The 1,153,433-nt window shown below is 33.8% G+C and overlaps 7 protein-coding genes, 1 long non-coding RNA gene and 2 pseudogenes across 34 annotated transcripts; 5 read left to right on the top strand and 5 right to left on the bottom strand.

The window, feature by feature from the left end:
• Positions 1 to 20,463: 20,463 nt before the first annotated feature.
• Positions 20,464 to 264,129, top strand: MEF2A (myocyte enhancer factor 2A). 15 transcript variants are annotated; one of them, XM_051981008.1, is made up of 12 exons: positions 20,464 to 20,561; positions 74,592 to 74,713; positions 134,479 to 134,678; positions 166,499 to 166,702; positions 201,086 to 201,223; positions 203,540 to 203,759; positions 205,242 to 205,301; positions 249,790 to 249,977; positions 251,960 to 251,983; positions 255,944 to 256,070; positions 261,482 to 261,608; positions 263,661 to 264,129. In XM_051981008.1, exons 3-12 carry the CDS (start codon positions 134,625 to 134,627, stop codon positions 264,019 to 264,021), a joined length of 1,503 nt encoding a protein of 500 aa, XP_051836968.1. In that variant the 5' UTR covers positions 20,464 to 20,561; positions 74,592 to 74,713; positions 134,479 to 134,624; the 3' UTR covers positions 264,022 to 264,129. The 15 variants fall into 15 exon arrangements, with proteins under 15 accessions (XP_051836968.1, XP_051836981.1, XP_051836971.1 ...); XM_051981021.1 differs by lacking the exon at positions 251,960 to 251,983 and adding an exon at positions 200,890 to 201,021; XM_051981007.1 differs by lacking the exon at positions 20,464 to 20,561 and adding an exon at positions 20,568 to 20,671.
• Positions 264,130 to 280,368: 16,239 nt separating this feature from the next.
• Positions 280,369 to 290,506, bottom strand: LYSMD4 (LysM domain containing 4). 7 transcript variants are annotated; one of them, XM_051980998.1, is made up of 4 exons: positions 289,697 to 290,179; positions 289,023 to 289,097; positions 287,262 to 287,537; positions 280,369 to 284,216 (listed from the first exon to the last, which is right to left on the bottom strand). In XM_051980998.1, the coding sequence occupies exons 2-4, from the start codon at positions 289,038 to 289,040 to the stop codon at positions 283,617 to 283,619; spliced, it is 894 nt and encodes a 297-aa protein (XP_051836958.1). In that variant the 5' UTR covers positions 289,041 to 289,097; positions 289,697 to 290,179; the 3' UTR covers positions 280,369 to 283,616. The 7 variants fall into 7 exon arrangements, with proteins under 7 accessions (XP_051836958.1, XP_051836959.1, XP_051836962.1 ...); XM_051980999.1 differs by having other exon boundaries at positions 289,792 to 290,179; XM_051981003.1 differs by lacking the exon at positions 289,023 to 289,097 and adding an exon at positions 286,661 to 286,686 and having other exon boundaries at positions 284,153 to 284,216.
• An 86,143-nt stretch (positions 290,507 to 376,649) lies between these two features.
• Positions 376,650 to 409,962, top strand: LOC127551339 (uncharacterized). The gene is made up of 3 exons (XR_007951059.1): positions 376,650 to 376,718; positions 404,305 to 404,457; positions 409,704 to 409,962. It is a non-coding gene; the product is annotated as an uncharacterized LOC127551339 (long non-coding RNA).
• Positions 409,963 to 416,470: 6,508 nt separating this feature from the next.
• On the bottom strand, positions 416,471 to 924,314 carry ADAMTS17 (ADAM metallopeptidase with thrombospondin type 1 motif 17). Its single transcript, XM_051980996.1, has 22 exons — positions 924,161 to 924,314; positions 922,723 to 923,117; positions 899,147 to 899,312; positions 842,308 to 842,480; positions 811,677 to 811,760; positions 810,894 to 811,051; positions 793,610 to 793,653; positions 701,978 to 702,083; positions 660,661 to 660,801; positions 655,895 to 656,045; positions 636,395 to 636,496; positions 635,281 to 635,426; positions 620,950 to 621,116; positions 609,980 to 610,107; positions 581,507 to 581,627; positions 549,062 to 549,219; positions 545,302 to 545,461; positions 539,446 to 539,581; positions 454,764 to 454,968; positions 442,174 to 442,326; positions 422,905 to 423,082; positions 416,471 to 421,020 (listed from the first exon to the last, which is right to left on the bottom strand). The coding sequence occupies exons 1-22, from the start codon at positions 924,237 to 924,239 to the stop codon at positions 420,869 to 420,871; spliced, it is 3,303 nt and encodes a 1,100-aa protein (XP_051836956.1). The 5' UTR covers positions 924,240 to 924,314; the 3' UTR covers positions 416,471 to 420,868.
• Positions 490,928 to 502,463, top strand: LOC127552294 (replication termination factor 2-like; annotated as a pseudogene).
• Positions 790,174 to 790,848, top strand: LOC127552293 (nucleosome assembly protein 1-like 1; the record flags this gene model as incomplete). The annotated part of the gene is made up of 1 exon (XM_051982876.1): positions 790,174 to 790,848. A coding segment is annotated over one exon (675 nt), but the record flags the coding sequence as incomplete, so codon positions are not given.
• Positions 924,315 to 962,440: 38,126 nt separating the features above from the next.
• Positions 962,441 to 1,038,765, bottom strand: CERS3 (ceramide synthase 3). Its single transcript, XM_051980993.1, has 10 exons — positions 1,038,574 to 1,038,765; positions 1,033,955 to 1,034,072; positions 1,026,462 to 1,026,580; positions 1,019,250 to 1,019,307; positions 1,018,511 to 1,018,561; positions 1,017,289 to 1,017,381; positions 1,015,108 to 1,015,236; positions 1,010,203 to 1,010,309; positions 1,005,561 to 1,005,714; positions 962,441 to 965,294 (listed from the first exon to the last, which is right to left on the bottom strand). The coding sequence occupies exons 1-10, from the start codon at positions 1,038,744 to 1,038,746 to the stop codon at positions 965,172 to 965,174; spliced, it is 1,125 nt and encodes a 374-aa protein (XP_051836953.1). The 5' UTR covers positions 1,038,747 to 1,038,765; the 3' UTR covers positions 962,441 to 965,171.
• Positions 1,038,766 to 1,086,137: 47,372 nt separating this feature from the next.
• LINS1 (lines homolog 1) lies at positions 1,086,138 to 1,112,019 on the bottom strand. 6 transcript variants are annotated; one of them, XM_051980988.1, is made up of 10 exons: positions 1,111,927 to 1,112,019; positions 1,106,964 to 1,108,225; positions 1,098,632 to 1,098,748; positions 1,096,573 to 1,096,744; positions 1,094,781 to 1,095,268; positions 1,094,602 to 1,094,691; positions 1,091,081 to 1,091,222; positions 1,089,714 to 1,090,316; positions 1,088,260 to 1,088,431; positions 1,086,138 to 1,087,042 (listed from the first exon to the last, which is right to left on the bottom strand). In XM_051980988.1, exons 5-10 carry the CDS (start codon positions 1,095,174 to 1,095,176, stop codon positions 1,086,142 to 1,086,144), a joined length of 2,304 nt encoding a protein of 767 aa, XP_051836948.1. In that variant the 5' UTR covers positions 1,095,177 to 1,095,268; positions 1,096,573 to 1,096,744; positions 1,098,632 to 1,098,748; positions 1,106,964 to 1,108,225; positions 1,111,927 to 1,112,019; the 3' UTR covers positions 1,086,138 to 1,086,141. The 6 variants fall into 6 exon arrangements, with proteins under 6 accessions (XP_051836948.1, XP_051836946.1, XP_051836947.1 ...); XM_051980986.1 differs by having other exon boundaries at positions 1,106,964 to 1,107,087; positions 1,111,927 to 1,112,015; XM_051980987.1 differs by lacking the exon at positions 1,111,927 to 1,112,019 and adding an exon at positions 1,109,708 to 1,109,790 and having other exon boundaries at positions 1,106,964 to 1,107,087.
• On the bottom strand, positions 1,097,125 to 1,098,072 carry LOC127551336 (60S ribosomal protein L15-like; annotated as a pseudogene).
• A 65-nt stretch (positions 1,112,020 to 1,112,084) lies between the features above and the next one.
• ASB7 (ankyrin repeat and SOCS box containing 7) lies at positions 1,112,085 to 1,149,498 on the top strand. Of its 2 annotated transcripts, XM_051980991.1 has the most exons (6): positions 1,112,085 to 1,112,893; positions 1,113,085 to 1,113,172; positions 1,120,266 to 1,120,388; positions 1,123,515 to 1,123,776; positions 1,134,343 to 1,134,948; positions 1,146,015 to 1,149,498. In XM_051980991.1, exons 4-6 carry the CDS (start codon positions 1,123,566 to 1,123,568, stop codon positions 1,146,152 to 1,146,154), a joined length of 957 nt encoding a protein of 318 aa, XP_051836951.1. In that variant the 5' UTR covers positions 1,112,085 to 1,112,893; positions 1,113,085 to 1,113,172; positions 1,120,266 to 1,120,388; positions 1,123,515 to 1,123,565; the 3' UTR covers positions 1,146,155 to 1,149,498. The 2 variants fall into 2 exon arrangements, with proteins under 2 accessions (XP_051836951.1, XP_051836952.1); XM_051980992.1 differs by lacking the exons at positions 1,112,085 to 1,112,893; positions 1,113,085 to 1,113,172 and having other exon boundaries at positions 1,120,201 to 1,120,388.
• Positions 1,149,499 to 1,153,433: the final 3,935 nt, after the last annotated feature.

Below are 1,153,433 nucleotides of genomic sequence, written 5' to 3'. Positions count from 1 at the left end.
GGTTGTCTAATCTAACCTTTTCATTTTATGGGTGAGAAAACTGAGGCTGAGAGAAGTTCAAAGACTTGTACAAAATCAAACAAGGAATACATGGCACATCCAGGATTCAAAATCTGGTCTTTTTATTCCAATCTAAATCTTCCACCACTGTAATATTTGGGACACTGTTTGTGAAAGGCCTATAATGGAGAGATCTATTTTTTCCCCTAAATCATTAAGAAAAATAAACTTGGAAATTGTAATGGATGAGCATTGCCAAAATTTGAAACAACAGTAGTTTAAATGTGTGGTCAGTGGAGATAGGGCTGGTGATGGTGTGGTTGAGGATGGGATAAAGGGGTATGCTAAGGGCTATCACTTACACCAGAATGGTCAATTATTTCACTTCAGTAATACAACTTTTTTATGGAAGTATTTTACCTTTTAAGTAGCTGGAGAATTTAAATGAAAATTTTCAAACTTTTTAGGGTAAAGGGGACAGGCAAATAGATTTGTATTCAAATCTACTATGACAATCTTTGCTGCACATATTTAGTATGGAGATATGCATCTACAAAGAAAAATGACAATTGAGAATAACCAATCTAAACAAATTTCTTTTCTGTGAAACACTAAGGGTTTCATGGACCACATAAATAAAAACCTGCTTCATAAGATGACATGTTCAAAAACCACTGAAATAAATTTATCAGTGCAGTAAAATATCATTTACTTTAGATTAAAGGCATCAGGAAAAAATAAGATTTTCTAATTAATCATATTTGGATTATCCAATATTTTATTAAAAAACAATAAAACAATTATATGGTCACCAGCAGATTCTTTAAATTACATACTATTTTGACTAAACAACATATAAATTGACTAAACTATAAATTTAGCTGATATAGCTAAAATGAGGTTTTATTGTATAAACATTAGCTTATTTTTGAACAGTGATTTTCTAAGGAATTTCAGATGAAGTTATCAGATAATAAACCCACATAAAAACTATCTTAGGCAAAAAAAAAAAAAAAAGTGCATTAGTTTCAAATAGATGAAATTCTTTAAAGAACAAGGAAGAAATATGAATGCAAAAATTGGAGGAAGAGGCTAGGTGATAGATAAGGTGAGTGTAGTTGGTTTGTTGATCAGAGAACTCCTTATAATTCACTTGATGAAATTTCAGGATGTAGACATAGTTAACAGAGAAAATGAAGTTACTTGGTCTTTTCAGAGTTAAAAGTGGTCATATTTACAGGTTGTAAAGAGCATCAAAATTTGAGTAGAATTTAATGATGTAAAAACTCATAATGGCCCATTTGTACCTTGTAATGGATTCAGAACTTTGATATTTTGATGAGCCAGTATAAAGGAAATATAGTCAATAATTATACAAAGTATTTATTAAGCCTTTACAATGTTACTAAGAATGTTCTAAGTAATACTTCTTTGTTCCTAAGAGGTATGAAGAAATTCTTCAACCAATTTGATGGAAATTTTGAGTGGCTGGCTACTGTTGGGGGTAGCTAGCTTAAATCTTTAACAGGTCTCAGTTTAACTGAAGTCACACCCATTCGGTTAGGACTAGGCAGCAATTGCATACACGGCCAAATCCAGTCATCCTGATCTATATCTGGCTACTCGACCCAGATGACTCTGAAGGAGAAAGTGAGGTGGATGACCTTGCCCAGCCCTCCTTTATTTAAATCCAGTTCACTTGCATATCACCACCTCACCTCCTCATGTCATAGTCCTCTTCAAAAATAAAGAACAAATAACAACAATAAGCCATTTCCTTCCTCCACACTTCCCTCTCTCCTCCCCAATAGTATGTTGCTTTGGAGCAACTTACCTAGTAGAAAGAGGAATCACTGTACATAGTAGAAAGCAAATCCAAATCCAAGAAACACTGTGGTAGCAGCCCTGTTTGTAGTGGCTAGAAACTGGAAAATGAATGGATGCCCATCAATTGGAGAATGGCTGGGTAAATTGTGGTATATGAATGTTATGGAATATTATTGTTCTGTAAGAAATGACCAGCAAGATGAATACAGAGAGGACTGGCGAGACTTACATGAACTGATGCTAAGTGAAATGAGCAGAACCAGGAGATCATTATACACTTCGACAACGATATTGTATGAGGACATATTTTGATGGAAGTGGATTTCTTTGACAAAGAGACCTGAATTTCAATTGATAAATGACGGACAAAAGCAGCTACACCCAAAGAAAGAACACTGGGAAACGAATGTAAACTATCTGCATTTTTGTTTTTCTTCCCGGGTTATTTATACCTTCTGAATCCAATTCTCCCTAAGCAACAAGAGAACTGTTCGGTTCTGCAAACATATATTGTATCTAGGATATACTGCAACATATTCAACATATAAAGGACTGCTTGCCATCTAGGGGAGGGGGTGGAGGGAGGGAGGGGAAAAAAAAATTGGAACAGAAACGAGTGTCAATATAAAGTAATTATTAAATAAAAAATTAAAAAAAAAAAAAAAAGAAACACTGTGACATCCATTTAAGTTGTGGAGGGATTCCAGTAAAGCAAACTTCAAAGGGCCACATAAGAAGGAAAAAAAACTTCAGGGTCCTGTAATGCTGGAAATATGAATTGTCTTGGCTGTTTAAGTTCTTTAAGCATGTATACCTCTGCATTTGTGGACTCTCAGGGCCCACTTTTCCCACTGATGCTTATATATTTGTGGGAAAGCAGATAAAAGTTTGGTGAGGAAGATGTATTGCTAATCTTTTAGCATGGCACTTCAGGAAATGCCTTTGTTTTCATCTAATTGTATCAACCAGTTGATTATTAAAAATGAATTTATCAGTCGTGATTGAGAGCTACAGTTTTAAAAGTGTAGACCTACCATGTACCTGAAGTAGTGGTTGCCCAAAGAATACATTGAAGAATTATAAATAGGGGATAGAAGAAGTTAATCTAGAAAAGAGTACTAGAACAGAGTAAAAAGAAGGGGACAGGAAATGGGACTTGTTATTTATTTATATACTTATTAAAAATTGTATACTTTATATCTTTTAGATGATATTTTGGTTTTGGTGCTCTATTTGGGGTTGATTTCAGAAATAAGTCCTATGTAATATACTCTTCCCCTTAAAATAAGCTGGTTTTACATTTAAAATATTAATTGAAAGTTAGGTTATCTTAATAACAACATGTCTCCCTTGTCATTGCTGTATTTAATAGGATAGAACCTCTAGAAATAAAGAAATTCTGTATATGGATGGCTCAATGGCAGCAAAGAAGTATTTCCATACAGGGTGTTTTGTGTACATGCAAAACATTCATCAAATATAAATAATTCCTGGGGTTACAGCCCAGCTAAATGCTGGTCTAAAAACTCTAGGGCTAGTATCATTAACCACAATTACTCACAACACTTGTTAAGCCTTATGTTTAGCAGCTGAAAGACCAAGATGTCAATTTTTGGTGTTTAGAGTAGCTTGTATGTGACAACTGTTATCTACTGCTGGCCTTTGTGCTTTGATTCAGTAGCAGCTGTGACCTGCAGGTGAGACTCCTGTGGGTTAACTGATCAACCTCCCTGCCTTTTTAGATGCCATAGTCTTTAGACTTTTTTTTTTTTTTGCATAAAGCATATTAGAATTTATAACAGGTATTTTGACAATGCAGCACCTGCTTAGGTTCCCCACACACAAAATCATCAGGCAACACAGGGCACCTGTTGGAAGCCAAGGGCTGTCTTGTGGGGAGTCTACAGTCATTAGTTAGAAATTGCCACCTATGAACTATTTATTCTTCAGGCATCTACCACTACTTCATGACAAATTTTATTAAAAATTGTTTTGCTCCTATTGCTGCTACCAATTTCAAATTCATTAGAAGTAATTCAGAGGATAATGGGGCAAATGGCAACAAAAGAGTCATATTTGTTTATTCAAATAAATAATGCTTTGTTTTTCTATATGAAAGACTATTCTAGGCACAATGGTGGATATCACAATGTATAAAACAATTTCTGGTCAAATTTAAAAGAGAGACATGTATGCAAATAACTTTAAGTATATATCAGCATGTTTCTTTTAAATTACAGATAATGCTCTAAGAAAGGAATGATTTCTAAATGCTCTCTTGTACATAGTTTCTTAAATGTTATGTTTTCCTTGTTTAATTCTTATTCTTCTATTAGTTGTAACAAAAAGGAGGGGTTTCATAAATGCCCATTCCTAGAATTGTAAAATTTAAGAAATGAAATGGGGTTTCAGTGGCCATCTGGTATAAATCAGACCTACTAGAACATCCTAGCCTCTGCTTGAAGACCTTCAGTGAAAGAGAACTCACTGCTTTTAGGGGCAGCCCAATACATTTATGGATAGCTCTAATTGTTTGAAAGTATTTCCCTACATAATTCCTGAATTTTCCTCCTCGACACATTTGTTGATTTGAATGAGTTGCCATAGAAGCAACTGCTACAGTCAGTTTTCTCAACATCTTTCTGGATTTAGCTTCAGAAGAACTAGCAGTAAGATACCCAGAAAAGCCATTTCCTTATTCTCTCTTTTACCTATTCCTTTTCCTTTATCTTTTATGGTGCCAGTAAGACATGCCTTAGATAAAATTATAAATTGTTAGTTTTCAAAGCTCTGATTAATTTTCCCCCCTCTCCTCGGGGTTTGGTTTCCTCCCAGCTGTGTCTAAGGCCATCACTATGGTAAGCCTTACCAAAGTGTACTCATCTCAAGCATCACTACTTTTTATTTTACTATTTCCTTGTTCTCTTCCTTTCTAGGGAGAAGTTTAACTGTCTTATACTCTATCCACTAGGTGGCACAGTGCATAGAGTACTAGAGCTGGAATCAGGAAGACCTGAATTCAAATTGAACCTCACTACTGTCCAAGTAACTAGCAAATCACTTTATTTCTATTTGCCCAAGTTTCCTTGCTGAAAAACGGGGGATAATAATAGCACCTGAACTCTCAGGGTTGTTATGAGGATAAAATGAGATAATTATAAAGCATTTAGTGTGGGACCTAGCACAGAGTAAACATTATATAGATGTTAGCTTTTTATTATTATCATCATTATTTTTATGCTTTATAAGGTGATAAATGATCTCATACATAGATTTATATACATGATAATACTGATTAATAAGAAAAAGCAATACTTTATCTTCCCCTGTAACATGTGTAAAAGGAAGATGAGGATTTTGTTTGAGGAAAGGAATAATAGCAGAGTACTCGCTCTATGTGCTTCTCCCCACCCACCCAACAAGTATTTTTGTGCTTCCTTAAGTTTTTTCAAATCATCAAAATATTTATTCTTGGCAGTTCATTATGAGAATAAAAAGGATTAACAAAAAGCAGTTTGCTTATTTATCCCTAGTCACAAAAAGCCCTGGTACCATATTCCTTCTGTAGAGAAGAATAAATACCTCACACCAGGTGTCTAAGTGGTCTCTTTGGCACCTTATATGTAGAATTGGGATAAAAGTGCAAAAGGTGGATCAAAGAACTTAATAAATATCCTCAGGGCACATGCTCTGGAGGACTAACACTACGAAAATAACATTTGTCTGAGGATTGACGTCCAAGTAGTTTGAAGCTAAAAGAATATTAAACCACAATTCCCAGGCAGATAGCACCAAGAGAAATGACCAGAAACAAAAAAAAAAAAAAGTAGAAAAAAGAAGTTGAAGAATTTTGGGGAACTGATGATAAAGTTAAGGCTTCCAGGAGAGTGAAGAATGGAGGTGGAGCTGTAGATGTCTTATGGATCAGCAGAGGTGGAATTGCATCCAGTGAACTTCCAGATATGTTCATGTAGTAACAAAAGGCAGCTTTCCTTCTAAGGAAGTACAGATATACTATCATTTCTTAACTGATACAGGAGTTTTAGGGGAGAGTGGAAAAAGGAATTGTTTTCCATAGGTTTATGAGGAATTAAGAAAAACTGTGTGGTTAGTTTTCTATTAATTGCATTTTGTTGCTATTATTCAACTAAAAACTTATTGTTTATCTTCTGTTCATTTGCCTGGTCTGTATTCTATGGTATCTCCACAGCAATTATTTCAAATTTTTTTTCTCCTCTCCAAAAACAACTTTTAGCACCTTTTCCTGCCACTTTTCCTCTTAACAGAGAATCTCACCTTAGATTTTATTGAGAAAAGAGGTTATGCAAAGCTACCTTTTCTGCCCTACTCTATACCTCCAAATCCCTCTTTAAAATCTCTCATTTTTTATTCCTTTGCTCCAGTCTGTGATGAAAAATGACCTTTCTCCATGACAAGACTTATCCTTTCACTTTTGATCCTCTCCTGACTCCTCTGGGAGATTATCTCTTTGATCATTCTCTCTTTTTATCTCATATATTTAATTTTTCCTTAACCATTGGTTATCTTGCCTCATACAAACAAAGCTAAATCTTCTTAACTTTAGAAAATTTTCACTTGTCCCTACTATTCCTGTAAACTATCATCTTATAATTCTCTTTTCTTTTGATCAACCTCTCCTAATCTAGTTTGTGATTCCACAATTTAACATAAAGGTTACTGACAATCTCTTAATTGCCAAATCCAATGGTCTTTTCCAAGTCATTTAACTTGGCTGCACTTTTTGATACTATTTATTAACCCTTCCTCTAGAGATTATCACTTTTTATTGCTTACATGACACTATTCTTTCTTTGTTTTCTATTACTTATTGGAATCTACATTGTTAAATTATTTTCTTCCTACTTATTAATAATTAAAATCCCCTAAAATTCTGTCTTAAGCCCTCTTCTTCTCCTCTCTATACTCTCTACATTAATGATCCCATTAGCTTTCATGGGCTTAATTATCTTCTTCATGCAGATATGTTTTAAATTTCTGTGTCCATTCCTGATTGATCCCCTAATTTCCAGTTCTACATTACCAATTTCAGTCAGCTTTACCTAAATGTCCCACAAATATCTCAGACTCAATATATTATTAAAAAGAATTTATAATTTCTCCCAAATTCATATCTTCTCCAAATTTCCTTATTTCTGTTGAGAGTATTGTCATTATTCCAATTACTTAGATCATAATTTTGAATTCATCTTTGGATTCTTTATATCCTCCAACATATATTCTCACTTTTAATACTCCCAAAGATCTAATCAATTATCAATTCTTTATGATTCTACCTCAATAATTTATCTTATATTTGTTTTCTTCTATCCACTCACTTAGTTCAGTTCTTCATCATATTTTGTATAGGGTTACTGCAACAGTCTTAATTGGTCTTCTAGTCTTTCTCCTCTTTAGTTCATCTCTCATACAGTTGCCAAATTTAAAATTTTAAAACATAACATGTAAGCTGAAGAATATACCTATTTTTTTATTCCTAGTCAAATATCTCTAGAGATTTAATTAGTATATCTAACTTCTCTAAATTCTATTCAAGTTCTTAACTTTTTTCATATTTATATTTTGTTAGATTTATTTAGGCCTGAAAGGGGAATATTGAATTCCAAATCATTGTGTTTTTGTTATCTATTTCATTCTATAATTTTATTCACTTTTCTTCTAGTATCAAGATTCTATCTTATTGGGCATGCATAATTAAATATTAATAGTAATTCATTACCTAGAATGTCTTAGAAGCATGTTATTTCCCTGCTTATCTCTTTTAACTATGTCTGTTTTATTGTCGCCTTTTCTGGAAACATAACTGCTACTTCTGCTTTTTGAAATCCACTGAAGCATAACAATTTTTGCTCTAGTTCCTCATTTTAATTCTGTATGAATGTTTCAAATTTATTTTTTGTAAACAATATAGTCTTGGATTCTGCTTCTTAAACCTTTCAGCTATCCTACTTCATTTTATAGGTGAATTTATCCCATTCAAATTCACTATTATGATTGTTAATGGTGTATTTCTCTCCATCATAATCTCTTAAACTTTTTACTATTTTCTTCCCATCTCCAACTTTACAAAAAAATGGGAAGGGAAAGAAAAAAGATGAAATCTGATAAACATTAGTAATCTATGATCGCAGTGCCTTATTTCTACTTTTCTGTTTCTCTACTTTTTACTAAACTGATATTCTGGATTCTAGTTCTTTTACTTTCTTTTTCTCTCTTTAATTAGTCTTTATGATCATACCTGCAAAGTTAAAGTTTATTTTTCTCTCACAAGATTTATTCTTCCTCATTTATCCCTTTCCATTCAAATTCTTACTAATTTTAATGAATTTCTATACTAACTCTATGTATTTGTTCAACTCTCCTTTGTCTCCTTCACATAAGATTATTGATTGCTCACTTTTGCCACTTTTTATATATTCTTCTCATGAACCCTATTTATGTGATATAGTAAATTCCTCTCTTGATAATTTCTTCTCTAATATATTCCTTTCCCCGCCTTTCTTTTTACTGTTAAAGCCAACAAAACAGAAAAGCACAATAAAACCTCCAATCAGAGTTCTCTATTGGTCTTATTTAACTTCTATGAACATTAGTATTTGATATTCATATTCTGAAAGAATACTTACCTTCACTATGTCCCTACCTCCTCTTTCTTCCAGAACTACCATTCCACAAATAATTTCATATTAAAAAAAAAAAAATCACTTGCTTTGTTGATCACAGCCATGCAGAGTAGTTCTATTTAAACCATTTTTCTATTTATAATTATTGTGAGTTTACTTTCTTTGGCCATCTTTTGACTCATTATACATCTTTATTGTGATTTTATTGTATACCATTATTTTGTTTTCTTATGTTTACTATTATGTCCAACCTTAGTTTCTGGTTGTAACCTTGTACCAAAGTCAGGCTTTTCCCCTTCTTGTTCTCTTTGATTGGCTAGTTAGGTCCTGTTTGATCTTGTTGCTGATTTCCTGCATCTTTGCTGCTTATTTCCATCTCTCCCGTTATATGTGGTCCCAGATTATTGTAAGGCTTCAGGTCTACATAGTCTTCTAACTCCCTAGAGATTCCTGACCTGATCTAGATTCCTCTAGTTCCCTAGAGATTCCTGCTATGATTTTCTGGCCTCCTGGAGGTGTCTCTAGTTGGAATGCTGACGTCTTCTTAGTCAAGAGTGCTTATAATCTTTTGGTCACTCTATGGCTTTCCTGAGTAGCACTTTGAGTTTCTAGGCTCCACATTACAGTATTGCTGTAGGCTGCAGGTCTCTTTACCTGCACTTATTCAGGCTTTCCAAATATGATTATCTCTCCTTCCACTTTCAGCACAAAAGGCTTCTGGTTGTTCTAGGCTAGATGAAGGAACTTGTTACAATTTATCTTTAGATATTTTATTTAGTATTTAATCTAACGCTCTTTTTAGGTCTTTGCTGGCATAAATATGGAAGAGGTAGACTCTTTCGTGACTTTTCACATTATCATATTTACTGGATGAAGTTCCATTTTCCTTTCCAGTCTTATTTCATATTATTAACTTTCATGCATTCTACCTTTTATTCATATTCCAGCTACTTGTTCTCCACATAGAATATTGCATTTCCTGACTTTGTGACTTTATATAATTGGTGCTCTTAAGCTTGTAATTTATTCTTTTCACTTCTAACTCATTGAACAGTCACTTCTTTCAAAGCCCAGCATTTGTGTCCCTTGTTACATGAGATTTGTCTTCCCCAGTTCTTAATGCTTGTACTCTTGAAATTAATTGTTATTACTTTTTATATATTTTGTATTTACTTTTCATCTGTGTAACTCTTGTATTTTCCCAGGAAAATAAAAGTTCCTTGAGAGTAGAGATTGTTTTGTTCTTGTTTCTATACCTATAATATTCTGAATGTAGTCATTGCTCAATAAATAGAAGTTGAAATTTTATTCTTGTTGGGGGCTTAAGTTACATTTATGTTTCTTTTCCACCATGTCAAAGTTAACCATAGTATGGAGATATTTAGGATGGTATGGGAGATTCCCAATTCTTAATATAAGCATTTTAAAAATGATCTGAAGGAGATAACCTTTGTTGTCAAATTGTGGAGCATAAGTTTAGTGGTGGAAATTCCAAGATATTTTTAGATATGTTTTAGAATTGTCAAAATCCTGAATTATACTATCTAGCTTGGCCCTGGTCACAGACTTTATTCTATCTTGATCCTTCCTAGTTGCTAGTGCCTCTCTCAAACACCACACACACACACACATACATGTGCGAGCTCACGCAGATGCACAGGAACAATATTGTATTTGTATATGTAACATTATGTACATATACACATTATATATTATAAGAATTTTATATTTTATCACATATAATATATGAAATATATATGTAATATCATGTACATATATGCATATATGTGTTTGTTTTGTCTCTTCAAATGGATATAAATTCCTTGGGAGAAGGAAGTTTCCATTTTGTTTGTTTGTATCTTTGTTACCTAACACAATGCTTAACTCATAGTAGATGAATAATGAAATGCTTATTGATTAATTATGGTGGCCAATTAATTTTACTAAGATAGATTGAATCTTTCTCTGACCAGCCATTTTGCAATTATAAATCATTGCAAACCCATCACAACCAAAGAAAAATAATATTATGATTACAAGAAACAACAATAACAGATGGTCAACTAATAATAAATCAATAGTATATATATTTCCTACATATAAATGGGATAATTTTTAAACATGTTGATGTGGTGTGGTTATAATTTTATTGACAATTTTCTTGTTTTCCATTTAGTTCTATAAATTGTCTTGCTCTCTTTTTCATGATTTTGTTTTACACTTATTTCTAATTTAGATTTAAACCATTAAAACATTACAAGATATCCTGAAACTAGTAAATTAAAATCACGGGAAAGCCCAAGGCAAAAGAGATGCTATATATTCCGAATTAGTTCAAATTAATTTTACTTCAGGCTTAATAAGTACATTGGTGACTGAAGTAGGAGAAAAGCATTTTGTCTTTACTTACCCCAGAGCATCTGGAGTTAATATCAACAAAGCCAGCATAATTTTAAAAACTCTCCTTTTTTTATAAAGTTTTAAAAGTCAACATGTAAATGCTATTTCTGACTCTGGGTAACCACAAATGACACGTAAACTTATGAATCCTAAACTATTTTGCCCTGCCTTAAGTTTACTCTGTACAACATTTGAAACCTTCATAATTGTGCAGAGTGGCTAGAAAGCAATGAAAGTAAAAACCAAATGTCACATTTCAAACTCATTGGTGATTCCACTAGATTGTGATGGTAAAAGCCATCTGTATCCAGAGAGAGAACTGTGGAGACTGTGTATTAAAGCATTGTATTTTTACCTTTTCTTTTTTTTTTTTTAACCACCTTTGACTAAGTTTTTCTTGCAAACAACACGGCAAATATGGAAATATGTTTAAAAGAATTGCACGTTTAACCTATATTGGATAGTTTGCTATCAAGAGGAGAGGGGAAAAAGGAGAGAGGGAGAAAAATTTAGACATGAATGTTGCATGTATCTGGTAAAATAAAAAGCTTTATTACAAAATGAAAAAAATAAAAAACACATTGCTGCTTGATATGTGTATCTTCAGATTTTATCATTTACAAATGATTTTTTTCTTCAGATTAATGTGTAGTCCAGAAATTAGAAACTGTTTCCTTTATTAATTCTTGGAGGATTAAATACCTTTCAGTTGTGACACTATCAGTCTTCATTCCTAAAATAGGTTGTCTAAAGAGGACTTATTGATAACTCAGTTTTTCAGAGTTTTAGAGACTGGCAAAGGGAGTTATAATGGATGGAGTCAGATTCTGACGAATCCACTGCTTCCTGGCTGTCTGAATTCAACTTATTTAAGTTGTGGCAATTTCATAGGTATATAAGCCCTCTGTATAAATATATGTTGTATATCACTACACAACAAAACATAGGTAGAATTGCTGCTATCATAGAAACTGCTATAAGGGAGAATTTACAGAAAATTTTATATTTTGCTTAATTGTTTAATATATGTATAAGAATGAGGACTCAGATATGACACAATTATGTTTTAAGAATTTGTAAATAAGACTTTGTATTTCCTTCAATCAGTTCTTTCATGAGGTTTTAAACTCTTTCAGTCAAGAAAGGAAAAATGGTAATTGGTTAGCTAAATAAGGTAACCAAGCCAATGGGAGCTTTAAGTAAGTAACTGGAAGAATGTCAGTAGTTAGATCATCATTAGGCCAGTCAAACAGCGAACAACTAACTTTAAGCTTAAGAATGCTTTGAGAAGGCGAACCCTCATACCTGTGTCATAGAGCAGGAAAGGAGTTAAGAGAGTAAATCCAAAGGGGCGGAGATGGTATTCTTTACAACTACAAGGGCAGTAGACCATGCTATTCAAGGGATTGTACCAGAGAGAGAAAAATACATATGTCCAGGAGCAGATATTTTGAGGACAAATTGAACAGACACAAATACATGTGTGTGTAGAAAAAGTCATTCAAGGCAGGAAATAGCTTTTTGGGGTATGACCTCTTGTATCAGAGAAGAATGCCTGCTATGGACTTTTATTTATGAAATAAAAGATTTTCCAGTAACCAGGAGTTGTATTATCCCTTTACACAATATTTTTTACCCATGTATGTTACTACCATTGTATTTTAAGTTTGTGTCTATTGTCCTCACAGGTTCTATATGTATTTGTGGGAAAGTGTGTCTCAGACTTAGGAGGAGCAATATTTTTGTAACTACAATTCTTGCTATTTGATCTTAGTGAATCCCTTTTCTATCACCCAGTGATCTGACTATTAATGGAAGCACACTCTTAGGATTTACATGAGCAATAGTACTAGAAAGCTAGCTCCTCAGAGAAGTTAAGCTACAAGGGCATTTAAAACTATGATCACCAATGTTTCACACCATCATATATCTATATTGCAAAGACAGTAACATGTTTTTCTCTCAATTTTTTTCTGAAATTTTGATCTAATCTCAGCTTAAGCATAGATTTTACACTACTGTTTCAGGCAAAAGAATTACATAGTGTCCATGATACTAGGTGATCCCTAATTTTTTTCTAATTCTGAATCTATGATTCTATGATTTAGTACTAGATCCAGTTCATTATTCAACTGTAGTGTTTGTCCAAAATAATCATGTTAATGGATTAATTTAATATTTGTCCATCTAGTTACATGTCATAATTGGTCAGTATGTTTACATATACACACATACACACATATTTGTTTTGTAGATTTCTTTCCTATTATCATATATTTAAGGAGGTTTTGTAATATTTTGAAGGGAAGAAGCATGGTGTTTTGGAAAGAACTGTGTATTTGAAACAAGAGAACCTGTATCAGTTCTAGCTCTGTTACTTCTTTATTACGTGGGAGCAAATCAGTTAATTTCCCTAGATGCCAGTTTCCTTACCTATAAAATGAAGGAATTGGAGTATATGTTCTCTAAGGTCTCTTCCAATTTAGAATTGGTGCATTTACCAAAAACAATAATTTTAGTACATAAATGGATCACTTATCTACTTTAACAACTTGGATATGCCCTCCAACAATGCAGATCAAAACTCATCCATACCTGCCCATCCTCATGAGAAATTCATATCCATTTCTTCCTTAAGTTTGACACAAGGAGTACATTCAGCAGGCTAGGTTCCTTTTTCTATTCCTTCTTAAATCACAAGGACACCAAAGAAATGAAGTCTTACAGTTATAAGACTAATTTCTACTGTGATGTTTATAACTTGATGTACTACCTCTCCTAATATGTGCATTTTAAACAAGACTGAAAATAGATTGGTTTAACAGAAAAGAATCACTCAATAATACTGAAATATCAATCATCAGACAATGGAGGGAAGGGCTAAATAGGACATTTCCTGAGTCAGTGCAAAATATGGATGTTGGGATATTTATTTTACCTTCAAATAAGGGGAGACCTATAAAGCAAGCTTAGATACTGAGAGATTCTAATTGGAAAGTTTCATAGACTTGGGTTTTTTTTATTTATTTGGGGGAGGATGGGTTGTGGTGGGGGGAGTTTGCAGTATTTGGCCTGGCTGTTTAAAAAAAAAATTATGAAACAGGAGCAAAAGTCATTGCTAAGTGACAAAGAAGGAAAAGTCCAAACCAAAAAAAAAAAAAAAAAAATAGACAAAAAGCCAGAATTTAAATAAGAAATAATGGTGACAAATTTGTGAAATCCGAAAGTTTAAATGCTATCAGTCACAATTTATATGGACAGGAAGTTTAAAGAAAAAAAGTAGGAAGTCTCAGTACTTTATGTGGGGTGAATGCAACTTGTAAATATGGCTTTTAGCAAAAGGAAATATGTATAACAGTGAAATGAGAATTATGGTAGCATAAAAGGAATTTGAAGACCCATTTAAAGTTTATGTAAAAATACCAGATGTCAAAAGATTCGATTTTTTATAGTTTTGAAATTATTTTAGTTATTTTTTTATTGATTTTTCACATCTATGAATATATACTGAATATGGAAAATCTTTCTTTTATTGTCTTCTCTTAGAACTTGATTTTAGCCTATTCATCATCAGACATTCAAGAATAAAAATCTATGTGATATTCAAATAAGAAATAGAAAACATTATTTACAATGTCTGAAAAGAATATGATAGTCAATGTTAGGTATTTTACATGCGTACAAATTACTTTTGCTGATTACAAAACAGCAGTTCAACAGACATAGAACATTAGCATAAAGTAATTAGTTATATTTTGGTATTTCATGCAGTCTCCTCAACTTTTTCATTAATCAATTAATTTCATTTATTTATTCAATTCAGTCAATTTATTCATCTTGTCTTTTCTAATTCTTATTTTCTTATGTTATGTTTTAACTTTGAACAAGTTGGTCAAAGTTTTAATTTTAAAGTTTTCATTTAACTTTACAAAAAATCTCCCATATATATCAAAATCATTTAAGATACCTTGCAAGATAGTATAACAGAAATGACCTTGTTCAATGACCTTCAGTTTATGGGATGATAGACAGGAGGAAAGGAAGGGAAGAGAACAAGCACACACACACACACACACACACACACACACACACACATACACGCCAGGTACTTTGTAATATCCCAACAACAACCCTGCAGTGAAGATGCTGCTATTATTTCCCTTTACAGGTGAGGAAACCAAGACAAACAGAGATCAAATGACTTGTCCAGGATGATATTACAGAAAAGAAATGTGTCGTGCCAGATTTGAATTCATGTAAGTACTCTAAACATTACTTTGGTGTCCTTGTGATTTAAGAAGGAATAGAAAAAGGAACCTAGCCTGCTGAATGTACTCCTTGTGTCAAATTTAAGGAAGAAATGGATATGAATTTCTCATGAGGATGGGCAGGTATGGATGAGTTTTGATCTGCATTGTTGGAGGGCATATCCAAGTTGTTAAAGTAGATGTGATCCATTTATGTACTAAAATTATTGTTTTTAGTAAATGCACTTGGTTGCAAATCAGGATAACATCATGACCTCAGAAGAATCAAAACGGCAGTGTATTCAAAGGGCTATAAAAAAAGATTCATAATGGTCAAAGCCAGATACAGCATTACTTTTGTTTGAGAAGTGACAAAAAAATCAAAGGATATATTGGGAGAGATAATATAGATGAACAACTTAAATAGAATAGTAATACCTTTAAAATATTGAAAGAACCAGACAGAGAAAGGCATCCAATATATTTGAAGAATTCTCTTTAGAGAATTTGGTGGAAGACATAGATGAAAACTATAATTCACAGTTTCTTATATAATCCTCTTTCTTGTTCTTCTTTGAATATTGAAATGGTTGTATTTGTAAGTTAAACAATTTTTTAAAAAATGCTTGGAAGGAAAAAGAATTATACAGCATGATAAGGTAGGGAGGGATTTGAATTTGCACTGGATGAGGGAGTTCCCACACTGAGATGATAGACTTAAGAAGCATCAAAATGTAATTGTGATCTACCTTGGTGGAGGGAATACTCACCCTGATGAATCCTTTCATCAAATAGTAACAATATTATATACTAATCATTTTAATTATTGTAAGATTCTCATTTGCATTGTATCATTCAATGGTTTAATAAATTCTAAAATACTAAAATGCCTAATTCTAGTACTTGTAATAGGCACAAGTGCATATACACACATACTAATGTAGTTAAAATTTTAGTTCAGAGGACAATACTTTCTAATATATTTTAGCTGTATATAAACTGGAAATATATAATTCAAAATGTGCATTTTTGATTTTCTAAAATATTTACAACTGGTTAATTACTGTTAGAACTGCCCATTTAGGAATGGGACTTTGGGACTAAATAGAAGGCATTGTATCTAGTTCATAGCAATTGTATTTAGTGCCACTTCTTTGTTATTTTCATATTACATTTACCAAACTTTGGCTATATTCTTTTTCCTCAAATGGGAACATGGACTCTCACTTTTTTGACTCTTGGCTGTAATAAGTCAGACTTGCCTTTTCTTCCCTGGAATCAGGCCATTACACTATTACCTTTTTAATTCAAAATTTCTGGATAAAGGTGGTTACCTTTTACCCTGTACCTACTTTACAACTCTGAAGTCTTTCCCCCAATAATTTAAGCTCCTTGTGAATAGGGCTGTGTAGCTAGCTTGTACTTTCTCTCCAAATCCTCAGTGCAGTGCCTGCCATATAATAAATACTTAATATTTATTCATTCATTTCTATTTTTCTTTACCATATTGAATTCTACATTGCCCACAATAATAGTAGCATTGTGTGATGAAAGTTTTGATAGATAGCTTTCCTCATTAATGCAATGATAAGACAATTCCAAAAGATCCATGACGGAAAAAGCTGTTCACATCCAGAGAAAAAAATATGGAGTCTGAATGCAGAGTAAAGAGTATTATTTCCCCTCTTTTTTCTTTCTTCCTTTCTTGCGGATTCTCCCTTTTGTTCTCATTCTTCTTTGATAACATTACTAATGTGGAAATATGTTTAATATTATTGTTCACTTATAATCTATATCAGATTGCTTACTGTCTTGGGGGAGAGAAGAGAGAAAGGGAGGGAAAAGATATGAAACTCAAAACTTATAAAAGTAAACATTGAAAATTATCTTTATATATATTTGAAAAAATTAAAATACTATTAAAAATAAGTAAAATTGAGGACAAAAAAGATAATGAGTTCTAAACCAGGGTCATAAGATCATAGATTTAAAACTTGAAGGGACCTCAGATTCCATTTATCTAGTGCAATCCCCTCATTCTACAAATGAGGAAAGTGAAGTTAAAAAAAGTCAAGTCATTTTCCCCAAAGTTATATAAGCTGTAACTGTCAGATGTGAGATTTGAAACCAGGTCATTCTTTCTACTATCTCATCTTGATTTAAGATTTTCTTCATGTCATGAAATTGATTTAAAATCTTAATATTTTTTACAGCTGTTTTCACATTTGGAGAAACAACATGGAATCATGATTAGGACACAGGACTTAGTGTCAGAAAGACAGTCTCCATAGTTCTCTTTCTGGATGCAGATGACTTTTTCCATCCCAAGTTATTGGAATTGTTTTGAATTTGCTGAGAAGAGCCAAGTCCATTACAGTTGATCATCACATAATCTTTCTATTAGTGTATACAATCTTCTCTTGATTCTGCTCACTTCAGTTAGCATCTGTTCATGTAAATCTTTCTAAGCTTTCTAGCTTGCTCATCATTTCTTTTTTTCCTTTTTAAAAAAACAGTATTTTATTTCTCTAATTACATAAAGAGATAATTCTCAACACTGGCCTCTAAGATTTTTTAAATTATAGTGAGTTTATTTTTAGTACACATTGCTTTATGAATCATGTTGGGAGAGAAAAATCAGAGCAAAAGGGAAAAACCATGGGAGAGATTAAAAAAAAGAAAAACAGAAAAAAAGAAGTGAACATAGCATATGTTGATTTACATTCAGTCTCCTTAGATCTTTTCTGGATTCTGGATTTCACTTGTATGACAATTTTACAATTTTCTTAACCTCTTTGCACATTCCTTTTCTCATTTATAAAACATGGGACTTGGACCAATCTTCTCTTCAGTCTTTCTTGACCTATAAATGAATTCCCCAAAGTCACAAAATAAGTCACAGTACTAGTCTTAAACTCAGGTGTTCCCATTGGAAATTCAGTGAATCTGATGCCCGGTGTATGGTGTGTGGATTTGAAGTAAGAAGCAGAGGTTCCTCCAGGACAATGCAAAGGTCCTCTTAAATTTTTGCTTGAATTCATTGCAATGCTTCTCAGAGTTCCCTCCTTGCCCTTTGTGGCTCAAGCAATCCAAATGCCGAATCTTTTCAGCTGCTGGGCAGGTTTTGGCAGGATTTGAGAGATGGGGTGGAACAAAAAAGGAACAGCGTTCCAGTTTTTTTGGAGGGCTTTAATTTCACTCCTCTACTTCTGAGTTAAAGAAAACTACTTTGGAACATCTTGTTTTATTTCTCTCAGTTCTTTGTTTTACTCATTTCCATCTTCTGGGGGTTTAGCGAATCACCTCTGTATCACCCCTCCCTTCTCCAGCCAAATTCCTACTTTTTTGATTAAAAATGTCGTTTCCTACATTATAGTGGAGGCACAGAATTATGTCCAAAGCGGTCTGGAAAAGAGAGAAAAATATTTTCACATTAATTTCTGATTTATTTTAAATGTTGTTAAAGTATACTATTTTAAGCACTTGTTTTTAACTAAGGAATTATTTTATTCAGCACTATATACAACTCCTTTAAGTTAAAGGTTTATTTTTCCATTACATGTGTTTATATGTATATTTGTCTCCCCGTTGTTTTCCCCATTACATTAGCAGTATATATGAGGAAGGAATCATGTCTTCTACAACATTCACTTTGTGATTCTCCAGTATCAGGTGTTCAGCTCATTGTAGAGGCTCAATAAATGTAGACTGAATGAAGTTAATTCTCTCTCCCCGCCCCCCCTTTCTTCCTCCTCAAAGAAAACCCTTTAGAGAGCTTTAGAATTTAGTTTCACACCTACATATGAAATTAACAATTTAGCTTATTGTGTTCGAACAGCATATATGTTATTCCATATCCAGAGGTGGTGCTCTCATAAACAGAAATAGGCCTTGATAGTAAATGGATTTCTTGGCTGAAGAAATAAGATAAGAACAAGATTAATTATATTAAGGAATAGGTCCAAGATCCTCTGATTTTTTTCTTTTTTGGGATGGGGAAAGAGATAAAAAGACAGCTTTTGTAGTTGTCAAGACATCTTCCTAATGGAAAGCTATTCTATAGATTGTTCCATTCTCCAGCGCAGTTAGCCAGGTTGGCCTCAGTTAAAGCCAGGTAAAGACATTTTTAACCATTTTTCCATCCTGTACTGAAGGGCTTTCTCTTCACACAAGAAGTGAACAGAGCCAGCACAGAATGCACTTTTCCAGAAGTGGCGGCTCATTTTTTTTTCTTCCGCCGCTAGTGTGGATTTGATGAGGCAGGGATTTCCATTGTGTTTGTTTAGAGCGTCGGACCTGCGGTCAGGCACGTCCTGTGATTACAGGTGCGGTGCAAATAACAATAAACTAGCGCCCGGGAAGTGCAGCGAGATCCTGAGCGAGATAGAAAAAGTGTGCTAGCGGGCTGGGGTGGCTACTGGGCGAGGCGGGGCCGGGGGTGGAGCTGTGGGGAGGGAAAAGCCGGGAGAGAAGTGTGGCTGGACTGGCCTAAGACGACGGAGAAGGAGAACGAGTCTCCAGAGTAAGGGCAGGAGGAAGCAAAAAGGAGATGATATTAAGTGCTCCGAAAGGCACGGTGAGGTACACACGCCATAGACACTACTCGATACGCGGCTTCCTGACGCATGCGTTCCAGGTCCGTCCCTACCCCCATCCCCATCCCCATGCCCTCCTGCCAGGCACCCCACCAGCCTCGGTCCGGATCCGGGGTCGCTTTGACTGGAGCATCTCCAGCTTCCCTAGGGAGCCCCGCCCTCCCTCGGCCTTTATTGGTTGATGACTCCGCTTGCGCGCAGTGATTTGAGATTTTTTTTTTTTGTCCCTGCTGTCGCCGGTTTTGCTCCGGGTGATTTGGTCCGAGCAAGGGGGTGGGAGAAGCTGAAGGCAGAGGTGGGGAGAAAGGAGGCGGGGGAGGAGGGTGTGCCTCTAAGGGCCGCTGAGACTGCCCGTGGGCCCCACCCCTGGAGGCGTCCGAACGAGCATCAAGTGACCAATATCCCTTCCAGGGGAACACCATCCTTCAGAGGAAAGCCAAGCTCCAGACCATTCCCCCGGCGCCAAACCGCCGTCATCTCCTTCCTGTGCGGGGTGATCCGTCTTTTCTCCCACCCGGAAAAACATAGTCCGTGGTTCACGTTCCAGTGAAACACCCCTTGGTCTTAAATACACTGATTAAGCTTCTGTCTAACTTCATTATCTTCAACTCCGGCTCCACTAGGTTCGAACGCAAGGGGAAGAGAGCCGCGGAAAGGAAGCTTATCCACTGGGGGGCGAGAGGGAAGGGAGAAGAGAAAAAAGAGGCGTAGGGACACTGAGGTAGAAGATCAGACAGCGCACGCGCGCGGAGAGGAAGAAGTTCCGGTCTGGCTGGGGCCCTGTCTCCTAAAAATAGCCTCCGTGTTGGGATTCATCCGCTGATGTCCCAGTGAGTCCCAGGCTGAAGGAGGAGGCGGCTTCGGGCAGTGCTGTGTATGTGTGTGTGAGTGTGTGAGAGTGTGTGCATATGTGTGCATACCAGCCCCGCGGGGGGATACGGTGAGTTCTGACCTGGCTCATATCCAGACTTGGGTAACGGAGTGGAAGGGGGATAAGGGGTTAGAGGGGACGAGGGGACGGCGTCTCCGTCTCAGTGAAGTGGCCGGGGTAGGAGACTGGGAGGCTGGGTGTGGGTATATTGGGGTCGCGAGGTGGCGGGCCGTGTGATAAAGCGTAATCGGGCAGCTATGTGTTCAGTTGAAGGGAGTGATCTGAGACGGCTGACTATGCACTGGACTGATGTGGCATTGACCTGGTGGGAGGGGGTCGGTTGGCTGCGGGGTCACGCTAATGAGATCTTTGTGGGAGTGGGGGGGGTGTACTGGGGAGGTGTTAGGGATGGGGAGGAGAACGATGGGGACTCGGGGCTCACAGTCTCGAAGGTGAGGGTCGTCGAGAGGAAGTACCTTGAGGAGATGGGGTGGGAGGTGAGTGGTGTCACGATGCTGGGAGGCTTGGAAAAGCGTGAGCCTGAATGTACTGTTAGTAGAAGGTGTAGGGTTTTGTGTGTGTGCGTTCTTTGGGGTTTTTATTTGGGATAAAGTTAGGTTGTTTGTGTGTGTACACATACATACACGCATACATACATACATATATGCATATATGTGTATGTATGTATGCGTGTATGTATGTATACACACGCATATGAAAGGTGGAATCTTTGAAATAAAGGGATTGTCACTTTTGGCTATGTTGTAAAGAATACCGTAAAATTTCTGATGAACCCGTGGTATCTGTGCTCCTACCCAATTTTTAGGGCAGGGGATTGTTGGGAGGCCAAGCAGTATCAGTTTGGCTTTGAAAGTCAAGGTAGTTTTGAGTTTAGCGAAATTCTGAGGTTGAGGTTCCTAGAAGATGCCATTGTGTTAATTGGGCCACTGGAAGTTTTAGCTACTTCTCATCCTGCCACTAAGGTTAGGATACGCTTTGGATATGTTGACCTGTAGTTTGTTAACGATTCTCTTAATGGGATCTCTAGTTTGGATCTCCTAAGGTTTTCTTTGTGAAAAGGGCTGAATTAAATTTATATGTTAGTCATGTTACTTTTTGGTTTAGGAAGTTCTTGTGTGTTTATGGAGAGGGGAAGTAGAATAGGACTATATGTTAACAATGCGACTTTGTAAGTAATCTTTAAAATGCTCTGTGGCAGTAAACAGTAAATGTAAAATAAGAGAAATGTTTGGGAATGGGGGAAGGGGAAGAAATGTAGTGAGAGACACCTGCTAATGTGAAGCAGTGCTGTGTTTAACTGAGAGAGTTTAGTAATGAAGGAGTAAGCTTGCATGGAGACTGCTTTCTCTACTTTTTTGGTTCAGTAAATTTCAGTCCTATGGATGTGTTATGGATTATAGAAGCTTTTGAAATTGTGGTATTTTCAACAGCAAATAAGATGATTAGCGTTTTCAAAATTAAGCAGTTTTACCTTTAATTGTTGAAGTGGAAAGTCCAGAGATTTAAATTGAGTTTTCTCTTATTGTATAGTAGTGGCCGATAAGCTTCTGAAAAGTTCTAGATATTTACCTTTATATCAGGATAAGGAAATGACATATAATAAGAAATAAGAATTAGAGATATGTTAGAAAAAGACCTTGCTATTATATATATTTTTTCATTTTCTGTGTAATGCCTCTAAAACTTTTAGGTTTTTATCAGTTTTTTTTTTTTTTAATGTAACATTACTATGTAGTTGGAAAGTTTTCTGACTGCATTTAGGTATATCTTGAATAAAGATACTTTTTCTTTAAGAGTCCAGCTCTTTTTGTTTTGTCATTTTAGTACTTAGCATTGTCAGTTTTAAAATCAGTTTTCATCATGACAGGTATATGAACAATGTAGGAAAAGGGAAGGGGACATTTTTTGAAGACATACAAAATGCCATTTATCTTAATAAGAATTTAATTTAGGACATACAAGGTTAAAATTGCTATGACAATACCTTATTTTAAATAATAGCTATCTTTAAGTCAAGAGGCGGCAATTTTGCTTTCAACATTGTGACAAATGAAATTCATGTTCATAGATCATAGTTTTAATATTGGAATTGGTTTTATATGTTATTGTACTCATAATTAGCTTAGATATTGCTTTTATCACTAAGCGATAAAACAGAATACTTTCACAAAGGTTATGATAGTGGTAATCATACATACTCATATTCCATAAGCTAATGATTTAAAAATATTCCATTTTATTTAAATCTTAGGCTAATTTAATGCTTTCTACAAGATACTTGTGCTTTAGGAATTGTAAATACTGCAGTTTTTTTGAAATCACTATATTTTTTTGGTAAATGTACATTTACCAAATAAAAGTACATTTACAAAAATCTGTGATTTTCCTTTTGTTTTTATTTTCATATTATATTCATGTTTAACTTTTAGGGTTTTATTCATAATGCTGAGGAAAGTTTAAACCATTTTCTAGTCCGTATTTCATAAAATTAAATTATGAACCTGAAGAATAATGCCACACGACTTGAAAGTTGTAATTTGAACAATTTTATGATGATAACAGTAGTATAGGGTGAGAAATTTTAATCTAAATTTTAATTGTCTTATATTGTCTATAATTTAGAATGGGGGATTGTCGTATGATCCATAGAGGTTTTAAAACTAATTTGTTTATATTGGTGGAGGTCAAGGTATATTTAAGGAAAGTTTAGATGCTTTTTAGTGTTTGAATTTTTTTCCAAGCAGTTTTTTTTTTTTGCATAAGAAATTGAATTACTACTCCAAAGAACAAAAATGTACTAACATATAATAAATGCTGAGAATCTATTAAATACTTATGAGTAAGGTGCTGTGCTAGGTGCTGAAAATGTCTTCATAGATAACATAGTTTCAAAGATGTTAAATAACAATTCCCATCTTTGAGCAGCCTACATATTATATAGGGCAGAATCAAACACATATATATGATACAGAGTATAATGTGATATAGCTAGGAGAGTTTCAGACAAAAATGTATGAAAATTTAAGGAGGAAAATTTAAAATTTTCAGTTGTGAGAGAGAAGAATAAAAGACTATTCTCTGGAGAACATAGTACTGAAACTAGTACCATGAAGAAAGGAATTGACTAAGTGTAGATGTGCAAACCTCAAAGCACCATATGAAGAAGTTGTTATTAGTATTATATGGAATTAAGGCATTCTAACTTAAAGGTACGTGGAAGTAGAAAAATGGCAAGAAAGGAAAAATAAAATTTGTTGTACAGTTGGGCTGAAATGTAGCCTGTATGAAAGGGAATTTTGTGAAACTTTAGAAGGTAGATTGGAGATTTTTCACTTCTCAAATACCAACCTAAAATAAATGCCCTTTATCCTATAGGAATTGGGAGACCAATGAATATTTTTGAGCTTGAGAATTAAATGATTAGACTTGTGCATTATGAAGATGATTTTGGTATGTGAAAGATGCTGATGAGATCGGAGGTAAAGAAAACAGGATGACATTGTTTTAAAGGGCTCAAAGAGGAAACACAGGATTGTGGAAGTATAATTGATTAATTTGGTAATTGATTGGCTATTTAGAGTTATGGTGATGGAGAAATTAATAGTCAAAGATGAGTGGAAGCTTTCAAATTTGGAAAGTAGAGAGATCAACAAATAAGGAAATACAAAGAAAGATAAGAGGCTACAACTTTTGAACACATTGAGTCTGAGGCATCTATGAAAATCCAGGTAGAGATATTCACCAGGCATTTGGAAATATGACTTGATAGATGTAGAAGAAATCTGTATAAGATATTTCAAACTATGTGAATGGATGATTGTCATATACTTTCAACAGAGATGTTGATATTTCCTCCTACATGATGGCATTCTAGTTCTTCAATTTCTCCAGTTTTATAACTTATTTTTTTTACTCCACCTTGGACACACATAATGATGTGGCTTCAAATCTTTGATCCTATCCTCAGTCACAAAAGCTCCACTTCTCTGATCACAAATGTTTAAATTCCTCTGGCCAACTATACACTGCTATTTAGATGGAATCATCTTTTCCCCTACTTCTTATCTAGTTAAACCTATTCATTATCCTCCCAATAATTTCATCTTTCTACTCCTCAGTATTTAACCTGACTTTCACCTCTAATTTGGCCTAATTTTCCTCCCTTTTTGTGTAAATACTATAGTTAGCTTAATGTATAGATATTATACTTAACTATTAACATTTCATATTGTCTTTAGTTCTTGAATTTCTTGTTCCCTATTATCCTATTCTTTGGCAAATATCAACCCTGTATTACTTCCACCATTTACTTTCCCTCTTCTTTATATGCTCCTTATGGTAGAAGAAACCCCTGAAGTGTACTAATCCCACTACAAATTAATAATATCTAATATTTTCCAAAGCATCTTTTCCAAAACTTCTCTTTTCAAATCTCCCATCTCTAGTACTTCATACTTTACTGAGAAAATAGGGATCTTTGTTAGCAAGTTTCTCTCTTGTTTTTGTTTTTCTACGTTTCAAAACTTATAATAACTCCATAATTCTTCATAATCTCAGTTCTTTTACTGTAGTCTCTGATGGAAGTGCCCCTTCTACTCACCAAAGCTAACCTTCCCACTTGTGTTTTTGATGATGTTTTTTCTCTAGTGGATTTCTTTCCAGATTATCCTTTTTCTCTTTGTCTTCTTATCTACTGGCTTTTCCTGCTTCCTATACTTAGGCCTTGGTCTTTCCCTATCCTTAAAAAAAAAAAAAAAAAAAAGAATCTTTGCTCAGTTAACATTCATTTAAGCTGTCATTTTATTTCTCTTCTCTTTTTCACAACTAAGCTAGAAAAAAGAAATTCTACTTTTGTTGCCTCTATTTACTTTCTTCTCACTTCTCAACACTTTGTAATACTATTCCTGATCTCATCATTCAACTGAAACTGTTGTCTCCAAAGATACTAGCTAACATTTGACCTGATTAACCACTCTTTCTTCCAGGATATCTTTATTCCCCCTCTGTTTTCATGGTACTGTTCTATTTTGGCTCTCCTTTTATTTAGTACCATACCTAGTACCCCATAACTGCTTAATAAGGGCTATTCATCCTTAAGTGTCCTTTCATGGATGATTCATTCCTGATCCTTAATTGTGGGTTTGCCATGGTTCTCTATCCTGGATCTCTATCTGAGGTCTTTTTCTTTATAGTCTCTTTTTTTGTACCTCATCGGCTTCCCTATGCTCAATTATAATATTTAGGCAGATCTAGCTATATGCCAGTTTTTTCTTGAGTTCCAATTTCACTTCACCAACCGCCTATGGAACATTTCAGATTGTTTGACCTATAGGTACATCAAACTCAACAGATTTTGAAACAGAACACAATATATATTTTTCTTCCATATATACCCTTCCATACTTCCCTGTTCAGGGCACTGCTGTCCTTCCAAATTACCTGTGTTTACAGACTATAAATGATACTTGATCCTATACTCTTTCCTCACCTCACATAGCCAGGCAGTTTCCATATCTTGTCAATTTTACTTTAATATTTTTTGCATCTATTCACTTCTTTTCATGGCTACCACCACAGTTCAATTCTGCCTTATTGGATCTTTACTAATTGGTTCATTTTATCTCCAATTTATCTTCTTGATTCATTTGCTTGTATAGCACAAATGTAACTGGCCTCTTCTCAGTGATCTCCTCTGGCTCTCTATTGCCTCTAGGATCAAATACACATTCTTTTGTTTTGCATTTAAAGTCCTGGAGATCTTGATTTCAACTTTCCTTTCTGGGCTTATTATACATTAATTCACCTTCATGGCCACTATAATCTAGCCAAATTGGCCAATTTGCTGTTCCTTACAGAGAACACTTAAAAAATATGTATATTTTATTTTTCCCCACAATTACATGGTTAAACAATTTTAAAACTTAAAAAAAAAGTTTTGAGTTCTAAATTCTATCCTTTTCTCCTCTTTCTTCCTTCTGAAGACAGTTAATCAAATATAGGCTATATGTGTACAATAAAATATTTTCATATTAGTCATTTTGTATAAGAAGACTAATGAAAGAAGAAAAATTAGAGAAAGAAAGTGAAAACTATTATACTTCAGTCTGTATTCAATCAATATTAGTTCTTTCCCTGGAGGTAAATAGTATGCTTCATTATTAGTCCTTTGGGATTGTCTTGGATTGTCATATTGTTGAAAATAGCAAGTCATTCACAGTACTTCATTGAACAATATTGTTTTTACTCTGTACAGTGTTCTCCCAGTTCTGTTTACTATGCATCAGTGTATGTACATCTTTCCAGGTTTTTCTGAAATCATCCTTCTTATCATTTTATATACACATTAATATTCTCTTTCAATCCAATTCCTAGCCATCACAAAAAGAGCTGCTATAAATTTTTTTTTTACAGATAGGTCCTTTTTCCTTTTTTGGATATCTTTGGGATATAGTTCTAGCTGTGGTATTACCAAATCAAAGAATATATAGCCCTTTGGGCATAGTTCCAAATTATACCCAAAGGGGACATTTTACCACCTGTCTCTTTGCATTTGCACAGGATGTTCCTCATCCTTGTAATGTACTCACTGCTTTTTAGTTTTTATTGATATTTGTTTATATATACCTACATTTTCCAGTATATCTCTGATCTCTCCCTAGAGAGCTATCCTTTACCATGAGAGTAAAAAAGGAGAAAACTAGTAATAGTTTTACTATTACTAATTACACAATTAATAAACAATCAACTAGTCATTCATCATTAGTCCCCTGTCTCTTCAAAAATGTAGAGGTAGATACCTTCTCATGTATCTCTTCTTTGGGGCCAACTGTGGTCATTTTAATTTCATAGCATTCATTTTTGAGTTTTCTTTTTTTTTTTTTTTCTTTTTTTTCTTTTAAGATTGTGTATATTATTTTTCTGGTTCTGCTTACTTCACTCTTCATCAGTCCATATAAGTATCCCCCTGCTTCTGTATATTCATCATATTTATTATTTCTCAAAATATAGTACTGTTTTTTAATATTCTTGTACCACAGTGTGTTTAACCAGTCCACATTCGATGGATCTGTACTTTGTTTAAATATTTGTTGCCACAAAAAAAATATTGTCATAAATGTTTTGATGTAGATGAGATCATTTTAAAAATAATTTCCTTTGCAGTGGGATCTGTGTGTCAAAGACAAAAAGCATTTTAGTGACCTTTCCTTTTTTTAAGCATACTTAGAAATGGTTGATCAATTCACAGTTTTACCAATAGTATATTACTGAATTCATATTTCTATAGTTCCTCTATAGTTAAGCATTCCCATCTTTTCCAGTTTGTGAGGTGTGAAATGAAACTTCAGTGGTTTAATTTATATTTCTCATTATTAGTGATTTGCCATCTTGTCACCTAAAATTTAAGAAGCCCTTTCTCCATGCCAAGCACTATAGTAAAGGCCTGGGGATACAAAGAAAAGCAAAAGACAGCTCTCTTTTCTCAAGAAATTAATTCACATTCAAATGCATAAACAACTATGCATAAGCAATATTAAAAACAAGATCTCATAATACATTATATAGGGGAATGGGATATATGAAGACTGGAAAAGTAGTAAGGAAGCAGATTATAAAGGGCTTTGAAAGCTGAACAGAATTTTATGCTATGATGGTAGAATCATCAGGTCTTAACAACAAATTGGTTATGGAGGAGGATGAGAGTGAAGAATTAAGGATGACATCTAGATTGTAACTAGGTACTGGGAAGATGGTATTTTTGAAGTTTGGAAGAAGTCTGGATTTTTTTTTTTTTTTTGAGGAGATAATGAATTTAATTTTGGACATGTTGAGAGTACAGTGTCTTATGAGACATTGAGTTGAAGATATTCCTATTTTAAGACTGGAGATCAGCAGAAAGTTTAAGGCTGGAGAAATAGACTTAAGAATCTTTTTAGAAATGGTAATTTACTCTGGGAGATATTGATATTCTATTTATTAAATAAAATAGAATAGAAAAAGAAGACACAAGGGTCCAGGGCAAGAGCTCTGTGAGACATCAATAGTTAATGGGTATGATTAGGATTGAGAACTTCCAAAGGAGACTGAGAAGTGGTCAGACAGGAAGGAGAACCAAGAGAAAGCAGTGTTGTGAAAACCTAGAGAAAAAAAAATGTCAAGAGGAGGGTGATGAACAATGTGAAAGCTTGCAGAGAGATCAAGAAGAATGAAGTTTGAGAAAAGGTCATTAGATTTGGCAATTAAGAGATAATGAGTAATTTTGGAGAGAACAGTCTGGATTGAATAATGAGGATGCAATCCAAACTGAACATGAGAGGAAAGGAAATGGACGAATTGATTGTATATACCCTTCCCAGAAGTTAGGTACAAAAGGCAGAAAAGAGATATGGAATGCTGGTAAATGAGTGTTCTTTGAGGGGACTAGACATTTTGATAGGATGAAGAATAGAGTGAATTCTAATGACCTCTTTTAAGCGCCTTAATTTTTCAGTGAAATTTGAGAACAATCTTTCAAATAGTTGTTGATAGTTTGTAATTCTCCTTTTTTGAGGACTGTCCATATATTTTGACATTTTTCTACTATCTTTTGGTCTTGAAGAATTTGTGTGGTATAGTGGGTACAGTGCTTGACATGGCGTCAAGAGGATCTGAATCTAAATTCTGCCTTATATACTTATAAGCAATGTGATCCTAAGTAAATCACCCAACTACTCTGTACCTCAGTTTACTCTTTATAAAACAAAATAACACTATTTAGATAATAGTATCTAATAGTAACACCCAAGATAACATATGAAATATATGTGAATGTACTTTGCAAATCTTAAAATGCATATAAATGTTACTTATTATTACATTTGTGTTACTTCTCAAATTTTAGCTACTAGGCCATTATCAGAGAGATAACGTAAAGGTTGCATTGTTCATCTTTACTTTTTAGAATCCTAAGTTTCCTTTAGCTTAGTTTCAAGTACTACCTCCTATGTTAGGCCTTTACGGATTCCTAGTCCATCTTGTCTTCTCCAGCAGATCACTCTTTCTCTCATCCCTGTTTCTCTTGAATTTTTTTCTGTCTACCAGATTTTTCTCTATTACCTGTATACACATGTTCCTATCTTCCCATTCTCAGCACGCCCCTCCCCCCAAAACAAAACAAAACAAAACAAAAAAACAACCCTCTCATTTGATCCTAATAGCTGGCATCCCATATCTTTTTTCTTTGTGGCTATTCTTTATTGAGAAGGAAATCTATAACAGATGACTTTACTTCCTTTCTTCTTATATTGTATTTGCCGTTTGGCTTTCAATGTAAACTGCTCTCTCCAAAATTAATAATGATCTCTTAATTGCCAAATCTCTAATGACCCTTTCTCAAAGGGTCTTTGCACCTCTTGCACCACTGTGGCCTTCCACATTGTCCGTCAGCCTTTCCTCCTGGTAGTCTTTAGATTTTAATGACACTGTTCTTTGCTAGTTCTCCTTTTAACTTTCTTCTTAAGTTTCTTTTGCTGGCTCTTGATCCTTTCAATTACTTATCAGGGGTGTGACACAGGCCTTTCTCCTGGATGTACTTCTACCTCAATACTATATTAGTTTGTCATTCCATCAGATCCCCTGATTTCAGAAATTATCTCTATGTAGATGTCTCTCAAATTGATTTGATTGATTCTAACCTTTTCTCCAGTCTCAGGCCTTCAATTGATTTTTTAAAAGTAAAAGTTTTTATTTGATTTTTTAAAAAATCACCATAGTTTCCCCCAGTTATCCCTCTTTCTTCTCCCAGTGTCATCCCATATAATAAATAGTATTTTTAAAGACAACCAAAAAAAAAAAAAAAAAGAAAGAAAGAAAAAAAGTAGGGAAAAAATTAGTATAACTTATCAGCACATTGAAAAAGTCTGAAAATATGTATACAATGCTTGTGGATGTCTCACCTCTGCAAAGAGGTGGATTTGGGATGTTTTCTCTTATCTCTTCTGTGGAGCCATTTAAAATTTTTCCGTAATTTTATAACATTCACATATTTATGTGTATGTATATGATTATGTGACTTTTTTCCATTTACATTGTTGTAGTTGTGTATGTTTTTCTTGGTTCTATTTACTTCTCTATCAGTTCATATAGATCTTTCCGTGCTTCTTTGTATTTATCACATTTATCAGTTCTTACATGAATTCATGGACTTCAGTTTGTTTAGCCATTCACCAGTCTATGGGGAGCTACTTTGTTTCTGATTCTTTGCTATTTAAAAAAATGCTGGAATATATATTTTAGTGTTTAAAGTTCTTTCTTCTTATGGAGCATGGAGATTGTGCTGATCTCATTAGTGTGTGCCTGTGAAACCTGGACAATATACCAGCACCTTACCAGGAAATTGAATTGCTTCCATTTGAATTGTCTTAGGAAGATTCTGAAGATCACCTGGCAGGATAAGATACTGGACTCTCAGATCCTTTCTCAGACTAAATTGCCATTCAAATTCTACAAAGAGTGCAACTTCATTGAGTTGTCCACATTATTTAAGAAGCTCAAGATGTGCAAAGTTCATCCTAAATATTCATAGGAACTGTGCCCAATCTGAGGCAGAGCATTCCAAGTTCTTGTTGGTCTGATCAGCCACAATTGGACATACTAATTTGAATCTAATATAACAATGCCATTTTGGACCTCTTTGAATATGAAGAACAACAACTAATCTTATTAGGAATTTGGGCTAGCAGTGGAATCTCTGGGACAAGTAAATCTACGTTTTGGTCACTTTTTTGATACCATTCCAAATTGCTTTCACTGTTGCACAGCCTTACCAATTGACATTTTTGCATTGTATAACAATACCTCAGGGTTATTTTGATTTGCATTTTTCTTCTAATTAATGATTTGGGATAGTCTTTTATATGGTTGTTAATTATTTGCAATTCTTTTCCTTTCACCACTTGTCTGTTTAGAAATGGCTTTGGGTATTTAGTCTATGCCACTTGTGCCAGTTTGCATGTTTGCATGTGTGCTTGGGAATGTGTGTGTATGTGTGTGTGTGTGTGTGTGTGTGTGTGTGTGTGTGTGGGTATGTATTTGTTTTCCTGTTAATTGTTTATAAATCTTGGATACCAAAATCTCACAAGAGAAAATTAATGCAATTTTTTTTACTGTTTCCCTTCTTATTCTAGGTATATCAATTTTATCTGTGCAAAACCTTTTTAATTTCATGTAATCAATTTTTTTTTTGTTATTTGTAATTATCTCCATTCCTTGTTTAGTTAAAACTACATCTCCTTCTTATAGCTGTGAAAAGTATGTAATTTGCTTCTTGCAATCTTATCCTATTTCTGTCATTGAAATAACTTTTTTTTTTCCAAGAAGAGGGCCATAGTTTTCACCAGATGCACAAAAATAGTTAAGATCCTATCAATTATTAGATCACTAAGGTAACAAGATCATAGTTTTAGAGTTGGAAGTGACTTTAAAGGTTCTTTGAATTCAGCCTTCTTCATTTTAGAGATAAAGAAACTGAGGCACAGAGATAATGGGTTTGCCATGTATCTAGTAAATGTTTGAGGTGAGATTTGAACTGAGATCTTTCCAACTAAGTCTTTTCCCAATCTAAATCCCATGATTTCTGAGACCCTTTCAAGCTCCAACATTATATATATAGAATCAGGTCACCCTCACTTAAGATCCCAGTGAAAGGATTTGTATTCCTTTAGTAGGTACACAAGCACATTTATCCTGGTTTGTCATCTTCCTTTCTATTGATCTGGCAGTTGGATTTTCCAAGCCTTGCTTGGAGAGTATTTATTTTTTATTGTTAGCAATCTACTTTGCTTCTTTTTACATAAGGAATCTATTTCCCTTTCGTCATTTAAAAACATCCCTTCCCCCAAAAAACTCCAATAAAATACAACAAAAACAAGGACAGCAACAGCAAACCTAGATTATGCTGAAATAGTTTTTTAAAAATTAGGGAAAATTCAACCATTTTCCAGTTATGTTGTGAATAATTTCATTTTACTTTAATCTGTACCTTTGTCTTCTTGTGTTCAATTCATAAACTGTGAAGTAGAGGTTTAAAAAGTTATATATTTAATTCTTAATGTGATGATTTAAGTTCTTACAATGAATAATTATGCAAGAAAACTAAAAAATTCTTAAGTTTGAGTAATACAGGATCTTGAAGTTAGGAGTATTTGAAAAAATGTTCTGTAGTACTAATTTTATTATCAGATTGTGTATGAAATGTTTAGTTATTTTCTAAAGCAGTTTTTGACTGTTTAAGACTATTTATAAAAAAAATCAAAACCCCCTATTATCTATGTAGGAAATAATTCTTAAATAAAAGCATTTTTACTAACTTATGAGTAAAATCAACCATTTAGGGAGTAATTTAGAAAGTTGTAGGCAGTGTGTAGAATTTAAGGCGGCATTTGCAACCTAGTATTTATGTACTAGGAATAAATTAAATTTTAAAAAGTTTTCTGAAGCTAGCTTCTGATTTTGAAATTTTCATTTTACTTTAGGTATGAAACAGAATGACTTAGTTCAGCAGCCTCAAATCAATCTTGCAATTTGGATAACAATTATAAAGATAAAGACAGAAATCTTAAGTATTGTGTGTTGTATTTGTTGACACCCCGGTTCAATAAACTTTTTACAAACTGATTTCTTTTGGTTATTTACATGTGATGTAATCTGAATCATGATTGTAATGAAAGTTTGACTTATTAGTGTGTAAATCACAGAGATTAAAATTAGTGAGAAAATGTGACAGGTGGTAAGTTAGACATTTGAAGGAGGTTGTATAATTATAATCATTTCATTTCTGGTAGAAATAAAACTATTACTTTGACATTATATACCAAATTAAATGATTCTTGTGAAAGACAAAAGAAATGTTTGTTGATTTTGATAATAGACAAGTCATTTAATCTCTTCAGGGCTCAGGATCCTTATCTGTAAAATGAGTGGTGTTGGTCTTCATTATATCTTAAAGTCCTTTCTACTATGAAAGTCTGTGAAATGATATGGATTTAGAATAGCTTTTACCTATGAATGAATGCTAACCAATGCCATGTTGAGGAGGTAATTGTGGGAGGGTGGGGACATTGAATACTGGAGAGTAGGAAACATTTCCAGACCTCCTGAATCCTTTTCCCTAGCTGACTAGTGGCTATGGAATTTGGGAGAATGATATACATTTTTTCCCTCTAAAACCCAGTGACTATGGTTGGGAAATTGAATCAAAGGGTAATCTTCTTAAACTTTATTGAAATGAATTTTCTTTATAGGTATAATATCTTGCAATTTAGTTCCTACACTAGCCCATGAATGTGTGTTTTACTCAGAACTTGATGTGAAGTACAGCATTAATTGTGAGAACCATGGATTTTTGTGAATTAGTCTGGAAACTTAAATCATTATGATACTATTAGTTCTATAGGAAAATGAATTATAAAATAAAAGAAAAAAATTCTATTAAAATGACCTTTGGAATCTTATCCATTTGTAAATTTATTGCTATTGGCATTTAGGTGATATTTATCATTTATTATTCACTTGACATGAACGGGACATTAATGGAGTTTTTAGGAGTTTGGCCAAATACTTGGGTCATGAAATGAAAAAAAGAGGTGGATTTAGATTCTGCTGATTTGAGTTCAAATTCTGCCTTTTATGTATCTCTTGTAGACTTGGGCCAGTTACTTCTTTGAGTTTCACTTTTCTATCTGTAAAACTACTGGGTTGATTGAGAAAATTTCTTAAGATCCCAGCTGTCACTCTGGGGATTATGAGGAAGTTGAAACAATAGTCATTATGCAAAAACAACTTTATGCTATTGTGACTGGAAGAGAGAGGGTCAAGATAGAAGTAAGCTTCTTATGCAGACTTTGTTTCTTTAATTTCCTAAAAAGTAAAACTTACAATTAGGTAAAGATTTTGCTTTTTTGTTTTGTTTTGTTTTTTTTGTTAGGAAGATATCACTTTTACATAAAACTGCTAAAGAAAGGTGTTTTTTTTTTTTTCCCTTTTAGAAATGCAGATAATGTGTAACATACTGTTTCTATTTTTCTTTCATTTGAATACTGTTTAATTTCAACAACTATTTATTAAATATTTATATTTGAGATGAAATGTGCATGACCAGATAAGGATAAGGAAAACCTGAGTTCAAGTTCTAATTAATATATAAATAAAACATTTAACTTTTCAGACCTCGGGCAAGTCTAAAACTGAGTCACAGAACAATTGTTAACCATAATTGATAGAGGGAGTTCTGACTATTACTAAGATCACACAGCATTCAAAAACATGAAGGAAATAGTGCTGCCAACACTGATGATAACATAGATTTTTATACTATTTAATGTTTGTAGAATGCTTTATATCAATTTATATTTCAGTCCAACAGTGTTATGCAGTAAAGTTACCATTATCCCCATTTTGAGGATGAGACCGTTAATATGAGAGGTTAGACCTACCCAAGTTCACCCAGCTAAGTGAGGTGGAATTTAGGTCTTCCTGACTGAAAGTCCATTCTTTTCGGTGTCTATCTCCTTACTAGGTGATTAAATCCTCCTTCTTAGGCATTGAGTATAGTGCTTTGAATACAACATATGTATAATAAATATTTGTAATATGTATTTGTGGAAAAGGGTATAAGTTATGTTTTTAGTCCTGTGTTTTCTTATGTATAGGATCTGATGGTTGTATATGATTTAAAACCTCTTAAAAATTGGGGAAAATCTACTTTTAAAATCAAAGCTGTATGTAACATTTAACTATTTAGTTAAAATGCATCAAAATGTTCAAGTTCTGACGTTTTCATATTGTCAATCTTTGACTTCAAATATGTCCTCTCTGGGCCTGTCCTCATCTTTTATAAATTTTGATGTTAAACTAGGTACCTTGAAGGATGTTTCTAACTTTGTGACTCAATGATTTTTACTTGTGATTTTTTAAAAATTTTGAGTAAAAGCACCATAAAGTATAGTAGAAAAAGCACTCTAGATTACGAGAGATGAGATTTTGAGATCTAGTAGTCATGTCATAATTACAGGGTAACTTTGGACAATTTCTTTTTAACTTCCTTCAGATGTAGTTGCTTTTGCAGAATGTAAATACCTTCCATAAACATTGGACTAGACCAGATGATGAGGTTTTGCTACTCTGAGTATTATAAAATATAAATGAAAAGTTTGAAACAAAACAGCAAAACTTTTGACTTAATTTGAAAAATCTATTTCCCAAGATGAGGAGGAGGATGGGAGAGAAATTAGGCTTTTTAAAAATTTTTTAGTTAATCTTTAATAGAACATTGAAATTTTGTTTCTGTGTTAAAAGGAACAGTTCAACAGCTAGAAAGTTATATTAACTATATACTAGATAATTTATTTAAATAGTTCCAGTACTTAAAGTATAAATAAAATATAGTAATAAATTATGTTATATTCTTTAAATATGAGCCAGTTTAAAACATGTTAATTTTTTTCAGAACTCTAACAAGGTATGCCTTTCAGTTAGAAGTGAAGAAACTGTGCTTCCCAGTTAAGAAATCTGTCCTATTGAATTTGATTTTTGTATTGTATGTTTTAATAAATTTAGTAAAAACATCTTTGCTCACTTTCCTGATATCTTAAATTTTACTTACATTTTTTTTTCAGAAAAACTAAGCATGCCATATCTCAAATTTTAAGATGTACTTCTGACACATGAGCATAATTTTGCTGATCCACCATAATTACATAATGAGATTTTCCATGTGATGTTGACAGGTTTATATAGATCCTTTTACTTTTATTTTCTTACCTAGTCTTTTTTGTGACTAATGGTACAGGCAGACAGGACAGACCTTGGAGCTATGGGTAAGATAGGCTTGTGGAACATGTTGAATATTGTTGTTATAGGCAGTAAGTTTCAATTTTGGCCAAATTAGTACAATACTATAACATTTTCAGAATAAACATATATACACATATATCCATAATTCATCATTTAAAACTAAACATTATCTGCATACATATATTGTATCTAGGATACACCGTGACATATTTAACTTGTATAGGATTGCTTGCCATCTGGGGCAGGGAGTGAAAGGAGGGAGGGGAAAAGTTGGAACAGAAGTGAGTGCAAGGGATAATGTTGTAAAAAAAATTACCCAGGCATGGGTTCTGTCAATAAAAAGTTATAATAATAAAAAAAAAACCCTAAACATTACACATATTGTGCATCTGTATCAATCTGTAGTTGATAAAGTACCTACTAAGTGTCAGGCACTGTGAGGCACTGGGGATCTCCCCACTCTCCTAAGATTGTCCTTTTAATCTCTTGGGAAAAGACTATATACCTAGAAAAGCTGAAAGTCGAAAAAAGACACCTGACACTTTGTTGGAAAAGTCAGAGAAGTTCCAAAGCCATTCTGTCAGATAGGAAATGAGATTTCTACTGAGTCCTCTTCTTAAATGGAGGTTTTGGAATTCAAGACTTCTTCCTACAATAAGAATGGCAGATGTCCCATTAGCTGAAATTTCTACCTCCACAACATCTCTTCCATCTTACTCCTTTTCTTCACTCACATGACTACTAATTTAATTCAGACCCTCTTGCCTCTGCAAACTGACCCCAAAATAATTTTTTAAATTTAATTTTTATTTTTCAATTCTCTACTCAATGAGTAGGCAAAAACAATATGCCACCCATTATCCACAAGAAGTCATGCAAAACATTTCCACATTAGCCATGCTCTCCCTCCTCTCCTGACCAAAGTAAAAAAAATAAGGAAAGGGAAAAAATTCTGCATTGTTGAGTCATCAGTTCATTTTATAGATTAGTCTTTTGGAGTTGTGGTGGACTATTATATTGATCAGAGTTGCTACTCTTTTATAGATGATTGTAAAAGTTTGCCATATTGTTATTAATGTGTGGTTTGTTCTCCTAGTTCTTCCTTGACTCTGTACCATCAATTTATCCATCTTCCCACATTTTTCTAAAACATCCTTTTTTATCATTTGTCACAGTACAATGTATTCCATCATGTTTGTATACCATAACTTACTAAGCTATTCCCCAATTTATGAGCATCTCCTTCAGTTGCCAATTCAAAAAAAAATTGCTGTACATCTTTTTGTACATATGATTCCTTTTCTTTCTTTTTTAATCTTTTTGGAATGTAGACTTAATGTTAATATTGATAGATTAAAGGATATGAACAATTTTATAGCCCTTTGGGCATAGGTGTAAATATTTCTAAACAACTATTTCCTATACTCTTCCATATGTGAACTTTTAAAGTAAAACTTTAAATTTTATCTTTTACTATAAATATATTATAATTTTTTCTTTTAAATGATATATTTAGTAGCTTTTTTTAAAAACACAACAAATAACACATTTTGGAAGCCATAAATCATTATTTTAAAAATTAACAAAATCAAATTTCTATTCAGTCAAAAATATTCATTTTTCAATTTCAATAATCTGTTTAAACTTGGCCCTCTTGAGAGCCACCTTATCTCTGCATGTAATAATCAGCTTTTTCAATTGGAGTCCATATCTTTGCAAAGGTTTGGCAACAAACAACTATTAAAGATTTGACTTTTAATGAAGTTAATGATTTTGATAATGATTTTAATGGGTGATTTTTTTTTTTTATTGGCTACAAGTATTTGCCGATGGATCATGCAATGAGTACAAGTGATGTATTCATTGCCGTGCTTTGATTTTTGCTACAAATCCAACATTCTTACTTTAGCATGTCTGCTTAGACTGCAGTACAATTTTTCTATCTTAATCCTTCACTTAAAAAAAATTCTTTAGTTAGGTATAAAGCTTCCCCTTTTTTGGACACTCTTCTAAGGGCCAACAAAACAGCAATTTATCTTATATACATTCTTCATAAACTTAGCTTACATAAAATACTAAATGTGCCATGTTAAAAATATTAGTTGTTTCATCTAACTAAATTGCAAACTGAGTTGCCTAACAATAAGATGCTGGAATTGGTCATTGCTAATTACAGAAATTTTTTTGGAAACAGTATTTCTCCATATTTTTTCTTATGAACTATTTCTGACATTTTAATTGCAGTAGGTAACACAAGATCTTTTATTGCATAGGGCTTTTTAGCTTTTGCAATTAAATAAGAAGTTTCATGTAATAGAAATAAATATTTTGTTGACAGGAACAAATTTCTCAAAACATTGTTTTTCTTTATTTAAAGATTTAAAAAGGTGTTCAAAATATTTGTTTTGTTTTTTTGCAATACGATGCTTGGATTAAGATGTTGCTCTGGCTGGTTTCATGCTCTCCATAGCCAAAACTTCATTACAAAGAGATTTTTCCACACCTTCATCTTTACTAAAAGTAAATCCATGTTGCAAAAATGATTCTACATATTTCTTTTTCTTATCAGTATTATAACCTGGTAGTGAAGACTCTGCTGTCTTGTCGTTAGTATTTTTACCTCTTCTACCTAAATTTATTTAGTTGCTCACAACCACAATCAAAAAATATTTTTGTGTAAAAATGGAAACAAATATTGCTAATACTTTGTTAAATAAATAGTAGCATTAATTTATGAAATTACATTTGTGCTTAATTTAAAATATTGATGTTTACACTTACATAGACATAAATTGTGATGAGAAATATTAAAGAGCTTTTGTCTTAACTTGTAAATAAACACGTTTCTGTAAAAGAAGGAACAATTTTAAAACTCAAACATTCTAACACAATACAATCCAAAGATATACTAATTTGATACTTATATGTTAAGAAATGATGATAGGAAATATTAAAAATCTTTATTTTCTGTAATCAAACTGTTATATTTTTATAAGAGCAGAAAATTTTGTATGTAAATAAAAACACTGTTATTCATAACAAACAATAGTCTCAAATCTGAACTGAGGTATTTCTGGCAGTATTCATTGATGTTGTATTGTGTGATGACATGCATAGTATGAAATATGCATGTTGAATGTTCAAAAACAAGGCTGCTGTGAAATTGTGGAATGTAACATGGGCAAACCTTTTCAGAAACAACTCAGATTTATTACACATTTGATTTTGAATTAGTTTTTGATGTTCAGAAACCTTTTATTGTTGCCATAACTTTTTTTGCGAATTACGTTATGGGGTCACAACTCATAGTTTAAGAAGTTTTGGTATGGAGAAGAGTACCAGGCCTGGAGTCAAGAAGATTAATCTTCCTGAGTTCAAATCCGGTGTCATACATTTATTACCAGTATGATCGTGAGCAAATCACTTACCCCTGTTTACCTCAGTTCCTTGGAATGAGTTGGACAAGGAAATGGTAAACCATTCCAGTATCTTTGCCAAGAAAAGTCCAAATGGGGTCACAAAGAGTGGGACATATCTGAAACAATTCAGCAACAATACTAATTGGATGTGTTCTTTCTCACTGATTGCTTGTGGTTGTCCTTTCTTCTCAAAGAGACTGAAATGACATCACTGTATTAAGAGTTGAATCACAATGTGTCTATGATGACCGCGCTAGCACCCCAGACACCCCAGAATCAGCCGGAATCAGGATAAGCAAAAGTCCTTAGTCTTTATTCTTGGTTTTAGATGCAGGATTGAACAGGATGGAAGAAGAATCTCTGCAACTGCCTTCTCCCTTGTCTACTACCAAAGGGTGACCCTGGCTCATCTTCCTCCACCCCCTAGTCCCTTTATAGTCATGTGTATACACCAATCATTGAGCCAGCCCAGGATAGTGGGAAGGACCATTTTCTAAGCATATGTCCATGGAGTATTGTCCAATCAGTAGTTAGCCTCAAGTGCTCGGCAGTCCTGACCTCAGTGCATCAACTCAATAGTTTCAGCCCTCCACATGTGTCCAACTGTAGTTGATCAGACCAATATAAGCTTGGAATGCTCTTTCACAGGTCAGACCTGTGTCTCTATGAATTTTTGAGGTGGATTCTCTTAACTTTGTTCATCTTATGTTTTTTCTTATCTAATTCAATTCTGCTTTGCTCATAAAGCACAGCACCTTCTCTTATGAAAGAATGCCACACAGAGCAGTCCTATGCTAGTGTTTCCCGTATCATAAAGTTCTTAAGAAACACCTTGATTTATCCCTTTTTCTAATCACCTTGTGAGCCCTTGCCCTATGTGAGTTGTCTAGAAAACAGTCTTTTTGGCAAATGTATATTTGGCATTAGAATAGTGTGGCCAGCCCAGAAGAATATTGCTCTCTGCAATAGAGTTTGAATGTTTGGCAGTTTGATCCAAAAAAGGACCTAACCTGCCAGGTGATCTTCAGAATCTTTCTAAAACAATTCAAATGGATACAGTTCAGTTTCCTGGCAAGAGGGCTGGTATACTGTCCAGTTTCATAAGCATACAACAGTGCAGTCGGCACAATGACTCTATAAACCTTCAGTTTGTAGGTCTAATACCTCTCCTCCCCCACAATTTGCTTTGGAGCCTCTCAGACACTGAGCTGGCTCTGGCAATGCATATGTCAACTTTGTTATCAATGTGTATATCCCTGGAAAGTGTATTTCCAAAGTAAATCGTTTTTTTGGAATCTTTACAAACTGTTAATTCATTAGAGTTGATAGATTATTGATCTGATCTTACAAGAAGATGTTTTGGGCCAGAACCTGAAACAAGGTACTAAGTTGACTGTGTAACTTTGTGAATTCACACCTCCCTTGAAGCTCTTAGGGCCAGAGAGCACTATGGGAGAAAACCCATAAGGCTACAGGAACTGCCCAACAGGACCCCAATGCCACTTCCCTTTTGGATATCTATAGTTTCTGGCTCAATAGGTCTTCCAAAACTCAAAAGTGGAAGTTGCAGGCTAACAGACCAGTGGCAAAGAAGGCTAAGAAATCCACTGCTTCTGGTGACAGCAGTCATAAAGGAGAGGCCAAATGATCTCCAATCAAGAAACTAGCCATCAAGCCACCTGGTACATCTCAGGCTGGGAAGTCAGCCGTTCCTGTCAAAGCAGCAGAGAGTAATAGTAGCAGTGAGAACTCCAATGAGTAAAAGTGTGAACACAAGCATTGTATCAATTAGTTCTACTTAGTATCTTGTTTCAGGTTCTGGCCCAAAACATCTTCTTGTAAGATCAGATCAATAATCTATCAACTCTAATAAGTTAGCAGTTTGTAAAGATTCCAACAAACGACCTTATCCACAGTATTCAAAATTTCTCCATTTGCTGTAACTGATGTTTCACATGTGGATGGTGTGGTGCTGGCTGATTGAATGTCTGTTTTCTTAGTGTTAATTAGAGTTAATCCTCAAAGAGGATGCTTGTTTTGGTTATGGTTGGACAAGATGGCTTTCTACATCCTTTCTGATTCCAAGATTGTATAAGTATATAATGTAGTACTAGAATTTGAAGAACCTTAAGTTATTTTGCTTTTTAATTCAAGAAACTGATTTATTTATTTTCTCAATTCTCACAAACAAGTGTGAGCTGAAATGGGGAAAAGGAGTAACTTTGGGATGAAACTGTATTTCTTTGAGTTGTCCAGACTAGCAGTGCAGTATCCACTTCACAGTCCTTGATCCTGATGCTGCTTAGCAGGGAAGCTTCAATCTGATTTCTTTCCCACCTGATCCATTTTTTTTTTAGGCAGCCTTTAGGTTTGGTGTTCCAGACTCACCATATTGATGCTGGATTAGAGAAGATACCTGGTTGACTTTTAGCCAGACTGCAGCCCAGAACTCTAGAGTACAAGAGATCCATAAGCCATATTCTCTCCCAGTAATAGAGATTACTAATATTTAGTTCCCTGCGCCTGGCTTTGAGCAGAAATTTGAACTGAGTTTTTCTCTCCAGAGCTTTCTAGTTTTTCTTCCATTATACTTCATAGCTTGTGTAGCTGCCTTGAAATATTTGTTGAAAGTATCTTGCAGAAGAGGGATTACTCTTATGCTTAATGTAAGGAGGAATTTCCTAATAATTCGGTCTGTACAGAAATGGATGATTTGAGGAGGGGTAATGAATTCCCCTTTACAGATTAATGAAGTCTTTAAATGGGAATGGGATGACAATTTGTTGAAGATGTTATAGATTTGATTTGGACCAAATGATCTTTGAGGTTTCTTTCAACTCTGATGCTGTGAAAAACATTATTAATGCATCTCTATCATCTTTCTTACATCATTATTTGACTTCAAAGCTGATTCTCTACCCAGTGAGAAGAGGTGTGGTATAAACATTATTTCCTACTATTCAGTGTAACGTACTAACATTTTGAAAAAGAAGGATTAAGGGCTCGTGTGTAAGTGGATTCGGGCTCTCAGGCTCCTACATTTTTCTAGTCATCTACTTTAGCCATAAAGTTTTTCAACTTTTTAAATGAAATGGTCTTTTGTCTCTCCTGATTTCTTTTTTCATTTCTTTTTACTTTACTATTGACTGCCCCTTCCTGTGATTGTCTTTCTCCTTTGCTTTCCTCATAACAGCTACATGATCCTAGCATTCTAACAATTAAGCCAGCAGCATTAAACTCCTTTTTCTTGTTCTGTGCCAGTGCAAAAAACTCTAGTTATGAGGAAAATAGGGTGCCACCTTAATCCACCAATGAGCAAAAGACATTTAGAAAGTTGATTAAAGGAGAACTTGACCAACTAAAGTGATATCACTTCATTCTGTTGGTGTGTTTATGTGGCTTCTGAGAAATCAGAGAAGTCTGAGTAATGTTCTTTAAAGCAAGTTTATTAGCACAAACGCTTAAAAAAAGCCAAAATCTAAAATGCACACTAATGTCTCTTAAGAATCTCTCAATAATTACGGGGGTTTTTGAAGGCACAGTTTGTTTTGTGTCGGGCAGATCAAGGTCTCTCTCATACCTTCTAATTCTGTACTTATGATAATGAGATAATAATTAGAATATATGATAATAAAATATGTAATTTATAAACCAGGGATTCAATTGGGTGTATGTGTTAGGATAATGACATTCTGTGGAAAAGAAGCCTGTGTTTGGAGCTAGATAAGCAGCTTACTCTGGTATTTATTACTTTTGTGACCTCAGTCAAGTCATTCAACCTCTCTGGCTTCAGTTTCTTCTTTTGTAAAATGAGGGTATTGGAATAGATGGCTTTTGAGGTTCTTTCAATATATAAGATTATGAAAATTTAAAAGTATGAAGTTAATGCTTATTTAATCTTGAAGCTGCATCTTTTTTGGGGGGGGGACTGCCTCTATTAATTTATGGGTTTAAAAAAAATTTAGATTATATATTATTGTTATGTCTTCTTGTGATGACCGCATAATTAAAATCAGTCAGAGTCAGGAATTCAGGTTAAGGGAAAAATCTTCAATCTTTATTCTCAGTAGAGGTGAAGAAGGATTGCGATAGCAATATGGGCAGCTGCGACAGGAAGCCAGCTAGCAGAGGGGGATCAGAGGTGAAGGGCGGTCACAATAGTAATGCAAGCAGCTGTGACACGATGCCGGCCAGCAGTCTCTCTTTCTGCTTCCCTTTTCCGCCCCCCTGCCTCCACCCACCAAAATCATCATTTCCTATACGACACATCAGGACTTGCACAAAGAGTGGGCGGGGGCCATTCTTTCTCCAAGCATATATATTAATAGAGTATGGCCCAATTACTATTTAGCCTCATGTTCTTGGGACCTCAGTGCATCAACTCAAGCCTCAGCCCATTACATCTTCTCTAGATTCTTTACTTTTGATTGTATAAATTGTAAGAAACCAAGCCATTCTCCAGTTGATAAATGATCAAAGAATATGAACAGACCATTTTCAGAGAAAGAAATTAAAGCCATTTTTAGTCATATGAAAAAGTGTTCTAAATCACTATTGATTAGAGAAATGCAAATTAAGACAACTCTGAAGTACTACTACACACCTCTTAGATTGGCTAAGATGATAGCAAAAGATAATGATAAATGTTGGAAGGGATGTGGGAAAACTGGGACATTAATTAATACATTGTTGGTGGAGTTGTGAACTGATCCAGCCATTCTGGAGAGCAGTTTGGAACTATGTCCAAAAGGCTATCAAACTGCATGTACCCTTTGATTCAGTGGTGTATCTCCTGGGCCTGTATCCCAAAGAGATCATAAAAAAGGGAGAAGGATCTACATGTGCAAAAATGTTTGTAGCAGCCTTTTTTGTAGTGGCAAGGAACTGGAAACAGTGAATGCTCATCAATTGGGGAATGGCTGAATAAATTATGGTTTATGAATGTTATGGAATATTATTGTCCAATAAGAAACAATCAGCAGAATGATTTCAGAAAGAGCTGGAGAGACTTAGATTAACTGATGCTAAGTGAAGTGAATAGAATCAAGAGAACATTGTACCCAGCACAACAAGATTATGTGATGATCAATTCTGATGAACATGACTCTTTTCAACAATGAAGTTATTCAGGCCATGGTGTTCCAATGGACTAATGATGGAGAGAGCCATCTGCATCCAGGAAGAGGACTATGGGGACTAATAGTGGATCACAAGATAATATTTTCACCTTTGTTGTTTACTTGTTTTTTTCTGTCTCATTTTTTTCCTTTTTGATCTGATTTTTCTTGTGCAGCATGATAAATGCAGAAATATGCTTAGAAGAATTGCATATGTTTAATCTATATGGATTGCTTGCTATCTAGAGGAGGAGAGAGGGAAGGAAGAAGGAAGAAAAATGTGGAACACAAGGTTTTGCAGGGGTGAATATTGAAAACTATCTTTGAATGTATTTTGAAAAATAAAAAGGTATAAAAATAATAAATAACAAAAAATAAACTGTAAGAAACCAAGGAAGCAGTCAGTAACTGATACAAGGTTCCAAAGCATGGTACTAAGAATATAATCAATAGAGATTATTGTGAAGAGTGATCACCAAACTTTTTGATCACACACCCATATTAGGTAAAAAAATAGTAAATACCTCAATAGTTTTTAATTTATTATATACATATATTAATGTTCTCATAATTGTATATATTATTAAAACTTAGAAAATAGAAATTGAAAGAAAAAATAAATGAAATTATATTTGATGTCAGACTCAGTAAGGAGTCACTGGAATGAAGAGGTCAGAATTGCATTTTGAGCTATTTTGGCAACAGTTTGGAGGATAGATTAGAGAGGAAAAGAATTTGAGGCAGGCAGGTAAATTTGAAGACTCAGAGATGTTATGAGAGCATGAATTAGATATTGATTTCATCAGCAGTCAGTGTTGTAGAAGTAAAAAAAAAAAAAGGACACAATTTGGACATTGCATATATGGAGTGAGGGGATAGGAAGATATTGAATATGATTCTGAGGTTGTGAATGTGAGGTCACCTAGGGTGACTGGCAGTATGGAATCCTTGACAGTAATAGAAAAGTGTTAAGATCTTTGATGAAGATGATGAGGCATCTATGAATGTTCTTCTAATGTGACTTTCTTGAGACTTCTGTGTATTATTGAAATTTATGATATGACATCATTTATACTTTTTGGTTTTGATAGGAATTAATTTACAATATCATTCACAATGTTTTTATTCACAATTGTTTTATTCACAATGGTGCTATATTTTGTTGTATTAAAGATTTTCTGATTGACAAATATAATTGGATAAAATGAGCGGTGACAAGGGATTTTTATTTGCTGAAGTAATCTCTGAAGGCAAAAAGTTTGAGAGCTACCACTTTGAAGAGTTATGAGGTATTTCAAAGCATTAAACTGAGTCTTAGTTACTGATCTGACTTATCATTATTTCCATATAGGTTAGATTCAATTACCTGATTTCAGAAGCTGGGTAAAGCAGTAAAAGTGAGAGCTAAAGACATATTTTAATTGGGGTTGACTGAAAAGCAGGGTGAGTGCATCTGGACTGGGGTGTAAAAGTTGATACATTTATAAAACATGTATAAAATGTAAAAAAAAACATACTTTATCATCTACAGTATGTATAATATATAGTACACTTAATAATTATATATATGTATATAGAGTTAATTAGAAAAACATTCAGCATTTTGGAATTTGTTAGGAAACAATATTGATATATTAATATTAATAATATTATTAGTAGGCTTCTTTCAAACTTGGACAATTTTGCTGATCAAAAGGATCAAAAGACAAAAATGAATTTGAGACTTGTTTATAAACGAGGGCAACAACAATAAAATACTAAGAAAACAGCCTGCAGTGGCATTGTATATATCCAGAGCAGAAAATAAGACGCCTTATTTTCCAATACTCCTTTGTATAGGAACAACATGAAAACTTCAGAATTATGTGGAACTCTAATTTCCAAACTGTTTTATGATTATCTGTCAACTGTTGCTTGGTTATGGTCTAGCCGGCAGAAATGAGGATTTGGTTGCTCATCAAATAAGCAAAAACAGGGATTCTTAACTTTTTTTTTGGTGTGTGTGTCATGGGCCAACCAAAAAAGCAGTCTGATAAAGCCTCTTCACCCATTCTCAGAATGTTTCAAATTCATAAAATAAAATGCACAAAGTTACAAAGGAAACCAATTATATTGAATAGTTATCTCAAAATGTTTTGAAAATTTCACAGCCTCCAAGTTAGTAACCGTTGAGCAAGAATGATGGTCCTTCTTGGGAGGATTCAGCCCAGAACCAAGAAGGGTTGATTCAAGAAAATAATTTTTTGTTATGTAGAAGAGAGGCTTTCTTTTCTGCCACCTATTACTTATAAGAGTTGGTTGGTAAAAGAGTAATACTTATTTGTACTGTAGCCTGCTGCCTGAAAGGTAGCAACACTTGGAGCCCAGCCAAAGAAGCAGAATTTGAGAAGTTTTTGCAATCACAGACTTTCTGCTCTTTCTAAAAAAGAATATCATTACCCTGGTGGAAAAGCAGCCTGGCCCAGCAAATCCATATCAGCCTTGTAGCAGAGTAGCTAATCATAGCCAAAGAACAGTCTAATTTAGCAGCAGAACTGCTAGCCCAATAAAGACACTTCACTATCAGTGAACTTTGTAAGAATAGTTCCCAAGAAAGAGAATTGAGTCTTTTCAATTTTATAGTTATGAGTTGCTCTGGCTACCTAGTTTTCTAACATGAAGGCTTCAGTATTGTGATGCTTTAAATTTGTAACCATTCTTGACCCATAGGCATTATGTATGTTGGTTTGGAAAGTGCACTTTGATTTATGTGTAGAAGATTGGGAATTTATTCTTGTTTTTGTTCTATAAAGTCTTTTGTTAAGAATTAATTTAGTCAGATGGTTGACTTATTAAGAGAGATACACTTGGTGGATGCTCAGGAACTACAATAATTGTAGTAGTTCTTTGGGGAACCTCAACCAGACAGCATGGGTGTAGGTCAGGAGAAATAAATCCAGAGAGAATGTCAGAAGGTTTGACCAATTGGCTAACTGTTGTTTTTCCAGTTCTATTAATTCACAATATTAAAGAATAGCAGTATTTGTATGTGCTGCTGCCCAAATACCAACATTGTATATGTATTCATTAATTTTAGTGAAAAGTTTCTGGGTAACAATCCCAGATGATATTAAATTAATCCAGATTTTTTGGACAGAGAAAATAATTTGACTTAAAATTTATTTTATCTTTGATATTTTAACCATCCTAGCTTTATTTCAGTCTTTTGTCCTGGATATTTTTAAAGGTTGAATTTGATTTGGTTAAGAGATCATAGTGAGGGATAATGGAAGTTACCATGAGAATATATATTTTAGGGAAGTAACCTTTGACAATTCACTCTTTCGAGGTATAATTCTGCTTCAGAGTTCTGATATTTGCATATGACAGTGCAATAACTTTTAAATATGAAGTGCTGATAAGAAAAAGAATGAAGGGAATGTACTTTACTCTATTGCAATAAAGACAGAAGAAATATTGTCACCTGTTGCTGAGAATGGAGAAGAGTTGGATTGGCTTTTGCCAGTTTTGAATAAGGCTGTTGATTTTTCCTAAATAGGAATGCCTTGTTATTCCTTTGTTTTATTATATGCTATTACATATTATATATTTTGTATATGTATTATATTTAATATACATTATTCCTTTATTATTCCTACATTAAAGCCTTGTATCAGCTAAGCCTAAAATTGGAAGCAGTGGATACAGTTGCTGTCAAGGAGCAAGCCCAACTGAGCAGAGAAACATCACAGAATTAGAGTATTAGAGAACCAGATCAGTAGATTGACTTGTTCAGCTGAATTGTCATAATGAATGAAGTGTTAGTGCCACAAAGAATGGATAAGTTTAGCAGTGGAAACCATTGTTCACATAGTAGTTAATACTCTTCAAGGAACATTTATGGACAGATCCTGATAAAGAAAGGGCATACTAGGTTTTAAAAGCTGTGAGTTGTTCTGGCCTCATATATTTCCTATATTGGTAATTTGCTACCCTACGACTTAAAGGATGTTCAACATGGGTATATGGAATGCTTTGTAAATATTATGTGTTTTATATTTTTGCATGAAACCTGATGATCTTAAGAGAATAATGTAAAGGGAGAGGAAGAGAAGTGGAGTGGATGGAAGAAGAAAAGTTGGGGAAAATTCTGTCATATAGCAAGGGTGTGTAAATAGAAATCTCTATAAATGAAAAGAGGTGATGGGGAGCTGCTAACAACCATTGAACTTCACTCTTACCTGGATTGGTCAAAAGAGGGAAGAATATACACAAACTATTGGATACAAGAATACATTTCATTCAGCAGAGAAATAAGAAAAGGGGAGAAAAACAAAAGAGGGAGTTAAAAGGAAGGTAGATTTGAGGAGGAATTAGTTCTCAGCAAAACAAACTATAAAAATGTACAAGAATATTTATACTTCTTCTTGAGATGGCAGAGAATGGGAATTTGAGAGAGAATCCATAAATTGGGCAATTATTGAACAAGTTAGAGAATATAAACGTGATGAAATATTGTGCTGTAAGAAATTATGAGGGAAGATGATTTCTAAGAAACTTGCAAGATTTGTATGAATTGATACAGAGTGAAGTGAACATAAGGAGAACAATTTATTCATTGACAACAATATAGTAAAAACAAAAAACCTTTGAAAGAATTTGGAACTCTGACCAACAATGAATACAGAGGATTAATGATGGAATCTGCTACACACCTCCTGATAGAAAGGGAAAGACTCAAGAGTGTAGAATGAGGCATGCATGGTTTGTGTCATGTTACCTCTTGGTACTGTATAACTCAATTCTCATAAACATATATTCCATCCTGTTTACATACATATTCCATTATCACATATTAAATGAAAGTTCTGGATCCTGAACACAGTCGGTGCATATCCTTCATTGGCACAAAGTCCTAATGATTGCCAAACAAATGGTTTTCCTTGTAGTCTTACACCTGTAAACCAGACCTGAGTCACATTGTATTCTTTCTCATGTTTGATTTCTCTGCCACCAGATTGATACTTCAGTAGATGCTCTGACTTTGCTCTCTTCTTATTCCAAGGAGTAAAGTCACTCTGGATCCTGTGATTTCTGACTTGTGTGAAGAGCTTTGTTAGCAATTTGAAGTACTCAAGATTCAGGGTGGATACGTGACATAAAAATGGGGAAAAACTGAAGTAGAAATGGATTTTATCTCTGATGCTTGTGGAAGGAGAAATTTTTGAGTTTAGTAGGAGGAAGTAGACATGGTTTTAGAATGGTAAAAGATAGGAGGAAAAAAGTAAAAGGTAACTATCCAAATTTAAATCAAGATGGGCTGAAGGCAGCTTGTGACCCTTTTATTTTTTCAGCAGCAATTTAACATTCTTGTATAGAAGTCATACCTAGGGCAAGCTGTGCCATTCTGTCTTGTGCAAACCCCCTTTTCTGCACTACACTACAGTGCTATTCTTTCCAGCTTTCCTTCCTCCACTGTACATATGTAAGGATGACTTATTAAGTCCTCTTAACTGCTTCCTTGAAGTATAATCAGGAAGTGTAAATGATTGATGTAAGGTTTTTTTTCTTGTTAGAATTTGAGGAAGAAAGCTGGTACATCCTAGGTGCCTAGAAAATTAGAGGCAGCATAGAAAAACATTGTCATTTTCATAGTTAAACTATGTTTACTTTCAGTTATTGGAGATCAAACAGAAGCAATGTGAAAACTTTTTTTCCCTGTGTGGGAATCTTGTTTGGGATCTGTAATATTCTTCTCTAAAATATCACCTTGTAAGAATCCTAACAGGATCTACCAGTGGGTTACATAAGATTTATTATACTTTATTCTCTGGTAGAAAAATGTGAAATAAATAAGTAGCTTGATACATATTCTTCTTAAATGATAACTTTCTTTTTAATCTCTTTTTTCAGGAGATTGGCTTTTTTTTTTTCCTGCAGAAATTAGGGTGCTTGATAAGATGGAAAAGTATAGTCTTTCTAAGGTAAAACTTCTTAAACTTCTTTCTCATTGGGAGTCTAAATTATGCTGTAATCCATTTATTCAATTATCAGAATTTAAAGGCTTTTTGTTTACTTTCATGTTAAATTCAAGCATTGGGCCCTTTTTTTAAAGACTGACTACACACTGTGTTTTGCCCACTTGACTTCACTTCATCCTATATCCTACTTTAACCTTTGTTCCCCTCCCCCTCCCCACTCAAATTTGTGACATCTTTCTAGTTAAGGAATAGAAAGTTGGAGCTTACAATTAAAAAATGGGAAAAGGCTTTGTTTAAGGCTGGAGTAAGGAAAGGTAGTGAAGGAGGGAGTCAAACTATGTGGAAAAATTATTACATGTATGGAATAGTTGCTAGACTGAACCATTTATTCGGTCCTTGCAAGGAGAGGTCCAAACATATCAGCTGAGCAGATAGGAAGCTTTTCAGCTCTCATCTCCCAGCATGTAATGCTTGACCTGGTGAACCGGAAATAGTGAATTAGTTAAATAGCAAAAGACTTCAAGCAGTCCAGATCCAGATTCATTTGGGACAAAGGGACAAAGGTCTCATCTTGTGGAGCTGCTTCAGGCTGATAGGGAGCATATAGTTGGCCCTGCCTAGTGGGATCCAGACTGAAGAGGAAGACAAATGACTTGTAGGTTGTGTCAGCAGCATCCAATGCTGAATGTCAGAATCAAGTATCAGGTAATTTTAGGTGGACCAAACAGTGGGAATTTCATGACTTGGAGTCTGGAAGAAAAATCTCTCACAAGTATATTAAAAATGCAAGGACTAAATATGAGCAAAAGAAAAATAAACAAAAGTGGAATTAATAAGGAGGTTCTTAAGGACAGTAACTAGGAACCTCACCCAGAGGAAGACTAGGGGGGAAGATGAGGCTATCATGAATGCCTTTCTTCCAAACAGCTTTTTCTGTGATAAATATCAAAGAGTATTTTCCCTAAATTCCTGCTTTTGTTTCCTCAAAGGAGTAGGGTTAATGGGTGGAACATTGTGGTCTTAAGTGAGTGTAATCTCCTTTAGCAAAAACTTTCCTTACAAGGGAAGGCTTTTAGTTTCATTTGGTACAGGTGTTAACAAAACCAAAAATAGTTTGAAACCTCTGCATGGGGGCATATGTGTAGATATTTTAAAGGATCCTTTTAGAATTTACTTGCCTAAGAGATATATGAAGGAATTCAGGAGTCATGGAGTTGGAGAATTAAAGGTGCCACGGTCAGGGGGAAACAGGCAACAGCATGGGCAGCTAAATCTACAAGCCTTGTTTCTTTGGCTTGAATCCGCCTTCCTTTACGAAACAACAGAAACCTCTTGAGATCCATGGACAGCTTGCAGTAATTTTTCCCTTACGTACTTAATGGGGGAATGTTTGACTGTCAAAAATTCCCTTTCTTTCCACATAGCCCTCATGATCATGAAAAACATGAAAAATGTATTTAAAGTCATTATACATATTCATTCTCATTTCCTCCCTCCCCTCCTCCCCCAATTTAAAAGTTCTGATATAGGAAAAAGTGCTTTGAAGCATTTGTGGGGAAGCCAGAATTTCCAGTGATTGGCTCAGGATGAGTTTAAGAGCTTCCTCAATTAGAAGGGCTGTGGCAGTTAACTGTAAGGCAGGAGGATCACCCAAGACGTCCTTGAGAAGTAGGCAAGGGGTTTAGGATAGGGTTCCAGAGATGACTTGAAACCCCTAGGAGCCTAGCAAAGTAGCTAGAAAAGCAAAAGCCTTCTATCTATGTACAGTATAAAAAGTAGGGCTAAGGTGAAGGTGGAGAGTGGGAGGGGAGAGGTCAGTTTAGTTTTCAAGGTCTTAAAAATCTTGGTCTGATTGGGTTTGTGATAAGATTGTCTGCTTTCTCTCCCAAAGAGCAAAAAGGAGGTGGAGATAGTCCAAAGATTTAGGCAAAGTGGGCCTTCTGACAAAGAAACTTTCACCCCAGGAAGCAAGAAAGTTAAGGTTATATGGCTGCAGCCAGAGAAGCCTCCAGGGCTGGGCTACAGATCAAGACATCATCTACATACTATCATCTGCATACTTGTATTGTGCCTTATATTGTCAACTACTTCCTTTGATTACAGAAATTTGCTTTAAGAGGAAAAAAGCAGGAACATGGTTACAATATAATTAGTCAAAACTGATTCTTTGGGACTTCAATCTGAGAGCACATACATGACAGGATAAAGCATCTGTAGCTCCGACAACCAATCATGCAGTAACAATTACACCTCATAGCCAGACTCAGGAATAATCAGGTGGAAGCAAAGAAACAGAACTGGGAAACTGAGCCAGGAGAATCCCACCTTAAGTAGAAATTAAGGTTGTCCTCCCAGCTCTTGCCCAGATAAGACATCCACTTATAATAGTTCAGGAAGGTATCCCTCTGAGTAAGTTATGACATTTCTCTGGAATGGTGGGTTACTGACTTAATGATCCATCAGACAATCATATTCATATTTGACATTCAAAACAATATTAATTACATGCCCCAAGAGATTTCATCTCAATAGCAAGTTTCACCAAGCAGGAGCTTCAGAAAAATAAAAAATGTTACAAACCATTGGGCATCACCTATCAAATGTGCCTACAAGACAGTCAAAACTGGTGTAGGGATATCAGGTTAAAATTCTGTTCTGGGTACTTCAAGCATGTGTGTTATCATGTTCATTAAACAAGGAGACCATTATGCACGTAAATAAATATTATATAATTTGCTAAATGGGTATTGAAATAACACTTTCAGAGAATTTGCGGTTAACCAGAAATTTAACAAATTTCTTTTAGAAGTTCCTTGCATGGTTAAGTGGCAGGACTTTTGACATAACATCACAAATGACTTGCCTTAAAACAGCCACAGACTTGAAAAATAAAAACAAACATTCAGTTATTAACATAAATGTAAGCTATTCCTTTAAACAATAAAAGCAATTACTGTTAAAGTAACTTAATTTAACCAGTAAAGTGGGATGGGGAGGAGTGAGCTCCAGTGAGTGTGCTTGTTCTATCACTTCTAAGAAGCCATACCTAGTGGAAGAAGCATGGGTTAAATCTTCACCTTTCTTCCAAGTTGACAGATCTTTCTCTTTCCCCTTCCCCCACTCTACATAGTGTCTCTCCTAACTCCACTATGATTCCCACTTCTCCTTATACTAACTTTTTTAGTGTGTCGAGGTTGCCCCTCTCTTCCCTTCCTCTCCTCCCTCTCCCCCTCCAATCTCCCTTCAGACCCAACGCACCAGCCAAGGTCAAGCCCCAGCCTCACAGGGTATTTCCTTTCCCCTGGCAAATGGCAAGTTCCATTAGGAGCTTGCCCTTTTCATAATAAATCTACTTTTTGCCAAAGACAATGGCCAATGTGAATTCCCTATATGACGGAACCCCAACTTTGGTGCTTCTCATCATCTGGGGTCTACATAACCCACATAATAGCTAATAATTTTAGGTCTCAATATTACCAACCCCAAATAATTTAATTAGCAATTTTATAATTGTCATAAGTGATAGCCAAATAAACACAACATAATCTATCACAAAAATGAATAGGAATCTCATGTAATTTACAGTCATTTTTAACACATATACCAATTAAAAAGTTATTTTAAAAATCAATACTTTACCTTATGATAGTCTAACTAGATGTTCCATTCAAACAATCAATTGCTTTTGCAAATCAATCTTGTTTTTAATCTTGTCCCTTGTTTTTAAAATCAGCTTTTTTTTTTTAACTTTAAGATTCACAATATACTAATATTGGACCAAATTTCATAAAACTTATACATATGTCCAGCAGAGCGGACAAAATTTTAAAGCACGCTTCATCATTTTTTACAAAATACACATTTTAGAAAGCAACATACTTCATCTAATTAGGGGATTCAAACATGTGACCCCCTAAGGTAAGCTACCAGAATTTTAACAACCTAATTTTTTAAACTTAAAATCAAATAAAATACAAATTTTAATTTCCAATAGTGTTTCAATATTTGCACACAAATTTCTAAGATCAAGTGCTTAAAGTAAATAAACTCACAATTCTAACACATACCATTTAATAGTGATTGTCTCACATAATTTTAATAGTAAGAGATTCATCTTATAAACATCTAAAACATTTAAGTGGCCTTAAGCTCAACATTGCTGCTCTAAAAGCTAATCCTTATAAAAATTGTTCTTAACAAAGTTGTAGATTATTAGTAAAGTCGTTCCTTTTTTTTTTTTAAGAGATTACAATTTATATAAAACTTTTTATTATCATATCTCAAATACCAAATTTCACTGAACTCATCCACCCCATCATGTGTCCCTTTATCCTATGCACTATCCTCATGGAGGCCTTAACTTAGTTGGATTTGCTTCCAAATTACTTTACACACACAAAATTCATTTATCTCAACATTGGTATTATATGTTTGTCACATCTAAAAACCATATAAAGTTTCCAAATATGAAGCAATTAAATTTAATAAAATAGTTAACACTCACAGCATTTGTTTTATAATAATAAGCACTTTTGCAATCTTGAAATGACCAATTGCCAAATTCCCCAATCATTGCTCTCAAAAATTAACTAACTTTTTGTCTTCCCCAACTTGACCAGAGCTAAAGTCCACAGGAAAAAGTCAAGCCTTTTAAAAAAAAAAAAAAAATTTTTTTAACAAAATCTAATTCACAGAACAGACATGACACAGATATTTTGCATAAAGACATAGCCACAGATGAAAATTACATGGAAGAGGACCATCCCTTCCTCATACAAAACAGCAATATCTCATCGAGTGCACTTTTGCTCCAAAGATTTGGTTTGGACAGCTCCTTCCCTTTCCCTCTGCAGAGTACCTCCAGTCGCAAGGCTTGAGATCCTGTAATACACAGAACTGACCTCTAGAGTTGGATCCCCAAGCCTGGAGATGTCTTCTCCATCCAGCAGTCATTCAGAGCACCCCTGCTCTGTGCCATTTATCAGGACTTCCTTCTGGCTTACTAGGTGGCACCTTTTAACCTTGAATCACCAAGCCTGATCCCAGGGTCCCTTTCCATGTAAGGGCAGCCCAAGGACACAGGCAGTGTCCTAGGGAAAGCAGCTTCATTCTCTGGACTGCTCCTTTCCCTTTATCCCTGAATTATGCATGCATAAATTATCTAACTGGTAACTTACTCTTGGGCTTCTTCTGCTTTGGAGACTGGTGCTCCTGTTTGTATTTGGATGCTCCACTTCATTCTTACACTCCACAGAGAGGAAGGCTGAGGGTCTGATCTCAAGGAAGGTCAGAGAAAACCCAAGCTGTATTTGTCTTGAATTGTAACCCCAATCATCTCTCTGGGAAGTCACAGATCCCAGAATGAGTGAATCCCCATAAATTATGTGAAACAGATGCTAGATTCCCTTACCCAAATTGACTACTCAGAGGCATCTTCAATTATAAACAGGCAGTGTTTATTTGGTCCTTGCAAGGAGAGGTTCAAACACACCAGCTAAGCAGACACAGAGCCTTTCAGCTCCCATCTCCCAGCTTCATTGAAAGGTCTAGTTCCAAGGTAAAAAGAGTGACAATGCAACCATATTCTGCTTTCATCAGAATTAATCTCAAAACTGTATTTAATTCTGGGTATCAGTTTAAAAAGTACAATGGTAAACTAGAGAATAATCAGAGGAGAGTAATCAAGATGATGAAGAACAATGAGTCTATCAAGAAAATCATTAAATAAAAGGGTGCTTAAACTAAAGAAAAGAATATTGGGGGGAGGGGAACTCACAGCTGTTTTTTTCAAAAGGCTACTATGCTGAAGAGTGTTTAGAATGTTCTGTTAATTGTAATTGTTAACCTCTAAGAAATGGCAAAAATTAAACAAAAGAAGAATGTTAGAAAACATTCAAGTTATCCAGGTATACTGGTCATCTCTACTACCAAGGTGACTAAGAGTAGATCTTATTCTCTTGAGTTTTAGTTCTGAATTGCAGAGGTTCTAAGGTGATTTGGAAGTCCAAAGTAAAGTTTGGCATTAATGGAGATTGAGGTGAGGGGGAATGACACCAAGTTGCCAAAGGAAAGGGCAACTTATTTATACTTATATGCCTGAATCAACTGATAATACAGATCACAATCACATCCAGATTCAATGGTCAAGGGCTTATTTACATGATTTATTTGCTGAATTATATTATCTATCACTTGGAAGAGGTTCACTTTCTTAGTCTAGCTTTTTTTGACTTGAATTTGATCTTTTGTTCTTATTGAAAAAATTCAATGTATTTATGCAGAGGAATACTTTTTAATATCCAGTGAATGGGGTCAGGTGAAGATTTCTCAAAAGTCTATGAGATGATGAAGGTGGCCTAGCTGTACCGGATCTAAAATTATATTATAAAGCAGCAGTTACTAAAACCATCTGGTATTGGCTAAGAAATAGACTAGTTGATCAATGGAATAGGTTAGGTTCAAAGGACAAAATAGCCAATAACTTTAATAATATAGTGTTTGACAAACCCAAAGACACCAGTTTCTGGGATAAGAATGCATTATTTGACAAAAATTGCTGGGAAAATTGGAAATTAGTATGGCAGAAACTAGGTATTGACCCATACTTAACACCGTACAGCAAGATAAGATCAAAATGGGTTTATGACCTAGGCATAAAGAATGAGATTATAAATAAATCGGAAGAGCATAGGATAGTTTACCTCGTAGACTTGTGGAAGAGGGAGGAATTTATGACCAAAGAAGAACTAGAGATCACTATTGACCACAAAATAGAAAATTTTGATTATATCAAATTGAAAAGTTTTTGTACAAACAAAACAAATGCAGACAAGATTAGAAGGGAAACAATAAACTGGGAAAACATTTTTACAATCAAAGGTTCTGATAAAGGCCTCATTTCCAAAATATATAGAGAATTGACTCTAATTTATAAGAAATCAAACCATTCTCCATTGATAAATGGTCAAAGGATATGAACAGACAATTCTCAGACAAAGAAATTGAAACTATTTATAGACATATGAAAATATGCTCCAAATTAGTATTGATCAGAGAAATGCAAATTAAGACAACTCTGAGATACCACTACACACCTGTCAGATTGGCTAGAATGACTGGGAAAGATAATGTGGAATGTTGGAGGGGATGTGGGAAAACAGGGACACTGATACATTGTTGGTGGAATTGTGAACACATCCAGCCATTCTGGAGAGCAATTTGGAACTATGCTCAAAAAGTTATCAAACTGTGCATACCCTTTGATCCAGCAGTGTTTCTACTGGGCTTATGCCCCAAGGAGATACTAAAGAAAGGAAGGGGACCTGTATGTGCCAAAATATTTGTGGCAGTCCTGTTTGTAGTGGCTAGAAGCTGGAAAATGAAAGGATGCCCATCAATTGGAGAATGGTTGCGTAAATTGTAGTATATGAATGTTATGGAATATTATTGTTCTGTAAGGAATGACCAGCAGGATGAATACAGAGAGAACTGGTGAGACTTATGTGAACTGATGCTAAGTGAAACGAGCAGAACCAGGAGATCATTATATACCTCAACAACGATACTGTTTGAGGATGCATCCTGATGGAAGTGGATCTCTTCGACAAAGAGAGCTTTAATTGATCAAAGATGGACAGAAGCAGCTACACCCAAAGAAAGAACACTGGGAAATGAATATAAACTGCTTGCATTTTTGTTTTTCTTCCCGGATTATTTCTACCTTCTGAATTCAATTCTCCCTGTGCAACAAGAAAATTGTTCAGTTCTGCACACATATATTGTATCTAGGACATACTGTAACCTATTCAATGTGTAAAGGACTGCTTGCCATGGGTGAAGGGAGGGAGGGGAAAAATCGGAACAGAAGTGAATGCAAGGGATAATGCTGTAAAAAATTACCCTGGCATAGGTTCTATCAATAAAAAGTTATTTAAAAAAAAAAATTCTATGAGATGGTGTGGGTCAGATCTTAGGCCTAAGTTTCAGGAAGTCATGTGATCTCTATTCTCAGAGGGCTATAGGGAAGAAAAGGTCAGACTATTTCTATCCATATGAAAAGGTGTTCCAAATCATTATTGATCAGAGAAATGCAAATTAAGACAACTCTGAGATACCATTACACACCTGTCATACTAGCTAAGATGACAAGAAAAGATAATGACGAATGTTGGAGAGGATGTGAGGAATACTGATGCATTGTTGGTGGAGTTGTGAATGGATCCAAGCATTCTGGAGAGCAATTTGGAACTGTACTCAAAAAGTTGTCAAACTGTGCAGACCCTTTGATCCAGCAGTGTTACTACTGGGCTTATATCCCAAAGAAATATTAAAGAAGGAAAGGGAGCCACATGTGCAAAAATGTTTGTAGCAGCCCTTTTTGTAGTGGCTAGAAACTGGAAATTGAATGGATGCCCATCAATTGGAAAATGGCTGAGTAAATTGTGCTATATGAATGTTATGGAATATTATTGTTCTGTAAGAAATGACCAGCAGGATGATTTCAGAGAGGCCCGGAGAGACTTACATGAACTGATGGTAAGTTAAATGAGCAGAACCAGGAGATCATATACACTTCAACAACAATACTGTTATGAGGATCAATTATGATGGATCTAAATCAGTTCTAATTGATTAGTTATGAACTGAACCAGCTACACCCAGCGAAAGAACATTGGGAAATGAGTGTGGACCACAGCATAGCATTTACACGCTTTCTGTTATTATTTGCTTGCATTTTTGTTTTTCTTCCCAGGTTATTTTTACCTTTTTTCTAAATGTAGCGAGACAACTGTATACATATGCATACATATATTGTATTTAACATATACTTTAACATATTTAACTGTATGGGACTACCTGCCATCTAGGGGAGGGGATGGAAGGAAGGAGGGGAAAAGTTGGAAAAGAAGTTTTTGCAAGGGTCAATGTTGAAAAATTACCCATGCATATGTTTTGTCAATAAAAAGCTGTAATAAAAAATACTCAAAGAAAGTAATTTGAGTATTTGTCAGGTTATGCAAGAAAAATCAGACCAAAGAAGAAAAAAACAAAAAAGGTAAAAATACTATGCTTCAATCCATATTCAGTCTCCATAGTTCTGTCTCTGTATGTTGATGGCATTTTCCTTTTCAACTGGAATTGCCTTGAATCACCACATTGTTGAAGAGCCAAGTCCATTATAGTTGATCTTCACATAATCTTCTTGTTCATATGTACAGTGTTCTCTTGGTTCTTTTCACTTCATTCAGCATCAGTAAGTCTATGTAGGCTTTTCTGAAATCAACCTGCTTATCCTTTCTTATAAAATAATATGTTACATTCATATACCATAACTTATCTAGCCATTCCCCAACTGATGGTTATCTACTCAATTTCCGTTTCTTTGCTGTAACAAAAAGGGCACAAGTAGGACCTTTTCCCTCTTTTTTTATGATCTCTGCTGGATCAAAGGGTGTGTACACACATTCCTTTGGGCATAGTTTCAGATTATCTTTTTCCTTTATTCCTGGGGTAAGTTGTATTTGTATTTCTGTTGTCTGGAGTGTTTGCAAAGCATATAATATGTTCAGGTGTGTTTACCTTATTTGAAATACTTCAAATATCTATTTTACTAAACATCTCTTTTCATTGATGATTAGGCTTGTGTCTTAGCTTGTTTGCTTTTCAGAACACTTTATCACCATCTCCCTGAAATTTTTCTTGGGTTCAGAATATCTTGTGTTCCCAAAATTTCCATTATTTTATATTTAATCTTTCTTTTTTATCTCTTGCAGTATTTGTTTATCATTGAAGTTGTGAAATTTAATTTCTATGCATCCTTAGAGTTTGTAGCATAGAGTGACGACTCCTACTTATGATCTCCCAGATACTCAGTGGTACTTAGGCATTTTGTTTTCTGTGTTCAGAAGTTCTAAGATGCTTTCTTACACTTCTTGCATTATGGTGTTAATATTTTTTGACTTGTGTTCTAAGAGATCTTTAACTTGTCTATGCATCCTGTCTAAGAGATTAGTATGTTTTCTTCTCTGTAAAGAGTGAGTGAATGTGTGTGTGTGTGTGTTTAAGTTTGTGTGTGTGTGTGTAATATTTAACATTTTTGCTTTTTCTTCTTTTTTTCTTTTTTAGTTTGTTTTTCACTATTTTGTGTCTTCCCAAATCCCAGTCAATCCTCTCAATTGTTTTTGTGGTGAAGTTTCAAGTTTTAATATTCTGTCAGTTATTTTTGCTTTGGTTGTCTAATTTCAGTACTATTAGGTGTGAAGTTTTTGTGTTCTAATTTCACCTTTTGCTATTCCCCTTCCCCCAATTTTAAGAGACCTTATTAGTCAAGCCCTCAATGTCTTCACATTTGCATTGTTTTTAGTGTATCTTTTATGTTCACTTCACCCAATCTAGATTCTTTTCCTGTCTTTGTTCTTTTTAATACTATTTCTTCCTTTGCTATAAGCACATCTGGGACTGTTTGTATGTGGTGACTGCACTGTCCTTGAAAGTGATGTTTGTGTAAAATTGTTTTTATGATTATTTCTCAATTTATTCCTTTAGTACTCTCAGGATGACTTTGCTTAGTTGGATCTCTCATCATAAGCTTATTGTAAAATGTTTTAAACCTGAACTCTTATTTTATTTTGATGCTGTTCATCTTCTAGTATCCTTATTCATAAGTCTTTTGTGAAGGAGTTTATGTTCTAAACTGGTGGTGTCCTTGGCTGATATTTCTTTCCTCTTGACAAATGTAGACACTTTTAGTCTTTGTTGTAAGTGGTTGATTTATATCGATTAAATGTCTGTATAAAGTTAATGTAGTTGAGGTTTGCCTTTTTTCGACATCCACAATCTATTTTTCTTGTTTAAACTTGTTTAAACAGGTCAGGATTGAGTTGTTTTAACTGCATACCTTATCTTTTCCTCAATTTTAATTTTATTAGCTTTGTATTAAATTTGAACTGTGTCCTAAAATTTTGGTAGTCTGATATTTAGGAGTAAACCCTACAAACTAGTAGTTCTTGTCAAAATAGAATCAATTTTGGTTTTTTTTTTTTTTGGTGGTCTTGTAGATTGCTATGCCTACTGCCTTACCTTTGTCCAATGCCATATTCTACTCATATTCTATCACAATTTTCTTGAGTTATTTCTTGCATAATTGTGGCAAGGTCCTTTTTTTGTTCACAACTTTTAGGTAATCTAATTATTCTTACATTTTCTCTTCTTGTCTGTTCTCTAGTTCTGTTGTTTTTCTTATAAGATGTTTAGTATTCTGTTCTGTTTTTTCTTTCTTTATATTATTTTGTTATTTCTTGCTCACTTATAGCTTGACTGGCTTCCCGAACTTGGCCAATTTTAATTTTCAAAGAGTTGCTTTTTTGTCTTTAAGACTCTGTATCTCCTTTTTAAATTTAGTTAGTTAATAATTTTTTTTTCATAGTCTTGTTTTTATTAGATTTTTTTTGTTGTTGTTTTTCCTCAATGTTTTTCATTTGATTTTTAAATTCTTTTTTGTTATATAAATTCTCTCTGGGCAGGGAGCCATTTAATGTTATTCTTTGAGGTAGAAGAAAGAAGTCTTTTTTATTTCATTGTCCTCCTTAGAAAATTAAAATAGGTTTTCCCTGTCTCATAATAAGTTTGTATGGTTTACTAAAGCTTTCCCCTTTGAACTGGAATCTGCTTCATATTTCTGTGTGCTACCTCATTCTTGCCTTGGGCCTTGGCTGGGTCTGGCATTTTTCTTCTTCTTCTTCTTCTTCTTCTTCTTTTTTTTTTTTTTTTTAATTTATATAGCTTTTATTTACAAAATAAATACATAGTTAATTTTTTTCAGCAGTGATAATTGCCAAACCTTTTGTCCAGTTTTTTCTCTCCTTCCCACCACCTAATTCCCCCAGATAGCAGGTATACCAATACATGTTAAATATGTTAAAGTATATTTAAATACAATATATCCATACAGTTATTTTGCTGCACAAGAAGAATTGGATTTTGAAATAGTGTACAATTAACCTGTGAAGGAAATCAAAAATGCAAGTGGGCAAAAACACAGGGATTGGAAATGCTATGTAGCAGTTCACACTCATTTCCCAGAGTTTTTTCGCTGGGTATTGCTGGTTCTATTCATTATTGAACAAATGGAACTGATTTTTTTTTTTTTATTTATTGTTGAAGAAAGCCACATGCATCAGAATTGATCATCATATAGTATATAATGATCTCCTGGTCCTGCTCATTTCATTCATCATCAGTTCACTTAAGTCTCTCCTTTCTGGGCCTTTCTGAAATCCTCCTGCTGGTCATTTCTTACAGAACAATAATATTCCATAACATTCATATGCCACAATTTATTCAGCCATTCTCCAATTGATGGGCATCCACTCAGTTTCCAGTTTTGGACCATTACAAAGAGTGCTGCCACAAACATTTTTGCACATGTGGGTCCCTTTCCCTCCTTTAATATATTTTGGGATATAAGCCCAGTAGTTTGCTGGATCAAAAGGTAAGCAGAGTTTGATAGCTTTTTGAGCATAGTTCCAAATTGCTCTCCAGAATGGCTGGATGTATTCACAATTCCACCAACAATTTATCAGTGTCCCTGTTTTCCCACATCCCCTCCAACATTCTGCATTATCTTTCCCTGTCATTCTAGCCAATCTGACAGGTGTGTAGTGGTATCTCAGAGTTGTCTTAATTTGCATTTGATTAATAATTATTTGGAGCATATTTTCATATGGCTATAAATAATTTTAATTTCTTCGTCTGAGAATTGTCTGTTCATATCCTTTGACCATTTATCAATTAGAGAATGGCTTGATTTCTTATAAATTAGAGCCAATTCTCTATATATTTTGGAAATGAGGCCTTTATCAGAACCTTTGACTATAAAAATGTTTTCCCAGTTTATTGCTTTCCTTCTAATCTTGTCTGCATTAGTTTTGTTTGTACAAAAACTTTAAATTTGATATAATTAAAATTTTCTATTTTATGATCAATAATGATCTCTAGTTCTTCTCTGGTCACAAATTCCTTCCTCCTCCACAGGTCTAAGAGGTAAACTATCCTATGTTCTAATTAATTTATAATCTCATTCTTTATGCCTTGGTCACGAATCCATTTTGACCTTATCTTGATGTATGATGTTAAGTGTGGGTCAATGCCTAGTTTCTATCATACTAATTTCCAATTTTACCAGCAGTTTTTGTCAGTGAGTTCTTATCCCAAAAGCTGGGGTCTTCGGGTTTGTCAAACACTAGATTATTAAAGTTATTGACTATTTTGTCCTTTGAACCTAACCTATTCCACTGGGTCAACTAGTCTATTTATTAGCCAATACCAAATGGTTTTGGTAACCGCAGCTTTATAATATAATTTTAGATCTGGTACAGCTAGGCCACCTTCATTTGATTTTTTTTCCATTAGTTCCCTTGAAATTCTTGACCTTTTGTTTTTCCGTATGAATTTTGTTGTTATTTTTTCTAGGTCATTAAAATAGTTTTTTGGGAGTCTGATTGGTATAACGCTAAATAAATACATTAGTTTATGTAGTATTATCATCTTTATTATATTTGCTCACCCTATCCAAGAGCATTTAATATATTAATATTTTTCCAATTGTTAGATCTGACTTTGTTTGGAAAGTGTTGTAGTTTTGCTCATATAATTCCTGATTTTCCCTTGGCAGACAGATTTCTAAATATTTATACTACAGGTAGTTACTTTAAATGGAACTTCTCTTTGTAACTCTAACTGTTGGATTTTGTTAGTGATATATAAGAATGCTGATGATTTATGTGGGTTTATTTTGTATCCTGCAACTTTGCTAAAGGTGTGGATTATTTCTAATAGCTTTTTAGTAGAATCTCTGGGATTCTCTAATATACCATTATATCATCTGCAAAGAGTGATAATTTGGTTTCCTCTACTCTACTCTACTCTACTCTACTCTACTCTACTCTACCCTAATCTAATTCCTTTAATCTCTTCCTCATCTCTTATTGCCACAGCTAGCATTTCTAATACAATATTAAATAGTAATGGTGATAATGGGCAACCTTGTTTCACTCCTGATCTCATTGGGAATGGTTCCAGTTTATTCCCAATTACATATGATGCTTATTGATGTTTTTAAATAGATGCTACTAATTATTTTAAGGGAAAGTCCATTGCTATACTCTCAAATGTTTTCAATAGGAATGAATGTTTGATTTTATCAAATGCTTTTCTGCATCTATTGAGATGATTATGTGTTTTTTTTTTAAATTTGGTTATTGATATGGTCAATTATGCTAATAGTTTTCCTACTATTTAATCAGCCCTGCATTCCTGGTATAAATCCTACTTGGTTATAGTGTATTATTCTGGGGATGATTTTCTGTAATCTTTTTGCCAATATTTTATTTAAGATTTTAGCATCAATATTCATTAGGGAGATTGGGCTATAATTTTCTTTCTCTGTTTTCAACCTACCTGGTTTAGGTATCAGTACCATGTCTGTGCCATAAAAGAAATTTAGTAGGAGTCCTTCATGCCCTATTTTTTTCAAATAGTTTATATAACATTGGAGTTAATTGTCCTTTAAATGTTTGTTAGAATTCACATGTAAAACCATCTGGTCCTGGGGATTTTTTCTTAGGGAGTTGATTAATAGCTTGTTCTATTTCTTTTTCTAAAATGGGACTATTTAAGCAATTTACTTCTTCTGTTAACCTGGGAAGCTTATATTTTTGAAGGTAGTCATCCATTTCACTTAAGTTGTCAAATTTATTGGCATAAAGTTGAGCAAAGTAACTTCTAATTATTGCTCTGATTTCCTCTTCATTGGTGAAAAGTTCTTCCTTTTCATTTTTAAGACTAACAATTTGATTTTCCTCTTTCCTTTTTTAAATCAGATTTACCAAAAATTTTATCTATTTTATTGGTTTTTTCACAAAACCAACTCTTAATTTTATTTATTAATTCAAGTTTTTTTACTTTCAATTTTATCCATTTCTCCTTTTAATTTTAGAATTTCAAGTTTAATATTTGATTGGGGATTTAAAAAAAAACTTTTTTTTTTTTTTTTTTTTTAGCTTTTTAAGTTGCAAACCCAATTCATTGATCTTCTCTTTCTCTATTTTATTGAAGTGACATAAGATTTCCCCTTATTATCGCTTTGGTTGCATCCCACAAATTTTGGTATGTTGTCTCATTGTTGTCATTCTCTGGGGTGAAATTATTGTGTCTATGGTTTGCTATTTCACCCATGGCTCTGGCAATCTTAATTAGTCAAGTTTCCTTCAGTCTTCCCAAGCCCAGATCCCAAACTCCATAACTTGTCCAGGAGGTGAAAATTTTTGTGGTTCCTGCAGAGGCTCCAGCCAAACCCAGGTGGCTCCCAGAGTCCCTACTTGGTATTTCTATGGAGCTATCCTGGAGGTATTTGCACTTCATACGGCTTAATTTCCAATGCCTTTCTTTGGATCTTTTTGGATTTTTCTAGGAGGATTGTTCTATATTTACCATCTGGGACAAATTTGTTCTGTTTGTGGGGACAATCTGGAGAGCTTGAAATTTATTGATCTCTACCATCTTCCCAGAATCCTTCTCCCCAAGTCTAAGTTTTAAGGAATTGTTTTCCTTAGTTAGCTTCTGTACTTCCTTTTCCGTTTGACCAGTTATTTTTCCCCTGAATGTCTTTTGGTATTCATGCCAAGCAGTGATACTGTCATAAGACATACATGAATCTACAGATGTTTGGGCACAAGTCACATCATCCGATCATTCATCAATTGGGACATGGCTCTTATTTTTTATAAATTTGACTCCGCTCCCTCATGTTTGAGAAATGAGGCCCTGTCAGAGAAACTTGCTTCAAAATTCTTTCCACAATAACCACTGCTAACTTTATTTTCCCCCATTTATTCTCTCCTTTCACCTGTCCTCTCAAAAATGCCTTAGTATTGACCACTCTCTCCTCCAATATGCCCTCTCTCCATCACTCCCCCTCCCATACCCTATTCACCTCTTACTTTCTTATAGGGTAAAACAGGCCCCACCCTCATACTCTTATTGAATATGTATGTTATTTCCTTTTTGAGCCAGTTCTAATGAGTTTAAGGTTGGTTCCAAGACAGAGTTCAAGTCCAAGTTTCCAAAGGGAGCAGTAAAATGAAGATAATGGTTAAAGTGTGGGCAGAATGGTTTGAAAATAGGGATGAGGAAGTGCCAGGAAGTCACTTTTTTGCTGACATTTATGTCAACAATATGACATCAAATTTGAAATTTTAAGACTCCCTTTTGCAAAATTAACAGTGAGTTTTAATCTTTCCTTGCTGGAATGAGTTGATTTACTTTCCTAAAATGTGGGGAGAAGTTGCTATTTAATTTTCATTTATTTTGAAAACCAGCAATATAAAAAAGAAACTAATTTTCATGAACACTAAATCCTATTCAAATTGTGTAAACTTAAAAAATCAATTTGAAGATCAACTTCTAGTATATGGCAGGATGAGTTCTTAAGTTTTAGTATTATGGGTGGTAGAACATAAAATAAAAATAAACTAGGTTCCCATTTGTGTATTTACAACTTAGTTCCATAAATGCTTTGTCATTTATGATTTGCATATTTATACCCTCAATTTTATGAAGCAAATAAATGGATGTATCTTTATAATTAAATTAGAATATAGTATACTTATCTACTAATCTCATACTCTCTGAAGAACTAAATTATGATAAACAAGATAGTAAAAGGCAGTATTACATGGCATATGAACCCTAACCAGAGGTGAAAAGATTTGAGTTCAATTCCTACTTCTCAATACAAAAGGCTGTATCTCTAAGACTACAAAGTGAAAACCAGTTGATGTTTGGAGCTTCTTCAGTGAACATGTCTAAAATAAATCATAGGTCAAGACCAAAAACAAAAAGCCCAAGTCTGCAAAAGAAAAAATAGCCTTAAAGGACTGTAATATAATAAAGATTTCCAATCACCTCAATTCAGAGACAATATTGCTATGTAGCAGTAAGTGGATGCAGATACCCCCCCCATTTTTTAAATAAACCACATTCAAAGAAACTATGAAGTCAACCAACCACCACCCCATACATCTTAGAAGCATTTTATCTAAGAGTATGTATTAATTTCTTTGACACTTTTGAACTTTCCATCTTCTGCTTATGGCAGAGAAGAATAGTAATTGAAGCTAAAGAAAAGGGACTAAAGTAAAAGTAAAATATGCTCTTTCTTGAAATTTTAAAATAAATGTTGAAAATATATCAAGGGCCCTTTTTTAAGGTTGCTAAGCATTTATGAGATGACAGAACTTACTGCGGCCTAGGGATTCAAATACAAGCAAATTTACATTCCAATAAGTGGAGGAAGATATCACATAAAAGGGAAAGAGGGTAAGAAGGCAGAAACAGCATGAGAATGAATGCCTGAATATACAATTATGAAAGCAACACAGTTTGGAAATGACTAGGAAATGAGGTAGAAGCCTAGTTCTATGCTTAAAGATATGGTTATATAATCAGGGGTCCTCAAACTTTTTAAATAGGGGGCCAGTTCACTGTCCCTCAGACTGTTGGAGGGCCGGACTATAGTAAACACAAAAACTTTGTTTTGTGGTCCTTTTATATAAAGAAACTTCATAGCCTTGGGTGAGGGGGATAAACATCCTCAGCTGCCACATTTGGCCCGTGGGCCATAGTTTGAGGACCCCTGAATAGGGTATCAGCTCATCTATCAAATATTTTCTTTTTTTCTAATTACATGTAAAATGTTTACAACTTTTTAAAAGTTTGTGATATTTAATGTTTTTATTTTTCCCAGTTACATGTAAAATAATTTTTAGATTTGTTTTTAAAACTTTTGAGTTCCAGATTCTCTCCTTTCTTTCCTGCCCTCACCCCATGTAAAGTTATACAAAACATTTCTATAAAAGTCATGTTACAAAAGAAAACATAAATCTTCTCCCCCCAAAAAAATCTTCAAGAAAAAAAATTTAAGTTTGCTTTAATCAAAAACAATTATTTTTCTGTGTATGAATAGCATTTTTTTCATTATAAATCCTTTAGAAGTAGTTATGGATCTTTTTACTACTGAAAATAGCAAAGTCATTCATAGCTGATCATCTTACAATATTGCTACTACCTTGTACCCAGTACATTTTACTTTGTATTAGTTCATGAAGGACTTTTCTGTTTTTTTCTGAGAGCATCCTGCTTATCATTTTTCATGGAAGGTTAATATTCCACATGATACAGTTTATTCAGCCATTTCCCATTTGATGGGCGTTCCCTCAATTTTTAATTCTTTACCCTGAGAAAAGAGCTGCTATAAATATGTTTGTACATATAATTCCTTTTCCTTTTAAAAAATCTCTTTTGGGATTCATGTTGAGTAGTGGTATTATTAGGTCAAAGAATATGAGTGATTTTATAGCCCTTTAGGCATAGTTCATATCTTTTTATCATTTATTAATTGGGGAATAATTTAAAAAATATATTTGACTTAGTTTTCTATATTTTTGCGAAAGGAGGCTTTCATCAGAGAAATTTGTTTCAAAATTCTTTTCCCAATTACTATTGCTAACTGCATTTCCCTAACCTTTGTTTATTCTTTTCTTTCCTAAAAAGTGTTTTTCTACTGACCATTTCTCCTCCAATATGCCTTCTCTTCCATCACCTTCCCTCTTTCCTGTATCCATTTCCCTTCTTACTTTTCAGCAGGGTAAGATGGATTTCTGTATCCATAGTTTTGTAAACTTAAATCCTTGCCCTATTTGTTTTTATCTCTTTGGGATATAGTCCTAGTAATGGTATTGTTTGGTTAGAGGATTTGCATGGTTTTATAGCTCTTTGGGCATTGTTCCAGATTGTTTTCTAAAATGGTTGCATCAGTATATTTCACCAATAGTACATTAGTGTTTTAATTTTTCTATATCCCCTTCAACATTTGTCTTCTTTCTTATCTTTCACATTAGCTAATCAGACAGATGTGAGGTAATAACCCATTGTTTTAATTTATATTTATCTCATTGATAGTGATATGGAAAACTTTTAATATACTATTGATAGCTTTGATTACTTTGTCTGAAAATTGTCTCTTCTTATCCTTTGACTATTTATCAGCTGAGGAATGGTTCTTATTTCTATAAATTTGATTCAGTTTTTATGTTTGAAAAATGAAGTCTTTTATCAGAAAAACTCACTGTAAAATTATTTTCAAGTAATATTAGTTATGTATTTCCCTCCATCCTATTTTCCTTGTGTTTATCCTATCTGTCCTTTTACAGTGTCCATTCTCAAAAGTGTTTTGCTTCTGACTTTTACATCTCCCAAATAGCCCTCCATTCTGTAGGCTCTCTTCCTCTCTCCCTTTTTCTTATTCATTTCCCTTCCTACTTTCCTGTATGGTATGATAGATTCTGTATCCAACTGAGTTTGACTATTATTCCCCCTGAGCCAATTCTGATGAGAGTAAAATTAATGTGTTCTCCTCCCCACTTCACTCATTTTCCCCTCCATTGTAAAACTTCACTCAGTCCTCTTTTACTTCAGATCATTTGTCTCTTTCTACCTCTTTCTCCTTTTTTCTTATGTATTCTTCATTCTCATCCCTTAATTTAATTTTTTTTAGATAAACATGTCATCCCATTCAAGACCGATCTCTGCTTTCTGCCTATGCATATTCCATCTAATGGCCTTAATAATGAGAAAGTTTTTAGGAATTATAAATATCCCATGTAGGAATATAAAGTGTAACCATATCAAATCCCTTATGATTTCTCCTTCCTGCTTACCTTTTTATGCTTCTTTTAGATCTTGTATTTGAAAATCATATTTTCTATTCAGCTCTGATCTTTTCATCAGGTATGCTTCAAAGTCCTCTATTTCATTGAATATCTGATTTTTCTCCTGAAGGATTATATTCAATTTTGCTGAGTTGATTTTGATGTGTGACTCTTGGTTCTGACTGATCCTAGCTCTTGTGTTGTCCAGAATATTATGTTTCAATCTTTAATATAGAAGCTCCTAAGTCTTGTATTTTCCTGTGACTCCATGATATTTGAATTGTTTCTTTTTGGCTGCTTGCAGTATTTTATTCTTGATCCTGGGACATTTGGAATTTGGCTATAATATTCTTGGAAATTTTCATTTTGGGATCTCTTTTCAGGAAGTGATTAATTGATTTTTTCAATTTCTCATTTTATTTTCTGGTTCTAGAATATCAGGGCAGTTTTCCTTGATAATTTCTTGAAAGATAATGTCTTGACTCTTTTGGTCTTGACTTTGATGTAGTCTTAAATTATCAGGTCAGTTATTTTCCCAATGAGGTATTTCACATTTTCTTCTATTTAAAAAAATTTTTTTTGATTGTTTCCTGATGTCTCATAAAGTCATTAGCTTCCACTTGTCCAGTTCTGTTTTTTTAAAAATTATTTTCTTCAATGAGCTTTTATACCTCCTTTTTCATTTGACCTATTCTGATTTTTAAAGTGTTATTTTCTTTAGTATTTTTTGTGCCTCCTTTGCCAAACTCTTGAATCTTTTTCTCATGATTTTCTTGCATCCCTTTCATTTTCCTTTCCAATTTTTCTTCTACCTCTCTTACTTGATTTTCAAAATCCTTTTTGAACTCTTTCCTGTCCTAAGACCAATTCATATTTTTCTTGGAGGCTTTGGATGTAGGAGCTTTGACATTCTTTATCTTTTTCTGAGTGTGTTCTTCCTTGTCACCATAGTAACTTTCTATGGTAAGAATTTTTTCTGTTGTTTGCTCATTTTCCAATCTATTTCTTGATTTTTACCTCTATAATAAAGTGGGGCTCTGCTTCTCAAGTGGAGAGGGCACTGTCTCAAGCTTTAGATTTTTTTGTGTAGCTGCTTTTAGAGGTAATTCTTAGAGCCTGTTAAGTTTTTGACTCTTTCAAAATACTGTGTGATTTAAGGCAGATTTTTTTCCCCAAGAAATTTTTTATGTGGCTCTGGATATAGATATATAAAAAATATGTGCAAATCAAATATTTACTGATAAGAAATCGTAATTTTAAACTGACACATTCTTATGAGGCACCACATAGGATCATGGACCACAGTTTAAGAAGCTGGCATCCCAAAAAGTTATCAAACTGTGCATACTCTTTGACTCAGCAGTGTTACTACTGGGCTTATACCCCAAAAAGATACTAAAGAAGGAAAAGGGACCTGTATGTGCCAAAATGTTTGTGGCAGCCTTGTTTGTAGTGGCTAGAAACTGGAAATTGAATGGATGCCCATCAATTGGAGAATGGCTGAATAAATTGTGATATATGAATGTTATGGAATATTATTGTTCTGTAAGAAATGACCAGCAGGATGAATACAGAGAGGCTTGGAGAGACTTATATGAATTGATGCTAAGTGAAATGAGCAAAACCAGGAGATCATTATACACTTCAACAACGATATTGTATGAGGATGTATTCTGATGGAAGTGGATTTCTTTGACAAAAAGATCTAATTCAGTTTCAGTTGATCAATGCTGGACAGAAACAACTACACCCAAATTAAAAGCACTGGGAAATTAATGTAAACTGTTTGCATTTTTGTTTTTCTTCCCGGGTTATTTTTACCTTTTGAATCCAACTCTTCCTGTGCAACAAGAGAACTATTCGGTTCTGCATACATATATTGTATCTAGTATATACTGTGGCATATTTAACATGTATAGGATTGCCTGCCATCTAGGGGAGGGGGTGGAGGGAGGGAGGGGAAAAGTTGGAACAGAAGTGAGTGCAAGGGATAATGTTATTAAAAAAAAAACTACCCAGGCATGGGTTCTGTCAATAAAAAGTTATAATTTAAAAAAAAGAAGCTGGTATCTAGGGAGAGAAGTGTGTTTACTACTCTCTTGTATTGTGCACTGGTTTGTGATCGACTACAAGCACTCTTTTCAGCCCTTGAACTGTGACTTGGGTAAGCTTTGCTATGGTAGTGCTCCTTCTTGCACTATTATTAAGACCCAGGACTTTTACCTGATCCGAGTATAGGCAGTAAAAAAGAGTTGTGCCCTTGGTGCCATCAAAGGAATGTATGTATGTACATGTAGGTACATCTCCCTCTGACCATTGTCCCATCCCTTTACCATCTATGGGCTGAAAGGTCTGGAAACTGCCACTGTTGCCACTGGTAAAGTCACCTGGTGGCCTGCTCCTGATTTGCTTGGGCCTGGTCGTGGCTGGCACGCATACACTGGACAGCATTCCTTTTTTTCCCTGGTGTAACAGATCTCTCCTGTAGACCTGAGTTGTCTTGGGCTGGAAAAAACATTTCAGTTTTTTGGTGTATTCTGCTGCAATAGAATTTGTTTAGAGTCATTATTTAAAGATATTTGGAGGGATTTGGAGGGGAGCTCAGGCAATACTCTGACATCTTGGTTCACCCTTATAAGATACAGTCTTAATACAGGTAAATTTATTATTATTATTATTATTTATTTTTTTTACCTCCCTGTCTCCCTCCTTGTACAACTGAAAGAGAAAAAGTCCTTGTCACAAATATATGTAGTTAAGTCAAGCAAATTCTTACTTTGGCCAGGTATATGTATGTATGTGTGCGTGCATGCATGCATATACATACATACATGTATATATGTATGTGTACTTGTCTTATTTTGTTTTTTGGGTCCATTGTCTTTCAGGAAGTCTGTGTTGTGTTTCAAGTTGAATACTAGGGAATTATGTTTGGTCATTGTGTTGATTAGAGTCCTTAAGTTGTTCAAAAATCTTTTAAACAATATTTTCCCCATTTTGTTCACTTTATTCTATAATAGTTCTTTATATAGGTCTTTCCAAATTTCTCTCAAACTGTTCCCCCTTCATTTCTCACAGTATATAATAGTATTCTATAACATTTATACACTAGAACCAATTCAACCATTCTTTTAATTAATTAATGGACAGTCCCTCAATTTCCATTTTTATATAAATATAGTATAAATACTATAAATATTTTCCTTTTTTAAAATTTCCTCCATTTGATTTCTTTGGGTATAGGAATTTCAACATAGTGCTATTATTAATAGCACAATATAACTACTATAAATTTATATAGTATAAATACTATAAATATTTTCCTTTTTTTTTATTTCCTCCATTTGATTTCTTTGGGTATAGGAATTTCAACATAGTGCTATTATTAATAGTTCAAATCTTGACTGTTTTATGTTCTCTATTTGAAAATTCCATGTGTATCAAGATAAAAAAAATTGTTATAATAATGTAGTGATGCAAATCATAGAGCAGCTTGAAAGTTTGCTTTTAAAAACACAAAAAGAAGAGAGTGAGTTCTTAAAATGTGAACTGTGGAAAAGAAAGGACTTTATAGAGCTTTCACTGACAGAATTCTAATAGTATTCTAGTATTCAACTGACATGTTCATTTAAATAATTTGGTTAAACTATGAAGTTCAGGAAATATTTCAGATCTCACTTACAAAGTTACAATACATTTTTCCTGGAATGAAACTTTCAAATGTTGTATATATTACATTCAGTTGGCTCAAATTTTTGTTTTTAATATTACTTAAACAGGCCTTATTTTGAAAAGTAGAAAGTTAAGTTGACAATCTTATATATGTAAAACAAGGAGAAATAAATATTAACTTTTAATTTCCCTCCCCTTTTTTTAAGGTGTTGCATTTTAAGAAAGAGTAACCAACAAGAACTTGCTGCAAGGGCTGAACTGTCTATACTTAATTGCTTATCTTTTTGCTGAGTTTTGTTTATACAAAAGATTCAACACATCAATTCTGGTAAGAATTTTTTTGATTTAGTACTATATAACAAACAGCAGTAAACTCTTATAATATATTTTAATTGGAAGATTCTGTAAATATGTCTCTGTTATGTTGGGTGGTGTTTTATTTGAATTGGCTTTCAGAAAAAGAAAGCCTAACTCTATTAATTCCAAAAGACTCGTAGTAACTTTTGGTGGCGGCTTTTATTTTTTTATATATTCTGTACCTTTTGTTTAAAGCAATTTTTTGTTTTTTAAAAATTTTTATTCATTTTAAATTTAAATACAAAGTGGGAAAAGAGAAAAAATGTTTATACACACAGCAGAACATGAGAGGATTTAATATAAAACAATAAATTTCCATTTCACAAAAAACTATGTAATAAATCCTACACATTGTTTTCAAGGCAACCCAGCTTTTCTGTGCTTCCTTGTAGGTTTTATTTTTTTCTCTGCTGTGTACTTTAAATTTAATTTTATTATTATTTTTTCTACGTCAGTGAAATAATTTTATTTACTAATTTAATTGTAATGGCATTGAATATATAGATAAGTTAGATAAAATTATTGGCTTTATCTATCCATAAATGATAAATATTTCTCCAGTTATTTAAATCAGACTTTATTTGCATGAAGAGTATTTTATTCTTATGTTTATGGAGGTTGCTATATCTGTTTTGGCTAGTATATTTTAAGGTATTAACATTGTTTAGTAATTTTAAGTAGTCTAAAACAGTGTTAAATAATATTGGTGATATGTAGTATAGTTTCCCTATTTTTCTCTTTTAATTTATTTTAGCTTTAATTTTGACGTTATGATTATCCTCCCTGCAACATAGTAAATTCTATTTTAGTCTTTTATTTTATCTCTTTATCTTTAAAATAAATAAATTTTATTTATTATCTGTGTATTTCTCTTTTGTATCCTGTTTCCTAAAAGCACAAGATGTTGAATTCATATTTTTTAATCCATTCTGTTTTTGTTTATGTTTTATAGGTAAATTCATATAGTGAATTGTAATTACTTGTTATGTATTTTCCTCCATCCTATATTTTCTCCTTGTCCTTATGCTAGCTCTTTTCACTTGTCTAATTTATACCTGCGACCTTGCCCTCTTTTTTTCCTTAATCTGCATCTCTCTTAAGAGTTTATCCCTTGCCTTTCTAAGTATTTCTCCCTTATTCCCTTCCCTTCCTAATTCTTAATCTACACATCATTCTAAAAGTTATTTTCCTATCCCCTAAACTCTTATTTCTTTCTAAATTTAGAAGACATTTATAGCCTTCTAGATGTATATATTGTTCCCTCTTTGACTTATATCTGATAAGAGTAAGGTTCCAACCTCCCAGCCCTCCTCTTTCTCTTGCTTTTTCTATATCAATTTTTCCTTTCATGCCTCATTTGTAAAAGATAATTACTCCTTTTCATCTATCTCTCCCTGTGCAATTATATATTTTTTAGAAGCATCCCATTTTACAGAGTACAGCCCAAACCTTTCAAATTACCAAAATAATGAGTCATAAGATTATCAATAGTCTTATATTTCACATATAAGAAGTAAACATTTTGACCTTATTATGTTCCTTATAATTGTTCTTTAATGTTTACCTTATATTTCATCTAGATCTTACATATTGAATTTTCCATTAAGTTCTCTTTTTGTCACAAAATTTTTCAGTTTATTAAAGGTCCACTTTTCCTCATTTACTTAACTTTGTTAGGTAAATTACACTTGGTAACTCCAGCTCTCTTGCTCTGTGAAATATCGTGGTTTAATACCTGTGGTCTTCAAACTGCTAGATCTTGTGTAATTCTGATCATAGTTCCATGGTAGTTTTTTTTGTCTTTCTGTTATTGATACTGAGTTTCTTCATAACCTAGGAGCTTTGAAACTTGGCTATGACATGTCTGAAATTTTTCCTTTAGGGATCTCTTTCATTTGGTGATTGGTGGATTTGTTTTTGTTTTTGTTTTTTTTGTGTTTCTGCTTTAGCTTCTTGTTGTAGAACTTCAAGGCAATTTTCCTTGATAATTTCTTGCAATACTGCATTGTATGTATGTATATAATATATATATATTATATTATATGCAGTATTCTTTTTCTTAATTGAAAATTTCAAGTAGTCTGAAAATTTTTATATTGTCTCCAGTTTGTTCTCAAGATGAATTATTTTTCTGATGAGATGTTTCACATTATGTTCTTTTATTTTCATTCTTTTGATTTTATTTTATTGTTTCTTGATGCTTGATACTATCATTAGTTTTCTCTTGCCAATTCTAGTTTTCTGGGCATTATTTTCTTCCTTAAATTTTAAAATCTCTTTGAAGTTGGTTGACTTTCTTTTCATAAATTTTCTTGATCTTGGATGGCTCTTTCCCCCCCTTAATTGTGATGACTTCGTTTAGCACCCAGGATATTTTAAAATTAGCCGGAGTCAGGATTAGGGAAAATCCTTGATCTTTATTCTTTGCGGAGGTGAAGGGGAATGGCTATATGAAGTAAGGGCAATTGGACACGAATCCGGAGAGCAGTGCCTCTGGCAAATCTTCTAAGCAATCTCCTATACAGCTCATCAAAGTTGCACAGAGAGTAGGTGGGGCCGTTCTTTCTCCAAGCATGTATTAATAAATATTGTCCAGTTGCCAATTAATAAGGCTAATTAGCCTTAAGTGCTGGAACTCAGTGCATTTGCTCAGCTTCAGCCCATTACACCTAATTTTTCCTTCATTTCCCTTATTTTATCTTTAAAGTTCTTACAAGAAGGCAAAACTTTTTTAGCTCCACTATCATTCTCTTAATATGAACCCAGATCTTCTCTTTCCCCATAATAGTAGCTATCTATGATTGGGTTCTTTCTCCTTTGCTAACTCATTTTTTTTTTTTTTTTGGTTTTATTTTATTTTTAGCAGATTATTATATAATCAAATACAAAACCTGAAGTATGAGGAATGGTGCCTCAAGTCTAAGATCCTTCTTATGATTACTTTCTAAACTCTATCCAGGGTCAAACTTTGGGCATTCCTATCCATTTCTCATTCAGGGCTAGTGCTTTCAGCATATTTTCCTTTAAATGCTCATGCTTCCTGTGAATGCAAACATCCTTTACTCTTGCTGCTCTAGAATTGAAACCAGGGACTCTGTTCTCTGTCAAGTGTCCATAACCAGCAAGATCTCTGCCCTCTGCTACCACATTCACCAGGTGTATGTCTGCTCCTTTTCCTCTGCAGGAATCATGTCTGGTCATCATCCTAATTGAAGATGATATCTGTGTATGCATGGGAGAAATGGATAAGTTTAGTTATATTCTTGATATCCAGAGTTTGTAAGTTTGATTATCTGTTTCTTATTTCTTTTTTTTAATTGATGTTTATTTTCCTTCTCTGATATGGATTAACATTAGCTTTTGGTATATCATTGTCTCAAATTTAAACTTAAGAATTAAAGGAAAGTCTTAGCATCTAACTTATCTGAATCTTAGGAATATGGTATAAATCCCATCTTCTGCCTCTGTTTTCTTTCATAGGCATTTGGAGGGTCTTATAATTATAAGGAACTTGTACAATCATCTTATTTTTTCTGTTGATTTTTTTCAAATGAAGAAACTATGGCATATAAATTGAGCTACTCATTGTCACAAGATACATAGTTGATATTTGTATTTAAATCATATATATGCATATATAGACATAATACATGTGTGTGTGTATATGTATATATATATTAAAGATATGGGTATATATTTATATTTGAATGTAAAATTCAAATAGACAAGCAGCTGTTGTCAAATAGACAAGTAGTTGCAAAGTACTATAGACATAGCTATATATATGACTAGATATATTGTTGCTTCAAAAACTGTTAAAAATTTAAAGCTGATTTAAGACTTAAAGAGGCATTTTGTATATGTGTATACTACACACACACACACACACACACACACATACACACACACATATCATCAGTTAATTGATATAAGAATTCATATGTTTTTATATTTGAAAGGAAGATTAGAGGGGTTCCAAATTCCTTGATGACATGTAGGACTTAAAAATTTGCCTATACTTTGTGCTAATTCCTCATGTTTTATTGTTGGGAAATCTCTGTATCTTCCCTGCCTTTCTTTGTGTGTGTTTGGCTACTTCTCTTTCATTCTGAATACTTCAAAGGACTTTTAAGTTGCAATTTTCCAAAGCCTTAGAAAAGATTCCTTTGAAATCTTAGGATGTTTGTTTTTTGGGAGTATGTAAGAGAATTAGTTATCTTTTCTTTAAAAAATTTTTATCCTTCTTGAGTGCTCTATTTGAATCTTTTTTACTAACAGGAAATCTTACTTGGGGCTATAGATAAGTACTTTGGATCTACTGTGTCCATATTATTTTTTTAAATTATTATTATAGCTTTTTATTTACAAGATATATGCATGGGTAACTTTTCAGCATTGACAATTGCAAAACCTTTTGTTCCAATTTTTCCCCTCCTTCCCTTCCCCTCCTCCCCCAGATGACAGGTTGACCAATACATGATAAATATGTTAAAATATAAGTTAAATACAATATATGTATACGTGTCCATACAGTTACTTTGCCGTACAAAAAGAATTGGACTTTGAAATAGTACAATTAACCTGTGAAGGAAATAAAAAATGCAGGTGTTGTCCATATGTATTTAAGTTGTGGATTTTTTTTTTTTTTGATGTACATCTGAGGAATTATAAGAGGTCCATTTATCTGAACTATAGAGTACTGGATTTCTTTCTGAGAAGAGATTAAAAATTATTTGAACTATTCTAGTTCTAGTCACTTTGCCTTAGAGATGCAAATACATTTTGGGGGGATAGGCTTGTGCCTAAAACATAGAATATTGAATTTTTTTCTCCAAGACAGGTGGGAGCCAGAGTGTAAAAGACTGAAAATGTTAGTGTTTATATTTGATTCTAGAGGCAATAGGGAGCTATTGAAATTTTTTGAATAGGGAAGTGACATGACCCATATCTGTGCCTTAGGAAAACATTTTGATAGGGATTTGTGCATGTGTGTGGAGTTGGATTAAATTAGGGAAAGACTTGACTGACACAGACCAATATGGAATCAAGTACAATATTTCAGGTAAGAGATGATAAAAGTCTAGTTAAAGGAGGGTGGTAGCCATTTGAGTAGCGAGAAGGGGAAAATTATGAGATGTCGCATTAGTAGAAATAATAGTACTTGACTATTGCTTGTTGTATCTAGTGTCTGGTAAATGAAAATGGAAGGTGTGGGACACCAATGTCATAAGCCTGAATGAGTAGAAAAATGGTGGTATTCCGTAGGGAAACTGGAAAATTTGAAAGAGGGAGTGTTTTTGCATGGGTGGGAAGATAATGAAGTCTGTGATACAGGTTGTAGCCTTTTTATGCTGTTCATATTGTGTTACCGTTCTCTTCCAAAATAAAGGAAAATAGAATTTTGATTTACTAATTACTAGCTGGAAGTAATTATACTGCTTACTGCTTAACTGCTGCTATTAGTGACTGAGTTGGTGTCTACTGTAGAAGCAGCAGAAAGAAGAAAGGAATTCAGGGCTGGATGCTTGCGCAACAAGCATCAGAACAATGAAGAAAAAAGTAAGGCCAGAGCAAAAAGAGTTAGTAAAAGATAGTGGTTAAAGTAAGAATAAATAATAGGTTTATGGGAGAGCTAGGTGGTACAGTGGTCCTGGCTTCAGGAAGACCTGATTTCACATTTGGCTTTAGAAACTTATTAGCAGTGTGACCCTGGAAAAATCATTTATCCTCATCCCACCAAACAGAATAAAGTATATCTTTGTCACATTTTTAAAAAATGGCAGGACAGTAGATTATTATCAAAGTATTAGTTTTTCAATTTTCAGGATGACAACAGTGGTATAGTTAATAAATGATATTGACCACCCTTGTAGTTGGCTTAGGTGGAATGAAGTAGATAACAGGAATTGAGAAAGGTGATAAACTTGAGAGAGTATTTGAAAGAACATCAACATATATATTGTGATCTCTGAGTATGAGATTGCATTGTTTTTTTTTTTATGTTAAACATGTGCAATTCCTCCATACATGTTTCCACAAGTATCATATTGTATAAGAAAAATCAGATCCAAAAGGAAAAAAAAAATGAGAAAGAAAACAAAATGTAAGCAATCAGCAACAAAGAGTGAAAATATTATGTTGTGGTTCACATTGAGTTCCCACTGTCCTCTCTCTGGGTGCAGATGGCTTTCTTCATCCCAAGACAATTGGAACTGGTCTAAATCATCTCATTGTTGATGAGAGCCATGTCCATCAGAATTTATCATTGTGTAATTTTGCTGTTGCCATATTTAATGATCTCCTGGTTCTGCTCATTTCACTTAGCATCAGTTCATATAAGTCTCTCCAGGACACTCTGAAATCATCCTGCTAATTATTTCTTTTCTTTTTTTTTTAATAACTTTTTATTGATAGAACACATGCCAGGGTAATTTTTTACAACATTATCCCTTGCATTCACTGCTGTTCCGGTTTTTCCCCTCCCTCCTTCCACCCCCTCCCCCAGATGGCAAGCAGCCCTTTACATGTTGAATAGGTTACAGTATATCCTAGATACAATATATGTGTGCAGAACCGAACAGTTTTCTTGTTGCACAGGGAGAATTGAATTCAGAAGGTAGAAATAACCCGGGAAGAAAAACAAAAATGCAAGTAGTTTATATTCATTTCCCAATGTTCTTTCTTTGGGTGCCTGCTAATTATTTCTTAGAGAATAATAATATTCCATAATATTCATATGCCATGACTTGTTCAGTCATTCTCCAATTGATAGGCATCCACTCAGTTTCCAGTTTTCTTGCCACAACAAAAAGGGTTGCCACAAACATTTTTGCACCCGTGGGTCCCTTTCCCATCATATGATCATATAATAAAAGCCCAGTGGAAACACTGTGGATCAAAGGGTATGCATAGTTTGATAGTCCTTTGGGCATAGTTCTAAATTGCTCTCCAGAGTGGTTGAATCAGTTAACTCCTCCATCAGCAATGTATTAGTATCCCAGTTTTCCCACATCCCTTCCAACATTTATTATCTTTTCCTGTCATCTTAGCCAATCTGAGAGGTGTATAGCGATATCTCAAGAGTTGTCTTAATTTGCATTTCTCTGAACAATAATAATTCAGAGCACCTTTTCATATGACTAGAAATGGTTTTAATTTCTTCATCTGAAAATTGCCTGTTCATATCCTTTGACCATTTATCAATTGGAGAGTGGCTTGAATTCTTATAAATTTGAATCAATTCTCTATATATTTTAGAAATGAGGCATTTATCAGAACCCTTTAAAGTAAAAAAATTTTTTCCCCCAGTTTATTGCTTTCCTTTTAATTTTGTCTGCATTGGTTTTGTTTGTACAAAACCTTTTTAACTTAATGTAATCAAAATTATCAATTTTGCATTCAGTAATGTATTCAAGTTCTTCTTTGGCTACAAATTCCTTCCTTCTCCACAGATCTGAGAGGTAAATTATCATTTGTTCTTCTAATTTGCTTATAATATCACTTTTTATTTCTAAATCATGAACCCATTTCTATCTTATCTTGGTATAGGATGTTAAGTGTGGGTCAATTGAATTGATTTTTGAAATTGATGCTTTAAAAAAAAATAGCTTCAGAAACTCATGCCATGAAGTAAATTAGCGGATGCCTTATATCTGTCATTAATCTTTACTAATCAGTTTATGGAGATAATGAAATATTAGGTTTATAAGAGAAAAAACTTTTTAGGGATATTAAGGAGAAATGAATCATAGTATCACAGATTAGGAGCTGTAAAAAGGTGTGGTTACTATTCTTTTACTCCAGGGGTTCTTAATTTGGGGTCATTTTGGTACTCAAGGGTTCAGTGGGTTAACTTTGGTGAGGGTGAGACATGAATTTTTATGGGGAGAAAATACATCTTTATCTTCCAACTGGATTTAGCATTTCCTTTAAAGCATGAATGGCAAAAATGATTAATTGTGAAGGGGTTTATCCATAGGCTTCACCAAGTTGTATCCATGACTCAAAAAAGTTAAAAAACAAGCAAACAAACAAACAAACAAACAAACCCTGTCTCATTTTACAAATCATGAAATAGGTACAGAAAGGTTGTGACTTGCCTAAGATCACACCAAACTAATAAGTGTAGATGGTGTATAAATTCAGGTGAGGTATAAGACTAGGACTCTTTGTATTTCACCCTATAGTATATTGTTTCTTTTCCTTTAAAATACATTTTATTGTTATCTGTTGCTTGTTTCACACATCACCCACATGTGATCCTTTTTATTCACACTGCCACCATTCTCAAATAGAGTCTTGATCTTCATCCCACCACCTGCTTGTTTTGTTTCAAATATTTGTCATATTTGAATATCTTTCTAACAAGTCTTCCTCCTGTATCTCTTCTCATCTAATTCATCCTTCATATTGTTGCCATATTAATTTGTCTTTTGCATATGTGAATCTGGCCATATCTTTTCAGAAATCTTCAGTGGCTCCTTATTACCCGATTAGTAAAGTTCATCATCCTTTACTTATTGGTGATGGTCAAGATATTACTCTGAATTTATGTGCTAGTTCCAGTTTCCTCATTTGCAGTTCAGTGCAGCTAAATTTCATTAAGGTACTATCCCTTCCCTGAAATATACATGAAACCGGGACAGTTAGATGGCACAGTGGGTGGTCTTGTGTGAGGAGTACCTGAGTTCAAATTGGGCCCTAGACACTTAATAGTTCCTAGTTGTGTAACCCTGGGCAAGTGATTTAACCCCAAATACCTCACACAAAAAAAAAAAAAGATAAAAAATTTTTCTTTTAAAAGAAAGAAATATACATAAGCCAAAATATGTAGTAAATACTGGCTGTACTTGTCTCCTTTTCAGTCTGCATTTGTACCAGGCTTGACATTGAATTCAGACATTAGAATCCTCATTATTATTTTTTTTCCTGTAAGAGAGATGAAGTGGTTCAAGTGATTGTCTTAATTTAAAAAAAAACCCAGTTATTCCTTTTGAAATTTAACTGCCTCATCTGTATGATCCTAACTTATTTTAATGTTGATTATTTTATAGAAATATTATATAAATATGTAAATATTATTTAATTATTATTATTGTTTATAGTGTACCACTAAATATTAAAAATATTCTTATTTTTGCCAGTAATAAAAAGAAATTTTCCTTACTAGTATGGTCAGAGTCCTTGATGCTATATGTACTTTATAGTGATCTGCTAAAAACTTAGTTACTGTTATAAACATTCCTCTTCTGAAAAGTTTTATTGACACTGTTTTATTTTTACATTCTTTTAATTCCTAATGACTATCTCTCCCCCAAAACCATTCTTCATTTTTAATAAATTGTTCTTATTAAGTTGTTTTATCTATATCCAACTCTTTGTTCTTCCATTTGGGATTTTCTTGGCAAAGTTACTAGAGCAATTTGTCATTTCCTTCTCCAATTCATTTTACAAATAAGGAAACTGAGGCAAATAAGGTTAAAGGACTTGTCCAGGGTTATATAACTAGTAAGTGTCTGAAGCTAGATTGGAATTCAGAGTATCCTGACTACAGGCTAGACGCTGTTTCACTTAGCTGGTTCAAATATAGTTAAACAAAATACCATGTTTTGAAAAATGTATGCCTCATTCTTTTCTCTCCCTCAATAGTATTTTATGTTTCCTAATACTTATAAGAGGTATTTCTCAAAATTCATTTTTATAAGATTGTGTTCCAAATTTTTTCTTTCTCCTCTTTCTCCTTTCCCTTCCCCAAGACAGTAAGCAATCTGTTATAGATTAAATGTGTACAATCCTTCTAAGTGTATTTTCATATTTATCATGTCATGTAAGAAAAAACAGACCAAAGGGGGGGGGAATCTACAAGAAAAAAAAGCAAACAAACAAAAAAAAGGTGAAAAAACAAACAAACAAAAAGATCCATGTTGATCTTTCTGGGTGCAGAATGGCAATTTTATTCTGAGTCTGTTGAAATTGCTTAGGATCACCACGTTGCTGAGAAGAGCTAAGTATATCATGTTTGACCATAGGAAGTGTTACTGTTACTCTGTACAAAGTTCTCCTGGTTCTGTTCACTTCACTCATTAATCAATTCATGTAAGTCCTTCTTGATCATTTTCCAAATGATGAGCACCCAGCATGCTCATCATTTCTTATAGAATAATAATATTCTATTACATTTATTCTATGCCTCATTCAGCAATCTGTCATCCATTACTGTTTTATCAAAAAGCAAGCGTCATAATTCACTATCTTTACCCTGATGTCACAGTTGGCCACAGGATTGATAGTTTTGAAGCCTTTTCAATACTATTTTCCTTTAGTCATTATGTAAATTGTGCTGTTTTATGCTTGCTTTGGTTTGAAGTAGTTTGTCAGACATTTTCCAAAGTTTCTCTGAATGTTACTTATTTCATATTTCTTATGTACAGTAATATTCCATTATATTCATATATCACAATTTTTTTCAGCCATTCCTCAAACAGTGGGTCTCTTCTAGTTCCTTGTGGCTGTAAAAGTACTCAATAAATATTTGTAATATGGGACCTTTTCTTCTGTCTTTGATCTCCTAGGATTATATGCTTTATAGCATATTTCTATACCGCTTTGTAGCGGTATTTCTATAATGCTTATGGGCAATTTAGTGACTTGTTTGATATGTTTATAAAATGCTTTCTGAAAGAGTTGAAACACTCATAAGCTACATCAAAAGTTTATTAGTATTATGTTTGTTGTTCAGATTAAGACATCACAATATTATATTACAACAATGTCTTAAATCCCCTTTCATTAAAAATTTCATCATGATGTCTTTGACTTTGAACACATTTCAAACTTTGAATTTACAAATTACAGGAATATAACTGGTAAAATCCCATTTTAATGAGGTCATAGAGACAATACACATTGCTATTTTGCATGTAAACTTCCTTACAGTGGAAGACTATTACTATGACAAATAGACAAATAGTAGAGTGTATTATATCTTTTAAAAGTTGATTACAAATATGATACTCTACCTCATTGATTGGTCTTGTTGATCTTTGCCAGACTTTATGTTTAAAAGTGATAAAATTTAGAAAAAGTAGAAAACAAATAGCCATCAGATTATAGGTTGAGATTGGAAGGGAACTCAAACATCATCTAGTCTGGTTCCTTAATTTTATTTTTAAAATATTATTCCTTTTCCTTTTGTCCTAGTTACTGAAGATAACAGTGTTTCCTGTTTGGGGAGGCATTGCACTACTTGTTAAAGTCAACCAACCACTTATTAAATATCACTATGTGACCAGCTTTGTGTTAGATTGGAGATTGGAGATGGCAAGATAAAAACAAATTAGCTTTCATTCTAGATCATTACCTTTTTGCAGTTGTTTTATAGAAACATTTAATATATAGTGGTGTTATTTTTTTAATATAATATTTGATATCTACTATATCTTTTACACAGATAGAATCTTAAAGTACTCTTGATTTTAGTTTATTTTTATATTCTGTTTTTGAAGTTACATATGAAAATTAATTTTTAAAAAAAGTATGGCTATAAACATGTATTTTCTAGTAGTTTCTAATGAAGGTTCATTGCCTGTCTTTGAACAGAAGTGTTCTCTAATATTTTGGATTTAGTTTACTATTCCTTTGTTGTCTAATATGAATATAGTTGTACTTCGAACATTTAAGATTTTTAGATAATTAGTTATTCTTATTAGTTCATTTGGGAACTGCTATTTGTTATGTATTTTAAAATAAGAAAAAGAAATGAGAATTTTTGTATTTGTTTTAGATGGAAGGGTACTTTAATTGTGTGGGCACAAGTTTTTCCAGTGTTTGTTACTTATCCTGCCCAGAGGTGGAAGAATAGATAATTTTGGTACCATTGGTTCAGATTAATTAACTATAATTTCTCATTTTTCTTTGAAATGACATTACCAGATTCATTGGAATGTCTTAAGGTAAATGAAATCCTTTCAGACTTTTGGCCACACAGGATTTAGGCCACGTGTATGCTGAAGTCAGCTCTGATCTAATGAAAACCTGATTATTAAATTTTTTTAAAAATTATTTTTAACATTCTTTTCTTTTAAAATTTTGAGTTCCACATTCTTTCTCATCCCTTTCATGCTCAATGAAAAGGTAAACAATATGATATTAGTTATACATGGGAAATCCTGCAAAACAAATTTCTGTGATTAGCCAACTCTCTCTTCCTCCCTCCCTCCCCCCCAAAAGCAAGAAAATTATATTTCAGTTTGTAATCAGAGGTCATCTCTTTTCTCTCTGGAGGTAGATAGCAGTTTTATTATTATTTTTTTTTATCATGAATCTTTCGGAATTATTTTCAATCTGTATTTTCCAGAGTAACTAAGTATTTCACTGTTAAGTTCATTATCACAGTGCTGAACTATGAACGTTGACATCCCAGTTCTTCTCATTTAACTTTGCATCCATTCATGGAGATCTTGCCATGTTTTCTTTTCTGAAACTACTTCCCTCATCATTTCTCAAAATATAGTGATAAACTCTGTCTTAATCATATGCCATAGTTTGCTCAGCCATGAGCTAATTGATGGGCATTTCCTCAATTTCTGATTCTTTGCCATGACAGAAAAGATCTGCTAAAAATAAAATATAAATATTTTTGTAAATATAAGTCCTTCCCCATTTTTTTTTCTTTGGAGGTCTCTTAGAGTTATTGCTAAAGTTATACAGTTTTGTAACCCTTTGGAAATTGTTCTTTAGAATTGTTTGATTACTTCACTACTCCAGCACTTAACTAATGTACCTATTTTCCCATATCCCCTTCAGGATTTTTCATTTCTGATAGTTGTGTGGTGGTATCTCAGAGTTGTTTAAATTTGACTTTCTCTAATCAGCACTGATTTAAAGCACTTTTTAAAAGCTATCTTTTTTCTCCCTTATTGTATTTTTTTCTCAATTGTAAAAAATATTTTAAGTAAAAAAAAATGGGAGTTCTGTATTTTCTTCCTTCCTTCCATACAAAATGAGGCAAAAGATAGTTTCTGCTCTCAAAGAGCTTATAGTCTAATGGGAGAGTTAAGATGCAAGCAAAAATATACAAAGCAAGCGATATACAAGATAAATAAGAAATCATTAAAAGAGGAAAAACAGTGGAGGGAACTGAAGAGGGATTAGGCAAGGCTTCCTTTAGAAGGTAGGATTATAGTTGGGAATTAAAGGAAGCCAAGTGAATCAGTATCTGGAGTGGAAGAGGGGAGAGTGTTCCAGGAATGGTGTACAGTCAAAAAATGTGATTATATATGTGATACCATGTAAAGAGTATTTCTATGGTAGTTATTGTGAAAGAAAATACAGACCAAAAAGAAAAAGGATACATGTATTAAGATTATTATTAAGCTTATTATGATGAATAAGATATCATTACTAAGACTTAGAGTCTACACAAACAGTGTACATGTATGAACCAATTATGTTAAGATATCGAAAAAAGAATGTAGGAGTGAGAAAGAGGGATATAGGGAAGAAGGGAAAAGTAAAATGGGGCACTTTTCCTCATACAAGTCTCAAAAATGACAATGGTGAAGGGGATGTGAGAAAATAGGTACATTAATTAAGTGTTGGAATAGTGAAGTGGATGAACAATTCTGGAAAATAATCTCTAAAGGGCTACAAGACTATATATCTCTAGTATTACCTCTAACAGATCCTTCTCTATTTCCTTAAATGCCCATTTTTCACTCTGAAGAATTGTACTATGGTATCTTGGTACTTGTCATTTATTGATTCCAGAAGGCATGACAAGTAGTGAATATGATGAGTACCGAATAGATTTTTTCCATAAGGAGTAATATCTCCAGTCCACAATCTAACTAACCATCTCTCTCCTTCTAGTCCCTCAAAGCAGGACGTGGGGCTTTCAGCTATAGAGAATCAAGTCAGCCCAGCTTGCTTCTTCTCTTCTTGATCCAATTCACTTTTTTTTTTTGGATCCAATTCACTTTCTAAGAGGAACAGGGACCTTTATCCTTTCCTCCCACCCCATCTAGTGCAAGCTTCCTTGAAGAGGTGGAAGAGGAGCTTGAATGTGGAAACTGAAACTATGGCCTGCTGCTGCTCAGGAATTATGGCTGTCAGGAGTCCTGACTCCTGCTGTTGTTGTTTATGCCACCAGTGTTGCTCCTGATTCTGAGCATGCTAGCCTCTCTGTGTCCCTTCCAGTGCTTCTTTTAGGAGATAGGATATTATATGCTGCAGCCACATCATCTTGTAAGAGCTGCTTTATGACCTGCATGCTGATGCACACAGCCTTGGCATTGTGGGCTCCAACTTGACAGTCTTCAGTCTTTTTTTTTTTTTTAAAGCTTTTTATTTTCAAAACAGATGCATGGATAATTTTTCAACATTAACACTTGCAAAACTTATGTTCTAATTTTCCCCCTTCCTCCCATCCACTCCCCTAGATGGCAAGTAATCCAATATATGTTAAATATGGTAAAAAATATATCTTAAATCCAATATATATATATACATATTTATGCAATTGTGATGCACAAGAAAAACATCATTTCAAAAAAGAAAAAATGAGAAAGAAAATAAAATGCAAGCAAACTACAACAAAAAGATCTACAATCAGTTCCCACAGTCTTCTCTCTGGGTGTAGATGGCTCTCTTTATGAGATCAATGGAATTGGCCTGAATCATCTCATTGTTGAAAAGAGCCATGTCCATCATAATTGATCTTATAATTTTGTTGCCATGTACAATAATCTCCTGATTCTGTTCATTTCTCTTAGCATCATTTCATGTAAGTCTCTCCAGACCTCTCTGAAATCATCCTGCTGATCATTTCTTGTAGAACAATAATATTCCATAACATTCATATACAGTAACATATTCAGCCATTCTCCAACTGATGGGCATTACCTCCACCTTGACAGTCTTGAGTGCACTGCCACCTTTGCTGAGGGACTTGACCCAGTGCTGAGAGCAATAGACATGGCAGTAGGGGGTTGGCCAGGTGTTGTGAGTCTGAAGCTTTTTTTTCCTCATTCAGTTCTATGACTTTTGAAGCAAATGAATGCCAAGATACCACTGTATTCACTTTTCCTGGCAGATTCTCCTTGGTTGTAATTCTATCCATTTTGCTTTTCAAATATCATATTCTAAGCCCCTGCTTATTAATGTGAAAGCTTCTAAATTTTGTGGATCCTGACTGTAACTCCATGAAATTTGAATTGTTTCTTTCTGGCTTCTAGTAGTATTTTCTCCTTGACCTGGGGGCTCTTCCTGGGATTTTTCTTTTTGGAATCTCTTTTAGAAAGTAATTGTTGCTTTCATTAAATTTTTATTTTACCCTCTGGATCTAAGATATTGGGGAAGTTTTCCTTGATAATTTTTTGAAATATCACGTCTAGAAACTTTTTTGAGTCTTGCTTTCAGAATTTACTACAAAATTATAAAATGAGCTTTCCTTGATCTATTTTCCAGATCAGTTCTTCCAGTAATATTTTCTTAAGTTTTTTCATTCTTTTGACTTTTGTTTCATTGTTTCTTTTTTTTTAAATTTTGATTTTTAAATAACTTTTTATTGACAGAACCCATGCCAGGGTAATTTTTTTACAACATTATCCCTTGCATTCACTTCTGTTCTGATTTTTCCCTTCCCTCCCTCCACCCCTTCCCCCAGATGGCAAGCAGTCCTATGCATGTTAAATAGGTTACAGTATATCCTAGATACAATAGATAATAGATACAACAGTTTTCTTGTTGCACAGGGAGAATTGGATTCAGAAGGTAAAAATAACCCGGGAAGAAAAACAAAAATGCAAGCAGTTTATATTCATTTCTCAGTTTCTTTCTTTGGGTGTAGCTGCTTCTGTCCATCCTTGATCAATTGAAACTGAATTAGATCTCTTTATCGAAGAGATCCACTTCCATCAGAATACATCCTCATACAGTATCGTTGTTGAGGTATATAATGATCTCCTGGTTCTGCTCATTTCACTTAGCATCAGTTCATGTAAGTCTCGCCAGTCCTCTCTGTATTCATCCTGCTGGTCATTTCTTGTTTCATTGTTTCTTAAAGACTCATGGAATCATTAGCTTCTACATGCTCAATTTCTTATTTTCAAGAAATTGTGCCCCTTTTTTCATTTGGTCAATTCTGCTTTTTAAGGCAGTTTTTCTTTAGCCAATTTTTGTACTTTCTCTCACTTAGCTTATTCCTTTTTGTTTTTTTCCCTGAGGCAATTGGGGTTAAGTGATTTGCCCAGAATCACTGTCAGAGCTAAGAAGTGTTAAGTGTCTGAGATCAAATTTGAACTCAGGTCCTTCTGACTTCAGGACTGGTGCTCTATCTCCTGAGCCACCTAGCTTGCTCCTAACTTATTATTATTATTTTTTAAGATTTTTTAGGTTATATATGTACATTTTTTTCTTTTTTCTTTTTTCTTTTCTTTTCTTTTTTTTTTTTTTTACATATTTCCATATGATTTATGTGAGAGAAAAATCAGAATAAAAGGAAAAAAAAAAACAAGAGAAAAGAAAGCCAAAAAAAAAAAAAAAGGTAAAAAGTCAGAAGGCATAATTTTTTCTATGGATGAGAATGCTATTTTCCATCCAAAGTTTATTGGAATTGCCTTGGATCATTGAATTGCTGAGAAAAGAGCTAAGTCTATCATAGTTAATTATCACATAATATTACTGTTATTGTATACAATGTTTTCTTGATTCTGCTCACTTTACCTTAAAATACAGTGTGATATTTGGTATTTCAGCCCTTAATGTTTATACTTTTTTTCCCCTTGAGTTTTTAAGCCTTTTATTTCTCCAAATTAATTTTTGTTATTTCCCTTTTTTCCCCCACAGAATTTTGCTACTTTTCACAGGTTTATAAACAAAGGTCTAATTCCTTTAAAAATAAGATTGTTTGTTCCTCAATCCAACATTAGCATATGTAGAAGTATATATATATACTATAAAAAATAAAATATTATATAAATATATTACATTACATTTTTCCTTTAGTTGAAAAGAATTTTATGATCAGTGAGTTATATTAAAGTTCAATGTGATTGAAATTGGCAGCATTTTTAATTATATTTTACTTTTTTCTAAGTTAAGGTAAACAGATAAATTCTTAGGTAAAACTGGAATAGAATTATAGTTATTTGGTATGATTAACTACTTTGTTCACAGTTTTAGTGTGAAGATAATTATATTATTGTTTGTCATTCAGATTGAACACTTGAATTGCATGAAAGCTAATTAAAGAATAGCAGTCTCATTTAAATAGCGAATAGTAATTTTAAAGACACAAATCATCCCAAATAATCCTAGGGAATAAATTAATCCCTTGTTGATAGTGCATCCCTAAAAGAAGCAAATTTAATTCTCAGGTTTGTAGTTATTACTGCACAGAATTAGTCTTTTTAAATGCTGGTCATTGACAGATTTGTACAAGAGTATAAATAGGATAATCATTCAATCAGTAAACATTTGTTAAATGTCTACTGTTTGTCAAGGACTGTGCTAAGCACTGGAGTTAAAAAAAAAAAAAAAAGGAAAAAGTAATCCTTAACCTTAAGGAGCTTATAATTTATTGGGTTAAACAATATCCAGACATATAAAACAATCAATAGAGAGGATAAATAGAAAATAATTAATAGAGGAAAGGCTCTAGAATTAAAGGGGATGAGGAAAGATTGATTGTTCTTATTGTTCCAGAATTTTAATTAGATCCTAAAAGGAATCCAGGAAGGTTGGTATTTGGAGCATAGAGAGAGAGAACATTCCAGCTATGTGGGACAAAAAGAGAATATATCTTAGATTGAGAGAGGGAGTGTCTTATTTAAGGAACAATCATGAGACTAATGTTATTGAATCAAAGTATGTAAAAATCAGGTGTTAGAAGACTGGAAAGACTGAAGACGCTGGGTTATGAAAGACTGAGCATTTTGTATTTGATTCTGGAGGCAGTAGGGAACCACTGGAGTTTATTTGGTAGGGAAGGGACATGATCAGATCTGTATTTTAGGAAAATTACATTGGTGGTTTGGAGTGGGGAGAAACTTGAGGCAGGCAGACCCAATAACAGGCTGTATAATAGTCCAGATGTGATGTGATAAGTCATGATCTTTTACATATAGCAATATATAGTTGTGAAAGTTAAACTATGAGGAAAGCTGAACATCACAAGAGTTGACGCTTTCAGATTGTGGTATTGGAGACTTTTGAGAGTCCCTTGGACAGTGACAAAATCAGACTATATTTAAAGAAATTTGTTCAAAGTATTCACTGAAAGTCAAATACTAAAGCTGAAGCTTATATCCTTTAGCAACATAATGAAAGGATAGAACTCATTAGAAAAGTTCCTGATGGTAGGAAAGATTGAAGGCAAAAAGAAAAAGAAGATGGCAAAGGTTGAGAAATATAGATAGTATCTTGGATATAAGGAACGTGAACAAGTACAGACTTTGAGAGATAGTAGAAGATAGAGGGGCCTGACATGCTATGATCCCTGGGATCATAAAAAATTATTACATGACTAATGACTAAACAACAGTAATGTGATGATGACTTGTGTTAGAGTGGTAACAGTGTCAGAGAAAAGGATGAGATGTACTCATTGAGTAAAATGAATAGATGATGTAAGCTTAAAAAAAGATTTCAGATATCCTTGGTTCAGCTTGTGGTTTTTGTAATTTTCCATAGGAAATATATGCCTCAAATATCTTCCTATTCCAATTCAACCTCCCTTAGGTACCAAAGTCCTTTTCCTAAATTGCAGATCTGACCTTTTTAAACTTCAAGAGGCTTTCTCTTACCTTCAGGATCAAATACAAAGTCATCTGTTAAATCTGAGGATTTAAAGTGTTTGATAACTGTCTCCTTTACATCTTTCCACCTTTCTAATAATTTACTCTCTTACACTGTAATCCAACTTCTCTGGAATACTCTCTGTTCTTCAAAACAGGACACTCTTCTTTCAACTCTGTTCATTTGTATTGGCATCTCATTCAAACAAGATGAGTAGTCAAGGAGCCCAGATGAGTTCTGGATATTCAGAATGTAAGGGAGGGATGGAGGGTAAGGGAGGGTCAAATAATCTGACATTAATAGAGTTCAAAATTTACTATCTTTAGATTTTCATTTATTATAAATTGCTAAATAACTGCTTTATTCAAAATTTTGCTTTATTAAGAGAAACTTTCTCCTTAGAGTGGTGAACATGGAATGAGTAGTCTTTTCTGTATCTTAATCTCATGCAGTATTTAGGAATTTGGTAATCTGAGATACTTTTGCAAAAGAGCTAGTTCTTTAAATAAATAAAGGTTTGTTGATTGATAGGACTCACCTGGAGTCCATTGTTAGGAAAATCTTGGGTTGAAAAGCATGATATTAAAAAACAGAAAAGTGTACAGATGGGAAATAAAGTTAGAGTTTAGCTGAAAGGAGAGAAATGTTTATCTGGGTTGGAGAAAAAGAAAACATAAGTCAGGGGTGAGTGAAAGGTATTTGTGTGCCCAATGAGAGGTAGAGTTTAAAAAGGTGACTCAAGAAGGGTGGGAATATGGTGAGATAAAGTCCTGATTTATGCCAGCCTTGTATTTTCTTATTTTATTGCTTTCAGTTTTACTTGCCAACACAGTAGTATTCTGTACATCTTAACATATCATTACACATAATCATTACCTCTGAAATTTTAAGATCTGAAATTTTTTCTCTGATTATATAGTTTTATAATCTTTTATCTGTCCCTCCTTCTGACTCCTCCTAAATCTATTCTTTGTATTTCTCTAATACTTCCTTTCTTTTTCTTCTTGTTCGGCAACCTTGATTTGATCTTATTTTCCTTCTGTTTTCTCTTGACCCTATGGATAATTAATATAATTACACACTGTTCCCCACCCTTGAGTCTCTTATTCTCTCAATCATTGCTGCTAGTTATATTCCCATTTTTGGGTTATTCCCTTAATCTGCCTTCTCTGTTTTTACTTCTTTGATACTGAATGATATTAGAAAAAATGATAACAACATGGATTGAATTCATTATAAATTTGTTATTTAAAAAATAGATGTCATTGAGACTGTTTATATAATTTATATAATTATCTTAATACCAACTGGACCCATGCTGCTGCCTTGGAAATCTCTTTATTCATCATGGACTGACTCCCTAGTGCATCTCTGCCATGGACTGTTGCCCTAAAGTTCTTTGCATCAGCTTTCTTTGACCCTCACCTTTCTTCTCAGTAAATGAACTCACTTTCTTAACTGAGAAATAACTCCTGATATTTATATTTTCCATTTCCCTTCTCACTTCTCTGTCTTCAGTTTCTTGTTATCTGCTGGCTTCTTTCCTATTACCTACAAATATTTAGGTCTTTTTTAGCCTTTACTAAACAGATTAAAACAACCCTCCACTTGATCTTGCCACCCCTTCAAATATTGTCTCATTTTATCATCAGTTAAATTTCCTTTTTAAAAATATATTTTAATTCTCTCCTTTCATATGTATGTGTATATACCAACACACATATATGTACATATAGATTTCAGCATTCATCTTTGCAAAACTATGTTCTGAATTTTTCTCCCTCTTTTCTCCTCTCTCCTCTAGACAGAAAGAAATATTATGTAGGCTTAACTTGTATAATTATTCTAAACATATTTCCATATTTGTCATGCTGTACAAAAAAATATCAGATCAAAAGGAAAAAAAAGAGAATAGAAAAACAAACAAAAAAAAGGTTAAAATACTATTCACATTCAGTCTCCATACTTTTTTCTCTCTCTGCAGGCAGATGGTACTTTCCATCACAAATCTATTGGAATTGTTTGAACCATTTCATTTTTGAAAAGAGCTAAGTTTTAAAAAGATCAAAGTTGATCATTGCACAATGTCAGACTTCTTAACAAGTTCATTGTCTTACCTGCTGCTGTTTATTTTTCCACTCTTGATAGTCTACTTGTTGACTGTATCACTTTACTGAAACTCCTTTTTCCAGTTTTATTAATTTTCTTTTAGCTGCTAATTCCAATGATTTTTCTCAGTCTACATCATCTTCTCTTTAGCTCTTGGTATTATTTTGTCCCTCTACCTGTCTCCAGGATATGTTCTTTTCACTTGACTTCGATTTTCTTATGTACCTGCTGCATTTGATATGTTTGACAACCTCTTCTTGGACAGTCTTTTCTCTTTGGATTGCTAGGACAGTCTTCTTTTTTTTTTTTTTTTTTTCGCCTCCATCCTGTCTGATTGATCCATCTCAGTCTCTTTAGTTGGCTTATCTGCCACGTTCTTTGTTTCCCCTTCTCCCAACTGTGGATGTTCTCCAACCTTTCCTTTTTTTCCTCTGTGCTGTCTCAGTCAGAACCTCCCATGGCTTTAATTATTTCTGTGTAAATAATTCCAGATCTATACATCTATTCCATTTTTGAGCTTCATGCCTGTTAGATATGTCACTAAATTTTTTTGAGACATCATAAACTCAAAATACTTTAAAACTGAATTCTCTAAATCTTCTCTTCTTTCAGACTTTCCTATTTCACTTTAAGGCATCATTATCATTCCAGTATTGCTCAGGATTGCAACCTCATCATTTTTGAGTTTTTCACTTGCCGGATCTTGCCAATTTTACCTTTATAACATCTCTTGCAACTTCTCTCCACTCATGCAGCTACCACATTAATTCAAGTCCTCTTTACATCTGACGTGGATAAATGTAAAAGCCTTCTAATTGTTCTCTGTTCCTTAAGTGTCTCCCTGCTCTTAAGTCATCCTAGGCACTACTACCAAAGTGATTTTTTCCATAAGCAAATAGCTTGCTCCCCTACTTAACTCCAGTGGTTTCCTATTGCCCTTAGGACCAAACATAAACTCGTTTTAGCATTTAAAACTCTGGACATCTTGGGTCCATCTTATCTTTGTAGTATCATTGGATATTTGCAATGTCCAGGCAAGCTTTCTAGAGGATTTCTGGATGGGCCTTGGTCTTTAGGTGGAGAAGTGATGAAGGCAAGAGGGCCACCACGAGGCTAGTCAAAGATGGAGTCTGGAGTTTAGAATCTGGAGTCTTCCCTGTCTGTGACTGTGATTCTTCTGATGTGTCTCTCTCTGAGGGACTCTTCTGTGTCTGTGGCTGAGAGACCTTTCCCAGTCCTCCTAGCTCTTAAATACAGTATGTCAGTATGATTATATCACTGCAGCAACTGAGCATGTGCAACCATTACATCACCATATCACATTAAGTATATGTTTAGAGAACCATTATCTCACACTGAATATGTACTTAACTATAAGCACCCTGTTGTCCTTGATTCAAGTATACCTTTTCAGAATTCTGACCCTCTACAGGTATTATCTTTCCTCCTGCACATTCCTCAACTCACTCAGATACTGGATCTGCTTAAACTAGACTTAGTTCTAATACTCTGTCTCTGGTTTTAGTACCTTTATACTTGCTATGTGCTATCCCTGGAACTCATTTCTTCCTACTTTGTATATTTGTATTTATCTTATACTTGTGTTGTATATATCTTTACATTACATTATCTTTTCTACAGAAAGTGTTTTAATTGTGATCAGTAATTGTTTCCTTCTTTCTACTTGTATTCTCATTGCCTAATTCCTGAAACATAGGAGGCACTTAATAAACGCTTATTATTTGATTAACTGGCTCTCCATCTACCTGCCTGACTACTTCTCAGCCTTTTTTTTTTTTTTTTTTTTTTTTTTTTTTTTAATGTGCTGGATCATTATTTATCTCCCATCTGCTAAGTGTAGGTTTCTCCTAAGATTCTGTCCTAGCCCCCTTTCTCTTATTTCTTTATACATTTTCTTTTATAGTGGGTACTTAATAAGTACTTGTTGATAGATTGATGATCATATCAGCTTCTATGAGTTAACTCCCAGATTCCCAGATATGAATATCTTAGCCAGATCTCTAATCAATGTTCCATTTTGATATTGCTATCTGCTAGTCAATGTGGCATATAGAGAGTTAGATCAATTTTGGAAATTAAGTTCAAACCTGTCATGACATTTACTAGTTGTGAGATCATTGACAAGTCACTTAACTTTTTTTGATAGTTTACTCATCTATAGGAGGTGAATAATAAAACCTATAGTACTTACCTCAAAGTATAGTTCTTAGACTCTAATGCAAGGCTTCTTAAAATTTTTCTATTTGCATTCCCTTTTAATCCAAGAAATTTTGGGGGTCCAGGTTATAAGTATATAAAATAGCTATTCAAATTAAACATTTACTCATAATAAATCATAGTTTTGCGATCCCCACATTCAATTAGTAAATCCCATATGGCATCATGAACCATAATTTAAGAAGCTAGACTCTAATGAGATAACCTATGTGAAGTGTTCTGCCAAAATTTTAAGTACTACATGTCAGTTATTATAATTTTATTTTACTCTTGTTATCACTTGCTTTTTATCTTTCCTTTGCCTCCCCCTCACTCACTCTCAATCTCTCTCTCTCTTTCTCTTTCTCTCTCTCTCTCTCTCTCCTAGGCCCCTATCACCTAGAATCAGTATTTCCATTCTCCAATTTGGTACTACCCAGCCACTAAATCAATCTTTCTTAGATTCAGGTCTGATTGTGCTCCTGTCCTGCTCACACCTTTAGTATTACCTTTAGGATAAAGTATAAACAATTTCCATACCAAGTCATCTGTACTTCTGCCATCATCCTCAGCTCTCCTACAAACAGAACACTGCTTGAATTAGTCTGGGCTCAGTTAAAAGGGCTTTCACTTGATCTTGTTTAGAAATTAGGGTTCCATATCACTTGTTGAATTTCACTTAAAATCTCCCCCCTTTTCTCTCTGACTGCAAACCCATTTTCTTACTTTCTAGTTCCCCCCATGTATTGTTGTCTTCTGCCTCTTTGACTTTAAATTCCTTGAGAGCAAGAACTATCATGTTTGTGCATGATTGTATTGTCTGCAATTAACACAGTACTTCATGCATAATAAGTACTTAATAAATTTTTGTCTCTAATGAAAAGTTCTCCATTGTTTTCCTTCTATTTACATGTTGCCCCCCAAATTACAAATATGGATTTTTAAAAAAAAAGTTCACTTGGCAGAGTTACTAGGTAAATCACACTGAGTATTTCAATCATACTATGTTAAGAGTTCAAATGTTGGAGTTTGTTCTCAGAGGACAGCCGGTTTAGAGGCTTAGAGCCCTTCGGATGTCTCCAAATCCAAAGGTTCTGCCTTCAGCCTCTGCCTCTGCCTTCTTCTGCCTCCAACAGAGATGGAAGATCTCTCTTATCTCCTTCTGGGGAGCCCAGCCACACTTTTGCCGCGGAGAGAGGGCTTCTGGCGTAGCTCCACTGAAGTCCGTCAAAAGTGTTCTCTGCAGCAGAGTCGTTTCTCTCGAGTCTAGCGCGATCAGCCAGCCAAGAGGAAAAAAAATGTATTCTGGAATGGCTGTCTCGCCTTATCTCTGAACCTTCTGAGAGAATGGGATTATGGGTTTTCTCCCATAGTGCTCTCTGGCCCAAAGAGCTTTAAGGTGTGGACTTTGAGTAAAGGTGGGAACACAAGCCTTGTCTTGATTAGTTCTACTTAGTACCTTGTTTCAGGTTCTGGCCAAAACAACTTCTTGTAAGATTAGATCAACTCTAATTACTTAGCAGTTAGTAAGGATTCCAACATCTCCCCCCTTTCTTTTGTTTTAAAACATAGGGGGTTTCTGAGGGGGTACACATAAATCCATCAATATGGGCCAGAACTTTGTAACAGATATACATGGTATACATAAATCCATCAATATGGGAGGCATTATACATAATTTACATGAGCACATAGCAATATAACACAGGCTAGTAGTAATGTAACAAATAACAAGAATCAATCTGAAAATTTACACATGTCCATAAGTCCTAGAAATAGTCCAATAGGATTCCACTGTCCATTAGTTCATGTGCCAGGAATCTAATAATTCTTATGAGCACAATCAGCAACAGAACCACCCGATATTTCTTGGGTCTTCTCCTTTGTTTCAAGGGTCTGCTCCATCTTTCTGCGATGGACAAGGCAAATGCGGCTCGTAGGCACCCATCTGATTCCTTCTCCACCTGTAGAGATGCAAGCAAATCCTCTCCCCCAAGCAGTTAGTCTATCTGGTCCCTTCCATTCACCACTTTCTGGGTCTCTCCACATCACCTGGCGATTATCTAAAGATAGTGGAGCTGCTCGCACTGGACACTGCTCTTCTGGTGGGTTATAAAACCTGTCTGCTGGAGCCAGTGCATCTTTACCAAAGATTAAAAAATTAATGGTATAGAGAACTAAATTTAGAAGCTCTCTAGGGTTACCCGTGGCTCCTCCTTTCTTTTGTTTTTGGAGGAGTGTCTTAATGTCTCTGTTTCTTCTTTCTACTATTGCTTGACCTTGAGGATTGAAGGGTATGCCAGTAGTGTGTAGAATCTTATACTGTGCACAAAAGTGTTCAAAATGTTTGGAGGTATATGCCGGTCCATTATCTGTTTTTATTTCTTGTGGCACACCCATAATTGCGAATGCTTGAATGAGGAATTCAGTGACCACTCGGGCTGTCTCTTTTGCTGCTGGTATGGCAAAAGTGAATCCTGAAAAGGTGTCTACCACAACGTGGATAAAAGACAGACGACCAAAAGATTTATAATGAGTCACATCCATTTGCCAGATTTCATTGGGTCTCAAACCACGAGGGTTCTTCCCTGGAGGCAGTGTAGGAGCGTGGAAGGGAAGGCAAGCTGTACAGCTTTTCACTATGCTCCTAGCTTCTTCTTTTGTAATCCCAAACTGTAAACGCAAAGCTCGAGCAGCCTGATGGTATTTAGAATGGGATTCCTGGGCCTCCTGAAATAAAGGCGTACTGGCCAACATAGTTAAAAGGCTATCTGCCTTTGAATTTCCATCAAAAATAGGACCTGGAAGTCCACTATGTGAATGGACATGCAGGATATAAATCTTTCCTGGATGCTTTCTCACTTGCTCTTGAAGTTCCTTAAAGAGCTGATATATATTAGAAGCTGCAAATTTTATTTGGGCTGTGGCAATTCTTTGTACCACACCTACTGAATAGGCTGAATCAGATATTATATTTATGTCGCCTGGGTAATAAGTGAGAGCTAGCATGATCGCATATAATTCGTTCTGCTGAGTGGACTGAAAAGGAGTTCTGACTACTCTTTTTACAGTTAGATCATGAGAGTATACAGCACAAATATTTTGTTTGGCTGCGTCTGTAAAAATGGTTGGTCCTTCAAGAGGAACCTTAGAAACCTTCTCCTCAAAAATCCATTGCCAATTATGCAGTAGTCTGGTTATCTTTAATGGAGATCCATGTGCAAAATTTGGAGCCATGGCCAATAAAATCTGCCACTCTGGGATGGTTTCACAGCATACATTAATTTGTGCATTTGTATAGAAGGTATATATCTTGTCAGGTCTTGTCCCAGATAATTGTACTGCTCGCTTAATGGCCTTTAATAGAATTCTAGCCACAAGCACTGGGTAAGGCGTAAGGCTTTGTTCTGGTTGTGCTGGGAGGTTCACCCACTCTATCACACTGTCTCCTTGATGAAGGACTGCTGTGGGTGCTTCTTTTGTAGCAAAAACTGATATTTCCAAGCGTTTTTGAGTTACTCTCTCAACTACATTGGATAAAGCCAGTTCAACTTCTCTCAAGGTCTCTTGAGCTTCTTTTGTAAGCCGCCGTGGTGAATTTAAAGCAGTGTCTCCCCTTAAAATGTCATATAGGGGTTGCAATTGATTGGTAGTTAAACCTAATACTGGACGCATCCATTGGATATCTCCTATTAATTTTTGGAAATCATTTAAGGTGTTCAACCTCTCTGTTCTTAAAGACAGTTTTTGTAGTGTAAGTGCCTTAGGATATATTTCATATCCTAAATATTGAAAAGGAGCATGCTTTTGAATTTTTTCTGTAGCGATATGAAGTTTGTAGTATCTTAGTGTTTCTATGGTTTTTTGTAGACATGCTTCTAGAATTTGTTCCTCAGGTGCACAACCCAATATATCATCCATATAATGTAATAGCATAACTTTTGGAAATGCTTTTCTTATTGGAGCAAGAGCAGCAGCAACATACATTTGACACATAGTGGGGCTGTTCTTCATACCCTGTGGCAAAACCGTCCATTCATATCTTTTATAAGGCTCAGCTAAATTGACACTGGGCACCGAAAAGGCAAATCTCTTCATATCCTCCTTATCCAGAGGAATGGAATAGAAACAATCCTTGATGTCTATAACCCAAAGAGGCCATTCTCTAGGAAGCTGAGTAGGAGATGGAAGTCCAGGCTGAAGAGTTCCCATAGTTTCCATCTGTTCGTTCACTTTTCTTAAATCAGTGAGCATCCTCCATTTTCCTGATTTCTTTTTTACAACGAACACTGGTGAATTCCAAGGACTTAGAGAAGGTTGTAAATGCCCTTGTTCAAGCTGCTCCTGTACTATATCTAATAAGGCCTGAATTTTATCGCTACTTAAGGGCCACTGTTCTATCCACACTGGTGTATCAGTTTTCCATTGGATAGGAATAGGTGAAAGTGTTGGCAGGCCTTCAACAGCAGCCCTGCTTAAAAAACCGAAGTACTCATTTTTAACCCCAATTGTTGTAAAACGTCTCTTCCCCACAGATTGATGGGGATTTTTTCAACTATAAAAGGAGTAAAAACTCCTGTTTTGCCTTCAAAAGTCCATCTCATAGGGGCAGCACTAACTTCAGCTGCTATTGATCCTCCTACTCCAGACATATAGGTATCTGCTTTAATCTTTGGCCAGTGACTGGGCCAACTGGCACCTCTAATAACTGTACGATCCGCACCTGTGTCTACCAATCCTTCCAATGGTAGGCCATTTATATAGATTGTGAGCATAGGTCGGTCAGCCGTTACTGCTGCTGTCCAGTATATTTCTGATTTTTGTGGTCTGGAGTCAGAACCTGGGTGACTATCACGAGGCTGCTTATTAGGATTCTGTATGAGTAACCCTGATGCTACTACGTCTCCTGGGTGATAAGTCACACATTGACTACCTGTATTAGTGACTGGGATATTATCTACACATTCCCCAGTTTCCCACATCAGTGTGTGGATGGACACTGTTTTGTACATACAAGAAGGTGAAATGGTCAAGCCTACTGTGCCTGGAGGTAAGGGATCCATAGGCTGGAGAGGAACAGATTTCACCTCTCCAGGGGGTATCTCAGTTGTCCCAGCTGCATACAGCTCTATTCTCCCCAATTGTAATTCCCTTCTGCCATCAGGTTGCTTCCTGGCTGGTTGACTGTGTAATCCCCTTCTCCCATCATATGGCTTTCTGGTTGATTGGTCATGTCTGGGTACTGGACTTCTAGGCACTCTCTGGGTGCACCATTGGCTGCCATCATGCCCCAAGTGTTTTTTGCCTTGGGCCCTGGGGCTGGGCCCCTCATCCCGTTTCCCTGAATCTGTCTGCATTCTGAGGCCCAATGGAAGCCTCTGTTGCATTTTGGACATGGGGTTTGGGGTCTTGTTCTCCCACCTTGTCTTCCCATTCTATCTCTATACCGACATTGAGCTTTCAGATGTCCTACTTTTCCACACTGAAAGCATCTACGAGTCTCTCTGGAAGTCCCTTGCCAAGAGGGATTCTGTCTTCTCATGTTTGGATTTTGGGAAGTCTGCATCATAGCCTGGCTATAAAAGGCACCTGTGTCCACTGTGGCACAGCGTCTTATGAGTTCCTCTAAAGGAGCATCCTTGCGCAGTCCTAGTATAATTCTTCTGCAAACCTCATTAGCATTTTCCTTAGCAAGTTGCCTTATCAAGATGTCTGTTATTGCATTTTCTCCATTTGTTCTTATGATAGCTGTCTGCAAGCGTCCCACAAAGTCAGCGAAGGGTTCATTTGGCCCTTGTGTTATTTTTGTGAAGGCCCCCCCTTTGTCGTCTTTATTGTGAAGAGAAGCCCACGCTTTGATAGCATTATCAGCAATTTGCTGATATGCTGCTACAGAATAACCAATTTGTGCTGCGACATCTGCATAAGGACCTGTACCTGTTAGTAGGTCACAGGTGATTGCAGTATGAACTCCACTTTGAATATTTTGTTGGGCTTGTATCCTACAGAGCTCACTATATTCAGAAAGCCACAAGTAGTTCTGTCCAGGTTCTAGGCATATTTTTGCTATCGATTTCCAGTCATTAGGGGTCAAGATTTCAAAAGACAAATTTTGCAATAGCATCTTAACATAAGCTGATGTAGCCCCATAAAGAGTGCAAGCTTTTTTCAGGTCTTTGAGGATTTCTATATCAAAAGGTGAGTATCTTCTACTTTCTTGACCTGAAGAATTAAACTGTTGAATTACAGGAAAAATGTGGTGTTGAAATTCTAATACATTTTTCCCTTCTTCTCTGGCCTTAATTAGTCCCTTTTGCAATCTACTCAAAGGAGCAGCTAGATGCTGGGGGGGAGGTGCTGGATGCCGGGGGGGAGGTGCTGGATGCTGGGGAGGAGGTGCTGGATGCTGGGGGGGAGGTGCTGGTGCTGTCACTGCCCCCCCCACTACCCCTCCTCCCTCCATCCCGGAGGGTGGAGTTGATGAAGGAGAGTCAATTACCTGCTCCTCAGGTGGGGCTGAGGCTGCCTCAGATTCACCCCACCCTTGAGCCTCTCTTAAGTCTCCCTGCCCTGTGGGGATATGGCCATTAATCTGTTCTTTGTCTTCCTCCTTTATCTCAGGCTTCCCCCTTTGGATATCCTGGTATTTTAAGGCCATCTGTATTGTATTGTATAAATAGAACACTGCAATGGAAACTGAATGAGGACCGTTTTCATTGTTATATGCAGACATCTGTTGACCAACCAATGCCCAGTTTTTTAGAGAGATTTGCTTTTCCTCTAAGAACCAAGGGGAGGTGCGTTTTAATGTAGCCAGAAGTCTAGCTGTCTGTCCCCAAGTTACAAGTAGCCCTTGATCTTCTATCAGCTTAAGCAGGCTTTCTATAGCACCACTCTTGGGTGGGTCTGGGGTTGGGGTGGGGGATGGAGAATCTTTACCTAGGATCTGTCCCATTTCAGCCAAAAAAGGTTGTACTCACTCAGTTCCTGGTCACTGGAGACTTCTTCAGTGAAAGTAGGGTCCTTGGTTCCCACGCTTGGGCGCCAAATGTTAAGAGTTCAAATGTTGGAGTTTGTTCTCAGAGGACAGCCGGTTTAGAGGCTTAGAGCCCTTCGGATGTCTCCAAATCCAAAGGTTCTGCCTTCAGCCTCTGCCTCTGCCTTCTTCTGCCTCCAACAGAGATGGAAGATCTCTCTTATCTCCTTCTGGGGAGCCCAGCCACACTTTTGCCGCGGAGAGAGGGCTTCTGGCGTAGCTCCACTGAAGTCCGTCAAAAGTGTTCTCTGCAGCAGAGTCGTTTCTCTCGAGTCTAGCGCGATCAGCCAGCCAAGAGGAAAAAAAATGTATTCTGGAATGGCTGTCTCGCCTTATCTCTGAACCTTCTGAGAGAATGGGATTATGGGTTTTCTCCCATAGTGCTCTCTGGCCCAAAGAGCTTTAAGGTGTGGACTTTGAGTAAAGGTGGGAACACAAGCCTTGTCTTGATTAGTTCTACTTAGTACCTTGTTTCAGGTTCTGGCCAAAACAACTTCTTGTAAGATTAGATCAACTCTAATTACTTAGCAGTTAGTAAGGATTCCAACAATACTAGATTTGAAATCCTAATCTTAAGTGGCAAATAGGATTATATATACCCACATATGTAAATTCTAATGAATTTGCAGAATAGAGAAGATTAATATAAAATAATTATAAGCTATCAATATCTTTTTAAAAATATATATTTTATTTTATTTTATGATAACTTTATATTGACAGAATCCATGCCAGGGTAATTTTTTTACAACATTATCCCTTGCACTCGCTTCTGTTCTGATTTTTCCCCTCCCTCCCTCCACCTCCTCCCCTAGATGGCAAGCAGTCCTATATATGTTAGATATGTAGCAGTATATCCTAGTTACAATATATGTTTGCAGAACCAAACAGTTCTCTTGTTGCACAGGGAGAATTGGATTCAGAAGGTAAAAATAACCCGGGAAGAAAAACAAAAATGCAAATAGTTCACATTGATTTCCCAGTGTTCTTTCTTTGGATGTAGCTGCTTTTGTCCATCATTTATCAAATGAAACTGAGTTAGGTCTCTTTGTTAAAGAAATCCACTTCCATCAGAATACATCCTCATACAATACCGTTGTTGAAGTGTATAATGATCTCCTGGTTTTGCTCATTTCACTTAGCATCAGTTCATGTAAGTCTCTCCAAGCCTCTCTGTATTCATCCTGCTGGTCATTTCTTACAGAACAATAATATTCCATAACATTCATATACCACAATTTACCCAGCCATTCTCCAATTGATGGGCATCCATTCATTTTCCAGTTAATAGCCACTACAAACAGGGCTGCCACAAACATTTTGGCACATACCGGTCCCTTTCCCTTCTTTAGTATTTCTTTGGTTTATAAGCCCAGAAGTAACACTGCTGGATCAAAGGGTATGCACAGTTTGATAACTTTTTGGGCATAATTCCAGATAAGCTATCAGTATCTTGCAAAGCACAAACACTAGTAGTGTTTCGTTTTCTATGAGCATTTAAAAGAAACTGAATACCTATGGAAATTAATAAAGTTGTGTGTTTATACACACACACACACACACACACACACACACACACAGCACTTTATAATGTGGAAGGCATTTTATATGCATGATTTCATTTTGACCACACAATATCAAGACAAACTAAGTAGGATTCTACATAAATTTTTATCATTTAGTGATAGACATGGATCATAACTCTGAAGGAACAAAAGAGCACATGAGTCACTGAAGTGAGACTAAAGCCAAGATCTCTCTTTCTTCAGGGATTCCTTTCTCTATACCAAATTACTCAACTATTTGCACTGGAAAAGGAGCTTGAAAACTAAATGGAGTAAGCTATCAGCCAAGATCAGAGACAGAATCAACAGAATCCTCAACTACCCCTTCTCTTCCCCTTTTCAGTCCAATAACACTTATCTTCTAGTTACACCACCAAGAAACTCAGTCTCTGACAGGCATTTTCTCTCACTAATTTCCAAGTTTACAAGATGTTCCTTCTTCTTCTCTACCTACTAGCTTCCCCAAGTTCCAACTAAAACTCCTCTTAATTTTAGTGCCTTCCTTCCTTAATTAAAAACTATTTATCCTGTATTTAGTTTATTTGTATGTATTTGTATGTTTATCTCCCTATTAAATTGTGAGCTCTTTGAGAGTTTATGGATATGCCTGTGTTTAGCACATAGTACCTAACTTATAATAGTTTCTTAATAAATGTATAGTGACTGATTGGTGATTGATTGGTTCATTTTTATTTTTTATCCCCTCCTCAGCCTCTCCTTCCAGAAAAACTTACAGTATTGCCTCAGGAATCATTGGATTCTCTGAGAAATGATATGACTGTTACAGGACTTCAAAATCTGCTGGAATCATTGGATTCCCTAAGACATAAAAAGACTTTTGCTGGACTTCAAAAACTTGGGGGAATCATTGGATTCCCAGATATGTGAAGCAATGGACAATAGATTGGTTTTGGACTATCTCTTGGCTGCTGAAGAAGGTGTATGTGTGACTGCTGTTTACATACTCTCCTTCTAGGACTTCTGGCAATCTTTTACAACACCTTGTTGATTTATATTGTTTGTTATACCGTTACTTGCATATACAATTCATGTTTGTTACACCACATCAAGCCTGCACTGACTGTGGGGAGAGTCATCACTAATAGCCTCTGCATTGTTGCTATGTGCTTGTGTAATACTTCCCATGCTGATCGGTTTGTGCATAATAAGACCCTTTAGCCCAGAAACCTGCTAGCAACCCCCACTTCCCTTTGGTGCTTTTCATCTCCCTTCCTGAGATGTCAGGGAGGGTGTGATAATCTCCTTTTTAGTGCTTTCACCTCCCTTCCTGAGAAGTCAGGGGGGTCGTGATCACCTCCTTTTTGGTGCTTTCACCTCCTTTCCTGAGAAGTCAGGGAGGGTGTGATCACCTCCCCTTGGGGGCTCTGACCTCCCTGAGGAGTCAGGAATGGCATGACCACCTGTGTTCTAAAACAAAAGAAAGCAGGAGATGTAATGGACTGAGGCTTGAGTTGATGCACTGAGGTCCCAAGCACATGAGGCTAAATAGTAATTGGACCATATATAATTATTATATAATATATAATTATATTATATATGATGATATATAATATGATTAATTATTATTATATAAGCTTGGAGAAAGAATGGCCCCACCCACTCTTTATGCAAGTCCTGATGTGTTGTATAGGAAATGATGATTCTGGTGGGTGGAGGCAGGGGAGTGAAAAAGGAAGGGGAGGAGAGCTCAGACCTCTCTCTCTGCTAGCTGGCTTCCTGTCGCAGCTGCCCATATTGCTATCGTAATCCTTCTTGCCCATATTGCTATCGCAATCTTTTTTCACCTCTTCACTTCAATAAAGACTGAAGATTTTCCCCTTAGCCTGAGTTCCTGACTCCGGCTGATTTTAAATACGCGGTCATTACAGTATTGAATATATTTTTACTCTCTCATTCACCTTTTATATATCCAATCAGTTGCTAATTCTTATTAGTTCTACCTCAGAAACACAGCTTCTAACTTTTATATTCTCTTGACTCATAGGGCCTCATTACCTCTTACCTGGTATTTTCGTAGCCTCTAGATTGACTTCCCAATATCTAATCTCTCCAGTCTGTTCTCCACAACAGCACTGAATATTCATAAAACACAAGTCTGACCATAATACTTTCCTTGTTCTCAGTGCTTCTGGGATTAAATACAAGTTCCTCTACTGTTCATTTAAATCTGGCCTCCATTCACCTTTCTAATCTTAATACATATGCTTCTCCTTTATGCTATGTTTCAAAAAACTGACCTATATCAATAATTAGATGGCTACAGGATCTGGAGTCAGGAAGACCTGAGTTCAAAGATGGTTTCATTCATTAACTATGGGATCATAGGCAAATCACTTTATCTCTGTTTTATATTCCTTCAAGGTTAAAAAACAAAAGCCAAAGACCCATAGTAGGAAGTGTTAAGGAGGTGGAAGCAATATTTCTGGGCTTCCCTTAATTGTCCTAAGATCCTAACTTCTATGGTTTCTTTTCCAGACCCTTTAAATTCTAGTGCCTTTCCTCTCTTAATTAGAATTGTAATGTTGCCTTCCAAAATTCGGAGGGGGGTAGGAAGTTAGACTACAGTATCACAGTGAATGTTTTCCTCTCAATTAGGTAATACAGTGAGTAAGCCACAACACAAAGACTTTTTAAAATAGAGATTATCAATACCACTCTTGCTCCTACCCCATTTCAGAAATCTCATATTGTCACTATCAGTATTGGGCTATAATGCTGGATGAATAACAAAAAATACAGTGCTAACAAAATGGCACAGCTGAACTTGGCGTTCCTAATCAGCCGAGGTTCACTCTTACTTCCCTGACTCACACCCCTACTAAATTAACAGTTGAGGAGATGAAAGTTTCTGTGGCTGAGGCTCCAGCCATAACCAGCTAGCCCAAGGAATCCCCACTTGACATTTCTGCAGAGCTAACCCTGAGATATTTGTACTTCAGAGAGATTAATTTGCCCAGGTCTTTTCTTCAGATCTTATGGAGTTATATCTGAAGGACCTCTATACTGCCCCAAGTCTGCTTGATTTTTCACCAGTCTATATTAACCCTAATGACACAAATTTGTTCTGTTTATGGGAGAAATCAGGGGAGCTTGAAATTTATTTACTCCAAAATCTTCCTAGCATTCTTCCTCCAGAAATTAAAACATCTGATTCTTAAATTTCTATTTTGATTTTAGGCATTTTCCATATGCTTTTTTGGCCTATTTACATATTTCCCCCCATATTTATAAAGTCTTTTTTTCATGAAGATTTTTACATTGTCTTCAGCTTACTTTTAATGTTTGTGGTTCAGGTAAACTTTTAATTATATTATTATTCCATTATGTGTGGTTTGGAGCATTTGGACTTTTTTAGTGACGTAATGCCATTCTTTAGGCTATACTTAATGCTCCCTGGTTTCCTTTAGTGGCACAATAGTTATCTTTCAAACACCATTACAAATAGTTATTGCTGTTTGCTTTTGAAAAGCTAAGATATTGTCATGTATTATACCCCTTGATCAGATTTTTATTTTTTATTATATCAAAGCTAAGTCTCAATAGTATCTTTTGGAATATGTTTGGAAAGAAAAGAAGTTTATTTTACAACCTTTAGAGTGATAGTAATAATAATAATAATATCTATCACTTATATAATACCTACTGTGTTTCAGGCACTGTGCTAAGCACATTACAAACATTATTTTGAGCTTCACAACAATTCTATGAAGTAAATGCTATTATTTTACAGATTAGGAAATTGAGGCAAACAAGTTAAGTGACTTGTCCAGGGTCATATAGCTGGTAATTGTCTGAGGCTGGATTTGAACTCAGGTGGTCCTGAATAGAAGTTTTGTGTTCTTTTGATTGTACTCCCTACCTGCCTCTAGATTTAGATGATATTTTTACTTTTTATTTTTATGTCATCTTCAATTTTGATTTTATCCCTCTATTCTCTCTTATAAAGTAAACTATCTCTTTTAACAATGAGATGAGAGAATAAAAAGGGTTCTTGTCATAATATCCAGTTATTCTCTGCTTGATGATTTTAGCTGAAATACACCTTTTATGGAAATGAAATATTTTATTATGATTTGTGTTCTCTGATAAATTTTTACATATCATCTTTGTTCACTTAGCATAAATCTCTAATGTTGAATTTGTGCTTCTGTAACCTTGTGATGGCTTTATTTAGGGGGACTGTTCGGTGACAGTCATATCCATACATCCCCATTATCTTTAAGATAGGTGGATAATATTGTATAGGGAAATTAGACATGAACTATTGTGTGACTGTTATGAAAAGGCTAATCCTAAGTATAAAATACAGTAAAAATAAAGTAGCATTAGTAAAATTTATCTGGGCAGAAGGCCATCTTATTCTATTTTGGCTTCCTATCCTTTGGTGTTATCCTCTGCCTTTCTACTATGAGTATCCATCTACAAGGCAATACATATAATTGACCAGCTCTGGTAATTAATGTATAGTAAGCATTAATAAATGCTTGTTGATTGTTAATCAATAATTACCTCTATCAGCTCTTAGCTAAAGTTAAATAAACTTTTCAATTAAGTTACTATTCCCTATATTTTGAAAAATTAGTAGTATTTGAATTGAGAACATAGGCTCCCATTTAGTATTAGATTTACTTACACTGAACATCAATACAAGTAACTATTAATATTTAAAAATTTTAATTTGTTTAGTTCATAAATTACTGACTTTTTAGTCACTTCTCAGGCTTTGTTAAAATTTCATTCATTTCTTACTCTCTTCTTTTTATGATAAAGAATCTTATTCTGGTTCCATTTTTTTGGGGGGGAGGCTTCATTTCATCAAGATCTTTATATTTTGGAATATTCTTAGTTGTCAATCTCATTTAATTTATACCATTTCATTACCTCATTGTTGTGCATTTAGATTTTTCCTGTTTATTTTTGTCATTATTTATAATCTTGCTATTAAAATCTTCAGATAAATATTTTTTTAAATTGTTGTTGACAAAAAATTTTGTATATTATTCCCCATAATGGAATTATTGGAATGGTTATACCAGTTAATATTAGAACTACTATTGTATTGTTTTATTACTTTATTTTGCCCAGTTTGATAGATATTTGAAGAAATATTTCAAAGATATTTTAATAATTATCTCTTTAAATACTAATGACCTTGTAGATTTTTTTCATTTGGCAATTTGCATTTCCTTTTCCCAGAAATTGACTTTTTGATTTCCTTTGACCATTGTGAATAAGGGATTACTTTAAGTAATTTAATAGTTTCTTTTATATCTTATATTTGTATGGCAGGTTTAGTCAGTCAGAAGTTACAGACAAGTAATTTTCTCCATTCATTTATTTTTAAATCCTGACCCTCTCCATTTTTAGTATAGTCAAACAAAACTATCTTTTCTCTAATAGTCTTTCATTTGTTGAATAGGACTAAGCATTTCTCTAACAGTTGAGCTAAAAGTACATTGTTTATTCTTTCATTTTTTAAAATTGTATTTTAAAAATGTTTAACATCGGGTATTCATTGAGGTAAATAGTGTAAGTTGTGAATCTCAATCTATTTCTAAAGAAATTTGACATCCAATTTTCTCAGGTATATAGTTTAAAATTATTTTCCTTTTTATTTTCTCTGAATCTTCTAATCTTTACTCCTTTCCTTTCTTTTTTAGATCTTAGCTCTCCTTATAATCTTATGCCTAGACTGTTGAAATAGCCTAGTTGTTGGTCTTCCTGTCTCAAATTCCTCCCCTTTTAAATTCATTTTTCCACTCAACTTTCACATTGATCTTAAGAGTGTAGGTCTGAATATTACCTTCCTGCTCAAGGAGCTCCATTGGTTCTACATTAACTCTGATATCTAATATAATACTGCTGTTACCACTAGTGCAACTATCACCACCACATTGTGAATGTGAATCGTTAAGTATTTAAATTAATAAATACTTATTGGTTAAATGATAAACATATCAGTCTTAACTTTAATATTCTAAGTGATTACTGATTTCCCTTGATTTATGTGATTTATTGTTATTAATGATATTAGTAATTTATTAATGATTGACTCGGAAAATGCCAATGGTAGATGAAAACATTGTATATGGTTTATGATTAAATTTCAGCATTTAGCTGACTAATTTTTTTTAATGTTTTAAATGTAGCACTACAATTGAGTCTTTTCCAGTTTTATGTTACTGTGTGTGTGTGTGTGTGTGTGTGTGTGTGTGTGTGTGTGTGTGTGTGTATTTCAGAAATTATTTATAAACTGGTTTTTACACACTGCTCAATTTTTCTAATTGTCTCTTCTCTTACCCCTCTCAGAAAAAAGGGGAAAAAGTTCAACAAAACTAACCAACACATTGATGAAGCCTAACACTGTATACAATGTGGTTTGTATGCTTAAACTCCTATGTATACAAAGAGGATGGGTTGGTGCCTTTTCCTTTTTCTTCTTTGCATCCAAGCTTGTTCTTTATATAAGCTACACTAAAATTTTGGCACACTCTTTAGCTCTGCAGTTTAGGTATGTCATTCTTGACTCCTCATCATTTCTCATCTCTGTTAGATTTTAAGCTTTTTGAGAATAAAAAATTTCTTTGGCCCCTTTTTGTATGCCCAGTGATTAGCATAGTGCCTAGTCCACAGTAGATACTTAATAAAAATGTATTGATTGACTGACTGATCCTCTATTTCCATAGCAGTTCAATTATCTTGTTCTTTATGTTCACATTGTTCTAGTTATGTCTCTTGTTTTCCTGGTCCTGCTCAATTCACTTATCATCTCTTCATATCATCTTGCAGTTCTTCTCTGTGATCTTTATATTAAATCAGTTTTTATCTTATAGTAATAATCTATTTACATTCACATGATACAACATTTTTAGCCATCCCCCAATCTCTGGACATTTATTTTTGTTATCTTTCTTTTTTTTTTTTTTCTTTTCTATTGCAAAACGTATTGCTGTGCCTATGATTGTTTACATACAGCCTTGGATATGTAACAAGCAGTGGAACCAGTCTCAAAGCATTTTTATGATTTTCTTATCACAACTTCATATTACTTTTCAGTATGTTTGTAACACTTTAAAGCTCCACCAGCAGAGCATTACTTTTTGTTAAAGAATTCCTCCATTATTGACTATTCCCACTTTTATTATGAGGGGTTTAAGCAGTCTTTTGTGAAGCTGTTAATAATTCCCAATTCTTATAGAATTCGTGTGTGTGTGTGTGTGTGTGTGTGTGTGTGTGTGTGTGTGTGTGTGTGTGTGTGTGTGTATGGCTTTTGATCTTAAGTATTTTTGATAGTTGTTTCTGGGTCTTGGATTGACCTTTATCATAGATATTCAATGCAAGGTTTCCCCCCCCCCCCACTGATCATTTCTCTTCTAATCCTAATTGTATTGATTTTATTTCTTTAAAAGTGAAAAAATTTTTGTGTGATGCAGTCTTACTGTTTGCTCTTACCTAGTTGCTTTCCCAGAGGCTATGACATTTTATCCATGACTTGTATATTCCCTTCCATTCTGGATGCCAGTTGTATCAGGAATTCACATTTCCCTTCTTCTGAGACTGGAACCAGTCAGAATATAATAATTTCTAAGAGAAGAAGGCCTTTCAATATTGGCAAAGACATCTATAGAATAAATAATCGTAAAGCCTCTTTCCAAAACCAGGCACCAGTCTTCAGTGAAATCCTCTCCCCTAGGCTGAGATCCACTCTTCCAACTCCTCTATTTCTCCTATTCTGTCTCCACTTGTGCCTCTCTCCTTCCTCTGCAGTCTCCTTTCTTACTTAAAGAGTAGAATTGCCATCTCATCCCTTCATTCTTCTATCACAAAATTCCTTTTTCCATCTGTCCCCTAGGCTTTCCTCATGTTGCTTTTGATCCTGCAACTGTATCCCCCAAAAGACATTGATTCATTTTTATAAGGATCACACAATTCACCATGCTTTATTTAACTCTACTCTTCTACCTTTGCTTCTTGTCATTCTCAGTTGTTCTTAGATTTATTTTCTTATGTTTTTTAGAAGCCTTTTGATGATGCTTCTTTGTTCTTTAATCTCATAAGTCAATCACTTATGTTTTATCTTGCTTCTTATCCCTGTCACTTCTCTCCCCCTTTCTTCTGCCTTTCTTTTTCTCTATCTCTAACCTTGAGGTAGTGTTTTTCATTGTTTTATATACTCATTTTACCTGTCTTTTTTTTTTTTTTGTCCTGTTAAATTTTAGGAATTTAGGACTTTAGTACTTAAGAATTAGGTAATTAAGTAATTAAGTAAATAAGTAATTAAGAATTAGTTTTGTAAGCAGTAATTCTCAAAGTGTTTTCCAGGAAAATCCTCTTGGCAGAACTTGATTACTTGATTATGATCTAGTTATATATAAGGTTATGACAGTTATGCAATTAACTGATATGCAAAGGAAGAAAGGAAACAAGTATTTATTGGGTGATTGTTATGTACATTACTAATATTATTTCATTTGATCCTAACAATAACATTTGATCTGGGAGGTAGATGCTATTATTATCTCCATTTTGTTGTTGAGGAAATTGAGGGAGACAAAGATTAAAGGACTTGCCTAAAGTCACATAATAGTAAATGAGTCCATCTTTGAACTTAGGTCTTCTTAGCCTTAGAGCCTGTGCTGTATCCACTGTGCCACCTAGCTGCTTCAAACAAATAGATAATTTCAGTCAAGAAATTATTACCTTCTACTATATGTCAGGCACTGTGTTAGACTCTGGAAATTATAGCTACTCCTTGCCCTCAAAAAAGCTTCCATTCTTTTGGGAAAGAAATGTACATATATGACAAGTCTGTCAAACAAGCATTTATTAAGTGTCTTCTTTATTCTAATCACTGGAGAGACAAAAAGTAATCCTTACTCTCAGGGAACATTCACACACAAAAGAGAAAGACAATGTGCAAACAAATGCTTACAAACAAGATATAATCAGAATTAATTGGAAATCACCTACAAGGGGAAGTCACTAGCATTAAGAAGAGTTCAGGAAACATTCTTGTATAAGGTACAATTTTAACTGGAACTTGAAGGAAGGACGCTGAGATAAAGAGGGAGAAAATTCCAGTATGGGGAATAACCACTGAAAAAACATGGAGTTCTGGAGATGGATTTCTTTTTGTGTGAAAGTCTGCAAGAAGGTTATATTCATTAGATCAAAGAATACATGGAAAGAAATGAGAAATCTTGAAAGGTAGGGAGGACCAAGTTATGAAGGACCCTTAAAAGTTAAACCAACGTTTTTTTATTTGATGATAGAGATTATAGGAACGGAGTTTACTGATTGTAAAATTGGTGTGGTCAGACCTGTGAATTAAGATTAATTTATTTTTTAAATTAAATTTTATTTTCCTTTCCAAATTCTCTCCTGTCTTGCTTTGAAAGTAAGATAAAGTACATTACAAATTTGTGTAGTTATAAAAATAAATTCCCAAGATAGCCATTTTCCTCCCCGCCAAAAAAAGAAGAAAAGAAAACATGTTTCAATCTATATTTGAAAAGGAAATATATTTCAGTCTATTTGTATTCAGAGTCCAGATGCTTTGTATCAAGAGGTGGGTAGTGTGCTTTATCCTAAATCCTTTGGAATTATGATTAGGCATTGTTCCTACGTAGGATTATCTTTACATTATTGTTATTGTATAAAGTTTTCCTGTTTCTGTTCATTTCAATTTGCATCAGTTTCATACAAGTTTTTACAGGTTTTTCTGAAACCATGCCATTCATCATTTCTTGTAGTACAAAAGTACTACATTCCATTATATTCATATAACATAAGTTATTTTGACATTTTCCAATTGTTGAATTTCCCTTTGGCATTAACTTTTTTGTTACTGCAAAAAAGAATTGCTATAAATAATTGTACGTATATATGTGTAACTAGTAATGGTATCATTGAGTTAGAGAACGTGTACAGTATAATAGCTTTTTAGGAATAGTTTTAAATTTATTTCCAGGATGAGTAGACAATCTACAAATAGTGGATTGAAATATTTGTTTTCTCATAGCCCATCCAGCATTTGTTGTTGTTATTTTTTGTTCTGGGTTACCAGAAGGTTGTTAATGCTTCTCTGACAGTCATAGGAGATTAAGGAAGATGGGAAGTCCTGGAGGGAAATTTAATGAATTCAGATTTGAACATGTCAAGTTTAAGATGTCCAAAAAGACATGCAGTTCAAGATGTCTAATAGGCAGTTGAAAATAAGAGAAGAGGTCATGAGAGAGTTTAGGCCTACATAAGTAGACCAGAATTATCAGCATAAAAATGGTAGTTAAATCTATAGGCACTGGTGAAATCATTAAATGAAGATGAAGAAGAAAAGAATACTGGGAATAGAGCCTTGGGCAGGGGGGGGGAAGGGGGGGATTTATGATTAATAGGCGTGACCTGCATGAAGATAATAAAAAAAAAAAAAAAAAAGACTCAGGAGTCATTAGACAAACAGGAGAACCAGGGAAGAAAAGTATCATGAAAGCTAGAGAAGAAGAGGAACAAAGAGAAAAGAATAATTGATAACATCAGAAATTATAGAAAGATCAAGAAGGATGAGGACTGAAAAAAGGCAATTAGGTTTAGTGATTAAGAGATCATTGGTAACTTTGGAGAGAGTATTTTTAGTGAAATAATAAAGTTGCAATCCAGACTGAAAGGAAAATAGAAGAGTGAAAGGAAATAGAAGCACTGGTTATTATATATGATTTTCTCAAGGAGTTTAGCAACAAAAGTGAGGAAAGATATACTAACATGTCTGTGCTGATAAGAAAAATTGGTAGCAGGGGTGGATAGGGCAAACCATGGTTTTGAGCAGGAAGGAGATATTGACATGATTGTGACATCAATGAAGCAACCTGTAGACAGCAATTGAGATTTTGTGTGGTTATGGCAGGTGGTGAAGTCTGCTGGAGAAGTTGTAAAATGGCATCACTTGCTCATAAAGAAATATTTGTCTTGGCAAAGAGAAGGACTATCTCTTCATGTGAGACAGGAAAGATAGAGGAAGGCATCTGTGTGATACAAAATGAGAAGAATAACAGGGAATCCTCAGTGAATGACTTCAATTTTTTTTTCCCCCGTAAAATATAAGATGAAGATCTCAGCTGAGAATGTGGGGGCAGGAAGTTTTGTGAGAGTTGTGAATAAGGATGAAAAACTTTAGAAAAGATGCTATGTTGAGTGGAAGATAAGGGACTTGCAAGAAGAGGACATTGTAGATTTGATATCAAATTATCAAGAAAGGGAAGAAGCCAGTGCAAGGGAGATGGCTTGGGGAAAAACTGAAAAATCAAGAAATTATAGAGCACATTGAAGAAGAAGAGCTGGGTTTGAAGTTGCAAGGCAAAGAGAGAAGTGTAATGATAATAGATTTTGAGCAGATTAGGAAATATCAGGGTTTATGAACATGGAAATGGAATACTTGTGGATAATTGGCAAGATCCAGGGTACAGTCATCTCAGAATACTTGTTGGAGTGGAAGGAGGATGTCATGGGGAAAAAAAACACAATTTGAAGAAGTAGGAGGTTAGGATGTAGAGGGCCGGAACTTTGGAGAAGTATCCTTGAAACAAGGACATTCAAACAAGGTTAACTCAATGGAATGATGATTCTATAGAATACATATACTTAGTACTTAGCATGGTGCATGGCTCTCTAGTTCACACATAATCAGTGTGCTGTAATGATGTAATTGTAAATACGATATTGAAGGGCTGAGAAGGACTGGAAATGAGACATTCCATCTTTGACCATCCGTCTGGTGGCTCTCCTGCCTCCTGCACTCCTCCATTAAGATCAAGAGTGAGTCAGTCGGAGTGAACAGACTGTGAAGTAGACAGACTGTGGAGGAGAGACTGAGTGAAGGAGAGGGTGAGAGTGAATGCGCTCTAGCTTGATCTCAGACTCAAGATTTAAGAATAAAGACTTTAGACTCTATTCCTGACCAATCTTGTGGTAGCTATCCTGATGAGACCAAGAAAGCTAGCCCAAACATCACATCAGGGTATTTGAGGAAGAATCTCTATATATCTATATCTATATTTAATCTATATATCTATGTCTTTATCTCTAGCTCTCTCTGTCACAGTCCCCTAGAATGAGAACAAGAATTGGGAAGAAAAGAGAAACTCCCAAAATCTTATTTGGCTGGTAAATATGGCTTGAGTAAACCTGAAAGAAAGAGAGATTACTGAGTGATAGAGTTGGAGGGAAAACCTGGAAATAGCAATGGAAATAATGAAATATTCTAACTTCTCCACCCTGACCAGTGAATTGGGTATGAGTAAAAGGACAACTAGCACTTTAATGACTAGTCAAGAAAGCTGGGAGACCAGGTTTCAGTGAGTTTAAGAAGACTGAAGGAATAGAAAAGGTTTAATCTAAAAGCACATTTGTTGTCTTTATAATAGGCATTCCAAAGAGCACAATGAAAGGGATCGATAATTTTAAGAGTAAGGTGTTTGTGGGGAGGATGCATTGAAAAAGGTAGAAAGAAGGAAATGAAGTAGGCAGTGGATGATAAAGAATAAAGTGGTTATTACACTCTAGAGGACAAAAATCACTTAGAGATAGCTTAACGAGGCACAAACATACAGATATAAATATAATAAATACAAGGTAATTTTTGAGGGACAAGATACTAGCCTGGGAGTGAGGTGACATCAGCAAATGAGTCATATAGTAGTGGTTCTTAAGTCTTTAAAGGAAAATAGACATTCTCAGATATAGCAGTGAGAAGGGAATACATCCCAAGAGGCAGCCAGTAAGGAAACTCATGGAGTTGTACATGAAGACAAATAATGTATGATAAAGCTGGAAGGATAGATTAGGGACAGTTTATAAAATGCTTTAAAAGATAGAGTTTATATTTAATTTCAGAGCTGAAGTTTTTTCCCTCCCTCCTTCCTTATTCCCATCTCTTATACTTGTGCCCCTAATTATGGTATGTCTCCCTCACCTGTTTTTCCATTTTTCTTTCCTAATTAATTCTTCTAATTAATTCTTTCTCTTTTTTCCTTTTACTTTCTCCTTTTAAAATAATCAAGTCATAACAAAAATCACTCTCTACAAACTTTGATGATGACATTATTCCTAAGGAGTACTTATATCATCCATCTTATCTCTTGCCATTAGAATCCAAGTGCTTTATTATTCTAAAGCCTTTTTCAGTTGCTTGCTTGTTTTTATCTTTTCCACCCTTTTCTTTATTTTGTATTTTTAAATTTCTACTAAGTTATCTTAAAACATCAGAAATTGGAATTTTTTTTTTCATGAAAAGTTTATTTTTTCCCTAGGTATTCTACTACTATATTAACTAGATAAATTATTATTAGTTCTTAATCTTTTTCTTTTGCCTTTTGAGAGATCATATTCCACATTTTTTTCTCCTTTATAGTAATAGTACAAAATTTTATGTGATTTTCACTGTGGTTTCTTTATATTCTTTATCCTCTTTCAGATTGCCTGAAATTTTCAACTTGTATTGAAGTTCTGAATTTTGACTCTGTGCTTTTTGGGAGTTTTCATTTTGGGATTTCTTTCAGGAGGAGGCTGATGGATTTGAATTCCATTTCCCCCTATTTTCTAAAAGATCTAGGTAGTAGATATATATAATCAAGTTTCTTTGGTCATGCTTTTAGGGTAGTCCAGTGATTTTTAAGTTATTTTCCCTCAATTCCAAAATATTTGGTGTTTTTATATTGGATACCATAGACTTTCTTCTATTTTTTTCATTCTTTGATTTTGTTTTGGTATTATTGGTTTCATAGAATTACCTCTTTGTTCCATTCTAATTTTCAAGAAGTATATTACTTGACTAAAGTTTTGTATTTGTTGTGATTTTTCTTTCCTTATAATTCTTTCCTCTATTCTTATTTTATTTATAATTATATTTTAAACTCTTTTTTTTAGAAACTCTTGTGTTCTTTTTTTCTAGAAGTTCTAATTGATCTTGTGGATGGTCTATGATATTCCCTTTCTACTCGCCTATCTTGGAACTCTATGTACTGAATGTTATGATCAGGCTACAAGCCACTGGCCTGAGCTAAAGATAAGTTCTCGATCAGTTTTAAGAGTTCCTATTTTATAGGCTTAATCCACAGTTCTGGGTTTTGAGTCCAGGCCTCTGTTTTTGATGGGAGACACCACACTATTTATTCTGGGATCCTTGACTGAGTTGGGGATTCTAGGTAATGAATACTACTTCCCTGAGCTGTTGGCCTAGGTCACAGGCTAAGTATGTGATCCACTCTGATGTAGCTTGAGCTTCTGAGTACTCTTTTGTTAAATCCTTTGTTTGGCAATGAATTTAGGATCCTGATCCACTAATAAGTTTCTACCTGGTCATTTACCAATAGTTTGAGTTTGTGATTTTTAGCTAAAAAGATATTCCACTGAAATTAATTCTTCATTTTCCTGTGTACTATTCAGTTTTGCATTCTTTTTAGATTGTTATTGGAGCAGTTATGCGAGGAGCTGGGCTGTCACTATTTCCTCCTCTCCTGCTCTTAATTGTCTCTTTCCTAGAATTTTTAAAAATGTAATTTACTCATTTTTCTCTAATTCAGTTCTGAATCCATTTTCCATCTGCATTATTTGTTCAGAGTATTTTGGTGATGATACTAATACCATGGGGTATCTATCCCCTTGAATATATTCTAGAAAACAGGTATTTATCATCCACTTCATTTTTACTATGTGAATAATTATACTGAGCTCATTTGAATGGTTATGGATCTCATTTTTGAGGTTTTTCAGTATTCTAAGGTTTTATGCAGTCACTTGTAAATATGGAAGCTTATTAAGAACTTGACCATCTAAGAAATTCTTCTTTCATTTAGGCTCTTTGCCGACATCCTACATAATGACAGAAAACACCTTTGTTGAACATGTATTTCCTTATCATGTGCCTCATTTGATTTTTTGGAACAAATTATTTGCAACATGTGGTATATTTTAACAAGTTTTGTATATTCTACATATACATGAAAAATAGCTTGTTGGAAAAATAGCTTTTAGGTTAACATTTTTATCAGTTATTTCATAGTCAGCAAGCAATATGAAAAGTGAGATTTTACGTTTTCTTCATTTGGTTATTTAGCTAACTTGGTAAGGGGCAACAAGATGTAGTCTGTCAAAGGAACTCTGATATAGAATATTTTAAAAATCATGTCTACAGTTTTAAATAAGATTGTACTAAAAATATTTAGGTGCTAGCATCAATTTGTTATGTGTCCTTTTATACCTGGAAATTGTTAGGTTCAGCTGAAATAGATGAGGGGAAAAAAAAATAATTCCAATATTGAACTATGATAATCTGTATGCAATTATCTTTATGGGATAATTTTCATTAGCTTACTGAGGCCCTTCAGGCACATTGAAAAAGGCAAATGCCAGCCCCATAAATCAGGCAACAAAAGGCAGCACTACGTTGGGCTACTGCAGCTCCCAAAGCCAAAGTTCAAAACTGCACAAAAAACTTGAAATAACGCCCTTATACTCCAGGAGCTCAACTTTAAAAGTCATGAAATAGGTAAAAAGAAAGAAAGAGAAAATGAGCAAAAAAGGAAAAGAACCTTGATCATAGAAAGCTGTGATGGTGACACAGAGGATCAAAAAACACCAATTTAGGAGACAAAATGCATATGTGTAAAACATTAAAGGGGATATGTATTAGTGTCAAGCCCAAAGAACCTTCTTAGAAGAGCTTATAAAAGAAAGAGAGCTCAAAATTCAAATAAGAGGTAGAAGAAAAATTGGAAAAAAGCAATGAGGGGAATGCAAGAAATATACAACAGCTTTGGAAAAACAACAAAAATTGATCGAAGAATACAATTCATTAAAAAGTACAATTGGCCAAATACAAATACAAATCCACTGAAGAAAACAAATGGGAAAGGAAGTACAAAAGCTAACTGAAGAAAATTATATGTCAAAAACTAAAATTGGGCAAATGGAAGATAGTGAATATGAAACATCAAGATTCAGTTAAAGTAAAAAGAATGAAAAAAATAGAACAAAATGTAGAATACTTCACTGGAAAAGCAATCACTCTAGAAAATAGATTGAGGAGAGATAATTTAAGAAAATTAGACTGGTAAAAGCCATGTTCAAAAAAAAGAATCTGGCCAGCATCTTCCAAGAAATCATCAAGGAAAACTATCCTGATATTCTAAAACCAGAGTGCAAAATAGTCATTGAAAGAATCCCTTGATTACCTCCTGAAAGAGCTCCCACAAGGAAAAACTCCCAAGAAATATTGTAGCTAAATTTCAGAATTATAAAGTCAAGGAGAAAATACTACAGGCTACCAGAAAGAAATAATTCAAGTATTGAGGAGCCAAAGTCAGTATTACTCAGGATTTAGCAACTTCTACATTAAAGAATTGGTAGACCTAAAATATGATACTCTGGAAGGCTTGGATTACAGCCAAGCATCAACTACCTAACTATATTGAGTATAATCTTCCTGGGGAAGAGATGGACATTTAATGAAATAGGGAACTTTCAAATATTTTTGATGAAAAAAAAACAGAACTAAACATAAAATTCAACCTTTAAATTATAAGACTCAAAAAAAGAATAAAAAGGTAAACAGGAAAGGGGGAAAATGTTATTTAAAGGTTAGACTGTTTACATTTCTACATGGGAGCATAATATTTCTAATTCTTGGAATTTGTGTCTTTATCCCGCCATTTGGAAGTGGTATACATAAAGAAGTATGGATATAAGTTGACTTTGATGTGATGATATTTTAAAAAGACTTTAAGGGTTGGGAAAAGAATTGTATTAGGAGAAAAGAAAAGGGGAAGTAAAATCGGGTTGGGTAAATCCCCATAAAGAGGAACACAAGATCTATTACAGTATAGGGAAAGAAGGGAGGGGGAATGAGCATTGTGTGAAGCTTAATCTCATCAGTTTTGTCTCAAGATGGAATAACATACACACTCTTCTTACTCTATAGAGAAGTGGGAGGAGAAAAGGGAAAGAAAAGGGTGGAGTGAATAGAAGGAAGGGCATAGAGAGAGAGGGTGTGGTCAGAAGTTTAATTGGCCTACTGAATTATACTGTATATATAATTGTCTCATCTCAAGTCTCACTTTTTGCTAGAAGCCTTTTCTGATGGCCCTTAATGCTAATATTTTCATCTATATAATCAGCAAGCATCATATGTAATGGTTATGGATAAACTGGAACCATTCCCAATAAGATCAGGAGTGGAACAACTTTGCCCACTATCACCATTGTTACTCAATATTGTACTAGAAATGCTAGCTTTGGCAATAAGAGAAGAAAAAGAGATTAAAAAATTAGAGTTGGTAATGAGGAAAATAAATTATCACTCTTTGCAGATGATATGATGGCATAATTAAGAGAACCCCAGAGAATCAACTAAAAATCTATTAGAAATAATCCACAACTTTAGCAGAGTTGCAAGATACAAAATAAATTTACATAAATCATCAGCATTTTTATACATCATTAACAAAATCCAACAACAAGAGATACAAAGAGAAATTCCATTTAAAATAACTGTCGACAGGATAAAATATTTGGGAATTTATCTGCCAAGGGAAAGTCAGGAACTACCGTATATACCCGAGTATAAAACATGTATAAATATCCCTTTGAATGCTCCCCTGCTGTGTAGTATACAGCGCTAGTGCTGACTGTGATACTACAGGGCCGGCCGTTGCTATGGTGATGCAGCTGTTCCTGTAGTATCACAGTCGGTAACCGAACTGTATACTAATGCTGGCAACCACTCTACATATGTATACCGGCACCCGCTCTCCTCCTCTGCAGGCACTGGTGTGCTACCTAAACATACTGATATAATAAGTTTTCCCAGATTTTTGGGTTAAAATTAGGGGCCTCGGCTTATATTAGGGTCAGCTTATACTCGAGTATATACGGTATGTGAGCAAACTACAAAACACTTTCCACACAAATAGATCTAAACAATTGCAAAAATATCAAGTGCCCTTGGCTAGGTCAAGCGAATATAATAAAGATGACAATACTATCTAAACTAATCTATTTAGTGTTATACCAATCAAACTCCCAAGAAACTACTGACCTAGAAAAAAATAACAAAATTCATTTGAAACAATAAAAGGTCAAGAATTCCAAGGGAACTAATTGAAAAAAAGAAATCAAATGAAGGTAGCTTAGCTGTATCAGATCTAACACTAAAGCAGTGGTCATCAAAACTGTTTTGTATTGGTTAAGAAATAGACTAGTTGATCAGTGGAATAGGTTGGGTTCACAGGACAAAATAGTCAATAGCTATAGCAATCTAGTGTTTGCCAAACTCAAAGACCTCAGCTTTTGGGATAAGAATTCACTACTTGGCAAAAACTGCTGGGAAAATTGGAAACTAATATGGCAGAAACTAGTCATTGACCCACACTTAACATCATATACCAAGATAAAGTCAAAATGAGTTCATGATCTAAACATAAAGAATGAGATTATAAATAGATTAGAAGAGCATAGAATATTTTACCTCTCAGACCTGTGGAGGAGGAAGGAATTTGTGACCAAAGAAGAACTAGAGATCATTATTGATCACAAAATAGATAATTTTGATTATATTAAGTTAAAAAGTTTTTGTACAAACAAAATTAATGCAGAATGCAGAAACAAAATTTCTAATTCTAAAGATTAGAAAGAAAGCAATAACTGGGAAAACATTTTTACATTCAAAGGTTCTGGATAAAGGCCTCATTTCCAAAATACATAGAGAATTGACTCAAATTTATAAGAAATCAAGCCATTCTCCAACTGATAAATGGTCAAAAGATATGAACAATTTTCAGATGAAGAAATTGAAACTATTTCTAGCCACATGAAAAGATGCTCCAAGTCATTATTAATCAGAGAAATGCAAATTAAGACAACTCTGAGATACCACTATACACTTGTCATATTGGTTAAGATGACAGGAAAAGATAATGATGAATGTTGGAGGAGACGCAGGAAATCTGGGACACTGATACGTTGTTGGTGGAACTGTGAACAGATCCAACTATTCTGGAGAGAAATTTGGAACTATCCTCAAAAAGTTATCAAGCTGTGCATACTCTTTGACTCAGCAGTGTTACTACTGGGATTATATCCCAAAGAGATCTTAAAGGAGGGAAAGGGACCCACATGTGCAAAAATGTTTGTGGCAACCCTTTTTTTAGTGGCTAGAATCTAGAAACTAAATGGATGCCCATCAATTGGAGAGTGGCTGAATAAATTTTGGTATATGAATGTTATGGAATATTATTGTTCTGTAAGAAATGACCCAACAGGATAATTCAGAGAAGCCTAGAGAGACTTATATGAACTGATGCTGAATGAAATAAGCAGAACCAGGAGATCATTATACACAGCAACAAGAAGATTATATGATGATCAATTCTGATGGACATGACTCTCTTCAACAATGAAATGATTCAAACCAATTCCAGTTGTTCAGTAATAAGAGGGTCATCTACACCCAGAGAGAGAACCGTGGGAACAGAGTGTGGAACACAACATAACATTTTCACTTTCTGTTATTGTTTGCTTGCATTTTTGTTTTCTTTCTCAGGTTTTTTTCTTTCTTTTTAGATCTGATTTTTCTTGTGCAGCAAGATAATTGCATAAATGTGTGTGTGTGTGTGTGTGTGTGTGTAGGATTTAACATACTTTAACATATTTAACATGTATTGGACTTCCTGCCATCTAGAGGGGGGGAGGAAGGAGAGGAAATTTTGGAACAAAAGATTTTGTAAGGGTCAGTGTTGAAAATTACCCATACAGCTGGGAAAATATTTTTACAGTCAAAGGTTCTGATAAAGGCCTCATTTCTAAAATATATAGAGAATTGACTCTAATTTATAAGAAATCAAGCCATTCTCCAATTGATAAATGGTCAAAGGATATAAACAGACAATTCTCAGATGAAGAAATTGAAATTATTCTAGCCATATGAAAAGATGCTCTAAGTCATTATTAATCAGAGAAATGCAAATTAAGACAACTCTGAGATACTACTACACACCTGTCAGATTGGCTAGAATGATAGGAAAAGATAATGCGGAATGTTGGAGGGGAAAACTGGGACACTGATACATTGTTGGTGGAATTGTGAATACATCCAGCTATTCTGAAGAACTTTTTGCAACTATGCTCAAAAAGTTATCAAACTGTGCATACTCTTTGATTCAGCAGTGTTACTACTGGGCTTATATCTTAAAGAGATTTTAAAGAAGGGAAAGAGACTTGTATGTACAGAAATGTGGCAGCTCTCTTTGTAGTGTCCAGAAACTGGAAACTGAGTGGATGCCCATCAGGTGGACAATAGTTAAGTAAATTGTGGTATAGGAATATTATGGAATATTATTGTTCTGTAAGAAATGACCAGCAGGATGATTTAAGAAAGGCCTGGAGAGACTTAGATGAACTGATGCTGAGTGAAATGAATAGGACCAGGAGATCATTATATACTTCAACAACAATATTATATGAGGATCAATTCTGATCGACATGGTTCTCTTCAACAATGAGATGAACCAAATCAGTTCCAGGGGAGTAATGAACTGAACCAGCTACACCCAGTGAAAGAACTCTGGGAGATGACTATGAACCACTACATAGAATTCCCAATCCCTCTATTTTTGTCCATCTGCATTTTTGATTTCCTTCACAGGCTAATTGTACACTATTTCAAAGTCCGATTCTTTTTGTACAGCAAAATAACTGTATGGACATGTATATGTATATTGTATTTAACTTATACTTTAACATATTTAACATATATTGGTCAACCTGCCATCTAGGGGAGGGGGTGGGGGGGGGAAGGAAGGGAAAAGTTGGAACAAAAAGTTTTGCAGTTGTCAATGCTAAAAAATTACCCATGCATATAGCTTGTAAATAAAAAGGTATAATAAAAATACTAATGCCTGCACTATAAGGCATTGTATGCCTATATTTCCAGTTTTTCCTTTCTTCATATTATTTGTACATAATTATTTTTTGTCTTCTCCATTAGATTGTGAGCTCTTTGAAAGCAATTGTCTTTTTTTGCCTTTCATATTATTCTTAATGCTTAGCATAGTGCTTGGCACATAAGTTTGTAATAAATGTTTGTTGACTTAAGTTGTAATAAGATTTTATAAGTAAATAATATACATGTGTCCCACCAAAGCCAGATCACTTTATTCTCCTTGAGTTCTTTGAATAATTCCCAGTGTCTTTTGTACCACTTAAATTGCTTATCATCACTTTTATAAAGTTTTCTTTATTGTCTTGTTATGTATTCTCTAACAAGGGATATCTGATGGCCACTCTGGTCTTTTTATTCTTTCAAGAATGTTATGTTTATTTCTGCCTCTGTGCTTTGGCTCATTTTATTTCTTCTGCTTATGCCATTGTCCCTTCTCAGATTATGCTATCTGTCCTTTGAAAACTTTCCAGTTCAAATCTTGTTTCTTCCATGACATCATTCCCAACTAATTTAACCCTTATGAACTCAGAACATTAGAGCTGGAAGGAAACTTGGACATTCCCTAAATCAATTTTTTCTTTCAGAAAACTTCCCTTGTACTAATTTGCATTTTATCAACATATATTTTTATCTCATTTTTTATTTTATATTTTTTCCTTCCCAAATTAGATTGTAAACTTGGAGAAATAAAAGTAAATTTTCTTTTGGAAAGATGGGAGACGTAAATGCTAGGAGATAATTCAGTAAAGATGATGTGGAACTGATTGAATACCTAGACTTTAAGTATTCAATGATTTGGTGTCATCAGTAAAGATTTTTAGTGAAGTTGCTCAGAGATCTGTACTTAGCCCTATAGTTATTTTTTTTATCAGTTATTTATAAGGAAAAATTGATAGTTAAGCAAATATGCATAGGACAAAGCTGGGAGGTATCAGTGACATGCTGCTTGACAGAAGCAAAATGCAAATAGACTTTATTTAATAGGTTAGAAAACTGAGCTAAATCTAATAACAAATATAAAAGGAATATTTGCAGTTAATACACAAGTTTAAAAAATTGGGTTTCAAATATAAGATGGGGGATGCACAGTTAGATAATATGTCTAAAAGAGATCTTGGTGTTTTAATGTGTTGGGAACTCATTATGAAACAGTAGTATTACTTACATGGAAGGCATAATGATAACTAATGTGATGTTGGGCTGTATTTTAGAAACATGCTTGTCAGAGATTGGGATCACATGTGAAATATTGTGCTTGTTTCTTGGCACTAAATTTTAGGAAGAATTTTGAATAGAGAATAGAAATTTTAAGGAGGACAGTCACAGTTGTGAGAAGGGTTTTGAATTCCAGCCACATGAGGATCTGTTGAGGATTTGGGCTTGTTTAGCTTAGAGAAGGAAAGAATTGGGGTACACAATAACTGCCTTTAATTATTTGGAGGATTTTTTCATGAAAAAAGAAATAACAACTAAAAATATCCAAGAGGCAAATTTAAGTTTGAAAAAGGAAAATCTTTCTAAAAATTAGAACTGTCTATAAGAACAAGGGACTGCTGAAGGAAATAATGGATTCCTCATTAGAAGTCTTCAGACAAACAGTAGAGAAACTTTTATTGGACATTTTTAGTGGACTCAGTATAGATAATATTTTGTCTCTAAAATTTATAATTCCATATCTTTCTTTTCTTCATTCCATTCTGTGTCATTTAGTTGACCTGGAACAAATAATAATTTTCCATGTTTTCTAACTACTTCTCTATTTGAGATTTATGTGAGTGTTGTCTTTTGAATTATTTTGTGCAATTTACTAAGCAGAATCTTCATTATCTTGGTTTTGAAGTGGTGCATGTTAACTGGTGTTCAATAAAATATATGATATTGAAATCTTATTAGGTCTTCTTTAAATAAGAGACAGTTGTACACAATATGGCTTCACCTTCTTTAAATTCTTATGATGTCTTTAGAAGTTTTATTTTCCTTTAACAATATAGAAGAATAATACTTTCAAAGATCCTTGTGCTAATTTTTTTTACTAGAATTTATTAATCTTTGAGCTATACTTTTTGTCTTGTGTGAGTTTTAATATTAGAAGTTAAAGTGATTTAAAATCTTTATATATCAGGTATTGAACCACTAATTCTTTGTTTGCTTTGATTTAGTATCATACTTGACTCTTTACATATAGTTAGTTGTCAGATGCAGGGAGTTCCAAAAGTCTTAGTGCAGTCTATCCCTTCTTAAAACTAAACCTGCATGAAGACTTTTGGAACTCTTTTATTATTTCTATCTCTATAATATCTCTCCCTATGTTCCTTTTTCTGTACTCACAGTCACAACCCTAGTTCAGGCTCTCATTCCCTTTTCCTAAACTATTGGAATAGTCTCATATTTTACCATCCTGCCTTTGTCAATCAACTGAGTATAGATTTAATCATATCTATACCTCTTCATTCTTAACATTATCCAAGGGTATCTTATTTTTGCATATGAAAAATAACCTTCCCAGTTAGGCATTCATATCTTTTTACAACTAAACCCTTTCTTATCTTTGTAGTCTTCTAGCATTTTATTCTCCTCCTTGGATTCTGAGATTCACTTCTGGTGGTTTGTTCATTTTTCATAATTTTTCCACAACGGTCCATCTCTCATCCTACATCTTTATGCTGCCTTAGTAACTGGAAAGTATTGGATGCCCTCCTTCCATGGTTTTTTGAAAAATTCATCTGAAGCACCTTTTCTTTTTTACATAAAATCCTTCTTGGTTACCGAAGTGCTAGTACATGCCTCAAAACTATACAGCATCCATTTTGTATATGTTAACTATTCTCCACATTGGAATATAAATTCCTGTGGTCATGACTTCTGTCTTCATATCCTCAGAGCTTGCTTAGCATGGTATGTGCTTATTGATGAGTTGAATAATTATGTGATTATATTTCCTTAAATATCCAGTGTGATTTTGAGACTTATGAAAATTATAATTCTTTTTTGTCATTTAAAATTCTTAATAAGGAAGATAACTTTGATTATAAAAAATAAATAATTAAAATTTTGGTGAGATTTTACTTTCTCTTTTTAAACTGCATCAGCATCAGAATGATATGACTATATCTTTAGTATGGGGTAAATAGATTATGAAATATATTCTCTATGAGGTATGATACAGTTTCACTGTTTTCCACATGTGGCTCAAAGATTGTTGTAGTCAGCTCAGGATATTTCAGAGTTAATTTCAGTCTATTAAGTCTCTCTTTTAAGAAAATTTATAAACCTTAATGCTTTTTTAAAGCAGTTTTGTGTGATGGTAATACTTTTGGTTTTGCTAGTTGAGTGATTTTCTAGTTTTAGTATTTGTTACCTCATTCACATTCAGAGGTAATAAGTGCACTAATCTGTTTATTATAATAGATTAAACATTAAGTTTAAAATTTATTGTCTATTTTTTTTACATTGAGATTTGGTATTTGAATGTTTTGAAAAACTTGCATAGGTAATTTTGTAAAAGAGCATCTCTGATTTTTTATAAGTATATAGGTGTTTAAAATTTTTTTTTCCATTCCTTTCTTTGAGCAAATAGAACATTCTTGAGTATATAGATTTACCAAACCGAGAGGGAAAGAGCAATTGTTATAATTAGCTTGTTAGTAGATGTGGGAAAACTTGTAAGTGATTTGTAGGGAGTAAATCTTTGATAATTTTTCAATATTTCATTGGATAAGTGTACTTGTGAATTGAAGCTCTTCTGGGAATATATTAAATTACTTTATAGTAAGGGGATATTGAAAACAGAATACTTTGATAAAAATACTGAAAGTATTCTGTAATTATATCAAAGTTTTATTGCTTAAGAAATATTAATATAATAATTTTGAGAGAATCTCAGCTGACATCTCATATGACATGAAATGTGCAATTTTTTTGATCTACAAAATTGAAATGTATGGTTCATAATGTACATAAGTACTGCAGAAGTATTAAAAACAAATAAAATATAAAAGTACTCCTTTTCTTCTGAAAACATGTATTTATCATTATACTCCAGGGATTATTTTTGCAAATATGTATTTACAATATATTTTTCCTTTTTGATATAAAAAAGTTTAATAAATTAGCTTAATATCTAGTTTGCAGAATGTTTGCAGAAGGGATGGGATGGAATTTTTGCTTCTTTGTCACTTTCGGATTGTATTTGTTTCATGAAATATACCAGAGACCAATTGTTGTTATAATTTTTTACAAGGAAAAATTTCCTAAGAATTAGGATTATTAAACAAAAGAGTGGTAAACTCTGGGGATCCAAAGAAATGCTGAAGTGATTCTTGCCCTTAAGAAGCTCACATTCTAACGAAGGAAAAAGCATGCAAACAGTTATGTATGTACAAGACACACACACACACACAGTGTAAATTGAAGGTAATCTTAGAAGGAAAAAATAAGGTACATGGGGAAAGAGGAGCTTACTTCCTATAAAAGAAGGTGGTTTTTGAGCTGAGTCTTGAAGGAAGCCAGAGAAGGCTAGGATATGGAAATGAGGAGTGACATCATTAAGATATAGGAGCAGGCAGGACAAGTGCATGAAGTCTGGAAATTGAATATCATATGGGAGGAATGTCAAGTTGGCCTGTGTAATTGGATTGTAGGGTTTGTGGATGCAGAGAGTAAAACATAAAAAGTCTAGAAAAGAAGGAAGGGGCCAAGTTGTGAAGCACTCCACATAGCAGGAAAAAAAGCTTTATATTTGATTCTAAAAGTGATTGGGATTCATTGGAGAACTCACTGAATAGTGTGGCATGGTCAAACCATTGTTTTAGGAAAGTCACATTGGCAGTTGAATGCTGGATAGATTGGAATGGGGGAGACACTTGAGGCAGGGAGACTAATTTAGAAGGCTTTTGGACTAGAGATGGTCAAGATGTGATCTAGCATTGCACCTGTTTGGAATGGAGAATGGAATGAAAAGAAAGAAGTTGTGAAGGCAAAAATGACAAAATTTGGCAGTGGATTGGATATGTGAGTTGAGTATGAATAACAGATCAAGAATGACAGCCTGAGTGACTGAATCCATAAATCTAGAAATCTGCATAAAGGTGATCTTTGAATCCATGGTAACTGATGCAATCACCAACAGAATTGTAAAGCGGGGGAAAAAGAAGACTTAAGTTATAGCTCAATTCCTTTGAAAACATTTTCTGCTATATACTTAATGCAAAAAAGGGAGTAAAGTTAAGAAGATATAACTTTATTTTCATCGTATAAGTTTTTAGAGTAATGAATGTACTGCTCTTGCATCATTCATTTCTATGAAATGGAAAAAAGGTATTCTTTCTTCCCCTTGTCCATTTAACAGACAGTATGAACACATCTGATGATTTATTTTTTGTAATAGTTGCTCATTACTTCTCTACAGTGAGGAAGAAGGTATATTTAATTATCTCTTTTTAAAGGACCTTCCTTGATTTTTTGTTTAAATTCAAAGTTTGATTTTCTTTTAGTACTCTTTCTTTATTTGCTGTAAACTTGTGTATTTGTTGTGTTTTTGTTATTTGTTTCATTATTGTGTTTTTTTTTTTTGTTCTGCTTATTTTGTTTTTTATCAACTCATACAAATCAAATCTTTCCATGTTTGAGTTTTTCATATAATTTCCAATGGTACAATAATATTCCCATTCCCATTCAATTCAAATACCATAGTATTTTCATCCATTTCCCCTGTTAATGAGCACTTTATCCTTACCTCCCCCCCTCTTTTTTTTTTTTACTACCATAAAAAGTGGTACCACAAATATATTTTAGTGAATAGTAGATTTTTTGTTTTTATTGATGTTGGTGGTGCTATAAGTCCATTTTTGTGATACGGGAGCCACCTGCCAATGGCTGCTGGCGGTCTAACTCACCTGCAAAAAAGGGAGTAAAGTTAAGAAGATATAACTTTATTTTCATCGTATAAGTTTTTAGAGTAATGTACTGCTCTTGCATCATTCATTTCTACGAAATGGAAAAAAGGTATTCTTTCTTCCCCTTGTCCATTTAACAGACAGTATGAACACATCTGATGATTTATTTTTTGTAATAGTTGCTGTAGAATGCCTGTAGAATGGATCTCTTCATCTCAGAGGATGATGATGATACAAGGAGACTGAGAGGCAGCTGCGTTCTCTGTCCTCTCTCCTCTTCTCTCTTGCATCCCATTTATTTCATTTACAACCCACAAGGAACATCTGTGTTAGTAAAGGCTGCTTTGCAACTCTTTCAAGTGTTATGATACACAGTTGTGGAGACTCTCGGAGAATTGACCTGCCCCTTCACTTAGGCATGGTTCCTTAATAGCCCACTAGTGGAATTGATAGGCTAAAGAATATGGACAACTTAATAAATAATTTACAAATTGGTATCTAGTATGATTGGACCAACTGCTATATTATGTTAGTATATCTGTTTTCCTACAACAATTCTGTCTTAATAAAATCTTGGTAGATCTTCTTTTATTCAATTTTTACTTCTTGTGTATTGACAAAATACAAAATATATATGTTGTTTGTATGTTTAAGTTATATTAAGGTAGAAAATGAAATATAAACAGTGTCAGTAAATATAAACAGTGTCAGTAAAATTTGAGGGAAGAAATAATAATTTTCTTTGGAAACTTAGGTCCAGTGAACACTTAGGATTTGTCATATTTTAAGGATAAACTTATTTTCTATTTCCTTTAAAGGTAGAACAAGAGGGAATGAATTTCTATATTGATAGGAGAGAATTAAGCTTGACAGGAAAAATTTTCCTAGACTACAATCAACTGGGAAGCCAAGAATCTCTGTTTCATAATGTTTACTGTTACATTGTAGTAGTTATTCTATAGGGACAACTTTTGAAGAGCCAGTTGTACTTACTGATAATATATGATTATATATTACATAAAAAGAGTTTTGGAATTCCTAGAGACAGAATTTTATCTCGAAGTATCATCTACTTTGCATAATTTATGTCACAAATTCTATTGTTTCTTTTAGATCTTAAAAAAATAGTTTCAGAAGCAGCCTTTGGACTGGAAGCTGAGACAGGAGAAGCTGTGTACCATGCATTAGGATATTGAAGAGAAATAATTCTAAAATTAAATAGTTATTTGGATTGTAAAGAAGAAAAGGAGAACGCAAAAATGGGGCGGAAGAAAATACAGATTACTCGGATTATGGATGAAAGGAACAGACAGGTAAATAAGAGAGTTGCTTAATTATTTAATTAAAGGCTTATATTATAACATAATTATTATATCTTTTATTGAAATTTTATTTTATCTGTGAATCCCCTGGGATTTTTTTTACCCAGGTGTAAATTTAAAATTTCCCAACTATTATGAATTTTTGAAAATGAGATTGAATGTGTTTTTGTTTAACAATTTAAAAAATTTTCTTATGGTATATTGGATGTTTTTAATTTGAAGGTATAACAGAGCCCAGTTTTATTTTGTTTTTTAAAAGTATTGACATTACTAGGTAAATCCTTGCTCTGCAGCCTCTAATGACTTTGCCCAATGACTGTGTATTTATGTATTTATTTTATATATACGTATATAATATGTATATCTATACATCTTTCCCAATAGAAGGTAAGCTCCCTGAAGGCAATTACTGACCCATTCTCCATTCCTAGAGCATAGTAGATACTTAAAAACACTTTTTAATGATTGATTGGAAGAACTCAGTTTTCAGTGGGAAAATGAGTATATCTTTTTATGCTTGCTCACTTTAAGTATGATGATGTTTGATTTTTGTTCTATTATTATGGAGTGAGATTTTATTACTTGCAAAGCAACACTTTCTAGATATTGTAAGTGTATCTACTTTAAGTACCAAAACCATGAATAATTTGGTTAACTATCTTTATAAAAACATTTACTCTTATCTGTGGGAAAAAAAGATGTTGAAATTAATTTTCCTTTTTTTTTGATTACTGTCACCATTACAAACATTGGTTATTATGTTCTGTATATTCTCAAGGATTATATAAAAATGTATATCTGATTGCCTTTATAAAGTTTTTGGCTTTTTAAAGCCCACTTTTAAATTTCTTATTTTTATATATTTTTTTATTACTGATCGCAATAAAGTATAATTTTTTTTTTTTTTTGCTACAGTTGTTGGTATTCTACCTTTCAATTTTGAGACAGCAATCTGCTATGGGCTGTGAACACATCAAATTAATTAGTATTGTATCTAAATTTAATAGGCCATAGGTAAGGATTTGAGTAAGTCAGATCTTTATTATTAATATCTATGAACTTTATACATTTGTACCTTATAGTCTTCTTTTAGATGTGGGCTTGTGTTTTGGCTTTTTGACATTTAAAAAAAATATTGCAGGTTACAAAATAAAGGACTTCTAAATAAATAAAATGCTTTACTGCATTAAAATTACTGAAAAAGAAATCTCTGTTTCTTGAGTCACAACAGAGCTGGTACAATAGTCAATTTATTTTTTTTAAATAATTGTACTTTGGATCAAGAAGAACAAATTCCAAAATTTTGCAGAAGAGATACAGAAGGTCTTGGTGATGCAGTGGATAGAGTGCCCAGCCTGGACATAGGAAGAACTCCTTTTCTTAAGTTCAAATCCAGCTTCAGATACTTCGCAGTTGTGTGATCCTGGGCAAGTCATTTAATCTTATTTGCCTCAGTTTACTCATTTCTAACATGAGATAGAGAAGGAAATGGCAAACCACTCCAGTATCTTTGCCAAGAAAACCTCAACAGAGATCATGAAGAGTTAGATACAGCAGATATTATTGTTGATTAATAGTTTCTGAGAATTAATATCATCCTATCCTGTATTCTCCTTGATATTAATAATTTCTAAGGATTTAATTGTTATAGAAGACAAAGAAGTAATTTTAGAGATTATAGGTATCTTATTTAAATTCCTTGGGGTTTTTTCCACCAAGTGTAAGTTAAAAACTTCCCAATTATTATGAAATTTTGAAAGTTAGCCTGAATGCGTTAACAATTAAAAGGAGGAGGGGCCTAAGACAAGATGAACCAAGACAGGCAAAAAAGCACAGAAGTCATTCAATAATAATAAAAAAATAATTTTTTGAAGTCTTATAACTTTTAAAGCACTTTTTTTAACACTAGCCCTTTGAGATAGTTTTATGTATTAACTTCATTTACAAAAAAGAAAATAGACACAGTCAAAGCAATCTACTTGCTTATTTATTTTTTTTGGAAGTGGGGGGGGGGGGGCTTGAAATTGAACCTAGGTGCAGAGAAAAGGCAGCATGCCTTAATGAATAATGTACTGGACTTAGAATCTAGAAATCCTGGATTCAAATCTTGCTATCAGATACATAATAATTCTGTGCTCCTAAACAAGTAGTGTAATCTCTCACTTCAAATTATATATATCTATTAAATGAGAGGTATTTACCCTATGGCTTTTAGGGATCCTTTCAAGTTTTAAATTTATGATTCCATTCCACCTCCAAATATTATAATCTTTCCTCTACACCATTCTTATATATGGTCAAAATTTTTGAATGGGGTACTGGGTGAATATAAAATGTTATCTGATTTATTTTTTAAGGAAGATTTATCAGAAAGCAGAATGTAAGAGTTGATTGGAGTTAGGAAAAATCTGAGGCCACTCAGGAAGCAATTTTAATAGTCTGTCTTAAAAATATGATTTCATTTTCAATTTTCCTTTTTAATACCTTGCAAGTGAAAACCTATGCTACATTGTAGAGAAATTACTTTCAAGCTTCCAGAGCTAACTGAAGGTTGTTGTTTGTTTTCTGAGGATTAATAAGGCAGTTTTGCAGGACAATTTGTATTTCTCACAGCTGTTCACCAGTAGAATATTGGTATTAAAAAGATGGCCTTTGGTTTCTGAAATTTGAGGGTAATTAAAGAAGTTTCAATTTTCTGAAGGTAATCCATACTTTTTTCCTACTTAATCTCGCATAGGTTGTTGTCCATATGTATCATCTCTCTTGGATATAAATATTGTGTGTGTGTGTGTATGTGTACATGTGTATTCATGTATATGTTCAGATCTGTGTGTATATATATGTGTATATATATATATATATATATATATATATATATATATATATATATATATATATAATATATATATACACCTTGGATATTATGTATACATGTATGTATAAATATATATCCAGATCTGTGTATATGTATATATGTATATCTTTGTGTCTATCAATATCTAATATCTACATCTTTCTCTCTCTCTCTCTCCATACACACACACACACACACATACACACACACACACACACACACACACACATAGATCTGTCCATGCACAAAGCATGAGTCCAGCTGCTTGTCACAATCTAGACAATAAATATTCTTCATTCATTTGGGCTTTTTTGATGGGGCCAAATGCAGATTTCTTCTAAGGACCTTAACAATGTTTGATAATGTGTGATAATGTTTGCTATATGGTTACAAAACGTGAAAAATAAGTCTTTTGAACTGACGCTAGAATGATAGTTTTTTTCAAGTAGATTCACTGCTATGAGAAATTAGTTGATACAAGCAATAACTTTGATAAAATTGCATTTTGTGATAGCAGTGGTCATACTTGTGTGCTTTTTCTGACACTTGGCTAACTCAGAATGCTTGACCTTTACTGGGTGAAACTGAATTGAAGTGGTTTTCCACTTTTTTATATCTTTTAATTAGTTCTTTATCAGTTAAGTGCTGGATTTCATGCCATGCACATATTTTATTAAAGAATGTGTATGTCTTCCAGAAAAACATGTAAAATTTATAGTTCTGAAAGCGTACTTTTCAGTCACTTTGATAAAGATATTGCAGCAGCTGTTGGTGTGGGGAGTTCAAGCATTTCAAAGATCTTTTTAAATCCAAAGCAAAACATCTGTTGAACCACACTGCAGAGGAAAGCGTGGTTCACCACCAAAAACTGACAAACTATGTCCTGCAAAACAGCTTTATTAATCCTCAGAAAACAAACAACAACCTTCAGTTAGCTCTGGAAGCTTGAAAGGTTGTTAGGAATTTCTCTACAATGTAGCATAGGTTTGCACTTGCCAAGGTATTAAAAAGACTTAATAAATAAATAATTTTTAATTTGCTGTGACAAAAAAAATGCTCATCGTGAGCAAAACGAGACCAAAGACTACAGTAGTGATCATGGGAAAAAAAAGTAATTTGTTTTCTGAAGAAGCTTAATTTACACTTCAAGATTTAGCCATCTTCATGAGACTATAAAACATTACACCCCCAAAATATTTTGAGAGATATTTTTATTTCTCTTGGACCTAGAAAGCCTATCTCCATTAAATAAGGATAGCATCTGATAGATGTATTGATATATTGAGGCACAGAATTGATCCATATGAACAAGATGAGGTGAGATCTTTCAAGACAGTTGTGAAAATCGAGTAAGGCTTCATCTACTTCAGAGTTTGAGTAGGCCTGAAGGACTTTGAAGCTTTAGTCAAGGGCATACCTAAGTCCCCTTTCTGCTATCCTCCCATGACATCATTTTCTTCCTTTTTCAGTCAAAAATGGGCAACTATGTACTTATTGGTCAAGTTTAATTTCTTGGGTAGTTCCCGTGTTTAGAATGTAAGATCCTCGGCCAATGAGGATGAGAGTCAGTGGTGGGAGGGGGTATTTGCATAAGGGATTAAAAGTGTTAACCTTGCTGCAGAAGGTGTTTCCTCCCTTCCATTGCCGCCCTTCTCAAGAATGTGTAATAAACTTTGCTTTGCTTCTAGAGATCTCTCCAGCTTTTTTTATTAAATGGTGACCCCTCACCATTTCTGAACCACACACATAATTGTAGAAATCTTTAAATATAGATAAAATATTGTATTATCATAAAATATTTAAAATGTATCTAAGAAATACATTATAGATTAATTAGTTCAAATTCTTATTTTACATATGAAGAAACTGAGAACCCAGAAAAGTCACAGTACAAATTTTCCCTAGAGAATAAATGGCAGAGCCAGGATTCATTGGCACCTTGGATTACTGATTCAGAGCTCTTTCCATTTTAGCAAATAAATCAAAAGCTTGTCTGTACATTGTAATTAGATATCTGGATCCTAGGAATGCAATTTTTATTTTTAATTTTTAAAATTACATTTTAAATTCTAAACTTTTCCCCTCTTGTCCTCTTCACCCCACACTAGAGAAGTTCAGCATTTAACACAAATTTATAAATATATGTAATACCTTACTATGGCTACATAGTATGCATAGCATACATATATGATATGCATGTATCATATATGTATGCTATGCATATATCAGTTCTTTTTCTAGAGGAGGACAGCATCTTCCTTCGTATGTCCTTTGTAGTTGATTTGAGTATTTATAATAAGCAGAATCATTTGGCTGTTCATAATTATTCTTCAAGCAGTATTGCTGTTACTTTATATGACATTCTGTTTTACTCATTTCACTTTTCATTATTTCATACAAGTCTTTGTGTTTTTCTAAAATCAATCAGTTTAGGGCGACTAGGTTGTCTTTTGGATAGAGGACCAGTATTGGAGTCAGGAGGACCTGAGTTCAAATCTGATCTCAGACACTAGTCATTTACTACCTGAACAAGTCACTTAATAACTCTGATTGCCCTGCAAAAAATTAAATAAAATCAACCAACTCATTATTTCTTATAACACAGTACTGTTCCATCACAGAGCATAATTTGTTTATTCGTTTCCCAATTTATGGCATCCTCTCAACTTCTAATTCACTACAAAGAGAACTCTTATAAGTGTTTTAAAGTATATAGGTTTTTTTTTTTTTCCCTTTTCCGCAATCATCTTGGGTTCAGACCTAATAATGGTATTGCTGGGTTGAATGTTATATACAGTTTCATAACTTTTGGGACATGATTCTGAATTAGAAATGGTTAGCAATGTGTTAATGTCAAAGTTTTTTCACAGGTCCTCCAACATTTGCATTTTCCCCTTTTATCAAATTTTAGCCAATTTAATAGGTATGAGATGATATCTCAAAGTTGTTTTAAATTTCTGTAATCAATATTTATTCTGAAAAGGAAAATTATTTCAACTAGCTTTTCAGCTCAATTTCTAGGATTTTCTAAATATATCTTCATATCATCTGCAAAGGGAAAGGTTTTTTTTTTTTAACCTCATTACTCATTCTAATTCTTTCAATTTCTTTTTCTTATTGCTATTGTTAGCATTTCTAATATGATACTGAATAACATTGGCAATAATGGGCATTCTTATTTCACTCCTGATCTTATTGAGACTTTTAGTTTAGTTCCTTACAAATGATGTTTACTTATGGTTTTAGGCAGATGCTTCTTATCATTTTAAAGAAAAATTCATTTACATTTATACTTTGCTTTCAAGGGTTAAGAGTTTGGTAAGACTCCTTCAATTTACTTATAATGTCATCTAATTTTGATGCTTTTTTCTTAGAAAGTTCATTTATGACTTGTTCAGTTTTTCTTTCTAAAATAGGTTTAGATATTCTGTTCCTTCTGTTATGTAACCATTTCATATTTTTTATAAATACTATTTCATTTCACTTAAAATTTATTGCTATATAATTGGGCAGAATAACTTCTAACAATTACTTTGGTTTCATCATCATTAGTTTTGATACCAGTAACTTGGTTTTATTTAATGTATAATCTTTTTAAAAATCATATTAATTTTAGCAATTTTAGTCATTTTTCACAAAACCAGCTTTTCATTTTATTTGTTGATTCAAATTTTTTTTACATTAAGTTTTATTAATGTCACCTTTAATTTTTAGGATTTCCAATTTGATGTTAAATTAGTTTTAAAGTTTGTTCTTTTTTAGTTTTTTTTACTTGCATACCCAGTTCATTGGTCTGCTCCTTTTCTATTTTTGTTGTTGTAAGTATTTAGAAATAGAAATTTTCTTCTGAATATAGCTTTTGCTTTTTTCCCATATATTTCTATATGTTATTTCATTATCATTTTCTTTAATAAGATTATTTTTTTCTATGACTTGTTTACACCCACTCATTCTTTAAGATCAAGCTATTTAATCTCAAATTATTTTTTAATCTGTTTCTATGGTCCCTTATTTAATATAACTTATTGCATTATAATTTGAAAGAGACACATTTAATATTTTTGTTTTTATCTAGTTAGCTATAAAATTAATTATGTTTTAATATATACTCAATTTTTTGCAGTACTTTTCTTTCTTTTTTTTTTTTTATTTAATAATAACTTTGTATTGACAGAATCCATGCCAGGATAATTTTTACACAGCATTATCCCTTGCAATCACTTATGTTTCGTTTTTTCCCCTCCCTCCCTCCTCCCCCCCCCCCCAAGATGGCAAGCAGTCCTATATATGTTAAATATGTAGCAGTATATCCTAGATACAATACATATTTGCAGAACCGAACAGTTCTCCCACTTTGCAGTACTTTTCTATTCCTTCTCCCTTTTTTCATTTATCTCATATTATAACTTTCAGCTACTCTTAAGAATTCTTTTATTGTCTCACTTCAATCTATTTTCTATATCTGTTGCTTTAATTGTTTCACATTCTCTTATTTATTTATTTTTTGTTTGTTTTATAATTTCTTAGTGCCTTATGAAGTCATTAGCCATCCTTTGCCCAGTTTTAATTTTTAAGAAGTTATTTTCTTCTGTGAGGTTTTGGATTTCTTTTCCCATGTGGTTGATTTTCTTTTCATAATTTTCTTGATTTTTTTGCATTACTCTTATTTTTTCCTCATTTTTCCTTCATCCTCTCTTTTTTTGATTTTTTAAAGTTCATCTTAAAGTCTTACTAAAACTCTTTTTAAGCTTGGGACCATTTTGCTTTTTTTTCTCTTTAAAACTGAAGTAGCTGTTTTAACTTCACTGTTTTCTTCTGAGTTTAAATATAGATTTTTCTCTATCAATATAGTAGTTAGCTATGATTGGGTGTTCTCATTCTCTCTCTCCCCCACTCTCCTCCTTTCCCCCACTCTCCTCTTCTCCCCCTCTCTTCCCCACCCCACCTTCTTTCTATCCCCTTCCCTTTCTCTCCTCCTCCCCGCCATTGCTTCTCTATTAACTTTGTGTTAAAGTAGAACTCCCCCTGAGTTGTGGGGGATAATATCTTAGGATTCAGGGTTTTTGTGTTGTTATTTTCTGACCAGGAGGGCTGACCTCAGATACTCATCTCAAGCCATGATCAGGATACCCAGTAAAGGTCATGGAAACTTTCTTGTTCCCTGCAGTATCTCTGATATAGCTACAGTCTCTAGCTCTCCCTTCTACACTGAAACCAAAACCCCTGACTCTCCTCTCCAGTGAGTGCCCACAATCGGCAGGTTCCCTGCTTTTCTGCTACCATACTTAGTAACTTGTATTCACTTCTTCTCACCCAAAGCCATAGCCAAGAAATACATCTGGTTGGTACATTTGAGCCCAGCTTCTGAAGCCATCCAAGAACTCTGTAGTCTTCCCTTGAGCTGTTGTCTGACGCCCATATTGTGCTTTAAATGAAAGTCCCTGAAGCTGCCTCTAGAGCTGCCCTTGGGGCTTGTTGTTTGTTCCTTCTGGTGGTATCTGCCTGGAGGTTTGTATTATAGTCAGGCCAAGCTACCACCTAGAGAGGATAGGTTTTTTTTCCTAATTTATTCCTTAATTGTTTTAGAAGATAATGTATTTACCTTGCTTTAATTATTTCTGCAATTCAGAGTTCATTTTGAGGCACTATTTTATATTGTTTCTGGAAGACTGGAGAGAGTGTTAGGAGAGTCAGGTAATTTCCTGTCTTATTTTCCACCATCTTTTCTAGGAATATATTGTGCCATTCTCAAATGGCTTCAAATAAAATTTCATGCTAAATCAGAGATAAACAAGCCTCTATGGGAAAATAAATAAATGTTTTTCTCTGTCACTAGTTGTATTTTTTATAATGTAAACATGGAAGAAAAGATGCTTTTTGTTTTTTAAACTTAGTGAAGTACAGTGTAAATTGATTATCATCCTTATGGAATTTTTTTTCCTTTTATTACCATTTACTCATTTTTTCCAATGTCTTTTAAGAATAATTTTGTTATTCTTTATGTGTGAATATTGATTTAAAATTCTCCTAAAAATGATAAGTATGATGAATTAAGATAAAAATATTGGTATTTAAGAAAGGCTGTGAAGGGAGAGAAGGTATCATTGAAAGTTCTCTATCTGAAAAGATCAGGAATATCTGAGCTACATTGGAATATTGGGAGTAGGGAAGAAGTAGAACATGAGTTGTGGCAAATTTAAACATAAATGTTTGCCTGATAATATAATTAAGCAAGACTCCCTAAGTAAAGCAACCACTGAAAAAATGAATGGGAGAAGTCAGACTTGGTGAATAAGGAAACAGATTTTGAATATAATTTCAAATTCAAAGTCTTTTGGTGTGTGACAGTATAAGAGAAGAGGTGATAGAAATTATTCCAGCCTCTTCCATCTTTCTTCTTATAGAGTTAACAAAGATTATAAATTATGTGTGACAATCTAAATATCATTTCTCTTATTTATAAAATATGTTCCCATACTTGAAAGAAATAGTGATATTTCTTTATCAGTTTATTTCAGAATTTCTTCTCAGTACTTGACATGTGAAAGAAGAGTGTGTTAAAGGGGCAGCCCATATTTATCTTAACAAAGTCAATATAATACTAAGATAAAGTTGAAAACACATGGAAATTGATCATAAAATAATGAGAGGGAGAAGGAGTATCAACAGTTTACCATTCATTATGTCAGCAGTGTACATCTAAAAAGGACCCTTTTATAAAATCTGTAAGTATAAATATTAGGGCTTAATGAAAACTCCAAGTTATTATATATAAACAGAATGATTCCATTTGAAAGGATTTCCTTATATTTATGAGGAATTGAAATCAGATCGCTCATTATGGAAAAAATTAATTATTTACATGCATCAGCCTTGTTTTTTCTACCACAAAAGGGGTTGCTACAAATATATTTTTTGTGTATATCTATATATGTCCTTTTTCTTTTCAAAAAATCTCTTTGGGATATAAACCTAGTAGTGATATTGTTGTGTTAAAGGGCATGCACAGTTTTATAGCCCTTTTGGCATAGTTCCAGTTGTTCTTTAGAATGGTTGGGATCATTTCAAAATTGTACCAGCTCCCATGTTTCTTACAACATTTATCTTTTTTTCTTTTCTGAAACATCAGCCAGTTGGATAGGTGTACCTCAATCTGAAGTGGTACTTCAGAGTTGTTTTAATTTGCATTTATCTAAACAATGATGGAAGATTTTTTTCCCCCATATTACTATAGTTAGCTTTAATTTCTTCATCTGAAAACTGCCTCTTCGTATCCTTTAACCACTTATCATTTTATCTGTTCTCAACTTTCCCTGGCATTCTTTCTCTCATCTTCTGATCTTCAACTTTTACTTTCACAAGAAAAATCTATATCATTCCCTGAAAATATGAGCTTTAGCCCTGACAGTGAGGGGTAACAGACAAATTTAATTCATAGCATGGCTTCATAACCAAAACATGGATATAGCAGGCATTTGTCCGAACTCAGAGAATACCTGTTACTGGTCAAAAACAAAACAATAATTCCATGAAACAGTTCTGGATTTTGCTGTGGCTGAGATCATCCAGAGAGTTAGTACAAAGGATTGTTGTTATAATAAACTCTGAGCGCAGCTTGCTTGCTGGGCCTTAGCTCTGGAAAACAGGGTCTCCTAATCTTTTCTTGGTAAATATTCTTTAAAATTTTTTTATTTTAGTTTTTTGGTTTTCATTTATTTGTTTAATATTTACCCCCAGTTACAATTAAAACTTTTTGCATTTGTTTTTAAAACTTTTGAGTTCCAGATTCTTTTCCTTAGTCCTATACCCAGCCCCATTAAGAAATCCCATGTGAAGTTATGCAAAATATTTCAATTTCCATAAAAGACCATGTGAAAAAAAAACATAGATCTCCCATTCCCCCAAAAAATAACTCCTTAAAAGAAATACAGTTTTAAAAAAGCGAAAGGGAGAGGGAGAAGTAAAAGGAGAAGAGGACGGGGAGGAGGTTTGGATAGGATTTTTCATCCTAAATCTTTCAGAGTAGTCATGGATCATTGTACTGCTGAGAATATCAAAGTTATTTATAGCTGGTCACCCCAGAATATTGCTATTACATTGTTTGCAGTACATTTTCACTTTCCTTGAGTTCCTGGAGACTTTGCAGGTATTTTTTTCTTTTCTGAGAGCATCCTACTCATCATTTCCCATAGAACAGTAATATTTCATGACAATCATGTACACAATTTATTCAGCCATTCCCCAATTGATGGATATCACCTCAATTTTCAATTTTTTGTCCTGGGAAGAGAGCTGCTACAAATATTTTTGTACATATAGGTCTTTTTCTTTAAAAAAAAAATCCCTTTTGTATTCATACCTAGTAATGGTATTGTTAGATGAAAGGATATACGTGAATTTATAGCTCTTTGGGCATAGATCATCTACTTTAATCAATTATCAGTTGGGGCATGGCCCTTTTTTTTTTTTTTAATTAATTTCACTTAGGTTCCTCAGTGTTTGAGAAATAAGACTTCATCAGAGAAACTTGCTTCAAAATTCTTTTTACAATTGTTATTAATAAAAACATTCTCTCCCACCCCCACTCTCCCACCCCCCACCCCTTTTCATCCTAAGCCTCCTGAAAAATGTTTTGGCACTCAGCACTCCTTTGCCATCACCCTCCCTCATTTCCATATCCCATTCCCCCTCTCTTGTACTGCAGGGTAAGATATATTTCTATATGTATATTAAGTGTCTATGTTATTTCCTCTTTGAGCCAATTCTGATAAGAGTAAAATTCACTCATTCTCTCTCTTCTTCTTCTATTTCCGTATAAAAAAAAGCTTTTTCTTGCCTCTTTTTTTTATGGTAAATGATTTACACCATTCCACTTCTCCCTTTCTCTTTCCTAGTAAATTCCTCTCACCTCTTAATTTCATCAATTTTTAAAGATACTGTCCCTTCATATTCAACTCACACCTGTATTCTCTGTCTATATATGCTTCTTAAAACTGACATAATGATGAAAAAGTTCTAATGTATCCTCTTCCCATGTAAAAATGTAAACAGATAAGCCTGAAGTACCTTATGATATCACTTTACTGATTACCTCCTTATGTATCTCCTGAGTCCTATCTTTGAAAATCAAATTTTCCATTCAGCTTTGGTTTTTCATAAGGAATGTTAAAAATTCTCTATTTTATTGAATCTTCTCCTTTTCCTCTGAGGATTATACTCAGTTTTTGCTAGGTAAGTGATTCTTGGTTATTATCCTATCTTCAATGCTCTCCAGAATATTATATTCCAAACCTTCTGACCCTTTAATGTAAAAACTGCTAAATCTTGTTATAGTGGCACCACTATACTTAAATTTTTTCTTTATGGATGCTTGAAACATTTTCTCCTTGACTTGAAAGTTCTGGAATTTGACTGTAATACACCTGGGAGTTTTCATTTTGGAATATCTGTCAGGATGAATTCTTTCAATTTCTATTTTACCCTGTGATTCTAGAATATAGGACAATTTTCTTTGATAATTTCTTGAAAAATGATGTCCAGACTCACTCTCTCTCTCTTTCTCTCTCTCTTTCTTTTATTTTTTTTGATCCTGACTTTCAGGTAGATCAATAATTTTTAAATTTTCTCTCCTAGATATATTTTCCATTAAATATATTTCCAATTAAATAGTTCACTATTTATTTATTTTTTTATTTTTTCATTCTTTTAGTTTTGCTTAATTGTATCTTGATTTCTCATAAAGTCATTACCTTCTGTTCAATTCTAATTTTTAAGGAATTATTTTCCTCAGTGACCTTTTTTAACCTCCTTTCCCAAATGGACAATTTTGCTTTTTATGCCATTCTTCTTCTCATTAGCTTTTTGCAGTTCCTCTTATACTACTCTTAATTCTTTTCTTATTTTTTCCTCTATCTCTTTTACTTGATTTTCAAAATCCCTTAGCCTGAGCTTAATTTTCTTGAAGGCTTTGGATGTAGGAACTTTGACTTTGTTATCATCTTCTGAGTGTGTTTTGATCTTCCTTGTCACCATAGTAACTTTCTGTGGTCAGAAATATTTTCTATTTTCTGCTCATTTTCCAAGCCTATTACTTGGCTTTTCAAAAAAACCCTTTATTAAAGCAGGGTTTTGTTTCCAGGGTGGAGAAAATACACTGTCTCAAGTTCACAAACCTTCTTTTCTGTCCTGGAGCTGTTATAAGTGTCCCCATCTCACTGTCTGATGCTGGGCTGGAGCTGGTACCAAAGTTGCACTAATACATCTTATGCTGGGATTGTGCTCTGGACTCCCACCCTTTGCCACAGACCTTCTCTGTTAACCTTCCAAGTCTTTCCTGGTGTCTTTGTGCTGAGAGATATAGAAACTGCCTCTGCCCCTGAATCAGAGATCCTTAGACCCATTTCTGCCCTAGTGGAATCAGACTGGAGTGCAGCAGTCCTGCACCAGGTGCACACTGGACTTATACCCTGGTGTCACAGGCCTTTTTTGCTGACCTGCTAAGTTGGTTTCAGCTGGAAAATGTTCTCCTTCATCTTTTTGGGTGTTCTGACATTCTAAAATGTGCTTAGAGTTATGATTTAAAGGAATTTGGAGTGATTTGAGGGGAAGAGATTGAGCGAGTTCCTGTCTTTATTCCACCATTTTGGGCTCTGCCTCTCAGCTCCTAATATCTTGGCACCACTTGTTGAACATTTTAAACTGGTTATGTGATCGACATTTCTAATTCATTTATTCTCAAAATATAATTCTGTTTCCTGCCAAACATACTCTTCTTCCAAATATTTTATTAATATCAAAAGTACCCACCATCCTTCTAGTAACTTATATTTGCAGCCTTTGTATCTTCTTTGATTCTGCTCCTTCCTTTACTCTATGTAATTAAATTTTTTTTGTTACAATTGATATTGTTTCAATTTTTAGCCAGTCCTACATTCTTGAGACAGCATTCTGTGATGAGCTGCAGAAACACAACTAAATTTTTTAGTATTGTGTCTAAAGTAAATAGACCATAGATAAGAATTTGAGTGAGTTAAACTTTTATTATTAACATTCATGAGCTTTATACCTTATATTCTTTTTCTGGACTTATGCTTACATTTTGGTTCTTCAACATTTCTTTGATATTTGAGATTAGAAAGTAAGCAGTTAAATGTTTTACTATATTAAAATGAACAAAAAGGAAATCTCTGCTTATTGAATCACAATAGGGGTGCTACAGTAGTCATTACTTTTAAGTATATAGCAGCAATACTTGGGTAAATAAGAACAGGAGATCAAATTTTGCAATAGAGGCACAGAAGATATTGGCAATGCAGTGGATACAGTGCCAAGCATGGATACAGAAAGACTTTTTTTCCTGAATTCACATATAGCCTCAGATATTTCTTAACTGTGTGATGCTGGACAAGCCATTTAATCCTATTTGTCTCAGTTTCTTTTTCTGTAAAATGAGTTGGAGAAGAAAATGATAAACCACTCCATTATCTTGGCAAAAAACTCTTAAGAGGAGTCACATAATCTCTTGTGTAAGTCTCCTCTTACTCAGTCATTATTCTAATTCAGTTTCTTTTTACCACTTTCTCACATATTGAAATACCTTTTTGAATTGATCTCCCTCTCTGAAATCTTTCCCTATTCTAATTCCTATTTTCATATAGTTCCCAAAGTTATTTTCCTAAAGGACAAGTCTGATCATATCACTTTTTATTCAATAAGCCCTATTAGTTCCATATTAACTCTTATAAGAAATAGAAATTTCTCTTGATCATTTAAAACACGTCACAGTATGACCCTTTTCTGTCTTTGCAGTCTTCTTACACATTAGTCCTCTGTATGCACTCTGTAGTCAAGCCTTATGGCATTCTTGTTGTTCCTTACATATTTCTCTTTGTTTCTTGTCACCATGTTTTTGTTTTATTTATACTCCAAGATGAAACACTTTCCCTTCTTCCCTCTTGGCATCTTTCAAGACTCAGTTCAAAGTCCTCCTTCTGCAAGAGGCTTTTCCTGGTTTCTAACAACTGTCTAGGCAGGGGTTCTCAAATTGTGGCCCACTGGTCAGATGCGGCAGCTGAGGACCTTTATCCCCTTTACCCAGAGCTATGAAGTTTCTTTTCTTAAAGGCCCACAAAACAAAGTTTTTGTTTTTACTATTATCCGGCCCTCCAACAGTCTGAGGGACAATGAACTGGCCCCCTATTTTAAGTTTGAGGACCCCTGCTCTGGTGCCTTCCCTATAAGTTTGTTTTGCATGTAGCTTATTGTTCTGGGTCAAATGTACATTGGTCCCCAGGCAAGGTAAGGATTTTGTTATGGTTTCTTTTCTTTTTTTTCTTTTATTTATTTTTTCCCAATTACATTCAGAACAAATTTATTTTTATATTTGTTTTAAAATTTTTTAAGTTCTAGATTCTCTCCCTTATCCTCATACACAATTAAGAAACCACATCTGAAGTTATGCAAAAAAATTTATGTAAAAGTCAAGATGTGAAAGAAAACATAGATCTCCTACCCTAATAAAAATAAAAACCCTCAAAAAATTTAAATTAAAAAAGGGAGCAATAGGAAAAAAAAAGAGCGAATGCTTCCATTTGTATTCAGACACAATCAGTTCCTTCTCTGGGTATGGATACAACTTTTCATTGTATGCTTGCAGAGTAACTGTGGATGATTGCACTACTGAGAATAGCAAAATTATTTACAGTTAGTCATCCTAGAACATTGCTATTACTGTATATGTCATTTCACTTTGCTTGAGTTCATGGAGAACTTTCCAGATTTTTCTGAGAGCATCCTGCTCATCATTTCTCATAGAACAATAATATTCCATTATAATCACATAATCACATGCCATAATTTATTTTGCAATTCCTCAATTGATGGATATCCCCTCAGTTTCCAATTTTCTTTTTGTCCTGAGAAGATAGCTTCTATAAATATTTGTGTACATATAGGTCCTTTTTTTTTTTTTAAATCATTTTTGGGATTCATGCCTAGTAGTGGTATTATTAGATCAAAGGATATGCATGGTTCTATAGCTCTTTGGATATAATATCTTTTGATCATTTGTCAATTGGGGCATGACTTTTATTTTTTATAAATTTGATTCCATTCCCTATATATTTGAGAAATAAGGCCTTATCAGAGAAACTTGCTTCAAAATTATTTTTATTGTTACAATTGCTAACTGTATTTCCCCCCTTTTATTCTATTCTCCTTTCACTCTGTCTCTCTCAAAAATGTCCAACCTCCAATATGTAAATGAAAGCTAATGACTTTGTGTGAACTCAAGATATATAAAGCAAAACCAAAAGAATGAAAAATAAGGGGGAAATGTGAAATGTCTCATTGTAAAAACAGATAGATAATTTAAAATTAAAAATTGCTACAGGAACATGGTAAATGGCAAGAGAAATAGTGCTGAGTGATTTCTTAAAAAACTGAGAGAATGCTTAGTGCAATGCTACTTACTTCCCTCTCTCTTCTATAACCCTCCTCTCTTCCTGTATCCCTTTCACCTCCTACTTTCCTGCAGTACAAGACAGATTTCTATACTCATATTGAGTTTGTATATTATTTCCTCTTTGACTCAATTCTGATGAAAAATAAGATTCACTTATTCACTCTTTCTTCTCCCTCTTCCCCATCCATTGTAAAGGCTTCTTCTTTCTACTTTTATGTCAGATAATATATGCCATTCCACCTGTCCCTTTTCTTTTTTCCCCAGTACATTTCTCTTACCCCTTAATTTAAGCTTTCAAATCTTGTATTCTGAGATTATTATTTAGTCTCTTCTTAAATTAGGATCACTTATACAGAGATTTGAATGAAAGTTTTCTTTGTAAGTTTTAAGAGTTTTAAAACAAGGGGACTCAATCATTTTCTAGAGAAATGTCAAAACTCTCTATATATGTGCATTTGTGATGATGTATTTTCTGAATTAAGGAAAAGAAAAGAAAGCACTGTTCGTGATTGAAAGGTCTAAGTGAGATTTAAAACAAATATGTATAATTGACCTCAGGAAATTGAGGTTAGGAAGAATACTTTCTGATCCCATCTACTTTTGTTTCCAGATTGAGGTGGTGGCATGGTAGCTGCTGAGAGGCAAGAAGAGTTTTTTATTTTTCCTTTTAGTACAGGGAAAATAAAATCTCTTGATATGTTTGGAATTCTCCATTCTTTTTGATTCCCAGATGATTATTGGCAAAAAAGAAAAAAATATTATCTATTATGTTCACTTTAAGAAGTAATTCTTTGAAGGAGTTGGAAACCATAGGATTAGAATATTGTTTCTCATTCTACATAATGTCAAAAGGGAGAGATGAGAAATCTTATTTATGGCTTTAGGTGCTATGACACCATTTGGACCAACATTGAATTTATATTTTGGGAGACAAAGATTCCTTCTTGGAAGGTTTTAAGGATAAAAATAAAAGAAATTGCAAAGTAATTAAAATTGAAATACATGGAATATTATCTAATTATTATAGATAAAAATTATTCCAGGGAACTTTTGCCTCTAACTTGCTTAGGCTTTGGCCATGAGGATGATCCAAGATTGTTCTTCCAAGTGAGGGTTAAAAAATTTATGAATCATATGATCAATAAGATAAGAGGACTGGACTGTTTAATCTCTTCAATCTTTCAGAACTCTCCAGAACAGAAATTAGGAATCAAAGATAAAGCATCTTCAGTTGTCTGTGTAGACTAGAATCCAAAAGAAGATAACTGCCTACAAGAAAACCAGGGCAGCCAGGAAGCAGAAATAAGGAAGAAAGGAAGAAAGTCCTAGGAAGAAAGAGTCTGGAAATGCAATGTCATATTCAAAGAACAGTAAGGGTTACTAGATCTTAGAGTACATGGATAGTAATGAGATATAAGGACACTGGAAAGGTCAGAGAGGTTCAGGCTTTAAAGTTATTGAGTATGTTGCAGCATGCCTAGTACATGGTTAAAGAATATTGGTCTTGTCAGATCTGTAGTGTGAGTAAAATTGAAGCCTCAATTTATATCTAGATTATACCCTTCCAACAGTATTTAAATGCCAGGGGAAAGTAGACCAAAAAATAATTGGAAACTAAATAATCTCATACTAAAAAATGATTGGGTGAAACAGCAAATCATAGACATAATTAATAACTTCACCCAAGAAAACAACAATATTAAGATGCCATAGCAAAATATATGGGATGCAGTCAAAGCAGTAATAAGGGGAATTTTCATGTCTCTAGAGGGCTATTTGCATAAAATAGAGAAAGAGAAGGAAAATGAATTGGGTTTGCAACTAAAAATGCTAAAAAAGGAACACATTAAAAAGCCCCAATCAAACACTAAATTTGAAATTCTAAAAATACAAGGAGAGATCAATAAAATTGAAAGTAAAAAAAACTATTGAATTTTAATTAATAAAACTAAGAATTTGTTCTTTGAAAAAAAAACAACAAAATAGACAAACCCTTAGTAAATCTGATTTAAAAAAGGAAAGAGGAAAATCAAATTGTTAGTCTCAAAAATGAAAAGGGCAAACTCGCCACTAACGAAGAGGAAATTAGAGCAATAATTAGGAGTTACTTTGCCCAACTTTATGCCAATAAATTCGACAACTTAAATGAAATGGAAGAATACCTTCAAAAATATAGCTTGCCCAGATTAACAGAGGAAGAAGTAAAGATCCTAAATAGTCCTATCTTAGAAAAAGAAATAGAACAAGCTATTAACCAACTCCCTAAGAAAAAATCCCCAGGACCAGATGGATTTACATGTGAATTCTACCAAACATTTAAAGAACAATTAACTCCAATGCTATATAAACTATTTGAAAAAATAGGGATTGAAGGAGTCCTACCAAACTCTTTTTACAACACAGACATGGCATTGATACCTAAACCAGGTAGTCTGAAAACAGAGAAAGAAAATTATAGACCAATCTCCCTAATGAATATTGATGCTAAAATCTTAAATAAAATATTAGCAAAAAGATTACAGAAAATCATCCCCAGGATAATACACTATGACCAAGTAGGATTTATACCAGGAATGCAGGGCTGGTTCAATATTAGGAAAACTATTAGCATAATTGACTATATCAATAATCAAACTAACAAAAACCATATGATCATCTCAATAGATGCAGAAAAAGCATTTGATAAAATCCAACATCCATTCCTAATAAAAACACTTGAGAGTATAAGAATAAATGGACTTTTTCTTAAATTAATCAGGAGCATATATTTAAAACTATCAGTAAGCATCATATGCAATGGGGAAAAACTGGAACCTTTCCCAGTAAGATCTGGAGTGAAACAAGATTGCCCACTATCACCATTGTTATTCAATATTTTATTGGAAATGCTAGTTGGCAATAAGAGTTGAGAAAGAGATTAAAGGAATTAGAGTAGGCAATGAGGAAACCAAACTATCACTCTTTGCAGATGATATGATGGTATACTTAGAGAACCCCAGAGATTCTACTAAAAAACTATTAGAAATAATTCATAGCTTTAGCAAAGTTGCAGGATACAAAATAAATCCCCATAAATCCTCAACATTTTTATAAATCACCAACAAAATCCAACAGCAAGAGATACAAAGAGAAATTCCATTCAAAATAACTGTTGACAGCATAAAATATTTTGGAATCTATCTACCAAAGGAAAGTCAGGAATTACATGAGCATTACAAAAAAACTTTCCACACAGATAAAATCAGACTTAAATAATTGAAAAAATATTAAGTGCTCTTGGATAGGCCGAGCAAATATAATAAAGATGACAATACTCCCTAAACTAATCTATTTATTTAGTGCTATACCAATCAGACTTCCAAGAAAATATTTTAATGATCTAGAAAAAATAACAACAAAATTCATATGGAAGAACAAAAGATCCAGCATCTCAAGGGAATTAATGAAAAAAAAATCAAATTAAGGTGGCCTAGCTGTACCTGATCTAAAACTATATTATAAAGCAGCAGTCACCAAAACCATTTGGTATTGGCTAAGAAATAGATTAGTTGATCAGTGGAATAGGTTAGGTTCACAAGACAGAATAGTCAACTATAGCAATCTAGTGTTTGACAAACCCAAAGATCCTAAGTTTTGGGATAAGAATTCATTATTTGACAAAAACTGCTGAGATAACTGGAAATTAGTATGGCAGAAATTAGGCATGGACCCACACTTAACACCATATACTAAGATAAGATCAAAATAGGTCCATGATTAGGCATAAAGAACGAGATTATAAACTATCCTATGTTCCTCTAATTTATTTATCTCTCAGACTTGTGGAGGAGGAAGAAATTTGTGACCAAAGATGAACTAGGGACCATTACTAATCACAAAATAGAAAATTTTGATTACATCAAATTAAAAAGCCTCTGTACAAACAAAACTAATGCAAACAAGATTAGAAGGGAAGCAACAAACTGGGAAAACATCTTCACAGTTAAAGGTTCTGATAAAGGCCTAATTTCCAAAATATATAGAGACTTGACTTTATAAGAAATAAAGCCATTCTCCAATTGATAAATGATCAAAGGATACGAACAGACAATTTTCAGATGATGAAATTGAAATTATTTCCACTCATATGAAAGTATTCCAAATCACTACTGATTAGAGAAATGCAAATTAAGACAACTCTGAGATACCATTATACACCTGTCAGGTGTGTGAGGTGTAAGATGACAGGAAAAAATAATGATGAATGTTGGAAGGCATGCAGGAAAGCTGGGACACTGATGCATTGTTGGTGGAGTTGTGACCGAATCAAACCATTCTGGAGAGCAATCTGGAATTATGCCCAAAAAGTTAATCAAACTGTGCATACCCTTTGATCCAGCAGTGCTACTACTGGGCTTATACCCCAAAGAGATACAAAAGAAGGGAAAGGGACCTGTATGTGCCAAAATGTTTGTGGCAGCCCTGTTTGTAGTGGCTAGAAACTGGAAATTGAATGGATGCTCATCAATTGGAGAATGGTTGGGTAAATTGTGGTATATGACTGTTATGGAATATTATTGTTCTGTAAGAAATGACCAGCAGGATGAATACAGAGAGGCTTGGAGAGACTTACATGAACTGATGCTAAGTGAAATGAGCAGAACCAGGAGGTCATTATATACTTCAACAACAATATGTATGAGGATGTATTCTGATGGAAGTGGATTTCTTTGACAAAGAGACCTAACTCAGTTCTAACTCATCAATGATGGACAGAAACAGCTACACCCAAAGAAAGCACACTGGGAAATGAATGTAAATTGCATTTTTGTTTTTCTTCCTGGGTTATTTACACCTTCTGAATCCAATTCTCCCTGTGTAACAAGAGAACTGTTCGGTTCTGCATACATATATTGTATCTAGCATATATTGTGCCATATATAAGATGTATAGGACTGCTTGCCGTCTGAGGAGGGGGGTGGAGGGAGGAAGGGGAAAAATTGGAACAGAAGTGAGTGCAAGGGATAATGTTGTAAAAAATTACCCTGGCATGGGTTCTGTCAATAAAAAGTTATTTAAAAAAAAATAAAAAAGGCATTAATGATTCCATAGTTATTATTTTCTAGGTTAAGTAATATTTAAGAGCCAGGAGGCTATTTTTGTATTGTTTCTCTTTCAGTAGAAATTTCAGGATTGGAAAAGGAATAGCAAAGTTAATTTGGTGTCAGACAATTTTTTTAGAAAATTGTTTGGTTCAAATGAGTGTTGATAGATTGAATCCCATGCCTACTATTTCCTTTATTTTATGAAAAAATAATGTGGTGATGTACAAAGATTAAATAATGAGACTGATTCTACTACCATAGAAGGAAAACATAGTGTCATTACTTTAGAATTGTTTCTTAGATTTTTAAGACTACAACTAGTAACCAAAGAGCTCAAGATTGTAAATAATTGTTCTTGAACTAATATTAAGACTTTTTTTTAAAGGAAAACTATAGATTGAATCAGAAATTACCTAATTTTAGCTGAATTCCACACAAATTAAGCTTATTTCCTGTATACAGTACCAAATTGGGGCTTATGAATTCTTGAGTGCTTTTGTTTTTTTGTTGTTTTTATTTTTACTTGTTTAGTTTTTTTTGATTATACATGTATATTAATTTTTTAAAATATGCATATCTTTATGCATCATATTGGGTAAGAAAAATTAAAACAAAAGAAAAAACCATGAAAGAAAAAAAAAAACAGAAGAAAAAGAAAAAAAAAAAGTGAACATCGCATGTGTTGATTTACATTCATTCTCCATAGTACTCTTTCTGGATGTAGATGGCATTTTCTATCTAAAGTTAATTGAGATTTCCTTGGAGCCTTGAACTGCTGAGAAGAACCAAGTCTTTCATAGTTGATCGTTGTACAGTCTTGCTGTTACTATATATATTTTATTCCTAGTTCTACTTGTTTTGCTCAGCATCATTTCGTGTAAAACTTTCTAGGCTCTTCTAAAGTCAGTTTGTTCATTTTTATAGAACAATAATATTCCCTGTCATATATCAACTGATGGACAGCTATTCATTTTCCAATTCTTTGCCAAGTGCTTTTATTTTTTAATAATTATGTAGAATAAAATCACTCTTACTACTAGTAAGCAGATATTTCAAAGTTTAATATTAAATTTTGCAGAAAACATTTCTTTGTATGCAGGCATTCTTATTCAATAAAGAGAAAAATTAGTATTGTCTTAAAAGATAAGTAAAATTAATTTCTGCTCCATCTTAGATTAATCCCTATTTTAGAGGGAATAAAAAGGAAGGGAAGAGAAATAGGGAAAAGGTATCAAATGTGATTCTTTTTGTGATTTCCTTAAAGGCATAATGAATGTAACAATATTTCCTATTTCCTCTAGCAATACAGACTTGTATTTGTCCTTTTTTTGTCTTAGCCTGTCTGAACTTCCTATCTGTGTCCTACTAGGAAATCTTTGTAAAATGTCTAGATAACCAGTGTACTAAAGGACTTCTTTTAGATATTTTGACATTCCATGAGGACAAAATTTGAGCTGTCAATTTATTATCCTCTTCCCTAATAACAGGACCAGCCCCTTTCTTTTTCTAGTTATACATTTCCTAAATTATCTTACTTTTTGTATGTGAGTCATTGTTAATAGTACATAGGAATTTACTCATGCCCACTCTGAATTTTTTTATTGCCTTTTGGGTTACTTGCAGTTTTGAGTAATTGGTATCCTATATTTTGAAGACATATGGCAGTACAGGAAGAATATCAGTGTTAAAAAGGCAAAGTTTTGTGTTAGGGAGCTATCAAGATTATTGAAGGCACAATTGTTTACAAAATGCAATCTAATCTTCTACAACCCCCTCTATTCTGGACTCAGCTAACTTGCTATCCATTCAGTGGCATGTCATGGTTTGTTCAAAAAACATCTTTACTCCCTTTCTTTTTTTCATGAGGGAGTTAAGTTTGTCTCTTTTGAATGTTTCTCTAATTAAGAAATCGTTTCACATCCTGGGACTTAATAGAATTAATGGGATCCTATTATTAAATAGGATTACATAGAGGATCTCAGTTATTATGACAGAAAAATGCTTATTAATGTATAATATCATTATAATAAACAACAATGAACTGATGCTGAGTATCACTCCAATTATTATCATTATATTAATAATAATTGGAGTGATACTCAGCATCAGTTCATGTAATTCTTTCCAAATTTTTCTCAAATCATTCTTTTTGTCATTTTTTACAGCACAATAATATCCCATTACAATCATATATCACAGCTTGTTTGGTCTTTTCTCAGTTGACAGGTCTCACTTTGATTTCCAATTTGTAACCACCACAAAAAGAGCTGTAATAAATATTCTTGTACAAATAAGTCTCCTATCCATGATGTTGGTGGATCAAAGGGTATGCACAATTCTGTAGCCCTTTGGGCATAGTTCCAAATTGTTCTCTAGAATGATTGGATCATTTTACAACTCTATCAGTAATACATTAGTGTCCCAGTTTTCTCCTGGAGATAGGTTCTAACAAGAAGCAGCAAAGAATTTCTGTGGAGTCAGAATCATATCATATGGTAGGACCTAAGTTCATGTGAGAATAATTGGATGGTAAATTGGAAAAGAGAACCTAAGTCAAGAAGACCTGAGTTCAAAATCTACTTCAGACTTTTCTCATCTGTGTGACCCTGGACAAATCACTAGTTTAATAGCAATCCCCTTCACTGGATTGTGGGGATCAAATGAAATGAAACATAGTATCTTAAAGTGATATAGAAAACTATTACTATTACTATTTTATGCTTAACTCTTGATATATTTACAATCAATTAAGGGAAATTTGATATCTGGAAAAAAAAAAGCTGTGTTTTTTTTGTTTTTTTTTTGATTGGCATTAGTTTCTTTATGGCATTTGGTATGTAGTTTAAAAATATATACTTAGTTGTTCTTTTTCTGTACTTTATTCCAAAAGTTCACTAATAAAACTAATAAAATAGGTTCTGTGATAATGATTTTGCATTATTTTTTTAAATTTTTTTTCATTATAGCTTTTTATTTACAAGATATATGCATGGATAATTTTTCAGCATTGATAATTGCAAAATCTTTTGTTTCAATTTTTTCCCTCCTTCCCTTCACCCCCTCCCCCCAGATGGCAGGTTGACCAATACATGTAAAATATGTTAAAGTATAAGTTAAATACAATATATGTATAGATGTCCATACAGTTATTTTGCTGTACAAAAAGAATCGGACTTTGAAATAGTATCCAATTAACCTGTGAAGGAAATAAAAAATGATTTTGCATTATTTTAAAAATAAACTTTAGATGAAGTATTCAATCTTTATTTTACCTTTAGACCAAGGTGATTTATTTGTCCCCTTAATTAGGGAATATTTAAATAGAGGCAACTTGGTTTGATGTATGGAAACACTGCATTCAGGGTCTACCCCAAGCATTCAGTAATTGAGTACATGCAAATTATTTAATTTTTGTGTTTGAGCTCCCAGCTTGAGAGTTGCCAAAGTGATGAAATCATGAATTCTTCAGGTAGTTTATATAACTAAGGGATATTTAAAGAATCAATCACATCTAAATTAAGTGAGACAGAACAAAATGAATATCTTTTTTTTCCTCCCAAAAGTTTCTGGTGTGTACATATTAGAATACCAGTCAGCAAATATACACATACATACATACATACATGCATACTACAGTAAGTCTGTTTTAATTGTCTTACCCTCAGCATTCTCTGTCAAGTATTCATACATTTATTATGGAAATTACTTTTTATATGTCTTATATTTAAATTTCCATTGTACCTGTATAATGCCCTCTATATATAACAGGAGCAGGGGCCATTTCATTTTTGTGTTTTTACACCTCGTGCCTCACAGTGTTAGTCACATGATGCTACCTAAATTCTTGTTATATTGAATTTTTTTCTGTTACTGACCAATCAGATGATCTTGGACAGATTATAGCCTCAACTTCCTGAATTGTAATTATATGAATTCCAGGGTCCTATCTAGCTTTCCAATTCTATGATTGTACTTTTCATATAGCAATGAGTAATTTTCCATGTTTAATGCTAACTATAGAAGAATTTGGCCCTAGCATTTTATTTTATTGTTTTTGTATTATGTTTCAAGGGAAAGAATAATTAAAAAGTTTTCAGACCTTTAGGGAAAACTGAAGCTACTGGATCTTTCTGAAACATAATTGTTAGACTGATTTTCCTTTTATACTTCATAGGCATTCTGCTCTTCCAGATATAAAGAACATAGTGATAACCCAAAACAGAACTATCCATTGAAGCCATGGTCAAATCCATCTGACATTAGGTTAGAACTTAGAGTAGACAATCCTTTCTATTTTGAAGATTTTGAGATTCTTCAGTGAAGAAACTTTCCTTGATATCTTTTTTTTTGGTAATCCTTTTGTTTTGCCCTTCCTATATGTCTTATGTATGAGTTATTTCACATAACTTTTGTCTCCCTATGATCATGAAAGGCAGCATAGCTGCCAGATTACAGTTTTAGGACAAAAAAATCTGATATCAAGTTCTGTCTCTGATAAATATTAATTGCTTGATTTTGGACAAATAGCTTTATCTCTTTATCTCTTAGTGCTCAGTGCTTAAAGTTTAGGTAAACTTCAAAGTTGGTGCTGACCCATAGTGGAAAAGTACTTATTTTCACGTGGTGGTTACCAGTATCTAGTAGGTCTTATCCCAAGTCAGGTGATTTAAAACCAGAAGTAAGGGACCTTAATGATCATCTAATCCAATGGCCTGTTTGTTTTGTTGTTGTTGTTGTTGTTGTTGTTGTTTTTGTTGTTTTTGTTTATTGTTTTGTTTTTTACAGGTGAGGACATTGAAGAGAAGTTAAGTAACTTATCTAAGATCACATATGTAGTGATTAGCACATTCTTTGACCAGAAATTTAGCTTCTTTCTATTGTATCGCACAATTTCCCTAGGAATTAAACAGCAGGAATTACAAAACTGTTTATATTGTTGAACCTGGTAGTACTCCTGCTAGAAGTGTTACATAAAGATATTCGTTTATAGGAGGAAAGCACCTACTCACACAAAATTATTTATAGTAGCATTTTTCATAATAGCAAAAAGTTTGAGGACATGCATGTATAAATATATCTCATAAAATTATAAATAGAAAAAAAGTAAATGTGGAAAGACTTGTTCAGTGAAGTGATTCAGATTAAAGAAATAAGAAATTAAAAAAAATGCAACCATATAAGAGTAGCAAAAGCAACAAAATCTATATATATATATTTGTTCCCAAAGGTTCGGGAGGAAAGTCAGGAAAAACTAGAATGGTTTTCATTCTACCATGTTGAAATTTATAATAGCCATTAAAAGAGCAAGGAATAAAACTCCTAAATAATGGAAGTCTTAGGTTTTTTTTAAATACAGTTTTGGAGAGGTTCTGTTGATTTTTATTATATTTCCAATAAGAATACAAGATTACAAAAAGCAACTTTATTCTATTTTTGTTCCATGCAAAATATTAAGAAATGAAGTTTAAATGACAATATAAAGGAATATGTTGAACATAAAGAAAAATTTCCTGAAAGCACGAATGGTTAGATATTAGAATAGTTACAATATGTAGTTATCTTTTTCCAAATGCCTTTAAAATAAAAATATATCAATTCTATACTTTAGGTATGTTATTATCTATAAGTAGAAGAATAGGCAAGTTAACCTATGCAGTGTTACTCTGTGATGACCGTGTATTTAAAATCAGCCAGAGTCAGGAATTCAGATTAAGGGAAAAATCTTCAATCTTGATTGAAGTGAAGAGGTGAAAAAGAATTGCGATAGCAATATGGGCAAGAAAAATTGCAATAGCAATATGGGCAGCTGTGACAGGAAGCCAGCTAGCAGAGGGGGATCAATCGTAGGTGAAGGGCGGTGGTGATAGCAATGCGGGCAGCTGTGTCAAGACGCCAGCCAGCAGTCTCTCCTTCCACTTCCCTTTCCACTCCCTTTCCTCCACCCACCAAAAACGTCATTTCTATACAACACATCGGGACTTGCACAAAGAGTGGGCAGGGGCCATTCTTTCTCCAAGCATATATATATTAATAGAGTATAGTCCAATTACTATTTATTTAGCCTCATGTGCTTGGGACCTCAGTGCATCAACTCGAGCCTCAGCCCATTACATTACTCTGTTCTTTGGATGTTATAATTTGGAAAGAAATTTTAGGCTTTACTTTCTACTTTTATTTCAGAAAGGAAACCAAAATAGTCTTTTTATTATTTCAGCATTCAAAGGATAAATATGTTCGGCTCCAAAGTGTTATCCATTCATGAAATTGATTGTTTTAATGAGATATTAAAATGATATTACATAGATCCTTCAGTTGTGGAAAGGATTGAGAATTTGATTTTGGTAAGGTAAACTGTATAATTGATCCACGTCTTAAATGTTTATCTGTTAACTATGCTATTTCATTCTGAAGCTATCCATTTTCTCTTCTCTAGCCTGGGTTTTCTTTCCATTTCTCTTTTCTTCTTGCATCATTCCCACTGCAATTTATCTATGTCCCAGGGACTGAGAAGAGATGAGTTATTTATTATCTCTTTGAAGTATGGAGATTTATCTAGTTTTTTGCCTTGTGACTGAAAAACAAAACATTTCTATTTTCAATGTTTGTGTAGTAGAACTTCTTTTCTTTGGCTTCATTAAAATGCAGGAACCTGGGCTGGCACATTTGAGGTGTGGAAAATAAAAAGTCAGTGAGGAGAAATGCCTGTTTAGAGTTTTAAGTGACCAGTTTATAAGTAGAAACTTCTCTGTTTTTTAACTCCCTTAATCAAGTATATAACTTTGACCTTTCTTTCCCTGAATCTTTCATTTAAGGGGGAGAATTTCCAGTTTGGTTTAAGCCCTGAATCAAGGGTTGTTTATACTTAAAAATGCTTTTGATTACATTGATATTGCACTGTTGTTTTGTTCCTTAGTCCAAAGAGAAAAGATAAGGAATCAAGATTTTGGTGGAGTGTGGCTAGAAGGTTTTTGGGTTATTGTTGCTTTTTTTTTTTTAAGTTGTTGGATTTTATATTCACAAAAAAAAAAAAATATAAGTGAGATATTAAAGTGACTTTTACCTTGCTTCTCACCTATTTTGAAAGAGCCTGGGTAATTTACCCATATTAAAGTTTAAGTTTAAGTGAGTGAAGTTGCTTTTTTCTTTTTTCTTCTCTTTTTCTTCTTTTAAAGGCTAGTGAAATGAAAAATGGCTAGAGCTTAGATTTGTATGAACCTGCAGGTCTTTGAACAGAAAAAAAAAAAAAAAAGAGAGAAATGTCTTACTGTCTCCTCACTCAATATTGGGTATTAATTTTCATTTAACTATTTTTTATTCTGTCTTTTGCCACTGAAGATAGCCAACAAACAGTTATTGCCAGGTACTATGCTGAGCAGTCTGTCCCCAACAAGCTTGTACATTAACATATCTAAAAACATATAACATTTATAAGACACATTCAAAACACATACATACAAGTCACCTTTAATGGAAAGGAATTAATATCTGGGATCAGGATGAGGGGTATGAAGGAAAAAGAAAATACAGTGGTATTTAGTAAAGTCTTTTTTAAAAAACCAAGAATTCTGAAAGGTGGAAACAAGGAAGAGAATGTGTTTAACCCTGGGGAACAAATAGTACAAAGGCATAGGAATGAGAGATGGGGAGCTATATGTAAGGAATTCCAAATAGGCTAGTATTGGGAGTGGGAGAAATGTGTAAGAAAACTGGAATGACAGGAAGGGATCATGTTGTGAAAGCAATCTCTTTTTCTGTAGCACAATGGTATTGATTACATATAGATATCATAATGTGTTTAGCTAGTCCTCAGTTGATAAATAGCCCCTTGGTTTCCAATTTTTTTGCCACAATAAAAAGAATTGCTATACACATTTTTGTACATATGGGTCTTTTTCTTCTTTTAATTCTCATCCATTACTTTCTATTATGTCTCTCCCCTTCGGGTTTTTGAGTTTTTAAAGGTGAATATCTTCTAGATGTAAAATACTGCCCTAACATCCACTTTACTCTAAGCTTTTCCATTTTGAGCAGAGTGGCTTACTGCTGGGCGTTCCTGAAAGGTAGCTATGGGAGAGTGGAAGAAACACTTTATTCAGCTCCCTTTTTTAGGGCTTTAGTTTTTTTTTTTTTTTTTTTTTTTTGATTTGTGACATAAAAGGATCATACTAAATTATCCCTAAATTTCATTTCCAAATTTCAGTAAACCCAGAGTCTGTGGATAGAGTTTTCTGTTGACTGTTAATTAGCCATCTTTAATATGGAAGGTGGTTGTTTATTATTATTATGTAATATAATTCATTTTTAGTTTTGCTTTTGGTAATTTTAGTCAAGAGATTCATCTAAGTTTTTTTGGTATAAGTCATTTATGTTTATATTAAAACTATAGTTCACTTTGATTTTCACTTTTTACATAACACCTCCATTGAGTACATAAATTATTATCCTACTTTTATAGAGGAGAGAACTAAGATTGAGAATTTGTAACTTGTTCAAGATTCTTTTGACTAATAAATGGTGAAGCTAAGACTTGAATCTAGGTTTCTGACCTAATAAGACCTCTACTGTTATTCTTCCTATGCCATAACTTAACTATGCTACTATCATATCTGTTGTAGCAGCTACATCTAAGATTTCCTCTACTCCACTTCCTTTTCCCCCCACATTTCGTTTCTCTTTTTTATATCATAGTGTTTAAAGTCAAATTGAAGTTTTTAGAATCATTTTTTAGCCAGTTATTTATAGCTAGTATCAGTCTACTGTCTTTTCTAAAAATCTATGTTTAATCAATAATGATGAAAACATCACCTGTGCCTCTAAAGTCCTTCAATTTCCTGCTCTAGACTTAATCATTCTTTAGAGTTTTTAAAGGTTTTTTCTGAGAGTATCTTCTATTACCCACATGAAACACTAATATAATAGTTCTTAAGTTTTGACAAATCTCTTGTCTCATCTGGTAGGCTTTAGACATGGTAAACTTCACGATAATGCTAAGTTTACATAAGTACCTTTATACATGTTTCATCACCTTTGCCACTACAACACACCTCTTCTTTCTGGGGCTAATAATAGATGTTCTTTTTCTTAGTGGCATTTGTGAATCCTCTTACCATTCTGCTAAATAGAAGAAGCTATTTCCAATTCAAAAGATTTAGTCCTTCCTCTGTGACAAGAACTGCTTAATATTTACTTGGAAAAACACAGGTTCATCCTTTTATTTTCCTCATAGTCTTCCATCTTCCAACTTCTTTATTCCTTACTTTATTCCCAAGTCTTTTCTTTCTTGCTAAAAAAGTACCATCTTCCCTCATATGTACCAGAGAACAGAATTCTCCAGACATTTTGCTTTCTCCTCTGATAGACTGATTTTCATTCAGTGCATCATACTTGTTGGCTTCCTGTGACAAACATCAGATCTCACACAATCTGTGTAGGTTTCAAAAACAATTATTTTCCCTCTCTATCTGCTGAGATTAATTACTTATCATTTTCCCTCAACTACTTTGATTCTTAAAGTCACAAAACCAATAAGGCATTGGTTATACCTGTTGCTGCAGATTCTCTTCTCTTGGTCACATTTGGGGTTTGTGAACTTGTGTTTTTATGGACATTTTGTTTCAGTAGAAAGCCCTTGGTGCAGAGTTATTTAAGTTTGAATTCTGCCTCTTTTACTTATTTTGTAATTTTATGCCTCATTTCATCTCTCTCACTAGATGGTAGCTAAGGGACTGTCTGACTCTCTTCTAGTTTCTTCTAGGTAATTACCACATCCTTGCCAATGCTGTAATTGCCTGAAGTATAAATAGTATCATTAAGCAGAGGAAATCCTTGGGAAGCTTTGCCAATCCAATTGTCCATTCTCTCAAAATCATGGAATCTCTGTGTATAAGGAACATCAGAGTCTATGGAGTCCAACTTACAGAAATGGTATGCTTACCATACAGCATCTCCAATAAGTGACCATTTAACTATATTAAAAATGATGAATCTTTTTTTGTGTTCAAGGAAAGAGAAATATCACATCTCTTCTGATATATTGAGATTTGAGAACAAGATATCTTTGCTTTCCTTACCTGGTTTCTTAATTTCATAGTCATTTGCAAAAATTATACCTGCTTTTTGAAGTTGTTGAAAACTGATACTTTATAGATAAATTACAAAAGCATTAGTGTTTATTGTTGAAAATGCTGATCACTTTGGATTTTTCTTTTAACAGTGCTGTAAAAGGTAAAACTTGGATCTCTTGGAACTTTTGAGTGTTGGAAATTTGTGTTGTCATTATGATTTTAAAATGAGAACTGGAAATTTAGTTATCTTAGACGAGCCTTCATGTGTATGGAAGACCTAAGATATACTTTAAAAATATGCTTAAAACTATTGATAACTTTTAAAACATTTTTTTTCTTTTTTTCAGGTGACTTTTACAAAGAGAAAATTTGGCTTGATGAAGAAAGCCTATGAACTTAGTGTGCTTTGTGACTGTGAAATAGCACTCATCATTTTTAACAGCTCTAACAAACTATTTCAATATGCCAGCACTGACATGGACAAAGTCCTCCTCAAGTATACAGAATATAATGAACCTCATGAGAGCAGAACCAATTCGGATATTGTTGAGGTAACACATATATCTAGAAATGACTAATTTAAAGATAATCAATATTTTACATTTTAATTATAATTTGAGTAATTAAATTAAGTTTTGTGTTTGAAATTGAAAGACTAAAAAGTGAACATTTGTATTCTGGTTTCTCAACTGCAAAGTGATATGATTTGGTTACAGGGAGAATTGGTTTTCTCTTTAAATATAATGCCTACCTTCTAAAAATAATTTCTTGTTGATTTAGTAACTTAAACATTATAAATCCCTCTGAGAAAATTTTGAAAGTATACGAAAAATATATTAAGCTAACCTAACTATTTATCTACAGCTTTTTAGCTTGTTTTATGTTAAAAAGTTAGAATTGTATCAAAATTATGTTGTGCAGTTTTAATTGTTTTATTTTCATTAATAAATATCCTTAACTTCAAAAATTTAATGACATAGAAAAAAGATAGAAATCATATTTTTATATTGGAACAGAGCTTAATGTTGGAGGGCCATAGTAACAGGGTATATATATAGTTCCTCCTTCTTGATTGTTCTCCTAGACATTTCCTCACTCTCATCAGTAGACCTATTGTTTTATCAGAGAAAAAAAGGCAAAGGTTTCCTACTTAAAAACAATATACCAAACCAAACCTTCCCAGCAAAAGGAATAAAACCTAATTTCTGGTTTTATCTTACTCTGCCTCAGAACCACAAAATGTATTTATTTTTCTTTAGTCCATAGAAATACTAAGTACTCTTTTAAAATAAATAGTATAGGGTTTTTTTCCCCACCTTAAACATGTAAAAATATTCTTTCATTTATAAAATCTGGCTTCTGCCTTACCTAGGAAATAACAGAATTTAGTAGACTTTTGTAGTATTTTTTAATATTATGTGACCATTCAGGTACATTACATTTTCCATTACCAAAAATGTTGTGGAATGCAAGACAAAATTAATTTTACAAGAATTGAATAAAACCAAAGTATAATTTTTTTCTCTAAAAATTGATGGAAAGAGAATTTTTAATGATTTCATTGTCTAGGAGTTTTAATTTATTTGGCTTTGCCGAGATCATTTGTGTTACGTTATAGTGCTAAGATGATTACATAATATATTTTAAGTGTATTTTATGATATTTCTTTATACAGAATTCTTTTGGCTTCATGATATATATGTTATATACATACATATACATACACATGTTTAAAATGACTAAACTATTTGAATTTTTCTAAGTGTTTTTGCTAATTTTAAGCAATAGTTAAATTTTTAAATGAGATGAGGTAGCAAAATATAGCATAATTGGTGGAAATCATCTTCTTGTTCATTTTTTGGCCACAGTTTGTTGAATGCTGTCTGAGTTTATCTTTTGAAATGCATGTCAGTTCATTTTATATTACATAAAGATTCTGTTAGTTGAACTATATACTATATAACTATGACTTTCCTCCCCATGTTTAATCTATAAACCTTATTTTAAAATCATGTAAATGACTATATCATTTAATACTTGAAGTAATACTTGGAAAATATTAGCTAACCTTGTTTGTTATATCCTGAAAACCCTTCACCTGCATGTGATATCACACACTTAACCTTCAGCCTTTGTTACTTATTATAAATTCTATATATAATTTATAGTTAACTAAGATTTCAATTTAAGATTGATCCTTGTATTAAAAATGCTGGCCCACGAGTATTTATTTTACTTCCAATATTTCATTGTTCCAGATGTTCTTATCTCTATTGGGAAGTTCTGAATACTTCTCAGATATGAAGATCTATCTCTTTAAAAAATGAAATATATATTCTGATTTTTATATATAGCTTTTCTTACTCCATCTCATTTGTGTCAGTGTCAAAATAAAAGGGATATTTTATATTCTTCTTAAAAAATATCTGCTTTAGTTATGTGTAAATTAGAACCCAGAATTGTGAATTATTGAGATTTTGATATGTGCTTTTTAAAATTACAAGTATATGAATGGTAAAATTATTCATATCACTTTTATGAAGCTCTAAGGAGCTAAATATAAAGAAGAGGGAGCATATTGGATTATTGAAAGAGTAAAGAATTAGTGAGTGTGTTTTGTTATTAAGGATTGAAAAAAACAGCTTTATTTTTTTGCCTGTTAAATTTCTGCTTGACTAAACCATGCTTTCTATTGGAAGACAGTGGATTACATACTTTATAGCTATAAATATCTTCTGTCTTTTTCATATAACAATGACACTACCAGCCTAGCATTAGTGTACACACTTTTTCTTCCAATAGTAGAAATGAATGATACTGAGACAGGTATAAAATTATTCATAAATTTATTTATAAATTCTTAAAAATATATATTTTATAAGTTAATATCTTATTCCTATTCTTCTACATAAATTCTTGAACAGATTCAAGCCTCAGGCTTTTTTATGGAATTCTGGCATAATCTTCATTTGACCTTGTATTATAAGTGTTGTCTTATTTCCCAAAACTTTGCACACAGTCATTTCTAATACAAATTGTTAGATGGGGAAAAAAAGTTCTCTATAAATTACAGCTAGTTGGCAATGAATTTCTGCACTGACCCATTAGAATTTAAAAATGGAAAAAAAACCCTGTAGTTTACCTAAGTACTATATTTGGACAAGTAGCAATCTTTAAATTGAGTGTACCAGTTAAATTACAGCTAACTCCATCACATTAAAGATGTCACCCTTACTTAAAAAGTATTGTACTTATGAAAGATGTTAATTAGGCTTATAGACTAATTTTAAAAATAACTCATACATTCTCTCACTTGGTTTTCTTCTGTGAGTAGAAGCGCATGTTTATGACTTTTTTTTTTATTGGTTGGTTTTGGTTTTATTTTCTCTCTCTCATGATGAGATCTTTTTGTACATCGTTTTGAACATTTATATTAGAATTACCTTAATTAAATTAAATTAAAATAAATAATTAGAATTACCTTAAAAAATGAAGGTCTAATAACTACCATTATGATAGCCAATGGAAATATTTTACTACTACTACTATAGTTACCTGCTAAGAATAATTTAAGATTTTTTGGTAGACATACTTTATTAATTAAAGCCAGTGTTTTGGCTGTGTTCAGTGTGTATGTGTATGTGTGTATATATATATATATATATATATATATATATATATATATATATATATATATACACATACATACATATATACATATATATATATATATGAACGCTGCTACATAAAGATCCTCATGTGTTTCATCCACAGCACCAAATAAAGTTTGTTTTTGGAGAATAGTATTCTAAGGAGAACATCAACAACAAGTTGTTCTTAACACTTAAATGATGTGAGATGTAGTGCTCACATTTATCTTTCAGTATCTTTTTTTTTTTTTGAATACAGAAAAATCAGTGTTGCATTTTCTTTTTCTGTATCACTTAAATTAGGTACTTGAAATGTAATTTCTTTTAAATGACATTAACTTTACAAATTCTGACCATTTAAGGCTTTTTAAAGGTTTTTTAAAAAAGGTTTTTAAGTTTCTAAAGGTTTTAAAAGTTTTTAAGGTTTTAAGTTTTTTTTTTAAACCAGTACTATTTTCTCCCCAATTCAATTAAAAGTTTTAAAATATTTTAAATATAGAACAAAATATTATATATGTGACTGGTCATTTTTTTAAAGCAAAGCTCATATTTTGAAAATTAAAGATTTTGCAAGAGATAAATGGAGAAAAGGGAAAAAACTGCTTCGTTATAAAAGTATTTATGAAACTTTACAGAGACAGCACAGTTGCTCTTTTTTAAATGACTTATTTTAAAAATTGATTTACATAATAATTTTAGCATAAGATTAAAAAGTTGAAAAAAATTTACAAATCATCTAGTCCTATCCTCTTGTCCCATTTTATAACATTATTATTGTATATTTTAATTACAAAAATTATTGTTTTTTATAAGCATAAAATGTTTTGAGGTTTCTTATACATTTTAATATTTCAATCTATGTTTTAATTGTCAGATTATAATTAAATTAAAAACAAATGAATAACAAAATTGTTTATTAGAGTCCTAAACTTTTTTGAATCCTATACTAAATAAGAGATTAAAATTCAGGAAAACGTAGGAATTATAGTGTGAACTAAAAAAAAAAATTCTAAAAACTTGCTAGATGAGAATTTTTGTTTATGGCAAGAAATGAAGACTTTGACCATAGATATCTCAAGGCCCACATCATCTTCTTTCCAATTTAATAGACACAATTGAAATAGTAAATTATATTGCTTTTTTTTTTTTTAGAAACTCACATTGCAGTAATATATTATATGATGATCATTTATAACTATTCAGCAGTTTAATCTTTCTTGTTATGAGGTTTTTACTTGAGGACTTTTCTCCATCTTCAAAAGGGAGACTATAGTAATATTTGTGGATTTTTGCTATTCAGAGAAATCTATAGAATATATTACTCTCATCCCTTTTATCATTTAATTTGTATGCCTAAGTGTCTCCACCCACAGATATAGATTATAATCTTTAGCAAACTTAAAAAAAAATTGCTGGTACAAAAACCCCCTGTTGGCCAACCTTTTGGTAATAAATTTTTTCAAATTTGATCTGGCTAAAGGGGAAAGTCTTATCCTAAGTAGCTATAAACAGGAAAAAAAAAAAAAAATGGAAAATTACAACATGTCCAACATTGAATAAAATACATAATCTGAAAAATTTGCAAAAACAACAAAATTATGCTTTTAAAAGTTAGCTGAAAGAAAGATTTAGTGGTACTTAGTATAAATAAGATTTGAAAGAAAGAAAAATTGGCTTTTTGTTAGACTATAATCTTCCCTCTTTCATGTTAGAACAGGGCTTTGTAGATTTCAGAGAATGGGAACTTGAAGGATTAAAAGTTACATGTTTATTCTTATTGACTTTTAAGTAAAATGAGCATTTCCTTCAGTTATTTAGAAATACACACACACTCACACGCTTCATATGGCACACACAAAAAAATATTAAGAACAATGACTATAAGAAGGAATTTCTATTTTCAGAAAAGAAAGAGCCCTCCTTAGCAAAAAATACATTGAGCTTTAGATAATAAAATGATATAATTGGAAATAGTGTGATTTAATTTTTTTCCCCACAGACTCTCATGAGAAAATTTGTTTTGTTGACTTGTTTCTTGCTTGGTTGTTTTGTATTAATTTGTTGATTGTAATAAATATAGTAGACAAAATTGGAAATGACACCTTTAATGAGGTAGTGGTGATAATAAGGTAGCTGTTGTCTCTAACAATGGTATTAGAAATAACAGGCAGTAAGTTAAAAATTAATGAAAAAAAAGGAAAAGTGCAGCTATTGATTTGTAAGGTAATTCAAAATGGCATGTCAGTTTGGTTATACATGAATTGTAAAGCAGAGAATGAATTTCTAAGACATTTTTACTTAATTTGCTTAACATAATTTTTGGTCCCTTATAGATTCATGGTGGGAAAGAGGGTAGTGGGGAGGAGGGAGTGCGTTTGCCACAACAATAAGCCAGGAAGAAAACAAAACTTTTCTCCTCTGCGGTCTGATGCTGATTTGTCCAAACTAAGGACATTGTTATGTTTTAGGCTTACAATATTGTAATAACTTTTTTAAAAGGCTTTTCAGCCAATAAACATTTTTTTCCCCATTTTACAGATAAGAAATGGAACAGACAGGGAACGGTTAAGAGGCTTGCCTAATGTTTTACAGGGCTGCAATGGAGCGGCAGGGAAAGGGGAAAAAAAATATTGTGACACCTGGAGACAAGACAAAGCTTCCCTCCACCTCCAGCCCCCTGCCCTGCTCCTTTATTGATAACAGAACCTGAAGCAGCAAGATGATGATTCACAGGGTGAGGCATACAATCCTCATGGCCCTCCTTCTCCTTCCCACATTTTGCTGCACCACCACTTCACACAATAATCACCATAGTTTCTTGCAATTTCAGTTTTAGTATTTTTATTTTGCAATATATTTTGAGTATTATTCATCATATGATTATCAGTTTTCTTTTATGTGCTTATTAAGAAAGTATGCTGCATTTCCAAATGTGATTTTGATTATTTTCAGGCCACAGTTTTTTTTTTTTTTTTTTTTTTTTTTTTTTAAAGGAATGTATCTTTTATTTTTTTAATGGGAATCAATGGGAACAGATAAGAGTTAATTCATACAACATCGCTTCACAGCCTACTTTTCAGCAATAAATCTCTTGTGTTTTAAAGAAAACTTCTACTGCATTCTGTATTGGTTCTCTTCAAGGTACAGATGCAGTGTTCGTTTTCTTTTTTTTAATTAAAGTGATTGGTAATACTAAAAAGCATTGGTGAAATATATTTGTGGAAGGCTAAACAGTTTCACGGGCTAATGTTTTTTAAGGCTATCTAGTTACTTATTTTATATTTGAACAAATTTGGCTACTTATTTTATATTTGAATAAATTTAGTTTTAGAGTGTTTTGTTTTACAAAAGAATTCTAATGAAATTATGATGGAAGGATGAGCTGTCATTCTAAAATCTTGCTTTAAGGTGGTAGGAAAGAATTGTCTCAGGTACTATGTTGGGGCATGTACTTTATCAGTAACTAACATATTTGTCTATATTTGATGAGCTGGGCAAATACAAGGAAAAAGATCGAGTTGTTTTGAAATTTATTTTTGTTGACTTGGGACTTGCAAATAGTTTATTAACAATTTGTCTTTCATGATACCATATTGCATTTCTTTCGAGGATAAATACACACTTTGCTTTTTGGAATGAGCAATAATGTAGAGGCAAAAGTGTCTTATTTTTAAGAAAGAAACAACTTTTAATTTCCCCTCTATTCTTCTCAGTTTTCAATCAAAATAATCATATCTTTTCAGGGTCACTTTTACTTCAAGAGTTTTCATCTTTTGTTATTCACCTTTACTTTAAGACAAAATGCTTGGTAAAAAGCTTTACTGTTTAGTCTTTAGAGTGATGATTTCCTTTAGTGGTTTCATAAACAATGAAAGGAGAAAAAATGAATTTAACTGCTTTTAAACAACCTAATAAGAATGAAAAGAAATTTCTAGTAAACAGTTTACTTTGAAAAATACCCAATGATTAGTATTTCTTTAATGTCATTTACAAATTCATGGTGCATTGATTCTGTTTAAGAAGATGAAAATAGTGAAAAATAAAATAAACTTAATACTTTCTTGTGCTAAGGGCTGATTTGGGAAGCATCCTAAAGCATTGATTTGTTCCCAATATAGCTCAATTCCATTCTTGTCTTTTTTTCCAAAGGAGGTAAATAATGTCCAAGTGATTACTTAAACTTGCAGTAAATTAATTATTTTCTTAATAACAAACAAACAAAAAAACCCAAACAGCAGTATTATGGATACTGTGAAAATATATCAAATTGTTTTGGAAAAGTGAAATAGTTAAAACTGGGTAAAACAGTAAATCTATATTTTACAAGGTAGTTTTGGTTATGTGTTATCTTACAGTTAATGATGTTCACTTGCCAGCCAAGAAGTGTCATGGAAGATTTTAAATGATAATCTTGACAAATTATTTAAATACAATAACTGTTTTGGAAAACACAAGGAAATAGCTGCAAAATATAACACAAGAGTTACCTTTCAGTATCCAGCACTTTCTCAAACCAATGTACCTTACAAAGTGAGAAGAATTTAAAAGACATACATTAATTTTGATAAGTTTAATTTTAATAAACACATGATTTTGGAGGTAAATCTGAGACAACTATTATATGTTGGGGTATATGCATATATACATATCTACATAATATATGCATTATTTTTTTCTAAAATTGACTAGAAATGGGTTGATAGTTGCTCAGTTTTTCTTTTTGTTTACTCCAAAGTTGAAAGTATTTATAAATATTATCAATTTTCAACTTGTGAGGTAGTTTAACCTTTAAAGTTGCAATAAAATTAATAGGAAAAGTTAGAGGCTAAAGTAAAAAACAAATTAGAGAACATAAACATTTAGCTTTATGCCCAAGCCAAAATGAACTTTTATTTCAAATTAGTTTATGGTATTAGAATGGAGAAAGACCTTCAGAATCATACAGTTCAACCCTTCATTTTTTATAGGAAACTGACATCCAAGGTAGAGTGTAGGATCACATAGCTAGTTGGGGGCAATCTCCCGACTCTCTTGCTGATTCTCATTTTACTACATCATCCTTATTTCATTGATCTTTATAAATGCTGTAGTTAAATGGACTATGGCAAGTTCTACCTCCAAGATCTACATGATAACTGATTATATGACCAAGGGCAAAGGACAGTTTCTCAGTGTCTCTGGCAACTGACTTTGAGTATAAGTTGCTAATAAGTATTGATCTTTATAAGTATATAGAAATTTTATATTACATTGATCTTTTTGAATGCTTGGGTTTATTGTCCACCCAAGCTGTGCGGAGCTCTGTAGCATCCTGTTCAACTTTAAAAATTTCTTAAATTGCAAAAGTACAGAAAGCTTATCCCTTTCCATCTATATTCTTTATGTTGTATAAAACAAACCCCTAACAATAAAAAGCTATTAAATTATCTTGCTGGAAGAAGTCTTTTCTTAGATATAGATGCACACTTGGTCTCAAAATATTTTAGGCAGAGCTTACACAATTGTTAAAAAATGGTTACCATGTAAGTATTAGAAAAATAATTGGAAGCTTTCTGCTTATTGTAATTTTTAATTGCAACTAATTATATTTAATATTAATTATTAATCTGTGTGGATCTATACAGGGCTATTGTTAAGTGATAATACTCAACACTTTTTTCTGTTCCTTAAACTTTTTCCAATCACGACCCCTTTTCACCTGAGAAATATTTTTATGCAATCCTGTCGCAAATTTGAGCTGATGCATTTCTGGTAGCATTCATGCATTCACAGTGTCCAAAGTGTGCATGTTGTGTGTTCAGAAGCAGAGCTGCAATGAAATTGCATGACCCAGCACAGACAAGTACTGCCAGAAACACCTCAGACTTACTACATATTTGATTTTGAATTGATTATTGATTGTTGTATTCAGAAATCTTTTGCTGTTGCTACATTTTTTGTAACCTCCACATTTAGTTATGGGTCATGACTCACAGTTTAAGAAACTTTACTCTGATATACACTTTAGTAAAGTTAAAGTTGAGTTTTTGCATTTTTCATTTAGTGAAATTTCAACTTTGTTATATTGTATTCACAAATGTAGATTCAGAAGTTCTTCAGAACCTGGCAATCATACTTATGTATGATTCTAGTAATTTTTCAATTTTAATAGAGAAGCAACATTACAGATATCTTGGATTTTTAAAAAATTCTTCTGAAATGGAAAAGATTTAAGAAAAAAACCTGAGGTGCAAAATTCATCTATTGTGCCCTTTCTCCTTTATGTGATAATTTATTTTACTGTTTAGACTTTTATTAACTTCTGTCCTCAAAGAGAGGAATATAGGATTTAGAGTAAAAGAATAATTTTCTTGGCATAAAATTTTTTTTAATTGAGGGAAAAATTTTGCTGTGGAGAATTGCCGGTGTGTCAACACTTAGATAAATAACTTGTCAGCAACTCATATTCACAATCAGTTATTATATGTTGGAGATAAAATTTGAACCCTTATCTTCTTGATTCCAAAGTTGTCCTGGTCTGTTTTGCTAGTGTGTCTTGTGTCTCATTCAAAACTTCACTTAATTATTTGTTTGCGCTTAAGCTATTCTAATCAGTAGAGAAAATCAAAATGTAATATGAACATTTTTTATATTTGGGGAAATACTTACTTTTAAATTTTCTAGTAATAACTTTTGAAATATTAAATATACTTTAATGAGTTTTTGCTTTTACTAGCATTTATTTGCTTTAAAGTAATTTTAATCAAGTAAAGTTTCTTTAGGTCTCACTATAATCCACTGACACACCAATATTAGAAAGTTTGAGAGACATGTAAACTTTTTAATTATTATTAATTGTGTAAAAGTAAGAAACTTATTTTTGTAAATGAACCTTCATAGCAGTTGCCAGCAAACCAGTTTGTTCCAAATTAATACATAAATACTTGGCTCATCTTGAATTAAAGACAATTTTTTTGTCTGTCTGAAATTTTTAAAAGAATATTTTTCTTCTTTTAACTGGTTTCTTATTTTCTAGAAATCGTTCAACTTAACTAATTCTTTGGGACTTAGGAAGTTTGTATTATAAAACAGATTTTTGTGTATATACAGAAAGTTGTTTTCATTCAATAGCTTTTGAATTCCTCTTTTGTGTAGCACTTTACTATAAAGTATTAATTTTTTTCATATCACTTTTATTTATATAAATATTTAGTTGTATAAATATTCAGCAGTACTTCATAAAATGGCACTACCACAGTATAAATTCATATAGGATGACAAAGAAGTAATTCTTTGTCAGATAATTAGCTGCAGGTGATTGTTATCTGATAATAGAATATTTATCATTGGTATTTGATATGTGTGTCTCATTAATAAAATAGAGTTAATTTTATTTTACTTTGTCTCATTTTTCTAGATTCCTTAAGTATATGTGTCTATTATGTTTGTAACAGCTAGATTGTTCAAGTGATACAAAAGTGTCAGCTTTAATATAGGATTATTCAGAGAATTAAATGAGATGATTCATATGAAAGAATTGATAGCATGACATGGGAGACGTTGGCACAGGAACATCCAGCATGGTGTGCTCTTATCAGACAAGGTGCTGTGCTCTATGAGCAAAGCAAAATTGAATCAACTCAAAAGAAACTTGAGATGTGCAGTTAGAGAATCTATCCCAAATGTTCATAGGGACTTTTGATGCCCAACCTCTGGCAAAGCATTCTGAACTCGTATTGGTCTAATCGGGCACAGTTTGGCACATTATGATATAGTGATATCATTTTGGTCCTCTTTGAGAACAAAAAATGACAACCAACCATTTTTAAAATGCATAAAACGCAATATAGACCAAAAATATTACATTTCTAATTTCCTAAGAGGAAATACTTGTTGAGATATGCAGAAACCTTTATTTTGTAGTTTAGGATATGTAGTCAATTCTTTAATGCTCTTCATGTACCATTTCTTGGATTATTAAATATATCTAATCAGATTATATTTTTTAAAAGTTGATTTTATTTGTAGAAGCCAGATAAGACAGTAGAGATAAGACAGTAGTAAAATCAATGGATCTATACTCCCAAGAGTCCTGGTATTTTATTTACTTCCTACTTTTATACCAGCCATGTGACTACTAGTGAGTTGCTTAATTCCTTGTTTGAAGGTGCCAGCCAGGGTACTAAAAATGGAAAGTCAAATACAAGCAAAAATAAGGACAATCCTTACTCCTAGTATAATGGAAGAAGACTACACATAAAAGAAAATTAAACAGGGGACAGAGAGGAAGATATATCTCTGTGTCCTAGTGGAAAAAATCTGGAGAGTCAGGAATGGAATCTGGAGAGGAATGAATACATGGATTTCTTAAAATGAGGTTTCTGGGAGAAACCAGACATCTTTACAAGCAATAAAAGTCATTTAGCAGAGATTTTTTTTTTTAATGTATATACCCACTGTATCCCAGATTCATCATCTATAAAATAGACTTCAGACGGTTCTAAGGATCAAATGACATAGTATATATAAGTATCTTGCAATTATGAAGTGTCCTTGTTATCATAATGATCATTTTATTAGTGCCAAGAGAGTAGTGGTAGAATAGATCGGGTACAGGACAGAAGGAAGGATTATTTTTTCATAACTATTTGTTCAGTGTTCAATGAATAGCCATAATAGAAAATCAAAGTAAAAGTTAGGAGTCCTATTTTGTTTGTTTCATTCTTATCTTGCCATTGACCTTGAGCAAGCTTACCCTCTGTGATGACAACTTTATTTGTAAAAGGAAGGATGGGACTAATTATCCTTAAAACAATTTTGTTCAAAAATTTTCTTTGTTACTGTACAGACTGTAAGTGCAGTTGAAATTCAGTTTTATTGAATAAACATTTATTAATCACATATTATGTGCTAGGCAATACACTAAGTGCAGAGAGGTACAAATAAGAAAAAGATAGCCCTGGACTTCAAGAATCTTACCATCTAATTGGAGAATTAGAAGAATTCTCCACATAAGAGAAAACTGGAAGGTGGGAGGAAGGGACACAACACTAGGATGGTACTGTGGAATTGAAACCAAGCAGAGCTGCAAATGCAGAATCTAGTAAATTGGAAGCCCAACTTCTGCCCTTTTTTAAGAAAGGTTTTGGATGGAGTATATACTTTACTTTCCAGCCTTCAGATCTAAGAGGAGAGGAAGCTGAGGGAGTTGGGAAGGTTGAGTTAAATAGTATTATAAGATGATTTCTGATGATTAGCTCATATAAGAAAGAATATGTCCTCTTGTTATGAGAAAGATAATTAAACTTCCTTTTATTGTCTGTTATGTATATGGAATTAAAAGTGAGAATTGGCTGGTTATATTTGTTGTGACTGAGCAGTTTGAAGCTTAATTCCATCATTATCCAAACAGTTACTCCACCACTTATCTACTGCATTCCCATTTCCAGGACTTTGTTCATTTTAATTTTGTGCGTAAAGTACAACCAACCAGTAATTGGAAAGTAGTTATTCTCTACTTTCTCTTACCAGGTTATGTATTTCTTTTGTAGACACATTATCATTGTTGTGATTATAATTTATTAAAATGCTTTTATATCTCTGATTTTGGATGGAGTGAAGATTCAGATAGAGGAAATAATATTCTTTTACTTGTGAAAAATGCCATGTCTTTTATTTCAATCTTAGATACTTCCAGATGAACATTCCAAAAGGTGGTAATGATCTTGATGCTTTTATATATCGGTCCCAATACTTATGTCTTAGATAAGCATAATTAATTTACATTATATAGATGGAGAAAGTAAAGAGGAAGGAGACCCATGATTTGCTAAAGTGTTTCACAATAAACACATAGAATAGCTGAGATTAAAAAATTAAAGAACCCCAAACTGTTTTTTAGTTCCTTAAATCGTATAATCTATCAGACAAGCACATTTAGAATATAAATTTATCAACATGTAAATTCTTTATATAATCACTTTGTATAGATGATCTCCAATTTGGTGCTATTAAATTGAAAATATTGCCATGTGGTACAAAAAGGTACTATGACATTTTTCTTTCTGCTTGAATAACACTTCAATAAAACATTCTAATGTCAAGTGGATTAACTAAGTAAATATATATCCTTTAAAATGTAGGTGAAAAAGCATGTCATCCATCTGCCATCTATCCGTCTATCTGTTCATCTTTCTGACATCTCTCCCAAAGCATTCACATCATAGATTTTGAATGAGTAAATAAATGTTGAATATTCTACTAAAACACTCAATAAGACTGATGCAGCTCTTAATCCATCTATGTCTACTTGTCATATATGAATCTTATCTATGTTTACTTAATAGGCTGGAGGCCTTCATTACTTTCTTCTGACAGTGTAGAGGTAGGTTCCCATGAAGCACTTTGGCTGTCTCTCATTCTTAATATGTGACCTGGCCTTTGTTTCTTCCTATTGTATGTTTTCTTCATGACTTCTTTTTACTATTATTCTTAAAATTTCCCATTAGTGATGCAGCTTGTTCACATTTCCTATACATTTCTTCATTGCTTTCTCTGTAATGTTTATTTTTTAATTTTTCATAGGCTTTTATGTACTTTGTTTCATTGCCAAAGAGCAACATCAATAAAATATCTCCCTTTGGGAGAAATTGAGGTCTTTAAAAGTATTTATAAATTTCCTAATTTCTTATCCATCTGTATTTTCTGTCTTGGGTATACATAATGATGGATGAGCTCTGTAGGATGTCTTTCCCAACTAATCTGGATTGTAAAATTCTTCATCCACTTGGTCTTTCCTATATGAATGGTAAAGCCAAACTATCTAATGGTTACAAACCTTTTCCAGGAGACTGTAGAGTCTCCTGTGGCCTAATGCAACCAGATGAGTGTCATGTAAGCAAAAGCATCTGGAAGACTTTACCACCCTTAGAGAGTCCCTTTTCAGCTTGAATTATGTTTTCAGTGTCCCCCATTACAGTGGGTAACACCTTTGGCAAACGTTTCTCTGTTTTATAGTTTACCTCATATTTATGATCAGAAGGTTGTTGGTCAGAGTTATTTTTCTTGTTATACCTTTTGAGGAATCTTGAATGTTTTTGTTATACAGATCTGAGATATTTTACTTTATTGAAATAAATGTTTTCTTTTTATAATGGAGAAACAAGCACAGTGGATTTCTCTAGATCTTTTGTTAATGGTGAATGGTAAAGATGCTATGTTAATTGAAAATGTCCACTTATTCCTTTTTAATATTATCATCAAAAAATGTCTTTGATATGTATATAGATGAATCTCCTAAAGATTTTGTGTAACTGGGAGAGTAAGCATATATATTAGTAATAGTTGATACTTTCTTGATTGTTTTATTTTGATAACTAATTAAGGTCTCAGTATTTTTTCTCCACACCTTTGGTACATTTTCCTCAAGATGCCTTGCATTTTGTTCCTCACATTTGTATTTCCTCCAACATCTACTCAATATCCATTTGATCCATCCGGCTGTACATCTGGAATTGTGTAGGTCTGAAGTGTAGTAATTCTATTGTAAAAAACAATCTGTTTTAATAATTTTTACAGATTTCTTTTGTTTTTCTTAAGTTTTTTGTCCTTTCATTTTCACTCTTCAGTGTCCTTGGGAGGAGTTTGCCTAATGGAATCTCTTGCTAAACTTTTAAAAAATTTGGCTTTTCTTTCACTGCTTCTTTCTGCTATATGAGATAGTACTGCTTTCTCTTTATCTATTTTCCTAAAAGTTTGCAAAAAACAGCTTTTATTATAAACCAGTTCCCTTTGGCCTCTTTATCTCTATATAAGAAGAAAACCTTTCTTCAGTTGGTGCTATGAATTGGGCAACATTTTATTCCCACAAGAAAGTGGAGATTTCATATTCAGATTGTATTAATACTTGTTTATATATACATGGATCATTTTAAAATTGAATGTAAAGTGTGATATGTTCAGTTATGGCACAAAATTCCCCCCATGAGTCTCTGATGTACATTTGCTAACAGTTTCTAATTCTGAAATTTAAAAAGCATGATATGTGATATTTTCAGTAAAAACTCATCTAAAATTCCCTTTGCATTCTAACAAGTTTCATTTCAAACTATATCAAGGAGAGTGGTTTTTTTTAATTATAACTTTTTATTTACAAGTTATATGCATGGATAATTTTATGGAATTGACAATTGCCCAACCTTTTGTTCCAATTTTTCCCCTCCTTTCCCCCACTCTCTTCCCCAGATGGCAGGTTGATCAATACATGTTAAATATGTTAAAGTATAAGGTAAATACAATATATGTATACATGTCCCAACAGTTATTTTGCTGTACAAAAAGAATCGGGCTTTGAAATAGTGTACAATCAATCTGTGAAGGAAATCAAAAATGCAGGTGGACAAAAATAGAGGGATTGGGAATTCTGTGTAGTGGTTCATCTCCCAGAGTTCTTTTACTGGGTGTAGCTGATTCAATTCATTACTGCTCTATTGAAACTGATTTGGTTCATGTCATTGTTGAAGATGGCCACATCCATTTCACCCAGTATCAGTTCATGTAAATCTCTGCAAGCCTTAAGGAGAGTGGTTTTTTAAATAGGTTTCTTGTTTTACCTAAATATTAGGACAACTATGGTTTAACTAAACTTCTAGATTTGAAATCTGAAACCTGTGTTCAAATTATAATTCTGTCATCAGTCCTCAGCTATTTTATCTATAAAAAATTGGAAAAAAATTTTGGCACCAACAGATTTTGAATACCCATTAATTATAAATATTAACACTTTATATTTGCAAGAAAGTTTTAGAGGAAACTATACCTCAAGGAGGTCTCTGCCCTCAGGGAGTTTATATTTTAATAGAGATGATTTAAACACAGACAAGAAAAGACTTCCCAGAGAACATAGCATCTTTGCTAATCCTTAAAAGAAGAAAAACATGTTTAAAGAGTAGATAAAGGAGGAAGGATAGTTTGTTCATCAAATGGTCAAATAGTGAAGTGCAGTTGTAATACAAAGGATTTAAAAGAATAACATGAAATAAGCTTGTAAAGTTAGATTGAAATCAATTTATGTTCAATTAATTTGCTTTTTAGCTCATAGGTTTAGAGAGTCTCTGGGAATTTTTGAGCAGGGGACATGGGAAGATTTGTAAGATTATTTTGGTAGCTTTGCAAAGGATAGATTGAGGTTTGGAAAAAGCAAAGTAATGGCAAAGAGATAAGTTGATAGTCTTTTTGTCTATAAAATTTCAAGTTATTTATTACTATTCATTGTTGATTTTTTTTTTAATGTAGAAAATTCCCCTAAGTCACATTCTGCCCTTTAGTAAGTAAATACACAGGCTTTTGCACCTTCCCAATCATATCTTCTGTATTATTTGATGTTCTTATCAGCTTCCATGGATTTATTTAACATTTCTAAGTGATGATTCTCAGATCTACCTATCTTCCCTCAGTTTCTTTGCTGACTCCAACCTTACATCTCCAACTGCCTTTCAGATATCTACAACAGGATGTCCAGTAAACATCTTAAACTCAGTTATGTTCAGAACAGAGCTCATTATATTTTCTCTAAACTTTGCCTTCCCTATTAATGTAGAGAGCTATGCTATTCTCTCAATTCCTCAGATTGATGAACTAGAAGTCATTCTGGATTCCTCACAGTCTTTCTCTCAATATCCAATCTGTTGCCAAGGCCTCCTGATTTTATCTTTTCAGCATCTCTCAAATATACCTCTTTCTCTCTTTTGATGTTGCCATTACTCTAATATAGGCACTTACCACCTCATACCTGGATTACTGCAGGAACCTGTGGATGATTCTGCCTGCCTCAAGTCTCTCCCCACTTCAGTGCATTCTCTCTTCAACCATTTAAGTGATTTTCCTAAAGTATGGGTTTGATCATGTCACTCCCATTCTCTCTAGGTACAAATCCAAAATGCTTTGTTTGGCATTTAAAGCTCTTCATAATCTAATCCCCTTCTTCTTATACATTACTCCATTTCTCATCTTCATCAACCTAATGACTAGTGCCACCTTTTTCATTGATCCAGTGACCATGGTCTCTTGGGTTGTTCCATGAACAATATAGTCCATGTCTCAGCATTCTCTCTGGCTGTCTCCTCTTTCTCTTCTCCCTCCCTTGCTTCAACTACTGATTTCCCTTGCTTCTTTTAAGTCCCTCCTGAAATACCATCCTCTACAGGAAGTTTCCCCTTTTATTCCATTGCCTGCCTTCTGTTAATTATTTTCTATTTATCATGTTTATAGCTTTCTTTGTATGTACTTGTTTGCATTTTCCTCCCCCTTGCAACTTATATTGTCAGTTTCTTGAGTTTAGGGACTGTCTTTTGCCTCTTTTTGCATCTCCAGTGCTTAGTATAGTGCTTGACACCACAGTAGGTAATTTAAAAATATTAATGATTGATTGAGTAGCTTTTCACATAGGAAAATTATAATTAAAAAGCATTGAGATAGAAAGATTGCTTGAATAGGTGAAAATGGGGAGAGGGGTGTTCTAAATGAAAAAAAGATTTATTCCAATATCTCATGTATTCTCTTCATAACCACAGTTAAAAGCCCTTATCATCTAGCATTCCCTCTGGTCTCCTTTCCTCAAGTCTCTCCTCACTCTAATCTATCTTTCATTCAACTGCCAAAGTGATCTTTGGCACAAGTCTGACCATATTCTTCTCCTAAACTAGTAAACTGGTGAGTCTCTGCCATCTTTAGGCTCAAATATAAAATTCTCTGATTTTTAAAGCCCTTCACAACATGGTCCTGTGCAAGTCTTTCTATACAAGGTAAGCACTTGTGTGGAGGTCACAAAAAACAATACAAGAACATTCTCAAGGTCTCTCTGCAAACTTTAGTATCTTTTTGATACATGAGAGATGCTGATACAAGGCTGGTAAGCATGGCATGCTGAAATCAAAGGAACCATACTTTGTGAACAAGACAGAATTTCAGTAGCTCAAAAGAAATGTGAGATATGCAAGTTTAGAGTTATCTCTCTCCCAAATGATCAAATGGACTATTTGTGCCTAATCTATGGTAGAGCCTTCTAAAGTTATATTGGTCCGAACAGACACAGTTGAACATGCTGTACCTTGACCCCAATATCATGATGTCATTTTGGTGGTCTTTGTATATGAAGGACAAACAATAACCATTCATCCATGTACTCTCTGATCCAGCAACAACTGACCTTATTCTTACTTTCATGTGACTCTTTTATCTCCCAGTATTGTGTCTGAAATTCTCTTTTTGTTCCTTACCTCTGTCTTCTAGCTTCCCTGGCTTCTTTTAAGTCTAGTTGAGATTCTACTTTCTGCAATCTGCATTTTCCTGACCACTTTGCTACTAGTGCCTTCTCTCTGAGCTTATTTGCTCTTACAATCTTAATATTTTATATGTGCATAATTGTTTGCATATAAACTGGTTTATTTCAGGGAATATATTTTTGCCTTTCTTGTATCTCCAATACTGAATATGCCTAGCATATAAGTAAGCACTTAATAAATGATTGTTTACTATTGACTGACTTAAAACTAAAATTTTCTAGTAGTACAGAATTGTCTCTTTTTACTATTCTTATTGCCTTGGAACTTGTGTAACTTTTCTGGTACTATAGAGTGAATAGTTTTACAAGTTTATAAATATGTGATAAAAATGGGATTTTTTTTTAAACTAAGAAAATAGGCCACCATTAAATTTGATCTTTTTTTGAAGGGATGATAACCAAATTGCCAAAAAAGAAAATTCACAATAAATAATATGGTAAAATAATTGTTAAGCTACTTTACCCAATTATCTATCATCAACACCCAAAACTTAATTTTCCCTTAAGATAAATAAATAAATCTAGGGCCCAAATGGACTTGTGAATTCCATTAACAGAACAATTTAGTCCCAGTGTTACATAAATTATAAACAAGAAAATAGGAGTAACTTTCACTTTCTTTCTTTGAGAAATGTTTGGTCCTGACACCAAAACATGAATAAATAGATGACAAAATTATAGGCCTATATTGCTATTGAATATTGATGCAAAAGTATTGGATAAAATATCAGCAGAAAGGCCAAATATTCAGAAGTTGACCAGGTTAGATTTATATCAGAAATCTAAGAATAAAACATGAAGAAAATTGTAAGTGTAATATTCCATATTAGTAGCAAAAAAACCAAATGATTGTCAATAGATACATAGAAAGTCTTCTTAAGAGTATGAAACTAATTCTGCTTTGTTTTTTTCTAGCAAATTTATTTTTAAGATATTTATGAAACATTTTGGTAGAGAAAATCTTTTTTTAATAGACTATCTCTTAATATGATGAATAGTATTTAAATCCTCAGGCTACATCCAGTTTTAATTTTCTTTTTATTGTGGTCATTGTACATATTGTTTTCTTTATTGTAGTTACTTTGTTCTGTATCAATTCATGGTTATCTGTATTCTTCACATTTATTATTTCTTGTAGCACAATTATATTTACAATTATTGAACATTTGCTTTGTTTCCAGTTCTATGCTGTTTTATGTTTGTATCTAGTTCTATGAAAAGAATTTGGTAAGGTTACTCATTTTGGAGACAAATTCAAAGCTAACAAGTTTAAGAGTAAAGTGAGGATATCCATTATTACCACTCTTATTTGACATTGTTCTAGAACTACTAATTATAACAAAAAAGGAAAATAAATTAAGATAATTATAGGCAAAAAGGAGAACATTTTCTCACTTTTAAGATACAATATTTTACTTAGAGAATCATAGACATAGTAAAATCTTACAAATGCGTCATGCTTTAGAGCTTTTCTAGTGATCTGTGTTCATTCTTTCAACAAGGCAACCAGTTGACGTCTGTTGGGCAATGCTGTATGTATAGTTTATTTGCCAAATATTTCATTGCTTTATCAGATCTCTCTCATTTCATAGATATATATCTCAATCACATCATAACTCTTCTCTTAACATTTTTTTTGTGTTCTCCATAAATCCATGAGAAAGCATGCTTAAAAAAACTCTTTCAATATACCTTTTTTATGTTTGATTACTTATTGTACATGGGCTATCAAATGTTGGAAATATGATTTGGCCTACTTTTGCCTATCAAACATCTCTGTTGCTCCCATGGTTGCTAGCAGTTTTGTTCCTTAGCACAGTGTCTATCACATAGTGGGTGATTAATAAATGTTTATTGATTAGTTGGTTGATTCTTGAGGGAGTGTGGTCTTCAATATTTGAATCCTATGACATAATTAAGGAACAATTATGTTAAATAGATTGATTTTTATACCAGAGGCCAGCTTGTGATATCGAAAGGGCTGCATAATTTCAAAAAATATAGTTTAGTCACATTTCTTATTCCTATTCAGTAATAGAACCAAATTATTATCCATAGGTAATTCTTTATTTGCTAACTCAATAGATATATTATCTGGGTAATAATTATTTTATCATCTATTTGAATTTTCATGGATCTTATTGAGGAAGCCTAATAACTTAGATTTTAAAATTCTCTTACAATGCATCTTTCATGGTTATATTTATTATACAAGATTATTTGAAAAAAACAGCCATCAAGACCTCTTCAAAAGATCTCTGATAGCTAAATTTAAGCAAGACATTACAAGAAAACATAGTCACTCAAGACATTCATCATTATAAAGAATACCTTATACAAGATCCCAGTAAAAAGGTTCCATGTGATTGATGTGACCCTGCAACGTAAATGATTACAGATAACAGTATTTCACCAAAGTAATGGTGATACCTGAAAATGCTAATAATTAACCTATCTACCTGGAGAGAAAAAAACTTGATAGTTTGGCCCATAACTGTAGAAATTCTTTTTTTTTTTAATTCTTTTTTTTATTATAGCTTTTTATTTACAAGATATATGCATAGGTAATTTTTCAGCATTGGCAGTTACAAATCCTTTTGTTCCAATTTTTCCCCTCCTTCCCACCACCACCTCCCCCAGATGGCAGGTTGACCAACACATGTTAAATATGTTAAAATATAAATTAAAAACAATATATGTATACATGTCTAAACAGTTATTTTGCTGTACAAAAAAGAATTGGACTTTGAAATAGTGTACAATTAGCCTGTGAAGGAAATCAAAAATGCAGGCAGAAAAATAATAGAGGGATTGGGAATTCTATGTAGTGGTTCATAGTCATCTCCCAGAGTTCTTTCCTTGGGTATAGCTAGTTCAGTTCATTACTGCTCTATTGGAACTGATTTAGTTCATCTCATTGTTGAAGAGGGCCACGTCCATCAGAATTGATTATCATATAGTATTGTTGTTGAAGTATATAATGATCTTCTGGTCCTGCTCATTTCACTCATCATCAGTTCATGTAAGTCTCTCCAGGTCTTTCTGAAATCATCCTGCTGGTTATTTCTTACAGAACAATAATATTCCATAATATTCATATACCCTAATTTATTCAGCCGTTCTCCAATTGATGGGCATCCACTCAGTTTCCATTTTATGGCCACTACAAAGAGGGCTGCCACAAACATTCTTGCACATACAGGTCCCTTTCCCTTCTTTAAAATCTCATTGGGATATATGCCCCATAGTAACACTGCTGGGTGAAAGGGTATGAACAATAACTATAGAAATTCTTAATGTGTTTTAATGGAACCTGGGCTATCTTTAGTTCTGAAACAGAGATTCAGTAAACAGCTATTGGAAACATTGCATTTTATTCCAGGTCTTTTGTTAAATAGTGGTTTATATAGCAAATACTCCTAATAAACATTCAGACTTTCTTTCTTGTGTTTTATCTATAACTAAATAATTATATCTAAATTTAAGATAAACAGAACATTGTAGTCCCTTGGATTTGTAAACATTTCACTTTGTTTACATATTTTTAAAATAATTAAATGAACAAAAGAAACTTTAAGATTAGTTGGTGTTAGTATACAATAAAATGGAATCTTGAGATATAGTAATTATAGTAACATGTATTATATTCCCTTTTGCCTAATTTTTCTTCTCCAAATTAGAAATGTCCATTTTTTTTTTCGGATTTTGAACTGTGTGCTTAGGTGGAAAGGAAAGAATAGAAGCAAAAGAATAGGGGAAATTTTTTTTAAAAAGGAAAAATTAATAATTTAGAGAATTTAACATAGAGAGGACAACTAAGAGTATGATTAGAGACAAGAATATACTAGCATCAAAATAATATAAACAAAAGTAATTACAGGAACAAAGTACTGAATTAAAAGAAGGGCATAAAATTATCACAAAAGAAATAAAAAAGAAAACATAAGTAACAATCATAACTTTAAGCTTGAGTGGATTTAACAATCCTATAAAATGCAAAAGAGTGTGGCAAAAAGGATAAGAAATGTATCTTTAAGATACAAAAAAAAAAAATTAAAGGAATAAAATAAATGAGAGACTGGCAGAAGTTACATATTAAGTGATTGCCCAGAAGCAAGAATTGCATTCATGCAAAAGATGAAAAAAAAAAAAAAATCCCACACACAATGCCAAGAGAAAATGTCAGAGAATGTATTTTACACTTAAAGATAGTGAAATATTATTAATATAAAATGTCTGAGCTTTAATTAGATAAATCAATGATTAGTTGTTATGGTATATGTGTCAGGCACAGAGCTGGGCACTGGGATTACAAAAACAAGAAAACAGAAATACATTCTCTGACAACACTAAAGAGGAGTGGAGCTTCAAAGTGTTATGAAAAATTGAGTCAAGTTGGGAATGAGTGGGACTAGAGTAGGCATTTCCTAAAATGGAAGTCAGAGAAGAAGGTGGTAGAAGTGGAAGTAGAATTTAGCAAGTAGTCTAGGAATTTATTAAATCAACTAGTTTTAAAGAAATAGTGTGTCTAAATTCACAAAGAAGTATAACTAGAATTATAAGACATAGATATTAACATTGTAATAGTAAAAGACTTCAATATTACTCTGTACACTTACGAAATAAACAGAGCAGGAAACATATAACTCAATAAGCTTTTGGAAAAATTACATCTGAAAAAATTTAAGGCATCTTTAAACAAAGTTTTGTTTTTACCTTGCAAACTTTTAAAGATTACTCCCACTATGTGAGAGGTTCCTTGTAACAAAGTAAAACAGTTAATAAAGTAAAACTTGTAACAAAGTAAAAAGTGCATGCAACATTTTACATCCCCCCCTTTTCCAATCACTCTTTTTAAATGAACACTTAATTTTTTTTTTCTTTTCACTTTCCCATCCCAGAGAGGGAGAAAAATTTTTGCAACATGTCATATTCAAGCAAAATTTCCCTTAAATGATAACATATATATATATGATATAAATGATAACATATATATGTATATATATAATTCTGCACCCTAAATCCATAGCCTTGCTTTAATGGATATATTTTTCATCATAGAATCAGGAATGCTCACTACCTTTATCATTGTTCTGATAGCTTTCAAAATTGTTTTTATGAAAATCCTTGTTCATTTAAAAAATGCTGATGTTCTGATTCTTTTTGACACTTCACCAGTTCATGCATTTTTTCTGTGTCTTTTTGAATCATGTTTCCTTATTTCTTCTTAGACAATAGTATTCTGAGACATATCTTATTCAGACATTCCTCAATTGATGGTATACCCTTGTTTCCATTCTCCCCCTCTCCCCCGACACACACACAGCAGAAAGCAGTTTTTTTTTTTTTGTTTTTTGTTTTTTTTTTTTGGCTTTTCTCTTCATTTGTTGTTGTTGTTGTTTTTTAATAGCTTTTTATTTACAAGTTATATGTATTGGTAATTTTACAGCATTGACAATTGCCAAACCTTTTGTTCCAATTTTTCCCCTCCTTCCTCTTACCTCTTCCCCTAAATGGCAGGATGACCAGTAGATATTAAATATATTAAAGTATAAATTAGATACACAATAAGTATATATGACCAAACCATTATTTTGCTGTACAAAAAGAATCGGACTCTGAAATATTGTACAATTAGCCTTGAAGGAAATCCAAAATGCAGGCAGGCAAAAATATAGGGATTGGGAATTCAATATAATGGTTCTTAGTCATCTCCCAGAGTTCTTTCGCTGGGTATAACTGGTTCAGTTCATTACTGCTCCATTGGAACTGATTTGGTTCATCTCATTGCTGAAGATGGCGAGGTCCATCAGAATTGATCATCATATTAATCATCATATAGTACAGAAAGCTGTTCTTAAGAATTTTTGTACATAATGGATCTTTTCTTCTTTCTTTGATCTCTTGGGTAAAGTTTTATCAGTGGTATAGATGAATCAAAGGATAACTTTTTTTGTGGATACTTCCAAATTGCTTTCCGTTATAATTATATCTATTCACAAAACTCCAAACTGTTCATCAGTGTGCCTATTTTCCTACAGTTCTTTCAACTTATTATTTTCCATTTTTGTCATCTTTTCCATTCTAATGAATGTGAGGTAGAATTTCAAAATTGCTTTAATAAGGATTTCTCTTTTAGTAATAATTTGAAGAATTTTTTCATGTAGAGTGATAGAAGAGCACATGAGGGCATGTACATCTTCCCTTAAGACTTATTTATTCATGCCCAATTGGCATATATGGGGAATTGATTGGCTTTTTGTAGATTCGAATCAGTTCCAAATATCTTGGAAATGAGACTTGTGAGAGCAACTAGCTTTATAAAGACTTTCCCAGTACTTTGCTTTATTAAATTTGTATTTGAATATTTGTATAAAACCTTTTTATGTTTTATGTATTTTATGTTCTGTAATCCTATTTTTATTTGTGTTGTTAGTCATAGTAGACCTCTCTTTTAAAGAGAGAGTTGCTAAATCTCTCTTTATGCAAGTGCATAATTGTGCAAGTATAATTGTAGTTCATCACTATGTGATTTCTTTTTGGTTGCTTATGATATTTTTTCCTTTGTTTGGACACTGAATTTTTTTAGTGATGAGATTACTAGGCATTTTCATTTTGGAGTGCTTTTTTAGGATGTGATTAGTGAATATTTTTTATTGTTATCGTGGCCTCTCACTCCAGTATGTTTAGACATTTTTCTTTAGATGTGTTAAAATCTGGTATGTAGGCTCTTTTTATTATTTCAGATAATCTATTTATCTTATAAGTATTAAGTTATTTCTTTTTTAATTTGTTTTTCTAGCCTGGTTGTTTCTGATATGTCTTAAATTTTCTATTAAAGCAATTGATCTTTTTTACTTTGTTTTAGTATTGTCTTCTAGACTCATTAGTTTTCATCTGCTCCATTTTTGCTTTTTAGGTAGCTTATTACTACAAGATTAAGATTTTAAAACTTATCTGTTAAGTTTTAGTTAAGTTCCCTTTTCCATTTTTGGATGTAGCTTTCATTTTTTTATAATTCTTCTTTTTGTTTTCTTCAAATAATTCTATTTTTTGTAAGCCATCTGCTTTTTTCCTCGAGATCTTGATTTTAGATGTTTTTGAATTATATTCTTCTAGATTTGTCTCTTAGTCATCATTGTCATCATTAAAGTCCTTTAGTTTTTTAATTTATTCTTATTGAAATTTCAGGCGCTGCCTTCTAGGTCTTCCTTAGGGATCCAATCAAGTTGAAGACCTTTCTTTCCCCCTTTCCTTTGGACTGTTTCTTTCACTATGTACAGTGAAAGTCTCAGCTAGATGGAAAAAAAACTAGGGTAAAGTCCAAAAGCTTAGAGGGAAGAGACAGTCAAGAACAAGAGAGTGATCAGCCGTGTCAAAGGTTTCAGAATGGTTAAGGAGGACAAGGATTGAAAAGAAATGATTGGTTTTGTCTACTAAGAGATAATTAGTAATTTAGGAGAGAACAGTTTTGATAGAATAATAGGGTTTGAAGCCAGATTATAAAAGAGTGAAAGGAAAAAAGCAAAGGCATCTTTTGTAGATGGCCTTTTCTAGGAATCTTTCAAGGGATCTCTTCTGCTGAAACAATTGAAAATTAAAATAAAAAAAGCTGTCAGAGCAGAGACTTTTTTTCCTTGTACATATCTTCTTATTAGGAACATTAAAATACCTCTCAGTACCACATGGAACTATTTTTTTTTAAATAGATGATGTAATAAGGCATAAAGAAATTATAAATAAATGTAAAAAAAGAAATATGAAACATCTTTTACAATCATAATTTAATAAAATACTAATGAAGAGAATATAAGCACAAGATACAGACCTAATTGAAGAAATAATATTGATTGAATGTTAAAGAATATTAAGAATTTTAATGATGAGACAACATTCCAGAATTTCCAGAACTCTTAGAAGTATATTAGCAAAATAGAAAACAAAAAAACTAAAGGACTGAGTATGCCGTTTTGAAAATAAGAGCAGAAATCCAAATAAGCAAATTAGAACTCCTATTAAAGAATTAAGTAAAATAGAAAACTAAATATTCAAATGTATTGATGATGTAATTAATCAAGAGGTTTATTATTTTTCTAAGTATATAGATTGTAACATCCATATTTATCCGTTGTACACAACTCTTGTCCATGTCTTTACATAAGTCCTAATGAGGGATCCACCAGACGTGCTTTCATTGCTTAATCTTGACATATTTCTAGCCCATCCTTTTTCTGTTACTGAATTCCCTTATGACATTCATTACTTCTGTATTTCTTTGATGTTCATATTTGTTATAAGTTATTCTGTTAATGTCTACCATTCTCCCATTGCTTATTGAGCAATACTTATCTTTAATTTTTCAGACTGTAGTTCTCCCTGAATCACAAGATGTCATTTCTTCAACCAAATATTAACTTTGTTTTAAAACCCATATAATTTGGTTTATTTAGGTGAACTCACTCCCCAAAGATTTGATATGTCTTTCATTTGTTTCCAAATGATAATAATTTCTTTAGCAAAGATTTGTTTACAACTCCCAGTCAGATGTATGTAAAAATGCATATTTGTGTATATATACTCATCTATTACTGGTATGTTATTAGAAATTTATTCCTTTGAGTTTTGTGAAATTACCCCCAAACGTAGAGGTATAAACCTTTTTGCTCCTGAACGAGGATATCATGATTTTCTATCCCATGAGGAAATTCCCTTTGCCAAAGCATTTTAACAATTGTATTTATCTTAAAAGGTCCATATTCAGAAATGTTGGCAATTAACTTGTCATAAATGTTCATTGTGAAAAGAGGATTAGCCCTCTATATCATTCTTGCCATATACTGCAGGAAGTGACATCTGTATAGTTTTCAAAATGTCAGTCATTTAAGGAATAAACAAGTGCAGTAATTCAGGTTGGTTTATTATTCAAATTCACTGCTTTTCAACAAAAAGATAAACTTGTTGCTTTGAATTTTGAAAAAATCTGAAAATTCAGCCACAATATTATGACTTAATATCTTTTGCTCCTGCATTTTGTAGTATGACATAATATACTCATACCGTCATTGATTGATGTCTGCTTTGCATTTGTAGGGCATTTCACTAGACTGAGAGTATGCAAATCAGTCAATAAATAGTTATTAATCACTTCCTAGTATCAGACATTATGCTAAATGCTGGGATACTAAAAGTAAAAAAACAGCCTCAAGTAATTCACAATGTATTGTGTATGGGGACATACATGATAAATATGGAATAATTTAAGACACTCAAGTTAATGGGGGTTGGGAAAGGCTTTCTATAAAAGACAGGATTTTAGTTGGGACTTAAAGCCAGTAGGCAGAGATGAGCAACAGGAGCATTCTGGTCATATGGTTTGGCCAGAGAAAAATCCCAGAATTTGAGAGAGGAAGTGTCTTGTTCATTCAGCAAGGAGGCACCAGTGGCTGTGGATTGAAAAGTATGTAAGAAGACTGGGAAGATAGAAAGAGGCTACATTTTGAAGGACTTTGAATATCAAACAAAAGGATCTTATATTTGATCTGGAGGCACTAGAGTTTATTGAGTAAGAAGAGAGGGTGGTGCCATGTTTGGGCTTGTACTTCAGAAGGTAAATCACTTTAATTTCTGAATGGAGGATGGATTGGAGTGGGGAGAGGCTTTTGAGACAAGCAGACCCAATAGTAGATTATTGCAGTACTTGGATTGTAAAGTGATAAGGGCCTGCACCACAATGGTGGTTTAAAATAGGAATTTTTCATCTAGATGCAAACATACAGAGATCAATCAATGCACTAATTTTTTTATGCTGATTATGTATCAATAAAATAAAGAATAATAAAAAAAAGCAATGATTAGAATGAAGACTTCATAAAGCATATATAGAACTAGCACTGAATATCAAATAAAGGGTAGATTTTAGCCACTTATAGATGAAGAGGGAAGACATTCCATAGGAAGAACATTTGGGGGAACAATTAATTGACCAATTTGACGGGATCAGAGGGAAAGATTGAGTTGGTAAATAAATCTAGAGAGATGATATTACCATAGTAATACATAAAGTACTTTATGTCCAGAGAAGATAATGAATAAGAGGAAAAGGAAGAAATCACAAGAATAGAAAGATGTAGTTGGACTTGGAGGATCAGAATGTCATGTAGGACTTCAAATGTTAGGCTCAAGAATTTGGATATGCTTCTTAAGTAGCAATAATGATGATCTTATCATTTTATCAAGAATCTTACTACTCCATTCTGTATATTGTTGCAAAAATAATTTTCCTTAAGTATAGATGTGACCATATAATTCTGCTACTTGATAAATTCCCCTCTGACTGTTAAAGCCCTTTACACCTTTTCTTTCCTCAGTATACATTTTGTTCTCTTCCTCTGTGATCAGCCAAACTAATCTTTCTCTTATTTATACTGACTCTGCATCCTGTCTATAATTGGCTCCTTTCCCTGTGTCTCATAGTATCCCTCGCTTGCTTTCAGAAATAGTTCAAGAATTATCTTCTACAGGAAGCCTTCCTAATTGCACCCCTCCCCCTATTTCTAATATCTGTGCAGACCACCTTGTATTTAACCATTTTTATATATACTTATTTGTTTTGTCTCTGTCTCTGTCTCGTCTCTGTCTTTCCTCCCTCTTCCTTTTCCTTTCTCCCTCTCTCCTTTCTCTTTATAAAAATTTTTGTATATGTATATAATTACATTGTTGCTTCTCCCATGAGAGTATAAACTCCTTGTTAACAGAGATTGTTTCATTTTCTGTATTTACATCGCCCATTCCAGACATCTTCTTCTTTGATTGTAGAAAGCTCTTTTAGAAGCTCTTCTTTTAGAAAGCTCTTCCTCACAACTCTGTATTATAAATAAGGAAAATTTTCATTTTACAGGTGAAGAAACATTTCCAGGAAGGCCAAATACCACTAAGCCACTTAATGGCAGAGTACAGCAAATATACAACTTTTTTTTTTTTACTCTTAAACTGAGATTTCAAGTGAACTAAAAGGTAATTTCCCAAGAAGTATATTGGATCCCTCAAAAAAGGGCTTGTGAGAGAATTATTGCCTTTTTAAAAGAGAAAGAGATGGGAGAAGAAAGGAATATTGTTGTACATAATTGTTTCATATGACTTCTTTTAGGCAATGTCTCACTATTTGGAAAGACAACATATTTTTGTACAGTTAAAATACCTGGGCAATAGACCTGGCACTACTATTTTGGATAAATCACTTAACCTCTATAGGTTTTGACTTTCTCATTTGTAAAATGAGAGAATTCAATGAGCTATATAGGATTCTCTCAGGTTTAGTAGTGTCTAATTCTGTTCTAGTGTCCTTTGGCAGACTCATTCTGTCCTGTGTTGCCTTGAAAGACAAAACACCTCAGAAACAGATAGTACTTGATTTGGAGTCGATGGCTGGATTTCCATCTCAGCTCTGCCATTTAATACCTTCCACAAGTCACCTAACTTCTCTAGGACTTAGTTTCCTCAGTTATAAAATGATGGAGTTGGAAGTTGACCTTCCATTTCCCTCCTATCTCTAAAGTTATGACTCTGATATATATGTTATAATAATCATATTTACTTAATCTTAAATACATTAGATCACTGCTCTAATATTTTATTATTGAAAATAAACTTAACATTTTTCTTGCATTTATCAAAATTTTCTGTTATCTCAACAGTTATCACTTTTTTTTTTACTCATGCCAATGCTATTACTAATAAAGTGGCTAGAATAATAATATGTCTTTATAAATAAAAGACATGTATTCTCTAACTTATTTGAAAGTCAGTTTTTCTTTTATAAACTATAGTACATAAATTACTTATATTGTCCAAAGACTTATGTCTCAGTAAGAGGAAAAGGAAGAAATCACAAGGATAGAAAGATACAGTTGGACTTGGAGGATCAGAATATCATATATAAGTCTTACTAACTCTGTGAATTTTGGTAAGTGCATTTTTCTCTGTGGCTAGCAGTTTCTTTATCTGTAAAATTAGAAGTTTGAAGTGGCTGCTTTAAAATGGATTCTCAGAAATGGGAACTTTAACTATAGACGTTTAAGTTTTTTGTGTGAAAACTAAAAATTTCTCTTTGACAGTGCTTCAGTAACCATTAGGAAATTTTAAAAAAAAGTCTGATGTTTTTGTTGTTCAATGAAACATTGAATTACATTGATTAAGACTTTAGAAACAAAGTTACAGATGAGAACATTCAAGTGATCTATACATTGTGATACCTTTTTAACAAAAATGTTTAAAATAATTTTCAATTTGACCTTCATTGATTAGTCATTCAATTGCTCATCAAAGTATATCCCTTCAGCAATTTGTGTACTATGTTTTGTACTATATGTTTTGTAATAGTTATAATTAAGAAAGATTGAAGAAATAGATTATTCTAAAATGTGGAAGTCCTCAGTGTTTAAATTATTTTGACCTATTATGTGGCTTTTTCCCAACTGTTGTCAAACTTCATGGAACATTTTAAAATATCATCTGTTAGCACAGATGTATTTTAGAAACAATATTTCCTGCATAATGAAAAACAGATCAGTATTATTAGCCACAGAGAAAGCATAGGTTGATCTTGGTTTGTTTTAATGGATATTTTTACTGTTAAAAATCATCTATATCTTCAGTGATTATGTACATTCTCTGCCCTTGGTCTTCATGAAGCAAGAGCTGCTTATGCTTAACTTTCTAGCCAGGGAAAAAACTAAAACTGTCCTGTGTCCCTTGGGCCTCGCCTGGCCTTGTCAACAGATTACAGCATTCCACTGGTTAGGACCAGCCACACAGTAGAAACTTTTTACTATTATGCTATTGGGTAATGATAAAGAAGACAGAAAAGGTCTTTTTATGGTGGTTGGGTTCTCAAAGCAATAGTCAGTGTTTTAGTGATAAGGAAACAAGTTGGATATCAGACAATTGGACATTAACTTGTTATCTCCAATAGTGAACCAACCTCTTAAGTTCTCTGGCAATGACGGGAATCCCATCTGCAGTGAAAATTTCCAGAAACTTGAGCTGTAGATACTACAGTATTTTTCTTCCTCCTAAGTAAATGCAGAGTTAACCCTACCTATGTTAAAATAAAAATCATGTATATTCATTGAAGAAATGCTATAATACTACTTATTATAGTAGTGTAATATCATGTGTAGGATTTTTTGTAAATTCAAAGATACTTTCTCAGTTGTTAAGATTTTTAACTTTTAACTTATATGATGTGAGATGTAGGATTCAGCTTCCTTATTTTTTATTTTCTTGTAATTTTTTTTTTTTTTAGTATTCTCAAAAAGAGCAATAAATATAATTAAGGTCAGTGAAGAAAGAGCAGCTAACAAATTTAGACTAAAATAAAAAAGCAATTTTTTTTTTACTGACATAAAATGGATAAATTAGAAAATGCAGTATAATTTAAGCAAATGTTTTCTCCAGATTTAGATTTTTAACAATTTATTATTTTTATGAGAAGATATATTTTGAGATAGAATCCATATCAAGTTGTTGCTGACTTTTTGTGTTTTGTTTATAGGTCTATGTAAGTTAAAAGGTTTAATTATGTACCAGTATATAAAGTGTTAACATTTTTCTTGCTGATATCAGTATACAGAGAACTGGCAAGCAGAACTTGCTGAGAGGAGTAGAGAGGATAACTGTCTCCGACCTTCAGTGTCCTAAACAACAGGTCCTTTTATGGCAAAGACCAAATAAATGTTCACATGATTGGTTAGACCAGAAGAGCTTAGAGTAATGACAGGTGTTTGAGAAACAGGTGTAACATTTGCCATGTGCTGATTTAATGATAACATTTAAGCTCTGTGTGTGGGATAGTACATAGCATATGCCAAGTAATTTGAGAAGGAATTATATCTATATTGATGAAGACCAATGGTCTTTGAAGATTTTTATCTTATAGCTAATGTTGTCATTATGAAATCAAATAAACACTTCATCTTTATAGTAGAACTATTAGGTAAAAATTTGTGGAATTTAGAACTCATGTTCCTGCCTCTCTCAAAAATTATCAAGGAAAGCATTATGATAATATATTTAGGGATGAATTCAACTTTCATTATTATGAACTGTTAAAAATCATGAGGAAAATAAATAATAATTTATTAAAAAGCTAAACTCAAACAAAACTTTATTCAGTGATGAAACAAATTTTACTAGACTTTCTTGAAAAACTATGTACTTCTGAATCTATCCTCCCTATATTTAGGACAAGTAAATTACAGAATTATGTAAATTTTTGAACCAAGTAATTTACCAAAAAATAGACTCAACTAGATTAGAAAATCAGAAAGATCTTCTAGAAGAAGTTTTAAGAATAAAGTATGAGAAAAATCTCTACTTTTTCTCTCCCTTTAAAAAAATTGAATAAGTTATTTAAAAATATTTTGAAGCCAATATTTATTCCTCCACAATGACAGTACTTCACTAGGTTTACTGAGTTACATTCAGTAAACAGGAAGTAAAATCCACTAGGCAAGCCAATAGCACTATCAAAAACGTGAAGAAGATAAGTTTAAAAAGCTACAAAAACAAATAGTTATGTGAGTAATTGTTTTATTTACAAATGTTCTGTGCAGTATTTTTCATCACTTAAATATGAAGTTAATTGTATATTCATATATTTTTATTCAGTGTCATTTTAAAAATAAAATTTTTACAATTTAAAATTAAGAATGGGATTAATGGACTGTCATGGTTTTTTTTTGTTGTTGTTGTTGGAGTAGAGAAGAGGTTGAGTAATTCATGTATTTTCAAAGTCAAGTCATTGAATCAATAAACATATAATGAATGCTTGCTATATGTAAAGTGCTATGCTAAATGCACAAAGTACCAAGAAAAATAGAAATATGGCCTCAAATATCACCCTTAAATTACATTCTAATGAGAAAGACAATCTACAAATAACACAATGCAAAAGAAAAATTACATAATATATTTGTAAACACACTGTAAATAAGTGTATGTGCATATACAGATATAATATGCATCTTTCCATTTCTATTGTGTCTTGTCTGTAAATAAACACAGACACAATGTAAATGGAAAATAATTGGAATAAAATAAGGAAGGAGGACAATTTGAAAAGATCCCATGAAATTGGTAGGATTTAAATTAAGTCTTTAGGGAAGCAGTAGAAGTTAGGAGAAAAGGGATTCCAGGCCTGAGAGACAGCAAGTTAAAAAGTAAGATACAAGAGATGAAGTATCTAGTATAGAAATGCAAATAGGCGGATATAGCTTGATGTTGGAGTATGTTTAGGGAAGTAAATTATAAGAAGATTGGAAAGGTAGGATAATATATCACTGAAATGGTTATTTTAGTATAGAAGTGAAATGGTTTAAAAAACAAATTTTTTCAAAGGACCATTTTTTACATTTCCATTTTTGCTCTATAAATTCCTGTTCATCCAACTATCATGATAAGAAAGTTGATTAGGGCCCATCATATAGTAGTAGTAACTACCAAAGTCATATGCGATTTTAGTGTTCATTAAAAAAAGGAAAAACTAATTTAACCATGAATATTCTTTCTACTTTGTTTCAAGTATTCACTGTGATACGTTATCTTGAGTATTCTTAATGAATTTGTTCTTTTTTTTAAAATTAGAGTATATTTAAAGTCATTTCAGCGGCTCAATATAGTTCAGTTCAGTCTGTGCTCTCTTAATAAACAACAAAAAAAAAAAATGGAAAGTTAGTATTATTTGTGTGTGAATTCTTCAATTGTATTTCAGACATTAAGAAAGAAAGGCCTTAATGGTTGTGAGAGCCCTGATGCTGACGATTACTTTGAGCACAGTCCACTCTCGGAGGACAGATTCAGCAAACTAAATGAAGATAGTGATTTTATTTTCAAGCGAGGCCCTGTAAGTACTTTCATTTACCTTTACTTTTTATTTGTTGATCCTTTTTATTAACTTCATTATTTAGGCTCTGAACAAGAAGGAACACAGAGGGTGCGACAGCCCAGACCCTGATACTTCATATGTGCTAACTCCACATACAGAAGAAAAGTATAAAAAAATAAATGAGGAATTTGATAATATGATGCGGAATCATAAAATCGCAGTGAGTACTAAAGTATGGTTTGTGTTTTTATCTTGTGCATGAAGATGTTCACAAATATAGATTATTTTAGATTTCAGTGCTACATTCCAGAAACAATAGTAGTATAAAATCATTCATTAAGGAGCAAAGATTCGCTTTCGATTTGTTAGTCCAGTCCAGATCAGTGGGGCACTGGAGAATAAAAAGATAAATGACAGTCTCAATCTCTTGGAAGTCTCTGTTGAAAAACAGGATAGGGAAAGAATAGTAAAGTTCATGGGCATTTTTTCTGTGATAGTGATTTCTAATCTTTTTTTTCCAAGAAAGAAGGGACTAATTTTCATTTTAATGTATTAATTTTTTAAAATAAAAATTTTCATTATTTTAAAATATTCTTTTGAACAGTATTTATCTAATATCTTAAAGTAGAAAAAGCAAAGTGAAATTCTTCCCTTGTCTATTTCCTTACTGACTTCCTTCTTTTTCTTTTCTGCCCTTAAATGGAAGTTGGTAACTTCAAATCTAGTGTCTAGATTTAGCCTACCATGAAACTTCCTTTCATTTTTAAAAGGTGGTTTAATTAAATAATATTTAATAATAAATATTATTATATTTAATAATAAATATACTTTCCTTCTGGGAGTTTTGTAAAAAATTATCTGATCTTTATATTACCATATTTGGTATATTTCCCTACAATTTTTTTCAATACTCTCCAATGCTGAATCTATAATCCTATGATACTGTGTTGATGTGTTTAGAGCCTTATTTTAACTTGTAAGAAATAATTTTTTCTAGATTTTGAAGAACACATTTTTATTCTTTGGATTGCCCAAATAAATGACTTCTGAGACTCCTAAATCTAAACCTATAGTTTTATGATTTTATTAAAACTATTTGTATACAAGTATCCAGTAATAATGAGAAGATTATTTTCTCTAGATTCATGCTTTTGGAAAACTCTTCCTTCTGCTCCAGTATTGCGATTTTGTTGGTATAGTTTTTCTAAGCCCAGTGGCAGTGCTTTTTCTCTAAGATGCTTTCCATAGGCTTACTATTTAATTTCACTTAAATACACACAAACACATAAATAGGTATCATGAATAGCATAAGTAGGTTAAACCTAAACTAACACCATTGCAAGAAGATATCGCTTCATTAAAACAGCAAATAAAAACTACCTACCTCACAGGGTTGTTGTGAGGATTAGTAAAATGATGTTGAGCTTCTGTAGTATTGCAAAAATAAAGTTTTATTTGTGATAAAATTCATTCTCCATATTGTTCAGTTAATATAATTCTGTAGTAAATTGATTTACATTGTGTCGGTAAATTATTTGCATTCAGTCATCTTTCTTTTGGATTGACAATGATTTGCTGATAAGAAAAAACAAAGTAGTTTCCTCTACTTTGAGGGATAGGTAACTCTTACTTTGTAATAATTTAAAAGAATTTTTATAGGCTCTTTAGGGATAAAATTAAAGAAATAAAGAGAAAAGACCTTTTAAAATGCAAGAATATCTCTTATAGACCAGTAATTGATATGACTAAATATGACATATTTTAGAAAATACCATTTATGTATTGTACATAAATTTTCATAGTCATTTTCTTAAAGCTTTCTCCAAACAAACTTCTTTGTACAAATATATTTATTTTAAAGATAAGAGTACTAAAGTGAATTCTTCATTGATGATATCTGCCAGTGGTTACCTGTTTTTAAAGTATATTTTCTGTATGTTATTTTTGTCAGGATGATATAATATTAAGTATGTAATTAATATGCTGATATTTTGATAGATTTTTCTAAAAGAATTAAATAAATTGTTAATTGGTGCTTTCTTTTTCTCATGATTGTTGAAAATAACATGCACACTTTTACATTTTGTCATACTTTGAATCACTAACAAATATGACTCATGAATTAATTCATGAATTAAATATAGAATAAAGAGTTAAATCTAGGCTGACTTTTATTTTTAAGGTAATTTTTAGCAAATAGTTCTTTTTCTTGTTATTTTATTTGTATTGTTACACAAAATTGCTTTTAGCCTAAAGGTATTCTGGCTTCTGATTTTCAGTTGTTAATATTTGTTATAAAAAGTAATATTGTAATTAATATCAATTTTCAAGGTGAACTTTAAAAAAACTTAAATTATTTGTGTATTAGGCTTTTGCAAGACTATTGAATAGGGATAACATCTATCTTCTATATTTAAAAGTTATAAATACATCATGAAACAAACTATATTAAATATAAAGTATGCTAAGTTTTTTTATTCTAAAGTATAGGTAAAAACTAAAATTTTCCTTTTTTTTTTCCTTTTTTTACTTGCAGCCTGGTTTGCCACCTCAGAATTTCTCAATGTCAGTTACGGTACCAGTTACCAATCACAATGCTTTAACCTATACTAATCCAGGAAGTTCACTTGTATCCCCATCATTGGCAGCCAGTTCATCGTTAACAGACACAAGCATGCTCTCTCCACCTCAGGCTACCATGCATAGAAATGTATCACCTGGAGCTCCTCAGAGACCACCAAGTACTGGCAACACAGGTAGTCTCTTTTCTTTTCATTTTTCCATTTCTTGGTATTATAATAATAAAGCTGATTGACATGATGAGTCAAATCATGTTTGACCATCTTAGTGGCTCAGACTAAGTTAGAATCATTGCTTTCAGTTTTTTTTTTTTTTTGACTAATTCAAGAACTATTCTTTGAGAAGTATTAATGTGTCTAATACTATGAAGGATAAAGCATAGACTACTTTTTTTATTTCATTTATTATATTCATCATCATATTAATATTGGAATGATGACATTTACAATTAGTTAATAACAACCTAAGGTAAAATTTAGTTGTATGAGAAAAATGGAGATGATAAGAAAGAGCTAAAAAATGAAAAGATCAGGGTGGACTTGCTAAGTAAGAAAAACAGCTCTTAATTTGAATTTATACTAGAGTAGCTAGGATTTTAAAGGACCTTACAGGTAGTTGATGATGTTGTTGTTCATTAGTTTCAGATTATTATGACCCCAATTCAGATACTATAGTGGTTTGCCATTTTCTTTTTTAACTCATTTTACAGATGAAGAAACTGAGGCAAATAGGGTTAAATGATTTGCCCAGTGTCTGAGGCTATATTTGAACTCAGGAAGATATATCTTATTGACCCTATGCCCAGGACTCTTATCATTGCATCACCTAGATGCCCCAAGTGGATAGAAAACTACTAACAAAAGCTTGACATTAGGTATTTAAAAAACTGCATTTGGGAAACAGTAATGAGACTTGCTTAACTAGATAGGTAGGGTCACATTGATGTTAAATTGTGTTCATTTTGGAAGAGAATTTACTCATAGATGAACATTATTGGATTTTTCCTTATATTTCAGTTCATTCATGTTAGTCCCACTACCTAGATTAAATCTCTTTACTTCCCTCTTTTCCTCTAATCTCTCTACTTGTCTAAATCCTGCTCATTCATCAAACTCCAGCCTAAATTCATCTTTTCCAATAAATGCCATGTCACAGATAACTTGACTTTCTCTAAAATCTACATTTATTTGATTGGATTATATCTAATAATTCAGAAATACATGTCTTTCCCTTCCCCCCAATTTAGTGATCCTTTTGAGGAGAGAAACCATGTTGGTTTTTTTAATCTCCCTTAGCACCTAAAACAGTGCCCTGCACAACAAAGTAGACATTCAAAAATTGGTGATCCATTTAAGAAAATTATGGATCTGCATGATGGGACAAAAATATGTAGCTTTTCAGTGGCAAGATATAAAATATGGAATTGAACTTATTATAAGTTTTTGTACAGGACATTGATAAATGAAATAAAAATCTCATGTTATCTGGTGTCATTTATCAGGACCATATAAGGAGTTATGTCCAATGGCCAAGTAAGCATATTCTCCAAAAAAGTTCATCTTGAAACATTTTGCTATTGATTCCTTATTGTTCTTAATGGTCATGTGATGCTTAATACAACTAGAGCTAATCTTTATGTCTTCATTTTTAACATTTAGGTGGAATGTTGAGCACTGCAGACCTCACAGTGCCAAATGGATCTGGAAATAGTCCAGTGGGTAAGTAGGTGTTATTATTCTTTAGTTCATGTAAGTAGGCATTCATTGCCATGTTTAAGACATAAGAAACTTGATCTTAGATCATTGCCTCCTGTTAAAACTAACATTTAGAGAAGAAAAAAATAGAAATATTACTAGGCTAATAGGTTCTGATTATTGTTTTTCAAAGGAAAAAAACATTCACTTGCCTCTTTAGAAACTTCTTTGCACTTATTTTCACAAATTTCTTTTTTTTAATTTTAAAACTGTTAACATTGTAAAAAAAAAGGGGGGGTGGGGGGATACACATTTGCATCAAGGTATAATAACTTAAATAGAAGCTTCGTAAATTTTCCATCATATTATTTGGCATTTGACTTTATATAGGGTATTCAACCTTATGTTTAGATTTTTATCTTCAGAAGATCAGTATTTCATTTGGAGAAAATTTTAAGTGATTGCCAATAGAGCTTTTTCTTTCTTTTTTTCATTTCTCTTTTCCCTTTAAGCTTTTTGTGTACTGTTTTTTGTTTCCATTTATTTAAGATGCCTTGACTTTGATTCTGTTATTCACATCCTTTGGGTCATTCTTTTTAGTGATTTTTCTTTATCTTTATATAGCAGCAGTAGGGAAAAAAAAATGCTGAACTTTTAGTTAGAAGACCCAAGTTTAGATTCTGGTTAAGGTGCTTTCTGACATGTTTCACTGTGGATGTAAGCTTTTAATCTCAGAGCCATGGTTTCCTCATATGTAAGGTAAAGATAATGTGTGTAAATACCTACATCATAGGGTTATTGTGAAGAAAACTTTTTTTTTTAAAGCCTTAAAATCGTGGGCTTTAGATCCATAAGGATTTCCTCTGTCCCACAACTCATATTCTTCTTTTTCTCCTTTGTTATGCTTAAATATGTTGTTGCAATCTTAGAAAGCAGTGGATTTATTATTTTTATCTTGAAATCTTATTCATTATCCTTTTTCACAGAAAATAGTGACATCTCCTAAATTTCTCATGCATGAGAATTATCTTGAACTCCTTTTTGTATCTAACCAGATACAAATCAGACAACAAGATGAGTCCCTATAACCATTGTCTTGTGCTTTTTGTTGTTGTTTTATCCAGCTGACATCATTGAGTTTCAAGAAGTTGATATATGGAATCAGTTGGTTTTGATTACAGTATTTAATTAATATAATAAGTATTTAATTTCCAAAACTAGGACTGCTGTATAATGGAAATTTTAAAAGGCTGTCTTTGAGCCCCTTTACTATTCTTTTAAGGAAAAGGGTATGGCTGGGACCAATTATTTCATTATAATAGAGAGCTGCCAGTTGAGGAACTACCCATTCAAATTGACACTTTTTCTGTAATTTATACTCTTTAGAGAATAGCCTAGAACTTTTAGAGGTCAGTGACTTGGCCAAGGTCACATAGTCATTATGTATTAGAAGCAGGTCTTAAACCAAGTTTTGCTGGTTCCAAAGTCATCTCTGATCATTCTGCTGATCTTTTCAGTCCTTCTGCTCCATCCAAAAAAGGAGTGTTAACATTTATTAAAAACCTACTGTGAATATAACATTACACTAAGATTTGGTTTTATTAAGAATTACTGTTATTGGTTTTTCTCCACTACAAATGTGGTAAATAAGATAATCAAATATTTGTAATGAGCTTATCAATTGATAATAGTAATAGTACAGTAATTTTATATTATTGTAAGTGTAAATATGAAGTTTCCTTACTAGATGAACAGTTTAAATGCCTAAGAGACTTTCCTTGAACATTAATCTAAGTTTTTCTCCTTAATTGAAAAAAAAATTATAATACATTAGCAAAACAGATTTTTTTTAAATTTTGTGGAAGATAATCCCTGAGTACTTTTTATTTATTATAATCATAACTAGAGCTATTGTATATTCCTTCTCTCCTGTAGGGAAATTTGCAAAATATTTTATTACAATGTAAAAACATTTAGATAATCCTAATCTCTAAACTCTCAATACTTATTACTCTGTCAAGATGCTATGATTTACTCTATATTTTTTTGAAAGGGACTGGTAGTTGTGAATTAATCTTTTCCATTTCAGAGTTTTTAATTGCAACCCAGCAATTTATATATCAAATAGACATTTCATAGACAGCTCCAGTCTTGGTAATCTGCCAGTTAAAACTCAAGCATCACTATACCTGAAATTTAAATGTCATTCGTAAGTGAATAATCCTGAATTAATATAATTTTTCCTTTTTAATTGATTGCCAGTAATTAAAGAATCAATTCTCTAACAACATGTTGGTGAATTATTTTAGCCTTTAGAATACTGAGTCAATGGAATTTTTTTTATGTCTAAAATATTTTCAATTACATTTGATTTATTGACATTATCTGTGCTTTTTCATGCCAAACTGAAACATAGGTTCAGAAGTTACCTAATTAATTAATACATACATTTTCTTTTTGGATGTCATCTCTCAATAAGATGAATTCACCCAATCCCTATATTTTTGCCTGCCTGCATTTTTAAAAATTTTCTTCACAGGCTAATTGTATAATATTTCAGAGTCCGATTCTTTTTGTACAACAAAATAATGGTTTGGACATTATTTTGTATTTAATTTATACTTTAATATGTTTAATATGTATTGGTCATCCTGCCATCTAGGGGAGGGGATGGGAGGAAGGAGGGGAAAAATTGGAACAAAAGGTTTGCCAATTGTCAATGCTGTAAAATTACCCATGCTTATAACTTGTAAATAAAAAGCTTATTAAAAAAAATAAAATAAAATGATGCTATTTCAAAAAAAATAATATGAATTCAGTAATACCTATGAAATTTCTTATTAAGTAGTATTCCTGACATAATTCATAATTTAGAGAAATTAATAAATTCTTTAACTCCAGATCAAAAGGGATGAGTTGATAGACTACTGTAAATCATAGAAAAGAGAGTTATTGCAAATTTATGCTACATATTTTGTTAATTTCAGCAGCAAATTCAAGAAACTTGCAAATTTATAGGAATTAGCTACAGAATTCAATTAATCTACCTTAATCTGTGTGTGTGTGTGTGTGTGAGTGTGCGCGCGCGCGCATATGTGTCTTATTTGAATTACTTTGAGAGCTTGTCTTCCTAAATATATATATATACAGATAGATAGATAATAGATATAGATATATAGATAGATATGTTAGTTAAATAGTGTCATTATGAGGTGTTCCTAATGTAGCTACTCCCAAAAGTGACTTTAATTTTTGAGGTGTGAAATTAATATTTCAGTTCATTTGAGAATAAAAATGCTAACTTAATATGGTGGCCTAATCTTTATATCTCTTCCCTTTTATGTGTAAATAAAATCCTTTCATTTTATTTACCTGAAAATTTGTGAGTCTTCTCATCCCAGTTCTTCTATAACATGACTTATACATCCCAGAAAATACCAACTTATCATGTAATTAACAACCACAGTTTATCGGGAAAATGAGGTTGGGACATAGTGCTAAAAAAAATTTCATAATTGACACATAAAAAAGAGTAAGGAACCCATTTTAAAAAGTAGTACAATTTTTAGATAATAAATGGTTAAGACATGCATAATACACATATTAAGAAATACAAACAGAATACAATAAATAGTGACTGAAGCTGGGTGACTTTGCCTACATGAATAAATTGGGCATCCCTGAACTCCAAACCTTAGAAATAAAAGCCTTGCTGGAAGAGGTGGGAGTATTTGGGACCAACTTTTCTCTTTTTACAGCTACTGCTCTATGAGAAGATACACAATAAATATGATACTTTACCTTAACAAGGAACTGAAATTTGTTTATGGAATTAGGCATTAGAAATGTTGCAGCTAGTGAGTTATTATGCATTTTCTGCATTCTCACTTAGAAGAAATCACACAAAAGCAAATTCAGAATTTGCATTTATACTCAAAATGTCCCCTAATATATCAGTTGTGTTAGAACTAATTAATATTTCCACATGTTATAGCAGAAATGATTATAGGCTTATTTGGGGATAATCTGCTTTATACTTATTCAGGAAAAAGTTAAGAGCAATAAATTTAGTACCTTGTCTTTAATGTATTATTGGAAGACCTTTGGAAAGCCCACCAATTTAAGACCTAGGTTTGATGTGATGTTATGAAAATAACTTAAAATAGATGTCACAAACTATATGAGAAGCTTTAAGTTTTTTTTTTTTAAGAGATATCTCTGAGCCTCATAACCTATTTATGAGTTTAACAAATTAGGTTATTTAGTACTCAGACCCAAAAAGAATTGATGTGATGTTAGGAAGGAGGAAGAGGCTATTAAAAGCAGACAAAATAAAATGAGAAGCAACAGTCTAACTGCAAAAGAACAAATAGAAAATCTATGAGAGCATAGAACTCAAAAAGTACAGCAGTCTAAGATCCTAAAAGCATCACTTTGTTGCTCTCATTCATCACTTTGTTGCTGCTCTTGTTAATGGATAATATAGTTCCTAACATTGTAAAAAAAAATTTTTATTAGTTAACAAGCACTTATTAAATGACTAGTTCTGGATTAAGCACTAAGGATCCAGGAAAAAAAAAAAAAAAGCAAAAGATAGCCCCTACTTTCAAAGAATCTAGAGATATGGTTTCACATGCAAAAATCAAAGTACAAACAAGTTATATACAGGATAAATTGGAGATAATCAACAGAGGAAAGGCATAATATTAAGAGATCAGGGAAAGTCTTGTAGAAAATAGAATTTTATCTAGGAATTGAAGGTGTCTAGGAAGATGAAATGAGGGGGGAAAAAGCATTCTCGGTTTAGGGGCAACCTATAAAAACTTATGGAAGTGAGAAATGTATTGTCTTGTTTGAAGAGTAGCAAGATTAGTGTCACTGGATTGCACATCATATGTGGGTGATTAAGGTATAAATAAGACTGGAAAGGGGAGGAAGAAAACCTAGTTATGAATTTCTTTGAATGCCATAAAAGAATTTGATCTTGGAGGTAATATGGAGCCACTGATAGCATTTTTTAAAAATATCCACTATATTACAATACCTTTATGTGGTATCAAATCTATCTTCATTTCTCTATGATATAAAATAAAGAGCAGCTCTCAACCCATATCCCTGAATCTTTGTATAGCCTAAAAAAAGATAAATTAAGACAAGAGGGAGTCAGGAGAGCTTAAGCTGCTAGACGTGTTCAGTTTTGTGCCTAGACCAAGGTCAGAACTGAAGATGTTCAATTTTGTGCCTAGATCAGGGTCAGAACCTTGTCTTCAAGTGTAATCAGGAAGCATTTGTTAAGTGCTTACCAGGTACTAGACCCTATACTAAGCAGTGATACAAATAGAGGCAAAATCTCTCAAGGAGTTCACAGTGTACAAACAAGCTACAGATAGGATAAATTAGAGATAATTAACAGAAGGACATTAAAGAGGATTGAAAAATATTCCTTTAGAAAGCAAGATTTTGGTTAGTTTTTGCTCTTTAGTGTTCAAAAGGGACCAAAGTAACATTATGTCATGGTCAAGGTACAGTGTATCTATCTGTGATTACTGTGGATAGTGTGTCAAGATAAGCTCAGAAGGCTCTACCACAGGTCAGTTGCACATGAACATTTGGAGTGAGGTGTTTCTGACTTGATGCATCTCATGTTTCCTTTGAGCTACTTCAATTTTGCTTTGCTCATAGAGCCCAGCTCCTTCTTTGATGAAGACACACCATGTTGGGCAGTCCTGTGCCAATGTCTTCCCATGTCTCACAGCCAGTTCCAAAATTCTTCAAGAGGTCTTGAGAGTGTCCTTGTTTTGATTCTTCTGACCTTAATGTGAATGCTTGCTTTGCATGTGTTCACAAGAGCTGCTGAATTTTATTGAGTAGAATAACATGATTAGATTTAGACTTTAGAAATATCAGATAACTAAGTAAAATATTATAGAAAAAAAGAGTCCTGAAGGATACTTATCATTAATAGGTGTGAGCTAAATGAAAATCTAGCAAAGCAGTCTGTGAAGGAGGTTTCAGACAGGTCAACTAAGAGAGAATACTGTCTTGAAAACCTAGAGAGTAGAGGATGGTTGACAGTATCAGAGGCTGCAAAAATCAAGGAGAATGAAAACTTAAGAAAAGATCATAGATTTCACAATTAAGAAATGATTAATAACTTTGAAGATAACAATTTTGGATGAATGGTTAGGTCAGAAGCCTTCTTAAAAAGAAGTGAGTGAGAGGAAAGGAAGTAGAGGCACCAATTGCAAATAGTCTTCTCAAGTTTAACTATAAATGAGAAGAGATATTTTTATTGGTTATCGATAGATCAAATAAAGGATATTTTTAAGATTTAGAGAAACATGGGGTGTTTACAGGTAGTAAGGAAACAGCCAGTAGACAGGGAGATGAGTGAAAGAATGGGAATTATAGAAGAGCCAATCTACTGAGGAAGGTAAGATGGAATGGAATCATTTGTGTATATAAACTGATTAGTCTTAGCAAGAAGGGTCTCTTCATGTGAGACAAAGATGAAGGACAAAACAATGCGGGTAGGCACATGGGAGATGTGAAATAAGTAAAAAGACATAACAGAATTCTCAGTGAATTGCCTAAGTTTTTTTCAGTAAAACATTAAACAAGATTCTGGGCTGAGAGGATAAAACATAGGAAGCCACTGGAGGCATAAGGAAGCAGTAAAAGGTATGGAAAAGCTACTGTGGAGAGTTGCATAGTGAGTTTCTCTATCAGGGGACTATATGCAAAAGAATTGACTTGTCACAGTGAAGGCCCATTTGAAATTGTGTGACATATATTTGTTGGAGGCAATTAGATGGTTCATTATATAGAATGCTATATTCTGGAGTCCAGAAGACCTGAATCCAAACCTGGCTTCAGATACTCACTAACTGTGTGACCCTGAAAAAGCCACTTAATCTACTAGAGAAGGAAATGACAAATCACAATATTTTTACCGAGAGTACCCCATGTGAGGTTACAAAGACTTGGGCATGACTAAAGAACTCAACAAGAACAACAACCATAAGTTTATAGATAATCCAATCGGCCCAGCTTCACGATTTTCTTCAGCTTCATTCAGCAGCATATGAGTTAGGAGTGAAGACAGAAGATCCTGAGAGTAATCTAGAGTTGAAGCTTTGAAGAATAAAATCAGAACTAGGATAAAGGAACAAGGAACTCAAGGGAAGGATGCTTAGCACAGTGCTTAGCACATAGTAAGCGTTTAATAAATATTTATTGATGGATTGTTTAATTGAGAAGATGGCAGTATAGAATTTGAGATCAAGATCAGGCTAGAAGAAGAATGTATCCAGTACAGAGGTAATGGCCCAGTTATGCAAAGGAAATCTTTTGTGTCATTAAAAAATTTTGATTTCATCTAACATATATAGGACTGCTTGCCATCTAGGGGAGGGGGCGGAAGGAGGGAGCGGAAAAATCGGAACAGTAGCGAGTGCAAGGGATAATGTTGTAAAAAAAATTACCCTGACATGGATTCTGTCAATATAAAGTTATTATAAAATAAAATTAAATTAAAAAAAATTTTTTTTTGATTTCCAGTATACTTTATTTAAGAATTATATCACTATGAAGTTAGGGAAAAAAAAACAAAACACCCAACTGACATGACATGATATAACACAGAATCCTGTGGATTTCCAAGAGAGCATAGAACTACAACAGTATATTCCAGAACAGTCCAAGAACAATTCCAAATCTTGAGATGAAACAAGAAGGGAATAAATGACAGAATTTGTAGCTTGCATAGTAGAAATAATTTTCAGAATAGAAAAACTTGAATCCACAGAGATGAGTTTCTCAAAAGATGTTTAAGAGAGAAAAACAGATTAGGAATAAATTCTGAAGTAAAGAACAACTTGCAGAAAGAGAGGCAGAAAGCAGCAACACTAAAACACATGATCTTTCTACAAGCAAAAAACATTTATCTGTAAAACAGGATATTGAGAAAAAACTTAAGAATGACAGCTCTCCCAGAATAACATGACAAGTCAGAAAATCTCAACACTGTTTTGCAAGAAATAATGAGTAAATAGGGCAGCTAGGTGGTGCAATGAATGGAGCACCAGCCCTGGAGTCAGGAGGACCTCAGTTCAAATTTGGCCTTAAACACTTAATACTTCCTAGCTGTGTGATCCTGGGCAAGTCACTTGATTCCAATTGTCTCAGCAAAAAGAAAAAAAGAAATAATGAGTAGAAAAGTACTCATAACTTCTAAACATAGAAAACAAAGTACCAATCAAATGAATCCAGATGGCCACTAGTGGGGGTTGGGGGGCACACATGTTGCAAAGTGTGAGAGACATAGTGTTTAAATTTAACAATTGTTTTGGCAGGCAATAAATTCTGCAAATGATCAGGAGAAAGATCTTCACGTATAGGAAGAAAAAATTTGAATAGCAGAAGACTTAGTGTACTCATCAGAAACTACAGAAGGAAATGGAATAATATATTCCAAAGAGAGAAGCTCAAAGTGGAAACCACCACAATATACCCTGAAAACCTAAGCTTTTTAATCAATGAAAAAAAAATGGACTTCACTATAAAAACCAAGGCATTTGAAGGGAAAAAATTGGAAAAATAAGGGGGAGGGAGGAAATAAGGGGAAAAAATAAGATCAGACTTTTTGTCGTCTAGTCATCTCAAACAACAAAAACATAAGAAATAGCAATAAATGCAACTACTAAGGAGAATATAAATATTGAAATAACTTACCCCATCTGTACAGATTATTAGAAGGAAAAAAAATTATAGAAAGATACTTGGTTTCATAAAAGCAAGTATCATTAAGAGATTTCTTTTTTTTTTTTTTAAGTGATTTGGTTTTATTTTATTTTATTTAATAATAACTTTAGATTGACAGAACCCATGCCAGGGTAATTTTTTTACAACATTATCCCTTGCACTCATTTCTGTTCCGATTTTTCCCCTCCCTTCCTCCATCTCCTCCCCGGGATGGCAAGCAGTCCTATATATGTTAGATATGTTGCAGTATATCTTAGATACAATATATGTTTGCAGTACTGAACAGTTCTCTTGTTGCACAGGGAGAATTGGATTCAGAAGGTACATTAAGAGATTTCTTAAAGTACATGAGAGTTAAGATTAAAGTGTGACTTAAAGAAAGAGGAAAAGGTGATAATGGAAGAATAGACCTGAAACATTATTTACTGAACTCCTTAAACTTTTCTTCTCCATAGCTAAACCAATGTTTTGTGGAATTGAAGAAAAAAAATGAAAGGGTGCAAAAAAGGGGAAGTAGAATAAAGAAAGGAATTTTTGATGTATCCCAATCAAGCCTTAAGTAAACAAAAAATGATATTCAACTATAGTCTCTCAGGAAGTAAAGGGATTACAGTAAATTTACTTAGATGACACTAAGAGGTGTTGAAATAGGAAAAAAAAGTGGTGATTTTGACTCAATTGGAAGAAAGGATTCCACTGAAGAACAGTTCTGTGGGAGAGAGATATGAGGGTTTACAAGGATCTACACAGATGCAACTTTGTAAATATTGTCTGACTAGTGACCTTTTAAATAGAATGCTGTGCCTGAAATTAGGAGACTTGAGTTGAATATTGAGATTAGACACTACCATTTTGATCTTGGACAAGTGACTTTATCTACCTCAGTTTTCTCAACTATAAAATGAAAACAACAGTACCTACATCCCAGGGTTATTGTTAGAATTAGAGATGATACTATAATATATTTAACATGTATCGGTCATCCTGCCATCTAGGGGAGGAAGGAGGGGAAAAATTGGAGCAAAAGGTTTGGCAATTGTCAATGCTGTAATATTATCCATACATATAACTTGTAAATAAAAAGCTATTAAAAAAAAAAAAAGAATAACATATGAGATAGTTTCTATAATGTGCTTAGTGCAATGGAGGCTTGTTCCCTTCTCAGCCTTCTCTTAAATTTTTCTGGGTTTTGTTTGTTTTTTTAAGAAAAATCTTTATTAAAGAGATAAGTCTCTGGGAAAGTGTGGAAGAGGAATAGTAAGCAGTAAAAAAAAAACAAAAAAAACCCTATACTGAAATTTTATTTTCATAAAGGGTAAATATTGAATTTCTTACTCAAGAAGTAAAAATAAGCTCTACCTCATGTAGGTGAACGGTAGTCATTCTTTTTTTTTTTCTACATGTAGAAATACCCATTTTATCGACATTTCTTAAGTTCAGAATGAGAATAAAAATAAATAGGGAAAAATTATTTTAGAATCTTAATAATCTTGTAAATGTGATCAATTCACAACCTCTTTATCTTTTTTTATATAAAAAATAATAGTTAGATTTGATAACTGAGTTTTCTCTAGTAGGTGCTTATAAGCTTTTTTTTTTCCATTTCAATTACTGTAGCCAGATGTTATATCAGTCGCTCCTATTTTTTTCAATGTTCATTTTATTTTTCTTTATGTTCTTTCTCATTCTATGGGACCTTCACTTTTTATAAAATTAGGCTTTGTTGAATTACAAAGGATATAAAAATGTATAGGTTAAACTCAGATTCTGCCTATTGTGCTGAATTTCTGACCCTAATGGGCCATATGTATCTCTGCTTGCCACATTAATTTGTGTCTAATTAAAGTTACTTAGACTGGGAGCATTTTTATTCTATATAAATGATCATGTTAACCTTTAAATAAAGGAGCTTTTAAAATGCATGAAAATGATTTCTTTTAAACTTGTTACATGTGCTAGTTTTAAGAAATTCTAGAAATGAATTGTTTAAATGAAAAGGAATTATAAACATTTTTTCTAAATAAAAATCTTTGTAATTTTATAAATAAAAAAATTTGCATGTGAATTCTTATTAAGGAATTTTACTTTTGGCCATTTTAGCAACCCTTGTTTGTGTTGGTCATTTAAGATCTTTTTTTTTATAACTTTGATTAGGAAATTGCAAAGAAATTTCATTCCTAATTTTAAAATTTTGTTGTTCAGGTTGTGGTTAAACAAAATTGTTTTGTTACCATAGACAACTTTTAGGATTTTCTTTACATTTGTATTTTTAGGAATACTGAATTTTGCAAAGAACATTTTTACTGTGCATATAAATGCTTTGGTATTTAAAAAAAAATTTTTTTTTACTAAAACTTGCCAAGCACAGAGTGACTCAGTTGCTGGGTTTGCAATAAAAAATCATATTTTCTCTACAAAAAAAGAAATACACACACAAACGTATGAACTAATCCATTGCCAAATTCTATTTAACGAACACTGAGCAATAATCAGGTACCAATGCATGATGTGAGGTGCAAAAAGTGAATGAAAACCTCTCACATATGGGATTTTATAGTGTAGTGGGAAGTTAAGCAGTGTACCCTTGGCATAACATTAAAAAAATAAAAGCTGGCATTTCCCAAGCTTGGAAACAAAAGACAAAATATATCTTCTTATAGAAGTGGCACACCATGAATATTAAACCATGCATATAAGATTATCTAAGTGTTTTTTATTTAAATTCTTTTAAACTGTCTGAGGCAGGAAGAGTACAGGAATACATTGGGAAATGTAGCTAATGTAAGATTTCCATAGAAAAATTTAAATAAAAATTTGTTTTAGTGATTGACATTTGTAAAATGCTTCAATTTTTTTTTAAACCACTTAAAACATTCTCTTAATTGTTCTTCATAACAACCCTATGTATTGGACTAATATTATCATCTCTTTTCTCATTTTACAGATAGGAAAAACAAATTCATTATATGAGATTGTTTACCAAAGGCCATTGAGGTGGTTAAAAGTCAGAGCTAGGATTTGAACCTTGGTCTTCTTGTTCTAAGTATCTTTCCACTAAACCATAACTTTTGAAAGAAATATGAACTTTAAGCGAGACAGAAATAAATAAGAAAAATCACATCTGGAGGGCAGGATTCAGGGAATGTTCCACAGAGGAAAAAATATTTGATCTATGTCTAAAAGGAAGAATTGGAAGAATCTTTGTCAGGCAGAAATGAGGAATATTTTAGATGTTCCATAAGCAAGGATACAAAATAGAAAAAGTTAGGGAACTGATTACTTGGATGGAAGTATAGGGTGTTATGAGAAAGATTTCTGGGAAATAAGACTAAGAAAGTAGATTGGATCAGGCTGACAAATATGTGCTTAATTCTGTTATCAGTGAGCAGCCAATGATGTGTTTTATTGATAAAAGAAGTTTAATTATAGGGATTGGGGAGGAAGGTTAGAAATCCTGACAGAGAGGCATAAAGTCTGGTTAGGGAAATAGGTGAGGGTAAAGAGAAGGTGACACTGGAAAAGAATATTCCAGTGGACAGAGGCTCCTTGGCATACCAAGCATGGCATAGCTGTCATGTTTGGAACCTCTGCAAAGAGAACATTTTAGTTTGCCTCTTTTTTATTGAGTGTGGGGGCTGGGACAGCCCGAGTTGGCTCATCAGCTTGGGCTGGGATTTAAATAGAATTCAATGAGTTTCAGGACTGAATCCTACGACCCTACCTAGATAACAAGAAAGAAATTGTTTGTCCTTCGGCGGGTCCCTCATTGAGGCAAAGTTGAAGATTTTTTCCTTCAAGGATTTTTAGAGTTTCGGGGTCCTCTCTTCATTTATCCTCATGCAGTCATCTCCAAATGCATTTGGGATAAAAGGGCAACGATCTCTTCTTCATATAACTGCTTCAAGCTGGCAAGGGTTGTAGAGATTTTGGAGGGTTCATGCCAGGAGATGAGGCGTGAGGTGTGGGTCTGAAAACAGCAGCAGGGCATCTAAAGGGTGTTTGTCCCAGTCAGTTGTCCCATGTTCTCCCAAATAAAGGACAGTTGAAAATCCAAAGTTTGAAGCTTAGAGAAAACAGATCTCAGGAGCAGATTAAAAGTGGGATGTCCTCCAGGGTGGAAATGAACCTTTAGAATGCAAATTTCCGTTTTGCAGGAAATGCATCAGGTCCCTTCTGTGGGCTGTCTTTAAGAATGCTGATGGCCCATCTAATAATACTAAACGCCAAAGAAAAGTAGAAAATTCCAGGAGTAAAAAGTTCTTTGTTTATAGTAAAAAGTGTTAAGTATCTTAGAGTTTAGCCCTTTCACTCCAATTTCCAGGAGAGCTAATTTCTTCTGGGATAGGGTTAGGGTGGCAGAGATTACTCAGGCCTTGTTACCTAGTAGGTTTAATAAGTCACAGATGTCCGTTGGCTTTTTTTTTTTTTTTTTTTTTTAATGCTCTGAATCTCGGGGGTTAACAGCTATCCCAGAGTTAAATTTCATGAGACTTTTGGTTAAAAACAGCCACTGATCTTTTTGTGAGGCAGGGTCTAGGGATGGGTGTGTCCCTTCTTGTCAGAGCTGCAGATCAAGATAAAAATGCAGTTTAAGCTTTTAGAAATCTCTAAATTGTGCTGCTTTTTTTTTTTTATTTTAAATAGAGAGGTGGTTCCTCAGTCTCACCAGAAAAATCACCAAGATCCAGAGCCTTTCCCCCTACTATTCTCACTCCTATGGGGGAAGGGTAGAGGAGACCACAGGGCCAGAGAGCAGTCCTTCCCAGCTTATTGGCCACGAGGTGTTCAGCTGACTGGTAGAAGGGGAAACAGGACCAAACCCCAATTGCCTACCAGAGAGCAAGATACTGGGGGGATAGGAGGGAGGCAGTTCAACCCCTGTGGTGTTCGCTGTTATGGTGGAAAGGCAGTTTCTCCAGGGCTCCTCTTGCTCGAGCTCTGGGCGGGGACTTGGGTCTCCTCAGACAGTTTCTGTGACACCTACAGAACCAACCTTTGGGGTTCCTGGCCTAAGTCTGGGAGGAATTTGCATTAAAAAGGCACCTCTGCTCTGAGTGTGTTTCCCAGGAGGCAAAAGTTGCCCTGAGAAGAAAAGAGCTGAGAGTCTCAGGTTTTAGTTCAGGTGAGAGAGTTTAAAAAAAAAAACCAACAGCTGTTTGTAACAGTAGAATGGGAGAAACATCGAGAGCTCAAAATGAGCTCCTCCAGTTTTGGCCTTAGTATATTGGCCTTGGATCCCTAAAAAAGTTTGGGGGTGGGTCCCAAGTTTCTCCCTAGGTGGGTGTTTTTTCAGCTTTGAAAGAGACACTTCTACTGGGCATGTTGGCTAGCTGCTTCTGCCTGAGGGCAGAAGTCAGAATCAGTCCCAAGATTTGAAAGAAAAAAAGAAGGCACTTTTAAGAGCAAACTGAGATATTGATGGGTAGAGGGAGATTAGATCCCTTTCAGCCTAATCTAATCAGTGTTCAAATTGTGAGGTAGAGGTATTTTTCAAGCTGAGAGTCTCTGCATTAAAAGACAGCCTAAAAGTGAGTAGGGGAACAGTTCTCAAGTTTTTTCCATTTCTCTATAAGCATCCCTAAGAGAGAGAAAGGTATGACAAAAACTTGAGTTTTTATCAATTCACAGGCGCTTTAGACTGTAAGCATCCTTGTGGAAAAACTGCTGAGCATAGAAGCTATAGAAACTCCAGACAGCGTTGACCATGCCCCAAGATGTCAAGCTGTCCCACCTTGCTATAGAAAGGGTGAGGTGGTGGCTAAGGGGAGGGGGGGGGGAGACACCTCGTGAACAATCACCAAATGGGAAATCAGCCGTCACTAGAAAGACTGAAAAAAGCTTTAGTGTTTTCCATTCAATAGCTCCTCACCTGACTCTAGACAGTGTAGATTCTGGATATATCTACCCTATAGCCCCTCCTCCTTCTCTAGAGAAGAAGAGCAACAAAATGCTCCTTGAGCTGTAATACCAGAGAAACTGAGGCAAGCTTAGGGAAACTGAAACAGTAAAAGAGAACTGTGGCACAACAGAGCCAGGGAGAATTTGTCAGGGACTAGCTATAGAATAGAGAACAAGTCTAGAGAGAGACACCAGAGGAATCCCCACAAGGGAATTTTGCAAGCTAGAGAAAAGGCCTTTTTCCTTTAAAGGTGTTAATCAAATTGAAAGTAGTTAAGGAGTTTTCAAATAGTTTTAGTCTCTCCTTGTAACTCCTAATTCCCTTCTGCAGTCAGAGAATTGGAAGAGAAAAGAAAGAAAGAAACTTATATTCACTTTCTTAATATAATTAGATTTGCTTTGGAATTTTATTCCCCACTCGTCATTCCAAAGGTCTTTCTTGAAGCTACAACCTGGCCAAGGTTGGAGCTTAGAAAAGACACCTTTAATTGTTGGCAGGGGCATAGAATGCCAATCAAAAGTTCTTGGGACTGAGAAAATTAAGAGTGAAAAGTTCCCACCTGTAAAAGAGAGAGAGAGAGAGAGAGAGAGAGAGAGAGAGAGAGAGAGAGAGAGAGAGAGAGAGAGAGAGAGAGAAAAGAAGGAAGATTTAAGTATGAGTCCCCAATTCCAAGCCATATAGGAGAGGTCTGAAACAGGCCTTCTGAGTTCCTCTGCGATCCCCACTCTATGGGGGAGGAAAGAGCAGAGGTGTCGATGGAGAATGAGGGAGAAAGAAATGCTTACCCGGCTGTTTCCCAAAAAGCGAAGGTTCCTCTGTCGACTCCATGATGGAACTTGTGGGAGGGAGAGCTACCAAACCCCAAACTCCTGTTGGAGGACAGAGCATTAGGGAAGATGGCTCAACCCTTGTAATTCCCGGGAGTAGCAGCCAAGGGTAGAGAGATGTTCTCCAAAGAATGGTTTCTCTAGTTATCTCCCCAAGACAAACCAAAGAGAGTGCTGGCCTTGGACCCCGAGAAGGGTGGAGTCCCCAGAATGGCCATGTGTCTCCTTGGTCTGGAGGCGGGGGAGGATGTTCAGCTTTCTTAAAGACACACTTCCTCTCATGTCTTGGAGTTCCTGCCTAAGGGCAGGGCTTTCTGGTGAGAGAAAAAAGAGTTTAGGAGTGCCTTGAGCTTCAAAGGAAGGTCCTTTGTTTTTGGAAGGCTGGGCAGAGGGAGTTTGATTCCCTTCCTGCAAAACCTAAGCATTTTAAGCTTTCCAGTTAGGGGATTTTTATGCTAAGAGTAATGCAAGTATTCTCTCTGGGAGAATACTGCTCCAACAGCTCAAAACCCAAGTGATTCTGAGTGTGGAGAGTTTCGGGGTTGCCTTCGGTCGCCAAACAATGTCTAATTTTTTGAGGTTCCGTTCTGTCAGGGAACCAAATGATAAGGGTTTTAGGGAACCAAAATGAGATTAAGATTTTTGGTTGTCAGGGAGTTAAATGATAAGGCCTAGTGGCAGGTTCGCTGTTCAGGGAACCAAATGGAGAGGTTTAGCTTCCCTGTATCCCCTTGGGATTTGGCACAATGGTAGGGAGTTTTGAGGGAGTTTCTGGCAGCGCAGAATTTACAGACCCAAAAATATAGATTGATAAAAGAAGTTTAATTATAGGGATTGGGGAGTAAGGTTAGAAATCCTGACAGAGAGGCATAAAGTCTGGTTAGGGAAATAGGTGAGGGTAAAGAGAGGGTGGCAATGGAAAAGAATATTGCAGTGGACAGAGGCTCCTTGGCATACCAAGCATGGCATAGCTGGCATATTTGGAACTTCTGCTCACTGATGTTTTTTAAGCAGGATAATGAAATATCAGAGCTAGACTTTGGACAATTATTCTACACAATATATTGGATTAATTAGGAGAAAGAGAAACTAGGAGGGGAACTAGTTATAAATCTTAGAGTAGCCCAGGAGAAAGTTACAGAAAGGCTTGATCAGGGTGGTGCTTGTGAAAAATAAAGAAAATGATACATAAGAAAGACTTTATATAAGAAGCATCTCCAGGACTTGACAACTGATAATATTGAGGGATAAGGGAAGAGTCAAAGATAATACCAAAGTTCCAAGCCTAAATGTTTGGGAGCATAGCTATATGAAAACCATAAATATTGATGTCAGGAGGAAGAGATAGAAAAGATTATGAGTTCATTATATATGTTGAATTGCTTTCGCAAGGATTACTTTTTGCCAAATGCTAATAACTAATATGTCATTTGTAGTACAATTATAACATGTTTAAGTTAAAAGTAAAACTTGTTTCTATGCAAATTTAATAATAGAATTTATAACAGAATTTGAATTAAAAACAATTAAGATTAATGTTAAGCCTTAAGGAAGAGAAATATAATAAATGCAGAGTTAAAGTTAAAATAATAAAGGTAAAATAAACTAATATTTAGAAATCCTTTAATTCAAATCTTGTCTTCCATAGACCAGCTGTGTAATTACTTAGCTTCTCTCTACTTACCTTTCCATCCCTGAAATGGAAATCTATTGGAATGTTACTTTCTAATATTAATATTATTCCACAAATAAACTGGATCATTAGCACTTTTAAACCATTTTAGATTTCATTGAAACTAAAATTTATGATATATATAGTAATACCTAGCAAAATTTGTTGTGTCTCCTATTTGTAAAATATTTTAAGCAAACCTGCCTAAGGGTATCCTAAGAGACAAGAGGCAATACTCCCTAGGTGTATCAGACCAGTGAGTGCTACCATCTTCATTCTTATCCTAAAGGGAGACAGCCCAGGACATTGAGACCAGGAACCCTGAAAATGGTATTGTCCTCCTTTGCTGTCATCACTTCTGGAAATAGCCCCTTTGGATCTGTGACCTAGCAACTGTTTTTGTAATTACTAAAGCTAGCAGCTTTTTCAGCAACCTAGGCTATTGAAGATTCAAAAAATTCTGGATGCCAGGGACCTTGGCACTATTAGTTGGCACAGCACCAAAAATGGTTATGATTTTATCACTGGAAATGACAGTAAAGAAACATGATTATCTGTTTTGCTGCTGCAGCCTTAGAAGCATTAGGTTTTCCATTTGACTTGGTCCTGAATCCTATATATGTGGCCTATCCCATTAGAATATAGCTCTTTGAAAGGAATATCTCCACTTTTATGTTTGTATCTACAACACATTAGCACAGTGCTTTGCACATAGCCAAGTGCTTATTAATTTTTTCATTCATATTAGCCACTGGTTATACAAAAATAAGAAAGAGCCCCTACTCTCAAGGAATACACTTCCTACTGAGGGAATCCAAGTTATACAAATACAATAAAAGGTATATGAAGGAGTAGAAGTGAACTAGGCACCAAGGGGCAGGGTGGGTGGTGTTAATAGAAGACTTCATGAAGGAAATGGTACTTAAGATAAATTTTGAGGATGGACAGAAATTTTGAGAAAAATAGGGAGAGCCTGTGCAAATGAGCCAATATAAATGCCCATTAATCAATAAGCATTCATTAAACATTTCCCAATTGGTTGGCCTGCAAAAAAGAAAAATAAAACTACCTTTATATGCTTATGATGATTACATTCAGTTGAGGAAACAACATGTATATGTTTAATATGTACATACAAATTAAATACCAGGTACTGGCAGCTGAAAAGATTATTAAAGGCTTCATATGAAGCAAGTGATACTTGAGGTGAACTTTATAGAAATCAAGAGTTTCTAAGAAGCAAGTGTGGGAAAGATCAAAGATTTTCCAGGCATGAAAAACAAAGATAATGCTATGTGTGAAGGAAGCAAAGCCAATTCAGTCGGATCAAAGAATGGATGGTTGGAAAGTAATGTATAGTATACTTTCAAAATTAAGTTCGATCCAACTTGTGAGTTTTCTGAATGTCAAACTATAAAATTTATATTTGAATCTGGAGGTATTGGAGATCTAATAGACTTTATTGGGCCAAAAGAGTGACATTGGCAGACTTGTGTTTTAGAAAAATCACATTGGTAGTTGTATGACAGAGATTAAAGGGCAAGAGACTTGAGGAAAGGCAGCAATAAGGAGAGTATTATCTGGGAGAGAAGTTATGACAGCCTAAAGTATGAGGTGATCATGGAAGTAGAGAATTAAATGGATGTCAGAGATGTGGAGGTAGATGTGTTATTAAATGAATAGTGTGAGGGCGGGTGAGGTGGCAAGTAGTATTACCCTGAGCTTATGAAAACTTTAAATGCCACACAGACCATTTTGTATTTGTTCCTGGAGGCAATGGGAAGCCACTAGAGTTTATTGAGAAGAGGGCAGGGAAGGGTTAGGGTGACATGATTTAGGAAAAATTGCTTAGTGGCTGAATAGAGGATGGATTGGAGTAGGAAGAGACTTGAGGCAAGCAGACCTCAATGCAGGCTATTGAGGCAATCAGGTTGTGATTGAGGTCCTATACCAGAGTAGTGATAGTAGTGGTAGAGGAGAGAAGGAGCCATATTCAGAGTTGTTGCAAAAGTGAGATCATCATGCCTTGACAACATATTGCATTGGAGTGAAGGGAAGGTGAGATAGTGAAGATTCCAGATGACTCTTAGGTTTGTGATCCTGAGGGTCTGATAGAATGGTATTGACCTCTATAAAATAGGAAAGATTGCCCAGTAATAGGAAAGGTAATAAGCTCTGGTTTGGACATTTAAGATGTCTACTAGATATCTAGTTTAAGATGTCTGAAAAGCAATTGGAGATGCAAGATTGGAGCTCAGCAGAAAGATTGGGTAGGAAAGGTAGATTTGAGAATTATCAGCTTAGAGGATGTAAAATACAGACTAACTCCTTGGAGGGTTTTAGGGTCAGCCAAAGTCAGGATAAATCAAAAGTCCTTGGTCTTTAGGGGGAGAAGTGAAGGAGGCAGGCAAGCTGCAGCGTGGCTTGCCAAAGATGTATCTTGGATCCTGGAATCCAGAGTCTCCAGCCTCTCTCCGCCTCATCCTGCCGTCAGTGACTCTGGCTTCTTCATCCCCACCTGCAATCCTTGCCAACAATTATCTCAACACCAAACATTCAGCAAACACCAATGGTGAGGAGAGCCATCACATCACCATCTCATCTAAATATGTATATAGAGTCAATTGTCTCACAGCCTATAGGTAATTAACCTTAAATGCTCAATTGTCTAATTCAAGCATACCTTTTTGGAGTTCCAGCCCTCTACAAGAGGAAGCAATTACATCCATGGGAGCTGATGAGATCATTAAGTAAAATAGTATGAAGGGAGAATAGGGTCCAGGATAGAATCCTGAGGAACATGCTTAGAGGACATGTTCTAGAGAAAGTACCAAAAAAAGAGAGAGAAAACAAGCAGATGGGTAATAAGAGAACTAACTAGGAGAGAAGGGTAACCAAGATGGTATCAAGAAAGAGTAATCAACAGTATCAGAAGCTGCAAAAAGGTCAAGGAGAATGGGGAATTGAGTAAAGGCCATTGGCTTTGACAACTAAGAGATCATTAGTAACTTTGAGATAGCAGTTTCTTTGGTCTTAAAGAATTCACATTATTTATGGGTTGAGAAGAGATTTTTAAACAAAATAATTATTATTAATGATAGTCATTAAAAGTAACAGAAATAGAGAAGCCAGGAGAAAACTCTGTAGGTATTTTTTGGGGGCACAAATAATGAGTTTCTTTTTAGATCCATTGAGTTGTGAAACAATCAACAAGTATCTGAGAATGTAGGAGGAAAGTTCAAAAAAGAGGTCAAAGGTGGAGATATATGTTAGATTTGAAGCCATGGAAACCTCTAGAACTCTCAGAGCAAAATAATGCTGATGCTGATGCTGTCAGCTAACGATTATGTGGCACTTTAAATGTTGCAAAACAGTTTAAATATATTATTTTATCTTTACAATAGTCCTGTGAGAAGAATATCATATCACCATTTTATAGATGAGGAAGCTTGAAAGATGCTGATTTATTTTCTTGCATCAGGAGAGACTCCATGTATTATTCTTTGCTTTCTCTTTGAGGAACTACCTGAGAAACTTGAAGTCTAGTGATGAATTTTTAAGGGATATCCAGAGAAAGAATGTTCATAACAGACATAGGTTAAGAGTTCTCAATTTAAGAGGGGAAAGTTTCAAGGACAATTTTCTTATATGTTATTTGAAAACCCGTGGCCTGCCTAAATTTTGTATTCTGATGGCTGTTTTAGATTCCACTAATCTGTATTATAATTATGAACATATTCCTGCTTTCTTCTGCAAATTGATTTATCCCTGACGTCTATTTGATGTTAATGCTTTACAATCTTAATCAAGTATTGTTTTGTTGGTGTTGAGTAGAGAATCTTTTATTTTTTATATTGGAATCCACAGTAACTAGAAGAGTAAATTCCTAATAAATACTTGTTAATTGATTATATGCCATATTTTTGCTTAGTTGTTAAAAGTATTTTTGTTTTATATTGAATTTTTATGCTAATGAAAGATAATCCAAATAGTCATTTTAATGTTTTTGTTATCGAGTATGACCATGCCTATATTAATTTATTTCAAAATTCCCAGATTATTAAGTTTTACTTCAAAAGCATAAATTACAATTTTGTTAGACATATGGATATACTTTATGCTTTTTTAATGTATTTTTGCTTTTTTAAAAAACCACATAGCAGATAGATTTATTGGTTTAAAAAACTTTATATATGAATGACAAAATGATTCTTTAACTTTACACTGAATGAATTGCTTTTCAGAGTATCATTTAAAATCTGTACATCCATTCTGTTTTTAAAATGAAATCACAGAAAAGATTAATGACATCATTGGCAACAAATTATTCCTAGAATAGTAGTAATAACAACATAGAGTCTTTCCAGTCACAGAAATGTATTGCTTCAGTTGATCTGATTTATATGCCTAAATATGAGCTAGTATGAATTGAATGTGTTGTCTTTTATAGGCAATAAATAAACAATAAATGAAATTAGCTGCATTAATTTTCTGGAGGCATCCATATGTCATTTGTTAAACATGATTGTTGTCATTTTTATTAATATAATAAATTATCACAACTAAAAAACAATTTTAACAACAAAAAGTTGTTTATTTTGAAAATACGCTATATTTTCCAAACATGTAAGATATGAAAATATTAGACATCTTTTCTTATATATATTTGAAAATCTACTATATTATATATATACTCATATTAATATAAAATCAAACACATTAGCAATCTATACAAATCATATGCATTTTATTATTTTTGTCTTTTGAAGAAATTGGTTAAAAGTGAAGAAGTTTGCCAAAAGAATCATTGTTCTCTGCTACACAAAATCACAAATGGTATTTTGAAGATGATTATAACTTGAGTATGGCAAGTTGCCAGACAATTACATCACTCTGTAATCATTATCTAGTTCTAGTTCCTGACTTTACATTAAATATATGTATATATAATGCTTTTAGCTCCTCTTTCATTCTCTTTGTAATCTGATTTACTTGAGTCTATCTATCTGAGAAACATGTAGAAGTGCAAAAGCCTCTTGAAACAGCAATACTCTAAACGTAAATGTATTTCTTTGCATTATCTTGAAATTCTTTTAGGTTTTAGAAAATGACAAGCAGATATATTGCATTGTCCTTTTGATTTGAAACCAAATTAAGTAAATAATTTCTTATAGCAAATAGAATTATATAATTGTTGTCATGAGAAAGTATGTATTAAGTATGGATAGTCCTTGATATTTAATATTAAGAGGAACAGTTATTGTTTGGAAGATTCTGATATAATTATATAGGCGTGGTACTGAAATTTTTAGTTCTTTTTTTTCCTTTTGCGAGAAGGGGAAGTTGATAGGGGAGAAGACTTTCAAGGATGGGTAAACATAATTAAAAAATGTTTTTGTGTGCTAAACACACTGTAGCATAATCTCGTGGCATGCAAATTATTTTGAATCTCTCTATCTCACTGTTAGATGAGAATATTTTCCCAGGAGATGCAATCATGAGCAGGTTATTGTTTTAAAAGCATTATAAAAAACATGAAGTGTTTTCTGAAGGTCATCAGTAGGATCCAATAAGGGGTATAAGAAATGATTGTATATGTAGTTGTAGAGGAAAGAGAATCATGCCAGACTTTTTTTTGTTTCTAACATTTATTCTTCTACAATTGTTTCCATTTTTTCTCCCTCTTCTTCCTCCTCCCAAAGATGTTAAGCAATATAAGTTATACATGTTCAAGCATATTTAACTTATTTCCACATTAGTCATTTTGTGAAATAAGAATCAGAAAGGGGGAAATCATGAGAAATAAACAAAAAAAAGTGAAAATAATATGCCTCAATCTGCATTCAGAATCTATAGTTCTTTCTCTGAATGTGAATAACATTTTCCATCTTGAGTCTTTTGGAATTGTCTGGCTGAGAAGATCTAAAACTATCAAAGTTGATCATTGAATAGTGTTGCTATTACTGTGTACTGTGTTTTCCTATTTCTGCTTATTTCATTAAGTAAATCTTTCCTGGTATATCCTCTTGTTCATTGTTTCTTTTTTTTTTTGTTTTTTTTTTTTTCATATTTCTTTTTTATTTCATTTTATTTTTTTAAAATAGTATTTTACTTTTCCAAATACATGTAAACATAGCTTTCAGCATTCATCTTTGCAAAACCTTTCCAAATTTTTCTCCCTCCTCTCTTTCCACTCCCCTAGTAGCAAGCAATCCAAGGTTAAACATTTGCAATTCTTTTAAACATATTTGTCATGCTGCATAAAAAAATCAGATCAAAAGGAAAAAAACACAACTCTGCTTATAATTTCTTATGGAAGAGTAATATTCCATTATATTGATATACCATTATTTTTTCTGCCATCCCTCAGTTGAAAGGCAGCTCCTTGATTTCCAGTTCTTGGTCACTACAAAAAGAGCTGCTATGCATATTTTTGTACATGTCAGTCCTTTTTCCTTTTTTTAATGATCTTTCTGGGGTACAGATAGAGTTTTATTGCCTTTGGAAAAACACTGGCTGTAAAAATGTTTCCCATCTTTCTACCTTCCTTCTAATCATAGTTGCATTGGATTTGGTTGTGCAAAATTTTTCAATTTATTGTAATCAAAATTGTTATTTTGTATTTCATAATATTCTCTAGCTCCTGTTTGGTCATAAATTCTTTTCTTCTCCATAGATCTAATTTGCAAACTATTCCTTAATCTCTTCATTTGCTTATGTATCACTTTGTATATCTAAGTCAATTACCCATTTTGCCCTTTTCTTGTATCTAGTATGAGATGCTGGTGGTACAGAATTTTTACTATATTATTTTCCAATTTTCCCAGCGGTTTTTATCAAATACTGAGTTCTTTTCCCAGAAGCTAGAGTCTTGGATTTATCAAACAGTCAGTTGCTGTATTCATTGACTAGTGTGTTGTGTATTTAATCTATTTCATATTATTATCATGATCTTTTTCTTTGCCAGTGCCAGACAGTTTTAATGATTGGTGCTTTATAATAGAGTTGTCGATCTAGTATAGCTAGACCACCTTTAATTTTTTTTTTTATTACTTCCCTTGATATTCTTGACCTTTTGTTCTTCCAGATGAATTTTGTCATTACTTTTTCTAGATTTATAAAATAATTTTTGATAGGTAATTGGTATGTCACTGAATAAGTAAATTAAGTAGAATTGTCATTTTTATTATATTGACTTGGCTTACCCATTAGCAATTGCTATTTTAACACTTATTTAAATTGATTTTATTTGTAATTATTTTGTTTTGTAATTATGTTTCTATAGTTGCTGGGTTTGTCTTGGTAGGATCTCTAAACATTTGATATTGTCTTGTCACTTTAAATGGAATTTCTCTTTCTATCTGTTGCTGCTGAGCTTTGTTAGTAATATATAGAAATGCTGGTGATTTATGTGGGTTTATTTTATATCCTGTAATGTTGCTAAAAATTGTTAATTATTTCAAGTAATTTTTTAATTGATTCTCTTAGGTTCTTTAAGTATACCATCATATTATTTGCAAAGAGTTATAGTTTTATTGTTCTTTGACTATTATAATTTCTTCAGTTTCTTTTTCTTTTCTTATTGCTAAAGCTAACATTTCTAGTATTATATTAAATGATAATCACCATACATGGAAATATGTTTATAAGAGTTGTGCATATTTAAACTATATTGGATTGTTCTCTTGGAGTGGGAGGAGGTAAGGAAGGGAGGAAGAAAAGTTTAGAACAGAAGGTCTTACAGAGATGAGTTTTAGGGGGCTCTATTTACATGTATTTGGAAAAAAAATTATTGAAAATAATAATAATAGTGATAATGGATGTCCTTGCTTCATCTCTAATATTACTGGGAAGACCTCTAACTAATCCCTATTACAAATAATGTCTTAGGATTGTTTTATATAGATAGTGCTTATCATTTTAAGGAAAATTCCCTTTATTTTTAATAGGAATGAGTGTTGTCTGTTGTTGAAAGTTTCTTCTGCAGCTATTGAGATAATCATGATTTCTGCTGGTTTTGATATGGAGGTGGTTCATTATGCTGATAGTTTTCCTAATATTGAATCAGTCCTGCATTCCTAATATAAATCCCACCTCGTCATATGTATTATCGTGTTGATAAATTGCTGTAATCTCTTTGCTAGTATTTTATTTGAAATTTTTGTATTAATATTCATTAGGGAAATTGGTCTGCAATTTTCTTTCTCCGTTTTGATTCCTCCTGGTGTAATTATCAGCATCATATTTGTGTCATGAAAAGAACTGGATAGAACTCCTTCTTCACCTGTTTTTTCAAATACTTTATATAGCATTCATTATTCTTTATATATTTTATTGGATTTATTTGTAAATTCATCTGGCCTTAGACATTTTTTCTTAGGGATTCACTGATGGCTTGTTTAATTTCTTTTTTCTAAAATGGAGTTGTCTTTTATTTCCTCTTTTGTTAATCAGGGCAATTTATAGTTTTGCAAATATTCATCCATTTTGCTTGGATTGTCAGCTTTGTTGGCATACAGTTATGCAAAATCGCTCCTACTTATTACTTTAATTTTTTTCTTCACTGGTGGCAAATTCACCTATTTCATTTTTGATACTGTAAATTTGGCTTTCTTTTTTAATCAAATTAACCAAAGGTTTGTCAGTTTTATTAGTTTTTCATAAAACGAGCTCTTAGATTTATTTATTAGTTCAATAGTTTACTTTCAGGTTTATTAATCTCTCTTTTTTTCAGAATTTCCAATTTGTTATTATTTGGGGATTTTCAATTTGTGCTTTTTTTTTTTAGCTTTTTTAGTTACATGCCCAATATATTGATCTCTTTTTTCTGTATTTTATTCATGTAAGCATTTAGAGATATAAAATTTCCCCTCAGAACTGCTTTATCTGTATCTCATAAATTTTAGTCAATCATTTCATTATTGTCATTCTCTTTGGTGAAATTATTGATTAATTCTATGATTTGTTGTTTGACTCACTCTGTTTTTTAGGGGTCAATAGTTTACTTTCCTTTTTTTTTTGAGTTTATATTTTTCTTAGCCTTTTATTACATATAATTTTTATTGTGTTGCCATTTGAAAAAGATGCATTTACTATTTCTGCCTTTTAGCATTTGTGAGGTTTTTATGCCCTAATATATGATTAGTTTTTGTGGAGGTTCCATGTACTGCTGAGAAAAAAGTATATCCCATTCTATTCCCTATGAAGACCCCATCTTCCGAGGTCTATCATATCTAACTTTTCTAAAATTTGATTCACCTTCTTAATTTCTTCAATGACTTTTATCCTCTGATTCTAGGATATCAGGACAGTTTTCCTTGATAATTTTTGAAAGATGCTGTCCAGGCTCTTTTTTGAACATGGCTTTTCAGTAATTCTTAAGTTATATCTTCTGGATCTCTTTTCTAGGTCACTTGTCTTTTCCATGAGATATTTTACATTTTCTTCAACTTTTTTTCATTCTTTTGATTTTTTGTGCCTGGTTCTTGATGTTTCATAAAGTTATTAGCTTCTATTTTCTCAGTTCTCATTTTTTGAGGGAATGATTTTCTTCAGTTAGCTTTTGTACTTCCTTTTCAATTTGGCTAATTCTACTTTTAAAGCAGTTGTTTCTTCAGTGGATTCTCCCCTTCCCTTCTCCCCTCCCCCTCCCCCCCCAAATTTGGCCATTTGTATTTCTTAAGGAATTGTTTTTTTCAATTAATTTTTGTCCTTTTCCCAAGTTATTGAGTCTTTCCCCCCTGCCTCTCATTTCTTTCCTGAATTTTTCTTCTACCTCTCTTTTTGACCTCCAGAAGCAGAGGTTCTGGCCTGAGTGAAGTATCAGCACAGTTAGGCTGATTCTGCATAATCAACAAGCAAGCCCTGGGGACAGTTGGTTGAGAGGCAGCCTCAGCCTTAGAAACTTTCATTTGGCAGACAGGGTGGAAGTCTGATAGCTGAATAGAAAACTAAAGGACCTTCCACTTTCAAGGGATGCCAAGCCCAACTGTGCTGGCCAGAAAAGATCCAGCCTGCCACTTTGGAGAGAAAGAGCTAGCAGACACACTTAGTGAGTGTAATAACTAAGTGGAGGGATCCTGTTGCCTGTGGGCATTTGCAAGAGCAGGACCATCTGTGGTTTGCAGCCACTGTAGAGACTGCTAGTAGCAAGGTCATTTGCAGGACAATGTGGCTGAGGACTAAAGAAGAGAGCCTATGGTTGGGGCCTGAGACATCATTCCACATAACCTTTGGACTACAGTTTGATTACACTAATAATTTACTGTTAAAAAACAAAATAAAACAATAAATAAATAAATATAAATAATCAAAGGAGAAAGAACCCAACCATGGAGAGCTACTATGAGGATAGAGAAAATCTGGGTTCATCTTCAGAGGAAGATAACACAGAACTAAAAAAACTCTTTTTTTTCCCCTCTGATTTTTCCTCAGTCTCTATTTTTAAAGTTCTTTTTAAGTTCTTCCAAGAATTTTTTGTTCTTGGGCTTTTTTGAGATTTCAAAAAGAAAATAAAGATTAAAATAAATTCAAAAGAATGAAAAAATAAAGAAAGTGAAACATCTCATCAGAAAAATTAGTGATCTGGAGAACAGATCGAGAAGAAATAACCTAAGAATAAGCAGACTGTTACAAGAAATTATCAAGGAAAATAACCCTGAAGTTCTAGAATAACACATCTACCAATCACCACCTGAAAGAGATCACAGAGGAAAAATTACAGGAATATAATAGCCAAGTTTCAAAATTCTAGGGTTAAGTAGAAAATATTGGAAGCAATAAGAAAAAAAACAATTTAAATATCATGGTGTTACAATAAGGATTATACAAAACCTAGCAGCTACTATGTTGAAGAACTGTAAGTCTTGGAATTCTGTAGCAAAAGAGCTAGGGTTACAACCAAGGGTAATTTACCTAGAAGAGTTAAATATATTGCTGAATAGGGAAGGGGATAGGGGTGGGGAGGGGGAAGAAGGACTTAATGAACTGAAAGACTTTCAGGTTTTTGTTACAGAGTCCCCAGAACTTAAGGGAAAATTCCAATAACATTTAGAAGAAATATAAAGTAGTTATTAAAGAGTAATTATAAGGGACTCAATAAGGTCAAATTGTTTACTTCATATATGTGACAATATTAGCAGTACTCTTATGATTTTCATTCTTTACGCAGTTTGAGAGAAAGGCTTGGGCTTAGCTAATTATGATGGGGCCATTTCAAAATATAAAATTCCTTGGGAAAATATAAAAAGGAGTAATTATCACATATCCATGAGGCATGAAAAGGAGAAATTGATACAGAAGGAGCTATTAGGAGGGAGGGCAAACAATATACATATATACATGATACATATCTAGAAGGCCTAAAAATCTTCAAAATTCAGGAAAAAAATAAGAGGGCAAGGGGCTAGGGTGGAAGGAGAGAATAAGGAATGGATTTTTTGAAGGGTGAGTAGAATAAGGAATAAGAAGGCAAGATAGCAGATAGAAGTAAAGCAGAGTGAGGAGAGATAGGGTAAATAAGATAAGAAGGATAATTGGGGAAAATAGGAAGGAGGAAAATTCACAAGTAATTATAGCTTAAAATATGAATAGGATGAATTTACCCATAAGATGGAAATAAATAGTATATTAAAAATTTAAATTCAACAGTATGTTGTTTTCAGTAAACATTATAAAAATGAGAGATGCACACAAAGATAAAGGGCAAGAATAGAATTTAGTATGTTAGAAAAGAAAGCAGGGATAATCATGATTTCAGGCAGATAAAATTAAAATAAATTTAATCAAAAGAGAAAAATGGATAAACTATACTATCAACAATATTATTCAATAATGTTTTAGACCAATTAAAATTCCTAGACATTATAAAATACCTGAGCATATAACTGCCAAAACAGATGGAAGTATATAAACGTAAACATAAAACACTTCAGACAAATAAACTCAGATCCAAATAATTGCAGTGACATTTATTCTCATGGCTTAGGTAAAGCCAGTATAATTTTTTAAATGATGGTTTTATCTAACTAATTTATTCAAATAATACCAATTAAATTACTACAAACTTATTTAACTGAGTTTGAAAAAAATAAAGTTCATTTGAAAAAGTGAAAGGTTAGGAACTTCAAAGAAATCAGGAAAAAAGTTGTAAAGGAAGTAGATTCAGCAGTATCAGACCTTAAACTATATTAAAAGAGAGAGCATTGTTGAAGTATAAACAGGATAATTTTGATTATCCTAAATAAAACTTTTCTTGTATAAATGAAACCTATGTAGCTAGTAATAGAAGGAATATAGAAAATTGGGGGAAAATGTCATAGATAGTCTCTCAGGCTATCATTGGATTGAAATGTTGCTGTGCTATAGGGAATGATGAGTTGGTTGATTTAGAAAAACATGGAAGACTTAGACCTATGAAGGAAGATGCTATCTACCTTCAGAGAAACAGATGACAGGTGGAAATAAGCATAGTATGATTTCACACGTATGTGTTTGAATATATATGTGCATACATATATATGTATGCTTTTAGATATTTGTGTGTGTGCCTCCATGTTTAGTTATAGCTTTCTGGGGAAAGAGGGGGGAGTTGGGGAATAAAAAATGCACAGCACAGAAGGAAAAAAAATGAGAAAAGCTGGGCAACTTTGAAAACAAAACAATAGTATTTATTATATAGGTTTTCTTGAAATAGAAATTTATTGGGTTATATTTAATCTTCTCTTATGATCTACTGTATACATGGCAGTTGTTTTTCTCTTTTTCTCAATTTGTGTTTAAATTTAAAATTAACAAATTTTACAAAAATAAATTTACCTACTGTTTATTAGAGTACCTGTTTTTCCACATATCCCCTCCAGCATTTATCATCTTCCTTTTCTATCATGTTTGCCACTCTGATAAGTATAAGCCCATAACACTTCCCTCCCCGCTTAGCTGAGGGCTTTACCTTACACTTAACTGAAAAAATTAAGGAAATTTTCCAAGGATTTCCTCTTCTTCCCACATCATATAGATATTGTCCATTATTATCTTCTCTTCCACTCCTGTCTCTGGAGAAGAAGTGCCTCTTTTTCTTGTCAAGGCCAACCTCTTACACATGTACTCAGCTTGATCCCATCACACATCCCACAGGTTGCCCCAACTGTTGTCCTAACTCTCTCATCAATATTTCTCTCTCTTCTATCTTGTTTCCTGTTACCTACAAACATAGCTTATGTATCTAATAATATTAAAAAACCTTTCTTTGACCTAGCCATTTCTGGCAGCTGTTGCCCATCTTTCTCCTCACCTCCAAGACCAAATAATAGTTTTCAGCTTTAAATTTTAGAAGCTTAAAATTTCATAAAAATTTTTGAGCATCCTGTATTAATAAAGCCCAAAGATTTAACTTCATACTTGACTGACTTATTTCAGTATGGGAAGTAAAATAGTATTTATTAAAAAAAATACTATTAAATCTTAAAGCAGTGTTTAAATGGAAGCCATTAAAATGAATTTTTTGTGTGTGTCTGCTGTACTATTGATAATATATCTGTCTGTTCTGTCCTGCATCAAGAAAGCAGGAAAAAGTAGACTGATGTAACATACTGAACATACTAACCTCTTCCAATCTTCTTTTACTAATTTCATTGCTTATCTCTTCATCACCTCTCAACATGAACTCTCTGTCCCAACTAACCTAATCTGTTTACCACTCATGATTTGTTCATTTCTGCCTTCTTCCTTTTTGTCGGTTACCAACTTATCCCTGCTTTCTCTTAGGACTTTACACAAAAGTCATTTCCAAGAAAGATTTCACGTTTAACCGTATTAGGCATTATGTTTACTTTCTCGTTTATATGTTGCTTTATAAATATGTAATTTATTTTTATATCTCTATCCTTTTTTCAAATAGATGATAAACTTCTAGAGAAAATGCCTATTTGTCTTATATATTCTCTCTTCTCTCTCTAATAATGTTCTCCATATGGTATTTACTGTTTACTGATATTTTTGACACTAAATGTTTACTGACTAATGAGTATCCAATTTTTCACTGCTAATTAAATAGTAACTTCTTACTTAGTTAATATTTGTATGCTAAGCACTATTACTGGGAATTCAAGAAAGTCCATGCAAAGCTTACTATTTATTAAGCATGTTCATGCTTAATAAAGTTTGTTTTTAAGCACCAAGCTTTTGCTTATGCAAAATGGTTTTTTTGGTTGTAATTTTCAGTGATTTTGAATTAACCTTTACTTACTGCAATAGAATTGGATACAAGGGACTATTCAAAATATGTTAATGGTATAATATGCATAATACCAAGGCTCTGTAAGCTATTAAAAGGAAATTACAAATAGTAAATTTTGAAGTAATAGTAGTATTACTACTATTACTCCTCCTCCACCACCTCCTCTTCTTGCTCCTCCTTCTCCTCCTCCTACTACTAATACCACCACCACTATAATTACTACTACTACTTTCTAACATTTATATAATACCTAACATATGCCAAGGATTGGCTAAGAACCTTACAATCATTATTTCATTTGAACCTTACAACAACAACCCTGGAAGATAAGTGCTATCATTATTATTATTATTATTATTATTCTCATTTATAGAGAAGGAAACTGAGGCTAACAAAAGATAATTAACACTTGCTCAGGTCATATAGCTAGTGAATGTCTGAGGCTGAATTTGAATTCAGATCTTTAAAAATATGAATATTTCATTATGTGAAGAAAATTTAAAAAGTATTATATTTGATATTCTAATCATCTATTAAGTATAAAGGTTATTTTCTCTTCTGTACATTTGTAAATGCATGCCCTTCAATTAAAATTTTTTTTATCCTATTGCTACCTACCAACTCTTTATTCTATTTCCAAATAAGAGCCCTCTTGTGACAGATGTAGCCAAGCAAAACAAAACTCATTGACTGAAAATTTATGTCAAATTCCACAGCTTTAGTTTGTGCTAAAAAATAGGTTACAAAATTGATCAGTTATGGCATCTTTCAAAGTTATTTGCCTTTATATTGTTGTGATCACTATGTAAATTGTTTTCTTATTTCTGCTAACTTAGTTTTAGTCAGTTCATGTCTTCCCACATTCCTCTGAATCTGTCAGTTGACATTTCTTATACTGCGGTATTAATGTATTATGTTCATATACCATATTATAATTTATGTATTGTTGAAGTGATGAATCTGCACTTTGTTTCCCCCCTTTTATTTTTTTCTTCTCTTTTTCTGGTTATACATGTATATTAACTATTTAAGTACACATTTCTTTATGAATCATGGTAGAAGAAAAAAATCAGAACAAAAGGAAAAACCACGAGAGAGAAAAAACAACAAAAAAGAAGTAAACATAGCATGTGTTGATTTACATTCAATTAAATTTACATAGTTCACTTTCTAGATGCAGATGACGTTTTCTCTCCAAAGTTTATTGGGATTGCCTTGGATCATTTTACCACTGAGAAGAACCAAGTCTTTCATAGATGATCATTGCACAATCTTACTATTACTGTATACAATGTATTCCTGATTCTGTTAGCATTACTTCATGTAAATCTTTTTAGGCCTCTCTAAAATCAGCTTGTTCACCATTTTTTATAGAACAAGATACCATCATCTGCCACAACTTATTCAGCCATTCCTCAATTGATGGACATCTATTAATTTTCCAATTTTTTGCTACCACAAAAAGAGCTGCTATAAACATTTTTGCACATATGGGGCCTTTTCCCTCTTTTATGATTTCCTCGGGATACAGACCCAGTAGTGACACTGCTGGCTCAAAGGGTCTTGCACAGTTTGATAGTCCTTTAGGCATAGTTCCAAATTGTTGTCCAGAATGGTTGAATCATTTCACAACTGCACCAATAATGCATTATTTGTCCCATTTTTCTCTTATCCCCTCCAGTATTTAGCATTATCTTTTCATGTCATCTTAGCCAATCTGAGAGGTATGAGATTGTACCACAGAGTTGTTTTAATTTGCATATCTCTAATCAATAGTGATTTAGAGCATCTTTTCATATAATTGTAGATTATTTTAATTTTTTTCATCTGAAAATTATCTGTCCTTATCCTTTGACCATTTACCAACTGCGGATGAGACCTTTATCAGAAACCCTGACAGTAAAAAAAAAAAAAAAAAATCCCCAGTTTTGTATTTTTCTTTTAATATTATTTATATTGGTTTTGTTTGTGCAAAAACTTTTTAATTTAACGTAATCAAAGTCATCAATTTTGCATTTTATAATGTTCTCTGTCTTCTTTGGTCATAAATTCCTCCCCTTCCCAAATATCTGATAAATAAATTATCCCTTGTTCTTCTAATTTGCTTATGGTATTATGCTTTCATGTACCCATTTTGACCTTATTTTGGTATGAGGTGTGAGATGTACTTTCTGATATATTGTTTTCCTAGCAATTTTTGTAAAATAGTGAATTCTTATCCCTAAAGCTGGAGTTTGGCATTTTATCAAATACTAGATTATTATAGTCCTTGATTATGTTATGTGTATTTAATCTATTCCACTGATCCACCACTCTGTTTTTTAGCCAGTACCTATGATTTAGATGACTGTTACTTTTTAACACAGTTTTAGATCTGGTATTGCTAGTTCACCATCCTTTGTATTTTTTTTTTCATTAATTTCCTTGGTATTCTTGCCCTTTTGTTTCTCCAGATAAATTTTATTGTTATTTTTTCTAACTCTATAAAAAAAATTTTGGCAGTTTGACTGGTATGGCAGTGAACAAGTTAGATCAATTTAGGCAGAATTGTTATTTTTATCATTTTTGCTCAGCTTATCCACGAGCAATTGATATCTTTCCATTTGTTTAGATATAACTTGATTTGTATGAGAAATGTTTTGTAATTGAGTTCATTTAGTTCCTGGGTTTGTCTTGGCAGATAGACACCCAAATACTCTTTTTTTGTCTACAGATATTTTAAATGGAATTTTTCTTTCTATCTCTTGCTGCTAGACTTTATCAGTAATATATAGAAATGCTGATGATTTGTGTGCGTTTATTTTAAATACCCTGCAACTTTGCTAAGCCTGTTAATTGTTTCCAGTAGGTTTTTGGATGATTTGGTAGGATTCTCTACATATATCATCATATCATCACAAAGAGTAATAGTTTTATTTCCTCATTCCCTATTCTAACTCCTTTAATTTCTTTTTCTTTTCTTATTGCTAAAACCAACATTTCTAGTACAGTGTTGAATAATAGTGGTGATAATGAGCATCCTTGTTTTACCCCTGATCCCTTTGGGAATGAATCCAGTTTCTCTCCATTATAAATCATGCTTGCTGTTGGTTTTAGATAGATACTGCTTATTATTTTAAGGAAAGCTCCCTTTATCCCCATGCTCTTTAGTGTTTTTTCATAGGGATGGGTACTATATTTTGTCAAAAGCTTTTTCTGCATCTATTGGGCTTATCATATGATTTTTGTTGGTTTTGCTATTTTTATAGTCGATTATGACAATTTCCTGCTATTGAACCAGCCTGCATTCCTGGTATAAATCCCACTTGGTCATAGTGTATTATCCTGCTGATAAGTTGTTGTAATCTCTTTGCTAATATTTTATTTAAAATTTTTGCATCAATGTTCATTAGAGAGATTGATCTGTAATTTTCTTTCTCTGTTTTGGCTCTTCCTGGTTTAGGTATTAATATTTGTATCATGAAAGAAATTTGGCAAGCCTCCTTCTTTACCTATTTTTTCAAATAGTTTACATATTAAAATTAATTGCTCTTTAAATGTTTGGTAGAATTCCCTTGTGAATCCATCTAGCCCTAAAGATCTTTTTTTAGGGAATTCATTGATGGCTTGTCAAATTCATTTTCGAAACTGAGACTATTTAAGTAATTTATTTTCTTTCTGTTAATTTGTGCCATTTATAGTTTTATAAATATTCACCCATTTCAGTTAGATTGCCATACTTGCTGGCAATTAGCCAAAATACCTCCTAATTATTGCTTTAATTTCTTTTTCATTGGGAGTAAGTTTACCCTTTTCATTTTTGATACTGGTAATTTCTTTTTTTCTTTTTTTTTTCCTAATCAAATTTACCAAATGCTTATCTATGTTGTTGTTTTTTTTCTTCAAACCAACTCTTAGTTTTATTAATTGGGTCAATAGTTTTCTTAGTTTCAATTTTACTAATCTCTCCTTGGACTATCTAATTTGGCATTTAATTCAGGGTTTTTAATTTGTTCTTTTCCTAGCTTTTTAAAGTTACATTCAATTCATTGATCTCCTTTTTTCTCTATTTTATTCATGTAACTATTTAGAAATATAAAATTTGCCCTAATAACTGCTTTAGCTGTATCTCATAGGTTTTGGTATATTGCCTCATTATTATCATTCTCTTAAATAAAATTACTGACTGTTTCTCTGTTTTGTTTGACCCAGTCAATATTTAGAATTAAATCATTTAATTTCCAATTGGTTTTTAATTTATCTTTCCTTGACCTTTTATTGAATATAATTTTTATTGCATCATGATCTGAAAAGAAAGCACTAACTATTTTTGACTTTCTGCATATGATGATGAGGTTTTTATGCCCTCATACATGGTCAGTTTTTGTATAGGTGCTAAGTATTGCTGAGAAAAAAAAATGGTCTATTCCTTTCTGTCCCCATTTAATTTTCTACAGAGATCTATCATATCTAATTTTTCTAGGATTCTATTAGCCTGCCTAATTTCTTTCTAGTTTATTTTGTGGTTAGATTTGTCTGACTCTGAAATAGGAAGGTTGAGGTCCCCCACTAAGATAGTTTTGATATTTTTTCCTGTAACTGGCTTGATATCCTTCTTCTTCTTTTTTTTTTTATTAACTTTTTTTAATAACTTTTTATTGACAGAACCCATGCCAGGGTAATTTTTTACAGCATTATCCCTTGCACTCACTTCTGTTCCGTTTTTTCACCTCCCTCCGTCCACCCCCTTCCCCAGATGGTGAGCAATCCTTTACATATTAAATAGGTTACAGTATATCCTAGATACAATATATGTGTGCAGAACCGAACAGTTCTCTTGTTACACAGGGAGAATTGGATTCAGAAGGTAGAAATAACTCGGGAAGAAAAACAAAAATGCAAGCAGTTTATATTCATTTCCCAGTATTCTTTCTTTGGGTGTAGCTGCTTCTGTCCATCCTTGATCAATTGAAACTGAATTAGATCTCTTTATCTGTAATGACAGCATATTTAAAATCAGCCGGAGTCAGGAATTCAGGTTAAGGGAAAAATCTTCAATCTTTATTGAAGTGAAGAGGTTAATAAGGATTGTGATAGCAAATATAGGCAAGAAAGATTGCGATAGCAATATGGGTAACAGAGGGGGAATCTGAGCTTCAATGGCAAAAGCAAGCAGTCTCTCCTCCCCTTCCTTTTCCACTCCCCTGTCTCCACCCACCAAAATCGTCATTTCCTATACAACACATCAGGACTTGCACAAAGAGTGGGCGGGGGCCATTCTTTCTCCAAGCTTATATATTAATAGAGTATGGTCCAATTACTATTTAGCCTCATGTGCTTGGGACCTCAGTGCATCATCTCAAGCCTCAGCCCATTACATTTATCGAAGAGATCCACTTCCATCAGAATACATCCTCAAACAGTATCGTTATTGAGGTATATAATGATCTCCTGGTTCTGCTCATTTCACTTAGCATCAGTTCATGTAAGTCTCGCCAGTCCTGTCTGTGTTCATCCTGCTGGTAATTCCTTACAGAACAATAATATTCCATAACATCCATATACCACAATTTACCCAACCATTCTCCAATTGATGGGCATCCATTTTCCAGCTTCTAGACACTACAAACAGGGCTGCCACAAACATTTTGGCACATACAGATCCCTTTCCCTTTAGTATCTTTTTGGGGTATAAGCCCAGTAGAAACACTGCTGGATCAAAGGGTATACACAGTTTGATAACTTTTTGAGCATAATTCCAAATTGCTCTCCAGAATGGCTGGATGTGTTCCACCAACAATGTGCTTGGGACCTCAGTGCATCATCTCAAGCCTCAGCCCATTACATCTCCCACCAACAATGTATCAGTGTCCCTGCTTTCCCACATCCCCTCCAACATTCTGCATTATCTTTCCCTGTCATTCTAGCCAGTCTGACAGGTATGTAGTGGTATCTCAGAGTTGTCTTAATTTGCATTTCTCTGATTAATAATGATTTGGAGCGTATTTTCATATGTCTATAAATAATTTAATTTCTTCATCTGAGAATTGTCTGTTCATATTCTTTGACCATTTATGGCTTGATATCTTCTTTAAGGATTTGGATGCTCTACTACTTGGTGCATACACATTTAGTATCAATATTATTTTATTGTTTATGGTATCCCTTAATAAGATATTGTTTCCTTCCTTATCTCTTTTATTTAGATCTATTTTAACTTTTGCTTTATATGAGATCAGAATTACTACCTCTTCCTTTTTTTTTTCAGCTTAATCATAATTTATTCTGCTCCAACCTGTATGTTTCTCTTTTTTCATATGCGTTTCTTGTAAACAACGTGTTGTAGGATTCTGTTTTTTCATCCATTCTGCTATTTGCTTTTGTTTTATGGGAGAGATCATCCCATTTACATTCAAAGTTATGATGACTAGCTTTGTATTTCCCTCCATCCTATTTTCTCCTCTGTATATACTTTTGTTCTCTTTCCACTCTGTACTTCCTTAGTATTGTTTTGTTCTTAATCCACTCTGCCCTGTACCTGCCCTAATTTTTAGCACCCTCCTCCCCTCTCTTACCCTTTTCACATAGTGTTTCTGCCCTTTCTTCTATCCCTTCTCTCCCTTTTCTTTTCCCTTTCTCCTCCTATTTCTTTATAGGGTAAGATAAAATTCTGTACCCAACTGAATGATTAAGTTATTCCCTCTTTGAGCCAAAACTGAGATTAAGCTTCAGACAGTGCTCCTCTTCCTCCCTTCTTCCCCTATATTATAATAGTTCTTTTGTGCCTTTTCTATGTGATCTAATTTGTCCATTATAACTCCTTTTTCCTCTTCTCCCAGTACAATCCTTTTTCCACCCTTTAAGGTCTTTTTCTTTGATATCACATCAGAGCCCACCCCTCTGTTCATGTGATGCCCCCCTCCCAATTGCCCCAATAACAGATACAGTTCTCAAGAATTATAGATACCATTCTCCCACCTGGGCATGTAAACAGTTTTAACGTTTAAATTATATGTGTGTATGTATATATATATAATTCCTCCCCCCAGTTTACCTTTCTATGCTTCTCTCGAGTTCTGTGTTTGAAGATCAAATATTCTGTTTAGTTCTAGTTTTTGCAGTAGAAAGGACTGGCTTTCTCTTACTTCATTGTAGATCTGTCTCCTCCCATGAAAGATGATGCTGAGTCTTGCTCAGCAGTTAATTCTGAATTGTAACCCCATGTCCTTTGCCTTCCAGAATATGGTATTCTAGGCCCTCGGATCTTAATTGCTGCCAGATCCTGGGTAATCCTAACTATTGCTCCTCAATATTTGAATTGCTTTGCTGGCAGCTTGCAGTATTTTTTTCTTGAGATTATAGTCTGGAGTTTTGCAACAATGTTTTGGGGGGTTTTCCTTGTGGGTTCTCTTTCTGGAGGTGATCAGTGTATTCTTTCAATGACTATTTCCTCTTCTGGTGCTAGTATATCGGGACAGTTTTTCTTCATGATCTTTTGAAGAATGCTGTTCAGATAATTTTTTTTATCATGACCTTTAGATAGACTAATAATTTTTAAATTCTCCCTCCTAGATATGTTTTCCAAGTCAGTTGTTTTTCCAAGAGGTAGTTTACATTGCTTTCCATTTTTCCATTCTTTTTATTTTGTTTGACTGATGCATCGTGTCTCATAGAGTCATTAGCTTCCATTTGCTCCACTCTAGTCTTTAATATTCAATTTTCTTCAGTTAGCTTTTGTATCTCTTTTCCCATTTGATTACTTCTGCTTTTCAAGTTATTGTTTTCTTCAGTGGATTTTTTTATTTTTGCATTTGGCCTATTGTATTTTTTAAGCAATTGCCTTCCTCTTTTAAGCTGTTGACTCTCTTTTTGCATTCTTCTCATTTATTTTCTCTCTCTCTTTTTTTTTTCTTCTACCTTTCTTATTTGCCTTTTAAAATCTAATGAACACTTCCAAGAAGCCTCTTTAGGCTTGAGAACAATTCATATCACACTAAGATTTCCTCTGTGGACATTTTGTCCTTATCTGAGGTGGTGTTTTAATTTTTTCTGTCACCATAGTAGCTTTCTATGGTCAAGGTACTTTTCTGTTTCTTGCTCATTTTTTTCCTTTCTCCTTTCATATTTCCTCTTTTGTGAGTTTTACAATCAAACTCTGCTCCTGAGGTAAAGGAAGCACTGTCTCAAGCTTCTTATGCAGCTCTGATCCTTGCTTTGAGTACAGGAATCTTTGTGTGTTTGACTGTTTTTGCTCAAGGCAGAGGGTAGCTTTACCTGTTCTTTCCAGAAAACAAACTGGTTTCCCAGAATTTGTCTTCTGAGCTGGTACTGGAGGCTATCCCATTGGTCTTCTCCACTACTGAGCCAGGACCTACAGTCTTAGTTACTGATCTGCTATGTTTAAGACCTTCTTTACTGGCTTTCCCAGACTTTGTCTGAACTGGGCTGTACACCTTTTCACCCTTTTCTTGAAGTCCAATCTTATCTTGAGCTAGAAAGTGGTTTCGTTCCATCAGATTCTGTTCAAAGGCTTGGTTTCATGTGGTTTTTGAGGGAAACTGGGAGAGCTTGAGCAGCTTTCTGGCCTTACTCCACCACCTTGGCTCCATTCCCTCCTTTTCTACAACAAAAAGTGGTACAATAAATATTTTTGTAGATATGCATCCCCTTTTTTTCCTTCTTCTGTGGAAGAATAAAAAAGCAATTTCTCAAAAATATAAGGATCTGTGTATAAATTTCAGTTTTAATACTTAGTGGCTAAGTCACTTAGCATCTTAATATTTTAAGCCAGTGATATCAAACTCAAATTAAACCAGATCCCTGATGGCCATATATTGATTTAAAATCATAAACCTAACATTAATGGTATATTGTATTTTGATTTATTTTGTTAAAATTTTCCCAGTTACATTTTAATCTAATGGAGTCCTCCGCCTCTGCTCTAGGCAACTCCCTAACACTCTAGATCACAGATAAAATGCTAACCTGCTTTGGTACAAGGCATTTTCTCACACCAAGGAAATCACAGATCCAATCTCTATCTCTGTCTTGGCAGCCATCCATCCCATTCCAGGTTCAATTGGCCTATAGAGTAAGGATAAATAGTGTTTGCATAAGAATGTATATAGATGTAGTAATGAAGCATGTTTCTTGGAAAATGCATGTTTTTAGAGTTGAAAAATTCTTCTGAAATATTTACAGAAAGTAGTATATGGGCAAGTCTTAAAATTGAGCTTTTCAAAAAAGATCTTTCATATTATTAATGTTTACATGGTTTATTTTCACACTAAATCTCATAGTCTATTTCTTTGTTATCATGTAATTGTTTAATGTCTATATTCAGGGTATTCCAGAAGTCATAGTGCAGTTAAACAGCACTAAGATTTTTTGAAACACTGTATACTATCTGAACTAGGCTATAAGCCTATTGCCCTACACACCTACACACACACACACACACACACACACACACACACACACACACACAAAGTTATACATATAAATGGCCCAATACAATGTGAACATCCATGTGAAAGAAAATTGCAACCATATTTCTATGTAGTTGAGATGGTATGAGTAATAGAAATTACTGTTTTTTTGTTTCGTTTCTGTTAAAAAAAAAAAATACAAGGCGAACATAAGCAGTGAGAAAAAGCAGGATTGTAAATAATAGCGCTTAGTGGACTTGATACATAGAAAAATAGGTCAGGGCAGGCCAGGAAGAGGAGAAAGAGAACAAGCATTTATTAATCATCTGCTCTGGGCCAGGCAGTGTGAATAGCACTTTACAAATACTATTTCATATGATCCTCACAACAACCTATGATGCTATTGTTATCCCTGTTTTACAGAAGAGGAAACTGAAATAGGCAGAGTTTAATTTAACCAGTATTCCATAGCTGAGTTGTGATTTGAATTTAAATTTTACTAACTTGGCACTGTACTCTATCTACATGCCACCTATCTGCCTAGAAATAATACAAATTCTCTCTACAGTGAGTGATAGGAGAAATTCTGGACAAATGAGCCAGGCTTTTATAAGAATTGAGCTAGGTATCTTTCAGGAAAGAGTCTTAAGCATGAGAGAACAGTGAGAGAACACTTAGCTGCCATTGCTAAATTTTGGTTGCCAGGATCAGATAAACTGTATTCCAATATATTGAAAAATTGTGGTTTCCAAGGAGTATCATTTTTTTTTTTTAAATAATGATGAATAGTATACCATGGAGCAATTTGCAACTATGCCCAAAGGGCTGAAAATCATTCATACCCTTTGACCCAGGGATATCACTTATAGTTCTGTATCCCAAATAAATAAAAAGCAAAAAGAAAAATGATTTATATGTGTACAAAAAATATTTATAGGATCTCTTTTCTGGTGGTGAAGAATTGGAAATTGAAGGGATGCCCATTGGTTGGAAAATGGCTGAACGAGTTGAGTTGATGTAATGAAATATTATTGTGTTGTAAGAAATGATGAGCAGGAAAACTGTGAAAAGATTTACATGAATTGATGCAAAGTAAAATAAGCAGAGCTAGGAGAACATTGTACACCCCAACAGTGATATTGTACAATGAAGAACTGTGAATAACTAAGCTGTTCTCAGCAATACAATGATACAAGACAATCCCAAATGACTTGTGATGAAAAATGCTATCCATCCCCAGAGAAGGAACTCATGGAGTATGAAGAAGCATACTTATTTTTACTTTATTTTTATTGAGAGGGAGAGGAAGTTAGGTCTGTTTTTTTCTCATAAAATAATTAAGATGGAAATATGTTTTGCATGAGTACATATGTATAACCTGTATCAAATTTCTTGCCTTTTCAGTGAGGAAGGAGAGAATTTGGAACTCAAAAATGTTAACAGTGAATGTTACAAAATAAAATAATAAATTTCAAAAAATTATGATGAGTAGGAAATGGACAGACAAAATTTATTTAAATAAATTATTTAAATTATGGAACAGTGAGAGTCTTATTATGATATTTATTATGTGTATATTATGATATGATAATATTATGATATTATGATAGGATTTTAGAGATTTGAAATATGGGAGGCTGTTGTGGAAAGATTTGTCTCGTTTTACTTTTTCCAATGACTGACTTAGAACAAATGAATTAAAGTTGTAGAAAAGTGGGTTTTAACTAGTTAAAGGAAAACCTTCCCATTAGGAAGTACTGTATAAAATAAGAAAAAGATTGTGGAGGAATGAGCTTCTCTCACTGGAAATCAGGCAAAGGAATTGATTGTAGGATCTACCTACAATACCTACATGAGAAGTCATCTAGAACAATCCTTTGTAAACTAGGTATAGATCAGGATTTCTTTATCATGAGGTGCATGGACAAATTTCAGAAGGGTCTCTATTTCACTACAATGACTTCCTATGTATTTTATTTTGGACATTGAAAATATCCTGAGAAGTGATCCACAGACTTTATCAAACTGTCAGAGAGATTCATGGCCAAAAAAAGGTTAAGAATGCTTTATCTAGAAAAATAAAAGGGGTTGTACACAAAGTTACAAAGTAACAAGTGGCAAACATGTTCACTGGGTTGTGGCTGGGCTTAAAATTTTGTAAAAGAATTATTTTAGACTGACTTCACTGAAGATAAAAGCCCCTTTTAAATACATTGATCTTTTGACTAAACAAGGCTGTTTTCTGTTTATTAAGGATTCTAGAGAGGATTCTAAAATGATAAAATTATCGTGGATTTATACTCTATGTGTTTTGTGGTTTCTTTAAATTCTCATCCTTTGCTTCTCTAAGATGGTCTTGCAGATTTTAGCGTTCAGGGTGTGTAATATTCTCTTTAAAATGTAATGTTCTCTTGTTAGGGTTTTCTTGGGGTTCTCTGGGATCAGCCTTCGTTTCAGTTTAGTAATCACCACAAGTAAAGTCCAAATCTTTATTGTCTCTTTCTAAGTCTTGTCTCCTTTCCTCCGGCCTGGTTAGCTTTCTTATAGTCCAGATCCTTTATTATCTCCTTCCTGAGGCTGGGCAGCTTTCTGGAGAGCCTTTCAGTCTGGCCTTGGTTCCGAGAGCTTGAGCTCCCAAATACCTTCTCTGGTTTCTGAATTTCCTCCCAAATACCTTCTCTGGTTTCTGAATTTCCCTGACTAAATCTTGGCTGAGGCTCCTAGCTTATATATACTCTCTTAAATGTGTGAATCTTGTAGAATTATAGTAAGTACTAAGTACATGTACTGAACTAGAGAACTGTTAAGCACCATGCTAAATTAGATAACTATTGTCTCTATCAATTCCACCGACTTAGCACCTTGTTTCAAGTTCTGTCCCATAACAAGGGTGGAACCAGTGAGCAAAATAGGATCTTTTTTACCAGAATCACAGTAGTGATTGTGGCTCTCTTTTTTTCCTTTCTATGATAATAGTGAATACTATTATTTTCAACTAGTCTTGGAACTTCTGAAAATCTTGAAGTTTTTGGATCTATCTTTTCAATACAAGAAAAAATTTCACTCATAAATGAAATGCTTCTGCCATTTGTTTTGTTTTGTTTTGAAGCTTTTTAGTTTAACCTCAGGTTCCAGAGCTTCCCTTTCTTCTTCTTCTTCTGCGATATCTGCAGCTAGCAGCTCAATCAGATCTTTGTTCAGTATCCTAATTCACATTTCTTTCAGAATTCTTTACATAAAATAAAATTTATGTAATGTGAATTTCTATAAAATAAAAATAGTATTTTACCCTATACACTGTTATGAATGAATATCAGTTAAGAACACAAATGAAATACACTGTAACTATTTTCATTATTTGATAAAAAGAAATATTGTCTATTAGTACCCTTCAAAGAGATTTTTAATGCTGAAGAATCTCAGATCTAAACTCATTCACCCCTTTAGAACTTTTCCAAGATTTTGAGCCTCACTATGATAAATTTTGTTCAGTACATACTATATAAAACTGTTTTGTGATACTAGGTGATAACAAGTCTTAAGTAAACATAAACATATTAAAGTTACAAGAGCTCTTTTTTCTTTTTAAAAATTCATTTTTAGTTCTTCTAAAAATCAAAATGTTTTTTCTTTTATGAATGGGTTTTTGTATATTTTCTATTTTAATATCTACTGCTTATTATAATGATTAATATTTTTATTTTCTAGGGAATGGCTTTGTAAACTCAAGAGCATCTCCAAATCTATTAGTATCTACTGGAGGGAGTAGTTTAGGCAAAGTAATGCCTACAAAATCTCCCCCTCCTCCTGGAGGTGGAAACCTTGGAATGAACAATCGAAAACCAGACCTTCGAGTAGTGATCCCCCCTTCTAGCAAGGGTATGATGCCTCCGTTGGTAAGTTTAACCATTCTTTAAAAAACATATATTTTACATAGATGAAATTATTTCACATGGTTCACAACTTTCTTTGGAGATAAAGTTACCCCTCCTACTTATTTAATGAAGTGTCGCTATAAGGAAAACATTTTCATACAAATCTTTTAAATTTAATACAGATTTATATAACTTTCATCAACAAGTTAAGCCAATAGGTTAGGCAGAATATAATTGAAGTAAAAATGGTTTGCCTCATAAAGAAGAAGAATAGGCAATAATCTTATTTGGCAATGATACAAAAAGTGCCAGCTAAACTTGTGAGAAATTTGTAGAGTAAACCACCAGATTGGTTTTTTTATTCTATACTTTTTCAGGTAATTGAAGAGTGCTTAAAAACTAGAATGAAGAGTATCTAGCACCTTCAGTGTTTTCTCTCATCTATAGACAGCTTAGTTATCACTGTGATGATTAGAAGAACTAAACTACACCTTCTTCTTTTCTTAGCCCAAGTTTCCATTATTTTTCAGGCCCTGATTTTATTTGTGGGGGGAAGGTAAATCCAGGAATGTACTCTCATAATTGATTTGACTTTTTGTAGTGGATGAAAATATGGTTATTAGGGGCAACTTAACACATTTTAAGATTATACCCTAATAATTTAATTTTTTTTTTTACCTTTATTACCTGACACCCTGTTTGCTCCTCCTGGCTAACTGAAAGAAGTGCTGGCCGATTTTAAAAAGCATATCCCATTAAAATGCTCTATATATTGAAATTAGTATCAGAGTAGTTTTAGCTGAGGGGTGGGGTGGGGAAACCTAGAAATAACTAACTCCTCCTTATTTTAAAAGTGGAAAAACTTCAAAGCAGAGAAATTAGTGATTTGCCTAGAGACTCATAGGCCAGGCTATTGTTAGCCATCACCAAAGGTAGCATTTAGAATTAGGTCTTCTAACTATATTCTGTGTTGAGGGAATTTGGCCCAAATAGTAAATTAAAATGCTAAGAAACAAATTTGAAGTAGAATTAAATATATCTGTGAGTGAAGCTATTTTAACCTGATGCAAAGTCCTTTTATAAAATGATATTTTGCAGAGTTAAATAATCGCCCATTTTGTTCATGTGAGAGGAAGTGTGGGGGAATGGATAGAGAACTTGCCTTAGAGCCAGAAAGACTTGTATTCAAATGTTGCTTTTGACAAGTACTATCTGTGTGAATTCTGATAAATCACTTAACCTCCTAAAAAAGAAGGCTCTAACCTACTTTGATAAAGGAAGTTTTCTCATCCTTGAGTTCCCTCTGTTTATGACATCATAGGTCAAGTCTTTATCTCTAACTTATCTTTTTTCATGGATATGAAAAAACAGAACAGTAATTATTTTTTAAGTCCAGACTTGTGATTTCATCCTTATGGGGGCAAGTGGAGATACTCCCACTGATACAGATCAGTAACTGATCTGTAAGTTAGTTTTAGTTTTCTGGAGAATAAGGTACAGGTAATATATATCAGAGGCAGCTTCCTTAAGCTGCTTTGATTATACTGGAATACTTTACAAACAGTAATTGATATAAACATTATATTATTCAATTAAAAAAGGAACCATTTTAGTACAGAGTAAAATAGCATTGATAGTTCCTTCACAAAATTAGCTAAACATTTTCATCTGTGCAAATAGTACTTAGGAAAAAAGAACAAATGTGTTCAATTGTACCCAATCTTTTAATTTAATTTTTTAGTATTCTTCCCATTTAATTTATGGCCTTGCTTGTTTTTACACACTTAAATTATTTTATATATACAAACTTATATACAAGTGAGAAACCTGTGATAGAATTATGTGGCACAGTCTTTGTGAATAAGTTTCAGGCATGTGTACAGTATATAGCAGGTTAAGTATGTAACATTGTTAAAACCTAAATGTGTTTTTTAAAAAAAATAATAGCATAGAGCAATGACAGTCTTAGTAACTCTGTTATCCCTCTTGTTTGCTGAGTACAGTCGGAGGAGGATGAATTGGAGTTGGTGAGTGTGGGTTTCTGCTTGATAAGATAAAAGGGGTTCAGAAAGTCCTTGTTTCTATCAAATATTTTAAATATAAACAGTGTTCCCTTTAGCAAATTTTTACATATTTTGGGGGAATTATTTAATAAAATATAGTCTTATAAATTAGATTCTGATATTTCTACTTTAAATCATTTTATGCAGTTTTATTTGCTAGAGGGAATATTGTAATAGAGCCTAAAAAACAGTAGCTGTCCATGAGCAGAAGACACTAAGGATTTTGCTTTAAAAAAAAAAAAAAACCAGAAAAACTGAAAGATACAGAATATCTTATATAGTTCCCCAAATTATTAAAATGTTTTTAGAAAGTGACTTCACTTTTAAAGTTCCTTAAATTGTAATACAAGGTCTTGTGTTGTTTCTTCTTGTTTCAAAAAGATTACATCATTTTTGGTGAGGTCACCTTTTCACAGAGCTGGAATTATTTCATCCTGTATGAGAAGATCAGAACCACAAGGGGGTTCCCTGCTTACTAAAAAGGATATATATGTTTATAAATAAATTCTTCTACATTTCCCCACTTTATTGGAAAATATTCTATTTTAAAAGGAACTACCTTTTTTCCCCTAACTGAGTGATTTTTTTTATTGGCTTTCATTATGGAAAAATAAATGTGATAAAAATAACTTGCAGTTGGTAAGAAATATTACTTGCCTGAAAAAAAAATAAATCTTTTCTCTGCTGCACAAGAAAGACTTTTTATCATTTAAATCCAAACCATCAATTTGTAGTTTGCTTAGTAATTCAAAAGGGAAAAGCTAATTTGTCATCAGCATGGACCTATTGCTGGTAAGAGGCTCAGATTGCATGAAAGCATGGGAGGAAAATGCAATGTTTGAGTTTCCACTTGATAGTTACATGCTTATGCATGCTGGTATTTTTTGCACAGTTCTTGTTCTTTCTAGATATATTTTTCTGCACATTATAGCAGTGCTTTGTCTTTAAAATAAAAAATCATCCCTCATTCACCTTTGTGGTTTCCTTTCTTATTCCCACTACAGTTTATGGTTTTCCTTCCATCTATTTGATACCAGATTATGATATATTACAGCCTTGCGCTTTCATTTTGGTTGCTATTAAATGATCTGCTTCAATTATATATGGTTTACAAATTAAAGTTTACACTTAATCGTAGTCTAATTCACTAAAAGATAATTTATTTTAAATTTGTGTGTATTGTTATTCCTTTTATTATATGACTTTCTTATACTATAGAAAATTTCAGATATCCTTTATTACTAACTTAGAAAAATGTTGCCCTCTAGTGGTTTTCAAAATTACTTACTTGTCAAGTAGTCATTATTAACCAGAAGTTTTGGTGAGTGCAATAATAAATAATACGTAGAACTCTTCCTTTAACTTGGGGTCTTGATTAAGTTGAGACTTGAATGAAAAACCGAAAAGATCTGCTTTATATAATATATTCTCCATATGTTCCATAATAATTAGCATCAAAGGTGTATTAGAGTATTTAAACAGTTCAAATGGAAAAAGTTGTTAAACTCCAAAGAATTACCTGAATCAAAAATGTTATAGAATAATTTAACAAATTGAGCATGTTGAGACAGAAATTCATACTTATATTGCTTTATTTTCTAATATTCTTTAAATTCGACATCTTTTTATAAATTGGAAAAAATTTCCAAGTATATAATGATTTTGTAGATTATGATAATCAAAATATATTATATTTAACTAAAAATATTGTACTTGCATAAAATTATAAAATTGTGAGGTCATCTTCAGAGCTACCAATGACATATTATTACACTTTGCAGTTATTTTAAAGCTTCAGAGAGTATAACCAGAACCTTTAATTCAATTCAATGTTATATACTAAACATCTGATTTGTGTAGGGCATAACAGATAGAGGGGCAGAAGTGAATAATAGCTCCTGACATTATCTATAGAAACTTGGATATTTTCCAAATGAGTAATATTTAAGAGTGGAATTACACTCACAGGTGGACTTATATTAAATTCTAAGAAAAGATGAGTAACTGCCCTGAAACCTACATCTGCATTCTTTTCTCATGGGGCTTCAGGATTTCTCTAGCAGCTTTGCAGTTTTATAAAATTCCCAACTTCTTTATGAACAGCAGAACATAGTCAGAAGACATAACTGTTTATCCTTTTATCTTCTGTAATTTTGGATCAGATTGTCACAAGGAATAATTTTCACATTGCTTTTCAAAATAACTTTTATGTTAAGATCCCATTTTATTGTCACAGAACTCTATTTGACAGGCAAAAAATTGATATTATCACTATTTTAACAGATAAGAAGAATGAAGCCCAGAGAGGCTGAACTGAGTCAAAATAATAGATTTCACGTCATCTGCTTCCTAATCCATTATTCTTTCCACTATGCCATAAATCTTTTCAATGTTCATCCAGCTTACAAAGAAGACAAAAACAATACCATAATTTTCCTTTGCAATATTAATATTCTATATCCTGGGCTTTTTGCACAGTAGCAGAAGCCCTATTAAATATAATGTAGAATTATCAGCAATTATAGTCTGCCCAATACTCATACATTCTGAAAATGGTGATGGGGAAAATTGAATCACTCTACAACTCTCTGAAAAGATTGTTAGTACTGATGAATTATAATTACTTGCATTATTATAGTCTTAGAGGCATAAATGTCAGTTGCCATTCTTTATTATCTTCATGTATAAAAATGTCTGGATTTAAAATCTAGCTATTTTTGCATTTGCAAGGGATGTGTTTCCCATTACTGATTTATTGTAAACAGAAAAAGATAGCCTAAATCACTGAAAAATAGATATGGGTTCCACAATATTATTATGTGGAAATAATATAATTGTTATGCTACTAGTTCTATTTTAAGGAAATAATCACATGAATATAGGCATTATTTGTTATGTAAATCATTAAACATAATTTCTTCTCTTCAGATCAAAAAAAGTAATGAAGTTCACTATAATAGTAAATATATTAGGTCAGTGTCTAAGTATTTTAATTAGTATAACCAATTTAATTTTGAGACAAAGTATAAATGTCATTGAACAAGAACTATAGAATTCAAATAAGACAGTTGAAGGGTATTTATTGAAAATTTAATATTGTGATTAAGAGGTGATGAAGTAGAAGACAATTTCTTGAGCCAATAATCTTAATATTGACAAAGAATGTATATATGAAACAGATACAAAACAAAATATAAAAATAATTTGATAAGAAGTTATCTTAAATTTTAATGCAAACTAAATTAAAATTGACTTTTCCTCATATAACATATAAAATTCAAATGTTTGTAGCTAATAAGCATTGTTCAATTTTGTGATTATGCGATTGATTCCCAAATGACTTACTCTCTATAGAAAGCATATTTAAAATATAAACATGTGTCCATTGAGGATATATTTCAGTAGTTGCAGTGTTATCAACTTTTTATTCTACTAGATATCACATACCTAGAAGTGTTATCATATGCAATAGACTCTCTTATATATAATGTTATCTCCATAATATTAATCAGGTTGCATCAAGAATATACATAGGTTTCCTAGGATCTCAGAGCTCTTATTTTACAGATAAAAAACAGGGGCCTCCCACCTCCTGCCAGAGAGCTTAAGGGACTTGCTTAAAGTCACTAAAAGTGAAGTAAAAAACATGGTATTTGAGCCCAACTCCAACTTAATTCCAGTCTAATGTCCATTCCCCTACATCACTTTAGTGGAAATATTTTCCCCTTAAAAATCAGCTAGATGAAACATTCTGGTGGTATTTTCTTTAGTAGTTACTTAAAAGTTTTCACATAATTCCTACTATGTGAAATAACATTTTCAACATATGAAAAGCATAAAAACTTTCATGTTTTAATTGAAACTATAGATTGTTCATTATTATATCTACATGATACAGCTTTCTTTGTTACTAATCACTTACAGAATTCCCAAAGGATAAGCAGTTCTCAATCTACTCAACCTCTTGCTACCCCAGTGGTATCTGTGACAACTCCAAGCTTGCCTCCACAGGGACTTGTGTATTCAGCCATGCCTACTGCTTACAACACTGGTAAGCCTTTCCTTGTCTGTTTTTTATACTGTAAATATTTTACAATTCTTTCTATTCAGTAGTCAGTAAGTGCTTTACAAAAGCTTATGAAATCATGAATATTGAAATTAAGAAGAGTATCAAAATATTTGAACTCATATTTGACTTTTAAGTAATTTATAGTAACTTTGTCTTTATTCTCCTAACCTCACTTGTCATTAGCCAGAACTTAGTAGGCCCTTAGTATATGTCTTGTTGATTGGTTGATTACCCACAACAAATAAACAAGCCGCCATTTCCTGTTATTAAAGGTCATTTCACATATTTTATATAAAAAGTAACATATACTTTAATCCTCTGTCTTTTCTTAGGTAGCCCTCCACTATTATGGTACCATTGTTAAGTTTTTAAATAATTCCATAGTTTTTTAATATTTAACCTACTTTAGAAAATAAATCCCCCCTATTCATACTCATATAGTTTTAAGATGTGGTCATCACAGCCATGTGGATTTTTTTTTTTTTTTTGCTTCTATATCCAGCAGTTTGATTGACTAGTATCTGAAAAATAAGATAAACACTGCACCTATCCTTTTCTCAGAACATTATACAAATATTGCTTTTGTGATTAAGGCAAAGTCAAAATTGTTAAATTAATTTTCATTAGCTTATCTTTAATTAAGATCCTCCCCCTTTATGTCATCTTGGCATAGAAGTAGCCCAGAGTTCTCAAATGCAGTGGTAGTTGAGCATATTATATCAGTAGAAGAAGCTTAAATTAAGGGCCCCAAAATAGAATAACATTTAGGTTAAAATGTTGGACAAGTTCAGAAAGTCCCATCATTAAAAGTTTAAAGTCAGTAATTCTCACCACTTAGGCATGGAAAGGGGTTCCTTTTATGTTGGAGCAAATACATGTTCCAGTGGAATTTCTGTATTTTGAAGCATGTTTTTAACTTTTTTTTCATTGTAATGTTATTTGCATAATTAATCTAAGTATACATTTTTAATACATGTGAAAATCTCAAGTAGTAATTTAACAGCTTTATAACAAGTTATCATACATAACATAGCAAGCGGTAACTTGAATACAACTAATTTTCATTTCATTTCATTTCAACTAATTTGCCTCTATTATTTGGTATACTTTTTTAATTTAGAGAAACTAAGGTTTTCTTTTAAGATTTCTGTCCAGGCCACCATCTTATGGTATGTTTTCTCAGATATACTGAAACTAACTGCTAAGCACTTGATGCTTCAGATGAAGAAAGATAATTAAAATTTATCTAGATTTTTATTAAGATATGTTATTAACTCTTGGTTAAAAAAAAAAAAAAGTAAGCATTTATTAAACCCCTGCTATGTACCACAAACTGTATTAAGTATTGGAGATGCAAAAAATAGTCCCTGCCCTCAGGGAACTCACATTCTAGTTAATTCAAGAAATTAACAAATATGTACAAACAAGTTCTATAAGTAAGGTAATTACCAGAGAGAAGGCATGCAAATTGAGAGAAATTGGCAATGACTTTCCATGAAAGGTGGGAAACAGAACTATGGAGAGAGAGCTTGTAGGATAGCTAGAGAAAATTCCCACAGATTATGTGATGAATTTTTCATAGAATGGCTCCTAAATCAAGGAGTTTTCAGAGGGCTGTAAGGTATAAGAAAACTGGAACAATTTGGAGATAGGAGGAAAAGATATAGATTATGATGGGCCATGTGAGGGATTTTGTATTTGATCATGGAGGAGATAAGGTAGACAGTAGGGTTTATTAAATATGGCAGTTACATAATTGGATCGAATTTTTAAAAAAAATCAACTTAGTAGCTGAATGGAGGTTAAAGTGGGGAAAGCCCTGAGGCAGGCAATTTGTTTTTGGTAGAATTGGTTGTCTCATTTGTTGTGTGAGTGAAGCTTTTAAAAAGGCTGGGAAGAGGAAAAAAAATAGAAAAAAATATTTGATATTTTTGATTTTTTTTTATTTTCAGTTCCTCATATCTATGGGCAAAAGGAAATATGCATGTATTTACATCTTAATGAAAAGTGGATAATCTAATTTAAATATATTCATAATATAAATATAGATATACATGCATGCATATTTATGTGTGTACATATATTTATACTTACATGTATATAATGTTAAAGTAGTTACTACCACAAAGGAACTCTGTCATTGAAAACATTCAACAATTCAACAATACATCACAATTCAACAAACAGCTGTTAAGTACCTACTGTAGTTAAGATAGGTTCTGGGACATGCAAAATAAAAAATGAAACAGCTCCTGCCTTCAAGAAACTTGGGAAGAAAGAGACCTAACTAAGTTTCAATTGATAAATGATGGACAAAAGCAGCTACACCCAAAGAACGAACACTGGGAAACGAATGTGAACTATCTGCATTTTTGTTTTTCTTCCTGGGTTATTTATACCTTCTGAATCCAATTCTCCCTATGCAACAAGAGAACTGTTCGGTTCTGCAAACATATATTGTATCTAGGATATACTGCAACATATCCAACATATAAAGGACTGCTTGCCATTTAGGGGAGGGGGTGGAAGGAGGGAGGGAAAAAAATCGGAACAGAAACAAGTGTCAATATAAAGTAATTATTAAATAAAAATTAAAAAAAAAAAAAAGAAACTTGGGAAGGAAGAAGGGAGTACCCCAAAAAAGACAAAGTACTTATGTCTTATACATAGCTAAGTAAATATAAGGTAATGTAAGGAAAGAGAAAACATTAACATCTGGTGGAAGGAATCAGGGAAGGCTTTAGAGAGATTTGGCCTCTTGAGCTGAATCTTAAAGAAATATAAGAATTCTCAAAGGCAGACTTGAGCAGGAAAGTACATTGTAGGCATGAGGAAAAGGCTTGTGAAAATTCACTGAGCTGCCCAGAACATGGGAAACAGATGGAATGTTGGATTTGGGGAACAACTTGTGGTGGAATGTAGAGTGTGTGAGGGGCAGTCATGTGAAATAAGACAGGAAAAGTGGATTGAAACCAAATTATGAAAGCCTTAAAAACCATTCTGAAGAATTTTTATTTCATCCTAGGGAAACTGAGTGCTCTGACATGTCCTTGGGTCTTCAGATTATTTTGACATTTATGGGAAGGAGTGAAGATGAGAGATTAGAAAAAAGAAGACCAATTAGGATGCTACTGATTGACTTGGGTTTAATCTTTTTCTAACCCTGCCCTCTCTACCTGCAAGGATTTAAAGAACATATATGTATACTAAAGAACATAAATGATGAATTAATACAAAAAAAACCTTTTAGAAAATACATCTGATTTAGATCCAATGAGTCAACTACATTTATTCATATCTTCTCTTATAGCTTTTCAATCTGTGAAATGAGTTGTTACAGTTGAAGGGTTTTTTATCTCATAATGGAGATAATTCTCTAATACTTTAGTAATCTATCTTAATTAAGACTGTGAGGTAGTGGTCAAAGGGCAAAGTGAGTTAGTTAAAGTTAGCCTTAGAATTTGGAAGACCTGAATTTGTGTTCTCTCTGACACATTCTTTTTAAATGACCTTGACCTCTCAAAGTCCCAGACAGCTCTCTGACAGGAAGTTCTAGAACAAGTGCCATTATGCTTTAGTAGAAGAAGTTCCTTACCTGGTACGCACCAGGTGGTTCCTTACCTGGTAAAAGTTAAGAGATAGTCAGAAATAGTGTGGCAGTAAAATTTTCATCAAGCCTTTGGCAACAGCCAACATTGTTAAACTCCTAAATGCCAGACATTATATGTGCTAAACACCGAAGTTTACAGAGAAAGTCAAGAGACAGTCCCTGCTCCAGAGGAGTTCGCACACTAATGGGGGAAAGAAACAAACAAGGCTATTGCATAATTGTAAGAAAGTGTTTGCCTGTTCACCCTAGAATGAAATGAAATAGAACAGATGATCTTAATGGTGAACTGATGGCAATTTTGAGTAAGAACTATATAAACAGCACTGAGACAAAATTCATACTAAACTCTCATACATTTAGCAGGTGTAGCTTTTTCCACAAGCATGAAGTTATTTTACAAAACCCCCTAAAACTTCTTTGGTTGAAGCATTCTACATCACATGTAAGACTATTAGTATTATAAATTTTCTTTTCTTTTCTTTTTTTAAATAATTTTTTAATTGACAGAACCCATGCCAGGGTAATTTTTTACAACATTATCCCTTGCACTCACTTCTGTTCCAATTTTTCCCCTTCCTCCCTCCACCCCCCTCCCCAGATGGCAAGCAGTTCTATACATCTTAGATATGGCACAATATATGCTAGATACAATATATGTGTGCAGAACCGAACAGTTCTCTTGTTACTTGTTGTCAGGGAGAATTGGATTCAGAAGGTGTAAATAACCCAGGAAGAAAAGCAAAAATGCAATTTACACTCATTTCCCAGTGTGCTTTCTTTGGGTGTAGCTGCTTCTGTCCATCATTGATGAGTTAGAACTGAGTTAGGTCTCTTTGTCAAAGAAATCCACTTCCATCAGAATACATCCTCATACAGTATTGTTGTTGAAGTATATAATGACCTCCTGGTTCTGCTCATTTCACTTAGCATCAGTTCATGTAAGTCTCTCCAAGCCTCTCTGTATTCATCCTGCTGGTCATTTCTTACAGAACAATAATATTCCATAACATTCATATACCACAATTTACCCAACCGTTCTCTCATTGATGGGCATCCATTCATTTTCCAATTTCTAGCCACTGTAAACAGGGCTACTACAAACATTTTGGCACATACAGGTCCCTTTCCCTTCTTTTGTATCTCTTTGGGGTATAAGCCCAGTAGTAGCACTGCTGGATCAAAGGGTATGCACAGTTTGATAACTTTTTGGGCATAATTCCAGATTGCTCTCCAGAATGGTTGGATTCATTCATAACTCCACCAACAATGGATCAGCGTCCCAGTTTTCCCGCATCCCCTCCAACAGTCATCATTATTTTTTCCTGTCATCTTAGCTAATCTGACAAATGTGTAGTGATATCTCAGAGTTGTCTTAATTTGCATTTCTCTGATCAATAGTGAAGTATTATAAATTTTCTAAATAGACTCAGCAAATAGGGACTACAAGTTTCACATTCACATAAATTTGTCTTTGTGCTACAAAAAATGTAGTCTTAAAAACCTTAATTCTACACAAGTCTTATATTTGCCTAAGTATGTTGTTTTTCCCCAGAAAGAATTAAACAAAAAATCTAAAGCCCCATAAAAGAAAAGTCCTTGAATTTTAATTTTATAATTATGTCAAAAATTTGTTGTTGTATTATGTTTTATTTCATCATCTTTGTCCCCAAGTAACTCTAAGGAGTTGTGATTTGAAAATACTTTATTTCACACAGACTTGTTCAGAGAATTTAGTATGTCCTTTATTTTCTGTATGAGGAAAATTTTTTCCCTTCTTTTTCAGATTACTCACTTACTAGTGCAGACCTGTCAGCCCTGCAGGGATTTAACTCCCCAGGAATGCTGTCTTTAGGACAAGTATCTGCCTGGCAACAGCACCATTTAGGACAAGCAGCCCTCAGTTCTCTTGTGTAAGTAATTACTAAACTGTGATTCTGTTATGGTATATTTATAGTGATATATTGGTTAAAATTTATGTTTCTAAGACTGCACAGCAAAATCAAATAAGAATTTTTAAAATTAGGACATTGATGTTTTCCATATCATTATATTTTTCACAATTTTGAAGTTCCCTATCTACTATAATAAGGTACATATGATGACCACTGAACTAGTATTCCTCTAAGAAATTTGAAGGACAAGTGATTTGTTGTTGTTGTTTGTTATGGAGACAAAATAAGTTGATTAAGGTTTCTCAAAAAAGTTTCTGGTGATAATAAGTCCTAGAATCCAGTTTTCCTGACTCTTAGACTAAGACTCTCCAGTTTAGATCATATTAAAATTTTTATGTGATTTTAACTTTTTCCCAATTTGTACTATGATGGTTCCTAGCGACCACTAGAAACAAAATTCACATTTGAAAGTTCTAAACTAACTCACATTAAGATTCATAAAAGGATCTACAATAACATAGGTAGTCTTAAATACAAAAATTGCTTTGAAGGAAAATAAGTTTCTTATACCAGATGCTTAAAAAAAAAGTCAGCATAAGGCAATCATTTTAATCTTTCTCCCTTGCTCTCTTCTTTCCATCCTCCTAGAGTTAATTAACCCACTGGAACTTTTGTTCCAAACCATTTTGCTCTATTGCTTCTTCCCTAACCAATTCCCTAACCAATCCAATTTTCATTTCTTTTCTGACCAGCTATATACTGTTTTCCTATTTCCTCTTGAGAGGAAAAGGGTGTCAGTTGATTTTACTCATGTTAACCTTCCTCACCTAAATGAAGGAATAGAAGAGATGCAAGTTCCCCAGACTGGTATATGTCTGCATACTCGCGCCAGATCTGGGAAGTGTACTAAGAAATTAAGATAACTGACAACCTTTCTTCTAACCTCTCTGACTCCTCAGAAGCTGAGTTTTCTAAACTATCATCTCATTAAGTCTTCCTCTTTATCTTATCTCCCTGACAAGGAGGAATTCGAGAAGAGCACAGGTGGAACCTCTGAGTATCAGGACAGTATCTTGTGACAGAGAAAGTCTGGGATGTGGGAGGGAAAATACAGGTTAAAGGAAAGAGAATCTTAAAAGGAACATGCAGTAGAGCCAAAAGGATGAAGCATGCAACTCCCCACCTGACAGAGGAGTTGTATCAATATGCAGAATCATACTTTTACAATAGTTTTATCTTTATTCTTTTCCTCCCCCACTCAAGGTAATCAAGGTTAAATGATTTGCCTAGGGTCACATAGCTAATAAGTGTCAAGTACCTGAAGTCAAATGGGAACTCAGGTTCTCTGCTCTATCCACTGCACCACCCTAGGGGAGGAGTGGGGGGGGGGGGGGAAAGGGGGGGGGGACTTTTTTTTTTTCTTTTTAATGGGAAGAGGGGAAAAATAAATTCTTGTTAACTGGAAATTATTCATTGATTCCAAAAATGTATAACATTCAAATGTTTTAAGAATTAATTTTAAGAATATATAAGCACTATTAAATGCTGAGATAATTTACCTAAACAAATTACCAAGAGCTGCTTTAAATAATATTTGACTACAGATACCACATAAATTAGTTTTTCTTTAAATGGAGTTTCCAGATGTAATTTCCAGGCCAAAGCAAAGAGGAGGTAAAGAAACATCTGATGCTGGCAACAATAAAATGACCCCTTTGCCATCATTTTCTTAATCAGTTGACCAAATTGAAACACTGGACACTGGCTTTGTTCTATTTTGTCTGCAGACTTACAGCGATTTACCTATTAATGCCATTTTGGAGGTGTCAGATAGGCTCAAATATGAAGCGAGTATTATTTCATCTTTTTGGGGAGTTTGTGACCTAAAAACAACATGGGATCCCATTTCTATATAGACTTTGATTTGGGGAACTGACCCCAAAATGTCTTTTGGAATGTAGATTTTATTTCAGATACATGCAACTGTCAGTAAGTTTCTGGAATCTCTCTTCAATTAATACAGATGCACTCAGAGATTTGCTAACATATGCAACTTCTTTTCTCCTTTAGTGCTGGAGGGCAGTTATCTCAGGGTTCAAATTTATCCATCAATACCAACCAAAACATCAACATCAAGTCAGAACCAATTTCACCTCCTAGGGATAGGATGACCCCTTCAGGCTTCTCTCAACAACAACAGCAGCAACAGCAGCAGCAGCAACAGCAACAGCAACAACAACAGGCTCGTCAGGAAATGGGTCGATCCCCTGTTGACAGTCTGAGTAGTTCCAGTAGTTCATATGATGGTAGTGATCGAGAAGATCCCAGAAGCGACTTCCATTCACCCATTGGGCTTGGCAGACCCCCAAACACTGAAGACAGAGAAAGCCCTTCAGTAAAGCGAATGAGGATGGACACATGGGTGACATAAAGCTATTGATGTTGCTATTTTTATTTTATGTTACTGCAATGAACTGCCCTATATATCTAAGTTTATAAATAAGGACGTGAGTTAAATATATTTATATCTATATACATACATATATCTCTTTACGTATATATGTATGTGTGTGTATGTTTGTGTGTGTGTGTATGTGTGTGTGTGTGTGTGTGTGTGTGTGTGTGTGTGTGTATTGCATACACCGAATTAGGCACTTACTGCAAATTCCTTGTATATCTGCAAATGTCCAATGATAAACAGAAGAAACCCTGTAGGCAGGGGTCTGGTCTGGCACTTTCTTAGGCTTTTTGTTTAATGATATAATCCAGTTTTTGAAGAGAAACATTGTATCCATATAATCTTACCACACTGGCTTGCAGGAACCTAGAGGGCTCACCCATAGTAATGTCCCCTATGTGTTTTATTCAGACTGTGTGGTTACTTGTAGTTTGTTAAGGAAAAAAATGCTTTGTAGCAACAGGGCAGTAGAAAAGCAGGAAAAAAAGAAAGCAATACTGTACATAAAATGACATTTATATTACCCAACCCAGCATGGGTCTCTTGCAAAGGGGTGCATGGGAAAGGGCTGATGCTATTTAAACAAAACAAGAAAACACCACACATACTGTTTTGCACGTGCAAAATATATTGGGTCAAAGAAGTGATCTTTAGTTAATAAAGAGAGAGAATAGAGAAAAAAACGCATGAGATATTCAGAAAAATATTAGGCTAGAAAAATAGAGCATTAACAAAATAAAATTAATATATTAAGTTATAATTGGAATATGTCAGAAGTTTCTTTTTACATTCACGACTATACAAAAGAAAAGAACTGATTTTAGCTCATGTATATTTTATATTAAAAATACCCTTATGAATTGATGGCTATATATAAAGTTATATATAGTACTTTTGAACACATTCTGCTATGAATTATTTATATAAGCCAAAGCTGTATGTTGTAGCTTTTTTTTTGTAGAGTATAGTTTTATCTTGTTTTGACTTTTGAGTTTTACTTTCAGAGGGAAAAAAAAAAAAAAACTTGCAGGCAGAACCTTGGAAACAAAAAGCCATGAACACTTATTATCTATATGTAAATTAAAATTTGAGCCAAACTCTTTTTTGTGTATATAGCATCTTAAATATATTATCACCTTTGGTGTAAGTACCTATGTATTGTACGGTCACCAGATTAAAAAGTATATTTTTGTGGATTGCCGCCAACTTGAAAAAAAAAAGGCGAGGTCCTTATTAAGTAGAGTATTCACTGTTTAATATTTACTATTTTGTTAAATATACTGTACTTTCTTTGGATTTTAATTATTATTAATATCCCAGTTTTTTAGAGGGTTGTATAAAGGGGATTTTCCCCTCACTGGTGGTGAATGTGTGATGTTAAATTGTAATCTTTGTGCTGTATGGTTAAGCTTCATTATACATTATACATTTTATACATATGTATATAAATAGCAAAGTGGAAAAAAATCTGGTGTTAAAGTTCATTCTGCATAAATATAAAATGTGTTGTAACAGATTTTAAAAGGCATTAGTTAAAACTTTGCCTTTTGTGAGAAAAAATACAGTGGAAAAAGTTGACCTAATTTAATTCATGTTAAGAAAATGGTAACATATCAGGTGAGCACAAAAGGTTTTATAAGTGGTAGAAGCTAAGGGAAAAACACTTATTTTGGAAATTTCCTTTTCTTCTAACCCTTCAGAAATAGAGGGATACAGCTGGCCACAGTTTAGCTTTTTTATTACTATTTTTAAAATATTTCATACTCAAATGATAGTCATTCCACTTTGGGGGGGGGTTAAATTGATTATAATGCAGCTTCCACTTTAAGTGCTTAATATTTTAATTGAGCAATGGCAGCCCTCAGCTTGATTTTTTTAAACTCCCTTACCTGAAGACTAATCTGTGATAGCAGTTTCCTTTCCTGAGTTAATCAGTTTTTAATAAGCTCGTGCCATATGAGCCAAAATTCAGCATCTTGCTATATTTTGTATTTTCAGAGTTAAAACTGCACCTCTCACCAGAAACTCAAAGTAGAGCTTTTAAAAATTGTTCCTTTTGTACTGAATTTAAATTAACTTATTATAGCGGCCATCTGTCATCTTTTACCTAAATTGCATTTTATCTCCTAAGTTAAGGGTCATTTTCTTATCTACAGTGTTTTGGCAAAGTTTTTTTTTTTTTTTTTTTTTTTTTTTTTTTTGTTTTGAAGGTTTTGTTTTATTTTGTTTCTGCCTTTTCACAACAAGCCATTCAAAACACAGACAGCCAAATATTCTGACACAGGTATTAAGAACACTCACTTGTTGGAAGATGGAAATTTTTGGAGAAGGCTTGGATATGACTAATAAAGTCTATTACCATAGCCAAAAATAGGAGGATTATCACATTCTCTCAATTAAATATGAGTATTTGGGTCTTATTCAAAAAAGTAGTTTTTAAAATTTAAAATGAATTTGTTTATTAAAGTATCCATGTTTTTTGCATGGTCATACACAATCTAAGCAGCAAATTTTAATTTTTTTATTTGAAATTAATTTAGGTTTATTAAGCTATCTACATGTTTTTCATAGGGTCATATACAATCTAAGCAGCAAAATATTCTACCAACACCGAATTTCCAAGATAATTCCACTTCCTTACCACTTTATAGACCATTTATAGCTTTGAAAGTGTTAGTGATTCTTTCATTATTATTTATGCATGTTCATGAATTTTTGCTGTATATGTGAATAGGAGTTATGCATTCACATTTACTGTCTATTTTCTTGTGTGCCTTATGAGATGGCTTTGCTGACTGTATCTCAATAGTCTTTATTTCTATGCAGGTTTATATGCAGTACAATTACTGTTTTCTAAAATAATGTTACCCAAGGCTCAGAGTTTGTATTTAAATTGCTTTGACAGAGTAAAAATTTGTTCATTTTGCAGGAAGTGAGTATCTGACTGTTAACCTCTTTCCCATAAGCCCTATTTGTGAATTTACACAAGTAGATTTTATAAAAATATCCCTTTACACATACACACATGCACATATAAATATACGAATATTCATATAATGGAAAGTGATTTTTAATGAGGATAACATGTGTAATTTTAGACCCTACTTTAAAAAAATTAGACTAGTGTTACGTGACACCGTGAAAGAAATAATCAAATCTATTCAAGTGTAGCATTTCTTTTTTCTTAAAAAAAAATAAAAAATAAAAAAGAGCAATTCTATGGTTAAATTACAGGTTAAAATAAGTTTTCCAATAGAAAATATCCTGTCTGTACTCTTTAGCCAATCCATTTACAAATGAAACTCACCTATTGTATACATATGATCCCAATGAAAACTCCATTTTTGCGCTCCAATTAAAAATGTAATGTTGCAGAGTAAATCAGGGGTTTGTTATAGAAAAATAAAATGTTTTAGTATTTCCTTTTATTGTAAAGGACACTAATGCATCACATACTTTCTGGATTAACTGTCATGCGCACAAGAAATACATAGTAAATAAGGAACCTAAAAACTCCTGGCATTTGATCATGAAAAGAAGTTAGATGATTAGAATGTGAAAGAAAGATTTGCAAATGTAAAATGTTTATTTCTCTGTAGAAACTTTCTTCACTTTGCTGTGCAAGAGGACACTGCTTTGCTATATTTAAAATGGCTTTTTTAAAAAGAGATTTATGTATTTGGTAAATGTTTGTAGTCAACAGTTCACACAAGAAGCTGTTCACGGTTTGATAATGTAAAACCGTTTGGCGGCACAAGCTGGACTTTGTTGCCATCTTTGAGATGAACCTTTTAAGAAAAAAATAAGTTAATCTCAATTTTTCCCTGAATGTGTTGTTTTTTTCTTCATTATACAATAAATATTCTAGTGAACTTTTTATCAAATGGTTAAGAAAATGCTAGAGGTTGTTGTAAAATATTTGTATCCTGCATTCACTAAAGTAAAGATATACTGGCTTTTACTGTGTATTCCAGACTCTGTCATATTTGCCTAGAATTAAGTAATTCCTCTTGAGAGAAAGTTCATCAACAATTCTTTCTGACATCTGCAATCCTCTTTTCTAAACAGCCTTCTTGTTTCCTCTTAGCTCTGCAAGTCTCCTTTATTTTGACATAGCAACTTTGAAAATGTTTGAGAAGGAAAACAGGCTTTTTCCCAGGCTGACTACCAGAAGACTTGCAGACTCAGTTCTTCATCCCCCTTTTTCTTTTGCAAACTTCCAGTAATTTCATTCACTACCAAATATAGGAAAGCCACTTTTTTCTTTATTTACCTTTTCCTTCTATGAATTTTCTAGAAAGTTTGCTTTTTTCCCCCCTTATGTTTTTACTGCTACAAGATTTGATTTTTACATACACATTTAAAGAGATGAATGCCTTTGTAATATTTAACATCCTAAATGAGAACCAGGCCTGCGAATTTTTGTACCAAAGGGAGTTGGTCTGAGTGGGGGGGGAAACAACAGAATACCTCCAAACAAGTGTGCTTTCTGGTAATGTCATAACTAGACTTGATAACTAGATACCAACTTCAATTTTTTTAACATTTAGTATCCACTAGTTTACTTACTAGTAGGTTAAAAGGCGGTTTGGGGATAGGAAGCAGTTGGAGGAAAACTTGAAGCCAATTCCCCCACTCCCAGAAAAGAAAACTTTCAGAATATGACTTGGAAAAAACAAAAATTGGAACAAATTCCACTCCATTTCATAATGAAAGAAATCAAGGTCTCAGAGAAATGAAGCTCTACATCACAGAAATATGTTTATTAAACTCTTAACTGAATTTTGAAGTTAAATCAGAGAGAACCCAGATCTCATAGTTTCACAAATGGTACATCATCCAACCATCTTTCTTTACAGAGAAGGAAACAGAAACCTAGAATTAGTGTCAGATCAAGCCCTGAACCCAGATTCTCCAGACTGCCAGTACAAGTATGTTTTGAAGCCAAGTTGCTGAATTTTGGCCTTGTAACATGCCTTATGAAGGATTGTTAAGGCACATTTAAGGGTCTTAGCCTTCCTGAGAAGGGGCACCCTGATCTCAAGATTTCAACTGATCAAGAAAGAGGAGTTTTCAATCCTTTTGATGCTCCTTGGTTCCAAGTTTACCCATCGAGATTGCACTTGAGGGCCTGGTCCTTACACACACATGGCCAGGGTCTCCCTTCCCATCTTCAGGTGGCAGATACATAGGGCCAGCTCCCTTCATCCCCTAGCAAACAACCTGTGGAAATCTCCCACACAACATACACTACTGCTTCACAGTTACTGCTTTCTAAAATGAAAGCACAACATCCTCTGACCTGTTTATCTACCCTAGTCACAATTCTGTCCCCCAACTCATGGAAAAATACAATTTGATTAAACTTTTAAATTGACCTAGGAGATTTTTTTTTTTATTGTTTGCTCCTTGAAAATAGCATTTTTGTCTCTTCAGTGTCTGGAAGAATTTTATTTTTTATTTGTATTGATAACTTTTTTTTTATATTGCCTTTATTTCAAAATAACCTTTACCTCTAACTAGAGACTTGTTCATCCATTATGGCAAAGAATAAAAAAAGAAAGAAAAACTCAAATTAGACAAAATTAGCCACCATCCATCAAGTCTATATTGCATATAATTCTGTATTATATATCCAATCCTGCACAGTATATAAGATATCCCATATCCATATTCCTTTCTTCACAGAAATGAAGACTAATGTAGAGATTGAGGATGAGAGAGGTAAGTGGGGTCAGGTTTAGTCATCATAATCCCAGCATTTAGTTTGATTTGTTATTTCCATTTCCATTGCTATAATTATTGTGTACATTACATTCTTTGTTCTACTAAGGAAATGTTTATGTTTTAATCACCAAGCCATATACATGAAACAGATACCCAAGAGTTATTAGGAAACTTTTCATGTTTCTGACAATATGCTTTTGCTTATAAAGTTGGTTGTTATATTGTTTATAATAATTTTTAAACCAGAAGATTCTTTCGTATTCACTTTTCATTTTCTAGCTGAATCTCCCTGAAAAGTCTCTTACTTTTCTATCTGCTTAGCCAATGTCTTCTATAATGTCAAGTGCAATTCAAAGTCAGATATTCCATGCTAATTTTACTTTCTGGCTTCAAAAAGGTTTTCATTAGCAATTTTTATAAGTTGCTTGAATCTCACAGCTAAGCATTAAAATCACAACTACAACTACTTAAAATCTATTCATTGTTATTTCCTAGTTCTCATTAATATTTGTCTAGGCCTTAATGTGTTTTTTATATTCTGTGTCTGACTAGCATCAACTAGTAGTAACCTATGTCAATTGTATGGTTGTGTAAGAGCCTTCTGGACAATTTAGTCTTTGGAGAAAATGATGAAATATAGAGTGCATGTAATGAAGTAATAAGCAATAAAGTCAGATTAAGACAAGCATGTTGATGGATTTGATTGTAGAATAAGTATAGGCAATAAGGAACCTCTAATATTGCTGAAGATTATTAAACAGTGAAAAGAGGAAAATAGTGGTTATTAGACTACTCAGGGTCTGACTCCAAATCATGCAAGTCAAAAATGGCTACTTTACTGCCTACTAAGTAATGGCCTAAGCACTCAGCCTGCAAAGAATGAATGGTAAACACAGTCCTTGTCCTCAAGGAGCTTACATTATAATGGAGGAGGCAACGTGCAAACAATTCTGTATATATGGGACATACACAGGGTAAATTAGAAATAACCTCGGAGGGAAGGTTCTAACAATGAGGGCACCAGAAGAGGTCTCTTAGGAAGGTAAGTAGGTAGGATTTGAACTGAATCTTGAAAACAGTTAAGAAACAGATTATAACGAAGAGAATTAGTGACATGAGAAAAAACCAGTGGCAAGGCAAAAAAAAAAAAAGGGAAGAAATAGTATCGTTTTAGAACATCAGTAAGGCTAGTGCTGCTGAGTCAGAGTCCAGGGTGATAACTAAAAAGGTATGGAGGTCCAGGTTGTGAAGGCTTGAAAAAAGAAACATTTGTATTCAGTCCTGGAAAAAATAGGGAGACACTAGAGTTTTTTGAAAGTATGCTTAAGGAAGATCACTTGAACAACTGAGTGGAGAATGGATCAGGGCAAGGAGAGATTTGAAGCAGGGAAATATCCTTTTAGGATTCAGAGGGGTCCTATGCCAGAAGGGTGTAAGGAAATCTATTTTTAATAAATCAGAGGAATACATTCAAGGCAAAATGGTATACATGAACATTTTATTCTTTTCCTTTAATACAATAAAAAGATCTTAATTTGTGTGGTAGCTTACATTTGGGACAAACACTGGATTTCTCTGCTATACAAACTACAGATATTCTATGTCCTATTTTCCTCAGGTGAAGTGCTGCCAGGTAAGTAAAAACTTTGTCAAAGCAAAATAAAACAAAAAACATACCAACAACACATTTCACTAGCATTGCATTTGCTCATTTTTCTCACAGTTCAAGCTGTTTTGGATTTAGTTTTTGAAGACTTACTTATAAAGTTCTCTTACCCTTAATGAATATTTACTAAATTACAAAAAATATATATATATATTTTTCTCTCTCTCTCTCTCTCTTTTAGTTGTGTTAGCAATCCCAGAAAAAAAAAAAAAAAAAAGGTGGGTTTCCTGGAATCCATAGTATTGAAAATCTTACGTTAGTTTTTATTTGGGAAGAATATGACACATGGAAATTTTTCTTCAAGTCTCCCTTAGCCATTTGAATGCTTCAAAATCAAAGATAACCTCCAATTAATTCCTGGAAAGGTCATAATTAATTCACCACCACAATGGGAAAAGTTGCTTGCCTGTTGCTGAACAGCCCAGGCCTTTGGATTGAAGAGAACTGTTCGGTTCTGCAAACATATATTGTATCTAGGATATACTGCAACATATCCAACATATAAAGGACTGCTTGCCATCTAGGGGAGGGGGTGGAGGGAGGGAGGGGGAAAAAATCGGAACAGAAACGAGTGTCAATATAATGTAATTATTAAATAAAAAATTTAAAAAAAAAAAAAAAGAAAATCCAGAAGGAAGCCATGATAGCACTAGAGATCTGCGACTTCCCAAAGATGAAATTACTAAGGGTTGGTTGGTATCAACAAGTGAAAAAATAACCCTTACCATCTTGTGCTCTCTCTGTGATGTGGGGAACTAAGGAAGACTGACAAGCTTCTGTCTTAAAAGAATAGATAGGAAAATCATTTTTAAAGCCCATATACAGATAAGCTAAAACCTTATGTATAGTGTTGATAGCTAAATTAACAAAAATAAAGATTTGTAGCACAGGAAGTAAATTTAACGATGCATTGGTGGAAAATTAATCCTAGAGCATAGTTTCCTTACACTTGTCCTTATGCTAATCCCTTTTCCCAGTTAATACAGATAAAAGATCTGAAGCTATAGTTAGTGGGAATGGTTTGTATTGTCAAAGATTACAGTGCTACATGTGCAAGAATGTTTGTGGCAGCCCTTTGTCAAGAAACTGGAAATTGAGTGGATGCCCATTGGTTGGAGAATAACTAAAGTTATGGTACATGAATGTTATGGAATATTATCATTCTATAAGAAATGATCAACATGATGATTTTGGAAAGGCCTGGAGAAACTTACATAAATTGATGCTAAGTGAAGTGAGCAGAACCATGGCAACAACAATATTAACAAGACAATCAATTCTGATGTATGTGGCTCTTTACAATAGACAATTCAGGCCAGTTCCAATGATTTTATGATGATGAGAGTCAAATACACTGTGGTCTGTGAGAACGGAGTGTGGATCATAACAGCATTTTCACTTATTTTGTTGTTTGCTTAAATTTTATTATTTAAGAAAGGAAAAGATTACAGTGCTAGTTCTTGGAAGAAAAATGGAAGAGAAAATTATTTACATAGTATCAACACTTGACTTAAAAGTCAGGAAAGCTGGGTTCAAGTCTTAATACTATTATTTGCCATGGGCAACTCACAAAGTCTTCAAGGTTATTTACTACTCTGTTCAAAAAAAATTATAAGCCAGCATACCATCCATAGACTTAAACTGCAGTATGTCAGAAAGACTGACATACTGGCTTTGTGGTGATGGGCAAGTAACTTAACCTCTCAGTGCTTCAGGCAACTCCCAAACTGTATCTTACAGATATGACAATCTGAATTTATAGAATAGGTTTCCATTGAGAGGAATTCCTTACACACACAAAATCACAGGTCTAGAATAAAAGAAAAAATTTTAGTTGGGTCAGTCTTAGATACTCTCAAAGGTCTTTTTAAGATATAATATATAAAGGGAAAACAGGAGATGAAAGTTTGAAACTGAAGTTTTTCCTGTTATTCATCATCATCTGTACTGATATTTAACAAACACTCCTTCTATGGTAGGGATTTAGTACTTAGAAAAGCCAAATCCCTAGTAATATTAGCTCACATTTACAAACCAATTTAAGACTTATAGGGTTGCATTTTTCACCTGAGGCAGATAGGACAAAAAGAAACACATTGTTTGCTTATTCCACTGATCCACCACTCTATTTCTTAGCCAATATCAGATGGTTTTGATGACTGCTGCTTTATAATAGAATTTCAGGTCTGGTACTACTAGACTGGGCCCTATATTTTCAGATTGCTGCTCTCCATTGTAAAATGGATAGGATTTTTTCACTGAATAAGATAAATACAGCAATTTCCTTTCCTAGTGGATTCCAAAACATTCTACTTGTCAGTAAACAGACATTCCAACTCCCAACTTCTCAAAACCTATAGGAAAATCTTCCTATCCCAGGGTTTAAACACTTGGAAAACATAATTTATGGAACACCAAACAAATATTGTTGCTCATGAGTGAAGTCACACGTTGCTCTAGGAGCTAAATAAAACCTATTCTGCACCATCAACAAAACTGGCAGTTAAGTGTTAATTTTAAAATAAGCATTTAGAAATTTGTGTTTGCCCCTGCAGAACCATCATATTGGTCACTAGAAATGGTAAAGCCTCACTTGTCTGATGGGATAATATGCCATTTCTTTGCTTTATAACAGTAAGTATACAATTTTCTAGGCAATCACTAGGATCCAATGCATAATTCATGTATGCCAAATTGCTTATTCCTATTTTGTTTTTTAAGTGTTCTGAAATCTACCAGCCAAATTTCTTTTTTTTTTTAATTTTTATTTAATAATTACTTTATATTGACACTCGTTTCTGTTCCGATTTTTTTCCCTCCCTCCCTCCACCCCCTCCCCTAGATGGCAAGCAGTCCTTTATATGTTGGATATGTTGCAGTATATCTTAGATACAATATATGTTTGCAGAACCGAACAGTTCTCTTGTTGCATAGGGAGAATTGGATTCAGAAGGTATAAATAACCAGGGAAGAAAAACAAAAATGCAGAGAGTTCACATTCGTTTCCCAGTGTTCTTTCTTTGGGTGTAGCTGCTTTTGTCCGTCATTTATCAATTGAAACTCAGGTCTCTTTGTCAAAGAAATCCACTTCCATCAAAATATGTCCTCATACAATAGCGTTGTCGAAGTGTATAATGATCTCCTGGTTCTGCTCATTTCACTTAGCATCAGTTCATGTAAGTCTCGCCAGTCCTCTCTGTATTCATCCTGCTGGTCATTTCTTACAGAACAATAATATTCCATAACATTCACATACCACAATTTACCCAGCCATTCTCCAATTGATGGGCATCCATTCATTTTCCAGTTTCTAGCCACTACAAACAGGGCTGCTACAAACATTTTGGCACATACAGGTCCCTTTCCCTTCTTTAGTATTTCTTTGGGATACCAGCCAAATTTCATAACTGTCTTACTGGTTTGTTTTTTTTTAACTCTTGTAACTTTTTCTCTTTAATCTCTTATTTCTATTACTATTCCTTCTTAGCAGGTGATCTGACATTGTAGAGGGAATAAAAGAGTGCTATATTTAAAGTCAAGCAGACCTAAGTCTTTTTTTTATTATTATTATTTTGGCAGGATTTATTTTTTAAAGGCAATAGGGGTTAAGTGACTTGCCCAGCAAGTAAGTAGCTGAGACTGGATTTGAACTAAAGTCTTCCTGATTCCAGAGATCATGCTCTATCTTACTGTGCTACCTTGGACTAGATAGTCCGTGGAGTTCTTGTTGTTCTTTATAATAATAATGGTTCTCTCTGGGAGAAAACAGGTTTCTTGGAGAGGTTTTCTGGAGGCAGTCTTAGAGTTTCAGTTGAAAGTAATAATCACCCAAAATGCAGCCAGGTGTTAAAAGTTCAGATCCAATATAGCCCGGTTAGCTTAGAGACCTTTCTCTTTGCTTGGTTCCAAGAACTCCCTCCGAATGTCTCCAAATCCAAAGGTTTGTCCTTCAGCCTCCAGCCCACCAAGTGGAAAATGGAATGGATCTCTCTTGTCTCTGAGTGAGGGCTTCTGGCTCTCAACCTCCCAGAGTGCTCTGTGTCTGTCCCAGAGTGCTCCTCTCCAATCTAATTCAGCTGAACTCTCTTGACTGGGCCTCTGTCTGCTTTTTATATCTGAGAAAGTGGGATTGTGGGATATCTCCCAGCATGCTCTCTGGTCCTAAGAGCTTCAAGGAAGGTGTGAATTCGGATATCTCATACTAAATCCTGAAATCTCCCAAACATGTGAACTCCAATGAGTAAAGGTGTGAACACAAGCATTTCATCAATTAGTTCTACTTAGTACCTTGTTTCAGGTTCTGGCCCAAACCATCTCCTTGTAAGATCAGATCAGTGATACTGAACCATGCTAAATTAGATAATTATCGTCTCTATCAACTCTAATGAGTTAACAGTTTGTAAAGATTCCAACAATAGTCTACCCCAGGTCTAGTTTTTAATCCCACTTCAGACATTGGCTATGGGCAAGTCACATAATGTCTCATAGTCTCATCTTCATCAGTAAAATGTAGTGGTAAAGAGAGAAAATGTATTATTGCAAGCCTTAAAAAATTCTATATGTTGTGTATATACGTAGAAATAGAGACAAATATATACATATTAGCTATTAGTGCATCCCACTTTACTGAGAAGACTCCCCTCATCTCCCTTATATTCTCATTTCCCCTTACTTCAAAAGATGAATTTGAGTCTCTTTAGAAAACTTAGTTCATTACCAATGCTTTGATACCATTCCTTGACAATCATTTTCTCACACACTTTCAATCTTTTTCTTTCTACCTGGTTCCTTTATCTGATCTGCCTAGAATATCTACCCCTTTTCACCAAACTTCTAAAAAATAATTTAAACTCACTTGCTTCTACTACTGTTTCTGCATTCTTGAGTTCCTAAGTATGGTTTGTGTCTACAACTCTATTGAAAATGGTCTCTCAGTGGTTACTAATGATTTCCTTTTCTTTAAATTCACAGTCTTTTTAACCTGTCTGCCAAATCTAACAGTCCTGACCATTATTTTCTAGATTTATTCTGCAAGGACTTTCTCTCTCCATGCTCCCCCTCTCCCAAAGCATCAGTCATAATCCTCCTATCTCTAAATCAACTCCTTTTATTCATTAACTCTACATCCTCCAAATGCAAACATCTCCTAAATCTGTCTTCTCTCTACACTCTTTCCCTTCTCATCCACTTTCATGACTCTACTCTCCATTTCCAATCCAATCTTTCTCCAGTTTCATATATCCATTTCTATCTGGATCTCCCCTCAACATCTCAAACTGAACACTTTCCCCAAACCTGCCTTTCTCCATAACTCCTTTATTTTTACTGTTGCTCCCAAAAGATCTTTCCTTTTGCATTGCAATACATCCTACTAGCCACTAGTGGACAGGTATTCCAACTCCAACTTCTTGAAAGGTATAGTAAATTTTTCAAACTTGAAAATAATCTAATTTTTCACTCTCTTTACCTTTTGCATTAGTTGCCAAGACTTGTGGATCTATCTTAATTCTATCACTCCATTTATCTTTTTTTCCACTTTATCACAACTTGTATAGTTCAACAGCCTCCCTGATTTTCCTACTTTTTTCTCTCTCCAATTCATCCTTCACACTGCCTTCAGAATAATCATTCTGCAATACCACTCCTTTCTTCAAAAATCTTCATTGATTTGCTGTTGTTTGATTTAGTTCTTTATCCTGACATTCAAGATGTCTGAAATCTAACTTCAAATTTATTTTTTTCTTTTTGTCCTTTACCTTCTCATCAAATTATTCACTGTTCTCCCATTTTGTTCTGTCCTCTCCTTGTTACTTCATGTTACTTACTTGAACACCTCCCAAACCCCTCCAAACTACTCCCAATTGATCCACTGTCCCCTGACCTCAAACAAATGGGGCCATTATATATGGATCAGCCACTATAAAGGATATAAATGATCTCAAAAGTTGTAACAGGAATCTAGATAAAAATTTATTGTGCATCTGGAAATATTGAGTCTACAGGAATAGAAAAATCAGATAGGTAAAGAAGCCTGACTAGAGATACCATTTAAGTTTTAAGAGTAGACTCACATTTTCCACTTTGGGTTATTCTCAGGACTCACTGATAGCTAGAGAAAGGTAAGTTTGAGGATCCTTAGTGATTAAGGTCTTTCTTTCCTTTCTATTTTCATTTTTACCTCCCCTATACTTGGTGTGAAACATTGCCTATGTATTCAAATCTGGTTGGAATTTTTTTTTTTAATTTTTATTGTGACAAGGAATGGGGATCTAGATTGGGGGATAGAAATATGTTATGATATTCAGAATGGGGAGAAATAAATACAAATTTTAAAATCTGAGATTAATCTAGATTAAAATAGGCATTCTTGATGAGGGCATAAAAAAATAGGAAGATTTTCACACAGAATATCATTACAGTCCCCAAGTTGACTGAAAAGTAAAAATTTTAAGATTGTTGACTTTTATGTAGAGTAAAACACTTAACTCAATCTTCCAAGTAGTCTTTCATCTTAATCTTAAAATCATACAAGATTCCTCAATAGAATATTTAATCCAACTCCCTCGTTTTAGAAAGGAGAAAACTGAGTTTTGGGAGATTAACTGATTTGTCCAATATGACACGAGTAGTAAACATCAGAGATGAAATTTGAATTCAGGTTCTCCAACTCTAAAAGCAATGCTTTTCCCACTATATCCTGCTGCCTTTGTGTAGTGTAGAATACAACTGAAACCAGAAATGCCTTAAGGTTACTTCAGATGTTCTTGTTTATAAATGAAATTGTACTGATCACATTGAATCCCAGACCACCAGTCTCCTAAATAAGATGCATTGTTACTCAGATTGATTTAACTGCATAGGAAAAATCTAGATAACAAATGTCTTCTTATGCAGACAATTTTATGCAGTTGAACAGAAAGCCAATTATATAAGTATTTAAATGTTAGACATTGTGGATGGTAAAAATTGGAGTAAGGGCCTTTAATTGTTGTTAAGACAAAAATGTTCCTTAAAAAAAAAACAAAAAAAAAAAACAACTCCTCCAAGTTGTTATGAGCCAGAACTCTGAACTTGAAACAAAGGATTCTTGCAAGGTACAAAGTCAGTGGAATTGATAAGAGATAATAGTTATCTAATTTAGCATGGTTCAGTATGATTGATTTCATCCTACAAGCAGATGTTATGGACCAGAACTTGAAACAAGGTACTAAGTGGAGTTGAGGAGACAATGGTTAAATCTAGTTTAGCACTGATTTAATCCTACAACAAATAATGGTTTCCTAGTGATATGATGATTGGTTTGTACTCAACATGGAGCATATAGGCTAGAAGCCTCAGCCAGGGAGATTCAGAGATTCAGAGACAAGCGGACAAAAGGCTGGAGGTTGGAGCACAAACCCTTGGACTCCCGCAGATTCATCCCATCTCACACTATCTTGGTGGCAGGCTCTCCTCCTTCACTTCTCCACTGAAACCAAGACTCCAGAAAGCCTCCAGAAAACTAGTCGAACCCCAAGTGAAGGAGACAATAAAGGATTTGGATTTTTACCTCTGGCTGTACTTGTGATTACTGAACTGAAATGAAGGCTGCCTTCAGAGACCCCAAGAAAACCTCAGCAAAGAACATTACATTTTAGAGAGAACATTACACCAAGTGACTTTTCTGACTCCTCCAAACTTGTCTCTCAGAAACAAAGGTGTTATCTACACACACACACACAGTTATTAAATACGAATACTCATTTTTGAAGAATTAAAGTTACAAGTCACTCAAAGGATAATGAAGAGATTCATGATGCATAGTGGTATATTACCAAGAAAGAATTATGTATTTGAATCGGCATTTAAAGATATCAGAAAAACAAATAAAGTATGAGAAATCAAGGTAGACTGCTAACATTGTGAGCATATAGGATAACAGCCAGGCAAGTTTGTTTCCCTCACTGATATACAGATAGGTTTACAAATCCAGAGTAGGGTAAAGTGGACTTAAAGGATATGTGGAAAGATGTGATGGGGATAGGTATACAAATTTAAGTGGGAAAAAGATTTCAATAGGTTAGTTTTCTATCTTTAACTTATGCATTAAAAAATCCTGAAAAGCAGTCCAGAGGCTTCACCAAACTCCCATAGGTCCAGGGCACACACACAAACAAGAATTCCTGAGAATAATAACTAGCAAACTAGGATGAATCCCCTGTAAAAGATTTTGGGGGAAAAATATAAATAAAAATCTGCAGTTAGAGGAAATATTTGTTTCAATCAGATTAAAGATGACTCAAAGCAAATTGCTTTAATTTTATGCAAATAATTTTAGGCCAGATCTGTATAATCAAAGCAAAGGTGGTTGATGCAATTGCCCTTGTAATTGGAACACATAACTCTGTGGTTACCAATTTGATAGAGGGAAATACGTTTAGAGATTCCCCCTGCCTTTACATTACTCAAATAATATAACTTGCCATACAGTATATGCAGGATTCCTTGACAAAGTTTTATCACCTATTTATGCAACTGTTTGTTCTATTCCTTACCTCCTGAAAATGGATGAATGCTTAAAATAGAATTTGCGATCTCTCTCAAGCAAATCCCCAAATTTCTGAACTCAATTTAGGATTCAGTGTAATGTGGAATCATTTTGTCTTTGTTAGACTCTAATTATGTTTACCACTAGAACTGGGGAAAAATGTGAGGATTCATATTTCTTAATGCCAGAAAGAGCAATTAAAGACTTTAGGTTACTAATTCAAGTGTAGAAGTTATCCTGACATTTATGTAAAAAAAGGTTTATGATCACAGCATTTACAAACAAAATACTATTAATACTAGTCATTAATCAACATATTCATGTTAACACAACTTGAAAAGTAAAGAAAAATAAGATAGCAAAATAAATAAAATATTAAAACATCCTTAAAAATCAGCCATTTTGTTTCAACTTTTGTTTTATTCAACCAGGAGCAATCTTTACAATAAAGTGCAAATTTCAGAAAAATACCTTTCTCTGAGGTAGTATGGTTTCTGGATTGGGTGGTAATAGACATAATGGTCAAGTCTTGATCCTCAGCTTTGCTGCACAGTGTCAATAACTTAGGTTTGTGCTATTTTTCTCCATTTATTAAAGAGGAATAATATTTTCCTGACAGGGTTGGTGATTAATTAGATTTACATAAAGCAGAGCACTGGAACTCCTTAATCATGGATACTATGAAAATTTTTTTAAAAAGTTATTACCCTAAAATAGTTTCTGAAGGCACTGAAAATTTGATATCACTAACACAAATATATTTTCTTAGGTAATGTATTTCATACATTACTGGTACCTAATAAGAGAATGTTATACATATTATACAAGGTGTTAAAACAGCCACTATAAGCCACAACCAACTCAAAAAAGAAAACCACGGTCCTGAAGGTTATCCCATTAACTGCATTTAACATGCCAGCACCTCACATTCGGAGACATTCAGAAATTTAAAGACAGGTTCATGAGATATATTTCCACAATTGTGTGTGTGTGTGTGTGTGTTCTTTTGGTGACTTTTTCAATTTGAAATTTTAACCTTTTTAAAAAAACCAGTGGGGAAGAGTATGGTAAAGAGATACAACCAACTTTCCCTCATAGAAAAAGTCATGGTATATCATTTGTGAAAATCAAAGCAAAGATCAATCTTTACTTGGCAAAATGAATTCCTTGGAGGACTCCAAACCCTTCCTAATGTGCTTCATAAGGACAAGTATTATAGAAACCTTAAAAAAAAAATTATATCTTATTGGTACAGCATGCTAAAATATTTGGCTATATAATTAAATAAAATAAAAAACATTTATTATAGCAGTTTTATGTTTTCATTTTACCTTGAAGACAATTTCACCAAATGACAGTGCCATTTAATTTCTTAATACAATTTTAACCTGCTATAGGAAAAAGGGTTATCACTATATTCCCACAGAAATCCACCAAAAAAAAAAGGATAACAAGAATCTCAATCATTCTTATATTGAGTATATCTCATAAAAGATAATAGACTTTTCAAAATATCAAAAGAACTATAATCTTTCTAAGGCTAGTAAACTAAAAAAGGATAAACCAATATGCTCAAAGATGTCAAATATATAAATGGTCAATATTTTAGGGTGTTTTGCTTTTTTCTCTACAAAGATTTTTTTTCAAGTTATACCAAATAGGATCAATACATGTTGAGCATAGCAGTCATGATACTAATCACATCTCTACCTTTGAAGTTCTCTTCTATATTCTCCACTGCAGCTCCAAATCTCTAGAGCCCTGATTCAAAGCAATTAATCTACTGTATTCAGTACCACCCACCCACAGCACAAAACAGGAAAAGTGAGACAGGGCCTGTTATATTATTGGCAGCCTTACCCCAAGCCTTACCCTAACATTAACAATAAGGATGGATACTATACAAAAAAAGCAAAAAGGAAGGTATTATGAGTACAATTCAAAATGTTAAGTTTTATAGGGATAGAATAGAGATTGACTTTATCCATAGATATACCTTAAATGACACTTTCTTTCAATGTCCTTTTAACAGTGGTAGTTATAGTAAAGGTCTGAATTCTTAATATTTACTTAGGATTGTACTAGCATCATTTATTCGAAAATGTATTAGTCCAACTCAACATCTGCAGGACTGAACAATGTATTCCCTATACGAATGCATGTTAAAAAGGGATTAATGAAAGGAATTGAATTCTCTTCCTTTCCCCTATCTGTATGGACAGCTGCCCCAAACATGGCTAAAAGACCTTAGTATATGATTCACTACTTATCAAAAGCCACAGTAGAAGGACAGCACCAACTGTATCCTTGCTGAAACTTTATAAGGGAGATTTTTTTTTTAATACTCCCTATCCCCCAATCATCTAGAGAGCAAAATAGTTTTCAAACTTAATTATGTAACTTTACATAAAGAATGAAAACATATATAATCAGAATTTACCTGAAATTCTAGAACCAACTCTCAGATGAAATGAACAGTAGTTAACAGAGAAATAATCCAGTGCTATTTAACACTATCAATAAGATAATTTAAGATTTCTAACATTGTAGTGGAAGTAGTAAAATACTATTTTAAGTACATTTGAATATACAATATACAAAAAAAATCTTCAAATATGAAAAAAGATTTAAAGCAGTTTAAGATTTATAATTTTAAAACACAGATTTAAATAAGAACTGCCAGGACATGTGTCAAAAAACAAGTAATTAAGCAAGTGTAAAGTGAATGCCACAATTAAGTGGATCAAATAATGGAGATCTTGTAACCTCTGTCAAAGTATTAATATTATTAATAATATTCCTCCAAATGCTTGGCTCTTTACACTTGCTAAATTTACCATTATAAATCATTGGATACCACAGCTACAAATCCAAAGATTTGATATACTATGGACCATACTATCATCAGACCCCCAAAGATCAAATTGCCATCAGTTCTCAAAGACACTGATCAATTAGATGGAATTTTTACAATGAAATCAGCCATGGTTCTCAAAAGCTAACTAAATCTGAAATGAGGAGTCACTCAATAAAACATTAGCTATTGCCACAAACACTTCCATATTACTTTTACCCACATAGATGGTTTTTTGTTCTAGCAACATGCTGTTAAGTCACTCAGAATGCCCAGCATAAAAGGGACTTTTTAATATTATCCAAGATTAATAATTACTAGCATTTAACACTAAAAAACACAAAGAATATTCAAAAATGCCATTTTGAATAGAGGCATAGAAGTTGCAGCTAGTTCTACTTTACTATATAATCTCCTTTAGTGTTTACCAATTTTGTTTGCAATTAAGGAGGAAAAACTTTCAGAATACAGGATACACTCAAAAAGCATTTAAATACTATATACCAAAATGGTACTCCATGTAGGAAATTTAGCTTCAACCACATTTCTAAAAGAATTTCTAGGGAATAAGGTGCCTTAAAAAAGTGGTTTCATATGTATGACTGGTACCTGAGACAAAGATAAATGTGGCCAAGATAATTTGTCCTGGCTTCTTTTCACAAAATCCAAGTAAATGGCTAAAGATCATCATTATGAATTGTTCACCTATAGGAAGTTACCAACACATACCCAAAGAGAACCCAGTTACTAGAGTTGAGACCCAGACTTCATTGCTTTCTAAAGAAGAGATATGCTTAACTTTCTATTGGTCCAAAATTGTCTGAAGAAATTGTAGTTTTCAGTGGAATCTCCAATTCTAGGGCTTTGCCTGGAATTGTATTGGTTGATATTGAGCCATTGGGACCTACAGTTCCATTCAAGCTACTAGTGGTTTCTCCGGTGCTCTGTATTTTAAAATAGACCACATAAAACACTGGTAAAATAATTCCAATCAGAAGCATGATAAAAACAGCATTCCACCATTGAATTCCACAGTCTGCACCATTCATCAGAGTCTTCTGACTAATTGGAAGCAAAGGCTGGTTTGGGGTTTCTATGCAATAATCTTGATTTAAATAGATTTCTGATTGTATTGCACTTTCAATATCTTGATCAATCCCCTTAAAAAAATCTGTCAGTTGGTTGGATTGTGCACAATTAGTCTCTGTAGCTGCATTATCTGAGTCTGGAAATTCAACGAACGTCAACCTAGACTCAGATGTAGTTTGGAGGGGTTTTAATTCCTTGCTTGTCTCTGTTAAGATGCCATAATTCTTTACTGGAATCTTTATAGATTTTAAAGCATATAAGTCTTGTTCTCTGATAAAGTTGTTTACTTTCTTGATGTCGGCAACCTAAGGGAAAAAAGAGAAATAATACATATTAAAATAAGTACTTTAAAATTTCCTTCAAAAATTCCACAAGTGCCTAAAATACTATAAGACACAGCAAATATTCTTTTTAATTGAATAAACCCTTACTTTAGTGGACTTCTTAATAGTTCTAATATAATATGCATTATCAAATGAGGTAACTAAAGCACTAAATGAAATAAAAATATTAGCTATTATTTGCTAGAAGTCAGAATAAGATGAAACTGTGAAAACAAAAATATTTAGCTATTTAATATCTAGTAAAATAAAACAAAATAAAATTCCTAAAATCCCTAAACTTAAAATGAACGGTTTTCCATGTGTACTTTTCTTTATTTTTAGAGACAACACTGCCCTCTACTGACACATTAAGCTCATGATAAATGCACCCCAAAGATATTACTAACACAATTTATTGACCTAACAAATGTTCATTAACTAAAAACCAAAAGGAATGACTTGAGTACTGTACTTAAGGTATTATCTTCACCTAGAATGTTTCATTTTGCCCCAAAACACAAAAGTCAATGATTCTCAAATTTGTAGACAGTAACTCTACATTTTTACTTAATTTCATAGTGTTATCCTATTTGCTTATACCCCTTCTCCCAAACATGCTATGGAGTATATGTAGGTTTTAAATGTAAAAGAACTAAAAAATTCATATGCTTTGGGAATTTTGAACTATTACTTGTGAGAATTGGAGACATAGGATTATCATTCAACCAACCAAAAGACGGTCTGTTAGGGTGGTTTTATTACATAGCCAAAATATACTACAAATTAACCAGTAAAAACTACTTTCATCTTATTACTGAACAAACTTACTTCAATTTAAGATTTAAGATAAAGATGTTTTTAACTCTAAACATACTTCCCCCAAGCTAATTCCTATTATAAAGTTCACTCAAAGGATCACGTTCATTCAAATTCAGAAAGCTAATATACATTTTCTTCTATATTTTGAAAAACAAAAAGACTATCTAGAATATCACATTACACAATTCCTTTAAATTAAATTTTTAAATAAATTCAATAGATGTTTGAATTGGGGTTTTATTTAATTCAGCTGTCCTATAGTTTTAATTGTTTCTAAACTACTTGGTCATTTAATTTAATAGACTGGGGTGATAGAGAGGAAAAGAAATTCAGTATAACTCAATCATAAATACTAACTTATATGTTAAATAAGATGCTTGAGATCACTTAGTCAAAAAATTTGTTTTCTAATAACCAGAAGCAATTTTTCCAATCTATTTTAGGAAATTTGACCTATTTAGGCACAGTCTAAGTTAGTTTAACATCTTTATTTTGACAAAGCTAATTTAAGTGGTAGTATGGTACAATCAAAAGAACATTGGATTAAAAGTCAAAAGACCTAAACTGTATAACACTAGCCCTCCTATTCATTTATTAGCTATGCAACTCCTTACTCAAGTTATTTCTGTTCTTTAAGCCTCAGATTTTTTTGGATTAAATAAAATTAGTTATTTGGTCTACTTATCTCACAAGATTGTTGTGAGAACATATGTGAAAGCTCTATGTAAACTATAGAATTTATCTAAGATACTTCTATTTTTTTTTATGGCTTTGGTAGTACAGAATATAGAAAATGTTTACTCTCAGTCACTTTCTTTCCCACAAAGAAAAAAAGAGGTATAGATGGTAATTATGAAGTGAAAAGCAAATTATGTCAGAATATTAAATCTTGAAAGGGCCCTTAAAAGTCATCTAGAAACTAAGGGTTCTTAGACTGGGATCCATGAGCTTTCAGAGAAAAATTAATTAATATTCTGAAAAAAAATGTAATAATTGTATTCCACAGAATTAATTTCCTTAGTAATCCTCTATTTTGATAAGTACTTTGAGGTCTATAGCCTTCACTAGACCTAAAGGAGTCTGTGATACAAAAAAAAAGCTAAAAACCCTGATCTAGACTAACCCTTTCATCTTATAGATAAGAAAATAACATATATAGAAAACTAAAATTAAAATTCCCAAAAGAATTAAAATCTTAATATTTGTATCCTTGTTACCAGACCACAGTTTCATTTATTCAGAGAAACATAAAAATCCCCCACACTGAGAGAGGTACAGTGGTAAATGCACTGGCTGCAGAGAACCTACATTCAAATCCTACCTTTGATTTTTACTATTTGTATGAACTTGAGAAAGATATATAACCTTTTAAGGCTGAAGTCACCTGTAAAATGAAAGGACTGGACTAGATGACTGTTTTCCTCAGATATTTTTCATTATAATAAGCACTCCAAGTGTGTAGAATAAGTTTACATAATTAGCTTTTGTGAATGCCACACAACCAAATTTGACAAAATCTGAAACATAGTACTAACAAAGTTAAATTAATAAGTAGTTTTGATTTGTGGAGAACATGCAAGGAATTCTATGAATGCTTTCCTACTTACTTCCCCACTGTTAATCGTTCTGTATGCTATAAAAAAATACAATTAAAAAGAAAAACAGTATTACAAAGATGTCATAGAATTTAAAAAAACCCCAAAAAACAAAACAAAACAAAACCAAAAAACCCAAGTTATAATAGACAGAAGCTATAATTCTACCTGTTGAGAACAACTACAAATCAACAACGGAAGTTGAGAAAGTAAGAACAAAAACAAATCAAGAACATAATCAAATGCAGGAAAGCTTCTCTCCCTAGCCCTATCATATGAAATACTATTTATCTAAAGAAATGTCATAATTACAATTTCAGAATAGGGAAAATGTAGAAGCAGTTTCTAGGGGGGAAAAATGTCACAACATGATCCTTGATCAAAATTTCTTCTCCCCCAATCCCTAAGGGAATAAAACTAGAGGTTATAATCTATATTAAGGGTAGTAGCAGAGTTCTTCATTGCTATGCTACTGGATCTGTTGCTTTAAATGATAAAATTTAGGAAAACAAGTGTCCAGAATATTTAGTAAACTTTATTAAATTTAACTGAAACAACTGATAAAATAAAGAAGCCAAGTCATTTCTATGACCAAAGTAGAATAGAGTCTTACTTTACAACCATACTGAAGAGCAAGTTTGTTAAGGTTATCATCTTCTGTGAGTTCTCGTTCTAGCAATACCACATCCCCTACTCTCTCTTTTCCAGCATTCTTTTGTCGCTCCTTTCCCCTTGGTCTCAATTCCACATTTAGTTCTTCTTCAGACAGTTCATCTGAGTCTGAATTGTCATTTTTAAACATGTAAATGTGACTATTTGAAGAACTACAAACAACAGCAGGGGCTTGGAAGGTTTTGGTCAACACTTCTTTCTGTCTCATCTTTAGTACCTGAAACCAAAATGGAAAGAGATGAACAGTTGTGATTCTAACAAGTCACACACTTATCAATCCTAAAGAACCTAGAAGAAATCCTACATTAAATGTATTATCCATTTCCTTATTAAATGAGGTCATCTATATCCTTTTCCCTAATAACTATAAGCCCTAAGAAACAAACACAGTTGTTACAATAAAAATTTAAACTGGAAGAAACTTTGTGGAAGGAATAAAAAAGGAGTATATACTTGTGTATTTTCAACTGCTGGCTTTTTGCTCAACTGATAAAAGAAACCCGTCTTCTCTTCCTGCATTTCACCCTAATGCTGGCCAATGAAAACCCAACCAATCCTTCCACAGGACAAAATATTTTATTGACAAAAGAAGCAGTGCAAAACAAGATCCTTGATTATGGAATTTATTGGTTACATATACACTACACAATCCTTTTAAGACTGGCTTGGTTAAGAGAATGATTAGCAAATGATTGCATATTCAATTACTAAACTGTGAGGCAGGTACTTCTAGAATCATCTTATGATGAAATAAACTAGCCATCTGCCGCATGACATGCAGAATTATTATCTTGCAGAAGAATTATCCAGAGTTCCTTTTTAAAGAACTACATTCCCATTCAATAATTTTACTGTACTAAACAATATCTTTTACTAGTAAAGAGGTTTATTAAGTGACAAACAGAAACATGTTACTGTTTTGATAAGACTGAAATTTCATAAAATGTATGCCAATTTGATAGAAATTTACAACTTTTTTTTCAGCTTCTGTTCATTTCATTTAACCATAATTTGTTTTAGTGTTTCTCCCTTTCAGCCAAAAACAAAAATATTCTATAATTTTGAAATACTGTCCCAGAATTAAGATTCCTAATTAGAAAATGTTATTAGAACCTGATATTTAAGAACTCCAAAATCAACTTTGAAATATCCCCAATGATGAGTACTAAGATGATGCCTTCAGAATTAAGCAAACACTACTTTTAAGAAGCTATTACCAAAGGCATGAATGGATTAGGACCTGCTCAAGAATCCTAGATGAGATCCTAGATCCTAGGATCCTAGATGAGACCACAGATCTAACAAAGTACTTAAGTAGAATTATTAAACAAGCAGTAATAAAGCTGTATGCTGCTACTGAGATTTTCTGATATGCAAATTTGTAGAAATTTGGCTCACTTTATTTACTACTGCTGGAGTTTCAGTTATAATACTGAATATGTTCTTGAATTATCCTTATGGGAAATTAATTTTTTTGAAAAAGCAAGTAACTTTCAAAATAGTATTAGGCAATTATGTAACCTAGGAGAGGGAAAAGATATCATCCATGCCATAATTATGATAACTCCTGTTTCATTTTAATTATAACAAAAACTGGCTTTCTAGAAAGCTTTCTGGTAACTGTAATACAAATCATGATTTTGTAACTGCTTTGCTGCAATACAGGCAACAGGGTGAGGCCAATTATTATATTCTGACTCACATGTTCTTTGTGACTCATATGTTACAACATATCTCCTATTGGATTTTAGTCTTCAAACTCATGCAATCAAATTACCTGGGAGAAAGAAGTAAAAGTCAGGCTAACTTTAATCCAGACTGAATGCATTAAACTTTCCAGTTCCCGATTAAAAACAAACCCTACTACTTGCTATTGCCAAATAGACCATTTGTTTGAAGAGCCTACCAGTGTAAGAGTCAGGCAAGTCATAAAAAGCCAACTAACTACCAACGCTTGCTTTTCCCTTCCCCCTATTCCCCCAATCCCCACTCCTGTTTGGCCTCGAGGCCAATCTTCTGTCTCCTAATGGTTGAAGGGGCAGCACCTGGAGCACAATGGAAGACAGGAGACCTGGGAACTAAACCTCTCACCAAGGCACCGCCAATGCTAAAATTCGCACGGGATTCCGACGCCCTGAGCCGGCGTTCGTGGCACAAGGGCGGTTCTTTCGAAATGCAATTAACTTCGGGGCACTTGGGGCCACACTTTCTGTGCCCGGACTTGTAACCTGGGGTCCTCCAAGTTGACACTCGAGAGGGAGGATGGGAGTAAGGGGAACGGGGGGAGGCGGCCCTTTGGCGTGCACCCTGTAGTCAGAGGTGAAGCTAAAATACAGCTCAATCCCCGACTACAGGACGTGGGCTCCGTGTCCGTACCAAAGCGTACTTTCCGTTGAGGGTCCGCATTTACCCAGCAGCATGCTTGAACAGCCTCGGTGGAAAGGGGGGGGGGGGAAAGCACCCCAGCTCACTTTGGGGGATGCCATATTTCGTTTTCACACATCTTCGTTTTCTTTATTAGTTATGATGGTTCTAGGCAAGGACCTTCAGGGCCGGCAGGCGCCGGCCGCCCGCGCCGGGGCCAGCACTCCCCTGCGGGCCCGCGCCCCGCATTCGCGTCCCCTACCCGGATTTCGCCAACTGTGCCAGTGGCCGCCCCCTACCCCCGCCCGGGGCGGCACCGAGGGTCTCCTAGGAGACCCGACGGGGCGGAAGAGGCCGAATTCGGACGCACGCACCACCTCTTCCTCCTCTCCCGATGATGCCCAGGCCCGCGGGGGACCCAGAAGGAGCCGCTTCTGCGCCCCTAGTCGAGGGACCGGCTGCGGAGGAGATAGAGGGGGGGCGACTCCCCAGATAACTCACCCTTTCAACGCCCCAGTACCGAGGCAAGTCCCGCGGAGGCCTCTCACCCAATCGCGCTGGCGCCACCACACCATCCCATTGGTTCAGCCGGTCAGCAGGTCCCGGGGAAGGAAAAGGAAATGGCCAATCACGGGGCGGGCGGTGGGAGGGCGTTTGGGTTGGCTGGGTATAGGGTGAGAGGTCAGCGCAGGAGGTAGGGGCGGTCACTGCTAGGGAGCCCTAGCGGGTCGCTGCGTGTAGCGAGGGTCTGGGTTGAAGGAGAGGGAAGCTCTCCCCCTTGATCTAGTTCTCCCCAAGGAGAGCTGGGGTGGGGGGTGGGGGGTGGGGTTGCTGCTTCGCTGCCTACCCTCTGGCAGTCCCTTCAGCCACTACTCTTCTCTGTCCCCTTTCCTCTGAACTTTGATCAGATGAGCTCTTCTTGGTGGAAGCGGGCCAGTCTTCTCAGGGCTTCTCCCTAGCTACCCCTGCCTTTTGGGCGTTGTCTCACTCGTTAGAATCTAGGCTCTTTAGGACAGGGCTTCGCTTTTGTATTTGTCACTCCTGTCATTAGGAAAGGCTTAAAAGTGCTTATTTGTTCTTTCTTTTTTTCTTTATTCTGATTCTTTGAAGCCTCCCACATAACAAAAGGAAACCAATTTACAAAGCAACCACAACTAACCACAAATGCACCATTCCATCCCTGCTGTATCCCGTTTCTCCCTAGAGAGGAGATATCTTCCCTTAATTGGGGGGAAAAATCAGGATCATTCCCGGGACCTAGTATTAACTTTTAATATTGGTTTCATTTACAATTGTTAAGTCATCATGGATGTTCCTTTGGTTTTGCTGTCTTTTCCTAAATCGGGAGCTTCCCTTGCTTCTCTAAATTCCCCGTATTTGATGTTTCTTGTGGCTCAATGATATTCCATATGGCACAATTTATTTTTCTTTTCACCAGTGTAGTGGTTCTTAAACTATAGCCTTGGGAAATCCTGAGACCTTTTCAGAAGGTTCCCAGGTCAAAATTATTTTCATAAAAATACTAAAAATGTTTTAATTTACAACAGGTAAATATCAATAGATATAATCTATATAAAACAGAAGTCCTTTGAGACAGTCCTCAATTTTTAAATGTATAAAGGGATCTTGAGACAAGAAAATTTGAGAACCAGTGATGCGGGTTGTGGTCCCTTTAAGAAACTAGTCCTTTCAGATTGATTTATTCCTTTCTGAGTCCCAACCCCTCCTAGCTGATGCATTATCACTTCAGGAAACTAGGACCTTTGATCCACAAATCCTGGTCAAAAGCATCCCTTTGAATTCCAATAGATACGGGCTTGACCCAGCCCCCATCAGATCTGAGCCAACTTGGGCTGTCCCAGCCCCCCTTATAATGATCTGCCCCACCACCACTAAGCAAATTCTAGCCCTCACTGAAACCCAGGGAGGAGCCAATTGGAACTCCACCCATGGGTCCCTTTAGCTAAAATCTCTCATTATAAAAAAGCCAAGCTGGAGTCCTCGCTTTGCAGAGGGTCTAAACATGCCAGCACCATGCCTGGCACCAAGGACTCTCTGCTCAATGGAATCCTCTTTCCGGTGCCCTTTTTTCTACCTTCACCTATTTCCTTAACTAGACTTTAACCTTACTTCCAAACCGTATAATAAACTTCTTTCATCCATCTAAGTTTTTGGGTCTGTAAATTCCTTTACAGGGGACTCTTTCGCTGCTACTAAACCTCATTTAACTCCGTATCCTTGCACCAAATCCAAAGGGGTTGTAGGGGAGCTCTATTTGACTCCCTGTACCCCGAACCTTCCACTATATCTCATTTTCATTTGGGTACCCCAAATCTAGACCTCATCACCAGTACTTTGGGATAAGTTGTTTCCAGTTTTTTTTCCTCTACTCTTCTTAAGTTCACTTATATTCTTCCCCTCTTCCAAATAATTATAAGTGGAAGAAGAATGCCCTAGAATTTTATTTAGATTGAGGCTGAGGGAGGTAGGGGAAAATCAATACTTTTTATAAAAATTGATCCCCTTCTTTGACCTCCCCTTCTTCAGTATTAAAATAATAAAACACTAATAATAAGAAGAAAGAAACATGCTTTTATTGGTGTGAGATGGATACTTCTTCCCAATATGAACATTCAATCACTCCATGCTTTAGGTTCATTTCCTGGTGGATAAATTTCTAGTAGTGCACCTTTCTCAGAATTTAGCTAGTCTAAATCCTTGAAAGATAGATGTTGGATTTTACTAGTTTAGAACGACAGCTGGAGTTTATCAGAGGCACAGCCTCTCATACCAAAGCTTCTTGCCATGAAGCATCTGAATATAGGACTGGGACAGGGTCCCTCATCTTAAAGTAAGGAAAATAAATTCTGTGGAGGACCAATAACCCTTCAGTTAAACCTAGTGCCTACTTAATGTAAAAGGTATATAAGAGGCTCTCTTTTTCTCAAAGATTCTCTATTTGGCTAGGGAGCTAATTGAATTTTGAATTCCTTCTGTAACATTACCTGTAAATGTGGCCTCCTACAGAGGCAGTGCTGCATACAGGATAGAGAACACTCCTCAAAGCAAGAAGACCAGCATTCAAGTCTTGTCTTTGAATGAATAAATGCAGCTACTTTCTCTGAACATTTCAACTCACTAGAGACTTATCTAATAAATCTTGATAGATATACAGCTATCTTTGCTCTTCATGTAGAAATGTGTCTTAATATCTAATATTTTTAGATAGGAAAGGAAGATTCTAGTCTAGACCTTTAAGAGGTATCAGGAATGTTACTGTCTTTTTGTGGGAAATCATTCCAGAAAATAGACCCCTTTTTCTGTTGTCCCAAAGAAGCCTTAATTTTTTATGATTTCTTTAGCTATGCTTAGACTCTTCTCATGTGAATAGGCTGAACTGACTCCCCCATCACCACTTCCTTTTGGATCCCCCCTTTTCCAGTCTTAAAGATTTATGGTTGTAGTAATAGGCTCTGAGCTCACACTCTTAAACTTTGCTCCCACCTCTCATTTCTGCAAAGATGGATTAGGTTTCCAGAACTCAGCTATTTTTTCCCCTGATGATTCTAGAGGTAACATCAAGGGTTTGGGGCAGGAGTATAGAGAATTTTTTATTATTATTGCACACAAACTTCTCTCCAATGTGTTTCCCTCTGTTGCATTCAACCAGAGAGTACTACTCCAGTACAATTTTGACCCCATGATCTCTCTTCAATGTCAATTAACATCACTCAGCATTTTTCCCCCAGATGAGATATTTATTGAAAAAGTATAGCAAGGACAAATCTCTCTAACCTAGGTATATTGTCTCCTCTATATACTCATATTGTCCTTGGATGAATGAACTCAAACTTAAGGTATTCACCCCAAATATTCCTCCATCTCCTTCTAAAGTTCACTTTTGGGGATTGTGGTATAACTGATGGATGAGTTGTTTTATTAGTTGTAGGACAGTGAGACCTATAGATTGCTGGATCAGTCCACTGTTGAGCTGGATCAAGTAGATCCCTTCTTGACAGATTCCTCCACTGAGGTTACCAACAATCTCTGAAAAGGACTCCAATTGCCAAACTTCGAATGGCTTTTCAACATTTTGAAACTCTCAAGATCATAACATGGTTTGTTTCATCTTTGATATAAATTCATGTAAGAGGAAAAAAAGAACACACATAACAGAGAAATAGGTGACACTATACCTTCATGGTCATATGGTAAACAGATGGGGAGAAAGGGCCATAGCAACAAATAGGAAGCCATTGTCACTTCAGTTACTTTCAATTCTCCACTCCACAATTCAATTCAAAACCTCCACCTGGAGGTTTACTTCATTTCTACTTCCTCCTCACTCAAAAGTCTATTGAAGCTTTTGGGCTGCAAATTCATTTCTAGCTCAGCCAATTTAAAAGCTTTTGTAAACTTGAAAGAGCCAGTTTGAGGATATCTGTACATGCTTTGAAATAAGGTTCCTCAATAACACATTTCTGAAAGCAGACTCACCAAGCTTCCATGTGGGTTCACACAAGAAAGAACATTTTGTGCATGCTGTAAGGACTAGACCCTCATTGGCCAGTGACAAACTCTCAGAGGGAGGAGCGATATTGTTGGATATATGGAAAGGGGGGATGAGAGTGAAGGCATAGAATCAGTCATTAAGCATTATTAAGCATATAAGATGTGGTAGGTATTGTGATAAATAGTAATGATATAGGCAAAAAGAGTCTCTACTCTTAAGAAGCTTACATTTTAATACAGAAAAGATCTTGAGACTTCAAACATTTCCTTCCTGTCTCTCCCTTCCCCTCCAACTTTTCATTAGCATTTAAGTACCTAATACAGTAAAGAGTATGTTATTGACTACTATTCTTTGTTTCTGGGCTTTGGGTAAATTAGAACTCCCCAGCCAATGTGAGAAAAGGTCAGAAAGGGGTTGGGGATTTCTGGTTAGGGTCTATATAATTTTGTTTTTTGTAGTTTGCATTTTGTCCTCCTCTAATGACACCTTGTCTGTTGGGAGTCACCCTTTCTAGTGAGATCATAAAGCCTTTTTTCCCTTTTTATCTTAAGATTCTCTAATTTTAATTTGGGTAAGGGCTACTGCCCCACACAGTTTGGGGGGGGGGGGCGCTCATTTGTGAGGAGTCTCTCCTATACTGAATTCTCAGGTAGGTGCCCTCTGGATAAATTCTTCAATGATCCCTTAGACTCACTTTGGGAACTCCTCCAATCTGGTAAATTCCGAAAGCAAAAACAGAAGTGGGCGAGTAAAGATAGAGGATTAATTTGGATCAGGTGATAAATCAGCTGAGAAATGTTGGAATACATGAGATTGCTGCTGAAACACAGAGGAGCCACCTGACAGTGGCTGCTGGAGATCCAACCCAGAATGGATCTCCTCTTGTGAGAGGATGATACAAGGAGACCTCTCTGACTAAGAGGCCTTTGCATCGTTTGACCTCTCTCCTCTTGTCTCTGCCTCCAATTTATCTCGTTCCCAATCCACAACACCTGAGTCAGCAAAGGCTGCTCTGAAACTCCTTCAGATGTTATGATCCACAGCTGTGGAGGTTCTCAGAGAATTGACCTGTCCCTTAACAATTCCCCATTTTTTGTTTTATTGCTGTTGTTTTCTCCCCAAGCATGGTCCACACACTGAGGAATTGCAAGTAGCACTATCACTTCTGGATGGTTGTAGCAGGTGTTGATCAAGGCAAACTTTCAAACAGAGAAGAGGACTGCAGTCAGAACAGGCATTTAAGTCTCTTATCAGTCTCCTGCCTCTGCTCTTTTATGTGTTGCCCATTTAAGAGAAAAGTTTGAAATCAATTAAGTTGTGCATGACCCAGGTAGGGCAAAAAACTGATGAGAAGGGGAGAGACTCTTAAGTGGTTAGTCTGTAAGAAGACTTTCCCTTTGACAAGAACTGGTGTTCTTGGTCATGGGTACTGGAAATGGGATTGGAAGACTTTAAGCAGCTGGAGTCTAAAAAAGTTGTATGAGATAATTACTATTATTATAATTACAATTAATTGTGTGCTAAAATTGTGGATTTGTTTATTCTATATAGAGAGCCACAGATAGTGGGAGAATTCTGGGTGAGGTAAAAGACTCTTCAACCCAGAGGGAACTTGCAGCCTTCCTGAGAAGTCAGGGGGCAGTGACAACCTGTGTTGTAATTAAGGCAGAGTGATACCAAATGGCAAAGATTCATCTATATACAATAGCAAGTTGTTTATGTGGTCCCGCATGTGCAGTACATAGTTAGTGCATGTGTTACTATAGTTACATAAGGATTTGAGGCTATATAAGGCTGAGAGAATTTGGAATAAATGGGCTCTGTGTTTGACCATCCATGTGAATTCCATCTCTTCACTCTTCTAAGACGAAGGACTCTAGCTGATATCAAGATCCTTCAGAAAGTTAGTCCAGATGCAACATTTGGCGTTCAAATGTGGGGCCTTAGAAAGTAAGGTACACAGCAGCTTGACACTATTGGTGAGTTCAGTGGAGGAGTCTCGGTGACCTTAGGAATAAGGCAAGTATAAAAATAGGCAAGAGGGAAGATTTGGTAAGAGCTAATCTAGTTACTTTTGTTTTTCAGCCAAAGTGAGGCAAATATTAAAACAGAGCCTCCCTCCTTCCTGAGGGAAGTATGAAGCATACTTACTTAGTTAGGTTGGTAGAAAAGTAAGATTTGTTAATAATGCAGAAGCAGATCACTGAGTTCTCAGATGCTCTGGAGTGCACATTTCTGTGACTCTCTAAGGAAGAGAGTTTAGAACCAGAAATGTGGAAGGCAATAGAAGAACAACTAATTGAATACAATAGGATAAAATTGCCTTTAAGAAATTCCACATGTAAGAAAAAGAAAAAGAGAGTTTTTAGCATAGGATATCAAACAAGGAAGCATGTGGAGAAAAACAAGCAAGAGGGTTGGAGCCTGTAGCCTTTGAGAGTACAGCACATGGGACAGAGCTTAGAAAGTCTTTTAAAGTATTTTGTTTATTTATATTGTTTGTTGCTATGCTAGGAGGGCAGGAAGGGAGATAAGGATTGCCCTAAAAGGTTTGATGGGCATGGCGCTTCTCAATTTCTCAACCATCTTCACTTCTGCCTAAGCCCTGCATGTGCCTTGGGGGATCCTCTGCTTCTAGATCCTCCTCCCTCAACTCCATCTTCACCAGCAGGAGGAGAGGAGTGGGAGGGGCAGTGACACCATGGGCTTAACTAGCACGGTTTTGTTCTCTTTTGTCTTGAGGCAAGGCAAAAAAGAGACACTTTCCAACAGTTAGGATTACTATTGAGTACTTTGGCTGTGGAAGTTCTGTGGGCACTCTCATCTGTTCCTATTCAATGGAAAATAAGTTATTCAGTGTGGGTGGAAGAGTGATCCTTAACCAGTGAAAAAATTCAGGCCTTATTAGTTATAGTACAGGAGCAACTCGATCAAGGACACCTGCAACCTTCTTTAAATCCTTGGAATTCCCCTGTATTTGTTGTAAAAAAAGAAATCTGGAAAATGGAGGATGTTGACTGATTTGAGAAAAGTAAATGAACAGATGGAAACTATGTTTTAGCAGCCGGTATTACAATACTCTTAACTGATCGCAATCTAAACACAACATTCTTTGACCCTGCTGGAGCCCTAATGCTTATGTCCCTAATCCTATTTATTGGCAACCAATAACCTTTTTGGTCTCCTTACTTGGGAACCCTTCAGCCTGGACTTCCATCTGCTACTTAATTGCCTAGAGAATGGCCTCTTTGGGTTATAGACATTAAGGATTGTTTCTATTCTATCACTCTGGATAAGGAAGATATAAAAAGATTTGCCTTTTCAGTATACAACATTAGTTTAGTTGAGCCTTATAAAAGATATAAATGGACAGTTTTGCCACAGGGAATGAAAAATAGCCCTACCATATATCAAATGTATATGGCTGCTACTCTTACTCCAGTAAGAAAAGTATTTCCAAAAGTTATGTTATTAAACTATATGGATGATATGTTGGGGTGTGCATCTGAGGAGCAAATGTTAGAAGCATGTCTATAAAAGACCATGGAAACACTAAGGAACTACCAATTATATATAGCCTCAAAAAAATTCAAAGGCACACTCCTTTTCAATATTTAGGATATGAAGTATATCCTAAGTTATTTACAGTATAAAAACTTTCCTTAAGAACAGAGAACACCTTACATTACTTTCAAAAATTGATAGGAGATATCCAATGGATGAGTCCAGTATTAGGCTTAACTACCTATCCATTACAACCATTATATGACATTTTAAGGGGAGATCTGCTTTAGGTTTACCCTGCCAGTTTACAAAAGGAGCCCAAGAGGCTCTGAGAGAGATTGAACTGGCTTTATCCAATGTGGTTGAAAGAGTCTCTCAAAAAACCCCTGGAAATATCAAGTTTTTGCTACACCAGAGGCACCCACAGCAGTCCTTCCTCAAGGAGACAGTGTGATAAAGTAGGTGAACCTCCCAGCACAACCAGAACAAAGCTTTACTCTTTACCTAGTGTGTGCATCTAGAATATTATTAAAGGCCATTAAGTAAATAATACAATTATCTGGGATAGGACCTGACAAGATATATACCTTTTATACCAATGCACAAATTAATGTATGCTGTGAAACCATCCCAGAGTGGCAAATTTTTTTGGCCACACCTCCAAATTTTATACACGGGTTTCCCTTAAAGATAACCAGACTATTACATAATTGGCCATGGATTTTTGAAGAAAAAGTTTCTAAGGTTCCTCTTAAAGGACCAACCATCTTTACAGATGCTTCCAAAGATAAATTTGTGCTATATATTCTCCTGACTTAGCTTAGAATAGTCAGAACTTTCTTTCAGTTCATTCAACAGAATGAGTTATATGAAATTATGCTAGGTCTTATTTATTATCCAGGAGATATAAATATAATATTTGATTTGGTTTATTCAGTAAAAGTGGTACAAAGAATTGCCACAGGGACTTCCGGGGGCGGAGCCAAGATAGCGGAGCAGGCACACACGAGTCTCTAAGCTCCTCTCCTTCCCCTCATAGCCAACTATTTAATCCAGCCTCAAAAATAGCTCTTCACTGCTTAAATTCATGAAGATGAGAAGCTACAACTTACCAGCCAAAGTCAATTTGGAAGTTCGCCAGGAAAGGTTTGTCCTGAGGGGCCAGGAACAGACTAGCACAGGCAGGGAGAGACTAGCTTCCTGAGCAGACCAGGGGCTGGGGGGGGGGGGGGGAGGGGGCGGGGAGGGGTGATCTCTGTGGCTAGAGAAGATATAGAGACGACTCTGCTATAGGCTAACTGCTCTGCCTTGATTACAAAGCAGTAAACTGGCAGAGAGATTAAAGCCTGAAACAGAGGGTCCTCTAAAAAACACCAGAACCTAATGAGATTTGGCTGTAACCCCTCAAACCTGGAAGTGACTCAGGCAGACTGTAAGGCAGCCTGCAGCCACATCCTGCAGTACGGGGCTTTTGCTGGGGCAGTTACAAATCTGCACGGCAGGGGGGCACAGCCTGGGCAGCCTCTAATTGGCAGAGTGGGGGGCTCGGCCTGGGGCAATAGAATCTCCCCTGCTGACTGCGATTCCTCGGCAGACACTTCTGGTCCCTGCAAATCCATTCACTGCTCAGCTGCAAATACCCACAGCCCCAAGGAGAGATTTGGCTTGGGGTAGTGAAACTCTCCCTGCTCAGCTTCTAGCCCCAGGGCAGTCGTTATCTCACACAGCGGGGGTTCTTTGAAGGGCACTTTCCCAGCCCAGCCCTGCAGGCCTGAGTTACTCCTGGGTGGGGAACTCTTTACCAGAGCACTCCAGTACCTCGCTGCTTTTTGTAGCCCCTTGGCAAGACAGCTACCCGTCCATATACCTTTCACTGCTCTGCAGAGGAAGCTGGTAACCTCCTGGCTCTGAAGGCAGACCTTACAGGCTTTAACAAAATGAGTAAAAAAATCAAAAGAACGATTGATAGTTTCTATACAGAAAGAGAATAGCTTTTCAACCCTGAAGAGACTAATTGCAGACAGTCTCCAGACAATTGTTGCTCTCCAATACAAAAGGCTTTCCTAGAAGAGACTATTAAAAACCTTAAAAGAGAACTAGAAGAGAAATGGGGAAAGGAAAGAGAAGCTATGCAAGAGAGCAACAACTTCCTAAAATGTGAATTGGAAAAGATAAAAAACTCCCAAGAATTGCAGGGAAACAGAATTTGCGAATTGGAAAAAGAAAATAACTCACTTAAAATAAAAAAATTAGTGAAATGGAAAAAAATTTCATAGAGCAAAACAACTCAATTGGACATATACAAAAAGAAGTAAAAAAAGCTAATGAAGAAAATAACTCACTAAAAATCAGAACTGAACAAATAGAAATGACTGAGTCATTGAGACATCAAGAATCAGTCAAGCAAAACCAAAAAAATGAAATACTGGGAAAAAAATGTCAAATATTTAGTTGGAAAAACAACAGACCTGGAAAACAGATCTAGGAGAGATAACCTGAGGATCATTGGACTACCAGAAAATTATGATGAAAAAAAGAGCCTAGATACTATTTTACAGGAAATCATCAAAGAGAACTGCCCAGAAGTAATAGAACCGGAAGGGAAAATAGGCATTGAAAGAATTCATCGAACACCTTCTGAAAAAGACCCTAAAATAAAGACTCCAAGGAATATTGTGGCCAAACTTCAGAATTTTCAGACTAAAGAAAAAATTTTACAAGCAGCCAGGAAAAAACAGTTCAAATACCAATTTGCCACAATAAGGGTCACACAAGATCTGGCTGCCTCAACATTAAAGGATCGAAGGGCCTGAAATCAGATATTCCGAAAAGCAAAAGAACTTGGAATGCAGCCAAGAATAAACTACCCAGCTAAACTGAGTATTTTTTTCCACGGAAGAAGATGGACATTTAATGAAATAGAGGAATTCCGTCTGTTTCTAAGGAAAAAACCAGACTTAAACAAAAAATTTGATCTCCAACAACAGGAGTCAAGAGAAGTAGAAAAAGGAGAAACTAGACAACATAGTAAAGTAAGAGAATACAGTTCAACCCAACTCCTCCTACAACTACTTCAACAAAGATGAGAAATTGAAGGATACACTGCAAGACTCAAGTGTTTCATTCAAGTCCTCTATCTTCAAAGTCAATGTTCTTTTCACTTGCCATTGTACTTCCCCTGGTCAGGCACACTGTAACATGCCCTTGACTCCTGTGCCTCCAAATCCTGTATTTGGAGTGACCAAATAAATGTCTCCTCCCCAATCCACTCACAAAAGAGAGAGAGAGAGAGAGAGAGAGAGAGAGAGAGAGAGAGAGAGAGAGAGATGGCGCACAGGACCTGGAGTCAAGAAGAACTGAATTCAAATCTAGCCTTACATCCTGCCTAGCCCTGGACAAGTCATTTTACCTCTGACTATCTGACAAAATGGATCCACTGGATCCACTAGGGAAGATCTCTGCCAAGAAAAGGCCAAATGGGGACAACAAGGGCTGGACATGGCTGTCACAACTGAGCAACAACCAGAGAGTTTTCCTGAGGCCAGGCCCAGCCTTCTAGCCACTGTGCCACCCAAAATGCCCTTATTAATATGCCTATTAGCAACCTTTGTATTATATATTTATTTTAATATGTGCCTATTAACACTTTTGTGTTATATATTATGTGTTAATTTTAATATGTGCCCATTAACAATCTTTGTGTTATATGTTATATATTAATTTTAATGTGTGCCTATTAACAATTTTGTATTATCTTAATTTTTAACATACGCCTATTAAAATTTTTGTTTTATAGGAAAAAAATACATGTAAAGTTGGTTTTTAACATTCACCCTGACAAAACCTTGTGTTCCAAATTTTTCTCCCTCCTCTGCTCTCCCCTCCCCTAGACAACAAGTAATCCAATAAAGGTTACTCATGTGCGATTCTTCTAAAAAAAAAAAAAAAAGAATTGCCACAGCCCAAATAAAATATGTAGTTTCTAACATATATCAGCTTTTTAAGGAATTTCAGGAGAGAGAGAAAATGTCCAGGTAAATATTACCTCTTGCATGTCTACTCTTATAATGGTATTCTAGGTATTTTTCATAGAAACTCAGAGGCAGATCGCCTTCTCACTATGTTAGCCAACACTCAGGCAGCACAAGAATCTCATTCTAAATATCACAGGCTCAAGCTTTACGTCTACAGTTTGGGATAACAAAAGAGGAAGCTATGGACATAGTAAAAGCCTGTATAGCTTGCCTTCCTTTCCACACTCCTACACTGCCTCCAGGGAAGAACCCTTGTGGTTTGAGACCCAATGACATTTGACAGATGGATGTGACCCATTATAAATCTTTTGGTCGTCTGTCTTATATCCATGTTGTAGTGGACACCTTTTCAGGATTCACTTTTGCAATATCAGCAGCAAAAGAGACTGCCTGAGTGGTGACTGAATTCCTTATCCAAGCATTTGCAATTATGGGTGCCACAAGCAATAAAAACAGATAATGGAGCTGCATATACTTCTAAACATTTTGTACACTTTTGTGCACAGTGTAAGATTTTACACACCACTGGCATACCCTTTAATCCTCAAGGACAGGCAATAGTAGAGAAGAGAAACAGACATCAAGATGCTCCTCCAAAAACAAAAGAAAGGAGGAGTCACAGGTAACCCTAGAGAACTTCTAAACTTAACTCTTTATACTGTTAATTTCTTGATTTTTGATGGAGATGCACTGGCTCTGGCAGACAGGTTTTATAACTCACTGGAAGGGCAGTGTCCAGTGCAAGCAGCTCACTATCTTTAGATAACCACCAAGTGATGTGGAGAGATCCAGAAAGTGGTGAATGGAAGAGACCAGATAGGTTAACTGCTTGGGGAAGAGGGTTTGCTTGTGTCTGTCCAGATGGAGAAGGAATCAGATGGATGTCAATGAGCCGTATTCGCCTTGTCCATTGGAGAGAGATGGGAAAAGAGAAGATCCTCGAAATGAAGGAGAAGACATAGGAAACATCAGATGACTCCATCTCTGACTATATCCACCTCTGAAAGAGCATGGCAGTTAACCTTATGTGTATGGCACTTAACTCATGGAAATTACCATGACTATAAAAATAATTGTTAATATGACTGATGCAGGACTTCAAAATCTGCAGGAATCATTGGATTCCCTTACACATGAAATGATAGACAATAGATTGCTTTGAACTATCTCTTTGACTGCTGAAGGAGGTGTATGTATGAGTATGAATTGATAGTTATTTTCTATACCTTCTTTCTGGGACTCATGGAAGTCTTTTATAATATCTTGTTTATTCATATTGTTTGTTATGTTACAGCTTGTTTGTATGATATTACAACTTGCCTGTGTGATTCCTCCTATGTTGATGGATTTAATCACTGGTATATCCCTGCTTCAATTAAAACAACAAAAAAAAAGTGAGAGATGTAGAGGGCCACAGATAGTGGGGGAACTCTTAAGTGAGGAATAAGATTCTTCAGCCCAGAAGGAACCTGCTGACAATGTCTGGTTCAGTTCCCCATCTCCCCTAAGGAATCTCAGTCTCCCTGAGAAGTCAGGGGGTGGTGACAATCTGTGTTGTAATTAAAGCAGAGTGATACCAAGTGGCAAAGAGTCATCTACATACAATAGCAAGTTGTTTATATGGTCTCACATGTGCAGTATATAGTTAGTGCATGCACAGTATTGCTGTGGTTATATAGGGTATTAGGGTATATAAGATTGAGAGAATTTGGAATAAACAGACTCCATGTTTGACCATTCACATGAGTCCCACCTCATCACTCTCGTCTAAGACCCAGGACTCAGGATTGTACTGATATCTATCAGAGAGCTAATCCAGACACAACAATTCTGGTATAAGATTTTAGAAATATTGAAGTGTTGTTCCTAGAAGTTTAAATCTGTATTTTATTTGATTTTAAATTTTAAAAATTGGGGTATTAAAATAAAGTTTTCTGGTAACTTACCTAAAGAGATCATATGTTTGTATCTCCTAATTAGACAATGTTGCTTTCTAAATTGTGTATTGGGTAATTTGTACAAATTATATGAGCTGTGCTTTAACATTTTTTCAGCCCTACTGGATATATGCTATAAATTTTGTGAAATTTGGTCCAACATTAATGAACAGCAAGAAAATTTGGTATATAGGAATATGTGTAATTGCAAAACAAATTGTATCTGAAAAGTATGTAAAGATAAATAAGAAGGTATTGAGGAGAGAGGAACCTGGCTCCAGAATATTCAAGTTAGGTTTTACTGAAATGACACCAGTTGGAAAACTGAGGAATTGATTATTGTAGATCATTTTTGATAAAATGGATGGAAGCTTTCTCTTGAGGTCTGCTGCCTTAGGGGAGTTAGTGGAATAACATTGGAGCAAATTGTACCTAAGTATGGATTCTGTTAATGGAACATATTTTACTTCTAAGGTTTTATAGGAAATAATGGGGAGGTTTTTCAAATTGAGTAGCAATTCCACATACTTGGGCATCTGCCCTCATCAGGGAAAGTGGAAAAAATGAATCAGATTCTTAAGATTGATGTTAGAGACTAAATTGCCTTGGACCAAATGTTTGCCTATTGCTTTGTTAAATAATTAGAATTGTCCCTATAAGTGATCTGGGATTTTCCCTATATGAGATGCTATCTGGTTTATTTTATTTGGGGGAAGAAAGGGAAAGACCTTCTTTTGAAAAAAAGATAAGTTTTTAAGGAATTATATAATGTCAGTGTTCTCATCCCTTTTAGCTCTTAGTATCAAGAATTGCTGGCTCAGACAACATCTTTGGAGGTTGCAGTTCCAAGAGAGTGGGTGCTTATTAAGTCTTGGAAGAAGTAGAGTAGAAAGGACTTTACCAGTTGTTACAGATAACTGAGACTACAATCTGAAGCCTGAGAACAACAAGATTAAAGGACCTGTGGAAGGATCTGTGGAGGACAATTTATAACTTCTAAAATTGACTTTGCATCAAGGCAATTAGGAATATTTTGGTTAGAGGGAGATTAATTGTGCTTAGAGGAATTTGAACAATATTGATGTTGTACCTGTTATTTATATTTCCAGAAAAATTTTATAGGGAGATTCCTTGATTGGAAGAAGTTGAATTAACAGTTTTTTGGATGAAGAAATCATTAATGTTAATTCTGATAGGGTTCTTTAATATGAAATTAGGACAGTATATTCTACATTCTATGTGAGTTTTTATTGGTTGTATTGAGTTATCTTAAAGTTGTTCCCATTGGTTAAGGAGATTCTAGAACAGTGGTCTATATCTTTGTCCCTTTGAATATGGTTAATATCTGAACATGTTTCGCTATAGATTGATTATTGAGCATTTTAAAGTAAAATAATTTGTGTAATGTTGAATTTAAAACCATCTACTTAGATATGAAGATAAGTGTGAACTTTCTAGGATGAATTGCTTACTGTTATGAATGTAAAATTATAGTCAATACTTATTTAGGATATATGTTTCTTGAGAGCTAAATTCACCCAAAGCTTTAAGTAATGAGACTTTCTATTTGAGATAAAGTCTTTTGGGACTATAGCTGATAATATCATCTGAAAGGAATATGCCATAAACTACTCAGGGGAATGTGATTCTGAATTGTTACAGTGGAGATTAAAATCTTGGCAAGAATCGGGAGGACAATGCTGGCCTTCACCTAAAGTGGTATTCTTCTGATTCAGTTTTCCAGTGGTGTTCCTTTGAATAAGAACCCAGCTGATTATTCCTGAGTCTCCACCATTCTGCAATGTGGAACTTTAAGGTGGAATTGTTATTGCATACAATAACCTGAAGTTAAACTGAGGTAAAGATGCTTTATCCTATCATATATGTGCTCTCAGGATGAAGCCTAAAGGGCCAAGTTTTTGAATATAAAATCGGGACAAGTGGTAAACAGAAGCTATGATATATAAGATCTTGTAGTTTCCTATCTGAAAATATGTGGTCATTATATCCTAAATAAGTAGATAAGTGAGTTTCTGGCCTAGTCATCTATCTGCTGCTAGATGCATATGTTTATTTGTTTCTTTTAGTGTTTCTGGTAGTGAAGGAAATTGTCAGACATCAGAAAATTGTCCTATGTCCCATTCCAGACCTGGTCCTCATCACTTAATACCTCACCATAATAATACCTGTCTGGAGGCAGCTGGGAAACAGGTTGCTACTAATCGCTTTAAGTGGAGTCTTAGTACTCCCTGTCTGCCTCCCCTGTGTGATACAGCTTATCACAAAGGTAGTACAGACATCACTGGTCAGAATGGTAAAGATTGAACAATCTGGAGGGGGAGGTCCAGTTAGACTTGGAGTATTAAAAGGATGAGGATAGTTCCCAGTAGAGAAAAAGGACAAACCAGTCCTGTGGGATTGGAGACTGAGGAAAAAATGGTTGAAGAAATGTATCAAGAATGGTGTGAGAGGTCTTCAAAAGTTAATAAAGAGGTGGGTTTGTATGGGATAAATTGAGTGAAGACCTCTCATTAGAATGTGACCTTTATCCATGTCTAATTGTGACTTGGGACTTGGCAATAACAAGTTGAGCTATAGCTTAAAGGCTGCAGTGTTCTTAGGAAGGTTATCTTAGATAGACATTTCCTTCCTGTTCCACCCCCCCCCCCCCCTTTTCTTTAGCATTAAGTACCTAATGGTAAAGAGTATGATACTGACTAATATTCTTTGTTTTTGGTCTCTGGCCCCACCTTTTTTTTAGCATTAAGTACTTAATGGTAAAGAGTGTGATATACTGACTAATATTCTTTGTTTTTGGTCTCTGGGTAAATTAGAACTCTCCAGCCAAAGGACAAAAGGTGGGGGCAGGGGGAGGGGAGATTAGCCTCTCTCCTCCATATAATCTTGTGTTTTTAAGTTTGCATTTTGCTCTCCTCTACTGTCACCTTGTCTGCTGGGAGTTGCCCTTTCTTGTGAGATCCTGATAAATCCCTTTTTGCTTTTTACCTTGAGAGTCTCTGATTTTAATTTGGTTAAGGGTCACTGTCTCACATTTTCCTAGTGAGAGATGATTTATTAATAACCCCCCTCTCCCAACCTATTAGTAAATGGGTGATTGATCTGCCTCCATTTGTGCCAAAAGCCTAAAGTGAGAGCAGACAGTCTTTTAAATCCTGAGTGTGTCTTCCTTCTGATTGCTTGTCCCTTCCCCAACAAAGGCAAGGCAATTTAGATCGGTAGACCTTTAAATGAGAAGATGAGCTAAGAGCTCTCAACATACTATTATTTATTTGTTAGGGGCAGGGTAGAACTAATCTGCATCTGGTGAAAGTCATTTGGGCCTTAGATGTGGCTGATAACACCCCAATTTTAAACTTAAGGAATGTTAGCAGTTTTATGAGACCCCCAGACACCCCTAGCAATATTGGATTGAAAAACAAAAATCATCTTGATCAGATTTTCTTTATTTTTGACTATTTCAGGGAAGAACTAGTCACTCCAAACTTTGATTAGGAAAAGTAAGAACACAAGAGTCATCCCCAGGGGAGGCCCAGCTCCGGATGGCTTCTGTGCTTACAGCAAATCCTTGGGACCATACCTTTGATCACACCCTTTGGAAACTTGTCCTTCAGAAGTGAAATCTGTAAAGATGAGGAAAAGGTTGAATCACATGGAAACATTAGTTATTAAATAATAGAGCACAATATTAATTTTTCTCTAGGGGGATGTGGAGGGGTTTAGTAGATGACTAAAGGTAGATAGATCCATATAGGTGCACTTGATTGCTTTTCTTCATTTTATACCTTTTTTTCTGGAGTCCTATCTCACACCAGTTCACTAATAATTCAGGTTCAATACTGGAACACAGACAGGGGTGGGTCTTCCATCAGTTAATAAAAAGAGATTTACTTGGTCATAGAAAGAGAAGGATATTGAACAAGGTCAAGACCTCTTAATGCATCCCAGGCCACAGCCAGTCATCTTAACTTTTGTCTTGCCACTGGACTTTGATGATGGATGACTAGAAAGAAGAGAGAGTCTGATGACTTTAAACAACTTTGCTTCATTTAAATCCAATTCCTGAGCAAGTCAAGACATCATCCACTCTGGTGATGTCATTAGTCCCCTTCCAGAGATTGAAAGGACAACAACAACAATAAGAGTTCTGCATGAAGTTTGTACACAGAAAAAAGATTTTCTTATCACACAAATTTCTTACACATGTGCTTTAGAACTATTATGGTCTATGTTTAAGCTTACTGCTTCCATGGATGTTGTATGAATTTGTGGGAGGGAGTGGACCAGGTTTTCAGCAGAATATTTTGTAATAACTTGATCTTTCGTGTTTTCTGAGCAAATTATTTGATAAAAACAAAACAAAGCAAAACAAAAAAAAAAAAACCCTGAGACTATTGCATTTGATACTCTGGACCTACAGTAGGAGAAGCATAGTCTTTGAGAGTTATTTCTAGAACTCTGAGAGAAGCAGTCACTATCTTCTGGGGACTCAGCCTGCTAATTAGAGAAATTGGAGAATGCTGCTATTTTTCATCCTCTTTCCCCTCCTCACTATCTCCTTCCTACCACCTTCTTCCCCAATTCGTTTGCCTCTCCTTTTCTTTTGGTTTTATCTCTCCCATCCCTTATATCCCCTGATAGTCTAGGCCTTAATTTTAAGGAGAAAGGAAGGAGAAATTTATGCGTAGAGGGATTAGGATATTACTTCTACAAAGGTTATATTTGATAAGCTATGTGATCATAGAAGCTAAAACTTAATCCATGAGGGGAATGGGGGAAAGAGAAAGAGAGAGAGAGAGAGAGAGAGAGAGAGAGAGAGAAGAGAGAGAGAGAGAGAGAGAGAGAGAGAGAATGAATGAGTATGTATATGTGTATGTATCTGTGTCTTATGTCTAAATCATGGGTTTAGACAGAGAAGCCTAGATAGATAAGACAAGGGTTTATGTATAACACCTTAATATTTCAAGTAATACTTCATTTCTTTCCCTAGATTAAATATATCCTTCTTCCCTCATCCCCAAAGTTATATCAGACTTTTTGATACTACCACTGAAAATTTGGATTTGATAGTAAAAGCAGAGAAGTAGATGCCTGAAAAATGATTACCCTTTGATGGCCAGTACAAATTCATTGACCATTTAGGAAGACTATCCCAATATGATCCAGAGAAAAACTGAGGAATACCCCTGACTGATAACTTAAGGACCCCTTCTGAGAACTCATGTTTACTTTAATTGAAAAAAAGTAAAACACTAACTCTTTTCCTTTTAAAGGAAAGCATTACTCAAGCACAGAAACAGATTTGCACTACTCGCTATACATGGAATCATAAAATGTTGAAGTTGGATAACATTACCTAAGAAGCTCTTAGGTTTAGATAACTTCATATAGATATGAAGTATGAAATTCCTCTGCAACATCCCTAATATATGATCATCTAACTTCCACTTGACTACAATGACAAGTAATCTCCTTCCTTTTAAAGCAATCCATTATATTTTTGGATAGCTATAATTGTTGGAAAAATTTTCCTTACATTGAGCTAAAACTAATCTCCCTATAACTTTAACTTATTAAACGCACAACTGTCTTATCATCTGAGACCAAGCAAATCAAATATAATCTTTCTTCCACATGGAACTCTTCAGGTGCTTAAAGACCAATTCAGCTTCAACTTTAGATGTACCATATACATATAGATACATATATATACATATATATAAACTGAGACTTAAGACAAGTTAAGCAACGTGGGTAACAAAACTGGTAACCTTGAACTCTGGATATCTTCATTCTTTCTGACTCCTAGTTCAGGCCTCTGAATTAGGTAGCTAATATAGCTACACTTGTTTTGGGAAAGACTTATCTTTTCTATTTACACATACCGGTAGTATTAAAATGGTAATAAATGACACATTCCCCCATAGGCAGAGGTAACCTTTATAAACAGTATTGTCTTAATGTCTTAACATAATTTATGTTCCAAAGATCTGGGAGTTTGTCTTTGAAAAGAATTATTTTATATACATTGGAATTTTGAGGACCTATACATGCAATTTACTCCCTAAGCCCTAGAGATAATATCTGACAAAAATATTTTACAAATCTGCATGAAAATATCAGATCCCTTTATCAGTAACAAAAACACACTGGCTCTCAGTAGAGCTTTAAGCAAGTTTTCTACAAAGACTTTTTCAAAAGTACAATGCTTAGAAATAAAGGGATTGAAGGAGGAAGGAAAAAGCTAAATTCTAATGATTCTTTTAAAAACCTTGCATAATAAAGTCTTTACCAACCAATGGAACAGAGCAATTCTTAATCTTTTAAAAATTATAAACTCTGTTGAGAATCTGAAGCTTTTGGATACCTTGGAATGTTTATTGCTTACATTTATAATTGAAGGAAATGCTAAATTTAAGTTACATATGACTGAAAATTTAAAATTTGTGAGATAGTTATTACTGCTAAATAAATCTATCACAATGCAGAAATTATAAAAGGAAAAACCCAGGTTTTATTATGCTTAAACACAGGTTCTACAGGTAGAAAATAACCCTACACCAAGATTAAATTTGTAAGGAAGCTTTTTATAGATAAAAATTATGTCAAAGACAAAGAAATAAAAACATCACAATCTACATTCCATAAAAACTGAACAAATTTAAACAGAATTATAATCTCATACATCTGCTAAAAAATCTAGTTAAACAGATTTTATAGCTAAACTAAATCATGCTACAGATGGACATTTAGATTGAAAGAAGTGTTATACCTCAAAGATAACTAAAGAGAGCCAGTACAATTTCTGTATAAATAGTTAACAAATCACTTTGGAGAGTGGAAAATTCTCTTTGGTACCTTATCTGAGAAATGTCAAAAGGTCTTTCCTTAGTATTATTATTCCATGAGTTAGGTTTTAGCCACATGATGTTAATATTAACTCAAGACAGGCTTCAGTTAGTCAAACTAATCCAGGAGAAATGGTATAATTAAAAAAATCAAAAATGAAAAATTATTTTGCAAGTTCATAGACCTTCTGGAATATATTCTTAGATCCCTTGGGGACTGTAGACTCTAGCCTGAGAACCTGTGAAATATATGATCCCCAAATTCAATAAGATCCCAGTTCATCAGAACATGCATGTCCAAGATTGTCCGATTCTGCATCTGGAACAATAAATTCCTTAAAGCCTAAAGACTCAATTTCTTTTTTTTTTTTTTTTTTTTTTCATTTTATACAAGATATATGTATGGGTAATGCAAAACCTTCTGTTCCAACTTTCCCCCTCATTCCTCCTCCTCTCCCTCCCCTAGATGGCAGACAGACCCAATACATGTTAAAAAAACAATTTCTTTAATAAATACATTATTCTAATATCTTATCCTTCCCCTTAAGCAGTTTCTAAGGCAGTTAAAAGAAATCCAGGAAAATAAAAACAGATAAAGTCTTTAATAAAAATAGTGAAAATACATAGCTAAGAAATTCTGTGGTATCTCAGGAGCTCTCCACTAAAGTGTTAAAAACTTTGTGTATATTTTTCTTGCCCAAGGGGCTTACAACAGGTCCCAGATCAAACTACCTCTGATCTGCACCTTGGCTTTCATTGGCTGAAATAAGTCTCAGCTGGTATTATGAAAATGTTGGGAGTTTATTGCCCCAGTTTCATCAGTATTCTATACCACAATAATACACAATCTACTCTGCCTATTATCAGCCCACTTGGAAATTTGGTGAGCCTGCTTTTTTGTAGATTCTGCCTCTGATTTCAGTTTAGTATGTGATGATGGAAAGTCTTTAAAATGACTCCTGAGTGGGAACTGAGTGTGCATTCTGAAGACACTGCTCTTATGTCTCAGTTTTTGAGTGAAAAGGATTTCAATTGTGGAGAGAAATAGCATTAGTGGCTGTGGTGGGTGCTTCTGTGACTGCCACATCTCCATGCCTGGGTGACCATACTGAAGCATCTATATTTCTTCTGTTTCGTGTCTTTTCTTTTGCTCCCTTTGATGAATCACCATCAGTGACAGAATGTTTCAAATCATGATCTTGTAAGCTGGTAAAGTGTTAGGAGAGCCATAAGAGGTAAGGCTAAATAATAGTCCATAGCCGTGTTTGCCCAAAGCCACAGCAGTTCAGTCTAGTGAGGGGTCATTGACCCAGCAGTTGAGACACTTTGTCCCACAAACAAGGGAGCAACTCATTTATGGACTATGCCACACCAGAAGTGAACTTGGTATGAACAAGGCTTTATAGAATGAATGGACTTGAAATTAAAACTATTGTGTTCACCCAATTGCTTCTTGCATGATAAGCTAGCTGCATCTGAGGGAGGTCAGAGATCTGTTCCAAGGACAGGATAGCTAAGACAAAGAAAGGTTTCAGTCTTCTGAGTCCATGGAGATATTGAATCTATTTCCTGTGCCACAAATCTCAGGTCCAGACTATCTACAGAAACCTCTGATCTCTGATGGATTTGTGAGTCTTAACATTGAGTATGTCTTTACAATTTTCTGCCCATTCAAAGAAAGGCTGAATTATTTATTTCCTTGGATACCTAGGTGAAAAACAGTTCCTATTTAGAATTTCTAAGGGCTAAGAGAATAGAAAACTGGTAGTTGCTTTGAGGATATTATTATTCATTGTTTAATTATTATGAACTATTTGCTGATCATTTAAATCATCAAGTCTATGTTAAGAATATGCTAAGTTTATGCTAAAAATCAGAATGACTATGTACAATATCTACATGTGTTTTTCTATTTCTGTGAGGAATCATCTCTGTTAGGCTAAGGTTCTGTGACTAGATCTCACTAAAATATATAGTGAGATCAGAGAACAGGTGGGGTTTGCCAGTGTATGGTAGCTCAAAAGTTCAGTGATTTCTCATTGGATAAATCCACAATCCCCTTGATAATGAGCTGGCACCTACCCATAGAGAAAGGCAGAACCAAGACATAGAAAGTCATTGTTTCTCAATGAGAATTTTTCCTAGCCAAAGGTATTGCCAGAGAAACAATGCCTCTTTCCTGCATAGAATTAGGTGAAACTAATCATTGCTGCCTGATAGTTAAAGTGATAGTTAGAAAATAGGGAGACAAATGGTGTGGGAAGATTACATTTACCACAACTAACTCTCTTGTAGGGTTAGATGTTACTGCATTTATAATGTTGAATGTTAGGCTAGGTGAAGAAAGGAACTTAAAATGCAGTAATACCCTAGTTTGAGGAAGAAATGCAGACAGTGCTCATATTTTCCTCCATGAATGAATAGGACACAAGCTGAAATTAAAGGTAAAAGTGTAGAACAGGAACAAAAGTAACAAAGTAATTATAAGGACCTTGAAGTCAGGGATTTAGTCTTCATGTTTTGTTTGGATCCCGTAATAGTGAACATAGTATCCAACTTAATTTTCCACTGTTCTGTCACAGAAGTTCCCTGACAAGTTAGCTAGTGTCTTTATTATTCCAAATATCATGCTGCTTCTTGCCTATTTTGATTTAACATTATTCTCCTTGCTTAGAATTAGTTTGGACCACTCTTCTGTGCATTTAAAATTTCTACCATCTCTCAAGACAGTTCACAATTCCTCCTCTTTTCCCTAAGCTTTTCCTAACTAGGGCAAGCCCACCCTCATTTCTCCTGTCTTTAAACTTTTGGCACTTACAATGAGAACCATAGAATTGAGCCCTTATGATTGATTCAAGTGTCTCGTATACCCAGCCAGACATTCAACACCATAAATTCAGGAACATCTAACCCTACAGGAAGATTAGCTGTGGTGGATCTAATCTTTCCACACTATCTGCCTTTCTCTTTTATTACTATTATTTTAACTTCCAGGAAGCAATGATTACCTTCACCTGATTCTGTCCTGCAAGGAGACATAAAGATTGGTAATATCTTTCACTTCTTTTCACTTCACAGATGTAAAAGATCTTAAGAGATGTAAGATCTAGGTACATTACAAGTGAAAGTCAGGAAATCTGAAACTTTAGTCCTCTACTATTAGCTGTGTCACCTTAAGGAAATTATTTAACCTTTCTGAGTTTCAGATCCCTTACTTGGACCTTGAAGTAGCCAGAACAGATGATCCCTAAGGTGCTTCCCAGCTCTAAATTTCTTATGTGTTCCCTTAATATTCTTATTCTTTTTCTGTCCCCCCTATAACCTTTTGGTAAAGATCTCCAAGCTTTAAATTTAAGCAGTAACCCAATGTCTTAGTTACCTTTCTGCCTTGGGCTTCTTGCCAGGGACAGTTGCTGTAAAACAGTACCGTACAGTACAGTAGAGTACAGCATAGCACAGTTTAGCTCAACTGGCCCAGTTGACAGGCAGTGAGGGGCCACTGGAAATAGGCAGTCACTGAGTGCATAATAGGCCTGATTGTGAATTAACAGGGCTGGTGTTGTCCGGCAAGTGAACTGGGCAGCTACCCAGGTGCGGAAGGCTGGAAAGGAAGGAGTGAGGAAGGGGAGACAGAGGGACCATTCCCAAAATGGCATTCAGTCGCCACAGGGCCTTCTTTGTTCCTGAAAAAGGTTTGACAGTCAAGGATTTTAACCAGATATCCCAGCAGATTGATGTGTGTCACAATTGTTTTATTATATGTCAAAACAGATGGCTATGAACTTGGGGTCCAGTAGGAAAGCAATCCAACAAGAAAACATGAATTTGTGAATGGAGATGATGTAATCAAGTGACTCCATTTTCATCTGGATGATCATGCAACAAAAAGGGAAATTGGAAAATTTGTTTCCAAACACGCCAGCATCTCAGTTTTATTTCAATAATAAGAAAACACACACACACACACACACACACACACACAAACACACACAATATACCCCAGTAAGTAGGGATTTGAAGTCTCCTTTGCTTCCTTAAGTGTTTGTTTCCAAGAAAAGCTTGTGTCTAATAAGTAGGTTTATTGAATCTCAGAATCTTACAGCTGGAAAAAACTGGTTCTACTGCACCTCACCACACTTTTACTAGTGGAGAACTTTGTTCAATGGCTGGAGTTCTTCATCTGGAGGGAGAGGACACAGATTTCACTGCAGGCTCTCCGACTTTGCTATCTGCACGACCTTGACTCAGCTCCTCATCTGTAAATGAGAGAGACTAATTATCATTGAGGTTTCTTCCAGCTCTAGCTTTGTCATCCCACATGGTCCCTATGAATTGACAAAAACTGCTTTCTTCAGAATTTAGAGGGAGAAGCAACTGTAAAAGTAAATGTCACATCCCTCTGTTTTATAGATGAGGACTCTGAAGTATGGAAAGGGCATACAGTTGCAATTTAAAATTGTTTCCATTAAAAAAAAATGGTCTTGAAGTGGTTGCAAGTTATGTGTGCAGCGTGTTGTTGAGCCAGGATTTGAACCCAAATTTTTTATTTTTAGATTCACCACACACTTCATACTACATCACATTATGATCTCCTTCCTTTTGGGTTCTCCATGGTTCTCTGTATTCTAGGCTGTCCTGGGGACAAAGGAACACAAGGAGTATCAGGTAGTAAAGGGGAGGAGAACAAACATTTATTAAATGTATTCATTTGATCTTTACAACAAACCTATAAGGTCCCAGTAGTGAGGAGTCAAAGGCAAGTGACTTTCCCAGAGCCACTTGGCTAGTAAGAGTCTGCAGCAAGATTTGAATTCAAGTCTTCATGACTATCCTGAGGTCTCACTAAGGTGCTTCTTTGTCCTTTTTTTTTCTTTTTAAGCTATTTGACCCCTGATTCTACCTCCTGCCACAGGCTCATACCTTCTTCCATCCCCTTAAAACCTGCCTCCTAACTAGAGAGAGTTGCTGAGCTGAGCTAATAGAATAATGTGTGGTATAAGAATTAGTTATATTAATGGATTTTGTGATATACATATGGTTTTAGAGAGCACTGAGAGCATATGCAGCATCATTTTTGTTGGGAAACATTAACTTAATCTAGTATCCTCATCTGACAGAACTTCTTAGGTACAAGTAGATGAGGTAGTCAACTTCAAAGGGAGATTTGAAAGGGACTGGGTGGAACTCCTTTCCCTCAAATACTTTCTTTATGTCTAGTTATAATACATGGTTTTTCACCCTTTGAGAGTTCCTTTGGATCTTGAAGATTTTTCTGATCCTTAAATATATAGTATTCAATTATAAATAGCTCAAGGAGGGATGATTCCTAAAGACTAGAGAGCATAATGGAATAGAGCATCCAATTGGGAATTTGAACACCTATGTTTAAATATTGGCTCTATTGCTTTAGAGTATTGAATTTAAAGTACGAAGGTGTAAATTTGAATCCCATCTCTGCTGCTTAGCATCTGTGATAGTAGTCAAGTCATAACCTCTCTGCCTCATAGTTTCTTATTTAAATTGAGTAAGTCTGATGAGAGTCTTGAAGTCTCTTCAAATTATATGTCAAGAACTATGCTAGATGCTTTATAAATAGGATCCCATTTGATCATCACAACTACTCTGAGAAGTAAATACTCCTTTAGTACCATTTTACATTTTTGGAAATTGAGATATATAGAAGTTAAATGATTTGCTCCGAATCACATCATCACAGTCTTTGGTTAGATTGGGTCTTCCTGACTCCAAGACTAGCACTTAATATAATTCACTATTAGAAGATTTAATTTTATCATGAGAGATAATAAAGTGCTGTAAAATTGAGATCTGGGTTTGAGTCCTACCTTTGGCATGTTCTAGTCCTGTGACCTTGGGAAAGTTTTTTAATATCTCAGTGCTCTCTAAAACCATAATTGGGGAGAAGGTTCCAATCTGCATTTCTGGGAAGATTTTCTTCATCTAGGAGTTCCTTATTTAGTGAAATCATTGGTCCAATCTCAAAATAATAATTCACATGGATTTATCTCTTTTTTTGACCTTATGGCTACCTTTCTGTTTCTCAAAAAAAAAAAAAAAACTTAGAAAGGAGAAAAGTCTGTGATTTATGAAGGTTAGGAATTCTGTTGGATGAGGCCTGATGGAATGTGAACAGAGATGTAAGCGCCATGACTGGTTTGCCAATCCAGCTCTCAGCAAACTGTGTATAAAGCATCTGCTTAGCAGCTTTGTGTGGACTGTGAAGAAAGCATCTTTCTCTTGCCCTCACAAGGACTCAGCTCTCTCTGCAGCCAACTCTTAGAAACTAGTGTCAGGGTTGAAAAAGCTATGATAATCTTAATAGGAAACAACTGTTCATGGTCAGGGGTTGTAGCAGGTTTCAGACCAACACACAGAGGAGAGATCAGATTTTCAAGCTACTTGGATTTGGCTGGCCTTGATTCAAGATGGGCCCCAGGCTTTGGGCTGGTCTAAGTCATTGTCTATTGCCAAGCACAATGATTTTTTTTTTTTTGGTTACCTTTTCTCTGACTCATTTTGTACTCCAAAGTTCAAGCTAATAGTCAGAGAAGTAGCAGGTAATGGAGTAAAGGGCAATTAAAGGAGGAGAGGAAAAACTTTCTCTTTTGTCCTTAACTCTCTGAATCTGGAGAATTGAGGAGCTGACATCACTAGCTCAAGTCTTTGGTCTTTAGCTCAACATCCCTGAATGAGGCAGATACCTGGAAACCTTCTACCTTTCCAAATAATTGTTTCTCTGCTTACTGAATGACAGCTCTGCTTACTGAAATAGAATTATGTTGTCAAGAGGATGATCTTGATTATGGCCACTTCCTTTTTTCACCCCTTCAAAAAGATATAGTATTTATATTATTTTTACATAATTACTCTCTCAATAGAATCACCTCTTGTAACAAAAAAGTAAAGATAAATAAACATTGATAATTTCTAAAAATGTGGCCCTTATTTTCTGTCTGCCTTTGCCAAAAGGTAGAAAGCCTATTTCAACATCAATCCTTTGGGAGGAGTTCTAGTCTTTTTATGCTGTTTTCATTTAACTTATCATGATTATTACATAATTTATTTTTAGTTTTTCTTATTTGTTTTTCTTCAGTTCATACAATTCTTCCTGAGTTTCTCTGAATTTAAAAAAATTTTTTTTAAATGTGTAATATTCCATTACATTCATATGACAGTTTGTTCACTCCTAACTTGATGGGCATCCATTTACCTTTTATACTTTGTGGTTACAAAAAGTACTGGTACATATTTTTTATTTCAGTTATTTCCCAAGAAAGGGACAAAGGAGTAACAAATCCAAGTTTCTTTTCTTTCTAATGTTTTTTTCCCTTACTTTCCTTAACTCTTATACTCTCTTTTTGCCTCAAGTAGTATTTTTTTCACAGTTCTTTCTCAGTGCCTGAATTTCTATACTTTCATTCATGATATAAATGGATGAGAGTATATGACCCATCCTTTTTTTTCTCTTGAACTTTTCAGAGCAGGGTTGTCTAGTATAGTCACAGTAAGATAACTGTAACATGCATGGGGCTTATTAGGTTTCCTGTGTCTAGCTAATAAAATTAGTTAATTCTAAAAAGGATAAAGCTAGGGGATCTGTTTTCCCAAATATGTCACAGTGAAACATGAAAGGCATCGTTTGACCTGAATTCAAATCCAGTCCTAAATATATAATAGCAATATGACCCTGGACAAATGTTTCTCAACTATAAAAATGGGATAATTATAGTATGTGATGACTGTATATTTTAAAATCAGCTGGAGTCAGGAATTCAGGTTAAGGGAAAATCCTCAATCTTTATTCTTTGTGGAGATGAAGAGGGATGGTGATAGGAACGCGTGCAGCTGGGACATGAACCCAGACAGCCATCTCTCTGCCTCTCTCTCCGCTTCCCTCTCTCCACCCACCAAAATCTTCTCTACGTCATTTCCTATACAATGCATCAAAACTTGCACAAAGAGTGGGCGGGGGCCATTCTTTTTCTAAGCACATATTAATAGATTATAGTCCAATTACTATTTAGCCTCATGTGCTTGGGACCTCAGAGCATCAACTCGAGCTTCAGCCCATTACAATAGTACCTACCTTCCATGGTTGTTATGAGGGTCAAATGAAATAATATTTGTAAAGCACTTAGCGCAATGGTTGACACATAGTAGGTGCTATATAAATTCTTGCTGCTATTATCATTATTATTATATGAATCTATATTCAGAAAATCCTAAATGATTACCTTAAAGTATAGTTATAATAACATCAAAATTTATTTATCCAAGTTTTATAATAAAATTTTGTGGTAGCAAATAAAAGTAGGTAGGTTAGGTAGTTCTTGGGATCTTTCCCTTGCTGAAGTGGTTCCAGACTGGGAAGTTCAATTTAATACAACAATTATTTATCAAGTATTTTATATACATTGTTCTAAGTATTGAGAATACAAAGAATGGTGAGTAGTATTTGCCTTCAGAGAATTTACATTATACTGGATTGTTTGAGAACCAATGGACTATAGTGCAGTATGAATTAAGCCAACGTTTAGATTTAATCCCTGTAAAGACCCATTTTTTAAAATCTCCCCTAGTTGGTACCTTTGAACTTTTCCAGCTGTAATTTTTCATGTGTTTATTATCTTTCTACAATCTGCATACCAAATACAATTGGTGTTTTTTTTTTCATGAGGCTCTTTTAATGATGGTGACAATGCTGATCCCTTCTCCAGGAATGTAAGCTGGAAATCAAGGATATGCTGAAAAATGGACTCTCCCTCACAAGTCCATCTCCTCTCCATGTCTTTCCTGGAAGGGATGAAATAAGGCAGGAAGAAAAGAAGGAAAGAAGGAAGGAAAGAAGAAAGGAAGAGCCAAGTATAATGTTGAGAACTTTACAAATATTGTCTCATAACAACCTTAGGGGATAGGTGCTATTTTTACAGATGAGGCCACTGAGGCAGACAGAGATTGTGTCTTGTGTGATCTGAGGATGAATTTGAACTTGGGTCTTCCCAACTCCAGGCCTAATTATTGATTATTTTGGAGGGGAACAGCTAGGTGGCACAGTGGATTGGGCAGCAGCCCTGAAGTCAGGAGGACCTGAGTTCAAATCTACTCTCAGACACTTAACACTTCCTAACTGTATGACCTTGGGCAAGTCATTTAACCCCAATTGCCTCAGCAAAATCAAATAACAAAACACACACACACACACACACACACGCACAAATTTTTTCCCTTTCTGAAGCTATCTGACCAGCTCTTCCCTTTAAGCAAGGACAGTGTCATATTAGCATTCTCTCCATCAGTTAGGGGAGTCTGCTGCAAAATGCTTCAGACATGATTAGAAATTTACATTGTACTCTTTAAACAGAAAAATCCTTAATAGAAGAACTGTGTATAATATACTACTTTGTGTTTTTCATGGCATCTATTGCATAATGCTGTCAGGCATAATTGGTTCTTGAAAAATATTTTTGTATATTAATTCCATATAAGAAATTGATTTTAAGGGCAAGAGAATAGGAATGGATGAACACAAATTTCTATCTTCTATGCACTAGAATTATATCCACCAAGGACCTATTTTAGTGATAATGGGTTAGACTACCCATAATCACCCTTGATAAAAGTAAAAGGGATAACATTGTCTATTGTGTATCCAGATCATTTGTTACTTTTCTCTTCAAATACATTGGTTGTTTGGGATAAGTCTTGGATATCCCCAAATATCTTTTGTTCTTTTGACTTGTCAAATTCTATTTCTTCCAATTCTACTCTGCTCACCTTATTACAGTTCTTTTTAGTTTCCCTGTTTAGTCTTTTAGACTTTTTAATAAAAATTTGTCATTTGGCTCATAAATCATCTGGTCACATCCTGGTACTGCTTTTGGGAAACCTAATGACTCACCTACAATTTACCAAATCTGCATCCATCTTCAGTGTCCAACTAATCAAGTAAAGTGGTCTAACATGAAGTCATACTAAGACACCTTACATTTCCACATGGAGTTGGTTCAGAGATCCCTGAGTTAACTTTTAGGCTACAGCTGTTTTCTCTGGCACATGAAATAATACCCTTAGCCAGTCTGAGTGGAATTAAATATTGCAATACCTAAATCATTCAGATTACAATGACTTTAGACTTGATCTGTGAGTTGGGATTAATAAAAGAGGAAGGCACAATAAAAAGGGTGACTTGTTTCCTGGTCTCAGTTGGCCAGATGGGTTATTAACAAGGCAAACTATAGAAGGTGAGCCGTTGATAGAAAACAGAGCAAAAATCGACTCATAAAATTTGAATACTTCAAGTATTTTTCTCAGAGAGATTAGATGGCAGGTTAGTGAATTATTCTTTGGCTTGAACTATACAATGCTAAATATCCAGAAAATCAGTTGACTTTTTCCATTTTTTATTTAGATTTGGAGTGTCAAAACAGATACAGATTTCATTTTCTTTGTAATATGAAAACCTAATCAACATCATATGGTCAGCTGTTAGAGGGTTATAAAAATTAGGACTTCCCATTTGGACTCAGATTTAAAAAAAAAAAGAATAACTTAAATCCAAACTTTTAAATTTTTCCTTCTGACTATATTTCAATCACAAATTCTAAGAAGGATACATCACAGCACTCAATTCTTTTGTTAGAATCAGATCCAGAATGGATGTCCTCCATGGTGATTCCTCATTTCTTTTGAAAGGTAGAGTTATTACTAAGACAATTCAAGAAGTTATCAAAGAAAACTCAGTTTATGTCTACTTAAATTTCACCATAGTATTTTATATTCTCTGTGCCATGATTGTGATGTTTTGCAAACCCCTTATCAACTTCCTTTCTCTCCATGCTTCAAAGTCCTTACCTCAACATTCCTTGCTCTTGTTTCTAAATTTCCTCACATGAGTATATCTCCTTAGTATAAAATACTCTTCCTCGTATCCTATTCCCACTTTTCACCTTCCTTCTCTGACTACCTTTCCAAGTCTGGTTCTTTTGAATAAAATATAGTCAATCAGAATCAGAGTCCAATCATATCCCATACTCCAGGGCTTTATCTTGCCAATCCTCAGTGATACCTAAGAAGTCATTTTTCTTCCTCATTTTAAGACATCCAGTTTCATTTGTTTGTTGCCTAAAGTTTGGGCATATATGTGTATTTATTCAAAGCAATGACTTTTACTACTGACTCCTTTCTTGGATTTTTGTCTCCTGTGAACTTCTAAGCACTCCAATTGCCACCCAGGCATGTGGATAACGTACTGGATAGACTACTGGTCCTACAGTCAGAAGTCTTGAATTCAAATCCTGCTTCAGATACTAAGTGTGTGATTCTGGGCAAGTTACTTAATCTCCATCTGCCTCATTTTCTCCCTCTTTAAAATGGGGATAATACTATCACTATTCTTCAGTTCTTGACCTGACATTTACTGTATTATCTCTCATGTTATAGCTGTTTTGTGACTGTACTACATTTTTTGGAGGGCAAGCAGCTTTCTCCTCCATAGAGAGCTTTCTTCCCCCAATAATTTTCCTTAATGCCAGTACCGTTCCTCTCTTTATTATATATTTTGTTGGTATGTAATTGTTTCCATGTTGTTTACTCCATGAAAATTCTTGGGAAGAGAATCTTTTCCTTTCTTTGTATACAGCACTTCGCACAGTTTCAGTCACATAGTAGGTGCTTAACAAACATTAATTGACTGATTTACAGGAATACCTTAATTCTTTTTCATTTAGAAACACTTTATTTTCCCTAACTACCCAGTGTGGATAGGCATTCTTTGAATCCTTTTACCCTCTCCTCTAAGAACCAAAAGTAGGGATTCTTAGAGTCCATTTACAAATTCCAGGGAGTCCATGAAGAAAAAAAACCCCACAACTTTATTTTCACTAAACTCTAACTGAAACTTAACATTACCTTCAGAGAGAGACACCCAGACACCCAGACACCCAGACACCCAGACACACACACACACACACACACACATACACACATACACACACACAGATACATACACACATAGAGTGCAAAGTTAACATAGGTGATTTTTTTGGAATGTGATTTTTTTCTTGGAATTCTTTATAGAAAATCTAATTTGCATAATGTAAATTTACCCAAACAAGAACTGTCATATACATGGACTATGATTTTAAAGAGCAGGAACAATCAGGAAAAACTTGGTGTAGAAGGTGTTGCATAAGAGTTTTGATTGAAACAAGGGATTTAAGAGGTGGAGGTGATGTCAGAATGTAAAAGTAAGAAGATAGGAAGTGAAGTGTTGTAAGACATAGCAGGAACAGACAAGCATAATACTTGACTGGACTATTAAGTAAAGAGGAATAAAACATCATAAAGCCAGTGAACTAGGTTGGAACCAGGAAATTGAAGGACTTTTAAAAGTCCAACAAAGTAGTTTATATTTAGTTCTAGAAATGAAAGGGGTGTCACTGAAATTTATTGAGTAGATAAGTGACTTGATTTGATCAAATTTATGCTTTAGGAAAATCACTGGCAGCCATGTAGAGTAGTACTCATATAGGAATAAGGAGCCTCTTGAGCCAAGGAAACCAAATAAAAGGCCATTGCAATATTTCATTTGAGATGTGATAATGTGATAAGGTACTGGATTAGGGCATTGCCCATATAAGAAGGCAACAGATAGCAAGAATTCTTGTGGCTGTGGAAATAACAAATTTCAAGAACTGAGTAGATATGTGAAGTGAAGGAAAATGGATAACCAGAGATCATATTAAGGTTGTAAACCTGGGGCAGTGGAAGAATAGTGATACTCTCAATAGAACTAGAGACTTTTCAATGGCATTTGGGGGTAGGTTGGCTTGGGGGTTCCTATTGACTATGTGCTTCTAGTTGATTTTTTGTTCAGTTCTGTGATGAAAGAAGTAACACTGTCATACCAAAGTTTTGACTTCTAGTCCACTAGAACCCCCAGATCTTTTTCAGGTGAAGAACTACTTATCCATGCTTCCCTCTTCTTTTCAAGTTAAATTTTGGGACCCAGGTATAAGGCTTTACATTCCTTCCTATTAAATTTCATCATATTAGATTTGGTCCAATGTTCCAAGCCCAGTGATGTCAAACTGAAATAAAAAATGGAGCCACTGAACTGTACTTAAGGATCCTTGTGGGTTGAATACTGACTTAGTTTTCAAATGTAATATTATCTGGCTTTCTTGTATTTTCATTAATCCCTAAATTATGCTTTCTAGGTTAAGAACACCTTGTTTCCTTAGCATCAGCAAAACTATTGACCTATAGTGCTTATATGCAGCCATGTAGAGTAGTACTCATATAGAAATAAGGAGCCTCTTGAGCCAAGGAAACCAAATAAAAGGCCATTGCAATATTTCATTTGAGATGTGATAATGTGATAAAGTACTGGATTATTTCTTCAGAGTTTATTTCTATAGCTTTTTGCAAATTTATGTTTTTTAAATTCCTGATATTTAATCCTTGATATATTCAAACATGTCCTACCTAAAAATTTTCAATCTGAATGCCAGTTTTATTTCCAGATTCTTCCCCAGAAAGCCTTGAAAAAAATGTTCACAATGACATTTTAAACTGAAAGAGAAAAATGTTACCTACAAAATATTTGGCTAGTATTCATAATTTAATTATAGTATTTTGTACATAGTATGTACTCAACAGAGGTTATTGATTGATAAATAATAATGCCATAGGATTAAGACCTACTTGACTAATATAAATTACACCTTTCTTTCTTCAAAGGGATTCAAAGGAGGTGGTTACTTCAAACATTACTTCACTTACTCTCCCCACTTACCAGGGAGTGCTATCATTTTCCGAAAGGCACAGAAGCTATAATAACTAATTTAAATGACTTGCTTGAGGCCATTTTATGTCTCTGAAGATTTGTGAATACAGTGGTCTCCAACATATGTCCCTATGCAACACATAACTGTAAAAATGTTATGTTAGCTTTTAAATAAAACATGAAGAAAAAAAGTAACTTTATAAGGTCTATTGATACTGTGTTTAAAAAAAAATGCCCTTTGAAAGACCTAAGTGATATTGTAATGCAGTGACACAGGAGGGTGCTCTAATGATAAAATCATGGAATTTCAGAATTGGATAGAACTTTTGAAATCATGTTGTGTTCCTACTGCTCTTTATTTTACCAGTGAGAAAATGGAGGCCCATAGAAAAAACCCCAAACAACAATGAAAGAAGCATTGCATTTATATATATATATATATATATATATATGTATTTAGATATAGATACATAGATATGGATATAGTTGGTTCATCAAGAAGTCAAGATTGGAAAGGGAGGTGAGAGTAGCCTTTGGAGATGTTAAAGCCTGGAAATATACTGAGAGGTATAAGGATAGGAGATCTTGGTGAGGATTAAAAAGAGTGTTAGACATTGAAAGACATGGGAAAGATGGAATAATAAAAGATTATGATTGAATAAAGGAATTTCAGCCTTCTTAATAACTGAAATAGAACATTTATGGGTGATGGTAAGATCAAAGGTATGACCATCCCTTTGTGTGGAGGTGAGCTGAAGTAGTGGAATTGATCATAGGAATTGGACTGGTTTAGGAACTAGGTGGTTGGATATTTTAGGGAACATTAATATATATGTTGAAGCCCTCTACAATGATAATAGGAATTGGGTTGGAGAGGGGGACTGTGACCCAGGCACTAGCTTCACTGAAGAAGTAGAGATTGTTTTGAGAATTAGTAAGTCATAGCTATCAAAATCTGATTTGGGTGATAATTTTAGTGTGAATTGCAAAGGAAGAGAGTTTGCTGAATGATGATAGTAGAGGGTCATCATACCTGATGGAAATGGGGAACCTGGAGTATTCTAACTCCCTCACTGTGACCATTAATTTAAGAGGTATGAAAGTTCATTAGGAGGGAACCAGATGTCAATGGATGCTAGAAGATGAAAGGCTCCAGAGAGCTGGAGGTTTAAGATGAGATGGTCAGTTATGAAGCAGGTATTCCACAAAGCATTGCTTTTGCCTTGCTCTGTGGCAGAAAAAGAGGGGAGTCCTTAGGTCATCAGAACTAAGAAGATCTCAACAACTATTATCTAAAATACCTACCTTCTCAAATGTATAATACTATTGTAGGAACACTCAATGTGTTCATTAATGATATCTTTGATGAAAATGTAAGAGAATATCACATTCTTGCAGATGTTTTCTGCCACTGGCCACATTTTAACTGTTATACAAATAATTGAAAGATTCAGGAAACATAATAAGATCTTTCTGTGTCTATTATTGACTTCAAAAAAATTACAAAAAAGCCATTTTACTTGTGAGAACAAAACTCCAACCTTAAATCTTTGCATGAGGTGTTTACTTTGCATATGGTAAGATCATATAGAAGCCCATTATTGCTATGGGCACAGATAACCTTGTCTAACAATTCAGTGAGTTGCAACATCAAGAGAACTATAAAACAGGAATGGATATATATGCTCCCAACAGGTGTTTGCCTGTTGTCAGGTATGATATCCTCAAACTTGAATAGAAAGTGAATTCTTTATCATTTCTGAGGCTTACCAGTTGCTCCTCTTTGCAGATGACGTGTACTGTCTACATGAAGAACTAGGTCCAATAAGGAAGGTGGAGTGACCAGGACTTTGCTCTAGGATGTTGAACTTTAAAGGATACTGATTGTACTTTTCCTCATCTGGTAGAAAGAACTAAGTTGAGTACCTAGTTAGCAAGAATAATTCATTAAAATAGGAGCCTATCAAATAGAACTTGATATCCTAGTGGCTCACCCTACCTTGCTCCCTCCTCCAGTGGAGAACTCCCCTGAGGTAGATCCATAGTGTTCTGCTCATAACTCTGTGTCTTGAAATCTCTATTTCCCCATCACTGGCAATGTTTCACTGTTTTCAGTGTTTCTCTGCCCATAAGACATGTCATGGCATCACCTACCTGATGTCATGGTCTTCTTCAAGAAAGAAGGACAAAGAACAACCTCTGTGAGTAGTAGTGGGAGCTGCCCAATGGACACTCAGTTGGAACTGACTAATTGGACAACACAACTCCCTTTCTTTCCCTTCCTTTGTGTCCTCTCCCCTTTCCTCCTTTTTCTTCCTTCTTTTTTCCATCCCTTCTCTTTTTTTTTTCTCTTTCCAGTCCCTTCCCTTCTCTCTCTCCACTCAGAGCATCATACCCTACTTGTGGATGGTGTGCTCAAAGGAGTGTAAATTTTAATCATCGAAATTTCCCAAGATATCTTGGGGTCTATTGGCTAGATTTCTTTCTTAAGGATTATACCTTGAATCTAAATCACTCTAGCTCTCATAGACTGGCCAACAATAGGTCCCAGCTCATTTGATCATTGTTTGGGCCCTGAAGGCAAAGAGTAAATGTAAACAGCAATTATTTCTGTTTTGACCTCTGAGAATCTTGACCTCCCAGGTTGATTTTTTTTTTTTTGGACTGGGTGAGAGGGTGTCTTAATCACTGAATGGGTGTTGCCTCAGTCAAACTGAGACCTGTTAAAGACCTGGCTTAAAAAGGGCAAGATCTCCCATTGCATTCAAGGCTACCTCTAATCATTCAGATCTATATCTTACCACTGAACAGACATGGTTGTGGAGGAGAAAATGAGGCTAGTGACTTTGTACAGCTCTCTCTTGCTTAAATCCAATTCACTTGTATATCATGGCATCACCTCCCTGATGTCATGGTTCTTTTTGAGAACAAAATACAAACAATAGCACATAAGAACCATCTTCTCCTCCCCCAACTCCATTCCCTCCCTTCCTTTTTCCTTCCCCCTCCCCTGTTTCTTTGAGCTCTCTATCATTTCCAGAATCGAATATAAAATCTTGTGTTTGGCATTAAAAATCCTTCACAATTTATCTCAACTTTTCCAGGCTAATTATATGTTACTCTCTTTCTGCCATGTATTTTTTGTTCCAGTGACAATAGTTTTGCTGTTCCACAAAAAAAGGCATTCCATATTTCAGCTCCAGGCATTTTTTCTTGATCTGCCATGTCTGGAATGCTCTCCTTCCTCATATACACTTACTGGTTTCCTGTGTTACTTTAAGTTCCAACTAAAATCCCATCTTCTATTGGAAACCTTTTACAATCCATCTTAATTCTAATTCTCTCCCTTTTAAAATTATATCCCTCTCTTAGTTATGCTGCATATAGCTTGTTTATACATATGTTGCTTATTGTCTCCTCCATTAGATTGTGAGCTCCTTGAGTGAAGGGACTATCTTTTGTATCCCCAACACAGGGCCTGGCACATAGTAGACACTTAAATGTTGATAGACTGATTAACTGCCTTCTTAACTCAAAAGACCAGAATTCTTAAAGCTCCTTTAGGGATGATACAAGGCCTCCTCAATGAAACTCATGTTTCCACAGAAGATACAGTTTTAGCCCTCTACACTAGAAATACCAAATGGCTGAAAAATGCATATTACAGAGTATGACATCTCATTGAGATAGTCTGACATTCCATATATATCTTGGATAGACATTATAGATAGACAATAAGTTGGGCTGAGAAATAAATTAGATCAGACAAGATCACATTTGAAAAATTGTATAGTTTTCCAAAACTACTCTTTGCTTCAAAAGTTTACCTTTTTAGGACTAAATTCTCTCAGCAATGTTATCTGACTGAAAATCTTATACCATCACAATTCAATTTATTCAAAAGAATAAAACTTTCAGATGATCTAGAAGGCAATGAAAAGGTATAAGGTAGGTGTAAGTGAGCTACAGCATGTTACCATCAATGACTTGGATATGGGAAGAAGTGTAAAAGAAGTGAAGACCTTTGTGATTGGAAAAGAATGTGGCCCAATCATGTAATAAGAAGGACCATTAGAATAGACACTGGTAACCATGAAATATTAAAACAAAATAAAACAGAAGGCTTCCAACATGCTGGAGAGAAGCCCTATAAGGATTTACAGAAAAAAGATAATTGATATGTAAGATGACAAGCTATGGATAGGTGATCATCTGTATCATTCAGTGGAATAGCCCAACCAATGAGGTCACAGACTCACTAACGTATTTATGTTTTAGAATCTGATTCTGTTATGATTTTAGATCATATATCAAATCATGTCTCTGGAAATGTGACAAGTATAAAATGTAAAATATAAGAAAACATTGTTGGTGCTGCTTATGATTCCAGGATTTTAAATAAGCTTCATTTGCTACTTAGACAAGACCCCACGCTATTCATTCGAATGGCAGTTTTTTAAACATTAGCCTAGTACAACCATTTTTAAAAATTCAGGTAGCTCTGCCAAGATATAAGCATTTTCAGCTCAGTGGAAATGCTAAAAATCATTATTTTTTGCTTGAAACTTTAAGCTTTGAAATTAAAATAGTTATTCCTTAATTAGTTTATGTGCACCCTTATCATCTCTCCATTATTTTCTACTAGCCAAAGAAGTCCTTTGGTAAGAAAGAGCCCTATAATTCTAAGCCTTTAATGTTTAAAAGAAACAACAAAAGATTCTGTTAACAAATTCTTATCACAGGGTTTGTATATAGTTGGCATTTAATAAATGTTTGTTGAATTAAAACATTTTCAGTAGCTCCCTAGGATAAAATTTCTTATTTTATTAAATTTTATCAATTTAAATCCCTCTGTAATTTGGTTTCTAATTATCTTTGCAATCTTATTTCATATTTCTCCCTTTTCTATAGTCTCTTTACCAAGCAAATTAGATTACTATTCCCAGTATATAACTTTCCCGTTCTCATTTTTTTGTCTTTATCCTATCCCTTATAACTGAAGGCAAATGCCTCATATCTCTGAGTCTTACAATCCTGAGCTTCCTCCAAAGTCCATTTCAATTGCTACCACCAACTGGAAGTCTTTTGTGGCCTCTCCCCCTATTCAGTTATTAAGCCTTTTACTTCTCTAAATTACTTTGTATTATTGTGTATTTTCTTGTTTGTGCACATAATAACATTTCCTTCTCTTCCCTTCCCTCTCCCCAGCCGAATATAATCTCCTTGAGAGGAAAGGCTATTTCATTTTTTGTCAATGTGTATCCTCAGTATCTAGCATAGTATCTGGCATATGGTAGATGCTTAATAAATGCTTGTTTAATTGAATTCAACAATAGCCATGTTCAAATGGCCTACTTCCAGCTCTGGTCAGTTACCCCAATAGCAACATTTATGCACTTTCCCTAATAACAATAAATATGATGAAGATACTTCTTATACTATGTTACTCTGAAAAAAAAGATACTTTTTGAAAAACATATCTGCTCCAAATATGTAATGAACTAGTATGATCCAAAGATAGGATGCTAATCTTTTCATAATGAATGGTAATGCAGACATACTTAATACAGAGATATTAATAAAACATCTGTGAGCCAAAAGGCTCATACGGTTTTGCTTTAAAATAAGTGTTATAATAGTACAATTTTTCTCAGTTCCTGACATGAGGAATTAATATAGAAAAAATAAAAAATGGGCCCCTTTCACAAATGTTTGCCCAGGATCCCTGTAAGTAGTTGAACCAACCCAGATCCTCATCACTGTCAGCAAGCCCACCAACAAATGTAGTCTAAAACCAGGAATATTTTTTTAAATGTTTGATACTCCCTTAAAAAAAAAAAAAAGATCACTATTCACTTCTAAATGACCACCCTACCCTAAACCCTGAATAGAACCCAACCTTATAACAAAGAAGTACAGTTAAGTCAAACAAATGAACATGTTTGCCATGACTGGCAATGTTTGCCTCATTCCATACTTGTGCGTATAATCTACCTTTTCACTGAGAGGTGGGAGGTATGCTTTACATCAATATGGTGATCAGCAATGCCGGAGGCCTGGTATCCTGATTGGTTCCTTCTTTAGGGGGTGGTAGTTGTGAAAACACATCTAAAATCCTATTATTATCCTTTGATCCAGCAGTGTTTCTATTGGGCTTATATCCCAAAGAAATACTAAAGAAGGGAAAGGGACCTGTATGTGCCAAAATGTTTGTAGCAGCCCTGTTTGTAGTGGCTAGAAACTGGAAAATGAATGGATGCCCATCAATTGGAGAATGGCTGGGTAAATTGTGGTATATGAATGTTATGGAATATTATTGTTCTGTAAGAAATGACCAGCAGGATGAATACAGAGAGGCTTGGAGAGACCTACATGAACTGATGCTAAGTGAAATGAGCAGAACCAGGAGATCATTATACACTTCGACAACGATATTGTATGAGGACATATTTTGATGGAAGTGGATTTCTTTGACAAAGAGACCTGAGTTTCAATTGATAAATGATGGTCAAAAGCAGCTACACCCAAAGAAAGAACACTGGGAAACGAATGTGAACTATCTGCATTTTTGTTTTTCTTCCCGGATTATTTATACCTTCTGAATCCAATTCTCCCTAAGCAACAAGAGAACTGTTCGGTTCTGCAAACATATATTGTATCTAGGATATACTGCAACATATCCAACATATAAAGGACTGCTTGCCATCTAGGGGAGGGGGTGGAGGGAGGGAGGGGAAAAAAAAATCGGAACAGAAATGAGTGTCAATATAATGTAATTATTAAATAAAAAATTTAAAAAAAAAAAAAGAAAAAAAAATAAAATGGGGAGACTTCTACTTGTTAATTTCTCAAGGAAATTTTAGAAATTAATGAAGCCATGTTTTCCAACTCTTTGAAAATCTTAAGTGAATACATTTCTCTTTAATGGGGTTTACTTTAAATAGCACACATATATCATATAGTTACTTTTGAAATATAATTCTTTAAAGAAAAACCACCCCCAAAAAGAAGAAAAAAAGATTGGTATGAATTTCTCCCACTTGTAAACAGCAGAGTTGCTATCATTAAATATGTCAAAATTACTTTAAGAGTTTCTTTCCTTAACCCTGTGAATTTACCAATAACTCAAAGTCTTTTGAAATAAAATATAATTTTCTTAGAAAAAAAAATCCTATTATTAAGACTTTCACAAAAATCATTGACGCCAGGAGTGGTAGTAAATTAAACTAGGATTAGAAATATACTGAGGTTTCTCCACATACGTGCTTATTTTAGAGACTGTAGATCGCAATCTGCAAAAACAAATGCTAGATCTGGAGACAAAGGACCTGGCTTCAAATTCTACTTTCAATACCCAAAGTCAGATCACTTATTCTCTCCAGACCTTAGGGCCTTAGTTCCTTCATGATAAATTGAGGGAATTAGGCTAAATGACCTCTAAAGTCTATTATAGCTCTAGATTTATGATCTTGTGAGCCTCTGACTCTGGCTTTACACTACAACAGAGGAGCCAAATATCTGAGAGGAGGCCAGTCAAATGCCATAACAACCTCACAAGTTGTTTTTTTCTTCTCCTGTCTTCACTGGCATCTATAAATAAACTTCAGAGAGCCCTCGATCTGCCAGCTACCAAATAGTGCATTCTGCAGACAAACATCAACAAGACATGGAGAAGAGTTTGAGAAGACATATACAAGCCATTAAGATATGCTAGATGGGAGCTGTTCTGCAGGTGAGAATATGCCCCCAAAGAATCATAACAGCCACATTCAAATTTGGCATCCTCTGACTCAGTGAAATATGCTTGCTTTGATGGCTCACCTATTAATTTGAAAGCAGTTTTCTTTCAGCATTCTTTAATCAAAACCAAACCAAACCAAACCAAACCAAAACAAAACAAAAAAAGATCAGCTTGTATGTTGCTTGGTGCTCTCACTGGATCTTTCACCTCTGCTTGAGGTTCACATCCAGTTGAAGATTCCAGCTGGAACAGAGATGTGGGTGGGAATGTAGGGTCTGCTGAAGCAAAGGTTTCCACTGGGAGGTCCTTCAGGCCCACGTTGATCTTGGGCTGGTATTTTGACATTGGGCAATTTTAGGAATAGAACCTGGTCTTATGGACATGCCTGTTGGTGAAACATTAGTTCATCTGTCCAAACATTTTCTATTTATGGGGCACAAGCTATGGCAGATCTGGTACCTCGCAAGATTGCCTTTTCACACATGTATTACAGACTTACAGTATGCTTCTGTAAACTAAGATGGTATGATGAAATGATACCTAAATTCTTTCTAGTTACAACATTTTATGAGTCTGTTCCTTTATTCTCACCACTCCCTGCCTCCTACCAACTCTGAATCCAAACACAACTATTACAGACCCTTGGGACCATTCTAAAACTTAGGTCCTTTGAGAATCTCTTATATACACTTGAGACCCACAAGATAATAGACAACAGAAGATCCACCAAGTTGAAAAAAGGGAGAGATGATGTGTTGCATCAATTCTGCTGAGAAAGATCTTCCTCTAAATAGGCGAAATAGCTGCTTACCTAGTATAATTTCAAGAATATAAAGGATGATCCCTTCACTTACCAAAATTTCCCATACCTATTTGATTATGCCTAAAATTTCCTTCCCTACATAGAGAAAAAAAATAACATTTAAATATCATTAGTTGAGGCAACACAGTGATGAATTCACAATAAGGTATAAATAGAGCACAGGATTGCAGAAGGTAACTTGGTGCTTGACAGTAATTGGGAGAGACTCTTAAAAAAAGGAAGGCAGAAGCAAAGAGAAATATCACTATTTCCTTTTCCCCTTAACCTTCTGGGCTTCATAGCTTACCTAACAGAGAGTTTAAATATTAGAGAATGAATAAACAATGCCAAGGCCATAGATCTTCATCTTTTGAGTGGAGCAGGACCCTGACTCTCTCCTCGTATATTTTTAACTCAATAGTGATGGACTTTTTGCTCATTATGAAGATATTTTGTTTCAATTGTGCTAATATAAATTTGACTTTTTATGAAAAGTTTTGCTAGTCCAAGGCAAAAAAACCTTAAGATTCTCCCATTGTAGCCTATTTAGGCTGGCAGTACACTAATTCAGAATCTCTATCCTCATCCCCTTGTTCACCTCCTACCTCTTGTGACTCTTATTTTGCCAAAGACAATCTTTGCCCCACATGTGAAGTTGGAAAATGTCTAATAAATTATTAAGATTTAGGAAGACTTAAAAGATGGTAGCATAATGGGGAATTTGCCTCAAAGTCAGGATGACCAGCTCTGATACTATTTGACCCTGATGTGGTAGAAGTAGTATCTATCTTTTGTAGGCTCAGTTGGTCCTTTAAGGAACCACATGAAACTCCAAATGGAGCCAAACAGCTTTCTTACTCCCTAAAGGACAAAGGGCCCGGCCTAGAGAGAGTTGAAGTCCAAAGTTTTATTGGGAGCACCAGCTGTTCTGGGGGATATGTTTTTTGACTTAGGTTGGATGATTGCCATGGTGACTGTGTAAGCGGAAAGGAGCAACATTTTATCTAAATCAGAATCTTTTTTTAATTTCAGAAATTATGTTATTTTAATTATCATTAAATTTGTTCTTGTTGCATTTTATGGTTCACGTGTCTTTTTGCATTCTAATTCTTATCCTGAATCACTTGACTCTTCTAGTTTAGGCCTGACCCAGAATAATGAGCAAATCATTTAATGATTCAGTTTCCTAGTCATTTCTCTCAATTTAAGACTATAACTTGCTGAACAATTGTTGATCTATATGGGCAGAAACAGTTTTTTTCATTGGAAGTTTCTTATACTAATAGAAAAAAAGATTTAGCTCTTCCTTCAGCCTTCCCAGAAAGTCCTATCCTTCACAAGAATAGCTAGGTGGTGCAGTGAATAGAGTGCTGGGCATGGAGTCAGAAAGATCTGAGTTCAAATCTAGCCTCAGATACTTACTAGCTAAGTGAAGTTGGACAAGTCACTTAATAAAATAAGTAAGAGAAGGAAATGGCAAATCACTCTAGTATCTTTGCTAAGAAAACCCAAAAGTAGTCACAAAGAGTTAGACATGATTTAACAAAAATAATAAAAATCTTTCACAAAGATCTATGAATTTTTGTGAAGATAATTCCTTAAAACACAAAGGAACAAATTTTATAGTAGTATTTCACCTTTGGGGGGATAGTAGGTAGATTTTTCCTGGTATTCCTTAAATAATATCTGCTGTAAGAAATTTCAAAAACCTTTCTTTGGGAATCATCATCATCATTAATTTCCTCTTAATAACAATAATAGTGATTTTAACTAAAGCTAGTATTTATGTAGCACTTTAACATGTTCAAAACTCTTTGCATGTTATTTTAATTGATGTTTTTGCAGATTTTAAAGCAAAGTTGATATTTAGTTAAAGGAATGGCCCATTGTGGCAAAATTCCATTTTTACTTAATAGAATTTTAAAGAAAACTAGTGACCGCATACAAGGAAACTTCCATTGCTAATTTATGTTTGACATTTGTCTGATGTCCCAGAAAAAAAAAAAAAAGCAACTTAGAATCAAAGACTTAGAGATTTTCAACAATAGGAGGGATGTCCAGGATCATCTGGGGAATGATCCTTGAGATGGGAAAACCCTTGAGTTTCAAATCAGAAGTCTCTGGTTCAACTCCTAGCTACTTTCTAGCTGTGTAACCCAGAGCAAGACAGTCTCTCTGGACTTGAGTTTCCTTATCCAGAAAAAAGAGATTTCTGAACTAAATGATCACTAACAGCCCAGCTGTAAGTCCATAATCTTGTGAAATAGTCCCTATGGAGAAATATCCTAGACAAGTTGTCGTTTTACATTTAATTGAAGACCTCCCAGTGAAGGGGTGCTCTCTATCTTCTGATTTCTGGACAGCTCTAAGTGTTGAGAGATATTTCTTCATATTAACTACAATTCCCAAATCTTTGAAATTTAAGAACATAGGGCTTCAGAAATCATTTTGGCTAATTCTTTACTTTGTAAATAAGGAAACAGGGTCCTAAACAGGTTAAGCAGCTTGTTCAAGATTACATCGGTAGGTATTCAAATCTGATTCTTTGGTTCCTAACCAGGTGTGTGCTGGCAAGTGTATAATAATTGGCTTTCTGGGGGAAAGCATACTTTTAAGTTTAAACATTTTCTCTATCACTTAAGTATAGAAATCAGTAAAACAAAAAATCAAGCCCTGTTTTGTAGCATCTGCCAATTTCTAGGGTGTAAATACTTACACTGAAAATTCAACTGAATTGGTTTGAACTGGTTTTAGCAGCCCCCTGCTCCTTTAACATACTCCTTCAATAAGCATCTATCTGTTAACATTCCTTGGTAGAAAGCAGAGCACACTGTTCATGTGTACTGAGCACACAGTTTCTCATGACATGTAAAATGAAGATGTTGAACTTTATCTTCTAAGGTCCCTTCCACTTCTAAATTTATGATCCTATGTTCCTTGCTATCTTTTTTATCTTAAAAAAATTTACTGATCCTCCCAGGACATGATCTGGAGGTTTCTTACCAACTGGAACCTCTCCAATTTATCGATGTCTTTCCTACCAAATAAATTTGCTAATCCAGAGGTTGTCTCACCAAGATTAAATACAAAAGATTAAATCATTTTGTACACTATATCTCTTAATTCAGTCCAATGCAACAGTCATCTGTTAAGCAACTATTATGTAAAAGACAGGTGCTCTAGAGAACTTATTGTTTTATTGATTGCATAGATTCTATAAGAGGTGATGGAGAGGGGCAGCTAGATGACAGTCACTTAGTTCCAACTGCCTCAAGAAAAAAAAAGAGGTGATGGAGAATGCAGATTAAACTTAATTGTTATTCATATATCCCTCTCACTCAGTTGTTAAACATTTACCATCATATCACTGTATGTAAAGCACCGTATTAAGTTGTGTAGTTAAAGTTTTCTTAGGGTAATATAATTTCTACACAAATAAGTAGGAGGAAGGTTGTGGGGGGCTGAAGGAAGATGGGTAAGGGAAGGCTATCTATTGGATATGTCCCATGAATAAAACCTTGAAATAAGGATTCTGAGAAGCAGGGATGAAGAGGGAATGCATTCCAGCTACAGGACTGACTTAGGTAGAATAGCAGATACAACATAGAGTTCCAAGGATGCCTAGCAGTTCCTTTTGACCAAATGTGGTTTGTAGAAGATACTAGAATGAAATAAATCTCAAAAGGTACTTGAGAATTAAATCCTCAAATACCAGATACAGGAGTTGATATTTTATTCTATAGGCAAAGGGGAGTTACAAAAAGTGTATGAGCAGGGGAGTCATGTGTTGAGACTTATGAAGAAATCATAGGATCACAGATTTAGAGTTGGGTGGGATTTTCAAGAGTGGCTAGCCCAATCCCCCTTTTATAGATGAGGAATATAAGTCCCAGAAAAGTTAAAGGACTTTTTTGATTTTATTTATAATAATTTTATATGTGTGTGTATATATATATATATATATGTGTATGTATATATATATGTATGTATGTATATATGTAATAATAAGTGGAAAGGGCAGAATTTTAACTCAGGTCTTTTGATTTCCAAATTGAATGCTCTTTCTTTTTTTTTATTTTTTTATTTTTATTTTTTTAAATTTAAATTTTATTTTATTTAATAATAACTTTGTATTGACAGAATCCATGCCAGGGTAATTTTTTACAACATTATCCCTTGCACTCGCTTATGTTTCGTTTTTTCCCCTCCCTCCCTCCACCCCCCCCCCCCAGATGGCAAGCAGTCCTATATATGTTAAATATGTTGCAGTATATCCTAGATACAATACATATTTGCAGAACCGAACAGTTCTCCTGTTGCACAGGGAGAATTGGATTCAGAAAGTAAAAATAACTCGGGAAGAAAATCAAAAATGCAAATAGTTCACATTCGTTTCCCAGTGTTCCTTCTTTGGGTGTAGCTGTTTCTGTCCATCATTTATCCATTGAAACTCAGTTTTGTCTCTTTGTCATAGAAATCCACTTCCATCAGAATACATCTTCATATAATATCGTTGTCGAAGTGTATAATGATCTCCTGGTTCTGCTCATCTCACTTAGCATCAGTCCATGTAGGTCTCTCCAAGCTTCTCTGTATTCATCCTGCTGGTCATTCCTTATAGAGCAATAATATTCCATAACATTCATATACCACAATTTACCCAGCCATTCTCCAATTGATGGGCATCCATTCATTTTCCAGTTTCTAGCCACTACAAACAGGGCTGCTACAAACATTTTGGCACATACAGGTCCCTTTCCCTTTTTTAGTATCTCTTTGGGGTATAAGCCCAATAGAAACACTACTGGATCAAAGGGTATGCACAGTTTGATAACTTTTTGGGCATAATTCCAGATTGCTCTCCAGAATGGTTGGATTTGTTCACAACTCCACCAACAATGCATCAGTGTCCCCGTTTTCCCGCATCCCCTCCAACATTCATCATTATTTTTTCCTGTCATCTTAGCCAATCTGACAGGTGTGTAGTGATATCTCAGAGTTGTCTTAATTTGCATTTCTCTGATCAATAGTGATTTGGAACACTTTTTCATGTGAATGGTAATAGTTTCAATTTCATCATCTAAAAATTGTCTGTTCATATCCTTTAACCATTTATCAATTGGAGAATGGCTTGATTTTTTATAAATTTGAGTCAGTTCTCTATATATTTTGGAAATGAGGCCTTTATCAGAACCTTTAATTGTAAAGATGTTTTCCCAGTTTGTTGCTTCCCTACTAATCTTGTTTGCATTCGTTCTGTTTGTACAAAGGCTTTTTAATTTGATATAATCAAAATTTTCTGTTTTGTGATCAGTAATGGTCTCTAGTTCATCTTTGGTCTTGAATGCTCTTTCAATTATATATCAACAGATACATATGGGTTAGCTTGGAAATAGGCAAATTAGGAACTGTTGTTATAATTCAGATGAGGGTGATGAGAATTGAACTAGAGTGAAATGGGCTGAAACCGAGTTGATGCACTGAAATCCGAGCACTTAAGGCTAATTACCAATCAGATAATACTCTATTAGCATGTGCTTGGAGAAAGAATGGCCCTGCCCACTACTCTGTGTAGGCTTGATCTGTTGGTGTATAGAGAGATTGGATGGAGGATTTAGAGGGTGGAGTAGGACTAGTGAGGTGGCTCCAGGCAGCAAAAGAAAGAGGAGATTCTTGTGTCCACGAGCTCTCCTCTCCCTTCAATAAAGGATAAAAATCAAGGACGTTTGCTGATCCTGACTCCGGCTGATTTTTAAAGTATCCAGGGTGCTAATATGGTCATTGCATAGAGTCGTGATTATGAGGGTGGAGAGAAAGTGATAGATTTGAGAGATGTTATAAAAGTAGAATGGATGACTTGGCAATTGACTAGACTTGGAGTATGGGGTGAGGGAAGGGAAAAGGTCAAGGATGATGTTGAGACTATAAACCTGGGTAACTGAGAAAACAGTGGTATCCTTAGTAGAAACAAGGGCACATTTGGAATGAGGAAGAATAATGAGTTATATTTTTCAGATATTCAGTTTGAGTTATCTATGGAGCATGCAGGAAGAAAAATCTAAAAGAAAATTGATGCTACATGGCCAGAGTTCAAGAAAGTGATTAGGGTTTAATGCATACTCTAATAACTATCTGTATTAAAGATGATGACTTGATTATGGTGCATGTAGAGAAAAAGAGAAGAAGACTAGGATAGAACCCACAGGAAACATTTATGCTAAAGATTAGAAACAAAGAACAAAGAGAGCATTGTCATGGGAGCCAAGGAGAAAGAGTACTCCAAAGGAGGTCTTGGTATCTAAAGCTATGGAGAGGTCAAGGAGAATGAAGACAGAAAAGGCTATCAAATGTAGTGTTTGAGAAAACATCAGTAAACCTTGGAGAGGTCAATTTTACTGCAGTGCAAATTAAGAATACAAATCAGATTGAGAGGGAAATAGTAAGGAAGAGTGGATACAGATGATATTTCCTAAGAATTTGGGAATAAAAAGGGTTGAGAGATTATAGTCCGAAGAAATAGCAGAACCAACTGCAGAGTTTTGTTTTCTTTTGTTTTAGAGAATAGGATAGAGCTGAGTATGATTATAGGTAGCAGGGAAAGAATTGGTAAAGTAACAGACTGATGAGAGAAAGGGTAGGAGAGGGTGATTGATGGGGCAAGTTTCTGAAGAAGACAGGGGAAATGGGATTGAGGGGACAGCTAGAGGGGATAACCTTGGCAAAGAGAAAGGTTTGTCTATTCTTTAGAGACAGGACAAAAGAATGATAAGTTACAGAGGGGTATAGAAATGGAAGAAAGGGACTCTTCATAGCAGATGGTCCTTATTTTCTTAGTAAAATATGAATTGATGATATATCACAGATATGGGAAGAGAAGGCTTTTAGGACTTAGAAAGGAAAGAAAAAATTGGATGGCCTTAGTTTTTCGGGGTTGCCATTTCACACAACTGATTCATATTGAGTTTACATTCCACTAAAACCCCAGGGTCTTTTTTCACATGAAAATACAGTCCAGCCATATTTCCCCCATTCTGAATTTGTACAGTTGAAACTTTGAACTCAAGTATAGAACTTGATATTTATCCCTATTAAATTTCATCTTATTAGATTTGGCCAACTCTTTTAGCTTGCTGAGATATTTTTGGATCCAGATTCTGTTACTTAATGTCATTCCTCCCAGATTTGTGTCATCTGAAAATTTGATAAGTATGCTTTTTAATGCTTTTATCCAATTATTGGATAAAAATGTAGAATAGAATAGACATAAGTATAAATCCCTGAGGCATTCCACAGGGATATGAGAACAAAAAGATTTAGAGCTAGAAGCATTATAGGATCACCAAGTTATAATTTGAAGGGATCTTAGTGATCATCAAAGTCCAATTCCCTTATTTTCCAGATGAGAAAATTGAGGTCCAGAAAGGTTAAGGACTTAACCAGAGTGACACAGTTATACAACTGGAATTTAAATTCAAGTTCTTGTACTTATATGTCCTTCTTTTCCCATTGCATTAAATGTGATGTTGATATCACTCTATCCAATATTCAAAATATTCATAACAGCAATTTCTAAGGTAGCAAAAACCTGAAAGTAAAGGAGTTATATCATGTAAATATAATGGAATATGTAGTAATTTAGATAATGTAGAAGACATCTATATGCAAAAAGAAAAAACAGAACCAGAGCAATATGTACAATTACCATAATAATATAATGGAAACAACATTAAAAGACATCTGAGCTAAGACTAAATGTGATGATGAGCAGTCCCGGTTCTGGAGGACAGATCATAGATTGTTAGTGTGCAATGTTGCATGCATTGAACCACTCTGCTAAAAGGTGCTTCCTCACTATTTCCATACTTATGTTTGGTTTCATCCCCCAGTTAACTATTTTCCTTACCATACTTCTTTGTTTGGAGATCATTCATCTTGATAGAGAAAATAAAAAAAAAATTAAAGTAGTTCTTTCTTCTCTTCTTTCCCTGTTATTATCCCATCCAGGAACTGTACCCTTTAAATATCAGTCTCTCCCTCTGTAATATTAGGAGGTTGGATTTGCAATCTCTCACATCATTTTCAGTTCTAAAATTACATACATACAAACTGTAAATTTTGTCAGATTTAATCTATTTTTAGAATGCTCCATACAAGGGATATTGGAATATTATATATTTATTCTTTTTGCATAATCAGCTTGTGAAAATGGGAGTTATAATATTTGTATTATCTATCTCATAGGGTGTTGGTGAAAAAATGTTGTATTTATTTTCATTTAGCTTGTTTCCCTTTTTTGAACATGACTTTTAAAAATATAAGTTGGGCCATGATTTCAATGCATCAGTCTTTTTATACATCTTTCCTTCCCCTGCAGCTAAGTGGCACAGTGAATAGAGTGCCAAGTGTAAAGTCAGGAAGACTCATCTTTGTGAGTTCAAATGTGGCTAGAAATACTTACTACTCTGAGCAAGTCACTTAACTCTATTTACCTCAGTTCTTCATCTGTAAAATGAGCTGGAGAAGGAAATGGCAAACTGCTCTAGTCTCTTTGCCAAGAAAACCTAAGTGAGACTATGAAGAATCATATAAAACTGAAACAACTGAACAAGAATAACAACAGCCCTCTCTTCCAACTAGAGTCACATGTTGGAATTTTAGTCCAGCATCTTCACCAACTTATCTTTTCTCTGAACTCTTTGAAATCAGCTTTCTCTATTTAGGGTGTATATTAGCCTATCCCTGACTTTGTCTTCCTTATTATTTTTTGTAAAGGGCTGAAATTCTGAAAAAGGGGTGCTTGATTCAGACAACTGAGCACTTAAGGCTAATTACCTATTCAACATAATGCAATGACTCTATTAGCATATGTTTAGAAAAATGGTTCTTCTCATCATTGGTGCTGGCTCAATGTTTGGGGTTAAGATACTCATAGGCAAGGATTAGAGGGTGGGGGGAGAGGCCAGAGACTCACTTTGTGCAGAATGAGAAGGAGAAAGGTGGAGATTCTGGACTCCAGAATTGAGAAGAGATCTTTGGCAAAACTCCTGGCAGTTCACCTGCTTCTCCCCCTAAAGACCAAGGACTTTTATTTATCCTGACTCTGGCTGATCCTCAGATCTCCAGGGAGCTAGCCCGGACATTATAATTTATGTACCTACCTAATGTGGTCTGGTTTTTTTTTTTTTTTTTTTTCTGATTATGTCAGATCATTTTCAGTAATCAGTTCCTCTATATGTATGAGAATCAGGTCCAGGAGATTAGTGCCAAACCCTTCAGTGTTTCCCCTCCACACATAGCTATCATTTATATTCCCTTTGGAAGAATGAAATTATACTACTAACTGATATTTATAAATTCCTTGTAAAATTAGGAGAGAATTAAATGTATGTAATCTTATTTGATATATATATACACACTCAAACATATATACATGTATGCGTGGATGTGCATGTTTGTGTGATCTCATTTGATCCTCATAACAACTTTGACAGGTAGGTGCTACATTTATCAGTCCTGGTCACAGACTAAGTGCTAGAGACAAGACTCAAACTGTCTTCCTTAACTCCAAGTCTGACAGAAAGGGAAGGCTTCTGAATTGCCCCTCACTCTTCGATTGTGTCTATAGAAGGCTTGTGATTTGCTTCTGGAATTTATCTTTCCTTTCTTTCTTCTATTTGGGTAGTAAGGAAATGTAGACAGAGGATAGTCCATTTTCTCCAAGAAATGTACAGTGAAAAGAAGAAAAATAGGAAAACAGCTTGAATAGGGCTCATTTTTTTTAAGAATGAGGAAGGAAGGAAAAGGAAAAAAAAAACATTTTTTAAGTGACTACTATGTTCCAAGCACCATCCTAAGTGCCTGGAATATCATGTCTTTTGATCCTCACAACAATCCTTGGAGACAGGTAGGTGCTATTAGTGCCTTGATTTTACAGTTGACATAACTGAGGTAGAGGAAAAATGACTTTCCCAGGATCACACAGCTAGAAGCTGAAATTTGAAGTCTTTCCAATTCCTCATGCAGTGTTCCATCTGCTATGCCTCTTAGCTTGGGGAGAAATGAAAGTGTAGGTTGCAGGAGTCAGTAATCCAAAATGTCTAGTACATAATTGGTGATATGGTACTGAAGCTCAGAGGAGCGTCTGAGGCTGGGTGTGTAGATGTGGATTATCGGCATAGAAATGATCACTATAGACATAGGGAGTGATGAAGTCACTAAGACTATGGAGCAAGAAGATAAGAGAACCTAGAAAAGAGCTTTGGGGAACACTAAAGCTTTTGGGGAGTAAGATGGATGGTGAGCCAGCAAGGGAGACAGGCTGGATAAGAAAGGGAGGAGAAGAAGGAGAGAGAAGAGACACAAAGACACAAAGATAGAAGCAGCTTCTATCACAAACTAATGTAGTGTCTTAGAACGTATTTCACAAGTTTTTTTTTTTTTTTCTTTTTTTTCTTTTCCTCTTTTATGTCATTTGTTTGACTTCATAGAATTACAAACATTAGGCCCGGTGAAGACCTTAGAAATTGTGATTACCAACATTGTCTTACCAACGAAGAACCTTTTTCCAGAGAGAAAATGACTTGCCTAGATACAAACAACTGTTAAGCTTCAGTTACAATTTGTATTGAGATCTTCTGATCCTCAATGTTACCATGTCACAAATTTTTCTCTAGAATGGGTTCTCTTCTGATCACTCTCCTTTATTACTTTGTGGCCAGTATTTATTTACTCCCCCTCCTCTATTTATACTCTCCCCCACCAATGGCTAAAATTTGTTCCCTAGTAGAAATTTAGACATCTTTGAGTTTCTTCCTGGCTCCTGAAACCTTTCTATAGTAGCTTGCCAATTTCCATTTTTAATGGAAAACTTTTTTTTTTTTTTTTTAGCCCTAACCCATTCTATAAAAGTAGGATTCTGATGTATTAAAACCAGATACTGTGAGAGTTGGAAGGGATCTGAAACATCATCTACTCTAATTCCCATATTTTACAAATGATGACATTGAGGCTCACAGTGACTATAATGAATACAGCTGAATCACCAAATTCTACATACATTCTAGTTGTCATTATTATTCATAAATCTCAATGATTAAAAGACACAGCAAGTAGCAAAGGCTGCATATGTAATATAATGAAGCACTGTTTGGGGAAGAATTAACTGGTGCCTATGATCAGGATTTGAAGGATCAGGTCCTAGGTCTTAGACTTCAATGAATACATTCAAACCCCTGGAGTGTCTGTTCTACTATTTAGAGCTAATGTAGGAGAAGAGACTTTTATTTACCTTTGGCCCCAGGCTATCGCCTTCCACTATTTTCTAAACCTTCACAGATCATAGAAACCTTATTAAATCTGCCTACCATGACTCCTAATCTTTTGTGTTTCATGAACCAGTTGGTTCCTTGAATTCAAATACATGTTGTATTTTGATCCTAATTACCTATCCCCCCTTTTTAGTTACTGTCACAATAATTGGATGCCATAGGCTATTATCTGCTTCCTCTTTCCTTTCTATTCCCTATCTTTACACACTCCAGACCACAAAGGTGCATTTTCCAAAATTTGTTTGTCAGAATCTAATAAAACAGAATAAAATCATTAGAAATGTAGGTTAAAAAAAAAGAAGTCCTTTGCTGCATATGAGATACTACTTAATTTCAAAGCTATTTTATCTGGCTATACTTTGTCAAATCTAGCTTTGTTCATCTTGATTATTATCTACAGACCAGTTTTCTTTGGGGAAATTTACTTACTTGGACACAGGTAATTGCAAACTCTTCTGTCAATTTCACAGTTCTTTAGGCAGTCAAGAAATCTCTTCCTTTAAGGATAGATCCTTTGTATTCCTTTCATGTAACTAAGTTGCTACAAGGCAAATTATATACCTCTCCCTTGGATCAAAGTGCAAACAAAGAATTATAAATGATATTCTCATTTCTACGGAAGGATTTCAATCATTTCAAAAATCAGAAAGGATTCAACCTAACACAAATTGCCCACCAAATGAAAAGAAAATAATTCATATAGATAGGTGTGTGCATACATACATGCATATATATGTGCATGTATGTATATATAATTTGATTTTAGCATATAAATATATGTATATACATATGATTTGTTTTAATATGTAAAATGTCATACAAAACACCCCATAAGAATATTTATTTCAGAATGTTTGCTTCAGTATCAGATAATTTTCCATAGAAAAGAGACCTCTATCAATTATTAATGGTCCACACATAGTTAGGATTTCACTTGGTCTTACTTTAACTTTTTTTTTTAACCCTTCAAAGCAGAAAGTAGCAAGAAGGTTCATATATCTGAACAAATACCGAAGTTTTATGGAAAAACATTATCCCTGAACTCTGTTCTGACTCTAAAATGCTGCTATTACCCCTGGATAAAATTTGGACCTCAAGGAGAGTTGTCAGGATCTCCCCCAGGATGCTGATCCTGATAGACTCCATAAACCATAGTTTCTACTGGAACTGGGGGCAAAAAAAATGCTATCACTTGGGGAGATGTTGACAAGCGTTCAAAGTGTGTTATTAGCTCTGTGTTTGCTCTGGCTCCAGCTTTTCCCCTTTCTTTTTCCCCAAAACAAACGTTGGCTGGACTCCTGGGCTCATTAAGCAGCCTTCACAGAATAACTTAGCATATAAATGCTCTGATATCTGTTAAGTGCACTGTTTATTTTACCTTAGGGTCCTTGTGTCAAATTAATTACACTTAGAAAATTTCCAGACCATTCTCTTTCCAAGCTCATGTACATGCCGCCTTGATATGTGCTGCAACCCCTCTCCTGGAAACTCTCTATATGAAACCCAAGATATATTATAGTCCCCCATACTATTCGGAACACATGGAATCTTTGGGAATGCTGTTGATTTCAAGATTTAATGCTTTTCCACACTCTTTGAGAGCCAATCCTAATTTAAAGTAGCCTCAATAAATAAAGAAATCAGAAGTCCACATAAGAACTAATCATAAGAACCAAATAACTTATTTCAGCCTTAGTATGCTGGAGAGTCTAAACAGGCACATCCTAGACATCAATGCACATAAAGCTCCTTTTCCACACTTCTAATTCTATAAAATTCTCTTTCCTAAGTGATGGCAATTTAGATCTCTCTTCCCTCCTGAGTATAAATGATTTTAGGAATATTATGAAGATTTTCAATTCTGTCAAATACTACACAATCCAGGTTAAACTTGAAGTTGAGACCATGATCCAAAAAAGCATGCAGTCTTAGATTATATTTGGTGAACAATATATGTTCTTTCATCATCTACTTAGAGAAAGCAAGACCTGACCTGCAAAATAAATAAATAAATAAATAGAAATATAAAAACAAAACAAAACGAAACAACACAACAACAAACGACCAGATGTTCAGGCTTGCAATGTTTGGCAAGGTATCAGCAAAAAGTCACCGTTGAATTTCAAAATTCCAAAACAACTGGAATAAAAATATTGTTGTAGGCTCCATTTAATAATAGCTCTCAGCCAGGTGGCAGAGAGCACTGGGCCTGAAATCAGGAATATGTGAGTTCAAATCCAGCTTCAGATACTAGTTGTACAACTCTGGACAATTCACTTAATATTGTTTGCTCATCTGTAAAATCTGAATAGGTAAATGGTAAAAAAGACTCCTGTATCTTTGCCAAGAAAACCCCAATTGGGGGCAGTTAGTGCAGTGGCTAGAGCACTAGCCCTGAAGTCAGAAGAAACTGAGTTCTTATGTGGCCTCAGTCACTTAACACTTCCTAGTTGTGTAACCCTGGGTAAGCCACTTAACCCCTATTGCCTCCTCCTTCCTCCCCTCCCTCCCCCCCCAGCCATGAATAAAAAAAGTAATAAAAAAGGAAACTGCAAATGTCACAAAGATATGGACACCACTGAAAGGCTGAACAATAGTAGCATTTATATAATGCTTTAAGGCTTGCAAAGCATTTTCTAAATATCTCATCTGATTCTTAAAACTCTGTGAGGTAGGTGCTGCTATTATCTCCACTTTACAGATAAGAAAAAGACTGAGTGAGCTTCAATGGCTTGCCCAGCCTCAGATTCATCTGGCTAGTGTCTGAGACTAGATTGGAAACTAGGTCTTTTTGACTCTAACTCCAGTGCTCTTCCCCACTATGACATTTAGTCATTAAATTCACCTCTTCGGGACACAATAAAATTCAATTCAATTAAACAAACATTTAACATTTATGCTATGAATAGATCAGCAAAAAGGCACTGGAGGATACAAAGAGAGAAACACAAGAGTTTCTCCCATTAAAATACTATATTCTACTCGGGGAAAGTCAGGGAAAGATATAACATGAGCAGAGATGAGTAAATAAAAGATAATTTGAGGAGAAAGGGAACACTAATCACTGGGGACATCAGAAAAGACTTCACATAGAAGGCAGTTAGTTACCTGATCTAAAACTTAAAAGAAGTTAGAGATTCTAAGAAGTACAGGTGAGGGAGAGAAAATATTCCAGGGATAGGGACTACTACTGTAAAGAAATGGAGAGGGAAGGTGACTTGTGGAATTTGGACTGTGAGAAGGGGAATAAGATGAATATAGAAAGATAGATTGGGTCTAGAATTTCAAGGACTTTAAATTCCTGGAGTTTTATGTTAGAGCCAATAAGGACACTGAGATTTTAAAGGCATGGTAAGATCTATCTGAGGAATGTAAATTTGGCAGATTTGTGAAGGTAAGATTGTAGAGTGAAAAAGTGGAGGCAGGGAGACTAATTTACAGCAATAAGGCAAGAAGGGTTGATTGGACTCAGAGCAATGGCTCTGCAAATCAAGAGAAGGGAATGGATGTGAGAGCTGTTGTGCAGGTAGAATTGGGAAAACTTGACATTTGATTGAATGTTAAGAGTGAGGGAGAGTGAAAAATTAGTTGTTCTCTGGGATGACTTCTTTAGACATGAGGAATATTCCCCAAACCTACTGGTATTCCATAATGTCATTATCCCTGTCATTATATACAAGAGGTATAATGACCTCTTGCTCAATCAATAGCCATTGATTGAGAAATTTTGCTAAAGTACATTACTGAATTCTTTGGGGCATACAAAGAAATATAAACTATGTGACTGTTATCAAGAAGCTTCTGATTAGGATAGCTAGATGACATAGTAGATAGCGCACCTGTCCTGAAGTCAGCAAGATCCGAGTTCAAATCCAGCTTCAGACACTTAACACGTAGTAGTTGTATGACCCTTGGCAAGTCATTTAACTCCAATTGTCTAGCACCCAGAAAAAATATTTTAAAAAGAGCTTCTTATCTAATTGAGGAGACAAGATATATGTGTGCATATATATATATATATATATGAAATTGCAAATTTATAATAAAAAGTTTTTTTTTAACTATAGGTATTTTAAATTACTGTCATTCTTTGGGGTAAACAGTTGATTAGGTTCACTACCTACTCAATAAAATAGCATTTCTTGTGTTTTCCAAAGTTTTTCAAACTTTTAGTGAATATCTGCCATTGAACTTTTCTCTTTGCTGCTTTTTCTTTATCAGATGGTTGATTGCATGATGATGAAAGAAGAGGAATAGAATTTTGTTTGTGGTCAGGATTAGGGGGAATTCAGATCATAGAATTATAGCATTATATTATTGAAGTCTTTAAGAGATCTTAGAGATCATATATAACTCATCTAGGATAGCTGGTCTGTGAGCATGACTCAAGAGATTTAGATAACAGAAATGTCTAATAACCAGAGGCTGTAAGAGACCCAGAAAGGTGAAGGAGTTGCTCAGAAGTACAAATAGGTTAGTCTCATTATTCCTAGTTCAGATCTCCATACCATAACATGGGACCTCTTTCCTTCACTCTTCCCTCATTTTCAGCTTGTCACTCTTATAGAATGTAACAATATTTTTTAATCATGGAGATGAAAGTTTCCCCTGTGCCCCTGTTACTGAGTCCTTTGAGGAGTCAGGGCTGTGTCTCCTACAAACTCTAGGTAGCCAACATTTCATTTCTGTGTTCTCCGCAATGTAATGATTGAAATGACTTAGAAGCTGGAAATTTGGGTTGAAAAGATAGCTTGGTGGAGGTGATATGTCCAATCACTAGAGCAATTGAAGAGTAATTTAGTCTCTGACTCTACTTATTCCTGCCCCTTCCCAGCCCTAGGATGTGCCCTCAGACTGAGCTAGGTGGCCTGGGAAACAAACATGGGATGACCACACACAGAGTTGTTCCCCACATTGTGGGGGGGAGGTGGGGAAGAAGGGAGGGTTGGTGGGAGCAAGGAAGGAGGAGAGGGTAGGGAGGAGCAGCTATTTTCCCCGCTCTATGAACTCACATAGGGACTCCCTCTTTAAGTTTATGACTGCTCACTTTCCCCCTCCCCCTGCCCCTGCCACCTCTCCCACATCCCCTGACCTCCCACCTTTGAGAAAGATTTGGGCTCATTCATTTAGAATGTGGTCCAAACTCTCCTGAATGTCCAAATGTGAACCAAAGCATGTGTTTGTAATCTCTGGCCCTGCATCTTTAAAGTGTCGCCAACACATACCATTCCCTCTTCTGATGTACTCTTTAAAGCTGAATAGGTGTCTAGTGCATCCTGTGAAAACTAAGACATTTTCCATTTGCTTCTGGCACATGAAGTTGAGCTGGATTCCCAGAAATCCCTTTCCCCTGCCCTAACCGCCATTGTTCCACTAGATACTTTTTCCATTTGCTTTTTCCTTAAGATGCAGACCACCTATTGATGCATGAATGCCATCACCATCATGGAGAACCAGGAAAATCTGAGTATTTCTCAGGAATATTTGCAAATTGATGACCACATAGGGCATTCAGCTGATCATTCAAAAAGCCATTCTGAATGGAGTAGTAAGGTGAGGATGAAAAATCAATGTTATAGAAAATTATACTTGTCTTTACCAAATCTTTCTCAAGTATATGATTTGTTCAACTTGAAAGATGGTTTATATCTTAATATCTTTCTCCTCTTGAGTTCTTTTTAAAATAGGTGACTTAGAGTGCTAATGATGCCTTTCAATATTATTATTGACCACAATGAGGAAGGCAAAGAATTTAAGCTGTTTCCCAGAGTAAGAATAAATTTGTAATTCTGAAGGTGAGGATATGGATCATGTTTTGGAAGAAAGCCTGGATTTGGCTCCAGGAGGATAAGAATTGGAGTTCTTGGTTTGATGCAATACTGCCTGTAAATTAAGAGTCTCACAGGCCACCTAACTGATAGCCTGATCATCAGTTTCTGATACTCAGTTTCCTCATTTATGAATTAAAAACTATGTCTCACAAGGATATTGTCAAAATCCAGTGAGATACCACACATACTATACTTTTCAAGGCTTATATAAATACTAACTCTTGCAGCTAGATGGTCCAGCACATGGAATGCTAGTCCAAGAGTCAGGATGACCTAAGTCCAGATCCATCCTCAAATGCTTACTGACTGTGTGACCTTGCCAGGTCATTTAATCAGTATTTGCTTCAATTTCCTCAGCTATAAAATGGGGATAATAATATTACCTACTTAATAGGGTTTTTATGAGGATTAAAAGTTTGCAATGTTCTTTGCAAGACTTGTAGTGTTAAGAAAATATTAGCGATGATTATCAATATCCTTTAGTCAGATGATTAAGGGACCATAAAAATATGATCATCTTTGGTCCAGCCTGACAGTCCACTCTGCTTTTATTGAGAACATGAGAAAAGGTGTGTTTGGAGATCTTTAGTCATACTACTGACAGATTACTTCTGATAGAAGTACACCTCAGGAGCCTAAAGGGGTACAATACAAGTATACAGATTATATTTTCTGGATTTCTTCTTGCCTCAGCCTAACTTCTCCTAAGCTTCAGACTTGTGGACCTGTTATTATTCATACAACTTATTTTTTTTTGTCCTTGATGAATGTGTTGGTTATAATAAATGTCCTTTCTTTATTCTTCCCTCTTTATAGCTTGCAGATGTTGGTAGGTAAGATTATTGGGAGCTACTATAAAGTATTTTCTTGGGAATGTCAATCCCATTTGTAAAAGGTTGAATTCCCACTTTGATTAAAAAGTGATCCAAAGAAAACATTAAGCCCAAGCAGCATTGCTCCAGTGTTTCAGGCTGTCATTCTAGAAGGGAAAACACTACATTTAAGAAATATTTCTCACCTGGCCACTTTTACTGAAAGAAATCTTGAGAATGTGGTCTTTTTTAAATTTTTTTTAGTGGATTTATGAGAAAAAAGGAGGAACTCTGTGATCTTGACTGACACTGTAAATAATGAGGGGAATATAGAATTTTCCCATTTTGATCAATGGGTGTCTCATTTCCCTCTTTCCCTCTCCAATACCACGGGGCAGCTAAGGGATATTCTGGAAAGCACCTAGGTATTGTAGTGAACTTAGCATCAAGAAGACCTGGGTTCAAATGCTGCTTCAGACATTCACTCACTGCATTAACTTGGGCATATCACTTATTCTTTCAGTCCAGTTTCTTCTGCTATAAAATGAAGATGATAATAATAGCATCTCCTTAATGAGGATAATAATAGCACTTACATAATAATAATGTAGGACTGCTCTGAGAAGCAAATGAAATGATATATGCATCAATATGCATTGTATTTTGCAAACTTCAAATGCTATGCATTTTGAATATCCTTCTGTTTATTTTCCTAACAAAGTATATTCATTATAGGATAACTCATTTTCTGCATGAAGAGTTTGATGTTTCTTATATGTTTTGTCCTAGAGTATTAGAACATACACAAAAAGAGATATATACAACAAGGTACCATTTGCTGAAGAGGCTGACTTTATATCAATTTCTAAAGTTTCTTCTGAGATTGAAGCAATGAAGCTTCATGCACCTAAATGTAGGAACCTGAAGCCAAAGTCAGACTGTCTGAAATGAATAGTGAGATTTTGCCAGATGGGGTCACTCTTACAATGCAATGCAGCCTTGTCAGCTCTACTGAATGTTGACCTCACATGCTCCTTTCTCTCTTTTCCTTTTATTCCCTTCCTGGTACCACCTTTCTATTTCACATAATTCTGTCTCCTCATCTCATTGTATACTACTAGGTTCCCAAATTCTGGGCCAAGAAAAGTCAGGTTGAAAAGGTTTTATTTAAGTAGGGTCCTGTGATAGAAGGAGTCAGCTTTCTGAGAATCAGCTCAGCTAAGTGCAGGACAGACCCAGGACCAGTAGGCTAGACACTAGGTCACAGGTGTTTGGGGAATAGTAACTCACTAAAGATAGCAAAACACACAATGTCCATTAATCTGGTTTGGTCCCTTATGTTCCCTTATGTTAAGGTCACTAGGATTCTTAACATTTTTTGTTTTTTGTACCTCTTTAGTAGTTCACTAAAATCTATGGAGCCTTTTTCAATATAGTCTGTTGCCTATATTCCTAATTGAAGGAAATACCAAATTTTAATTAAAAGTTACTAAAATTAAAGATGTAATTTGTTTTCCATCCAAATTCACAGCCTCCCTGAAATCTTCCCATCCATGGATCAGAGGATAAACATCCCTGCCAGAGAAGAAAGTAGAAGAGGGCACACACACACACACACACACACACACACATTGAGACATCTCTAAATTCCAACTTAGCTACTGGTAATACATATAAATCCTTGTCCAATTATCAGTTGGTGGAAAAGCTCCCAGAAGTTTTGAATCCTATCAATCTTGACATTCTTACTATAAATGAAATCAGGAAATTAAGATAATGACCTTTCAGTGAAACAAACAGTACATTATAAATGAGGTATAAAGAAGGAGAACGGTATAAAAGATATCATTAGAGAAATATGACCTGGAAAAAACAATAACAATTAATGGACAGCCATGGGGCCCCAAGGTTATTTTTGCAATTTCAAGAGAGATTGAAAAAAATTTCTTCTTCCTCCCTCTACCTTGGGTGAATCTGTGGTAACACATCATGGAAGGATATGAATGGGCTTTACCTGGGATGCCTCAGTTAGGTTGCAATGTACATATTTAGAGGAAGTATCCATATTGATGAGATCTCCCTTTCCATCCACTTTTGCAAAACCAGAGGGGAGAAATTTAACTCAAATTTGGGAAGTATTTTATGTCTAGATTTCTTAAAATTGCATTTTTTATTCCCCATCCGGTGTTCTTTTTTGTTGGTAAAGCATTTGGCTAATCAACAACCTTGCAAGAAGGGAGCTCAGATTGAAGGGAGGTCAGCTTTAATTTCTCTTTAATTTAGCAAGAATAAAGTCTAAAGGGAAGAACAAGGTAAAAAACAAATTGAATTTAGTTTATTGATTATCTCTTCAGAGTTGTATCTCAGTTGCTCCAGAGTACAGAATGCTTTTTCTGTGTTCTTCTGAAAATTTATTAAGGTATCAGTTCTTTAGAATTTAATTTATAAAATTGTGGCATACATTATCTCTTTATGCCAGAAGAAAGGAATCAATAGACAACTCCCACACTCAGCAGCCTTACCTCCAGCATTTAAAGTCCTACTGCCACCTTCAGGATAATGGAGGCTCTCTCAGAGTTTGCTATTCCCATAGGCTAACATATATCCTAAGGAATCCCATCTTAGAACATAGCTAAAATTTCCTCACTGCATGATAAAGCCATTTTTATCTAGTCATACTTTGCTCTGATGACATCTTTTACATGACTTCTCTTGCCTGAATCTCTGTTGGTAATGTGTTGTAGCCCACTTATGGCTACCATGCCTATTACAGCATTATTGTGAAAATTTGATGAAACATAGATGCTCCACCAGTACCCATCTACTGTATTATTTACATGAGACCCTGTGAATTGAACTCAATGGCATTGTTTTATCTGGCATCGTTTTGCTAGAACAGTAGTGATGATGGGGTGGAGTGATGTCTATAAAACATGGATATTTAGTCTTAGTATATCATATCATGCATTAGGGGGGATGAGAAGGGTCAAGAATGAAAAGAAACACAGAGCTAAGGATTTTCCTTCTGTTTTCAGGACTATTGAGTTAGCTCTTTAAAAAACAAAGTTTACTGCAGAATCCCCCTACTCTCTGTTATTCTCCTTTGGGACTACATATGTAAGAAATATTTTATATATACACACATATATATATAATATACGTGTCTACGTAATACATAAAAAATATGTCATGAGTAGCATGAATTGACATGAACTGAGATATAGTCCACCTTTACAGAGAGCCATGCCAGAACTTTCCAGTATTCTAGCTGAAGAGAGGGAACATTAGCATCCAGGATAGCTAAATCTAGGTGATCTTTCCAGTCTCCAAGAAGGATATATCCATCTGCCACCCTTCCAATTTCTCTAATCTAGTTTACAATTCTAAGGAGCTCAGGAAATTCTAAGGAGCTGATTTCCTGATTATGCTCATAGAGGACAAGTCTTTTTTTTTTTTTTTAATAACTTTTTACTTACAAATATATGCATAGGTAAATTTTCAGCATTGACAGTTGCAAATCCTTTTGTTCCAATTTTTTTCCTCCTTCCTCCCACCCTTTCTCCCAGACGGCAGGTTGATCAATACATGTTAAATATGTTAAAGTATAAGTTAAATGCAATATATGTATACATGTCCAAACAGTTATTTTGTTGTATAAAAAGAGTCAGACTTTGAAATAGTGTACAATTAGTCTGTAAAGGAAATCAAAAATGCAGGTGGACAAAAATAGAAGGATTGGGAATTCTATGTAGTAGTTCATAGTCATCTCCAAGAGTTCTTTCCCTGGATGTAGTTGGTTCAGTTCATTACTGCTCTATTGGAACTGATTTGGTTCATCTCGTTGCTGAGGATGGCCACGTCCATCAGAATTGATCATCATATAGTATTGTTGTTGAAGTAAATAATGATCTTCTGGTCCTGATCATTTTACTCAGCATTAGATCATGTAAGTCTCTCCAGGCCTTTCTGATATCATCCTGCTGGTCATTTTTTATAGAACAATAATATGAGGACAGTAGTCTTTAATTCACATGCCCTTTGTACCAAAAGCTAATTATCCAAAAGACCATCATAAACTGTTAGTAAATCCCTTTATTATAAACAAAAGTAGCAAACAGAATCAGAAAAATTATACATATTAGAATTCACCAAAGAATGCAAAAGAATAAACAAGATTTTTAGTTAAGAATGAGATAAAATTTTAGCTTATATCAACAGGAAAAATGTTTTCTCTAAGGAATTTGGTTTTAGTAGTTTCTGGGGTTGTAGATTTTAAAGGTCAAGGGATATGATGAGTTTATTTTTTTATATATATCGTCAGCTTTAGGACTCTAGTGTATCATTAAAAGTCTGTTCTTTGCTTTTCTTTCAACCCATTTCTTGTGAGGTTCTCTCTTGATGTGTCCTCCAGCAATTTCTCTTATGCAAGTATATAGTATTGTGTTCAGCATTCTCTCAGGCAACTATGATTCATATTCTTGTCTACCAAAAGGGAAAAGATGCTGAAAAAATGGATCTAGCAGATAAAGAGAAAGTTTTAAGAAGATAAAATCAAAACTATATATAGTCATATGAAAAATCTCTATGTCAGGGCTTCTTTTTACATGACTTTGGTAAATAGGTATATAAAAGACATATACAGATCAAACATTTACTAGTGATAAATCATAAAGAAATTTTTAAAAATAATTTTTTGGCATGCATGTAATTTTACCATTTATGGTATGCAAATATGCATACTGATGAGATGGGTGTGCTTATTTATTTTTATGTAAAGAATTTGTTGCATCTCACCTTCAGAAGCTACACTGAGTGCACAATCATCTGAAAACAAACAAAAAAAAAATCATGCACCCTCACTCCCTCCACTTTAGTTTTGTCTTGTAGTCTTTTCAAGTTGAAGAATTTACCATCAATGTGGTAGCTGACTTTGATTTCATGTTTGTCCTTACTAAAGGCATTTGACAACATAGCATCATGCTAAAAAGCATAGGAGCAAAGATGCAATCTTATTTCACTCCATTGGTGACTAGGAAAGCTCGAGAGCATTGTCCACTGTCCAGAACCTGGGCAAGCAGGTTATCATGAAATTGACATACTATACTGATGAACTTATTGGGGCAACCAAATTTTGACACAATTTTTCATAAGCTCTCATGACTAACAATATCAAAAGTCTGAAGGTTATCTGGCAGGATAAGATACCATACAACAATGTCCTTTCTCAAACTAAATTGCAAAGTATTCCAATTCCACAGCAATAGAGCACAACTCCATTGGGCTGGCCACATTGATTAAATGACAAATGTATGCTTGCCAAAAAAGATTATTTTATGGAAAACTCACACTTGGCAAGTACTCACAAGGTGGTCAGAAAAAGCAATAGAAGGATACCTTCAAGGTCTCTTTTATGGACTTTAGAATTGCTTATATGACATAAGAGACACTGGCACAGGACTGCCCAGCATGGAGTACCCTTATCAGAGAAGGTGTTGTGCTCTATGAGCAAAGCAGAATCGATTTAGCACAGAGGAAATGTGAGATATGCAAAATTAGAAAAGTCATTCCACATGTTCATAGGAATTATTTGTGTCTGATGTGTGACAGCATTCCAAACTTGGACACACTGTGACTCGACTTTAACATGGTGATATCATTTTGGTCCTCTTCAAGAATGAAGGACAACAACCCACCAACTAACATAAAGAATTAAATCTTGGTGGTTTCAGAAACCTTTTACTATTGCTAAATTTTTCACAACCCCCATATCCAGTTATATGACCCCATGTGGGACTGCAAACTACAGCTTAAGAATTTTGCTCTAAAACATTCCTGATTAGGGAAATGCAGCTTAAAACTATTCTGAGGTACCACCTCCCACTTATCAGGTTGGCTAACATGATAGAACAGGAAAATGACAAATATTGGGATTGTAGAAAAATAGGTACATTAATGCATACTGGAGAAATTGTGAATTGCTCCAATCATTTTGGGAACAATTTGGAACTATGCACAAAAAGTCATCTGACTTTACATATTCTTAGACCCAGCAATACTACTACTAGGTCTATATTCTAAAAAAAATCAAAGGAAAAGAAATATGTATTCTATATATCGTCAGCTTTAGGACTCTAGTGTATCAATTAAAAGTCTGTTCTTTGCTTTTTTTTCAACCCCTTTCTTGTGAGGTTCTCTCTCTTGATGTGTCCTCCAGCAATTTCTCTTATGCAAGCATATAGTATTGTGTTCAGCATTCTCTCAGGCAACTATGATTCATATTCTTGTCTACTAAAAGGGAAAAGATGCTGAAAAAATGGATATTTAAAACAGCTCTTTTTGTGGTGACAAAGAATTAGAAATTGAAGGCATGTCCATCAATTGGGGAATGGCTGAACAAGTTGTAGAATATGATCGTGATGGAATACTATTGTTCTATAGTGCATTTCTACACTACAAGTCTTCTATAAGCCAAAACTAAAGTGGAGAAAGTGTTGGCTCATTTCTATAAGAAATGATAAAAAATCTGGAAAGACCTATGCAAATTGGTGCAAAATAAAATGAGCAAAATAGCAATATTATATTGATGATTGGTGATCATTTAAAAAAATGATCTGACTTATACTCTGATTACAATGATCCAAGACAGTTCCAAAGGACTCAAATGATGAAAAATGTTATCTACCTTCAGAGAAAGAACTGATGAACTTTGAGTTCGTACTTTCTTTTTCTTTGTTTCTTTTGCAACGCTGCTAATATGAAAACATATTTTGCATGGTCTCACATGTACAATTTATATCATATTGTTTGCTTTTCAATAGGTGGGAGGGGGCTGGAGGGAAAGAGAGGATTTGGAACTCAAAATTTAAAAAAATAAATGTTATAAATGTATATTTTTTTAAATCATAGAAAAGCAACTTTGGCTCTGAAAAAAGAGTCTGAATATATTCTCTTTAGTGGATTTTATTTTCCATTGGGAAGATGGTCACTTGAAGTTAAGATTTCTAATTCTTTTCAATTCAGTTTTCTGATTCTTTTAGTTAGTGATATGATTGTAAAGATGTAGTCAGCTATAGAATATTGCTTGTGAAAGCCCCATTACTCCTGTTTTTACATTTTTATTAGTTTCTCTAAATACTCATATAGCTTATTCTTCTAAAGATTTTATGGAGATAAGAAAGTAGACATATGGTTGTTAGTTCTTTATATTCTCTTAAGGATTAATGCTAATGTTCTGTCACCTTCTGTATGGATCTCCTTTGCCTTATTTGCTTCTTTTGCCTACTCTTGTTTTTGTTTTCTTTAGTACTAGTTTTCTTTCTTCATGTACTTTTTCAGACACTGCGATATTGGAATCCAAATTTGGTGAATCTACTGATACTAGTGGAGTAAGTAGTTGATTATGGAAATTTTGATAGATTATCAATTTTCTTCCTAAATGTGGTGTTCAGAATTGATCACATTTCTCCAAATGTATCCAACAAGTGAATAGGACAATGGGACTAGTACCTTGCTACCCTTGGGCATTCTGTCATTCTTAATAAAGCCCAAGATACTATTGGATTTTTTTTTTTTTTTAGTTAACTGTATCACATTGTTGACACAATTCAGTAGAATTCCCAGATTTATTCCACACAGATTGTTGCTTAGTAATACTCCCTTCCTTCGGGATAGTGGGATCATAAATTTCTAGCTTTAGAAGCCATTTAATCTAATCTTTAATTTTATACATAAGAAAATTGAAGTCCACAGCAAGTAAATGACTTAGCAAAGGTGGCCCAGGTTATAAGTGTCACATCTAGGATATGAACCCAAGTTTCCTGACTCCAATACCAGTGCTATTACCAGTGTTAAATACCATTGTATCACATGGTTTTATGTAAAGTTAATTTTCCAACCCAAGCATAAGATTTTGGAGTTATCTTTATTAATTTCATCTTGCTAGATTTGGTTTAGTAGTCTAGCTTGTTAAAACCTTTTTGGATTCTGCTTTTATTGAACATTTGATAACCATTTTATCTTGTGGCTCTAGTCAGTGGATAGGGTGTTGGGCCTGGAATAAGGAAGATCTAAGTTCAAATTCATGCTCAAACATTTATTAGTAGGGTGACTCTGAGCAAATTATTTAGTCTCTATTTGCCTCATTTTCCTCAATAAAATGGAGATAATAGTATCCCTCTTCTGGAATTGTGAAGGTCAAATGAGATGATATTTGTAAAATGCTTAGCATAGTGTATATAATACAAATTTGTTTTCTTCTTAGATCCAAATTATTCATAAAAATATTAAATTTAAGAAAGGTTCAAGAAAGGATCCCTGAACTACTCTGCCATAAACTTCTTTTCAAGTAGAAATCAAAGCATTAATTATTCAGTCCAGCATTTAACTAGATCCAACTTCACCTAATCATATTGTTAGCTAGTCCACATTTTCAGAAGAGGCTTTGTCTTTTGTAGGTTGGAAGTTGTGGACTCAGAATTCCTGGCCCTGTTCTTGCTGACATCACTGATATGTAAAAAGTTTGGTGGTGAAGGCTTCCTACTCCAAACTAAAGTTCAAAAAGTTATGCTGCTGAGAGGTGTTTGAATGGTGCTAAATTCTAATCCAGTCAGTAGAAGTGATAGATAAACATTTAATTAGGAGGTAAAACACTCAAGGGACTTTCCCTAAATTAATGGCATTTTAAAAAAAGCATTAAAAACTCAGACTTTAAAAAAATTCTACTAAAACAATACCCCTCTTACTCCCTTCAAGCTACAAGAATGATTTCCCTTCCCAGTGTACAAGAGGTAACAAACGACCATGATTAATTAGTCAGCCCGGGAGTCTGGGCTCCAAACATCCCTTGGCAGTTTCTACATATTTGTACACAAACAGCTGAACTGCCTCTTTCCACTTGGATCCAAAATGCTCAAGCCAAAAGCCTGGATTTAAATTTGAAACCTCTGTTGTGGCTCAGGCAAAATTGGGCTAAGAGCCAGGGAAACTGCTGCCTTATGACATTCTGATTCTCCATGTAAGGGGAAGGAAAGACCTTGGGGAGTAATTTAAGCCTTGCTAGTGGTGTACAGTGATTGCAGATTCTGCCTTTGGTTTTTTCTCTCTTTTAAATGTTGGGAGGGGGAGGGCAGGAGTTGGAAGACTGGGAATGAACTGCAATGACTGGCTTTTGTCCTCCTTGAGCCTTACAGATGGGCTGGCCCCACATGGAACTTTAAGGGGGAGGGGACAGGACATTGGATTGGAGTCAGAAGACTTGGATTTGAATCTTGTCTCTTCTGCTTGATGTCTGTGTGACCTCCGGCTGCCACTTAATTTCCCTGGCCTTCATTTTTCTCATCTATAAAACTAGGAGAGAAGACAAGTTGATTTTTAACATGTTTTTCTAAAAGATGAAATGTAAATGCATTCTGCCTAGGGTGTATTCAAGTAGGGGATTGTTAAACCACAACTAGAGTATCTCACAGAAACTTCCCATACAGCTCAGCCAAAGAAATGTTCCTTTTTACCTCAACTGTGCATGTTGTTGCTGCTGGAGAGAGGTCTCATTTGTAAAGATCATAGACTGATGGGGTGAGACTATGTATGGTATGGATACCTGTCCTGTGCTCATGCTCCAGGAGGATAGGATTAAATTCTAACACTTAATCCTATCCAACAAGCACGTTATTAAGCACCACTATGTGTTCAACCCTGTGTTAGGTACAAGGGATATACAATGGAAAACAGTCTCTGTCCTCAGGGAGCTTACATTCCAAAATAATAGGTGTTTCCTTGCTTGAAAAGGGGTATTACATCAATTTGGCAGGCGCTCAGACTAAATGCTGAGAATTAATAGCTTTTCCAGTAACAATAACAAAACTCAGTCATCATCCTCTTATACAGAAAGACAATCTTAAATATAGTATTCATCATAGGTGGCAAGTGGAAATATGGCAATTAAAATCTATCAATTTTATAGAATTGAATTTCAAAATGTGACTAAATGATAACTATAAAGAAGAGACAAATACTATTTATATGTTGTTTGTCACTCTAAGGATAACAATGACTTTGTAGAAAAACTGTTTTTTGTTTTTTAATAGCTAAATAGCTCAGTGAATAAAACATTGGGTTTAGAGTCAAGAAGACTTGAGTTCAAATGCTCTCTCAGACACTGACTAGTTGTGTGTCTAACCTCTGTTTGTTTAACATTGTCTGAACATTGGGTTTAGAGTCAAGAAGATTTGAATTCAAATGCTCTCTCAGACACTGACTAGTTGTGTGTTTAACCTCTCTTTACCTTAGTTTTCTCAACTTTTAAATGGGGAGACAACACCTGCCTCTCAGAGTTGTTGTGAAGATCAAATGAGATATTAATGGTAAGGCATTTAGCACAGTCTCTGTCACATAAGTGAGCCATTATTATTATTGCCTTCCTTTCTTTCCTAATTTGATTATAATATGAAGATTCTGCAAACGCTTGAGTAGCATTAGAACTTAAATTTAGAGCTGAAAGGGACCTTACAAATTATCTAGTTTGATTTCCCTGATTTTACAGATGAAAAAATGAGACCCAGAGAATTTATTACAACTAACATTTATGTAATGCTTTAAAGTTTACAATCTTTAAAATATATATATATATATATATATATATATATATATATATATATATATATACATATAATCTAAATTTGTCTTTACATCAATCCTGTGAGACAGGTGTTATTAATTATTTCAATATTACAGGTAAAGAAACTGACATTGAGAAATGTAAAGAGACTTGCCCAGGATCATGGAGATAGTAATTGTTTGCATAGATATTGGGATTTAGCCCTTTCTCATTCTAAATTTGGGACTCTTGATCAGGGCTTCTTTTTCACTTTTCCACTTATCACCCCTTTTTGACTAATAAATTTATATGATCCTGGGGATATAAGCATATAAAATAGGCATAGAAATCACACATTTGCTGATAATACATCATAATTTTGTAACCTCCCCCCACATTAAGAAGTTTAAGAAGCTTTGCTCTAGATAGGATGGGTGTGAATGGGGGTGAAGTATTTCTCAGTTTGAGACTAAATCACATAATCCCTATTCCCAGAAGGGGAAGATCAGGTTTTAAGCCCTGGGTTGCAGGAAGTCAGTGGTCTCTAAAGGTCAGACCCTCAGGAAGTTATAGGAAGTTATGTGACCTGTGGGAAACAGACAACATTGTGACCATCGGTGAAGGATGGTTATGACTTTTTAGGCTATTCGATGAAAAGGCTTGGGTCTTTTCCTATTTAACTGGCAGTTCTACTTTCTACTAGCCAGGTTCAGGAACACATGATGGTAGCTGGGATGGCTCCAACGTGTGCTTGGACCTCTCCCTGCAAGGACTAAGTAAATGCTTTTTCTTTGGACCTGAAAATATCTCTGATGAGTTAATTTGGGAAAAGGTATCTAGCACCTCTCCCACACAGGAGTGAATGGGGAAAGAGTCAGGATTTGCTGCTATTACTGCCTCTGATATGGTTCTGATCCATGTACCAAAAACACCTTTATTTTTCCCAAGGCAGAACTTGGAACCTCTACTCAAGAATGGACAGAGTCAGGACTTCAATATATCATTCTGCTTATGAGTTTCATTATTTTCCTTCTGGCACATTCTTTTGAATATCTTCTACTGAGTATAGATTTGACATTAGAAACAGACAGAAATTTGTAAGAACAGAACAGTGAATTAGGTGGAATGATCAAAATGGGCATAAAATTTTATTTAAAAAAACAACAACAAAAGAAAAAAGGAGGGACGACTACCAAAAAATGAGACTGAGGGTGTGTTTGTGTATGTAGCTCATAAAACTTGAATTGACTCTGCTGGTAACTTCCAAAAAGATGTCTCAAGAGTATTGAGAATAAAAGTAGCCCTGTTGGAAAAAGACTGACCAGGTTATAGCCTCATTTGGATTAATTTCAAGGATATAAGTGGGTCTAAGAGTGGGAAGGGGAGCTCTTTAGGTTTACCATTCCACTGTGGTATAATCTTATACTTTATAGAACTGGGAGAGTCCGTGGAGTCCTTCTGATCTCACCCCTTTATTTTACAGATGAGAAAACAGACCGAAAAAAGTGAACTGACCTATATAAGGTGATGCATGTAGTGTAAGAGACAGTTCTGCTGATTCCAGAACCAATGCTCTTTCCACCATCGTAGTCTGGCTTGTATACAGTCAGGGCAAATCTATAAGATAGTTGGTGACTAGGGAAGCTTTCTCTCCTAGCTCAGGTTTTCTAATAACTGAGGCTGCCTGTTCCTGTGATGGACTGGTCATAACAATTCTAAGAGCCTGTGGGAATTTCAACTGCATTCATTTAAATAATTTTTTTTTCCCCAAAGAAAACATTCCCTTCCCCCATTTCCCAGACCTATCTCCCCTAGCTGTAAAATTGGGGCTCGTTTTGCTTTCATCTAAACCTTTGTTGAGAGCATCCTACATTTACTGTGTAGGTTCAGAGCTCAGCCCAGGGGCACTGGTGATGATCACTGGCATTTTGGTGTCTGTATCCCTTCATGTCAGTCCCTGGGGCCTGTCGCCTTGTAGGCAGCAGGTGTCCTGTGCTGCAATAAGAGATCAGCCCAGAGCAGAACTGAATTTTCTAATGAAAAGAAAGCTGCAGAAACTTGTAGTTAACAAGATTGAGAGAAAGAAAATGGAATGGGAAGGGGATTGATCTCATTAAACTGACTCTGCCTTGTGTGTTCTAAGCTAGGAGAAATGTAATTAACCAGAAACCAGGAGAGCAAAATTCTCAGTTCTTATATATAAAAGTTTAGATAATAAAACTTCAGCCCTGGGGCACTCCAACCAGGAGAGTAAGATTTGACAGGGAGCTCAGCAATTGAAGGAGTTCCAAATGATAGCACTGATAAGAAGTTAGAACAAAGGGACTGTGTCAAGGTCACAGAATCTAAGTTAAGCCCTTTGAAGCAAGGGGAAAAAAAGACTCATTTATGGATCCAGAGGGTACTGCTTTATTTATGAAGTGATCTGCACCTGAAACAGCAGATTAATTGGAGGGAGTTCAGTTTTAAGGGGTCAAAAATTTGGAAACCTGGATTTTCTTTGGGGAAAAAAAAGTATCTCTTAAATCACAAGACTTCAGGATAAGAAAGAAGACAAATTATGAGAAGTTGAAACTTGTCCTTGGACACAAATGAGGCAATAGAAAGTAGTGGAAAGTTTATAGGACTGGGAGTCGGAATACGGTGCTAATACTATTTACCCTAACTAGATCTGTGATTTCCAGCAAATTTCTTTACCTCTCTGGGCTTCAGTTTCCTTTTCTTTCCAAAGAGGTGTTAGAAGAAATACTTCTCTATCTTGATGACATCTTAATTTGAGTCATCTTGACTTGTTATGTCCAAAATGGAATTATTTTCCTTCCTATACCCATCTATCCTCCCAGTTTCCTTATTTCTATTGAGGATATGGCTCTCCTTAAAGTCACAATCTCAGACTCATCTTTGACTTTTCCTTCTCCCCTTCCCATATCCAATAATTTGCTAAATCTTTTGTAATGGTGTACTAGACAATGGAATCCCCACCCTCAGAGAATGTGTATCATGCTTTGCTTTCTTTCAAGAAAGGGTGTTGGTTTGGTGAGCCTGAATAATGGAAAAGCTATATTCTATACCTCAGAACTTGCAAAAGTATTTCATTGCTGTTTACTGTTCACTTACTGACTGGCAGAAGAAAAAACTTTTTCATTAATTGTTGAACTAAAATTGTATACCAAAAGCTTTCACTACCTTTTAATGAAAAGCAAAACAAAACAAAACAAAACAAAACTCTTATATGGGCTTTTGAGTAGGGGAGGGCCCTTTGTCATCCCATGAACAACCATGAAGCAAGTAAGCACATGGCTTCTTAAGCAAGATTGTTCACTGAGTGGAGTCATTTCTTATTGGTATTTTCTTTCCTATAATACAAGTCTTTGTGAGATCATAGAAAGTCCAAGAATTGGAGTCCAGACTAGAGTTTGCTGACAGCTAAGCCCTCAGAGGAGAGAATTATGGGATCTAGCTAAGTATTGAGCAGACCTGGTAAATTAAGACTTTGTGTCTTGTAGAAGGAAGCAACTTATTTAGTATCCACACCACATTTTGAAGTTAATTTAGTAGTATAAATGCTATGTAACAATCACTTTGTGAGTCCACTCTTCCCACACAGCTGGTAAAGGGGCAAGTATGTTCATAGAACTGAAATAAAAGCTTTGTAACTTCTGTACTTGCTTTATCTTTTTAGTGAACATTCTTTTGTAAAAGCTAATTGATAATAGTTAAATCATATTGGCTATTAATTACTGAGACTATCAATGATAATAGGGAAATGCTGACTATAACCAATAATTGATATTGGGAGAATAAATTAAAATGGAACACTTGAGCTCCTAGCATTAGAATGATCAGTTTAGGAATGATTGAACAAATTATGGTATATGATTGTATTGGAATACTATTGTGCTAAAAGAAATGAGCAGAATGATTTCAGAAAAACCTGGAAAGACAGTATGAACTGATGCAAAGTGAAAAGAACAGAATCAAGAAAGCACTATACACAATAACAGCAATATTATGTCATAATCAACTGCAAATAACTTGGCAATTCTCAAAAATACTTAGAAAATTCCAAAAGATTTAGGATGAAAAAATGCTATTCATCTACGGAGAAAGAACTGATGGAGTCTGAAAACAGATTGAAGCATACTATTTTTTATTTTCTGCATTTTTTTCCTTTTTTCTCTTTTGTTCTTTGTGTTTCACAATATAATTAACATGGAAATAAAAGAAAAAGAAAGCTATCCCTGGAATTTTGAGGACCAATATACCTAGTTGCCCTCTTTGGACCTAACTTAATACTGTAAGTTTGAGTTGAGAATAACATTTTTCACTTCTGTGTCTATCATATTTACATGATTACAATCCTAGTTCAGGCCCTTATCTTCTTTTATCTGGGCAATTGCTGTAGTCCCCAATTAGTTTCTTTGCTTCTATTCTGTTCTGTCACTAATTTATCCTTTGAACAGCGGCCAAGTGAAAAAGCAACAAGACACAGTTCTGACTCTATCTCTGTCTTGAATAAAATCTCCACTGGCTTCTTATTGACTTCTAGGATAAAAAACAACTTTCTCAGAAAGACTTTCACAATCTGGCTCTGATCCACCTTTCCAGACTTGTTTCATATTATTCTCCTTCACATATTCAGCATTTCTGGCAATCTGACCTATTAGATGTTTACTGAAGTTGACATTCTATCTTCAGTCTCTATGTCTAGTTTATAAGCTGTGTCCCATATCTGAAATGCCCTACTTTTTCATTTCTGCCACTTAGAATCCTTGATTTCCTTTAAGGTTCAACTTAGGCATAATCTATTATGGGACTTTTTCCTTATTCCCTCCAATAATTAGTATTGTTCCCTCTAGAAATCATTTTTGGTATTTTTATTTATTTATTTAGCTATTAAATATAAACTCCTGGAGGACATTTTTTTTTTTTTTTGTCTTTTCATTCCCTGGCACTAGGTAGTGCCTGCCACAAATTAGGCATTTGATAAAAGTAGATCAAATTGAACTAATTTGGATCTCTTCTTTCATCTTGTTTCATGACTAGAGATCAAAATGAGTGAAATACTATTAGGAACCCAGGACCAAATACCTGATTTTTAGTGAAATTGGGAAAGCTTAATGACATTGTGGTTGAGAGGAATGATTAACATTTATTCTTGGAACAGCAAGGAAAAACAGGGAAATTGAGTGACTCCTGGGTCTTTGACTGTATCCAATCCTAAATTTTGTTTGAAAAATGAAAGATCTCTAATATTGCATTTGTTACTTTTTCCCCAGTAGAGGGCACAATATCTTTAAAAAGACTGGAATGAAATTACTCAAAAATCAAATTTAAAAAATCAGAAGATCTGCCAAGGTTCTTACTATGTAAGGGCAAAGTTGGAAGGGTTTAAGGTTAGCTATTCAGAGAGATTTGGTTCCCCCTAATTCCTGGAATAAGTTTAGTTGATAAGTTTAAAGCATTTTCAAGGAGATGGCAGACTTTGCAGGACTGTTTATACTTGAATAGCTATAATTTGGGGAAGTTGGGTATATAGTTTGTGAGGAAAGAGATAGAAGGAAGTGGAGATGAGAACTGAATAATCATAGCTGGTATTTATGGATCATTTTAAGGTTTGTAGAGCACTTTAGATACATTATCTCATTTGAGCTTCATAATAATGCTTTGAAATAATTTTTTTTATTTAAAAATTTTTATTTTTCAATTAACATTTTCTTTTTTTCTCTTTCCCACCTCCCTTCTCCCACTAGGAAAAAAGAAAGAAAGAAAAACAAAACCCTTGTAACAAGTATTCATAGTCTAGGAAAATAAATCCCTGTATTGTCTGGATTTAAAAATGTATGTCCTCATTCTGCATTTTTGAGTCTGTCATCTCTCTGTCAGTAGGTGAGTAGATTATGTGAAGTAGTTTCCATGTGTATCTCTTATTTTCATTTTCCAGCTAATATCAGAGGTGGGTTTGAATCCAAGTTTATCCAAAGTTCAAGTCTAAAATTTGTCCTATTATGCTATATTACCTCTTCCAAATCAAAGAAAGCACTAAAATGTTAGTAAAATACTTAAAGCTGCCATTTTGTGTAGGGATACAACTAGATTCTCTTCTCCTATGGAAGAATAAAACATTATATAACAGTTTGAAGAATGTTCAAATATATATATATATATATATATATATATATATATATATATATATATATATATATATATATACATATATATATATATATATATATATATATATAAAATAACATCTGAATGAACAAAGGCCAAGATTGTGAGAAAAGCAGACTCTGTTTAGGACCAATACTATTCTCATTCTTTTCTAAATGTAATCTGGTTTCTGAATTTACCACTCAATTGAAATTGCTCTCTCAAGTGTTACCAATCATCTCCTAGTTGCCAAATTTGATGACTTTTTCCCTCAATCTTCTTATAGTTTGACTATTCTGTAGCATCTGACATCCTCTCCTACTAGATGCTCTTTTCTATTTAAATTTTTGTGACTTTTGTTTCTTGGTTTTGTTCCATTAGAGACCACTTCTTCTCAATCTCCTCTGCTAGCTATTCATCAATATCATACCCCACTAAATGCTAGTGTCCCTCAAGAATCTGCCCTACCTCCCCTTTTTTTTTCTCTCTACTCTCTCACACGGTGATTTTTATCAATTCTTATGCATTCAGTTATAATTTGAGATGATAATTGTAAAGTGCTGTTCACATTTTAAATCTCTATGTAAATGCTCCTTATTTTTATTGTTGCTATTAATAACAATATTATTTCAGGTAAGATAAATAACAGATTGCTATACCTAGCCCCTGTTTCTCCCCCGAGCTTCAGTCTAACATCAACTGTTTATCAAATATTTTGAACTGGATTTCCTATAGGTATCTCAAATTAATCATGTCTAAAAGAAAATATACATTTTTAAAATTTCCCTAATACTCAAGGGTACCATTATCCTTCCAGTCACCTACATTAGTAACCTACTCACCTCTTAATTCTTACTAACTTCACATATCTAATCTCTTGCTAAATCTGTGTTGTTTCTACCTCTATAACATCTCTCATTTGTTCCTTTCCCTCCACTCACAGAGCCATTTACCACAGTTCAGGCCTTTAACATCTCTTACCTGCATACTTACAATAATTTTCAATGAGGTCTCCTTGCCTCAGATCTCCCCTCACTTCAAATGATCCTACATAAATCTGCCAAAGAGATTTCCTAAAGTTCAGGTATGAACATGTTACTTTCCCTACTCAATAAGCTCTAATAGCACCTTATTACTTCTAAGATAAAATATAAAGTCCTCATTTTTGGAAGAGTGCCATTTGGAGTTCTCTACAACTTGGCCTTTTTCCGTCTTTCTCATCTCATACATAACTTCCCTTCCAAAGTCCAGTCATACTGGTCTGCTAGCTGTTCCTTCCACATGATAATCCATGTCCTGTCTCTTTGCTTTTCATTGGCTATCCTCCATTCCCAGAATGCTCTTGCTGCCCATTGCTGCTTCTTAGAATCCCTAGAATTCTTTCAGACATAGCTCAAGTACTATTTCATGCAGGAGGCCCTTCAAAGTTCCCTTTACTGCTAGTGCCTTCCTCTCTAAAGCAAAGTTTTTTAACTATTCTGGTTATTTTGTATGAGTATGTGACATGCTCACCTGTCTTTGCTGTTGTGCACTAGCACACTGTCTAGCAATAGTAAATGGTTGTTGATTGTTTGATGAGTGGTTCAGGATTCAGGAGATTCAGGTCTGTTGCTGGAGGTTGCAGGTCCATGTGGGGTTCTGTAGGGCAGCAAAGGAAAGTGCTTGCAATTATTCTTCACTGTCAAAGTATGGGAGTGTTAAAATAGAACCCAGGTTTCTTTGAATGATAAAAGAAAGGCTAAGAGCCATTCTTGAAATATGGATCAAAAATATCATATAATCATATTACATATTAATATAATTATATTAAAAACAAATCGAATGAGTAAAGGTGAGGGAGAATGATACCTAAGTAGCATTTGTATATTGAGAAAAAATACTGATGTGAAGGAATTGAGGAGCTGTAACATAGAAGCATGGCATATAACATTTCTGTAAGATAAATGAAAGCAGAAGCAAGAGAAATATTGTTATAGGGACCACATACCACCTTGATAGAAATAAAAAAAAAGATAAGAGGCTTATAGCAATTCTGGTAAAAAGGAATGCAAGAGTAGAAAAAAGTAAGTCCATTTACCCAGATATCTATTAGCTCTTTCTACCCAAAGCAGAGAAATCAATGTTTTCGTGGCTCATCTTCATCTTTAAAAAGTTAGAGAAACTCATAAGGGAAAATGTTATCCTGGATCCAGGATTCTCATCAACAAAGAGAAACTAGTTGGTGATGATCTAGAAATAGGGCAACATGGCAAAGAAGCATTCATCTGACCTTAGAATTTGTGATAAAAGAGAGACATGTCAGAAGTACCTTGACTTATAACTGAGATATTATAAGAGCAGATTTCTTTTTTAAAAAATTATTATAGCTTTTTAATTACAAAACATATGCAAGGGTAATTTTTCAACATTGATCCTTGCAAAACCTTCTGTTCCAATTTTTCCCTTCCTTCCCCCCCGCCTCCTCCCTTAGATGGCAGGTAGTCCAATACATGTTAGATATGTTAAAATATATGTTAAATACAATATATGTATACATATTTATACAGTTAACTTGCTGCACAAGAAAAATTGGATTTAGAAAGAAGGTAAAAATAACCTGAGAAGAAAAACAAAACTGCGAGCAGACAATAACAGAAGGAATGGAAATGCTATCTTGTAGTCCACATTCATTTCCCATAGTTCTTTTGTTGAGTGTACTGGTTCTCTTCATTACTGAACAATTGGAACTGGTTTGAATCATCTCATTCTTGAAGAGAGCCACGTTCATCGGAATTGATCATCATATAGTGTTATTGTTGAAGTATATAATGATCTCCTGGTCCTGCTCATTTCACTCAGCATCAGTTCATGTAAGTCTCTCCAGGCCTTTCTGAAATCATCCTGCTGGTCATTTCTTACAGAACAATAATATTCCATAACATTCATATACCACAATTTATTCAACCATTCTCCAATTGATGGGGATCCATTTAATTTCCAATTTCTAGCCATTACAAAAATGCTGCCACAAACATTTTTTGCACATCTGGGTCCCTTTCCCTTCTTTAAGATCTCTTTGGGATATAAGCCTAGCAGAAACACTATTAAATCAAAAGGGTATGCACAGTTTGATAACGTTTTGAACATAGTTCCAAATTGCTATGAGAGCAGATTTCAATGAACTTAAAAAAGAGATAGGTAGGATCCCAACTACTACTAAAATTATAAAGGAGAAGATAACACAGGAGAAATGGAAAACTCCTAAGAATGGAATTCTGCAGACAAAAAGAAATAATTCCAAGGTAAATAAAAAGAGAACTTGCTTAAGAGAGAATGATGAAGATGCATAGAGAACTCACTAACCAATTTAGAATTTAAAAAGACATGTATAAAAGATACAAAAAGTATGGCATGGTCAAGTAAGAAAAGTGTCAATAGTATTACAGTTTAGATAAGCTGAGGCTGTCAAGGAAGGTTCAAGATAATTAAAACTTTTTTTGTTTTTGTTTTTGTTTTAGCACCATGAGGTAAAAGAAGAGAATCAAAGAATAAATGGGACCATAACTAAGGATGAATAAGAGAGCTGATGTCATCAAGAAACTAGAGTTGCTTAATATTTATATCCAGAATAATATGATGATAGATAGGAAAAGAGTATCTAATTACTCTTAATGAATTCAAGTTACTTAGCCCATTCAATTGATGAGCTAGACTACTGAAATAAGGGGAGGAGTTTCTTCTCTTCCCAGGCTGGAAAGAAGTACAAGTTTCCGCGTCTTTAGCAAATAGCCCCACCTCCTTTCAAGGCATCAATGTTCAAATCTTGCCAAAAGAAATGTTACAATCTAAAGTCAAATTTAGATTTGATACCAATAGAAATTTCCCAAGAATTAGAGACTTAGGAAGAAGTCATATTCTAATAATGACAAATATTAATTATCTATGTTTATATATGTTTTGTTGTTTCTATATATTTTTCTGATTAAAAGAGTATAATGAGTAGCTAGTATATATACTTTTAAATTTCTCTTTGTCATTCACAACTGAGATAAATCTAACTATTTTTCTTATGCTACCATACATAGTCATGACTCCCCTGATGATAGTTGCTAAGACTGCAGATATAATGCCTTATATTGAAGCCTATATAAATCTGCCTTTGCATATATTTGCAAATTTACAATAATAATTAACACTTAGAAATATATGTGTATATATTCACACACATATTATTCTTCACAATAATCATATGAAATAGGTGCTATTATCATCCTCAATTTACAAATGAGGTAACTGAGAATGAAAGAGGTTATTTTGTGCCCAGAGCCACACAGCCAGTAAGTGTCTGAGTCAGAATTTGAATTCAAGCTTGTCCAATTCCTAGACCAGCATTTTATCAACCATATAGTCTAGTTAATTAGTGATGGAAAATGCCATCATGTCATTCTGGAGGTTCTATAATGGACCATCAGTTTAGGCAAGTAGTCAATAGGACCCCAGGGGAATAGGGTAGAGGGTGAGTTTTGAGTGGACAAGCAGAGAAAGGAAAACTTCAGAAAAAGAAGTTCAGGTATATGTAGTGGAAAGGGTGTTCCCAAAAGGAGATTTAGGTAGAAGGGTATACAACATGAAGGCGGGATTAGGACTTTATACTAAAGGGAAGAAAAAAGATGTTGAAAGAAAATTGAATGATCCATAAATCAATTGCATTCATATTGTCTTTTGGCCTGACATATGGCTTACCTAGTAGGAACCTCCCAAGAAATAGTTTCTCCTAGAGATCTCAAATGGATGGAAGTATTGGGTAGGACCTCCATAAATCAGGGCTATGATTTTTCTCTTGTTTTTTTGAAGGAAGAAAAATGTTTTGTGTCAGATCCCAAATACTATTTTGATAGAAACAAGAAAGTATTGAGATCTTTAGGAGTCATACAACAATTCTGGCAGAAACGAATGAAAAAAATATTGAGAAGTGAATTCAATTATACACATATCAGATCTTTCCACCAAAAGCAGATCAACTAATGTTTTCTTGGCTCATCTTCATCTTCCAAAAATTAAAGAACCTACAAGGGAAAATTTTATTCTGTCTCTGATTTTCATCAACAAGAAGAAACTGGCAGGGGGGTGATATGGAAATGGCAAAAACACTGTGGAAGTATTCATCCTGCTTTAGAATTTGTGATAAAGTAGAAGCAGGTCAGAAGTAGTATGGCATATAATAGATATGGTGACACCAGTTTGGAAATATCAGTTATTTCCAAAGACCTTGGTGCTCAGAAATTTTCTTCAGTCTTCTTCTTCTACTTGTTGCATGCAGGAATATGTGAAATTCTTGTAAAAAGTAGTGTGTCAGTGAAACTTATATGGGGTGGGGAAGTGAAAGAAAAGAAACTAAAGAATGTTCTTAACACAGGGGTATTCTCAAATGTCTTTCTAACAGTTTTTATGAGTATGTGATCTAATATGGTTTCCACCTTCCTTTCCTTTCACTCCTCCACCTTAGGGTAGTTTTAATTGGAGAGGAAAGGGAAGGGAAAAGGTGTTAAAGTAAAATAAGAGGTAACATTGGATTATTTCCCCAAGAGAAAGATCATGAGGGGATAGAGAAAAATGTGAAAACTATATCTCTGCTCTAGTGGGAAGTTGTAATGATGCACTTATTCCCCTGTACTATTTTAAGCCTCCACATTGGTCTCCTTGCCTCTATTCTTTCCTATATCCAATCCATTTTCTTCCATACAACTGCCAAAGAAGTATTCCTAAAGCACAAATCTGGCTAACTCAGTAAACTCCATTGATTCCTTATTACCTTTAAGATCCAATATAAACTCTTCTATTAGTCATTTAAAGCTCTTCACAACTTGGTTCCAATCTTCCTTTCAAATTTATTATACATTATGCCCTTTTCTTTAATCCAGCCAAATTAGTCCATTTGCTCTCGTTGGCACAGGACATTCCATCTCTAAAGAATACACAGACTATAAATTCCCTGAGGACAAGAACCATATTTTACTCATTTTTGTTTCTCAGCAAAGGAGACTTTCTCCAATACTTCAAAGACCTAAAATGTTGTAGTCTATCTGATACCTCTCTGATATCACTTAATTGTTCTTATTTGCTGTTGTTTAAAATTTCATTAGTCTGAAGGAATCTAGGGTTCAGCCTATCCATATTTAGGCTGTTTTTTATATGATAGATATGCAGTTCATCCTTAGGTTCTTCCTTCAAACTTTTCCAGCTTGGTGGATATACCAGAGGCTGTGTTCTGTTGGCATGGTCTTTGAGAAAATGGAGTCCTCTCTATACCACAGTGAAGCAGCCTTTTAGAACTTTAGTTGAAGTCTTGTACAAAGTAAATATTTAATCAATGTTTTATGTAGAAAGACAACTTTGTATTTAAGTGTATCCATATACAGCTAGCTTCTAATGTTTTGCTAATTTTAAAAAAATTAACTAAATAATCTGATATAGACTTTACAAAAGGATTTTTCTGTGTTGAAATAGAGTGGAAAGGACATTGGCTTTCTTGAATTCAAATCCTGCCTCTGAACTTGTGATCCTGAATAGATCACTTCACCCAAGTCTCATTTTCCTCATCTGTAAAATGGATCTAACTAGATATGGCCATTGAGGCTCCCATCAGTTCCAAATTTATTATCCTTTTCTCATTAGATTATAAAAAGGGTCTTGAGAAAGGTTAGGCAATTCTGCTAGAATCTATGGTGTGCCACATAGAAAGATTATTTTGTGACATGATGTGACAAAATTAATAGTGAGATAGAACTGAAATTTGGCAAAAATTGAAAAGTGTACCATGTGGAAAGAGTGCCAAATTTGGGGTTGGAGGATTTGGGTTGGATGCTACATACTGCTTGTAGGACCTTAAACAACTCCCCTAATCTCTAGTTCTTCATCTATAGAAAGAGGGATTGGACTATGTGTCTGCAATACTTTTGTTCATGGTATTCCTCCAGTTTAACTCTTTGTTCCTTACCCGCCATTAATCAAATCTCACTATTCTTCAAGGTTCAGCTTACCTTTATGAAACTTTCTTAACTTTCCTGTTATTCTTTTTGACCTAATTTGTGAACTCATCAAGGCAGAGACTTCCCTTATACTTGTTTTGTTTCTATTATTTTTGTTTCTATTATTATATTATATTTTATTATTATATTTTGTTTCTATTATTCTGACACTTAGAAATTACTTGCAGATTAAACAACCAGAGTGTTAAAATCATAGAGTAGAGTGTTAAAATCATAGAGTAGTGTGATATATATATATATAATATCTAATTATATATATATAATATCTAATTTTATATATATATATATATATATATGCATATCACATGTAACTGAGAGACTGTTCAATTATTCTGGAAAGGTTAAGAAATGAATGGGAATTTCATTGAACCCTAATGAATCAAATAAAGGTTTTAAGTCAAATTGGCTTTAGCTTTTGAGGGGAACTCAAGAAATGCGTGGGAGAATAAAAAGAAACCTGGAGTACCTGGTTTCAAATCTTCTGCTACTTAGTATCAGTGAGCAAGTTAGTTTGCCTTTTTGGGAGTCAGTTTTCTCATCTAAAAATGCCTTTTTTATTTTTTAAATCTAAGTTATCATGATAAATAAGTCTTCTAATAGAGCTCAGTCTTTAAATTATCATACATTATTTATTTTTCCTTATATGTTGCATCCTCTTGTATTTCAAATTCTGAGGAAAAAAGGGGAAAAAAAATTTCTCTCCATAATTACTTTGGTAATCATTTAAAATTTTTTCTTCTTTTTTCCATGATTATTAAACTAAAAGGAAAAAATAAAGCTAGCAACCGAAGATTTCAAGCAAAAAAGTCCTAGGAGATTGTTGTTTTTATCATGACTAGTTGGAGAATAGTTGTGGCTCTGGATCAATGTTTACCAAAGGTTTTGCTGCTCTTTTATACTCTGCTGAACATTTATTCTCATTTTAAGTCCCTGACTCTAATGAATAACAATCACTTATGTTTTTTTCACAATTTTTTTTCACAGAATCATAAGCTTAAAGGTCCATAGAGTCCATCCCTCTCATTTTACAGAGAAGAAATTGAGGTACAGAGATGACCTGTCTACAGTAGAATCTGGATCTTACCAATTCCAACTTCTATCCCTTACATAAATTTGTCCTCTCCCTCTCCTTTCCATTGGACTACTTTTTATCCATATGAACTGATTCCTTCAAAAACCAGGTCACATAGATTTACTTAAGTCAACTACCCAGGCTGGGCTACTTGCTAATTGGTACAGCTGATATCCTTCACTTAAGCCTGGAGTTAACTTTGATTGTTATTTTATCTTTTTATTTTTTCCTCCATAAACAGACTGAAGTGGGGTCAAAATTTAAAAAAAAAAAAAGATGAAAAGTCTAATTTATGGTCTAGTGGAATTGGTGTTAAAACCCCAGGAAAGAAAATCTGTATCTTTTGAGTATGTGAAACTATAAAATTAGACCCAGTAATGCAAGAGGTTCAGAAAAGCAAAGTCTGTCTCAAGCCTTTTTAGAGGCATGGCCTTTACCTTTTATCTTCATAAAATAATCAATGAAAGTAGCTGTTACTAAGTAGAAGAGACAGATAAGACCAGTCTTTTGGGGTCCGACAATAAGAATTAGTCCTTGTGTCTGCCAAAAGAAATAACATAAAAAGCTCATCCTCATAAGGTTTCCAAGGAGAGCTTTACTCTAATCCTTAGGTGACCTACACCTGGCCCTCCTTCTTGTCTCCTACTGCTAAGTAAGGGGTCCAAAGAAAGTCATCCAAGTGCTTAGATCTCACGTTATTTGTGGAATCTTCACATAGCCTTTCCTTCTGGGCAGCAAGCAGACTCACTCCTCTATCTTTTCACTTCTGTCAGAGACCATCTCCGTGCACTAAGTGCTTTTAAGTAACTAGTTGTTTCAATGTTTGATTTTATTTGTGAATTTGTGAAGTTTGGGTAACCAAGGGATGAACCTGGTGGGAAGAATTCCAAGACTGAAATTTTCCCCCTTGAAATTTATAGAAACAGGATTTTTTTGTGTTTTGTTTTTACAGGGCAATTTTTGAGAACTTGTTTTTCCTGGCTGTTCCATGAATAAGCACTTCCATCTCTTCTCTCCAGGTATTTTTTTCTGTTTGTCCCCCAAGACATACCATGATGCTGTCTCTTTTCTGCTTCTGACTACTGACCTTTCTGGCTTTTTGAAATGTCCAATTACTGCCTTCCCCATATCCTTTTAATTACAATGCCTTTTCTTTATGAATTCTTTCCTTTTTATCCTGTATGCATCTTGCTTTATATATATTTATATGTTATTTCTTCCATTAGATTATTAGTTCCTTTATCATAAGGATGTTCTGACCTCCTTTTGTATTCCCAGAACTTGAATGTAGTAGGTACTTAATGAATATTTATTGACTGAGGTATATTGTGTATGAGGCCATCAGATGGATAAGGGTATTTTTACATTTTTAGTCCATCAAGATGCCATGAAATGATTGTCTCCTGTTTTTTCCCTCAGAGTCAATATCTTTGTTTATTATTATTATTATTATTGATTTCACATTTTTATAATGAACAACTTGTTTAAATAGCTCAGCTTGACACTATTATAATTTCTTGTAATATCAACTCACCTTTAACTCTTCCCCCCCCTCAATTTTTTTTATTATTTTGAGCTTTGTTTTAACAAGTTGATAGTCTATACACAGAAATATAATTCAGAAATAATTTCAGTGTCACAAATGATCACTTTCTGCCTGATTAGAGTTTACCAATTTCATTGTTTTTGTGACCTTCAAATTTTCTTTTTGAATAATGTTTGCATAATATACAGATGTAAAATTTGGAATTGTCTATAAACAGTTTTCCTCTTTCATTTCTTAGCATTAAGTCATATTTTCCAACATTTTTCATTTCCCTTTTGCACAGAAGTGATCAATTATCAATGTATATGTTGACTTGGTTTTCAAGAACTTGTTGACTTCTGTATGGGATTACTCTACCTTTCCATCCTCTGCAACAGATGCTGGCACATAAGCTGCAATTATTTTCATGGTGGTCTGTTTGTTTTTGTTCATTATGAAAACTGTAAGATTATATGATTGTGTACCCCAGGAAACATTTCTTATTGCCTTGAGGTAGATACTTGATGAAAAAATTCTGCCAATTTCTTTTTTGCCTTTCCAAGGAGAATCTGTAAATCATTCTTGCATTTAGCTGTTATTTTCTTATGTTTTCTGGTTTCATTTATAGCAACATCCATATTGATATAGTTGAATTTCTCCACTGGTATGTCTACTCATTAGTCATTGGACAAAGGTTCATATTTAGAGTATAAACAGTTCTCTAGACATTCTTTAAAATAGTGACATTTAGTACTTTCTGTCTCTTTTTGTAGCACTTTGCTACCATCACTGAAGAATGAAAAGCATTGCAAAAGAAACTCAGGGATACTTTGTATTTTTGTGGGCCTTCATGATCAAGGTAATTCCTCACCTGGTGGCTAGACTACTGGTGAGGAACCTCTTAGTATTTAGCTAAGCTGGATCTTGCATAGCAAACATATATCCTGTTGCCAGCAATGTACTTGAAATATTTCTAGCTCCATAGATTTTGCTGGAGCTTGTGCTTCTTTATTGTTATTCTCAAAAACATGGGGTCACTTTATATAGAATGTCATGGAAAGAAAGGGACAGTTTCTTGTATTTTCTGTTCTTCTCTTGCCAAAATTATTGAATGTATATTGAGCCAGCAATTGTCTTTCTAATATTTGATATGGTGAAGAAAATTACATTGAAAAATTTTAAGTCGACATTACTCTCAAGTTTCTGTATGAAAATGAATCACCAGAAATGCCTCACAGCATCATTTAATACAATCATCATCCAGTCTTTAAATCAGGAGTTATTAATATGGTATCCATAAACTTTAAAAAATAATTTATTTTTAATTTAGGGAATAAAGCAATCATTTTTACAACATAGTATGATAAAAGATGATTGCACATGAAACTACAAATCTACTTTTTATTTCATTCAAACATACAATAAAATTATCACATAATTTTTTTTCTTTGCACCCTCTCCCCTCTGCCCTAGAAATGGTCACTATTAGACATAAATGTGTATGTGTAATTATTCTATACATGTTTCTATTTATCAGTTCTTTCTTTGGATGCAGGTAGTGGCTTTCTTCATGTGTCTTTTATAATTAATTTGGTTATTTATAATAGTCAAAAGAACTTATACACTCAAAGTTCTTAAAACAATGTTATTACTATATACAATGTCTTCTTGGTTCTGCTCATTTTGTTCTTTGTTATTTTGTGCAAGTTTTTCCATGTTTTTCTAAAATCTTTGAACTCATCAGTTCTTTATAGCACAATATTATTCTATCATAATCATATACTACAATTTGTTTAGCCTTTCCTCAATTGATGGACATTTCTGCACTTTCTAGTTCTTTGACACCAGCAGTAAGTATTGTATAAACATTTTAGAACACATAGGTTATTTTCTTTTTTCTTTTTGATCTTTGGAAATAGACCAAATAGTAATATTGTTGGGCTAAAATTTTGGGGCCCAATTCCAGATTACTCTCCAAAATGGTTGGATTGATTCACAATTCCTCCAGCAATGAATTAGTGTTCCAATTTTTCCACATCCCCTCCAACATCTATCACTTTTCCCTTCTATCATTTTGGCCAATCTTGTAAGTGTACAATGATATCTCAGGCTTGTTTTAATTTGCAGTTCTCTAGTCAATAATGATTTAGAATATTTTTTCATATGACTATAAATTGTTTTGATTTCTTCATTGGAAAACTGCCTAAAATTTTAAAAATATTTATTTATTTTTAATACACATTGCTTTATAATCATGTTGGATGAGAAAAATCAAAACAAAAGGGAAAATCATGAGTGAAGAAAAAATAGAAAAAAGAGGTGAACCTAGCATATATTGATTTACATTCAATCTCCATAGTTCTTATTCTGGATTCGGATGGCATTTTCTGTCCAAAGTCTATTGGGATTTCTTTGGATCACTGAACCGCTGGGAAGAACCAAATTTTTCATGATTGATAATCCCATATTCTTGCTGTTACAGTGTATAATGTATTCCTTATTCAGCTTGTTTTGTTCAGCGTTGAGTCATATAAATCTTTCCAAAATCAGCTTGTTTATTATTTTTTATAGAACAATAATATTCTATCACCTTCATATAACACAGCTTATTCAGTTATTCCCCAATTGATGAGCATAACTCATTTTCTAGTTCTTTGTTACCAGAAAAAGAGCTTCTTAAATACATTTTTGCACATGTGGTTCCTTTTCCCTTCTTTATGATTTCTTTGGTTTAGAGATCCAGCGGTGGCATTGATGGGTCAAAGGAATGCACAATTCGATAGCCTTTAGGCAAGTTGCTAATTGCTCTCCAGAGTGTCCCAGTTTCCCCAAATTCTCTCTATTATTTATCATTATCTTTTCCTGTCATCTTAGCCAATTTGAGAGGCATTAAGTGGTCTTCAGACTTGTTTTAATTTTCATTTGTCTAATCAATAGGGATTTAGAGCATTTTTAATATGACTATAGGTGGCTTTACTTTCATCATCTGAAAATTGTGCATATCCTTTAATTACTTATCAATTGGGGAATGACTTGTATTCTTATAAATTCGACATAGTTCTTTATATATTTTAGAAATGAGACCTATATAGAAAAACTATATACAGAAAGATTTTTCTGTAGCTTTATGTTTCTCTTTTAATCTTTTTTCTATTGATTTTGTTTGTGCAAATTTTTCATTTAATGTAATCAAAGTTGTTCATTTTGCCTTTCATAATGTTCTCTAGTTCTTCTTTGGTCATAAATTCCTCCCTTCTCCAAAGACCTGATAAGTAAATTATCCCTTGCTCTCCTAATTTGCTTATGGTATCATTGTTTTTGCCCAAACCATGTACTCATTTTGATCTTATTTTGACATAGGGTATGAGATTTAGATGAGATGTAGATGTATGCCAAGTTCCAGTTTTCCCAGCAATTTTTTGTCAAATTGTGAATTCTTATTCCAGAAGCTGTAATTTGGGGGGTTATCAAATATTAGATTACTGTAGGCCTAGACTATTGTGTGACTCTATTTCTTGGCCAGTACCAAATAGTTTTGATGACTATTGCTTTAAATATATCATCATATTATCTGCAAAGAGTGATAGTTTTATTTTCTTATTATCTATTCTAATTTATTTAATTTCTTTTACTTATTGCTAAAGCCAACATTTAATGTTGAATAATGGTGGTGATAATGTGCATCCTTGTTTAACCCCTGATCTTATTGTGAATGTGTCTAGCTTCTCTCTATTACAAATACCGATAGTTGATTTTAGGTAGATACTGCTTATTATCTTAAGGAAAACTCCTTTTTCCCATGCTCGTTTTTTTAAAATAGGGATGGGTGCTATATTTTATCAAAAGCTTTTTCTGAATCTATTGAAATTATCATCTGATTTCTGTTGGTTGTGTTATTGATAAAGTTCTTTATAGTAATAGTTTTCCTGATATTGAACCAGTCATGCATTCCTGGTAGAAAACCAGTGTGTGTGTGTGTGTGTATGTATGTATGTATGTGTGTGTGTATATATATATATATATATATATATATATATATATATATATATATATGTAATATTTACATATTTATTTATCATAGTGTATTACCCTGCTGATAAGTTACTATAATCTATTTGCTAATGTTTAATTTTTTTGAAAAAAAATTTTTTTGTATCAATATTCATTAGAGAGATTGGTCTGTAATTTTCTTTTTCTTTTTTGGCTCTTCCTGGTTTAAGTATCAGTAACATATTTGTGTCATAGGAAGAATTTGGCAGAACTCCTTCTTTACCTTTTTTTTCCAAATTGTTTACATAGTATTGGAATTAATTGCTCTTTAAATGTTTGGTAGAAGTCATTTGTGAATCCATCTGACCTTAGAGATTTTTTTCTTAGGGAGTTCATTGATGGCTTGTTCAATTTCTTTTTCTAAAATGGGACTATTTAAAAAATTTGTTTCCTCTTCTGTTAATCTGGGCAATTTATATTTTTGTAAATATTCATTAATTTCAGTTTGTCAGATTTGCTGCCCTATAGTTGGGAAAAATGATTCTTAATGGTTGTTTTAATTTCTTTTTATTGGTGCTAAGTTCACTCTTTTCATTTTTGATGCTGGTGATTTGGTTTTTTTTTTTTTTCTTTCCTTTTTCTCCTCAAATTAACCAAAGATTTATCTATTTTTTTGTTTTTGTATTTTTCATAAAATCCAACTTTTAGATTAGTTTTATTAAGTAGTTCAACAGTTTTCTTAGTTTCAATTTTATTAATCTCTCCTTTGACTTTCAGACTTTCTAATTTGGTATTTAATTGGGAGTTTTTAATTTGTTCTTTTTCTAGCTTTTTTAGTTGCATGCCCAATTCAGTGAGTTCCTCTTTCTCTATTTTGAGAAATAAAATTTCCCCTAAGAACTGCTTTGGCTGTGTTTTATAAGTTTTGGTATGTTGTCCTATATTGTCATTTTTTTGGATGAAATTATGAATTGTTTCTGTGATTTGTTGTTTATCCCATTCATTCTTTAGAATTAGATGATCTAATTTCCAATTAGTTTTTAGTCTATTTCCCCCTGGCCCTTTATTGAATATAATTTTTATTGCATTGTCATCTAAAAAGGAAGAATTTGCTATTTCTGCCTTTCTGCATTTGATTGTGAGGTTTTTATGCTCTAATATATGGTCACTTTTTGTATAGGTGCCTTGTATTGCCGAGAAAAAGGTGTATTCCTTTTTATCTCTAATCAACTTTCTCCAGTAGTTTATTGTTTAGCTATTTCTTCCTGTAACTGGCTTAATATGTTTTCAAAGAATTTTTATGCTCCTGAATTCTTAAAAAATTTTTTTATTAACATCTCATTGAATTAATTCCCTTTGTAATAGTTGATGTTTTATTTTTGGCATTTAAAAACATTATTCTTAGAAGGGGTATCTATACTTGAACATATTACCAAAAGGGTCCAGACACAAGAAAAGTTAAGAACCTCTGCTTTAAATAGCAAATTAAAATTTTAAGTCACATGGTGTATTTTTGGTTTAGTGTCACAATTAATTGGATTCCAAAGAGTGGAGAAAGGATTGAAGTGAGCTGGGAGGTAAAGGTTTAAAGTTTCTTTTAAACAAATCTGATTTAATGATATTCACAAGAAGATGTTATATTGGTGGTAAGCAGTCCTTGGTATTAGTCCAATTCAAATCATGATCCAAGGGTCTAAATGTTCCCATCGATGCTATGTTTTCTGAAACAAAGATGATTAGTATTCAGCACATGTAATAAGAATACTTTTTTGCAGTGCATTTTGTATCTTTCAGGACTCCAAATAGAGTTCAAGTGTAAGAAAAGGTTTAAGATGTCATATGATATTTAAAGGATATATTTTAGAAATGAAAAACAAAATTTCCTTATAGGAAAAAAGATGGCAGAGTGTAGGAAAGGAGAGATTTCCATAGTACAATAAAGAATTGGGTTACAAGATTAAAAAATGTTAAAAAATAAAAAAAATACAATAAAAAGAATTAGACTCCAACATAATAACATGATAATCAAATCTAAGATTTATACCTAATCTTGGAGTGATATTTGGATGCTTAAAATAATCCTTCTCCTCCCTTTTGTTCCTCTCTGTTCTCCTTTTTCTTCCCTGTAATGTCCAGACAAGCTTTCTGGAGGATCTCTGGATGGGCCTTGGTCTTGGGTAGAGAAGTGATGAAGGCGGGAGGGTCACCACGAGGCTGGTCAAGGATAGAGTCTGGAGTCTGAGTTCAAGCTCAAGCTTGAGCTCTCCAGTCCTCTCAGCCCTTAAATACTTTAGTATGATTACATCACTGCAGCACACTGAGCATATGCCAACTGTAGAACCATTACATCACCATATCACACTAAGTAAATGCCAACTAAAGTGATTACATCATTATATCACACTAAATATATGTGAACTAGAGAACCATTATATCATCAATCACACTGAGTAAATACCCTGCTGTAAGTATCCCTAGTTCAAGTATACCTTTCCCAGAGTTCCCCACTATCTGCGGTCCTCTACATCTCCCACTTACTTTTGTTTTAGGACACAGGTGGTCACATCCTCCCTGACTTCTCAGGAAGGGAGAACACTAAAGGGAAATGGGGAGACAAACCAGATATTATTAGCGGGATTTCTCTGAGCTGAAGGGTCTTAATTGAAACAAGTATACATAAATCCATCAGCATGGGAGGTATTACACAAGCACATAGTAATATAACACAGACTAGTAGTGATGTCACCTATAAAGAGTGCAAGCCTTTTTCAGATCTTTTATAATTTCCAGATCAAAAGGAAGGTATCTTCTCCTGGCTTGACATGAAGAGTCAAACTCTTTAATCACAGGGTATATTTCTATTTTCAAATCAGATGTATCCTGTTCTTCCTCTTTAGCTTTAACTAATGCCTTTTGTAATCGTGTCTTACAGTGTGGAAAAAGCTGCTGCATGGGTGGTGCTGATGTTGTCACTACCCTTCCCACTCGTTCTCCTCCTCCCTCTTCCCATGAGGGTGAAATTGAGGGAGAACGGTCAGGAGATGGAGAATGCTCTAAGGGCGCCTGCTCAGGTATAACTGAGCTGTGAAAGTGAGAAGCACTATACTCTTTAAGCTCATCAGCACTGTACTTATCTCCTTCTTCGCCCAACTCTCCATGCCTTTCAGCTACTTTATCAGTACCATCCCCCTGCTGCTCTTTCTACTCACACTTCCTTGTCTGGCTGTCCACATTAAAATTTTTCCTTTTTCTAGAACTTGTGGGATTCTTTAAAGCCAATTGTATTATATTATACATAAGGAATGTTCCCTCAAGAATGGAATCAGGACCTATAACTTTATAATATTCAATTAGTTCGCTCCACTATTTTTCCACATCTCTGTCTCTAATTTTTCTTCCTTAGAGAGCCAAGGAGACATGCACTCAAATATATTTGAGTCTGGTGATCTGCTTCCATGTCACCAACAAACCTTGATTCTCTATTAACCTAATTATGCATGCTACATACTCTCCTCAGGATGGGGGAGGCTCTTTTCTTAGTATTTGCCCCATTTCAGCTGAAAAACAAAAGTAACTAGTTCAGCCCTTACCAAGATTTCCCACTTGTCTATTTTTGTACTCATTCTATTTCCAGATCACAGGGACTTCTCCACTGAGCTTATGATGGTATCAGTCAAACTGCTGAATGTAGGTCCTTACATCCAGAGCCTCATGTCTAGAGCCCAATTTTTAGGGTCTTACACTTAGTGTCCCACGCTTGATTGCCAAAATGTAATGTCCGAACTATTCTTCTGGAGGATCTCTGGATGGGCCTTGGTCTTAGTGAGAAGTGATGAAGGCAGGAGGGCCACCACAAGGGTGGTCAAAAATGGAGCCTCGAGTGTGAGTCTGAGCTAGAGCTTTATCTCCAGTCCTCTCAGCCCTTAAATACCCTAGTATGATTACATCACTATAGCACACTGAGCATGTGTCAACTGCAGAACTATTATATCACCATATCACACTAAGTATATGCCAACTAGAGAACCATTATCTCATCAATCTCACTGAGTAAACACCCTGATGTAAGTATCCTTGTTTCAAGTATATCATTCCCAGAGTTTCCCATTATCTGCAGTCCTCTACACTCCCCCTCCACTCTCTTGGAGGGATTGGACCTTCCTGCAAAGGTTGCTGAGAAGTGTATGTTGAGGAAGGAGAACTGTAGCAACAGGATCCTGTTAGTGGAGCCCAAAATGATTTTGCCTTACAGCAGCTTAGACCTAAAAGTTTCTGTGAAGTAGGAGTTTCTTCCCTTTCTTCTCCTTATGGGACAAAGCCTTGTTTGCTCTTTGTTAATTATGGTCCTTATGGGAATTACTTGATAATCTAAGTAGTCCTCAAATCATGACTTTATGTTTTGTCCATTTTTAAGGCTGATCTTTCTGTAGGCATCATAAGTACTTCTCTCACCTTGAATGGCCAGACTGTTTGAAGGCATTTTGCACAAGAGACGAGAAAGGCTTGTTGTTGTTGTTGTTATTGTTTTGGCTTAATACAGTTGAATCCAATGAGCATTTATTAAGTACCTGCTGTATGTACAAGACACTTTGCTAGGGAAAAATGTTTATTCCCTCTCCCTCAAATTATCACATATACAGCTTGTATATGTGCAAGCTGTATATGCATGCTAATTCCTCATGCCTCCCTTTAGAATGCAAACTCCTGGCCATTAGTTTTCTCTTGTACATACAACAGGTACTTAATAAAAGCTACTTTCTAGTACTTTCACCTTTGAGGTTATTTTACTTTAACTCTTTAATATATCTAGTTTTTGCATCTTAGAAAGTATGTTCCTGGAGGCCAGGGACTGCTTCTACCTTTCTTTCTATCCTCAAAACAGCAAAGTACCTGGCACATAGTAATGGTTTAATAAATACTTGCTTGTTGATTGGGAAGGTGAGTAAAGATCTGGAGTTAACTTGTGAAGGGCTTTGAAAGCCAAGCTGAGGAATTAGTATTTTATGTTAGGCAGTTAGAGTGGTTCAGTGCTTAGAGTATAGGTCTTTGCCTCAAGAAAACTTGAGCTCACATCTGGTTTAGATGTGAAGTTTTTAGTTTGACACTGGTCAATTCCTGAATTTCTATTTGCCTCAGTTTTCTAATCTGTAAAATAGAAGCAATAATAGCACTTACTTTCCAGGGTGGTTGTAAGGATAAATTGAGATGATATTTTGTAAATCATAAAGTTTGCAAATCTTAAAAGTACTATCTAAATATGAGCATTACCCTAGAAGCAGTATGGAGCTATTGAGATTTTCTGAGTGACAGAATTAATGTTCAGATGGTGTGTTAAGTCCTTACAAGTATACATTATTCATGTCCTTTTACACCCCAAGAAGAAAATGAGATTGTAGTATTGAATCTCTGATCTAAACAAGTGCTACAGACTTTTAGTAACAAGCTAAATGTTACCAGGAAAGAAAGGGAGTTTATTGTTTTCTTCAAATGAAATTTTTTCATTTCCACAAATTTTTTCATTGCCTATTCAGTTGACCAGTGGCAACAAAGGTAAAAAAAAGATTGTTTATTATATTGGACTGTAGTAAAGAAGGTGAAACAATAATTATGCATTAAATCTAACCTTTTAAGGCAGAGAAGCAAGAGGCTACAAGTAAAGATAAATATTTCTTTAAGCTTGTTGTAAATTAGTTTGGGCAAGCTGGTCTCCGAATTAGTTTGGAGAGAAGGGACCTAGGTCAGACGATGAGGTGTTTCAGCTGTGGTATTTTGCAAGACTCTTTTGCGCTGGGTCCAGATGTTAGATTGGGAACTCAGCTAATTGGTTAAATCTGTTCCATTGATTGGCAAGTTATACTAGATTTAGTAGATCTGGGGACTAACGTTTTTCAGCTCTCATGTATTTAGTTGACTTGCTGTATGACCTTGGGGGGTAGGATAGGCTGGGATGGGGAATCTTTAATTTCCCTGGGTCTCAATTTCTCCGTCTTAAAAAAAGAACACTTTATAATGTTTTTCATATGTACACATCACAAGCTATAATGAAACAATCTCCATAAAATATACTTATTGTTGGGGTGGGGGAAGGTTATATTATTGGGAGAGTCAGTATAACCAATTTAACAAATGAGGGCCTAAAGCTATTTTGGCAAGTTATCTGCAGAAGCAACATTCTGATTAATTAGGTGTTTGTTTTTTAAAATACATAGTGGAACCTTACAGAAACACTATTGCTATAGAACACAATTCTATAAAAGATTGACTTATTTTGGTCTTCATTCAAGGGGGTTTATTATCGAAAGACCTCATTTAAAAGTGCCTTTAACTATAAAGTTTCAGGATATACTAAAGATGGCATTACAGAAAGGCTCAAAGGCAATATAGATTTGGTTAACACTATGTAATTCCTATACTATATATTCTTAGAGTGTTGATATATAAAAGAAAGATCTGTCTTCCATAAGGAGGGGAATCTGGGATTCCAAGAACTTTTGGAATTTAAAAACTTCTTAAAGATATAATCATAGCTTGTGCTTATATAGTACTTCATAATATTCAAAACTTTTTTTACACAACAAACTTAACAGATATGTAAGGCATTTATTCAGAATTTAGGTTAAATAATACAACACTACACAGGATGCCTAAACTCCACAGTATGCCTTAGACAGTTTCAAATCACAGCATTTTTGAACTAAAAGGGATATTAGAGATATTTGGTTGAGCTCTGTTATTTCACAAATAGGGTAAATCACAAATGAGGTTGTGAGTTACCCAAAGTCACATAGATAATGATGGAAAGTAGGTAACTCAGAAATCCCATCCCTGATTCCCTGTCTAACCTTTTTTCCAGTTTGTTTTGTTGGCACTCATTTTAAATCTATGCTTTTTGCACATATTTTCTTTAATAACAATGGCCTCTTTACTATGGGATATATGGATGCTTAAGGAGGACCAGCATATCTGGCATGAGGGCTTGCCAAATCCTTTTCAGGGTTACTCATCCACCTTTGGTTATCTGGCACTTTTCACTTTTGGCTCTAAGGAGCTGTAGCATAATGGCCACATCCTGGCAAACTATTTTGGCAGAAACTAAAGCAGATTGAGTGTAATTGTTGAGCCACAAACCCATTGGTGAGTTAAGGGTACCCCAGTATGTGGTGACTTCCCCTGTGAAATGGGCGAATAACAATTTGTTTCAATATCCATGACGGTGGCTGAAGCAAGCATGGTGGAATGTTTAGCGCTTAGTGGACGTTGAAGATGCTATGGACCTTCATTGGATGCCAGGGCCATCCCACTGTATCTTGGTCTTCCTGATTTTTGCCAGTCTTTCTGACTTTTGTTTTGCTCTTGGACTTTGATGAGCCTGGAAGAGAAAATGAAGCTGAGGACTTTGTGCAATTCTGCTTCTCTTTAATCCAATTCATATACAAGTGAAGACATCGCCATATGATGTCATTGGTCTTCTTTGAAAACAGGACAAAACAGTAATATTATACAATGATAAGGAAATTGGAAGTGGAATATCTAAAGAGATGGACCATTTAAAAATTATCCATCTAATACATCTATAGCATGTTTGCTTTTTAGGTGTTACCAGTCCAGAAGCTGTGGATGCCCTCTTGTCTGAGATGTTGTAGAACAGAATTGTCAAATTCTGGGGCAAAACTCCCTGAGTCTGAAGCAGATTAAAATATAATTTGGAAATGTTTAACAAATTAAAAAAACAATACAATATAGATAATGCTGATTTATGGTTTCTAAATCAATGTGAGAGCCAGGACATCTTTTTCCTATTTGAATGTGATATCACTGTTATAGAAAGAATTTTAATGAGTTCTTCTTGGTCCTTATCCTTCTTGATTATTTTTATCTGTTGGTTCTCTTCCTGTTTGATTCCTCCTTCTTAGTTTTCTTTGCTGTATGTACATCCATGTCACCCTCTCCAACAATTGGTTTACACTAAGGTGTCCTCTTTCTCTCTTCCCCTAGTAACTTCATCAACTTATTAATTTATCTACTCTCTCTGTACATATGATCTCATATCTGTAGATCCAACCCTAATCTCTCTCCTGATTTACAATCTCAAAACACTAGCTGCCTGTTGGAAATTGCTAGCTGGATGTTCCAAAGGCATCTCATTAGGTTTTTATTTTCAAAATATATGCATAGATAGTTTTTAGCATTCACCCTTGCAAAATCTGATATTCCAAATGATTTTTTCTCTCTTCTTTCTCTTACCCTTTTCCCTAGATGGCAAGTAATCCAATATATGTTAAACATGTGAAGTTCTTCTATACATATTTTTACAATTATCATATTGCACAAGAAAAATCAGATCAAAAAGGAAAAAATGAGAAAACAAAATGCAAGCAAACAATAACCAAAAAAAATGGAAATACTATGTTGTTATCCACACTCAGTCTCCATAGTCCTTTTTCTGGATACAGCTGGCTCTCTCCATCACAAGACCATTGGAACTGGCCTGAATCACCTTGCTATTTGAAAAGAGCCATGTCCATCAGAATTGATCATCACATAATCTTGTTATTGTTGTATAACATGTCCACTTGGTTCCACTCATTTCACTCAGCATCAGTTCAGGAATGTTTCTCCAATCCTTTCTGAAATTACTCTGATGATCATTTCTTACAGAACATTAATATTATGTTACATTCATATACCATAATTTACTCAGTCATTCTCCAAGTGATGAACATCCACTCAGTTTCCAGTTCCTTGCTGCTACAAACATTTTTGTACAGGTGAATTCTTTTCCCTTTTTTATGATCTCTTTGGAATACAGGCCCAGTAGAGACACTGATGGATCAAAGGATATGCACAGTTAGCCCTTTGGGCATAATTCCATATTGTGCTCCAGAATGGTTGGATCAGTTCACAACTCTACCAACAATGTATTAGTGCCCCAGTTTTCCCATATCCCCTTCAATACTCATCATTATAATTTCTTGTCAACTTAGCCAATCTAAGGGGTATGTAGTGGTATCCCAGAATTGTCTTAATTTGCATTTCTTTGATCAATAGTGATTTAGAACATTTTTCATATGATTAGAAATGGTTTTAATTTTTTATCTGAAAATTAGAGAATGTCTTGTATTCTTATAAATCTGACTCACTTCTCTATATATTTTAGAATATAGATCAGAAACCTTTATCAGAAACCTTAGATGTGAATTCCCGCCCGCCCCCCAGTTTACTGCTTTCCTTTTAATTTTGTCTTGTTTTATTTGTACAAAAACTTTTTAACTCAGTTAATGGAAATTATCCATTTTGCATTCCATAATGTAGTTTAGTTCTTCTTTGGCCACACATTCCTTCCTTCTCCACAGATCTGAAAGGCAGAGTATCCTTTGTTTTTCTAATTTGCTTATCTTTATGTCTGAATAGTGAGCCTATTCTCATTTGAACTCAAAATATCCAAAGAAGACCCTTCCTTCCCTAATACTTGAAGGATCATTATCCTTCAAGTTTTCTAGAACACAGTCTTGATATCATTTTCAATTTCTCACTCTCATTCACCCCACATATATAATCATCTGCCAAATCTTTTATTCATTCCTTCTACTTCTGCTATATTTATCTTGAGTCTTTTATCTGAAAATCAAATTTTCCACTAAGCTTTCATGTTTTTATCAAAAATACCTGAAAGTTCTCTAATTCCCTTCTCTTGTGTGAAGGATTATACTGGGTATGGGGATTCTTGGTTGTAATTCTATCTCCTTTGCTCTCTAGAATATCATATTCCAAGCCTTCCAATCCTTTAATGTAGAAGCTACTAAATCTTATATTATCCTGACTGTGTTATCTGATAGTCATGATTTTGAAATTATTTCTTTCTGATTGCTTGCAATTTACTCTGTAACTTGGAAGCTCTGGAATTTGGCTATAATATTCCTGGGAGTTTTTATTTTGGGAATCTCTGTTAGAGGTATTTAATGGCTTCCTTCAATTTTTATTTTAACCTTCTGGTTCTAGAATATTAGGGCAGTTTCCTTAATAAATTCGTGAGAAATGATATCTAGACTATTTTTTGATCATGGTTTTTATGTAGTCTAATAATTCTTAAATTATGTGTTCTCAATCCATTTTCCAGGTCAGTCTTTGTTCCAATAAGATATTTCACATTTTAGTCTATTTTTTTGATTTTCTTTGATCATTTCTTGATGTCTCCTGGAGTAAATAACTTCCATTTGCCTTTTAAAATAATGCTTTTAAAGGAGTTTTTCTCTTCAGTGAATTTTTGCATATCTTTTCCCATCTGGTTGATTGTACTTTCAAAGGAGATTTTCTCTTCAGTGGATTTTTGTGCTGCTTTTACCTTTGTGTTTTTTTTTTTTTTTTTTTTTTTTTTGAGGCATTATTTTCTTCACTATCTTTTGTCCTTCTTTTACCAAGCTATTGACTCTTTCACCCCACAATTTTCTTGTATCACTCTCATTTCCCCCCCTCTATCCTATTCAATTTTGGAAATTTTTTAATGATCGCTTCAGGAATTCTTTTTGGGCCTGAAACCAATTTACATTTTTCTTTGAGGCTTTGCACAAAGCAGTTTGGACTTTGTTGTCTCCTTCTGAGTTTGTATTTTAATTTTCCCTGTCACCACAGTAACTTTCTATGATTAGGTTCTTTTTTTCTGTTGTTGTTTGTTCATTTTTTCCAGCCCATTTCTTGACTTTTAACTTCATGTTAAAGTAGTATTTTGCACTTAGAGTGGAGGGGTCTCTGTTCTAAGTTTTTGGTTTTTCATGCTATTGTTCAAAGCTAGTTCTGGCATCCTGTAAGTTTTCAGTGCTTCTAAGATGATATGGTTCAAGGAGAGGTTGGGGCACTGTTCTTCTGACTTATGCTCTGATCTGTGAGTAACCACAAATACCCATCACAATGCAACAAAATCCTGTACCCAGTGCCAGAAAAGGGATCCTTATACTTTCCTTCTGACAAATTGTCTAATTACCTTATGATCTGTGGAGTGGAGCTCTAGAAGTCACTACTTCTGATTTAGTTGTCCCAAAAGCCTAAATATCAATGCTCAATATTGCTGGCTTGCTGAGGAATTTAAAAACAAAATAGACCAAATGGTAAAAGAAGCACAAAAATCCATTGAAGAAAACTCCTTAAAAAAGGAGAATTGGCCACATGGAAGAATATGTTCAAAAATTCATTGAAGACAACAACTCATTAAAAATCAGAATTGACTAACTAGAAATGTGCCTGTGCTAGACTGTACTCCATACTTAGGCTAGTGTGACAGTCTTTTCCTGCCAACCTCCTCAGTTTTGGTCTGGAAAAATTCTTTCATTCTATCTTTTTTTGGGTTCTGACACTACAGAATTCATTTTTAGGCATTATTTTAAATTGTTTTGAGAGGGATTTGAGAGAGTTCAGGTGATTCTCTGACTTAATTCCACTAACTTGGCTTCAATCTCCTCTCCCATTTGTGGTTTTATAAGTCAATACATGGCCCTGCTGGAACCATCTCTATTTGAATAGAATTTGCCCATGTCAAGGTGGCCAGATCTCATGGATCCAAATCTAGACACTGCCATTGTTCATACTGAAGTTTCATGGATTCATGAACATTTGATCTTGAGGAATTGTACTCACAATCTTCTTTTTAATCTCTCCTATCATATGGGAATTAAGCATTTTAAAATTTATTTTTGTACCTTCCATTAAGCCTTGCTTAAGACTTCATAGATTTTCATGGAGAGAGGGAATGAATAAATGACATATGAAACTTAGTTTTGAGGGGATTGGATGGGAGAGTTTTATACTTAGTCACTTGTGTATTCTTTGTCAAACACTGAAAGATAATCATGGCTATGAAATAGGAAGTGGCAGAAGTAAGTGTAGGATAAAATAAGAAAACTTTTAAGTTCATATTAAATTAAATTTTGTATTTATGGACTTAAGTCAGCAAGCACCAGCTGCTACTGGGAGGGAGGGAACAAAAGATGAGCCAGAAAAGCAATTAGTGATACTAAAATATATGCTTCCATGCAGAGAAAGTGTGCCTATATGGCATTGAGAAATCCCAAGACTGATTTCAGGCCTTCCTAAAAGGAAAGGAATCCACTGAGCCGTGGAAAAGGAAGGTAAAGAATATCCAATGTTTTAACCAAGTGTCCTATTAAGAGTATTTCCATTGCTCAGCTCTTAGATCTCATAACTAATAATGATAAACAGAGATTTCAGCATCTCTCTGTATGCATGTATGGGAAAAGCAGAAAGTATTTGGTATCACATCTGTAGGCACTCACAGAATATGACAAACCAGTCTTGTAAGTTACTACAAACTCTGCAGAAAGAGAAAATTAAGCCTCCACATGGGACCCATCCTTACTGCTTCAGATATAAGGTGCTACCAACATGGATAACTTTAAATCTTTCCAATTTTAGATCCAACTTGGAAACTAGTGCTAAATATATTAAATTTGACTTGATGTAAATGGAAAAACTTCCTTACAATTAGTAAATTCCAAATTGGAATGGGTTACCTTGGGAGTTAGTGAGTCTTCCTTTTTCAGAGGTCTTAAAACAAAGGTTGGATGGCCACCAGTCAGGTGTTAGAATATGTTCTTGTTTAATGTACAGATTGAACTGAGTAGCTTCTGAGCAGTTTTCCAACTCTGAGATTCTGTTTACCAAGACCTATCATTTGTCTTCAAAATGTAAATGTCTCATCCTCGCCATTACTTTTATTACCAACCTGATCCTAAACCTTTTTATTTCTTGCCTTGATTACTGAAAAATGCCCATTTTTTTCTACCTTTATTATGTCCTGCACACAAATTAGATCATTCTTTCTGACATGCAAAGCTTTTCAATCTTTAATCAAAAGTTTCCAAGGTCCTTCTGTGCCTGCAGTATAAAGATGGTTTTTTTTTTCCCTCTGGCAATGAATTTGAAATTCAAATCCAGCTTTGATTACCTATCAACTTTGGCTTTGGGCAATTCATCTAACTTCTTTCTGCCTTAGTTTCCTAAACTATAAACTAATGATAACAATAGTCTCTATCTCCCAGGTTGTATGAGGAACAAATGAGACAATGTTTGTAAAGTACAACGTCTGGCACATAGAAGGCATTTAACAAATACTTGTTTGTTTCTTTCCTTCCATCTCTTTTCATTATTTCCCTAAGATACACAAAGGGAGGATAAACAAAGCTTGGGGCTAGGGCTTGTCCCTAGAATAGAGATAAAATATCTATACACCTCCTCTACATGTATCTCTTTCCAAGCATTGCAGATAGAATCTTCTTGCCCTTTCTGATTCTCATTGTGACTTTCAGAGAAAACCCTTAACAAATAACAAAAGCCCATTCTATCATCTCATATTGTTATTCAGAGAACATTGTCATGTATACCATATCAAGAAAGTATATATTTTTAACAAAAGAAATTATATTCATGAATGTCCATTGTTTTTAAAATTTTTTTTTCTTGTAAATTATTTTTTGGTTCTCTGCTGCCACCTTATTTATTTTATTCTCCCCTCCCTCTTTTTATCCCTCTCCCACTCAAGCTATAATTAAGTATTCCTATATGGCATTTGAGAAAGCCCAAGACTGATTCCTGCATTTGTAGACAGAAGACAAGACTGAACTCTACATATGTATACATAATGTAGCTATATCCATACATATACACATTCACACACACCCCTCCCCTTACATATATACACGTCTTTCCTATCCTTGTTTACTCTTTAATTAAATTCTGCTCCATACCTTGTCTTATTATTACTTAACTTCCCTCCACCCAAGCATCCCTCTCTTGTTTTCTTCCCTCAGCCCTTTGCTTCCCCATCTACCCATCTCTTCCCCTTATTTCCTTATAGCTTTTGGAGGGTGCTATACCCTTTATAGTATATATGTAGTGTTGCCTGTTAGAACTCATTTTTACAAGATTTTGAGTTCTAAGTTTCTTTCCTTCCTCCCTCCCACTCTTCCCATCTTCCTAAAATGGTAGGCAATTTTATATAGGTTATTTCCATATACTATTTCCATATTACAGTTGTGAAAGAAGAAACATCCAAAGAAAAGAAAATGAAAAACAATAAAATGAAAAAGTATGCTTTGATTTGCATTCAGAGTCCATCAGTTCTGTATCTGAATGTGGATAACATTTTCCTTCATAAGTCCTTTGTTCTTGTCTTCGATTATTGTTTTGCTGAGAAAAGCTGAGTCATTCATAATTGATCATCATATAGTGGTGAGGTTCTGCTCATTTCACTTTGCATCAGTTTATACAAGTTTATATGAGTCTTTCCAGATTTTTCCGAAATCTGCCTTTTCATTTCTTATTGCAGTTATTTAGCCATTGATGGGCATCCCCTCAATTTCCAATAATTTGCCACCATGTCAAGGGTTACTATAGATATTTTTGCACAAGTAAGTCCTTTTTTCTTTTTTAATGAACTCTTTCTAGTTATGGTATTATTGAATCAAAGAATATGCACAATTTGGTTGTTATCTGGGCATAGTTCGAAATTTCTCACCAGAATGGTTGCATCAATTCAAAACTCCACCAACAGTGTATTAGCTTCCCAATTTTCCCATATTCTCTTCAATGTATATCATTTTCCTTTTTTTTTTTTTTTTGGTTCATATTATATTAGCCAATATGATAGATGTGAGGTGTTTCCTCAGAGTTGTTTTATTTCCATTTCTCTAATCAAAACTGATTTAGAATGCTTCTGTATATGTATATAGATAGCTTTGATTTCTTCATCTGAAAATTTCATGTTCATATCCTTTGACCATTTATCAATTGAGGAATGGCTTATATTCTTATGAATTTGGCTCATTTCTCTACATATTTGAGAAACAAGGCCTTTATCAAAGACAAATGTAAAGATTGTTTCCCAGCTTTCCTTCTGATATTGGTTGCATTGGTTTTGTTTATGTAAAACCTTTTTAATTTTATATAATCAAAATTATCTATTTTATATTTTTTAATGCTCTCTATTTCTTGTTTGGTCATGAACTTATAAATCACTTGACTTCTTTAAGAATTTGGATGCTATGCCACTTGGTGCATATAAGTTTAGTATTGAAACTAAACTTATTTTGTTATCTCTGGTACCTTTTAGCAAGGTGTATTTTCTGTCTTTATCTCATTTAATAAGATCTACTTTTGCTTTTGCTCAAACAAAGCAAAAGTAGGATTGCTATCCCTGCCTTTTCTTTTTCTTTCTTTTTTTTTTTTTTTTTACTTCAGTGAAGCACAATAGGTTTTGCTCTAGCTGCCTACTTTTAATCTATGTATCTCTCTGCTTCAAATATGTCTCTTGAAAACAGCATATTGTAGGATGCTGATTTTTTTATCTTCTTTGCTATGTTTCTGTTTTATGGGAGAGTTCATCCCATTCATTTTCATAGTTATGATTACTTACTATGTATTTTCCTTATTTTTCCTCTCTTTCCTTTCACCTTTTCCCTCCTTAATAGTGTTTTGCTTCTATCTATTGCCTCCCTTGTCTGCCCTCTCTTCTCTGTCAGTTCCTCCACCCCCAATTTTATTTAATCTCCTTTCTTGTCGGGTAAGATAGATTTTTATATTCAATTGATTGTATATATTGTAATGCCGGAGAAACTGAGGCAGGAGAGAGATTAGAGAGTTTTAATATTTTTATTAATGGGAGAGTAAGATTGACTGGACAGGACTCTCGTCTCAGATTATCCAGTCAGACAGAGATAAGTATACTGGGACCAAGGAATCCATATTGGTCCCAGGGCTGGAGGACCCAAAGAATCCAGCGTCCAGCATACAGCTGCCAGACGCCATTCTCCAGCAATGAATGGAGGAACCCCAACTTCTTAAATACCTTTTTGGAGACAAAGAAGAGAAAGGGAGGGAAAGTTTTTATCAGGGAGGGGAAGCCATAAAACCCTAAAAAATCCGGAGACAAAGAAGTAAAGATATCGTGGGTTATCTTGGAATATTCTAAAGGAATATTGTAAATCCTTGAGAACACAAAACACTCAGGAATCTACTCTCTTATCTTGCTAATTTATAAGAGATTGAGACAGAACAGTTAAGGAAACTGAGACAAGGGAAACTTTTACAGGGAAACTGAGTCAGGACAGTTAAAGAGAACTGTGGCATAACAATATTTTTCCCTTTTTAAATAGATATGATGAGTTCAAGCAATGTCCATCACTCATCCTTCCATCTCTCCCTCCAGTGTAATAGGTTTTTCAAGCCTCTTCATATGAAATAATTTATCTGTTTCTACTTCTCCTTTCTTTCTGCACCTAGTGTATTCCCCTTTCTCACCCCTTAATTTTTTTGTAATTCCTTCAAAATATATGAGATATATTTCCATTTTGAGAAAACATATATAACAATAGAAGAAATTATATTCATGAGTGTCCATCTTTGTTTCCTTACTCTTTTGTTCTCTGCTGAGTACTTTTTACTTTATTCTTTTTTCCCTTCCATCCTCTCTACTTCCCCCAAGTATCCTAGAGTTAAGCCCAGATATATTTATATATACAAAAACACACACATTTTATATATCTATATATCTATATTTGTATCTATATCTCTATAAACACACACACACACACACAGGCCTACATGCAAATATACTCAGTTTGATTTTGTTTAAGATCAATGATTACTAGCTCTATTTTTTCCTAGTAAGTTCTAATCCTGATCCTTGTAGTGTTTTGTATGTCTCTTATTTCCTATCCCTAATAATGTTTCTATTTTAAATTCTGCTCCTTGCCTTGCCTTGTTCCCTCCATCAATGCATCCCTTTCTTATCTTCTTTCTCCTCCTTCTCCTTTCCTCTTTATCCCATCCCTATCCTATCTATATACCTTATTCCACTCCAATTAGTCTAAACACCATTCTATACTCCCATCTTATCTTATGCTACCTTTTCCCCCTCTTTATCCCTTTCCCATTAATCTATACACTTTGACCCACTACCAATACTCTATATACACTTCTGTACCTCACCCTATTCTTTGTCCCTTGCTCATTATTCTACATACCTTGTTGCACTGCCATAAATATCCCCACCTTATCCTATTTCCTACCCCAATTTCCCCAATTTCTTTATATATCCTATTTAATACTGGAGCTCTTTTAGTACTTAAATTCTATTCTTGTTTTTTTTTTTTTTAAACTGCATTGTGGAAGATCATTTTTTAAAAGATCATTTGTATAACATAATTACAATTTTTTATTTTTTCCTAGACAATTTTGCTTTTTAGTCAGATCATACTCAGCTCTGCCCAAATCTTTCTTTTGAACTACCCAATTCCTGATATCAATCTACAACATACATTTCCATGTAAAAAACATAAACTGTTTGTCCTTAAGTTTCTTGAAATTAATCTTTGATATTGTTTCTTATATATTAAATTTTCCATTAAGTTTGAGTTTGGTTGAGAAAAAGTCTTGAAAAATCTGAAAGTTCATGGAATGTCATTTTTTTTTAAATTTATGATTATGGATAGTTTTGCTGGATATAATATTTTTGGTCACAGTCCTAGTGATATCTATGATTCCAAGACCTGTGGTTTTTTTATTGTGGTTGCTGATAAGCTCAGTTCAATTGTACTTCTAATATATTTGAATTTTTTTCCTTGTTTATTGCAAAATTTTCTCTTTTAATTGGAATTTTTGAAACTTGGCAATAATATTCCTATGTATTTCCCACAAAGGATCTCTTTGAGACTCCTTCCTTCCTTCCTTCCTTCTTCTTTCCTTCCTTCCTTCCTTCCTTTCTTCCTTCCTTTTCTTTCTTTCCTTCCTTTTCTTTCTTTCCTTCCTTTCTTTCTTCTTTCTCTTCTAGTTCTATCATCCAGGACAATTTTCTTAGGTTATTTCTTGCATTGTTGTATCAAGGTTATTTTTTTGGTTACAACTTTCAGGTAGTTCAATTATTGGTTTTTCTTTTTGATCTGTTCTCCAGATGTATTATTTTTCTTAGAAGATGTTTCATATTCTGTTCAATTTTTTTCGATCTTTATCATTTGTTTTGTTATTTGTCTCATGGCTTCACTGACTTCCCCTTGCCTAATTCTAATTATCAAAGAGTTATTTTTTTCTTTAAGACTCTATCTTCTTTTCTAATTGGCTTTTTATAATCTTCTTGTTTTTCTTGCTTTTTAAATTTTTTTAAATTTTAATTTAATTTTTATTTTTCCCTCATATCTAATTTCATTTTTAAAGTCTTTTTTTTGTCCTTCTATAAATAAATTCACATTCCTGACTTTCTTATTTTTATTATGGTTAGATTTATTTAGCTCTGAGAGTTCTCCAGAAAATATTGAAGTCCTCTAGTAGTATGGTTTTACAGTCTATTTCCTCTTGTAATTCATTTAACTTTAAGAATTTGGCACTATGCCATTTGTTATATATGTGTTTAGTGTTGATATCACTTCATTGTCTATGGTGACTTTTAGCAAGGTGCAGTTTTTTTGCTTATCTCTTTTAATTAATTCTGTTTTTGTTTTGGCTTTCTCATGATTTTACTATCCCTGCTTTTTTGCTTCAGTATAATAGATTCTGCTCCAGCTTCTTATTTTAACACTGTGTCTTTCTGTTTCACGTGTTTCTTGTAAACAGCATGTTGTTGGATTTTAGTTTCTATTTCATTCTGCTGTGTGCTTCCATTTTATGTGTGAGTTTATCACATTTATGTTCCACCTTTATTATTACTAATTGTGCATTTCTATCCATCCTATTTCCTTCTGTTCAGAGAATGCAGCTTAGAAAATTGCATGTGTGTGCATGTGTGTGTATGTATGTGTGTGTGTGTGTGTGTATATATATATATATACATATACATATATATATGTGTATATATATATATATATATATATATATATATATATATATATATATTATATATATTTTCTGCCTGACAATTCAGTCATTGCACATTACACTAATGGAACTCCTTTGTGGAGTTCAAAGCCTGTTTCAAAGCCTAGAGCACAATTCTTTTGCATTTTCTTGATGAGAGAAAATCTTTGAACTTGGAGAGCAACCCTTTAGAAGCAGCTAAAAATCTTTGACTTCCAGTCTGTTAAATAAGATGGGTTATCCTGTGTAACCCTATCTTCCCCTAACTAAGTATACCCTCAATCTAGCCCTTTATTATTGTTTAAAAAAATAAACTGCATTATAACTAAAAAATAGGGAGGATAATTTTCTTCCATACTTTGTACTATAGTAATATTGCTGAAATTTCAGGTGACTAAGTTGAAATAAAACACTTATTTAATTGCATAATTTTGATTATACTTATTCCAAAAATGTATTTTAACTATATAGTGTCATATATATTCATATCACACATCTATCAATTTATGTATTTTATATGCATATTATATAGACCTGTACATATATTTGAAACTTTTGTGGAGGATATTGGCAAAATCCATTAGCACACCAAGCCAAAACCATTACAACATGTGCAATACTTCCCACTTTTTGCTATATCCCAATTTAATAAAATGTCTTTTGGCTTCCTTTTGGGTTTCCACAACTTTTTAGTATTTAACAGGTCAACAATTATAATCATATGTTGACTTTGCAATATACAACTTTAATGATGTGTTACTATGTAGCAACCCTTGGATAAGTCTTCCAAAGGTGTTGTTTCATAATTGTCAACTAGAATGTTCAAACTAACCTCAAAGGTTCAGAGATAGTATTAACAAAGGAATTGTTAAGGACACAATTATCATATGTATGGTGAAGAAGAAGGATAGTATCCAGAACTCTTTAAAACTTTTCATGAGAAATAAGTTTAGACATATTGGCACAACAGTTTTAAAGTGATTTTAAAAAATATGTGTGTTGGGATGAATACAGAGAGGCTTGGAGAGACCTACATGGACTGATGCTAAGTGAGATGAGCAGAACCAGGAGATCATTATACACTTTAACAACGATACTGTATGAGGATGTATTCTGATGGAAGTGGATTTCTATGACAAAGAGACCTAACTGAGTTCCAGTGGGTAAATGTTGGACAGAAACAGTTACACCCAAAGAAGGAACACTGGGAAACGAATGTGAACTATTTGCATTTTTGATTTTCTTCCTGAGTTATTTTTACCTTCTGAATCCAATTCTCCCTGTGCAACAGGAGAACTGTTTGGTTCTGCAAATATGTATTATATCTAGGATATACTGCAACATATTTAACATATATAGGACTGCTTGCCATCTTAGGGGGGGGTGGAGGAAGGGAGGGGAAAAAACGAAACATAAGCGAGTGCAAGGGATAATGTTGTAAAAAATTACCCTGGCATGGATTCTGTCAATACAAAGTTATTATTAAATAAAATAAAATTTTAAAAAAAATATGTGTGTTGATTTGTAAACTCAGAAGAAGCCTAATCTTATAGAGAAGTTCACATAATGGAAATATATGGGATACAGGTGTTAAAAAAAAATACTCTAAAGACCTAGGGATCAATGAAATGAAAACTGTTTTACATCTTTACCTACAGAAGTGTTTATCTTGATAAGTGTCCAAAAATAAAGTGAAGATATGAATAAAAAAAGGATACTTCAGAAAAGGTGAGGGAGAATTTCGAAAAAAAAAAATAAGGTTGGACTTTATGTAACTTTAAAATTACATGAAACAACCAGCAGGATGAATACAGAGAGGACTGGCGAGACTTACATGAACTGATGCTAAGTGAAATGAGCAGAACCAGGAGATCATTATACACTTCGACAACGATATTGTATGAGGACATATTTTGATGGAAGTGGATTTCTTTGATAAAGAGACCTAAGTTTCAATTGATAAATGACGGACAAAAGCAGCTACACCCAAAGAAAGAACACTGGGAAACGAATGTGAACTCTCTGCATTTTTGTTTTTCTTCCCGGGTTATTTATACCTTCTGAATCCAATTCTCCCTATGCAACAAGAGAACTGTTCGGTTCTGCAAACATATATTGTATCTAGGATATACTGCAACATATCCAACATATAAAGGACTGCTTGCCATCTAGGGGAAGGGGTGGAAGGAGGGAGGGGGAAAAAAAATCGGAACAGAAACGAGTGTCAATATAAAGTAATTATTAAATAAAAAATTAAAAAAAAATAAAAATTAATATTTTCCCCAATTACATATGAAAACAATTTTTTTTTAGCATTCTTTTTAGAAATTTTGAGTTCTAAATTCCCTTTTTAGTTCCCCCTGCCCTTCCCTATAATGGTAAACAATTAGACATAGTTTATACCTATGCAATCATTCAAAACAAAATTCCTTTCCATAATAGTCATGTTGTGAAAAAAACATAGACACCCCCCCCCAAAAAAAAAAAAAAAAAAAGAAGAGAAAAAGTGAAAAACAGTGTACTTTTATTCACGTCCAGAAGTTGTCAATTCTTTCTCTGAGGATAGATAGTATTTTTTGTCATGGATCCTTTTCAAATTATTTTGGATAATTGTATTGCTGGGAATCTTAAGTCATTCACAGTAGATCATCGTACAATATTGCTGTGTACAATGTTCTCTTGGTTCTGCTTACTTCACTTTGCATCAGCTCATGTAAGTCTTTCTGGGTTTCAGAGAAAGGTTTTTGGTAAACTATAACACTCATTTCTGCTAAAGACATTAGAAAGCTTTGAAATAAATGATCATTTCCTTTAAAATGATTAATAGTCTATGTCTAAATTTGGTTGTCAGATTTTTATTTATGATCACTTTTGTAAAGGTGTGATATACAGCCATAAAATGGGCCCATGCCTTTATTTCCATTCAATAATTTCCTTTATTTATAGCAGAAATAAAGTATAATTCTAATATAAAAAAAAATTACATGAAACATGGGAGCAGTCTGGTGGTTATTTTTGATTTTTGACTTAGGGGGACTGGTCATGGTCCAATTTAGTTACCTTTCTCTAAAAGTTCTGGCATAAATAAAATAAAAACAAATTTTAGTAATTTTTTGACCCTTTAGATCATTTTAACTTTACTCTCAGAACACTATCAATGGAAGCAAGTTTTTTTTTCTTAGACAAACATTTTTCTAAGAGAATCTCCATTGCTTTTTGACTACTTTAAGTGGTATCCTCATGATATTTTTTTTTGAAGTGTTTTTTTCAAAACTCAGGCTGTTGTCAAATTCTTAATTCATTGGGGGTGTTTTGAGAGCGATTTATGGTAAACCTAAGTCCTATAATTGCCACTTTCTTGGAAAACAGGAATGAAGCATCATTTGTAAAAGATGTACCAAGCTAGAACATGCATTCTCATCTTTTTTTTTCTTTTGCTTTAACATCTTTACTTTTTTTTTTTTTTAAGAGAGAAATATTTCAGAAAGGATGGTGTCTTATAGATAGAATTTTTATTCTGGAAACGTATTCCTAAGAGCAAATCCCATGGGCACCATGATAGGTTTTAAGAGTCTCCTTAAACCACAAATATTTCTCCATCTCCTACATCAGGCATTCCCTTATATTAGAAATGAAAGCAGATGATGAGTGAACAGACAATAAGTTCTTGTGGTAACTCTTCCAGAAACACCTGTTTCTATTAGCATGGGTCCACTTTATTTAGGAGTTTGGATAGCTATAAACAGATGTATTTTTCATTATAATAAAGTGGGCCTCAAAAGCTAGTTGACCAAATATGTCAAGTAAAGGTGAATAAAATTGCTGAATAAAGAATGCTTTTTATATACAGTGCAAACATTTTAACAGAATCTTTAACAACTCTGAAAAATAATTTAAATAATATAGATTTAGACTAACAAACTAATCATAGTTTAAATATATTTAAAGCAAACTAATTTTTTTGAATCTTGTATTTGTAATTCACTAATGTAACCCACTCCTGGAACTTTACCATAAGGTTTGGAATGGAGTGGGGATTGTTATTGGCAGATTATCTTCCCAGATCTCAGATGATTTTCCCTAAATTTTGAGAGGTTTGGGGATCTTGACCTGGAAGCAAACTGTCAGGGCCACTGACATTGAATTCCAAGCTTCCTCTCACTATTGAAAAAAAAGGGGGGCTAGGAGTAAGAGAAGAGGAGACCAGTTATTAACATATAGCCATCTTTTACTTGTAGTTTTCTCGGAAATCTTGACTTTATTGAGAGAATGATGAATGCTGACAAATAATATGATGCTTTGAGAAGCAAAAATTTCCTGGAATTAAAGGAATTTTCAAGTGTAAATGGAATACCACACTAACCCATACACCATGCAGCACATTATGAAAGGTAAGAAATTTATCCTTAACGTTGTGATAGATATGCTTCCAAAACCTGGGAATTTGCCTGGTTTTCCATTAAACACCAAGGTCTTGAAAGCAAATCTGTGGATTATAATAAAAGTTTAGCTTTGAAAAAATGACTGCTTATCAAAATATCTAATGAAGTAAAAGTGTGATTTTTGTAACGAATTAAAGAGTGTGCTAAAATCTTGTGAACTCAGTGACAAGTCATGTAAATTAAGTGAACACAAGAAAAGGGTGATATGTGCTTATTAGAATTTTAAAATAAGTTAAAAGTTTTAAGATTAATTTTTAAATCAGCAAATTTACTTATTTTACTTTGTTCTAGTTAATTTTCATAGCACTGCATCTGCTTCATTTACTTTGTTGCTTGCCCCAATGCTTAATGGAGATATAGACAGAAGGAAAGTAGGTCCTACTGTACCTCAACTAAGAAGAGAGATCTTAGAAGTATAATAGAAGATAAGACTGGGAGTCAGGTCACCCAGGCTCATCTCTTGGCTCTGATATGTGAACTTAGGATTGGTCTAACCTTTTCTTTTCTATAGTTTTCTCATTTGTCAGATTGAGGGGCTTGGACCAGATTCAATTTAGCTAAATTTGTTTAGCTCTGCCCTGCTGGGGTTTACCTTTTATTGCAGGATGTGATACTTAAACAGTTGAGTACAATACAATTTCAGGGTAGTTTGAAAGCACTTGCAACTTTGAGAAATTAGGAAAGATTTCCCATAGGAGGTGGTATGTGAGTTGAATTGAGTCCCAAAGGAAGCTAAAGATTCCAAAAGTTGGAGATAAGGAGAGAAAGCATTTAAGTATAGCTGGTACAAAGGTAGGAATTTGGGGAAAGAGCAAATAAATAAGGATGGCTGGAATGTAGAGAGGTAGTTGGGGAGTAATGTGAAACAAATCTGAAAAGATAAGAATAGAGCCATATTGTGAAGGGTTTTATATATGAAATGGAGGAATAATATATATTTTATCCCAGAGGCAACAGAGAAAAACTGAAGGTTCCTGAAGAAGGACGTAATGTGACCAGAACTATACTTTAGGAATATAAATTTAGCAGTTGGAAGATAGATGAGAGAAAGGAGATACTATAAGCAAAAAGTCCAGTTAGGAGACTACTATAATAACATAGGTGGGAGATTAATGAACTTGGGGTACTTGTGAGGGGTGAGAGGGAGAAATTGTAAAAGATGAAGCTGAACTGACAAGACTAGGTGACTGAATATGATGGGAGATTGAAGAAATAAAGGATGATTTAGAGGCTGTGAATAAACATGAGTGACAAAGTATGGCCATAGGCCAAATGGACAATGAAGTGTCCAATTGGATTTATGGGCAAATGAAAGCCTACCTGAACTTATTCCACAATGATTAACATACTAGCCCTACTCCCCATATACCTCCCATATCAGTGATTTAGAACACCTGGTTGTTATTCAAGCCACATTCCCTGTCTCTCCTCCTCCCCATGTCATTCTCATTCCCCTCAACTGAACTTCTTCCCGTACTGTTTCTGCTCCTGCTTCTGCCTATACTCTGAAGCCATCAGTTCCTTTGATCATGGTCTATGAAATGTTTACTTCATAGACAAAAAAATTTTGCTTTAATCTTAAATCTTTTAAAAATAATTTATTTATTTTTAACTTACAGAAAAAAATAAGCATTTCCATAATATAGTATAATAAAAAAGATAATTGGACACAAAACTGCAAATCAGTTATATACAACTTGATATTCCTTTTAAATATATAATAAAGTTATCCTGTACGTTTCTTCCCCCTCCTTTACCCTAGAAATGGCTACCATTACACACGTACATATATACATATATGCATTCAAATATATGTTTATATATGTGTGTATAATACATATACATAGTTATCATATATGTGTGTAATACATATATGGGGGGTGTATAAGCATGTGAAATCATTCTGTAATCTATTTTTCAGTTTTTTTCCTCTGGATGCAGAGAAATCCTTTTCTCTTCCGTTCTTCCATTTTCTGATTCTCATTGAAACCTGGCTCCTCTCTTATTGACAGTCTCTTGTGCCTCCCATTCTAGTGTGGGCTATACTTTTACTCATTCTCCCCAGACTCACAGATTCCAACTAGCAGAGTTGGAATACTCCTTGATCTGCGCTATTGCTTCCAGATTCTGCCATCATCATTTAGTCATTTTTCCTCCTCTGAGGTCCATTCATTCCATATTCACTCTCCATTCTAGAGCCATTGTTTACTGATGTTGAGAAGGCTCCCTTTCTTACCTCAGTGAATTCAGGGCCTAGCTCTTAGATTTCCCTCCTCAACTCTTGTTCACATACTAGGAGTTTTCAATAAATACTAATGCTTCCTTAAAAACCTCACAGTCCTGAGCTGATTCATTTCCCATGAGCTACTCCTCCATCATGCTTTAGCCACTCACATGGATGGTCATACTGCGAATTTTCCCATGACCCAAAATACATGACCTGTATGTTCATGAACTTTGAAATTCCCTTATCCAATCACAATCTTTTGTCATTTCACTTCTCCCTCTACTTTGCAACCTTGTTCTTCATCTAAGAATTACTTCTAATCCCTCTACCACTCAGTTCTTTCGCAGACCATCACCCCTAAACTAATCACACCTCTTTCTTTCCTCATATTTATTCCCATGGTAAAGTGGTTCAGTTCTATACTGTAGTCTGCTCTGGAGACCCTTGCCCCCTTATCTTCTTACTATTTCTCTCTGGCCATCAACTACCTTTGTGTCTACATAGGTGCTACTGGTGAAACTGGTGAGGTGTGCAACTGCTTGGATGGGGTCCAAAATCATTTTATGTTACATACCTTTAACTGGGCCTTCACTGATACAAGACAATCTTTTTACACCGCCAAATTAACTCATACAACTCAACACAATGACTCTCAAACTTCTAATGGCTTCCTTTGCTTCTACTCCCTCATCTGAAAGCTTTATTATTAGGAAAAAATGAGACCATTTTCCAAGAATTTAATTTATTTAATGATATCTATAATCCTTCTGACATTATTTCCTCCTTTACCTGTCTCATAAAATGAAGTGACCTATTTTCTTGTGAAGATAAATCCTACATGCATAAATGATCTGATTTTATTCCATCTTCTCCAGCAAATTACTGTCCTTATCATCGCTAATCAATAATTTATGTTCAATATCTTCCTTTCTATTGGATGCTTCCATATTTCCTACAAATATGCCTATATTCTCAAAAAATCCTTCCTGGATTAATCTATCCTGGAAATCATCCTATGTTTCTCTTCTCTTTTGTGGCTAAATTCTTTGAAAAAGCTATCTATATAATTTTTGGGATACCTTGTATAGTTTTGGGAGTTATTCACAGAGATGATAATTGAACTTAAAAGACCTGATGAGGTAATCAAGAGAAGTAAAGCTCCAGTTTAGAATATTAGGGCACAATCAAGCATTGTAATGAGGAGATAGATGAGAATCCATTAAAGGAGATTAAGGAATAATCAGAGGAAGAATGAGGAAAGAGCAGTGTCATGAAAGTCTAAGGAGGAAAGAATATTCAGGAGAAAGGAGTGGTAAATCAATGAATGAACAGAAAAGCATTTTTAAATGTCTAAATCTTGAAGAAATGATTACAAAATCAATATAATTCTTACCCTTAAGAGGTTATGTTCTAATAAGGAGAGACATATAGATATCAAGGGTGGCCAAGAAATCAAGGATGAAAACCAAGAAATCATCAGTAACTTTAAAGAGAAGTGCTTCCATTGAATGATAGATTTGAAGCCAATGGATTAAGAAGTGTGTTATAGGCAAAGTGGAAGCAGTTATTGTAAATTGCTACAGAAGATTTTTTTTTTTTATTAAAGATAATCTTTAGGCTTTCTTCAAGTTCTGCTATTATATGAATCTAATGTGAATCATTTAATTTGTGAAAAAAATTATGATGGTAACAGTGGATGCTGATGCCTTACAGTTTTACAAAATGAGAAAGGGACTGCAAATGTCATTACATTAATTTTATACATGAAGAAATAATTTCAAACAAGTTGAGTGATTTGCTCAAAGTCACAAAACTTGAAAGTGGAAAGGTTAGTGCTCAGTCCCAGGTTTTTGATTCCAAATTCTGTGATCTTGATATTATAACATGCCATGTCTTCACTTGTGATGCCAGGGATTTTCTAAAAATTATAATAATCAAAAGCAAACTGAGATAGGGTCATTTCTATGCAATTGTAGTTTCTGTTATTCTATAAGTGATGTTTTATTGATAGTTTAAAAATGCTATTATTATTTACCAATATCCCCCTCTCCCTGACCCATCTTGCAATAAAAAGACAGTTAAGCAAAACAGACAATTCCAGATGACCACTCCTGACAATATATGTAATGTTAAGTCTCTATAATCTGCTACCCTCTTAAGATAGGAAAGTGTGTTTCATCATTACCTCTGAAACTAAGATCAGTCATTTAATTTAATTCTGATGTCTTTTAGTCTTGTTTTAATTTATTGTGGATGTTGTGCATATTGATTCTAATGTCTTTTTTTTTTTTTAACACATGCAATTAAGGCTTCTTTTTAGGAACTGTTGAAAGCAAGAGATGACTTTATGAATCTCTGGTCAGAACCTGAAATCAATCAGAAAGATAATGGTATACTTAAAAACAAACAATCTGATACAGAAAACTCACTTTATTTCTAGTAATACCTTCCAGTACATATATAATAAATTAGAACCAGTCACTGATTTTTATTTTCTTTGAATTTTTATTGGCTTAAAGATAACACAGATCAACAACAATTGTTTGCTTCATATCTAATAATTTTCTTAATCTTTATAAATATTTTTAAGTTAATTTTTTTTCAAATTACTAAAAAAAATGCTTTCTTTCCTTATCAATTGAAGAAGTAAAAGAAAATTCTGTTACAATCTTGGATAGTCAAATTAAGAAATTTCCTCATTGGCTATGTCTGTTTCCTTCTCTCTCTCCCCCAATGTCTCATTCATTATGAGAATCAAGGAGATGTGTAGGATGTAACATGTTTCATCAATAGTTTTCTGAAATGAGATTGGTCATTATATTCATCAAAGAATCTAAGTCTTTCTAAGTTGTCTTTTTAAATATAATTTTATTTTTGTTAAATTTTTCCCAATTGCATACAAATGTTTAACATTCATTTTTTAAAAATGTGTTCCAAATTCTCTTCCTTTCTCCTGTCCCTTCTCCAGCACTTGAGAAGGCAAATGAAATGATGTTCATTATACATATGAAGCTATGCAAAACACATTTCCATAGTCACCATGTGAAAGAAGAAAAGAAGAAAAAAAAAGAAGAAAAGAAACCACCAAAGAAAATACACATATTCAAAACCCCCAAGAAAAAGAAAGTGAAAAAAATGTATGCTTTAATTTGCATTCAGAATTCATCAGTCTCTTTCTGGAGATGGATAGCAGAGAGAACAATTTCTTCCAACAGCCATGAAGGTAACTGAATCAGGTGCTTTGGAGTACTTGGAGCTTGGTCTGGCATTTAAGATGCCAAGGCCATTCATTGCATGCTGGGTCATTGCACTTTTGTCCTGCTACTGGACTCCACTGACTCAGGAAGAGAGAATGAAGCTGACAATTTTTCACAAGTCTACTTCACTTAAATCCAATTCATGAGTAAATCTGGCCATAATAACCCTGTCATGTTACTAGTCCTTTTTGAAAAGAAAGGATGAACAATAACATTCCATTCCATCACAGTAGTTTTTTTTTTTTTTTTTTTTTTTTTATGGTCAGGTTCTTTTTGTTGTTTGCTCATTTTCCTAGCTTATTTCTTGACTTTGAACTTTATGTTAAAGTTGGGCTCTGTTTCTGTCACTTGGTTGGAAGGAAGGACACTGTTCTAAGCTTCTGACTTTTTTCTGCACTGCTGATCCAGAGCTAATCTGGGATTTTGGAAGTTTTCAGTGTTTCCAAAGTGGTGTGATCTGGGGAGAAGTGTGTTTACTATCTCCTGCTCTATGCTCTGGTCTGTGAGTGCTCTCCTGATCTGTACTCTGGTTTCTGCCCAGTAAAAGCCACTGATCACTTGGGAGTGAAATTAGTATTGTTTGCTAGGATCCCTGCTGTCTTGGAACAGGAAGGGATATTGTCTTCAAGGCCAATGATGCCCTGTGACTGAAATTACTGCTTTCTGCCTTTGAATAGTGACCCTGATGTATTTTTAAAAAATTTTAAATAACTTTTTATTTACAAGTTATATGCATGAGTAATTTTACAGCATTGACAATTGCCAAACCTTTTGTTCAAATTTTTCCCCTCATTCCTCCCACCCTCTCCCCTATATAGTAGGATGACCAATACTTGTTAAATATGTTAAAGTAAAAATTAAATACAAAATAAGTATATATGTCCAAACCGTTATTTTGCTGTACAAAAAGAATCGGACTCTGAAATATTGCACAATTAGCCTGTGAAGGAAATCAAAAATGCAGGCAGGCAAAAATATAGGGATAGGAATTAATGTAATGGTTCATAGTCATCTCCCAGAGGTCTTTTACTGGCTGTAGCTGGTTCAGTTCATTACTGCTCCATTGGAACTGATTTGGTTCATCTCATTGCTGAGGATGGCCAGGTCCATCAGAATTGATCATCATATAGTATTGTTGTTGAAGTATATAATAATCTCCTGATCTTGCTCATTTCACTCAGCATCAGTTCATGCAAATCTCTCCAGGCCTCTCTGAAATCATCCTGTTGATGACCCTGATGTATTAGAGATGAAGTTGCCAAACAAGATCCAGTCCTGTGTCCAGTGCTAGCACTCAGACCCCTTGTAATCTCTTTCTAATAATTGTATAGTCCACTTACTGTCTCTGGCTTGAGAGGTCCTTAAGGTACTGCTTCTGTTGCCACCACCTTATCTCACCACTGATATTGTATTCTAGCATTCACCCCTGATACACAAATCTCTCTTTCTGATCTCCTTAGTTGTCTTGGGCTGGATGACTGTCTTTCCTCAACCTTCTTTCTTCTACAATACTCCAGAATTCAACTTGAGGCATTCTTTTAAAGTTGTTTGGAGGAGAATTTTGGGAGCGCTCCAGTACATGCTTCCTCAACTCTGCCATTTTGGCTCAACCTTGGAGGTCCTTAAAAGCTTTATCTTTGCTTTGTCTTCACACTGTTGTTGGTATACATATTCTCCTTGTTCCCTTTAACTATTCCCTTTATCATCTTTATCACTTCTTACTGAACAATAGGTTTCCATAGTTTCCTTTCCATTTACATAGTCTCACTTGTTTACTATACTTCTGCCTTTCCCTTTTCCCAGTTTCCAGTTTTCTGCTACTTCAAAAAGAATTATAAATATTTTTGGACAACCTTAATCTGTCCTTTTTCTAATATCCTCTTCTCCTCCTTCCCTTTCCTCTCTTGTTTCCCTGTTTAGAGAAATGTATTTCTATACCAAATGTGTGTCTATATTACCTCTTTTAATGATTTCAAGTGGGAGTATCAGCTATTTTCTCTATACCTTCATTCTTGTTTTGTATAGGTTTGTGATTTATAATTTTTCCTAACCCTCCTTATCTTTCCTTACTCCCTCTCCTTTTTCTGTTCTTCTTTTAAAGACATAAAAGAACCACTTCCAGTCCTGTCTGATTATTCTCCCTTTGTCATCTGTGATGATAAGAGGATTGAGAGGGGGAAAATGCATCGTCTCTCCGTGTTAAAATATAAGTTATCATTATTTAGTCTGTTATGAGCATGTTTGCCCTTTTATTTTTCTCTCGACTAATATGTTTGGACTTCAAAATTTCTGTTCAGCTCTGATATTTTCATTAGGAATGTTGGAAAGTTCTATGTTTCACTTAAGATGCATTTTTTTTTTCTGTAGCATTATCATCAGTTTTGCTGAAGAAGTTTATTTTTGCTTCTAAGTCTGTATCCTTTGACTTCTCTACTCTTTGGTCTTGGCTGTTAAATCATGGGTGATTCTAACTTGTGACTCTTTTTTTTCTTAGATCTTGGAAGCTCTGGATTTTGTCTGTTCTGGGAGTGTTTGTTTTGGAATTTCTTTCAGGAAGTGTCCAGTGAATTCCTGCTATTTCCACTTTGCCTGCTGGTTCTCAGAGATCTGGATAGTTGTTTTTTTTTTTTTTTTATTTTTATTTTTTTTAAGATTTCTTGAAATAGTATGACTATACTTTTTTTGGGGGGGGTTTCTTTTTTCTTTTTCTTTTTTTTCCTTTTTTTTTTGGTTTTGACATTCAGGTAATTTAATGATTCTTAAGCTTTTTCTCCAAGATCTGTTTTCCAGATCTCCCTCTCTCTCTCCCTTCCTTCCTCCCTCCCTCCCTTTCTTTCCTCCCTTCCTCTCTCCCTCTCTCCCTCCCTTTCTCTCTTCTTTCCTTCTTTCCCTCCCTCCCTTCTTCTCTCTCTTCCTTCTTCCTTCCTCAAGACAATTTGCGTGTCTTAGTTGATCTTGCTATTGCTTTGGGTATTGAATATTGTGAATTGAATTGAATATTGTCAACATTATTCCAAAATCTCTGGGATAGCTTAGGCTTGGGACCTGAAAGATTTCAATGCTCCCAAAGTGATCCAAGCCAGGGCAAAGTCTGATGGTCTGAGCACTTCAAACTTCTCAGCTGTGTTTGATTCTGAGCAATAGTCTGTAGGCTTGCTCCTTTTGAAGTTTCTGTAGATGCTACTGGACTCATCCATTGTCAGTTAGCTATAAATTTCTGGTGAACAAGAACAATAGAGCTGTATGGTTTCCTCTGGTTTGGGATTCTTGCCTTTGTCCTTCTAGATTGGACTAGATTGAGGCTCTGAGTCACACAACTACTGCTTGTGCTTGAAATTTTTTCTCAATCAATACATAGCCTAGGGCTTCTGCCTGCTCCTTACCCTGGAATGCTACTCTTCCTCATTCTGCTCTGAATTACTGAAGAGAGAGTGATAGACATGCCAATTGGCCTCTGTCTTTCTATCCTCTCCAAATTTAGTTCCCTCTGTATATAGCTGGGATCTCTTTTTTGCCCTGATACATAGCCTCTTCCTATGCTGAATTATTTTGTGTAGTGCATTCCTGGCCAGATCCGAACCCCATGATCCATATACTTCTGTTTCCCTCTGACAGCCTGCACTAGAAAAAAATGACTCACTGTGATACTTTTCTTGGATTTCCTAATCAGGACCTATACATATTTGTAGAACTTTTTGGTGGTGGTAAACAGGGGAGGGGCTCACTATACTTCTTACTGCAATTTTGCCATCTTGGGTCTCCCTTCTTAGATTATTGATTTTGATGGGCAGGCCATGTTTTATATTTATTTTATAGTTGATACATTATAGTGGTTGGTGATTTATAAATAACCTATGAAGTTACCCCCTAACACTTTCACTAAAATCATTTTCCAATGATACTATTGATCAAATGAAATAATATTTGTAAAAGAGTTTAGTACAGTGCCAAGCACATGATAGGCACTTCTTTTTCTGTTCTATTAAGGTGACTATGCCAGTGAAACAAAAGCTCTGTAAATTTCTGTGAAACTGGGAAGGCTTTAAGTAGGGACCTAGTAATAAATATGTGTTTTCTTCTGAAAAAGTAGATTAAGGTTATAATTTCTTTTCTGGGTGATTTTTTTCTTTTGTATTAAAAATGTACTCCTGAGTCTTGTCTGGCCCTCTTTCATTTCCTCATATTGGTGCAGGTGTTTAAGAATCAAAGTTTTAAGACTGTCTACTAATATTGAATTATTTGTATTCTAAATGTATGAAAGATATCTGACAATTAACACACTAACACATAAGTTAAAAAAAAAATCAATCATTTCAATTAAAGGTTTAACCTAAGTAAGAGGGTCATTATAAAGGAACTGAAAAAGACCATCAACAATACTTAATCTTTTTGATTAGTAGTCATATAGTAGCTAAGAATGACAAATTTAGAGTAAAAGCTCATTTACAAAACATTTTTTAAATTATTTTCAACTCTGTGACCCATTTGGGTTTTTTGGTGTATGTATGTGTGTGTGTGTGTGTGTGTGTGTGTGTGTGTGTGTGTGTGTGTTCACAAAGATACTAGAGTGATTTGCTATTTCTTCCAGCTCATTTTACAAATGAGTAATGAGGCAAATGGGGTTAAATTATTTGCTTAGGGTCACACGGCAATGAGTGTCTGAGATCGAATTTGAACTCAGGTTCTCCTTATTCCAGCACATTTATCCACTTTGCAATCTGTCTCAACAAAACCTAATAATAGATGAAAAAACAACCAAGATCACATAAACCAGCAAAAAATATCTGAGGAGAAAATGAGCTTATGGAGAGTTGGTCTTAAATTATACAGTTAACTAAAGTCATTTGGGGAGTGCCTATAGACAAAATTAGGGGCAGGATTACAAACAAATATGAAATGAAACATAACATTTTTTAAAAAATAGTGATCTATTCTTACGGGCAGCAAGCATAGGAACTACCATATTTGGGGCTTATTCTCTATCAGGATATCAAGAAATAGTATTTAAAATCATAAAGTCAGGAACAAAGATTAATAGAAGAAAATGGATTTTGAGTTTGGATAAGAGAGACTCTTGGGGTGCAGCATATTAACAGTTTTCAAGTATTTGTCATATAAAAGAGAGCTTAGACTTGGAGACCAAGAGAAAGCAAAAATGAGTAGAAATTGTAGAGAGGGAGAATTAGGTACAGAGTAAAGGAAAAGTTAGAGTTGTATAAAAGTGGAATTAGTTGCTTATCAAGTAGCAAATGTGAGAGCTAGAAATCAAAGTCAGATCAAGTGAGTTGATAAGTGAGGTATGCTTAATACAAAAGCAGGATACTTTTATACACAGGCCTATTTTTCATTTCTATATATCTTTTTTCTTTTGCTAAGGTCAGTGTATCTATATAAGAATAGGAATTTGAGTCAGTAGCATTAGAAGAGAACTACACTCCTCTTGAGAGATACACCTCCAGAATACAGAAGGGATGATATGTCTAGGTTTGCTTGTCAGAATGAGTGGGAATTGGGATAACGTTTTCTAATGTTTATGTATGTTACATGTGGGGTTCTGTCTGGAATGAAAATAAGCCCTTCATATTTGTGGGGACTCACAAAAGTTTCCTCCCACATTTTCATGATTGGATTCCCTAGTTCCAGGAACCATTAGAAAGAAACTATTTTTTCTCCTTTTCTTTCTCCTTCCCTCTCCCTTTCTTTCTCCCTCCTCTTCTCTCTCTTCCTCCCTTCTCTAATTATTTTCTCTATGTTTTCTTATACATCAATTTTTTTCAGGTAATTTTTGCAAAGTTGATTGTTTAAAACAAATACTATCTCTTTTTACCAAATCCTTTATTGGTATTTGTAGTATTCCTGGAATGTTAGTACCTCGTTGATAAATATTCATATTTATTTACTGCTTTAAACAGACCAAAACTACTTGCCTTATTGTGAGATCTTCTGGACCACAGATCCTTAGGATAAAGGACTACTGATCTAGAATCTGAATCATGATGATATGAAATGGGAGGGGGAGGGGACTCTACCACTTGAGAACATGCATAGTTATTCTATGTTTCCAAAGTTTATATGGACTCCCATGTATATTGCCCAGTTTGTGACATATATTTGGATGGGAAATCTCCAGAAGAAATTCATCAGTATGTGTATTTTTGCCAAGCATTTCAGATGGCTATCCCCATAATTGAGTATGAAGAAGTGGTTAGGCTGGATTGTATTTGGGAAACTTCAGAGTTCTTTTAGTGATTCCAGTCTTGAAACTAAAAAGTCCAATTTTTAACATCAACATTCTTCCAAAGTTTCCCTGTCACTGCACATTAAAATCCCAGAAAAAATAAAAATTACAAATATAGCAAGGCAATTAAAAGATGAATGATGGGTATGATTGGGCTGTAGCATACTACCAATGATGATTAATCTTCAATTATCAATTTTCCTAAGTTTTACCTAGGAAAAAATGAAAATAGCTCATGTGTAACAATGAGAGAAAGAGTTTATTGATACTTTCGAGATATTAATAGAACAAGAAGGTGGCTTCATCTTTTAAGGACTTTAGGGAAAACCTCGGCAAGGACTATAATCTATAAAAATGGAGGCAGTACTCACACCATTGAAATGATGATTTTCAAAGTGACCAAATACAATAAAAAACCATTCACAAAAAACCACAAAAAATTCCCATTCACTATGGTATACTGAACATTAAATTAAAAGGAATAAACAAATTATGCCTTTATTGCAGTGTTTATTCTGTAATATTACTTCTAAGTTTATATTTTTAAAGAATCTTAACACTGGAAGGTAAGATGTTCTCTGAACTCCATGTACAATAGGACTTCATATTATTACACATATACTAGAGTAATGGCAGGTCAAGGTTATATAGTCCAAAGTGGAAATAGTACAATTATAATAATTTATCTTCTGAATTAGCTCTGACTCTCCCTCTTTGAGTAGGGGTCATTGGGGGAGGAAATTGCTTTGGCTGTTGTTGAGTTGGAAGGAGCCCAGGGTATGATTATAATATGAAATGACTGACCTGGAATTGGGGAAACCTTGTTCTGATGGTGTACCGATCATTGCTGATAACATCACTTTGTTCTGAAGAGGTCTTTGTTGGGAATGGTCTGTTCTCTTCAACTTTACCAAGGAGAGTTTCATCAACTTGGTTTCTGCTGTTGTGTGTCAAACACAGAACCTCGCTTGGCAGCTGTCAGATATTAACATTCCCTGTACTATTTTGCAACCACATAGGGATGAGACCCAGGATTTAATGATTTGTTAGCACTTGGGGAACTATAGCTTGCCAGGATTTCATTTACCAATGACCTTTTACACCTACCACAGCTGTCATCAACAAGCTGTGGACTTATTTCAGGCCAAGTCCAAGTCAAGTATCAGACCAAGGGATAATGGATTATAGCCTTCTTGTGCTTTTTCATAGAGAGTTGTTGGGATTTTTTTTTTTTTTTTTTTTGGCTTTCAAATTCACAAACCTTGTTAAAAGTGTTATGGAAAAAACATTTTATTGAACATTCAGTCTGCTTCAAAATGGAATGATTTTTTTTTTTTCATTTACAACTGTTTCCAATCTGTTTGACTTCTGTGTTTTCAAAACCAGCACCAAAAAAGCAAAGTAAAAATACCACTGATACAGTACATAATGTAAGTTAACTAATGAAAAAAATATACATTTGACTCTGTAATGAAAAATTAAATGATATTGCCATTGAGGTTATATTCCCTGTATTATAATAAAATATCAAGCAATAACCAACTGCTAGGATTTTTTTCACCAATAAAAATAGCACCATATGTAAGATAGTGAGACTTTATACTCAGAACACATCTGTGCAACTAAAAATGTACAGTACTTTAGTAACAGTATGGAGTATTGTTTACAATATGGAAATAGCACTGTTGTAATCACAGAACATCAGTTTCTAAGGAAGAAAGCAAACCCCCAAAGTATCAGAATAGCTACAATGAAATGATTTTTTTCTGAATTGCTATGAAGTAAATGAAGAGAGGGCAAATTAGGAAAGTTCATGGTGGCATTTTCCGGTTTAATTAAAACTCCTAGGAAACAATAAGGCAAAAATAATGGAGAATTTAATAAAATCAGACATTTGCATTCATCGTTTGTTGGTATTTTGTAGAGTGGCATGAAATTGGCTTTGGCAGGGCAGCTATGAAAAAAATTAGAAGCCAATTTTCAGAGTGTTGCTTAAGTGGTTTTCCTGCTTTTCTACATGGGCACATCAGTGGCACTGCCTTGCTTTTATTGGCCAAAGCTGAATGTGTAGGCCAACCAGAAATGCTTCTGGGTTTAGCTTTTAGTAACTCTCTTAGAAAACTTGGCTTCATACAGTAAGATTTCTGCCCCTTACCTTCAAGTAGTTAATTTAGTATTATTGCTTAGTTGTGAAATAAAACAAAGTTTCTATATTTATTTTATGTGAACAAATGGAACACCAGAGAAGAGCAAGGGATAAAAATCAAGACCCGACTTTTTCCAGAATTTAATTGGGTATTTTGTGGAAATAAGGACCTGGAAGTAGGGGTAGGGAGAAGGCAATAAAAATATTATAGCTTTACCTTGAACAGTGAAAGAACAAAATGTTTTTCAAAGAGGTGTCAAGGCAAATGTTGGTGTTTTATACTAATGATTATCATGTCTTGACATATTTTCTAATTTATTTTTTTTCCATAAAGCAACTATAATGGATGCAAAATATTTTCTTGTTTATAAAAGTGGAAATGAATTCATTCTCAGACTCTTCCCTAGTACTTCTTCATATCTATGGTATCAAAAACAAACCAAACCAAACCAAAACAAAAAAAATCCCCCAACCCCTGCAAAACAAACCCCCCACCCTCAACACACTCATTCACACACAAAACAAAAATATCCCACAAGAGGTGGGGGAAGATAGAGAGGTTTTCCCCCTTCTGAAGTACAATAGCACATTTATAAAAAAAAATGAAGTTGTTACATCAGAAAGAAAAAAAAAACACAACAAATGGAGCACCATTAAATCAGTAATAATTCTTGTGGCAAAATCACTGTGATGACTACTTAGTAATTAGACCTAAGTGAGATCATCTGTCTTATATAAGGTAGGAAAAGGTAACATTTTCAAATATAAGCACCAATGAAATGCTCATGAATCTGTGAGTAAAATATGCGTTGTTTCTGGGATAGCTACAGATACCAAGGACCACCTGCATTGCAACTTGTAACTAGCATTGCCTTACTGAGGCAGGGTTGGAAAATGGTTTCCAGTTTGTATGTACAAGCTGGTTTCACAGATGCCCTTAAAGTGTTAACTAATCATTTCCCTGTGCTTCTGGATATTGGTAGGCTCTCACTCAGAAAAAGATAAAAGTCTTGATTTTTTTTTTTTTTTTTTGCAATTAAGAGCCTTTCACCAATGTCACATATAAATAGCAGATAATAATAATAATAACAATAATATAATAACATAGGGCCCAGACTAGAGTGAAGGTTTGAAACCACTCTAAAAACTAGCTTTGCTATGTGTCATAAATGATTTAATTCTGCTTATTGCTTTGTGCAAGTAGATCATATGCAAAGGCCATTAGCAAAATCCATAGTGAAAACAGCCAGAATTCTGTATCTGGGCTTATGTTGCAAGTCCTATAGATTCAGTTTCAGTTTCTATTTTTAGACATACGAAGGTATAATATTATTTAAAAAGCACTTTTTGGTGGCTCTGAAAATAGATGTATTCTGTCACTACTGAGTAATATGAACTATTCAAATATAGTGTAAATGTGATATGATGTATATGCATTAGAAAAAATTTTTTATGAAGGACAAGCTTGCAGAAATCAGAGAACAGAAAAACTGATGGATCAATAATTCATTTTTACACCTCTGCCAAAGTTGTTCTGAGCTCACTTGCATGATATGTACCAATTACATTAATTTCACAGTACCCTGAAGAAATATCGTTCTGTTTTTACTACAGTATTTTTTCCCCTAAGAAGTGGCAAGTAGAGATCAGAACAACTCAAAATGCTCAGAATTCATCACTTCTCAGGGTATTTTTCCCTAAAGAAAGTGATTTTACTGAATGAATGTCCTCCTGCTATTATTTACCAGGTTATAGGAACTTAAGCACTTGCAGAGGCAAGACAGCAAAAATGAAATAAAAAATTTTTAAAGAGATTATATTCTTAGATGTGGGCAGTACAGCAAAGTCCTGAATCTTCTGTATTTAAAAATTTAAATTATAAGGAAGCCTAAGATTCTGTTGCACTACTTTTTCACTCACATATCCTCTGCCATTGATTTTCACAGGTTTTTTTTTTTTTAAACAGCAAGATTCCTTTTTAAATTAAGCATTTTCATTTACATGATTCCCTCTTCTTTCACCTCTCCTCTGCACATTAACCACTGGGAATTCATAATACCAGAGGAAGCCAAGACTCGAGTGCTAAATAATGTCTCTACCTTTATAAAATTGTTGGCCAGAGGTTTTTTTCCCTTAGAGGTACATAAAACCTTAGAGACTATAATTACTTTGTGACTTTTTGTCTTTTTTTCCCCTACTATAGAAAGCCATCCAGTGGCTATTAATAATATATTAAGTAAAAATCATTAATGACAAATATGAAGCCAAATCCACAATTAAATTTTGTGTGATAACTGTTGAGATGACTATGTCATGTGTATGAGGGATGGATAGATAGCTTTGGTACATCCAATCTATGAAATTTCACCTTAATTGTATATGCTTTGGAATCCACCACTCCCTCTGTCATTAAGTTCCAGTACTCAGACCTACAAGTCCGTGAATTCCATAACTGGCTGGCAATGTTCAGTCTAGGCAGGAGAGCAGTGTCATTAACTCTTCTGCTGCATCTTGTTGGCATAAAAGTCCCTGCACGTTTGGCAGCAGCGCTGATACCACCTCATGTCCTGGCATAGATTCTTCTCCCGGATCACCCTGCAGTACACTGTCCATTGGTCCCCGGTGCACTTGTATGTCAGAGCAGCTTTGGATAAGAACCAAAAAAGAGAAATTCAGAGCTTTTAGAAAGGCATGGAAAGTAAGAAAACTTGCATGGCAGTTAATTCAAATATTCTAGCCATGATTTGAGGGATCATTCCTTCCCCACCTCTCTCTGCTCTATTTGGAAGTTTAGCCACCTTCATTCATTTGGTTTTGGGTTTATCCCTCATCAGGGGAGATAACATTATCACTGTTCATTATACATTTGAACACTCTTCAAAATCTTTAGGGGACAGACAGCCTGGAGATTCTGTTTCATTTTACTGACAGCCTATTGCAAACATAATAATGTGAAGCCTCGAGAAAGAATCAGTTCATCAACATCATTACACACATTTAGCACCACAGGATTTAGAGCTCAACAAAATCTTAGTAATCGGCAGTTGACAAATAAGAAAACCAAGATCCAGACATTTTAAAAGACTTGCCTAAGATCAGATAAGTAATAAGAGTCAGAAAAGAAGGCTAATTCGTTAGCTTTCAAAGCCACTTGTCTCTACACCAAACTACCTTCTTTCTTGAGCCCCTAAAGAATTAACTGGCAACTACTGCAACTTTATGCCCAAGAATATCACCACCATTATTTTTAGAATTTATTAAATTTAGGACATAGTTGTTTTATGCAGAATATTTGAAAAAAAAAATCTAGACTTTATTTAAGGGACTGAAATCCTGATTCAAGTCACCTTTGTATGGTAGAAAGAAGATACATGATCAGTCATAATGAATTAAGCAAATCAGATCCTATCTGGATTACCTAGTTTAATTTTGAATATTAACTTTTAAGATGGAAATTGACAAGTTAGAATTTATCTTATATTAAAGAAGGTCAATTGGTACCTTGTAGCCAATAATAAGAGAACTAGGGAGAAGTAACTAGGTGATGTATTTTGATTCAATATAAGGAAGAACTTGAAAGTTGTCTGAAAATGGAATGGTTGGCTTCATGAGGTAGTAAGTTCTTTCATTACTTGAAATATTCTGTTAGAAGCTGGAAAATCATTTTGTTGGGTATATGTTGTTGAGGAAACTCATGTTTCAGGTGAGGATTGGATCAGATGATCTTTGAGGTAACTTTCAACTCTAGGTTCAGAGATATAAAATTTACTCACAGCTAAAAGCCTTTGTGGCTGAGGCTTAAAAAACACTTGGAATCAGTGTTTTAATGGAAAGGGACTTTGACCAGAAATATCTTTATGAAGGGTTGGTATTTTGGAAAGCAGAAACTTTAAAAAAGAGCAGTAATAAGATGAATTCAACTTCTCTCCCCTTCTCTTCTCACACATGGGACCATGTTTACTACACAATAATGGTTGTGCTGGCATGGAGTGTAAAGGGATAGATTTAAAAAATAGTCAAATTACTTACAGAAAAAACTCCCTGATGAATTTAAATGTTCCATTCTACTAAACATTTCTTACCCTTTTCTTCTAGAAGATCATTGTGAAATGAATTCCATGCACATTTTAATAGTTTAATGAATGATGTCCAAAAAAAGCCTTATTCTCCAAATGAAGCATTTCCCATCTCCCTTTTTCCCATTTAGAGGAATACTAACATGCTAGAGAGACATTTTCATATGTTCTTCATTTGTTAACAAAGTTTGCTAGCATGCAGATGCTGAAAGTATTGTGTTTGAGTCTGCAGTTATTAAATATCTTTTCCAGTGTGTGAAATGGGAATCTCATCTTTTAAATTACTAACCAGTTCTGTACAGATCTCTAGAGGTAGATAAGATGAGCTGAGGTTGAACCTCTTAGGGCATAATCAGTAGTTTTCAGACCTTCAAAATTTATTCTCAGTGACCAAACACCAACGGCAGTACAAAATGACTTTTTCTTCTGCTCCACAGACCAAATCTACTCACCCAGTCGTGGGGATGTGATGGTGTTGACATTGATCTTCTCATTACAGACTTCTTGGTGACACTGTCTGTAGGCTGCTGGCTTAGAGAGGATGGGACACTCGTTGCCATGGCGTCCAGTAACTTTGTGCATACATTGCACTACCCGAGACTGTAGACCTTTTCCGCATGTGGAGGAGCACTGCCAGAGATAGAGACGACCCAGTGAGATTTAACATTGTACATTGGGGCCAAGAACAGTAATGTCCGCTAGGTTTTTCTCCTGCAATTCATGTCAAGGTGTATGAGATAACTAGAGACTAAGGTTGGATAGTTAGTACCCGGGTGTATTTGCACAACACTGACCCAACATGAATGGGGTCAATTTTTAGGCAAATTTTCTTTAATAAGGATTTTTTCCCCTTAAGAATAACCCAATCAAACCACTTCCTCTTTACTCTGTATTAAGTAATGGAGATTTCCTGACAGCATATATAATGTATAATGTTCTGTGCTTGTGCTCTCCTACTTCTAGGCTAGGAGAAGGAGATAGGTTTAATGATCTGTGACTTCTCAGTTATTCAGTTAGATTTCTTTTTACTAATCTTTGCATTTACATTGTTGGAGTCGTCATGTATTTTGTTCTTTTGGTTCTTTCTCTCTTGACATCAATTTTCCCACATTTGTTTTTCTTATTTGCTCTTTTTTTACAGAACAATAAATTTGTTATATTTATAGATCATAGGATCAGAGATTCAAGCCCTAAGAGACTCAGATGTCTCTAGTCTATTCTCTTCCTTTTACAGAAGAGGACAATGAGACTCAGACAGATGAGGTAACTTGCTTAAGGTTATAGAGAAAGGGTCAGAATAAGGATTTGAACCCAGATGTCAAACTCAACATTATTTCCATTATGGTTTTTTTTGGGAAAATTAAGTGATGCTCAGCCTATAGTCAGGAAGATCTGAATTCAAATTCAGTCTGAGATACTTACTAGTTGTATGAACCCAGGAAAGTCACTTAACCTAATTTGCCTCAGTTTCCTCATCTGTAAAATGAACTGGAGAAAGAAATGGCAAACAACTTCAATATCTTTGCCAACAAAATTTCAAGAGGTCAAAAGTTTCAGATTCAACTGAAATGGCTTATCAAGATTTTTTCCCAGACAGTCTTTAATTGTCTGATACTTGTGCTGCTTAGAGTTTTTACTGTCACAAAAAATCCTGCTCTGAATACTTTTGTATTCATTAGATCTTTTTGCTGTCTTTTATTTCTTTTTTGTATATACCTAGTAGTGATATTGCTAGGTCTAAGGTAATAGATATTTAGGTATTTATGTAATTACATCTTCAAATGTAGAATGGTTGGACCATCTCATAGTCCCATTAATGTACATTAATGTCCTTTTCTCATAGTTCTTCTAACACTGATGATTCCCATATTTTGTCATCTTTGCCAATTTGAATGATGTAGAGAAAAACCTCAGAGTTGTTTTAATTTGCATTTCTTTTATAATATGAAGCATGTATTTATTTGCCAGCGGTAGTTTGTAATTCTTCTTTTGAAATTAAAAAAAAAATATCACTGGGGAATGGTCCTTGGTGTGTTATACATTTATTTCAATTACTTGCTTATTTTGGGTAAGACAGTGATTTTTAATGCACATTTTTGATGTTTTCTCTGTTTTCTCTTAACTTTGTCTATAGAATTTTATTTATACAAAACCTTTTAAATTTTATCTAGTAAAATTTTTTTTTATCTTTTATGATTTTCTGTATCCCTTGTTTGAGTAGGAATTCTTCCACTATTATATCTGTGCAAAGTACCTGCTTTTGCTCAACTAACAAAAACATTTTAATGCTATAAATTTTTATATTCAGGTAATATTTGTAAGTTGAGTTTAGTATGGCATATGGTATAAGATGTTGGTCTATATTTAATTTCAGCCAAACTGTTTTCTAGTTCTTCTCACAGTTCTTTTTTTAGAAAGGGAAGCCTTCCCCCAGTAATAAGTAATATATGTTCTAGGATTTTGCAAGTGTTATGGATGATATCTATTGTTTGGTTTATCTACATTTTTGTTTTTAACAAATATTGAATATTTTTTGGCTATTGGATTACACTAGAATAATTTTTGACTATTGGATTTCACTAGAATTAGACGTCTAGTAATCATGTATTCCCATACTTTTCTTCCCTTCATTATTTTCCTTGAGATTCTAGATACAATTTATGTTATTCTTTTGTCTAAAAAGTCTTAGGCAGTTTGAGTGGTGTTGAGATAAAGGTATTGTCCTTTTTTTGATTGTATTTTAAGCCAAACAGTAACTACATTTAAGTCTTCCTTTCTTTCTGTAAAGATTTCTTGTTGTTCAGTTGCATCTAACTCTTCATGATCCTGTGGACCATATTATGTGGTCCTTGGATTTTTTGTTGTGTTTTGTTTGTTTGTTTGTTTTAACAAGAATACTGAAGATGTTTGCTTTTTTCTGTTTCAGTAAAGACAAACACAAGTTAAATGACTTGCCCATGATCACACAGATAGAATGTGTCTAAGGCTCAATTTGACCTCAGATCTTCCTGAATCCAGGTCTGACACTCTCTTCACTGAGTCACCTAACTGCCTCTTTTTTATATAGCTTTTTATTTACAAGATATATGCATGGGTAATTTTTCAGCACTGACAATTGCAAAACCTTTTGTTCCAATTTTTCCCCTCCTTCCCCCCAGGTATGGCTGGTGGACCAAAAGAAGTTAAATATACTAAAGTATATGTAAAATACAATATATGTATACATATCCAAATAGTTTATTTTGCTGCACAAGAAGAATCGGACTTTGAAATAATGTACAATTAACCTGTGAAAGAAATAAAAAATGCAAGCAGATACAAATAGAGGGATTGGGAATGCTATGTAATGGTTCACATTCATTTCCCAGAGTTCTTTTGCTGGGTGTAGCTGGTTCTATTCATTATTGAACAATTGGAACTGATTTGGTTCATCTCATTGTTGAAGAGAACCACGTCCATCAGAAATGATCATCATATAGTATTGTTGTTGAGGTATATAATGATCTCCTGGTCCTGCTCTTTTCATCAGCGTCAGTTCATGTAAGTCTCTCCAGGCCTTTCTGAAATCCTCTTGCTGGTCATTTCTTACAGAACAACAATATTCCATAATATTCATATACCACAATTTATTCAACCATTCTCCAATTGATGGGCATCCACTCAGTTTCCAGTTTCTGGCCACTACAAACAGGGCTGCCACAAACATTCTTGCACATACAGGTTTCTTTCCCTTCTTTAAGATTTCTTGGGGATATAAGCGCAGTAATATCAGTGCTGAGTCAAAGGGTTTGCACAGTTTGATAACTTTATGAGCCTGGTTCCAAATTGCTCTCCAGAATGGCTGGATGTGTTCACAATTCCACCAATGATGTATCAGTGTCTCAGTTTTCCCACATCCCCTTCAACATTCAGCATTATTTTTCCTGTCATCCTAGCCTATCTCCTTCCTCCTAGTCTAGAAGTAGGAGAGCACACCTCATAGTGGTATCTCAGAGCTGTCTTAATTTGCATTTCTCTGATTAATAATGACTTGGAACATCTTTTCATATGGCTAGAAATAGTTTCAATTTCGTTGTCTGAAAACTGTTCATATCCTTTGACCATTTATCAATTGGAGAATGGCCACCTAACTGCCTCTTAATGATTTTATTGTTGTATTTATAGGAATCTTGTGTATGAATTGGTAGGTTAATGATCAGAAATATTTTCAATTTCATTTATTTCAATGGAATTTTTATTACTATATACTTTCTAGTTTTAAGATTGTATTGAAATGTTGATTTTTATGAATTTATTTTGTATTTAACTACTTTATGGATTATCTGACATTTTTTAAGCATAACATCTTGACAATTGCATGCAAAGAACAATTCCATCTCCTGTTTTATTTTATATCTTATTTATGTCATAGCTATGGATAGCATTTCTAGAACACTATGAAGTAATGGGAAGGAAATATACTAGCTTTACCTTGTTTAACCTGGAAAAATTTCTAGTGTGCTTCCATTGTAAACAATGTTATATCTTAATTTTAATTATGTTTTTGACTATATTAAAGAAGTATCCTTGTATAGTTATGCTATTTATTTTAAAAAGTGTTTTATTTCTAAACAGAGAAACTATATTTTCTCTAAGGCTTTTTTCTGCCTCTATTAAAATAATCATACTGTTTTTGTTAATTTTGTTGTTTGTATGATTAATGTATTTTAATGTTCAATGTTCTTTGTATTCCTAGTATGAATCTGTCATAGTAATTTTTTTTTTAAGTGAATAGAGCAATGGCCTTGGATTCAGGAAGACTTGAATTAAAATCCAACTGCAGAACCTACAGATGTTATAACCCTGAACAAGTCATGCAGTGTTCTGCACTTCAATTTCTTCATCTTAAATATGAGGATAATAATTGCCTATGTCACATGGTAGTTATAAGGATCAAGTTAAATAGTAAATATAAAGCACTCTGCAAACCTTAAAGTGCTATAAATGTTAGCCATTTTATTGAAAATGTCACCATCAATACTCTTCATCAGGAATGGTGTAAAAGTTCTTTTTTCAGCATTATCTCTTCCTGGTTTGGGATTAGAGATATATTTGTCTCATAAAGTATGGTTGAGTGTCTTCTTTATATTTTGAGAATAATATTTGTAGCATGTGTTTTGATTATTCTTTGAGCTTTTGATAGAATTCAAAATCCAACTAGTCTTGGTGTTTTTTTTTTCCTTCAGATCTTTATTATTTTGTTAATTTTGACATTTTATGTCCTTATAAATATTTAGTCATTATAAAATTAAACATTAAAATTGCATCATCTTTTTGGGGGGCTGTTTTTAATAACTTAGATAGTATGTCATTTATTTTTTTCATTGATCACATAGCCTTTAAATATATTTTTTTCAACTGTCTCTTGAAATTCCTCAATTTTAACTGATGTTTTTCAAATATTATGATGTTAATTCTTGCTTTTATTGTCATGTGAAGCAATGTAGATTTTAATTCCCTAATTATAAAATTTAATCTATTCACATTCATATTTAGAATTAAAGATGTGTAATCTTCTAATAACTATATTTACATATGTGTACATTTCCCTAAATCTCTGCTATTTATTTGGCTTACGTTAGTCTGAAATCATTCTATTTCCCTCTCTTTCTTTTTTTTTTCCCAGCTACACTGGTTCATTTCTAAGCTACTTGGGTTTACTTGTATTATTATGCTTTCTCTTCTCTTTCCTTCCCCATTCCCAGCTTAAGTAACCTAATACTTTTTGCCTCATTTTGCTCTTTTACACTCTCATCATCCATTCTCCTGTTTCACTGACATTAATTATTCATGCCCCTTTCTGAGAAATTTCAAGAAGATTTCAAATGAAAAATTTTGTTATTTTTGTCTTCAAAGTTGTCTTTTAAAAATCTTTTCCTTCTGTTCCATAGGATTCATAGATACAGAACTAGAAGAAATTGCAGAGGCCATTATGTCTAATCCTTCATTTTACAAATGAAGGAAATGAAGTTGTGAGAGTCATACAAATAATAAGTGTCTGAGGCAGGATTTGAACTCAAGTATTCCTGAATCCAGGCCCAGTGATCTCCACTATGTCACCTAGCTGTCTTAGTTTCTTTTAATTCAATTTAATCAAAGAAATATTTATTAAACTTGTGCAAGGTTAATAGAGTACATTTAAGGCATAAGGCACAGCTAGAGCAAATACATGGTACCTGGAAAAGGGAAATTCATTCAACAAATGTAAAGCATAGTTCAGAGCACTGTATGCTAAGAATATAATGACAAAAAACCCCTATCTTTGCTCTCAAGAAATTTCAGGAAATTGTGAACGGTTCAGTATAGTAGGATAATGGATCATATGAAGGAGGGGAGGGGAGGAGTGTGAATCTGGAAAGGTAGATTGGAGCCAGATGATGAAGGCATCGAATGCTAGGGTTAAGAAGTTTATATTTCAAAGATTCTTTCTGGAGACAGAGCCAAGATGTGGGAGTAAAGGCAAGAACTTACCCAACCTCACCCCCAAACCACTCCCAATTCCTTTAAAAATGACTCTAAACAAATTTTAGAGCATCAGAACACCCCAAAGGATGGCAACATTTTCCAGCCAAAAAGAATTGAGAAGGTCAGCAAGAAAGTCTGTGATAGGAGGGTGGGAGTCCAGTATCCCCAGCTCCACCTCTGAATCAGCAGTAGTACTGGTGGCTCCCAGACCGCTCAGCCTGGAGACACCATAGAGAACTCAGAAAGTAATTTAAAAAGAGGCAAGAAAAAGCTTTTACAATGTAGAAGAAAAAGGGGAACAGAGGGAGAGAAAGTGAACCTTACTCTCATCAGACTTGGCTCAAAGAAGAAATAACATATATACTCAATAGGGATCTATATTTATATCTTATCCTGCAGGAAAACAGAAGTGGGGGAAGGAGTGGTCAGTTCCAAAACACTTTTGAGGAGGGACAGGGTGAAAGAAGAGAATAAAAGGGGGGGAATAGTAATTATAAAAATAATTTTAAAGCAAGTTTATCTAATGAAGTCTCATTTGAGAAATAAGAAATTTGAGAAATTTCTCAAACGGGGGGAACTGAGTCAAGTTTATATATAAAAAATGAGCCTTGCCCCAGTTGATAAATGATGATATGATCTGGACCCAAAGGGCTATAAATTCATGCATATCCTTTGACCTAACAACACCATTACTTGGCATGAATACCAAGGAAAATGACCTATGTTTACAAAAAGTATCCACAGTAGCTCTCTTCTCAGGGCAAAAAATTTAATTGAAGGGATGCCCACAATTGGGGAATGACTCAATAAGTATGTGTGTTTATGATGGAATATTATTACTCTATAGGAAATGATGAGAAGGATCATCTTTAGGAAGAAAAAAAAAGTCATGGTAAATTTTTGAGTATATGAATGACATGGTCAGAGCAGCATATTAGTAGATTTACATGGAAAATGGTATATAGAGTAGATGGGAATGGGTAAAAGACCCATGGCAAGGAGGCAAATTAGGAGGCTATCAAAATAATCCAGGTGAAACATAATGAAATTCTGAATTTAGGCAGTGGTAGTGGGAAAAGAAGGTAGTGGTGGAATGAATATGAGAGACTATAGAAATAAATCAAAGATTCCAGAAAGATAACCATATACAAACTCAGGCCACTAACTACTATAAATAACTGGGTGGTCATCTTTAAACAACAATTGAAGAACAAAATGGTTCTTCAAACAGTTTTTCTTTTTTATAGCCTAATGAGCTAAAGCAGATGATATCATAGTAAAAAATATTTATCTTGGAACTAATAGAAGTGAAAGGGCAATTTGAATTAGTGAAAAATTTAAAATCCAGAATTTTGATTTTTATTTCTTTTAAGTAATTCAGAAAGAACACTGTTGAGTAGAGGACTGCATTAGGAATCAGGAGACCTGGATTCTAGTACCAGGTGTGCTGCTAATGTTGTAATTTTGGGTAAATTAATAAATCTCTCTAGAAGTCAGTTTCTTCACTTAAAAAACAAGGGTGCTACATTAGATAATCTTTAAGGTCTCTGGCAGTTCTTAGACTTTGATTTATAAGTTTATGCAGCCACATAATTTTGCCAACACATGTTTTAGCCTTCTGCTTTAAAGAATATTTAAAAGTGATCTATAATTGGTCTTTCAGTTGTTTGAATGTGCATGGGTGATTCGAAATATTTGAAACCATTTTATTCTTCTAAGAAACAAACATTTCTTATCTTGTTCTTGCCATTAACTTGATCTTTTTAATAGATATTGTTTTCTAAATCAAGGCTACTTTCAGTTCAGTTCATGCCCAATCCTGATGATTCTAACTTGCAAACTAGTAGAATTAGCCTCTATGAGATTTTGTCATTTTCTTCTTTCCTTTACTCCTTTTCATATATTTCATATTGATGAATACATGAGGTATCCAAGTACTTCTACTCTAATTGAGTTCTATAAGCTCTTCTACCTTTTTCCTTTTCCTCCAGAGACTTATTGCAAATGCCTCTCATTATGTTTGTCTTTCCTGGCTGGGTAAGCCAGATCTGTGTAAAGATTTTCTTTGCCTGTTGTGCCCTTGGAGTTCTCAACAAGATTTGTGATTTACAGTGTCTGGTGTGTACTCTGCAAAATTTTAATAAAACAAATGCCCTGAATAGAGCAGTGTCACAGCTGGAATTAATAAAGGAGTATTGTACTAAAAATAAGGAAATGATGGGTTGAGAGATTTTGGCAGGATTCCTACCTGCATAGAGGCTACAAATATATACTCTGACATATATGTAGAGATAAAGGTGCTGCTGTAAGAAATAATGTCACTTGTCCTACTCCCCTTTTTGTCTGCCAACATTTGGGGCCAATATTGAGGATTACATAGTTGCATCCTTTCATCAATATAATATCCAATATTGATTGCACAGTCATAGACCAATAAAGTTCCCAAAGAGTCACATTTCAAAATGGTGGCAATGATTATGTAGCAAGTACCTTCAAAGTACTTTATAGTTTCAGGTGATCATAGTATCTCAGGATTAAAAGCAATCTCAGAGATTTCTTACCTGACCAAAAATTTATTCCATAATATACTTGACAAATATCCTCCTATTTCCTGCTTGAACACCTCTAGAAAGACAGCCTCATGATCTTCACTCATGCAGCATCACTAACAACTATTTTAAAAATAGAGAAACTATTGAATAAGGATTTAAGGGTGATTTTCTCAAGATTTTTCACCAAATTAAGGGTGAAGAATGATCATGGGACATATTCCCTTGGGATTTTAAAGATAGAGACACTTGTGAGAATTTTTTGGGTATATCTATTAGTAGAAAAAGTATTTTGATCCTACAAAGACTCTTGCCATTGTCTCTGTTCTGTACTCCTCTACGCACTTCTTAAGCAGGCTTATTAAAATGCTGATTACCTTTACTAAAGTAAATCCAGCAAAACAACTCATTTTATTTGCTTTGGCAGTGATTTGGGGAACTACTAAAATCTTAATCAATTTGCTTCTCGAAGACTCAACTTTTTAAAGTCTGTAGTGTTGGCACAAACACTAAAAGAATAGGTAAATAATGTCCTAGAAAACTTTTCTTTGGATTGTAGATCTTTTGACATAATATGGGTCATTGAAATATAAGATGTGTTGCTTGAAGAACAATCTTCATGTTATATCAAGAGGACGGATGTTGAATCCCATTATTATGAGTACAGGGGAACTTATTTTCTCTTCTTGTGAATTTCTTTTCAATTTCTTTCTTTCTTTCTTTTTTTTTTTTCTCCTGAGGCAGCTGGGGTTGAGTTGCCCAGGGTCACACAGCTAGGAAGAGTTAAGTTTCTGAGACCAGATTTTAACTCAGGTCCTCCTGACTTCAGGGCTGGTGTTCTATCCATTGTGCCACCTAGCTGCCCCATCTTTTCAATTTTTAAATATGTGCACAAAACTCCCTTTTATTCTTGTTTGATCTGCATTCTTCTTATTATGATCTGCATTGTTAGAGGGAATATCCTTCACTGATGACATTACAGATCCAGTTGAGTTTTTATTTTTCTATAAACTTGGTCTTCCAGTTATGCTTAGTGGACATTCATAGAGTTTTGTTTCTAATATTGATTGGTACAGAAGTTTAATATGCTCCATTTTCCTAATCTATATTGAGTCCCCCATTTTAGGCATCCCGGGAGGTCTCTGTTTCTGAAACTCATCATATTGGTGCTGGACTTAGTGTAGACACCCATTTAGCTTTAGTTTTGTTTATTGTGGCTCAGAACTTTGGAACTCAAGAAATCCCCAACTTCTTTCTCCCCCGTCTCAGTAGTCTAGCATTTAAATATTTTCTTAATATTTTAACATAGAGAACATCAAATTGCAGTGTTGGTTATGAATGTATTTCCAACATCTAAAGTGTATTTTGCAAATTCTAATGAGGTAAAACTTCATTAAAGAAAGTTTGTTTGATATGTCAACAATAATTCTTAATATACTAGAGGAAATCCATGTCAAAATACTTGACATAGCTTCAGACCATGTCTTTTGAAAACAAAGAAAACTTATAAACTGATAAGATCCTGCCTTTACCTACAGGAGAGAATATGTTTAGTTTTATTATTCATGCATCATTGCAAGAACATGAGAAGATTTTGATTTTCTTGCCCAGGTGTGCTGTTTCTCTGAAATTCAGGACACAGGAAAGCCCTAGGGTGGATTTTTAATTAAAGCCTATGTGAAAACACAGATTCTCTACTGGAATAGAAAATTACCAATGGATAACATGAAATGTAGAATTCAATGTGTCCCTTAAAACAAATTTCCCTGTTTCAAAGTTCCTGGTCTTGTATAATGTGATAAGAGGGATGAATGATGTCTTTCAGGAATTATAGAAGAATGCTTTTTGGTGGGTAGGACAGGGAAGAAGATTGGAAATAGGTGTGTGTGGTTTTTTTTTTTTTTTCATCTTTGCTACTTTGACTTCAGGTCACTAATTACATAAAAAATATGATCAGAAAGCTACGAGTTTTAGAAGTCTGATGTGACAGTTTTGCTTCAAGATTAGCAGTCTAGTGATAAAGCATTTGGATCTAACATGGAAGTAATCAATAGTGACCTGTTGTTTTGGTTGGTTTATGTTCCATGTGAATACTTTCTGCATTGAGTTCTTGCTACAAGTTTTTTGTTTTTTATTTTGCTAAATTCTAACTGAAGTCCTCCATTGTAGCTCTTCAGGACAACTCTACTTTGTGGATTGCTTGAGTGTCTTGGAACTTTCTAGGATATGTTTGTATATTCTTAACTTACTTTAATTCTTTGTATATACAAAACCAACGTATCTTATTGGGGAAAATGTAGTTAACTAGTTATTTTGGCTAAATAATATCTAGCTACTCTTTTTATCATTTGCCTTTCACTTTGTGGGTTGGTTCAAAAAAGGCCAAAATCATGGCACATATAGATATGAAGGAACTCTCCAATAGTTTTCAAATCATGTATTTTATGTAGGCCAAACTCCTTGTGAATGCAATGACAAATATTATTTCTAATCAGTGTAAGGTGTGAGATAGTGATGAAAAGCATTAGAGAATGGGAGCTAAGCAAAACAGAACTTTCCTTAAAATTGTGAGCTCCTTGAGGGCAGAGACTACAGTTTGCCTCTTTTTTGTATCAACAATGCTTAATACAGTGTCTGGCACTTAATAAATATCTATTGCCTGGTTAAAGATAACTTATCTGGATTTTACTTTAATGATTTTCTTTGCTGTCCCACACATGGTACAAAAACTCAGAAATGCCCACACAGCCTAGAGCATTTATACTGGGAGTAAGACAGAATCCATATATTCATAATAAAGATTGCTCTCTCACACTTGGCCCTGCTGAACAAATGTAGTTCCCAATGGGATTGAAGTTGTGTATGTGTGTGGGGTTTGTATGAATGATACTTTGATTTTAAAACCGAAGACTGGCTAATCTGAGCATTTTGGTACTAGCAATGATTTGGGGATTTACAAAGTCTTTTATCTCTGTAAGATTCAATTGCTTTTTGAATCATTAATAGGGAAGAATGAGACTTCTGATGGGATCTAATTAGCCTACACCATCATTGTTAAATTCTTTTCCAGGTTTCCAAAGTCCAAGAAAACAGACTTATAAACACATATCTAGTCTTGTTTCAAGCCAGTTTTTATCCACAGGCATATTTTCAAATGAATTTTACAAAAATGTAATGTGTCTCCATCAGCCTCATTTTACTGAGAGTAAAATGGAAATATCAAAAAATTATAGAAACTGGTCATGCATGTATTAGTCTCAATATCTCAAATACACAAACTCTTTTTTTTTCTTTTCAAACACTTACAACTGTATTTTAAAAATAAATATTTCATGAATTGAACAAGTCAAAGATTGAATTTTTAACATACTTTGTTGGAAAATGGTAACCCGTCTAGGAGTATCGCTTATCTAAGAAATAAGAGGATTTATGAAATTGTAGTTTTTACTGCAGGGATACCTGGAGAAAGCAAAATCACTAAAAGCAAAAAGTTCAGAATGAAAAAGGAGATATAAATCTTCTTTTGTATTTGCTGTTAAGACAATTTAACAAAATATTTGTCATAAAGACATGGCAAAATCAAAAAGGGACAGTTTCAGGGGAAACTGGAAAGACCTCTATGAACTGATATAGAGTGTGTTAGAAAATCCAAATACTATATTATAGTGAAAACCAGCTTTGAAAGGCTTTAGAACTCTTATCAGTTCAATGAGAGTTCATAATTCCAAAGGAACCATTGTTGTCAAGGAGGTGATGGACTCAAAAGGCAGAATGAGGAATACATTTTTGGTTATGATCAATGAGAAGGTTTGCTTTGCTTGAATATGTATATTGCAGTTTAGTTTTGTGTTTTTATTTTACTTTATTTTCTTGGTGGTTGTTCATTTGGCTTAGGGGAATGGATAGGAGAGAAAATATTTGCTTATTAATTGAAAAAAAATTAAAAATAAATAACAGAGAGGTTATGGCAGGAAAAGCTTGGCTTAGGAAGATTAAAAAAGACACTTGTTCATTTTGCCTTACCACTGGGCAAGACTGTCACTCACATGTCAATAATAATCTGATACAGGTACTAAAAAAATCTATATGCTATACATAGCTACCCTAAGGTATAAATAATTTCTAGGCCCATAAAATCACTAGGATCCTGATGAGAAAGTGAGAAATCCTGTTTATTTCTGAATGATAAGCCTCTGTATCCTCTTTATCTCAAAAACCCCTTGATATCATCCCATAGACTCTGACAATGACCTGGTCCTTCTTCTTACCAAGGTTAGTTCCTCTACATTTGCCCTAGATCACACTTTTCTGTGTTCTTCAGCAGACTCCAACTTTAATTATATTTTCCTTCCTTCTCATTCTTTCCCCAACTCCACTTTATTGTCTACCCACAAAAGATAATGGAAACGCACTAACTTCTGGCTTCGTCACTAATTTGCTTGGTGAATATTGGACAAATCAATTAATCGCAATATGCCTCAGTCTCCTCAGCTGTAAAATGATGTTCTTAAGGACTCTTCCAGCCTTAAACTCATGATTTCAAGCTCATCACTGTAGCTTAAAATCTATTAAAATGGACCTTAAAATGCGAAAGAGGCTAGAAAATGCAACAACTTTAGGCCTTATCCAATGAGATTCTATTTCATCTTAAATATATGAATATATATGTGTGTATATGCGTATATATGTGTGTGTGTGTGTATATAAAATTTTGTGTAGTTATTTCATTTGTATCCAACTGTTTGTGATCCCATTTGGGATTTTCTTGGCAAGGATCTTGACATGTTTTGTTATTTCCTTCTCCAGCTCGTCATATAAAAGAGGAGCTGAGGCAATCAGGATACAGTGACTTGCCCAGGATGATACAGCTAATAAATGTCTGAGGCCAAATTTGAACTCAGGAAAATAAGTCTTCCTTCCTTTGTATCTGGCATTCCATCTGCATTACCATTCAGCTGCTCATAAACTAGAAATAGAGTAGCAAAAAAAAAGAATGAAAAGAGGAATCACTAAGGCATTTGTTAAAATTCAAAGAGAGAACCAAATGAAGGCCAGAAAGAAATATAAATAAGATAGTTATGAAAGTTATAAGCTGAATTTTTTTTAAAAGCAAGCTGTAGGAAATATACCTAAAGTTTCATGTACAATCTTCTTTTTCTATTATCTTATGTGTATACAAATGTTCTTTTTATTTGGTGTTTTTGAGTTTAGAATAAAAATATGCTCTGAGACAGTTGGCAGCATCACAGAAATAGAAGATATAAGATTAAAACTACCTAAAGAAACTGAACAGTTATTTCCTCTCTTATCATTTGAAAATAAAGAACAAATTAATTCAGTAGCTTATGGGATTTTCTGACATAAAACCTAGCACTGAAATAAGAAATAATAGTCCCCCAAGGGATCATGACTGCCCTGAAGATTATGAATCCTAAAGAATGGAAGATATGGAGAACAACAGAAAAGTAAAAGATAACAAATGAAAGCAAATAGATTAAATTGGGTGTATGATGCTTTGGATCATATGATTATGGCATCAATATTCTCAGTTTTGTTCCCTGCCAGGGTCATGGGGTTATCAAGTCATCAAGTCATCACACCTATTGGAACTGCTGCCTGATGGAAATTCTACCTGGTAATGATATTTCCCAAACTTGGACGAACTTTAAATGTAACTAAATAGAAAGGATTTGGAATCATTACTTCAGAAGTTAAATTGTTGGGTTATTTGGAAGCAAAGGGGGCTCCTTTGGACACTAGGAGTATTGTCTTTCAATATCAATAATTAGCCAAGATTTGTGTGCAAATGAAGAATTCATTGACTCAATATTATCATCTCACTTAAAGTAACGACCTTAATCAGGAATACCATCTATCACAGAATCTACTACTCAGTTATTAAAACTACAGGTGAAAAAAGTCTGTAATCATTTTAAGAGTGAAAATTATTGGATGAAATGAAGTGATGCTATGCAGAAAGTATATTGATATTGGCTGACAATACTCAATTATGTCTTGTGGGTTTGACATAAAATAACAATTCAGTTCAGAACTAGAGCATTCCAACATTTGGCCAACCTAGTGGTGGAAACAGTTCCAGCCAAACCCCTGAAAAGGAATTATTTGTGGGTGGAGGAGGAGGTGAAGAGAGAACTTCTGACCACCTCCCATGCCCAACAAACCCCTTGAGAATAACATAATCTCATGAACTTTGAAAGATTGGATGATTTTGGACTTCCCGTGGATGTCCTAAACGATGTCCTTGGAGTTGTGGTTCCCTTGGGAGCCAAAGAAAGGCAGCTTTAGGAAAAAGTTTAAGGAAAACTATATTAGGGTCCCTCCCACAAAAGGGAAAATTCCAGGACCTGTGAATTACATTTTTTGCCACAAGGGCTGTATATAAGTTTGATACCATTTTCTCCTGTACTCTGTGTGTATTTGTGGAAGTACACACCTCTTTTGGAGGTAGGGTTGTTTTGTATCAACTGTTTGTATTATATTAATTTAATAAATGCCATTTCTCAAAGCTAATGATCTGGCTAGCTAATTGATATCAATTGATAATCAAATGAGGAGCACACTGATTGATGCTTTCAAACTTAATTCTATCACCTCACCTAATTCTATCACAAGAGAATTAACCTGCCACTCTTTGTGGTTTTAACCTACCAATGTGAATGTGGATTGGGAGAGTGAGTTTCAGAGCCTGTAATATATTTGAATTTTACAATAACTGGACAGCAAAAATAATCAGGGAAATACAAAAGAAGGGATACGTACTAAGTTAAGTGCTTGGGCACATAACAGATCTCTTAAATTTTAGAAGTCATCAATTTCTAATTTTTATTATAAGATGCAGATTCACTGTTATTGGTATGTCTCTCAGCATAGAAGGCTCTTAATAAATGCCATTTGAATGAGTAATAATAACACAAATGACATTTGCATACTTTACATTTACTGGTGGTTATTTTTTAAATACATCATTACAATCTATAATGAAATACTCCAGCAAAGCATTTTCTAGTACGAGGCTGTTTCTGGGATTCTGATAGTCACTAAGAGATATATGAGTGAGATGATCAGCTGCTTTGCTTTCCCAATTATTATGTAAGCTCCTCGAAGGCAAGGGCTTTATTGCCTTTCTTTGTATTCCTAGTACTTAGCACAGAATCTGGACACAGCATATGCTTAATCAATGCTTATAGATTTGATTAAAGTCTTTTAATGTTCAGGGATCCATAGCTTTTTAAAAAGGAAATGGTGGTAGTCTATTGATGCAAGAAATTTAATTGATGTGGCTGCTATTAATTTATAACTACTTATATTCCACATATGTATTTGCTTTGAGTAGAATCAGGCTTTTTATTTCATCTATCTATCTATAGATGTTAATATATGCATATATATACACATAAAACTTATATATAATATATTTAACATTTATGTATATACATACAAATCGAATTCATTTATAACTACTGCTTATTCTATTACATTATCAATACACCTGACAATTCAGATTTGTTTGTTTTTTTTTTTTTTTGCAACAATCTTTGTGTAATCTTGATTTTGACATTCTTTTCATTTTTTCAATGCTCTTCTCTCTTGTCCACGTGGGAACTTAGGGTAACCTTTGGTCCTCATGACTGCTGACCTGGCTGTAGGAGGTTGTAGTAGCAGAGGATGTTGGCCAGACATGATGACACTATGATTTCTTTCCATGTCTACTACCACCAAAGCAGAGGAAGCTAAAGTCAGACTTGGGCTTATGTCATTAGCTGGCCATCAACTTTTCTCATTTACATATATTTGACGTATTCCACAACTATGTATGTATTCTATGGTGAGCAAGCTCCTTATTGGTCAACTTAGAATCCTATTGGGAAATATTCAGCATTGAACAAGTATAACAGGTAAATTGGCTTTTCTTTTTTATGCCCAATTAGTACATGCTGTTCTATTAAAATTCATACTTGGAAAATAGTAAGATTCTAAAAGACGTTATTTCACCCATTAGGTTTGTTTTGGCCATATCTCTGGGAAGTGCAGTCATGTAATGACCATTTCTTTAAAAAATTCTATGATATAAATTCTTGGCTCTAAATAAATATATACATACTTCATGTGGGCGTCTCCTAATGCATTTTCTTACATCAGTATCACCAGCTTTAGAAACATTTTGCTAGCTAAGGAAAGATAATCACAAATTATATTTTACTAATTAAACTCTGAATGGGTGATGAAAATGCCTATTTTAACTATATTGCAATCAGTAACAATGATAATTTTAGCCGAGTTTGGCAAAGTCATATTATGGGTCCGTGTCAGGTTGGTTGGGAGTATGTGGTGAGATCCTTGGGTACAAGGAAGCCATTTCACTTTTGTTTATAGATTGGTCCCACTCGACTGATAAGGTTCAACAAATTTGGATAACAATATTCCTGATAAATGTTAGTCTTTTCTGCCATTACAAAATCAACAGTGTAAAAGGTTATATAGTATGAATTTTCAGTCATTTTTTTTCAGTCCTGTCTGACTATTTGTGACTCTTTTTGTTTTGTTTTCTTGGGGGGGGGGATTCTGAAGTGATTTACTATTTTCTTCTCTAGCTCATTTTACAGATGAGGAAACTGAGATGAACATGGTTAAAGGATGTTCCCAGGGTCATATAACCAGTTTGATTTAGAGTGATAATAATACTTGTATTTTCATATACAGCTCTACCAGCTGATATTTTGTTTGCCACTGAAATAGACAATTCTGATTCCATCAGCTGGAAATTATTTCTCCTTCATTTTAGCTTATTACACTGACATGTGGTATAATGGGGGAAAAAAAACAAAAAAACACTGGTTTGTATTTAGAGGATTTGGATTTTAGTTTTGGCTCTGCTACTAAATGACTGTGGAGCCATATTGGGAAAACTTTTTTTCCCCCATTTTGAGTCTCAGTTTTCTCATTTTGTAAATGAGGGATTTAAGACATCATCTCTAAGGCTCCTTCCAGTTATAATTTCTGTTATGTGATCTATTTATTCTATTCTAATTTGTATATCTTCCCCTTTCCCTATTAGAATATAAATCTTGTGAGGGGGCAAAAGTTATTATTCATTAAACTTTTTTATAGATGAGCAAAATGCAGCTTAGAGAATTGTCTGAAGTTGTACAAGGAGCAAGTAGTAGGATCAGGACCAGAGCCATTTTCTTCTAGGTAGCTCAGTGTTTCTTTTATGCCACTTTGCCTGTTACATGGTAAGAATGTCTGTTGTTTATAAAATATATTTTTCTTGAGAGAGACCTAAGAATGAAGTTTTTATTCTCAAGTAATATGTAAAATCTTAACTATTATAAATATTAAAATTAAAATTATTTTTGTAATTACATGCTAAATTTGATTTAAATCATAAATAGGTTTTAACTAAAAATTTTTTTGTTCATATTTATTTTCCAATGAGTTAGGATTATTTTGCTCAGAATTATGGCTGCAATAATCAATGAATGAATTGCTATAGATATGAATTTTGTTTAATTAGTGCAGTGTTAAATAAAAGCTACATTTTAATAAGGATGAACAAAACAAGCAGAAAAATGGAAATCTTTTTATGTTGAATGAAATTTAAATAAAAGATGTCAATGTGCTTTGGGCATTTAGATTTTGACAAGGGCTGAAATAAAAATAATTAAATAGGCCTAATCTTGTGAAATTATGAACACAGTTACTAAACTGAGCAATCTTAAGAAATTCAGAAAAGATTTTATCTTAACTGAGACAACCCCCTTTTTTTTTTTTCTTACTGCATTCTTTTCAACACACAAAGCACTTTTTACCCTCCCTTTCTTGTAACAAAGGATGGTACTGTTGGCATGCTGGCAGCAACTAAACAAATCCATTCTCATTCTGTGACTTCTGATTTTGGTAAAACTAACCACTACACTGGGCTGTTCTTATAGCCTGTGCATGCTTTCCTCCAGATTTTTTGCTACGAATTAATGTCATTTCTGATAACAAAGATGATGAAATACCTTCTTTCCCACAGAGGCTTAGGACTGTTCTGTCTTGGAAGGAGAAAGGGTTATATCTCTCCTGTTTTCTAATAGCATTTCTTCCCTCCTCATAACTCTACTCTCATCATCACAACTTCAATTACTCCCTTCCCTCTCTCCATTTTCTTGGCATTGACCTATAGTGTTCTAAGCAGCGAATAGGTTTGATTCATGTCCTACAGATTTCCTTACATGTCTAACTCAGCCAATTTTCACACACATTTATTAGCCTCTTGTGATGGCTTAGAAATTTAAGCCCACCTCTGTATATATCATGGCTTTCAGCCGGTATTGTACATGGGATAGCCAAATTGGCATTCTCAAATATCCAGCTTCATGTTTTGGGTTGTATTAAGTTTCCTTTCTAATTCACATAAAGCAGTGAAATTCTTCTAGGGCGACTCACATGATGTTGTTAGACAGAGCTCTGTGGGAGAGGCAGGAACGCACTATAGCCGTGGTAGGGTCAAGAGCAGGTGCTAAGTTTGGAAAGAAATGCATTTTACTGGGTTGATGGAATTGCTTCATGGAATTAGGGACCCATTAAATAAGCTGAGTTCTTGACCTCCAATTCCCTCATGTGGCTGGAGAGGGATTGGATTGCAAACACAGTTTCTGTTACCTTAGACCAGTCCCCTGTTTTCCATTCATAGCAGCCTGTGTAATCTTCACATTCTTCCTCTGCTTTTGGCCTTGTGGTTCGATCGCATTTCCCTTGAGAGTTGGTGCACGTCACTGTTCTCCTTTGTGTTCCTATTCCGCAGTCAGCAGAACACTGCAAAATACCATTTGGATATCACCATTACCACCCAAGTTCTCTCTGCAATAACCTGGTACAGTCAACTCTCAGTTGTTCAAGGATAGACTGTAAAATATATTTATATATTATATATAAAAATACATATTTATTATAAGGGATATATTTTATAGTCTATACATTATCCTTTCTCTTTAGCATTTATTTCCTGATTTACTCAGCTCAGAAATTTTACTAGAAAAAAATGAAAACAGATTCAATTCAAACTATTCAGTTGTGATGCTTGATACCCTGGAGAAAAGCCCTATTTTTTTTTTAATTTTTATTTAATAATTACTTTATATTGACAGAATCCATGCCAGGGTAATTTGAAAAAAGCCCTATTGAAAGAAGAGGTTATATCTAATGAGTGAGAAAAGGTTTGTTTATAAATTAGCTGAATCTTTATTTTTTCCCCTTTCCATGAAGACTTAAGCTGAGGAGACATGCAGAATCTGAATATTTGAGAATTTAAGATAATTCTAAATCTCCTTTACTCTTTGTTTTTCAAATTTGCAACTCTTTGTTGTTAGTAATGGGCAGAAAAAATGATTGATTTGAACTCTTCTTTCTTTTATTTCTTGGTATAAGAATTAACAATGAAATGGCTCAGGCAGGCACCAGGTACTAGAAAGAAACACAGCATATAAATTAGTCCAGAATCCTAGAGATATATTGTCTTAGGACTGAAAGGAATTGCTAGGAATCATCTAATCTATTTTTATACCCACTTTGTAGGACTTCATTAATTTTATCTTATGTAATTACCATGTTTAAAGGTAATCAATATGTCAGATAAATAAGAAACATTAGGAGAGCTATAGGCACTAGTTAATTATTATTTCACTTATCAATTTAGCTAAGTTGGGATCTATCCTATTAAAGCAGAATTGAGATCAGAAAAATTAAACTATTTCTCTGATGAAACTGAAGTGATTAAGTGATGCTTGAAATAATACTAGGTTGTAGAATCTTAGAATTGGAAGAAACCTTCCAAAACTCAAATGAAATCTTTTTGGTAGATGGCTATCCAACGTCTATTTGAATACTGATAGTAAAGAATTCATCAATTAGTAAGGCAGCCTCATTACATTGGTGAATAATTGTGCTGAAGTTCTTTATATTGAATAAATCTGACCCACTGTCACCTCTAATCAGTGATTATAGTTTTACTCTCTAGAGTAGTATGTGAAAGCCCTCATCCATATGAAAGATCTTTATGCTTCTACTAAGTTTTTCTCTTTTCTGGGTAAAAAGTTCCCTATTTCCTTAACTGTTCCTCACTTATTTTTTCAGCAGATATTTTTCTGCATGCTTTTACATCTCTCATATGATCTGATTTTTCAGATTTATAACTATCCCCTCTACTTTGAAAACTGCAATTTTATATTTGGAAGACTACTTGTCTATATTCTCTTGATAAGTTTCCTAATCATGTTACCTCAGCAAAGACACAGTACTTTAGGAATTCTAAGCTAGAATCCCTTGAGAAAATATACCATTTTAGAGAATACCAACAGCTCAGCACCAGATATATTTTTTCGGTCCCAGATGATTTCTAAAGAGTTGATAGAAGCCGAAGAGAGGTCACATGACTCAGTGTTATAAAACTATTTTCAATAAGATGGAATCCAGCATAAAGTGGGCTCATCTTGGACTTTTTATAAATTAGTCATTGAAATAACAAAATTATCACTGCTGGGTGGTGGTTTTAACATGAATCCCAAAGACAGCATTACAATGAAGTTCCAGGATAAACTTTTTCTCTTTAATATATTGTTCACTCATGGTTTATAGGGGTGTTTCTTAACAAAGAGATGAAGTTGGAGTGAAATTTGAATGAACCATAAATTATCAGGTTATGAGATTTAACACTTCTCGTGTCAAGTTCTAGACAGAAAATAGCAAAAGAAAAACTGACAGAGTAATACTGAATAAAAAGTGAAGATATGCTATGATGTCTTTGAGCCTGCTGTCAGAAAGCACTCCATTACAGTGGGGGTGGGGAGAGACAAGAATGATACTAGGATGAGATATGATATATTAGTTGGACAAGACTCTGCTTGCTTGTTTAACTACCTTAAAAATAGTACCCAGACAGTTCTGACCTGGTAACCTTGTTAAGAACATGACTGACAAGTGTTTATGAGTTGGCAAGCAAACAGAGATGCTTTTAAATACCTAACAGGAAACATGGTCTAGCAAAACTGGGAAGATTTCCATTTGATTTGCTGTGTGTTGATGATTATGGTGACCTCCTTAAGGAAGTCATGCCTCTGTAATTGAGAGAAACATATAACTCCTGGATATGATGGACCAGATTCCCTTCATGGGTCACAAGGCTAGATTCTTTTATGTAGGCTTTTATAACATATCTTAGCAAATCTCAGAGCATTTGGGTGGAATTTTATACTTTCATACTACCCAAAATTCTATCAGGTAACGCGAAAGATTTTTATGTGCTATATTAGTTCAGGATGGAACTAACACTGAATTTTCTTACATTTTTCTATTCTTGATCAACTTACTCAAAAGTATTGGGAACTCTAATATTAATTTCCCTGAACTATGTTGAAAAACATCTATATAGGGGGTGGGGTCAAAATGATGGATTAGAAACAGGAATTCAGCTGAATTCTCCCATATACCTCTCCAAACAACTTTAAGTTACCTCCTCAAATAATATTGGGGAGTATAATGCCAGCAAGAGCCCTTGGAGATGGATGCAGCAGCAGCGTTGAGATTTTCCAGCCCACAAATGGTAAGGGCTACAGACAACTAGTCAGAAAGAGTCACTGGGTTCAGGACCCTTTTCTTTGGCGTATGGATCTAGTGCTTGTGTCTGCTCACAGGGGAACAGGGAGCCAGATTTCATTTCTAACAAAAAAACCAGCACCTATAGGACCTACAAGATCAAGAGCAGTGCTAGCATCTGTGACTAAGAGGAGCAAGATCCCTACATGGGTAAAGGTCCAGAGCACAGACCAGGGGAGCAATGAACACACCTCTTTGTAGATCATACTGCCTTGGAAGCACAGAAAACTTATAGACCCCTGAAATAGTTCTGAAAATAACTGAATGAAAAACCTGAAGCTTGGAAACAGTTCCCTCTCCACAGACAGAGCATTACCCAACTTAGATGGAGTAACACACACTCATTTGGGTATAGAAATCTATATTTATAAAGAAAAAGAAGAGGAAAGTGATATGAGGAGGCCATACTGATAAGAGGAAGGTACTGATATAGAAGGCAGTGGTCAGAAGTGAAAGACTTTTGAGGAAGGAAAGAGTAAGAGAGAGAAGAATAAATCAGGAAAAAATAAAATGGAGGGAAAATATAGTAATCAAAGCTATTAATCTGAATAGGCTAAACTCACCCATAAAACAGAAGTGGATAGCAGAATGGATTTTTAAAAATTCAAAAATATGTTGTTTATAAGAAATACACTTGAAAAAGAGAGACACACAGTTAAAAATAATAGGTTGGAGCAGAATCTATTGTACTATATCTAAGGTAAGAAATGGAAAAAAAAAAACTCATAGCAATCATGATCTCAGAAAAAAAATAAAAGTAAAAATGGACTTAATTAAAAGAGATAAGGAAGGAAACTACATCTTGCTAAAAGATATCATAGACAATGAAGTAATGTCAATACTAACTGTATAGACACCAAATGACAAAGGATACACATTCTTAAAGGAAGAGTTAACTGAATTACAGAAGGAAATAGACAATAAAACTATACTAGTGAAAGTATACTTTTCCCTCTCAGAAGATAAATTTAACCATACAATAAAAAAGTAAATAAAACCATGAATAGAATTTTTAAAAAGTTAGATATGACAGAACTCTGGAGTAAATTGGTCTAGAATAGAAAAGAGTATAACTTTTTCTTGAGTTGTACATGACATCTTACAAAAATTAACTATATATTAGACCATTAAAAACCTTACAAAGGCAAAAAAAGAACTATTAAATGAATCCCTTTCAGACTATAATGCATTAAAATTACTTTCAATAAAGGGCCATAAAAGCATAGATTAAAAATTGATTGTAAACTAATAGATTCCTAAACAATGAGTAGGCTGAAGAGCAAATCATAAAAACAATCAATAATTTCATTAAAGAGAATAAGACAACAAATCAAAATTCATCAGATGTAGTCAAAGCAGTACTTAGGAGAAATTTTATTTCTCTTAATGAGTATATCAATTAAAAAGGGAGAGAGACCAGATCAATGAATTAGGCAAATAAAAAAATTTAAAGTTCCTACTTAAACAATAAAATGGAAATCCTGAAACTCAAAGGAGAGATTAATAAAATTCAAAATTAAGAAAATTATTGAAGTAGTCAATAAAACTAGGATCTAGTTTTATGGGGGGAAAACCCCAATAAAATATATAAATCATGGGTTAATTTGATTTAAAGAAGAAATATCCATATGAAAAATAAAAAGGTTGCATGCACTTCGAGTGAAGAGGAAATTAAAGCAATTATTAAAAGTTATTTTGCTAAATCAGTAAAATTGATGATCTAAGTGAAATGGATGAATATTTACAAAAATATAAATTGCTGGGATTAATAGAAGAGGAAATAGGTTACTTAAGTTGCTCTATCTTAGAAAAAGAAATTGAATAAGCCATAAATGAAAGCCCTATGGAAAACCTCTCAGACCAGATGGATTTACAATGAATACTCCCAAATTTAAGGAAGAATTAATTCCAATACTATATAAATTATTTGGGAAAAATGACAAAGAAGTCCTGCCATATAACTTTTACAACACCAATAAGTTGTGGATACCTGAACCAGGAAGAGCAAAAACAAAGAAGAAAACTATAGGCCAATTTCTCCAATGCATAATAATGCAAAAATTTTAAATAAGATACTAATAAGGCTATTATATAGCAATATATCACAAAGAATATACACTTTGAATAGGTGGGCTTTATACCAGAAATGCAGGATTATAATGACAATTCTAACTAAATTAATTTAAATATTCATTGCCATACCTATCAAACTACCCAAATTTTGTTTTATAGAGCTAGAAAAAATAATAACAAAATTCATCTGGAAAAACAAAAATTCAAAAATCTCAAGGGAATTAAAAAAAAATGTGTAGGAACGTAGCCTAGCAATACCAGAATTCGAACAATATCACAAAGCTGTAATCATCAAAACAATACTGGCTAAGAAATAGTGTGATAGATGAATCAGTGGAATAGATTAGATACATAAGACACAGTAATAAATGACTTAAATAATCTAGTGTTTGATAAACCCAAAGACTCAACCTTTTTTAGTAAGAACTCACTATTTGACAAAAATTTCTGGGAAAACTGGAAAACAATTTGGCAGAAACTTAGACCAAATCATACTGTATACCAAGATGAGATCAAAATCATGGATACATGATTAGGCACAAAAGGTGATTTAAGCAAATTGGAAAAGCATGGAAATTTTTACCTATCACATCTAAGGATAAAGTAAAAGTGTATGACCTAACAAGAGATAGCAATATTGGATGTAAAATGAGTAACTTTGATTCAATTTATAGTTTTCCTATATTAAAAAGATTCTGTACAAACAAAACCAATAGAGCCACTGTTGTAAACTAATCCGACCATTCTGGAGAGCAAATTGGAACCATGCTTAAGCACCATAGAACTGTGCATATCCATCAAACCAGCAATATCATCACCGGATTCATATCTCAAAGATTGATGGGAAAGAAAACAGGAACTATATGTACAAAATTATTTATAGCAGCTCTTTTTGTGGTGGCAAAGCATTGGAAATTTAGGGGATACCCATCAATGAGGGAATGACTGAAGAAGTTATAGCATCTGATTATGATAAATACTATTGTGGTATAAGAAATCACAAGCAGGAGGCTTTCCAAAGAATGTAGGAAGACTTATATGAACTGATGCAATGTGAAATGAGGAGAACATTGTACACAGTAACAGCAATATTGTAAGGATGCTCAATTATGAATGATTTAGCTATTCTCAGCAATACAATGATACAAAATTTTAAAGAACCTATGAAAAATGCTATCTACCTCCAGAGAAGGAACTGATAAAGTCTGATTGCAGGACAAAGTGTACCTCTTTTTAAAATTTTGTTTTTAATTTACTTTTGTTCTGTTTTCTTTTGCAACAAGATTAAATATGGAAATGTTTTATGACTACACATATAGCATTCATGTTAAATTACTTGCCTTTTCAAAGTGAGAGGGAGGGAGAGGATTTGGAACTCAAAATTTAACAAAAATGATCAAAATTTTTGATGTAATTGAGAAAAAAAGAAAAATCTATAAGACTTCTGTATTTACTAAAACATTTAGTTGGAAGGTAGGCTCTAGCTATACAGAACAATTCCATAGGAAATAGGAATTTTTTGGTAATAAAAGTTTTACCTGCAGACTTGAGACTTTTTTTTTTAATTTTATTTTCTTATGAAATCATCTTCTGCCTCTGTTTTGAAAGATACTTGTTTTTTCTGACTAAATTAATCAATGGGCATTTATATGCCATATATCTGAGATAGTTGATGGGCTACAAAATGAAAGTGAAACAGTTGTTTTCTTTTAAGGGGTTTATATTCTATTAGGTGGGGCTACGGAAACAATATCTATAAGCCTGTCTTCTTCAAATTGTGTGAATACATTGTTTTGTTGGGTAAGACACAAGCAGTGAGAGGGATAAAGAGTTTGTGGATGTCCTTTAAAGAGAGTTTTGAAGGAAAAAAGAAATTTTAAGAAGCATGGAGGAGATTAGGGATAAATTTGAGGTATAACTAAGACCCACTGAAAGGACAGAGGCAGGAGATGCCATTTAGAACATGTGTAAAGACTGCAGCTCAACAATAGAACACAGAAAGGGGAGCACTATTATAAGGGGCAGTTGGGTTAGCATGGCTTTAAAAGCGAAACAAAGGTATTTATATTTCATTCTTAAGAGCACTGGGATTTCTTTAGAATTCATTAAATAGGGAGGGACATGAACAGATCTTTACTTAGGGCAGCTGTAAGAAAGATGAATTAGAATGGGGTGAGTCATGAGGCAAGGAGATGAATTAAGAGGCTGTTATAGTTCAAGAGATAATGAAGACCTGGATTATGGTGGTGGCCACTGGGAGCTGCCATGGATGTAAAAATGACAAGACTTAGCAACTGACTGCATATGTGAGGAAAAGAGAGTAGAAACTATAAAATAATAATAATAATAAAAACAAACCTGAATGTTAAGAGAGGTAGATGTGCAAAGAACAGAAATAAAAATAGGGAAGTTTGGTCTAAGGCTGGTTCAAGGAGAAAGATAAGTTTTAATTTGGACATGGTGAATTTGAGATACCTACAGGTTTAATAAGTAGTTAGGGGTTACACTATTACTCAGGAAAAATATTAAGAATCTACATCTTATCTATAAGATTTCAATATATCAGAGTTATCTATATAGAAATGATCACATACATAAAGATTGAATGATTATTAGAGAGACGAGATCATTGTGGAGGAAGCCTTCAAGCGAAGATGGGAGAGGATAGGATCAAGCAGGGAACTTGGCCACCACAAGGAAAAATGCCTCCTCTCCATCAGAAATTGAAAAGAAGGGAAAATGGTGATGCTATAAGGTGGCTTTGAGATGTAGAGAAGGAGGAGAAAATGAACTCATAATGAATGGCCTAAAGAAAGTCTTTGTTCTCAGCTGAGTGGGGGAAAGAATGAATTGAAAGGCTTGAGAAGAGATTTGGAACAACTTTTATAGTGAGTGAGAGAGAACTGATTAGGGAGTAGTAAAAAGAAATTGCCTTGCCTTGGTGAGGGCCCAGCTGAGATTAGCTAATATAAATTTATAGAAGATCCTATCAGTTCAATGATATGACATCCTCCGGTTCTATTCAGCAGCTGGTAAATAGGAGCAGAGCTGCTGGATGGTGGGAGTGATCCAGGGTTCTGGTTTGGAAGATGAAAACACTGAGTATATAAGGAGGGGGGAAGTGTTTTGAGAGTAGAGGACAGTGTAGACTTAAACTGGTTAAGTACAGGGTGAAGATAAAGAATCCAGAGAAAGGTAATGTACTGGGAGAATACCGAGGAATTAGAGGTATTGGTGAAGATGAAAAATAGTTTGAGAATAGTTAAGACACAGGGAGAAGCAGATTGATGTGATAGGAGCTTACCGTGTTGATTAAAGATGACTCATTCTGATTCCAGCACATTTTCTGCAATAAGCTAAGAATCTTGTAAAGCCAAACTCTGTATCTGACATTAGGTATGTGTTTGATTTGGTGTGTGTGCCGGTGTTAAAAAGACCACAGAATGAAAATTACTAGTTCTCCCTAGACTTAGTGAAAGAAGGTATAATCAAAAAGTATGGGCAGGGAGGGGAATCTTAGACCAAGCTATATTCAATAAATCCCTACTCTGACATTTATGGGCTGTGTGATTGTGAACAGTTTTTCAGCTGTGAAATGAAGGTACTTGCATAATCACCCCTCCTGGGCTATGAGGAAAGAGCTTTGTGAACTTTTAAAGTGCTGTGTAACCATGAGCATTTATTAAGTAAAAATACCATAAAGAGGCACTCAGAAGACTTCCTCTGATAGGCCATCACTCAGGTTCTTTATAAAGAAAAACACTATGACTATTTTCCCTCTGTTTTCTTATATACTATGAATAGGGCACTAGAGAGGAATTATTGTCTCTTTTTTCTTTGTTTATTTCTTGTATGGGTTTAGATAAAGAAAGATTAGGGAAGTTAAGTAGAAAGAAAACTAAGTATCAGCTTATATCTATTAAAGAAAACAACCCTTATAGTCAAATAGGAGAGAGTTAAAGCCACTGGCTGCAAAAAAGATTTTGTATATCTTGTGAAGTAAAAATCTGTTTTTTGATCAGAAGTTAAGGGGGAATTGGAAAAAAAGCATTCCAAACAAACCAGGATTAGAGCATGAGTGAAATAAACATTAGTGAGACGCACCAAGTTGTACCTAAATAATTACACAACCGTAATTGTGAATATTTTCCAAATGTTGCATTCTTTATGCATTTTTTTATGTTTTTAGCTTTTTTATGAGCAATTAGATTCAGTTAAAAAAAAAAAAAGCATGAGTAGATTATATGTGAACCACAGACAATTAAGGTGCTACTATTTAGCTGATGATAGCATAGCTTATATTTCAGAATATCTAGGTAGATGTTGAATTTGCAGAACCAAACAAATGTTTTACTTTATTCTTCTTCTTAAAATACCATGATGAGTTACTTTCAACTTAAAAGGGGATATATTCATGGCAATAGAGTAAGAATTTTGCACATTGAAAAAGTTTTGCTTTCGTCTCAAACTCATCTACTGAATAATCAGAAAAGGGTCACCTTTTGCAAATTCTTTTCTGTCCTTTCGTTCATTAAAAATGGGCTGAGTACTTTTTTTTTATCCAAAATAATTCCAACTGTTTGGCAAAAAAAAAAGGAACTTTAAAAATATTTTCCACACTGAAGACTGTCTTGGATTTAGCTTTTTTGAAAAAAAGAAGTACTTTTGATGGAGGAATAGAGTTTGCACTTTATTCAACTATTTTTTTGTTTTGTAGCCAAAAAATCAAAATCATTAATGTAAAGTGTGGCTTTTGAATAAAATATAACCACTAATAAAATGGTATTTCCAGAATCAGTATTCAGGGTTTAAACTTAAGACTTAATTGATCTCTTTCCATAACTTTTTTTTTTTTAATAGCCCATACAATTTGTAGTTCTGACTTACACATCGAGAAGCTGACCTTCCTAACATCAACTTTCTGCAATATAAAAATAGTGCCATAGGACATAAGAAAAATCTTCTAAACCAATTTTCTCAGAGTGATTTTCTACAAGAGTTTTTATACATAAGGAAAACAGGAATCAAATATCAACTCTCTTAAAGGATCAAACCTCTTTGCAGTTCAAAAGGAATCTCAAATGTTTGAGCTACAAGGACCTTAAGAATACTTCTTCAGAGTTTCTTAACTTTTTTTGTGTCATTAATTCAGCAAACTGATGAAATCTCTTACAATAATGTCTTTAAATGTCTAAAACAAAATATCTTAAGTTCACAACAGAAAGCATTTATATTAAAATTCAAGTCCATAGGCCCCTTTCCCCCACCAGGTCAAGAGTTTTTAGTTCATTTCAATACTCTCATTTTATAGATGGGAAGACTTAGCCTCAAAGAGAGCAATATAATTTGCCCAACATACTAGAAACTGGACTAAACCTCCAACATATAAATTTCCAGGTTATTTCCTTTGTAATCATGCAACAACCATTTATTAAACACTTAATATTTCTCAGGCATGATGCTAATCATTGGAGGAGATAATAAACAATATGTAGCATAACACAGAATATAATTACTGTATAATAACATGACAGCAAGCACCATGGGCCCCAGATTATTTCAAGTATTAAACTCTTGAGAGCAGTAATGATAAAGAAAGAGAAGAATGAAGAATTAAGTAGATTTGAAATAATAAAGATGTTTCTTTTAATATTATTGGACAGATCCTTAACATTCTGTTTACATTTATTAAGTTCCTAGAAGGTACTTGATATATAATTTTAGGTTCTTGAATTTCTTTCTTGAGGTAACTCCTCTCTATTAGAATTAGATAATATTCTTGGATTGGTTACCAATCATCTTTAGCAACTGATAATATCTTTCATGTGTTCTGTACCACAAGAATGAGAGATATCCCTTACCTATGCCATAGAAATATTGAAAAACTTATAGAATTGTCAATAATGAAGTGCTTTGTAATCTTTAGAAAGTAATAACAATACAGAATATTTTTTACTTTGATAGAGAGTGATGTTAGATTTTAAATTATCATCAAGAAGGATGAAATCTGAGGAAATTTTAAGTTGAAGTGACATAAGACATTTTCAGCATTTAGGACTTGCCTGAAATTCTTTATTTACATAATTGCTTATTTCTAAAACCTTTTATTTTTAGTCTGTATTAGAAACAAGTCTATAAAAATTGTCTATAGAGTTAAAGATCCTCTTCCAATGACAAAGGAGTAATTATTCAATCTTGAAAATCTCTAATTTGTTAATTCTATGTATGATACAGGGGCAATGAGGTGGCATGGCGGATAGAGTGCCAGGCCTGGAGTTGGGAAAGACCTGAGTTCAAATCAGATCTTAGATATGTGCTAGTTGTGTGATCCTGGGTAAGTAACTAAATTTTGTTTGTCTTAGTTTCCTTTTCCATTAAAGGAGCTGGAAAAGGAAATGGCAAAATCATTTCAGGATCTTTGCCAAGAAAACCCTAAAGTCACCAAGAATTGGACACAATTGAAATGACTGATCAACAATAACATGCCTGAGATGTAAAGAACAAAAGATAATAGAGGGTGATGAGATTTATATTTTGGATAATGACTAGAATGCTAAATAGCTGAGATTCCACTCTGTTCAGATCTATTACCCAATAATAAGAGCTTTTTATTTTCAAAATATATGCAAAGATAGTTTTCAACATTCATCCTTGCAAAACCTTATGTTAAAATTTTTTCCCCTCCCTTTCTCTTATCCCAGACAGCAAGTAATCCAATATGTTAAACATGTGTAGTTCTTCTAAACATATTTTCACATTTATCATGCTACATAAGAAAAATGAGATCAAAAAGGAAAAAAAAAGTAAGGCAGGAAAAAAAGAAGCAAACGACAACAAAAGAGGTGAAAATGCTATGTTGTGATCCACATTCAGTTCCCACAGTCCTCTCTCTGAGTGTAGATTGCTCTCTCCATCACAAGTCTATTGGAATTGGCCCGAATTATCTCATTGATGAAAAGAGATCCATCACAGCTGATGATCACATAATCTTGTTATTGCTGTGTACATTGATTTCCTGGTTCTGCTCAATTCACTTAGCTTCAGATCACATAAATCTCTCCAGGTTTTTTTGGAATCATCCTGATGATGTTTTTTCATGGAACAATTATATCCATAATATTCATATACCATAACATATTCAGCTATTCTCCAACTGTTGGGCATCCACTCAGTTTCTAGTACCTTGCCACCACAAAAAAGGGCTGCTACAAACATTTTTGCACATATGGGTCCTTTCCCCTTTTTTATGATCTCTTTAGGATCAGACCCAGACTGCCAGATCAAAGGGTATGCACAATTTGATAGTCCTTTGGACATAGTTCTAAAATTGTTCCCCAGAATGGTTGGATCAGTTCACAACTCCACCAACTATGTATTAATATCCCAGTTTTCCCACATCCTCTCCAACATTTATCATTATCTTTTCCTGTCATCTTATATTGCCCAATTTTTAATTCAATCAGGATATTGTGCTTACCAGACAAAACTAGTTAGGTTTGTCACTTTAATTAAAGGTATCAAATACCTACCTTTGACCACTCTGATGCCTCCCAGATAGAAAGGCAGTCACGGCCCTCACAACTTTGAACTGTTGTTGGTTTGTGGCTGAGGCAGTAAAGATCACGGGTGTTAACATAGGTACCGTTCTGCAACTGATAAACACAAGTCACCTCCCGGTGCTGAATACCCTTCTCACAGGTTGCTGAGCAGGGACTCCAGTGTCCTGTCATCCACCTGTACAGAGAAAAAGAAAAAGATTATGGATTACAAAGTTTGCTCTGGGGTCCTTTCATACATTATTGAAAGTAGCATGGGGAAATGGATATAGTAAATGCAGATTGACTAGACACAGTCCTTTGTGAGGTTGAATTGATCAGGTCTTTAAAATTTTATGAATTTGCCCCCTTTCCTAATATTTCCTTGAACAAAATTTTGGCATGATCTCATAACTTCTGGGAGACCTGGAGAGATGGAAGTTGAAGAGGTGAACTAGGAATAAGCAACTTAGTGAGGCAAATACCCTGAATTTAATCCCTTTGTAGATCTACAAATGACCTTATAGGCCATCTAGTCCAGAGCTCCTGACTAATACAGGAATCCTTGTCATAATTTCTTGACAGATCATCACTTGCTTGGATATTTCTAATGATGGGGAGCTCCTCCAGTTTGCAAGGTGGCCCATTTTCTTTTTGGATGTATCTTTTTGGATAGAAGTTTTATCTCCTATAATTTTCTTCTATTTCTGTCTTAGATCAATTGGGATAAGAAATGAACTTACCATTTGATTAATTTAGGGAATGCACACATGAGGATTTTTCCTCTATCAAAAATATAGGCTGTTATTTTCAAATAACTTGATCATAGGCATACAGTCAGTAGGTATCACAGGGAGAATTTGAACCTAGGACTTCCTAGCTTTGAGGATGCCACATTGTCTTTCCTTTGATTCAGTACATTAATAAATGTACTCTCTGCTTCATGTGACAGCCCTCAAATAGCCATTAGATGCTTTCCCTTTTGTTCTCTATTCTTCAGTATTGCTCACAGTTCCTTTGAATGCAGATCCCAAAAATCGGAATCAGAAGGGATCACAGAGGCCTTTTAGTCAAATTCATTCCCACAGATGGATAATTTTCACAATATACCGAAAAAGTGATTATCTCTTTATGTGAAGACTTGGGAGTCCAAGAAATTCAGTTTTCTCTTAGATAGCTCTAAATGTCAGCAAGTTTATAACTACCACTCTGCAATTTCTCTCCATATTCCTTGTTTGGTCCTCTTCCAAATAGAAATGTCTAATACCACTTCCATGTTATAATCCTTAAAATATTTGATCACTATGAAATTAATAATTTCATTGCCAGAAATCATTATGTTCCTCCCCACCCTAGTAGATTTAAAAAAGGTCTTTTCTCTAGGCTAAACATTTAAGTATCTTCAACTGAATCTTGGGAGGTATAGTGTCAAGGTTCTTCATCTGTCTGGTGATCCTTCTCAGAATGCTCTTCAACTTATCAATGTCCTTCCTTTAAAAAAAATGGTACCCAGCACTCTAGATATATTCTTGATAGAGTACATCAGAATTATTAATCCCCTTATTCTGTACTTTTTGCCTCTCTTAATACAGCTCTCTAGAGCATTAGTTTTTTTTGGCTATCATATCTTATATTGCGCTTGCAGTCCACTAAGCCCTCCAGATATTTATATTTCAAATTACTTTAAATTACATAAAGTCTAATCCACTTGTGGAAAATGGAAAACTATGCCTAGGACTATTCCTTGCCAAAAAAATGAAGCACTGAGTAAATGAAAACTTTTGAAGAAGTCAAAGGATGATAAGTGCTTACTTGTGCTTAAATTGTACAAAGCAAAACATTTTGGATGTAGATAAAAACAGCATGGTGACCAACAGTGGAGGATACAGAAAAACAGAAAGGATCTAATACAGGTTAATAAGGAAGACATTGAAAGGGAAACAGTAAGACAGCATTATATAGTATCAGGAGACCTTGAGGGGTTGGAGCTGTTAAAGCAATAAACAAAGTTCTTAGAATAGCCAAGAAGTGAAAGGAAGAATGTTTCTTGAAACAAAAATTGAAAAAAGGGGGAGAATAGTACTTGGAATTGTAGAATTTTAGAGTTGTGAGTAATTGTAGAAGTTGTCTAGTCCAATTCCTTCATTTTACAAATAAGGAAACTGATGCCTTTCCAAAGGAGTGATATGATTTGCCTAATTGAGATCATATGGAATTGAGACCCTGAAAGATAATTGAAAGGTGAAGTTTATCACCTTAGAGTTTCCAGAACATATTAAGTTTTGTAAATACATATTTGTAGAAAGTCATTTTCCATAATTTTCAAATTCAGGAAATTTTTTGAAAAGCACTAAAATTTTACATTGCAGAAGAAATGTATTTCAGTGCTAAATCCAATACTTTATTATTTTTTAGCAGAAATAATATCAGTTGTTTCTTACATGACATAATTGCAAAGTTCCTCTTAAATTTTGATACATAGAATAGTGTACAACAGTGTTATATCTATGATCTGATCAGTACAGAGCATGTAGTGGAACACTATTAACCTACCTTAATACTGCAGATATTCTTCCATAATATAGTCTAACATTATATTTTGTTTAACAGCTATTACCAGACATTTACAATTTTGTGGTTAACTAAAATATCTACAGGTCTATTTTTTCTACGTGACTTGTGGTCAAGATGTATCCTCTCTAGTTTGTATTTGTACAATTGACTTTTTGAATCTATATGACAAGACCTTATATTTATAACTATTAAATTTAATCTGGTTGGACTTTGCACATAATTTCAGGCTATTGAGACAAATTTTAAAAATGTGAGTTTAATTGACTAGAACTTTGAATACAAAAGACAGCATTCAGGAAGGTGAATAGTAAGAGAAATTTATTTCTACTTAAACTATAAATTAGGAGAACCAGAAAGTTGGTATTTTGTAATCTGTTATAATAACAAATTTGTCCCAAGCATTAAACAATAGATTCTTGGCTAAAGGATACATATAAAATGGGATACTGGAAAACCAAATTTTAATTTCATGGGCTCTACATGTTATAGTTTCATCTACAAAAACAATTTAAAATTTTTAGGAGTTAAATTCATTTACCTTGAGATAGTTTTATTTTCCATAGCCAGCACTTAGTACATTCCGAGAAAAAAAAAATCTTTGGACTTTCAGGTATCAGGTTATCATCCTCATCATGATTATTAATAATTATTATTACTGTCATTTCACAGTTATAAAGTGTAGTACCTTTATTCTTGTGAGGAGGGGTTTTACATCGTATGACATGATGGAAAATAATCCTCCCATCACTGCTTCCTGACTTCCAGTAAAGGAACTTTAAATCCTTTATAATTTCCCCCATCTTTGCTGCCCATAACCTCATAAAGAAATAGGACGTAGCCAAAAACATTTGTAGATATATGTTAAACCTATTTATGGCTGTGCTCACTAACTGGGCTAATCTCTGCCAATTCTGCTCTAATATAACCTACTGGAACTATGAATAGGAACTATTTCTGCATTCCTCTCTTTGAACTCCAGAAAAACAAGTCTTTTTTTTTTTTTTTGAGATTGTTTTAACCTCTGCAATTGCTTCACAATAGCCACACACATTTAACAAATAGTACTAGATTAATTTTCATATATTGTCAAGCATTTTACCCATATGTTGTCACTCTGGCTTTATAAGTATATTTCATTGCTATCAGTTCAATACTATAGTATTGGTATCTGGCAGTCACTATTTGCATTTTGCCCTAGGAAATAGCCATAGCTATTGGTACTTTGCCTTGATAACCACTTCTACATGTGGACTATGAAGACAATGCAAAAATATACTAAGCAGCCAGATAAAATTCTGGCCAATAATGAGATGAACATTTTTTGTATAAGTTAAATTTGAGCAATATCTGTCAAGGTATTTCCTGCAGTTAGTGTATTCTAGTCTCACTAATTATATGAAGGGCTGTAATAGTGGGTTTGTATGAGTCTATACCATCTGTCCTTTTGGTAGAATGGATCTCTTCAGTGGAATTTATGAGGGAGATCATTTAAATAACAGCAATTATTCATATGTTAAAATGCTTTACTAGATACTTTATGTACTTGTGATGTAAGCTAGTGAACATTTTATAGATGAGAAAACCAAGGTTCAATGACTTATTCACTTTCAGACAGCTAGTAAATATGAAAGGCAATATTGGAACCTGTGTCTCCTAAGGTGATAAGTGTATGATGTAACAAAATCTATGTGCTAGCAGGTATTTCCAACACCTTAAGTTACTTAATATTTTCATTAAAATTAAATTAGTAAAATGACTAAAATGTCCATATCCTTTCACCCAGAGAGTAGAAGGGCCATTGACAAAGAGAAATGATCTATATATACCAAAAATATTGCACCATCTTTCAGTAAGAGCAAAAAATTGGTAGCAAAAAAAAAAAAAAACATCCCTTAATTGGGGAATGGTTAAATGAATTGTGATACTTGGATGTAATGGAATAATAGTATGCTGATGAACATAAACAAATGTGGAGAGATTTACATAAATTGATGTAGGATAAGTAAGCAAAATCAGGGAAACCATAAACAAACTTGGTTCTGAAAAAGACATGAAAAAATACTACCTCATGTTCCTTTGCAGAGTTTAATGGATATAGAATATAATCTTGATATAATGTATAATACAAAATAAAATTCATATATCTAATCTCCCCCCACATTAATCAATTTTGTAGATTTTTTTCTCTTTCTTTTAGAAATGTTAAAGAGATACATCTTAGAAGGAGAGAAAAAGCTAGGTAATATAAAAACAAAAAATCACAATGTATTCTACAAGTTAAATTAAGATTAAAATGTCTGTTGTTTTTCACCTTTGGACATAAAGTATTTCATAAATATTTAATTGAACTGAAGGGATTTTTCTTAGACCCTGCGTTAATTTGTAGTTTCAATACATAATTGGGTAGCTGGTAGTAAGAATGTGAGAGTAATAATAATAATGGCTGATATTTATATAGAGCTACCTATGTGTCAGACACTGTGCTAGAAAAACACAAGAAGAGAAAAAGGCAGAAAAGTTGAATTGGAGCCACAGTTCTTTAAAGTCAAAGGGATGATGTAGGAAAATAAAAGGTGGGCTCAGATGGATGTTTTTCAGTTTTGGGGGGGCTGATACTTCTTGAAGGGAGTACAAGGAGGTGTACTGTAAAAGCTTACTGCTGAAATGAAGGACAACACTGTTGGCAAGTCTAGAAGAAAGAACACATACTATATTGCCCATTCATGATATATTTTATTTTGGATCTTGTTAAGATGTAAGAGGGAGCATGGAATGTTGGATAGAAAGCTGGTATTCTAGTCAGGAATAGTTACTCTGAGTTCAAATCTTGCCTTTATCACAAACTGGGGATCAGTCACTTATCCCACTGTGCTCCAAAGAAACTCTTAAAATTGTAGAGTTCATTACAGTGTCCAATCTATACTGATGGAGGGAGCTTCCTCATCCGAACACTCCCTGTACTAAAGACATCATAAGTCTGGGGTGAAAACAAGAATCAAATGCAAACCAAAACAAACAATAGCTACTATTCCTGATAGTGAAACACAAGTTTCAGCTTGGGAGAGATCTTATTGCTCCAAGATAAATGAATGAATAAAATGACTTTTCCTGTGATTGAGTAGTTCTTTTACCTAAATAATTGTGTTCATGAAGATAATTCATTTACAGTCTTGTAAGAAGTCCATTGATGGTCTTAAACCAGCTTAAATTATGAGTATAATTTGTATAAGGACTGAAATGAAGCTCATGCTCTTTCTTTATTAATAGTACAAGTTTTCCTATAGTTATTTGTATTGTTAGAAAGTAAGTCATGCTTATCTTGTTCTGTGCAACTCTTGCTCATGTCCTTTATAGATCTTTCATAGCAGGTTGACCTGACATTGCTTCCCCTTATCCTTTTGACATTATGAGGTATACTTTGGTTCCTTTTTTTTTTCTTTTGAAGTTAATCTGACATGACTTATTCTTGACAACACCATGATAGTCCTTAAATACTTCCTTTTTAATAAAAGTACTTTTATAATCCATTATAGATTTCAGACAATAATCAAAATTAAGCTTAATATCCTATTGCTTTTAGACTGCACTGTTAGGTTGAAAGCTAAGAAAATATGTGTGTGTGTTTACTTGTCACATCTATTTAATGACATGTGTGTGTGTGTGTGTGTGTGTGTGTACATATATATACACTCATATATATATATACATCCATTCTAAGCCTTTTTTCTAGAGCTCTAGTTATTTGTCACAAACTGCCTAATGAACATTTCTAATTGGATTTCCCAGGGGTATCTCAAACTCAATTTGCAATTTTTACTCTCACCCCCAGCCCTCTTTGAAATTCCTACCACCATTCTTCTGGTTACCCATCTATGTAATCATTGGCCTTGCTTTCTAACCAGTTGATGAATCTTGTTTCTACTTCTCCAGCATCTCTCACCATTCCAATCTGTACACAAGCTTCCAGTGTAATTTTCCTCAAATGTAGCCCTGACCATATTCCATTTTCTCAGTAAATTTCAGTGACTCATTACTTTCTGGGATTCCAATCATATAAACTCTGCTCTCACAAGCTCTCCTCATCAAATCTTCCTAGCATTATTCTATACTCTTCCTCTACTGACTAGAAAGACTGGTCTTTTTACTGTACTTCATAGATGACATTCCATCTCTGTATCTTTAGACAGATTTTCCCTTGTAACTAAAGGTATTTTCTACTTAACCCTTAGAATCTCTAGTTTCCTTTAAGACCCACCTTCTACATGAAGACTTGTGCCTACTACACTGCAAGATGTGTAGTAAGGACTTAAAAATGTTATTGATGGATTAGTGGCTCAGTAAACAGAGAACCACACTTGCAGTCAGGAATACCCAAGTTCTTGATGCTGAGTGAAACGAGGAGGGCCAGGAGATCATTATATACTTCAACAATGATATTATATGATGATCAATTCTGATGGACCTGGCCATCCTCAGCAATGAGATGAACCAAATCAGTTCCAATGGAGCAGTAATGAACTGAACTAGCTACGCCCAGCAAAAGAACTCTGGGAGATGACTAAGAACCATTACATTGAATTCCCAATCCCTATATTTTCGCCTGCCTGCATTTTCAATTTCCTTCACAGGTAATTGTACAATATTTCAGAGTCCGATTCTTTTTATAAAGCAAAATAACAGTTTGGTCATGTATACTTATTGTGTATCTAATTTATACTTTAATATATTTAACATCTACTGGTCAACCTGCCATCTAGGGGAGGGGGTGGGGGGAAGGAGGGGAAAAATTGGAACAAAAGGTTTGGCAATTGTCAATGCTGTAAAATTACCCATACATATAACTTGTAAATAAAAAAAAAGGCTATTAAAAAATAAAAATAAATAAATAAATAAAATAAACTGGGCTTTAATACACACACACACACACACACACACACACACACACACACAAAAGGAATACCCAAGTTCTAATTCTGCTTCAGACACTTAGCTAGCTGTGTGATTCCAGGGAAGTTACCATTATGATAAAGCTTTTGAATTTAGTGACGTCTAATGTGCCTTTTAGCTCTAGAACCATGATCCCAGGCTTGCTTCCTTTTATCTATCTAGCTACATGGATATGTACATGTATATAAAATATATGTGTGTGCTTATGCATGTGTGTGTGCGTGCACACACACACACACACACACACACAGATGGGCAGAAAGCCAAACTTCCGCCTAAATTCCTAACTGGGAGCTCTGAGCGAATATATTGTACTCCTCAACTTTTTGTGTAGCATAAACTCTCTAATACTATAAAGGGAATTGCATGGACCCGAGGGGGGCTTTCTGATGTCTCTGGGCATAAAGTAAAGCAGGAACTGTGACTGATTATAGCTCTAGAGATAAAGGAAATAGGGAAGAAAGAGCTATGACAATCAGCTGCTGTTATATATGAAAAACATTATGTTTGGTGAATATATGGGAAAGGTAGGGCATAGAAAGAGAAAACAAAGCTGTCATAGGCCTTCTTTTTAATTCCACTTGGAGGGAAATGAGAATACATGGAAGCAGTGGAGATTGTCCTGACTAGCTACAGGATGGATTGAGAGTGTCTATGCTTTTGATCACTTAATAGGATTAACATTTTCCAAGAAGAATCAAATATCACTAAGTTGCACTTAAAATTTGCAGACTTCAAAAGCAAGTGCTGATTTTCTTTTCCCTTGAGAGGGTGATGAAGAACATGATTTGAATAAGATTTTAAGTTTACTTAAAAATATGAAAATAAGTAGTAACTTGGAAGCCAGGGATTTGGAAATCATTCTACTGAGAAGAAAATCACTGACACACAGGATAGTCTCCTAAATTAAATTTGTTACCAAAATAAGATGATAACAAAGGAATGGTAGAAACAGCAAATTTGTGAGTTAGCAGTGAACACATTCTCTCCTCCCCCTCCAGATGTTGTTCTACCATATGGCAAAACATAGGAATCTTAGACTGACTTCACTAATTACTTGAAAATGCATAAATAGATCATTGGTAAACTGTCTTCATTTCATGGTGTGAAAGCTGGTGATTCAGAAAGCCTAAATCCTGTATTGATTTCTCCTTGCTTTTTATGTAGGCCTATAATACAGATTTTAATTTTGCTTCTGTAGTTATATTTTTGTTTCTCAGGAATCCATTTCTTACTACCCTTGCTTCTCCCCTTTCCAACCCAAACTTCTTTTTGTAGAAATCTTGTGCAGGAAGGATTTCATCTTGAGAGAGTGAAAGTAGGTTCCTAAATAGAATTAAAGGTTCATCTGTATACTATCTTATGGGAATAAGCTTCAATTAAAACTGTACAGTAAATATTTTTTGAATTAGCTCATGATGGGCATAAAAACAGTCACCCCTCCTGCCTTTAGGGGAAATACTTGGAATTCATTCATTCACAGATATGATATATCAGAGTTGGGAAACCTATGATAAACTAGGGAATCTCGAGGCTATAATAAAATGTACAATGTTAATATTCCTTAGCTCTCTAGGTAAGGATGATTGATTGCCACCTGTTCCTGGACATCTTTGAAATAAACTTTGTTTTATTCTGTAACCAGCCTTTGTCAGTCTGCAGTTTGTACCCAGTACAGCTGGCACTATTTGACAATTCTTATTTATACTTATATACTTATACACAGTTATTCTGTTACTCTGTTACTTATACACAGTTCTGGATCACAGTTCTTATTTTTACTTTCCCCTCTTGTTCTTACTCCAGGACAATTTTCTTGAATTATTTCTTGCATTATTGTGTTAAGGTCCTTTTTTTTTCTTCTTACAACTTTCAGAAAGTCCAATTATTCTTGTATTTTTTCTTCTTGATCTGTTTTCCAAATCTGTCATTTTCCTTATGTTTCACATTTAGTCCTATTTTTTTTCATTATTTATAATTTGTTTTGTTATTTCTTGGTCTCTCATAGCTTCACTGGCTTTCTCTTGCCCAATTCTAATTTTCAAAAAATAATTTTTACTCCATATGGTGATGATCTCTCTTTTCCCCTCCAAAAAATGAAAGAATGAGAAAGAAGAAAGGGAGAGATAGATTGGGGAAATTTTTCTCATATAAAAGAGGCTTGAAAGGAGGAGCTTTTAGAGTAAAGGGAAAAAATGGGACATGTGACAGGCAATGCATTCATCTTTCATCAGAATTGGATTAAAGAAAAACTATATATATATATATATATATATATATATATACATACACTCACTTGGGCACAAAAATGTATCTTATCCAATAGAGAAGAAGAAAAGGGCTTAAGAAACACGGAGGAAGGGATGATAAAAGGTAAAGTAGATTAAGGAATATAATGCTCAGAGGCAAAACTTTGAGGGGGGGGCAGTACAAAAAGAGAAGGACAAACAGAAAAGAGTAGGATGAAGGGAAAACACAGTTAATAGAATAAATGTGAATGGGATAACCTCACCCATAAAGCAGAAATGGATAATAGGATGGATTAGAAACCAGAATCCAACTTTGTGTGTATGTGTGTATAAGAGACAGACTTGAAACAGAAAGACACACACAGTTAAAATAAAGGGCTAGGGCAGAATCTGTTATGCTTTAGGTGAATCAAAAAAAAAAAGGCAGTAGTAGCAGTCATGATTTCAGACAAACAAAAGCAAAAATATACCTAATTTTAAAAGATAATCAAGGAATATACATTTTGCTAAAAGGTATCATAGACAATGGAGCAATATCAAAAAACTTTACAGCATGTTTTTCTAGAAAGTTTTCAATTCTCCAAATCTATAGGGAACTTTAAACTTTAAACTTTAAAAGAAAAGAATGCTAAAAATAATAATTTTTAAAAAATAAAATATTAGCAAACATTATCAAGAACAAAACAAAACATCACACACACTTCTGGAAAATACTCTTCTTAGCCCTTCTTCCAGATTTAACTTTCCCTTGTAAAAAAAGTAATTAAACAGAAACATCTAATATAATGACTCCATCTGACAATGTATACAATATTCTGATCTTATAATTCCCTGCCTCCCTACTGTGAGGGGAAAAAAAAATTCCAGTATTTGAATTGGAGGACCATTCTTAATTTTTCTTTTTCAATTAGTCAGTCTGGCTTTTTTTTCACTTAAATTTTTGTAGTCACATATTGTTCTTTTCCAATCATAATGAAATCATGTTATATATTGTTCTCTGTTAATTTGCACTATTTATATATTAGTTTGTAATTTATTTTTTAGCTTTTTTTCGTCTTTTTTTGTCTTCAGTTCATATGTTTTCCATGGTTTCCTGAATCTCCTAGCTTTTGTTAGTACTGGATAGGAATATTAATGATTTCTGTGCATCTATAATAGCACATAATAATATAATAGCAGCATAGATCATAAATTTAGCACTAGAAGACACATACAAGTCATTTATTCAATATTCTCATTTTACAAATAAAATAAGTGAATTACCTAAGGTCACACAGAAAGTCAGAATTTTCCTGAAATTATTGTTTCAATTAATTTCTTCCTTGATGTTCAGGGGTTTTCAATATGTACCATCATGTAATCTACATATAAGGATAATTTTGTTTCCTTTTGGAAGATGTTAATACTTTAAAATTTTAATATATTATGCTTTGACTTTAGATAGCATTCTCAGAACTTGATCAAATAATAGGAAAAGGATGACATCTTGTTCTAACCTACTTAATAGTATTTTTAGATATATGCTTTTACTTATACCGAATAAGGAACCTTTTATACTTATGCTTTTAACCTTTTTTTTAATACAAATGAGTAATGTGTTTTGACAAAGATTTTTACTGCATTTATTGGAAATAATCATGTGGTTTTAATTTTTGTTATTCATATGATTAATTAGGCTAATTGTTTCCCAAATATTGAACCATCCTTATAACTCCGGTATAAATCCAATATGGTCATAATATTTCGCTTTTAAACATAATTTGAATATAATTCAAAATTTGATTTTTCTCTTTGGGTACCAGGACTATGTTCTATAAAATGACTTTGGTAAAATTGCTATGTTTAAGAATCTTTTCTACAGAATAAATATTCTTTGTTCTTCAGATTATTTGTTAGAATTCACTTTTAAATCCATTAAACTCTACACATTTATTTCTATGACAGTTCATTTATAGCTTGCTAGATATCCCCTGAAATTGGATTACTTATGAAATGCTTTTCTTTTACTTAATGTTTCTCCTTTCAGGTCTGCAAATCTTAGAACCCCTATTGTTTTTTAGACTTGTTTGTGTTCTTCTAATCTATGTGGCTTTTGATTTTGTCAGTTTTTTCTATTTGGCATTTCTCTTTTACATAGTATCTGTAGTTTTGGATGATTATCACTGCCTTCTGTTTTAAATTCTCTACTCTCTTTTAGCCTTATTGATTTCTTAATTGATTACTCTTGTGAACCATTCTGAAAATTCTTATAGTTGCTCTATTTTCACTTCAGGGGACCTTGAATAAATTACTGTAAAAGTTCTTTAGGATGTTTTGGCTCAGTTTCTGTTGTGAAATGCCTGTTTAATGAAATGGCTCTCTTAGTCTCTCTGTTGTTGTTTGTATGGCTTTCCTGTTTATAATTTTTTTTTTTATTATCAACTTTTTTTTTTTTCTTAGCTCAGACCTATTTTTCTTCTTTCTCTACCATAGTTTTTACTGTTTATCTTTATTTTTTTTTTTGGACCACCTAGGGTAGATAAATTCTGTGGATATGAAATGATGAGAGGTGATCCATTGGGATACTATCTCAGAGAGATTGTCCCAAGTACCATTCTTTTAGGCTCCATATCTTGCTCTCAGGATTTTTTTAATCATTCTCTAAGCATGCTCAGGGGCCTGGTCAAAAAGGGGATGGTCATTGTAAATACTACTAAGAGAAAATATCTTTCAAGAACCCCTTTCAAGTGGGTTTCTTCTCTAAATGTCTCTATTTTTTCTTTGCTAACAGTTTACTTCAGTACTTAAGCAGTTCTAGATACTTTTTTTTCCCTTCAAAGTCTCCTTTGGGCTCTATACTCTTCAACTGATGCCCTCTTTTCTTCCTTTTAAGCCTTAAGATTGGTTTAATTCATGGGCCTCAATCTGCTCAGAGCACAATGCCCCCCTTCCTCCCAAGCACAGTCAAACACTTAACTCCAAAGGGGTTAAGATGTTTAAAACTAAAGAAACCTCAAGGATTTGGGGGCTCCCCTGGACTAGCAAAGACTCTAATTATGGGAAAAAAGTGTTGAGCAGTTCTTGTTACTTTTTTTCTTTAAGAATTTCCTTGTAAGTTATCAAACTTGCATATCCTTTGACCCAGCAGTGTTTCTACTGGGCTTATATCCCAAAGAGATCTTTAAGGAGGGAAAGAGACCCACATATGCAAAAATGTTTGTGGTAGCCCTTTTTGTAGTGGCAACTGAATGGATGCCCATCAGTTGGAAAATGGCTGAATAAGTTATGATATATGAATGTTATGGGATATTATTGTTCTGTAAAAAATGACCAGCAGGATGATTTCAGAGAGGCCTGGAGAAACTTACGTGAATTGATGCTAAGTGAAATGAGCAGAACCAAGATTTCATTATACACGGCAACAAGAAGACTATATAATGATCAATTCTGATGGATGTGGTTCTCTTCACCAATGAGATGATTCAAACCAGTTCCAATGATCTTGTGATGAGGGGAGCCATCTATACCCAGAGAGAGGACTGAGGGAACAGAGTGTGGAGCACAACACAGCGTTTTTACTTCTTTTGTTGTTGTTTGTTCGAATTTTATTTTCTTTCTCATTTTTTCCTTTTTGATCTGATTCTTTTTGTGCAGTAATATAACAGCATAAATATGTATGCTTACATTGGATTTAAATATATTTTTACCATGTTTAATATATATTGGATTACTTGCTATCTAGGAGAAAGTGAGGGGGGGAAGAGGAGAAAATTGGAACACAAGGTTTTGCAAAATTATCCTTGCATATGTTTTGAAAATAAAAATTTCAATAAAAAAAGAATTTCCTGTAATTGATTGTTCTGATTTTCCTCTTCATTTTTTGCTCTACTTGAGATTTTTTTTTTTTTAGTTTATTTGGTGTGGGGTTAGGCAGCTACATAGATTAGAAGATTAGAATTCTAATTCTAATTAGATTAGAAGAATTCAGAAAACTTCATTATCAGTCCTTCTCCTCTCCCCAAATAGAAGTACTTTTCAAACCCATTACTCACAGATTTTCTAAAGAGACCAGCATTTTCTATTTAATATTAAATATCATAGTTGAGTTATCTTGGATTAGTGTTTTTCTCAAAAGTAAAAGTTCAGAAATGGCTACAGAGTTAATATTAGTTCATTATATCCAATTATCCAAAGCTTTGTGGAGAATAGTAGTTCTGAAACCAAACTGCTAAATTTGTCCTTTTTTGTTAGGTTCCAGGAAAGAGAGAGATTATCTTTCTCAAGGGGTACAGATTTGCTGTCCTAGCTATGAATGTCCTTCAAAAGAAAAGCAGATGTCTTATTCTTTCTGCTGCCTTTCAAATAGAACCTATAATGATATTTTATTTCTTCATATTTTAAGGATAGAGTGTGAGTGAGAAAAAACAACAGAGGCTTGCCAGTCACTTGATGCTCAAAACTATGTTTGTGAACTTCTTTTCATCCAAAACAACACAGAGGATGTTGGTAGTAGTTTGTTTCATAAACTAGAGACTGTCACATTCATAGTTCTAATCTGATTCAAGGATATTGTTAGAGTATAAAAATACAACTTTAACATGTGACATTTATAGTCTCTCAAGAAGAATTTCTGCTTTTATTAAACAGATGTCTGAAAACCTCTGAACACCATAAGGTACAAGAGATATTCAAAGAGTCTTATTTTGATGTCCTCTCAAAGGAATAAGTACAGAGTTTTACAATAGCATGTTAAGTTTCAACTCATCATTTCTCTATTAAAAAACCTGGGAAGTTATGAGTGCCTATATACATTTCCCTCAAGGTAATATTATTCATGTATTTATTTTTCAAAAGAGGAAATGAAAATCTGGAGTTTATCTTAAGAATCTGACCAGCAAACAGATTGGGTTATGAACATGAAGCTGGAACAAGCAACAAGGAGTTGTTTTATTTCTATTCTCAAAAACTTAACATTAGGATCTCTGATATAAACATGACTTTTAAGCTTGAATACTGCCTGGTAAACATCATCTTTTCCCCCCTAGTGTTACAAGTTAGTAATATAGTCTTATGAATCAAGATCAAAGAATGCTTTTGAATAAGAGGATTTTCTGTATCATTGAAAAAGTCTAAGTTCTGTGATTTTTGCTATTGAGTCCTTTACAATCACAGGAATGTAAATTATTTTTCCAGGTAAAAGAACAAATAATCTATTACTGCATTTACTCTTTAAGATTCAGCTATAATTACCAGAGAACCAGATGGAGAGGATAAGTATGTTCAATTCTCATTGCTGTAAAAGAAACCCTATAACTTTGCCAGAATTTCATTAAACACACACTAACAATTTCAGTGCAAATTCTGGTAAGGTCTTGTTAGGACACAATATTTTATCTGACTTTGAGAGAACATTACATGTTAGAAGGAAAAGCTGAGAGAATTTGGTTTCCATTTTTGTGTTATTTTCCAAATGGACTAGTTGAAGGTGGGATGGAGTGTATGGAACTCACTCAGCGCCCACACAAGTGCTGCTCAATTTTACACTTATGGAAACCAGTTACAGCTAATTGGGAATACAATATTTAATGGTACTTTGCAATGTGGTTAAAAAGTGCTTCAATCATAAAAGAGCTTGCTTCCGGAGGTGCAAATATAAGCCTAAAGAGAATACCCAGGGATTACAGTATGGAAATATAATTAAATAATACCTAACATAACACAAAATATTGTGGAAGGTGTAAAATACACACCAGGGAATTCAGAGTTAGGGAAAATGGCTAAGGTTAGGTGGGTAATCAAGGGAAGAGTGGGACTCAATGCTTAGGATACTGCTAATCCATCAAAGACAGCTCCACAAATCTCTGTTGAAGACCACCCACAGAGTATAATAGTTAAACACCAAGGAGGATGGGAGGTCATTTCTGCCTTTCAGTAGTACTTAGCTTCAGTATTTGATCATTTACCTTAGGACTGTTAGAATCCAGAGACTGGTCATATCTATAGCTGGTCATTGCTCCATTGTACTGCCAATTGTGTCTGTTTAAGCATCCCTTCTCCCTAACATTGTTATTATCCTCCAGATAATGGACTTCCTTCCTCTTGCCTGAGTTATATATACTTTGCCCAGAGTTAAACTTTTTTTGTTTTGGCTCTTTTTAGAGTTGTTTTATAATCTTAAAATCTATGTTATTCTGAAAATAGGGAATTGTGCTATGAGACATCAGTTACCTTTGATGGAAGTCCTTTTCTACCGCCTGTTTGTCATTGAAAAGTAATTTCATCTTTAAGACATCATTTATTCTGTAAAATAGGATTGAAGATCTTTTTCTACGCCTAAATTCTATGATGTAGTTGCCAGCATGTCAGGCTAGGATGGTGCTTATGGCTTAATGACTTTTGGTTGGGGCAGAGGGATCTTAGACTTGAACTCAGAAAGAGTTCAAAAAAGAAAAACAAGGGAACTAGCCAACTATTTCAGTGATCTATCTCCTAATGTTCTCATAGTCCTAACATTTGCTAAGAATAGACCATCTAGCCACTATCTCTTTCTTTCTTCCCCCCACATTAAGGGAACTATAGTAATAGGAGGGACATAGTCATTGTTTATGATTATTTTGTCATCCCAAATAACTAGAATCATATTTTAAAAGCTGGAAGGGTTTTTTAAATCCAACCCTTTCCTTTATTTAAGAGATAAGGAAACTGAGACACTTAGAAATTAAGTTTATTTGTCCCATCACATAGCTAGAAAAGCAAGATTTTGGCTCATCTTTTTAAATCCAAGGTGAACCCTCTATGCACTCTGTCATTCTGCCTTTAAATGAACTAACTTGTGATTGGAGATTGAGGTAAAAAGGACTCAGAATTCATGTGGTTCAACTGCTCACATTTTACCGAGACTTAAAGGATTTCCTTGCCCTCCCCCCTGCCAAATTTCTCTCTCTATTCTTGCCTTTATACCTCAAGTTTCTTTCTACTTGCTTGACTGATACCTGAATATTCCTTATCAGATGACAAACTATTTCATTACACAATGAAAGACAAAAGCTTACAATAAGATGCATTATTGGGGTAACACAAAAAAACTCATAATGAAGTGTAGTGTCAGTCCAAGAATTCTTTCCAATTTTGATATGCACAGGGGTTGGTGAAGATGGGAGTGCAATTGAGCAGGGGAAGGATGAAGAAAAATGGGAGTGAAGGAAACTTTTAAGACTCTACCATTCCACCTGTTCATGGACAAAAGGAGCTGAGAGTGAACACCTGCATACATTTACAACTTAGCAGGAACACTGCCACTGAGTCAGTTTTATGGTGGATGGCCATGTTATTTCACATGTGATTTATGAAGAATTTTTTCCTAGAATGGCTGACTTTATTATAGAGGGGATTTGTTTTTAGAGGTTGGTTAATCAAGTAAGACTATATTTCAGTTGGAAAAGAGGAAGCTAGCTCTCTTACTAGCTGAAGTTTTAGTAGAATCTAGGAGATTTGGAGATAAAGATGACATGCAACATAGGTGAAAAATTATGCAAGAATCTGGAACCTTGACATATTTGGCATTTTCATGGAGGATATTGGGGAAAGCCTTCTGCTTCACTTCATGTTGGATTTTTTTTTTTTTATATTTAACAATTTGGAGACCAATCTTGACTTTTTAAATCTTTTGTGTGGTAGAGGGGCAGAGAATCTTTTTTTAACACCTAATGGCTTTATGACCCCAGACATGTCACTTAAACTCTTCATTTTCCAGGCAACTTTCTAAAAGCCTAACTTGCAAAAGAGGTGCCATCTTGGATATATAGAGGGATTTCTTCTGGTCTTCACAAGAATATACTGTTACCTTAGTTCTCTGTAAAAGCTCCCTGGACTATAGTACCTTTTGTTTGAGTTTATACTCCTAGGAAAGATGTAGTGTTTTTCTTCTTTAAAATATAATATAATGGTTCTCTCTGGGAGCAGGTTTCTCAGAGAGGTTTTCTGGAGGCAGCCTTAGTTTCAATTAAAAGTAATAATTACCCAAATGCAACCAGGTGATAAAAGTTCAAACATTTATTTTCTCCTTCCAAAATAGCCTAGTTAGTTTTTCTTAGAGATCTATCTCTCTGCTTGGTTCCAAGAGCTCTTGCAGTTGTCCTTTGCCTCTGCTTTCTTCAACCTCCAGCCAACACAAAGGTGGAAGATGGAATGAATCTCTCTTGCCTCCGAAAGAGGGATTCTGGCTGAACTCACTTGACGCTCCCCTCTCAATCTTTTCAGCTGAACTAACTTGATTGGCTTACTGAACCTCTATTTATGCTCCTTCTCCGAGAGTGGGATTGTGGGATCCAAGAGTGGGATTATGGGTTTCCTCCCAGAGTGCTCTCTGGCCCTAAGAGCTTCTAGCTTATATGAGCTCTCTAAAGGTGTGAACACAAGCATTGCTTTATCAGTATTAGTGACTTATCACCTTGTAAGGATTCGCTCTAAGGTGTGAATCAGTAAGCATTGTATCAATTCCATCAAGTTAACACTGGGATTCTAACAGAAAGAGACTTGCAGACAAGAGACCAATCAGTTAAGAGTTCTAATGAGATGCCAGGGGTTAATCTTGAACCTGTCTTTATTACCAGTTCTCTCCTCATCTGATACTATGCCTGCACTTATTCCCCAATAACAGCATATTCCTCCAACCTTTCATTTTCTACCCATCCTCATGATTTCACAACTTGCACTACCAAAGAGCAAACTCTACAACTCTCACTGGCCACTCCCTCATTCTTACACCATCTCAATTTTATTCCCTCACCCCAACATTCCTTTGTTCCTGTCCAGATCTTCCTGTTTCCTTCCAGTTCACACTTTGGAACTTCCAAAACATAATTAATAAACTTCCTCTCATATTAAACATTTTGTTTCTTCAGTGAATTCTTTGCCATCTTTTCTAGTACCACTTACTCTTTCTCTTATACTCATGACAAATCATGTAGTAGTGTTGGAATACTCTTTGCCCTACTTTGCTAATCCCAATCTCTCTACTACCTTTAGTCTCTAACCTCTCCTCTTTTGAAATGCATATGATCTAAATTCATCTATCACCAAATTCAAATCCTGGGAAATTGTTATCTCCTAATTCCCAAAGGAATCATCCCTTTTTTTGTCAATGAGTATGATCCCTGGCTCACAATGTTCCTCTCTTCTCTAAATCATGCTCTCCTAACAAGGAATTTATACCTGTTAGTGTTTCCTTAACTCTCTAACTTTCCTTAGCTCTCATGATCAGAGATTTGTAGGGATGACCATATCCTTGATTTTGAAAACTCTAAAATTCCTTTGTTCAATCAGAATCTTTTATCAGGGAAGGGAATAAGCTTTTATTGTTGTATTGTTCATTTGTTTTTGTCATTTCTGACTCTTCAAAATCCCCATTTGGGATTTTCTTGGTAAAGATACTGGAGTGGTTTGAATGCCAACTAGGTGTCAAGAACTGTGCTAAGTACTTTACAACTACTATGGCATTTGATCCACAACAACCCTATGATGCAGATGTTTTATTATCCCCATTTTTCAGTTGAGAAAATCAAGATGCCTCTGGTAACATAGCTGGAAACAGTCTGATTCCAGATTTAAGTTTTGAGTCTTCTCCTCTAGCCACTGCCTCCTTATGTCTTACCATTTGTAATCCTATTTTTCATAATCAGAATAACCTAAATTCTTTTACCTTATAGTGCTATCTATCCCCTGTTGCTTCTCTCTTCCCCCAACCCAACCATGGATTATGTAAACAATCCACCTCCTTCATGTTTTCTCACTTGCTGCTGAATGGAACTGGGAGAAGTTAAACAAAAAGAAACCTGCTAAATAGGTCAACCACAAATATATGTGATACAGTATCAACTAATCCAGTACTATAGCAAAGTACTCCTTCCTAGGAGTTCTCATTCCTAGTCAGTTCTCTATCCAGTTCAAGCTATCAAGCATTTATTATTTATTTATTATTACACTGGGCAATATATGTTGTGCTGGGGATACAAAAGCAAAAACCAATCTCTATTCTTAAGGTTCTGGTTTTATGGGGAGATATATAGGTGAACAGTCATGTACAAAGAAAATATATATAAGATAAAGTGTATATAAAAGTGTTTTATCTTTTTTTAAGATTAGGGGTAACTAGAAAACATCCAGGAGGCAGACATGAGTAAGAATGTTCCAGGAATAGAGTCCGTGAAATGATCAGGGTCAGAAAATGGAGTTATCTGTGTGAGAAACAGCAAGGAGGCAGAGTAAGGTATAAGAAAACAGAAAATGTAGGAAGGAATTGGGTTAGGAAAGGCTTTCAAAGCCAAATGAAGGATTTATATTTAATCTTGGTGGTAGGAAAGCATTACTGGATATAAGTGGTAATTTGCAGGGAGGGGTGACGTGATCAGATTGACAGCTGAGTACAGGATGGACAGGAGTGGGGAAAGATGTGTCAGGAAATCCAACTAGCAGGGTTTTGTAACAGTTTGGACATGAGGTCAGGGGCAGTGTCAGAGGAAAGAAGGGGGGAATATGCAAGAGATGTTATGAAGTAAAAACACCAGGATTTGGCACCAAACTGGATAGGGTGGAGTTGAAATAGAGAATAAAGAGTTGAAGAAGATCTTAAGTTGTGAGCCTGGGTGACTAGGGGATGCTGTATAGTGCCTTCAACATGGTACAAATAGGGAAGTTAAGAAAAGGGGAGGGTTTGGGGGGAAAAGATAATGAATCCACTGGACCTTCTATCAGAATAAATAATGATCACAAAATCCAATGATACACTGTGGTAATGATAGATTACACTTCAGAGCTGCACACACAAACACACATACATTTTGTCTAGAAGTTTAGAGGCAATAGGAAAGGAAACTTTAAAGCAAAGCTAGTACCTCAAATGACCAGACTCAGGACTAGTGAAGTCTACAAGGCTCTAAGTCTAGAGACAAGGAAAAGGAAGGGTCCTCTGAAAAAGTCCCAAGGAGCTTTTTTATTACCAAGTGGGTAATGACTGGTAAATTGTTAAAATATTCAGTTCAGAACAGCTTAGGTTCAGGATTTCAAAGTCCCTACCTGTAATGGGCTGAAACTCCAAAAAGGTATGCTTGAATCAGACAACCAAGCATTTAAGGCTAATTACCTATTTAGTGTGAGACAATGACTCTATTAGCATATATTTGGATAAATGGCTCTTCTCATAGTTGGTGCTTGCTGAATGTTTGGTGTTAAGATGATCATAGGCAAGGATTGGAGGGGAGGGACAGAGGACAGAGTCACTTTGTGGCAGAAGGAGGAGAAGAGAGACTGGTGGCTCTGGACTTGAGGATCCAGGATACATCTTTGGCAAGCCTCGTGGCAGTTTGTCTGTCTCTTTCACTTCTCCCCCTAAAGACCAAGGACTTTAATTTATCCTGACACTGGCTGACCCCAAGGCCCTCCAAGGAACTAGCCCATACTTCAAACGCCCAGAAAGGGCTCTGAAGATTTAATCTTTCGAATATCTAAGACCTAGAGGGGATTAGGAGACAGAGATCAGTGAAGAAATCCAAGGATCTAAGGTGAGTCAAAGCACGGTCTAATACCCCAACCATATGAAATGAAGCAAGAGATAAAAAAATAAAATAAAAGCTTGGGGAAAAAAAGAACTGAAAGGGAATAAGAAATGGATTTCTTGAGACCTAGAATAGACTAAACAAATCAGCAAATCCATGAGACAGCAAGAAATTTTAGAACACAGTCAAAAGATTGAAGCCATCAAATATAAAATTGATTTTGAAAACAGGTCATAGAAATATAATTCTGGTAAGGAAATAGTTCCAAGCAAAACAAATTCCATTTTGTGAAAATTAAATATGTGGGGGGGGAGGGATAGGTGAGTGGGAAGAATGAAAATAAAAGTATCTAGAAGCTAAAGGAATACCATAGCTTTCCTTTTATTCAGATGAACAAATTCAGGCATATGCAATATCATTGCAGCATAGGGAATGACAAAAGAGAGAATTTTAGAGAATCTTGGATAGTACAAATTGATCCAGAATAAAAGGAACTGATTTACATGCAGGCAATAACATTTTAAGGAAAAACAACTTTGAAAGACTCTATGACCAATAATGTCTTCAGAAGATCTATGATGAACCATTTTATCTTCTCTTTCAATTTTACCTCACATGATGAGGTGATCCTTCTTGCCATGGGAAATTCTTTGATGTGACCAAATAATTTCATTTCATCCCTTCTTCTTCAACATAGTGTCCTTTCCATCATTTCCCATTCTCTTACTTGTCTTCAATCTTTCCCTGTCTATTAGTTTCTCCCTTATTACATATAATCAGGCTCATGTAACCCCATCTTCAAACTCCCCCAACACTCCAATATACCCTCTCTTCATTCATCTCTCCTAGCTATCTTCTCTCAGAAGCTGTCCATAACTTGTCCATTCTTGACCTTTCTGTAGTCTTTCCTACTGTTGATCATTCTTTTTTCCTTGACATTCTCTTCTCTATGAATGATTTTTGGTATGTTATTCTGTCTTGTTTCTCCTCCTATTTGACTGTTCCTTCTCTGTCTTCTTTCTTGGATTGTCATCCAGGTCATAGTAGCTAATTGAATATTCCCCAATTCTCTATCCTGGGTCATTTTCTGTTCTCCCATTATACTATTTCACTTAGTGATCTCATCAACCCCCACTAATTCAATCTTTTTTGCTGATGATTCTCAGGTTAAATTATTGAGTCCTGTCCTCCAGTTTCACATCTTCAGCTGCCTATTGGATATTAAATCAATTGTTCCATAGACATCCTGAACTCAACATATCTCAAAATGAACTCATCTTTCTCCTCAAATCCTCTTTCCTTTCTAGCTTCCCTATTGAAACTGAGGGTACCATATTCTCCCAAACATCTAGGCTTGCCACCTAAGTGAGATCTTTAACTTTTTATTTTCACCCCATTCCCCATATCCATTCTGTTGCGAAGTCCTGCTGATTTTATTTTCATAATAATTGTATAATAATGTATTTTTACTTCTTTCTTTTCTCTGACAATTAACTGTCACCATCATAGTACAGTCCTTTATCACCTTACATCTGGCTTATTGCAACAATTTGTTGGTTGGTCTACCTGCTACAAGCCTCTCCAACTTCCATCTTCCATCAGCTATTAAAGTGACTTTCCTAATACACAGGTCTAACCATGTAATTCCCCCACTTACTCTTTAAATGCAATGACTGCTTATCACTAAAGATGATCAGATATAGAATCCTTTGTCATCCAAAGAGCTTCATAACCTGCCTCTTCACCTTTCCAGTCTTCTTATACCCCAAAGGTTCTCTGCATTCTTCAGTCCCACTCTGAAATGCACATGACACAAGTCTTAATACTGTTCTCTATATAAGGTACTTTGTGTTCTTCTAAGAGATTTGCACAAGTTGGCCCCCCTATTTAGAATTTATTCTCCCTTTTCATCACTACCTCTTGGGTTCCCTGGCTTCACTTCCCAACTAAAATCCCATATTCTATTGGAAGTCTTTCTTGATCCTTCTTAATTCTAGTGCCTTCCCTCTGTGAGTATCTCCAGTTTATCCTGTATGTATCTTGTTTGTACATAGTTGGGTTTTTTCAATATTATCTTCTCCATTAGATCATGAGCTTTTTGAGAATAGAGACTAGACAGTCTTTGCCTGCTTTGTAACCTCAGCAATTAATTCAGTCCTTGGCACACAGCAGGAGCTTAATAATGATCTGTTTATTCACTGACTGAATCCAGATCAGATTGGATTACACTTAGGAATCCCCACAATGTATGCTCCAAGATTCCAACATAGGGAAATTACATTTTAACTTTTTCATTACTACTTTTGTTTCTTCTTCTTTTCTTGTATACCTATATACCTGTATACTCTACCATGTTCCCTTCTAACAAAGAAAAGCAGTCAAAGAAAACTAGTCATTATAATAATTCTGGCCACAGTGCCTTTAACAGAGTGAATACTTAATAGATATTGACTGAAATTAACCACACTGACTCTATAATCATCTGACCTCTGGGTTCATTATTTGTCATTACATTTATTTTGAGTTCAATTTCCTATTTTCATTGCTTTTATTTATATTATTGGAATCATTATGCATATTGTCCTTCTGGTTTTGCTTACTTTATTCTGAATTATTTTATATAAGTTAAAGGATGACTTTTAATACTAATCTTTCCCCAGTGCTGCTTTATGGCTCCAAATCGTAGGCTGCCATGATTTCAGAATAAAAACCTGAAGGTGATCCAAAGGGTAATGGAATGATGCAAAATAGGAAGAAGTATACTGCATCCAATAATGGCTTATAATCAAGTCATGGAATAAAGAAACAATATAGGACACATATGACCAGAAGGGAACTGAGCCAGTCACATGCCAAAAGTTGGGGATATAAAAGCTAGATAGCCCAAGTGCTGCACTTACTTTGATAGTATGTAAGATTTGTGGTCCATATGAATACTCTTTCTAATGGTACAACTCTCAACTACTCCATAACTATGTCTACTCTGTGATTTTTGTGCATGTTCTCCCATAAATCCTTCTTATGTGACCAATCACCATGTGCAGTTACCACGTGGAACCTCAAGTTGTTGTTCCTCATTCTTGTAACATGACTGTCCCACATAATTTACCAGTCGTACACCTCATGCTGTTTCTCTTGGGCAGTTCTGTGTTAATAGGTTGCAACCTATAGAAACCCAGCATGTGCCTCTCTCCATTGCCCTTTGGATGACTCACAGCTCTTTCTTTAAGGAGTATGGTATTACATTATTTGCATCCATATACTTTTGTGGGGTGGGCAAGACAATCAGGGCTAAGTGACTTGTCTATGATCACACAGTCTGAGACTGCATTTGAACTCATTTCTTTCTGACTCTAAGGCTGGTCTCTCTATCTGCTATATCACCTAGCAATCTTTGCATCCAAATAGTATTGCTGGAAGAATACTGATGTGGAAAAGTTTGTTGTCAGAATTAATTACTCCAAAATTGGAGCACAGGCAAAATAGTATAATAATAGGAAGCAGTGCATCTCAGCTCTTCCTAAAACTCCTCCAAATAGCCTAAAAATGTGCTAGATATAATCCTCATGGGAAATTTTAAAAAGTCAGAGGGATTTTTTCCAGCATAGAGAAACAGGGTTGCTCCAGATGTGAGGGATGGCTTCAGGCTTACAGCCTACCTCATAGAGCATTCCACTGCCCAGAGAGAGACTGTTCATCAGGGCAAGAGTAGGTAGGTCCAAGACCAATTCAGGGCAAAAAGACAGGAACAGGTACCAAATGGCAGGTTTGTTGCCTACTTTCCAGTTTTGGATCAAAATCCATTGTAGACTGAGCAAGTGATTTTTGCAGGGGAATGGTGTTCCTAAGTAAAGTTCTGAAGCAAGCAATCACTGTGTAGTTCAGAATCCAGGAGCAGAGCAGGGTCTTGGCTCTAGCTTCTTGCACAATCTGAAGTCTAAAGAATAATAACTACAGCATGAATCCCATATCAAAGTGGAATCTATAACTCCACTAGAAACAATTTATAGAATGGCAACAATATGGTAAAGATAAACAACTTTGAAAGAATTAGGAGTTTGTAACAGAGATTTTGGTGTGTTTTTTTCTTTCTTAAGTGTAGGGGAGGAGTTAGGGTAGGAGGAAGAAGTTGGATTTTTACTGATTAGTTCTGTAGAAATATTCATATTCTATTTTTTTTTTTATGAAAAGCAGCCAAGCCTATTTTCCTCCTATTCATTTGTGTGTCTTTGTAGATGACATTGTGATGACTGTATTAAATGTAAGAACACTGCAGAATTTTTAAATTAGATGCACTATGACTTAAGAGAGTTTCTCCTGACTATACTTACAGGAAATTCAAGCAGCTGAATAATTTCTATTGTCCAGTCTCTGGTATTCATTTGGCTGGACAATCCAAAGAATTAATCCACTGATACATATATTTTAGATGCTATGGATAGATATATAGTACACTGATATATACATAAAATGGTTTAAAAATATAGAGGAAATTTTCTAGGCTGGGATAAATTCTTTGTGGAATAATTATGGAAGGACATGGATAAGTAAAACAAATCAAGGTTTGATTTATTGTTTTGTTGATTGTCTAGATATAGAAAAGTATTAATAATGCAGATTCAACTTAAAAATATATCCAAGTACATTTTCTCTTAAAGAGAACCTGTTGTTCAAAATTTACCAGCACATCTCTGCCTTAAATCAAAATCTCCATATTGACAGCTTCAATGAGTGAGAAGTTTTGATCTAGAAAAAATATGTACATACCCCATATGACCTCTGATTTCCTGATAAAGTTTTAGGTGAGTTTGAAAGAAGTATTTTACTTGATCATTAAATAGGAAGGGAAGCCAAACCTTGATAGACCAGGGTTAGATCAACATAATTTCAGAATTAGTATATAAATTATCCAATGTAATAATCTCTGTATTTTAAAATCTTGTTCTAATGGAGTGACATTTTTATTGATATACTGGTTATTTACAATATTTAACACTTTTGTTCATGTACCAATAGCTTCCTTTTTGAGTCTGGTCTATGAAGAGGATATTATGAAGAAGATTTGACTAGTCTCTGAAGAGAATTAGGCAAATTATGTTTGCAACTCTATATTTTTAGTAAAAGTTGTTTTAATATAATTGTATTTTTGATATGGCTATGTATATTTATGTTTTATATTTTGATATGTTTTTGATATATTTACATATATATATATATATAGACAAAAAGTACAACCAAGCTTAAAAAAATGTTAAATATTTTTATATTTTGATATGTTTTTGATATAGTCATATATATATATATACATATATATATATATTTGGACAAAAAGTACAACCAAGCTTTAAAAAAAACCATGTTAAAATTATTTTTCAGCATACCCCTAGGAAAGTCTTCTAGATGACACAAGTCCTTAACTATGGTGAAGCAACCTAATAATAAGGGAATGAGCAAATCCTTAATTCCTGGCCTTATGACAATAAACCTATCAAGTGAGAGGAAAACTTGAAGAGTTTTACTCTTTTTATATACAATTACTCAAAGCTCTATGGAATAGACAAATTTATATGATAATTCTCATCCTAAACTGGAACCTTAGAGGCAGGAGGCATGTCATATTAATCTTTTTTATCTCTTCTAAGTCTTGAAAATAGAAGGCACTTAATGCTTACTAGGCAAATGAAATGGTCATATTTGAAATTTTTGATAAAAATTTTAAGTCAAAAAGTTTATAACTTCAGCTTTTCTCCTGGTATCTTTTGATCCTATCCATATTATCTTTGATTTATATGTACATTTTTAATTAGATGTTAATTTTTTCCCTCATTGTTGCTCTAAAATACTGTTGTTTTTGTTGTTAATTTATCCAGTTGTGTCTTACTCTCCATGACCCCATTTGGGGTTTTCTTGGCAAAGATACTGGAGTAGTTTGTTTTTTCCTTCTCCAGCTCATTTTATAAATGAGGAAACTGAGGCAAAAAGAGTTAAGTGACTTGCCCAGGGTCAGACAACTAGTAAATGCCTGAGGAACTCTTGAAAATGAGTTTTCTCTGGCCTGGCCACTCTATCCACTGTTCCTGCAGCTGTCCCTACAACGTAAATCCATAGCATTTTATCCTGAAGGATTTTCCTAAAGGACTTCCCCAGATAAATCATATGACATTATTTCCCAAGATACTAAATGTTTGATGTTACCAGTGTTGAAAACAACAGTTTTACTGGATGAATTAGTACTTAAGGATAATAATACCACCATAGGAAAATGAAATATTAAGAATACAATACAGTAAATATTTGGCCAAGTTTTCTAACAATACTGTGATTGAACATGTCAATGTACTCATTTATTTGATCTGACTCTCCTGAGCATTCTATCCTATTACGCTGATTTGAACCTGAAAAAACTTGTATTTCAATATGATTTAAGAAAATGTTTACATAGAGTTAACAAAATTTCAAGGAAAACACATTCATTTGGAACCTGCAATATGTGGTGTCTAAGGAAACACTGCTACATAGCCCCAGATATTTGACAAAGGAGATGGAGGATACAGAATAGAGAAGATAATCCCGCACAGGTTTTACAATTCAGTGAGAGAGGGGCAGATCCCCTCACATAACCCATTCTAAAATTCTAGAAGCAAGAAAAGGAAAACCCCACTTGTCCAAGGTTCAAAGCTTACACAGAGTTCTGGCACAAGGCTTTATGAGGAAGGGAATTTACAACTTTCCCTGCCCACAACTACCTTCCTTGAATTATGAGTCTTAACTTCACACTTCACATCTCTCTTGCCAAGTCCTGTCCAGCTTCTCCCAGATGTAAGCAGGTACAACCCAGGATCAAAATGGAAAGCATTGTGTTTTATTCCACTAAAAGCTTTCATATTCCTGAGCTTTGTGTCCTAGATTTTTACAGTTTCAAACCCCTAGTGTTTCTCATTTAAAACTAACAAACAAAAAATGAGTTGTTAGCAATGTCCTTTTGGCATCCATAGCAGAATTAGAGTGGTAGCCATAGCTAATTTGAGAAGACATTATTCAGGGATGAAAAGTGGGCTTAGGGAACTACCAGCAACACAAAATATTGATTCTGATCCCATTGCTAAACTGCTTTGAATTTTATCCATGCAAATTAAAATGACTGAAGAACGCATTAAAATATAAAACGTCAAATGAATCCAAGAACAAAACTAAGAAATTTTTCTCCTTGGCATCTCCCAAGTCTTCTATCTACTCTGAATGGTTCTAATTCCCTTTACCTATAAGAATTTTTCATGTCAGTTGATCATGTGGGGGACTCATTAATCCATGCCCTACCCATGTTAACAGATGTTAGCTATTAAAAATAGCTAACTTCATCTAGTCATAGAACATTGGTCTACATGGCAAGAGATTTGTATTTTAGTTCTGTTGACTTAACCTTTATTAAATCATTTAACCTCGAACTTTAGTTTCTCTATTTGTGGAAGGAGTTAATAGTACATATTTTTTTCATATTTTACATATCCATGATGACAAATAATATAAATATTTAACTGCTCTTTTACTCTTTAGGTAGAAAGGCATTATACAAATCAAATATTATCTATTATTTCCTCACACTAAATTTAATTACGATCTTCCAAGAAAATTACAGGATGGTTAATGGTGGAAACTTAATAAACTACTTTTTCTGAATTGTTGTGTTTTCTCAAACTTGACCACTTCATTAACAGGGATAGAACTCAGGCATGCAACATGTTTTAGGTCACCCATAAAACCTAGGATATAGTACATCACAGAGATATGGAATATATTTCATGTTACTAGTTAATAAATCAAATCATCGTTTCTCTATAGAAATTACATGGGGATATCAACAATAAAACATTCATATCCTTTATTTCACTTTGCAGGAAGATTAAAACATCCCAATAAAATGAAGTCAAAACAGATGCCAGGCAGCTGTTAAAGGCAGACCATGAGAAACAATAATTAGTCTCAATTAGTTTCTCAGTAAATTATATAAGCAAGATCTGTAGACACTCAGCTCAAAGATGTTTGCTGTGTCAAAGTTAGTGAACCTTGTAAAAAAAAAAAACCTTGTAAAAATTTTCTAGATTTATAAATTTTGGACTCCTTCAAACAATCCAATTCTAAATGTAATTGTTTACAATTACACTTTTGGTACAAAAAGGATTGATGGATTCTGTAGCTATTTTCTATTGCAAATAATTAGATACTAAAAAAAGAGCAGCAGATAAATATTAATTTAAATGTTAATTGACTTTTTAAGATGAGACATGAATTTATCTTATAGTTTTTTCACTTTTCATCACAATATGCCATGTCTAAGTAATTAATTTTGAAGCTTCCCACTACAGTATGAATTGATTTACCTGACAAAGCTGTATTGGGTAAGCATTCATACTAATAGTCTTGGATTAATACCCAAAGCCCTGCCATTTCTCTCTTCAATGATCCCATTAGGGATAGGAAAATCAAATTCAGAAGAGGCCAGAGTCACTAACACTAATTCCCTCTGAAAAAGAATAATGCCATATGATGTGCAGTGTGCAGGTAGTCTCCAGCATGCTGCTGGGTTATATTCTAAATGTTCATTTGTAAATTGGTTTGTTTGGAATTTGGAAGGCATTTTTTCAAATGAATAATTATACCTTATAATAATAATATTTTTAATGATAGCTAACATTTACATATCACCAATTACATGTTAAATACTGTGCCAAAAGTTTTATAAGTATTTCCTTTGATTCTCACAACCCTGGAAAGTAAATGTTATTATTTTTATTTTATAGATAAGGAAATTGAAGAAGACAGAAACTTGCCCAGGTTCACACAACTAGTAAATTTGTGAGTCTGAATTTGAACTCAGGTCTTCCTGGCTCCAGTCCTAGAACTCTATCCACTGTGCCAGCTAGCTTCCTGGCTGCTGTGTTCTCTGGCTATAAACTCCACAAAAATCCACTTAAACCCAAATTTATGTGTATTAACATTCTGTACTTATAGTGGTATAAAATCCAACTACCACATAGAATAATCTTTTCAATGATTTAGAAACTTAAAATGGCAAGTTTGGATGGGAAAATTCATGGAGAGTTTTATTTTGGGATATCAGGAACACATAGGCATCTATCCCTTATTGAAGGAATAGCTCCACATTACCCGGTAGTGACTTTGGAAGGCTGAGGCAAATGGCTGTAGTAGGAATTGAGAGATGTGACATGGAGTCATAGCAGTTTTAGGGAGTTTGAAGATGAATGTGGGAGCAAGAGGTTCTCTCTTATTCTTGTAACTATGAAAAATGCATAACCGTCCCAATAGGCTGTTGTAAAGTTCGAGCTACCTCCCTGGAAGTCTTGGGGTCAGCCAGAGTCAGGATAAGCAAAAATCCTTGGTGTTTGGGGGGAGAAGTAAAGGAGATGGATGAAATTGCCGCAAGCTCTCCACCAACCTTCCCTCTCCTGCTCCTCCTGCAAAGTGAGTCTGGCTTGTCCTGTTCCACTCTCTAATCCCTCCTATGATTATCTCTATACACCAAAAGATAGAGCCAGCAAGGAATAGTGAGAAGGACCATTTTCCCAAACATATGCTAATAGAGTTATTGTCCCATAAGTAATTAGCCTTAAGCGTTTGGTTGTCTGATTCCAGTGCACCTATTCATAGTTTTAGTCCTTTACAGGCTGTCAATTTACCTCTTTTTATTTTTTCTACTACAATTACTTATTTCTTCTTCTTCTTCCTTCTTCCTTCTTCTTCTTCTTCTTCTTCTTCTTCTTCTTCTTCTTCTTCTTCTTCTTCTTCTTCTTCTTCTTCTTCGTCTTTGTCTTCGTCTTCGTCTTCGTCTTCGTCTTCGTCTTCGTCTTTGTCTTCGTCTTTCTTCTTCTTTTCTTTCTTTCTTCTTCTTCTTCTTTTTTTGTATATTCTTTCCTTGGCTTGCAAATTCCTAAATAATCTTCTTAAAATTTTCTAGCATTATTTACTGTTTGCAAACAAGATGAAAATGTCTGGTTCTATGCTGGCCTTCTTCCTCTGTGCTGTTTCTTCCCTTCTCTCATTATTTTTTTTTTTTTTTACTTAAGGGCTTTTAGTGCAACTGGGAAATAGGGATTAGTGCTGCTGATAGGTAAGGAGATGGATTAAATCATTTCCTGCTTTTGTTTTTTTTTCATTCCCTTACCACTTTCAGGCTTGCCAATGCAAACTTGGTTTTGATCATGCCCATCCTGATCTCTCCTAGGGACGAAGTGTGAATTAAAGATTAATTAAATTTGGAAGAATTGTAGATTAGAATTAATAGAAAAGAAGAAAGAGGAGAGAGAGATATTCCAAGCTTGAGCAATGTTGAAGAAGAGTCCCCATTTTTACATACTGTTCAGGGAAGTTTTCGTTTATAAATGATATGTAAAAGTAAATGATAAACACATATACATAAAACTATGCATGGCTTGTGTGCCATTATGTGTATAATTAGTTAATAAAATGTATCCCAACCTTATTTTGGCCATTTGAGGATTTCACTAACCCTTGATGTAGTTCTTGTTTAATAAAAGGCAATGGCAGAAAGAGACAGAGGTTAGATGAGATGACAGAAAGAGACAGAGGTTAGATGAGATGAAGACAGAGTGAGGAAGAGCATTAGGAGCCATTTAGTTAGATTTCCCTCACCGCATATTTTTCCATTTTAGAATATGTCACATGGTCATTTAGTCTGTGCTTCAGTATTTTTAATGATGAGAAGATTTGTATTCAGGACCAACTCATTTTTGGATAGCTTCACTTATCAGAAACTTCTTTACATTAAGCATGTCAATATTCTTAAATACGTTTTCATTCAATAGTTCTATTTTTGTTCTTCAGAGCAATGCCAAACTTCAAATATTTAAGACATCAGTTTTAATTTCCCCTAAATCTTCTCTTTAGATAACACTTTTTTTCAATTAATATTCATATGAAATGGTATCCCAATTCCAATGAATAAAATGTCTATAGTTTTATTCAAGTCATTGTTTAAAAATGTCAACAATCTTATGAATTGATGCAGAATAAAGTGAGTAGAATCAGAAGTATATTGTATGCAGTGTAATATTGTACAATGAACTGAATGATTTTAATATTCTAAGCAATTCAGTGATCTAAAACAGTCCCAAAGGATACATGATAAAAAATGCTATTCACCTCTAGAAGAAGAACTGCTAGTGTCTGAATACAAACTGAAGCAAACTTTTTTTCCTTTTTTGGGGGGGTTTGAATTTTCTTCCGCCAATAACTAAAATTATGTTTTACATGATTACAACTATATAATCTATATCAGCTTACCTCCTCAGGGAGGGGAAGATGAAGGAGGGAAGGATAGAATTTGGAACCCCCAAAACTTAAAAAAAACTAACAAATATTAAAAAATTGTTTTTACATGTAATTTAGAGGAAATATTATTTAAAAAAAAAAGAAAAGCAAAATTGGCACCAGTAAATGATGCCAGGAGTTGACATGGAAACTTTTCACCAAAGACCTCTTTCTATTATTTTTTGTATATTGTGTTTGTGTACACACACACACACACAGTATTTAAGTACTTTTATACACATTTTATTCTCTTGACATTCCCTCCTCCCCAAAAGTTGACTGTAAGCTCCTTGAGTGCAGGGACTGTTTCATTTTAATTTATTTCCAGTGCCTTGCAATCAAGCTTAATGTTGCAGAATTCAATATTGAAGGACTTCCACAGCTGTCAAACATTAAATATTTGTTAAGTGACTATTTATCAGGCAGTCACTGAACCAAGCTATGAGAATATTACAAAAAGAAAAAAAGAAAGAAAGCAGATTATGTTCTCAAGGAGTTTGCATTCTATTCAGGGAGGAAACCTATAAACATATGAATCCATTACACACATAATATAAAATGGATATAAGATATTATTTTGAGCAAGATATTAGAAATGATGTTTGAACAGAGTTCTGAAGAAAAGCAAGGATTTTAAAAAGAGACTATAAGATGGAAGTGCATTACAGATAACAGGGATGGCTTATGTAAAGGTAAAAAGATGGGGGATAGAATAATATGTGTAAACAAATGTAAGAAGGTCATAGAGGATGGAAAGGAAAGCTGGGATATTAAAAGCCAAATAGAAGATGAGGTAAAGAAAAGAGATTTTTATTAATGGAAAAAAGTCCATACTTAAAAATAGAAAGATTTGGGGGTTGTACTACCAGTATGGAATGCTTCATAAACTTTCAGATGAGTTCATTATTGTGTTAGTTTTACTTGTTTTATTTTGATACAGGAAAACACTTCTATAATAAGGATAGTATAAAATATTTGTAATATAAAAATAAAGCATGTTAATAAAACTTAAAAAAGCAAAATTTTACTTAATCTTAGACTTAATTGGGAGCCACTGGAATTTAGCAAGCAGGGAAGGCACATGGTCAGAACTATGTATAAGTAATATCAGTTTGGATGTTATGTGGAAGATATATAGGATATGTAAGTAACTTAATGCAGAGAGATCAATTAAGAGGTTCCTCTGGGAGAGAAACTAAGTTGAAGCAAGTTGTGCTTTGCCCAAAGTCACATAGGTAGTAATCATTAGAGATGGGAGTTGAACCAGGGTGCTCTGATTTCAGAGGCATTATTCTTCCCAAAGTACTATTCTGCCATTATTATGCATGTCATTGGGCTCAAAAAAAAATTATTTTGAGAGTGTAAGTTTAACGTACCATCACTACACTAGGGAAAACCCCTCAAAATTAAATGACCTATTGGCAGGAAGACATTATATTCTATTGTGTTTGTATACAAAAAAGGAGGGTCTTATATGGAAACCTAACAAGAGCCTATGTAGGTAGTTGTCTTTATGTCTGACTTCTCCACTAATTTCTAGCCAGGTATGGCAGTGTACACCTGAAGTCCCTATTATAAGGGAATCTTATTATTTATATAATTATATATAATATATAAAATTTACAAAATTTTATATGTGTGTGTGTGTGTGTGTGTGTGTATAAATAAATAATTATAAGGGAATAGGGGAATAAAAGGGATCACCTGACCTCTGAAGTTCTGAGCTATAGAGGGAAGAACCAATTGGATATCCACACTAAGTCTGCCACCAACATGGCAAGCTCCAAGGAATAGAGGGTCATTAGAATGCTAAAATAAAGGTTGAACCAACCCAGGTCAAAAATAGGGTAGGTCAAGCTTCCACAATGATTGACAATGGGAATAGTCTCTATACTTCTGGCCTCAAAGACTAGGTCAGCAAAACAAACCAATAAGTAAATGGAAATTTAAGAAAATGATATTTAACTTCTTTTCATTGGTGGTTGTCCTTTGTTCTCGAAGAGGAACAAAATGACATCACTATGTCCTAGTGGCATTGACTCAGTTGATGCAAAAAAAAGACAGGTAATTCTGAAAACTAGTTCAGCTGTAATGTTCTGAAAAAGAAATATTTAGTCCTTAATCTTGGAATCCCTTAACTGTTGGTCCTGTTTGGAATTTTTAGCTGTTGCTCTGAGGATTCAATTTGACTTTGAATTTTATAGGTAAAGTCAACTAGAGAGAAATATGCTTATGCTTAGGACACTTATATTTACTGGAAGGATATCAGCTTTAAAAACCTGAATTTTCTTAATGCATGTGTTAGCAGCCAAACAAGTCTTTTTCATGGCATGGTAGTATCCTTTAAGCAGCCTACATTGCCCTATAATCCCATTCACAGTTTTGAAGGCTTTACTTTCATATTGACTTAATTTTTAAAAATAATGTATCTATAGTTACTGGATTAAAATAAATTTAGTGATGGAAACAGGGAAGCTGAGGCATAAGTGATGAGTATTTAAAAGCAGCCTCTGAATTCACTGGATGGAATAACCCAATTCCCTCTTTCCTCTAGTCCAACTTTCTTTCTCCTGTCACACTCTATCACGTTACATTCCTTGTAACTGTAGTTTGTATCAATACATGTTTTGAGTAAAAATAATCAGGTGAATCTTGATTTTGGTAACAGGTTATGCCACACCCAGTTACTAAGTTTGGGGGAAAAAAATTAGGCATCAAAAAGAATAATACAGCTGCTGATGCAGAATGTTAAAATCCAAGAGTAACATTCCTGTCTGATTGCTTTTATAAACAACACTCAGTAATTTTCCAGTACAGTAGTCCTCTTACTTACAGTCTTGCCAAGCTCTCACTCATGTCGGGATTTATGCTACTTTTTTTTTTAAGTGATTATCTGTTTGACAACCTTAGCTTGTTAGCTTGTTAGTCTTACATCTGTTATGAGATTAAGTAAATAAATAAAATGAGATAAAATTTTAAAGGCACTTTGTAAAACTTTAAAGTGCTATATAAATGCTAGCTGATATTATTATCAACATCTCTGTAAATTGTTTTTTTAAAAACCCTATAATGTTTTTCTTTCTCAGATACAAAATCTAGCTTGCTTTAAATGCTGACAATTTCTAAATAATCCCCTTTCTCATTTTTGTAGAAATAGCATGGTTAAGTTGGATAAGCCCTGGCCAGGGTCCTGGGAGGGTTGTGGGGGAAAAGAAAACAGCACTCTTGTTCTCATTTATCCTATTTGCATATGAAGAGATGGTGGGTGAGTATATGTCACCTTGTTTCACCTTTTAGTTCAAGTATAAAATCAAAAAACAAAAAACAACCCACCTTAATAGCTATTTGTTAGAGATTTACTTAAGTTCACAGGAGTATACAAGTGCTGTGGTTATCAAGCATGCATTTTGAGTTGCTTTTCCATTAGTGGTGAGTCATCTCAAGCATAGAGGCTTTATTGCCTAGTGGCTTTTGTGATCTGTAGTTTGCATGTGGAAAAGAGCTAGCCAGAATGAAAGGCTCAGTCTGTGGTCACGGAGCCGTTTTTCTCAGTGCAAAGCTAATTGGCCATAGGAAGGTTGAACCTGCAACCGTGGCCTCATTAGCACCAAGCTCTGCCCAGGAAGCTAAGCAGCCACAGATGTGAGGGTTAAACACGATATAATGGATGTCACATTTTGGCTTGGGATGAAGGGCACTATGTTAAACATCATTATTAGCATCAGAACTTATATTAGAGGGTTAGCTGAACAAGCACAATGATAGGTCTCATTTGGAAACTTTTCCTTTGATATTTCAGCAGGCAGTGCTAGTTTCTAAGTATACATTCTCCACAGTGCTGATCCTAGGGAAATATATATATATATAGATATATATATTATATATATCTATATATATATATATTAAGGGTTTTCCTTCATCCCTTCTTCCTTCTGTATAACTTTCTTTTTCAGTGGTATAATCTTTCCCACTTGTATGCCCAATGTCCTCATGATCTCTTTGTCTATTCTCTCAGAAAAAGTTTTTTCTGGGAAAGGATCTGATAAAATAGGAAAGACTCTAATAAGCCATTCATACTGTAGTAGATATAAATTATTTGTATTGATAATAGAAAACTTATTCAACCAAGTCAGAAGACTTGGGTTTAAATTCTGGATCTGCCCTTAGCTAACTATGTAACTCTGGGCAAATTATTTCAGGCAGCTGGGCAGTGCCATAGAACATAGATAACTGTTTCAGGGAGTCAGGAAGATCCCAGGACAAATTCAGCCTCTCACGTTTCTTGTCACTTCTGTTTGCCCCCGTTTCCTCACTGTAAAATGGGGGTAACATTAATACCTCCCTTCTAGAGTTGTTGTGAGGCTCAAATGAAATATTTGTAAAGTACTCAATCTATTGTCTGATACATTGTAAGTACTATATAACAACAATAGTATCATTTTGTTTCTCCTGGTTATGATTTTCTCATGTGGCAATTTAATTGGACATGATATCCATGATCTCATTGCAGCATTAAGAAGTCATGAATCTATTTATTATGCTATGCATCACAGGGATATCTGCATTTTTTTCACAGAGGATCAACCCCTAAAGTAAAGGACTTAAGTTAAAATTATGAAATTTGAGATTCACATCAAAGAGGTACCTTTTTTTTAGGTGTAATATCATTTTAAATGTCCCATGAGTGATACAATGAATCAGGCAACTATCTACCTTATATAATATTAAGAGTGGTTCTGCTCAGATAACATTCAATACAATTCAACAAGTATTCCTTATGTGCCTAATTTGTACGAAACACTGTGCTGAGTGCTTCAGAAGATACAAGGTTTAGGTAAGGTATAATATCAGATACTGGTACACTATAGTGAACAGCTTTTGGAAGGAGATCTATGAGTTGATGAAATTTTTAAATGATAAGACGATTATTTTCCTCCACCCATTTCAGTTCTTACTGTTAGCAGTAAATGTCTCTCATTTGGAATGCATGAGCACTACAAGAGAAAAGAGGAAAAAATCCACGTGCAATTTTTATAAGTCCAAGGGAGTTATGAAAGGATAGTCTTTTTTAGCTGGCTAAAAACCAGAGAAAGAGTGGGTATGTCTAGTTCTGGGTAATAGTATGATGCTTCCTTGAAGTTGACTTCCAAGAGTCTCTCTATATAGGAAACGTTTTATCTCTGACATGTTAGAAATGCTCCTTCCTTTTTTCAGGAATTCAAATAAAACAATTGATGGGGATCAAAGTGTTAATATGCTATGTTCCCAGACATACCTTTTTGAGATCTTTGACTTGGTAAATTCTTTGTGGTCTTTGAGAGAATAGGATTTAAATATTTTCCAATTTACTTGACGTATATTAACAGCAGGGATAAAATAGAAAATCTTATCAGTGATTCTAGTTGCAGTGGGGCTGTTTGGATCCAGATGGGAACATCCCTCTAATGTTGTAGTTGCAGGAATAGTGGAAAATTTAGCAAATTTCAGAGGTATAAGCAATAAGCAACTAAAATGACATGGGTATGTAGGACAGCAGCTAATTAATATGGAAATGGGCCTCAAGTATTTATGGTGTTTTCTCTCAGAATTTTATATAAAAAGGCTAACTCAAATTTTATAGGAGAGGCGGAATTAATGTCTAATACACAACCCCCACCCCGGGCGGGGGGGGGGGGGGGAAGCCTTCAATTAGTTTCTATGTAATACATATATATGCATTTATATTAAATGTAATGTTGCAATGTTTATATTTCTCAGAAAGGAAAGATAGTACTTGAAATTAAAAGTTCAAAGAGGAAAAGATAGCTTCATTTATATCCATAATAGGAAGGACCACAGAACCTACAAACCAGATACTATGAAATGAATTTTGGTAGTCATAACTCAAGTTTCTGCCTTCATGAAGCTGACAGTTTCATGAAAGATATGACACATATACAAATAACTATAGCTGTTTTTTAAAAGTACAAAAATCAATTCAGCAAGCTTTAATTTAAGCATCCACTACATGCAAGTCTTTGGAGATATAAACATAAAAGCAAAACAGTCCTGACCTTGAGTCACTTAAGTTGATTTTGCAGGGATACACTATATATGCAGATAAATAAATGCAAGATAATTTGTGGAGGTAGAGCCACTAAGTGGGGTTGTGAGGAAAGGGGTTAGGAAGTGAAGCTTGAAAGAATCTTAAAGACATAGTTAAGAAAGGGTACATTCCAGACATAGATTAGAAAGGCATAGAAACTGAACCAAGTTCAGGGAGCATCCAATGAACTAGTTTTATTGGCTGTAGAATACATAAAATAGAGTGCTATGCAATAACTCTGGAAACATAGACAAGAAACAGATCTTGGAGGACTGTATAAAATGCCAGACTGTGGAGTCTACTTTATCATAGAGACAATGATATTCCACTAAAGATTTTTTTTTTCAGAGAAATGATCAATAGCTGTGTGTGGGATGGATCGGAGAGGAGGAAAGGCAGGGGGACAAATTAGGAGATTATTTTACTACTCTACGTGGAAGATGATGAGAACTCAAAGTAGGTTGGTAGACTATTGAGTGGAAAAAAGGGAATGGATACATGAGGAAAAATAGAGGAGAGGTAAAATTGACAAGAATTGGCAAATAATCACATATGAGGGGTGGAGAGAAATGAGTCAAGAATGAGTTTGAGGTGGTGAATGAGAGTGACAAGAATGATAACTGTTTCTTGAAAAAAAAGGGAAGTTTGATGGATGGATGGACTTGGAAAGGGAGAACAATAATGAGTTTTATTTTGGACAGTTTGGATTTAAGATGCTGATGGGACGTTACAACTAGAGTGAATACATAGGCTTTAATCATTGTTACAACAAGTTCTAGGATAGTAAGAAGGAAAAGAATAATAAAGGTAATTGTTGATACCACTGTACTAATGGAGGAGAGTGCTAAGGTTGCTGACCAAATTATTTGCACAAAGGTATAGATACCCAGTAGGCAAGTTCGGGGGACATGGTTTAAATCCTATATCTGCCACTAACTGTGCAAATCACTTATCCTCTCTGAGCCTAAATTTCTTTGTCTATAAATGAGGGAATTTTACTAAATAATCTCTAAGCTTCTTTCAATATGACATTAAGGCTAGACATATAGATTTGAGAATCATCTGGAAGGCAGGATTTAAACAAAGGTTGCTTTGCCTTTTTTATGTTGGAGGTGATCTGGGAATGTTTGTGGCCAGTAGGAAAGGAGGCAATGGATATGGGATATGGAGATACTGAAACTGATATACAAAGAGAGAATGAAAGACAGGAAGGTATATTTCAGGAAGGAAAAGAAAGAAGTTTGGTGTTGATTTCTGAGATAGGGAGAAAGATTAAAAGACTATGTGGAGGGATTATAAGATATGGAGAACAGTAAAGGAAGAAGCTCATAGCATATGAACTCAAATTTCTTTTTCTTTCTTTCTCTCTTTTTAAAAATTAATGCTCATGGCAAAATAGAAAAAAATAGAAAAACAGAAATAGAAAAGTTTCCACAGAAAGACAGTAGTTCAATGAGGGATAGTCACACACAGCTTCCCTCACCCTCCTCCCTCAAGGCATATGGAGTAGCATACAAGATAATGGTTCTGACAGGCAGTGGTTATACACCCAGCTTGAAGGCACAGAACTTTTGGGAAATTGGATTTACCCAGAGGGTAAACAAAGAACTTGTCATAGTAGTTACCAGGTTGTTGTTGTGACAGCAGGATCAAGGAACATGAAGCAATAGGAAAAATAAGTTCTTTCAAGATTTAATAGAAAGGCCTATCCATGATGAGAAAGATAGAGTTATATCAGTAGTGCAACTCAAAGGAGAGTTTCACTAGTTCTAAAAAGAAAAGGAGATGTTAATTCATCTTTAAGTATATCAGTGCTGTGTAACAGGAGCTAAACTTAGGCTAGTAGGACCATAGATTCTTCTATCTATTCAACAAAATTTATACCAGACACCTGAAAGTTTTGGATCCCTTGTTATAGAAAATGTCTAAAGTTTCCTACACACATCAATGATGATTTCCATGAGAATCTCTAACCATCATGATGTGTTCAGTATTGCTCAAGATTGAAAAGAACTTTTTGAAACACAAATTTTGCCTTTTTATAGGATGCCACATTTCTTTCGAATATTCCTTACTTTTTCTGTAATCATCAGAATCACAATGATCTTTCTTCAGAATTGAGTCTATTTTTAGCTTCGGACCTATTAGGAGTTCCTAATTACATAGAAAACAGTCAAATAAACAATCTCTTTGTCCTGTAATATGATCTTGTGGAAAGGAAGATGAAGGGATGATGTGAGATACAAGCCTAGAAACATGAACTTGTCTGTAAGCAGTAGGGAAAAAAATAGAATTTAGCAGACAAGGAGAGACTCAGGAAAAGTGAGAGTCGGGATAATAGAAGGAGCAATTGACTGGAAAATATGATGGGATCAACTGTGCATAAAGAGATGATTTCCTCAACAAAAAGAATCACCTTTTCATGTGAGACTGGAGTGAAGGAAGAGAGAATAGTATATGAGTTACTTGAGGAGAAAAAGAAAAGAGAGAGTTCAGAGAATGATTTCAAAATATCCAATGAATTATGAGACAAGGTTTGTAGCTGAGAAGGTAAGTAGAGGAGGATCTATGTGAGTTTTGAGAAGGGAAAAAATGGTTTAGAAAAGGCACTATATTGAGTGGGACAGTGAGCTTGGTAAGGCACAAAAGACTGCCTTGCCCCAGTGAGGGAATAGCTGAAAATAATATAAATTTAAACAGTTAAATAATATAAAATTGTAGAGGATCTAGTTAGCAGAATTTACCAATTGTCTCTAACTTCATTGCATAGCACATGAGTGGTAAAAAGGAGGCTGATAGTGAGAATAGACAAAATCTGAGACGTGGCAAGGCAAGATTAGTCATAGGCAAGAGTCTGCAGAGAAGATAATAAAAAGTTGAATTGACAAAAAAAATTTCTAGTAGTTCTTTTGGTAGTGGCAAAGAAATGGAAATTGAGGGGAATGTCCATCAATTGAGAATGGCTGAAGAAGTATATGACTGTGATGGAATACTGTTCCATAAAAAAATAAGTAGAATGCTCTCAGAAAAATCCAGGAAGACTTATACAAACTGATACAAAGTGAAATGAGCAGAACCAGAATAACATTGTACACAGTAGTAGCAATACTGTAAGATAATCAATTGTGAATGACTTAGCTCTTCTCAGCAATACAGTGATGCAAGAGTATAGTAAAGGACTTATGATGAAAAATATTATCCACCTACAGAGAAAAAAAACTAATGGATTATGAATGCAGATTGAAGTATACTTTTTAAAACTTTATTTTTCTTGTTTGTTTGGAGGTTTTCTGGTCTGTGTTTTTTTCCACAACATGACTAACGGAAATACGTTTTGCATGATTATACATATATAGATTATATCAAATTGCCTTCTCAAAGAGGAAGGAGGAAAAGGGGGGAAAGAATTTAGAATACATCGTTTTATTTTATTTATTTTACCCCAATTAGCCTGTCCTCCTTTTCCTCTCTCTGTATCTCTTTTCCATTAATTTAAATATTTTGTCCTACTCTTGTTAGTCTACATGCCCTTTTATATTCACCTTATCTTATTCTTCTTCTTCTGGATGCGTGTGTGTGTGTGTGTGTGTGTGTGTGTGTAAATAACATATATATGTATTATCCAATATATGTACTGTTCCCTATTTAACTAATTTCTGGTGTTATTTTTAGAACTACCAGTTCTCCTCCCCCATGTGATACTTTGATATCATTTCTTTCTCTGTGCCTTATTCAGGCACATATCAGCCTGATAACTATTTTTATCTTTTCCTAGATAGTTTTGCTCAGTTTTGCCCCAATCTTTTTTTGGAACTTCTAAATTGCTAATGCCACTTCTTAGACCTATCATTTATATTTCCATGTATAAAACATAAATGGTTTGTCCTTGTTGAGTCCCTTGAAATTAGTTTTTGATTTTAACTGTTATATGTTAAATTTTAGTTCAGGTTTGGTTAAGACAAATACCTGAAAATCTGTGAATTTATTGAATGTTCATTTTTGGAGGGGTTCAATATTACATTTAGTTTTGTGAAATATGATCACAGGCCTAATTTTTTTGATTGACCATACGTAATGGTCTTTTATTATAGCTGCTGATAAATCCTGTACAATTATAATTGTAGCTCCAGTATATTTGAATTTTTTTGTTTGTTTCTTGTAAAATTTTCTGAGGGTTTAGAAACTTAGCAATAATGTCCTTGTGTATATTCTTTGTAGTATTTTTTTGAGGTGGTGATTGGGGAATCTTTTCTACTTTTACTTTCTCATCTTGCTCTATCACTTCATTACAATTTTCTCTGATTATTTCTTGCATGATTGTTCCAAGGTAATTTTTTTGGACACAACTTTCAGATAATCCAATTATTTTTATGTTTTCTCTTCTTGATCTGTTTTCCAGATCTGTTGTTTTTCTTGTGTTTCCACTTCTCTTCTTTTTTTTTCCTTTTTTATATTTTGTTTTATTTCTTGGTCTCATAGATTCACTGATTTTCCCTTTCCCAATTATAATTTTCAAAGAATTATTTTCTTCTTTGAGACTCGATTTCCTTTTCTAGTTTTTCATAATTTTGTTTTTCTTGATTTTTTTTTGTTTTTTTTTAAAGCTTTTCCTCAATGTCTCTCATCTGAGTTTTAAAGTCCGAGTTTTTCTATAAATTCTTTCCAGGTAGATAGCCATTTAACATTATTTTTTGAAGTAGAAGAAGAGGCTTTTTTTTTTTTTAACTTCAGTATTCTCCTCTGAAGATGAACCCTGGTCTTCCCTATTCCTATAGTAAGTTTCTATGGTTGGGCTCTTACTCCATTTTCCTTATTTATTTTTCACTAGTCTGTGTTCATCCTGAGGTACAATTTTGTTTTGTTTGTGGGGAATCAGGGTATGCATTCTGACTGAAACAAGTTGGTTATAGGCTGTCCTCTTCCTGACATTTTCCTCATTGGAATTGTCATTCAAGGATTTAGACTTGGCTTCCACTGTCAGTATCATTAAATTTCAGTGGGCTGGAGTTTGAAAAAGAGGTCCTAGAGCAGTCCATAGTTTCCACAGAGAATTCCACAAAGAATTCTTTTTTTAACTTATTTAAGTATGAGCCAGAAAGTGAGCTGAGCTGCTCTTATTCTCAATATTCTACCACTGTTGCATGTCTGAGATAGGTTATCAAATAGTCTTTAAAAGATTGAAAATAAGTGTCACATAAAATGGAGAAGTGAGTGTGAGCCAGCCACAACCTATAAACATTGAGGCACTTCAAAGAAAAATAGGAGTGAAAGGCATCACCATGGAAATATACCACTATAATAAAAGACGAGTGGTCAGCTGTTGAGGATGAAGGATTATGGGTGGACTGCTCCACTGGTATTTCTACAGGTCAGGAGAAAGTGAGTGATGTATTAGATATACATCTTGGTTAATTCATGGAAGAACATGGACAGAGTTCACACAGAATAGACTGGCATGGATGGATTGAAGTTCGCCTCATTGAAAGAAGCATCCATATTGATAAGATCACAGATCCATTTCAGTATTTTCTTACTTAACTGTCTAATGGAGATAATACCTGAACTTACTTCATAGGCTCATTATGAGGCTTAAATGAGATAATATATGTACAGGAGTTTGTAAGCTCTTGAAGAATGGGTTACATTTATATCATTACTATTCCTATTATGATGTTGATGATTTTTCTTCACAAACTTAGGAAATGAAGTTGGGGAGAGAGAGAACAGAGAAAGGTTTGGAATTTACTACTTCAGGGAGTATGCTAGATTCAAAAGTGGAAGAAGAAAAGGATTTACATTCTCAACTGTACAAGTATGAAACAAGTAATGTGCTATATTGAAAGACAAGAAAGTTTTTTATTCTTGGAAGATCAGAGAAGGTTTACTAGAATAGATGGCATGTTAGTTGAAGAAGAATTCAGCAAGTTAAAGGGAAAGGAATTCTAACAGAAATGGTGTGTGCAAAATGGAAAAGCATAGGGCTTGGGCTGGAATGTTAATTTAGGATGAATAGCTCCATTTTACATTGTTTCCATTTTATGACTGAATAGTTGTTACATAGGAACCATTAAAGACTTAAGTAAAATTTAACAATAATGTATGTCTTCTAAATTTTGCAAATAGTTACAAATGATATATTGTAGGGGTTTTTTTTTGTGGCTAAACTATTGATAAACACTTGCAAAGTTTCCCTTTCATCATAAACTGAAAAATTGGATTACCAAATAGAATTTAGATGTAACTTGCAGTTTTTATGATTAGGGCAAACATAATGAAAGGCATAGAGGATAAACAACAAGAAAAGGAATCATCAAATAAATTTGTAATTAACGATGTGAAAATAATAAAACAGATTTAAGATAAATTCAATTGAGGGGATGTGCTAAACTTTGCTGTGAAAGAGTAATACACCTAAATTTTCAGTGCTCTGGGACAAAACCTGGACTAGTCATTTAGATTAACTTTAACAATATATACATATACTCATGAATATTCATATGCACATATAAATTATATGTGGATACGTCTAAACTTTTTTGTTGTAGTCATTCATTCATGTCTGATTCTTTGTGACCTCATTTGGGTTTTTCTTGCCAAAGATACTGGAGTAGTTTGCCATTTTCTTCTGTTGCTCATTTTGCAGATCAGGAAACTGAGACAAATAGGATTAAGTGATTTGCTAAAGGTCACACAGCTTATAAATATCTGAGGCCAGATTTGAACTCAAAAATTTCTGACTCCCAGTCTGGCACTCTATCCACTGTTCCACTTAGCTGCCCCACATCTAACTTTAACCATTTATATAATAATTGTGTTTATATAGTGTTGTAAGATTTACAAAATGCTTTACAAATATTTCTTTTATCATCACAATGATAGAAGGTAAGTGGTATTATTAAGCATATATTTTTCCAGAAAAGAAACCTGAAACAAACAAAGGGTTAAGTGATATAAAGTCACACAGCTAAGTAAGTGTCTCAAATCAGTTTTGAACTAGGTCTAATTTCAGGTTCAATACTCTGTCCAATGCACTACTTAGCAACATATAAATGTATATTACTGTTCAGAATATTCTCTGTCTACAGTAAGGCTAACTCTAATGATAACTATATAGACATGTATACAAATGCGTATGTATCTTATTTCTCATTGCTTTTGGTGGTGGTGGCCCTTTGTTTTTCAAAGACCAATGACATCACAAATATAATATCTTTACTTTTGTGTGAGCTGGTTTGGGCAGAGCTAGACAAAATTGTTAGCCTCATTCTTTCCTCTGAATCCAGTGGTAAGACAAAAGTCAAGATGACTGGTGATGGTCCAGTCTTGCTCACTGTGCCATCAAAACCAGAGACTATATCTTAAGGGAATTAATACTATCAGCTTTGGTGCTATCCCGACTAGTTCCTGCCTCATTTAGCCAGCTCTACCCAAGTTTGTAACTGTCTCACTCCCTTAACAGCAGTTTTCTAGTTCAGGAATCATAAGAAACTAAATGCTGCCATTATTAAGGGAAACAGAATATGGATCTCTTCTCTTACATCTCCTCTTATCAGTTCTTGGGACCCTCAAGACTAAAACAATCCTCCCAGTCATTCCATTCTCCTATCCCCTCCCCACCCCAAAATTGGGATATAAGGTTCCTGAAGGCAAAAATGATTAATTTTGTATCTGTATCCAGTAAGTAGCATAGTGCTTGGCTCAAAAGTATTCACTTATTAAATTGTTTTCATTCATTCATTGAGGGACAGCTGGGGTTTAAATTCTACCTTTATCACATAGTGACTGTATCAGAGTGGGCAAATCACTTTAAACACTCACTTTCTCAAACCATTCTCTAAAACCCCAAGTTTATGTTGCTAATTTTCACCAAGTTCTTGAATGTCCTCTATGTACACACACACACACACACACACACACACACACACACACACACACATTTATATATAATCTTGCATCTTCTAAATGATTTTCAGACATCTCAAAATGGCTGTCCAGTAAATTTAAGCTAACCATGTCCAAAATAGAACTTATTGCCTTTCCCCCTAAACTATCTTCACTCCATCCCCTCAACCTTCCTACTGTAGAGAGCAACACCATTCCCTTAATCCTCCAGGGTTGCCATGTATTTGACATCCTCTTTTCCTTACTTTCTGTTGTATCCAATATCTACTAAACTCTGTGACTTTAACTTTTGAAAATTCTTAGGGAGATAAATGTGACAGAGCTGAAGCAAGCTGATAATCCAGCCTGGAGTGGTAATAAAGGAAATAAAAAAAGATGATAAATATAATGACCTCCAGTGTGCCCAATTTATTTGCCTTGTTGTAGGTCTAGCAATGAATGGTCAGCACAGGTTTTGCTGCTTGCACTGTAATGGTTGTGTATCTTCTGAACGAGTCTTGAAAGAAATCAAAGTTGAAATTTATCACATGTGTAGTGTCCCTCTTCAAGAAATTTAAGTCATTGTGCTTAATGGCAAAAAAAGAAGATGTGTTAAAAAAAAAAAAGGAAAATAGAAGACAGACAAGTCAAAAAGAAACTGGGGGAAAAATTTCCAAGAAACCCTAGAGAGTAGATTCAGCTTCTAAGCCAGATATTACTGAAGAATCTCCAGGGCAATCAAAAATTAAGGGCTTAAAATATGAAGAAACACGATTTAATTCCAGAGAGAAAAACTCAACACTTCTTAGTAAAGTACAGAAACAAATGGAAGTTCTTCAGAAAAACTTAGGAAGTCTTCTTCTGGAAGCACCAAGAAATCCATAGCAGACAATGAAGAATCAGAAGTTTACAAATCAATTTTTAAAATACACAGCTCAGCCAAAAGCTATAAGGAAATGTTCTCCAATTGGGTTACTCAAACAGTATATTGCAGGTAAAATGCTCTTTTGTATGACTACAGTTTCTCTTCCCCAAGAAAAAATAGTTTTCATATACACTAGTCATTGTAATCTAATATCATCTGGTTTGTTATACTTTGAATAGTATTTATAAACATGTCCTTGCCTGTAAAAAAAAAAAAAAAAAAAAGAAAAGAAAAGAAAAAAAAAAAGAAAATTCTCAGGGAGGATTCTGGGAAGATGAAGGAATAGATTGATAAATTTCAAGCTCTCCAGATTTTCTCCTCAAATAGAACAAACTCGTGCCTCAGGGTGAACATAAACTGGTTAAAAATCAAAAAGAGTTGGGATAGAAGGGTGTCCTCTAGGTACAACCCAAGAAGATCTGAAGAAAGTCTCTGGGCCAGGAATGAACTCAAACACTTCAGGGCTAGCTTCTAGTGGGGAGCTCTGGGGCTAGCTGGATTCAGCCTTAGCAGGAATCATAGAAGCTTTCACCTACCAGACTGCTTGACGATTTGGGGGTCTGAGACAAAGAAGACTAAGTGAACCCCTTCTGATTCCGAATGCCAGGCCTAGATATGTTGTAGAACCATACTGGGTGAAAAGCAAGTAATACATCAGTTGGATGCAGAGGCAGTGGGACTGGGAGGTTGCTTTATGTGGGCACTTGATAGAGGGTGGAGCTTTTTATTTGGGGTTCCAGATCAGAGGAGAGAGCTTAAAGGACGCTTGAGGCACCATCCTCCCCCACCCCCCAATCCCAGGATTAGAGGTGCTATATCTCTTATTTTTAAAAAATGAACCAACAAAGAAGAAAAAAAAACAATTTAAAAATCAAATGAGAGATATAGAGAAAAAACTAAAAAAAAAAAAAAACTAAGAAAAACAAGATTATAAAAAGTCAACTAATTAGAAAAAGAAATATAGAGTCTCAAAGATGAAAATTTCTTTGAAAATTAGATTTGGGCAAGAGGAAAACCAGGGAAGCCATGAGAGGCCAAGAAATAACAAAACAGATTATAGAGAATGAAAAAATAGAACAGAATGTGAAACATCTTACAAGAAAAAAGACAAATCTGGAGAACAGATCAAGAAGAGAAAATATAAGAACAATTGTATTTCCTAAAAGTTGTGACCAAAAAAATAACCTTGACACAATAATGCAAGAAATAATCCAAGAAAATTGTCCTGGAATGATGGAATATGAGAGGAAAATAGAAATAGAAAAAATCCGCAAATCATCACCTCAAAAAAATACTTTGTGGGAAAACATGTAGGAATATTATTGCCAAATTTTGAAACCAATAGATAAAAGAGAAAATTTTGGAAGAAATAAGAAAAAAAAACAATTCTAATATGCTGGAGCTACAGTAAGAATTGTATAGGATTTATCAGCAGCTACAGTAAAAGACTCAGGTCCTGGAATCAAATCTACCGACAATCAAAAGAACTAGATCTACAGCCAAAAATATCATATCCAGCAAAATTATAATATTGAATGGCAAAAAATGGACATGCAGTGAACTTGCAGATTTTCAGGACTTTATATTAATCAAACTGGAACTTAATAGAAAAATTAACATAAAAGCTAATATTAAAGATCAATTTCTAGAAACGCAATAATTTTTTTTTTTTTTAAATATGAGAGCTGTATACCCTGTGTTTAAGTTAGCTCAAAAGAAAGTTTGGGTTAAAGTTAAGGTTAAGTTGGGTTAGGTAAAAATAGTAATCATATTATACAATTGAGGTGCAGAAGAAGACTAGACAGAAGCATCAGAGGGGGGTAGAAGAGCTCATAGTTCTGACATTGGGAATGAGTTAAATAGGCAACACACACTCACTCTCTGTACACGTGCTTGTGCACACACACACACACACACACACACACACACACTATGAAGAATATAGCGTATAACACCCTCCAAAATCTATAAAAAAATAAGAGGGGAGGGATGGGCAGATGGGGAAGCAAAGGAGGGAAGAAGACAAGGGAGGGATTTATGGGTGGGGGGAGGTTAAGTAATAACAAGGCTAGTTAGGAACATAATTAAAACAGAGAGTCATCAGGGATAGGAAAGATCTGTGTGGTATATGAGGGAGGAGGGATAGGGTGAGTATGTATGTGTATGTATATATCTATATAAGGATACATTAATATGTCTTAATTATAGCTTGCTTAGGGAGGTGAAAGGAGGGGAAAGAATAAAGTTAAAAAGGTGCAAAGCAGAGAACAAAAGAATGATTTACAAGGAAGTAAAGATGGACATTCATGAATATAATTTCTTCTACTAATACGTATATATGTGTATATATATATATATTTTTTTTCTTGAACTAGTAATTTGTTATATATTTTGAATACTTCCTGTTGTTCTACTAGGCACTTGGCAATATTCCCTTTTGTTTTGTTTTCTTATTCCTTTTCTGTTTTCCTTTTTTCTTTTCTTTTTTTGTTAATAAAGTAAATTTTAAAAAAGACAATTTTCTTGATTATGCCCCCTTCTCTCCTTTGATACCTCATGCCTCCACTATTGCCATAGCTGCTATTGATTTGCCTGCCTCAAATCTCTCTCTCTATCCTCCGTTCAACTACCAAAGGAATTTTCCTAAAGTCCAGGTCCAATAAGTTAACTTCAGTGACTCCCTATCATTTCCAAGATCAAACACATAATGCTCTTTGGCATTCAAAGCCCTTTATAACTTACTTCCTCCTTACCTTTCCTGCCATATATTCTTCATTCCAGTTATACTAGTCTCTTCTCTGTGAATAAGACACTCCATTTCTCTGCCCCACATATTTTCTCTGCCTGATAACTAAGCCTGGAATGTTCTCCCTTTTCAACATTGCTTATTGATTTCCCTGGCTTCTTTTTAGTCTTAAAGATCTTATCTTTTACAGGAAGTTTTTCTCAACCTTTAGTACCTTCCCTATGTTAATTATTTCCTTTTTATCCTATATTATAACGTGCTTTGTTTATATTTGTTTGCATGTTGTCTCCCTCTATTAGGTTGTAAGGTTGTAAGTGAGAACCGGCTTTCCTTTTCCTCCTTTTGAATTCCCAGTGTTTAACACAGTGCCTCGAACATTTATAGCAGCTTAACAAATGCTTGAGTGAAATGCTTTTATAGCAGTTCTCCAACTGTTTCATGTTTAAATTGTAAATGTAGGCTTTTAGATTTTTTTTTAATATTTTAAACATTTCTTTTCTGTGGAAGAAAGAAAGTTATCTTATACCTAATCTTTGTCTAATATATATCTATCTTTTTACTATCTTATGGGCCAAAATGCTATTCAATGATTTTTCCTTGGGCTACTGAGATGGGGATGGGGGAGCAATTATAAAGAATCAGAGTTCAAGAAAAATAGTTTATACCCTCTCTTGAATGTACATATTGGGTCAGAACTAAAGAGGACCTCTAGGAGAGGGAGAGGGAGAATATCCCAGCTGCCTGGTGCCCCCCAAACAGGTTTTATTATTATGTAAATATATGTGCATATGTGTACATGTGTATATTCACACATGCCTATATAATCTGGTTAGAATTAGGAATTAAAAGAAGGAATTGGTTTTAAATAATGAATAGGATTTTTCCTTATTATCCTCCCTTATTCCATATACATCCAAACTTGTTATTTGTATCTGAAAAAGGTACAAACTCCATGTCTGACTCTGAGTCAGATCAGGAACTTTCCACAGAGAGAGAAGTTTAATATACCTTCATTTCAGGGACTGTAGATATGCTATTTTGTACCAGAGGTACAGAAATTTAATCAAAAGTAATTTTTTTTAATGCATACTATTTGCCTAAATTGAAGCTCTTTATATTTTATGAATATGTAGGTGCATGAATTCAGTTATAAACTTGGGTATATGGCAGTAGATCCTTTTTGATCAATTGAGGTCAGGATCAATAAGGTCATGCCTTATCTATGTTCTGAAATTTTATCCCATAACATCTATTGGAGGATTATATTATGTATAGCATTAAAAAAACGATAACAAAAAACCTCAAATTTTAATTTTAAGGAGAGAAAAGGTCACCATTTTGAACAAATCACTTTGTCCTTTCTAGATAACTGTTCATTTTTGTATGAGATCCAGTCATTAATGCAAATACAAAATGAATTCCAGAGGGAAAGAGGCTTGAGTCTAATTTGTTCCTAGGAGAAATTTCAGTTAGATACCCTTAGGTAAGGTCTGAAAACTCAGGAAAATGTCTGCATTTTTGTCCCTAATAGGTTCTGAAGTTTCTTATAAAATGTAGAAAATAAATAACATATCTATCCTTCTTTTCTTGATGTGTATTTTGTACCTGGTCTTTAATGATTCTTCAACTTTGTTTTCATTTCTTTCCTTAAATTTTCCCTGCCTGTATAATTTTAAACACCATAATTAAATGCAAACATCAAGGCTCTTTTTTTATCTCTAATTGTCTTCACAAAATTTGAGAATTTGATCTGACCAATCTCACTGCAATTAAGTAAGGATTACATATTTTTCATTCATATATATTTTTTTCTAAAAAATGAGGGGAAGATGAGTCTAGGATAAGAACACAAAAATTATTACAATCAAATTATTCCCTACTCTAAGGATTGTACTATTATAAGTCCTTCAGCATTGGCTCTGAAACTGGATTCATATCCTACTTCCAATGCTTACTATCTGTTTGAACTTGGGTCCTCAGTTTCTTTATCTGTAAAATGACGCACTAGATGGACCCAGAAATTTCTTTCAGATTTTGTCCTTTTGCAGTCTTGAGTGGCAAAATCTGTTGGTTATTAAAGTGTGCTTTTTTTTAGATTGAATAATTGACTATATTTGCAAATGAAAAGTTTAGAGAAAATAACCACCTTGGATATATAATTACTTCTGTATCTATTCTTTAAGTCTGTGAGTATTTATTATTGGACAAATAACAATTATCATTTATAGCTATAACTAATTTTTGTAGTTAACTGAGGAATGAACATATTGAACTGTGAATATAATTTATAGTAATGACTCTGATTTAAGGACTAATCCTTGTATAAGGAAGAATTATTGAAAGAAAAGCTTAAACAGAGCATTAGCTGTAAACCAGCTGATGATCCTGTTGTTTGTTCCAGAGGGAATGACATCTGGGTCAGTGTATGTCCTCCTGGGGAGATGACAGGCTTTGGAACTAAGATTTGGAACTAGAAATGGGAAAGCTTCTCCTGGATTTAAGATGAAGGTGCCTATTTTTTCTAAAAGAATTAGAAGAAGAGAAGTGGAGCCAAGATGGTAGAGTAGGAGGAATCACACCCACAACTCTTCCAAAGAGATCTATAAAATACATTAGATCCAGTCTTAATGGAGAAGTACAGAAAAAGACATAAGGAATCTGTCCAGGTAGGAATAGGGAGACAGAGAGGTCTGCAGACACAGAATGGATCACCCCTCCACATACACACACACACACACACACACACACACACACATACACACACATACAGATTGGGGCATGGCAATACAGATTGGTGCCAACTAATGGCTTTTGTCATTTACTACCTAATCCTGGGGTACATATCTAGAATAGAGAGAGAAGGGGACCTGCTCACAACTTGGGTGGAGCTAAGGTGTTTCCTTTTCCTTAAAGAAACATCAAGTCCAAAATCAAAAAATGTGCTGGAAAAGTAAGCAAGCAAAAAAGAGCCCCACTGTTGGAATCCTTACTAACTGCTAACTAATTAGAGTTGATCTAATCTTACAAGAAGATGTTTTGGGCAGAACCTGAAACAAGGTACTAAGTAGAACTAATTAATACAAGGCTTGTGTTCACACCTTTACTCATTGGAGTTCAATGAGTTCACACCTCCCTTGAAGCTCTTTGGGAGCATAAATAGAGCTTCAATGGGCCAGTCAAGGAAGTTCTGCAGAGGAAGAAGCTACGAGTCGAGATTTCAGCAGTTATATGAAGAGTGGAGCTGGCTAGAGGCTGAAGAAAGCAGAGGCAGAGGCTGAAGGACCAGACCTTTGGATTTGGCGACATTTGGAGAGAGCTCTTGGAACCAAGCAAAGAGATAGGCCTCTAAGCTAACCGGGCTATATTGGAGATAATAAAAGATCTGAACTTTTATCACCTGGCTGCGTTTTGAGAAGAAAAAGCTCACCACATTTTGGCGCCCGAACAGGGACCGATTCAGATCCATCTGAACTAGATCACCACACCCTACCACCATGAAACAAGAATATTTAAGACTTAGATGCAGAAAAAGAAGGTGTACTCTGAAAGACCAACAAACAATGGCTCAGAAAAAACACAGCTTGGGCACAAATATTTGTAGAATATCTGGAAGAGATAAAGCTAGTTGTTTTTTTTTTTTTTTTTCCCAGAGTCTGACTGTGTATACCTTCTGATCCAGCAGTGTCTCTACGGGGTTTATATCCCAAAGAGATCATAAAAAAGAGAAAAGGACCTACATGTGCAAAAATGTTTGTGGAAGTCCTTTTTGCAGGGGCAAGGAACTGGAATTTGAGTGATTATAATGGAATATTATTGTTCTATAAGGAATGATGAGCAAGCTGATTTCAGAAAAGCCTGGAAAGACTTATATGAATTGATGGTGAGTGAAGTAAGTAGAATCAGGAGAATACTGTATATAATAACAATCAGATTATGTGATGGTTGATTGTGATGGACTTGACTCTTTTCAAAAATAAAGTGTTTCAAAGATATTCCAGTAGAGTTGTGATAGAAAGTGCTACCTGCAACCAGAAAGAGTCTATGAAAACTGAATGTGGATCAAAGCATAGTATTTTCACCTTTTTTGTGATTGTTGCTGTTTGTTTATTTTCTTTTTCCTTTCTCATTTTCCCCCCTTTAATCTGATTTTTCTTACACATCGTGACAAATATGAAAATATGTTTAGAAGAACTGCATATGTTTAGCTTATATCAGATTGCTTGCTGTCTTGGGGAGGGAAAGAGAGGAAGAAAAATTTGGAACACAAGATTTTGTAAAGGTGAATGTTGAAAATTATGTTTGCATGTTTTCTGAAAAATAAAACATTATAAAAAGAGTTTATGATGTTTTAATAAATGGAATTAAAATCCTTAAGGGGAAAAATAGAAAGAAAAAAAAGAGCTATGGAAGAGAAGAAGAAAGATCCTGTGTACCTTCCTGCTGCACACTGTAAGACATGATAGAAAAGGTGAAGAGTGAGTCCTCCAAAGCAGAAGGTACATACCTCTAAAAGCTGAATGCCAACAGCATGGGACCAGCTTGTCTCTCTGTAGATCATAAGGGATGTAGCTGACACTCAGCTAGGCAATCACTAGTAGTTCCCTATGTTTTGTTAATTATCTTCATTAGTCATTCAGTAAGGATTTGTAGATATGTTTTTTACAAAGAAAAAATAAAAACAATTTCTGCCCAAGAGGAGCTTACATTCTAGAGAATGAGTCATGTAAATAGACACAGAAAAAATCCATACAAAATAGATGGAAAATAATGTTGTTGTTTTTAAAAAATAACTTTTTTTTGACAGAATCTATGCCAGGGTAATTTTTTACAGCATTATCCCTTGTACTCACTTCTGTTCCAATTTTTCCCCTCCCTCACTCCACCCCCTCCCCCAGATGGCAAGCAGTCCTTTACATGTTAAATAGGTTACAGTATATCCTAGATATAATATATGTGTGCAGAACCGAACAGTTCTCTTGTTGCACAGGGAGAATTGGATTCAGAAGGTATAAATAACCCAGGAAGAAAAACAAAAATACAAGCAGTTTATATTCATTTTCCAGTGTTCTTTCTTTGGGTATAGCTGCTTCTGTCCATCCTTGATCAATTGAAACTGAATTAGCTTTCTTTATCGAAGAGATCCACTTCCATCAGAATACATCCTCAAACAGTATGGTTGTTGAAGTATATAATGATCTCCTAGTTCTGCTCATTTCACTTAGCATCAGTTCATGTAAGTCTTGCTAGTCCTCTCTGTATTCATCCTGCTAGTCATTTCTTACAGAACAATAATATTCCATAACGTTCATATACCACAATTATTTAGACAATTCTCCATTCTCCAATTGATGGGCATCCATTCATTTTCTAGCTTCTAGCCACTACAAACAGGGCTGCCACAAATATTTTGGCACATACAGGTCCCTTTCCCTTCTTTAGTATCTCTTTGAGGTATAAGCCCAGTAGAAACACTGCTGGATCAAAGGGTATGCATAGTTTGATAACTTTTTGAGCATAGTTCCAAATTGTTCTCCAGAATGGCTGGATGTGTTCACAATTGATGGAAAATAATGTTAAAGCAAAAGGCAACCCCAACCTTGGGGAATTTGGGAAAGGCCTTTTGTAAAAAAGTGGCATTTAAAACCAGTTCTGATGAAAGCTAGAGATGTTAGGAGGTAGAGTTAAGTAGGAAGAACATTCCAGGTTTGGAAAGGCAGGAAGAAAGGAGATGGAGTTTTGTGGTTGAGAGATGGCAAGTAAGTCAATATAAGTGGATTGTAGACTCCATGGAGGGTGGGAGGGAGTAGTAATATTTTAAAGGAATGGGAAGATACAAGGAGCCACTTAATATAAGAGAGATGATAGTTAGAAGTAGATTCAAGAAATACATTTTGACAGCTGTTTCTATATCCTGGAGAAGTAACTGGACAGAGAGGTGACATGACCAAAGGTGTACTTTTGGAAAATAAATTTGCCATCTGTTTTAAGGGTGCATTTAAGGATGGAAATAGTTGAGGCTCAGGATGATCAATTAGAAAGCTCTTGAAATAATGAGGAGAGAAGTAATGAGGTCCTGAATTAGTGGTATTTGTGTGAATGGAGAGAAGGGGACATATATTAGCTAATAATGGAGAAAGTTAAGTTACAAGATTTGGCAATCAGTTGGATACATGAAAGGAATGAGTCAAGAGCAAAGGATGTCACTTAGGTTGCAAACTCATGTGATAGGGAGGATGTTGGTCTCCTACCTAATAATAAGCAATTTGGGGGGGGGAGGTCATAGAGGAAAGATAAGGGGTTCTGTTTTAGAGATAAAGAATTAGAGATGCATGTGGAGACATCCAGTTTGAAATACCCAGAAGTAGATTGAATAGGATTTGGATAAGAGAAGAAAGAAAATGGAACCACTGTGTATAGGCAGCTTTTTCAAGTCTAGCCTAGAAGGAGAGAAGAAATTTAAGATGATGGATAATAGGGATGATAGCATTAATTTTTTTTAGGGGTGTGTGTGTGTGTGTGTGTGTGTATGTGAATATGGGTCTGTTTTTAGGTGGCAGGGAAGTAACCAGTAGATAGGGAGAGACTGAAGGTCAGGAAAAGAGTAAGAATGATACTGAGAGCTGTGCTTTGCGGAAAATTGGAGGGAATGAGAATAAAGGTACATATAGAAGGATTGACTTCAGTAAGAAGAGCTATTTCATCAGAAAAATGAAGGAGTTAGAAAGAGAGAGATGAGAAAAGATTTTACTTTACAGTCATCTTATTGACAAAGATGACACAAGAATGCACAGCTGGAAGAATTGTGAATGGGTATCACCATTGTAGAAAGTGCATTGGAATTATATTTTTAAAATTGCTAAACTATGCACTCCATTGACTCAATTTCATCAGCATTACACCTATACCTGAAAGAGATTAAAGAAAAAAGAAAAGGTCCAATATGTACAAAATTATTTATAGCAGTTCTTTTTGTGATGGTAAAAAACCAGAAACCAAGATGATATCCATTAACTGAGAAATGGCTGGATAAGTTGTAGTCCATGAATGTGATAGAATATAATTATGCTATAAGAAAGGAGGAAATGCATTATTTTGAAAAGACATGGGAAAACTTATATGAACTGATACTGAGTGAAGAAGAACCAAAAGAATAACTTATACTATATAATCAGTATTATAAAAATAAATAGTTGTGAAAGCTTCTATAAACTGAAGAACAAAATCAACAAAAGCAAAATAATTTATACAATAACAGTATAAAGATAAATTTCTCCAAGTTGTAAGATCTTTAATCAGTACATTGATTATTCATGTACCTAGAGAATTGATGATTTAATATACTATCCATTTCCTGACAGAGATGATAGATTTAGATTGCAAAATGAAACAATATACATATATATGAATATATATGTGTATATATATGTCATATTATATGTATACTATATCTATTTATATATAGCTAATAGTAAATTTGCTTTGCATATCTGTTATAAGGGAGTTGAATTTGTTTTCTTCATTCTCCCCTTTTAGAGGGTTGGTAAGTAAAAAAAAAAATAGATTTTTGCTAGCTTAAAAAATCAGAGAGGTAGAAGGGGACCTACAGATGTGAAATGGAAATATATAAACAAAATTATTAAACAAAAACCATTTTATACAAATGAAACCAGATTTAAATAATTGGAAAGACAGTAATTGTTCATGGGTTCATAGGGCCATTATAATAAAAATGATAATTTTTCTACTAATTTATACTAAATTTTCTACTAATGTATATATTCAATGCCATCCCAATTAAATTATCATAACTATTTTACTGTATTAGAAAAAATAACAAAATTCATTTGGAAAAGCAAAAAGTTAAGAACATCAAAGGAAATAATAGGGAAAAGTATAAAGGAGGGATATTTAGCAGTACCAGATTTTAAATTACATTATAAAGCAGTAATTATCAAAACTATCTGATATTGGCTAAGAAACAGGTAGAATAGACTTGCATGCACTTCCAGATGAGGTCCTTGTACTGTTACATTGGATTAATTGTTTTACTCTGTTAAGAGATCTCTCACAGAGCAGGGCTGACCTCTAAGTGTTTGTAATGTAAAACAAAACATCAATAAAACTATTTTTAAAAGGCAAGGAAAAAAAGATCTTGCTTCAATCAGTGTCCAATTGAGAGTCGATAACAGAAATTTGTGGGGAACCTATTTGAAGTAGTTTAGTGATTCTCTTCAGCTCCATTAATCAGCCTCCCTGTCATGTTGACCAAAATCAATTTGATCAAGTATCAATATCTACCTTGTGTAATGTTATTAACATTTCTAGGAAAAACTCTCTAATTTCATTAAGGATTCCCCAGATCTAACTCCTTTATATCATCATTACATTAGTGTGGGGATGTACTTTTCACAACTTATTTATTTATTTATTTATTGAATGTCTCTAATAGTTGTTAAAACTACTATTTGGGGATTTTTTTTTCTCTATTTGAGACTGTTCTGTTAAAGCAGAGAAAATTCTAATTTTTGAATGCCAAGCTAGCACTTAGATTGTTTTTCTTTTTCCTTGTTCAGGCAAAGTGGGAAAAATTGCTTTTTTTTTTTGGTTTGTTTGTAAATGAAGGTGAAATTCTGGAATTTGGATAGTGCCAGAGGAAAAAGCAATAAAATTCAAGTGCTATAAACTCCTCCTCATTATTTGCATACCAAAACGCAAGTCACAGTTGACTGATGACACAAATAAATAGATTTGTTTATAATTGGTGGAAAAAGAAAAATTTCAAACTAACTAGAAATGTATTTAATAATAATTTTTTTCAGTTAGGTCATTTACTTTTTTGCATTCTTCATTATCAATGATGATCACATACATGTGAGCAAAAATTTCTAACACTACATGTTTACATTAGAAGTGAAGGGATTCATTATAATTTAATCCCAACAAGACCTATCCAAGTTACAGTAAATTGAACAAGAAGTTCAATTTAAGGGAGAAAGACATTTCCTTATGGATCATTGCATAGTCCTACTCAATTACCAGTAAGACACAGAATGTACTTTTTTGTATAGTCTTAATTCAATATAGAGTACAACATGTACTGCCTGGGAAAAAATCCAAATCATAAATGCTATAGGGAAATATCTAATAACTTGGAATGGTCTCTTCAAGTGGCTAATAAGCTCCTTTTATGCTACAGGAATGTTAAATCTGTTAGACTATTAGCTCAATTGCCTCAGGATGAGTTACATAACTCTGTTGACTTTCAGACTCCTCCAAGCCCATCTAAACACAGTGTCTTAAAGAACTATGCTCTTATAGTTTTCCATGTTTTTGGAGCTGGCAAGAAAGTTTGATAGCTGTGGATTCTGGTCATCAGTGTAAAGCTGCTGGCCACCAGCCCACCCATGTTTTCAGTCATAACAGATGAGCTGATCTGTGATTTCTGAATCTCATGCCAATGTCAGTGTTGGGTTTGCCTATGTATTTGTGTTGGTGTGTAAGATGCTGGAAAGAAACCATTCACCCCACGTGTCAGATTCCAGATCTCATATGGTTACAACAGGGCTTGAGAGAAATATTCATAGACCAAGGCAGAGGATTAGAATAAAGAGGTGCTAATAGCCTGCAGTTGAGAAGGCAAAGGAAATTGAATGGAACTTAATGGAAAAAGAGGGTCAAAGAAAATAAAAGGTAAAATTGAGAAATAAAGAAAAATATGAAGGAAAAGAACAAAAATCATTTTAAAGGTCAAAGAGTAATAATAATATAGACTCATTTGCCAGTTTCAACACTGTGTTGTATTTTCCTTTCTTTAGTAGTTTTTTTAATGATATGGAATTCTTTGGATTTTCATTCAACTTTTTTTCTTGACTTTTTGATTGCCCCATTACATGTTCTGAATTCTGGTTTTCCACTTCCACCTCAATGAACATAACTCATTCTCCATCTCAAAAAACAAATGTACTTCTGAATGAATGACACTAAGTTCACTTTTTTACATATAGATAATAATTGCTTATTCATTTTTCCAATCTCTCATTTCATATTCTCAATCTCTTTCCTTTCTGTAAGTTGCATAATTTAAGACTGTAAAGGATCCCTTTATTTTGCATATGAGAAAACTAAGGCATAGAGAAGTGATTTGCTCAAAGTCACATAGGTCATAAGTGGCAGAGTAACGATACAGAATTAGTTTCTCTGACTGCATATCTCAACTGAGATTATATTGCCTCCCCCAACTTTTAAGAAAGCCTGAAATTATTTAATTTCCATAAACCTATTTTCCACATTTGTAATGATTTTTAAAACATAGCTTTTCTGATTTATAGACTTGTAAATACAATTATAGGAACACAATTTTGTTAACCAGTACTAGAATGAAGGCTAATATTAATGCTTTGGTTTAAATTTCATGTGCCTACTTTTTTAATGACTAGGATTGAAAATGAGACTAATCCTTCTTCAACTTTTTTGACCTCAAGCCTCACATTTCAGATTTTCTTTCATCATTCACCAATTTCATTTTCTTCTTCACCTGCCAAAATCCTACCTTTCTCTCAAGGTCTAATTTAAATCCCTATTATACTACTGTGTAGACCTGAGCATGTCTTACTTCACAAGACATACAGAATAAGGGTAAATTAGTATGTGGTTCATGAGAAATAATTCAAGAACTGCATTCTTGTTTGTATATTTATAACAATAAAATGAAACTTCTGAGTGAAGGTTTTCTGAATTGTTCCTTTAATGTTTAACACTTATACATCTGCACATTTTCATCCAGTTATCCTAACATTTGTTAAACATCTGGCCTTGGTTTAGGATAAAGTTTGTGGCCATGCAACAGAGCAAAGTTAACTGGTACATGTGGATAGAATCTATGACCTCACTGTTAGCATCTTGCTCTAATTCGTGTAAGTATGTAATATTATATTATTGTGTTGTAGCTTTTAATTATACACTTCCCTGTCTTAGTAAATGACATACTGACTATACTTCAATAGATCTGTGATGATCTAACTGATCATAAATATTCTCTCCATTGGTGCTGATTGCAACCCATCTTTGTGGTTCTGATTGTTGTCTATGTCTTCTCATGAATACTCCATGAAGGATTCATTTAATATTCTAGATGATGGGTACCTATGTAGTAACAATGTAGCAGAGTAAATATAATGTATTTAAGAAGGAACAACTTGAATTTAAGTCCTGCCCATGACACATTGCACTTGTGTGATTAGAGTAATTCACTCAATCTCTAAATGTCCAAATAGATTTCTATGAAAATAAACTGCAAACAAGTTAGCAATCTGCATTACTGGGAGTAAATTTCCACACTGGAAATTTCCTATGTTGATGAATCAGAGAGTTATAGTAAGGTAATCAACTAGTAAAAAACTTCATCTTTTATTCTTTGTTCTTTCCACATGAATGATTCATATGTATTTATCTGATCCCATCTTTCCTCTGATTTTTTTTAAATGATAAGAGACAGTGTGATATATTAGATAATGGGATGGTCTTAGAATAAGGTAGATGTGTTTAAATCATGCTTTTAACACATGCAACTGTGGATCAAGTAATTTGAGATCACAGTAGCCCATTCAGCTCTCTTTAATTTTCTACAAGCTATAGGGGAAGTTTAAGATACATTGAATTTCTGAGACCTATGAAATCATAGTTCTGGACCTTTCTGCCCATACCATTCCCCCCAAATTACCAACACATTCACAAAACTATTATTTCACTTTTGGCATAACTAAACACAATCTTACTTTGTTTTGATAACTCAAATTCATCGAATTCCACAATGTGATCAATGTTATGGCCACAGATATTATTCTGGAATTTTCTTTTCTTTTCCTGAGGCAATTGAGGTTAAATGATTCACCCAGGATCACACAGCTAGGACGTGTTAAGTGTCTGAGGCTAAATTTGAACTCAGGTCCTCCTGACTTTAGGGTTGCTGCTCTATCCACTGCATCACCTAACTGCCGCTAGGAATTACTTTCTTAAATAAATGGATAACAGATTGATGTTGTTATTTGAATCTGTAGTGAGTCCTGTGGGATCCTACATTCTTAATTTGTTGGTTCCCCTGAGGTACAGCTGCCTCAGATTTAAGGCACTCTATGAGTCTACTTTCCTAAAATGCTAATTCAACAGTATATGCAATTTGAAATGGCATTTAGTACAGAATATTATTGTGATGTAAGAAATAATAGGCAGGAAGACTTCAGAAAAACCTGGAAAAACTTATATGAACTAATGGAAAGTGAAATGAACAGAACCAGGAGAATGTTGTACACAGTAACTTACAGCGATATTGTATGAGGAAGAATTGTGAATAAATAATTATTCTCAACAATATAATGTTTAAGATAATCCCAAAGGATTAATGATGAAATATACTATCTATCTCTAGAGAAAAAACTGCAGCATGTTATTTTCAGCTTCTTTCTTTTATTCTTTCTCTTTTAGTTTTTTTGTACAAAATTAATATGAAAATGTTTTATACTATTACACTTGTATAACCTATATCTGATTGTTTACCATCATAGAGAGAGGGAAAGAAGGTAAAGAGAGAGAATTTGGAACTCATAATTTTAAAAATTTATTTTATTATGTTAAAATTTATTTTAACATGCTATTTGGGGGGTGGGATAAAATATATTAAGTTTTTAAAAATGGCATCTAGTAGACACAATTAACTCCAAGTAGACTTCACTGAGCTAGAATTATAAGAATAATAGTAACAAGCCTCTCCCACAAAAACCTGGGACACATTTCACAAAACAGGTGAACACATAATATACTCTAGTACAGAGGTATATGTACAGGTATTATGTAGCCCACACAAATTCACATCTCTAGCACTGCAAGGTTCTGATATTACTTTTCTTCCTGTGATATCTTCATGCTTCTCTCTATAGGTACAATACCTCAACAAGGCTCTCTGATCCTATTTACCACTGCTCATTTCTCCATAGTCAGGAATAACTCTCTCAATTCTACAAGTCCTTTTAGTTTCTTTCCTGACAGGACCTGCTTCCTGCTGGATGTGGTATTTCCCATTGGGTGAATGCTCCTTCTGAAAAGTGCTTTGGCTTATTGGAGTGGGTACAGGTGAGTAGGAAGAAAAGAGAAAAAAAAATCTATCTCAGATTTCAACTTGCAACTGTTTTCAACTTGCAAATTTTATACACTTAAGAACTATCTCCTGCCTTGAATAAATTTGTTTAAGATGTACTTGCTTTTTAAAGGGCAGCTGACTACTTTTTAATTCCCTCAAATTTAACTGTATTAGTTAAGAATTTCTTAATACTTCATAAAAAGATAACAATGTAAACAAAGTTTAACACTTTATTAAGATTTTAACACCTGTTATTTCTGTCCCATGTTGTCTATATTTTGCAATTCATCAGCTGTGCGGGAAAGGAAATGCATTGTTCAGAGAAGACCTCATTTTCATATCCAAATACTCTTAAGTATGTTAAAACTTTGATTATCTAGTGTCTAAGAACTCATATCCCATTTCATTTCTTTTTCATAGTACCAGAAGGTAGTTTGTGTAGTTGGAGGACAATTATCTTCCTGCTCAGCACAATAATTCATCTCATCTAATTCAATGTTTTTCACTTCTTCTAAATTGATTATGAATCTTTTCTTATGTAATTGAAATGCCTTTGTTTGATTCAATTGAAGTGCTCACTCATAGTAGTGTTTTTGCCTGACAAAGACATTAGGGTTAGAGGATTTTGTTAGTAACTTCATTTGGGTAGGGCATGATTGTTTGGTTCAGATGCCATCCTTATACACAGATGAAATTTATTTTGTGGAGTTTTCAAGTATTTCCACTAAAAAACAGATTAAATATAATTGAAGTTATATGCAAAAGCAGCTTTCAAATGTTCATTTGCTTTTGAACTTGTGGTGTTGTAGTGCCATAACTAAGCATGGCAAAATTCTGTATCTTGGATAATCTAAGTTTTACAAAAAAACCTAAAAAAACAAGTTATGAAAATGAAAATAAGCATTGTCTTTGGTTTAGAGAGAGAAGCACAGCATCTAACCTCTGATAAAAACTTGAGATAAGATAGATTTGATCATGTAATTTCTCATTCAAAACCTTTCAATTGTGTATTAGTCTGACATCTCAAGTTCTCTTACAATACGATTTCAACCTAGCTTTCAAGCTTTGCCATGGATCACTCCTCTTGTGCAAAACTTTTTTTTTTTTTTGAGAATCAATTAGATACATATTTTTTTCCTCCCAGTCTCTTCTTTCACTTTCCTTGTCTAAATGTTCTATACATTATCCCATATACCTGGATATTTTCTCCTTAGTTAAAACTATTCTTTTTTCATCAAGAGAACTCTGGTTCCATCTCCTCCATGAAAAGTTCACTGATTCCCTTAGAAAAAAGTTATCTCTCCCTTGTTAAATCTATCATGGGTTTCCTACAGGCCCCTGTTCTGACATCTCTTTTCTTCTCCCTTTATTCTATTTTCCTTAATGATGTTATCACATTAAATGGATTCAGCTATCATCTATTCAGATGATTCTCAATTCTATTTATCTACTCCTAATCTGCTGGATTATCTTCAGTCTTATATCTCCAAGTACCTATTAGCCATTCTTGTTGTGATTGAATTGTTTCAGTTGTGTCCAATTTTTCATGACCTCATATGGGGTTTTCTTGCCAAAGATACTGGAATGATTTGCCATTTCCTCCTCCAGCTCATTTTACAGATGAGAAAATAAGACAAGCAGAGTTAATTGACTTGCCCAAGGTTACACAGCTACTGATTGTTTGGTCATATTTGACTTCGGAAAGATGAATCTTCCTGACTTCAAGCCTGGTACTCTATCCACTGTATCATCTAGCTGGCCTATTGTCTCTAAAATATGATTAAAAAATGACAATTCAAAGTGTTCTGAAAGTCTTAATGCTATTAAGCTATTAAAGTCACTAAAACTTTTGGGATACCCTGCACTTCCTGAGTTTATCTGCAAATTTAATACTGTATCAAACTACCAAGAGATAGTTTATGGACCTGGAAAAACTAATAAGAATCTTTTGGGAAAACAAAAAGTGTAGAGTAGAAAAAATAATAACAAAGATAGGATCAAAGAAGGAACAATATTTTCAGATCTCAAGTTATACTATTAGGGCTGGCATAGGTTTAAGATGGGAAAGTACAAGGAAGAATCATCACTATTGAACACAATAGTTCATTGTTCAATAAACTCCCAAATATAGATTACCTAGGAAAAATTTCCTAATTTGGCAAAATCTCTGGGAAACCAGAAAGTAGCCTGGAAGAAATTAGGTAAAGGTTCTCATATTCCTAACACCATGATAAAGTCAAAGTGGACATGTGATCTTAATATTTAAAGTTATACTATTAAAAGAAAACTAGAAGAGAAGCACAATGTGTGAGATCTACAACTCTAGGTAGCGGTTAATTTCTTAACCAAACAAGGAATATAGATAATAACAAAACATAAATCAGATAATTTCACTTACACAACACTAAGACGCTTTTAGATAAACAACTCCCCATGTAACCAGAATAAGAAGGAAAGTAGTTGGAGTTCTGGAAATGGATCCAAGATGACAGAGTGAAGTCAGGAACTCTTCCAGTTTCCCTCAAAAACATCAGGAAAACATGAAACCAAGCCTCACCACTCTCCATTTCAAGATAGATTGGAAAAACTTCAAGAAAACTCAGTCTTACTGGGGTGAAAAGAGTGGACAGCCCAGCTTAGATAGACTCTGGGAAAGCTGGTGAGGACTTAACTCACAGAAATTAGCAAATGAGACCCTCGGTCCTGACTCGGTAGAGAAGAAGATCAGTGGGAAAGCCTCTAGTCTCAGTTCAGAAGACACTCTCAGAAAACAGGCTGTTTCCTGAAAAGAGCAGGCAAAGCTACCCCCCTGCAAACATAAGCAGCCCCTGTGCTCAGAGCTGCACAGGAAGCTTGGGACTCTTTTTGCCTCAGGAGCAGAGTTCAACCACAAAATTTAAAAAAGGAAAATCGCAAAGAAAAGGAAAGAAAATGAACAAGAAAGAGAAAAGAACCTAGACCATAGAAACCTATCATGGTGACAGGGAAGACCAAAACACCAAGTCAGATGAGGACAAAATATCCACAGAGGAAATCTCAAAGAGTGATATGAATTGTTCTCAAGCCCAAAGAAGTTTCTTGGAAGTGTTCATAAAAGACTTTAAAAAGCAAACAAGAGAGGCAGGAGAAAAAAATGAGAAAAGAAATGAGAGATATGCAAGTCAGTCAACAGCTTGGAAAAGGAAGGCAATTACTTAAAAAACACAATTGATCAAATGAAAAAAAAAATCCACTGAAGGAAATAACATATTCAAAAATAGAATTAACCAATTGGGAAAAAAGATACAAAAGCTAACTGAAGAAAATACACATTAAAAACTAGAATGGGGCAAATGGAAGCTGATGACTCTGTGAGACATGAAAAATCAAACAAAAATAATGAAAAAATGGAAGAAAATGTGAAATATTTTGTTAGAAAAATAGCCAACCTGAAAAATAGATTCAGAAGAGACAATTTAAAAATTATTAGCCTATCTGAATACCATTTACCAAAAAAGAGCTGGATAGCATTCTTCAAGGGATCATCAAGGAAAATTGATCCAGAGGAGAAATACTCAGTGAAAGAATCCATCAATATTCTTCGGAGAGAGATCCCACAAGAAAAACACCAAGAAACATTGTTGCAAAATTCCCAAACTACAACCTCAAGGAAATAAATACTGCAAGCTGCCACACAAAAACAATTTAAATATCAAAGAGAAACAGTCAGTATCGGGCAGTTTCTACAATAAAGGATCAGGGGGACTGGAATATTATATTCTGGAATGCAAAGAACCAAGGGTTACACCAAGAATTAACTAACTAGTGAGACTGAGCATCATTTTTTCAGGGAAGGCAATGGATTTCAATGAAGTAAGAGACTTTCAATTATTTCTATTGAAAAAGCTAGAAATAAATAGAAAATGTAATCTACAAACACAAGACTATTGATGAGAAACATAAAAAGGTAAATAGAGGGAAAATACATTATTTAAAAGATAAATAGTTTATATCCTTGGGGGGTGGGGTGGGGTGGGGAATGATATCTGTAACTCTTAAGAACTGCATCTTTTACTGGGGCAGAGAGGAGGCGAATTTAGGGTGTGATTGTGAATGGACTCTGATATGATGATTTCAAATAAAAAAATCATTTAGGGGTGGAAAAAGTTTGTACTGGAAGAAGAGGAAATGGGAGGTATAATAGGACAAATTAGATCATAAAAAGAGGTTCAAAAGACCTATAACAATTGAGGGAATAAAAGAAGGGGGATAAGCATTGATTGAAGCTTAATCTCATTAGTATTGGCTCAAAGAGGAAATAACTCAATCATTCAGTTGAGAATAGAAATTTTTCTAATCTTATAAAGAAGTAGGAGGAGAAAGGAAAAACAAGAGAGAGGCTTGATAGAAGGGAGGGCAGAAACACTAGAGAGAAGAAAGGTAAGAGAAGGGGAGAGAGTGTAGAAGATAAGATAGTGTAGGGTAGGTTTAAAAAACACTAGTAAGAGAAGGGAGAAAGGGTTATAGGAGATGAGGTAGGGTATATAGGACTAGTTAGGTTATGGGTTATATAGGTTATAGGAGATGAGGTAGTGGGTGGGGTGGGTCAAAAAGAAAAACAAAACACTACTAAAGATAGGGTGGAAAGAGAACAAATGTATATACAGGGGAGAAAATTGGATGGAGGAAAATACAGAGCTGGTATTCATAATTGTGAATGGGAATAGGATGAACTCTCCCATAAAACATAAGCAAATAGCAGAGTAGATTAAAAAACAGAATCCTATAGCATATTATTTACATAAAGCACATCTGACACAGAGAGACATATGCAGAGTAAAGGTAAAAGGCTGGAACAAAATTTATTATGCTTCAGCTAAAGTAAAAACAAAAAAGCCAGGATAGCAATTCTGATCTCAGAAAGCAAAAGTAAAAAACTTCTGATTAAAAGAGATAAGGAAGAAAAGTACATCTTGATAAAAGGTACTGTAAATAATGAAGTAGCAATGAAATTAAATGTATATGCATCAAGTGGTAGAGCATACAAATTTCTAGAAAAGATATTAAGCCAGTTACAGAAAGAGATAGACAGCCCAAATACATTACTTGAGGACCTCAACCTTACTTTCAGAATCAGACAAATCTAACCACAAAATAAATAAGAAAGAAACTAGGGAGGTTAATAAGATCCTAGAAAATCTAGATATAATACATCTCTGGAAAAAAATGAATAAAGATAGAAAGGAATACACCTTTTTCTTGGCAATACATTGCACCTACACAAAAATTGACCCTGTATTAGATTATAAAAACCTCACAATCAAATGCAGAAAAACAGAAATAGTAAATGCTTTCTTTTCAGAACCTGATGCTATAAAAATTATATTAATAAAGGGCTAGGAAAAGATAGACTGAAAACTAATTGGAAATTAAATAATCTAATTCTAAAATATGAGCAGGACAAACAACAAATCACAGAAAATCTATAATTTCATCCGAGAGAATGACAATAATGAGATATCATACCAAAATTTATGTCATTTTCTTAGTTTTAATTTTATTAATCTCTCCTTTGAATTTCAGAATTTCTAATTTGGATTGGGGGGGGGGGTTAACTTGTTCTTTCTCTAGCTTTTTTAGTTGCAGGCCCAATTCATTGATCTCCCCTAAGAATTGCTTTGATTGCACCCCATAAGTTCTTAGGGGAAATTTTGTATCTCTAAATAATTATGTGAATAAAATAGAGACAGAGGAAATCAATGAAAAAGAAATTAAAGCAATAATTAGGAGCCATTTTACCCAATTGTATGGCAGCAAATCCAATAATCTAACTGAAGTAGATTAAGATTTACAAAAACATAATTGCCCATATTAAAAGAAGAGGAAATAAATTACCTAAATAATCCCATTAAAAAAAAAGAAATTGAACAAGCCATTAATATAATCCCTAAGAAAAAATCTCCAGGGCCAGATGGATTCACAAGAGAATTCTACCAAACATTTAAAGAACAATTAATTCCAATACTATATAAACTATTTAGAAAAAATATGTAAAGAAAGAGTACTGCCAAATTCCTTTATGACAGAAATATGGTACTGATACCTAAATCATGAAGAGCCAAAACAGTGAAAGAAAATTGCAGACTAATCTCCCTATTGAATATTGTTGTAAAAATTTTAAATAAAATATTAGCAAAGAGATTACAGCAATTTATTAGAAGGATAATACACTATGGCCAAGTGGGATTTATACCAGGAATGCAGAGCTGGTTCAATATCAGGAAAACTATTGCCATAATCGACCATATCAATAACAAAATCAATACAAATCAGATGATAATCTCAATAGATGAAAAAAAAGCTTTTGACAAAATCCAGCACCCATTGCTATTAAAAATACTAGAGAGCATAGGAATAAAGGAAGCTTTCCTTAAAATAATAAGCAGTGTGTATTTAAAACCAACAGCAAACATTATTTGTAATGGAGATGAGCTAGACACATTCCCAATAAGATCAGAAGTAAAACAAGGATGCCCATTATCACCACTATTATTCAACATTGTACTAGAAATGTTGATTTTAGCAATAAGAAAAGATAAATAAATTAAAGGAATTAGAATAAGTAATGAGGAAATAAAATTATCATTTTTACGGATGATATGATGATATGAGAATCCTAGGAAATCACCCCAAACCTACTGGAAACAATAGCTTTAGAAAACTTGCAGAAAATAAAATAAACCCACACAAACATCACCATTTTCACATATTATTGACAATACCCATCAGCAAGAGATAGAAAAGGGAAGTACTTAACTGGGGAAATATGTTTACATCAAATGATTGGGTTCTGCTATCAAAGATAAATGGACAGATAGAAATATATAAAACCAAAAGTCAGTCTCCAGTAGATCAGTGGTTAAAGAACTTGAACAACCAGTTCTCAAAAAAAAAAAAAAAAAAAGAATTGCTAAGATTTAAGAACTATTTGTTAAAAAATGTCCCAAATCCCTACATAACAGAAATGCAGATCACTGTAATTCTGAAGTTTCATCCCCTATCCAGAAATTGGCAAAGATGATAAAAAGAGAAATATTCACTCCCAGAGGGATTGTGGAAACACAGACACACTAACTTTCTTGGAGTAATTCCAAATTGTTCTTTCAAATTATTAGGTCAATTCACAGGTCTACCAACAATTTATTAGTGTGCCTGTGTTTCCACAGTCCCTCTTACAGTGATCTGCATTTCTGTTATGTATATTTAGTTTTTGAGTCATCATAGATCTCATTGAGGAGACCTGTAATATTCCAGATCCTGATGTGATCAAGACATCAGCAGCAATAGACATCTGAAAGACCTCACCATTAAAATTGGATCTGTTTTCTATTTGGATTCTATTCTGGATATCCTTCAGAAAAGTTTCAAAGACTTGTTAGCATATATACTTGTTTTATGTCTTTTTGTTACTAATCAGGACACGGAATAAAGTTTTACCTATGGTTGCATTTGGCAAAGAAATTTGTATACTCTTTGACTAGTGAGGTCAAAGCTGCATTTTGCTTTACCAAAAAAGCCTTTTGTTGCAATAATCAAAACACAGTAGTTTTAATATCTTTAGAAGTGACCAGGGGCTCTAGCTGTTACTTGGGAGTGCAGAGGAGATCACAAGGTTGAGTGCTTGAAAGTTGAAGCCTCAGAAAATAACAGTAAGAAGGAACTGAGACTTGGGGCATTATTCTCCATATATCAGGACTTAACAGCTCCTAAATATAAAAATAACAACCAAAAAATGAGCAAGCAAAGGAGAAAGAATCCAATCACAGAGAGTTACTATGGGGATAGAAAAGATCAGTGTTTATATTCAGAGGAAGAAAATGGAGCTAAAAAAGCTATTCCTTTTTCAATAAGAAAATCAAATGATCCCAAAACCCAAAATATTTCTTAGAAGAACTTTAAAATTGATTTTAAAAATCAAATAAGAGAGATTGAGAAAAAATTGGAAAAACAGTAAGAGCAATCCAAGAAAATTATGAAAAGGCAACCAACTTGAAATAGAGAACTAAAAACTTAAGAAAAAAATTTTTGAAAACAAGAATTAGGCAAAGGGAAGCTAATGATGTTCAAGATACACAGAAATAATAAAACAAAATCAAAAGGATGATAAAAGTAGAAGCGTATATGAAACAGCTCATCAGAAAATCAACTAATCTGAAGAATGAGAAGAAATAATATAAGAAAACTGCTTTAAAGTGATTTTTAAAAATTCTTGATACAATATTACAAGAAATTGACAGATAAAATTGTCCTGAAATTCTAGAAAAAGAAAGCAAAGCAGAAATAGGAAAAACATATTGATCACCACCCGAAAGAGATCCCAGAAGGAAAATTTACAGGGATTTCATAGCCAAGTTTCAAAGCACCCAGGTTTAGAAGAAAATATTGGAAGCAACAAGAAAAAAAAATATCATGAAGCTATAATAAGGATTACACAAGACATATTATGTTGAAGAATACAGGTCTTGGAATATAATATTGTGTAAAGCAGAAGAGCTGGAGTCATAACAAGATAATTTACTCAGCAAAGTTAAGTGTAATTCTGAATAAAAAACAAATGGATATTTAAAAAGCTGAAGGACTTTAGCTTTCAGATTTGTGAGAAAATTAGGAAAACTTGGAGGATTCTGGGAAGATTGCAGAGTAGATCAGTAAATTTCAACCTCTCCAGATTTCCCTCACAAACCAAACAATTTGCACCTTTGGGCAAACATAGACTGGTGAAAGATCTAGAAGACTTGAGATAGAATAGATGTCTAACCCAAGAAGATCCAAAAAAAGACCCCAGGCCAGAATTAACCAGTGTGTAATACAAACATTTCTAGGCTAGTTCCACAGAAACACCAAATGGGGCTCTGAAGGGCTAACAGTTCAGCTGGAGCCTTAGGAGGAACTACAGAAACTTCTACCTCCTAGACTACTTGAGGAGTTGGGAATCTGAGTTTGAGAAGACTGAGTGAATTTTGGTTGATTTGGACACCTGGCCTAACTGTGCTGCAGAGTTGCAGCCCTGGGTGAGAAGGAAAAGTACACACTGGGAGTTCAAAAGTATTGGGGCAAGGGTATTTCTAGGAGGGGAGGAGCTCTCAGTTTGGGATTTCTGGTCAGAGGGAAGAACTGAAATGAAGCCACCTCCTAACCCCATGATTCGTGGTACCTACATTTATACTTCTCGTTAAAAAAAAAAAAGTAAAAAATAAAAATAAACTGGAAAAGAAAATTCTAAAACTTACTATGGGAATAAGGAAGATTGGGAGTCATTTTCAGAGGAGCACATTGAAATAAAAAAAAAAAAAACGTTTCTCCCAAAGATTAACATTAAATGGCTTCCTGACTAGAGAGAATTTATAGAGGAACTCAAAAAAAATTTTAAAAATCAAATGAGAGACACTGAGGAAAAGCTAATAAAAAACAAACCCAACACAATAAAATAAAATAAAGACATCCAAGAAAAACAAGAAGAAAGATACAGTCTTAAAAATGAAAATAACTCTTTGAAAATTAGAATTGGGCAAAGGGGAACCCAGTGAAGCTATGAGACCAAGAAATAATAAAATTGAATATAATGAAAAAAATAGAAAAGAATGTGAAACCTCTTATTAAAAAAAAAAAACAGACCTGAAGAACAGATCAAGAAGAAATAATATAAAAATAATTGCATTATCTGAAAGCTGCGACTAAAAAGCCCATTTTGATAACAACAATTAAAGAAATATCTAAGAAAATTGCCCTAGAGTGATAGAACATGAGAAAAAAAGTAGAAATAGAAAAAAAAAGAGAACTTTTATGAAAAACCTCTGGGAAAAATATTGCCCAATTTTGAAAACCTGAGATTAAAGAGAATTCAAGAAACAAGACAAAGGACAATTCAAATATGCTGAAGTCACAAAAAGAATTGTATAGCACTTAGCAGCAGCCATGATAAAAGAACATAGATCCTGGAATCATATATACCAATAATCAAAAGATCTAGGCCTATGGCCAAAAATACTATGTCCAGCAAAACTATCCATAATATTGAATGAAAAAACATGGACATTCAAAAAACTTGCAGATTTTCAGATCTTTCAGCCAAACCTCAATGTAATAGAAAATTTAACATATAAGAACCAATACCAAAGATCAGTTTCAAGACAATTGTTTGTTTTTTATATGTAAATGTCTAAAGCTAAATCTTCAAAACAGACAACATCTTACTGTGGATCCAATCATAATGATAAAGGAGATTGAAGCAAAAATTAAAGAGCTTACAAGCATCTGTAATCCTATAGTTACAAAGCCTAGACCTAAAGTGGAGCTTCCAAAAGATGATAAGCAAGTGCAACAGAATGGACCACTAGAAAGATAAGGTGATAACTATGGAGGGGTTCAGGCCACTGAACAGAATATAGATACAAGCACCTCCCCAGATTCTGAGAAGAAACTTCCTGAAATGGATGTTGATTAATTCCAGGACTTGTTTATATTAAAGCCCACTTCTCATAAAGCTTTAAGTTGTCAACTTTGTTCTAAATAGCAAAGAGAACAGATTAATATTGCAAGTTATTTAGAGTTCATTTTATAGTTTTTTTTTCTCTTGAAGGGAAATCCATGTATTGAATATGACAACTGCAAAATGCATCAATACACCATCCAGTATGTTGTCTGTTAAAAAAAATATGTAAATGTCTACCATATCTTTAAGATTGACATCAGCAATTGGATACCTCAAAAGAAAGATTGAGTATGATCTGACTCTAAAAAACAAAACTTCCTAGAAATATATAAAAATAGTAATTATACAAATGAGCTGCAGAGAAAGAATAAACAAACAAAAAGCATTTAAAGGGGAAGAGGGCTTGTAGTTCTGAAAACCTGCTCTTATTAGGAGTGGATTAAATAGGCAATACTACATAAATACTATGGAGGGTATACACTCTAAGAAATCTATAAAGAAATAGGGAGGGAGAGATAAGAAGAGGGGGAAGCAAAGGTTGAGGGAAGAAGACAAGGGAGGGATCCATGGATGGGGGAGGTTAAGTAATAAGGCAAGTTAAGGAGCACAATTAAAGTAGAAGCGTTAATAAGATAGGAAAGAAGAGATATACACAAACATTACAACAAGGATCAGGAATATAATTTATCAGGGGAAAATTTACAGCTAGTAATCCTTGATCTTAGACAAAGTCAAACTTAAAGATTCAATTGAGAAAAATCTATATTATATTCCAGACATATTAATATTGTTTTAAATGCATATTCTGCAAATGCTTGTATGTATATCTGAGTATATGTAGATATGTATGCATGTTGCTGTATGTGTGTGTATATACATATGTGTGTGTATATATGGGTCTGTGGATGGGTGTGAATATGCATGTGTCTGTGTATGTGGTATGTATATCTGTGGGTATGTATATATCTATATGTAAATATATCTGTGCTTAACTATAGCTTGCTTGGGAGGAGGTAGGGGGAGGGATGAAAAGGGAAAAACAGAACAAAGTAAAAAAAAAAGTATGTAGTAGAAAACAAAAGAACAACCCTTAAAGAAGCAAAGAAAAGACGGAGAATAATGATTATAATTTCTCCTACTACTACATGTTCTTTCTTGAACTGGAAATTTATTGTTATATATTTTGAATCCTCCATAATGTTCTGCTGTGTACCTGACAATGTTCTGTTTTGTTTTCCTCTTCTGACTTTCTTTTTCTTATGTTGTTGTTTTTAAATAAATAAAAAACAAAACTTAAGGGGAAATTTGACATATTATATACAGGAGAATGATAAATAATAAGGACCAATTATAAGGAACTCAATAAAGTCAAGTCATTTACTTCATATATATGAAATAAATTATTTTATGACTATCATTTTTATTTGGGTAATTTGAAAGAAAGGCTTGGGCTGAGCTGACAATGATGGAGTGATTCTAAAAAAACAAAAGTTTTTAAGGAAAGATTAAAAAGGAGCAATTATCTCATACAAATGAGGCAAAAAATGATATAGAAACAAGGGGAAGATAGATAGTGCTGAAACCTTACTTTCATAAGAAATACATTAAAAAGGGAACAATATCTATATGTGTTTGTGTGTGTGTGTGTATGTGTGTGTGTGTGTGTGTGTATGTATATGTAAAAAAAAAAGATCTTCTAAATTCAGAAAGAAATAACAAGTCAAGGGGATAGAGTTGGGGAGAGGATGAGAGAGGGATTCTTGGAAGAGTGGATAAGTTAAGGCCAAAGTAGGTAGAAAAGGGATAGAAAGGATAGGAATAAGGTAAGAAGGATAGTGAGGGAAAATAAAAAGGAAAATAACTAAATAATTATATATTAGAATGTGAATTGGATGAATTGACCCATACAATGAAAACAGATAGTAGATTAAAAATTTGAACTCAACAATCTGTTACTTTAAGGAAATGTTATAAAAATGAGAAGTACATATAAAGATTAAATAAAGATCAAGAATAGAATTTATTATGTTAAAAAACCAGAGGTAGTAATCATATCTTAGACAAAGTTAAAGCTAAAATAGATTTGATCAAAAGAGAATAGGAAAACTATACTGTATGTAAGATATATAAATCAATATTGTTTCAGACTACTTAAAATAACTAGATAGTATAAGGTTGGAGTGTTGCTGGGATATAGAAAATGATGAGTTGGTAGATTTAGAAAAATATGAAAAGATTTGGATTTATGAAGGAAGATGCTATCTATCTTCAGAGAAATAGAGAACAATGAGAAATAAGCATAGAATGGTTTTTACATATATGAACATATGGTTATAGATGTCTATGTATATGTGTGTATATATATAGGTTTAAATATATACCTATATATACACATGTGTGAATATATATACATAAATACATACACATCTATTACCATGCTGAATTGTGGTTTTCAGAGGTGGGAGGGGGAAATAAAGTAAAAAGTTCATAGTAGCAAACAAAGAAAATCTACAAGGATGCAAAGAAAAGATATATCTGAACACAATGTGTAATATTTATTGTATGTGTTTTCTTGCAATGGAAATTTATCACCCTATATTTTGAATCCTTTCTTATGTTCTGCTATGCACATGGCAATGTTTTCTTTTCTCTTTTTTAAATTTTGTACTTAAGTTTAATATAAAATTTAAAGAAAAATGTGTCACTGTGTAAATATAGTATGCTAAAGGATATCATTTGCAAAATATGTTTATTCTCGTTTTATGTTTTCACTGAGGAAACTGTCTTCAAGTTCCATTTTACTTCCTCATATATGAGTAATATAGACGTAGGTTATGGAGTACAAATTTTGTAGTTTATTTTGGAAATATTGGCAAAACTATTTTTTCTGGCTTATTCTGGTTTTATCAATGAATTCTCTTTGATGATCTAGCTTCATTGAGCTTCAAACTGGAGGCAGACTGCTTTCCTATTCCCCTATTCATAATTGATTTGTTGGGTGAAGAGTTATACTGGTGCTACTGTTTATAATCTAATATGATCCTTTTCTGTAATGTTTTGCAAATTTTTATATGATAAAATAATATTATCGTAGCTGCAGTGTCTGTGCACTTGACAAGGAAGCTGCATGTTGTTGTTTTTAACTCATAATTCCTTGGCTCTTTTGGCCTCTTTCTCTAGAGACTACTCTGTATTTATTAACTTTCTATAGGAAACACTAATAATTTATTATGTACAAAAAGCAGGGGTAGTAATCATATCTCAGACAAAGTTAAAGCTAAAATAGATTTGATCTATTGACTGATTACAGTGAGTTTCTTTACCTTTACACATTTTCCATTTTGGGAACATGAATAACTTATCTGAATAATCAGGTTGCATCATTCTTATTTCACACAATGTCTTATTTTTATTCTTTTTTCCATTTCAAGGTGATTTTAACCATTTAATTTGCTATTGATTTAATTTGAGTCGATTGTGAACAAATGGTTAGGTGATTTTTTTAAAGAAAAAATGACATCTAGGTTTGTATATCACTTGTTTCCATTCTCTTAGGATACATAAATTTAGTTTTCATGATGCTCTCTGGTGCTTACTGTGTTCAGTGTCTTCCAATTTTTTTATTGACAAATTATCTTACTTATATAAAGCATTAGACTTTCAAGTAGTTTGCACACCTTTGAACTTTTGTGGTTTTAAAACTTGAATCAAATTTCAACATATTTTTCACTATTCTCTTATATTCATTTAGTACAGTCACTAATTATCTCTAATATTGACTTGATATAGAGGATCTCACAATTTTCTTTGTAGAATTTCTCTATCTCATCATTCTCTTCAATGGATACCAGTGTATGAGCTATTTTTACTTTCATTTCAATCAATCAACAAACATATATTAAGCAATTAATATGTATCAAGCATTGAACCAAGCTTTGGTGATCTTTTCTCCACCAAGGCAAAAACATAGTCCTTGTGTATCCTCAGGGAACTCAACTCTAACAGAAGAGACAAAATACAAAAAATTTTGTGTATAAATATATATATATATTTACATTTGTATATATAGCTATATATGTACTTATATATCGATGTGTATATATACATATGTTTATATGTAATTTAGTAATAGGAAAGATAGAAGAAAGAAGAGTTTGAGAGGAAGAATAATTAGATCTATTCTGGTGATATTTTGCTCCAACTTATTATGAACACTGCAAAACTAGATGATAAAGTATTCCATGAAATATTTCATGTTGCTTTTGGTATGTGAATGTAACGGATTATTATTGTGCTGTAAGAAACAATTTTGTGCATGACAAAACCAACCTTGCCTTATAGGATTATTCAAAGCACGCCTAAGAACCATTCTTCCATTTATCTGGCACTACATCATATCTTGTGACTCATTTATTCCAAGGATGTCGAGATTTATATGTTTCTATTCCTCAGTAGCATGAAACCTTGTTAGACTTTGATCTTGAATTTTAGAGAGGAGGCACAGCTAAATTAATGTTTATTATTAGACAAAAAATAACTACTCCCCATTTTGTCACTTTATAACTGAGAGTGTAGACATGAGACAGTTTATGTTGGACTGAGAGCTAATGCATGTTTCTTTGATGGGTTGTCATGGCCAAAGAATTCATCATCCAGTAGCCAAGATGCTGGTGATCAGCCTCTCCCTACTTCACTAAAGCTTTTCTAACTTATGGAATCCTCAAAATTTACACTCTCTGATAGTCTTTAGGAGCCTATGGTCACTTCCATGCCATGATGACATATGAGGTTGAGATTTTTTGTGAATTACAACATGTGTAATATGAAATATAATTTCAAAAACTCATTTAATTTACTGCACTTTGCCCCTAGTTTCTTTTCTTGGGCCTAAGTTTCAGCAAAGTAAGCTTCTGATGCATGCTATAGATGATCTATTTCACATGTTTTCCACAAGTCCTAGTATGCTCTTTCTAGGTTCCAAGATAGTCCTGAATTATTTTTCCATTCTGTCAACCAGTGTTTGCCCATTAAATGCAAACTACTTTCAATATTGGGCAAAAAATATTTCAAATATGAAATGTACTATAAAATATAATCAAAGAAATGCCTGAATAAAATAGATTTTTTTAAAGTTTTTTTTTTTATTCTACTACCTTACCACAGATTGATAAATAATTATTGTACTTTCTTTCCAGTTAGAAGCTGAGTACCTGGAAAGAGAGGAGAAAATTTTTGGATTTGAAGGAAATGTGAACCAAGTAGATGAGAGAATACTTTATAACAGAACATTACACATAGTAGATCTTTTAGTGAACTGAAGTGAAAATGACAATGGGATAAAAGATTTAATATTAAAAATATATGCACTTATTTTCTGTTTAGTGAATATTAATGAACCCATGAAATATGTCACTATGCATATTCCCCTCTCTTTTTTTGTCTGTCTCATTGTATCATACTGACTTCTAGAGAACCTTTAAGTTCTTTAACAATACAACACCATGGCAAGATAGGTAGTTGTGGTAATATAGATGATAAAAGAGACTTTTCTTTTGCTTGCATTTCTATAATTTTTAACAATGAAAGGACAGAAAATGGTGTGGGGTTCTATTAAAAATGAAGGAAAACAATAAAGTTCCTTTTTTTCTTTTTCAGGGTTATCTGGTCTTTCCATTTCTTTTTGGATGATTATATAGCATACAATCTTAATGGAAACTTGACAAGACCCACTTATTATATCCAGATGCTGTGATGTAGTAGTTATTTCTGAAAATCTAAAGAAATTCAAGCCTAACAAAAAGCATCTTTATATGGTGATAAAGAATGGTTTCTTTAAGATGTTCATGGTCAGAGAATATGTTAAGTATGTGATTCAAATAGCTGGGTGGGCAAAGCAAGTGGAAATATAACTTCTAAGGAGACATTAAGAAATGTGCTTCTGAAAATATTTTCAGTCCAAAGTGTGTTCAGTGTGAACTTGTGGTCTAACATGGACAGAGTGCGGGAATGTGGTCTGTTGGATTGTAATGAATTTGTGGGTTTTCTTGGGTAGAAGTATATTTGAAATTCTATGCCATAAGTTTAATGCAACTCTGTGCTCCAGCAGCATTTATTTGCATAGTTCATACTACTTTTACTTATGGTTGTTTATATTTTTAATAAGCATTTTTCAGTCTGATTCTCTAATTTCAGTCTTACAAGGTCTAAAAATATTCCCTCAGAATGCCATTGTGCCTGAGAGGGAGAAAGTGATGAATTTCTGAACTTGGCCTTTTCTACATGGGCTCATCTCACTTTCTTTAAAAACTTCATTATATTATTCCCATGTACTTGTCTTATTCCTGTAGAGTCTAGACTATAAGTTTCTTAAGGGAAAGAACTGTGTGCTCTACAGGTTTATGCTGGTATAATAAAAGTCCATGTCCATTTTCTGATAAGACATAAAAGTTATTGGATATTGATTCATAGTACTTAAGGATCCTTCTTCACTTGGCAAAAAATGTTCAAAGAAATAGTGCATTCTTTTTGTTATTGTTGTTGTTTGTTTTATTTAATATTTTTCCCTAGTTACATTTAAAACAATTTGTTTTTACATTTGTTTCTAAAATTTTTGAGTTCTAGGTTTTCTCTCTTATACCCCCCACAATTAAGAAATCAGTTGTGAAGCTGTACAAAACATTTCCATAAAAGTGAAATTATTAAAAAAAAAATTCTCACCCTAATGAAAATTAAAATCCCTTAAGAAAAATTAAGTTGAGAGAGAGAGAAAAAGAGAGAGAGAGAGAAAGAGAGAGAGAGAATTAATTAATATGAATGTCTGTACTCAGACACAATTCCTTCTCTGAGTATGAATAGGGTTTTTCCTCATAAGTCTTTCAGAGCTGTCCTGGAGTCCTCGATAATTGTACTACCAAGAACAGCAAAGTCATCCACAGCTGGTCATTCTGGAACATTACTATTACTATTCATGGAGGACTTTCCAGATTTTTTTTTTCTTCCTGAAGCATCCTGCTCATCATTTTGCATAGAACAAAAATATTCAATCATAAACACATACCACAATTTATTAAGCCATTATCCAATTGATGAGCATTCCCTCAATTTCTAATTTTTTTTTTTTGCCCTGAGAAGAGAGCTTCTGTGAATATTTTTTGTACATATAAGTAATTTCTTTCTTTCTTTCTTTTTTCTTTTTTTTTGACTTTCTCTTGTTATTCATGCCAAGTAGTGGTGTTGTTAGGTCAAAGGATATGCATGAATTTATAGCCCTTTGGGCCCAAATCATATCTTTTGTTCATTTATCAATTGGGTCATTGTTTTTCTTTTTTATAAAGTTGACTTAGTTCTCTTTCTATTTGAGAAATTAGGCCTTATCAGAGAAACCTGCTTTGAAATTCTTTTTACAATTACTATTGCTAACTCTATTTCCCTATTTACTTTCTCCTTTCATCCTGTCCTTTCTCAAAAGTGTTTGGGTACTGACCACTCTGTCCTGCAATATGCCCTCTCTTTTATCACCCTTCCCTTTTCCCATATCCCATTTTCCTTGTATTTTCTTAGTCTAAGATAGATTTCTATACCTCTATTAAGTAAGGTTCATTTTTCACTCTCTCCTTCCCCCTTCTTCCCTCCAATGTAAAAGCTTTTTCTTGCCTCTTTTTAAAATGACAGATAATTTGTACTATTTCACTTCTTCCTTCTCTTTCTCCCAGTACATTTCTCTCACCCCTTAATTTCATCATTTTTTGAAAAGATATTATTCTTTCATATTCAATTCATCTTTGTCCCTCGCCCTCCCTCCCTCTCTCGCGTTCTCTCTTTATAAATATATATGTATATATATATTATAGATGTATAACATATATGTTACTCCTAACTGCCATAATAATGAGAAAGTTCTAATGTACTACCATGTAGGGTTGTAAACAGATAAATCTTACTAAGTTCCTCCTTATGCTTCTCGAGAGTCCTATATTTGAAAATTAAATTTTCCATTCAGCTCTGATCTTGTCATCACAGATGTTTGAAAATCCTGTGAAATAGTGTATTCTTAATGAAAGGAACATAGGATTTGGTCCAGACATGTGACTTTATCAGTTGAGGAAACACTGTCAATGCACTTGGAAGCTGGTCTGTAAAGAGCTGACTATATCAATGAGTACTTATCAGTAAGTGATTTGTCCAGGGTCACACACACCCAGTATTTATTTAGAGGCCATTAAAGCCTCATGTCTTTCTGATTCCAAGTTCAACCTACTCTCTACTATGTGCTATACTATCTCTCAAACATGATAAATTACACTTGTCCCTTGCCCCCACATGAATTATTTGTAACATTTAAGGGAAATATTTATAGGTAATACATGTTTCCTTTCAGTATTACCACTCTCTTTAGTCAAAATTGTCTAATTAACCCTTAAAAAGTTTCATTTTTTAAATTACCTTTATGTTCATTTAGATGTATTTTCATAAAGGAGCTTCATAAACTTAGAAAAAGGATTAAGAGATATCTCTTCCAGCTAGAGTTTATACAAAGCCCCAAGATTCACAGACACATAGTTAAATTATTAATATTTGTACTAGAAGTAAAGTGAGGAAGTATGATTATCCTTCCTGTCCTCAATTTTCAAGAGTTCCTTTATAATTTCTTTTTTAAGAGCTCTGAGGTAAGAAAGGGGAGATAGAATTGTAGAAAATCAGATTTTTTAAATTTATCCTGCTTTCTCACTTTACAGATGAAGAAACTGAGGCTCAGAGACATAAAATGCCCAGGATCAGGAAGCAAGTATCAGAGTGGGATTTGATTTCAGGTCCTTTGATTCCATCCAGAACTCTTTTTAGGGTACCACAATGCCTCACAAAAGAAAGAACACACAACACTGCTTATTACCTCTCACCTCATTCAAATCCTCTATAATCTCCAAGGTTCAACTCTAGCTCCATCCCCATGAAGCCTTCTCCAAAAACTTTGCCTTCAACTGTGTGATCTAATGTTAGTCACTTCACTTTGCTAGGTATCCTCATTTATAAAAATGGGAATTTAGGCTAAAGCCAAGAATTCTTACTCTGAAGTATATTAACAAACTTGTTTTTTGAAAAATATTCTGATATTCATATTTTTATATAGTTACTTCCCTTGTAATCCTAAGTATTTTATTTTATGCATTTAAAAGCATCATTTTGAGGAGTTAGGCTTCATTAGACTTTCAGAAGGATCCAGGATATAAAAAAGCTTGATACTCCTTGCCTGGCCTAAGTGATTTCTAAACTATCCCCTAGTTCTAATATTCCAGGATTTCTGATGATCTGCGATTTATTCTAGTTTACATAGATCTCTTACTTCACTGAATCCTTAATATACTTAGAGTCAGGACTACACATTTAGCATTCAGTTGTCCTCTGGTTGGCTTGGTTGACCTTTAAGACTGAGACTTTTATTGTACATCTGGATTTCTCACAGTACCTAGCATAGTTCTAGGTATACAATAGAGGCTTAATAAAAATGGTTTTGTTTTTACTTTTTAGTGGGTGGCTGCTGTGATTAACTGAAGAATAGCAGGGCTCATATATCATGTCCATAAACTTTTTTTTTTCCTCACAGCACTAAACATTAGAATGGAATTTCTGCATGAATTTGCAACTAACCACTTGAATCAATGCTACAATTTCTAGTTTTTTGAGAGAGAAATTGATGTTGTGGAGTAAGATAAGTGTTACTTTGTGAAATCTCTACTATAGGTATGCATATATAAGATACAGAGGGCTTAAAAACAGCTACAATCTAAATTCAATGCACTGAAAAATAAGACACTTTAACATGATATACTAAAGAGTGAAATTAAAAAGCATTCCTCAAACTGTAGAATAGAACATGAAATGAAGTCATTTTAATATTACATGAAGTATCAGAGTCAGACTATTGTGAAAGTCTGTTGAAATAATGGGAGGGAAAGGAGTTAATTGATTCACATATGTAAAATAGTGAAACTTGACCCATGACTTGGGTACTCCATTTCAATACAATTCAATTTAAAATAAGTGGGCAATGGCTCAGGATTTAGAACAAAGTTTTGATGACCTTTAAATAATGGCATAATTTAGCTTTCTATCCCAAAGATAAAATCCATATACTGTATCATATAATTAAGGATTATATTCATATTAAGATTCAATTTCAGTTATTAAAAATGTACTTCATTTGTAGTACATTTGTACAAATGTATTTCAATCCACAGATACTGCATTTGTATATATTTCAAAAGTTTGATACTTCTTGCCTGGCCTAAGTGATTTCTAAACTATCCCCTAGTTCTAATATTCCAGGATTTCTGATGTTATACAAGTTATTTCTTTGAGTTTCTGTGGGAGCTGGGAAAAGGGGAAACTAACATAAATGAGCTAGGGTACTTTCTTTTTTTTTGTATTTAGATCACTATTAAGGATGTAGATATCTTTCCTTAATATGATTTGATTTGGTGACTCCTCCTGCTATGAATTCAAATGAAAATAAATTAGATTATCAGATAATATACACTTAACATGAAATTCTGACTTGATGACCACAAATTCAACTTAACCCAATATTAATGGGAAAATTATTTTAAGCAACAAAGGAAATAAAATAAGAGGGCAGCTATTATGCTCTTAATGCACTTTTCTTTCAACCAAATCTATGGAATTATGCTTATTATTCCTTCAAATTACAAGTAGTATCATAAAGAAAGTAAGAAAAAACATGGAAGAGATGTTAGGGGTTAGGAAGAAAGTTTTTAAAAAACTTTCTTCTTACCTTGACTGGCATGGATGTAAATTGCATCTCCGGACCTGGGGTTCTGGGCGACTCACATGCTGACAGTCACTGTCATTCACCAGAGTCATGGTCTTATTAATAATTTTAGTGCAAGACACAATGGTTTTGCGTTCTCCTAAAAAAAAAGTCAATATAAATTATAAACTTAAGTTGATTAGGTAAGGACAATATGTGAAATCCATTAATATTTAGAGAAGAATATTAAAGTTAAATTTTTATTTTTCCACTTAAGAATTTTCAAAATTTCATTTAATTTTTGATTCAACTGAATTTTATTATACTTGAGGTTTTTAAAAAAAATTTTGGTTATCATATAGTAGATAAAATATAGTAATACAGTATATGAGATAAAGTAATGAAGACAAAATTTATGTGGTATATTAAATTTGTGAAAATGTCTTGAATAGAATATACGATGATCACTTCTGATGGATGTGGCTCTTTTCAACAATGAGATGATTCGGGCTAGTTCTAATAGTTTTGTGATGAAAAGAATCATCTGCACACAGAGAGAAGATTATAGGAGCCGAGTGTACATTACAACATAGTATTTTCACTCTTTTTGTTGTAATTTGCTTGCATTTTGTTTTCTTTCTCATTTTTTCCCCATTTTGATCTGATTTTTCTTGTGCAGCATGACAATTATAGAAATATATGTAGAAGAACTGCACATGTTAATACCTATTGGGTTACTTGTTGTCTAGAGGAGGAGGTAAAGGGAAGGAAGGGAAAATTTTAGAACATAAGATTTTGTAAGGGTGAATGTTGAAAATTATCCATGCATATGTTTTGAAAATAAAAAGCTTTAATAATAAAAGAAAATGCCTTGAGTAACTGCAGTACTTGACTACTGCAGAATACTCGTGTTTTTTCTTAGTTGTTTCACTAATTTGGCATTTTCCCTCTTTATTATATATTTTGTTATATATTTTCTATGAAGTAGAGAGTATGGCACTTCCTGAACTGCAAAGTTTCCCAATTATCTTTTGTACCATGATCAGACAAACTGGAGTACTATGCAGCCAATCATAACTCAACCATGAAAAATGGTCAAAAGGACAGGAACATAGATACCTATTCATTTAACAATACCACTACCTACATACAAACTGATGATGAAAGTTTAAAATATGCATTTTAATTATTTTAAGTAATGATCATAGGATCACAGATGATTTTCTAAAAAACTCATTTTACAGACAATTTGACAGAATTTGACAGAAAAGTCAAGTCAATAATTTGACCTGAATCACAAAACATATCAGCAATAGATATAGAACTGAATTCCTGATTTCCTTACTTGGTCCTTTTTGTATCATGCTTTATGAAAATAAGCCATGAAGACTACATGTACACACAATTCAGTTGTCAGCTTATGGCAAGATCCCCGATATTAATAGTTCAACTTTTTCCATTTCATACCAGCTCCAAAAATGTAAATCCATTGAACATATAGTCTTAAGTCCAAATACAGTTATTCTGGGCAATAATCTGAAGAAGCAGGGACTGGGAAGCAAGTCACCTAGTTGCATGCTATCCATTCCCTAAATAAACAACACATTAGGAGCTTACACAGAGTTATAGAGGTAGAGATGTTCTAGGAATCAGTTAAGAGTTGATTCTTCTATGAAGACTGCACAGTGATATATTCCTTCTCCAGAAGAACTGTTCAGAGAGCTATTTGAGTATGAGAGTTATGAATTTTCCTTAGTTTTGGAAAGGTAGGGAGGATGCTGGCACTTTTCCTCTTCAATGGAACGATCCCCTTCAGTGAAAATCAGTGATTGGACTAGGATAAGCAGGACCTTAAGTAACAGATTTAAAATTGATTGAGAAAAGAGAAGCATAATAAGAGCCAGCTCTTCAGTCCTGGAGGAGAGAAGGGCAATATGCAGGAGAAGGGGAGAAAATCTCACTAAGATGTTTTTTCCTCTTCTCTGAGAATCAACCTTAAATAATAAGTGGAATTGTTGAGCAATGTGATTAAATGGTGTCCAAAAAATTCCATTATTTAAAAAAAAATTCCTTAACTATGTGGAATCTTATCATTTTGAGTTATAGTAATAACAACTAGCATTTATATAGTGCCTTTAGGTTTACAAAGAGCTTTACAAATAGCTCATTTCACCCTCATAACAATCCTGGGAGGTAGGTGCTAATATGCCCATTTTATGGATGAGAAAACTAAAGCAAACAGAGGTTAAGTGACCTTCTTCGTGACCTTGTTTAAATTTTTAAGAAAACATTTTAAGTATGTGAATCTGGATTTGAACTCAGGTCTTGATTTTACAGTCAATGCTCTATTCATTGGACCATCCAGCTACCATTAGGAAGCTCAACACTCCTAGCCTGGTTAAAGGGAAATAAGACTACCATACTAAGTTAGACCCATTAATTTTTCTAATACTGTTTTTCTAATACTGTTGTCCTCTGTTTGGAGTAGTAAGTTGCTGGGGTTGTTATTATTTTGTCCTTTATTCTCAGAGAGGACCATAACATCAGGGAAGTGATGTTGGATTTAAGTGAGGAAAGGCTGTGCAAGGTCACCTGCCTTACTTTCCCCTCCAGAACTATCTCAGTCCAGTGGAAAGATATAGATCAAGCTGAGTCTGTTTCTCTAGTACCAGGACACGAGTCTCCCTATCTATTCTGTGCTATTTTCCTACACGGTGTTTGCCAGAAATTCCACCAATTAGAAATTTTGCTGGTTAAAAACATTCTGGGAAAGGTGAAGATACTACCAAAAATTCTAATTCTTATTATATGTGACTTTAGGCAAATCATTTAGCCTCTTAATGGTTGGTATAAAATGGGTTGGAATAAAAAATTACAATAGTTCAGATTTACATAGTAACTGAAGATTTATAAAATGTTTTCTTCAAAAACAAAGTGAAATATTATTTTTTTTCGTTTCAAGGGTGGAGAAACTGAGGCACGGAGAGATTAAGTACTTCAATGATCTCTGATTATTTCAATTCTATGATCTATGTTGAATTGAGCCAATGTGTCACAGAGCTCAAATTTAGTAAGGAAAAAAAGAAGTTTTAAAGAGTGGAAAAAAAATGTACTGAAAAGTTATTTCAGCATACAGAGCACTAGGGGATTTGTGATATTCTGGTGAGAAACTTTGCTACTCAAAGGAGAATTAAAGACAAGGGCACTTGAAGGGGAAGAGAAGGAAGGGCTCTAGGAAACATGAAACAAGAAAAAAAAAGGAAATGGGGAAGAATCTAAGACAGATCTCTTCTATTTTGTAATCTTGCTAATGGTTAGCCCTTATTATTTTCTGCATATCTCTTCAGATGGGAAAAGGTCCCTTTTTTTCTTAATCTTCTCCATGGCCTATTCTTACTGGACCTCCCTCTATCCCTCATTACCCTACTATGATTGGAGGGTAGAGGTCAAGGGAGAAGAGAGACTACTTGTCCCTCCCTGAAATGAGAACTTGTCACCCTATTTAGTAACCTTTTTAGTGACAGCATAGAACCTAGGTTTTCCTAAAGGATTTTATGCCATGTATAGATTTATACACATTAGAGATAACTATGTATTCTAGCAAGGTTCAAATATTTAACCTTTATGAAGCCCTTAGAATCTGGAATAATAACTAGTGGTAACAACTGTTTATAGAATGTCTTAAAGTTAGCCAAGTATTTTATATTTTTTAGCTCATTTGTGCCTCAGAACAATCCTGTGGGGTGAGAACTACAGATGCACTTGAGGAAACTAAAACTTAGAGAGGACAAAGTTCAGCATTATAGACACCTCATTGTGAAAAAAAAAATGTCAATGACATCTACTAGCTGGGTAGCTAAGGCTGGGCATATCACACTTAATAACTACTTATTATAGATGTTATTAACTGTCTTAGGTGGAAGAGATTCTTCTACTTTAGTCTTTGCAGTGGTACTTGATACAATCTAGTTTGAGCTATATGTAGTAGGAGAAAGTTTTTAAGTCCTAACAATAAATAATGGAATGTGGCAATAACATAAAACAATTCTATATATATTGGCTGTCTAACAAGCTCAATCGATTCCTCTTGAGCATTCAAATCCTTTCTATCTTTTCATGAAAGCTACTGTAGATAAAAAGTATTCTTTATGATTTATAGGTAGCACTGGAGAGGCAGAATAGATAGCTAAAAAATAAGGTACTTGCAAAGTCTTGATATAGTTTTGAGTTTTACCATACTATATATATTAGGACCATATACAGAATGGAAACCTAAATATGCCTATTCAAAACTAAAAGAATTTAAAAATTAAAACTTCAAAGCTTTAAAAATCTCCCTTAGGAGATTAGACTATTAAGTTTATAGCAGAGACTGGGGAAAGTATCATTTGGTTGGAAAAAAGAAAAAATTCAGTTTTGTTTAGCTAAGATAAAACTTTTAAGAAATATAATAATAATAATAATAACAAACAATTTTTCTCAAGTTAAAGAAAAAGATTATAAATGGGAGACCAAGATCAAGTAACTTGAATCTTCTGACTAAAAGGGTAGAGTGAAGTCTAGGCCATGAATTTAAAACAGCTTTCATTTGTACATAAAATTTCTCATTTTATGTACAGGGCCCGAGGGAATTTCTTTTAAATATAGCAACACACTCAGGATTGACCATTGGTAAAAATGAAGAATAAGTTTCTTTTTCTTTTTTTCCTCCTTCCTTCCTTCCTTCCTTCCTTCCTTCCTTCCTTCCTTCCTTCCTTCCTTCCTTCCTTCCTTCCTTCCTTCCTTTCTTTCTTCTGAGGCAATTGAGGTTAAGTGACTTGCCCAGGGTCACATAACTAGGAAGTGTTAAGTGTCTGAGATCAGATTTGAACCCAGATCCTCCTGATTTCAGGGCTCTCTCCACTGCACCAGCTAGCTGCCCCAAGAATAAATTTCTATACTCCCAAATGTCCTTTTGGTACCTTCTTCCTTCTTCCTTTTCATGTCCAAATGCCTACCCTCAAATTAGTCTCTTAATGCCTAGGACAAAGGCTTGCTGTGGTTTGTTACCCTACCTTCTGAGGGAATGCTTTGGGCATTCTTGGAAAAAACAAAAAAACAAAAAAACAAACAATCTTATCTTATACTCATTCTGTGAGATCCTTGATATGCTCTCATTCTGAAGAACTGAACGACTAATGGGTGAAAAATCAGTGTAAGGTTCAGAATGTCCTAGGTGATTCACTTATATCTGGGTCTCAGTTTACTCCTCTGTAAAATGTGTGGACTCTATCAGATGATCTTTAGGGTCTGTTCAAGCTCTAAATTCCATAATTCTGTGATTTCTCTCAGATAATGATGTCACTTCAATAGCTTCTTTGAAGGCCTAAGCTAAAAGGCATTCTTTCCCCTATGAAAGAATAACTAAATGCAAATTTCAGATATTATGGCCAAGTCGCAGAGGTCTTTAAGGGAAGGAATGCTTTCTGGCACCCCTCAGATAACATCACATAGGTGACTTGAACACTGTCATATGAGACTAACCCTTTGCACAGTCATGACAGGCCAATTCAGCAAACCAATTACATTTCAAGAACTGTGTAAAAAAGGTCTACAGCCACTGGCAAAAACTAAAATTGGGTGATGATGACCTGATGAAGTATTTCTGTTAGAATATCTGCCAAGGGATCTTTTAAGTAGTGATTTTCAGACTTGCTTCTGATCATTTTTATAGTCAGTGAAAAATGATTCAATTTCCATGGCAATATAGGTTGCCATAGCATAGCCTTCCCCATAGCATTTGTACTCTGGCAGCTTTGTTCATTGCACTCACTGTTTTTCCCCTCCTGCCCTTTGAAAAACCTAAAGCCAAACAATCATAGCCATTTCCCAGCAGCTTACCTCCGCCACACTGCACACTGCATCCTTCCCAACCGCTATGAGTCCAGATGTATAAAGAATCCTGTAGCTTTTCAGGTTCATTCTGAATTTCTGCAGTATAGTTTACAGGAACGGTATATTCATAATGAATCCCATAATTTTGATCATGAAATAGCAAAACCTAGATCATCGGCAAAAGAAAAGTCCATTGTGATGTACACTCAGTCCACAGACTGCTTAATGTGTAAACCATGCAACACCATTTTTGATTCTCCAACCAGTAATTCTCTAATGGACTAAATAAGAGGAAAATTCACTATTTTAGTCCAGAATTTCTCAGCAAGAATACTCATATATTTGGTAGCAAAAGCAAATCTACTAGCACCTTGGGATAGCAAGACAACTTTTAAACTTCTCCACTGCCCAACTGAAACCACTCCAGTTTTTTTCCTGGCATCCATATGCTTATTAAGGTACTTAATCACCATCATGGATTTCCATTATTTTCAACTGGAGAGGGTGATATATGTTAATAGGACTGTTCAGCTAAAAATCTCTTTTAGCCTTAATTACTTACTAATAGTTGGCCAAACCTGAGATAAGTAATTGCTCATTTCACATGTGAAACTGATTTTATAGACTAAAAAAAAAAATGTAACTGATTTTTACCTGTGCAGGTATTACTGAAGTTGGAATTTTTACTTCTTAAAAAAATAAGAATTTTCATATAAAGAACAAATTTCTATGTAATTTCTATAATGTCATATAACCCATTATCCTATTCTTGGATTGTCCTAAAAAAGGCTTTGGATCTCACATAGTACTTTGCTTGGACCTTTGCAAAGCACTTAAATTTTGTACTACAATTTTTTGGTCATGTGTTTTCAAATGGCATATTCTCTTATTAAACTAAATAAACTTCATGAGGGCAGGATTATGTCTTAATTTAATTTTATATTTCTTCCCAGTGACTTAACATAATGTCTTACACAAGTTGATGTTTAGTAAATATTCAATGAAATTGTTGATGTCTACTATACTTCTGTTAGTGGAAGATAGCCAAAGTGTTGTACAAAAAAATTACCATAGGACTCTGGTAACACATTGGCTTGAGTGAGCCATAAAACAAGCCTTAATGATCTTCACTATTAGACTGGGAAAGATGTGCTTTAAATATCTCCTCTGTACTCTATATTTCAGGAATGCAATTGTACCAATAGAGCATGTTTATCAGTGGGGTGTTTTAGATGAAATTATATTTAAGTTGCTTTCACTTCATTTTCTCACTGAAGAGCTCACATGAACATTTTGAAGGAGAGTTTGAATACAACTGAATCTATTACAGATCTATTTTCCAGAGTAATCAGCATGAAAAGTTTGTTCATTTTCTTCATTAAGTAATGAAAGAAAACAGGTATTTTACCTATTTATATCTGAAGTACCTTTGTATAAAACAGCATCTATTGTGGAAAGTATAAAGCAACCTGGTTAGGAAGGGGATGTCTTTTCTCTGAGTTTGGAAGGGTTATTCAATTTTCTAAAGCCAGGCAGTTATTAATCTCACTTTAAAACTGGGAGGTCTATGACTACATGCCCAACATTGGATAATAGCAAAGACTACTAAAGCCCACCCTGATTTTATTTAAGGCAGTCAAGGTGTTAGCAATGTGTTGTATTAGACAAAGGAATTCAGCAGGTCCAAAATATCACCCAACTTGGGAAGTGCTTGGCTTGTTGTAGACTGCCAGGGGGAGGTGTAGAGCAAGACTAACTAACTAAACATCCATTTATCCAAGAAATATACTTATAGTAATGCAGTTGGAGAAATGCCCCAAGCATTTTAAAACTACTCCTTAAAAGAGATCTTTATTATCTCAGTATGAACATTAGACCAGTGAATCAAGAGTCCATATGAAACCAATTTCATGCAATTTTGTAGCCACGTATAATTTTTTTTGTGTGTGTATATAATTGGTTTCAAATGCAGGTCACCAAGGCTTCCCGGATGCTTCTGGCTCTCTTAATACAGGATACTCCCTTAATGTTAGGGCAAGTTTTCTATTTTGGGGGAGAGAGTTATCATCCCTTTCATTCTTATATATACATATATATAAATATTTACATCCGATTTCAAGAAAAAAAGATTAATGCTAAATTTAGAGGAAGAGCTTTAACTATACAAAATGTTTTGAATGAGTTTTTTGTTTATTACTGTCCAAGTTAATTGAAGCTGCATATTTTCTTTCAGAAATTCAACTGGATACTTTATGAAATACAGTAGAAAAGGGAGAATTCACCCACATTATTGCTATTTGTTAGAATAAGTAAATTAACATGTGAATTGTTGATGATTATTAGTAAGATGCATGTTGTTGTCTTGGTTTATTCTTTTAGATCTTCTTGATTACTGATTTAGAAAAAAGGAACCAATTTCTCAAGGAAGAAACTGACTATGGTCAATGAAGTTATATCTAAAACCAAACCTCAATAAAGATATAATAGGAAAGGAAAAAAAAATTAAAAGAATGACAAATCAATTTATAGTTTAAAAGCCCTTATGATTTTCTTTCTTTAGTGAAGTTAAAAATGTGTCTTAAAAGAACACTTAAATAATAGTGTTTAAGAAATCCACTGGATTATATTTAGTACTAAGACACCATCCTCCTGGGGTAAAATTAGCTGAGTAATACACACATGCATACATACATACACACAAATTGAGTTTTTTTTTATCAGATTTAAATATGACAAATGTCAGAGAAAAACACTGTGTAGGAATAGTTTTATGTATGCAATAAAAAAAGAAAGAAGACAGTTTAATTGAGAAAATCTATTAAGAACATGAGTCAAATTCTTTGATAAGGTCATTTAAACTTAAATGCACAAAAATTTAGAATTACAGATGATAATATACAAGCATTATTCTTCATATTTATTGAAGATATAATTACTGAATTATACTGGTGCAAGTTAGCCATAAGGATTTGCCCAGTATAAGAATCATTAGATATCAACACAATATATGAGGAAAATGGTTCCCTTATCTGAGCAGGAGTGGGAAGAAAGAAACATCTTTAAAAAAACAAATCATCATTTATTGTGGATAAAATATGTGTTCTCACTGTAGAGAATCAGGTATTCTTTTGACATTACTTCAGATATTATTATACCACTATTTCCACTTAAAATGAGAAAAACATTAGCCTTTACAAACAGGATGAGTTGCTCAAGGACAACTAGGGAATGAACAATATATAATTATTCTTTATGCAACCTGAATCTTAAAATTCAAAGTAATGCTATTCGGAGGGGAAAATGCAACTTTTTATGTTTAAAAAAGGTAGTTTTCAACATGAATTAATTCATAGTAAGAATCTATAATCATGATTATATAACACAAAAATGTGTAGTTTAAAGCATATTTTCTTTCTTTATCCATTCAGTTTTCAATAGTTGCTACACTGATAATCACTGCTGAATAGGGAGTTTCCTTTAAAGATGATGAGAATGCTCTTAAAGAAGAGATATACATTTGGCTTTAGAAAGGGAGGAGAATCCTATGACTTGTGTTTTAGTGTCTTGCATAGAGGAGATGAAAAGCAATTATAAAATTTGTCTGAGCATCCAGTATCACTTCCTTATCCTTGTAAAACACCAAGGAAAATCTTTTTCTTCCAGGTTACTATGAATGGAATAAACTGTTAGGATTATTTATCTTCCCTCTCTCCATCCCCTTGGACCACATTACTTTTGAGAAATGTAAAAAAGAATATGAAGTTACCATCAGGTGCAGTGGTATTTTAGTTGGTCCCTTGGCAGATATTTTCTCCCACAGACCCCTTCTGACATAGCGGACAGTAGTGCCTGCGATCTGAAATTCACCAGGAAGTTCAATCTTCCAGTCACTGTTTATGGATTTCTTACTGGAGTCTCTGAGAGCTAGAAAGAAAATTCAAGATCACCCAATCAAATTAAAATATAAATTCTTCCCTTGAAATGAATAAAACTAAGAGGCATCTTTCTTTTCATAAGGCTATTCCATGAAATCTCTCCAAAGGGAAAAAAAATGCTGATGTAGAAGGAAAAAAGGCAAATCTTTATCAGAAACATGATTATAAAACAAGGATGAGATTCAGGGTTAAAATTAATACCATCAATAAGCATTTATTAAGCACCTGCTATGTGCCAGGCACCATGCTAAGTACTTGGCACTGGGCACATATAAAAAAAGAGACAAAAGGCAATTCCAGACTTAAAAGAGTTCACAATCTAATAGGAAAGAAAACAAACAAATTAATGTATACAAACAAGCTATATAAGGGATTAACAGAAAACAATTTTAAAAGGGAAAACATTAGAATTAAGAGGATTTAAGAAAAGCTTCCTTTGGAAGATGGATTTTTAGTGGGGACATCAAAGAAAACTAAGAAGCCAGGAGGCAGAGATGGAGAGAGACAACATTCCAAGTATGGGGGGGATAGTCAGAGAAAATGCTGGAGCTAAGCGTTAAAATGCCAGCCAGGAGGCTGGTATCCCTGGAGTGAACAGAATGTTGTGAGGAGTAAGGGATGAGAAGACTGGGGAATTGGGTTTGAATGTTTAGGTCAAATGGAGAATTTTATATTTGATCCTGGAAGTGATTGGGAGCCATTGATGTTTATTGAGTGGGAGTGAGGAGTGATCCAGTCAGACCTGTGTTTTAGGAAAAGCACTTTGGTATCTGCATGGAGGATGGATTGGAGTGGGAAGGAGACTTGAAGCAGACAACCCTCCTATTCCCAGACCCTAAAATGGCTATTTCAACATTCTGAGTGTGAGATGATGATGGCCTGCACTAGGGTGGTAATAGTATCAGAGGGGAGAAGGGGGAATATTCAAGATGTTGCAAAGATGAAAATAGTACTAGGCAATAAATTGGATATGGAAAGGGGGATAAGAAAGAGCATCATTTGGAGGATGACACCTAGGTTGTGAGTGTAATAGCCTGAGAGGAAAGTATGGAGGCAGGGAAGGCTTAAGGGGAAAGAGAATGAGTTTAGATCTGGACATACATAGTCTTTTTGAGAATGGGCAAGCATAATTTTTAGAGTAAAACTGTACTGTTTGCTCGATCATTAACTGGATTTCTTTTTTCAAAATCCCATGCAAGATAGAAACCTTACTTCAGATTCTGAAAACAAAATATCCTAACCACATTCTCTTGAATTTAATGGCATTATTTTGTTAGGTGAGGCATTTAGGTGGCTCAATGGATAGCGTGTTGGACTCAGAATCTGAAAGATGGGAGTTCAGATCCAGACTCAGACACTTTAACCTGTAGTTGTCTCAATCCACTGGAAAAGGAAATGGCAAATTACTCCAGTGTCTTTGCCAAGAAAAACCCTTTGACTTTGGTATACCATGGTCCTCAGGGTCATAAAGAACGTGACACAACTGAACAACTAAACAATATCAATAATAGATACAATGTCATTTTACCTGATTATGCAAATGACAGATTATATAATTTTAATAAGTGTCATATATTAAGAAAATACTTTGTTTCTCTAGCAAAGATATTTTCATATTTAAAGTTACTTGCCTGGAGTTGTTCAATATTATTGCCTTAACTCAAATACCTTTTAAAACATTGGGGTTATTCAATATTTGAAAAATAAATTTTCCTTCAAGACACAATTACTGTTGCCTTAAAACTGATTTATACTTTAATATTTGTAGTTATTTGCCTAGAGCTTTTTAGTATTACTTCCCCAATTCGAGTATCTTTTAAGGCATTGGAGTTATCTAATATTTGTAAAATAAATGTTTCTTCAGGACACAATTGTTACTCCATTAAAAGTGCTTTTGAAACCCAAGCATTAGATACGTGGAAGTAACTCTCAACAAATGTCTGAACTGATATCCATGGATGTTTTCTGTGGGTACACTACAAGTATCCCGGATGTGTTCCTGACACATATTTAACTTTTTATTCTTGAATTTTACATGTTTTCTCTATCACACCTCAAGATAGAATTAAAATATATAACAACACAAGAGCATTAAAGCATGATTGGCCACAAGGATAAATTCTGTTTCCAATACAAGTCCCATGATTTATTTTTTCAACAATTGTTCAGCCAATATTTCCATTTTGTCTTTAAACCTAAGGGAAAAACTATGTGTTCTGTTCTATACTCTGAGTAGTTTAAGTAAAAGCTATAAATCCAGATGTCACTATCTAGAACTCTTCACTATAGGGGCATGCACTTAACTTTTAGGAAAAAGAGACAAATGACAAAAAAAAAAGCTATCAGGTAATTTAGAGGCATCAAAGTGTACCTATCAGGTTTTGTCTTGTACCCAGTAGATATTCAGCTTCCTACACTTTCTAAATTCTAAATCTTCAGCATTCTAATCATGATACTGAGGGATAATAAACTTTTAAATCATCAAAGATTAAATTACATTCAGAAATTTATACTTAAAGTGGCAAAGCAGATTCATATATTATAAAAAAAATTTTCAACATAAAAGGAGGAAGCCAAAAAAGATTTTTGGTTAATTCTATTCCTTGAGTAATGGATTTAACCAAAATTTAATGCATCATTTAACAATCTGATTTGCCTAATAAAAACCCTATGGAAGTTTCTTATTGTTATAAAACAGATTCCCTACTCAGCACTTTAGAATAGTTAGCTGGAAATCTACACATGATTACTAGAACTCTGGGTTTATGCTGGGGGAATACAAGCTTAATCACACTTCAACAAGCTGGAATAACTTCAGCCACAGGTATGGTGGTGAACTATATGGTTTTTATCTGAAGGTTGCAGAAGATCCTCACCAAATGACTAGCCACCAGGAAGTGATTTGTTGTTGGTTTAATTTTTTTTTAAACTACAGTTCCCCCCCCCAAAGACATACTATTAAGACACAGAAGTTTTATGATCTACATTGATAGGATGAGTGCCCAAAAAAGGAAATCAGAGATACTTGAAATGAGAACTGAAATTCAGTTTTATGTTAATAAAAACAAAACTCTCAGGAGCTCTGGTTATTCAAGAGCTTTTAAAGTGTTTTGTAGACTTTCATTAAGGCTGGAGAAGCACAGATATGGAAAGGTAAGAAATTATCTAGGCCTTTACTTGGTAAATGAATTCTTTTTATATTATGCCAAAATAGGTCATTAGACAGGCATTCTGTCAAAGAAGAATATCAAAGAAGAAGAGTTCCCTATTTCAGAAAAGAGGTATATTCCATTTTGTATGGTTCTAATTATAAGGATACCATGCTTTCTCCCCTCCCTTCCTTTCTTCCCTCCTTTCCTCTCTTCCTTCCTTTCTTTTTTTCTCCCTTTTTTCTTCCTATCCTAGTCATCCTTTTTTGCAGACAGTTCAATTCATCAAGAAATCTCAAAATATGGCACCTAGAATTGATTCTCATTCTCCAGGTATAGTCTAATTAGCACAAAATACAATAGAATTATAATCTTCCCTGTTCTGGTGACTATATTTCTATTAATACAACTTAAGGATACATTATTTTTTGTACAACCATAATACAACTTTGATTCATTGAACTCATAGTCAATTAAAACCACTATTCTTGAATGATTTTTGGCAATCGAATGGGGGTTCAATGGAGGAAGGGAAGTTTAGGAAATAGATTTAGTGATGGAGACATTCCCTAAAATCATAGATAATTTTATCTCTCTTAGCTATCTAAGAACTTGTTCTTAATGAGATGTTATCTAGAAAAAGGAAGATAGACATGAAATTCACTACTATTTTGCAAGTGGAAGTTGAGGAAATTGTAATTTATTTTCTACCTTGGATTGCCCAAAATTGGAGTTTTAAGTCCAAATTTGTTTGCAATAGTATGTAGCAAAGTAAGAAGCGTTCTATTGAATGTTTAAAGTAATGCATGAAGAACAATGGAGGTTTTAATTTTGGGCCGAATCTATCTATCTGTCTGTCTGTCTATCTATCTGTCTGTCTATCTATCTATGTCTCATTTTCGAGAGGATACATAAACATGCAATGTAGAAAATACTTAAAACAATACCATGTGGATAGCAGAATAGCAGCATGAAAACAAAGGTGTTGAAAACTAATATTTAGAAGCTTTGGTATCTGGAATTTAATCCATTTCCTTTTTGAAAAGTATACAATATGTACAAAGCTCCCCAGCTACTGAAAGGCATGATGTTGGGATATCAACAAGTACTATGTGACTTGATCTATGGGGGGACTTGATCTCTTCATTACTGGATACCCTTACATTCCATTTTTTAATTCTCAGGTTCTTATAATGTAGGTTTTTGTTATTATATGTTTTTGTGATGAATGCAAAGGTGTCAAAATGTGAAGCTTGTTCTCACAGTAACCAAATTCTCAGTCACAATCTCCACGGGTTCTCATGTTCCATGCACATGTATCAAAAAACTGTTCTACTAATATAAACCTTGGGTAGACTGGTGTTTGAGAGGTGTTAGATTTCCTTATTCCAAAGATAGCTTGTCTTTTGGCCTGATTTCCAGTTTAAAAGCATGTTTTCTTAGCCTATAAAATTTAATCATTGTGTCTTTTTATTTCCAGTTAGAATTTTAAAGTATACTTTCAAATTATGAAAACGACCAATCTCACTAATCTTTCAGGGTCCCATTGGACATTATGCTAATTCAATAAGTATTAAGTTATAGACTTCCTGATAGACATATTTTAAAACTATAATTTCATATTCAGCCTTGTGCCAGCTCCTACATTAATTTTTTTGTAGATTATATAAGTATATGTTTATAAATAAAAAGGAAGTAGCCTAGTCATGTAATCAGGGAGAGAAATAAGAATTGAAGAGACCCACTATTATAGTAGTATCCATATAATTTTAAAAGAATTAGAGAATGGCTTCTTCCACTTTGAGTGTAATATACAAGTTTTATAAAAGAGCATGGATAAATGCAAAGGAAAAGACATAGTTAATGTCAGTTTTGGAAGAAGGCCCAAATTGATGAAAGAAATTATAATTCCTTCAATATTATATCTGATATAATTTTATTTTATGAAGTCATTGAAATATTTATATGTATCATAATAACAATTCTAAAGTTAGCAAAAGGGACTTCAGAGACTCTTTGGCACAACCCATACTTAAATAAGAATCTCTTTTTCAATGTGGTACAGTAAGAAGAACATCAGACTCTGGGTTAGAGGATATGATCATAGCTTTGTTCCAAACTATCTGTGTAATCTTAGGTTAAGTGACATCCTTACTGAACTTTAGTTTCTTCACCTCTAAAATAGAGTTAGAGTAAATGACATCTGAAGTCTCTTTATTTCTATGATGATTATTAGTGAACAGTTATTTGTTAAAAATGATTTTGTCCCATATCTGACTTAAAGACATGGCTGATTTCTCAGTTCTTCATATTATCATCATCTTCCTTATCATTATAAACATAATAAAAACCATTCAATATCAATAAATCCATAGATCTTTCAAAATTTTAAGTTGTAGATTTGAAGCTGTTATCATATTGTGGGTAAAATAATAAATACCATGAAAACAGGGAAATGGTAGAGTCAAACCTTTGAACAAATATTCATACATGCCTTTTGGCGATTATCTACCTAATTGTAATGGGTGCCAATGCTAAATCTGATTCTAATGGGGAAGGATAATAGAGAAAGAAGGCAAAATATCATAGGTGATTAAGGGAAGTGAAGACTCAATAGAAATTCCAGATTTAAAATTACTTTGTTTCTCAGGAGGGAGGAATGTTTTAATTTGTATTTATTTCTTTGACTATCTCCTTCTATAAGGTAATTAATAATATTTCTTTCTTACCTTTTCTTATTGCTTAAGGATTTACCTTGCTCACTTTGCAGGTCTTACTGAATTATTGAATTACATGGTGCCATGTATCCCCTTTCCCATGCCATAGGTTCTCTGGAAGGGCAGAAGCAGGGAGAATTAGGGGAGGAACAGGAGAGGTACACCTGGCAATCATTATGAAGCCAAATATGGAAATACTACTTAGAAGTGTGGGGTGTACAGTCACACCTTCTACAATAAAAGTAATAGGAGAATTTTATGTTAGTGGAATACAACAAAACACCTAAAATGTAATTTTACCAGGATGTCAAACAGACAGCCTTTCTGTTATCACTACAAAATATTCTGACCATATACCTAAAGAATGAATCAAGGAGTAAATATTAAAGAGTGGATATTCATCCTAAGGGAGAATGTTATATTTAATAACAGGAATGAGGTAAAGATACAAAAGACAGGACAGGGTGAGTTCAATATAAAATTTGAAAGCTAGCCAATGAAATTTATGATGTTGCCAACTAGGTTCTAGGGAAGAAATATTCCCAGGAGGTACTGCCAGAGCAGATGCTACAATTGTTGAATAAGAAGGAGGGTATACTGAACTACTAGCATTATTTCTGAAATAATTTGTTTTTTTTTCATTGGAAGTTTCCCATCCAAATACTAAATGAGCCTAATATTGTCTAGTTGGTGAAACCTCAAGATCACAATTTGAGTGGAGAAACAGCTGTATGCACAGACTTGGTCCAGAACATCCTCACAGTAAATAAACTTTGAATGACCAAGTAACACTTACAATAATCACATTGCCCAGAGGCACTTTAAAATTTCTATGTGGCCACTCCAGTGAAGAGATTCAGTTGTAATGGAAGACGTTGACCTTTTTAAGCTAAATTCTTCAGTTTGACTGAGGTCACACCCATTCAGTGATTAAGGCTGGGTAGCAACTGAGCCAAAGAAAGGCCTCTTTAACATAGTCAAAGAAAAATCTAAGTAAATCTATATCTATGTATCTATCTATATCTATATCTATTTTTATCTGGAAGGGAAAGATGCTCAAGATTTCTGACCAAAACAGAAAGTATTATTATTTATATTCACTCTGAGTCATTCAGGACTTGAACAATGACCAAAGATCTTACTTAAGCTAAAGCCAAGATCTCTCCTTGTATCCAGGGTCATTTCCAGTTGTCCAGATCTTTATCTCCAGATGACTCTGGAGGGGAAAGTGAGGAAGATGAGCTTGCACAGCCCTTACTTAAATGCAGTTCACTTTTATATCATGGCACCATCTCCCTGATGTCATGGTCTTCTTTTAGAACGAAGCTCAAACAATAATATTCAGTTGTGTTTGATCTTTGTGACCCCATGGAATTGACCATAGCGTTTTCTTGGCAAAGATACTGTAGTGATTTACCGTTTCTCTGGTGTGTCTCCATTTTACAGACAAGGAACAGAGGCAAATCGGGTTAAATGACTTGCCAAGAGTCACACAACTAGTAATTTGTCTGAGGTTCTATTTGAAATTAGATCTCCTTATTCTGATTTAACTATTGTGACCTAGGTTAAAATGACTGCAATAATCTAGTTTTAGCATAATAATCTCAGTGTGTAGCATAGTACCTGACACGCAGTAGATATTTAATGAATGTTTATTGATTCTGACTCACAGTATAGAACTAGTTTTGGCTCCCAGCAGCTCACAATTAACTTAAATATAGACAGACTTCACCTCCAATTCTCTCAGAGTATAAGAAAGTTCGTAGATTTTCTTTAATTTATAGTCAAAAAGACTATTACTTAACTTAAATAACCATATTACTTAACTGAATCATGCTACCCACATTATTATGGGAGAAGTTATGTTCTTAAAGTACAGAAGGAAACAAATACTTTTGCCTCTGGCCAAAGCATGGATTTATTTTGCTTGACTACAGATATTTACTACAAGGATTTTGCTTTTGCTTTTTTTTTTTTCCCAATGAAAGGAATGAATTTTTTTGGAGAGGGTAAAGGGAATAGGAATAGGTTTTCAAGAAGAAGAAAAGGACAAGAAGAAGAAAAAAGAAAGCAAAAGGTCTTAGAAGCATTTTGTAAAATGCACAGAAGCAAACAAAAGTTCAGAAAGAAATCAAATTAAGCAGGATGGTTTTGAAAATAATATATTTGGGATATAAGCCCAATAGAAACACTACTGGATCAAAGGGTATGCACAATTTGATAATTTTTTGGGCATAATTCCAGATTGCTCTCTAGAATGGTTGGATTCGTTCACAACTCCACCAACAATGCAATAGTGTCCCAGTTTTCCCGCATCCCCTCCAACATTCATCATTATTTTTTCCTGTCATCTTAGCCAATCTGACAGGTGTGTAGTGGTATCTCAGAGTTGTCTTAATTTGCATTTCTCTGATCAATAATGATTTGGAACACTCTTTCATATGAGTGGTAATAGTTTCAATTTCATCCTCTGAAAATTGTCTGTTCATATCCTTTGACCATTTATCAATTGGAGAATGGCTTGATTTCTTATAAATTTGAGTCAGTTCTCTATATATTTTGGAAATGAGGCCTTTATCAGAACCTTTAACTGTGAAAATGTTTTCCCAGTTTGTTGCTTCCCTTCTAATCTTGTTTGCATTAGTTTTATTTGTACAAAGGCTTGGAAAGGGACCTGTATGTGCCAAAATGTTTGTAGCAGCCCTGTTTGTAGTGGCTAGAAACTGGAAAATGAATGGATGCCCATCAATTGGAGAATGGCTGGGTAAATTATGGTATATGAATGTTATGGAATATTATTGTTCTGTAAGAAATGACCAGCAGGATGAATACAGAGAGGACTGGCGAGACTTACATGAACTGATGCTAAGTGAGATGAGCAGAACCAGGAGATCATTATACACTTCGACAACGATATTGTATGAGGACATATTTTGATGGAAGGGGATTTCTTTGACAAAGAGATCTGAGTTTCAATTGATAAATGACGGACAAAAGCAGCTACACCCAAAGAAAGAACACTGGGAAACGAATGTGAACTATCTGCATTTTTGTTTTTCTTCCCGGGTTAATTATACCTTCTGAATCCAATTCTCCCTATGCAACAAGAGAACTGTTCGGTTCTGCAAACATATATTGTATCTAGGATATACTGCAACATATCCAACATATAAAGGACTGCTTGCCATCTAGGGGAGGGGATGGAGGGAGGAAGGGAAAAAAAATTGGAACAGAAACGAGTGTCAATATAAAGTAATTATTAAATAAAAATTTAAAAAAAATTAGGGAAAAAAAAGAAAATAATATATTGACTTTATTATATACTTAAAAAGAAAAGTAAGCTACGTGTATTAGAGATTGACAGTTTAAGTAAATCCTTATTGTTTGCTTTAATTGGCATATAGAAATGTTCATTTTAATCAGTATTTGTTATATTCAGAATAAAAATATTTTTAAAAAACAGTGTTGGGCTAGATTATATCTAACCATCCTCTTCTTGAAATCCTATGATGTTAATTAAAATCTGCTCTCAATTGCTTTTTCTATTAAAATGAGAAGTTGGGGAATAACCAAGATTTTTTTCTTTTGTTTTCACAATGATCTAGGGTCTTCTTTCCTAGTTAAGTAGAAGCATGTAGTAAATGTGAAATTAAGGCTACAAAAGAATAAAGGCAGCATATCTTAGTCTTAGTCAAAATACTTGAAAGAGTGATCTACAATTTACAATTCAGTACAATTATCTTTGAGTAGACTTGTGCCTGCTTCTAACTATCCAATACCCTACTTCCTATGTTATCTAGATCCTCTACTTTCCTCCATTTTTTTTTATCCCAGAGAGAGAAGGGTGCATTGTTATTATAATCATCTTAATCCAGAATGATTTGGAGATTAGTTAGCTCATTCTTGAAATTTAAGCTTTCAAAACTTCAAAGTGCTGTATGGTTGCCAAATAGAAAGAGGATTTACTTTGGGGAGCATAGAGGATTCTAAACCTACTTGTTTCTGTTACTACTTGAGTATTTGCTGATTCTAAAGTTTCTTATTCATGAATTTCACCTGGGCTATTACTTTGAGTTTTTAAAAAAATAAAGAGTATCTATCACTAGATAGGGACTCTCAATTGGCATTCTAGTTAGTATTTACTGAATGAGTTGAGGACAACTTAAGTATGGGTGTCAAGATAGAACATATTGAAACTAATTGAACATTCATGATTTCCCTACCCTTCCTGAATATCTTTGAGCTTGATACTCTTTGTTATGTATTTGCCACTCATTTTTTCCTACCACATTTTTCTTTTGGATGCACTCGTGTGCCACATATTCACTTTATTTTCAGGTAAGTAGCAGAAAGCCTGGAAGACATTAGGAGGAATTAGCTGGCTAGATTTCCCTTTGGGAGTCAAGGTTCTTTTGTATATATAGCTAGAAGCAGGTATCAGGTGTTTGCTCACATTTTTCTCCTCTGGCTCTGTATTGTACAGTAGGTGAAGTTTTTGTTCATTTCTCCTCCCTCTGGAAAGACTAGAAGACTTGACCCACAATCAACCTACTTCTAATACTGGCATTAAGTCAGTACATTTTATTTCCACTCAAAGTGCTTCCAACTCTCCTCTCAGCCTATGGACACAAACTGCTGAGGCATTTCCTGTTCCAGGTGGTTTTGAGCTGTGAAACTAGCCAAACAGTCAGCCAGCCTGCTTGGGTTGAATGTAGGTGGGGTAAAATCTTCAGGAGTTCCTCCCAGCAAGTGAAAAAAGTGATTTGACTTCCAAAGCACCCAGCCCCGACTGGAAACAGAACTGTTTGAACTAACTTTAGAAACATAATGAATACAGAGACCAACTTCAATTGTGCCCTTTGTTGAGATGGCTGTAATAATCCTGTCAGTTTGGAATGAGAAATTTGGTTCCCAGAAGCCCACACAACTGGATAACTGACAGATTTCACACAAGATCCTCTTCTTAAAGCAAAAAAGAGTGGTCTTGGGCGATAGTAAAAGGCCTAAAATCAATTTTTATTCCTTTAGAGCAGGGGTTTTTCTTTTCTTTTCTTTTCTTTTCTTTTCTTTTCTTTTTTTTCTTTTCTTTTCTTTTTTTTCTTTTCTTTCTTTCTTTCTTTCTTTCTTTCTTTCTTTTCTTTCTTCTTTCTTTCTTTCTTTCTTTCTTTCTTTCTTTCTTTCTTTCTTTCTTTTTTTCTTTTCTTTTCTTTTCTTTTCTTTTTTTTTTTTTTTTAGTATTATGGACAACTTTGGCAGCCAGGTGAATATGTTTTTAGATAATAGAAAGAAATGTGAAATTTCAGTTAGTGGTTATTGAAAATAAAGATGTAATTTTTGCCCTCTCATCCAAGTTCATGGACTCTCTGGCTATCATGTTTTCTTGGATCTTCAGGCTATAGAATATGAATGGAATGGAAAAATCATGAAGTTTGTTCTCCTGGGTGGGACAGCCAAGGATTTTATTTTATTTGATTGCCCACAAAAATTAATCTTCGTGAAATGTTCCTTTTGTTACAGGAATGGAATGCTTAGGAGTAAAATAAAAGGTGATGAAGGTACAGAGAAGGCTTCCAGTTTTCTCAACTGCTTTTCTAGTACTTAGGCAAGACAAACTGGAGAGAAGTATAATTACCTACCTAGCTCATAGGTAGATGAAGGCTATGTCTCCTTCGTAAAAACCCTGATCAAAGCCACATAATTAAGCAGAAAAAAAAGGCAATTTCTAAAAAATGAAGTCCTCTATAGAAGAGAAAAAGTGGCTTTTATTGTTTTCCAGCTGCACTGCTATACCAAACATACATGTAGATGTGATCATATTTCATAAGGTAGGCTAAAGAAAAACATAAAAGATATGTTTTATCATAATATATAATATCCTAAAGTTCCATTCAACCTATAATTTGGAGAAGGTAGCCTTAAGCAATAACTACCTTCTACTCTCATATTCTAAACTAAAATATCCTTAAGAAAATGCTTTATTGAAAATAAATGGTTAAAAAAAAGCAGAAGTACTTATATCTTACACCATTTGTTAAAATAAGGTCAAAATGGACACATTTGGATACAAAGGGAGATATTACAGGAAAATTAGAAGAACATGTAATATAATATCTATCAGACTTATGGATAGGAGAAGAATTTATTAATGAATAAAAGAAAGCATTATGAGATGTAAAATGGATAATTTTGATTAGATTAAATTAATTTTTTGTACAAATAAAATCAATGTATCCAAGATTAGAAAAAAAGCATAAAATTGGTGGAGGGGAGAATTTATAGGCATATATTATAAATTTCTCAGGTAAAAGTCTCATATCTCAAATATATAGAGAGCTTTGCCAAATTTATAAGAATATGAATAATTCCCCAACTGATAAATGGTCAACAGATACGAATAGGCAGTTTTGAGATGAAGATACCAAACTTATTTATAGTCATATAAAATTCTATAAATCAGTATTTATTATACAAGTAAAAATTAAAACAACTTTGAGGTGTCATCTCATATTTATCAGATTGGTTAAAATGATAAAAGGGGGGAAATGGCAGATATTGGAGGGGATGTGGAAAAACTGGAACACAAATACATTGTTGGTGGATCTGAACTGTTCCAATCATTTTGGAAAATAATCTGGAATTATGACCTCCAAATAATAAAACTGTGTATACTCTCTGATCCAGTAATACTACTACTGAATCTATTACCCAAGGTAATTAGGGGAAAAAAGAAGCAATGTTACAGTTCTAAAATATTTATAGCAACTCTCTTTGTGGTTTCAACAAACAAGAAATTAAAAGGGCACTCATCAATTGGGAATAGCTAAACAAGTTGTGGTATATGATTCTAATGTAATACTACTATGCTGTAAAAAATAATGAACAGGTTGATATTAGAAAATACATAAAATAATGAAGAATGAAATGAGCAGAACCAAGAGAATATTTATATAGTAACAGTAATACATCAGCAGTTGGGATGGAGTGGTTGGCTGAGCATATAGGTTGTGGCAAAAATCTAGAAAGTATAAAACACATGAAAGACTACAAAGAGAAAGGAATACAGAAGAATAATACTGGTAGCATATTAAATACTATGCTAAATTTTTGCTAAAAATTGTACATTGTACATTTATGGTTTTATCTATTATCCATATATATGTGTATATATGTATATCAACATATGTGTATATACATAAACATATGTATATATGCAAATGTTAATATATATTGATGACTATCAAGATTATAACTTAAAAAAAAAAAGGAAATATGTATTCTAACTTCAATGGACTCTAATGTCAATCCTTGGCCCTGGGTTCTAGTGAACATCTCTATAGACTGATTTCAGTACTCTCCAGATTTCTTTTTCTCATCTACCACCTTGAAAAATCTCCACCATAGAACTCTGCTCTCCTGATTGGTGATCCCCTCCATGGGATTCATTATTTTAGTAAAAACAAGAGCCATGCTTTGCCTTTTATATACATGGATGTCTCTAGACTTATCTTTTTCCTCATTGGTAGCCTTGCCATTTCCTTCCCACTCCCAATTTCCAACTTCCTTAAATGTGTTATCTTCCCCCAAAAGAATGTTAAACTTCTTGAGAGCAGGGACTTACTTGCTTACATTTGTATCTTGGCACAGGGTCGAGTACATGGTAAGTACTTAAATGTTCTATTTACATATGCATAGAAAGTGTTATATTTGTTTTAACCCTTGAGTTTTTTTAGTGAGAAATAGAGAATACAGATACACATGGTGGAATAGGCAAAGAGACTCCTGCATTATTATAGTGTTTAAGGTCTGATTATAGGAGATTTGAGTTTTTACACATTCCAAAGGACTATGATAAGTCAGGCAGTTCTTACAATTATTAAGTACATGCATTAAATATGCCAGGCCCTGTACTAAGCACCTGAGATACAAGAAAGAAAAAAAAATCTACCCTTAAGATACTCACAATCAAAAGCAGGGAGGAAAAAAGGCAACTCCCCTCCCCAATCCACCAAAAAGTCAGGGACTTCTGAATACCCATCTACATAAACAGTAGCTGCTCTATGCTTTGTACACAGTATGTAATCAATAAAGTTCCTAAAATATTAACAATAATACAAATATCAAACAGCAATAAACAAACTGTTTAAAGAATAATTGAATGTTATCCTCAGTATTATAAATATTCAAATTAACTACAAAAGATCTATGAAGGAAGATGCTATCTACCTACCAGAGGAAGAATTGCTAAATAGAAGTAATACATAATATGTGTATAAATATATACACATAAGGAAATATTTTCTTCATGTGTGAAATGGTGACCTTCTCTAGTTAAAATGTAACAAAAAATTAAATTTCTAAAAAGAGATTTGAAAATAAATAAAAGTATTCTTTTCAATTCAAAACACTTGCTATGTTGTAAACTCAATGAGAAAAGAGTCATATCATGCTTATTTTTGTATCCATCAACTTCTGCCCTTATAGGTTTGAATTTGTTACTTTTTTTATTTAAAAAAAGTAAATAGCAAAATAACCTGAAAAAAGGGAACATGATAGAGATAAGACAGAGGCATGTTTCAGAGATTGTCTACCTATCGAATTGTAGTGGAAAGCAGTAAGTCTAATTCTGAATAGAAAAAGAAAATGAAAAAAAAAATTTCTATTAAGGTAAGTCATTTCCATAATGCCTATGAATATACCCTCAATAAATATTTGTTAAATTGTTACTTTTGAATGTGCTCATTTTCTAATGACCAGAGAGTTGATATATCAGAGAAACTGAATTGTAGCCATGTTTACATTCTTGATACAAATGAAAATAGAAAATATAAGGATGTCATAAACAGAAACCTATGACACAAATTTATTTTGAAAAAGATAAATAAAATCATTCTAATGGGTCTTATCATGTATTATGAGAAATATAGCACAAAGTCTTGCACATATTAAATGTTTGCTGAACACCTGAATTGATATAGCCAACTAACTCATCTTATTGTGCTTGTGATTTCATTCAATTCAACAAACATTTATTAAGCATTACTTGAAGCAAAACATTGTGCTAGGTTCTAGAAAAACAAAGGCAAAAATGAAATACTCCTTACATGGATCTTATATTCTACTGAGGATTTAAAAGATAGTCATAGGTAAGTAAGTACATGATAATTTGAGAGGAATAGAGCATACACAAATAAAGGCCATTATGAAGATAATTATAGCCTACATAACACTTGTTGTAGTAGATGGAGGCATGAAGCAATTCTATGAAGATGAAATAAGATTCCCTAAACCAAGTCAACAGATAGCTTAGTATTTAGTGATGTCAAGACAAAGGTGAAGAGAGTAGAGCTTCCCCCAAAATATATTAGCAATATGATATAGAATTAAGACATGAAAGAGGTAAATGACTTTTAGATTATATATAATTTTCATCTTTATATAGCAGTAATGTTTTAAGAAAAGTATCAGAAGGTACTAGAAATGGCAAGTATTAGCACTGCAAAAGTGATGTTAACGTACAGAAATCACTGGTAATTAATGCAAGATCATTCTTTGTGTGATAAAATTATTAATTCTTTACAGCAGAGATCAATACTAAATAAGAACAGCAGAAGAATATATCATGTAGGGTACAATGACAATAGTCACACCCTAAGATATATTTTAAAAAGCTATTGATGTTATCTAGAAGTACTTTTATAACACAAATACATTCTTCATTTAGAATTGGAAGACAACAAACTGAACAGCATCAGCAAAGATAAGGGCATTGTATGTTAACAGAGCACTAGTTATTGATGTGGGAGTCATTTTTGAATCAGCATAATAAGATGATCCATTCTTTAGAGCATGTACAATCCAATTCAAACAAGCTATTGATAAGAAAAAATAGGAAGCAAGTTTAAGCAATATAAAGCAATCATTGCAAGAAGGAAGCTAAAGGAGTTTAGCAGCTGTCTGAACTAACACAAAACTCAATCTTCTTGCCAAGAAGAGGGACATGATAGCCAAGGACAAAAGCAATTTGGAATGTAAATTTGTTTATTAAAAAATTATAGAGGAGATTGGTAGGCCAGCATAATTTTATAAAAGAGTGAAGACAAATGGAGAAGAAAACAAGTCTGCACATCCTGAGTATTTAGAGATGAAAATAAATTGAAGAGAGCAATGAAATGAAGAATGAAACTGTCAGCATTTCTCTCCTCGGTCCACTTCTGACTTTGCCACCTCTGCCCTAACAGCTTTCTCCACAAGCTGTACAGCCCTTTCTTCTGATTAGTGAGATCCTATTGAGGAACACCATTTTAGAACTTGCCATATATGCTCATGTCTTTCCCACTCAACTACCAGACTTATCCACTTTGCCTTGGACAAGAACCCTTTTCTCCCCTCAACTTTTCACTGCCATTAGAATGGAAGCTTCCTCAGGGTAGGTACAATATTTGTATTCTAGATACTTAGCATAGTTTTAGGCAAATAGCAAGTCCTTAATAAATGCTTTATTTATATATTTTTATAAAAATTACTTTTATCAGTGATAATGTGGAGCTAGTATGACACAGTAGATAGGGCATTGAGCTTGTTAGAAAGAATTGGGTTCACAAAGTACATCAATCCTTTACTTGCTATGTTAATTTAGAAAGGCCACTTAAATTCTCTAGGTCTCATCTTCTGCAAAATGAGGGAACTAGACCCAAAAGCTTCTAAAGTTCCTTCCATCTCTAAGTCTATGAACCTATAATGATGGCTATCACTCAATATTGGTTTTCATTAAGATTTCAAATAGATTTGGAAATAGTTTTTGATCAGTAGGAAAGATTAATCATGAGTCAGAGATTCTGATGAGTCAGTGATATGGCTCACAACTGAAGTTGTTTTGAGGTTTGGCTATCCATATGGATTTTAAGCAAAAGAAAAAGAAGTCTAGATTCATTATATCTTAATTTTTTTTTGCAAAGATTTTCTTTTTCTTTAATTTTAGAAGTAATTATAAGTTAACAATTTTTCATTGCTGAAAAATTCTTTCAGATTATTATTTTTTTAAAATATGATCTGGAAGATTAGATATAACTCAGAGGAAAAACTATTGAATCAAATGAGTTCAGATAGTTCAACTGATCAAAGTTAAAGTTTCTCCTTAAATTGAATGAAAATCAAACAATTTTTTTACCAAGAAAACTATGGGCAGGTTTGTCTTCAACCACTCGGATTCGACGGGCTCCAGCAGGAATTACAGCAGCTTCAATATAGCCTGTAACAAAAGAAAAATTTCAAACATTGCCAGAGGCTCCTGGTCACTCAGTATCTCCTATAAAAAACCAACTCCACTACTTTTCTGCTGGTTTTTCAAAGCATGCTGAAATCCAAAATTAAGATAGCCAGGGTATAATTTTGGAATGTACATGGTAGTATTATATTACTAATTAATGAAGTCTTTTGTTAACTAATGACATATGATCTCATGTTCTCCCATTTCCTACTAATTATTTCATTCACTCTTTATTTCATTTGGGGCTTTTCCTGGATCTTCTGGGAAGATTGGGAAGCTGAAAAAATGTTCATTCTTGCAGCAAGCCTGCTGGTTTAAGACAGGTAGAATAGATAGATTAAAAGAAATCAGGAAATTATTTTCAGCTAAAAGCAGGTTTAAAAGTCTAGCTATTTATTTAAATGCTATCTAAAAATTTTTTACAAATGTCAAAAATATATTTCTTTAAGTAAATTAGATGGCAGGCTACTCAATCTGTTTATAATCCCAGGAAAGGAAGGGATTTAAAATACATTACATTCTGTTTCTTGAATACATTTACCCTATATTCTGCCAGGTCAAAAAAGACCAACAAAATATTTGAGAATATTAAAGAACTAACAGAAATAATTAAAAGCAATAGCTTAAACACAAAAATTACTCAGAAAAGGAATTCTTTTTGTCGACAAAAAGTGCTAGAATTGGAAAGCAGCTTGCCATAAATTAGGATTAGATGGACAGATTACAACACATATTACAATAATTTCAAATGGAATGAAAAATGAAAAGTGATAAATAAAAGGTAATACAATAAAAAAAATCAACAAAGAATAAGATTATAAATAAAGGGAGAATTTTTTGCCTAAATGGAATAGAGCAGATTGTTAAAAAAAAAAAATGCTTTTTTGCCTATATGTAATTTAAAAAAAATTTTTTTGCACAGATACAATTAATGAAGACAGAATTAAAAGATTAAAAAGTAGAATGGGGATAACAATAACAATTAAATACTGTCAAATATTACTTATAAAAAGATGATGTCCAAAACTGACACAAATACTTAATGCCAAAAACAACTCTCCAATAGCTTGGTGGTCAAAGAATGCAAAAAAAGTTTTCAAGAGATGATTTGAAAACTCTAAGTGACAACACAAAAATGTGCTAAAAATCACTAATAGTAAATGAAAGGCAAAATAAAAGACTTTTGAAGTCTTTGAAGTTTTACTTCAAACTATGTAAATTGGCAAAGATCACAAGAAATGAAAAGAGTAAATGTTGGACCAAACACTTGTAGGTTATTCAGAAATCTCTAGAAGATGAATATTTTATTTATTTTTTAAGCACTGATAAGCTTTATTGAATATGGTATGCATTATACAGTGTCAAAAAATAAAATTTTTTACAATTTAAGAAACAGGAAAAGAGTGATCATTAACTGTGCACTGCTTTTCAAAGGTAAGAATAGAATTTATTTTTTAAAAAAAGAACATAAAATAGGAAAGAAAAATATCTATGTACAGTTAAAAAGACAGTCCTGAATTATTTAACAAGCTATTGAAAATAAAAAATGGGAACAAAAGGGAAATGACCTTGATATCAACTATGAAAATTCCATCTAGAAAATAAGCCAGTGTAAATTAAGGATAAAAATGAAGTCTACAAACCATAAAAAAATGAAAAAAACTTGCAAAAATGTTAAAAGAACTTTTTCAAGGACAATAGAACCTCTACAATTTGATCCTAACAATACATTCCTTGAGGTACTTACAGATGTAATAATGATACTAGAAGACAAACATGAAAAAAAGCAGGCAGATTGGATCAAGAATACATACAGTTGAACCATTCTGGCTATAACTGATGAAGATGTTGATCAACTGATTTACAAGATATTTGGAAGAGGAAAAGATAGCAAAGGAAAGTAAAACAAATCTTGAACTTTAATTGATAAAAAAAAAAAAGAAAACCCAAGGTGATAGAAAACAATTGTTTACTTATATCTCCTTTTCCATCTATACAATGTCTTTATGAAAATCATCTATACATGAAATAAAGGCATCCTTAATGTGAAAATTGGTAGGCACCAAAAATTTTTTTTTCAAATGATATTCAACAGTGGATCATATTTTTACATATGCAATTAACTGAAAGATGTAAAATTTTGAGATTCTATTTAGTTTATGATTTATTTTACAACAAAGCATTTAAGTTGATCAATTAATAATCAGCTTACAAGTTTTGTTTTGATTTTTCTTTTTGACATGCTTGCTGTCTTTTATCCATGTATCCAGATCATTCAAGATTTCTTGAAAGACACAGCATACATCAACAGAAATGATCCTGATAACAGACATCAAGGCAATTATGAACCAGGCAATTGTACACTTGTCCAAAGTTGTAATGGGCTGAAACTGAGCAGATGCACTTGGACAGCAGATGCACTTGGACAGCTGAGTACTCAAGGCTAATTACTTATTGGACAATACTCTATTAACATATGCTTGGAAAATGGCCCGCCCTACTATTCTGTGCTGACTTGATCTGTTGGTATATACAGAGAATTGTAGGAGGGATTAGAGGATGGAGTAAGACAAGCCAGAGTTACTTCTGGACTGGAGAGGAAGAAGAGAGGTGTGGAGATTCCTGTATCCATTTCTCTCATTTCAATAAAGAATAAAGACCAAGGGCTTTTGCTTATCCTGACTCCTGCTGATTTTTAAAATATCTAGGGTGCTGATTCTAAAGTATCCAGTGTGCTAACTGGGTCTTCACACAAAGTATTTGCCATTGTGATGGAGCAGATCCAGCCCAAATTACTAGTTAAGGATCAATTTCCTATAAGTGGTGAGACTCTTCACCTTCTCCTGTTCATGAAGAATATTGTTCTGGTTTCTCCCAAGATATTACAGAGTTTCTTGGAAGAAATATGTACTCACTCAAAGAAGCTGATCTTTGCCCTATTTAAATTGTTACCTTTATTTCCTAATGAAAAAAATATATGAATATTTCTATTTCCATTTGCCTTTTGCCATCCATTCAGGAAAGACCAAATAGATGAAGGATTTCTGATGCCCATATTCCATCTGTATCCAAATATTTAGTGTCTTATTTAATAGTATGTTACTGTGGTGTATAATACACCGCTTTTATACAGGTATATAAAAGTCTGGTTCCAGAGCTGGAAAGAGAAAAAGAAAATAGGCTGAATTGCTTTCAGAAAACTGCAAAATGCTTTTACTGATACCAAGTTTCCTCTGAATGTAAAGTTCAGTTTTTTTCAATGCAATCATTTTACAGGTTTTGCTAAAAGGCAGTGAGACCTGCATCACCACTGTCTTTCAAAATTTAAAGATGAATCATGGAGGATAATAGCAAGACATGGTGACTATGAGCAGATTGCAAGGTATCTTCAGTGAGGATGTCAACAAAGAATTGGATGAGAGAAAAAGATTAGGTTGGTCACATAAGAGTGAAGGATGACAGATGACAGATAACAGAATGTCTCACTGGTGAACTTGAACCAAATGTGGAAGGTCTCTAGCATGTTGATGACATTTGGGAAGAATGTGGACAGGAATTATATAAGATGATTAGACATGATGGTTTGTGACCTTTATCATTGGAGAGAACTTTGGAATTGATGAGATGATGGATCCACTTGAGTACTGAGTGTACAAATATATTAAAGGATGGCAAGACATGACAAATAGGAGAAATCAGAGAAACATGAGAATATTTGTATGAAATTATGCAGAGAGAAGTAGAACCAAAATAATAATGTATACAATGAGTAAAACAATTTAGATGAAAAGAAGTTGAAGTTGGAATTTGAGAAATGAAAAAAAAAATGAATAAAAGTCCAAGAGAAGAGATAACAAAATATAATTCCTCCCAGGGCAAAGAAATTGAGGCATATTTAGACAAAAGATCCAATATTTTCAGCTAAGTTTTTTTTTTATATTTGATATTGATTAATTGTGTTTCTTTGTCATAAGGCAATTTAATATGGAGGGGAGGGGAGTTGGCTGTGAGACAAAAAACATCAATAAACATAATAAAAAATAAATAGGAGAGAGGCCTTTTTCTTTGGACTTTGATCTGCTTGAATCTTTACCTTTATTTCCTAATGACAAATTAGGCATTACTTTTTCCTTTTTCTTCCATCTTTCAATTTTTGTTGTTCATTAAAGCAGCAAATCAAATTTTCTTTGTCATTTTTTGGAATATCACACAAACAATTAAAAATCCCATATGGGGGTTTGCTTTTCTCCCTCTAGAATGATATTTGTTGATGATGATGAACAAAAAACTTCCATGTATCCTAGAGCTTTAAAAAGTTGTATATTTTGCATTTATATTTCATGTAAAATATCAGAATTGTAAGTTTTTCATAATGATAACTTCACGCAAATAATGACCTTAAACATAGTAGGGAGTTGGTTTCGTTTCTTTAAGAGATACTTAGCTACCAGATAACAGTATATTTTAAATCTCTACTTCCTCTGGCTGCAAATCATGCATTATTAATAATGCAACCATTCTTCCTGTTTACTAATTAGATACTGAAACATAGAAGCAAAATGATGAATTTTTGTGATCCTTACAAAAGTATCTAAAATAAAATTATTTTACTTTAGTTAGAAGACCACTCAGAACACATAGGTCCAAGTTCATACAGTATCAAGTGATATGTTTTAATTTGTTAAATAATCACTAAAGCAGATGTGCTCAAAAGCAGTACGGATTTGGTGATGTAATGGATATTCTTTTCCATTAAAAAGGAACTAGGACTTCCTTTTACAATTGCTGAGATCTTGCCAGGGGTAAAATTGCAAAGTAGTAAAAGATAATACTGAAAAGAAATACTTCCTAAGACATTAGATAGTTTTCAAATAGTAGCAGTCTTTGAGCTGTTAAAGGAGTATTAATTGTAGTGAATGTTTAGCTTTATCTCAGATCAGATTAAGTTTCAGATAGAAATTCTAAGCCTGATGGAAGGTACCTAGATTTGTAAGTGTAACTCCTGAAAACGGAAAAACAATTCTTTAGCACTGATTAACTGTTTTCCTTAATTGCATTAAATGGTTATCTATTTCTGTAGCTTTGAATTGTTTCCAAAGGGATTGAAGAGAGAGGTCAGAGACGTATAAAACTCGTGCTTTTCAGCTGTCACATACTTTATTTGTTCATCTTAATGGCCGAGCTCTGTATATTTATCTTCATCACAAAAACAGAGCTGAAAACAGGCAATCCATTCAATATCTTTTTATGCATTTGGCACATTGTTTTGTGTTATAGAAGCAGCAAAGTATAATGGACAAAGTGTGTTGGGCTTCTAGGTAGGAAGAGTAAGAGGTTCAAATCCTGCCTCTGAGACTTACTGCTTAGGTGACCCCAGTCACCTAAAAAGCTATGTACCTCAAGCAACTTTCAGAATTTATTTGCTAAATCATAGACAGTTTGGGATCTGCAACAGTAGAACAAATTCCCAAACCAGGAATTTCCCATGGTCCCCCATACACGTATGTATAATCACCTCAACTAGACTGATTGGTAGTGTGTGGTTGATTAGAGCAATACAAGCTTGGAATGCTTTATCATAAGCTGGACACAAATAGTCCATATGAACATTTGGCATAGTTCCTCTAATTTTGCACTTCTCACATTTCCTTTGCACCGATTTAATTCTGCTTTGCTTGTAGAGCACAGCACTTTTTCTGATGAGAGCATGCCATCATGGATAGTTCTGTACCAGTGTTTCCCATATCATACAATTCATTCCAAAGTTGTTAAGAGATACCTTGATAATATCCTTGTGTCATTTTTTATTTCTGATCACTACAATGTCCTTGAGAGTAAGGACCATGTTTTAATGATCTTTGCATTTTCTTCAAGGATCACTTCAGAGCTATTAAGGGCTTAACTGCTTAATAAATTCATCATTAAATTGTTATGCCACAGTTCTCTTTAACTGTCCTGATTCAGTTTTCCTGTAAAAGTTTCCCTTGTCTCAGTTTCCTTAACTGTTCTGTCTCAATCTCTTATAAATTAGCAAGATAAGAGAGTAGATTCCTGACTGTTTTGTGTCCTCAAGGATTTACAATATTCCTTTAGAATATTCCAAGATAAACCAAGATATCTTCTTTGTCTCCGGAATTTTTAGGGTTTTATGGCTTCTCCTCCCTGATAAAAACTTTCCCTCCCTTTCTCTTCTTTGTCTCCAAAAAGGTATTTAAGAAGTTGGGGTTCCTCCATTCATTGCTGGAGAATGGCATCTGGCAGCTATGCTGGATGCTGGATTCTTTGGGTCCTCCAGCCCTGGGACCAATATGGATTCCTTGGTCCCAGTATACTTATCTCTGTCTGACTGGATAATCTGAGACGAGAGTCCTGTCCAGTCAATCTTACTCTCCCATTAATAAAATATTAAAACTCTCTAATCTCTCTCCTGACTCAGTTTCTCCGGCATTACAAAATGACCAAGCATTTATTAAGCAAATGCTAGGTGCTTGGCCCTGTATCTATAATGTTTGTTGAATGTTGCATCTTTGTAAATATTCCTATTACTTGCATAATATTGACATCCAAAGAATTTCCAAAATCAAACAGAATGCCTAGAAATGATGGTTGGTGCTAGTACTTTTACCATTTCAAAACATATTGTTTCTGGTGAGTTTTAATATTGGCCACACTGGATGCCTCAGGGTCTAGGTCTCCTAAAACTAGTGATTCTGTTTTGAGCAATAATGGCAGGCTCAATCATGCTGTTACATGATTCAAATGGCTGTGTAAAATGTGGTCTGTTAACATTGAATTTGGTATAGGGCTCTTTCAGGAAGTAACAAAGCTAGCTGGGACTTGCATCATGTTAAAGGGGATTTAGGGCCCCCAACAGCATATAATTCTTCCTTATTTTAGTCTCAACCCATGGGATTCTGAAGTTATGTTTCAAGCAAATACTATCCATATGAAATGAGAAATTAGAACTCTGAAGCCTGTCCATAGTCAAATAGATGAGCACTTTTTTGTGTATGTCTTGTTGCATTTTCATTAATACTATTAACTAGACCTAAAGACAATCTTCTCGCTCTACTGAATTATCTTTTGATAGCAAAGACAAACTAATAACAGGGAATGATCTCTTTTGTGACTATAGTACAGCTGGCTTTAGTATTATTATGGCACAGAATTTCAAATACAGGGTGGAGTCTAGATTTAATTGTGCTAACTTCCTATAATCTATAGTTAATGAGGGGCATACCTGAGTAATTGTCATCCACAGATAACTTCCAAACTCCAATTTCAACAGTAAAATTAAGGTTAATAATTTTTTACTTCCTCTCCTACCTACTTTTTTTTTTTAAATGAGGGCTGTTCACAGATACTAAAACTGATATTTTTGAATTTTACTTTCTCTTCCTTTTCCTTCTTACTCTTCAGTGGTGGTGCTGATGAATAGTGGAATGATCCAAACTCTGGCAACATGAGGAAGTGAAAGAAAAAAAAAAGAATGTGTAAAGTTCTCAACTTGGATAATTAGTCTTAATTATAGAGAGTTGAATATGGCAAGAGAGATTTCTGTAGTAAAGTGTCATGAATCTATTAACCTGTTTTTCTAAATGGACATTATTCTTTTTATAAGAGAAAAAAAAAAGACCAGAGGAAAGGTGACCAAGTCATTTGGAGAGCTTCTGTTCACAGTCAGATCATGGGCAGGTGCAGTGAAATCACCTTCCTTTCCTATAGTTCCCACATGGTGCAAAGTGATATCCTTGAAGAATGATCACTCTCAGCCTATGTTGGAATTTTTAAAATCCTTTAGAGATATAAAGTGCCCATCACCAATTCCCCAAGTCTCCCAGAATCCCTCTAAGTAGATGTCCCATGGAATATTGTGTTAGAAACCACAACATCATAGACCATTAAATTTAAAAGTGATGATTCTGATTTGACAAAGATCAAATGGCTCATTAAATTGTCAGCCTCATTCATTTGTAAGAACCACTCTTTTTAAATCTGGAGAAACTTCTATTGTGGTCTCTTCCTTTAAACATGGGAAATCAGGTTGGAGGAAAATAATTAATTTCATTAAGAAGCCATGGATAAACTTCAAAGCCTTTTGCTATTGTTCATTTTATTTTAAATCTTAGTTGTTCCCTACTAAGATACCCTCTAAATATTTCCAAAGTTATATTTCCTTTCAATAAAATTTTGGACATGACCATAATATTAATTTTTTTTAAGAAAACATTTTTGATGTTTATTTCCAATAATTTCAAATATTTTTTTAAATCAAAATTAAGAAATGCATAATTCAATAATGTTTTGGTGTGTAAGAAAGTTCCAATTATTTGTGGTTTTCAGTTGCAGTAGCCTGATTTGTAAAGATTATCCAGAGATTTTGATGTCATTGTTTGGAAGAAAGTGAAAATCAAGCATATTTTTCACCTTCAGTGTAAGAAGTAGGAAATACTTACAAATTATATTTAGTAGACAAATCTCATTTTGTAACAAGATTCTTTGCTTTGGGGGAAAAGTCCTTAATTCATCTTCTAAAAATACTGATGTGAAGATTATGATTTTTGTTTATTCTTTATATATATATATATATATATGTATATATATATATAAATATGGTATAAAGTGGTACTGTGAGGTAACTTTATTTTCATCAATATCATTTTAGTTCCTCATAGGCATTAGCTCAATATTATATTATTTCTCATAAACAATGCTTTATGAATGATATTATTGCTCTCAAAAATGCTTGAATAGAAAGCAATACAGTTTGAATGAATCCAATTTCCTTTTCTGGAAAAAATAATTAGTACAAAATTAAATTCTGTAGGTTAAATATTGATGAAATCATTAGGAATATGGTACTTTGCCCATCACAGTGAAGGTTAATGCACTGTTTTATATATGTTATTTATGGACTAGATTTAAACAGTAAACTGATCATTGATTTTTTTTTTAATTTATCTCATGTCTCAATAATGATGTAAAATTTATGTAAATTATTAAATATTCTATCTCAAAGCCAAGAAGTTAATTTCTTTAAAGAAGAAGATAAAATTCTTTCTCTAAATCTAAATTACCAATCTAAATGTAAATTTATAAATCCTTGACTAAAAGATACCATTTTAAGGGTATTTCTATTAGCAATCACAAATTGGTAAATTATGTGAACAAAATTATTGGGTTGGGCACTTTTTATCAACATGAAGGGAATTTGGTATTAAATCTACTAATGATTTGGTATTATTAAAAGGAGAATCTACTCAACAAACATTCTTGGAACATGGAATGACAAAAAAAATAGATTTTGAATTTTGATCTTTTAAATTTTGACTTATAATAAATCATTACTGAATGAATAAATAAAACAGTTCATGTTAGATCTTGACATACATACATATATTGGACTATTCAGGTCCATTTCTCAAGTTTGCTCAGATAAATTTTATTAGCTTTAAACTCACCTGTATTTTTCTTTTTGATTTTTAAAAGTTCCAATTTTTATGTCATGAAAATAGTGGAAAATATATTAATGATCAGTAATAGAAAATGTTGGGAAAGACTTAGACTTCAATCAGTTCCAAGTAGTTTAAATATTTAAGTGCTTAAGTTCACATTATAAAAAGAAATTTCAATTGGTTACATCATTGTTTGCATTGAAGAGCTTTGTCTATGTAGAGGTCATTCCTGCTAAAAAGATTATAGTCAATAGTAAATGGTCTTCATGCTTATCAATGGCTTCCTCTGTGACTCTCATTCCACCAAATCCACTGAGAAGGCAAGCATAGAGAGAAAACAAACACCAAAGATATCTCCACTATGAACTATGCACAGCATTCAAACATCTTACATGAAAAACACTTGGGAACAGCCTTTGCCTTTGTCATCACACACGTGGACACCTTCTTACAAATATTATTGGTGACTAAGAAACAGAAATGAGTTGTGTTACATGTTATGAGGAAGTTATTTTATGGTTTTAAATCACAAGATTATGAGGATATTTATGCACAACCATTAATTTCTTATTATTTCATAGTTGCTGATAAATTAATTACATATTTCCACACACAGAAATTGAAATAGTCATATAATTATTAACAGAAGTAAAATTTTAATAAAAAATTTACAAAGGTAATCTTAATTTATATAAATCTTATAAATATCTGAAAGTTTTTAAATGAAGATATCTCTAAAATAAGGATAACAATAACACCTACCTCATAGAATTGTTGTGAAGATCAAATAAAATAAACTGTGTAAAATATTTTTCAATCATCAAGATGACATTTAAATACGAACTATTATTATATTTCATTAGTACTGACTGGTCCTAACCTTGAAATCCATAGATGTCGAATATTCAAAGCCAGAAAAATTCAATTTTCAGTAGATAGTTGGTAAGGAAGCATCAACTATATTGTGATCACAACTTACTAAATTCAAATGTCAGAAGCTTCAATTTACTTCAGAAGCTGTTTGTTTTTATGGATATATACTAGAAGAAAAAAGAGTTAAGTTGCATAAGTCAATTCCTTTTATACGTCATTATTACTGAGGATGTGTTTTTTATTCAGCTAATAGAAAAATATGTAGAGTGGCAAAATGGAACAATTTCTATTATCAATTTATTAATACAAATTATATTTTAAAAGATAAAACTCTTTCATGAGTTTTCAGTATCTAAAACTTTGCATTGAAAATAACTCAAGTGAATATTATCTCATAAAATCTTACTATGAACTTTTTCATTAACTTTTTCTTATTTGTGTGGTATTTTTTTTCTTTGATATCAACCCTTATAAGGGCAGAATGCCTTTCACCTTCTTTCTCACTTTTCTTTCTATGTTATATAGTTAAATACATAAGCAAATCATTTTTCTACTTAAAATAATTTATGTAGATTTAAGAAGCCACAAGACTGACATTTATTACCACCAGAAAGTTTTCAATACAGGATTTCCAGGAAGTTTTTCAACCACCCAATCCACAGGCATTTAGTAGACACTTCTTGCATTCCAGGTACTGTGCTAAGCCCTGAGAATACCAAAAAAAAAAAAAAAAAAAAAAAAGCCCTAATACAGTTCCAGCCCTCAAGATACTCACATTTTAATAGATGCTTACAATTTAACATACAAGACCTACAATAAAAATGGGATATAATCCTAGAGAAAAGACAGTAGCATTGGTCTTCTATTAAAAAAAGGTATCATAACTGTCAATTCTGGATTTAATAATGATACACAATTTTATACAATAGCATTAGCATTGAATGTATGTAGACAGATATAATATAGATATATCTAACTATATATATACAAATATATTTAAAATTACATATTTCAGACCTATCTAAAAATGGAATAAACTCTAATTAGATAATGCCCTCTTCCTGGAGGTCATCAAGTGAAGGGTTGGAGTGGTAAAGTGGATGACCACTTGTTGGGGATTCCTATTTCAGGTAGTAATGGGACTAGATGAACTTCAGGGTCTTTTCCAGGACTAGAATATCATCATACTATGTATCTATGTATTTAAATATCAATAGGCTAATGTGTCTTATTTTAAATATCTCATTAACATAAGGATGTGCTTATTATAATTACCAGGTATAAAAGTTTAAACAGATTTTTCTTCTAAAATAAAGATGTGACATTGGGCAACTCTTCAGAATAATAGACAGAACATATGCATCCTAGTAAAATAAACACATGCTTATCTTTTTTTATAGGTTTGTCCAGCCACTTCTTGAATCAACAGCTGGAAGCCACATTGAGCACAGGAATAACAGGATGGTGACAGCCTCACAACCATGTCTGCCTGGTTGCCAGCTGGAGATTCAAATGTGCAACCACAAAGTCTAATCCTTGGAATTGGCTATGCAACTACAGATTCTATGTACATCTTACATATTGAGGTGTTAGTTGGCATCTCAGAATAGTGCATAATGAAGGAGGAAGATGGTAGGTGGACATCAAGGCAACGATATGAAATAGCATACATGAAATGACTACTGTGGTAAGACAAATGGCGGTTTCTTGTTTTGTTTTACTAAATGTAATAAAATTAAAGCTGAAGGGTTTATTCACTATGTTTTATTGTTTTATATTTTGCATTATGTATTATGTATTTTTAAAGTACATTGTAATCAATACCTCATTTCGATGAATTTAACTAGAGATTCAGTGTTCTATATTCACTTTAGAACAATACTCATATAGACTGTATAAAGTGTCTCCTCTTTTCCTCCCAATGAAGAAATCATTCTTGATTATTTAGGAGGAACTTTACCATACATTGGCAGTAAAACCCTCACAAATCTCATAATATAGGGGAGAAAACTATGGCCATTTTCCATAAGCTAAAGTGCATAATCTCCATGATCCCAGTTTTCAAAATTGATAATTCCTATATTTTTCCCACTCCTCACTTTTCCCTCCTCAGTATATGTTAATAAAGTATTGGGGGGGTGGGGATTCTAATTATTTAAAGCAGGGTTCTTGACCTAGGGTCTGTGATCTAATTTTTTTTGTCTTGATAATTTTATTTAAAAAATAATTGGTATCTATTTTATAATCTTAAAAAACTTTTATTTTATGTATTTAAAAACATTATTCCACGAAGGAGTGTATAGGCTTCATCAGATGACAAGGGGACCCAATCACAAAAAAAGATTTAGGATCCCTGCTTTAAAGGAATTTTCATGCTTTTTCATAATTTCCCTATGTCAACCCTTTTCTAATATCTCTTCCTGAATCAGCAAAGTATCATATTCATTTCAATATAAATGAGCATGAATGGAACTGATTGGGTGAAGTATTTCTCAGTATTGTCACATGATCCCTGTTCCCAGAACTTTGGGACTTTGAAAGATCATTTATTCTCTGGAGGAATGGACTTTGAACCTGGAGATGTAGGAAGTTGCAGGAAGTGACATGACCTGTGGGAGGCAGCCAGCATTGGTGACCATTGGTCAAGGATGGTTACATCCTGTTAGTATATCCAGTGAGAAGGCTCAAGTGTTTTGCTTTTAAACCCTGGACAAACCGGAACCAGGTCAGGTTCCAGGTGCACATAGTGGAAGTTGGGATGGCTCCCAGCTGTGTGTCTGGGTCTCTCCCTGCAGGTATTAAATAAATGCTTTCTCTTTGTACCTGATGATGTCTCTGATTAGTTAATTGGATTGGGAAGGGGGTCTTGCACCCGACCTGTCCCACACAAGCATGATTGTCAAAGTGATGGGGGGAACCCTGAAACTGTCTCTCTGACTTTGGGAGGGATGCTTAAGAAGTTCTTCTTGAGCCCTTGAGAGGCTCTCCCCGGCAAAGGACATGCCCCAGGGAATCAAGATAAAGTGGTTTCATTCGGTAATTTTGGTGGGACTAGTTGAGTTCAGGACCACTCCTACTTAGCCCAGCTGGAGATCTAGATTTCTAGTGAGCTGAAAATTGACTTGAACACTCCCAGTAAACTGTGCCATTCTACTGGAAATCTAGGCCTGGGGGCAGTAATGTCATTCAATTGAAACTTGTCTTCAATTCGAAGATTTAGGTCTGATTTAAACTCAAACTACACCCAGTCTCTAGGCAAGTTTCAAATCCCTTATAAAAAAGGATAACTTGGTGCACTTTTTTGCAGAGGGCCGAAGGCAGGACATGACATGCATGCCATGTCTGTCTCTGTCTCTCTCTCTTTCTCTTTCTGTCTCTCTCTCTCTCCCTCCCTGCCCTTGGAATAGCTGCCTTTGAGGACTCTCTGCCCTCTGAGAAGACATTCTCTTTTCAGTGTTAACTCCTCTTTATCTCTCTCACCTATGTCCCTAACAGGATTATACCTCTCTTTACCTCTCTGTTGGGATTTCTCTGCTAAGAACTTTATCTCTCTCTTCTAGGACTCCTCTGCTAGACTTCTACTTTTCTATCTGGATGGTTCCCCAAAGGAAGACTGACTTCCTAGCAAAGGCTGACTTCTCCATTACAACAATAAACTTCTTTTTGCTAGTCTAACTTTGTGGGTTCATAAATTCATTTACGAAGGACCTGTGCTGAACAGAAGGGATTTTCATAACTCTTTGCCCTGTGCCAAGCCTCTTCAAAACTAGAAAAAAACAAAAGAAATCATATTTTGTTGAATCCTTACAAAGTATTAAGTCATTAGAGTTGATAGAAACAATGCCTGTGTTTACACCTTTAAAAGTTTACACATTAGAGGTCACACATTAGAGCTCACTTTTAAGAGACTTTACACATTAGAGCTCACACATTGGAGTTCACAAGTACAGGAGATACACAAAATTAACTAAACTTTGTGAATTCACACCTCCCATAATCCCACTCTCAGAGGAGGAGTCAACCTTTGAGTTTACACCTCTAAAAGAGCATAAAAAAGAGCTCAGTCAGGAGAAGTCAGTTGAAAAAGATTGAAAGCCAGAAGTCAGTGAGTTCGGAAGATTGCCAGGAGTCAGAGTTGAGCTAGAGGCAGAAGCTAGCAGAGGCAAAAGACTATGAGAGCTCTCAGAACCAAAGAAAGCTAACTGGGCTATTTTGGAAGAGACAATAAAAGATTGGATTTTTAACTCCTGGCTGTATTTAAGATGATTATTACTTTGAACTGAAACTAAGGCTGCCTCCAGAAAACCTCCCTGAGAAACCTGCTTCCACAGAGAACCATTATATTCTAGAAAAGAAGAGAACACCACAATATTTTAAAATGTTTTAAAGTACTATGTTGGAGTAATTTGTACCATTTGGAAAATTGGGAGACAGAGCAATTTATTTTGTAATTACAGTCAACAGAGAAATATGTGAATACTTTGAAATCTTCATTCTCTTTGTTATCCTTTTAAAATAAAAAAGATGTTGTGACATTAAACTAGAAAGGGCATAGTTTTGATCTCATTAAGGCAAGGGCCATGACAATGATTCACAAGTCATTGATTAGGTAGAGGTGAATAAATTCCTTTTATAGTTAGATTGATGCACGGGCTTAGCTTAGATACTATGAAGAATTGCTTGCCTAAAACACTTAGGGACACTAAACAGTAAGTTGGATCTTTGGGGAATAGAACAATTAGGCAAAACTTGTGGCTCAAATAATACCTGAAATTTATAATAGATCAAAGGAAGGCTCTTCAGAATGCCTACTCACCCATTCCTTTGGTATGGTTGAAATCTCCCTTCACAACCTTGCAGGTTTTTCCATCTCCATTACATATTCCACAGCGATCTTCTTTGGCAGCTGATCCAATGATCCCATCACAGCCAATTTTCTAAACAACCAAAATTTCCTGTTATTTATTTTGTTTATGAGACTCATGGATTTTTTTTTTTTTAGGAGAATCTTAGTCTCTGGGCTAACGAATTCAAAAGAATTTCCCATTACTGCAATATTCAAGTACATTTACTATCTAATTCAGCTTTCATTTCTAATATATTCTTGTTTCTCATAGCATGAAATATAAATTAGCCTTATCTGGTTGGATCTCTCCATATTCCCAGAACCCATTACAGAAATAATGGTGAAATTTGAAATCATTTGTCTTCTGAGTTCAAAGTTCATTCTTTATATTATCTCATTTATCCTCATGATAGTTATGGGATAGAAGAATCATTTCTCCTTCTTTTTCAGATGGGGAAATTAAAACAGAGAATAATTTATTTTCTTGCCAAGGGTTACAGTAAAATAAACAAAAACATAAAAACAAAACAAAAAGTCTAACAATACAATATGAACTAGGGATCTGACCCCAGAGACTGAATTCTTCCTTTGATGTCTGGAGAGTCACTAATAGCCTCTTCCCAAAAAATTCTATCTTCACTCAGAAATGTCTTTCTCTGTCCTTACTTATTAGAGCAAGATTTATGTATCCACAGAATGACTTATATATCACCTTTTCCTACCTTAGAAGTGTTTCTTTAGTACTGTCAGAGAGCCTAGAATAGTGGTTCTCAAAGTATTGTCTAGAGAATCCTGGGGATCTCTGAAACCCCTTTAGAGGGTCTACAAATTCAAAAATAGCTTTTATTTCCAATATGGTAAATATCTATAAATATAACCCAGATAAGCAAAAACGCTTTGGAGAGATCCTCAATAATTTTTAATAGGATAAAGATACTGAAAACAAAAGTTGAGAACCATTGGCCTAGAATTTTATTTGTGCTGAAAATTGTATTCCATATATATATATATATATACATATATATATATATATATATGTATGTATCCCTTCACTTATTGGTCAACTCAACAAGCATTTACTAAGCAAGCATCTACTATGTATCAAGCTCCTTGATGAATATTGGAAATATAAAGAAAGGCAAATAGTCTCTATCCTTAAGAGCTCACAGTTCAATGGGGCAGACAAGATACAAACAATTATACAAGTAAAATAAATTTGAGATAATCTTGAGGAAGAAGGGAAGGATTTGGGTAATGGAGGATAGCTACTGAAAATATGCAGTCAGGAGAGGTTGTGTCTTAGGTGAGTAACAACAAAGAAGCCCGTATCACTGGACTTCCAATACATGAAAGTGAGTAAGGAAAAAGTAAGGAATAAGAAAAGGCAGGAGAGGGCCCAATACTTACAGAAGATTATTAAAGCCCAACAGGAGATTTTATATTTTATCCTCAAGATAATTTATTGAATGTATATATGTATAAGATATAATATGGCCTGACCTGACCTTTAAGAAGATCAATACAATAGCTGAATAGAGTACTGAAAGACTTGAAGTAGGAGTCCAACTAGCAGACTATGCAAATAGTCCCCGAATAAGGTAATGAAACTCTAGTAGCAGGGTGAAGAAAGTGTCAGAGGAGATCAGAGACTATCCCAGAGAGATATAACTTCTAATTATTTTTTATTTTAAGACACCGAAAAATGATCAATCAAGTACTTCTTTAGAAATCATTTCCTGTATATATAAAAGAATCACGCGTTTAGCATATATTGGATTACTTGCTGTCTGAGGGAGGATGTGGGGGGAGGGGGGAAGGAGGGAGGAAAAACAAAAAGTAGAACACAAGTTTTTCCAAAGGTAAATGTTGAAAATTATATTTGCACCTATTTTGAAAATAAAAATCTTTTATTGAAAAAAGAAATAATTTCCTACTTCTTTAAAGCAGAAACATACTTTAATTAATGAACAGCTATTACATAAACTAAGTTATTACATTACTAAGGGGCAGATGACTTGAATCAATCTATGTCAAAATTAAGAGCTGGGTTGAAGTCCTACTTCTGATACATACTGGATGAGTGACTCTACATAAGTCATTTAACTGCTCATTGCCCTGGTCAACTCTCTAAAATCATACAGTTTCAGAAAAGTATATATATATATATATATATATATATATATGTATATATATATAATATATATAAATATATTGGTAATGAGAATTTTTCCTTGAAGAGATCTTTATTCCAGTGAAATCTGGACCAACACTAAAAGACTTAAAAATATTATTTATAACAAGTACTATGATTGAATCACCAAGCATTTATTAAGCACTTACTGTGTGGCAGATACTGTTCTTAGGTGCTGAGGATACAAATAAAATCTGCATCTTGAAGAAAGAGGGGAGATCTCTGATTTGAAGAGGAAGAGGGAACCATTGTTAGGTGATGGATTGAATAGAGATTCTAGACCCAGAATCAGGAAGATCTGAATTAAAACCTAACCTCAGATACTTATTAACTATGTGACAGTAGGCAAGTCACTTACCCTCAGTTTCCTCATCTATAAAATGGGAATATTAATAGCATTTACCTCACAGAGTTATTGTAGAATAAAATGTGATATTAATTATAAAGCCCTTAACATAATACCTGGCACATGGTAAGGGTTCTATACATGTTAATTATCATCAACATTATTATGGATAGAGAATGTCCAGTGTAAAGTTACAGAGATATAAAAACGGATGGGTGTATATGAGGAAAGCTAATTTGGCTGGATAGAATTCATGAAGGAAGCTGGAAGAGCATTTTGATCATGAAGGGCTTTAAAAGCCAGTTTATATTTTGTCTTACAACCAATAAGGGATCACTAGCATTTATCAAGTAAGAGAGTAACATGACTAAATAGTGTTTAAGGAAAATGACTTTGGCATCTGTGTGGAGGACAGACTGGAGTGGGGAAAGACTTGAAGTAGGGAGACTAATTTGGGGGCTATAACAAATGATGAAGGCCTGAACTAAGGTAGTGGCAAATAGAAAGGGTTGGGCAAGAGAGATGTTTTGAAGACAGAAACAATAAGATTTAGCAACTAATTAGATAAGTGGGATGCAAAAGAATAAGGAAGCAAGGTAACATGAAGATTATGAACTTGGGAAGTAGGAAGAATGGGTACATTTTCAACTGAGAGAGGAAAATTTTGAAGTAGAATACATTTTGGGGGAAAGATAATGGGATCCTCTTTTTAGCTGAGTTATCTTCAGTATGTCTAGTTTTAAATGTCCAAGAGTCAATTTAGTAATGTGAAGCTGAAGCTCAGAAAAGAGCTTGGGGGAGACAACTATATTTTTGGGCCATCTGCATAGAGATGATCATTAAAGCCATGGGAGCTAATGAGGTCACTAAGAAAGGGTGAAGTGGGCCTCAGATAAACCCTTCTGGAATACCCATCTTTAAGATGAATGATGGATAATGAATCAATACAGGAGTCTGAAGTATTGTCAGATATTCCTAGGCAATGATATGATAGTACCACAAATACAGGTTATTATTTAGTAAAGATAAAGCGATGTCAATTTCAAATTAAAAGTTTTGAAAAGATTACAAGTATCCTTGGGAATGGGGGAGGCAGAAGAGGCTTATTCCTGCCTTCTACAAAGATAAAGAAACTTTGTAGATGAGCTTAAATTGAGAAAACTCAGAAAAGGTTGCTTTGAAAAGAAGCAGCTCAAAGATAGTTCTGAAAAGAAATTCATTATTATCCACTGCCAATAAAGTAAGAGTAAAGAAAAGTAAGAGTAAAGAATAGTAGATGGTAGAATTTAGGTGAAACATTAGAAAACAAAGTATAGGCTGGCATCAGTTATAAGATATCTATAAACATAGCTAAAATATAGCTATGTTTTATATATAATATAACTATAATATAGAACACTTTTTGCTAACAAAGACTACTAAATATTGTGATTGGAGTTAGTCCAATAATGATTGGATATCCATCAATTTGGGAAATGTAGGAATAATGGAATGAATTCTACATGAATCGGGGCAATTTTTTTTTTCTGGACTACTGACCAGCCACTGTATGTTCTACTTCAATAACAGATTTTAAATATTCAGAGAATTTATGTTCATATGTTTGAAATATTTATTCAAATAATCATCAGAGGTGAGTATCTAAGAGTATAAGTAGGTTATGTCTTCATACTATTACTTTACATTACCAAAAGCTCAATTTCTTCTCTCTTTTCCTTTCATATATATACAAAGATATACATTTCATCTCCTCTATTTTATTGAATGGGTGCACTGCCTTTTTACAGTGTGGTAAGGCCCCTTTCACTGAAGACTATTGGGAATGTATGGTCAAACATTAGGGAGAGAGTCTAGAAGTTTATAATCTTTTAAAGAGTGAAATTATTGTACAAGTTTTCGAATTTATTTGGGTCTCTTTTGTGAATGTCTTATTTTTTGGGGTGGTGACATGTGACATGTTTTGGATGTATTGGATAATTTTGGAACCTGATATCATAATATAATAAAGAGAATACTAGTCTGGGAATTGGAAAAAAAATAAGCTTTTCAGAGACTAAGTCTTATCACTTCTCACTTTGGCAATGTGAATGTAAGCCAAATAACAACCTGTTTGTGAGAGGTTTTTTTTTTTACCCTATAAAAGGGAATTAAACTTATTCTTTATGTTCCCCAGATTATTCTAAAAAAAAAAGTATCTTATGAATCGTAAAGTATGGTAAAAATTTAAATTATTATTATAAGAGGATAAGGGAATTTTGATTATTTTTTCATACACATGTAAAAAACATGTGGTTTTTATATAGATACATATAGATATGTTATGCAGGCTTAATCCTATATAATGCAATCACGCTTTTCTGTCCCCATTTTGTTTTTACATTTAGGGCTGTAATGTTTCATTTCCTACCAGTTCAAATGAAAATGAAAATGTGATTAATACAGATAGTTTTTACATAGCAACAGACTATCTAATGGATATTATGATGAACTATTATGGATATATGCTGACCCGGCACAGCTTAGCTACAGCAGGAAATGGGGCTTTCCTGTGTTAACTCTTACCTCTTAGAGGAAAGAAGTAAAGCACAGTCTCAGGACGGGGAGGGCAGTTAAAAGAATTTGCTTTCTTCCAGACTCTGATCCATGGGTAGAGAAAATTATCTTAAGGATACTAGGGGCTGTTTCATTCGACACAGAACCCTATACTTAGTGTTCACTGGGACTCAGATGTTCTCAATCCACCTCACCTTCATTACTCCCATAGATGGATGCCCTTGTGTTACTAATAACACACTTGTGCTTCCTTGATAGTCTTTTAAGGAAACAGAAGAGAAGAACAAACGGCATACTAAGTTTTTAGCTTAGCAAAATCTACAAGACCTCAAAATGAAGTAACCAACTTTCTACCTTCTGGCTACAACTTTCTCCAGTGTCTTTCTCCCAGAACTTTTCCCACTCCCCCATTACCTTCTAAGAGTCTCTTTCAAAAAAGAGTCTATTACCGGAATTGATTGATATGCTTTGTAACACATACATAGACACACAGAGAGAGACAGAGAGGGAGAAAGGGAGAGAGGGAGAAAGAGAGAGACAGAGAGAGACTGAGAGACACTGTGTGAGAGAGAGACAGAGAGAGACACACAGAGAGAGACAGAGACACAGATACACACACAGAGAGAAAGACAGACAGACACACACACACACATATGCCCAGAGGGAGGGAGGGGACAGAGGGTAAAAAGGGAGAGAGGGAAAGACAGAGACAGGAAGAGCACTATTTGTTGTAATGCAAAATCCCTTGCAAGAGAATCTATCCTGCCTGGGCACAGATTAAGTAGATTGGTATTTCTATCAGTAGTCTATTAATTCCTGTCCTTGGGCTAAAAATAAATAAACAAACAACAACAACAAGAACAAAAACTTTTTCTTGCCAAAAGTCCAAATCCAGCAATGATTTAAATTTCAAATGAGCCAGTAAACTCTGTTGCCAAAGTTTAAGTAGTCTCGATCTTTTGATTTTTTTTTAAGAGATAAAGCCAAGGATAGCTCAGATTGGCAATTCAAGGATATTTTCAGGTATTCATGAAGTACTCTGTCCTTTTACAATTCTGCTGTAAAGAGATAGTCTCTTCTTAAACCTTGTAAATTATTTATAGGCAAATACAACAAAGAACATGCTTACTTGTCAACATTTTATTTCTCCCATAAGGACTGATTTAATTAGAAGGTTTGAACAACATGGATTTTGGGAACTGATCTAATTAATCTGGTAATCTTTGTTCCTTTCCAAAACATGGGCTACTCAGTTTAGTCTTCTACAATCTTTCTCCCCTTTCTGCATCCACCCTTCCTCTATTATGCACCTATCTATTGCCAATGTCCTTAATACTGGGGGCCAGAAGTATTTTCACAAACTGTAGTGAGAATTTTAATTATAAGGTTGTTGTTTTTTAGATTTTCCTTGATTAATGTATAATTTCATGATAATTTATCAACAGCATTTTCCCTTTACTCACTTTATTAGGTATAAACAATAGGACGCAGAGAAAATCTTGTCAATAGTATAAAGTTAGCTAGATTATTTAGCTGAAAAAAAAAACATACAAATGAAGTATATCAAAAAGAAAACCACTTTGGAAACTGTTATTCAATTTCAAATTCAGTAATATTATCATCAACAACAAAAAACAAGATAATCAGTAATCAGGCTGAAGAAAGGGGAAAAAAACCAGCATTGTGATCTGAGAAAACAATATCTGCTCAGGTTTACTTCATCCAGAAGGCACCAATGCAATCTAACATTATGAGAGAATGTGCTACTAAACTAAATTCATTGTTAGTTTAAACTGATTCCTGGAAGATATAGTAATGTTCTTGAATTATTACATATCTGTTTCTCTTTCTAGTTAGGTTTAAGAATCCAAAATAAACATCCTTATGCATTTGGAGCGCTTCAAAAAAATTTTTTTTTTATTAAAGCTTTTTATTTACAAAACATAAGCATGGGTGATTTTTCCACATTGATCTTTGCAAATCCTTCTGTTCCAAATTATCCCCTCCTTCCCCCCAAACCCTTCCCTAGATGGCAAGTAGTCCAATAATTATTAAATATGTTAAATATATGTTAAGTCCAACATATGTATACATATTTATACAGTTATTTTGCTGCACAAGAAAAATCGGATCATGAAGAAGAAGAAAAAAAACTGAGAAAGAAAACAAAATGCAAGCGTACAACAACAGAGTGAGAATGCTATGTTGTGCTCTACAATCAGTTCCCACTGTCCTTTCTCTGTGTGTAGATAGTTCTCTTCATCACTGAACAACTGGAATTGGTTTGAATCATCTCATTGTTGAAGAGAACCACATCCAACAGAATTGATCATCATATAGTCTTGTTGTTGTCTTGTATAATGATCTCCTGGTTCTGCTCATTTCACTTAGCATCAGCTCATGTTAAGTCTCTCCAGGCCTCTCTGAAATCATCCAGCTGGTCGTTTCTTATAGAACAATGATATCCCACAATATTCATATATTATAATTTATTTAGTCATTCTCCAGTTGATGGGCATTCACTCAATTTCCAGTTTCTTGCCACTATAAAAAGGGCTGCCACAAATATTTTTGCACATGTGGGTCCCTTTCCCTCCTTTAAGATCTCTTTTGGATATAATCTCAGTAGAAACACTGTTGGGTCAAAGAGTATGCACAGTTTGATAACAATTTTTTTTTATAATGCTTTTTAGTTAGGTTTTTAGGGTGTTTTTTTTTTCAGACATTAAAACCCTAAATGCCAGTAGGTCAAATCTTTCCATATCTGTTCACTCAGAAATATGAGTCAAAATCTTTAACTCAATATATATTCTTATATTCATGAGTCATCACATATCAGAATGTAAATTAAGTACACTGGACAATTTATGAATTTTAGATTAACTTGTTCTTCTGTCTTGACTTTTGACTTTTCCAAATATGTTTCCATTTTTAGTAAATGAAGAAATGGTTTGCACATTTGAAACTTCATCTACTTTAGAGTTAAACAAGTCAGAATGTGCTGTGCTGTATTTAGATTAAGTAAAAAGAAGTTGCTGAAGGAAAAATGGATTTAAATATTTCACAAAAACTTTTCTGTCATTAATATGATATATCTGCTAAAAACTGGAATAATCAATAAACTGATTGCTCTAACTGTTAACCCGCCTAAGTGTCCAAAACAACAGTCAATTTAAACAACTTTAATGCTTCCCATATTTTCAATTGAACTAGTGGTCTCAATAGATCAAATACAAATATTGATGTAATATGTGTCATTCTCCAAATTAACTGTGTATAGTACACTAACTGTGACAGATCTATCCAAACTGCCAACTTTGGCTGGCTTTATTCAGGGTCCATATATATCCTAAGGGATGGAACACATGACATAGGAATGTACAAGTCTGAACAGTAGTAGCAAAGCTGGGAACAAAAGGGCAATAGCCAAACTAATCTGCTAGCAAGGGCATTTTTATTCCTTTGCTGTACAGTCAATGGAACCAGTATGTAATATTCTTGGCAATGGAAGAAATTTTTTAAATGGAGGCTACCATAGGACACCATTCAAGTCATTAATTTTGAATGTTACTGGAGCTTTATAAAAATTATTTATATGGTTTAGAGTTCCAAGAGAACAAGATGACCAAAACCCAAAGAAACCCAAAACAATAAACTCTGTAAAATCTTTCCACATTATCCTGGTGATCCTTGGCAAGACATTATTTTACAAACACTAGAAATTCACATTACCCATTTATGAGTCTTCAAAGTAGGCCTCTTATAATTCATGTTCATGGGCAGCATATTATAGTTGAAGCCACCTTATGGATTAGTTCTGGTGAATTAGAATTCATGATAGTATGGCAGTCCTTTAGACAGACCAGAGAAAGAGATCAGTGTGTATATAATAGCAAAAGTAAGAGGTCCACATTTTTAAAAATTCTTTTTGAAGTATTTTTTTAAAGGCTCCAATCCATTTGGTAACAAAAATTTTCATGTTTGTAGTTGTGGAAAGCTTACAGGGAAGTGGAAGAGGATTTGGGAAGCCATATCAATTCTCTCCCCAAAAGGGGAAAACTTTAGAAATACATAAGCATTATGAAATCTAATTAGTAACTTATTCTTTCATGAACAACAAACAACTATGATCTAAAGAAATAAATTAAAAAAAAACTTTAAGAAGTAATAAAATTATACAACTTTCAAATTGGAAAAGTTTTCTGCCCTAACCCTTTAATTTTACAGATAAAGAAATTGAGGCCCAAGGATGTCAAGTAACTATAATTAAAGTCATAAGTCAATGGGAATATTTGAGGTTAGTGTATTACCTGAATATTTGTTTGTATATCATATTGGACATCTTAGATAAATTTACAAATGATAGAAGCATCTATATGTTTTAGATGCTTGGATGCATCTAATCTTTAAGAAGAGGTCAAGAAAGACAAACATAGCACAGCAATTAGCTACTGAATATTTGACTGGATTACCAATGGGTCTGACTGTGTTTTAATTCCTGTATTAAAATATTTTCCATGGGTTAAATATAAAAGATAAAAATTTAAAAAAAATTAAATCCCTATTGAAGTTTTTACATCACATTTTGCCCTCTACTAAATCTTTCCCTTACCCATCCAGATAGACATCCTCTGTAAAAAAGAATAGAACAGGGAAGCAGAAATAGTTTTTCAAATCTAACAAGTTAATTAAACTTAATGATATATACAGTGTTTCATAACTTTGTTGGTCTCACTTTTACCTCTAAAAAGAAGGAAGAAACTTTAAAAACTTTCAACTGTGTCTTAATTAACAGGAGTATTTTCTTAGCCCAATAAAATATTTTTTTATTTTCTTATTAAGTTTAAAAACATAATAGTTTAGTGCATAGTGATAAATATAATACAAAAACATTAATACAACTTTTAAAATGTATAGAAGAAAACAAACAAAAAAGAGGGCACATCTCTTTCATAGGTCTATGTCTGGTGGGTATACTTATGTAAAATTCAATTTTGGTTCAATTTTGTCATTCTTTCCATTTATATTTTTGTAACCACTTTTGGTGCAAAGTGCAATAAATGGACTAGGAAAAAATAGGAATATTATTTTCCTTGTTTTTTTACTTCATTATGACAATTGTATTCTTCATATTAACATTTCTTAAAGCATCATAGCATATCATCACACTCATGTACCACAATTTATTTTCCAATTGATGGGTATTTGCTCTATATCCAGTCCTTTGCTACCAAGAGTATTGATGTAAATATTTTAGTGGTATTGGATCTTTCTTTTTATATTTGATCTTATAATTAAATAGAAATGATTTTATATTAATAACAGCTCATCATAATTATGTTTTTCCCTTCACTCATAATCAACACATGGCTAAAACAATCTGCCATTGTAAAATATACTATAACTGTTTTGTTTGTTTTGCAGAGGATGCTAGGTGGCACAGTGAACAGAAACTGGGCCTGGAATTAGTAAAACTTAAGTTCAAATATGGCCTTAAATGATTACTAGCTATATGGTAATAGGTTCATTTTTATCTGCTTCAGTTTCCTCAATTGTAAAATGTGAATAAGAATAACACCTATCCCCCAGGTTGTTGTAAATATCAAACAACATAATATTTATAAAGTGCTTAACAAAGAACCTAATATACAGTAGGTGCCTTCTCCCTCCCTCTTTCCTTCTTTCTTTCTTTCCTTCCTTTTTCCTTTCCTTTTCTTCCTTCCTTCCTTCTTCTTTTCCTCCTTTCCTATTTATTAATAGGAGGACTATTCATAAATCCTGAGATTATAAAATGAAAAAACTTCTCTCCTTTTGTTATAGAGGCAGGAATATGGATTCAGAATGTTGTATGTACCATCAAATATGACTAATTCATTAGTCAGTTTTGTTCCACTATTTGTTTTATTATCAAATAGGGTTCAATAGAAATGGCATATAGGAAAATGGCCATTATAAAAAACAACACAAAACAAAATGTATCAATGGAGCCTTTAAAAACATGCAGAGTATTGGAGTTTCATAATGTTCTTTACAAATAATGACATGAAAATTTTGTTTTCCTAATATTTTGAAAGTCAAGCTAGAATTAGGTAGGGTTGTATCATCTTTCTGTCACCCATACATCGCAGCATAATGTTTAGGGTGATATAGATGAATGAGGTGAATAATAATAAAAAGAATACTGAATTTGTGTTCAGATTTTAATCCCAGAAATTCTCTATATAAGCTATTTACATAGCTTTGCTTGAATCATTTAATGTGGGCCTGATCCTTAGCATTTTTTATCTGGAAAATAAGAATGATACTATTTATTTCCTCATTCTAGTCAGGGAAATCATCAGCTCCTTAGGAAGTTTGTAAGATTAGAGGCTTCAATCTCTTTCCAGTGCTCTTATTAACTATTCTAGGGCCTTTGTGTAACTAATTCACAAACTAGCAAACTAATTTATGTGAAATTATAGACTATATTAAGGGACATGGCATCCTGAGTGAGGGAGATGACAATTATGATACATCTGGAATTTAGTTCTGGGTACCACATGTTAGGAAAGCCATTGACAAATTGGAATGTCTTCAAAAGAGGACAACTTATATGCGGAAATATCTGAAGAGTATACTATAGCAACAATGAGATCAAATAAAGTAATTTAAATAAAATGTTTGTAAACTTTGAAAGAGATCTATAAACATGAACTATTATTGCAATTAGTTCTCATCTTTCATGGGACTTAAATAGAAATAGTCCTGTTACTATCTGGTTATTATTATTATTATTTCATGTTCCATGTTCTGTGGCCTCTGGTATAGGTGGATAAAATATCTGCTTTTTGTAACTGAAAAAAAAAGCATTGGGATATAAGTTGATCTTCAGTAAGCTTACTGAAATCACCTTCAGGACAACTTTATAGCAGACAGAATAAAGGGATGATTTATGCTTCCACATGATTTTGATTTCTTCTGTTAGATTTCTCATCTTTTTCCCCCTATGTAGCTTAAGGATTATGAGTTTGAGTTGGTGCCATCAATAAAAACAATTCTTAAATGTTTGTGGATTTTTTTGTCCAGATAACTTTATGTGAAGTATGTTATAATAATGGTCCTATTGCAATGTAGCTTATTGTCTGAATTCTCAAGGATATTTTGTGTTATGTATTTGTAGTGTGGGGATTTGTTAACTTGTCAAAGACAGTGAGCTCCTAATGTACATTTCTAGTTGCCAAGTTTTCTTTCACTAGGTTTTGAGTATTCACAAAATATTTATTGCTTTTAATGACATGATATGCAGTTTTTGCCATTTCCTTGTATAAATCTACATTGATCAAAGTCAGGCTTCTTTAAGGATAACATAGATGTAATTTCTAGTGGTAATAACCTGATTCTTAATTACCATTTTAGATCCACCTCTACATACCTATTTAAAAAAGAAACAAATGAAAACAAACTTCATGATTTAGCCGTTTGTTTGATACACTTTTATCAACATGTTGTTACTTGAGTTGATACAGATATTTCCTTTTGATTCTTCTTGGATCTTAATTGTTTCAGTCTCAGTCCAGAGGTAAACAGAGGTTAAAAAAAAAATAGTCTATGAAACAAAATCAATGGCATGTTTTTTTTTTTTTTTTTTTTTTTTTTTTTGTGAGCCTTTAAAGGTGTTCATTTAGATGTTATTTCCTTGTTCCAAAAGTCCTTCTGTGTTTAACCTTATTATCCTATTTGGAACATGTAAATCATTCTTCTTCATTTTCTTTTGTTTTTTGTTTTTTGACAAGGAAGCATTAATCTTTTGATTTTTTTGGTTCAGAGTGAGAGGGTTCTGTGTTCAACATTGTTGTATGAATTTTTTATTAGAATACTTTACAATTTTTTTTGTTTATTTGTTATTTCCAAAAATGGATGTTAAGAATGGCATTGTATGTAAATTGCTTTAAACATATTCTTCCCACTGAGCTTTGATTTCAGGCTGTCAATAAATCTCTGGACACATATATGTGCATGTATCACATATATATGTATACATACATATATATATATCTATGTAGGATGTATATGCACGCTTGATATATTTATATTTGATGTTAGTTGTTGGAAGAAAACCAAGACATTTGTAAATAATACCTTTATTCATAATTTGTTTTTGACTTCCAGATTCTAGCTTAAGATCTTTAGTCTCTATTGTGAACTTGAAGAATTTTAAGTTTTAGTCTAAACATTTTGATAACATTGGAGAAAGATTCTATGAGATGGAACTATTTAATATGTTGTTTTTTGGTGGACCCATACAACTTGATAGCATTCCTATACATCGAGAGATTAAGTAGATGTTGGTATATTACTCTTTACCTTGAAGAACATATTCACTTTGATTTGGGAAAGAACATAATAGATTTCAGAAGAAGGAAACTAAAGGGATAAGGAAAAGGACTGGACTTATGAATTCATTAGTATAGGAAAGTTCTTTACTGAGAAACTCCAAATATAGGCCAAAATTTTTCTGCAAATAATAATCTAGTGTTTAAAGCACTGTGTCCTTGTTCAGGGTCACAGAAGTAAGACTTGATATCAGGTTTTTACTGGCTGTAAGTCAGTTGTGTCTCCTCTATACAGAACAATCAAGGACTTCCCAACGAGTTAACAATAGTAAAATATGTAAGTGCCTGGAAAAGAGCAAATGCTAAAAACAACAGCTTTTATTACTGAACCCTCTGTGAATTAGGATATATTTCATACCAATGATACTTTACAATATCATTTTATTGGTGGCATATTTTAAATAGAGTTCCTCTTTATTGAGATATCAAATGTGCAAGTATTTTTCTTGTATGGTCTATTTTATATATTTATGGCAAATAAATAACGCATGAATACAGAAATGAGTCAAATGAAGTCAGTATAAGTGTTAAGGTGCTTTTGGATAGCTTGGTCTATAATTATTCACATGAATAAGTTGTTCTTTGTAGTCCTAGACTTTGGGGGCATGCTTTATTACTCTTTGGCCAATATATTTTTATAAACACATATGTATGTGTGCATATATATATATATATATATGTATTTCTGTATGTGTATCATTTATATGAATTTGATTATATAGTTGCATATATACTGTATATATTCAAAGAAATTTAAGATTCTTCAAATTCCCACAGGAATGATGGAACTAAAGACTTTTAGCTAAAACCTGTAGATCAAAAAGAACCAATGAATGGTAATATTTACAAATATGTTGGTTTTCTTTAGAGAAATGACATCAAACAAAGCTATCAAAAAGAAAAATGTTGAAACTCAATGGGAAGAATATATTTAAAGCAAATCAAAAGATACAGATCTTAATACTTTTGGAACTATCACAAATATACACAAACACAAATACATATGCATGTATATACACATATATGTAAATAAATATACATACAGACACACATATTGTAAGCAATATTTTTGTAAGTATTTATGGCAGCCAAGTGTTACAGTAGTTAGAAAGCTGGGACAACAGTCAGAAACACTCATCTTTCTAAGTTCACATATGGCCTCAGGCATTTACTAGCTGTGTGATCCTGGATTCAAATCCTTACTGCCATTTATTAGTCAATTCATCCCTCTGGGACTCCATATTTTAATCTATAGAATCAGGGAATTAGATTTGGCAGTGCCTGTGAAATTTCCAGCTCTAGAATATATTCTGGTCTCTTTACATTGGTTTTGGGTATTGTAGAAAGGAGTAACCAAAGCCATTTTTAAAAGAACAATCAGATTTTATAGCTAAATAGAGGTCACATTTGTTTGCATCTTTCAGTGTACACATGTAATATGAGTTCTGCTTTTCATTTTTCATTAACATTCATTGATGTTCATTGACATTAACATTTCACTCATGTCTGATTCTTCATGACCCCCTTTGGAGTTCTCTTGGAAAAGACAATGGAATGGTTTGCTGTTTTCTTCTCCAACTCATTTATAGATGAGAAAACTGAGGCAAATTGGGTTGACTGAGTTGCCCAGAATAACACAGCTAGTAAGTGTTCTTAGATAATTTCCTGAATTACATAAATTTGATCATGTAAGATATAAGATTTTTTTATTACTTAGTTACTTGAAAGTATATATTAAAAGTTCACAATCATAGTCATTCTTTTGAGACACATCTACCTAGAAAGTCAGTGGGTATATTTGGCTGTTATCTGGTTTATGTATGATCTGACAACTATTGTGCTACTATTTATCCCACAATTTAGGAAACCTGGCACTGAGCATTTCCTAGCTAGCCAGGAACATACTTGTTCTTGTTCTTTATCTTTTGCCTAATATTTAGTTGTGATTTAATGTATTGGTGGTCATGTGAATTTATTTTTTTAATTCAAATTCTGACATGTGAGAAGTATTCACTGTATCATCTCACCTTCCTAGGACAATAGATCTTTCTTTGTATTTAGTTTTCAGGGTTGAGAAAGGTAAGAAAGCCCCATAAAAATACAGCAAAGTGTCTTTACGTAAAATAATCCTCCTTTCTTTTCCCTTCTTGCTGCTCGTAGCAAAAAGGAAAGCAATTTATTTTAAGAATTAGCAGTAGCAGCAGCAGCAGAAAAACAACAATAGGGAGGATTTTAGTTTTTTCATATGTAGAGAAGAAGAGGAATATTCCAGTGGTCAGAGAATAATCTATGTTTATGTTTCTGGCACTGATAAATAACAAATGTATGTATCAACATGCTGGGTAGCCTCCTTGGGAGGTAAATAGGTACTATGACTTTCTGACTCATTAGGAAAAATTAAGCAATCTTTGAGAAATTGGAAGAAAAGTATTTTCTAAACAAACTAAGAGGAGAAAAAATCCTAGTGGCATAAAGTCCAACCTATATCATAAGATTAGAGTCCGGAAGAACTTAATATAATTGGGTAACATTTAGGATGACATAGTAAGTTTGCAACTATTCCTATAGAGGAGAGTTGTAGCATCTGAAAAAGAATCATTTTCTTATCTCTTACTGATTCAGCAGAATTCACAAGAGCTAGCAGGAAAGAATACATCTCTTTCTGGTAGCCAAATGAAGGAACAAGTTCTGATGGTTAGCCGACTGAAGCTGAAGAGTACAGAAGGAACCATATGTTAGTCTGACATGGACAACTGAGAGCTATGCTATTGACTGGGGAATAGGTCCAAACTCCAGAGGCATGGAAAAAACTTACTTATTGTAATTTAAATTAAGGGCACTTGGTACTACCAAAGTATACCCAGAAAGCATGAAGGGGAATTATGAAGACTTAGGTAGGCAGTTGTAGACCTGGGGACTATAGGAAATATTTTGATTACTGCTAAAGGTATTGATATGGAAAAGGGAAATAAATAAGGTTTTTTTTTTTTGGGGGGGGGGGGCGGAGAGAGCTGGAATTGGCTATGTAGATCACAGTTTCAGCTGCACTTAGCCATTGCATCTAATGAAGTTTGATTAAAAAATACACACGTATAGGTATGTATGTATATGTATACACATATACCACAGGCACATAAATTTATCTTCCATTTTAGGGATATCCCAATTAGCCATGCTTTTACTTTCAGGGTTCCATAGGTAATTTACTCAAATGTTTTAGAGAACTGAAACTATTGGGTTGATGCACTGAGGTCGGGACTGCTGAGCGCTTGAGGCTAACTACTGATTGGATGATACTCTATGGGCATATGCTTGGAAAATGGTCCTTTCCATTATTCGGACTGGCTCAATGATTGGTGTATAGAGGATTGTAGGAGGGACTAGGGGGTAGCCAGGGACACACACTTGGCGGTACACAAAATGGCATAACCAAAGTAATATTTACAAAGCATTTTCCTTAATGTCATAAGTACCTTCTCTTTTAACAGTCAATGGTAGGGGAAGGAAAAAATTGTGCATAAAGTTAAAGTTCAATGGTATTTATTAAGGCATATGTATAGAGAAAGCATATGTCTAAGAAAAACAACTCCAGGACAGCTGAATTTCAATGTCTTCCATTTTTCTTTTGGGTCTCATAAAATTTGCTCTGGGATATGAATCATGGCTGGATGAGTTGTTCTGTTCCTCAGTTAGCCTATCTGAGCAGAATATGACATTTCTATTGGATGAGTGGCTCAGCATAACTTGCTCCTAATTGGAGTAAGTCAGTGTCATGATCAAGGGACTAGGCCAGGTGCAGTTAGGTAAGTTCCTTGGCATTTATCTTGGCTCTTCACCAGGTACGGCTGGCAAGAAGTCATCTTTTGGCCCCACATCTCAAAAACAGCTGCCATAGTTTGCCAACCCCTCCTGGAAAGATCAGGGAGGTCACCTTGAATGGTCAAGGAATGTTGCCTTGACAGTGAGTGGCTGATATTTGGCACACTAAATGGATAGTTTCAATGGGTTTTCTGAGCTCCATTTTTGTTGGGCAGTTGCAGATTGCAGCTAGAGAGGGCACTGCACACTCCCTTGCTGAGTGTTATCACACTCTCTTTAGCTGTAATGGGGCTTTTTGTGCTCAAGGGCTAAACAATGTTAGTTAGAAACATCTAATTAGCAGTTATTTAAATTTGTTCCTAAAAACAATAAAATTTCGTTTAAAAATATTGTATAATTCAAAGTTTTTACTTAATCAGGTGTTCACCAAGTAAAATAAGAGAAAAGTTTTACTCAAGGCAAAATTCTACTGTAGGTAAAATTGACAAATAAACAAATATTTTAGTATCTCTTCCTTATCCCTTTTTTCTACCTCATTCATCTTCATGGTTTCCAATACCCACTCAGGTATGTGGTTTGCCCCTGTTAGTTAGGGTTGTCCTTGGTTCCTGACCATATCATTTTTCTTAGTAAAAACTTAATAGTTTTATTTCCTTAGGGATTTTATAAATTAGCCAACATGATGAACTAGTTCAATGCTAATAGTTGCTAATAATTTAATGTATTAGCCCTTTTAAATAAAATCTCTATTTTACCAGAGGCCTTTGGTAACTTAACTTTAAAAGCATGAGTCACATGAGAACATGTGACTAAAGGGCTGAAACTCTTAAAAGATGTGCTTGAATCAGACAATTGAGCACTAAGACTAATTACCTATTGGACAATGATTCTATTAGCATATGTTTGGGAAAATGGCCTTTCTCCCTGTAACGTGCTGGTTCTATGTTTGGTGTATACACATAACTGTAGGTAAGGATTAAGGGGTGGGGTAAGAGAGGAAAGAGAACTTTACTTCAAAGCAGGACCAGGAGAAAGGAGGTTGGTGGTAAGCTTGTAACTCTCCTTCACTTTTTTGTCTGTTTGGCTGTCTCCTTCACTTCTCCCCTGAGAAGACCAAGGACTTTTACTTATCCTGACTCTTGCTGTACCTGAGGCCTTCAGGGAACTAGCCTGGACTTTACATTTTGGTGCACAATGTGTAAATCAAGGACCCTAATTTCACTGAAGAAATCCCAGGTGACAAGGAAATAGGGTGAGTATTTTAATAGATAAACACTTTGTTAAGGGTTAAACTAGTAACCTTTTCTAATTGAAATGGGGCAGATGTTAGAAAAAGATTCTCCCCCTACCCTCAACTCTACCCCCTACCCCCAACCCAAGGGAGCTCTATAGAAAGCATACTTAGGTTGATCAAGAGACAAGTTTGCTTGTAACTTGGGAGCAGATTGGTGGACTCTTGAATACATTAGAATGCATGTCCTCTTGGTTCTTCAAGGAAGAAGAAATAGAGGCAGATAATTGGAAACTAGTAGGAGATCAACTATGTGAATACTACAATGATAAAGGTCCTGATTCAATTTCTAAGGAAAAATTCTATATATACAACATAATACAATTGGCCTTAAAGAATCCTGCAAGTTATAGAAAAAAGAAAAGTTTTAAGAACAGCCAGAGGAAAAAAGAGGAAGACAAAGGACAGATTAATGGCAATATATCACCAGAGGACATGAGGACTTAAGTGAACTTGAAGGGCATGATGATTCTCATTCTCACAGCCCAACTTCAATCCTGCCTACACCAGAGCAGGTCCTTGACTTCTCCCCTCCCCCCATCAACTTCACCTTGGGGGGGGGGGGGAGGAAGAGAAGTGGGAGGAGCAGTAATATCACCAGCACCTCCCCCCCAGCAATCACCCCCTCCTATGACTAGATTGCAAAAGGCATTACTTAAAGCCACAGAAGAAAGGCAGAATACAGCTGATTTGAGAATAGAAATGTATCCTGTGATTCAACAGTTTACCTCTTCAGGTCAAGAAAGTAGAAGATACACTCCTTATGATCTAGAAATCATCAAAGACCTGAACAAGGCTTGCACTCTTTATGGGGCTACATCATCTTATGTTAAGATGTTATTACAGAATTTGGTTTATGAAGTCTTAACCTCTAGTGACTGGAAATCTATAGCAAGGACATGCTTAGAACCTGGGCAAAACTTGTTGTGGCTTTCTGAATAGAGTGAGCTCTGTAGGATACAAGCCCAATGAAATAGTCAAAGTGGAGTTAATACTCCTATAATTTATGACCAACTAACAGGTGTAGGTTCTTATGCAAACATTTCAGCACAGATTAATTACCCCATAGCAGCATATGAGCAAATTGCTGCTGCTGCTATCAAAGCATGGGGGTTTTATCCCAGGTAAACAGGACAAAGGAGAGGCCTTCACAAAAATAGCACAAGGGCCAAATGAACCCTTTGCTGATTTTGTGGGACGTTTGCAGACAGCTGTCATATGAACTAATGGTGAAAATGTAGCAACAGAAATTATGATAAGGCAACTTGCTAAAGAAAATGCTAATGAGGTTTGTTGAAGAATTATACTAGGACTACACAAGCATGCTCTGATCATAAGACGCTGTGCCACAGTGGGCACAAATATCTTTTATAGTCAGGTTATGATGCAGACTTCCCAAAATCTGAACATAGAAAGAAAGGGTCCCTTCTGGCAAGGGACTTCCAGAGAGACTCATCAATGCTTTCAATGTGGTAAAATAGGGCATCTGAAAGCTCAGTGTTGGCATAGAGACAGAGTGAAAATACAGGGTAGGAGAACAAGACCCAAAACCCCATCTCCAAAAAAAGCCTCAGAATGTAGACTGATTCAGGGAAATGGGATGAGGGACCCGGCCCCAGAGCCCAAGGCAAAAAATACTTGGGGCATGATGGCAGCCAATGCTACACCCAGAGAGCTTTTAGAAGTTCAATACCAAGACATGACAAATCAACCAGGAAACAATCTGATAGGAGAAAGGGATTCCAATTGGGGAGATATTGTAGTCTTCTAACTAAGTTGGCCAATTTATTTCAGAAAGCCTAAGAATCTCATTCTAAATATCATCAGGCTGCTTGAGCTTTGCATTTACAATTTGGGATAACAAGAGAGGAAGCTAGGAGCATAGTAAAAGCATGTACAGCTTGCCTTCCTTTCCATGCTTTTATGCTCCCTCCAGGGAAGAATCCTCATAGTTTGAGACCTAATAAAATTTGGCAAATGGATGTGACCCATTATAAATATTTTGGATCGTCTGTCTTTTATCCATGTTGTGGTAGACACTTTTAAAGATTTACTTTTGCAATACTAGCAGCAAAAGAGACAGCCTGAGTGATCACTGAATTCCTTATACAAGCATTTGTAATTATGAGTGTGCCAGAAGTAATAAAAACAGATAATGAACTTGCATATACTTCTAAACATTTTGTACATCTCTGTACACATTTGTACATAAGATTTTACACGCCACTGGCATACCCTTTAATCCTCAAGGACAGGCAATAGTAGAGAGGAGAAACAGAGACATTAAGACGCTGCTCCAAAAACAAAAGAAAGGGGGAGCCACAGGTAACTCTAGAGAACTTCTAAATCTAGCTCTTTATACTATTAACTTCTTGTTTTTGACAAAGATGCACTGGCTCCAGCAGACAGGTTTTATAACCTACCGGAAGGGCAATGTCCAGTGCAAGCAGCTCCACTATCTTTAGCTAATCGCCAGGTGATGTGGAGAGACCCAGAAAGTAGTGAATGGAATGGACCAGATAAGTTAACTGCTTGGGAGAGAGGGTTTGCTTGTATCTCTACAGATGGAGAAGGAATCAGATGGGTGCCAATGAGCTGTATTCGCCTTGTCCATCATAGAGAGATGGAGCAGACCCTTGAAATGAAGGAGAAGACCTGAAACATCAGGTGGTTCCATCACTGATTGTGCTCATCACTGAAAGAGCATAGCAGTTATGGCAATTGATTCATGAACATCAAACATTATTAATGAGGCTGATGCAGGACTTGAAAACCCTCAGGAATCATTGGATTCTCTGAGACATGATAAGACTATTATAAGACTTCAAAATCTGCAGGAATCATTGGATTCCCTAACACATAAAAAGACTGTTGCAGGACTTCAAAAACTTGTGAGTATCATTGGATTCCCTGACACATGAAATAATGGGCAGTAGCTTAGTTTTGGAGTATCTCTCAGCTGCTGAAGAAGGTGTATGTGTGATTGTTATTTACATACCCTGCTTCTAGGACTTCTAGAAATCTTTTACATTGCCATGTTGATTCATATTATTTGTTATATCACTACTTACATGTACAATTCATGCTTATTACACCACATTGAGCCTGCATTGGCTGTAGGGAGAGCCATCACTACTAGCCTGTACTTTATTGCTATGTGCTTGTGTAATAACCCTCATACTGATGGGTTTGTGCATACCTGTTTCTAGTAAGCCTCTTCAGCCCAGAAATCAAATAACAATATCTGGCTTGATTCCCCACTTCCCTTTGGTGCTTTTCATCTCTCTTCCTAAGAAGTCAGGGAGGATGTGATCACCTCCTTTTTGGGGTTCTCCCTTTTCTGAGAAGTCAGGGATGGCATGACCACCTGTGTTCTAAAACAAAAGAAACTGGGAGATGTAAAGGGCTGAAACTCTTAAAAGGTGTGCTTGAATCAGACAACAGAGCACTTAAGGCTAATTACCTATTGGGCAATGATTCTATTCGCATATGTTTGGAAAAATGGCCCTTCTCACTGTTCTGGGCTAGCTCAATGTTTGGTGTATACAGATAATTATAGGTAAGGATTAAGGGGTGGGGTGAGAAAGCCGAGAGAACTTCACTTTGCAGCAGGACCAGGAGAAGAGAGGTTGGTGGTGAGCTTGTGGCAGTTTGTCTGTCTCCTTCACTTCTCCCCCTGAAGACCAAGGACTTTTACTTATCCTGACTCTAGCTGATTCTGAGGCCTCCCAGGAGCTAGTCTGGACTTTACAGAGAAACTAATTCTTTGGCAGACCAAGTAGATATTTTTGGGCAGTGAAGGCTTTTAATGCTCTTATGTCATTGTGTTATGGGGGACCAGCCAATGAGGCCTAGCAGAATCCACAGAAAATATCTAAATTTGTCCTTCCTGATGAGTTACATATACAAAATATGCTTTGGCTACATTCTTGCTTGATTACAATTTATCACACAGAATTTTGGAGAATAAGTTTTTGGCCCTAAGTGGTTGAGATATTAGTACTGTAAGATGACTAAAATCAAAATCTTCTCATTGGTTATGGAGCCAGAAAAACTTAGGAGTTCTGAGATGCTGAACAGCATCTGAGGTGTGAGACAATCTCATAGGATAAGAGTGAGAAATAAATCTTTTTGACTTTTAACTATTCAACATTAGGTCTGGCCTAATATCTCTTGAATCACCAATTCTTCTTGCTTCAACATTCAATTAGAAGACTTTGAGGTGAGTCATCCTACAGTATCAATCTCTTAACTACCCATAGCCAGAAACTGATTCCCCAAAGTTCTGTGTATTAGAATTGAACCAGATAGGGAAAATCTGAGCACACTCTTTGAAACTCCCTAAAAGTGACAGCAGATTGAACTGTTATCCCTTATGTAGGTGGCCCTGTGTCCTGCTCAGCATCTCTTGAATTATCAGTCTGACTCTACAGACAATCAGGATAAATATGAGCATTCTATAACACTATGACAAGAGAGCAAGGAAAGGCTTTTCTGCCCCAAAATATTTCTCTATTTAATGTTTGCCAAAGTGTTAAATTCCCATGTCTTATTTGTTTTTTATTTTATTTGTTTTGTTTTGTTTTGCTTGTTGAGTTGTTCCAGTCACATCCAATTCTTTTTGATTCCTTTTTGGGTCTTTCTTGGCAAAAATAATGGAGTGGTTTGCCATTTCCTTCTCCAACTTATTTTACAGCTGAGGAACTGAGACAAACAGGATCAAATGACTAGTCCAGGAGCATACAGTTAATGAGTGAATTATATTTGAACTCATAAAGATGAGTCATACTGATTCCAAGCTTAAAGCTCTATCCACTGAGCCATCTAGCTGCCATTAAGTTCCCATGTCATCTCTTTAAGTTACCAGATAAATGGTAAATTTAAACCATTTTAAATGTTAAATTGAAAACCAGGAAGGACAAATAATGAATCCTTCTTAGTTTATCCATTTCTCTAGTAAAACTATCTCTTTTATGACATACTCATAAAATTACAGAATTTGAATTCTCGATTAGAATGTAAGATATTGGAGGGCTGGGATTATTATTTTTTGCCTTTTCTTTGTATTCATAGCATGTAGCAACAGTACCTTGTATATAGTGCCTGGATAATGAAATATTTATTGACTGGTGTTTAGATTCTAAAGATTGGAAGAGACCTTTATCTTAAAAGAAATCCTTTTTTTGGACAAATTCTGTGTTAAAGAACCTCTCTTCCAGACTACCTTAAACTTCATCATTCAAATGCCCTTGGCTTCAATTGATCACAGCCCGTGGCTAGAGCTGGCATATTCATTACTAAAGGACTAAATGTTTTTCAGTTGCCATCATCTCTCTTTATGGTATAAGGAATCTTTCCTTTTGAAAAGTAAGGATTAAGGAACTATGTTTATTGAAGGTTGCCATAGGTTACTAATGGCTTAGAGTTGAAAATACTTATGACCCATATTGAAGACTCCACTGACCAGAGAATTTTAGTATTCTTAGAAATGCCTCAGCCCTGACAAGAGGCCAGTTAAACACACTAGCAAAAGGCTGGGAGTTGCTTAGCTGGCTTTACTATAAAGGATATTAATGATATTTCTTTGGAGTGGTTTAAAAAAGGAATGTAAATAATGAGGATATATCATAGACCAACACATGCCTAGGATATCCCATCTTAAGTGTTCAATTTATTAAGAAAATAAAATCCAAACTTGGCTTGCTAGCAAGTTTATGGGGAACTGTCAACAATTTCTCATTTGAGTAATTATAAGCGCTTCGTTAGCACTCTGCAGTGCCATTTGGCAGAATAAGTGAACATTCTTTGCAACAAAGAAAAGATTATTTTAGGTCCTCATTAGGGTACTGCATTTTATGTTGGGAAAAATGTCTTGCCAAATGTCCTGGGCACCAAGTACTTATCATCCACACATATCTGTATCTGATAACAAGACTGCACAGTGCTGAGACAGTCTGGATACTGTCAGGTTTTCTTCTGCAAAGAGAATTAGGCATTTGCCTAAGTAGAAAATATTTAAAATTCCAACAGAGTTGAAGAGTTTCTGTGGAAGCAGAATCTAATTAGAAGACTTCTTTGCAGATTTTGAAAAATAAATTTTTACTTGGTAGTTTTAGATCTGGGAATTTTCCCATTGCCGTTTTTAAAATTTTTTCAAATTTTAACACATATCTTTTGTTGTTCTATCATCATTTCTGAATATATTCTTCCTTTCTCCCAAACCAATAAAAGTTTCTTGTAAAATAGAAAAAAGAAAAATAGAAAACAGTTCAGCAAAACCAACAGAACACACCATTCAAATCTGACAGTATTTGTAATGTTCCATATCCAATCTCCCTCCTCTACAAAAGAGGAAGGATTGACTCATTATATTTTTAGTCAAAACCAAGATATTACAAGGACACTCTGATGGTAGACATTTTACATATCATGATATTGCCATCTCTGTTTTAGGTATGAGTTAATTGAAGCCATTTATATATATATATATATATATATATATCTCAAAAATAAATGTAAAAGGAGAAGATCTCAATGAAGAATAGATTTAAAATTGCTTGATGATATATTTTTCTGACTTTTCCATAAAATGTCAATCTAAATTATAAAACTGACTAAAATCCATGAAATGCAGGAAATATGTAGTATTCCATTTGACACCTAGCTCTTAACACTTAGTATGGCTCAAGTTCCCACCAACATTTATATTGAGTCCAGAATGGCAGCATCAATTTTTTTCCAATTTTACTGAAGGGCCTATTGGATTCATACATGGAGGAGATACAGCCATGTTGCCAAATTGCTCGTGGATCCTAAAATTAGTACATCTCCTAGAACTACATGTTGGCATTCCCATAGATGTAGTTCAACTTGAAACTAAACTGAACATTTATAATTTCACAATGATAGAAATACCTCAGAGAAAGGGAGTAAGTTACATTGGGATCTCAAAACACTCTTCTGAAACAGACTGAACTGAGTCAACAAAAAATCCTATTCTTCTATCCTCAGTTACAGTATAACTTGTGACATGGCTATCAGACACACCTTTCTTGACAATGGAAATCATTAGTTCTCCAGTTGGGCTTTGTGATCTCCAGAAACTCAACATTCTGGAAGACAAAATTAATTCTGAAACTCATACCTCCCCAGTAAACCTGTCACTGGGGACCCTGTTCCCTCTGATTACAGAGAGTAATGGGTAGATACCTGATCTTTCACCATTTGAAAAGAGCTCTCAAGGAATTCACTTCATCATTTCCCACTTGGCTACTTTCTTGAACTTCATGATTCATTGATTTTTATTCTTCAAGGTGAAATCAAATCTGAAACTCACTTCCTCAGATTGGGTCCCTATCTGGGTCCAGGAGTTAACTTCCTCCTCCCTCTTCAGCTTTGTTTTTTATATTTTTATATATTGCCTTGCCCTAATTAGATTGTAAGCTCCATGAAGGCATGGACTATCTTATACTTTTGTTTTTCTAACATTTAGCAAAGAGCTTGGTACTTATAAAGTGCTTAGTAAATGTTTATTGACTATTGCCTCTGATTACCTACTCCAAAGTCCAAGATACTGGTTGAGATACATATTGATTCAGGAAACATCGTGAAGTTGTACAATAAAGAGAAAACTAGGCTTAGAGTCAGGAACATCCGAGTTTAAATGCAGTTTCAGATCCTTATTAGCTGTGTGATCCTGGGCAGGTCCCTTAACTTTTGTTTGTCTTAGTTTCCTTAACTGTAAAATAATGATCATAATAGTACCTATCTCTAAGGATTGTTGAGACCACCAAATGAAATGCTATTTGTAAAATACTTAGCACAGTGCTTGAAACAAAGTCTAATAAATGCTTCTACCCCTCACCTTTTCCTTTCTTCCTTCCTTCCTTCCTTCCTTCCTTCCTTCCTTCCTTCCTTCCTTCCTTCCTTCCTTCCTTCCTTCCTTCCTTCCTCCCTCTCTTCCTTCCTTCCTTCACTCTTTTTTCTTTCCTTCACTCCTTCCTTCCTTTTCTTCACTCCTTCTTTTCTTCCCTTCACTCCTTCCTTTGCTTCTTCTGTCCTTTCTTTCCTTTTTTCTCCCTCTCTCCCTCCTTTTCCTTTTCCCCTTCCTTCCCCATCTATGAATGAAGCAAAAGAGTTATCTGTTTCTAGTCAATGGATGAAATTGGGTAACATTTATAATTAAAAACAAATTCAGATTTGTCTTTATTAATAGATTGTCAATGTCATTTACTATTTTCTTTATATTTCACCAAAACACAATTTTAGAAATAAGATTTAGGTACTGACTTTAATAAGTAAGGTATTCATGAAATAATAATATAGATATTTGGCTCATTACATGTGCCAATTAAAGGAATGTACTTGGTTTCTTAGTTCACATAAACAGAATTGGTTTTATTTCAGACTTCAGTTTTTCCTAAGAAGCTCCCTTTTACTTTTTTACCCCCTCTCTCTTTTCTTTCTTCATCATCCATTACCTGAATTATTGGTCTTCCTGTCTCATTTATCTTTCCTTGCCAATCTATTCTCCATATAACTGTAAAAATAATTTTTGTTAAGCACAAGTCTAACTAGGCATTCCCCTACTCAGTAAATTCTAGCAATTCTCTCTAAGAGGCTCTATTTGATTTTAAGGGCTTTTCACATCTTGGACCCAAAGGTACTTTATGTTACTCCCTTCCCCATGTTTTTCCATCTAGCTAAACTGACCTCATGTATCTCACTTTAGCTATTCACCACTCTCCCACATACACCATTGCCTTTGAATTATCCATCTCCCATTCCTGGAATGTTCTCTGTCCTCACCTCTGCCTCATAACTTCCTTGAAAACTTAACTAAGTTAACTTCCTTGAAAACTTAACTAAGTACTATCTTTTACTTGAAGCTTTCCCTGATTCCCTCCTAATTGCTAGTACCCTTTCTTCATAAACTACCCTTTATTTTGTATTTTTGCATATAGTTATATTTATACATGCTGCCTCTCTGATGTGATATTATTTATAATAATGTAATTTTGATTTTTCTACTTTCAGTATCTAGCTCAGTGCCTGGCACATTGGAAAGTGGTTTTTGTTGTTATTCAGTCATTTCAGGTGTGTCCAACTCTTCATGAATGAATTTGAGGTTTTCTTGGCAAAGATATTGAAGTGATTTATCATTTCTTCCTCTAGCTTTTTTTTTTTTTTTTTAACAGATGATGAAACAGAGGTAAACCAGAATTCAGTAACTTGAGCAGGTTCACTGAACTGGTGAATGCCTGAAGCCAGCTTTAACTCAGGAAGATGAGACTTCCTGACTTCAACCCCAAACTCTATTTACTATATCACCTAGTTTCAAAGTATTTCCTAACTAATCTTTATAGAGCTATATATCTTCAGTTATGCCATACCATTTAGTGAACTCTTTAGGGATAGTGTCTCATAGAATTGGACTTTAGGATATTGTGTCATTATGAACTATCTTGAAAGGGTTTTTCTTAGACTTTTTCTAACCTGAAGATCAGGAGCAGTCCTAGTTAATATTTTAATTCTGTTAATAGTGAAGTCTGTCTCTGTCTCTACATATAATCATATATTTATATGTGTGTATGTGTATAAATATATATTCAAACATTCATACATATATTCTTTCTACCAACCTAGGCTGTATTTTTACTGTAATTTCATAGATGTCTTTTGGAGTTGCCTGAAGGTCAGGTAAAAAAAATAATTTGCTCGAGATTACACAGCCAGTGATTGTAGAAAGTTGAGGTGGGAATTGAAGTCAGATCTACCTGACTCCAGGCTCAACAATCTATCCACTGTTATGCTGCCTCTTTTCCAATGGGTACAATACTCAAGAAGAGAAAAAAGAAAAAAGGTACTGTACCTGGCATCTGCCATGTACACAGAGGTCATTCTCATAGGGCCCACAAGGTGTGCCATCAAGGACCCTGTCTGCTATGAGCACAGGAGACTCCTTTCCCAGAGGAGAGCAGTAGAGCTCACAAGGTTTATCTGAAGGGGGAAAAATATATATATATATTATTATATATATTACATATATATTTGTACATGAATAAATGTATGAATTTGTGTATAAAAACAGCAACTATGAAGAAAAGTAATATTAGGTAAACAAAAAGTAGAATAGGAAGACTCCAGTTTTTTTTTTTTTTTAATCAAGCAACAGAAAATATAGCTCATTAAATACCCACAGTTATCTGATACCTAAACATTCAGAGGAAGGGAATGGAATTGAGCTGTCAAGAGGAACAGAATGTTAGAACTATACAGACAGAATGCAATTTTGTTGCTTAACGCCCTCTTTGCTTCCAAATCTTTTTTGTCTACATTACAGATATGAATTATTTACTTTTTCTTCAAGAGCATTTTTAGGTACTAAGCTCATCAAATATTTTATAATGTGATATATTGGTATACAAAGTTTCACATGCATTAGATAGATGTACATGGTGGTAGTAGGGTAGTGTGGAGTATGGTGCATGTTATCTTGGTGAATGTTATGCCTTCACTAATAGTAAGGGAACGAGAGGGATCACAAGGGGGAGTCAAGAGAATAGTAAATGAAACTTTCCTGGGAAGAATGTGGGGTTAGAAGCCACACATGCAGGAAGAAAACTTCATCTCATAGAATGATCTTTTTTTGCATATTTAAAAAACAACAACTGACCAAGTAGTTTTTAGGGAAATGCTTCTGTTTAAAGGGATACAATGCGAACAAAGCAAAACAACATATATAGAGAGTGAAAAAGTTCAAGGAAGAAGTCATAGACTCTTGGCCCTTGAAAGGAAGTTTAGAAGCCATTTGATCCAACTTCTATAATTGGTATGAATGCCCTCTATAATATCCAAGAGAGCTGAGTATCAAACCTCTACCTAATCATTATCAATGACAGGAAACTTAAGCAATTCCTCCAATTTTTTGGCAGCTAAAAACTTGCCTCCCTGCAACTTGGGCCACGTAAGTTCTAGTTCTATCTCCTAGAAATGTGCAAAATAAATCTAATCTCTTCCCTGTGGTAGTAGTTCAAATGTTTGAAGACTGTGCTCATAAGTTCCCTGTGAGTTTTCTCTCTTCCACTCTAAGAATGTTCAGTTCTTTGAACCACTCCTCATTGATTTGGATTTCAATCACCTCACTATCCTCATCACTTTCATTTTGAATATTCTCCAAAGCTATGTCCCTCTTAAAATATAGCTTTTCAAATATGATCTGGCTAGTGAAAAAGAACTATTAGCTTTCTTGTTGTGTACAGGATATTTCCCAAGCTTAAAATTGTAGCAGAGTTGGTAGCCACATCATATTGTCAAGTTATATTGTGCTTGTAGTTAACGAAAATGCCTTAGTCTTCATTATTTGTATTTGTTTATCTCTCTCTCTGTGTAAATATATATTTTATGAATTTTTAAGTTTTCCCTTATTCTGTACTTGGGTACTTGACTTTTCTGAATGCAAGAATTTCACATTGATCCTTACTACATTTTATCATGTTAGGTTCTATCTATTAATCCTGTCCATTGAAACTGTTTTTTTTTTTAAATAACTTTTTATTGATAGAACCCATGCCAGGATAATTTTTTTTTTACAGCATTATCCCCTCTCTCCCTCCACCCCTTCCCCCAGATGGCAAGCAGTCCTTTACATGTTGAATGGGTTGCAGTATATCCTAGATACAACATATGTGTGTAGAACCGAACAGTTTTCTTGTTGCACAGGGAGAATTGAATTCAGAAGGTAGAAATAACCCGGGAAGAAAAACAAAAATGCAAGCAGTTTATATTCATTTCCCAGTGTTCTTTCTCTGGGTGTAGCTGCTTCTGTCCATCTTTGATCAATTAAAGCTCTCTTTATCAAAGAGATCCACTTCCATCAGAATACATCCTCAAACAGTATCGTTATTGAGGTATATAATGATCTCCTGGTTCTGGTCGTTTCACTTAGCATCAGTTCATGTAAGTCTCGCCAGTCCTCTCTGTATTCATCCTGCTGGTCATTCCTTACAGAACAATAATATTCCATAACATTCATATACCACAATTTACTCAACCATTCTCCAATTGATGGACATCCTTTCATTTTCCAGCTTCTAGCCACTACAAACAAGGCTGCCACAAACATTTTGGCACATACAGGTCCCTTTCCTTTCTTTAGTATCTCTTTGGGGTATAAGCCCAGTAGAAACACTGCTGGATCAAAGGGTATGCACAGTTTGATAACTTTTTGAGCATAGTTCCAAATTGCTCTCCAGAATGGCTGGATGTGTTCACAATTCCACCAACAATGTATCAGTGTCCCTGTTTTCCCACATCCCCCCCAACATTTCACATTATCTTTCCCTGTCATTCTAGCCAATCTGACAGGTGTGTAGTGGTATCTCAGAGTTGTCTTAATTTGCATTTCTCTGATTAATAATGATTTGGAGCATATTTTCATATGTCTATACATAGTTTCAATTTCTTCATCTGAGAATTATCTGTTCATATCCTTTGACCATTTATCAATTGGAGAATAGTTTGATTTCTTATGGATTAGAGTCAATTCTCTATATATTTTGGAAATGAGGCCTTTATCAGAACCTTTGATTGTAAAAATGTTGAAACTGTTTTATATCCAGGCTCTGATTTTTCACATATATACTTGTAGATCATGCAATGAGAAATGGAGAGACACATATGATGGAAATTGACTATAGTATATTGGCCAGGATAAACTTTAAACATTCTGAGGTTTCATCTCAAACCCATTATATTGGGAAAGAGGATAGTTGCTGGAAGCTCTTTGGGGAAAATAGACCTATTAATACACTACTGGTGGATATGGGAATTGGTCCTGTCATTCTAGAAAGCAGTTTGAAATTATATTCTTTAAGTCACTAAATTGTCCATACTCTAACCCAGTAATACAACCATTACTTCTAAACTTTTAAGAAAAACAAAAAAGGTCTCATATATACAAAATTATGTATTTGGAATGGCTAAACCTAGAAACCAAGGAGTTACAAAGCAATTAGGAAATAGCTGAACAAATTATAATATGTGAATATTATTAATGCCTTAAGGAATAATAAAAGAGAGCATTTGGAGAAAAATTGGGAGACTGATAAAGAGGGTAGAATCAGGAGATTAATTTATACAATCATCACATTATAAAGAAAAACAATTTGAAAGATCAATAAAATGACCAAGCAAAACTTCAGATGACTGATGATGAAGCATATTACCCATTTTCTATTAGAGCTTAAAATGCAAAATGAATCATATAGTTTTGGACATGGCCAATGTGTTACTTTATTTTTTTTGAAAAAATACACATACATATACAATATAAATACATATGTATGTATATATACATGAATACTTATGTGCATATATATTCCAAAGGAAAAAATTCTTGTTATATAAATATCAATAATTTTGTTTTTCTTTTTTGTTTTTCTTCATGCAAAAAAGATTTGAAATTTCACATGTAATCCTCTTTTGCTCTACAACATTTGTGGAAATGTTCATTTTATTTATTGTTTTTTAGAATAAAAATAAAAAATGGCATAAAGGATATAGGCAAAGACCAATGACTAGCAAAAGATGTGACCCAGCCATAAAGAATGAAAGGCAATAAAATGGATCAATCTGTGTCCCATTAGTACTATAACAAAACCAAGAAATTAAGAGGAAGGCCTTCTAAGTACTTATAAAAAGTACTGCAAAAAATTTGATAGGAGGAAATATACATTAAACCTGTCTGATTTTTTCATCATCTGTAAAATGGAAATAATGATGCATTAGTATCTACCTCCCACAGTTGTTCACTATTCCTTCCTTGTTCTCTTATCTCTGACTACTTTTTGTCTGTCTCTTTTTTAATAATGTTCCCCAATGCTATTGTATGCCCTCTTTGTCCACATTCTTTTTTTTTTTAATAACTCATTAGTTTTCATAGATATAATTATCTCTGTCTAGGTGACACACAGATTTAAATAGTTTCTTCCCCGAGTTTCATCAATTGTATGTTTTAAATATGTCCTATAGACATTTTAAACATAGCAAGTCCAAAACTGAGCTCAACACACACACACACACACACACACACACACACACACACACACCTACCTCCCTCCTTTCTTAACCTTTTCCTTTTCCAAACTTCATGATTTCTATCCCAGATATTACATTTTTCCTGTCTCCTCCATTTACACAATTGGTATTATTCTTGACTTTCTGCTCTCAGCCCACTTATTTAATCAGGTAACCAATCATGTTATTTTTTACCTCCACAATTGTTCCTTTACTTGTAACTTTACAAGCACATGGTTACTGCTTTAGTTCAGACTCTTAACACCTCTCATGTAGATTAACATTAACAATCTCTTAATTTATCTCCTAACCTCAAGTCTCTCCCCATTTCAATCTGTCCTACATAGTATATATTGCCAAAATATTTCCCCCAAGTGCAGATCTGATCATGTGATTCCAACCAACTCCAGTGGTTTCTTATTGTTTCTTGGTTCAAATATAAAGTCCTTTGTTTAGCTTCCAAAGCCCACAGAATTTGGCCCCAACCTATTTCTAGTTTCAAGCATATGCGTTGTCATACACTTTTGAATGCAGTCAAACTGACATTTTCTTTGTCCATAATACTGCATTTCCCATCTCCATGATGTTGTACTGGCTGTCCTATTTGCTTGGATTATTTATCCTTACCTTTATTTCTCAGAGGTGCTCTTTTTTCTTGAAAATGCAGCTTAGGTACAACATTCAATATATCAGCTTTTATAATACCACCAAATCCTAGTGCTCTTCCTTCCAAGCTACCATGTATTTAATGAATACTTTGTTCTTTTCTTTTTATATTTATTCCATGCGTATTTATATAAGTTTTTGTCTTCTTTATTAGAATGTAAGGTCCTTGTGAATGGGAATGTTTTCATTCCTTGTATTTTTATTCCAGGCATCTAGCACAGGGACTGGTATTTAATAAATCAAAAGATCACAGGAATATGGAATTAAAACTGGAAGGGTTCTTAGAAGTCAATGGGTAAAAACCTCTTTGTTTTATAGATGAGTAAACTGAAGCTCAGAGAGGTTAAGCGCCATTCCCACATTGAAATAACTAGTGCTCAAAGAAGGATTTAAACGTAGGTCTTCCTGATTTAAAGCCTAGGATTCTTTCCACTGTACCATTTAATATTTGTTAATTGATTGATATATAAAAGCACTCAATAAATGTGAACAATTATTATTATTACTACCATTCAAAAAACTTCTTTCTTTACTAGAGTTTGGAAGAGAGAAGTTCTCAATTAGGCTGTTTATGAAGAAAATAGAAATTTTATCTATTTCTCAAAACCTATTTTGAGAAATAAAATAGGGGCTAATTTTTCAGTTAAGTGATTTAAAAAAAAAATTAAAAGGAACCATGGCTAGGTGAATATTTTTAAAATCATCATTCATTCACCCAAACATCCAATAAAAATTCATTGATTATCTGCTATGTTCTATGTACTATGAAAGATACAAAGATGAATTAAGCATACATTTTCCATCCATGAGCAACATATTGTCTAACATAAGAGATGAACATGCTAATAACTTATGATACAAAGCACAATAAAAGTGGTACTAGAGAGCCTCTAATGCTATAAGAACTCAAGATATTTAATGTTGCTAAGATAGAGAATAGAATTTGATTGACACATAATTGTTAGATTTTAGTATTCCAATGGACTATAGTCAACTGATTTTTCTTTTAAGTGAAATTACCAAAGTAAGGTATAGGTAGCTGAGGATTTGAGTTTCTTGTTTTAATAATTATAATGATAGCTGCCATTTATATCACATTTTGAGAGTTACAACATACTTTACATTTTTATTATTAGCAAACTATCTGAGAAGTATAGCATTCTCCTTGTAACCAAGTTACTTGGGAAAAGGGGTTTAAATCTTCCCTGGAATGAGCCAGTGCCAGATTTGATACCACTGGATAAAGCCCTGGAGTAAATTTTTTTTCTATATTTTTCTGCAGATTGACAGTATATCCCCAAGCATAGAATTTAAAAGTAAAAAAAAAAAAAAAAAAAAAAAAAAAAACAAAACCTTAAGAGATCATTTAATCCAATTCCCAGAGGAACTGAAACTCACAAAGGCTAGTTACATAGGTAGTAGAAGAGCTAAGATTAGATTCTAAGATTCCCAAGTCCCAGAAAAATGATCTTTCCACTTAAACCATGAATTGTGTGGCCGGTAAAGCTTATCCCTATAATAAAAGAACTTGGCTAAAGGCCAAGGAAAGAGGAATGAATATATTTTATATCTCACTTCTACTTGTCCCCCTCAGAAATGGAAAAAAAGTTTTGGGAGAAAAAAAGGGTTGTTTGGACAAGTAAGAATAGCCACCTTAGAAGAATATGAAAACTTGGAATAGAGTTCTACTTCAGCAGAACTGTTTCAAACTACCTTAAAGAACTTCAATGAGAAACCAAGAAGAAATAAAGATCTGAAGAGTGAGAGTAGAAACCTGACCTTTTTGAAAAAGTAGGTTGGACACTGGGAGAAGATCATACTGAGCAAGAAGGGAAGGAAAAATATGACATCAAACAAATAGAGTCACAAAAATAAATGGCAGACTCCTCTTAAAGAGGTGGGAGCTGTATATACTAAGAAGAAACAATTGCTGATCCTCCCCAGGAAGGATAATGTAGAGTCACCTATCCAATTTTTCCACATAGTATTGCACCATCTAGTCTTCTGGATCTCCAAAAATCATGATCCCAGATACTAGGGCATTTAATTCAAAAGGCTTTATGAACTACTGCTTGGAGCTTAGCTATCTTTTTTTTTTTTTTTTTTTTTTTTTTAAGGTATGAGATGGATTAGGTGATCTCAGAGGTCCTTTCCAATAGTGAAATTCTGTGATAACATGTAAGGAGCCCAGAAAAAAAATGACATCAATTTAAAACTCTCTAAATACTCTACATAGCTATGACACCATGGCATGTATTGTCTGTGTATTACTGGCAATGTAGCTCCTCTTCTATTTTATCCTTGTTTTTATTCAAATTCTTCTATAAATGACATTTACATTAATGGCTCCCATGCAGGCTAGATAGAGCCAGATCCTAACTTAGAACAGTTCCAGAGCTTTCAATTTCCTCTTGTAGCTATGGAATTCTCACCCAGGAGAAGTAGGACTTGCCTTTAAAAAGCTAAACAAAGAATTGGCACATGAGTTGTGTTAAATGACTTTAGAAACACAGGATTTTTACATTACTTTCAAAAGTATCAAAAGCAAATATATATTATATATATATATATATATATACACACACACATATATATCTCAATACTTATCACAATTATCAAAAGAATACTTTACTTTCAAAGATAGCTTTCTTCATCTCAAAATGCATGCTTAATATAGGGGATATTATTCCCTATGGAACTGGTTAGGTCAGTTGCAATGGAAAAGAAGATGGCTATTGAAAGTTAAGTCCATTATCTCTCATTGTCAGGTTACTATAAAATCTCACTGTAGAGAGAGAGAGAAAAAAATAAGAGGAAAACAGATAAAGGGAGAGACAGCCAGATAAAAAGAATAGAAGAAAGAGATAGAAGAGACAGACAGGGAGAAAGGAGGGAGAGAGGGAAAATGGAGAAAGAGAGGAGGAGGAGGAGGAAGAAGAGAAGGAGAAGGAGGAGGAGGAAGAGGAGGAGGAAAAGGAGGAAGAGGAGGAGGAGAAGGAGGAGAAGGAGGAGGAAGAGGAGGAGGAGAAGGAGGAGGAGGAGGAGGAGGAGGAAGAGGAGGAGGAGAAGGAAGAGGACTAAATTCCAGAAAGATTTAATAGGGAAAGGTGAAATTGACTGGGCTTGGCAAGTGGCTGTACAAATAGGTTGCTATCTGAATACTTTTCTATTTAGCATTATTTTCTAAGGGAAACTTTTGTCTTCTTATGGGTAGTGGGTGTTATTAATTTGTGGTCCTAGCTTTCCTTTGGAAAATCTATTCTGCAATATTTTTTTAAAGGGAAAAGAAAAAAATAGTCTTTCCTTTCTTGTAGTGTGTATGTCTGGAGCCAAGGAATTCACCAGTGATGGCAATGCCAGTATGAATAGGGCAGTTATAATGGATTTCAATGGAGTCAAGAGTCAGACCACAGGAATAATGTATCAGGAGCTCCATTATAACAGTGCCTTTTTATAAATGGAAGTTTAAGAAGAACAGAATTTAATTTATGTAATATACAGTTACCCTCTGTATTGGGCATTTATTATTTTGTTTTCTTAAATCATGAAGTACTCTTTTTGTCAAAAAAAAAAGTGCTGACCTCTGATTCTTTTTGAAACTCAAGCAAAATCAAATATGTAAGAAACCATAATAACACAAACAAAAAAGACTAGTAAAGCTTTCCTTGAAAAATTCTTAGAGCTTTTTCCCCAAAGCAACAATCTTCTTAACTTAGTTATTATTATCAAGACTGATTTAACTGTACAGGGATTTCTTCAGGGTGCTCTTCAGAAGCTTTCAGAGGAAGATGTTGAAATTCATTGTAATATTGTATAAATATAATCTGCAAAACTGGCAAAAACAAATAGTGAGTCTAGTAACTTAAGTTTTATGACTAAGTAATTGTCAAAAATTGCCTTTCAGTAAGTTTTCTATAATGACAATGAGAAATAATGAAGAAATTGTAATGATTAGATAAATAAGCAGTTTAATTTTTGAGAATTAAAAAATTAAAGAGAAAACTAACCTTTTCATGGACAGAGGGACATGGGGAAGCAGATTTAGACAGGATTTCTACATTTAAAAACAAATGCAAAGGGGAATTTTGTAAGTGAAATAAACATTCAAAGACAGAACCACTAATATATGTCTCTCATTTTGTGAAATAGCCTGCTTAACTTCTTTTACTTCATGATCTCCTGCTGAAACAAAATGGGAGCAAATGTAAAGGAGACTCCAAAGTCTTTATCTGAAGGGCCACAGACTATTGAAGATTCCAGAACAATGCAGTTTCTCATCAGAATCAACCATTGAGTACAGGGAGAAAAAAACTAAACTAAAAACTAAAAAAACTAAAAGACAAAAACAAAGAAACAAACAAAAAAACCCAAACACACACAAAAACTAAACTACAAAAAATTAGAAAGAAAGCAAAAGACAGCTATAGTATTTGTTATCTCCCTGCTGATTAGGGGTTTGGATTCTACTGGGACATCTGGAAGTCTTCCTGTCTCCTCCTGTGTCAGATTAATGGACAGCCAGAAAAGAGGTAAGGTCTCATTTTTTGACTGCTGGTGCCTAAAGCCATAAGCATTCCTTTCTCTTGCAGACCCTGTCTCTCATTCTTCCATTCTGACAAGGTTGTATGTTGTTTGAAAGAAAAGAGTGGGGGTAGGGGATGCCAGTAAGTTCTTCAACTTTGAAAATCTGTAACTAGACATATATATTCCAGCTTCAAAAATGTACTTTTTATTTTTTTTAAAGTAAAGTGACTGGATAATTACCTGGTACTTTTAAACTAAGCCACAGTAGAATTGCTTTGAGTCATCTGCTACCATTTAGAATGTCAGAAATAGTTTTGCATTATCTCTTCCAAGTTAATCCATAGCTGAAGAGCCATGTTTTTGGATTAGAAGGTGCTTATCGAAATCCATTAGGCCTAAAATGATGCTTGGTCATATCCTCACTTAGTTATGCTCAATTGATCTTATATTTTAAGTAATAGGGACTGTATAGCTCAGAGGTTCTAGTTGGAGGTATGAGAATAAAAGCTGGTCATAAATGAGGAATCTAAGCTTTTACTTTTTTTCTGCTTGATATCTGACATATGAATTTAAAATTAAAAAGTTTTCATTCTTGGTTTTCTTATCATTTTCTTTCACTATCTCCTTTTTCTGGAATTTTAGAAATCAGAACTGTTTTGACTTTCTACAGCTCATGTCATATTTCTACAAAGTTTTATTTACAAATATAAATACAGAAAGACACAGTTCCAGTTGATACTTTTACTAAAGCCCATCTCTCTTTTTACAATAACTCTAAGGTCTTAACATATCTGTAATAATAATAATAATAATATCTGACTTTAATATAACACTTAAACTTTTTCAAAGCACTTTACATTTATTATCTCTTGTTATCCTCAAAAAAAGTATAAAGAATTATACTTCTGGGATTTCTTCTACATTGGGAATTCATAAGTTGATAGATTTAGAGTTGGAAAAGATCTAGGTCCAATATTCTCATTTTAGAGATAGGTCAAGTGAGGGCCAAAATTTTAACTGACTTGCCCCAGATCATAAGTGGCGGTGCCAGGATTTCCACTCAGGCCTCTGCCTGTCAGTCTAGCACTCTTTCCACTGCACTATTCTGTATCTCTCAAAATTAGTTTTGGGTGAGAGATTTTCCTAATTTAGGACAACACCCATGGAATAACATGGAAAGGGAATGTATTTTGAAATTATCTTTCCAAGAGAGAGATGTGAGGAATGTCATCATGAGTACAATTTTCCTTAAAGCAGCTCGGAAAGAAGTCAGACCATCTGGTGATTTGGATCGGGATAGGAAGATGAGCAGGATGCATTTGGGTAGCCTCCTATTTGTTTACACGTAGGTTTAGAGAATTGCAAGGTTATCAGATATTATGAGTCCCTGAAGCTAATCAATACCACTCTTTATATTGGCTAATGATAGAGAAGAGGTGGCAATGACTTCTAACTCACATGCAGATGCAGAGTGGATTTCTTTTTCACATTTACTGGGGGAGGGAGGTGTGAGGAGTAGGAAAAAAAGGAAAGAAGGAGGTAGTTATACATTGAAAGTGAAGCTAATCCTTTTACCATCAATAATGACAGATGTCAAAGGGCCTTTCTTCTTGTAGCTGTATCGGTCGTGGGACTGACACTGTTGATCCCTGAAGCTAGGTACTCCTTTAGGACAGGGTAAGTTTTCACAAACAGTATGCTCCACACTTGCTCCCCAGCAATTTGTGCCTCCTGGCCCAGGGCTGAAAGGAAGAGAATAGGTGGATCATTAATTGGAGGCATATAAATTAGCTGGTGTAGATGAAATTTTTCCTTTCCTGCCAAATGAGAGAGACATAAAGAAGAAAAAAAAATCTCCAAGGCAATCCATCTGTTCTTACAGACCGTATTGTTTCTCCAAAATTCCCCATGCACATTTACTGCATGCTTAAGCAAGTCACCAGAAGAATGCATTTTAGAACTGTAAATCAAAGACACTTGGAAAGAGATGATAAATATCAATATAGTACAATACATAAAATCTGTCTTTCAGATATAACTAAATCTGAGATATTGTGACCATTTTTATCATTTAAAAAATAAAGGCAGTAACTCAGTGTTATTTTGGGAAGTGGGGATTAGACAACTATTAAACAGACTATCTAGGTTTATATTCCGAAAGAATGAATTGGTCACTCTAACTGGGCTTTTTACAATAAATCTAAGGTCTTAACATATCTGTGATAATAATAATAATAATAATAATAATATCTGACTTTAATATAACACTTAAACTTTTTCAAAGCACTTTACATTTATTATCTCTTGTTATCCTCAAAATAACCTTATGAAGTAGATTATTACTATTATAACTATATTTATAATTCATTATAATATAACAATATTATTAACTAGTATTTATTTAGGACTTTAAGGGTTTATATAACATTTTATAAACATCTTATTTTATCCTTATAACAACTCTGGAGGAAGATGCCATTGTTATTCCTGTTTTGCAGTTGTGGAAGGTAGAAAATGATTTGCCCAAGATGATACAGGTAGTGAACATCTGAAGTCTGATTTGAGCTCAGGGGGATTCTTAACTCTGGGTGCTGTGTTCTTTTCATTGTATCACCTAGCTGCATCATATTATTATCCCCACTGAGGCTCAGAGAAGTTGTGACTTGCCCATATTTACTGAGTGTCAGAGGTGAGATTTGAACCCAGGTATCTTCCAATTCCAGATATAGCATTTTTGTCTGCTATATAATTCTGCCTCTTATGGTTTTTTCTTTTGGTTGAAAGGGATGAGAAATTATCTTATTCATTCAATTGTTTAAAGCCTACTCTGTGTAACTACCATTATTATCAGTGCCCAGAAGAGCTATGAAGAGGACTTACAGACAATAGGGAACACTTACTAAATTTTCCCTCCTCTATTTAATTAGAGAAGATCAGAACATAGAAGGCAAACTGTCAATGAAAAATCAAGATTAAAATGAAAATCAGCATTTCCTGAATGGCTACTTTGTGCTCTGTTTGGCAGGATGAGAAATACGAAGAAAACAGTCAAAGAGCTTAATTCTAGTATTGGAATTGAGTTTACCAGGCAAGTCCTATACAAGTTCTTCATTTCCTCATGTCTCCTAGCTTGCAATAACACTGGATGCAATTAAGTTCTGGCTTCTTTTGTACAGGAGAGTGAGATGTGTGGGAAGAATCAAAGAATCTGGAAGAATGCTTTTGAGATGATTTTGTCCAACTACTCTTTATTTTATGGGTGATATAATGAAGTCCAGAGAATTGAACAAATTGCCCTTCATTTCATATGATTTCATCTCAAATGGCTCTCCAGAATACATTTCATCCTTGGTCACTCTAACTGGGCTTTTTACAAATGTATATTATATGATCTTAACTGATTCTTCATGGTTATACAGCAATCACTTTATTCTTCCCTGAATATCAAACTTCCAATAGTAACTCTTTCAATCCTCTTTTCTATTTCCAAAATCCTGTCCCTAACTCAGTAGAGAACTGAGAAAATCAGTTCATATCCACTATTTTATAACTCAAGACCTTAATACATACCTTTGTCTTCTCTTTTTCAATCTTTGAGGAAGAGTCCAGGTTAACCCCTCTATTTGTGCCTTTGATTCTACCAACTATCATTTTTGATATTTGTCCCATTTCCCATAGCCAAGTTCTTAGAGTTGATTACTCTCATTGACTGTTTTTTTAAAGCTATCATCCATACCTCTCAACCTCTTACAATTAGGCTTCTGAAGCCCCTACTCTTCTGGAACTATTCAGTATCAGAGTAATCAAAGAATTTGAAATTTGGACATTACCTTAATAGCCATTGAGTCCAATGCGTAGATCATCTATTATTGTATAGCTTTTGCTTGGCTATATTCAAGGATATGAAACCCATTCTTCTCAAAGCAGCCCATTTTACTTTGGGGCAGCTATCATTATTAGGAAGATTTTCATTACATGAAGTTTAAGTTTTCATCTTTGTAGTTTATATTTACCGTTTTTCAGACCACTAGGAAAAGTCCAAGCCCTTGTACATACAATAGACCTTCAAATACATAAAGACATCTGTGATATGTGTCAAATTTTTCTACTAAGTTTTCTCTCCTTCAAAGTAAGCAGCCTTTAACTGATTCTCATGTAAAATAAATAGAAGTCCCACTACCAACCTGATTGACAAATTAGAGAATATCCACAGGAGAGCAATTTCTTTAAACCATGGCTTTCAGGAAAGAATATAACCACTCTAGATACAGTCTTGATGAAGACAGAAAATAGCTGCATGACCACTTCCCAAATAATCAGCTAATCATTTAGCAATTATTAAGTGCTGACAATTTGCCAGGAATTATCTCAGACCTGGGAATACTAAAAGAAGAATGAAAGAAATTTCTGTTGATCTAGAGCTTTCATTATAAGAGGAGAGATGGCATACTTCTACAAGCATATATATAATAATATAATAGATATTGAGAGGGTAATCACAAACACCAAGGAGAATCAGGAACAGCTTCATGAAAAAGGTAGTACTTAAGATGCTTCAGCAAGTTAACAAATATTTATTAAGTACCTGCTATGTTTCAGGAGACATGCTGCAGATAGAAAATCCCAATTCTCAAGTATTTCAATGGGAGAGCCACCATGAAAACAACTATATATAAACCAATAGCTATGTAGAAGAGGATCAATAGAGGGAAGGTATTATCATTAAGAGTAATCGGGAAAGGCTGCTTGAGGAGGTAGGAATTTCACTGGGATTTGAAGGAATCTAAGGAACTCAGGAGATGAAGAGAAGGAAGAAAAACATTCCAGGAATGGTGGATAACTGGTTAAAATGTCTGATGTCTAGAGAAAAAGTAACTTGTATGACAAAAAGCAAGGACACACAATGTCACTAGACCCCACAATACCATGGTGAAGAGGTGGGGTGAGTAAGATGTAAGATATCAAGCCAAGAAGGACTTTGAATGATTGAGGATTTTTTTGTTGATCCTTGATATAAGAAGCCCCTAGAGTTTATTGAATGGGTCAGGGCTTGGGGAAGGAGGACAACAAGGTTAGACTAATGCATTAGAAAGAAAATTTGATAGCTGAGTGGAGGACAGAGGGGAGTTGGGAAGAACAACTAGCAAGGTATTATAATAATTTATGCATGAATGATGATCCTGTACTAAGATGGTGGCAGTGTTAGAGAAGAAAAAAAGGCATTGAAGAGAGATGCTACAAAAGTAAATTTTATAGTGGGAGGGTATGAGAGTGTGAGTAGTTGAATTAGGTTGGGAACATAGGTGCCCAGGAGAATGGTGGTGCCTCTAATAGTAATAGAGAAGTATGGGATGGTTTTGGAAGGAAGGGAAATGAATTTAGTTTTGGATATACTGAGTTTAAAATATCTACAAGACATTCAGCATGAGATGCACTATAGAGAATTGGAGATTTGAGACTGGAGGGGAGGAGAGAGGTTGAAACTAGAAAAATTGTTCCTGAATCGTCAGTTTAGAGATGACAAATCCATGGAATCTGATGAGATTGCTGAACAAAACAGTATAGAAGGAGACCCAGGACAGAACCTTGTGTTAGTGGGCAAAATCTGGACAAAGATCTAGCAAAGAAAACTGAAAAGCAGAGGTTAGACAGGGAGAAAGAAAAGCAGTATACAGCAGCATCACAGAAGCCTAGAGAGAAGAAATTATCATGAAGGAGATGATCAATGGTGTCAAATTCTGCTGAGAGGTCAAAAGGATGAAGACTGAATAAAATCATTAGACTTGGCAATTAATTGATCACTGATAACTTTGAAAAGAACAATTTTGCTTGAACGAGTCTTGAAGGAAATAAAGAATTCTGTGAAGCAAAAGTGAGGACAAAGAACATTCAAAAAGGCATGAAGATAAGAACAAGAGTATGTTCCCTTTTCCTGGAAAAAGTGTCTCTTAACACAGTGCAAGATCATATTACCTTCTGGGGTTGCTATATCTTATGGTTGATTAATTGATTAATTGCAGTCAATAAAATCCTCAGTCTTTTTCAGATATAGCTGTTTAACCATGAACCCCCATTTTATACTTATAAAAATAATTTTAAAACCAAATCATGATTTTATTTGTTGCTACTGAAGTTCATTTTATTCTGTTCAGTTCAATTAAAAAATAATTTCATTTACATATATACATTTATATGTACATATTTAATTAGCAAAAAAGCCATCTTTTCTCCCTCAAAGTCCACTCCGCCCCAAACTGAAAACAACAAAAAAAGAAAACCCTTGTTATATACCCTTAATCTATATGCCTTCCATTTCTCTCATCCTCTTTTTCCTCCTCTTTTCCTGTTGAAATTAGTATACAACTCTGTGTATACATATATGCATTCTTTCTTTGCCCAAATCAGATGAGTAAGTTTTAAGTGCCACCATCCCTCTTCCATTATTTAAACTCTTTCTTGCATATTCCATTTAATGAGATAATTTTCCCCATTCTTCCTCTCCCTTCCCCTTCTCTCCCATTATTCCTCTTCCCCAGTCTCCCAGTCTTCATTTGATATTATCCAAACAGAACAGAAATACTCCCAGGCCTTGTCTAATTAGACTATCCCTATTATCCTCTGAAGATGACAAGCCCCCATATTTAAATGTAAGTAAATCCTTGTATAGTTCTTTATCACTATTTGTGTTTACTTTTTGTGGATTGCTCCTGGTCAGAACTTTACCCAGTGTCCATAGACCTCTTTAAATATCTCATTGTATCAACTTGCATTGGAAAAAATGATATACTATGTCTTTTTTCTCTTCCTCTCCTCAAATTGCTATATGCTATAATTAGTTATCTTGGTACACATTATATTCCCTTAATAGAGAGCTAATTCTAGAGTGTAATATAGGGACTGTTTTGTATTTGGTTTTTGGTTTTGTATCCCCAGAGTCCCCACTGTGTATCTCATACACAGTTAGACATGAGATATTTATTAAATAGAAGTGAAAGATACTTAGGATGGACTTAGATGATCTAGTCCTGGCATCATTCATCTCATCAAGTTAATGACTGGATCTATACATGGAAATGACTCATGGAATATATTCTTCAGAAAGATTTGAAGTAGGTGATTTTCAAATGGAGTGGCAATAGGAGAATCACTTTTACAGTAACAATTGGCTTTGAAGGATTGATCAGCCCTTACCCATTTCTGATCCTGACACAACAGACTTCCAGTTGCCTTAATGAGAGAGGCTTCTTAAAATGTGAATCTATACTGAACCCCACTACATTTATTAAAAATTCAAGAGTGGACTTTCTTAGGTAACAAGATGTACAACTCATTTTTAAATGTATCTATCTACATTCTTATTTTCCTAACTCTTTCTAATCGACAGTGAGTTTGGAACATAGAGTGTCAGTTAGACGCCATAGAATTTCAAAGTGTAGAAGTCAGTGGAAAAGAAGGTAATATGGACCAGTCTTATATAAGTAGTCGTGTAAAAGTAAAAAGAGCACTAGATTTCAAATCAGAAAGACCTGAATCTGAATCTTACATCAGACATTTACTGGCTGTAAGCTAACTCAAAACTATGGCTTTGAGTAAGCCATTTAATCTCTATTTGCCTCAGTTTTCTCATCTGTAAAATGGAGATAATAATAGCACCTTCCAGGGTAAGAATAAAATGAGATATTACTTATAAAGTGCTTTGCAAACCCCAAGGCACTATATAAATGGCTGCTACTAGTAGTAGTGGTGGTGTAATAGTAGCAGTAGCAGTAGTAGTAGTGATTATAGTAGAAGTAGTAGTAGTAGTAGTAGTAGTAGTAGTAGTAGTAGTAGTAGATTGTAATAGAAGTAGTAGTAAAAGCTATAGTAGTAGTAGCAGTAGGAATGGTAGTTGTAGGAAGAATATGTTGCAAAAGTCCTGCTTCTTCTCCACAGTGTGGGCTGAGGGGAAAGGATAGGTGGCAGCAGAGCATTCCTTTATTTTTGACTTTATTGAATGAAGACAAGTCAAAAAAATTAAAAATGCAATTTTAATTCCAGGGAGTGAGCAAGATTTCCTGTGGTTCCAAATTTTCAAGGAGATATCCAGGAATTATGATGAGTGACATGAGACAAGGCCAAAGGATTAATAAAAGTACCACAGAGTTTAAAATGTCCATGAAATACAGACTGATTCTTGGTTTTAGGTTCTCATCTGAAAGGTATTCATGGAACACATGTAATTTATTTTTGAGTATATTAAGCTTGGATTTTAAACAATTATACATGTGAATGCCAGTCCCCTTGGCACACTGATTGTGCACATATGGGGGCTTCACATTGAAAGTAAAAAACAATCCTAGGCACATAAATCCACTCCACCCTATTCTCCCAGTTTATTTTTAAATACTTGCTGGTTTCCTCTCTTATGTCTCTCATGTTGTGACAGCGAATGGTAACATTAATACATTTCCACTTATTATGCTCCATTAATCTTCCCATCACTCTCTTGCTCTGATAGATCATGCTTTTCATACCAGAGCATTTCAGGCATTCCTTTTTTCCATCCATCCACCTACCCCCACCCCCAAGACCAAAGAAATTGCCTTCAGAGTGAGCACCAGTACTAGGAATGGCCTTTACCTTGCCATCAAAGGTAATTCATAAAGACAGTCCCATGAATTATAGGCCAAATCAAGCAGGTAAAGCAACTGGTTTAAAAATACTGATAGTCCCTAAGGCCTAAATGTCAGTTGGCAAGAAATAAAAATTCCAATAGCTGAAAAGAGCAAGACTGAATAGAAAAAAGGAGGATTTCTTGCCAATATTTTTGGACAGTGAATAAACCAGCTGCAGAAGAAGAGGGAAAGGGGCCAGGAATATGAAGTGAAGGGAGGTCACATGTTCCAAGGCTAGAATGTACATAAGCAAAAAGAATTTTGAAATTCTTGTGAGAATCTCCACTGCAGGGAGCCCTATGATTTAAGGAGTGAGACAATGAATGGGCTTTGTTTTGGTCAACAGTCTGGCTGCAGGGTCTCGGATCAGCTGTGCTTCATAAGAAACACCCAATCAGCTCCTTCAGAAAAAGCCAAGTTGTAAACTCCTTTCTAGACTTAATAAAATTGCTGTCACCATCCTGCATGTCTTCTGGAAGCCCTGGGGCCACCGCTGCTGCTAAACAACTCAGAGTTCTGCAGAACCAGATGAGGATTTGCCTTCATCTTTCCTAGCAAAATGGGATGGTTAAATAATTATTTCAACAAGCTTCTAGTGCCAGTCACAGATGGGGATGAACTGCCTGGGACTTGGACAAAAAGGGAGGCCAGAAAATGGGGAAGAATAAAGGTCATGAGATCATGGATTTAGATTTTTGAAAGGGACACAGACAGATAGCATGTAGCTCATCCCTTATTTTACAGAGGAAAAACTGAGACTCAGTACAAGGTAATAGAAATAGCAAGTAGGAGAACTGTTTTTTTTCTGACCTGGGTTGCTTATTAAATCTGAAAATGTTTATTTCATTGTAGCCTTCATGAGAGGAAAATGGAAAGGTAGTGTCCAGATCTGTAATTTCATTGGAGAGACAATGTTTGGTAAGGAAACTTTAATAATATGGAATTATTGCTCAGTAACCTATTTTAGAGTTGCCTAAAGTACTGAACTAACTTCCCAGGACATAATCAATACAGATGGGATGCAGAATTTGAACCCAGGTTTTCTTGACTCTAATATTGGCTACTATACTGCTTTGTACAGTAGCAAATATGTATTGTGTTTGTATACATAATATACATGGTACTATATGTCTGTATATATGCACATGTATATATAGTGTATGTATGTGTGCATATTATAAACTATGTGCATATATTATATATTTATATACATATATTTGATGTGGTATATATATATATGTTGTTGTTTAGTGGATTAGTTTTATCCTATTCTTCATGATTCCATTTGGGTTTTTCTTGGCAAAGACATTGCAGTGGTTTACCATTTCTTTCTCTCATTTTAGGTAGAAGAAAATACAGACAATTAAAGTTAAATGACTTGCACAGAGGCTAATAAGTGCCTGACATCACACTTGAACTCAGGTCCTCTTGCTTTCAGGATTGGCACTTTAAACACTGTGTTATCTAACTTCCCCTAAATATATTTACATACATATAAATATTCTCTTAAGGCTAGTATTTTCCCTGATATTGAATCTTTCCACATTATCCTGTACCTTAACTGTAGGAAAATAAATGTTTTATGTGGTCTTCTCCATTAGAATGTGAGCTCCTTGAGAGCAGGTTCTGCCTTGTATCTTCAGTGTTTAGCACAGTGACTGGGACATCATAGGTTTTTTTTTTTTTTTTTTTTTTTAATGATCAACATTATTTTACTTCCAATATTTCCATATTTACTTCTTTTTTTTAAAAAATAACTTTTTATTGATAGAACCCATGCTAGGGTAATTTTTTTTTTACAGCATTATCCCTTGCATTCACTTCTGTTCCGATTTTTCCCCTCCCTCCCTCCACCCCCTCCCCTAGATGGCAAGCAGTCCTTTACATGTTGAATAGGTTACAGTATATCCTAGATACAATATATATATATATATATATATATATATATATATATATATATATATATATGCAGAACTGAACAGTTTTCTTGTTGCACAGGGAGAATTGAATTCAGAAGGTAGAAATAACCCAGGAAGAAAAACAAAAATGCAAGCAGTTTATATTCATTTCCCAGTGTTCTTTCTTTGGGTGTAGTTGCTTCTGTCCATCTTTGATCTGAATTAACTCTCTTTATCGAAGAGATCCACTTCCATCAGAATATATCCTCAAACAGTATCATTGTTGAGGTATATAATGATCTCCTGGTTCTGGTCGTTTCACTTAGCATCAGTTCATGTAAGTCTCGCCAGTCCTCTCTGTATTCATCCTGCTGGTCATTCCTTACGGAACAATAATATTCCATAACATTCATATACCACAATTTACTCAACCATTCTCCAATTGATGGGCATCCTTTCATTTTCCAGCTTCTAGCCACTACAAACAAGGCTGCCACAAACATTTTGGCACATACAGGTCCTTTTCCTTTCTTTAGTATCTCTTTGGAGTATAAGCCCAGTAGAAACACTGCTGGATCAAAGGGTATGCACAGTTTGATAACTTTTTGAGCATAGTTCCAAATTGCTCTCCAGAATGGCTGGATGTGTTCACAATTCCACCAACAAGACATCATAGGTTATTGACAAGTGCTTACTGATTGACTGATATACAAGATATCCACCTATCTATCATCTATTTATATATTTATCATTATCTTTTTTATCCAAGTAGAATTATAAACTGGGACTCAAAGATCATGTCTTGTACATCATTTTAACTTACAGAGTGCCTATATTAAGAATTCAGTGAATATTTGCTGATTTAATTAATGGCTCTAATTCTACCTATCTGTCATTATGAAAAGCAGATTCTTATCCTAACAATAAATTATTTTAATTTACTAGCCATTATATCATGTTGCACCTCATATTTCACATTTTGAGACAAAAACATATTTTTGTGAATAATTTAGAGAAGCAAAATGGCTTTGGCTTTTTGGTTACATGTTACTTCCCACATATATTATGGCAACTAATTTTTCTTGCTTCTGTGAAGTGGGTAAGGCAAGTATTATAGTCTGTACTATGCAGAAGAAGAAACACATTAAGAAAGTTCAGTCAATTTTTCTTAATTGAATTGCATTGGTAGTAAAGAAAAAAGGCAGGGCCTGTTATCACTTTTTTATTTGCCCAGTGCTTAGGCAATAATAAGTGCTTAAAAATGGTTGATTACAAGAAAAGAAGGCTAACAACTTGGGGCAGAGTGGGGATGATCTCCCTGTGGGGAAGAAATCTCATGGAGGACAAAACACTTGAGTTATGCTTTGGAAGCATAGATGGACAGGATATTACAGATACAGGGAATAGTCTGTACAAGAGAGAGTGGGAAGATGGTCTTTCATTTCCAGCACTCCAACATAAGTGGTACATCAACTTAAAGAGAATGGAGAAAGTATAAGGGTGAGATGCATGGAAAGGAAAGTGGGAATCACACTATGTAGGACTTTAAAGGCCACATGGAGTTTTTTCTCTTGAAGACAATAGAGAACTTATTAAAATTTTCTAATTCAGGAAATAAAATGTTTAGACCCAGGCTTTAGGAATAATCCCACTTTGACTATTGAGCAGAAGATGGATTGAAGATGAGAGAGAGCTAGTGAGGGGCTAAGTAAGAGTTCAGGTGAGAGGTCAGTGACTTGAATAGTACAGGTTTTGTAACAGTTCGGGCAAGAGATTATGGAGGTTTCAATGAGAGTGATGGGTGGGTGATGTAAGTGGATAGAAAAGGATGGCTAGGAAAGGGATTATTGAGGTGGGAAAAAAAGACCATCAATTAATTAGATGACAAATCTTATAATTTCTTTCTATACCACATCATTTACATCTGTCCCCTTTCTTCCCTCATGAACAGATCCTTACTACCTCTTACCTGGAATATTGCAGTAACCTTTTGGTAGAACTCCTTGCCTAAAGTCTCCACTCCAATCAATTCTCTGCCCAACTGCTAAGATAATTTCCTCAAAGGAAGTGGTCACATCAACTTTCATGCTCAATACATGCAAGCAACTCTTAATGAGCTCTAAATTAGTTCATAAAGTTCTTTGCTCAGTCTTTAAAGCTCTTCACAACATGGCTCTTTCCTTTGCTCCCAATTTTATTTCCATCTCCTCTCCTCTAAGTATTCTATAATGTAGTCTTAATAGCTTCCTTCCTATTTTTGAGCATACATTCTATCTTCTGATGCCATGCCTTTGTATTGGTTATTCTGCAATGCTTTTACTCCTAACCTCTCTTTGTTGTTGTTGTTCAGTTATTTCAGTCCAATTCTTTGTGACCCTATTTGGGGTTTTCTTGGCAAAGATACTTCATTCAGTTCCTTTCTGTTTTCTCTTCTAGCTCATTTTATAGACAAGGAAACTGAGCAAACAGAGCTAAGTGATTTGTTCAGGGTCATAGCAGCCATTTATGATGCTAGATTTGAATTTAGGTATTTCTGACTACAGAGCTGGTGCTCTATCCATTGTGCCACCTAGCTACCCCTTAGAATTCTTAACTTCCTTTAAGACTCTACTCAAGTATTACCTCCTCTAGGAGCCTTTCGCTCTTCCCATCCCCTTCTCAAATGCTAGTGCCTTCCCTTCAAAGTTTACTTTCTATTTATTCTACTTTTATCCTATCTGGTCTGACTTATACACATGTTATTTTCCCTGTTAAATGGGAGTTTCTTGACAGGAAACACTGGTTTTGCTTTTTCTTTATAAATCCATGATGCTTGAATAGTCTGGCATGAAGTAAAATTTAATAAAAGTCTGTTGATTTATTGATTAATGTTTGTTTGGTTTGGGTCAAAGTGGGGAACACTACAGGAGATGAGGAGAGTTTAAAAAATGACAGATTTTGCGAATCTGGATGACTGAAATAATATGTGAAAAAAATATGCTTACTCAAAAGATATGAGGCTATTTAGGGGAGGAAATAGAAGTGTCTGTTTTAGATTGACTGGCTTAGAGATACTTGTGGGACCAGCAATCAGCTGAAAATGTAGGTCTGGGAGTCAGACATATGGTTGAGGAAAGAACATAAGGTCATCTCCTGAATAACTGAACCCATAAGATTAACACTAGTATTTAGAACTGGGAGCCACCAAGATAGCTGAACCCCAAAGGAGCTGATGCCTGGCCAGAACATACTTTTAACATAGAGGTTTTTGTTGACTTTTGGGATAAGAAGTAGCTGCTACTTTAGAATATATGTAGTTTTGAACAGAGGGCTATGCCATTTTTAGTGTCCTCATTTTTCCTTTTACTTTATTGTCCCTAGAGCCTATCAGAGTGCCTTAAACATAGTAATTATTAATAAAGGGGTGAATAGAAATCATGATGAATATTCAAATTAACACATGTAAACCATCCTCCATCAGCTAATATAGAATATGCTAGAAGACAATTTTTAGAATGGCAATAAATCTGACTAACATTTTTATTGTTCTTTAAGGTTTAGAAGTGGTTTTTTCCCCCATAACCCAGTGATGGAAATAGTGCTACAATTATAATCTACCTATTATTATTAATATACTGATAAAGAAACTAGAAGTCAAAAATTCCATTGTTCATCCATTGCCCTATCTGGTTTCAACTCCATGGAATAAGATGTGCTTCTCAGCCTGTTTATCACCTCTAAATTCATCACCAGGCTGCTAATGCAAACTTTGGTTGATACCACCTCCCTGAGCATTCTTTCCCCTCTCATTGGAGGACAGAATAAGAAATTCCTTGTAATGTCTTCCTTGATAAAGGGCAGGAAATGGATTTAGTTCATTTCACTTTGCATTGCTACCCTGCCTGGTTCATCTCAAAAAAAAAAAAAAAAAAAAAAAAAACTGTCCCTGAACCAGGTACCTTTTGTTGTCTCAATGTGTCCCTAACCCCACTTTTCTGCTTTCTTTTGTATGTTGCTTCCTCGTTAGACTGTAAACTAAGGTCATGATTGTCTTTTTTATTATTTTTTTATTAATTTATTATTATTATTGTTAATTGTATTCCCTGTATTCAACACAGGGCCTGACACATAATAAGCCCTTAATAAATATTTGTCAGATTGGACTAAGTGACTTGCCCAGAGTGCAATATGTAATGTCAACACTAACATTTAAACTCAAGTCACCTGGCTTCAACCCTTCCTGCCAAATATGGGGTCCTTGATGCTCAACTCCATGGAATTGAGCCCTCTCTCAATAAAAAGAAATGGATGATTTTGTTTCAAAATAGCCTGAATTATGGGTATAATAAATTTAAGTGATAAATCTATTGAGCATACAGGTACTAAATGGTCATTTAGGGTTAGTTGAGACTCAAATAAGTTATCTGTTATATCCTGGAGAAATTATTTTCATATGCAACTACAGAAAGTATTCCAAGCAATAAATGCTGTTTGGGATATGTGACATAATTAATATAGAGACAGAAAAAGAAACATAATTAGTGTATTCTTTTATACTAGCTCACCATTCTTGTGTGTATGTGTATGTGTATGTATCTAAGTATTAGACACAGCAATTATCAGAAAAATTAAAATAATAGTGAAAATTTGCAGGTAAACTACTTATTCTACACATTCTATTGATAGAATTTTACTTAGTTTTCCTCATATTTTAATTCACATCAGGAAACAGAACAACTTCATTTGTAGTTAAAGTGGGGAATTTGGGTACTTGTATCACTGAACTTTAAAGCAGGAGTGTCTTAGAAACATTTCTCACTCATTTGAAATCTCATGGCATTTTCAAAAGATTATAGGTAATTGTCTCATCAATCTAGAGGGGGAATATATCTTCAAGGCCACAGAGTCAAACCCCTTTCTTTTTTACAAAGAAGACTGACCCAGAGAGGTGGGTAGGACTTTTCTACGATCCCAGAATAGTCAGTGTATGACTAGTGGGGTCTTTGTGACTAAAGCAATCATTCTATTCACTTCCCACCTGGCAGATTGTTTTTCTCTTATGGCACTTTCCACCTTATGGGTATTTCTGTATGTGGTCAAGAGAATATAAGCTTCTTGAGGGCTCAGTCTGCTTTGTTTTTATCTTCAGCATCCATCTGGGACCTGTTACATAGTAGACGCTTAATAAATGCTTGTTAAATTGAACTGAATGTTTCATTTCTTCAAATAAACTCTAAGAAGGCAGAGAGGTGTCTTACTCATCTTTATGTCTTTCTTAGCACCTACCTAGCTCAACATCTAGTATTAGAATTTTGGTAAATAATTATTAAAGGAATAAAATAAAATAAAATGTCACTGGTCAAGAAGGTACTCACGGGGGATTGTCGCATTTCCTTTGTCTGAATCGGGCTCCCGTCCCACATGTCCTACTGCACATGCTCCAAGGACTCCATGTACTCCAGTCCCCATCCACATGCTCTGGGATGGGAGTTTTACTGACACACTCCCCAGCTCGACACCACTAAAAAGAAGCAGCATGAGTGTATATTCACTGAATTAGATAATCTCAGAAAAGGTACCCTTCAGGTTCCAATATGATACGAGGAGAAGGGAAAGAAATCTTTGATTAAATTGTCTTTGTCCAGATGGGAAGAAGAATTGGATGGCTCTCATACCCTGAGTTAATAAAATGGTCATTTACAGGATAGTTTTAATTATAAAGTCACTGGCAAGGTTCTTTAACATAAAGCTTTTCATTGTTTTGAGTGTGCTAATAGTTTAACTTGGCAGGGAAGATGGAGATAAGGGGAAGGTAGAAAAGCTATCATCAACTGAAGGAAATCAAGCCATCATACTGTCTTGCCAGTGTCATTACTATTGTCATTCAGTAGTGCCTCACTGTGACCCTGTAGACCATAGCACATCAATATTCTCTTTGTGATTTTTCTTGATTGCTGTTTGGCTAGATTGGCTTGATGTTTCCTTCTCCAATATCTTAAGGCAAAAAGAATTAAGTATTTTGCCCATCACACACTCAGTTAAGTGTCTATGGTTACATTTGACTCTAGACCCAGTTCTTTATCCACTGTGTCATCTAGCTTCTTGTCACAGTATTGATTAATGAATACTTGCTGAATTAAGACAAACTTTAGATATTTCCACCAATAAATTAAATCCAATAGTCCTAAGGAATGGTAAATTATTCTTCTTCTATCAGACCATGGTAGAGGTATAAATATCATTTTACTATTTCTTTTCCTCTCCAAAGAGAGTTACAGGATAGGTGTCATGGGAAATGGTGAAGAAATTGAAACCATTTTTGAAAAGGATCAATGAAGATTCCCCTGTGGTTTCCCTCTAAGATGTTCTGGAGGGTTTATCAGAATAAAAACCAATCCTTAAATTAAGATTTTGATGATCCATAGTTACTGTAAAAGAATGCAGTTATAAGGAAGACTTAAAAGACAGCAGCTTAGAATAAGCAATTACCTTATCTGCTCCACATTCAGTGCCATCCAGGGGAGGATCCAGCTTAGTTTTGCAAGATGTATCCCCTTCCACAAGACACCATAGCCCCGCACACATCAAATGCTGCAATTGTAAAAGGAAGGGAAAAATTATTTCTAGTGATTTTCAAGGCCAGTATGAAATCCATTGATATTGATACTCAAACTCTTGAGTAGTAAAGTAAGAAAAGGTAACTTCTCTCCAATTGCTATTTAGGACTGAATATTTGCAATTTGAAATGGAAGAATAGAAAAAAAGAAAATGTGATAATTTCATATGCAAATACATTGTAAGTATAGTTCTTTTAAAAGGGGAATATATATATGTATATACATATACTCACATATATATAGAAATATATACTTATATGTGGATATATGTATGTAATAGTGAAAAGTTCATCTCCTTCACTCCAAACCTCTTGCAAGAATTATGTCAAATAGAATTAACTAGACTGTCATGATATATCAACTATCTGAAAGTCAAAAAATATAAAATCAAAATAAAACCTCAAATTCAGGATGTGTCAGATCTCACTCTCCAATTTAGGACATATCCCAATACTTTTTAGTCTCCCAAATTACTCAAAGGAAGTCAGAAAAATTCTAATGTTGACCTATGTCCATATGGATAAAGCATACAGATGCTCGATATGCTCCTAAATTGTCTAAGGAAAAAGTCACAGATAAAATTCATTCAATACATCAAAATCAAGCATGACTAATTTAAGACATTAGTGAAAGAAGCTAATTTTCTAATGTATAGCCAGGGTGATTGATAGATTGTCAAGCCAACACTCTTAAGAAAGAATAAGAATCAAAGTCCCTTGCACAAAACAATCCTGTAAGTTTCAAAAGAATTTACCCCAACTCTTAAGTTTGAATATATTTGTGTGTTCTAATGGAGTTCTTTTTAAAAAATGTATTTAAAGATTTGAGTTCCAAATTCTATTCCTCCCTTTCTCTATTCTTTCCTCCTTTTTTCCCCTTCTTGAAGTGGGAACCAATCAGATATAGGGTGTACTTGTTCAATTATATAAAATATTTCCAAATTAATCATTTTGTTAAAAAAAATTGAATAAAAGAAAAAATAAGATAAGGAAAGTTTAAAAAAAATAGCATGCTTCAGTCTGTATGTAATTGATAGCAATAGTCTTGGAAGTGGATAGTCTGTTTCATCATTAGTCCTTTGAAATTGTCTTAGATCATTGTATTTCTAAGATTAGTTAAGTCACTCACAATTCTTGCATCAAACAATATTGCTTTTACTATGGATTCTGTTCATGTCACCATGCATGAGTTCATGTTTTTCCAGGTTTTTCTGTATTCATCTTGCTTATCATTTCTTATGGCATAATGATATTCCATTACAATCATATACCATAGCTTGTTTAACCATTCTCCAATTGATGAGCATCCCTTTGTTTTCCAATTCTTAACCACCACAAAAAGAGCTGCTATAAATATTTTTGTATAAATAATACAAAAATTTGGATATCTTTGGGATACACCCAGCAGTGCTATTGCAGGATCAAAGTGTATGCACAGTTTTATAGCCCTTTGGGCTTAGTCAGTGGAGAACTTTGAATAATTTTAAAGATGCGCACTATTGCATAAGAATGGAATTGCAACTCTTGTTTTTCAAAAGCCAAAAATACTAAGTTATAGGGACCAAAATAGGAGGAAAAGTTGAGCAATAGAGGGTAAAAAGAGTGAGAGATACTTAGATCTATTCCATTTGTCAGAAGGGTTTATAATGATAATTTTTAAAGAAGTTGAATATTTAAATGGAATATTTTATATGTCATATATATATTTTCTATTATTGTTCACATATCAAATTACAATAAAAAGATGAGAGTCTCACTTTCAGTGTCAGGTGGTCTTGTAAAGATTTAAGGTAACTCCTGAAGGAGTTTGTTCAACATATATTAACTTTATAATATAATGTGCACTTATGTATGTGTACATACAGATATGTTAAAGAAATTGAGAACAGTCAAGTAATACTTATGTATATTTATGTGGCTCTAGGACAGGTCAAAACAGATAAGAAAAAGGTTGTGTTAAATAGTTCATTCATTGATGATGCTCTGTATGAAAAAGCAAAGGATCAGAAAAATTAAGCAACCTGCCAAAGAATCAGTAAATAGCAGAACCTCTGAATTGGTAGCTATGATCAGACTTCAAATCCTAATTATTATACCACCTGCATGATCTTGGGACTATCACTTAACCTTTTGAAGTAAATGAAAATAAACATAAAATGAATGTAATAACAGCACTTACCTCACAAAGTTTTGTGAGAATGAAATGTACAGTGTTTTGCAAACCTGAAAATGTTAGATAAATGTGAGCTTCTATCTGGATTATTTTCTGATTTCAAGTTTCATTCTCTTTCATCTATGCCAAGATACCTTCTTAAGCTAATTGCTGTGGGTATCTTTGGTCTCATAAGGATGGCACAGACACAAGTAAGTGAAAGAAATTAGAGAGATATAATATGGAATGATAGTAGGTCAGAATTCACATAATTGTACAGTGGGCAGTTCAGAGGAACAAATGATTACTATCAGTCTCCAAGGCAGATTTCTTGGAGATGATAGTATTTGAGCTGGGTATCAAGGGATAGGAATTTGGAAAGATATAACTAGAAGAATATGTACTTCAGCAACAGGAAAAATATGAACAAAAGCTTGTAGTTTAGCTACAGATTGATTAGCAAATAATATGGAATGTATGACCTTCAAATGGTGGAGAATAGTGGGACACAGGCTTGATTTGGTAGGTAATGTGAAAGCTGGATATAATTAAGCATTTCTGAGCAATGAGAACAAGAATCAATTATCCTAACTCTCCTTTATCCCATATATTTAATCAGTTGTCATATTTTATTGTTCCTACTTCTACAACATTTATCACATTTGGTCTCTTCTCTCCACTCAAACAGTTACCACCTTATTCACAGCCATCATCACTTCTAACTTAGATTAATGCAAGAGCTTCCCAATAGTCCCATTGCTTCAAATCTCTTGCTCTTCTAGCTCTTATTATACATTGCTGGCAAAGTAATTTTCCTTAAACATTAGTCTGACCAAATGACTCCCGTATTCAATAAGTTCCAGTTACTTGCTATTGCTTCTCGAATCAAATGTAAACTCTTCTCTCTTACTATTTAATATACTCCACAACTGCTCCAATCTACATTTCAACTTTATTATAACAAGGTACCCACCTTGTACTCTATTGTCCAGTCAAACTTAAATTATAGTCCTATCTCTTTGCCTCTGCACTGGTCACTCCCACATGCCTAGAATATCTTTTCTTCTTGGTGTACTTCAGAGTGTCTTTCTTCCTTGAAGACTCAGTTCAAGCACCATCCTCTAAATGAGGCTTTTCTGGATCTCCCTAACTCCTAATACTTTCTTTCACAAACACACACATATGTATTTACTTAATTTATATATTACATATTTATACATTGTATTTATTTTTTCTACATGTACATATGTGTATACTTGTCTCTCCTATGAGAATGTAAGCTCCTTATGAATGGGAATATTTTTATTTTTTATGTTTGTATTTCTAATATTCAACAGTGTCTAGCACACAGTAGTAGATATTAATAAATCCTTGTTGTTTCTATGATTTATCAACATAGATATATTGAAGAATGACGAATGTGGCAATGGGGTACAGACTGATATGGCAATAAGGAAGAAGAAAAAAGAGCAGTTAGGAAGTTATTGTATTTCAGATGAGATAAAAAGGGTCAAAACTAGAATCACAGCAATGGGAATGGGGAGAACAAAAATTCAAGAAAAAAGTAGCACTTTGGAAAACTAAGCAAGACTAAGCAAGACTAAGTCTAAGCAAGACTTAGAGGGGAGATACAGGAAAAGATTTCAAGGCAAATAGGATGACATTGATGTATACAGGAAAGTCCGGAAGAGGAACAAGTGAGGCGAGGGAGAAGATTGTTAGTTAATTTTGTACTGGGTTTAAGATACCAATACACTAAGATAGAGAGATTTAAGAAGTAATTGGAAATGCTGATCTGGAACTCTTCCAAAAAGTTGGAACTAAAGATATAAATGTGGGAGTCATCTTTATAGATGGAATAATTGGTAGTAGTATTTGATGAGGTAGCAAGAAAAAGAACATGAAAACAGCATGTGGGTTTTATCATAATATCTTTTATTAATGGTACTTACCTTTAAATATTTTATGTTATTAGTAAAGAGGAACAAGAATAGAAAAAGAAGAAAACCTGATTACAGCATGTGCAATCAAGTTCTAGTTATGCTGCTTACTTTGCTTATATATGCTTGGAGCAAAGCTTTTATGTGGCTAATGACAAGAGTTTCTATAGCTGAAAAAGAGGTCTATCATAGAAGCCAACATTACTGTGTTGTTCTGAGTAATAATAATAATAAAAAAAATGAGTATACTTGCTTCAATATAATATGTTCCAGGGCTGCTGAATAACACTACAGCTTCCACAGGAAAAGGAAACACACAAAAACTGTGTAGTAATGAGGCCATATGGTGGTGATCTCAACAGAGTTCCACAGGAAGCAAACAGTTCATTGAGATCTCCAGAAATACAAGCCAGATGAAGTGATGAATATTTTTATATAATGTTCTCTTCTGTGATTTTCCAAGTCTAGAAGTTATTCTTTAGTAATGATACTTCAAGTTTCTATATATGGTCTATTTTAGCATAAGATTCGTTGAGTTATTCTTTGAAATAAATTAATTAAAGATATCTATATCTATATATTTATGTCCTATATCTATATCTATATATAGCCCATGACATTGAGTGCAGTTCCTCTGCAACTGAGGGCAGTTCCAGCATGATAATATAGTCTCTTGGCTCCCAAAACAATAATACTGGAAGGAACATGGAGGTTCCATACATACCATAACATGCTGGTATGCTCAGGAGGCAGGAGGAGCAGGGCAGTGGTGTTAGCAGCAACTGAGAAAATACTAGAACCCTAGGCTACAGCCAGAGTCCTAGATGGCAGAGGGCACAGGATGATAGCTTCTATCTTCATCTACTTCCAAAGGAATCCTAGACAGCATGAGTTGGTGGAATAGGATAAAAGTTGCATTTCTTCTCAGAAAGTGAGTTGAGTCAAAAAGAGAAAATCTGACTGGGCGGGACTGACTTGTTTCTTTGTAACTAGAAGCCCCCTTTGCTCCTTTGAAGAAATAGTGGGGTGGGATAATTAGGTTGCAGATTGGAGATGTACTCCTTAGGGGAAAAATGTGTTGGGTATTCCTTTTTTCCCCCCACTCAATCATGCCTTCTAGAACCAATTATTGATGAATTCCATCAATGTAACATTGTATTTCTATTATTTCACATCATATACATGTGTATATATGTAATTGTGCATATATTTATAATTTATGCGTGATATATCTGTAGAATATATGTACATATATCACATATATATTATATGTATTCATTATATTGTATTATGTATTTGTTTATAGAATATGTGTGTGAGTATATGTATTTATCCCATCAGGGCAAAGGAACTTTTTCCTTAGTACTCAGTGATACACAATGATTTTGAACCACGAGGAGAAGAAAGTGGGTTTACTAGCCACAGAATATGGCAAGTAACAATAATTGGATCCTTGGATCTTAGGTCAGTCAGAGCAAGGATTCACAGTAGTAGATACTGGGAGAGTCCTGGGGAGTACTGGAGCAAGAAATCTACTTCAATCTTCCATTCTTTCCATCACAGTCCTTGAACAGAACTATGAATATCAAGGAATAGATACCAAGGTTAGGAATGTCAGTGATAATAGGAGCTGGGACTGAAGCACGGTGAAGAAAAATTCTACTTCCAGGTAACATACAGCACTTTCAATTCAATATTTTTTTCTACCATAATTCCCCCTATATGACAGGAGCCAAGACTTCTTATGACTATAGTAGAGGGAATATTTTTAAATTTCATCCCATTTATTAAAAATCTTAAATGTTTCTAGGGAATAGTGATAATCAGTCAATATATATTTATGATTTGCTTTGTTTCAGTGTTGGGATTACAACAAGAAGCCAAAGACAATCTTTTCCCTGAAGAAGGTAATAGTATAATGTGAGAGAAAACAAACAAACACATATGGGCAGACAAGCTATATACAGTATAAATAGGAAGTAAAAGAGGAAAGCACTAGAATCAAGGGGAGTTGGCAAAGGCTTCCTGTAGAAGATGGGATTTTATTTAACTTGGAAAATAGCCAGGGAAGTCAATAGGGGAGAGGAAAGGGAATATTCCAGGCATAAGAGACCACTAGAGAAATTGCCCAGAGTCTATATGGAGTGCCTTGTTCTTGGAATGGCAAGGAGACTGTTGTGACTGGATTGAAGAGTATACAATAGGTCATGGAGAATAAAGAGTAGAAGACTGGAAAGGTAAAAGGTATGTAGGTTAGAAAGCCTTTGAATATCAAATAGAATTTTGTGTTTGATCCTGGATGCAGTAGGGAGCCACTAGAGTTTATTGAGTTGGAGAGTTGAATCTGTGCTTCAGGAAATAGAGGAATGATACATTATGGGGGAGGAGAGAATATAATTCGTACATGGAGAGAAGTCACAAAAGCTGCTACATTAGGTTTTTTTTAAAAAAATTATTTATACAGAGACTCTCTATGGAGTATATACAAAGAAGAGACAGAGAGAGAGAGAGAGAGAGAGAGAGAGAGAGAGAAGAGAGAGAGAGGAAGAAGGAGGAGGAAGAGGAAGAAGAAGAGGAGGAGGAGGGAAAGGAAGAAGGGAGAGGGAGAGGGAGAGAGGAAGAGAGGAAGAGAAGGAGAGAGAAAGAGAGGGAAAGAGAGGGAGGGAGGGAGGAAAGGAAGGAGAGAGAGAGAGAGAGAGAGAGAGAGAGAGAGAGAGAGGAGAGGGAGAGAGATTTCTAACAGAACCTTATGTCGGAGGTATCTTCATAACATGAAAACCTGAGTACACTTTTAAGACTTCTCAGGTTCATTGTCCCCAAACAGGTAGAATTTGAGAACTTTTGTTTCTGGATTTCCCCCAAGTACCTCTGTTTTCCCTGACAAGTACTATAGTATTTGTAGGATATCAACAAGGGTAGAAACTGGTATTTTCTCCTCTCTGTTGCTTTCTGTTCCCTCTAGTACCTCTCAATCACAGCTTATGGTGGTCATCATTATGCCGCTGCAGGCCTTCTTCATTGAACTTGATGACTCCAAGATCAACTTCCATTATGCTTCAGAGGATGGAAATTGCTATACTTCTTGGGGAAATTAGTTATCTGTCAGCTAATCCATTTATAAAACACCATCACAGTGTTTTGCCTGATTAAAACTGAAAAACAGTTTTTAAAAAGAGGCAACTTTTGTGCCAAAGTGCCTAGACACTTACGAAATCTCACTCATGGATGCCCAGGTCCTACAGCCCCTGGAGCAATGTTTCTTTCTTAAATTGCTCAAACTATCTCCATCTTCTACTACCACCTAACTTATAGTGAATTTATGTGTCTCATATTTTGTCTTCATTGGATAGTACAAATGCCCAGTGGGTAGCTAGGTGGTGCAGTGAATAGAGTGCAAAGGTCTAGAGTTAGAAAAATCTGAGTTTAAATCCATTCTCAGACACTAACTAGCTATAGGAGTTTAGACAATCACTTAAACTTGTTTGCCTCAGTTTCCTGCTTTGCAAAATTAGGTGGGGAAGGTTAGTTGCTGTCCTTCATTCTCAAAGAGGATCAATACGATATCCCTATATTAGAGTCAAGTCACAATTTGTCTGACTGTAGCTGATTACACCAATACAAGCTTGGAGTACTCTGCCATAGGTTGGACACAGATAGTCCCTAAGAACATTTGGGGTGGCAACTTCACGCATCTCAAATTTCTTCTGAGCTAATTCAATTCTGCTTTGCTCAGAGCCCAGTACCTTCTCTGGCTAGGAAAAGAAATGGCAAAGTACTCCACTATCTTTGCCAAGAAAACACTAAATGGAGTCACAAAGAGTCAGACATGATTGAAATGACTGGATAATAAATGTGCCTAAGGGATATGTAATTTCATCGCACTCTACTTGAATGATCTGTGATTTCATCAGTGTAGAGACCTACTGGTATGGGAATTTCCCTCAATCAGTCATTCTGCCTCCACTGACACAGATTCCAACATGTCAGTGATTTCATAGATAAGTCTGAGGGAACTGCCTAAACCTTATAGAGGTTAAACGACCTACTCCATAGCAAGTGTTAGAGGAAGGATTTGAGCCCAGGATGTTTAGCTGTAAGTCCAGCTTAATTCACAATGCCATATTGCCTGTATTTTACACAGTAGTGCCCAACAAATATTTATTGAATCTGTAACTTGAAAGGTTTTTTATCTAGGATAAGTTTAAATACCATCTAAGATCAGGCTAATGAGGAAGTAAAGGGATAACAAAATGGTAATTAGAGAAAATGGAACTAATAATATTTCTCTTAATGGTTGAGTTTAGTAGGACTCAGAGAAAGCCTCTATGTACTCCCTTTTTCTCTGATTTTCTTTAACTGTTTTTTCAGTTGTATCTGATTGTAGTTATTGAATGACTTATAAATCTGCATTGTACTCACTTCACTAGAGTTCTGAGCTCAAAAAAGAACTCTGTTATATATAAATTCAAGGTTTTTTAACTTTTATTTAGTACTTGATGGTAATTGAATAAAAAGTTTATTTTTACTATTTTTCTTGAGTTTTGTACAGAAGTCATTATTATGTGGGAGCATGCTAGTCTCTATATTATGCATCTACTTAATGTCAGTGTATTTGGATTAGAGTTTTGATTCAAAACAATAATGAAAGATAATGGTTATGTAAAAACCCTCAAAAATGTGTTGCTGATCAACAAGCCAAAAAGCAGATTAAAAATAAAAGCCAAGAAATGGATGAAAAAGATACTAATCCAAGTTTTCCACAAATACAACTCCAATTTGAAAGCCTTCCCTTCAGCAGACGTGCCAACTTAAAAAGCAAACTTGGTGCTCTGCACGATCTGCTGGAGCTCTCTGCATTCATGTCACTGATACAGAGACCCTGCCTTCACACGCAGTGTGCTGTGAGAGTAGAGGGGTCCAGGCATTTTGCTCAGGAAAGAGAGTCAAGAGGTCATGGATGCAAAAGAGGTCAGCTTGCAAAAAACATAGATGGCTCTGTGGATGGAGTCTGCCATAAAGTTTCAAACACTTTTGGAAAATTGGGATGATCGGCTGCCAAAATACAACAACGTCAGGAGAGGATACAGATGCTTGGAAAGAAGCTGAATATGAGAGAGTCAAGACAGCTCTCAAAACTGGCATCAGTGTGAGTCTACTACTGTACAACACTGTCTGAAAGAGATTGTGTGTAATTTCAGGTTGAATCTAGTTCCCTCAAGTCTTGCCAAATTTACCTAGGTCTTTTTTTTCCCCCTTTTCCTTTTCTTTTCTTGCCTGTTAGAAAAAAGGGGGCAATTTAACTTGAAAGCAAAAAATAAATAAATAAATAAATAAATTGTCCTGGCTAGATCTAAAGAATGATCCTGATTATAACTAATGTAAATCTCAATGAAATCAGGGTAAGACAGAGAGGCTTATGAATGACAGAATGGCAATGATTAGAATTAAGAAAAGTTGAAGAAGGTATACATAGGCTAATTCATCGAAACTTTTTTTCTTTTCCTTGAAAGAGACACCTGGAAAATCGTAAATCCTGAGAGTGCTTTGGGTGATGGTGAATGAAAAATAAAGGTCATATTAAATAAAAGAACATGAAAAGGAGAAATGGGAACAGAACTCCAATATATGTTTATAGTCTTTACCTCCAGTTACCAATTTTTTTTTAATGAAATACCACATGTTTAAGGCAATAATAAAATAGATGAGAGTTCAGAAGATAACTTTTCCTTAGTCCTATATTCTAGGTTGCTTAAAATAACTGTATTCCTGCTTCAGGAATTGAGTTTTATTTTTTTCAAAACAAAACTAAAAAAAGAAAAACAGTCTAAATCTTCCTTTCACAATCTTGAAGAAGTCAGACTTCAATCAACTAGTAAAGCTGAACAATACCATTTCTAGCCACTCTTTTCTTTTCTATGTGGGATTCCTTATATTGAAATAAAAAGACTGAGAAAAGCCATAATTAGGTTAGATGGCATTGATTTATACATTGATACTATGTTGCTTTTTAACTGAAAGACTCTAAGCCCTCTGTTAACCACAATAAAAAGAAATTGACAAAGTATCTTAGACACTCAAAACACCCCTTATACATCCTTCTTCATTAGTAACATCATGGTCAGACAATCATGAGAGCATACACACTTAATGATTTGTGAACCTTTAATTCATCTGACATAATTACTAGATTTAATTAATTCCAGAGAAATGTTTCAAAGTAGCTTTGTTATTTTTTTAAAGCATGAAAACAGGAAGAAGATGTAATAATAATAAAAAAAAGATTGAGTAGGATTATTTTCCTAAAGTGTATTTCCTTTTTCTAACAAATATTTACTGTCTGATGTTTTTTACTTTTATATTTGGGCTTTTTTTTGGGGGGGAGGGAGGGTAATGCTTTATTGAATTAAAAATACCACATTACCATTGGCTAAAAGAAGAGACAGCTATATTTGCCAATAACTTCTGGAAGTGATACCAGCTACATATGCCAATTTTTTTTTTTGGTTCATATTTTTTAGACAGCTTAGAGACTTACAATACAAGCATTCTGCAGATGAGATGAGAGAGATACAATGGGGAGAAGCTAAAGTGCTATAAAAATTAAAGCTGTTTGGTGTTAATTTTTATACATAGTACAGTTAGTGCCATGAAAATAGTTTAACCTAGCAGCAAGCTGTCTCATTTCTCTTCTCAAAGATCACAGAAAAATTTTCCAAAACTGTTTTCCAAATACTTAAATGAAGAAATAGCTTTTATTTAGGATTGGACTTTGAAAAGTCATTCACTAATCCCTTATGCCAAAAGAATGCCCACAAATTTAAGACCAACTCAGAAAGATTTCTGGATATTATACATTAGCATCAGAAACACTCATAGCAAGTTGTCATTTCCTACTGTGGGTGGCAGATACAGAAATGCCACTTCCTTATCCTACCTAATAAAAGATGTGAGAATGGTGTAGTGGAAAGAATGTTGACTGGATTTGAAATAGGAGGACTTAGATCTGAATTCTGGCTCTACCATTTATTATCTAGATGAGTTGCAAGTCATTGGGAGGGGTGGGGCAAATACCTTTATTTCTTGAGCTTCAGGTGTCTTCTTTTTAAATTGGACAAGATCATCTCAAAGACTTATATCAGCCCTAAAAGCTAAGATCCAATTTGGAAGCCAATGGAAGAATAGTAATGATTAGAAACTATATTTTATCTAGATTTCTTTTTAAGGCTTTAATCTCCTTTCCTCACTCTAAAAAATGAATAAAATAACAATATTACCTCTACTGTAGTCATGGTGGTCTATAGTTGCACTAATGGATCCTGAAAATACAATCTACCCAGATTCTTTTCTCATTGTTTTCATGTTCTCTATTAACAGGTTTCCAAATCCAAAATAAATAAAACAGAAAATGTTAAAGTTATAGTAGATTCCCAGCATCAGCATGTGTTCAACAGTTTTATTCCTTTGGCAGTTTTGAAACCCTATTATAATTTATTATTATTTTCTTTTTTATAATAGGTTTAAAGTTCCAGAAATTTTTAAGGAAAAAAGAAAAAAAATCACCAAAAAGCAATTTCTTCAATAATATTTAAGTTATATTCCAAAATAGACTTAAATGATTATCATGTAGGATCAGAAATCTGGTTTGCCACAAAACCAAAAGTTGAGATTTATCAATTGAAGACTTCATCAAAACAGTTTTTGATTTAGCCTAAACATCTGAGTAACTTTGAAGTAGATTAGAATGCCTGTATTTGAGTTTTGACAAAGGGACTTCATGGCCCCAAGATCAATGATTCTTAACATTTCAGGATTTTGACACTCAACTTCTTTCTTCCCTTTAACAAAAGTTTATACAATATCTACATAAACAATGTTTTTTTTAATTATTGAATTAAAACATTTTTGAGAATTTTGTTGAGAATTCATATTGTACTATGAAATAATTATATAACTAGGAATCTGTTGTAGAGAACTAGTACATAAAATCAAGACAAATTTGCCTTGTTTTTAGATACATAATATAACACATTGAATGTATTATTCCCATGTAACACTTGCTCTTTATTTTTTATTATTATATTAAGCATTTCAAAAAATGGAATTGAATCCTGAGAGTACCAAAATATCTGAGTTCACAGCCAATTAATCACAAGTTCATCTATTCTTAGTTTTCAAGAGTCCTTATAGAACTTACATGAAATCTATTGATAGTACTTGGTATACAGGGTACAATTGGTTCAAATCAATGAATTTGGGTTTATTCTGGAACCTCTCAGGATGCCCTTGGGGAATATATATTTGATAGTACTGAAAAAAATCACCAATCTTCTCTAGTGTCCAAGGGAATTTAACAAGTTGGCATGATAATGTTGAATACATATGAGTTACTTGATTTGATTTCAGGACCACTTTAGTGAAAATCGTTATATTTCAGATCTATAACTCTTCAGGAGTTTTGCTTGCCTGAGTTTTACACATGACAGAATAAAAAGTCCTCAGTTGAATAGGGTCTAAAGTTCGCTTATTCTAGTGGTGATAAGTACAACACAAATAATGAAGGTTAACCAAATTCAGAAATGTAAAGCCACAAAAATGAACACAAATAGTGTCAATGAAACAGTATAATTTGGGAAATGAAACACTAAGTATTTGTGTTTCATGTAAATTAGTTTATTCTTGTAGAAATTCATATTCAAATATTCAGAAATAATCAAAATATGGTTTACCTTTTCCCCCCTTAAAATTAGTGGGACAATTTTGAGGTCATTAATGTGAAAATTTTCTTCTTCTTTTTCTTCTTTCTTCCCTTGCCTTCTCATACATTAACTCTTTTGAAATTTCTTAATGGAAAGATAACTGGTCTCATAATGAAGCAATCTAACCTCTGTTCTTATGTTCACCACTGAACCAGGGACAAAGTTGTTATAACATCAAATGTAAGTAATTTAACTCAGTCTTGCAAATAAGGACTCCCTCACTTCTCTGAGCAAGTAATAATTCATGCTGGGCCCAGAGAAGAAAATGCTGATTTCATTCATTTTATTACCTGTGAAACTCTCAAGGAAAGCGTAAGTAGGAAAAAATGTTTTGTTTTTCCTGGTGACCTACATGAATAAATGTTCCTCCCTTTGACTTCCATAGCAACTTACAAAATGGAAGAATCTTTTTCAATATACACACAGTATTTTGAGCTCCTTGGAAGAAAGGTGCTAAATAGATTGAAATGATTTTCTATTGGCCTCTACTACTAATAGAAGAGAGAAATATACCATCTAACCTTTTCTTCTTCTCACCTCTCTGTCCTAGTTTCATTCAAGATGATTATGCTTCTTCATCTGTCCAATCTATGCTAACCCAACCAGCTTCTTGAGGAGAGAATCATTGGGATTACATTGTGAGTAGCTCCCCTCACTCAGCTCCTGTCTCTTATCTTAGGCCATGAAGTATTTGGGAGACTCATTCTACTAGCTTAACATGCATAGACATCTCATCTAGGCAAATTTGGGAAGTAGGCAAAATTTCTTTTCAATGATGTTTCTTTTTTTAGCTTTTTTCCTACAATTAGCTGCTTTAGTCCCTTATAGTAACCCACATAGTGATATCTGGATTGGGCTTGGAAAGAAGGGAGGAACATCAACAAACATATATGAGAGAGGGTAGAATCTTTTCCAATGATAGAGAAAAGCATGAGACAAAGAACTGAGATGAGAGAACAAAAACATTCAAAGTCCAGTTTACCTAAACAAAGTTTGTAAAAAGGAATAGTAAGAAATAAAGCTGAAAAGATAGATTAGAATAAGATTTTAGGGACCTTATACTTATAGACATTTTTGCTTTATTTGGTGGGGAATGAAGAGACACTTAAAGGTCCTTGTGATTTGGCAAATCTATTGATTTTGATTATTTTTTAAAATCCACTTTGGAAACCATTCAGCTTACTCAGGACTTATTCTTTGCTTAAATCTCAAATTTATTTCCTGGGGTTTTTGTTAGATATTTATTAAGAATCAGGTAGTAATGATATGATCAAAGTGGTTTCTTAGGAAGCATAATTGGCCAGTAGTTTGAGGGAAAAGATTAGAATCAGGAAAAACAGTAAAGCTGTTGGTTTAGGCAAAGTGAAATTTGATCCTGAACTAAGACAGTTCGAATAGGAGTAGAAGAGAGAATAGATGGAAGATATATATGGGGATAGCAGCATTGACAGAACAGGATAGGGAGGAAAGAGAAAATATTCAAAAGATATTCTGAGGTTTCATAGCCAGATAACTAGAAATAGTCATGGGATCATACATTTAAAGCTCTAAGACCATATTAGTTCTTAATATGTAATATCATTTAATGTTAATATTTTATTATAATAATATATGGCACATATTATAATTATAATAATTAAATAATAAAAAGTAAGAACATAAAGAGTCATAGAGGTGGCACAAACAGAAACAAGTGTGTTAAAGGAAAAGTCAAGTTTTATGGCAAAGCTGACAAGTTCAATTTCAGACACATTGAATTTGGGGTATGGATACACCATTTAAGCATGCAACAGATGGGAATACTAGACCTGACTTCAAAGAAAAGGTTATGGGTGGAATTAGAGAGAATTATCTGCTAAGAGGTAAATAAGGAAGTCATGGGAGTGTATCAGATATTCAAAGGAAGATTAAAGAGTGACAAAAGAGAAGACAAAGATTGCACTATAGAGACTACCTATGTTTAAAGGTGAGAAGATGTGAAACCAACAAATACAAGACAAAAAGAATTAAAGGCTAAAAGGAAAATTGTACATATCATACAAGATATGTATCATAGTTATCACAGGTACTATCATAGAAAACAAGAGAAAGAGTCATGAGAAAGAAGAATTGTCAATAAGAATAATTTGCTTTTTTTTTTTTATTACTACTTTAAGATTATAGACTATTTCTCTCACAAAAGATCTATGAAGCAGTTAGGGAAGAAGGGAGGAAATAAGCATTTATTAAATGCCTACAATATACTTACATGCTCTACAAATGTTATCTCATTTGACCTTACAATAACTCTGTGAGGTAGTTGCTATAATTCTCCTTTCACAATTGAGGAAACTGAGGCAGTCAGGAGTTAAGTAACTTGCCCAGGCTTAATCAATCAATAAGCAATTATTAAATGCCTTGTTAGGCACTTAGTCTTCTGATTAGCAAAGTGGGAAGCCACACAGCAGGTAAGTATCTGAAGCTAAATTTGAATGCAGGGCTTCATGACTCTAGGGGCAGTACTCTATCCACAGAGTCACCCAACTGTCTGCAGAGTTTTTTTGTACTGTAGTACAAGTATTATTACTTCAATTTTTAAGATGGAAAAAAAAAAACTGACTTTCCAAAAGGCATTAGAAGTAGAAGAAAAAAGACTGAAACTTTGGTATCAACTCTAAAATGAATGTCTTTCCCCACTATATCGTGTGCTGCCTGAACTTTAAATGCTGCAGAAAACTCAAGGAAGATGAAAACTTTGTTTAAAAAGTCATTCAATTTAGTAATAAGAAACATTGGGAAATGAGCTTTGATGAACACTTGTCAGAGTGCTTTGAAAAATCATAAAACAAGTTTTGGCAATATGACTAAGGGGTTATATCCCCTTCCTCACTTCAGAATGGCAAGAAATGGGCCAAAAAGTTCAAGAACAAACAATAACAAACAAAAGGAAAAGAAATCCTCAAAAAATTTTTTAGAAAAATAAGCAACAGAGAGATTGAAAAAATGAGTAAAGACAAAAAAACTAACTTTTTAATACAATAAAGAAATATTAAGAGTCAAAAGAAAACACAGAGAAATATAAAATTACTACAAGTAGTTATAAGAAAGTGAGTAATGACAGAACAGCTTCAGGAAAGTGGTAGGAAAGAAATGTCATATTACAGTAGGCTGAAGATTGAATGGGTGGTGTTAATGAAATAAAGGTAAAAAGTTGCAGTACAAAAGGAAGGCAAAGAGAAAGATAGCTTACAATAATAACTGGGTTAAAAGAAGTTTTTTGTTTTTTGAACATTTTTGATGGGTAAAAGGAAATAATAGTAAAAAGAAAAAGAGTAGAAAAAAAGTAGATAAAAAGGAAGAAAATGTGGGGGAGATTCAGGGTACATATTTGTAGATGGATTCGATTTGGAAGAGAGGAGAGCTCTCTTTTCCTCTGGGATAGGAGGATGAGATATAAAAAAAAAAAAAACAAAGCAGATATGAAAACATGCTCCAAATCATTATTAATCAGAGAAATGCAAATTAAGACAACTCTGAGATACCACTACACACTTGTCACATTGGCTAAGATGACAGGAAAAGATAATGATGAATGTTGGAGGACATGTGGGAAAACTGGGACACTGATACATTGTTGGTGGAATTGTGAATGCATCCAACCATTCTGGAGATCAATTTGGAACTATGCTGAAAAAGTTATCAAACTGTGCATATCAAACTGTGCATACCCTTTGATCCAGCAGTGTTACTACTGGGCTTATATTCCAAAGAGATCTTAAAGAAGGGAAAAGGACCTGCCTGTAGGTGCCAAAATGTTTGTGGCAGCCCTTTTTGTAGGGGCAAGAAACTGGAAATTGAATGGATGCCCATCAATTGGAGAATGACTGAGTAAATTGTGATATATGAATGTTATGGAATATTACTGTTCTGTAAGAAATGACCAACAGGATGATTTCAGAAAGGCCTGGAGAGACTTATATGAACTGATGCTGAGTGAAATAAACAGGACCAAAAGATCATTATACACTTCAACAACAATACTATATGAGGATCAATTCTGATAAATGCAGCTCTCTTCAACAATGAGATGAACCAAATCAGTTCCAATTGTTCAGAAATGAAGAGAACCAGCTACACCCAGCAAAAGAACTATGGGAAATTAGTGTGGACCATAGCATAGCATTTCCACTCCTTCTGTTCTTGTCTGTTTGCATTTTTGTTTTCCTTCTCAGGGTATTTTTACCTTATTTATAAATTCGATCTTTCTTGTGCAGCAAGATAACTGTATAAATATGTATACATATATTGCATTTAACATTAAAAAAGACAAGGCAGTGAGAAATTTATAAGGGTGAAATAGCTCTTTAATTAAAAAAAAAAGAGTACGTTAATAGAGAACTGGATGTTCCAGTTGTGACCTGGCCTTGTAATGGAAGACTTCTAGCCTAGTACTTGAAAAGTAATTGCTTAGGAAAGGAAGGAAAAATTCACTCTCCTCCCCACTAGCATTGACCATAAAATGATTTTGTGAACTTTGAGAGATTTTTGGACTTTCCAAAAGAGTCACTGTGGATAACAGCATCTGCATTAGAAACTGAGAAAGAACTAGATATACTCTGAGGAAAGACTCCACAAGGAACCCAGCAGAAAGCTCTACCAGGGGAAATTCAAAAGGGCTCCACAAGGTAAAGAAAAGGACTTTAACCAACCTGAAACTGTTACCCCTTTGCTACATGGCTAAGTTTGAGTTCATTTTCCTAGACTTGTAGGAAAATATTTCCCCCTTTGGAGATGCATACCAATTATTCCTTTATATCCCTTTCTAAGAGCTAATTATATCAGGCTGACTAATTGATATCAATTTAATAATCAAAATGGGATTACACCTGTGGGGGTTTATAAGTGACAGCATTCAGGAAACTACCCACAACCACTTAAGCTTAACCCCTAAGAACTTTGAGGAGGGAAGTATGATCTGGACTCTGGGGACCTACCTGCCAATCTAAGTGTAATCTGAGAGAGCAATCCCTTGATAATATGCAATAATAAAATGTTAAATGTTAATTTTAGTTTCTACATGGATCTTCAGGGCCACATCCAAAAGAAATGAGAATTAGGAATTCTAGACACCCAGAAAGGCAAACGAGAAAATGTTTTTGGACAAAGAGCTCTTTTATTCTCCTTCAAATTACATTATAATGTTGATCACCTGTTCTGCCTCCACATAAAACCCATTCAGTGAAAAGGATATCCATTATGTGACTATATAGCTTAGACAAAACAAAGATTATCGTTTTCTAGCAATATAGAAGAGAGGATAATTTAGTAGACAGAGACAGCCTCAGAGACAGGAAGGCCTGGACTGAAGTTCTGTCACCGACACATAGCAGCTGTGGGCCTTTTGTATACACGCTTGCTAAGAAAGCTGAAGAGAAATTTCTGAAATACTTTGGTAGAGGAAGAGTCCTTAGCATCATTGCCTACACTAATGAAATTATAGGGCTTATCAAAAAAAAAAAAAGATGTGGACAATGATCTTACAATAGCTCTCTATGTCACTGAGAAGGGGCTGATTTGGTTCAATATAGAATGAGAAGGAAAGGTAAGCGAAAGGCCAGGCAAATGGGTATACATGAACCTCTGTGATGTTGGCAATCACTTGATTCTTCTGAAACTCATTTCTTGTTTATAAATGTAAATAATAATACTTGCTCTGCCTATTTCATTAGGAGTGTTTTAATAGTTAAGTGGGTTAACTTTTAAAAGTACATGCAGTACTTTTAAAGCTATAAAACATAAAAGTGACAGTTTGTTTTTGTTTGTTTTTTTACAGTAGAAAAAGCAAAAAAGTATGAGGATTGCATTTTGAGCTTCATTAGTAGACTGGATAATTCCTATTTGATAAACAATCAATAGTCCACTCAGGTCCCAAGTTTATCTTCTTTATTTGGTATTCTGAATAGCCATCAGAATGTCAAATGACCCTTTTAGGTCTGCTCTTTAATTTGCTTATAATAATATGTTACTTTGCCAAATTATTCCATGCTATGAAGAGTCCATTAGGCTTTTTGCTAAGAGCTTGAATAACTGTAACTTAGAAGTATTTAATAACATATATCATGAAGGGAATAAGATGCAGAAATCTCATTTGAGAGCTAAAGAAGACACCTTAAATATTAATTTTCCCAGTCACCTATCTCATCATATTTTAAATTCCTTGAAAGCAGAAACTGTTTTTTGCCTCCTTTTGTATCCTTAGTGCTTAGTATAGTGCTCAGCACATAGTAGGCACTTAGTAAATGTTTCTTGATTGATTTATTGATTAAATTTTAGCATTAAATTTAGGCATTTCTTTTAGAGAGCAATAAATTTGCAAAGCCTTTCCCCACCCCCTGCAATGTAGTGGTGGTGTACTGAATGTGCACATAAGCTTGAATATTAATTAGATGATCTGTGAGCTAAAATAGAACCAATTGTCCTATGGATTTATTTTTTTATTCCTTTATGAGCTTTTCATTCAGGTTGTGTCTCCAGGGTAGCACTTACCTCCATGTTCTTACAGAAAGTTGCATTGGTTCCAAAGAGGATCTGGCACTGTTCCTCAGCACTGTAGTGCATGCCAGGGAGTTTGTGAGGAAGTCGAACAGCATACTGACTTCTGGGATCTGTTACCAGCAAACACATACTGACTTTTGACCTGGAATATTAAAGAATTAACCCAAAGATAGGTATGTTTGTAAAAAATAAATTATATGTATTTTGTAAAAATATGTATGACTATATTGTATAGGTACATATTTTTATGGTCTTTTTTTCTCCTTATTATTTCCTTTGAAATTGAGAAAAAATGCATTTCCAAATTATTTCTCCCAAAGGGGTCCAAACACAGGGATACATTCTTTTCACTAATCTGGCTCATTTAGTTCTATTTCTTTCCTATACTGTAAAAAAGTCCATCTTTCCCTGTGAAATCCATGGAATCTTAGTGACTAGGAAGAAAATCTGAGAATCTGGCAAATAGCTTGCTCTCTCTCTCTCTCTCTCTCTCTCTCTCTCTCTCTCCCTCCCTCTCTCCCTTCCTCTTTCCTTCCCTCCCTCCCTCCCTTCCCTCCCTTCCTTCTCTCTCTTTCTTTCTTTCTCTCTCCCTTCCCTCCTTCCTTCTCTCTCTCTCTTTCCTTCTCTCTCCCTTCCCTCCTTCCTTCTCTCTCTCTTTCTTTCTCTCTCCCTTCCCTTCTTCCTTCTCTCTCTCTTTCCTTCTCTCTCCCTTCCCTCCTTCCTTCTCTCTCTCTCTTTCCTTCTCTCTCCCTTCCCTCCTTCCTTCTCTCTCTCTCTTTCCTTCTCTCTCCCTTCCCTCCTTCCTTCTCTCCCTTTCCTCCTTCCTTCTCTCTCTCTCTTTCTTTTTCTCTCCCTTTCTTTCTTTCTCTCTCCCTTTCTTTCTCTCTCTCTTTCTTTCGCTCTCCCTTTCTTTCTCTCTCCCTTTCTTTCTTTCACTCTCCCTTTCTTTCTCTCTCCCTTTCTTTCTTTCACTCTCCCTTTCTTTCTCTCTCCCTTTCTTTCTTTCACTCTCCCTTTCTTTCTCTCTCCCTTTCTTTCTCTCTCCCTTTCTTTCTCCCTTTCTTTCTTTCTTTTCTTTTCTTTTTTTTTGAATGCAGGAAAGATTTATTTTATAATCTTACAAGAAGAGTGCCTAGGTGAGTAGACACACCTCTGAAATTCCAAAGGCAGCATTTCATTTTCTTTCCAGAAGCACAAGTCCCTCCCCTTACTCCCCATTCATTGGATGTTAATAACTACAGGATCACCATCCTCATTACATAGCCAGTCCTATCTCCCAAGGACCTTACATTCTAAAAAAGGGAATATAACAGTGGAGGAATAAGGGCAAAAGATTCTTTTCAAATTTCAGGCACCAGCCCTTATTACAAGTCAGTCCCTAACCCAAGGAGTTTACATTCCTTTGGGAGAAGATAAACTCCACCCTTGATTATTCTTTGATATCCTTGTGGGTGGGTTTCAGTTTTCTAATTTAAGTTTCTTTTCTCCAATTTAATTTTCATAACTGTGGAAAACAAATGCTCATCCATGTTGCGCAATTCTCCTCCCACCTCTTTTTAAATAATTTAGTTTCCAAATTCTTCTCTAACCCCTCAAATTTGGCTTTTTTTTTAACAGCACACTTCATAAAAATCTATAAATCTCTACACAGATTTTACATGGATGAATAATTAATTCTTGTATTCTCCCCTAATTCTTTTGATAAAGCAGTTCTAGGAGTGAAACTACTTCCAACTGTAACACAGGTTATTCTTCTTACTGCCAATAATCTTTTTAGAGTCATTCTATTTCCCCATGCCACTCTGCTAGTGGCATCTAACTATTCTGCTATTCCTTTCATTGCTTCTATGGTGTATCTTATCCAATAATATTTACTCACCAGAGTAGGAATGACCTAAATCCAGAACTAGATTACTACCCTTGACTTAATTTTTCCTGATTCAGTCTTAGTTGACTTCCTTTTCACTGGTAGCTAAATATCTTTTTTTTTTAAATAAAGAAAACATTTGAAATAGACTACTTTTCTAAATTTTTCTTATTAAGAATAGAGATAAAGATCTTATTATGGATAAAATACAAGCAAAGATTGATCTTGAGCAAGAGTGTTTTTGATCTCTGAAAAAAAAATCAACACAAAGTGAATGTTTAATGGCTTATCAGCTAATTCTATTCCCAGAGGTAATTCTGTTAACAAAGTTGGTGGTAATTCTTCCTGTGCAACAAGAGAACTATTTGGTTCTGCACACATATATTATATCTAGGATATACTGTGACATATTTAACATGTATAGGACTGCTTGCCATCTGGGGAGGGGGTGGAAAGAGGGAGGGGAAAAGTTGGAATAGAAGTGAGTGCAAGGGATAATGTTGTAAAAAATTACCCAAGCATGAGTTCTGTCAATAAAAAGTTATAATTATGAGAAAAACAAAAAACAAAACAAAATTGGTGGTACCAAAAGCAAACTAAGATAGGGCATGTTTTCTGTTGCAATTGCGAAATAGCGAGGTAGGATAATTAGCAAAATACTTCATGGGTTTTATCTGATTAAAATATAAGTAAATGAAGAATGAAATGAGCAGAATTAGAATAATTTATACAATCAACAACAATGTTACAAGAATAAACAACTTAGAAAGCTTTAAAATGATGATTTAATACAGTGATCATTCCTTATTCCAAAGGACTGATAATGAAACATGATATTGATAATTGAGGGATAATGGATTTAAGATGCAGGAGGAGATGTATATATTTTGCCACTGATATTTGTTTTGCATGATTATGTGTATTTGTTATAAGGAATTTGTTTTCCTTTTCTCTTTCAATGTGATAGAGATAGTGTTGGAAGGAAAAAAAAATTGTTAATTTTTTAAATAGAGAGGTAGGGTACAGAGGTATGCTAGAGCCAGCTCATATTGGTTCCTAAGAGCTAATTGTTAAATTTTCAGCATGATTATTACTCTTTGGAAATTAACAAGCACTACTAATATTAGCCTGATTTATTGTTCTATGAATTATCTATATATTAGTGTTGGAGAAAAAGTTGATAAGGTAGATTAAACTTAAAAGTGTCTTGTGCACACTTTTTTTTTTAAACCAAAGACTTTTTTGTTAAATATTTACCCATATACCCCTGGGAAGTGTGGTGCTATGGACATGGAAAGTTGCATGCACTTTCAGATGAGATTACTTTCAGATGAGATTAAGTATTAATTGACTGTTTTCCTTTGTTGCAAGAAAGTTCTAATGAAGTGAGGCTAATATGTTAGCCACATTACAAAATTAATCTGTTAATTTTTGTAATGTAAAAACAAAACACATTAAGAAAACTTTCCAAAAAAGCATGTGAAATTTTTGTCTATTTCCATCAAGGAATTCAAAACAAAGTTTTAGTGACATGAAATAGGACTTTATAAAAAGAAATCACCATAGCCACTTGAGGCTGAAAACCTTCTTAAAATATGATTCCTAAAACCAAAGAGAAAGCAAAAAAACAAACTTCCTAAGATACATCAAGGGAAAAAAGTATAGGCATGCAAATATGCTCATATATTCTCTCTCTGAAAGTATCCTTATATTGCTAAATCTGTCATTAAATAGAACAAATAACTAAAGGTGCAAGTGACAGCATCATATAATTTCACCATCATCTAGCCTTACATGGAATTTTAAAAATGAGTTTGAAACACCTCATGATTCTTTTTAACTATCTACCTAATAGCTGCATATCAGTAAAATATATCACATTAAGAATAACATCATTGATCATATACTTTTACCATCTTTTTAAGCTTTGTTATGACTGGAAATGAGAACTTTACACACTGACAGAGGAAACATCAAGATTAATAAGGATAGAGATAAAAACCATAAAACTGGGGTCTTAAACTACTAAATTTGTTATGTGTTTATTAGGTCTTTGCAACATTTCTTTGCTTGACTTTCTGTGCTTATAGGAAAAAAGGCATTTTAACTACATCCCAGATTGTATGAATAAAGTCCAATTTTGAACCTGAGTCATTCAAAGAAGGTGCTACCATATAGCACATGCTGTTATCTATCTTATTAAGTAAGGCTAAACCAGAAATCACTAAATTTCTGGAACTCGTTCCAGAATGAAAGTTTGTGGGAACCACGATGTGGGAACCATGGATGTATGCATTACATCATAAAAAGGTTGTCATGGTTTTTTTTCTATGGCAAATTCTTCAAAGGAAAAGCAAGAATGAAAATAGTCTTGTCTCCTTTTTGAATAGAGGATCAGAATAATCTTCATATCTCATGTTCCACTTAAAGGAGATAGTTAAGAACACTATAATTTACAACCACAATTCCTTTGAAATGAATACTAAATGCAGCAATGAAATCTTTAGGATAGAAATGAGGTTATCTTTTGTTTATTGACATCACAGAGTTACTTTACTAATTTTGGATTTGCATGTTTTTTAAAAAAACAGGATAAGAGTTCTTCAAAACAATATCATGATGTTCACAAGCTAAGCACTGAGAATATATGTACATTTGATAAAATAGGCTGTCTAGTTGTCTGCAAAAATATTTTCCTTTGTCACAGATATGAAAATATGAAACAACTCTTCAGAGTGAAATATATTTCAGCTTTTCATGAAATCAATTCTCACATTCTTTCCTTCTCCCTACTATTTGGCTAAAATTATCTTTGGGGTACAACTTCTTTGTTTTTAGAAGCATTCTGTATCTTCAGTGTTATTTATGAAGGGACTCATGAAGGGCTTACTTTAGGAAATTTTCAAGATCGTCTCGGCTGCAGGAAGACCATGAGAGGTCACTGGGGTTCCTGCCTTTGACCCATTCTCCAGACATTATATGAGATCTCCCTGCACAGGACAAATGATCATCATCATGGCTCATTCCCAGGCTATTAAAAGAGAAAGAAAAAGAGAAATATTTCAAATTCAGATGGCACTTAATAATTTATAAAATTAGTCTTTTAAAAAAAAAGATGTTATATTATACAGAGTTATGATATAGCAAATCAACTTAAGACCCAACCAAAAAATGCTGACCATAATCTTATAGAAGAATCAGCATTTATCATAACCTTATTCCCAGAACGATTAAAGATGATTGCTTGTGATAGAATTTTGCATGAAAAAAGACTCCAGGGTTCAGAAGGCTATTAGGATAAAGCATTATTCATATTTATGTAATTGCTATCTCAAAGTGTATCAATCTGGAACTTTATTCATACTATCTTGAATAAGGTGAGAGAGAGTGAAATTGGAAAAAAAAATGAAAACTTCAGTTCTCAGCTAAGTCTCCTTTTGGGGACTCATCAGTAGCATTCTTAAAAATGTGAAGAATTAGATATATCCTATCCTGAGCAAATTATTTAAGTCATTCACATGCATATTTCTCATATCTGCTCCCTTCTTCATGTTTTGTTTACTCAAACTGAGCAAGCAATTATATGAGACTGATCAATGTATACAGCCAAACCTGAAAAATTGAGGTCAATATCTCAATATTTCTTCCCCCCCAAAAATCTTCTCCATTTCTTATATTTCTATTTGTTCTATAATAATTTTTGAAGGAATTGGCTGGTATTAATAAAATTTGTTGAAGTCATTGAGACCCTTTAAATTTGGTCTGGGATTTGGTACATCATTTTAAAATGGAATGATGTTAGTTTTCAAATGGGAATATAAATTTTAATAGATTTTACTGAAATGTGGTCAGTATGTAGTTCCAGAGATGAAAAGTCTTGATAATGAAGCAGTCCCTAACCTCAAAATAAATAATGTGTCATTTTTAGTATTTGCACAAGGCAACTATACTGTTACCCACTTTGATTGATTATCCATTTACATGAAAATATACTTGCAGATATTATTGTCCTAAGTGAGGTTTACAGTTAGTTAATACATTCGCTAATATATCCATCCTTGAATAAATAACTTAGCTTTCTAATTTTACCTGGATGGACCAGTCTTCAATGCTTTCTTGAGACCCAGAAATATAACATTTTAAAATGGAAAGAAGAAAAACCTTTGTTAAAAGAGAAGGGGAGAAAGGCTATCGAGCTTTTGATTCCCCCCAAAAAAAGTTTTGTTCTGTTTTTCATCATCACCAAGAATAAAATGGATATAAGAACAATTTGTTAATGTTCTCTAAAAGATGTCCCCATTCAGAATTACATTACTAGCTTACCCTATTTAGAATAATCTAGAATAGATTTCCTGATCAATATAAAGCTCCTTTCTCCTGATAAATGTTCGCCATTCAAAACAAAAGAGTTAATTTTAAGCTTTAAAACTATCTGTACCTAGTTCATACTATTTTATTTTAGAGGAGGAAATTCAATGCAAAATCTGCATATTTGCTTAATAGAGACTTTATATCAAGATACTTCAAATTATCTCCATGCTTCCTTTCAGTAACTCTCCTATGAGCCAGACTTTTATAAAATACTATTCTTTACTCCTCACAATTTCTTCTGGCTCTCTAAACAATTCTCAACTCAGCTCCAAAAATAAAAATCTTTTCTAAACTTTGTACACTAGCAACTCTACCTTTCTTTTTCAAAGAAAGTGAATAAAGTAGTTGAATTAGGCCATATAAAAAATGTATCTCATTTTATTCTTTTCTTCTCTGAGTTATAGGATATTCCAGGTGCTCTCTACTTCAGAAGGAGCTTTCATGAGGAGTCAACACGTGGTCAGGTAGGTGGAAAAGGTTAGTTTTGGGGTTAGAAACCAGAAGCAAAGGTCAGATTAGGCACCGGAAGAGTGTGGTTTATACATATGCACACAGATACCTAGAGGAATATTATAACTATCAATATTTTTTCCTTTGGTGGTCAAATTTCTAATAAAATGTGGGTAGACTTCAGTGACTGCAATGTTTCTTAATGTGGCCATCTAGTATTGCCAGAGTATTCAAACCAAATACCTAAAATTAATGAATGATTCAAGGAAGTAAATTGACATTTATAAGGGCATAATTGTATGTGTACTACCCTATGACTACATACCTCTGACAAGAGATTTAAGACTGAAAATGTTATGCTAGACGATAGTTTCACTTCAGAAGTTTTCTGAGAAGGATTTCCCTTAGAACATTTGTTCCAGTCATCAGATTTAGTAAAGTGAATGAGATTCTTAAATTTCTGAAGTTTGCCTCTAACATATATGCTCGATCTGGATTAAAATGTTTAAACTTTAAATGACTCATAAATTTGCAGTTGTGATAAACTTCCATTAGGCTAAGAATTTTGATATTTGAGTTTTATATAAGCTATTATTAATTCTATTTTTAATTTAAATTAAAGATTACATGACTGAAAATTCCATATTATTTTAGGTTGATCTCCTGGGTTATATATTATTTCTGGCAAGATAATATTTAACAAAAACTTTTGAAGTTAAATGGGCCACAGTCATTTTCATCTGAAATTGCTATGGGCTTTAAAATACTCTTATATGCCCTCATACAAAATTGTGCAGATTTGCTAAACACAATAAAAACTTAAGTCTCATCTGATTTTATCTTCAAACACAATGACATGTGGCTTGTATAAATGATGTCAACAATTCTAACCCACGGATTTGATTTAGTAGGATTTAGGTAACACACCAATAGTGATAATGACAACAGCAAAAAATATCATTTACATAGCAACGTAAGTTTTGTAAAGTACTTAAAAACCAGGGTGGTAGGTATTATTATTATTATCTACATTTTATAGATGAAGAAACTGAAGCAGATAGAGATTAAGTGTCTTAACCAGGATCATAAGAATAAAAAGTGTCTTTCTGGATTTGAACTCAGGCCTTTTTGATGACATCTAGTATTACCCTTTTGCTATATACCTCTGAGTTGTCTATGCATTCTCCACCTCATTTCTCAATTCTAACAAGGGATGGCCAAATCTTTATAAAATCACAGGACCACAAATCCCCTGTCCCTCAAGGATTAGGGAAGTATATAACTTGTGCTAAGTCACATAGTCAGCAATTAATAGCATTTGAGCACTCCAAATTTAGTACTTAGTTAACTATATGATGTTGTCTTTCAAGTGTAAATATTTTCTGATCACTTTAAGCTATATATATTAAAAGAACAGATACCAAAAAATTCTGAATGTCTTAGAAAGTTATGTGATATATAATTTTGTGAATGGAGTATAAAAATATACTTAAAAATGCAATCCAAGGCATGAAGTACAACCTACTGTAACTTCTTAAAAATAGAGAAAAAAACCCCAACAAACTCCTGGAGGGCAGGAATCATGTTTTTTGTTTGTTTGTATTGCTTTGTTTCTTTGGGGGGAGGGAGGTTGTTTTTTGCTTCTTTTTTCTCTGTTCTTGGAACAAAGTAAATATTTAACCAATATTTGTTGATTGAGGTCTGCCCGCTATGACAGTATCTGTAAGGTTCCTTATCTCTTCAAAGAAAGCAACCCCATCATTTTCAAGCCTCCTCTTACAAATAGGCAGAGGCTCAGGGCAGGTGAATTGCTGCAAGGTGATCTTTCCCTGCCACTAGTGAATAAAAGTAGATTCCACATAATTTGTTTATGATGGTGTGAAGAATGGACAATATAGAAGAGAAAGAAACAAGTTTGAGAGGATTAATATTCATATAGCATCTGAATAGAAATCTGTCTTGGCACTTGTCTCTTACTAAAGATGACTGAAACAAATTAGATAGTATTTTATATTATGGTAATGAAGCACAGATAAACAATTAAGTTAGCTTTCTTATAAGAAGGGTCACATGAAATACCACAAATATCTTTTAAAAAACCTCCCAACCAGTATCTTAGATTAAATGCTAAATATAAAAATTAGTCATTGGACTGAGCACAGCTTGAGGTTCAATAAAACCATTTTGTGTATTAATTCACCATAGCAAGGACACTCGATACAATTCTAGGCCTTTAAGAGATATTGAAGACTATAAGATCAAATTCTTGCACTCATAGAGTTTATGATCAAGATGTGAATAAAGAACAATAAAATATCATATGTAATTATGCACATAACATCTTTAGCCAAAGAAAATCTCAACAGGTTATTTTATTTTCAGTGAAATTAATGACACAAATTTAATTACTTTTAGGTGGGATCTACTAATATGGTATGTTATATTTCATAATTACATTTTATAAAAGTATGGCATTAAAAGTATAGCATATTGTGAAAAGTCTGGTTAATACCCAAGGCATTTTTTAGCCCTTAAATGCATTAAAATGGTAGTATATATAATTTATCAAAGAAAAGAAATTAGTCAAAAAGACTTTGCAAACAAAACAAAGCAAAAAACTAACACAATGAAGGGGCATTAATCTAAATAAGCATTTACATTAAATGATGACTTGAAGCCTGAATAGATATAATCTTTCATAGAAAGCTTTTCTGGGGGAAAAACATTCTTATGCATGTAGTCTCTCTGAAATACAAATTCTCTTTCTTAGTCTGGGTTTTTCTATTTATTAGTAAATTGAGTACAAAACTGAACAACATTGTGTGTTAATCAAGTATGACTGACTCAGTTCTTCTCAGCAACACAATGATCCAAGACAAGAACAAAGAACTCACAAAGGAAAAAATTCTTTCCATAACCAGATAAAGAAATCATGAATTTTGGATGCAGATTGAAGCTTATTTCACCTACTTTATTCTTTCTTGCATTTTAATTTTGTTTGTGGCTAATGTGGACAAATGTTTTTCATGATAGCACAGGTAGAAACTATATCAAATTGCATCTTTGGAAAAAAAGAGGGTTGGGAAGAAGGAAAATTTGGAACTCAAAATCTTGTAAAAATGAATGCTAAAAATTGTCTTGATATGTAAGTGGGGAAAATTAATACTATTTGAAAATAATATGGAATACCATGTTTTAAGCCATATCAAGAAAAAGTAATACATAACTTTGTAGTTAATAAGTTATTGAGGGGGACCATTACAATTTTTTAAATTGAACACAAACCATTTAAAATGTTAAAAGAACAGATTACTAAACAAAAAATTCAGCTACTGAAAGCTAGCTCTCTACTGAAAGCTAGCTGTGAAACAGTTATGTTTTTTAAAATTTATCATTTAAAAGAGAAATTAAATGCAAGACATGACCATGCAACTCTCTCTCAAGAACTGAAATCCTTGCTGAGTCAGACAGAGAAGTAATTCTTGTCTTTCTTTTTCATCCATCCCATCTAACACTCTAACTCCTAGGTTCTAGATGCACTTTTGGTACTTCTCACCCAACAGTCACACTACTAATTTATCTCTTCTCAATCTTTCTTTCCTCTTGAGAGTGTACTTTATACTTCCTGAACCACTTTTCATCTATGCAGGGACTACTTTCTATCTCCACATCTTCTAACACTAGAATACTTTGGAGAATAATTAGCAATTGTGGCAGCTTTCAGCCCTTTATTCTCAGGCTAAAAGCTGAATTTTCCTTGCCAGAATCCCCAAACTCTGCAACAAATAATTTAATTCATATTCAATTTCGCCAGCAAACAGAACATATATTGAATAAATTGTCCATGAAGTGGCAATAATAATATAATGAAAAATGCCAAAATTGATTGGCTACCACTACATTTTCAAAATATGAATAAATCTAATGTCTTTCAGAATAATAAAAAAAATTAACTTATGTAAAACAATAAGAAAGGTCTTTAAAAGATACTTTGTTTTGCTTTAAAAAAAATCAAGATATCTCAAAGGAATCATGGCTACTTACTTATGCTTGTTTTCAAAACTAAGTTTATGTCACTCTGTGATGAGAAAGAAACTAGATATTTTATAAGGTTATCTAATCATCAAATAGCCAAGAAATCAACAATAGAGTGAGAACAAACTAATGTCTATGGTGAATAGCCACATGGAAAGAGATGGGTTTGTTCAGCTGCATGGCAGATTGAGTCCCTTTATTTTATGTTTTTCATTTCAAAAGAATGAAGTCTCTTGCCACGAAAACTAGAGGACAATATGTACAGCTCACGAAAAGCAAAGGATTTTGGGTCCTAGAGCCAGAAGAGTGGCAGAAGAACATTCTGGGAAAGCTTCCTTCATGTGCCGTTTGGCCAACAAGCCTCAATTGAATACCTAATGTGCTATTTCACTTTCTTGACCATGTTCGGATCAATGTGTAGATTTGTTGCCATACCTCACCCATCACTTGTGACTCGTATATTAACTTTTCTCCACTGAAGAGAGGACAATATGCTAATGTAAAACCAGCATGTGCCAGCCAATGTAGAGATGTAACATGCTAACATCTTCTGAATAGCAGATTTGGATTAATACATACTGCTTTAGTTACAAAACCTTGCATAACTCATTAGTTAAATATTTAAAAAGAAAGTGGTTCTTGGTACAGTAGAGAGGGAACTAGAAATAAAGTTCTTTGATAGTCTACTAAGCACACTCAGGGCAGTTGGTACATAAAAGCTGTAGGCAATTAGGTGGCATGGTGGATAGAGTACTGAACTTAAAATAAGGAAGACCAGATTTCAAATTCTGCGCAGAAAAGTAGTAGATGTATGATTCTGGGCAAATCACTGAATATCTCTCATCCTAGGCTTCCTCATTTGTACAGTGGGAATAATAATAGTACATCAAAGGGATAAGGCTTAAATAGGATTTATATATATATATATATATATATATATATTATATACTTATATAATATATAAATTCCTATTTATAGGAATAGCCTCAGACACTTAGTAGCTGTGTGACCCTGATCAAGTCACTTAATCTTGCTTATTCAGTTTTCTCATCTGTAAAATAAGCAGGAGAAAGAAATGGAAAATTACATCTCTATTTTTTGCCAAGAAAATACCAGATGGCATCACGAAGATTCAGATACACTTGAAATGACTGAATAACAGCATGTATCAGGTACCATGTTAAATGCTAAGGATATGAAGAAAGGAAAACGTTCCTGCTTGCTCAGAATCTAATGGGGAAGACAATATGGAAATAATTATTTACAGACAAGATAGATACATATGATAAATAGAAATAATTACAGAGAATAGACACTAGTGTGAGTATAGCTCCTAAATGGAAATGTGAATACATTATATTTTGTTGATTAGTTTTATTGTTCAGTCATTTCAGTTATGTCCAACACTTTATGACACTATTTAGGGTTTTCTTAGCAAAGATATGGGAGTGTTTGCCATTTCCTTATTCAGTTCATTTTATAGATAAGGAAATTGAGGCAAATAGTGTTAAATGACTTGCTCAGGATCATACAACTAGGAAGTGTCCACAGATTGTATTTGAGCACTAGATGAATGATCCTGACTTCAGACTTGGAGGTCTTTGCATGCTCCATAAACCCAGAAGAAGATTGGAAAGCAAAGAATTAATCAACAAGCATTTATCAAGTGCTTATGATGTATAAAGCATTGTATTGACTTTGGGGGATACAAAAATGCAAAAACAATCTCAGAGGAAGAGTGAGAAAGTAGAAAAGCTATTTTCTTTCTCTGTAAGTTGAGATTTTAGGGCATTATTTCATTTTTTCTCAATAATACTTTATTTTTCCAAATACATGTGAAAATAGTTTTCAAAATTCATTTTTGTAAGATTTGTGTTCCAATTTTTTTTCTCCCTTTCTCTCTTATCTCCCTTTCTCCCAAAACATGAAGCAATCTGATATAGGTTATATATGCATGATACTTTTAAACATATTTTCATATTTTTCATATTGTGCAACAAAAATCACAAGAAAGAAAAAAAAAAGCAAACAACAAAAAGGTAAAAATACAGTGCTTCAATCCACATTGTCTCCATACTTTTCTTTTTGGATATGGATAGCATTTTCTCTCCCAATTCTATTGGAAATATATGCCATTATTTCAGAAGATCCCTCTCCCCCATATTTATTTACATATACATAAACATATACAAGCATCTATTTGTCTGTCTATCTACATACCTACTTACACATCTATCTATTCTATCTATCATAGAAACAAAGGGGGACTCAAATTGGCTGTTTATTTTAAACTTTGTTCCCCTAGAAGGGTATTAAAAATCCTACAACCAACTAATTAGTCTTTAGGAATCCAATATTGTTTTAAATCTTAATTAAAAGAAAATGTTTATATACTATCTAATCACCACAGGATTATAATCTATATAATATATCATCTACTATTTACCAAATCAGATTACTTGGACCTTCCTAGTTTTATGACCCTGGGAAAGAAATTTAACCTTATATGCCTCAGTTTTCTCATCTGTAAAATAAACTGGAGAAGGGAGTAGCAGGCCATGTCAATATCTTTGCCTTTCCTCATTATCTGTTATCTTCTAAAACTTGGTTTTGAAATTCAAGTCTACAAAGATACAAGTGAAATGTTTTTTTTCAAAAGAGCAAGAGTACCTGGATTCATGTCTGATACCACCTATGTTTATTTTCTCTCTTGGGGCCTTGATTTTCTCCACTACAAAGTAAGAAAACTGGATTAAATGGCTTATAAAGTCTCTTCCAATATCAGATTCATCATCCAATGAAGAAGTTGTATTTAGTCTTCTAATTAGAATGCTTCATTTGAAAATTAAGAAGGGCAAAACTTCTTTTTTTTTAAAATATTTATCTAGGAGAGTAGAATCAAGTAAGAGAAGATTGTTTTTTTCCTTGGTTTTTGTTTTGTTTTGTTTTTTGCCCAGCTCACCCAGAACACCTTCTCTATAAGCAGGTAGAAATTGATTACTGGTCAGGAAAGTGAAGAATAAGTCATAGTGAATCACTGTAATATTCCATAAGAGTTTAGAGAGACAAAGTTTTACAGATACTAGGGACAGAGGCTAAGGCAGGAACACAATCAGTGGCAGCAAAATAGAGTGTGCTAATGCCCAGGGATAGAAATAACTTCAAGATAGAGTAATAGGATAAGAAACACCAAGGAAGAAAGAAATTGCTTGGTTCTTTTAACTAGCACTGAATGCAGAAAAGGGGTCATTTTGTAGTTTTCACCCATTGTCCAGTTCTGCCAGGTTGGAGAGGAATGGTGGTGAGGGAGAACGGGTTTTAGCTGTTTATGGAAGCAAGGGATAAGTTCCAGAAATGTCACTGTTGGCTCTGAGCCCAGGACCAAAATGGTGAGTCAGTTCTAGTCTTTAGTCCACCATATAAACTTGCCATGTAATAATCAGGGTAGGACCAAAGGGGAGCAAGCAGTACAGGAACTCTGAACCTGTGGAACATCTCCAAAGACTAACAATGAATAAGTCTAACAGCATCTGAAATTCATCGATGCACAAGCCAACAGACCCAAACCTGAGTCAAGAATTTGCAGAACTCAGATTAGGAGGACAGTGAATAGACCTCTTCCCAGACCACCACTTTGAGAGCACTGAAAATCTGCAGGTTCCCATAAGGAGACCTATGAAAGCAGCAGCAGGACATAAAAGAGGACATGTTCTTAGGCCATACATTCCTTATGTTTCTAAAGTGAACAACCCCCCCAAAAAGTATCAATCCAAAGTAAAAAAGAAGACTGGAAGAAGAAAGAGCTTCTATTGTAACAAAGAAATTCAAAACAGAAAGATCAAAGAAGAGAATTACTTGAAAACACCCACAAGCAAAGCTAAAAGGGGGAAAAAAAATGCAGATTTGACATATGTTCAACAAAAATTGCTAGAAGAGTTAGAGGAGTTTTGTTAATTTTGTATTTTATTTCCCCCATTTATATGTAAAAACAATTTTAACATTAATTTTTAAAACTTTGCATTCTAAATTCTCTCCCTTCTCTCTACCTGCTTTGCAAAGGCAAGCTACTCAATATAGATTACGCATGTGTAGTCATCCAAAACATTTCTGTATTAGTTATGTTGTGAAAGAAAACATAGACTAAGTGTAGGAAAAAACCTTAAGAAAAATAAAGTTTTAAAAAAGCATACTACAATCTTTATTCATACACCATCAATTCTTTCTCTGAGGATGGATAGTATTCAGAGTTGTCTTGGATACCTATATTGCTGGGAGAAGCTGTTATTCACAACTGATCATCTTACAATATGGCTGTTACTTTGTACATAGCACATGTCACTTTGCATCAGCTTCTGTAAATATTTCCAAGTTTTTCTGAGAGCATCCTGGTCATCATTTCTCATAGCATAATAGGAGTCATCATAATTACATATCACAATTTGTTCAGTCATTCCCTAATTGAGGGACATCTCACCAATGTCTAATTCTTTGCTACCAGAAAAGAGTTGCTATGAACATTTTTTGTACATATATGTTCTTCTTTTTTTTAAAAATCTTTTTGGATACAAACCTAGTAGAAGTATTGCTAGATCAATGAGTATACATGAATTCCAATAGATTTGTAATGGAAAGAAGCTATTCATATTTAGAGAAAGAATTATGGAGATTGAATGTGGATCAAAGCATAATACTTTCACCTTTGTTGTTATTTTTTGCTTTTTTTCTCTCATTTTTCCTTTTGTTCTGATTTTTCTTGCACAGCATGATGAATATGGAATTAAATTTAGAAATGGCACATATTTAACCTATATGGGACTGCTTGCTATCTAGAGGAAGGAGAAGGAGAGAGAAAATGTGAAACTCAAGGATTTGCAAAGATGAATGGGTTTGGGAAAAAAACAAAAAAAGCTATTATAAAAAAGTATGTGCATGGTTTTATTGGCCTGGGGCATAGTTCATAATTTCTCTATAGAACAATTGAATCAGTTCACAACTTTACCAACAGTGCATTAATGTCTCATTTTCCCACTCCTCTCATATCTCTTCATACATTTGTCATTTTGCTTTTCTGTCCTAATAGCCAATTTAATATGTATGAGGTAGTATCTCAAATTATTTTAATTTGCATTTCTCTAATAATAGTCAGAGTATTTTTTCCATATGGATACAGACATCTTTGATTATTCCATCTGAAAACTTCATATCTTTTGATTATAATAATTGGCGAATGACTTATTTTTATAAATTTGACTCAATTCTATGTATGTTTGAGAAATGAGGCCTTTATTAGAGAAACTTATTCTATTTTTTTTTTTTTAGTTACTACTGCTAACTGTATTTCCCTCCATCTTATTTCTCCCTCTCTTTTTTAAGGGTGTTTTTTCCTTCAGAATTTTTTTTGGTGTCTCCTTTACCAAGCTTTTGACTTTTTTTCATGATTTTCTTGCATCACTTTTGTCTCTTTTCCCAATTCTTCTTTCTTTCTCTTACCTGATTTCCAAAATCTTTTTTGAACTCTTCCATGGTCTGAGACTAATTCATGTTTCTTGGAGGCTTTGAGTGAAGGAATTTTGATTTTATCTCATTCTGAGTATATTTTTGATCTTCCTTGTCACCACAGCATGGTCAGAAATATTTTCTTTTGTTTGCTCATTTTTTCAGTCTATTTCTTGACTTTTAACTCTATTAAATTGAGCCTATGCTTCCAGGGTGAAGGGCATACTTTCCCAAGCATCATGGTTTTTGTGCAGCTGTTTTCAGAAATACTTTTAGGGATTTTAAGGTTTATGTTCTTCTTAGATATGATCTAAAGAGGTGAGTGTACTATTCTCATGCCCTTTGATCTGGTCTGTGAGCAGCCATAAACACTTTTTCCTGCTCCAGAATTGCAATAAGATTCCCTGCTCTGACTACAAGCCCTGATGTGCTAGTGTTCTTCCTCTTCCTGGGTCTGTCATCCAGGACTGAAACCTAGATCCAAGTATGGGTAAAGAAAATGAGTCCTGTCTCAGTGTTAGCAAAGAGACTCTTGTAATTTCCTTCTGATCAGTTGTTTGACCCCTTTATCATAAGCAATCTGAGAGCTCCAAAAACAGCTTCTGCTGCTGCTGATTTGGTGGCTTGTAAAACAAGATCTTCTCCTGGTTTACTGGGGTCTGGTCTGCACTGGACTGTGCTCCACCTTTACCCAGATGTGACAGACTTTTTTTTGCTGATCTTCTAAGCTGTCTTTCTGGAAAATTATTTCACTCCTTTCTTTTACTTTTTTTTTTTACCTTATCTAAAGGTGTTTGTTGGGATTTAGGAGAGAGCTCAGTCTTTTCTCTTGAAAAGTCATCTTGACTCTTCTCTGAAAGAGTTTTTTTTAAAGAGCAAAAAAAAAGAATTTTGAAAACAAAATGAGAACTCTGGAGAAAAGACATAAAAAAGAATAGTTTATAAAAGAGACATAATTTATTAAATTATTATAAAATAATATAACAATTATATATCATATATAATTATGTACTAATTTATATAATATAATATATAAATTAAATAATATAATATTTATAAAATAAGGTACAAAACCTTATTGAAGAAAATAGTCTGTAAGTTAGAATTAACCAAATGGAAGCTAATGACTACATAATACATCAAAAAATAATAGAAAAAATCAAAATACTATAAAATATAAGAAAATGTGATATATTTCATAGAAAAAAACTGATCAGGAAAAAAAACAGTTTGATTCAAGAATCATTGTACTCCCTGAAATCCATCAACAACAACAACAACAAAAGTATAGACAACTTGTTTCAAGAAATCTAAAATAAAATTTCCCGTATATATTAAAACTAGAGGACAAAGTAGAAATAAAATAATTTCTTGGTCACCTTCTGAAAGAAACTTCAAAGATAAAACTCCCAGGAATGTCACAGCCAAATCCAGAACTCCCAGGTTAAGAGAAAAAAATACAGCAAGCTGACAAGAAGAGTTTTCAAGTATCACAGAATCAAAGCCAGGATCATACAATGTTTAGCAGCCACAACTAAAAAGAAACAGAGGTTGGAACCAAGAATAGCTCATCCAGCAAAACTGAATATAATCCTGTGGATGGATATATATATATGTCTTTATTGATCCATATTTATATATGGATCTTTAATGAAATAGAAGACTTTAAAGTGCTCTTGGTGAAAAAGCCAGAACTCAATAGAACATTTAATATACAAACATAGTCACTCAATATTTGTTATATTCAGTCAATAATATTTTTCATAGTCAATCAATAGAATCTAAGTGCTAATCATTTTGCTAATAGGGATACAAAAAGAGATGAAGGTGTTCAAAATCTAATGAAGGAGAAATAAAGCAAATCAATATGTACAAAAAACTATATGCAGTTTAGACAGTAAATAAAAGAGAAAGAATGTGGAGGACAGAGCCAAGATATAGGGTAAGGTAAGAACTCATCTAAGGTCTCTCAAATTCACCTCTAAATAACTATAAAATTATGTTTCAAAACAAATTCTGAAGCAACAGAACCAAAAAAAAAAAAAAAAAAGAATGGGATAAGACAATTTTTCTAGCTCATCAGAGAAAATTCTGTCTCATTGTGATAAAAGGGGAGGACAATCCAATTCAGGTGGTATCCAGGTGAGCAATTAGCAGGCTGCACCTCAACAAGCTAGCAATGAGACCACCTAGTCTCAGTGCAGGGTAGTAGTAAGGCCTTTGACCTAAATTTGAGATAGTGTCTCCTCCACTTTAGATATAGGACTAACTTTAACATAAAATTAAAAGTCATGAAATAAGTGGGGAAAATGAGCAAGAAACAAACAAACAACAACAACAACAAAAAACCTGACCATAGAAAGTTACTATGGTGACAGAGAAGATAAAACACAAACATAGAAGAGAACAATGTCACGATGCCTACATAGAAAACCTTAAAGAGAAAAATGAATTAGTCTGCAATTGGCCCTAAAAGAATTCCTGGAAGAATTCAAAGAAGATTTAAAAAATTAAATATGAGAGGTAGAAGCAAAATTGGCAAAAAAAAAAAATGAGAATAATTTAAGAGAATAATGAAAAAAAAAAAGAGTCAACAGCTCGGTAAAGAAAGAACAAAAAATGGAAAAGAAGGTACAAAATTCACTGAAGAAAACAACTCCTTAAAAAGTAGAATTGGTCAAATTGAAAATGAATACAAAAGCTCAAGAAAATAATTCCTTAAAATTATAAGTAGATATTGGGAAGCTAAAGATTATGAGATATCAAGAAACAGTAAATAATAAAGGAAAAATGCAATGAAAACTTCTTGTATGGTAAAGGCTTTTATTAGAAGATGGGATTTTTGTTGTAAAAGGAAGCCAGGAAAGCCAGTACATATGGATGAGGAAGGAAAGCCCACTAAGCATGGGGGAAAGAAAGAGAAAATTCTTGGAAACATTCAAGAGAAAAAGTAAACATGAGTGAGAAATCACAAGAGCTTAAACAAAGACAAACAGCATTCTTATTTAAGGAGATGATACATGTGACTCCTCAGTTTCTCATCACTAGAAGTGTTAAAGGGAGTCTAATTAGATAGAGGTCTGAATTCAAGTCTATTATGTTTGACCTATCTTGAAAGAATGGAAAGACAAAGGAGAATAATGCACAAAGAGAAAGATAAGAATGGGAAAAAATGATCTCCAATGTATGTTGTGAGCAAGGAGAAATTTATATAAAGAAAAGAGAAGGTGAACAGGTGATACTTAAACATAATATCTATATGAACTAGTTAAAGGAAGAAAAGAATCATGTACAAATATAGAGGGTTACAGAAATTCATTTTATCTAATAGTCACGTAGAAGAAAGGGGGTTAAGGGAAAAAAGGAAGAAATAAAACAGAGGGTAGAGTAAGGAGAGTTCAGAAGCAAAACAGACTCTTAAAGAGAGGAAAGGGGGAAAAGAGAAGGAAAAGTATCAGAAAATACCAATCAACTCAACTATAAAAGAGAAGATGACAGTGTACTGTGTTAGAAACCAGAACTGAACAATGTGCTTCACAAAAAATATATTTGAAGCTGAAAGATACACATAGAATGAACATAAGATGCTAAAGCAAAATCTAGTATGCTTTACCTGAAGTAAAAAAAGTAAAGGTAGCAAATGTGGTTTCAGACAAAGGAAGAACAAATATAATTTTAATTAAAAGAGATAGAGAAACTACATTTTGCTAAAAGCTACCATAGACAATATCAATTTTGCAGATTGACAAATATCTTAGCTCCTAATTCTTGAAAGAAAAGTTAACTGAGTTACTGAAAAAAAAAATAGTAACACTTTTACAGTGAGAGAATCTCAATCTACCTCCTAAATTTAACCATAAGATAAACCTAAAATATATTAAGGAAATCAATAGAATTTTAGAAAAGTTGGATTATGATAGATATCTGAGAGAGATACTGAATGGGAATAAAAAGGAGGATACATATTTCTCTTCTGTTCTTGTCACTTTCACAAAAACTGACTATGTATTAGAGCATAAAAATCTCACAAATAAATGCAGAAAACAAAATATTAAATGCATCATATCCCAAATATAATGCAACAAAATTAATCAATAAATGTCCTTTAAAGAATAAATTAAAAATTGATGCAAATCAATTAACAATCCTAAAGAAAGAGCAGGTCAAAGGACAAATTATAGAAAAATAATTTCATTTAAAATAATAACAAAGAAACAACACACCAGAATCTGTAGGATGCAATCAAAGTAGCACATAAGGGAAAATTTATATCTCAAAATAATTATCAAAAAAGAGAGAAAAAGAACACATCAATGAATTGAACACAATTACAAGCACCTAAAATCAACTAATTAAACCCCCCAATTAAACAAAAAATAAAAATTCTAGAAATCCAAGAAGATATTACCAAAATTTAAAAAAAAAAAAAAACTACTGAGTGAGATGCACTATGGATGAAACTGTGAACTGATCCAACCACTCTGGAAAGTAATTTGGAACTAGGCCTAAAGGGCTATAAAATTGTGCATATCCTTGACCCAGCAATACCACTAAATTGGGACTGTATCCCCAAAATATTTTTTAAAGGAAAAGGATCTATTTGTATAAAAATCTTTATGGTAGCTCTTTTTTTGTAGTGACAGAGAATTGGAAGTTGAGGGGATGCCCATCAATTCAGGAATGGCTAAACAAACTTTGGTTTATGATTGGTACAGAATACTATGTGTTATATGAAATTATGAGCAGGATAATTTCAGAAAAACCTTGGATGACTTACATGGACTGATACAAAATGAATTGAACAAAACTAGGAATACATCAAATAATAGCAATACTGAATAATGATCAACTATGAATAACTTAGCAATTCTCAGCAATACAATGATTCAAGATGATCCTGAAGCACTCCTGATGAAAAATACTATTCATTTTCAAAGTAAAAATGGATGGCATCTGAATGAAGATTAAGGCATACTATTTTTCACTTTATTTTACATGTGTGTGTGCTTTGATCTGTGTTATGAAGATTCTTCTGACATCAAATCTAAATCTGCCTCCTTGCAACTTTCATTAATTGCTTTTAATTTGCCATCAGCGGCAAAGTGGAACATAATGAATCCCATTTGAAAGCACTTCAAACATTTGGATACAGCTATCATGTTTTCCTGTACATCTCTTCTTTAGGTTAATCACTGAAATGTCCAGATGGTAGGAGACCAAGGATCTCTGGTAAGCTAATTGCCCTTCTCTAGATGCAGCACAATTTACAAATGTCCTTCTCATGAAGGTATTAATATTGCTTGAGTATGAGGTCAACTCAAAAAAGTGCCAATTTACATCTTTTGGTGAGTTATCTTAGAATATTATATTATAGAAGATTATGATTATTATCCATTGATGGGAAAGAAAATAAATTTGCCTCACAATAGCGGCTCATAAACTAAGAAGAACCCATATTAATGTCTATTAATATAGATATAGACCATGGAATACAGTTAGACTCTTGGAAAATAGGCATTATTTGGTTAAAAAAAGAAACATAAACTCTGTTGATAACCTTGAACAAGTCACAACTTTTTGGGGACAAAGTTTCTAAAACTTTCTAAATTAGTAAATTTGTAAAAATAGAGTATAGAGGTTGCACTAGAAGACTTCTAAGACTTCTAGCTCTAAATCAACGATTTGATTAACCTTCATAATAGATAAATGAAATAGCTAGTTAAAGGGGCTATAGCCCCTTTGTCATTTGTCATTTCCCTGAGAAAGGAAGGGAGGAAGAAAAATATAGGTGTATATTAATAGATGCAACTATATACATTATATATACCTAAATATCTATTTGTGCATATAGATATGTGTATACAAATACATATGTATAATGTGCATCTATATTTATTTAATCCAGGTTTTTATTGATATTCTATTGGATTGTTAATCTTTCCCTTTTTTTCCTAATGGGGAAGAATTTAGCATATCCTGCTATCCCCATTTTCAAAAAAAATTAAATTCAATTGGCAAACTATTTGTATGTATGTATTCTGATTGAATAATGTGAAGCAGAGTACACAGGTTTATCAATGTTGACAAATTTTACTTTTAAGAGTCCACACAAGAATTTAACTAGATAGAACAGATTGCCTTTAAAGAATTTTGACAAGTTTTCTGTTTAAAACTGTAGCTGGCTGTTCCCCACAAGTTCCACCACAAACTGAAGCATCTGCGACTAACACTATAGCAATGGTTACAATGATCATTTACTACCAAGAAATCTAGTCTCAGAGTCATATATGAAACCAAACTTAAAGTGGGGTCCAAATGTGGCAGTCAAGTTTGAAATAAATCCCAGAATATGCTGGCATAAATAGTATATAAAGAAAATGTAAGTGAAATTAGAAAGAGTGAAAAAATTCCAAAAAAAGAAAAAATTAAAAGAAAACTTGATTGAAAAAGAAAAATTCTATATTTCACTGGTAACAAGTTGAATATTTGTTGTGAATATGCTGCATGGAAATCTTTGACTAAGACAGAAATGGACAGAAGTAACTACTACTTATATTCTTTAAATCAATCTACTGATGAAAGTAGTAAGCAAATACTGAGTGAGATATGTTGTATACCTAATTTAGTTGGACTAACCAACAACCTTTTACAAATTCTTATCCAAATAAAAACTGGAAAATTATTTAATGAGGAAATCAGGAGAAAGAAATAAGTAATAATCTTAAAATTATAAGCCAAATTCTTTATCATACTCCAAGTAACTAAAGTTTTATGATCTCTAAGTCAGCTTTTCCTAGAAATAATTTAGACATTCATACAACCAAAAGACTAATACTTAAGTTGAACAGGCTTCATCATGTACTTTTCAATCATTTGACCCTGGTCTCTTTAAAAGGGAAGTATAAACAATTATAAAATGCAAAGCAACCCAATTATAGGTAGATAAAAGAAATATATTAGTTTCATTACTACACTTGTAGTGAAACAAAAGCTAATTTTAAAAATGACACTTTGAAAATTAATATTTTGTGTGTCAGTGTGTTCTCTTAAGGGATATACTTAATAATAAGTACTTGTTAGCTTACTCATCTTTGTGTCACAGGCTATATGATCTCTTTCCCAAAAATATTTGAACCTTAGTCTCTCCAGATAGAAGAAATTTGCTGGAAAGAAAAGCCAATTCATTACAGGGTAACTACCTCACATCCTTGGCTTGCTCTGTAGAACCAAGTTTTCCAAGAACAAGAAGGGTATCAATGCTAGTGTTGGTCATCCTGCTATTGATTAAGCTAAGATTTACTTAGCCCTTTGTCTTTCTAATAATTAAATTTCATTTAACTTATCAGTATGTTTGAGCTTTAAAGTTTAGTTTAAAGTTTAGTATTGGAGCACATAAGAATAAAAATGGAGAGTTGTTGGGATGCAAAATGACATCCACATTCAGAAAAAGAATTGTGGAAACTGTAGATTGAAGCATACTGTTTTCACCTTTTGTTTTTGTTTTTTCCTTCCTTGTGAGCTTTCCCTTTTGTTCTGATTTTTCTCTTACAACATGAATAATATAGAAATATGTTTAACATGATTGTATATGTTTAGTCTATATCAGATTACTTGCTCTATTGGGGAAGAAGAGAGAAAAATTTGGAACTCAAAATTTTACAAAAATGAATACTGAAAATTATCTTTACATATAATTGGAAAAATACTATTAAGTAGGGAAGAAACTAAGTCTGAAATAGTATAATTCCATTAAGCTTAACATTGATTAAATAGCTACCAGTGAAGTAATACTTTTTTAATAATAGCTTTTTATTTTCAAAATATATACAGATAGTTTTCAGCATTCACCCTTTCAAAACCTTGTGTTCCAAATTTTTCTCCCTCCCTTCTCCCCAGCCCCTCCACTACACAGCAATTCAAAATATGTTAAATATGTGCATTTCTTCTATATATATTTCTAGTGAAGTAGTACTAGAGAAAGTAAGGATGGGAAGGGTGGCTAGATGGTCCAAGATGAAATCAGTTTTAAGGATACTGAGGAACTGAATCTCAATGTATAAGAGAAGACAATGAATGAATGGAGAAATCGGATTATGACCAATCAAATTGCAAATCACAAATTTTGACTAAATTACATACTATAATAATGATCAAGAGGATATCAATAACTATCTACTAATATACCTATTTTTCAACATTACAATATTATTCTCATGAAATATGAGAGGACTTGTGTTGAGGATAACCTTGGAAAAATATGAGAAAGGAACAGGCTAACTTAAATATGCTATTTATCAGAGACTATCTTGTTAAAGTCATACAATTTTATTGAAATATACATAGAATGTGAGATCCTCTTGTATTTTATATTTGTTGATTATAAAAAGATTTTTAGACCAAAGTACAGCCTTCAAGACTCTCTTCCAAAAAAGTTAAATTCCATGCATATGTTAAATTTATACAAAATTACTTGATAAAAGCAAGCATAAAGATAATTTTTTGGGATAATTTTCTGGACTTTTAGTATGGAGTAAGCTATAAATAAAAATAGATGCTCACTAAAGGTGTTTTACTGTCAAATAGCTGTCAAGAACAGAGTGCAAGTAGAAGAGGGATTCCCTATGAATCCCTATTGATATTGAAATCATGTGTATGCTTTTATTTGCAGATCAAATTGTCTGTATCAAGATTTACTACATTACAATGTATTCTAAATTAAGTCAATAGTTACTCAAAAATGTTCAGGAGATAAAAGCCAAATGTATAAAAATTTTTGTTGTTGTTTAGTTTATATTCAAGCATGTTCAATTCTGCATGACCCTTTTTTTTTTTTTTTTAACAAAGATACAGGAGTGGTTTGCTATTTCCTTCTCTAGCTCATTTTATAGAGGGGGAAACTGAAGCAAAAGGGGTTAAATGACTTGCCCAGGTCACATAGCTAGTAAGAATCTATGGCCAGATTTGAATTTAGGAAGATCAGTCTTCCTGACCCAAGTGCCTTTTCTTGGCACTCTATCCATTGAACAACCTCACTGCCATATAAAACATTGCGATTGCCCAAAGATACACAGTATAGCTTATCTATGAATACCTATATCTTGATTTGATGGTTCATTTGAAAAATGAGCTGAACCCAGAATTGAATAGAAAAACAAGTGTAGGCTGCCTTACATTTAAGAAGTTGTACAATGCTTTGACTTAACTCTACCTTTCCTCTGACTGACACCAAGGTACACTTTTTTTTAAACCCCAATAATCTTCTGGTGATATTGTTATATATAGATTTATAGTTGTAAATTATACAATGTTGTGATTTCCAAGGAAACAAAATAGCAAATCATGGGGCCTTCATAGTTGCCATAAATAGGCTGTAGTATTGGGATCAAAAAATTATTTACATGAAATATCATAAAAGAAATCATTAAAAGGATGCATATCTGGAAAGGAAGCAGTTTGGTTTTATAACGATGGGTATGACAGATGGACCACCTATGCACTATATTCATGTTCACATAATAGAGGGACATTTGGAATAACCCAACTTTCTTGGTGGATTCTTGTGATGGAGTTATAGGAGAATGTGGACCAAATTCTAACAGGATGAGATGGAATGCAATGCCTGTAATAAAGACAATTATGACACATGATAGACTCTCAATGAAAATTTATATTGTTTCCTTTTAACCCTCAAATTTTCATAACATTTCAATAACAAAGGGAAACTTCTTTTTTGTTTTTTAACTGAGGCAATTGGGAATAACTGACTTGCCCAGGAATTATTATTCTTATTATTAATTATCTAAGGAATTATTAAGTATCTAAAGCCACATTTGAACTCAGGTCTTCCTGACTTCAGAGCTGGTATTCTATCTATTATGCCATCTAGCTGCCCCAACAAAGGGAAACTTCAAATGGAACAGCAAAAAGTAACTTTCTATGGATCAATAAGTGGATTTTGAGTAAGAGTCAGTCTGAGCTTACTGCTTAACATTCAATTTGTCTTCCAGGATTTTTATTTTTCACATGGCCATAGGGTCATAATACCACAAAAAAATTTATTTATGAAATGGTCTAGCCTAAGGCACTGAGAAGCTAAAAAATCTGGTTTCATCTAATGTCTACCCTCAGTTCTTCAGACTAAAGAGGTTTAGTTAGTTCTGATGGGATTCCAGAACACTAGGTTCTTGGCCAAATCTAACTTTCCACTTGTCTGAAGCTAACTGAACACCATTTTGGACAACATTATTTTATGTAATGAAATCCACCCAATAATTAATTTTAGAGCATTCTTTTCTATGCAGACAAACACCAGCCCTGCTTTTGTAACTCTCATTGTTACAGTAATGTAACCCTAGAGGCAGAGAAAGGGCTAAAATACAGCTGTATTCTCCATCACAATGATAATGTCCAGCCAATTGCTGTTATGACTCACTATTAAAAATGCAGGTGGGAATGAAAGACCCTCTGCTCACTTCCTGAATTGTTTTTGGTTGAGTTTTTTGTTTGTTTTTACTAACTGTCACCAATATTATGGCTAATTCTTAACTGATCTAGTGGTGGGGATTTGAAACTGTGTCACTGGCAAATGTATAAAAACTATTTGAACCAATCTTCTGGACCAACCAAGATAAAAAACCTTAGATTTTTCCAGATAACTACAGTAAGCACCATCTTCCTTCCTCTGACTTCTTCAAAGTTTACTGCAGGGCAATACATAAAACTTGCAAGCCATGAAATGACTCTACAGGAAACAACTATAATTGCCCATTCATTACTGACTAATGAAAAATTATTCATTTATTGCAATAATACAATTGAAAGGAATCAATATGTGACACACCTTGGTGCATGATCTTGTTATTATGTTCCTTTTAAAAATAGCCACTTAAGGAAAGCAACCTAACAAAAATCTTACTTTTGTTTAAAAAGAGGCTATGAGGATAAAATGCCAGAAAATGTAAATCCATTACGAGGAATAATGTACAAGGAGGGAACATGGGTAAAATGTTATACAGGATGGTAGGAAACTAGTGTCTGAACTCACTGCATTTGGTAATAATTCTCTCCCAAATCTCACTTAAAATCCTGTATTATTTGATGATTATTTCCACTAGGAATTTTTTCTTGTTAGTTATAGGTACTGGACATATCATATGTTCTCAGCTAAATATATTCAATAAAGGGAATTTGGTCCTGTTAGTTTATGAACTGCTGGAAAGAATTCTCTGAAGCACAAATGCTAAACAAAATGAAAAACTAGGACTGTATGTATTTAAATTTTGTAGGATTGAAATAACACTGAACAATCCCACCAACATTCATGGAGTTTTTTTATCCAGGGGCCAAAATCATTCCAAATTATATATTGAAATTTTTTCACCTATCCCCCCTAGTGAAACACAAGGACCACTGAATACAGTAGAGTAATATCAATGAATGTTTGGAATAGGAAGTAAAGAAAACTGAATCCAATGGGACCTGGAGGAAAGAAGGAAATTTGAAATCTAGAACTTAATGAATTAAGTTGCACTTTTGCTGGAATGTCAGGGCTAAATTTTTCTATGACTGGGAAAAAGTGACCTAGGTCCATTAATAAATGATTAGAGCATAAACATTCTTTTTGCAAAAAAAAAAAAAATGGAAGAGAGAGGGCACTTATCATTTATATTTTAAATTTCTTAAATCAGGCTAAAATCAACAAAATTTCCCTAATATTTCTAAGTTATTATTGAATATGCAGAAATTCTCTTTGTAATCTATTCTTTAAATGTAGATGGTAGTATAACATACCAACTAGAGTAGTTGACCAAAAGATAAAAAAAATTCTCTTGCCAGTTTATGTCTTCTACAATGGGGTTACCTGGGTTACCTGCATGTTCAAATCTGTCTCCCATTTGCACTGGGCTTTCTCCAAAACTGTATTAGACTTTTCATTTTTAATACATATTACAGGCAAATATTTCCATACTTCACACATCTGGATAATTGCTTTCTTGACTTCCTGTTCTGGGGATTGAGACATTTTCTTTTAGTTTGAACTACCTTGACTTTAGTTTGTAAAAACTTTAGGGAAAAAATCTCCCATTATAGCTTCCGCATTTTCCATTTCCCCCACACACTCCCCTTCCCTCATCCCATACCTATCTACATATCCTGACATTTTCCCCAAATAAACCACACTATCCAGGGATGTAATTCAGTTCATGTCTTGGAGCAGAACAAAAGACAAGTATTTCCCCAGGCTTGCAATCAATCTTACAACCTTTCCTAGATTCTTAAAAAAACCAAAAAAAAAAAAATATATATTTGTACAATGCTATGTTCTGGCTAAAAATATCTACAGTTACTTTGTGCAGGTGTTTTGTAGATGAAACTTCAAATGCTACCCTTCTGTACATACTGCATCATTTGGAGACTAGGTTCAACTATATAAGGGGATATTCTGACATCTATTTAATAGTAGACAGAATGGTGCAAATGTTCCTATGCATGAACTAATAAGTTCTGTCTCATTCTTTAATATAGTACTTACTGATAATCATTTGGAATATCACAATTCTCTTTTGGTTCATTATCACTTGTAGTGGAGTAGAAAAATTCTCCTTCAGGAGATGAGGTTTGAGCTAGGTCTTGAAAAGAACCAGGAAAATTAATGGGGAGGCAGAATATTGCAGTTATGAGTGATGGACAGCTCAAAGGCATGAAGAATAGAGACAAAGTGTCCAAGGAATTGCAAGTAGGCCAGTGTAGTTGGACTGTAGAGAAATGGAGGAGAATAAAGATTCAGAGGCCCGGGGAAGTTAGCCCTGTAGAGCACCAGCCCTGGTCAGGAGGATCTGAGTTCGAATTTGGCCTCAGACATTTAGCACTTCCTATTGTGTGACCCTGGGTAAATCATTTAACACCAATTGCCTCAGGGGGAAAAAAAAGAGGCCTGGAAAAGAAGGAAGGGAACAGATTAAAACACCAAAAAAAGGAGAGATAATAAGAAGTCACTGAAATTCACTGAGTCACCACTTAGAAAGAAGTTAAAGAACCAAAATATATGGTCAGAAGTATGTTTGAGGGAGAAAAACTCCAAAAGAAAACCTTGTTACTCTCAGCAACAAGTCATATGATTGAAACTAGGTACATACTACAAAAAGATTTATTCAATTTTATGAACTAATAAACAAGATCCAATAAAATTAAGGCATTAGTTCAAGATTACAAAAGTTCTTGGTGATAAAGAAAAGAATAGAAAACAGCTGTGATAATATATGTAATGATATAATCTAAGTATAGAATTGTGCAGCTTCTTCACCAAAATCTCAAGTTTGGCTAAGTAAACATAGACTCTATAGGACTATATGAGGTCTCTGAGATCACTTAATTCAACCTGTCCTTAAATAAGAAAACTATTCCATCATATACATGTAATGGGCTGAGGCTTGAGTTGATGCACTGAGGTCCCAAGCATGTGAGGCTAAATAGTAATTGGACCATACTCTATTAATATATACGCGTGGAAAAAGAATGGCCCCCTCCCACTCTTTGTGCAAGTCCTGATGTGTTGTATAGGAAATGACGATTTTGGTGGGTGGAGGCAGGGGAGGAAAAAAGGAAGTGGAAACAGAGACTGCTGGCTGGCGTCTTAATACAGCTGCTCACATTGCTATCGCACCGCCCTTCACCTCTGATCCCCTTTTCACCTCCGATCCCTTTTTCACCTGCAATCCACCTTCATCTCTGTTGGCTGGTTTCCTGTCACAGCTGCTCATATTGCTATTTTAATCCTTCTCCACCTCTACTGAGAATAAAGATTGAAGATTTTTCCCTTAACCTGAATTCCTGACTCCAGCTGATTTTAAATATGCAGTCATCACACTCTATTAATATATATGCTTGGAGAAAGAATGACCCCCGCCCACTCTTTGTGCAAGTATATATATTAATAGAGTATGGTCCAATTACTATTTAGCCTCACATGCATCAACTCAAGTCTCAGCCCATTACATATACACAAATAATCATCCAGCAATTGCTTGAAGATCTGGATAAGAGGGGAATCAGCTACCTCCTGATGTACTCTGTTCTATTTTTGGAGAGTTCTAATTGTTGGGAAGTTGTTTGTTCCCCGCCCCTCTCCCTCCCCCCCAACAAGCTGAAACCTTTCCTTTTATAAATAATTTACACCTGTTACACCAAGTTTTGCTATCTAGGGGCTGAGCAATATGAATCTCTCTTTTTTTTTTTAATTGAGATTGTCACAAATTTTATTTTTTCCCACCTAATAATATTTTGGTTTTATTTTTAAGCAATGACATGTAAATATAGTTTTAAACATTTACTTTTATGAGATTTTGATTTTCATTTTTTCTTCCTCCTCTCCTCTCTACCCCTCACCATGAGACAGCAAGCAATATGTTATAGGTTATTCATGTACAATCATTTTAAACATATTTCCACATTAATCATGTTGTGAAAGAAGAATCAGAACAAAAGGTGAAAACAACAAAAGAAGGAAATAGTATATTTTCAATCTATATTCAGATTCCATAGTTCTTTTTCTGGATGTGGATGGCACTTTACATCGTGAATTTTTAAGAACTGTCTTGAATGAGATAGGTGGTGCAGTGGATAGAGCACCAGCCCTGAAGTCAGGAGGACCAGAGTTCAAATCTAGTCTCAGATACTTAACACTTCCTAGCTGTGTGACCCTGGGCAAGTCATTTAACCCCAATTGCCTCAGTATTAAAAAAAAAAAAAAAAAAACTGTCTTGGCTCATTGTATTACTGAGTAAAGAAAAACCTGTCAAAGTTGATCATCTCATGATGTTGCTGTTACTGTGTATAATGTTCTCCTGGCTAATGCTCTCTTCACTCAGCATCAGTTCATATAAGTCTTTCCAGGTTTTCCTGAAACCTGCCTGAGCAGTACAAAGCTAATACTCCTTTAACCCCACAAATGCTTGAAGAAAGTAATTATGTCTATTCTTAGTTCCTTTGCAAAAAAAAAAAAAAATCCTGATTTGGAATGAAATTGAACCTTTTTGTCATTGGAATCACCATCTTGGCTTCCTACTTTATCAAAGTTATTCCTAAGATATGCCGTCCAGAAATGAACACAATACTCTTGATGTAGTTAAGCAGAATAGTAGAATTCCTTAGCCTTCGACACTATGGCCTTAATTCAACATCATATTAGCATATTATCCACATTTTTAGCTATTCCATCATACTACTGACTCTTTAAGTTAGCTTTTTTTTTTTACAGTAAAATCATTACATTTTTAAAAAGACGAACCCTTGAATGGCCAAAACTTTTATATTATAATTTCAAAATTAATATTTTAAACCCAATTGTAAGAAGCAGCTAGATAGCTAAATGGATAGAGTGCGGGACCTCTAAGAGTCAATAATTTCTCAGGTCAAGTCCAGCCTTAGACACTTTCTTGCTATATGATTCTGTGAAAGTCACTTAATATATTTGCCTCAATTTTCTCATGTGTAAAGTATAGATAATAGCACCTATCCCTCAGGATTGTTATGAAGATTAAATTATATATGATATAATGTGATATAAATTATATATATATGTATATATTCACATATACATACATACACACACACTTACACAGTTTATATACAAAGAACTTTAGGGTCCAAAAATAGTATGGGTATCTCTTTATATGGCTTTACAACCTTAACAAATGAAATAGGGAACTAGAACTTTGAATGCAGTAGTATATGGAACTTCCCAGTGAAGAAAATTCCTTTACCAAAGTTGGCATTGTTGTTCATTTGTTCAATTGTATCTGATTATTCATGACTGCAAAGATCAGAACATATCAGGTGATTCTATCTTCCACTATCTTGTGAAGTCTCTCCAAGTTCATGTTCATTGCTTCCATGTCACTCTATTCATCTCATCCTCTGATGTTCCCTTTTCCTTTTGCCTTCAATCTTTCCCAATAATAGGATCTTTTCCATGAGCGCTGTCTTTCCATTATATGGTCAAAGTATTTCATCTTCAACTTCAGTACTCGCCCTTCCAGTAAACAGTTTGATTTGATCTCCAAAAAAAGTCTTCTCCCAAAAAAACCCACCAAAATTTGAAAGCACTAATAATTCTGTGGTGGTTAACTTTCTTTGTTATCTAACTTCTCACATATTACTACTAAAAAACTTATTGTTTTGACTATGTAGATCTTTGCTGGCAAGATGATATCTCTCATTTTTAGTATCTTGAAGTATAAGATTATTTGGAGGTATAGATTTAATGGTGGTAGCCACATGAAAATATTTGGAGCCACTTTTCAAGAATGACTTGCCTAGATATTCAAATGTCTTTTTAATTTTTTTTTGAAATTTCTTATTAAAGCTTTTTATTTTCAAAACACATGCTTGGATAATTTTTCAACATTGATGCTTGCAAAACTTTGTGTTCCAATCCCCCCTTCTCCTCACCCCTACCCTAGATGATAAGTAATCCAATATATGTTAACCATGGTAAAATATGCTAAATCTAACATATGCATATATATTTATACAATTATCTTACTGCCACAAGAAAAATCAGATCAAAAAGAGAAAAATGAGAAAGAAAATAAAATGCGAGCAAACAACAACAAAAAAGAGTGAAAATGCTATGTTGTGATTCATACTCAGTTCTCAGAGTCCTCTCTCTGAGTGTAGATGGCTCTTTTCATCACAAGATCTTTGGAACTGGCTTGAATTATCTCATTTTTGAAAATAGCCATTTTCACAGAATTGATCATTTTATAATCTTGTTACTGATCTCCCAGTTCTGCTCATTTCACTCAGCATCAGTTCATGTAACTCTCTACAAGTCTTTCTGAAATCATCTTGCTGATTATTTCTTATAGAACAATAACATTCCATAGCATTCAAATGCCATAAGTTATTCAGTCAATCTCCAATTGATGGGCATCCCCTCAGTTTCCAGTTTCTTGCCACTACAAAGAGAGCTGCCACAAACATTTTTGGTACATGTGAGTCCCTTTTCCTCCTTTAAGATCTCTTTGGGATATAAGCCCAGTAGAAACACTGCTGGGTCAAAGGGTATGTACATTTTGATAGCCCTTTGGCCATAGTTCCAAATTACTCTCCAGAATGGCTAGATCAGTTCACAACCCATCAACAATGTATTGGTGTCCCCATTTTCCCACATCCCCTTCAACATTTGCTGTTATTTTTTCCTGTCATTTTAGCCAATCTGAGAGGTGTGGAAGGGTTCCTCAGAGTTGTCTTAATCTGCACTTATCTGATCAATAGAGATTTAAAGTATCTTTTCATATGACTAGATATGGTTTCAATTTCTTCATCTGAAAATTGTCTGTTCATATTCTTTGACCATTTATCAATTGGAGAATGGGCTTGAGATATTCAGATGTCTTGATAGAACATTGCAGCATTCTGATTGAAATCAATTGTTTTCCTTTTCTGTAGTTTCTAGGACATAGATTCAACTTTCCAAACCCTTATTCTCTGTATGAAATTCCTTTGATGGTCTAGATATTGTCTATGTCTGCTTGATTCAGAAGAAAGCTGCACATTTGGAGCTCTTTCTCCTTGTGCTTTCAAAGAGACATAATGTAATCTTTCCTTACCAATATCCCACAGGTAATAGAAAATGCAGCCAGAAACTGTTTATGAACTAAATAGGGACAATTGCTTAGGTAGTTCTCATATGGACATATACCTTTCGAATCCCAGTGACTCTGAACTCCTGTAGACCTTCATCATCATCATTATCCATATTCCACTAACTATTCAATCCCATCCCCCCATCTCTCCCATTCTATTTTTTCTTTTCATCCTAATTCTACTAAGCCTTTCCATTGTGCCATCTGGAATATCTGTTCCATAGGCAATAAACTTCCTTTCATCTTAAATTGATTCCTCTCCAATTTCATCTACATACTAATTCTTACTGAAAACTGCCTTTCCCTTGATGACCCAGCCTTTTTATCCACTTTTCACGGACTGAATATACTTTCACTAAATTCTCAGTTCACTGGTAGAGGTTAGAGAGTTGGAATATTTCTTGTTCCCCATTGCCATTTCCAGATTCTTCCTCTTCCTCCATCACTTTGTAATCTTTTTTCTTTAGGGTTTATGCTCTTTATGTCTACCACCCAATAAAATTCTGGTAGCTATTGTTTACAGACCCCTGTGGTATTTTTGTTCTTCTTTAAAATATAATAGTTCTCTCTGGAGTAAGCAGGTTTCTCAGGGAGTTTTTCTAGAGGCAGCCTTAGTTTTGGTTAAGAGTAATAATCACCCAAAACGCAGCCAGGTGATAAAATGCAAACATTTATTTTCTCCTTCCAAAATAGCCCGGTTAGTTGAGAGGCTTGGTTCCAAAAGCTGCCTCCAAATGTCTCCAAATCCAAAGGTTTGTCCTTCAGTTCTCCAGCCAGCCAAGTGGAAAATGGAATGAATCTCTCTTGCCTCAAAGAGAGGGCTTCTGGTTCTCGATCTCCAATATAGCCCGGTTAGCTTTTCTTAGAGGCCTATCTCTCGGCTTGGTTCTAGGAGCTCTTGCAGCTTTGTCCTTTGCTTCTGCCTCTGCTTTCTTCAGCCTCCAGAGCCAGCATCTAGGTGAACCTGTCTTGCCTCTGAGAGAGGGCTTCTGGCTCTCAATCTCCCAGAGTTCTCCTCTCCAACCCCAGTCAATGTTCCAGAGTAAAACTCCTCACCCAGAGAGGGCTTCTGGCTGAACTCACTTGATGCTCCCCTCTCAATCTAAATTCAGCTTCACTCCCTGTGTAATTCAGCTGAATTCTGCCCAAGAGTCTCTGTCTTTCTCATACATGAGAGAGAGGGATTGTGGGATGTGAGAGAGAGGGATTATGGGTTTCTCCCAGAGTGCTCTCTGGCCCTAAGAGCTTCATGGGAGGTGTGAATTCACAAAGTTACAAAGTTTACTTTGTGAATCTCCCATACTTGTGAATTCCAATGAGTAAAGGTGTGAACACAAGCATTGTATCAATTAGTTCTACTTAGTACCTTGTTTCTTCTGGCCCATAATATCTCCTTGTAAGATTAGATCAAGGATACTGAACTGTGTTAAATTAGATAATTATTGTCTCTCTCAAATCTAATGACTTAACAGTTTGTAAAAGATTCCAACAGACCCCCAGTCTTCGCCATTTCCTTCCTCACTGAATTTGTTTCCTAGCTTACAATTTTTCTCTCCTCTCCAATTCCTACCTTCTTAGTAGGGAAGTTCAACATATATATTGATTCTCTTTCAGATTCTTTGACCACTCAGTTCTTTGACCTACATCTCCTGTGACCTACTTCTCTACCTCACCTCAGCTACAAGAAGACCCTTAATTTTATCACCTATAAATGTACTGATTTTCCATATTCAAGAATTTTGAAATCTCCTTATCCAACCATAATCTATTGGCTTTATACTTCTCCCTCTTTATTCCCTTATATTTCTTCCTTCCCTACTCTTCATTTGCATCTTCAATCCCTTGATTCCTCAATTTTGTCCTAGGCCATCTTTCCTACACTAGTCACTCTTTCCTATTCTACCCAGTTTTAATCTTTGGTGAACCAATTCAACTTTATATTGTCCTCCCTTCTTAAGACTCTAGGCTCCTTATCATATCACCTATTATGTCCAGTCATATCTCAACTTTGAATCACTCCCATCATTCATTACCTAAATACATGCTAATGTGGAGAGAATCATGAGACTATTCTTATTGGATCCACTAGAAATGCATTTTACATAACTACAAATGGTCCTCACTGCTACTAGGTTATCCTACCATACATTGCTTACTGGTTCACTATTCTGTTCTTCCTAGTGGTTCTTCTAAAACTTTTCATGTATTCCATGGCTGCCCCTTCTCTTCCATAGCTCCTGCTACCTTTGTTCTCTCAGCTGAGAACCTTGCCTCATATTACAGAAAAGAAAATATATTCCTATATTCATTCATATATTCCTGCAGAATGTCTCAGAGATATGACAGCCTTCAAATACTTATCAAGTCCAAATTACCTTTTCTTTGTGGTTCATATGGGAATTGTTCCTTTAGAAAAAACTTTTAAGTCCACAAATCAAGCATGGAGTACAATTTTATTTGCTGTGAATATTTTTGGATTCTTGTTATGGACCAGAACTCTGTACTTGAAACAAGGATTCTTACAAGGTGCTAACTAAGTGGAATTGATAAGACAGTGGTTATCTAATTTAGCATGGTGATAGTTCAGTATGATTGATTTAATCTTACAACAAATAATGGTTCCCTAGTGATATAATGATTGGCTTATACTCAATCTGATTAATGGATTTAACTGTAATAGAGCATATAAGCTGGGACAAACTCAGCTAGATTCATTCCATCTCATACAACCGACGAGGCAGACTCTCCTTCTTCGATTCTCCACTGAAACCAAGACTCCACGGGAGGCCTCCAAGAAAGCCAGCCAAAGCCCCAAACAAGGCGACAAGACTTTGAAGGAGATAATAAAGGATTTGGACTTTAACACCTGACCATTCTTGTGATTACTAAGCTGAAAAGAAGGCTGTTCCAAGACTGTAACGTTCTTCTCTGAAATATAATGTTCTCTGGGAGGAGGTTTCTTGGGGGGCTTCTGGAGGCAGCCTTCCTTTCAGTTCAGTTCAATAATCACCTCAAATGCAGCCAGGAGTTAAAGTCCAAATCCATTATTTTCTCTTTCCTTTACTTGGGGCTCAGCTAACTTTCCTGGAGGCCTTCTGGATCTTGGTTTCAGAGTTCTCCAAAGGACAACCTGCCACTACTTCTCTGTCTTCCTCAGTTCTGCCCAGCTGCTGTCTCTGACTTGTAAATCTCCTGAAGTGCATCCTAGTTGAGACTCCTAGCTTATATATGCTCTCTTAAAGATGTGAATTCTAATAAGTACTAAGTATATCTACAGAACTGTTAAGTACCCTGCTAAACAACCATTGTCTCTATCAATTCCAATGACTTACTTAGCACCTTGTAAGAATTCTAACACAACTCCTCCAGAAAACCAACCAGAACGTTACAAATTCTGGCTCTATTACTCATTTGAGTGACTCTAGATAAATCACTTCATCTCTTTAGGTCTCAGTTTCTTCCTCTGTAAAAAGAAATTGTTGAACTAGATGTTCTTTATTATTTCTTTCAGCTCTAGGTCTTATGATCCTGTGATCTAGACACATTAATTATTCTTCTTTTATAATAGGGATTATAAATTCTGCAAGAATGCAAACTAATTCTTTGATATTCCATAAACACATCATTTATCTTTTTCAAGTGAAGAAAGAACAAATTTTAACTTTTGGCCCTCATCAAGGAATTCTCTTTTCCATGTTGGCCACGCTGTCCCTGTCAACCGCAATAATTCTACCATGTTATCATGTACTTGATGCAAATAAGAACTGTATTTTGCTCTTCTACATTTCTCTCTTTTTTTGATAAATGATTTATAGTAACTTTAATATTAGAATAATTATGACCAATGGAATTTATTTTGCAGTTATTGTATAGATGAATTCTACACATCAAATATCAAGGTTCTTCAGGCTTTCTTGGTTTCCATCAGAATCCTTCCTTTTCACTAATGAACTTCCATTATCACACTGTGTATTCAGTTTTGATTTTTTTCACTTTGTTGCATGGCATAGTTTTTTAAAACATATTTCTTTATATTTTTTATACTCATGTGTCTAAATTGCATTAATGTTCTATATTATATAAATAAAGAATAATTTATTTAATTATTCCCCACTTTTAATATTAGACTTTTAAGTAGTTTCCTTTCCCTCTTATTAAGAAAAATGTTACTATAAAAATCTTGGAATAGATAGCCCTTTTAAAAAATAACAGTACTTTGAAGTTATATTCTGAACAAATGATTGGATCAATATAGACATCAAGCAACCTATATAACCATAAATCAGTCACAAAATCTGTCTTCACTTCCATTTCCTCATCTGTAAATCCAGGGGGATTAGGTTAAATAGACTTTGAAGTTTCTTTCAGATCTTTTATATGATCCAACTTCTAGATTACTTTTCAAAATCCTACTAAATTTCAGTTTCATCAGAATCAAAGATGTACTTGCTTTTTTGTTATCTTTACAAGAACAAAAAATTTGAAAAATGTCATCTACTATAAGATGACCTATCTTATTTCTTATCCCTAAACCTGGAGATCATTTGTTGACTCTCACATTTAAAATTTTCATATTCATCAGTCACAGTCAGTAACTTTGTATTGCCCCCCCCAAAAAATGGAAACAATATATCTTAGCCATATCAATCCTTTTAATGTCACAACTTTCTAGTGGTCCTGGGTGGGGGGAGTCAATGACAAGAAGCAGCACACTAGGAGAATGACTGTTTTTCCCCCCCAGAAATTTATGTTAATAAATTTCTAATCTAAATTTGGCTTTTAGTATTGATCAAAAACAGGGATTGGCATGTTAGAGTATACTCATTATATTGTTCTTTTGTTTACTGGATAAGTGAACCTTTTGATCACCTGTAGATAAAAATCTTTAAACATAGAATCTGAAATAAATTAAACTATAGTCTATTAGCTACCAGCTAATCTAGAATGACAGTTTTTTTTTCCTAGACTGATAAAACTTGCAAAAGCTATTTAGACTTACTCTGTTTAAGTCTCTGAACTTCTGATCCAAATGGCCCTAAGTGGCCAAAATTTAATTGATCAGTAAAATTAATAGTTCCCTTTCTAACATTAAATCTATTTTTCCAATTAAAACTTATTGGTGAATGTCTGGTTTTAAAGATAATCTAGGCAATTGCTGATAAAACTACCCCATATAGAATTTGGTGACTTTTTCAATGGAATTTATTAATCAGAAAAGAGGGATGAGGTTATATATTTTTCTTATTTTTTTATTAGATTTCAAAATGTAAATATGTGTGTGCTGTTATCAGTGAAAATTTATATTGGTCTTCTTTTCCTTTCATCTTCATTTAATGTGATCATGATTCCTAATGGTTCAGAAGACACTAACCGAAGTTCACTTGAATGATTTTGTTCTATTTTTATTCTCCTAGAACTCTGATTTGAAGGAAATACTCTGAAAGTCTTAGAGCAGATGTTTAATACTATCTCAATATGAAAAGGGTGAACTCTGGTTAAAAAAAAATCCTTTTGTTAATGTTAATCCAATTTTAAGGTCATTCCCTCTCCTGTTGAAGTGAAAGAAGGAGGTCAGGAAGAGTCAGAAGTTGTCCACACCAGTTGTTCCTAAATTTATTTGTTCATTGAACTGATTTGACAAGAAAAAAAAGATACCCTCAATGAATAGCTACTTCATGTTGCTTCTATTTCCATTTTTTCATATTAAAAAAAAGATGAAACAAAACTTAGCAGAACGAATAGGGAAATCAAAGCTATTTAAAATCAGAGATTGTTGGAATCCTTACTAACTGCTAACTAATTAGAGTTGATCTAATCTTACAAGAAGATGTTTTGGGCAGAACCTGAAACAAGGTACTAAGTAGAACTAATTAATACAAGGCTTGTGTTCACACCTTTACTCATTGGAGTTCAATGAGTTCACACCTCTCATTGGAATTCACAAGTATGCCAGCTTCACAAAGTAAACTTTGTACCTTTATGAGTTCACACCTCCCTTGAAGCTCTTTGGGCCAGAGAGCACTCTGGGAGAAAACCTATAATCCTCTCTCTCGTATCCCACAATTCCTCCCTCTTGGATAACAGAAACAGACAGAGGCTCTCGGTCAGATTTGACCGGAATGACATGAAGAGTGGAGCTGGCTGGAGGCTGAAGAAAGCAGAGGCAGAGACTGAAGGACAGAACCTTTGGATTTGGCGACATTCGGAGAGAGCTCTTGGAACCAAGCAGAGAGATAGGGCTCTAAGCTAACCGGGCTATATTGGAGATAGCCCGGTTAGCTTAGAGGCCTATCTCTCTGCTTGGTTCCAAGAGCTCTCTTATTATATTGGAGATAATAAAAGATCTGAACTTTTATCACCTGGCTGTGTCTTGAGAAGAAAAAGCTCACCACATTTTGGCACCTGAACAGGGACCGATTCAGATCCATCTGAACTAGATCACAACATTTTGGCGCCCTGAACGTGGGACAAACAGACCCCTCAGTGGATTTCAGTGGAAAAGCTCTGATCCTGATTCAAGTGGAAAAGCCTCTGATCCTGATCCAGTAGAAAAGACTCATCAACCCAGAAATTAGGGTGAGTGCAACAAAGAAATTTTGTTAGAAGAGTTAAAGTAGAATTTCAGCTAAGATGGGACAGATATTTAGAAAACAGCCTGTTTCTGTTCAAGGAAAATGTTTAGAGAGCATTGTCAAAATTATGGAAAGCCAAGGTTTAATTATAAGTTTACAGCAAATCACTGAACTTTTACAAACTGTAAAGGACATATGTCCTTGTTTCTCTCTTGATAAGGAATTAGATCTAAATGAATGGAAATTGGTTGGAGAGGATCTTTGTCAATTCTATGATAAAAATGGGCCTAACTCAATAATTAATACATATAATGTAATACAATTGGCTATAAGAAGTTATTTAAGTGATAGAATGATGAAAAGGAAAGTACAGGAGGAAGAAGTGCCAACTTTACTAGGTGAAAAGGAGGACGAATCAGATGAGAATGGAGTTAATTACAATTCTGAGTGTGATACTTCACAGCAGGAGGAATTAGAAGATTCCACATCTCATGACCCTCCCCCCGCAATTAACCCTTCATGGGTGGAACAAGGGGGAGGGAGAGAGACAGAAACACAGTCAGCTTCTCCTGTAAAGCAGAATTTGACAAGATTAGAAAAAGCATTAATTAAAGCAAAAAATGAAGGAGAAGATATATCTGATTTTATAAATGCATATCCTGTGATTGAAGAGCTCAACTCCTCAGGTCAAAAAGAGAGAAAATACACTCCTTTTAATTTGGGAAAAATTAAAGATTTGAAAAAGGGTTGTACTCTTTATGGGGTTACATCATCTTATGTGAAGATGTTACTGGATAATTTGTCTTATGAAATCTTAACCCCGAATGACTGGAAATCCATCGCTAAAACATGTCTTGAACCGGGACAAAATTTATTGTGGCTTTCAGAGTTTCATGAATTATGTAGGATTCAAGCCCAATGCAATAAGCAAACAGGAGCTATTGTACAAGTTGCTTTTGACCAACTAACTGGAGAAGGTCAGTATGCAGAGAGTTCAGAACAGATTTATTATTCCATAACAGTGTATGAGCAAATTTCTAAGGCTGCAATAAAAGCTTGGAATTCTCTCCCTGGACAGAAAGATGGAAATAATGCTTTCACAAAAATAGAGCAAGGTCCCAATGAACCTTTTGCAGATTTTGTGGGACGTCTCCAAACAGCTGTAATAAGAACCATTGGAGATAATGCTGCCACAGAAATAATGACTAGACATTTGGCTAAGGAAAATGCCAATGAGGTTTGCAAAAGAATTATATGGGGGCTAAACAAAGATGCTCCTTTGGAGGAAATCATAAGACGCTGTGCCACAGTGGGCACAAATGCTTATTATGCCCAGACTATGATGAACATGGAAAGACAAGGTCCTTCTTGGCAGAGGAATTCTAGAGAAACTCGTCGATGTTTTCAGTGTGGAAAAATTGGACATTTGAGAGCTCATTGTAGATATGGAGATAGAGTGAGAAGACAGGGTGAGAGAAAACCCAAAACCCAAAACTCCAAAATGTAACCGAGGCTTTCACTGGGCCTCTGAATGTAGGATGACCCAGAGAAATGAGAGGCAGGATCCAGCTCCAAAGTATCAATCAAAGGACAGGTGGAGCATGATAGCAGCTGAGGTTATACCCAGAGAGACTTTAGAAATTCAGAACTCTGATGTCATCAACCAACAGAAAAGCAATCAGGATTACAGTTGGGAAGAATACAGGCCTTTTAAGACAACAAGGCAATATCCAGTGCAAACAGCTCCAATGTAATTACCAGATGATGAGGAGAAATCCCAAATTTGGTAAATAGAAGGGAATTAGATTAACTGCTTGGGGAAGAGGATCTGCTTATATTTCCACAGATGGAGAAAGAATCAGATAGCTGACAATGAGACTGTTAAAAGAACTTTTTAAAATCTCAGGAATCATTGGATTTCCTAAGACAAGATGAGACTGTTTTAGTTCTTGAAAAATCAGCAAGAATCATTGGGTTCCCTAAGAAGAAAAATTGTTGATGAGACCTTTTGCAGTACTTCAGAGCTTACAAGAATTATTAGATTCCTGGCACATGAACTAATGGACAATGGATTGCTTATGGACTATTTCTAGGACTTATGGACATGTGTAAATTTTCAGGTTGATTCATGTTGTTACATTACTACTAGCCTGTGTTATATTGCTATGTGCTTATGTAAATTATGTATAATGCCTCCCATATTGATGGATTTATGTATACCATGTATATCTGTTACAAAGTTCTGGCCCATATTGATGGATTTATGTATACCCCCTCAGGAACCCCCTATGTTTTAAAACAAGAGAAAGGGGGAGATGTTGGAATCCTTACTAACTGCTAACTAATTAGAGTTGATCTAATCTTACAAGAAGATGTTTTGGGCAGAACCTGAAACAAGGTACTAAGTAGAACTAATTAATACAAGGCTTGTGTTCACACCTTTACTCATTGGAGTTCAATGAGTTCACACCTCCCTTGAAGCTCTTTGGGCCAGAGAGCACTCTGGGAGAAAACCCACAATCCCTCTCTTGAGCATAAATAGAGCTTCAATGGGCCAGTCGAAGAAGTTCTTCAGAGTGAAGACGCTACAAGTCGAGATTTCTCCGGGAATGACATGAAGAATGGAGCTGGCTGGAGGCTGAAGAAAGCAGAGGCAGAGGCTGAAGGACCAGACCTTTGGATTTGGCGACATTCGGAGAGAGCTCTTGGAACCAAGCAGAGAGATAGGCCTCTAAGCTAACCGGGCTATATTGGAGATAATAAAAGATCTGAACTTTTATCACCTGGCTGCGTTTTGAGAAGAAAAAGCTCACCACATTTTGGCGCCCAATGTGGGGCCGATTCAGATCCATCTGAACTAGATCACAACAAGAGATGAATGAAATGGTGTTTCTTTCCTATTATTTGCAGGCATTCATGCAAGAAACAACAACAACAACAACAAAAAACTGTATGAATTATATTGTCCTATAATAAACATGAAAATACTGAACAATGGACCACCTGGAGGAATTATGTGTTCAATAGTAGTCCCTAAATCCTATTTTGAAAAAGATTTACTTATACATTCATCAAAATTATTGATGAATGTATAAGTAATTCTTTTTGTATAAGTAATTTCTCACCCAGAGAAAATTATTGATGGAGAATTAAATTACCCATTAAGATATATCAGTAGTAGAAGAGATCTACCTGGAGAGAAGATTCATTAGGGCCCATCCTGTTTTGGATGGTAAATCTACTTTCAGATTTCATACACATACAGCAGGGACCATTTGGTTTAAATGATAAAATTACACAATTTCCTTTATTTGGTTTGATTAGACTGTACATGATATAATTGGAAAATTCCTATAGATGAAGTTTATTGTTTTATTCTTAAAGGTGAAATCTTAAATATCTTTTTCTTACAAGATCAAATAATTCTTAAGCAATAGACTCTCTTAAAAGGACTTTAATCAGTATGATAAGTTAAACACACACACACACACACACACACACACACACACACACACACAACTTAGGAGTTTTAATAAAAAGCTATCTGTTATTGGATGTAATTGAGCACAATAGATTTATAAACAATAAACTATAAGTCTTCCAAGATTTTAGCTGAAGAGTAGCATCAAAATATGATTGAAATTAGCCTTCAGATATGTTGGGCTAATTGTACATGTTTCATTCATAAGAGTAAGATGAGTAATGGGAGAAACTGTTATATGTTTAAAGTAAAAAGAAGAAAGGTTTTATGTTTAGGGTGTTTATGTACATAAATGTATACTACATGAGGCTATAAAACATAGAAATTCAAATCACTACCTAGTATTTCAACTTTAAATTGATATCCAAACTAATCCAAATTAGGTAGAACTCAGATATGACAAATTTAGTTCAAAGCTTTTTGGACACTGTATTCATAAGTGTTAAAAACCATCCAGAATTTCTTCAGTTCTCAAAATTGGAAATCAGTATTATAATGGTAGCTAAAACATTAAACATAAGAATGATGTTCCTGAATTGCAGACAAAAGGATAGGAAGAAGTCTGTCAAGTCAAGACAATATGTATTGATTAAGTCTTGTATCAAATACTTGTATCAAAAACTAAGCACTGGTAACACAAATACAATCAAAAGAAAGTCAGTCCCTGCTTTGATCGAGCTTACATTCAAATGGGAGAACACCACACATAAAAGGAAGCTAAAAAGCAATGGGGGAAGTATGGGAAAGAAAGAAGTCTAAGAGTCAGGAGCCACGAGGTAGATAAAGGAAGAAAGCTAGTGAATGATCTGCACAGGTGGAAGGCTTCCCTATGCTAATAAACTATGGACACATCCAAGGACTAGAGTAAGCATAAGCTATACATCACTGATACAGAAAAAAAATTTCCCAAGCAAAAAAAAATTAATTATAGTCACTTGTTCATCAAGTTGCTAAAGGAACTACTTATAAGGTGCAATGTCCTTATTAAGTTTTTAAAAATTGTATACATTATCAGATAATGGCACCCATCAATTACCTTTTGTTTATATTGTTTAATAGATATAGAAATATCTAATACCAAAATCCCCTTTCTTAAATGAAAGCAATAAAATGGAATAAATACATTTGAAAATGAAACAATTATCCTTTTTTTTTAAACATACAGCTTTTCCATGGCAGGAAACTGGACCCAAATGCCTTAATATGTGAGTCATTTGGGACTTTATCTTAAAATACTAATTTCTCTATGAACTATATTTCCACTTCACTAAACTTTTTCCATTCTAGGGAAAAATATTTCTAAATACAGTATAAAGTATTAAACACTCAAGCCACAATTGTTTATTTTGTAATATTTGTATACATTCTCTTACTTGTATAATTAATAGACAAAGCAGATAGTCATTTCAGGAATAACAAACTTTTCAGATTACTTTAAAAAAACCTTGTTTCCTGTTATTCAAGAATTATTGAAGATTATGCAAATTAATCTTTCTGGACCATAATTTCATTACCAGTAAAATGAGGGTTGGACTCTGCATGCTGTAAGAACATTTCCAACTAGAATATTCTGTGAAATTATGAATTAAAAGGAAAGGTTTCCATTGAATTTTGGGAGGTGGAAAATAAATATTCATTTAAAAACAGAGCATTCTCTGAGAAACTAGAATTTAGAGTTTATACTCAGAAATTTGGATTTTATTAGAAATAATTTAGAAAAGAAAACTGCTAGAAGTAAAGAGAATTATTACATTAATTGAAATATAAGTCATAGGAATCATTCATTTATATGGAAAAAGATTGTTTCATTACATAAAATATTGTCAGTAGGCTAACCCAAAGAAATATCCATTCTCTTTTGCTATTTGGTTTTAAAAATAAGTAAAAGGCCATGAATTCAAAAATTTTAACAGTAAGAATAAAACTGTTTACTAGTCAGAACTTTTCACTTTTTTACTACTAAATTGTTACCAGTTTTTCATTTGAGAGTAGTGCACATGAAATATATTCTCAAAATTGATCCTACGTGAAAAAATAAGTTTTAAAATAATGTTATTTTAAAGTACAAATTTGATTTTAACAACTTACATCAAAGTAAATGAATCATACTTACAAAAGCATTTTGTGAGGCAGAATTAAGAATATAATGCTTACTTGTGGCCCAGCTCGTGAGCAATTGTAAATGCCAGATTGAGACCATTGTCTTCTGCAAGCACACATTTCCTCTTAGCACTGCATACACCTCCCAAATAAGCAATTCCTAAAGGGGACAAAAAAACATGGAGAGCACATGCACTTCAGAGTTTGTAATATACTTCCTCCCATAATTGCAATGAAAATTGTCTAAAAGACAATGAAGTCAATAATTGTACATGTGTTTAAGGTTAACAAAAAAACTGAACAAATGTTTACAATACAGTTGAATTGTGGTAAACAAAAACAATAACTCAATATATGTTTGTTTTGAAATTTCATATGGAAATTTATATTTGTATCATGCTATAGAATGGAGTACATACCTACTGATTTCTAGAGTTTAAAACCATAGATGATGATGTAGGCCATGGAAGTACATTCCTAAAGAATAGTAAGAGGAAGAAAGAGGCAAGAGAATGCCTGGGAATTTAGATAATTCAAAATATGACAGTTGAAAGAAAAGAAGTTCCTGTTTTCAAAAATTTGAAAAGTTATAACAAAGAAGAGGAATTAGATTTATTCTACCTTAACCCAAGATGGCAGAATTAACACCTTAGAGCAGAAGTTGCAAAGAAGCCAATTTAAATTCTATATAGGGAAAAACTTCATAGCAATTAGAACTTTCCCAAAGTGGTAGATGAAAGAATCAGCATAATTCTTTTAAGAATGAGAAAAAGTCAAAAGGAAAAGACAGATTAGTTAATTTCAAAGTTAAAAAGTACAGTGACAGAATTCTGGGCTCTAAGGGAAATTTGTCACCTTAATTTCCTTTACAGATTCAATCTTTTCTTCCTAATAATCATGGGTGTCCAACAAATTTCATTCTAATATAGTCCAGTCTCTTTTCTCCTCTTGTTTGGCAATTTCATCATGTGCCATAAGTTTAATTATCACTTTACTATAAATAAATATATATATATGTATATATATGCATATGCATACAAATACACATATATACATATTTGTGTGTGTGTGTGTGTGTGTGTTAGTTTGTTGGTTGTAGTCCTTTGTTCTTGAAGAAGACCAAAATGACATCAGTATGTTAGAATCAAGTTAGTATGTCTGACTGTGGCTGATCAAACCAATATGAGCTTGGAATGCTCTGCCGTGGATCAGACATAAATAGTCAATATGAACATTTGGGGTAGTTTCTCAAACTTTGTGTATCTTGCATTTCTTCTGAGCTAATTCAATTCTGCTTTGCTCATAGATTATAGCATCTTCTCATTCTATACTGGTCAATCTTGTGTCAATGTTTCCTATTTTATACAATCGATTCAAAAGTTTTTAAGAGAGAGCTTGAAAGTATTCTTGCATTGCTGTTTTCTGACCACCTTGTGAGTACTTGCCCTGAGTGAGTCCTCCATAAAATAGTATTTTTGGCAAATGAACATTTGGCATTTGAACAATGTGGCCTACCCATTGGGTTGTGCTCTCTATAGTAGAGTATGAATGTTTGGCAATTTAATTTGAGAAAAGACTTCAGTGACTGGTATCTTATACTGCCAGGTGATCTTCATAATCTTCCTAAGAATTCAAATGGAAGAGATTCAATTTCCTGCCATGGTGCTGGTAGACTGTTCAGGTTTCACAGGCATACAAAAATAAGGTCAACACAACAAATCTGTAGACCTTCAGTTTGGTAGTCAATTTAATATCTCTCTTCTTCCACACTTTCCTTTGAAGTCTCCCCAGCACTAAGATAGTTCTGACAACGCATGTGTCAACCTAATTATCAATGTGAGCATCTCCAGAAAATATACTGCCAAACAAAGTGAATTTATCCACAAAATCAAAACTTCTCCATTTGCTGTAACTGATGGTTCCACATATGGATGGTGTGTTGCTGGATGATGGAAAGCCTATGTTTTCTTGGTGTTAATTGCTAGATCAAAATTAACAGAAGCAGCAAAGAATTGGTCATGCTCCAATACTTCCTCCACTTTAGTTTTGGCATGTAGCCTTTTCAGGTTGAAGAATTTACTATCAGTGTGATAGCTGCCTGAAGATATTTGACAACATGGCTGAAAACATCACACTCAAAAGCATTGGAACAAGCATAATCTTGTTTTACTCCATTAGTGACTGGGAAAGTTTGAAAACATTTTCTTTTGTCCAGACAAACATAATAACATCCTGAAATAGACATACTGATAAACTTCTCTGGGCAACCAAATTTTGACATGATTTTCCATAAACCCACAAAGACTTTGGGCAAATCTACAAATGTTATATGTGGACTTCTGTCCTGCTCCTGACATTTCTCCTGGAGTAATCAGGCAGCAAATACTGTATCAACTGTCCCTTGACCCCTTTTGAAACCATACTAGCTCTCAGATAGATGAGACTTCTCCTAGGTGTAGGATCAACCCATTAAGGAAGACTCTCTCAAGAATATTGCCAACAATGACTAAGAGAGAGACCTCCCTGTGATTGTCACAGTACACTCTATTCCCTTTATCTCTATGGAGATGGACAATGGAGGCATCCTTGAACTTCTGGAACATAACCTCCTCCTACTATTATGATGTGAAAAATTTCAGTCAGCTTTTGAAGGAGCAATGGACGCCCACCTTGTAAATCTCAGCTGGAATAGAATCAGCATCAGATGCTTTGCCACACAAAAATAGCCCAATAACGTTCAAAACCTCTTCTTCAGTTGGAACTTCAGTCATGGAGTGATTAATTTCAATGTGAGGTACACAGTCAGTGACTTCAGAATTGACTGATGACAGTTTGTTGAGAACACTATGGAAGTGTTGGGCCAGTCTCTCCAAGATCATGTCCTTATCAGATTTAAGTTTGGTTAAGCTTCAGTTTCTTAATAAAAATAACATCTACATTTTGGCATTAAGTAAATTTCTACCTTTTAAAAATTTCCTTAATCTCACAAAATATTGCTATGCGTACACACACACACACACACACACACACACACACACACACTCAAGAACAATTTTAGTAGTTAGGAAGTTTATTTCCATAAAGCTAAAATTTGCTTCTCTACTCACGGCACCCACTTTTGCTTTCTGAGCCCAAGCAGAACAGTGTAAGCACTTTTTCCACATACTTGAAGATAACTATCAGCTTTCCCATTGAAGAATACTCTTCTCTAGATTAGACATCTCCAGTATTTTCAACAAGTCTTGATAAGTCATGGCCACATGACATATTCCTCTCAGGATAATGATTCCTTTTTCTAGATATATACTAGATTGTCAACATCTCTTCCACAACGTGCCACGCAAAATTGAATATAATACTCCAGATGCAGTATCACTTGAGGCTGGCAGGAATATCATATCCTACATTCAATTCACTATTCTTCTTTAAATGAAGATTTTTAAGATGCACATTACATTTTTTTGGCGACTGTGTTATTCAGCTGACTTATATTAAACTTATAGCTCTCTAAAGTTTAGAGTCTAAATCCCAGATATTTTAAACAGATACTGTTTCTCCCTGCTTTCCCCCATTCTGTACTTGTAAAGTTAATTTTTTTCAATTTTTAACATGTTCAAAACTGAAATATTCATCTTTTTCCTTAAACCTTTTCCTCCTTTCAAATGCCCTAATTCTTTTGATGGCCCTGCCACCTTCAGGACCACCTAGATCAAAGACCTTGAAATCATCATCATTTTTATTGAGAAATTCATACACTAAGTTCTTGGTTCCTTTATTTCTACCCAGCTTCACTTCTAGAAATCTCCTCTTCCCTAGTGGATACTACAGCAAGTTGAATAACGTGGTGTTCAGATATCCTACTCAATATAAGTTGCTCATTGTAGTTTCCCAGGATCCATATATGGGTCTTTGTGGGAGGTAATAGGATCTAGAACAAAACAATATCCTAGTGCATATACTCATACTTTTACTAAGTCCTAAAACTTCGATCAGGGCCATGGTCTGATGGCTTTTTACCAACCTTAAACTGTGTTACTTGGCATAAATAAGCAGGACTAAGCTCCTCAAATTCCTTCATACTCACTGATTCTTATAAACAGACTATGAATGATAGAAAAAGTGTATCTTCACTGAATCCCGCAGTTAACTTCTTTAATAATAATCAATAAGTTGCATAAATTAAAATAAGAATGACGTTTCTTTTTCTGCCCACTAAATTGCCAAAGATGATAGAAACTAATGACAGTCAATATTAGACAAAGAAAATAGGCGCAAGATAATACATTATTGGCAAAATTGTGAATTGCTCCAGTTTTTATGATACATATTTGGAAGTTTTCTAGAAAATTAATTTGTTCATGTCTTTTGACCCAGTGGAAATTATTAGGCCTATACCCCCAAGGAGGTCAAAAACAGATAATAGTTCCCCTACAGACTAATATATTTGTAGCATTACTTTCTTATGCTAGCAAAACAATAACCCCAAACTCAAACAAATCCCAAAATTAGAAACAGGATAGATGCCCTCTGCTTGTAAAATAGTTGAACAAATTATGGCCAATTAATATAGTGGATTAATATTATGATAAAATAAATTATAAATATGAGAAATAAGAAGACTGAAAATTTGTATGAATTGATATACATTTGTAAGGACATAATAAGGAGAACCAAGAGAACAGTATATAAATGGATCACAATACTATAAAGAAAAACATCAACAAAAGACCAGAATTTAGTTTGATAGAATAACCAATGTGAATACCAGAGTCCTTTTGAGGAGAGGATTATAAGTGTAGAAATGCAGCATTCATTGGCACATAAGGTCATTGTGTGGCTATATTCTGCTTTACTTTTACCTATTGGTTTTTTATATTTTAATATCTCCCTCGTGGTTTCTGTTTTCTGTCTGTTTTTGTTATAAGAGAGGGATCATGGGATGATGGATTTAAAGCTGGAAAGGACCTTTGATGACATCTAATCTAGCTCCTCTCATGTTTTAGATGGAGATAATGAGGTCCAAGGTCACAGAGCTAGTGATAGAAACAGGATTTCAGTCCAAGCCCTGTAATTCCAAAAGCTAGCAGTCTTCCCCTGGGACAATCTGCCTCTCTGTGGGTTTTCTGGGGGGAATTGGAAGAGAAGGAGATGGGGAAATGAGAGGGATGTAAATAAAATAAGACGGGAATGAAAAAAAACCCAACCCATATGCTCAAACCTCCTTCCATACCCCCAAGCCAAGTTTCTCCCCTAACACCTAACACCAGTGCTATGGGTACACCCTGAAGCCTCTTAAATCGGCCCACAAAATCATAAGCAGCTGCACAGCCTCTGGGGCACAGCTGTTCCTACTTTCAACCAAGGCATCCCCAGACTCTAGCAGACTCTTCTCTCTCCCTCAGCCTCGATTTTCAATCAGTTGCCAAGTCCTGTTAAGTCTACCTCCATGATCTCTCCCAACTCAACTCCATTCATTCAATTCACAGCTCTAGTTCAGGCCCTTGTGAATCCCTACTGGGTTATAATAATGACAAGTGGGATGTATAAAGAATGTAATGTTCACAAAACATTTTCTATTAACTAATTCATGAGATCTTCAGGACAACCTTATAAGGAGCAGCTTTGTAGGGCAAAGGATAGCAGGCAAGAAGGCCCAAGTTCAAATCTACCCCAGATACTTACTAGTTGTGTGATCCTGGACAAGTGCCTTAACTCAAAACAAAACAAAATAAAACAACCAGGGGTAACAGCCCCCAGGATTGTTGTGTGGCTCAAATGGGGGTATTGACTGCAAAGAATATAAACAGAGCCTGGCACAGAGTAAGTTTTATACAAATGTTAGCTATTATTATTATTATTAGATGCTTTTGGAATGATTATTCTCATTTAATAGATGAGGAAACTAGGGCTGATAGCAATTTTCATAGTTTGCCCATGGTTACACAACTATTAGTGTATTTTAGCAGGATCTTAACCCGGGTCTCTGCTGATTCCCAGGTTGGCACAATATATTGTACTGGTCCATCCTCTTGTCAGGGACCACTCCTGGCAAGCTTCTTAGGAACAGATTCTCATCTCTCTTCCTTCTCTTAGCATAATGCAGGCCAGTAAAAAAAAAAAAATTGCATATGGTTCTGATCGGTTTCCAGACCTGCAAGTCCATCATGACCCTACTCAGTGTTCCCCATGACCAAATATGAGTTCCATTGTTTAGACATTTCAGTCTTGTCTGACTCTTCATCATCCCCGTTTGGGGTTTTCTTGGCAAATACACTAGAATGGTTTGCTATTTCCCTCTCCAGCTCATTTTACAGATGAGGAAACTGAGACAAACAGGGTGACATGATTTGCCTGGGATCACATGGCTATTAAGTTATCTGAGGCCAGGTTTGAACTCAGGTCTTTCTGACTCCAGTCCCATCACGCTCTCCAATGTGCCACCTAGCTGCTGCTATTAATTCCTTAGCCTGGCATTAAAAATAGATAATATAGTATATAAATTACCAGACCTGAGGTCGGGGAGAAGCGAGTTGAGATCCCATCAACAATGTGACACTGGGCATGCCATAGTACCCTCTTTCATCTTAGTTTCCTTATCAGTGAAATAGTGATAGCATCTATTTCACAGGATTCTTATGAAGATCAAGTGAAATTACAAATTATTCCCCTACACTGATATATTCTCTCTCCTATTTGTGCAGTCTCCCATGCCCAGAACACACCTTTTCCTCCATAGCATAATTTTTAAAGGCTCTCTTCAGGTTCCACTTCTTCTATTAACTTTTCCTGACTTTCCTTCCCTCCAGCTGATAATATAAACTCCCTCTTTGAATTTTCCTAACATGTTCCAGTTTGATCTCTCTCTTGTCCATAACATCAAGGAGAGGCAATTAGTGGGATGGCTCAGTATAGAGAGTGCCGAGCCTGGAGTTAGAAAAACCTGAGTTCAAATTCAGCCTCAAATGCTTTCTACTTCTATGAGCCTGAATAAGTCAACTTAACTTCCTTTAATTCATTTAATTAACTCCCTATTAATTCTCAGGACAACCCTACAATAACAGATAGCCGGCAGGAAGGCCTAAGTTCAGATGTACCCCAGACACATGCTACTTCCACTTCCCTTAATAGGAATAATAATGGCACCTAATCTACAGGGTTTTTAATGAAGATCAAATGAGCTAATACTTGTACAATGCTTAGCACAGTGCCTGGCATATAGTAGGCTTCATATAAATACATGTCATCCTCCTTCCTCCTTTTTACATAGGTATCCCAACATTTTTATTGCATGTTGAAGCTTTGGTGCTTAATTCTGTACCAAGACTTTTGAAACACCCTATATCTACCAGTGGATTATACTTGTTTTTGTACAGCCTGTTAAAAAGAATGTAAATTCCTTCAGAACATGCTCATTTCATTTTTAGAGCTTTGTAGTCTGAGTTTCCAGTATATTGCCCTAGCTGATATTTGATGACAACTATCCCTTCTACAATGAAAGAGTTTGGGGTATAGTATCCTGCAATTTGGAAAATCCATGTAAAATTATTTGGCTTTCCCTTTGTATTAGAGAAATCTGATTTTTTCTATTTTCTTTTATGGGGTATTTACAGTACCTTATTGTAAAATGTGGGTACAATTCTCTCTTAATAAAATTTTAGTTATTCTTGAGTTTCTTAAAAAAATTTTTATGTTGTCTAACTAGCCTTTGCATAGTATCTGCAGATTCCACAAAACTCACCCCAAATTCCCATTTAATTTCTTATGCTGACCTGCAGTATAGTGATACTGCAATGGGAAAAGTCATAATGGGAAAGAGATAACTAGTGTTTACTAAATGGAATTGAAACTTGTTTGAAGAATCATGTTTATATTAGAGAGAAGAGGAGAACTGAATGAGTTATCCAGGCATACAAACACATCCAAACCATCCTTTCTGCTTTTGAATTGCAGTTTCACAATAGTTGGAGCCATGGGCTTACAACCTGAAAGACTCATCTTCATGAGTTCAAATCCAGTCTCCAACATTTACTAGCTAATGACCTTAGGCACAAGTCCCTTAACTCTGCTTTAATTCCTCAGATGTAAAATGAGCTGGAGAAGGAAATGACAAATCACTATGGTGTTTTGCCAAGAAAAGTCCAAACAGGGGCATGGAGAGCAGGACAGACTGAAACACAAATTCCCAATTATACACAATTTTAAGATTTATAAGATATTTCCCTTCCTAGTGGCCCATTGAGGTGGATAATACAGCTCATATCATATCCATTTAAGAGATAAGGAAATTCAGGTCCTGAAAAGATGTGACCTCATTATTATAGGGCTGGTCAATGTCTGAGGTCACCAATATCTACTACATTATGCTGACTCCCACTGATGACAGCAGTGTGTTCATTATCAGAAAACTGGTTATTTCTACCAAATCAACCACAATCTTCCTTTTCTTTCCATTACCGAAATAGTTTCATCCTTCCCCTCTGTCATTTCCATTAGCCCAGTACCAGTCTTTCATGTGGTCTTTTCTAAACAAGGACTCATTTTACCAACTCACATATGATCACTTACTCCATTTCATCATAACTTTATGATGAGATTCTTTTCTGAGACTGACTCAAGTGATACTTGGCACATAAGGGCTAAGCATGAGAGCATGTGTCTATTTATATTTGGAAACATGCAATATGCTTGGCCACAGTTGAAGCATTTTTTTTAGTTATTTGGTCTCAAGATGGTTTTTTTGCACTTGGACATCATAGTCCAACAATGTAGAATATTAGAAGTAAAAAAAAATTGACAAAGTACTGGATCTGGCATTTCAATGCTTTCAAGGTCATTAATCTGGTTTTGTTTAAAAACACTTTCTAGGTCACTGTTAAAAGACTAGTACTGACTAGGTGGAATTTATCTACATAGCTCTGATGGTATGCACACACATACTTTAGTACTCTACTTGCCCAACACATGGTTGTATATAGATGCAAAAATAGGGAGCAGTTAGAAATCCAGTTACTGGCTGGAGAAATAGCCTTTTAATTACCATTTGAATGTGGGAAACTGAGGACTCAATAAAGCTATGTGTATTGAATATGCTAACCAAAGTTCAGTGAATATGCTAATGCTGAACTAGCAGACCTTAAATGCCACATAAACACTTCCAATGTGCTTACAAAACAGAATGTCCTTAGTCACACACAGCCCACTAATTGTGGAGTATTGAATTTCCACCCTAATTAGTGTGTTATACAATGCCAAGGAAAAAGTGAAGCAGAGAGGTTCCCAATAATTGCATTTTAATTTTTTCAAGGCGTAGTTTTTTTTTTTTTTTCTGGAAGACAAAAGATCAGTTTATTTACAAGAAATGCTCTCACACAGAGGTGGATTAAGGTCTAACTGCTTTTAATGATTATAGTAAATCATGAGCAGCCCCACCATAAAAGTAGGACAAAAAAAAAGCATCAAAAAAACTACCTCTCTGATTATCGAGGCACAAATGTACAAGTTTATGAGTAATAGCTACTGGAAATGCTTAAATGGGGAAAAAAAGTGAGGTTGGAAAAAAGTCCAGTTTGTCATAAAATGAAAAGCTTGTAGCGAATAAACAGTGAACTATAAAGCTTCCTAAGGAAAACAAATCTCACAATTATTTAATGTTTCATATGAAGAAACAGTGGTATATGGAAGGTTTCCTAGAAGAATTGAGGATATATCAAATTGCTGTATGCAGGAAAAGGCATTTGTTTGGAATTGTTCCTGTCCTGAATGTGAAGGCCAGAGATATCACAGAATTCTTGAATCTGGTTTTTAAAAGGGAGGGTTAGAAACCTGTTTTCATGATTTTTCTCCCTTCTAATGAACTTCTTACCCCCATATTCTGTTAATGTTTACATTCAAGATGTGAAACCAAAGTTGTAATAAGTAAACTAAGATTATCTTCACAAAGACTTAGTCCCTGCCTTCAGTATATTTTTATCCTCCCATAACTTAAAATTCTATGCATCCAAAACCATATTGATTTTATAATGATGACATTAGTTCCATGTGTTTAAGCAGACACTTGGAACAAAGAGGTTATGTAATTGAACAGCAATTAATTATCTCTAAGGAGTTCCAAAAACTTTACAAACCTTTGTATATACAAAGGAAGGTTAGCACTGGAAAGAAAAAAAATCTGATGAATAATGGCATTTATTAACCCACAAAATTCGGACTACCATATTGTAACATAAGCAGATGCATATTTGGGGATTTACCATATGGAGGACAGAGCATTGCAATTAAGGATTTTCTTCTTTAACTTGTTTGCTTTGGCCATCAATTTAACCTTTGTATTTTTGACTATTATTTTCCTCAACTCCATATCCCTGTCTCTCTTTATTTTGGCTCTTTTTTCCTATTTCACAGTAACTCTACACCATATCTTCAACATTTTTCTGATGAGAAATCACTTCTAGTTACATTGAAGTCTCATGATCACAGTCTGGGTAGTAGGGTTAGATGGTGAAAGTGAAGTCACTAAGCAAGAAAATATAAGAACAACTGGTTTGTCATTTTTCCAATAAGCCCTCATGAGAGATTGGTGGGCAATCACTCTTGATTGGAGACATTTGCCTAACTCACTCTGCATTTTCCTTTCTATCCTCCCTTAATGACACATTAGCAAGATTAAATCAAGTTACTACTATATTAATTTGCTTTTATTGACAACAGTATTATAACTGTATTGTTCTTTACTTCTGTGTTCATGTGTCATTTCTCCCGAGAATTGTTTGTTCTTTGAAGGTATACAGCCTTTTTATCAATAGCCTCTCAAGTTCAAGTCTCAACTTTAAGAGACATAGCTACACATACTTCTGACATATAGAAAAATACATTTCACTTCTCACAAGTGAAAAATAGCTCACATAGGAGCTGATAAACTATATCCAAAGAATATGGGATATTCAAATCATTATGAGAAGAAAACTCATTTTCACCTAAATTTCATTTAAACATTGTTTCTATCATATCCACAACTGCAGAATGTAGATGGTAGAAAACATTATAAAATTTTTGAAAATTGTTTCTGTGATTTTTCATTAAAAAAAAAGCAAACATTTTCCAAATTCTTTACTTAACCTCTTAGTGCTCTTTGTTGGTTTTTTTTTTTTAAGTTTTAAAGACATTTTTGATATGCATTGATAGTTTCCAACACATAAGAGTTCCCTCTAACAGTGGAATCACAAGCCTAGTCCATATTCTGAGCTTTCATAGCTGATGGTAAGTTTTGTCAGGACATAAGAAATAAGAATGAATGAATTTCAAGACTAAGATTAATTGATTTTTGTCAAGATCAAGTAGGAAATTATTGACAAAACTCGCAATAGGAAAACTTTAAGGGCTAACCCTGACATTCATTTATTCAATATCCCTATTTGTATAGCATATGTTTTCTTAACCTATTTAAATAATTATATACCATGTTCCTATGAAATTAAAAGATTTGCTCATCAAAAAGACACAAGAAGAAAGAAATAAATGAGGCTGTTAAAGTTCTGGATAATATAGTATCTCTTGATTTATCTGCATTACTAAAATTAGTGTTTTTAAAGACAAAAACATTATACTTAAATCATGAATAATAACTCCAATGATGTCAGTAAGAAACTGACTACTTCACTTATTAGCTATCACCTCATGAATTTGTACCTCAAGTTGAAATAATCTGATTCTTTGGTGTTCTGGTTATTAGATCAGGAAGATATTTTTTTCCAAATTTTTAGGTGATTGTGATAGTAATGAAGAGATTAAGATAACTTTTCTGAAATCTGACAAAGCTTACATAGTAGTCAAGAAAGTTACACCTCTCCCAAGTTCTATTCTTTTCAACATTTCAAGGAACTATAGGTATTTAAATAGAGACAGTTCTGTAGGAAAAAAAAAAGTGTGTTCTTTTTCCATTCCTTAAGAAAACTGCTGGGTTAATGCAAGCAATTTCTGGACAGGGAGTTGGCCATATGATGCTATCTTGACTTAAGGAGAAAACTACACACAACTGTATAAACTCTGATTTGTCCAAAAAGTTGTCACATGTAAACAGTTTGCAGCTGTTGGCCTTGCTGCCAATTAATGAGACCTTTGCTGGCTATGTCACTAAAAGGAACTATTAAATTTCTCCTACTGAATGAATTAGGTACTTATATGATATCATATAATTGTCACAGTAATATACTACAAATTAAGAGGATGTAATCTTTAATGTATTTATTCCAACGTTATAATTATAGAAAAGTATATATGAATAAATTATTTAACATGTGTGAGATCTTCATGGAGCCTTTGTATGTTTAAATTTTAATTGTATGATATAGGTATATTAGAAAAAAATCTGCAAAGCATTTGAAAAAATTTATTGCAATTTGGCACAGTTGAAGTACATAGTTGTACACACTGTATTCTTATTTCAGGTCTTCTGACAAGTGAAAAATAGCTCACATAGATGAGCCAATAAACTATATCCAATGATTAGGAGGAATCCAAATCAGCTGTGAGACGAAAACTCATTTTCACATCAATGCCATTTACATATTGTTTCTATTATACTTACAATTGGGGGTATCACATTTTATAGTTTAAAAAGTGGAGAACTTTGTTAAAATCTTGAAAATTGTTTCAATGATTTGTCATTTTTTAAAGAAGCAAATGTATTTCTCAAATTCTTTACTTTTCCTCTCTGGATGCCATATTTATGTTTACACACACTGCATTCCCAGTGGATAAAATATTGGAAATTCTTTTTTTTTTAAATTTTTATTTAATAATTACTTTATATTGACAGAATCCATGCCAGGGTAATTTTTTTTTTACAACATTATCCTTTGCACTCGTTTCTGTTCCAATTTTTCCCCTCCCTCCCTCCACCCTCTCCCCTAGATGGCAAGCAGTCCTTTATATGTTGGATATGTTGCAGTATATCCTAGATACAATATATGTTTGCAAAACCGACCAGTTCTCTTGTTGCATAGGGAGAATTGGATTCAGAAGGTATAAATAACCCGGGAAGAAAAACTAAAATGCAGATAGTTCACATTCGTTTCCCAGTGTTCTTTCTTTGGGTGTAGCTGCTTTTGTCCATCATTTATCAATTGAAACTCAGTTAGGTCTCTTTGTCAAAGAAATACACTTCCATCAAAATATGTCCTCATACAATATCTTTGTCGAAGTGTATAATGATCTCCTGATTCTGCTCATTTCACTTAGCATCAGTTCATGTAAGTCTCACCAGTCCTCTCTGTATTCATCCTGCTGGTCATTTCTTACAGAACAATAATATTCCATAACATTCATATACCACAATTTACCCAGCCATTCTCCAATTGATGGGCATCCATTCATTTTCCAGTTTCTAGCTACTACAAATAGGGCTGCTACAACAGGTCCCTTTCCCTTCTTTAGTATTTCTTTGGGATATAAGCCCAATAGAAACACTGCTGGATCAAAGGGTATGCACAATTTTGATAATTTTTTGGGCATAATTCCAGATTGCTCTCCAGAATGATTGGATTCGTTCACAACTCCACCAACAATGCATTAGTGTCCCAGTTTTCCCACATCCCCTCCAACATTCATCATTATTTTTTCCTGTCATTTTAGCCAATCTGACAGGTGTGTGGTGGTATCTCAGAGTTGTCTTAATTTGCATTTCTCTGATCAATAATGATTTGGAACACTCTTTCATATGAGTGGTGATAGTTTCAATTTCATCCTCTGAAAATTGTCTGTTCATATCCTTTGACCATTTATCAATCGGAGAATGGCTTGATTTCTTATAAATTTGTGTCAGTTCTCTATATATTTTGGAAATGAGGCCTTTATCAGAACCTTTAACTGTGAAGATGTTTTCCCAGTTTGTTGCTTCCCTTCTAATCTTGTTTGCATTAGTTTTGTTTGTACAAAGGCTTTTTAATTTGATGTAATCAAAATTTTCTATTTTGTGATCTGTAATGGTCTCTAGTTCATCTTTGGTCACAAATTTCTTTCTCCTCCACAAGTCTGAGAGATAAACTATTCTATGTTCCTCTAATTTATTTATAATCTCGTTCTTATACCTAGATCATGGACCCATTTTGATCTTATCTTGGTATATGGTGTTAAGTGTGGGTCCATGCCTAATTTCTGCCATACTAATTTCCAATTATCCCAGCAGTTTTTATCAAATAATGAATTCTTTTCCCAGAAGTTAGGGGCTTTGGGTTTGTCAAACACTAGATTGCTATAGTTGACTATTCTGTCTTGTGAACCTAGCCTTTTCCACTGATCCACTAATCTATTTCTTAGCCAATACCAAATGGTTTTGGTGACTGCTGCTTTATAATATAATTTTAGATCAGGTACAGCTAGGCCACCTTCATTTGATTTTTTTTTCATTAATTCCCTTGAGATTCTCGACTTTTTATTGTTCCATATGAATTTTGTTGTTATTTTTTCTAGATCATTAAAATATTTTCTTGGAATTCTGATTGGTATAGCACTAAATAAATAGATTAGTTTAGGGAGTATTGTCATCTTTATTATGTTCGCTCGGCCGATCCAAGAACACTTAATATTTTTCCAATTATTTAAGTCTGACTTTATTTGTGTGGAGACTTTTTTATAATTTTGCTCATATAATTCCTGACTTTCCTTTGGTAGATAGATTCCCAAATATTTTATGGTATCAACAGTTATTCTGAATGGAATTTCTCTTTGTATCTCTTGCTGTTGGGTTTTGTTGGTGATGTATAAAAATGCTGAGGATTTATGGGGATTTATTTTGTAGCCAGCTACTTTGCTAAAATTATGAATTATTTCTAATAGCTTTTTAGTAGAATCTCTGGGGTTCTCTAGGTATACCATCATATCATCTGCAAAGAGTGATAGTTTGGTTTCCTCATTGCCTACTCTGATTCCTTTAATATCTTTCTCGACTCTTATTGCCGAGGCTAGTGTTTCTAATACGATATTAAATAATAATGGTGATAGTGGGCAACTTTGCTTCAGTATTGGAAATTCTTAAACGAAGAAAGATGAGTTCAAATCTGCTCTCAGGTACTTACTAGCTTTGTGATCCTGGGCAAGTCACTTAATCTCTGTCTCAGTTTCCTCATCTGTAAAATGGGAATAATAATAGCACCTACTTCTTAGGGTATTTGGAAGAATAAAATAAAATAACTGTAAAGTTCTTAACACAGTATTTAGCATAGTAAGTACTATATAAGTGTTTATCATCATCACTATTATTATTGTTATCATCTCCATTGCCCTTCAAAGGAAGCTTCTTAAGGGCAAGGGCAGTTTCATATTTGCGTTTGTATCTCCAAAACTACCACTATCCCTTATTTTATTTATTTATTTTGCTGAGGCAATTGGGGTTAAGAGATGTGATGATCCCGTTAATACCCAGGATATTTTAAAATCAGCCCGAGTCAAGATAAACGAAAGTCCTTGATCTTTATTCTTTGTGGAGGTGAATAGGAATGGCCATACAAAGTGAGAGCAATTGCAACACGAATCCTAGGCCAGGATTAACTCTGGCTTTCTCACTCCACCCACCAAATCCTCCACCCAATCTCCTATACAGCACATCAAAATTGCACAGAAAGTAGGTGGGGCCATTCTTTCTCTAAGCATATATTAATAGGGTATTGTCCAATTGGTAATTAGCCATAAGTGCTTGGACTGGACCTCACTGCATCTGCTCAACTTCAGCCCATTACAAAGAGACATGCCCAATATAACACAGCAAGGAAATATTAAGTGTCTGAGACCAAATTTGAACTCAGGTCCTCCTGAATTCAGGGCTGGTGCTCTATCCACTGTGCCACCAAGCTGCCCCCTTTTTCTTTTTCTTTTTTTTCATTTTTAACAGCTTTTTGTTTTGCCAATTATATTCACATAGTTTTTAACTCTTTCACATTTGCAATACGGTGTGTTCCAACTTTTTTTCCCTTCCTCTTCTCAACCCCCTTCTATAGACATCAAGCAATTCAATATAAGTTAAAAATGTGCAATTCATCTAAATATATTCCATATTTATCATGCTGCATAAGAAAAATCAGATCAAAAAGTGGAAGTTTAAAAAAGAACCTTAAATTTTATGGGCATAAATGTTTGTTGATTTAAAAAAAAAGCTATCAAGTACATAGATATCAATAACTACTAACACATTCAATTTAACAAATATTTATGACTATAGTATTTAAAGAATGGGATTAAAATAAAATATTTAAATAACTAAATAGTTTATTGTGGTACATTATATGTAATACATTTTTAAAAATTTATCTGTTTATCATCCTTTCATCTTCATCCTTAAATGATCTCAGAATGCTTTGATTTAACTGAGACCCACATGAAGGTCTTTGTAAACTCAATTATACTTCTTATATTGTAAGGTAATACTACTAAAAATCTTCCATTGTAATCCTTAAAAAAAAAATTGCAAATAAGTTTATATTCTAGGATGCCCATCAATTGGAGAATGGCTGGGTAAATTGTGGTATATGAATGTTATGGAATATTATTGTTCTGTAAGAAATGACCAGCAGGATGAATACAGAGAGGCTTGGAGAGACCTACATGAACTGATGCTAAGTGAAATGAGCAGAACCAGGAGATCATTATACACTTCGACAACGATATTGTATGAGGACATATTTTGATGGAAGTGGATTTCTTTGACAAAGAGACCTGAGTTTCAATTGATAAATGACGGACAAAAGCAGCTACACCCAAAGAAAGAACACTGGGAAACGAATGTGAACTATCTGCATTTTTGTTTTTCTTCCCGGATTATTTATACCTTCTGAATCCAATTCTCCCTACGCAACAAGAGAACTGTTCGGTTCTGCAAACATATATTGTATCTAGGATACACTGCAACATATCCAACATATAAAGGACTGCTTGCCATCTAGGGGAGGGGGTGGAGGGAGGGAGGGGAAAAAAAAAATCGGAACAGAAATGAGTGTCAATATAATGTAATTATTAAATAAAAAATTAAAAAAAAAAAGAAAAAAAAAGAAAAAAAAAAGTTTATATTCTAAACTGGTGGTGTCCTTAACTGCCTTGTCTGTGTAGCCAACAATAAAATCAAGTATTTGTTAACCAAGAAAGTTTCCTAGGTTTCTTTATGTTTCTCATGGTAGTGATCATTTTACTAATTAAACCCTCTTTAGGTAAGAATTATAATGTGTGTGAACGGAGTATTCAACTATTGCTTCTATTCTTTTATTTATTCCTTCTTTTCCAATGTCAAGGGCTTGTTGAAATAATCCTTGTTATAGGGTTTTTTTTTTTTTTAGTTGTATGTTATATGTCCTCATATTTATTTTTTCCTAATTTGGTAATGATCATAGCTTTATTATAATAAGTCATTGGGCTAACTCCCACATCTATAATACATCAGTTCTTCTCAGCTGAAATATAGTCAATTTCATTTTTAATAATTTTTAATAATTTTACTTGGTGCTTGCAATGTTGAATTCCTTCCAACTCTCTTCTTGAAATAAGTTTTCATATTAATGAAAATATGTATGCAAGTGTGTATATAGTATACTTCTTTTTATAAGCAAATCTTTTCCCTCTTGTACTTCTTCCTTCTGAACTATATTTTTTTCAATATATTTTTGACACTTTCCCTTATTCCCACTTTTGCATGAATGTTACTGAATATTCATGTATATTTGATTCCTTTTGGAAGACATCAAGTATTTCTTAGAATTTCTCAATTTTTGTCTTCCACAATAGATGTCACATAAAATACAATTCGTCCATGGTAGTATTTTGCTTATTCTTCTCATGAGCGCTAATACATGAGAAACCAAGGATGGTTCAGCAATGAAAGAAGAAGCTTTTCCAGGAGTACGGAATAGTGTGAGCAATAACTCAATGAAGAAAGAGTTCACTATGTGTTCAAGGAAAATAGAGTTCTGTAGTTTGCCTATACATCCCTAAGTGAAGGTGAGTAAAATGAAAGATAAGACTGGAAAAAAGGGAGTGTCAATTTGTGGAAGGTTTTGGAGCCAGCCAAAGGAATTTTAACTTTATACTGGGAATGAGCAGATTTTATGCTTAAGAAATATTATTTGAGTAGTAGCATAAGAGATGGATTGTGGGGGCATAGAGATGGAAAGCTCTGTGAGGGAGTTCTTGTAATAATTCAGGGAGACAAACATAAAGACTTATCTTGGAATTGTGGAAGTAGGAATATAGAGAAAGAATAGATTTCCAGGATGTTGTGGAGAGATGAGATGACATTGATAGCACCTGACAATTAAGTAGATGAGAAATAAGAATGATCACAGGGTGATCAAACAATAACTTCAAGGCTGTAAAAATGGGAGATAAGAATATTATAGGACAGATATAATAAAGTCATAAGGAGGAAGAGGTTCAAGATGGAAGACAATGAGATTTCTATTTTCATGAGGTCAGAGCTTGAGGTGCCAGTAGAAGTGAAGATATTTTACAGGAAAATTGAAGATTTGTTTGAAGCTTAGAAGAGTGGGTAGGACTGGAAGATTTGGGAGTCATTTGCATAAGGTTTTTATTCAACTTCACATATTAGAGACAGCTTTATAGGAGTAGTCAGAGAATCATTAACCAAAGTTATATTTATGGTTCCACCTGTTAAAGGGTCTTTCATGATCTTACATATGAGAAACATCTTGTTGGAGAAAGGTGATGAAGGAATATTTCACTCTACCAAGTCAAGTTTTTTTCATTTGGTTAAACAATGGATAGTTCATAAAGACTGACAGTTTCCTTCTCATCTTCTCATCAAAAAAATAATTTTGATATGAATATGTATCTTTCTCAAAAAGCCTTTTTAGATATAAGAAAGCAGACATGTGGATCAACAAGGGGAAAAAACCATTTATTCAGCACCTACTCCCTTTCAAACATTGTACCCTTCACAAATATTTTCTCATTTTTTCTTCACAATAGCTCTGGGAAGTGAGTGCTATTATTATCATCATTTTATAGTTTAAGAATCAAGGACAATCAGAAGTTATGTTATATACTATAGTATATACTAGGAAAATATATACTAGTAAGTGGTTGAGGCTGATTTGAACTTAATTCTTCCTGACTCCTGGTTCAGTATTCTACTCTCTACATCACTAGTTATTAGAAATCATTGTTGTCTTCTTTGTCTCCCCTCACTCCCAAATTCCTTCATTTTTCATAACAATGTCATCTGTGACCTTTTCTATTCTAATATATTTCCCTCTTTGAGATATCTAGAAAATCAATTCCTGAGTACCATCAAAACTGTGTCATAGATTTCCTTTGGTGTGTTTGTCTGGGTCAGGCTATTCTTCCTAAATTAATGTCACTGAGCTCTGATGTACTTCTTATGTTATATCAAATACTACTCTGTCAGTGTTTAATCATACGTATGATACATACCTGGGAGGTATAAATAACACGAGATAAGTGCCAGTAAATGTTAGTATTTTAAAAAAGATCATGATAGACTAGAATATTGGACCATAAAGAAGACGAAATTTGATGGGGATAAATATGAAATTTTGTAATCAGATTCAAAAAACTGACTACATGAGTGCAAGGTAAGGGAAGTCTCATTGAGGGCTAGGACTGTCTTATGTTCTTTCTGTAGCACATAATAGGCCCTTAATAAATGTTTATTAGTTGATTGAAATGCAGTTAGAAAGCAGCTCACCTGCCAAAATAAATAAATAAATCCAGGATTTTTCCTCTCATCTGTGTGTAAATAGTCTTCAGAACCAGGAAGATGATACTTTTTAGATTATATTTAGAACACTTAAGTTCAGTTCTAGTGTTGCAAATTAGAAAAAAAGTAAATTGGAGGGCAAACAAAATGAATACTCAATCAACAGACATTTATTAAGTAATTACCATGGGCTAAATCCTATGGTAGGAATTTGGGCAAAAAAGGCAAAATAGAGAAAATAATCACTACTTCTGAAATCATTTCATGTAAGCATAAGTTGAACGAAATTGGAATATTTAGCCTGGTGAAGACTCAGAGAGAACATGCTAATTGTCTTCAAGTTCTTATGGGGCTTTTATGTAGAAAAAGTTTCAACTTATTCTTGACCAAAGAAGGCAAATGAAGAACAAAGGGGAAAGTTGTAAAGACTCATTTTTAGGCTTGGAGTCAGAAAAAAACTTTCTAACAACTAGATTTGTTCAAATGTGGAATAGATTGTCTTGGGAAATAATAGATTCCTCATCACTGGATATCTTTAAAAAATGATAGATGATCACTTGTTGAATGTGGTGTAGAAGAGATTCTGGTATATCTATGCATTGGACTGGATTGTTCCTAATCCAGTTTGTTCCTAATGGGAAGAGTGTGAACCAACATTTTCAGGGTATGGGCCTGATAGCTTATTTAGCTGCCCTTACTAGGATGTGGTGTAATGGGAGCACAAAGAGTTTTGAGCTCTTTAGTATGGATTCGAGTCCTGTTGTATTGAGTTTTTCCAGCTCAAATCTCTTTTGTTTTCCTTCTATTCATGTTCTTCACCTGCCTCTTCTTATCCTTCTCAGATCCAGAATTATAGAGATTTAGATTTTTATGACCTTGAAGGTCATATAATCTAACCTCTTTTTTTTCCAATGGAGAATCCTTTATTCAAATTGCTTCTTTTGAATGCCACTTTCCCCTTGTTTCATTCTCTTTCAATTCTAACCTTTTCCCTTTTATAGTTCTAGATCTTTTTCCTCCTTCAGGTCAATTTCTTCTTTTTCTTTTTCTTCTCCTCCTCTTCTTTGTGACCTCAAGTCTTCATCCAAGTTTCAAATTCTTTTTTTTTTAAACCAACAAAACACAGTTAATCTATGTCATGGATGTTTGTCTGATCCCTCCAAACTAGTACATTTAAAAATATCATAAAAGTTCCTGCTGTAATTACAAAAGGCCTTGAAGTTTCACCCAAAACACATTTCCCATTACAATACAGATATGATTGAGGGCAAAAAAGTGAGATACATTTTGTTTTCATGTGAAAACAAAGCATCAATCTCTCATTTAAAAAAAAAGATTTTTTATATTTATATCCCTGCTATAATATTAAATAAACTGGAAGCTATGTAAGCATGGAGCATTATAAATTAATTTGATTAGCTTATTTCAATGCCACTTTCAATGATACTTCAGTAATAGAATATTCTTATATGTGAAAGTTCTTTTACATGAAAGATCAAAAATGTTCTGTCAATGACCATCATTGTCAATTTTATTAATGAGAACCATAGTTGTAAATGACAAAATCCTTGGTATTTAGAAAAGAAAAAAGGACCATCTCTGAAACATCTAGATTCTGTACTAAAACTGAAACAATTTTCTATAATTTGCTTTTGATCAAAAAGAGATTCAAATCCTATTCAAAGAAACATGGAGAGAACCTCAAAGTCTTATAAGTTTCTTTATGTGTGATCAAATGGCTCTTACAAGACTATATTTTGCTGAGTTAAGTGTAAATGAGTTATGGCTTATATTTTTTTGGAGGGTTGCAAATTCTAAGAAAAATTGTTTAGCACAATGGATGTCACACTTTGTCTAAGCCAAAAGACTTGGGGGAAGGAAAACAGGATAAATATCTAGAGATATGCAGAAGATTCCAAATAGCCTGAAGGTTCATTCATCCACTGGAACCAAAGGTGTAGAAATAATCACAAATATTTCTGTTTTCCATAGGTGATAACTTTTATAAGAGTGGCAATTTAACAATAGAGAGAGACAGACAGAGAGACAAGACAAGAAGATGAATATCTCTGAATCTTATGAGCAACCACACATTGTTATATTCCACCCTCTTCTTTCTGAGGGACACAAGGAGACATCTAGAAAAGGTACTACAAACATTCAGAAATAGATTTATATCAAACTCACTGCAAATAAGGTTCACCTTCTCAATGTTTTTGTGTGTTGTGGACCTCTTTGGGAGAAGAGTAAAACCTATGAATCCCTTCTCAGTAATAATATTTTAAATGCATTAAATAAAATGCATAGGACTACAAAGGAAATCTATTGTTTTTAAATATATTTATTGAAATGCTAGGGAAAAATAAGTTTACGGATTCTCAATTTAGAACCCCTAACTTTAGGGGAGATAATTCCTTGCTGCATTTCTTGTCAGTACCACAGAATAGCAGGGAATATTTCAATCACTCCTTGTACCCTAAAGTTATGATCCCCCAAATTTCAAAATTATGGAGATTCTTACTAATTTGACTTTTTATGGATGTTGGTTGCTTCAGAGATCCCTAAGGTTAATGTTAGAATTGGCAATTTAATACATACAAAATGATTGTCCAAACAAGGAAATCCAAAGTCTAGCATGTGCTGAAGTCAGAAAACAAATGATTTACTTGCCCAAGAGCAATAATGGCCAAAACTATCACTGTTTTAGAATATATGATCAGTTGGGAAATTGTGCAAAGGAAAATGGCAGAAATAGAGAAAGGCAAAAAAGCAAAAAATAATAGTGGAGAGTAAAATCCATTTTTAAAAAAGCATGGTGAAGATGCCAGAATATGCAAAATCAATGAAAGATAATTTAAGGACAAAAAAGGCAATTTAGAGGCTTAAAAAGTTCCATTGAGCACTCTGAGGTTAAATGACTTCCTCAGGGTCACACTGCCAGTATGTACCAAAGACCAGATTTCTATCTGCTACACTGTGCTTCCTATGTTTATTTAAAAATAAGAGATAATTTAAATACTTGTGTGAGTATTAGAATAAGAAAAGTCATAAGGATTTTACAAAATAGTACCATGAAGAATGAAAAAATGATGACTCTGTGGGTATATGGAAATTTTAAAAGTGTTGATAGATTTCTAGTTAAAATACTAACATAAACCAGCCAACTGCACTGGCATAGAATACGTTGGGATAAGTAGTTTCCATTTTGTACAAACTACAATAACTGAGTGTTTTAGAGATGTTTTGCCTATTTCTGATAAATCTGGACTTTACAATGTTATAAATTATTATTGCATTGGGATACTTGGGAATTTCCAATTTCTGGTAAAAAAAAATTCTAAAAATAGATTGGGGCATAAAAAGCTATTTAGAAAACAATATTATTCATTTTTAAAGATAACTGCATTACAATGGGATACAAAGGGTTTTTTTTTTTTCTTTTTTGGTCCAAAACCTATAAAAAGTCTAAAAAGATCTAAAGTAGATCTGTCAGTTAGGTCTTAGCTCAGGTCAGATTTGCCTTGGGTGCCTCTCTTATTTCTCTCTCTAAATCTCATTTTGTCTCTTCCTCATATATCCCACACCCTGGACTTCCCCTGAAAATATTAGAATTTGTTCATGTCTCTCTAAAGGTACCTATAAGAATTCAAGTGAATAAAACATTAGGCCTAGGAGAGAGCTTATTTAACCTAAGAAATAAGTAGAACAGGTTGATATATTATCACTTTTCTATAGTGTATCATTCAATTCCTGGTGAATATCTCCTTTCCTTTGAACCAATAAATTCTACAGAACTTAAAGTATATACAAAGGGATAAATCTGGATTAATTTTTGGCATGTATGATCTTCTGTGATGGGAATCTTTCATTTCCTTGGGAAACATGTAGATGGTATGATTTGTGGAACTCGCCATCTTCAAGTAAGACTTGACATATCAAGTTATCTTCAACATTCTCTCATTAAGACTTTGGATATCTTTGTTCTCTCCCTTGGCAAGAGTTTGTCTTCTCTATTTGGCACTATGCCTTATGAACACATGGTTACTCACTGAAGCCAAAAAGATGACCAAGCCTCTCTTGAGATTTTAGCATATATTTATTTTTCCTTTCTTTTCTCTCTTTCTCTCTCTCTTTCTCCCCCTCCCTTTCTCTCTCTATACATGCATATTATCTCTTCTCTGATTCTTCCTCTTGCTAGGCTTTTGATTCTCCTTAAAGGAAAAACCAACTCAAGCAATTAACTCTTTCATGGATGTGATAAAATTGCTGCAGCATGTTTAAAGGCTACTTGATTGGGGTTAGTGGGGAACCTGGACAAAAAATAATTCACAGTTCTGACAATACACATCTTGGAGAGGGCACTCCTGAATTTTTTATCCTACACTATAATCAGCACTAGAAAATTATACATGGTGCAGTGAGAATGAAAAAGAGCCATGTGTTCTCCCTATGTGGTGACTAATATAAGTCAAATTTAATTCAACAAATGTTTATCAAATATATATTTATTAAATTAAATTATGTTCAACACTTAGAGAAATATAAAGGTTAGAGGACAGGGTAATAATATCATTGATTTAGAGCTCTAAGGGACCTCAAGGGTCATTTAGTCTATCAACCTAATTTTTTTTATTATGACCATTATTTCCAGTTCAGTATAGTGAAAAGACTTCAGAACTCCAAGATGTGATCTGTGTCCAATTCCCAGTTCAAATACTTAGAACTGTCTTTTTCATGGGGAAATCACAAAATATCTCCAGCTTGAGTGTATTCATCCACGAAATGAAGCAAATTAGTCACAATACTTCCTAATAGTATTAGTGAGAGAAAAGGCATAGTGGAAACCTTTAAGCACTATTTAATATGAGTTATTATTATAGGGAAGTATTGGGATAAAGTAGAAACAACATATATTCTAACTTATGAATTCCTGTATGACATAACATTGTTTGAATTGTTTACTGAAATTCTTACATGAAGATATGATCTTGAATAAGAGGGGTATATATGTCTTCCGCTAATACAAATTGGGACTCATTAACTGCTGATTCCATGCCATTCCTTCCTATGTATAACTATAAATTCTCCTTTGTTGCAGTCTTCCAATGCTTCTAATATTTCTAGGTAGCATTTGAATGTCTATTTGTCATGTCACTTTGATTACATAACTGACCTAGCTCCTTTTCTAATTTTTTTTTTTTTGGTAAGGCAATTGGAGTTGTAACTTGCCCAGGATCACACAGCTAGTAAGTATTGTGTCTGAAACTGGATTTGAACTCAGATCCTCCTGACTTCAGGGCCAGTGCTCCATCCACAATACCTAACTGCTTCCTCCTAGCTCCTTTAATATATCCATACATATCATTGATGATTTTAACAATCAAGCTAAGAAATGATGGTATCAAAGGTATACTTTAGGAAGATTATGTTGCCAGCTATGTGAATGACAGATTAATGAGGAGAATAAAAGCAAATAGGTCAATTTGGGGGTTCTTTCAATATTCCAGATAAGTGTTGCTGAGAGTCTAAACTAGGGTGATACTAGTAAGATGGAATGAAAAAGTGACCAATGTGAGAGTTGTTGTGCAAATTAAATTGGCAGGACTTGGAAAGTCATCCTATATGGAGGAGATGGAACCTTTCAAAGATGAAACTGATATTTTAAGCCAGAATGCCAGTGTCATCAAGAGAAATGTGAAAGTTTAGAAAAGCATCAGATATAGAAGAGGAAGAAAACAAGTGCCATTTCAGAGATGTTGGTAACTGTAACATTGAGGTTGGTCCAATTCATTATATTTCTATAGCAACTCTTCCACGTTATATATGAATATATGAATTAATTCAATGAGAAAACTTATCCAGCTATTGCTGAATCTAGGCAATATGTATCTTCCATGAGATTTAGTTTTCAAATGTACATGGTTAAACTATTTCAATGGAATAGACTTTATAAATTCAATGTAAATTTGTTTAAGGTTTGTTCTTAAAGGTATAGTTTCTTCAATTACATCAATTTTTTAAAAAATCAACAAATAGTAAAAATTCATATTCTCAGTGTGAAATCCACCTGGGAAAATCTGTTGGATCCCACACACAACAATACAAAGATATATTTTATTGATAAACCATTTCTGAAAAAAATGTATTAAGCAAAAAATAGGCAACTGCATCAGTAGATGATGATTTCTTATTTTCTGAAAAATAGGGTGGCTAAGTGATAGTGTATAGAGTTCTGGGCTCAGAAATCCCTAAGTTCAAATCTCTAGATATTTTCTAGCTGGGTATGTTAAGTGACTTAACCTCGTCTATTAGCCTCATTTTCTCATTTCTAAAATGAGCTGGAAAAGCAAATGGGGGAACTACTTCAATATCTCTGCCAAGAGAACCCTAAGTGGGGTCATGCAGAGTTAGGCATGATTGAAACAATTGAACTAAACTTTAAAAGTATTGTTAGTCACCATCCATAATCTTTTCCATCTTTCTCTTGTGGAAAAATCTTGAAAATTAACTCTTAAATCCATTGAAATTGACAGAATGATTTTGGGGGGGTATTTGGTCAAATTCAGCCACTCTTCCTAATATCAACTATATTTTCTCATATTACTAACAAAGTAGAGTCAAAATGTTATGCTTTCATTATTATGACTCCTGAAAATAACTCATTAAATGAATTTTAGTAGCACTGTCCCTTAAAGGATATTTGTTGTCCTTCAAGTTTCACCTCCAAAATTACTGGAAATATCTGATTAATAGTTGACTTTCATGACATGAATTCTACTAATTTGTTTTTACCTTTCTTACTTTTCATTCTTTTAGTAGATGATACTACTGATTATCTTCCATCCTACTCTTCCATAATATTTTGAAAATAAACTTATATTCCAAACCATTATTGTCTTTGGCTTTCATGCCTTTTCACTTGGCAAGTAAATCTAGTCTTGCTGACTGAGGCAGTTGCTGAGTTATTTCAGACTTCTCATTATGGTGACCATTTAACAACAGCTAAACTTCACTAAACAATTCTGATAGAGTCAAACAATGTCATTATTTTTATTCATTTTCTATTTTTCAGTCTGGATAGCTTGTTTAAACATGTCAAATTGTGACTTGTATAATTGGACACAGTATTTTCTCATCTTTATCCTTTTTTTCCCCTATTTTGAGCTTTATTTTAACTAGTCCCTGATGTAACTGCACTGAACTGACTGTTCAGTTATTGTTATATTTCAGATATTTGTTATGTTTGTAACCAGTCATTTTCTGATATTGAATCATAATTCATTTCATTTTTTGAGATACTGTGTGATTTTTGCATGATTCAGTGTCTTTTAGCATTCTTCTTGAAGAAAGTATGTATATAAATATATAGGCTAAGGCTTCTGAAAGTCAAGTTTTTAAACTATTTCATTTTTTGATCTTGAATCATTTTTTTTCAAATTCTTCCTCCCCACACTGAATATTCAACTTGTCATCATGAGTTTATCCAAGTCAGTGAATATCAAAGTTTATATTGACTTAGTCAAGTTTTTTTTTAATATGTTTTGTCTACTTCTCCATCTTCTACAGCATATTTCCATAAATGTTTCTATCACATTTCTGGAAGTCTGTTTCTTATGTGCATCATATGTACTGCAAAGTATAATGATGAGGGTCTCAAAGTATTTCCTATCCCCAGTGGGAGCACAATCAAGTCAACTCTACAACTAATTTCTTCATCTACTCAAAAAAAAATCTATTAATCTTCTATCTATTTAATGATTATGTTCCTCATACGACCAATAGCTGAATTTATGTTTGTTGGTAATTGGAAAAAATGCAAACTTGACTTTATCCCTGGAAGTATAGGCCTGAAATTGTCTCATATTTTTATTTCTTATGGGTTGTAAAGGCCAAAGTTTTAGCAGTTAATGGTCAAACTAATGTGCATACCTAGAATGTTCTTTGGATACAAGACATAGGTTGTTTTTAGGCTTATATTTCTTGCATGGTAGCATCTTTCTGGAATTATATTACAATGGCACAGTCTATGAGATTAAAGTCACTGTCTACCCTCCATCCATTTTATAATGAGGTATTATTAGAATATTATCTTTAAAGATCTTAATTTTTGTTTGTGTGTTTTTACAAAGGCAAAATAAAGGTATGTGATTATTAGTCAAAAGCATTTATAAATTTTTACAGCTTTAATTCACTTATTAATACCTACTTTGTGTCAGGCTCTGTGGTAAGGTGTGCAAGTACAATGAAAGGGTAAAAGGCAATACTTGCTTTCAAGGAGTAATCTAAGGGAGGCAAATATGCAAATAATAAGTAGGAACATGTTCAATATAGTATAAAATGAAGATACTAAACAGAGGGAAAACACTAGCTTTAAGGTGGGATTGGCAAGATTTCTTATTGAAGGTATGCTTTTTGCTGGTATTTGGAAGTAGCCAGGAAATCTGGGAGACGGATAAGGAAAAAGAAAATTTCAAGCATGAAAAATAGTCAGTAAAAATTCCATATGTAAGGAAAAGGTGTTAAGAAGAATGGAAGTGAGTAGGAAAGGCAGATAGTGAAGGGTTTTGAAAGCAAATAAGAGAATTTTATATTTGACCCTGGAGGTAAACACTGGCATTTATTGAGTAGGGGGGCAACAAGGTCAGACCTTGCTTTAGGAAGATTACTTTGCTAGCTTTGATAAGGGAGGTACATCCTTTTTTGCACATTTTTCAGTTAAGTAACTCTTACTTTAAAGCTATTATAATTCTTTTCACCCCTCTTCATTTTTTAGGCAGACATATTACTTGATACATGTAGATAAAAATTTAGCTCAAAAGCTGAAATATTACTGGATTCTATTATATTATGGACCTATAACATTCAAAACTTGCATCTAAAGGAAGAGGAAAAATCAAAGACATGGGGGAAATATTAGAATTTGTTAATGCCCTAAAAAAGGATGACTGGGAGAACATTATTAACTATCAAGTCTACTCTCCCATCTACACAATAACTTTGAGAATCACTCCATGTATTAATTAATGGCAAAATCAATTAGAACATTAGTGGAGAACAAGGAGGTTTTCTAAAATGATATTCATCTATGCATCATAACTTTATCATGTCAATTTACTGAAAGATGCAAATATGCTTAATATTTATTGATTATGAGAAAGCATTCAATTTGGTAGGAAATTACAGGGTTTTTTTACAACAAGATTTTTCTTATCTATATATCAAGATCATTGAAGATTTCTTAGAAAATGTGCCAGAAATAGTTCTGTTCAATGATTTCAAAATAAACTTTAGGGGAGTCATAAAACAGGGAGACACATATGCTCATCAAAGTAAATGCTCCTTTGAAGAAAGAGACCCAGAACAGAGTACAGTTAAATGAAGGATTCTTTATGAATAGTGAGGTTATCCAACTGTTCTTGTTTATAGATGATATGCTAATTAACAAGTCACAAAACATTGCAAAATCTCCTCAAAGATGAATATGATCATGCAAAAGAATTTGACTTATTCATAAACACAAGACCAAATGCTTGAATCATATTTATTACTTAAATTTCAACATCCATTTGGATGGACATTCTATAAAGGCTGTCCAATATGATGTCTATTTGGAATATATAGAAAGTTAATTAATTGAGGCAAAGAAGTTGGAAAGGAGGAAGAGAGCAGACTAGATTGCCTTTGGAAAACTGTAAATCTCTTTTAGTGTCATCAAGTTTTCCTTGAAAGTAAAGACTCATCTTTTCCTGAAGAACTAAAGATAAGTAGTAAGTACACAAAGGAGAATGGAGAGAATGGTAATTATGAAGAGAATGCAACTTATAACTAATGACAAACTCTATAGAACAGCAGAAAAAGATGAATTGATCTTGTGACAAGGGCAAGGAATAACAGGTAAAAGCGCAAGTGCTCTCCTGACAACCTTATAACTCATAAGAGAAAGCAAAGAAAGCTTCCAGCATGTTGGGTGGACCCCCATGGCAAAGTTTTACAAGGAAATACTTGAGAAACGTTCAGGAAGACCTGATGGATGACATGGATGATTTGCAATCTGTATCATTAAAGGGAATTCTTGAACCAATGACATCACAGACCTATTTAAGTATGTTTACAGATGGAGGAACAAAATTAATACTCAAATCAATCATGTGTCTACCACTTCATCTTTTTCATCTGAAAAACAAAAAACAAGGAGCTTGTTTGAAGTTGATATGGGCTGGCAAATATCTTTGAACTCTTATTAGTTTAGAGATGACTAACTAACTGGACAGAGATTATCTTAAAACATCTTTAGTGTGTTTCATTTGAAAGACATATACAATTCAACATAATTAGATCCACAGTCTGGATTTTTGTATCTGGATTTCCTCTTGGATTCAATATCTGTGACTGGATGTCCTCCATCACAGTGGCGAATACCTTTAGCAATCATACATCTCCCTGCTTTATGCCTCCCTTGATATTTCTCAGGAGGGTCACTGAACAAGGTTACTTCTGCTGTTAAGGAATTTTGAGTGATCTTGACGCATGGTTGGGCAACACAAAACTGCAAAACAGTCTGTGAGACCATGTTTTGTACTACCAAAATCAAATGTTTTTTCATACTCAATATATGTTATGCAAAATGAGATATGACATTCTTTATATCTTCTAGCAGTGTGTGCAGGATACATAATAATTTGAGAATGATCAAAATATATGTAGCCAGTTTTAGTAATGAAAACAATCAAAGAGCAGTAGGTTCACAAGACAGATTAATTAGCTGTTTTATCAGTCTTTGCAATGATGTTCAGTATTTACTATAAAATGTAATACACTTTTTCAGTTCCTTTAGAATACCAGATTTGAAAAAAATTTCATTGGTCATATGGTCTATAGAATATGTATTCAGGGACTTTTGTATCTGAATTCTCAGGACCTAGCACAGCTTTGACACATAAGAGGTAGTTCACAAATACCTTTTGCTTAACTGATACTTTAATTTCAGGAAGAATCATCTCAAAAACACAGTGATAAGTAGTCATCCAGCCTCTGTTTCAAAGTTATATTGATAAAGAACTCACTGTCCACCAGAGCAGTCCAATCTACTTCAAGGCAGTTCTAATTGTTGAAAAGTTGTTCCTTATTTTGAGCCAAAATCTGCCTCTCTACATTTTCACTCATTGCTTTTAGTGTCCAAGCCAAGGGAAACAAGACTAGTCTTTTTCACATGACAACCCTTCACATTCTGGAGACAGTTATCATATATATCCCCATGAAGTTCAATACTGTGCTCTATATGTCCTTTAAGTGCTGTATTATTGAATTTCCCCAAAGACAACTTTGACAAAATAGCTTTATTCTGCTTTCAGCTAACAGCTGTATTTCTACAGGATTAATAAAATAAAATGCTATGAGTAGAAATGTTTGCCAAGCAGGCAAAGCAAAACAAAAGAAAATCTGTCTCAACCCTAATTAAAGAGATCCTTTGTATAATGTATGTGTGTGTATGTGTGTATTGATGTGAGTGTGTATTCATGCACACATGTGCATGGGTATGCTTAGATATTTAGCCTCAGTCAAGCTGTCTTCCTGGGGATAAAGTGTGGAGCTCAGCAATAAGGCAAACAAAAGCTTACTTCCAATCTGCTCTTTGTTTAGCAAGCCATCTACCAACCTGGCTTTCTTGGCTGTGAATGAAGTGTTCAAGCTAGTACATGCATCTGCATGCTGTTGCTATCTTTTCTTCCCTAATGATAGCAAATTCATAAATTCTCCCCATCTTGAATGGTGATAATAGCCCTTCAATTACAACATTAACCAAAACACAGGAAGCAGAGTATAATTTTAATGTTTACTCAACTTTCATGTGCTAATGTCTACCTTCCAAAACAACTCCTCCTTTTCCATATCCCAAAGAGTCCAAAGGATGGGATTCTGTTCTGGCTCTAAGTCTCAAATATATTAAAATATTTTGAAAATTTTCAGTGAATAAAGTAATATGAAGTAAGGCAACTATCCAGATTTCAAAAGTAAAATAAGATATTTTGTGGGTACTGCTTTAGAACAAAATATGATCATTCTACCCTCATCTATCACTTGGTTATTTCTTTCCAACACAGTTTTCCTTTGGAATCATCACAGATGACCAAAGTCAACAGATTAAGCAGAACTTTATGGTACGTATGTATGGGTCATGGTTAATTAGATAAAGTCATATTTTATTGTTACATATTTTGATACAATTTGTCATCAATGAGCTACCTAGAAACATGGGATTATATGGAAAACAATTCACAGGCAATGTTGCATAGTGATTCAAGTGATTCAAGGGTCAACTTTAGAATTCAGAAGTTTTGGATTCAAGTGGAACCTCTCACTGGGTTATGTCACTGGGTAAAACCACATATTCTCTAACTCCACATATCTCCTTAAGACTCTAACTTGCAGTAAGGGGCAGGGCTCTAACTTGGTAAGTATGAGAGCATATAACAGAAGAATAGTAATCATACATCTCTTCATATGACAGCACTTTGGAAGTACTGAAAACTTCCAAATCCCCACAATTAGCTTTGAAAATAGCAGTGCAAAAAGCATGAAAATTGAGAAACCATTCATTTTCCCTATTGTAAGAGACCAAGAAATAAGAAAACAAATGATAAAGAATTTTTAAAAAAGTAATGTGAGATATAAGAAAAAGAACAGATCTGGAGAACAGATCAAGAAGGAAAAAAACATAAGAATAATTGGACTACCTGAAAGCTGTGACCAAAAAAAAAAAAAAAAAAAAAGAACCTTGACATAATAATCAAGAAAGAATCAAAGACAATTGTCCTAGAGTGATGGAACATGAGGGGAAAGGAAAAAAGAAAAAATCCACCAATCATCAGTTCAAAGAGATCCTACAAGAAAAATATAGGGATATTACTGCTAAATTTTGAAAACTCCAGATTAAAGAGAAATTATACGAGAAACTCCCCCCCCCCAAAAAAAAAAAAAGGAAAAGAAAAGTCCAATTCTAATATACTATTGCTACAATGAGAATTGTACAGGATTTGTCAGCAACTACAATAGACCATGGGTCCTGGAATTATATATATCAATAATCTAAAGAACTAGTCCTATGGTAAAAAATATCATATATAGCAAAACTAACCATAATATTGAATTTTTTAAATAGACATTCAATGAACTCTCAGATTTTCAAGATTTTTGTCTAAACCAAACCTGAACTCACTAGAAAATTTAACAACATCAAAGATTAATTTCAAGGAACTCTGTAAGAAAAAAAATTGTTTATGTTTTTTATATGTACCGTGTTTCCACGATAATAAGACCTATCCCGAAAATAAGCCCTCCCCTTACTGTGTAAGATTCATCTAAAATAAGCCCTCCCCCGAAAATAAGCCCTATTGAGATTGCTATTGTAGTGAAGGTGATCCCCTCCGCTACACACTACATTATGGTACCCTCTGTATGCACCGTTTCCCCCCCACTTCCCCTTAGTGAAACGCACGCCGCACTCCGATCTGCATCCAATCAGAACTGCAGCAGTGAGCGCGTCATCCTGTTCTTCCCCAGTGCTTGCTGGCATCATTGAGAGCAGTGTCACAGAGGAGAGGTGAGGCAGGACAACATAAAAACCCGGTATGTAAGTGGGAGTGAGGGGGCATGATGGAGGATAAAAGAACTCAGGGGGCATGATGGAGGATATAAGAAGAACTCAGCCAGCACTCATTGTGCTAAAGAAATGAAGAACTTCCTTGCAGAGAGAAGAATAGATCAAGTAATGATTCCTGCAGGAATGACTGCCTATCTCCAGATCCTTGATATTGCAATAAACAAGCCATTCAAGGACCATTTATACATGGAAGTCAATGACTACATTGAAAATAGAATGGAAAGAAATCAGCATGGAAACTTGGTGAAGCCCTGTCTGCAAGAAGTCGTGACTTGGGTGAAGAAGTCATGGGATAAAATTACTGACAGCTGTGTCACCAAGGCACTATGAGCAGGTTACCTGGACAAGACATGTTCATTTAAAGAGAGCTATATTCCTGGACATGACAGATTGGGTCCACTTCTTCTGAAGGAAATAGAGGTGCAAGACATCCAGGACGGAATTCAGGGTATGGACACTTATGACGATGTTGTTAAAGAAGATGACATGATCATTATTGAATAAAGGTACTTTTTTTTGTTCACATTTACCTGTTTATTAAAATTGCTGTCAATGTTCATTAAAATAAGCCCTCCCCTGAAAATAAGCCCTCTGGTGTTTTTCTGTCCAAAAAAATTAATAAGACAGTGTCTTATTATCGGGGAAACACGGTAAATACAAACCATACGTTTAAGATTTACATCAGTAATTGGTAGTTCAAAGGAAATTGGGGCAGAGCTCATAATGATCTGATTTTAAAAAGCAAAACTGTATAGGAAAAAGTAAAAATAGCATGTTATATGAATGAGGTGCAGAGGAAGAACCAACACAGAGGCATTAGAGAGAGGAGGATGGCTGGTAGTTCTGAAAACCTACTCACATAAGCATGGGGGAAAATTAAGTAAGAGCAAGGCAAGTTAAGTTGTACAATAAAGTAGAAGAATTAGCAAGAATTGGATATGAGGGGCAGCTAGTTAGTGCAGTGGATAGAGCACCACCCCTGAAGTCAGAAGAACCTGAATTCAAATCTGGTCTTAGGCACTTACTTAGCTATGTGACCCTGGGCAAGTGACTTAACCTCACTTGCCTCAGGAAAAAAAAAAAAAGAATTCGGTATAAGAGATATATACAAAAACTATAACAAGGATCAATAGAATTTATTAGAAAAAAAAAAGTAGCACTAGTAATCATTGATCTTAAAATCAAACTTAAGATTCAACCAAGGGAGAAATCTACATTATATGCCAGCCATATAAATATTGTTTTAAATGCATCTCTCTATATGTGTAAATGTGTATATGCATGTGTGTGTCTGCATATGTGTGCATGTATGCACATAGGTGTATATATGTATTTGGATGTGGGTATGAATATATATGTTTGTGTGCGGATATATATACATATGTGTGTGTGTATATATATATGTATATATATGTATATATATGTGTATATATATATATGTATATATATATATATATATATATATATATATATATATATATATAAATGCATATACATACATGCAAACGTTTATATTTATCTATCTACCTACTTACCTACCTATCTACGCTTAACTGAAGGCTACTTAGGGGAAGGAGGAAAAAGAATAAAGTTTCAAAAAAAAAGAACAAAACAATAACTTACAAAGAAGCAAAGAAAAGATGGAGAGTCATTAATATAGTCTGTTCTATTATTACCTATGCTTTTTTGAAATGGAAACTTATTGGTACATATTTTGAATCCTTCCTGATGTTTTGCAGGGTACATACTAATGTTTTGTAATTTTCCTTTTCTGTTTTTCTATTTCCTATTTTTGTTTTAAATAAATGATAAAGTAAAACAAAACAAAAAAGAGCAAAGAGAGAAAATTATAAAAAAGACAACAGCTCTATAAAAAAAGACATAAAATACTTAAGAAAATAACACTAGATTCATAATTGACAAAATGAAAAAAGAGGTACAAGAATTCACTAACAAAAATGATTCTTTAAAATTATAATTGGGCAACTTAATAAATTCATCTCAAGAATGAAAATTTGGAAATATGAAATATCTTATTGGAAAAATAATTAGCAGAAAAGATATATCAAGGAGAAATAATTTAAGAATTATTGGACTATCTGAAAGTCATGATCAAAGAAAGAACCTAGACATCCTATTTGAAGAAATTATATAGGAAAAATGCCAGAATATCCTAGAATCAGAAGGTAAAATGGAAGCTGAAAGATCTACTTATCACTATCCAAAATGTAAACTCCCAGGAATATTATAGACAAATTATACGAGAAACTCCCCCCCCCAAAAAAAAAAAAAAGGAAAAGAAAAGTCCAATTCTAATATACTATTGCTACAATGACAATTGTACAGGATTTGTCAGCAACTACAATAGACCATGGGTCCTGGAATTATATATATCAATAATCTAAAGAACTAGTCCTATGGTAAAAAATATCATATATAGCAAAACTAACCATAATATTGAATTTTTTAAATAGACATTCAATGAACTCTCAGATTTTCAAGATTTTTGTCTAAACCAAACCTGAACTCACTAGAAAATTTAACAACATCAAAGATTAATTTCAAGGAACTCTGTAAGAAAAAAAATTGTTTATGTTTTTTATATGTACCGTGTTTCCACGATAATAAGACCTATCCCGAAAATAAGCCCTCCCCTTACTGTGTAAGATTCATCTAAAATAAGCCCTCCCCCGAAAATAAGCCCTATTGAGATTGCTACTGTAGTGAAGGTGATCCCCTCCGCTACACACTACATTATGGTACCCTCTGTATGCACCGTTTCCCCCCCACTTCCCCCTAGTGAAACGCACGCCGCACTCCGATCTGCATCCAATCAGAACTGCAGCAGTGAGCGCGTCATCCTGTTCTTCCCCAGTGCTTGCTGGCATCATTGAGAGCAGTGTCACAGAGGAGAGGTGAGGCAGGACAACATAAAAACCCGGTATGTAAGTGGGAGTGAGGGGGCATGATGGAGGATAAAAGAAGAACTCAGCCAGCACTCATTGTGCTATAAAAAAAAAAATTGAGAAGTGAATAAGGGAGATGTCTTGTGAAAAAAGGGAAGAGAAAGGAAGAATGGAGGAAATTGTCCATAAAAGAAGAACATGAAGAAGAGCTTTTATAGTAAAGGTGAAAGTGGTGGTGATTGAGGGCAAGCAGTCCTTGAACCTCTCTCAATCTGAATTTGCTCTAAGAGGAAAAAACATCTATGAGTGTGTAAACACATATATAAGTATATATGTATGTATATACAAATACATGTTATGTATATGTGACTACATATAAAAACAAATGTATATATGCATATAAACAAATGTATATATGCATGCATGTGTGTGTGTAATTACCAATTCATTCAATTGGTAATGGAAATCTATGTTACTCAACAAGGAAGAAGGAGGGTAAGAGGATGATGGAAAGTTGGGGAGCAATAAAGAGGAACACAGATAAAATGGTTGAAAACAAAATAGACTTTACAGGAGTGATGGGATAAAATGAGAGGGAGAAATTAAAATAAAAAATAGGGTGGGGAGAAATGAACAGTTAGTAAATCATAAAGGAGATGAATTCACCTATAGAATGGAAGTGGAGAATAGAATGTATAAGAAATCAGAATGCAACAACATGTTATTTGCAAGAAACATAATTAGATCAGACACACACACATGATACAATAAGGGACTTCTATAATATTGATTATGCTTCAGCTGAAGTAAAAAGGGTTAGCAACCATAATCTCATACAAAGCTAAAGCAAAAATAGACCTAATTAAAAGGGATAGTCAGGAAATTCTACCAAACATTTAAGGAACAATTAATCCCAATACCATATAAACTATTTGTAAAAGGGTAAAAAAAGGAGTACTGCTAAATTCCTTTTATGACACAAATATGATTTTGACATCTATATCAGGGAGATCAAAAAAGAAAAGAAAAGAAAAGAAAAAAGTAAATATTGACCAATTTTCCTAATGAGTATTCAGGAAAAAACTTTAAATAAAATACTAGCAAGGAGATTTTAATTTTATACTAAGAAGTTTATGATCTGAGCCAAAGTCAGCTCCACATTTTATTTTAACTGACTTTATAGACCCTTGGCTGCAAAAATATATATATATAATCAATCTGATTTTGACATTGACCATCTGGTGATGACCATGTTTTGAATTGTCAAATTGTTGAAAAGAGGTATTTGTTATGCCAGTGATTTATCTTGAGAAAATTCTATTAGTCTCTTCCCTGTTTCAATTTATAATTCAAGGCAAAACTTTCCTGTTATTCCAATTATCTTTTGATTTCTTACTTTAACATCTCAACCAACTGCGATGAAAGTGGTATGTTGTAAGTCTTCACAGAACTGTTCAATTTTAGCTTCTTCAGTATAAATGGTGGGAACATAGACTTGTATTATTGTGGTGCTAACTGGTTTATTTTGGATTTAGACAGATGTTTGGACAGATATGATTCTGTCAATTGAAATCATATCCCAGTTTTTGCCTTTTTATTGACCATGAGGGCTATTCTTATTTCTTTGAAAAGATTCTTGACAATAATAGTATTTGTAGTGATTATCTGAATTAAATTCACCAATTAAGTTCCACTTAAGTTCATTGACACTCAAGTCATTGCTGTTTAATTTTTCCATCCTTTCCCATATTTGACCACATACATTTTATATTGGTTCATAGATCTTACATTACAGGTCCTTGTGCAATCTTTACAGCATCAGAATTTTCTTTCGCTACTAGAGACATTCACTGCTGAGCTTCTTTTTAGGTTTGACTCAGTTCTAAAGCTACTCACAGTTGTCTTCTACTCTTCCCAGTGGCATGTTAGAAATCTTCCATCCTGAGGATTTCATCTTCCATTGTTAGCTTTTATCATTTTAAAACTGTTAATAAAGTTTTCTTGGCAAGAAACTGGAGTGGTTTGCCATTTCCTCCAATAAACATGAATTCTTATAAATAATTAATGTGCTTGACAAAAATGAGAGGTATAGTGATTTTTAATCATTTCTCATGGAATTAACAAACGAGTACTTTTTATTGAGTTATATGTCAACAAATAAGCCAGAGATCATAAGCAGGTCTTCAAGAATGGTTGAAAGTTATCAATATAAATTAGTCTAAGGAAAACATTCGGTATAGTGATTTTTAATCATTTCTCATGGAATTAACAAACGAGTACTTTTTATTGAGTTATATGTCAACAAATAAGCCAGAGATCATAAGCAGGTCTTCAAGAATGGTTGAAAGTTATCAATATAAATTAGTCTAAGGAAAACATTCTAGAATAAAATAGCATGTTATATAGTTGTAAAACTACAAAGAAACAAAGAAAATCAAGGAATCATAAAGAATAAATAGTAATTCATTGTACAGAAAGTACAGTACTCCCTGATATATGTATATCCTTGAATTCTTTAAAAGTTCTATGAGGTTGGTTACTGCTTTGGATTCTCCTCCCACATACACAGATTAGAATAATATCACACCTAGGGAAATCTTAATGGGATGTCCATGAACTTGCTTAAAATATTTTTCTTGGTAACTAAACTTCACTATTATTTGTTACCTTTATAACCATGGGTGGGTATTTCATGTATTTTGACATTTATTTTTACTTTTTTCAATGAACAAAAATCTGCTCTTTCCCATTTCTCATTATCTCACTGAAGGGAAAAAAGACAAAGAAAGGAACACACTTGCCACAAATATACATAATCAAGCAAAAGAAATTATTACATTGTCTAGGTTCAAAAGATATATGTTCCAAAATGCTCTAATTCCATCTCTTCTTTCTCAGGAGGTGGAGGACCATATTTAATAATTAGTTTTTTGGAATCAGCATTGATTATTGCAGATTTTTTTCCAGAAGACTTTTCTAGATTTCCTTCAATTGTTTTCTCTTCTGTTTCTCCTGGGTCTCTCAGTTCAACTGTCACTTAATTGTGATCATTAACTCAATTTCATTTTTTGTACTTATTTTTCCTGGATAAGGTAAATTCCCTTGAAGGATCAACTTCTTTAAATGGAAAAATTACTGAAGATTAATTGCAATAAGGAAACTGTTTTAAACTATTTCAGCATATGAATAACTGTTCTAGCTAGAGAATTCTGACAGGCTCTTAAACTTTGTTTTGCTTCTAACAACACAAAAGCTGATCTCTTTATCTACCTTCCACATTAGTAAGGTACACATCTCATCATACTATTCTCCCAATCAAAAATCTTCAGTCATTCACATGGTTTAAAGAATTAAACCCAAACATTTGACCCCCAAGGTCTTCATTTGACCTATAAAGTGTTATCCTGATCATTGTGGACAAGGCAGTTTGTTGATCTCTTGGGCTGAGAGGAAGAAGCTCTTCATCACTATTAATTCTAATAATAAGGTTCTTCTACCTCTTATTTTGAAGCTTTCTACACACTGAATTCCCAGGCTTAGTCGAGCCTATTTTTCTATAAAGTGAAGCCTTTTTTGAAGCAAAGCAACATGGATCTGGTGTTCTAAGGTTAATTTACATCCCCCAAAATTATTGTGATTTTTTTGCTGAGGCAATTGGAGTTAAGTGACTTGCCCAGGGTCACACAAGTAGAAAATGTTAAGTGTCTAAGATCAGATTTGAAATCAGGTTCTCCTGATTTCAGGGCTGGTGCTCTATCCACTGCACCACCTAGCTACCTCCAAAAGTTATTTTCTAAAAGGGGAAAATGACCTACTTGTATAAAAATATTTATAGAAGCTTCTTTTGTTGTGCCAAAGTAAATTGAGGGGATATCTATCAATTGGGGAATGGCTGAACAAGTTATGGCATATTATCATGATGGAATGCAATTGTGCTTTAAGAAATGATGAGCAGCATGACTTTAGAAAAATCTTGAAAGAAGTACTTGATCTGATATGAAGTGAAATGAATAGAACCAGAAAAACATTGTACATAGTAACAGCAAAACTGTACAAGGAATGTGGTGAGCTTTTTCTTCTCAAAACGCAGCCAGGTGATAAAAGTTCAGATCTTTTATTATCTCCAATATAGCCCGGTTAGCTTAGAGGCCTATCTCTCTGCTTGGTTCCAAGAGCTCTCTCCGAATGTCTTTAAATCCAAAGGTCTGGTCCTTCAGCCTCTGCCTCTGCTTTCTTCAGCCTCCAGCCAGCTCTACTCTTCATGTCATTCCGGCGAAATCTCGACTTGTAGCTTCTTCACTCTGAAGAACTTCCTCGACTGGCCCATTGAAGCTCTATTTATGCTCAAGAGAGGGATTGTGGGTTTTCTCCCAGAGTGCTCTCTGGCCCAAAAAGCTTCAAGGGAGGTGTGAACTCATTGAACTCCAATGCATAAAGGTGTGAACACAAGCCTTGAATTAATTAGTTCTACTTAGTACCTTGTTTCAGGTTCTGCCCAAAACATCTTCTTGTAAGATTAGATCAACTCTAATTAGTTAGCAGTTAGTAAGGATTCCAACATCTCCCCCTTTCTTTTGTTAGATGAAAACACCAAAGGAAATAGGAAATCTAATCAGATTAGTGGGTTTCTGAAGGGGTACACATAAATCCATCAATATGATATACATGGTATACATAAATCCATCAATATGGGAGGCATTATACATAATTTACATAAGCACATAGCAATATAACACAGGTTAGTAGTAATGTAACAACATGAATCAACCTGAAATTTTACACATGTCCATAAGTCCTAGAAATAGTCCATAAGGAATCCATTGTCCATTAGTTCATGTGCCAGGAATCTAATAATTCCTGTAAGCTCTGAAGTACTGCAAAAAGTCTCATCAACAATTTTTCATCTTAAGGAATCCAATGATTCTTGCTGTTTTTTTTCAAGAACTGAAACAGTCTCATCTTGTCTTAGGAAATCCAATGATTCCTGAAGATTTTTTAAAAGTCCTTTTTAACAGTCTCATAGTCAGCCATCTGATTCTTTCTCCATCTGTGGAAATATAAGCAGATCCTCTTCCCCAAGCAGTTAACCTATCTAATTCCCTTCTATTTACCAAATTTGGGATTTCTCCTCATCATCTGGTAATTACATTGGAGCTGTTTGCACTGGATACTGCCTTGTTTTCTTAAAAGGCCTGTATTCTTCCCAACTGTAATCCTGATTGCTTTTCTGTTGGTTGATGACATCAGAATCCTGAATTTCTAAAGTCTCTCTGGGTGTAACCTCAGCTGCTATCATGCCCCACCTGTCCTTTGATTGATACTTTGGAGCTGGATCCTGCCTCTCATTTCTCTGGGTCATCCTACATTCAGAGGCCCAGTGAAAGCCTCAGTTACATTTTGGACATGGGGTTTTGGGTTTTCTCTCACCCCGTCTTCTCACTCTATCTCCATATCTACAATGAGCTTTCAAATGTCCAACTTTTCCACATTGAAAACATCGACGAGTTTCTCTATAATTCCTTTGCCAAGAAGGACCTTGTCTTTCCATGTTCATAGTTTGGGCATAATAAGCATTTGTGCCCACTGTGGCATAGTGTCTTATGATCTCCTCCAAAGGAGCATCTTTGTCTAGCCCCCATATAATTCTTTGCAAACCTCATTGGCATTTTCCTTAGCCAAATATCTGGTCATTATTTCTGTTGCTGCATTATCTCCAATGGTTCTTATTACAGCTGTTTGTAAACGTCCCACAAAATCTGCAAAAGGTTCATTGGGACCTTGCTCTATTTTTGTGAAAGCATTATTTCCATCTTTCTGTCTAGGGAGAGAATTCCAAGCTTTTATTGCAGCCTTAGAAATTTGCTCATACACTGTTATGGGATAATAAATCTGTTCTGAGCTCTCTGCATACTGACCTTGACCAGCTAGTTGGTCAAAAGTGATTTGTCCTGTTTGCCTATTATGTTGGGCTTGAATCCTACATAATTCATGAAACTCTGAAAGCCACAATAAATTTTGTCCCGGTTCTAGACATGTTTTAGCGATGGATTTCCAGTCATTCGGGGTTAAGATTTCATAAGACAAATTATCCAGTAACATCTTCACATAAGATGATGTAGCCCCATAAAGAGTGCAACCCTTTTTCAAATCTTTAATTTTTCCCAAATTAAAAGGAGTGTATTTTCTCTCTTTTTGACCTGAGGAATTGAGCTCTTCAATCACAGGATATGCATTTATAAAATCAGATATATCTTCTCCTTCATTTTTTGCTTTAATTAATGCTTTTTCTAATCTTGTCAAATTCTGCTTTACAGGAGAAGCTGACTGTGTTTCTGTCTCTCTCTCTCCCCCTTGTTCCACCCATGAAGGGTTAATTGCGGGGGGAGGGTCATGAGATGTGGAATCACCTAATTCTTCCTGCTGTGAAGTATCATACTCAGAATTGCAATTAACTCCATTCTCATCTGATTCGTCCTCCTTTTCACCTAGTAAAGTTGGCACTTCTTCCTCCTGTACTTTCCTTTTCTTCATTCTATCACTTAGATAACTTCTTATAGCCAATTGTATTACATTATATGTATTAATTATGTCTTTGGAAATTGAGTCAGGTCCATTTCTATTATAAAAAAGATCCTCTCTTTCTAATGTCCACTGCATTGAGTTTGAATTAGATCTGTAGCATTCACCCAGTTTTTCTCCGATTAATTTCCATTCATCTAAATCTAATTCCTTTTCTGTAGAAAACCAAGGACATATGTATTTAACAATTTCTAAAAGTTCAGTAATCTGCTCCAAAATTATAATTAAACCTTGGCTTTCCATAATTTTGACAATGCTCTCTAAACATTTTCCTTGAACAGAAACAGGCTGTTTTCTAAATATCTGTCCCATCTTAGCTGAAATTCTACTTTAACTCTTCTAACAAAATTTCTTTGTTGCACTCACCCTAATTTCTGGGTTGATGAGTCTTTTCCACTGGATCAGGATCAGAGGCTTTTCCACTTGAATCAGGATCAGAGCTTTTCCACTGAAATCCACTGAGGGGGTCTGTTAGCCCCACGTTGGGCGCCAAAAGGTGGTGAGCTTTTTCTTCTCAAAACGCAGCCAGGTGATAAAAGTTCAGATCTTTTATTATCTCCAATATAGCCCGGTTAGCTTAGAGGCCTATCTCTCGCTTGGTTCCAAGAGCTCTCTCCGAATGTCTTTAAATCCAAAGGTCTGGTCCTTCAGCCTCTGCCTCTGCTTTCTTCAGCCTCCAGCCAGCTCTACTCTTCATGTCATTCCGGCGAAATCTCGACTTGTAGCTTCTTCACTCTGAAGAACTTCCTCAACTGGCCCATTGAAGCTCTATTTATACTCAAGAGAGGGATTGTGGGTTTTCTCCCATAGTGCTCTCTGGCCCAAAAAGCTTCAAGGGAGGTGTGAACTCATTGAACTCCAATGAGTAAAGGTGTGAACACAAGCCTTGTATTAATTAGTTCTACTTAGTACCTTGTTTCAGGTTCTGCCCAAAACATCTTCTTGTAAGATTAGATCAACTCTAATTAGTTAGCAGTTAGTAAGGATTCCAACAAAGGAACATCTGTGAATGACTAGTATTCTTGAAGTGATCCAAGAAAATTCCAAAGAATTTATGATAAAAATGCTATCCACCTCTAGAGTAAGAACTTACAGAGTCTGAATGCAGATCATCTTATTTTTGTGGGATTTTTTTGTCTGTTTTCTTTCGTAACATAACTAATGTGGGAAATGTTTTTCATGATTGCACATACATAACCTATATCAAATTGCTTGCAATCTCCGAAAGGAGGAAAGGGAGGAAAGTGGGGAGAAAATTGGGGAAAAAACAGGACTCAAGTTTTTAAATGAATGTTCAAAATTGTTTTTACATTCAATTGATAAAAAGTATTATTTTTAGGAATGTTGGTTTTCCTATGCATCTGTATGGCATAATGAAAAAAAAAATTAAACCTTGGTTTAAATCCTAGCTACAAATAGACTTGTGCAATAATAGAATCTTAGTAAAACAAAGGAATTGGATGAAATCACAAAACTCCTTATAATTCTAAATTCTTTGCATTTCAAGTCTCATGTGTAAGCTATATGCAGTCTCAGGCACAAGGAATAATAAAAGAATGGTTTGTGATAATCATGTCAGTTACAACTGTGCCTTTGATGATATTTACTGAGTATTTCTCTATTTTCTTAGTATTCCTGTGTACAAAGTTGTAAATCTCTCTCATTTCTAGACACTGATGTACAGCCACTCTTTCACCTCTCTTTCCCATAATTTCTCTACCCACATCATCTTATTCATTATTCTCAGAATACTGCCCTTCTTCCCTGAAAGCTTTTTCATTTTCATGACTTTCTGTCTCGATCTTTATACTATTCCCCAATGTCCTCCTAAATTCAGATTCAGTTGCACATGAACTTTTAAGAACCAACCACAGTTTGCCAGTATATACTTGTAGAGTCACCTGATGTCTTTGAAGAAATCAGTTGTTTAATAGCACCCAGACAGTAGCATTGTCTCCTATGAATTGAATTTGCTCTAGCTTTTGGTTTTTCTTTAATCAGAGAATTTTGGTTTTGCCCTAAGTAGTAAGAGACTACTTTCACTCAATTTCCTTCCACTATTGTAGTTTCCTTGGCATTTTGAAACTTTGACTTATTTCTGCTGACTGTGCTTTTCTCCACTAGCCTCAGGCATTGTTAATTGGATGCCTTCCAAAAAGCCCAACTGCTACAATGATACATAATACTACGTTTTTCTCCACTGACTTTTCCAGGATCTTCTACCCTGGACCGCAGGGCTATGGTCCACATTTCCCAATAATTCTCATTTCTCCCAGCTCTGTTATTATCTCTATTTTATCTTGACATTAAAATTCTTACCAAATTTTGTCTCATTGTGTCCTTAGGCCCCACCACCAAGCTAGAAACAACTTTTTGTCATCAGATTTCAGTAGAAATTCAATTTGATCTACCACACATTTATTAAGTACTCATTATATAAAAGTTCCTAAGAATACATAAGCCCCTTAATAACAGGGTTTGTTATTTTGGTTTAATCTTTGTATTTTTAGTACCAGACACTGCCTTACACATAATAGAGTTAGCAAACTGCTTTTATCTCATTAGACATTGATGGTTTAGGATGATCTTTTATTTTGACAAATTCATTGCCATTTTAAAGTTTCAATTTTATAAGAGGAAAATAGTTTTTTAAATTGTAATGTCAGTTAGATATTTAAAACTTAAGAATGATGCTATTTACCTGGCTATACTTAGTAATGGACAAAATATAGTTCATAACTTATAGTAGTTTTCTTTTCAATAGTTTAGAAATGGCCTAAAGTAAACAAAATAAGCAATAATATAAAAAAAATTAAGGAATATTATGAAATAGTATTTTTCTATAAGAAATGATCAACAAAATGATTTCAGAAAGGCCTGAAGAGACTTACATGAACTGATGCTAAGTGAAGTGAATAGAACCAAGAAAACTTTGTACACAGTAACAACAAAATTATGCAATGATCAATTCTGATGCACTTGGCTCTTTTCAACAATAAGTATGTAAATCAGGCCAATTCCAATCTGTATCCAGAAAGAGGACTGTGGGATTGAGTGTGGATCACAACATAGTATTTTCATCTTTTTTTGTTGTTGTTTGCTTGTGTTTTGTTTTCTTTCTCATTTTTTCCCCTTTATGATCTGTGTGTGTGTGTGTGTGTGTGTGTGTGTGTGTGCGCACCATTACAAATGTGGAAATATTTTTACAATAATTGCAGATATGTAACATATATTGGATTACTTGCTATCTAGGGGAGCAGTTGGGGAAAGGAAGGGAGAAAAACTTTGGAAACAAGGTTTTGCAAGGGGGAATCTTGAAAATTATCTTGGCATATATTTTGAAAATAAAAAGCTATCATTTAAATAAACAAATAAATAAATGGAAAAAAAGAAATTGTCAGAGGATTTCTGTCATTTCACTGACATTCAACAAACATTTATTAATCACTTAATACATATAAGATACTGTGTATATGAAAATAAAAATGATAGTGTTTCCCAGCAGTGGGATCTTGGGAAAAGAACGAGAGAGAAGTTTGTCAAACCGAAACAAATTATCAACATCTTGAACTGTTGCTAACATGAGGCCAACTTTTCTTGATCATCTTATATCTTTCAGGTTTGTGAATTCTGCCCCAAATATCAATCATTCTTTGTAATTGTGGTTTGCTTCTTGTACTAGTAGAAATCCCGACATTTTTGCCCTCAAAATCTATGTGAGTTTGTACAACCTATTCAGTTTCCTTGTATTTGTGAGCAATTAGGCAATACTGTATCTTTATGTCATGGAGTTGATTACATACACAATTCTTCTGAATTTGTTGAACTAGCTTGACTATGTTTTAAGATTCACCTTAAGTGATTCCATTTAGGATTTCTGATTTACAAAGCAGCAATGAATCAAATTATTTAATTAAAATATTCCAAATCATACCATAAAAAGTAGACTGAATAAGACATGTCCCCACAGGTAAATCCTATAAATCTAAAGCAGACGTCATCATATCATTGGTGTCCTATTCATTTGAACTTTCTTCTTCTTCAATAAGGTATATTTACAAAATACTATTTAATAGATCTCCTTTAAATCTCTATTTTGGTGCTTAACCTTAGTATAGATACTGTGTCAGCAGATTATGATCCTCCCTCCCCCTTGTAAAAGCATTACTTAAGATGGGCTTGGTGATGAACTCTGCTGTCACCACAGGTTCTGTTAGTTAAAATCAGGAGGCTTATTACCAGGAGGAGGGAAAACAACTGATGGATGGTTTTTGCCCATTGAAACTTATGAAGACAAAGGTAAAGAGAAGAATGATTGCCATTGGTGGATGAATTAGCTTGAAAAAAAAATCAAAGATATTAGAAATATTGAACTAAATATTAGAGGCCTCTGCAATTTCTACAAAACATTCTTTTTATATACGATATCCTTTGCTATTTCAATGATCAATGATCAATATAGGGGTTTTTTGTAATGGTACCTATCACAAAATGCCCTTGCTTACCCATTCTGTATAACTTTTGTCTGTGTTGTTCCATAAATCCTTCAAAGAATACACCCAAATGCTGGTGTGTTATTTTAGCTCACTCTGTGATCAAAGGAATATATATGAATAAGACTTCAGCAGTTGATTCCAAAACCTTCAATTTATAACTGAGGTCTAAAGAAATTAAATATTTCTCCAGGGTCATAGAGCTAGAAACTGTCTAATGTGGGACCTGAACACAGATGCTTTAGTTTCTAGATACAGCCTAATATCCATCACACCACTGTGTGGATAACTAGAGAACATATTAACTGTGCACTAGTTTTCCTTATTTGCAAAATGGATATTATAATAATAGCATGTACCTAACAGGGATGATGTGAAGATCAAATGAAATAACAAAATATATCAGTATAATTCCTTAAAGAGCTATATAAATGCTAGGTATTTTATTATTTTTTCTTCAAAACTTGCCTTTTGAGGAATATGACAGATTTTTATTACAGGATAGCTCTGCAAAAGGGAAAGTATTTGTTTACTTTAGATTTTATAACTTCCCTGCAGTGCTAAAGGGAGAAGAGAATACATGAAGAATAATTCTACTGTTTGGAGTACATGAATGAAATGAGTCAAAACAGTGACTATGATTCAACTTGATATAATTAACCAAAGGCAAGTAGTACAGACAGCACCTTCTCTTTCACTGTGCAGTAATACATTCTCTTTTGTAAAAAGTATCTATGAGATAGTCTCTTTGTTTTTACTTTTCTGGGTCAAACCAAGTTCTAAAAATAAGAAATTAAATAAATTTTCCTGAGACCAAGAATGTTGTTTTCAAGGGAAAAAAGTTAGTGGTTAAGTCGATAACTAGACATCAGGAACTTTTTCTGGCAATGAAGAAAATGTTTGAGAAACATCTGTCTGAAAGGGCTTTAATAAAAAAAAAAAAAACTCACAATTCTGTTAAACATAGCTTCATACTCTTTATCTGTATGATTTATCATCAAAATTATCCAGGAAAGAAAAAAGATATCTAGGACTAAGAGCTAATACCATGAATGTCTGGTAAAAGCTAAATAGTGACAACTATATGCTTGGATGCACCCAAATTATATGCTAGTTATAGGAAGATAAACTTAAGAAAATAATTTGACTTTAAGATGAACTTAACTTTCTGGGTATTTTTCAAGAATAAACTCAAGAAGAAAGCTGTCAAAGGTATGGAGGGAAAGAGAAAGGAAAGGAGGAAGGGAAGAAGGGAAGGAAGGAGGGAAAAATGAAGGGAGGGAGGAAGGAAGGAAGGAAACAAGGAATGAAGGAAGGAAGAAGGAAGGAGGAAAAATATTGGACAGAGAAGTTTATATTTGATTCTAGAAGTAATTTTTAAAAATCTCTGGAGTTTGTAGGCAAGGATTATTGATTTTTTTTAAAATAGTTTTTAATAAGATAGAGAAAAGTCAATAGAAAAGAAGAATCAAGATGAAAGGCAGTTATCAGCTAACTAACTTGCTTGTGTTCACTTAATGTTTCTAGTGAAATGGTAAACTAAGTGGAAACCTGTTGTCAGCTGTACATGGTAGCTTTAAAAGTTTAAAAACTACTGTGCGAGCACAAATCTGATGATTCTGAATTGAGCCCTATCAAGCCTGGAAAGAACTCAATCATAACTTGCTCAGAATGTTTTCTTTCAAGTGTAACTATTACATTTTTAATGTTTTTCCTAAAGATCTTATTCAATTAATTGAGACTTAGTGAGCACTAGGAATTTTATGATGGAAGTATCATTTTTCTGTCTGTAACAACCTAAATTTTGGTTGCAGTCGTTTCCTTAGAGTTACCACACAATCACTAACCTTGAACAATTTGGACTGTACTCTTGAGACTGAAATAATTTCATAGAAATTCAAGGGAGTTGGGGAGAGTGGGGGTTAGGGCGGTATGTAACCATTGATGAGGTGCCATTTTGCACAAAAGCTTCTTTGCCTTAAGTCTGAGCATCCGGCTTTGGATCTTTCTTTATGCCACACTGGCAGAAGAGCCATATTTTCCTGCCAACTTATTTGGATCAAAAGGGCCATGGCACGTTTGAACAAAAAGATTTGATAAGAACAAGCATGGCTTTGTTCTGTTGTTCTTCTAAAAATTCTGAATTCCTTGGCATCTCTACCAAAGGAGGAAAAGGTCAGAAAATTCTCATTTCTGTGCCAACAAAGAATCAAGTATGCAGAAACTTTCACACCTGCTACAGCCATTAGACTCTTCTTGCACTCAAGGCTTTGGAGGTATATAAAAAACATTGGATTTTTGGAAATTCAGTTTCCTGTAACTTCTTTGGAGCCTTATAAGTCAATAATTAATATAATCACCTTCTGAAGTGGGAAGTGGGTGTATTCTAAACAGTCATATTCCAAATGGACTCTTTAAGTGGATCTAAGCTTTTCCTGGTTACCTGTATACTGTATAGTTATCATTCTTAGACCTGAAATCAGAATGATCTGAGTTTAAATCTTTTCTCATACATATAACTAGTTGTCTAATCCTAAGCAAATTAAACATTTCTATCTGCCTCAGTTAACTCATCTATAACATAGGGATAATAACAATATTATGCTTTCAGGATGGTTGTGATGACAAAATGAGGTAATATTTGTAAAGTGCTATTGATGTCTCTGATCTGAGACTTAAAGGAAAACCCCACCTTTTTCAAGAATCTTTTCTAGTCCCTCTAGTCCCTGCTAATACCTTTTCTCTATTACAACTTTCTATATATCTTATAGTTTATTCTGTATATATTTGTTTTCCTGTTTTCTTTTCCATTAGATTGTAAGCTCCTTAAGAACAGGGACTGGTTTTTGCATCTTTTTGTATTCATTTAGCATACTGCCTGGCATATGGTAGATACTTAATAAATGTTTAGTGACTGATTGATAAAAATGCTATTATTATTAATTATTATTATAAGAATGATCATCTGCAAGAAAAGAACTCTAGGAAAAGGCAATAATTATTTATGTTATAGTTAAGCAGCAATTTTAAAAAATAGAACTAATGGAATTAAGATGAAAAACTGTTCTCATTGGTCTAACCAGTTTCTTTTTCTTGCTATAGCCTTGAAAAACTAAATCCTGAGTCCCAAATGTGAATGGCAGGAAATTCTGCTTTTCTAACATCATATAGAATCTCCACTAATTTTTTATCTTTCTTATAATTCAAGCATAAACATGTGAGGACAACTTTGCAGAAGTCTATTGTTTAATAAGTCAGAAAACCTCTCATGTATGATTAGGAATAGTGGACACTAAATTACAGCTTTGAACCTACTCAGTAGTCAACACCCAGGTGCCTAGCAACAGGATCACAAAAGTTTTATTTGACTTCAAAAAGAGTACACAAATTATCCAATTTGTGTAAAGCCCCAGGGTCAGAAGTAATACTAAAGAAATCATATATCATTTATCAAACTGCTAAAGATAGGATCAACTCTAATATTGAGAATCTATTATTTTTTTCAAACATCTTTATAATTGCTAACTATATAAATATTAGCTATTATTATTTTTATTATTTCACTAGTTATGTTCATAACACTCTGTGAAGCACAAAGTGGGGAAGAGATTTGCAAGAGAAAACTAATATATAGATATTGTCCTCAAGAATCTTAGATCTTAATTGGCCAGGTAAGATCTCCATCCATAAAACAGATAAGTAAAAAGTCAAAATGGTATAATTGGATAGAAAGCCCAGTGCAGTACCTGTTTGATAATGACTTGATGATATAACTAATTGCAATTCTGAGATATTAATCCAAATTATGGAATTTAAAAGGAGGAAATAAAAATGTAGGCCAGAAGTCTAGCTAGACTTTGAAGGATTAATTGAAGGATTAGGACTTTGATACCTACCATATACCCCTTCTACATAGAGGGAGTTAAGAGCCCAGGTAATGGGAAGGGAAAAGACATTCTAAATAAAGATAGGTTTAACATTGAGAATAGGATTAATGTCCTTAGGGAATAGTGAGAAAACTAAATTGGCTGGATTTTATGTAGAGAAATAAATAAACTGGGAAATAAAATGAAGAGTGGGTGAAATTATGGAAAGCCTTGAATGTTAGCCTAAGGGAATACTGTAAAGTAGTGTTGCCTCAATTTTGTATCAGTTTTTCAAAACAACCATCTACATTAAATACCTGTTTCATTCATTTCCAAGTTAAATTGAAAATACATGAGGATTATGTAACTTTGTAGTTCATCTATCTCTTCCATAGGATTATTGTTGGATAACTCTGTCCTTATTCCTCTAAGCTAAACTATGAGTTCCTTGGTTGGTTTCCCTCAGGAGCTCACACCACTCTCACTGTTAATCTACTTGGTCAGTGAAAATTTTGCTATAATTTCAAAGATATTTGTTTATAAATAGCAATAACTAAGTCTCATTACACAGGGCATTCATTTTTAGAGTGTTCAGGGAGATTTAACAAATAGTTGAAATAGAGCTAAGCTGACTCAGCTGAGCTTAAGTGAGTATATATAGTTCTATGCTGTTGTGAGAAGGATAGAACCCAGGAGCCTTAATGCAAACAGTTCACTAAAAAGAAAGGCACAAATACTCTTTGATGCTATTAGGGTCACTGCAAAGTCAACAAAAGAAATGAACTTTATCATCTACTTTATCATCACAAGATAAGCAGCAACATAAGGCTAATTCCATCTTACTTAAACATAAAAGTTTTCCTAGAGGAGAGCAGAAGGAAAACATCAGAAAAATTCTAATATACTCCAAAGCATTTGTGGAATGCTGATTTGAAGGAAATGTTTGCTGATCTGCATCATTCCAATTACCAAGGTTCACAACCTCTGAGCCATCCTTGCCTCCTGAGTATTCCTCATGCCCTATATTTGTATTAAGTTTGTTGATTGTCCTCAATATATCTCACATTGGTCAGTTTTAATGCAGTTACCTTAATCCAGGTCCCCAATAGATCACCAGCCCTCTTGCTGATTTTTCTGCCTCTAGTTTCTCCTCTTTCCAACTCATCTTCAACAGAGCTGCTAACAGATCTTCATAGTCTACAAATGTGACTATGTAGATCCATATAACTCCCTTATTCAATAAACTTCAGTGGTTCCTGATTGACTCTAGTATAAAATATTAATTACTGTGGTATTTAAAGTTCTTAGTAAAGTCTTTTTTAAGGCTTACTACTATATATTAATACTTCCACTCTCAAAATTTCAACCAAACTGGTTTACTGTTTTGTTCCCTTTATACAACATTATATGTACCTACTAAAGTTATCCCTTCCACATAGAGGGGGTTAGGAGCTTAGCACCCCATGATCTGGAAAATCTGCATAAGATTTTTATTTTTCCCTCTTTTATGGACTCTTTACTATACCTTAAAAGATGAAATATGTTGATATTATATAATGCTATGCATATATTTAATGCATTTCTGAATTTCTAAACTTTTTCTGTGTTATCTGTTGGCCTTTGTATGTCAAGTGCAGCTTCTGCAAAACTCTCCCAAAATTTCCATTTAATTTTTTATGCCAACCTGTGATATACTGAAATTGCAATGGAAAATGTTGAAATATTAAAGGGATAACTGGTATTCTCCTTCCTCATTTTGGCCTCCATCAAAATTCAGCTAAAGTTTTAGCACTTTCAAGTTACTTTTCCTAATCCTTGCTTCCTGCCTCCTATTTTGCTTTTGTTTTGTACATATCCCATATTTAGCTGTGGGTACTTTGTATTCCTATAATTGAACATATATTACTTTAGAGCAAGAACTATCTTTTTTTTTAACACATATGTGAAATTTATTAGACTTTTAAAAAAGTAATGTATACATAAGAGAAATTCATTTTCACATACAATCCTCTCTGAAGAACAATCTTACTTTTGAATTTTTATCATCAACATCCTATATGGTACTTAGCACCCAGAAGGTATTGCAGAATTTTGCTAATTCATTGATACTAGGGAATTTTATTATTTTGTTTTTTTTTTCAATAAGCATTACAATTCCTTCCTTTGAAGAGATCTGAAAGGGACTCAAGAAACCATATAATTTGAGCTTTATACTTTTCAAGATTGAAATGGCTTAAAGATAAGAGATAAATGGTCACCAAGGTGGTAACAGAAGGGGAGGAGAATTCTGACTTTCAGAGGCTCCATAACAATGGTCTGGCTCATATGTTACAATTTCTGTCTTATTTTTACATTTCTATTATAATACTATGTAAAAATCTGACAGGAAAACGAGTTGAAATGCCTTGAATAATTTAGACAGAATTAATTTAGAGAACGATTTAATACCTTAGCACAAACACTGACTTTCTGAGCAGCATTCAAAAACCTCACTTCCACTTTAATTTCACTGCTGGCCAAAAAGGTACCAGTCAAAATTAAATAGATGAACCTATTAATAAAGTACTTGGGGTCAAATATAACCTTAACTAAGCCAACCTTCTGTCCCTCCCAAACTGAGGTCTTAAGTTCAAGGCCCATCTCAGATAACATCCATGTCAGTAGCTAAGACTTCAAGATTTATGATATTAGTATTAAAGCAGAAAGAAAATAAAAAGGGACCCCTAACTAAAGCTGAAGAGATAAAGGGGATAAAATTAAGTGATTCATTCTCATACTGATTATGAACAGCCCAAATAAAGATCTCATTTAGAAATTAACATTATTGACAACAATGAAACAGAGCATATTTGTAGATTTCAATTGTGAACTCATATGTATATATATGTATAAATACATATATATAGTAAGATAGATAGACATAAATACAAAGTAATCTACAGTTGGATGTAGGCTAAACTATAACAGTTTACTACAATTCCACATATGTGATATGTTCAATGTTTTGCCACAGCACTGATTGAAAAGCCAGTTTTGACACTAGGGATCTTCTTTAGTGAATTCTAAATAAATCATAAAGAGATGGATGCAAAGCTTTGGACAGTGGAAAAGGCTCAGGATTTGGACTCCAAATCCTGGCTCTGCTTCTTATTGCTTGTTAGACCTGGAGCAATCACTTTCTCTCTTTGGGACTCAGGGGTCTTTCTAAGTGTGAAGAGTTGGCTTAGATGACCCCACAGATCCCTTCCAAGCTTAAATCTATGATCCTAAGAAAAATTTTACATTGGATCCGTTTCAAAAGAAAAAGAGAAGAAAACATATTACATAAAATGCCATAACATATGTATGTTGAGGCATTTATTCAATCAAATGACATTTTATGAATGCAATTTTCATATCATTGTGCTGAATAATCCCATCAAAGTAGAACACAGTGATCTTTTTAAAAAAATCTTTAAAGCTGCTAATCAACCAATAGGCCAAATATGATTTTTTTAAATGGGAGAATTTGTTGTACTTGAAAAAATTTTTTTGTAAAAAACTTGTGCATGAATATACATTGAAATATGGTTAGATAGCAAAATAGCTAAAATGGCAGGAAAAGCAAAATACATTATATATGTTAACAACTCCCAACACAAGTAGCTTTTGTTCTGTCTCAGGAGTCAATTAGGTCAGCTCTCACAAGAAGACAAATAAAAATTTCTGAGGAAGAAAAATCCAAGAATATATACATTTAGAGATAAGATTTGGAAGTTCTCTACTTTCTCATCTCTCCCTTTGTCCCCCAAACTCTCTTGACATCAAAAGAAATTATAAAATTAAAAAACTCATAATCAGAAAACAGATGGTGAGTCAGAGCATCCTAGAGAGAATATAATCCAAAACAGTCTAAGTATAAATACTTCCTTTGGGGTAATTTAAGTCCTTTGCTATTTGAACTTCCCCATGGCTCATTATTTCCAACTCTCAATATACACATTCTTTAGAGTTTGAATTGTTTTAAATACTGGGACTAAAAATATATGCACATATCACATGTTTAAATTATCTTGCAAAAAGTAGATGTTTAAAAAATGCTGAAGGAATAACTAAAGGAACAAAGGAATACAATAAAATCCTGAAAGTACAACTACTGATCCTTAGGCAAGCCAATAAAAAGTTTAATTTCAGCTTCAATGAAATGCCTTTTGTCAGTGACCTTTACATCATCCTTTCCAATTGATTTTCACTTCATTAGGGTACATTTTCAAGTGTGGCTAAGCCACTGGAATCCTAAAGCCTAATAGCTTTCATACAATAAGATCCACTACATCACATGTTCTGTGCTATTAGTGATAGAAATGAATTCCACTTACTTATTCATGCATGACCTTGTTTCCTTCCCAGAGATTTTGTTGGCTATCTGTAATCAAATCATATTTTTCCAAGTGTTACCCCATCTGATCTCCAATTCTGGATTCTGAGATTTTCTCCAGATTTGAAGTTAAACTTTAAGTAATTTCCTGGAGTGCACTGGGCTTTTCTTAGACAAGGAGACTGAAATCACTTGTTTTACTGGCCATTTTCCAGGCTTTCTTGACCTGACTAAACCTTATAAAAAATGTCTGCTATTGTCTGTTGCTATTTCCTTTTGTACTTTTGGATGTACATTGTTTGGCACTAAACACATATATAAGTTTGTTATGTGATTTTATGATAATTACCAGAGGTGGTATATAATAGTAGACTCATCAATTTTTCCTTTAATTCTAACTTTGGATTTAGAAATAGAATTGGAAAAGAAATCTTTTGTCATTATTCCCATTTCTTTTTTTTTTCCTTTTAAAAATTCTCTATTGTTGCTCTACAGATTAGATATATTTGGCTCCCAATTTTCATTTAGTGGACAAAAACCGAAAGGGCATATTTACTTATACTTGGACAAATTTAAGCTTTAACATTTGCTTTTTCATAGCCTAAACAAAGAAAGGGCTTTAGATCTGAGGAAATCAGATTAAAACAACCTGCTTAATCAATGGATGCCGTGAATATACACAATTCAAATTGCTACTAAAAATCTTATTAGTTAATGCTTTTCTTCAATTAAACACAAAGGAATAGGTTTGGATCTCAATTATGTCATATGCTCCCATAATTCCAGTTAATACCAAGGCTATCAGAAATAGGTCCTTCCCCTTAGTCTACTTGATAGCTTCAGTCACTTCAGGATCTTTCCTCTTCTTCATCCTCCACTCCAATCCAGTCAATTATTTACTAAATCTTATTTATCCTACCTCCACAACATCTGTCACATTTGTTCCCTCTTCATTCACATGGCTGTCATTAGCCCATGCTTTCATTATCTCTATTGTTATATCTTCCCAACTGTTTGTCCTGTTGCTAGTCTCTTGCCTAATAACTCAGCCTCCATACAATAGTGAAAATGATACAAGGCCAAATCATTCATTTGCTAAAAGCAAACAAAACCCAAAACTGTGCATAACTTTGTGGAGTTCTTATTACCTCTAATGTAAAATGTAAACTCTTCAACCTAGCATATAAAACTGTCTACATTTGGTTCTAACATAACTTTCTAACTTTATTTCACCTTCTTTCCTTTCTGCATGCTATGTTTTAGCCATACTGGATTAATGACAAACTATTCTTCAAATTCACCAAAGCTTCTATTTTTAACATTCACAGAAATAATCCTCCAAATCTGGAATGTACTATCACTTCAACTTCTCACCTCAGAATCCTAATTTTCCTTCAAAGTTCACTTTAAGTACTTCCTTCTCTATGAAGTCACCCTCATTTCTTCCCAGCTATTAATGTTTATTCCTACAATAAATGATCTTTTATTTCCTTTTTTGTGGACATATCCCAGCACCAATCATAATACTTTGTACAGAGTAGGAGCTTCATACATATTTATTAGATTGACATTAACCAAATGCATTGACTCTTAGAGTTGGTTCTGACTAAAGTTTTAGAATTAACCAATCTGGGATCACTCCAAAATCCCATCATGAGTTTGGAATCAATGATTTAGCTGACTGTCAACCTAACTTGGTAGCCTATTAAGTTGATTTTTTTTTCTTAATCAACAGTAAATTGAAGTCATTTTATTTTTTTAAATTGAACTACACTCTTCCCTAAGAATTCTATAATTTTTATGTCTTGCTATCATCACAATTCTCTGTTAACTCTCTTATACATAATCATTTCATGGAAACTTCCTAAATATTATGTCATTTGAAGATATGAAATGTTGAATGATTAAGATGAATGAAAAACTTCGCTCCATTCAATTTACATCTATAGAATTTCCACTGACTTCTATTGTAAAGGAGCTAAAACTAGATGTGGGAAAAACCATGAACATGAGTGAATATAATAATTGCCTTCCTACTCCCCACACCAAACATTTCTCTCTCCTAGAATTTACACTTTATTTTATAAAACACATTTATCTTGGCAAATGCAATTCCATCACAAAACAAATCTTGTACATAATAGACACTTAATAAATGTTTACTACTGTCTGACTTGCTGACTAATTCTAGCAAGATATATGTAAGAGTGGATCCCAATATTCTTTGTTTTTTTCTCCTAAGTATCTGTTATAAAAGTGGAATCCTTCCACTTAATTATTTATTTAGACCAATATAAAAAAACAAAACAACACAATCATCTCTAATTTTCTTCAGATGTCCTTAAACTTCCCTATATAGATGGCTTACATACCACTTGATTTTTTTCTATTTTTTTTTTTTTGCCTTTAGGGTAAGAGACAATTAATATACACTTTTATTTATCATGTACAATAAAACATCAAAAAACCAAATAGTACGAAATATTTTAAAAAGAGAAAACCCACTTTAAAAGGATCTTTTAGATCAACTGTATGGAATATACAAGCTGATCAACTGTAAAAAGCAAAACAAAACAAAACAAAAAAAAATGTTTACATTGATGTCTCCATCCTGAATCTGGTAGGACCAAAATGAAGATGGGTAATACTTGAAGAAAGGGAAGATGGGAGAAAAGCCCAGGCAAAAGCAGCCTGAAATTGCTTAAGAAAATCAGTATAAACTAGGATTTCTAATAAGATGCTGTTATCTGCACAGAAGTGTTTTAAAATGCATAATCAATAGCAAATTCCTTAAAAGCAAAGAATATGTCTCTTCTATGCAGAATCATACATATAATAGGTTCTTATAATATTCAAACTTAATTGAAATGATTAATATGACCTGATTTCTGTCTATTATTAGTGACTGAAACAATAAAAGTGTCCAGCAACAACAAAAGATCTGACTAGAATTCTATTAATCTAACACATCAAAATAAAATGACATGAATAGAAAATTTAAGAAAGGGTATATTAAAAAAAAACAGGCATACTATTGGTTCCTTTTCCTCTCTTTGTGTATCATTTTTATCACATAAGAGTAATAACAACAACTAGTACTGATATAGCACTTTACACATGTTAATTCATCATCTGATCTCTACACCAATCCTGAGAAGTAGGTATAACTATTTGTTAGAGTTCAAATGTTGGAGTTTGTTCTTCTCAAAGCACAGCCGGTTTAGAGGCTTGGAGCCCTTCGGAAGTCTCCAAATCCAAAGGTTCTGTCCTTCAGCCTCTGCCTCTGCTTTCTTCTGCCTCCAACCAAGACAGAGATGGAAGGTCTCTCTTATCTCCTTCTGGGGAGCCCAGCCACCAACTTGCCGCGGAGAGAGGGCTTCTGGCGTAGCTCCACTGAAATCCGGCCAAAGTGTTCTCTGCACCAGAGTCGTTTCTCTCGAGTCCAGCGCGATCAGCCAGCCAAGAGGAAAAAATGTATTCTGCCATAGATCCCTCATCGCTGGCTTTTTATCTGCCTCTTCTGAGAGAATGGGATTATGGGTTTTCTCCCATAGTGCTCTCTGGCCCAATGACTTTAAGTGAGGTGTGAACTCCCTTGAAGTTAGAAAGTGTACTTTGTGAAGCTAGCATACTTGTGGACTCCAATGAGTAAAGGTGTGAACACAAGCCTTGTCTTAATTAGTTCTACTTAGTACCTTGTTTCAGGTTCTGGCCAAAACATCTTCTTGTAAGATTAGATCAACTCTAATTACTTAGCAGTTAGTAAGGATTCCAACAACTATTAACTCGATTTTACCAATGAGGAAACTGATACAAAAAGGGGTTAAAAAGAGCCACACAACTAGTAAGCTTCTGAGGCTGGATTTCAAGTTGAATCTTCCTGATTCCAGGTCCACTGCTCTATCCACCAATGCTGCCTCTTAAGATTGTTATTGTTGCTGTTTTTGTTTTGTTGTTGTTGCTTTTTAAATCAGTTCACAATTGTGAGAAAAGAGGCTTGATTAGACAGTAGTTCTTTAAAAAAATCTATTATCTTTACCATCAAAGATTACTAGCTCAAAATATTCCATTACCACTTTTTTCACATAATCATATCAATCTGCCTCCTGTTTCCATATTCCTCAATAGCTTTGAGCCTCATAACTCCCATACAGTAGCAAGGAGTGACTCCAGAACCCTTTCCTGACATTTGTTTGGCAAGTGGGGGAGGGCAAACTACACAACTTCTCTTTGCTTGGTTTCCTTATCTATAAAACTGGGCTAATAATAGCACCTAATTCCCAGGGTTATTATAAAGATTAAATGAGATAATATTTGTAAATTTTCCAAATTTTAAAGTGCTAAATAAACATCAGCTATTATTAACAATAATAGTAATTATTATTATTTTCAGTCCCTTGATCATGATAATAATACTTCATAGTTACAAAATCCTTTGATAAACATTTTCTTAGTGCTTGAAAAATATTAGAATATAGAATGAAGGTATTATTAGCCTCATTTTACAAATGAAGAAACTGTGTTAGTGAAGTTAAGCAACTTGACAGAGAGCACATAAATAGTAATCAGAGATGAAATTTTTAAAAGGGTCAAGCCCAGAATGAGGAAATTTCCTCCAAATCTAGTATTAATCAAAAGACTCCATTAAAATGACCTCCTTTACTAAAAGGCTCCAGCTCTGGCTTTCCCCAAATCCTAAAAAACAGAGGATATAAGCAATTACTAGTCCCAAGGTGTTCTCAAGTAAATGGTGAATTGAAAGAAATTAAGGATTATTTATGAAAGCAAATAAAGCAACAAGACATTTCCAAGCTATATATTGCCAGAAGAGAAGGAGACTTTATAGGTTTACCTAGTTTTTTTTGTTTGTTTGTTTTTGTTTTGTTTTGTTTTTTTAGCATGCTGGGAGGGAATACTGTTTTTTTAATTTTTATTTAATAATTAATAATTTTAATTAATTAAAAATTAATAATTTTATATTGACAGAATCCATGCCAGGGTAATTTTTTTTTTACAACATTATCCTTTGCACTCGTTTCTGTTCCAATTTTTTTTCACCTCCCTCCCTCCACCCCCTCCCCTAGATGGCAAGCAGTCCTTTATATGTTGGATATGTTGCAGTATATCCTAGATACAATATATGTTTGCAGAACCGAACAGTTCTCTTGTTGCATAGGGAGAATTAGATTCAGAAGGTATAAATAACCCGGGAAGAAAAATAAAAATGCAGATAGTTCACATTTGTTTCCCAGTGTTCTTTCTTTGGGTGTAGCTGCTTTTGTCCGTCATTTATCAATTGAAACTCAGTTAGGTCTCTTTGTCAAATGTTGTGAGCTTTTTCTTCTCAAAAAGCAGCCAGGTGATAAAAGTTCAGATCTTTTATTATTTCCAATATAGCCCGGTTAGCTTAGAGGCCTATCTCTCTGCTTGGTTCCAAGAGCTCTCTCCAAATATCTTTAAATCCAAAGGTCTGGTCCTTCAGCCTCTGCCTCTGCTTTCTTCAGCCTCCAGCCAGCTCCAGTCTTCATGTCATTCCAGTGAAATCTCGACTTGTAGCGTCTTCCTCTGAAGAACTCCTCGACTGGCTCATTGAAGCTCTATTTATGCTCCCAAAGAGCTTCAAGGGAGGTGTGAACTCATTGAACTCCAATGAGTAAAGGTGTGAACACAAGCCTTGTATTAATTAGTTCTACTTAGTACCTTGTTTCAGGTTCTGCCCTAAGACATCTTCTTGTAAGATTAGATCAACTCTAATTAGTTAGCAGTTAGTAAGGATTCCAACAGTCAAAGAAATCCACTTCCATCAAAATATGTCCTCATACAATATCTTTGTCGAAGTGTATAATGATCTCCTGGTTCTGCTAATTTCACTTAGCATCAGTTCATGTAAGTCTCTCCAGTCCTCTCTGTATTCATCCTGCTGGTCATTTCTTACAGAACAATAATATTCCATAACATTCATATACCACAATTTACCCAGCCATTCTCCAATTGATGGGCATCCATTCATTTTCCAGTTTCTAGCCACTACAAACAGGGCTGCCACAAACATTTTGGCACATACAGGTCCCTTTCCCTTCTTTAGTATTTCTTTGGGATATAAGCCCAATAGAAACACTGCTGGATCAAAGGGTATGCACAATTTGATAATTTTTTGGGCATAATTCCAGATTGCTCTCCAGAATGGTTGGATTTGTTCACAACTCCACCAACAATGCATTAGTGTCCCAGTTTTCCCGCGTCCCCTCCAACATTCATCCTTATTTTTTCCTGTCATCTTAGCCAATCTGACAGGTGTGTGGTGGTATCTCAGAGTTGTCTTAATTTGCATTTCTCTGATCAATAATGATTTGGAACACTCTTTCATATGAGTGGTGATAGTTTCAATTTCATCCTCTGAAAATTGTCTGTTCATATCCTTTGACCATTTATCAATTGGAGAATGGCTTGATTTCTTATAAATTTGAGTCAATTCTCTATATATTTTGGAAATGAGGCCTTTATCAGAACCTTTAACTGTGAAGATGTTTTCCCAGTTTGTTGCTTCCCTTCTAATCTTGTTTGCATTAGTTTTGTTTGTACAAAGGCTTTTTAATTTGATGTAATCAAAATTTTCTATTTTGTGATCAGTAATGGTCTCTAGTTCATCTTTGGTCACAAATTTCTTTCTCCTCCACAAGTCTGAGAGATAAACTATTCTATGTTCCTCTAATTTATTTATAATCTCGTTCTTTATGCCTAGGTCATGGACCCATTTTGATCTTATCTTGGTATATGGTGTTAAGTGTGGGTCCATGCCTAATTTCTGCCATACTAATTTCCAATTATCCCAGCAGTTTTTATCAAATAATGAATTCTTTTCCCAGAAGTTAGGGGCTTTGGGTTTGTCAAACACTAGATTGCTATAGTTGACTATTCTGTCTTGTGAACCTAGCCTTTTCCACTGATCCACTAATCTATTTCTTAGCCAATACCAAATGGTTTTGGTGACTGCTGCTTTATAATATAATTTTAGATCAGGTACAGCTAGGCCACCTTCATTTGATTTTTTTTTTCATTAATTCCCTTGAGATTCTCGACTTTTTATTGTTCCATATGAATTTTGTTGTTATTTTTTCTAGATCATTAAAATATTTTCTTGGAATTCTGATTGGTATAGCACTAAATAAATAGATTAGGGAGTATTGTCATCTTTATTATGTTCGCTCGGCCGATCCAAGAGCACTTAATATTTTTCCAATTATTTAAGTATGACTTTATTTGTGTGGAGACTTTTTTATAATTTTGCTCATATAATTCCTGACTTTCCTTTGGTAGATAGATTCCCAAATATTTTATGGTATCAACAGTTATTCTGAATGGAATTTCTCTTTGTATCTCTTGCTGTTGGGTTTTGTTGGTGATGTATAAAAATGCTGAGGATTTATGGGGATTTATTTTGTAGCCAGCTACTTTGCTAAAATTATGAATTATTTCTAATAGCTTTTTAGTAAAATCTCTGGGGTTCTCTAGGTATACCATCATATCATCTGCAAAGAGTGATAGTTTGGTTTCCTCATTGCCTACTCTAATTCCTTTAATATCTTTCTCAACTCTTATTGCCGAGGCTAGTGTTTCTAATACGATATTAAATAATAATGGTGATAGTAGGCAACCTTGCTTCACTCCAGATCTTACTGGGAAAGGTTCCAGTTTTTCCCCATTGCATATGATGCTTACTGATGGTTTTAAATATATGCTCTTGACTATTTTAAGGAAAAGTCCATTTATTCCTATGCTCTCAAGTGTTTTTATTAGGAATGGATGTTGGATTTTATCAAATGCTTTTTCTGCATCTATTGAGATGATCATATGGTTTTTGTTTGTTTGGTTATTGATATAGTCAATTATGCTAATAGTTTTCCTAATATTGAACCAGCCCTGCATTCCTGGTATAAATCCTACTTGGTCATAGTGTATTATCCTGGTGATGATTTTCTGTAATCTTTTTGCTAATATTTTATTTAAGATTTTAGCATCAATATTCATTAGGGAGATTGGTCTATAATTTTCTTTCTCTGTTTTCAGCCTACCTGGTTTAGGTATCAGTACCATGTCTGTGTCATAAAAGGAGTTTGGTAGGACTCCTTCAATACCTATTTTTTCAAATAGTTTATTTAGCATTGCAGTTAATTGTTCTTTAAATGTTTGGTAGAATTCACATGTAAATCCATCTGGTCCTGGGGATTTTTTCTTAGGGAGTTGATTGATAGTTTGTTCTATTTCTTTTTCTGAGATGGGACTGTTTAGGATATTTACTTCTTCCTCTGTTAGTTTGGGCAAGCTATATTTTTGGAGGTATTTTTCTATTTCATTTAAGTTGTCGAATTTATTGGCATAAAGTTGGGCAAAGTAACTCCTAATTATTGCTCTAATTTCCTCTTCGTTAGTGGCGAGTTCTCCCTTTTCATTTATAAGACTAACAATTTGATTTTCCTCTTTCCTTTTTTTAATCAGATTTACTAAGGGTTTGTCTATTTTGTTGGTTTTTTCATAGAACCAACTCTTAGTTTTATTAATTAATTCAATAGTTTTTTTTACTTTCAATTTTATTGATCTCTCCTTTTATTTTTAGAATTTCAAGTTTAGTGTTTGACTGGGGGTTTTTAATTTGTTCCTTTTCTAGCATTTTTAGTTGCAAACCCAATTCATTGACCTTCTCTTTCTCTATTTTATACAAATAGGCCTCTAGAGATATGAAATTTCCCCTTATTACCGCTTTGGCTGCATCCCATACATTTTGGTATGATGTCTCATTATTATCGTTTTCTTGGGTGAATTTATTAATTATGTCTATGATTTGCTGTTTCACCCAATCATTCTTTAGTATGAGATTATTTAGTTTCCAATTATTTTTTGGTCTACTTCCCCCTGGTTTTTTGTTGAATGTAATTTTCATTGCATCGTGGTCTGAAAAGGATGCATTTACTATTTCTGCCTTACTGCATTTGAGTTTGAGGTTTTTATGTCCTAACATATGGTCAATTTTTGTATAGGTTCCATGAACTGCTGAAAAGAAAGTGTATTCCTTTCTGTCTCCATTACATTTTCTCCAGAGATCTATCATATCTAACTTTTCTAGTATTCTATTTACCTCTTTGACTTCTTTCTTATTTATTTTGTGGTTTGATTTATCTAATTCTGAGAGTGCAAGGTTAAGATCTCCCACTATTATAGTTTTACTGTTTATTTCTTCTTGCAGCTCTCTTAATTTCTCTTTTAAGAATTTAGATGCTACCCCACTTGGTGCATATATGTTTAATATAGATAGTGCTTCATTATCCATGCTACCCTTTAGCAAGATATAGTGCCCTTCCTTATCTCTTTTAATTAGATCAATTTTTGCTTTAGCTTGATCTGAGATCAGGATGGCTACCCCTGCTTTTTTGACTTCACCTGAAGCATAGTAGATTTTGCTCCAACCTTTTACCTTTAACCTGCATGTATCTCCCCGCTTCAGGTGTGTTTCCTGTAAACAACATATTGTAGGATTCTGGCTTTTAATCCATTCTGCTAACCGCTTCCTCTTCATGGGGGAGTTTACCCCATTCACATTTATGGTTAGAATGACCAATTCTGTATTACTTGCCATCTTGTTAACTCCGGTTTATGCTTTTCTCCCTTCTTTCCCCTTTCCCCCCTTCCCAGTATTAAGCTTGTGAGCACCACTTGCTTCTCACAGTTCTCCCTTTTTAGTATCCCTCCCCCCGCCTTAGAGTTCCTCCCCCTATCTTACCCCTTTCCCTCCCAGTTTCTGTATTCCCTTCCTCTTAGCTTATTCCTTCCCTTTTCACTTTTCCCTTCTCACTTTTCAATGAGGTGGGAGAAGTTTCACCATAGATTGAATATGTCTTAAGATTTTTCACTTAAAGCCAATTCTGAAGGCAGTAAGATACCCACTATATTCATCCCCCTCCCTTCTTTCTCTCAGATATAATAGGTTTCCTATGCCTCTTCATGAGATGTACTACCTCCACTTTACCCTTTTTCTGATACAATGTCCTTTCCACATCAATTTCTAGAATAAGGTATACATGTATTCTTTATACATCTATATAGTCAAAATATAGTTCCCAAGATTAATCTTTACCTTTTTAGATTTCTCTTGAGTTCTATATTTGTAGATCAAACTTTTTGTTAAGTTCTGGCTTTTTCATCAAAAATAGATGAAATTCGCTTACTTCGTTGAATGTCCATCTTCTTCCCTGGAAAAAGATGCTCATTCTCGCTGGGTAAGTTATTTTTGGTTGCATACCAAGTTCCTTAGCCTTTCGGAATATCATATTCCAGGCCCTTCGATCTTTTAATGTGGATGCTGCCAGATCCTGGGTGATCCTTATTGTGGCTCCTTGATACTTGAATTGGGTTTTTCTAGCTGCTTGCAATATTTTTACCTTTGTCTGAGGGTTCTGGCATTTGGCCACTATATTCCTTGGTGTTTTGATTTTAGGATCCCTTTCAGTGGGTGATCGATGAATCCTTTCAACATTTATTTTTTCCTCTGTTCCTATGACTTCTGGGCAGTTCTCTTTGATAATTTCCTGGAAAATAGTGTCCAGGCTCTTTTTTTCATCATGTTTTTCTGGAAGTCCAATGATTCTCAGATTGTCTCTCCTGGATCTGTTTTCCAGGTCTGTTGTCTTCCCCAGAAGGTATTTCACATTCTTTTCCATTGTTTGATTTTTTTGGATTTTCTTGACTGATTCTTCTTGTCTCCTCGAGTCATTCAATTCCATTTGTTCAATTCTGATTTTCAGTGAAGTATTTTCTTCACTCACTTTTTAAAAATCTTTTTCTAATTGTCCCATTGAGTTCTTTTGTTCTGTGGAATTTTTTTTTCCATTTCACCAATTTTGTTTTCCAGTTCACCAAACCTATTTTTCAAGGATTTTACTTCTTTATCCACTCTCTCTTTAACTGACTTCTCCAGGCTCTTTTGCCAAGCCTCCCTCTCCTTTTCCCAAGCTTCTCTCTCCTTTTGCCAAGCCTCACTCTGCTTTTCCCATTTTTCTTCTAGCTCTCTTGTGAGAGCCTTTTTAATTACTTCTATGAGGTTCATCTGTGCTGAGGAACAGATGATCTCCTCCTTTGGGGATTCACCTGGGGACTGTCTGTTTTTAGTCTCCTCAGGATTTAGAGTCTGCTCTCTATCTGTATAGAAGCTGTCAAGGGTTAAAGTCCTCTTCAGTTTCTTGCTCATTCTGTCTAATAATCAAAGACAGACTAGCAAAGAAAAAAAGAAAAAACTGGGGTCTTTCTTTGGGGGAGGGGCTGGGGGTTGTTATCGAGCTTCCTCTACAGACTGCAGGGGGCAGCAGTGAGGCCTACTGTGCAGCACCTGCGCTCTGAGATCCCAGAGCGTGCTGAGTCACTGTGGGGGGGAAGGGGGGAACGGCCAGGTCCCGAGAGACTCCAGCTGTTTGGGGTTGTATTCTACAGCCCCGGTGTTTTTAGCTTCTCTGCTGGGCTGCTGACTTGCTGCCGGAGCAAAGTATTTAATCCTGTAGCGAAGCTCTCCCCGCAGAGACGGCTGCGATAGCTCCCCACCCCCTCTCCAGTCTGCTCCCGTGCTCTCACTGCCGCTGCCTGCTGCCTGCACCCGATCTAAAACTGTCCCAGCCCTCAGTAAAGACAGACCTTTCTTGGCGAATCTCAAGGATGGCTTCTCTTGGTAACTATTTGTGGGGTTTTTTTTTTTTTCAGTCAAGCATTAATTCAGAGGCTTGTAATGAAATGGATAGTGAGAGAAAGCATGGAGCTTACACAGCTATGTGCCTCCTCTCCGCCATCTTAACCGGAAGTCGAATATTGTTTTATTTAATGAAGATGAAGTTCCTAAATTGGAGAATTAGTCCTATCTCCCCCATTTTTTCCAAGGATATTTTGACTTCTTATACAGTGTGATTAGAGTGCTTTCTGGTGATTTATATCTATGTACCATTGGGATGGATAGGAATCTAGTCGATTTGTCCTTGCATACTGTTAATATCAACGATCAGAAAAGGGAGGGTGCTAGATAGCAGAATGAGTTTCGAGTTTTGGACTGGCTATAAATTGATTAGCTAAATGACCCACATTACTTTATGAATAGCTTGCTTCAGCAGCTCTTGGAACTAAGCTCTTGGTTAGAAATAGATGATTAGGGGAGGCCCATCACTCGGGGAATGGTTGAACAAGATATGGTATATGGTTGTAATAGAATAGCTTCATATTATAAGAAATGATGAGCCATATGATTTTAGAAAAACCTGGACTTACATGAACTGATGCAAAATGAAATGAGCAGAACTAGGAAAATATTGTACAGCAAAATTGTATGATGATCAATTGTGAATGACTTAACTATTCTTAGCAATACAATGATCCAAGACAGTTCTGAAGGACCCCTAATTAAAGAAAAAAGTTATCTATATTCAGAAAAAGAACTGATGGGAGTCTGAATGCAGATTGAAACATACTGTTTTTCAATTTTTTTTGGCCTGTGTATTCTTTCACAACATAATTAATATGGAAATATATATTTACCTGATTTTACATGCATAACATTTCAAATTAGTATCTCATAAAGGGAGAAGTGGATGGCAGAGAGAGAGAATTTGAAACTCAAATTTAAAAAATTAATGTTAAAAATTGTTTTTACATGTAACTGGGAAAAATTTATGTTTTTAAAAAGTGAAATAGTTTGTTACTATCATCATTTTCCCATTTGTTCAGGATTACACAAGTATGCTTTTGAAATATGAACAAAAGGTGAGTATCCTTGAGATTAAAGCAGATTCAAAAGGTTGCTCTGGCTTTGTGTAGACTAGATTTATGAATTTAGTCATTTAAGAATGTGGTTGAAAAGAGAGACATTCATACCTACTTCTGATTCGAAATTACCAAAAAGAGAAGAAAAAAGGGGAAGGACGTGACTTTCCAGGAGAATATGAAACCAGAATGGATTGCAGAGTGAGGGGAGGAGGCCAAGGTGTAAATTAAAAGTAAGGTAATTATAAACTCTTTGCTTCTGCCTCTCTGCCTACTTCTTCCTACCCCTCCCTCCCAATCTCCCTCCTTCCCTACTTCCTCCTCTCTCTTTCTTTCCCTCCTTCTCTCTCCTTCCCTTTCTCTTTCCTCCCTCCCTCTCTCATCCATCTATCTATTCATCTATCTACCTCTCTATCTATCTCCCTATCTACCTACCTATCTATCTATTTATCAGCATATATTTTGGAGAAGAGGTGTAGTTTAAGTCCACAGAATCAAAGAATTTGAGAGTTGGAAAGGACTCCAAAAGCCATTTATTCTAACTCATACAGAAAGAAATCTTCACTTCACATACTGATTTTGCATTCATCTTGCACAGACTGATGATATAGAAAAATGAAGGACTCCCAAGAGCCATACTTAACTTTCCTAAAAAATTGATATAGTAGATTGTTATAACAGAGGTGAGAGGCCACCAACACCTAAAAATTGGAGAAACAGGAAAAAAAAATGTTGCTATCATCACTAACTCCTTCTATCAGTGGATGGTAGCAAGCCAAGGGAAGAATTAACAGAGGAGGGAAATAGGATATACTTTGCATATGTTTTTCTACATTTTACAAATATGTATTATAAACCCCCAAAGTGAGGAAATTTCCCAGGATATACACAGACCTCTTTGATAATTTGCATATCTGTTACAAGGATCAGAATAAAATGATAACAAAGTATAATAAGTGATTATTTTTCTTTCTCAGCTCACATGAGAATTCTAGAATTTAAGATTTGGAAGTTATGTTAGACCATCATCTATTCCAGGGATTTTTAAAAATATTTTTGTCATGGTCCCTTTGGCAGCTTAGAATTAGTCTCTGAACTTCTTCTCAGAATGATGTTTTTAAATTGAATTTTATTTTATTTTCAGTTCCAAATTATATTTCTCCTCCACCCATTGAGAAGAGAAGAAATACAAAATCCATTACAAATATGAAGTTACACAAAACAAATTTCAGTATTGGTCATGCTTTGGGGTGGTGTGGGAACAAAAGAAAAAAGAAAGAAAAATATTCTTCTTCCCAAACAGTGAACCCCAAAAGACATCTTGTAAGGTGAGTTCTTTTTTATTTGTATTTTCTTGTAAAGTGCTTAAGGATAGAAAGTGTCTTATATCTTGTTCTCTGAGACCTCAACAGTGATCTGAAGGATATATGCTCAGAAAAAGCTCTAGAATGAGAGCACCTGAGTTTAAATCCAGCTTTTGATGCTTATCTGTGTGACTTCAGAGACTTCATTTAACTTTCCTGGACCTCAATTTATTCATAAGTAAAATGAGGTGATTAAACAAGATGGAATTTGAAATTCATCCCAGCCCTATTCTTTGCAGAGGCTATGGGTTTAGGTAGCTGAATGGGGGCAGTTTCATGTCTCCTTTATTCCTCAAGACATCAAGTACAGTTTGTCAATATGGACACAAAATCTTGAAAGAAAAAAAAAGGATTGTAAAAGAACAGTGGAGGTGAGGTCTAATAAATGATCTTACTCGTTCTTCGAAGACTATATCATAAAGCAATTGTCCATCCTACTCATACAAAAGCACACAAGTCATAATTCGTTCATCTTTAAAGGTGGCACACACCTCATTATAGTCATTAGTGAAAACAATATTTTTTTTGGCTTTTATAAGTTACTACAAAGGAAAATCAGTACATTTCTAGCAAATCTGGAAATTGCCTTAGAAATGACAGATTTCTAAAGAGATTTTTAAAGATGGACATGTCATGTCAATAATTAAGTATTGATATTGTTACATGATGTTCATAAAGAGAAATATCAGGATTCCACTGTGTATATAAGATTGGAAAATTATTTTTTTATATATGCTTCATTCATTTTATGGTTTTATCATCAATCTCAGAACACTTTCCTTTAACAAAGACAAAAGAATAACACCAGCACAAAATGGAAAGAAATCCTTTCCTCCTCTTAGCCAAGATTCAAGATAAATGAAAATTCTATGATTCACATGTTATTACTTTATACTGCTACCGTGAAGTATTATTCTTTGAAGGTCATAATCTGCTCCCTGGTGGTGACATAAGTAACACAACACCACTCTAAGTGATGGGGCTAGATTGTAGCAAAGGTCCATTATCAAGAAAAATGTAAAGAAGGCAAAATTCAAAGGAAGACTTGAAATGCTATTTTAAACCAGAATGGAGTATCAGGTGTCAGAAAGACTAAGAGAAGTATCTATTTATGTATATGAATATTTCATAGGGAATAATGTTCAAGGACAGAATGGCATCTGAAAAAAAAAAAAAAGAAAAGAAAAACAAATGACAGCAAAAGTTGTTTGGTGCTTGCTGAAAATCTACAGTGAAAGTTTCAGAAGCAAGAGGAATTTCCACCAAAATAACAACTGACTCCATACAAGGCATTGACATGAAAGGTGATTTTTTTAGATTTCTTTAATCTCACCAAATCTTTATTCTAAAAATTAATGAAAAAATAGACTGTTTTTAATGTAGTTTGCTTAAACTACACAAAGAATATTTATGATCTAGGGAAAAATGTCTTTCTACAAGTTCCCAGAAGATAATACAAACTTTGGCACAATTTTCTATTTAGCTTCAAGGAAGCTTTTTGTCCAAAGAATGCCAAAAGTATTTACTCAAGTGAGAAGTTGTACTTAGGTATGATAATGATAATACTTATTTGACATGGTTTTTTTTTTTAAATTTTCCACTCTCAAACACAGTACTTAGTATACAACAGATGCTTAATAAATGTTGCTTAAAAAGTAATAATGTACAGCTTAAATAGCTAGTTTAGGAAAGATTTGGGGAAAATAAGCACATTAATACACTATTGGTGGAGTTATAAGTTGGTCTGATTGTTTTGGGAAAAAAAAATTAGCAGTTATCAATTGACAGGAATTGCTTTAGCTCTGACTATATGTTAGCCACTGTGCTAGGCCCTTGGAGATACAAAAAGAAAAAAATGAAATAATATTTACTCTCAAAGAACATATAATCTATTAGAGGAGACAACATAAACATATATAAATATATGTAGAATAAAATAAAATAAATATTAGGTGGTTAAATACTAAATATCTAGAGAATGAGCATATTAGCAGTTAAGGAAGGGTTGAAAATATTAAAGGAAGAGTGGGATTCTATGAGACAGCAATGAGGAAAGTATATTTTTGGGATGGAATTGGAACTTTTGCAAAGCAATAGAAATGGGAAAGGGAATGCTGCATGTAAGAAATGGAGAGATCAATTTGTCTGTACCACAGCATGAAGGATTTATGTAATTCACATTGTATAATCAAGCTAGAATGTCAAATTGATCAAGATTGTAAGGAAATTTAAAAGTCCAAGAGAAGGAAGCCACAGGAGAGTTTACTGAATATGGGAGACACATGGACAGACCTACACTTAAGGAAAATAATTTTGGCATCTAGGAGGTGGATAGATTAGGGTAGAGAGAACAGGGGCAGAGAGACAAATTAGAGGTCACTGTCTAAACTAAGAGGCATCTATATGAGTAGATAAAATGGGGCAGATTCTGAAAGTAACCACTGCAACGTTTGGAAATCTATGGAAAGTCTATGATTCATATGAAAATCATTGGAAATGTGCAGTGCAGGAGAGTGAGGAATTAAAGATTAAAAATGAAGTCATGATCAGAGGAGACTAGAAGAGTGATAGTGTTTTGTTTTTGTTTTTGTTTTTATTTTTTTTTTTACAGAAACAAGAAATCTAGAAGAGTGGTAGGGTTGCAGATTGAAAGATAATAAGTTTCATTTTGGAAATGTTGAAATTTCACATGTCTCCAGGACATCAATTTGGCATTGAATGAAAAGTTGCTAACTCTTCACACTCTGCCCCAGTGATCACATTTCAGTGCAAAGATATCATATAAATCAATATATTTATAGTTTTACTTTTTGTAATAGCAAAAATCATGAAAGGAAGTGGGTATTCCTCAGATTCTGAAGAAACTGTGATAAATGGACCATAATAGAATATACACATAAAATGATAAATTAATAAACAAACATATAGTGCTCCTATGTATCAGATATTGTGTTAGTTGCTGGGGATATGAAGGCAAAAATGAAATAGGCATTGCTCTCAAAGACTTATATTCTAATAGGGTAATGAGGAATTCAGAAAAATAGAAACTTATATAATTGATATAGAATGAAGACAGCAGGAACACAATATTCACAATAATTACAACAATGGAAATGAAATAATATGAAAAGCATTGGAAATCAAGCAAAATATAATGACAGTTTTTGTCCCAGAACACTGATAGTGAAACTTCTCTTAAAATTTAACAAGGGGTATAAAATGTAGCACACATTGTTGCCTGTTTCTTCTGTTTTGTTTAATTTTTCTTATAAGGGAGCGTTCTAAGAGTATGGGCTTATTAGAAAATGGCTATGGAATTTTAAAAAACCCTTCAACAAAAATGTTTTTGTGAGACAATGGATAAAAAGCTAGAATTGGAGCTGAGAATATCCATTTAAATCCTACTTTTGCACATCTTGACTCCGAGATCTTTGACAAATCACTCAACTTCTCATGTTCTAAGCAAGTCTCTAAGATAAGAAGTTGCAGAAAAAATGTTGACCTCAATTACTAGAAAGATTCCTCATTCTGGAGTTCCTCTATAAATGAAATCAGATGTTCAGCACCAATCCCCTTTAAATAATAAAAAATAATTTCATTTTATGCAATAGGATCTAATAAACATAGATCAAAAGGTTGAAAAAAGATCTTATAGCATCAATGCCAACACCATTATTTTATAATTGAAGAAACTGAGGTAAGTTACATTTTGATTTTTAACAAAACCATATCTTGGGCATTATTTTATAAACTAAAACTTATGTATATTGCTGACCAGAGTGAAAGAGACAATTTTAGGCTTTTCTTCAGAGGACATTTGTGATGACCGCGTATTTAAAATCAGCCAGAGTCAGGAATTCAGGTTAAGGGAAAAATCTTCAATCTTTATTCTCAGTAGAGGTGAGGGGAGAATGCAACAGCAATATGGGCAGCTGCGACAGGAAGCCAGCTAGCAGAGGGGGATCGGAGATGAAGGGCAGGTTGCAATAGCAATGTGAGCAGCTGTGTCAAGAAGCCAATCAGCAGTCTCTCTTTCTGCTTCCTTCTCCACCCCACCTGCCTCCACTCACCAAAAACGTCATTTCCTATACAACACATCAGGACTTGCACAAAGAGTGGGTGGGGGCCATTCTTTCTCCAAGCATATATATTAATAGAGTATGGTCCAATTACTATTTAGCCTCACGTGCTTGGGACCTCAGTGCATCAACTCAAGCCTCAGCCCATTACAGACATTGGTGTCTATAACCTTATGTTTTAAGTGTACTTGTTTGAAATGCTTGATTCAAAAAGATATGACTTACTCCTATATTTACAAGTTGCAAATATAGATTTCAGAAAGAGACTTTAGCTTCTAAAAGTTTATCATCAAATAATGTGATAATCAAAATGCTTAGACTTCAGGTAGCATTTTTTGATATTCAATTTCAGTTCCTACTACTATGATTCTTTGAAAGTAGATAAAGAACCAATATTTCAACTGAATTATGTCAGTATTTATGACAAAAGTAGGTATTCTACATAAGACCATAACAACTTCTTTCAAAAGTGAAAAACTCAAATGCATGGTTGTTTTATTTTCATAATTCCAAATGAATGGTTATTTTTTCCCACTAAATGGACCAAGTTAACTATTATTCAGTTATCATGTAGATATGTTCTGAATGAAATGATAATGTTCACTTTAGTGATTATGAACATGATTTACTATAAGTTAATCCACTTTTTATCCCTGAATAAAAGAAAAAAAATTCATGATTTCTGCTTTCTAGAACCTTAGCTCTTTGAATGAGTCTTACTGCTTTTCAGAGATGATGAATTTAAAATTTGGGGATCAGTTGTTGTTGTTTGCAGGTGTTGGGGGAAAGATTAAGCAAATTAAATAGTCAGTAACCAAATAATAAAGGTATGTGGTCAAAAGTAATTTAAAGAAGTAAGTAAATACTCATATGTCAAACATGAAAAATGGAGTACAAAGGGAGGTTGAAATTCCCATTGTTTGGTCCCATTATCAGTATTGTCAGGAATTAACTTTTTTCTATATATGTTTAAAGTATGAACAAACCATTCATTATTAGAATATAAGATTCTTGAAGATAGAGATAGCCTTTCTCCCTCCCTCCTTTCCTTCCTTCTTCTCTTTCTTCCTCCCTTCTTTCCATCTCTCCTTCTCTCATCCCTCCCTCTCTTCCTATCTCTCCATCTCTCTCTCTCCCTTTCTTTCTTTCTTGATTCCTTTTTTTCCTTTCTTTCTGTTGGGTCTCAGACAATGTCTAGCAGGCAAGTTAGGGACATAGCTGATACTGTAATTTTATTTATTAGAATAGAGTATTCCCAGCAAGAAACTTCTTTTATCAATGTATACTGTCATCTTCTCTGCAACTTATGATTTTAGAGAGTTGTCTCAAACCCTGAGAGGCAAGTGAATTACCCAAAGTTACACATCCTGCATGTGTTAGAAATGGGCCTGGAACTTGAACTTTTTTGCTATGAGTTCAGCTTTTTCTCAAACATGCCATATTGCCTTGCCCATAGATGTTTAAATCTTTTTTCGATTGATTAGACAATCCTGAAATAATTAAGTACATGCTGGGATACTTGGAAACATACCTCTCTTATAATAACTATCAAAAAATAAATGATTTGGGGAGAAGTTTGGGGAGGGGAGGGCATAGAATATGTAGGGAAGGGAAACCATGTGAGAAGTTATAACCACCCTCAGTGTTTTCTGAAGAGATTTGTGTAAATTTGTCAATTTTCTTTTCTTGTGATTTTGTGAAATGTTCTATTATTATAACCTTATTTTTTTCTGCACAATATAAAATGTCATTTTTAGCTGAGATGATGTTAGAATTAAATCTCATTATTTTGAGCCCTAAGATGCCAAAATTTTATATTGTTGGACAGACAGTATTTAAAGTGAAAACAAAGTTAGGTGAGAATAACTACTTACAATATAGTGGGTACTCAAACAGACACAATGAGTAGCAGATTGGCAATGGAGTAAAAATTATTAACTTGAAGCAGCAATGCACTGTAGCATGTGGGACTATAAACATTTAACCACTCATCCTCTACATAATAATTAAGAGGATAAAAGTATAACTTTAGTTAGTTTTGAAACTCTTAGATTTTGGAATTGTTTTATTACCTAAATGCTATAATGAATTAATTCACTGATTGAAGAAGCTTTGTTTTCTGATTTCTTGGAAAGAGAAAACTAATCATATCAACCTTCTTTATTTGTAAACAAATTTGTAAAATGTAGATGTTCACCCTTAAAACACACATACACATTGATTTATAGTTCTTGGCCATTAGAAGCCTATATTGTTTACCATTAAAAATTCTGGAAAGTTAGAAAAAGAATTGTTTTTTTTATTTGAAGAGGTATACTTGTTAGGTCCCAATTAGTATAAATAACGAATGCTGTGAAATGATTATTGGAAAAATTATAGTTGTGTAAAATATTATATTGGCTCTAGCCTAATTAAAATAGCAAAATTAAAAATAATGCAATTATGAAATTCATCATTCACACATATCAAGATCTAGCTGTACAACAGGAAGTAAAGAACTAGTCTTCTTCCCAAAGACTGTTGCACTGGACATTGGCCAGAGAACCAGAGAATGAGCAGGTAGTAGAATTGGAGGACAAAAGAGTGAAAGAGAACATTCTTCTAGCTGTCTCTGGGTAACTTTTTTTTTTTAACGAACAAATGAGAAAATATGCTGGGTGCCTAACGACAACAGAGTTATGATGACTTACCTAATTCAACATTCTAACTGATGTCTTGACATGATGAGAGTTTGCCTAGAGACTTTTGTGAAGGGTATCTGATATTCATACATGGCAAAGTGGAGCTACCATACTTACTTCAAAGAGTACTCTTGCTAGTATCTTGGGAAGTATCTTGGGAGTGAAGGAGCTTAGGAGACAGAGGAGACACAAACTATGTCAAAACATAATAAAGTTTGTTCTCCACCACACTATTATACATTTGTTGGTCTCCTTATGTTTATAAAATGTTCCTTAGGAGCATGGACAAAGAGTGAAAAGAAGCTAGATGCTTGTGAGCCTGACTTTGGTCACTTTAAGAGCATAACAATCACAGAAAGGAAATTTACATAAACTTCTGTTTTTTCATTTATACTGACTGCACACCACCACTCTCCCTACCATCATTTGTGGAATTTAGGATGAGTTTTCCCTAACAATCCAAATAAATGAAAGGTTCAGCCTGGCTCCAAGATTACATGGTTGTGACCAAGAGCCAAGCTGTAACTGGATGAAATAATCTACTTCATTCCTAACGAATCATAAAGCTGCTTACTTGGCACAGAAAGATGGAAACATCAAGCGAGAGGGCAATCTTGATCTGATTATGTCACACCAAGGTTGGAGACTGATAACGTGTAAGAATTCAAACTTCAGTTTGATGTTGATATGCTCTTGTTAAACTCTTGATCTGGCTGGGTTCAAAGCAACTAAATTGGAAGAAGGCTCTTCAAGAAACCACAGTTCTATGTCAAGCCTCCTCATGAGAGAAGTAGGTGCCTAAGAAAAAAACTTATAAAAGAATTTTAACCAGTTGATCTCATGGAAGGACACTTTCCTGAAGAAATCCATATTTGCCATTTAAATGGGTGCTGTAAAACTGAATAGCATATTACAGACAGACAATGGCTGGAAACTGTAAATATACATTTCTTTCTCTTTAAATCCTATTCTTTTTCAGCCAAAAATGTAATCAAGTAAAGCAATGTATTTTGTTGAATGTTAGATCCAAAATAAATTGTGGTTCTCTGTCTCAAAAGTGGCCAGTGGAAGCTCATCCCACACAAAGAAATACCTACATATTTTCACCATTTTTGAATTTGTTTCAGCCATTATGTAACCTTTAGCACTACCTTGGCAGGAGGGCCAAAAAAAGTTGAACTCACTCCCTCAGGCAACTGGTTTTAGCTTGGACTTTCTGCCAAGACACAAATACAAACCTCCTGCTGCTGTTTTCTCTTTGTGTGTCTGCATGGCATGCAGAGGTCCTAGTCAGGTTTCTCATTATGTGAACTTAGTAGAACTTTTTAAGGCACAAATGAGGAACTTTCAAGCCTTCATTTTAGGAAAGTTTAAAAAAAAATTCCCAGTCATCTTATCTTTAAATAAAGTTAAAATTAGACCCCACATCAAAAAGAGGAAAGAAGAAAAAAGAAAGGTATTTATTCCACCCCCCTTTTTTAATATTCATGTACTATTGATCCTTAATTCTAACTCATTACTCCCTACTAGCAGATATTCACCTTCCAAGACCCAGAAGTAAACTGATTGGTTTAACTCTATTGGGGGAAAAAAAGGAATCAGCACACACATTTGCCATGTCTGTCTGTCTATCTGCATAATTATTTTTGGACAGGTATATATACCTTAGATAATATACATAAACACACACACAGACACACTGCTCCCTATTTCCCATAGGTATATATAAACTTTTCTGTTTAGCTTTTAAAGCCCTTTAGAACCTGCATTACTAGTCTCATTATCCATGATAGTCTTCTAATACTTTTTTCTGTTCTTCCTGTATATAATTTCATTCTCCTACCTCCATGCCTTGAAATGCTCTCCCTACTCACTTTTATCTCACAGAATCTCATATATATCTCATAATTAAGCCTTTCTTGATCCTAGTTTCGGATAAATCAAACATGTAGAGCTACTAGTGCTCTACATACCATAATATTTAGTATTGTTCTACAGACATTTGTTCTGTATATACGTATATGTACATATTAACTAGAATGTAAGCTTAAGAGTAGAGACTCTTATTTTTATCTTTGTATCCCCAGTACCTAGCATATAATATATTCTTGTTGATTGACAAAGAGATGCTATAGGTTTTTCATTCAATAACATAATTTAGATAAAGACATTCTCCATCTACTTGTCTATTCCTTTTTCCTTAGACTGAATTTCATTTAGGAGTCTCCACAACGATTTAGAGATTCATCCCATATGAACAATATTATCCACAAAGATGAACTGCAGGATCTCATCATCTACGCAGACCTCTTCATCAACTTAAGACTGATGAATTGCATCTCCCTCCTGATGGAAGTAACTACTTTTGGTGCCCTGTTTTAAGAGTCATTTTATTTTAATAATCAAGGAGTCATAGACAAAAATTATCTCTGCTATATCTATAACAAGGTTTATGGAGACTTCTATCTTTATCTGTAATTCACGCATCAGTCTGTTATTTGACTTATTGTCATATTCATTCCTATCATTTTGAACTCTAGAGTAATCCTAATATATTTGTACATAATCCTCTTTTATAAAATTTCAATGCACCTTCCAATCCGTCAGTCTCAGACTTTTTACCAATTCAAAAATGTTTTATTTAATCAACTAGAAAAAACACCTTTTACCTTTAAGAACTTGCATTGACAGTCTACCATGCTTAGGACACCATTCTTCTTCATATCTATCTCTCAGAATCAATTTCTTTTCTTCAAGTCTCTATTTGAGTACAATCCATGACTTCACTAGTTCTTGACACCCTCTTCTTCCTCAAATTATCCTATATTTTCTTATCTTTTACATTTATAACATGTAAATGTTGTATCTTCCAAGTAGAATTTAAGTTCTTTGAAGGGACTTATTTTATTTCATATTTATATCCTCAATGCTTAGCACAGAAAGTGCTTGAAATAGAAGTATCTCAAAAAATGTTTGATTAATGAATGTTTTCCAATCCTCTCAATGTGTTGGTTGTCTACTTAAGTATGAACTCCATTTTGTGTATTCATCAAATGTGGTACTCAAACTGAATACAATAATCAAATCTGGTCCAATTAAATTTGATTTTGTAACAACATATTGTAGAAGTTAGCCTGGTGAAAAGAAAATTTATAGGTGACATGATAAGTAGTTGAAGGACTGACTTGAGGAAGAAAGGTTAGACTTTTCTGCTTTGCCTAAATGGGAAGAATTAAGTTGGAGACTGCAGAGAAGCAGATTTCTATTCCAAGTAAGGAAAAACTTTGAACAAACAGAGCTTTCCAAAAGTGGCATGGGAAATCCTTGGAGAATGGTCACAGCTTGACATGGGGAGTTTTCAAACAGATTCTGGATGGCCATTTATCAGTGGATGTGAGTTGGATCAAATGTTCCCTAAGTTCCTTTGCGAACATCAGATTCTGTTCTTTTCCAGGTGTCTCCAATATTTAAACTCTGAACAATCACAAGTAGAGTCATAACCCTGAGTATTATTAGAAGAATGAGCTATAAGAATTGCATGTGAAAATTACTTATTTGGATTCTTCCTGGCTTATAACTGGCAATTATTTCCCTAGTTTGCACATTACCCAAATTAAGAAAAGACATGCAAACGGGTGAGGAAAATTAATTTCAAAATATTGCTCTAAATTCCAATAGAATATTGCCTCCCAGGGACAAGGAGAGTCATTGAGTCATTAATCATAATCCTCTTATGCTCTGAATTTCATCTCAGAAACAGAACACAATGACAGAATCACATATGTAGCCTGAAGATTACAGATTCCCCTGGTTTTCCTCTCTCTTCAAGCACAGGATTAAATGACTAGAAATGTCCATGAATATGTGTAATATACTCACATGCACATTCATGAAAAAAGTCCTAAAAACTAAGATTACAATGGCTGTTACCATATTTCATCCACAAGTCCTATTTGGATCAAGTCTCTCACTTTCCCCCTCAGAAAGCAATATGTTAAAGAGTAATATTACTATGGTCCACTATATTATTATTTCTTTGGGGAAAATAAACATAGAGCACCAGAAAGGATTTTGAATCTCAAGAGATAGGTTCAAATCCCAGATCTTTCTCATGAATGACTTAGAATGACTCAATTAACCATCATTATGCCTGAGATTTCCACCTGTTAATGATGGGGTTGGATTAAATGACATGAAAGGCCTCTTCCAGATCTAAATCTATGATCCAATAATTCATTAAAGCCTTTATAAGGGATTTCCCTGACTCCTTATTCCTATTCCAAGGTAGTATCAATCAAGCTCTACTCTCATTGGATCATTTATGTTAATTGTGACATCTAATTATGTGTGTCTCAATCTCTGCCCCACAGCATAAAATTTCCTCAATATTATGAGCTTTATAAGGAAATCAGTCTTTTTATTTTATTAACAAATCACACACACATATAAAACATAAATTATATATCTATATCTATTTGCCAAATATGGCATTAGTCAATTGAATCATTTACCATAGCCATCAAACTTGGTAGCAAAATTTTTTTTTACTATTTCCAAAAAATCAAATTATTTGAAATAATACCTCACCATTGAAATTGTTACAAAAGAATGTTTTGTGGATTATGAAGGAATTACAAAGTTCCAAAATGCTTTTGAGAAAGAATAGTACCAATGTGGTAAGTATACTGCAACTGAGATAACCAGATTAATTTACAAATAGGAATTCTGGCTTATATATTTAAAGGGATAGGGACTAAAATTGTTATTTCATTGGTTTAAGAAACTCCTATGTAAAGAAAACCCTTTCACCAATTTTTGTCAGCATACTCTCTCTTCAATTTATTGTTTTGTTTACAGCATTGCATAGAGAAGTGATTTGCTAAGGATGTAACATGTGTTAGAGATAAGATCTGAACTCAGGTCTTCATGATTCCAAAACCATCTCTCTTTCCATTATATTACAACTGTATGTTCATTTTTAAAAGGATAAAAATCTCATGGCCTCTATTTTTATCTACTCTTTATGTCTTTTAATTAACAAAATTCTCAATCATTTAAGCTTTATAATACTGACTGGATAGTTTATTTATGTTGTTTTATAGTCTAATATAGACTATCTTAAAAATCTAGGAGTATAGGCTTTATTTTTGAACATCAACCTTTTTTTTGATACATTAATTATTTAGGCCTTTCACCTAAAAAATACTAGCTTTCTATCTAATGACACATTACGAGAGTTTTTGAAGATTAATAAGGTAACATCTTTAAGATTTCTTCAGGCCAGTGTAGACATTCCCACCACAGCAGATGTTCATTGTGGCTTCTAGACAAGCCCATGACTCAAAGACTCTTGGCTCAAGCAGACCAGTCTTGTTAGTAAAGCTCAAAATGCTACACAACATTTCCATTTTTCTCTGCACAGGTCTGTCACTTCCATGTAATAGGAGAGGGAAAGGGCTGGTTTTCCATTCACCAAAAATCCCCAGTATATTTCTTTAAGCAAGGAAAAAATGTACTCTAACTTGAAATTGGGTCTTAAGAAGTGTATTTCACATCAGTATCCAGCAGTGGAAGGGAAATGATGACATTTAACAAACTTTTACTGTAATTAAAAAACATTTTTTTTGATGGACTATGATGGTGATTTGATGCCTAAGATTTTAAACTCAAATCTAAAGTTCAAGATTTCCATTTGTGGGAAGTGTTCATAGTGTAGAGATGACATACTCTATGACTAGGGAGAGTTTCCCCTCCCAAACTACAATACAGCTAACAAATGGTTCAATCTACATTGCCCGCCATATAGTCATCTGTTCCATATCTCTTTTCTTGCCTTATTCCACCTCTAATACATGAGTATGTAAGGAAGGATGTTAGAAAGCAAGGATAAGAGAAAACAACAAAACACACATAACAATACACATATAATATACAAGTTTATACATAAACTTTTCACAATTGGTGGATAGTTGTGTATACTTAGGAGGAAAAATTATCTTTTTTTCTTGAAGAAAAAATGACAATCCTTGCTTTTTCACCACACTCTTCATTCTGAGTTATCATTTCTCTTTAGATGTTTCCCTTTCCAAAAATGAAATCAGAAGACACAAAGACAGTAGTATGGTCCGCATATTTTTAAAACATTAAGACCTTAGGATGATTCAAGGTTCTTAATCTCTGAAGTCCTTCATTCCACCAAAGTTACAAAGATAACCACAAGTTATCGATCATTAAAGTTTTTTTAGGTTAAACTTCTAAACATAAAACTTATTTACTACTCTTTAGACTTCGGGAGAAATTTAAGGAGATTTTTGTAGTCAAATCATGCTCTTATTATTTGGCCAAATCACTGGGAGCTTAAAGGAACTTAGAAATAATAGGTGCTTTGGGATTGATACCTAGCCAATACAATGGTATAAGCATGTCATATCATATCAACATAAACATATCACATTAATACATGTAAATCTGATTTAATAAAAACAATTCTTGGGCTTATATATGTGTCCCAAAAAATGTTGTGCAGTTTTAAGTACTAATAGTTTTAAAGTTTAAACGTACATGAAAATTTTTGCGACAGCCTCTATATTAAGCAGTTAAAGCTTAAAATAGCAGGAAGTTTTTTGTGAGATTATCAATGACAATACTTATCAAGTAAGATCTACATAAATGCAATATATCATTTATTTAATGATAGATTTTTGGAGATTACCCTCTTTCAATACCCTTAGGGAATATTAAAAATATTCTCTTAACAGATTTATTAAGAACCTATTATGTGTCTACAGTAATTTTAAAAGGAATTTCTCTTTCTATTTCTTGCTGATGGGCTTTTTCAGTATATATTTATGTATATACATACACAAATGCTTGATGATTTGTGTTGGCTTGTTTTATATCTTACAATTTTGTTAAAGCTGTGAATTGTTTCCACTAGGGTTTTGGAAGATTTTCTAGGATTCTTTAAATATATCATCATGTCATCTACAAAGAGTAATAGTTTTATTTCCTCACTGCCTATTCTAATTCCTTTCATTTCTTTTTCTTTTCTTATTGCTAAAGCCAGCATTCCTAGTATAATGTAGTGATGATAATGAGCATCCTTGTTTTACCCCTGATTTTACTGGGAATGTATCCAGCTTCTTTACATTACAAATAATGCTTGCTGTAGGTTTTAAATAAATACTACTTATTATTTTAAGGAAAGTTCCCTTTATCCTCCTGATCTCTAGTGTTTTTAATAGCAATGGGTGCTATATTTTGTCAAAAGGTTTTTCTGTATCTATTGAGATTATCATATGATTTCTATTGGTTTTGTTATTGATGTGGTCGATGATGATAATAGTTTTTTTTTTTTTTCTGATATTGAACCAGTTCTGCATTCCTGCTATATATCCCCCTTGGTCATAATGTATTGTGTTGCTGATAAATTGCTGTAATCTCTTTGCTAATATATTTTTAAAAATTTTTGCATCAACATTCATTAGTAAGATTGGTCTGTAATTTTCTTTCTCTGTTTTTACTCTTCCTGATTTAGGTATCAGGGCCATATTTGTGTCATAAAAGGAATTTCCTAAGTAGCTTACATAGTATTGGAATTAATTGTTCTGTAAATATTTAATAGAATTGACTTGTAAATCCTTCTGGCCCTGGAGATTTTTTCCTTTGGGAATTCACTAATGATTTGTTCAATTTCTTTTTCTAAAATAGGGCTGTTTAAATAATTTATTTCCTCTTTTGTTAACTTGGGCAATTCATATTTTTGTAAATATTCATCCATTTCATTAGATTGTCAGATTGGCTGCCATACAGTTTAGCAAAATAGATCCTAATTATTGCTTTAATTTCTTTTTCATTCTTTTTTCATTTCACTTTAATTTCTTCATTCATTTTTGATGCTGATAATTTGGGTTTTTTTCCTTTCCTTTTTCTGACCAAATTAAGGAAAGGTTCATCTATTTTGATGCTTTTTTCAAACGACCAACTCTTAGTTTTATTTATTAGCTCAATAATTTTTTTAGTGTCTATTTTATTAATCTCTCCTTTGAGTTTCAGAATTTCTAGTTTGGCATTTAATTAGAGGTTTTTAATTTGTTCTTTTTCTAGCTTTTTTAGTTGCATACCTAATTTATTGATCTATTCTTTTTCTTTTTTTTAATTCATGTAAGGACTGCTTTGGTTGCATCCCATAGATGCAGATTCATTCTTTTGCATGAAATTATGCATTATTTCTGTGATTTGTTGTTTAACCAACTTATTCTTCAGAATTGGATTATTTTTCTATTGGTTTTTAGTCTATCTTTCCCTGGCCCTTTATTGAATATAATTTGTATTATGTTGTAGTCTGAAAAGGAAGTATTTACTATTTCTGCCTTTCTGCATTTGATTGTAAGATTATATGGTCAATTTTTGTGTAGGTGCCATGTATAGCCAAGAAAAAGATGTATTACTTTCTGTCCCTATTCAATTTTCTCCAGAGGTTTATCATATCTAAATTTTATAGGATCCTACTAACCTCCCTAGTTTCTTTCTTGTTTATTTTGTGGTTAGATTTGTCTGATTCTGAGAGGGGAAGTTTGAGGTCCCTCACTAGAATAGTTTTGTTATCCATTTCTTTCTATAACTGGCTTAAAATCTTCTCTAAGAATTTGCCTGCTCTACCAGTTGATGCAAACACATTTAGTATCCTTACTACTTCATTATTTATGGTATTCTTCATCAAGATGGACTTTCTTTCTTTATCTCTTTTACTAAGATCTATTTTTACTTTTGCTTTATCTGAGACCAGAATTGTTATGTCTGCTTTTTTTATTTTACTTCAACTAAAGCATAATAAATTCTGTTCCAGCCTTTTACCTTTACTAAAGGTAAAATAGTATGTGTATTTTCCTGGGTCAAATGTGTTTCTTGAAAACAACATATTGTAGAATTCTTTTTTTTTTTTAAATTCACTGTGCTATTCACTTCCATTTTTTTGGGAGAGTTCATCCCATTCACATTCACAGCTATGATTACCAGTTCTGTATTTTCTATCCATTCTATTTCTCCCCTGTATATAATTTTGTTCTCTCTTTCCATCCTGTCTTTAGTCTTTTTTTTTTTTTTTAACCCACTCCTATAGTGCCCTGGTTGGTTTTCTGGAGGTCTTTGGACCAGCCTTCCTTGAAGCAAAGTAATCACCATGAGAATAGCCAGGTCTTAAAATCCAAATTCTTTATTGTCTCTTTGCCTGGAGCCTGGGCTAGTTTGGTCTCAGTGGAGGAAATGCAGGAGGACAGGACAATCACTAAGGTGGTATGAGATGGAGTGAATCTCTCTTCTTGACTCTGAAAGCTTGAGCTCCCACCTCCAGTCCTCTGTCTTCTCCAAATCTGACCCTGGCTGAGTTTGTCCCAGCTTATATTCTCTGTTATAATTAGATCATTTACAGTATACTGAGTATAAACCAATCATTATGTCACTAGGGAACCATTATTTGTTATAAGATTAAATCAATCATACTGAACTAGAGAACTCTTAATCACCATGCTAAACTAGATAACCATTGTCTTGTCAATGCCACTGAGTTAGCACCTTATAAAAATCCCTGCTTCAAGCACAGAGTTCTGGCCCATAACCCACTCTACTCACTACCTTATCTCCTATCACCCCTATCCCTTTTGTTAGTAATTTTTTAACCCACTCCATCTACTACCTTATCTTCTATCAACCCTTCCCCCCTTCTCTTATCTTTTCCCCTAGTGTTTCTGCCCTCTCTTCTATCCTCTCACTCCTTTTTATTTTCCTCTTTCTCTTTCTACTTCTTTATAGGATTAGATAAATTTCTATACTCAATGGAATAATTAAATTATTCCTTATTAGGACCAAAACTGATGAGATCAAGCTTCATACAGTGCTCATCCCCTTGCCTTCTTTTTTAGATTGTAATAGGTCTTCCCGTATTTCATGTGAACTTATTTTCCTGTTATACCTTCTTTTTCCTCTTTTTCCAGTATAGACCTTTTCCCATCCCTTAATATCTTTTTATTTTATGTCATCACAGAAGAAAATACTTGCCAAAACAAACCTAAGAACTATATGAACACAATTACAAAACACTTCCCATACGAATAAAGGCAGGAAAAAACAATTGGAAAGATAGCAATTGTTCATGGATAGGCCAAGCTAATATAATAAAAATGACAATTCTGTCTAAATTGGTCTCCTTGCTCAGTGCCATATCAAACTGCCAAAATATTATTTTATAGAACTAGAAAAAATAACACAATTCATCTGGAAGAACAAAAGATCAACAATATCAAGGGAAATAATGAAAAAACTACAAAGGCTGATGGCTTAGCAGTACCAAATCTAAAACTATATTATAAAGCAGTAGTCATCAAAACCATTTGGTACTGGCTAAAAAATAGAGTGGTGGATCGTTAGAGTAGATTAGATACATATAACATAATAATCAAGGCTTCTGGAATAAGAACTCATTATTTTATAAAAATTAGTAGGAAAAATGGAAAATACTGTGTCAGAAACTTGGCTTAATGCTACATCTCACATCCCATATCAAAATAAAGTCAAAATGGATACATAGTTTGGGTATAAAGAATGATACCATAAAACTGAGTGGATGCCCATCAATTGGAGAATGGCTGAATAAATTGTGGTATATGAATATTATGGAATATTACTGTTCGGTAAGAAATGACCAACAGGATGATTTCAGAAAGGCCTGAAGAAACTTACATGAACTGATGCTGAGTGAAATGAGCAGAACCAGGAGATCATTATATACTTCAGCAACAATACTGTATGATGAGCAATTCTGATGGAACTGGCCATCTTCAGCAATGAGATGAACCAAATCAGTTCCAATGGAGCAGTAATGAATTGAACCAGCTACACCCAGTGAAAGAACTCAGGGAGATGACTAAGAACTATTACAAAGAATTTCCAATCCTATATTTTTGTCTGCCTGCATTTTTGATTTCCTTCACAGGCTAATTATACACTATTTCAGAGTTCAATTCTTTTTGTACAGCAAAATAACTGTTTGGACATACGTACTTATTTTGTATCCAATTTATACTTTAACATATTTAACATGTATTGGTCAACCTGCCATCTAGGGAGGGGGTAAGGCAGAAGAGAGGAAAAAATTGGAACAAAAGTTTGGCAATTGTCAATGCTGTAAAATTACCCATGCATATAACTTGTAAATAAAAAGCTATTTTAAAAAATGATACCATAACCAAATTAGGAGAACAACTCATAATTTGCCTATCAGATCTTTGGGAAAGGGAGGAATTTGTGACCAAAGAAGAACTAGAAGAGATTATGAAAGATAAAATGGACATCTTTAAATACATTAAATTTTAAAAGTTTTTGCAGAAACAAAACCAACAGAAACAAGATAAAAGGAAAGTACAAAGCTGGGGGAAAAATCTTTATAGCCAGCATGTTTGAGGAAAGTTTCATTTCTAAAACATATAAAGAACTGTGCCAAATTTATAAGAATTGAAGTCATATGATAAATGGTCAAAGGATAGGAAAAGACAATTTTCAGATGATGAAACTAAAGCCATCTATAGTCATGTGAAAAATACTCTAAATCACTATTGGTTAAAGAAATGCAAAGTAAAACAACTTTGAGATATCACCTCATACCTCTTAGATTGGCTAAGATAACAAGAAAAGATAATGATAAGAGTTGGAGGGTGTGTGCGAAAACTGAAACGCTAATGCATTGTTGGTGGAGTTGTGAATGATCTCTTGAAAGAAAATATGCTGTTCTTTACCAACCACTTTTTGATAAGAGAAGTGAAATCATCAATGCAATTTATGAACCTACAGAGGAAGAATGTGAATGGAAACCAGATGATGATGAAGAGATTTCAGAGGAAATGAAAGAGAAGGCTAAGCTTGAAGAAGAGAAAAAAGATGAAGAAAAAGAAGATCCTAAAGGAATTCCTGAATTTTGGCTGACTGTTTTTAAAAATGTTGATTTGCTCAGTGATATGGTTCAGGAACATGATGAACCTATTCTGAAGCACTTGAAAGATATTAAAGTGAAGTTCTCAGATGCTGGCCAACCTATGAGTTTTACATTAGAATTTCACTTTGAACCCAATGAATATTTCACAAATGAGATGTTAACCAAGACATATCGTATGCAGTCAGAGCCAGATGATTCTGATCCCTTCTCCTTTGACGGACCAGAAATTATGAGTTGCACAGGGTGTCAGGTAGATTGGAAAAAAGGGAAAAATGTCACTTTGAAAACTATTAAGAAGAAACAAAAACACAAGGGACGTGGAACTGTTTGTACTGTGACAAAAACAGTTTCCAACGATTCTTTCTTCAATTTCTTTTCTCCTCCTGAAGTTCCTGAGAGTGGAGACTTGGATGATGATGCACAATCTGGAACTATGCTCAAATGGTTATAAAGTTATGCATACCCTTTGACCCAGTAGTGCCATTACTAGGTCTGTATACCAAGGACATTATAAAGGAGGGAAAAGGACCCACGAGTGCAAAAATGTTTGTAGCAGCTTTTTTTATTTTTTGGTGGTAGCAAAGAATTGGAAAATGAGTAGATATCCATCAGTTGGGGAATGACTGAACAAGCTATGGTATATGAAGGTACTGAAGAATTTTTATTCTATAAAAAATGATGAAGAAGCTGATTTTAGAAAGGTCTGGGAAGATTTACATGAACTGATATTGAGTGAAACCAGCAGAATCAGAATTACTTTGTACACAGTAAGAGCAAGAATGTGCAATGATCAACTATGGAAGACTTGGTTCTTCTCAATGGTTCAATAATTCAAAGCAATCCCTATAGACTTTGGACAGAAAATGCCATCTGCTTCCAGAAAAAGAAATAAGAAGACTGAATATAAATCATAACATGCTATGTTCACTTCTTTTTTTTTTTTTTAAATCTTTCCCATGGTTTTTCCCTTTTGCTCTGATTTTTCTCTCACAACATGAGTCATAAAACAATGTGTGTTAAAAAATAAATAAAACTGGGGGAAAAAGAAATAGAATCACCAAAATTCAAGAAGAGGGAATTAAGAGTTGCAAATCATTCAACTGACAAAGAAAATGTAAAAAATATGCTGACAGCAATGTAATGCATCACTACTCTCTATGAAACTACATGACTGTCATTTCTCCAACAATTGAGATAATTTTAAAAAACCTATTATGTACATAGTCAGGTATGTGATTCATTCCCTGTACTCAAGGAATTATGACCTAGTTAAAGAAATAACATTTACATAAAAAAGTCAAACAACATAAAGAAACAATATAAAAAAATATTAAGTGCTAGATGAGCAGAACAGAACATACATTTTATGGGCTAAGAGAATTGCTTAATTAATGTCATGATTATGTAATTCATAAGCTACCCTTTTGTTAAAATATATTAGGGATAGACGATTATCTGTTAATATAATTTTATAACCAATATCATATGTATTTTTAAATTATACAAGAATGAACCAAGCCAAAAAAGTTGGTGCCCTGAGATTCAGTAAATATATTATATGGTACTGACAAGTTGAATTTACTTATCTGCAATGTGGCAGCATGAAAAAAATTATAAACAAAAAGAAAGAATAGCAATTATTTTTATGTCTTCCATCAGCTTTGCTTTTGTGCAAAAATCACCACAATCATTTCTACAGTTTATACTTAAAGTTTACACACTTCTTCTTTGAAAGTATGTTTTGGATTTAAATAGAATAAGTATATCATGAAGAACCCCCAGGGAAAATAAGGAAATTTAGTATATATTTTGTTGACATTTAAATCATATAGTGTATATATTTTTCAGAACCATGTTTATTTCCTCAATCCCTTCCTCTCATTCACAAAACACTAAAGAAAGATTTGTTAATTTGAAAAGAATTCTACATTCTGAATTTTGGTTTTGTGCAATGCAGCCACTAAACCTCTTGGTGGATGTTTATGAAATTTACTACTAAGTTTTTCTCTTTTCCTGTTTTTCACCTATTAATGTAATACTCTGCAATGATTTCAATAAAGACAGAATTATTGCAAATTTCATTGGGAATACTGAAGATACAGAGGGAAATTAAAAATTATACTTTTGGGAATGACCTCAGCATCAACATTGCATATGAAGATTATTGCTATTTGTGAGGGAATAGTGAAAAAATCCCATTTATTAAATGACAACTGTTTGCCAAATACTGTGGTATGTTCTAGTGATATAAATATACAAATGACAATTCTTGGCCATAAGGAGTTTTTATTCTAGTTTGGAAAGAGACTATATTTATGAAAACAGTGGCCAGGAAAGGGAGGGTTTTTGTTTGTTTGTTTGTTTGTTGGTTTGGTTTGGTTTTGTTTTTTTGCCATCGATTAGAAATCTTGCAGGTAGTAAAATAATTCTTTATAATAAGTTAAAAAAAAAAAAAACTCTCATTGTGTAAAAGGGCCACTCTGCAGTTTAAGCCAGTACCCAAGTACTGATGAGAAAATAAAGGGGGTCAACCAAGAGCAGAAGATGAAAAATTAGCTTAAGATTATCTGTTTACATTCTTAAACAGATCACTGAGGTCCAATTTAAAAGTTAAAAGCTAATTCAATTCTCCATTCTCACTTTTCTATCTTCAAAGAGAGAATGATAAATACTTGCAATTGGCGCAGTAGTGTTGTAGGAAATTTTATCAAGGTACAAGAGCAAGAAACAGAGATAAAGTTGAAGTTCAATTCATTTCTAAGGCTTAATTCTTACATAATTCTTCTATCATTTAACCAGGTTTTATCATCATCAAATATTTTTTTAACTGCTTAATGACATTTGGCATTGTGCTGAGCACTCTATCAAGAGAAATACATGGAGGTAATCCCTTTATCCTTGGAGTTTTCAATCAGTACCACAGACATAATCTAATATTTCAAAAATTTAGCATTTTATTTAATTTTTAAAGTTTATATTTAAAGCTAATTAAAATTTTAAATTCAGTTAAATTTTAGTTTCTTTAGTTTGGTTATTATAAAAATAATGTCCTTTATGACTGAGTATTCAATAAATGTATGCCTTAAAAAATATTCCTAGAGTATACACTCTCATGAAATTGGCAGTGCATAAACTATGGAAGTTACTAAGATACATTATTGATTCCCAGTACAAAACCAGTTCCAAATTATTGTTGTAATTTTGTAACTCACCCACAGTGTCACATGGTTCATCTTTGTGTACACAGAAGTCTGTCCTAGAAAATAAATGTAACAGACTCAGATTTATGCAGCTCCTCCAATGACACAGTAGAATCATACAAGTATGCCATCCCTACTAAATAACCATCATTGTCTACCATAGTTGGGACATTGTGATACAAATAGTAATCATAAGTTTTAGTGATAGTAAAAATTATAAAACTTATGTAAAATACATAAATATAAAACTTATGAAAATAATATTTTCAACCGGTAGTACAATAATTCTCTCAAACACATATTGTTACCTTAATTTTTCATTATTAAATTTCATTTTTAATTTATGGAATAAAGCAAGCATTTCTATAAAATAGTACAATAAAAAATTATGGTAAATTTGCTATTCCTTTCAAATATACAACAAAATTATCATGTAAATTTATTTTTCCTCTACTTCACCCTAGAGCTGGCTACTATTAGGCATATATCTATGCAAACACATGAGGGTGGATATGGATGTGGGTGTTTGTGTGTGTGTGTGTATGTGTATATATATGCAAAATTCTATACATGCTTCTATTTATCAGTTTTCTCTGAATGGAGATAGCATTTTTCTTCATATGTCCCTTATAGTTATTTTGGGTATTTATAATATTCAAAATCATTTATCAAGTCATTCTTGAAACAATATTTCTGTTGCTATATACAATGTTCTCTTGGTTCTGCTCATTTTAGTTTCATTTTGTGCAAGTCTTTCTATATTTTTCTGTGAGCTCAAAATTTCTTAAAGCACAGTAATATTCTATCACAATAATATGCTACAACTTGATCAGCTATTCCCCAACTTTGAGGCATCAATTATGCTTTATTGCTGCTCATATCATACTGTGTACACTAAACTGCAAAGTCCTTAAAGACAAATCTACTTGCACCTTACTCCACAACATGAACTCCTTGATCTATGATAACTGGTCCAGTGGTTGTTCCACATACAAGACACTCCGTCTCTCTGTTTCAGGAATATTATCTGGCTCCAATTTCAGTACCTGGAATACTCTCTTTTCTCTACTCTCTACTTACCTCCCTGGTTTCCTTTTTGTCTTAACTAAAATTCCATCTTTTGCTGGAAGTATTTTTTAATTATTTTAATTCTAGTATCTTTCCTCTTTTAATTATTTTCTATCTATCCTGTGTATATCTTGTTATCCTGTATATATTTGTCTATATGTTGTTTTCTGCATTGGATTGTGAGGTCCTTGAGGGCAGAAAATGCCTTTGGCTTCTTTTTGCATCCCCAGAATTTTGGACAGTGCCTAGCACAAAGGAGGAACTTAATAAATGTTTACTGACTACTGAAAGACTATTTATTAAATGAAAGACATTGCTAGGCACTCAAGATATAAAGATCAGAATTTATATTGGCCTTTTAGAATATACATTAAGTACATCTAAGGTAATTTGATATGTATATGAGGATATTGAACATTATAATGTGAGTAATTAGGAAAAGTCCTTAAGGAAGTGAGGGTCACCTGACCAACCCTTAAAGGGAGTTGGCCATTCTAAAGGTTAGAAATTAGAAGGAGGCTACTCTGTGTAGAGGCAGAAAGTAAGATAGAATGTGGTATAAAAGGAACCCCAAATAATCCAGTTTAAATCAAATATGGATTGAGTGATAGAGAATAATAGAATTCAACCTAGAAAATAGGAGAGAACTGGATGGTGAAAGAATTTCACTTACCTTTTTGGGCTTTATTTTCTCAATTATGAAATGAGTAAGCCATAGTTGTAATAATAATAATTGTTATGGCTATTCTTTACATAGTTCTTTAAGGTTTGCAAAGAATTACATAAATACTAAATCATTTTATCTTCACAACAGCCCTGAGAGAAGAGTATGCTAATATCATTTCCAGTTTACAGATGAAAAAACCGAGACAGAGCTGAAGTGATGTTCCCAAGGCCAAATAAGTGTTTGAAGTCAGAATTGAACTCAGGTGTTTCTAACTCCAGGTCTATCTGCCGAGTCACCTAGATGATTATTGAAGTTCCTTCCAGGTCAATGGCATGCCTGGGAGTTTATTTTTCCCTAAAGTTAGAAGGCAACCACCAGAGGAGTGATGTGATCTGATGTATGCCTCAAAGATATCATTCATAGTCATGGCAGTAGTGTTCACATGCTGTGTGAATGATGAGATCGTTCCCCAAAGTACAATTCTGAAAGTCCTTCTTTCTTAGTGAAGTTAGACCTGAGATTATAGCCTCAAGATAGAAGTTGTGGCCCTGCTGGAGAAGGAAAGGATTAAGGCCTAGAGATCAACTGGGAAGGTGTAATTACTCAAATGAGAAGAATAAGAATCTAAACTAGAATATAGGTTATCTATCTGAATGATTAAAAAAGCTCGTCTGACAGTCATCATCTACTCTTCCCTTCTTTTCATCCTTCATATCCAATCATTTGTCAAACTTTCTAATTTCTACCTTTCTCAAATCTATTCCTTCCTTTCTTCCTCCCATTCCTCCCATCTGCCATACTCCTTACCCACTTGCTCTCACTCACCTCATCCAGCTTTTTTAATCATTCAGATAGATAACCTATATTCTTTCCAGCTGATTGAAATGAGGAGTATGTTTGTACATCATTTATAAATGCTGGAAAGTGTTGAATTACCAGAGACTGATTAGGATTTTTCAGTTTTGATTATGGAATAGTTTTGTGCCTCAGTTTACCCATTTAAAAATTAAATCCAAACATTTATTTGATGTCTACTATGTATTTACATAGCAACTAGAAAAGTCCTCTGCACAAACTTTGTTAATCAGTCAAGAAGGGTATGAACACTGGAAAGTTGTGTGTGATAGAAGTTAGTTTATGAAGGGTTTTGAAAGCCAAATAGAGAATTTTATGCTTGCTCCTGGAGACAATAAAATTCAGTAAGTGAATAAAGTATAATTATTAAGTTCATAATCTCTTAGTCCATTATACTTTGATATTTTAATCTACATGTTGCAGGCCCCTTTAATCAGGGGTTCTTACATTTGTGTGTGTATCATGGAATCCTTTGAGTAATATGATAAAGCCAGAATGCTTCTCAGAATATATTTTTACGTGCATAAAACAAAACATTATATATTAATAATATGTTCAGATGATCATATCACTTCTTCCTCTGCCTCTATTGCTCTTAAATGTTTTTGATTCCTGACTTTCCTCACATGGCTGTATCCTTAATACAAAATGATACCCACTTCAGTGAATAGAGTGTTGGGTCTAAAGTCAAGAAGCTCTGAGTTCAAATCCTACCTGAAATATTTACTAACTGTATGACCCTGAGCACAGGAATAGAAAGAAAATCAATTAAATTTATGTGTGATTATTAAAATAGTTTTTTTTAAAGATTAAGAACTCTGCCTTAATTAAATTTACTTTCCAGTTCATCTGTCTCAACTCCACTGACACACAGTTCCATACAGAGATGTTCATACTTTTGATCTCATCATTACTCCTAAATGTTTTCCTTCCACAGTCCCTAACTACCTGTGTCTAATTCCTCCTAAACTTATTCTTAATTTCCAGTGTAACACTCAGTCACTCTATCTCTTCCCCTGTTTTTCTAGGCCATCAGATCTTATACCTCCCTCACTTTTCTCTTTTTAAAAGCCTAACCTTATAGGTGGCCAGTTCTACTTTACTATTATCTATCTACCCTTCAGTTTCTTCTTGATCTTGTCCTTGTCCTCATTCTCTTTTAATACCCCAAAACTAGATCAGTGTGGTGGATGGTGTTCATCAAATCAGAAAAAAACCCAAATTCAAACCGTACTTCTACCACTTGTTATGTAAGACAGTTTCCTAATCTACAAAATACAGATAATATTAGCATTTACTTGCTCTCAGTGTTGCTGTAATTATCAAATGAGATTTCATACATACAAATATTATCACATATTTATATCATATATCATATATTTATATATTTCATATAGATATATATACATATGTCTCTGTGTGTATGTATATATATGTATATATGTACATTAGCAAACTTTAAACCGTTATATAAATGTTATTTATTATTGTTGTAATTATACAACACTACCAGACTACTGTGCTTTTTTCAGTCCTGTTCCATTGCTACAGAATGTTTGTATGACTTCCTCAGTTGTCATCTTGCCAGTTATCTTGCCACAACTCTTAAAGATGTCCCCTTTTCACTCACACCAAATCCACCCTATTTCAATCTGTTACTTCCCATCTGGGTTACAACAATAGCTTCCTATTTCTGCATTCAATCTCTTCCTCTTTAGAGCTATTTTTCTCATTATTGCCAAGTTGATATTCCTAGAACACAAGTCAAAACACATCCCTTCTTGGACTTCCGGTTAAGATGGCGGAGAGGAGGCTCACAGTTGCATAAGCTCCGCGCTTTCTCTCACTATCCACTTCATTACAAGCCTCTGAATCAATGCTTGACTGAAAAAAACCCACAAATAGTTACCAAGAGAAGCCATCCTTGAGATCCGCCAAGAAAGGTCTGTCTTTACTGGAGGGCTGGGGCGGTTTTAGATCGGGCGCAGGCTGAGGGCAGCGGCAGTGAGAGCACGGGAGCAGAGCTGAGAGGGGGTGGGGAGTGATCGTAGCCGTCTCTGCGGGGAGAGCTTCGCTACAGGTTTGGAACCTGCAGCAAGTCAACAGCCCAGCAGAGAAGCTAAAAACACCGGGGCTGAAGAACACAACCGCAAACAGCTGGAGTCTCTCAGGACCTGGCCCCCCCCTTCCCCCCCCTCAGTGACTCAGCACGCTTTGGGATCTCAGAGCGCAGGCGCAGCACAGTCCTGCTAGTGCCTCACTGTTGCCACCTGCAGTCTGTAGAGGAAGCTCGATAACACACCCAGCCCCCCCCCCAAAGAAAGACTCCAGTTTTTTTCTGTTTTTCTTTGGTAGTTTATCTCTGATTAATAGACAGAATGAGCAAGAAGCTGAAGAGGACTTTAACCCTTGACAGCTTCTATACAGATAGAGAGCAGACTCTAAATCCTGAGGAGACTAAAAACAGGCAGTCCCCAGGTGATTCCCCAAAGGAGGAAATCATCTGTTCCTCAGCACAGATGAACCTCATAGAAGTGATTAAAAAGGCTCTCACAAGGGAGCTAGAAGAAAAATGGGAAAGCAGAGTGAGGCTTGGCAAAAGGAGAGGGAGGCTTGGGAAAAGGAGAGGGAGGCTTGGCAAAAGAGCCTGGAGAAAGTTAAAGAGAGAGTGGATAAAGAAGTAAAATCCTTGAAAAATAGGATTAGTGAACTGGAAACAGAAAACAGCTCTCTAAAAAACAAAATTGGCGAAATGGAAAAAAATTCCACAGAACAAAAGAACTCAATTGGACAATTAGAGAAAGATTTTAAAAAAGTGAGTGAAGAGAATACTTCACTGAAAATCAGAATTGAACAAGTGGAATTGAATGACTCGAGGAGACAAGAAGAATCAGTCAAGCAAATCCAAAAAAATCAAACAATGGAGAAAAATGTGAAATACCTTCTGGGGAAGACAACAGACCTGGAAAACAGATCCAGGAGAGACAATCTGAGAATCATTGGACTCCCAGAAAAACATGATGAAAAAAAGAGCCTGGACACTGTCTTCCAGGAAATTATCAAAGAGAACTGCCCAGAAGTCATAGGAACAGAGGAAAAAATAAACATTGAAAGGATTCATCGATCACCCACTGAAAGGGATCCTAAAATCAAAACACCAAGGAATATAGTGGCCAAATGCCAGAACCCTCAGGTGAAAGAAAAAATATTGCAAGCGGCTAGAAAAACCCAATTCAAGTATCAAGGAGCCACAATAAGGATCACCCAGGATCTGGCAGCATCCACATTAAAAGATCGAAGGGCCTGGAATATGATATTCCGAAAGGCTAAGGAACTTGGTATGCAACCAAAAATAACTTACCCAGCGAGAATGAGCATCTTTTTCCAGGGAAGAAGATGGACATTCAACGAAGTAAGCGAATTTCATCTATTTCTGATGAAAAAACCAGAACTTAACAAAAAGTTTGATCTACAAATATAGAACTCAAGAGAAATCTAAAAAGGTAAAGATTAATCTTGGGAACTATATTTTGACTATATAGATGTATAAAGAATACATGTATACCTTGTTCTAGAAATTGATGTGGAAAGGACATTGTACCAGAAAAAGGGTAAAGTGGGGGTAGTACATCTCATGAAGAGGCATAGGAAACCTATTATATCTGAGAGAAAGAATGGAGGGGGATGAATATAGTGGGTATCTTACTGCCTTCAGAATTGGCTTTAAGTGAAAAATCTTAAGACATATTCAATCTATGGTGAAACTTCTCCCATCTCATTGAAAAGTGAGAAGGGAAAAGTGGAAAGGGAAGGAATAAGCTAAGTGGAAGGGAATACGGGAACTGGGAGGGAAAGGGGTAAGATAGGGGGAGGAACTCTAAGGCGGGGGAGGGACACTAAAAAGGGAGGGCTGTGAGAAGCAAGGGGTGCTCACAAGCTTAATACTTGGAAGGGGGGAAAGGGGAAAGAAGGGAGGAAAGCATAAACCGGGGTTAACAAGATGGCAAGTAATACAGAATTGGTCATTCTAACCATAAACGTGAACGGGGTAAACTCCCCCATAAAGAGGAAGCGGTTAGCAGAATGGATTAAAAGCCAGAATCCTACAATATGTTGTTTACAGGAAACACACCTGAAGCGGGGAGATACATGCAGGTTAAAGGTAAAAGGTTGGAGCAAAATCTACTATGCTTCAGGTGAAGTCAAAAAAGCAGGGGTAGCCATCCTGATCTCAGATCAAGCTAAAGCAAAAATTGACCTAATTAAAAGAGATAAGGAAGGACACTATATCTTGCTAAAGGGTAGCATGGATAATGAAGCACTATCTATATTAAACATATATGCACCAAGTGGGGTAGCATCTAAATTCTTAAAAGAGAAACTAAGAGAGCTGCAAGAAGAAATAGACAGTAAAACTATAATAGTGGGAGATCTTAACCTTGCACTCTCAGAATTAGATAAATCAAACCAGAAAATAAATAAGAAAGAAGTCAAAGAGGTAAACAGAATACTAGAAAAGCTAGATATGATAGATCTCTGGAGAAAATGTAATGGAGACAGAAAGGAATACACTTTCTTTTCAGCAGTTCATGGAACCTATACAAAAATTGACCATATATTAGGACATAAAAACCTCAAACTCAAATGTAGTAAGGCAGAAATAGTAAATGCATCCTTTTCAGACCACGATGCAATGAAAATTACATTCAACAAAAAAGCAGGGGGAAGTAGACCAAAAAATAATTGGAAACTAAATAATCTCATACTAAAGAATGATTGGGTAAAACAGCAAATCATAGACATAATTAATAACTTCACCCAAGAAAACGATAATAATGAGACATCATACCAAAATGTATGGGATGCAGCCAAAGCGGTAATAAGGGGAAATTTCATATCTCTAGAGGCCTATTTGTATAAAATAGAGAAAGAGAAGGTCAATGAATTGGGTTTGCAATTAAAAATGCTAGAAAAGGAACAAATTAAAAACCCCCAGTCAAACACTAAACTTGAAATTCTAAAAGTAAAAGGTGAGATCAATAAAATTGAAAGTAAAAAAACTATTGAATTGATTAATAAAACTAAGAGTTGGTTCTATGAAAAAACCAACAAAATAGACAAACCCTTAGTAAATCTGATTAAAAAAAGGAAAGAGGAAAATCAAATTGTTAGTCTTAAAAATGAAAAGGGAGAACTCACCACTAACGAAGAGGAAATTAGAGCAATAATTAGGAGTTACTTTGCCCAACTTTATGCCAATAAATTCGACAACTTAAATGAAATAGAAAAATACCTCCAAAAATACAGCTTGCCCAAACTAACAGAGGAAGAAGTAAATATCCTAAACAGTCCCATCTCAGAAAAAGAAATAGAACAAACTATCAATCAACTCCCTAAGAAAAAATCCCCAGGACCAGATGGATTTACATGTGAATTCTACCAAACATTTAAAGAACAATTAACTCCAATGTTATATAAACTATTTGAAAAAATAGGGATTGAAGGAGTCCTACCAAACTCCTTTTATGACACAGATATGGTACTGATACCTAAACCAGGTAGGCTGAAAACAGAGAAAGAAAATTATAGACCAATCTCCCTAATGAATATTGATGCTAAAATCTTAAATAAAATATTAGCAAAAAGATTACAGAAAATTGTCACCAGGATAATACACTATGACCAAGTAGGATTTATACCAGGAATGCAGGGCTGGTTCAATATTAGGAAAACTATTAACATAATTGACTATATCAATAACCAAACAAACAAAAACCACATGATCATCTCAATAGATGCAGAAAAAGCATTTGATAAAATCCAACATCCATTCCTAATAAAAACACTTGAGAGCATAGGAATAAATGGACTTTTCCTTAAAATAGTCAGGAGCATATATTTAAAACCATCAGTAAGCATCATATGCAATGGGGAAAAACTGGAACCTTTCCCAGTAAGATCTGGAGTGAAGCAAGGTTGCCCACTATCACCATTATTATTTAATATCGTATTAGAAACACTAGCCTCGGCAATAAGAGTCGAGAAAGATATAAAAGGAATTAGAGTAGGCAATGAGGAAACCAAACTATCACTCTTTGCAGATGATATGATGGTATACCTAGAGAACCCCAGAGATTCTACCAAAAAGCTATTGGAAATAATTCATAATTTTAGCAAAGTAGCTGGCTACAAAATAAATCCCCATAAATCCTCAGCATTTTTATACATCACCAACAAAACCCAACAGCAAGAGATACAAAGAGAAATTCCATTCAGAATAACTGTTGATACCATAAAATATTTGGGAATCTATCTACCAAAGGAAAGTCAGGAATTATATGAGCAAAATTATAAAAAAGTCTCCACACAAATAAAGTCAGACTTAAATAATTGGAAAAATATTAAGTGCTCTTGGATCGGCCGAGCGAACATAATAAAGATGACAATACTCCCTAAACTAATCTATTTATTTAGTGCTATACCAATCAGACTTCCAAGAAAATATTTTATTGATCTAGAAAAAATAACAACAAAATTCATATGGAACAATAAAAAGTCGAGAATCTCAAGGGAATTAATGAAAAAAAAATCAAATGAAGGTGGCCTAGCTGTACCTGATCTAAAATTATATTATAAAGCAGCAGTCACCAAAACCATTTGGTATTGGCTAAGAAATAGATTAGTGGATCAGTGGAAAAGGCTAGGCTCACAAGACAGAATAGTCAACTATAGCAATCTAGTGTTTGACAAACCCAAAGCCCCTAACTTCTGGGAAAAGAATTCATTATTTGATAAAAACTGCTGGGATAATTGGAAATTAGTATGGCAGAAATTAGGCATGGACCCACACTTAACACCATATACCAAGATAAGATCAAAATGGGTCTATGACCTAGGCATAAAGAACGAGACTATAAATAAATTAGAGGAACATAGAATAGTTTATCTCTCAGACTTGTGGAGGAGAAAGAAATTTGTGACCAAAGATGAACTAGAGACCATTACTGATCACAGAATAGAAAATTTCGATTACATCAAATTAAAAAGCCTTTGTACAAATAAAACTAATGCAAACAAGATTAGAAGGGAAGCAACAAACTGGGAAAACATTTTCACAGTTTAAGGTTCTGATAAAGGCCTCATTTCCAAAATATATAGAGAACTGACTCAAATTTATAAGAAATCAAGCCATTCTCCAATTGATAAATGGTCAAAGGATATGAACAGACAATTTTCAGAGGATGAGATTGAAACTATTACCACTCATATGAAAGAGTGTTCCAAATCATTATTGATCAGAGAAATGCAAATTAAGACAACTCTGAGATACCACTACACACCTGTCAGATTGGCTAAGATGACAGGAAAAAATAATGATGAATGTTGGAGGGGATGCGGGAAAACTGGGACACTAATGCATTGTTGGTGGAGTTGTGAACGAATCCAACCATTCTGGAGAGCAATCTGGAATTATGCCCAAAAAATTATCAAAATGTGCATATCCTTTGATCCAGCAGTGTTTCTATTGGGCTTATATCCCAAAGAAATACTAAAGAAGGGAAAGGGACCTGTATGTGCCAAAATGTTTGTAGCAGCCCTGTTTGTAGTGGCTAGAAACTGGAAAAGGAATGGATGCCCATCAATTGGAGAATGGCTGGGTAAATTGTGGTATATGAATGTTATGGAATATTATTGTTCTGTAAGAAATGACCAGCAGGATGAATACAGAGAGGCTTGGAGAGACCTACATGAACTGATGCTAAGTGAAATGAGCAGAACCAGGAGATCATTATACACTTCGACAACGATATTGTATGAGGACATATTTTGATGGAAGTGGATTTCTTTGACAAAGAGACCTGAGTTTCAATTGATAAATGACGGACAAAAGCAGCTACACCCAAAGAAAGAACACTGGGAAACGAATGTGAACTATCTGCATTTTTGTTTCTCTTCCCGGATTATTTATACCTTCTGAATCCAATTCTCCCTACGCAACAAGAGAACTGTTCGGTTCTGCAAACATATATTGTATCTAGGATATACTGCAACATATCCAACATATAAAGGACTGCTTGCCATCTAGGGGAGGGGGTGGAGGGAGGGAGGGGAAAAAAAATCGGAACAGAAATGAGTGTAAATATAATGTAATTATTAAATAAAAAAATTTATTAAAAAAAAAAAAAACACATCCCTTCTTAACTTCAAAAGCTGTAGTAGCTCCCTACTGCTTTTAGGATAAAGCTTATCGATTTGATTTTTAAAGTCTTTCTAAAACTGGCTCCAGGCTGATCATATTCTCTCCCATGTATTCAACACTCTAGTCAAACTGGACTATTCCTCTTGCTATTCCTCTTACTTATCATATTGTGTCTTAAAAAATCTGTGCCTTTGCACAGTCTGTGTTTTTCATCCCACGTGCCATATAAGCACATTCCTCTCAATGCCTAGAATGTTCTCATTCCTCACTGGCCTCTTAGAATGTCTAACATCCATCAAAGCTACTTCCTTCTAGAGGTTCTACCTGCTGTCTCAATTGTCAGCACTCTCCAACCCAAATCTTTGTATTCATTGTTTAAATATATTGTATTTATTTATATGTGGAGATAATATATTTCACTAGAAAGATAGTATTAGTTCCTTAAGGCTAGATTTCATCTTTGTATCCTGTCATCCAACAGTGTCTGGTATATATGGTTGTCAGTTGCTTAACAGATACCTATAAAGAGATTGATGAAAGTTGCTTTTTTCCAGTGGCAAAGTTTAAAGTCTCATACCAAAGGAATTAAAAACTCTTAACAATTAAATATCACACACCTGCATGTTGACGAGGATTTTTTTTTTAAAATGTTCTTCTTAGCACACTTAATAACATTCGTGTAGGTGATGTATTCTTTCTATATAGATTTAAGGCTGCTCATGATGTTATGTAATACTTCCATTTTGGAGAAGCAACAAAGACAAGTAGAGGGAAAAATATTAAACACTGGAGGCTGCCAATATAGTTGAAACCCCAAATAAAGACAGGAAGCAGAATAGATGGCACTATAACTGGAAGTGGAGGAGGAGTAACAGGATCCTTTAATATTGAAGAAATCTTAATGACAACCATCTGTAAATGAGAGTAGATGAAGAGGAAAGAGGTTGTGTTTTGGGACCTAAAGCCAGGGAGTAGGAGAGAAGGAGAAGGAAGGAGCACTAATAAGAAAAAAACAAGAACTGAAACAGCTATAATTTCCTAATACTTCATTTCATTCCAGGCTAGCTTTGCTTTTCAAATATTAAAAAAAATTAAAAATCACCTGATATTTGCTGAAGATAGAACTGGCACAAAAATCCATTCCAGAGCTAGAGTTTATTTAAGGGTTTATTATATTACATCAGCCACAGAACCAAAAGCTGCTTTCATCCTGACAAGAGATAACTAAACTATTGGAAAGTGGCAAGATGCCATCCTTAAAAAAATCCATCTTAAGGAGACTGAGTGACTAATGAATAAAGCACTATAGTATTTTTGCTTCTTTCTTATGTTCTGCAGTTCCATGATAAAGGAAATCTGGTGGTCTAAAATATGTAATTCAACACTCCAGGACATTATGGAGTACATTATTATACCAAAGCAGATGGGATTATCTTTTTCCTCAAAGAAAGCAAGCCGTTGTAATCAAATCAAAAAAGAGAATTATTTTATTAATTTGGCCTGAGGCCTCTGGTGCTTTGACTAAATGTAGTTTCAAAAGAAATAATAGTCAGGAATAGTACTCTTTATCATAATATATTGAAGTAGGAAAGTATTAATTATTTTTTTCTCAGAAAATGGGCCACAAAATTTTTTCTTGTAATGCTTGTTGTTAATCATTTCAATCACATCTGACTCTTTGTTACTCCATTTAGCATTTTGTTGGCAAAGATACTGGAACAATTTAACATTTCCTTCTCCAGCTTATTTTACAGATGAGGTAACTGAGGCTAACAAGGTTAAGTAAGTTGCCGGGGTCACACAACTAGTAAGTATTTGAGACCAATCCTGATTCCAGGCCTAGCAATCTCTCCACTGTTGCCATCAATCCTCCAAAAACAAAAAGAAAACTTTGGGTTCCTCTGTTCATTTCTCATGTGAAACTGGGACATTTAACAAATAGCCAACTTTCTCATTCTGTATTCATTCACACCGACAGCTTGAAGAAGCCTGTGTCTCCTCACCAACTTTTGGAAACCTGATAGAACTAACCATGTTTCCTAAGAGAGGTACCCACTACTCAAAAATAATGATCATTATCATCATGATACCTTTAAGATTTGTCATATACTTTTATATATCATCTCAATTGAGGTAATAGAAATCCATTTTGCATTGAAGAAGCAGATAAATATATAATTATATAATGTGTGTGTGTGTGTGTGTGTGTGTGTGTGTGTGTGTGTGTGTAATTTACTGAGTAGCATCTGGAATTAAACTAGGTGCTGAAGGAGAGCAAAAAACAAATAAATATATTCAGAAAGTCATGCTACAGGACAGTTCTCTTTTTCATTTTCCTTACAAGAATTTTTCCCGGCACTTCTTTTGCTTTATCATCATGGCATTGGATAGAAATGAAGGAATTGGTGGGAATATGCCTATTTCCTACTTGGTGGGGAATGGTTGTTGGACCAGAGGTAAGAATAATCCAACCAGACAAGCTGGAGAGAGGAATTGAAAAAGGTCCTGACTTTCCTTTACAGTCGTAGCTCTACATGTGACTCTCTCTGCAACATTACCAAAGAGTCAGCCCCTGCAGGGGCGGTTTCTGGTCTTCTACACAGCTGTAACTTATGCAAGCCCAGCTCCTGCTTTTTCTGGCTTGCTTCCTTTGACTGGACATGATGTCATTTTCATATCCTTTGTTGCTGGTCCATCTGTCAAGGCTGGTGAGCATCCAGGATTATATAGTCAAGTTCAGGATTATATAGTTGGCTAGTAAAAGGATTCAGGACCCTCAAGGCAAGAATTCACTCTAAACACTGTCTGCTTTGTGGAGCATACAACTAAATACTTGGGAAAATATAAGATTACTCTGTAAAAATTCAATTACTGTTAAAGAACAGAAATATTCTCATGCCCAATTTTTCACAAAATGATGTGCTCTTCATGCCTATCATCAGTACCTGAGCAGCTACTTTCTAACAGCTTTCTACAGTTGTTCTAACAGTTAAATAATCATCTTATTGCTTGTGGGGAATTCCCAACACATATTTAAATTACTGAATCTTACTACATTTACAATGCTGTCATAACTAGCATTTATATAACATAATAGGATTTGTAAAGCACTTTATCAATATCTCAATTTATCCTCATAATTACTTGTGCTATGTGGCATATTATTTAGACAATCAGGTCTAGAGTCAGAAAGAACCATGTTCAAATCTGTCTCAGACCTTTATATCTGTATAACTCTGGTCAAGTCATTTACCCTGTCACCTCATCTGTAAAATGGGCATAATAAAAGCATCTATTGTCCAGGGTGGTTGTGTGAATCAAATGCGATAATAATTGGGAGGCACTTAGCACAGGGCCTAGCACATAGTAAGTGCTATATAAAAGCTACCTAATTTTTTTTTTAAGCAGATAGATATAAGCTAAGTGATTTGGCAGAATTCCAAATTAGTAAGCATCTAAGGCTGAATTTAAATTCCTAATTCCAGATTCAGTGCTCTTTTCATTGGACTACATTGGTGCCTTTAAGGTATGTTTGGCAAAGATTCATAGGTGGAGCTGTATATACATGATTTTATCCCAGTCTTTTCTCCTTACTCTCTTCCAAAAAAAGTTCATTAAAAAGGGATGTTAATTTATGTAACTATGTTTATTGCCTGGCACATAATAAGCAGTTAATAAATGTTTGCGGAATGAATAAAATCAAAGAAGAAAAACTTATGCATAAGGAAAGACAGGAAAGATGAGGTAGAAATTAAGAATTTTCCCAAAAGTATTAGAACATAGTCACCACAAAGATGTAGAAAAAGTCTACCCTTTCCCTTACAGCTGAAGAAACTCTGGTTTTTCCAGACCTTGGAGTTCCCTCCATTTACCATAAAATACTCTTTAGTTTCTTCTTTAATGAATACCAACACAAAGCACCACAGTGTTCTAAAATGACCTTACTCCATATGCTTCAATTAGAAGGAGGCATTTTTAGACAAAATATTACCAATGTGTTAAGGAAACTATTTAAAAAAAAAAAACCTAAACCAATGCCTGAAGATGATTTCATGTCTGATGAGAACTCTTGAACAGGGCTGAGCTTTGTTAGCTCTTGTTCTGGTGACAGTGCTTCTTGAATATTCCCAATAAGTCCATTTACAATAATTTTGTCAACTCAGTAGAAAAGGGGAACATTATTAAGGAGAAAATAGTATAAGATAGGACTAAAAGGTAATGAGATTATTTTAAAAACAAATATATCAAAATATATAAAATTCAAACAAGTATTGTCAAAGTAGTTATCTTGGGAGTCTATATATTTACTCCACAGACACTACCGTTGCTTAGATATATTTTTTGGAATCTGACTTTTGAAAATGTTAAGTTAGTATGACACACAAGAAAAGTCACTTTGTTGCAAGTAACTGTATTTTTTTTTAACTGAGGTAATTGGGGTTAAGTGACTTGCTCAGGATCACACAGCTAGGAAGTCTTAAGTGTCCAATTTGTCCAGTCCAATTTGTCCAATTTGAACTCAGATCCTCTTGACTTCAGGGCTGGTGCTCTATCCACTGCACCACCTAGCTGTCCCGTAAGTCACTGTGTTTTTTAAATAAAAAATCAAGTTGAACCCTTAGTTTTTTCCCTACTTGGTTCTCAATTTCTTCCTGTTTTCAAAAGTTAAACACAATCTTAAAAGAAGGACAATTCACTAATAAAAAGAGAAATTTGCAAATTGAAGTACTATAAAATCTGCAAAGGGAATATCATTACTGAACAGAGGACTTAGGGAGAGATTTCCTCCCTGCCATAAGAATGGGAAGTAGCATTAGACTTGAGTTTTAGAGTATGTGGAAGGATACAAGATCTTCTAGCCACAAAGAACAGTGTGAATAAAGGCAGAGAGGCAAGAAGATACTATTTGTATCTCCAAACACAAAGGAGGACTCTGATTTAGCAGTAGAATGGCTAAAAGTGAATAATGTTAATAAGGCTGAAAAGTGACAGATTATGAAAGAACCTGAAAGGTCTTTAAACTTGAAGGTTGCAAAGGCAGGATATTTTAATTACTTACATACATGCATATATATATGAGTGTTTGTGTTTATGTTATGCCTCCTTGTGTATGTGTATATGTATGTATGCATGTGCATAAATGTACACATATATACACAAAATGATGTATAATAAATTTATATGTTTACATAATAATGAATATTGACAAATACATACATAATATGTATGTATATATACATATTTCATATAAATGTATTTCATATATCTTTTTATATATCCATATATGCATGCAATACACACACTTATATACATGTACTCAAATACTTTATATTTAACACATTATCTTGATTTGATATGTGTTGATATATTTTGATTTAATATTTTATATATTATACCTTGTGTTACATTTATTATATAATATGATATATACACATATATCCCAATTCCAAACAACTAAATCTGATTACTTTTGCTTCTATAATATTGAGACCAAAGGGTACGTTTTTGACTCATAATATTTTATCTTTATAATCCCCTTCTTACAATGTCTCCTTAACAAATTCAGTACAATTCAAGAAACTTCAACTATGTACCTACTTGGTGTACAAAACTGAGCTGAATAGTAAATCAAGAAGAAAAAAAAAAAGATGTGCTTGATTTGAAAAAGAATATTCCAAAATTAAAATTTACTCCAGAATATTTAGGAGGATTTTAAAAAACTATAATCTATCATTTTAAAATAGACTTAGCTTAGTTAAGTAGACAAATTCAATTAGGAAGAAAAACATTACCATAATTTGCAAATGAATTATTTCAAGCAGCAATGAAGTGAATCTCTTATAGACATTATTGTTAATTATTGCTAATGATTTTCAAAAAGAGGCCTTTCTGCAACAGGTTTTGAAAATAAAGAAGGAAAGGGATGTATAAACTACATCAATATTGCCTAAACCAATTTTCAAGAGACAATCTTTCCTTTCCCATTTTTCTACAGCTGATGAATCTCTCAAACTAAGGAATTTGTGGCCCAGTTCTGCATTCCAGACACATGGCAAAGTTCATTTAGTTAAACACAGTGTCTTTATTTTATGAGTATACAAACAAGTTTAAGTAGTATCAAAATGGTAGGTGTAATATTGATCTTATGCCATCTATTTAAATCATTATTGCTTAAATTTACATAGCATTTCAAGAGAAGCATAGACAGAAGCTATAGACATATTTTAAACTAGATAGTTCTGACCAATCTTTGCAAGATCTGAATTATCAAATAATCTTCTGGTATGTCTCACATAAAACTGTAAATTTATATTGGTATATCTTTAGGTATTGTGCCTAAGTCAACTGACAAGTAGCTTCATATTTGCTTCAAACCCTTATCCAACCTCATTTTGAACTACACATTTTCTTTGAGAATTATAAAAACTCTAAAATACACAAAATTGAATATTTTAAACGTATGTGAGTTTACTTTTTCATATCAACTAAATATAAATCTATATTACCTAGTTACAAAAACAGCAGCATCCACTGGGGGGATGTCATCCTTTCCACCAGGAACTTGGTTATTACCAAGATACTTTGCTCCTCCATATTCCTCATTTTGCCAGTGACAGAAACTCTCCAAGGATCTTTCTCCATGGTGTCCAATGGACAACTTAGCCTGAGGGAGAAAAAAAGGTGGTGGGGGAAGAGAATAATTAAATAAGAAAATGTTTAGGCAAATAAGAATTCATTCAATGCATTCAGAGACAGCATTGGGCCATAGATTTAAAACTGCAATGGATTTAGAGGTCACTGAAACCAGTCCCTCATTTATAGATGAGGAACCTGGGATTCAAAGAAATTAAATAAATTGCTTAGAGTCACACAGTTCTTAAGTATTTGAAGCAGGATATGAATTCACAACTTCCTAACGCTTGGTCTGGGTGGTCAGGAGTCAGCTACAGAGAACTGAAGTCCATTATACTTTTTTGGTAATTTGATGAATCACCATGGTCAAAAAAGGTCAAGACCTAGTAATCAATCTTCTGTTTATGCTACACAACTAAACTACTAGGCCTAGAGCTACAGAAATGGGCTACTGCTACTCCAGTTGAGTAGGCTCTGTAAAACCTGAAGTCTACAAGTAGCTTTTGATAACAACAGTCTTTTTTAAGCCAGTAGGAAACATCAGTGAAGGGTTTTCCTGAAGGGATCCTCTTAAATACTTGAGTTCCATACACATAGGCCATTTTTTCAAAAATTAAAAGTATTATGTAATATCCAAAGTGTCTATGAGAACTTACAGGGCGGTTTCGAAGAAGTACAAGCTTAGTGACTTGAATATTAACTTTAATTCCCAGGCTGTGGTGCTGAAACATGTTGTACACCTGTTAATAAATTGTAAAATATTATTTTTAAATGTAATGTCAAATAAGGATTAAATTGGTAATCTGAAAAAGTTAGACTAAAATTTAATGCCACCAAATATATTTATAAATTCAAAAAGGATACAAACATTTAAATTAATAAAATATATAGTGTTAAAAATGAGAAAGCAGATCATTTTGCTAAAAATCTAAATACTAATGTTGTGCCACAGTTCTCTTTTATTGTCCTGACTCAGTTTCCCTAAATTGATTCTGCCTCAGTTTCCCTAATTGTTCTGCCTCAATCCCCTTAGTTGCACACCCCCACTTCTGGTTCATGAAGACTGATATAACTCAGGGATATTTGCTCTAAGATTATAAATTGTAAATGGGTAAACTCAAAAAGGGGGAATCAAGACTTTCTGTGTGTAGTCAGACACTTTCTTAACTCCCAGCTTGTTAGAATTTATGGTCCTACCCCCCCAACCTGTTAGAACTGGATTTATGGTTTCTGCCTGGAGAGTCCCACTCACTAGAGTTTGGACTCCACCCCCCACCCCCCTGTCTTTGTTTAGCTTTTGTGTATAAATATATTGAGAACTCGCGTTGGCTGCTGGATGCAGGCTGGATACTGGATTCTTGGAGGCGATAAGTCTCATTCAGTCCTGGGACCAAACCATGGATCCATTTGGTCCCAATAAATCTCTCCCTTTCAAATACATTATTAAAAACTCTCTAATCTCTATCTTGCCTCAGTTTCTCCAGCATTACACTAACATCTTTTAGATTTTCAAATAACATGGAGAAGCTATATTTGATAAACTTTAAGATATTTAAATATTTTAAAAATCAAGGAATAACATGAAGTACTAAGTTAACAGAAAAGAATGAGAATTTGATTTTTACTTAAATTCTAGCTAAATTAACTATGACCCAGGGTGGTTCTTCAGAGATCTTTATCATAAAACACTTAAAGTAATTGTTAATGTTTCTCCATTCAAGGAGATATTTTTTTAAAAGATTATAAGCTCTTCTAAGGCAAGAGCAGTATTTTATTTATGTTTTTATTTTTGTAGGTATCAAAGTGATTTATACATACTAGACATGCTAAATTGAACCAATCTACATGGCCACAGCATCCAGTGAGAAATAAAAGGGCAAATGTTTAGTAACATATTCTAAATTATCCCAATACTTCCAATTCTTAATAACTTTTTACCAGTCTAAACAACTCTTATGAACAGTATTGATAAAAAAAAAAAAATTCTAAAGATAGCAAAACCAAAACTAGCATTTTGTCAACAAGGTGAAAAAATAGATAGGAATGCAAATAAACTAAGATTAAGTTCATTTTTTAATTCTCATTCTTTTTTAAAAGAATAAGTTAGGTAACAGCATGGAAAATATACCTGAAGATAAAATGAACAGTAGAAAAGAAATGGGTTTTTTACCTGTGCCATTCCCATACTAGTCAAGAATGACTCCATAGTTAACTCTGGGATCAAATATTAACTTCTTTGTTAGTATTTACAATCCTTTATAACCTGGCTCCAATCTACCTTTCCAGCTCTATTTTAGATTATTTAACTTCCCATACTCCATTCAGTTCAAACAAAAATGGCATTCTTGCTGTACTTCACACAGGATCCTCTATCTCCCATCTCTTTTTATTCTCATTGGCTGTCTGCCATTTCTAGAATGCATTACCTCTTCATCTATGCCTCTTAAAATCCCTAGTGCCATATTCAACAAGAGAACTGCTCATCCCTTTAGATGGTAGTACTCACTTACTTTCCAATAACACATATACTTTATTATCTCTTGTATGTGTACATATACATGCATTACATCTATGCATATTTGCATACACACACAGAGTATATGTTGTATCTCTTAATAGAATGTAATCTCCATAAGGGCATAGTTTGTGGGGGTTTTTCCCCTCTATGTTCCCAGCACCTACTGGGCATTTAAGAAATACTTGCTGATTGATTGATTTACTGATAGGAAAAGAAAGGAAGGGAAAGAAATGAAAGGAGAAAGCTAACAGAGCTTTGAAAGAAACCTTTAGACGTGGAGTAGAACTAGAAAGGGGAGTCAGCAAAGGAGACAGAAAAGATCAGTTATTGAAGTAGGAGAAGAGCCAGGGGTGTGTAGTGTCAAAAAGCCAAAGGAGAATTTCCAGACAGAGGAAATTGTCAGCAGTGTCTGATATTGAAGGAAAGTCAAAGAAAATGAAGGCATGATACTATATTTTACTGTATTTAGTTATTAACAAGTGGAATAGAATGCTAGGGACTGAATCCAGATTAGAAAAGTTTGAGATTAAGGTGGTAAAAATTGCCTGGAAATTCCAAATTTATGTGTTTTGTTTTCTAGTCAGCCTAAAAAGAACAAAATACAAGTTTAGATTTCTGCCAGCAAGAGATGACATTAGAAATTTATCCATTTGCTGCCAAGATCACAGTGCTGATATGGCAGCAGCACAGAGCATATATTGTACTGGAAATTTAAACAGGGTCAAATCAGGTGATAGGAAGCTTAAGCCAATTAGCAATACTACATAAATGTTTGAAGACCAAAGTGGGTCAAACATTATAATGTTTGTCCTAATGATAAAACTGACAATAGCACTTCATGACTTTTAAAAATTATTTGAAAATTCTAAACAATAGAATTAATTATCTTCTCACTTAGGATTTCTGCATACATAGAGAAATAAGGCAAACTGAATTTATGTGATAAAATGTTTGGTATTATTTTTCAAAAATTACCTTCATTAAGAATGAGTTGTTTTTGATACCAGCATAACAATAGGCCAAACATGAGGTCATTTCTTAATTATCTACCATCCCCAAATGGGTAAAAATATAAAAATTATGTAACTTGTTCTCAATTTTATAATTTAAGGAATATCAATAGCTTAAATTTAAACACTTCTTTAAAAATTCACCATTAGGCTCACTTCAATTCAAGAGACATTCATTAAACATCTATTCTGAGAAGATATATTTAGATAAAAATGTAATTGATCCCTGTCTTCATGAAACTTATATTTCAATAGCAAGCTGAAGCAAATGAAAATAACTATGCTATACGGTGATGCATGAGAACTGCATTAAATCAGCACAGAAGCAAGAAGTTGTTACATACAAAGCGATCACGAAATATATGTAAATGGTAACATTCAAATTGAGCTTTAAATTATTGATAGAAATTCAACAGCTTAAGAAAGGTAGGGAAAATATCCTAAGTATGAAAAGAGAGTGTAAACAGGTGCTTGAAGATGGAAAGTTATAAGATGTGTGCCAAAGTGTAATTGTCTATTTTAGTTACAGCACACAGTTATGAAAAGGAATATCATTAACTAAAATAAGAAAGGTTGTCTGGTGCTAGATGTATAGTGATAGGAGAGATGCAAAAGATACTGTGAACATAATGACAAGAAAGATTGAGAAATGAACGGATAAAAGATGTGAAAAAGAAAGAAGAATCTTCAAATAACCCCAAAATTTAGAATATGGAAGACTAGAAAACTGCCTTTAGTAAAGTGTAGTGCTAAAGGATACCCATTCCTGAGTGCTACAAAATAAAGAGGAGCAGATTTGGAAAAAAAGATAACGTCCAAACAATGTTGATGGAGCATTCAGCTTAGATGTGTCCTATAAATAGTTGGACTGTGGGTCTGCATCTCAGAAGAGAAGTCAAAACCTTCCTGCCTAGATATGTCTGTGGGGATGAAAAAATTATTGAGAATGAAATTAGAAAAGAAGAGAGCCAAGGACAGAAGTTTGAGGAAATCTCAACTTAAAGGGTTCACAAGTAAAGCTAATAAAGAAGACAAAGAATGGCTACATAGGTAGGAGGGAAACCAGAAAGATAGAGGTTCCTTTAAGCTTAGGGAAAAGAAAGACTCTAGTTGAATAGAGTAGTCAAATGTTTCAAACTACTGCAAAAAAAAAAAAAGAAAGAAAGAAAAATGAACATGGCAAAAAGCTACTTAATTCAAACACAAGCAACACACTTTATTAAGCAAATCTTGTTAGCAAGAAATTGAGTCATGTGAATATTGACTGCTGGGGCAGCTAGGTGGTGCAGTGGATAAAGCACCAGCCCTGAAGTCAGGAGGACCTGAGTTCAAATCTGGTCTCAGACACTTCCTAGCTATGTGACCCTGGACAAATCTCTTAAGCCCAATTGCTTCAGAAAAAAAAAAAAAGCTTTCCAGAGTTCATGTGCTAGTGGGGTGGGGGAGGGAAATACAACATGTAGATTCTAAAAGGAAAAGGAAGGATATTCCAGGTATAGGTTATACTCTGTACTATGGCTAGAATGCAGAGGTCAGGAAGATGAGTAACGTGAAATACATCTAAAATGATGGCTGATGCCAGATGATAAAGAGCCATGTTAAATGGATTTGGAGTTTATATCATCTCCTAGAAGCAATTCAGTGCTGAAGAGGTCTTTGATACTGTGGTGCAGTAAAGAGAGTTCTGGGCCCTGTTTGCCTCAGTTTCCTAATTTGTAAAATGAACTGGAGAAGAAATTGGTGAGCCACTCCAGTATCTTTGCCAAGAAAACCTCAAATGGGGTCACGAAGAGTTGGACACAACATTAAAAAATGAACAACTTAAAGTGATGAGCAGAAGCTAAATTTCAATATAGATAAAGGAGAGGTACTAAATGTAGCAAACTTCTCAGGAAGTTTGGGAGAATGGTGAAAGATGAGATGGTAAATAGACAGGACAAAAGCATCCCAGGAAATTCACTTACTTAGGATTTTGGAAAGTTGAACACATATGATGGTCTGTGGGAAAAGACTGGAGATTAATGAAAGAAATGTAATTGAAAACTAGAGCAAAGTTCTGGAGGAGATGGGAGATAGGATCATGAGTTACCAAACTGTGCATACCCTTTGATCCAGCAGTGTTTCTACTGGGCTTATACCCCAAAGCGATACTAAAGAAGGGAAAGGGACCTATATGTGCCAAAATGTTTGTGGCAGCCCTGTTTGTAGTGGCTAGAAACTGGAAAATGAATGGATGCCCATCAATGGAGAATGGTTGAGTAAACTGTGGTATATGAACATTATGGAATATTATTGTTCTGTAAATGACCAGCACGATGAATACAGAGAGGCCTGGAGAGACTTATATGAACTGATGCTAAGTGAAATGAGCAGAACCAGGAGATCATATATACCTCAACGATACTGTTTGAGGATGTATTCTGATGGAAATGGATCTCTTTGATAAAGAGATCTAATTCAGTTTCAATTGATCAAAGATGGACAGAAGCAGCTACACCCAAAGAAAGAACACTGGGAAATGAATGTAAACTGTTTGCATTTTTGTTTTTCTTCCCGGGTTATTTCTACCTTCTGAATCCAATTCTTCCTACAACAAGAGAACTGTTTGGTTCTGCACACATATATTGTATCTAGGATATACTGTAACCTATTTAACATGTATAGGACTGCTTGCCATCTCGGGGAGGGGGTGGAAGGAGGGAGGGGAAAAATCAGAACAGAAGCGAGTGCAAGGGATAATGTTGTAAAAAAATTACCTGGCATGGGTTCTGTCAATAAAAAGTTATTAAAAAAAAAAAAAGATCATGAGCACAGAGAAAGGATTTAGCTGTAAAAAAAAAAAATGCTGCCTCTTCTGTGACTGTCAAGAGAAGACAAAGTAGGAGAAATAATAAGTAATGTAGTAATGAAGCAAGTTGTGAGAAATGGTAAATTGAGCAACTTCAAGCCTGAACAACTTTAAACTTCTCGATGAAAAACAAAATCTTACATTTGTGAGTTAGTGAGAAGTTCAGTGAGAGTCAGTGCAGCCTGTTCCATTTTTTGATAGCCCTCATTGGTAAAAAGCATTGTTTTTAAATAAGGTCTATGTGTCCTCTTGTAACTTTTACTCATTACTATTAGTCCTACCCACGGGGGAGAAAAGCTGAAAAAGCCTAATACTTCTTCTACATGACAATCTTTTCTACTGTCTTCTTTTCCAAGCTAGCCAGCCCTAGTTCCTACATTCAGATTGTCTTTCTATACATACTCTCTGGAAATCAGTGATGGAACATGCTATTTTTCTGCAAAGAAAGAATTGATATTATCTGAATATAGATTGAAGCATACTATTTTTCACTTTCTTTTTTTCATTATTTTTGTGTTCAAGTCTTCTTGTATAAAATGACTAACATGGAAATGTTTTAAATGATTGACTTTTGTATGTATGACCTATGTCAGGTTGTTTGCCATCTTTGGAAGTAAGACATAGGGGATAAAAAAATGTTAAACATTCAAATGTAATTGGGAAAATTTTTTAAAAATCAAGACTATCAAGGACATAGTGTTGGACACTATTCTTCTCTTTAAATAGTTCAAGTTCCCATTTTCTTTCTTGGTATTTTATGATTGTAGCATCATAATGACTTAGAGCTGGAAGGTTCCCTAAAGGTCATCTAGTCCAATATTCTTGTTTTACAGATATAAAACTAGATTATTAAGTGACATTCCCAAGGACATTGATAGTAAATAACAAAATCAAAATTTTTTCTCTAAATGATGATTGATATAGAATCTACAATTAGCTAAAACTTTTAGATCTAATTTCAATAACATGCTATCTAAGTGTGTGTAAAGTATAGGCTAGCTCCCTGGAGGACTTCAGGGTCAGCCAGAATCAGGATAAATCAAAATCCTTGATCTTTAGTGGGAAAAGTGAAGGAGGCAGGCAAGCTGCCACGTGGCTTACCAAAGATGTATCCTGGATTCTGGAGTCCTGAATCTCCAGCCTCTCTCCTCCTTGTCCTGCCACCGAGTGACTCTGGATTCTCTCCCCTGCCCCCAGCCCTCCAATCCTTGCCTACTATTATCTTAATACCAAACATTCAGCAAGCACCAATGGTAAGGAGAGCCATTATCCAAATATATGCTAATAAAGTCACTGATTCACTTCAAATAGGTAATTAGCCTTAAGTGCTCAGTTGTATGATTCAAGCATAGCTTTTTGGAGTTTCAACCCTCTACAGGTGTGCCTCCCCCATTTTTACTTCTGAATTTGACTTTTAGAACCCAAGTAAAAGATTTCACATTTATTATCATTAAACTTCACCTTATTAGATTTGGCCCAGTCTTTTACAAACAAGATCTTTTTTTCACTCATTTCCCACTTGTATTATCTACAAAGTAGACAAATATGCTATTTGTACCTTTATCCAAGTAATTAATAAATATAATTAGCAGCACAAGACCCAGTACAGATCCCTGGGGCAGTCTACAAGAGACTTCTTTCCAAGTTAGATTGTGAATTCCTTGAAGATAGGGACTGTCTTTTGCCTTTCTTTCTATCTTCAGCAGTTAATAAATGCTTATTGATCAATTATTGGTGACATCAAACCATTAATGATTGTTCTTTCTGCCCAGTTTCCATTCAATCAACAAGGCATTTAATTTGTATTTTATTTAGCCCACATCATTGTATCTTGTCCACAATAATAGTATGAAATTTGCCAAATGTTTGTATAAAAGGCAAAGTACATTTATATCATCCTCCTCAACTAGTCAAGTAATTTTATATGTAAAAAAATAACAGTAGCTCTTTGTGATCCCTTTTCTTTAATAATTTTTCCAAATTTTGACAGAAAATGTCAATCTTATTGTCTTATATTCTGCATAGTTCATTCTATTCCTTTTTTTTTTTTTTTTGAAAACTGGGATATTATGTGCCATTCTCCAGTCCAGGCTACCTCTCTAATTCTTTAAAATCCTTATGAATTAAGGTTTGGAATAACATCAAGAGCTTGAAGAGAGGGGAAAGGTTTAGATCATTCACTGTAGGAGATGGCATTGGGAACCAGGCTTAAAATTTAAATTTCAGTTTTTATTAGTCTAAAATTTTTGGAAAATAAAAATGCATGCCCCAAAGAGCAAAACATTGTGATTTATATATGTTACTATGTTGTCATATGAACATTTTACCTTCATAGTCACAGACTCAAATAAAAATTGCTTAATGTCTAAGACATCAAAACACAAAACTAAGTACTTTTTTGTTTAAGGAAATAGAATGATAAAACTATTGCCCAATGCCATTTCCACAACTAACATTAAAGAAACTAGCATAAATAGGTATATAGTCTCAAAAATTGAAAATACATAGCAACAAGGTAGCTTCTTATCTCTAGATTTCATTTTAATTTAGAGATTGTCACTTAGAATTGTATTTGATATAAAACTACATTTCATTATTTTTTTCTGTGTCACATTGTTTCCCCTGAAGCAAATCTACCCAAGGAAGGTGTTGGAAGGAAATAAACTATAAAAATTTTTATGCTTTAAATGGTGTTCTGTAGTAATTTTGCAGATAGACATGTTGCCACATCACCCAGTTAGAGGGGCTGATGGCCAAGATGACATACATCAAAGCCTTCAACTGGCTTATAGGTTAACGTTTTGTTTTCTGTAGCCCAAATTGGTTCTTGCTCTTTAATGTAAGCCAACTGTCTGTTGGATTTCAAGCTCTATGTGCATCTGAGCCAGGCATCTGCCACTAGGCATAAGCTTTTAAGTTAAAAGTTAAACTTAGAATTTATGAGAGAAATTTTTTGACTCAGAGTATTCTATGCGTTGCTTCCACAGCTATGCGTAGCTAACCATGCTAACTATTCAAAAAAGAAATTGGAACAATGGTCATTAGAAGGCAGGAAAAAATTTAATAAAGGTGAAATTCAATTAATTAATTTTTTAATTTTCATTTTCTCATAGAAATTTAGAGTAATCAAAGAGATCTGAATCCTCTCTTTTCTACATGACAAAAAAGACTAACATAGTCAATACCCAGGAAGATAGATAGCCCCTAACTGCCTTCAATGAATTCATAGTTAAATTCATAGATAAACACTATTATCAGTGTTGAAAGTCTTGTCAGATGTGATTGCTGAATGAAAAATGAAAGATTCCACAAGACTGGAAAATGTCAAATATTGTCACAATTTTTTTTAAAAGAAAAATTATAGACCAGTGAATCTGATAGGGAGAAATTCTAAGAGAAATTATTAAAGAGACAATTGTTTAACATGTAAAAAAGGAAAATAGTGTCTGCAAAGTGTCAGTGTGACTTTATCAAGAAGTGGTCACCCCCCAAAAAAAAAAACACTTCATTTTCTTTTTGTTCAGGATTGCTAAATAAGTGGATGACATTGCCCATATTTTTAAAAAAGCTTCTGACAGAGTACCTCATGATACTCTAGTAGAGAAGTTAAAGAAAAGTGAGTTAGTTGATAATAATATCTTAGAAGCTAATCTCAAAGAATAGTTGTTTATTCAATGTGACAAGTACGAGGTCTTCAAGGGATGACTCCAAGAACTTGTGCTCATCACTGTGCTGTTTAACATTTTTTTAATGACTTGAATAAGACGTATATGATATGCTTTTCACATTTACAGATGCCAAAATTCTGGGAGGAATACCTAACCAAATGAGAGAGTCAGGCTTTGAAAAGATTTCAAAAGGCTAGAACATTTGAGCAGAAGCTAATATGATGAAATTCAAAACAGATAAATGAAGAATCTTGTACTCGAGTACAAAAAATTCAATCATAGAAATATAATATCACTTTGTTAGATAGAAATTATTCCAGAAAAGATTTGAAAGGGAGTGAGGTGGATTTTAATGGACTGCAAGTTCATTATAATTCAAGAATGTAATATAGTAAGCCAAAAAAGCTAATGTGATTTTGAGAAATATTAAAAGGTTTATTCATACCTTCAAGGAACAGAGAGATGAATGTCCCATTATACCATACTCTTGTCAGAGTTCATCTAAATTTTAAAGTACTGTGTTCAGTACTTTAGTGTTTCTAGTTAGGGAGGAGAAGGATTCTAGGAAAAATTTAGGGTTTTAAACAAAAGACATAAAATTATTAAAAATGACAAATTGGAGAGGGTAGAGAAAAGTGATTAAATAGGATAGCACCTTGAATCTATTACATGTGTGTTGGTTGAAGGAACATGTTTGTCCTGGAAAAAAAAAAAAAGATCACACTGGGAGGGGAAGGAAAAACTGCTATCTTCAAATGTCTAAGGGACTGTGACACAGAGAAGAGATTAGAAATTTTCTTTTTTTTTTAATCACATAGGACCTTACCAGGAGCTATGGATAGAAGTTGCACAGAAACAAATTTAGGCTTGATTTCAGAAAAAAATTCTTATAATTAGAGATAACCAAAACTAATGACTTGCCTCTAAAGATGATAAGTTCCCTCTCCTCCTTAAGCAGAGGGTGGATAATAATTTAAAAGGTATATTATAAGAGATTCCTTTTTAGTATGGGTTGAATAAGACAACTGCTTAGGTCTATTTTCCTTCTCAAGTTCCCTGAGAATGAAAGACTGGATGAAAATTTGGATGTTTCATATAAACATCATAACCATCAATTTAGGGCTGAAAAAGAAATGAAAGATGTGAAGCATATAGTTCTCAAAGGAATTTCTAAACATTCACAAGCTCATAAAAATGCTCTATATCACTAATAACAGAAATTAAAATCAAGTCAATTATGAGGTTTCACCTCATGCCCTGCAAATTGGCAAAAATGACCCCAAAATAGCAATAGTCAATGTCGGGAGAGGGTTACACAAAAATAGGCATAATAATACATTTGTTGAGGAAGCTATGAAATAGTACAGCTATTATGGAAAACAATATGGAATTATGCAAATAAAATCACTAAAATATTAATTTTCTTTGAACCAGAAATTATTCCAAGAAAGGCATCAATAAAGGGGGAAAAATGTGACCCCAGGATCCCCTAAGTTTCCCCATGACCATTTAAAGTATTCTGCAAACCCCCCCCCACACAAACAAAAACAAATACATACATACATATATATATATACATATATATATAAAACAATATTGAGACATCATTTTCTAATTATAATTCTATTTCTTTTTCTACCCATATATCTGTATGAAGACAGATTTTCTTCATATACTTCAACCAAAATAATGCAACAGATTGAATACAAAAGCATAGATAAGAATCTAATTTTCTTCTATTAAGCCAAACATTAAAGGTATTTGTAAAATAATGTAGCTCTTTTCATTAATTGTTTTTGTTTTGGAAAATATACTTATTTTTCCTTAAAATATAATGTTTATTATTGTTATTTTAAATGAATTAAAAATAAATGTCTAAAACATAAAATATAAATATAAAAATATAGCCCACAAAATCAAAGCTCTTTGGGGACCCCAATAATTTTTAAGAGTTTAAAAGTATGCTAAGAGCAAAACAAGTTTGAGAAGCTGCTCTGTGTACATACCAAATACCCTCTCCTATAGTGATTGAAGAGGGAAGAAATATCACTGGCAAGTTTGAGTAAAAGTGATGAAAAAATTTTATAGAACTGAAGATTATTTTAATGTCTCCACAGTATTATTTTGATTGATGAATCATTACAGGACTGCTATGTGATAAACTCCCCAGGGAAAGACACATGATTAGTCAGTTGACACATTTTGTTAAGAACTATACACATGTGAAAGACTGTATTATTCAACACAACCCTAGTTACTAAAGTGATTCTTGTGGTGTATTTCACATGCTAATTTAAGTTCATTTGTCACTTTTCCTCCAAATAAAACTTCTCTGGAAGATATAATACTTTCAGTTTCATTGTTGCTATAATTAACACACACACACACACACACACACACACACACACACACACATCCCTGTATATAAAACAGATAACTTTCCAACTTGACTTCCCAAATTCTGGACTTGTGGTATCAATTGTACCTATTTGCTTCTGAAATTTGCCTTTGAACATAACTTTCCCATATAAGGACATATTAAAAGCACAGAATATTTATAAACAGATTGAGCTTCTTTCATTGGTATAATAATCACTTAGATCATCTGGATCTTTGATATTAGGATAGAGACAGGGAAGAGATTTACCACTCGCAAGTAAGCTGAATGCACATGTACTAAAGTTTATGCATTAATAAAGTTCCAAACACAGGGAAATACTCTCCATAGCCTGATTACACTATTTGGAATCTAATTACAACAATTACTATGGGCATTAATATTGAAGAACCCTTGATGACAAAATTTTATACTGATAATTGGATACTTCAAAGGTCTATGATTTTATCAGAATGAGTATTTGCTCCATTAATGAATCCACTTTCCTTCTGTTCCTTACAAAAGACTATCTTTGTAGCTTATGGTCATGAGTATCTCTGAATGCACTTAGACTAGTCTTATAGACAGACCAGCCAAATCTATACTTGTAAAATGTTCTAGTTTAGTAAAGATTAAAGTTTATAGACTACTGTTATAGGTCTCTGAGAACCCACATATTATGGAGGCAGTATTGTATTCCATGAAATATATTAATCATCAAATATTTATTGAGAATTTACTCAATAAATATGTCCATGATTAGTATAGAATATGCTCACATTGTAACCTGCAATTCACCATTGACTTCTACTTCTTGAATCAAGGCTCAACCCAGCTAAATTGTTTTCTGAAAAATCTTTGACTACCCTATTATTAGGGTTTACTCTCTTCTGAAATTAGCTTGCATTTTATTGCTCCAATTTTATTGGAGGACATAAAAACAGATAAGTAAATGAAATTAGCTTGCATTTACTTATCTGTTTTTATGTCCTCCAATAAAATATAAGCTCTTATATTAAAAGCAAGGAATGCTTTTAAATTTTGTATTGGTGGCCCCAGGTATTAGACCAGTGCCTAAACACAGTTAAGATTAACTTTTGTTTACTGGAATTAGGAAGAAAAGTATAACATTTTGAGATTTTAAATTCATATAATTATGGAATGCTAAATTTAGATGATAAATTCTAAAGAAAATAATACCTGAAAAGAATTATGTTTAATGTGACAGTCAGAAAAGTTTCTTGGAGGAGGATTTGAGCTAGCCCTTGTGAAAGATAAATAGGGTTTACATAGATGGAGAGCATGTCATATGGAAAGAAAAGAATGAAGAAGGACAGAGAGACAAGAATATAACTGTGTATTCCAGGAAGACATTGTGTTCTCTTGGAAAATAAACTGAATGTATAGTAAGAATGTAGGATTTGAGTACCACCTCCTGCACAAAGATATGATATAAACTTTCTGAGTGAGCCTTCATTGCATTATCTATTTAGAAAATAGTACCTATCATCTACCCATACCACAGTGTTCTGATGTCTATAAAAATGTGATATAAACAATAAGCACTATATTATGATGATTATAAGAAAAAGAGACTGTCACAGACAATTTTCTTTGGAAATTATAGCAAATAAAGTGAAAAGTAGAAAATATAAGACCATACTGCATTACTGTTTATGGATTTTTAAGGAAGTTTTGACTCAGCAGAATAACAGCCATGAAAGCTTAACAGACTTCTATAAAGATAATATTTTAAATCAAAGTGCTGGCAGTAATATCAGATGATGTTTTAAAAAGATGTTTGCCAATAAAATAGAAGGCATCTTATTAAATGTCCAAACAAAAAAACACAATTTCTATTAATCATCAAAACAAGATATCTAAAGGATCTCCAAAGAATTCTGTTCCGATTTTATTGAGCCCCAAAATACTACAATGCTTCTTCAGTGAAATATACTTTAATTCAAAAGAGATTGATTTAACCATGCATAATAAAACAATTAAGTAGATGAAAACATGTTAGCTAAATGATAATATGAACAGGAAGAAGTAAAATTGGTTCATCAATATGTATAACTTTCATAAGTGCTTCAGATGTAAAATGAAATGGGCCTAGAAACACATACACAAGAAGTGTTATAGAGTTAGAGTAAGATGTTTAGAGGTCATCTTGGTCAACCCATTCATTTTGCAAATGAGAAAAATAAAGCTTGATAAAGAGGCAATAGACTTTTCCAAGGTCATACTTGTAGTGTTTTCTGGTTGAGTTTTCTTGGAGGTCTCTGGGAGCAGCTTTCATTTCAGTTCAGTAATCACCAGAAGAGTAGGCAGGGGTTAAAGTCCAAATCCTTTATTATCTCTTTCAAAGTCTTGTCTCCTTTCCTGGGGCCCAGTTATCTGGGGCTTATCTCTCTTCTTGGTTCCAAGAGCTTGAGCTCCCACCTGTTTTCTCTGTCCTCTGAATCTCTCCGAATGAATCCTGGCTGAGGCTCCTAGCTTATATTGTTCTACACTGAATATAAACCAATCATTATATCACTAGGAAACCATTATTTGTTGTAAGATTAAATCGATCATACTGAACCATGCTAAATTTGATAACCATTGTCTCTATCAATTCCACTGACTTAGCACCTTGTAAGAGTCCTTTGTTTCAAGTTCAGAGTTCTGGCCCATAACATCTCCTGCTTTCTTTTGTTTTTAGAACATAGGTGGTCACTCTCCCTGACTTCTCAAGGAAGTGAGAACCCCCAAAAAAGGAGGTGATCACCCTTTCCCTGAGGTGAAAATACCCTAAAAGGAGGTGATCATGATCTCCCTGACATCTCAGGAAGGGAGATGAAAACCAAAGGAAAATGGAGAATCCCAGCGAGTTTCTGAAGGGTCTCATTTGAAATAGGTATACATAAATCCATCAACATGGGAGGTATTACATAAGCACATCACAATATAACATAGGCTAGTAGTGATGTAACAAATAACATGAATCAACATGAGGAATTATTCATGTTCATAAGTCCTAGAAATAGTCCAAAACCAGTCTATTGTCCATTACTTCACATGTGTAAGGAATCCAATGATTCCCAGAAGTTTTAAAATCCTGCAATAGTCTCATCAACAATTTTTCATCTCAGTGAATCCAATGATTCCTGCTAGTTTTGAAGTTCTGTAACAGTCTTATTATCAGCCATGCTCTTTCAGTGTCAGATGTTTCTTAGGTCTTCTCCTTTGTTTCAAGGTTTTTCACTGTTTTCTGTCTCTCTCTGATGGACAAGGCAAATATGGCTCATTGACAACCATCTGATTCCTTCTCCATCTGTAGAAATACAAGCAAATCCTTTCTCCCAAGCAGTTAACCTAATTAGTCCCTTCTTTTTACCACTTTCTAAATCTCTCCTCATCACCAAGCAATTACATTGGAGCTGCTTATTATATTGGAGCTGCTCACATTGGACACTGCTCTTCTGTTGAGTTAAAAAGCCTGTGTTCTCTCCAATTGTAATCTCTTTCTCCCATTTGATTGCTTTTTGTATCATGTAATTGATCATGTAATCCCTTTCTTCCATCTGATTGCTTTTTGGTTGATTGATCATGTCAGAGTCCTGAACTTCTAAAGACTCTCTGGGTATATAATCTTGGCTGCCATTATGCCCCACCTGTCTTTTGTTTGAGGTTTTGGAGCTGGGCCCTGGCTCTCATTTCCCTGAGTCAATATACATTCTGAGGCCCAGTGGAAATCTTGGTTGCATTTTGAATATAGGGTTTAGGGTCTTTTTCTCTCACCCTGTCCTCTCACTTTATCTCTTTGCCTACATTGAGCTCTCGGATGTCCTATTTTTCCACACTGAAAACATTGACAAGTCTCTCTAGAAGTCCCTTGCCAAAAGGGACCCTGTCTTCCCATGTTCATCATAGTCTGGGTATAATAAGCATTTGTGCCCACTATGGCACAACATCTTATGATCTCCTCTAAAGGAGAATCTTTGTGTAGTCCCCATATAATTCTTCTGCAAACTTCATTGGCATTTTCCTTAGCCAATTGTCTAATCATAATTCTTGTAGCTACATTTTCTCCAATGGTTCTTATGACAGCATCCCACAAACATTTTGCAAACATCCCACAAAATCAGCAAAAGGTCCATTGGGACCTTGCTCTATTTTTGTGAAGGCTTCCTCCCACCCCGATCTTTCCCTGGGAGAGTACCCCAAGCTTTTATAGCAGCAGTAGCAATTTGCTTATATGCTGCTATGGGGTAATTAATCTGTGCTAAATTGTCTGCATAGTGACCTTCACCTGCTAGGTTGGTCAAAAGTGATTTGTATATTAACTCTGGTTTGCCTATTTCATTGGGCTTGTATCCTGCATAGTTCACTATACTCCAAAAGCCACACCAAGTTTTGTCTAGGTTCTAAACATGTCTAGATTTCCAATCACTAGGGGTTAAGATTTCATAAGCCAAATTCTTTAGTAACATCTTAACATAAGAGGATGTAGGCCCATAAAGAGTGCAACCCTTTTTCAAATCCTTAATTTCTTCCAGATCAAAAGGAGTATATCTTCTCCTTTGTTGACCTGAAGAATCAAGCTCTTCAATCATAGGGTATGCACTTATTTTTAAATCAGATATATCCTGTCCTTCTTTTTTTTTACTTTAACTAATGCCTTTTGTAATCTTGTTATAGGCTGCTCCATAGGTGAGGCTGATTGAGTCACTGCCTTGCCCCCTCCTCTTTCTCCCTCCACCCATGAAGGGTTAATTGAGGGAAGAGGGTCATGAGATAGGGAATGCCCTAATGGCCCCTGCTGTGAAGCACCACACTCAGAATTGTACTTAACTCCATTCTTATCTGATTCTTCATCCTTTTCACCTAGTTTATCTGGATCCTCTCCCTCCTGCTCTTTCTTCTTTTTTCTTGTTCTAAAACTTATATAATTTCTTAAAACCAGTTGTATTAAGTTATATGTATAAAGTGTTTCTTTGGAAATTGTCAGGTCCATTATCATTATAGTATTCACATAGTTGTTCTCCTACTAATTTCCACTCATCTAGATCTAATTCTTTTTCCTTAGAGAACCAACAAAATGTGTACTGTACTGTTTCTAAAAGTTCAATGATCTGCTCCCAAGTTATAATCAAACCTTGGCTTTTAATGAGTTTAACCAAGCTTTTGAAAAAGTTTCCTTGTAGTAGAGAAAACTCCTTTCTAAACATTTGTCCCATTTTAACTGGAATGCTACTTTAGCCCTTTACAAAGTTTCCTTGTCTATTTTTGTATTCACCCTGATTTCTGGGTCACAGATGAAGGTTCTTGGTCCCACATTTAGATGCCAAAATATAATGTTCTCCTTGGTTTGGTTTTCTTGGCGTCTCTCAGAGCAGCCTTCATTTTGGTTCAATAATCACCACAAGAATCACCATGGGTTAAAGTCCAATCCTTTATTGTCTCCTTCAAAGCCTTGTCTCCTTTTCTGGGGTCCTGTTACCTTTCTGAGAGTCCTCTCTTTCTCCTTGGTTCCAAGAGTGTGAGTTCCCTCCTGTCTTTTCTGCTCTCTGAATCTCTTCAAATGAATCCTGGTTGAGGCTCCTAGTTTATATGTTCTACACTAAGTATAAAAATCATTATATCACTAGGAAACCATTATTTATTGTAAGATTAAATCAATCATATTGAACCATGCTAAACTAGATAACCATTGTATCATCAATTCTATTGACTTAGCACCTTGTAAGAATCCTTTGTTTCAAGTTCAGAGTTCTGGCCCATAATATACACTAGTGGTATATGATATAGTAAGAATTCAAATCCAAGACCTCTATATCAAACTTCAATGCCTGTATTAGTATAGCACACTAAATAAGAAGTGTTGAGTTTAAGATATGGATAGAACTTCAACATAGAAATGCATGGATTCAGACTGGAAGAGAGGCTATGTGATAATTTCTGGCTATGTTAACCAATGAAACCATGAGAACTGATGAAACCTCCAGGGGGAGAAAAAAAAGATAGAAGAGAAGAGGTAAAATAGCAGATCAAAGAAACATAGATTGAGCCTTGAAAATGGTCACATTGAGAGAGCAGATGGAGAAAAAGGAGCCATTAAGAAGACAGAGGGAAAAAAATGCTTAATGGCTAGGAAAAGGCCCCAAATAATGCAGTTTTGCCAAAATTACATGAGGAGAAAGTATCAAGGAAAGGAAAGTATTCTATAGTACAAGGATAAGAAAGATAAGTGACATGGTGGATGGAATAGTAAACCTGGACTAAGGAAAACCTGAGGTTAAATCTGATCTCAGATCAGATTTCTAGTTGTGTAACCTCAGGCAAGTCATTTAACCCTTTGCCTCAGTTTCCTTATGTATAAAATGAGAATAATGGAACCTTACTCCCAGAGTTGTTATGAAGATGAGAATGATGTTTGTGAAGTACTTTTGAACTTTTAAGTGCTATGTATATTGTTCTTATTTATGTTTGTGTCATTATTATTACTACAGGATAAAAGAAAATAAGAATACACCAAGGCCATTGCAAATATTTACTGGATTTTTTAAAATCAGAAACTCATGATTAATACTGACAAAATTATTTGCTGTAATTGGTTGTTTTCTTTTTAAAACCAAACTTGATTAGGAAATATAGCTTAGGAAAATGCAAAAGGATGGAAAAATAAACAAGGACTGGCATTGACTCTAAATATAGTCTGGAACTGATGACACACAATTTAAAAAATCATTTCATATTATTATGATTCCAGAGTAATAGACCAGGATTAGGTTATAAAATCTTCTAACTGAAAGGATTCAATGTAGGAATATCTTTTCCTGACATCTTTCAGTGATATCTCTCCGTTTTGAATAAACATCTTCTGGAACAGAGAACTTACTACTTTAAAAGGCATTCTGTTCTATTATTTAACAGTACTAAGAGTTAGAAAGTTCTTCCTCAGACTATGCCAAAAAACTTTCTCTATAATGTACACTTAGTTGTTTTAGTTTAGTCATTTGACAGAAATCTAATTCTTTTTTTTTTTTTTAATGGCAGCCTCAAATTTTCTCTTCTTCAGATAAACATTATCACAAATACTTTTTTCCTCATATGATATGACAAAAGAAAAGCTTTCCTTCCTTTGTCCTCATCCTCATTTTTAATACATAGAATATTTGGAATTGCTTTGGATAGTATATTGGTTTTGAAGTAAAATAACTTTGTTTTTGCTTGCCCACATTTTCATTAAGCTGGTTGATTTTCTTTGAGTATGCAGTTTGACTATATTCCTTTTAAAATGTCAGACTTGAGAACTGAACATAATAGTCCAAGTATGGCCTGAGTAGTTCATAGTAAAATAGACCTATTACCTCTTTTTATTGGGATACTATTTATTCCTACCTATACCTATCACAACTTTCAATAGTTTCTTAGCAGCTGTGTCATCATGATGATATATTGAGCTTGCTGTCAACTGAAACTCTTATCTCTCTTTCACACAATCTTCAAGTCAGGTTTCCCATTGTGTAATTGTGAGTTATCTGTTTTAATCTAAATTCTTTTAAATTTAATACTGGTGCCTCGGGCTATCACTCTCACCTATGAAGGATTTTTGGAATCCTAATTATGTCATCAACTCCTACTATCATTGTACCATGATAAGCATCTGTATCTTCATTAAAATCAGTGATAAAGCTTTTCAAATGAACTATGAAGTCCTGTGGAAGGCCTTTTTAATCCTCTTTAATCTATTTTAATTCCTTGTTGAACCAGTTCAACTTTACATTTTACTCTTTTTTGAAACTGCCCCTCTTATAATGTTGCTGATTGTGCCCTGCCAATCAACATAGTCAGAATCATAGATAACTTCTATTATTCATTGCCTTTGCTTCTAGACTTGTGCTGTACATGGGTGAAGAAAATCACATCACCATTCTTACTTGGTCTACTATAAATTTATGCTACACAACCTTAAGAGGATCCTTGCTGCTGTCAGAAGAGTGGAGAGTTGGCTAGGGGACTGCCTTCCAAGGCAATTTAAGTCTCCAATTCTATTATACCTCCCTTATCAGTCCCCTAGCCAACTCTCCACTCTTGTAAATTCTTCTAAACTTTTTCATCCATTTTCAAACCTCCCATGACTCCTTACCTCCCCACCCCCACTTCTCAGATGAGAACCTTGCTTTATACTTTATAGAAAAATTGAAGCCATTCTTTAACCATGAGCTATCTCTTCTCTCCTCTTCTACCCTCCATATCACCTGGATGCTTTCTTTAACTAGCTCTTCTTTCATCCCTTTCTCATATGAAAGGATGTTCTTACCTCTTACCAAAGCCTATGCTTCTATTCACAAAAGCCATTTCATTCCATCCTGTTTTTACCAAGAGATGTCCCTTCTACTCTAACATTATCCTCAATCTCTTCCTGTGTGGAGGCACCTTTCCTACTACCTATAAGCATGCCGGTGTCTCCAAAAAACCCTCACTTGACCTTTCCATGCCCATTATGTCACCTTATATTTCTTTTATCCTTTGCAATGAAATTCCTTGGAAAAGTAGTTTATAAGAGATGCCTCCACGTTCTCTCTTTTCACTCTTCTTTGTTGTTGCTCAGTCATGTCCAACTATTTGTAGCTCCATTTGGGGTTTTCTTGGTAAAGATATTGGATTGGTTTGCCATTTCCTTCTCCATCTCATTTTATAGATAAGGAAACTGAGGTAATGAAGGTTAAATGACTTCTAAGTCCAGATTTGAACTCAGATCTTGATTCCAGACCCAGTGATCTATGCACTGCACCTCTTAGCTACCCCTTCTCTCTTTTGAACCCCTATAATTTAACTTCCAACCACATCATACTACAAAAACTTCCTTCTACCAAGTTGTCAATGATCATTTTTTTTCCTTGACCATGTTCATCATACACTTTCTGGTGTGAATTATAGTTGTCCTTGATAGGACACTACATTGTGTATTATACAATACAATGACGTGGCATTGGGCCAGCTGAGGTTTTTGAAAAAAACTTGTTCTTGAGATCTCTTTGACATGTTTGATCAGTCTTTTCTCTTTGACACTCTCTTCTAAGTTGTTAGAACTTTTCTTATTTCTGATTTTCTCCAATAAGCCTACCTCTTTCCTCTGATATTGCCACCATGTTGGTGTAGGTCCAGTATGGATTCATACTAGAACTACAGCAGTAGCCTGCTAGTAACCCTCAAAGCCTCAAGCTTCTCCCCACTTCAAGCTATGCAGTTGCCAAAGTAATTTTCTTAAGAATAAGTCTTACAATGTCATCTCTCTATTCAGAAAAACTCCAATGACTCCCCATCACTTCTAGGATCAAATATAAAATCCTCTGGCATTCAAGGCCCTTCATGACATCCTTTCCCTTTTCCCCTTGCCCGCTCCAGTCTTCCCACATATTACTTTCTGCCATCCATGTTCTGGTCCAGTGGTCCAGGGGCCTCCATCCTTCTTGTTCTTTGAACAAGACACATCATCACCTGATTTCAGCCATTATTTTTGGCTTTTCTCCATGTTTGCAATGCTTTCCCCCCTCATTTTTGTCTACTGACTTCTTTGGATCCCTTGATGTCTCAATTAAAAATACTATCTTTTCCAATCATCTTTAATTCTAGTGAAGTCACTCTTTAAATTATTTCCTATTTTGTATACATAGCTTGTTTGTACATATTTGTTTGGCTATTGTCTTACTCTCATTAGATTCTGAGCTCCTTAAAGGTAGTGATTATCTTTTGCCACATTTTTTAATCCTTAGTGCTTAGTTCAGTGACTGGCTCATAATAGGCTTTTTAAAAATGTTTATTGATTAACAGTAGAGTCTTCCCTCCAGCTGAACAACTGGATCATTAAGCAATATTCTGAATACCATTGAGTATCAGGCAAGTACGTGACAAGCATTTGTTAGGCACTTATTGTGTTCCAGACGCTGTCAAGTACTGTAGATACAAATATAAGTAAACTTTAACAAAGTAATCCTATTTTTTAAAAAAGGAAATAAGGTTAATTTTTCCTTACTTGGTTTTAGTGAGTCCATTATGGATTCTACTGATTGCTTCTCTTCTCTCTAAATGTTCATGAACTCTCCATGTAAATAATATATTCTAGATGTTTATTGGTACTAGTGCACTTAAATAATTTGACAGTAGTTTATACATTCCACCATTGCTTGAATTTCAAAAGTCAGAATATTTGACCAGCTTCCATCATATAAAACATTTGCAATTATCCTTAATTTTTCTACATAAGTGATCAGTAGAGTTTTTCAAATTACAGGCTTCCATTAAAGGAATAAGAATAGGCAATGAGGAAACCAAATTATCACTCTTTGCTGATGATATGATGGTATACTTAGAGAACCCCAGAGATTCTACTAAAAAGTTATTAGAAACAATCCGCACCTTTAGCAAAGTTGTAGGATACAAAATAAACCCACATAAGTCATTAGCATTCTTACATATCACTAACAAAACCCAACAGTTAGAGTTACAAAGAGAAATTCCATTTAAAGTAATTACTGATTGTATAAAATATTTAGGAATCTGCCAAGGGAAAATCAGAAACTTTATGAGCAAAACTACAAAACACTTTCCACACAAATTAAGTTTGATCTAACCAACTAGAAAAATATTAAATGCTCTTGGATTGGGTGAGCAAATATAATAAAGATGACATTGCTACCTAAACTAATCTATTTATTTAGTGCTATACCAATCACACTCCCAAAAAACTATTTTGATGACCTAGAAAAAATAACAACAAAGTTCATATAGAAAAACAAAAAGTAAAGAATTTCAAGGGAATTAATGAAAAAAAAAATCAAATGAAGGTGGTCTAGCTGTACCAGATCTAAAATTATAGTATAAAGCAGCAGTTACTAAAACCTTCTGGTATTGGCTAAGAAATAGACTAGTTGATCAATGGAATAGGTTAGGTTCAAAGGACAAAACAGCCAATAACTTTAATAATATAGTGTTTGACAAACCCAAAGACACCAGTTTTGGGGATAAGAATGCATTATTTGACAAAAATTGCTGGGAAAATTGGAAATTAGTATGGCAGAAACTAGGCATTGAACCACACACCAAGATAAGGTCAAAATGGGTTCATGACCTAGGCATAAAGAATGAGATTATAAATAAATTGGAAGAACATAGGATAGTTTACCTCTCAGACTTGTGGAAGAGGAAGGAATTTATGACCAAAGAAGAACTAGAGATCAGTATTGACCACAAAATAGAAAATTTTGATCATATCAAATTGAAAAGTTTTTGTACAAACAAAACTAATGCAGACAAGATTAGAAGGGAAACAATAAACTGGGAAAACATTATTACAATCAAAGGTTCTGATAAAGGCCTCATTTCCAAAAGATATAGAGAATTGACTCTAATTTATAAGAAATTAAGCCATTCTCCAATTGATAAATGGTCAAAGGATATGAACAGACAATTCTCAGAAGAAGAAATTAAAACTATTTATAGCCATATGAAAATATGCTCCAAATCATTATTAATCAGAGAAATGCAAATTAAGACAACTCTGAGATACCACTACACACCTGTCAGATTGGCTAGAATGACAGGGAAAGATAATGCGGAATGTTGGAGGGGACGTGGGAAGACAGGGACACTGATACATTGTTAGTGGAATTGCAAACACATTCAGCCATTCTGGAGAGCAATTTGGAACTATGCTCAAAAAGTTATCAAACTGTGCATACCCTTTGATCCAGCACTGTTACTACTGGGCTTACACCCCAAAGAGATACTAAAGAAGGGACAGGGACCTGTATGTGCCAAAAATGTTTGTGTAAGCCCTGTTTATAGTGGCTAGAAGCTGGAAAATGAATGGATGCCCATCAATTGAAGAATGGTTGAGTAAATTGTGGTATATGAACATTATGGAATATTATTGTTCTGTAAGAAATGACCAGCAGGATGAATACAGAGAGTACTGGTGAGATTTACACGAACTGATGCTAAGCGAAACGAGCAGAACCAGGAGATCGTTATATATCTCAACAACGATACTGTATGAGGATGTATTCTGAGGAAAGTGGATCTCTTCAATAAAGAGAGCTAATTCAGTTTCAATTGATCAAGGATGGACAGAAGCAGCTACACCCAAAGAAAGAACACTAGGAAATGAATATAAACTGCTTGCATTTTTGTTTTTCTTCCCGGATTATTTACACCTTCTGAATCCAATTCTCCCTGTGCAACAAGAGAACTGTTCGGTTCTGCACACATAGATTGTATCTAGGATATACTGTAACCTATTTAACATGTATAGGACTGCTTGCCATCTGGGGGAGGGGGTGGAGGAAGGGAGGGGAAAATCGGAACAGAAGTGAGTGCAAGGGATAATGTTGTAAAAAATTACCCTGGCATGGGTTCTGTCAATAAAAAGTTATTTAAAAATAAAAATAAAATAAAAATAAAAATAAAACAGGTAAAAAAAAAATATGGGCTTCCAAAAAGATATTTAGCCTGTGGGCTCAGAGACATGAAATGGATAAGTACTCTCATATATTCTGATCTATTTTGGACTCCAATTTCTTTTTCACAATGTTTATCATATACTTACTAGTATGCATGAGATTTTCCTTGATAGAAAAGACTAAAATAGGACATGGACTCATGTGTTGTATGTTATAGTGGAATGGCATATGGCGCAGCTAATGTTTTTTTAATTAAAACTTATCTACAAAATACATGCATAGATAATTTTGAATATTTACTCTTGCAAAACCTCATGTTCCAATTTTTCTCCCTTCTTCCCTACCACCCCCTCTCCTAGATAGCAAGTAATCCCATATATGTTAAATATGTGCAATTCTTCTATATATATTTCCACAATTATCATGATGCACAAGAAAAATCAGATCAAAGAGGAAAAAATGAGAAAGATAACAAAAGGCAAGCAAACAATAACAAAAAAAGTAAATATAGTATACTGTGACCCCCACTCAGTCTCCACAAATTTCTCTCTAGGTGCAGATGGCTCTCTCCAAAATAAAATCATTGGAACTTGTCTGAATCACTTCATTGTTGAAAAGAGCCATGCCCATCAGAATTGATCATCATATAATCTTGCTGTTACTGTGTACCAATGTTCTCTTGGTTCTACTTACTTCACATAATATCAGTTCATGTAAGTCTCTTCAGGCCTCTCTGAAATCATCCTGCTAATTGTTTCTTACAGAACAATACTATTCCATAACATTCATATACTATAACTTTTTCAGCCATTCTCCAACTGATGGGCATCCACTCAGTTTCCAGTCTCTTGCAACTATAAAAAGGGTTGTTGCAAACATTTTTGCAAATGTCAATCCTTTTCACTTTTTTATAATCTTGGTGGGATACAGGCCCAGTGGGAGACACTGCTGGATCAAAGGGTATGCAGTTTTATGGCTCTTTGGACATAGTTCCAAATTGCTTTCCAGAATGACTGGATCAGTTCACAACTTCACCAACAATATATTAATTATTCATTTTCCCACATCCCTTTTAACATTCATCATTATATTTTCCTGTCTTCTTTGCCAATCTGAGAGGAATATAGTGGTACCTCTTAATCTGCATTTCTCTGATCAATTGTAATTTAGAGCACTTTTTCATATGACTAAAATGGTTTTAATTTTTTCATCTAAAGGCTATCTGTTCATATTCTTTGACCATTTATCAATTGGGGAATGGCTTGTATTCTTATAAATTTGAGTCAATTTATATAATTTATTTTTTTTTCAATTTATATAATTTAGAAATGAGACCTTTATCAGAAACAAGAGATGTAAAAATTTTGCCCCAGCTTTCTGCTTCCCTTATAATCTTGGCTGAATTGGTTTTATCTGTATGAAACCTTTTTTAACTTGATATAATCAAAACGATCCATTTTGCAATTCATAATATTCTCTAATTCTTCTTTGGTTACAACTTCTTCCTTCTTCACAGATCTGAGAGGTAAACTATCCTTTGTTCTTCTAATTTGCTTATGGTATTGATCTTTAGGTCTAAATCATGAACTCTTTTCAAACTTATCTTGTTATGGGGCTGTTTAGGTGTGGGTCAATTCCTAGTTTCTGCCATACTAATTTCCAATTTTCCCAGCAATTTTTCTCAAATAATGAGTTCTTATCCCAGAAGCTGAGATCTTTGAGTTTATCAAATACTAGATCACTATAGTCATTGCTATTGTATCTTCTGAACTTAACCCATTCCACTGATCATCTACTCTATTTCTTAGCCAGTACCAAATGGTTTTGATCTCTGCTGCTTTATGATATAGTTTTAGGTCTGATGTAGCTAGGCCACCTTCATTTGCATTTTTTCATTAATTCCCTTGAAATTCTTGTCCTTTTGTTCTTCCAGATGAACTTTTTTATTTTTCTAGATCTCTAAAATAATTTCTTCAGAGTTTGATTGGTATGGCACTGAATGAGTAGACTAATTTAGATAGAATTGTCATTTTTATTATATTAGCTTAGCCTACCCATGAGTACTTAATATTTTTCCAATTAATTAGATCTGCCTTTGTTTTGTATGGAAAGTGTTTTGTAATTGTGTTCATATAATTCCTGAGCTTGTCTTGGCAAAGCCTGCCAAATATTTTATATTCTCTAGAGCTATTTTAAATGAAATTTCTCTTTGTATTTCTTGCTGCTGAACTTTGTTGGTAACATATAAAAATGCTGATGATTTATGTTTGTATTATTTTGTATCCTACAACTTTGCTAAAGTTGTTAATTGTTTCTAGTAGTTTTTTAGTTGATTTTCTAGGATTCTCTATGTATACAATCATATCATCTGCAAAGGATGATAATTTGGTTTCCTTATTACCTACTCTAATTCCTTTCATTTCTTTTTTTTTTCTCTTATTGCTAAAGCTAACATTTTAAACATAATACTGGATAGTAATGGTGATAGGGGCAATGTTGTTTCATCCCTGATCTTATTGGAAAGGGTTCTAGTTTATTTCCATTACATATGATGCTTGCTGATGGTTTTAAATATATGCTACTGATTGTTTTAAGGAAAATTCCATTTGTTCCTATACTTTCTAGTGTTTTTAATAGGAATGGATATTGGATTTTGTCAAATGCTTTTTCTGCATCTATTGAGATAATCATATGATTTTTATTAGTTTTGTTATTGATATAGTCAATTATGCTAATAGTTTTCCTAATATTGAACCAGGCCTGCATTCCTGGTTATTAATATTACTTGGTCATGGTGTATTATCCCTGGGATAAATTGGTCAGCTAAGGTTTTTGAATAAGACAAGTCTTAAAAATAAAAATAAGAAATATAATAATTCTAATGTTTCCCCAATATACTAATGTTTTAACTTTTCAGAAGGCTTATTAGTCATGAATCAGAAAACAAAATTAAATATAAAGCATCATATCTACTTAACAAAATGTTAGGCACCCAACCTTTTGTAAATAATAATAACAATTTGCATTTTAATAACAATAATTAGCATTTATAGAGTATCAACTACATGACAGATCCTGTGCTAAGAATTTTAAAAATATTTTCTTACTTGATCCACATAGCAACTCTAAAAGGTAGGTGCTATTATTATTCTTTTTTGCAGCTGAGGAAACTGAGAAAATTTTTAAGTTAGGTGATTTGCCCAGTCATACAGTTAGTAAGTCCCTGAGGCTGGATTTGAACTCAGGTCTTCCTAACTTCACGCCCAGCATCACATCTATTTCATCCCCTAGCTGTATAGTTGTTTCTTGAAGGTAATAAGGTAATTTTCTCACAATAATTCTGTAAAATAGACATTTTATGCCCATTATTATTTCTGATTTACAGAGTATGGTATGCCAGTTTACCGAGTGATCTTTTAGTGCTCTTTCAGTTACATCTCTGACCAAAATTGGTTTAACTTATAATGGCCCATAAAATACAATGAAAATATGGAGATAGATATAGATATAAAGTCACAACAAAATTTATGAGTTTTAATTGATGACAATATCACAAAAAATAAAAGGAAAAGTTGATTCACTTTTAACATAATGTTAGATATACTTCTATTTCCACACAAGAGGAAAGTTTTTCTTTCTTTGTTCTTACCTTCATTCTATAAGTACAGAGAAAATATAGATTGTGCTAGAGACCATATTTACTTTGAAGTAAGATAGCTATTTATCTTAGTTTTCCACAAAATGTATTTGGAAAGGTGCTATCATCTAATAATAAAGGCATAAAAATCCAAAGAGAAAACCATTCTTATGCCTGAAAGCACACATGAAACATTTTGTCTTTTGGATAACATTCAAGAGATCACTGCTTCATGTTTATGCTTGTTTTAAGCCAACTATGCCCTAATGACAAGATTCTTAGGCACAGCTGGTAAGAAGCTATGAATATAAACTTAAATCACTACCACTCTTACTCCTTAGTTTAAAAAATTGTTTTTAAAAATATCAAATAGCATAGTTTCCTAACATTTCCACAAAAATCCTCAAATGAAATTCTTTTGTTTCACCAAATTAATGGGCAAAGTGACTCAATTTGGATCATTATAAAACTTCAATGACTACAGATTTTAAAAAATCTTACAAAAATACCATTATCAGAAAGTACATGTTTTTCATGTTTGTTAAAAATTAAGGCATAGGATAGTCTTCTTCATTTTTCCTCTAGCTTACAACCCCTCCTCCAAACTCAGTTGTAATTAGCCATTTAATAATTTTTATTAATATATCAATCATCTGTGAGTTTATATGAGAACTCCCTTCACAAGAAATAATAACTCATTTCTAATTTAGTAAATAATTACTAAGGCTGAGGCTGAGTATTTAAATAATTTGTCCATGGTTACAGAATTACTAAGCATCAAAGGGAAGATGCATGAAAATGTTGGTTTTTCTTTATTCTATTAATCATCAAAAAGTATTTTTATAGGTTATTGCTAGATGAGGTCCCTTTAATTTTATGACAGAAAAAAAGGTATTGAATCATGAGTCTAAAGCATTTTTCACTGCATTTTAAGGTGAATTTCATTTAAGTAAAGCCAATCTGTTGAAAGTAAATGTAAGTGTGCTTAACCAATCTTCATACATTTATAAATTTCTCCTATTTAGTCCTCAGGAATTCATAAAATCCAAAACTTTAGAAGGAATTTTAGAGAACACTTAGACTCCATTTTATAGATGAGGAAATTAAATCAGAGTGAGGTTAAGTGTCTTGCCCCCCCAAAAAAAGCTGCTACTGTGCTGCTTGTAGACACAGATCAGCAGGGGAAACATCACCCTAAATCTTCCCCACTTCTTCCTTTCACATTAACAGTTAAATCCCTGCCCACCAAAAAAAGGGGGAAATGATATAAATAAATAGGATAGCCTTAATTATATGTTCTCATTGCTATTTTTCTTACCATAATAACTGTTTATCCCTTGAACCTATGCCCTGGGATAACTTTAAAAATAGAATTAAGTAAGTGTATCAAATAAATTACCCACAAATGAAAGGGTCTAGAGAATTACTACCTGCTATTAGTTATTCTTTGGTATTACATTTGTGATGAACCTTGCATTGAAATCCCATCATTATCCATACCACAGGGTTATACTTGAATTGTGAAAATGAAGGAAAGCGTTTTTTTTCCCTTTTCTTTTGAGAAAACAGTGCTGAGCATCATTAAAGGCTGAGAAAATGGTAGAATCACCTATGGCCACCATATTGTACTGCACATCATATCCAGACAATAAGTAATTGATTCAATCTTACAAATTGAATTACTTCTATTAAAAATAAAGAGAGCTCATTATTCTCAAAAGTGAGTGAGTTATAACAATAACTCAGTTAAAACAACCCTGACTTCAAAGTACCCTTGATTTTTAAAGAAAATAAAACTTGATATATATGACCCTGTTCAAAAAAACAATATTCATGAAAATCTCACTATACATATTATAAATAGAAGATAATCTACATTGTATTGGGAAATAGTATGACATGTTAGAAAAAATAGGTGAAGAGTTGGGAAAAAATCAACTTTGAATTCCAAATCTGAAATTTTATAATTGTATGGCATTGGACAAGTCATCCCTTTTTGAGCTGTATTATCTTTCTCTATAAAATGAAAAGAATAATACATGTAGTGACTTCAATGAATTGCTGCAAATCACAAAGAACTATTATCAACATTAATTATAAGTGTTAAAATTAGTTGAACAAATAACATCTATTTTCTAAATAACAAACTCACTTCAGGCACTCAAACCATATTACAGTTTACTAGATTACAAATGAAGTTTACTTTTATAGAATAGTTTAAAAAAAAAAAGTAAGGTTCCTAAGTCAAGAGTGCTACTCAGTAGTTCCAGTTTTATCATTTTCTTGTGGTATGACCTCAAGTCAAAAAACAAGCCTAGAACCAAGGTTAAATGACAAAGGAAAGATACTGACATGAGTTCAATGCTCTAGTGAGAAATTATACAAATCAAGAGGGCAATCTTGTACAGGCTATCTTTAGATAGAAAGGCTATTTGATCTTAAATTCCTTTTACATAAAATGAGATGACTGAATTCTCTAGCTCTAAAATTTAGCTTCTAGGTTTTCCCTTTGTTAAACTACACCTGGCTCACCAACAGATACAACAAAGATAAATTGTCCAATAATTTTGAGTTGGTACTAATGCTGCCAAGGACCTCCAGCAATAAGGACCATGGACTGTCCCTCTTAGAAACCTTGACTAAAAAGGTGAAGATCTTTCAAAATATACTGTATCCTATATTTCTTCCTTTAGTTTAGTAATACAATGATGACAAGAAGATAGAAAAAATTTAAACATAAACCACTAGAACAAAGAAAATCTGAGTCTCTAAGATCATACCATGTTCATCACAGTGAGGATGAATCTCTGTGCAGCTTCAGCACCATGATATCGAACCATATCAGCATCAGCCACAACCAAAGTTTCCACAGTATACTCATTGTTGAGTCTAATGGCATTCCTTCGCTCTCTCCAATCACTAGTAGTTTTGCTCTTTTTTGCTTTCTTCTTTTCTAGAAAAAAAAAAAGGAGATATATAAGAGACTTTTTCAAAATTATCACACAAATAAGCATTTTCACAGGGATTTTTGTAATGCTAATTCCAATGAAATTATCTTTAGAATGGTCTCTAAGCTAAAATAAAGTCTTATGTAATCTTCAAATCAATATAGCCAAGGAATAATTTATTGTACAACTCTATATGTTCAATTGAAAGGAAGAAGAGAAACAAATGCACACACACACACACACACACACACAAGAAAAATAAAAGTAAAATTCAATGAACTCAATATTTAAATGGAACTAATATGTGAACAGGCATAATCAAAGCTGTTCTAGAAAGTAGAAATTTTGTCTGCAATTTTAGAAAAACAATCTGTCTCCATCAGTGGAACAAGTGATAATGACAGAATGATTAAAAAAGATGTGTGGATGGGGAGACAGAAGAAGTAAGGGTTTGGGTAGAGAATGATCAGAAATTATTTAATGAAGACACTGTTCAATGACACTCTACTTGAAAAATGTTTTTGAAAGGGTTTGCTGCTAATTTTGTCAAGAACGTTAATAGGCTTCTATTATACAGAATACCTGTGAGGAGACATGACAATCAGACTAAAATAACTATTTTAGAAAGGTCATAATAAGAAAATATAATATAAATGGTGAATAGGAGAAATTATAACAAAAATGCAATGAAATAATTATACACATGCTAATGTGCATGTCACTTAAAATGAGAGATCGAAGTTTTTTTTTTCCTTTTCTTTTTCTTTGAAATGAGGACTCCCTATCTTACCTAGATGAGAAATGCAACAGCCATTTTGAGTCCATTAATGATACCAGCAGAGAACACTTGATCCTTCATTTCTGACCACAGCTGGTTCATATTGCCTCAGTTAGCCCACTGAACTCTTATTGAGAAGGGCTTAATCATATTGATGCTGGGCTTAGTGCAGATACCCAAGTGACTTAGCTAACTGATGTTCAGAGCTCCCAAGCTCAAGTGATTCACCAGCCTTAGATTCCCCAGTAGCAGGCATTACAAGCTTGTTATACCATGCCTACCTTGCTTTTTCCATAGCAGGAAGAATCATTATTGAGTTAATAAATTATCTCCACTTTACATCTAATATTAATTTCAAGTTAACTATTAATCTAGTGTATTATGTAATAATACAGTCTGTATTCATGGGGATCCATAAAAATGCAGGATTATCTATTAATGAAATTTCTTTAATTCCACATATTTGTTTGAATCTCATAATTACCTTATTTAACATTAATCAGACTTAGCATTTTCCTGGGGAAACAGATCTGGTTATGGCATAAAGCACAATATCAGTTAGGTTAACCCTTCCCATTACTAAAGACCTATCATTATTTTTTTACAGGAAGAAAGTAAAAACCTAAAAATTCAAAAGAAGCCATGGCCATTTAGAATCAGCTTATTTTCTGTCTTCTATGAAATCATAGCCATCTGTGCTCTTAAATCCAGAAAAGACTGTCTTTTCTAAGAACAGGTTTCCCAAAAATCTTGAGCATTTATTAAAAAGTTACATTTCCCATAAATCCTCTCAGTCAGAAACTCATCCATCTAGAAGAGAACTCAGCGATTTTCTTAGACTTCACACCAATCTCTTTATCCCCAGATCATGTATCTATCTGCACCTTTTATCATCCATCCGTGATTCCAGCCTTACATAGTTTTCTAGCTTTGTTATGGGAACATGGCTCCTATTTTTAACCTGGCCTCATCTTCCTAGCCTCAAAAGGAATCTACCAGTATCAATCTCCAGTTTTCCTGATCAAAATTTTAAATTAGTCATCTTCAACACTTGTGCCCCGATGCTATAGCAATTTTACCTTCTACAAAATCATTCCAAAACCTATCAGTCAAATACTGCCCAACTTCCATCTTCTGATCAAAACCAGTTGAAACTGTTTTGCCTTAGATTTTGACATCTCACTTGCAGATCTCTGATATTATTAGGACAGTTAGTAGTACACTGGATAGAGTGATAGGATGGGATCAGGAAGACTCTTCTTCCTGATTTTAAATCTAGATTCAAATACTTAATAACTACATGACCCTGGACAAGTCATTTAAGCCTGTTTGCCTCAGTTGCCTCATCTGTGAAATGAACTGGAGAAGGAAATGATAAACCACTCTAGGACCTCTGCCAAGAAAATCTCAAATGGGGTCAGGAAGAGTCAGACAAGATTAAACAATGACTGAGCAAACAAAACAGTCTAGTTATCTGTAAAATGGTCAGTGATTTGCCCAAGATTACACAGTAAATATGTGCCAGAGAAATGAATTGAATTCCAGTTTTCCTGACACTGATATAAACAAACTATCATTGAGCTTTTGAAATTGAAGTCAATCAATCAACAAGCATTTATTAAGTAGTTAATAGGTGGTGGGCTTTGTCCTAACTATTAAGGAAAAAATGACAAAAGTGAAACAGTTAAAAAAAAAAGAATGAAATTATGAAGTTGGGACATACAGTGAACAGATTTCTAGATATGATCTAGCACAGATCTCAGTTCAAATTTGACCTCAGACATTTACCAGCCACATAATGCTGATAATACTTAACTTCAGCTTGTCTCATTTTGGCATCTGAAAAATAGGAAGAATGGCTGTGAAAAAGATAAAGTGTTTATAAAGTGTTTTGCAAACCTTTAAGAGCCATAAATGCTATTTATTATGATGATAATTTACAAGTGTGATTATTGTTCTTTTTTGCTTTGATAATTAGCCTGCATTGATCCAATCCTTAGTCAAAAAACAATAAAACAAATCCTATTTGCTACATAACTAATAAATGAGCCATATGAAGACTATGATGGTTTATGTTTTATTTTTTAACTCAAAAAATTGTTTTAAGGTACCACAAAGTCACATCATCTGATCGAAGATAGAAAGATAGAAGCGTGAAGGGGAAAATTTTGGCAAAATGAAGTAAATCCATAATAGGACTTCAGGGGCCTCACTATGTCTAACAACTAGATCAGTCACTGAAGTCCCAGATGTCAATATCTGAAGATTGCATGGAGAAGAACACACATATAAATGAGTTTGCCACTGCCTTGGCATATGCATGCTCTCATCAATCTCCTTAACTTATCTTGTCAATTATTCTAATCAATTATCCTCAAGCTTTGCCCATCCCACCATCCTTCCATACCATTGTGACTGTTATCTAAGTTATCTATCTTAGGAGACAGGGGGTGGGGAGGAGGATGAGGAGAAGAGAGTTAGAGAGTTTTGTTTTTCCCAAACAAAAGTATCTGACAGACCACAAGATGAATTAGCACAGTCATAAACAGCAGCAGTTTCTAAAACTTGTGACTTCATTCAACAAACACAAATTATCAAGCAATGCATTAAGAGTTAAGGGAAGATACAAGGATAAATAAGGCAGCCTCTGTACTTGAGCAACAGAGATAAAAGTCCACAAGATGCACGGATAAAGATAATGATAAGAATGTGTGGACTATCTAAGGGGAGCACAAAGTGACATAAAATTAGGGGGTGCTTTTAAACTATATTTGCATGTGTGAATGATGAACACAGTAATATAGTTCTTGAGCATAAAGAAAGCAAATCAGGCTTTCTAAATTAACTCAGATACCCTGCTTGGAGGAATTGAATCATCAAGTCTGGAAGGAATAGAAAAATTCTGCTGAATAGCAAAGATATTCTTTCCTGGCTATTTGCTGATTGGTGGGTATCTTAGTCACACAACAGAACTCTTGGGAGATTCTAACCAAGCCTGGTTTTAATAATTGGATCTTTCCATACTAGCCACTATACTGTCCAGTCTAGACATGAAACCCTGGGGAACTTAATCCTTTCATATTCAGAATTCATGCTCTAGACTCCCTTCACCCATGCTGACTGGTAGTTATCTCAACAATTCACTACAGCTTAACCCAGATTCCAATCATGCTTGACTTCATTATCAACATTTCCACACCAGCCACCATGCCATCCTCCATTCCCCTCTATGATGGTTCCTTGGGGAAGGTATCTCAATCTACTCCTCTGTGACTCTGCTCATGAACCTCAAACACCATTCTATTAAGGGTGTTGTTTCCTCATTAGAATATAAGCTACTTGAGGGAAAGTACTAATTTTTATTTATTTGTATGCTCAGTGGAGCCATGGAGGCAAGCACAGTGCTTGCTACACAATAAGCACTAGATAAATTTGTTTTTTTCATTCACTCATTCATAGTTTCCCTTCATAAGACCACATGCCTAATCAGTCTCATGCTCTATCAGTGCACAACCTGATCCCTTTGCCTGTACTCTGGGAAACACTTAAGAATTTTCCTGATCCTGTTGCAATCTCTGCCAGCACACTCTACTCCTGTTCTAACAAACTGTATTGTGGTATTAAGGAATGGAATTTGAATGACACAATATCTGAAATTTGGACAACACAGGATCATTGTGTATCTCCCAGAAACTGTAGAAAGAATGAAATACTATATTCTAGAAAATAAAGAAACGTAAGACAAAACTTAAAATGACATCCTCTGCAAATCTAATCATTAATAAAAAATCTGAGAGGACCTTAAAAGTGTAGCATTTAGAGTGTTAAGAAAGAACAGATTTTTCAATTTATAAATTCTTCAAGCTACACAGAATGGATAATGTAATTACTAAGAAAAACACAAATAATTTAATAATTACTTCATCTCTAGAAACCAATAAAAAGAAAAATAAATAGAAACACATATATTTAAAATAGCATTAGATGAATAATTTAGAGATTTCTGAAAATATTCAAGGTATTAAAGATAAAAAGAAGAATTTTTAAAAATACAAGAAGTGATGGTAGAGGAAGAGGCTTGAAATATCTCCTGTATTTTAAAATATTGAATTGAGGAATGGAAGAGTGCATAGAGGGGAGGTGAGAGGTAAAAGATGTATATTAATCAAAAAGAATATTGTAAAAAAATAAGTCCAGAATATCTCAGCAAAAAAAAGATCTATAAAAAATAAGAATGAATGCGTTCACAGGAGGAAAAGAAGAAAATTTCAACTCCCATTGCAAAAATATATTCTACAATGTGAGATGAGGACCATGCATATGCCAAAGTCAACTGGATTCAGTTGGGAATAATAAATTGTCATATTTTCATCATAAGCACATAAATCTCAGAAATCACCAAGGGTTACAAATCAGGGTTTATTGTTTTTATTGATTTTCTAGACGAGAGGAATCAAATAGAACCAGATTAAAAAGTAATTATTAAATATTTAATAAAATAAATAACATTCAATAGAACATAGATAATATTAATATGAGCTTTTTAATGTTAATGTATAGACTGTAGGGGTCCTTATGTACAATTTAACAGACCCTGTTTCCATTTGAATTTGATACCACTGAAAGAGATGGAGAAAACATTTATAATAAAACAATAGAAAGAGAAATCCCATTTAAAATAATTTCAAAATGTATAAAATATTTGATTATCAACCAACCAAAGCAAATGAGATTTTTTTTTTTTTAGTTTTATTTTAGAGGCATTTGAATTTAGTGATTTGCCCAAGGTCACATAGCTAGTAAGTGTGTAAGTGTCCTCAGTCCGAAATTGAACTCAGGGACTCCTGACTTCATGGCTGGTGCTCTATCCACTGCGCCATCTAGCTGTCCTCAAATGGGACTCTCATAGCTTAAATTGCAACAAAAAATAGCAATTTTAAAAAATTAAAAATAATTCAGAGTATTTGGGAAGATCTGTATTTGTGAGACACATGAAATCAATGCCAAAATAAAATATGGACAATAATTATAAATCAGGCAAATTAAGACAGTACCAAACAATATAAATATATGCTGATCAGATCCAATAAAATCATAAATACCAAATTATTTTTAAAATTTTAAAAACTTATTTTCTGTTAACAAATAATGACAAAAGTGGAAAGAAATATGTCAGACCAATTACTTGTTAAATGGGGGAGATATTGTTTGAGGGAAGAGACTTTATATTGGTTGTGACTGTGTTTTTTGTCAAGATCAACAAAAACAAAAACAAAACTAAGGCAAAACAAAATAAGATGATAAAGTTTGAAAAAGTAGCTGGACTTAACCAAATACACACTGAAAAAACCCATATTGTAAGCAAAACAATTTTAAAAGCCCTTAGGGATCAATTTTCAATGTATGTCCAAGAGAAGTTACCAAAAAAATGGGAAAGATTGCAAATGATTTTATTATCAAAAAGATGAAAAAAGACATCAGCAACTACTGATACCTACTTTCATATACCTATTTTCATGTAAAATCTTCATGAGAATGACTTATGCACAAAATAACCAAAATAAGTTGAAGGGAACATGCAAGCTTTCCTAAACAATTTTCAATAACAAACATCTACAATCACATATTTCACTGAAGTGTAGAATATACAAGAAGATCCCATAGCATCCATCATCTGTTGATTACACAAACAAAAAAGTATTTGTTTCAGTAGAAAAAAAAATCTATCCTAAATAATGTTTACATTACATTTAAAAGGTTTTATATATATATAACCAATGTAGTCAAGATTAGAAGGGAAGCAGAAACCTGGGAAATATTTTTTTTTACATGCATTGTTTCTGATAAGGGTTCTGATAAATGTTTCTAAAATATATAGAGAACTGACTCAAATTTATAATAACAAGTCATTCCCCAATTGACAAATGGTCAAATCTGTATGCATAATTTACAGTCACTTCTAGTCATTTGAAAAATGCTCTAAATTACTGTTGATTAAAGAAATTCAAAGAAATACAACTCTGAGGTACCACTTCACCACTCCCAGATTGACTAAAATGACAAGAAAAGATAATGAGAACTATTGGAGGAGATGTGAGAAAAGTGGACAACTAATGCATTGTTGGTGGAGTTGTAAAATGATCAACCATTCTGGAGAGCAATTTGGAACTATGTCCAAATTTTTAAAATATGCATACCCTTTGATTCAGCAGTATCTATAATGGGTCTGTATTCCAAAAAAGATCATAAAAAAGGGAAAAAGACTAAATGTGCAAAAAATTTTGTAGCAGCCTTCTTTTGAGGACTTTTGAAATGGTAAGAAACTAGAAATTGACTGAATGCACATCAGTTGGGGAATGGCTGAATAAGTTATGGAATATGAATGCAATAAAATATTACTGTTCTCTAAGAAATGATGAGTAGATTGATTTCAGAAAAACCTAAGAAGACTTACATGAACTGATGCTAACTGAAGTGAGCAGAACCAAGACAACATTGTACGCAGCAGCATCAAGATTATGTGGTGATTAACACAATTATGTAATGGACTTTGATATTTTCAATAATAAAATGATTCAAGACAATTCCAAGACTTGTGATGGAAAAATCAACATCCAAAGAGAAAACTATGGAGATTTAATGTGGATTAAAGCATAGTATTTTCATTGCTTTCAGGGTTCCCCCCCCCAGGAAAAACTTGGAACACAAGATTTTGCAAAGGTGAATGTTGAAAACTATCTTTATATGTATTTTGAAAAATAAAATGCTGTTTAAAAAGATATATGTATGTATATAGTTTTCTTTCCACAAAGTATCTTACACAGAGATATTAAGATTATGTAAGAGTCTTTGAAGAAGAAAATCAGAAATTAGTTTTGCTCAGTGATCCTCTGATTACCAATATCAAGCAATGTATAAAAAATGAAAACTTGCTCACCAAAGGTGTTCACCATATAGAGAATATAAAAATGAAAGAGTTGAGCCTTATAGATGATGAAGTTCTATAAATATTCCTGTGGTGAATAATACTGCACTGGTAGAATCAAAGCTTGAATACTATAGTTCTATAAATTATATCTATAGCCACAGATGTTACAATCAAACATTTCTCATTGGATATGCTTATGTAATTTAGAGAAGAAAAGATAAAAATTATACAACTTTTTTTTTTTTTGCTACTGGGAAAAATGTCTAAAAGAGATGGTAGTTGGAGACTTAGGCACAAATTATACACATAACATTACTGGGACAATTGTTGGGGAGAGAGAGAGAGAGAGAAAGACAGAGAGAGATTGATTTTGCATTTGGGTAAGAACACATGCATTAAAGATAAATATGAATTGAGCAGGTAAGAATGTTTCTTGCATGAGTCTTTGAATTAGAGATAATGAAGTAGAGGGAAATAAATTATAATTTATTGACTTAGCAATTCACAATAGAATTTGAAAAATTAAAACAGATGTATAAGGAATGATTATTGCCTATAATACAGCATAAAGATAGATGGATAGCAGCCCATATAAGGCACAGTGGCTAGAATACAAAGGCTATATAACACAGATAACTCAAGTGGTACACTAGTATCCATGAAATATCCAAATACCTAAAGGAAGGCCTCTAGTGAATTTAGCAGATTGGAAGATTTATGGGAGGACATAGATAGGAATCATATATGATGAGAAGATACAGAAGGATTGTAATCAATCTACATAGGTGAAAATTGTGCCTATACCCAGGAGATCTTGGATCCATCAAAATATAGAAATAATTATGAATGCATTTTCATTATAATTTATTTCCCTCTACTTCATTATCTCTAATTCAAAGACTCATGCAAGAAACATTCTTACCTGCTCAATTCATATTTATCTTTAATGCATGTGTTCTTACCCAAATGCAAAATCAATCTCTCTCTGTCTTTCTCTCTCTATCTCTCTCCCCAACAATTGTCCCAGTAATGTTATGTGTATAATTTGTGCCTAAGTCTCCAACTACCATCTCTTTTAGACATTTTTCCCAGTAGCAAAAAAAAAAGTTGTATAATTTTTATCTTTTCTTCTCTAAATTACATAAGCATATCCAATGAGAAATGTTTGATTGTAACATCTGTGGGTTATAAATGGTTACTTGAAAAGCAGTGAAACCAAAACATTTAATTTGCCAAATTCAGAACATTGCAAGTTCTTCATTTTAGACTGAAGTAAAAAAAAAAAAGATTTTATTCAGTCCTGGAAACCTGCCAATTTAGGGAGTTACCAAAGACTAACAGCTGCAACTCCAAAGTTGTAATTTGTAGTCACTCATATCTACCGCCTGTGGGAGAGAGGACAGACTACCTTGCCTATATAACAAAACAAACTGAAACCCAACTCCCAGGACAGATCCTAGCTTTTTCCCCAAACCCTTCTTTGAATCAAAGACTTTCTTGGTATCATTTTTACAATTAACACCAGAAGGCACATTTCAAGTTTGGCAGTGACAAAGTATTCCTGATTATGTACTTTTGTTATATGAAAATTATTACTCAGTATTTTCAAATTACTGAATAATAAAAATCTCAGAGCTACAGAGAGCACTGAGCATAAACAAAGACAGAAACCAAGATGCAAACTTGATCTGCTTGCAAATATGTACCCCCACAATCCAGAAGACAAGATAGATCATTGTCAATTTTCAAAGTCAGTATTTTAAAATTGATCTTATTTGTATTGATGTCTTGGTTCTTATCTCAACTTCAATTATGAACATCTCTCTTCTTTCCCCTACCCAGGGAACTATCTTGTATGGGAAAAATTCAAAATGAGAGGGCAGAAATTAATTCATCAAAACAGATGAAAATATTCACTGTTTGACAATATACACAATGTTGCATATATGCAAATCCCTATCAAAGTCAGGAAAGGAAGGAGGCACTTTTTCTCAACTCTTCTCTTGGGCTAAATTTTTCAATGTAATTTCTTTAAGGTGTTTTTTTAAAATGTTCACATTGTGAAAATTTTCCTGCTTCTGCTTATTTCCCACAGCTTTGATTTCTATGCCTTCCTATCTTTTAAGTTTTTCATATTTGTCATTTCTTACAATGCAATATTTATTGTGATTTGTTTAGTTATTTCTCCCATCAATGAGCCTACTTTGTTTCCAGTATTATTGCTACTATACGAAGTACTGCTATGAATATTTTGGTAAATATAGTATCATTCTGTAACATTCTCAGCTTTATGACAAGAAGTAAACTCTCTAGGTTAAAGGACATAGTACTTTAATCACTTTTTTTAGGATAATCCCAAATTGCTTTCCAGAATGGCCCAATGTTTATTACATTTATATCTTGTTAGAAAGTTATACCTTTAAATCTATTATTTGGGGACACATACAACGTACAATCTTTTTTATTATTGTAGCTTTTTAGTTACAAAACATATGTACCATATACGTGGGTAATTTTTCAACATTGACCCTTGCAAAACCTACTGTTCCAACTTTTCTCCTTCTTCCCCCAATCCTCTTCCCAAGATGGCAGGTAGTCCAATACATGTTAAATACGTTAAAGTATATACAACATACAATCTTAAATTAAGAAAGGAAATCCTCCAGATACAACAATAAAAAGCTTCCCTAAAGCACAAACTTGGATTAACTCTTGGACTTTATGCATTAGCTTCAATTAGAATAATCCTCTTTTTCACTATACCTTATCCCCAGATCATCTTGCTTCCTATGAAAACAAACAGCATCTGGCTGTCAAGGAATCTACACCTAGAAATATATTGTAAAAAATAATTAATCAAGAATAATTATTTCTTATAAATAAACATATAGATAAAATCAAACTGGCTATGGCTAAAGAATGGAAGGTAGGAAAAATTTACCCTCATTTTGCCAACATCTTAATAGATTATTTCATCAAGTACTACTAAATGAATCTCTATGATCTCTTAACAGCTCCAACAACAACCATCCATGTTATCTAAGAAATCCTGGGTTATCACTTTTAACATGAATTCAAACATTTGTGTATAAAATCTAATCAAAAATAAATATAACATTTTTGAGTGCTAGTGGCAGAGGTTAATTTCTCCCTGGTAAAGGCTACTATTCTAAAAAGCAACATCATCTGGAACCATAGTAAAGAAAGAACCCAATAGAAGAGAAGGCAGTCATTTCCTTTCTAATATTAATCCATTTGGTCCCAAAAAGGATTCTAGTCCAGTGCAGAATGCATTACTTTTGTGTCTTTTGAGGATTGTTAGTTTAATATTTACTTCAACACTTTAATGAACACTAAATTGCATTTTTAAAGAGGCAGACCAAGGCAGCTATTTATTGACCTAATAATAATAATAAGTATGTATCTTCCTAGAGTTTATATAAAAAATATGACAGAGAACCTTCTAAGAAAGATATGTCAAATAAGATGAATACTACCTAGTTCTAGTATAATCAGGAAGAACTTAGAAAATATTACTAAAGATTACAATCTTAGAAGGAAATGAAGATCTTAGGGGCAAAGATTTTTGTCTCTTAAGATTGATATTTATGAAGAACAGCCTTACTTTGGGAAAGTAAATAGCTAGTTTAAAATATGGTGTCTGAGAATGAGACATATTTCTGGACTAGAGTTTAGAACATAAAAACAATAGACCACTGGCTAGGGATGAAATATGTTTAAGAAAGACAGGTAAGAATATGTTTGCTCTACCCATAACAAATATCAGTAAGGCTTTAAAATGAAAAACAAAGGAGGAAAAAAAACTGCTATATACATCTACCAATCATAGATAGTAGCTGAACTATCAGAAATCTAATGCAGTCTGTTGCTGTAACTAAAAGGAGTTTTGCACAAGAAATAGGCAAAACAGTCAATTCTAAAAAGCAATAAAGTCCTTTTATTTTGAGTGTATAAGGGAAAGCTGCTGGGGATATTAGCCCTAGACTTGGAACAAAGTAAAGAAATGGGGAACAAAAGAATGATACCTAAGTAGCATCCATCTACAAAACTGGGCAGCATCTTTCCTCCAAAAATAAAGTAGCCTATGCCCAAAAATTGAGACAATAGTTGATTACTACTATTGGTCAGTGAAGCAAAAATCAGAGCTATCACTGGAGAGACTCAGGAAGAAGGAGGGAAAACATAATGTTTTTGCAAAAGGCTGTCACCAGAATTTGACACATCAGTACATCATATTCTTGTCAGTTCAATGGGTGAGCCACTGGGAAACATTCATGATAGTAGGTCAGGAAAACTGAAGAGGTATAGGCATTTACATTAAAAATCTACATCAGAATCTAAGATGGTAATAAACTAATAATAACATTGTTTTCTCCTGGTCTTTTCTATATGAGCATTCCTTTTCAGTGTCTATGGCCAGATCTTCATCCAGGTCATGCCTGATAACCATGGATGTCCCTCTTGCCTCCTTAGTGACTCAGGACATTCTCCTTGGCTGTCCTCCATGCCTAAAAAATGTCTCTCTCCTAATCTCCACTTTCTGGGTTTCTAGCTTCCTTCAAATCTCAGTTAAAATCCTACAGTCCACTAGATAAGACTCTATAATAAACTTCTACAAGAAACCCCCTCTGATTACTCTTACTGTTGATGCCTTCTCTTTGTAAGCATCTCTCATTTACCCTAAATACAGCTTATTTGAAGATAGTTATTTGGAAGTTGACTCCCTCACTAGATTATTTGCTCCCTGATAGCAGGAATTGTCTTCTGTCTTCCTTGCTATGCCCAGTGCTTAACATAGTGACTGGTATACTCGGTGCTTAATAAATGTTTATTGATTAGCTAAATATGAAGAATAACAAGTGGCTTCTACCCTCCTAGAGTTTATAGTTTTATGGAACCTTAATGTGGTGTAGACATTTTGCTTGTAGCACAGATATCAATTAAAGTACATATTTAAAACTACTCTATTGATTTTTTTCAGAAACAAAACACTGACACACCCTAAATACCTGGATGCCATGGTGACAGACAGCTTAGAAAGATAAATCTGGAAGAGAAAGTCTTGTAAGAGAGAATCTGATGTATTCTGATGGAAGTGAATTTCTTTGACAAAGAGACCTAACTCAGTTTCAATTGATCAAGGATGGACAGAAGCAGTTACACCCAAAGAAAGAACACTGGGAAATGAATGTAGACTATTTGCATTTTTGTTTTTCTTCCCGGGTTATTTTTACCTTCTGAATCCCATTCTCCCTGTGCAACAAAAGAACTGTTCGGTTCTGCATACATATATTGTATCTAGGATATACTGCAACATATTTAACATATATAGGACTGCTTGCCATCTAGGGGAGGGGGTGGAGGGAGGGAGGGGAAAAATCGGAACAGAAGTGAATGCAAGGGATAATGTAAAAAATTACCCTGGCATGGGTTCTGTCAATAAAAAGTTATAATAAAGAGAGAGAGAGAGAGAGAGAGAGAGAGAGAGAGAGAGAGAGAGAGAGAGAGAGAGAGAGAGAGAATCTGAACAATAGAATGAGAAATTACTAATCAGCAAAGAGGCAACTGATTTTTTTTCAAACACACACACACACACACACACACACACACACACACACAGTGTTTCCCAGAAAGTCCCTGACTTTAAAAACTAAAATTTAAAAAAAAGTTGCCTATATGGTCCAATGAAAGCTTTGATGGTCATCTTTAAAATGAGGGAAGAATTATTTACAATGAGACAGATACTTTAATTGGAAGCTTTAGTTTCATAGATTCAAAATTATTCCTAGCCAGGTGAATATTTAGACAATTGCATAGAATTCAACTTTCTCCTTTTCATAAAAAAGGCAAGAATAAATTATGAGACTAAATATGAATTCTTTAATTTCCTCTAAGTTCAAACCATTTTCAATGTGGACAGATTTTTTTGTGTGTGTTAATTCCATACAAATGTTGAGATTCAATTTGCTGGACTTGGGAAATGATATAGATCTATTAAATATTACTGCTTAGCATTATTTCTTAATAAGCAATAGAGCATTAGTTGTATGCCATTTTTGACCATCAATTTGAATAGCAATTAGCACAGTTTCCCGCACATAATGATACTTAACAAGTGTTTATTTATTGATTAGTTGTTTGAACTTCTAGATAATCCCCACCTCATAAATTATAGATCTCCTTTCAATTGAATCAGTCAGAGAAATGACCTAGAATTAGACAATTCTTTAAAATCAATCAATCAAGGGTATAATTTAGGGGATCACAATTATCCCAAAGAGGATATACATGGTTTTGAACTATTGGATGAAACAAATGATACCACATGAGAAATGTTTTGTGGTTTTTTGAGGATAGTCAATCACACCCTATGGTGTGATGTCTGTGTTAGCACCCTGATCAGCCAGAGTCAGGATAAGCAAAAGTCCTTAGTCTTTATTCTTGGTCTTTAGGGGTTGAAGTGAAGGGGATGGAAGCAGAATCTCTGTGACCTCCTTCTTCCTCACCTACCACCAAAAGACCCTGGCTAGTCTTACTCCACCCCCTAGTCCTTCCTACAATTCTCTGTATATACCAATTATTGAGTCAGCACAGGATAGTGGGAAGGGCCATTCCCCAAGCACATGCCTATAGAGTATTGCCCTAGTTAGCCTCAAGTGCTTGACCCAACCTCAGTGCAACGACTCAAGAGTTTCAGCTCTCTACACTATGGGACTTAGATAAAAACAATAAGCCAGTTTAGAAATGGACAGATCAAGCTAGTAGTTGAGGAGCTCCAGCCCAACCAGGCTAAAAGGAATCAGTTGGATTATGGAGAAGTTGAGAAGGATCCTATTTCTTATCCCCAATTCCCCTAGACCAAAGGATGAAGTTGTGAATTTCCATAGGCTTTCTAGCAGTATTCCTGAAATAGCAGTGGATGATGGCATTATCTACATCAGCTGCTTTAGGAGCCAAGGACAAGCTAGCCATTGCAAAGGCATCTTTGAGAATAGACAGCTAAAACTAAGAGGGACTTCATGAGAACTCCATAAATGGAGAAAACAACTTTTATTCAATGAGGAACTGTGAGTCATGTCTTTGCTGCAAGTGTTCTCTAAACTTCAGCGTACTTTTCTATAAACTCTGGATGTTACTGTGGAAGAACATGTCCCACAGTGGAAGGAATATTTTATATCAATTGTTCTCTTTATTCCCACTTAACAAATACCCCTAACTTAAAGATAATTATATATCAACTAAATAATCAATGGAGAACACAATATCTTGGTGAGAAGTTGTGGTCACCAGTAAAACAAACAACCAAACAAAAAATAATCCTCTCTACTCCTAGAATCCTTAAGAGAAAAACAGTAAACTCTTCTTCTGGGGACTCAGCCTGCAAATGAGAGACGGGATTGAGGGTTTGATCCCAAATGATTGTTGTCATACAAAGGCAGATGTTTTATGTCCAGATATGGGTCTTTACAAAATAGCCAGTAAGTTTGATTCTAAAAAAAGATAGAAAAAAAAAAAAAACAGCCATCCTTTTCTTGGTAATGGTGAAATGGAATCACCATTATGCTCCTTAAAAACTATTTGCTTCTAGATCTACTTTGAAAATTCAAAGATAATTGCAGAATCTTGGTTAAAAAAAAAAAAAGCAAGTCTTCTACCCTCAAGAAAAAAAAAAAAGAACAGAAAGATGCTTCAGAGAACCTACTCTATCTCCAAGGGAAGGAGAAAACATTTTGACTGTTAAAAAAAAAAAAGTACACTGTAGTCAAATTTGATAGGATCATAGACTAAGACTAGAAAAGGACTTTAGTGGCTAAATCCAACTCCCTCATTTTTCAGCTACACAGAAGTTAAATGGTTTATCTAGGGCTACACAACTATTGTTTGAGATAAACTTGTATTCAGATTTCTTGACTTCAAGTCTACTTTTCAATCCACTATTTTGAAAATAAGGCATACAATTCAACATCACTTGCAGAGGACTTATTAAGTCTATCCCAAATAATTATTTTGCCCTAGAAAATTTGCATAAGCCAAGAAGATGCAAGGAAAATAAAAGTATTATTGCGCAGAATAGTTCATGAATGAGGTGTTCTCATTAACTGAATTTTTAAGGTAACAGAATAAATCAAAACTTACTTTTTATTCCCCACTCTTGTTGAAATTATTTCTAAAATATAGTAAGTATATAATCATATACTTACTATATTTTAGAAATATATATATATATATTATATATATATATAATATATATATATATATATAATATAATCATATACTTACCTGTCTCATTTAGTAGTCATTGGAATCATAGTCACACACAAAAAAAATTAGCATTTGTGGGTTCTTGATATAACTATGCTATATACCACCATCATAATAACCTTATGGCATTTAATGGATGGCAAACATTAATTTGAAATGCCCACACAAGATGTATTTGACTAACTTGAAAAACAAAGTAGAAATGATCCATGTTTTTTCTCCAGGACTTTTAACTTAAGTAGAGGACTTGTTGAAGGATTAGGCTACAATGATGGAGCCTGACAGTTTTATCTCTTAAACTGATGGAAGAAAAAAAAAAAAAGAACATTCTCCAAACACATAGCTTGGGGGAAAGAAGTTAATTGATGTGCTCATGTTTCAACCAGTGCAAGACAGGGCAAATGAGATAATGAAAAGAAATCCATATGGCTTCTACACCTGGAATCAACCTGTCTGGACATTAGATACTGGGGATTGGAAGGAGTGGGAGTGGTTGACAGAAAATATAGGTTCCCTGTGACAGAAATGACAAGGAAGCATACATGAATAAAACATTCACATTGCTGAGAGTTTGATTTTAGTTAAAGGAAATACCTTCACAAAAGCAAAACAAAATAAACAAAAAACCACAGACACTGTCTGGCCCATTAAAGATTAAAATTTGCCTTAATTTTTTTCTAGTGCCTTTAGACAACAATGAAAAATTCTTCCACATATGTAATCATCTCAAAATAGAAGCAGTGTCAAGATGAAGAAAAAACATGAAAAAAAATATCTCAAAATAAAAATATCTCAATAAAGTGGCCAAATATAAGTGTAAAATACTAGGCCTGGATTCAGAAAGACTGAATTTAAATCTGGCCTCCAAAATTCATTAGTTGTGTGAGTTACTTAATCTCAGTTTGCCTCAGTTGCCTCATCTACAAAATGGAGATTATACTTCCTAGAATAATTGAAAAAACACTTAGGACAGTGCCTAACACATAACGTTATGTAAATGCTAGCTATAATTATTGTTAAATACAATCTTCTTATTTAAGTGATGAAAAAACTAAGTCTTAGAGGGATTCAGTGATTTGTCCAGCATCACATAATCAGTAGTAAAGCCAAAACTAGAACTCAGAATTTCATTAATGAATATGGATGCAAAAATTCTAAATAAATTCTAGCTAGGAGATTAAAACAATATATTCCAAAGATGATACATTGTGACTAAGTAGAATTTATACCAGGAAGACAGGAATGGATTTAATATAAGGAAAACTATTAATATAATTGATTATATATATAATAAGAGTAAGAAAAATAATATGGTTATATCAATACTTGCAGAAAAAGATTTTAATAAAGTACAACTCTGATTTCTATTAAAAAAAAACACTTGACAATATAGATATAAATTGATTTTTCCCCTTAGATTGCCAAGAAGCATTTATCTAAAACAATCAGCAAGCATTATTTGTAATGAGAATAAGCTGGAGCCCTTCCTAGTAAGATAAGTGTGAAATATATTGTCACCAATAATATGCAATATTTGATTAGAGATCCTAGCATTAGCAATAAGAGAAAAAGAAGGAATCAGAATGTGTTATGAGGTAATAAAACTATCTTTCTTGCAAGTGAAACAATGATATATTTGGAAGATCTTAAAGACTCACTTTAAATTAGTTGAAACAATTAATAATTTTTAGCCAAGTAGCAGTTGATAAAGTAAACCCACATACATTATTAACATTCTACATGTCACCAACAAAAAATCCTATAAGAAATTACAAGAGGTACCCCATTTAAAATAATTCTACACAATATAAAATATCTAGGACTATCCTTGGCAAAACAAACTTGGAACTATATGAACAAAGTTACAAAAGAAAACTTTTTAATATAAAATTAGATCTAAATAATTAGAGAAATACTAATTATTCATGGATAGGCAGGAATATAATAAAAATGTCAAATTTTCCTAAATTATATACTGTGTGTGTGTGTGTGTGTGTGTGTATACATTCAATGTAATCCCAATTACACTACCAAAAATATTCTTAGAGAAAAAAAACAACAAAATTTATTTGGATCAAAAGATCAAGAATATCAGAGAACTTTATGAAAAAATATAAAGAAAGGAGGTTTAGCAGCATTAGATCACAAACTATATCATAAAGCAGTAAGTATCAAAACTATCTGGTACTAAGAAATAGAAGAGCAGAATAGTGGAACAGAGTAGTTACATAATTTATAACTACAAATGACTATAGTAACCTTGTGTTTGACAAATGTAAATATATAATTCTGCAGATAAGAATTTGTTATTTGGTAAAAATTGTTGGGAAAACTAGAAAGCAGTTTGGCAGAAAATGGACATATCTTTAAACAATTTACCAAGATTAGGTCAAAATAGATATATTGCCTAGATAACTCTCATATCTTAAAGTTATAAAAAAATTTTGTCAAATATGTAAGAATGAGTCATTCCCCAATTAATAAATGATCAAAGTATAAGAACAAGCAAGTTTCTAGTGATGAATTTCAAAATGATTTATAGTCATGTAAAAATGCTATAAATCACCAATTAGAAAAATGCAAATTAAAACAATATTTTGGAGAGTAATCTGTAATTATCAAACTTTTTTCACTGCCTATATCATTTGAAACAACAATATTACCATTAGAACTGTTTCCCAAGATAATTAGGGAAAAAGCAAAGGAACCATATGTTCTAAAATATTTTAGCAATTCTATTTGTGGTGGCAAATAATTCGAAATCTGCCTCCAGAGATAGAACTGATAAAAAGGAGTGTGTGTGTGTATGTATATATATATATATATAATATATATATATATATATATATATATATATTATATATATATATATATAATGGTTATACACATTCACACACACACATACACATTTGTATATAATGGTAGCCATTTCTGGGATGAAGGGGGAAGGGAGGGAGAAAGAAAATAACATGATAACTTTAATTATTTAGAAGAAATTTTTTTTATTTATTTAAAAGAAAAAAAAAACAAGGTGTATATAATAGATTTGCAGGTATATTTGTAATACTCTTTTTTCTATTCTATTTCATCATGGAAATGCTTGCTTTATTTCTTAAGTTCAGAATTTATAAAAAAGAAACAATAAATTAAATTTGGAAATTAAGAACAAGGGCTTCTGACTCCTAAACAAATGATCTTTTCACTATTCCATATTTCTCCCACACACATACCACCTTGGTCTTTTTGCAGTCTTATTTTCAAATATACAGACATACCTAGTATTAGTTATTATTCAGCTTTAGACTACATATGCTATAGATACAAAGAATTTTATGATCATTAAGAAATTATTCTTGTTAGGGTTCTTGGAGATAGGCAGAAACTCTTCTTTTTTTCCCCCAGAAGTTAGGAAGATTCTTATCTTTTTTTTTTTTAATCTGTGCTTCAGCCTGTCCTTCCTAAATATTAAGATACCTGGTAAGAAACTATCTGGCAAAGTTCTTGACCTTTTCAAAGAAAAGGATATCCCATTAACAGATTACTTTTCTCCTTTAAAAAAATACACATTAAGTCTTAAGAAAATCCTAAATACAACAATCTGTCCTTAAAGAATGAATAAATTAGACTTACTAAGCATATTATAAAAGTAATCAACAGGCAATTCTTGGGGAGTATTAATATACCTCAGCACTAATATAATATCATTTACTCTCCAGAAAAAAAAAAAAAACATAATAGATTGCCTTTAAATAATTTGCTAAAATGATTCCATTTCCAACAAATGTTTAAAGGAAATATTTGTTATAACCTCTACTGAAGTCTTACTCCCTATACATCAGGACAGTGAAGAGCATACTGGACTTGAAGTCAATACACTTAAATTCAAACCCTGCCTCAGATCTTGACTACCTGCATTAATATTAACCTGTTTGTATCTCACTTCCTCATCTATAAAAATGAAAGTTTTGGACTTGTTAGCTTCTAAGGTCCCTAAGCTCATAACTCTAAATGCTCAAAGACTATATTAATTGATACAAGCTCAGGCAGGTTCTATTAATCCAAAAGGCTCCAAGTATAAAGCTAAGAATAGAATTCTTCAAAGGACCAATCTAGCTGAGATGGAAGGAGATCATCACTAAAACGTTAACAAGCAGGTAAGGAATTTTTTCTGATTCATTAATTTATTTTTTTAAGACAAGAGTTCTTAACCTAGAGTTTTTGAACTTAAAAATTTGGTAACTTTATTATAAAATTTTATTTTCTTTGTAATCCTATGTATTTTATGCATTTCAGCAATCACATTTTGAAGTCACTTTAAAGTATCTGTTACACAAAATGAAGTTTGTCCCCCAATATTTCTTTCTACTTCTCTTTTTTACATGTTCAAAGATACTGCACAAAATTATCTTTAAAAAGTTTAATGTGTTGAATCTTGATGTTTGATATTTATTCTCTATAGTGATAAAAAAAGAAACTGATGAAATAAAACTATATAATTCCCACCCACATACCACAGGAAAGCTTATGGAGCAGTTTTGTCAAATAATAATTATGAAATATTTCATTTTAGCTGGCAACCAGAATTACAGTTGTCTGGGACATTAGCTTCCAAAAGCTGCCCATTATAAACAGCTGAAAAATATCCCATAATATGACAGCAGCAGAGCTCCAAATCTCCTTGGACAACTGCTGTAGTTGAATATTAGCACTCACAAAAACCTGGCTGAATCTTCAGGTTTCCTAAATCTAATGCCCATTTATTTCTTGGTGGTAATAATATGATGATTAAATTGTGTATTAAATTTAAACACTTTTCCTTTTTTTGCTACTGTTAAATATTTTTCCTTTTTAGGTAGTCATTTGTGCATCATAACCCGAAACAACTGTTCTTTAATAAGACTGGAACTGGAGTGAATTCAAGACTGCTGTCAACTTTAAAACTATGAAAAAATTATGTGAAAGAAAAACAGAATCCAGGGCTCAGCTGTCCACCTTCCCCACCCCACCCCTACCTCCCTGCTTTACCACCTACCTTGTTTTCTCATGGGGACAAAATAGGAGACACAGAGCAAGATCTCTGTAGCATTAGAGGCAAGGTAGCCAAAAGAAACAGTATAGAATCCAGGGCACTTGGTTTCTATTCATATTTCTTGTTCTGATTCTTTTTTTTTTTTTTTTTTTTTTGGTCTGGATCTGTGACTTCATCAGTCTAGAGAACTACTCATGTGAAAATTCTCTCCATGGGTGCAGATCAGTGATTCCTTTGAAGTTTATAGCTTTAGCAAATTATATGGGGCTACTGACAGGTGAGATAACACACTGGTGGCCATAAAGCTAGAACATGACCAAGACAGAACTAAACCCTAAGTCTTTCTGGCACTAGGGTATGCACTCTGTCCACTACCTCACAACAGTCCTTTTTGCTCATTTTTATATACCCCAAACTCCAATAATTTATATGATATATTCTGAGCATCTAGTTTCCACAAGGCACAATGTTACATGTGACACGAAAGAAAAAGAGTAATGGCATACACACATATAGTACTTTATAATTGAAAGTGATTACCAATATCTGAACCTGAAACCAACCTTGGGAACAAATAGATTAGACAGATTTGGCGAGTATACAAACGAAGGTAAATATATTGTCACTTGTCCAAAGTTACATGGTTGCTAAATGATGGAGAACTCAAACCCAAATTCTGATTCCAAGTCCAATATTCTTTTCATGATCTCATGTTGTTTGTATGAACACACCATCTGAGCTAATAAGGAAAGGTTATTTTATTATATAACACCCATTTCATTGGATAGTTCTGAGATCTTTTGTAGAGGTTCTTCATTTGAAGATTTCCCCTTGACCAAAGAGTCTACTAAAAAGTAACAGGTAAAATGGATGCATTTGAATCTCTGGAACTGTTGGGCATTACCCTCTGGGTCAAGAAAAATAAATCCAATCACTCTGCCACATGAAATTTCAAAAATTTAGGGACAGCTATCATGTCCTCTTTCTCTATTCTTCCAGGCAAGCCATCTTTTCTTTAAGAAAAACACACCCAGTTTTTTCCATTTATTTTCATACATTATGATTTCAAAGTTGAGCCCTGGCTCAACAACATACTTCTTCAAAACTGGTGTCCAGAAATAAGCAGAGGACTCTAGATAAGATCCTACCAAGCCAAGTTATAATGGAATAATAATCTCTTTAGCTATGGATTGATGCTGCCTAAAATAAAATTACCTTTGGGAGCTGTGGAGTCATACCATCAGTAATTATCATTACTCTCACTTAATACACTTAAAATTTTCTCTTGCTAACCCTTTTAAATAAGTAACTGTATTAAGTATATCCAATTTAAGAGTCTCTTCTATCTGTGCTGATACCTGACATGACATAGTAATGAAACTTTCAATGACAGAGTAAAAAAAAAAATTAAAAATCCCCAGTGCCTACAGCAGAAGTGTCATCAATGAAGTCCACAACATTTTAAAATACAACTAAAACAAGATTAAAATGTAATTGAGAAATATTTAACAAAATCAATAGAAATGCAATAAAACAGAGGTAACATTACATTTTAAAACTAAGTCTACATCCAGGATCCTTATGTACAGAAGAGTAGTTTCTCATTTCTATTCAAAACAGAATTGAACTCCTCCCTCTTTCCTGTAGGATTATTCACATTCTAGCTTAATCTGTTTTTCTCACCTTATTTAACATCAATTTCTTTTTTGCATTCTATATTCCAGCTAAATTGTACCATTGAGGGTTCACTAAATTTAACATTTTCTTGCATCTATGTATCTATGCAAGTTTTACCCTTTACATTCCATTTTCATTTTAGAATATTTCCATTATTTCAATACTCAAACTCATGAAGCATCTTCTCTGAGACGCTTACACTGTTCCTCTCAACTGTTCTCCTCTCTTATATTAGATTATGTTTAGCTGAAGATATTCAATCTGAGGAACTAGATTTGTATTCCCTATTAAAAATAAAGCATATTTCTTGGGGCAACTACATAACACAGTGGATCAAATATTGGCTCTGGTGTCAGAAGGCCCTGAGTTGAAAATTAACCTCACCCATTTAACACTTACTAACCGTGTGACCCTGGTTAAATTAATTAATCTCAATTGCCTTGCAAAAATAAAATAAAATATTTTTCTTAAAAAGTACACTTCTTGAGGGCAGGAACTTTTGTTTTTGTCTTTGTATTCCCAGCCACCTAGAAAAATGATTTACATATACTTGAAGCTTAATAGATATTCAAAAAATAAATGAACTGAAAGAAAAGATCAATTTGATTTGAATTATTCAGGAGTTTGTGTCAGTTCTTTCATTCCTTAACAGAGCATACTACTACCCTACTATATACAGCACAAGGTTGGCAGTCAAGATATTAAATATTCTGTCACTGATTTCTGTGGTAACCAGAGCAAGTCTTCAGATTGAACCACTGTAGTCAGGTGGTGTAGTGGATAGAGTGCTAGACCTAGAGTAAAAAAGCTGTTTGTTGTTCAGTCATTTCAATCATGTCCAACTCTTCATGACTCCATTTGATGTTTTTTTTTTTTTTTGGCAAAAATACTAGAGTAATTGCTATTTCCTTCTCTGGCTCATTTTATGGAAGAGAAAACTAAGGCAAAAACTAAATTAAGTGACTTATCTAGGATCACATGACTACTAAGTATCTGAGGGCAAATTTGAACTGGAGATGATGAGTCTTCTTGACTTCAGGCCTCATTTCCCTTGGTTTCTTCATATATAAATAAAAATTATAATCCACTCCATTATTTAAGAAAAATATCAACCAAATATAAGATGGCCCCAAATTGGTATCACTGCTGTTTAAAAAAACAAAAACAACAACAACAACAACAAAAACAAAACAAACAAACAAACAAAAAAAACAACACTATCTTAAAGAGCTACATGGGAATTGGGGCAATGTAGTTCAGTGGGAAGAAAAATGGATTTGGAATCAGAGAATCTTAGTTCAAATACTGCCTCTAACACTTACCACCTTTTTGAGCTTGAATAAGATACTTAGACCTGTTTCTTTATCTGTAAAACGAAGGGATTGATCAAAGTAACTTCTAAGGTCCCACCCACCTCTAAATCTGTTATTCTACATAGATACATATATGTATGTATGTATCCAAACTGTTTATTTTTGCTAGAGTTTCATTGCCTAGTAGAAATAGAGATCAAATCAAAACTAAAGTCATACAACTAAGTCTCCAGGGGATAGCTAAAGGCTCAATCTTCGATAAAATCAAATAAGCTACTTTAGTATTGGGGTAAGCAACAAAATAACATGCTTGACAGATATTTCTATTTTTCACAGAGAATTAAAATTATTCTGAGGACAGGCATAGCTATATTTTGCCTTGACCTCCAAATTCTACCTAAATCCCTTCAGACAAAGAGTTTCAATTATAATTGTACTCATTCAGTGGCTGATTCTGAACTTCAGTGGACAATATACTTTGTACTGCCTTCTATTTGGGGACAGCAAAATAACTTGAATCAGATCACAAGAACTAACTGCTAAAATTTCAGTATTTACACCTCAGAAATCAGAAAGCACTATCAATCAGAACTTGATTTACTATTTTGTTGATTTTCTAGATTTAAGAAAATTTTGGAGAACATGACAATAATGTAAATTAAGTTTAAAGATGTGTAGTTCTTACATTTTTCTAGAGATCAGATTGTTAAACATTTATCAGTATATTGTTGTATAAAACTCTGAATTTTCCCAAATGTTTACCTGTATAGTCATGTGTAATTGCCCAAACAAAAAAAAAAAAGACATTTCAAAAGCAGCAAAACCACTAAGTCTGACTCAAAATAAAGCAAGTAATCCAACCTCTTCTCAAAAGTGATTTTATTATTTTTTCAAATAGAAGCTGTTTTCGAATCTCAAATTTCTAATAAGCACCATAAATTTCATGAGTTTCTAAAATAATTCACAGCACCAATATTTCATAGATTTCAATGTTGTAGTTATTCTGTGTTTGATATGATCAAAGAAAAGCCAACATTTACATTACTGATACCACTTTCCCAAAATTCGGTAATGCTTCATTTGATTTTGAATGGCCATAAAGCACACTGCAAATTCATATCAAAATAAATTCACATAATATAAACTTCAGGAGAAGTAAACATCTTACCTTTCAGAACAGAGAAATTTTTCATTTTTATCTTGGAAGGAATAACTGCTCATTCCTATGGATTATCATGGATATCAACATAGTCTTCTATAACTTTCTAACACTCTCCGCCACCCCTTAACCATAAATAAAGTGGAATAAAATTGGTTTCAACAAAGCATTTTAGCATTGTGAAATCTTTTCAGTGCAATTAGTAATTGCATTTTCTAATTATTACTTTAAAAAAGAAAGCAAGTAGGAATGAAGTGAAAGAGCATGACAACAAAAGACAAGACCAGGAATAGTGGTGGATTAATGATACAAATAAGGGAGGCAATACTGGCACAGCCTAGTTAGGGTACAGGAGTGACTGGAATTGATAAGAAGTTAGAATATATATAGATATAGAAGTTAGATATTTGGGGAACATACAGATGGTAGAGGTCAATGTAAAGAACTTAATAGGAAACCAAACAAGTAGTTACAATGAGCCATATCAGCAAAAAAAGATCTTAAAATGAGATAAAAATTAGGATCAATTAGGGAATTATGCTTACTGTTACAGCAAGAGCCAATCCCAGGACATGGGGAGCATAAAATTTATAAGCCAGGATGCACAGTCTGCATGCTTTGGGGATATTATTAAATTAGAAGAAGTATAATGTAATGAAAAAATCCTACACTCACAGATAGAAAATCTGGATTTGAGTCTCAGCTCTTAGTTATAAAGACCTCTACAAGTAAATTGTCTTTGAACATGTTTCCTCAGCTGTAAGATAAGGAGATTGGGCTATATAATCTTCAAGGTCCTTTCCAGTGCTAACATTCTGTGATTCTAATATTTATAATTCCACTGGTTTAGGAAATATATGTTTAGGCCCTGAAAGATGATAGTTAAGAGCAAAAATTAAAATCTATTTTTTTCCTAGTACAATGCACAATACACTATCCATAATCTCACTTTTAGTTACTACTATTTCGTATCGAATTTATTTTTGTACATTTATTTGTGTGTATATGTATGTTTGTATATTTTATATATGCATTATTGTATATATTATTTTGTATGTATAGTATATATGTATATATTTGTATATATATACATATATCTTTGCTTATTAAATTATAAATTCTTTGCTGCATATGTCATTTTTCATACTAGTATCCCTAGAACTTAGTACAGTGCCTTGATACACAGTAAGTACATGCTTGATAGAGTGAATTTTCTGAATTATAAAAAAGGAAAGTAAATTATTGATCTTTAAACTAAAATCAAAAAAAGCAAACTATGGAATCTTTAACTATTTTTTTCTAAAAAAAAGAGCTTGTAATTTGATAGCCTGAAATTTGCAAGACATGAAAACATAGGATCTAAGACTAGAACTGAGACTTCAGAGGCTAAATATCTAAACCATATCTTTACAGACAGATAAAAACATTGAGTCTCAGAGAATACTGCCTAGGAACTTTCAAGTAGTCAGCATCAGAGGCTAGATTTAAATCTTTGTCTTTCCATTATAGCCTACTGCTTCTCATATAATCCTAAAGATTCATTCTATTCCAGTTTGAAATTTTATGTGCATGGCAAGGGGGAGGGGGAGAGGGGGAAAGGGATAGAAAAAATCCTGATGACAAATTGAGGCCCATTTTCCCCCTTACTATTCCATGGTATTTTGGTACTTTAACAATATCACTCAGGTTTTATTAATGAAGAATGACATTCTCTGCTAAACTGAGCTGAGGAAAACCCTTTCCCTTAATATGATTTTCTTTTCATGGCTCAGATATCAAACTAACATGGAAGAGAATTTTGATTCGTGGTTTACTAATGGATCCAGAATTTTACCAGTTCCTTAGATTTACAAGGAAGTTTTTGCAAGCATAAGACACTGTGACCAAGATGATGAATTTGCTGCCAAAGCATGCACTACGAAGGATTTTTTTAAAGTTAAAAAAAGCTCCATAAAATGAATATTCATCACATGTTACATTTAAGATTTTAAAATGTAATCAATATTGGAATTCAGATTTCTAGTTAATTTCTAATCTGTAACAGAACTATGATTTGATTATGTCTTTCATAGAATGGAGTATTACAGAGATGGTAATCTTTTTTAAATTGAATTTTTAAAAATATAAGCTTAAAATTCTTTTTTAAAAATAAAAGATACAATACTCAAACAAAAGCTGAAATCCAGCTCTCTTCCTCTTGCTGGAAGGGAAACTGAGCTGAATTATGCTTATTGGTGTGCTCTGTCTCTCTCTCTCTGTGTCTCTCTCTCTTTCCCTCTATCCCCCCCATCATTTTCTCCTCCCCCTTTTTTGTCTCCTTGGATCTGACATGAACACTGATTCAAAATTCAGATGCTGCTACAGGAGTTGGCAAGGTCAATACTTTCCTTCCTATCACCACCCACTGGAACACCTCAAGTGTGCCATATATTCACTCAACTCACCCTGGCCTCTTGCCTGGGATATGAAATCTACCTCTTCCTTTGGACTGGCTACAGGGTGTTAGCCTGAGCCACCTGGACAGCTCCAATCAATGTTAACTTCAAATAATAAACTATGCATACTTGTTAATTTTAAATTAGAGATTTATTATTATTATGCTGGAAAACTTCTTTGCTTTGAGTTAATGAAATAATTTCTTTGCGTTTATGTATGTATGCTTATAGAAATTTGTTTGTGTGTGTATACATATACAAATGGATATATCTGGATAAGTTATCTATAATAGTAATGTTGAAGGAAGATTATGAAGAATATCAATAGTAATAATATGATCTCTCACCTAGTTACAAAATTTTATTAAATTTAAGAGGGAAAGGTGTTATGGGCCAGAACTCTGAACTTGAAACAAAGGATTCTTATAAGGTACTAAATCAGTAGATTTATAGAGACAATAGTTATCTAATTTAGCATGGTTCAGTATGATTGATCTTATCCTACAAGGAGATGTTATGGGCCAGAACTTGAAACAAGGTACTAAGTGGAATTGAGGAGACAGTGGTTAAATTTAGTTTAGCATTGAGTTAATCCTATAATAAATAATGGTTTCCTAGTGATATAATGATTGGTGTATACTCAGTGTGGGCCATTTAAGCTAGAAGCTCTCAGGGCCAAAAAAGACAAGCCCACTAGAAGCTCTTGGAGGCTGAGACAAAGTCATTCCATCGTCCACCTTTGTGGTGGCTGGAGGCTGAAGCACAAACTTTTGGATTCGGGGAGAAGCTGGCAGAGGCAGAGAACACAAAGTACTGGCGGCAGGAGCTCAAGCTCTCAGAACCAAGGAGAGAACTAGGCCTCTAAGAAAACTAACTAGACCCCAGGAAAGGAGACAAGATTTTGAAAGAGACAATAAAGAATTTGGACTTTAACACCTGGCTGTACTTGTGGTGGTTACTGAACTGAAATGAAGTTTGTTCCCAGAGACCCCAAGAAAACCTCAATAGAGAACATTACATTTTAGAGAGAATATTACAGAATTACATCACATTTTAGAGAGAATATTACAGAAAGGTGTTTGCATATAGACATTACAAAGTATTCTTTTATATATTTTCTTGTTTGAATGACTGATGTTTAATCATTTTTCTTCAAGTGAGAAAAAAGCCAATCCAAGAAAAAGGCTAAGGCAAATAATTTTAATTTCCTTAATTGATCAAGCTTAACATAAGGGTAACAACATGTTTAGTAAATAAAGTACTGGATTTGGGGTCAGAAGACACACTTTTCTGTTGCTAAGTATTTGGGAAAATCATTGTTTCCCTGGGTTCTACATTTCTTCATCTATAAAATTATGGAATTGGAATAGATGACTTTTCAAGTTCCTTTTAGCATTGAATCTTAAAATTATTACCTAGTATTTACATAGTGCTTTGAGATTTTCAAACCACTTTACAAATCCCATTTCATCTTATATTCACAACAATCCTGGGTGGCAGAATGAACTGAATTTAAAAAGCTGTGTTACAGGTACTATGATTTAAAAAATTGTAGTCTATGGGAACATCAAAATGAATACACATGAAAAATTAAGAATACAGGAAGTTAGTGACATGTATATGTCACAGAGTATTTATCAAAGAAATAGTATAAATAATATAAGCTACAAGTTCAAAAACAAGTTGCAGCAGTAGTTTGTCTCAGATCCCAAAAGATTAAGGTTTTATTTCATTTTAGTCATCTAAAGCCTGAAGAGGAATACTCAGGGCACAAATTCCAGACTAGAGGAAAGCCCATACTTCTGTCATTATGAACTAGTAGAGCTCATCTGCTGGCTGATACTGGTTGAATTCCTCTAGGTCAATAACTGAGAGATCTCAGAAAAGGAAACCAACAATTGAATTTTGCCCTAAATTAGACCACTGTAGGAGTACAGGGCAATTAGATAGCACAATTAGGCCAGTTATGTGGTGCATATATGTGACTCTGAGGATAAAGCACCTCAGACACTTACTAGCTGTGTGACTATGAGCAAGTTATTTAACCCTGTTTGCCTCAGTTTTCTAATTTGTAAAGTGATCTGGACAAAACATGGCAAATCACTCTAGTATCTTAGCAATAAAACAAAGCAAAACAAAAATTGTAAATGAGGTCACAAAGAGTTGGACATGACTAAAATTATTAAACAGCAAAGGATACTGAAAGCTTGCAGGTCTAGAGCTTAAACTGCCCTGAGATGTTAAAATAATAAAATAGTACACTAAGAAAGCAGCAAGAAGACTAGTTCAGACTTTCCCTCCAGGAGTGTCAAACTCCTAACCCTAACATCAAATGCAAAGTCAGGAAGTAAATTCGAAGACTTACTTATCTCTATAGTTTTCAACAAGTCACTAAATCCAACTTGGCCATAATTTCTTCATCTTTAAAATGAAGAAATTGGATTAATCTCTAACTTCTCTTCTAGTTCTTAAATACTATGTTCCTATATGAACTGGGGAAAAAAAAAGACTTGGGAGACACTTGAAACTTTCTTTTGAGAATTTGAAAGTCTGCCTTTGGGAAGAAGTATTAGACTCAATTTGTTTAACTCAAAAGAATATAATTAGACTTGGAAATTGGTAGACACAGAGAAACAGATTTCAGTTCTACATCAAAAACTTCCTAGTGACTAGAAGTATATAAAAATAGAAGTTCCTTCCTCAATAAAATCAATCAAAAATAAGTTTATGAAACACCTACTATGTGCCAGGCATTCTATTAAGTGCCTCAAGAGATCGGTTGTTAACAGTCTCACAATGAATGACAAACTTTGCCAAAAACAAAACAAAACAAAATAAAACATGGCAATATTAGATGAGCACCAAAAAAATCTGGGTAAAGATAATAATGGCAAATGCAAAATTATTATTGAAAAGCCAAGTACAAAACATATCCTGAAGGCTTTGACTAAATACCAAGAAGAGATCTGAGGAACACTTATCTCAGAAACTCAAGAAAAAATCCTTCAAGTATTAGGCAGCAATAGAATATATAATACAGAGTGCCCAAAAAACTTCTTGCCAAAATAATCATAGAAAAATCAAAAATATCATTTCAGAGAATGACAACAATGAGAAAATAGACCAAAATTTATGGGATGTAGTCAAATCAGTACTTAGAGGAAATTTATATCTCTAAATTCCTTCATCAGTAAAATAGGGGAAAAGCAGAGCAGTGACTTGGGTATAATTTTTTTTCCAAAAATCTAAGAAAGAAAAAAAGAAAAAAATTCCCATTTAAACACCAAATTGGAAACCCTGAAAAATCAAAGAGATTAAGAAAATTTAAAGAAATCCACTGACTAAGTCTATAAAACTAGTTATGGGAAAAAATAAAATAAACTCAGTTCATTTAATTAAAAAAATTCAAATTATCAGGATCAAAAAATCGAAAGAATGAATTCACCACCAACAAATACAAAATTAAAGCAATTATTAGAAGCTATATGACAAAGAGTCTGGTTAATATGAGAGAAATGGATGAATATTTACAAAAATATAGATTGTCCAGATGAAGAGAGAACAGAATACCTAAGAAAGCCTATCTTAGAAAAATTAATTGAACAAGATATCAATGTGCTTTCTAAGAAAAAAATGCTCAGAACCAGATGGATTCAGAAGTGAATTCTACCAAACATTTAAAGAACAATTAATTCCAATACTATATAAACTATTTGGAAAAATGGTGCCTTACTGTTGGAATCCTTACTAACTGCTAAGTAATTAGAGTTGATCTAATCTTACAAGAAGTTGTTTTGGCCAGAACCTGAAACAAGGTACTAAGTAGAACTAATCAAGACAAGGCTTGTGTTCCCACCTTTACTCATTGGAGTCCACAAGTATGCTAGCTTCACAAAGTACACTTTCTAACTTCAAGAGAGTCCACACCTTAAAGCTCTTTGGGCCAGAGAGCACTATGGGAGAAAACCCATAATTCCATTCTTTCAGAAGGTTCACATATAAGGCGAGACAACCATTCCAGAATACACTTTTTTCCTCTTGGCTGGCTGATCGCGCTGGACTCGAGAGGAACGACTCTGCTGCAGAGAACACTTTTGCCGGACTTCAGTGGAGCTACGCCAGAAGCCCTTTCTCCGCGGCAAGTTGGTGGCTGGGCTCCCCAGAAGGAGATAAGAGAGACCTTCCATCTCTGTCTTGGTTGGAGGCAGAAGAAAGCAGAGGCAGAGGCTGAAGGACAGAACCTTTGGATTTGGAGACATCCGAAGGGCTCCAAGCCTCTAAACCGGCTGTGCCTTTGAGAAGAACTAACTCCAACATTTGAACTCTAACACCTTACTAAGTTCTTTTTATGGCATAAATAAGATGCTGATACCTAAACCAAAAAGAACAAAAACAAAGAAAACTATAGACCAATATTCCTAATGAATATTGATCCAAAAATCTTAAATAAAATAATAGCAGGGAGATGACAGCAATATATCACCAACATCATACACTATGACCAGGAAGGATTTATACCAAGAAAGCAGGGATGATTCAATAATAGGAAAATTTCATAATTGATCACATTAATAACAAAAACAAAAAATATTATATGATTGTCTCAGTAGATACAGAAAAATCTTTTAATTAAATAAAATACTCATTTTTATTTTTAAAAACACTAGAAAACATAAGAATAAATGGAGTTTTCCTTAAGATGATAAATAATATCTACCTAAAACCATCAGCAAGCATTTAACTTGTAATGATAAGTTAGGAGACTTTCCAGTAATAGGATCAGCAGTGAAATAAGGATGTTCATTATCACCACTATTATTCAATAAATGGTAGCTATAGCCATAAGGAAAAAAATAAAAGAAATTGGAATAAAATATGAGAAAACAAAACTATCACTCTTTGCTGATGATATGATGGCATACTTAGAAAATCTTTAAAAATCGACTTAAAAAGTAGTCAAAATAATGAACAACATCAACAAGTTATAGGATATAAAACAAACCACAAAAATCATCAGCATTAGTATGTATTACCAACAAAGTCCAGAAGGAAGTTTTAGAAAGAGAAATTCCATTTAAAATAACTACAGACAATATAAAACACTTGAGAATTACAAACCCAGGAACTATATGGACACACTTACAAAATATTTTTTACACAAATAAAGACAAAGCTAAACAACTGAGAAATATTGTTATGAGTTGGCAAAAGCAATATAATAAAAATGATAATTCAATCTAAATTATTTATCCAGTTTCATACAAATCAAATCACCAAAGAAAATTCCATAAAGCTAGACAAAAATAAAACTCACGTGGAAGAACAAAAAGTCAAAAATATCAAGGGAACAATGAAAAAATGTGAAGGAAGGTATCTTAGTAGTACCAGATCTCAAACTGTATTACAAAATACAATCATTTAAAAAATCTGCTATTGTATAAGAAATAGACTATTTGATCAGTGGAATAGAATAGATACACTATATACAGTAGTAAATGACTCTATTAATCTAAACACCCAAAGATCTAAGATTTTGAGATAAGAAATCACTGAGAAAACTGGAAAGTAGTTTGGCGGAAAGTAAATACAGATAAGATTTCACACTGTATACTGAGATAAGGTCAAAAAGGGCTCATGATTTAGACAAAAATGATGTCATAAGCAAGTTAGAGCACTATGGAATATTTTACCTGTAAAATTTATGAATAAAACAAAGAATTTATGACCAAACAGGAAGTAGCACTACAAGATAAAAAATGAATAATTTTTATTATATCAAATTTAAAAGAATCATTTGCAAGATTAGAAGGAAAGCAAGAAATGAAGGGAACATTTACAGCATGTTTCTCTGATAAGGACCTCTTTTTCAAATATGTAGAGAACTGAGTTGAATGTATAAGAATGAATCATTCACCAACTAACAAAAGAACATGAACAGACGGTTTTCAGAAGAAATCAAAACTATTTATCATCACATTTAAAAAATGCTCCAAATCACTTCTGATTAGAGAAATGTAAATTTAAAAAATTCTTAAGTACCATTTCCCATATATCAGATTGCTTAATATGATAGAAAAGAAACATGACAAATGTTGATGAGAATGGGGTAAAATAGGGATGCAAATGCACTGTTGATGGACTTGTGAACTGATCCAACCATTCTGGAGAGTAATCTGGAACTATAATCAAAGGGTTATAAAACTGTGCATACCTTTTGACCCAGTAATATCACAACTAGGACTATATCCCCAAGAGATAAAAGAAAAAAGATATGTATAAAATTATTTATAGCAGCTCTTTTTATGATGACAAAGAATTGGGAATTGAGGGGATGGTCATCAAGTAAGAAATAGCTGAACAAGTTGTGGTATACAATTGTAATGGAACATATTGAGCTAAAAGAAATGACAAGCAAGAAGTTTCAGAAAAATCTAGGAAGACATACTGATACAAAGTGAACTAATACAAAGTAAAATAAGCAGAACCAAGAGATCACTGTACACAGTAATAGCAAGATTATAAAAATCATCAACTCTGAATGATCTGGCTATTTTCAGCAATAAAATGATCCGAAACAATTCTAAAGTATTTATGATGAAAAGTATACTTTCCAGAGAAAGTATCAGTGGAGTCTGAGCAGATTGAATCCTACTTTTTTTTTTACTTTATTATTCTTGGGTTAGTTTTGTTATTGTTGTTGTGGTTTTATTATTTTCTCCTGCAACATAACTAATAATGGAATGTTTTGCATGATTGAACATGAATGATCTATATAAATTGTTCAAATTCAGAAAACTCACATTATACAATGGTTATGAAGCTTTATGGTATCTCAAAAGTCCCAGTGTAGTTTTAAACTACCCAAAATAGAAATCCATAGTTAAAGAGATAAAGAAAGAGACACTAATTGAAATCATTATTTCTTAGTCAAGCACAATTATGCAAGTCTCAGATTTCCCAAGCCAGGGAATCTAGATTAAACTGGGTATGAATAGTTACTAAAACAGGAATGAGATTTTTAGGAAATTTATCCTAGTTGCTCAGAATCCCTATAAGGTAGGAAGATCATCCATATTTCTGTTTTCCCAGTTCACCCCTTCAAGAATATATCCAGACCTAAGCTAGCAAGGACACTAGAATATCTCTTTGCCCATTTCTGGCAATGTAATAAAAGAATATTTTTCATAAGCATGGAGATGTCCTTTGTGACAGCATAATAGAGTGAATTCCTTGCTTCTACTTTCAGAGTAGTAAGAAATAGGTGGAGTATTGTATTTGGAATCAGGAAAACTTGCGTCTAAATTTCACCTCACAAAACTTGTTAACTATATTACTCTGGACAAATCAATTAATCTCTTTCAATCTCCTCATGAGTACAATGGAGATAAAAATATTTGTAGCACTTATATCACAACTTTGTTGCAAGAATAAAATTAAATGATATCTGTAAAGCAAGGGCTTTAGAAATGTCAGTTATCATTATCACTATTGCTATTTAATGGCAGTTTCAATTTGAGAACAGAGCCAATTTCCACAAGGGAAAGAATAAAAAATCATGATCTGATTAACAGTTCATTTCTCTTTAAAGGACTAAATTTTACCCAGACATCCATAAGAACTTCAGAATGACTCAGAAATATCAAGGATTGCTAAATATGGAATTCAATTAGAAGTTTCAGTAGAAATTTACGTTAGAACCAAAGTTTGCTAATCAAGGAAAGAATGAGTAATCATGAACAATAAGAATTCATTCCTTTTTTTTTAAACAGAATGGCAGGACCAAGAATAGAAATAAGAATTTTTAAGTCCTCTTTAATGTAATGAAAAACTAAAAACTCTTTCACCATTTTTGTAGCAGTCTTTTTTGGGTATGAATTCCTTAAAAGTTAGAATATCAATGGGCAGCTGAAATAGAAGCAAATTCAATTCAGATTCCAATTCAGGAAAACATAGGCTGATAAAACATGAAGCTCATATCAGAGGAGGAGAGATTAACATGTGGCATTTCACTAATGATTTTTGGATTCAAAAATCCAAAGCATTAGTATACTATAATCAAAGGGCCAGTAGTACCACTTTTGACCCAATAACACCACTACTAGGTCTACTTATTTTGTCAATAAAGCTAAAAGGCAATAATCCAACTACTTGTTTTGCCAAAATTCTGTCCAGAAATATTTTGGAATATAGACAGAAAATAGACCATCTATACATAGACAGACAGGCAGATAGATGATCAATAGAAATGATCATTATGTATGTATGTATCTATATATCTATATCTATATCTATATCTATATACATATGTATATATGTAATCACTATAAATATATATGTATATGTCTCCCTCCAAAGTAGACACCCAATTTTAAAAAATCATTAATTTCATATAATTATCTACCATATCACAGGTACTTTTTAGTATACTTATCCACCATTAAAATCCTCATCCTCTGTTTTCCATGCATGGAAGTGATCCAAGTTGTTGAGAATGCCAAATAATCTTAAGCTTTGACAGATCATATGTAAAGCTATAAAGTAGTGGATCATTGGATAAACTTTATGTCAGTCATTTGAGAAATAGCCTCCCTAAATTCAAACAGTCTCATTACTAGGAGATGAAATGATTTAGCCACAGAAACCCATAAAATTGCTGAGCTGTAAAGAAGGTGTGATCTATACAAAAAGAATGTCCACCCAAATAAAATCATAGAATTTTAAAATTAATGACATGAGAATATGTTTACACATGCTGTTTTACACAATGTTGCTAACTAACTTAAATATACATTTTAAATTTGAATTGTATTTATCTTGAATTTAGCTACTTAAGGCATATCTAAGTTCAAATTAGTAGAAATAAGTGGCAGCAGAATGAGAGGAAGAATTGAAGAATTAAAGGATTTTTTTGGAGGGGGGTTAGAGGTAGCATGGCACAGTACATCATGTATGGGGCTTGTAGCCAGGTCAACTTATTAAAATGCGGCTCTCTCACTTACACAACTTACACAACTCATAATTGTATTTGTTGTTTAGTCATTTCTGTCATATCTAATTCTTTGTGAACAGATTTGGGGTTTTCTTGGCAAAGATACTGGAGTAATTTGCCATTTCTTTCTCCAGCTCATTTAGAAAGAAATGAGCTTCCTTCAAAAGAGAAACTGAGGCAAATAGAGTTAAGTGACTTGCCAAGAATCACACAGCTAGTAGGTATCTGAGGTCATATTTGAACTCAGATTTTAACTTCTTTCAGGTCCGGTGCTCTCTCTTTGTGTTTTAGGCAACTTTCTAGGAATTATCTCCTATTATTAATCCCTTCTGATGTACTTGGTGAAAGAAATTTGGGAACTCATTTTCTTTCAGGGAATGTATGTGACAGGAAGAGGAACTGGAAACCAATATCTCTATAATCCTCTTTCTTATGGAATCAGACATCCATTGTGAGACCATTTTGGCACATTTTTACATATGCTCCAATTGTGTTGGAGTTCTAGATGAAATCATACATCTAGATGATGCATCTTTTGTATAGGAAGATTGGGGAAAAGTCACATTATTTTATAACCATAGCTGCATGGAGTTAATATTTGCTTTCAGCAAATGTTTGAAGAGGTCTCTGAAGGCTCAAAATGAACAGAGTACAAGGACTCCAATCATGAGTTCAAATGAATCCGAGTTCAAATATAGCTTCAGACACTTACTTGCTGTGTGATTCTACGTAAATCATGTAACTGTTTGCCTCTGTTTCCTCAACTGTAAAATGAGCTGAAGAAGGAAAGGACAAACCACTCTATTATATTTGCCAAGAAAACTCCAACTAGGCCCTTAAGAACAGTCAGACATGCCTGAAATGACTGAACAACAACAAACTGTTGGAAAAGATTTAGAGATTTCTAGAAGGGAGATTTTATTCCTTTATGTTTTGGTACCTTTTTAATAAAATTCATGCATAGAATGTACATATTTATGTACTTATAAATTCAGATAAAGCTTGTTCCTTTACAGTTCCTTATAATATAGGAACTATTATTATTATTATTATATAATAGTATATTTGTATTAAGAAGCAGTCAATACTAATATAATACTTTCAGATTCACAGCATTCATTATTTATATTATTTCATTTGACTCCCATAGCAACTTAGTGAGGGAGCTGCTATCATGTTTGTTTTATAGATAAGGAACCTGAGGCTGAGCAAAGTTAAGTGACGTGCTCAGGGTCACATAGCTAGAAAATATCTGATTCAGAATTTGAATTCAGTTCTTCTGTACTCTTTGGATGCATTCTAACCATTAATTATTCCACCCAGCTACTATGTTAAGCAGTTGTGAAAGTACTATCATTTCTATTTTGCTGAGGAAAAAACAGACTCTAAAGTTATGACTTTTGTGGTCAAATGACTTTTAGATGATGAAGCTGGTACTCAAATATAGGTCTTCTAGCACCATGTCCAGTTCTCTTTCTACCATGCCATAGTATGTGATGCAGATTTTCATATAACCATTCAATTTAAACATTTTATTTGTAGTTACTTATTTATGTTTCATATATCCCTACTTTATATACACATTCTAATACATGAACAACAAATACAACCTGCATTTTAAAAGTTGACCTGGTTACAAGCCCCATACTTGATGTGCTGTGCCATGCTACCTCTAACCCCCCTCCAAAAAATCCGTTGATTTTTCGATTCTTCCTCTCAGACTGCTGCTACTTACTTCCACTAACTTGAACTTAGATATCCCTTAAGTAATTATCTCTTGAAGTTCTTCCAGTGCTGGCCATTCATGTCTTTTGACTCATAGGACCAAAAAAAGTGATGGCATAATCCTGGCTGCTCACTGACATTTCCAGATCTTTGCTCTGCCATCATCACTCAACAGTTTCACTTTTCTAAAGTCCATGCCATTCAATCATACCACACTCTCCCTCCTTCCCTCCAAGACATTCTCCCAATTTCCTTAACAATTTGGTCAGTTGGCTTCCAATCTTTTTCTCTTTTTACTACTATGCTATTATACTTGGAAATTTCAACATTTCCACTGATAATCTTTGTAATACTCTGGTCCTTCAATTCTTTTACCTCCCCAGTTCCTAGGACCTCTATGCTTTTGGAGTCTTACAAATCATAGCAGCAAGCAATAGCATTAAGCACCAATGAATAATCATTAACATTAACTTCCATGTTTTAAAAAGAACTGGTGAAGATATTCATATTTGAGATTCACATAACTCCATCAGTATGTAATACAGGCATTATTATCCCCATGTTACAAGTAAGAAAAACTGAAATTCAGTGAGTCTAAGTGGCTTTGCCCGTGGTCATACAGCTAGAAGAACCCACAAATAGGGAGTTCCAAAAACCTTGCATTTACTTGAAGTCACACTGTTAATGGTTAATGGACCAAGAAAAATCACTTAATCCAAAAGTAATGAAAGTAAAATAATAAAGGAGGGGAAAGTTTGAAATTGAGACATAGCAAAATAGGTATAAAAACCTGGCAAATGTCTCAAAACGCAAAAAAAATTTCCACAATGAGAAAATGGTCAATTTTTTCCCTAAAGTCCATGCTTTTACTAAAAAAAAAAAAAAAAAAAAAAAAAAAAAAGCATAGACTGGAGTCCATAACCTAACATGATACTCCTATTTCAACTTCCCAACTGAGGTGATATTTTATAATCACATTGATAAGCTCCTGAAAATAAAGCATATTGCTGGAAAGACTATCAGGTTGTGTCTTCTATTGAAGCCTAGATAACTGCTATAAATATATCTTCACAGAACAGAACCTCACAGGTCCAGAAGGAAAAAAAAAAATTCCACAAAGTTGTTCTTTTCCCTTGAATCTACCCATCTTCCCATAATTCCTTTTAGCCATGTGACTACTGAAGAAATTATGACTATAGTCTACTGCACAAGCAAAATGTATTTACTGAAGAAGAAGATAAAATCAGTATCTGCAAAAGATGGTCAGATCCCATTTAACCTGATTAACCCCAGCTATTTCCCATTTATCCAACCTGTCTACATATATATCCCATTTGAGGAGTACCAAGTATTGTTTTTCTGGGTGATCAACATAAATCAAGGAAGGACACTAAATGCTCTAGAAGAATGACAATACTAGGCTTCTAAAACTACTAAATCAATGACATTCCTTGTGAAATTGTAAGAACAAACCCCATGATTTAAACTTCCATCCATTTCCTTTTGAATGAACTTTTTGGGGAATTGCAATAGATTTGTCTCTATTTTTAAATTCCCTATGTACAAATGTTTACATAAAGCAGATAGTTAATTAATTAGACCATTAGTTAACTGAGCTATAAGAAGACTGTTCTTGTCTTTTCTTATATACATATATTTTCTTCCTACATATGAGTATGTACATATAGAGGGCTAGTATTATTATAACTGACACTTATGTGGCTTTAGAAGAAATCATTTTCTTTCCTGTGGTGTGGGAATGGAGAGGAAGAAGGGGAAAAAATAAAAGAACAAAGAATCAAGAAATTCAATTAGAGTCTCTCTTGGAATTCCTGCTATAACCCCTCTGCTCCAAGCTCTTAGCTCTATTTTCAACCTCTGTACTCATTTTAATAGTCTCACTAGGAGCTCTTATTACATCAAAAGGAGGGTTTCCATAGAATAAGTTTTGGAACAACTGAGCAAACTCAAGCACAATTTATTTTTTTCCCAGAATAAGAAAATGTTAGCAGACACTGATTTTAAACATCATTACCTTACAGGTAAGAGAGGAACAGACATTTTTACACAAGTTCCAATGTATGTTTTGGCTGTTAAATGATCAGAATAGTTGACAGAATTAGTCTGGTATATAATATAAGCCCTTTGGGAAAATGGGAGATGGGGTAACAGACTAGAATGAAGCTATTGTTCTACTTCCTCTGTTTCATACTATTGGTATACATGGAATTTCTAGGTCAATATATATCAAACCCCAAATACATGCAATTATTAATTTCAAATGTTTGAAAGGTATTTTTTTCAGTCAGTTAATCAACACTGATTAGGTACTTCTCATGTACTAGGCACTGCAAAAACACTAGAATACAAAGGTAAAAATAGCCTTTATCTTCAAGTAGTTTACATTCTAATATGAAAGACAACAGAGAAATAATGAGTTATGAAGCAGGTGAATGCTGTAAAAATTGTGTAAAATAATCACTGAAACTATATCCCCTTTGATCTGCAAAAGAAGAGAGATCAGGGTCTCCCAGGCTTCAAAGTCTAGAAAGAAGGCACATCCTCCAAGATTCAGATAAGCAGTATCACTCAAGGGCAAATCAACCCCCACTGATCTTTTGGGGAGTCACATCCTCATTCAGGAAACTCTAAAACCTTCAAAGTGATTTTTATTCAACTGGGAGATCCTGGTCTGATAATTAGTTCAAACTGCCCCCAGATTTGCTCACAAAATAGGTTTTTTTTTTTTGCCAGCTTATTCTTTGCAAATTTCTTAATTAAAAAATATGTCTGCTGGGTGGACCCAAGATGGTGGAGAGGACACACACATCTATCTAAGCTCTCCCTTATCCTCAGACTACTTTATGAAACAGCCTCAGAATTAGTGCTTGACTGTCAAAACCCATGAATATTGGGAGTACAACACATTACTAACAGACGATAATCTTGAAATTCACCAGAAAAGGATACGACCACAGTGTAAATGCTAATCCAGTGCAAACACTGGTCCCAGCACAGTCATTGTTGTCTCACTGCTTCTTCACTGCTACTTCTTGTTGTTTGCTAAGGAAGCTTGGCAATACCACACTGCCCCAGAAGCAGACTGCAGTTTTTTTTTTAGTTTTCTTTTTTTTTTTTTGTCAAAATGAGAAAAAAGGCAAAGCAAGCTCTAAATATAGATATCTTCTATACTGAAATAGAGCAGACTTCAAACCCTGAGGAGATTATAAGCAGATTGTCTCCATATGAAGCCCTAAATGGTAATATAACTTGGTCCCCATCACACAAGACTTTCATAGAAGAAATTAAAAAGTCTCTTTAAAAAGAGCTGGAAGAAAAATGGAGAAAGGAAAGGGAAGCTTTGCAAGAGAGTATGAATAAGTCATGTTACTCATTAAAAGATAGAGTGGATAAAGAAATAAACTCCCTGAAAAACAGAATTAGTGAATTGGAAAAAGAAAACAGTTCCCTAAAAAAAAAAAAATTGGCAAAATGGAAAAAAAAATCCATAGAACAAAACAGCTCATTTAAAAACTCAATTGGACAATTACAAAAAGAAATAAAAAGTAAATGAAGAAAATAGTTCATTAAAAATCAGAATTGAAAAATGGAAATGAATGATTCATTGAGATATCAAGAATCAGTCAAGCAAAACCAAAAAATGAAAAAAATAAATGTTATAACCTACAAGTAATAATGTTAAATACCTACTTGGGAAAATAACAGACCTGGAAAATAGATCTGGAAGAGATAATCTAAGGATTATTGGACTTCCTGAAAATCATGATGGAAAAAAAAATCCTAGACACTATTTTTCAGGAAATCATCAAAGAGAACTGCCCAGATGTTACAGAAACAGAAAGTAAAATAGACATTGAAAGAATTCATTGGTCACCTACTGAAAGAGATCCCAAAATCAAAACTTCAAGAAATACTGTGGCTAAATTCCAGAACAATCAGACCAAGAAAAAAATACTACAAGCAGATAGAGAAAAACAGTTCAAATACAGAGGAGCCACAATAAGGATTACTCAGGACCCAGCAGAAAATACATTATAGGATCAAAGGACATGGGAGCTGATATGCTGAAAGACTAAGGATCGTGGTATGTAGTCAAGACTACTTACCCAGCCAAAATGAGCATTTTCTTCCAGGGAAGAAGATGGACATTCAATGAAATTCCATCTATTTCTGATGAAAAAACTGGAACTAAATAAAATCTTTGACCTCCAAATATAGGACTCAAGAGAAACATAAAAAAGTAAAAAGAAATCTTGGGACCTATATTTCTGTTATGAGTATTCTTTATGTATACATGTGTAATTTGATATTATTTTTATAATATAAAAAAGAAGCTAGAAGTGGAAAGGAAATTATACCACAAAAAAGGAAAAATTGAGGTTCTACTTCTCACAAAGAGGCAAAGGAAGACTATTATATCTGAGGGAAAGAAGAGGGGAGGATGGATATAGTGTGAATCTTACTCTCATCAGAACTGGCTCAAAGAGAAAATATTAGACATATTTGATTTATAAAGAAACTTCTTCCACCTCATTGAAAAGTGGAGGGGAAAAGCAAAAAAGGGAAGGAGTAAAGCTAAATAGAAGGGAATACAGAAATTTTAAAGGAAAGATTTAAGGAAAGGGGAGAGACTCTAATGGGGGAGGAACCCTAAAGAGGGAGAGCTGTGTGAGGCAAGTGGTGCTCACAAGGTTAATAATGGGAAGGGGGAAGAGGGAAAGGAAAGAGAAAAGCATAATCTGGGGTTAACAAGATGGTAGGAAATACAGAATTAGTAATTTTAACCATAAATGTAAATGGAATAAACTATCCCATAAAGCGGAGGCAGATAGCAGACTGGATTAAAAGTTAGAATCCTACAATATGTTGTTTACAGGAAACACACTTGAAACAGGGCGATACATACAAAGTAAAGGTAAAAGACTGGAGCAGAATCTACTATGTTTCTGGAGAAGTCAAAAAAGCAGGGGTAGCCATCCTGATCTCAGATCAAGCAAAAGCAAAAATTGATCTAATAAAAAGAGGTAAGGAAGGAAACTATATCTTGCTAAAGGGTAGCATAGATAATGAAGCAATATCAATACTAAACATATATGCACCAAGTGGTGTAACATTTAAATTCTTAAAGGGGAAGTTAAGAGAGCTGCAAGAAGAAATAGACAGCAAAACTATAATTGTGGGAGATCTCAACCTTGCACTCTCAGAACTAGATAAATCAAACCACAAAATAAATAATAAATAAGTTAAAGAAGTAAATAGAGCACTAGAAAAGTTAGGTAAGTTAGATCTTTGGAGAAAACTAAATGGAGACAGAAAGGAGTACACTTTATTCTCAGCAGTTCATGGAACCTATACAAAAAATTGACCATATATTAGGACATAAATATCTTAAATTCAAATGCAGAAAGGCAAAAATAGTAAATGCACCTTTTTCAGATCACAATGCAATAAAAATTACATTCAATAAAAAGCCAGGGGAAAACAGACCAAGAAGTAATTGGAAACTAAATAATCTCATTCTAAAGAATGATTGATGAAACAGCAAATCATAGACACAGTAATTTCAGCCAAGAGAGAAAGATAATAATGAGATATCATACCAAAAAATGTGTGGGATGCAGCTAATGCGGTAATGAGGGAAAATTTTATATCTCTAGAGGCCTACTTGCATAAAATAGAAAAAGAGAAAATCAATAAATTAGGCTTACAACTTAAAAAGCTTGAAAAAGAGCAATTTAAAAACCTCCAGTGAAACACTAAACTTGAAATTCTAAAAAAAAAAAAAAAAAGGAGAGATTAATAAACTTGAAATAAAAAAAAACAACTATTGAATTAATAAATAAAACTAAGAGTTGGTTCTATGAAAAAAAAACAACAAAATAGATAAAGCTTTGGTAAATTTGATTAGAAAAAGGAAAGAGGAAAATCAAATTGTTAGTCTTAAAAATGAAAAGGGAGAACTTGCCACTAATGAAGAGGAAATTAGAGCAATAATTAGGAGTTACTTTGCCCAAATTTATCCAATAAACTTGATAAATAAAATGGATGAATACTTTCAAAATATAGCTTGCCCAGATTAACAGAGAAATAAGTAAATAGGTTAAACAGTCCCATTTTAGAAAAGGAAATAGAACAAGCTATTAATCAACTCCCTAAGAAAAAATCCAAAAGCCTTTGTACAAATAAAAAAAGCCTTTGTACAAATAAAACTAATGCAAACAAGATTAGAAGGGAAGCAACAAACTGGGAAAACATTTTCACAGTTAAAGGTTCTGATAAAGGCCTCATTTCCAAAATATATAGAGAACTGACTCAAATTTATAAGAAATCAAGCCATTCTCCAATTGATAAATGGTCAAAGGATATGAACAGACAATTTTCAGAGGATGAGATTGAAACTATTACCACTCATATGAAAGAGTGTTCCAAATCATTATTGATCAGAGAAATGCAAATTAAGACAACTCTGAGATACCACTACACACCTGTCAGATTGGCTAAGATGACAGGAAAAAATAATGATGAATGTTGGAGGGGATGCGGGAAAACTGGGACACTAATGCATTGTTGGTGGAGTTGTGAACGAATCCAACCATTCTGGAGAGCAATCTGGAATTATGCCCAAAAAATTATCAAATTGTGCATACCCTTTGATCCAGCAGTGTTTCTATTGGGCTTATATCCCAAAGAAATACTAAAGAAGGGAAAGGGACCTGTATGTGCCAAAATGTTTGTAGCAGCCCTGTTTGTAGTGGCTAGAAACTGGAAAATGAATGGATGCCCATCAATTGGAGAATGGCTGGGTAAATTGTGGTATATGAATGTTATGGAATATTATTGTTCTGTAAGAAATGACCAGCAGGATGAATACAGAGAGGACTGGCGAGACTTACATGAGCTGATGCTAAGTGAAATGAGCAGAACCAGGAGATCATTATACACTTCGACAACGATATTGTATGAGGACATATTTTGATGGAAGTGGATTTCTTTGACAAAGAGACTTGAGTTTCAATTGATAAATGACGGACAAAAGCAGCTACACCCAAAGAAAGAACACTGGGAAACGACTGTAAACTATCTGCATTTTTGTTTTTCTTCCCGGATTATTTATACCTTCTGAATCCAATTCTCCCTACACAACAAGAGAACTGTTCGGTTCTGCAAACATATATTGTATCTAGGATATACTGCAACATATCCAACATATAAAGGACTGCTTGCCATCTAGGGGAGAGGGTGGAGGGAGGGAGGGGAAAAAAAAATCGGAACAGAAACGAGTGTCAATTTAATGTAATTATTAAATAAAAAATTAAAAAAAAAAAAAAAAAAGAAAAAATCCCCAGCACCAGATGGATTTAACTGTGAATTCTACCAAACATTTAAAGAACAATTAACTCCAATGTTATATAAACTATTTGAAAAAATATGGATTGAAGGATTCCTACCAAATTCCTTTTATGACACAGACATGGTACTGATATCTAAACTAGGTATGTTGAAAACAGAGAAAGAAAATTATAGACCAAGTTCCCTAATGAATATTGATGCAAAAATCTTAAATAAAATATTAGGAAAAAGATTACAGAAAATCATCCCCAGGCTAATACCCCATGGCCAACTAGGATTTATACCAGGAATGCAGGGCTGGTTTAATATTAGGAAATATTAGAAAAACCATATCAATAACCAAATTAAAAAAAATATGATCATCTCAATAGATGCAGAAAAAGCATTTGATAAAATCCAAAACCCATTCCTATTAAAAACACTTGAGAGTATAGGAATAAATGGACTTTTTTTCTTAAAATAATCAGTAGCAGCTATTTAAAACCATCAGTAAACATCATATGTAATGGGAATAAATTGGATCCATTCCCAATAAGATCAGAAGTGAAACAAGGTTGCAATAAGAGTTGAGAAAGAGATTAAAGGAATTAGAGTAGGTAATGAGGAAACCAAATAATCTTTGCATTTGATGATATGATGGTATACCTAGAGAACCCCAGAGATTCAACTAAAAAGCTACTAGAAATAATCCACAACTTTAGCAAAGTTGCAGGATGCAAAATAAACCCACATAAGTCATCAGCATTCTTATGTATCACTAACAAAATCCAACAGTTAGAGTTACAAAGAGAAATTCCATTTAAAGTAACTGCCCACAGTATAAAATATTTGGGAATCTATCTGCCAAGGGAAAGTCAGGAACTATTTGAACAAAACTACAAAAAACTTCCCACACAAATAAAGTCAGAGCTAACCAATTGGAAAAATATTAAGTGCTCTGGGACAGGTCGAGCAAATATAATAAAAATGACAATAGTGCTATACCAAACAGACTCTCCAAAAAACTATTTTAATGACCTAGAAAAAATAACAACAAAATTCATCTGGAAGAACAAAAGGTCAAGACTTTCAAGGGAACTAATGAAAAAAAAATCAAATGAAGGTGGCCTAGCTGTACCTGATCTAAAACTATATTATAAAGCAGTGGTCACCAAAACCATTTGGTATTGGCTAAGAAATAGACTAGTTGATCAGTGGAATAGGTTAAGTTTAATGGACAAGATAATCGATAACCTTAATAATCTAGTGTTTGACAAACCCAAAGACCCCAGCTTTTGGGATAAGAATTCACTGTTTGACAAAAACTGCTGGGAAAATTGGAAATTATTATGGCAGAAACTAGGCATTGACCCACACTTAACACCGTACACCAAGATAAGGTCAAAATGGGTTCATGATCTAGGCATAAAGAATAAGATTATAAATAAATTAGAAGAACATAGGATATTTTACCTCTCAGACCTGTGTGTGTGTGTGTGTGTGTGTGTGTGTGTGTGTGACCAAAGAAGAACTAGAGATCATTATTGATCACAAAATAGAAATTTTTGACTACATCAAATTGAAAAGCTTTTGTACAAACAAAACTAATGCAGACAAGATTAGAAGAGAAACAACAAACTGGGAAAACATTTTCACAAAGGTTCTGATAAAGGCCTCATTTCCAAAATATATAGAGAATTGAATCTAATATATAAGAAATCAAGCCATTCTCCAATTGATAAATGGTCAAAGAATATGAATAGACAATTTTCAGATGATGAAATTGAAACTATTTCTAGGCATATGAAAAGATGCTCCAAGTCATTATTAATCAGATTAATGCAAATTAATCCAACTCTGAGTTACCACTACACACCTGTCAGATTGGCTAGGATGACAGGAAAAGATAATGCTCAATGTTGGAGGCGATGTGGGAAAACTGGGACACTGATACATTGTTGGTGGAATTGTGAACACATCCAGCCATTCTGGAGAGCGACTTGGAACTATGCTCAAAAAATGATCAAATTGTACATACCCTTTGATCCAGCAGTGTTACTATTGGGCTTATATCCCAAAGAGATCTTAAAGAAGAGAAAGGGACCTGTATGTCTAAAAATGTTTGTGTCAGCCCTTTTTGAAGTGGCCAAAAACAGGAAACTGAGTGGATGACCATCAATTGGAGAATAGCTGAATAAATTGTGGTATATGAAGTTATGGAATATTATTATTCTGTAAGAAATGACCAGCAGATGATTTCAGAAAGGTCTGGAGAAACTTACATGAATTTGTTATGGGCCAGAACTTGAAACAAGGTGTTAAGTCACTGGAATTGATAGAAACAATGCTTAAGTACTTGGTTCACACTTTGGGGCTTCACACCTTTGGGAGAGTTTACACATTAACTCACATATTAGAGTTTACACTTCTCACATCTTTAGAGTTCACATCTTTAAGAGACCATATATAAGGAGCTCCCAACTAGAGACTTCGGGAGATTCACAAGTCACAGCTCCCACAAGCCCACTCTCTCAGATTCATTCAATATTCCACCATTGTGCTGGCTGGAGGCTTTGGATTCAGAGGGAGCTGGAGGCTGAAGCTGGCAGAGGCAAAGGACTAGCAACAAGAGCTTTCAGAACCAAGGAAAGCTACCTGGGCTATTTTGGAGGAGACAATAAAGGACTGGACTTTAACCCCTGGCTGCATTTGGGGTTATTACTTTGAACTGAAACTAAGGCTGCCTCCAGAAGCCCCCCAAGAAACCTGCTCACAGGGAAGATTATAATTTAGAGAAGAGAATATTATATGAACTGATGCTTAGTGAAATGAGCAGGACCAGGAGATCATTATATACTTCAACAACAATATTATATGATGATCAATTCTGATGGATGTGGTTCTCTTCAACAATGAGATGAATCAAATCAGTTCCATTTGTTCAGTAATGAATAGAACCAGCTACATCCAGCAAAAGAACTCTGGGAAATGAGTGTGAACCACTACATAGCATCCCCAATCCCTCTGTTTTTGTCCACTTGCATTTTTGATTTCCTTCACAGATTAATTGTACATTATTGTAAAGTCCAATTCTTCTTGTGGAGCAAAATAACTGTATGGATGTGTATACATATATTGTATTTAATATATACTTTAACCTATTTAACATGTATCAGTCTACCTGCCATCTGGGGGGGAGTGAGGGGAAGGAGGGTAAAAACTGGAACAAAAGGTTTTGCAATTGTCAATTCTGAAAAATTACCCATGCATATATCTTGGAAATAAAAAGCTGTAATTTAAAAAAAAAGAAAAAAGTTATCAAATTGTACATACCCTTTGATCCAGCAGTATTACTACTGGGCTTATATCCCAAAGAGATATTAAAGAAGAGGAAGGGACCTGTATGTGCAAAACTGTTTATGGTAGCCCTTTTCATAGTGGCTAGAAACTGGAAATTGAATAGATACTCATCAATTGGAAAATGGCTGGGTAAATCATGGTATATGGAAGTTATGGAATACTATTGTTTTATAAGAAATGACCAGCAGGGTGAATACAGAGAGGCTTGGAGAGACCATGAACTGATGCTAAGTGAAATGAGCAGAACCAGGAGATTCACTTCAACAATACTACATGAGGATCAGTTCTGATGGAGGTGGTTATCTTCAGCAATGAGAGGATCCAATTCAGTTCTAATTGATTAGTGATGAACAGAACCACCTATACCCAGCAAAAGAACACTGGGAAACCAGTGTGGACTGCTTAAATTTTTGTTTTTCTTCCCAAGTTATTTTTTATCTTTCTAAATCTGATTTTTTCTTGTGCAATGAGTGAACTGTATAAATATGTCCACATATATTATATTTAAGATATACTTTAACATGTTTAACATGTACGAGACTGCCTGCCATCTAGGGGAGAGGGTGGAGGGAAGGAAGGGAAAAGTTGGAACAGAAGTGTTTGCAAGGGTCACTGTTGAAAAATTATCTATGCATTTGTTCTATCATTAAAAAACTATAATAATTATTTTTTAAAAAAGAAACATGCCCGCTAAGGGAAAGCCTCTTAGTGAAAAATAAAACCTTCTTTTTTTGCCACAGACTTTGGGATTAGCAAATTCTTTTCCTTCTTAACCTGTATCTCCAAGCAAAGGGATCTCACTCATACACATCATCAGTTATATACAAAATATATCTAGGATAAGTGAAAGAAATTTTAGAGGAAAAGACATGAACAACTATGAGTTCTAGGAAAAGTTTCCTATAGAAGACGGGATTTGAGTTGAATCTTTAAAAAAAGCAAGGGACATTAAGAGCCAAAATGAAGAGCAAAAGCAGAGAGACCAGGATTAGAGTGTTTTTCCCCTCCAGGAACTCCAAGTAGGCCAGTGTAGCTAGAGGGAAGAATACTTGTTGCTTCCCAAGGCTAACATAACTGTAAAGGTAAAAAGGCTACAGATTATTAAGGGCTTCAAATTCCAGATGAGTTTATTTTTAATCTTGGAGGTAGCAGAGAAGCTTTGGAATTTATTAGACAGGTGATATAAGAAGATTTATAATTTAATAAAAGTGCTCTGGCAACTGAAATTAAAAATTGGAGTAGAAAAGAACTTGAGACAAAGAGATCAATTAGAAATCTCTTGCAAGTCTCTAAGAGGTGATGTGAATCTGAGGCAAGATAACGGCCATATGCACAGAAAAAAAAAAAAGAAACACATATTTTCCATGTGAAACTGAAAATGATAAATTTGGCAATGGGTTGGTTATGCAAAATAAGAGAGAATGAAATGTTGAGCATGACATCAAAGTTGCTAATCTGTGTGAATGGAAAGATGATGGTGCATCAAGAATAATAAGACACTTAAAAAGATTGAAGAGGGGGAAAATAGCAAGTTCTGTTTTGAATATGTTGAGCTTCAGATGCCTATGATATATCCAGTTTGAAATGTCCAAAAGGAATTTGCATATGGAGGACTAAGGCAAAAATCTTTAGATATAGGAATCAGCTGTTTACAGATTAAAATGAAACTCATGAAAACTAAAGCAAGACAATATGGGGCAGAGGGAGAAGAGAAGAGGAATCACAACAGGTCCAAGAATAGCAGACATGATTTGAATGGACTTTGAAAACAAGTGATCATCATTATACACTTCGACAACGATATTGTATGAGGATGTATTCTGATGGAAGTGGATTTCTTTGACAAAGAGACCTGAGTTTCAATTGATAAATGATGGATAGAAGCAGCTACAACCAAAGAAAGAACACTGGGAAACGAATGTGAACTATTTGCATTTTTGTTTTTCTTCCAGGGTTATTTTTACCTTCTGAATCCAATTCTCCCTGTGCAAGAAGAGAACTGTTCGGTTCTGCAAACATATATTGTATCTAGGATATACTGCAACATATCTAACATATATAGGACTGCTTGCCATCTAGGGGAGGGGGTGGAAGGAGGGAGGGGAAAAATTGGAACAGAAGCGAGTGCAAGGGATAATGTTGTAAAAAAAAATTACCCTGGCATGGATTTTGTCAATATAAATTTATTATAAAATAAAATATTAAAAAAAAGAAAAAAAAAAAAAACAAGTGATCATAAAGACAGGAGAATTAGGAGAGAACAGCACCATGAAAACCTAAACAGGAGAGAATATCCAGAAGGAGAAAATCATCAACAGTAATAAATGCTCCAGAGAGGTCAAGAAAGATAAGGATAAATAAATAGCTAATGCTTTGGCAATTATAAAATCACTGATAAAGCTGAAAAAATAAAAATTGAAAAATTTGTTTTAGTTGGGACTTCTCTAATCTGAAAAAAAGCAACAGGATTTTAAAGTTATTCATAGAACTAAACTTTCCAAACATGTCCTTTTTTTCCCTCTTCTTTTTTTCTCCCCTTTCCTTTTCTTTTCTTTACGATTTTTTTCCTCTTAAGAGTGGGTATCCTTATTTCACCCAGGCAAGAAATACAGGAGTTACTCAAAAGATTAATCCATCTCTGTTCAAAACAGGAGTTTTGTCTGACATTGTTCGGACATAAACCAGTCATCCCTTCTTGGACAATCTGGTAATCCCTTGGTTTCAAGGACTCACCATGTGGTTGCCAAACTTAGTACAGACACCTGATTGACTTATCTCTGAAGTGTAAGATTTCTGAGTTTAAAAGATTTGCCAAGTCCAGCCTCCTGAAAAGCAGGGATTATAGGTATGTACCACTTTACCTAGAAAGCACACCTAAGAAACCTTTTATCTCCTTGCTTCTATCTAATCTATAAAGATAACATATATAAACCTTTTATCTCTTTGCTTCTATCTAATCTATAAAAATAACATATAGAAATTTTAAATTTCAAAGAATACAAAATTGATCAGAGTAAGTCAATCCTCTCATAAAAATCATTTTTTGAAACTCTTAATAAGGTTATTACTGTCTAGTACCAACTAAAAAGAACAGGAAAATTGTAATTTGTTTTGGCATTCTTTATTTATAATCCAGTACTTCTTAATACTCAAGGGATATTCATTATCCAAACAATATGATCATTGCAAAAAAAAAAAAAAAACCAAATAAAAAAACAATTGACTGTACCTTGTGCTAAAAAACATAATCTTGGATAGAAAGCTGTGTGTGCAAACAGCAGCTGTGTTGAATAACATGTCTTATTTATAAATAACAAAAGGATTCAAAAGTTGAGTCATATAATCAGTTACTCTGAGTCATTTACCAACTAAACAGAGAAAAAAGTACTTTCCTGGAAAGCAAAAAGAGAGTTATCAGATTAGAGTAGGAAAACTTCTAAAAGCTAGTACATATGGGTTAAAGGGTGATCTGAGGCAAATGCAAGCATACAGAAACTTCAGATGATCAGCCAAAGACAGTGAATCTTATTCTGAACAGGAGATATATCAATCTTCATCATGATCATATGATATTTACTGGGTAAGCCCTTATTACAAGATGTTATGATATGCTTTCATACATTGCGGAAAATGTCAATCAAATAAAAAGTGTTTGCCTTAATAAAAATATTGTTTTGAAATATTACTATATTTTAAAAATATTTGTATTTTTTATTTATTCTTTTCTTAATGGACCTGGGTGGGCCCTGGAAAACTTCAGCTAATATTCCAATAGTAGTCATCAAGAGAGACTAAAAGTATGTCTAGTATGTTTTAGAATTGAGTACTATCCTAGTATATTTGGGAAATTGAAAGTTCTTGAAATAGTACAAGATTATCGTATTAGAAACACTAGCCTCGGCAATAAGAGTCGAGAAAGATATAAAAGGAATTAGAGTAGGCAATGAGGAAACCAAACTATCACTCTTTGCAGATGATATGATGGTATACCTAGAGAACCCCAGAGATTCTACCAAAAAGCTATTGGAAATAATTCATAATTTTAGCAAAGTAGCTGGCTACAAAATAAATCCCCATAAATCCTCAGCATTTTTATACATCACCAACAAAACCCAACAGCAAGAGATACAAAGAGAAATTCCATTCAGAATAACTGTTGATACCATAAAATATTTGGGAATCTATCTACCAAAGGAAAGTCAGGAATTATATGAGCAAAATTATAAAAAAGTCTCCACACAAATAAAGTCAGACTTAAATAATTGGAAAAATATTAAGTGCTCTTGGATTGGCCGAGCGAACATAATAAAGATGACAATACTCCCTAAACTAATCTATTTATTTAGTGCTATACCAATCAGACTTCCAAGAAAATATTTTATTGATCTAGAAAAAATAACAACAAAATTCATATGGAACAATAAAAAGTCGAGAATCTCAAGGGAACTAATGAAAAAAAAATCAAATGAAGGTGGCCTAACTGTACCTGATCTAAAATTATATTATAAAGCAGCAGTCACCAAAACCATTTGGTATTGGCTAAGAAATAGATTAGTGGATCAGTGGAAAAGGCTAGGCTCACAAGACAGAATAGTCAATTATAGCAATCTAGTGTTTGACAAACCCAAAGCCCCTAACTTCTGGGAAAAGAATTCATTATTTGATAAAAACTGCTGGGACAATTGGAAATTAGTATGGCAGAAATTAGGCATGGACACACACTTAACACCATATACCAAGATAAGATCAAAATGGGTCTATGACCTAGGCATAAAGAACGAGATTATAAATAAATTAGAGGAACATAGAATAGTTTATCTCTCAGACTTGTGGAGGAGAAAGAAATTTGTGACCAAAGATGAACTAGAGACCATTACTGATCACAGAATAGAAAATTTCGATTACATCAAATTAAAAAGCCTTTGTACAAATAAAACTAATGCAAACAAGATTAGAAGGGAAGCAACAAACTGGGAAAACATTTTCACAGTTAAAGGTTCTGATAAAGGCCTCATTTCCAAAATATATAGAGAACTGACTCAAATTTATAAGAAATCAAGCCATTCTCCAATTGATAAATGGTCAAAGGATATGAACAGACAATTTTCAGAGAATGAGATTGAAACTATTACCACTCATATGAAAGAGTGTTCCAAATCATTATTGATCAGAGAAATGCAAATTAAGACAACTCTGAGATACCACTACACACCTGTCAGATTGGCTAAGATGACAGGAAAAAATAATGATGAATGTTGGAGGGGATGCGGGAAAACTGGGACACTAATGCATTGTTGGTGGAGTTGTGAACGAATCCAACCATTCTGGAGAGCAATCTGGAATTATGCCCAAAAAATTATCAAAATGTGCATATCCTTTGATCCAGCAGTGTTTCTATTGGGCTTATATCCCAAAGAAATACTAAAGAAGGGAAAGGGACCTGTATGTGCCAAAATGTTTGTAGCAGCCCTGTTTGTAGTGGCTAGAAACTGGAAAATGAATGGATGCCCATCAATTGGAGAATGGCTGGGTAAATTGTGGTATATGAATGTTATGGAATATTATTGTTCTGTAAGAAATGACCAGCAGGATGAATACAGAGAGGCTTGGAGAGACCTACATGAACTGATGCTAAGTGAAATGAGCAGAACCAGGAGATCATTATACACTTCGACAACGATATTGTATGAGGACATATTTTGATGGAAGTGGATTTCTTTGACAAAGAGACCTGAGTTTCAATTGATAAATGACGGACAAAAGCAGCTACACCCAAAGAAAGAACACTGGGAAACGAATGTGAACTATCTGCATTTTTGTTTTTCTTCCCGGATTATTTATACCTTCTGAATCCAATTCTCCCTACGCAACAAGAGAACTGTTCGGTTCTGCAAACATATATTGTATCTAGGATATACTGCAACATATCCAACATATAAAGGACTGCTTGCCATCTAGGGGAGGGGGTGGAGGGAGGGAGGGGAAAAAAAAATCGGAACAGAAATGAGTGTCAATGTAATGTAATTATTAAATAAAAAATTTAAAAAAAATAAAAAAAAAAGAAATAGTACAAGATTGAATTATTTCTATCAATCAGACTAAGTGGAATTGCTAGGCAGTATTTTAGGGACATTGAGTTCACCTTTAGTAGTGGTTAATATGTTCATGTCACTTAAGTCCTATTCAAAGAGGAAAAGGAAGGAGGATGGGGAAATGGGTAGAAGGAAAAAAGAAGAAAAGAGAGAATAGAGAAAGGGAAAATAGAGGTTTGATCTTGTCCACAAGCACAAGTACTCAATGATCAATTTCCTGATTTATGTTATGATTTAAAGGATATTACCAGTCTCTGCTCAAAATTACATTTCTACAATATGCCATGAGTTTTTTTTTTTCTCATCATATCTGAAATTTCCACCATTAGTATTACTCCCTTGGTTTGAACAACAGTCAGAAACTTTGAATCCAAAAAGCCATTAGAAGTATATTAACTAGAAAGGGACAGCACTGAGCCATGGAGGCAACCTTCTCTTCTAACTTCTCTATTACTGTGGGTTTGATTATGCAAAAAGATTTTCTAAACAAGTTGTGGGAAATAATGTGGCTGCCCCTCATTTGAGAAATGACTAGAAAATTCTAAGGGATTATTATTGTGCCATAAAAAGAAACAAATAAGGAGGAATTTGGGGAAGTATGGAAGACTTCTATGAAGTGACACAGAAAACAGAAAGCAGAACCACTAAAACACATAGACAATTATTACAATGCTAAAATGAGTACAAATGAAAATATAAATAGGTAGCCAAAATCAGATTAAACATAACAACCAATACAGGTTCCAAAGAAGAAAGAAACTCACTTTCTTTTATTCTGTAGGGACATAAGAAAATATGAATACTGACAGTTATGATGTTTGTGTTGACTGATATTGCTTAAGCATTTTGCTTTGCCTCAAAGTAGGATTACATAACACAAGACATATGTTAGGTAATGACAGTGATTTAAAAATATATAACATATAGACACACACAAAAAAGATTCAAAGACCTAAAGCTATATAAGATCATCTAAATAAAGCTCTTCATTCTAGAGATGAGTTAAGGTGCAGAGATATTAAATCACTTGCCCAAGTTCAAATAGATAGTAAGCTTCAAAGGCAAAATTTGAACCCAAGTCCTCTGACTCCAAACCAAAACTCTTTTAAAGTAGGTTTTGAGTGCAAAGGATTTCTATATTGACTAGATAAAATAGAGGTAAGTAAATTGAGAATCTAAGGGGAATATAAAATTAATCACCAGAGACAAGAAGTTAAGCTAATAGCCAAAATTTAAAGAAGCTGAATGAACCTTCAAGAAGAATCGAGCAGAACTTGGCCCTTTTCATTACTAAAGCAGATTTCTCTTTGAATGAAGGTCAGTATCATTATGATCCTTTGTCATCTGTTAGAATCTCTGCTCAAGTTATTATAAATTATATGGGCAAAAAGAAAAGAAATAACCATTAGGAGAAGTATGTGCATATTTGGGGAGGGGCACAAAATGCACCAAAAAAAAAAAAAAGAATTTTTTTTATCAATAAGATTTATTTATTTGGGAAGAGGGGAGATATAGAGTATTTGCTTAAGCATTGTGCCAATTCGCAGACCCACCTGTTATAACTTTGCAGAGCTCCTCAGTTATCCATGATTTAGAAGAATCACCAGAGTTTGAGGATCTTTTCCGCCTGACCAAATGTTCTCTTCCACTGAATGAGCCCTGGGAATTATTTACTGGTTGAATTAGCATCTGTTCTCTTCCAATCTGGATATACCCAATCTGTATAAAAGGAAAAACTTGGATGTTTATCACAATCATTGCTACACTGTAGCAACCCATGTATCAACATATAAACTTCATTCAACTTTTTTAAATGCTTAGAGTTTTCTTCTTTAAAATCTCATGCTTATCCTTGCCTTGAGAAACTGGTTTTTCAATATAATACTAAAAATGAAAACAAAAAAACTGTGGGTGGCTGGAACTTGAATTCTGTGCTTTCTTCTGCCTCCCTACACCCCACTTTAGAGTTAATCCTAAAAGCCTAGAACAATCTGCCCACCCTTCAGGAGAGTAACTGATATTTGTTGTTTCTTACTGACAAACTGCCAATAAAGCAAGATAAAACAAATTCAATATCACTGACAGCATTTCAAGAAAGATTACACCTGTTCCTTTCTTCCCTTGTTCATAGCAGTTTTGCTGCTAAATGATATTCTTTTTTTTAAGTTAACATCCAGAATTCCTTTGGAATAGATTGACCTAGAAAACATAGTTTAATCTTAGACTTATTTTAGGATACTCATTCTCTCTTTTCCCCTGAACCCCAAACCTGGCCCCCCATCACCAAAAAAGTCACCATCAGTAAGTCATAGGGCTGAGTCAGATAAGTAGGGAAAAATTCTTCAGTCACACTGCTAATTTCTTCAGGAATGGTAGCTATTTAAGCCAAATGACATTAACCCCATTTTAAAGTTCTTTAAAATGGAAAAGTACTAGTCTTCGTGGTAGGAATAAAAAGGCAAATGAAGAAAATATAGTGCCCTACTACCCTCAACCTAACAGCCTCAACTGATCAAGATAGAAGGTGAGGCTGGTGTTTCTCTTCTAAGCAGAGATTCAAGGTTTACATTTTATTAGAACCTGTGCCAAGAACAACTGAGAGATTTTTACTGCATAAATAAAACTGTCTCAAAGTGGTACTGTATGACCTACAAGGAAGCTTAGATTATTCTTTCCTTTTCTTTGAAGTTACAAATATTATTTGTTCACTTATACACATCAGAGAGATTGGAAGAAATGGGAGCAAGAGGGTACTGTTTTGCTATCTCTCTAGTGGAATTTTGTTTGCACCTAAGGGAAGAGGGAGCTAATTTTAGAACTTGTCAATGATCCCATTTTTAAAAGATTCTATTTTGTCATAAATAAGCTGACATGATAGAATGATGCATAAAATTAATCAACCCACATGACTCTCCATATTCAATTTATATTTAAGTGATTCCATTCTTTCCTATGTATTGTGAAATTCCCTTTATTATTGTGAAGTAAAATGCTTTTAAGCCTAATATTTGGTTTCCTAGAAAATGTCTTCACAGGTACTGACAATGCAAATTAATATTTCTTCAAATATGAAATAGTAGACAACTGGGTGACTTGAAGATGTGAATTCATGTCCTGCCTAAGATGTATACTTGCCATGTGACCTTAAAAAAGTCACAGAGGCAGCTAGGTGGCGAGTGGATAGAGCACCAGACCTGAAGTCAGGAGGATCTGAGTTCAAATTTGACCTCAGAAAGTTAACTCTTCTTGGCTGTGTGACCCTGGGCAAGTCAGTTAACCCCAATTGCCTTAGGAAAAAAAAAAAGTCACAGGATCACCTTGCCTGATTGCCAATCTGTATTGGTAAAAAGAATGTGAGGGTTCACAAGTGCCTTAGAATAAGGGAAGAAGGAGAAAAAATTAGAGCAAAATAGGAGACAAACCCAAGGAAAATTGTAGAAAGGGGTAGCATGAAGCTGTTTTGTAAAAGAGACAGAAATATGATTGGTGTGTGTGTGTGTGTGTGTGTGTGTGTGTTAGGAAAAGGTCATAAAAGGTATATGTAAAAAATAACATATGGTGGAGTGTGAAGAAAGTATAGGATGGCAGACCATAGTAGAGCTAGGAGAATGAATGAAGTGAAAAGAGGGGTGTGACCAATGTGAACAAGGAATCAGTAGTATGAAGCAAAACAGAAAGGATTACTAAGAACAAGCATTTATTTAAGCACTATGCTAAGTGCTTTACAAAATTATCTCAGTTGATCCTTTCAACAGTTCTGGGAGAGAGGGGTTGTTATTATCCATCTGAGGAAAGTGAGGCAGGGATTAAGTGATTTGACCAAGGTTATTCAGCTAATTGGTGTCTAAGACCAAATTTAAACTCAGATCTTACTAACTATATAATACTGAATCATCTAGCTACCTAGAGAATCTGTGACATGCAAAGAGAGACTCTTCCCATGGTCATAAAGGAATCAGAGACAAGATAAGAAAAGTACTATGTGCCACTAATAGCATCAACTAATTTGGCTTAGGAAATGCCATCAATTAATCACTGAACATTTATTAAGCACTTACCACCTGGGTAATATAGTTTTCAAATTTTCAAATTTCAGATAATTACAAATATAAGCTTATCCTTTAAGTGCTATTTTTCATTTAGCATAATTAATTAGGAAAGTGTCCAAAAGCGGCATACAATAAAAGCAAAAACTAACAAGATCAATGGCTCGACTAACTTAAAAGCTTTATACACTATGCACTATATAATTATTATAAGTCTGCCTAGGATGGGAAAGGCAACCTGAAATATAAATTAAGTTGCATCAATAATGTGCAAACTCTGGGAGGTCAATTAGTCTATCAATACAGAAGAATGTAATATCTTAGAAGACAAAAAACATCCCATTTTTTTGTGTCTGCATCACCAGTGTTTATCATTGTACTTTGCACATAAATAGGTACTTAATATATTTATTTAATGAAATGGAATTACAAAAGATGCAGGTATAGTAAAAACAGAATTCAGAGATGACTTCTATCAACTACCTAGAAAGATTTCTATCAACTGGCACAAAATGAAATTAGTGAAAAATAAAAAAATTATAATACATAGACTAGAACAGCTTCAATGGAAAGAATCATAACAACAAAAAATAAAGCAAATGATGTTCAATTATTGTGACCAAAATAACTCAAATAAATTATAGTCTCTTTGCAAAGATATGCTTTTCCCCTATATTTTGGGTATAGAAAGCTATAACAGTTGGGATATGTATTTTTGTTGAACTGGCTCTTTGTGTAGGACAGAAAAAAGGTTTTCTATTTGGAAATTAAGGTGCTATAAAAAGAAACAATTATAATGTTTAAAGGGAAACATTATCTATCTGAAGAGATGGATGTGAATATACAGGAAACTCATTACACAGCTAGGATAGCATGGTAGACAGGCTGCCCAACTTGAGTCAGGAAGACATGAGAATGGTAATATCTTCTTCAGACTCTTACTAGTTGCCTCTCCCTGAACAAGTTACTTACTTGGTCTTGCTGGTACTTAAGTTTCATCAGCTATAAAAGGAAGATAATAATAGAGCTTATCTCATAGGGTTCTTATACAAATTAAATGAAATAATATCTATAAAACACTTTGCAAAATGCTAAATAAATATTAGCTATAGTTATTAACTTGGATTTTTAAAAGACATACAGGAAATGAAAGTGATAATATTTAATTGAGGCTAAATACAAAAGAATAACACAAATATATAAGAACACTAGGAATACCAAAGCCAAGAATGAGCTGAAGCACAGTGTCTCTACTGGGCCTGTCTCCCAAAGAGATCACAAAAAAGGGAAAAGAACCCACTGGATGACTATCAGTTGGAGAATGGCTGAATAAGTTATGGCATGTGAATGTTATGGAATATTATTGTTCTATAAGAAACGATCAGCAGGATGATTTCAGAGAGGCCTGGAGAGACTTACATGAACTGATGCTAAATGAAGTGAGTAGAACCAAAAGGTCATTGTACATAGCAAAAAGATTATACAATGATCATTCTGATAGAGGTAACTCTTTTCAACAGTGAGGTGATTCAGTCCAATGGTCTTGTAATGAAGAGAGCCATCTACATCAAAGAGAGGAGGGAAGAGATTGAGTGTGAATCACAACACAGTATTTTCACTTTTTTATTGTAGTTTGCTTGCATTTTGTTTTCTTTCTCATTTTTTCCTTTTTGATCTGATTTTTTCTTGTACGGTATAATAGTTATAGAAATATGTTTAGAAGAATTGTACATATTTAACATATATTGGATTATTTGCCATTTAGGGAAAGGGGTAAGGGAAAAGAAGGGAGAAAAAAATTTGGAACACAAGGTTTTGTAAGGCTGAATGTTGAAAACTATGCATATGTTTTGAAAATAAAAAGCTTTAATTAAAAAAAATAAGCTGAACTTTAATATGTTCAATAAATGAATGAATGAGCAAATAAATAAACAAAATGAAAAGATAGATCCTTTTTTAAAAAAAATTTATTTTATAATAACTTTTTATTGACAGAATCCATGCCAGGGTAATTTTTTTTTTTTACAACATCATCCCTTGCACTCGCTTCTGTTCCGATTTTTTCCCTCCCTCCCGCCACCCCCTCCCCTAGATGGCAAGCAGTCCTATATATGTTAAATATGTTGCAATAAGGATAGATCCTTTTAAAAGTTTTTTTGGAACAAGAGAAAAGCCAAAGAAAAAATAGGATCACTGTTCACAGATGGGATAATAAGACAATGAAAGAAGTAAAACTAATTCTTAATTTGCTTTTCTTCCCCTCCTACCTTAAAACAAGAACTTCCTGTTCCTCCTTCCTTTAGATGAGAAACTATATAATCAAAAAAGAAGACAGGTCCTCAAAACTGCAACTAGCAATTTAGTGCTTATGGCAAACTTAAGAGGAGTAATATAAAAGTGGTCAAACCAATTTCTTATGAAACATTGAGATGGATTAGATTAAAAAACCCAGGACTTTGACCTTTGGAGGGGAGATGTAAGGATACTTCATCTTCAAGGAAGATGGAGATTACTGCAAGACTAGAATGGGAGGAGTATGCAACCTGGGTAGAAAGAAGTTTGTATATGATGGCTTCCTATTTTAACTAATTATTCTGGTAAACTAGGTGCTAAGTGCACATTTTCTAAACTATATTATAATTATAGTATCCCAAGACAAAGCCCCCATCACCTTGTTTTAATAATGGTCCTTCAGGAACTTCAAACCAAATATGTATTTATTTAACAAGAGCAATTTGCTACCTTTAACATTTTTTAAAATGTTCCAAATGAACTGCATGCTAAAATTCAGCTGGAGGAGGGAGATGAACTAGAGATATAACTATGGAAAACACATGATCTATGAAAAATTAAGCAAAATTATGAGAAAGGTACCACAGAACTAGGTACTGATAAATATATTGGTTTTCAAAAATGGAAAGAAGGTTGATTCTTCAGATAGTAAGTGAGTGAGCTTGACTTAATAACTGAAAAAACTCTAAAAAATATGGATAAAAGATAATTTGTGAGCACTTAGGAAAGGAAGAACTGAAAACTTAAGAATCAGAATGAATTCATCAAAAATAGGTCATGTCATTTATTTTCTATCCAGATTCATAAATTAGCTAATTAGAGAAAGCAGGCATAGTTTTTGATATTTGACAGTCTCCCATAGTGCTCTTGTGAGTATTATAAAGAGATACAAACCAGAATCTAGTATATTCTAATATAGTCAGATAATTTCAAAATAAACAAGTGGTGATTAATCCATCTATGTTAGTATATAAGGAGATTTCTGAGTGGAATGTCCAAAGAATCTATGCTTGGTCCTATCCTTAGAATTTTTATCAACAGAGAAAAGTATAGATGGAATACTTATCAAACTTTTCTGGAATGATCCAAAGCCAATATTCTGGCCTACTTACTGGGTTCCACAGTAATCTGTGAATCTTCCACAGTTTGAAAACTTAAAAAAAATAAGGTAAGTAGGAAGGTAGGATCAGATCACAATAAAAACAAGCCAGCATCAAATACCAAGAATAAAACTCAACATGGGATAAAAAGAGGGAAATCCATGGGAAATAGCATTAAAGGTAAAAGCAATGTTGAGACCAAGAATCACAACAAGATCTGAGTGTGGACAAATAAGAAGTGAGGTCTAGGGTTCAGTGTCAGATAAACAAGTGTGTGAAGCTAGACAAAGTTATATTCTATTGCTGCCACTCAAGTATACCTATGCTTGAGTGCACTGTTTTATACCCGATCCTCAGCCAACCCCATACTCTCACTGCTTCAGGAGAGGCTTCAACTAAAAGACTTCTGTCACTATTACCCTCATTATCTTTCACAGTTATAACAAAACTTTAGGTGGCTGGGAGGGACCAAGCATACTGGATGACAGAATAGATACCCACAACAACAGTGAACCAAAACAAGATGAAATTTAAGAAAGATAAATGGAAAATCTTCAATATGGGTTTAAAAAAATGGTGCAAAGATAGGACAGCAGAAATTTACTATACAATGAAAGCCAATAATCCATGCAAAAAAATTCTAGAGTTTCTAGCAAACCGCAAGTTTCAAAGTCAACAATATAATCTGACAATCAAAACACTGATATGGTCTTCCTTTGCAAAAGTAAAAACATCATGTTCAGACTGAGAAAAAGAGAAGTCTTGCTGGATTCTCCATTTCATGTATTACATTTGAGGCACTATATTTTAGTGCAAAAATTATCAAACATGGAAACAATCCCAAAGAGAGCCATCAGGATGATAAAAGGATTTGAAACTTTACTGTAATGGGCTGAGGCTCAAGTTGATACACTGAGGTTCCAAGCAGTGAGGCTAAATAGTAATTGGACCATACTCTATTAATATATATGCTTGGAGAAAGAATGGCCCCGCCCACTCTTTGTGCAAGTCCTGATGTGTTGTATAGGAAATGAGGATTTTGGTGGGTGGAGTTGGGGGGGAGGGGCAGAGAAGAAAGCAGAAAGAGAGACTGCTAGCTGGCATCTTATCACAGCTGCTCACATTGCTAATCCCTCTTCACCTCCAATCCCCCTTCACCTCCGATCCCTCTTCACCTTCTATCCTTCTTCACCTCCACTAAGAATAAAGATCAATGATTTCCCCCTAACCTGAATTCCTGACTCCAGCTGATTTTAAATACACGGTCATCACACTTTACTATAAAGAATAAGTTTTAGGATTGATGTTTAGCCTGGGCAATTATTTCAGAAAACAATAAATTAAAAAGAATTTGTGAAATACCTACTATGTGCTAGGTGCTGTTCTAGGAACCAATGATACAAATACAAAAAACAGCCCAAAAAGAACTCCCATTCTATTGGGGGAAAGAGAAGATTTAAAACATGTTCACAGTTAAATGAATGCAGACTATATGCAATTAAATATAAAGTGACTTAATGGGGTGGGCACTAAAATCTGAGAAAAATTAGGAAAGGCCTCTTGAAGGAGGTGGCATTTTAGTTAAGTTTTGTGCAGATGCATTTCAGGACTGGACATTAGACTATACAAAAGCATGGAACAATGTTTGAAGGTCAAGTATGAGGAACAGAAAAATGGCCAATTGGTTCAAGAATAGAATATATGAAGACTTGGAGCCAAGTTGTGAGGTTTTTAAAAATCAAACAGAAGAATTTACATTTTGTCAAGATATAACAAGGAGCCAACCACCAAAGCTTCTTGAGCAAAGAAATGATCTATGCTTTGGGAATATTCATTTGCCAACCATGTGCCAATCATGTCAACCATGATGAATTAAAGAAGTAAGAGGAAATAGGTAATGAGGAAACAAAAGTATCCCTCTTTGCAGATGATATACTTAAAGAATCCTAGAGAATCAACTAAAAAACTACTAGACACAATTAATAACTTGAGTAAAGTTGCAGAGTATAAAATAAACTCATATAAATCATCACCATTTCTATATCTTACCAACAAAGTTCAGCATCAAGAATTAGCTAGAGAAATTCCATTTAAAATAACTGTAAATAACATAAAAATATTTGGGAGTCTACCTGCCAAGACAAAGCCAGGAAATATATGTACATAATTACAAAACACTTTTCACACAAATAAAATTAAATTCAAACAACTGGAAGAATATCAAGTACTCATGGGTAGGCAAGGGTAATGCAATAAAAATCATAATTCTATCTAAATGAATCTACTTACTCAGTGCCATATCAATCAAACTGCCAAGAAATTACTTTATTGAGCTAGGAAAAAAAACAATAAAATTCTTCTGGAAGAACAAAAGACCAAGAATTTCAAGGGAATTAATGAAAAAATGCAAAAGAGGTGATCTAGCTCTACCAGATCTACAACTGTATTATAAAGTGGTAGTCATCAAAACCATTTGGAACTGGCTAAGAAATAGAGTGGTGGGTCAGTGAAAAAGGCTGGATTCATAAGATATTGAACTATTGTTTGATAAACCCAAAGGCTCCAGATTCTGGGATAAAAATTCATTATTTGACAAAAATTACTGAGAAATCTGGAAAATAGTATGGCAGAAACTTGGCATTGAGTATCATTTAATACTTTACTTATTAGTAAGTCAAAGTGGATTCATGATATAGACATAAAAGGTGACGTTATAAGCAAATTAGGAGAATGAAGGATATTCTACTTTTCAGATTTGTGGAGAAGGAAGGAATTTATGGCCAAAGAAGAACTAGAGAAAAGTTGGAAAGACTTAACATGAATTGATGCTATTGCCACGTACAATGATCTGGTTCTTCTCATTTCACTTAGCATTAGTTCATGTAAGTCTCCCAGGCCTCTCTATAATCATCCTGCTGATCATTTCTTATTCAGCCATTCTCCAACTAATGGGTATCCACTCAGTTTCCAGCTTCTTGCCACTACAAAAAGGGTTATCACAAACATTTTTGCTCATGTGACTGCCTTTCCCTCCTTTAAGATCTCTTTGGGATATAAGCCTAGTAATAACACTGCTGAGTCAAAGGGTATGTACAGTTTGATAACTTTTTTAGCATAGTTCCAGATTGCTCTCCAGAATGGTTGAATCCATTCACAGTTCTACCAACAATGTATTTATTTCCCATTTTTCCCACATCCCCTCCAACATTCATCATTATCTTTTCCTGTCATCTTAGCCAATCTGAGAGGCGTGTAGTGGTATCTCAGAGTTGTTTTGATTTGCATTTCTCTGATCAACAGTAATTTAGAGAACCTTTTCATATGAGTAGAAATGGTTTTAATTTCTTCATCTGAAAATTGTCTGTCCATATTCTTTGACCATTTATCAATTGAAGAATGGCTTATAAATTTGAGTCAATGCTCTATATATTTTAGAAATGAGACCTTTATTAGAACCCTTAAATGTAAAAATGTTTTCCCAATTTATTGTTTTCCTTTTGATCTTGTCTGCATTAGTTTTGTTGGTACAAAAACTTTTCGACTTAATATAATCAGAATTATCTATTTGGTGCTCAATAATGAGTTCCAGTTCTTCTTTGGTCACAAATTCCTTCCTTCTCCAGATCTGAGAGGTAAACTATCCCATGTTCTTCTAATTTGCTTATAATATCACTCTTTATGTCTAAATTATGGACTCATTTAGATCTTATCTTGCTATATGGTGTTAGGTGTGGGTCAGTTTGTACATGGCAACAAGAAGATTATACAATGAGTAATTCTAATGGACATGAGTCTTTCCAACAATGAAATGATTCAGATCAGTTTCAATAATCTTGTGATCAAGAGAGCCATCTATATGCAGAGAGAGGATTATGGGAACTGAATGTGGATCACTATATAGAATTTTCACTCTTTCTGTTGTTGTTTGCCTGCATTTTTTTCCTGAGTTTTTTCCTCCTTGATTCAATTTTTCTTGTGCAGCAAGATAACTGTATAAATATATATACATATATTGGATTTAACATATATTTTAACATAATTAACATGTATTGGACTACCTGCCATCTAGGGAAGGGAGTGGGGGGAAGAAAGGGGAATATTTAGAACACAAAGTTTTGCAAGAATCAGTGTTGAAAAATCACCCATGCATATGTTTTGTAAATAAAAATTTTTAATTAAAAAATATAAAAAATGTTGTTGTGAGGATCAAACTGCTTTGGTTCTGCTTACTTCACCCTGCATCAGCTACTACAAGACTTCTCAGATGTTTCTGAAATTATCACTTTCATCATTTGTTTATACTCAACAAAATTACATTATATTTGTTACCATGATTTTTTTTGCCACTCTCTAATTGATGGACAACCCATTTTTTTTACAATTCTTTGCCACAAAAAAAGAAATGACACAAATAAAGAATTGATGCTGAATGAAGTGAGGAGAACCAAGAGAACATTATACATAGCAGCAAGATTATGTGATAATCAACTGTGATGGACTTAGCTCTTTTCAACAATAAGGTGATTCAAAGCAATTCCAATAGAATTGTGATGGAAAGAGCCATCTACACCCAGAGAGGGGATTGTCGGGACTGAATGTGGATTGCAGCATAGTATTTTCACTTTTTTGTTGTTTGATTGCTTTTTGTTTTCTACTTCTCTTTTTTCCATTTTAATCTGTATTCAGAGAGAGAACTATGAAGTCAGAATGTTACTTTTGTTGTTTTTGTTGTTTGTTTGCTTGATTTTTTTTTGTAATTTTTTTTTTTACTTTTTGGTATGATTTTTTTTAATACACTATGACAAATATGGGAAAATATTTAGAAGAATTGTATATGTTTCACCTATATTGGACTGCTTGGCCTCTATGTGGGGAAGGAGGAAGAAAAATTTGGAACACAAGATTGTGCAAAGGTAAATGTTGAAAACTATCTTTACATGTATTTGGAAAAAAATAAAAAGCTATTAAAATAAAAAAAAGTTTTTGGAAAAGGAAAAAAAAAAGTGAGAGGCTAGATGTAAGGAAGCCAGTTGGGAAGGAAGAAATTCCATGCAAGATTAAAAGACTTCTGAAGAGTAATTGGGGTGTTTGGTAGAAAAAGAGATGGTGGAGCTGTTAAGGACAGGGAATTGACAGAAACTAACAATTGATTAGATGGAGAAAGCAATGGAAAATTAAGGATTATTTTGAATAATTGTAATATGAATATAAATATGGAAGTTTAAAAAAGGGATGGATTTACAGGGAGAGAAAAATATCTTTAATTTTGGATATGTTAAATTTGAGCATACCATGATTATACCTACTACTTGATGCAAAACTCTATTTTACTAGAACTCTACCTCTTTACCACAGTAGGGAGAGGTATTGGGAGTCAAGAAAAGCTATGCTTCAATATCTGTTGTCTGAAGGAAACTTTTTAAAGGCCTTTATTATTAATAGCAATTACTTGAAGTATACAATTGTTAGATTATTTAGTCTCATTAAACATGAGCCTAATTATTTTCAATTTATCCCTTGGCACTTAACAATTATTTGGAAATGGTGTCTCCATTGGCTGGTTATTTAGCATGATGAAAGTTGCATATCATAATCTGAAGAAACCTCTGAGATGAAAAATAGTTCAACTCATACCTGCACAAGACAAAGGGCCTAATTTTTTATCCATATTCACAGATTCCATGAAATTTATCTCTGAATCACAGGTCTAAAGAGAATGATATTATCTTTAATTCTTTCTCTATTGAAATTGTGATAAAATGTCTTCTTGAAATCATCTCTAGTTATACTTGAAAAGAAAGAATGGATTTATCAGATATGAAGTCTTTTCTAATGACTATACCTGACTCTATTACATAGGGAAATCATGAAATAGCTCTTATTTTAAGTAAAATATATTTTAAGTTCTTTCCTTTTACACATGAATAAACTGAGACTAAGAAAGAGTACAAGAAGCTTGTTTGGAGTCACACAGTTAAGCCTCAAGTCATGTCTTTCTAATTCTAAGACCCTACTCATTGCTTAAGCTAGCTGTTTCCTATAGCTTACATTTTTGCCTTTTTAAAAAAAGTTATTTTAAAGAGAATTAAGATATTCCAGAAGATGAAAATGACTCCATAAAATAAAACATCTTGGAAAGTAGTCCATTTTAGAACACTTTTTCTGTGAGGTTATGTATTCATTTGCTTTTTAATGTTGTGCTCTGCAATTACTTTGGGAGTTTCTATACTAGTTCAGAAGAAAGCTATAAATCAGGTACTGTCACTAAAAACATCACCAGTCTTTGTGAAGCAGTGCCAGGTACTTGTTCTAATACCAAAAATATGTAAGTAAAAAATTAGTTTCATTAGTACCCAACATTAGCCCAAATTTCTCTTATATGTTTCAAAATCTATAGAGAAACAAAACTATACAACTACAATGAATATCACCCAATAAAAGACTATATATCTGCCTCACATTAAAGTTTCAGTAAGATTTACACTCTGAGGCCTGATGACTTTCTTTGAGAGAAAGCTGTGAAAGCGTCAAGAATATCAAGGGAATTTATGGGGGGAAATGGAAAGGAAGGTAAACTAACTCATACCAGGCCCTAAAATTACATTATAAAGCAGCAGTCATCTAAAACATTTGATACTAGCTAAGAAAAATAAAGTGGCAGATTAGTGTAATAGGTTAAGTACACAAGACACAATAGTCAATGATTATAATTTCTAATGTATGTGTGTGTGTGTGTGTATATATATATATATATATATATATATATATATATATATATATTCTACAATAAAAATCTACTATTTGAAAAAACCCCAAACTCCAACTCCTGGAATAAGAACTCTTGAAACTAGGCACAGACCAACCTCTAACACTCCATAACAAGTTAAGATCAAAATGCATTTATGATTTAAACATAAAGAATGAGACTGTCAGCAAATTAGGAAAGCAAGGGAAGATTTACCTGTCAGAACTTTGGAGAAGGTTAGAATTTATGACTACAAGAACAAGAGAACATTATGAACTATAAAATGGAAAAATTTAATTACATTAAATTAAAAAGTGTTCACACAAACAAAACCAATGCAGCCAAAATTAGGAAAAAAAGCAGAAAGCAGGGAAACAATTTTTATAGTCAGTGTTTCTTATAAAAGACTCATTTCTAAATTGTATAGAGAACTGAGTCAAATTTATAAGAGAGCTGTGAGAGACACTTATTAAATTAGGGAAGGGAATCCATTCTTATTCTACATAGTCTAGGTCAGGGGTCCTCAAACTATGGCCCGCGGGCCAGATGAGGCAGCTGAGGATGTTTATCCCCTTCACCCAGGGCTATGAAGTTTCTTTATTTAAAGGCCCACAAAACAAAGTTTTTTTTTTGTTTTTACTATAGTCTGGCCCTCTAACAGTCTGAGGGACAGTGAACTGGCCCCCTATTTAAAAAGTTTGAGGACTCCTGATAGGTCATATCTGGTTGGAGAACAATGTTAACAATACAAAAGTCATGGATTTTATCACTAGGAGAACAATTTACTTTGCAAAGGAAAAAACTATTCTATAATCAGATTCCACTTTTTTTCCTTGAAATATTTGCTTACCAAAGCATGCTGCTTATCATAAAAGGGATCATATGTAAAAGGTTAGATAGCTCAATATGGCCCTTCACTGCTTGCTTAAAACAACAACAATAACAACAACCTTAAACATATGCTTGTCAAGGGCCATAACTGCTCAGCTGTCTTCAAGAAGGCCTCTTAAATGTAAATTTATAGAACCAATCTCTCTTATAATCTCAAATTCTCTATCTCTGTCTGCTGCATGTTTCTATTTGGTTGTCATGGTATTGCTCAAAATGTCTAAAACCAAGCTGTCATGTTTCCTAAATTAGTTTCCTTCTAGACTTTCTCATATTTATCAATTATATCAGTATTCTCCCAATTGCCCTTGCAGGTTCAAAACCTTAAGTCTTTCTATAACCATAGTTCTAGAACTTTAGTCAAGAAGTTTTGTTGTCCATATTTAGCATGTATAGGACTGCTTGCCATCTGGGAGGGGGTGGGGAGAAGGAGAGGAAAAATCGGAACAGAAGTGAGTGCAAGGGATAATGTTGGAAAAAATTACCCTGGCATGGATTCTGTCAATAAAAAGTTATTATAAAATAAAAATAATGAATTTTAAAAAAAGAAGAAGTTTTGTTGTCTGGTCATTTCAGTTATGTGCAGCAATTTGTGTCCCCATTTTGGAGTTTTCTTGACAAAGATACTGGAGTGGTTTATGATTTCCTTCTCCAGCTCATTTTTACAGATGAGGAAATTAAGACAAACAGAATTACATGAGTTACGCAGGATCACATAACTAGTAAGTGTTTGTGGCCACAATTGAACTCATGTAGAAGAGTCTTCTTGATTCTAAGATCAGTGCCTCTTTGTCCTTGAGTCAGAAAGACCCAAGTTCAAATTTGACTTCTGACACTAGACCCTGGGCACTTCACCTCCATTTACCTCAGTTTCCTTAACTGTAAAATGAAGATAATAATAGCATCTATCTTATAGGATTGCTATGAAAATCGAATAAGATAATATTTGTTTAAAAAAAAAAAAAAACCTTTAGCCTAATGCCTGGAACATAGTAGGTACTTATACTTATTCTTTTCACTTCCTCATTACCTACTTCAATTTCCTCATCTGAAAAATGTGCATAATAGTATTTATCTTGCAAGGTTCTTGTGAGGATAAAATGAGATAATATGTGTAAAGTGTTTTATAATATCTAAAGTAATAAGTAAGTGATGACTATATATGTGTGTGTGTGTGTGTGTATGCATGTATGTATATACATATATATATATATATATATATATATATATGTGGATATATATATGCATGTATATGCATGCAGTCAACAAAGCTTTTATCATCTTGCCCCTTGGCTGTTGCAACCCTCTAACTGCTCTCCTAGTTTCTACTATCATCTTAGACCAGTCCATCCTGTCTATAATAGTCCTACAACACTGATTTCATAATATGGTTGTCCTACTCAGAAACCAACAATATGTCTTCATTCTCCACTCCTTAGCTCAGTATTTAAAATCTTTCACAATCTCATTTAATCTCGTAGTAAACCAGGAAACCAGTGAAGCTACTCAATTACAGAAGAGTTGCCAATATGTATTGATAAAGAGAATTTTCATATAAGGAGCTTCCCATAATAATAGGATCTGAATTCCCATCCTTCCCTGTCTCTCCCCCTCAATCAACATAGGTCAATAAGAGGCATAAAAAGTTATGTAATAAAATTAAATTTAACAAAGTTCATTCTGTAAGAATTTATCATTTACAGAAAGTTATATTTGAAAAAAATTCAAAGTACAATCAAGAATACTTATGTTCTATGGATCTGTTTCTGAGCATTTCATCTATTTGAAAGATGCCACAGATAGATTAACATCTACTTTAATACTGTATTTCTTCTTTTAGGATTGCTTTAGCTTTAGAATGTTAGCTCTACATACATATACCACAAATATAACATATATGTACATACCATATGGATACATATACATGTAAAGATATATGGTATACATACATGATACATGTGTGTGTGTTTTTGAGCAGGGTACATTTTTATTTAAATAGAATTTTAAAAGAATAAGTTTGAAAACACAATACCTATAGTAAATTTTTAAATCTTCTTTAGTACCATTTCACTAATTAATTCCTTGATGAATTCAAAATGTCATTTTATGTGCAAGTACATAATGAAGTAAATGGAGCTTAACAGAAGTTTATATGAAAAAAAAAGTTAAAGGATTTCAACTATTCTTCAACAAGGATAATGGACAAGAAACTCAATACAAGTGAGTAATGTAATTTGGTAGTCAAAAAAGAGTTTATCTTAGTTTGATTAGTGATGTATAGTGTATAGAAAAAGATAAGTAGTCATTTGATCATTTAGATCGTGTGTAATATTTATGTTAAAGAGAAATAGGACATAAGGATAAAAAATTAAGTGGAAGCAAAATGTGAAAGACCTTGAATACCAGGCTATGGAGTAGACAGTGAAAAGATGTTTGTTTGTTTGTTTGTTTTATTTCTGAGTAAGACAGCCATAAAGAGGATGGATTGATCTAAGAAGATGTTAGGAACCAAATGATCAATTAGAAGCTTGAAACAAGTCAAAGAATAAGGTTAAAAAACCTTAGTTTAGATAGTGTTAACATTTATTGTATTTTTCTGTCCTTTCTCCCCATACTCAGCCTTCACAATATTAGATTTTTAAGGCTAAATTTTATTCAGCTCAATTTCCTAATTCACTACTTCTTTGTAAAAGTTTTTCATATTATTAAGTTCTAAAGAAATTATTGGCAAATCTCCTTTATAAAAAGATCAAAAAATATTTTGTCATTTTATATGACAAAACTTTCACTATTCTAGTGATTCATTAAAAAAAATAGCTGATTTAGTAAAAATCTAGTTTGACAACTTTATAAACTCCTAATCTAAGCTTTTATTCTTCCATCAATTTTCTACATAACCTGTTTGCTTTCTATAAGTATCAGCTTCTCTTATTCATACAACTGAGAGTATCATTTTCAACAATTTCATAAAGTCTTGAAGGGATCCTTAACTAAAAAATTAGAAATGATCACAGTTGTTGTAGTGCCAAAAGTATTGCTTCCTTCTTTTGAAATAGAGAGCATCACTTAAAGTGGAAATCATGTGTAAATATATTTGTGAATCCTCTTCAATTACTCAGTCTCTATCCAGGAGTCCCTCTTCTTCTAAGGTGAAGTGAAACAAAACAAAAACAAAACAAAAACAGTTACTCCTAACCTTTGACTCCAGAAGATTATACACTGGATCAAATAAATAGCAAAAAGAAATTTAAAATGAGTGTCAACAAATTTATATATTCTCCATAATAAGGGATGATACAATAAGTTGTCTCCTGGAAATTTGGCTTACTAAAGCTATCAGCTCAAAGTTAATGGACACTTCTTCCTAACATGGCTGCCTGAGTGAAGACAGGCTGCCCAGCTCCTCAAGTAATCCACCAAAATTCTCATGCCAAACTGAATACACATCAGGAAATCTAATGAAAAAACAAAGTGACATGTGCAACTCCAGAACACCACAAAAAGTCAGCCAGAAACCCAAGAGCAATAGGAAGGGGACCCACTGGCATAAAGTAGCTTACTGATGAGATCAGATACTTGTAGTCTGCAAGTCTCTGTTTCCAGAGACAGTCAGAGTAGAAAACTCCCCTGAGAAAGTACAATGGGAGACAGATATCACCATGATGGGGAAATCCTGAGGAAGAGTATCAGATAGTGATCAGCATGATGTCACAGCATTCAGCCCAGACCAATGGGCTATGTGGTGCCCAACATGCATTTTAGCAACAAAGGACCCTGTAACTCCGATGCCTCAAATCTCAAAAATCCAGGGGGAGTCCAGCCCAGGAGTTGGAGATCAACTCAAATACTTGAGGACCAAAGATGAGCCCCCATTTAGCTAACCATCTCACCCAAAAATGCAGCGGGGCTGCCGAGATTGATCCTGGTACAAATTTTCAATTTATGAATTGAAAGTGAAATCAAAGAAAATTCTTATCAGTATCAAAAAATATTGAAATCTAATTCTATGGTAATTGTAAGCAGAGATTTAAAAAAAATAATTCTCCACAAAGACTATGAATACCTAAAATAAATGAAACATTAAGAAAAGAAAGATAACAGGAAAAACAAGAAAGAAAAAAGGAGGAAGGAAGGAAGGAAGGAAGGAAGGAAGGAAGGAAGGAAGGAAGGAAGGAAGGAAGGAAGGAAGGAAGGAAGGAAGGAAGGAAGGAAGGAAGGAAAGAAGGAAGGAAAGAAGGAAGGAAGGAAAGAAGGAAGGAAGGAAGGGAGGGAGAGAGGGAGGGAAGAGAAGAAGGAAAAAAGAAAAGAAGAAAGGGAGGAAGGGAGGGAGAGAGGAAGGAAGGGAGGAAAGGAGGGAAAGAGGGAGGGAAAGAGAAAAAAGGAGGTAAGGAAGGAAGGAAGAAAAAAGAAGGAAGGGGAAAAGGAAAGAAGGAAAAAAGAAAGAATAAAATAGAGAGAGAAGGGAGGGAAGAAGAAAGGAAGGAAAGAAAATCATTTGAGAAATGAATTGGAAGGAAAATAAGTTTTTTTAGAAGAAACAATGGAAGATCTTATCTAAGAAATATAACCTCTTAAAAATAGACTATACCAGAGATTAACAATTTAATAACACAGCATGAAATATCAGAATAAAATTAAGACTGAAGAAAAAGAAAATTGAACATTCGTAATATAAAAACTAACATGGAAATTGATTAAATAAAGATTAAATAAACAAGTCTTAAGAATTATTAAAATATCTGAAAGCCATAATAAAACAAAAAAGTCTAGATAATATTTTTCAAGAAACCATGAATAGAAGCCATTTTTCAAACATTTCTGATAAAAAGATCAGAACTGAATAAGACTTTTGAAACACAACACACAACACATTGTTCCAGAGAAACTTACAAAGGTGCATTTATTTGAGAAAGTAGAAGCTATCTGGTATTGTAGTCCTAACATTTGATAGAATTTGATACAAGAAACAAGTTTTCCTACATAATCTTAATATCTTTAAAGGATACTTGAGGAGTTATATAGGAACAACAGAGGCCCTGAAGAAGAGATTGGCTTTATTCTGAGGGTCTAGAGAGAAGGAAAGAACAGGGAGGAACTTGTTTTCTTTCATAATGTGTAGAATTATAATAAAACAAAACATGAAAAAGGGGAGGGAAGGTGGGTATCACATGAACCTCACTCTTATATGAAAAAGGCAAAGGATGATTGGACACACACACATATGCACACGTGCGCACGTGTGCATGCGCACACACACACATTTTTGATGTATAAACACACACACACACACACACACACACACACACACACACAAAAAAAACCCCACAACTCAACAGGGAAACCTCTGTCTCCAATTTGATGGCAGCCAATTTGACACAAATGGCCAAGAGAATTGAGAAAGTAAATAACTTGCCTAGGGTCCAACAGACAGGATATGGCAGATGTGACACAAACTTAGCTCTTTGTTATTCTAAAGCTTCATCTCTTTATCCAATATTCCATGTTGTCTCTTATCCCAGATAATTTTTTTAAGGGGGGGGGGGAAGAGATAATGTCCTTGAGTTAGGATGTGAATGTGCATTTGGACCTTTATGAAATTCTACTATTTTGGATGTACTTGTATAGTTCTGCTACCAGTCTCAAAAAAAGTGCTTTCATTGAGTGGATGCCCATCAGTTGGAGAATGGTTGGGTAAATTGTGGTATATGAATGTTATGGAATATTATTGTTCTGTAAGAAATGATCAGGAGGATGATCTCAGAAAGGCCTGGAGAGACTTATATGAACTGATGCTAAGTGAAGTGAGCAGAACCAGGAAATCATTGTACATGGCAATAACAAGATCATATGAAGATCAATTCTAATGAATGTGGTTCATTTCAGTAATGAAGCCATTTCTAATAATCTTGTGATGAAGGGAGCCATCTACACCCAGAGAGAAAGGACTCTGGGAACTGAGTGTGGATCATAACATAACATTTTCACTCTTTGCGGGGTTGTTTGCTTGAATTTTGTTTTCTTTCTCATTTTTTTTCTTTTTTTGATCTTATTTTTCTTGGGCAGCATGATAATTGTGTATATATATAAAAAAAATATAAACATAACACGTTAAAATATGTTAAATCCAACATATGTATATATGTTAACATGTTTGGCATGTATTAAATTGCTTGCCATCTAGGGGAGAGGGTGGGGGAAAGGAGGGGAAAATTTGGAACACAGCTTTTGCAGGGGTCAATGTCAAAAAATTATCCATGCACATGTTTTAAAAATAAAAAGCTTTAATTAAAAACAAATAAATAAATTTAGAAAAATTTTTAAAAAGTGGTTTCAGCAGAACAGAATGAGATATATTATTATGCTTTCATTTGTGTGACCTTTCCAAAGCTAGCCAATATTTATCTAAAGAAAAATGATTACCACACAACTGAACTAAATAGAACTGAAAGGAATCTTCTGAAACTATGCTTATTTTCTTTTGTGTGATTAGACAGGAAAGGATAACAGTCTTCTTTCTGTGTTAATTAAGAGGGTTGATATACTTGGAACAAGCTTTATATTTATTCCTTAAAATTTAACCTCTCACCTTACTCCATTACATGATAGGAAACTTTCTATTTTAATTTTTCCAGGCTTTATGTGGAAGATTTCTCATCTCCAATTACTTATTACACCCATAGGAGGATGTGATAACAAACTTAGAATGATTTAAAATGATATTGCTGCAGAAAATTTAGTTAGTGTTTCCAAACATTAGGAGTGAATGTAGGAAGGATTCTTCTACCTTTCTTGGTTCTGAGAAAATTTAATAGACTACAGATAGGTAAAAACAAAGAGAAACCAGAAGCCAAGTCACAAAGGAATGTCAAAATAAGTCACTATTGTATGAACTCTCTAAGTTGCTAGACATATTAGCTGTACTATCAAAAGCAAGTCAAATGAAGGATGATAAGAGATGTTATAGGGAAGATAGTACAGCAAAACTGTTGAGGAAAACTATGTATCTCTAATCCTCTAGAACAATGATGTACCTTTGATCTATTTCCAATCTCAGATGATAGTACTATCTGGAGACAATTAAATTTACATTAAAAAAAATTTCCATTAAAAATTGGGTATATATAGTTCCATTAAAATTTCCATGAAAATTAAATTTCCATTTAATTTCCATTTTTAAAAAATTCAGAACTTGGTTTCCCTTAAATTGGAAGCCAAGATTCTCCACAAAGCTATACTTTTGCCATTCTCTCCTCTTTCTTGCTCTCAATGATAACTACTGACTGAATTTACTAGATTTATGATGTCATTTTACTTCATTATTGCATGTCTTTAAAAATCCACCTTGTTCACTTATCATTATTCAAAATGAGTAGCCTGTGAAAGAAAGTAACTATATAACTCTTTTCATATACCTCCTTTTGATTTAGTCCAATCCAGTAATAGAATTACTTTAATCCTTTTTCTACCTGTGTACTTTTCATCAGTACAAATATTGATTAAAATGTAATTACTTTCAGCATCAAGGTGCCTTTGAACTCACAAAATAACATGCTATAGTTTATAATAATATTTATCATAGGGTTAATTATTTTCTATTATTTTCAGGTGTTTTCCCTTACTTATGCCCGTATCTCACATAACAAAATAGAGCTTGTTTCCAGATTACTGAACTCTCTACTTTTTTTCTTCCTTTATATATCTTTATTTTGAGAAGTTTTAAAAATCCCTGAAGCTTATGGATGAGTTCAACAAGGAGTATTAAGCTGGAAACATGCATGGTTGTCTGTGATTTACAGGCTGCTTTCATTGTCAATTATCAAGTTCAATTATTTTGGATATAATCCTTTATCTAAGGCACAGCGCCCCCACATGGTACCAAAGAGAATAACAATCTTTCTGAAAAGAATTTTAACTACAAATTAAATTATGTTTGCTTCACTTTTGTATTTAATGAAGAAAGATACTTACTTTCTGTGTGATTATTTTAAGACAATTATCTACATTTTCTCACTGCAAAAATATAGTTCTACATAATAAAGACTTACCTCAAAAATATAAACACATATTTAAAGCCACCTATGAAATTCACATAAAAGCATTTGAGCTACTTCAAATGAAGAGGGGAAGGTAATTCAGATCTCTAAACATTTTGGCAAAGGTAGATTAAATAGTGGTGATGCAAAATTTCCTCTATGTATACAAATTCTCAATCTATGTCATGAGTTGTGTTTTTTCACTTGTCTTGTGATTAGCTATACCCATTTAATCTTTTCCTTCTTTCTTTTCTTTACTTATTCCCCATCTCTCTATGCGTTCCTTGCTTTGTTCCCCTCTAATGTTATAAATCCACTTTCCAATTACATGTATATCCTAATCAAGCACTCTTTCAATTACTTATTTCCAATACCCAATTCCCAGGCCAAATTTTAATTCATGTATGATTCAATTAAGCATATTCATATCTGCCCCAGATTCAAAGCATGGCTGACTAGGAAACTTCTGAACTCCAGACTCCAGGGATATTCCCCAATCCCTTCCCCTCCTCTGCCTCAACCATATCCTAAGAATTATCATTATTTCTGAGGGGGAAAAAAAGAACATAATCATCTTCATTTTTCAATTCATGGGAAAGTTCACTTTCCTTAAATCTTATAGCTTTTAATTTAAAAGGTGGTGACCACAGACTATTTGAGGGAGAAAAGTTACCTGATAAATAGAGGACAAAGGCAGGGGAATAAAACTACACAAAACAACAACAACAAAGGAAAAAAAAAAAAAACAGTTCCTTGTGTGAAGTAACACACTGAGAGAGACACAGGGATATAATAAACTCCCTACTGACTCAGATCTTAAACCATCAAGGTAGCTCCTGAATAAAAATAAGGCAATGATAAGAGCAGTCCATGGTCTGATACCAGACACCAAACAAAATTCTCCTGCAGAAGCTGCTATTTAAGAATGTGTGGGGTCCATTAGCTAGCCACAGAAGTCAGTAGCATCAAAGCATTAATCTGCCTGAATCCTGAGCTTTTTAGAATTTGAGGAAAGTTGTACTACCTTAAACTTACATATACCTTCTAGGGACAAAACAAGTGCACTATAAATAAATGTTAAGTAATTAATTGATTGGTCCTGGCTATGAAGCATAAGAATAAAATATATAGAGGCCCATAGAAAGTTGAAGATGGCAACTAAAAAGTTTGAAGGATGATGTGGGCTGCTCTTATTATGAACCAGGTATGACCCAAATGTATCACCAATAAGACTAGGCACAGAAAAGGCGCTAAACTTCTTTCTTACTAGGTAAAGAAGAAGCACCTGTTCTCCTCTAGGTTCAATTAAAATTATTAATCACTTATGTGTAAAATATTGGCTCCTAAAAGAAACCTCTGGCTGACACTCAAAGTTACTTCTCTCATTCAGAGATATATCCTCATTAACTCTCCTGTAAATGTATGAAAAGAAAGAAAACAAAATATATATACTTCCTCCTATCTATATATGAATGGAAGTGATTATTTCCCGTAACACCATTCAATGACAATGTCTATCATCAGGCCTTACTTGGAGAAGATAACTTTCCTTTTAGGTCTTTTTGCTTTTTTAACTTTAATAATTCCTATCAATAGTATGTAACCTTCAGATGTCACAAGCACACATCTCTCTAAAAGTTTCTACTCTGACTTGAATAAATTTGATTTTAAGGCCCAGTATTTCCACTTCCTTTTCCCCCTCTTGCATCTCACAACTTATTTGCAAAATATTGGATATGCTCCCTCTGTGAAGATGGAAACTGCAGTTTCTTTGATTTGCTTATCAAGATCCAATAATCACACCTGTACATGCACAGTTTTGTATATACAGTATCCTTAATAAATACCACAGAATGCAGGACGGACACACGAGTACACACACGCGAGCACATAAACACACAGAGATAGACAATCACAGGTTCACGTGCACACACACACACACACACACACACACACACACACACCACAAACGTATGATGCCAGACCAAAGAAGAAACTTCATAAGGGGGAAAAAAGCGTTAGTACCAATCCACCGCAGGTGCTGACTGAAGCAAAGGAGTCATTATAACCCAATACGTGACCCGTGTAAAAGCAGAGCTCAGCCTCTGGGATCCGACTCCCGGTTGCCCCGTGCTCCTCCACCACGAAGCCCCGGGAAAGGAAGCGCAGGTCCCGCCGCAGCTGCAAGTAGAGGTCCCGCCCGAAGGCCGGCAAGTGTAAGAGAAAGCCACGCTTTCCCAAGCCGGAGGACTGCTCTGCAGAGGTGGCTGAGTGGGGCTGCTGCCGCCGCCGCCGCCGCAGTGAGCCTTGGCCACCGGCTCCAATCTCCCGGGTTGGCAGTGGCAGCAGGTGGATGTCCTCCGGACGCACCCGCTGAGGGAGCACCACTTCCAACTCAGCAGTGGCGACGCTTCCAACTGCTGCTGCAAAGAAGAGAAAAGACCAAATTAGTGGCGCTGGTGCCATATACCCCGCTCCTCGAGGATACCTGGCTCAGCAGTCGGGGGTTGAGCCGGGTCCCGGGAATAATTCCATTCCAGGGGCCATTCTCTGATCGCCCGGTGAGGCCATTTTTTACTTCTTCCCTTTGCAGCTGCCTAAAGGACAGTATGCGGGGAGATGTGCCGGAGAGGAACTGGACACTATTAGAAGTTTCTGACCTGGTACTTCAACCTGGAAGCTCCTTCCTTCCCCTCTATCCCAGCCCTGTTCTGCGGGTCACCCTTTCCATTCCACTCGCCCTCCCTGTACACTGAGCCCGGGCCCTATAGCCCTTTTCCACTGAGTGCTCAGGTTTCAAGCTTCAGACTCAATACACTGGAAATTCTGAACAAGCAGTGAAGACAATGGAGCCAAACAGGGAGATGATTTATATTTCCTTTCCGCATTGATGCCTAAATATACTTCTGAATGAGTGTCTCACTCACCACCGTTCTTCTCCCTCATCCCCACCCCAAATGGGTTTTTGCAATAAACCACACACGTTGCACTTCACGAAAGTTAACCGAGTTTCTCGGAACGGAGAGAAAAGAAAAGAAGTATCAGGCAACTTTTGTACAAGTTAAAGCAGAAGTAGACAGCTTAAGCATACGCTTAGCCACTGTGCGCATGGAGTTGGTACAACAGAACATGGGGCACTGCTGAGAAACAGTCTCAGCCCCTCCATTCCACCCTGGCAGCCTCCTCACAACCCCGCCATCCCCGTCAGTGACAGGACGCAATTCACGTTCTAGCCCTTTGGAACAGAACGGACACCGGAGACTGCTTTGGTGACCGTTGTTTGCGTGATGCTGCTGCTGTTGCTGCTGCTAAAGTTGAAGGCAGAGCTCGGTGTGGAAGGGATTGAGGGGGAATCTGGAAGTGATGCTACATCAGCCAAGCTTCGGGGAGTGGGGAGGGCGTGCTAGAGGGGAAGTGGCAGTGAATGGAAAGGGGCACGGTAGGGAAGGAAAGAAAGAGCTACCTGCGCTTGTGTCCAATCCCCCAAACAACAGCAGCAGCAAAGGAAATGAAAGAAGAGGTAGGAGGGAGCCGTCAAACATTGTATTTCAGTGGAGAAGCCCCACCGAACTTGTCTCTTGCAGCAGAAGGAGGTAGCTGTGGTGGCAGCCGCAGCGGCAGATCCCAAGCTGGAGTGAAGCCCTCCAGCCTTCGGAAAAATTAATTAGCGCTGCGGACAAACCCAACGTGGTAAATCCCAAACCCCGCCTCCCCTTGCGAAAGCAAGAGGCGATTGGAAGCTGGCATTTCGCGTCCCCGCCTTCTACTTCACTATTGGTCATTGGAGATTAAAACCAGGGTCATATGTTAGGTTGTAAGCACTTTTTTTACACGTGGTTTTTGTGTAGTAACCGGCTACCTGGCGCCAGGTGGCGAACGAGAGTACACTCTACCTGGCGGAGAACTACATGGGAGAGGAGACAGTTGTTACCTGATCATTCAGTGGAGGATCCTGAGTTGTTCTTCCGTGTTGTGTATTCTCTTCCTTCCAAGCAAAAGTAAACAAAAGTCACCCCTACAACTCCTCTGTTAAAATAATAACTACTTTATTATAAGTAAAGGATTTTTAAACATTTCACATATATGTGATCACTTCATCTTTGAAGTAATCTTGTGAACCCCATTTTATGGATGACAAAACTGAAAAAGATAGTTCATGAAATTAGTCACAATGAATTAGTGGCACAAAATTGATATATTCATAGTTTTTAAAGTATCTGCACATAGTGCCGAGATGCAAAGTCATCTGGCTCCTGGATATGAAGCACTTCCCACGTTCATGAAATAGATCTTCAGGGAGGATTCCACTACCTACCTTGACACTATGTCCCAGAAAATCTGGATTAAACTAATGCATAAATATACGCAGTCACTGAATTCTAACCTATACTTTTCCGGAAAAAAAAAAAAAAAGGAAGAAGATAAAGTTAGAGTTTATTTAAGTGGGATAAACAAAAGATAGTTGGAAAAGCTTATCTTTACTGTTGGAGCAAAAGAGTGAATGAAGCATTACTAAGTACTTAATGTTTGCAAAAGCATTGTGCTTGAGCTTGAGTACTGAGATACAAATAAAAAAGCAAGATAGTCTCTGCTCTCAAGGAGCTCACATGTTAATAGAGAAGACAACACAGATGGAAGGTTTCAGATGCAAGTCAGATAGAAAGATCCCTTGGTCCTGATAAAATTACATCAATTTTAGAGGTTGAATCATCTGACAATGCCAAGAACTATGGTGACTAAATCTCTTCTGAGTTAAAAAATATGTATATATGGTTGTAACACTTGAATCAGGAGCAGTTGTGAGGCAAGTTGCCTCCCAAAATGGTTGCTACTAAGGAAGTTGGAAGCACTTCCAATCTTAAGATTCTTGGGTTCAGAAAAAAAAAAGATTCTTGGGTTCAGGTTCAGACAGTCAATATGTGCTAGGAGTAAGCACTGGGGTGCAAAAAGAAGCAAAAGAAAATCTTTACTCTCAAGGAGTCCACAATCTAATGCAATAAAACAATATATCAACAACTATGTACAAATAAAATATATAAAGGATAAAATAGTAATTATTAACAGGGAAGGAACTGAAATTAAAGGACATCAGAAATAGACTTCTGTAGATAGTGGGGTTTTAGCTAGGACTTGGGGGTAGGGATGAGGAGAAGAAGCCTTCCAGACACAAGGAATAACTAGTTTAAATGACTAAAATCAGGAGATGGAATTTTTTGTAAAATAAAATAAAAAAATCACACAGCAGGAAGTTATTACCTAATTAAAGAATATTGGGGGTTCAACTGGTAAGGTATCAGAAGATCAGAAGATTGGAAAGATAGAGACCTGCTTTTGAAAGTCATTGAATGTCAAGAACATGGTTTTGAATTTGATTCTGGAATGCTATTTAAGCTATTAAATGCCACTAAGTTTATTTGAGTGTATGTTTGTAATATAGTCATACCTGTGCTTTAGAAGATCACTTTGGAGGCTAAGGCTTTTGCTGACTCGTTTGGTGATTTAATTTCCCTGGTATTTATAAACCAAGTATATTTCTCTACCCCCTCAGCTAGATTATTTTGCCTCCCCAAATGAAGGCTGTGAGGGCTGAGCTGCAGGCAAAACCAGTGATCTGTGGAGCACTAATCACATCCAGGGCTCCTGTGTCTACAGATTTACTGGTGGCAATTGGATTGAGGTTGTAGTTGGTGGTAATGAAGAAGATAGGCCCCTTATCCACATGAGTGGTGAGATATTCTATTCTATTCTGAGGCATCTCTTTACTTGTTTCTATTTACTTGTATTTCCTTGAAGAGAAAATAAATTAGCACTAGTGTTAAACTCAGTTATTTGATGATCCTTGCACCTATATTTGACTTAGACAATCACATTTTAGGAGCAAGGAGGTGATATGGTGGATAGAACATTGGTTTTGGAATCAAGTGGATCTGAGTTCAAATCTATACTCAGACACTTACTGGCTGTGTGACTCTGGGCAAGTCATTTAATCTTGATTATCTCTTCCTCGTTCTCCATGAAAAGAAAACCAAATGTTAACATTATTTGTATTCTATTGTATTTTTAGCTCATTTTGCTAAATATTTCTCAATTTCATTTTGTAATTGAGAATACTCAGGAGTATTTGGGCCTTTGAGCCACATTTGACACCTCTGATCTAGAGTATTAAATGCTCATTAACACTAAGGATACTTTCTGAATGTCAAGGACTGACCCTGGGAATATAGAAGATGTAAATAGGTTCAATCTCTGGATCTGTTCACATGGACAAATCCCAAATCCATTGATGGGTTTTTTCTGAAATGGAAATAGCCATTCTTGTTCAGGGGCCATGTGGAAGCATTTTACTATGGAAAGGATTCCTAGAAAGTCAAACTGAACCTGGAAGTCTCTCACTGTACTGTGGCTAAGTATCCTGAAGTTTGGAACTATGCAGTTTTCTTTTATACTTCAAAGACCTGTGACTTCCTCCTTTAGACTAGAGATCCCATATAAGTTGTTACCTTTCCTGAATATCTTAAAGAGTTTCTTGAAGTTCATAGATATCACAGAGGTCCAGGACTTGCCAGTCAAAGAGTGAGAGGCAGAACGTAAACTGAAATCTTCCTTGCTCCAAGTCCAGCCATCTGTCTAATTTACACACTGTCTTTTGTTTCTATTGTAACTGTTGTTATTGAGTCATTCAGTTGTGACCAACTCATGTCCCTATAGGGGGTTTTCTTGACAGACTTATTGAAGTGGTTTGCCATTTCCTTCTCTAGTTCATTCTCCAGATGTGGAAAATGAGGCAAACAGGATTAAGGGAGCTGCCCAGAGTTACACAGGTAGTCAGTGTCCAATGCCCATATTTGAACTCAGTCTGATTACGCTAGACCTAGCACTCTATCCAATGTATCACTTAGCTGTCTATCTATATGTACTTCTAAATACTATATACTTTGTGCATGTAAAAACAAAATAAAATACTGTGTTCTTTGGTATGTGGCAATAGGACTAAGAATCAGAAAAAGGGGAAGGGCAGATGCTAAAATTGGGCATCCAGTTACTATGGCAATAGTAGAAAAAAGAGAGATAAACAATATATTTCATCAGATCTTGATCTGAAAAGCCATCCAGGTGCTGGAACTAAGTTTGAGAGACTCAGTGCCAGAAATTAAGGATTAGACAGGAGAATTCAGAAAATAGTGAAAGATGAATGCCATTGGTCAAAGGGTAGGTATTCTGGGATGGTTCCAAGAGGAATCTGGAATCTCTCTGCTGAGATCAATAAGGCAAATGGGTCACATTAAGATCTTTTCCTTTGGGTGAAAGGAGAGAAGAAAAATATACGCTCTGGTTATACGCTCTGGCTATCTAATTTTCTATCCCTGACCAAGTAAGGGACAAGTAAACACAGTGTTTAAACCTCTTTTTTTTTTTAAAATAGTAACACATATAATCTTAAATTTCTTTCTCAAAGAGCTCTTTCCTAACTAACTTTTGTTTGTTTGGGGACCTAGAACCTAAAATTTCACTACTGGGAAGGAAGGAGAGATGTGAAGACAATTTATCCTAGTTTCTAGTATTCAGGGGGCTTAAATAACAGGAAAATTTCAAGATAAGGGGTATTCTAAATAAATCTCATGACTCCAAAATCTTTATTAGTCCATTATTTCACTATTTCTATTAATAGTATGATTTTTAAAGGGAGGAAACAAGCATTTATTAAGCATCTACTATCTGACAGACACTTTACAAATATTTCATTTGATCTTCACAACACATCCTAAGTAATAGGTAATATTATTTTTCCCATTTTACAGTTGAAGAAATTGAAGCAAACTGAGATTAAATGAGTTGGCCATAGTAAATATCTGAGATTAGAATTTAATTTAGATCTTCCTGTCTCCAGGTCCAAACCTCCATTCACCTAGCTGCCTAGATCCTTTCCATGGATGAATAGCATATGTCTTCCACAAAGGGCTGCCTAAAAATGTTTGGCAAGTTAGTTCATCACTGTTAAAGTCCTGGTGATTTTGGGGATTCCTTAATTTCCTGATGACTATTAGGTATGAAGACCTGCAAAATAGGAAAGAACAATCCCAAGAGCCACAAATCTGCCAGAGTTCTTTGTTTTTTTCTGTCCATAGTGTGTGGGAGTTAGTAGCCTCATCTGGAAAACTTTCAATGATATTTTGATAACTTAAGAAATTATTGCAAGATTGCTCTCTAAAAGGTCACCCATGATTTCTTAATCATAAAATCCAATGACTTTTTAAAATTATCTTCCTTGAGGTCTCTGAAATATTGAATTTAAAATACCCTTTCCTCTTTGAAACTCTGTCCTCCTTTAGCATTCGTCATGTCTCTTATTTCTATAAGAATTCTTAAGTCTCTCTGATTCGTTTTCCTCTTCCCATGCTCTAAGTGCCAGTGTTAACAAGGAGTGTGCAGGAGTCAGCCCTTCCCAGCTAGAGAACTTATTGTTAAATTTTCTACATGAGCTCTACATGCCTCTGAAATTACTTCTATGTCTGTATCCCAAAGAGATATTTTCGAAGTGAGAAGAGCTTATTTGTACAAAAATATTTATAGCATCTCTTTTTGTGGTAACTAAAAACTGTAAATCAAAGGCTTGCCTATCAATTAGGAGGTTGAACAAGTTGTGATAATCAATAGTAATGGAATACTGTAATGATCTAAGAAATGATAAGCAGGATGATTTCAGAAAAAGCTGGAGAGATTTAAACAGGGAAGGGAAAAGAATCAGAACATTGTAAATATCAACAGCAACATAGTATGAATGACTTAGCTCTTCTCAGCAATACAGTGATTCAAGACAATCCCAAAGGATTAACAATGAAAAATACTATCTGCCTCCAGAGAAAAAAACTGTTGTTGTCTGAAAATAGACTGAAGTATACTATTTTTCTCTTTCTTCCTTCCTTCCTTCTTCCCTCCATCTTTTCTTCCTTCTTTTTTTCTTTCTTCTTTCCATCTTTCCCTTTTCCTTTCTGCTTTCTTTCTTTTTTCTTTCTTCCTTCCTTCCTTTCTTTCTTTCTTTTTTCTTTCTTTCTCTCTTTTTTCTTTCTTTCTTCCTTCCTTCCTTCCTTCCTTCCTTTCTTTCTTTCTTTCTTTCTTTTTCTTTCTTCTTTTTTCTTTCTTTCTCTCTTTTTTCTTTCTTCTTTCTTTCTTTCTTTCTTCCTTCCTTCTTCCTTTCTTCCTTCCTTCTTTCTTTCTTTCTTTCTTTCTTTCTTTCTTTCTTTCTTTCTTTCTTTCTTTCTTTCTTTCTTTCTTTCTTTCTTTCTTTCTTCCTTCCTTCCTTCCTTTCTTCCTTCCCTCCTTCCTTCCTTCCTTTTTTTATTTCCTTTATTCCTTTTTTCTTCCTTCCTTCCTTTTTTCTTTTTTTCTTCCTTCCTTTCTTTTTTGTTCAAGTCTTCTTGCACAAAATGACTAATGTTTTTACATATTTTACATAATTGCACATGTATAATTTATATTGCTTATCATCTCAGGAGAAGGGGGATTTCAGAGCAACCAGATTTGCAACTCAAAACTTTTATTTAAAAGTTAAAATTTGTTTGTACTTGTAATTGGTGAAGAAATAAAATATATTTTAATAGAGGGTTAGTGGATTGCATCTTTTCAAGAGGACTATTGTTTAAGGTGTTAAACATCTACCAGCACAAAAGTATAAAGAGTATAAATGCTTTCTCTTTCCTTCCCCCCCCCTCTCTCTCTCTTTCTCTCTCTTTTCCTTCTCCCTTGGAAACCTTATCCAATCACATAGATTTAATTGAAACCTTTATATAGACACACACACACACACTTCCAATCACTCTTCCTGAATACTAGATCCAAACTTTCAGTTGCTTGCTAAACATCTCCATCTAGATATCTTTAAGATGCTTAAAACCATATATACTCAAAGATGGATGCCCTAAACCTTCCCCTACTCCCAACTACTCTGCTTCTGTGATTGAGGCTATTACATGAGATATCAATTAGAGAGGTGAGAGATTGGAGGGAGAGCAACCAATAAGGAGTCTGTTACAATATTGTTGATGGGAATAAAGGTATAGATGAGAGTAATAACCATTTAAGTAGAAATAAAGGGATTGATATGAGATTTTGAGGAGGTAAAAATGACAAAACTCAGCAACTTATTGGAAATGGAAGGAAGAAGGAGGAAGAAAAGTCCCTTAAAATGAAACTAGAAGGTAAAAGGAAATTGCAGCTAAGTGTAAGGATGGATCATAGGTTCTCCTTAGAAAGGCATTCACAGAATTGGTTTTATCTTGAATCCAAAGACAACAAAAACCATCATTCCATGGGACACTTAGTAATCTTGTTTTTCATTGCTAATGATAAGCATTTGCAAAAAAAGACCACCATGAAGATAATTACTGCTTATATGCTAACATCTGTTGCAGAGGTTGAAGAGGTGGAGAAATTCCCCCCCCCCAAACTACATAAGAACTTCAAGATTAAATTAAAATATTCTTCAAAGCAAAAGGGGCATAGGGGAGAATAGCAAAAATCATATTGGAAAGCATGATTAAGGAGTAAGACACAGTAGAGGCTAAAGTTTGCTTGTAGAGCACACAGAAGTCTCATATCTATATACCATGAAAATTATCTACAGGAAAATTAAGAAACACTAGACATAGTGAGCATCAATATTTTTTCCTCAGACCTGTGATTACATCTGCATTGGAAATTCCTAATAATACAAATTAACAATTGTCCACAATTTATAGTCTTAGAAAGTTATCTAGTGCACTGACAGAGTAGGCACAGGGTCATAAGACCAATATTGTTGGAAGAAAGACTAATCAAGGTCTTCTCGACTTCATGGCCAACTTTCTATCCACTGTCAGTCTGGATGTTAAATAGCTTCAAATAATATCACAAAATTGTATGCATTTTAATATAGGAAATGCCTGCTTACTTATATGAGAGTCATTTTCAAATCAGTTTATATATAGTATAGTTTGATTACCACAGACTTAGAGCTGATGAAGATGTCAGAGGTCACCTCATTCAATCCTCCCATTTCATGGATGAGTAAACTGAGGCTTAGAGAGAATATGTAAGGTAAATGGGAGAGACCTTAAATAGGTCCTCTAACTTCAAATCCAGTACCTAATTAATTGAATCAAGATTCACAGATTAAAAAAAATACCCAATTATAAGAAGAAATAAATACAAGATACAGTATTCAAATGAGACAGCTCTAAGTTATGACAATCTCAATTTTCTGAAGAAAGTTTTACCAAAATTGTCTCAACAAAGAGAACAAAAGAAGCCAGAGAAAAACTTCCTTAGCCAAGTAGAGGTTCAGACTAAACAAAGGCAACACCAATTTTAAATATAAATCTTTTTGTAAACTCATCTTACAGATGGTGGCAATGTATAAAAAGTATCGCTTGAGAAAAGTGATAAGAAGCAAGGAGGAAAAATATTACAAACTTTAGTGGTTAATCAGATTGTTATAAGGGAATATACAGATAAAATAAGAAAAAAGAAAAGGACCTCAAGTCAAATGGGAAAGATTTGTGAAGAATTTTATGGCAACACCTTTTCTTCATATAGTTCAATAGAACCACAAAATTACCTGATGAAATAGCAATAATATTAAGAAAACAATGTTGAATAGAAAACTGGATTAAACCAAATGTACATAAAGAAACTATTTTATCAGTGAATTATATATCATTATATACCAATTATATATCATTTTCAAAATTCATTACTAAAAATATTGCACAGAAGAGTCTCAAGAATTATTATCACATAAATATATGACCAGAAAAGGATATACTGTAAGAAAGTTATAGTCAATGGACAGCTATCTTACAAGTATGTAAGAAATGCTAAGACCTAAAGGAGGGTCCCTACACAGACAAAATTCATGTAGAATAAAAAAATGCCCATAAGTCATAAGATGTACAAGAAGATAAGGTACCACACATCACTTGAGATATCAGGGTAAATTTTTGACTTCTTAGATTTGCTTTGAAGGATGAGGGAAAGAACTATCCCAGAGTATTGCCAACAGAAGTTAAATAGCAACAATTATGTCACAAAACATACTTACCCAGATATGACTAGTAAAAAGCCTTTTACACCTTTTTTAAGGGAAATTCCCTCTTATTTCCCTCTAAACAGTGTTGAGATAGTTCATTAATAATTACAATAGTAATAATAATAATAACATGGCTTATAAAGGATTTTACATATATTGTCTTAATCATCACAACAGCCCTGTCTAATAGATAGGATAAGTGTAATTATACTTATTTTACAGATCATAGGTCAATAAAATTTCTACCTGGAAAAGACTGTATAGATCATCTGACCAAATCCCTTCCTTTTACAGATGAAGAAACTGAAGTCACAGAAAGTTACTTGGCCAAGACCATATAAGCTAATAAGTGGCAAAGTTGTGACTTAAACCCAAGCTTCATCATTCCAAGCCCAGTGTTTTTTCCCATGGGGGAATATTAAAACCTTCCAGGTGGTTTTTTACCATCTTCAGAACAATGCAGTATGAATCCAATTTATCCATCTTCTGGGAAACTGAATATAGTCAAGCTTCCCATCTGAGCTTCTGGAACAAAGCCATCTATTGAGCTCACAATCAACAAAACTCATAAATTTTTCAGTTTGTCCACCTGCTTCATGTCACTAGCTTCATTCTGATAGTTAGTAATCTTTTATATATGTATGTGTGTATGTATATATCTCCCAGAAATTGGCATGAATTATGTTAATTATATCTACTTGATGATGCACTCTGGATGACTGGAGTTATCATTATTATTGAAAACAGCCAGCCCATGAGGCAGTGCAACAGAAATATGAACTGTAACATTCCATGTAAACAAAGGGGAGATGTATAAATCAGAAATAAAACAGCTCCTTAGCTGTACTCTCTATTGTTTCTAACCATACTTCAGAATTTTCTTTGGTATGTGATTAGTTTGTTTAATAGTATGTATGTGGAGCTAATAAGTCCATGGTAAGATGTAACTTTTCCTCTTTGCTTCTAGGATCAAATTTATCACTCTTCATTTGGTTATTTAAACTCTTAATAAACTTAATAATGAGTAATATTAAAAACTGCTTATTTCCCCTCAAAATCTTTAACCCAAAAAATCTTTGTTGTAGATGGCTATCTACCTTCCAATACCCTAATCTTGGCTTTTTCTGGTGGTTACAAATGCTTCAGAGATTTATAATTTCTTATGTACATTCCATGTGACAAACATTCCAATTTTATAGATAGGAACAGTAAAGGACACTGAAGCTAAACAATTTGCTTAAGAATAATTGATTCCATTAAGATAAGACTGTGAAGGTTTTGCCTCTCAATTCTGCATTTGTTTTTACATATCAAACATCACTCTATTAAATTGATTTGAGTTTTTATGAGAATTATTTCATTTCTGCAGGATTGTCTATATTGTAACACTACCAACTTTACTTGAGTTCATAATTTAATCATGAGTAATAAATTGGATAGCAAAGGAATATGTTTAGGCAATGAAGTTTTCAATGGTTATTAACATGGAAGTGAAATGAGCTCCAAAGTAGATTATATGGCAGGAAAAAACACAATAAAATTATGTACTTCATTTGCAGCACCTTTATTCTTCCCTTCCTGACATATACCTTAGAGTAGTTCAGTTGAAATTCCAAAAAAATACATCAAAATTTAGGATGGACCTGCTCTGAGGCATTTGGGTGGAAGAAATGTTTCTCCCAAAATTTAGAGCAGAAATGGATATCCTCGTGTTCCGTATGCTTAATAAGACTGTGTAATGATAAAAATTCTTTTAAATGGCTACTTAGCCTTAACTACAGGGGCATATTAAAAGAGGAACTTTTCTTTCTGCTAGCCTTGAAGTGTAAGAACAAGTATGTGAGTCATCTGGACAGGAGGGAGTACTTTTCCTCTAAATTGCCACAAGCCATAGGATCATGACTACTTAGGCCCTGTCTGTGATGATATTAGAATAACTCCTATTTATATGTACTTTCTTTTGATACAGGGCCTTGGGAAATCTTGAAAGGCAGCCGGCTTCTTCCCTTTCTCAGGTATCCAAGCATCAAGGTGGTGATTACCAAAGCAACAAAAAGGAAAAGAATCATTTGTGAAGAAAGAGCCCACCAAAAAGGAGTCCATTTGGCACTGTACCAAAGAAATATGAAATGTTAAAACTATTTGCAAATGTCCTAATGAGACTTGAATAACTGCTTCTCAATCATTCTATGAATTTTTATGGCTTAGGATTCTTTTGCTCCATGGGGAAATAATAGCTGCCTGTTCCTGATTTCATTAATGCTTGTACTCTGGATACCAATTTTTTTTTTTTAATCCCACACCCTTTACCTCCAACTTGCAAAAGAGAATCCTTTAGATTACAAGCTCATATAGAATTGTTCCTAAGGAATCTGATGTAGAGTTAGAATTGAAATGCTCATTCCCCTGTTGAGAAGGCAAGCAATCCCATAGCAAGGAACCCAGGGAAAATTTAAGGGAGAGGTAGAGGAAAATGATTGGTGAAGGTTGGGAGTCTCTGAGGCCTCAGTGAAGGGGTGGCTGACTAGCCATTATACTAGAAATAGAAAAATTTTCTTACTTATTCTCAGATTAAGGTTGCAAATACAGTAAACTTGTTCATGGTAACAAAAGTGCAAGACCTGCACATAAGTGAAATTTGCAAGATTATCCAAAAGCTTTCTTTCAGCCAAATGTTTCTTTATCTTTTTCCTGCCAAGAAAATAAACTGAAAAATGGAATGATCTGAGTTTCACCTTCTTTCTAATCCAACTTCTTCTAGGGAAAGTGTCAATAATCAGCAAATATTTCTAAACGGGTCATTAATCCCAATCACCAAAATTTAACCATACTATAATGGGAGTCCATTCCATACACAGGAAAACTAAAGTAGAGCTAGATAAGATGGCTTTATGGCCAGGACAGGAATGTTCTGACATACTGCTACTTCGAGTGCAATGAATATCTACCTCTCCCCATCAATGCACCTCTACCTAGATCTTCCTGGAGAGGTAAAATTCCATCATGAGAAACTGATTCCTTTCCAGTAAGACATTTTGTCTCCAGGCATTCCCTGTTAAGATATAGTTGCCCCATAAAGGGGAACATGTCAAGCCATTGTCAGCAAAATGAAAGAAATCAAAGCTATCAATTACCATATGAAAAATGCTCTCAGACACTAAATAATTAGAGAAATACAAATCAAAACAGCTCTGAGGTAACACCACACAGTGATCAGATTAACTAAAGTGACAAAAAAAAAAAAAAAGGAAAATGACAAATGCTGGAGGGAATGTGGGAAAATAGATATGAAAATGTGCTATTGGTAGAACTGAATTAGTCTAAGCATTCTGGAAAGCATTTTGGAGCTATGCCCAAAAAGCTATTAAACTGTAAATACCATTTGACCCAGCAATAATGATACTAAATCTATACAGCCCAAAGAGATGAAAGAAGAAGGAAAAAGACCCATATGTACAAAAATATTTATAGCAGATATTTTTGTGGTAGCAAAGAATTGGAAACTGAAGGGATACCAATAAATAGGGGAATGACTAAACAAGGCTAAACAGAATATGAATGTGATGGAGTACCAGTGTGCTATAAAAAATGATTTTTAAAAAAAAAATTGGTTTCAGAAAAGCCTTAAAAGTCTTGTATGCAAAATGAATTTAGCAGAAACAGGAGTCCAATTTCCACAGTAACAGCAATATTGTGGACAATCAACTTTGAAAGACTTAGTAACTCTCCCAGAAAAATGACCAATCGCAATTTCAAAGATGACTCGTGATGAAACATTCTACCCACCTCCATAACAGATTGAAACATACTTTCTTCTTTTTCTTTTTTTTTTACATGGTTAATGTAAAAATTCATCTTGCATGACTACACATACATAAACTCATTAAAAACAAATTTTAATTTTCTTGCATTCCCAATAGGTGGAAGAGGGATAGAGGGAGAGAAAGAATCAGAACTAAAAATAAAATTCTATTATATTCTATTCTATTCTATTGAAAATAAAATTCTATTGAAAATAAAAAAAGGAAAAAAAGAAAGCTACAGTCTGTCTCATCAACAATTTTGCTAATTATTGGTTGATCCAACTGAGGGTTTCCTAAAATGCTTGTGGTTGAAAAGGGATGGGATCCTTCAGTATTGAGTTCTTCTTATCAATGCAGACATTAAAACAGATCATGCTGATAAGATCGTAAAATCTTCTGCCTGCTCCTATCTATCTATATATATATTTTTTTCTATTCTATGAGTAACCATCAAGTTTTACAAAATGCCATATAAAATAACCTTTTCCCCCTGTCAACTTATGTTATAACTATTACTGAAACCATTTCTATATTCTAGTTGTGTGACATTGGGATTTGTGTGTGATAGACCCATAACTTTTGTTCCTTATTTATGTGTCTTTCCATTTTTTCTGAGATAGGGACTAGGGAAAGAGAAGGCAGCAACTCAACCAATCAACCAGCAAGCATGTGTTAAGTGACTACTATGCTCCAAATATTGGGGTGTAAAAGAAAACAAAATAGTCCTTTTTCTTCAAAGAGCTCACATTTTATTGGAAAGATGAAACTTTAGCTTGAATAATTTAAAATGACATATCTGGTTTGTTTTCAAACTTTTCAGGAGTTCCACAGATAGTAGATGACTATGTATAAGCATCTAGGAACTTAGAACAAAAACTGGCACTGGATCTAACAATTTATATACACATACACTCGCACACATATGCATAATTTAATTAAGAAAACTTCCCTTTTTATGCCAAGTATTTTTCCCCAACAACTTTCTTCTTTTATTAATCAATCCAAAAATGCATTTATTAAGCATCTTTGCTATGTGTCAGAAATAAGATTACAAAACAACAACAAAAGATAGTTCATACTTTCAAAAAAGTTCACTGTTCAATGAGGGAGACAACGAGGAACAATGTACAAGTAAGATGTGTCCTTGTAACATGGATGAGTGTGTGTGTGTGTGTGTGTGTGTGTGTGTATGTGATTAGAAATATTCAACAGAGGGAAAGCATTAAGATTAAAGGTATGCAGACACTAGGTGTATTAATGAAAATAATACCTTACACTTACATATGCAGTATTATTTTAAAAAATGAAATATGTATATCTATTATGTTTAACAAATTTTATAATTTTTAAAATAATTATAACTTTTTACTGACAGAACTCATGCCAGGGTAATTTTTTACATTATCCCTTGCACTCACTTCTGTTCCAATTTTTCCCCTCGCTCCCTCCACCCCCTCCTCCAGATGACAAGCAGTCCTATATGTGTTAAATATGTCACAGTATATCCTAGATACAATATATGTGTGCAGAACCGAACAGTTCTCTTGTTGAACAGGAAGAATTAGATTCAGAAGGTAAAAGTAACCCGGGAAGAAAAACAAAAATGCAATATGTTTAACAAAGTGACTGGAGGCAACATAGTATAGTGTCAAGAGAGCTGAACTAGAAATTTAGATGACATGGATTTAAGTTCTGCTTCTAATACATTCTAGCTTGCTTGACTCTGCAGAAATCTCTCTTGAGATACTCTAGGCTCCTCTTTTATAAAGTACTGGCTAGCTCCCTGGAGGGCCTCAAGGTCAGCTAAAGTCAGGATAAATCAAAGTCCTTGGTCTTTATGGGGAGAAGTGAAGGAGGCAGGCAAGCTGCCACGTGGTTTGCCAAAGATATATCCTGGATTCTGGAGTCGGGAGTCTCCAGACTCTCTCTTCCTTGTCCTACCGCCAAGTGCTTCTCACTTCTCTCCCTCTGCCCTCCAATCCTTGCCCATGATTATCTTACTACCAAACATTCAGCAAGCACCAATAGTGAGGAGAGCCATCATCCAAATAGATGCTATTTGCATTGTCTCACATCAAATAGGTAGTCTTAAGTGCTCTCTTGTCTGATTCAGAATTTCAGCCCTCTACACTCTCTAAATTTACAAATTGCAGAAAAGATGATCAAAAGAGTTTATTCATCTGAGAGATTGGATAGTAATAATATCACAGCTCTAGTCTCTATTCCTTAAGCACTTATCAAAATTGTTCTATTTTTGTCTCCCTTCAGAGCTTTTAAAAATTCTGTAAATTAAAAGAAGTCTTATTGATGCTTTTTTTTCTATCTCTAGAAACAATCTTTCATTATTTTTTATAGTGCAATAAGATTCTATTAAATATCAGTTGCCATGATTTGTTCAGCCATGCCCTAATTAAGAGATACCAACTTAGTTTCCAGTTTTTTGCTATCACAAAAAAAGGGTTGCTATAAATATTTTTGTACATACAGATCCTTTCTCTCCTTCTCTGATCTCTTTGTAGTGCAGGCATAGTAATTGTATCTCGGAGTCAAAGGATATGCAAATTTTAGTAATTTGTGAGCAAAACTTCATATTGATTTCTAAAATGGATATCCCTATTCACAACTCCCACAACAATTCATCAATAAGTCTATTTTCCTATAACTCCTGCAGTAGCTGTCATCTTCCTTTTTTGTCATCTTTGTCAAGCTGATGAGCATGAGGAAAATTTCAGAATTTCTTTAATTGGCCATTCTCTATTATTAATTTTGATTAGTTTTATGTAACTATAGATCATTTATATTTATTCCATTTAAAACCAAGTTTAAATTTAATCAAATCATTTAAACTTAAATTTAAACCATTTTCATATATTTTGAAAATAAGACCCTTATAAAAGAAACTTACTATAAAGATTTTCCCCCTATTGTCTGCTTCCCTTCTTATTTTAAATGCCTTGCTTTTGTGTGTGCAAACACTTTGAAATTTTATGTAATCAAAATTATTTATCTTATACTCTGAAGTCCTTTCTATGATCCTTTGATTATAAATTGTTCCCTTGTCCATAGATCTTAAAAGTAAATTCTTCCTTTCTCCTATAATTGAAAGATTTCTAATGATTTCCTCTATTTCTTCTTCATTATGAAATCTTTTCTATTTTGATCATGGTACATAATTTCTTAAACATAATTTCTCAGATAAGTTGATGCCTTATCTTCATAATTTCATCCTTGAGTACTTCTCATCTCTTTTGAGTTGATTTAAAGGCAGTTAAGTATCTCAATAGATAAGAATAGAATTGGATCTGTGATCAGGAAGAACTGAGTTCAAGTCCAGCCTCAGATATTTACTAAAGCATCACTAAGTGACTCTGGGCAAGTCACTTCATCTTTTTCTGCCTCAGTTCCCTCAAATCTAAAATAGAGATAATAAAAGCGTCTATCTTCCTGGGTAGTTTTAAATATTATATAAAGTAATAGTTGTCCAGAATTTTGTAAAACTTAAAGTGCTATGTAAATGCTTTCTACTAATTAAAATTTCCCTGTAAGATATTGGACTATGTAACATACTAAAACAATATATTATATATTAAACTATGTAACGTAGTAGGACCAATTATTTCTTTTAATCATTTGAAATCTGCTCTCTCAAAAAAAAAAAAAAGACATTTTAGAGTCGGTCTGACTTGCCTTTTCTTCTCTAAATTGGAGTGATCATCAGACAGATTTCAGAAAAACCTGGAAAGATGTACAAATTGATGCAAAGTGAACCAGGAAAACATTGTACATAGTTTTCAGGAACATTGTGTGATGACTGAATATGACTGACTCATCTCCCCTTAGTAGCCCAATGATCCAAGACAAGTACAAAGGATTCATGAAGGAAAATGCTATCCATAGCCAGATAAAGAATGATGGACTCTAAATACAGAGTGAAGCATTTTTTTCACTTTATTCTTTCTCATGCTTTTCCCCCTTTGATCTGTTTCTTCTTTCACGACTGTGATTGATATGGAAATGTTTTACAAGATAGCACATGTATAAACTATAACAAACTGCCTACTATCTTCAGAAAAAAAGAAGGGTGAGTGGGTGGGAGGGAGAAAAATTTGGAACTCAAAATCTTATAAAACTGAATACTAAAAGTTTTTCTTGACATATAACTGGTACAAAAATACTCTTTAAAAATAAATAAATAAATAAATAAATAGATCTGTTATCCCCTTTCCAACTCTCTGCCCAAGGTTCCTATCTTTCCTCCTTCAGCAAATAGGACTTCTTAATGAAAATCAAGTCCAAACAATTCTCCTCATTGTTTCCTCCATTTTGAAAGCTAAAATTATAATTAAGGTTAAATCAATGATTTATCATCTATTTTAGTTTTGGCAGTAGATATATAGACAACAAAACTCTCTCCATTACCACAATACCATGTTTATGCAAGTTTTATAGTCTATTCTATATTTTATTTATCCTTCCTCCTTTTGTCAATATGGTTTATAATAAATTTCCACAAAATTATAGTGTCTCTTTCTCAATTGATCCTTCCCTGAATGTCACACACCCTTGAATTCTTTTTTTTTTCCTCATTAATATCTTCTTATTGTACAAAATGTGTCACTGCTTCTTTTATTCATCCTTTTTCTTTCAAATAATTACTACCTTTCTGGAGTCATTGTCAGTTGAACAAGCAACACTTTTAAGCATCTACTATGTGCTAGACAAAAAAAGAAAGTCCCTGCCCTCGAGGAAATTGTGTTCTATTGGAATAGACTTCACATACAAATCAGCTCTTGTAGCTGGAAAGTTCAAGATAAGGCTTTGCATAGAGAATTCATTTGAGCTGAGCTTGAGAAATACTCAGCATTTTAAGAGCCAGAGATGAGGAGGGAGTACATTGGGGAACAATGTATACAAAGGTACAAAGACCAAGAAGAAAATGTCATGGATGAAGAACAGAAATAAGAGCAATTTGATTCGTCCATAGAAGACATGAAGGGATTAATGAGGTTAGAAAGGTAGATTGGTTACAAGTTGTAAAAGACTTTAAATGTCATATAAAAGAATTTGTATTTGATTCCAGAGGTAATATGGAGCCCTTGGAATTTTTTGAACAATAGAATGGTGTGGTCAGAGCTATGCTATATGATGCCATTTTGATGACAGTTAAGAATAGATTATTGAGGACAGAAACTGCAGAGAGGGACACAGTTAGGAAAGTAATGCAATAATAACCCAGGCAAGAAATAAAGACCAAGACAATGGTAGTGGCTGTGTGAAGAAAGAGAAGGAAACATTTGTGAGATGTTGTGGAGGAAGAGTTGACAAGATTTGGCTACTAATTGAATTGGTAAGGTGAGGAAGAGGAAAGAGTTGAGGATGTCATCATCAAGCTATAGTGTCTGACTCTCATCCCATCAAGTGTCACTAATATGTATGAGATTAAATATTTCTCCTTGAATTACATTTCCTATTTCCTCTTTGATTACCTGTACTTTGTGAATTGATAGAGTGGATTGAGTGTTGTACTTGGAATCTGGGTACATGGAACCCAGATAATGGGTGGGCATGTTATTTAAATATTCAGTTTCTTTATCTATAAAATGGTGACAATACCTGAAGTACCTACCTCCTAAATTGCTATGGAGTTAATATAAGATAATATGTATAAATTGTTACACAGACCTTGATCACTATATAAATATTAATTACCAGTCATACTATTGTTTGTTCTTTCTTTGAATATCATGTCCTGTGAATTATCGATCCTCTCCTTTGTGATTTTTCCATTGTTGTTCCTGTTATTCTCTTTCATACTAGGCTTGGGAGATCTGCTCTATAGTTCCTGGTCTATCCTCCTTTTTTCAGTTTAAAGTCTTAATCAGGTAAATTAGAAAGCATTTCTTTATTAGAAGCTCTTTTTGATAGGAATTGAGATCTTTCCCAGCCTTTCAATATAAGAAAGTTATTTTAAAACCAAATATATTTTTGCTGAACTAATCAGATCTTGTCTTTCCTTGTCAACTTGACATCTTGAACTAATCGAAATTACTACCAAAAAGAATGATAAAAAGAGAGCATTTGGAGGTACTTATTCCTCTCATTTCTCTAGACATGTGAAAAAGCCTTCAGGATATTTTGATATTATTATTCCTGTATGTTTTTGAAGAAAGCCTATATTTGTTTAGTATTTTGGGTATTTTTTAATCTTTGAAAAAAAAATCCTGAAAGACAACCGAACATGTAAGCATTTTTTATAAAACGAATGATTCTTCAGAGACCTCCAACGTGTATCCCATACCTTTTCTTTCCCACCCATTTGGCCAATAGCCAGGAAAGTGTCAGAGCTCTAAGAGTTAAGTTTTACATTTATCAAAACTCCCTTTCTTCAACCTTCCCAGAACCTATTTTAAAGAAAAGTTCTTGCCAAGAACTGAAGGGGAAGAACAAGTCTCTTTATCTCTTTTTCTTATTTCACTTTGATTTGATTAGGTTGTTTTTCCTACGCATTCTTCCTAGATGGTTCTGGAGATATACCCCTTTGGAAGCTCAGGTAGGGGGTTGAGACAGCAGAGCAAAATCTGTAGAACTGAGCTCCAGATGAAAGATGCTGAGTAAGTGAAATCAATCACCATTTAAAAGGTGTTTTACAAAGACTGAAAATGCACCCAAAGGCCTGAGTGAAATGTGAGTCCTTAATAAAACAAACTTTCTAGAAGCTGATGGCTAGGTGTGAAGTGTTAATCACTTTTGTTTTCAGAGTGTTAGGTACAACAAGGAAAGGAAAATATTCTTTAACTCAGCAGGTATTCTGTCAAGTTAGCTCAGTTCTTCCAAGAGTGCTTACTTAGCATCAAGGAAAGATGGCTTCTAGGGAGGTAAAGAAAACTTCAGTGTTCCCCTCCTTGACTCTCTTAAGAGATTATTTTATTTCCATTATTAATAATACTGTATTTTTATTTTTTGTTCTTAATCTAATTGTACAAAACCTATATTTCTGATGAAAGAAATATAAAAAAAGGAAGGAAGGAAGGAAGGAAGGAAGGAAGGAAGGAAGGAAGGAAGGAAGGAAGGAAGGAAGGAAGGAAGGAAGGAAGGAAGGAAGGAAGGAAGGAGGGAAGGAAGGAAGGAAGGAAGGAAGAAGGAAGGAAGGAAGAAAGAAATCCAACTGACAGATAATATGTATCTATAGCCACTGAATCAAATTTTGATGCAAAATAAAATTTTTCAGAATTTTCCTTTTTGCCTATGAAATAGATGGTTGGTTAAAAGCTACTGATGTGTTTATCCTACAAGATGACAATAAACTTCCAGATGAAAAATCCATATTTAGTTTGTCTTTAGCTGAAATCAGTGACTGAAGATGTACTTTGATGTTTTGTCCTCTTGGTGCAAGACCAAAGTGACCTGTGTTCTTCACATGAAGATGACTATATTCTATCCTTCAGGAAGGAAAATATGATTGAGTCCTAGATGAACAGTAAATATTTATCTGTTGGATTACAATTAGAAGCAAGTAATCTTTAACGCTAAATATTAGTAGAAATCAACATGCAAAAACTCATCTATGACTCAGTAGGTAAGTCCTAGGCCTGAGTTACACAGAGAATTAGTAACTTGTCCAGAGTAATGCAACAAATAGTTATCAGAGGCAGGATTTGAACATAGATCTAACAGAATTTAAACCAAGTATTTTATTTTACATAAAAATTTGACCAGTGGCTGTAGACATTAGCCATCAGTTGGATTTCTTTTTCCTTCCCTCCCTCTTTCTCTTCCTCCCTCCCTCCCTTCTTCCCTTCCTTCCCTCCTTCTCTTCCTCCCTCCCTCGTCCTCCCTTCCTCCCTCCATTTCTTCTTCCCTCCATTTCTTTTTCCCTCCCTCCTCCTTCCCTTCCTTCCTTTTTCCCTCCCTCCCTTCCTTCTTTTGTTTCTTTGTTTCTTTCTTTCATTGGAAGTGCACTAGCCATTTATAGGCCGATCCACAACTGATAAAAATTGATTGCTTTGACCTGCTCCTTTTGAACTGTGGTTGTTTCTGAGCTGGGTCTATTTATCCAAGTTGTGAATCCTTAGACAGCCTAACCCGCCACTACTTCCAATACCTATTTCCCAGATCTTGGGGGATCTACATGTTGCTCCTGAATTTTGTATGGACATCCAACTGTGTTGAAACCTGCTGTATTTCAAAAGTTTAGAGATCAACACATCCACGAGATCTCAACTTCTCCCAGAATTAGTGATTACAAGTGTTTGCCACTGCGCTTGGCTAGATATTTCTACTCAGTAGGTTATCAATGGGAACAAGTAAATATGCTTCTTAATTTTGAAGGAGGTGAGTGGGCTGTTGAAAATATTTTTCTAATGAAAATCTGTATAGTGAGAAGATACAGCATCTAATTTAACTTCCTCAGATTTCAAGGCTACAGATTTTAGCATCTTCACTGACTCCACCTTCTGTGGTCTGAAAAAGAATTAACCTTTAGCATCATTATCTTCTCAGACAAAAGATAAGTTTGACTCACCCCTCCCCTTTATAGCCTATGTTCAGCTGTGTTAATATTGATGTATTGCTAAGCACCAGAATTATAAATGCAAGCAAATCCATGTGTGGGAGGAGGCATTAAAACTAAACCAAACAAAAAAAAAATCCAACTCATTATTTCTCCAGATGCTTTTCTCCAGTGGGACATGTTTGCAACTATTTCACACAGTGTATGTTTGAGTTGGGGGTGGCAGTAGGAGGGATGAGGGGAAGTTTTTGAATATTTGCAGATGCTTTTTGCTATCTTAATGCAGGAAAGCACCACTAGATCCCATCTCTATCATGGCTTTGAAATATTTTATTAATGATTTTAATGTACTCCATAAAGCAGAGGTGAAAATGGACAGACAAGAATACCCAAAGGAACTCCAGAGACAGCTACACAGTGGTTCCAAATTACATCACTTAATGAGGGTCTAAGGAGTAATAGGAAACATGGAGGAGAATTCAAAGAAGGATCTTCTGTAGCCCATAGCTGATAGCCTCTTCCCCTTTTATGTTTGCCTTTGTAAAACAACCAGAGAGGACATTTTTGTTTCACCTTTTCCTATTCATTTAGAAAATTTTAAAAATCATTCTTGCATTTTTAGTGCACTCAGATCTGCAAAGACAGAGCATATTAGTCACTACTGGAAATGAAAATAATAGGGGAGGGAGTGGAGCATGATGATGTTGTAAACTCCTCTTTGGCATTTTCTCCAAAGTTCCGGGTCAGCCCTTAGTCTATTATCCCTTCTCTGAGTGACCACATTTGGTCAATGCTCACATCAAATGGCCATTGGACCTTTTTTGCCTAGGCTCCAGGCCCAGAATTTGGCTTGCTGTGTTTTCTAGCGTCTGGTTTTCTTCTGGGTCCTAACTGCATTTCGGAGATAGGCATAATGTTGGGGTTGACAAAAGACAGCAAGTCTGCCATGTTTGTGATATCTAGTAATGAAGAATTCCATCATCTATCTGTCTTTCCTGTCTCTGACTCATCCCCACCCTTGTAATTGAACATTTCTTTAAGAATGGTTACATCTTGGTATAAAATTGAAAACTAATTGCAAATAAGCTATGGCTCTGTTGATCATTTCAAAAATATATGGAGGGAGTGGTGAAAATAGCTCTGCATTTGGAAGAAGATGATTTAGGGTCAAATTCTTCCTTAGGTTCAAATTAATTCTGATACCAGCTGCACGACTTTAAGCAAGTCCATTAAACTTTTTAGGCTTCAGTCTCATTATCTCTCAAAAAAGGGGTTGCACTACATAAACTCCTAAGCTTCTTTATAGCTCCAAATCATTGAAAAGAATCCTAGTAGAATTGTTTGTGTTCGGTCAAACAGTATGATTCTTCATAACCCCATATGGGGTTTTCTTAGCAGATACTAGAGCAAGTGCCATTTTCTTCTTTAGCTTTTACATATAAGGAAACTGAGGTAAATAGGATAAAATGACTTGCCCAGGTTCACCCAATTACTGCCTAAATTGGGTTTGAATTCAGATCTTCCTAACTCCAAGTCAAGTACCTTATCTACCTAGTAAATTATTTCTTTTTTATTCCTTTTCAGAAGGATAATAAAGAAAAAGTGACAGGGGAAATGAGAATAAAGGGATAAAAAGATCTAAATTGGCTTATGCAATAGTTGCATTCTAAAAATTTGTGTACATCAAAATATTTTTAAAATACATGAGGGAAGCTGATTATTTAAAAGAATCTGCAATAAATTATTTCATAAAGAAAGAATACTTTTCTAAGATAGTACCCCCAAGGGCTGCTGTAAATTTAATTCATCTGAATATAACCACTTGCAATCTGTATGTTTCAGCTATTTCATCTGGGAATTCTGTAGCTTTCTAAGCACTCTATTTGTAGCAATATTGGGCTTCACAGTAATTCTCACTCTTGTATTTTTCCCTGTTTCCCAATATTGTATCAGATAATTTTTTAATTGGAAGGGACTTATGAAATCATCTAAATCAAACTCAATTTACAAATAAGGAAACCAAATCATTTGCTTAGGGCAAATAGCGACCATAGCATAATGGTTTCACTACACAAGATTTCTTTTGTAAAATCACTGTTTTGATCATCAGAGCAGGTACACCTGATTCAACTCCCTTTCCTCCATACTTGAGGTGATGAAAACTGAAAGTCCTCTACTGATGTTTGCTTCTCTTACATGCTATTTGGGAGGGATACTTAATTTTTGTTCACACAGAAAGTTCGTGGCATAACAGATTTCAGTAGAGGAGTTTATTCTTACATTCGCTTTTTTTTTTTTATAACCAAATGGAACGTTCTTATTTTTATGCATTTACAAAGTAGAATAATATTAGTTCCTTTCATTTCATCTGGAAAAGCTACTTTTCTGTCAGAGATTTGGAAGTGGAAGAAAGCTGAAAGCCCCTCTAATCCAATTCTTTCATTTTACAGATAAGTACACAGACTGAAAGAGGGTAAGTAATTTGTTCAAGATAATAGAGTTTTACATACTTGTTCAAGGTCATTCATTCATGTGTAGAACAGGATCTGTGTCTTTGCTTTTATATTTATTTCTATTCAGCAGAAAGTCGTGACAGCTTTGCTTGAAAGCAAAACAAAATCAAAGACCTTGAACCACAAACAAGCATTTATTAAGTACCTATTATGTTCCAGGCATTGTGCTAAGCATTTTACAAATATCTCATTTGATCCGCAAACAATTCTGGGAAGAAGATGCTGTTAGTATCCTCAATTTACAGACAAGGAAACTGAGGCAGAAGTTAAATGACTACTCACCTAGAATCATGCAATTAATAAATGTCTGAAATCAGATTTAAGACCTAAATCTTGCTGATTCCAGATCCAGTGGTCTATCCATTAGACCAACTAGCTACCAATTAGTCCTATATTAACTGAATGTCTATTCCTGGATTATCTGCTGACTTTCTGCTTATTTTCGTGACTGGGTTTTCACAACCTAGCTCCCTTCAAAGTATCTCTCAAGTTCATCCTTTCCTTTCTATTTCCACTGATACTATCTGTAGTCCAGACTCTTATCAGCTCATACTTGGATTTCTGCCATAGTTTCTGAAACAAAAATCCCCTCCTAGAAAAATCACATATGGGAGCAAATCCCAGTTTTTCTGGGTTCCAAGTATTTGAAATGTAATTAAACTGCAGATATGTTCATTTTTATGCTAATGTTTGTCCAGAGACTGAAATGGGTCCAGGAAATGTTGATGGGAATTTCCCACTATTTACTCTGTGCAGGTGATTTGATGATGCTGAGCACTGAAGAAGCTTGGGCAATAGAGAATGGTGGGAAAATCACTTTTAAAGGGATTGTGAATATGAAAAAAAAAAGGGAAAGTCTTTTAGTCATGAATTGTTCAAGGGAGCTGAGCTCTGCCAGTACCTGGAGGGTAATGAACAGGAGAAAGATAGTTTAACTTAAAGGAGGGGAGGATCTTATGAGGAGAATTCAAGGGAGTCAGCATTTGGGTAGTTTTGAGGAGACTCATTACAACAAGATAAACTGTAGTATGGAACTCAGACAAGGTTGGATTTGAAGTCAGAGAAAAGCGGTTCATTTCCTGACTCCATGTCTTACTAGCTGTGAGGTATGAAGGTATTCATTGGACCTCCATTTTGTTTTCTATAAAATGAAGGGATGGGATTGATAATACCAAGAGTCTTTTCCAGATCTAAATCCCAAAAGATCAAGAGGATAGATATAGAGGCAAAACAGAAAAGCCTTTCTTTCCTTAATATCCAAAGGAACTAAGACTTTTAATAAGTCTTTTCAGAAAAAAAGGAAGATCTATGTGTGCAGCTGTGGCAACTAAAGTGAGTAAATGTGTAATGATATAGCTGTAACTTGCTAAAATTGTATATAGTTCCAGGTATAGAATTATTGAATGTTAGAACTAGAAGGAACCTTAAATATGATTTATTTCAGAATCTTTCTGAGAATAAAATGAGATATTTGCAAAGAGCTTTGCCAATCTTAAAACACAATATAAGTGTTGTTGTTGTAAAGCAATTGGAGTTAAATGACTTGCCCAAGATTACACAGGTAGTAAGTAGGACCTATGCTTTATTCAAGTCAACATTTATTAAGTTATTTATTGTATTTATTGAGTACCCTAGCCCTGTGCTAGGTAGTTGGAATACTAAAACAAAAATGAAAGGGTTTTCCCTTAAGGAACTAACATTCCACTTGGAAGAAAAAAACAATAAAATCTGTCCAAAAAAGCTCTAGTTTTACTGCTTTTTTTTTGCTATTCAACATCACAGCAAAATTTTCAAGATCTGGGTAACTTACCTTCTGAAGGAAAGCTGAGATTCTAAAATTCAACCTGACACTGATTCTGGGATAACTTGATAGTTTCATTACTATGAGGCTTGTCTGAAAGCCCTTGGACATTTTGCATGGAATTGAATGGGTGTAATTTATTGTCTGCATTTAAGCACTGATCTGTATGACTCGACAGGTCACTACACATTTATATCATATAAATCAAGGAAATGGCATACAAAATTATCACTTTCCAAACTTCCCAGGATCCTTTCTGGAATTTGACTTAATCCCACAGCACATTTTTGAACTCATCTACTAAAAGAGTAATAAATTTATTCCCTACAATCCATGATTTTTAACTTGACAAGGTATTTTCCTTTCTCTTTCATTGCTCACCCTTGCTGCCTACCCTAGTGCATGATATTTCTTCTGCTTATATTGTTCTGGGGTTCAAAACACCTCCATCTGAGCTTTGGGATGCTTCATATGGAGGAAAACTCAATAGATGTTTCTACCATTGGAATCATCTGTTTAATAATCTGCAGAAGTCAGACTAGGAGATTGCTCTGCAAGAGAAGGCAAGGTTTTTATTTTATATATTGCATTTTTAGCATTGGAAAAATAGGGAAAACTGGGAGATAAACTTTTTAGTGTTTCTAGTCAAAATTCCAGGTCCCTAAGCAAAACTCTTGAGCAACCCAATCTTCCTTCATAAATTCCATGAGAGGATTTCTTCTCCCCTCACTTTTCCTTCTTTCTCCCATAATAGTAAAGTCCACTTGGGTAGTGCCTCTCTTTGGATTTTTAAAAAATCTAGATTCAGTGCAGTTGATCTAGAAAAAAAAAAAAAAAAAACAACAACAACAACATCCAGCTATTGGATCCACAAAGTAAATTTTTTAATGTCCACTTCTTTCATAGTTAACATACTTTAAGGATAACCACAGTGAATTGACTTCTTATATAATAACCCAACTTTTGAGGAATGGGGCTATTGATTTAAATTTAATTTAAAGAGACAGCATTTTCAATGAATTTATAAGTGGTCTTTTCTACCAGATAAAGGAGCCTTTGAGCAGATAGTATTATGGCACGCATAAATTATAGCAATACATCTTCTGAAATATATTCTCATGATCAGATCCCCTTTTTGTCCCAATATACTGTGCAAAGAATAAAAGTCTGATCATGGTGATAAATATGCTGACTGTATATGTCTGTTTGGAGGTTTTTTTTTCCCTTTTTTTCTTTGAAAAGAGAAATGTTACTAGAGGGCCACCTGGTGGACTGTTTTAGCAGAAAGGTTTAGGAGAGTTTGGCAACAAGAGGTTTCTCTTTTTCTTTTTCTCTCTTTAAGCAACAAGCTTGTAGAAGCAAAAAGACAACATAGCAAGCTGATAGCCAGATCATCTGTTTCACTTAAGAAGAGGAGGCAGACGTATCTATCATCTGTTTAATATTTCCCGGACCAGAAGGTCTTTGCTCATTTTATAAGACAGACTGATTCATTTATTTGCTCATATATTCTGATGGCTGACACATTTCCACTTTCAGTGACGGTGGCGTGTGCCAATAAGACTTAGAAAGAGAAGGATTTGATGTGAACATCACCTACGCCATGTAGTTTAGGCCCTATTGCTGTGTCTGGTCCCCAAAGGATTTCTATGGACCAGTAGGAGTGCTTTGGCTCCTTATACAGTATTTAGCCAAAGGAACTTCCAAAATAAGCAAGCACATATTTCAGTGCATATTCAGACTGAGGCTTGTGGGTCTGTTTTCATTTTCCATGCAGGAAAACGTTGACCAAACACTTTCCAGGGAGAACACAATCTTATGTTCATTCTGGGCCCTAGTTATTATAGCAGGGAGGCCTAATGCATGGCAACCATGTCTTGTTCCCTAGTCTCCCTGGAAAGCTGGATTCAAAGAATAGTCCCCAGAGTTTTGGGATTTTCCAAATAATTCCATTCAGAATTCTTTTGAAATCTTGTTATATAATTTTTGTTTAATTTTTTAAAATAGGAGCATTGCTACTTTGGATCTTTCCCAAGGAAGAATAGACTACACTCAAACAAAAGGGGGAAACTTGGAGAAAAGACATTTAAAGACACAGAAGCAACCACAAAGAAGTTTCCAAGCCCCTCCCATAAGCTAGGGACCCTAGAATTTCTCTAGTTCAACTCTATTTTTCTAGATCAGGAAACTGATTCACAAAGAGATTTACCTAAGATCTCCCAGACAGTTAATGGAAGAGCCAGAATTTAGAGAAATGCCTCGTATTTTTCCCATAGTACACTGAAAGTTTTATTCTCCCGGCTAAATGACTTCCTAGTGTCTAAGGAATGCCCAGTCTCTTCTGGCCTTGGCTTCTCAATTTTATTTCCACTCAGGACATTTATTTGGCTTTGCAAGCTGTGGCTGGAAGCTGCCACTCATTATTGTCATCAGATAACATTTATTAAGTGTGGTACCTAGTCTGAGACCCACGATGAGATGCCTTGGCTTTGCAGAAACTGCTGTGTGGCCAGGAGAACTGGCCCTGGTGTTCCAAGTAACCTTGCAAGGATTCCAGGTTCTCCTGTATTAAAAGATATCTGTAAGATGAAGAAGGGGTTTGGGATGGGTGGTCTGATTGCCCTTGTAAGATTTGATTTCAAACATACTGGTAGCTATAGAAATGTTAACTACATACATTGTGAAGACTTGGGCAGATAGCCATACCATCTTTATCTACTTGGTATTTTGATATGATTATTTAAAATAATTTAATTTTTTTCTTTATTATAGATAAAACCATCATTATTTCCCCTTTTTGGTCAAGATCCTTCCTGAGTTGGCCATGGGCCCCTCAGGATTTCCAGGCACCCAGAACAGCAGCTGTTCAAGTGCCATTAGGAAAATTCCATTCTTAAGTCCTCTTCTCTACATCACCTTGTAGCTGTACCCTAGGTTCTGCATTCTAAGGTTCAAATAAAGAAGGCAGTATTTCTATCTTTCTAAATTGGGGAGGGGGGAAGCATCAAGGATGGGTTGTAATTATATTATTTTTTCACTGTAAAACAACCCTTCAGAATTTCAGTTTCTCTTCAAAGTGCTACCATTCTTCTAAGCCACCCAATTTCCCACAATTAGATGTCATCTTCAACATTCCCTCACTCCACATGTCAGGTCAGCTGCCAGATCTTGTCATTTCTAACCCCACATTTCTCATATCTGTCTTCTCATTTTCACAGCTTCACCCTAGTGCAGGCTCTCATGACCTCTTACTTGGAATATTGCAATAAATTCCTATTTGTTCTCCCTACTTGAAATTGTTGCCCATTCTGATTGGTTTTCCATAGAGTTGCCAAATGACTTTTCTAAGGATAGGTCAGATTATGTCCCTTCCCTACTCAAAAAACTCCAGTGCTTCTCTCTTTAGTTATCAAATGTTCTCTCTTCTTTATCTCATTCTTATTTAATTTTTATTTTGTGTAATATTATAAAGTGCATAATTATTAGTATAGTAGATTATGATATCATTTAGAAGTAAATCTACATATAGTAAGCTTCATGTTCCAAATTGATTGATCAGGGGGCAAGATCAAAAAAGTTTGAAGATTGCTTTTTTAAAAAGGAATGTTTTGGGGCAGCTAGGTGGCTCAGTGGATAGAGCACCAGCCCTGAAATCAGGAGGACCTGAGTTCAAATCTGACCTCAGATATTTAACACTGCCTAGCTGTGTGACCATGGACAAGTCACTTAACCCCAATTGTCTCAGCAAAAAATAAATAATAATAAAAAAGAAACGTTTTGGGGCAGCTAGGTAGCACAGTGGATAGAGCGCCAGTCTTCAAGTCAGGAGGACCTGAGTTCAAATTTGACCTCAGACATTTAACATTTCCTAACTGTGTGATCCTCGGCAAGTCACTTAACCCAATTGCCTCAGCAGAAAAGCAAGCAAACAAATAAATAATAAATAATAAAAAGGAATGTTTGGAACATCTAGCTGGTGCAGTGGATAGAGTATTGGCTTTGGAGTCAGGAGGACCTGAGTTCAAATCCGACCTCAGCCACACTCACTACTTAAAAGCCGTGTGACCCTGGGCAAGGCATTTAACCTCAATTGACTCTCAAAAGAAAAAGAGGGACTGGTCAGGCCTAGTGGATAGAGTACTGGCCCTAAGAAGTCAGGAGTTCAAGTTCAGCCTCCAACACTTAACAGCTAGATATCTTACACAAGTCATTTAACTTCCCTCTGTCTCAGTTTTCTCATTTGGAAAATAGGGGGTGATAATCATAATACCTTTGTCCCAGGGTTGTTATAAGAATAAAAGATCATATTATCTATAAGGCACTTTGTAATTTCTAAAGTACTATATAAATGCTAGTTATTATTAATATACTTGAATAAGATTCCTTCTTCACTCAGCTGCACTGTAACAACTTCATATAAGGAACAGAAAAATTAGCCTTCTTTAGGGGTCTGCCAAAGTTGGTTGCTTCACTGCAGCTCCAGGTATGCGACTACCCTCTGGAATGTGGTTTTCCTCCAAGCTAACCATAAGAGTCTTCCCAATTGAGCCATAGCCAAAACAAGGCTGGTGACTGGGGGGAAATAATCCCCAATTCCTTGGCAATTTCTGACTTTTTGCTAAGTTTTAAAAGAATAATAATTTATTGTAAATAAAACAACCAGAAGCCATTAGGTTTTTTACCTTGAATAAAATATATGATGGCTTTTTCTCAATCCTACCTCTCCTTGACCTGTCTGCAGCTGATAACCCTTTCCTCCTGGATACTCTCCTCTCTCTAGGTGGTTAGGATGCCACTCTCTCCTGGTTCTCCACCCACCTGCTGAACCTCTCCTTCTAGGTCTCTTCTACTGGATCCTTACCCAGATCCTGCCTTCTAACCATTTCCTTTGGGGTTCTAAGTCTGGGCCCTTGTCTCTTCTCCATCTAATACTATTTCACTTAGTGATCTCATCAGAACTGCTGGGTTTAATTACCATTTCTTTGCTAAAGATTCTCAAATCTAACTGTCCTGTCCCAACCTCTTGGCAGACCTACAATCATGCATCTCCAACTGCCTTTCAGATGTCTCAAACTGCATGTATAATGAACATCTTAAACATAATTCTTCCAAAACAGAATTTACCATCTTTCCTAAACTTTCCTTCCTCTCCTCCTACTTCCCTATTACTGTAGGGGGAATCCCCACTCAAGTCCCTCAGGCATACAACCTAAGAATCATCCTGGATTCCTCACTCTCTCTCACCCCTCCATCTCCAATCTGTTGCTAGGGCCTGTCACTTTCACCTTTGTAGCATCTCTCTGACATGCCCCCTTCTCAACTTGAGTTTCAGCATTCTAGTGCAAGCCCTTTTCATCCCACACCTATTGTAGTTGGCGTGGTCTTCCTGCTTCAAGTCTTCTATTTGGCCTCCAAGATGATTTTCCTCAAGTTCAGGTCTGATCATGTCACTCCCTGACTCAATAAATTTCATTGGCTCCCTATCACTTTCAGGATCAAATATCAAAATGCTCTTTTTGGTGTTCAAACCTCTTTATAACCTATCTCCACTTGATTTTTCAGGTATTCTTACATAGTATTCCAGTGACACTGGCTATTCCATGAAAAAGACACTTAATCTCTTAAGTTCCAGACAGTTTCTCTTTTTTGTACTCCACACCTGTATTTCTTTTCCTCTTCTGCTCCATATACTGACACCCCTGGCTTCCTTTAAGTGCCTGCTAAAAATTCCATCTTTATATCTCCCTAAAAGGAAGAATTTCCTGTCCCTACTTAATTCTAGTGCCTTCTCTCCGTTATTTCCTATTTATCCTGTAGATAGCTTGTTTTGTATAAATAAATGTATATAAAACAAGCCGTATACAGGATGACTCCCTCATTTGTATGCTTCTTGAGGCAAATCACTATCTTTTGCCTTTTTTTGGATGCCCAGGGTTTACACAGTGCCTGGCAAATAGTAGGTGATTAATAAAGGTTTATTGATTAATTAGAACATTTCACAGATCATAGAGATCATTTTTTAACTTCACAAATGAGAAAATTGAGGTTCACAAAGACTAAGTAGATCATTTTATATTTATATTACATTTTACAAACCAGGAAACTGAATTGAAGGAGGACCAAGGTGATATGGGCAGTTGACTTTGCATCTCATTTCTTGGAATCATTGTGATATGATCCATTTCCTTCTTTTCACAGTTCAGGAAACTGAGGCCCATTGAAATCAAGAGACTTTTCATCCATGTTATAAGTGGCAGAGCCAGGATTCTTGCTGACGTCCACTGATTACATCCCAGCATTCTTTCCATTGTATCACCACTGTCCAACTCCCATATTCCTGCTTTTTTTTCCCACAAAACTGTAAGGCAATGGTGTCAAATTCAAGTAGGCTGCATATTGACTAGTTTTAAAATATCATGTCTTTATTTTGCTAAAAATTTCCCAATTGCATTTTAATCTGATTTCCCCTGCTTGTGGACAATGTGTTTGATAACTCTGTCTTAGTGTCTCAGTGGTCTTCTCAGAATCCCTTGCTTTTGTTTCAGACAACTCCCTCTTTCTCTTTTTGTCCTTCCCACTGATGAGTTAACAAAGGGAAAGTAACCTTTAAACCTACAAAGAATACTCTGGGGTCATGTGGTGCAAGAGGACCCCAGGAAGCAAACCTTACATTTGAGGAGAATCAAACAACACTTACCATTTGTCTATTCTGACTGCCAAAACTAATGGGCACCAACCCCACCATTTAGTTGTCTTAGTTTGTAATACACAGCTGTTCTGATCTAACTGATGCCAATTGGATATAGAAGGAAAAGTAAGGATGAGCTGATCTGAATGGTTCTTCAGAAGAAATATCTCAGATAATAATTAGAAACTCAACATAATGTTATAAGCACGCTGATAAAGTAGAGAAAGACACTGGCTGTGAGGTATGAAACAGGGACCTAGTCCTGATGCAATTGAAGATTGCAGTCATTTAATGTCATGGGTTTTCAATTCAACAAAACATTAGGTAGTTGTTATTGGCCAGGCCCAATTGCATTACATCAATAATTCTCAAAGTGTGTCTGAGATTCCCTAGGGCAGAGATATACTGCTAAATATTTAACAAGCAGCTCTCAAAAAAAAAATCTGCATATAACACACTTTTAGTTTAATCTAGATTATTAACATCTACTTGTCACTTTTAAAGTCTACAAATCAACAAAACAATAAATCAAATTCTGATTTGCAGTATTTGCCAGTTTTTAAGGTAAAAGTGTGGGTACTGAAAATTTAACAATTGGCCCCTCAGCTAATTCAAATTGGCTCCAGTACAATCCTACAGGAATTACTAATACTCTTTCATGGTCAACAAAATTAAAGCTATTTTCATACTAATACTAAGAAGTTTTAATTTCTAATGTGGTAAATATTAGTAGATATGGTCCAAATAAACAAAAACTCGAGGGAGTGCTCAATAATTTTTAAGAGTGTGAAAAGGTCTTATGATTTAAAAGTTTGAGAAGTGCTAGACTAGGTCATTTTTAGAATAATACAATCATATAATTTTAGAGATAGAGTGACCTTAGAGATCATCTAATCCAACTTGTACTTTTTACAAAAAAAGAAAACCAAAGTCCAGAGAGGTTAAAATTATTTTCCCAGTTCCAATACAATTAATTAGTTAATGATATATGATCTCTAAGGTTCCTTCTAACTCTAAAATTAACAATAGCTGACTGTGAAAAACAAGGAAGTAAGCCATTGAGGAAAGTGAACTGCTTCTTTATTTTATTGCCTTTTTGTATTTTCCCCAAGATATTGTGCTTTGATGTTGTGTTCAACATTTCCTGACTCCATTAAGGGTTCTCTTGTCAAAGGAAGTGGAATTGTTTGTCATTTTCTCACATTTTACAAATTAGGAAACAGAGGCAAATAGGGTTAAATAACTTATTGAGAGTCAGCTAGTAAGTGACTGAGATCGGATTTTAGCTCAGATGCTCCTGACTCCAGGCCTGGTGCTCTATCCCCTTCACTATCCAGCTGTCTTTCCCCCCAAGAACAAGTCCTTGTAAATCCACTACATTCAGACTTTTACTTAACTCCACTAAGGATTAAAAAAGAAAAGATTGAAAACTAATGGAACTGGATAGTCAAAGCAGGAAAAAGAACATTTCTGTGAGTCCAGTATGTGTTTTTCTGTAAATCTAGATGTTGCTGCTATTACTAAAGTATAGTTGAACACAGCTGACTATGGAGAGGAGAGTGTGTGTGTGTGTGTGTGTGTGTGTGTGCATGCTATTTTAATATTTCCTTCTTTTGATGTTACTTTCCCTAGCTTTGAATTTATTATTTTCATTTCTTCGGGGATTTTTTCTTCTTCAGAATACTTTTTATTCTCTTTGGCAAAAAAAAAAAAAAATACCTCCAAGTTGCATAAACCCTGTTGTGCCTAAGTTTCCACAGATATAAAATGAGGGTATTGGACTAGATTAATTCTAAAGCTCCTTTTATTCCATGATAGCCAATTCCATATATTTGCTATCAAGTATATAGAAAGAAAGAGACCAAGGAAATGATAGCAAAGTAAAGCATTATAAATTGGGGGAGAGGGCTTCAATGACATTTGCAAGGTTAGGCCAAATACTGCAAAAAATTATTTTCCTAAGGAATTTCTGACCCAGCCAAGCCAACTCGGGGAAAATTGGTGCCCCTCTAGACTGTGTCCTCAAGTGTCTGTTTGAAATAATCCAGTTGCTAACCAGAAGTTTTCACAGTTGAAATGTTAGCTCTTGATATTCTCACTCTCCTTTCTTTGCAAGATCATATAGTCTTTGAAGCTTTTTCATGTCAAATGATTTTATCTGCTCCCAACCCCATCCCTATTTGTCCACATGTTGTAGGTATAGAAGAAGCAAAACTGAAGGACTTTGTGTATTCAATTTGCAAAAATTGTAGCAAATGCTGAAAAATACTTCATGTTAAGCAGGCAGGATTCTGTGAGTGTTGGCTGCAAGTTAGTTGCAAACTGTGAAGAAACCAAAAAAAAAAAAAATTGCTGATTTTGAAAGGAAAATACTGTATCCCCAGGCCCCTTCCCCAGCTGTGGCTGTTTAAGATAACATACAGTCCAGTGACATAAATGAAAGGCCTGGCCAGGCAGGAGACTGTAACCTGTCCATAAAAAAGAGACAAAGGAGAACTTGATGAATTAATCCTATAAAAACAGAGGCATGCTATCTTGCACAGAGGAAACAACAAAGTAGGTGAGAAGCTATAATTGTTTCCAGATTTCTTTTCTCATGTATTCAAAACACTGAAAACATCACTCTCTGTTTACATTTTCCAAAGATACTGTATTCCATGCCCTTTCCTGTTCTGTCGGCTTAATGGGGAAATTGCTCTTCACAGTGGACAAATGTCAAGAGACAACACTGCATTATTGGCACCAGCAGTAGGATATAGGCTTTCCTGAACCGTTTTCTATGTTTTTTTTTTCCTTTTAGTTTGAACTCCCTGTGGCAAAATAGCATGTCTTAGAGTACTTCTCATCTCCTAGTTCTAGCTCATGGTTAGAATACCACTCATTGTACACATGGTTCTCTGACAAACTCATGTATTTATACTGATAGCTTTTTTGTTTGTTTGCTTTAAGGGAATTTCATTGATCAACACACTAAGAGTTGAAAGGGAACTGATTATCCATCTAACCTAATCCCTAACTTAAAAATAAATTTTCTCTATAATAAGAGTTCTTAACATAGGGACTATGGATTAGATTTCAGGAAGTCCATGAAATTGGATCAGAAAAGAAAATACATCTTTATTTTCACTAATTTCTAATTGAAATTTAGAATTTCTTTCAATTTTGAATCAAAACCCCAAAATATCATCCTGAGAAAGAGTCCATACATTTCACAAAACTGTCAAACTCAAGACCTCCAAAAGACTAAGAATCCCTGCTCTACAACATGACCTGCCATGCTACTTGAAGACCATCAATGAGGAAGAAATCACTATCTCTCCAGAAGCAGCCCATTCCACTATTTAAAAGTGGATATCCAATAGTGGATAAAGCACTGGTCCTGCCATTAGAAGGACTTAAATTCAGATAGGTTTCAGATACTTCCTAGCTGTGAGATCCAGACAAATCATTTAACCTCAATTCTTCCACCTCCCAATAGCTTAAATAATTAGGAAGTTTTTTGTTAAACTAAACTTAAATTTACTTCTTCACAGATTCCAATTTTGCTCCCATTTGTGCTCTCTTCTCCACAAGAGCTCTTCAGATAGTTGGAAAAAGATAATATATCCTTTCTAAGTATTCTATTTGAAGTTCCCCTTTAAGTAATTTTCTTATAGCATTGTCAATGACAAACATAACATAAAAGGACCAAGCATGTCAGTGGTGCAAAAGTTTATTATAATTTCACTTTGAAATAAAATTTTCATCCTATTTCTATTTGACTTATGCAGTTAAAAATGCACTATTAATTGACAGTTTGATCCTCCAATTTTTCCAACTTTTCTAATGTTAATACTAATATCGTACTTTGGAATTTAGGTCCAACACTGCTGGAAACAGTTTTATTTAATTGAATATTAATCTAAATCCAAGTCATTTCTAATGTAGAGAGAACTATCCAACTGATATAATCTCCCATGCCCACTGACATGACCTCCTACCCCAAGAAGATTTTAAGTAACATTTATAGGCATTTTGAAAAAGGAAAAATTTACCTTAAAATTCAGAATGGGTTAACATTCCAGAACTGAACAACTCACATCTCCTGAACCATTCCTCTTAACATCTGTATTAAACAAAGGGATCTCTGGATTCCCACTGACACCTTAATATTTTCTCTATGGAAATAAGTGTATTTTAACACCAATCAACTTCCAGTGGTTGGGAAGTAATAGTGTGAACAACATAAGAATTACTCTTTGTTAAATTTCTGGTTAAATATTTAACATATATAGGACTGCTTGCCATCTTGGGGGGGGGAGGAGAGAGGGAGGGGAAAAAACGAAACATAAGTGATTGCAAGGGATAATGTTGTGTAAAAATTATCCTGGCATGGATTCTGTCAATACAAAGTTATTATTAAATAAAATTAAATTAAAAAAAATAAATTTCTGGTTAAACTTATAACCTATTCACCTAAGAACAAGTCTTCGTTTTCCCCCTTGTGATAATCTTCTTCCAAGGGGTTTTTCCCAAGAGTTTAGATGAGGCTTTTAAAAAGAATACTAGTTCTTACTATTTTCAGCTTTATTATGAAAGGAACTTTCAAATGTATTTCTATAGCATGAAATCTATTCTGTTTGACCTCCTCTGAATGCTACACAACCAATCAAGGATCTTCCTTAAATTATGATGTTTAGAACCAAAAACAACATCCCAGATATGGTCTGATCTATGCCACGTGATTATTATCTTATTCCTGGAAACTATATTTCTCTTAGTGCTGTCAAGATCTCATTCATTTATTTGGTTCCCATATTATACTGTTGAATCATATTGAACACTTAAAATCCCATATCTTTTTTCAGAGAACCTTCTAATCATGCTTCCCTTAAAGGTGAAGCTGACTTTTAAACCTAAATATAAGACTATACCTTTAGCCCTAAATTCATTCAATTATGTTGAACTCAATGTTTTGACCTGTCAATATATATATTAGAATACTTACTCTGTTATCCAGTGATTTGTAGCAAAAGTAAATATACTTAAATGTCTCAGGATTAGATGTCTAACTTTGCCATTAGTGATAAAAAAGGAGAATCTGTTGCTTACAGATACTTAAGTGGTTGAAATGATCCTCAGTTAGTTACCCAGTTAATATTCTCATTCAATCCATAAGAATTTAAGTAGCATCACATGAGGTTCTCAAGAACAAGGGTGACAAGAAAAGGGAATGGAAGGAAACTGTATTGTGGAAGTGGAATCAACAAGGATTGGCAATTGGTTGGATGTTGGGGTGGAAAGTAAGGAAGAGTTAAAAGATCATTTCTAAATTGTGAACCAATTGCACACTTGTTTGTTCTGTCTCCATAGAAGTAGAGATGTTTAGAGAAAGGGTAGCTTTAGGGAAAAAAAATTATTTACATATTTAACAAGCTGTGTTTGAGATGCCTACTGGATAATCCTTTTGGAGAAATATAGCAGAATTCAGAGTTCAAAAGAGACTAAGTTTGGATTTGTAGATCTGGTTGTCATCTGCAAATAAATAATAATTAAACAGAGAAGGATTGATGAGATCACCATGAGAAAATATATAGAAAAAAATCCAAGTGTTCCTCAGTGAAGACCTAGAGGTAGAAGGTGGGACGTAGATTATGATCCAAAAAAAGACAGAAGAACCAGATAGGTAGATAGGAATATTTAGGAGAACCAGGAAAGAGCAGTTCGCAACAGTGGCAGATGCTACAAAGAAGCCAAGAAAGAGGGAGATTGAGAAAAGATTATTATATTTAGCAATTAAGAGACAGTCAACTTAAAGAATAAGGCAAAAAAAGGCAATATTTGTAAAATAAGGAATAATAATGTTTTAACCCATCATATAATTGTGTCCTGATCATATTTACTTAACAGGGTTGCTCTGAAAATGAAATGAGAAGATATGTAAAATATTTTGTAAACTTTAAAATACTATATAAATATCAGCTATTACTTTTGTTACTAGTGTTAGTAATAGAGCTCTACATCTACTTATTTAGAGAGTAGATGTTACTAGGAAACTAGCTAATGTAGTTCTTTGCAAAATGTATCAATTGTCTGGGGATGTTGAATATGTTGAATTATCACAAAGAAGCAGACATATTTTTGTCTTTATTTTAAGTTATTCTCTAACATTAAAATAATAATTCTTGATACTAAGGGTTGCATTATTTATGGCCTGTCTTATTTTTCCCTATAGAAACTTGTTATCTTTAAAATCAATCATAAAAATTAACACTTTCCTTTAAAGTAACACAATGCTAATAGGATTTTAGCATTAGATGATGTCAATATCCCAATTACTCTTTACATAAAAATGAGAAAAAAACACAAACTATCTACTAACCCAATTTCCTTTTCAAATTTTAATTTTAATTTTTAAACTAGAAAAGTAGGACTGGACACAGTGCACAAATTATGTTTGGGAATACATTTTAATACAAGCAAGCATATGTTATGTACAGTGACAAGACAAAAAGATATCTAGAAGAATTTAGTTACCCAAATGGAGACAATAAAGCAGGACAACAGTGTGTTTCTCCCCCTCCTCCCATTAAAAACTACTAAAATCATGAAGAAGTGTTTGTGAATTTATGTATATGCATATACAATTGCATATATATCACATATATTACAAATGCTATTGGGTACATAGAAGCAAATGTTATGATGGAAGATGAATATCCTCTTTGTTAAGCTATTTACTTATCTCATCCCACAAAAATACTTCTTTGGACATAAGATGTGTAAGGTCTTTGTTCTGGTTCAAAGTAGCTTTGTTTCTTTTTATATTTTTGGTTAGAAAGTTCAGAAATGTCTTTAGAGGTTTTTCAATGTCCTTCACATTCCAGGATGACATAGCAATCCTTATGTAAATGGCTACCTGGTCTCTACAATCCTATCTCCCATTTTTGTTCGATGCTGTGGTTAGAGTTTGCTAGGCCATTCATCAAAGGGAGATGATAAAGGTACCAACTGACACACGCAAACAAAATAAGAGCAATTGAAAGAAAAATGAATTCTGGTCAAAAGGAAAAAAAAAACTTTTACAAGTAAATTTCTGGTTACCAGCAAATCCAAGAATAGTTTAATATCATATAAATTAATCTCCAGGGAATTTGCCTTTGGGCAATAGGACTCCAAACATGAGTTTTCTAGGCAACTCCAGTAGAATGAAAGCTGTCTGAGAAGAGGAACGCTTTATTTTGTCTTTGTCTGCCTTGCACTAATGAATACATGTTGTATTGAATGAAATTCTCATTAAGAATGAAAACTCATTTTTCTAGCACCACGAAATCCATCAATACTCTATACTGCAAAAATGATTCCCATAATTTCTGCAGTTTCCCCTTTCATAACAATACATCCTTCAGAATATCCATCAATCTTCCAATAACCTCGCCAATGATTTGGCTTATCTCATTTGTATCCAGAATTTGCAACCTTTCCCATATTATTTCCAATGTTTTAAGCTTTTAAAAAAATTAGTATTTTGATTTTACCTCCCTAATGCAGATGAGGCAATTTAGCATGTGGGCTCAATATCTAGTGACTTCATTTGGTCACTCATTTTTCTATATATTCACTCAATTGCATATTTTATTTTAAAATTTTAAAAACGTATTTTAAAACTGTATTTTAAAATATTTTAAAATTATTTTGTAAATTTTTATTTTAATGCATTGGGAAATTCTACATAAAGGAAATCTAGAATAAGGTCTTTTTTATACCCCATCCCTAATGTATTTTAAAAACGGGAAGGCAAAAACAGGAAAGAAAGTCTTCCTCTTCCTTAATGGTTAATAGGTGACTGTTGACTTTCCACGAACTAGATGTGTATAGTAGACTCTATGGAAGACTGAATTAGACAATGAACTGCTGGTGTTGACTAACTGATCCACAGGCTATACAATAAAAGAAATCCAATGTCTCCAATGACATCTCCAGTATCTATTAGGTAGGTATAATTTCCTAGTGATAATCTTGCAAATGCCACAACATTAATAACTCATGAAGTCAAAAATAACTAAATACCACTAGGAGATATAACCTGAAAGAAAAGAAGGTGGAACAAATGATACCAGCTAGGACTATAGTAGAATTCTAATTCTTTCTCCTGTGTATCCCCAGTTCTACTTATGTTCCCTTAAGTCCTTATGGTGGCAAATAAAGGATGCAATTACCCTAGAAATGAGGGCCTTTGTTCCATGTGGGTAAAATTAGGTTCTAACTAGAAGTCTCCCCTCTCCTATCCTTCTGGTTGCTCATACTTTTATGTATTTTATAACTATATAAAATGCTTTAGTACAAAATTCCTGCATACAGTCCAACAAAGTCCAGGATAAAAGATATTTAAAAAAAAAAAAAACAACAGAACAACAAAAAACACACCAGAAAGCACGTTGTTAAATGGCTATCTGTGATATCAGAAGGAAAAGCATATAGATTCATTTTACACTATTGACATTAGAAGGAAATTCCTTTTCTATCTGCCTCGGATAGCTGACTAAATAAAAGCTGAACTGTGCCTTTCAAAATGTGTGGAATTATTATGAAAACTGAACAACATTCCAATCCTCTTCTTATTATGACTAAAGCTTATGTGAAGAAGTCCTGTTAATACTTCCAAAGTTATGGGTAAGTACCAATCAGATTCTGAAGGTAAGGGGATAAAAGAATGACAGATTTCTAAAAATCAAAATATCTGAAATGTAAGATTAACTTAATTATAATTTAAGCTTTTCTCTGGAGAAACTTTTAAAATTCTTGCTGAATTGAAGCCTTAAATGCTGTAAAATAATTAGGTAATGTTTCACACACCAATTTAAATGTTAAAAGAACAAAACCTCAAGATGACCAGCCCATTAACAAATTTTTCTTAAGCAAAAAAAAAAATAAAAATAAAAATAGGGTAGAAGGGGAGGCACTTTGGGGAATTGGGCTTCTCTCAAGGCTTTGCAAGCAGCAATAAATCCATCCATGGTACAGAAGAGCCTGTGATTCTCAGTTCTGTGCAGCACTTTGAGTTAGATGCCCCCACAAAATCAGACAGCACTACATGAGGGATTGTGGGGTTCAGACCTAATGGCCAGGCTGACCATTGGGAATTGGATTCCTGCCTGCCCCACGACCATTCTTCAAACACTCTGGTTCATCCTCTTCAGCAGAGTCTTCTTCATCATCACTTCTTACATCCTCAAGTTCCTAGGCAAAAAGGAAAAAATACACTATAAGCAAATGATCTTCAATATGTCATGAAGCACAGAACATGCTGAATTGAATATTTCAATACTTGGAGGAATTATATTTATAATATGTTTGGAAACAATCTCAAAACACAAATTGAAACCTCTATGACTTAATGAATCCTAATTTGATGTAATCCCAAAATGACTTTAATGAATATACTATCCTATCATTGGATTTCAGGGTTACCTCTCTTTAAGAATATACATTTTATGAAATTTTAAACATAAAAAGTGATATACTAGGGCTGAGATTCTTAGTTTTTTCAGGAAACTTTTGTCAGAATTATGTTTTTGAATAATTGATGAAAATGGTAAATTATATTGCAAATAACTATAAATTATATCATGTAATTAATAAATATATAATTGTGTTATGTACATATGAATATAATTATATCATGTTATATATTAACCTTTAACTAAAATTTACTATTTTATTCAATTATTTAAAACAATATGTGTATATATATATATATATATAGGCATGCATATATATATATATATATACACACAAATATACAATTTTATTTATATATTCCTCTCCAAGTTCATAGAAGCTCTGAAATCTAGCCAAAAACCTTTCTGGGGTCTGTGGACTTAAGTTTAAGAATCTCTGCATTAGGGATGGGGTATAAAAAAGACCTTATTCTAGATTTCCTTTATGTAGAATTTCCCAATGCATTAAAGCTTTCCTTAACAGGTTATTGGTGACTTCAGAGAAGTTAAAGAAAAGCTAAATGAAGGTGAAATAGCTCCAAAATTATGACCTAAGTTATTGGGAAATACTTGATTTATAAAAATACTTATTTTCTGGATAGATTCCCAGGGGCAAAGCTAAGATGGTGGAGTGAAACTAGGAAGTTGTTCAACCTTTCCCAGTTTCTCTTGAAAATAACATGAAACTAAATGTTTGAACAATCTGGAATGAAAGATACTACAAAGAAAAGGAATGAAACTATTCTCTGGCTCAAAATAGATTGGAAAGACTTCAAGAAAGGTCTGTCTCACTGGGGTAAAAGAGGTACTCAGCCTAGCTCAGGTAGTATCCAGGAAAGCCAGTGAAAGGGTCTTAATCACAGCAGATCAGCAACATAGACCCTAGGTTCTGGCTCAGTAGCAGAGCAGAGCAGATCAGTACAGTAGCCTCCAGTCCCAGCACAGAGGACATATCACCAGCCCTGGAAACCAGGAGAGAAAAAATAGGCAGGACTAGGCTGGGCTATCCCATGCTGTGAGCAAGACATCAAACACAAGGGGACCTTGTTCTCAAAAGTAAGCTCAAAGTTGCACAAGAAAGAAAAAGACATTAGGGGATGGAAAAAGGATTGTACTTGGAGAAGAGAAAAGGGGAGGTAAAATGAGATAAATTAGAATACATGAAGAGACACAAAAGATCTATTACAGTAGAGAAAAAGAAGGAAGGGAGAAGAGCATTGTCTGAAGTTTAATCTCATCAGTGTTACCTCAAAGAAGGAATAATATATTCACTCAATTGGTATAGAAATTTATCTTATAAGGAAGTGTAGGAGAAGAAAGGTAAAAGAAAATGGAGGGGCTAGATAGAAGGGAGGGCAAAAACAGTAAGAGAAAGAGGTAAGAGAAGAGAGGAGTGATAAAAGGAAGGGCAGATAGAGAGTGGGGTGGTTTAGAAACACAACAATAAGGAGAAACAGGATGGAAACAGAGGGAAAAAATGCACATAGGAGAGAAAATAGAATGGAGAAAAATATACAACTGGTAATCATAACTATGAATGTGAAAAGAATGAATAATCCCATAAAATAGAAGCAAATAGCAGCCTGGATTAAAAACTAGAATCCTACAATATATTGCTTATAAAACATACATTTGAAACAAAGAGATACCTACAGAGTAAGAATAAAAGACAGGAGCAGAATTTATTATGTTTCAGATGAAGCAAAAAAATCAGGGGTATCGACTCTGATCTCAGACAAAGCAAAAGCAAAAATAGATCTAATTAAAAGAAATAAGGAAGGAAACTACATCTTGTTAAAAAGTGCCATAGACAATGAAGTGATATCAATACTAAACATATATCCACTAAGTAATACAGCATCCAAATTCTAAGAGAAGTTAAGCCATTTACAAGAAGAAATGGACAGCACAACTACATTAGTGGGAGACCTCCAACTCTCTCTCAGAAGTAGATAAATCTAACCATAAAATAAACAAGAAAGAAACTAGGGAGGTTAATGGAATCCTAGAAAACATAAATATGATATATCTCTGGAGAAAATTGAATGGGAACAGAAAGGAATATACCTTTTTCTCAGCAATATGTGGCATCTACACAAAAAAATGTATTAGGACATAAAAACCTCACAGTCAAATTCAGAAAGGCAAAAATAGTAAATGCTTCTTTTTTCTGACCATGATACAACAAAATTATATTCAACAAAGGGTCAGGGAAAGATAGACTAAGAGCCAATTGAACATTTAATAATATAATTCTAAAGTATGAGAAGGTCAAACAGCAAATCATAGAAACATCAATAATTTCATCCAAGAGGATGACAATAATAATACAATATGCCAAAACTTATGGGATAGAACCAAAGCATTTCTTAAGGAAAATTTTACATTTCTAAATAGTTACATGAATAAAGAAAAAAGGGATCAATGGACTGAACAAGCAACTAAAAAAGCTAGAAAAAGAACAAGTTTAAAACCCCCAAATAAACATCAAATTAGAAATTCTGAAAATCTAACAGAGATTAATAAAATTGAAAGTAAGAAAATTATCGAACTGATCAATAAAAGAGTTGGTTTTATGAAAAACAACAACATATATGAAACTTTGGTTAATTTGATTAGAAAAAGGAAAGGGAAAAATCAAATTACCAGCATCAAAAATGAAAAGGATAAATACATCAATGAAGAAGAAATTAAAGCAATAATTAGGAGCAACTTTTCCCAACTGTAAGTGAACAAAATTGATAATCTAATTGAAATGGATGAATATTTACAAAAATATGAATTGCCCAAATTAACACAAGGCGACAGAAACTAGACATTGACCCATACTTAACACCATACACCAAGATAAGGTCAAAATGGGTTCATGACCTAAACATAAAGAATGAGATTATAAATAAATTAGAGGAACACAGGATAGTTTACCTCTCAGACCTGTGGAAGGAAGGAATTTATGACCAAAGAAGAACTAGATATCATTACTGATCACAAAATAGAAAATTTTGATTATATCAAAATGAAAAGTTTTTGTACAAACAAAACTAATGCAGACAAGATTAGAAGGGAAGCAATAAGCTGGGAAAATATTTTTACAGTCAAAGGTTTTAATAAAGGTCTCATTTCCAAAATATACAGAGAATTGACTCTAATTTATAAGAAATCAAGCCAATTGATAAATGATCAAAGGATATAAACAGACAATTCTCAGAGGAAGAAATTGGAACTATTTCTAGCCATATGAAAAGATGCTCCAAGTCACTATTAATCAGAGAAATACAAATTAAGCAACTCTGAGATATCACTACACACCTGTCAGACTGGCTAGAATGACAGAGAAAGATAATGTGGAATGTTGGAGGGGATGTGGGAAAACAGGAACACTAATACATTGTTGGTGGAATTGTGAATACATCCAACCATTCTGGAGAGCGATTTGGAACTATGCTCAAAAAATTATCAAACTATGCATACCCTTTGATCCAGCAGTGTTTCTACTGGGCTTATATCCCAAAGAGATCATAAAGAAGGGAAAGGGACCCGTATGTGCAAGAATGTTTGTGGCAGCCCTCTTTGTAGTGGCTAGAAACTGGAAAGTGAGTACTGATGCCCATCAATTGGAGAATGACTGAATAAAATGTGATATATGAATATTATAGAATATTATTGTTTGGTAAGAAATGACCAACAGGATGATTTCAGAAAGGCCTGGAGAGACTTACACAAACTGATGCTGAGTGAAACGAGCGGGGCCAGGAGACCATTATGTATTTCAACAACAATACTATATGATGATCAATTCTGATGGACCTGGCCATCTTCAGCAATGAGATGAACCAAATCAGTTCCAATGGAACAGTAATGAACTGAACCAGCTACGCCCAGTGAAAGAACTCTGGGAGATGACTAAGAACCATTACATTGAATTCCCAATCCCTATATTTTCCATTGGTTCTGTACTGTTCTCAAACATGTCCATTTCCTTCATTTATTATAATCCCTCTTTATGCTGTCATCTTGCTCAAGCTATTGTCATAACATCTTTTCTTCCATTTGTATCCAAACTCCTTGGAAATGCCATCTTTACTTATTGCCCCCATTTTTCTTCCTTTCATTCCTCAACTCTTTGCAATCTGGCTTCCAAACTCATTACTCAATTAAAACTGATCTCTCTAAAGTTTCCAATAATGTTTTAATTGCCAAAATTTATGGTCTTTTCTCAGTCTTCATTCTTCTTAATATTGATTATTTGAGACCACTGACTGTCCTTTCCTCCTGAATCATTTCTCATTTTGCCTCACAGTATTAGTCTTTCCTTAAGCTTGAGCTTCATCTCCTGTATGAAACCTTTCCTGATTCCATCCAACTGCTAAATGCCATGAACCTTCAAAGTTCTTTGTATTTATTAACTTTATATTTATACTATAAATACTTCTCTGTTTACCTGTCATGTCTTCTATAAGAATATAAGTTTTTTTTTTTTTTTAATAAGTAGCAATTGTGTAATTCTTTCTTCTAGCATTTCCAGAACTTAGCTGAATGACTAAGACTAAGTGCTTGTTGATTGAGAAGACAGACACTGGACTCAGGGAATGAATTAAGAATCTATTGCTAAGACAAGACCAGAACTAGATGCAAAATAGGGATATTGGAAGGGATGAAATTGATAGGAAAGATACTGTCTTTAGAAGAAATAGTCCTCTCTGCTTGGTGTCTTGGAATAAAGTGCAGGGAGAATACAAAACTGACAACTTTTTAAACAAATTTTTATTGATGCATCTTGCTTTTATATCATTATCATTTCTGAGTATCCAATTTCTCATTCCTTTACTCCTATCCCCACCAAACTGAATTCTCCCTTAAAAAGTTGAGCAGCAATAAATGATACCATCACTATGTCTTACAGGGTAGTCAATATTCTGCTCTCATAGTTCCTTCCCTCTGGGCCAAAAGAAGGGGAATAAATTTCATTGTCTCTTCGTTTGGACAATTTTTGTTTTTTGAAAACTATGATAGATTTTCAGGAATATATTAAATATGTCAAGTAAGGTATTTCAATGAAGGTTATGACTTTTTGCCTGGCTGAAACCCTGTTTTGTGTGTCATGTTGCTTTGTATACCATTCCTCATTATGGTTTATGTTAACAATTCAAACTTGCAATTGAAAAAAAAAAGAAAAAACTGAGACTCTAAAACAGAAGAATCATGTGGTATCATATCAATAATGTTTCCTTTTTTCTAATATAATTTTAATCCTAACTTTTTATAATAATACAACATTTCATTTTCTACTCGAATATAGTAAAACACAAATATGAAATTATTATTTGGTTAAAGTATCTATTTGCCCTAATGATGATGAAACATGTATAATTTCCAATAATCATGTATTTACATAGAAATTACAATGTTAAAATTGCTGTTTATGTTTTGAAGGTTTTAAATAAATCTCTCAAAATATCTCAAAAATTCTTTCCAGTTACAGTAAAATCTATCAATAGGAGAATTAAAATGTGTCTTGATAGAAGAATGAATTTTCTACATAAGTGAAGCTTATAATTTTAAGCACTAAAACTTTTTTGATTTCTAATATTAATTTTTTCAAAAATGTATTACATAATTATATATTTTCCTACTTTCTATACAGAATACTGACTATAATTCAATCCCTTCCTCAAAGATTCAAGTTGGTGAATAACAACAATTATTCTACTATGCTCACATTTAAAGATGATATCAAGCAGCCACTCAAGCTATATAGAGTTGTTTGTGCACATAACTTGTAACTTTGCTTTTTTGGCAGATGATTTTTATGCTTTTATGTCTTCTCATTTCTCTCTGTTTCAATATTCTTATTTCTAGCAGTTCATTTCACACTTAATCTTTCTAATCTACTGTCCGCAAAAGACACTGAAGCACGGTAGGAGAAAAACCAGATAATCAGGCCTGTTAAATCAACAATCTTAATTTAACACGCAGGCTGGTTGTCTCCTCTTTTGTGGAGTAAAATTCATAGTCTTTGTGCTATTTTCCTTACTTCCATTAATTCTGGTATTTGTAGCTAGAGAACCAATAGCTGAAGGTGTCAAAAAAAATCTAACAAAAACATAAATGAAGTATTATTAGTACTAGTATATCATGCCTCTTAAACAATGTATTTAAGAAATTTAAAAGACAGATAAGTAGATGCAAACCATCAAGTGCCAGAATTAGGGTTCTCTGATTTTACTTCCTATTGCAGTTTTAGTCACGGGGATTATAACTGAGAAAGAAGGAAAGTCCTTTTACTTGATATAAAATTTATGCCTTATTTATGTTATTTCGGAAAGCATATGCTCTAATCCCAATAAATACTTTTTGACTAACTATAGTATAGTTAAAATAGATTAGTTCAAGACTGCTTTTTGTCTTATCTAAACAAAAAATTATGCCTCCCTCGGAAGAATCACTTTACTAAAAAAAAAAAAAAAAAAAAAAAACATGTTATTTTTGTTTTTTGATGGAAGTTATGTGCTGTTATTCAATAAGTAGGATTTTTGGAAGAATAATGGTAAACCTAAGGAAGTGAGAATGATCATGACAGATCTGGTCTCATTTTACAAGCAACGGGCAGACAAAAGGTGATGGAAATGATTAAGAGGCACAGACAGACATTACAGAAATTGAACTTGGATGCTATGCATGACCAAAGCTGTATACTACCACTTAACATTAAGGATGGTTTTCACATATCTCTATTAAACCCAAATTCTAAAGAAAAAAATACTAAAAGAAAAAGAGAGGAAGACTAAGGAGATCTTTGGAGGCTGTTCCCTCACACCTCATTTTTCCAAGATGACATCCTTGACCATATGAATCACATTTTCTCTTTATACCCTGCAGACTGAAACTGACCTCCACTGGAGAGTTGTGTGTGTGTGTGTGTGTGTGTGTGTGTGTGTGTGTGTGTGTGGAGGGATTTGCAACTGAAAACCTTCTTTTGTATACTAGGTTTCCATGCAAACAGTATAGAGCTTGAAAAAAAAAAAAAAAAACCCAAGCACACTCTGTTGGCTTAATCACTGAAAATAAACTTCCTGGGGCTCTTCTCTAGAAGTACTATTCTTTTCCTGAACAACATGGAAAGGGTCTCAAAATAAACAAGTCTCATTGTAAACAATAAGGAATAAACTTGGCACTTCATCAGTTAAAAGGGAAAAGAGAAAGACAACCTTTCCTTGACAGCTGTGAGTTTGGATTCTTATTGGGATTTTCCTCAGAAGTCTTTCAGAAAAAGAGCCACACTTGACATTTGGGCTCATTGATCTGTACACTGCACTAGGGTTTATTTTTATATTTTGTCTTCTTTCTCCAAGATTTTTTGGGAGCAGAGAAATATATAGAACACAAGTTAAGATAAAAAAGTAAAATCTAACATAGAATGATAGCTGTAAACATTCATTTGGAAACTGATCTCTATGATACATTCAGGAAAAGGGCTAAACACCAATGAAATGAGACTAGTGAAAAAGAAAAAAGCTAATCCTTTAATAGTTCCTGATGGCTTGAAATTTGCTAGGATGCAAGTGAATACACATCTTCAAAAGACAGTTATTTACTGGAAAAGGCAATGGCCTAAAAATTAGGAAACAGGAGGTTTGGCCCCTGCTGCCAAGTAGTTATAATGGTCCCTTGACTTACAATAGATCCTCCAGTATATTCAATGATTTTTACTCAGATTTCATCCTATTTGTCTGATCTTTGTGCATTTTGACACTGATAATCAATCTCTTTCCTTATTTAGCTTCTATAACTGCTATCTCCTACTTTTCTCCCTACATAGCTGATCCATGATCCTCAATGTCTTTTGCTGGAACCCCATCTATTTCCTATTCTACATGAGTTCTCTCAGGGCCCTGCCATAGGCCTTCAACTTTTCTTTCTTTCCACTTTCTCCTTTACTAACCTCATTGACTCTCATGGGTTTAATTAAAACCTCTATATAAATGATACACATATATTTATGTGCATGTGTGTGTTTATAGTATATGTTATGAATTTAGAATTCAAGAGAAAAATTAAGGTTATATACATACAGGCACACACAAATATATGTATATGCATATATATCCAAATATACCATATAGAATATACATATATGTGTGTGTGTATACATACATATTTATAAGTGTGTTACATATACACCTACCCCTAATTTTTCTCCTGAATTTTAAGCCCTCCCTGTAAATTGCCTGTTAGATATCTTCAGATGGATGTACCATCAGCTTCTCAAACTAAACATGTGCTGATCAAAATTCATCATCTTCCCAGATAAACTTAACCTTCTTCTAAAGTTCCCAGTTTCTGTAAAAGGCATCACCATCCTTCCAGTAACCTAGATTCATAAACTTGGAGAAACACTTGATTCTTCCCTCTCCCTTACATTCCCTATATTTAAATAATTGCTAGATTTTCCTCCTCAGCATCTCAATTCTTTCCACCCAGAAATTCTCTATTCTAGGTTAATCTTTGATCCTTTCTTCAGGACTAATGCAAGCGCCTCCATATTGGCTTCCACACTTCATGTATCACCCTTTTCCAACTCTCAACTGCCAAAAACCTCTAACAGCTTCTGACTGCCTTTATAATAAAATACAATAATCAGCCTAGACTTTCTGGTGCTCTGTAATATGGTTCCTACCTATCTATTCATCCCAATATCTCTACAATTCAATCAAACTTGTGATTTCATTGTTGTACTACATCCTTGCATTCCCACAAACCATCCCCAAGCTTGGAATGTAATTTACTTTCATCTCAGGTTCTCAAAATCTTTTTCTTCCTTCAAACATCAGCCTTCACTTTTATTTGCTTAATAACATACTTGTATTCTTTGCCAAAAGACTAAAGTTGGTTGGTTAGTTGGTTAATTTTCCTTTATTCTCGGAGAAGACCAAAATGACAGCACTGTATTAAAGTCAAGTTAGTGTGTCCAACTGTGGCTGATTAGATCAATATTTACTCAGAATATTTTGCCACAGATTGAACACAAATACTTTCTATGTTTTTTATCCCAAAGAGATCATAAAAAAGGGAAAAGGGCCCACATGTACAAAATTGTTTGTGGCAGCCCTTTTTGTAGTGACAAGAAAATGGAAATTGAGTGGATGCCCATCAGTTGGGGAATGGCTGATTAAGTTATAATGGAATATTATTGTTTTATAAGAAATAATGAGCAGACTGATTTCAGAAAAGTCTGGAAAGACCTGATGCTGAGTGATGTGAACCAAGAGAATGCTGTACACACTAAAAAGATTATGTGATGATCAACTGTTAAGGACTTAGCTCTTCTCAACAATGCAGTGATCCAAGGCAATTGTAATATGTTTGGGACAGAAAATATCATCCTCGTGCAGAGAAAGAGCTATAAGATTGAATGTGGATTGAAGCATAGTATTTTCACCTTTTTTGTTTTTTTTTTCTTTCTCATGTTTTCTTTCTCTTTTTGGTCTGATTTTTCATGTACAACATGACAAATATGAAAATGTGTTTAAAAGGATTGCATAAATTTAACCTATATATCAGATTGCTTGCTGTCTTTGTGGGGTGAGGAGAGGTAAGGGAGGCATGGAGAAAAATTTGGAATATAAAGTCTTACAAAAACAAATGTTGAAAATTATCTTAATGTATATTAGAAAAAGTAAAATATTATTGAAAATAAAATAAAAACAAAACAAAACAATAAATAATTCCTATGAATATTTGGGGTGAATTCTCTAATTTTGAACATCTCAAATTTCTTTTCAGCTAATTCAGTTCTGCTTTGCTCATACAGTATAGCATCTTCTCTCGTGAGGGCATGCCATGGTGGGCAGTCCTGTGCCAGTGCCTCCCATGTCATAAAATCAATTCTGAAATCTTTAAGAGAAGTCTTAAGAATGTCCTTGTATCACTTTTTCTGACTATTTTTTGAGCCCTTGTCCTATATGAGTTCTCCATAAAATAGTTAATATCATATTCCTTGATAACAGAGCCCAATTCATTCCTATCTTTGTGGCCTTAACTCTTACCTCTTCGTGGTATTTGTGGAATTAAACAACTGAGCTACAATAACATTGAAAAATCATTTACAAAATCATAAAATCTTAGAATCACAGAATTTTAGAGTTATTAAAGACTTTAGAAGACAACAGTCCAATTCTTATCTAAAAACAATCCCCATTATAACATAACTGACTAGTGGTCATGCAACCTCAGCTTGGATGAAGAAGAAGCCATCATCTCCTGAAAAGTACCATTCAACTTGCTACACCTTGAATTTTTCAGTAGTTTTTCTTGACATCAAAACTAAATTGTCCTAATTCCTTCAACCAGTTTTATCTTTCAATGCCTTAGTTCACACATCTGTAAAATGAGGAAATAGCTTAATTCTAAGTCCCATCCTGACTTTAAAGACAATAATTCTGTTACTTGTGGTGACCTCGACTTTATGGTTCCAATCACTTTAAAGTCCCACTTTAACTCTTATAAAATCACAGAATAAGGGCTTTTATAGTTCTAAATCTGAAGTTTATATTCACACTACTTACTGATCCATTACAATCTTCTCTGAAGAGAAAAACTTATAGGGCAATCTAGCTGAAATAATGGTCATCACAAGTACCATCCCCACCATAATAATAGGTAAAAAATATCATGGAAGAGAAAATGGTCAAGGTCTAGAGAAAGGAATAGAAGGATTCTACATTCTATAAAAAGAAAGTACAATGAAGTTGTCTGACCAATTGCAACCTTATAGACTTTGCACAAAAATGTAAATATCTCTAACAATTATATTCATTTGTTTGCAAGTACAACTAGAAAGACCATTTTAAATCAGTGATTTAAAAAAATGTCCTCTACAGTATTAAAACATTCAAGAAAAAGTTAGTAAGCAACTACTATATATAAAGAAATAAGGATTCAAAGATGAAAAAAAAAAAAAACAACAATACAGTCCATGCCCTCAAAGCATGAAATCTAATGGGATACACCATGTTCATTCACAGAGGTGTATAAGGGCATGGAATAACCCTGAACTATGTGCTCTGGGAACATTTGAAAGATTATTTTCAGTAAGTTAGATTATAGAAGACAATGCCAAGAGATGGCACCCAGGCCTCAAACAAAAGGAAAGATTTCAACTGATGAAAATATGGAGAAAGGACATTAGAGACAGATTGCATGAATGTACTGAAAAGATAGATTGAAGACCAAAATTGATAAACATCTAGTAGTCCAGTTTTGATGAATTATATTTCATTTGATAGAAAGTGAGAGAAAAAAAAACAAGGAAGATATATGAGAGCCAGACTCTGGAGGGAATTAAGTGCTAACCATAGAGAATTAAGTGCTTTATAAATGATGGGAAGGAAGGCAAGGTTTTTGAAAAAGGAAGTAGAGCACGATCAGATCCCTGAAGAAAGATTAATTTGGCACCTATTAAAAAAAAAAAAACTAGAGGAGGAGAAAATGAAGTCAGGGAGAGGTGAAGTACATCTAATCTGTAAATTAATTAGAGATCAATATAAAATGTATCTAAATAATTATAATGTTTCAGCTATTTTTAATTTATTCTTTTGGCTACACAGGAAATTAATCTGATTGGTTATGAGGAATAAACTGATCAATAAAACCACCAAGTCAGTATTAATTTTAAGAATTGTCTGGACCCTTTATTATATGAGGTTAAAGGACAAAAGAAATAGGATTTCAGAAATGGGTAGAATAACAGCACAGAATGACATAATCAAAATAAAACTTGGAATCAAAGAAGTTGGAGCCAGAAGAAACTTAAGAGATAATTTAATATAACTCTTCACTTCAGAGATGAAAATTTCAAGGCACTGAAGCACTACTTAAGAATACATAGCATAATTCAAATCAATTCTACAAATAGTTAGATCAAGTCCCTGTTAAGTGCAAGCTAATATCTGAGGTGCTGAGGATATGAAGACAAGATTGAAACAAGTCCTTTGCAGAGGGATTATATTCTACTGGAGGAAGGATATAGATAAACTGGAGAGCATTCAGAAAATATCAATCAGAATGAAGGGTCTCAGAATCACACAAATGAAAATTATATGAAGAAACCAGAGATGTTTAACCCAGAGAAGAAAAACCTTAAGGGTATGTGATGGATATGTTCAGATTATCTGAAGAATTGTTTTATGTGGAATTAAGTATTAGATTTATTCTGTTGACTTCAGGTGACAGATGTAGAATTTATGAGTGGAAATTGCAAAAGAGTTAATTTAGGTTTATTTTTAAGAAAGCTCTAACAAGAGCTCTGTAAATGTGGAATGGGTGTTTGGGGGTGTTAGTTGGTTTTCTCTTGCTAAAGGCTTTTTAAATAGAGAGTGGATGACCACTTGTCATGTGAGTTGCAAAGGAGATTCATGTTCAGATACAAATCAGGGTAGGTGGCAAGTGAGGTTCCTTCTACTTTTGCAATTCTGAGATACAGTATAAATGCACATAAGTAAATTCAAGGTGATAGAGGTGAGGACACTAAAATTTTGAGGGTATCAGTAAATACTTAAAGAAGAAGGTGGAATAGAAGGTGGAATCTGAACTGAACTTTGAAGAAAAGTAAAATTTCTGACAGACAGAAAGGTAGATGGCCTATAAAATGCATGGAAGAGAGAAATAATAGTATCAAAATTAGGGAATAGCTAGTCTAATTTGATTATAATATAGAGTATGGGAAAAGGAGCAATATGAAAAAAAGTCAAAAAGGAAAGGTGGGGCCAAATTGTGGAGGGCCTTAAATGTTAAGAGAGAATGATCACTATGCTGGAATGTTCAGAGAAGCCTTATAGAGGGCAGATTTTAATTCATTCTTTGATGGTGAAGATTTTATAAAAAAGAGGATAAGGAGCAAGCTAAGATGAATGACATAAACAAAAAGCAAAAATACAAGTGTAATCAAGGACAGCTCATGTGTAATGAATAATTGACCACTCTGATTGTAATGAAGACTTATGTTGAATTATAATGCTAGGTAAGTGGAAAGTTAAAAAGAGTGACTACTAGATCTATACCTCGTCAAGAGCCTTTCAGATTCAATTACTTGCCAAAGAAAACCATAGCAAAATTCCTACAAATCAATATGCGCACTTAATATATTGGAAGTGTTGTCACAATTTTAAATGTAAACTTTTTCTCCTGATTCTTGAGATAGTGAATTGTCTTTGGTTACCTTGATCTTTGGAAGATGTCTGTTTTAAAAGTTTAAATATGTGTTACTGATTAATTTTATGTAGGAAATATATAGCAATAGTGCTAGAGCCAGGATAATAGTAGTAGTTGCAAGATACCACATAACAAATTGTTCTTTAGCTAATGCAAAGCTTTTCTTCAGTCACCAGCCCCACAGTCCTTAAACAAATAATGGTTTTATGCATTGCTTTTTTGGATAATTTAGAGGTGATGGTTAACAAGATTTCTTTATAAGCTGTTGACTCTGAAGGCAAATCTACTTTACTAGTTTTCCTCCCAAATTCATTTGTCCAATCTAAATTTGTAGGCCTTTGGGAGGTAAGGTCAAACATGGTATTTTATTTATTGAGATTTCATTCTTCAATCCACTAGACATATTTTAGTTCTTTGGAATCCAGGCCTTGACCTCTTTAGCTTTCCTTCATGGTGATCTTTTGTAATTCCCAACTTTATCTTATATCAAGTCTCTTATGGATAAGATCCAAACTCTAAGATCACATTCTTTGTCAACAAACTCATATCTTAAAATTATAGGGTAGGTTAGAATAGCAATAAACTTAGTTGCATTATAAGAGTTTTACTGACAATAGCTAAATTAAAATCCTTTAATCACAATGATTGTCCTGACCTAATGTAGTCTTGGTACAGAGATTTTAATTGACACTTAAAATTGTGCTTGATAATTTGGGATTATGAAAAAAATGGAGGGACAAAAAGCTATATTCTTTGAACCACAGATTCCACTGCTAGGTGAGACTATTCCCCTATCCCTCCTAAAGAAGATCAAAGATAGAAAGGTTGTAAATACACCAACAAATTTAATGCTGAATTTTTTTGTGATAACAAAGAACTAGAAACAAAGCAGATACCCATTGATTGGAGTATGTTAAACAAATCATGCTATGTGAAGATAATTTATTTTGCTGTGAGAAAAAAGTATATGAAGTATTTAGTGAAACAGGAAGGATTATATGAAATCATACATAGGAAAGTAAGCAGAACCAGGAAAATTATATATACAATGACAACAATATAAATGAAAAGAATAATAAAATTAAATTGAATACTATGTTCTTATAATTTCTATATTTGAACTGGAAGAGATCTAAGAAAATGTGCCTCTTGCAGAGTTGAGATGCTATAGAGTTGGAAAGTTATATATGCTATCAGAAATAGTCAATATGTTATTAATAGCTTTTAAACAGACAGTGAATAACCACTTATCATGTGTGTTGCAAAGGGGATTCATGTTCAGATACAAATCTCTGACACAACGATAAGACAGCTGAAAGGGTAAAGTGGGGAGAGTGATTTGTTTTTAAAATGTGATATAATAACAAATGGAATCAATAAAAAAATTTAAGATTATATCTAACAAATTTCACAATTCAGACAGGATCAGGTTATGTGTTAGTAAGATTTTTTAAATATTAAACCCTTAAAAGCATATATGTAAACCCCCAAATCACTTGTTCATTATTCCTCACTGAAGCAAAACATAGTTTGTTCCAAATAACTTCAAATTTACAAACACGTAGACCTAAATGATACAGGTCAGCATACTTTATGTTATGCCTAAAAATTGCTAGCCATAGACTAAAGAGATAAGTGGTGATATACAAGCTTGTTCTAATCTCCACTTATAAAATAATCTTGACTGTTGTTTTTTATTGGATAAAGGGGAAGTTGCTTATTTTTCTTTTTCACAATAGCAGCCAATTAGATGCTGGAGGGAAAGGAAGGAGTCAAAAATGACTTGCAGGTTTTTGAGTCTTGGTGACTGGGAATATGGTGCTATCAGAAGAAAGGAACTGTTGCTGCTGTTTTTTCCCCCTGGGGGGAGATGATGAGTTCAGTTGTATACACATTTAATTTGAAATACTAGAAGATATACAGATGGAATGTCCAGCAGACAATTGAAAATGTGAAATATGAAGGGTTCCCTTCAAAATGAGTAGCTAAGATTCAATTTATGTTAATAGTATTTTTTCTTATTTAATGAGAAGTATTAACTAAATAAAGTAGAACTCATTCAAGTATGATGATTCATAACTACTCACAGACTTAGACCAAAAATGGACCTTGTAAATTATGTAGACACCATTTTCTTAACCTGTGATTCATGATCTTATGTACGGTCTTGTAACTGAAAATGGGAGTCACAAAATTATGATTTATTATCAGTAAATGTTTGATTTGTATACTTGTTTTACAAACCTATGTTCCTGGAGTCACGTGAAAGTTTCTCAGGTCTAAACAGGTCACAAGTAGAAAAAACTTTAAGAAACCTTGATCTAAGCAGGGAGATACATACAGAGTAAAGATAAAAGATTGAAGCAGAATCTACTATGCTTCAGGTGAAGACAAAAAAGCAGGGGTAGCCATCCTGATCTCAGATCAAGCAACAGCAAAAATTGATCTAATTAAAAGAGATATGCACCAAGTGGTGTAGCATCTAAATTCTTAAAAGAGAAATTAAAAGAGCTGCAAGAAGAAATAGACAGCAAAACTATAATAGTGGGAGAACTTGCCACTAACGAAGAGGAAATTAGAGCAATAATTAGGAGTTACTTTCCCAACTTAATGCCAATAAATTCGACAACTTAAATGAAATGGAAGAATACCTTCAAAAATATAGCTTGCCCAGATTAACAGAGGAAGAAGTAAATATCCTAAATAGTCCCATTTTAGAAAAAGGAATAGAACAAACTATTAAACAACTCTCTAAGAAAAAATCCCCAGGACCAGATGGATTTACATGTGAATTTACCAAACATTTAAAGAACAATTAACTCCAATGCTATATAAACTATTTGAAAAAATAGGGATTGAAGGAGTCCTACCAAACTCCTTTTACGACACAGACATGGTACTGATACCTAAACTAAGTAGACTGAAAACAGAGAAAGAAAATTACAGACCAATCTCCCTAATGAATATTGATGCTAAAATCTTAAATAAAATATTAGCAACAAGATTACAGAAAATCATCCTCAGGATAATATACTATGACAAAGTAGGATTTATACCAGGAATGCAGGGCTGGTTCAATATTAGGAAAACTATTAGCATAATTGACTATATCAATAACCAAACTAACAAAAACGATATGATCATCTCAATAGATTCAGAAAAAGCATTTGCTAAAATTCAACATCCATTCCTAATAAAAACACTTGAGAGTATAGGAATAAATGGACTTTTCCTTAAAATAGTCAGGAGCATATATTTAAAACTGTCAGTAAGCATCATATGCAATGGCGAAAAACTGGAACCTTTCCCAGTAAGATCTGGAGTGAAGCAAGGTTGCCCACTATCACCATTATTATTCAATATTGTATTAGAAACGCTAGCCTCAGCAATAAGAGTCGAGAAAGAGATTAAAAGAATTAGAATAGGCAATGAGGAAACCAAACCATCACTCTTTGCAGATGATATGATGGTATACCTAGAGAACCCCGGAGATTCTACTAAAAAGCTATTAGAAATAATTCATAACTTTAGCAAAGTAGCAGGACACAAAATAAATCCCCATAAATCCTCAGCATTTTTATACATCACCAAAAAAATCCAACAGCAAGAGATACAAAGAGAAATTCCATTCAAAATAATTGTTGACAGCATTAAATATTTGGGAATCTATCTACCAAAGGAAAGTCAGGAATTATATGAGCAAAATTACAAAAAACTTTCCACACAAATAAAGTCAGACTTAACTAATTGGAAAAATATTAAGTGCTTTTGGATAGGCCAAGTGAATATAATAAAGATGACAATACTCCCTAAACTAATTTATTTATTTAGTGCTATACCAATCAGACTTCCAAGAAAATATTTTACTGATCTAGAAAAAATAACAACAAAATTCATATAGAACAATAAAAGGTCAAGAATCTCAAGGGAATTAATAAAAAAAAATCAAATGAAGGTGGCCTAGCTGTACTTGATCTAAAATTATATTATAAAGCAGTAGTCACCAAAACCATTTGGTATTGGCTAAGAAATAGATTAATTGATCAGTGGAACAGGTTAGGTTCACAAGACAGAATAGTCAACTATAGCAATGTAGTGTTTGACAAACCCAAAGATCCTAACTTTTGGGATAAGAATTCATTATTTGATAAAAACTGCTGGGATAACTAGAAATTAATATGGCAGAAATTAGGCATGGACTCACACTTAACACCATATACCAAGATAAGATCAAAATGGGTCCATGATTTAGGCATAAAGAACGAGATTATAAATAAATTAGAGAAACATAGGATAGTTTATCTCTCAGATTTGTGGAGGAGAAAGAAATTTGTGACCAAAGATGAACTAGAGACCATTACTGAGCACAAAATAGAAAATTTTGATTATATCAAATTAAAAAGCCTTTGTACAAACAAAACTAATGCAAACAAGATTAGAAGGGAAGCAACAAACTGAGAAAACATCTTCACAGTTAAAGATTCTGATAAAGGTCTCATTTCCAAAATACATAGAGAATTGACTCTAATTTATAAGAAATCAAGCCATTCTCCAATTGATAAATGGTCAAAGGATATGAACAGACAATTTTCAGATGATGAAATTGAAATTATTACCACTCATATGAAAGAGTGTTCCAAATCACTATTGATCAGAGAAATGCAAATTAAGATAACTCTGAGATACCACTACACACCTGTCAGATTGGCTAAGATGACAGGAAAAAATAATGATGAATGTTGGAGGGGATTCAGGAAAACTGAGACACTGATGCATTGTTGGTGGAGTTGTGAACGAATCCAACCATTCTGGAGAGCAATCTGGAATTATGCTCAAAAAGTTATCAAACTGTGCATACCCTTTGATTCAGCAGTGTTACTTCTGGGCTTATATCCCCAAAAAATACTAAAGAAGGGAAAGGGACCCATATGTGCCAAAATGTTTGTGGCAGCCTTGTTTGTATTGGCTAGAAAATGGAAAATGAATGGATGCCCATCGATTGGAGAATGGCTGGGTAAATTGTGGCATATGAATGTTATGGAATATTATTGTTCTGTAAGAAATGACCAGCAGGATGAATACAGAGAGGCTTGGAGAGACTTACATGAACTGATGCTAAGTGAAATGAGCAGAACCAGGAGATCATTATATACCTCAACAACGATACTGTATGAGGATGTATTCTGATGGAAGCGGATTTCTTTGACAAAGAGACCTAACTCCGTTTCAAATGATCAATGATGGACAGAAGCAGCTACACCCAAAGAAAGAACACTGGGAAATGAATGTAAACTGTTTGCATTTTTGTTTTTCTTTCTGGGTTATTTCTACCTTCTGTATCTAAGATATACTGTGACATAGTTAACATGTATAGGACTGCTCGCCATCTTGGGAAGGGGGTGGGAGGAGGGAGGGGAAAAATCAGAACAGAAGTGAGTGCAAGGGATACTGTTGTAAAAAATCACCCTGGCATGGATTCTGTCAATAAAAAGTGATTTAAAAAAAAAGAAAAGAAAAGAAATAAAGTCCTTTTCAGTTCCAGATACATGACAGTATTATGGCAAATCTATGTGGGCCTAACGATTTTTAGTTTGTAAACAAACTTGAGACTTTATGAAGTTTAAGTTTTGCTGACTATACCTATTGTATTCCCACAATATAAGTTGGATGATTTGAATGGGTTTATGAAAGGAATAAAGTGCTCTCAAATGTCAAAAAAAAAAAAAAGAAACCTTCATCTAGACCAATCTTATCATTTTACAAAAGAAAAGAGGCTAGAGATGATAATAGATTTCTTTAAAATCACATTAAGTAGTAAGTGGAAGAGCCAGAAATAAATCCGAGGTCCTTTGACTTCAAATCCAGAATTCTTTCATGTTGTACCATACTACTTTCCATCCTTCCTAGGAATTAATTATTGAAAAATATCTACTCTCTCAGCTGTAGTTTTGATTCCTAGACTGAAGCTAAGTACTCTTCATCTACATGCTCTTCCCAGTGCAAGAGTCTGAATAACAAAGCAACTATTTGAATTCTACAATGTATATATTCCTTTAAAAGAGAAAATTTATTATCTCAACAACCAACTAGTTCCTTCCTAATCCAACAGGAAATAGTATCTAAACACCACCACCTCCATTCAAAGAGGGAAAAAAATCAGCTGGCTGCCATCTGCAGAAATCAAATCAGAAAGTGAATGAGAAAAATCCATCTTCAAATGACATAATAATGTACTCACCAGGGCAGTGAATGCTTGTTAACATATAAATAAATACTAATCAGCCAGCTATGCAGCTGTGGAGAGCTTGACATTCTAAACAAGATTGGTATGTTTAGCTCACTTGCACATACCTAACTTGTTACTGTACAGAATGAAATCCATTAGGCAGGACAATAATCAGTAACTTGAGAAAAACACATGGACAGTGGGACAACAGTTGAAAGAGCTAACAGGATCTATTATTCAATGCAATAATTGTGGATAATTTTTCCTCTATAGCATATACAAATTAATCAGTGTCATTTGGCTAACATATGACTTTACTCCCCGCAAAAATATAAACAGTATATGGTTAAAATCATATATTCTTGTACTTAAATTTTTCACTTGGTAAAATATCCTCCAGGCTTGATTTTCCTTTCTATTTAGCTATAGGAACATAATTTAAATTTTATTTGGCATCAACCATTCTATAGTGTTGGTCTGATATCTTATATGGTTTTAAAAATCAAAATTCCTTTTCTTTATCAACTATCAATATTGTACTTGCCAATCACTATGCCCACAGGATATATCCTATTGTCATATTAGTTGTCCCTCCTCTTTGCAGATGGATAGATAATAGACGTATATACATGTGTGTTCTCAAACGCCATAGTCATTATTAATATTTCATACTGAACAGGGTAATTAAATGATGCCTTGGTTCATTTTGCTGAACTACTTTTTTTGAACCACTTTCTTTTTCTCTTTTGTGTGTACTATAAAAGATGGCTTGTTGAGTAAGAAAGTGGGGAGGCATGGAGTAGAGAGAGATGTTTCAATGATATATTCAGCCAACCATTCTGGAGAGCAATCTGCAATTATGCCCAAAAAGTTATCAAACTGTGCATACCCTTTGAGCCAGCAGTGCTGCTACTGGGCTTATACCCCAAAGAAATACTAAAGAAGGGAAAGGGACCTGTATGTGCCAAAATATTTGTACCAGCCCTGTTTGTAGTGGCTAGAAACTGGAAATTGAATGGATGCCCATCAATTGAAGAATGGCTGGGTAAATTGTGGTATATGAATGTTATGGAATATTATTGTTCTGTAAGAAATGACCAGCAGGATGAATACAGAGAGGCTTGGAAAGACTTACATGAATTGATACTGAATGAAATGAGCAGAACCAGGAGATCACTTTACACTTCGACAATGATATTGTATGAGGATGTATTCTGATGGAAGTGGATTTCTTTGACAAAGAGACCTGAGTTTCTATTGATAAATTATGGATAGAAACAGCTACACCCAAAGAAAGAACACTGGGAAACGAATGTGAACTATTTGCATTTTTGTTTTTCTTCCCGGGTTATTTTTACCTTCTGAATCCAATTCTCCTTGTGCAACAAGAGAACTGTTCGGTTCTGCAAACATATACTGTATCTAGGATATACTGCAACATATCTAACATATATAGGACTGCTTGCCATCTAGGGGAGGGGGTGGAGGGAGGGAGGGGAAAAATCGGAACAGAAACGAGTGCAAGGGATAATGTTGTAAAAAAAAAATTACTCTGGCATGGATTCTGTCAATATAAAGTTATTATTAAATAAAATAAAATAAAATATTTTTTAAAATGATATATTCAGAAATAAAAGTAATATAAAAACAAAATATATCCATTTTTTAAAATTATAAGAGAATAATCAGAGAAACAATGAGATCAGATTAAAAGTGCAGTGGTAAAATAAGACCCTAATTTTCAAATAGCTTCTAATTATCTTCTTTTCTGTATACTATTGGGCATAAGATTTGTAGTATGGAATATTATATTTCAATTATTCAAGAAAAAGTAAATCAGTGCTTATGGTTAGTCAATTATTCTTGTTTATTTGTTTTTTTTCTGCAAAATCTGTGAGCTGTTATTGAAATCTACTAATTAAACTCTAGGTTTGAGTATATATGACTTTATAATAATGTCAGAAGCTCAGAAGGAAGCAAATGATTCATAATGTCCCACTGCTTTTTGAATTACTCTACTTCTGAATCTACATTTGGCAAAGAAGCAAAAAATAATATAAGAATTTTATGCTATTTTGAAAGCAAGCCTTTTTTTTTCTGTTACTCTACAGGGAAAAAGAAAGTGCATTCAGCCAAATTTTGTCAGCAGATATACAATATTGTTGATATTTCTTTTATCTAAGTCAACTAGATAGGAGAAAAGATCAAGATGCTTTTCTTATCTTTTCCTAATTAGATGAATTTCATTTAAGTTAGATTCAATGAAGCACGTGTTCTTATGAAATTCTCCTCTTAATAACTTGGCATATGCTCTACCATATTCTAGGTTTTCATGGTCTAGTCCACTACTCCAGAAGCCAGTTTTAATGCTAGCAATAAAAGATGGAGCAATATAGTGAAAGAACCCTTAACTAGATATCAAAAAACTACTGTTCTGTCTTCAACTCTCTAAGTAGTTGTGTGACCAGTTAATGTGTCTCAAGTTTCATTCCCAATATCTGCTGCTGGGGCACTATAGGACATAACATATCTTGATCAAAACAACCTGATTGATCCATACATGTTGAATAAAACAAATCCAAAATTGCTCAGTTTTTTCATTTGCAAAATGAAAGAATTAGATTAGGTCATTTCTAGGATTCCTTATAGCTCTAGAATTCTTCAAATTTCCGTAGCATTTAGTTATTTTATCGCCATATATCCATACACCAATCCAAGTTAACAGTAAAACAGTGAATGTCATGAGACATTCATGTATGTTATTAAAGTCTCACAAAAAATATTAGCAAATCAGTTTTTAAATAAATTTAATTATTAGAAATTATTAGAAATTTCATGGTAATCTAGCATCTGAAGAAATCCCAGAAAATTTCTTTTAAAAAGCCAGAATTCTGTTGACTTAATTTTTCTGTTTTGTTAATTTTCATTTTTCTTACTTAGAGTTTTCTTAAAACAGAGACTTGAATCACATTTTTAAATGTATATTTTTTGTTTATATTTACAAGTTAAGGTGATTGGGCAATTACATTTGAGTAAAATGTTCACAAATATGGTGAATAAAAGAACTCTTCATATTTACTGAAGAAACTTAGCTGAATTTCACTGAAGACTTTTTTAAGGGCAGGGTGTCTTAAGTATTCTCCCCTCACATGATTTTTCTTTGCATAAACTGTATTCAGGCCAGCTTGGATTACTTAGAAAGAGTTCTGAATTTGGAGTCTGACTTTAGTGCCATTCTTGGCTCTTCTACTCACAACCTCCATGAATTCAATATAGTCATTTTGGGAGTTCATTTTCTTGAACTGGTTTATCTGGACAATCTGTCAGGTGTTTTTCAGTTATAAATCTATGTATGCTCTTAGTATCTCTTGAATTAAAATTGTTCTTTTCATTGGAGGTCTGGTTCAAATGGTAATTCCTCCTTAAAAATTTTCTCTCATTCCTATTTAAACATATTATAGTTCTTGGTCTGGAACTTTCCTCTAGTCTTACTATGTTCTACTAGTGCCATGCTTATTATTTTACATGCCTCATTCCTCTATTAGATTATCTCTTCCTGGAGAAGTAGGGACTTTGTTCTTCATTTTCATGTCCTTACTACACAATGAACACTTAGTCAGTGTTTATTGAGCATAATTCATATTTGTTAATTTCTTTTCTAATTATAGAAAAGTATCTCCCACTAAATTACTACAAAAATTGTGATTTTCTAGTTTACCTTTTATAGTTATGGAAAAATAGAAAAATTTATGACCAAGAAAGAGATAGAAAGTATAAGATAGATATAAAATGGATAAATTATATTAAATCCAAAGTTTTTGAACAAACAAAACCAATTCAACCAAAATTAAAAAGGAAAGCATAAAACTAGGGGAAGGGGGGGAGTTTACAGCAAGTGTCTGTGATAAAACATCTCATTTCTCAAATACACAGAGAAGTGAGTCAAATATGTAAAGACATAAGTCATTCTCCAATTGATAAGGATCAAAGAATATGAAGAATTTTTAGATGAAGAAATCAAAATTATTTATAATTATATGAACAAAGCTCTAAAACACTATTGATTATAGAAATGAAAATAAAAATAGCTCTGAGGTACTATCTCATTATCAGATTGATAAATATGACAGAAAAGGAAAATGACAAATATTGGAGGGGAAGTAGGAAAATTGGGACATTAATGCTCTGTTGATGGGAGTTATGAACTGATCTAACCATTCTGGAAAACAATTTGGAACTATATAGAAAAGGCTATCAAACTGTGCATAATCTTTGACCCAGCAATACCACTACTAGATTTGTAACAAAAAGGTAAAGATTTTTATATACAAAAATATAAAGTAGCTCTTTTTTGTGGTGGCAAAGAATTGGAAATTGAGTGGATGTCCATCAACTGGGAAATGGCTGAACCAGTTATAGTATATGGTTGTAATAGAACACCCTTATGCTATAAGAAATAATGAGCAGGATAATTTCAGAAAAGCCTGCAAAGATTTACATGAACTGATACAAAGAGAAATGAGCAGAACCAGGAGAATATTGTACATAGTAATAGTAATATTATGTGATGCACAGTTATGTAATTATGAATAACTTAGCTATTCTCTGTAATAAAATGACCCAAGACAATTCCAAAGGACTTATAATGATAAATGCTATTTATCTCCAGAGAAAGAAATGATGAATCTGAATGCAAATAAAAGCATACTATTTTTTACCTTAGTGTGTGTGTGTTTATTTCAGACTCAGAATGTGTTTTCTTTCACAAGATGATTAATATGAAAATGTTTTGTATGCTATGCATAATTTTAAACATTCCTATATCAAATTGCTCATTGTTTTAGAGGAATAAAGTTAGGAAAGGGAGGGAAAAAGTTGGGAGCTTAAATTTTTTGAATGAATGTTTAAAATTATTTTATATATAATTAGGAAAAATAAAATATTATTTTAAAAGGTTATGATCTTTAAAAAAAGGATAAAACCTGGGATTAAACAAGGCTTAAGACCACCATATCAAAAACTACATGACATAGTAGCAATTATCAAAATCATTTGGTAATTTTATATATATATGCATATATACATACATATATATATATACATACAGATTTGTTCTGTTAGATTATGCTTATATTATATGTGTTGTGGTTTAGTTTGGTTTGTTTTTAATTAGGGAGAAGAGAGAGCTGAAGCTAGTGACAATGTTTAAAAAACTAGAAAGATGAATATATCTGAAACATTTTCAAAATGTTCAGAAAATAATAGAGAGAAGTCAGAAGAAAATGCAGACAGGCTGAACAGTTTTGGAAGTAATGTGCTGAATTTAATATTAGATAGATAGATAGATAGATAGAGATTAAAAAAGCTAAATATAGCAGATGTGTGGTTTTATGCATAATTTTCCTGTTATACTTGGTATTTGGAAATGTTAATTTATTTGTCATTTAAGTTTAGAATAAAAAAGTAAATAGAAAAAATTATTATTTCAAAATAATTCATAAGTAGTTTTTGTAAAAATGAGTTTGTGGCTGTTAGCAAGCAGATGGCTAGCAGCTGAACATTACCAGAAATTCAAGTTCCCTCTTAGCTGCTAACTACTAACTACTTTTCCATATTTAATTCCATGGAAACAGGGGTTGCATTGATAAAAAAAACAAAAACAAAAACAAAAACAAAAAAACATTTTAACCATTTTAAAATACCAATATAATTTTTCCAATCAGAGGTCAGTTTGTCTGGAAATATAAGTTGGAAAAGAAAAAAAAAACTTGGTTCTGAAAAAATTTTTCAGCAACTAAATTTAAATACTTAGATCACTATTGTCACAACAAGAGGGATGAGTGCTAGAATAACTTGCCAAACTGTAGGGAGAATTCCAACGTGAGAAAAGCCTTGATTGCATGATGATTAATTTCTGTAACTTTCCAACACTTCTTGCTGCTCTACTTTTTGCTATAGGACATTGGCTGTAAATGAGTGAATCTAATAAACATCTCTACAAATATGTTATCAAGCTAATTATCTTTTTCCTAAGTTGAAAAAAAATGCCTTAACACTGTTTAAAATGCAAATGTTTATATAAAGTCCTTAAGCGTGTGTATGTGTGCATATGTGTGTGTGTGTATGTGTGTGTGTGTGTGTATTTGTGTGTGGAAAGAGATATTTATATCTAGAATGATCATTATATCTATCTAACTTCTACTGACTAAATGCCCTGGGACAAAGGGTCAATAGGGAATATTTATTTATACAGACACAGACATACACACATAAACATATACATATACATATATATATATATATATATATATATATATATATATATATATACACACACACATATATTTGCCCCATAAAAATATAAATATATAGAGATGTGTGTGGACCCCTTCTAATGGAGGTACGGTACCTCTCAGAAAGTATGAGGAGTTTTCTTGGAATGGTGAGCTTATGGAAGAGTCTTTTATAAAATGTTGTTGATAGTCTAGAAACTATCATTAGACTACAGGTCCATCCCTCCCCGCCCAGAATATTCATTTCTATTTTTATTTTCCTAGAGCACTGGTCCAGAAGATAGAAACCTCAGTTCTGATCATGGTTTTCCAATTAATTAGCTATGTGACCCTCAACAAATCACTTAACCTCTCTGCAACTCAATGGTTTCTTCTGTAAACTAAGGAAATCTCATCTGTAAACTTTATTTTCAAAATCATTCCAGGGCTAAATCTCAATTGCAATTTGAGAAATGATCATACACAATGTTATCATAAACAAAACTTTATTTAGTATTTGTCAAAACTTGGTGATAATGATTCACATAAGTTCCCAATAAGATCTTCAGACAAAATACAGAACTGAACTAATCTAATTATTTCAAGATAATTTTTTTTTTCAACTTGAGAACAGTAAACAATAAAAATAAGTAAAAGGTTCTGGAAAGTAATTTGCATCTGCCCCATTTTCTATGTATGTAACCACTGGCATAAGAGTCAGAAGACCTGAGTTCTAGTCCTCATATTGCAACAGTTATAGAATTTTCTTGTCTGTCAACATGCAGAAAACACTTCTGTCTCTCATGACTTGCTTCACAGAGTGTTGTCAAGAATGCATTTTGCTAATCATAAATCACTTTAAAAATGGGATTGCTACCATCTATCGGCCTCAGTTTCCTTATCCATATAACATCCAAATAACTAAATAAATAAAGTTATCCTATAACTAAATAAATAGAGGGGTTATGGAGGGTTTTTTGCTGAGGCAATTGGGGTTAAGTGACTTCCCTAGGGTCACATGGCTAGGAAGTGTTAAGTGTCCGATGCCAATTTTTCATTATTAGGACAGTTTGAAGGAGTGTGTGTGTGTGTGTGTGTGTGTGTGTGTGTGTGTGTATAAAACATAAGACAAAATGAGTTCAATATGAAGGAGTATTATCTAAAAAATAAAATTAAGGGGTAAAAGAGGAATGCACTATGAGAAAGGGAAAGGGAAAGATAGAAGGGGGAAATTATCTTTCATAAAAAGAGGCAAGAAAAAGCTTTTACAATGGGAGGGGAAGATGGGGAAGATAAGAGGGAGTGAAGTAACATTACTTTGATTGGAATTGACTCAAAGAGGAAATAACATATACACGCAATTGGGAATAGAAATCTATCTTACCATATAGAAAAGTAGGAGAAGGGAATAAAGAAATGGGAGGGGTGAAAGAAGGGAGGGTAAGTTGGGGGAGATGGTAGTCAGAAGCAAAATACTTTTGAGGAGGGCCAGAGTAAAAGGAGAAAATAGAATAAACAGAGAGGGAAATAGGATGGAGGGGAATACAGTTAGCAATCATAACTGAAAAAAATTTAGAAGCAAATTTCTCTGAGAAAGGCCTCATTTCTTAAACATATAGAGAATTAAGTCAAATTTATAAAAAAAAAAATAAGAGCCATTCCCCAACTAATAAATGATCAAAAGATATGAACAGTTTTTAGATGAAGTAATCAAAGCTATCTATAGCCATATGAAAAAAAAAATGCTCCAACTCACTGCTGTTTGTTCTTTGTTCTCAAAGAGAACATTCTTTTGGTCTTGTTCTATTGTTTCTTCATTTCTCATAAAGTCATTAGCTTTCCTTTGCTTGATTCTAAATTTTAAGAATTTTTTTTCTTCAGTGATTTTTTGTAGCTCCTTTTTCATTTCACCAATTTTACTTTTTAAGGAGATTTATCTTTAGTGAATTTGTGTGCCCCCATTTTTTTCCACTTAGCCAATTCTGCTTTTCAAGTCATTTTTCTCCTCATTTGGTTTTTGTAATTTTTTTTTCCATTTCGCCTATTTTGTTTTTCAAGCTATAATTTTCTTCAATATCTCCCTTACCAAGTTGTTTCTTTTTTCATGATTTTTCTTACATCATTCTCATTTTTCTTCCCATTTTTCCTTTATCTTTTTACTGATTTTCAATATCCTTTTTGAGCTCTTCTACAGCCTGAGACCAATTCATATTTTTCTTGTAGGCTTTGGATTTTGGAGTTTTAACCTTGTTATCTTCTTCTGAATGTATGTTTTGATTGACCTTGTCACCAATTTTCGATGCTTAGAATTTTTGTTTATTGTTGCTCATTTTTTCCCAGACTATTTCTTGACTTTTAATTCTTTTTAAATTGGGGTTCTGCTTCAAGGTGGAAGGCATACTCTCTCAAACTTCAAGGATTTTGTGTGATTGCTTTCAGAAATATTTCAATACTTCAAATAAGTTTTCAGTTCTTGCAAACTTGTATTAAGAAAAGGTGCATTTACTACTCTCCTGGCCTTCACTCTGGTATGTGAGCAACTGCAAGCACTCTCCTCCCACTGCCCAATTCAACAAATATTTATTAAGTATTTACTATGCCCAAGGCAGTCACTGACATTTTAAAATCACTCTCTCTATGTCTGTCTCTCTGTCTTTGTCTATCTCTTTCTCCCTTTCTCTCTCTTTCTCATTAAGAGTTCTTTTTAAATTTTTTTAATATTTTATTTTCCCTAGTTACATGTAAAAACATTCTTAACATTTGTTTTTAAAACTTTGAGTTCCAGATTCTCTACCTTTCTCCCTTACGACTACACCCCCATTGAAAAGGCACATGTGAAGTTACACAAAACATTTCCATAAAAGTAATGTTCTGGAAAAAAACATAGATCCTCCACTTACCCCTCAAAAACCTTTAAGAAAAATAAAGTTAAGAAAAAAGCATGCTTCAATCAGTATTCAGACACAATCAGTTCTTTTTCTGAGTGTGGATAGCATTTTTCATCATAAATCCTTCAGAGTGGTCCACAAGCTCCTTTTTTCCCCTGGAACTATGACTCGTTGTTTTACTATGGCTACAAACTATGGTATGCTCTTATTCCTTCTCACTCTGGGATTGCCACCTAGTACTGCAACCCAGATATGAGGATGGGCAAAACAACAGAGTCAATTAAGTGCCAATTAAGGAAAAAAACTGTAATCTCCTTCTGATCGGGTCATGGGTTGAGAGTTCTGGAGGCAGCTGCTACTATGACTAATTCACTGGCTTCCATGGCCTACTACTGGTTTGCTGAAGCCTAGTCTTTGATGGTAAAGCCTGTGCTGAACTGTACTCTACTCTTACCCAGACGTAGATCTTTGCTGTCAACCTTCCCAACCTGTCTTTGCTGGAAAATTATTTCACCCCATCCTTTTGTTGGTTCTGCTACTCTATAAATTGTTTTATGGAATTATAAATATTGATATAATTAGCAATTTATATGACTTCTAGCATGAAACAAGTACTATGCTAAATACTTTTTACACACACACACACACACACACACACACACACACACATATATATATATATAAAATTTGATCCTCGCCAAACCTTCTAAGGTAAGTGCTATTATTATCCTCATTTATTTTATAACTGAGGAAACTGAAACTGGTAGAGGTTAAGCGACATGCCCAGCTTCACACAGCTAGTAAGTGCTGAGATCATATTTAAACTCAGGTCTTCCTGATTCTAGGCCCATTGTTCTATCCACTATCCCACCTGTCTACCAATGGACAGGTATCTAACTGTATACTATAATCTGGACAATAGATGTTCTTTATCCACTTGGTATTTTCTCATAAATAGGGCAAAATTTTTCAAGTTATTAAGAGTCAGTTCTCATCATATAGCTAAAAGCCTGATATGCACCAGGCACTGTGCTACGTACTGGATACAAAGAAAGGGAGAAAAGGGTCCCTGCTCCTAAGGACTTCACAGTCTAATGAAAGAAATAATATATAAACAACTATATATAACCAGTATATGCAGGATAAAGTGGAGACTATATTAGAGGGAAGATATTAACATTATAGATTTTATTCAGGAAGTTCTGCAATGCTTTTGTTTTCCAGTAGTGCCTGACTCTTTGTGATCCCATTTGGGGTTTGGTTGTTTTTTGCTGTTTTGTTTTATTTTATTCAAATTTCTCTCCCTCCTTATCCTCAGGAAGAGATGGTGAATAAGCTACAATTATTTTTTCCATCTGTTTTTTCCACAAAACTGCCATTAGTACTACAATATGAAATGACCAAGTGTCCTATAAAATAATATTTTCTGTGACTATGAGGTATACAATAAAAATAATTCCATAAATTCATCCATTATATAATATCACTTAACTCCCAGGGTTGCTGTGAGGGTCAAGTGAGACAGTAATTGTAAAGAGTTTAGCATAGTGCCTAGCAAATAATGTTATTTAAATGTTTATTACTATTACTATTATTGATATGACTCAGTTCCTTCAATAGAATATGTATACATTGGTCATATTTTATAGATTAATTCTAAAAGTCACCTGATTCTTAGCACCTTCTGCCCTTTTGTCTCTACTTTGCCAGTCGCTGGAGGAGTAGAAGGAAGGCAAAAAGGATTGAGGATCATTTACTATTTTTCTTTGCTTGATCACCAAGTGGCTAGATTACTGGTGATAGACTGATCCTTAGAAAACTGACTTAATTTGTTGCTAGTTTCATATTCAAAGCCTTTACAGGGTGGTGGAACTTAAAAGAGCTTAAACTCTACTGCTTTAACCTTCAAGAATCTAGGGTCACGCCATATCATGTTGATGCATCAAATTAGGCCCATATCACTTTTTTAAAATTTTGAGGTTTGTTTGTTTTTTTAGAGGTGTTTGGGGTTAAGTGCCTTGTCCAGAATCACACAGCTTGTAAGTCGTAAGTGATTGGACCAGATCTGAACTCCAGTCCTCCTGACTCCAAGGCCCCCACCCCATATCACTTTTAAAAAATTAAGTAAATTTTTTTTATCAATTTCAGTTAGTCTATTTTATCAGTTAACTAAACATTGCTTTGTTAACTCAGTGTTTTTTTTTTTTTACTCAATCATAATGTTTTTAATGAGTTTCTTTTACTTTTTTTTTTTTTTTGCACTGGAGAATGGTATCACTCCATTACCATTCTATAAACTTTGTGTGTTCACAACTCTAAATACTACTGATTTTGCACATGCAGATATCTTCCAAATCTATTAATTTTATTCTAGTCTCTTTCAATGTTCTGAGTCCTACTGATATAATATGATTTTGTAGTTTCCTTGATCTTAGGGGTCTTCTGTTCTAACAATAAATAAATCCTAAATCTTCTCTCTCAGGGATTTCCCACATTCCCAATCGAAGAACAACAATCTGTCTGATTCTGAATAGACCACTCCTCAATTCATTGCTGACTGATAATCTTGTCAGTGATAACCAAATTCTGGAGACCACTCTTCCGGGCCATAGAATTAGCATGTCAGTGACAGAAAGCTAGAAAAAGGGGTTCCCGCTCTCTTAGGACTTTGCTAATTTCTTTTGGAATTTAGCCTGCTTATAATGGCATTACAATTACAATAAATTTTGCCCCTTGACTAGGAAATAGGTTCAAGCCTGCAAAGTCTTTTGAGATACTTCTCAACATCAGTCTGTGACCCCAAAATTTTGGGGTTCCTTTCCCAACCTCAACATTACAATACCAGGTAATGAGCTGGTCATTTCCACCTGGCTGTGTTTTTGGCATATCAAACACAAAAACAATAGGACAAAAGAGGGTCTATTCCATCCCTATGATCATCCTCCAATCCTCTGGACTTATTGAGTTTGCCAACATTTCGTAGATACCCAAGCTTCCAAACAAAGTCATTATTACCCTTTTTCTCACCTCTCCTACATCTAGATTCTACTTCTATGTTTTATATTAATTCTCTTTTTTCTAATCATAGGATCACCACTCTTTTTCAGGCATTCATCACCTCTCCATCAACATAATTGCTAGTATGATCTTTTCGAAGATGCAGACCAGACCATGTCACTTCTTTGCTCAAATATCTTCTGTAGCTCTCTTCTGACTCTGGGATAAAATGCAAATAGATTGTATTTATAGCTTCTCTTCCCCACCTCTCCATAACCTGGCTTTCCTCCTCCATTTATAGTCTTATTTCCTATTATTTCTACTCATGAAAAACTGGTCTAACAGGCATTCCTTGCATTCTCCATTTCAGCTCATCTGTGTCATTACCCAGTCTATGCCTCGGAGCTCGAAATGTACTCTTTTATTTTCAGTTGAACAGAGTTCTTCAAAGGCAAGAACTATTTTACAACTTGTCTTTGTATCTCCAGTACCCTGGAACAATATCTTATAAACAGTAGGTACTCAATAATTTAATTTAATTGACAATATTTTCTATAAGACTCTACTTGGAATGATTGTGAGGTTACTCTTGTCTGAATATTCCTCTTGGACTTTTCTCTGCACTATTTCTTGTGCTCATCCTTTCCTTCTGATTACTCATCATATCTCTAGCCACAGTTTCTGGATTACAGTTGGGTCAAACTTCTGAAATCTTGGATTATATAGGTAGGTTCTGTTTGGTCCTGGATATAGTAGTAAATAGTAGAATGTGACCTCTACAAGAATTCTTTGATTTGGGTTCATTTTTTGGTCTTTTGGGTTTTAGACTTATTTTCTTTTCCTTTTGCAATCTCAAATGTAGAGTTGGCCTTAGACTTTGCTGTGACTCTGTCAGGATCCAAACAGATTCTGGTAGCAAGACTTCAGTTCTTTGCTTTTCAGGTCTACTCATTCCCCGCTGAGGTTACTGCCATTGATGGATCATGCATTAGATTAGTCTTGTCTCCTCTGTGGTTCAAGAACAAGCTGCTTGGGCCCTGTTATGGAAATTAACTGGCTGAATCTGGATCAGGTACAGGCTGCCTGGGCACTAATCTGGTTTGTAACAAGTTGTCTGCATCCTCTGCTAGGTGATGAGCCCTCTCTCCTGCAAAGGCCTAGGTGTAGCCCATATTCTAGATGGCTGTTCTTGCCCTATCTCCTTCTGTGGCTAGTTCCCTGTTTTGCATTCTATCTACTCTTCTTGTATCCATCTAGAGCAAAGTTTCTTTAATTGTGGGTCACTATCCAATATCAGATGGCATCAAATGTGGGGGTTGTGAAAAATTTAGCAGCAGTAAAAGATATCAAGTATTCTTACAAATTTAATTCTTTATGTAAAAGTAAACAAGTACATCCATTTCATTGGTGTGCTAATTTGCTTTCCTCTTTAATAAATGGTAAAATTACATGTATAACAAAGAATTGTTTTAAAATAAATTTCATTATTATTTATAATCAGTAAATGTTGGATTTGCATATGTATTGTATATATCTATATACCTGAAGTTGTGTAGAAATTTCTCAGCTCCAGAGGAGTCATGAGTCTTCATCTAGAGCTTATACAGGATTGTGGCAGCTTTTTTTGTGAAAGTGTGAAAGAGCTTACAGACATTTTTTCTAATTTTCCTTATCCTTATTATTTCTGGTGTGTTTATTTTTTGTTTTATTGGGCTATTTGTAATGGACCTTGGTTCCTTTAGTTCCTAATACATCTCCATCTTCCCATAATTCTAGAATGTAAGTAAATCTCTGCTTTTCATAATCATGCTCATCCTTCAAGGTTTAGCTTAGTTGCCACTTTCTTCATTGAAACTCTCCTTTTCCAAATTATTATTACTTTTTTTCTTCCTCAAAATTACTTTATATTTCCTTATCTATATCAGTTGAATTATTCACTGAAGAATATCAGTTATGAGAAACTTTAACACAGATCCTGGTAGAGTAGATGCTTAAAAAATGTTGAATTGATTTGCTATGAATAATAGTTAATTAATTATATTACTTATGAAGAAATAAAGAATACTATAATATTCTGATATAATATATTATGTAACAATATAGTAATAATATAACATGGTAATATAACATATAATAATGTAGTATTATAAAATAATACGCATTAAGTATCAATAATAAAAGCATTCAGTATTCCTGTTGGTGGGGGTGAACTCTGAAATTGTGTCCACTTTAATCTATAAAATAATCACTATTGAAACTGTGTCCCCTTTGATCTGTAAAAGAAGGGAGATTGGTTCTCAGACTCCAGAGAGTCTGGGAGGGGGTATAATTTCCAGATGGGCCTTTTCTAAGATAAGCAGCTCATTCACAATTGGAGATCTTGGGCAAATCACACCCCCTCCAAATGATCTTTTGGGGTAGCCAGATCCCCATTCAGGAAATTCCAAATTCTGGAAAAGAGCCTTCACATTTCATTAAATTTTGAGATCTTAGTCTGATAATCAGCTCAAACTGCTCCCAGCCCCCAAGATTTGCTCATAAAATAGGTTCCTTTTAACACATTCTTTGAAAAATCTTCTCATTAAAAGATTTGTCTGCTAAGAAAGAGCTTCTTAAAACTTCCTTTTTTGCCACTAAGATTTCCGGTTTGTGAATTCTTTCACACTGGACCTGCACTGAGACTAGAGGGGATTCTAACATCAATTCTCTACCATTAGACCCCCCTCACTATTTTTACTCCTTCCCACTTCCCCAACCATAGTAAGAAATAATAAATAAATAAAAGTATACTTTATATTTTTTCCTAGTTCTTTTGGAAATACTTTTCATTTGGACAAATAATAACTAAAATGTTTTATGATTTTCAGTGTGCTTTGCTCAAATTGACCTTGTGAAGAGCACAACACAAATGTTATTATCTCAGACAACAGATAAGGAAAATGAGGACAAAAGGGTAAATAATTTGATGTAGTATAGTCCCTGGCTCCAAGGACTCAATCGATTAATTGCTTTGTAAAAGAAAAAAAAAAATCAACCTTGGAATCTTCCTGACATACTCAAAACTTATTCTGTACTTTGATCTTGGATTTCCTTCCTGTCATTTTTGCTCTATTTTTATCCCACACCACAGTGCTGAACTCCAAGAATTTATTATACTTGTCATCACAGAGCTAATAAGAAGTAGAGTTTGAATGTGAACCACTTTAACCCCCATATCTATTATTCTCCTTTGCCTTCTCAGACACTGATAAGATGAGCTATTAAAATTTAAAACAATAGTAAGACATTTAGGAGGACATCATGTATAATTATTCCTGAAATATAAGTTAATAACTAATTATTTTAATAACTAAAATCAATATTACAATGATATAGTAGCTACAAAGACTTCCCTTAACTCATACAGCTGCCACCCTGAAAACTACAGTAAAATCTTTTAAAGAAACAAGAACCAAGAAGAATGAATTAAGGTTCTCATTCAATTATATGTACAAATTAACTGTAGCATACAAAAAAGATAAAAAATAAAGCAGTAACGTAAAATGTTATTTTGAGAAATGCAGTCTATTCTTTATAGTCTACTATTTTATTAATTGAAAGCTATTAAATAATCTATTTATCTCTATTAAAATTTTCAGATAAGAAACAATTTGTGACAGCATCATATCCAAAAATGTATGTCATTTTAAGAAAAAATTTTTTTCTTCATTCCTTTTTATTCATTGTCCAACAAATATTTTGGGGAATATATTAGCAGGGTATTAAGATATGTGGACATAATTTCTGTTCTCAAGTAGTTTTCTGGAAAATATTCTCTACTTCAAGGAATAAAAGAAGACTTTTTTTGAACTAGATAACCAAAGAATTACTTGGATTTCAGTTTTAAATTATGCAATAGTCTAGTCATCATAGTATTTGCAGGCTAAAAGTGTATTAAGTGCATTTGTTAAAACAACAGGCTAGCTTCTTTAAGATTTCCCCTTTTTGTACTCCACTTCTGCCTTAGAGATAGCATTCTTTTAAAAGGAGGCTTTACAGCTTTGGAAGAATAAGCTAATTTCACAGCCAGTTTTGCCACTGCTATGGAAAACAGGCTGCATATGCAAGCCAGCTGAAGTCATCTGAACTGAAAAGGATTAGAGCTGCTGCAGCCACTGATACTGTCAAACAGCAATTGAAAACAGCTCTTTCAATGTGCTGCATGAAAAAAATCAGGAATTCCTGTCTACAATTCCCCAATCCATTGGATTTTTAATCAAAGCTGGCAGAATATATTGTAAATTGGAAATATGCAAGTGGTGATGAAATCAAACATGAGAATCTTCCAGATTTTGGATTCTGGCTGACCCAGGCCCATTTTTCCAGGTCAATTACTATTGTCATCCACCAATTAATTAAGGTACAATCTTTATCTAGGGCAAGGTCTCTGGAAACTTCACTCCAAAGTGGAATATTTAGTTATTAGGTCCACTTCCTCCTTTCCCCTCCCATCATGAGTGTGGAAGTACTCACAAACTTTTCTTCTTTATTAACATTCAGTTATCTCACTCTTTTCTTTTAAATGGCATTTTATTTGGTTATAATAGAATAGCAAAAGCCCAACTAATTAAAAGTAAATAAACAGAAATATTTCTTACCAGCTCACTTTTAGTGAAAAGAGGGAAATATTGATTTTAAAAAATAACAAAAGAAAACTTTTGTCCTGGAATATTTACAAATTCAGCCATTTATTACCTATGTGATTTGGGGCAAATAACTTAATTTCTCTAAACCTTAGTTTCCTTATTTTAAAATGAGGGAAAAAAGCTTTTGACACTGTGAATTACCCTGTCCTCTTTGATAGTCTCTTCCCTCTGTAAGATAGTTTCAATTCTTCCTGACCATATCTTGTTTGTATATGGTTGTTTTGTGGTTGTTTCCTTATAAGACTGTGCTTTATTTTTCTTTGTATCTTTGTACATAAATGCCACGAAGTCTGTATATATATAGTAGGTGTCCTGTTAAATATTCCAGGACAAAAGTTTTCTTTTTTAAATTAAGTGGCATCAAGTTATTTTTTAAAATCAATATTTCCCTCTTTTCACGAAAAGTGAGCTGGTAAGAAATATTTCTGTTTATTTACTTTTAATTGGTTGAACTTTTGCTATTCTATTATAACCAAATAAAATTAGTTGATTAATTGGCTAAATCAAGTACCTTACTGTTCTGAGTAATGTGATAATAAAACCTCTCCCATTATTTTACATAATCAGGACTGAATTAGAAGGGATCTCTGAAATCATCTAGTCAAACCTATACAGGAGAAAAAACAAAAACAAAAACTAGTCCACAACATCCTGATAAAGGTCAAATGGGAATGAGAAAGAGAGTATGCTTTTGTTCTGCTCAAACCAGTGGCAAAGAGAGAAATACCCTCAGAAGATCTGCATATTTAAGTCTTATCTGACACTTCTAGTTCATTTCAAACAATCAGAAGATAACTAGGAGTCAATTAAGCCTAGGTACCTGGGCAGTAAGGTGTCTAATACCATTTCTGCCAGTTCTACCATGTCAAACAAATCAAGTACAGCCCTTCTTCCATATCACAGCCCTTCAAAAATTTGAAGTGACTTGTCTAAGGTCATACATGTAAGTCAAGAACTAAAACTCAAAGGACAAATAATAATTCAATAATTCTGTTTTCATTGTTCAGAAGGGTTTTTACATAGATTTACATAGACTGAGCTAATATCTTTTATCTGAGCTAGTAAGAGGAATTAAGAAACCTCTTGATGAAGATGAAAGAAGAAAGTATAAAAACTGGCTTAAAGCATAAAAACAAAAAGGCAAAAATGTTGGTGATTGGTCCTATCATTTCCTCTTCCTTTTAAGAGAGAAAAAAAATGGAAGCAGTGTCAGATTTTCTATTCTTGGGCTCAAAGATCATTTCAGTCATGAAATCAAAAGACACTTGCTCTTCTGAAAGGAAAGTTATGGGGAAAAAATTAACTGCATACTAAAAAGCAGAGATATCAGCTTGCTGACAAAGGTTTATACAATCAAAACTATGGTTTTTCCAGTAGCAATGTATGGCTGTGAGAATTTGAATACAAGGAAAACTGAGTACCTCAGAATTAGCAATTTTGAATTGTGATGCTAGAGAAGGGGCAGGAGAGTCCCTTGGACAACAAGGGGATCAAATCAGTCAATATTTAAAGAAATTAATTCAGGCTCATCACTGAAAGATCAAATACTGAAGCTGAAGTTTAAATACTTTGGGCATACAATGAACAGATGGAATTCATTGGAAAAGACCCCCTAATGTTGAGAAAGATTGAAGACAAATGAAAAAAAGCAAAACATGAGATCAAAAGATAGTATCATGGAAAGGATAAAGATGAACTTGGACAGACTTGGAGAGATAGTACAGGGTAGAAGATCCTGGTGTGCTATGGTTCACAGAATCACAAAGAGTTGGATATAAGTGAATAAGTCAACAATATAACAGACTTATCAATTTCCCCCATAGCCCATGAATTTAGTAGATTGAAATTTACACTGGGCTTGTATTGTTGTTATTGAATTTGGATTTCCCTTTTAGATCAAATATCTCCATTGTCATTATATATCTCTCTCTCCTTACTTTTATCTAAAAACAGTGATTATCATCCAACATATTAGATATCCCTCTTATCTTCAATGACATCTATAAAGAACACAAGCCTTCCATTCTTGGGATAAGAAGGAAATAATTTCCAACTAAATCCTAACTTCTTGATGATTAAAAATTTAAACTTATAAATAATATACTAAGGCCTTGAAAGATTTTCATTTGCCAAAGAATGAATCATTTATATTCATAGCACATTTAATAACTCCAGAAAAGTCATTAACACCACAGTTAGTAAAAAAAAGTCAATTGACTATATTAATATTAATTACTAGTGCATGATATTCAGTACAATAACTTTTTATTTGTATAGCATTCTGTTAGGGATAGTAATATAAAGCATATCAGTTGTAACTTGACATGATGAGCTTTTATTGTAAAAATGAATTTTCTGCTAGCTTTGTAATTTGCAGATAGAATCTGGTGTGATAAGATTGTTTAATGCTGACAAAAATTCATCAACAATCTCCTGAAGTTTATACAACGAATGATTTCAGTAAATAAAACATATCAGATGGCATTGTGGAATTTCATTTTTAAAAAATGTGGATTATCATAACTGCTAAGTGAAATAGAAAAAAGAGCAAATATAACAAAGAGCCCTATTTTTGGTTAAGAAACCTAAAAACGAAATTCCCACAAGGTTGGCAAAGAATTTTAATTCTTAAGGAAAATGTAATGATCACTTTCTTTGTGATCCAAGTGCTTTCTTAAAAACACTTTTTAGATTTGGTTTGTGTATGTTGCATTTTCATTTTAGGAACATCACTGCTCTAAATATGAGGGAAGAGGGGTTTTTCTTAACTGAAAATTATGTAGAAAAAAACAATTACACTAAAAGCATTCATTCTCTTATGCTTTTTCTGGTGTCACAGGAATTTTTAATTTTTTAATTAATTTTATTATACAGCATTCAGGAATTTTTCTTCTGCAACTTTTGGTTAACTGAAATCCTGTCTTCTGTTAATATTAACTTTACCTGAGAAAAATCTGGCTCATGCAATTATAACTCAGGCAAAAAAAGCCTCTTGATATTCCTGAGATATGAAGCCAGGTAAAAGGAAAAAGAGAACACAGCATCTTAATAACCTCCTCAAAATATTTTATTTTGGGGAGAATTTCCCTGATGCCAACTTCATGAGAGGTAAATCTTTTCTTCTCAAGTAGCCCATTGTTTTTTCTTTAAAAGATTGCCTTATAATTTTTTTAAGTATAGAATTTTTCAAATTCAGTGTTTAATCTGTAGCTTGACTTATTTTTCCAAAGAATCTATTTAGCTAGGTTTGTTTTCATAGAGGATGTATAAAATGACAAGTACTTAACTAAACCTATTCAATTTTTAAGACATTAAGGAAACAAATGATTATAATCCATTTTTCTTTAATTTCATAAAGGTTAAAGAAAAAAAGGTATATTACCTAAAGTAATATACAACAAGATTTGACTTCTAACTCTAATTCCAACCCTGACTCTAACCCTAATTTCTCTGTCACTCTGATGGAATTTTGTCTATAAGATAACTTGTTAGAATCCTAGTAAGGGTTCAGTTTTACTTTTTTTTTTTTTTAAACAGATTTGAACCTATGATCAAGCACAAGAAAAAAATTTAGTTTTTTTCTTATCTCTATAATTACTACATTGTAGTAGATTTATTTCAGCAGCACTTATCTACCACATGAACTCTAAGAGAAGACATTTCTCTCAAAATGGCAAAAATTGTATAAGATTACAACAGGCTATACAATTCGATAGGAAGGCAACTTACCTTTTTCAATACGTATTTTCTGAGAATTTTCAGGACATAGTAACCCCAGTAGAGGTGAAGGACTTGCAGAATCAAGAGTTGCACATTGAGGAAAATATATGAGAAGAAAGGCTTAAGGTAATGTAGAGGTAGAATAACTGTGCAGTATAAAATCCTAAAAAACAAAATTAGAAAAGAGAAATTTATAATAACAGAAACGTACTTCCCCTTTAAAAACTCAGGTAATTTCATTTAATTATTTGGAATAAAAAAAAAGTAAGCACTCTTTTCCTTCCAGACACACAAAAATTCTCATTACTTTTCTATATTTAGTATATATTCAGTAGGAAACACTACTTCCCTGCTTCTTTTTCTAGAAAGTAACAAAGAACATGAAACTTCCTTCTAGAATCCTGGAATTTAAAGTAGAACATTTTATTTTGTAATTATAATACAGTGATAGCTTAATGACTAATGAGGCATCAGTCTAATCAACTATTAAGGACTGTTCTTTCTGAGCTCTCCTCATCTAACAGTTCCCTTCTCTCTTCTGATTTGTTGCCTCTGACCTATAGTGGGGTCAGAAACCAGTATTGAGTTTATTAAAACTGTTAATGAGAATTGTATATTATATGTATCTATTTTGTCACTTTTTTGTGGAAGCAATTGGGGTTGTCATACAATTAGGAAATGGTAAGTGTCTGAGTTCAGATTTAACTCAGGTCCTTCAACCTCAGGGCTGGTGCTCTATCCACTGTGTCACCTAGCTGCCCCAAGTTTGTCACTTTCTTAAGGAGGGGTAATAATACAAGGGAATTTGAGAACTTAAATTTTTTTTAAAAAGTGAATGTTAAAAATGTTTTTACATGTAATGAGAAAAAAAAGGTTTTAAAAAATTGTATATAAAATGATATTATTGATTAAATCTAGAGATTCCGACTTAGAAAGCCTATTCCCATCCCTATTTTAATTTATTTCTAGGTTATTTAGGTTGCCAGAAGTCTAACTTCTAGTTTGATTGAGCATATTATATTGTTGTTTGTCCCTCCTTTCTAAAATTCAGAACAACATAGTTTTGTAGAAATATTCATTATTTTATTGAGAGAAGTTAGGATCAAGGTTCTCTCCTGGACCCTCTTCTTTCTCTCCTTTTTTTTTTTTTTTGTTTTGTTTTCTATTAACTCCTTTAATTATCTAAATTTCCATGAGTTCAATTAACATGCCTATGCACATGAAACCAAGATTTATATAATCAGTCCTAACTTCCCTCTTGAACTTCAGAAGTCTCACATTCCTAGCTGCCTCTTCAATACCTCAAATTGGATGTCCTATAAGCATTTCAAACTCAACACATTTAAAAAGGACTTAGGCTCTTTCTATTTAAACTTCCATTTTTCCAACTTTCCAATTTTTTTTCTAGGACACAACTATCCTCTCAATAACCCTAACTTACAACTTAGGGATCATCTTTGGTTCTTTACTTCCACTCATGTATATTATTACCAAGTCTTATTGAAACTATCTGCATAGCATTTTGTATACATCTTCTTCTCTCAATTTAAGCAATCCTGGTGTAGACCCTCTTTATCTCATGCCTGCATTACTGTCTTAAGTCATTAAAAAAATGAATGTTATATTTTTTCTGATTGGAAAAGAAAAGTTATTGAAAGAAAATTTTGGCAACTATGGACAGTAAGAAGGGTCCTTAGAAACCATCTTATTTGATTCCTCATTTTTCAGATGAGGAAATTAAGGGCCAGAAAATGAAATGTCTTGTTAATGATAACACAGATTTAAGTAGCAATGATTACTTAATGTAACTCCAAATCCAATACCATTCTGCTTTATTTACTGCCTTGACTATTAATTGACTTAAAAGCAATTTACATTTTTAATAACATATGGAGAAGAGAGAATATATTTGTACAAATTTACAAATGTGTAATTTACAAAAATTATGAATAATCAAAATAAGAAAGACATTCATGTTTTATATCTCTAAGAGTACAAAAAAAAAAAAAAAAGGTCTAGAATTGTCACACCAAGGTCACGCAGCTAGGAAGTGTTAAGTGTCTGAGATCAGATTTGAAGCCAGGTCTCCTGACTTCAGGGCTAGTGTTCTATCCACTGCACCACCTAGCTGCCCCATAAAAAACTTTTAAACTACAAAATCCATGAAACAAAGTATCAAAGAAACTTTTAAAAGAATAGGTTAAACAATTCTGTCTTTGATATTTACAGAGCAACATCTGCCTAGAATCAAGAAAACAGCCTGGATGAACTTTTTTTTCATACTATGATTCCCTGTTATTGTTTCCAGTATATATGAAAATTCACCCCTAAGATATACAATTTAATTAATGAATATAAGGTTATGAAAAAATTAGTCTACTGGGTAATTAAATTGAAATAATTGCCTTTATACCTTATGCTATTAGGGCCAAAAGCTTTTAGAAAAAAATGTGAAGAATTTTTATTTATTTTCAAAACCAATTAGATGACATGGTTGCCAGTAAGGGAAGGAGAAAAAAGAAAGGGAAACCAGGATGCACAAAGAGAAGAATTGTGAGATTAAAGTACAGTAGGACTGAAGCGGGTTTAAAAAAAGGAAGGAGAAGGAAAAAAAACACAAATAAAATGCTTGATGGAATAATATTTAATTTTCATTTCTTTCTCAGGGCCATGAGTCCCCAAGAAAAACTTGGATTAGGCAAAAGTACTGGTCAGCTGGGGTCCATTCTTGTCCAGAACCTATTATTGGGGCTAGGATAGGGAATCAAATTACTACATTGCAGATTGCCTCTAAAACCCATCAAGTGTCTGCAAAGTGAATTCGTCCAGAAGAACCACCCTAAAATGATATGTAGGGCTACTAAGTTCATTTTATGCCTATATATGGGTCCAAGTTTACAAAGGAGAAGAAAACAATTCTCCTTTTGCAATGACCAATGCAATTGTGCATAAACCATAAAGCCACAATCAATGTGAAAAATAGGACTAAAAAAAAGCCCAGCAAGAGGTACTCACTAGTAAACTCCAAGATTATAACATGGTGCACCTTCCAAAGGAAACTTTAAGCATCCATATTAAAATATGTTGACTGCTCTAAAATTTCTATGGGCAGATGAAATACTTTGTCAGCTTAGTAATAAGTAAGACTCAGTGGAATTCAACAAGAATTCTATAGATCACTTAAGACTTCAAAGTCTATTTCATAGAGATTAAACTCCCAGAAAATTCAGCAAGAACTGAAGAGAATGTTACTCTGAAGCAGGCTCTTATGCAAGTGATTGTTGAAAACATGCCACATACAACTTACTAATTCAACTTGAAGCCTAGAAACCATGGCAAGTGGCTGAGTTTTTATAGTTGACAAGTATAGGAATTAATATCAAGGGAAATACATACATACATATATATGTACAGATATATATGTAGAGATAGATTCCGATTATAAATCAGCATTTTTCTTATAAATATGGCTATTATTATCAAGACATATATACTAATTCATCATAAACAACAGTATAATACTAATATCTTCTGCATTAATCAAAATTAAAGTTACTGTTAAACATCATTTAGGTGAGACTCACCTAATGGTTCACTGGTTCACTGGGAGAAGAGAGGTTGTGGAGGAGGGAGAGATAGTGCTCGTGGTATACTAATGTCTGGGTTCTCTATTCAGTGGCTATTTGCTGTAGTGTTGCAAAAACACCCAAAACTAAATAATGTTCAATTAGAATTAGTCTAATGTGGTAAGTCAGCATCCTTCAACTCTATTCCTGCCAGTTAAATATTAAAACCTAACAACAGCACCAACCTATCTGGCAGGATTATTTGACATTAGCTTAGGAGGAAAATATGTGCTGGACCAAAAAATATGGTTTTAGGTAGTGCTCTCCAAATCACCCATGACTTCTTTACTGCTTTATCTTTATTATTTATGCCAAGATACACATGTAGAATTATGTTTATGAGAGGAAAAGCTTTCAAGAGAGATAAGATATTGGTAATTCTCTGCCAATCATAATATTTGTTTTTCCAATTTCCATTTACCTTTCCATATATGTGCTTAGGTGAACAGTTCCTTCTTTGGCAAAGACAAGTTTTATGGCTGGGTTGAGATAACATCTCAGTTACATCTATGACCAATGGCAAATATCTCTTACGAAAATATGCTGATGTTCCAATCTGAGCAGATGGATCAACTACAAGATTCTCAGATCCATGTTCATTAAGAGAGAACATCCAGAATGAACATAAAACTTGCTGCAACATATTCCTTTCTTATGTACTTTTCAATTTACAGCTCCCAATTTCTGTCACTTATAGATAATAGTTCCATTTTCTATCTCTTATAATAAAATGCTATATTTTTTTTCACAATGGCTTGGGGTATGTACATTGTTTTGGGGCATGGTGGAAAGGGTTCTTAAATGGAAGTTGCTTCCAAAATTAATGAAAGACTCCTTCATATTTTTCCTCCCATCTTGTTTCATACATTTTGTCCTCATAGCTAAAGATAAACATTATATTAGGGAAAGAAAAGTGATATAGTTCTTTGATGTCAACATCATGCTATAACCTACCTCAGCAAATTTAAGAACAGGGAAACTAAATTTCATAGAAATATGATAGCAAATAATTTTGGTCTACTTACCAGAAGGGGAAAATTACTAGGCGAGTAATAAAGAACACAGCAGCAAAGATGAAAAATAGAATGTTGCAGGTTTGCTTCCATCCAGCATAAGAAAACATTTTTGCAGACTAGAACAAAACAAAGAAAATTCATTCAGAAACAGGTAAACAGACAAACTTCAACACTTGAGAAGGCAGCTTTAGAATAATCTAATTTATGTACATAACTCCATTCAACAGGGAAAGAGATCAAAAGATGTTAAGAGAAAAATGATATGGTAAGTGGGCCTGAGGATAACTACTGATTACAATAAGCATTGGACATAGAATTAGAAAGCTATGAGACCTCACATGTCAATTAGTCCAGAACATTAGGTGATCTGCTCAAGGTTACATAGATAGTATTAAAAGTAGAGTTGGACCCCCTAAGTCCTTTAACTCCAAAGATAGGCAAGCCTTCTTTTCCCCCTTGCTTTCTTTTTTCCTTCCCTCTTCCCTTTCTAGTTTTCTTCCCTCTTCCCTCCTTCCTTCCTTCCCTCTTTCCTTTCTCTTCTCTCTCTGCCCCTTTCCTTCTTTATTTCTCCAAGTCTCCCTGTCTTGCTAGGCCCACAAATACAGCAGCCACTTAAGTCTGAACCCATAATCATTACTGGTCAGCACAGGATTTCTGACCTGCTTTATTTCCAACCTGGGCCAGGTTTCTTCTCCTTAGGCAGTCTGATACCACCTCCCACTCCGCTTCCAGAAACACACCAACTGGTGCAAGACTTGAGGCAAACACATTATCTGTTTATCCCACTACAACTCAGAATTCCTGTGCTCAAGCAAATCATCAGCCTCAAGTTCCCCAGAATCAGGGATCATAAGTATGCTTCACCATCCTGCTTCCAGTGCTCTTTCCACTGTGGTTGAAATGAGGCAATATTTCTTCATAGTTCTTAACCCTCAAAAACTGCATGTTAACACATGTAGTCCATGTTCATTGTGTTTACTGAAAAGAACTCTTGATAAGTTCTTAGTGTGGAAAGAAAGTTAATGTTCTATTTAAGATTAACTTTCAAGGTTCATTCAAATTATTATTTGGAAACCACTTCAATCACTTCTTCTTGTTATTGCATTTGATATTTTGGTTGCTAACAACTGAACTGACACTGCTTCTGATCTGTCTTCTGTTGGTTTCAAGGAGTAGCCTGGATTTTATATTGGAGAAGAAACAGAGGAAAGTCACAGAAGTTAGAGACAGCTAGAGTTCAGGTCATCTTGAAATAAGAATAGCATGAATCAGAAAAGGAGGTCTTCAGTTTCGATCAGTTCAAATATGTAATATATTTGAAGAATAATGGTTTGTATTCTATCACCACTGACTTGCATAGCAATGAAATGGGGAAATAATCCAGGGCACGAGATCAGTATTTTGCAAAAAAGAAACAGCGGACTCTTAGATCTTTTAGAACACTAATATGCAAGAGTTGGGGTGAAAGTATAATGAAAAAGGAAGATAACTTTGGAGTGAAATGTGGAGGGGATGGGAAGAAATGGAAGTAGACAGGAATATGCATAAAATATAGAATCATAGCAGATCAAATATTTCAACAATATAGTGCTATTATGAAGCAGAATTAGGATTTCCAAGAATGTACTACCTAGAACTTGTAGAAGAAAAGAAAGTATCCCATCTAATTTAGCTAATATTCCTCAAGTATTGAGCCTAACTCTCTCTGCTGCACCATGCTGTCTCCCACTAAGAGGGAGCTTTCATTACAATGTATTCTTCCTAGGGTATCAATGTCTCACTTTGCTTGGGAAATAGTTTTTTTGGGGAAGAAGTAATATTTACACTTAAGTCATTCAACAGGTGCAGAAATCTTCTCCAAGTTCAAACCAAGAATTAAAGTTGAAGTAAACTTCAATTTTACTGTTTCATAAGATCACTAAAATGAAACTTTATATAAATCTAAAGAATTTATTATTATACAGTTCTGAAGTATTAGGATTTTCTAACTATAATATATTAGGTTTAATATAAATATTGTTTAAAAGATGTGTGGAAATCTTAAAAAAATTTTTATCAGAAATGTTTAAACAGGCATACAAGAGATGCTTAGAAGAACTGCAATAGCTAATGTTGTTAAATTTAAATTTAAAAAAGTTTAGAAAATATTGTCTTCAGTTCTATGAAGGCTAATCAGATTTTCTTCAAGAAAGGGGTACATAAGTCTAGAGGAGCTCTCTCTGTGAGAGTCCAAAAAGAGTCAAAAATTGTAGCAGTTAAAATGACATAGTGAGTTGTGGTTTTTTTTTAAGTATGCAGGGGAGTTCTGTAATCTCCATTCCTAAAGGATTTTTATAACAGAGCATTCCTGGAATAATGAAATATAGAATCAGATTATCTTTTAAGGTTCCTTTTAGTTGTATGAGTCTATGGATGTACTATGATTTCTCTAGTCCTTGGTTGTATCTGTTATCAGTAAAAAAAAAAATTAAATCTGTGCTTAGTGATTTTTTTAAAGAAATTTTATGCTTTTCAATAAAACATCATTTATAATCACTGATAAAATCAAACTTTTTCATAATTTATCCATAAAAGGATTTTGAGTATTATAACCATGTGACATGATATTTTTCTTCTTGACAATAATGGGCCTCAAAACCTTTTCAAATATAAATCAACTAAATTTTGCAATATATTCCAAGCAGTATTATTTAGAGCCCCATTTTACAGGTGTGAAATAGAAAACAGTATTAAGTGATCTACCAAAGCCACAGTGAAAATGAGTGACTATGTAAGGATAACTCTCAGGGTTTAACTCTCCTCCATTAAGATACTACACTGTTATTTCAGTGGATAATGTTGAAAACACAAGTGAATCAGAAAGCTTAGAAATAACAGAGTAGTAAATAATTATGAAATCATTTTGAACATGATTATATTTTTAGGCAAATGCACAGAGACTATAAAAGTATTCGATGAATGGATAGATAAGGAAAGAAAAGGAAGAATTTTAATATGTATGGCTACATTTTTAGAAAAACAAATAGGAAAGTTTACACATAACTTATATTATTAAGCCATTGCTTTTCTTATGCATGTATAATGTGAGGAAAAAATTTGTTTTCATACCTCATTGAATTTATACACAATTTAGAAACAATTCTTTATTCACATAATATTTTCTACATAGTAATGTAAGTAGCCCTTAAATATATCTAGCTGATTATCCTGCAATACTTATTCTAGTAAAACATGGTTTATTCTACTAATTGAAATGTAACACATATCAATCAAAATTCATTTTGAAGTCATATGAAGTAGGTTGACTGCATTTGCTGCATTTATCATTAACCTAAGTATGTTTTAATGAATGTTGATGATGTATCTGAAACATTCTTCTTAATAGCATCCATTCAACTAAAACTGCTCTCACCAAAGTTACCAATGATCTTTTTTTTCCTTGATTGTTTCTCTTTAGATTTCCATGACACTATTACTATCCTGATTCTCTCTGTATTTGACTATTCCCTCTTAGTCTTCTTTGATGAATCTTTATACCTTTCCCTTTCCCCACCATACAGTCCAATGATGTTGGTCTCTTTCCTGTTCCTTACCTAAGATTCCTTTTATAGTCGTAGAAAAACTAAGACAAAGAGAAGTTAGAGGACTTGTCCAAGATCAAATGCACAGGAAAAAGCAGAGTAACTTTGGGTTCAGAATCACGGAACTCAGGTCTTTTGTCTCCCAATCTACATCTTTCCATTGCACCAATAGGAGAGAACTTTTGTTATAATATTCACTCTCTGAGACATTAATATCTCACATGCCTTAAGAAATAGCAGTTTGGGAATAAAGAAAAATAAGACTTATACTTAAGATATTCAGGAGGTGCAGAAATCTCCTTCAAGTTCCAACCAAGAATTAGGGTTGAAGGATATTTCAGATCTATTGCTCTCTAAGATCTCTAAAATGAAGCTTATGTAAATCTATAAATTTTATCATTATATGGTTCTGAAGTATTAAGATTTCCCAGAGGATAAAGCCAACTACATAATCACCATAATTATCCTCAGAAATGATCAAGGAGGGAAAAGAGAACTGAGCCAGCAAGTAGCAAACCTTTGTAAATGATTTAATACAAAATCCCTGGGAACTTCAACAATGACAACAGAAAAAAAATCCTGGAAAACCTTAGAAAAGTGAACCATATGGGGATTTAGAAAGTGACTTACTTTCTACTCTACTTCTCATATCTGCTCCAGATAAAAGGGAATAGAAATGAGGAAAAAGAAATAAGGAAAAAAAAGGTAAGGAAAAGAAAGATGGAAAAGAAACTGTGAAGGATTTTTTGTAGTATCATTTAAGACTCAAATAAAAGGTTTGGAATTCAAGTCTTCCTCCCCAAATCTGAAACAGCATTTTACCCCAAATAGAATCATTAGCTTTCTGCCAAAGGCATGAAGCTTATACAGGTGCAGTCTGAATATGATAGGAACTAGAAAAGACACCACAGTGAATCTAGTTTAATCCTCTTATTTTACAGATGAGAAATCTGAGAGATCAAATGACTTGTCAAAGATTATATAAGTATTAAGAGGACAACCTAAAAAATAATTTCAGGTTTCTTGACTGTAGATCAAGCATTCTTTTCAATGTATGTCACCTTTTAACTCAAACTGAAAATCAATATAAAACATCTTCCAAATGATCCTTCTTATTTTTGTCTGTCTTCATCTATGAAATTATAGAAATAATTACCAATTAAATATGGCAAAAAGATCTATACAAGAGACCTAAAGAGTTAAAAATTCTTGGAAGTATTTCGTGCAGGACTGAATAAGAATAAAAATGAAGAATTGAAAAAGGTTCATAAGCAATATTTGTTGGGAATAAAAATTCAGGAAACCATATTTGTTTAAAATTTCAAACTTTTACCTCAAGCCAAATGTCAGCAACATCATGGACAAGCATCACCAATGTCCCACTGCGAATATAATTAGTACACCAAGAAAAGCTCATCAGACTTAAAGCAGCCAGATGATGGATGACATGGGCTAGAAAATCCTAAACAGACAAATAAATAGACAGATAAATATATTTCAAGACTGACAAGTAAGTAATCACCTAGGAAAGGCCATTATCACAATATAATGCTACTGCTTAGAACACTGGGTATGTTGTATGTGTGTGAATTTATGTACAAATACCGATTGTTTCATTAAGTTTTATGAATGATGTGTATCTATAAATGTCAATTTAATTTTATACATATGTAAACACATATGCATACTTATATACATACATACATATATATTGTCCCAAAAGCTCAGCAGTATTTTAAACTTGAAAGATGCATTAAGAATTTTGGAATATCCTATCTATAAAATTATCTTTTTCTCTATCCATACACATATTCACATAATTACTGATATCCCTAAGATTAGTTATACTATCAATAAGTAGATCTCTAGTATATTGGGTAGATACTTTATGGAGAAGTAACAGAAAAATATGAAAAAAAGATGCAAAATAAAAATAAATACAAAATAAAAATGTACAGAAGGGTTTGTGACCTAAATCAGTTGAGAGGCTAGACATACCAAAGAAATCACAGGTTCATCAAAGCATGTCTATAAAAGACATATACATGTTTATACATAAAGGTATGTGAATATATGTATATAATATATAGATGGTTATATAGACAAATTAATTATTCATATTTATATAGCAATTTAATGCTTAAAAAGAACTACTGCTTCATTATTTTATATATGCATTATTTTTATTTGAAGGTACAAAATCCCTCTTAAAATAAATAAATGAAATAAAAACAGACTACCACTGAACTGCAAAAAAAAGTACTAGTTAATATCATTTTATGATTTGCCCGTGTGATATACTTGTTACTTCTTTTAAGAAGATTCTTCAACTCAATTCTTGAATAAAGGATTCTTTTGACAAAAATTTTAATCAATTATAATTCTAGAGAAATATGTACCTACACAATATGCATCAGAAATAGACAAAAGCTTGATTTAATGGGAGAAAAAATGTTTTCTGATAGATGTAGAATTCTTTTTTTTTAAAATGATTGCCTATTGTTCTTACATCACATTCATATCTCTCTATAAACCCTTTTTCTATTATCTACTTAGGGAGTCTTCTTTTTTTATGAATACTGAAAAAAAAAGTTAAGCAGCAATATAGAGGCTATTAGGGTTCATTCTTATAGGTTTTTCTTCTTTCCAGTTTGCTACAACAACCATTATCTTAGTGACAGGAAAACTAAAGTATATTCTCATAATCAAACACCACATAGGTGGTTAAGACAACTAGGTTTTCCTTCCCAATTATTAAATATTCTTAGTGTTCTTTAACATCTGCTTAAATACTAATAAGATATAAATCCACTTTCTCTTTGGAATGTAGCACCTGACTAATAACACTAGAATATATATCTAATCTGAATCTACAATATTATCAGTAAAATAGAATGACTCAGTAGTCAAATATGTATAGTTTGGCAAGTTCATTAGTAAGAACTACAAAACCTAGTGATTCCAAAGAGGAACTATTTAGTCATCTAAATAAAATTAACTTCTCTATAACTTAGCTTCTCTGCCAATAAAGCAAAGGTAATAATACTTGACAGTTATTTCCTGACAAAAATTTCTGAAGGACAAGAAAGAGGTTTTTTTTTTTTTTTTTTTTTTACAAAATAAATGAAAAGAACTCTGATTAATTTTTTAAAATCATGTATTAAATATATAATTAATACCAACTAGAGGGTATGTTTTCATAGTCAATGACATTTTGCCTTTTGAAAACAATGAAAACAAAGGCTTAAGTCAACAGGAATGAAAAAACCTCATGGTAGTATTTCCACTGATGAGGGGTAGAACTTTAAAATTAGAACTGACACTGTAATTGGACCATAATCACTTCTCTATCAAATATTTAGCAAAAGAAGAAAGAAAACGAATATAACATTAGTAACACACTATACTACTATTCTATGTGAAGAAATTAGGAAATTGAAGCTTCCCTAAAACATAAATTTTAAATCAAAGGTTTTGAAAGTGCTAATAAAGAAGTTTTATATATGATACTTGCCTTTCTCTTGACATCAGAACCAAGGCTAAACAGCAGAGACCAATAAAAACTCATCTCTAAAATGTAGTACCAGTACTGAGATGGTAACAATGGCTAAGAAAAAGAAAACATTCATTACTTTTTAAATATATAAATAACATATAATATATTTAGTGGTATTATCTTTGAAATTCAGGAAATAGAATTGCTTCTATGGGGACTAAATATGTAACAAATTAAGATTTGTATTAATCATAATTTATCAAGTGATTATTAAAAGCTACCATTTGAAATCTATTATTTATGGCCAAAGCCATGTATGTTAAGGTGGCATCCCTGCTTACTTATCCCAAGTTTCTACTAATTAATTTATTAATATTATGGAATATTTTCTGACTAAAAACTTATGAGTTATTAGGTACTTCTTAGAGCCTAGTATTGAAAAATTATAGAATCACAAATAGCCTTGAAAAGAATATCAGAAATCATTTAGTCCAACTCCTTCATTGTACAGATGAAAAAATAGGTCCAAATAAATTATTTTGCTTACCCAAGATCTCAGAGATACTTAAATGTCAGAGTTAGGATTTGAACTCAAGTCCTGTGACTCTATAGTCAATATTCTTTCCCATGCCATACTGTCTCTCAAAAAAAAAAAAAAATCTGTTGAGAGGCCCCATTCATGAGCAGAATAAGGAGTCACCTATATTGCATAATTTGAGTAATTTAGCAAAGTCTATCTGATCAAGAATATCCTTTCTACCCATCATCAGAAGCTCATCAGACTTAAAGCAGCCATATGATGGATGACATGGGCTAGAAAATCCTAAACAGACAAATAAATAGATAAATAAATATATTTCAAGACTGACAAGTAAGTTATCACCTAGGAATGGTGCTAATATCTTTAGACCCCACAATTAGAACTACATTTTAAGAACTTTCTGAGTTATGGCATTTTATGCTACATGTTAATAGGTGTTAATTTACCCAATTAGCTTATTAATATCCATTGTTACCTGGTAAAGAGTCCAAGAGACTAAATAAAAAGGGGAGAAATAGGGAAAACTAGAGACCACTGTACTTCTAGTGGATAGACTTCCTAGTTACTCAAGGGGCAACAACAAAGTTTTATGTGCCTTGGGAGAAAGGGAATATTGCATGATTGAAAAGCTAACTTTGCCAATTTTCTAGGTTTGCCCAAGGCTGTTTCAGTTTTACGAAGCTAAAAGAGTTGGCTTACCTGCTTTGGATAGCCATTCCAAACTTCCCACAGATCATAAAGCCAAGGTTTCTAAATACAAAAAGGAGGAAGAGGGAAGCAAAAACGTAATATTTTTCTTAAATTCAATGAACATTTAAATACTTATTATATGCAAAGCACTATATTTAGGCAATAGGCAGTGTAGTAAATACTATGTCGTTTTAATGTCACTGAAATATGATACATTTTCAATATTCTTGTCTCTCCCTTTCCCCTCCTCTGTCTCTTTCCCTCTTTTCTTCTTTTCCTCACTCTTTCCCTCCCTCCCCCTATATATGTGTGTGTGTGTGTGTGTGTGTGTGTGTGTGTGTATAATATATATGTGTGTATAATATATACACACATATACATGTTTAAATATGCATACCTATCATATATAAAACACTACTACAAATATAGTCAACAACAAAAATAACCTGTTACAAAGCATATAACTAAACATAACTTTAAAATGAAGTTACTTCTGAAATAATTAACGCTAATTCTATATTAGCCCTCCTAGAGAAGTTTAGATGGGTAATGATCTATATCTTGGAGGGAATACACAGAGATAATTCAAAGTGTTTATATGTATCAACCTAATTAATTTATCATAAGAATCTCAATAAAATGTTTTTTCAAAATAGTGCTTTTTGGTGCTATTACATCATAACAAACTCATAGGCAAGTATTACTTAAAGACTAGAGTCTAATGAAAGATACTAAAAAGATAACTTACATCATATAGAAATCCAATTCCAGCAATAGTTAAGAATAAATAAAACGTAAATCTCCAGCTGCCAAAATAAAGGAAAGTATTTATTGAGAGAATTGTGTAATGTTAGTCCTAGCAGTGACCTTCAAGATCCACCTAGTCCAATCCTTGCATTTTTCATATGAGAATCTGAAGCGCCTTGGTATACTGAAAAGACTGCAATGTTTAGAATCAGAGGATGTGGGTTCAGATACTCGCTCTGCTATTTATTTCTGTTTGTATGAATTTGGTCAAGATAAAATCTCTCCTAAACTCAGTTTCCATTCAGTAAATATCAATAAAATTCCATATCAATAAAATTAAGGGGTTGGACTAAATCATTGTTAAGGCTGCTTCCAGTTCAACATCTGTTATCCCAAGGTCACACTGCTAATTAATTATTAAACCAAAGCTACAATTCAGTGCCCAGGACCTTAAAATCAAAAACCTATTTTCAAAAGGGATCTCAGAAGTCATATGGTCCAATGCTTTAATTTTAAAGATGAGAAAACTGAGGTCTAGAGAGGTTAAACAATTGTTTCCAAAATAATTAAGCTAGTAACAAAAAGAAGACTTTTGGATGGAGGAAGTCCTTTAAGCACTCTTTACGCTACCATATTGGCTATTTTAAATACTTATCTAACTGTCTTTCTGGACTGATGCTTTTTTTGTAAAGGTAATTGAAAAAGGAAATGTTTTCTATTTAACAAGAAGGATAATTTGAACATATTCATTTAAGTTGATGTATAAAATTATCTGGAAGAGGATTTCAATTTAGCCAATAATTACACTTTTCATTATATACCCAAGAGCAGTTTTTTTTTTATGAAAACTTTCTTCACATATGACATACTTCTCCCAGGATATTCTAAAATACAGTCTTATTTCTCATTTCCTGATTCCATGGGAAAAAAATTATAAGGACCAATTGTTTATATCATGTGATCAAGAAATATCCCAAAGGATAACAATGTTAAAATTTCCAAATGAGCTATCAAAACTATGTAAATTTATTTTTACACTTGCTTATGAAATGAGCTTTGGTTCATAAAACAGAAAAATCTGTCTGATACAAGAGAGTGTAATACAAAAATAATCTTTATTAGGCAAGCTTCATAATAACAAGGTCATAATTTTCAGTAGCACATCTATTTGGTTGCCTCAAAAGAGTAAAATGTCATTTTTTTCTATATTTATTGGGATGAGACTAACTTAGAAGATAGATTTTTTTTCTAGAAAAGCCAAATGTACCTGAGAGATTGAATCTTTAAGATGCAGACAATGGGAGACAGTCAGAATAAAGGAAATTAACATTGCAAGATGGCCTTGTCAGAACCACAGTTCTGTAGATGTAGCTAACTGGGATTAGGGAGATAGAGACTCTACCCATCCCTTTTTTCCCTTTCATATACTGACACCAAATGTGTTGATTTTGAAACTACAGAATGCTTCTTCAGTGAATATTTTCTAGATATTCCACCAATTTAAAAAGTACCTGGCACTTAGCAGGTGCTTAATAAAATGCTTGTTGATTTGACTTCTAGATAGAAACATTTATTTTAAAAAATTGTATGGCCAAGTCAAGACTAATTAAAACAAAATAAAACTTTGGATTGAAAATGAGGAATGCTCTAGGATTAGACTGAAGTTAGAATTCTATCAAGAAAGCTGAAGAAGAAAAATACAGCTCAAGAATGAACCTGCCCTGACATGATGGAAAGATTTCTGCCTATTTGTAAGTACCTAATAGAAAATCAAGAAATAGCTACTTAATGCTTGCCTGCTAGGATTGAAAGCAGAGAAGGACTTTAGGTCATTTAGTCCAATTTTCTCATTTTACAAATTTAACTTGGGTTGGCTTGTCCTCTTGAATTGTTACCATGGAAATTTGTTTTAAAAAGAAAGAAGAGATTTGTTAATGGGCTGAGCAGACACTACTAATCATCCCACAAATTCCTGTGGTGGTTATTGATCACAAACCAATTTCTGAAATGGACAAAAGGGCTACTCCTCAGAAACTTGTATACTGGGCAGATAGTTCTGTGAGAGAGCAAAATAATGTTTCTCCTTTCTATGTATCATCAGAGTTTAGCACATAGTAGGTATTTATTTAATATTTATTAAATGATCTCTGTCCCTCATGCTTGGTAAGATTCATGGACCGGGGAAAGCTGAGGACAGGAGTGGAGCTAAAGTGCCAATGACAGCAATCGAAGGGAAATAAACTGGTGACTTGGTAAGAGTCAAGTGGCAGGAGTTAATGACCAGGTGCTGATGACCAGAGTTGCAGTGTTTACCTGCATCTCCTGGAATTAGTGAATAATATCAACTCCATTTGAAACACTTTTCTTGTCTCTTCCCTTCTCCAACCCCTCCTCCCTCTAGAGAAAGTTAGCTAGGGGGTACTTTGGATGGAGAGCTAGACCAAGTTAAAAAAAACTATTTAAAAACAACCTTGGACATTTACTAGCTGTGTGACCCTGGGGCAAGCCACCTGATTTCTGTATGCCTCAGTTTCCTCAATTGTAAAATGGGAATAATAATAGCACCTATCTCCCACAGTTGTTGTGAGGATCAAAAAAGTTAATTTTTGTAAAATGCTTAGCACAGTACCTAGTTCATAGTAGACACTTAATAGATTCTTCCCTTCCTCCCTTCCTTCTTCCTCCTCTTTTTCTTTTCCCTTCTTCCTTCCCTCTGCTCTTTCTTCCTTCTCTCCTTGCCTTGCTTTTCCTCCTTTTTCCTTCCTTCCCTTTTTTCTTTCTTTTCCTCCTACTTTCCTTCTTTCTTTTAACTTTGCTTCTTTTCTTCCTACCAACTTTCTACTTTCCTACCTACCTTCCTTGTTTCCTTCCTACTTTTCTTCCTACCTTCTTTTCTACCTACTGTCCTTCCCTTCTTTCTTTCCTACTTACCTCCCTTCTTAAGGTCTTTCTGAATCCAAGCTCAACACTATCTACTGAGCTATCTAAGTGATCCACATATTAAGTTCATTTTCTCATGTTAATGATTCCAAATATAAAATGTACAAGGTTTTCATAATATGTGTAAGTGACTTATTGTTAATGTTATTTTAAAATGTTTGCTAATACAATAATTTTTAAAAAGAAATGTATTTGCAAAAAAACTCTAAAAGGTTATATGCTCATGTTGGAATCTTTACAAACTGCTAACTAATTAGAGTTGATCTGATCTTACAAGAAGATGTTTTGGGCCAGAACCTGAAACAAGGTACTAAGTAGAACTAATTAGTACATGCTTGTGTTCACACCTTTACTCATGAGAGTTCACTAGTTTGCCAGATTCACAAAGTAAACTTTGTAACTTTGTGAATTCACACCTCCCTTAAAGCTCTTAGGGCCAGAGAGCACTATGGGAGAAAACCCATAATCCCATTCTCTCAGAAGAGTCAGATATAAGGCCAGTGAAGAGAGATCTATTGCAGAATATTTTCTACTTGGCTGGCTGGTGGCAGAAGAGAGTTCAGCTGGATTGAAGAGGAGCACTCTGGTGCAGACACAGAGCACTTTGGGAGATTGAGAGCCAGAAGCCCTCTTTCGGAGGCAAGGCAGATTCAACTTGGAGCTGGATTGAAGGCTGAAGAAAGCAGAGGCAGAAGCAAAGGACAAAACTGCAAGAGCTCTTGGAACCAAGCAGAGAGATAGGCCTCTAAGCTAACCGGGCTATATTGGAGATAATAAAAGATCTGAACTTTTATCACCTGGCTGCGTTTTGAGAACAAGATCACCACATACTCATATGTAAATGATTTTGTTACTCTACTCACTAATTGATCAAATGAAGTAATAATAAAATGATTTATTAAAAAATTGTCAGTTGATGAGTAAAAGTCTTTAAATGATTGTATGAAGTATATAGAACCACTTCTAGTAGTGATAACATAATTCACCACATGCACATTTCTTCATTGTTTATTAAGATAGAGGGTCTGATGTAAATCTTTAATCTCTTTTCCTGTTTTCAATCCCTTGATTTAGAACAGGGTACTCTTTTTTTCCCCACATATTTCCAAACAAAAGGATTTTGACCCTACACATCCAGCTTTATTTCTATCTATACCCTCTACTTTAGTCTAGCCAATCTTATGATTCTTTAGATTGTGAGGTCCTAGATTGTGAAGCAGAGACGTTTTTTCTTTTTTATACCTCATTTTTATATCTCCAGAATTTAGCGCAATGCCTGGGATACAGTGCTTGATTATTGATTCTCTAAGAACATCAAAGTCATTTCTACTTCTATACTCATATTTCTCTTGTGTGGGAGATGCTTTCTCCTCCCTATCATTCAAAATTCTGCTTATATTTCACAGCCCAGCTCAAGTCCTATCTCTAGATATGTGTGAAAACAATTATATGTTTGATAATATCTGTTGAACAAAAGGACTCCTGTAAGACTTGTAGCCCACATCAAATCATTTTGCATAGTCCTGAAGTTTCCTTTCCTGTACACTATCATTTTTCTTATTTTAGTCTCACTATTAGATTACAAGTTAAGAACGGAGACCATGTCTTAATACAGTTTCATTTCCATCCATGAATTGAGTATTTAATAAACATTCAATGAATGAAAAGTGATTAACTGGTAAAAGTAATTAGAAGCTTTTTTTTTTTTTAAGTAAGGCTTTCCTTTCATTATTTCTCCTGAGATTTTTCACCTTATGTTCCTTCAGATAAACCTTGTGGTCTGGGTAAATTTAAATACTCAGGGAGCCCAACTTGGGAATTGTATTGTCAATGGATTTTTACATACTGTGTCTTCTTCTGAAAGATGATGGCTTCTGCAAAGCCCTAAGAAGAGGACCTAAAAATACCAGATATTAAGCTATATTTCAAAGTAGCAATAATAATCTTTTAAAATGGTACTGGTTAAAAATACATAGATTAATCAGAGGAACAGATTAGGTAAACAATATACCAAAGGAAAGAAATCCATCCCAAAGATGACTCCTCCTCGTGCTGAGGTAATACTTCACCATGTGCAAATATTGAACCATCTACTGAGAAAACTGAGCAGTCTTTTTTTGTATAGACCTCATACCTTATACATAGATAAACTCCAAATAGATACATGATCTAGTTAAACAAGTTCCATCTTAAACATATTACAGGAACAAGGAAGATATTACCTCTCAAATGTATAGGTAGATTCATGACTAAATAAGAGAGGTACTCAAAAAATAAAATGGACAATTCTCATTAGATAAAAATTTTTAAAGTTTTATTCAAACAAATCCATGACTAGGAAAACTTGCAACAAGTTTCATTGATAAAGGCCTCATTTCCAATATATATAAGAAATTTATTCAAATTTATAATAAGAGCCGTTCCCCACTTGACAAATGATCAAAGAATATGAACAGACACTTTTAAGGATTTTTCATTTCTCTTTTTTTTTTTTCCAATATGATGAGAGTATGTGAGGGAGAAAAAAAATAGTTAATAATCAAAAAATTTAATTGAAAAGGATATTTGACAATGTTCTCATTATGTTTTCTTAACATAACTTTTTACCTTAGATGATGCTTTAATTCTGGGCTCAGAGATAGAAATGGTACTTGTCCAATAGAAAAAATAAGAATCATGTTTGCTTTGAAGAATAATAAAGGAAAATACACCCCATTACCAGATCCTGGGGAAAACTTTATATTATTTTGAAGTAATATTCTAGACATTAGTCCAGAGCTAGATGGCATCAATAGTATATTCAAGAAATGAGAACAAGTATTTTAATTAACAAAAATGAGATAAGAAAACCACTACATGCAGTGTTTTAAGTCAAAAATAGAAAAGAATGTGAATTAGTCTTGAAATCATGAGAAATGAGAACTAATTTTAAGAGGCATTTTAGAAATAAATTTATTCCTCTAAACTTTACCCTGGAAAGTAAAAGCACTGTCAAAAAATATTTCTGAGATCCAACATCAGTCCAATTGATGAAAATGTCTGGACCATTTGGAATTATGCTAATAACTAACGAAATAACTAAAATGTTGAAATACCTTTTGACCCAGAAATCCCTCCACTAATGATGTAACCCAAGAATTTCAAAGATTAAAAAAAGGGCTTGAATACACCAAAATATTTATAGTAACTCTTTTTGTAATAGCAAAGAACTGGGGTGAAGGAGTAAAAGTCCATCAGTTGAGGAATGGCTAAACAAATTAAAGTATAAGAATGTAATCGAATATAATTACAATTTAAGAAATAACTAACAAAAACTTATATGAGAGGGAAGATCATATGAACAAAGAAAGTATGCACAACCAGTTAATAAAATATGCAATTACTATGATACTGTTAATGGAAACAAACAAAACAAAGCCAAAACTGAATACTGTAATTAAAATGATCAAGCTTGAGTCTTAAAAAATAGTTATGAGGATATATTTGTCCTCTTTTCTTTGCAACAGTGGAGATAGGAAGGGATGGGATATAAAATAGGAAATTAAAGATAATGTTAGACTAAATTGATGTACTGGTTAGTGTTGCTAAGCCTCTTTTTTCCTTTATTATAAAGACAAATTTTCTATTTAATGGGAAAGAGATTTATTGAAAAAAATGATAATAATTTTTTAAAAATAACAATTTTTCTTAACAAGAAAGAAAAAAATTAAAGGGAAAAAATGAAGAGTAATGTCTTTTGCACCTTATTTTTGTTTGGGTAGAGGTGTCCATGCCTTTAATAGATGAGGTATTACGGAACAAAATAACATTTTGCATAGAAGTAGCTGTGTCTAATTGAGAAAAAAAATCTTTCCTGATAAATTATTAAAATACTACCCTAATAAACTATTAAAGTCTAGGTCTCTGTTGCAACAATACAACTTGAAGCCCTAACCCGACTTGACTGTCCTATTCAAATATGACAAGAAGAAAGTAAGTCTTCTTAATTTACATGGAAATGATGGGTTAAATATCTGATTCAGACAAAAGCAGATGATTCTGCCCTATATTCTGAAGGGAAAACAGAACTTCCCCCATATAATCTGTGCTGACAATTATAATGTGGTTGCAAAAAAAGATGATGGAGTTCTAAATTATAAATGAACAAAACAGAGCAAGCATTGACTGATTCCTTGAATAGATGAACTGGTTGAAAAAATATGTGGGTTATATCCTAACCTTTAGAATATGTACATGTGCACAAAACTATTCATGCTTCTAGCATCCTTCTTACCAAGCTTCCTGGAATTTTTTTAGTCTGCAAGGTCTTTCTTGATCACGCCGTCTCTTAAACCATATTTCAATTTGTTGTACAGTTTGGTTACTCTTCTTTGCTAGACCATATAGATCATTCTGAAAAGGGACAAAACAAATTAATAAATTATTGATTAACAATAAATATATAAGGGTCAATAAAGAAGCAACAGACTAAAAAGGGAAAGGACCTATTTGTATAAAAATATTTACAGTAGCCCTTTTTGTGATGACAAAGAATTGGAAATTGAGAAGTTACACATCAATTGGGAAATGGCTAAAGATTCTCTAGGAAAAAAATTGATGGAGTCAATGAAGATTTCATCATACTATTTTTCACTTCCTTTTTTTTTTTCCATTTTTTCTTTTCGTTTGTTTCTTCTTTCATAACATAACAAATATAGAAATATATTTTACATGATTGCATATATGCAACCTTTATCAAATTGCTTACTATCTTAGGGAGAGGTATGAGAAGGGAGGAAGGAGTAAATTTTAAATGTATGCTAAAAATTAGCTTTACATGTTATTGAAAAAAATCAAATACTATTTAAAAAAGGAGAAGCAAGACCAAATGTGATTCATTGTAGTGGAACTAAGGGAACTACAGCAATCTGCGGCAAGTCCAGATACATGTAAAGCTAATTTTTAGCACACATTTAAAATTTACTCCCTCCTCCCTTTGCATACCTCTCCCTAAGATAGTAAGCAATTTGCTATAATTTTTAAAACCATAAAAACACTATGCCACAAAAGCCAGGTAGTCTTGTATTTTTGAAGTTTTGTATTTTCACTGAAGTATTCATTCAATACTTTGTCTTGGGATACTCCTAGTTCTCAAAAGGTCAGCATAATGCATGATCTGGCAAGTGATAAAAAAGGCTAGAAAGGTTTTAAGTTTAGGTTTAGTGGGAGGACTTTTTCTTAGTGCAGAGAATTATATTTGCCAAAAAGTGATAAATTTTTCTATCTTCCAACTTTTAAAGACTATCTCCAAAGCCATAAAGAGGTTATGAATTGCATTGTTGAAGGAATGCCCACATCAATTAAATCACAGATCCTTTAAATACTTGTGCAAATTAAAGAGGAAAATTGAACAAACAAAAAATAACTGCCACTCTGAAAGTGAAGATTCATAAAGTTCTTAAAACTACAGCAAGTTCAAAGAAGTATTAAGAGAAATGTAACAAAATGGAAAAAGCCTTTTACTACAAAGGCAAATATAAATTATTTGAAGAATGTACAATGTTTTTTAAATTATGTGTATTTTTTCAGACTTCAGTGAAAATAATCAAAAGATAGGCATACTTAGAATAAGAATTTTTAAAAATTTAGTGAAACATCTTGTGATTATTATGCTTAATTACCCCTTCATAGATACTGTAATTGAAACCCAATAAACAGAAATTTAAAGCTGTAAAAGATCTTGGACTTTGTATAGTTCAATCGCCTCATTTACAGATCAAGAAACTGAGGCCTTGAAAGGTAATATATTTAGAATTCAGAAGAACCTTAAAAATCATCCAGTTCAACCTCATATTATAGATGAGGTAACTGAAGCACAGAACAATTAAGTGACTCGCTCAAAGTTACATGATAGAGATGGGATTTGAATTCAAGTCTTCTGGCTCTAAATACAACATTCTTTTTCTTATATATTATTGTTTTTCTTAAACTGAGGATGACAGATGATACAATTTTTCTTTGGTCCTGACTAGTAAGTTTGAGCCAGGATTTAAACCTTGCAGTTTTTAGTCAAAATTTCATATTCTTTTCAATAAACATCTGTCCAAGGTGTCATAGTTAGTGGCATTTCTCATCCTGAAACTTGTAACTCCTGATCTAGTACTTTTTTTACTATGCCATACTTTTCAACAGTTCTGGAAATTAACTTGATGCTAGCTCAAACCTATATTGATAATTTGTTTTCGTACATAATCAATAACATATGATATATTTCTAAACCACTCTCAGATAATTTCAATGATGAAATCAATTCCTACTTCTCTTGGGAAATAGAAATATTTGCTACTAGAAAAAAAAGACAGTATCTAGAAAAACATAGATATATAAAATTTTACTGAATTATTATACAAAATTTATATAGTTTGAAACATTGCAAAAATATTTGCAGCAAATATGCTAGATAAATGTGTGACATCAAGAATATATATATGCATATATATGGAAATCTATAAGACTAATAACATATGTTTTCCAGTGGAAAGTTAAAAGACAATTTATAAAGGAAGACATACAAATTCAATAAGCACAAAGAAAGTTGCCCAAATTCTCTAATAATCAGAAAAATTCTAATCAAGACAATCTTAAGATATCACTTTAAATTATATACCAAACTGGTGTGGAAGTCAGGATCAGGGAAGATATTGGCAAGACTATGAGGAAATTGTTGATGGATTGTAGACTAAAAGTAACACTTTGGACAGCAATATGTAAATATGGAATAAAAGTGAAAAATTAATATTATTTTTCAATGACACCTAAGTTCCTATCCCCAAAACATGTCTGTAATGTTTTGTATTCAAGCTATTTGTTTCAAACTATTCAGAGCTGTTTTGTTTGTAATAACAAAAACAGAAACAGCTTATATATTCAATTATGGGAATATTTAATATTGGTATATAATTAGAACATATGTCCTAATTTAATATAGTGAAATAAAAATGATAAATATGGAGTTTACAAAGAGAGCCAATGTAGCATAATAGATGGAGAGCTGGTTGAGGAACCAGGAAGACTTAAGATTTAGATTCTGCCTCTGATATGCTGGTTTTGACTCTGAGCAAGTCACTTAATTTCTTTGTGTTTTAGGTAACTCTCCAAGATTATAAGTTACACAGAAGATGATGACCTGAGTTGATAGAGGGAATTTCCCTACCCAAAATTCTCTAACCAGTGAAAGCACAGATCTAGTTTTCATACCTATCCCTTTGAAATATAAAGACATATATGGGAACTGTGTTCAGTTGTCTCTTGAATAATTCATCTGAACTCTGCAATACCAAGGTATTTAGAAAGTAGTGTGGAAATCGTATACACTCTATCCACTTCTCAATCCCAAACAAGAAATTGTTTGGGGCAAGAGACATTTTTGAACTTGACACCAAAATTACAGTACGATTATGATGCCGTTACATGTTTATATATAGAATTATCATAGTCTTCAAGATAACTCCCTTTATTTTTAGGTTCTCTGATTTGAGACAAATAAGTAGAGTAGTGGATACAGGGCTGGATTTGGACCAAAGGATAGTTAAGTTCAAATCCTCCATCACACATATCATGTATGTAGTCCTGAGCAACAGGGTTTCTCTGAAGATCAAATGTGCTAACATGCAAATCTTAAAGCTATATAAAAATGCTAACCACTATTATTTCCACATTTCCTTTAACTCCTTTACCAGAGCAGCATGTTTGCAGTTGGAAGTTACGGGGATTTTGTTGGTTTTAGAGGAAGGGGCATAGATTTTTGATGTTTTTACAAAGTAAAACAGTTAATACAATAAGTTCCACTGTATTATTAATTTTATCAAATAGCAGAATGTTTGATCTATTGGCTAGGATTGTTGATCTGTTATTATGGCACTATCCCAATACATCTTGAAGTAGTTACATTAATGTACATATACATTACACATATATTTATGGATATATATTTCCACATACACATATTGTGTTTCTTAGATTCATATGTGTTAAATACCATGTTAATTTATCAAGTCCCATTTGAGGACTGGCTGTTAGATGTGATTTTAGTAGTTTTATTATAACAATGTTATTGCAATCCATAACAGCCAAAGTGATGCATACTTTGCTCCACATTGTCACTGATCACAGAGCCACATCAGACACAATTTGTATGTATTGCCAAATTTTTCATCATTATATGTACGCAATACTTTGTAGGGGTAATAATTCTACCCTGAATCATTACAACAAAACTTTTGGTCACACCCAACAAATAACCTTGTACTCTCCCTCCTATAAATAAATCTGACAGTTTCATCTACATAACATTTTCCAAGTTAGTGTGCAGAATGTGAATCTCTTTTGGATACCATGTACGAATATATTAAGAGGTCATTTATTATAAGCTATTGGATTACTTTATTCTGTCTTCCTAAATTCTAAAGACATAAAACTATGGTTATTTTTCACTAATATATATATATATATATATATATATATATATATATATATATACACGCCCACACATACATATATATATATATATATTATATATATATATATATATATATATATATATATATAACCTGATGCTACAGAAATAATGCTTTAATTTTGTAATATAAATTGATGGTATCAATTAGTCCCTTGTACTTTTCCACTGAACATTTAAATTATATATATTCAATACACCAATATATATTCTTTATGGCATTCTATTTGGCCCTATTCATTTTTACCACTAATCAGTATTCCTTAGGACTATGGAATACTAGTGAGTTCTTTCCACTATAATTCAAGTTATAGGACCTGAGTCTCATTCTATTATCCATGATGTTCCTTAGAGCTATATTAAATCATGCTGAACTGTCAAATAATTTAGACTACGTACAGTAAACACTACTTTGCTATCTTAATTTTACTGCATATCGTGTGTGTGTGTGTGTGTATGTGTGTGTGTGTGTGTGTGTGTGTGTGTATTTTCTTCACTGAAAAGAGTCACGTTGTATAATGGAAAGAACATGAAAATTCAAGTTCTATAACTGGCTCTTCCAGCTGTGTGACCTAATAAAATGAAAATCCTTGTGACTCTTTCCTATCTATGAAGGAATTGGGCTCTAAAATTCAATAATTCTACAAACAGTATGCTTGTTTTGAAAATATTTTCTCTATTATGTGATCAATTCTTCTGATATGCAAAGTTTTTCTTTGGTTAAAATCTTAAATATTTTTGTCTTTTTTTATAGCAAATTTATTTATCTCACTAAGTTTTACTTTTATTACATGTTTATTTTCACTTATTCAAACCAGATTCTAAGGACGTAATTTACCAGATTTATTTATAATTCATTATCTTAAGTAATTTGTTTTAGAGTTGGCAAATAGCTTCAAGTCAAGTAAGTAGAACAAATATCTGATAATATGACATTTTCCTTTATGTTTTATGCTAAAGTTATGATCAACTTAGCTTTTTAAGTTCCAAATGGATTCTGGATCCTAAAAAAAAGCAATCTACATCTGAAATAAGTTCCACTTTAGATAGATTACTTGTTTTTTTTTCCCTCTTAAAAGATATATAATTACATTCAATTGGCATGATCTATCACATAACCATTTGCAATAATAAAAAAAAATGTGAAATTGATATTTTATATAGTTCCCAATTAAAACTGAGAAATTAAACACCAAGAAGGTTAGAATCATACTTGAGGTAAGAGCAAGTTGATTATTTCATGATCTTATGATGGATTATGACTTGGATAATTCTGTCTACTGGTTTGCCTTATTTTGTAATCAAGTATTAACACCCTACTACAAACTAAATCAATATCACACATTTCCTAGAAGTCATTTTTTCCTAGTAAGAATGACCTAAAACCAACTTCAGAGCCAGATTAGAACACTTTCAAAGGACTCCTCATACTTACTGAAACTGTGCTTTCATTGGATGATAATAATTTCATTATCTACAGCCATTAGAGTTAATAATAGAAGTCATCACTTTCAAAAAACTCCATCAGTTTTCATTGTTTCAATTTGTTGGTTTTAGCTATGATAAACTAAAGTTGGAGTGAAACACCTCTGCCTGACTTAGGTTATTTGAATTAGATAGACTAAAAGTAAACAAACCAAAAAAAACACCTAAATCTTTTTCCTTTGCTTCATTGATATGACCAAATTGTATAATTTGCAAGGCCAACTTGCTGGTAATGGGCTTCTCCAGTTTTTAAAGTTGGACTATATCCTGGAAAGCAGAGAATGCTGTTGCCAGAACATTCTCTAAAAGTGTGGCAAAATTAGCCAGACTTAGCTGGTAATGCACTGTTATAGCCTTCAAGAAGCCAATGATTCCTTTCATTTAATAGCCTGATGAGGAAATTGTTGTCTTAATTGCTAGAAAGATGCACATTGCTTCCATATTATATATGTATGCCAACTTATTTATTTGCTAAGAGATTGCCTTGCATATGGAGTTTTACAATGAACTTCCACATACAACATCTTTGAATGATTTGGCAATTATAATGACAACACCTTTAGCCAAGGCAGCTAGGTGGTACACTGGATAGAGCACTGCACTTGGAATTAGGTAGTCTCATCTTTGTGAGTTCAAATCTAGCCTCAGACAAGTAACTTAGTAACTTAGCTGGGAGACCCTGAGCAAATCATTTAATTCTGTTTGCCTCAGTTTCCTCATCTGTAAAATGAGCTGAAGAAGAAAATGGGAAACAATTCCAGTATCTTTGTCAAGAAAATTCCAAATGGGATTAGGAAGGTTCAGATATAACTGGAAATGACACAATTACAACAACAAAATACCTTAACTATTGACTGTCACTGAATTTAAATGATTATTTCCTACTGCTCATAATATTCTGGTAAAGAAGTATTGCTAACACGATTAGCAAAACACAGGTAATTCAGCATATAATAATTTCTAATAATGTTTTCTCATTTATATTAGTAGAATTTAAGGAATATGTGAACTGAAAACCAAACCATCATTCAATGTACCTTATCACCCTCAAATAATCAATCAAAATAAAATAAAAGGATAGTTCAAGTCACTATGGCTATCCTAAAGCAAATTGATAAATGAAATTGTCCCAAGTTTGCCAGGTAATTTATCCTTCAGCAGGTCACTTTTTGTTGAAAAGAAGTCAATCCTGCTTAAAGACCAATGGTGTTTGCTCAAGACCTGTCTTACCATAATCCATATTTATATTAGAACTCAGAAAATTCTTAAAGTTATTCTGTCTGAACCTATATCCATGGTGACCAGTAGAGTCAGTTATCTCTAGAATTATGGATTTCTTCTACTGTAGATGAAATCACAGAACCTATATCATAAAAGATCTAGTTCAGAGTTTAGATAAGCTTCTGTGACATCTTTGCAAATCAAAGGCATGAAATCTTGGATAAGTTCCAGTTAATTATGTTTTAGGGATGTCCCCTTTTGAGCAAAATAATTAGCCTTCTTACTATTAAGGATATTGACCTTAAACATTGATTTCTTTGTTAAATCAACCATTAACATTTATGTTAAATGAACTATTAACATTTATCTATCATTTCATATTTTGTTTTGGATGCCATGTGCCTTGTCAGCAGGATAATGAAATGAGTCCAAATGAATCAAATCATTCGCAGGTCAACTGGAACAGATTCCTTAAGCAGATGAGGTAAACTATGGATGCCTGATTAAAACATTAAGGCTGAAGTTTTCTAATCCAAAAGCTATCTGCAATGAATTAATATGCTTACTTGGGAAGGATGCCTGTTGGATTGGATGAAAAAATTCTCTAAGACAGGATTTTGCTGAATCTTCTTTGGGATTTTCTTGTTTATGCCCAAAGTCTTTGCTAGAGGTATGGCAATAAACCTGTAAGAATATGAAAGAAAAGAAAATGAAGACTTTAGCCCTCAAAGACACTAAAAAAGTATAATAGTAATTTTCTGATTCTATTAAAAGGCTGGTCATTTATTTCTATTATTGCTGACTTTGCCTGGATCAAAAGACTGTAGAACAGAAGTGTAGAGAAAGAAATATTTCAGGATTTGCACAAAGGCAGTAGCTTAAAAAGGAAAAAACAAAACAAAACACAAACACAATTTTGAAATGCTATTTATGACAATCAAAATATGTTTATATGCAAGTCTAGGAATTTAAATAGTTATATTACTTCTTGCAGCATTGGGAAAATATAATAATATAACTTTCTATTTCAGTTATTTCTACCTTCAACATATATTAGGAACTAAAAAGCCTACAAAATTAACTGTGAGTTTGAGAATTATTTTGTGGTTAAGGGTGATATAAACATATATAACAATTTCTATGTTTATATGAATGCATATTTACCTTCTATTAAACTAATTCATTGACCAGATATTTATTAAGTCCTTACTATGTGCTGAGCTCTTTGCTAGGTGCGAGGATAATACAAAGTAAAATCAAAATATCCCTTGATTTCAAAAGCTTGAATTTTATTGGGAGATGCAATAAGTTGGCACAAAATCTAAACAAAGTAAATATGATATAATGGAGGAAAAGCAGAATTAGTAAGGGTCTGAGAGTACTTGAACCAAGCTTTCTGAGGAAATTAGAAGTACAAGCAGTGTTGAGGAAGAAAGGCATTCCAGAAGTGTGGTCAGGCTATGAAAGTAGGAAACTAAGTGATGAAAGGGAAGTAGATTGTATGATTTGATCAATCAATAAATCAAATAATTACTATTTATTGAACATCAGTTATATGTAAGGACTTGCAATCCTGGTTGCAAGGAGATTTCTTTCTAATGAGAGAGATAAGTACATATACATATACATATACATATATATGTATATGTATATATATGTATATATGTAATAGATAAATATATGAAACAGACAACCAGTCAGTCAAAAACATTTATTAAGAGCTTACTATATTCCAGGTATCAAGTGAAGGGCTTCAAATACCAAACAAGAGTGTTGATATTAAAAACAAAAGGAAGCTACTGAATCTTCTTGGACAAAACAGTGAAATGGTCGGAATAATGATTTAAGAATACCATTTTGAATTTTCTTTTTCTTGCCTTCTAATTTTGAGGGAGTAGGAAGGAATAGGTGAGGAAAGAATTCAGAACTGGAAAGAAAGAAAAAAAGCCTTTGATGTATACAGATATAAAGTAGGAAAAGTATATCACTTTGGCAACTATATGAAGTATGGGTTGGAAAAGGAAGTTGCATAGGTAGGAAAACTAGAGCACAAATACAATAAAGTTAGAGATTATGATCTGTATAATTATCTTTCATGATCCCTTTCATGATCACAAAAAATGTGGTTGTGGGGAAGGAGTCAAGATAGTAGAGAAAAGGCAGAGACATACCGGAACTTTCCCAAATTTCACTCTAAAGAACATTAAAATAATCCTTCAAAACAAATTCTGGAGCAGCAGGGTACTCAAAAGGATGGGGTAAAACAATTTTCCAGCCCAAGTCAACTTAGAAGGTTGGCAGGAAAAGTTTTTCTCATCAGGTTAAGTGTAGACCTCAAGTCAGTATAAAGAATGCTTGAGCAAGATAGAAGACCATGTGCCAGCAAGATAACATCGGACTTTGGGGGCAATTGAGTCTTCCAGAACTCTCAGCCCACATAGTAAGGGCAGGAGGCAGGGATGGAGGAAGTGGGGAAGAGATCAGACAACTGGTAAGAAGAAGATTATATGGGTCTGGTTGCTGCTACTAGATGTAGGATTTAATTCCATTGCTCAATACTTGATCCATCACAGTTCTGGATCACAATACGGAGGAGGAAGAGTATTAACTTGCCAGAGCTTGTAGCCACAGGACAGCGGGGACCATGGCCACAGTTCCAGGGTGGAAAGAGTACTTGTGGTCTCTCATAGAACAGAGCACAGTCTAGGAAAGTAGCGCCCTTACCTCTCCTTAGATCATACTAATTTGGAAGAATTGAAAACTTATGTTTGCCTAGAACTAGCACCAAAAAAAAAAACCAGCTGCACAAAAAAGCTGAAGGTTCAAGCAGTCCCTCCTCTATCCCAGGAACAGAATCTAACTGTAACATAAAGTAAAAAGTAACATAAAGCCAAGAAATTGGCTGGTAGAGAAATGCAAATTAAAACAACTCTGAGGTACCACTTCATATCTATCAGATTGGCTAACACGACAGAAAAAGATGATAAATATTGGAGAGGATTCAGGAAAATTGGAACATTAATGCATTGTTAGAATTGTGGACTGATTCCACCATTCTGGAGAGCAATTTGCAACTATGCCCGAAAAGCTATAAAACCATACATATACTTTGATCCAGCAATATTTCTACTATGTCATTATCCCAAAGAGATAGCCAAAAAATGGAATCACTTGTGCTAAAATGTTTATAGTAGTTCTGTTTATGTGGCAAAGAAAGAGAAATCAAGGGGATACCTATCAATTGGGGAGTGACTGAACAAATTATGAATGTAATGGAATATTATTGTTCTAAAAGAAAAGATGAGCAGGTGGGTTTCAGGAAAACCTGGAAAGACACAAACTAATGCTGAGTGAAGTGGGCAGAACTAGGAAAATACAGAGGCTTTCTTTAAAACACCTCTATGGAGAGAGAAAAATAAGTGTGAAGTGGAAGGATATTACTGAATTTTAGAAGTCTTTACCACACCCACACCTATATGTGTGTGTACTTATTATACATGTATGTATGTACGTAAATATGCACATGTACAAATATTTGTGTATATATATTATAAACTTGATCCTTCTATCATATGCATAAACCTAAAAGGTTGAAAAGTATAATGTATTTGGGTTTTTAAGATCTGGGTCCTTTAAAGCAAATTTTCCAGGAGGAAAAAAAAGTCTTCTTATGTTTTGATAACTATGAAATACACTAGTCTCCATTAAGTTTCATTCTGCAAGAGCTGCTCCCAAAGAATGCAGTCCCACAAGCCTTTATTGAGAATACAGACCCTCTCTTTAAATAATGAATCTTTTCAATTAAACAAAGATTAGCTTTTTGACAATGAAGGAAAATACATATTAAAGACAGATTGCTGGCTGCCCTCCTTTTTCTTTTCATGGAAATAGTGTGTAATTCATAAAATATAAAGCAGCTCTTCCTGATATTTTTGCTTGGAACCTCAAGGATCAGTATTTTAACATGGGTTTACTAGTTTATTTTGTGGGCCCTTGTATTTAGGTACCTTAAATGACCCTTAAATGAGGACATATTAGGCAGTTAGATGACTAGAGTACTAGATCTTGGGTCAAGAGGACCTTCCTCAGACACTAATTGCAAATCTGGGCAAGTCATTTAAACTCTGTCTGGTTCAGTTTCTTTATCTTTAACAATGGAATAATAACAGCATCCATCTTCCATGGTTGTTGTGAAAAAAAAAAGAAATTATATTTGTAAAGCACTTTACAAATCTTAAAGAGCTACAAATATTCTTTCTATTATTATATTTATTAATACATGCTAAAGTACTTCTGACAAGCCATAAAAATGTCAGATTATATTGAATGGAAATGCTAATCTTGGACCAGAAGTCCTTAAAACTTTTAACTGAAGGTTGAGGGAAAGTAATCTTAAATGCATACACCATATTTTAAATCATTTTGTCTCCCTTCCTGATTTGCATTACCAGGTTTTTGATAATCTGAGAACATAATTTTAATTTCAGAAACAGAATGGTTGCTGTGCAAGAAGACAGAATCTGAAGTAGAAATTAAGCTATACTGAAGAAAAAGCTAATTATCCATGCAATCCAGAATATCTGGTCACTTACACAAAGAAAAGGGGTTATGTAAATTCAGACCAACAGAAAAATGAGGCTCTTTTTCACTATTTTTATATGTAGCAAATAATACTAAACTGATTTAAACAAAAATAAATGGTTTAGAATACTTGAAAAAATGTAATAATACTGATATGTTCTTCCCTACAATGATATATATTCCATATAAAACTTTCTTTCCTTTGCAATAAAATGTGAAATCCATCCATTTTAGAGACAAAATGTCATTTACATTGTTAGGTGGCAGAACAGACAGAACACTGTACTTCTATTCAGGAAAGCCTGAACTCAAATCATACCTTGAATATGTAATAATTGTGTGATCCAACTCAGTTTTCTCATTTATAAAATGGAGAAAATAATAGCACCTACTTCACAGAACTTTGCAAATCTTAAATGCTAATTATTATTCCTATTTTAAACTCTTTTTAGTTTTTCCTTCTTCCTGAACTTGCATATTGATGCAATTTTGAGTTTAAAAAAATCTTCCTAAAAGTTGTTTTTCATAAAAATTAATGATTATTTTTCTAAAACAAAGAAAATAAATGGATGGAGGAAACCAAACATACTTACATGAAACTTACCGTTCAAAAAAGTATCTGATGATCAACAATAAGAAAGCACAAGGAACTGTTATATATAAATGAGAAGGTTTTACAAAGACAAGTCCATCATGATCTTCAAGATCGGACCATTTCATTGTGGGAGGAAGCCATAATTCTTCCAACCAGAACCAGTCTTTAATTGTTTGAAGCATCCTAAGGAAGGAGAAAAAGAATAAGACGTTAATACCGTAAAGGAAAAAAAAGCTCATTTCAGATACCATACACCAGTTATGTCCTCTCTCATAGAGATAGATTTAAGTTATTATTATCTACTAGACTTTATGGACCTGATATAGGGAACTCCTGGGTAAAAAAAAATTTCCTTTACAGTACATTCTTTGTAATTTATTGTCTCAAAGAGTTACTAGAGCATTAAAAGTAACTTTTCCACTTTTTCCATACTTCTGTATGTCAGAGATAGATTTGAACCCAAGCCGCTTGGTTTGTAGGGCAGCTTTTTATCCACTATATCTTACTGTCTCTCACATAGTATGCATTAAACTTACGAGTTATGCTTATAGCTCAAATAACTCCTATTTATGTAGGGCTTTAAAGTTCATAAAGTTGTTTCTTCACAATGACCTATGAAGTAAATAAACTCTGATGACTTTCTGCTTTGGAACGTGATCAAGAATATTCCTGTCACATCTGAACTGTACTAGACACCAAGAGAAAGCTTATTAAGCTTCTCACACACAGAATATGCTTCAATATGTTATTGGTTTTTGTTATCTATCAATTCTACACTTCAACTCATAAGCTCCAGTTGGGAATAGGACTGGGTGAATTATAGGAAAAAATGTATTTTTACTATTACATTAAAGAATGATCAAATAACTATCATACAAAATAGGTATAAAAAAACTTTCCCTCTAGAAATGCAACTCTAGGTGGGATATAAAAATAATTAAAATCAGACTTTTTCACATGAGTATATTTGGGAATCAGTAGGTACAACTTTCACCTAGCTAATGGTGTTAAGAATAAATAGGTCATATTGATTATGCTCATTAGAAGAATATATGTATGGGTCTAATACACATATTCATTAAATGACCCACATAATTCATTAAAAAAAAACAGACACTATATTCAAAAATCACTACTCACAGTAGGCACTATGAAACATTAACTCACCCATTTAATTTTTAATGCCAAGAAAGCATCATTAAGAAATAACCCTTTTTTTCCTTCTGAAAACATGCAAATAAAGGAACAATTATTTCTGGTCAGAGTCCTCTTACATAAGATTTCAGCCTAAAGGAAAACTTTTTACTGGAAGCCATAAACTCCTGGAAGTCCAAGTTTATGACAAAACTGCTCACAGATCTTGAAATCCAATGACTCTAGTAGGCGCCATTATAATGAATTCCTGAACATTAAAGTTTGTGTCAAATATAAAAATAGTCTATGAAGATACTCTATAGATTACTATACTAAACAGCTATTTTTCTTTTGTAAGCAGACTATAGAAATATAAATATTTAGAACAGAAATATAAAAGCCACTGAGATTTTAATACACAACAAAAGAAGATGGTATAAAAAACTGAAATTCCTTGTGGCCTTTTGAGAATGCTGTTCAAATTGTTTAAAAAAAAAATTAAAAAACAAACAAAAATTTCCTTCTTCCCCTACCTACTACCAATTTTGATGAAGAAACTTCAATAGCCTTTATCACCACTACTTTTCCCAACCTCCATATATCTACTAACTCCCTATATTTGCAATCTCATAAGATTGATTTACTAATCAGCTCATGACAGTGGTAACTCCTTGACAAAAGAACAAGTCTTGGGGAAAAACCTAAACTACCATGTCTCTTCGAGATCATGACAATAACCTAAAAGATGTCAAGTATATTACAGAATAAAAAATTTCCCAGGAATGGGAAGTAAGGAAAAGCTTTGGAAAATGAGGAGATTGGTAGTTGTTTTCTGCCACTTTCTTCTCTCTACTTCCTTTGTCTTCCATCTTCCTACTCCCACGCCTATGCTTTAGGCTTGACAGTGGCATCAGTTGACATAGTTTAGATCTGCTTAGATGCTAAGAGCCAGAGAGGTGTGTTATCCCCAGGAAAACCTTAGAAGAAGGCAAGGTTGTTATTAAGTTGCAGTACTTATATCAGAAACAAGATCTTCAAGGAACTTTGTACCAATTGTTTATATGCCACAGTGCTTTAGTAATGTCTAGCTAGAGAGATAAGCAGTTTCTAAATATCAAGATGGAGAGATACATACATTTTTTATAGTCCCACAAAACTTTTTGCAATGCAATAAACCCAAGAGTTCACTATGGCTCTAAAACTCAGTGACCTCAATTGTTCCATCCACTTGCTAAATCATAAACAATTCACTACTTGTGACATTACCTTCAGGAATCCCTTAGATTAAATTAAAATCATCACCATTCTCTCATTTTCATTCTTATAGTCCAACTCAGAAGTTTTTGTTTTGTTTTCTCTATAAAATCACCTGTCAACATCATTCACAAACCTATTTAGTATTTTCTTCATTATAAACACATTTTTATTTCTTCTCTTTCCAATTCCCCCCAGTCTAATTTTTTTTCAAGTTTTTTCCCTTGTTATTTAAGTACTAGAGGATAACTACACCTGCCTTTTTTTTTTTTTAAGAGAAGCAACTAAGTAAAATAGCTTATCTGTAGTTACTTTATGCTTCTTTTGTGGAAGCAGTGATTGTGATGGTGGCAACATGGACACAGCTGTGTTTGGCCACCTGCTAATGTTCGTGAATGGCTAAGCCGAACTCTCTCTACTTGTACCTGCTATTAGCTCCCAGAGAGAAAACCTAACCAGCAAAGATTTTTATGACTCATTACTTTCTGACACAATGGATAAAAATTTTTTACAAGTTGATGAAGTCAAAGGTAGAAGACCTATAGCCACTTTTAAATATGAATTTAAAAGCTAAGACTGAAAAAGTCAGGCTATTTGGATTGAGAATTTATTAGCAATTGGAGATAATGATTTTTCAAAGAGAACAAAAATACAAAATTTGAGTTTTTGAAGAACAACTTTAGATGAGACTGAAATCATAGTGATCTGCAGTTTGCACCGTGCACAGAATAAAGTAAACACTGGCTTGTCTCCATTTATGCTAAGGAAAATATCCTTGGGGAAGAGGTATTGAGGCTTAAAAGATAAGAGTCAGGTATAATTGCCTAAGTGAAAGGAAACAAAAGAGAAAGAAAGAAATTCAAGTTCACTGAAGTTTCTTTCTGTGTTCATATTACCTAAATAGTTGGAAGGCAAGAGAAAACTAGGAGGATAATGGGATATGAACACAATTTATAAAAATAGCTATTTAATAGGCAAGATAATGTTCTTAGCTCCAGAGCTACTGGGCATTTTGAACAATATGAAAGTTTGCTTTGAAGAAAGGCAAGGAAAATGGATAACCTATCAAAAGGAAAGATACTATATGAATCTGAAAAGCTGCCTAATTTTATAGGGGTCAAAATGGTTTGATTTTACTAAACTTCAATGAAAACTCACTGAATATATTTGATAGTCTTTAGGATTGATTTTAACAATTCAAGTAAATAACACTGTTCATTAATTTAATGGAAAACATGAGGATGAATATTATCAGCTATTTCTCATTGAAAAACAATTTGAAGTCCTATACTAAGACTAAATACAACTTGACAAGCATTTAAAATTCCTTTGGTTATGCTTTGATGTAGATAAGTCAATTTTAATGGAGAAAAATCAACTTACTATGAGGAATGATTATCCTATCAATGCAAATCAAATCATTAAAGGCATAATGAAAAAAGCAGGCCATAATTATCTTGATTTCCTAAAGATTTAAGAAACAAACTACAGAACAATTTTTAAAGATTAACATAACTTCATATATAGCTAAGATATAAACTCACAGAAACAAGATCATAATAAATTTGTAGTTCTGTCCTACGGATTTTCCTACTCCTAACCCTCTCAATAAGAACTACATATATGCTAAAATCTTAGAAAATTTCTGGAAAAATGTAACAATGAATATAATATAGTTTGAAAAACTTCTTAATATGAATATCAAGTAAGATATGGAAGAGGGATATAAATATCTGCCTAAAAGTATTTGCTACTATCATGGAGGATGCTCACTATGGCATTCAAATGAAAGAATAAATAATTAGATCCTCCAGATGCTTCTCTTACTTTATGACATTGTGCTGACTGAATTGAGCCCCAGGATCTTGCATAGCCTCATAACTGAGAGTCATAATCACTCAGAAGCATTACTCAGACCAAACTATCCACACAGCAAAAAATAAATAAATGAAGAATGCCTGTTGTCCAGACAGGTAGTCAGGTAGACAGCCAAAAAGTGAGTCTATCAGGAGATAAATCTTGGACAGACATTGTAGATGACAATTAGCTGGGCTTAGAATTGGCTAGGAGGAAGAAACGAAGTTAAACTGTGTTTCAGAAACTATAAAGTGTCCTCAACCTTCTTCTTAAAACAAAGGCTCATCTTTACAACTACTAACATTCTTCACATGATGCTATAAGATCTCAAAAAGCATGGAATACCAACATTTCTGTGGTACTAAAATTGTAGGCCACCTTTTAAGGAAGGATATAAGGTAGATGTAATTATTTAAGACATGAAAAGTTATCCAGGCAAAGTAGCATTCTGATATTATCAAGAAATATATGACCAGAGGTCATTCTCAGGGGGCAGAGCCAAGATGGCAAAGTTCTTCTATTCATCCCCTCTACACAACTGTAAAAAGAAAGCATCCAATCAAATTCTGCAGTGGCAGGGCCAAACAAAGGTCAGGGTGAGGCATTCTTTCAGTCCAAGAGGACTTAGGAAGTCATAAGAGAGATTTGTGACATGAGGACCCATGGATGCTGCAGCTTTGGTGGGACTAGGAGCAGCAGAAGCAGCCAGACAAGGTCAGAAGATCTGGCGACTGTCACAAGGACATTACAGGGGACTTGGGGAGAGTTCATGATGCAGGAGCAGAATGCTCTTGGGAAACACCATTGCCTATACCCACTTCCTGGTCACAGTTCAAGGGCGAGGAGGAGCACTTTCACTCAAAAGGGAGCAGGGGCCTGAGGAGCAGGATCACTTGCAGTTAAAGGGGATCAAAGACTCTGAGGAAGAGTGTCCTCTGCGGTACCAAGGAAACAGGGGCCTGAGGAGCAGAATCACTACCGGCTTCAAAAGAACAGGGCCTGTGAGGAGTAGAATCACTTCCGGTTTAAAAGGAACAGAGACTCTGAAGAACAGAATCACTTCCGGTTTAAAGGGAACTAGGACTCCAAGGGTAGCATCATATCCAGTACTAAGGGAACAGAGACGCTGAGTAGCAGTATCATTTCCATTACTAAGAGAACAGGGGTTTTGAGAAACAGTATCACAGTACTAAGAGAACAGGGGTTCTGAGAAACAGTATCACACTCAGTACTAAGAGAACAGGGGGTCTGAGAAACAGTATCACACTCAGTACTAAGAGAACAGGGGGTCTGAGAAACAGTATCACACTCAGTACTAAGAGAACAGGGGGTCTGAGAAACAGTATCACACTCAGTACTAAGAGAACAGGGGGTATGAGGAACAGTATCACTTCTAGTACTAAGAGAACAGGGGGTCTGAGAAACAGTATCACTTCTAGTACTAAGAGAACAGGGGGTCTGAGAAACAGTATCACACTCAGTACTAAGAGAACAGGGGGTATGAGGAACAGTATCACACTCAGTACTAAGAGAACAGGGGGTATGAGGAACAGTATCACTTCTAGTACTAAGAGAACAGGGGGTCTGAGAAACAGTATCACTTCTAGTACTAAGAGAACAGGGGGTCTGAGAAACAGTATCACACTCAGTACTAAGAGAACAGGGGGTATGAGGAACAGTATCACACTCAGTACTAAGAGAACAGGGGTTCTGAGAAACAGTATCACACTCAGTACTAAGAGAACAGGGGGTCTGAGGAACAGTATCACACTCAGTACTAAAAGAACAAGGGGTCCGAGGAACAGTATCACACTCAGTACTAAGAGAACAGGGGGTCTGAGAAACAGTATCACACTCAGTACTAAGAGAACAGGGGTTCTGAGAACAGTATCACACTCAGTACTAAGAGAACAGGGGGTCTGAGAAACAGTATCACACTCAGTACTAAAAGAACAGGAGGTCTGAGGAACAGTATCACACTCAGTACTAAGAGAACAGGGGGTCTGAGAAACAGTATCACACTCAGTACTAAGAGAACAGGGGTTCTGAGAAACAGTATCACACTCAGTACTAAGAGAACAGGGGGTCTGAGAAACAGTATCACACTCAGTACTAAAAGAACAGGAGGTCTGAGGAACAGTATCACACTCAGTACTAAGAGAACAGGGGTTCTGAGAAACAGTATCACACTCAGTACTAAGAGAACAGGGGGTCTGAGAAACAGTATCACACTCAGTACTAAAAGAACAGGAGGTCTGAGGAACAGTATCACACTCAGTACTAAGAGAACAGGGGTTCTGAGAAACAGTATCACACTCAGTACTAAGAGAACAAGGGTTCTGAGAAACAGTATCACTTCTAGTATTAAGAGAACAGGGGTTCTGAGAAACAGTATCACACTCAGTACTAAGAGAACAGGGGTTCTGAGAAACAGTATCACACTCAGTACTAAGAGAACAGGGGGTCTGAGAAACAGTATCACACTCAGTACTAAAAGAACAGGGGGTCTGAGGAACAGTATCACACTCAGTACTAAGAGAACAGGGGTTCTGAGGAACAGTATCACACTCAGTACTAAGAGAACAGGGGTTCTGAGGAACAGTATCACACTCAGTACTAAGAGAACAAGGGTTCTGAGAAACAGTATCACTTCTAGTATTAAGAGAACAGGGGGTCTGAGAAACAGTATCACACTCAGTACTAAGAGAACAGGGGTTCTGAGAAACAGTATCACACTCAGTACTAAGAGAACAGGGGGTCTGAGAAACAGTATCACACTCAGTACTAAAAGAACAGGGGGTCTGAGGAACAGTATCACACTCAGTACTAAGAGAACAGGGGTTCTGAGGAACAGTATCACACTCAGTACTAAGAGAACAGGGGTTCTGAGGAACAGTATCACACTCAGTACTAAGAGAACAAGGGTTCTGAGAAACAGTATCACTTCTAGTATTAAGAGAACAGGGGGTCTGAGAAACAGTATCACTTCCAGTACTAAGAGAACAGGGGGTCTGAGGAACAGTATCACACTCAGTACTAAGAGAACAAGAGTTCTGAGGAACAGTATCACACTCAGTACTAAGAGAACAGGGGTTCTGAGGAACAGTATCACACTCAGTACTAAGAGAACAAGGGTTCTGAGAAACAGTATCACTTCTAGTATTAAGAGAACAGGGGGTCTGAGAAACAGTATCACTTCAGTACTAAGAGAACAGGGGTTCTGAGAAACAGTATCACACTCAGTACTAAGAGAACAGGGGGTCTGAGAAACAGTATCACACTCAGTACTAAGAGAACAGGGGGTATGAGGAACAGTATCACACTCAGTACTAAGAGAACAGGGGTTCTGAGAAACAGTATCACACTCAGTACTAAGAGAACAAGGGTTCTGAGAAACAGTATCACACTCAGTACTAAAAGAACAAGGGGTCCGAGGAACAGTATCACACTCAGTACTAAGAGAACAGGGGTTCTGAGAAACAGTATCACACTCAGTACTAAGAGAACAGGGGGTCTGAGAAACAGTATCACACTCAGTACTAAAAGAACAGGGGGTCTGAGGAACAGTATCACACTCAGTACTAAAAGAACAGGGGGTCTGAGGAACAGTATCACACTCAGTACTAAGAGAACAGGGGTTCTGAGAACAGTATCACACTCAGTACTAAGAGAACAAGGGTTCTGAGAAACAGTATCACTTCTAGTATTAAGAGAACAGGGGTTCTGAGAAACAGTATCACACTCAGTACTAAGAGAACAGGGGTTCTGAGAAACAGTATCACACTCAGTACTAAGAGAACAGGGGGTCTGAGAAACAGTATCACACTCAGTACTAAAAGAACAGGGGGTCTGAGGAACAGTATCACACTCAGTACTAAGAGAACAGGGGTTCTGAGGAACAGTATCACACTCAGTACTAAGAGAACAGGGGTTCTGAGGAACAGTATCACACTCAGTACTAAGAGAACAAGGGTTCTGAGAAACAGTATCACTTCTAGTATTAAGAGAACAGGGGGTCTGAGAACAGTATCACTTCCAGTACTAAGAGAACAGGGGGTCTGAGGAACAGTATCACACTCAGTACTAAGAGAACAAGAGTTCTGAGGAACAGTATCACACTCAGTACTAAGAGAACAGGGGTTCTGAGGAACAGTATCACACTCAGTACTAAGAGAACAAGGGTTCTGAGAAACAGTATCACTTCTAGTATTAAGAGAACAGGGGGTCTGAGAAACAGTATCACTTCCAGTACTAAGAGAACAGGGGGTCTGAGGAACAGTATCACACTCAGTACTAAGAGAACAAGAGTTCTGAGGAACAGTATCACACTCAGTACTAAGAGAACAAGAGTTCTGAGAAACAGTATTACACTCAGTACTAAGAAAACAGGGGGTCTGAGAAACAGTATCACACTCAGTACTAAAAGAACAGGGAGTCTGAGGAACAGTATCACACTCAGTACTAAGAGAACAGGGGTTCTGAGAAACAGTATCACACTCAGTACTAAGAGAACAAGGGTTCTGAGAAACAGTATCACTTCTAGTATTAAGAGAACAGGGGGTCTGAGGAACAGTATCACACTCAGTACTAAGAGAACAGGGGTTCTGAGAAACAGTATCACACTCAGTACTAAGAAAACAGGGGTTCTGTGGAACAGTATCACTTATAGTATTAAGAGAACAACAGTTCAAAGGGCAGTATCACTTCCAGTACTAAGAGAACAGGGGTTCTGAGGAACAATATCGTACCCAGAACTAAGAGATCAGGGGTTCTGAGACACAGTATCACTTCCAGTACTAAGAGAACAGGACTTCTGAGCAACAGTATCATACCCAGTACTAAGAGATCAGGGATTCTGAGGAACAGTATCATACTCAGTACTAAGAGAATAGGGGATCAGAGGACTGTATCATTTCCAGTACTAAAATAACAGGGACTCAGAACAGGGTTTCTGAGGAGCAGTATCACTTCTAGTACTAAGAGATCAGGGGTTCTGAGGAGCAGTATCACTTCTAGTACTAAGAGATCAGGGGTTCTGAGGAGCAGTATCACTTGTAGTACTAAGAGAACAGGGGCTCTAAAGGCAGTATCATTTCCAATACTAAGAGAACAAGGGCTCTGAGAACAGTCATGAATAATACTAAGAGAACAAGGGCTCTAAGGTAGCATCATTCTGATACTAAGAGAACAGGGAGGGACTCTGAGGAACAGTATCATACTCAGTACTAAGAGAACAGAGATTCTGAGGCATAATATCACTTTCAGTACTAAAAGAACAGGGGCTCTGAGGAACAGTATCACTTCCCATGTCTAAAGTAGAGGACCTCTGAGGGGCAGTATGACTTCTGGTTTCAAAAAAGCAGGGCCTCTGAGGGGCGATATCACTTCCAGTTGAGTCCCTAAGTGGCAATATCACTTCCTTTCCTAAGGGAACAGGTGTACTAGGGGGTCATCAAGGTCATCAAGAAGCAGGAAGGCAGTGACCATACTTTTTTTCCCAGTTTACACCCTGTTGGAAACACCAAAAACTTTCACACCCCAGAACGAACTAACTCTGAAAACAGCAGTGCAAAAAAGCCCAAAGTTAGAAGAATGTTCTCTTCTCTATCCCTCCCCGGAACAGAACCCAACTTTCACAGAATCCAAAGTAAAAAAATGAGCTGGAAAAATGAGCAAATACCAAAAATATAATCTGATCACAGATAGTTCTCAGTATAAATGAACTGTGCTGCAGACCGCCTCTCCTCTCAAGGAGTTTAGGGACTCTTTTCCTGGGTTCTACATCTCACAGTCTAGTTTTAAAGATTGGAGTCCCTGTAAACAGAAAAGCCTCAGTGTTCAGACAGCAGGGGTCCTGTTGCCTGCCCTCAGGGAAGTAGAATTTGCATAATGCAAATTTACAGAAAGTGAGAATTGTTTGTATAAAATTCTACCATAGAAATAGTGAAGATGAAGACAAATTCAGAAGAAGAGAATTTCAAAACAGCTACAAAGCCTCAAAAGGAAAAAAAAAAGTGTGACTCAAATGCAAATCCAACAAAGTTCCTGGGAGAACCAAAATTAATTTTCAAAAATCAATGTTAGATTAAAAACTTGATAAAGAAATAAGAGCTTGAAAAGAAAATTGTGAGGGGAAAATTAACATTGGTCAAAAGGGCACAAAATAAATCCACACACAACTTTAAAAAACAGAATTAGCCAAGTGGAAAAGGAGTAACAAAACTTCACTGATGAAAAATAACTCCTTAAGAAACAAAAATGGTCAATGGAAAAAGAGGAACAAAAGCTCAGTGAAGAAAATAATTTTTTTTAAAAAAATAGAAATGGATATATAGAAGCTAAGAATTTTATGAGATATCAATAAAAAAGTCAAAAGAGTTTTCTTTTAAAAGAAAAGAAACTTCTCATTAGAAAGATAACTGATCTGAAAAAAATAGATCAAGGGAAGATAATTGAAGACTAATTGAAAGGTCTAATTGAAAGTCATGATCAAAAACAGAGCCTGAACATCATATTTCAAGAAAGAAAAACTGCTAATATCCAAGAACCAAAAGGTGAAATAGAAATTCAAAGAATCCACAGACCACTTGAAAAAGTTCCCAAAATGAAAATACTTAGAAATATTGTAGACAAATTCTAAAGGTCCCAGTCATACGGTTCAGTTTCTTGGAGAAATATAATAGTAATCCTGAGACCCATAGACCTTAGGAGTACTATTGTTCTAACAATCTGTTTATCCATGATCCTGAAGTCTCCTAGCCTTAGGAATACTATAATATAGTCCTACAAACATTGCTGGTTGCCAGATAATAATCTGTAATTCAGTGATAACAGAGTTTCTGAGTCAAAAGGTGAGCTGCATACAAGACTATTCTTCCATTCTACCTCTAAGCCATAAAATTAGCATATCAGTGACATGAAAAGCTGAATCTCTCCATCTTTTCCTATAAATCTATCTTCTTATTCCTTATTCTTTGCTAAATCCTCCTTTTTGAACTTAGCCTGCTTCAATTGGCATTATAATTATAATAAACTCTGACCCTTGACTTTGAAATGGATTCAAGTCTGCAAATTCTTTTGAGACATCCCATGACACTGGTCTGCAACCCCAACCTTTTGGGGTCTCCTTTTGAATCTCAACATCAGGACAAAGAGAAATTACTTCAGTTAGAAGGATACCATTCAAATATCAATGGAATCATAGAATAACACATTTTAGTAGGTACCACATTAAAATAATAAAGGGTTTGAAATTCACATTTGAGAAGGAAGAAAAATAAAAACTATAACCAAGAATCTACAGCAAAACTGAGTATAATCTTTTAGGGGGGAAAGTGAATATTTAATGAAATAGAGAACTTTTAAGCATTCCTAATGAAAACATCAGAGTTTAATAGAAAATTTGATTTTCAAATATAAGACACAAGAGAAGCATAAAAAGGAAAATATGAATAAGAATCCCTAGAGATTCAATAAGATTAAACTGTTTATTTTTCTCATATGAAAATATTATACATCTAAATCTTAAGATCTTTATCATTGTTAGGGCAATTAGAAGGTGCCTATATAAAGGACATGAGAATGAGGTTTTTTTTTTTTTGAGATGATCTTTAAAAAGATAGATAAGTGAGATAGATGAACTAAGAGAAGGGAAAGAGAAAGGATGTACACAAGGAAGAGATTTTACAGAAAAAAAATGAATATGGTGGTATAGAGGGCAATAAGGCTTGAACCTCACTCTCAACTAAATTAGTTGAAAGATAGATAGATAGATAGATAGATAGATAGATAGATAGATACACACTCAATTGGTGTGCACCTACCTTTTCCAAGAAGAAAGTAGAAAGGCATAAGAGAAAATAGGGATGATAAAAGAGAAGGCAAATAAAAAAAAAGGAATTGATTAGAAGTAGAACATGTTACAGAAATGGGATAAAAAGAGAGATGGATAAACAAAAGAAAATAAGATGGAGGGAAATGCACAGTTAATAATCATAACTGTGAATATGAATAGGATGGATTCATACATGAAATGGAAGTAAATAACAGAATGTATTAGAAATCAGAATCCAACAATATGCTGTTTACAAAAACTCACTAGGAACATAGAAATACACAGAAAGTTAAAATAAGCGGCTGGACCAGAATCTATTATACTTCAGCTAAAGTAAAAAAGGCAAGGATCACAATCATGATCATAGACAGAGCAAAAACAAAAATAGTCCTAATTAAAAGAGATAAGCAGTAAAACTACAACTTGTTAAAAGATACCAAGCACAATGAAATAAAATCAAGACTAAACATATATTCACCAAAAGGCACAGCATCAAAATCCTTTGTTAAATTTAAAGTTAAAATGAATTATAGGAGGAAATACACAGTAAAACTATACTAGTGTAAAACCTCAACTTTCCCTTCTCTCAGACCTTAGAAACAGAAATATTAAATGTGTTTTCTTTACAATATGTATAATATGAAAATGTTTTATATGACTTCATATGTATAATTGATATATTAATTGCCCTCTCAAGGGGTGAAGGACATATTGGAGGAAGAGAATTTGGATTTCAAAATTTTTTAATGAATTAAAAAAACTTTTAAATGCAATTGGGAAATATTTAATGAAATAGAAATATATATTTTAAGAATAACTACATGGGGCAACTAGGTGGTGCAGGGGATAGAGCACCAGCCCTGAAGTCAGGAGGACCTGAGTTCAAATCTGGTCTCAGACACTTAACATTTCCTATCTGTTGTAACCCTGAGCAAGTCACTTAACTCCAATTGCCTCAGCAAAAAAATAAAAAATAAAAAAATAACTACAAGGAGAAAAAGTATAACCAGAAAAATAAATGGACCAAATATATCATAAAAATGAAGAACACTAGATAGATAGTCTCCTGTGTACTACAGTGGTATCCATATAAAGTCAAGAAGCTTAAAAAACTCCCAGTACTTTTCCTATCTCTGGACTAGTTTAGGACTTCTTAGACAGTTCTCCACTGTGTTCCAGGAATGGGGCGACACCATGTGTCATTGTTCAGATACCCTTATCAGCCAGTAAGCTTTCAACCTTGATCCTCCACTTCATCACAACCCTCTGCCTCCCTTGTTTGAAAGTTAGGAATATGAACTCCAAATCTCTGTTTAAGGAGAGAGTTCAGCTCAAAACACTTTTTTTCACCTGGCTGCACTACTTTGAGACTTCTCTTACTGAACTCTCCATAATGTCTCCTTATTCAAAATATTCTCCTCTCCTCATCTCTTAGTCAGTCCACCCTATTCTGCATTTCAGCTTTTTTGTTATGTCTGTTTTGTCAGCTTGTTTTGTCTATCTTTTGTCAGCTTGTTTTGTCTGTCTTTGCCAATTAATGATCTCTTAAAGGCAAGTCTTCTCTTAACTTTTTTAAGCCTTTGTATCTTCAACATTTAGCTGAGTACCTGGCATATAGTAGGTAGTTAATATTTTTGTTTGATTTTAAGTCATGGACAAGAATGGTATAAGATAGAACAGTAGAGGACAAGGATAGCCCAGGATGAGAAGACATAGTTGAATTGATACTTGTACCATTAGAAGGTATAGCCATAACAATGAAACCACAGATACATAGAAGTATTAAAATATTTTGATATTCAATCTAGCATCTTTATTTGCTTTTACAAGGAATTTAATATAGATCTAGAGAATAACAAACAACTGTAATATGTTCATAAAGCATTTCAACTATTTTGTGAAAGCTATCAGAAAGGCTTTCTAAGAGAAGACAAAAGGGATATATCTTTTACACCAATAATCTCTATTGTTCTCTGATCATAAATTTAAAGAAAAAACAAAACAGGTTATCTAGCAGTCACTAGAGGTTCTGCATACTAACTGGCATCATAGGAAGTCATTAAGTAATATTAGCCTGAGTCTCATTGAACTTCCATTATCTAGTAATATTTTCCTTTCATAATTGAGTTGCACAACAATTCCGATGTTTATATGGTCAAATTGTAATCTCAGGATAACATTAAAAGATCAAATATATAAAAGGAATAAAACTGGTTTCTTAAGAGTAGGAAGTAAGAAGGGGAGAAGGGAAGAGAGTAGAGTTCTTCTAATTTGTCCTTTCTGGTGTCATTTTTGGTCTCTAGTAAGATCACAAAAACTTTTTTGTGATTCCATTGCTCATTGTTACTTTATTTCAGGTCTTACAGACCTTTATTGTCAACAAAAGAAAATAATTTGTGATTAGTGGTTAGGATATACTCTATCCCATTTTTCTCTTAGAGTTAGATCTCCAAAGTCAAGACTAACCATTGTCATTATAAACCTGTAGATCATCAGTGGGTTATAACTAGCCCTTTCACTTCCCTTTTTTCTTTTTCTTTTTTTGGAGAGGACAACGGAGTTGACATTGAAAATATAATTGTCAAAAAAGAAAAAAAAGATAAATGCTGATGAAGCATTTGGCATCTGCATGTGGCCAGTCACTACAGTCTTGCCTAAGTTTCATTCAAATATTTATTATCTATTTTATACTCCAGATATTGTGCTAAGTACACATCATTGCCTGATGCTTCTCTTTCCAGAGAAGTGTTTCTTTTTTATTTTTTAAAAAGAAAACTTACCCAATAATCCCTTATGCAATTCAAATAATCTTTTCCTAAAATAAGTACTGAGCCAATGATTTTTAGTTCCTAAAAGAGCTCAAGGAAAAATTACTATCCATTGTATTTGCTTAAGATGTCCCATGCAGAGCTGTTTCTCTAAATAAGTTATTTCCTAGACTGGCTCCAAGCCTGCTCAGATGGCAGTTAACCACCTGCTGCCTTTGTTTAGCACTGATTAAACCATTTTTCTAGCAGAGGAATTCTGTAATTGTGCCTACAGAGACTCTGGTTTGTTTAATACTCAGCTCTATCAAGTTTTGATGGCTAAAACTTACCAAGCAATTACAAGATTAGTATGAAAACCAGATGAAGTTACAAAATCATATTTCCTACTAAACCACCCATATTCCTTCACCATCCAAAAAGACAAAATCCCAGTGGCAATGGAGATATTTGAAGTTAGAACACTCAAATCATACAAGTTCTAAACCTAAAAAAAAAATTGAATCAACATAAGCTGTCAATTAACTTTTTTTCTTGCAATAAATCTGAATCTTATTCCTAAAAAAAAAAAAAAGTTATTATTACAATGAAAGGAACTAAATGACCTTGTGATAGCAACTTCCAGGCCTAAATTAAGTCATTTATTTTATGATGACCCAAACACTTATGGATCAAAAGATCCCAAAAGAAAGTTTGCTAAAAATAATATATCATTTTAGAAGAGGTAGAAAACAAAGTTAATATAGTCCAGTGTTCTAATTTTACAGAGCATGTAAATAAGGCACCAAGAACTTATTTATTCAAATTTATCTAACTATTTAGTGGCAGAATTAGAATTAGAATCTAGATTTTTTGTTTCAGGATTTTTTCTATCACAAAGGCTACCTCTGTTTACCATCACATATTAAATTGAAATTATTTTCCTTTATTCTTAAGAACATTAAGCCATACTAGTATTTCTGTAGGTCTAAATATCTATGATTTCATTGATATAACTTGCAGCTCTTCTACACATTAGTAAATTATCTCCATAAATTGTTATGGCTAATTTTCTGGTGAGGGGCTTTTCCAAACCTTGATAAACATTTGTTCAGACAAAAAGCTCATATTTATAACCTTCCTAAAATGAACCAAAAAATATTTATTTAGCACCTACTATGTTCCAGGCATAGTATAGATTCTTAGTAAACAAGTACAAAATAAAATGAAATAATCCCTACATGTCCTCGAGCTTGTCCTCTTCTCATAAGTCTCAAGAAAAAAGGTTTACCTTTATTAGATCATGCCATAAAAAGGTAAATTCTTCAGAGATAGTCTTACACATTCAAAAATCATTGCAGACATGACAAAAATCTGGTAGGGCAATCTTTCCACCTACAGAAAATTCTTAGGTCACCCCTGTTTTACACGTACAAATAGCAATCGGAATACTTTAAACATTAATGTTAATAGCAGGGGAGGAAAGAGTGTGTCAGCTAATAGATAGACAGAAAAACTGAAATCGATGTCTACTTTTAGATAATGGTTTAGAGATGGTTCATCAAAATGAAATGCTAAATAAGTAAAACCAAAGGTTAGGAGTTTAACTAAAATGAGATACTTCTTTCTGAACCCTCATCTTTAATGTGGGCAGCTAGGTGGCACACTGGATTGAGTGTCAGGCATGGAATAAGGAAGAACTATCTTTCTGAGTTGAAATCTGGCCTGTGAGTACTTAGTAGTTATGTAACCCTTGGCAAGTCACTTGGCCCTGTTTGCCTCAGTTTCTTCATCAGTAAATGGCAAACCACTCCAGTGTCTTTGCTAAGAAAACCCCAGATGGAGTCACTAAAAGGTGAATGAAATGAAGCAATTGAACAACGACAACGCTGAATCTATCTGACCTCAATTCAAGTGACAATATTAAATTATTGATAGAGATGAAAAGATAAAGGTTCAAGATCAGAAAAATGAAATAAGATACTGAGAAAGTTTCATTTATGTAGAAGAACTGGTTAAGTGTTGACTACTTGTGGAAAAACAGGTTTAACTGAAATGCTGAAGATGAGAAACAAGGCTTGACAATCAAGAACTCTATAGAGGAATATTAAATCCAAGGTTTTTTTAAAAAAAGGAAGTAAAATATGATTGAGTGGGGATTTATGGTAAAGTTTCAAAATATATGGGTTAGTGCTAACACTATTTTACAGCTAAAAGAAATGTCTCCAATAAAAATCCAAGACTTTTGGGGGGGAAGGGAGAACACAGGGAAGCTCCCAAGTATAAAATCAATATCTCTGATTATCTAGCCAATAGTGTTGTAATGTTAGGAAATTCTGACCCAATTAGCAGCATCATCAATCTTCTTTATGATGAATATTAACATTATAATAATCTTAACTGGGACTTTGCAATCACTTCTCTTTTAGTGAGTCATATACCTTGCTTCACAAATCACCCTGTTATTATCATTTTTTTTCAAATACTAGTGGTCTTGGCACTATCCCAGATATCAACAACTAGCACTATCACTGAATGTACAATTTCAAGCAAATCATTTATTCAAGTTATTAGTTTTCTCTGTAAAATAAAGATACAAGGGATTTGCATCTGATTTGTTTGTGAAGTGCTTTTAAACAAATGAAAGAGGCAATATGTATTTTAGTAACTACAACTATAAGACACATACATAAATAAGATAGAAGTAAATGGTGAGTTAAATATGATACTTTCAGTCCATATAATTAAGTAAAATACTGGTAACATACTGGCACATCACTATAAAACTATTAAATATGAAATGGCATTCAATAGAAGGCATATCAGTCTCTTTAACGATTGAGATAAGTTTTTTTCTGAGGGGAAAAAAAGAAAGTATATATAAAAAACCAAGTCATTTAACCTCTCTGTGCTTCAGTTTCCTCACTGGAAAAAGGAGATATCAGTTTCTATTATGAAATATTTTCATTAGAAAATAACTTTGTGGGGCAGCTAGGTGATGCAATGTATAAAGCACTAGCCCTGAAGTCAGGAGGACCTGAATTCAAATTTGACCTCAGACACTTAATACTTCTTAGCTGTGTTGACCCTGGACACTTAATCCCAATTGCCTCAGCAAAAAAAAATAATAATAATAATTTAAAAAAATTTAAAAATTAAGAAAAAGAAAAAGGAAAAGGAAAAGAAAGAAAGAAAATAACTTTGTAAACCTTAATACATCAAATAAATGTTAAAATGATTATTATTTTAATACTAGTATTTCACATATGTTATAAGGGAGGTTGCAAAAACTAACAGTGTTGGTCCTAGGAAAGATAAATGATTTCATTTAGAATAGCTTAATGAAAAATAATACTGAATATAGAGGTAAAAGACAAGGGCCCTGATTGATACTTACTTGTCCAATGACCCTAAGTAAGTTAGTTTTCTCCTCTCTGAATGTTAGTTACTTCATCTATAAAATGAGGAGACAGGGCATAATAAACAATATGTCTCGGGCCCCTTCCCTTAAAGCTGAAAATAATATGAGGCTTTGTTTATTTCAAAATAGAGACCCTAGAGCCTATGTAAGCATTTACTATTATATATGTAAACATATACTAGTAATAATTAGTCCTACTCCATTCCCTAGAGCAGCAGGGAGGGCAGGTAGAAGCTAAAAGGTCTTTGCTAATTCACCACAGAAAAAGAACTGGGCTTGATTTCTTCCTCCCCTAGTTGATCAAGCCATGAATTCGAGGGTAGTTATTTTGTGGAAGTTTTCCGAGAAAATAAGTTATTATAACTCCTAAAGGATAACAAGTCAATTTTCTCCTGAAGTGTTCCTTTCATAGGGGGAAATATGTTTGCGTTTTTGTTCAAAGGAACATTTTTTTGACTCAATGAGAGCCGAGCAAGGGTGTGAAATCAATTTTGTCATTTCAGCAAAAAAACCACAAGTGGGAACCACACCTCCTCCAGAGGTGAACGTAACCTATGACTTTCAACAAAGGAAATGGGATTACCAAATCCTTTTGATTAAGGCAAGCCCAACATTTTAATATTTTAAAATATTCATTTAAATAATATGCTAGGCCAGAGTTTCCTGTTGCATATTCTTCTTCCCAAAGAAAATGAACCGGAAAAATACATAATGACAAAAGTCCTAGTAATATGCAGATGGGGATGAGGAACAGTGAGTTTAGAAGTTGGGGGTGGGGGTGGGGAAAGACAGAGATGTGAGAGACATTGTTGAAAGAGAATTCCAATTTGGTTTTCTCTGTAGTCCTTAAAGAAGAAGAAAACCACTCACAATTATTAGTATTTTTTCATCTTTCATCAGTACAATGCTGAAAGGGTTGAAGGGAAGGATTTGGGCATCTGTGGTCATATTGTTCTGTTTCCCCTCCAAGCAAAATGAATGGTTTATTTTTCTCAAGATCAAAATAGCTTCTGGGTCTCCTCCACCTGCTAAAGTCACCCAATCACTAGCTTTCAGCATTTACTGACAATATATTTGGTGCAGTGGAAAGAACGGTGGTTCTTAAATCAGAGAACCTCGATCAAATTTTACCTCTGACATTTATTATCTGAGTTACCAGGGCAAATCTCACTTTCCTCAGCACTAAAATGAAAGTTGAGATGGCCTCTGGGGTCCCTTCTAACTCTGTCTAGGACTATGTGATGATATGTTATTTTATGTGCTCCTTAAAAAAATCCCATTTTTCTCCCTGATTATCATCTTTTGATTTTCTGAGAGATCCCTACACATGCGAAACTAAAATCAATAATAGAAAGTGTTTCCTGGGCCAATCACAAATGGAGCTTTGTCAGTTACCTTATATAGGAACAACTTTTATACATATACCAATGAGATTCTAAAATTATATCTCTTGAATTTGATTTGGAAATTGCAGGCTAGTAAATTTAAAAATACTGAAATCTCTCTTGGTAAGATTCATTAAATGTTTTCTACAGTCCTAATAAGCTTTCTCCCTTTTTAAAACAGGTAGTGGTATGATTCAATCATATACATTCATGTTGTAGGTGATGAAAATGACCACTGACAAATTTGTTGTCAACTTTTAAGTGGCAAATAAAAAAAAAGTGGGGATCATCACATGCATCCAAAAGAACCTTGCTACAAACCGTTTGTTGCTGGGATTCTCTCAAAGTGATTTCTCCTTCTAATCATGACCTAGTGTTCTGACTTTCCCCTAGAATGATGGAGCATTGGTTTCTCTAGAAGAGGTGGAACAAATGAACAATGTAACCTTGGATTTAAAACACTTTGGGAAGTATTAACTGCTTAGTATAGAGTGCTTGAGATCTTTTTGAATTTCATACACACACACACACAAACAAATATGTATTCAGTGAGATTTTCTTTAATGGAATAAGGGAGGTAATTTAAATTTGCTCTATTTCCAGTTGGAGGGAGGAGGGGAAAGGTATACTTCCTTCTCCCTTCCCCCGCCCCCACCTTTATATTTCTCCAAAAGTACAAGAAAATATGCCTGAAAAAAGTATATTTAAAGATGAAAGCTAAGACTCTTCAAGACAAGAACATATTCATATCCATTTTAAGAATAGACTGGGAGAAGGAGGAAGGAAACAAGGATATATATGCTAGATATGACAAATACCATCTAAGATTCTGGGTCCATTTGCCCCATGGCATAGTCAATTTAAATTACCACCCATTATTTCCAAATTTTTAAAAAAAAGAATGAAAGAAGAATGAATTTATAATACTTCAAATCTCGGCTTTATCACTAGCTGTGTAATCTCAAAGAAGTTACATTTAATCTCTCTGAACTGGTTTTCTCCTTTATAAAAATGAAGGGGAGGAAGATCATCTCTAGGTTCCCCAAAGCTCTTAATCCTGTGTTTTATGAAGTAGTCTTGACCCTAAATACCTCTTTGGTGATATTCAAATATAATACCCAAAGCATGTGTCTTTTAAACTAAAACTGCTGAATTCCAGAAAATGCACAAAACTTTCCATTTTATTCACTGCAGACATTTGGAAGATATGAAACTAAAATAAAATTACCTTGAATGTCTACAGTGTCTTTCTTCCAATGAATTCAAAATACTTTACATATATTATCTTCTCATTTGTTTTCAAATATCAGTGAAAGGAAAAAGGGAAAATTATTGTTTAAATATTAATAGATACAATAAAATGAATAAAATTTTAGAAGTAAATATAAGGGTAATGATCATAATTATAGAGGGAATCTTTTTAGGACTTCCCTAAACCAATTAGATCACAAGTTTGATTTCTCACCTCCTCCACAACTTCCTCAACCCAAATAATCATAACAGTAATCAAAAGCAAGTTATAGAATAAGTAAAGTTTTAGCCTTATCAACAATTCACATTTAATTTATATTCTGAATTACTAAGTGTTATAGTATTGTGGCATACTGTAAATCAATGGAAGGATTCTGGGAAGATGACAGAGTAGAACATAAATTTCAAGCTCTCTGGCACAATCCAAGATGCAAAGATGTAGGGTCTAACAGTGTGAAGTGTAAACACCTCTGGCTAGCTCTGGCTAGCTCTGCAGAAATTCCAAGTGGGGCCCCTAGGGCTAGCTGAGTTTGGCTGGAACCTCAGCAGGAATCACAAAAACCTTACCCTCCAGGATTGCACATGGAGTCAGGGATCTGAGTCTTAGAAGAATGAGGGAACCCAGGAAAGCCAGGCTCAGCTTGCTACAGGGAAGCAGCCCTGGGCTAGAAGGAGCCAGCACAGGGGGAATGCAAAAGTAGGTTCCAGGTCAGAGGGTAAAGCTGAAGTGAAACTAGAGGTACCATACTCTCTTTCCCCCATGATTAGAGGTGCTTACACTAATACCTTTTATTAAAATAGAAAAATGCACCGACAAAGAAGAAAGAAAGCAACCATATAAATTTACTATGGAAATAGGGAAAACCAGGGTTCATTGCCAGAGGATACTGAAGTAAAAACAAGCTTCTTTTATCCCAAAGAGTAATGTTAAATGGCTCCCTTTCCAGAGAGAATTTATAGAACTAAAAAAAAAATATTAAACCAAATAAGACACTGAGGAAAAACTAAAAATAATAATGATAATAATAATAAAATAATGATCCAAAAAAACGATGATTATGAAAAAAAGTTAACCAATCAGAAAAAGAGATACAGAGTTTTAAAGACCAAAATAACTCTTTGAAAACTAGAATTGGGCAGAGAGAAGCCAATGAAATTATAAGAGACCAAGAAATAACAAAACAGAATATAAAGAATGAAAAAATAGAATAGAATGTGAAACATGAGAAAAACAATAGATCTGGAAAATAAATCAAGAAGAGAAAATAGAAGAATGACTGGATTACCTAAAAGCTTGACCAAAACAAGAACCTTGACACAATAATGCAAGAAATAATCCAAGAAAATTGTTCTGGAATGATAAAGCAGGAAGGGAAAGTAGAAATAGAAAAAAAATCTATCAATCATCACCTCATAGAGTTCCTTTCTGGAAAATACATAGGAATATTATTGTCTCAGTTTGAAACCCTCACACCAAAGATATAATTTTACAAGAAACAAGAAAAAAAAATAATTCAAATACATTGGAGCTAGAATTAGAATTATACATGATTTATCAGCAGCTACAATAAAAGACCAAAAGTTCTGAAATCATATACACTGGCAATCAAAAGAACTAGGCCTGTGTCCAAAAGTATCATATTTAGCAAAATTATCCATAATGTTGAATGAAAAAAGGACATTCAATGAACTTATAGATCTTCAGAACTTTTTTTCAACCAAAGCCAAACTCAATAAAAAATTTAACATATAAAAGACAATACCAAAGATCATTTTCAAGGAATTTAACATGAACAAATTGTTTGTTTTTTACATAGAAAGGTATACTATATGTTTAAGGATGATATCAGAAATTTTGTAGTTCAAAAGAAAGATTGGGGCAGAATTAAGGTAAAGCAATTATGTTACACAAATGAGGTACAAACAAAGAATAGACACAGAGGCATTTTGGGGGAGGAAGGCTTGTAGTTCTGAAAACCTATTTACATTGGAAATGGGTTAAACAAAATAGACAAAACTACATATATACAATGAAGGGTAGAGCATCCTCAAAAATCTATAAAGAAATAAAAGGGGAGGGATTGAGTAGAGGGGAAACCAAAGGATAAGAGAAGACAATAAGAAAGAAATCCATGGCTGGGGGGTAAGTTAACTAATAGCAAGGCAAGTTAAGGAGCAGAATTAAAGTAAAGAATTAGCAGCGATAGGAAAGATATGTGTGTGTGTATAAGTGTGTATGGGTGGCAAGGGTTGTGTGTGTGTGTGTGTGTGTGTGTGTATTTATCTATGTATACATAAACATATCCTTGCTTAACTTTACCTGCTTGGGGAAGGTGGGGGATTGAAAGGGAGAAAATAGAATAAAGTAAAAAATGTGCACAGCAGAGAACAAAAAAAGCAACTCACACTGTGAAGGAAAGAAGGAAAGATAAAGGAAAAGGAAAGGAAGGAAAGAAAAGATAGACACTCATGAATGTAATTTTTACTATAAATAAATTTCTACTATAAAAATAGAAATAAATTTCTATAAATGTTCTATTATTATATATTCCTTTCTTGAACTCGTAATTTATTGCTATATAGTTTGAATCCTTCCTGATGTTCTGCTGGACACATGACAATGCTCTGTTTTTTGTTTGTTTGTTTTATATTGTATTGTCTTTCTTTTCTGTTTTCTTTTTTTTAATAAAATAAATAAAATAAAAATATTGTAAATCAATCTTAGAAACAATGCACTGAAGACAAGCATATACTAATTTACAGTCATTATCTACTGATGTCTTGATATCTTACAATAATCCTAGTCATTATAGACAAAGATGTCATGAAATGTAAGCCGAAAAGACTGTTTTGTATGCCGTCTTAGATTATTTTTTTTATTTCAATAAAAATGACTAATCACTAAGTAAAGATGGATTTTATTGGTTGTTTTATTCTCTGTAATGATCAATCAATAAGCTAATAATTATTTGGTCTAGCATTTTGATTCAATGAGAAGAGACATAAAAATTTACAAGATCCTACCCAAGAAGGAAATAAAGGAAGCAGAGAAGAGATGGATTTTAGAAAGAATGATTATAACTAATGATAACTAAACATTCAATTTAAAATGCACTAACATTGATAAACTAAGTGAAGGAAAATTTGACTTAAAATGTAAGCTCCTCAGTTTTTGCTGTTTTAAATTTTTTTTCATCCCTATTGCCTAATATAGTGTCTGGTACTTAGTATGCACTTAAATAAATACTTATTGATTAACTAGAGATGGAACACTTGGGTTCAAGATAAGAGTCTTAGATCTTCAGTATGCAAGGCAAATCCTTCAGATAATAAATTGTACATCAGTATTGATCCAGTGCATTGGCAAAGAGAGATTCCTACACCAGAGAAATCTCAGGTCAAAACCAATCAATCAATCAATCAACAATAAAAATGAACTAATATTTATCTTTGGGTAGAGTGTCCTTATACTTTATATAACTTGAATATATGCTTAACTTCTGTAAATTTTATAAGTTTTTATCAGTATTAAATATCATGATGGGATTTGGTAGTTCTGATAGCTCAATTTTTGGATTTATTTATTTCTGCTGAATAAATCAATGGAAAATAAAATATAAATTTTTCATAAGAAAAAAGGTATTGTAAAACATAATTCTAACTACAGGCAATGCCTCTAGACTATTGGATTTAGAAATCAAACCCAACTAATCTCTAGATCCTGGGATAAATGCTCTCTTCAACCTTTTGTCTAGTGGTTAGGCTTATAAGCTTAATGAGAAGAAAAAGTTGGATTAAAGTTCAAGTCCTTTACTCTAACTAAAAATTTGCATAGCGTATAGCAACTCAAGGACTAAGCAATTTCAAATTAAAGGCCAAAAAACTTTAGAAAACAAGTTTTTCTCCAGCTCCACTACAGTCAAGGTCCCCTCTCAGACAAAGTAGTCTTCCTTTTGCTGCCTGACTTCCCAGACTTTAAAGTTTGTTTCAGTAATAAATTTTGAAAATAATTTAATTATTTTAGAAACATCATGGTTGTTGAAAGTCATTAGTCACACAACTTATGTCCACTATCACTGCAAAGCTCTGTTGAAAATTTGGGCTTGATATACAACTGGTTTTAGACTTTTGAAATGTAAATTCTATTTTAATTAGGTCTCAAGTTTTATTATGTGCCTGTATCCTCAACAACATTAATAAAGACAAGATTTTAAGGCAATATATAATGTATAACTATAAAGTAGTGAGACTGGTTCTCATCTGTGGCATGTAACAATAAGTCTCATTGCTTTGTAGTGAAAGACCTAGTATTGACAATTGTCCATCTTTCTAAGGTCTTAAACACAAAAATATTTTCAGTTATTCCTGAGCTCTAGAGCCAAAGAATACATAAATAGATGAACTTGAAAAACAACAAATTCCTATTTTGTAAAACTAATAGAGTGGTAATGTACATGTATTGAAGGGGAGTAGATGAAAAGAAAATAAACAGAATTCCCTTTAACTCCAGTGTGAAGAGTCCCTCTGTTTCTTCCCTTATCTACAATGTTACAAGATTCAGAGTTTGGAATTATTCACGGAAGTACACTAACCATGAGCCTTAATTGACTAACAACCTGGCTAGACTTTCAGCTAAAGATTAGATAAACACTTTTGTTCCAAAATCATCTTTACACCAAGAAACATTACTTTAATGTCTAATCATGTGATTGGGCTCCTAAACCCAGGTCTGGGATGTTAGGGTAATTCCAAAACCTATTCCAAAGATGTTGCTTTATAATCTTGTTGGCACATTCCCCTCAAGTATGAGAGTAACCTACATTCATATACATTTTAAGGTTTAGAGAATGCTTTTCTCATAACTATCCAAAAAAAAATTACTCCAATTTTACAAATGAGGAAACTAAGATTCAGTGATGTTAAGGTTACTAGGATCACAAAAGTAATAACTAACAGAGCCTGTCTTCAAACAGATTTTTCTTTATTGCAAGTACAAGACTTTGGTCCCTGACTTAAAAGCTTAGTATAAGGTACAGAGAGCTAGTGTCAGTCAGGAATACCTGGGTTCAAGATCTTCCTCTGACATATACTGGCTGTGTGATCCTAGGTGAGTTTCTCAACTCCTGAGCATCTCAGACAACTCACTTATTATTTTAGTATTAATGTGATTAATATTATATTAATAACCACAATCATATCTAGATTTCACATTTTAAAGTTTGCAAAGAACTTAAATCATCTTCTATCAGTGTCACAGAAATTGTGATATACATTTATACAAATATGTATATAATAGGTATTATCTTCATTTCATAAATGAAGAAACTGAGGTTTAGAAAGTTTAACTGATTTACTTACTCATTATCACACAGATAATAGATATCAGAGAGGGAAAACCTGCATCTTCTTGATTCTCAATCTAGACTTCAACCTTCTATCCATATTGTCTCAGCATGTGCTGCTCCCTCTGCAACTCCCTATACCCCAGAGCATTTGCTTAGCAAAATATATGTCCTAGAATTTCATAATACTTTTTTCTGTCATTTTCAATTGATTCTGATTCTTTGTACACCATTTAGGGTTTCTTGGCAAAGATACTGGATGCTTTGCCATTTCCTTCTCCAGCTTATTTTACATATAAGTGAAGTAAATAGAGTTAAATGACTTGCCCAGGGTCACACAGCTAATAAAGTATCTGAGGCCAGATTCTGAAACCAGATTTGAATTTAGGAATATGAGTCTTCCTGTGTTCAGGTCAGACACTCCATCCATTGTGCCACCTATCTGCCCCATTGTACAAGATGCTAGTAGAAAGTATGAGATCAGCACTAGAGAAGAATTCAGATACTAGGCATTTGAACATTGTTAGATGGGTCCAGAAACTTCTATAAGTAAAAAGATATTCAAAAGGGGTTAATAGGATGGGACAGGTATAGGGAAATACTCTCCAAACAAGGCACATCACAGTCAAAAAATTAAAACATTTTCTAATTGGAAAGGTAAGAAATAATTTTGTGGTGACAAGAAATAAGGGGGGAAAGTTTTTAATTCCTAAATGAGTAACATAGTCCTATACACCCTTTGAAGACCTCACCCTTTTAAGGTTCAGTATTTCTATAGATGAATCCCAAAGTAGAAGATCTTGTATCTTCTTTACTAATGGTAAGAAAGTCCAGAGAAAATAATGAGTAAAAAGACCACAATAGTCCTTGTTTTGCTCCATATATATTATGTTTCTGAAAACAGACATTTCCATAGAAGATCCTTGTATTCAATAGTTGCTAAAAAGTGGGGGGAAAGATTTAATTTTTCTATTGAGACCACAAGATGGATAGTTTGGTGGAATTGATAACTAACAAAAATTTTCTATGCATGACATCGTATGTTCTATTCCTTAAGGCAGAATCAGTTTTCCCTCTCAGTGATCAGAAATATCTGCTATTTTAATTTGATTTAAGTCCTTTCCAATTCTGATTTGCAGAAATATTTTAAATACTTAAAATAATTTCATACTTTTAGATATTTCTTGAATTAAAGACTTCCTAATAAATGAGTTTCTTGCAAATAGTTTGTTCAACATTATATTATACTAACCAAAGGATCATTTTGGTGCCCTGAGACATAAGGAAGAGGGGAAGCAATTTAGAAGCAAATGTTTTGACTCAATATTGTTATAATGTACTAATAATTCTTTTAATGTAAAATTAGTGAATATCATATCTTTATATTCAATTCTTCCTTTCCAAATCTATCCCAACATTGGGCTAAAAGGTATTACTGAAGATATTAAAATTTCAGTCATTACTCTCAAGATAAAGCAGTCAGATCTAGTGAGATTTAGAAGTTCTCTCTATTACTTAGCTGACAACATATAAAAGAAGTTCCTACCTTTCTGAAACTTCAGTCCACAATGATGCACCTCACTAGCAAAAAGCCGTCAGAGATAAGGATTTTCAGCATTCATGCCAGCTTCATTCTCAACAGAGATCAACACACCTCATCTCTGAGCTTTGAAATTCTTTGGGGACGCACCCTCTAAAGTTGCAAGTCAAGATTTCTGACTGAGAGCAATTAGTGACGTGATGAAAAGTGACTGGGTGAAGTTTTGAGTTCTCACAGATAATCACTTCCTGTTTCACCAATGTGAAAAGAGAAAATTGAAGTTCTGACTCCAAATTTTAAAATACATCAAGTACCCTAGATTTTGGAGCATTTTTTTATACTCATAATCATTAGTCAGCAGCTGAACAGGCTGGGTTGGTTGCAATAAAAATGAAAAAAGGAAAGAGAAAAACCTGAAATACAGTCCACAACTGCATTGTATGAGCTGGTTTGACAACTATATAGCATTGTGTGTTCTTCTGGGAGTGTACAGAGAACTCCTAGCTTATTGAAAAACACCATCACAACAGTGGCTGAAATATAAGCTAAGTAGCATAAAGAATAAAATATAAAATTTGCTCTCTTTAATGAGGCTTATTTCCATGAAATTTGTTTAAATTCTTTTAAGTTAATAAAGCAAATGGAAAAAAAAGCCTTTAATTTTATGTTCTTATTACAAAGAGATATATAATATACTTTGCTTTTTATTTTTTCAGCTTCAAAATATATCCACCAAGCAAATGGGAAGATTTTTTTTTTTAAAAAGACCTAATGATAACAAAAGCAGTGCTTGGCACATAATAAATATTTAATGAATACTTTTTCGTTCATCAATTCATCCATTTTTATTTTGAATATTTCAAATTTACAGGCTAGGAAAAAGGATATATAAATATAAGAGCATTTATTTTGGATGGAGCACCTCTTTGCACCCATTTTTCCTTTTTCATGTCTGAAGATGAAATGCAACCAGAGGCTCAGAATATTTAGAGGTGCTTTTCCAAAGAAGAAAATCCTCAGCAAGTTGATTCATGTTTCTTGGCTAATGTTTTACGCCCACATTGGCAAGCTTGATTCATAGTCTTCTCATTGGGCTGTACTTGTCTCCTTAAACCTCTCCTTACTTATAATTTGCTCTAATAGTGGGCCTATGAGCCCGTCTAAAGACAAAGAATAGAAAGTGCCACTTTTAGATGCTTAAATAAGAAACACCATCTTCTCAGATTTCACTAATAAATTTGGTTTAAAGAAGAAAAATTGGTAAAGGCTTAACCACTGCCTTGTCAAGGGAAATTCTAGCATTTAGAATCAAAATGATAGGCACTTATAATTCTTTTTCAGCGTATTTTGCAAAGTATATTTTAGATACTTTGCAAAATATACTGAAAAATAATTATAAGAGATTATTAATCTCTCTTAAGGAGCTTCTTATAATCACAAAAGTTCCAACAGATTATAATTTTCATTATAGGAATTTTAAGTATGTGATATTTATCTTGATATCATTCCTACAAAATAGAAGCTATTATTCTTTTCATTTCTTCTGGGGTTTGGGTCACAAAGGGGACAAACCTGAGTAGAAAAAGCCAAAAGTGGATACCTAGAAGAGTAGTAGGAGGGATCTAGTAGGTCTAGACAAACAAATGTTCAAGTCCAAGATAGTCAGATAAGGAAAGGAGAAATTGGAAAGCAGGTTCAAGTTGGCAAGATTGGCAAGGTTGGGAATCGCATCAGCAGGGATCAGGATTGGGCATAGAAGTCAGAATCTAGACCAAGAGCCTAAGGAACAGGCAAACAGTACCAAGAAAAGGACAGAGCTTGATGCTGAAGTGAAAATTTGGGGGGTTGAAGAATCCTGTGTACTTTCTGCCTAGGCCTAGGCATCATCTTCAAGTTTGAAGGCAGTGATTAGCAGCTAGAGCTAACTAATGTGGCAAAATAAGAGGGTTAGAAGTAAAAGAGTTTCTCATATTCCATGTTTTAAAAAGACATCAAAAAAACAAAAAATCCACTTGCAAAAAGCAAAGACTAAATGATTACTTTCTTAAGAAGAAATTCTGACTTGAAAGGAATAGTTGTCTTTCCACAAATATTAGTGTAAGTCATAAATAAAAAAAAAAGAATTATCTTTTAGAATAGAGGGGTCAGGTAATTTCTACAGACACACACACACACACACACACACATACACACACACACACACACACACACACACACGGTGCAAAATCTACAATAATTAAATTCCAAGATCACAGATCATTCATAGAAAATAATCAAGATGATGCCTTTCAAGAGACATACTATAGATTTATATAGTCAGTGAGACACCCATATATACAAGTATGTAATACACATACACACACACACACACACACGTCAAGTATGGACTCTTCAGGGAGGACTAACACTTCGGGTATAAGGGCCTATTCATCTATTTTTGATGTCCACCTACCACCCATTTCTCACCTGTGACTCTAAAAAACTAGTATACATAGAAGGCACGCCTTGGAAAACTGTCTTGGAAGGTGGGCTAAACCAAGTTGGGAGGTAACTGACTACCCCAGTCATAGGGTGAATTAGGGTGATGTCTACTCCAAGACTTCCCTTAGTAGAAAAGAGTAAACAAAAGCAATTTGTTCCAAAGACCATGAAAGCAGAAAGCAGGTGCTATGGAGCACCTAGAGCTTGGTCATATACTACATCCTGGACCATCCCCAGTCATCCTGCCTTGTGTTGGACTTTAATGATTCTGGAAGAGTGAGTGAGGTTAACAACTTTGCTTAGCTCTGCCTCACTTAAATTCAATTCACATACAGGTTAAGACATCACCCTTTGACATCTTTGATTCTCTTTGAAAATAAAGACTAACAACATTTGTAGAATGTGCACTATGTACGTATGTACACATGCATGCAGACAAAGGAGGAATTTGTTTAGTTTGACAGTTCATATTTCTTACAAGGAAGAAATTACAAGGTAGAAAATGGAAAGGAAAGGAAATAGGTTTATGTTAATTCATAAAACAACTTTAAAAACGATTTGGGAGTGTGCTAGAGATGTGGAATGCTGTATGCACTTTCAGATAAGGTGACTATATAGTTAAGTTTTATTTGTTTTGGAACAAGAGTGGGAGTAATCTGTAAATGTTTATAACATAAATAAAACCTATCAATAAAATTTTTTTAAAACTACTCACAAAGCTCACTTTAATAAGTTAGCCACCTACCATATTCAAGGAATTACATTAGTAAATAGGAATATAAAATTATTCAGCTACTAACATAATTTCTGCCCCCACAAAAGTTTATAGATGGGAAAACTCAGGGAGAGAGATGTGATTTGCTCAATATCACATGTCCTTTTATTGTTTAATATTTAATAGGATATTGATACGCTTTTAAAACTTATCTCAGGTTGCTTCAGTTGTATATAGTTTGTTTCTTAACTAAAGTATAACCTTTGAGAAGTCAAAAACTACATATACTATTTTTCAAAGTCCTATGAAATAGTATTTAATACTATTCTTTAAACTTACATGGTAGGTGTTCATTAAATACTTCTGGCAAAGTATTTTTAGAAATGAAACATTATGAGTTATACAACAGAGCTATAGCAATGTTGCCAAAAGCAATCAATTAGCATTTGCTCAGCACCTACTAAGTGCCCGCATATGTATTAACAAAAATTTACAAAAGCACCTATAAATCTACTAAACAATAGGTACCAGTCAACAAACATGTATTGAGTGCTTGCTATGTGCCAGAATTCACTGGGCTTAGTCTTGCAAATACGAATAAAACAGAAAGAAACAACTCCTGACCTCAAGGAATTTATATTCTAATTGGAAAACACATAAAAAACACAAAAGAAAGCTGAACATTGAGTGTGGAAGTTTGAGAGATATCCAGCACTGAGAATTGGCAAAGAAAGTATTTCGCAGATAAGTCAGCAGTACATCCTGGAGAGAAATGAACACATGGCTGTTCTGGACCCTTTTCTTAAAGTGGAGGTCCTGGATGGAAGCAGTCAATCAGAGCAGAAGGTCTTGGAAGTGGGGGGAAATAGGGGGAAGGGAGGCTGAAGGTATTTCCAATGAGAATAGTAGTTTCCAGGATGAATATTTTTTTATTGTCTAGATAGAGTCAGCAGGACAACCTGAAGAAAGGTAAAGTGCTTTGAGGTTTGCAAAGTGCTTAACAATTATCATCTCATTTTATCCACACAACTACTCTACAAAATAGATATTACTGTTATCCTCATTTTTCAAAAGTGGAAACTAAGGAAGACAGAAGCTATGTAGAAATATACACAAAAAAACACAACACACACAATTGCAATGCAATTCAGTAAAAGACAAATTATTTGGGGGCACCGTGGTATAGCTGTTCTACAGCCAGAGAATCTAAGTTTGAATACTGTGGGATGATGGGCAAGTCTCTTGACCTTTCTAAACATCAGATTTCCTCATCAATAATTATCCAGTATTGTAGGTGAGACAAAACAAGAAAGGATAACACACTGGATGACAAGATCCAAATTTATCTTGATAAACCAGATCACTGAGCTGGCTCTAATAAGATGAAGGGCTCGTACTGGGATCAAGACATGGTGACATAGAGTGAAAAGTTTTCAGGAAAAAACAAAGATCTTCGGGGACTGGGATACTATAAATTCAATATGAGTTATCAGTATAATATGGCACCCAAAAAAGCTAAAATGATCTTGAATTGCTTTGAAAGTTATAGCTTCGAGGAATAGGAAGATGATAATTTTTCCATAGTAATCATTCATTCAATAAAGCATGTATTAATACCTAAATTGTGCCAAACACTCTTAAGGATACGAAAAAAAGTGAAAAATTTCTTGCCCTTCAGGAACTCTTACCATTGGCTTAGACCACTTGTAGAATATTGCATTCAATTCTGAATACCACAGTTTAAAAAGGACATTATTAAAATGAAGAAATCCAGAGGACAACCATGTCATATTAAGGGATTAGAAATTTGCACCCCAAGAAAGAGAAGTCCATTAGAACTATATTCAAATATTCAAAAAGCTATCATATGGAAGGTGTATTAAGCTTCTTCCAGCTGGCTACACTGGGCAGAATCTGAATCACTGGATAGAAATTTCAAAGGGGAGGGAGAAACTAGACTTGATATCAAGGAGAAATTTCCTAACAATTAGAGCTGACCAAAAATAGAAAGTGGTATTATATTCTCCCTCATTGGAGTTAATTAAAAGGGTCTGGATGACCATTTCAAGGGCATACTAGGGTCTCCTTTTGGGTCATTGAAATCTCTTCTTTATCTAAAATTATCTGATTCTATAAAGTAACCATAAACAAGAGATATTAGACCACAAGATCTCTTAGGCTCTTAACTCTAAAGTTATAATATTACAATTTTTTTCTTAAATTTAAATAAACAAGAGGATACACAAACTTGATAAATACATAAAAGTTTAGAGACACATATACAAAATAGAAATGTGTACAGAAAGATAAAAAGCAATAAGCAAAGAGTCTTTGACAACAAATACTTTCTATCATCTTTCTACTTATCAATATTGGAAAAGGTTTTTGAATGACTATATTTCTCCTCCTAACTCTTTGCTAGGAAGCGAAGTTTCCCAAGAAACTCATAGAATTGTTGAGGAGAAAAGGGTCAACATGTATTAATCAGGAAAGACAGAATTGTATTACTATTTCACAATGATATTATTTTATTATCAGCTGGATAATACAATGAGAGAATAACATGGTATGTAATGTACTAAGAGAGCAGTAAAAACAGTAAGTGCTAAAGGATTTAGAAAAAAAATATCTTTTAATTGTACAAATATGTTTACATATATTGGATTTAACATATATTTTGATATGTATAACATATTGGATTACTTGCCATCTAAGGGAGGGGGTGGAGGGAAGGAAAAATTTGGAATACAAGGCTATGTAAGGATCAATGTTGAAAATTATCTGTGCATATGTTTTGAAAATAAAAAGCTTTAATAATAAAAAAAAGAAAAATATTTTTGTCTTTGAAGTCACACTTACAGTGAGATTGTTAGACTTTCTAAAAAAGCAACATAAAATTGTTGATAGAAGTTATATTTCTTGATTGTGAAACTCTATTGTGAAACTTCTAATTTTGCTCATGCAAAAGTCCTAATATGGTCACACATGGCAGTAGTAAAAATCACCCATAAATCACACTTGCAGGATAAAAGCTGTGGCCCATTGCTTCTATAATCTGCAAATACCGCAGTGATTTGATTTCACATCTTGGAATGATTCTGCCATTTCCTTCATTTTATATTAAGAAAGATGTAGATTTAACATGGAGAAATAGATACCTAAGCACATATCAATATGTTTTAAAAAATGTAAAATACTAAATGAACTAGGAAAAAGATACTTTTCTGCCCTACAAATACCATGTACTTTTCAAAAAATATTTAACATAGATTGTTTTTGTACCAATAGACACTTTTCTATTCTACTGAAAATTTATTAAATGGTAACAGCACAAAATACTCTACAATAATCTAATTAAATTAACTCTTTAAAAGTTTCAACAGTTCTTCCAAAACTGCATGGATTTTGATGCCTAAATTACTTCTCAAATTATCTCTAATACATTAAGGATATTTTTTAATATCCTTAATAAAGTAATATCCTCAATGATCATCTTTTGCTTACTACCAGGGAATAACTTGGGCAGTAGGAAAAATGTAGCTCATTTAAAAAAATATTCTTTAAGAATAAGTAAGACAAACACTATCTCCCTTTTTAATAAGTCAAAACAGAAACAAATGAAATGATTTATCTAAAATTACATGTTTTTTGTGGCAAGAATTAAGTACTAGAACCTTAATTTTCTTTGACTCCTGACCCAATGCAAGATGAAGCATAGTGCAGTGGAAAGAATCCTAAATGTGATGTCAGATGTGGGTTTGAATTATGACTTTACCACTTACTGTGTCATTTTCTTTGTTTGGGTCTCATTGTTCTCATATCTAAACTTAGGATTTTAGTACTGTTATTGGATGGTAAGAACGCCAATGCCAAACTTCCTTTCAGCTCTAATATTTCATGTACTATGTTTTAAAGCCTATTCTGATTCTGTCATGCAATGTTTTATGTTCTTAGTCCCTCTTGGCTTAAATTTTTTTAAAGTTTTGCTTGATGTTCTAAAATGACCTTGTAATCATTCTGTGTAGTTTATATACACACTTCTATCTATTTATGCTGCCTCCTCCATTAAAGTGCAATTCCCTTAAGAGAATGGATCTTTTTCCCTTTTTCTTTCCCTAGCCCTTAGCACAGTGCCATTTAGCACAGAATAAGAAATAGACACTTGTTGATTGATTCACATCCTTTTCCCTTGATATTTTTTACCTAACTTGTTCACATCCAATAAAAACAATGAGATGGATTCATCCAACACAAAAGAATTCTACCACCATCTGCTTTGCATATCAATGTTGTAAATAGTATACTGTGTTTGTGTATCTAACCTCCCACAGTGCATATGTGTCACCACTGACCTGAAATTAATGGAATGACAAATCTCTGGGATGTATATCCCTGCCATCCTTTTACTATTAATGTGCAATATATAATAATGTTCACTTCCTTTTTACTATATTTTTAAAAGAAATATCACCATGCAAACAGGAATGCAGCAAGAAGCACCTTTTCTACAACTTATTGCCTGGAGAAGACTGAGAGTTAAATAACTTGCTGGGTCACATAGTATGTTAGAGATGAACCCTAAAACCATGTCTGCCTAGCTCCAACACTAGCATTTTACCAATTTAGGCTTTTATCAAACAATACATTACCCAAATACCAACACTAAGACCTTCAAATGTCTTAAAATACTGACAAAAGCTTCTAGACAATCAGGCTAAATTAATAAAACTTGATTACTCACAAATGCTGTTTCTGTTGCAAGGATTCCATACACTATTAATTTATAATAAAAACTACCCACAAGTGAGGGAATGTTCTATTGCCAAATTAAAAAAAAAACTCACAAGCCATTGTTCCTTCTATGTATACATTTATATATTAAAAAGTTGTGAATATTTTAAGGTTGTAATTCATTTATCTAATAAAAGACTATTCTACTAAAAAACTGGTAATACATGATGTATTTTTTTAAATTTCTATTAAAAAGGAAGCATTTTATTCTCAAATGCACAGAGGGAGATAGCACCTAAGACTCACAATTTAGTGGAAAAATCAAAATTAGAACACAAGTTTACACTAGTAGACCATTTTCTTAAATAAGAAGGAAAACATTAAAATACATGATTAGAGAAATTTTAGGGTTTTTTAATTGCTCCTATCAATCAAATAAAAAAATAGGCTTAGAAAAATGTTTCTGCCTTTATAATTTAGTGCATAATTTTAAAAGCATGTGAATATACAATTCGGTTGTATAGTATTAGTGTTATATGTCTCAAATGAAAAATGAGAATGAAAGCAGAGAACATTAAGCACCTAAAGAAGCACAAATGTTAGAATTATCCTAACAATCTGTTCTGTATCACCACTTCTATAAACTGGCTACTTTCATTTTTAATGTAGACTCGTGTTTTAAAATTCCACAGCCTTCAATCATTAGTCAGACTGTTCTCTCAAACTTAGTTGTATGGATGACTAAACTTTTCCATGAAATAACACAGGAAAAAGAATGATATGCATTAACTTGACATTCCTCTTAATGGTTTTATTCTGTATTCTTCCCAAATATTAGGATACTCCATTTGAAGGGGGAGAAAAGCAAAATTATATATTTATTCTAAGAAGGAAAAAGATTTTTGATTCAGGATCATTCTCATGCATATAAGATAAAATTCATTTTAAATTTAGATAATTTTGTGTTCAGCTGTTTTCAGAGGAAATAGAATTTTATCAATAGAAGTGAAAAAATTATATGAAATTATAAATATTATTAATAATGACAAAAGTTTATTGGAAAACATGGGAGGGTGCAAAATATAAGCATAAAATGCATAAAGGTAACAAACCACCGATATTGTGATTCTATTTTTTATCAGTACACAATCCAATCCTCAGTATAATGTGACTTTATATTTTTTAGTATTTGGTGCAGTTAAAACAATTACTTTTGCAAATAATAAAGGTAAAATTACAAATAAGGAGCTAGAGTCAATTACTGAGAATTCCTGAGTTTCTAACTTTCAATGTGCTGTCCGTGACATAAAATGCAAGAATGATTTTCTATCCTAATTATTCTTATATCTAGCTTCCCAATTCTTAAGATTTGAGTCACCTAGATGACAAAAAAGGAAAATGACAAATGTTGGAAGGTTTCCATAACAAATATATTAATGCACTATTGGTGAAGCTGTGAACTACTCCAGAAATTCTGAAAAGCAATTTAGAACTATATCCAAAAAGACAATAAACTGTGCATACCATTTGATCCAGCTTTTCCACAATATAGCCCGAAGGGATGCAAAAAAAAAGGACCCATATGTACAAAAATATTTTTAACAGCATTTTTTATGGTAGCAAAAAACTGGAAATCAAACAGATGCCCAATCAAGTGGGAAAATTTGAAAAAAAATAGTAAAGGATAATTTCAGAGAAACCTAGTTGTTTGAAATGATGCAAAGTGAAGTGAATAAGATCTGGGGACTAATTTATAGAATAACAACAATAACATAAAGGCAAACATTTCAAAATTAAGAAGTCTGCTATTTGATATTAAGTATTGAATCAATAATGATTCCCAAGAGGACATTAGTATTGGGGACTAGCCATTCTCTTGAAAGCCAGTTCCTTTTCTTGCCCTCTTCCAGACTGCAGGATATGGAGAGAAACAATCACCACTCTAGTCCCTTTGCTGGGCCTCTCTCCAGGTTCAGGATATTTGCCCAATTTCTTCCTGTCAGAAAGAAATGGGCAGAAATATCATTCTATCAGACTAGTATCCTTACTTAGTGCTTCTTCTGCCTCTCAGCTATCCTGCCCTATTCCTAACAGCCTGGGAAGGAAATAGTATTCCATCCTTCAGCAGTCTGCTGGCCTGGCCCATTGGCAAGGGGAAAGAAAAAACATCCTATCGTCTTCTGGAGCAGACTGCTCCCTCTCGCATCCACATTCTTGTATTCATGTTCAGCATCTTCTTGTTGCCTATAAATAATCTCCATCATTCTCAAAAAAACTTCACTTGGTCCATCCATACACAAAATATCTTCTCACATTTCTCTTCCATTTTGTGGCTAAATTCCTTGAGTAGGTTATTCTCAATCAGTTCCTCCTCCTTTCTTTTTCTCTTAACCCTTTCTAGTTTGGCTTCCAACTTCAACACTCAACTCAAATGTCTAGGAGTGGGCACAAGCAGCTCATTATTGGCTTGCTGATTATTAAAACTTCATATGAACATTGTTACTTCAGAAATCAGCAAATTAATTGCAAATCACAGCTTGATTTATTGTTCTGCTAATTACTTATATTGTAAAGGTGATAGAGAAAATGTTAGTGCAAATGAAACTTAAAAGGGTATTCCAAAGCAAAACACTTTTCAGGAGGGACAAGGTGAAGAGAGAGATACAGAATAGAACTAATGGAGGGAAATAGCAATAGAAATTGTGAAGAGAATTTTGAAGCAAGTTTCTCTGAAGGTCTCTTTTCTCAAATGTATATGGAACTGAGTCAAATTTAAAAAAAAAAGTAATTCCCCAACTGATAAATTATCAAAAATATGAACCATGCCCTCTAAAATCATACAGGCATGAATTCCAAAAGATTAAAAAAAAATGAAAATGACCTATATGTACAAAAATATTTATCACAGTTATCTTCTTAGGGCAAAAAAATTGGAAATTGAGGGAATGTCCATTAATTGGAGAATGACTGAATTGTCCTATGTGATTATAATGGAATATTATTGTTTTATAAGAAATGAGCAGGATGCTTTCAGAAAAAAAACCCCTGGAAAATCCACCATTAACTCAAGCAAAGTGAAATGTACTGTGTACAAAGTAATAGCAATGTTGTAAGATGATCAGCTGTGAATGACTTTGCTATTCTTAGCAATAGAATGATCTAAGACTTCTCTGAAGGACTTATGATGAAAAACACTATCCATATCCAGAAAAAGAACTGATTGTGTCTGAATACAGATTGAAGCATTTTTATACTTAATTTTTTTTGAGGGTTTTATATTTTTGGGGAAGAAGATCTATGTTTTCTTTCACAACATGACTTTTGTGGAAATGTTTTGCATAACTTCACATTTGCCTTCTCAATGAGGGGATGGGATGGGAAAGAATCTGAAACTCAAAATTTTAAAATCAAATGTAAAAAAATTATTTTACATGTAACTAGGGAAAATAAAACATTAAAAAAAACTTTTTAAAAAGTGTAGTCTGAGAAATAGTTGTTAAACATTTACCAGAAAATCCCTTAAATGGGCTCTGAGTTTACAAATGATCACATAATTGCCAAATTTAATGATCTTTTCTCAACATTCATCCTTCTTAACCTGTCTAGAGCTTCAATGTTGATCATCCTTTTTTGTTTTTCTCTAGGTTTTTTGACTCTTTACTATATCCCAATTTACCTTACATATAACTATCGCTATCTCTTTTTGCTGTGTCTTTGTCAAAATCACACCCATTAATAAAGGATATCCCATGAGGTTTTATCCTAAGCCATTTTCTTTTTTTGCCTCTGATGATCTCATCAATTCTCATGGATTTAATCACTGCTATGCTAATAATTCTCAGATCAACTTACTAGCCCTGACTTCCTATCTCCAAATATACAGTACCTATCTTAAATTCAACTTGTTCAAAACTGAATTGTCGCTTCCAAATTTCTTATCATTTAAGCTATCATCATTCTCTCAGTTATCTAATATCTCACTCTGTTATCCTCACCTTCTACTTTTCTCTCTCAAATTCAGTCTGCTGCTTAGTTCTGTAACTTTACCTTTAAAACATTTTATATGAGTCTCTGTGTCTTCTCACACTGCCACTCTGGTTCGGGCCCTCATCACCTCACACCCAGACTCTTGCAAAAGCCTGCTGGCTGGTCTCCTGCCTGTTTTCTACCCATTCCAATGCATTTTTTAAGTCAGCTGTTAAAGCACAGATGTGCTTCTTAAAAGCACAAATGTGAACACGTGACTTCCTTATTTAAAAGACCTTGGCTCCCTATTACCTACGGAATCAAATAAAAAATCTGGAGTTTAAAAACCCATCTTAATCTAGACCCTTACTTTTCTAATCTTAAACTTTACCCATTTGGTCTGGTTTCTCTTAAGGCATTCCCATCTTGGCATCAGTCATTTTTTCTGGCTATCTCCCATGCCTGGAATTCTTTCCCTCTCCATATTTTATCTCATGGCTCTTCTGGCTTCCTTTAAATTCTAGCTTAAACACCACTTTCTGTGAAAATCCTTTCCCAGAAAAAGAGTAGGCTAAATCAAAGGGAATATAGAAAAAATAAGGGAAAGGTATAAAGTATAAGAAAGGGGAAGAAACTCCAAGGGAGTAGGGAGGGATTCTAACGAGGGAGAGCTGCATGAGGCAAGTGGTGCCCATAAGTTTAATACTGGAGGGTTGGGGGGGGGGAAGAAAAAGAAAAGCATAATCTGGGGATAATAAGATGGCAGGAAATATAGAATTAGTAGTTTTAACCATAAATGTGAATGGGATGAACTCTCCCATAAAGTGGAGACGGATAGGAGATTGGATCAAAAGCCAGAATCCTACAATATGTTGTTTACAGGAAACACATTTAAGGAAGATACATACAGAGTAAAGGTAAAAGACTGGAACGGAATCTATTATGCTTCAGGTGAAGTCAAAAAAGCAGGGATAGCCATCCTTATCTCAGATCAAGCAAAAGCAAAAATTGATCTAATTAAAAGAGATAAGGAAGGAAACTGTATCTTGCTAAAGGGTAGCATAGACAATGAAGCAATATTAATACTAAACATATATGCACCAAGTGGTACAGCATCTAAATTCCTAAATAAGAAGTTAAGAGAGTTACAAGAAGAAATATAGCGCAAAACTATAATAGTGGGAGATCTCAATGTTGCATTTTCAGAATTAAATAAATCAAAACACAAAATAAGAAAAAAGTTAAAAAGGTAAATAGAATATTAGAAAAGTTAGGTATGATAGATTATTGGAGAAAACTGAATGGAGACAGAAAGGAGTATACTTTATTCTCAGCAGTTCATGGAACCTATACAAAAACTGACCATATATTACGACATAAAAACCTCAAAATTAAATGCAGAAAGGCAGAAATGGTAAATGCATTCTTTTCAGATCATGATGCAATAAAAACAATATTCAATAAAAACCTAGGGGTAAATAGATCAAAAAATAATTGGAAACTAAATAATCGCATCCTAAAGAATGAATGGGTGAAACAGCAAATCATAAACACAATTAATAATTTCACCCAAGAGAATAACAACAATGAGACAACATACCAAAATTTGTGGGATGCAGCCAAAGCAGTAATAAGGGAAAATTTTATATCTCTAGAGGCTTACTTGAATAAAATAGAGAAAGAGAAGATCAATGAATTGAGTTTGCACCTTAAAAAGCTAAAAAAAGAACAAATTAAAAATCTCCAATCAAATATTAAACTTGAAATTCTAAAATTAAAAGGAGAAATTAATAAAATTAATAAAAAACGATTTTAAATTAACAAATAAAACTAAGAGTTGGTTTTATGAAAAAACCAACAAAATAGATAAATCTTTGGTAAATTTGATTAGAAAAAGGAAAGAAAATCAAATTGTTAGTCTTAAAAATGAAAAGGGAGAACTTTCCACCAATGAAGAAGTAATTAAAACAATAATTAGGAGTTACTTTGCGCAACCTTATGCCAATAAATTGGATAACCTAAGTGAAATGGATGACTACCTTCAAAAATAAAGGCGGCCCAGATTAACAGAAGAGGAAGTAAATTGCTTAAATAGTTCCATTTTAGAAAAAGATATAGAACAAGCTATTAATCAACTCTCTAAAAAAAAATCTCCAGGATCAGATGGATTTGCATGTGAATTCTACCAAACATTTAAAGAACAATTAACTCCAATGTTATATAAATTATTTTTAAAAATAGGGATTGAAGGACTCCTACCAAATTCCTTTTATGACACAGACATGGTACTGGTACCTAAACTAGGTAGGACAAAAACAGAGAAAGAAAATGGTAGATCAATCTCCCTAATGAATATTGATGCAAAAATCTTAAATAAAACATTAGCAAAAAGATTACAGAAAATCATGCCCAGGATAATACACCATGACCAAGTAGGATTTATACCAGGAATGCAGGGCTGGTTCAATAGTAGAAAAACTATTAGCATAATTGACTATATCAATAACCAAATTAACAAAAACAATATGATCACCTCAATAGATGCAGAAAAAGCATCTGATAAAAATCCAACATCCATTCCTATTAAAAACACTTGAGAATAATAGGAATAAATGGACTTTTCCTTAACATAGTCAATAGCATCTATTTAAAACCATTAATAAGCATCATATGTAATGGGGTTAAACTGGAACCATTCTCAGTAAAATCAGGAGTGAAACAAGGTTGCCCACTATCCCATTATTATTCAATATTGTATTAGAAATGTTAGCTTTGGTAATAAGAGTTGAGAAAGAGATTAAAGGAATTAGAGTAGGTAATGAGAAAGCCAAATTATCACTTTTTGCAGATGATATGATGGTATACTAAAGAGAACCCCAGAGATTCTACTAAAAAGCTATTAGAAATAATACACAATTTTAGCAAAGCTGCAGGATACAAAATAAACCCACATAAATCATCAGCATTCTTATATATATCACTAACAAAATCCAACAGTTAAAGATACAAAGAGAAATTCCATTTACAATAACTGCCAATACTATAAAATATTTGGGAATCTATCTGCCAAGGAAAAGTCAGGAACTATATGAGCAAAACTACAAAACACTTTTCACACAAATAAAGTCAGATCTAATGAATTGGAAAAATATTAAGTGCTCTTGGATAGGCCAAGCAAATAAAATAAAGATGACAATACTACTTAAACTAATCTATTTATTTAGTGCTATACCAATCAGACTCCCAAAAAACTATTTTAATGACCTAGAAAAAATAATAACAAAATTCATCTGGAAGAACAAAATGTCAAGACTTTCAAGGGAACTAATGAAAAAAAAAAAAATCAAATGAAGGTGGCCTAGCTGTACCAGATCTAAAACTATATTATAAAGCAGGAGTCATCAAAACCATTTGGTATTGGCTAAGAAATAGACTAGTTGATCAGTGGAATAGGTTAAGTTCAAAGGATAAAACAGTCAATAACTTTAATAATGTAGTGTTTGACAAACCTAAAGACTCTAGCTTTTGGGATAAGAATTTACTATTTGACAAAAAACTGTTGGGAAAATTGGAAATTAGTATGGCAGAAACTAGGCATGGACCCACATTTAACACTGTCTACCAAGATAAGATCAAAATGGGTTCATGATCTAGGCATAAAGAATGAGATTATAAATAAATTAGAAGAAAATACGATAGTTTACCTCTCAGGCCTATGGAGGAGGATCAAAGAAAATCTAGAGATTATTGATCACAAAATAGAAAATTTTGATTCTATCAAATTAAAAGGCCTTTGTATAAACAAAACTAATGCAGACAAGATTAGAAGGGAAGCAATAAACTGGGAAAACATTTTTACAGTCAAAGGTTCTGATAAAGGCCTCATTTCTAAAATATATAAAGAATTGACTCTAAATTATAAGAAATCAAGCCATTCTCCAACTGATAAATGGTCAAAGGATATGAATAATTTTCAGATAATGAAATTGAAACTATTTCTACTCATATGAAAAAGTATTCCAAATCATTAGAGAAATGAAAATTAAAACAACTCTGAGATACCACTACACACCTGTCAGATTGGCTAGGATGACAGGAAAAGATAATGCTGAATGTTGGAGGGGATGTGGGAAAACTGGGACACTGATACATTGTTGGTGGAATTGTGAATGCATCCAGCCATTCTGGAACTATGTTCAAATAGTTATCAAACCCTTTGATCCAGCAGTGTTACTACCGGCCTTATATCCCAAAGAAATCTTAAAGAAGGAAAAGGGACCTGTATGTGCAAAAAATGTTTGTGACAGCCCTTTCTGCAGTGGCTAGAAACTGGAAACTGAATGGATGCCCATCAATTGGAGAATGGCTGAATAACTGTGGTATGTTATGGAATATTATTGTTCTGTAAGAAATGACCAGCAGGCTGAATTCAGAGAGGCCTGGAGAGACTAACATGCTGATGCTGAGTGAAATGAGCAGGAGATCATTCTATACTTCGACAATACTACTATATGATGATCAATTCTGAGGGACATGGCTCTCTTTAACAATGAGATGAACCAAATCAGTTCCATTTGTTCAATAATGAAGAGAACCAGCTATACCCAGTGAAAGAACTCTGGGAGATGAATATGAACCACAACATAGAATTTCCACTCCCTGTTTCTGTCCACTTGCAGTTTTGATTTCCTCCTCAGGTTAATTTTACCTTATTTCTAATCCAATTTTTCTTGTGCAGCAAAATAACTATATGGATATACATACATATATTGTATTTAACTTATTTAACATGTATTGGTCTACCTGCCATCTAGGGGAGGGGGTGGGGGACAAGGGGGAAAAGTTGGAACAGGTTTTGCAAAGGTCAATGCTGAAAAATTACCCATGCATATATCTTGTAAATAAAAAGCTATAAGAAAAAAAAGAAAAAAATCCTTTCCCAATCTCCTTTATTAGTATCTTTCCTCTTTTGGCTACTTCTAAATTTGTCCTGTATATGTCATTAGTACATACCGTGTTTCCCCGATAATAAGACACTGTCTTATTATTTTTTTGGACAGAAAAACACAGAGGACTTATTTTCAGGGGAGGGCTTATTTTAATGAACATTGACAGCAATTTTAATAAACAGGTAAATGTGAACAAAAAAAGGTACCTTTATTCAATAATGATCATGTCATCTTCAACAACATCGTCATACGTGTCCATACCCTGAATTCCGTCCTGGATGTCTTGCGCCTCTATTTCCTTCAGAAGAAGTGGACCCAATCTGTCATGTCCAGCAATATAGCTCTCTTTAAATGAACATGTCTTGTCCAGGTAACCTGCTCGTAGTGCCTTGGCGACACAGCTGTCGTAATTTTATCCCATGACTTCTTCACCCAAGTCACGACTTCTTGCAGACAGGTTTTCACAAAGTTTCCACACTGATTTCTTTCCATTCTATTTTCAATGTAGTCATTGACTTCCACATGCAAATGGTCCTTGAATGGCTTGTTTATTGCAATATGCAGGAATCATTACTTGATCTATTCTTCTCTCTGCAAGGAAGTTCTTCATTTATTTAGCACGGTGAGTGCTGGCTGAGTTCTTCTTTTATCCTCCATCATGCCCCTTTTATCCTCCATCATGCCCCTTTTATCCTCCATGATGCCCCCTCACTCCCACTTACATACCGGGTTTTTATGTTGTCCTGCCTCAGCTCTCCTCCGTGGCACTGTTTTCAATGGCACCAGCAAGCAAATCACTGGGGAAGAACAGGATGATGCACTCACTGCTGCAGCTCTGATTGGATGCAGCTTGGAGCATGGCATGCGTTTTACCTGGTTGGGGGGGGGAGGAGAGGGGGATGGTGCATATAGAGAGTACTGTAATGTAGTGTATAGCGCAGGGGATCACCTTCACTACAGTAGCAATCTCAATAGGGCTTATTTTTGGGGGAAGGCTTATTTTTGAGATAGGTCTTATTATCGGGTAACACGGTAGTTGTTTTCATATTGTCTCTTCCATTAGACCATGAGAACAAAATGTTCCTTGAGACAAAAATGATTTCTTTTGTATCTCAAGAATTTAGCAAAATATAACACCTACTATATAGTAGGCAAAAAATTCTTGATTGCTTATGGTTCTGCTATCCACCTCCTTACAGATAAATAACGGATTCAAGATGCAGATTAAGACATTTGATTTTGGACATGGCTAATAGGAAAATTTGTTTTGCTTGGCTATATATAACTTTAATAATGGTTTTGCATCCTACTTCATTGGCAGGAAATGAGAGAAAATATTGAAAGGAAAAATAAAAATATTACAAGTCCATTTACCTTTCTTTAGCATTATCAAGGTTAATCTCACAAGCAAAAATCCTATCTGCTTATAAGAATTATGAGCTTTATTGTGGTTATCAGGCTATTTGTTAGTTAAGTTGGCTCCAATAAGCGTAAAGTTCTGATTTAAATTTAAAAAAAAATCTTTAAAAAGCTAATTCCCTAAGAAGATTAAGATCTTTTGAAAATAAAATCCTATTTAGAGGTCAGATTCCTTAATTCATCATTTACTGAATATATATGTAGGTAAAGTATAGTGCTTGATACTATGAAGGAGAAGGTCCCTGTTTTAATAGAACCTACATTTTAACAAGGGAGATGTAAATATCTCGTCTATATACATGTACTAAATACCAATGTGTACATGGTACTGTCCTAGGCACTCAGTATGTAAAGGGAAAATGAAATGGGTAACCTATCTTGAACTTATATTTTACGGTACTGCACTTTTATACAGCACAAACTGTGAAAGTACAATAACAAGCGTGATAGAGGAAAATTATTTCAAAGTTGGAGAGCTAAAGGAATGCTTCATGGAGATGGCAACAGAGTTTGGTCTTACCTAAAATTAGGCTAGTAAAGCTGTGGGGAAAGAACAAAGGGGAGAGGGGCATTTTTAGGCAAAAAGGGAAAAGATTTAATATTTAGGGGAATGGAAAGGAGTAATTTCTAGTCTCAGGATATGGGATATGGAATGAGGAATAGTAAGAGACAGGAGCAGAAAGAAAGGGCGGAATCAAACTATGTAGCACTTGAATGTGAGGCCAAGGAATCTGTACTTGATTCAGTTAGTAGTAGGAAACCAAAGGTGAAGAGTTTTTTGGTGAAGAGGTTGTATATGATATTAGCAGAGCTTGCTTTAAAGACAGTTAATCAGCAACACCGTACAGGATGGGTTAAAAGGCTAAAGACATAGAAGGTACAGTTATGAATTAGGAGATTAGTATCTGCCAGACTCTCTACATCAAGGTATGGCAAATTGTTAAAGATTTAAAGTTTAGAAATGAGAAAGAAAATAAATCAATGAAGCAAACATCTGGGAAATATGAGAAAGAATGAGATAAAAGATATTATGGGCCAGTTAGTTTTATTTCTTCCTTTTGAAAAGAAAAAAAAAAAAAGGAGGAAAAGACAGAAGAATGGAAATTAGAGCACTCATGTCAAATGGTCTCTGTTGTCAAATTAAGTAAAAATAAAAAGTCATCTGCAGTGAGTAAAAAAAAGGGTTAGATAAGTCTAACAAATCTGTAACAAATGCTGTAAGGAAAATGATAAAAGCCAACTAAAGATGAATAAAATGATTTTTAAATCAAATTGAGGGTTTCCAATTAGCATTAATTTGTTCTAAAATAAATGAGCACTATTTTGAAACTTTCTTCAGCAGTGCTCACTAGCCTAAAGCAGATGAACAAGGCAATCAAATATTGGCAGAAGGGCAAGAGAAGCTGATAAAGAATTCAAGGTATTAGTAAAAGCAACTGAAATAAATTTAAGAAAGGGAGTGGTGACACCAAAGGGAATCAAAAGAACTAGACTTCTCAAAGAGTAAAAAAATCAGTAAATAAAAAAAGGAAAGGTTAGATAGAAATGCATTCTTTATAACACGTTCATATTTTTATTTATTGTATCAATGTGTTTTAGCAATTTCAATAGTGCAGATGGATTGTATGGAAAGAGATGTTTCCTGTGCAAACGGGAAATTGCCTTTTCTAGTTCTTTCAAGCATTTAAACGTTTTACAAAATATTACAGTTTCAGAGGCAATACTATTTAGGGCAGTTTCACAACTAACAGATGACAAAGTAGAAGCCTCTTTTGGATCTAGAAGCATGGCAGTAGATTCTAGGTAATTCTGGCTCTTTTCTCCAATCACACTGACAATTTCCTTTATCTTTGTATTGACTTGATAGTCTAAAGGAGTCTGTTTAATAGTTGATAAATATTCTTCTTCCACTGATTCCTCTTCAGAATCTTCTGAGCTGCCTGAATAATCAACCAGGCTTTGAGAGGCTCTTGGTGAAGATGTATTATCAATGCACATCAATAAGTTGGGTTGCTTCAACTTCATAGTCTGATTGTCTTTCTGTTTAATATTTGTTCCAGAAGTAGTAGGGTCAGAAGCCAAGGGTAAAACAGCATAGTGGTTTGTACCACAAAAAAGATGCTGATGAGTAGCTTGGTTGCTGTATCTTTCTTCAACATGTGAAGTGACAATCCTAGAAATATGCATACCATCTCTTAATTCTGCTGCATCAAATAATTTACAAACATCTGAAAAATTATTCTTCTCTCCTTGGAGTAGTTTTAAATACCTAACAAAGTATTCAAGAAAGCAGGTTTCTGAAGAAATCAAAAAGTCAAGGAGAACTGTTGCATCAAATCCAATATTTTTTAAGAGAAATAAGAAAATACAATGAGGATTAAAGCCATTTTCATGTGTCTGATGGTCCCAAGTTTCTTTTTCTTGGATCATGTCCTTAGCAGCTTCATTCCAACTTCTGTAAATAAATGTAATTATACAATTCAGATTAAGTATCAGTTCAACTATCAATTATTTTCAAAGCAAATAGACTTTGAAAAAACCATTTCTCGAATATACTTAATAACCTGATCCAAAAGGACAACCAGAATGAAAAAATGCAAGATATTTAATACATTCAGTGTGACTTCATGGCAAACTGAACATCTAAAGTTCATAGGACAGCTATTTCATATGAAAAATTCAAATTTATGCAAAACCAAGTCCAATTTAGAAATATTTCCTTGTGAGGAAATAAGAAACTAATTTTAGTATAATTAAGATAAGTTCTAAAAGTTGTATATATTTTCACACTGGATTCACATTTGACCTTTTTAAAGCCTAACTCAAATCACAGAGGAATTTATATTCTTTATTAAAATCCTCTGAAAATTTGCCACTAAACATTCAGTATTCTAAAAGATGCTGCCAGCAATGTTATAATATAAAAAATAGTGGCAAAAAACTTTACTTAAGATTAAGTATTTTTTCTAATTAGCTAAGAGAAATAGATATAAAGAAAATACTTTTTGGTTTCAAATAAAGTAGTAGGAGAACCAGTATAAAAGGTCATTTGAAAATTCATAATCAATTATAGACATTCACATCATCCCAAATTAATTTGCAAAACAAAAAAATTCAAAAGGGATGATTTGATTAGTTGCAAGTATATACTTACAACTACAAATATAAAGATGAAGATCACTTTTCAAGCAAGGAGTATTTCTTTCTAATGAAAAAAAATTATAGAATTTAAGAACTACAAGAAATCCTCAATTGCATTTAGTGCAATTTCTCCACATTACAAAAGAAATATTAAAGGTGAGACACGGTAAATTATTTGACTTAGGTCACACAGTTATATAGCAGAAGAACCAGGATTAAAACCTGGGTCTTGACTCCAAGCTTAGTACTTTCACTTTGCCACTAATAAAGCTGCCTCAGTTACACAAATTTTCATTATAGGACTGAAATGAATCCTGTCAATTTGCATGTAAAAAAACTGGGCCCCATAAGAAAGCAGAAATAAACGCTTACTAGGGAAACCACAGTTTTAGAGTTTGTTCCAGTTTAAAAAAAAATAATAAATACTTTTAAAAGCAACTGTTAAAAGTATTCTCATTTTCCTGGGACTTACTAGTATAATAATTACTTGTAAATATTTTTATTGGGTTAACTAATAAACTCTATACAAACCTAGTAAGCTTTAGATAAATGCTTAATGATGCTTTTGCAGCCTCCAGCATGTCATCATCTTGTTCTATGAAGATTTTAGAAAGCCATTCACAGTGATGATGCAATTTCAGGGAGGAATGAAGGTGATGTTTTAAGAAGGACAATAACTCAGGCATGAATTTCTGTAATTCAGCTTTTTAAAAAATCCCAAAAATAAAATAATTAAAATATAAGCAATACCAAAGCATTGTTTCTTAATACAAAATTATTACAAAAGCAAAATCGTGCCAATAATTGAAATTCTTTAAAAATGTATTTTTCATGGTATCTCAAAAAGATAAAACAAATTTTTAAATGACCAGTACAAAATAAAGTCATTCATTTAAACAATTAACTCACAAAAATACTTGTTGCAAAGCAATAATTTAATATTGTAAATGATTATTAACAAGTATAATTTTTTCAAGTGAGATTTTGTTAAATTTAAATAGCTGAGTAGAATACATGTAAAAGATAATTATAACAAATTCTATAGTAGAACTATGAATTATGTAAATTCAAAAATATTACTACTGACCAACTAAAGATGTTACAAATATGTGAAGCCTTATTTTATAGAAAAAAGTATCTTTTAAAAAAATCTTTTTTGAAAGTTTACCACCAAAAGTGCTAATATCACTAAATCTTGAAACATTATACCGTAAAGATTTTTTTTAACTACTACAAACGCTAAAATTACATAGCATATGCCACCTAGTGTTCTAATTTGGACCTGCACATGAAATAGAAATATACTTCTGGAATGAAAGAATAGAAACTTCAAATTTGTCAGGCTTTTAATTTGTTGTTAAAAAAAATATCCTGGTGCAAAACTTTACAATAGAATTAATATTCTATTCATATAAGGATTATATACTATAGTTCCTTTCAAGTAATGTCAAGGAATCTTTCACATCTAAACTGAAATGTCAGAATTAAATGGGCTTCATTTGATAGGTAGCAAAATGCAACAAAATAAATAAACCTACTGACTAATCAACTCAACAAAAAATTCTCTATCTGCAACAAAGGATCCTCATCATTATTCCCCAACAAATCTTGAATAACTGAAAATTTCATGCAGTTTATAAAATATCTCACCAGTCAAGTTCTAATTTTTATCAACACATTATGTTGGCATGATTCATTGTTTTATACAGAATTATTATAAAAATATGATTGTGTAACAATGAATTACGTTTTGGGGTCATTTTTTCATAACTAGCCACTTAATAAAAACCAATTCTACAAGTTTATTTCGATATAAATGTACTAATTTATATATGAAAAGTTATAAAAACTTATCATTTTATATAAATTCAAAGAAAATCTCATTGGTTCAAATTAGGCAGATTTGCTAGTTTTAAACTTTGAAAAAATTTATCATGCATCATTCTTCTTGCAGGATGGGGGAGAGGAGCAAATTGGCAAATTACCTTTTACTTCACTTGCAGACATATAATTATGCACCTTGATTTCTAAGGATTTCAGTAAAACTAAACTTGATGCTCTGAGGATAATGAGATCAGGGCCAAGAAGACTTTTATTTCCAGATTGAACTTCACTGCCTCCAAAGTGGCTGGGTTTTTCACGAACAGATAATTGTTTCAACCACCCCAAATTCACAGCTTGCAGAAAAGCATTACCCAAAGCTAACATGTCCATATCTAAATAAGGATCCTGTTCAATTAAAGTAGGAAGTGAAGTATTTAGGACATCTTCACCCACTTTATGCAGCAGACATCTTTTAATAAGGATGATGAACTTCTTTTTGACTAAAGAGTGAATAGGCCACCTAATAATATCCAAAGCACAAAATATTTTCAAATAAAAAACCCTCTGGCAAGTGAGATATAACTTCAAGTGAATTCTGGAGGCTATAAGAATTTCAAGCAATTCCAAAAAGCAAATAAAAAAATTTGTAATTTTAGGATTTAGTATCTTGGTATCGTGGTTGTTTTCAAAATTCTGAGAAAAAACTGAACAGTAAAAGACTTCAAAATGAAAATCAAAAGATGCCAAAAACTGCTTCAATAATCCTGAAATGATAAAAAAAAAATTGTAAATAGGACATAAATGATTATGTAAGTGATTAAATCACAATTAAACATACATGTTAATATTTTTAACAAAATTTAAAAATTGATTCTGAATTTATCTTAAATAAAATCATAAAGTAACCCCCCACCACCATATTTATTATAAAAACGTCTTTGAGGACCTTAAACTCTTCTGTTTAAGCCATTAATAGAGCAATAGAATATAAATTAAAATAACATAAAAATATGAGTATAAAATATTCTTAAGATTAGAATTTTAAAAGGCAGGAAAGGAAAAACTTGAACTTGAAGATCTTGTGGTATAGCAGAAAAAAACACTGGCCTGGTTATCATGGGATTTAGATTTTAGATTCAAATCCTGCCTCTAACTATTATTACCTGTATGACTTGGACAAGTTTTCTATTCTCTCTGGGTCTCAGTTTTCCCTAGTATAGAATGAAGCAACTGAAAAAATGTCTCCTCTAGCTCTAAATTTATAATAGATAATCTAAAGGTCATAGAGTAGCATAATAATCAAAAACTTACAATTTCTACTTCAAAAATATAAACTTATTTGTTAACCTAGGACTTTTCAAAGTATTGTGGGGAAAGCTTGTCATTCCTTTTTTAAAAATAGGCAGCTGTGAAATAGAACCCATTCTTATTATTATTATTATTTTTTTTTTATAGAACCCATTCTTTATTATAAACATAAAACTTCTTCCAGGAATAATGATGCCTAATTAAATAAAAGAATTGGCACCTGCTTTTTGTAAACATGTAGCCTTCAATATTTCTTTTATTACAGCTGTAAGAGTCCAGAGACAATAAGAGATTGTATTACTTTCAGGGTAGTTGGAAAAACTTTTTAAACAAAAATCTGTCCATGTTTTATTTATAATATCCTATAAGAGAAAAGAAATAAAGGAATAAGGTGTTTTAAATTCAATCACAAATCAATTATTTTTCATGATGCAAATTTAATTCTATATAAACATTTTAAAATTTAACATTTTATTCATCAACAAAAATTTATTCTCTTTCTTTCCTTCCCTTGCCAATGGATAGTAATATTTGAAAATATAGTCAGGGAAAACGAATTTTCTCATTGGCCATGACACAAATGTATAATGTAATAGAATAACATTGTGCTATTAAAAAAAAAAAAACCTGATTAAAGGATGGTTTCAGAGAAACATATGCAGAATTAGAACAATTTATACAATAACAACATTTTAAAGACAAACAACTTAACACAATGACGAAGTACAGTTCCAGAGATACCATAATAATATATTTTAAAGTGTGCTACCTGACTGTCTATCAAAGAGGTGAGAGATTTTGATAGGTATGACCTTAATTTTTAGTTCTTTGCTGCCACAAATGGCTGCTATGAATTTTTCTATGTATAGATCCCTTTTCTTTTTCTGATTCCTCTAGAATTTAGGCCCAATAGTGGTTTAAATACATCAAAAGGTATGACTATTTTTTGAGAATAGTCCCAAACTGCTTTTCAGAATGTCTAAATTAATTCACTCTTTTATCAAGACAGTATTAATTTGGCTTTTCTACTAGAATTGCTCCATTTTTCATTTTCCATTTTGGTCATCTTTGCCAGTGAGATGACTGTAAGTTAAACTCAGTTGTTCCAATTTGAATTTTTCTAATAATTAGCATTTTTAATTGGCTAATGACTGATTTTATTTCTATCGTAGAAAATTGCCTGTACATATCATTTGACTATTTAACAATTCAATTTTTAATGTATGTTGGAATGGTTACTCTTGTCAGAGAAACTTGTTTTTTCCTTATTAAACATCTCTAATTTCTCCTTCAAATATTTCCCTCTCCTAACTTATCAATAACCATTCTTATTTTAGCTACATTGAGTTTATTTGTGGAGAAAAAATGTTACTTTTACATAATCAAAATTTTCCTATGAAATATTTATAACAAATGATATTTATACCCAGTCTAGAATTCTATGGAAAAAAAGGAAGACCTTTAAGAGCTATCTTAAATGATCTATTCTAATATCATTCAAGTCAATAAATGATATTAATTGCTCTTTGTTTATTTGTAAAGTAGAAGCTACAATATATAAAAGGAAATGAAGCTGAACTTCTTTATGTATAGTGTATATGTATATTCATGAATATAGATATATATGGAACTATGTTAAAGGCTATTCTTTTTTTTTTTTTTAAATTTTATAACTTTTTATTGACAGAACCCATGCCAGGGTAATTTTTTACATTATCCCTTGCACTCACTTCTGTTCCTATTTTTCCCCTCCCTCTTGTGGTGTTCTTTTTCTTCTTTAAAATATATAATATAGATGGTTCTCTCTGGGGGAGAAGGTAGGTTTCTCAAGGAGCTTTTCTGGAGGCAGCTTTAGTATCAGTTCGGATCAATAATTACCCCAAATGCAGCCAGCTGGTAAAAATCCAAACGTTTATTTCTCCTTCCAAGTCTTGTCTCTTTCCTTGGGCCTGGATAGCTAGATTCTTAGAGGCCTATCTCTCTGCTTGGTTCCACGAGCTCCCTCCGAATATCTCCAAATCCAAAGGTTTTGTCCTTCAGAGCCTCTGCCTCTGCTTTCTTCAGCCTCCAGCCAGCACAAAGATGGAATGAATCTCTTGTCTCCCTCACTTGGGGCTCGGCTAGCTTTCTGGCGAGTCTTTCAGACCAGCTTGGTCTTAGTAGGGGAAGTGCAGGAGCCCAACCACCACAGAGAGCCTTCTCAATCTCCTGCTTAATTCTTGACTCGTAGCTTTTTCCTCCCAAAACTCTCCTTCCACCACCAACCAGCCAAGTGGAAAAATATATTGGAATGAATCACTCTTCACTGGCTTATATATGACTCTTCTGAGAGAATGGGATTATGGGTTTTCTTCCATAGTGCTCTCTGGCCCTAAGAGCTTCAAGGGAGGTGTGAATTCAGATATCTCATACTAAACCATGAGATTTCCCAAACGTGTGAACTCCAATGAGTAAAGGTGCAAACACAAGCTTTGTATCAATCAGTTCTACTTAGTACCTTGTTTCAGGTTCTGGCCCAAAACATCTTCTTGTAAGAGCAGATCAATAATCTATCAACTCTAATGAGTTAGCAATTTGTAAAGATTCCAACACCCTCCCTCCATCCCCTTCCCTAGATGGCAAGCAGTCCTATATATGCTAAATATGTTGCAGTATATCCTAGACACAATATATGTATGCAGAACCGAACAGTTCTCTTGTTGCACAGGGAGAATTGGAGTCAGAAGGTAAAAATAACCCAGGAAGAAAAACAAAACTGCAAGTAGTTTACATTCATTTCCCAGTGTTCTTTCTTTGGGTGTAGCTGCTTCTGTCCATCCTTCATCAATTGAAACTGAGTTAGAGCTCTTTGTCAAAGAAATCCACTTCCTTCAGAATACATCTTCATACAGTATCGTTGTTGAAGTATATAATGATCTCTTGGTTCTGCTCATTTCACTTAGCATCAGTTCATGTAAGTCTCTCCAAGCCTCTGTATTCATCCTGCTGGTTATTTTTTACAGAACAATAATATTCCATAACATCCATATACCACAATTTACCCAACCATTCTCCAATTAATGGGCATCCATTCATTTTCCAGCTTCTAGCCACTACAAACAGGCTGCCACAAACATTTTGGCACATAGAGGTCCTTTCCCTTCATTAAAGGCTATTCTTAAGAATATATACTAATTTATATATTTATACTAAACTTTATGATATTATCAATTCAAGAGTTCTAAGACTCATTTTTTTATTCTCACATATATATCATTAGAATGTTATTTAGCAATACAGTACTAGTCAAAGAGCTTGAAGAATAAAATTTTAAAGGAAAAAGAATCTCAAAATAATCACTTGAATGACTTTTAATAAAATTTACTTATGCCTGGAGAGTCTTACATGAACTGATGCTAAGTGAAGTGAAAAGAACCAAGAGAATATCACCCTTTTTGTCATTTGCTTGCTTGTTTTTTTCACATTTTTCTTTTTGATCTGATTTTTTTTTGTGCAGCAGGATATATGTGGGAATATGTTTAGAAGAACTGAATATATTTACACTATATTGGATTACTTGATGTCTAGGGGATGGGATGGAAGAAGGGAGAAAAATTTTGAATACAAGATTTTGCAAGGGTGAATGTTGGAAACTATCTTTGCATGTATTTTGAAAAATATAAAGCTTTTATTATAAAAAATAAAACCCAAAAGTTTATTTGTAAAGAAATACATCATTTGACAACAATTTTCTACACTCACCTTTTCTCTTAGTTGTAAATGTAACAGTGAGGCAAGACATTTTGCAGCCATATGAGACAGTAATTTATCAGATCCATGGAATGTGTTGATCTATATGAAAACAAATATTAATATTTTAAAAATCTATTATTTTAAATACTAAACTTTGAAATTGATATTTTTTACATAAAAAAACTTACTAATTTAGATTCCAGTTCATATGACTTTAAAAGAATTTCAATTATAGCATTATACTTCTCTTTTATAGTAAATTCCATTTTTTTAGCTAGTATTTTGGTTATCATCATCTTGATGACTGTTAATTGAAGCAGCATTATATCTCTGGGATTACTAACTTGAAAATGAATTTTCAAATTTATTAATTCTACAGGAATGGGAGTGGCACCAATGTTGACAGAACCAGGTTGGTTTCCATGATGAACACATGGCCACCTCAAGAAATTTGATGTGGATAAATCTTGGATTGAAAATGGTAGATTGAGATAAAATGCATATTCTTGGGTGTCATTTTCAAGTGGAGCTCCAAGAAGTATCTTCTTATATAATTGCCCTAAAACGTGGTAGGAGGTTTCCATTTTTTCCCAAGATGTTATTTGTTTGATCTCAATTTTCTTGAAGCAAATGTAATCTCTTCAATCTAAACTGAATATTCCTTCAATGATGATGCCTAAAATAAAAATACACAGCATTACCAACTTTATTTCTAGTATTACAAACTCAATATTTTCTGTTCAATCACTTAATTTACTTTTAAAACTTGACATGCAATAAAAAAATATAAAAACTTTTTAACAGCAACATGGGAAAAAACAGACCATAGTATTATTAAAGATACTTTTTGAGTGGAATTCATAATTAACTATGATTAACATCTCTTAAAAAAAAACAAAAAAACTACAGGGACAGCTAAATGGCACAGTGGACAGAGCACCAGATTTACTTTAGCATGATTCACCATAAGGTATAGGTATATTCCAGGCAGATAATAAATAGCCAATGAAAAGACATACAGACTGGAAATAAGTAGGGAATGGTGTCAGCAACAGAAAAAGCCTGGTAGGCTCATCTGAAAAACATATCAGAGGGAATAATCCATAAAGAAAGAAAGATAAGTTGGATTGTGAAGGACTTTAGGGAGCCACTGAAACTTACTGCACAGGGAGCAACATAGCCAGATCTGCACTTAAGGAAAATCACTTATGTGACAATATGTAGGATAGAATGGAGTGGGGATTGACATAAGTTTATAAATTAATGTACACCAACTAGTGGTATCTGTAGTTAGAGAGTATTGCAACTTCTCCAAGCAGCATGATAAGATCCTCCAATGGTATGATAGAACTTGTGACCCTTTCCAAGACCTTGGCTCTTCTGGCCAGCTGAGGTACATCCAATGTTTGTGCATTGGCTTGGTGATATATTGAGTATCAAGGTTTTGTCTGATACCTGTACAGAATGAGTCGATAAGAACAATCCCAATGGCCCAATGATGAGGCCATTACAATAACTAAGAGATAATGAGATTCTAAAATAAGATGATGGTTTTGAGTAGAATGAATTATTAAGGAGTTTGAAATAAGACTTGGAAACTGACTAGATAAGTGAGTAAGATGGTGAGTAATCGAGGATGAATACAGGGTAACAATTTCAGCAAGACATTTGATAAACATTTATTTCTTTATGCACAAAAGAAATGTGGCTCATTAATTGCAACACAGTTAAATGAATTCATAAGTGGTTGGACAACCATAGACAAAGAATTTTGATTCATTTTAGTCTAGAATTCTAATAAATGGTATAATACACGGCATGTACTTGGCAGAGCTGGGACAAAACATCTATCCTTAAGCAGGATTAAGTTAACATACTCTCAAGCCTTTGAAAATAGCAATTTTTTGTATTGTTCTCTATTGCAGGTTTTAAGACTTTAGTGAAAAAGACCTAAGCTATTTCTTAATACAAAATACTCACATGACATTGAAAACAGAATTTTTTTCATTACAAAGTAGACTATGGCAGAAAGCATCAAATCTGCACCTTGGATTTCACTGATGTGAAGAGTTTGACTTCTAAGTTTGAAGCTTCCCAGAACTAAAGGTGTTCAAGCACAGGTGATAGTTAACTTCTTAGGAGTGTTAGGAAGCTGAGTTAAGGAGAAAGGGGGAAAGAGACAAGATTGTAAATGGAAGGGCATCGAGGAAGTATGATTAGATGACAACTAAATCTATTCCAAATCTAAGATATGTTAATGACACAATTTTAGACTAATTTTCTATATCTATACCTATACTTATAGTACTATAAAATAACTGATATTAAAAAGCATATTTACTATAAAATCCTGAACTATAACTTATATTTCTATAGCATTTTAAAGTTTACAAAATGTTTTACATGCATTAGATTCTTAATTATCTAAGTTAGGTGTTCTAAGAGATCTGTATTCTCACTGATATGGGTTATTTCCTCCAATAATGCAAATTACAATCCATCCACTTTTGCTCATCTTGAGTGTTTATATCTACCCATATATTTACCATTGAGGGGTCTCCCTAGTGTGATGATGGCTTTTCTTAAATTCACCTGACAATAAGGCACATACATAGGTTCAGTAACTATTTGGTTTTTCCAATTAAAAATTCCTATTTCTTCCTCTACACTAATTCTTTACTCAAAACATTTTTCAGACTGTCCAAATTCACTGCACACCTTTCCACTGAACTCTGGGTGATTTTCAACTCCATTTCTTTAGAAACTATACTGTTATATGACTTGAAACCATATATTATTACCTTAAATATTGGCATTAAAAAGATTGGCCTTTGTTTCACCATTTTGAATTTTGTTTATTAATCATTTAAGTTTATAAATTAATGTACAATGTAGTGGTATTTGTAGTTGGAGAGTACTGGACCTTCTCCAAGCAGCATGATAAGATCCTCCAATGGTATGATGGAACTTGTGACCCTTTCTAAGACCTCGGCTCTTCTGGCCAGCTGAGGTACATCCAGTGTTTGTGCATTGGCTTGGTGATACATTGAGTGTCAAGATTTCATCTGATACCTTTACAGAATGAGTCAGTAAAAACACTCAAAGAATTTGTCGAATCTTCAACCACCTAGTAGTTCAACACTCTTAGGGCCCCACAGTGGGGGCCAGCACCCTCTTCTGCTACAGATCAAAGGATCCTGGCAAACTTCAGCCAACTGATACCATAATGCACAGGTTTGCCACAGGTTGCACTCTTGGCAACCAGACATTTGTGCCTATCATGAATATGGCAGATGACATAACTCTGCTTGGCCTTGTAGCCCAGCTGCTAGATCTTATCAAATCTCATGAGCCAAGGGGCTCAGTGCAGGACAAACAACTAAAGGTATTGCCAGCAGCACTTAAGCAGCAGGAACCACATGACATCCAAGTCATGTGCTTTTTTCTCCAGAATTCCTGGATGTACTAGAAGGTCCCCATGCTGGCTCCCACTTAGCCTACCTAATGGCTGCCACCAATCAGAAAAAAAGTTGACTTGAGCCTTTGTTTCAAAAAGAAGTCTGGGAATATTATAAGAACTTTACAATCTCCTAAAAGCAATATAATCTACTCATCTAATTCTGATCAAATTTGGGGACCAGGGATTGTCCAAAATATATATTTTGTCTATTTAATTGCATTAACTCTATTCAGGAGGTATTCTTTATCCACTTTTATAGTTAGGCCAAACTTTTTTGGATCTTGTTTAGGAGGTAATATTCTTAGACTTGATGTAATCCATTACCTGGGAGCAAAAGTATGTGGAAACTCTCACTATACAAAAGGTCTGCCCCTCTGACCTAGATTCTCCATGCTAGATCACTTTCACAAAAGCTTTGCAAATACATATTGCTAGGCACTAATAATCCAGGTCAAGCCAGATTCTCCATGATTATCTCTGTTTTCCAGAAAAGAAAACTGAAGTTTAGATAGGATAAGACTCTTCTCCAGTTACATAGTTTTGTAAGCTGCAAGGCCAAGAACCAAATACATCTCTTACCTGTGTGATAGAAAGACTGTAGAATTTATCTTCATCATCATGATGCTAGCTTTGTCACTAACCAATCAGGGAACCCTGAGAAAATCACTTCCCTTCATTACATCATGATTTCTTTACCTGTAAAATAAAGGATGGATGGGACAATGACTATAGTCCTTAAACCCCTTAGACTCTTTAAGTCCATTAATTGAAGTTCTATTCTGGTTTTATTTTCTTTTACATTAAAAAAAACTTTATTTTAATTTTTTCCCCAGTTACATTCAAAACAATTTTTTTAACATTTGTTTATAAAATTTTTGAGTTCTAGATTGTCTCTTATCCCTACCCACAATTAAGAAACCACATATGAAGTTAGGCAAAATATTTTCATAAAAGTCAAGTTCGTGATGACACCCTAAAAAATTAAAAACCTTAAGAAAAAATAAGTTTTAAAAAAAAGAGAGAAAGGAAAAATGTGTCAATCTGTATTCAGACATAATCAGTTCCTTCTGTGAGTATGGATAGGATTTTTCATCATAAGTCCTTCAGAGTAATCATGGAAGATTGTACCATTGAGAATAGCAAAGTTATTTGGAGTTGGTCATCCCAGAACACTGCAATTACTTTGTATAGAATACATTTCACTTAGCTTCAGTTCATGGAGGACTTTCCAGGTTTTGTTTTTTTGTTTTTCTGTTTTCTTTTTCCTGAGAGCCTCCTGCTCACCTTTCCCCTAGAACAATAATATTCCATCACAAAAACTTGCCACAATGCCCATCAATTGGAGAATGGATGAATAAGTTGTAGTATATGAATGCTATGGAATACTACTATTCTGTAAGAAACGACCAGCAGGATGATTTCAGAGAGGCTTGGAGAGACCTTCATGAACTCATGCAAAGTGAAGTGAGCAGAACCAGGAGATCATTATATATGACAACAAAATGATCAATTCTGACGGACATGGCTCTCTTGAACATTGAGATGATTCAAACCAGTTCCACTTGTGCAGTGATGAAAAGAGCCATCTATATCGAGAGAGAGAATCATGGGAACAGAGGGTGGAACACAACATAGCATTCGCACTCTGTTGTTATTTGCTTGCATTTTATTTTATTTTATTTTTTGTTTTTGTTTTTCTTCCTTCTTAATCTGATTTTTTCTTGCACAACCAAATAACTATATAAATATGTATACATATATTGGATCTAACATGTATTTCAACACATTTAACATGTATTGGACTACCTGCCAGATAGGGAAGGGGATTGGGGAAAGAAGGGGAAAATTTGCAACAAAAGGTTATGCAAGGGTCAATGTTGAAAAAATTACCCATGCATATGCTCTGTAAATAAAAAGCTTTAATAAAAAAACAAACAAACAAAAAAACAAACAAACAAAAAAAAATGCCACAAGTTATTAAGCTATTCCCCAATTGATGGGCATCTCCTCAATTTCTAATATTTTTTGTACATATTTTCCTTTTTAAAAAACCTTTTTTGGTATTCATGCCTAGTAGTGATGTTTTTAGGTTAAAGGATATGAATTAATTTATAGCCCTTTGGACTATGTACCTTTGAGCACAGATCATATCTTTTGATCATTTATTAATTGAGGGATGGCTCTTATTTCAGTTCCCTCTATGTTTGAGAAATGAAGCTTCATAAGAAATACTTGTTTCAAAATTCTTTTTATAATTGCTATTGCTAACTATATCCCTCCTCCCCCATTAATTTTCTTTCTCCTTTCACCCTGCTCTCCTCAAAAGTTTTGGTACTACTCTACTCCCTCCCCAAATATACCCTCTCTTTCATCATCCTTTCCCTTTTCCCATATCTCATTCCCCTCCTATATTCCTTCAGGGTAAGATAGATTTCTGTACCTATATTGAGAATATATGTTAATTCCTCTTTGAGCCAGTTCTGATGAGAGCTAAGGTTCACTCTTTTATCCTCTTTTCCCATGGTAAAACTTTTTCTTGCCTTTTTTTAGCAGATAATTTCCATTCTACTTTTCTCTTTCCCTTTTTCCCGGTACATTCCTCTCATCTCTTAATTTCATCATTTTTAAAAAAGATATCCCTTCATATTCAACTCACACCTGTGACCTCAGTTTATATGTACTTCTACCATAATAATGAGATGAGTAAGTTTTTAATGAGTTACAAGTATCATTCTCCTATGTAGAAATAAACAGATAAAGCTTACTAAGTCTCATCACTTTCCTGATTACCTCCTTATGCTTCTGCAGAGTCTTGTATTTGAAAAATCAAATTTTCCATTCAGCTCTGGTCTTTTCACTTATGCTTGAAAATCCTTTATTTCATTAAATTATCACCTTTTCCTTTTAAGGATTATACTGTTTTGCTGGATAGGTAGTTGTAGTTCTAGCTCTACTATTCTCCAGAATATCATATTCTTCTGGTCCTTTAATAGAGAACCTACTAAATCTTGTGTTACCCTGACTGTGGCTCCACTATATCTGAATTGTTTCTTTCTGGATGCTTGCAATATTTTCTCCTTGACCTGGGAATTCTGGAATTTGGTTATAATATTTCTGGAGTTTTCATTTTGGGATCTCTTAGGAAATGATTGGTGGATTATTTCAATTTCTATTTTATCCTCTAGTTCTAAGATATAGGACAGTTTTCCATTTCTTAAAAGATAATGACCAGGCTCTTTTCTTTTTTTTATCACAACATTCAGGTAGACCAATAATTTTAAAATTATTTCTCCTGGATCTATTTTCCAGGTCAGTTCTTTTTTAAATGATAAAGAGTTTACTTTTTTTTTCTTTTTTTTTTTTTTTGGTTTTGTTTTATTATACCTTGATTTCTCATAACTTCATTAGCTTTCATTTGCTCAATTCTGTTTTTTAAGGAATTATTTTCTTCAGCGACCTTTTGAGTCTCTTTTTCTACTTGGCCAATTTTGCTTTTAATAGCATTCTTCTTCTCATTAGCTTTTTTTACATTTCCTTTTGTACTACTCTCAATTCTTTTCCTAATTTTTCTTCTATCTCTCTTACTTGATTTTCAAAATTTCTTTTGAGCTTTTCTATGGGCCTCTGAGGCCAGTTCTTATTGTTCCCAGAAACTTTGGATGCAGGAACTTTGACTCTGTTATCATCTTCCTTGTTATCATAATAACTTTCAAAGTTCAGAAACTTCTGCTGTCTGCTCATTTTCCCAACCTATAACTTGGTTTTTAACTTTTTGTCAAAGTAGGGCTCTGGTCCCAGGATGGAGGGTCCCAAGCTTTGGTGATTTTGTGCAGCAATTTTCAGAGATCCTTCTAGGAAACTGACCACAAGCACCGTTTTCTGCCATAAAGCTGTTAAAAGAGTGTCCCTGATCCACTGTAGCTATAAGATCTTGTGTGCTAAATTAACAGAGTCCTGCTTTGCTGGGGTCAGGGCCAGGACTGTGTGGGCTTGCACTGAGATTACATGCAGGAGTCCCACTTTGGTGCCCAGACTGTCTCCATTGACCTTCCAAGTCCTCCCTGGTGTCCCCCCGCACTAAAAGGCCAAGAAACCTGTAACACTGCTGCTGATTCAGGGGTCCCTCCAGTTTTGCTGACACTGGGGCCTGGATTGGGTCTGGGGCTACGCTGGTAGCCAGTGTGGGGATTGTGTGCTGGGTTCCCACCCTAGTACCACAGACCTTTTCTGGTGAATTTGTAAGTTCTCTTTGGCATCTCTGGGCTGAGAATTCTGGAAACCACCAGTGCTGCTGCTGATTCACAGGTCAGGCTGAGGCCGGGGCTGGAGATGCACTGGCGCACTCTGCACCAAAACTGTGCTTTGGATATCCACCTTGATGTCACAGACCTTTTCTACTGTTCTTTTACATTGCCTTCATCAGGAAAATTTTCTACTCTGTCTACTCTGTTTAGAGTTATTGTTTAAAGAAATTTGGAGCAGTTTTGGGGAGAGGCTGGGCAAGTTCCTGCCTTTATTCAGCCATCTTGGTTCTTCCTCCCTCTATTTTAAATATCATTTGTTTAAGAGGCTTTTCCATTGATAAAGCAGAGCTATCTATATGAAGATGGTCTACTTCACAAGTTCTTTACAAAACTCAAACTACACCAGTGGTTTTAAATGGAAGTATGTGACCAAAAACTTAAATTTTATCCTTAAGTGTGATGCCTTCAACCATACAAAGTCCACTGATCTAGAACACCATGTTATTTTGTGTCTGCATTTCAAAAAAAATTCAAGCTAATTAAGATTTTTTATTTAACAAAATTTCTAAACCTTAAATGAATCAAAATGGAAATTTCTAATAGGTATGAAAATGTTTTCTTCAGAGGAAAAAAGATAAAACAGAAAATATATCTGAGGAAGACCGATCTCTTAAAAGTACAATTTGTTCACTAGGAAGACAACATTGTCACATCATTGTAATTCCAAAAGTATCAAATGGTGGGTTGCAAGTAATCTATCTTTTATATTCAGCCAAACAAATGAGCTGATTCTCTTCTGATATGCCTAATAATTTTTTGGTTTACTGATAGTTTCAGAAGTCCTTAGTCAGAGAGCTTCTGACCTCAGGAGTTTCCTCAGGGAGAAAATCTAGAATCACTGACTTATCTCTCCCTCTCGCCCCCTTTAAAATCGGGGGATCACAAAATTATATTACATCAAACGAGAACTCCAAGTAATTTTAAAAAGATTAATTCAGAGGTACGTTCAAGTAAATGTACCCTATATCCAAAAGGATTTGGGAGCATAACTGGCTTCAGAAGATCAAGAATCAGAAATAAAGCTTTTATTTCACAACCAGAAGCTTTGAAATATAAATGTTTAATTGCTTCACTGTGAAATGTCAAAAAATAAAGTGTTACACCTGTCAAATTGGCTAAGATGACAGGAAAAAATAATGATGAATGTTGAAGGGGATGCGGGAAAACTGGGACACTGATGCATTGTTGATGGAGTTGTGAACAAATGCAACCATTCTGGAGACCAATCTGCAATTATGCCCAAAAAGTTATCAAACTGCATACTCTTTGATCCAGCAGTGCTACTACTGGGCTTATACCCTAAAGAGACATTAAAGAAGGGAAAGGGACCTCTATGTGCCAAAATGTTTGTTGCAGCCCTATTTGTAGTGGCTAGAAACTGGAAAATGAATGGATGCCCATCAACTGGAGAATGGTTGGGTAAATTGTGGTATATGAATGTTATGGAATATTATTGTTCTTTTAAGAAATGACCAGCAGGATGAATACAGAGAGGCTTGGAGAGACTTACATGAACTGATGCTAAGTGAAATGAGCAGAACCAGGAGATCATTATATACTTCAATAACGATACTGTATGAGGGAGGATGTATTCTGATGGAAGTGGATTTCTTTGACAAAGAGAAGATCTAACTCAGTTTCAATTGATCAATGATGGACAGAAGCAGCTACACCCAAAGAAAGAACACTGGGAAATGAATGTAAACTGTTTGCATTTTTGTTTTTCTTCCCAGGTTATTTTTACCTTCTGAATACAATTCTTCCTGTGCAACAAGAGAACTGTTTGGTCCTGCATACATATATTGTATCTAGGATATACTGTGACATATTTAACATGTATAGAACTGCTTGCCATCTGGGAGAGGGGGGTGGAGGAAGGGAGGAGAAAAATCGAAACAGAAGTGAGTGCAAGGGACAATGTTGTAAAAAAATTACCCAGGCATGGGTTCTGTCAATAAAAAGTTATAATTATTAAAAAAAATAAAATAAAATAAAGTGTTAATCCCAGTTGAACATAAAAAATGAAAAATAATACAACTTCAAATTTATAAAAATAAGAGCCATTCCCCAATATATAAATGTCAAATGTTTTTAAAGGAAATGTCAAAGTTTTTAAAGGAAGAAACCCAAGTTATCAATAATCATATAAAAATACTACTAATCTCTAATAATTAGAGAAATCTGTATTAAAGCAATTTTGAAATTCTACCTCATACCAGATTGTTAAAGATGACAACAAAACAACAGGAAAAACAAAAAACAGGCAATGAGGTGGGGGCTGTGGTAAAATAATTACAATTAGTACATTGTTGGTCAATCTGTGACTTGGTCCAGAATTAGAAAGTAATTTGAAACTAGGGCTCTAAAGTTCCAAACTGTTCATACCTTTAACCTAGCCAAATGGCTTCTAGGCATATACTCCCAAAGAAATAAGAAAGGGATCTTATCTAAATATACAAAAATACTTATAGTAACTTTCTTTGTGTAGCCCAAAATTGGAAATTAAGGGATTATCCTGCTTTGGGGGATTAGTTAAATAAATTACGGTACATAAAAGTGATGGAGCATTAACATGAAATAAGAAATGATAAAATGATCAATGTGGAACTATGCAGTTATGTGCTGAAGGATTTCTTTTAGGCTAAAAACAAAAGAAAACAAAACAACCTGGCTTTATGGATTTGATGGAAGTGAGTGAACTGTGAAACCTATCTCACAAGATAGAGATAATGTTCTAAAAATTGAATGGAGGTTAGCTGTGTCCCAGGGCCAGGTTTCTTTCTCCAGAGATCATGTGGTTTACAAGGAGTGAGACCACATAGCCCTTATCTTTGTGAGCTAAGTTGGGGCCACCTTGGCACTGAAACTCCCATATAAGGTAATTTAGTAATCCTAAAGATGTGGTTGGATTAGAAGTTTTTCCTCATTTATGACTTACAATGTAAGGTCATTTGTCCTGACTAATTGGGGCAAAGATCCAGTCTATAGGAACTGTTACCTCAAGGCCCTATATAATTCTTATCTGTTAATTGGGCCTTGCCTCTCCTTGCCTAACTGCTTGTTGAAAGGGAGATGCCCATTCTCACAATACTGTAATAAAATTCCTTTCTGTTTTTACCTTGAGAAATCTCTTTAATTTATTTATTTGAGCTGGTGGTCTTTATCCAACACAGAAGTAATATGAACGAGAAGACAGGTGTGCCTAAGATATACAAGAAGATGAAGAAATTGTCAACATGGAGGTAAAAAACATAAGATGTTGGACACAGAAGAAAAATTTCTAAAATATAGCCCCTAGGCTATGGCTGCAAAAAAAAAAAAGGAAACATGTAGGGAAAGATATTCTCTCCCCATATAGTCCTGAACATATGTGACTATATCATATTGATGTGGTAAATGCACCAAAATGATGTAGTTGAAGTAGACAACAAATAATGATAAAAACTAAAAGTTGAGCTTCAGTCATATGAAGAATTCACAATGGCCATTCTCTTTGACAAAAGATAGATTTATTTACAGAAAAATTTACCGACAAAATGAAGACATGCAATAGACATAAGAGTGGTAAATATGAAATAGAGTGGGAAAGCATATGAAAGGCAAGTTCCTCAGTGGAACTCACAATTACTTAGGAGAAAGGGAACACTCCATTAAGTTAGAGGATGCCTTTAACTGGAGGCTAAATCCTGAAAGGGACTTAGCACCACAAAAGAGTTAGTTAGCTGTAAGGAGGAGAAATGAGGTTAGGAAGTATAGTGAAGTTAGGGTAGATATCACATGGCATGGGGAAAGATGGAAAGGGAAAAGATTATCATGGGGCAGAATGTCATAGTAGACTGAGCCAAAGAAGAAAGCAATCATTAGATGGCCCATAAGTAAATAGGGAAAATTTAACCTCATGGACATGATTGAGATTTCTGAGAGAATGTGACAAGTTAAGACTGAGAAGGTGAATTTCTGGGGTTTGGCATAACTTGGATTTCAGACTGGATGACCTTCCCAGAGGTGGGACCATGGAGCTAAATTGATCTCTATCAAAGCCTTCTCCCTGCCTGCCTTAGGTATTAATTTTTTTCAATTCCTTTGGAAACCACATCTAACATCAATATGATTTATAAAATTTTTCTTATTTTTAACCAAGTATAAAATTAGTTTGTTCCTATATCCTAGCATTTTCTTGGATGTCACTTTAAGCCAGAACAGTAGAAATTACCTACTTCTATATACAAGACATAATACTTCTAGATAAATTTTAAGCATTTACATTTTGAGAAATTTCATTTTGTTAAATGATTTCTTCAAGGCAAAATTATATTAATCTGCATTAAGAAAAAAATCTCTTCAATTAAAGATGTTAAATTCTAGTTTACAATGTAATATTAAATGGAAGACTTGATAATTTAAAGTCCCTTCTCCCACCTCAAAAATTATAACAGAAACACTGAGATAGGGGGAAAAAATGTAGAATACGTATTATTTAAAATGGACATATAGACACAGTAAATAGTCTGAAACAATTTAAGGAAGGCAGCTAGATAGCTCAGTGGATAAAGCACTGGGCCCGGAGTCAGGAAGATTGGAGTTCAAATTTGACCCGAAATACTCACGTAATACTACTGAGCAAATCACTTGATTTCGATTCCTTAAATTCACTGGAAAAGGAAATGGCAAACCACTCTTACATGTCCGCCAAGGAAAACTCCATACAGGATCATGAAGAATCAGACACAACTGAAAGATTGAACAAAAAAACAAGCAATAAATAATTTGGGACAATATAATGTAGTCATTACATTACTCTACCTCAGCTAACTACAAAAATGGATTCTATTTATTTCATCCAGCATGAAATAAGAGATCTAGACTATCAGACTTTAACAACTTACTCTGTCTTCTTCTGTTTCAGGTTGTGATTCTTTTAAAATTATTAGCACAAATAACAAAACTAAATTATCCTATAAAACCTTTTTTTATTCAAGAATTAAACTAAAAATTGAGGTACAACTTTAGAACCTAAGGTCTTATAAAATGTATTCCCAATTTATGGACCTGTTCAATTATTGTTTCCATTCAAACTTTATATATATCTAGATGAATGGTAGATAAAATATATGCTAAGAACAAATGATCATTGGTTAAAAATCATTCCACAGTCAGAAACATTTCTTTAAAAATTCCAAAGCAAGGAGAAGTTATCGAATTTAGAATGAATTTTAAAAAAGGGATGGGGGGGAGGGTACGCTCCACAGTACTTTGCAAATTATTCAGTAGTTTCAATCATGTCTAACTCTTTATACCTCCATTTGAGGTTTTCTTGACAAAGATACTGGAATGGTTTGCTATTTCCTTTTCCAGTTCATTTTGCAGATAAGAAACTGAGGCAAAAAGGGTGAAGTAATTAGTCTTCCTAACTCCTCACCCAGCACTTTGTATACTGTACCACCTAGCTATCCCAATGCATCACCTAGCAAGCATTTAAATATACAGTTCTTAAGTAATAAAGAAAATTAGATTTTGATTATCTGTACTTAAAAATTTTAATTCTGGATCAATGGTATGCTCTGCAGTTATGTAAAAGACAACATTCTGATTATTCTCAAGACCATTTTAACTTCAATGCAATGAGAAGAAACAGTAAATAGCAAAAAAGGAACTAGACAGAATCAGAAAAAAAGGGTATCAACAACTAGCTCAGTGACTTTGGGCAAATCACTTACCTTTCTGGGTCAAAATAATCTCACTTTTAATATAAATGGTTTGTAGTAGATCATCTCTCAAGTTCTCTATGCCAGTAGTAAAACAATCAATCAGTTTTATTATCACTGTAGTTTCCTAAAATGGAACTATTAATTTTGAAATAATTCTGCCTCTGGAAATAAATAGCATCATAAGGAAAAAAATTACTAAGAATATTGAGAAACTATGAATCACTTAAAGGTATAAGTTTTATAGGTTTATTAATTCAACAGACTTTATTTTAAAGGTTAGGTATAAAGGGAAACAAAAAGTATACAAGTTATTTGTAAATAAAATACTATTTGGTGGCTTTACTATTCATTTTTACTCTACTCTGTGTAGAAAGTGGTAAAATTTTTGCTTTAAACTAACCATTTATTACATCAATATTGAACATGACTAGATTGACACAAAGATTATGACTACAAATTATCTTATGATTTTAATATGTTTGAAAGAATCATCCACTTGTTCACATTGAGAATTATTTTTTTTAAATGCTGTCATTTGCCAAAAGCATTGTTTTAAACAGCTTCAGAAAATCTTTGAATTTTAAAAGCAAATTTGATATTTTTGCAAAAAGGCAAAAATAGTTTGGAAGCAGCATGGTAAAATGGAATGAGCGTCACATCTGAAAATTCAGACCTTCAAATTCTAGCCCTGTTCTTTCCACCTAAGATACCAGTGCGCAAATCTCTCTAGATCCATTTCTTCCTATATAGAATGGGAACACTGAGTTGGATAAGGTCCTTGCCACTCTAACTTTTGCAAGCTCTGAAATCTGCTGAATATACTCTTCAACAAAGATAATATCATTTTTAATCAAAAAATGAGTAGTGATGAGAATTTTTCTTATGAGACCTGCAAACTTGTATAGCTCTTAAGATAATTATAAAACAAGCACTGAAAATTTGTGACAACACTAGAATGAGGGTATGTCATCAGTTGCTTCAAGGAAAAATACTTATTTTAGTTTGTTTTTAAAAAATGTTTTAGCTAGCCTATATTTCTTGTTTCATAATCAAAGAATGGAAATTGGTCAACCAAAGAATTTCTTGAAAAAAATGATCATAAACATTAAGTGAGGCATAAAACATAGATATACACATAAAGATATTTACCGATATTATGGAAAAAGGAGTAAAGTTAAAACTGATATGGGCAATCCCTACAGATAATGAAAGATAGCTAGGTGGCACAGTGGATGAAGTTGCAGGTCTGGAAGAAAACTTAAGTTCAAAACCAGCCTCAGATGTTTATTAGCTGTGAGGCTGAGCAAGTCACTTAATCCTATTTGCTTCAGTTTTCTCACCAGTGAAATAAGATAGAGAAGGAAATGCAAACCACTCTATTATCTTTGTCAAAAACAAACAAACCAACAAACAAATGAAGTTACAGTCAGACACAGTTAAAACAACTTAACAACACAGATATTCAGGTTCTCCAGAGGTTCTTTTGTGTGTGACTTTACATCAAGCCCAGACACACTGCATAACTTCATAAGTGATATTTATTATCACATGTTAGGTTTACTGATCCACAAGGGGAAACAAATCAGGTAGATGAAGAATGTCTATTGAGCAGGCTATAATTCAGCTACATAAAGTATCCGTACCTATTATCTTAAACAGCCATTTCATCTGGGCTCAAGTGAATATCGTCACGTCATCTAGTCCCAGAACTTCTTGAAAACAGGACAGTAAGTTGGACTGATTTTGGAAAGTAGCATAAAGTTTTTAAGTTTCTCTCTGAAACAGGTTTATATTTTTATCCTAACATTTTCTTTACAGCACAATCTAGAACTCTACACTGTGCTTTTGATATCCTATTTTCTATCTATCACACACACACACACACACTCTCTCTCTCTCTCTCTCTCTTTCTCTCTCTCTCTCTCTCTTACATGAATACTCTTCTAAAACCCATTTCAAGTAATCACTCTGCAGCAATGCAGATCACAACCAGGCATTACGCAGAGGTACTTCAATGAAATTCTGAGACCAAAAATAAACAAACTTTCTTACCTTTAGGTGAAGGGATTCTAAACTGAGTTAACTAGGCTAGATCTTGGAGAACTGATATTTAGGGTTCCATGCCTACACATGTGGCATTTTGCACTTAACAAAATCTACTATGGGCTGTACTTTGCAGGTATAGTATTAGAGGACTAAGGATCAGTCTCCTGAAACAATGAAGCATTACTGTGCTAAGTCAGTGGTGGATTTGTATAATGTTGTTCAGCAGTTTTTCAGTCATGTCAACTCCATTTTGGATTTTCTAAGATATTGGAATGGTTCCCCATTTTCTTCTCCAGCTCATTTTCTATCTATGCTAAGAAATATTTGTTTAATTGAAGGGTTTCAGCATATGTGATTTAAAGACAGATATTATACTCTCACCAGTCTTAATTTTACACTCTCAAATCTCTAGCCATGCTATTCTAAAAAAGTACACATTTCAATTTGTTATGAACCAGTAAGAAATTGAAACAGCTCAATTTTACAGAATGTGGTTTTACAAGTTTCCTTAAGAACTTTTTTTTTTTTTTTGTCTTTATTTGAATCTTCAGTAGTGCCTGGCATAGAGTAGACAATTCATGTTACCCATGTGAAATAGCGAACAGATAAAGTTTAATTAAGCTTTTTCTAAAAGAATATTATAATTGGATTTCTTTGGTCTTTTAAGAAATTTGTCTTGAGGCTCTCTCTGCAGTCCAAGGATCATAAAATTGAGAGCCATGAAAGGTCCCATAGAAGTTATCTAATCCAACTCTTTCATTCTACCGAAAGTAGAATAACTAGTGATCTGACAAAAATGAAGGTGGGGGAGAAGAGAAGAAAATCCCACTAATCGGTATACATGATTGTATTGTTTACATGATAACCGCATTGTGGAACACATTATAAGTTATTTGAAAAGAAGTAAAATTTCATTAATTTGGACCTCACAAATTCGTGATCAGCTTCTGTGTGCTTCTGGGTTACTGACCCCACTTTTTTAAAAACCTCACATCACACCAAGGTTTACTTTTTTAAACTTTCTCCACTTAAGAATATTCAACTAAGCAAAACAATAACATAAACATGTTGGTAATTTGGTGAATTTGGTAAAGGTAAATATATTTGCTAAGTATATGTAACATTTATTCCTTAAAATTTAATATTAACTATTCCTTAAGATTAGTTATAATGATGCATTAGTCCCACTTCCCCCTGACTGTAAAGTAAAAAAACAAAAAACAAACAAAAAAAAAAAAAACCCACATACTTTAATAATAGCAACACTGGTTTAGATGGACTTGGATCTATCATTCACAAAGTGTCTTCCCCACAAAAACAGGGAATTAAACGAACCAAGTAACATCTCTATTTTACAAACTTCTGGGGCATGATTTTTTTTAAAGAATCACCAACTTTTTAGCCGCATTTAAGGAGAAGAACAAGGACAGAGAAGTTGACAGGTGCCGGCCTTTGACCTGGACCCTTAACCAAAGGAGAACTCACATTTTAAACCCTTATACTTCTCAAAACGCACGTGCAGAGTTCGGGGTTGAGAAGGCTTGGACCGCTCCTCCCATAGCCCTCAGCGTCCCAGGGAAGTAGCCCCTCAGCCCAGTCTGGAAGAGCTGCCCAGTAGAGGAGTCCGGAGGGACTGCAGGGCTCCCAGACCTCTGGGGAGGGGCAGCCGCCGTCACCTGTCCCCACCCTCAGTTTCCCGGGCCTACTCCCGTTTTTCCTCTCCCCAGTAACCTCTTCCCCTTCAGTTACTCTCAAAAACTCCTCGGAGGAAATTCCCCCCACAAACCGGCGTCCACCCCTCCTTCTATCACGTCACCGTTTTAATCAGCCCTGGAGTCCCGTAGAAGTCGCCCCGCCTTCACGCTCTGGATTCAAGTGGACCATAGATCCCAGGGACGCTATCCCGTCGCTACTTCCGGGGCACCGTAGTTCGAAGAGCTTCGTATACTCACCTAGTCTCCGCCCACCGCATGCGCAGAGACCCCTCCCTCGAGCTGTCGTCGCTTAGCAACTTCCCCGAGTCCTCTCACTAGGGGCGGAGTCTGGAAGGGAGTGGAGAAGCGGAGAGGGAAGCGGGGAACGGAACCAATCGGAGACGAGTCCTGGCGCAGAACGGCACGCCTCTTCCAACTGTCGCGAACGCGCATGTGGCTTTACGGCAGAGGAGGGGGGGTGGGGGAGCGGGGAGAAGGCGGAGAGAAGAAACCAACCAACCAACCAAGCCACCCCCACCCCCACCCACCTCAGACCTGGTTTACGGCTCCAGGCTCAGTCCCCTGTGAGGCAGCTGATTGGTTGGTGGGGGGTTGGTCCCTTCCCTGTGACCCCAAAGTGCTGAAGGGGGGCGGGGGTGGCCCTGTGCAAAGTGCACCCAGAAAGCCCCCAGCCTTGAGCCCCCTGGCCAACACCTTCCCGCCTCCGGCACCCTTAGACCCTGCATGAGGTGATCTCTTCCTGCCCCGAGACCTTCCCGGTCCCCCCAAACTGCGGCGCTCCTGCCCCTGACATCGGCAAACCCCTGCCCTGAGCACCCTGACTAGATCTTCCCCCTTTTTCCCGTCCGGGACTTCCTCCCCCCCCACTCCCTGCCTTAAGGTTCCCCTAAATTAGGATTCCCTCCACCCCTTCTGCTGTCTTGATGCTCGCCGGGCTGAGACGGAGGCGCTGAGGAGAATTGGAAACACCAAATGATTTGGCCCTGAGGTGATTTTTTTTTAAATGGAGAAGTTGGTGACTGTGGTAGCGGCTGAAAGGAGGAGGAGAAACAGCTGAGAGAAAAAAAGGTAAAAAAAGTCAGTTATCTCCTGGGGGTGGCGGGGAAGGGAAGGAATCATTTCTCCTTCTCTCTCACTCTTCAGTCCTTTGCCCTTTTTACCTCACCTCAGTTTTCTTTCCTCCTCATACCCTTTTCACCCAGACATTGCACTGAGTTATGCTTGTTTGTTTGTTTGTTTGTTTGCCTGATTTTTTCCAGATTGACTGGAGACCTAAAAACAGGAAGATTTCTACTGCCATTTGCCCACGGAGAGCCAGTGAAAGTGGGATCATCATCCAGTACAAAGGTAATCATAATAATTTCCCCTCCCCCACTGAATTATTGCCTTCCTCCCTCCTCTCTATGTCTGTAGTCAGAGCTTTATTTTTAGGGTAGAACCCAGGGAATATTCACAGTCCTCTTCCCCTACCCCAGCAAAACAGAAACACTGACTGTTTCCTAACCCTGTACATTCAATAACTTCCTTGCCCCAGGGACTGTGTTTTCCCTACTCTATATGGTATTTTTCTGTGGTTTATGTCATCATTTCTTATACCTTACTTCTACCTTGCCCTGCAGCTTTGAGACCTTCTCTATGCCATTTTATTGCTATACCCATAGGAATTTCACAAGCAAATTGCTTTGCTTGTTAGTTCTGAGTAACTATAGTTTTTAATTAAACCGTGATTTCTAGACATTTTCTCCTTTTCTTAACTTTGGAGCCCATGAAATTTGGAGGACACTAAAAAAGAAATTGTTTGAAAATTGATATAGAATAATTTATGTCCTTGAAAATATATCAATAATTGTTATATGTAAAATTAATCTTCATACTGCTTTGAATTATTTGCCAATATTAATTTTGTGAGCAGAGTACATAGCGAAAAAATTGTTTTCACTATTTTTTGATAATTTCAAATTTGAGATGTAGATAATGGACATTGAAATTATCAAAGCAAAATGTATCACATTTCATAATTTCACAAAAAATTGTTCTATCTCACAATATTTTGGCAATAATTGGTTCTCTATGTTTTTTTTTTTTCTTTCCTTTTTAAGAAAGAGATGGTTAGCATTAAGGTTGGTCAGATTTATCTTAGGCCATGGTCTGATTAGAAATATGAGACTTTATTTTGGAAGTCTTCACAGTTGGCCTGCTTTTTAAATGTAAAAATCTTGCAGAAAATGTGGTGCTACTATTTTAAAACTCTAGTAAAGGAATTTTAAAATTTTCCTTTTTGCCACATTTGGATTATATTATTGAAAATGATTGAGTGGTAAATTCAGGCATTAGAAAGAAACAGGAAAATTGGCCAGGGAAAATTTTATGTAGGAGTTGGCCAAGTGAACAATATGTTTCCGTGTTACAGTGACATTTAAGGATATAAAATGACTTCTAACTTCTTTCATAATCTTTTTAATATTTCAAATTATTTAGGATGTTTCCTTTTTAGTTACAGTTACAAAACATCACTTAATAGTAAAGGGAGTTAGTAGTATGTCTTTGCTTCATGTAACTACCGTGTGGCCTTGTGCGTTTGTGTCATTAATGTCCATTCCATTGTCATGGCATATCTTAGGATAAATTCTGAGATAACTTCCCTTCTCGTGTCTTGCATTTATAACTACTATGAACCTTATAGGGACTTGAGTGTACTGTACTGAACAATTTAATATTTACTATTTACTAGTGAAAGTAGATAGTAATGGTGAAATTTTAATGCAGTGCCTTTCACCCACTCACAGGCTTTTGCATGTATTGGGAGGGGGAGGGGCATAAACATATATAGAATCAAAGACAATTGCTACATTTCATCAAAGCAAGCAGTTAGGAAATAAGTTTCTCTATTTAAATCTAAATATAAATAGTATATTTATCAGGATTTTTCTCTCTAAACGCATCAGTTTTGGGTATGAAAATGAAATGTTTTTTGTTATGCAAGCTTTCTTTCTCACTTAAGCCTGTTTCAAGATTAAATTTAATAGAACATTCCTTTCTGAAGGTTCTTTTTATATTTCTTTGCTAAAGTACTATTAAAGTCTCATTAGGGTAGGCAAAAGTCCTGGTTTTTGGAAGGGATGATATGAGTAAAGCAAAGCTTTGGAAGCAGCTATCAAGGTGAAAGAACATGCATAGGGTTCTTCTAGTGTATGTATGTATATCTTATTCAGAGACAGGCCTACTTAAATTTGGAAAGGTTTATCACCAGAAGGTTGAGTACCAAGTATATTTGCTCACAGCAACACATGAAGACCACATATTAAAATGTGGAAAGATTGTGCATTGTTAGGAATACCCATACCAGTGAAATCAGGGTCATTTAACATAGTGAAGATATATATATATATATATATTTATAAAATTATTATATATATGTATATATATTTTTTAAATGATGGTTCTAAAATTGTCTCTAACTAAAGTGCAACTGTAAAGTAAAGGAAGTTTGCTTTCTTAACCTACAACTTAACAAATCCATCATCTTTTTTATGTTTATATCTGTTCAATTTTATTTCATTGATTAAAAAAAATTGTGGTTCATCTCTAATGAATTGATTATCTGATAAAGGTTCTAAACATCTTCTGTGTCAATAATTGAAAAAGTTGTGTAAGATATTATTTTAGCCATTTCACGGAAATGTCCTTTATTGTTCAGATCTTAACACTGTTAAGATTTTTTAATTCATTAATTCTATTGAAAGCTACATTAAAATTTTTTTTTTGAAAAATACATTTTTTGAAAGAATTATCTAATTCCCTTGGTAATCATAATGAGATTGTTATAATTTTATAGAAAGTATTTGGCATCCTCATTAATGATCGATATATTACAATGCATTTTTGCCATGTTATACAAATTTTTTTTACTACACCTGAAAAACATAATAATGTTTATGATTATCATCTTTTAAATTTTATTTTATTTAAATCTTGCATGATTATGGAAGTTTATAAACACAGAAAATTCTAAAGCCAAATATGGCTTATGTAAGCAAAACTAATTCTTGTAACTCTTTAATTCTAAATTAAAATTGTTCCCAGAATGGAGTGATCATGGCATTTTCCCCCTTAAGAGATCTTCAAACATTGACATGTAAGACTGCCAAAATAAGCTTTATCCTAGTCACTTCTATTTTAGACAGATATGTTCAGTTGTGATCCATATCAGTCTATGTGTGATATGAATACTATCGATTGAATTTATTCTAAATTGAAGTTTGTTGTTGTTGTTGTTTGTCCCTAATTTCTGTTTTTTTAAGTCAGGAAAATTAGAATTTGGATTTTTTAAAATTTCTGGGTAAATGATAATGTGTTAATTATTCCTATTTGGCAAAGAAGCATAAAAAGTTGGGTTGTGAAATGATAGAGATTTGAATAGATAAATTTATCTCCTTAAAATGAAAATTGAGAGGTAATTGTTGTTTTTTTATTGTATCTGTGATTTCTTACATTTTAGAAAGCGCTTAGTGAGGAACTCATTCTACCAGTGCAGATCAGCACTTACTCTGCAACATTTAATGATAGAGAATTGTCTGGGACATTGAGAGGTTAAGTGATTTGCCCAGGCTCCTGCCATTAGAATATGACCAAGGCCATATTTGAACTTAGATGTTCCTGACTGCAAGACCAGCTCTCTAATCATTGTAGCATGCTGTCTTCCTCATAATAAAATGTTAATGTTTAATTTTGCATGCAATTTATTGGTTATATAAAAGTAACAAGTCATTTTACATCTCAACAAATAATTTCCATAATAGATTTGAATATTAAATATTTAGACATACTATTCTTTATATCTGAGATGTTTGCTCAGAAAGTCATTGGAGTTACTGATTTTGTTTCTCTACTCCCTCCCTGTATCTCTTTACTTGGGAAAGAAATGCTTGTTTCTTTTTTTGTGGAGCAAGCTGTTATCTTGTTTCTAGTTTGTGTGAAATCAGCACAATTCTCATTTGCATCATCTAATCAAAAATGTGTGGATTTTTTTTTTTAGTAAAAATTATATGCAAAACATTATTAAGGACTAATTACTTTTGTAAGATCAAATTTCGCAAAAGAATATGATTATGTGAAGATTATTTTTTGTAAATTCTTGTATTTTGTTTGGGTGGTACTTTTGTGCTTCTTACTTTAAGAATATGGGTATTTTATGAACATTAGAAGTGAGGCATTTTTATTATAACCAAATGTTTACTTGCTATCTATATGGAAATGGGTATATGTTTTTTGAATTTTTTAATTCACAAGGTTTATAATGCAATCGTCAATATGAAAAATGAGATTTTCTTTTGACTCAATGACAGCTGAAACAAATGAACCTTTAGAATGAGGTTAAAACATTTAAACATTCTTTTGAAATAAGGTAAACAATTATTTCCAATTTAAGATAGCCTGGAGAAAACTTATTTTAGTTGTATAATACCAGTAATTTGCACACTTTGAAATTTAATTCATATTTGGTATTTAGACTCACAGCCTCTCAAAGTTGGAAGGAACTCTAAAGGTAGTTCAGCCCAAACTCTTCATTTTATGGATGAATTAGTTGAAGCATACAGAGATAAATATCAAAGCTAGCACTCAAACCCATGTCTGCTAGCTCTGAGTCCTTAACTTTTTATCATACTTCCTCCTGTAGTACCTAAACATCTAGTGTTCTTTTTTTTCCTTTTCCTACTACTGTACAAATGGTCTTTCTTGACTTTGAAATATAAAATATGTGGAGTTATTAAACTTAAGCTGTGAGTTTCAAAGTTCTGTGACACTAAATGACAGTAAAGACAAATTGTCATTATTTAGAAATTTCCTTTAAAATGAGTTTCATTAAATATGTCTATCAAAGCTAAATGAAACATAGTTTGTTATTTAGAAAAATCATCACTTCTGGCTTTATCATGACAAGTAACTTACATGGAGTGTGTGTTATTAGATCTTAAGCTTGGATTTCATAGAAGAAAGCAAACCTATTCCTTGGTCTTATTTTTAGAATTGATTTGTTATTTTAATAGTGGCTCAACATGTTCATTCTCTCTCCCCTACTCCCTACTTTATTTGCATAGATAATTAAATGAAGAAGATCCTTGGTAAAATAATGAAAAATAATTTACTATCAGCCTTACAGTTCTAGTAATAAAGATTTATCTAGTTATATATCACTGTCCTTTACAATTGAATATGGTTTAAGTGATAGTGATCACCACTTTTATGTAAAGGTATAATTGAAAAGACTGATTTACTGTGCATAGGCAATGAATGTTGTATTTTTATCGTTGAGGATGCAGCCAATATATATAGAACTTGTCACAGCCAGAAAAGGGGATTAAAAGAGGATTAGTAATATTGGAAATAACCAGTATTTCATTTGTTTCAGTTTCCCTAATTTTTATTAAAACATAACCTAAAGAAAATGATTGTAAACTATCCAATATCTACCACAGTACTCAGAAAATGTTAAATGCTTAGTAAATTGGTTAATTAAGCTATCTATACTGTCTGTATTCAGGGCAACAGGCCCCTAGAATCCCAACTACTTCACTGGTCAGTGTTATTTATGCCTTTTTTTCTCCCAAGATATGGAGGAAATAACTTAGTAGAACCTCAGTATTACAACGTCTATGTCTTTGTGTACAAATAAAATATATTTCACACCCCCCTTCCCAAATCTTCCTTGTTTTCTCCTTTTGAAGAAACCAAGTTAGGAGAAATAAGAATTGGAATTATGCTTGAACATTTCTTTTTCTAGTAGGTACCAGAAGTAGCCAAAAGCATTATGAAAAAAATATATTCATTGTCATTTTCTTTGAAAAAGTAGACACAGTTTAATATAAAGATTGTTAAACTCTACAGATTCAAGTATTGTACAAAAATCACTAAAAGTGTTTACTAAGCGTATTTTTGTATCTGACATTTCATTAAGTATATTGACATTACATCAGTACATTTGTAAGAGGCATTATGGTGAAATAGATTGAAGAATATTAGACTTAGAGTGAAGAAGACCTGGGTTACCTTATATTTTTGATAGCTTTGTGACCATGGGCAAGTCACTTAACCTTGCTCATAGTTGGTATACTTGTCCATTAAATGTAGATAATAATATAACTTGCCTCGTCTGTTGTTATGAGGACCAGTCAAAATCTTTTATGTAAAAGCATTTTATCAGCCTTAAATCCTAATGTAAATGCTGGCTATTATTATTATAATTTTCATTATTATTAATCTAAAAGTATTTTTATATATTTTTAAAATAACCCTGCTTTGGGATGCTTTATATAAAGGAGACATGTTAACATACTATATAGAAAGAAGGAGCAGTTTTAAAATTAGAAGGGACTTTATGGCCCAACTAATGGACATTTGTGCAAGAGTTTCCTCTGTCTTATCTTGATGAGTATAATTAAAATTCAAGATTTCTAGATAGAGCTCAAAGCTTTGAGAAATAGCCCTTTTCCCTTACCATCAGAAGGCTAAGTTTTTCAAGTCCAACTTTACCCTTAATTTCATTGATAGAGTGGCTATTTTTTGGGTCTTTTCTTTTGACGTTCCTTTCAGCTCTGTGACCCTCTGACCTGAATAGATATTGACAACTATACTAAGCAGTATAGAGATAACTATATATATACAGATGTGATATAGATAAAATTTGCAAAAATTTTAAATCTTTAGACAAAAATAATTTCTTTGTTATAATTTTGTATAATAAAAGTTAATATACTTATTTTGCTAAATAGCTATGGTTTAATCTATATAGAAAAAAATTCTTATTTCACTCTTCATGGAAAGTAATTATGAAATAGTTTAAGGTAGAAGTTTAATACAGCTGCTTTCTTTGCTGCACATGCTTTAGTATACAATTTAGTATTCAAAGTTGTGAAAAAATGCCAATGAAGATCTTAGAAATTTCAAGAAATGAAGTTGACAGTTAAAATTTCTTTTGAAAAACCATCAACAGTTTCAGCAGTGCTTTTATTTTTACCTAGTCATCTACTTATTGAATGTATACATATTCACTTTAGTTTTATTTGGGATGAGCAAATGACTAACTGGAAGTTAAAAAGTAGTTCTGATGAAGAAAAAAAAAGATATATTTTGAACATAGAAAGAAAAAAGTATCTCTACTTATATTCATTTTCCAGAAATATCTCATTTTATTTATTTATTCATTGAAACTGCCTTTCAGGGAAAATGCCCTGGAAAAACTATAACATTTAACAACCTGGAGATTCTAGTCTATAATGAGAAGATTTTCAATAAAAATTGGCCTTAATTTTTTTTTTCCCTAGGTAGACAGGAAAATTATGATGAAATTTGATTTAGTAAAAAATATAATTTGCATGTTAGGTGACTTTGTATAGTTTTTTGAAGAGATTTTCATATAACAATTATTTTTGGTTTCTTTAAGGTAAATGAAACTTGTTTGCTATGTGTTCTGGACACATAGATTTAGCAGAATTCTTCACATTGTGCCTTATAAGCACAATGATCACTGGCACTCATAGCAAGAGAAGTGAAATTCTTCAATAAGGTAATCTTTTGATTATTGGTTCAATTTTGTCTTTTCTGAGCTATATTTATGAAAAAAATATTTTTACAAAATTATTGATATTATTTGGTTTCATGTTACCTCTGTGGCCAAGCATATACCTCTCCAGAAAACAATTTGTTTTAATAATAAATAAAAATAGAAAGAAAAAAAACACTTCAGCAAAACTGACCAACACATTATTTAAGTAATGTATACGTAGTCAGTCCTCAACTTTTACAGGAATAACATTTCCTAGAAAACAGCATGAAAATAAATAACAGAAAGTATTGTTACATTGAACCTATGTGAAATAGGGTATTAGCTTTCTGCAACTGTCAACCTAATCTTTCACTAGATATTTTTGAAAATATATTTTTCTGCTTACATTTCTTTATAATAAAACATTGATTCTGATAATATGCACTTCTCCTAACACTATAACCATAAAATAAACTTTAAAATTCAGTACATAAAATAAAATTGGTAACACGCAAAATGTTTTTTTCTTGCTAGTAATTTTCTTGAATTCTGTGGCCAAAATTTTGTGCTAACATCTCAATAAATTAAACGTGATTTCAGACAATATTTCGTTTTTTAACACATGAAATCACGACACAAATATTGCACAGCAAATAAATTCTTAAAACAAAAACATTTTTTATCCTGAATTTTAACCTTCCACTGTGTCAGAGGGTAGTATAAGGGTATTATACTGTATACTATACCATTGTAAACACCTCTCTATCTTGGCTGCCATCTGAAAACCAAGGGAGAGATTGTTTTATTTTAGTTGCTGTTGTTAAAGCTGCCAAGATAGATTAAGTCTCAACATTATCCCTGACACTTACTTCATGGCTGGTGACTAGTCCTAGTGATCATGAAGGATATACCTGCTTGAAATAATATATCCTAGCCAGATACTATTTGCTACACAAACTTGCACACGTTGTGCCTCTCATTTATTTTTTTCCCTATTGCCCATAGTCGCAGACATGCACGGTTGCCAGTGTGAAAGTAAAAATGAGGTTATTAATAAAACCACGCAAATGCTTAAAGTCACAAAAGTTAAATGCTTGAATGTTGAAGATTATCTCTATAAGTGCATAGACAACTATAGTCTTCCATCTATACAAAGAAGAAAGGAAGATATTTTCTCATCTCTTCTTTGAATCCAAGTTTGATTTTAGCTAAATTTTTTATTTACTTTCACTATAGCTGATTTATACTAAATATAACTCTCCATACCCCAGGTAAACATTTTGGTATTTTTAAATTTCTTTTCTTGTATGAAGAACCTTAGTTATAAATCAAACAGGGTTTAAGAAAATAGTAAAGCTTGTATTTGTCAAGATTAATTGTTACCTTACTAGTCAATATTTCCATTAAATCCACCTGATGTGCTTTAAGTTTTCTTTTATTATTCTGTATTATTTCCAAAATGATATGCCATGTCTTTTTAAGTCAATTTTTATACTTTTAATTATTGAATTTATATAGGGTATGGGTCAATGGAAAAACAGGCATCTTAAAAGTGAACAGAGATCAGAAAGTTACTTAATTTCTATGTCTTTAGTTAATATGAACTACATCCTTTATTTTCCAATATTGTGATTTTAGATTCAGCAATGTTTTTTTTAAAATACATACACCAACATAAGTTTAATTTAAATATTTGAAATGTGATCTTTCCACTGTGAATAAAGAAAAGGTTTCCTGAGCAAATTAGCATTAATTATAGGTATCATTAATTTGTGTATTTGTTAACAAAGGATAAAATGAATTTCTTTTTAAAATAAGTTCAGCACATTCATTAATTCATTTTTACTTTTCTCTATCACATTGGTTTGTATTAGCAATTTTAAAATTATTTTTATATAGTTACTTAGCTACTTTCTGTTTGATCCTAATGTGGTTCTATTGACTGTTTCAAACTGTATGCCTATGATTATCCTTTTGCTAGACTTTCTCAAGTTTTTTTCTTAAACACCTTGATGTATTCCCTCTATTGTATTTGTAGTCTTAAAATCATTCTAAAAAATGAATTTGTAAAAAAAAAAAAAAATGTAAGAAGAGGATACCAACAACTAGAGTGGGATAATAAATCATGTATTGGATTGATATGAAATGTTTATGGATTGAGATGTAAAAAAGAATAAACAGAAAAGAAAAATACATACCAAAAACTTGTGAAGTATATGTGCTCCGATTTTCTTGAAGGAAATAAATTTATTTCTGAAATAATACTCATAAGATATAAATATCTTTAACCCATTTTTATAATATACTTTACTTCTTTCACATTTGTTTTCTAGTTATACTGTTTCAAATTCATTTGGGAAATAGTGGTTTATTCATTAAAACAGGTAGGATAGAAAACCTTTGCATGGACATAATAACTGGGTTTTGGTTAAAAATGAGTATATAGATAGAAATACAGTTTTGGCCTATGAAGAGGCTGTTTGGTTTTCTAATGTTATTCCAGTTCTCATAAAAGCTGTCACCGATCTTTTTCTTTTCCAATAAGGGTTTATTAAATGCTTTATCAATGATTTCGTTTTCTGAAGAGATCGTTCTTTTCTGTTTATTATTCTAGGCTTTTTTCTGCTATAGATTTTAAGTTTTATCTTTCTGGTTAATGTTTTATTTTGTGATATAAGAGTAGAATTTCATAAATCATTGTTGGTATAGAATTTTTGAATAGCATTTGTCCTGTGATTCATTAATATTCCCTCATGCCGGATAAATCATTTTCTGTTGAAAACTATTTCCACTACCTGATACAAATATTATCTTATCCTGTCTCTTTTCTGGGCATATTCTGCAATAAAATTCTTGAACATGATGGTCATTTTGTTTTGTGTTTCAGAAGGCCAGATTTCAGTAAGTTGAGATAGAACTTTACATTTTAAAGAGTTCTAGGTTTCAAATTCAGTCCTTTTTAGCATTCATTGTGCAATCTTTGGGAAATTTCTGAAATTTTCTTTTTTAAACTTATATGCTCATTTATTGAATCATCTATGTTGAGAAAGGATTTTGAGTTTTAACAATTTGCAATCTTTAATCTTATTTTATAAATGTAGCATCAAAAGAATCAAGTATTTTGAGTTGTGTGTTCTCCATTTGAAGGTGAATCCCTATGACCCAATGAATCTTTTGTAAAAAGTCGACTCAGCTAGGATGTTACACCACCACTGTCGAAGGAATCCTGAACTACAGGAAGAATTACAGATTCAGGCAGCAGTGGCTGCTGGGGATGTTCACACAGTACGAAAGATGTTAGAACAGGGCTATTCTCCAAATGGCAGAGATGCTAATGGGTGGACCCTGCTTCATTTCTCTGCAGCAAGAGGAAAGGAAAGATGTGTACGAGTATTTCTTGAACATGGAGGTAAGTGACCTTTTCTTTCCCCAAAATTTTAACTCTCAAAATAAACTTGAAATTTATTGTAAGAGAGTTTTAGCCTTTAGTCATTAGAAAATATTTTAATGTTCTACTTTAGTGGTGATTTTTTTCCAATTACTTTCTAATTCCACTAAGCCTTGTTTAGCACCAAAATTTTTTAAAAGGTATTCACGGTGTTAATATGCTGTTTTGTTATTTTACTTGATAATACTGCCAATTCTCTTTGAGTTTTTCCTAAACTCCTTTTTTCAGTTGCCTAGATTATTTTATTTCAGAAGCTGAAGTACAGACTCATGCTCCCACAGTTAGACATTTAGAAGATTTTTTCCCTCACAAATAATAGGTCAGATTAAGCCATCCAACTGAACTTCCCTACAATTTATACTCCCAAATATTAATATAAATTTTTCTTTGAATTTAGTACTATAATGATATTGGTGTAATTTTCCTATTTCCTTTTCCTAGAATTGTCGTTAGTTTGTAGGCATTGGAAGAATCTGATTCTAATTTAGTATATTTATAAGCCATTAGACATTTTTTATCCCAGCTTTTTTTTTTTTTTGTACAAGCTTGTTAGTCATATTAAATGTCCTATTTTTGACTCATCTATCTAAAATTAATTTCCATACAATAATATTTCTTCATACTTTGTCATTTATCCAATGATATATATTGTACCCATCTACATATCTGAATTTTCTTTGTAAATTATAAATTAAAGCCATCTTGATTATAACACACAAAATAGATAGTAGGAAATAAGTTAAAAGATAGAGAGCTGGAAAGAACCTTAGAGGTCTTCTAGTCTAGAAAAATTCAACATTTTGAACATTAATACGTCTTTCAGAAATAAATTTATTCATTATCTATCTAAGCTAAATGTAAGAGGGAGAAGGAGAGATAAGGTCTAGAGTGTAATGTAAGAGTTCCCTCAACTGTCTTGATTTAGTACAGGTCAAAACTAAGAACAAGAGAATATCCCCCTCTGTGTCCCCTTGCTCTTAGGGTTTATCTGTTCATTGACCTCAGTGGTATTCTAAAGAAATATTTTTTTTAGTTGATTTTTAAAGACATTTCTACTCCTTATTTGTTCACCATAGTCAAGATAAAAGTTTCTTAATTTTTAAGAAGATCCCTCCTTGAACTTGATTGTCCTCAGTTACAAACAAGAAATAAAAGCTTCAGAGTAGAATGTTACTTTCTTGGAATTTTGTATAAGTATTGAACAGGTTTTCTGTTCAGACTAGGTCACTGTCAAAATATTATTTTCTTAATATTTAATAATGTATAAGAAGGCTTTGTTGCTATATGCTTCCATATTCATTTCACATATGAAGATCTTGGGAGGTTAAGTTCAAAGTTGTGCAGTTACATAATAGGCATTTGAACCCAGGTATTTTGATTGTAAATCCAGGTCTCTTTTTGCTGTGTCATGTACGTCTTTTTTTTTTTTCTTCAGTATTCCAGATGCATTTTAACAATAACCCACTTTTTTTTTAAAGAGTATATTTTATAATGTCATAGCCATAGTTTGATTTTGATATTTGCAGTTATTTTTAAAAATTTGAAGGCTTTACTGTTTTTCCCCTCTGAGGCATTTGGGGTTAAATGATTTGCCCAGGGTCACATAGCTAGGAAGTGTTGTGTCGAAGGTCGGATTTGAACTTGGGTCCTCCTGACTTCAGGGCTGGTTCTCTATCCACTGAGCCACCTAGCTGCCCCTAGACCTTATTGTTGATGTGATTGTGATCATTAATGAAATAAAAGTTATTAAGTTATTAGTGCTAATTCTGGGAGTGGAGACCTTTAAAAAAGCCTCAAAAGATATCATTTAATTCAGTCACCTGATTTTAGAGATGAGAAAATCTGAAGCATAGAAAATATATGAAACTAGTTTATCTGGACTCCTTATTGTCTCATTCTTAAAATCTCTCTGGATTTTGGTATGAAGGTTAAGGGTCAAGAATGGTAGACTCATTAATCTTTCAACAAAACAAGAATTTGTATATAGTCAGTACGATTTTTGCATGTGTATTTTTATTGTCTTTCTATTTCCTCTATCTCTTGCTTACAACTCACTTTTCTTTTACTAAAACCATAATGGCCTATTGGTTCCTATTTTGATTTTGTCATTATTATTATTAATATTTCTTCTCATTTTCTCTCCTTCCCTCTTCTTCTCCTTCTCCTCTTTTGCATACATGCATATGAAATTAATTTTATAGAATATAAACTTATGTGTCCTTTCTGTATTATTCATGGTCTTTTCATACTAATTATTACTAATATTTGATTTAATAATTCCTTCATCATATTTTCCTATAACTTGTCCTCTTTGTAGTTCATAGAGTTGTTTTATTTCCTTTAGAATATGTTCTTATGATTGGCAATGCTAAATTCTCTTATGTCTTAGAATCTGGCATCTTAAGGTCCTATATAAAAATTCCCTATACATTTTACCTTCTGAGATAATGCTCCTATGCCCTACTGATTTATCTCTTCTGCTATCTACTAAACCAGATGTGATTATACTCAAGAAATACATATGCCTTAGACATATATTCTAGGTAGAAACTATGCTTCCCCAGTCTATTCTTTACTGTTACTTGTTTTGTACTATAAATATGCCCTTTTCTTCCTGTTAACAGTCTTCTCCCAGATAAAGTATTTTGTCAGTGCTGAAATTAGTGTTATTATGGTACTGTTTGATCACCATCACTGGAATCCAGAACTATTTGGTAATAGCTTCCTAGATACATGGAAAAGTAGCTAGATCTGAGCTTGGAAAGAGATTGGACACAAACTCTTCTTCAGCACTGTTCTGGATCTAGAGCAAATTGATTTAAGAGCAGTTAGAATAGACAAACAATTTCAGGTACTCAGAGACCTTCTCTGTGTTCCCCTTACAAGAAAAGGACTCGTCTCTTCTTTAAAGTGATTGTAAACCAATGCCAATCTGTTTGTATAAACAACCTCTTAGTGAGTTTTAAGAAAGTATCTGAATTTAAAACTTCTAGGAGCTACATATTATTTAAGAGTTTCTGGCTCTGCAAATGAATATTTGCCACTACTTCTTAGTTGATTGTTGGGCTAAAATGAATAAAAATGAAAGTAAAATGAATGAGCAAGATTTTAAGTATACAGAAGAATACTATCTCAGCAAGATTCTTTCATTTTCCTAATATATAAATAAGACAGCTAATTAAGCTTCTCTAAAATGTAAAATTCTTATTGCCACATGTTAATTGCTTCCCCGTTTTTTTACTTATTTAGCTAAATTCATTTTATGTAGTAGCATTGAGATTTGTAAATAAGATGAGATGAGAAGCACTGTTATGTAATTTAAAGAATACTGAACTGAGATCAGTAGTTCTGGATTCTATTCTCATTTCAACAAAAATTAACCATCAGTTATTTATGAAGTACTGGGCTAGATGCTGGAGATATGATGATCAAATGGAAATGGCCTTCAAGAAATTATATTCATCTTGACTGATAGGGAATATAATATTTACACAGGTAAACACAAGGTCATTTGAAAAGGGCTAGAATGTTAATAATCAGAAAGAGCAGGATAGGCTTCCTCTGAGAGGTAAAATGCCTGCAGTGAGCCTTGAAGCATGCTTAGGATTATAGGAGACAGGTGAAGTAAGAGTATTCCAGGTACATGAGACAACAGCATGTACAAAGGCATGACAGGTGAGAGATGGAATGCCAAGTTCAGGAAATGGCAAGCAGTCTAGTTTGGCAAGAACATAAAATTCATGAAGGGAAGTAATAGGAATAAGTCTGGGAAAGATAAGCTGGAGCCAAATTGTTAAGGGTTTTAACTGCCAAGCAAAGGTGTATATATTTTATCCTTGAGACAGTAAAAAGCCATTGAAATATTTTGAGCAAGGGATGTTGCAGCAAGACCTGGACTTTGGAAAGATTATTTTAATTTAGATCTCAATTTGTTACTGTGAGAGAAGGAAGCAGAGGGGAGAGATACTATGTGGATAAAGTCAACAAGATTTTTGATAGCAAGTAATGTGATATATAGTGAGTGAGAAAGAAAGAAGATTTGAGGATAATTTCCTTATATATCTGAATGACTTGAAAAATAGATCCCTCACTCATTAAATATTTATTAAGTGTCTACTATGTGCCAGGTATTGTGCTAAGAATGGTGGTAGCCTCAGTAACAGAGAAGTTTGGGAAAAGGATTTAGGTAGTTTTGAACTTTTGGTTTGGTAAGTTTTTTTGTGAATGGTAGAAGTAGGGTAGGTGCATGAAATTTCTTTTTGCTTTTTGCTATTTTGTAAGACAATGGAGATACATATCATTAATGTTAAATTTATGATGCTTATGAAATTCAGCTATAAAGAAGTTAGTGGTAAGAGATTGGAAATAGATTTTGGGAATAACCTGCACAAAGCTGATAACTGACCACATGGGAATTGATACAATCATCAAAAGAGAATGAAGAGGAGAGGGGCCAAATCCACCTTTAGGGACAGCCACAATTAAGGGAGTGCAACCCTAATGATGACCCAGCAAAGTATACTGAGAAAGAACAGTCAGTAGGAAACTAGATAGGACAGATAAAAGCTAAGAAAAAAATAAATGTCAAAAAAGGAGTATTATATCAACATCATCAAAATTTATGGAGAAGACAAAAAGTATAAGAGTTGAAAAAAAAAGATCCTTAGATTTAACAAGTAACAAGTAGATAAAAGACTTTGGGCAAATCATTTAATCCTTTTTGGCCTCAATTTCCTTATCTTTAAATTTAAGGTATTAAACTAAATCACTTCTATAGTTGTTTCTAGTGCTAAAGCTCTGTGGGTTTTATTCTAAAATGGTTGCTAATACTCAAACCCATATTGAAACATAAGATTTTTAGCAAAATAATTTATATTAACCTTACTTAATATTGCTATCACTGAATAGCAACGAACATAAAATAATTTAAATATAGTAAAAATTACATCACTCTTTTGGATCACTGCTTTTTTGTGGCATAAGGACTTGTATAATAGCTGAACTATGCCATATAGAGTTATTCAGGACAGACAGATCATAGCAGAGAACCCTGACAAAAAAGTGAATTATGGATAGACAACAAACATCCCAAAGAAAAAGAAGAGCACGAAAGCAAAATGGCTCTCTGATGAGACTTTACAAATAATTGAGGAAAAATGGAAAGGGAAAGATAGATTCAACTGAATGCACAATTCCAGAAAACGGCAAGGAGAGTTCAGAAAGTTTTCTTAAAGTAACAATGCAAAGAAATGGAAGGAAACAGTAGAACGAGAAAGAGAAAAGATTTCTTCAAGAAAATTAGAGATGTCAGGGGAATGTTTTGTGCAAAAATGTGCATGATTAAAAACAAAATGGTAGAGAATAACAGAAGTAAAAGAGATTAAGAAGAGGTGGCAAGAATATTTAAAAGAATTATACAAGAAAGATCTTAATCATCAATAGCCTACATGATATAGTTATTAATTTTGAGGCAAACATACTAGAGAATGAAATCAAGGAACCTTGGGAAGCATTGCTGTCAATATGGAGGTGATGAAACTTCACTTGTACTATTTAAAATCCTAAAAAGTTGATGCTGTTAAAGTGATGCACTCAGTATGTCTGCAAATTGGGAAAACACAAAAGTGGCTATCAGATTTTAAAAGATCAATTTATATCCCAGTTCTGAAGAAGAATATCAAAGAATATTCAAATTTCTGAACAGTGCATGCTTTTCTCCTTTGTCAGCAAGGTTATGTTTAAGATTCTGCAAGCTAGGCTTCAATAATATGTGGACCAAGAATTACCAGAAATGCATGCTGTTTTTCAAAGAGGCAGAGGAACTAGAGACCAAATTGCCACCATTTACTGGATTATGGAAAAGGCAAGGGAGTTAAAAAACCAAAACATCTACCACTTCTTCATTGACTACACTAAAATCTTTGATTGTAAATCACAACAAAACTGGCTAGCCCTCAAAGACATGGAAGTGCTAGATCTCTTGTCTTTGAAGAGCCTAAATGAAGGCCAAGAAGCAACAATTTAAGATTTAGGATTTTTAAAGATTGTTTAAGATTAGGAAAGGAAAGCAAGATTGTATATTGTCATGTTTATTTAACTTGTATACAGAGTGCCTTCTGTGAAATAGAAGGCTGAATGAATTAAAAGTTGGATGTAAGATTGTTAGGAGAAATATCAACTTCAAATATATAGATGATACCATTTCAATGGCATAAAACAAAGAATAATGTAGAAGCCTCTTGAGGGTGAAGGAGAAGAGTACTGAAGTTGATTCGAAGCTTAACATTAAAAAAAAAAAAAAAAACTAAGGTCATGCCAACCGCTCATCATCCTGGCAAATAGAGAGAGAAAAAAATGGCAGCATTGTCAGATTTTTTTATTCTTGGACCTGAAGATCACTGCAGATGGTGACTGCAGCCATAAAATTAAAAGGTGCTTGCTCTTGAATAGAAAAGTGTAGCAACTGTGATGGCATACTATAAAGCAGAAACATCACTTTGTCAACAAAGGCCCAGATAATCAAAGCTCTGGTTTTTCCAATTGTAATGTATGCTGTGAGAGTTGGACTACAAGGAAAGATGAGAGCTGAAAAATCAATCATTTTAAACTGTGGTTTTGGAAAAGATTTTTGAGAATTCTTTGATATCAAGGAAATAAAATTTCTTGATACTTAAGTTAATTCAGACTATTTTTTGGAAGGACAGATTCTGAAACTGAAGCTTAAATATTTTGGCCACATAATGAGAAATCAGGATTCATTGGAAAAGACCCTGATGTTGGGAAAGATTGAGGCACAAAGAGAAGAGGATGGCAGAGGAATGAGCTGGATAATGTCATGGAAACAAGGAGCATGAACTTGGAAAGATTACAGGAGATAGTGAAGGATAGAAAGACCTAGCATACTGTGATCAATGGGGTCATGAAGAGTTAGACAAGATTGAATGACCAAACAACAGCAAATTGCAGGAACCCATTAGATATTTTGAGAGATTAACATTTCGGGGGTGTAACTTGAGCTAATAGTGATTTTCAGAAGTAGAAATGTATATAATTTTTATATTGTCTGTGTAGAATGGGGAAGGGATGAAAATTTAGTACAACTATTAAAGTTGGCGGGGGCGGGGGGAATGTACTAAGCAAATCATATAATAGATTTAGGAAATATATCAGTCCTCATTTGGTTAATTCATCAGAGTTAGAGTTTTCCTGGGGAAACCTTTAAATTGCAGATAAAAGAAGTGAAGAACAAAAGTAAAAACTCCTTATAGCTCTCCGCACAGATATGCTCTTCCCCCCCAACATACACACATCCATAGGTACATACACTATAGGAATTGTAAACAAAACTAAGCCTTCCTAGAGGATTTATTGAGTCTTTTCCCCTAGATTTCTTTCATGTTGAAGGAACTCTTATGTTGTAGTAGATTTAGACAAAACAGTATATTACATTTTTTTCTTTTATTTCCCTTTTTTTCTTTTCCTTCACTTTTTTTTGCTTATATTGTTTTTAAGTCTTTGAGTACTATTGATACTAGCAGACATTAATCTTACTGCTGACATTCAAGTTTTAAGAAATGTGCTGATATCTTCACTTATAAATATCTATAAGTAAAGTAAACTCATATTTTTGCCTTGAGTATATAAACATAGATATATAATCTGTAGACCTCTGTGACCTATTTTTTGGTTATAAATACTGTCACCACCGAGTTTCTTTACTAACCACTTAGACATAGCACTGTAACTTACTGATTAGTTTGAATTACCATTATGTATTGTAATGTTGAGGGAAGGCAAAAATTCAAAGTATATCATTTAGTATGCATGACAAATTTTGAAGTAGTTATGAACAGGTTAAAAAAAAGTTTACATATCCTATGTAAAAACGTAGAGAAGGGCTTGTAATAGTCTGTTAGTTTCAGTCATGTTAGTTAAACACAACCATCAAATTGTATACCTTCTATTTTTAAAAAACCCAACATTTCTTAGGAAGCCATTCTTTTTTTATATTATGAGCTTGACATAATGGGACAAGTCCTGGGATAGAAATAAAGGAGATTTGGCATCAGTTATAGCCTTAATAGTGAATCTAGCTTTGCTGTATGTTCTTGGCCTACTCACAGTTTGTGTTTACTTTTTTTCCATCTATAAAATAAGGAAACTAGACTAGATGTTGTTGATTCTTTGATTATTATTTGATTGACTATGGATTAATTCTTGATTCTTTGATATGTTTAAAATCTAGAATTTGACCTAAGTTAGTTCAGCAGCAAGCTGTTAGCAACTTTTAGGGAAAAAAAAAGAAAGACCCAAGATGGGGAGGAAGGTAACAAACCACACAAGGAAAAAGTTTTAAGTTGGAGAATCTTTACTCTAACTTTATTAATAAATAGGATAAATCAAGTAGAAGCAAGGGCTACTAAAGGATACTTTACTATCAAGCTAAAATTCATCCGTATTAACAAATGGAGAAGAGGGAAAAGTTCAACAATTTCATTAATAGGATTACATAGGGCCTGTCCGGATACAGGTTAGAAATGGACAGTTTCTTGACAGGATCCTTTCTTTTCAGAGGAATAGAAGGAGATATTTTTTGGAGTTTACAACTTGTTGCTTATCTGTTTTAGAGGAAATAATAGCATTTCTTCACTGCTATACTTATTTACATCAAACATACAGATTTAACTGAGTATAAGTATTTCCTCTGGGTAAAATAAGCCAAAAAAAATTTTTTTTGAACATTGGTAGCTCAGCTCATGATTATTTGCTCCAGGAGGTGGCAGTAGAATACTTTTTAAAAAATTTCTGGCTAACTTCATTTTTTTAAGTCACATAGTTTCTCAGTTTTGTCACTTTCCTCTAAGGAAAACCATGATATTTTCACTATCACTCTGTATGAAAATAAAACCACATGCTTTGGTTCTGGTCTTTGTATGTTTTACCTTCTCCTGATGACTTAGTCTGATGCTTCTTCATGGCATGGAGATAATCCTGGCTTCTCAAAAGTTATGCTACTGCAGTACAGGTCTTCAAAACTAGAAAGGCTTTGAATACAAGCCTGATGACAAACTATATATTTGTTGTCAGAAGACTAGACTGGCTAAGTTCAGAGAGACTATTCACCAGAAGGTTGACCACCACATGATTAAGTTTTTTGGCTTCCACAGCTCATGAACAATTTACTTGTGCATCCTGTGCCAGTGAAGGGAATACTCACACCAATGAACTCAATGTATGTTTTTATAAATCTGTCTTGAAATCTTTGTGTTTTTATAGTTTTCATTAATAGCTATGTATTTGATTGAAAATTTTTGCTTTTCCCAAATAGTAACAATTTCTTATTTATCATTACCTGCTTTATTCATTTACTGAATCCATCATTCATATTATCTTTTATTTTAACCATTTATTGAGCCATACATAATTATTTAATTCCACAATTCTGAAGGTTGATGATTTTTGGAAAGGTTATGCTTTTTTCAACCCCTGTGTGTCCATGAAACAAGGAAAACTAAAAATTCTTTTACATGAATAAAACAGCATTTTAATAAGTCATTTGAACTGACAAATTTAACTTTTTGCATTTAAATGCTAGCCTGATAAGAAATATGAGTTCAGCAAAGTGACTTACTTAGTCTAGTGATAGCAGAAACTTTTGCCCTTGCTTGGCCAGCTGGTTGGGCAGTTTTGGTGAAATCAGAGCCACAAACAGCTGCTGATCCAGTTTTTTGACCTAAGGAAAATTTCTAGAGCAGGTGAGGAAAGTGTTAGTCTATGGCAATAAGTGAAGAGTGCACAAGATCATAAATCATCATAGTTTTATTAAATTAGTCAACATAGGAATAGTTTTGTATGGTTTTAAAAAATGAGAATATTTACGTTACTGGGGTTTCTTCTAATTTTTCACACAATGTGCTGCTTACATTCTTGTAAATTCCAAAGTTCTTGTAAAATAATAATTCAAAACAGACTTTTCATCTTATGAAAACATGCTTTATCAAGATCACTTAAAGAACATATATCTTACATGCTTTGGAAATCCTACAGACCACAGAGAAACTTTTACCTAATACACCCTAAAATAACACAATCTGCCAGACCACAGCACATCCGCAATTTAGAATAGCAGATGTTGCTACACATGCTTCTTTTTAAGACTAAGAAGCAACACAAGAGAAAATAAAAGTTTAAAAGTGGTGGGGAAAAACATGATAGAAATGAAGGTTTTTCAATAGCCAGAAGAGAGATGTAAGCAATTGATTTCAAATAACCAGAAGAAAAAGATGTGGCTGTCAGGGAGCTATATGTTTTGTGGATGCCTTTTTAAACACTTCTGTGATCTGCCATCCTCATTCCATTAAGTCAGGCTTGCTAACTTTCCATTAAAATCGATTTTAATGTCTTTAATGAAAATATTATTATATATTCATTTAAAAATTTGGTTTAAATTTTTGTTCTAAAATGTATGTTAGGGTAGTTTCTTCCCCCAATGTTTTCTAACATTTTTTGTTTTGATTTTGACTTTAGCTGATCCCACAGTTAAGGACTTAATTGGAGGCTTCACTGCTCTTCATTATGCAGCTATGCATGGTCGAGCCCGGATTGCACGCTTGATGTTAGAATCTGAATACAGAAGTGACATTATCAATGCAAAAAGCAATGATGGTTGGACTCCCCTTCATGTAGCTGCTCACTATGGTAGGGACTCATTTGTCAGACTCCTGCTAGAGTTCAAGGCTGAGGTCGATCCACTGAGTGATAAAGGTACAACACCGCTTCAGCTAGCCATTATCCGGGAGAGGTCAAGCTGTGTGAAAATCCTTCTGGATCACAATGCCAATATCGACATTCAGAATGGTTTCCTGTTACGATATGCTGTGATCAAAAGCAATCACTCATATTGCCGAATGTTCCTTCAGAGAGGGGCAGACACAAACTTGGGTCGTTTAGAAGATGGACAAACACCATTACACTTGTCTGCCCTTAGGGATGATGTGCTTTGTGCCCGAATGTTATATAATTATGGAGCGGACACTAACACAAGGAACTATGAAGGACAGACCCCATTGGCTGTTTCAATAAGTATTTCTGGAAATAGTCGACCCTGTTTGGATTTCTTACAAGAAGTAACAAGTATGTAATATATTTTATTATAATTGTCATTGATATTGTTGCAGTGGTTGTTTTTACTTTTGCATGTTTCTTTTGAAGAATTTGAAGCATTTATAAACTTCATATAGTATCAGGCATCAGTTATTTACAACAGCACTGACTGGTAAGTAATGCTTTATTCATTCAAAATAAAAAGGAAGTTACCCTCACATCACATCAAACATCCTATGACAAATTAAAAAGGAACAGAAGCTACTTCTGGTATTGGAAATAGCTATAGTTAAATAATATAAAAGAGAAGAGAAGGATGAAGGAGAATCAAGAAAATTATAAAAGGTTCATATTAGAACAATAGAAAACAGTTTCTATTGACTATAAGGTTTATCTTTTCAAGCTCCACAGATTTGACCTTGAGATTAGGATAAACACAAGTTTTATTGTCTTTTTTCTAGATACAGAGTAATATTGCCATTTGTGATGTGTAACTAGGATAGCTTTTAAGCTTGTTTGTAGTGTTATGTATATTGTGAATTTATATTTAAAAGAACTTATATTTAAAAGGCTATAAGTCCATATTTACTTACTTTATGAATATGTGCAAATGAGCAATTACCGATTTTAAAAAATTTGTTTTCATTATTTTGTTACTGTAATGTACTATTCACACTATTCTTTTTGTTTGTTTGTTTTTTAGTTTCTTGAAGAATATTATGCTTACTTTTTATGGCGGTGGAAAAAATAAAGTCAGGCCTAAGTAATAGCAAATCAATTCTTTGGTTTATTGAAACATTTGATTAGTGCAGTGAAAAAAATCATATGAAATTGAATTTTTGAATCAACAGTATTATGGATCACATTTTAACCTTATGCACTGTCAAACTAAATCCCACTTTATTTCTTGCTGTTGCTCTTTCTTTTATCTTATTTAATATTTTTAATGTATAAATATTTTCAGTTTTCATAGTTTCTTCAGTTTTATGGTTGCTTCTTTTTCAGCAAAAATTAGACGTTTTCTTCCTAAGTAAATTCACTTGTACTCCTTAATCATTTAGAGCTATCTTTGTCAGAAAAGATAGCATATCTGACTTAGAAATAAGACATAAAATCAAATTCAGAATTTTAATCTTGTTTCTACTACTGATTTCAGGCAAGTGATACCCCTCTTGGCTTTCTTCTTTTTCTATTAAAAAAAGACCCATGCTTTGCCAATCACCTTTGAATGTTTTATGATATTAGCAAAGAATTAATACTTATGATGCTTAGTTATATGCTTACTTTTCTATAGGAAGATTCGTGTGATTTATAAATGTTTTATATATTATATCATAGTCTTGTTTTCCCTAATAAGAATGTTGGCTTTGGTGTTTATCCATCCACTTTGTCTCATCTAGCCCCTTTCTTACTAATTGAGCTTTCAGCTCACATTCATACAGCATTTTAAAATTTACAAATAATCTTCCTCATAGCAGTTTTGTGAATTAGATAGTATATTATCCCCATTTTGCAGAGGAAGATACCCAAGCATAGAAAAGTTGTGATTTGCCCTAAGTCATGCAGCTATTAAGTAGCAAAACCAGTATTTAATGTTTTGCCTAGGTAGCTTAGATATGTTACCATTTGTGCCTTGAGTTTTAATAGTAAACTTTAATGTGACCCCCTCTCCTCCCTTACCCCTTTTCTATAACTATTAAATGTTGTGTTTGGTCATTATTATATAAATGTAATATTACCTTTATTTAAAATATTAGAGTTTCAGATGTTTCAGTCTCACTTGTTAAAGTTATTGTCATTACATATCAATAACATTAAATAAAATTAGTTTAGCTATGTATAGGAAAGGATTTCATGACCTGCTTCATTGTCACTATTTGGATAAAATAATTTGAGTTCAACTAGAATTTGAGGAGAATTGCAATACTATGCTTGCAGTGATATTGCTTCTTCTTTGTCACTATCTAATCCTGACCATTTCATCTCTTAGTGTTATAATTTTTAAAAAAAGGTATTGAATGAAATTTCAAACGCTGTATCTCTCAGCAATTTTTCCTATCAGTCTTTAATTTATAACACTGATAAGGACTTTGGTATCATCACAGATAAAACTAAACCTGAATGTGAGGCTTAGAATTATGTCATACTGTATCTCCTGTAGAGTTTTTATTTTATTCTTTTTTTGGACTGTTTTTTTTTAAATATTTGATTTTTTTTCCCTTCATATGTCACATTTTCTTCAGACTCAATTGAATTAATCTTTGCAAACCAAATCCAGGAAGACACACTGCCATTTATTAATATTTTCCAACCATGAGAGATAGGAAAGTGAATTGATTCTGACCATGTGCATCCAGAAACTTTGGCTCCAAATGGCTTGGAGCAAAGATTCTCAGGGGTGTGTGTGTGTGTGTGTGTGTGTTGGACCCATTTAGCAATCTGGAGCCTAATCATCATTTGTCAGAATGTTGTTGTGTTTGAAATTCATAATTGGAGAAAATTTCAATTAGAGATTAAATAAAATATTCTTTTTCCCTCTTAAGTTCATGGGTCCTATAAGATCTATCCATGGGGCCCTTGAGAGTCTTTGGACCTTCTTAAGGATTCTTGGTCTCAAAGATAAATTTTGGTTAGAAGAAGTGAAAACTTATTTAAACATTTTTTAAAAAATTTTCAGCAAACAGGTTTGTTCTATTGCTACAAGCATCAGTTACACTAATGCTCTAGAAGAATATGTCAGAGAGGAGGAAATCATATTTATTCATCAAAATGATGAATAAGGTTTTGGGGTGGAATCTGTAATCCCAAGACATATTACTTTACAAATAGTAGATTTCAGTAAATGTCTGTTTAGTTAATAAATGAATGAGGAAAATAGGCATCTCAATATAATTTTCAAAAGTGATTTCTGACCCCTTGTATAAGTTCACAATTAAAATTCCATTTATCTTAAGCTTCAGTACTCTTAAGATAATTTATTGCTAAAAATAAATGGAATGTCTCTGTCTGATCTGGGTATTAGTTTAGATATGTTCTTCACTCAGTGGTTATATGAAAACCTAGCTGTTCTTCATTAGACTTCTCACTTAGTGTAGAAAATCAAAGTGAAGGGAAGTGCTCACTCCTAAGAAGTTCAAGCAGTAGTAAGAACTAGGAATTGGAAGAGAACTGCAACTTTTAACACTTTTGATTATCTAGTTAGATTCTATGAGCTTCCCAACATATTAGGAAAGCCAAATTGTCTCTGTGACTATTATGTAAAAATTTAAAATTTATTGGATCGTCAGGTCTTCAAATATAACAAGGTATGAATTTTGATTGGATATATCATTTGATCCTAAAGAGGGAAGAAAACAGAGTTGCCCTAAGATTCTTAAAAACCTTGGGACTTCTTAAAATTCATTTTTTTAATTAAGTTTTTATTCATAGCTTTTAGTTTTTTTAATCACCAAGTTTTCTCTAACAGCCCTTCCCCTTGCAGAGAGCCATCCTATATAATAAATATTTTTAAAGATAAGACATAACAGGGAAAAAATTGGCAAAATTGATCAATATATCAAAAAAGTCTGAAAGTGTGTGCAGCATACCACTCTTAGATCTCCTACCTTGACAAAAGAGTAAATTATAGTTATTTTCCCATAACTCTTCTTTAGAGTTATGCTTGCTTTTTGTTATTTTGGAAATGTTCACTTTTGACTTTTTTGTGGTTCTCTTTATATTGTTGTCATTGTGAGTATTGTTTTCTTGGCTCTGTTTATCAGTTCATCAAGATCTTTCCATGCTTTTCTATATTCATCATATTTGTCATTTTTGATGGTACAATAATATTCCATTACCTTCATGAATCATAATTTATTTAGCTTTTCTAAAGTTAGTGACCTTGCTATCTCAAAAAGTGCTACTGTAAAGATTTTGTTGTATGTGGGAACTTTCTTCTTACCTGGGACTTAGTTTTCAATAAATTAGTTTCAATTTCCTCAACTGTAAAATAAGAGTCTTGGACAAAGATTTCTTCTTGCTTTACAATTCTATGACTATTCCTTTAATGATTTAATGTCTATTAATCTCTACTTGAAGAAGCATTGTGGTATAATGGGATAGAGAGCCAGCCTATATGATGCATAACTGGCTTTTTAACCTGGGGAAAATCTTTTAACATCTTACTCTACTGTAGGCAGTTTTCTAAGATTTTAAGTTGCAGAGGAAATGTTGAGCTCTGCATTGGTAGATGAAGTTTCCTCACCTGGTAGTTACTATTACAGTGAAGTCACAGATCTATTTTCTGTCCCTATGAATCTCTTGATAGAGGAAAAGTATAATTATAGCATGTTAAAGTATTAAAAAAAAAGGTTATAATGAATTTTCAGTTCTTCAACATTGTCTTTGAGATGAGCTTTGTTTTGATGTAGCAACAATAAGTCCTTAGCAAAGCACTCTCCTGATTTCATTTTATAAACACAAAAAATATAGGAGTGACCATATAGGCAAAATCATAGTCCATCAGTTTATTTATGGTAACCCCCAGAGATTTTCAAGAGAAGTCTACATAGATATCCTTTAAATATCTCATCTTTTCTCTGTAGCTTTTTGTGCCTCTGTCATTCATAAATTTGACCAAAGGCAAGTGTAATGAATTGGAAAGGATACTGAACTCTGACTTCAGACCAGATTTCCAGTTTTTACCTTTATACTGCCTTGGTGTGTGAATTTAGGCAATTTACCTCAGTAGACCTCAGTTTTCTCATTTGTAAAATGAGGAGGTAAGAGTAGATGTTATCTTTCATTTCAAAGATTCTATGACTCCATTTCTATTTCCTGCCTTTACTGATTTCTGGGGTACTAAGCCTGCAAATTTATGGCCTGCTATGTAAGATAGCATTTCCTTTTATTTTTACTTATATCTTTCAAGCTTTAAAGTATGTCCCTTTGACAGGCATTTATTAAGAGGCTACTATGTGCCAGATCTAGTATTTCACTTTCTCTCTTATTTTTTTTCCTGCTGTTTTCATTATTCTATCATTTAATGTACTGAAAATAGTTTTCTGTTGATTATCTGAACACTATGTACAGCCAATCTATAATTAATATTCTTCAATTGGGCATTTTGTGCTGATTAGTTGCCTTATTCAACTTAATGAAACTTAATTGTTGTAGTATTTTCCTATGATTTTCTGTAATTTATGAAACATAAATAGCATTCCATCCTGCTTATATTTTTTCTTATGTATAAATGATTGAGGCTCATATTTTTCCTAAAAGAAAAATTAGTGGTAGAAGAGAAATTAACACTTATTTCATAGAACTTTTTAAAATCCCAGAAACACTCAGTGGGTTACAAATCTCAGGATATTTTCTTTGCAGAATTTTCTGGTAGGGACTAATATCTATCTAGTTTGTTCTGAAAAGCACAAAATATAGTATTGTTCACAGGTGCTTAAAAATACTATTTCACAATGATAGCAGTGACTCTAAACTTCTAATTTTGTTTAATTACAGCTATATCTTCTTTTAAATTGAAGAAGCATAACCGTTTCAAGCTTCCCTTTTACCAAACATAAAGTGACAATAAAAAATCACAACTCCTGTTTTTAAACTTAAGATAGTGAAACTTAAATCTGTGGTGTGTATTGTCAAATACAGTAAAATGCCAGGTATGTGAAATAAAAGACTGCACAAAAACTCCATTATACCAAGTACTGTTAAATATGTTAACTCATGCATTCTTTTAAGTACTCTTCTTTGATAAATCAACTAAAAGAACCAAAGGGAATTATCAAAACACATTACATGATAACTAAAAATTATTCAAGACAGAACCCTTATTATGTTTTTCAGCATTGAGTCTTAAAAACACTTTTAGAAGGAATAAAATATAAAATCATACATCTAATTGCAGAAGATTTTGGAATATTTTAAATTGAAAAATGTTTTCCCCTTAAATTTTTGTATCATTTTGTGTGATTTTTTATATTTACTCAGACTTCATTTTCAGTGTATCATATTATTGAAATTTTTTTTCTTTCAATGCAACTTAAAAATATGAGACTAACAGTTTACCTAAGGAAAATGTGATTTATAGGCAAAGGTCTCATAGCCAACACTAATTATGGATTAATTAAATTAAAGCTAGGCTTTGATTTTTAGATAATCGGTGTTTTTTTATTTGTTTTCTTGTTTTTGTTTTTCACTGCATTCCCTTGTGAGTAAAAAAGAGCAATAAAAACTATTTTTATGCATAGTTATGATTTTGTTTAATTTGTTTTATACTATGTTAATAATGTTTTACTGTTTTATGTTAATGAAATTATAGTCTTTTAAAATAGCAGAATGAGAAGGGAATTCCAAGGCACAGGCAAGGGAGAAAATATGTGTTTGTGGTGGGTTTTTAAAATGATAAAAGATAAAACAAGGAGGTACAGGAAGGCTATTCCAGATGTGCTGTCGTGAAGGTCCTAGTATTAACAATAGTGAGATTGTAAAAAAGGTTCAACCCTTTCATATTTATATTATAAAAACTATCATAACCTTTCTTGGTTCATTTTTTAAAATGTTATAAATCACAGATGTTTTGCCCTTTTCTATATTTTTGAGATTGTTTCTTATCTAAATTAAAAACTTTGACCAATTATAAATATTGTGATTTGGATCTCAAAAGTGGGTAGACTTGAATTTCTAATTTCAGAAATTAGGATAATAGTTAAAGGTTTGTAATGACCCTTTAAGTGTTGATTTACTTCTATTTTATACCCACCCATTATGATAGTTTTCTTACGAAATCAAAATGCTAACAATCTTTTGAATTGTTACAGAATATATTTAAATTATTCAGTATGATTACCTTATAGTTTTTGTGTATATCCAGTAATTGATGTGAACCTTAAATTACACTGTTTGCAATCATTCTTCATGCTTATTTTTGCCTTTAAAGTCTTATAGGCACTTACAAACTAGCATAAGAATGAAATTCTAGGATAGCAAATAAACATTTTACCTAGTTATATTTGTGCTTTCCCCTTTCCTTATTTTCTTTTACTCTTTTTACTTCTTCAATCTCTCCTATCCCTAACCCTACTCTCTTTGTAGTTTGGTTTAGCTCTAGAGTCAAACATTTGTAAATAATGATGCTGTAATAAGAGCTAACATAAAATCATTTTAACATCTGTAAAGCTTTTTATATATATTATCTCAGTTTTTACTCACTACAGTCCTGGATCAAAATTTGATTTTGTGTGTGTGTGTGTGTATGTGTGTGTGTGTGTATTATGTATATAATAAGTTCAATTTGCAAACATTTATTAACTACCTACTATGTGTTTATTAAACAGGCTTTGTTAACTTTGATATTGCTATACAGTGTTTCCAGAAATGCCTGGGATTTTCTCAGTATATTTCAATATATTATGTGAATTATCTTTTTATCTCTTTAAATAATATTACATTCAAATGCAGAAGTTTCTGAAGTGTAAGTGCTGGTATAGCATTTTTAAGTCTTCATTTATTCAGACATGTGCTGATTGAACTATTGCCAGTTTTCCTCCCAATAATTTTCTTTTATGTTTTTACTCACATCCTTCCTAATTTTATTTAGTAATATAACAAAACTGTGTAGTTTCTCCTAACAGGTTCAAGAATATTTCTAAGAATGTTCTTACTCTTCAGTAATTCTAATGTTACGCTATTAATAAGCTTTGTGACATTAGAGAAATCCTTTCATTTCTGAACCTCAGTTTCTTCATCTTGAGAAGAGACGAGAATCAACCCATTCTGCCCCCATAGAGTTCTTAGAAGATTAGAAGAAAGATGTGAAAATGTTTTAAAAGTTTTGTTACAAATTTGTAATAATTTGTCTTAGAGTAGAGCTGTCAATTTTATTTTTTTTGGGGGGGGGGGAGGGAGAGGGAGGGTTCCACTCTATGAAATCAGAAAAATTCTTGAGTGTAGATTAAAATGTAACTGGACAGAGTTTAATAAAATAAAAATACAATACAACATAAATAATGTTAATTCGTGCTTTTCTAAGTCAATTTGCTCACCCAAATAAGCCATTTCTATTTGAGTTTGACACCATTGTCTTAAATTATTGGAAGTTAATGTAGTATATGATTTCCTTTGTACACTAATAACTGTAACAACAATGAGAAAAGTGTTTTTTTTTTTTTTTTAACAGAGCAGTTATTTTGTTTATACATTTTCTGGTGTTTTGATTAAATGAGAGAGGTTAGACTATATTTTCAAGGTATCTTCGAGCTCTAAATCTGGTCCTATGAGGCTCATAATCTTGTGAATATAAGTGTTTCTTTTGTTTTAGAGTGCTGTGAGGAAATCAATTAAACAATATTGGATAAAAAGGGAAAATTATTTTGCCAAGTGAATTCAACTCGGTGGCATTCAGTTTTCATTCCTACATGCCCATGACTTTATGTGACTTCCGATACATCATGTAAACTGTTTGTTTCCTTATCTCTATTTTAAAAAATTGAACGAAGGAGATATGAAATGCCCTAATTTAAAGGACTTTTAAATCTCAGAGATCTAAAAATAAATTCAACATTTTATTGTTAAATACTTATATACGAAATGAACAGAGATTATACATTCCAGGGAGGAAACACTTATTTTTACCTAGTAAGGAGTTTGATCTATTTTGATTAAAGTATCTTTGGTGATTAAAGAGGCACAAATTACACGTAAGAGTTGTCTGAATACCTAGGGTAATTTCATTTCTTCAGCTTTGGTCTATCCTTTAATTTAAAGGAAGTTTAAGAAAAATTTTTTATACAAATGGCAAAGAAAAAAAAAAAACAATCAAAAACAGCCCAGTGCTTCATTAATATTCAAAATTGTTAAAAAATGTTTTAAGTATTAACATAAGAAAGGACTTAATTCAGTTTTTAAGGGCAAAGAGACCAAGAACAAACTAAATTATTTTGCCATTGAGACTTAGTCCTAGAAGGTACATATTCATAGAGAGGGTTAAGAAAGATGTTTATAGAACACACGGCAGTAATATATCATGTTTTTGACTGGCTCACCTTTTCTTCTTTGAATATATTATTGTAGTGGTTTCTGTAAACTAATCTTGAATATAATCTTCAATCATTTACCTTATGAGGTGATTCATATTGTGAGAGGAAATATCATAGTTTAGGTTCTAAAATTGCATTTTTTAAAAATGGGAGTATTTAATCCCCCCTTTTGTGGATTAATTTCTACTCTATTACTGTTTACAATTTATTTCAGGTATTGCAGATAATCTGTATATAGCAGTAAACCTTGAATTGAAGATTTTAAGAATCCTTTTAGCTGGATAAGGAAAAAATTATGTAAGCATTTATTGAAAATGACAGTGATAGATTATTCTCCTAATAAATGTGATATATAATGATAATTGGAGATAAACATATGGAGTTTATATAGTTCCTGTGACCACACAACTGGTTTCACTACTGAGGATTGCAGTGAGAGAGGGAAGGAGTATACTACACTACAAGACCAAGTATTGAGGCTATATAAATTATCCCTGTTAAGGAGAGATAATAGTAATAAACAGGGCTTTATCCCTTTCCAACACAGACACAACCTTAGATTTGCACTGAGGGTAGATCTAGAACCCAGACAACAAAGGGTTCTGCATCATTGAGGATGAGAAGCGTAAAATTCCAAATGTTGGCAAGTATGAAAAGAGGGAAAAGGTCCTATAATTCTTCTATCTTCCTAGCTAACTTAGCCTTGCTTGTATAGCCATTCATATATAAGCCAAACATGCACATGTTGAGATCTACCTTAACCAGTTTTTACAATAAAAATATATACACTATTGCTGACAAATTTACCTCTTATTAATCTCTATTTCAAACCTTTGCCATGACTTGTCATTGTAAGTGCATGTCAATATATGTTGTGTACATATGCACAAACTCAGGCCCACATACAAACACATATAGACACATGCTTATTATATCACATCATTATGTTGACACATTTTTATTAAGAATAATAGCAACAGAGTGGCAAATCCTTTTCAGGAATAGGTAACCCATTATCCTGATAGAATTATAAAGATCAATTTTTACATAAATTAGTTAAAAAGCAAAGGCCTTTCTCTGAGGAGATTGTTCATTCCCCAAATCTGCATTTTAGATTAATGTTGTAAGCAAATGCAGTTTCATCCAAACTAGCATAATTTTTAAAATCATTAAAAATTTATCAGAACATAAGATGACTTTAAATAATAAAGTGTCCAAGTTCAGGAAGTGTCTCCAAGGAAAAATCTCCAAGGAAGATTTTTACTTTGTCAATATATAGGTTATATTACTTTACAATAAATAAAACTTCTGCATTCCACTTAAGTTGCTCAAAATGAAAACACTTTAAGCTTTTATTAGGTGCTAGGGCACTAAGCTAAATGCTGAGGATACAGATGTAAAAGTTTCTTCTCTTAAGATTACATTCTACTGGGGGAACTAAGCATATATTAGGAAATATTAGCTAAGGAAGGATGTTTTGGTCTGGAAGTTAAAGGGATGGTGAGTAGAGTTATAGGATCCTGAATTTACTCACGTTTCCAGAAACAGTGTTAATAGTGCTTTGATTATCATTATCTAAACCTAAATTTAAAAGCATAGGTGATGGGAGGAAAGTTGTTCTTAGTTGTAAAAAATAATGGCATTGCTAGAGGATAGCCAGGTTGATGCATGATTAGGAGAACAGGAGCCAGTTAGACAACAGTTAAGAACAGCAGAGCCCCAGCACTGAAGTTCAAGGAACAGCAGTAGAAAAAAAAATATATATTTCTTGTCTCTGTTTGGGGGAAGGGACGAGAAAGAGAGAGAGAGTGTATATGTGTGTAAGAGAGGAAGGAAAGAGAGATTAGTTGGGGGCTAGTTTTAAAAATGGAAAGAAATTGGTTATCATAGGATTTTTAGTAATTACTAGGCAGCTATGTTTTTGCCTATGTATGGTTGGTTGACCAATAATAGAAAAATAGATCATGTAAAAATCATTTAAAAAACAGTTCCTCAGTAGATAAGCTAAAAAGCTACCTTAAATCTTGCCATTTTAGCTTTATAACTTTTTTTTTCTAATTTTCTTTTTAGGGCAGCCCAGAAACTTGCAGGACCTGTGCCGAATTAAAATTCGCCAATGTATAGGCCTTCAAAACCTAAAACTACTTGATGAACTACCAATTGCCAAGGTCATGAAAGACTACTTAAAACACAAATTTGATGATATCTGATATCAATGGGACATCATGAGCAAGATTAGGAGATATATACCAGATACTTAAAAGGCTTATTGCCTTGCACAAAGTATATCCTATGCAATTTCTGATTTGCTGTGAAGTCAGAAGGCAGGTATACACTTTCGGGTTTTTTTTGTTTGTTTGTTTTTCACTGTAGGGGAGGGACTTTTTTTTTATACCACATGCTAGAAAGTCTTAATTTTGGTTTCTTGGTCCAAGTTTAAAAGGTCCAAGCTTTCTATACAATATTGCATTTAGAAAATTGTTGTGTTTGTTGTTATTGTTTTTTTGTTTTTTTTTTAAATGAAGCGTGCAGGTTTGGAATGGAGAATTTACCCTTTTCAGAATGTTTATGGTTTCCATTGGCACGCATGGTATTGTAAACCAGCTGAGCAAGTTGTTAAGCTGAGTGAGGTTTGGAGATAATAGTTTTATCTAGGGGGGTCCAAGGATATGCTGGAAAATGCCATAAGAAATTTTAAAATAAATAACAGACATCCCATTCCATTTTAATGAATACAAATTGGCTGTTTTATACAGTTCTTTTCCTAATCGCTATAGCTAAGATATCATAAATCTAGTACCTCGGCTTTTCTGTTAGTGTGCTCGTGTTTTTAACTTTGTTTTTTAATAACAGTAGTACACTACACAGAGACATTGTGTCTCACTTTCTCTTTGTCTCTAGTTGAATATGTTCTTTAAAAAAAAAAGTTAATGGGAAAGAAAATAACTTTATAAAGCTAATCTATTCTGTTTCTAAAACAGTGCCTCCGGTGCAATAACTTTTCTGGTGTATTTTATACATTTGTTTTATTTAATGTTCATCATTCCATAGCCAGCTTATGTCCATGAAAGTAGTAACTGACTGCCACTTTAATTTTGCATTGCCATACCATAACACATTGATTGAAGTTTTGATTTTAGTATTTTTCCTGGATACATACTTTTATTTCACTCCACGCATAGATTTCACATGTAGGTCTCTTTAAAAAAATATGGTCCAGAATTTGATGAAAAAACATTTTGCTTTAATGCAGTTAAGTAATTTGGTGTGGTTTCAATTTTTTTCTAATTAAAGTATAATAGAATGTCTTTGGGCTACATAGTTAGTAAATCCACATAATTCATAATGCAGGAACAAAATTTCTACTATATTTTGAAAATTGTTATACTGAATGATTTTATTTTCTAAGTTGACCGGGCACATATTTGCACTGTAAACATGATAAGACATGAAGTGTCTTAACAATTGACAAGATTTCTGGGACCCATAAAGACCTGAGATGATGCCCTTGGAAATGTTTTCTGCACATATTTTGGCATCATATTAGCTTCAGAATGTCATTGTTCTTAATGTTTTTGTAGACGTTTCACAGTTTTAGGTACTGATAATGAGTTTATTATCAGAAACTTAGGTGCTGAAGCAGTTATTATTTTCTGTATTACTAGTTTCAGATCAGAAAATATGAGGGAAGTGGTTTAACTGAAAAAATGTAGCTCAATTCAGAATTAGGTCTCCACTTTGGCTTTATCTCTCTAGAGCCAGAAGTAGTAGCTTAAGCACAAAGCTTAATGTTAGTGTGAATGCACAATATCCATTGGGAGTGAGAATTATCTTACTCTATTGTGCCTAGGCAGTGAGCAGGTTTTCAAGAATGGAGACCTACAGAAAGAAGAGATTGATAATATACATAAAGTTTTTCAATTTCAGGACACCAGTTAAAAAGTGGCCTAATTCAGTAATGATTGAAGAGTTATTATCACTTGAGTAGAATGGGATTTGAGTTGGTCTGTGTTTTTCGTAATGAAAAAATTGTATGCCTCCCAAATATGATTTCCAGAGTTAGGCCATTTACTAAATAAAGGGGGAGTCTGAATTTAACTACCTTCTCATTTCATTAGGTGATTCTCAGATCAGGGTGGATTAATAAAGGTCAAATAGAGACATTTGCATTGTTTGAGTCTACCTGGTTCCTCTCCATGTATGTCACAATCCTATCATCTGAGGAAATTGCAGCACCTAGGTATGATGAGGTGAGAGTAGGATGGTATGGGAGCCTTGCACTCTTTAATTTCTTGGCATTCCAGAGCAGTAATATTAGTTATCATAAACATAAGAATTTCCCCCCATAATTGTTAATTTATTAATTTACTTTAAAACTTTTCTTCCCCATTTTCATCCAAAAGTTACATCAGTATTTTCTAAGCTGATTTAGCCACTGAGTTTTAGTCAGGGAGTTCCAGATAAACAAATCAGATTAAGGTAAATTCTTTGTTCTGTGTTGCTGCTGTGACTTCAGAAAAATTATGAGAGATCTTCCTGGAAATGAAATTTCTATTTAATGAAGAATTGTATAATTCCATTATTTATTGTTTGAAGTTTGATTATACTGGTAACTTAAAAAAGAACACTTTATTTTGTTGTTGTTAATAAAATCCCAATCATATATCACATTTTACAGTATCTAAAATTTATCTAGGTAATTGGTCAAATTTATTGATTAAAATGCTAGTCTGTATTTGAATTAGATTTACATGGAGCCATTCTGTTGTCACAATTTGGATAGAACGAACAAGGATTTTTAGAAAACAAACTGATTTGATTATACCAGAAAATCTTGACTGCAAAAAGATGAGACCATATTATAATTTTCACTGATCCTCATAGTTTTCTTCTAAACTACTTTATTTAACTTATTACTAAATCTTTTAAAAAATATATATTTGGCAAATACACCAAAGACGCAGGCGAGTAAAAGATTATGATCATTAATGAACTGCAAACCTCATCCTTTAAAACTAAGCAGAGTGTTTTGTAAATATTTGTGTTTATAAATGTACAGCAGAGTAAGAGTGTTTTTTAGATTATTTAATTCCCATATTTCTAAACTATTTACTACGTTATAGTCCATACTCGTTAGTTTGAAAGGCTTTTTGACTGTTTTGGTTTTTAATTCATTATCACTCATGCTTGGAACAGCACTTCAGCTAAAGAATTTAATGTTCTGGCTAGAGTTGGCAGTAGCAGAAGTGCACATCTGGACAAAGAGGAGCATGATTCATTTCTCATACACACCCTGAAAGAGAAGAGAATGTGTAGATTGATTGCCAGAGTGGACCATGAGGAAACTGAAATCCTAACTTTTTTGCAAAGTTGCTCACTAGCCCAAAATGTGATTGGGATAAGAACAACTTCCAATTTGCCCACAAATTTAGCTTCCATGTAACTCCTTGTGTGTTATATCATAATGTATTTTGTTCTTCCTTTGTAATGTAAGTTTTGTTTGGGTCAATTTGAATTTAAAAAAAAAAAAAACTTAAACCTGGTTTAAAAAATATTGGAGCCTTGTCCTGTTTATTTCTAGTTTGTTCTAATTTTTTTTTATTTCCAGCTGTTTTATGAAGAAAAAAATGAACTACTTTTCATGTATCAGCATTTTGACTGACCCAAGAATTATGTAAGACCATAAAAAAATAGATATATAGATATGCTAATATAAAGTCATCAGATATTAAAGTCTTGTTAAAGTGAATTTTCATCATCCAGCCATGACTCTCAAAACCAAAAATATGCAATCTCCAAAAGTCAAAACATATTCATATAGTTAACCAAAAGCTGACTCAGCACCAAACTTTTGGGGGGAAATTCAACAGCGACTACTTTTGTGTGTGCCCTACAGAAAGGGGATGAGGTTTGGCTCACACATTGCTTAACATACAAAAAGGTATATCAAGACAAGTTGATAAGTTTAAGGTAGGACTCAAAAAGAAGGAAGCAAATTGGTTCTTTGAATTTCATGTATGGCCACATTAATGAAAAGCAATTTCTATATGATATATCAGCTTAAAAATGTTTTTAAAAGCACATAAACTGATTCAATACCTGACTTATTGAAGGCCATGAATGTGTATTTGAAATTGTCTGAAGAATGATCAACTGGTGGATCAAATTTGGAAAATTACTGACTTGTTTGGAAGTTGTAATTTCAGTTCTGTTCATATTTTATGTAAGCATATTATTTATCTTTTCAACTGAAAGATAGTTTATGCAAATTGGTTTGATGGCTATTGATTTAAGAGAATATCTGATAAAAACATTTGCAAATCCCATGGAATTTGGATGTTGAAGATAAAATTAAATGTAACTCTATCTTATTTACTTAAATTCAATATATAGAAGATATTCTTGGCTTACTTGAATATAAGGAAAGAGTTGTGTAGTTTTGAAATATGATTGTCATCAATATAAGTATTAGTAAAAAATTTAAAACTCAGAAATATTGAATTTTAAAACTTAAGTGATGGGTATGAAGATTTAAAAAATGATGATTACCTTTCTTTTATCACTCAACTAATTTTGTGTTAAAGATAGCTTGAGATGAAGATCTTAATATATTTTATAGAATCTTTTACCATCTTGTTGATACATGAGTATTTTTACTGTTTTTACTTGAGGCAGTTTTTGAGAAATTTATCCATTGAATAAATGGCAAGATAGGAAAGTGGTGGCCCAAAATTAATAAGTTATTTTTTCTACAGTCTTTGGTTTTCTTTCTTGACTTGGTATTCTCTGAAAATGGTGCCTTGCACGTGGTAGGTGCTCAATAAATAATTTTTATTAGAATAATTGTGAATGTGCCCTGTTCACTTATCTATGCTACATTTCAATTCAGTACCAAAGAGGTAAGTTATTAATAAGTATAGGATATTGGTAATATATTTCAAATAAACAAATGTTTGAGACAAATTTTTTGTCCTGTTTTGCTGGTACCTTAAAATTATGAAAAAAATATATCATATTTGACATTTTGTTATTTGTGCATCTTAAAAGTAACATTCCTTTGACTTATTTGGCTTATAGGTATAATTTTAATTAGAAAATTGGTTTGAAATGAATACAAATGCAAATGCATTTCAAATGTGAACACTTGTAACAGTCATAAGTAAGGTAGTGATTCCGTTTTGTTTTTGAAACAATAGTATTTAAAATTCAGCAGAATGATAATTGAGCTGAGACAATGATTATCAATTGAAACTAGGAAATAACTATTATGTGATGAATATGTTGGTAATGAAACTTTATAATCCAGCTGTAGATACTTCATATATATTAACTGTCAAATAGAGGCAGATCTTTCTTGTTACTAGTTTTGGGGCTGATAGCTATTTTCTTCCTTCCCAGTTGTTTCAAATTAGGTTGGTATTCAGTGATTTCTTACCATCTATGTCACCTCCTTTCTCTCCAAAAAAAATTATAGAAAAATGATTTATTAGAAATGATACTTGCATAAAATTAGTTTCAAAAACATTCACTCCCTTAGTTTGCTGATCACTTAGCTTTTTATAAGGGCCCAGTCACTTTTACCTCAGAAAGAAATCTGGATTCTATATTACATCCTTAGTTTTTAATTCCCTTTTCCATCAGTTACGTTGAATTAGAGAATCGGCCATTAAATATTTACATTCATTAAACACCTCTTATATGCCAGATATTGTGCTAAGTGCTAAGGACAGAAAAAAAGACAAAGTCCTAGTCCTCAAGCTCAATCTAATGAGGGAGACAACAAGCAAACAGGTACAAACAATGTATATACAGGATAAAAAGGAAATAGTCAAATGAGAGGAGCAGTAGTATTAAAGGGTCTAGAATGGTTTCCTGTTTATGGAATTTTAGTTGGGACTTAACAGAAATCAGGGAAGAGGGAAAGCATTCCAAGGGATAAACATAAAATACCTTTATGTACACTTTTATTTTTTAGTGGGCAAAATATCCTGTGCATTATTCCTAATTATATCCATTTCTATTAGGAGGAATTTTTTTTAAGACAGTGTTATACCTTCTAACTACTATTGAGTGAATATTGAATTGCTGAATATTGTTGAGTGAGGAATAATTTTGTGTGGACTTTCGTTATGGTAATTTGCTGCTTCTCTGTTATATTCAATCAGACTTTGAAATGTCTTAACAGTGACATTTATAATATTGAGAAAGTTTACCAAGTTCATTATAAAATTTGATACTTTGATTCCTCCACAAAATCCTTTTCCAGTGTTTTCATCATGTTGTTGAAATGAACATAGGTACAAGTTTTAACAGGTGATACAATTCTTGAAGGATTACAAATAGTCAACACAAGCCCTGTCTGCTTTTGAAAGCTATCTAAGTATGGAATGATTTATCACCAGTGGGCTTGATTGGGTGATAAATTTATTTATGCAACCCGTGAAAAACAAAAATCAAAATAGCCTTTAATCCTACATAGTTCCTTTAATGTCTGCCATACTGGTGGCAGAATAAGAAAGGATGCCAAGAATCACAGTTTTGTTTCTGTTGAGTTCTGTGTTTGAATGTCAGATTTTCTGTTTCTCTGGACTTTTCATCAGGGATGAGTGGAAGTTCTCTGATTTTTCTCTTGATGGATTATACTCACTTTAAGCTAGATGGTTTTTTTCTTGGTTATAATCCTAGCTTCTTTGTTTTTTGTATACCATATTCCAGGCCAACTATTTCTTTAATTCCTGACTGGTTCCATGATTGACTACTGGGCAATATTTTCTCCTTATCCAGAAGTTCTGAAATTTGGCTATAATATTCCTGAGAGTTTTCATTTGGGGATTTTATTCAGATGATCAATGGATTTTTTTTAATTTCTTTTTTAACCTCTGGATCAAAGTGTCAGAGCACTTGTATAATTTCTTGAACCATGATTTCTAAGCTCTTTTTTTGAGCATAGCTTTAAGGTTGTCCAATAATTCTTAAAATGATCTTAAATCTATTTTCCAGATCAGTTTTTTTTTTTTTTTTATTTAGACATTTCACTTTTTCTATTTTTTTTTTTTATTCTTTTGACTTTATTTCTTGGCATTTCACATTATCTTTCATTTGCCCAATTCTAATTCTGGGGGAATTTTTTTTTTTCTAGTAAAATTTTGTACCTTTTTTTTTTCCATTTGTCCAATTCTGTTTTTAAGGTATTATTTTCTTTAACATTTTTTGGGTATCCTTTATTAAGCTAGTCATTCTCTTTTCATAATTTACTTTTATCATTCTCATTTCTTTTCTTGTTTTTTCCCTCTACTACTCAACTCTTACTTTTTCAGGAATTTTTGTTGAGGTTTTGTACCTGTTTTCACATTGTTGTCTTCTAAGTTTGTGTCTTGGTCTTCCCTGCCTCTGAAGTAGATTTTTTTATAGTTATTATTTTATTGTTGTTTTCTCATTTTTCTAGCCTGTTTTTAACTTTGAACTATATGTTAAAGATGGGCTCTGTTC

This window comes from Antechinus flavipes, chromosome 2, assembly GCF_016432865.1.
Source record: "Antechinus flavipes isolate AdamAnt ecotype Samford, QLD, Australia chromosome 2, AdamAnt_v2, whole genome shotgun sequence".
In the NCBI taxonomy this organism is placed as follows: domain Eukaryota; kingdom Metazoa; phylum Chordata; class Mammalia; order Dasyuromorphia; family Dasyuridae; genus Antechinus; species Antechinus flavipes.
The sequence above is the reverse complement of the archived record's forward strand: the minus strand, read 5'-3'. Positions and strand labels throughout refer to the sequence as shown.

Coding starts and splice junctions, on each gene's coding strand:
- MEF2A (XM_051981021.1), top strand. CDS start 134,625: ATGGGGCGGAAGAAAATACAGATTACTCGGATTATGGATGAAAGGAAC. Junction 201,022..201,085: donor TTATTTTCAAGCGAGGCCCT/GTAAGTACTTTC, acceptor TTCATTATTTAG/GCTCTGAACAAGAAGGAACA. Junction 203,760..205,241: donor ACCAAGTACTGGCAACACAG/GTAGTCTCTTTT, acceptor TTTAACATTTAG/GTGGAATGTTGAGCACTGCA.
- LYSMD4 (XM_051980997.1), bottom strand. CDS start 289,726: ATGCGGACCCTCAACGGAAAGTACGCTTTG. Junction 287,538..289,696: donor TCAACGGAAAGTACGCTTTG/GTACGGACACGG, acceptor TTTTGGTTTCAG/GTACTAAAGATGAGACAGAA. Junction 284,217..287,261: donor CTCTTCAGTATGGTTGTAAA/GTAAGACTCTAT, acceptor TTTTTCCCTTAG/GTTGCCGACATCAAGAAAGT.
- ADAMTS17 (XM_051980996.1), bottom strand. CDS start 924,239: ATGTTTGACGGCTCCCTCCTACCTCTTCTTTCATTTCCTTTGCTGCTG. Junction 660,802..701,977: donor GCTCACGAGCTGGGCCACAA/GTAAGCATTATA, acceptor CTCTTTTAATAG/CCTGGGAATGAGCCATGATG. Junction 539,582..545,301: donor CAGTGTGCAGTGTGGCGGAG/GTAAGCTGCTGG, acceptor CTTTTTTTTTAG/GAGAACGCAAAACCATTGTG.
- CERS3 (XM_051980993.1), bottom strand. CDS start 1,038,746: ATGCTTCAAACAATTAAAGACTGGTTCTGGTTGGAAGAATTATGGCTT. Junction 1,034,073..1,038,573: donor ATCAGATACTTTTTTGAACG/GTAAGTTTCATG, acceptor ATATTCTTACAG/GTTTATTGCCATACCTCTAG. Junction 1,026,581..1,033,954: donor CCAACAGGCATCCTTCCCAA/GTAAGCATATTA, acceptor GTCCCTTTTCAG/AATGATCTATATGGTCTAGC.
- LINS1 (XM_051980988.1), bottom strand. CDS start 1,095,176: ATGGAAACCTCCTACCACGTTTTAGGGCAATTATATAAGAAGATACTT. Junction 1,094,692..1,094,780: donor ATGAACTGGAATCTAAATTA/GTAAGTTTTTTT, acceptor GTTTTCATATAG/ATCAACACATTCCATGGATC. Junction 1,091,223..1,094,601: donor ATTTACAACTAAGAGAAAAG/GTGAGTGTAGAA, acceptor TTTCTCTTATAG/GATATTATAAATAAAACATG.
- ASB7 (XM_051980991.1), top strand. CDS start 1,123,566: ATGTTACACCACCACTGTCGAAGGAATCCTGAACTACAGGAAGAATTA. Junction 1,123,777..1,134,342: donor AGTATTTCTTGAACATGGAG/GTAAGTGACCTT, acceptor TTTTGACTTTAG/CTGATCCCACAGTTAAGGAC. Junction 1,134,949..1,146,014: donor TTTCTTACAAGAAGTAACAA/GTATGTAATATA, acceptor TTTTCTTTTTAG/GGCAGCCCAGAAACTTGCAG.